The 1153433-nt window shown below is 44.9% G+C and overlaps 2 protein-coding genes and 1 pseudogene across 42 annotated transcripts; 2 read left to right on the forward strand and 1 right to left on the reverse strand.

Annotated features, from left to right (window-relative positions):
- Window positions 1-282074: 282074 nt before the first annotated feature.
- On the forward strand, window positions 282075-283750 carry LOC138680603 (uncharacterized; annotated as a pseudogene).
- Window positions 283751-327957: 44207 nt separating this feature from the next.
- On the forward strand, window positions 327958-818676 carry GPHN (gephyrin). Of its 40 annotated transcripts, none has more exons than XM_069726492.1 (30): window positions 327958-328131; window positions 458353-458431; window positions 500241-500298; window positions 508569-508661; window positions 541914-542008; window positions 579875-579941; window positions 584630-584902; window positions 613516-613611; window positions 617311-617400; window positions 629458-629553; window positions 636376-636510; window positions 691427-691483; window positions 700371-700442; window positions 716741-716782; window positions 732007-732039; window positions 754621-754683; window positions 756611-756653; window positions 757741-757878; window positions 760018-760110; window positions 760285-760340; window positions 784042-784161; window positions 785408-785466; window positions 785656-785809; window positions 787007-787128; window positions 792590-792677; window positions 792948-793021; window positions 793678-793751; window positions 814854-814957; window positions 815966-816062; window positions 817587-818676. In XM_069726492.1, exons 1-30 carry the CDS (start codon window positions 328068-328070, stop codon window positions 817718-817720), a joined length of 2769 nt encoding a protein of 922 aa, XP_069582593.1. In that variant the 5' UTR covers window positions 327958-328067; the 3' UTR covers window positions 817721-818676. The 40 variants fall into 40 exon arrangements, with proteins under 40 accessions (XP_069582593.1, XP_069582623.1, XP_069582650.1 ...); XM_069726438.1 differs by having other exon boundaries at window positions 328053-328131; window positions 793678-793742; XM_069726522.1 differs by lacking the exon at window positions 629458-629553.
- Window positions 818677-867897: 49221 nt separating this feature from the next.
- PALS1 (protein associated with LIN7 1, MAGUK p55 family member) lies at window positions 867898-933409 on the reverse strand. 2 transcript variants are annotated; one of them, XM_069726691.1, is made up of 14 exons: window positions 933297-933409; window positions 900691-901177; window positions 896887-897095; window positions 896501-896578; window positions 895435-895581; window positions 895159-895320; window positions 894184-894261; window positions 893024-893207; window positions 892852-892923; window positions 890243-890314; window positions 879645-879812; window positions 877694-877896; window positions 873518-873628; window positions 867898-872636 (listed from the first exon to the last, which is right to left on the reverse strand). In XM_069726691.1, exons 2-14 carry the CDS (start codon window positions 901052-901054, stop codon window positions 872460-872462), a joined length of 2025 nt encoding a protein of 674 aa, XP_069582792.1. In that variant the 5' UTR covers window positions 901055-901177; window positions 933297-933409; the 3' UTR covers window positions 867898-872459. The 2 variants fall into 2 exon arrangements, with proteins under 2 accessions (XP_069582792.1, XP_069582797.1); XM_069726696.1 differs by lacking the exon at window positions 933297-933409 and adding an exon at window positions 907013-907143.
- Window positions 933410-1153433: the final 220024 nt, after the last annotated feature.

Genomic DNA, 1153433 nt, shown 5'->3' on the forward strand with positions numbered 1-1153433 from the left:
CACATTTGGGTAAAACTGGGGGTTGGTTAGGAAGTGAGGGAGAAGCTGACAGGAGGGAGGAGATAGTCAGTCGGAGTTGGAGCCAGGAGGAGGAGAGGGAGAGAAGTAGACTGGGCTCAGCCCAGGGAATTCCTGTCAGGCAGACAGAGGAACAAGAAAGAACATCAGCGGCTCAGTAGGAAGGACACGGAGCTGCGCCTGCAACCCGTGCGGCAGTCTCCTAAGAACGGACAGGAAAGGAAGTGTGCCGTAGTGAGTGAGCACAGAAGTCATAGCAACAGGAGTTAAACAACAGTGGGAGACCAGCTAGAAGCAGGCTGCCTCCATCTGAGTGCAGATCCGGTGGCCAGAACACGGAAGGAGTAATAGACTCTACGCTTTACTTCAGAGACCGGCAGGGCAGTCGATTCCAAGTTGGCTGTCTGACCTAAACACCTAAGCAGACAAGGTGGCAACGCGGAGGAGGGGCGACACTAGGGTCCCTATAAAATAGCTTCAGGCCACCACCGTCATACGGGTGTGTCCTATCCATCTGGTGGACAGAAAGAGAGAAGACACAAGAGTGAGGACCTTATGGTAGCTAATGCAATTCGGGACCTACTACGTTACTGTGCGCAAGGGGAAGGCTACTGATTTCCACCTGGATAAGGGGACTCTGGAATTGCCATCAGACCGGCCGGACTCTGCCTACCCTGTCATCCGGCACCCTGGACTGTGGATGCTCAAGCTTCAGTAAAGGTAAAGAGACTGCACCCATTGTGTCCTCGTTATTCACCGCGCCTTGCACCATCCACCATCACCATCTACACTTCTGGGAAGCCCTGGGGACATACTTCACCTGTGGGAAGGTATACCATCTAGCTGCCATAACATCACCCCAGCGGACCCCTAAGCAGCGTCGGTCACCCTGACCGAAGACCACAGGTGACGTCACGAACACTACCGTTATCTACGAACTCTGCCTTTTATTGGGTGCCCCTCATAGGGCCACGGTCCGGGTCGGGCCACCGTTACATCCCCGCTGATGGAACTGAAGGACCCGGTACCGAGTACCCCATTGCCCTTACGTGGGGGCGATCCATATATATGTGTGTGATGCCCCAGGGTCCTGATTGTCACAGTGGCATTGCTTTCCTCCCGGGGAGAGTGTTGTCATGCTTGGAAGCAATGGAGGATTCCTTTTTGACAGGTAATTAGCACATACAACACCATTCTGACTTCAAGCCAGAAGGGGGAGCTCCACACTCAAAATCAGGGGAACTGCTCTCTCTTTGGTCGGTAGGAGGAGTTAGTTGCTAGGCAGTTGCTAGGTATTTGGGAAGATTTAGACAGTTGGTGCCAGACAACAGACTGGAGCAGTCTGAGGCAGAAGAACGAGGGAAGGGGCCATACAGCCTGAAGTGCTGTAGCTCCTAGATGGCGAGATACAGAAGGAAGAACAGCTTTTAGCTAATGTGCCGGAGAGCAAAGCACAGGAGAGTGACAACAGGGGAGAATAGCTGGGACTGGGCTACATCCTTGATTGACCGCAGACACCGGTAGCCAGAAGACTGAGGCCTTTGTGGGACTCTAAGACACATAGCAGAAAACGGCAGGACAGCTGGATTACACATCACCTGTTAGCCGTAACAACCTGGAGGCACAGTGACACATAGAGCCCGGGTCGTGATAGAGACCCTGTAAAAAGGCTTGAGTCACCTGTCATATGGGTTTGTGTCCCAGTTCAACAAATGAAAGAGATAACTGAGATGACCTTGCTACAAAGCCATAGGCAGCAAGGGACTATAATGCCACCACACCTGATAAAGCTAGACTCTGAACTCGCTTCCAAGTCAGCCGGACCCTGCCTGTACTTGTGATCTGGTGCCCTGGACTGTGGCTACCTGCTACCATCAGTAAACCAGGTAAAAAGACTGCACAACTGCCTCCTTCGTTCTTTACTGCACCACTCACCATCCTCCATCTATTCATCGGGAGCCCTGGGGACCTACTTCACCTGTGGGAAGTTATACCATCCGTCTGCAATAACATCACCCCCGAGGACCCATTTAAGCAGTGTCGGTCCCCACTGACCAAATACCTCAGTTGGCGTCACGAACTTTCCTAATTTCAAAAACCTCTTTAAAGACCGTCCCTTTAACATGGGTGCCCAGGGTCACAGACCGTCTCGCCACTGCCGTGACACATCCCTTTAAGTAGCGGACCTGGTACTGAGTAGCCCACGGCCCTGAAAGAGCCCCACAAGGAGCGCAGGAAAAGAGGGGTGTTGTGAGTTCTGTTTTTGGGCTCCCTCTGGTGGTTACTGATGGTACTGGGTGATTTGTGTTCTGCTGTCTCTGGTGTCCACCTGTTCTATTAGGATTTGGGAGTTTCCTATTTAACCAGGCTTTCTTGTCATTTCCCCGCCGGCTATCAAGGTTATCAGAGTGTTTTGTTACCTCAGCTTCTGGCTTCAGTAATCTTCAGGACAAGCTAAGTTTTGATTTTCTTGTTCCACGTTTTGCTTTATTTTTGTCTTGTCCAGCTTGCATATAATTGTCTCTTTGCTGCTGGTTGCTTTAGTGGGCTGTAATTGCTCCTCATGTTCCATGAGTTGGAACATGAGTTCAAGTAATTACAGGATGTTTTTTGAAGGGTTTTTTGCTGACCGCGCAGTTTACTTTTGTATCCTCTGCTATCTAGTTTTAGCGGGCCTCATTTTGCTGAATCTGTTTTCATACTGTGTACGTGCCTTCCTCTCATTTCACCATCATTATATGTGGGGGGCTGCTATTTCTGTGGGGTATTTCTCTGGAGGCAAGAGAGGTCTGTGTTTCTTCTAATAGGGGAAGTTAGATCTTCGGCTGGTGCGAGACGTCTAGGATCTACGTAGGCACGTTCCCCGGCTATTGTTATTTGTGTGTTCAGGTTTAGGGTCGCGGTCAGCTCAGGTTCCATCACCCTAGAGCTCGTTGGTGCTTGTCCTTTTGTGATTCCCTGCCATTGGAATCATGACAGAGGGGTGTGCCATTGTGGACGGAGCCTGAAGTGAGAGCCGCAAGTGAAGACGCCGTGCAGCAACACCGCAAGTGAAGACGCTGCAAAGCCCTGGTAGGTGGATTGGGAGAAGCACACGACAGCACACAGAGGAATCGCTGCAGACCGCGCACCGGAGGGACCGCTACAAACTCTGGAAGAGAAACGCTGGGCCTCTATAAGGTTACCAAGGGGACATGTCTGACCTGGGAGGAGAATTGGCGGCGGTCGCAGCCGCAGGCTCCATAGTACCCCAGGCCCTGCGGTGGATGCGGCTGCAGGCCCCATACCACCAGGTCCTGCAATGGCCGCAGCTCCAATAAGCCTGCCGGACCCCACCATAGCTACAACGCCCATAATGCCGCTGTCCATGCCATATATTCCTGGAGAGGCCTGGCTACCCAAATATTCCGGAGAGTCCCATACATTCAGTTACTTTAAAGATAGACTCTGCAGCTTATTTCAGGTGTACCCCCTGTTGGAACAACAAAAAGTTAGCGCCCTGACTGGCCAGTTGATAGGTGCAGCACAAAGAGAAGTAAAATCCTGGCCGGATATTGGAAAAGGAACTGTTGAGCAAATATTAGCCAAACTGAAAGACACTTTTGACACTCGCACTGCAGCAAAAGTAAAAGTGAGATTCTTTGGATGTAAACAGAGGGTGCAAGACAGGATGTGGGATTATGCCCTTAACCAAAATTGTGCAGTCCATGCAAGTGCCCCAAAAGGAGAAGATCCAGCTGACCTCCAGTCCAGGAGGATGCAGGCCTGAGGACCTGCCCTAGAACAAGAAACAAAAATGTTATCAATGTAATGTTGTGCACCTGAAAAATGTTTGCATTTGTGTTATGTAACGTTCAAGAAACAAACCTCCCATAAAGGGAAGCAAAGTTATATTCTGCACTTGTATATATATTCCTGCAACGTTTAAGAAAACAGCCTCGCATAAAGGGAAGAAAAGTTTACATATGTTTTATCAGCATTTATAAAAATATTTGCATGTCTTCTAATAACCTGTAAGGGTACCGTCACACTATACGATTTACCTACGATCACGACCAGCGATACGACCTGGCCGTGATCGTAGGTAAATCGTAGTATGGTCGCTGGGGAGCTGTCACAAAGACAGCTCTCCAGCGACCAACGATGCCGAGGTCCCCGGGTAACCAGGGTAAACATCGGGTTACTAAGCGCAGGACCGCGCTTAGTAACCCGATGTTTACCCTGGTTACAAGCGTAAAACTAAAAAAAAACAAACAGCACATACTTACATTCTGGTGTCCGTCAGGTCCCTTGCCGTCTGCTTCCCGCACTCACTGACTGCCGGCCGTAAAGTGAAAGTGAAAGCACAGCCGCTGTGCTCTGCTTTCACTTTACGGCCGGCAGTCACAGTGCGGGAAGCAGACGGCAAGGGACCTGACGGACACCGGAATGTAAGTATGTGCTGTTTGTTTTTTTTTTAGTTTTACGCTTGTAACCAGGGTAAACATCGGGTTACTAAGTGTGACGCCCAGGAGACCGGGATACCCAGCACCGGACCAATGGAGTCTGTCTCTTGAGGGGGATGTCACGGGTGGCTTGACCCGGTGCTGTGGCCTCAGGCAATGCACAGTGTAAGGGGTATCATGAGGGGACAGGCACTTACTTGATCAGCAGCAGGTTCTCCCAGCGGTGACGATCTCGATCCTGGATAGATGGCTATTGTCCAAATGAAAGACTGAGGCACTGAAACGTTTAACCAGTTTACTTTAACATAAAAGGATTTACAACCAGTCCTGTCACCGGAGTCTGTATGGGAACTCTGAGTTACTTTGACCCTGCCGGGGTCTTCGCCTCTTATTGTGCGCAATTTCTGTGTGGCCCTGCTGCTGTATGTGAACTGGCTGCCGGCCCAATCTGTCCCCTCCGGGTCCTGGTTCGACGGGCAACCCGAGTCCTTTTATCGGTTTACCCGCTCTGGGAGTACCGCTGAACTCTGTGTCTGTTGCTGCATCCGACCCTAGTGAAGCTGATATCACCTCACGTTTTTCCGGTTGCTGTATTATATATAATGAATACAGCCACGGATCCGGTATCCGTCTTTGCGCCTGTTCTGGGTAGTGATTAATGCTACCCGGTTCTCACAATGTCCTTTTTCTCTATCCCTCTTCTCCTCAGGCCGGTGATTTAGGCCTGGTAACAGTCACAGGGCTGTTAGATATTCAACTGTATGACCTCTCACTATCAGCTCCTTGGCCCAACTGCCATTTCTTCTCTCAGACCAGAATGGATCAAGGGGAGTCTCTAGAGCTCCCCCTTCTGGCCGGAGGTGGTAGTGCAGTCTTGCTATTTTAGTATTTGTACTTACTGTCAGTAACTATTTTTGTGGCAAATACCCCTAGGGGTGCCACATTCCCCCTTAGTTAAGAACAGTACTCCGGGACTGTGGGACAATAACATTTTGAAATAACAATTAATATGTACAGAGTCTTAAAAATGAAAAGTTACAAAAACCACTCAAGGAAACAAAAATAGAGTTCTGTAAAAAGTCACTTCAAATAGCGTCCATTAATACAGTTCTATCCTTGAAGGTATTAGGAACGGCACTGTACTTAGTGTCCAGGAATTTAGTTCCATTTTTCCAACGGAGTTATCAATATAAAGTCTAAAGAAAGTTCAAAAAGAGCAAAAAGCAAAGTTCAAAAAGCAGTCTTTCCGGAGCTTTGATTTAGTGCCTCCGGGCTGATAAAAAGTTCAAGAATATGCAATAAGTTCATACAGACAAGTCTCTGTAGGCACTGGGCTTAAACGTTGCAGACTGATAGCAATGACTATACTACATTTTCTGTTTAACTATATACGGCATAACATATATACAATTCACATTATGAGCTTTATAGTTGGTAATCTGCATACCTGGCCGGTAATTGACCCTGGGTACTACGCTGTGATCTACGTAATAGCGGTGTCTCTTCATGTGGTGTACTACTGTCTACTGCGGATGTAGTATCTGCCCGCTCTGCTAAAGATAATTCCACGACTATGGAGTTGGCAAGTCCACCGTGAATGGGATTACTCTGACCAGGAATCTGTTCTTCCTGGCCTGGAACCTCCTGTAGTACGGGGTCAGCCTCTTCCTGTCTTGGGACTTCTGGTATTGGGTTCGGTGTTGGGTAAAAGGCCACCATGGGAACCACTACTGCACCATGGTATGTTAGTAGGGTTTTGGGAAAGTCTCCTATACAGGTGTGATACACTTCCTCTTCTTTTTCCTTTACTGGTTGAACCTGTATGGGTTGAATAACTTCTGGTTCTGGCTGGACAACGTCTGGCTCTTTCAATGCTTCCGGACATAATTTAAGATTGTCTCTTGACACTAGTACAGATGTTAAGCCTCCGTTTTTGCTAATGAGACACATTTTAGGATTATCCACTCTTGTTGGTAAAACTGTGTAGGGTACGGCTTCCCACTGATTGTCCAGTTTATTGGTTCGACGATTTCTCTTGAGCACTTGGTCACCCGGTCTTAATGGGGTCGCTAGAGCATTCTGGTTGAAAGTTCGCTCTTGTCTTTCTCTAGTTTGCTGAAGGCTTCTTTCCACACTCTCTTGCACTTGGCGATACTGCTTTTGCCGTATGATATCCCAATTGGAGTCTTGAACTTCTGCGTCTGGTTTCAGAATTCCCATTTCTAGATCGATTGGTAATTGGCCGGGTCTTGCACGCATAAGGTAAGCTGGGGTGCAGTTGGTGGAGCTCACCGGGACATGATTATACAGATCCACCAAGTCAGGCAATTTCTCTGGCCATTGATTCCTTTCTGTCTCAGGTAAAGTCTTTAGTAGGTCTATTACAATATGATTCATCTTCTCGCATAAGCCGTTTGTTTGTGGATGATAGGCCGTCGTCCGGATCTTTTTGCAACCATACATATTACAGAATTCTCTGAAGATCTCTGATTCAAAGGCTGTACCTTGGTCGGTGAGAACCTGTTCCGGATATCCATGGGGTCTACAAAAGTACGTTTGGAACGCTTTGGCTGCTGTTTTTGCTGTCAGATCTTTTACGGGTACTACTACCAAGAAACGTGAATAATGGTCCACGATGGTCAAGGCATAGACATAGCCGGACCGGCTTGGTGTCAACTTCACGTGGTCCATGGCTACAAGTTCAAGTGGTTGTTTGGTGATTATGGGCTGCAGTGGTGCTCTTTGGTTCTTTTGATCGTTTCTTCTGAGGTTACACGGGCCACAATTTCTGCACCACTGTTCGATTGATTTTCTCATCCCGACCCAATAAAATCTTTCTCTTAGAAGTACTTCTAACTTTTTCCAACCGAAGTGACCAGCACCATTATGGTAAGCTTCGAGGACCATCTTCACATCTTGTTTAGGCACAATAATCTGCCAAACCAATTCATGTGTTTTCGGATTGGTGTATCTTCTACAGAGCTTCCCTTGATACAGGAACATTTTGCCTCTCTCTTTCCAGAGTTGATGCGTCTCTTCTGGGGCATCCTCATAGGGATATGCACTTTGCTCAGTCAACAGTTCCTTCACCAACTTCACAGCCGGATTGCTGTCTTGGGTGTCAGCCCATCTATGGTGTGCTAACGGATTAAAATTCACCTCTTGTTGTTTCTGATAGGTACTTGACTGATGATGTTTTGCCTTGGGACGATGGAAGGCTGGTAGTTCAATTTCTTCAAGCTCCCCCGTTTCCTCTTCTACATCTCTCAAGTGTGGCATCCGGGATAGGGCATCGGCATTTCCATTCTTGCGACCTGCTCGATACTTGATTATGAAGTTGTAATTAGATAACCGGGCTATCCATCGCTGTTCTAACGCACCTAATTTGGCTGTGTCCAGGTGGGTCAACGGATTGTTGTCAGTATAGACAATAAATTCTGCAGCGGCCAGATAGTGTTTGAAACGCTCCGTCACAGCCCAAACTACTGCCAGTAGTTCCAATTTGAAGGAGCTGTAATTTTCTGAATTTCTTTCAGTAGGCCGGAGCTTTCTACTTGCAAAGGCGATGACTTTCTCCCGACCTTCTTGCTTTTGTGACAGCACCGCTCCTAGTCCCACATTGCTGGCATCGGTGTAGAGGATGAAAGGTTTATGGTAATCTGGGTATGCCAGAACCTCTTCTCCGGTTAGTGCCTTCTTTAGTTGTTCAAAGGAGTCTTCCCTTTCGTCGTTCCACTGAAAAGGAGGGTTTCGGTTTGAAGGTTTCTTCGTCTGCCCTACCAAGGTGTCTTGCAAGGGTGCTGCCAACTTGGTAAATCCTTTTATAAATCTGCGATAGTAACCCACCAATCCCAGGAATTGTCTCACTTCTTTTGCGCTGGTAGGTCTTGGCCAATCCCTTATGGCGCTTATTTTCTCGGGATCTGGTGCTACTCCCTCCGAACTCACGATGTGTCCCAGGTGGTACTGTACCTTTGGCTTGAGAAGGTGACATTTGGATGGCTTGACTTTCATGCCATACCTGGATAAGGCTTCGAACACTTCTGCCAGGTCTATTAAGTGTTGTTCGTAAGTCTTTGAGTAGACGATCACATCATCTAGGTACAGGAGGACGGTCTCGAAGTTCTTGTGTCCGAGGCAGCATTCCATCAGCCGCTGGAAGGTACCGGATGCGTTGCAGAGTCCGAACGGCATGCGATTAAATTCACATAGACCCATTGGTGTGGTGAATGCCGTCTTTTCCTTATCTCTCTCAGCCACAGGGACTTGCCAATACCCGCTTGTTAAGTCTAAGGTGGAAAAATAATTAGCAGATTTCAAAGCAGTTAAGGACTCTTCTATCCTAGGCAAGGGGTAGGCGTCTTTATGGGTGATGTTATTAATCTTCTGGTAGTCTACGCACATTCTCATGGTTCCGTCCTTTTTTTTGACAATCACTAGAGGGGCCGCCCAGGGGCTACAGCTGTCTCTTATTACCCCGGCCTGTTTCATTTCCCTCAGCATATCTTTTGCACATTGATAGTGAGCGGGCGGTATGGGTCTATATCTTTCTTTTATTGGGGGATGGTCACCTGTGGGGATTGTGTGTTCTACCCCTTCTATCCGTCCGAAGTCCAATGGGTGTTTACTGAAGACTTGTTCATATTCCGTCACTAGCCTATACACCCCTTGTTTTTGATGGGTAGGTGTTGAATTTATGCCCACGTGTAGCTGTTGGCACCAATCCTCCATTTCTCCATCTGAGCCATTGCCTTCCACCTGACAGGTTGGTTCTAAGGGCTCAATGGTTGTGATGGCATTGTTGTCAACAGTATATAGCTTTGCCATTGTAGCATACCTTGGCAAAGTGACCTCTTCCGCTCCACAGTTCAAAAGTCGTACCGGCACTCGTCCCCGATGTACCTCGACTATCCCTCGTGCTGTGAGTATAGTGGGCCTGCTGTCGGTGTACACTGGTTCTATTAAGGCTTGATAATCTCGTCCCTTAGTACCAATGGCTGCTCTACACCATACCAGCATTTCTGTTTTTGGTGGGATTACAATAGACGTTGGATCACTTACCCTCACACTGCCGATTTCTCCACCTGCAACTTCTACCTGTTGCCTTAACATCAATACTTTTATTTCCCTCCGGAGAACTCTCTGCTGGCAGGATTGGGCAGTTTCAGCAATTTGCTGTAAGACAGAAATGACTTCGGAAAAGCAGTTCTCTAACACATTCATTCCTATCAATACAGTTGGTTCACAGTTCCGCCGGTCAACATCAACAACAATTATACCCTGTTTCTTCAGTTCTACTTTACCAATCTTTATGGTCATCTCCCTGAATCCTAGTTTCGGTACCAACTTACCATTACTGGCCCATATATCTAGTTCAACATCAGAGGGCCCTTTATCAATATCTGCATCAGCCCAGTACCTCTTATAAAGGATATACGGTATAGATGAAATCTGGGAACCTGTGTCCAGCAAAGCGTTGAGGGGAATTCCGTCCAGCACGATAGGGATAATGGGTCGTCCTCCGATGTACCTGTCGTGCCAGGGTGTTGGGCCTTGAAAGTTCATTCCTGCGAAGCGGCCCGCATTCCCAGGGGATTCCCGTTTAAATCACAATCTCGTGCAAAGTGGCCTGGCTGCTGGCAACGGCGGCAAATGGGCTGTCCATCCGGTTGGTAGCGGTCGCGGGGTCGTCCTCTCCATGTCGGGTATCTCCGGGGTCTCATCCATGGAACATCCTCTCTACAGTTTGCCAACTCCATCTTGTGTCCTCTCATCTCCTGCATGGTTTTAGCCATTGAAGCAACAACATCAGCTAAAGAGTCAAGCTTTTGTTGAAGAGCCTCATTAGTACTGGGCCCCAGGGGCTTAGCAATGGCCCCAGACATAGCTGATGTCACTGGCACTCCCTGTTGTTGAGGTGCCTCTGCCATGGGTTGCGCAGGATCCTGATCCTGAGGTGCCTCTGCCAGCTGGAGACGTATAGCGCTCTCCTTTAATTGGGCAAATGTCAATTCAGGGTTCTTAAAAACAAGCATGCTCACATGCCCCCGGTGAGAAGGGGTGTAGAGTCCCTCAATAAATTGATCTCTTAGCAGTTTATCCGCTCCGGTGTTAAAAATGGGTTCAGCCAGTGTAAGTGATTTAAGGGCTTCCTGCAGGTTTAAGGCAAAGTCTCTCACGCCCTCATTAGCTTTTTGTTTGCAACTAAAGAATCGTATTTTAGCTTTGCTGCTGGCCGTGGTTTCAAATGTAGCTTTTAATCCAGCAAATATGCGTTCAACAGTGCCTTTTAGATCAGCTGCCCATGCTGTGACTTCTCGCTTAGCATGGCCACTTAACTGCATCATCAGGAGACTAACACGCTGAACTTCACCCACAGGGAACATGTCAAAATGGGCCAGCATCTTTTCTCTGAAATCGTCAAGGGTATTAGGCTCACCTTCATACATTGGAAGCCATGGGCCACCCGGGGTATATGGCATCAGCACCGGCATGATGGGCGCCACTCCTTGCACCGCTGCGCTGCCGGACTCTCTATTGACACTCTGTCTTTCAGCTGCATTAGCGTTGCCGAGTGCTGCGGCGTCTCCGTGCTGCGACATACTGTGCCCCCTTAGTTAATCCGGACCCTTCCGGTCCTCCGCTTCCGTCGGGATAGTGTAGATTCGTTCCGCTGTGCAGCAGGATCGATTTTCCCCTTGCTCTGATGTCAGAGTGCTCAGCTTGGTGCCGCCCACAATGACACGCCCCCTGCTGCTCCCACCCACCGCGCTCTGTAATGGCGGATTCTGAAGTTTTTCAGTTAGACTGGGGCTCAGGTGATGGCGTAGCTCAATTAACAGTCTCGTGCCTAACGGTTATGAAGTGATTACCTCAGGGGATGGCGGCCATCTTTACTCCATTATAACCAATGGGGAAAAGTCACTTTCAATAGTTTTCAATGGGGAATGGATTTTTCTTTAATAAAGTCAATTTTCAAGATTTTTCATCCCAGTTTTCACAGTTTTGGGCTCCAATCACGGCACACAATACCCGGTATACGGGCTGGCTAGATCCTGTTCGTGACGCCAATTGTGACGCCCAGGAGACCGGGATACCCAGCACCGGACCAATGGAGTCTGTCTCTTGAGGGGGATGTCACGGGTGGCTTGACCCGGTGCTGTGGCCTCAGGCAATGCACAGTGTAAGGGGTATCATGAGGGGACAGGCACTTACTTGATCAGCAGCAGGTTCTCCCAGCGGTGACGATCTCGATCCTGGATAGATGGCTATTGCCCAAATGAAAGACTGAGGCACTGAAACGTTTAACCAGTTTACTTTAACATAAAAGGATTTACAACCAGTCCTGTCACCGGAGTCTGTATGGGAACTCTGAGTTACTTTGACCCTGCCGGGGTCTTCGCCTCTTATTGTGCGCAATTTCTGTGTGGCCCTGCTGCTGTATGTGAACTGGCTGCCGGCCCAATCTGTCCCCTCCGGGTCCTGGTTTGACGGGCAACCCGAGTCCTTTTATCGGTTTACCCGCTCTGGGAGTACCGCTGAACTCTGTGTCTGTTGCTGCATCCGACCCTAGTGAAGCTGATATCACCTCACGTTTTTCCGGTTGCTGTATTATATATAATGAATACAGCCACGGATCCGGTATCCGTCTTTGCGCCTGTTCTGGGTAGTGATTAATGCTACCCGGTTCTCACAATGTCCTTTTTCTCTATCCCTCTTCTCCTCAGGCCGGTGATTTAGGCCTGGTAACAGTCACAGGGCTGTTAGATATTCAACTGTATGACCTCTCACTATCAGCTCCTTGGCCCAACTGCCATTTCTTCTCTCAGACCAGAATGGATCAAGGGGAGTCTCTGGAGCTCCCCCTTCTGGCCGGAGGTGGTAGTGCAGTCTTGCTATTTTAGTATTTGTACTTACTGTCAGTAACTATTTTTGTGGCAAATACCCCTAGGGGTGCCACATAAGCGCGGCCCTGCGCTTAGTAACCCGATGTTTACCCTGGTTACAAGCGAACGCATCGCTAGATCGGTGTCACACACACCGATCTAGCGATGCCAGCGGGAGATCCAGCGATGAAACAAAGTTCCAAACGATCTGCTACGACGTACAATTCTCAGCAGGATCCCTGATCGCTGCTGCGTGTCAGACACAGCGATATCGTAACGATATCGCTGGAGCGTCACGAATCGTACCGTCGTAGCGATCGAAATGGCAGTGTGTGACGGTACCCTAACTGTTGTTTTCTTTTCCCAATCTGCGAGTACTGGATTTAACAGGTGGGAGTGTATTAGGTGTCGAGTTCCCACTGCTGCACAGGGGAAATCTAAAGCCACCTTCGCTGCAGTCTCCCATTCTTCTCCAACCGCAGTGGAGCCTGCTCAGCAGAGACATCAGTCGCAGCATCTGGCTCAGTCAGATACTGTGCGCTTGGTTACTGCTGATCTTCCAGGCTCAGCCATTGTAACCAGCACTGTTCTACAAAAAAAACCTTTAAAGACCTTTCCTTTAACATGGGCCTCTGCCGCTGTGACACATCCCTTTAAGTAACGGTCCTGGTACCGAGTATCCCACGGCCCTGACGGGCAATATATATATATATATATATTTATTTAACAAAAAATTGTTAGCCTGTGAAAGGGTTTAATGAAATAAAGATGACAATGTATTTAATTTGAAATTGTAGATTTTCCCTTTATCTAGAACAAAAATAACATAGAACACTAGGTGAATTGAGTGGGCACAACACTTATGTGACTGGCTGTTTTAACCCCTACTATGCCACTATGTAATTGCTATCATTAAGCAGCTATGTACGGGCATTGCAGGGTATACATGCTGGCCAATGCAGTCATTCTTTCCGTGTTGTGAAATCTTTGAAAACGCCCACAAGATGCTGACATCTTGTCACAAATGACTCAATTTTTGTCATTCTATAGACTCGGGATCTGCAGTGCAGACATAGAGGCAGGGTACAAAACACAGGGATAAAACTATATTGACATACTGATGCCAGAATAAATCTTTCTTTCCTCATGAGAGCAATTTATACTCCAGCTAATCAATCATGAAGCTTGCACGTTTCACTCTCTAGAGACCTCCAGGGCTTCCAATCCTAGTTATCAATATTTCGAGGGTAGAGCTGCTGACGTGAACACCTCGTCCATTGTGTGTTCTCCTTAAAGTGCCAGAAGTAATAACACATGTACAATATAAGGGAAGCTGACATTTTCATTAAAAAAGCAAGCACAGAATATATTAGAATCCAAGAAAAGTTTATAATGGAAAAGTCTCGGGAGTCGGAAAAGAAATCTGTTTTCCCTGTGGTATTCTGTATAAAATGTCATATATACTGTATAATCAATGACAGGTCTGAAACTAATGAGCTCATTGTGTGCTGTGACTCCGTGACCAAGGGCATAACAATCACTGTCGCAGGGAGTACGACTGGGTCCGTGCTTGGGGGAAAGTTGCCGATGCCAGGGCATATTTCAGCTGGATGGGCATCCGAGGACGCACATTTTGTTAAAATGCATTGCAGCACAGAGACCGAATGGGACTCTGCAACGCAATACACGTCTCTGAAAAATCAGAAACCAGCAGTTGACATCAGCTTGCAAGTCACTGATGACTAAGGCTAAGTTCACACTGCGTTAGCAGCAGCCCGGTCAGCACATACGCTAACGAGCTGCTGTAACGCAAGTGCCGGCGTTTGCATCGCGCTAGTACAGATAGAGCATCTGCTAGCTCTATCTGCGCTAGCAGTGACGGACCCGGAAACGCTGCAGCCTGCGTCTCCGGGTCCGTCACTCAATGACGGCACATCCTTAGCGCACGCCCATTGTGGGCGTGCGCTAGCGATGCGTTCAACATTGCAGTCAATGGCGGCCGTAACGGACTACGTTACACTGCGTTTATGCCACCATTGACGCAGTGTGAACCCAGCCTTAATGCAGTGACATGCACTGCCTGTTGCTCACATGCTGAAGTCAGCCGCCGGCTTCTGCACTGGTTATAGAAGAGGACGCTGCATGGTGTAAGAGGAAGGTGAGTGATTTTTTTATGCATTAAAGAACAGCAGCTGAATGGGAACAGATATATCAGGATGGGGAACATACAGTATGTACCAGGATGAGATGCATACAGCTCTGCCAAAAATTAAGAGACCACTGCAAAATTTTCAGTTTGTTTGATTTTTCTCTTTATAGGTATACTAGCTATTGAACCCATTCTACGCCCGGGTGGCGAGCATTTATATTGGTATATGGTCTCCATCCTGGTATGTGCTGCTCCATCCGGCGTCCCCATCCTGTCATGTGCTGCTCCCATCCTGCGTCCCCATCCTGTCATATGCTGCTCCATCCTGCGTCCCCATCCGGTCATGTGCTGCTCCATCCTGCGTCCCCATCCTGTCATGTGCTGCTCCATCCTGCGTCCCCATCCTGTCATGTGCTGCTCCATCCTGCGTCCACATCCTGTCATGTGCTGCTCCATCCTCCGTCCCCATCCTGTCATGTGCTGCTCCATCCTGCGTCCCCATCCTGTCATGTGCTGCTCCCATCCTGCGTCCCCATCCTGTCATGTGCTGCTCCATCCTCCGTCCCCATCCTGTCATGTGCTGCTCCATCCTGCGTCCCCATCCTGTCATGTGCTGCTCCATCCTGCGTCCCCATCCTGTCATGTGCTGCTCCATCCTGCGCCCCCATCCTGCCATGTGCTGCTCCATCCTGCGTCCCCATCCTGTCATGTGCTGCTCCATCCTGCGTCCCCATCCTGTCATGTGCTGCTCCATCCTGCGTCCTCATCCTGTCATGTGCTGCTCCATCCTGCGCCCCCATCCTGTCATGTGCTGCTCCATCCTGCGTCCCCATCCTGTCATGTGCTGCTCCATCCTGCGTCCCCATCCTGTCATGTGCTGCTTCCATCCTGCACCCCCGTTCTGTCATGTGCTGCTCCATCCTGCACCCCCGTTCTGTCATGTGCTGCTCCATCCTGCGTCCCCATCCTGTCATGTGCTGCTCCATCCTGCGTCCCCATCCTGTCATGTGCTGCTTCCATCCTGCACCCCCGTTCTGTCATGTGCGGATCCTGTGCACACGCTACCTGATTCCTTTCCGCCTCCATTTTCTTGGTCCTCCTGCTGCCGGGATCGGCGCCTGCGCAGTCCGTGCTTTCCGGAGCCATTTTCTTGAAGACACACTGCAGTGTGTCTTCAAGAAAATGGCACCGGAAAGCGCGGACTGCGAGGCGCCGATTCAGGCAGCAGGATCAAGAAAATGGAGGCGGATAGGAATCAGGTGGCGTCAGTAACAAATTGCTGTGGCATGAAGCCACAGTCTCTGTGTGCTGGAGGAAGGTGGCTGGAAGATCCCTCGGCGGCTCTGCAGGTTGCGCAATATGTCTCCGATCTGGTCCCAAGATGAGCGATGCACTTTCTCCTTGCAACGACGAATCCTCCGGGCTCTTCGGCACGCAATCTCCTGATCCGTGCACCCCGTGGCGTAGATGTGATGGTCGGCACAGTAGAAGCAGACAGTTCAGTGAGCAAGGCCGCAGTAGAAGCACACAGTCCAGTGGACACAGACACGGGCTGGTCCTTAGCAGACACCGCAAGGAAGGGACTAAGCGATGCCTCTGTATTGGTGAGTGGAGCCAAGGTATGTACTCTGCGGAAGTGTCTCTGAGCTGAAGGTAGGATGTGTCGGCAGTCTGGCTTGCTAGGGGTAAAGACACAGCTAGCGGGCGTGGGACCGTGAAGAGGGAGTTAATCATCTTACTACTCAAAAGCTGCTATTTATCTTGGACCCACCCCCGTCGGTCAGGTGCCCTGAACTGCTCCGGTCAGCAATCTCTTCCCCCTGCAACACTGGTGACAGCCCTGACGGTTCCAGCCCAGACACTCAGGAGAGACCGCTAGCTTGGCTCTCCTCCCTACACCTGCAGCCCCTCCTGCTCCTCCATCTCCAATGTGCTATCTCAGAGCACGCCGTCCACATCAGCCAAAAGCTGGAAGCTCTATAGCACTGCCTCAGCAAAGCAGAATCAAGCTCTGCTGAAGATAATTTGTCTTGGAAACAAAACTGCTCACTCTGGAAGAGTTACTTAAAGGAAAAAAAGATCAGACAGATCTTTGTTTTTTGTGCTGAACCTCCAACCATTCATTGTCGTGTGTGATAGTGGATGTGGAGCACCCCCAAGGGCTAGGGGTTACTCGGTACCAGGCCCTTCGGTTCACAAGGGGGATGTCATGGTGGCTCACCCGGTCCGTTGCCCTAGGGGCGTCCGTTGATAAAAGGGGGAAAGGTATTTAAAGGGGAAATGTTTGTGATGCTACCTGTGGTATTCGGTCAGGGTGACCAATGCTGCTTAGGGGTCTGCTGGGGTGATGTTATACCTTCCCACAAATTAAGTGTATCCCCAGGCCTTCCCAAAGTGTAGATGATGGATGGTGTGAGGCGCAGTGAAGAACGAGGACACAAGGGTGCAGTCTCTTTACCTTTTTACTGAAGGTTCAGCATCCACAGTCCAGAGCACCAGATCACAGGGCAGGCAGAGTCCGGCCGTTCTGAAGGCAAATCCAGAGTCCCCTTATCCAGGTGGAAATCAGTAGCCTTCCTCTAGCGCCTGAGTGTTGTAGTACCTCCCTGCTGTGCATCTCGGTAAGGTCCTCACAACTGTTGTAGATGTTCTAGATGTAATGTCTCTTTCTCTCTCTCCCCCTGATGGATAGGATAGGACAAACCTGTATGACTGATGGCCTGAGGCTTTTTACAGGGACACTATCACGCCCTGGCCCCCACATTTGCCACCGTGTCTCCTGGGTATAAGGTCGGGCAGCTAATATGGAACTAGCTGTCCTGCTGGTCTCTGGAGCCAGACTTGGAGACAATGACTGCCTCGGTGTTCCGGCTACCGACTTCTGCGCCTCAGAAAGGAGGCAGCCTTTTACAGGGCAGAACTCCTTCTGGTTTCCTCTCCTTTTGCTATGACTTCGTTTCTCACTCTCAGCAACGCAATTCCCTTCAATGTCTCTTTCTTTGGATGCTGCCGCATTGGTAAGCAGGTGCAGTTCCTTGTCCTTCTGTCTAGGCCTCTGACAGGATCCCACCCCTGTCAGGGACCCACTACCTGAGGGGAGCTCAGATAGCAGAGCAGCTCACTGGGTGAAGCCCAGCTCACTTCTGCCTAACTTCCTGTCCAGATCACCAGTTTTACCTAATTGTGGGGAGTGCCCTACTAAATAGGAGCATGGCTCCCCCTGGCGGCCTGGACTGTGAAGTGTGTTGTGTGGTTTGTGATACCTGGTAAAGAGATCTCCTTTATTGCTTTCAAACGTAAGATCACTCCCCCTGGTGGAAGAATGACATTACTGCAATGACCAGGACCCTGGGGCGCTGCACTCCCCCTGTTAAATCCAGTACTCCTGGACCGGGAAAGAAAACAACAATACATTAGCAAAAAACATGCAATTTTTAAAATGCTGTAAAACAGGTTAATGTAACTGAGCTTCCCTTTATGGGAGGTGAGAACACTTGAACGTTGCAAACAATAACATATTTACATGACTGCTTGGCTCATCTTATATTAACTATAAAATACTATTACCCGTACAGGTATACTATCTATGAAGTGCAAAAGCAAATGGTTTATCTTTATTTAAGTGCAAAACAGTTATTCTTCTCTAAGTGCAAAGTCTTTTAACTAATTAACTAAGTACTCACTAAATGACTCACTGACCCCCACGGGTTCCCTTTATTGAAACGCAGAACAGATATCACCCCCTTACGGGCTCACTGTATCTTTCTTCCAATTTTATTCCCAGTACATCATTTTAACTATCTAACTGTAACAATTATAGCGGTACACTCAGGAATCTCTTGGCTTGAGACAAATAAGGCAGCAGAACCAAGTAAAGTGTAAAGTCTGTATAATTCAATAAACACAGGTGCAAGGCGTGAGCAAGTACAATACACAGCAATCAAGGTGATATCAGGAGGAGATACTTTGCACAAACGTGGGGCAGCATGTGCACATAAGTTCAAGTGAATGACAAACAAGGTCCTTCTTAGGAGTAGTTAATTTGCAGTTCCACTGCAGGCAAAGTCTTATGGGCGTAGAACTCTCTGGAGTAAATCAGATCATAGAACACAGTTCATACCAGGGTTTGCAGTCACTAGAAAAGAGTCCTGAAGCAGAGCAGAGCTTCGAGTCCAGAAACAGTCAAATAAACTGGCAACCGATACCAAACTAGACAGCTGCAGCAGGCAGAGCTTACATGTCCACGCAGGCAGGAGGAGGATGCAGAGAAACACAGGCAAAACAGCTTGCAGCACAAACACCTCTGAGAGCTGGAAAGGTTTGCTGAGGAGGCGGAGCCAGAGTATCTGAAGCAGGGAAATCTCTTGCAGCACAAGCCTGGAGTACTAGCAGAATACACAAGCAAGGAGTGGGATGTGAACAAGGGTTACAAAGACAGGGAAGGCGGATCACATGGGCAGAAGCGAAGCAGCAGACACCATCTTGGAAAAAGGCAAACAGTACCACAAATAAAACAGGGAATCCAGAGTCCTGACATTACTCCCTCCTTAACAGCAGCCTCAGAACGATCCCGGACCTGGTTTCTCAGGGTATCTTTGATGAAACTCAGCAATCTCCTGAGGGGCACAGATGTTAGCCAGGGGTTCCCAAGAGTCCTCCTCAACAGTCGATGATCTCTGGACTTAGACTCCCAAGCGTAAGGCTGCACCTGTATATTTTTGCATAATATGCACCTGCATATTGCTGTTTACCATAGATTTGGCTGAGGAGCCAGCAGTAACCAAACGAATACCACAAGCCTGAGCAAGATGCTGGAACCGATGACTATGCTGAGCAGCACCGGCTGGGGCAGAATGGGAGACCACAGCACCAGGCAATGCTTGGGATAAATCCTGTGTAGCTGAAGAATCCCAATGCCTAATACAGTGTAACATTCATTGAAGATCTAAATGATGACATAATGACATCAATAGAAATGAAAAATGAGAGAAACGACAGTGAAAAAACTGCAGAAACGTCTGATGAGAAACAAGTTGAAATTGGTAAAAATCAAAAAACTGAAAGTCAAGAGATACAGCTCCATACAGACACAGAACCACACAAAAGGTTGATGCATAAAATGAGAATAATGGGGATGGGGGAAATATGGGTAAGTGAGTTAAGAGCTGGCTCAGGGATAGGAAACAAAGGGTGGTTATTAATGGAGCACACTCGGACTTGGTCGCGGTTAGCAGTGGGGTACCACAGGGGTCAGTATTGGGCCCTCTTCTTTTTAACATATTTATTAATGACCTTGTAGGGGGCATACAGAGCAGAATTTCAATATTTGCAGATGACACTAAACTCTGCAGGGTAATGAATACAGAGGAGGATAATTTTATATTACAGGAAGATTTATGTAAACTAGAAGCTTGGGCTGACAAATGGCAAATGAGCTTTAATGGGGATAAATGTAAGGTCATGCACTTGGGTAGAAGTAATAAGATGTATAACGATGTGCTTAATTCTAAAACTCTGGGCAAAACTGTGAATGAAAAAGACCTGGGTGTATGAGTGGATGACAAACTCACATTTAGTGGTCAGTGTCAGGCAGCTGCTACAAAGGCAAATAAAATAATGGGATGCATTAAAAGAGGCATAGATGCTCATGAGGAGAACATAATTATACCTCTATACAAGTCACTAGTTCGACCATACTTAGAATACTGTGTACAGTTCTGGTCTCCAGTGTATAAGAAAGACATAGCTGAACTAGAGCGGGTGCAGAGAAGAGCAACCAAGGTTATTAGGGGACTGGGGGGTCTGCAATACCAAGATAGGTTATTACACTTGGGGCTATTTAGTTTGGAAAAACGAAGGCTAAGGGGTGATCTTATTTTAATGTATAAATATATGAGGGGACAGTACAAAGACCTTTCTGGTGATCTTTTTAATCATAGACCTGAGACGAGGACAAGGGGGCATCCTCTACGTCTGGAGGAAAGAAGGTTTAAGCATAATAACATACGCAGATTCTTTACTGCAAGAGCAGTGAGACTATGGAACTCTCTGCCGTATGATGTTGTAATGAGTGATTCATTACTAAAATTTAAGAAGGGACTGGATGCCTTTCTGGAAAAGTATAATGTTGCAGGGTATATATACTAAATTCCTTGATAGGACGTTGATCCAGGCAACTAGTCTGATTGCCGTATGTGGCGTCGGCAAGGAATTCTTTTCCCCAATGTGGAGCTTACTCTTTGCCACATGGGTTTTTTGCCTTCCTCTGGATCAACATGTTAGGACATGTTAGGCTATGGGTTGAACTAGATGGACTTAAAGTCTTCCTTCAACCTTAATAACTATGTTACTATGTTACTATGTAAACAAGATGTTCAATAAGAGAAAACAAGGGAAGAGTACCTCAACGTCTTTGATACAAGGCAAGTACAAATAAAATTTATGAACCTACATCTTGGGAGGACATATCTCAACTTTCAGAAGAAGAGGCCAACAAATGGATAAAGGCTGCAGAAACAGAAATAAAATCCATGCATGATTCAAAGACATGGACACTGACAGAACTACCAAAGGAAAAAAAGGCTATAGGATGTAAATGGGTTTTTAAAGTAAAATAACACAGACAGCACAGCTGATCGATACTGAGCAAAACTCGTAGCTAAAGGCTATTGTCAGAAATATGGAGAAGACTATGATGAGACATTTGCTCCAGTTGTCAAACACACTACAATCAGAATTTTGTTTGCAGTTGCAACAACGAAACAAATGCAGTTGAAACATCTGGATGTAAAGGCAGCATTTCTGAATGGAGACTTAACAGAAGACATTTACATGTCTATACACAAAGAGACTAACAGACCAATGGATCTAAGTGCTGTTATATGTGGACAATATTTTAGCTTGTTTTGAAAAAGAAAGGGATTGAGCGGAGATAGTGAAAATTTTGGATCAACACTTCGAGATCAAAGATCTGGTAAATGTGAAACAGTACCTAGAAATACAGATAGAAAAAGAAGAAGACGGGAGTTTCCTTCTTAATCAAAATCACATGATTCAAGACATAATCGAAACATTTGGATTGAAAGATGCAAAACCAGTAAAGTCTCCAATGGAAACCAACTATCTGAAAGAATAGCGATCAGAATCTGTTACCGAATAATGAACAATACAGAAAGGCAAGGGGAAAATTATTTTATCTTGCGACTGACAGTGGAAGTTTGGAGCAGGAAGGTGTCAAAGCCAATCAAAATGGATTGGAATGCAGTGAAGAGAGTAACCTGTTATTTGAAAGGGGCTAGCAGTGTTAGCCCCTTAACGACGGCCGATACGCCTTTTAACGGGGGTCATTAAAGGTACTTAAACCACAGCGCCGTTAAAAAAAGTGGAAAAAGTGAATAGCGCCCCCCAGAGTCTGATTTTCTCCAGGGTCTCAGCTGCCAGAGGTAGCCGAGACCCAAGAGAACATGATTCGGGTCGGGTTTTACCGACCCCGCTTTTGCGATCGCCGGTAATTAACCATTTACCGGCGGTCGCAAAAAAAAATCCAGTTTTGCATTTATTTTCTCTCCCCTCTGATGTGATCGCACATTAGAGGGGAGAGAAATAGGGTCCCCCAAGCCCCCCCCCATGGTACCTTATGTACCGAAAAAGCTGTCCCCCGGTCCCCGACCCTCCTCCGTCTCCTCCGGCATTAAGAAAATGGCGGGCACATGTGCAGATGCACCTGCCAAAATCTATCTTTTGCAGGATTTGGGTGTTGATTGGGGTCGGTTTTTACCGACTGTTACAGAACCCCCCAGCACCAAGAATGTTATGCAGTATATGTATGTATAATAGTTTCCATGTGAAATGCATCAGTCCACAGGCTGCGCCCCTGGACAAGATATTCTCTTTCTGACCTCCCCCCACCTTTGTAATTCCCACAGTAAATAGCGGCAGGCTCCGGCCCCCTGTGGCTATTGTAATGTATGTCTGGCCAGCTGTTTTCCTATTGGCCAGCCCTGTGTATCTGTGTTATATATTCTGTGTGCTGAAAATAAAGTGTGTTCTTTTAGACTGGAAATACGTGGGGTAGCAGTCAGCTTTTATATGCTCTCACGTAAACAAGGAATTTCAGCCAGCGTCCTTCATTCAGAATCCAGCAAAAGCAGCGTGGACCTCCTGAAACACGGGGTGGTACTAAAAGAGGTACCCCAGCTCGTTAGACCCCGTTACACTGGTGGCAGACAGCGGGATCTGATACCACTTCTACAGGAGGAAAGGAATGAATGGAAGACAACTACCAGAAGTTAAAGAGAACTGCATTAAAAGATCTGGTGGAAGCCCGAGGGTTAATCGCCAGCAACAAAACAAAAGTGGATTTGATAGCAGCCATCATGGAACACGACAGTGCAGCGCCCCCCAATGTGAACGTGAAGGAGACTGAATTCCAGAGGGAGGTAAAGAACAGACTGGTGTTCTATGGCCCAAACCCTGCAGTAGAGATCATACGAGAGGTGATGGCTGATGTGCGTACTGATCTAAAGGAAAGATGGCCGAGCGGACCAGGATAGAGCTGGCCAAGATGGAGATGGCAGAACGGACCAAAGTGGAACTGGTCAAGATGGAGATGGCAGAGCGGAGAGAGGAGAGTCAGCGAGCAGGGGGAGCTCTTGCTTCCGCCCAGGTACCTTCAACAGTAAGCCACAAAAAGATCCAGTATAATGCCTTCCGATAGGGTTGAGCGTAACAGATCGGCACTTTTCAAAAGTCGCCAACTTTTAGCAAAGTCGGGTTTCGTGAAACCCGACCCGATCCCACTCTGGGATCGGGTCGGCGGTCGGCGATCTCTACTTAAAAGTCGGGTTTCGTTTTATATATATTTAGACACACATATATATATATATATGTATATATATATATATATATATATATATTAACTTCATTGCGATATAGCAGAAAAGCCGGTAATTCAATTACCAGCTTTTCATTTCTCCTGCCAAAACCCGACATGATTTGAGACATGGTTTACACACAGTAAACCATGTCATATCCCCCTTTTTTTTGCATATTCCACACTACTAATGTTAGTAGTGTGTATGTGCAAAATTTCAGCGCTCTAGCATTTAAATTTAAGGGTTAAATCACGGAAAAAATTGGCGTGGGCAATTTTCTCCGCCAGAGTAGTAAAGCCGTGACTAAGGGCAGATATTAATAGCCTGGAGAGGGTCCACGGTTATTGGCCTTCCCCCCCCCCCCGGCTAAAAACACCTGCCTCCAGCCACCCCAGAAAAGGCACTTCTGTAAGATGCGCCTATTCTGGCACTTGGCCACTCTCTTTCCATTCCCGTGTAGCGGTGGGATATGGGGTAATGAAGGGTTAATGCCACCTTGCTATTGTAAGGTGACATTAAGCCAGATTAATAATGGAGAGGCGTCAATTATGACACCTATCCATTATTAATCCAATTGTATGAAAGAGTTAAAAAAACACACACACAATATTAAAAAGTATTTTAATGAAATAAACACACCATTTGTTGTAATATTTTATTGTACGCTCAATCCACTCGCTGAAGACCCTCGCTCTGTAACAAATAAAAAATAATAAACCAACAATATACATACCTTCCGTAGATCTGTAACGTCCCACGTTGTAAATCCATCTGAAGGGGTTAAAATATTTTACAGCCAGGAGCTCTGCTAATGCAGCGCTGCTCGTGGCTGTAAACCCCAGCGAATGAAGGTAATGTAGGTCAATGACCTGTAGTTACCTTCATTCGCGGTGATGTGCCCCCTGCTGGATGTCCCTGGAGCGTGGGAAAAGTTCCCAGGCTCGAGGTCATATGAGGACATCCAGCAGGGGGCGCAGCACCGCGAATGAAGGTAACTATAGGTCATTCTTAGGAATGAGCGCGTTAAGGACCTTCGATGACGTCGCGGCTTGTGATTGGTCGCGTGAGCGGTCACATGACGCTCACGTGACCAATCACAAGCCACGACGTCATCGAACATCCTTAACGTGCTCATTCTTAGGAACGGAAGCATGGCGGTTGCAGCGGTGACAACCAGGGCGCGTCCGAGGGTGAGTATATCAATATTTTTTATTTTTATTCTTTATTTTACACATGAATCTTAATCCCGATATCACAAAAATATCGGAACTCGGTATCGGAATTCCGATACCGCAAATATCGGCCGATACCCGATACTTGTGGTATCGGAATGCTCAACACTAGCTGTAACCTCTCTCTTCTCTCCTTGTAGTTGTTCTGGGAGAGAAGAGAGAGAGACTACAGTTGAAGTTCTGCCCTGTCAGTGACAAAAAAAACTTTTTTTCTAATAATTTTTTTAAAATAATTTTTTAGGGTTAGGGTCACACATATTAGGGTTAGGGTTACGTATATTAGGGTTAGGGTTAGGGTTACGCATATTAGGGTTGCGAGTAATAATTTCTGGAAGGATTTTCTTGTTTGCTCAATGTCTCTACAAGCTTTGAAGGGATCCTGGTTTTTCAATTTCACCCTAAAGACCAAATGGTGTGCCATCTATTATAGACACTGCTTTGTCACCAGTACTCACATTGGTGCCATATTGGATATATTTCTGAACACTTCAAAACTAGTGAAATAAAATCTGAGGTTTGTTCCTCAGAACTTACAAAGAAGAATCATAAAAGAGACAGTGAAAAAAATGCAAATTGTAAATTTTCTAAATTTTCAAGCTTGTGTTGCATCAACTGCATAAAAAACGGTGGCATCAAACTACTCAGTACCTCCCTAGATAAATAGATTAGAGGGTACAATTTATAAGACTTTTATGGGGGATTTCTGTTGCTCTTGAACCATACAGGCTCTGCCAGTATAAGAATCTATTTCAAATAAAGCCAAATTTGTCACATTGTGCCCATTTCTGTCCAAGCCCTGCCATTTGTCCAAACAGAAATTTTTGACTATATATGGGATATCGCTGTGCTCATAATAAAGTGGGTAACGAATTTTGGGGTCCACTTTTTGGTGTTATTTCTGAAAAAAGTGAGAAATTCAGGTCTAAAACAAGATTTTGTGAAAAAAATGAATTTTTTCAATATGACGACCTAATGTTATCAAACTCTGTGTCGTACATGTGGGTTCAAATTGCTCAATATACCCCAGATTAAAATCTTTGAGGGGTGTAGTTTCCAAAATAGGGTCATTTGTGGGGGGTTTCTGCTGTTAGGCACATCTACAAACCCAAAATGGCGTCCGCTCTCACAATTAAGAGATTAAAAAGTCAAACGGCGCTCCTTCCCTACCGAGCTCCGCAGTGTACCCAAACAGAGGTTTACCCCCACATATGGGGTATCGACATACTCAAGACAAATTGCACAACAATTTTTGTGGTCCAATTTCTCTTGCTACCCTTGGAAAAAATAGAAAATTGGGGGCGGAAAGATCATTTTTGTGCAAAAAATATGATTTTTATTTTTTTCAGCTCTACGTTATAAACTTGTGTGAAGCACTTGGAGGTTCAAAGTGTTGACCACTCACCTAGATAAGTTCCTTAGGGGGTCTAGTTTCCAAAATGGTGTCACTTCTGGGGGGTTTCCACTGTTTAGGTACATCAGCGGCTCTCCAAACACAACATGGTGTGCGATCTCAATTCCAGGGAATTCTGTGTTGAAAAAGTCAAATGGCGCTCCTTCCCTTCTGAGCTCTACTGTGCACCCAAACAATGGTTCACCCCCACATAGGTGGTATCGACATACTCAGGACAAATTGCACAACAACTTTTGGGGTCCAATTTCTCTTGCTACCCTTGGGAAAATAAAAAATTGGGGGCGAAAATATTATTTTTTCGTTTCTACGTTATAAACTTGTGTGAAGCACTTGGGGGTTTAAAGTGTTGACCACACTCCTAGTTACGTTCCTTAAGGGGTCTAGTTTCCAAAATGGTGTCACTAGTGGGGGTTTCCACTGTTTAGGCACATCAGGGGCTCTGCAAACGCGACACGGTGTCTGATCTCAATTCCAAGGAATTCTGTGTTGAAAAAGTCAAATGGCACTCCTACCCTTCTGAGCTCTGCTGTGCACCCAAACAGTGGTTCACCCCCACATGTTGGATATCAGCATATTCCGGACAAATTGCACAACAAATTTTGTGTTTCATTTTCTCTTTTTACACTGGTGAAAATAAAAAAAAAATTGGTTCTGAAGTAAAATGTTTGTGAAAAAAGTTAAATGTTAATTTTTTCCTTTCCACATTGCTTCAGTTCCTGTGCAGCAACTGAAGGGTTAATAAAGTTCTTGAATGTGGTTTTGCGCACCTTGAGGGATTGTTTTCAGTTTTTCACTTTTGGGTATTTTCTGCCATATAGACCCCTAAAAATGACTTCAAATGTGAGGTGGTCCCTAAAAAATGGTTTTGTAAATTTTGTTGTAAAAATAAGAAATTGCTGGTCAAATTTTAACCCTTATAACTCCCAAATAAAAAATAATTTTGTTTCCAAAATTGTGCTGATGTAAGGCTAGTTTCACATTTGCGGTTTAATCCGCAGCGTTTAATCCGCATCCGCAAGTGGTTGAAAAATCGCAAATAAACATGTACAAACGCTTCGTTTTTTTAGACGCATGCGGGAACGCATGCGGTTAAAAAAAACACCACATTTGTACGTGTTTATATGGGTTTTTCTCTGCGTTTGAGTTTTTGGTGCGCATGATGACAAATTTTACAGGGGAAAAATCTAGATAACCAGACACCGCCAATGGGACTACAGAGGGCGTGTATTATGGGATATCTTTATATAGACCCCTGAACAGCTGGGGTGGATCTTCGCACGGAGAGCTTTTATTTCAACCTGGATTTAAGCATCAAGCTGTTTCTTGCCTGTGCGTTTGCTTGGGTGCAAGACAGAAATCGAGAAAGATTGAGAAGGAGACGGCGTAGGCGTTTTTGGAGACACCCCATTATTGAATTGCGTGAGAGACGTGGAGCGCATCACACGCTTTATGGCGAGCTTAATGCCAACCCGGAGAAATTCCATGAATATACAAGGATGTCACCAGACTCGTTCCAGGATTTGCTTGCTCGTGTCCAAGGAGTCATACGGAGACAGGATACCCAGCTCCGTAGAGCAATTCCAGCAGAGGAACGTCTGCCGGTTACATTAAGGTACATTCCAAATCTAAACCAATGATAGTCCAAATTTGGTGTTTTCTGACATGTATGTTTTGGGTATTTTCCTTTCTTTCTTTAGCGTAACCATACCATAAATAGAATAGATTGTAAATTTTTTTTGGTTTGTTTTTCTTACAAATTTCTGGCAACCGGAGAGAGTTTATCATCCCTCCACTTCCAATACCGGCTTGGAATATGCACCCTGTCCGGAATAGTTGCGGACACCTGCCGGGCTTTGTGGAATGTACTCCGGGATGAGTTTATACCCCTACCCACCTTGGACATGTGGCTTAAAATTGCAGAAAAATTCTGGAGTGTGTGTGATTTCCCAAACTGTTTGGGAGCTGTTGGTGGAAAGCACATTCGCATTATCAAACCAGCCAGAACAGGATCGGAGTACTTCAAATACAAAAAATATTTTTCTGTTGTGCTCATGGCAATAGCCGATGCGGACTGTCGCTTCATCGCCGTGGACATTGGAGCTTTTGGTCGTGGCAACGATTCTCAGACTTTTAAGAACTCTGATATGGGCCACCATGTGTATGGCAAAAATTTTAATTTTCCACGGCCACAACCGCTCCCCAACACTCAAGGTCCACTGATGCCATTTGTTATGGTTGGGGATGAGGCCTTTCAGATGTGTGAAAACCTACTGAAGCCATATTCCAGTCGGGACTTGAACCACACTAGAAGGATCTTTAACTACAGACTGACCAGGGCCCGAAGAACAGTAGAGTGTACCTTTGGGATTCTAGTCTCAAAATGGCGCATTCTTGCATCAGCCATTAATCTAAAATTGGAGACAGTCGACGAAGTGGTCAAAGCCTGTGTGGTTCTGCACAATTATATAATGGCAAAGGAGCAACCCCATATTGAACTGGATGAACCAGTTGCACACCCACTGCCCGATTTCCAGCATCACCCGCTGTGGTCAACTGCAGAAGTTGGTCACATGCGGGACCAATTTGCTGCCTTTTTTGATTCTGATATTGGACGTGTGTCATGGCAGGACAATGTTGTGTAAATGTCCTGTTGTGATTTTATCTGTACAAGTAATTTTCTTAAATGATATTTCTCATTAATAAAATTTAGTTTTGGTTGTGTTGACCGTGTCTCCTATGTATTTCCTCTACAAACCAAGGCTGTCCTCACACTAGCAGTATTTGTTCTGTATTTAATATCAGTATTTGTAATCCAAAACCTCGAGTGGGTGATAAAGGCAGAGGTGCTAGTTAGTCTGTTAATATCATAATTTACCTCTAATTTTTCCATTCCTTGTTTTGGCTTACAAATACTGATATAAAACACTGGCCACATACTGCTACTGTGACAGCAGCCATGTTGCTTTAGTGGTAAGCTTGTGACGTAATTGCGTCCTGATTCTGTTCTGCTGTATTTATTGGACACAGACTGAAGAGACAATGACTGTCACACTAAACAGATCTATACTCATCAAGTCAGATGTCAGAAATAATGAATTCATGATGCATATATAACAGCCTCATGAATTCACTATTTCTGACACCTGTGCAGGTGAGCATAGATATGCCGTGTGTGACCACCATCGTCCCTTCACTTTGTGTGGAAAATCTTACGTAAACAGAAGAGAAAATGGAGGTTATACAAGGCAGTTCTCTACTCACCAGGTCAGGTGTCCAAACTAATGAGTTTTTTGACAACGGACGGACCTGTTGAGTATAGTTCTGCATTGTATTTCCGCCATTTTCTCTTCAGATTGCAACACTAGTCACAGACTAAGCGGAAGGAAGAGATTATGGAGATAATACATCAATTAATTTTTGGGCCCACCTCATATCTTTATACTAAAGACACACATAGCTGCAGTCTTTTATTTGCTAACTACTGGAGATATGATGTGGCCCAAAAATAAAGTGTGTGGTGAAGTTTCTTGGCGCATGGTGTGTGTTGCCGGCAGCGAAAGACACAATAAACCAAACATAATTGAGGCAAAAAAAATTGTATTTATTTTTTAACAACAAAAATATTTATTGACTGCACCGGCTTGGGGTAGAGTGATGTAAACGGGGGGTGTGAAGCACTGAGGCCTGGCTAACCGTGGATGACGCAGAGGTGGCAGGAGAAGGGGCAATGAAACTAGTGGGGTCTTGTAGCTCGGGGATGGGGCTTGACACATGAGAGGCTTGAGACACACTGGAAGGGTTAGACAAACCTTACATTACAGACACACTGGGAGGTGAAGGGGGAGGAATACTAAGAGTCCGCTGTTTTTTGTTTTTTTGTTTTTTTGGGGATAGCCGGGTTCTGGGAAGCCTCGGAGGGCTCATATGTCTTGGCATGGTCATGGTGGGTGATCTGTCAGGGTCCGGCTGCACTGTGTCAGAGTCCATAGTGCTTGTATAGCGTGCAGCCATGCCAGAGTCTATAGTGCTCGTAGAGCGTACAGCCATGCCAGAGTCCATAGTGCTCGTAGAGCGTGCAGCCATGCCAGAGTCCATAGTGCTCGTAGAGCGTGCAGCCATGCCAGAGTCCATAGTGCTCATAGAGCGTGCAGCCATGCCAGAGTCCATAGTGCTCGTAGAAAGGAAGGCCATGCCAGGGCCCTGCTGCATCGTGGTGGTGGCGGTACGGAATGCCATGCCAGGGTCCTGCTGCATCGTTGTGTCAGTGGAGGAGGTCCAAGCAGGAGCAGCAGTTGTCATGGTGGTGGCGGTGGGCTGTCCAACTGCACTCGGCATGGTGGTAGTGCTGTAGTGGTGTCCGGCAGTGCTAGGAATAGAGGTGGCCATGCAGTGGTATGCAGCAGGGGTCGGCATTGAGGTTAATCGTGACATTGAAGGCACAGGTGGATATGCCGACACTGTCTGCTGAAAATACCGACTCTGCTGCGTAGCCTGCACGTAAGTAGCATTGCAGGCCTGCATGACACTAAGCTGGAGATCAGGAGTAAGGTGTTCCGACATGCCCTGCTCAATTTGGTTAAAAAAAATGATATGCTGGCCTCTGGAGGTCGGCTTTTACTTGGTCAAGGCTTTTGGTGACCTCATGGATAATTGTGTTTTCATGTGGCTAAGTGAAATATCCATTTGGTCACCCAAAGCCTTGAGTCCTTCGTGAAAAACCGAGCTCAAATGCAAAAACTCGGGCATGAGGCACCTGTCCGATGCCCTCTGCGGCTGCCGGGAGCAGCCCCCCCAAAAAAGGGGCAGTGGGAGAGGACTGGGAAAGGGGAAGACCTGATGGATCAGCTCCCTGGTCTCCAGTTAGTGTGGCAGGCCCACTTGCTGCAGCGCTGCTGGATGGCTGAGACGGGTCCGTGGTTGTCTGATGAAAAAAGTAAAAACAAAATTAATACCAAAAGATAACCAGACACAAAATCCTGTGGAATTGAAACATTCAGATTATGGCAATACAATACAACCTAATGCAAGGGAAAAATACTTACGTTCTCTGGGCAAGGACCGGTCTTAAAAATGCCAGAACATGATAGTACTTATATCTTCGGATCCTTGCTCCTGAACCACTGGGAACACGGCTCTCTTGACGCAGGTCCTTGTTGAAGCTGTCCTTCATCCAATGTGTTTTGACTTTGGCCACTGTTAAAAAAAAAAAACATTATGGTCAGAAAATGGACTTTTTGCCGTGCTCACACAACTGTGTGTGATGAAAGAAACTCCTGAGAGTTTCTTTCATCACACACAGTTGAGTGAGCACGACCAAGGTCTCTGCTGCTTCACACTGCAGTGCAATACTTACCAAATGCAGTTCGGACCCGAGTCGGGGCGTTGTCCCGGCCATCCCACATCTCTTTGGCCACCATAGGCGCAGCATCGTGACATTGTTTGAGTGCAGTGGATCCCGGGTGTCCCACAACGGGACTCGCTCCTGGACCAGGGAGATGAGGAGGTCATTTTCAATTAGATCATCCTCCCGTTGTGGAACCTAAAAATTTAATAAAGTCATTAAAGTTTGGTCAATTAACATAAGGAAAAGAAAGAAAAAAGATGCTGAGAAATGGCATGAATAGGAAAGTCAACATACAAAAGGATTCCAGAAGAAAAAAGTAAAGAAGTAGGAATGGAAAGAAAGAAAGATTCAAGAATATTACACTGAGGATACAGTAAACAGTCAGCCTTGTATACGTACCCGCTGCCGTCTTTCCACACGACCTTGACTCCGCTGCTCCTGCCCAGTCTCTGCCGCAGATGAAGAAGAGCTCTAAAAAAATGAAAAACAAAAATTGTCACATGTGTGGATGTGACAGTGAATACTTACCAATCTGAGGAGGCAAGTACTCACCTCACTGACATGTTCAACTTCCGATGGCCCAGGACGTTGCTCCTCATCAGAAGAAGAAGACATTCTAATGCATGTAGAAAGAAAGAAATGCAAGAAATTAGGACATGTAGAGACAGAAAATAGAAAATAAAGGCATTGGCTAGGATATACTCACATTGTTCAGTGTCTTGTTCTCCTCCAAGATGTAGCCTGTGTCTCGTTTGCTTCAGTGTCTGCTGAGTCCTGCAACCTGCAAATGTCCACTACCTCCCTTTATCACCTACTATGTGGGGGTGGCTTATCAGTGTCTAGACATCTTTTTCTCTTGTGAAACGCATGCGTTCACGAGCGCAACCAAATGCATGTGCTTGTGAATGCATGCGTTCATATAGAGAACAATGCGTTTTTTTGGCGCATTCCTTGCGCAATCGACCACATATGTTTCCAGGCGGCAAATTGACGCCTCTAAAAATTACTACATGTTGCATTTCCGCGTCAAACCGCAGATGATGAAACGACGCATGCGTCATCAAACGCGGCAAAACGCAAACAATCACAAACGCATGCGTCTCTAATGTTAAAGATAGGAATACACAACGCATGCAGATATTTGCGGAAGAAACACTGCAGACACAACTGCAAATGTGAAACTGGCCTAAAGTAAACATATGGGAAATGTTATTTATTGACCATTTTGTGTGACATAAGTTTGAAAATTGCTAAATTTTTGCCATATTTCCGTTTTTTTAATAAATAAACGCAAGTAATATCAAAGAAATGTTACCACTAACATGAAGTACAATATGTCATGAAAAAACATTCTCAGAATCAGAGGGATCCGTTGAAGCGTTCCCGAGTTATAACCTCATAAAGGGACAGTGGTCAGAATTGTAAAAATTGGCTCGGTCGTTAAGTACCAAACTGGCTCCGTCACTAAGGGATTACACTGAAGTGAGAAATGCATTTTAACAGGATACGTTGATGCAGACTGGGCTGGAGATCCAATTGACATGAAATCTACCAGTGGCTATCTTTTCTTGCTCTCAGGCAGAACAATTAGATGGACTAGTAAGAAACAATCTACAGTAACACTGTCGTCAACAGAAGCAGAATATGCCGCCGCAGCACATGACAGTCAAGAAGTTTTATGGTTAAGAGTAAGACAACTGCTAACAGAATTAGGACAACAACAATTGGGACCAACAAAGATGTATGAGGACAATCAAGGATGTCTAGTTCTTGCTCAGATGGAAAGAGTTAATCCAAGAACTAAACACATTGATGTGAAGTTTCACTTCTTGAGAGATCACCAAGAACAAGGCATTGAATGCTGAAAGACATCAGACACTGATGAAGAAATTAGGCTTGACTGAATAAGTCTTTACTGTTGAGAAAGGGTGTTGGCAGATATGCAACAGATACAGACTTATTTGCGCGCAGGAGGAGTTTACACTTTTCTGACAATAGATGGCAATGTTGTTACTGTTATATGCTTAGTTGAATGTAATGCATATATACAGTACTTGTACTTTGGTTTCACTTTCTCTCTGGTAAAAGGTCTTTCGGACTTCCTGTTTTGCTGTATTATGAAGCTGATGCAAACTTGAATTACCCCATATAATCTACTGTCACAAGTTTCTTCTGTGACCAAACTATGCAACATCCAGATGTAGCTGAGTTGGGATATTTGTGGGATAAATGGATTATCGGCGGACAGGTGAGGAATATGGTGTTTTATTATTTTTTATTTTACAGTAATGAGTAAAAGAGGGTGGGGAGTGTTTATTTCAAATAAATAAGTCTGTTTTTAATTAAAGTACTTTGTTTCTTTATTACATTTGACTATGGGGTTAGTCATGGGGGTGTCTTATGGATGCCTCTCCATTAATAACCTGTGAGCTTGATGTCAGTGGCCATAAAACAGCTGACATCAATCCCACAACAGTTACCCCACTTTTCACCACACCAGGGCAAGTGGGAAAAGTGGATTCTAAGAGCCAGATTTGGCACACCTAATCGGACAGCTGAGGGCTGATGTTCTTAGTTTGGGAGTGGGGCCAATATCCCTGACTCCTTCCCAGGCTTTTAATATCAGCCCACAGCTGTCTGGTTAGCCCTTGCTGGTTAGTAATTATTAGGTCCCTCCGACCCTACATCAATTTTTTTCTGGGGTCCCCGAGTAAACTAACCAGTGAAGGCTGAGTATACATCTGTGAGCTGATATTAATAGCCTGTGAACCTTTATGGCTATTGCCTCTTTTCCCAGATTATTAACATCAGCACCTAGCGGTCAGCTTTCCCCCTACTGGTTATGAAAATTATGTTTTATTTTTTATTTATTTATACAAAATGTACACAGTAGGTGCTGATTACAACTCCCATCAGTGTCACCTGGTCGCGCTGATCGCAGGGAGACTTCAACACCCGGCGCCTGGGAACAGTGTGAACTGTACTGCTTTTTCCCAGACTCTGATAGATGTCATAATGATGCGGCACATGAATGCCACTTGTATGTTGCACAAAGACACATGGACACGCAGAGCACTGATACTGGCTTTTCCAATATCGGTATTTTCAGGATATTGGAAGAAGGTAATTCAGTCTGCAAAACATGTTAGATGTGAAAGAGATGGATAAATTAGATGACTTGCATAGATATTAGGTGAAAATGAGATGCATAGATAAAGATAGGTATTGGATATTGATATTAGATGGATGTGAGATAGATTGGTAGTAGAAAATAGGCAGACAGATATGACATAGATAGATATGAGATAAATGGATAGATAGAGATAGATAATAGATACGGTATATAGATAATATATAAATAATAGATGATAGAAAATAGATAGATATTAGATAATTAGCTAGATAGATAGATATGAGATAAATGGGCATTATGAGATAGCGCTACCTGAGTGGGTTGGGGGACACTGGCTTGGCAACGAGATTAAAGCACTCAGGCACGGTTTCTCACAAAAAACAGTCTATTTGGTTTATTTAAACGTCATAAACCACACAGTAGGCCATGTTACACATCACAGGCCTACACATAGCCCATAGCACTTTAACTCAGCGAACAGTTCATTAATGTCCACGGAACATAACAAGCACCAACAGTCTGTTCCAATGGCAGATACTTCTCTGCCCGTAACCCCCTTTATCTGGAGTTACCTTACAGGAGCTCCTGCTCCACACACAGACTCCTGTCAGTCCTGATTCCCAGTGAATCTGCCGAACTGGGATCACTGTCCTTGTGACCAGGGCACTTCAGATAGTCCAGACCCGCAGACGGAACTGTAGCTTTCCCAACACTGTAGCCATCACAGGCTCTGCAGATACGGCCTCTCCATGCACTATTCAGGAAGTCCAGTCCAAGGCACTTCCAACACACAGGCCCTCAGTCCATAGCCTCACCAGGTGCTTCAAGGAATCTTGTCCACTCCAGCACATTAAAACACACAGGCCATTCACAGGACTTCACACTCTGACCATTCCGGTCCATACACTCTGACTATGTGATCCAAATTCTGGTCACATTATGTACCTGTAACCACCCCATAGGTGGGAGGTATGTGTCGTTGGTCAGACCCGCCCAGCTCTCAAACCAATCCTGCAAGCCTCCCTTTTTACTTTACAAATACTTGTGGGACTACAGGTCCCAGAACAACAATACTATAGGCTTACAGCGCAGACTCCTTCTTCGACACATACCTACCATTTACAATCATGCCGGACACAGTTTCATTATCACTAGTAATGAGCGAATGTGCTCGCCACTACTCTTTACTTACCCGAGTATCACTATGCTCGGCGTACTCGGCGAGCACCGAGTATCTCCAGGATTATTTGGCGGGAGCTCGGGTCTCCGCCCTGCAATTCTGGCGCTCTTTAGTGCACCAATGACAATGCAGGGATTGTCTGCCATGCACTGTAATGCCGCAGCCATCTTTGTTGTGATATTGCAGAGATTGGCTGGCCGCACAGTGTCATCAGGTCTATAAGAGACCTGGTGCCGCCCTGCTCGCCCCATTCTGCTCTGGACTTAGCGAGTGTAGGGAGAGCTGCTGCTGAGATATGGTCAGAATCATGCTTTTAAGAGTTAGTGTAGGTCTGCAACTGTTCAGTACACAACACCTGAGAAACCAACAGTCCTTTCTAGGGCTAATTCAGGGGTCCAGAGATTGCAGCGCTAAGTAGGCAGGGGAATCTATGTGCGCATATCCACATCAGTGCAAAGCCTGCAGGCACTGTGTGTGAGTACATAGCTCTCACTGCATACCTCCAAAAGCTTCTTTACTGTCTGCTACTGCTGCTTATTTAATATATAGCTAGCTGCAGTTTTCTGTGGCTTTTTTTTCTTCACCTGATACCTACTCCTTTTATTATAAAGCAATCCATAGCCCCCTTATTTTAACATTTACTTGCTTGTTCACGCTGCCTACTACAGCCAGGTTATTGAAGTCTAAGAACGTGCAAATCTACCTTTTTTTGTCCCACACACCAGATGTGAGTGCGCCAAAAAATATATATATTTTTTGGTGTCATAGCCAACTTGTTGACACAATTTAATTGTGCCCAAAAAAATCAAGGCCACATTTACGTTAGTCTGCTATCTGAGGCTACCGGCTGGTGTATCGGTGGTGGAAAAATCGTAGCTTTGCAGGCATAAGTTTCATAGTTCTGTCTGCTAGCCTTGTTCCATTCTTTTTTTTTAAATTCTCCAAACCCCCCCCCCAAAAAATGTATACTGTCTGTTTTGTCTGTGGCTGTGGCCTGGTGTATCGGTGGTGGAAAAAACTTAGCTTTGCAGGCATAAGTTTCATAGTTCTTTCTGCAAGCTCTTTTTTTTTTATTTAAAATTCTGAAACCCCCCCTCCCTAAAAATTTATACAGTGTGTTATGTCAGGTTGAGACCTGTTGTATCTGTGGTGGAAAAATCGTAGCTTCGCAGGCATAAGTTTCATAGTTCTGTCTGCTAGCCTTCTTCCACTTTTTCTTTTGCTGTGATTCTCAAAAAACAAACAAAAATGTATACAGTCTGTTATGCCAGGCTGAGGCCTGTTGTATCTGTGGTGGAAAAATCGTAGCTTCGCAGGCATAAGTTGCATAGTTCTGTCTGCTAGCCTTGTTGTACTCATTGTTAATTTTTTTACCAAATTTCACATACAAGAGAAATAAAAATTATACAGTCTGTTATCTATGGCTGCGACCTGTTGTATCAGTGGTGGAAAAATTGTAGTTTTGCAGGCATACGTATCATAGTTCTGTGTGCTAGCCTTGTTCCACTCTTTTTTTTATTCAAAAAATTCTCCAAACCCCCCAAAAGTTATACAGTCTGTTTTCTGTGGCTGCAGCCTCGTGTATCGGTGGTGGAAAAACCGTAGCTTCGCAGGCATAAGTTGCATAGTTTTGTCTGCTAGCCTTCTTCCACTTTTTTTTTTAATTATCCAAAAACCAAACAAAAATTTTATACAGCCTGTTATGTCAGGCTGAGGCCTGTTGTATCTGTTGTGGAAAAATCGTAGCTTCGCAGGCATAAGTTTCATAGTTCTGTCTGCTAGCCTTGTTCCACTCTTTTTTTGTTATTTTAAAAATTCTCCAACCCCCCCAAAAAAAATTATACAGTCTGTTATGTCAGGCTGAGGTCTGTTGTATCTGTGGTGAAAATATCGTAGCTTCGCAGGCATAAGTTTCATAGTTCTGTATGCTGACGTTGTTGTACTCATTTTTAATTTTTTGCCAAATTTAACATACAAGAGAAAAAAAAATTAGACAGTCTGTTATCTGTGGCTGCGGCCTGGTGTATAGGTGGTGGAAAACTCGTAGTTTTGCAGGCGTACGTATCATAGTTCTGTGTGCTAGCCTTGTTCCACTCTTTTTTTTTTATTTTAAAAATTCTCCAAAACCCCCCCAAAAAAATTAGACAATCTGTTATATCAGGCTGAGGCCTGTTGTAATCGGTAGTATCATAGTTCTGTGTGCTAGCTTTGTTCTTTTTTTTTTTTCAAAAACTCACCCCCCAAAAAACATTTATTCAGTTTGTTCTGTCAGGCTGAGGTCTGGTGTATCTGTGTTTGAAAAATCGTAGCTTCGCAGGCATAGGTTTCATAGTTCTGTCTGCTAGCCTTGTTCCACTGTTTTTTTTTTTAAATTCTCCAAAATCCCCCCCAAAATTATACAGTCTGTTATGTCAGGCTGAGGCCTGTTGTATCTGTGGTGAAAAAATCGTAGCTTCGCAGGCATAAGTTGCAAAGTTCTGTCTGCTAGCCTTGTTCCACTCTTTTTTTATAAAAAAATTCTCTAAAAAACAAAAAAATGTATACAGTCTGTTATGTCAGGCTGAGGCCTGTTGTATCTGTGGAGGAAAAATCATAGCTTTGAAGACATACTGATCAGATATAATTTTGCTCCAAATAAATACATTTGTATTGAGCTTTTGAAATAGTTCAGTAGTCCCCCCTTCAAGACATGAGCAGTACTATTACTGCGCATGTGGTGTCTCCCCCTTTGATGTGGGCTCCGGCGGTGAGCCCACATCAAAGTCGCGACATGTCAGCTGTTTTCTACAGCTGACATGTGCGCGCAATAGCGGCAGGTGAAATCGCGATTCACCCGCAGCTATTAACCTGTTAAATGCCGCTGTCAAACGCTGACAGCAGCATTTAACGGCCGTGCGGCCGGAAATGAGCGCATCGCCGACCCCCGTCACATGATCGGGGGTCGGCGATGCGTCAGGATGGTAACCATAGAGGTCCTTGAGACCTCTATGGTTACTGATGCCGGCCTGCTGTGAGCGCCCCCTGTGGTCGGCGCTCATAGCACACCTGCAATTCAGCTACATAGCAGCGATCTGATGTTCGCTGCTATGTAGCTGAACCGATCGAGTGGGGCCAGCTTCTAGCCTCCCATGGAGGCTATTGAAGCATGGCAAAAGTAAAAAAAAATGTTTTTAAAAATATGAAAAAAAATAAAAAAAATATGAAAGTTTAAATCCCCCCCCTTTCGCCCCATCCAAAATATAACAATAAAAAAAAATCAAACCTGCACATATTTGGTATCACCGCATTCAGAATCGCCCGATCTATCAGTAAAAAAAAGCATTCACCTGATCGCTAAACAGCGTAGCGAGAAAAAAATTTGAAACGCCAGAATTACGTTTTTTTTGGTCACCGCGACATTGCATTCAAATGCAATAATGGGCGATCAAAAGAACATATCTTCACAAGTGTGGTATCATTAGAAACGTCAGCTCAGCACGCAAAAAACAAGCCCTCACATGGCCATATTGACGGAAAAATAAAAAAGTTATGGCTCTGGGAAGGAGGGGAGCGAAAAACGAAAAGACAAAAATGAAAAAGGGCCACGGCATGAAGGGGTTAAATGCGCAAGGCAAGGGGCAAGGGACGGGGAAGTGGACATGAAGCTGATGGTGCATGCAGAGAATGAGGCTATGGCCAAGCTGAAAGTGGTCCATAGCAAAGACCCCCATGTTTGCGCTCGACCTTCCTGTCACAGTTTCTAGGGGACCGCAGCACACCACTATTGAAGCCAAAACAGTGTGAAACGGATGTTGGTTGGATAGCGGATAATGCTTCCAGTCACTTAGCCACTATCACCACCACCATGTCTTCCACATGGTCAAGTTTGAGTAGCCGTGATTGTGGACTGGATATTCCTCACCCTGATCCTCCTTCCTCCAACCATGCCAAGTGCCCTGTGACAACTGATCCCACACTTGGACGCTGAAGAGCTGTTCAGTTTTCCCTTTAAAGATTCTGGACTCTCCGCCGGTCAACTTGAAGTGGGGCCAGATGAGATCGCATGTAGCAATTGTTGGCATATGCAACAGATTAGGACTTATTATAAGTGAAAGGAGGACTTTATACTAACCAGACAGCAGATGGCGATAGTGTGTAAAGTTATATACTTGCTGTAATGTGGGGAGGGAAGCTCTCAGTGGTTGGTTGTTTTCTTACTTTCGGTTTTGCTTTTCTTCATGAATGTGTTGTGTTCAGGGCCGCCATCAGGGCATTACAGCCGTGACTGGCGTATGGGGCCCGGTGAGCAGAGGGGGCCCGCATCGGGCCCCCTCTTACCTGCTCACCGGGCCACTACCGGCAGCCGCAGGCTGAACCGGGCCCTTAGCGGCGGCCGGCGCTACAGCTGTACGCTATTGACGTGCGGGCCCGCGCCCGCACGTCAATAGTTAACAGCCGCCAGCCGCAGCGTGCAGGTCGCCGGCGTCTGACGTCATTGTCAGTCGCCGGCGAGTGCACGGTGCAGCTGCGTGGAGAGAGGAGCGCGGCAGGTAAGTAGAACTTTTTTTTTTTTGAGAGCGGCGATGCGGGGGGGGGGGGGGGGGCCCAGGGCAGTAAAGCTGGACACAGGGTGGGGGCCGGGGGGCAGTAAATCTGGACACAGGGTGGGGGTCGGGGGGCAGTAAAGCATGACACAGGGTGGGGGCCGGGGGGCAGTAAAGCTGGACACAGGGTGGGGGCCGGGGGGCAGTAAAGCTGGACACAGGATGGGGGCCGGGGGCCAGTAAAGCTGGACACAGGGTGGGGGCCGGGGGGCAGTAAAGCTGGACACAGGGTGGGGCCGGGGGGCAGTAAAGCTGGACACAGGGTGGGGGCCGGGGGGCAGTAAAGCTGGACACAGGGTGGGGGCCGGGAGGCAGTAAAGCTGGACACGGGGGGCAGAGTGCTGGGCAGAGTGCTGGACAGAGATGGGGCAGAGTGCTGGACAGAGATGGGGCAGAGTGCTGAACAGAGATGGGGCAGAGTGCTGGACAGAGATGGGGCAGAGTGCTGAACAGAGATGGGGCAGAGTGCTGGACAGAGATGGGGCAGAGTGCTGAACAGAGATGGGGCAGAGTGCTGAACAGAGATGGGGCAGAGTGCTGGACAGAGATGGGGCAGAGTGCTGGACAGAGATGGGGCAGAGTGCTGGACAGAGATGGGGCAGAGTGCTGGACAGAGATGGGGCAGAGTGCTGGACACTGATGGGGCAGAGTGCTGGACACTGATGGGGCAGAGTGCTGGACAGAGATGGGGCAGAGTGCTGGACAGAGATGGGGCAGAGTGCTGGACAGGGATGGGGCAGAGTGCTGGACAGGGATGGGGCAGAGTGCTGGACAGGGATGGGGCAGAGTGCTGGACAGGGATGGGGCAGAGTGCTGGACAGAGATGGGGCAGAGTGCTGGACAGAGATGAGGCAGGATTGGAAACAGATGGGGCAGAGTGCTGGACACAGATGGGGCAGGATTGCACACAGACTGGGCAGAGTGCTGGACACAGATAGGGCAGGATTGGACACAGATGGGGCAGAGTGCTGGACACAGATGGGGCAGGATTGGAAACAGATGGGGCAGAATGGAGACAGATGGGGCAAGATTGGAGACAGATGGGGCAGGATGGATACGATGGAGACAGATGGGGCAGGATGGGGAGATCATATGGGGCAGAATGGATACTCATGAGGGCAGGATGGGAGAACATATGGCTGGAGCCTGGAATGAGACACACGGGGGCTAGGATGGCGAATATTACCATAGGGGCTAATTAAAGGATATTATTATTGCAGTGATGTATTTATTTTATTTTTTGAGTATACTGTTTTAAATGGGGGGAGGTCCTGTTACTGTGTAGAGTGATACTATGTTGCCTTCTTCATGTGGTGTAATGTAGAAGTTGGGAAAATTAAGTAATGTGTTCTACAAGCGGAACTCGAAATGACTGTTTTATTTCCTGCAGAGACGAGTCCTGGCTGGATGAAGTGATGGCGGTCTGTGCTGGATGAAAGATGAAGGACTTCACCTAGAGACGTCACTGGTGAGTCAGTGTTACCTATACACTGACACTATACACTGTATACTATATACAGAGGTCCTGTGTACAATGTCACCAGTGATCACTGTATTACCTATACATTATATACAGAGCTCCTGTGTATAATGTCACCGGTGATCACTGTATTACCTGTACACAGACACTGCTTACTAATTACAGATCTCCTGTGTATAATGGCACTGATGGTGATAGTATTGTGTTTTTTTTTATTACTGATCAGTATTGTAGTATTCAGTCATTTGTGGTTATATGCGGTCTGGTCATGGTGTAGCGGTATTTGTTCCTTGTATTTTATATTATTCGATCACTGTGGTGGTAATATGTCATCTGGTCATAGTGCTGTGGTATTTGTTCCTTGTATGTGATATTGGTCATTTTAAAAATTGAAAAATAAATAAAAATATACCTAAATTGTATTGCATATTTTAACAAATATTTAGTAGGTTACAGTAGAGTAGGGCCCGGCCAAAAGTGTCTACCGTGTTATGGTGGCGGCTTAAAAAATCTTTTGGCCAAAACAAAAGCTGCCGGCTATATGTGTGATCTGGTGATGGGAACTGTCAATGTGTGATAGGTGAGAAGTGGAGATTTTCCAAGAGAGAGCGGTGGGACTGTGGACAGTTCGTGGGGTGGAGCCTGGAGGCGGGGCTGGGGTGGAGCCTGGGCGGAGTTTCAAGGGGGCCCCGAAAATTTTGCCAGTATGGGGCCCCAAAATTTCTAGTGGCAGCCCTGGTTGTGTTCAGTGCACGGACTGTGTGACACTGAATTGTATCTCATGTTTATCCAGTATGAAGTAAATACTGTTTACTCAAGATATCTTGCTGATTGAAGCTCTCCTAAGTACAGTGGTGACTGCAAGAAGACGCACTCTGCAACAGGTTATGGGCCCAGATAACCCCAGACACCCCAGGCACCCCAGATAACCCCAGATAACCCCAGATAATGGAGCACACAGATAAGCTCTGTAAACAGAAGGAACTAAATCCAGATACAAAGTGACAGAGGAATTCAGCATCCCAGGAGCTGGATATAATTGCAGAGAATTCACAGGACATACAGGAGAATATCTTCAGTACAACTCTCTAAACAAGTAAGACTATATAAAGATGATGAGTAACACAGAACTGAAATTTACAGTAGCTAAACTGAATAGTGAAAATTATCAGTTATGGAAATTCAAAGTAGAGATGTTGTTATCTAAGGATGATCTATGGGAAGTAATTGTTACAGCAAGACCAGATCAAGATAATCAGACATGGGATAAGAAGGATATACAAGCGAGAGCCACCATTAGCTTATTAGTGGATGATGCTCAATTAATACATATAAGAAATGAAGAAACAGCTAAGGGAATGTGGGAAGCATTAAGAAAACTGTATGAAAGACCTAGCTTGAATCACAAGTTATTTTTATTAAGAAAGCTGTACAGTATGAGATTGAGTGCAAATGACGATATGCAGAAGCACATATTCTCAATGATGGAAGTGATATCACAGCTAAGATCTATTGGTGAAGATATTAAAGAAAGTCATGTAGCAGCTATATTGTTGTGCAGTTTACCAGATTCGTATACAGCCTTGATAAATGCCCTTGAGACGAGACCAGAAACTGACATTACATTAGATTTTGTGAAAACAAGACTAATAGATGAATATCAGAGAAGAAAAGAACAAAGAAATGATTCTTCTACTGAAAAGGACAGTGAAAACGCTCTTAAAGCTACAGAATTCAAAAAACCCTATAATAAAGAGACAAGAGAATGCTTCAGATGTAAGAAAAAAGGTAATTTAAAGAAAGACTCTACCATATAGAAAGCAGAACAACAAAAATTACAACATAAAAAGCATACAGAGAAAGTAAAAAACACAATTTCCGATTCATGTGAGAATAATTGGAATGGCACATTTAAAGTAACAGACAAGAAATCATCACTTGGTTGGTTTATTGATTCAGGAGCATCGAGTCATATGACAAGTGACAAGAATTTCTTTACTGATCTTGATTTAGATAAGAAAGAAGCCATTTATCTCGCAGATGGAAGCAAAATAACCGCAGAAGGTATCGGACAAGGTATGCTAAATTGTTCAAACAAGTTCGGACAAGATTCAACGATACTTGTACAAGATGTGTTGTATGTTCCAAAATTGGAAGGCGGATTATTATCTGTGAAACGTTTAACAGCAAAAGGACTTACAGTGAAATTCAAAGACAATGAGTGTGCAATTATTTCAGGAAACAAGGTGATAACCAAAGTCAAGGCAGATGAACAATTATATCATTTTGACACACCAAAGGAACAGATGAAGGTATGTACACATGATCACAAAAACTGTATTCACATGTGGCATAGACGTCTAGGACATAGACACCCTGACAGTATAAGGGAACTACAGAGAAAAGAATTGACAAAAGATTTAAAGATATCAGATTGCTCAATTACCATAAGATGTGATTGTTGTATAAAATCCAAAGCCACAAGGATATCTATTCCAAAAGAAAGTGAGATGAAAAGCGAAAGACCACTTGATTTGGTGCATACTGACGTATGTGGACCCATGAAAGTGACTACATCAGGAGGCAATAGATACATGTTGACTTTTATAGACGATTACTCAAGATACACAGTCACATACTTAATTAAAAACAAAAGTGAAGTTTTTGATAAACTTGTAGACTATGTAACAAGACCAAGTAACAAATTTCAAAGGAAGCCAATTGTCATCAGAAGTGATAATGGAGGTGAATTTACAGGTCACAGAATAGAAGACTACTTAAGACAAAATGGAATAGAACACCAGAAAACGGTTCCATACACACCTGAACAAAATGGAGTAGCAGAAAGGAAAAACAGAACTCTAACAGAGATGATAAGATGTATGCTGACAGATTCCAAACTACCAGAGAAATATTGGGGTGAGGCAGCAATGACAGCTACTTATCTACAGAACCGACTTTTTTGCAGAAAACTGACAAACACTCCATATGAACTGTGGCAAGGTATGAAACCAAGTGTCAATCATTTGAAAGTTTTTGGATGTAAAGTTTTCATATTCATTCCAACAGAAAAACGTTCCAAACTTCAAAACAGATCTATGGAAGGAATATTTGTTGGATATAGTGAAAATTGCAAAGGATACAGAATCCTAGATCCCAAAACAGACAGAGTTACGGTGAGTAACAGTGTGACATTCATTGAAGATTTGAATGAAGATATTATGATTTCAGTTGAAACAAAAAATTAGAAAACCAATAATGACACAACTGAAGAAATATCTGATGAGAAAGAAGCAGAAGTTAATGAAGAACAAAATACTGAAAGTGAAGAATCACAACTACAAACAGACACAGAACCAAGACGTTCAATGAGAGAGAACAAAGGAAAACCACCAAAACGTCTCTCATACAAGACAAGCACAAGAAAAATCTATGAGCCTACTTCTTGGGAAGAAATATCTAAACTGCCTGTTGGAGAAGACTATGATGAAACATTCGCTCCAGTTGTCAAACACACTACAATAAGAACTTTACTTACAGTTGCAGCAATGAAACAGATGCAACTGAGACATCTGGATGTAAAGACAGCTTTTCTGAATGGAGATTTAACAGAAGACATTTATATGGAACAACCTCCAGGATTCAAAGATGAAAGAAATCCAAACAAAGTTTGTAAACTACAGAAAAGCATATATGGTTTAAAGCAAGCAGCTAAAGCGTGGAATGACAAAATCATGAAAGTACTTTCAAATGAAAAATTTCAAAGAAGCAAAGCTGATCCATGCTTATACACAAAAAGGCTGATTAATAGATGGATTTACATACTCATATATGTAGACGATATTTTGATTTGTTTTGAACAAGAAAGGGATAACGAAAACATTCTAAAAATCCTGAAGCAACATTTCGAAATCAAAGACTTGGGAAATGTAAAACAATATCTAGGAATACAAGTAGAAAGAGAAGAAGATGGAAGTTTCCTACTGAATCAAAATCACATGATTCAAGACATAACAGAAAAATTTGGATTAAAAGATGCAAAAACAGTAAAGTCTCCAATGGAAACTAATTATCTCAAAGAGATGAACAGTGAACAAAATATGCTACCAAATAATGAAGAATACAGAACAGCAATAGGAAAACTACTGTATCTAGCAACCGTTAAAAGACCAGACATCGCAGCAGCAGTAGGAATCCTGAGTAGAAAGGTATCAAAACCAAATAAAGCTGATTGGAATGCCGTGAAGAGAGTAATGCGTTATTTGAAAGGAACTAGCAATGTTAAGCTGAAATTACCCACAAGCGATGATTGCATTTTAACAGGATATGTTGATGCAGATTGGGCTGGAGATCCAACTGACAGAAGATCTACCAGTGGACATATTTTTTTCCTCTCAGGTGGACCAATAAGATGGACAAGTAAGAAACAGTCAATTGTGACACTATCTTCAACAGAAGCAGAATATGTTGCCGCAGCACATGCGAGTCAAGAAGTACTGTGGTTAAGACAATTGTTGACAGAATTAGGACAACCACAGTTGGCACCAACAAAACTAAAAGAGGACAATCAAGGATGTCTTGTTCTTGCTCAGATGGAAAGAGTCAATCCAATAACCAAGCATATTGATGTGAAATATCATTTCTTGGGAGATCATCAGGAACAAGGAGTCTTGAAGTTAGAGTACTGTCCTACTGAAGAAATGACAGCAGACATTTTCACAAAGGCGTTGAATGCTGATAAACATCAGAGACTAATAAAAAAGTTGGGTTTGATTGAATAAGTCCTTACTGTTGAGAAAGGGTGTTGGCATATGCAACAGATTAGGACTTATTATAAGTGAAAGGAGGACTTTATACTAACCAGACAGCAGATGGCGATAGTGTGTAAAGTTATATACTTGCTGTAATGTGGGGAGGGAAGCTCTCAGTGGTTGGTTGTTTTCTTACTTTAGGTTTTGCTTTTCTTCATGAATGTGTTGTGTTCAGTGCACGGACTGTGTGACACTGAATTGTATCTCATGTTTATCCAGTATGAAGTAAATACTGTTTACTCAAGATATCTTGCTGATTGAAGCTCTCCTAAGTACAGTGGTGACTGCAAGAAGACGCACTCTGCAACAGCAATGCCCAAATATTTGAACAGCCATGGTCACATGAAGGCGGTGGTGGGAAAGTGTCACAAGAGGTGGACGATGATAAGACACAATTGCCAGAAAGTCAGGAGGAGGAGCAGAGTGCGAATGTGGAGGACGAGGTGATGGATGACATAGTGACTGACCCAACCTGGCAGGAGGACATAATAATAATAATAATTTTTATTTATATAGCGCCAACATATGTACAGACAATAGACATTACAGCATAACAGAGATCACAGTTCAAAACAGATACCAGGAGGAATGAGGGCCCTGCTCGCAAGCTTACAAACTATGAGGAAAAGTGGAGACGCGAGAGGTGGATGGTAACAATTGCTTTAGTTATTTGGACCAGCCATAGTGTAAGGCTCGGGTGTTCATGTAAAGCTGCATGAACCAGTTAACTGCCTAAGTATGTAACAGTACAGAAACAGAGGGCTATTAACTGCATATAGTGTATGAGAACATGATGCGAGGAACCTGATTATGTTGTTTTTTTTTTTAATAGGCCACACAGGGATAGTTAGGTTAATGCATTGAGGCGGTAGGCCAGTCTGAACAAATGAGTTTTTAGGGCACGCTTAAAACTGTGGGGATTGGGATTAATCATATTAACCTAGGTAGTGCATGCCAAAGAATCGGCGCAGCACATGTAAAGTCTTGGAGACGGGAATGGGAGGTTCTGATTATTGAGGATGCTAACCTCAGGTCATTAGTGGAGCGGAGGGCACGGGTAGGGTGGTAGACTGAGACCAGAGAGGAGATGTAGGGTGTTGCTGAGCCATGGAGTGCTTTGTGGATGAGGGTAGTAGTTTTGTACTGGATTCTTGAGTGGATGGGTTGCCAGTGTAATGACTGGCACAAGGTAGAGGCATCGGTGTAACGGTTGGTGAGGAATATGATCCTGGCTGCAGCATTCAGGACAGATTGGAGTGGGGAGAGTTTGGTAAGAGGGAGGCCGATTAGTAGAGAGTTACAATAGTCCAGACGAGAATGAATAAGTGAGACAGTAAGAGTTTTTGCAGAGTCGAAAGTAAGAAAAGGGCGAATTCTAGAAATGTTTTTGAGGTGCAGATAAGAAGAGCGAGCCAGTGATCGGATGTGGGGGGTGAATGAAAGCTCGGAATCAAGGATGACCCCAAGGTAGCGGGCGTGTTGCTTTGGAGTAATGGTGGAACCGCACACGGAGATGGCAATGTTAGGCAAAGGTAGGTTAATAGAGGGAGAAAACACAAGGAGTTCAGTTTTTGACAGGTTCAGTTTCAGATAGAGGGAGGACATGATGTTAGAGACAGTGGTAAGACAATCACTGGTGTTTTCTAAAAAGGTCGGTGTGATATCAGGAGAAGTGTATAAAATGAGAATAATGGGGATAGGGGAAAATATGTGCAAGTGGGTTGAGAGCTGGCTCAGGGATAGGAAACAAAGGGAGGTTATTAATGGAGCACACTCGGACTGGGTAGCGGTTAGCAGTGGGGTACCACAGGGGTCAGTATTGGGCCCTCTTCTTTTTAACATATTTATTAATGACCTTGTAGGGGGCATTCAGAGTACAATTTCAATATTTGCAGATGACACTAAACTCTTTATTCCCATAGTCCTATATTTAACAATGGCTAGAGTCACTTCGACATACAGTATAAACACATTTCCAAATGGTAGGTACCAAGCAAAAAAAATGAAGTGAAGGAGAAAGTACGAATTAAAACAGTAAATTTATTCAGAACATGTTCTAAAAAAGTGTATGACACAAAGTATAAAATTAGACAAAAAGCGAGGGGGGGGAATGGAAACCTCCAGATACCAGGGGAGGCACACCACAGTCCTGAGGTACAGCAAATAATCCAAAACAGACCAGCTAAATAAATCAATCACATGTGTGTCTGGTATACTACCATCTGATATCCTGCTCTGTGCGCAGTGCACCAACTCTTGGTACTTTAAATCCTTTTAGCATTTTTTCTCCAGACACACATGTAATTGATTTATTTAGCTGGTCTGTTTTGGATTATTTGCTGTACCTCAGAACTGTGGTGTGCCTCCCCTGGTATCTGGAGGTTTCCGTTCCCCCCCCCCTCGCTTTTTGTCTAATTTTATACTTTGTGTCGTACACTTTTTTAGAACATGTTCTGAATATATTTACTGTTTTAATTCGTACTTTCTCCTTCACTTCATTTTTTTCGCTTGGTACCTACCATTTGGAAATGTGATGACACTAAACTCTGCAGGGTAATCAATACAGAGGAGGACAATTTTATATGATGATTTATGTAAACTAGAAGCTTGGGCTGATAAATGGCAAATGAGCTTTAATGGGGATAAATGTAAGGTCATGCACTTGGGTAGAAGTAATAAGATGTATAATTATGTGTTTAATTCTAAATCTCTGGGCAAAACCGTCAATGAAAAAGACCTGGATGTATGGGTGGATGACAAACTCATATTCAGTGGCCAGTGTCAGGCAGCTGCTACAAAGGCAAATAAAATAATGGGATGCATTAAAAGAGGCATAGATGCTCATGAGGATAATATAATTTTACCTCTATACAAGTCAGTAGTTCGACCACACTTAGAATACTGTGCACAGTTCTGGTCTCCGGTGTATAAGAAAGACATAGCTGAACTAGAGCGGGTGCAGAGAAGAGCGACCAAGGTTATTAGAGGACTGGGGGGTCTGCAATACCAAGATAGGTTATTACACTTGAGGCTATTTAGTTTGGAAAAACAAAGACTAAGGGATGATCTTATTTTAATGTATAAATATATGAGGGGACAGTACAAAGACCTTTCTGATGATCTTTTTAATCATAGACCTGAAACCGGGACAAGGGGGCATCCTCTGCGTTTGGAGGAAAAAAGGTTTAAGCATAATAACAGACGCGGATTCTTTACTGTAAGAGCAGTGAGACTATGGAACTCTCTGCCATATGATGTTGTAATGAGTGATTCATTACTTAAATTTAAGAGGGGACTGGATACCTTTCTGGAAAAGTATAATGTTACAGGGTATATACACTAGATTCCTTGATAGGGCGTTGATCCAGGGAACTAGTCTGATTGCCGTATGTGGAGTCGGGAAGGAATTTTTTTCCCCAATGTGGAGCTTACTCTTTGCCACATTGGTTTTTTTCGCCTTCTTCTGGATCAACATGTTAGGGCATGTTAGGTTAGGCTATGGGTTGAACTAGATGGACTTATAGTCTTCCTTCAACCTTAATAACTATGTAACTATGTAACTATAATTGGGTGTCGTCAGCATAGAGATGGTACTGGAAACCAAATCTATTGATTGTTTGTCCAATAGGGGCAGTATACAACGAGAAGAGGAGGGGGCCTAGGACTGATCCTTGAGGAACCCCAACAGTAAGGGGAAGGTGAGAGGAGGAGGAACCAGCAAAACATACAGTGAAGGATCGGTCAGAGAGATAGGAGGAGGACCAAGAGAGAACGGTGTCCTTGAGGCCAATGGAGCAGAGCATAGTGAGGAGGAGCTAATGATCCATAGTATCGAATACTGCAGAGAGATCCAAGAGAATTAGCATGGAGTAGTGACCATTAGATTTAGCTGTTATTAGGTCATTAGAGACTTTAGTGAGGGCAGTTTCAGTAGAGTGTAAAGAGCATGGACATGCAGAGTGAGAACAGCAGCACACATGGGAAAGGAGGCATATCACCCCAACAGGCAGGAAGAAGCAGTGTGGTTATTCTACCTATATACAGCACTATTTTGCATTGAAAAAAATAAAAAACACAGGCCACATATTTGGCAGTGTGGTATTTCCGTGGCAGGCCTCATATATCTGCGTGCTCCAAATTTGGGCATTTTAGGCCGGTACTCCCGTTTTTCTCCTGTCTGTTACTCTACTTACATACAGCACTATTTTGCATTTAAAAAAATACAGGCCATATATTTGGCAGTGTGGTATTTCCATGACAGGCCTCATATATCTGCGTGCTCCAAGTTTGGGCATTTTAGGCTGAGATTCCATTTTTTTACTGTCTGTTACTCTTGTTATATACAGCACTATTTTGCATTGAAAAAAATGAAAAATACAGGCCACATATTTCATATTTGGCAGTGTGGTATCGCTGTCAGATGTCTGATGTATTTGTGGCCTACAAATTGTGGAAATTCAAACCTACATTCTGCTGTATTTGCTGTCTGTTACCCTAGTTTGGTGCACTATTTTAGTTTAAAAAATTAAAAAATGCAGGCCATATATCGAACAGTGTGGTATCTCGGTAAAAATACTCCTCTTTCAAATTGTTATGGTTGCTTCATGACTGTCTTAAATGCTCCAACTACTACTACCACGATCATCATCTTCTTCTGCCTAGAGGAAGTCACTGCAAGCATAGAAAGCCTGAGGAGTAGAGTGTGAACGCTTGGGCAGTGTTGTACTCTCTCTCTGAATTACGAAGGCAAAATCTTCTAGATTAAATCATGACTGGAAGAGCCAGAGCAAGAGCACATGGAACAGCACGTGGCCAGGACTCGCAGCTACTGAAACCTGCTGTTTCTGGTCCGTATTCTGACAATCCATCACCTACTAATACTGAACTGGTTGGATGAGGACGTCAAAAAGGAGCCCCTGCATTTTCTAGAACAGAAGCTAGATATTTTGACATTTTGCCTGTATTTCAAGAGCTGTCAATTGGTGGTCATAGATGTGACTTCTACACCACCACCGGAGCTGCCGCCTCACCACCACCCGAGCTGCCGCACCCCTGACCTTCTATCTCTTCTCCATTATCCTGTAGAATGTAAGTCTGCAAGGATAGGGTCCTCTCCTCTCTGTACCAATCTGTCATTGTAATTTTTTTTACTGTAATCGATATCTATTACTTTGTATGTAATCCCTTCTCATGTACCGCACCATCGAATAAATGGCACTATATAAATAAATCATAATAATAATACTGTATGGGTGTTTCCACTAGACAATCCATCCAACATGTTATTGAATCAATATCTTGTTTTTCTGACAACTCTGTTTAGCTGTGCAAAAACTGTGTCAAATTGGTAGCTACACTCCCAGTGGGTCTTGTCACAGTGTCATGTTGACTACAGTTCACAGATGTTTTCTAGATCCCTAATCTCACCTTTACTTTACTAGCATGATGAATTAATAGTAAAAGCCTGAGGTATTGATGGAGCTGTTATTTTCTTGCCAAAGAAACTCAATAAGATAAATGAGGTGGTTAGCCACACACGGAATGGAGAAATAGTAAAGATGACAATTACTTTCACATTTGAGTTAACACACACTTCACCAACTTGTTTTCACTTTTACAACATTAACCCCTCTGTGACCTTAGACGTACTATCCCGTCGAGGTGCCCTGGGCTTATCTGACCCTGGACGGGATAGTACGTCATAGCCGATCGGCCGCGCTCACGGGGGGAGCGCGGCCGATCGCGGCCGGGTGTCAGCTGCTTATCGCAGCTGACATCCGGCACTATGTGCCAGGAGCGGTCACGGACCGCCCCCGGCACATTAACCCCTGGCACACCGCGATCAAAGATGATCGCGATGTGCCGGCGGTGCAGGGAAGCACCGCGCAGGGAGGGGGCTCCCTGCGGGCTTCCCTGAGCCCCCCGCAGCAACGCGATGTGATCGCGTTGCTGCGAGGGTCTCCTCACCTCCCTCCCTGCTCGAGCCCCGGATCCAAGATGGCCGCGGATCCGGGTCCTGCAGGGAGGGAGGTGGCTTCACAGAGCCTGCTCAGAGCAGGCACTGTGAAGGCTGCAGCGCTGCATGTCAGATCAGTGATCTGACAGAGTGCTGTGCAAACTGTCAGATCACTGATCTGTGATGTCCCCCCCTGGGACAAAGTAAAAAAGTTAAAAAAAATTTTTCCAAATGTGTAAAAAAAATAAAAAAAAATATTCCAAAATAATGAAAAAAAAAAAAAAATATTATTCCCATAAATACATTTCTTCATCTAAATAAAAAAAAAAAAACAATAAAAGTACACATATTTAGTATCGCCGCGTCCGTAACGACCCGACCTATAAAACTGTCCCACTAGTTAACCCCTTCAGTAAACACCGTAAGAAAAAAAAAAAAAAAACGAGGCAAAAAACAACGCTTTATTATCATACCGATGAACAAAAAGTGGAATAACACGCGATCAAAAGGACAGATATAAATAACCATGGTACCGCTGAAAGCGTCATATTGTCCCGCAAAAAAAGAGCCGCCATACAGCATCATCAGCAAAAAAATAAAAAAGTTATAGTCCTGAGAATAAAGCGATGCAAAAATAATTATTTTTTCTGTAAAATAGTTTTTATCGTATAAAAGCACTAAACCATAAAAAAATGATATAAATGAGGTATCGCTGTAATCGTACTGACCCGAAGAATAAAACTGATTTATCAATTTTACCAAACGCGGAACGGTATAAACGCCTCCCCCAATAGAAATTCATGAATAGCTGGCTTTTGGTCATTCTTCCTCACAAAAATCGGAATAAAAAGCGATAAAAAAATGTCACGTGCCCAAAAATGTTTTCAATAAAAACGTCAACTCGTCCCGCAAAAAACAAGACCTCACATGACTCTGTGGACCAAAATATGGAAAAATTATAGCTCTCAAAATGTGGTATTGCAAAAAATATTTTTTGCAATAAAAAGGGTCTTTCAGTGTGTGACGGCTGCCAATCATAAAAATCCGCTAAAAAACTCGCTATAAAAGTAAATCAAACCCCCCTTCATCACCCCCTTAGTTAGGGAAAAATAAAAAAAAATGTATTTATTTCCATTTTCCCATTAGGGCTAGGGTTAGGGCTAGGATTAGGGTTAGGGCTAGGGTTAGGGCTAGGGTTAGGGCTAGGGCTAGGGTTAGGGCTAGGGTTAGGGCTAGGGCTAGGGTTAGGGCTAGGGTTAAGGTTAGGGTTAGGGCTAGGGTTAGGGCTAGGGCTAGGGTTAGGGCTAGGGTTAGGGCTAGGGTTAGGGTTAGGGCTAGGGTTAGGGCTAGGGTTAGGGCTAGGGTTAGGGCTAGGGTTAGGGTTGGGGCTACAGTTAGGGTTGGGGCTAAAGTTAGGGTTAGGGTTTAGATTACATTTACAGTTGGGAATAGGGTTGGGATTAGGGTTAGGGGTGTGTCAGGGTTAGAGGTGTGGTTAGGGTTACCGTTGGAATTAGGGTTAGGGGTGTGTTTAGATTAGGGTTTCAGTTATAATTGGGGGGTTTCCACTGTTTAGGCACATCAGGGGCTCTCCAAACACGACATGGCGTCCGATCTCAATTCCAGCCAATTCTGCGTTGAAAAAGTAAAACAGTGCTCCTTCCCTTCCGAGCTCTCCTGTGTGCCCAAACAGGGGTTTACCCCAACATATGGGGTATCAGCGTACTCAGGACAAATTGGACAACAACTTTTGTGGACCAATTTCTCCTGTTACCCTTGGGAAAATACAAAACTGGGGGCTAAAAAATAATTTTTGTGGGAAAACAAAAAGATTTTTTATTTTCACGGCTCTGCGTTATAAACTGTAGTGAAACACTTGGGGGTTCAAAGTTCTCACAACACATCTAGATAAGTTCATTGAGGGGTCTAGTTTCCAATATGGGGTCACTTGTGGGGGGTTTCTACTGTTTAGGTACATTAGGGGCTCTGCAAACGCAATGTGACGCCTGCAGACCAATCCATCTAAGTCTGCATTCCAAATGATGCTCCTTCCCTTCCGAGCCCTCCCATGCGCCCAAACGGTGGTTCCCCCCCACATATCGGGTATCAGCGTACTCAGGACAAATTGGACAACAACATTTAGGGTCCAATTTCTCCTGCTAACCTTGGAAAAATACAAAACTGGGGGCTAAAATATAATTTTTGTGGAAAAAAAAATATTTTTTATTTGCATGGCTCTGCGTTATAAACTGTAGTGAAATACTTGGGGGTTCAAAGCTCTCACAACACATCAAGATGAGTTCCTTAGGGGGTCTACTTTCCAAAATGGTGTCACTTGTGGGGGGTTTCTACTGTTTAGGTACATTAGGGGCTCTGCAAACGCAATGTGACGCCTGCAGACCATTCCATCTAAGTCTGCATTCCAAATGGCGCTCCTTCCCTTCCGAACCCTCCCATGCGCCCAAACGGTGGTTCCCCCCCACATATGGGGTATCAGCGTACTCAGGACAAATTGGACAACAACTTTTGGGGTCCAATTTCTCCTGTTACCCTAGGGAAAATACAAAACTGGGGGCTAAAAAATAATTTTTGTGGGAAAAAAATTTTGTTTTATTTTTATGGCTCTGCATTATAAACTTCTGTGAAGCCCTTGGTGGGTCAAAGTGCTCACCACACATCCAGATAAGTTCCTTAGGGGGTCTACTTTCCAAAATGGTGTCACTTGTGGGGGGTTTCAATGTTTAGGCACATCAGTGGCTCTCCAAACGCAACATGGCGTCCCATCTCAATTCCTGTCAATTTTGCATTGAAAAGTCAAACGGCGCTCCTTCCCTTCCGAGCTCTCCCATGCGCACAAACAGTGGTTTACTGCCACATATGGGGTATCAGCGTACTCGGGACAAATTGGACAACAACTTTTGAGGTCCAATTTCTTCTCTTTCCCTTGGAAAAATAAAAAATTGGGGGCAAAAATATAATTTTTGTGAAAAAATATGATTTTTTATTTTTACGGTTCTGCATTATAAACTTCTGTGAAGCACTTGGTGGGTCAAAGTGCTCACCACACCTCTAGATAAGTTCCTTAGGGGGTCTACTTTCCAAAATGGTGTCACTTGTGGGGGGTTTCAATGTTTAGGCACATCAGTGGCTCTCCAAACGCAACATGGCGTCCCATCTCAATTTCTGTCAATTTTGCATTGAAAAGTCAAACTGCGCTCCTTCCCTTCCGAGCTCTCCCATGCGCCCAAACAGTGGTTTACTGCCACATATGGGGTATCAGCGTACTCAGGACAAATTGGACAAGAACTTTTGAGGTCCAATTTCTTCTCTTACCCTTGAAAAAATAAAAAATTGGGGGCAAAAATATAATTTTTGTGAAAAAATATGATTTTTTATTTTTACGGTTCTGCATTATAAACTTCTGTGAAGCACTTGGTGGGTCAAAGTGCTCACCACACATCCAGATAAGTTCCTTAGGGGGTCTACTTTCCAAAATGGTGTCACTTGTGGGGGGTTTCAATGTTTAGGCACATCAGTGGCTCTCCAAACGCAACATGGCGTCCCATCTCAATTCCTGTCAATTTTGCATTGAAAAGTCAAATAGCGCTCCTTCCCTTCCGAGCTCTCCCATGCGCCCAAACAGTGGTTTACTGCCACATATGGGGTATCAGCGTACTCAGGACAAATTGGACAACAACTTTTTGGGTCCAATTTCTCCTGTTACCCTTGGTAAAATAAAACAAATTGGAGCTGAAGTAAATTTTTTGTGTAAAAAAGATAAATGTTCATTTTTATTTAAACATTCCAAAAATTCCTATTAAACACCTGAAGGGTTAATAAACTTCTTGAATGTGGTTTTGAGCACCTTGAGGGGTGCAGTTTTTAGAATGGTGTCACACTTGGGCATTTTCTATCATATAGACCCCTCAAAATGACTTCAAATGAGACGTGGTCCCTAAAAAAAAATGGTGTTGTAAAAATGAGAAATTGCTGGTCAACTTTTAACCCTTATAACTCCCTAACAAAAAAAAAAATTGGTTCCAAAATTATGCTGATGTAAAGGAGACATGTGGGAAATGTTACTTATTAAGTATTTTGTGTGACATATCTCTGTGATTTAATTGCATAAAAATTCAAAGTTTGAAAATTGCGAAATTTTCAAAATTTTCGCCAAATTTCCGTTTTTTTCACAAATAAACGCAGGTACTATCAAAGAAATTTTACCACTATCATGAAGTACAATATGTCACGAGAAAACAATGTCAGAATCACCAGGATCCGTTGAAGCGTTTCGGAGTTATAACCTCATAAAGGGACAGTGGTCAGAATTGTAAAAATTGGCCTGGTCATTAACGTGCAAACCACCCTTGGGGGTAAAGGGGTTAAATTCTGAAGCCTTGAAAAAAAGATGAATATATTGTGAAGCAAATTGGTATGAATAATTATCACCCAAATGATGTAACATAAGTCAGAACATACACAACCTATCTGTGGGGAATTGATTTACCACCAAAATTTTGAAGTATGAGACTAGTGTAATCTTGTGGATTGATATGAGCCACAAAGTCATTCAAAGTGAAACTGTTCTGGAAGTACTGTACAATTGTATCTTGAAAATTAGAAGAACATGCCTTCTATGATGCTTGCATTAAAGAACTGATTGGTCAGATATGAACGTGCTGCGCCGAGTCCGAAACTGTCAGGGATGTGTCCCCTGTTGCATGGGGGAAGGAATAGGGGAACAGACAGGCCCAATTAATCAGGAAGAGGAGACGTGTTTAGACAGGGAATCTGGCCGTAAGCTGAGGGAAAAAAAATGCAAAGCAAGAGTGAGTCCCCAGCTGTTAGCGTGTGAGCAGCAAGGGGGGCAGTGCACTACACACCTGAAGCGCCGGTGCTGGGACCAACTGCAACAGACAGACACAGTGACCTAGAGGCAGGAGGGCCAGCTTAAGAGAAAGCAGGCATGACAGCATAGATTTTTGGTGTGGACAAGCAGCGCATAAGAGGCTGAACAGTGTGCTCCGTCCTTAGAGCACTAGCACCGCAAAGGACTGTCCCCGCTTACTCCCACCAATAAAAGCCAGAAAGCGAGGAGCCATGTGCCCAGTGATCGCCAGAGAATGAGGCTTCGTGCACTCCATGACCGTGAGTACAGCGCACGTGCGCAGTAAAGAAAGACAGTTCATGCTTTGAGTTCATCTTTGCTAAACAATAATTAAAGAGCACAGAGGAATGACAGAGGACGTTGGTACGGTCAGCAAGTTACTCCCTCAGCATTTTCTCAAACTTTACACTCCTTGTGAGAGTCCCCCAAGCCTTAGGGCCAGGGCGATGTGAGGGTCTGAGAAAACTCTCCACTAACTTTGCCAGGTTTCCACTGCCTCTGCTGGATTGGAGTTGTGTCGCTCTCACCTGTACTCCTTGCTTGGCCAACGAACTGTGACCTCTTCTGCCACTGTTTTCAGATGGGAATTTTTTTAATAATTCAGCAAGAAGGGCCCTATGGTCCTCCAACATTGTAGTACACCTGTTTGCCTCTGGAATAAGAGATATAAAGTTATCCTTGTAGCGTAGGTCTGGAAGTGTCAACAATCAGTATTGCCTGTCACCCAAAATTTTGAGAACGCGAGGGTGATGGGAAAGGCAGCATAACATAAACTCAGCCATGCATGCAAGACTGCTAACAGTCGATACTTCCGTGTCCTCACCAAGAGGACAACTGGCCATGGTCTCCTCCTTGTCCTCAGGTCTCCACAACTTTGGACAAAGATCAGTAATATCATTGTAAATACATCATGATAAATACATTCAATTGTAGTTTTTATCTCCCCCACCTCATTGTAGATTGTAGGTTGTCACCAGCAGAATAGTTTGGGGGGGGTTTAATTATTGTTATCGTTGTTACTTAGTGTAGGTTGTAAGCAGTCACGAGCAGGGTACTTTTATTTCTGTTTAATTATTGCATTATTGTTATCGTTGTTACTTAGAACTGTTGTTTTTGAAACTGTAAATATGTTGACGCTATATAAATAACTGTAAATATTAATATTAGAACACAGAGAAGCAGGATGGAGATGTTTATTATGGCGTCATTGCCGATCACCATGTTGGTGAATTCCTCAAAGTTTTGGAGGATGGTACATATGTCTGACATCCATGTCCACTCCTGAGATATTATGTGTGAAGCTAGAACTGAATACCGATGGTCTTGTTGATGCAGGCAGTCAACAACTGCCCTCTTCTGCTCACAAATCCTTTCCAAAATATGCAGTATAGAGTTCCAATGCATGGGGGGGACAGTCAGTGAGCCAGAAGCTGCAAGCGCTGCAGAAGCACGGCAAGGGCGGATGAAGCTCTAGCTGACTTTCTGAAATGGGTACTCAGAGCCTCGTACTTTTCCTAGCAGATCTGGCACCTCCGTGTCACTTTTCAGAAAATGTTGAACAATGAGGCTAAGCACATGGGCCAGGCATGGCACGTGTGTGGTTCCAGCCATTGTCACACATGACCATGCCTGGCTGTAGGTTCAGCGGTGTCAGTCACAGATCTGCCTGCTCTTTCAGAGCTGTCCTCAACGCTTCATCATTGTGCGGCTTGTCACCTAAACATATTAGCTTCAGCACAGCCTGTTGCCGCTTGGCTGAGGCAGTGCTGCAGTACTTCCAGCTTGTGACTGATGTGTTACTTTTGGAGATGGAGGCTGAAGAGAATGCGAAGGAGGAGGAGGTGCAGGAGCTGTAGACTGTGGGGGTAACCCAGATTGACGTAGGGCCCGCAATACTTGGGGTTGGGAGGACGTGCAACACCCCAAGGTTGGACTGGGTCCCGGCTTCCACTATGTTAACCCAGTGAGCCGTTAGTGAGATGTACCGTCCCTGACCAGAAGCACTTGTCCACGTGTCTGTGTTTAGGTGGACTTTTCCAATAACAGCATTGTGGAGGGCACAGGTAATGTTGTGGGTCACGTGTCTGTGTAATGCCGGGACGGCACTCCGGTACAAATAGTCCTGCATGTTCGGGGTCTCGGGGTGATCCTCGACTCTTCTCTCTCTTTCAAGATACATATCCAAGCCCTTGCCTCCTCCTGCCCACTACAACTCAAAAACATTTCCAGGATCCGTACATTCCAAGAAACTGCAAAATTGTTTGTGCATGCCCTCATGATCTCCCGCCTTTACTATTGCAACCTTCAACTCTCTGGCCTCCCCTCTAGCACTCTTGCACCTCTCCAATCTATCCTAAAGTCTGATGCCCGAGTAATCCAACTGTCCCTCTGTTATTCCCGGGCCTCTCCTCTGCCAGGCCCTTCACTGCCTTACAATTGCCCAGAGGCTACAGTTCAAAAACCCTAATTATGACATACAAAGCCTTCCACAACCTGTCTCCATACATCTGTAACATGGTCTCCCAATGTCCGACTGGGTCATGGCTTCCTCTACGGTAACCCAGCGTGCTGTCAGCAAGATGTACTGTCCCTGCCCACAAGCACTTGTCCATGTGTCTGTGGTTACGTGCACTTTCCCTGTAACAGCATTGTTGAGGGCCCGGGTAATGTTGTGGGACACGTGCTTGCTTGTGTAATGTTGTGACGGCAGACCGAGAAAAATTGTGACGGCTATGTAATGAGTACCTTGCGATGGTCACCGCCATCAGGATGCGGAATGCTTACATCTCCCATGGGCCTAAAATGCAACATTTCAAGCACAAGCAGACAAGAAATGTGTGAATTTAGTACTGTGTTTTGGCTGCGTATTTCCGCTTGCGATCCAAGGACAACTGAATGTATGTACAACTGAAAGCTGCGCTGGGACAAGGACGTGCTTGTTGATGGTGCTAGTTGAGTTTGTGTGCAACTGCAGATGCAGGGCATGAGGCATCTTTGCACGCACCATGGACAGGGGGTTGGCTTGCACTCACAACATCGGAAGAAGCAGTGGTATCACCCGCAGACACTGTTCATGGAGCCTTGTGTTCAACCAACAAAGTCGGTTGCTTTGCTGCCATGTGCCTGATCATGTTTGTGGTGGGAGGATGGGAGCTTTGCTACTCCTGTGATGCGGGCATGGCCGTTGGTGCAAATGGTTTTTGGGGGTTATCGGAACAGTCTTTAAAAAGAACCAGGCTGTTACGGGGGACATTCAGTGTCTCCATCTCCCACATCACCTCCTCACCTCGACCCTGATCTTTTGGTGTTCCCCAAGGCTCAGTTCTAGGACCCCTACTCTTCTCCATCTATCCCTTCGGCCTGGGACAGCTGATGTAATGGCACGGTTTGCAATATCATCAGTACGCCAATGCACGCAGATCTACCTATCTACCTATCTGTACCTGACATCACCTCCTTACTGACCAAAATCACACGTCTTCCCGCTATTTCATCCTTCATCCTTCTTTTCTGCTCGCTTTCAAAAAGTGGACATGGACAAAACAGAATACATCATCTTTCAACAATCTCACGCTAAATAGACATGAGAGCTGTGTATGCATCATTCAGTACCACTTTAGTAAGAGTGAAAGTTTGCCCAAGAGAAAATGATTTTCCAGACATTCACAGCATTTTTTTGCACAGTTTTGCAGCTGTGATCTTCAAATTCTAGGTGTGGATGTTGTAAATTTCAAAGTCGTCATCAATACCATCATCGTCCATATCTTGTAAAGAGGAAATCTGGTGTTTCTCTGGGTTGTGGTTATCTACGTTTTCCTTTAACAGTGTTCGTTATACTAGAACAAATAATTTTTGACTGTGACATTTGGATATTATTGGTAATATCTATGGGTGAAGATGAAGAAGCTTGTGCCTCGGGTGTGTTTATAGTTGTGAATGGTGCACTCCTCTTTAAACTTTGTTTTTCACAAGCATCCATCAGTTTGGTTTTCCTCCAACACTGATCTGCTTTCTCTAATTCAGCAACTGACGAACATGTTACACTTTACCCTTTAGACAGACACGTGTGTCTTTGGCAACATATTTTTGACAGGCATTTTTTTGGCCGAGTCTAACACACGCATCTGTAACACCGATCTTCTGATGGGCATGAAACACATTCTGGTAATTGGTGGTGGCTAAACGACTAATCATTGTAGGCTGTATCCTGGATCTCATACCTCCCATAGTCACCGCTGTTATTAATCATGTACGTTCCCATTCCTGTCATCACCATGACCCTTTTCCTGATCACTTCATCCAACGATTCGTACGCCATATTTTTACTAAAAACCTGCACCTTCCCAGCAGCAACTGTGTAGGAAACCACTTTACAGTTTTGCGAGGTATTTATGATGCCCGTAAACAAGTTTTTTAAAAAAATTAACCCCCCCATGGGGAAATGTGTGTCAGCCCATGCACTTAGTGTATGGGCATTACAAGTCTAGTCTAGGCTCCTTTACATTGGGCCTACTTTTTAATGAGGCCTTCATCAACGTTTCATCATTCTCCGCAACTAGATCACCAGGGTTAACGTGTTCTGTGCTGTTACAGCCAGTCCAATTTTTAGCATGAGTGTCTACGATGCCCATAAAATATTTTTTTTAAATGTACCCCCATGGGGAATTGTTTGTCAGCCCATGCACTTAGTGTATGGGCATTGCAAGTCTAGGTGACATGCTCCTTACCATTGGGCCTAGTTTTTAATAATGCCTTCCTCCACATATCATCATTCTCCGCCACTAGAACACCATGGTGAACGTGTTCTGTGCTGCTACAGCCATTCAATTTTTGGCCAAGGGCGTCTATGATCCCCATAAATATTTTTTTTTAAATGTAACCCCATGGGGAAATGTTTGTCAGCCCATAAACTTAGTGTATGGGCAATACAAGTCTAGGAGACCCGCTCTTTTAAATTGGGCCTAGTTTTTAATGAGGCCTTCCTCCACCTCTCCTCATTTTCCACCACTAGTTCACCAGGATTCATGTCTTCCCTGCTGAAGCAGACAGTCAATTTTTTGGCAAGGGTGTCTGTGATCCATATTTTTTTTAAATTTACCCCCAATGGGAAAATGTTTGTCCACCCATACAATTAGTGTATGGGCATTACAAGTCTAGGAGACCCATTCCTTTGTAATGGGACAGTTTTTTAATGAGGCCCCCATATACTCACCTTCCGGCGGCTCCCGGATCCAGCCCAGGCATTTTGCAATGCTCCTCACGACGCTCCGTTCCCAAGAATACATTGCGGCAATAACACGAAATGATGTAGCGGTCTCGTCAGACCGCTACGCCATCGTCTCGCGAGACCACAATGTCATGTCCAGTCATTGCCGCAATGCATTCTGGGGACCGGAGCGCCGCGAGGAGCGGGAAAGGCACTGGAAGGTGAGAATATAATGATTTGTTATTTTTTTTATTATTTTCAACACTAGATCTTTTTACTATTGATGCTGCATAGGCATAGTAAAAAGTTGGTCACACAGGGTTAATAGCAGCGTTAACAGACTGTGTTACACCGCGCTATGCCGCGGTGTAGCGTAGTCCATTTAACGGACTGCTAAACCGCTATGGGGGCACTGACTGGGGAGTAGGGGGGGCACTGACTGGAGGGGAGTATCAAAGGGCGACCAATCAGCGACGTGGGATTTCTGTTTCAGACAGACAAACAGACGAAAGTACCCCTTAGACAATTATATAGATAGATTAGATTATCTACGTAATTATCTAGCTATGTAATATCTATCTATCATCTGTCTCATATCTATCTATCTAATATAGATAGATAGATAGATAGATAGATAGATAGATAGATAGATAGATAGATAGATAGATAGATAGATAGATATGAGATAGATAATAGAAATATAATAGATTGATATTAGATAGATACTGTAGATAGATAATTACATAGATAATCTAATTATCTATATATCTCATATCTATCTATCATTAGATATCATTATCATCTTGTTTTTGCAGTCATACACCTTGTATTCATGTAGATAGAGAAACAATGATGCTTTGTGTTTCCAGCTTGTTTTCTATGAGGGGCCATTGTTTTCCTGTTGCAGAGAAAGAACTGTACAAAAAGGAAGATTTTCTGTCCTCTATTTTCTTGGCATTTGTATCTGTCTGCTGCAAGTTTCCAAGAACAAAAGTGCAACGCTTGAGAATTGGGAACAAATGGAGGAAGGGTTACAATAGGGAGAGGGTGAATACATTCTCATGCTGATCCATAAAACCATCTGCTCACTTCACTACAGCCGGGCACCAGATCTCAGACATGGGCACGCTGCCATCTGGTAGTTAATAAGATTTGAACACAAGTGAGTTTATCACAATGACAAGTACAGTGCCACTAGCAAATATGAGGAACCAATTTAGATTTCATGTCTCTGTTGGAAGGGAGAGAATAGGAAGAGGATATTAAATTCAGTTTTATTTTCACACTGCACAAAATAGATTATAATACCACGGAGTATGCGCGGTAATTGGTCTTATCCTGCTCCCTGTAATAAAAAAATCCCAATCATTGCTTGCGGTATCTTCTTCTTTTAAATGGATAGATGCATTTCATGATACGATTAGTAAGCTACATTATGAAAGTTCTCCCGCATCACATACTTAGGATTGAAGCTTAAAGGGATACTCTGCATTGCACCGCTAATCGGATCGGTTGATGCTCTCTAATCTGACCCTTTTTTTCTTGAGACATATGACCATTATAGAGGGGGTCCCCTTCTGTGAGCTGCTCAAAGAGAGTTTCTCTTATCAGAGCTGGCCCATCATGTAGTAATGAGGCCCCAATTAATCTAAAAAAAATACTACTGTCACGCCGTTCTATCTGTATCTGGTTTGCTTTAACCCTTTACTCTTTTCCCCCTAATTTGAGCTGGGATACTGTTGGCTGTTACCTGGATGGAGCCTTCTCAGTTCCCTGCTCTGCTGCGCAGCCGTACATGGGTGGTTAGGTCTTTTCTATTGCATGACCTTCCTCATGTGCGGTCCCTGGTTGCTGCTGTGAAGCTGTCCGTGGGTTGCGAGGTCACTTGCAGCTGGTGCATGGCTCTCTACGTGGCTCAGTGCATGCAGTCTCAGCCAGGTGCCCTGAGTCACAGATCCTGCATTGTGTGCTGTAATGGTTTCTGTGTGTAATTAGGGCGTGCGCGGCCAGACCTCCCCTGCTTTTATCAGGGTTAGGGTGTGTACTTGAAATACTGTCCCCAGCCAATTGCTGAGGGGCAGCTCCTATAAATATTTCCCCTACCCTATGGGCGGGGCCTGAGCTAATCACAAAGCTCGTGAACTTTGCTATGTGTGTTTGTGTTCCTGCACCTCTCCTGTCTATGTTTTGGTACCAAAGTCCTTGCCTTGATTCCTGTTTTGTCCTGTTCTGGCGCCTGTCCTGGAGGCGGTATATCCAGGCCCGAATCCTTGATCCTGTACCTGAACCTGTCTGAACTGTGTCTGCTGTGATTATGTTCCTGGAATCAAGTCAATAGCACAATCACAGTCCCTATGCGGTGGAAGGGAACTGGATTTGGGCTCATCGAATACATCCTGAAAGTCTGACAAAAACTCAGGAACTTCAGAAGAGGGGGAAGAGGAAATTGACATCAAAGGAACCTGATCATGAACCCCCTGACAACCCCAACTAGTCACAGACATGGATTTCCAGTCTAACACCGGATTATGTAGCTGTAACCATGGAAAACCCAGCACAATATCATCATGCAAATTATGCAACACCAGAAAACGACAATCTTCCTGATGGGCTGGCGCCATACGCATGGTCAGCTGTGTCCAAAACTGAGGTTTATTTTTACATCAAAGAAGATTCACCTCCGCACTGTTGCAGTTAGCTGACACCAATGTGCACGATACCTTAAACCACACTAATAGGTGCTATGGCTGACAATCTCCTGTATATTACCAACGGGGTGCTGCATCTAACAAGTGCATACACAGTCCATAGAAGAAAAAACAAGAAAAAATTGGAGCGCACTTACCCAGGTAAAATGGTCACGCTCCTATACCGCACCCTCCCATATACCTGATGTCCTGACGGATGTACTTTCTTTTTGTTCTCCAATAAAGTTCACGATCTTCACAGCTATATTGGGGTGAGTGCCGCATATTTTTCTAGAACAGAGTACTATGCGGTCAGTATAAAAACACTAGAAAATATCCACCACAGAAAATACAAATCACCACATCTAACTAAAGACATGAGGGGTATATCTGCATCTCCAGAGAAATAGCTAGGCTGCAAAAAATCCTTCACAGACCAAGCTGGACAAGACAAAATATGAAAATGCACAGAACTATGAGGTCCACTGCAGGTGAACAGCAAAACCAAAGCCAGGACTTATCTTTGTAGAAAAACACAGCAAACTGGAGAGACCAGCAGGGAAGTGAATCCTTCAAGAACAATGGACAACTGGCAGGGACTAAAGAGTCCTGCAAAGCTATATACCCCAGTCAGTCCTGCAATTAGTAGATACACATGTCCACTCCTGCAATCCAGGCACAACTGCATTACCCTCTACAACCACCGGAGGGAGCCCAAAAGCTGAATTCACAACACTAACCATCCTGTTCCTCTGTCTATTAAAACATTCGCTGCAGAATCTCAAAGAGGAAGCTTTGAATGCTAAGCAGGGACTATGGAGCAAGATTTTACAGTGGCTGATACCATACAGCCCCACCTCACACAATATTCTCAGGCCACATTGGGTGATGATGAGGAACAGGAAGGGGAGGAGGAGGATGAGGAGGAACAGGAGTTTTTGATATGCACTACAGAGGGGACCCCCAATCGCAGCTTCATGCCTGTCCAGAATGGATGGCGTGAAGAGGAGGAGGAGGCGATATATCATGAGGAGGAGAGTATGGTTAGTGTTCTACACGGTGAGGACACTGAACGTTTGGCTCTTTGTAATCTGCCACATATGGCACAGTTCATGTCCAGATGCCTTTTCCAAGACCCTCACGTGAAACACATTTTGTCCAACATGAAATATTGGCTGTGCACCTTTGTTGACCCACGATACAAGGAGAAAGTTCCTTCTCTCATGTCTGAGGCAGACGTGCCATTTTCAGGGCATGCATGCCAGAGGGCCGATGTGGAAGACTTGCTGAAAAGATTACCCTCAGATAACGCTGCTAGCAGAGGTACCTATTGTAATAACTGCAAAATGGATTGTGAGGTCCCCATCATGGTCTTTTTCAGCGTGTATGATACAAACCCCTTGGGGTAATTTTTGGAAACATTTGTACATTGCGCAAGGGTTAAATTTCTACTCTCAATCTCTATATATTATACTAGCTGTACTACCTGACTTCGCCCGGGTTAATAACTGCAGTTAGCAAAATAGAATGTGTTGACAAAAATTTATTCTGCACACAAAAACCACAAAACAAATAGATAGAAATGTAATTATTAAAAGACAAAAACTAAACTAATAGAAGCATTTCACAACATATATCTCAACACCAGATATATTCCACACAGATTTAACTAAATTGGCCAAGTAATGTGAAGTAATCTTCTACTACTTATTCGAGAGCCTTTTGATAAACGACATTCTTAGTTTTTCCTTCAGGTGCAAAGACGAACAGATTTTTGGCTGCGCCAACTCTTGAACAGGCCACATAAAGTTGACTATGAGAAAAGCATGGAGATTGTAAATCGATTCCAACAACTTTTAAGGACTGTCCTTGAGCCTTTTTGATGGACATAGCAAATGCCAGTCGAACAGGAAACTGGAGGCATTTGAAATCAAAAGGCAAATCTGATGGAATGAGAGGAATTGTTGGAATGAAAACATCTCCTGTGGCACACCCTGTCAAAATGGTTGCCTCAATTACATGTGGAAACAGGTTCTTAATCAAGAGACTTGTTCCATTAAACAGCTTTACAAAAATATGGAAAAAGGAAAAAAGGAGGAGAAAAGAAGTCAGCTCACCGATCCCTCAGCAGTGCAATAATGTCCACGCACGGAGCCGCCTTGGTCAAGGGCGTAGTCCAGAGCCAGCAATGAAAGAGGAAAAATAATCTGCCATGACTAAAACCTAATGTTCGAAATGCGTCGGTGTTGACCACCTGGGACCCCCATCTCTTTTTTTGCAAATGTTTGCATTTTAAAATGTTTCCAATAAATTGACTTTTTAGAAGATCCATGCTGGAGATTATTTTTCCTATTACACAGCTTTGGTGGATCCAAATTTCTCAATAGCAGAATAGGTGCTCCAGGTTTTAGAAAGATGTTGTGAGGAGGAAGTCCTTGTGGCTCCAAGGAATTGAGGAACTCAGTTGGATAAAATAATGCTTGAGCAGGGTCTATTACTGTATCTACTGACTTGTAGGTTGTGCACACACCTGAAAGGAGATTTTGAATTTGAAGATTGATCTTGTTGATGCTGTCATTTGTGGGAGCTAGAATAGCCCTTTCACACAGCCAGCCAGAATTTTTGAAGTGGAGTTGAATGTTTGGAAAAACCATTGCTTTCAACTCCTCAATGGAAGTCACAATGCAATAAAAGTTGCTTGGGAAGGTGATCTATCCAGTGGTTGAGTTTACTGGTGCCTTGCCATCTCCAATAGTCAACAGCTGGCTCGAAAATAGAAGCTGAGCTGTGATTGGCTGCTATAGGCAGCCTGATAAATCCCCAGCCAACAGGAAGCCCTCCCTCTGGCAGTATATATTAGCTCACACATACACATAATAGACAGGTCATGTGACTAACAACTGCCGTATTTCCCATATGGTACAGTTGTTGCTCTTGTAGTTTGTCTGCTTATTAATCAGATTTTAATTTTGAAGGATAATACCAGACTTGTGTGTGTTTTAGGGCGAGTTTCATGTTTTAAGTTGTGTGTGTTGAGTTGCGTGTGGTGACAGGCATGTAGCGACTTTTGTGAGAAGAGTTTTGTGTGGCGACATGCGTGTAGCAACTTTGTGTCGAGTTGCATGTGACAGGTTAGTGTAGCAAGTTGTGTGCAGCAACTTTGCCGCATGGCGTGTTTTGCGCGTGGCGAGTTTTATGTGTGGTGCGTTTTGAGTATGTGCAAGTTTTGTGTGAGGCAACTTTTGCATGTGTTGCAACTTTTGTGCATGTGGCAATTTTTCCGCATGTGCAAGTTTTGCGTGTGGCGAGTTTTCCAAGAGGTGAGTTTTGCACGTGTGGCGAGATTTGCGTGAGCCTAGTTTTGCATGTGGTGAGTTTTGCGTGTGGCGAATTTTGAGCGGCGACTTTTGTGTTTCGACTTTTATGTGGCGAGGTTGGTGTATGTGTGGTGAAATGTGTGCTGAGGGTGATATGTGGTCAAGCACGCAGTAGTGTGTGGCGCATTTTGTGTGTGTGTTCATATCCCCGTGTGTGGTGAGTATCCCATGTCGGGACCCCACCTTAGCAACTGTACGGTATATACTCTTTGGCGCCATCGCTCTCACACTTTAAGTCCTCCTTGTTCACATCTGGCAGCTGTCAATTTGCCTCCAACACTTTTCCTTTCACTTTTTCTCCATTATGTAGATAGCGGCAAAATTGTTTGGTGAATTGGAACGTGCGGGGTTAAAATTTCGCCTCACAACATAGCCTATGACGCTCTCGGGGTCCAGACGTGTGACTGTGCAAAATTTTGTGGCTGTAGCTGCGACGGTGCAGATGCCAATCCCAGACATACACACATACACGCATACACACATACACACACACACATTAAGCTTTATGTATTTGACTAGCTGAAGAGCCCGGCGTTGCCTGGGCATAGTAAATATCTGTGGTTAGTTATAGCACCTCACTTCTCTTATTTTCCCATCACGCCTCTCATTTTCCCCCTCACATCTCTCATTTTCTCGCTTACACCTCTCATTTTCCCCCTCACTCCTCTTATTTTCCCCCTCACTTCTCTCATTCCCCCCTAACACTTGTCATTTCGACCTCACATCTGTCATTTCCCGATCACTCCACTATTTTCCCTCACTCCTCTCATTTTGCACTCACACCTTTTCATTTTCACCTCACACCCTTCATTTTCACCTCACACCTCTCATTTTCCCCTCAGTATATACATGTTTGTCATCTCCCTTATATATATAGTATACACCTGTATGTCATCTCCTGTATATAGTATATACCTGTATGTCATGTTCCCTGTAAATAGTATATACCTGCTGTATGTCATCTCCTCCTGTACATTGTATATACATATGTGTCATCTCAGAGCAAAAAAGGGGAGAAGCCAGCGCAGCCTAAGGTTAAGACGCAGTACATAAAGTGCAAATGCACATATTAATTTCTAACTGTATTATCAAAATGAGACATTTAGCAAACAATTGATCAATTCTTTGAGCCACCCCGCCTCTTCACGGCAATCTCATATTGGGGCAGTCCTACACTACGTTTTTTATATTCGCTGTGCCATAAAGGCCTCCTAAATGAACTAAAAGCAAGACCACATTAAAAGCATGCTGTACCTGGAGCATTACTGAGTCACCCTGTGGCGCTGGCTTCTCCCCCTTTTTTTGCTCTATGTGTCATCTCCTCCTGTATATAGTAACATAGTAACATGGTTATTAAGATTGAAGGAAGACGTTAAGTCCATCTAGTTCAACCCATAGCCTAACCTAACATGCCCTAACATGTTGATCCAGAGGAAGGCAAAAAAAACCCTTGTGGCAAATAGTAAGCTCCACTTTGGGGGAAAAAATTCCTTCCCGACTCCACATACGGCAATCAGACTAGTTCCCTGGATCAACGCCCTATTAAGGAATCTAGTATATATACCCTGCAACATTATACTTTTCCAGAAATGTATCCAGTCCCCTCTTAAATTTAAGTAATGAATCACTCATTACAGCATCATACGGCAGAGAGTTCCATAGTCTCACTGCTCTTACAGTACAGAATCCGCGTCTGTTATTATGCTTAAACCTTTTTTCCTCCAAACGCAGAGGATGCCCCCTTGTCACTGTCTTAGGTCTATGATTAAAAAAATCATCAGAAAGGTGTTTGTACTGTCCCCTCATATATTTATACATTAAAATAAGATCACCCCTTAGTCTTCGTTTTTCCAAACTAAATAGCCCCAAGTGTAATAACCTATCTTGGTATTGCAGACCCCCCAGTCCTCTAATAACCTTGGTCGCTCTTCTCTGCACCCGCTCTAGTTCAGCTATGTCTTTCTTATACACCGGAGATCAGAACTGTGCACAGTATTCTAAGTGTGGTCGAACTACTGACTTGTATAGAGGTAAAATTATGTTCTCCTCATGAGCATCTATGCCTCTTTTAATGCATCCCATTATTTTATTTGCCTTTGTAGCAGCTGCCTGACACTGGCCACTGAACATGAGTTTGTCATCCACCCATACTCCCAGGTCTTTTTCATTGACGGTTTTGCCCAGAGATTTAGAATTAAGTGCATAGTTATACATCCAGTGGCGTAGGAAGGGGGGTGCGGGGGGGGCGGGCCGCCCCGGGCGGCACAATGTGGGGGCGGCTATCAGCACGGCTGCGCGCACTCATTCTCTGCTCCTTCCTCCCAGCATTATGAGGACTGGAGCAGAGCGCTGGCAGTGCGCGCGGCCGTGCAGAGTTGCTGGCTGCAGTGTAGCAGGGGCACACAGTCACACACGCTGTGACTCACCCCGGCACCTGCAGTCAGCAGCAGAAGCTCCGATCCCGCCCCTCCAGCAGCGTCACAGCTCTCACAATGTGAAGAGCCATGGAGGGGCGGGGCTAAATGTCGGGGGCGGAGCCACGGACAAGCAGGAAGAAGAGGCAGAAGGAAATATGAAAATCAGAGCGGGAGACAGAAAAGATGTGAGAACAGAGACAGAAAACAACAGAGAGGCAAGACACAGGTGAGAAGTATATATGTGTATATATATATATATATATATACATATATATATAAATATATATATATATATCATTGTCTAAGGGTCACACTTCCGTCTTTCTGTCTGTCCTTCTGTCTTTCTTTCTTTCACGGATATTCATTGGTCGCGGCCTCTGTCTGTCGTCGCTGATTGGTCTCGGCAGCTGCCTGTCATGGCTGCCGCGACCAATCAGCGACGGGCACAGTCCGATTAGTCCCTCCGCTGCAGTCAGTGCCCGGCGCCTGCTCTATACTCCCCACAATCAGCGCCCGCTCCATAATCCCCTCCAGTCACCACTCACACAGGGTTAATAGCAGCGGTAACAGGCCGCGGTGTAACGCACTCCGTTACCGCTGCTATTAACCCTGTGTGTCCCCAACTATTTACTATTGATGCTGCCTATGCAGCATCAATAGTAAAAATATGTCATGTTAAAAATAATAAAAAAATGAAAAAACCTGCTATACTCACCCTCCGTCGCCTTTCCCGCTCCTCGCAACGCTCCAGTGCCCGCTCCATGCAAGCGGCAGCTTCCGGTGCCAAGGATGGTATGTGAGAAGGACCTGCCATGACGTCACGGTCATGTGACCGCAACGTCATCACAGGTCCTGCGCTCATACCAACCCTGGGACTGGAAGCTGCCTCGTGCGATACAGGGCCAGAATTCATCGGAGGGTGAGTATATGTTTATTTTTTATTTTAAGTCTGTATACTACGTGGCTCTGTGCTGTATACTCCATCACTGGGCAATATACTACGTGGCTGGGCAATATACTACGTGACTGGGCAATATACTACGTGGCTGGGCAATATACTACGTGGCTGGGCAATATACTACGTGGCTGGGCAATATACTACGTGGCTGGGCAATATACTACGTGGGCTGTGCAATATACTACATGGCTGTGTTATATACTACGTGGCTGGGCAATATGCTACGTGGGCTGTGCAATATACTACATGGCTGTGTTATATACTACGTGGCTGTGTTATATACTACGTGGCTGTGCTATACGCTATGTGGGCTGTGCTATATACTGCGTGGGCTGTGTTATACACTACGTGGCTGTGCTATATGCTACGTGGGCTGTGTTATATGCTATGTGGCTATGCTATATTTCTCTGCTGTATCTGCATCATGAATCATGCTATGTGTTAAAGGGGGGGCCCACTGAGACTCTTTCGCCCGGGGCCCTCTAAAACCGCGGCCGGCGCTGCAGCTGTTTAACGCTATTGACGTGCGGGCCCGCGCCCGTACGTCAATAGTTAACAACAGCCACCAGCCATTTGGAGGCTGGCAGCTGAAGTCGGCCGCAGCGCACACGTCGACGGCTTCTGACGTCATTGTCAGTCGCCGGTGAGTGCACGCTTCAGCTGCGTGGAGAGAGCAGGAGCGCGGTCAGGTAAGCAGAACTTGTTTTTTTTTTTTGCAGACCCTATCATGTGTGTTGCCCTAATTTTGGTAACCTTTGTGTGTATTGAGCCGAGGGGGGGGGGGGGGCGCCAAACTCGGGAGCAGCCCCGGGCGGCAAAAGCTCTAGCTACGCCCCTGTATACATCTTATTACTTCTACCCAAGTGCATGACCTTACATTTATCCCCATTAAAGCTCATTTGCCATTTATCAGCCCAAGCTTCTAGTTTACATAAATCACCCTGTAATATAAAATTGTCCCCTTCTGTATTGATTATCCTGCAGATATTATTGAAATTCTGCCCTGAATGCCCCCTACAAGGTAATTAATAAATATATTAAAAAGAAGAGGGCCCAATACTGACCCCTGTTGTACCCCCCTGCTAACCGCTACCCAGTGCGAGTGTGCTCCAATAATAACCACCCTTTGTTTCCTATCCCTGAGCCAGCTCTTAACCCACTTACACATATTTTCCCCTATCCCCATTATTCTCATTTTATGTATCAACCTTTTGTGTGGCACCGTATCAATAGCTTTTGAAAAGTCCATATACACTACGTCCACTGGGTTCCCTTGGACCAGTCCGGAACTTACCTCTTCATAGAAGCTGATCAGATTAGTCTGACATGAACGGTCCCTAGTAAACCCATGCTGATACTGGGATACAAGGTTATTCCTCTTCAGATACTCTAGTATAGCATCCCTTAGAATGCCCTCCAGGTTTTTACCCACAGTAGAGGTTAAGCTTACTGGCCTATAATTACTGAGTTCAGTTTTTGCTGCCTTTTTGAATATTGGCACCACATTTGCTATATGCCAGTCTTGTGGTACAGACCCTGTTGTTATGGAATCTTTAAAGATTAAAAATAATGGTCTATCAATGACTGTACTTAATTCCTGCAGTACTCGGGGGTGTATCCCATCCGGGCCCGGAGATTTGTCAATTTTAGTGATTTTCAGATGCCGACGTACTTCCTGCTGGGTTAAGCAGGTGACATTTAATGGGGAATTTTTATCACTAGTCATTTTGTCCGCCATGGGATTTTCTTGTGTAAATACTGATGAAAAAAAGTCATTTAGCACATTGGCTTTTTCCTCATCCTCATCCACCATTTCACCCAGACTATTTTTAAGGGGGCCAACACTATCATTTTTTAGTTTCCTACTATTTACGTAGTTAAAGAATATTTTGGGATTATTTTTACTTTCTCTGGCAATGAGTCTCACAGTTTCAATCTTTGCTGCCTTGATTTGCTTTTTACAGAATTTATTTAATTTTCACTACCTACTTCCTTTAATTCTCTAAATGCTTTCTTTTTGTCACTTATTGCGCACCTTACAGCTCTATTTAGCCATATTGGTTTCCTCCTATACCTAGTATGTTTATTCCCATATGGTATATACTGTGCACAGGTCCTATCCAGGATGCTAATAAACATCTCCCATTTTCTTTGTGTATTTTTATGTCTCAGGATATCGTCCCAGTTAATTGCACCAAGATCCTCTCTCATCCGTTGGAAATTTGCCCCCCTGAAGTTTAGTGTCCTTGTAACCCCTCTACTACACATCTGTTGTGAATTCTGCTCTTGGGCTCCCTCCGGTGGTTATGAGTGGTAGTGCTGCTGTCTGTGGATCGCAGCATTTATCAGTTGTGTTCAATTTGGACTTAGCTATTTAGTCCTGCTTGATCCTTTAGTCAGTGCCAGTTGTCCATTGTTTTTGGAGGATTCACATCCATACCTGGTCTCTCCTGTTCTGCTGTTCATTTCAACAAAGATAAGTTCTGGATTTGTTTTTTCTGTCCACCTGCTGTGGACCTTATAGTTCTGTGCATTTTCATGTTTTGTCTTGTCCAGCTTTGTCTGTGAAGGATTTTTTGCAGCCAGGCTGTGTCTCTGGAGATGCAGATATACCTTCCATGTCTTTAGTCAGATGTGGTGATTTGTATTTTCTGTGGTGGATATTTTCTAGTGTTTTAATACTGACCGCATAGTACTCTGTCCTTTTCTTTCTTTTTAGCTAGTATGGCCTCCTATGCTAAATCCTGATTTCATGTCTGCGTATGTTATTTCCCTCTCCTCTCACAGTCAATATTTGTGGGGGGCTGTCTATCCTTTGGGGATTTTCTCTGAGGCAAGATAGTTTTTCTGGTTCTGTCTTTAGGGGAAGTTAGTTCTTAGGCTGTGTCGAGTGTCATGATCCCAATGGCAGGGGATCACAAAAGGACAAGCACAAAAACAAAACAAGCTCTAGGGTGATGGAACCTGAGCTGACCGCGATCCTGAACCTAAACACACAACTAGCAGTAGCCGGGGAACGTGCCTACGATGATTCCTAGACGTCTCGCGCCAGCCGAAGGATTAACTTCCCCTATAAGAAGAAACACAGACCTCACTTGCCTCCAGAGAAACACCCCACAGAAATAGCAGCCCCCCACATGTAATAACGGTGAAATGAGAGGAAAGCACATACGTAGTTATGAAAATAGAATCAGCAAAAATGAGGCCCGCTAAAGCTAGATAGCAGAGGATACAAAAGTGAACTGCGCGGTCAGCGAAAAACCCTTCAAAAAACCATCCTGAAATTACTTGAACTCATGTGCCAACTCATGGAACATGAGGAGTAATTTCAGCCCACTAGAGCAACCAGCAGCAAGGAATCACATATCTGCAAGCTGGACTAAGACAAAAATTAAGCAAAACGTGGAACAGGAAAATCAAAACTTAGCTTGTCCTGAAGATAACAGACGCAGGGAGCAGAGGTACTAAGACACGCTGATTACATTGATAGCCGGCGAGGAAATGACAAAAAAGCCAGGTTAAATAGGAAACACCCATAACCTGATGGAACAGGTGGACACCAGAGACCGCAGAGAACACAAGTCACCCAGTACCATCAGTAACCACCAGAGGGAGTCCAAAAACAGAACTCACAACAGTCGAGGGGTCTAGGGAGTGTTAGGTACCCCCCACGGCTACTTCTAGTTGCGCTGCTAAGTTCAGGGTTTGCGGTCAGTACAGGTACCACCTTCTCCAGAGTACGTCTCATGCTGCTCCTAGGCCACCAGATCATAACACTACAACTGGCCAACAATGAGTTAATTGCATCTCAGAAGAAGGGAGGAAAGGTTTTGAGCCATTTTTTTTTCCTTAGCCTGTTTTGTCTTTTCCTCCCTCTTAATCTCTGGGTGGCTGCGGAACCTAGTAATAACATGAGTGTTCAGGAGTTAGTTTCTCATGTGGATCAGCTTGCTGCTAGGGTACAGGGTATTTCAGATTATATTGTTCAGACTCCTGCCTTAGAACCTAGGATTCCCACTCCTGATTTATTCTTTGGTGACAGATCCAAATTTTTGAGTTTCAAAAATAACTGTGAACTGTTTTTTGCATTGAGACCCCGGTCTCCTGGTGATCCCATTCAGCAGGTTAAAATAATCATATTCCTGCTGCGTGGTGACCCACAGGATTGGGCATTTTCCCTGGAATCTGGCAATCCTGCTTTGCTTAATGTTGATTCTTTCTTTCAAGCATTGGGGTTATTGTATGATGAGCCTAATTCTGTGGATCAAGCTGAGAAGATCTTGTTGGCCCTGTGTCAAGGTCAAGAAGCGGCAGAATCGTATTGCCAGAAATTTAGAAAATGGTCTGTACTGACTAAATGGAATTAGGATGCCTTGGCGGCAATTTTCAGAAAGGGTCTTTCTGAATCCGTTAAAGATGTTATGGTGGGGTTCCCCACGCCTGCTGGTCTGAGTGATTCTATGTCTCTGGCCATTCAGATTGATCGGCGCTTGCGCGAGCGCAGAGTTGTGCACACTGTGGCGTTGTCCTCTGAGCGGAGCCCTCAGCCTATACAGTGTGATAGGATTTTGTCTAAAGCTGAACGTCAAAGATTCAGGCGTCAGAATCGGTTATGTTTTTACTGCGGCGATTCTGCTCATGTTATTTCTGATTGCCCTAAGCGTACAAAGAGAATCGCTAGTTCTGTTACCATCAGTACTGTACAATCTAAATTTCTGTTATCTGTGACCTTGATCTGCTCATTATCATCATTTTCTGTCATGGCATTTGTGGATTCAGGCGCCGCTATGAACTTAATGGACTTAGAATTTGCCAGACGTTGTGGTTTCCCCTTGCAGCCTTTGCAGAACCCTATTCCTTTAAGGGGCATTGATGCTACACCGTTGGCTAAAAATAAACCTCAGTTTTGGACACAGCTGACCATGCGCATGGCGCCAGCCCATCAGGAAGATTGTCGTTTTCTGGTGTTGCATAATTTGCATGATGATATTGTGCTGGGTTTTCCATGGTTACAGGTACATAATCCGGTGTTAGATTGGAGATCTATGTCTGTGACTAGTTGGGGTTGTCAGGGGGTTCATGGTCACGTTCCTTTGATGTCAATTTCCTCTTCCCCCTCTTCTGAAGTTCCTGAGTTTTTGTCAGACTTTCAGGATGTATTCGATGAGCACAAATCCAGTTCCCTTCCACCGCATAGGGACTGTGATTGTGCTATTGACTTGATTCCAGGTTGTAAGTTCCCTAAGGGCCGACTTTTCAACCTGTTTGTGCCAGAACATGCCGCCATGCGGAGCTATATTAAGGAGTCTTTGGAGAAGGGGCATATTCGGCCATCTTCTTCACCATTGGGAGCAGGTTTTTTTTTTGTTGCCAAGAAGGATGGCTCCTTGAGACCCTGTATTGATTATCGCCTCTTGAATAAGATCACGATCAAATTTCAATACCCTTTGCCTTTGCTTACTGATTTGTTTGCTAGGATTAAGGGGGCTAGCTGGTTTACTAAGATTGACCTTCGAGGGACATATAATCTTATTCGTATTAAGCAGGGTGACGAATGGAAAACTGCATTTAATACGCCCGAAGGCCATTTGAATACCTTGTGATGCCATTCGGACTCTCTAATGCCCCATCTGTGTTCCAATCCTTCATGCATGATATCTTTTGGAGTTATCTTGATAAATTCATGGTTGTATATTTGGATGATATTTTGATTTTTTCCGATGATTGGGAGTCTCATGTGAAACAGGTCAGGATGGTATTTCAGATCCTCCGTAATAATGCTTTATTTGTGAAGGGGTCTAAGTGCCTCTTTGGAGTGCAGAAGGTTTCTTTTTTGGGTTTCATTTTTTCTCCCTCATCTATAGAAATGGATCCGGTTAAGGTTCAGGCCATTCATGATTGGATTCAGCCCACATCTGTGAAGAGCCTTCAGAAATTCTTGGGCTTTGCTAATTTTTATCGTTGTTTCATTGCCAACTTCTCCAGTGTGGTTAACCCTCTGACCGATTTGACGAAGAAAGGCGCTGATGTGACGAATTGGTCCTCCGCGGCTGTTTCTGCCTTTCAGGAGCTTAAACGCCGATTTACTTCTGCCCCTGTGTTGCGTCAGCCGGATGTTTCTCTTCCATTTCAGGTTGAGGTTGACGCGTCTGAGATTTGGGCAGGGGCTGTTTTGTCTCAGAGGAATTCTGATGGTTCCTTGATGAAACCGTGTGCCTTGTTTTCTCGGAAGTTTTCGCCTACGGAACGCAATTATGATGTCGGCAATCGGGAGTTGTTGGCTATGAAGTGGGCATTTGAGGAGTGGCGACATTGGCTTGAGGGGGCCAAGCACCGTATTGTGGTCCTGACCGATCATAAGAATCTGATTTACCTCGAGTCTGCCAAACGGCTGAATCCTAGACAGGCTCGATGGTCCCTGTTTTTCTCCTGTTTTGATTTTGTGGTCTCGTACATTCCTGGTACTAAGAATGTTAAGGCGGATGCCACCTCTAGGAGTTTTTTTCCTGATTCCCCTGGGGTTCTTGAGCCGGTAGGCATTCTGAAGGAAGGGGTGATTCTTTCTGCCATCTCCCCTGATTTACGACGGGTTCTTCAGGAATTTCAGGCTAATAAACCTGACCGCTGTCCAGTGGGGAAACTGTTCCTGATAGATGGACTAGTAAAGTGATTTCTGAGGTTCATTGTTCTGTGTTGGCTGGCCATCCTGGGATTTTTGGTACCAGAGATTTGGTTGGTAGGTCCTTTTGGTGGCCTTCTTTGTCGCGGGATGTGCGTTCTTTTGTGCAGTCCTGTGGGATCTGTGCGCGGGCTGAGCCTTGCTGTTCCCGCGCTAGTGGGTTGCTTCTGCCTTTGCCGGTCCCTGAGAGACCTTGGACGCATATTTCTATGGATTTTATTTCAGAGCTTCCGGTTTCCCAGAGGATGTCTGTTATCTGGGTGGTTTGTGACCGGTTTTCTAAGATGGTTCATTTGGTACCTTTGCCTAAATTGCCTTCCTCTTCTGATTTGATTACGTTGTTTTTTCAGCATGTGGTTCGTTTGCATGGCATTCCGGAGAATATTGTGTCCGATAGAGGTTCCCAGTTTGTTTCTAGGTTTTGGTGGGCCTTTTGTGCTAGGCTGGGCATTGATTTGTCTTTTTCTTCCGCATTTCATCCTCAGACAAATGGCCAAACCGAGCGAACTAATCAGACTTTGGAAACTTATTTGAGATGCTTTGTGTCTGCTGATCAGGATGATTGGGTGGCTTTCTTGCCATTGGCCGAGTTTGCCCTTAATAATCGGGCTAATTCTGCTACCTTGGTTTCACCTTTTTTTTGTAATTTTGGTTTTCATCCATTGTTACCATCCACCTCTCGTGTCTCCCCTTTTCCTCATAGTTTGTAAGCTTGCGAGCAGGGCCCTCATTCCTCCTGGTATCTGTCTTGAACTGTATTTCTGTTATGCTGTAATGTCTATTGTCTGTACAAGTCCCCTCTATAATTTGTAAAGCGCTGCGGAATATGTTGGCGCTATATAAATAAAAATTATTATTATTATTATTATTCATCCTCGTTTTTCTTCAGGGCAGGTTGAGCCTTCTGATTGTCCTGGTGTGGATTCTGTGGTTGACAGGCTGCAGCAGATTTGGGCTCATGTGGTGGACAATTTGGTGTTGTCTCAGGAGGCGGCTCAGCGTTTTGCTAACCGTCGTCGGTGTGTTGGTTCCCGGCTTTGGGTTGGGGATTTGATCTGGTTGTCTTCCCGTCATGTTCCTATGAAGGTTTCTTCCCCTAAGTTCAAGCCTCGGTTTATTGGTCCTTATAGGATTTCAGAGATTATCAATCCAGTGTCTTTTCGTTTGGCCCTTCCGGCCTCTTTTTCCATCCATAATGTTTTCCATAGATCTTTGTTGCGGAAGTATGTGGTGCCCGTTGTTCCCTCTGTTGATCCTCCGGCTCCAGTGTTGATTGATGGGGAGTTGGAGTATGTGGTTGAGAAGATTTTGGATTCTCGTTTTTCGAGGCGGAAGCTTCAGTATCTGGTGAAATGGAAGGGTTATGGCCAGGAGGATAATTCTTGGGTTGTTGCCTCCGATGTTCATGCTGACGATTTGTTTTGTGCCTTTCACTTGGCTCGTCCTGATCGGCCTGGGGTCTCTGGTGAGGGTTCGGTGACCCCTCCTCTCCTCAAGGGGGGGTACTGTTGTGAATTCTGCTCTTGGGATCCCTCCGGTGGTTATGAGTGGTAGTGCTGCTGTCTGTGGATCACAGCATTTATCAGGTGTGTTCAATTTGGACTCAGCTATTTAGTCCTGCTTGATCCTTTAGTAAGTGCCAGTTGTCCATTGTTTTTGGAGGATTCACATCCATACCTGGTCTCTCCTGTTCTGCTGTTCATTTCAACAAAGATAAGTTCTGGCTTTGTTTTTTCTGTCCACCTGCTGTGGACCTTATAGTTCTGTGCATTTTCATGTTTTGTCTTGTCCAGCTTTGTCTGTGAAGGATTTTTTGCAGCCAGGCTGTGTCTCTGGAGATGCAGGTATACCCTCCATGTCTTTAGTCAGATGTGGTGATTTGTATTTTCTGTGGTGGATATTTTCTAGTGTTTTAATACTGACCGCATAGTACTCTGTCCTTTTCTTTCTTTTTAGCTAGTATGGCCTCCTATGCTAAATCCTGATTTCATGTCTGCGTATGTTATTTCCCTCTCCTCTCACAGTCAATATTTGTGGGGGGCTGTCTATCCTTTGGTGATTTTCTCTGAGGCAAGATAGTTTTCCCGGTTCTGTCTTTAGGGGAAGTTAGTTCTTAGGCTGTGTCGAGGGGTCTAGGGAGTGTTAGGTACCCCCCACGGCTACTTCTAGTTGCACTGCTAAGTTCAGGGTTTGCGGTCAGTACAGGTACCACCTTCTCCAGAGTACGTCTCATGCTGCTCCTAGGCCACCAGATCATAACACACATCTTATTAAAGGATACATGAAAACTTATTATTTTGTGATCACTATTCCCCAAGTGACCCCCAACCCTTATATTTGATATTCGGCCTGGCCTGTTGGTTAATATTAGGTCTAGCAGTGCCCCCCTTCTTGTTGGGTCCTGAACCAGTTGTGAAAGGTAATTGTCTCTCATAGTTGTCAAAAACCGATTACCTTTGCTGGAACTGCAGATTTCCATCCCCCAATCTATTTCAGGGTAGTTGAAGTTCCCCATAATAATGACTTCTCCTTGAGTCGCAGCTTCATCTATTTGCTTTACGAGGATATTCTCCATTGCTTCCATTATTTTTGGAGATTTATAACAAACCCGTATCAGTAATTTTTTATTTTTCCCCCTCCTCTTATCTCCACCCACAGGGACTCTACATTTTCATTAGATTCACCTATATTATCACGCCGGATGGGTTTTAAGGATGATTTTACATATAGACACACCCCTCCCCCTCGCCTATCCATTCGGTCATTTCTGAACAGACTATAACCCTGCAAGTTAACAGCCCAGTCATGGCTGTCATCCAGCAATGTTTCAGTTATCCCCACAATGTCATAATCATGCTCCAACAACATTAGTTCTAATTTGTCCATTTTGTTGGCGAGGCTTCTGGCATTAATATACATGCACTTGATGTTCCTCTCTGTACCTCTATTCTTTCTTAAATTATTAACTGCTCTAACCCCACCCCCATGCCACCGCCACCCCCATCTTCCTTATTTGTGCCCAGGTCTCTATCTGCACTATCTTCCTCTCCTATAAAATGAATACCCTCCCCCAATCCCTAGTTTAAACACTCCTCCAACCTTCTAGCCATTTTTCCCCCAACACAGCTGCACCCTCCCCATTGAGGTGCAGCCCGTCCCTAGCGTAGAGCCTGTAGCCAACTGAGAAGTCATCTCTTTTATATAGTATATACCTGTAAGTCATCTCCTCCTGTATATAGCATATACCTGTGTGTCATCTCCTCCTGTATATAGTATATACCTGTGTGTCATCTGCTCCTGTATATAGTATATGTCTGTGTGTCATCTCCTCCTGTATGTAGTATATACGTGTGTCATCTCCCCTGTATATAGTATATACCTGTGTGTCATCTCCTCCTGTATATGGTATATACCTGTGTGTCATCTCCTCCTGTATATAGTATATATCTGTGTCATCTCCTCCTGTATATAGTATGTGCCTGTATGTCATCTCCCCGGTATATAGTATATACCTGTGTGTCATCTCCCCTATATATAGTATGTACCTGTACGTCATCTCCCCTGTATTTAGTATATACTAGTGTGTCATCTCTTCCCCGGTATATAGTATATACCTGTGTGTCATCTCCCCTATATATAGTATGTACCTGTACGTCATCTCCCCTGTATATAGTATATACTAGTGTGTCATCTCCTCCTGTATATAATATATACCTGTGTGTCATCTCCCCTGTATATAGTATATATGTGTGTGTCATCGCCTCCTGTATATAGTATATACCTGTATGTCATCTCCTCCTGTATATAGTATATACCTGTGTTTCATCTCCCCTGCATATAGTATACATGTGTGTCATCTCCTCCTGTATATAGTATGTACCTGTATGTCATCTCCTTTTGTATATAGCATATACCTGTGTGTCATCTCCTCCTGTATATAGTATATACCTGTGTGTCATCTCTGTTATGAACAGGTAATTCAGAACCACAATGGACATTGAAGTTCAGAGCACACAAAGTGACCTGACAATTACCAAAAACAAAGGACGAGCTCTGAGACGTGGGAACTCTGCTGACCGCAATCCCTAATCCTAACACACCACACTAGAGGTAGCCGTGGATTGCGCCTAATGCTCCCTATGCAACTCGGCACAGCCTGAGAAACTAACTAGCCCTGAAGATAGAAAAATAAGCCTACCTTGCCTCAGAGAAATTCCCCAAAGGAAAAGGCAGCCCCCCACATATAATGACTGTGAGTAAGATGAAAATACAAACACAGAGATGAAATAGATTTAGCAAAGTGAGGCCCGACTTACTGAATAGACCGAGGATAGGAAAGATAGCTTTGCAGTCAACACAAAAACCTACAAACAGCCACGCAGAGGGGCAAAAAGACCCTCCGCTCCGACTAACGGTACGGAGGTGCTTCCTCTGCGTCTCAGAGCTTCCAGCAAGCAAGAAAAACCAATAAAGCAAGCTGGACAGAAAAAATAGCAAGCAAAAATAACACAAGCAAAACTTAGCTTATGCAGGATAGACAGGCCACAGGAACGATCCAGGAGGAAGCAAGACCAATACTAGAACATTGACTGGAGGCCAGGATCAAAGCACCAGGTGGAGTTAAATAGAGCAGCACCTAACGACTTAACCTCATCACCTGAGGAAGGAAACTCAGAAGCCGCAGTACCACTCTCATCCACCAAAGGAAGCTCATAGACAGAACCAGCCGAAGTACCACTCTCGACCACAGGAGGGAGCTTGGCCACAGAATTCACAACACATCTCCTCCTGTATATAGCATATACCTGTGTGTCATCTCCCCTATATATAGTATATACCTGTGTGTCATCTTCCCTGTATATAGTTTGTACCTGTATGTCATCTCCCCTGTATATAGTATATACCAGTGTGTCATCTCTTCCTGTGTATAGTATATACCTGTATGTCATCTCCTCCTGTATATAGTAACATAGTAACATAGTTAGTAAGGCCGAAAAAAGACATTTGTCCATCCAGTTCAGCCTATATTCCATCATAATAAATCCCCAGATCTACGTCCTTCTACAGAACCTAATAATTGTATGATACAATATTGTTCTGCTCCAGGAAGACATCCAGGCCTCTCTTGAACCCCTCGACTGAGTTCGCCATCACCACCTCCTCAGGCAAGCAATTCCAGATTCTCACTGCCCTAACAGTAAAGAATCCTCTTCTATGTTGGTGGAAAAACCTTCTCTCCTCCAGACGCAAAGAATGCCCCCTTGTGCCCGTCACCTTCCTTGGTATAAACAGATCCTCAGCGAGATATTTGTATTGTCCCCTTATATACTTATACATGGTTATTAGATCGCCCCTCAGTCGTCTTTTTTCTAGACTAAATAATCCTAATTTCGCTAATCTATCTGGGTATTGTAGTTCTCCCATCCCCTTTATTAATTTTGTTGCCCTCCTTTGTACTCTCTCTAGTTCCATTATATCCTTCCTGAGCACCGGTGCCCAAAACTGGACACAGTACTCCATGTGCGGTCTAACTAGGGATTTGTACAGAGGCAGTATAATGCTCTCATCATGTGTATCCACACCTCTTTTAATGCACCCCATGATCCTGTTTGCCTTGGCAGCTGCTACCTGGAACTGGCTGCTCCAGGTAAGTTTATCATTAACTAGGATCCCCAAGTCCTTCTCCCTGTCAGATTTACCCAGTGGTTTCCCATTCAGTGTGTAATGGTGATATTGATTCCTTCTTCCCATGTGTATAACCTTACATTTATCATTGTTAAACCTCATCTGCCACCTTTCAGCCCAAGTTTACAACTTATCCAGATCCATCTGTAGGAGAATACTATCTTCTCTTGTATTAACTGCTTTACATAGTTTTGTATCATCTGCAAATATCGATATTTTACTGTGTAACCCTTCTACCAGATCATTAATGAATATGTTGAAGAGAACAGGTCCCAATACTGACCCCTGCGGTACCCCACTGGTCACAGCGACCCAGTTAGAGACTATACCATTTATAACCACCCTCTGCTTTCTATCACTAAGCCAGTTACTAACCCATTTACACACATTTTCCCCCAGACCAAGCATTCTCATTTTGTGTACCAACCTCTTGTGCGGCACGGTATCAAACGCTTTGGAAAAATCGAGATATACCACGTCCAATGACTCACCGTGGTCCAGCCTATAGCTTACCTCTTCATAAAAACTGATTAGATTGGTTTGACAGGAGCGATTTCTCATAAACCCATGCTGATATCGAGTTAAACAGTTATTCTCATTGAGATAATCCAGAATAACATCCCTCAGAAACCCTTCAAATATTTTACCAACAATAGAGGTTAGCCTTACTGGCCTATAATTTCCAGGTTCACTTTTAGAGCCCTTTTTGAATATTGGCACCACATTTGCTATGCGCCAGTCCTGCGGAACAGACCCTGTCGCTATAGAGTCCCTAAAAATAAGAAATAATGGTTTATCTATTACATTACTTAGTTCTCTTAGTACTCGTGGGTGTATGCCATCCGGACCCGGAGATTTATCTATTTTGATCTTATTTAGCCGGTTTCGCACCTCTTCTTGGGTTAGATTGGTGACCCTTAATATAGGGTTTTCATTGTTTCTTGGGATTTCACCTAGCATTTCATTTTCCACCGTGAATACCGTGGAGAAGAAGGTGTTTAATATATTAGCTTTTTCCTCGTCATCTACAACCATTCTTTCCTCACTATTTTTTAAGGGGCCTACATTTTCAGTTTTTATTCTTTTACTATTGATATAGTTGAAGAACAGTTTGGGATTAGTTTTACTCTCCTTAGCAATGTGCTTCTCTGTTTCCTTTTTGGCAGTTTTAGTTAGTTTTTTAGATAAAGTATTTTTCTCCCTATAGTTTTTTAGAGCTTCAATGGTGCCATCCTGCTTTAGTAGTGCAAATGCTTTCTTTTTACTGTTAATTGCCTGTCTTACTTCTTTGTTTAGCCACATTGGGTTTTTCCTATTTCTAGTCCTTTTATTCCCACAAGGTATAAACCGCTTACAGTGCCTATTTAGGATGTTCTTAAACATTTTCCATTTATTATTTGTAAAGCGCTGCGGAATATGTTGGCGCTATATAAATAAAATTATTATTATTATTATTATTATTATTATCTGTATTCTTATTTCTGAGGATATTGTCCCAGTCTACCAGATTAAGGGCATCTCTAAGCTGGTCAAACTTTGCCTTCCTAAAGTTCAGTGTTTTTGTGACTCCCTGACAAGTCCCCCTAGTGAAAGACAGGTGAAACTGCACAATATTGTGGTCGCTATTTCCTAGATGCCCAACCACCTGCAGATTTGTTATTCTGTCAGGTCTATTAGATAGTATTAGGTCTAAAAGTGCTGCTCCTCTGGTTGGATTCTGCACCAATTGTGAAAGATAATTTTTCTTGGTTATTAGCAGAAACCTGTTGCCTTTATGGGTTTCACAGGTTTCTGTTTCCCAGTTAATATCCGGGTAGTTAAAGTCCCCCATAACCAGGACCTCATTATGGGTTGCAGCTTCATCTATCTGCTTTAGAAGTAGACTTTCCATGATTTCTGTTATATTTGGGGGTTTGTAACAGACCCCAATGAGAATTTTGTTACCATTTTCCCCTCCATGAATTTCGACCCATATGGACTCGACATCCTCATTTCCTTCGCTAATATCCTCCCTTAACCCCTTTCTGCCATTGGACGTAATATTCCGTCCATGTGGGGTGGGCCTTAATTCCCAAGGACGGAATATTACGTCCAGCGCGATCGGCCGCGCTCACGGGGGGAGCGCGGCCGATCGCGGCCGGGTGTCAGCTGCTTATCGCAGCTGACATCCGGCACTATGTGCCAGGAGCGGTCACGGACCGCCCCCGGCACATTAACCCCCGGCACACCGCGATCAAAGATGATCGCGATGTGCCGGCGGTGCAGGGAAGCATCGCGCAGGGAGGGGGCTCCCTGCGGGCTTCCCTGAGACCCCCGCAGCAACGCGATGTGATCGCGTTGCTCCGGGGGTCTCCTACCTCCCTCCCTGCAGTAAGTCCCGGATCCAAAATGGCCGCGGATCCGGGTCCTGCAGGGAGGGAGGTGGCTTACCAAGTGCCTGCTCAGAGCAGGCACTTGGTAACGCTGCACTGCTCTCAGACAGATCGGTGATCTGTCAGAGTGCTGTGCAAACTGGCAGATCACCGATCTGTATTGTCCCCCCCTGGGGCAAAGTAAAAAAGTAAAAAAAAAAATTTCCAAGTGTGTAAAAAAAAAAAAAAAAAAAAATCCTAAATAATGAAAAAAAAATATATATATTATTCCCATAAATACATTTCTTTATCTAAATAAAAAAAACAAAACAATAAAAGTACACATATTTAGTATCTCCGCGTCCGTAACGACCCGACCTATAAAACTGGCCCACTAGTTAACCCCTTCAGTAAACACCGTAAGAAAAAAAAAAAAAAAACGAGGCAAAAAACAACGCTTTATTATCATACCGCCAAACATAAAGTGGAATAACACGCGATCAAAAAGACGGATATAAATAACCATGGTACCGCTGAAAGCGTCATCTTGTCCCGCAAAAAACGAGCCACCATACAGCGACAACAGCAAAAAAATAAAAAAGTTATAGTCCTCAGAATAAAGCGATGCAAAAATAATTATTTTTTTCTATAAAATAGTTTTTATCGTATAAAAGCGCCAAACCATAAAAAAATGATATAAATGAGGTATCGCTGTAATCGTACTGACCCGAAGAATAAAACTGCTTTATCAATTTTACCAAACGCGGAACGGTATAAACGCCTCCCCCAAAAGAAATTCATGAATAGCTGGTTTTTGGTCATTCTGCCTCACAAAAATCGGAATAAAAAGCGATCAAAAAATGTCACGTGCCCGAAAATGTTACCAATAAAAACGTCAACTCGTCCCGTAAAAAACAAGACCTCACATGACTCTGTGGACTCAAATATGGAAAAATTATAGCTCTCAAAATGTGGTAACGCAAAAAATATTTTTTGCAATAAAAAGCGTCTTTCAGTGTGTGACGGCTGCCAATCATAAAAATCCGCTAAAAACCCGCTATAAAAGTAAATGAAAAAAATGTATTTATTTCCATTTTCCCATTAGGGTTAGGGCTAGGGTTAGGGTTAGGGCTAGGGCTAGGGTTAGGGTTAGGGCTAGGGTTAGGGCTAGGGTTAGGGCTAGGGTTAGGGCTAGGGTTAGGGTTAGGGCTAGGGCTAGGGCTAGGGTTAGGGCTAGGGCTAGGGTTAGGGCTAGGATTAGGGCTAGGGTTAGGGCTAGGGTTAGGGCTAGGGTTAGGGTTAGGGCTAGGGCTAGGGTTAGGGCTAGGGTTAGGGCTAGGGTTAGGGCTAGGGTTAGGGTTGGGATTAGGGTTAGGGTTAGGGCTAGGGCTAGGGTTAGGGTTAGGGTTGGGGCTAGGGTTAGGGCTAGGGTAAGGGCTAGGGTTAGGGTTAAGGCTACAGTTAGGGTTGGGGCTAAAGTTAGGGTTAGGGTTTGGATTACATTTGCGATTGGGATTAGGATTAGGGGTGTGTCTGGGTTAGAGGTGTGGTTAGGGTTACCGTTGGGATTAGGGTTAGGGGTGTGTTTGGATTAGGGTTTCAGTTATAATTGGGGGGTTTCCACTATTTAGGCACATCAGGGGGATCTCCAAACGCGACATGGCGACCGATCTCAATTCCATCCAATTCTGCATTGAAAAAGTAAAACAGTGCTCCTTCCCTTCCGAGCTCTCCCGTGTGCCCAAACAGGAGTTTACCCCAACATATGGGGTATCAGCGTACTCAGGACAAATTGGACAACAACTTTTGGGGTCCAATTTCTCCTGTTACCCTTGGGAAAATACAAAACTGGGGGCTAAAAAATAATTTTTGTGGGAAAAAAAGAGATTTTTTATTTTCACGGCTCTGCGTTATAAACTGTAGTGAAACACTTGGGGGCTCAAAGTTCTCACAACACATCTAGATAAGTTCGTGGGGGGGTCTAGTTTCCAACATGGGGTCACTTGTGGGGGTTTCTACTGTTTAGGTATATTAGGGGCTCTGCAAACGCAATGTGACGCCTGCAGACCATTCCATTTAAGTCTGCATTCCAAATGGCGCTCCTTCCCTTCCGAGCCCTCCCATGCGCCCAAACGCTGGTTCACCCCACATATGGGGTATCAACGCACTCAGGACAAATTGGACAACAACTTTTGGGGTCCAATTTCTCCTTTTACCCTCGAGAAAATACAAAACTGGGGGCTAAAAAATAATTTTGAGGGGAAATTTTTTATTTTATTTTCACGGCTCTGCGTTATAAACTGTAGTGAAATACTTGGGGACTCAAAGTTCTCACAACACATCTAAATAAGTTCCTTGGGGGGTCTAGTTTCCAATATGGGGTCACTTGTGGGGGGTTTCTACTGTTTAGGTACATTAGGGGCTCTGCAAACACAATGTGACGCCTGCAGACCATTCCATCTAAGTCTGTATTCCAAATGGCTCTCCTTCCCTTCCGAGCCCTCCCATGCGCCCAAACGCTGGTTCTCCCCCACATATAGGGTATCAGCGCACTCAGGACAAATTGCACAACAACTTTTGGGGTCCAATTTCTCCTGTTACCCTCAGGAAAATACAAAACTGGGGGCTAAAAAATTATTTTTGTGGGAAAAAAATTTTGTTTTATTTTTACGGCTCTGCATTATAAACTTCTGTGAAGCTCTTATTGGGTCAAAGTGCTCACCACACATCTAGATAAGTTCCTTAGGGGGTCTACTTTTCAAAATGGTGTCACTTGTGGGGGGTTTCAATGTTTAGGTACATCAGTGGCTCTCCAAACGCAACATGGCGTCCAATCTCAATTCCTGTCAATTTTGCATTGAAAGGTCAAACGGCGCTCCTTCCCTTCCGAGCTCTCCCATGCGCCCAAACAATGGTTTACCCCCACATATGGGGTATCAGAGTACTCAGGACAAATTGTGCCACAACTTTTGTGGTCCAATTTCTTCTCTTACCATTGGGAAAATAAAAAATTGGGGGCGAAAAGATAATTTTTGTGAAAAAAAAATGATTTTTTATTTTTACGGTTCTGCATTATAAACTTCTGTGAAGCACTTGGTGGGTCAAAGTGCTCACCACACCTCTAGATAAGTTCCTTAGGGGGTCTACTTTCCAAAATGGTGTCACTTGTGGGGGGTTTCAATGTTTAGGCACATCAGTGGCTCTCCAAACGCAACATGGCGTCTCATCTCAATTCCTGTCAATTTTGCATTGAAAGGTCAAACGGCGCTCCTTCCCTTCCGAGCTCTCCCATGCGCCCAAACAATGGTTTACCCCCACATATGGGGTATCAGAGTACTCAGGACAAATTGTGCCACAACTTTTGTGGTCCAATTTCTTCTCTTACCATTGGGAAAATAAAAAATTTGGGGCGAAAAGATAATGTTTGTGAAAAAAAATGATTTTTTATTTTTACGGTTCTGCATTATTAACTTCTGTGAAGCACTTGGTGGGTCAAAGTGCTCACCACACCTCTAGATAAGTTCCTTAGGGGGTCTACTTTCCAAAATGGTGTCACTTGTGGGGGGTTTCAATGTTTAGGCACATCAGTGGCTCTCCAAACGCAACATGGCGTCCCATCTCAATTCCAGTCAACTTTGCATTGAAAAGTCAAATGGCGCTCCTTCCCTTCCGAGCTCTGCCATGCGCACAAACTGTGGTTAACCCCCACATATGGGGTATCAGCGTACTCAGGACAAATTGTACAACAACTTTTGGGGTCCATTTTCTCCTGTTACCCTTGGCAAAATAAAACAAATTGGAGCTGAAGTAAATTTTTTGTGAAAAAAAGTTAAATGTTAATTTTTATTTAAACATTCCAAAAATTCCTGTGAAGCACCTGAAGGGTTAATAAACTTCTTGAATGTGGTTTTGAGAACCTTGAGGGGTGCAGTTTTTAGAATGGTGTCACACTTGGGTATTTTCTATCATATAGACCCCTCAAAATGACTTCAAATGAGATGTGGTCCCTAAAATAAAATGGTGTTGTAAAAATGAGAAATTGCTGGTCAACTTTTAACCCTTATAACTCCCTAACAAAAAAAAATTTTTGGTTCCAAAATTGTGCTGATGTAAAGTAGACATGTGGGAAATGTTACTTATTAAGTATTTTGTGTGACATATCTCTGTGATTTAATTGCATAAAAATTCAAAGTTGGAAAATTGCGAAATTTTCAAAATTTTCGCCAAATTTCCGTTTTTTTCACAAATAAACGCAGGTAATATCAAAGAAATTTTACCACTATCATGAAGTACAATATGTCACGAGAAAACAATGTCAGAATCACCGGGATCCGTTGAAGCGTTCCAGAGTTATAACCTCATAAAGGGACAGTGGTCAGAATTGTAAAAATTGACCCGGTCCATAACGTGCAAACCACCCTTGGGGGTAAAGGGGTTAAAGTGGACTTTAGACAAGACTTTACATAGAGACAAACCCCTCCTCCTCTCCGATTTTTACGATCCTTTCTAAACAGACTGTAACCCTGTAAGTTAACTGCCCAGTCATAGCTTTCATCTAACCATGTCTCGGTTATTCCCACTATGTCAAAGTTACCTGTAGATATTTCTGCTTCTAGTTCTTCCATCTTGTTTGTCAGGCTTCTGGCGTTTGCGAGCATGCAGTTTAGAGGATTTTGTTTTGTTCCAATCTCCTTGCTGTGGATTTTTTTAGAAATGTTCTTACCTCCCTTCTGAGTATGTTTTCCTGGGTCTTCTTTGGTCGAGTCTAATGTATATAGTATATATACCTGTATATACTAGTATATACCTGTGTGTCATCCCCCCTGTATATAGTATATATGTGTGTGTCATCTCCTCCTGTATATAGTATATACCTGTGTGTCATCTCCTCCTGTATATAATATATACCTGTATGTCATCTCCTCCTGTATATAGTATATACCTGTGTGTCATCTCCCCTGTATATAGTATATACCTGTGTGTCATCTCCTCCTGTATATGGTATATACCTGTGTGTCATCTCCTCCTGTATATAGTTTATATCTGTATGTCATCTCCTCCTGTATTAGACCGCGTTCACACGTTATTTGGTCAGTATTTTTACCTCAGTATTTGTAAGCTAAATTGGCAGCCTGATAAATCCCCAGCCAACAGGAAGCCCTCCCCCCTGGCAGTATATTTTAGCTCACACATACACATAATAGACAGGTCATGTGACTGACAGCTGCCGTATTTCCTATATGGTACATTTGTTGCTCTTGTAGTTTGCGACTTTTGTGTTTCGACTTTGGTGTATGTGTGGTGAAATGTGTGCTGATGGTGGTATATGTGTTCAAGCACGTGGTAGTGTGTGGCGCATTTTGTGTGTGTGTTCATATCCCCGTGTGTGGTGAGTATCCAATGTCGGGGCCCCATCTTAGCAACTGTACGGTATATACTCTTTGGCGCCATCGCTCTCACTCTTTAAGTCCCCCTTGTCACACACATTCAGCTTTATATATTAGATTATTATATTTTTTTTATTGTGTTGCCTTTCCCACAGTCACTTTAAGCTTGCATCTAGTAGCCTGATGTTGATTTTTGGGTCTGCACTTGGACATTTTGGAACATCAATACATTAATATGCTCCACAAACCTCTTCAGGCTTCAGCCTTACACAAAATTATAATATAAGTACCGTATATACTCGAGTATAAGCCGAGATTTTCAGCCCATTTTTTTGGGCTGAAAGTCCCCCTCTCGGCTTATACTCGAGTCATACCCGGGGGTCGGCAGGGGAGGGGGAGCGGGGGCTGTCTAGTTATACTTACCTGCTCCGGCGCGGTCCCTGCAGTCCCGGCTTCTTCCAGCGCTGCATCTTTTTCCTGTATTGAGCGGTCACAGTTACCGCTCATTACAGAAATGAATATGCGGCTCCACCTCCCATAGAGGTGGAGCCGCATATTCATGACTGAAAATGAGCGGTAACTGTGACCGCTCAATACAGGAAGAAGATGCAGCGCCGGGAGAAGCTGGGACTGCAGGGACCGCGCCGGAGCAGGTAAGTATACGGGGAGGGGACCTCCTGCTCCTCGCTCCGGTGCGGCTCCGTCTGCAGCGTCCTCTGGCAGTGACGCTCAGGTCAGAGGGCGCGGTGACGTAGTCAGTGTGCGCCCTCTGCTGAGCGTCAGTGCTGGAGACAGAGCCGCACGAGGAGCAGGTAAATATTGAAAGCGCCGGCGTCATGAGCGAAGAGAGGTGAGTATGTGATTTTTTTTTTTTATTGCAGCAGCATTCTATATGGCACAGCTTTATATGGAGCATCTATGGGGCCATAATGAACGGTGCAGAGCATTCTATATGGGGCACAGCTTTATAAGGAGCATCTATGGGGCCATAATCAACGGTGCAGGGCATTCTATATGGGGCACAGCTTTCTATGGAGCATCTATGGGGCCATAATGAACGGTGCAGGGCATTCTATATGGGGCACAGCTTTATAAGGAGCATCTATGGGGCCATAATCAACGGTGCAGAGCATTCTATATGGCACAGCTTTATAAGGAGCATCTATGGGGCCATAATCAACGGTGCAGAGCATTCTATATGGGGCACAGCTTTATATGGAGCATCTATGGGGCCATAATGAACGGTGCAGAGCATTCTATATGGGGCACAGCTTTATAAGGAGCATCTATGGGGCCATAATGAATGGTGCAGAGCATTCTATATGGGGCACAGCTTTATATGGAGCATCTATGGGGCCATAATGAATGGTGCAGAGCATTCTATATGGGGCACAGCTTTATATGGAGCATCTATGGGGCCATAATGAACGGTGCAGAGCATTCTATATGGGGCACAGCTTTATAAGGAGCATCTATGGGGCCATAATGAATGGTGCAGAGCATTCTATATGGGGCACAGCTTTATATGGGGCCATAATGAACGGTGCAGAGAATTATATGTGGGGCACAGCTTTATATGGAGCATCTATGGGGTCATAATGAATGGTGCAGAGCATTATATGTGGCACAGCTTTATATGGAGCATCTATGGGGCCATAATGAACGGCGCAGAGCATTCTATATGGCACAGCTTTATATGGAGCATCTATAGGGCCATGAACGGTGCAGAGCATTATATGTGGGGCACAGCTTTATATGGAGCATCTATGGGGCCATAATGAACGGTGCAGAGCATTATATGTCGCACAGCTTTATATGGAGCATCTATGGGGCAATAATGAACGGTATGGAGCATCTATTTTTATTTTTGAAATTCACTGGTAGCTGCTGCATTTCTTACCCTAGGCTTATACTCGAGTCAATAAGTTTTCCCAGTTTTTTGTGGCAAAATTAGGGGGGTCGGCTTATACTCGGGTCGGCTTATACTCGAGTATATACGGTAATGAAACATGCTCTATATATACAGTATGCTGCTAGTTCGAAAATCTTACCCACACATCCCTTTATAAAGGGAAATTCCCAGGGTACTGGTTGTCACAGTGGCATTGTTTTCCTCATGGGAGAGTAATGTCACACTTAGAAGCGAGCGAAGATCTCTTCTATCAGATAACACGTTCACACTCCAGGCCAGAAGGAGGAGCTCTGATCCAGTTTATAGGTGGCTCCCCTATATAAATATTCTGGTCTGGAGGGAAAGTCAGTCAGAGAGACAGTTAGTTCCTGTCAGAGAGACAGAGGAGAAGGAAGCAGAGGGGCGGTGCAGCCAGAGGTGCTGCAGCTTCTGGATAGTGATACACAGAAGGAAAGAACAGATTTGTAGTGAGCGTGCAGGAGAGCAAAGCACAGGTGAGTGACAACTGGGGAGGACAGCTGCGATTGGGCTATCTCCCTGTAGAGCGCAGATCCCGGTAGCCGGAAGACTGAGGTTGTAAAGGAGTCCAAGTCTTACAGGAGAAACCGGCAGGACAGCTGGACTACATGTAACCTGTCCGCCCTAATACCCAGGAGACACAGTGGCGCATAGAGCCTGGATCATGAGAGAGACCCTGTAAAAAGGCTTGAGCCACCTGTCATACGGGTTTGTGTCCCACCTATATGGAGGACAGAGAACTGTGAGGACCTTGATAGAAGCCACAGGCAGCAAGGGACTACACCAAAGCACTGGTAGGAAGGCTTTTATCTCCACATAGTAAAGGGGACTCTGAACTTGCTTCCGAGCCGGCCGCACCCTGCCTGTACCTGTGATCTGGTGCCCTGGACTATGGATACCTAAAGTCTCCAGTAAACCAGGTAAAGAGACTGCAAACCTGTGTCCTCCGTTCTTTACTGCACCACCCACCATCCTCATCTATACACTGGGAGCCCTGAGGACCTACTTCACCTGTGGGAAGTTATACCATCTTAGCTGCCCTAAAACAAAATGGTGTTGTAAAAATGAGAAATTGCTGGTCAAAGTTTAACCCTTATAACTCAATAACAAAAAAAAATTTTGGTTCCAAAATTGTGCTGATGTAAAGTAGACATGTGGGAAATGTTACTTATTAAGTATTTTGTGTGACATATCTCTGGGATTTAATTGCATAAAAATTCAAAGTTGGAAAATTGCAAAATTTTCTAAATTTTCGCCAAATTTCCATTTTTTTCACAAATAAACGCAGGGAATATCAAAGAAATTTTACCACTATCATGAAGTACAATATGTCACGAGAAAACAGTGTCTGAATCACCGGGATCCGTTGAAGCGTTCCAGAGTTATAACCTCATAAAGGGACAGTGGTCAGAATTGTAAAAATTGGCCTGGTCATTAACGTGCAAACCACCCTTGGGGGTAAAGGGGTTAAGCAGCATCAGTCCCCTTTGACCAAGAACCACAGGTGGCGTCATGAATAGACTTTATTGCAAAATACCCCTTAAAGACCTTTCCCCTTTAATTAAGTGCCCAGGGCCACGGACCGGGTCGTAGCCACCATGACATCCCCTTTAAGTGCGACCAGACCCGGTGCTGAGTACCCCAGGCCATGGCGGGCGACTCACAATAGTCTGACAACATTATTCCCAGATACCATATGTGAGTCAGAAAGGCCTGCAGGCATCTTCTCCATGCTGTTCTCATTTCATTATAGCTCTTTCCCATCCATTTCAGCTTTTTTCCTATGCCCCCAGACCTGTTTGTTGTGTCCAGCAGAAAAATATACGGCTTTCACATTGACTTGCTTGGATTCGTTCTTCGATACGAATACACGGATAATAGAAATTATTTGTGCCGATTTTCCAGAATCCAAATATTTCACTATTTGCTCATCATCACTAATAATAATATATATGTGTAGTGAGACAAGATGTCTGTGAAAAAAATAATGCTAAGTCCTTTGTTGGTGATTGAAGACAACTACAAAAATAAATAATTGAAAACCTTTTACTATGTGATTCCAAACTTACTGAGTAATTATTACCTAGACTAGATGGTGGCCCGATTCTAACGCATCGGGTATTCTAGAATATGTATGTAGTTTATTTATGAAGTTTTCAGAATAATGCAATTTATACACAGGATTCGGCCGGCCTGGCGCGACCAATCAGCAAAGCGTGGTTCAAATTCCGCGCCACTTCGCAGCCGGACTGCGCCTGTCGCTGATTGTTTGCGGCCGGCCGGGCATGACCAATCAGTGAAGCCAGGGCCTGCTCCAGATTTTTGAGGGCCCTGGGCGAAAGAGTCTCAGTGGGCCCCCTGTTTAACACATACCACGATTCATGATGCACAGATACAGCAGAGAAATACACCACAGCCAAGTAGCATATAACACAGCCCACGTAGCATATAGCACAGCCACTGTTGTGAATTCTGTTGTCAAGCTCCCTCCTGTGGTCATGAATGGTACTTCGGCTGGTTCTGTCCATGGGCTTCCTCTGGTGGTTGTGAGTGGAGCTGCGGCTTCTGAGTTTCCTTCCACAGGTGACGAGGTTAATTCGTTAGCTGGCTGCTCTATTTAACTCCACTTAGATCATTGCTCCATGCCACCTGTCAATGTTCCAGTATTGGTCTAGTTCTCTCCTGGATCGTTCTTGTGAACTGTCTTCCCAGCAGAAGCTAAGTTCCTGCTTGTTTTTCTCTGGTTTGCTATTTTTCTGTCCAGCTTGCTATTTTGATTTTTGTCTTGCTTGCTGGAAGCTCTGGGACGCAGAGGGAGCGCCTCCGCACCGTGAGTCGGTGCAGAGGGTCTTTTTGCGCCCTCTGCGTGGTCTTTTTGTAGTTTTTTTTGCTGACCGCAAAGTTACCTTTCCTATCCTCTGTCTGTTCAGTAAGTCGGGCCTCACTTTGCTAAATCTATTTCATCTCTGTGTTTGTAATTTTCATCTTTGCTCACAGTCATTATATGTGGGGGGCTGCCTTTTCCTTTGGGGAATTTCTCTGAGGCAAGGTAGGCTTTATTTTTCTATCTCTAGGGCTAGCTAGTTTCTTAGGCTGTGTCGAGTTGCATAGGGAGCGTTAGGAGCAATCCACGGCTATTTCTAGTGTGTGTGATAGGATTAGGGATTGCGGTCAGCAGAGTTCCCACGTCTCAGAGCTCGTCCTATATTATTAGTAACTATCAGGTCATTCCGTGTGCTCTTAACCACCAGGTCCATTATTTTCCTTACCACCAGGTCATAACAAGCCACGTAGCATATAGCACAGGCCACGTAGTATATAGCACAGCCACACAGTATATAGCACAGCCCATGTAGTATATAGCACAGGCCATGTAGTATATAGCACAGCTCACGTAGTATATAGCACAGCCCACATAGTATATCGCACATCCCACGCAGTATATTACACTACCCATGCAGTATATAGCACAGCCCACGCAGGATACAGCACAGGCTCTGCAGTGTATAATACAGCCCACGTAGCATATAGCACAGCCACATAGCATATAACACAGCCACGTAGCATATAACAGCCCACGTAGCATATAACCCAGGCTACGTAGTATATAGCACAGCCAAGTAGTATATAGCACAGCCACACAGTATATAGCACAGCCCATGTAGTATATAGCACAGGTGTTATGAACTGGTGATTTAGAACCACAATGGACCTGGTGGTTTAAGAGCGCTGAAAATGACCTGATAGTTACTAATAACATAGGACGAGCTCTGAGACGTGGGAACTCTGCTGACCGCAATCCCTAATCCTATCACACCACACTAGAGGTAGCCGTGGAGCGCTCCTGACCAGACCTAGGCGCCTCGGGCACAGCCTGAGAAACTAGCTAGCCTGAAGATAGAAAAATAAGCCTACCTTGCCTCAGAGAAATTCCCCAAAGGAAAAGGCAGCCCCCCACATATAATGACTGTGAGTAAAGATGAAAATATAAACACAGATGAAATAGATTTTAGCAAAGTGAGGCCCGACTTACTGAATAGACCGAGGATAGGAAAGATAGCTTTGCGGTCAGCACAAAAACCTACAAACAACCACGCAAAGGGCGCAAAAAGACCCTCCGCACCGACTAACGGTACGGAGGTGCTCCCTCTGCGTCACAGAGCTTCCAGCAAGCAAAACAAACCAATATAGCAAGCTGGACAGAAAAAATAGCAAACAAAAGTAACACAAGCAGAACTTAGCTTATGCAGGGCAGACAGGCCACAAGAACGATCCAGGAGAGAGCAAGACCAACACTGGAACATTGACTGGAGGCCAGGAACAAAGAACTAGGTGGAGTTAAATAGAACAGCACCTAACGACTTAACCCCGTCACCTGAGGAAGGAAACTCAGAAGCTGCAGCCCCACTCACATCCACCAAAGGAAGCTCATGGACAGAACCAGCTGAAGTACCACTCATGACCACAGGAGGGAGCCTGCCCACAGAATTCACAACAGTACCCCCCCCTTGAGAAGGGGTCATCGAACCCTCACCAGAGCCCCCAGGCTGACCAGGATGAGCCAAATGAAAGGCACGAACCAGATCGGCAGCATGAACATCAGAGGCAAAGACCCAGGAATTATCTTCCTGACCATAACCCTTCCACTTAACCAGGTACTGGAGTTTCCGTCTCGAAATACAAGAATCCAAAATTTTCTCCACTATATACTCCAACTCCCCCTCAACCAAAACCGGGGCAGGAGGATCACCGGATGGAACCACAGGTGCCACGTATCTCCGCAACAATGACCTATGGAATACATTATGGATGGAAAAAGAAGCTGGGAGGGTCAAACGAAAAGACACAGGATTAAGAACCTCAGAAATCCTATACAGACCAATGAAACGAGGCTTAAACTTAGGAGAGGAAACTTTCATAGGAATATAACGAGACGACAACCAAACCAAATCCCCAACACGAAGTCGGGGACCCACACAGCGCCTGCGGTTAGCGAAACGTTGAGCCTTCTCCTGGGACAATGTCAAATTGTCCACTACATGAGTCCAAACCTGCTGCAACCTATCCACCACAGTATCCACACCAGGACAGTCTGAAGACTCAACCTGCCCTGAAGAGAAGCGAGGATGGAAACCAGAATTGCAGAAAAATGGCGAAACCAAAGTAGCCGAGCTGGCCCGATTATTAAGGGCGAACTCAGCCAACGGCAAAAAGGACACCCAATCATCCTGATCAGCAGAAACAAAACAGCTCAAATATGTTTCCAAGGTCTGATTGGTTCGTTCAGTTTGGCCATTTGTCTGAGGATGGAAAGTTGAGGAAAAAAACAAATCAATGCCCATCCTAGCACAAAAGGCTTGCCAAAACCTCGAAACAAACTGGGAACCTCTGTCAGAAACGATGTTCTCCGGAATGCCATGTAAACGAACCACATGCTGGAAAAACAATGGCACCAAATCAGAGGAGGAAGGCAATTTAGACAAGGGTACCAAATGGACCATCTTAGAGAAGCGATCACAAACCACCCAGATGACCGACATCTTTTGAGAGACGGGGAGATCCGAAATAAAATCCATAGAGATATGTGTCCAGGGCCTCTTCGGGACCGGCAAGGGCAAAAGCAACCCACTGGCACGAGAACAGCAGGGCTTAGCCCGAGCACAAATCCCACAGGACTGCACAAACGAACGCACATCCCGCGACAGAGACGGCCACCAAATCTCTGGTACCAAAGATTCCAGGATGACCAGCCAACACCGAACAATGAACCTCAGAGATAACTCTACTCGTCCATTTATCAGGGACAAACAGTTTCTCCGCTGGGCAACGGTCAGGTCTATTAGCCTGAAATTTTTGCAGCACCCGCCGCAAATCAGGGGAGATGGCAAACAAAATTACCCCCTCTTTGAGAATACCCGCCGGCTCAGGCAAACCCGGAGAGTCGGGCACAAAACTCCTAGACAGGGCATCCGCCTTCACATTCTTAGAGCCCGGAAGGTACGAAACCACAAAGTCAAAACGGGAGAAAAACAGCGACCAACGAGCCTGTCTAGGATTCAACCGTTTGGCAGACTCGAGATAAGTCAAGTTCTTGTGATCAGTCAAGACCACCACGTGATGCTTAGCTCCTTCAAGCCAATGACGCCACTCCTCGAATGCCCACTTCATGGCCAGCAACTCTCGATTGCCAACATCATAATTACGCTCAGCAGGCGAAAACTTCCTGGAAAAGAAGGCACATGGTTTCATCACCGAGCCATCAGAACTTCTTTGCGACAAAACAGCCCCTGCTCCAATCTCAGAAGCATCAACCTCGACCTGGAACGGGAGCGAAACATCTGGCTGGCACAACACAGGGGCAGAAGAAAAACGACGCTTCAACTCCTGAAAAGCTTCCACAGCAGCAGAAGACCAATTGACCACATCAGCACCCTTCTTGGTTAAATCAGTCAACGGTTTAGCAATACTAGAAAAATTATTGATGAAGCGACGATAAAAATTAGCAAAGCCCAGGAACTTTTGCAGACTCTTCAGAGATGTCGGCTGAGTCCAATCATAAATGGCCTGAACTTTAACAGGGTCCATCTCGATAGTAGAAGGGGAAAAAATGAAACCCAAAAATGAAACCTTCTGAACACCAAAGAGACACTTTGACCCCTTCACAAACAAAGAATTCGCACGCAGGACCTGGAACACCACTCCAACCTGCTTCACGTGAGATTCCCAATCATCCGAGAAGACCAAAATATCATCCAAGTATACAATCAGGAATTTATCCAGGTACTCTCGGAAGATGTCATGCATAAAGGACTGAAATACTGATGGAGCATTGGAAAGCCCAAATGGCATAACCAGGTACTCAAAATGGCCCTCGGGTGTATTAAATGCTGTTTTCCATTCATCGCCCTGTTTAATACGCACAAGATTATACGCACCACGAAGATCTATCTTGGTGAACCAACTAGCCCCCTTAATCCGAGCAAACAAATCAGACAGCAGCGGCAAAGGGTACTGAAATTTGACTGTGATTTTATTTAGAAGGCGGTAATCAATACAAGGTCTCAACGAACCATCCTTCTTGGCCACAAAAAAGAACCCTGCTCCCAATGGCGACGACGACGGGCGAATATGACCCTTCTCCAAGGATTCCTTTACGTAACTCCGCATAGCGGCGTGCTGAGGCACAGACAAATTAAACAGTCGACCTTTAGGAAATTTACTACCAGGAATCAAATCGATAGCACAATCGCAATCCCTATGCGGAGGTAGGGCATTGGACTTGGGCTCATCAAATACATCCCGGTAATCTGACAAGAACTCTGGGACCTCAGAAGGGGTGGATGATGAAATAGACAGAAATGGAACATCACCATGTACCCCCTGACAACCCCAGCTGGACACAGACATAGATTTCCAATCCAATACTGGGTTATGGACTTGTAGCCATGGCAACCCCAACACGACCACATCGTGCAGATTATGCAACACCAAAAAGCGAATATCCTCCTGATGCGCAGGAGCCATGCACATGGTCAGTTGGGTCCAGTACTGAGGCTTATTCTTGGCCAAAGGCATAGCATCAATTCCTCTCAATGGAATAGGATACTGCAAGGGCTCCAAGAAAAACCCACAGCACCTAGTAGCATACTCCAAGTCCATCAAATTCAGGTCAGCGCCTGAATCCACAAATGCCATGACAGAATAGGATGACAAAGAGCAGATCAAAGTAACGGACAAAAGAAATTTCGACTGTACCGTACCAATGGTGGCAGACCTAGCGAACCGCTTAGTGCGCTTAGGACAATCGGAGATAGCATGAGTGGAATCACCACAGTAAAAACACAGCCCATTCCGACGTCTGTGTTCTTGCCGTTCAGCTCTGGTCAAAGTCCTATCACATTGCATAGGCTCAGGTTTATGCTCAGACAATACCGCCAAATGGTGCACAGTTTTACGCTCACGTAAGCGTCGATCGATCTGAATGGCCAAAGACATAGACTCATTCAGACCAGCAGGCATAGGAAATCCCACCATGACATCCTTAAGTGCTTCAGAGAGATCCTTTCTGAAAATTGCTGCCAGCGCACATTCATTCAATTGAGTGAGCACAGACCACTTCCTAAACTTCTGACAATATATCTCTACCTCATCCTGACCCTGACACAGATCCAGCAAATTTTTCTCTGCCTGATCCACTGAATTAGGTTCATCATACAGCAATCCGAGCGCCAGAAAAAACGCATCAATATCACATAATGCAGGATCTCCTGGCGCAAGAGAAAATGCCCAGTTTTGAGGGTCGCCACGTAATAAAGAAATAATGATCTTAACTTGTTGAACTGGGTCACCAGAGGAGCGGGGTTTCAAAGCCAGAAATAGTTTACAATTATTTTTAAAACTCAGAAACTTAGCTCTATCTCCAGAAAACAAATCAGGAATAGGAATTCTAGGTTCTAACATAGAATTCTGAACCACAAAGTCTTGAATATTTTGTACTCTTGCAGTGAGATGATCCACACAATAAGACAGGCCTTTAATGTCCATCACTACACCTGTGTCCTGAACCACCCAAATGTCTAGGGGAAAAGAAAGAGAAAACACAGTGCAAAGAAAAAAAAATGGTCTCAGAACTTCTCTTTTCCCTCTATTGAGAAGCATTAGTACTTTGGGCCTCCAAAACAGTACTGTTATGAACTGGTGATTTAGAACCACAATGGACCTGGTGGTTTAAGAGCACTGAAAATGACCTGATAGTTACTAATTATACAAAAAAGGTTGCACTCTATCGTGCAAAAGCATGTCTAATATGAAATATATGAAATATGAATAGCAAAATGGCTTTTGAACATTAGGAAAATATTTAAGAGACGCTTTTCACAGAATTTGATATAATCAAATAGTGTGAGCCCATCAACCAATCGTCAAGGTGGTCTCATAAAACTGATGGGTCCCTGATCTCCCTGTCCAAATGTGAACACTTACCGAAGGCCAATGTCTGTATGCCTGGGTGAATGTGGACACCTCTGTTCAGCAAAGCCTACATATGGGTTGACCGGGACCAAGTGTGATGAGATGCAATTAAAAACCACATGGTGATGGGAGGAGTGCGCAGTCAGTCAGCTAACACAGAAATGACAGAAAAAAGACTCGCACATCCAAACTAGTGTGAATAGGTGCATACCAGGAGCAGCTACCTCCATACATAAATATACAAAAAAGGTTGCACTCTATCGTGCAAAAGCATGTCTAATATGAAATATATGAAATATGAAAGCCTACATATGGGTTGACCGGGACCAAGTGTGATGAGATGCAATTAAAAACCACATGGTGATGGGAGGAGTGCGCAGTCAGTCAGCTAACACAGAAATGAGACCACCTTGACGATTGGTTGATGGGCTCACACTATTTGATTATATCAAATTCTGTGCAAAGCGTCTCTTAAATATTTTCCTAATGTTCAAAAGCCATTTTGCTATTCATATTTCATATATTTCATATTAGACATGCTTTTGCACGATAGAGTGCAACATTTTTTGTATATTTATGTATGGAGGTAGCTGCTCCTGGTATGCACCTATTCACACTAGTTTGGATGTGCGAGTCTTTTTTCTGTCATTTCTGTGTTAGCTGACTGACTGCGCACTCCTCCCATCACCATGTGGTTTTTAATTGCATCTCATCACACTTGGTCCCGGTCATCCCATATGTAGGCTTTGCTGAACAGAGGTGTCCACATTCACCCAGGCATACAGACATTGGCCTTCGGTAAGTGTTCACATTTGGACAGGGAGATCAGGGACCCATCAGTTTTATGAGACCACCTTGACGATTGGTTGATGGGCTCACACTATTTGATTATATCAAATTCTGTGCAAAGGGTCTCTTAAATATTTTCCTAATGTTCAAAAGCCATTTTGCTATTCATATTTCATATATTTCATATTAGACATGCTTTTGCACGATAGAGTGCAACCTTTTTTGTATATTTATGTATGGAGGTAGCTGCTCCTGGTATGCACCTATTCACACTAGTTTGGATGTGTGAGTCTTTTTTCTGTCATTTCTGTGTTAGCTGACTGACTGCGCACTCCTCCCATCACCATGTGGTTTTTAATTGCATCTCATCACACTTGGTCCCGGTCAACCCATATGTAGGCTTTGCTGAACAGAGGTGTCCACATTCACCCAGGCATACAGACATTGGCCTTCGGTAAGTGTTCACATTTGGACAGGGAGATCAGGGACCCATCAGTTTTATGAGACCACCTTGACGATTGGTTGATGGGCTCACACTATTTGATTATATCAAATTCTGTGCAAAGCGTCTCTTAAATATTTTCCTAATGTTCAAAAGCCATTTTGCTATTCATATTTCATATATTTCATATTAGACATGCTTTTGCACGATAGAGTGCAACCTTTTTTGTATATTTATGTATGGAGGTAGCTGCTCCTGGTATGCACCTATTCACACTAGTTTGGATGTGCGAGTCTTTTTTCTGTCATTTCTGTGTTAGCTGACTGACTGCGCACTCCTCCCATCACCATGTGGTTTTTAATTGCATCTCATCACACTTGGTCCCGGTCAACCCATATGTAGGCTTTGCTGAACAGAGGTGTCCACATTCACCCAGGCATACAGACATTGGCCTTCGGTAAGTGTTCACATTTGGACAGGGAGATCAGGGACCCATCAGTTTTATGAGACCACCTTGACGATTGGTTGATGGGCTCACACTATTTGATTATATCAAATTCTGTGCAAAGCGTCTCTTAAATATTTTCCTAATGTTCAAAAGCCATTTTGCTATTCATATTTCATATATTTCATATTAGACATGCTTTTGCATGATAGAGTGCAACCTTTTTTGTATATTTATGTATGGAGGTAGCTGCTCCTGGTATGCACCTATTCACACTAGTTTGGATGTGCGAGTCTTTTTTCTGTCATTTCTGTGTTAGCTGACTGACTGCGCACTCCTCCCATCACCATGTGGTTTTTAATTGCATCTCATCACACTTGGTCCCGGTCAACCCATATGTAGGCTTTGCTGAACAGAGGTGTCCACATTCACCCAAGCATACAGACATTGGCCTTCGGTAAGTGTTCACATTTGGACAGGGAGATCAGGGACCCATCAGTTTTATGAGACCACCTTGACGATTGGTTGATGGGCTCACACTATTTGATTATATCAAATTCTGTGCAAAGCGTCTCTTAAATATTTTCCTAATGTTCAAAAGCCATTTTGCTATTCATATTTCATATATTTCATATTAGACATGCTTTTGCACGATAGATTGCAACCTTTTTTGTATATTTATGTATGGAGGTAGCTGCTCCTGGTATGCACCTATTGACACTAGTTTGGATGTGCGAGTCTTTTTTCTGTCATTTCTGTGTTAGCTGACTGACTGCGCACTCCTCCCATCACCATGTGGTATTTATTTGCATCTCATCACACTTGGTCCCGGTCAACCCATATGTAGGCTTTGCTGAACAGAGGTGTCCACATTCACCCAGACATACAGACATTGGCCTTCGGTAAGTGTTCACATTTGGACAGGGAGATCAGGGACCCATCAGTTTTATGAGACCACCTTGACGATTGGTTGATGGGCTCACACTATTTGATTATATCAAATTCTGTGCAAAGCGTCTCTTAAATATTTTCCTAATGTTCAAAAGCCATTTTGCTATTCATATTTCATATATTTCATATTAGACATGCTTTTGCACGATAGAGTGCAACCTTTTTTGTATATTTATGTATGGAGGTAGCTGCTCCTGGTATGCACCTATTCATACTAGTTTGGATGTGCGAGTCTTTTTTCTGTCATTTCTGTGTTAGCTGACTGACTGCGCACTCCTCCCATCACCATGTGGTTTTTAATTGCATCTCATCACACTTGGTCCCGGTCAACCCATATGTAGGCTTTGCTGAACAGAGGTGTCCACATTCACCCAGGCATACAGACATTGGCCTTCGGTAAGTGTTCACATTTGGACAGGGAGATCAGGGACCCATCAGTTTTATGAGACCACCTTGACGATTGGTTGATGGGCTCACACTATTTGATTATATCAAATTCTGTGCAAAGCGTCTCTTAAATATTTTCCTAATGTTCAAAAGCCATTTTGCTATTCATATTTCATATATTTCATATTAGACATGCTTTTGCACGATAGAGTGCAACTTTTTTTGTATATTTATGTATGGAGGTAGCTGCTCCTGGTATGCACCTATTCACACTAGTTTGGATGTGCGAGTCTTTTTTCTGTCATTTCTGTGTTAGCTGACTGACTGCGCACTCCTCCCATCACCATGTGGTTTTTAATTGCATCTCATCACACTTGGTCCTGGTCAACCCATATGTAGGCTTTGCTGAACAGAGGTGTCCACATTCACCCAGGCATACAGACATTGGCCTTCGGTAAGTGTTCACATTTGGACAGGGAGATCAGGGACCCATCAGTTTTATGAGACCACCTTGACGATTGGTAGATGGGCTCACACTATTTGATTATATCAAATTCTGTGCAAAGCGTCTCTTAAATATTTTCCTAATGTTCAAAAGCCATTTTGCTATTCATATTTCATATATTTCATATTAGACATGCTTTTGCATGATAGAGTGCAACCTTTTTTGTATATTTATGTATGGAGGTAGCTGCTCCTGGTATGCACCTATTCACACTAGTTTGGATGTGCGAGTCTTTTTTCTGTCATTTCTGTGTTAGCTGACTGACTGCGCACTCCTCCCATCACCATGTGGTTTTTAATTGCATCTCATCACACTTGGTCCCGGTCAACCCATATGTAGGCTTTGCTGAACAGAGGTGTCCACATTCACCCAAGCATACAGACATTGGCCTTCGGTAAGTGTTCACATTTGGACAGGGAGATCAGGGACCCATCAGTTTTATGAGACCACCTTGACGATTGGTTGATGGGCTCACACTATTTGATTATATCAAATTCTGTGCAAAGCGTCTCTTAAATATTTTCCTAATGTTCAAAAGCCATTTTGCTATTCATATTTCATATATTTCATATTAGACATGCTTTTGCACGATAGATTGCAACCTTTTTTGTATATTTATGTATGGAGGTAGCTGCTCCTGGTATGCACCTATTGACACTAGTTTGGATGTGCGAGTCTTTTTTCTGTCATTTCTGTGTTAGCTGACTGACTGCGCACTCCTCCCATCACCATGTGGTATTTAATTGCATCTCATCACACTTGGTCCCGGTCAACCCATATGTAGGCTTTGCTGAACAGAGGTGTCCACATTCACCCAGGCATACAGACATTGGCCTTCGGTAAGTGTTCACATTTGGACAGGGAGATCAGGGACCCATCAGTTTTATGAGACCACCTTGACGATTGGTTCATGGGCTCACACTATTTGATTATATCAAATTCTGTGCAAAGCGTCTCTTAAATATTTTCCTAATGTTCAAAAGCCATTTTGCTATTCATATTTCATATATTTCATATTAGACATGCTTTTGCACGATAGATTGCAACCTTTTTTGTATATTTATGTATGGAGGTAGCTGCTACTGGTATGCACCTATTCACACTAGCTTGGATGTGCGAGTCTTTTTTCTGTCATTTCTCTGATAGTTACTAATAACATAGGACGAGCTCTGAGACGTGGGAACTCTGCTGACCGCAATCCCTAATCCTATCACACCACACTAGAGGTAGCCGTGGAGCGCTCCTGACCAGACCTAGGCGCCTCGGGCACAGCCTGAGAAACTAGCTAGCCTGAAGATAGAAAAATAAGCCTACCTTGCCTCAGAGAAATTCCCCAAAGGAAAAGGCAGCCCCCCACATATAATGACTGTGAGTAAAGATGAAAATATAAACACAGATGAAATAGATTTTAGCAAAGTGAGGCCCTACTTGCTGAATAGACCGAGGATAGGAAAGATAGCTTTGCGGTCAGCACAAAAACCTACAAACAACCACGCAGAGGGCGCAAAAAGACCCTCCGCACCGACTAACGGTACGGAGGTGCTCCCTCTGCGTCCCAGAGCTTCCAGCAAGCAAAACAAACCAATATAGCAAGCTGGACAGAAAAAATGGCAAACAAAAGTAACACAAGCAGAACTTAGCTTATGCAGGGCAGACAGGCCACAAGAACGATCCAGGAGAGAGCAAGACCAACACTGGAACATTGACTGGAGGCCAGGAACAAAGAACTAGGTGGAGTTAAATAGAACAGCACCTAACGACTTAACCCCGTCACCTGAGGAAGGAAACTCAGAAGCCGCAGCCCCACTCACATCCACCAAAGGAAGCTCATGGACAGAACCAGCCGAAGTACCACTCATGACCACAGGAGGGAGCCTGCCCACAGAATTCACAACACACAGGCCGTGTAGTATATAGCACAGGTCACATAGTATATAGCACAGCCCACGTAGTATATCGCACAGCCCATGCAGTGTATAACACAGCCCACATAGCATATGCATATAGCACAGCCATGTAGCATATAACACAGCCACGTAGCATATAACAGCCCATGTAGCATATAACACAGCCACGTAGCATATAACAGCCCATGTAGCATATAACACAGGCCACGTAGTATATAGCACAGCCACCTAGTATATAGCCCAGCCCACATAGTGTATATAGTACAGCTCACGTAGTATATAGCACAGCCCATGTATTATATAGCACAGCCTATGCAGTATATAGCACAGCCCACGCAGTGTATAACACAGCCCACATAGTATATAGCACAGCCCACGTAGTATATAGCAGAGCCCACATAGAGTATAAAATAGCCCACGCAGTGTATAACACAGCCCACGCAGTATATAGCACAGCCCACGCAGTGTATAACAGCCCATGTAGTATATAGCACAGCCCATGAAGTATATAACACAGCCCACGTAGTATATAACACAGCCACGTACACTGCGTGCAGAATTATTAGGCAAGTTTTTTTTGGATCACATGATACTTTTTATACATGTTGTCCTACTCCAAGCTGTTCAGGCTTGACAGCCAACCACCAATTAAGTAAATCAGGTGATGTGCATCTCTGTAATGAGGAAGGGTGTTGTCTAATGACATCAAAACCCTATATAAGGTGTGCTTAATTATTAGGCAACTTTCTTTCCTTTGGCAAAATGAGTCAGAAGAGAGATTTAACTGGCTCTGAAAAGTCAAAAATTATGAGATGTCTTGCAGAGGGATGCAGCAGTCTTGAAATTGCCAAACTTTTGAAGCGTGATCACCGAACAATCAAGCGATTCATAGCAAATAGCCAACAGGGTCACAAGAAGCGTGTTGGGCAAAAATGGCACAAAATAACTGCCCATGAATTGAGGAAAATCAAGCGTGAAGCTGCCAAGATGCCATTTGCCACCAGTTTTGCCATATTTCAGAGCTGCAACGTTACTGGAGTATCAAAAAGCACAAGGTGTGCGATACTCAGGGACATGGCCAAGGTAAGGAAGGCTGAAAAACGACCACCTTTGAACAAGAAACATAAGATAAAACGTCAAGACTGGGCCAAGAAAAATCTTAAGACTGACTTTTCAAAGGTTTTACGGACTGATGAAATGAGAGTTACTCTTGATGGGCCAGAGGCTGGATCAGTAAAGGGCAGAGAGCTCCACTCCGACTCAGACACCAGCAAGGTGGAGGTTGGGTACTGGTATGGGCTGGTATCATCAAAGATGAACTTGTGGGACCTTTTCGGGTTGAGGATGGAGTGAGGCAAGTTTTTTTGGGATCACATGATACTTTTTATACATGTTGTCCTACTCCAAGGGAGAGACCTACTGCCAGTTTCTGGAAGACAACTTCTTCAAGCAGTGGTACAGGAAGAAGTATCGTTCAAGAAAAACATGATTTTCATGCAGGACAATGCTCCATCACATGCCTCCAACTACTTCACAGCATGGCAGGCCAGTAAAGGTCTCAAAGAAGAAAAAATAATGACATGGCCCCCTTGTTCACCTGATCTGAACCCCATAGAGAACCTGTGGTCCCTTATGTGGTCCCTTATAAAATGTGAGATCTACAGGGAGGGTAAACAGTCCACCTCTCGGAACAGTGTTTGGGAGGCTGTGGTGGCTGCTGCATGCAATGTTGATCGTAAACAGATGAAGCAACTGACAGAATCTATGGATGGAAGTCTATTGAGTGTCATAATAAAGAAAGGTGGCTATATTGGCCACTAATTTTTTGGGGTTTTGTTTTTGCATGTCAGAAATGTTTATTTCTAAATTTTGTGCAGTGATGTTGGTTTACCTGGTGAAAATAAACAAGTGAGATGGGAATATATTTGTTTTTTATTAAGTTGCCTAATAATTCTGCACAGCAATAGTTGCCTGCACAAACAGATATCCTCCTAATAGCCAAATCTAAAAAAAAACCACTCCAACTTCCAAAAATATTAAGCTTTGATATTTATGAGTCTTTTGGGTTGATTGAGAACATAGTTGTTGATCAATAATAAAAATAATCCTTCAAAATACAACTTGCCTAATAATTCTGCACACAGTGTAGTATATAGCACAACCACGTAGTATATTGCACACCTACGTAGTATATAGCACAGACCACGTAGTATAAAGCACAGCCACGTAGTATATAGCACAGCACACATAGCATATAGCACAGCTCACGCAGTATATAACACAGCCACGTAGTATATTGCCCAGCCACGTAATATATAGCACAGCCACGTAGTATATAGCACAGCCCATGTAGTATATAACACAGCCCACGCAGTATATAACACAGCCCACGCAGTATATAACACAGCCCACGCAGTATATAACACAGCCCATGAAGTATATAGCAATGTGGGCACCATATCCCTGTTAAAAAAAGAATTAAAATAAAAAATAGTTATATACTCACCTTCCGGTGGCCCCCGGATCCAGGCGAGGCATTTAGCGATGCTCCTCACGATGCTCCGGTCCCAAGAATGCATTGCGGTCTCGCGAGATGATGAAGTAGCGGTCTCGCGAGACCGCTACGTCATCATCTCGCGAGATCGCAATTCATGGCCCGAAGCGTCAAGAGGAGCCGGAAAGGCGCCGGAAGGTGAGAATATAATGATTTTTTTTTTTATTATTATTTTTAACAATAGATCTTTTTACTATTGATGCTGCATAGGCAGCATCAATAATAAAAAGTTGGTCACACAGGGTTAATAACAGCGTTAACGGACTGTGTTACACCACGGCATAACGTGGTGCAACACAGCCATTAACCCTGTGTGAGCACTGACTGGAGGGGAGTACTGATGGAGAGTAGGAAGGGGCGAATTCGCGGCCGGACTGTGCCCGTCGCGGGATTTCTGTTACAGACAGACAGCCGTAAGTGACCCTTAGACGATTATATAGATAGTAATCATAGTAGTCACAGGATCCAGGAAAGAAAAAATATCTTCAGTTCCCTTAGCTAGATCATTTATAAAAAAAATGTTGAACAATTCTGGGGCCAGAACAGAGCCTTGGGCTCCCTGTTATGCCCAACGGTGGCCCATATGGATTTGTGGACCCACTGTGCCACAGGACGGGACCTGCCTAGGAAGGGACATAGCTAAGCGGCTACCAGGTGTTTACTGGAGCTCTTTATGGTGGAGACAGACTGGGCTGCAGGTAGCTGCCAGATTCCACTCATAGGCAGATCCTGATAATGCAGCTGCTGGCCTCAGGGTTCAGCTTCACTGACACTGATTAAGGACTAGGGCTCCGTTCAGACTAGTAAGTTCTAACTCCTCAACAGAGGTTACTGACACTGATTCGGGCTTCTTTCAGACTGGGCTGAATAGGAGACTGAATTTAGCAGACCAGATAAGGACAGGGGAACGAAGTTTCAGGAACTGTCTGCACACGGACCAGGGGAGCAGGTTAAGGCCTTGGCTGCTCACGGACCCGGGGAGCAGGTTCAGGAACTGGCCAGACACAGACCAGGGGCTGAAGTTCAGGCACTGGCTAAACTAACATGTTTCGACCCAGGTAGGTCTTAATCATGGAGTTGCAACCGCCATGCTTAAGACCTGCCTGGGCCGAAACATGCTGGTTTCTATGTGCTTTTTTTAAACTCATGAGTGTATCCAAACTGCCTGACCTTTTGTGTTACCTGTTTTTAATATGAAGAAATAAATAGATGTTTTAAGAAACCTTGGATTTCCTGGGATCATTTGTCCAAAGAGGCGCTGGATGTTAACTTTTCCTATCGCCACGACAGCACCCCTACGAGAGAGGGGATCCGCCCACATTCCGGACAGGAACCTACAGGATTTAAAGGGGCGGTCCCCCTCATCAGTCCAGTTTGGGTTCCTGTCCGGACGGCGGGAGCCTGCAGACAGCAGCTTACCCGGGCCTCCATGCCTCTGCGCGGTATCTTCTAAGAACGGCAGAATCGGGGGTCTCGGAAGCAGCATCGGGGGTGTCCTGCGTGCAGACCCCCCTCGTCTGGCCATGAGGAGCACGTCCCAGGAGTCGGGCAGTGCCGTCCTGGTCCGCGGTTGAGCGCGGTGTGAAGCGTCCACACCGGCGCTGGTGAACCCGGAAGTAGTTGGTACACTTCCGGAGTAAGCCGGGGGAGAAGCGCTGCAGCGCTGTAAAAGAGCGGCGCCTATGGAATGATGCGTGCAGCCATGTCCTCAGTAGGGGACGCCGAGCACCCTCATGGAGAGGGAACGGAGCAGCGCAGTAAGAGCGGTAGCGGCCGCTCAAGGAGAAGCAGCAGCAGCGTGGTACGGGGGCAGCAGCGTGCGAGCGCCCCAGCGTCACATTTGGATCCTACTCCTCCAGAACCGGTATTCACAGAATCAGCCTTATGGTGAGTGTTAAATCAGACACCTGGTGCTGATATGGTCTGTTATTTGTGCTTTGTTTTAGGGGAAAAAAACCGCTAAATCTAAACATAAGCAATGTGCTCTATGCATGACTCCAATGCCTGACAGTTATACCAAAAGGCTGTGTCAGGCTTGCATCTCTCAGACCTTAGAAGAGGAAGCTCCCCTTCAGTCATCAGACCTTAGAGCGGTCATCAGGGAGGAAATTAGCTATTCCCTTAGAAGCAGCCGCCAGGAAAGGTCGGGCAGGGATGTATCGCCAGGATCTAGTCTGTCCCTGCAAGAAGGGGAATGTTCCCGCTCTTCATCTCCATCCTCCTCAGATGAAGAGGGAAGGCCTTGTTTCTCGGTGGATAACATGGACATGTTAGTTAAAGGAGTCCGAGCTACCATGGGTGTTGCAGAGAGCAAGGAACCAAGGTCCGCACAGGACATAATGTTTGCGGGCTTGTGCCAGAGGAGTCGTAAGGCATTCCCGGTTGTGGATACGGTTAAGACTCTTATAAAGAGAGAATGGGATAAACAGGATAAAGGTTTCCTCCCGTCATCAGCCAAAAGAAGGTATCCCTTTGAAGACAATGATCTGGCAGAGTGGATGAAAGTCCCGAAAGTGGATGCAGCGGTGGCTTCTACGTCTAAAGCCGGTACTTTGCCGCTGGAGGACGTGGGCCTTCTGAAAGATCCGTCAGATAGGAAGGCGGACATGTTTTTGAGAAAAGTATGGGAGTCAACTGCAGGGGCGTTCAAACCTGCAATCTCTAGCACGTGTACGGCTAGATCCGTCATGGTGTGGATATCCCAGCTGGAGGAACAGCTGAAGTCCAAGGTGCCCAGAGACAAGATGCTGAACTCCCTTTCGCAAATACGTGAAGGAGTGGCGTATTTAGCGGATGCATCAGTGGATTCTTTAAAATTGGCGGAAAGATCAGCAGGTCTCTCAAACGCTGCTCGCCGTGCCTTATGGCTTAAGACCTGGAAAGGGGATGCCCAGGCGAAAGCTAAACTGTGTACAATACCGTGTAGGGGTGAGTACCTGTTTGGCCCGGTATTGGATGATATCCTAGCTAAGGCTGAGGATAGGAAGAAAGGTTTTCCTAAAGCTTTCAATCCTACCTTTAGGAATACCTTCAGGAGACGCTTCCAATATAGAAGACCTTACCACAACCGAGACTGGGAACCATCAGACCCGAAAAAGAAAGGTTCGGACTTTAATGCTTCATCATCTTCCTCAAGAAGAAGAAGGAATTATCGTTAATAAAGATCTTCCAGTAGGGGGCAGGTTAAAATACTTCTATGCTCAGTGGGCCAAAATAACTTCGAGCAATTGGGTTCTGGGTATAATGAATTCAGGGTTAAAATTAGAGTTCCTGGAAAGACCTTCTGAATTTTATATCTTGACTGCCCCTGATTCCTTAGACCAACAAAAGGCCCTTGACAAAGAGGTCCAAATGTTAAGACGGAAGAAAGTCATAGTGGAGGTTCCAAAACATCAGCAGGGGAAAGGGTTCTATTCCCCTTTATTTTTAATCTCCAAGCCAGATGGATCCTTTCGAACCATCATAAACTTACGGAGATTGAACAAACATCTAGAGTATCATGCCTTTAAGATGGAATCTATTAAAACGGCGACTAAACTTCTTTTTCCCAGATGTTATATGACAGTCCTGGATTTAAAAGATGCGTATTACCATCTGCCCATTCACCAGGATCATCAACAATTCCTCAGATTGGCGGTGCGCTTAAACGACCAGGTCAGACACTTTCAGTTTGCTGCAATGCCCTTTGGTCTATCTATGGCACCGAGGGTGTTTACTAAAGTCATGGCAGAAGTAATGGCCTATGTCAGAGAACAGGATACGTTAATTATACCCTACTTGGATGACTTCCTGGTAGTGGGGAATTCCTTTTACCAGTGTAGTACTCGCCTAAATCATGTAATATCTTCCTTACAGGACTTGGGTTGGATAGTCAATATGGAGAAGTCAAGACTCGAACCATCAACAACTCAGACTTTCCTAGGTATTCTGCTAGATTCGGAAGAGCAACAATGTTTCCTTCCGGAAGAGAAAAAGCAGAGGATTGTGCACAAAGTCAGTACGGTAACAAGGAAGCCAGATCTGACTTTAAGAGACGCTATGTCCCTTCTGTGATCCCTAACGTCTTGCATACCAGCCGTCCAGTGGGCTCAATTCCACACTCGAGTGTTGCAGGCCCAAGTCTTGGATACAGAGAGGAGTCTTCAAGGGCAATTAGGCGGAAGACTCAGGCTGTCCACCGCCACTCTACACAGTCTGAGATGGTGGTTAAAAAGGAGTACGCTGGAGTGTAGTGCCAGACAACACGGTCACAACCGATGCCAGTCCAATAGGTTAGGGAGCTCATATAGGAGATGTTTGGACTCAAGGGCAATGGTCTCTCTTAGAGGCTCAAGAGTCCTCAAATTGGAAAGAGCTCACGGCAGTAAAGAAGGCCTTACTCAGGTTGCTTCCATCTCTGCAGGATTCACATGTAAGAGTCCAGACAGACAACACAACAGTAGTGGCGTATCTCAACCATCAAGGGGGTACATGGTCAAGATCCCTAATGAACACCGCCACAGACATACTCAAAGTAGCCAAAGCCCATTTTCGCTCTCTATCAGCTGTTCACATTCGGGGAGAGCTCAACACAGAGGCAGATTACCTCAGCCGTCATTCTCTACGTCAGGGAGAATGGGTTCTAAATCGACGGGTGTTCAGACAGATAGTAGACCTGTGGGGGTTGCCCGTTATCGATCTATTTGCAAGGAGAGAGAACAGGCAGACCAGGAAGTTCGCTTCTCTTCGGGTGGCGGGCAAGCCCTGTATAATAGACTCCCTTCAAATACACTGGGATTTCCCTCTGGCTTATGCGTTTCCCCCAATGTGTCTGATCCCTATAGTACTCAGGAAGATCAGGGAAGAGAGGGCGAGAGTGATCCTGATTGCCCCCTTTTGGCCCAGGAGGGCATGGTTCTCGCTACTCAGGGCAATGTCTGTGTCCGACCCCTGGGTACTGCCGACCAGCCCGGAGCTTCTTTCTCAGGGTCCATTCAGTTACCCCAATGTGGAATCCCTTCATCTGACGGCGTGAAATTTGAGAGGGAGTTATTGAGGAGAAGAGGGTTTTCAGAGGCTCTCATATCTACCCTTTTAAATAGCCGGAAAGAAGTTACCACTAAAATCTATGCTAAAACTTGGAAAAAGTTCCTTGCCTTCTACCAAAATCCCTTTTCTGGCAAGGTCCCAATTCCAGCTATTTTGGAGTTTTTACAGAAAGGCCAAGAATTGGGCTTGGTGGTAAATACCCTTAGAGTCCAAGTATCAGCTTTGGGAGCGTTATATAACAGCGATGTGGCGGGAAATAGATGGGTTTCCCGATTTATTAGGGCCACTGAACGTAGTAACCCAGTGTATATTCCTAGATTACCACCATGGGATTTAAATTTGGTTTTAGACGCCTTAACAGAACCCCCCTTTGAGCCATTAGATTCTGTCTCCATAAAAAATTTAACCTTAAACAGCCTTCCTAGTAGCCCTGACCTCTGCTAGGAGAGTGAGTGACTTACAAGCTTTGTCGATAGATCCTCCTTATTTAATGGTCTTTCAGGACAGGGTAGTGTTAAAACCTGATCCAGCATACCTACCAAAAGTAGCTTCCAAATTTCATAGAAGTCAGGAAATAATTTTACCATCTTTCTGTGACAATCCGAATTCAGCTGACGAGCAGAAATATCACATGTTAGATGTCAGAAGAACTCTATTAGAGTACCTACACAAAACAGAACCATGGAGGCAGAGTAGGGCTCAGTTTGTTTCCTTTCAGAATCCAAGGAAAGGGGCGAGTGTAACAAAAGCGTCTATCGCCAGATGGATAAGAGATGCCATATATCTTGCTTATACTGCTAAAGGCCAGACACCACCAGATGGCATCAGGGCCCTCTCCACTCGAGCCATGGCCTCATCCTGGGCGGAAAGAGGGGACGTCTCCATAGACGTAATATGTAAGGCGGCAACGTGGTCATCTCCTTCCACCTTTTATAGACATTATCGTCTTGATTTATCTTCAAAGGCCAATTTAGTTTTTGGCCGTACAGTACTTAGTGCTGTAGTCCCTCCCAGGTGATTGATCTTTGAAAATCTCTCGTAGGGGTGCTGTCGTGGCGATAGGAAAACCGGTTTTTACGTACCGGTAATAGGATTTTACGGAGCCACGACAGCACCCGCACATTACCCCCCCGTAGTTATTCACTGGTTTCTGCACCCTTTGGGGAAAGTGTGCTTGTTAAAAAATTACTCTTTAGAAGGTGATGGTATTTAGTAATGTTTAAGTATATACGTAATGTACTAACTCAATGGCGGTGTCCCTTATACTCTGAAACACAAACTGGAGTGATGAGGGGGACTGCCCCTTTAAATCCTGTAGGTTCCTGTCCGGAATGTGGGCGGATCCCCTCTCTCGTAGGGGTGCTGTCGTGGCACCGTAAAATCCTATTACCGGTACGTAAAAACCGGTATTTGATACAATCCTACAACTCCCAGTATCTCCATAATCACAGCACTGATGATAATTAGTATTACAAATAAACATTTACATCCAGGTACCTGGAGTTGTCTCTTTCTTTTCATGTCCATCTTGTCTAGATGACTTTTCACATCCACACCTAGCCTTTGCAGACCTCCCCTTCTCCTGTCTTTTGCAGCTCATCCCAACACAGTGCCCTTAAAAACAAGACTGTGGCGACCTGGCGTAAACCCAAAGCACACCCTCCAACCCACTATTCAAACATATGAAATAACACAGAAACACTAAGTGATGGGTGAAGGTCGGTCACAGCTTTATTAAAGTATTTTCATTCAACCATTAGAAAGGCACCTATATTTATTAAACCGCGCTGGTCGCCAAATGCCCTCTTGCATATTCACAGGCAAGTCAGCCGACGAGTCACACCATGTGTCCTTTCTTTCTTTCCTTTACCGCTGTGACTTGAATTCTAGAAGATAAAACATATTTCAACTTTAAAGTACAACCATAAAAAAGGGGAGGGAAGGTGGGACAAGCACATCTGAGACCAAGACAGGGGGGAAGAGGAGGAGAAAAGGCTCAGTGCTTTGTTATATTCACCAGGAAGGGGCAGTACTCGGTTTCATTGGCCCTATTAGGTAATAACCACCCACACTATAACATACTAGTGGGTGGTGAGGCAGGAGTGTGCTATATTAACCCCACTGGAGTGGGGGGAGGGGCGCCGCAGTCAGAGGTACCCTCCTTAAACAGTAAAGTGCCTGCCAAAGTGGTACTACAATGCCATAGCCTGGACACACATATGTCCGAGATGTTTTAGTGAATCCTGCATTGAGCAGGGGGTTGGACATGATGACCCTGGAGGTCCCTTCCAACACTAACATTCTATGATTATATGAATATATGGTATGGTCAACACCACAGCCCCCTATATATAGTATGATGTCCAAAACATCCCCCAATGTATACTATGATGGTCTCCAAAGCACCCCATACAGTATTATGGTCTACAAACAGCACCCAAAAAGTATGATATTCACCACAGTCCCCTATCTAGTAGAGTCACCACAGCCCCCAGCATAATGTCCTCCACAGCCTCAAATAGCATATAGATATGGTTACCATAGCGCCTCATATACTTTGCCATCCCTCTGCACAGCCCCTCATTTGCTGTCCCCCCACATAGCACCTCTTTTGCTGTTCCCCACACAGCCCCTCAATTGGCTAACCCCACAGCTCCTCATTTTATTCCCCCCTGTACAGCTCCTCATTTTATACCCAATTGCACAGCCCCTCATTTTATGTACAGCTCCTCATTTTATTCCACCCAGCACAGCCCCTTATTTTATGCCCAATTGCACGGCCTCTCATTTTATGCCCACCTGCACAGTCCTTCATTTTAAGCCTTTGCACAGCCCCTCATTTTAGGCATCCCCTGCACAACCCCTCACCCTCCGTAGTCTGCTGAGCTGCTCCCGCCGGCCGCCATCTTCCGCTACACTTTCCGGTGGCAAAGATGGTATGGCAGAGGGACCTGCCATGACGTCACGGTCATGTGACCGCGACGTAATCACAGGCCCTGCGTGCCTGCGCTAGAAAGACCTGCCATGACGTCACGGTCATGTGACTGCGACGTCATCACAGGTCCTGCGCTCATACCAACGCTGAGACCGTAAGCTGCCGTGGACTACAAGGGGCCTTCGGAAAGGTGAGTATATGTTTATTTTTTATTTTTTCACCTGTGACAAACCTGGCTGGGCAATATACTACGTAGCTGGGCAATATACTATGTGACTGGCCAATAAACTACGTGGCTCTGTGCTGTATACTACTTCGCTGTGCAATATACTACGTGGCTCTGTGCTTATACTACGTCACTCGGCAATATACTACGTCACTGGGCAATATACTACGTTACTGGCCAATATACTACGTGGCTCTGTGCTGTATACTACGTGGCTGTGCAATATACTACGTGACTGGGCAATATACTACGTAACTGGCCAATATACTAAGTGGCTGCGCAATATACTACGTCACTAGGCAATATACTACGTGACTGGGCAATATACTATGTAACTGGCCAATACAATATACTACATGGCTGCGCAATATACTATATCACTGGGCAATATACTACGTGGCTGGGCAATATACTACGTGGCTGGGCAATATACTACGTGGCTGGGCAATATACTACGTCACTGGGCAATATACTACGTCACTGGGCAATATACTACGTGTCTGGGCAATATACTACGTGGCTGGGCAATATACTACGTGGCTGGACAATATACTACGTCACTGGGCAATATACTACGTCACTGGGCAATATACTACGTCGCTGGGCAATATACTACGTGTCTGGGCAATATACTACATGGCTGGGCAATATACTATGTGGCTGGGCAATATACTATATAACTGGGCAATATACTACGTGGATGTGCAATATACTACGTGGCTGGGCAATATACTACGTGGCTGGTCATTCTACTACGTGGCTGGGCAATATACTACGTGGCTGTGCAATATACTACGTGGCTGGGCAATATACTACATGGCTGGGCAGTATACTACGTGGACATGCATATTCCAGAATACCCGATGCGTTAGAATCGGGCCACCATCTAGTTTAATATAAACATTTTAAAAAAAGCTTATACTCACGTAATCCAGGCTCACCGTCCACTGTCTCCTCTTCTATGGAGTGCAGCAGTGGGCGCTGAATGACCCAAAAATGTCAATCCATCGCACCATCTGACGTCCCCTGTGTGCACCTTCTCTAATAAGGAGCAGGCCAGAATTGGCTGGTGTCTTGCTAGAGGTCCAGGTGAAGCAGGGGTCTGATTACAGCTTCACTGTTTCTGCCCCAGGTGGCGCAGACATCAATTGTAATCACTTCTGACAGACGCGGATACAATTGAGTGCCGGGAAAAAGCGACGGCCAGAGCGCAGAAGGATAGAGGAATGAGTCCTGTAAGTAAGGGGTCCCCAACTCCAGTCCTCAAGGCTCACCAACAGGTCATGTTTTCAGGATTTCCTTTGCATTGCACAGGTGATGCAATTATTACCTGGGCAAGACTAAGGAAATCCTGAAAACATGACATGTTGGTGGGCCTTGAGGACTGGAGTTGGGGACCCCTGCTGTAAGTGACCGACACTTCACCCGTGAGTGCCTCGGTTTCAGCTGTTACTGTGCTGAATGCCTATGGCCGGAGGAACATGCTGGGTGACCGCAGACATTAAGCAATTTTTCAAAGTACGCCTCCCTCGGATAGGAAAGAAGTAGTGCATTAGGCAGGAATCTACCCTTCCCATCCCTTGTCTTAGCCCTGGTCAGACATGTTGCCTAACTCTTAAAAACCAGACAAACTGCACTTTTCTTGAGGCTCCAGTCACTCACCTCCCTTACTTCTGCAACCAATATCAGGCTAGGGTGCCAATGGCCCAAAAGTGAAATACATTTTGGTGCCAACTCTCAACTCTATGCAAAATTACTTTACCCTTATTCACATATGTGCCTTTGCTTCTTTAAAATAGTAACCTGGAGAGTTTAACTGAATGATGAGATGCCGCACTTATCTGTACATGTATTAAATGTGTCAAACACTGCTCATGTAAGGGGCCCACGGGGTGATTCACAGATTGCCCAGTGGGCTAGTCCAAGCCTTACTGTAGCCCATCAGCTTGCTCATGCGTGACTGTCTATGCCTAGACCTGTGCTCAGGCTCACAGCAGATCTCACTTAGTCTCAGTCTACACACACTAGAGCTTATATGGAGAACACCCCAAGTCATTCCTACAACTACAAGGAGCAATTTATTCATCCGATGAAATTCAGTTCAAGCTAGGTATCCAGGGATCTAAACATCCTTATGGCCTGACTCAAAACCAACGTGTCGCTGAGGCAAGAGTCTTTTTTTATATATACTCAGTAAGATGTAAATTATACATCCGTTGACTTTCCTACCAGTTCTCCTTGTAATCGTGTCATTTAAAATGGTTTTCTAAATGACCATATTCCTGCCTGGACCATCCAATTTACTTCTAATCACTTAGAAAAAGTGTGACTGCTAATCCTTTGAAAAACAGTGAAATTATTTTAATTCCCATGTTCTCAGCCTCAAGAGTGATTATGTTTCTATAGTTAAACAGGTAAACATAGAGGCATGCCATGTTAATCTCTGGTGCTTTCATCTCTAATGGGGCTCTTAGCAGCGGGGAAATGACGGGGAGTGTGATTATTACACATTCTGAGTGATTAGAGAACATTTCAGGGATAAACTTTTCATTCTGGTACAAATGACCCCATTATTTGACCAAGTCCAGGGCCGCCATCAGGGCATTACAGCCATCACTACAGTATGGGGCCCGATGAGCTGAAGCAAAAAGGGGGGCCCGCACACGCTGGCAGCCCGGTCTGGGCGGACCCCCTCTCTTTGCTAATGCTCATCGGGCCCCTGGGATATTTTGTTTAAAGCTGCCGCAGACCAGATACATAACAACACTGTGGTGATTTAAAGTTACACCTACAGCGTTGTTAATGTATCCGGCAGAGAGAAATGGGCACTATACCTTTAATTTGCGGGCCCTGGTGCATCATGGTCCCGACGTCACGTTACACACTGAGCACTTCCTCATTCTGGAGGAGTGTGGCGTGTGTTGTTGTCGGGCGGGCTGAGGCAGAGAGCAGGAGAAGTGAGGAGACTGCAGCCAGTGAGAAGAGGCTTCGGGTGGCTGCATCTGCTGGCGCTAATTCAGGTCTCTCCTCCTCCCCCCTGTCTAATAATAATAATCTTTATTTTTATATAGCGCTAACATATTCCGCAGCGCTTTACAGTTTGCACACATCATCACTGTCCCCAGTGGCGCTCACAATCTAAATTCCCTATCAGTATGTCTTTGGAATGTGGGAGGAAACCGGAGTGCCCGGAGGAAACCCACGCAAACACGGAGAGAACATACAAACTCTTTGCAGATGTTGTCCTTGGTGGGGTTTGAACCCAGGACTCCAGCGCTGCAAGGCTGCTGTGCTAACCACTGCGCCACCGTGCCGCCCTGTCTGGCAGTTGTGCAGCTCTGTGCTCTTAGTCACGGAGAACTGTCACTCCAGTCCTGTTGGACACAGTGGGGCAGAAAGCTGGACACAGTGGGGGCAGAAAGCTGGACACAGTGGGGGCAGAAAGCTGGACATAGGGGGGGGCAGAAAGCTGGACACAGTGGGGGCAGAAAGCTGGACACAGTGGGGGCAGAAAGCTGGACACAGGGGGGCAGAAAGCTGGACACAGTGGGGGCAGAAAGCTGGACACGGGGGGCAGAAAGCTGGACACGGGGGCAGAAGGCTGGACACGGGGGGGGGCAGAAAGCTGGACACAGAGGGGCAGAAAGTTGGACACAGTGTGGGCAGAAAGCTGGACACAGTGGGGGCAGAAAGCTGGACACAGTGGGGGCAGAAAGCTGAACACAGTGGGGGCAGAAAGCTGGACACAGGGGGGGGGCAGAAAGCTGGACACAGGGAGGGGGCAGAAAGCTGGAAACAGGGAGGGGGCAGAAAGCTGGACACAGTGTGGGCAGAAAGCTGGACACAGTGTGGGCAGAAAGCTGGACACAGTGGGGGCAGACAGCTGGACACAGTGGGGGCAGGGAGCTGGACACAGTGGGGGGGCAGAAAGCTGGACACAGTGGGGGCAGAAAGCTGGACACAGGGGGGCAGAAAGCTGGACAAAGTGGGGGCAGAAAGCTGGACACGGGGGGGCAGAAAGCTGGACACGGAGGGGGCAGAAAGCTGGACACAGGGAGGGGGCAGAAAGCTGGACACAGTGTGGTGTTGTGGATTCTGTTTTTGGGCTCCCTCTGGTGGTTACAGATGGTACTGGGTGACTTGTGTTCTCTGCGGTCTCTGGTGTCCACCTGTTCTATCAGGATATGGGAGTTTCCTATTTAACCTGGCTTTCTTGTCATTTCCTCGCCGGCTATCAATGTAATCAGTGTGTCTTGTTACCTCTGCTTCCCGCTTCTGTAATCTTCAGGACAAGCTAAGTTTTTGATTTTCCTGTTCCACGTTTTGCTTAATTTTTGTCTTAGTCCAGCTTGCAGATATGTGATTCCTTTTTGCTGGTTGCTCTAGTGGGCTGATATTACTCCTCATGTTCCATGAGTTGGCACATGAGTTCAAGTAATTTCAGGATGGTTTTTTGTAGGGTTTTTCGCTGACCGCGCAGTTCACTTTTGTATCCTCTGCTATCTAGCTTTAGCGGGCCTCATTTTGCTGAATCTGTTTTCATAACTACGTATGTGCTTTCCTCTCATTTCACCGTCATTACATGTGGGGGGCTGCTATTTCTGTGGGGTGTTTCTCTGGAGGCAAGAGAGGTCTGTGTTTCTTCTAATAGGGGAAGTTAGTCCTTCGGCTGGCGCGAGACGTCTAGGAATCATCGTAGGCACGTTCCCCGGCTACAGCTAGTTGTGTGTTTAGGTTCAGGATCGCGGTCAGCTCAGTTTCCATCACCCTAGAGCTTGTTTTGTTTTTTTGTGCTTGTCCTTTTGTGATCCCCTGCCATTGGGATCATGACAGTATAGCCGGCCAAAAAGTGGTAATTGTATTGGCTGAAGTAGGAGGAAAAGTAGTCTGAGGAATTTTTTTTTTTTTTCTTTTTTTTTTTTTTTTTCCCCTCAGAGTTTGCTGCCTAGCCTTAATTGCAGCCTGGCTGCGTCTTACCTCCTCTTAATCCTTGAATGGCTCTGACCTCAGCTGTTTATCATGGACGTCCAGAGTTTGGCTTCCAGCCTGAATAATCTTGCTGCTAAGGTTCAAAATATACAAGATTTTGTTGTACATGCTCCTATGTCTGAACCTAGAATTCCTATCCCAGAGTTTTTTTCTGGAGATAGATCTAGTTTTCTGAATTTTAGGAACAATTGCAAGTTGTTTCTTTCTTTGAAATCTCGCTCCTCTGGAGACCCTGCTCAGCAAGTCAAGATTGTTATATCTTTCCTGCGGGGTGACCCTCATAATTGGGCATTTGCATTGGCACCAGGGGATCCTGCGTTGCTCAATCTGGATGCGTTTTTTCTGGCATTGGGTATGCTCTATGAGGAACCTAACCTAGAGATTCAGTCTGAAAAAGCATTATTGGCTCTCTCTCAGGGGCAAGATGAAGCAGAAATATATTGTCAGAAATTTCGGAAATGGTCGGTGCTTACTCAGTGGAATGAGTGCGCCCTGGCTGCAAGATTCAGAGATGGCCTTTCTGAGGCCATTAAAGATGTTATGGTGGGGTTCCCTGCGCCTACAGGTCTGAATGAGTCTATGACTATGGCTATTCAGATTGATCGGCGTTTACGGGAGCGCAAACCTGTGCACCATTTGGCGGTGTCTTCTGAACAGGCACCTGAGACAATGCAATGTGATAGAATTCAGTCCAGAAGTGAACGGCAAAACTATAGGCGGAAAAATGGGTTGTGTTTTTATTGTGGTGATTCAGCTCATGTTATATCAGCATGCTCTAAACGCACAAAAAAGGTTGATAAGTCTGTTGCCATTAGTACTTTACTTTACTTTACAGTCTAAGTTCATTCTGTCTGTGACTCTGATTTGTTCATTATCAGCCATTTCCGTCGATGCCTATGTGGATTCAGGCGCTGCCCTGAGTCTTATGGACTGGTCATTTGCCAACCGCTGTGGGTTTAGTCTGGAGCCTCTGGAAGTCCCTATTCCTTTGAAAAGAATTGACTCTACACCTTTGGCTATGAATAAACCTCAGTACTGGACACAAGTGACCATGCGTATGACTCCCGTTCATCAGGAGGTGATTCGCTTCCTGGTACTGTATAATTTACATGATGTCTTAGTGCTTGGTCTGCCATGGTTACAAACTCATAACCCAGTCTTGGACTGGAAAACGATGTCTGTGTTAAGCTGGGGATGTCAGGGGGTTCATGATGATGCACCTCCGATTTCTATCGCTTCATCTACTCCTTCTGAGGTTCCTGTATTTTTGTCTGATTATCGGGATGTTTTTGAGGAGCCTAAGCTCAATTCGCTTCCTCCTCACAGGGATTGCGATTGTGCTATAGATTTGATTCCTGGCAGTAAATTTCCTAAAGGTCGTTTGTTCAATCTGTCAGTGCCAGAGCATACTGCTATGCGGGATTATGTTAAGGAGTCCTTGGAAAAGGGACATATCCGTCCATCTTCGTCCCCTTTGGGAGCAGGTTTTTTTTTTCGTGGCCAAAAAAGATGGTTCCTTGAGGCCTTGTATAGATTACCGTCTTTTGAATAAGATTACAGTCAAATATCAGTATCCTTTGCCATTGTTGACTGATTTGTTCGCTCGCATTAAGGGGGCTAAATGGTTCACTAAGATTGATCTTCGGGGTGCGTATAATCTTGTGCGGATAAAGCAGGGTGATGAGTGGAAAACCGCATTTAATACGCCTGAGGGCCATTTTGAGTATTTGGTGATGCCTTTTGGACTTTCTAATGCTCCTTCTGTCTTCCAGTCCTTTATGCATGATATTTTCCGTGAATATCTGGATAAATTTATGATTGTGTATTTGGATGATGTTTTGTTTTTTTCTGATGACTGGGAGTCCCATGTTCAGCAGGTCAGGAAGGTGTTTCAGCTCCTGCGGGCCAATTCTTTGTTTGTAAAAGGTTCAAAGTGTCTCTTTGGAGTCCAGAAGATTTCTTTTTTGGGGTATATTTTTTCCCCTTCTACTATTGAGATGGATCCCGTCAAGGTTCAGGCTATTTGTGACTGGACGCAGCCTACATCTCTTAAGAGTCTACAGAAGTTCTTGGGCTTTGCTAATTTTTATCGTCGTTTCATAACTAATTTTTCTAGTGTTGTTAAGCCTTTGACGGATTTGACTAAGAAGGGTGCTGATGTTGCTGATTGGTCTCCTGCGGCTGTGGAGGCCTTTCAGGAACTTAAGCGCCGGTTTTCTTCTGCTCCTGTGTTGCGTCAGCCAGATGTTTCGCTTCCTTTTCAGGTTGAGGTTGATGCTTCCGAGATTGGAGCGGGGGCGGTTTTGTCACAGAGAAGCTCCGATTGCTCAGTGATGAAGCCATGTGCGTTCTTTTCTAGAAAGTTTTCGCCCACTGAGCGGAATTATGATGTTGGTAATCGGGAGCTTTTGGCCATGAAGTGGGCATTTGAGGAGTGGCGTCATTGGCTTGAGGGTGCTAGACATCGTGTGGTGGTCTTGACTGATCACAAAAATCTGATTTACCTTGAGTCTGCCAAGCGTCTGAATCCTAGACAGGCTCGTTGGTCACTGTTTTTCTCCCGTTTCGATTTTGTGGTTTCATACCTGCCAGGTTCAAAGAATGTGAAGGCGGATGCTCTTTCTAGGAGTTTTGTGCCTGACTCCCCTGGAAATTCTGAGCCCACTGGTATCCTTAGGGATGGGGTGATTTTGTCGGCTGTCTCCCCAGACTTGCGACGTGCTTTGCAGGAGTTTCAGGCAGATAAACCTGATCGTTGTCCGCCTGAAAGACTGTTTGTTCCGGATAATTGGACCAGTAGAGTCATCTCCGAGGTCCATTCTTCTGTGTTGGCAGGTCATCCTGGAATATTTGGTACTGGAGACTTGGTGGCCAGGTCTTTTTGGTGGCCTTCCTTGTCGAGGGATGTGCGTTCTTTTGTGCAGTCTTGTGAAGTTTGCGCTCGGGCTAAGCCTTGCTGTTCTCGGGCCAGTGGATTGTTGTCACCTTTGCCTATCCCGAAGAGGCCTTGGACGCATATTTCCATGGACTTTATTTCGGATCTCCCTGTCTCTCAAAAAATGTCCGTCATCTGGGTTGTGTGTGACCGCTTTTCTAAGATGGTTCATCTGGTACCCTTGCCTAAGTTACCTTCCTCCTCTGAGTTGGTCCCTCTGTTTTTTCAGAACGTGGTTCGTTTGCATGGGATTCCGGAGAACATCGTTTCTGACAGGGGATCCCAGTTTGTGTCTAGATTTTGGCGGACGTTCTGTGCTAAGATGGGCATTGATTTGTCCTTTTCGTCTGCATTCCATCCTCAGACGAATGGCCAGACGGAACGAACTAATCAGACCTTGGAAGCTTATTTGAGGTGTTTTGTTTCTGCTGATCAAGATGACTGGGTTACCTTTTTGCCGCTTGCCGAATTTGCCCTTAATAATCGGGCTAGTTCTGCTACCTTGGTTTCTCCTTTCTTTTGTAATTCGGGGTTTCATCCTCGTTTTTCCTCTGGTCAGGTGGAGCCTTCTGATTGTCCTGGAGTGGACATGGTGGTGGATAGGTTGCATCAGATTTGGAGTCATGTGGTGGACAATTTGAAGTTGTCCCAGGAGAGGGCTCAGCAGTTTGCTAATCGCCGTCGCCGCGTGGGTCCTCGACTTCGTGTTGGGGACTTGGTGTGGTTGTCTTCTCGTTTTGTTCCTATGAGGGTCTCTTCTCCTAAGTTCAAGCCTCGGTTCATCGGTCCCTATAGGATCTTGGAAATTCTTAACCCTGTGTCGTTTCGTTTGGATCTCCCGCCATCGTTTGCTATTCATAATGTGTTCCATCGGTCGTTGTTGCGGAAGTATGAGGTACCTGTTGTTCCTTCGCTTGAGACTCCTGCTCCGGTGCTGGTGGAGGGAGAATTGGAGTATGTTGTGGAGAAGATCTTGGATTCTCGTGTTTCCAGACGGAAACTCCAATATTTGGTCAAGTGGAAGGGTTATGGTCAGGAGGATAATTCTTGGGTGGTTGCCTCTGATGTTCATGCTGCTGATTTGGTCCGTGCATTTCATAGGGCTCATCCTGGTCGCCCTGGTGGTTCTCGTGAGGGTTCGGTGACCCCTCCTCAAGGGGGGGGTACTGTTGTGGATTCTGTTTTTGGGCTCCCTCTGGTGGTTACAGATGGTACTGGGTGACTTGTGTTCTCTGCGGTCTCTGGTGTCCACCTGTTCTATCAGGATATGGGAGTTTCCTATTTAACCTGGCTTTCTTGTCATTTCCTCGCCGGCTATCAATGTAATCAGTGTGTCTTGTTACCTCTGCTTCCCGCTTCTGTAATCTTCAGGACAAGCTAAGTTTTTGATTTTCCTGTTCCACGTTTTGCTTAATTTTTGTCTTAGTCCAGCTTGCAGATATGTGATTCCTTTTTGCTGGTTGCTCTAGTGGGCTGATATTACTCCTCATGTTCCATGAGTTGGCACATGAGTTCAAGTAATTTCAGGATGGTTTTTTGTAGGGTTTTTCGCTGACCGCGCAGTTCACTTTTGTATCCTCTGCTATCTAGCTTTAGCGGGCCTCATTTTGCTGAATCTGTTTTCATAACTACGTATGTGCTTTCCTCTCATTTCACCGTCATTACATGTGGGGGGCTGCTATTTCTGTGGGGTGTTTCTCTGGAGGCAAGAGAGGTCTGTGTTTCTTCTAATAGGGGAAGTTAGTCCTTCGGCTGGCGCGAGACGTCTAGGAATCATCGTAGGCACGTTCCCCGGCTACAGCTAGTTGTGTGTTTAGGTTCAGGATCGCAGTTAGCTCAGTTTCTATCACCCTAGAGCTTGTTTTGTTTTTTTGTGCTTGTTCTTTTGTGATCCCCTGCCATTGGGATCATGACAGTGTGGGCAGAAAGCTGGACACAGTGGGGGCAGAAAGCTGGACACAGGGAGGGGGCAGAAAGCTGGACACAGTGTGGGCAGAAAGCTGGACACAGTGGGGGCAGAAAGCTGGACACTGTGGGGGCAGAAAGCTGGACACAGTGGGGGCAGAAAGCTGGACACGGGGGGGCAGAAAGCTGGACACAGTGGGGGCAGAAAGCTGGACACAGGGGGGCAGAAAGCTGGACACAGTGGGGGCAGAAAGCTGGACACGGGGGGGCAGAAAGCTGGACACAGGGGGCAGAAAGCTGGACACAGGTGGGCAGAAAGCTGGACACAGGGAGGGGGCAGAAAGCTGGACACAGGGAGGGGGCAGAAAGCTGGACACAGTGTGGGCAGAAAGCTGGACACAGTGGGGGCAGAAAGCTGGACACAGTGGGGGCAGAATGCTGGCACAGTGGGGGCAGTAAAGCTGGACACAGTGGGGGCAGAATGTTGGACACAGTAGGGGCAGAAAGCTGGACACAGTGGGGGCAGAATGTTGGATACAGTGGGGGCAGAATGCTGGACACAGTGGGGGCAGAATGCTGGACACAGTGGGGCAGAATGCTGGACACAGGGGCAGACTGTGAGACCCGGGGGCAGAATGCTGGACATGGGAGCATGGTTGGAGACATAGGGGGCAGAATGGAGACATGGGGCATGATTGGAGACAAATGGCAGGATTTCAGACATGGGGGCATGGTTGGAGACATAGGGGGCAGAATGGAGACATGGGGCAGAATTGGAGACAGATCGTGCAGGATCATGGGGCATGATGGATACGATGGAGACAGATGGGGCAGGATGGAGAGATCACATGGGGCGATCATATGGGGCAGGATGGGGAGATCATATGGGACAGAATGGATAATCATGAGGGCAGGATGGGAGAACATATGGCTGACGCCAGGAATGAGACACACGGTGGCCAGGATGGGGAAAATTATTACCATAGGGGCTAATTTAGGGATATTATTACTGCAGTGATGTATTTATTTTATTTTTTAAAGACACGGTTTTAAATGGGGGGGTCCTGTTACTGTGTAGAGTGACACTATGTCGCCTCTTTTTCTTCATGTGGTGTAATGTAGAAGTTGGGAAAAATTAAGTAATGTATTCTACAAGCAGAGCTCGAGATAACTGTGTTATTTCCTGCAGAGACGAGTCCTGGCTGGATGAAATGATGGCGGTCTGTGCTGGATGAAAGATGAAGGACTTCACCTAGAGACGTCACTGGTGAGTCAGTGTGTTACCTATACACTGACACTATACACTGTATACTATATACAGAGCTTCTGTGTATAATTTCACTAGTGATCACTGTATTATCTGTACACAGACACTGCATACTAAGTACAGATCTCCTGTGTATAATGGCACTTATAGTGATAGTATGGTGCTTTTTTTTAATTACTGATCAGAATTGTAGTATTCAGTCACTATGTGGTGGTAATATGTGGTCTGGACATGGAGTTGCGGTATTTGTTCCTTGTATGTGATATTATTTGATCACTGTGGTGGTAATATGCGGTCTGGTCATGGTGTAGCGGTATTTGGTCTTTGTATGTGATATTATTCCATCACAGTGGTGGTAATATGTGGTCTGGTCATGGTGTAGCGGTATTTGTTCTTTGTATGTGATATTATTCGATCACAGTGGTGGTAATATGTGGTCTGGTCATGGTGTAGCGGTATTTGTTCTTTGTATGTGATATTATTCGATCACTGTAGTGGTAATATGTGGTCTGGTCATGGTGTAGCGGTATTTGGTCTTTGTATGTGATATTATTCGATCAGAGTGGTGGTAATATGTCATCTGGTCATGGTGTAGCGGTATTTGTTCCTTGTATGTGGTATTATTGGTTATTTTAAAAATTGAAAAATAAATAAAAATATACCTAAATTGTTTTGCATATTTTAACAAATATTTAATAGGTTACAGTAGAGTAGGGCCCGGCCAAAAGTGTCTACCGTGTTATCGTGGCGGCTTAAAAAATCTTTTGGCCAAAACAAAAGCTGCCGGCTATATGTGTGATCTGCTGATGGGAACTGTTAATGTGTGATAGGTGAGAAGTGGAGTTTTTCCAAGAGAGAGCGGTGGGACTGTGGACAGTTCGTGGGGTGGAGCCTAGAGGCGGGGCTGGGGTGGAGCCTGGGCGGAGTCTCAAGGGGGCCCCGAAAATTTTGCCAGTATGGGGCCCCGAAATTTCTAGTGGCAGCCCTGACCAAGTCTCTTTATGGAGCTGGATGAATTTCTTTGGTTTTCAGTAGGAAATAAAAATGAACCACGTGGATGTGTCTTCTTAATCCCTGGTCACATCACAATTTTTGTCTCGATTTTAATATACAAGCAGAGGCTCTGACAAATTCCAAACATTGGCATTGCCCATTGGTACATCATGGGCTGTTTATGAGCTTTTGATGATGTATCTGTAGGGAAGAGAGCCATGCTAAGGGTCTCTCCTGCGTGTCTGGGCCAGGACCATTGGGGCTGTCACCAGTGCTGCAGGGGGAAAAGATTGCTGACCGGAGCAGTTCAGAGCACCTGACTGATGGGGGCAGGTCCGAGATAAATAGCAGTTTGAGCAGGAAGACGGCACACTTGGTGGAGACCAAGCTTGTGAGTAGTAAGACGGTTAACTCACTCTTCACGGACCCACTCCTGCTAGCTGTGCCTTTACTCATACCTCCCAACCGTCCCTCATTGTGCGGGACTTTCCCGGATTTGACTCTCTGCCCCGCTGTCCAGCGCAGGACGCTCTTGTCCCGGGAGACAGAAGGAGAACTCCGTCACGCCCCCTTTTGTTAGGCCACGCCCCTTCCCCATGTTCCTGAGTCTCCCAGCGTCACTGGTCAGAGAGAGAGAGAGAGGGGACACTGCTAGTTTGAGGTAACAGCCGAACACAGCCTGGGTGCCGGCGGCAATGTAAGCAGCAGACCAGTGTGAGTGGACTGGATGCCTGGCTAGTGTAATGGTGCTTGGAATGAGTGGGGCTGAGCAGGGAGGGACGGACACACTCACAGCCTCTGTTTGCCTGGGCTGCTCACTGCTGTGTTATCTGCAGATCAGTGTGAGTGAGATCGATGACTCCCTGACACGTCTGTCTCCCTGGGAGAGGGTGACAACACGACACTATTGTGGCTGCTATTCCCCCCCCCACACATAAAAAGGGCTAAACCAAAGCCCCTGTGACAGTCTGACACTAATGTAGCAGAGCCGTGTGTACAAGGTGTATGAATCAGAGCAGGGTGTGAAAGGTGTATGGAGCAGAGTTGTGTGTGTAAGACGTGTACGGAGCCGTGTGTACGAGGTGTACGGAGCGGAGCAGCGTGTGTACGAGGTGTGCGGAGCAGAGCCATGTGTGTGCGAGGTGTATGGAGTGGAGCAGCGTGTGCAATGTGTATGGAGCGGAGCCGTGTGTGTGCGAGGTGTACGGAGTGGAGCCGTGTGTGTGCAATGTGTACGGAGTGGAGCCGTGTGTGTGCAATGTGTACGGAGTGGAGCAGTGTGTGTACGAGGTGTGCGGAGCAGAGCCATGTGTGTGCGAGGTGTATGGAGTGGAGCAGCGTGTGCAATGTGTATGGAGCGGAGCCGTGTGTGTGCAATGTGTACGGAGTGGAGCCGTGTGTGTATAAGGTGTATGGAGCGGAGCCATGTGTGTACAATGTGTACGGAGCGGAGCCGTGTGTGTGCAATGTGTACGGAGTGGAGCCGTGTGTGTGCGAGGTGTACGGAGTGGAGCCGTGTGTGTGCAATGTGTACGGAGTGGAGCCGTGTGTGTGCAATGTGTACGGAGTGGAGCAGTGTGTGTGCGAGGTGTGCGGAGCAGAGCCATGTGTGTACAAGGTATACGGAGTGGAGCAGCGTGTGCAATGTGTATGGAGCACAGCCGTGTGTGTGCAATGTGTATGGAGCGGAGCCGTGTGTGTGCGAGGTGTGCGGAGCAGAGCCATGTGTGTACAAGGTATACGGAGTGGAGCAGCGTGTGCAATGTGTATGGAGCAGAGCCGTGTGTGTGCAATGTGTATGGAGCAGAGCCGTGTGTGTGCAATGTGTATGGAGAGGATCCGTGTGTGTGCAATGTGTACGGAGTGGAGCCGTGTGTGTATAAGGTGTATGGAGCTGAGCCGTGTGTGTGCAATGTGTACGGAGTGGAGCCGTGTGTGTGCGAGGTGTACGGAGCGGAGCCGTGTGTGTATGAGGCGTACAGAGCGGAGCCGCATGTGCAAGGTGTATGGAATGGAGTCGTGTGTGTACGAGGTGTACGGAGTGGTGCCGTGTGTGTACGAGATGTATGGAGAGGAGCCGTGTGTATGAGGTGTACGGAGCGGAGCCGTGTGTGTGCAAGATACGATACGATACGATACACTTTATTGATCCCGTGGGAAATTATGGTATCACAGCAGCACAACTTAAATCATAAAAATCATAAAGGAATTACATAGTTGACATGACAGTTTGTTGACAGAAGAACATTATACATTAGAATAGGACATACACAACGAGTGAGAAATAAGTAGACATTCACCTTGGTGGTTTAACCCTAATGTTATTATTGTACATTCCCATGGCAGTTGGCACAAACGATTTCCTATATTTTTCCTTCTTACACCTCAGAAGTATTAGCCGGTTACTGAAGGTGCTCTTCTGTCTCATGAATAGCTCATATAGTGGATGTGCATTATTGTTCATAATTGCCATACACTTTTTCAGAGTTCTTCTCTCCACTACCTCCCCAAAAGAGTACAGATTACAGCCCACAGCAGAACTTGCCTTCTTGATAATCTTATTCAGCTTATTAGCATCAGAGGCCCGCACACTACTACCCCAGCACGTGATTGCAAAAAAGATGGCACTTGCCACCACAGATTGGTAGAACATTTCTAACATTTTGCTGCACACATTAAAAGACCTCAGTTTCCTTAGGAAATACAATCTGCTCATCCCCTTCTTGTAGACAAACTCTGAGTGGCATCTCCAGTCCAGTTTGCTATCCAAATGGACCCCCAAATATTTGTAACTCTCCACCTGCTCTACCTCCTGACCAGCAATAGTGATCGGTAAGCATTCCAACTTAATCCTGCTATAGTTGGCCACCAACTCCTTAGTTTTCTTAACATTTAGTTGCAGATAGTTACCATTGCACCAATCCACGAAATTCGACACCACACTTCTGTATTCCTCATCCCCCTGATCCCCCCTAATGCATCCCACAACCACGGAGTCATCCGAAAATTTTTGAAGGTGGCAAAGTTCAGATTTATACTGAAAGTCTGAAGTATACAGTGTGAATAGAAAGGGTGCAAGCACCGTTCCCTGGGGGGCACCTACACTGCTCAATAATCTGCTTGACACAACTGCTCCCATCTGTACAAACTGTGGCCGATCTGATAGGTAGTCAGTTATCCAATTTCTCATCCCCTCCTCAACCTTCATATCAGTCATCTTTTTGTGTAGTAAAAGTGGCTGCAGGGAGTTAAATGCACTCGAGAAATCGAAGAACATCGCTCGCACCGTGGTTCCGTCAATCTCCAGAAATGAATGTACCCTATGTAACAGAGAAAGAATAGCATCATCCACCCCCAATCTATGTCGGTAGGCAAACTGAAGGGGATCGATAAAAGCATTGACCCTTGGTCTTAAGTGAGCAAGCACTAATCTTTCCAAGGCCTTCATAGCGTGAGATGTTAAGGCTACAGGACGATAGTCATTTAGGGTTGCAGGAGAAGAAGTCTTGGGTACCGGCACCAGACAGGAAGTTTTCCATAGCACAGGTACCCTCTGTGTTTGTATACTTCCATTAAATAGGCGCGTAAAGACAGTACACAGCTGGTCTGCACAAACTTTAAGGACACGTGAGCTGAGTCCATCAGGTCCTGCAGCTTTACCAATGTTAAGTGACTTAAACTGCCTCCTCACATCATTTTCGGATACTCTAAAATTAGTCTGCTCATCCTCCAATATCGATGTTGCAGAATTTGCACCCAGGTCCCCTCCACTATCAGTTGGCACATGTACACATGTACTGCTGAACCTGTTGAAATACTCATTCATCTCATTAGCCTTGTCCATTGTTCCTGGATCATTTTCAGGCCTCAGCTTAAGCCCAGTCAGTAATTTCATTCCTGCCCAAACCTCTCTGGTATTATTGTGGGACAGTTTATTTTCAAGTTTAATTCTGAAGGCTTCCTGGGCCTCCTTTATTTTATGCTTCAATTCATGCTGTATCATTTTAATTTCCTCTTTGTCACCTACTTTAAATGCCTTTTTTTTCCTGTTGAGCAAATGCTTCAATTCCTTTGTTATCCATGGCTTGTTGTTTGCAAAACACCTAATCTTTTTAGTCGGCACCAGCATATCAGTGCAGAAGTTAATGTAGTCAGTCACTCTGCCAACCACTTCATTAACATTTGTATACTCGTCCATTGTCCCAAGCAGCACATCCCAGTCTGTAAGATGAAAGCAATCCTGCAAAGCCTGTTCATTTGTTGGACACCACATTCTAACTGATTTAAAGGTAGCCGGCTGTTTTTTAACAACAGGTTGGTAGACTGGTGACAATAGTACAAGATTGTGATCAGACTTCCCCAAGGGCGGCAGGGTAGACGATGAATATGCATTCTTGACATTCGCATAGAGTAAGTCTAAAGAAATATTGTCACGTGTTGTACATTTCACAAATTGATAGAATTTAGGTAAGGCAGTAGAAATTTTAGCCCGGTTAAAATCCCCAGAGATTACAGTAAGCGAGTTGGGGTGTTTCAGCTGGAGCCGAGCAATGACTCCTGACAGCACTTCACCTGCAGCCTCATGGTTTGCAGTTGGTGGTATGTACAACACTATTGCAGTAACAAGCGAGAATTCTCTAGGAATATAGTAAGGTCTGAGGCCAACAGCTAGCAATTCAATGTTCGGACAACAATGGCGCTCCCTTACTGTCACATGCCCCTGATTGCACCAACCATTGTTTATGTAGAGTATAACTCCACCGCCCTTTTTTTTGCCGCTTTTCATAGTGTCTCTATCCGCCCGGACCATGTGAAATCCTGGTACTGAGACACTTGAGTCTGGGATCTCGCCACGTAACCATGTTTCAGTAAAACACATCAAACTGCATTCCTTGTATTCCCTCTGGGTCCGTATTAATGCCAGCAGTTCATCCGACTTATTACCCAGTGATTGAACATTCCCCATGATGATGGACGGAACTACAGGTTTAAACCGTCTTCGCCTTGCCTTAAGTTTTTTGCCCGCTCTGCAGCCTCTGTAGGGTCGCCTTACCTCACACGGGACATGTGGTCTGCCCACTGCAGGAGAAGACATTAGCCTGCGCAGCTCCAGAAGTCGTCCCCTTGAGTAAGCAACACGTTTATGAACAGACTTAGGGACATCAATCAAAACCTTGCCCATGTTAGTCGCACTAAGCCTGTCCGTGTAGGGAGGCACACAGTGCACTGCTCCAGACATAACTGTACCAATTCCCAGACAGGTAGTGGCCGCCTGGCAGTAGGTGCGTATAATACCAGTCCTAGGTTGCAAGGTGATCACAAATGCACTGTAAATCCAGATAGCTGCGGGTAGCAGCAAACATCCAAGGAAAACCTTCCAGGGGAGCCAAGGATCAGAAGCATACATCCAGAAAGCTGTGGGTAGCAGTATGCATCCAGGGGAAACAAATCAGAGGATCCCAGAAGCAACCAGCCAAGGGGAAATCCAAGGGTTCAGCATAAATCCAAGGGTTCAGCATAAATCCAAGGGAAGCATTCCAGCAGATCCAAGTTCAGAAGGAGAAGGTACTGGGGAAAAGAAATTCCTTAGGAGTACCAAAAAAGCTGAGGTTCAGAAAGAAAAAGGTTCACACATAACAACCATAGAAACCTTCAAAAAGAACCTGAAGACTCATCTCTTCCGACAAGCCTACAGCCTGCAGTGATCCTCAACCTACTGAACAGCCGCACAGCCAGCTCTTCCCTCTCCTAGTGTATCCTCACCCACCCCCTGCAGACTGTGAGCCCTCACGGGCAGGGTCCTCCCTCCTTATGTACTCGTGTGCCTTGTTATCTGCTCATGTTTAATGTATTTGTCTATATTTGCCCCGTATTCACATGTAAAGCGCCATGGAATAAATGGCGCTATAAAAATGTATAATAATAATAATAATAATAATAACAAAAATAATTCCAAAATAAAATAAAGTAAAATAAAACAAAATAAAACAAAACAAAACTATTGCTGCTGCAATGGGCTGCCACTAGCACGGCGCCTTATTGTCCTCATCCAGCAGAGAGCAGACAGACACGTCTGCTCTCCTTGGTGTCCAAGGTGGTCAAGGTGGCTAGATATACTGAGCGGAGCAGCGTGTGAAATGTGGACGGAGCGGAGCCGTGTGTGTGCGAGGTGTACGGAGTGGATCCGTGTGTGTATGGAGCGGAGCCGTGTGTGTACGAGGTGTATGGAGCAGAGCCGCATGTGCAAGGTGAATGGAGCGCAGTCGTGTGTACGAGGTGTACGGAGCAGAGCCGCATGTGCAAGGTGTATTGGGCGGAGCCATGTGTGTACGAGATGTATGGAGAGGAGCCGTGTGTATGAGGTGTACGGAGCGGAGCCATGTGTGTGCAAGCTATACTGAGCGGAGCAGCGTGTGCAATGTGGACGGAGCGGAGCCGTGTGTGTATGAGGTGTATGGAGCAGAGCCGTGTGTGTACGAGGTGTATGGAGCGGAGCCGCATGTGCAAGGTGAATGGAGCGCAGTCATGTGTGTACGAGGTGTACGGAGCAGAGCCGCATGTGCAAGGTGTATTGAGCGGAGCCATGTGTGTACGAGATGTATGGAGAGGAGCCGTGTGTATGAGGTTTACGGAGCGGAGCTGTGTGTGTATAAGGTGTATGGAGCGGAGCCGTGTGTGTACGGAGCGGAGCCACATGTGCAAGGTGTATGGAGCGGAGTCGTGTGTGTACGAGGTGTATGGAGCGGACGCTGGCTGTGTCAGATCGGAGCAGATATTGCTCCTCGCTCTGACACGGACTGGCACAGGAGACACGGAGGTCTTTATCAGTGGCATATCACAGCTGCAGCGACGTGAGCAGTCAGCGGCGCAGCTGGATGACACCATTCAGCGCCGTGGGAGTGGAAGCTGCCGGCTGCTGCGAGGGTGCGCAGTGAAAGGTGTCTGTGTGTAGTGATGGAGAAGGCAATGATGGGGGTGGGGTAACCATGTGTGGCCAATATACTGTACCCAGCATTATGTGTGGCCATTATTCTATACCCAGCATTGTGTGGGGCCATTATACTGTACAAAGCATAATGTGGCGCCATAATACTGTATGGACCATCACGTGGGGCAAGTATGCTGTACGCAGCATCATGCATACAGTATGGAGCATAATGTGGCCAATGGCCATTGTACAGTATGGAGCGTCATGTGTGGCCATTATACAGTATGGAGCGTCATGTGTGGCTATTATACAGTATGGAGCGTCGTGTGTGGCCATTGTACACTATGGAGCATCGTGTTGGGCCATTGTCCAGTATGGAGCGTCGTGTGTGGCCATTGTACACTATGGAGCGTCGTGTGTGGCCATTGTCCAGTATGGAGCGTCGTGTGTGGCCATTGTACAGTATGGAGCGTCGTGTGTGGCCATTGTACAGTATGGAGCGTCGTGTGTGGCCATTGTACACTATGGAGCTTCGTGTGGGGCCATTGTACAGTATGGAGCGTCGTGTGGGGCCATTGTACAGTATGGAGCGTCGTGTGGGGCCATTGTACAGTATGGAGCGTCGTGTGGGGCCATTGTACAGTATGGAGCGTCGTGTGGGGCCATTGTACAGTATGGAGCGTCGTGTGTGGCCATTGTCCAGTATGGAGCGTCGTGTGTGGCCATTGTCCAGTATGGAGCGTCGTGTGGGGCCATTGTACAGTATGGAGCATTGTGTGTGGCTATTGTCTAGTATGGAGCGTCGTGTGGGGCCATTGTACAGTATGGAACGTCGTGTGTGGCTATTGTACAGTATGGAGCGTCGTGTGTGGCCATATTTTTTTGTTTATAATTATTGTTTACAAAACATTGTGATCAGAAGTGCTAAATGGGTGTGGTTGGGGCGTGGCTAGTTGTGAAATGGGTGTGGTCAGAGGTGTGGCCTAAAATTTGCCGCGGCGCGCCGCTGACTTTGTCCCTCTTTCCCTTACTCGAAAGTTGGGAGGTATGCCTTTACCCCCAGCTAGTCAGACTGCCGACACATCCTACCCTCAGCTCAGAGAGACTTCCACTCCGGGAAGTGACCAGTATAGAGTACGTACCTTGGCTGCGCTCACCTCAGCGGAGGCACTGCTTAGTCGCATCCTTGCAGTACCTGCTAAGGACCTATCCATGCCTGTGGCTGTGTCCACTGGACTGTGTGCTTCTACTGCGGCTTTGCCTACTGAACTTTCTGCTTCTTCTTCTGTGCTGCCGACCATCGCTTCTACCCCACCATGCGCATGGATTAAGAGATCGCGTGCTGAATAGTGTTGAGCGATACCTTCCGATACTCAAAGGTATCGGTATCGGATAGTATCGGCCGATATCCAAAAAATATCGGATATCGCTGATACCGATACCCGATACCGATGCAAGTCAATGGGACACAAATATCCGAAGGTATCCTGGATGGTTCCCAGGGTCTGAAGGAGAGGAAACTCTCCTTCAGGCCCAGGGATCCATATTCATGTAAAAAATAAAGAATAAAAATAAAAAATATGGATATACTCACCCCTCCGAAGGACCCTGGCCTCCGTCCCTAAGAATGCAGTGAGTGAAGGACCTTCGATGACGTCGCGGTCAGGTGACCGCTTACCTAACCGTGACGTCATCGAAGGTCCTTCTCTCACTGCATTCTTAGGAACGGAGGCAGGCGCTCGCAGCGGTGACAGCCAGGGTTCGCCGGAGGGGTGAGTATATCCAAATTTTTTATTATTTTTATTCTTTATTTTTTACATGAATATGGATCCCAGGGCCTGAAAGAGTCTCCTCTCCTCCAGACCCTTGGAACCATATGCACCGCACACGCCGATTCCGATATCACAAAAAATATCGGAACTCGGTATCGGAATTCAGATACAGCAAATATCGGCCGATACCCGATACTTGCAGTATCGGAATGCTCAACACTAGTGCTGAATAACCCAGAGGATTCGTCATTGTAAGGAGAAAGTGCATCACTCATCTGTTAGACCGGATAGGAGACATCTCATGCCGCCGCCAAGGGATTTTCCTGGCACCTTCCTCCAGCACAGAGAGACTGATAAGTTATCCTGTTATATTTTAGTGCATTTGACTTTCCCCCATCCTCCTATCATATTCTTCACCCCCCTGCTTGTACCATTACTGTTCCTATAAATAAAGAACCTGTTAACCCTTGCTCTGCCTCCTGTGTGTCACTGCATCCTACGCACCTGCTAACATCCTACAAGTGGCGTAGTTGGCAGGATACAGTCCAAGAGCATGCAGGCAGCAGACCAAGCAGTTGGGGGTGGCCCTGGGACTAGCCTTTCCTTGAGAGCCATGCTGAGCAATTTGCCCAAGTTCACGGGGAGCAACACTATGCTGTGTAGCTGCACTGAGTGCCTTAGAGGCAGGATAAGAATGCACCCCATGACCCCTGCGCTGGAAGCTGAGGTGGCAATTATGGCCCTGGATGGAGAAGCCATGGATTCAGTTATGTTATGGACCCCACGAGACCGGGATACCTTTAATAAGGTGCTGCAGATCTTGGAGGAGACTCACGGGGACCCCACAAATGTAGGGGAAATGAGAACACAACTTTTTAGTAGGATGCAGAAGGAGGGGGAGAGTGTGACCCAAATTAGAAAGACAGAAGGGGAGTAGGACCCACAGACATAATGCTACGAGACCTCCTGGTGACTGGCTTGAGAGACGTGCTGACAAAACAAGCCCTGCGAGAACATGTACGGGTGAACCCCCAAATGACTTTCATTGAAGTAGGGAGTGAGGCACGCATGTGTGAACAGGAGCAGGGGGTGACAGTCCTGGTGGGGAACGTCCTGAGTATGGGGGTGTGTGTAAATGCTATTGCTGAACCCCAATGGGTGGAAGACCTGAGGAGAGAACTTTTGAGTGTGAAAGTAGAACTGGCTGACATCAAGAGAAAAACAGAGGCTACCAGTAAGGCTGGGTTCACACTGCGTCGTGTGAACCCGTTTAACGGACTACGTTACACCGTGGCATAACGCGGTGTAACATAGTCCGTTAACGCCACCATTACTTGCAAAGGCAAACGCAAGACGCAGGCTGCAGCGTTTCCAGGTCCGTCACTAGTAGCGCACTGCTAGCGCAGATGGAGCTAGCAGATGCTCCATCTTCGCTAGCACAGTGCCAAAGTCGGCACTTGCGTTTCTGCAGTCCGTTTAACGGATTTGTTGAACGGACTGCACAACTCAAGTGTCCACACAAAACAAGAAAAAAAGCGAAAAAGCACGACCGCACAGCCGCTGCTGGATCAAAGACTCACAGCGGTCTGTCCAGTTATAAGCGTGAACCTGACATCACAGTAGAGGTGCTCGTATAGAAAAAAGTGAACCATCAGGGAATGTGAAGAATAATACGGCAACACTCACCGGGACCCGTTGAAGCGCTGACGTAGGCGCGAAATGGCCGTCGTCACATCCTGCTCACCTCCTTTCCTGTTTTACCGTCCCGGGCCGTGGACGAGATGGCTTTTTAGGGCTTCAATAAAGAATTTGTACCACACTTGGACCGGTGAGTGTTGCCGTATCGTTCTTCACAACGCAAGTGTGAACCTAGCCTAACCCTCCAGAGGGCAGGGAAGGCCCGGAGCCCCGCCCTGACTCCAGAATATTTTGCTGGTCAAGGCTCGCCACTTGTTACAACTGTGGAGAGCGCGGACACATTAGACAGGAGTGCACTCACTGTGGAAGAGTGACATCTCGCCGCCCATTAAGCTAGAGGGCTCCAAGTCAGGAGGACACTGCCCGAAGCCAGAACAGTTGGGGGAGAATAGTGGAAGTCCCACAAGTTTAGTGTCAACATGCCTCCTGATATGGGCTGAAATGGACGGACATGCAGTGCGATGCCTAGTGGACACAAGCTCGCAGGTGACAACGATGCCAGAAGCTTATTACAGGCAACATTTTCCCCGGACAAACCGTCACGAATGGGGCTCTGAGATAAAATTAATGGCAGCCAATCAACTTCCCATCCCGGTCACAGGGGTGGTATGGTTTCAAGTGTCTATCTGTGGGAAACACTTGGGATGGAAAAGCGTGGTGCTGACACAGGGAGAGGTGAATTATGGACCCGTTGTCACCTTGGGGATGAATGTGCTGAAGGGAGCCTTCTCCTCAGAGACCCCTCTAATGAGACTTTGAAACAGTGGGGCCCACATACACCACAGAGAAGAATTTTCCAACAACTAGCACGAGTGGCACGAGTACAGGAGTCTAACTGTGAGGGAGGAGTGTTAGGAAAAGTAATTGTTCCAGCATTCACCAAAATTATTCTTCCACCAGGACAAACAGTGCTGTCCCAGCCCATTCATGCTTGTGTCCCCCTGGAGGGGGTTGAGGTTCAAATCGAACCATCCTCCTCTGAACAGGTACCCATGGGACTCCTAGTGGCGCATACACTAGCCATCGTAAGGGAAGGGACCGTTCCAGTGTGGTGCATTAACTTAGGAGATCAGGACATTACTGTCGTCCACAGAAGTGTGGTGGCACAAATAATGAACCTGCCTGCTGAAGTAATGCCTCCTCAAACAGTGCAATTGGAGGTACAACCTGGAGACCCCTGGACTATGTCTGTGAACTCCATTTCGGTGTCAGAACCACGTTACATCAAGAAGGGCTGACCCATATTGGGACGAATGCAGGCTGAACTGGCCAAACTCGAACCCGCTCAGATGCAACAAGTAGAAGCTCTGCTTGGAAAGTATAAGGAAGTCTTCACCCTCGACGAAGATGATTTTGGCTGCACCACGGCCATCACGCATGAAATACCAACTGGGAGTACCACACCCATAAGGGAGCATTACCGGCAAATTCCCCCACAGTTGTACCAGGAAGTGAAGAGCATGTTGAATCAGATGTTGCAGGCTGGTGTGATCCGGGAGAGTCAGAGTCTGTGGGCTGCCCCAATTGTGCAGGTACGAAAGAAAGACGACAACTTATGTTTTTGTGTGGATTACTGAAAACTCAATACCTGTACGGTGAGAGATTTGTGCCCGCTGCCCCGGATTGAGAAGTCTCTGTCTGCTCTGGGGAAAGCCAGGTTCTTCTCTACTCTGGACCTCGCCAGTAGCTAATGGCAAGTCCCCATGTCTAAACAAGATTGAGCAAATAGCAAACATAATCCTCTAAGGAGTATACCAAAAAGAGGATAAGAAGTGAAATGAACAATATATTAAAGTTAAAATTGCTGTTTATTAATACAATTGTTAAAAACAGGGGGGGGGAGAAAAAAATACAGTATATTAAAAAGACACAAAATGGGACCTCCAAGTGGTAAGGGGAGAGAGAAGCCAGCAAAAAAAGTAATCAATTTTGTGATATTATATACCGGCTGCATGAGATAAATCCCCCTCCAATACAAGATGTGGAAGTCTATAAAGCACTATGAGGAGAGTGTGGCTACCAAAGTATGGCTTAGACCAACAGGCATATATTTTCACCAGAACATAGTGTATCATACATAAGGTGTTTAATAGCAGGCAAGAGAAAATGCACTAAAAAAGGATATTCCTGTATCCAGACCAGCTGGTGCTATATAGTTTAAAGCTACTCAAATGCTGATGAGGGAATTCCTGTTAATCGCTGCATAAGCTGCTGTAGAAAGTATAGGTAAGGATATAGAGTCAGTGTTATTACCTGTGCAATCTTGTAGAGGAGATAGATGCAAGTGCCCTGGGGTCATGCAGACATGTGAGGACAGCTGGCTGCGCTCTCCCGACGCCCGACGAGCGCCGTTTCGCAAAGATGCTTCTTCCGGGAGTGACTTTTTGAGCCACAAATTTAACTAGGACTGTGATAATAAGGATTGAGCAAAGACTGCTTTCATCCTCCTCATGGGATTGTGCGAATTCAACCAAATGCATTTGGCCCAGCCAACGCTCCCAGAACTTTTCAATGTTTCATGGAGAGATGTCTAGGGGACTTGAACTTGAGTCGATAATCATCTACCTGGACGACATTATAGTCTTTGCGGCTTCCTTTCAGGAACATCTGCTACGCCTGGAACAAGTATTGGCTCGCCTGCAGAAGCACGGACTAAAAGTAAAGCCCCAGAAGTGCCATCTGTTCTTCACACAAATTGAAAACTTGGGCCATGTCGTTTCTGCCAAAGGAGAAGAGCCCTCAAAAGAGAAGATCACCGTGATTCAAGACTGGCCCACTCAGGAGACTGTGAAGGATGTGCGGGCATTCCTCGAACTGACCTGTTATTACTGGCGGTTTGTAAAGAACTTCACTCGGCAGGCAAAACCCTTACAGGAACTGTTAGAAAAGGTACCCTCGGGGGCCAAGAACTGGAAGATCTGCTGGGAGGAGTCCCAAGAAGAGGCCTTTCAAGATCTGAAAAAAGCACTCACCGAAGCTCATATCTTGGCTTACACAGATTTCTCACAACTGTTCATTCTCCACACTGACGGGAGTTTGTTGGGGCTTGGGGCTGTGTTATCGCAGATGCAGGATGGAAAAGAGAGGGTGATCGCTTATGCAATTCGGTCCTTTCACGATTCCGAACGCAATCCGGACAATTACAGCTCTCGTTGGTGTGGGCTATGACAGAGAGATTAGCAGATTATCTGTCCGGCTCCAAAGTGTTGGTGCGTACTGATAACAACCTGCTTGCACACCTGGAAAATGCGAGACTGGGGGCCTTAGAACAGCGATTGGTAGCCAGAATGGCAAAATTTCGTTATAAAATCGCCTACATAAGGGGGGGCAGAAAATACCCACGCCGATGCCCTGTCCCAGAGGAAGAGTACCAGACCCAAGCGGGACAGAGACAAAGAGCTAGAGGATGAAGAGGTCCCTAGATTCTGGAGGTCCACAGGACGATGGTTGCAATGCAGGAACAGATACATACAATATATACGATAATGTGTGCAAACTGTAAAGCGCTGCGGAATGTGTTAGCGCTATATAAAAAATAAAGATTATTATTATATGCTTCAGTCCAAGACGCCATACTGGGAAGAACTCGAGATGAATGGGTTCAGCTTCAGCAGGAAGATGGCGAACTGGCTTGGCTAAGATGATGTGTGGCTTCTCAAAGACTTTCAAGCTCGACAGAAAGGGGTACCTTGTCCCCGGAGGTGTTGCAGATCCTACTACAGAGGGAACAACTACGGATGAAGAACGGCTAACTTTATCGGAAAGCACAGCTGCGGACTGAGCTGAATGTGTCCCGTTCCAACAACATCATTAACTGAAATTCCTGTCACCGCACACGAGCAAGGAGCCCACTGTGGTTCAGAGAAGACCTTCCAATGGCTACAACGGTTCATCTTTCGTCTCCAGTTGAAGGCAAAAGTAGACGAGGCCTGTAGGAAGTGCTAGACATGTCAGCTGGCTAAACCGCTAGAACAAAAGGCTCCCATCCAGTCCATTATAGCCTCCGCTCCTCTGGAACTCTTGACAATAGGCTATCTAACCATTGGCCTGGCCCATCAGGGCTATGAACATTGCCTGGTAATGGTGGAGCATTTCACAAAATTTGCTGTGGTGACTCCGATATGGGATCAGACTGCAGAGTCCGCTGCTTATGCAATATCCTCAACAGGAGGAAAAAAAGGAGGGAAAAAACCTCCACTGTTCTGGAAAAACACCACAGAAAAACAGGCAAAGGTGCTTACCTGTCTAGGCCTCAAATCAAATGCACTATCATTGTGCAGCGGGCCCAAGTAAAGATGGCGACTACACAGGCCGCTTGGCACACCAGTGCAAATAAGTAATCTGCAGCAGTGTTCATACAGAGTATGCACAGCATCTGGATCATAGCCTATTAGTAACGCCCTGTGGCAGGCTGCCCAGTGCTAACTGTAATGCGTCCCGTGTGAACAGTGTGAACAACTTACAAAGCCATCAGGGCCCAACTGCACCTCAATAAGTAAAAGTAAAAAAAAGTGCACAAGAACATATCAAAATATGTAAGGTATTAGTTAATGTTATGGCCACAATACGTAAACTGGCAACTCACGTCACGGGTCCTCACGCTTGTCAGTCCTACTCTAACAGCAAAAGCCACAACAGGAGGGAAAAACCTCCACTATTCTGGAAAAAACACCACAGTGTGCATACTCTGTGGGAACACTGCTGCAGATTATTTATTTGCATTGGTGTGCCAAGCGGCCAATCCCTGATTGAAGGCTGGCTGTCTTATTTGGTATTACCGCACCTGTGTAGTCGCCATCTTTACTTGGGCCAGCTGCACCATTTGATTTGAGGCCTAGACAGGTAAGCACCTTTTCCTGTTTTTCTGTGTTTTTTTTAAGCTCCTGATCTGAGATGCTCCGAACGAAGAACAGCTGGCAAGCCCCCCAATCGCTATGACCAAGAGAATTTCGCCTAGCAAAAATTTGCACAGAGAAAGAGAAGACGGCCATACACTTCTAGAAGAGTCTCGCCCGTGGAATGGGGAGAAAAATTAGTGGGGGAGTGTAGGGAGAAGCGCCAAGCTAGCGGTCTCTCCTGCGTGTCTGGGCCAGAACCGTCGGGGCTGTCACCATTGTTGCAGGGGGAAGAGATTGCTGGCCAGAGCAGTTCAGGACACCTGACTGATGGGGGAAGATCCAAGATACATAGCAGTTTGAGTGGGAACATGGCACACTTGGCGGGGACCGAGCTTGTGAGTAGTAAGATGGCCTTTACCCCCAGCTAGCCAGACTGCCGACACATCCTACCCTCAGTTCAGAGAGACTTCCGCACTGGGTAGTGACCAGGATAGAGTACATACCGCGGCTCCGCTCACCACCACGGAGGCACCGCTTAGTCTCATCCTTGTGGTGTCTGCTAAGGACCAGCCTGTGCCTGTGGCTGTGTCCGCTGGACTGTGTGCTTCTACTGCGGCCTTGCTCACTGAACTGTCTGCTTCTTCTTCTGTGCCGCCTACCATCACCTCTACCCCACCGTGCACACAGATCAGGAGATCACGTGCTGAAGAACCCGGAGAACTCGTCATCACAAGGAGAAAGTGCATCACTCATCTGTGGGACCGGATCGGAGACATATTGCGCAGCCTGTGGCGCCGCCGAGGGATCTTCCAGCCACCTTCCTCCAGCGCACAGAGACTGATAAGTTAACCTGTTATATTTTAGTGCATTTGACTTTCCGCCATCCTCCTATCACATCCTTCACCCCCCTGTTTGTACCATTATTGTTCCTATACATAAGGAACCTGTTAACCTTTGCTCTGCCTCCTGTGTGTCACTGCATCCTATGCACCTGCTAACATCCTACATATCCATTGAAAAATAACTCCTCTTTCTTTTTTAATTATTTTATTTTTTTATTTTAATATTGCAAAGTTGTGAATTTTTCTAATTATCTTCATTACCTTATTTTGTTTCCTTCTCTCTCAAGCAACAGGCTGCAATGCTGTTTCACTGCTAAGTTCATGCTCCTTTAGAAGCTGTTTTCAACTCCTGCTCAGCCAAAATCTGTATATTATTTAGTGTAGGTATGGAAATTTCCTTGTCTGAGTACAGGGATTGGGGGCAGAGAGCCTCAGACAAGGAGAGACCAATACACAGACTTTTTGAAAAATAGTGTACGGATCTTGCTGGGCAACAGAGTAAAGCTGATTCTAAAGGAGCATGAATTGGGCATTGAAACAATACTGCAACATAGTGTTTGGAAGAACAAGAAGGAAAAATAAGGCACTGAAGTATTTTACTAAACATTTTTATTTTATTTTAATTTTTGTATCTCTTTAAAGTGTTACACTAACAATGGGAATATTTTTTTTACCAAATACAGTATCTGCACGATTATTGTTAAAGAGGCTGTTCAGGCTATATTTTCCGTGCAAGTGGGTTGTCACTTAGTTTAAGGACTTGCAGTCTCATGCCAACTAGACTCCTGGCCTTCTTTCAATTTTCTTCCACCCAGCTGAATGGGGAATATAGGAGGATTGTGACAGTGGGTAGATCAAAGTCTTCTGTAACATAGAGTGACTGCAGACTTTTCATTTCAGCCCAGACAACCCCTTTTAATATTCAGTATAAGCTCAACATCAAGTTTCTTTCTTCTACCTATGTGTCATTTTTAATTTTCTTCTGACTCTCTGTGCATCCAGCTTCACGAACCTGAATTGGCAGTCCTATTCTTATGTACAAAGCTACAGTTCCCAGCAGCATCCTGCTTCTCCTCTGTGCTGCAAGACCCTTCCTCCGCTCTCCTGCTTGCCTTCGGATAGAGACAGATAGATCTTAACATGAACAATATTTATTTCTATGGATCAAGGAACATTTACTAGTCATGACATTTTTCATGAATTATTAAGAAAAAATGTGCATTCAGGCAGAGCGCTGGGCATACAGAAAGGGGCAAAAGGTTATTATAATTGTATAGACCTTTAATAAAAAATGCTTAACACACAACGCATTTTGGCGGCTGCTGAATTCCGCCTTCATCAGGTGAAGGAAAAACATTACAAGCAGGTGGCTTATATATAACAAATGAAAAGGAAGTAATCTGAAACCCGTTAACCCCTACTTAACCTAACCACCGGAAACATGATTAAAAGTGAAATAACAACAATCTCCTTATATAAAAGGGAAATAAAAATGAAATTGAATATGAAAATAAGAATAAAAAATAAAAAAATACAAGAAAACTTAATAAAAACTAAATGAAGGATAAATAAAAATGATAGGAAAACGTGTTTATTACATTACCTTCTCCAATGATAATTTGAGGCCCTCTGCGGGCAATGTACCAAGTTTGAAGATCCAGTAATTGTCCTTATCAATGAGTCTCCTGTGTGTATTTGCACAGGACTCCCAGGATATATGATCAATAATGGTCAGCCTCATTTCACTAGGGTTTTTTGAATTTTCCAATGAAAAAGGTTTAGAAACACTATGAAGAAGGTAACCTGTCCTAATGTTGTGTCTAGTTTTATTAAGTCTAGCCTGCAGGCCGCAAAATCATTCCATCAAGTAGACAACATAGTATGAATAACATGAAACATTACATTAATGGGAAAAGTCTCTCCCGTAGTGCGAGATAAAAATGTTCTAGCCCCATTAACAATAATAGGGCAGCATAGACATTTAGGCGCATTTCACCAAAAACATCCCAGCTTGCCATCAAGATTATCCCCTTTTTTCTCTAAGACTTGAAATATGCTACTAGGAGCTACTAAATTTCTAAGATTTCGGCTACACCTATAAATAATCATTGGCTTAGTGAGTAGGCTTTTTGACAAAACTAGGTCGTTCATCAGAATGAACCAATATTTATTCATCAACCTTTGGAGCGTGTGCCGAGACTGGCTGAAAGTTGTTACAAGACTCAAATTTTTTACATCATCCCGTTCTTTTGAATGGGATATAAAATGGATCTTTTTGATACAATCTGCTTGGGTCAATGACTTAGATCTGTTAAAAGCATCATTAAAGGGAACCTGTCACCTGAATTTGGCGGGACTGGTTTTGGGTCATATGGGCGGAGTTTTCGGGTGTTTGATTCACCCCTTCCTTACCCGCTGTCTGCATGCTGGCTGCAATATTGGATTGAAGTTCATTGTCTGTCCTTCGTAGTACATGCCTGCACAAGGCAAGATTGCTTTGCGCAGGCGTGTACTATGGAGGACAGAGAATGAACTTCAATCCAATATTGCAGCCAGCATGCAGCCAGTGGGTAAGGAAAGGGTGAATCAAACACCCGAAAACTCTGCCCATATGACCCAAAACCAGTCCCGCCAAATTCAGGTGACAGAGTCCCTTTAAGCAGCCTTCTAGGATATCCTTGAGCCATGTTTCCAATGGTTAGGTTAAGTAGGGGTTAATGGGTTTCCGATAACTTCCTGTTCATTTGTTATATATAAGCCACCTGTTTGTAATGTTTTTCCTTCACCTGATGAAGGCGGCATTCAGCCGGCCCAAACGAGTTGTGTGTTCAGCATTTTTAATTAAAGGTCTGTACATTTTAATAACCTTTTGCCCCTTTCGGTATGCCCAGCGCTCCACCTGACTGCACATTTTTTTCTTCATTAACCTACACTCCCTTGTGAGTTGCGGATGGAGCAGCACAGGTGTAGGATGCTAGCAGGTGCGTAGGATGCAGTGACACACAGGAGGCAGAGCAAGGGTTAACGGATTTTATGTAACGCAATAATAAATCAAGCAGGGGGGTATTATTGTTAGGCTAAGTTCACACTTTGCGGATTCCACTGCAGATTTTTCCGCAGCAGAATTCCAAAATCCGCAGTGAAAACCCGTCGCGGTTTTTACTGCGGATTTATCGCGGTTTTTACTGCGGTTTCTTCTGCGGATTTTCATCTGCAGTTTCCTATTGGAGCAGGTGAAAATCCGCAGAAAAGAAGTGACATGCTGCGGAATGTAATCCACTGCGTTTCCGCGCGTTTTTTTCCGCAGCATGTGCACAGCGTTTTTTTTTTTCCCATAGGTTTACATTGTACTGTAAACTCATGGGATGGGAAACTGCTGCAGATCCGCAGCGGTCAAATACGCTGCGGATCCGCAGCAAAATCTGCAAAGTGTGAACATAGCCTAAAGGTAACAACAGTTCAACTTATATAATATTGAAATAAGGCGCACAACCCTAATAAACACAATTGAAGGGAAGTGCAAAAAAGCCGGTAGTAAATAACAATGAATAAGAAAAAAGTACAGAAAAGCACTACCGTAATGCCTGCACACTACACCACACAAATATAGTATAAAAAATATAACAAACTTTATTTAGCACACAATAACAAAAAGAACATAAAACATAAGTAAAACCATATGGGAACCCCACTCGTGGACCCTCCACAATAGACCATATACAGTGGGGCAAAAAAGTATTTAGTCAGTCAGCAATAGTGCAAGTTCCACCACTTAAAAAGATGAGAGGCGTCTGTAATTTACATCATAGGTAGACCTCAACTATGGGAGACAAACTGAGAAAAAAAAATCCAGAAAATCACATTGTCTGTTTTTTTATCATTTTATTTGCATATTATGGTGGAAAATAAGTATTTGGTCAGAAACAAAATTTCATCTCAATACTTTGTAATATATCCTTTGTTGGCAATGACAGAGGTCAAACCTTTTTCTGTAAGTCTTCACAAGGTTGCCACACACTGTTGTTGGTATGTTGGCCCATTCCTCCATGCAGATCTCCTCTAGAGCAGTGATGTTTTTGGCTTTTTGCTTGGCAACACGGACTTTCAACTCCCTCCAAAGGTTTTCTATAGGGTTGAGATCTGGAGACTGGCTAGGCCACTCCAGGACCTTGAAATGCTTCTTACGAAGCCACTCCTTCGTTGCCCTGGCGGTGTGCTTTGGATTATTGTCATGTTGAAAGACCCAGCCACGTTTCATCTTCAAAGCCCTTGCTGATGGAAGGAGGTTTGCACTCAAAATCTCACGATACATGGCCCCATTCATTCTTTCATGTACCCGGATCAGTCGTCCTGGCCCCTTTGCAGAGAAACAGCCCCAAAGCATGATGTTTCCACCACCATGCTTTACAGTAGGTATGGTGTTTGATTGTTGCAACTCAGTATTCTTTTTCCTCCAAACACGACAAGTTTTGTTTCTACCAAACAGTTCCAGTTTGGTTTCATCAGACCATTGGACATTCTCCCAAAACTCCTCTGGATCATCCAAATGCTCTCTAGCAAACTTCAGACGGGCCCGGACATGTACTGGCTTAAGCAGTGGGACATGTCTGGCACTGCAGGATCTGAGTCCATGGTGGCGTAGTGTGTTACTTATGGTAGGCCTTGTTACATTGGTCCAAGCTCTCTGCAGTTCATTCACTAGGTCCCCCCGCGTGGTTCTGGGATTTTTGCTCACCGTTCTTGTGATCATTCTGACCCCACGGGGTGGGATTTTGCGTGGAGCCCCAGATCGAGGGAGATTATCAGTGGTCTTGTATGTCTTCCATTTTCTAATTATTGCTCCCACTGTTGATTTCTTCACTCCAAGCTGGTTGGCTATTGCAGATTCAGTCTTCCCAGCCTGGTGCAGGGCTACAATTTTGTTTCTGGTGTCCTTTGACAGCTCTTTGGTCTTCACCATAGTGGAATTTGGAGTCAGACTGTTTGAGGGTGTGCACAGGTGTCTTTTTATACTGATAACAAGTTTAAACAGGTGCCATTACTACAGGTAATGAGTGGAGGAAAGAGGAGACTCTTAAAGAAGAAGTTACAGGTCTGTGAGAGCCAGAAATCTTGATTGTTTGTTTCTGACCAAATACTTATTTTCCACCATAATATGCAAATAAAATGATAAAAAAACAGACAATGTGATTTTCTGGATTTTTTTTTCTCAGTTTGTCTCCCATAGTTGAGGTCTACCTATGATGTAAATTACAGACGCCTCTCATCTTTTTAAGTGGTGGAACTTGCACTATTGCTGACTGACTAAATACTTTTTTGCCCCACTGTAAACATATGTAGGATGCCGAAAAATCAATCAAATAAATACATAGCAGATAAGTATATGATAGTATAAAACACATATAGACATGTACATATATCCAATGCACCCAAGACAATATATAGATATGATAATACGGTGGACCCCAAGATGACCCTGGAAAGAACTCAGAGCAAGTATAGCATCTGCCGGTAGGAAATTCCTACATGAGTGTCACCTAATAAACATGGAATATATGTCCAGAGATGGCCCAGAATTACAGCAAGTGCATATAAGATAGCCAAAAAACAGTAGCACATATGCTGATAAGGCAATGGAGACTAGCCAGAAATGAATGAATATAAACCACAATAATTATGTGGTCAAAGAGTTATAAACGGTGGTGACCACCCATAGTATTAAGAATGAGACTTGCCAGAGATGAGTGGAGCGTCCAACCAAATGGGGGACCAAGCAAGATGGAACAAGGAGTGGGGCGCCCCTAAAGAGACCAAACGTGTATCGCCGTAACCTGACGAAGCCGTGCAGGTTACGGCAATACGCGTTGGGTCTCTTTAGGGGCACCCCACTCCTTGTGCTGGTTCCCCACCATAAGCCCCATCTTCCCGCACACAGCGCTTTTTAAGTCGGACCCGCCCCCATCAGTCAGGTGTCCTGAACTGCTCCGGTCAGAAATCTCTTCCCCGGAAATAATGGTGACAGCCCTGACAGTTGCGGCCCAGACACGCAAGAGGGACTGTTAGCCTGGCTCTCCTCCTTACACAGGCATCAGCACTAGGAGATCCGCTGGACCTGTTGTCATGTGGCCAAGTCACATGTCAGCTTGGATTTCACATCGGACAGCTTGATGTCCGGCCTCTCACTTACCGCAGGCTTCTTCCGAGGTTGTGCAAGGGTGCACAACCCGGATAGGTGAATGGATCTGTGTTTTATTGGACACTTCATTTGACCATCGGGTATAATCCTATGAGCGCCCCCTTGCTTTGTTTTTTGTTTTTCATGAATTAGACAGGGTCATAGCTGCATCTGTTTTTCATGAATTAGACAGGTCCATACAGTAGGTGCATCTATCTTTCATAAATTAGACAGGGTGATAGGTGCATCTGTTTTTCATATATTAGACAGGGTGATAGGTGCATCTGTTTTTTATGAATTAGTCAGGGCCATAGCTGCATCTGTTTTTCATGAATTAGACATGACATTGGTATTGTTCGATAGCTCCGTCGGATCCTCCCATCTTCAGGCCCCCTCCCAAGTACCCAAATAAACCCCAATAAAGACAGGATTCAAAACTTGGATAATAATTGGCCACAGTGACCCTTTATTATAAACATACAAACATTAACGGTAAAGTAACGTGGGGAGGTCCTTGAAGCTCCAAACTGGTCGTAAAACATAATATATAGAGTAGACAGAAAAACCAGACCATAATTTACTCCCAGCCGCAACCACCTGGCTCGGGAGCACCAAAATACCCCGAAGGGCTACCATTGTCCACCTAACACCTGGGAATCCGGCCCACCGTTGCCAAGATCCCCCCAGACCACCAGACCCGAAACCAACTTTACACCAACTGAAGAATCCGTATCCCGACGGATCCCCCAGGCCAATTTAGTACCAACTCCAAGGACCCCTCCCACCGCCACAACGAGAGGTACTTGAACACCTCAAGTACCCGAGGCCCCCCAAACTTGACCGCTATGGCCCTTTCAATACCGCTCTGCAAACCGAGAGCCCACAAATCGATGCCCACCGCATTCAGATGAACACCATCTCCCAGGAGAAATTCATCTCCCCCTTTTTCCAATTCAAAATGACGGATGAACAGACCACCGTTTCTAACGACAAAACTAGATATAGCCCGATTCACCTTAATTCTGGCTTTGTCGATGCTTTCCACAGATCTGACGTGTCGCCAGCACCTACTCGGGACGATATCTGACCACACAACTAACAAATCCCGGAAAGACACCCACAGCCTCAGCAGATCGTGTTTTATATCCCGGATCAATTCGCGGCAAGGGCGAATTCCCAAATCGTTGCCCCCCACGTGAAGAACTAAAATGTCAGGAGTTCTGTCCAACCCAATACCCTTATGCACTTCCTGCATAACGCCACTCCAACACAAACCCCTAAAACCCAGCCACCTGACCACGGCCATGTCCCTTGAAAAACCGAGTTGACGTCCGTCCCGCCGAACATCCGCTCGCCTTGCGCCCCAATAGACGAAAGAGTGGCCGACGATCCAAACCAACATGGGGGTTCGACCTAGAAAATACAAACAACTTAAAATCCAAAACAATGACACGACAAAATACAGGTGTACGATAAAAACAAACACAAGGCCTTCATGGTCTAACATAGCTCTTGTAACGCCCAGACTCCCATCTCCCTATCCTCTGAACCACTTCAGGGGCCAAACCCCCCAGAGCGGCTTCAGTCGCGGCCCCAATACGAAATGAGTGCGATGCAAAACGAGAAGCGTCCATACCCAACTCTGACAAAGCTTTTCGAAAAACGGCAACAAACTGAAATTTGGATAAAAAGGAACCATCCTCGTGACACAACAAAGGACCATCCAAAACCGGCCGCAGGCTAGCAAACGCCTGAAAACAACAAACAGGGCACATGAGCGAACCACTGACCGAGCCCAACTCAACCCGTTTACCTTTTCCCGCCTGGTCAGTCTTAGACCGACGTATCCAGAAATGTAAACGACTCCCAATAAGCACCACATCCTTGGCCCAGAGCCCCCCTCGCCTAAACGTGGTGGGAGACACCAACTCCCCAACCCTCAAGGCCCCAAAAAACGCCAGGGAAAAGGCTAAACAAAAGAGAGCTATCTCAAAATTAGATAAACAAATGTCCCTCAAACGCATGCCCACCTGCTCTAACACACCAAAGGAAACTGGGCGCCGGAGATCACCTCGCCCCGCCTTTCTACGAAAACTTTTTATCGCCTGCCGTACCAAAAACAACTTCGTCAAATCCTGCAATCCTCGAAGCTGAAAACCGAAAGCCAAAGCCGCCCGAACTCTATCCACCTTTGAAGCCGACCACCCTTCATCCGCGCCGCGTCTTAACCACAACAACAAAGCGCCCAGCTGATCCTCGCCCCCGTTAGTAGCCCCACAGGACGCCATCCAAGATTCCCAATCACACCATACCGACCGATATGCCGACCACGTGCTGGGCGCCAAAGACGTGCGAATCAAAGGTCCTGCAGCCCGGATACCACATTCCAAAGCTCCAGCGGGTAGTCCAGACCCGTCTCCTCCGCGTCGGGGGCCAGAGACCGAAACCGTTCCCACTGAAATCGAGACAAAGAGTCAGCCACAGAATTCTCCACTCCGGGTACATGAGACGCCGTAATGTACACATTGATAGACATGCAGAACAACACCAACTGACGGAGAACCCTGATAACCGGAGGAGAAGAGGCCGTCAAACTGTTTATGACACAGACAACCGCCATATTGTCACAATTAAAACGAACCCTCCGATTGCGCAAATCCTCCTTCCACAAGTAGACGGCAACCAGAATAGGAAAGATTTCCAACAAAGTGACGTTCTTCACCAACCTGGACGCGAACCACTCGTCCGGCCACCTAGTGGCACACCACCTGCCACCAAAAAAGGTGCCAAAACCAACACCGCCTGAAGCATCAGTAAACAAGTCCAAATCAGCGTTGCCGACTACGTCCTCCATCAACAATGAACGGCCATTGTACCGTGCCAAAAAACTGTCCCACACCTCCAAATCAGCCTTATGCTCGCTAGACAGGCGAACAAAATGATGCGGGGCCTTAACCCCCGCCGTGGCACCGACCAGCCTCCTTGAAAAAACCCTCCCCATCGGGATGATCCTGCAGGCAAAATTCAATTTGCCGAGGAGGGACTGAACCTCCCGCAACGGCAACTTCTTTAAGCGACGCGCCCGAGCCACTTCGTTTCTCAATCCAACCACCTTCTCTTCAGGCAACCGAAATTCCCAGTTAACGGAATCAATAATAATGCCCAGGAACGAAAGACTCGTGCAAGGCCCCTCAGTTTTTTCTGGCGCCAGCGGGACACCAAAACGTTCCGCTACCCATATTACCGTCCTCAAGACCATGTCACAACTTCCGGACTGACTCGGCCCGATGCACAAAAAGTCATCCAAATAGTGAATGACCGAATCCAAACCCGACACCTCCCGAACGACCCACTCGAGAAAAGAACTAAAAGCCTCAAAGTATGGACAAGACAACGAGCAACCCATCGGCAAACATCTGTCCACGTAAAGTCCACCGTTCCAATAACAACCCAACAGCCTCACACTGTCCGGATGGATGGGCAATAAACGAAAAGCCGACTCAATATCAGTCTTAGCTAACAGCGCGCCCCTCCCGCAACTACGCACCCAGCGTGCAGCCTCGTCAAAAGACGTATAAACCACGGAGCAAAGCTCCGGGTCAATCCCGTCGTTCACGGACCTCCCTTTGGGGTAAGACAAATGCTGAATCAACCTGAACTTGTTTGGTTCCTTCTTCGGCACCACACCCAACGGCGAAACTATCAAATCATCTAGCGGCGGAACAGGAAAAGGACCGGACATTCTTCCCAACGAAACCTCCTTATGCAACTTATCCGATACCACCGCCGCGTGCAACTCAGCTGATCTCAAGTTCTTCAAAACCTGAGGGATACCGAAAGTAGGAGCAGGTATACGAAAACCATCCCTGAAACCCAACAACAACAACTCCGCTTTTACCCTATCCGGGAACCTACTTAGATAGGGGACCATCGCGTCCAGCTTCACTGGCGTCTCCCCCTTTTGAATTGCCCTCTGGCTTTCCCTTCTTCTTGAAGCACTTGGTGGCTCCATGGGAAGAACCGCTGCAGTGCGAGCACGCGTGCTTAGATTTACAAGTAGCTCCGAATTTGCACTGGCCGTCATTAAACTGCCAGCACAAACCGTGCTTCTGACCTCCCGATTGTCCGGACTGACCCCCCGACCCCGAAAAACTTCCTTGCGATGCGGAGTGGCCGGCGGTCCCGGCCCCGCCTTGAAAGGAATGGCCGAATTTCGTCGGCACCATAACCCGCACCCACAAACCGATGTCCTTCTGATCCCAGCGAATCGAAGGATGGACCGTCTTCCTCTGTCTAAACTGCTCGTCATACCGGAGCCAAGCTTGGCCCCCGTATGCCCTGTGTGCCTCGCCTATTGAGTCCATGTAACAAAACAATGTGGAACAGTTTTCAGGAGCCTTCTCGCCAACCACGCTTGCCAAAATCGCAAATGCTTGCAACCAATTCACAAACGTCTGAGGAATAAGACGCCATCTGCGCTTCTCCTCGTCCTCCTTCTTACTGTCCTCCTTCTTGCTCTTGTCTAAATTAAATTTCTCCAAAGGAAGGAGCGAGAAGATCTCCACGTACTCATCCTTCCAAATCTTCTCCCTCACTTCCTTTTTCAAATGAGCCCCCAGTGGCCTCTCGAAACAAACATAAACCTCACCCCGCGCTTTACCATCTAAGCGAATACCGCCCTCCTTCTCCTTCTCCGTCTGTACTGACACGGAAACGGACTCTGATGACCTACTTGGCGCCGCTAAGCCCCCTAAAGACCCTCCGAGACCTATCTCCGATGCACCCACCCACGCCGCCAATGGTGACGGCACCGACCTAGCGCCCCCCAAACGTGAAAGCAACTCTCGAACGCTACACAATAACTCCCCTACCCCGTCACTCCGGCACTCCGGCCGAACCCGCGGATGCTCCCCCGCAGCCACGGCCCCACCCCCTTGACTAACCCCGACTAACGGGGAAAACGATAATACTGGCGACAAAACAGACACAGAATTATCCTCACCAAGCTGCAAGGGAGCTGGCGTCCCCCAGCCGCAGTCGTCCCGCTCATCCAGCCGACGTCCGCTACCGATCTTCTATGTGGCACGTCTGGAATCAGAGGCCCGGCCTGTGATGATGACCCGTCCGCTCCGGCCCCGTCCTGGCCTGTTGTCGATAGTCCAGATGGGGCCCTGCCTGGAGGCACCTGGGGCCCACCGCTGTAGCCGGCGGCAGCCAGCCCTCTGCCGGGACTCCTTCCATATCCAGCTGACCGCGTAGGGGAAGGTCCGGGATCCCTGGTTGAGCACGGCAGTACCGCAAGTCCGGCGGCGCTGCCTGCCGCTGCAGCCGCAGGAGCTCTCTCACGTTGTCCGGGACGAGCAGGTGAAGCAGGCCGCCGGGCAGCGCCATTACCGCGGCGCCCTGCTGTGACGTCAGCGGAAGTGAGGGAAGATCCGGCGCGTGGAGGCCCCGCCCCCCAAAGCGAGGGAGGAGAAGGCCCGTCCACCGCCGCAGGCCCCAGCGCGGCAGATGGATTCCTCCCGGACCGGGCCCTGCTTGGACGCTTGCTGACAGGTGCTCGGTCCGGAGGGTCCCTGGAGGGGCTCCGACGCCGTCGCTGAGGCTGGGGCACGTCGGGGGAAAAACGCTCCGGAGGCCTGACTCGCCGGGAGCACCGCTCGCCTGCCGACGCCGCCGGGACATCCCCGCTGCCTCCACCCAGAATGCCGGTCACCTGGGCTTCTAGCCAGCCAGGAGGCTGGTTCGCGGCCGCCGCCCGCAGCCTCTGCAGCACCTGGTCTATGGCTGACATGGTAGGTCCTCACTATTGGCCTCCAGAGCGGGAACTGGCCAACCCCACCCCCTACCTAGCCCTATAAACCCCCCCTAATGCATACTATCCCCCTCCCCTAAACATGTTCCCACCCCTTCTATCCTCCCTCTCCAAACCCCTGTCATGACGGCCTGCACGTACGCCGTCTGTGGGGGGGAGGGGACAGCTCGCTCCGGCCTGCTCTGAACCATAGGTGCAGCTGTTCTTCATGAATTAGACAGGGTTATAGGTGCATCTGTTCTTAATGAATTAGACAGGGTCATAGGGGCATCTGTTTTTCATGAATTAGACAGGGTCATAGCGTCATCTGTTTTTCATGAATTAGGGTCATAGGGGCATCTGTTTTTCATGAATTAGACAGGGTGATAGGTGCATCTGTTCTTCATGAATTAGACAGTGTGATAGGTGCAGCTGTTCTTCATGAATTAGACAGGGTCATAGGAGCATCTATTTTTCATGAATTAGACAGGGTCATAGGGGCATCTGTTTTTCATGAATTAGACAGGGTCATAGCGTCATCTGTTTTTCATGAATTAGGGTCATAGGGGCATCTGTTTTTCATGAATTAGACAGGGTGATAGGTGCATCTGTTCTTCATGAATTAGACAGGGTGATAGGTGCATTTGTTCTTCATTAATTAGACAGGGTGATAGGTGCATCTGTTCTTCATGAATTAGACAGGGTGATAGGTACATCTGTTCTTCATGAATTAGACAGGGTGATAGGTGCATCTGTTCTTCATGAATTAGACAGGGTGATAGGTGCATCTGTTCTTCGTGAATTAGACAGGGTGATAGGTGCATCTGTTCTTCATGAATTAGACAGGGTGATAGGTGCATCTGTTCTTCGTGAATTAGACAGGGTGATAGGTGCATCTGTTCTTCGTGAATTAGACAGGGTGATAGGTGCATCTGTTCTTCGTGAATTAGACAGGGTGATAGGTGCATCTGTTCTTCGTGAATTAGACAGGGTGATAGGTGCATCTGTTCTTCGTGAATTAGACAGGGTGATAGGTGCATCTGTTCTTCGTGAATTAGACAGGGTGATAGGTGCATCTGTTCTTCATGAATTAGACAGGGTGATAGGTGCATCTGTTCTTCGTGAATTAGACAGGGTGATAGGTGCATCTGTTCTTCATGAATTAGACAGGGTGATAGGTGCATCTGTTCTTCATGAATTAGACAGGGTGATAGGTGCATCTGTTCTTCATGAATTAGACAGGGTGATAGGTGCATCTGTTCTTCATGAATTAGACAGGGTGATAGGTGCATCTGTTCTTCATGAATTAGACAGGGTGATAGGTGCATCTGTTCTTCATGAATTAGACAGGGTGATAGGTGCATCTGTTCTTCATGAATTAGACAGGGTGATAGGTGCATCTGTTCTTCATAAATTAGACAGGGTTACAGGTGCATATTGCTGCATAGATATGATGTCACAAAATTGATGCATTGACTCATGTAACATTTTCTATTCATTTGGTTTGCATCGTAATGATGTTTTTATGCTAAGGCTAAAGGAATAAAAATATAATTCAAAAAATAAAATGTTATGGGTGTTCATGGGTCTTTTGGTATGGACCCTATAGCCTAATGGGAAAATCAAAAGGTAAGAATAATAAACTTTATTCATGTATCGTAAGGTATTTAGGGACCTTGTGTAAAAGTCATTCAAATCTGACATTACTCTAATGGGAAATTGTTTTTCTTTTATATAAGGTGCCATTAAATATTATTAGTATTATTTTCTGTATTTATTTGGTACACGCTTTTTCTTACAGGTCAGGTTTCTGGAATGGTTAGAAAAATAAATGCATTCATGGTTAAAACTTGTACTGTGGTTTCATTATTACTGAACACATGCTGCCACCTACAGGAACTTTAAATTTTTTTTTAATATAGTGAAATACAGAATATTCTTAAAAGTAGTCTGCAAGAGTAATACAGACGTAGAAAAATGTATATCATGTCCAAAACTGTAATTGTTTTGTTTCCCCAACATTTTTTAAAAACTTTTCATGATCATTTTTTTGTTTTTCTATCAACAGGATACATTGAATATTTGCAGTAGATTTTTCGTCACTGAAAACCAGTGTTGGCAGGAAAAACCACTGTGTAAAATATATGGGTTTTTAATGCATTTTTACATGTGTTTTTTCCCATTTATTTGACAAAGTGAGGCAAAAATGCTGAAAGAATTGACATGTTGCATATTTGGAAAAATACAACCCTTTGATAGTTAAAATACACAAGGAAAAATTAATCAGCATGAGATTTCAGAAATCTCATTAATTTGCTAATTTAAAGTGTACTTTTTTTACCCTTAAAAAACACCACAACAAAAGCAATGTGTGAACAAGCCTTAAGGGTTTATTTTGTTGTACTTCAACTGCATTGAAATTGTGAAAAACAAAATATAATTCTAATTTTTATATTTGGAGTCTTATTTTACAGCCTTCTCATCATCGCACTAAAGATTTTTCAACCTCATTCTTCAGGTCAGTAAGATTATGGTAAGAAAAATCTTGAATAGTTTTATTATTTTAGTGGTTAAATTTTTTTACCTTTACAAAAAAAATGTCCTTATTGTCGTTATTTTCTGAGACACCTGTTTTATTTTTGTGCTGATTGAGCAGTGTGAAGGCTTTTTTGTAAAGTGAGATGTCCTTTTCTTTGGTACCTTTTTCGGGTACATGGATGTTTTGATTTCTTTTTATTGTGTTTGGGAGGTGAGAGGATGTGGATACCTGTTATGAACAGGTAATTCAGAACCACAATGGACATTGAACTTCTGAGCACACTTAGTGACCTGACAATTACCAAATAACAAATGACAAGCTCTGAGACGTGTGAACTCTGCTGACCTTAATCCCTTATCCTAACCCACCACACTAGAGGTAGCCGTGGATTGCGCCTAACGCTCTCTATGCAACTCGGCACAGCCTGAGAAACTAACTAGCCCTGAAGAAAGAAAAATAAGCCTACCTTGCCTCAGAGAAATTCCCCAAAGGAAAAGGCAGCCCCCCACATATAATGACTGTGAGTAAGATGAAAATACAAACACAGAGATGAAATAGATTTAGCAAAGTGAGGCCCGACTTACTGAATAGACCGAGGATAGGAAAGATAGCTTTGCGGTCAACACAAAAACCTACAAACAACCACGCAGAGGGGCAAAAAGACCCTCCGCACCGACTAACGGTACGGAGGTGCTCCCTCTGCGTCTCAGAGCTTCCAGCAAGCAAGAAAAACCAATAAAGCAAGCTGGACAGAAAAAATAGCAAGCAAAAATAACACAAGCAAAACTTAGCTTATGCAGGATAGACAGGCCACAGGAACGATCCAGGAGGAAGCAAGACCAATACTAGAACATTGACTGGAGGCCAGGATCAAAGCACCAGGTGGAGTTAAATAGAGCAGCACCTAACGACTTAACCTCAACACCTGAGGAAGGAAACTCAGAAGCCGCAGTACCACTCTCATCCACCGGAGGGAGCTTGGCCACAGAATTCACAACAGATACCCAAAAACAGCAATCCTGGCATTTTGAAATTTTTTTTGCCTGAAGAATTAATTTGATAGTTTTGATCGGACTTTTGTAAATGTGGCAATGCCAAATATGATTGTTTGTTTTTATTTCTTTATTGTATTTGAGAAAGAAAACATTAAAACCTTTAATTTTATTTCCTTATTATATTTTATTTTATTTTTTTTAGATTTGAACCTGCAATTGTTTAATCACTTGTACTATGTATTGTAATATTACAGTGTTACAGTGCGTAATGTAATTAATGATCTCCTATGCATCCTAGCCAGTTAGACAACAGCTATTGATTGATGCTAGCTTCAGTCTCTTTTAGGCTATGTGCACACGTTGTGGATTTTGCTGCGGATTGCAGCTGTTTTCCATGCGTTGTAGAGTACCATGTAAATGTATGGAAAACAAAATCCAAAATCCGCAGTGCACATGCTGAGGAAAATATCGTGCGGAAACGTTGCATTGTATTTTCCGGTGACCAGAAAAATGCCCACAGGAAAATTGCCCACATGACAAATGCCCACAGGAAAAATGCCCACAGGAAAATTGCCCAAACAGAAAATTGCCCACACGGAATATTCCCCACACAGAAATTTCCCCACATGGAAAATTACCCACATGGAAAATTGCCAATTGCAGCATCACAAAGTTTCAGATTTATGATATTTCAGGTGCAAGGTGTTCACATGATATGTGAAAAGTGCCCACAGACATGAATACCCACAGGAAAACAGTAGAGAGTTATAGGTGAGATGCTCTGCAGAACAGAGAATAGCATAGAGCTATAGGCTAAATGCTCTGCAGGATAGGGGGATAGTATGCAGGTATATGTGAGATGCTCTGCAGGGCAGGAGAATAATATAGAATTATAGGTGAGATGCTCTGCAGGGCAGGAGAATAATATAGAATTATAGGTGAGATGCTCTGCAGGGCAGGAGAATAATATAGAATTATAGGTGAGATGTTCTGCAGAGCAGGAGATTAATATAGAATAATAGGTGAGATGTTCTGCAGGGCAGGAGAATAATATAGAATTATAGGTTAGATGCTCTGTAGGGCAGGAGAATAATATAGAATTATAGGTGAGATGCTCTGCAGGGCAGGAGAATAATATAGAATTATAGGTGAGATGCTCTGCAGCACAGAAGAATGTAGGCAAAAATTGCCCACACAGAAAATTACCGACAAGTTTATTAAGAACAGTTTATTAAGGAGGTCTAATAACAACAATAACTTCAATTTATTAAGCAATCATTGTACACCACGATACATGCTGCCGGCGCGTTGGCTGTGAGCTGACATCAGAGGTGCAGCCACAGGGAGCGGTGCATGAAATGGCGCACACTCCGATGTCAGCTGCCAGGCTGTGCGGTGGCTACAAAAGACACTGGGCGACGTGGGAGCAGAGGAAAGGTGAGTAGAATGTTATTGTTTTTAATTATGCATTAGGGTCAGAACAGGGACACATACACTAGGATTGGGGACCATGTAAACCAGGATAGGGACATATATACCAGAAAAGGGGGCATAAATACCAGGATGGAGATCATGTGGACCAGCTATACTAGGATGGGGACCATATATACCAGCATTAGGACATATATACCAGGATGCAGACATATTCACCAGGATGATGGGCATATATACCAGTATGGGGAATATTACTACATAATGAAGGGGGAGGGGAGCAATTCATACGTCTTTATAGAATTTAGAACACTACAGGGGCCCATACATCTGACCAACGTGTGTGTGGAGGGAGGGCCAAATTTCGCACTGGGGCCCATCGGACTCCACTGCAAAAGCATATCATACATTCTCAGCAAGAACACAAAGTGGTACAAGTGACAGAATCTCACCTTTCTGCTGTACCTTCTGGGCTTCCAGGACCAAATATCTCTGCCAGCAGCAGTGATACTTTTGTGAGCACTGATAGCAGTGATGGCTCCTCTGGATCCAAATCAACCATGTGCTGCAGACTGCCAGCTGGCCAAGAAACGCTGCCCCCTGCTTGAGGCGTGATCTCTGCCTGCTCTGCATCACCCCACCCTCGCTCTACTTACTGACTACTGGAGATTTGTGTAACTCCCTCCACTGGACTGATCTCTTCCTCCTCCATTGACTCCTCCTCATCCTCCTCACAGAGTGTCCCCTGCCTAGGCCTTTGTGAGGAACCACGTGGCGCAGACTGTCCAGAATCAGATGGCATTTCTACCTCCTCATCCTCCACCTCATCCACCACCTCATCCCTTAGCGCTTGCAGTGTTCTTTCAAGCAGGCAGATAAGGGGGACAGTCATGCTGACTAGGTGCATCATCCGCACTCGCCATCCGCGTGGAATCATCGAAGGCACACAAAACCTGACAGACGTCCTTCATAGTGGCCCACTCTGTGGTTGTGAAGTCTGATCGGCGCTGACTGTGACTTCTTTGCACCTGATGCAGCTGATAGTCCATTACTGCTGGCTGCTGCTCACACAACCGCTTCAACATATGTAACGTTGAATTCCACCTGGTGGGTAGGTCACATATGATGCGATGTTCCGGAAGGTCGAATCAGCGCTGCAGAGTTGCAAAGCACGATCTTGCCATGCTGGAACGCCACAAGTGAGCACACTCTAGGCGGACCTTGTGCAGCAGTGCATCAAGATCTGGATAGTCCCTCAAAAAACTCTGAACGACCAAGTTGAGCACATGTGCAGACATGGGATGTGAGTGAGGTTGCCAAGGCCCAGAACTGCCACCAGATTTCGGCCATTGTCACACACTACCATGCCTGGCTGGAGATTCGCTGGCACAAACCACACGTCGCTCTCCTGCTTGATGGCATTCCAGAGCTCCTGCGCTGTGTGGCTTCGATTCCCCAAAGAAATTAATTTCAATACGGCCTGTTGACGTTTGGCCACGGCTGTGCTCATATCGGTCAGAACAGGTAAGCGTTCACGGGTCCATGTGGAGGTGGACCGTGACGGCTCCTGCAGCGTTGATTCTGAGGAACTGGAGTATGAGGAGGAGTCAATGTGCACAGACTGGATTCCGGCAAACCTTGGAGTTGGCATAACACGTAGAGCGCCACTATCACGATCTGTACCTGGCTCCACAACATTAACCCAATGGGCAGTGAGGAAAAGGTATCGTCCCTGTCCATGGTGACTGGTCCACGCATCGGTGGTAAGGTGGACCTTGCTACTGACGGCATTTAGTAGCGCAAGTTTAATGTTTCCCTCCACATGCTTTTGCATGGCAGGGACGGCTTCCCTGCTGAAATAAAAGTGGCTGGGCACATTGTATTGTGGGACTGCCAATGCCATCAAGTTACGGAAGCTGTCAGTCTCCACCAGCCTGAATTACAGCATTTCAAGGGACAGTAGTCTTGCAATGCCAGCATTCAGAGCCTGTGCTCGTGGGTGGTTTGCCGAGAATGGCCGCCTTTTCTCCCATGCCTGTGCTACCGATGGCTGTAGACTGGGCTGGGAGTGTGATGATGACTGGGAAAGTGGTGCTGTGGGTGGAATTACAGTGGGTCTCTGGACAACGGTGCCAGAGGTTCTTCCATGGCGATTCTGTGAGGAAGCCGAACCAGCAGTGTGTGAGCTAGAGGAAGAGGCTCCAACACGAGCTGAAGAGGTGGTAGGTGCCGCTGTAGGTTGGCCTAGGTCTTCATTGTGTTTTTGGAACTCCACCGCGTGCCTGGTCCGCACATGTTTCCACATATTTGTGGTATTGAGGTTGCTGACATTTTTCCCTCGTTTGATTTTCTGATGACACAGCTTGCATTTGACAAAGTAAATGTCATCTGCAACTGTGTCAAAAAAGGACCAGGCACTGCAACTCTTGGGAGCGCCCGCTTTGGCTTTTGGAAGAGGCATGCTCCTAATGGGTGCCGAAGTGGAGGCTACAGGCTCCGCAGTCTTCCCCCTCCCTCTCCCGGCCGTTTGGGGAATCTCTTCCTCAGAGATGCTCCCACCACCTTCCTATACCTCACGCCATGATGGGTCAAGGACCTCATCATCTATGCTACCCTCTTCCACCAACTGCTTCTCCTGGGTTGTCTCAGCAGCACAGTACGCACTAGAAAGTGGCACCTGAGCCTCATCAGATGCGTACTGAGGTGTGCTGACCGGAAGCACTGTCCCACCTGCCTCTTCAGATTCAGAGAGAACAAGCTGTTGGGCATCACGGCATACTGCCTCTTCTTCTAATTCTAGAATGCTGCTTGGCTGGCCCCCTCTGTGACTGCCTGGGCAATTTGGCAGGTGGTGAACAGACAGACAGTTGCTCTTCAGTGCTCTGTGCCTGAGAGGATGTGGCACTAATTGAAGTCGATGTGTTAGCTGCCATCCATCCGACAATGGCTTCAATTTGTTCGTCCCGCAGCAGCGGGGTACGGCAAGCTCTTACAAAGCTGCGCATGAAGGTCTGTTCTCTGCTAAAACTGGGGGATGATGAGTCACCGGTGCCCGCAGCAGGCACAGAATCCCCACGTCCTCTCCCTGCTCCACGCCCACGACCACGTGCCTTACTCCCTGCCTTCTTCCTCTTGGTAGACCGATAAAGATAGGCAGAAAAGTACTAAGGGCTTAGTGTGCTTATTCCTGAACAGCTGCTAACAGGTATAAGAAACACTAATTTTATAAAGTGTGGACTACACTTTAATATGAGCTAATGTGGCCTACACTACTGTAAAGTGGTGTGTTTGGTGAACTTTATTCATTTTTATTTTTTTTGCAGAACAGACACTACAGAGTGAGCTGCACTCGCAGACAGACCGTGCAGACAGCCGTGAACGGCGTTGCAAGACCAAAACAAGCTCCTCTATGTAATCCTTTATAGTGTTTTTCCACAATCTAGCTGGATACGGAGGGAAAGCCACTAATAGAATAAATTTGAAAAAATGTGCAGCAGGCTGCACTAATTGACAAACGGACAATGGAACGGTATGAGGCAGTGACACACCCTGAGCTGACTACAACCGGCTGTGGCGGTTGAACAGACTACAGAGCGAGCTGCACTCACAGACAGACCGTGCAGACAGCCGTGAACTGCGCTGCAAGGCCAAAACAAGCTCCTCTGTTGTGAATTCTGTTGTCGGGCTCCCTCCTGTGGTCATGAATGGTACTTCGGCTGGTTCTGTCCATGGACTTCCTCTGGTGGGTGTTTCTGAGTTTCCTTCCACAGGTGACGAGGTTAATTCGTTAGCTGCTGCTCTATTTAACTCCACTTAGATCTTTGCTCCATGCCACCTGTCAATGTTCCAGTATTGGTCTAGTTCACTCCTGGATCGTTCTTGTGACCTGTCTTCCCAGCAGAAGCTAAGTTCCAGCTTGTATTTCTTTGGTTTGCTATTTTTCTGTCCAGCTTGCTATTTTTATTGTTGTCTTGCTTGCTGGAAGCTCTGGGACGCAGAGGGAGCGCCTCCGCACCGTGAGTCGGTGCGGAGGGTCTTTTTTGCGCCCTCTGCGTGGTCTTTTTGTAGGTTTTTGTGCTGACGGCAAAGAAACCTTTCCTATCCTCGGTCTGTTCAGTAAGTCGGGCCTCACTTTGCTAAATCTATTTCATCTCTGTGTTTGTATTTTCATCTTTGCTCACAGTCATTATATGTGGGGGGCTGCCTTTTCCTTTGGGGAATTTCTCTGAGGCAAGGTAGGCTTTATTTTTCTATCTTCAGGGCTAGCTAGTTCCTTAGGCTGTGCCGAGTTGCATAGGGAGCGTTAGGCGCAATCCACGGCTATTTCTAGTGTGTTTGATAGGATTAGGGATTGCGGTCAGCAGAGTTCCCACGTCCCAGAGCTCGTCCTTTATTATCAGTAACTATCAGGTCATTCCGTGGGCTCTTAACCACCAGGTCCATTATTGTCCTGACCTCCAGGTCATAACAGTACAGGTGGCCAAAAGTACTAATGCATCTCAATAGAGGGATAAGAGAAGTTCTGAGACCATTTTTTTTTTCTTTGCAATGTGTTTTGTCTCTCTTTTCCCCTTTACCTCTGGGTGGTTCAGGACACTGGTGTAAACATGGACATTCAAGGTCTGTCCTCTTGGATGGATAATCTCACTACAAGGGTACAAAACATTCAAAATTTTGTGGTTCAGAATCCGATGTCAGAGCCTAGGATTCCAATTCCTGATTTGTTTTTTGGTGATAGATCTAAGTTCTTGAATTTCAAAAATAATTGTAAATTGTTTCTTGCCTTGAAACCTCGCTCCTCAGGTGACCCTGTTCAACAAGTAAAGATCATTATTTCTTTGTTACGTGGTGACCTTCAAGACTGGGCATTTTCCCTTGCGCCAGGAGATCCGGCATTGCGTGATGTTGATGCGTTTTTCCTGGCGCTTGGATTGCTTTATGACGAACCTAATTCAGTGGATCAGGCAGAGAAAATCTTGCTGGCTCTGTGTCAGGGTCAGGATGAAGCGGAGGTGTACTGTCAGAAGTTTAGGAAGTGGTCTGTACTCACTCAGTGGAATGAATGTGCCCTGGCAGCAATCTTCAGAAAGGGTCTCTCTGAAGCCCTTAAGGATGTCATGGTGGGATTTCCCATGCCTGCTGGTCTGAATGAGTCTATGTCCTTGGCCATTCAGATCGATCGACGCTTGCGTGAGCGTAAAGCTGTGCACCATTTGGCGGTACTATCTGAGCATGGGCCTGAGCCTATGCAATGTGATAGGACTTCGACCAGAGCTGAACGGCAAGAACACAGACGTCGGAATGGGCTATGTTTTTACTGTGGTGATTCCACTCATGCTATCTCCGATTGTCCTAAGCGCACTAAGCGGTTCGCTAGGTCTGCCACCATTGGTACGGTACAGTCTAAATTTCTATTGTCTGTTACTCTGATTTGCTCTTTGTCATCCTATTCTGTTATGGCATTTGTGGATTCAGGCGCTGCCCTGAATTTGATGGACTTGGAGTATGCTAGGCGCTGTGGTTTTTTCTTGGAGCCCTTGCAGTATCCTATTCCATTGAGAGGAATTGATGCTACGCCTTTGGCTAAGAATAAGCCTCAGTACTGGACCCAATTGACCATGTGCATGGCTCCTGCACATCAGGAGGATATCTGCTTTCTGGTGTTGCATAATCTGCATGATGTGGTCGTTTTGGGGTTGCCATGGCTACAGGTTCATAATCCAGTATTGGACTGGAAATCTATGTCTGTGTCCAGCTGGGATTGCCAGGGGGTACATGGTGATGTTCCATTTTTGTCTATTTCGTCTTCCACTTCTTCTGAAGTTCCAGAGTTTTTGTCGGATTATCGGGATGTATTTGATGAGCCCAAAGCCAGTGCCCTACCTCCTCATAGGGATTGCGATTGTGCAATTAATTTGATTCCTGGTAGTAAGTTTCCTAAGGGCCGATTATTCAATTTATCTGTGCCAGAGCACGCCGCTATGCGGAGTTATATAAAGGAGTCCTTGGAGAAAGGCCATATTCGCCCGTCGTCATCACCGTTAGGAGCAGGGTTCTTTTTTGTGGCCAAGAAGGATGGTTCTTTGAGACCTTGTATTGATTACCACCTTCTTAATAAAATTACAGTCAAATTTCAGTATCATTTGCCGTTGCTGTCTGATTTGTTTGCTCGTATTAAAGGGGCTAGTTGGTTCACCAAGATAGATCTTCGAGGGGCGTATAATCTTGTGCGTATTAAACAAGGCGATGAATGGAAAACAGCATTTAATACGCCCGAGGGCCATTTTGAGTACCTGGTTATGCCATTCGGGCTTTCCAATGCTCCATCAGTATTTCAGTCCTTTATGCATGACATCTTCCGAGAGTACCTGGATAAATTCCTGATTGTGTATTTGGATGATATTTTGGTCTTTTCGGATGATTGGGAGTCTCATGTGAAGCAGGTCAGAATGGTGTTCCAGGTCCTTCGTGTGAATTCCTTGTTTGTGAAGGGGTCAAAGTGTCTCTTTGGAGTTCAGAAGGTTTCATTTTTGGGGTTCATTTTTTCCCCTTCTACTATCGAGATGGACCCTGTTAAAGTCCAGGCCATTTACGATTGGACTCAGCCGACATCTGTGAAGAGCCTGCAAAAGTTCCTGGGCTTTGCTAATTTTTATCGGCGCTTCATCGCTAATTTTTCTACCGTTGACTGATTTGACCAAGAAGGGTGCTGATGTGGTCAATTGGTCTTCTGCAGCTGTAGAGGCTTTTCAGGAGTTGAAGCGTCGTTTTTCTTCTGCCCCTGTGTTGTGCCAGCCAGATGTTTCGCTCCCGTTTCAGGTTGAGGTTGATGCTTCTGAGATTGGAGCAGGGGCTGTTTTGTCGCAAAGAAGTTCTGATGGTTCGGTGATGAAGCCATGTGCTTTCTTTTCTAGGAAGTTTTCGCCTGCTCAGCGTAACTATGATGTTGGTAATCGTGAGTTGTTGGCCATGAAGTGGGCATTCGAGGAGTGGCGTCATTGGCTGGAAGGAGCCAATCATCGCGTGGTGGTCTTGACAGATCACAAGAATTTGACTTATCTTGAGTCTGCCAAATGGTTGAATCCGAGACAGGCTCGATGGTCGTTATTTTTCTCCCGTTTTGATTTTGTGGTTTCGTACCTTCCGGGCTCTAAGAATGTGAAGGCTGATGCCCTGTCAAGGAGTTCTGTACCTGACTCTCCGGGTGTTCCTGAGCCGGCGGGTATTCTCAAAGAGGGGGTAATTTTGTCTGCCATCTCCCCTGATTTGCGGCGGGTGCTGCAAAAATTTCAGGCTGATAGACCTGACCGTTGCCCAGCGGAGAAACTGTTTGTCCCTGATAGATGGACTAGTAGAGTTATCTCTGAGATTCATTGTTCAGTGTTGGCTGGGCATCCTGGAATCTTTGGTACCAGAGATTTGGTGGCTAGATCCTTCTGGTGGCCGTCTTTGTCACGGGATGTGCATTCTTTTGTGCAGTCCTGCGGGACTTGTGCTCGGGCTAAGCCCTGCTGTTCTCGTGCCAGTGGGTTGCTTTTGCCCTTGCCGGTCCTGAAGAGGCCCTGGACGCATATTTCTATGGATTTTATTTCGGATCTCCCCGTCTCTCAAAAAATGTCGGTCATTTGGGTGGTTTGTGATCGCTTTTCTAAGATGGTCCATTTGGTACCTTTGTCTAAATTGCCTTCCTCCTCTGATTTGGTGCCATTATTTTTCCAGCATGTGGTTTGTTTACATGGTATCCCGGAGAACATCGTTTCTGACAGAGGTTCCCAGTTTGTTTCGAGGTTTTGGCGATCCTTTTGTGCTAGGATGGGCATTGATTTGTCTTTTTCCTCGGCTTTCCATCCTCAGACAAATGGCCAAACCGAACGAACTAATCAAACTTTGGAAACATATCTGAGATGCTTTGTTTCTGCTGATCAGGATGATTGGGTGTTCTTTTTGCCGTTGGCTGAGTTCGCCCTTAATAATCGGGCCAGCTCGGCTACTTTGGTTTTGCCGTTTTTCTGCAATTCTGGTTTCCATCCTCGTTTCTCTTCAGGGCAGGTTGAGTCTTCGGACTGTCCTGGTGTAGATACTGTGGTGGATAGGTTGCAACAGATTTGGACTCATGTGGTGGACAATTTGACATTGTCCCAGGAGAAGGCTCAACGTTTCGTTAACCACCGGCGCTGTGTGGGTCCCCGACTTCGTGTTGGGGATTTGGTTTGGTTGTCGTCTCGTTATGTTCCTATGAAGGTTTCCTCTCCTAAGTTTAAGCCTCGTTTCATTGGTCCGTATAATATTTCTGAAGTTCTCAATCCTGTGTCATTTCGTTTGGCCCTTCCTGCTTCTTTTGCCATCCATAATGTGTTCCATAGGTCGTTATTGCGGAGATACGTGGCGCCTGTGGTTCCATCCGTTGATCCTCCTGCCCCGGTGTTGGTTGAGAGGGAGTTGGAGTATGTGGTGGAGAAGATTTTGGATTCTCGTGTTTCGAGACGGAAACTCCAGTACCTGGTCAAGTGGAAGGGTTATGGTCAGGAAGATAATTCCTGGGGTTTTGCCTCTGATGTTCATGCTGCCGATCTGGTTCGTGCCTTTCATTTGGCTCATCCTGGTCGGCCTGGGGGCTCTGGTGAGGGTTCGGTGACCCCTCCTCAAGGGGGGGGTACTGTTGTCGGGCTCCCTCCTGTGGTCATGAATGGTACTTCAGCTGGTTCTGTCCATGGACTTCCTCTGGTGGGTGTTTCTGAGTTTCCTTCCACAGGTGACGAGGTTAATTCGTTAGCTGCTGCTCTATTTAACTCCACTTAGATCTTTGCTCCATGCCACCTGTCAATGTTCCAGTATTGGTCTAGTTCACTCCTGGATCGTTCTTGTGACCTGTCTTCCCAGCAGAAGCTAAGTTCCAGCTTGTATTTCTTTGGTTTGCTATTTTTCTGTCCAGCTTGCTATTTTTATTGTTGTCTTGCTTGCTGGAAGCTCTGGGACGCAGAGGGAGCGCCTCCGCACCGTGAGTCGGTGCGGAGGGTCTTTTTTGCGCCCTCTGCGTGGTCTTTTTGTAGGTTTTTGTGCTGACGGCAAAGTAACCTTTCCTATCCTCTGTCTGTTCAGTAAGTCGGGCCTCACTTTGCTAAATCTATTTCATCTCTGTGTTTGTATTTTCATCTTTACTCACAGTCATTATATGTGGGGGGCTGCCTTTTCCTTTGGGGAATTTCTCTGAGGCAAGGTAGGCTTTATTTTTCTATCTTCAGGGCTAGCTAGTTCCTTAGGCTGTGCCGAGTTGCATAGGGAGCGTTAGGCGCAATCCACGGCTATTTCTAGTGTGTTTGATAGGATTAGGGATTGCGGTCAGCAGAGTTCCCACGTCCCAGAGCTCGTCCTTTATTATCAGTAACTATCAGGTCATTCCATGTGCTCTTAACCACCAGGTCCATTATTGTCCTGACCACCAGGTCATAACACTCCTCTATGTAATCCTATATAGTGTTTTTCCACAATCTAGCTGGATACGGAGGGGAAGCCACTAATAGGCTAAATTTGAAAAAATGTGCAGCAGGCTGCACTGATTGACAAACGGACAATGGAACAGTATGAGGCAGTGACGCACCCTGAGCTGACTACAACCGGCTGTGGCGGTAGAACAGACTACAGAGTGAGCTGCACTCACAGACAGACCGTGAAGACAGCCGTGAACGGCGCTGCAAGGCCAAAACAAGCTCCTCTATGTAATCCTATATAGTGTTTTTCCACAATCTAGCAGGATACGGAGGGAAAGCCACTAATAGGATAAATTTGAAAAAATGTGCAGCAGGCTGTACTAATTGCAAAAAAGGACAATGGATTGAGCAGTATGAGGCAGTGACGCATCCTGAGCTGACCACGACTGGCTGTGGCGATAGAACAGACTACAGAGTGAACTGCACTCACACACACACAGAGACCTTGCAGACAGCTGTGAACAGCGCTGCAAGGCAAAAGCAAGGTTCTCACACAGCAGTTGCTAAATTAGCCTGGGTAAAGCACAATGAAGCAAATCGCTATCTCTAAACTGGCCCTCAGTCAGAACACAGCATTCTGTCCCTAACTGAATTCACAGCAGAGTGAACCCAAAATAGCGGCGGCGACTTTTATAGGGCATCGTGACATCATTTCAGCAGCCAATCACAGCCATGCCAGTAGTTACATGGCCACCATGCAGAACAGGATGTGCCCACACTTGTAATCATTCCTCATTGGCTGACTTAAATAAAACCGGGATTTTGCCTTATGGGAACTTCCGATTCCGGTATCCGATATACTGAAAGTATCGGAACTCATAGTAACATAGTAACATAGTAACATAGTTAGTAAGGCCGAAAAAAGACATTTGTCCATCCAGTTCATCCTATATTCTATCATAATAAATCCCCAGATCTACGTCCTTCTACAGAACCTAATAATTGTATGATACAATATTGTTCTGCTCCAGGAAGACATCCAGGCCTCTCTTGAACCCCTCGACTGAGTTCGCCATCACCACCTCCTCAGGCAAGCAATTCCAGATTCTTACCGCCCTAACAGTAAAGAATCCTCTTCTATGTTGGTGGAAAAACCTTCTCTCCTCCAGACGCAAAGAATGCCCTCTTGTGCCCGTCACCTTCCTTGGTATAAACAGTTCCTCAGCGAGATATTTGTATTGTCCCCTTATATACTTATACATGGTTATTAGATCGCCCCTCAGTCATCTTTTTTCTAGACTAAATAATCCTAATTTCGCTAATCTATCTGGGTATTGTAGTTCTCCCATCCCCTTTATTAATTTTGTTGCCCTCCTTTGTACTCTCTCTAGTTCCATTATATCCTTCCTGAACACCGGTGCCCAAAACTGGACACAATACTCCATGTGCGGTCTAACTAGGGATTTGTACAGAGGCAGTATAATGCTCTCATCATGTGTATCCAGACCTCTTTTAATGCACCCCATGATCCTGTTTCCCCTGGCAGCTGTGGCCTGGCACTGGCTGCTCCAGGTAAGTTTATCATTAACTAGGATCCCCAAGTCCTTCTCCCTGTCAGATTTACCCAGTGGTTTCCCGTTCAGTGTGTAATGGTGATATTGATTCCTTCTTCCCATGTGTATAACCTTACATTTATCATTGTTAAACCTCATCTGCCACCTTTCAGCCCAAGTTTACAACTTATCCAGATCCATCTGTAGCAGAATACTATCTTCTCTTGTATTAACTGCTTTACATAGTTTTGTATCATCTGCAAATATCGATATTTTACTGTGTAAACCTTCTTCCAGATCATTAATGAATATGTTGAAGAGAACAGGTCCCAATACTGACCCCTGTGTTACCCCACTGGTCACAGCGACCCAGTTAGAGACTATACCATTTATAACCACCCTCTGCTTTCTATCACTAAGCCAGTTACTAACCCATTTACACACATTTTCCCCCAGACCAAGCATTCTCATTTTGTGTACCAACCTCTTGTGCGGCACGGTATCAAACGCTTTGGAAAAATCGAGATATACCACGTCCAATGACTCACCGTGGTCCAGCCTATAGCTTACCTCTTCATAAAAACTGATTAGATTGGTTTGACAGGAGCGATTTCTCATAAACCCATGCTGATATGGAGTTAAACAGTTATTCTCATTGAGATAATCCAGAATAACATCCTTCAGAAACCCTTCAAATATTTTACCAACAATAGAGGTTAGACTTACTGGCCTATAATTTCCAGGTTCACTTTTAGAGCCCTTTTTGAATATTGGCACCACATTTGCTATGCGCCAGTCCTGCGGAACAGACCCCATTGCTATAGAGTCCCTAAAAATAAGAAATAATGGTTTATCTATTACATTACTTAGTTCTCTTAGTACTCGTGGGTGTATGCCATCCGGACCCGGAGATTTATCTATTTTAATCTTATTTAGCTGGTTTCGCACCTCTTCTTGGGTTAGATTTGTGACCCTTAATATAGGGTTTTCATTGTTTCTTGGGATTTCACCTAGCATTTCATTTTCCACCGTGAATACCGTGGAGAAGAAGGTGTTTAATATGTTAGCTTTTTCCTCGTCATCTACAACCATTCTTTCCTCACTATTTTTTAAGGGGCCTACATTTTCAGTTTTTATTCTTTTACTATTGATATAGTTGAGAACAGTTTGGGATTAGTTTTACTCTCCTTAGCAATGTGCTTCTCTGTTTCCTTTTTGGCAGCTTTAATTAGTTTTTTAGATAAAGTATTTTTCTCCCTATAGTTTTTTAGAGCTTCAATGGTGCCATCCTGCTTTAGTAGTGCAAATGCTTTCTTTTTACTGTTAATTGCCTGTCTTACTTCTTTGTTTAGCCACATTGGGTTTTTCCTATTTCTAGTCCTTTTATTCCCACAAGGTATAAACCACTTACAGTGCCTATTTAGGATGTTCTTAAACATTTTCCATTTATTATCTGTATTCTTATTTCTGAGGGTATTGTCCCAGTCTACCAGATTAAGGGCATCTCTAAGCTGGTCAAACTTTGCCTTCCTAAAGTTCAGTGTTTTTGTGACTCCCTGACAAGTCCCCCTAGTGAAAGACAGGTGAAACTGTACAATATTGTGGTCGCTATTTCCTAGATGCCCGACCACCTGCAGATTTGTTATTCTGTCAGGTCTATTAGATAGTATTAGGTCTAAAAGTGCTGCTCCTCTGGTTGGATTCTGCACCAATTGTGAAAGATAATTTTTCTTGGTTATTAGCAGAAACCTGTTGCCTTTATGGGTTTCACAGGTTTCTGTTTCCCAGTTAATATCCGGGTAGTTAAAGTCCCCCATAACCAGGACCTCATTATGGGTTGCAGCTTCATCTATCTGCTTTAGAAGTAGACTTTCCATGATTTCTGTTATATTTGGGGGTTTGTAACAGACCCCAATGAGAATTTTGTTACCATTTTTCCCTCCATGAATTTCGACCCATATGGACTCGACATCCTCATTCCCTTCGCTAATATCCTCCCTTAAAGTGGACTTTAGACAAGACTTTACATAGAGACAAACCCCTCCTCCTCTCCGATTTTTACGATCCTTTTTAAACAGACTGTAACCCTGTAAGTTAACTGCCCAGTCATAGCTTTCATCTAACCATGTCTCGGTTATTCCCACTATGTCAAAGTTACCTGTAGATATTTCTGCTTCTAGTTCTTCCATCTTGTTTGTCAGGCTTCTGGCGTTTGCGAGCATGCAGTTTAGAGGATTTTGTTTTGTTCCAATCTCCTTGCTGTGGATTGTTTTAGAAATGTTCTTACCTCCCTTCTGAGTATGTTTTCCTTGTTCTTCTTTGTTCGAGTCTAATGTTTTTCTTCCTGAAATTTCGATACCGCGAATATCGGCCGATACCCAATACTTGTGTATCGGAATGCTCAACACTAGTCATGGTGGATTAAATGAGTGCCAAAATAAATATGTTGTAACAACTCTGCTGGCATCACAGCATGGCCTCACATCTCTCACACAATCTTACCCACTGCTCCAGGCCATGATGTGGTTTCTGTTTCATGCCAGCTCCATGTTCTGTGTCTCTGCTCTCTGCATGCCTCATGGCTATGTGTATAGGGGGCCGGCGCCTGAACTCTCTGGTTCTTATAGGAATCAGGTGCATTTGTCTAATCAGTTCCTGACCAATTACCAAGAGGCCTCCTGTATATAGTGCAGTTCCACCCTGTGGTCTGGGCCTGTGCAATGTGTTAGCTCAGTTAGTGTTTAGCTGCTGAGTTTGCCTGGCCTTGCTCTGAGTTACTCCCTCTCTGGAGGCTTTTCTCTGTGCTATTGCCTTGATCTTGTAGTCCGCCCTCCAGGAGGCAGAATATCCTGGTCCCTGTGTCTTTGTCCCTGTGTCTGGTTCCATTGCCTTGTCTGTACTTTGTCTTTTCTCGGTCTCCTTGTCTGTGGCTTCCTTCCCTGCTTTGTCTTTCCTTGTGTTCTCAGTCTGCTTACACTCCGCACTCTTGCGGCTCTGCACTCAGACCTTGCTTCGCACTCTCTGGCTTTGCTCTGTGGCTCTGCTCTTTGCAGTTCTATCTGGCTCCACCTCCTGTGTTTCTGCACTTGGCTCCGTCTCTGCTCTTGGCTCCGCCTCCAGCGTCTCCGCTCTTGGCGTTACCTCCAGCGTCTCCGCTCTTGGCTCCGCCTCCAGCGTCTCTGCTCTTGGCTCCACCTCCAGCGTCTCCGCTCTTGGCTCCGCCTCCAGCGTCTCTGCTCTTGGCTCCGCCTCCAGCATCTCCGCTCTTGGCTCCGCCTCCAGCGTCTCCGCTCTTGGCTCCGCCTCCAGCATCTCCGCTCTTGGCTCCGTCTCCAGCGGCTCGGCCCTTGGCTCCGCCTGTTGCGGCTCCGCCCTTGGCTCTGCCTTCTCCTTCTCTTCTCTTAGTTCCACCTTCTACTCGTACTCAGCCTCCTGCGTTTCTGTTCTTGGTTCTAGCTCTTGTGCTTTCGCTCTGCATCCGCTCTTGCGGTCTTTCTCTACTTGTTTCTTAGTCCTCCTGTCTGAACAGGTTCCAACCTGTTTCACATACCTGCCTGCAGACCGGTCCCTACCGGTTCTTCCTATGTTCCAGCCGTAACCGCCTGCCTACCAGAGAGCCAGCCGTGTCCGCCTGCCCGCCAGTGTCTCTGTTGTACCCGTCTGCCTGCCTGTGTCCCAGCCGTGCCCGCCTGTCAACCAGAGTGCCAGCCGTGCCCGCTCCGTTCCTTAGTGGGATCAGCAGCCACAGCCAGACATCACCCTGGAGTGGCACCTGGTAGCTTCCTATTGCACAAGTCTGACCTCACCATCAGAGGCTCCAGCGAACACCTAGGAAGCTACTTAGTTACGCCCCTTCCAGGGAAGTTTGGTCTGTGGTCCAGTGGGGCCACACCCCCGTATGCCCGCGCCAACCAGTCTGGGCACGTGCGTGACAGTTTGCACAGGCCATGGTCCCCGCTGAGTCCCATGTGCCTTCGCTCTCGGAGCAAGATGAACTCTCTTCTTGCCAGTATTGGCCTCCGAGGAAAATGTTTACCCAGTCTGAAAGCCAGTCCTTCACTGCTCCATCCCCTATTGTCATCTCTAATGAGCTGTTTGATCGACTTCAAGCCTGCGCTCCTAATGACGAATCCAAGCCAGCAGATCCTCCATGCTACTATGAGGACCCAAAGCAATGTCGTGTGTTCCTGGAGCGGTGCTTGCGTTATTTCAAGTGGCATGCTACCCAATTCCCCACTGACTGGTTGAAAGTAGGTTTCTTAATGGCCTACCTTAGAGGAGATGCTTTAATGTGGTGCGACCCCCTTTGGGAAGCAGGGGACCCCATCATCTCGAATCTGCTGGCCTTCCTGGTGGCCTTCTGTAAAGCCTTCGATGAGCCAAGTACTGCATCTCCTGAAAAGTCTTCCCCTTCAAGCTCACAGAGATGGTCCAGACGAAAGAAACCTGTAGGTAAACCATCACTTCCGTCCATGACCGTCCAAGACTCATCTGTTCCACAACCCGCCAAAACGGCCACCCGAGCAAGATCCAAGAGGTCTAATAAGAGGGGTCTGGCAAATCTGCAGCCTGAATCTGGTGCTGAGATTGAAATACGGTATCCCTGTGGTTGTAAAGAACATTCAGATGGTCTTTGCCCTGTGAAGCCTGTACTCCAAAACCCTGGGCCAGTAGGAGAGGCTGCCCCTGGCGAGAGTACTTCCTCTCCGTCAAAGTTAATGACTGTTTCTCTGCCTTCTGGGAGCTTTGGTGTGTTTGAGCCGCCTATCATTCTGAGTCAGTGTATGGTCTCCGTTCTACAGCTCCAGAACCCGGTGTGGGCGTTGCCTGATAATGGCCGAGCCCTGCTAAAGAGCAGTCTAGTCCTGCAAGGACAACTGCAGCTCCAAGTTGGAGCCTTATACACGAAGAAGTTTGTTTTCCGTATGCTGACTGTTATGCCCATGGGTCATTCTGAGCCAAGGACTCTACCACCCGCTCTGGTCAAGAGTTCCAGTAAAGTGCTTCATTTGAACTTACCCAGTCTTGAGAAGTGTCTGGTTCCCATGCATCAAAGACTCTCAGCAGTGTCATCTTCTTCAGCTGGTCTTCTAGTCGTCGAGTCAAGATGTGCCGACGTCACCGAAGATGGGGAAACGGTGACGATGTCTCCACACATCTCCAGCGACTATACCAGTTAACAGTTAGTCGTCGAGTCAAGGTGTGCTGACGTCACTGAAGATGGGGAAACGGTGACGATGTCTCCACACATCTCCAATGACTATTCCAGTCAACAGCTAGTCGTCAAGTCAAGGTGTGCTGACGTCACTGAAGATGGGGAGGCGGTGACTATCTCTCCACACATCTCCCACGACTATTCCTGTTATCCGTTCCTAGGAACATCCCCGCCGTTTGGACGATTTCTTCTGGATAACAGGCAGAAGATGGTTCCTATGTGGATACCTTCAGCGTCCTTGTGGCCGGCTGGTGAAGATTTCAAAACAGAAGTTTGTTCACCTCAATTTTTCTCTGACCCGGTGGAGCTGCTGTTCTCCACTCTCATCTCTAATGACTTTTCTTGTGTTCCGTATCTAAGAACATCTCTGCTACCTGTCGGGCAAAAGGTGAATCCTATGAGAAGGCATCCAGTTTCCATGTGTCCGGCTGGTGAAGATGTTAAGACAGCAGCATTCAGTTCCCTGTTACCTGTCTACCTGAAGGAGGTGGTCCAGCTCATTGTGGAAGCTAACCCTGTTGAGCACCAAGAGACTTTGTTTTATGAGATTCCTGGTGACCCGCCTGCCTTATTCTACTCTGAAGATGTCATGTTGGCCTGGACTATGTGTGCTCCTATCCTTCTTCTACAAGTTATTCTGGCGGGCTTGAAGAAGAGGGGCCGTAAAGGGGGGGGGGTACTATAACAACTCTGCTGGCATCACAGCATGGCCTCACACATTCTTACCCACTGCTCCAGGCCATGATGTGGTTTCTGTTTCATGCCAGCTCCATGTTCTGTGTCTCTGCTCTCTGCATGCCTCATGGCTATGTGTATAGGGGGCCGGCGCCTGAACTCTCTGGTTCTTATAGGAATCAGGTGCATCTGTCTAATCAGTTCCTGACCAATTATCAAGAGGCCTCCTGTATATAGTGCAGCTCCACCCTGTGGTCTGGGCCTGTGCAATGTGTTAGCTCAGTTAGTGTTTAGCTGCTGAGTTTGCCTGGCCTTGCTCTGAGTTACTCCCTCTCTGGAGGCTTTTCTCTGTGCTATTGCCTTGATCTTGTAGTCCGCCCTCCAGGAGGCAGAATATCCTGGTCCCTGTGTCTTTGTCCCTGTGTCTTGTTCCATTGCCTTGTCTGTACTTTGTCTTTTCTCGGTCTCCTTGTCTGTGGCTTCCTTCCCTGCTTTGTCTTTCCTTGTGTTCTCAGTCTGCTTACACTCCGCACCCTTGCGGCTCTGCACTCAGACCTTGCTTCGCACTCTCTGGCTTTGCTCTGTGGCTCCGCTCTTTGCGGTTCTATCTGGCTCCGCTCTTTGCGGTTCTATCTGGCTCCACCTCCTGTGTTTCTGCACTTGGCTCCGTCTCTGCTCTTGGCTCCGCCTCCAGCGTCTCCGCTCTTGGCGTTACCTCCAGCGTCTCCGCTCTTGGCTCCGCCTCCAGCATCTCCGCTCTTGGCTCCGCCTCCAGCGTCTCCGCTCTTGGCTCCGCCTCCAGCATCTCTGCTCTTGGCTCCGCCTCCAGCGTCTCTGCTCTTGGCTCTGCCTCCAGCATCTCCGCTCTTGGCTCTGCCTCCAGCGTATCCGCTCTTGGCTCCGCCTCCAGCATCTCCGCTCTTGGCTCTGCCTCCAGCGTCTCTGCTCTTGGCTCCGCCTCCAGCGTCTCCGCTCTTGGCTCCGCCTCCAGCATATCCGCTCTTGGCTCTGCCTCCAGCGTCTCTGTCTCTGCTCTTGGCTCCGCCTCCAGCGTCTCCGCTCTTGGCGTTACCTCCAGCGTCTCCGCTCTTGGCTCCGCCTCCAGCGTCTCCGCTCTTGGCTCCGCCTCCAGCATCTCCGCTCTTGGCTCCGCCTCCAGCGTCTCCGCTCTTGGCTCCGCCTCCAGCATCTCTGCTCTTGGCTCCGCCTCCAGCGTCTCCGCTCTTGGCTCCGCCTCCAGCGTCTCCGTCTCTGCTCTTGGCTCCGCCTCCAGCGTCTCCGCTCTTGGCGTTACCTCCAGCGTCTCCGCTCTTGGCTCCGCCTCCAGCATCTCCGCTCTTGGCTCCGCCTCCAGCGTCTCCGCTCTTGGCTCCGCCTCCAGCATCTCTGCTCTTGGCTCCGCCTCCAGCGTATCCGCTCTTGGCTCCGCCTCCAGCGTATCCGCTCTTGGCTCCGCCTCCAGCGTCTCCGCTCTTGGCTCCGCCTCCAGCGGCTCCGCCTCCAGCGGCTCCGCCTCTTGCGGCTCCGCCCTTGGCTCTGCCATCTCCTTCTCTTCTCTTAGTTCCACCTTCTACTCGTACTCAGCCTCCTGCGTTTCTGTTCTTGGTTCTAGCTCTTGTGCTTTCGCTCTGCATCCGCTCTTGCGGTCTTTCTCTACTTGTTACTTAGTCCTCCTGTCTGAACAGGTTCCAACCTGTTTCACATACCTGCCTGCAGACCGGTCCCTACCGGTTCTTCCTATGTTCCAGCCGTACCCACCTGCCTACCAGAGAGCCAGCCGTGTCCGTCTGCCTGCCAGTGTCTCTGTTGTACCCGTCTGCCTGCCTGTGTCCCAGCCGTGCCCGCCTGTCAGCCAGAGTGCCAGCCGTGCCCGCTCCGTTCCTTAGTGGGATCAGCAGCCACAGCCAGACATCACCCTGGAGTGGCACCTGGTAGCTTCCTATTGCACAAGTCTGACCTCACCATCAGAGGCTCCAGCGAACACCTAGGAAGCTACTTAGTTACGCCCCTTCCAGGGAAGTTTGGTCTGTGGTCCAGTGGGGCCACACCCCCGTATGCCCGCGCCAACCAGTCTGGGCGCGTGCGTGACATATGTTATTAGGATCAGTGATTGACTGCGGCATTTAAGGAGAGTAACTAGAGATGAGCAGATCTTTTAAAATTAAAATTTGGCAAATTTTTTTTAAAAAATATGATTAACTGCTAATAAATTTGTCCTAATTTCAATACTGGAAAGCTTGAAATTGATGGTAAAATACACAGTCGGGAGAGAAGAGACAGAGAACTTTGCTGACCATAAGAGCTTACATTCTACAAAATAGAGAGAGAGGACCACGCTGACCGTACGAGCTTACACTCTACAGATGAGAGGACCCGATTGACCATAAGAGCTTACACTCTACAGGAGAGAGAGGACCTCACTGACCAGTAGAGCTTACACTCTACAGGAGAGAGAGGACCTCACTGACCATAAGAGCTTACATTCTACAAAATAGAGAGAGAGGACCACGCTGACCGTACGAGCTTACACTCTACAGATGAGAGAGGACCCGATTGACCATAAGAGCTTACACTCTACAGGAGAGAGAGGACCTCACTGACCAGTAGAGCTTACACTCTACAGGAGAGAGAGGACCTCACTGTCCATAAGAGCTTACATTCTACAAAATAGAGAGAGAGAGGACCACGCTGACCGTAAGAGCTTATACTCTACAGGAGAGAGAGGATCCCGCTGACCATAAGAGCTTACATTCTACAGGAGAGAGAGAGGACCTGCTGGCCATAAAAGCTTACCCTCTACAAAAGAGAGAGAAGACCCCTCTGACCATAAGTGCTTACACGCTACAGGAGAAAGTGTAGACCCTGCTGACCATAAGAGCTGACACTCTACAATAGAGAGAGAGAACCCCACTGACCATGAGAGCTTACACTCTACAGGAAGAGAGAGATGACCAAGCTGACCATAAGGGCTTGCACTCTACAGTAGAGAGAGAGGACCCCACTGACCATAAGAGCTTACACTCTACAGGTGAGACAGAGGACCCCACTGACCATAAAAGCTTACACTCTACAAGGGAGTCTCTAGGTGTAAAATCAGTGATCACTGTCAGCAGAGGGTGCTGGCTGAACAACATAGCTGGCACCTACTGTGCTAATGTAAAGTGGATGTCGGCAAGAGATTTGGGACTCCCTAATGAATAATTCCAAAGGGAAATTCTGAAAAAGAACATCTCATTTACAGATTGATGGCAATTTTTATACTTTGCTTTGGTTGCTGTCTTTGATGTTGTGTTGGTGTTTCTTCTTTTCTTCTTTTCACTACTTCATCACAGATCACAAGCGAACACTCAATAGAATTAACATACTCATTGTTTAATATTTGCTAGCAAACATAGCGGCGTGACAGGCAATTTTTTAATAAGAATCCAAAATACCTTTTGACTTAAATTGATAGGAATCAGTGTAACTTCCTGCCTGTTCCAATTTTGCATGCAAGGAGAATATAATAGCTCAGATGTGGAACTAATTCTTTATTTGCTATTCCTGTGGTTCTATAATCATGTCTGCATTTACATTTGCAGCAGCGTATGTATAGAAATGTGACCATGAACGCCAAAGGCATGTTTAAGAATGGATCTACGGTGCACAGCGAGATTAATAGGATGGAATCTCTGCATACTAATGCTGATTAATTCTAAATTAAAGGAAAATCATTTAAGGAGGAAATTAAATCCATGCCTGGGCGACATGAGAAATAACATATTCCTCCAACATTACTGCACTAAAATTTTCCCAAATAATATATTAAAGGGCTCATCTCCACTTGTGTGAGAAAAAAACGGTCCGATTTACGGACCAAAAAAACTGATGTAACGTCTGCGAGTGCCATGCGAGTGTCATGCGATTTTTTTATCGCAACATCCGTATGACATCCGTATTGCTGTCCGATTTTTACGCACGGGTCTCCTTTGAAAAGCCGGTAATTCAGCGCAGAGTACAGTAAAATCACAGTGACAGGTTAGATTAGAGTAGATATATACACATAGAATAGGTATATATACATATATATATATGTCAGGGAGACACCTATATATATATATTTATATTTAATGCAGCGCTAGATAGCTTTAAAGCTGGTAATTCAATTACCGGCTTTTGCTTTCTCCTTCACAAACCCGACATGATATGAGACCTGGTTTACATACAGTAAACCATCTCATATCACCATTTTTTTGCATATTCCACACTACTAATGTTAGTAGTGTGTATATGCAAAATTTGGGCGTTCTAGCTATTATATTTAAGGGTTAAATGGCGGAAAAAATTGGCGTGGACTCCCGCACAATTTTCTCCGCCAGAGTAGTAAAGCCAGTGACTGAGGGCAGATATTAATAGCCTGGAGAGGGTCCATGGTTATTGGCCCCCCCGTGGCTAAAAACACCTGCCCCCAGCCACCCCAGAAAAGGCACATCTGGAAGATGCGCCTATTCTGGCACTTGGCCACTCTCTTCCCATTCCCGTGTAGCCGTGGGATATGGGGTAATGAAGGGTTAATGCCACCTTGCTATTGTAAGGTGACATTAAGCCTAATTAATAATGGAGAGGCGTCAATTATGACACCTATCTATTATTAATCCAATACTAGTAAAGGGTTAAAAAAAACACACACACACATTATTAAAAATTAATTTAATGAAATAAAAACAAAGGTTGTTGTAATTTTTTATTTAACGCCCAATCCACTCAGTGAAGACCCTCGTTCTGTGACAAAAAAAAAATAATAAACCAACAATATACTTACCTTCCGCAGATCTGTAAAGTCCAACGATGTAAATCCTTCTGAAGGGGTTAAAACATTTTGCAGCCAGGAGCTTTGCTAATGCAATGCTACTCCTCGCTGCAAAACCCCGGGGAATGAGTCTAAATATAGATCAATGAGCTATATTTAGCTTCATTTGCGGTGAGGCGCCCTCTGCTGGCTGTTCATAGATCGTGGGAACTTTCCTTGAAAGCCGCGTGTGTACGAGGTGTACGGAGCACAGCCGCGTGTGTACGAGGTGTACGGAGCGCAGCCGCGTGCGTACGAGGTGTACGGAGCAGAGCAGCGTGTGTATGAGGTGTACGGAGCGGAGTCGTGTGTACGAGGTGTACGGAGCACAGCCGTGTGTGTACGAGGTGTACGGAGCACAGCCGCGTGTGTACAAGGTGTACGGAGCACAGCCGTGTGTGTACGAGGTGTACGGAGCACAGCCGCGTGTGTACGAGGTGTACGGAGCGCAGCCGCGTGCGTACGAGGTGTACAGAGCGGAGTCGTGTGTAAGAGGTGTACGGAGCCATGTGTACGAGGTGCGAGGTGTACGGAGCACAGCCGCGTGTGTACGAGGTGTACGGAGCACAGCCGCATGTGTACGAGGTGTACGGAGCACAGCCGTGTGTGTACGAGGTGTACGGAGCACAGCCGCATGTGTACGAGGTGTACGGAGCACAGCCGCGTGTGTACGAGGTGTACGGAGCACAGCCGCGTGTGTACGAGGTGTACGGAGCACAGCCGCGTGTGTACGAGGTGTACGGAGCACAGCCGCGTGTGTATGAGGTGTACGGAGCACAGCCGCGTGTGTACGAGGTGTACGGAGCACAGCCGCGTGTGTACGAGGTGTACGGAGCGGAGCCGCGTGTGTATGAGGTGTACGGAGCGGAGTCGTGTGTACGAGGTGTACGGAGCACAGCCGCGTGTGTACGAGGTGTACGGAGCACAGCCGCGTGTGTACGAGGTGTACGGAGCGGAGTCGTGTGCAAGAGGTGTACGGAGCCATGTGTACAAGGTGTACGGAGCACAGCCGCATGTGTACAAGGTGTACGGAGCGGAGTCGTGTGTAAGAGGTGTACGGAGCCATGTGTACGAGGTGTACGGAGCACAGCCGCGTGTGTACGAGGTGTACGGAGCACAGCCGCGTGTGTACTAGGTGTACGGAGCACAGCCGCGTGTGTACGAGGTGTACGGAGCACAGCCGCGTGTGTACGAGGTGTACGGAGCGGAGCCGTGTGTACGAGGTGTACGGAGCACTGCCGCGTGTGTACGAGGTGTACGGAGCACAGCCGCGTGTGTATGAGGTGTACGGAGCACAGCCACGTGTGTATGAGGTGTACGGAGTAGTGCCGTGTGTGTACGAGATGTATGGAGAGGAGCCGTATGTGTATGAGGTGTACGCAGCGGAGCTGTGTGTGTGCAAGGTATGCGGAGCAGTGTGTGCAATGTGTATGGAGCGGAGCGGTGTGTGTATGAGGTGTACGGAGTAGTGCCGTGTGTACGAGATGTATGGAGCGGAGCCGTGTGTGTAAGAGGTGTATGGAGCGGAGCCGTGTATGAGGTGTATGGAGCAGAGCCGTGTGTGTATGAGGTGTATGGAGCAGAGCCGTGTATGAGGTGTATGGAGCGGAGCTGAATGTGTACGGAGCGGAGCCGTGTGTGTATGAGATGTATGGAGTGGAGCCGTGTGTACTGAGCGGAGCCGTGTATGCAAAGTTTACGGAGCGCAGCCGCGTGTGTAGGAGTAGCTATGTGTGGCCATTATCATGTGCGGCCAATATACAGTAAGGAGCATCATGTGTGGCCATTATACAGTATGGAGCATCATGTGTGGCCATTATACAGTATGGAGCATCATGTGCGGTCATTATACAGTATGGAGCATCATGTGCAGTCATTATACAGTATGGAGCATCATGTGCTGTCATACAGTATGGAGCATCATGTGCAGTCATTATACAGTATGGAGCATCATATGCGGTCATTATACAGTATGGAGCATCATGTGTGGCCATTATGGAGCATCATGTGCGGTCATTATACAATATGGAGCATCACGTGTGGTCATTATACAGTATAGAGCATCATGTGCGGTCATTATACAGTATGGAGCATCATGTGTGGCCATTATACAGTATGGAGCATCATGTGTTGCCATTATACAGTATTGAGCATCATGTGCGGTCATTATACAGTATGGAGCATCATGGGCAGTCACTATACAGTATGGAGCATCATGTGTGGCCATTATACAGTATTGAGCATCATGTGGGGTCATTATACAGTATTGAGCATCATGTGGGGTCATTATACAGTATTGAGCATCATGTGGGGCCATTATACAGTATGGAGCATCATGTGGGGTCATTATACAGTATTGAGCATCATGTGGGGCACTTATACAGTATTGAGCATCACGTGGGGTCATTATACAGTATTGAGCATCATGTGGGGCCATTATTCAGTATGGAGCATCATGTGTGGCCATTATACAGTATGGAGCATCATGTGTGGCCATTATACAGTATTGAGCATCATGTGGGGTCATTATACAGTATTGAGCATCATGTGGGGCCATTATACAGTATTGAGCATCATGTGGGGTCATTATACAGTATTGAGCATCATGTGTGGCCATTATGGAGCATCATGTGCGGTCATTGTACAATATGGAGCATCATGTGTGGTCATTATACAGTATAGAGCATCATGTGCGGTCATTATACAGTATGGAGCATCATGTGTGGCCATTATACAGTATGGAGCATCATGTGCGGTCATTATACAGTATGGAGCATCATGTGCAGTCACTATACAGTATGGAGCATCATGTGTGGCCATTATACAGTATTGAGCATCATGTGGGGTCATTATACAGTATTGAGCATCATGTGGGGTCATTATACAGTATTGAGCATCATGTGGGGCCATTATACAGTATTGAGCATCATGTGGGGTCATTATACAGTATTGAGCATCATGTGGGGCACTTATACAGTATTGAGCATCACGTGGGGTCATTATACAGTATTGAGCATCATGTGGGGCCATTATACAGTATGGAGCATCATGTGTGGCCATTATACAGTATGGAGCATCATGTGTGGCCATTATACAGTATTGAGCATCATGTGGGGTCATTATACAGTATTGAGCATCATGTGGGGCCATTATACAGTATTGAGCATCATGTGGGGTCATTATACAGTATTGAGCGTCATGTGTGGCCATTATACAGTATTGAGCATCATGTGGGGTCATTATACAGTATTGAGCATCATGTGGGGTCATTATACAGTATTGAACATCATGTGCGGTCATTATACAGTATTGAGCATCATGTGGGGTCATTATACAGTATTGAACATCATGTGTGGCCATTATACAGTATCGAGCACTGTGTGGCCATATTTTTTTTTTATAATTATTCTTTGTGATCAGCAGTGCTAAATGGGTGTGGTTGAGACATGGATATGGGTGTGACTAGTGAATGGGTGTGGTCAGAGGTGTGTCCTAAAATTTGCTGCGGCGCGCAACTTTGTCCCTCTTTCCCAACTTCAAAAGTTGGGAGGTATGGTAATATGTGGTCTGGAAATGGTGCGGTGGTATTTGTCCCTTGTATGTGCTATTATTCGATCACTGTGGTTGTAATTTGTGGTCTGGTCATGGTGCGGTGGTATTTGTTCCTTGTATGTGATATTATTGGTCAAGATATACCTAAATTGTATTGCAGATTTTAACAAATATTTCCTAGGTTACAGTAGAGTTGGGCCCGGCCCTTTTTCCGGAATAATCTGGTTCGGGTATATCATGACCCCCGTCACGTGACCCCCGTCACGTGACCCCCGTCACATGACCGGGGGGGCCCACAGTGTGTGAACAGCCCGGGGCCCTGGCTACCCTTAATCCACCCCTGATTAGGCTTAATGTCACCTTACAATAGCAAGGTGGCATTAACCCTTCATTACCCCATATCCCACCGCTACACGGGAATGGGAAGAGAGTGGCTAAGTGCCAGAATAGGCGCATCTTCCAGATGTGCCTTTTCTGGGGTGGCTGGGGGCAGGTGTTTTTAGCCAGGGGGGGCCAATAACCATGGACCCTCTCCAGGCTATTAATATCTGCCCTCAGTCACTGGCTTTACCACTCTGGCGGAGAAAATTGTGCGGGAGTCCACGCCAATTTTTTCCGCCATTTAACCCTTAAATATAATAGCTAGAACGCCCAAATTTTGCATATACACACTACTAACAGTAGTGTGGAATATGCAAAAAAAATGGTGATATGAGATGGTTTACTGTATGTAAACCAGGTCTCATATCATGTCGGGTTTGTGAAGGAGAAAGCAAAAGACGGTAATTGAATTACCAGCTTTAAAGCTATCTCGCGCTGCATTAAATATAAATACCGTATATATATATAGGTGTCTCCCTGACATATATATATGTATATATACCTATTCTATGTGTATATATCTACTCTCATCTAACCTGTCAGTGTGATTTTACTGTACTCTGCGCTGAATTGCCGGCTTTTCTAAGGACACGGGTGCGTAAAAATCGGACAGCACTCGCATGGTGCGAGTGCTGTGCGTTTTTTTTCTCGCACCCATTGACTTGCATTGGCGAGTCTCGTCCGAGAATCTCAGCAATACGCAGCATGCTGCGATTTTTTTCTCAGCCGACACAGATTTTTCTCAGTCCGATTTCGGCTGGGAAAAAAATCGCAAATGGAGTGTCACATATTGATTAACATTGGTCCGAGTGCAATTCGATTTTTTATCGGATTGCACTCGTCCGTTTTCCTCACAAGTGGAGATGAGCCCTAATAACAAACTTTTATAGTTTTTTTTCTTATTTAACTGGTAAAAAAAATCTGAAAAAAAATTATTTTTACTTGTGTCGTCATTTTCCAAGACCCATAAAATTTTCACTTTTTGGTTGATGGAGCTGTGTGAGGACTTGGTTTTTGTGTGGCTAGCTGACATTTTTATTAATACCATTTTGAGGTATATAAAACGATTTTACAACTACATATTGCATTTTTCTGCATACTGTCTCACCTCATCGCAGTTCTGGCATTACATTACCAAATGTTTTTTATTTATTTTTATTTCTTTATTTTTAATGGGGGAAAGTGGGGAGATTTGTGGGGGGGGGTCATATTTTTAAAAAGTCTCTTTTTTACAGGCTGATGTCTGCTATTTAAAACAGCTGGCATCTGCCACACATGGTGAGGGTTCAGCTCTTCAACTTGCTACATACATGGGAACCCAATATAAGACTTCCTCTTACATCATGTTAGGAAATGGTTAAAAAGGAACTCTCGCCAGGTATAAAGATACAAATGTTATACATTATATTAAACAGATATTTTTGCCCTGATGAGGCTCATGTGCTTAATTTGAAAATCCATATCAGATTGGCTGTGTAATTCTGATACTAAAATTAACTTTTTGAGAGTCCTGCCAAAAAGAGAGAGTATGTGAGTCCAAGTATATTCAGACTTTGCTCATTGACCTTGACTGATAGCTGCGGCTTGTATTGAGCAGTGTGAGATCTCAACAGCAGTAGGGAAGAGGGACACTGAGGAGCTAATTGTACTGTAAAAGGATAAAAAGCACAAAAGGGTCTTATCTGGGTACTATGGGTAGAGATTTAATTGAAAGCTGATTACCTGAGAGGGTTGTCAGCAGCTGCAACGTCCACAGAGTTGTATATAATAGAGATCCAGAATAAGTGGACTTCAAGTGCGCTGCCGATTCATGAACAGATCACAAACAATTTGGTTGAAGGTGTTTTATTTGTCAACATGTTTCAGAGTCAAATCTGACTCCTTCCTCACATGTGAAACGCTTCAACCAAATTGCTTTTGATCTGTTCCTGAAATAGCGCACTCGAAGTCCACTTATTCCGGCTCTTCATCAAGCTAATCAGGCAGAATTGGCTTTGAACTTAAAAAAATGGTTATACAGCCAATCTGTCATTCATTTTCAAAGGAAGCACATAGTGCAGGAAGAGGAATCTTTCACCGGCATGTTCAAGAAAGTCTGATCAGTTTATATAGGAAGGTGCTATGACCAGATAAGAAGCAGCTGAAATGGAGTTGCATGTTTCTGACCAGCATAAAAAGGGTTGTTAACCTCTTCAGCACCAGAAGAAGCTAAATCCATTTAATATGGGACACAAATCACATAATCTCTAAAGAAGACCTGCCATTCATTACCCAATATGGCCGTCTAACTCCAGGTCTTCCAGGGGGTATTGACAGCCTTGTGACATAGCATTTCGAAGCTAAGCATAAAGACGCTGCAGTTATTTCAATGGCAGTTAGTCATGGCAGGAGTCAGGACTCCACTCTATGATCTGTATCTTTTGGGTATGTCTGCTGAGTTAGCACTTCTTAATACTTGGATCTAGCTTTTCTATTAACCCATCATACTCCTTCACCATGTTTGCCTATGCCCCTACAGTGTTTGCTCCACTAATCCTCTCTCTCCTTCGCTATCACAAACCCCAGCACTCTCTAACCTAATAATCATCTCCCCTTCCCTCTTACCTCCCCACCTGTCCTCCTCTGCTGACCTGCTCCTCAACCTCAAATCTGTCCTAAGAAAACATAAAACAAGTCGGCCACTCTCTTTCTTCCACCTGCTCTCCCTTTCTCTGCTTCTCCTCACTGCTGGAGACATATCTACCAACCCGGGACACCCACAGCTCATACCTCCCACTACTACCCTCTCCTATCGCTCCCTATCTAATATGAACTACTGCAATCTTTCCAACATAAAACCCGTACCCCTGATGCCCACCTCCCTGCTCCCTCTCTCTGGAGCACTCTGGAATGCCCGCTCAATCTGCAATAAGCTTCACGTGATTCACAACCTTTTTCTCTCTCGCAATTTTGCCTTTCTTGGCCTCACAGAAACATGGCTAACACCCTCTGACACCGCCTCCCCTGCTGCGCTGTGTTACGGAGACCTCCACTTCACCCACACCCCTCGACCCAGCAACAAACATGGTGGAGGAATGGGTCTTCTCCTTTCTCCTAACTGCACCTTTAACCCAATCCAACCTCTACCCTCCCTTATCCTCCCCTCTTTTGAAGTCCATTCTGTCTGCATCTACTCTCCCTCCAACCTCCAAGTGGCAATCATATAGCGACCTCCAGGCCCGACCACTGCCTTTATTGACCAATTCTCCACCTGGCTTTTTCACTTTCTCTCTGCTGACATTCCCACCATTATCATGGGTGACTTCAATATCCCCATCGATACTCTTCAGTCAACAGCCTCCAAACTTCTGTCCCTTACCTCATCCTATGGACTTACTCAGTGGTCCTCCGCAGCCACCCACATAGACGGACATACATTAGACCTGGTATTCACCCGTCTCTGCTCTCTATCTAATTTCACTACCTCTCCTCTCCCTCTATCCGACCACCATCTGCTCACCTTCTCATCCCTGTCCTCCCCACCGGACATCCATGTCCAGCAAAATGCGCACCCCCGCAGAAACCTTGCACACCTAGACACCCACACACTCTCTGACTCTATCCTACCACTAGCATCCATATCTTCACTCCACGACACAGACAGTGCCACTGCTTTCTACAATGCCACTCTCACATCAGCTATTGACACAGTTGCCCGTCTCGTCCATGGCAGAGTGTGACGTATCAATAGACAACCTTGGCACAATAACACCACTAAAAAGCTCCGGCAAGTGTCCAGGGTTGCGGAGCGGCGATTGAAGAAAACACACCTGCAAGACGACTTCACTGCATTCAAACAGGCAACACTCGCTTTAAAATCTGCTCTCACCTCTGCTAAACAGGTCTACTTCACAACCCTCGTATCTTCCCTATCCTACAACCTCAAACAGTTATTCAAAACCTTTAACTCCCTCCTCCGCCCCCCACTGCCTCCTCCAACCTCCCTCATCTCTGCTCAGGACTTTGCCACACACTTTAAAATAAGATTGACCAGACAAGGCAAGTCTTCATTGTTCAACCACCACAACCCCTTTGTATACCAGACCAATGCCCAAACCCCATAACCTCCCTATCCAACATCACTGAAGGGGTGCTTAATTGTCTCCTCTCCAAATCGCCACCTCACCACCTGTGCGCTCAACCCCATCCCATCCCACCTCCTCCCCAACCTCACCACCACACTTATCCCATCCCTAATCCACCTCTTCAACCTATCACTATCTTCTGGCACCTTCCCTTCTGCTCTCAAACATGCCACAATCACGCCTATCCTTAAAAAGCCAACCCTCAATCCAACTGCTATGTCTAGCTATCGCCCAATATCACTTCTCCCATTCACTTCCAAACTCCTGGAGCAGCACGTCCACTCTGAACTTTCCTCCCACCTCTCATCTAACTTGCTCTTTGACAATCTACAATCTGGTTTCCGCCCCCATCACTCAACTGAGACAGCCTTGACCAAAATCACTAACGACCTACTTATCGCGAAAGCTAATGGACAATACTCTGTACTCCTCCTTCTAGACCTGTCCTCTGCTTTCGACTTGGTTGACCACTGCCTCTTACTACAGATCCTCTCCTCCTTTGGCATCAAAGACCTCGCCCTATCCTGGATCTCATCGTACCTTTCCAACCGCACATTCAGCGTCTCCCACTCCCACACTACCTCCTCATCCCATCCTATTTCTGTTGGAGTCCCCCAAGGCTCTGTTCTAGGACCCCTACTCTTCTCAATCTATACACTTGGCTTGGGACAACTCATAAAGTCCCATGGATTCCAGTACCACCTCTATGCTGATGACACTCAGATCTACCTCTCTGGCCCAGACGTCACCACTCTGCTGTCCAGAATCCCAGAGTGCACATCAGCCATATCCTCCTTCTTCTCCTCTCGCTTCCTCAAACTCAATGTGGACAAATCTGAACTCATCATCTTTCCTCCATCCCATAGATCTTCCTTACCTGACCTATCTATCGCAATCAATGACATCATGCTTTCCCCCGTACCGGAAGTCCGCTGCCTCGGAGTAACCTTCGACTCTGCCCTGTCCTTCAAACCGCACATCCATGCTCTTTCCACCTCCTGTCGCCTCCAGCTCAAAAATATCTCCAGAATCCACCCTTTCCTCAACCGTCAATCTACTAAAATGATTGTGCACGCCCTCATCATCTCCCGCCTTGACTACTGCAACATCCTTTTTGCGGCCTCCCTGCTAACACCCTTGCACCTCTCCAGTCCATTCTTAACTCTGCTGCCTGACTAAGGCTACGTTCAGACTAGCGTTGTGCTAGTGTGCGTCGCGTTAGCATCGGGCGACGCAGCGGCGACGCACGCGTCATGCGCCCCTATATTTAACATGGGGGACGCATGCGTTTTTGTTTGTTGCGTTTTGCGACGCGTGCGTCTTTTTTGCCGCTAGCGTCGGACCAAGAAAACGCAACAAGTTGCATTTTTCTTGCGTCCGATTTTCGGCAAAAAACGACGCACGCGTCGCAAAACGCAGCGTTTTTGCGTGCGTTTTGCCGCGTTTTTTGGTGCGTTGTGCGTTGCGTCGCCGACGCAGAGGCGCACAACGCTAGTCTGAACGTAGCCTTATTCATGTCTCTCCTCGCTACTCCTCTGCTTCCCCCTCTGCAAATCTCTTCACTGGCTCCCATTCCCTCAGCGTATCCAGTTCAAATTACTAATACTGACCTAGAAAGCCATCCACAACCTGTGTCCTCCATATATCTCTGAACTAATCTCCCGATATCTTCCCTCACGTGATCTATCTCCGGTCCTCCCAAGACCTCCTTCTCTCCTCCACACTTATTCGCTCCTCATCCAACCGCCTCCAAGACTTCTCCCGAATATCCCCCATCCTCTGGAATTCTTTGCCCCAACACGTCCGACCATCAACCACATTTGGATCCTTCAGACGGAACCTGAAAACCCATCTCTTCAGGAAAGCCTACAGCCTGCACTGACCCCGCTGCCACCTCATCACTACCGAAGCTACCGCCTCACCAACACCGGAGCTCCTGCAACCCTCAACCTACTGTCTCCTTCCTCATAATCCTGTAGAATGTAAGCCCGCAAGGGCAGGGTCCTCGCCCTTCTGTATCAGTCTGTCATTGTTAGTTTGTTTACTGTAAGTGATATCTGTAACTTGTATGTAACCCCTTCTCATGTAAAGCACCATGGAATCAATGGTGCTATATAAATAAATAATAATAATAACTAGAACCCCTGATGGTGTGGTTAGACATGAACCCAGGTGGACACTAAGTGCTACTCCAGGACAGACACCAGAGCCGCAGCAGCTGACCCCCCAAAAGGGTCAGGGAAGCAGGACCGAACAGGAACTTGTAAACAGGAGGTGGTATGTCTAGTTAGGACCAAACGGATTCAGGATCAGGACTGCAGAGCTAGTAGACAAAATAGGTTCTGGAGCAGAAACGGACAGAATATGTTCAGAAACACAGGGCAGACTCAGGTGCAGGATCACAGGTGCAGGTTCAGACTGAATAGGTGAAAATAGCGGTATAGGTGTGGACAAGGCAGATTAGGTTCAGGACTGGGTAGCAGCAGGATGTACTCAGGAACAGGTTACAGCAGAACACACAGGAACAAGTTCAGACAGGGTCAGATGCAAAAGGGACAGACTGAATCAGGTTCAGGGATCACGGGCAGGGCCGGTTTTAGATAAAGTGAGGCCCTGGGCAAAAGTTAAAGAGGGGTCCCAAATGCTAACATATTACACCATCACACAGAAACATTTCTGTTGTATTTACATGTGTTGAGTTCAGGCCGCTAAACGAGCGTGATCGACAATATTGAAGTCATTCGACGCTTGTTTCCCAGCCTCTTTACACCTACTGAGGAAGAATGATGGGTACAGATAGTCCTCGATACAGTATAATACAGGTCCCATATAGTACATATAGTATAATGCATCCCCCCTCAGAGTATACTGCAACCCCCTCACAGAGTATAATGCAGCCCCCTCAGAGTATAATGTAGTCCCCTCAGAGCATAATGCAGCCCCCTTAGAGTATAATGTGGTCCCCTCATAGATTATAATGTAGTTTCCCCACACACACAGTATAATGCAGCCCCCACACACACAGTATAATGCAGCCCTCTCAGAGTGTAATGCCCACTCCCCCCACACACAGTATAATGCAGCTCCCACACCCAGTGCAATGCAGCCCCTCCGAGTATAATGCAAGCTCCTCACACACACAGTATAATGCTGTCCCCTCAAAGTATAATGCAGCCCCCCACACTCACAGTATAATTCAGCCTTCCACACACACAGTATAACGCAGCCCCCTCCACTCACAGTATAATGCAGCCTCCCACAGATAGTATAGTGCAGTCCCTCCATACACAGTAGAGTGCAGTCCTCCCACACACAGTATAGTGCAGCCCCCTCACACACAGTATAATTCAGTCTCCCCACACACAGTATAGTGCAGCAGACACACGCACACAGTATATTCAGTCACCCTCCACACTCACAGTATAGTGCTGTCCCCCCCACACACACACACTGGAATGCAGTCACACACACAGTATAGTGCAGCAGACACACACACAATGCTTACCTCTCCTCGTTCCCCCCTGCTCTGGCTTCTGCACTCTGCAGGGCGTCTCAGCACCCCTACTAGCACACGCTGAGTCAGAGGCTAGGGGGAATGATGGGAGAGGGAGCGTCATGTGACGCGCTCTCCTCAATCACTGCTTTCAACTGTATCGGCATCTATGATGCCACCATTTCACCCAGACTATTTTTAAGGGATCCAACGCTATCATTTTTTAGTTTTTTAATATCTATGTAGTTTAAAAATATTTTTGGATTATTTTAACTCTCTCTGGCAATGAGTCTCTCTGTCTCAATCTTTGCTGCCTTGATTTGCTTTTAACCCCTTCCCGACCTTTGACGCATACGCTGCGTCATGAAAGTCGGTGCCATTCCGACCCATGACGCAGCATATGCGTCATGGCGGAATCGCGTTCCTGCAGGCCGGGTGAAAGGGTTAACTGTAATTTCACCCGGCCTGCAGGGACAGGAGGAGTTGTACTTTAGCCCAGGGGGGGTGGCTTCACCCCCCCGTGGCTACGATCGCTCTGATTGGCTGTTGAAAGTGAAACTGCCAATCAGAGCGATTTGTAATATTTCACCTAAAAAACTGGTGAAATATTACAATCCAGCCATGGCCGATGCTGCAATATCATCGGCCATGGCTGGAAACACTAATGTGCCCCCACCCCACCCCACCGATCGCCCCCCCAGCCCTCCGATCTGTGGTCCGCTCCCCTCCGTCCTGTGCTCCGCTCCCCCGTCCTCCTGTCCGCTCCCCCCGTGCTCCAATCCCACCCCCCATGCTCCAATCCCACCCCCCTGCACTCCGATCCACCCCCTCCACACTGCGATCCACCCCCCCGCACTCCGATCCACCCCCCCGCACTCCGATCCACCCCCCCACTCTCCGATCCACCCCCGTGTTACGATCCCCCCCCCGTGCTCCGATCCACCACCCCGTGCTCCGACGCCCCCACCCCGTGCCCTGATCTCCCCCCCTTATACTTACCTAGCCTCCCGGGTCCGTCCGTCTTCTTTCCTGGGCGCCGCCATCTTCCAAAATGGCGGGCGCATGCGCAGTGCGCCCGCCGAATCTGCCGGCCGGCAGATTCATTCCAGAGTGGATTTTGATCACTGTGATAAAACCTCACAGTGATCAAAATTAAAAAAAAATAGTAAATGACCCCCCCCCCCTTTGTCACCCCCATAGGTAGGGACAATAATAAAATAAAGAATTTTTTCTTTTTTTCCCCACTAAGGTTGGAGGTAGAACTAGGGTTAGGGTTAGGGGTAGGGTTAGGGATAGGGTTAGGGATAGGGTTAGGGGTAGGGTTAGGGATAGGGTTAGGGGTAGGGTTAGGGTTAGGGGTAGGGTTAGGGTTAGGGTTTCGGTATGTGCACACGTATTCTGGTCCTCTGCGGATTTTTCCGCAGCGGATTTCATAAATCCGCAGTGCTAAACCGCTGTGGATTTATCGCGGATTTACCGCGGTTTTTCTGCGCATTTCACTGCGGTTTTACAACTGCGATTTTCTATTGGAGCAGTTGTAAAACCGCTGCGGAATCCGCAGAAAGAAGTGACATGCTGCGGAATGTAAACCCCTGCGTTTCCGTGCAGTTTTTCCGCAGCATGTGCACAGCGATTTTTGTTTCCCATAGGTTTACATTGAACTGTAAACTCATGGGAAACTGCTGCGGATCCGCAGCGTTTTCCACAGTGTGTGCACATACCTTAGGCTATGTGCAAACGGTGCGGATTTGGCTGCGGATCCGCAGCGGATTGGCAGCTGCGGATCCGCAGCAGAGTTCCATCAGGTTTACAGCACCATGTAAACATATGGAAAACCAAATCCGCTGTGCCCATGGTGCGGAAAATACCACGCGGAAACGCTGCGTTGTATTTTCCGCAGCATGTCAATTCTTTGTGCGGATTCCGCAGCGTTTTACACCTCTTCCTCAATAGGAATCCGCAGGTGAAATCCGCACAAAAATCACTGGCAATCCGCGGTAAAATGGTGCTGAAAAATCTCACACGAATCCGCAACGTGGGCACATAGCCTTAGGGTTAGGGTTGGAATTAGGGTTGTGGTTAGGGTTAGGGGTGTGTTGGGGTTAGGGTTGTGGTTAGGGGTGTATTGGGGTTAGGGTTGTGATTAGGGTTATGGCTACAGTTGGGATAAGGGTTAGGGGTGTGTTGGGGTTAGTGTTGGAGGTAGAATTGAGGGTTTTCCACTGTTTAGGCACATCAGGGGGTCTCCAAACGCAACATGGCGCCACCATTGATTCCAGCCAATCTTGTATTCAAAAAGTCAAATGGTGCTCCCTTTATTCTGAGCCCCAACGTGTGCCCAAACAGTGGTTTACCCCCACATATGGGGTACCAGCATACTCAGGACAAACTGCGCAACAATTACTGGGGTCCAATTTCTCCTGTTACCCTTGAGAAAATAAAAAATTGCTTGCTAAAACATCATTTTTGAGGAAAGAAAAATGATTTTTTATTTTCACGGCTCTGCGTTGTAAACGTCTGTGAAGCACTTGTGGGTTCAAAGTGCTCACCACATATCTAGATAAGTTCCTTGGGGGGTCTAGTTTACAAAATAGGGTCACTTGTGGGGGGTTTCTACTGTTTAGGCACACCAGGGGCTCTGCAAACGCAACGTGATGTCCGCAGACCATTCCATCAAAGTCTGCATTTCAAAAGTCACTACTTCCCTTCTGAGCCCCGACGTGTGCCCAAACAGTGGTTTACCCCCACACATGGGGTATCAGCGTACTCAGGAGAAACTGGACAAGAACTTTTGGGGTCCAATTTCTCCTGTAACCCTTGGGAAAATAAAAAATTCTGGGCTAAAAAATTATTTTTGAGGAAAGAAAACGTATTTATTATTTTCACGGCTCTGCGTTATAAACTTCTGTGAAGCACTTGGGGGTTGAAAGTGCTCACCACATATCTAGATAAGTTCCTTTCGGGGTCTAGTTTCCAAAATGGGGTCACTTGTGGGGGGTTTCTACTGTTTAGCCACATCAGGGGCTCTGCAAACGCAACGTGACGCCCGTAGATAATTCCATCAAAGTCTGCATTTCAAAAAGTCACTACTTCATTTCCGAGCCCCGGCATGTGCCCAAACAGTAGTTTACCCCCACATATGGGGTATCACCGTACTCAGGAGAAACTGGACAACAACTTTTGGGGTCAAATTTCTCCTGTTACCCTTGGGAAAATAAAAAATTGCGGGCTAAAAAATCATTTTTGAGAAAAGAAATTTTTTTTTATTTTCATGGCTCTGCGTTATAAACTTCTGTGAAGCACTTGAGGGTTCAAAGTGCTCACCACACATCTAGATTAGTTCCTTTGGGGGTCTAGTTTCCAAAATGGGGTCATTTGTGGGGGATTTCCAATGATTAGGCACACAGGGGCTCTCTAAACGCGACATGGTGTCCGCTAATGATTGGAACTAATTTTCCATTTAAAAAGCCAAATGGCGTGCCTTCCCTTCTGAGCCCGGCTGTGCGCCCAAACAGTGGTTTACCCCCACATATGGGGTATCAGCGTACTCAGGACAAACTGGACAACAAAATTTGTGGTCCAATTTCTCCTATTACCGTTGGCAAAATAGGAAATTCCAGGCTAAAAAATCATTTTTGAGGAAAGAAAAATTATTTTTTATTTTCATGGCTCTGCGTTATAAACTTCTGTGAAGCACCTGGGGGTTTAAAGTGCTCAGTATGCATCTAGATAAGTTCCTTGGGGGGTCTAGTTTCCAAAATGGGGTCACTTGTGGGGGAGCTCCAATGCATAGGCACACAGGGGCTCTCCAAACGCGACATGGTGTCCGCTAACAATTGGAGCTAATTTTCCATTCAAAAAGTCAAAAGGCGCGCCTTCCCTTCCGAGCCCTGCCGTGTGCCCAAACAGTGGTTTACCCCCACATATGTGGTATCGGCGTACTCGGGAGAAATTGCCCAACAAATTTTAGGATCTATTTAATCCTATTGCCCATGTGAAAATGAAAAAATTGAGGCGAAAAGAAATTTTTTGTAAAAAAAAGTACTTTTTCATTTTTACGGATCAATTTGTGAAGCACCTGAGGGTTTAAAGTGCTCAGTAGGCATCTAGATAAGTTCCTTGGGGGGTCCAGTTTCCAAAATGAGGTCACTTGTGGGGGAGCTCCAATGTTTAGGCACACAGGGTCTCCAAACGCGACATGGTGTCCGCTAACGATGGAGATAATTTTTCATTCAAAAAGTCAAATGGCGCTCCTTCCTTCCCGAGCCTTACCATGTGCCCAAACAGTGGTTTACCCCCACATATGAGGTATCGGTGTACTCAGGAGAAATTGCCCAACAAATTTTAGGATCCATTTTATCCTGTTGCCCATGTAAAAATGAAAAAATTGAGGCTAAAAGAATTTTTTTGTGAAAAAAAAACACTTTTTCATTTTTACGGATCAATTTGTGAATCACCTGGGGGTTTAAAGTGCTCACTATGCATCTAGATAAGTTCCTTGGGGCGTCTAGTTTCCAAAATGGGGTCACTTGTGGGGGAGCTCCAATTTTTAGGCACACGGGGGCTCTCCAAATGTGACATGGTTTCCGCTAAAGAGTGCAGCCAATTTTTCATTCAAAAAGTCAAATGGCGCTCCTTCCCTTCCAATTCCTGCCGTGCGCCCAAACAGTGGTTTACCCCTACATATGAGGTATCAGCGTACTCAGGACAAATTGGACAACAACTTTCGTGGTTCAGTTTCTCCTTTTACCATTGGGAAAATAAAAAAATTGTTGCTGAAAGATCATTTTTGTGACTAAAAAGTTAAATGTTCATTTTTTCCTTCCATGTTGCTTCTGCTGCTGTGAAGCACCTGAAGGGTTAATAAACTTCTGGAATGTGGTTTTGTGCACCTTGAGGGGTGCAGTTTTTAGAATGGTGTCACTTTTGGGTATTTTCAGCCATATAGACCCCTCAAACTGACTTCAAATGTGAGGTGGTCCCTAAAAAAAATGGTTTTGTAAATTTCGTTGTAAAAATGAGAAATCGCTGGTCAAATTTTAACCCTTATAACTTCCTAGCAAAAAAAAATGTTGTTTCCAAAATTGTGCTGATGTAAAGTAGACGTTTGGGAAATGTTATTTATTAACTATTTTGTGTCACATAATTCTCTGGTTTAACAGAATAAAAATTCAAAATGTGAAAATTGCAAAATTTTCAAAATTTTCGCCAAATTTCCGTTTTTATCACAAATAAACACAGAATTTATTGACCTACATTTACCAATAACATGAAGCCCAATATGTCACAAGAAAACAGTCTCAGAATCGCTAGGATCCGTTGAAGCGTTCCCGAGTTATTACCTCATAAAGGGACACTGGTCAGAATTGCAAAAAATGGCAAGGTCTTTAAGGTCAAAATAGGCTGGGTCATGAAGGGGTTAACAGACATTATTTAATTTTCTGTATTTATTTAATGCCTCATCATTACCTACGTGCTTTAATTTTCTAAATGTTTTCTTTTTGTCCCTTACAGCTTTATTTAGCCATAGTGGTTTCCTCCTATTTCTAGCATGTTTATTCTCAAAGGGTATATACTGTGCACAGGTCCTATTCAGGATGCTAATAAATGTCTCCCATTTTCTTTGTGTACGTTTGTCTCAGGATATCATCCCAGTTTATTTGAATAAGATCCTCTCTCATCCGTTGGAAATTTGCCTTCCTGAAGTTTAGTGTCCTTGTAACCTCTACTACACATCTTATTAAAGGATACATCAAAACTTATTATTTTGTGATCACTATTACCCAAGTGACCCCCAACCCTTATATTTGATATGCTGTTTGGCCTGTTGGTTAATATTAGGTCTAGCAGTGCCCCCATTCTTGTTGGGTCCTGAACCAGTTGTGAAAGGTAGTTATCTCTCACAGCTGTCAAAAACCTATTACCTTTGCTGGAACGGCAGGTTTCGGTTCCCCAAAGTATTTCAGGGTAGTTGAAGTCCCCCATAATAATGACTTCTCCTTGAGCCGCTGCTTCATATATTTGCTTAACGAGGATATTCTCTGCTGCTTCTGCGAAGCCCACCGGGGCCGTGGGGTACTCGGAACCAGGTCGGGCATTTCCTTGAGGAAGTCACGGGGCCGTGACCCGACTCTGTGACCCTGGGCGTGCAATAAAAAAGCAAGGGGAAAAGTTATATGGGATTGATTCGTGACGCCACTACTGGTGTTCGGCAACAGATGGCCCACGCTGCGGTTCAGGCCCACTGGGGCTGATGGTGACGCAGCAAAGATGGAACAGCTCCCCACAGGTGGAGCAGGATCTCAGGGCAGATATAACAGTCAGTTCAGGTAGTGGTGAACGTTGGGTGCAGAGAATAAGCAAGGGATGCAGAAAAGTGCAGTTTTCTTTACCTTCACTTCTTGGTAGATAAACATGCAGTCCAGGGAACCAATTACAGATGACAGCAGGAGTCTGGCTAGCCTGGAAGTATTCAGGGGGTCTACCTTGCCAGGTGGGGTTGGAGGCCTTCCTATTTCGCTTTATTGCGGGTCTCTGCTGCCTGTAGCTAGCTGCGGCCCCCTCCTGCGCATTGGCTTTGACCTGTATGGCAGACAGCGGGAGCCTTCCACGGGCACTGCCTGTTCACTAGCAGCCCCAGGCTCTTAGTCTGCTGCAGTGCCTCCGGGTGTTCGGTGTGGCCAGGGAGCTTGCAATCCCCTGCCCTCCAGATTCGGCTGTTGGGGCGTACAGCACCCCCACAGCTTCTGGCATTAGCATACATGTGAGTCGCCCGCCAAGGCCTTGGGGTACTCGTTTATGGTCCGGTCGTTGTTAAAGGGGAAGTCACGCTGGGATGTGAAAATAATAAAAGTTTGTGATGTCACCTGTGGTTCTCGGTCAAGAGTGACTGACGCTGCTTAACCCCTTTACCCCCAAGGGTGGTTTGCACGTTAATGACCTGGGCAATTTTTACAATTCACACCACTGTCCATTAATGAGGTTATAACTCTGGAACGCTTCAACGGATCTTGGTGATTCTGACAAAATTTTCTCGTGACATATTGTACTTCATGATAGTGGTAAAATTTATTCGATATTAATTGCGTTTATTTGTGAAAAAAATGGAAATTTGGCAAAAATTTTGAAAATTTTGAAATTTTCCAAATTTGAATTTTTATGCCCTTAAATCACAGAGATATGTCATGTAAAATAATTAATAAGTAACATTTCCCACATGTCTACATTACATCAGCACAATTTTGGAACCAAAACTTTTTTTTGTTAGGGAGTTATAAGGGTTAAAAGTTGACCAGCAATTTCTCATTTTTACAACACCAATATTTTTTAGGGACCACATCACATTTGAAGTCATTTTGAGGGGTTTATATGGTAGAAAATAACCAAGTGTGACACCATTCTAAAAACTGCACCCCTCAAGGTGCTCAAAACCACATTCAAGAAGTTTATTAACCCTTCATGTGTTTTATAGGAAATTTTGGAATGTTTTAAAAAAAAATTAACATTTAACTTTTTTTCACAAAAAATTTATTTCAGCTCCAGTTTGTTTTATTTTTCCAAGGGTAAGAGAAGAAATTGGACCCCAAAAGTTGTTGAGCCATTTGTTCTGAGTACGCTGATACCCCAAATGTGGGGGTAAACTACTGTTTGGGTGCATGGCAGAGCTCGGAAGGGAAGGAGCGCCGTTTGACTTTTCAATGCAAAATTGACTGGAATTGAGATGGGACGCGATGTTGCACTTGGAGAGCCCCTGATGTGCCTAAACATTGAAACTCCCCACAAGTGACACCATTTTGGAAAGTAGACCCCCTAAGGAACTTATCTAGATGTGTGGTGAGCACTTAAACCCACCAAGTGCTTCACAGAAGTTTATAATGCAGAGCCGTAAAAATAAAAAATCATATTTTTTCACAAATATGATCTTTTCAGCCCCAATTTTTTATTTTCCCAAGGGTAAGAGAAGAAATTGGACCCCAAAAGTTGGACCCCATTTGTTCTGAGTACGCCGATATCCCACATGTGGGGGTAAACCACTGTTTGGGCGCATGGCAGAGCTCGGAAGGGAAGGAGCGCCATTTGACTTTTCAATGCAAAATTGACTGGAATTGAGATGGGACACCATCTCACGTTTGGAGAGCCCCTGATGGGCCTAAACATTGAAACCCCCCACAAGTGACACCATTTTGGAAAGTAGACCCCTAAGGAACTTATCTAGCTGTGTTTTGACTGCTTTGAACCCCCAAGTGTTTCACTACAGTTTATAATGCAGATCCGTGAAAATAAATTATTATTTTTTTAAATTATTTTTTAGCCCCCAGTTTTGTATTTTCCCAAGGGTAACAGGAGAAATTCGACCCCAAAAGTTGTAATCCAATTTGTCCTGAGTACGCTGATACCCCATATGTGGGAGGAAACCACCGTTTGTGCGCATGGCTGAGCTCGGAAGTGATGGCGCGCCATTTGGAATGCAGACTTAGATGGATTGGTCTGCAGGCGTCACGTTGCATTTGAAAAGCCCCTGATGCACCTAAACAGTAGATACCCCCCAGAAGTGACTCCATTTTGGAAAGTAGACCCCTTAAGGAACTTATCTAGCTGTGTTTTGACAGTTTTTAACCCCCAAGTGTTTCACTACAGTTTATTCCATGAAAATAAAAATAAATTTTTTCCCACAAAAATGTTTTTTTAGACCCCCAAATTTTTATTTTCCCAAGGGTAACAAGAGAAATTGGACCCCAATAGTTGTTGTCCAATTTGTCCTGAGTATGCTTATACCCCATATATTGGGGTAAACCCCTGTTTGGGCGCACAGGAGAGCTTTCTCAACGCAGAATTGGCTGTAATTGAGATCGGACGCCATGTCGCTTTTGGAGAGCCCTGATGTGCCTAAACAGTGGAAACCCCCAATTCTAACTGAAACCCTAAACCCAACACACCCCTAACCCTAATCCCAACCATAACCCTAACCACACCCCTAACCCTGACACACCGCTAACCCTAATCCCAACCGTAAATGTAACCCTAACTTTAGCCCCAACCCGAACTTTAGCCCCAACCCTAACCCTAACTTTAGCCCCAACCCTAACTTTAGCCCCAACCTTAACTTTAGCCCCAACCCTAACTCTAACTTTAGCCCCAACCCTAACTTTAGCCCCAACCCTAACCCTAGCCCCAACCCTAACCCCAACCCTAACCCCAACCCTAGACCAACCCTAGCCCCAACCCTAACCTAAACCCTAACCCTAACCCTAATGGGAAAATGGAAATAAATACATTTTTTAAAAAATTTTTATGTTTCCCTAACTAAGGGGGTGATGAAGGGGGGTTTGATTTACTTTTATAGTGGGTTTTCTAGCGGATTTTTATGATTGGCAGCCGTCACACTAAAAGACGCTTTTATTGCAAAAATACTTTTTGCGATACCACATTTTGAGACCTATAATTTTTCCATATTTTGGTCCACAGAGTCATGTGAGGTCTTGTTTTTTGCGGGACGAGTTGAAGTTTTTATTGGTAACATTTTCGGGCACGTAACATTTTTTGATCGCCTTTTATTCCGATTTTTGTGAGGCAGAATGACCAAAAACCAGCTATTCATGAATTTCTTTTGGGGGGTTGTTTATACCGTTCCGCGTTTGGTAAAATGGATAAAGCAGTTTTATTCTTCGGGTTAGTACGATTACAGCGATACCTCATTTATATCTTTTTTTATGTTTTGGCGCTTTTTATACGATAAAAACTATTTTATAGAAAAAATAATTATTTTTGCATCGCTTTATTCTGAGGACTATAACTTTTTTATTTTTTTCGCTGATCATGCTGCTTGGCAGCTCCTTTTTTGTGGGACAAGATGACGTTGTCAGCGGTACCATGGTTATTTATATCCATCTTTTTGATCGCGTGTTATTCCACTTTTTGTTCGGCGGTAGGATAATTAAGCATTGTTTTTTGCCTTGTTTTTTTAATTTTTTTTACGGTGTTCACTGAAGGGGTTAACTAGTGGGACAGTTTTATAGGTCGGGTCGTTACGGACGCGGCGATACTAAATATGTGTACTTTGATAGTTTATTTTATTTAGATATAGAAATGTATTTATGGGAACAATATATATATTTTTTCTTTATTTAGGATTTTTTTTTTTTTTTTTTTACACATCTAAAAAAAATTTTTTTTAACTTTTTTACTTTGTCCCAGGGGGGACATTACTATATAGTGACAGATTGCTGATCTGACACTTTGCAGAGCACTGTGTCAGATCAGCGATCTGGCGTGCCCTGCTGCTTAGTTACCAGAGCCTGCTCTGGACCCGGAAGTACTTCCTGCAGGACCCGGAAGTAGCCCCGTGGCCATTTTGGATCTGGGGCCTGCAGGGAGGAGACACTCGGTACAAGGTGAGCACATCGCCTTGTACCGATCGTCTCAGTGAAGCCCGCAGGGAGCCCCTCCCTGCGCGTTGCTTCCCTATACCGCCGGCACACTGCGATCATGGACGGAATAGTACGTCCAATGTCAGAAAGGGGTTAAAGGGGCCCTCTGGGGGTGATGGTGCTGCAGCAAAGATGGTTTCACTTCCCACAGGTGAAGTAGGGTCCCCAGGGCTCCCGATGTGTTTGGCCAGAGTGGTGTGGTGCCAGAATAAACAAAGGACATGGAGTTGCAATTTCTTTGCCTAGTTTACTGTTAGCAGTCAGTTTCAGTCCAGGGTACCGGCAACAGGTGACAGTGGAGTCCAGGCAGCCTGGAAATGGATTGAACCCCCTTGGTCAGGTCAGATTGAGAGCCTTCCACTATGCACTGAATATTAGTCCCTTGCTGCCAGCGGTTTCTGGCAAGGTACTCTTTCACTCCTGTCCTGGGACAGTACCTGCACGGTAGGCAACTCGAGCCGTTTCATTGGGTCTCTATTCACGGTGACTCTGGTCTCTAGTTGTTGCTGTACATCAGGTCAGGAGTAATGTGGGCAAGTTCTTTTCAGTTTCCTGCCCTTCAGTTCTGCTGTGGGACTTGTAGTTCCACACAGCCTTGGGCTCCCGGTGCCCGGTTTTTGTGCTCTAGCTTAGAGGGAGCCCACTCGCAGCTCTCCTCTAGCTCCTGACTTCTCCTGTGCTCATTCTCTGTTCCTTGCCTGCACCAGACTAACTAACTCCTCCTCCAGACAAGAATGTATATTATCTAGGGAAGCTACCCTGAAAAGAAGTAAAATTACATACATATTCACATAAAAATAAAAGCCCATTATACTCACTTCACACCAAATCCCTGACACCCTCGTCTCCTAGAAATAATGTAAAATAATTAATCAACATATACTCCCTGTACGCCATAGTCCAGGTAATTCAGATTGTCCCACAGCAATCTCATGTGTAGAACAGTCACATCGGGAGATGTGACTGCCCTACCCGGCCGCCAGCGATACACAGACAGGAGATAATCGCTCCTGCAGCGTATCAGCTGGTCAGCTCCGATGCTGTCACTGGTGCCATAAGTGACAGCACAAACTCCAGTGAACTCTCAGTGATACACTGCGGGAGTGATTATCTCCTGTCATTTTATCACCGGAGGCCGGGTAGAGCAGTCACATCTCCCAATGTGACTGTTCTACACGTGAGATCGTCATGGGACACTTGTTATTAAATGGACTACGGCGGACAGGTAGTATTATATGTTGGTTTATTATTTTAATTTTGTTGCAGGAGATGATGGCGTCGGGGATTAGGCGTTCAGTAAGTATGGTAAATTAAGATTCAATAAAGGAGTCTGTGTGATTATTTCAAATAAAGGACTTTATTCTGGATGTGTCTTTATTTACCATTCTCCATCACTAAGCCGTGGGCTTGATGTCACCAGACAATTCAAAGGTGAAATCAACCCCACAAATATGAACCCCACTTGCCACTCCTACAGGGCAAGTGGGAAGAGCTGTCAGGACCAGCTACCTGATGGGCACTCACCGGCAACAGAACAGGAGGCTAGCCTGGACGTCTGGTGCCAGGGACAGCCTGTGACACTGGGGAACTGTGAACGAGAGTGGTGGCAGCGGTGCTGCAGAAGCTAGCCATTCTCCAGAGCAGGCAGACAGGACCTGCGGTCACGTGACTGTGTGTCAGAGGGGGTGGGCGGAGCTTAGCGCCGCTGTTTGAGCCTGCAGCATGGGGCTGCTGCGGCTCTGGGAGAAAGTGTAAGGAGGAGAGTAACCCCCAAGGATGTTAAAAGGGATGATAGGAAAAACGTAGTCACACAAGCCAAGGTCATACACAGAGAGGTCAGCGCAGTATACAGGGGCAGTCAGAAGAATAGTCAGGACGTAGCAAGAGATCAGAAAACCAGAACGGACAATAGACGGTACAGAAATGGCAGGCAGGAATCACAACAGGGACAGAACCAGATCAGAAACCAAACAAACAATAGTACATGCACAAAGCAGAGGCACACCAGGGTCAGACACACTCAGCCAAGGGTCAGAGTATAAATGACAAGGATTGATCTTACAGTGAGGCTATAAAAAGCCTCCCAGGACTCAGAAAGAGGCCATCCGAATTAACCCTGAAACTACCTGACCCGAGAGCCCAGTAAACCATGACAAGAGCAAGGTTAAGTGCCAGAATTGGCACATCTTAGAGATGCGCCTATTTTGGGGTGGCTGAGAGCTAATGGGCCCCTTTTCATGCTATTAATATCAGCCCGCAACTGTCTGCCTAGTCTTTGCTGGTTCGGTTTTATAGGGGGAACCCATGTCAATTTTTTTCTGGGGTTCCCCTGTAAACTTGCCAGTAAAGACTAAGCAAACAGCTGTGAGCTGATATTCATAGCCTGGGAACTTTTATGGCTATTTGCTCCTTACCAGAATACTAACATCAGTCCTCAGCCGTCGAATTTCCCTCTGCTGGTTATTACAATTACAGGTTTTTAAAAAATATATATTTTTAAAAAAGGTATTGCATTTCACGCAGATTTCTGGGGGTATGTTCCCACAGTCAGTAAATGCTGCGTCCAACCCACAGCGGCTAGATGTTGCAGCATAGGGGATGGGATTTCAAAAAATCCCATGTCCACTATGCGTGCATCGGCGCCCGCGGCTTCCCTGCGGAGACGGACATGCGGTGCATCTTTCCAGACCTCATCATGTCTATTTATCTTGGGGAGACGCTCAGTCTCTGCAAGATAAATATCACCAGTCCAATGTATAGGGCGCGGTGATTCAGCACGGTTCAAGGAACACCTGCGTTCAAAAGCCATCAGCGCTTTGGACAGAGCAGACATGTGCTGCGTCCAAAGCACTGCAGATTACTGACCGTGGGGACGTAGCCTAATAACAGTTGCTGTTTTGCTACAGCATATGTAGATGCATTATGTTAATGCTCCTACATAGGCTGGTAACTGTTTGTGTGTCTTTATTTAAGGCCGGGGTAGCACTTGCGAGTTCAATGCGAGAAACTCGCGCGAATCTCTCGCATCAAGTCCTGGCACTGCCACCGGCACTCAGGACCGGAGCATGCAGCTGCATAGAAATACATGTAGCCGCACACTATGGTCCAGAGTGCCGGCGACAGTCCTGGGACTTGATGCGAGAGACTCGCGCAAGCTTCTCACATTGAACTCGCAAGTGTGACCCCCGCCTGTGTGTGTCTCTTTATTTAAGTGTCTGTGTGTGTGTGTGTAGCGCCCGCTAGGACCCTTGGGTACTCGGGCTGGGTCCGGTGGTCATTAAATGAGATGTCACGGCGGTGGTGACCCGGTCCATGGCCCTGGGCGTCTAAGTTAAAGGGAAGGTCTTTAAAGGGGTTGTTTTGAATAAAGAATGTTCTGACACCACCAGCAGTATTCAGTCAGGGATGACCGACGCTGCATAAAGGGGTCCACTGGGGATGATGGTACTGCAGCAGGGATGGTATGGCTACCCACAGGTGAAGCCTAGTTCCCAGGGCTCCTGGTGTAGTGGGTAAAGATGACAGTCGGTATAGTGCCGGAAAGAATTGGAGGACACAAGGTTGTAGTCTCTTTACCTTTTACTGGTAGTATGCAGCCACAGTCCAGGTTACCGGTGACAGGTGATGGTGACATTCGGCCAGTCTGGAAGTGATTCAGAATCCCCCTAGCAAGGTAGGGTTGAAGCCTTCCTTACTGTGCTGTGGTATAAGTCTCTTGCTGTCTAAGGCTTCTCACAAGGTCCTCTCTTTCTCTTTCTGTCCTTTTAGTCGGACATTACCCACATTGTAGGCAACTCGACCCTTTTTACAGGTGTCTCTTCTAGTGGTGACTGTGGGCTCTATATGCTGTTGTGCCTTCGGGTGTAGTGGTGGACAGGCGACTTGAAATCTCCTGCCCGTCAGTTTCTACTGCGGGGCATACAGTTACCACCACAACCTCGGAATTCAGGCCTCCAGTTTCTAGCGCTGATTCTGGAGTGAGCCCTGTCGCAGCTCCACTCCTATTATCTTTCCTCTCCTTTCCTCACAGTCTCTCACAGACTGCCCTGTCAGGAGCTGCAGAACCTCGTGTCTGCACAGCTCCAGCTCTCCTCTCAGACTAACTACCTAATTCCTCCAGCCAGAATATATAGGGAAGTTACACTGACACCGGGTCTTGAGCTCCCCCTTCTGGCCTGGAGTCAGAATATGTTACCTGTTAAAGGGATCCTCCTCGCTTCCAGGCATGGCATCACTCTCCCCGAGAGGAAGGCAATACCACTGTGGTACCCAGACTCCTGGGGTGCCACAAGTGTGTCTTTATTTAATATTAATGAGGGTATCTGGCTGAAGAGGTTGAACAAGGAAATGACATCACATTTTTTTTTAATAATATATCTTTATTTAGCTTACAAATCTGCATGAAAATCCACATCAAAAACGCATCAAATCCACCCGGAATTTCAACTGCGTTTTCTGCCAAGAGAGACAGAATCCACGCAGAATTATACACAGGCAAATCTGCAACGTGCATACATAGCATTACTGGAGCAGACATTACTGGAGCAGACACTCTTCCGGCTTTCAGAGGACATGCCTTGCTGCATTAGTGCTACCTCTGTACTGACACCCCCCCTTCATCTTCCAACTTAGCAAACTTATTGGGATGAGCCAGATCAGGACTAGCCTCCCTGGCACTCTTCCCTCTACCCCGCCTTCTGTCACCCAGCTAACTGACCCCTATCCTGCAGTTCCTTACTACCATCCTCCCTCACATCTATCCCAGAGAGCTGCTGCTCAGTGAGCAGCAGACTCCTTTCCATATTGTCAATGGATCTCAGTGTTGCCAGCTGCTCATTTAGATACAGAAACTGGGTTTCCAAATGCACAACATGCTCACATCTGGAACAGCAGTATGCACCCTCGACTGGCTGTTCAAGGATTGCATACATGTGACAAGATGTACACCAGATGGCATTGTCAATAATGGAGCTCATTTCCTAATGGGGAGTGCACCAGACATAAATTTAAGTAAAAAGAAACACACTGCGTGCAGAATTATTAGGCAAGTTGTTTTTTGGATCACATGATACTTTTTATACATGTTGTCCTACTCCAAGCTGTTCAGGCTTGAGAGCCAACTACCAATTAAGTAAATCAGGTGATGTGCATCTCTGTAATGAGGAGGGGTGTTGTCTAATGACATCAACACCCTATATAAGGTGTGTGTAATTATTAGGCAACTTCCTTCCCTTTGGCTAAATGGGTCAGAAGAGAGATTTGACAGGCTCTGAAAAGTCCCAAATTGTGAGATGTCTTGCAGAGGGATGCAGCAGTGTTGAAATTGCCAAACATTTTAAGCGTGATCACCGAACAATCAAGCGTTTCATGGCAAAGAGCCAACAGGGTCGCAAGAACCGTCATGGGCAAAAAAGGCGCAAAATAACTGCCCATGAATTGAGGAAAATCAAGCGTGAAGCTGCCAAGATGCCATTTGCCATATTTCAGAGCTACAACGTTACTGGAGTAACAAAAAGCACAAGGTGTGCGATACTCAGTGACATGGCCAAGGTAAGGAAGGCTGAAAAATTATCACCTTTGAACATGAAACATAAGATAAAACTTCAAGACTGGGCCAAGAAATATCTTAAGAATGACTTTTCAAAGGTTTTATGGACTGATGAAATGAGAGTGACTCTTGATGGGCCAGATGGATGGGCCAGAGGCTGGATCAGTAAAGGGCAGAGAGTCCCACTCCAACTCAGATGCCAGCAAGGTGGAGGTGGGGTACTGGTATGGGCTGGTATCATCAAAGATGAACTTGTGGGTTGAGGATGGCGTGAGGCTCAACTCCCAGACCTGCTGCCAGTTTCTGGAAGATAACTTCTTCAAGCAGTGGTACAGGAAGAAGTCGGTATCGTTCAAGATAAACATGATTTTCATGTAGGACAATGCTCCATCACATTCCTCCAACTACTCCACAGCGTGGCTGGCCAGTAAAGGTCTCAAAGAAGAAAACATAATTACATGGCCCCCTTGTTCACCTGATCTGAACCCCATAGAGAACCTGTGGTCCCTCATAAAATGTGAGATCTACAGGGAGGGAAAACAGTACCCCTCTCGGAACAGTGTCTGGGAGGCTGTGGTGGCTGCTGCACGCAATGTTGATTGTAAACAGATCAAGCAACTGACAGAATCAATGGATGGAAGGCTGGTGAGTGTCATCATAAAGAAAGGTGGCTATATTGGTTACTAATTTTTTGGGGTTTTGTTTTTGCATGTCAGAAATGTTTATTTCTAAATTTTGTGCAGTTATGTTGGTTTACCCGGTGAAAATAAACAAGTGAAATGAAATTATATTTGGTTTTTATTAAGTTGCCTAATAGTTCTCACAGTAATAGTTACCTGCACAAACAGATATCCTCCTAAGATAGCCAAATAAAAAAAACACCACTCCAACTTCCAAAAATATTAAGCTTTGATATTTCTGAGTCTTTTTGGTTGATTGAGAATATAGTTGTTGATCAATAATAAAAATAATCCTCTAAAATTCAAATTGCCTAATAATTCTGCACGCAGTGTCTAAAGTATTAACCCCTTTCTGCCATTAGACGCACTATTCCGTCCATGTGGGGTGGGCCCTACTTCCCAAGGACGGAATAGTACGTCATAAGCGATCGGCCGCGCTCACGGGGGGAGCGCGGCCGATCGCGGCCGGGTGTCAGCTGCTTATCGCAGCTGACATCCGGCACTATGTGCCAGGAGCGGTCACGGACCGCCCTCGGCACATTAACCCCTGGCACACCGCGATCAAACATGATTGCGATGTGCCGGCGGTGCAGGGAAGCTTCGCTGAGACCCCCGCAGCAACGCGATGTGATCGCGTTGATGCGAGGGTCTCCTACCTTCCTCCCTGCAGCAAGACCGCGGCATCCGGGTCCTGCAGGGAGGGAGGTGGCTTACCAAGTGCCTGCTCAGAGCAGGCACTTGGTAACGCTGCAGCGGTGATCTGTCAGAGTGCTGTGCAAACTGTCAGATCACCGATCTGTAGTGTCCCACCCCCCCCCCCCCCCACCCCACCCCCCGGGACAAAGTAAAAAAGTTAAAAAAAATTTTTACAAGTGTGTAAAAAAAAAAAAAAATCCTAAATAATGAAAAAAAATATATACTGTATATTATTCCCATAAAAACATTTCTTTATCTAAATAAAAAAAAAATAATAAAAGTACACATATTTAGTATCGCCGTGTCCGTAACGACCCGACCTATAAAACTGTCCCACTAGTTAACCCCTTCAGTAAACACCGTAAGAAAAAAAAAAAAAAAGAGGCAAAAAACAACGCTTTATTATCATACCGCCGAACAAAACGTGGAATAACACGCGATCAAAAAGACAGATATAAATAACTATGCTACCGCTGAAAGCGTCATCTTGTCCCGCAAAAAAGGAGCCACCATACAGCAACATTAGCAAAAAAATAAAAAAGTTATAGTCCTCAGAATAAAGCGATGCAAAAATAATTATTTTTTCTATAAAATAGTTTTTATCGTATAAAAGCGCCAAAACATAAAAAAAGATATAAATGAAGTGTTGCTGTAATCGTACTAACCCGAAGAATAAAACTGCTTTATCAATTTTACCAAACGCGGAACGGTATAAACGCCTCCCCCAAAAGAAATTCATGAACAGCTGGTTTTTGGTCATTCTGCCTCACAAAAATCGGAATAAAAGGCGATCAAAAAATGTCACGTGCCCGAGATTGTTACCAATAAAAACGTCAACTCGTCCCGCAAAAAACAAGACCTCACATGACTCTGTGGACTCAAATATGGAAAAAATATAGCTCTCAAAATGTGGTAACGCAAAAAATATTTTTTGCAATAAAAAGCGTCTTTCAGTGTGTGACGGCTGCCAATCATAAAAATCCGCTAAAAAACCAGCTATAAAAGTTAATCAAACCCCCCTTCATCACCCCCTTAGTTAGGGAAAAATAAAAATATTTTAAAAATGTATTTATTTCCATTTTCCCATTAGGGTTAGGGCTAGGGTTAGGGCTAGGGCTAGGGTTAGGGCTAGGGTTAGGGCTGGGGCTAGGGTTACGGTTAGGGCTAGGGTTAGGGCTAGGGTTAAGGCTACAGTTAGGGTTAAGGCTACAGTTAGGGTTGGGCTAAAGTTAGGGTTTGGATTACATTTGCGGTTGGGAATAGGGTTGGGATTAGGGTTAGGGGTGTGTCTGGGTTAGAGGTGTGGTTAGGGTTACCGTTGGAATTAGGGTTAGGGGTGTGTTCAGTTATAATTGGGGGGTTTCCACTGTTTAGACACATCAGGGGCTCTCCAAACGCGACATGGCGTCCGATCTCAATTCCAGCCAATTCTGCGTTGAAAAAGTAAAACAGTGCTCCTTCCCTTCCGAGCTCTCCCGTGTGCCCAAACAGGAGTTTACCCCAACATATGGGGTATCAGCGTACTCAGGACAAATTGGACAACAACTTTTGGGGTCCAATTTCTCCTGTTACCCATGGGAAAATACAAAACTGGGGGCTAAAAAATAATTTTTGTGGGAAAAAAAAAGATTTTTTATTTTCACGGCTCTGCGTTAGAAACTGTAGTGAAACACTTGGGGGCTCAAAGTTCTCACAACACATCTAGATAAGTTCTTTGGGGAGTCTAGTTTCCAATATGGGGTCACTTGTGGGGGGTTTCTACTGTTTAGGTACATTAGGGGCTCTGCAAACGCAGTGTGACGCCTGCAGACCATTCCATCTAAGTCTGTATTCCAAATGGCGCTCCTTCCCTTCCGAGCCCTCCCATGTGCCCAAACGGTGGTTCCCCCCCACATATGGGGTATCAGCGCACTCAGGACAAATTGCACAACAACTTTTGGGGTCCAATTTCTCCTGTTACCCTCGGGAAAATACAAAACTGGGGGCTAAAAAATAATTTTTGTGGGAAAAAATTTTTGTTTTATTTTTACGGCTCTGCATTATAAACCTCTGTGAAGCTCTTGGTGGGTCAAAGTGCTCACCACACATCTAGAAAAGTTCCTTAGGGGGTCTACTTTCCAAAATGGTGTCACTTGTGGGGGGTTTCAATGTTTAGGCACATCAGTGGCTCTCCAAACGAAACATGGCGTCCCATTTCAATTCCTGTCAATTTTGCATTGAAAAGTCAAACGGCGCTCCATCACTTCCGAGCTCTCCCATGCGCCCAAACAGTGGTTAACCCCCACATATGGAGTATCAGCGTACTCAGGACAAATTGTACAACAACTTTTGGGGTCCAATTTCTTCTCTTACCATTGGGAAAATAAAAAATTGGGGGCGAAAAGATAATTAATGTGAAAAAAAAATAAATGATTTTTTATTTTTACGGTTCTGCATTATAAACTTCTGTGAAGCACTTGGTGGGTCAAAGTGCTCACCACACCTCTAGATAAGTTCTTTAGGGGGTCTACTTTCCAAAATAGTGTCACTTGTGGGGGGTTTCAATGTTTAGGCACATCAGTGGCTCTTCAAACGCAACATGGCATCCCATCTCAATTCCTGTCAATTTTGCATTGAAAGGTCAAACGGCGCTCCTTCCCTTCCGAGCTCTCCCATGCGCCCAAACAGTGGTTTACCTCCACTTATGGGGTATCGGCGTACTCAGGACAAATTATACAACAAGGTTTGGGGTCCATTTTCTCCTGTAACTCTTGGTAAAATAAAACAAATTGGAGCTGAATAAATTTTTTGTGAAAAAAAGTTAAATGTTAATTTTTATTTAAGCATTCCAAAAATTCCTGTGAAACACCTGAAGGGTTAATAAACTTCTTGAATGTGGTTTTGAGAACCTTGAGGGGTGCAGTTTTTAGAATGGTGTCACACTTGGGTATTTTCTATCATATAGACCCCTCAAAATGACTTCAAATGAGATGTGGTCCCTAAAATAAAATGGTGTTGTAAAAATGAGAAATTGCTGGTCAATTTTTAAACCTTATAACTCCCTAACAAAAAAAAATTTTGGTTCCAAAATTGTGCTGATGTAAAGTAGGCATGTGGGAAATGTTACTTATTAAGTTTATTGTGTGACATATCTCTGTGATTTAATTGCATAAAAATTCAAAGTTGGAAAATTGCGAAATCTTCAAAATTTTCGCCAAATTTCCGTTTTTTTCACAAATAAACGCAGGTATTATCAAAGAAATTTTACCACTATCATGAAGTACAATATGTCACGAGAAAACAATGTCAGAATCACCGGGATCCGTTTAAGCGTTCCAGAGTTATAACCTCATAAAGGGACAGTGGTCAGAATTGTAAAAATTGGCCCTGTCCATAACGTGCAAACCACCCTTGGGGGTAAAGGGGTTAAAATACAAACAGCAATTCAGTAATTCCTACCCTGCAAACTCCCTGAATCTAATGTCACACACTTACTACTGTTCGCACTTACACTCCGGTCACACTCCGCTCGTTCACACTCACTAAGGAAGAAGATATAAAGATTTTTTCCCTTTAGCAGAAATCAAATCTACAGCTCAATGCACTTCCAAGTAGCAGGATACATACTGATAACTAAAGTTGCTAAGGCACCTTCCAATAAAATATCAGGAATCTCCCAGCTATTGGCTGAGGACTTTTTCTCAAGCACATGTGTACCCTAAGCACACTCACAGGAGACCTGCTTGCCATGTGCAGGAAACTGACACCATGGTAGTATGGGCGTGCTAAGAGGACTTGTGCAGAGACATTGGCACTAACAAATGTCTGATCAGTGAGGGTGCACCCTGCACCCCTGCAGATCAGCTGTTCAAGGTGTCTTCAGTAGCCAGAACTACTCAGTTACAGAGCTACACAGCACAGCTCTGTCAAATGTATTGTGGCTGTGCCTGGGTACAGCACATCTGCCCTTTTTCAAACCGATAGGGAACAGATGTGCAGTAAACAGCAGCAGCCACTATTCCATTGGTGGATCTATACTGTACAGCCACCACCAACAGAAAGAAGAGCTGATCAGCAGGTGATGCCAGTGTTGCACCCTCACCAATCAGACATTGATTATTTATTCTAATGATAGACCATCAATGTTACAGTCCTGTTCCATTGCAGCTTTGAATGTTTTTCATCCATTTCTAAGTAGATTTGTAGATGCGCTTGGAATCACTGTCCAAGAAATAGATTCTCAACGGGATCCTTATGATTCTTGAAGCACCCAACTGGATAAAGGGTCTCATTTACTGAATAAAATTGAACAAGCGTTTTTGTTGGGTCTGGAATATTTCAGTGAATCTCAGGAAAACCTGTGAGACTGAAGTGGTGTCCTGCTTTTATCTCTTTATATATGAATGCATGGATGACGAGTGGCCAACTAACCTAGAATGTGCACATGCACCCTACATGCTACAGCAGGAGTTACACTGCCTGAATTTGTACTACATATCTTATTTTGTACAGTGTCATCCCTAGTGTTGAGCATTCCAATTTTGAAAATATCGTGTATCGGCCGATATTCACGGTATTGGAATTCTGATACTAAGTTCCGATACTTTTGCAATATCGGATACTGGAATCGGAAGTTCCCATAATGCAATGAGCCAGTTTCATTTAATTCAGCCAATGAGGAATCATTAGAAGTGTGGGCACATCCTGTTCTGCATATTAGGCATGTAACTACTGGCATGGCTGTGATTGGCTGCTGAAATGATGTCATGATGCACTATAAAAGCCGCTGCCGCCATTTTGGGTTCACTCTGCTGTGAATTCAGTTAGGGACAGGACGCTGTTGTTCTGACTGAGGGATAGTTTGAGATAGCGATTTGCTTCATTGTGCTTTACCCAGGCTAATTTAGCAACTGCTGTGTGAGAACCTTGTTTTTGCCTTGCAGCGCTGTTCACGGCTGTCTGCAAGGTCTCTGTGTGAGTGCAGTTTACTCTGTAGTCTGTTCTGCTCTATCCGCTGGTTGTAGTCAGCTCAGGGTGCATCACTGCCTCATACTGTTCCATTGTCCATTTTTCAATTAGTGCTGGCTGCTGCACATTTTTCCAGATTTATCCTATTAGTGGGTTTCCATCCGTATCCTGCTAGATTGTGGAAAAACACTATATAGGACTACATAGAGGAGCTTTTCTTAGCCTTGCAGCACTGTTCACGGCTGTCTGCAAGGACTCTGTGTGAGTTCAGCTCACGTTGTAGTCTGTTCTGCTGCCACAGCTGGTTGTAGTCAGCTCAGCGTGGGTCACTGCCTCATACTTTTCCATTGTCCTTTTTTCAATTAGTCCTGCCTGCTGCACATTTTTCCAGATTTATCCTGTTAGTGGGTTTCCAACCGTATCCTGCTAGATTGTGGAAAAACACTATAAAGGAGTACATAGAGGAGCTTTTTTTGGCCTTGCAGCGCTGTTTACGGCTGTCTGCAAGATCTCTGTGTGAGTTCAGCTCATGCTGTAGTCTGTTCTGCAGCCACAGCTGGTTGTAGTCAGCTCAGCGTGCGTCACTGCCTCATACTGTTCCATTGTCCTTTTTTCAATTAGTGCTGCCTGCTGCACATTTTTCCAGATTTATCCTATTAGTGGGTGTCCATCCGTATTCTGCTAGATTGCGGAAAAACACTATATAGGAGTACATAGAGGAGCCTTTCTGCAGCCTTGTGCCCTGCAGCCCGAGCCAGATTAGTATTAGCCTATTTTTTGGAGCCTCATCTATTGCATTGTAGGTTACCTTCCTGCATTGTAATCGCTTCAAAAAGTTTGTGATACTATCGGTTTTACATCTTTGGGCACATCCAGTGTCTTTTTGTGAAAAAAAACAAAAAGTTAATAAAGTTCACCAAACACTTCACTTTACAGTTGTGTAGGCCACATTAGCTATTATTAAAGTCTAGTCCACACTTTATAAAGTTAGTGTTTCTTATACCTGTTAGCAGATGTTCAGGAATAAGCACACTAAGCCCTTAGTACTTTTCTGCCTATCTTTATCAGTCTACCAAGATGAAGAAGGCAGGGAGTAAGGCATGTGGTCGTGGGCGTGGTGTTTCTGCAGGGAGAGGACGTGGGATTCTGTGCCTGCTTCGGGCACCGGTGACTCATCATCCCCCAGTTTTAGCAGGGAAAAGTCCTTCATGCGCAGCTTTGTAGGAGCTCGCCGTACCCAACTGCTGCGGGTCTAACAAATTGAAGCCGTTGTCGGATGGATGGCAGCTAAACGCATTGACTTCAATTAGTGCCACATCCTCTCAGGCACAGAGCACTGAAGAGCACCCATCTGTCTCTTCACCACCTGCTAAATTGCCCAGGCAGTCAGAGAGCCCAGGACAGGAGCTATCTCTACTTCTGTTCTCTGAATCTCTAGGCTTGGAAAGAGGGGGCCAGCCAAGCAGCATTCGAGAAACTGAAGAAGAGGCAGTATGCAGTGATGCGCAACTGCTTTGTCTCTCTGAATCTGAAGAAGCGGTTGGGCCAGTGCCTACGGTCAGCACACCTCAGTTCGCATCTGATGATGAGACTCAGGTGCCACTTTCTGGTGCGTACTGTGCTGCCGAGACTACCCAGGAGAAGCAGTTGTTGGAAGAGGGTAGTGTAGATGATGAGGTCCTTGACCCATCATGGCGTGAGGTACAGGAAGGTAGTGGGAGCAGCTCTGAGGATGAGGTTCCCGAACGGCCCAAAAAGGAGGGAGAGGGAGGGGGAAGACTGCGTTGCCTGTAGCCTCCACTTCGGCACCCATTAGGAGCATGCCTCTTCCAAAACCCAAAACAGGCACTCCCAAGACTTGCAGTACCTGGTCCTTTTTTGACACAGTTGCAGATGACATTTGTTGTGTCAAATGCAAGCTGTGTAATCAGAAAGTAAAATGAGGGAAAAGTGTCAGCAACCTCAATACCACAAATATGTGGAAGAATGTGCGGACCAAGCACGTGGTGGAGTTACAAAAACACACTGAAGACCTAGGCCAACCTACAGCGGCACCTACCACCTCTTCAGCTCGTGTTGTAGCTACTTCCTCCAGCTCACACACAGCTGGTTCGGCTTCCTCACAGGATCGCCATGGAAGAATCTCTGGCACTGTTGTACAGAGACCCAGTGTAATTCCACCCACAGCACCACGTTCCCTGTCATCCTCACACTCCCAGCCCAGTCTACAGCCATCGGTAACACAGGCATGGGAGAAAAGGTGGCCATTGTCGGCAAACCACCCCCGAGCACAGGCTCTGAATGCTGGCATTGCAAATCTACTGTCCCTTCAAATGCTGTAATTCAGGCTAGTGGAGACTGACACCTTCTGTAACTTGATGGCATTGGCAGTCCCACAATACAATGTGCCCAGCCGCTATTATTTCAGCAAGCAAGCGGTCCCTGCCCTGCAAAAAGCATGTGGAGGGAAACATTAAATATGCGCTACTAAACGTCGTCAGTAGCAAGGTCCACCTGACCACTGATGCGTGGACCAGTCACCATGGACAGGGACGATACCTTTCCCTCACTGCCCATTGGGTAAATATTGTGGAGCTGGGTACAGATCTTGAGAGTGGTGCTGTATGTGTTCTGCCAACTCCAAGGACTGCAGTCTGTACACATTGACTCCTCCTCATACTCCAGTTCCTCTGAATCAGCGCTGCAGGAGCCATCACAGTCTACCTCCACATGGACCCGTGAATGCTTACCTGTTGTGACCGATATGAGCACAGCCATGGCCAAAAGTTAACAGGCCGTAGTGAAATTAATTTCTTTGGGGAATCGAAGCCACACTGCACAGGAGCTCTGGAATGCCATCAAGCAGGAGAGCGACGTGTGGTTTGTGCCAGCAAATCTTCAGCCAGTCCTGGTAGTGTGTGACAATGGCGGAAATCTGGTGGCAGCTCTGGGCCTAGACAACTTCACACACATCCCATGTCTGGAACATGTGCTCAACTTGGTCGTGCAGAATTTTTTGAGGGACTATCTAGATCTTGATGCACTGCTGCACAAGGTCCGCCTAGAGTGCAGCTCTACAGCGCCGATTCCACCTTCTGGAACATCGCATCATATGTGACCTACCCACCAGGTGGAATTCAACATTACATATATTGGAGCGGTTGTGTGAGTAACAGGCAGCAGTAATGGAGTACCAGCTGCATCAGGCACAAAAAAGTCGCACTGCGCACCGTTCAGACTTCACAACCACTGAGTGGGCCACTATGAAGGACATCTGCCAGGTTTTGCATGCCTTCAATGATTCCACGCGGATGGCAAGTGCAGATGATGCACTAGTCAGCATGACTATCCCCCTTATCTGCCTGCTTGAAAAAACACTGCAAGCGCTAAGGGATGAGGTTGTGTAAAAAGTGGAGGATGAGGAGTCGCAAATGCCATCTGCTTCTCGACAGTTGGCGCAACGTGGTTCCTCACAAAGGCCTAGGCAGGGGACACTTTCTGAGGAGGAGGAGGAGTCAATGGAGGAGGAAGACATTTGTCCAGAGGAGGGAGGTACACAATGCTCTAGTAGTCAGTATGTAGAGCGAGGGTGGGGTGATGCAGAGCCGGCAGAGATCACGCCTCAAGCAGGGGACAGTGTTTCTTGGCCAGTTGGCAGTCTGCAGCACATGGTTGATTTCAAGCTGCAGTGCCTGAGAAACGACCGCCGCATCGCCCACATTCTCAACACGGCTGATTATTGGGTGTACACCCTCCTAGATCCTCGCTACTGGGACAACTTACAAAGCCTCATAACACCGTTGAACTGGGAGCGTAAAATGCGGGAGTACCAAGCCACTCTGGTGCATTCCATCATCTTCTCCAGTCCAAACGAGAGCAGTGCTGCTAGTGCTTTACAAAGCAGCTCAGTGCGTCAAGGCAGTGGAGGAAGCTCTGCACAAAAAGGGAGCAGAAGCAGTGCCTCAGCACAAGGAAAGATCAGTTTGGTCCAAATGTGGCAAACTTTTGTGTGCCCGCCACAAATGTCTACACCATCACAAACGGCTCCAGTCAGCAGGAGGCAACGTTTCTGTCAGATGGTGACAGACTACATGTTTTGCCCTCTCAGTGTACTCCCAGACGGCTCTTCCCCCTTCAAGTTTTTGGTCTCTAAGCTGGATACATGGCCAGAGCTTAGCCAGTATGCATTGGAGGTGCTGGCTTGCCCTGCTGTTAGTGTATTATCAGAACGCATCTTTAGTGCCGCAGGTGGTGTACTAACAGACCGTTGCATGCGACTATTCTCTGATAATGTTGACCAGCTTACTTTTTTGAAAATGAACAAGGCCTGGATCTCGCAGGAATTTGCCACTCTTCTTCCAGATTAAATAATTGGTTGGAAACAGTATCCAGGTCTCCTATTGCGTTCATGTTTCTACCACCTGAACTGTAATCCCTGGGCTCCAACACCGCTAGTTGCTGCTCAGAAGTGCCATATGCACAGTCAACACATGACCCAGTGTTATTGGGTTTCAGTAACATCAGCTGATCCCCAGCTGTGTATCCGGCAATTGCTCCTGCTACCTTCACACTCACACTACTACAGATTTGAAACTTGCTCCAATTAGGCCTCAGCCTACACTCTGCTTCTCCTGTAATTCCTGAGCTCCAACACCACCAGTTGCTGCTCGGAAGTGCTGTCTGCACAGTCAACAGTTGCTCCTCTGTTATTGGGGTTCAGTAACGCCCGCTGCTCCCCAGCTGTGTGTGCGGCAATTTCTCCTGCTCCCTCCACACTCACACTACAACAGATATTAAACTTGCTCCAATTAGGCCTCGGCCTACACTCTACTTCTAGCATTGACCCTGGACTCCAACACCGCCAGTTGTTGCTCGGAAGTGCCATCTGCACAGTCAACAGTTGCTCCTCTGTTATTGGGATTCAGTAATGCCAGCTGCTCCCCTGCTGTGTGTGCGGCAATTTCTCCTGCTCTGTCCACACTCACAATACAACAGATAATAAACTTGCTCCAATTAGGCCTCAGCCTACTCTCTGCTTCTCCTGGATTCCCTGGGCTCCAGCACCGCCAGTTGCTGCTCGGAAGTGCTGTCTGCACAGTCAACAGTTGCTCCTTGTTATTGGGGTTCAGTAACGCCAGCTGTGTGTGCGGCAATTTCTCCTGCTCCCTCCACACTCGCACTACAACAGATATTAAACTTGCTCCAATTAGGCCTCGGCCTACACTCTACTTCTAGCATTGACCCTGAGCTCCAACACCGCCAGTTGTTGCTCGGAAGTGCCGTCTGCACAGTCAACAGTTGCTCCTCTGTTATTGGGATTCAGTAACGCCAGCTGCTCCCCTGCTGTGTGTGCGGCAATTTCTCCACTCTGTTTCTAGCATTGAACCTGGGCTCCAACACTGCCAGTTGCTGCTCGGAAGTGCCATCTGCACAGTCAACAATTGCTGCCGGGTTATTGGGGTTCAACTGATGCCTAAGTGCATGCCACGGTGATTAGGGATCAGCTGACGCCGCACAGTCTGAAGAAGGCGGAGGGAGATGAATGAGAGGCGAAGATATGCACTGCACATGCCCAGGAATCCCAGCCCCGCAGTGTGAATAAATCAGAACACACTGCGGGGCGGGATCTCGGGCAGCGCGGCCACACAGGCGCAGTCAGCCTGACAACAATGATGTCAGAAGACGGGCAGCGCCAACAGCGCATGCCCAAGGGATAACATAACAGCACAGGCTTCCGGACAGATTCAAACAACACTGAGGAGGCGGCGCCCGGCGACAAGTGGGTATGAATGATGGCTGTGCTGCGTCTCCTTAAGAAGGAAAGTCCCGCCTCCGGGACGGTTTCACGGTATGAGGGGCACATTTTGTAAGTGTTTACTTCAGCATGTGCAAGGAGCATAACTAAAAAAGCCACCTTTTCCTTGAGCAGCATTAGTGCTGCACAAGGTGGCTCTATTAGTTACAAACGCCTGGGGGGGTTACAGGTTCCCTTTCAACTTGCTCCAATTAGGCTTCAGCCTACACTAATCCCTGGGCTCCAACACCGCCAGTTGCTGCTCAGAAGTGTCTTTGGCACGTGTACTCCCTCCTGCCCAGCCTGGTTCCAGCACGCCAGCTGTTTCCGGGTAATGTCTTGGTCACTTTGCCTCCAATACGTTGTCCTGTCAGGTTGCTGTCAGGTTAGCTGTTGTGAATTCAGCTTTTGGGCTCCCTCTGGTGGTTGTAGAGGGTAATGCAGTTGTGCCTGGATTGCAGGAGTGGACATGTGTTTCTACTAATTGCAGGACTGACTGGGGTATATAGCTTTGCAGGATCCTTTAATCAGTGCCAGTTGTCCATTGTTCTTGAAGGATTCACTTCCCTGCTGGTCTCTCCAGTTTGCTGTGTTTTTCTACAGTGATAAGTCCTGGCTTTGTTTTTGCTGTCCACCTGCAGTGGACCTTATAGTTCTGTGCATTTTCATATTTTTGTCTTGTCCAGCTTGATCTGTGAAGGATTTTTTGCAGCCTAGCTATTTCTCTGGAGATGCAGATATACCCCCCATGTCTTTAGTCAGATGTGGTGATCCGTATTTTCTGCGGTGGATATTTTCTAGTGTTTTTATACTGACCGCATAGTATTCTGTTCTATTCTTTCTTTTTAGCTAGTATAGCCTCCTATGCTAAAATCTGATTTCATATCTGCGTATGTTATTTCCCTCTCCTCTCACAGTTAATATTTGTGGAGGGCTATCTATCCTTTGGGGATTTTCTCTGAGGCAAGATAGGTTTCCTGTTTCTGTCTTTAGGGGTAGTTAGATCTTAGGCTGTGCCGAGGGGTCTAGGGAGAGTTAGGTACCCCCCACGGCTGCTTTTGGTTGCGCTGCTAGTTTCAGGGTTTGCGGTCAGTACAGGGACCACCTTCTCCAGAGTACGTCTCATGCTGCTCCAAGGCCACCAGATCATAACAGTTAGCCAACTCTATTGTGCCTGCAGTTTAGGTGCTTCCTATGTGGGCTGCGGGAACTGGCAATCAAGGCTGGTTCCGTAGTGCCAATAGGACAAGCTCCCCCTGTAGGACTGTGGGTTTTCGGTAACTCCGGCCGGCTTGCGGCCTAGCAATTTTATTTTCATGTGGACCTTCTGCTGCCTATCTGAGTTCCAGCACCATTAGCTGGTTCTTTGGAAAACAATCTTGAATAGGTCCCCCTGGTTCCAGTACCGTCAGCTGGTTCCAGACAGAGCCTTTGGCTTAGGTGCCTCCTTCCCGGTATCCGAGTTCCACCAACGTCTGGTGGTCCTTGGTAGTGCTTTCTGGCATGGGTACCTCCTGCTTAGTAACCAGGTTCCAGTACCGTCAGCTAGTCCTTGGTAGTTCCATTGGTCTTGTACCTTCGGCTACCCATCCGGGTTCCAGTACCGTCAGCTGGTTCTCAGCAGTGTCTTTGGCTCAGGTACTCCCACCTGTCCAGCCTGGTTCCAGCATGCCAGCTGTTTCCGGGTAGTGTCAAGGTCACTTTGCCTCCAAAACGTTGTCCTGTCGGGTTGCGGTCGGGTTAGCCAACTCTATGATGCCTGCAGTTTACGTGCATCCTATGTGGGGGGTGGGAATTGGCAATCAAGGCTGGTTCCGTAGTGCCAATAGGACAAGCTCCCCCTGTAGGACTGTGGGTTTTCGGTAACTCCGGCCGGCTCACGGCCTAGCAATTTTTTTTTCATGTGGACTTTCTGCTGCCTATCTGACTTCCAGCACCGTTAGCTGGTTCTTTGGAAGATAATCTTGAATAGGTCCCCCTGGTTCCAGTACCATCAGCTGGTTCCCGGGAGAGCCTTTGGCTTAGGTGCCTCCTTCTCGTTATCAGAGTTCCACCAACATCTGGTGGTCCTTAGTAGTGCTTTCTGGCACGGGTACCTCCTGCTTAGTAACCGGGTTCCAGTACCGTCAGCTGGTTCTCGGCAGTGTCTTTGACTCTTGTACCTTCTGCTCCCCATCCTGGTTCCAGTACCGTCAGCTGGTTCCAGGCAGAGCCTTTGGCTTAGGTGCCTCCTTCTCGGTATCTGAGTTCCACCAATGTCTGGTGGTCCTTGGTAGTGCTTTCTGGCACGGGTACCTTCTGCTTAGTAACCGTCAGCTGGTCCTCGGTAGTTCCATTGGCTCTTCTACCTTCGGGTAGCCATCCGGGTTCCAGTACAGTCAGCTGGTTCTCGGCAGTTCCTCAGCCTTCTTGTACCTTCTGCTACATTTCCAAGTTCAAGCTTTTGGAAATGGTTTTTGCTAATCACTCTGGATCTCCCTGACGACGACCCTAAAGATGACGACCCTGAAGACCACCCCGAAGAAGACGACGACCCGGAGACGACGGCCCTGGAGACGACGACCCTGGAGACGACAACCCTGGAGACGACGACCCTGGGGACGACGACCCTGAAGACCACCCCGAAGAAGACCAAGAAGCAGAAGAACAAGAAGCTGCAGAACAAAAAGCAAAAGAACATTAAGCATAAGACTAAAAATCAGAGCAAAATATATTATCTAAATTATAAGCAGAAGAAGACTAAGCAGTGTATGGGGGTGAGTCCATTCCTCCTCGTGGTGCCCCTGGAAAAAACCTGCTGCTGCAGGCCAAACTGAACGCGGACAAATCCTGTTGTAAATCTTTTGTGACAGGCAGAACGGAAGGTGTAATCTTCAAACTTTTATAGATAACAACTACAGGAATGCCTGTCACAAATAAGAATATGATGAAGAAGAAGAATATGAAGAAGATGAAGAAATAGAATATGAAGAAGAATAATAGTTGAATAAGAAGAATATGAAGAATGTAAAAAAAAAAGAATAATAGGAAGAAGGTGAAGAAGAAGAAGATGAATAAGGTGAAGAAGAAGTTGCTGCTGCTGAGGATGATGAAGAAGAAAGCGTGGGAGAAGTAAAAAAGAAGGTGAAGAGCATGGAAGTAGTGAAACATAAATATCTGACAAAATCTAAAAAATCTTAACATAGTCAATATCTTTGTAACTCCGAAAGTCTTAAAAAAAATTAATTCCTGCTATTCCATTTGATTGAGCTAAACCTCCATGCCTTTAATGTCTCCTCCACCTCCCCCAATACATCCTACATTATCCTTAGCTGTTTTCCTTCATGTGGAATTAACCTACAAGGAAAAAAAGGGTTTATTTTGATTACGATATTTTTGTCCCATTGACTTGCATTGGTATCGGGTATCGGTATCGGCGATATCCGATATTTTTGGGATATCGGCCGATCCAATCTGATACCGATATTTCCGAATATCGGAAGGTATCGCTCAACACTAGTCATCCCTTATTATACATAACACCATCCATTGCCAGTGCTCTCCCTTTCATGTGTAACAATCTCCGTTACTACAATGTCCTCCCTTATTATATATTTTTTCATGTGATGCTCAAGTGGCACGGTATGTAGCAGCTACCAAGCACATACACTGATGAATGCTTGCAAACTGTGAGGAATGACAACAAGCATGCACAGCGTAGTGTTTGCACCTTACCTGTGTCACTATGAATCTACGCAGGTGAGGGGCACATTGTGCCATAACACTTCTGTAGCATGGCTGCAGTATGTGAATCAATCCATTTGGTTGTCCTGATTCTCAGGAACAGCCAAAGGGTCGGACATGGTCTCTGTGCCACAATTTACCAGGTCTGATACAGGAGTCTGTTTAGACACAGATCATGCGGATTATAATTGCACATTTTTCAGAATAATAATTTTTCTCCCCTTAATTCTTTTGATGCTGTACAAGTTTTTCTCATGCTTTATTGTATTACTTGATGCCAAATGGAAATGTGGTCTGTGTGCTACTAAGGTATTGATACTGATTACTATTGATGTCCTTGCTTTATTTAGTAGGTTTGTATTCATGACAATTTCTCTTTAAATTAATTTTTCTATTTATTTTTTTTCAGTAGAAATTCTGATTGAATAGTAATGTCAGGATAGAGGTGTTCGAGTATGTCATACTTCAGACTGATTACATGAAGAGTCTCATCTTTTTTTTCTCTGGGGAACAAACACTGTGAAATCAGTTAAGGAATCGGATGTCTCCTGGGTGGATGAGTGAGTCATAACTACAGTCAAAATCTGCCTTTTATAGTATACCCTCAGTACAAAGGAAAAATAGAAAGGATTTCTGCTGTAAACTGTAGTAATAAACCAGCAAAAAAATAAAATAAGGGAAATAGTGATCAATATCACCAATAGTGATAATTGCCCAATATAAAAAAGGGTTGTCTACAATGGAAAGTATCCACCAATGTGGAGAGAGCAAAAGCTCCTGAGCCCTCCACGTGCGGTCAAACACATGTGGGACGTGCATATGCTTGACTGTCATTCCATTCACTCCTATGAGGCTGGCAAGAGCTGCACTCTGCTTTTTTGGAAAACTCAACAGAGAATGAATGGAGCTGCAATGAAGTGTATGTGTTGCCCCTCTGTTCGAACGGAGATAAATTATCCCCATTTTGGATCCCAGCAGTCATACTCCCACCAATCAATAAACTGGATGGATGGCGACAAATTCTCTTTAAAACCTAAATGGTACGAAGGCAAAAGAATTACCTCCTATGAATTAGATGAAGTCCAGTGGAAGGACTTACATCACTATTTGCCCAGAAATGCAATCAAATTAAGAATTAATGGATGATTTTAGAAGAAAAAGAATGCTTTGTATGTTAAAGAAGCGTAGCTAATTTCAATGGTCCTGTGAGGGGGACTCAAAAGAGCCATTCTATTACTATTACAGAAATATGAGTACACATGATAGTGGTTGCTCATCATGAGTTGAGGTTTTCAGTTTATTTGAGGACAATCATGAGCCAGTAAAAAATTTTTTTTAGATCACGTAGAGGAGCAAACAGCATCAACTTTATGATCTGCAAACATCAGTATGGATGGCTGTCCATATACAACTTCTTATAAGACATTTTTTTTTTTTTTTTTGTTATTTCTTCCATAGTAATATCTTTTGCATGTGGCTCTCCTCTGATCCTGGCTCGTGTGGAGTGAATGCTCTATACAATCCTCGCCATCCGTTGATTATTTATGTGAGACTGTGCAGTGCTTATCATTTGGCAACCTTGAAGACATCATGGACAACGTATATTGGCACACACCTGCATTTAATATGTCTATGTATATTATGTTTTGGTTAATGATGTTGTCATATATTATTCTTGTCTCTATACATATATTCATATTGGTACCTTTCATGTGGGTCTTTGTGCCTTATGTGCCGCTATGTGCCGCTTTGTGTATGTCTTCCATTGGTAGTCAGGGGTTATACTCATTTCTTACCACCTCACCTAGGCGGCTGTGCGCATCGCGCTGTTTGTGAGCGGCTCCGGTGTGTGGGCGGGGCGTCTTGGCGCCTTGTGCGCAGTCGCCGGGTCTTTTCCCGGCGCCTGCGCCCTCGGCCTGACGCCCTGCCCCCACTCCGGACCCGCTCTCCGCAGTGCGCATGCGCCGCTGTGGCCGCGCGGATTGGCTATTGCCGCACACTTGACTGGGGTCGGAGGGGGTTATCAGCAGGTCCTGCACTGGTGGACGGGCATCCCCTTGAGAAAGCGGCGCTTTGGAGCCGCGAAACGCGCGTCGGGGCGCTTTTCTTTTCCGGCGGGACCCTTCCCCTGCATCCCTGGTAGGTAAGCTTGGCCACAGTATCTGTCACTCCATTGTGTACTATGTACTATATATATTATTCATGGCAGAGTGTCACTGGCTGTTATGATGCCTGTAGATAGGCTTAGTTACAGCGCTTGTTACTTTATCACGCACTACGTACTACCTCTAGTTTAGTGCCACTATTTGCCATAATACCGCTCCAGATACATGTGTGTTGAGGCTTCCTAGTACTCCTTATGTGGGGTCTTTTCCTTGCCCCCTGATTACTATTCTTATATATAGCATGGGAATTGCAGGGGACGGCTCTCCCCCCCGTGCTTGACTGGATTGCACTTTATATGGAATTGTTCCTGTATTTTATCTTTTTGTACCTAAATAAAGATATGTGTTTATAAAATAATACCTAGATTGTATGCTCCTCTTTTTCTCCTATTTGATAAATATGTCTGTTATGGAGCTTGTGTGACTGATCCGGGGACACTTTATGGTTGTGTAGTGTGACCCGGACCAGCACTATGATATTGGGATCTCTGATAATCATTCTTATAAGACATATCTGGGTGGTGCACAGCTCAAAGTACAGCATATATTCAATAAATAGAAGTAGAAATGCAGCACTCACACATATCCTTTGAATTAAAACTCATTTATTCCCCACACATATTTCTTGGCGGCCAGCAGGTAATAAAAAGGGGTTAAAGCAAGGGTGAGTAGAAACAATGGACTACGGCCATTTTGTGTCTTAGCTGATACTTCTAACTTCTATGGGTGAGGTTAAGTCTAGTAGAAGTGTCAGTTAAGATGCGAAAAGACCATAATCCATTGTTTCTCCTCTCCCCTGCTTTAACTGCTCAACGCGAAGAATGATGTCCATGTGTGTGGAATAAAGGACTTTTAATTCAAAGGATAAGTCTGAGTGCAGCATTTCTACTTCTGTTTTTAAAAAAAAAAAAACTTTTTTAATAGGGGAATAGATATAGAGGGTATAGGGCAGGGGCATAACTCTTGTTGGTGTGCACTGGGGCCAAGAGGGGCCTAAAGGTCAATCTAATTTATTTGAAAACCCATGATATTGGGGGATCTATTAAAGATTTTGCACAAACTTAAAGATACACCACCGGTATATAGTAATCACAACTAGAGTTGGGCAGGACACCAGTACATCGGCCTGATATTTCTGGCCACTGGACGGGAGGCTCACGAATCTCTAACTTCTAAGATCTTAGACCGACTTTTGATTAGCTGGGATGGCGTTGCATCATCTGTGCATCATGCCGTAATTATAATTTCACGCCAGCCGCAATGATAAGGTAAGAGATTCACGAGCCTTCCATCCGGCAACCAGAAACTATTGACTGGTCCGATGGCCTGGAGTCCTGTCCAATTCTAGTTGTGATTGCTACATCTACAGAAGTAGGTTTAAGTTTGTGGGTCTCAATGCAAAATGTCTAACAGGGCCCCCAACTATCATGGGTCTTTTAAGACTAAAAAGTCACAGAGAAAAAAGCAGAGATGTTTTACCTGCTGAAGCCTCCAACCAAATGCACTAGCAGGGCGCAGCGGACCCGATAAATGATGGCAAACACACAGGTGCAAAAATTACCGATGAAACAACCACTTTCAATCCAGTGTTGGCTGTTTGGCATTAGAGCACAAAAAGATAAGAGATACTAGTCTGTATATGGCATTGTTCACACAGGCAATGCAGAGCATCTGGTTTACAGCCTATTAGTAACGCACATGCAGGTGGGCTGCCCAGTGCTACAAAATGCATGCTGTGCGAACAGGGGCCAATAGTTTACAGAGCCATCTTGGTCCGACTGCGCCCTGCAAGATAAAGTGCAAAAAGAAAACCACATATCAATGTATGTAAGGTATTAGTTTATATTGGGGCCTGTATTACTATTGGGGCCTCTATTACTATTGACCCCTGTTCGCACAGCATGCATTTTGTAGCACTGGGCAGCCCGCCTGTATGTGCATTATTAATAGGCTGTAAACCAGATGCTCTGCATTGCCTGTGTGAACAATGCCATATACAGACTAGTATCTCTTATCTTTTTGTGCACTAATGCCAAACAGCCAACACTGGATTGAAAGTGGTTGTTTCATTGGTATTTTTTGCACCTGTGTGTTTGCCATCATTTATCGGGTCCGCTGCGCCCTGCTGGTGCATTCAGTTTGAGGCTTCAGCAGGTAAACATCTCTGCTTTTTTCTCTGTGACTTTTTTGAATTTTTTGGAGGATTTTTAAGTCCTCTTTTTGTGTCGGTGGTCTTTTAAGACTACTGACCTGGCCAATGGACCTGAGGCCCACAACTTGATACACCATATTCTAGTTACAACTCACCCTGGTGCCTCAGTGCTCCCAAAAGCATCTCTCAGCAACAAGAAGCCAATAGGCTATAAATAGCATATGATAGGGTCTTGTTACAAATTCTTGTATTGGGACCCAAGAGCTTCAAATTATGCCTGTACCTTGTGCCATGGTGTATTTTGTAAATATCTATATTCAATAACAGTTTTGAACGTCCAGAATTTTTGGAAAAAGAGCAAAATCAGGACTAAAAAGGGGTTATGTAAACCATAACCAAAAGAGGGTCAGATTGGAGCATTTCTGAGCATGATTGAGTTCACTTTCTGATAGGACTCGGTCCAATATCAGAGTGGACTTCAGAAAAAAACAAGTAGACAGCTAGTAAATTGGTGGAAATTCTAATGGTCATAGTAAATTAATTTCTTGACAATTTGACCTTCAAATGCCCGTTTTGGCATGATGTGAACAGTGGAAGAATATCTAGCTTTCATCAGCTGATCCCTTTAAGAGTAAATACGTCCAATATTTAAATTTTTTCACAAAGCAACTTGTGATGTATCTATCAAAAATTGGAAATAAAAAAAAAAGTGAATAACAGAGAAGTCAAGAACATTGGATTCAGACTTAAGATGGCATGTGGAAGAATTGCACTTACTGTCCATGGTCATCAAACCCTCATTTGCATAGAGGTACTTGTCAATGGTGTAAGAAGAATTAAAATTTTGAAATTTCCTGAAATTTTAAAGTTTGGTAGAAATATTTGTATTTACTATAAAAGTGACAAAAGATTGAAATTTTGACATCGTTTTTTGGAGTTTGTTTTTATGGGGTTTTTATGTGGGAAAAATTACCTAGCAAAGTGATTCTCCAGGTCAGGACAATTGTCTTTTATATAGTATTTTTAGACTTTAGGTTACGCTCACTCAAACCACTGAATTTATCAAATGGAGGATGTGACTGGCTCTGCGTGCCCATTCCCAAAGTGGACGGGTGCAGAGTCTGACTGCTATCTACATGCCCTAGTCTGGCCAGTAAACCAGACAGGACTAGAGAATGTTGCAATTCTTTCTGACAGACCTGAGGTCCGTATGAACAATCCCATGCACTCTACCACATAGACTTCCACTGGAATATTGGAATAAAGTCCAGTTGAACCTGGTTAACCTGAACTTTCACGTATCCGCTCATGCCTAGCAATGAAGCATCTGTTTGCACCTTCAGTATAGCACTTAAGGCATTACAAACATGTATGAACAGGAGCAGGTTAATCTCATTATTTTAATTATTCTTTTCCTTTGTCACCTCTCCCAGACACTACCACTAACATAGCTGTCTATGAGATGTGACCTTCATGCAAGGGTCAATGTGAGACTGACAGAAATGGCTTTGGTTTAATCAGAAGAGTATGCATACATTATGTGAGCACAGAGTACAATCAATGACAAGTTAGCACTGCAGACTTTATGTATACATCACTAATATACCTTGTCTGGTACAAATATTCTATCATTATTTTTATGTTTATTTTTTTTAAATTTGATATTGTGGGTGGCCGACAGGGAGAATACTGGACGGAGTGTACATCTCTCTCAGAAAGGTAAGCTATGGGAGATATTAAAAGCCAGGTAGTACTGGTTGGTACAGCAGCTTAGGTGTTAAGCCATTTTATTCATGGTAGTTCCGGTATGGCTTTTATTGGAGTGATGAGGAGTAGTGATGAGCGAGGATACTCATTGCGTGGGTTTTCTAGAGCATGCTCAGGTGTCCTCCTAGTATTTTGGCGTGCTCGGAGATTTATTTTTTGTTGACGCAGCTACATGATTTGCAGCTGCTAGACAGCCTGAATACATATGGGGATTCGCTAACAAACAGGCAACCCCCACATGTATTCAGGCTGTCTAGCAGCCGCAAATCATGCAGTTGCGTTGAAAAAAACTAAATCTCTGAGCACGCCAAAATACTTGGACACCCGAGCATACTCGGGAAAACCCGAGCAATGAGTATACACACTCATCACTAATGAGGAGGATTTGGTATTGAGACTCATCACTCCCACTCCCTCTTCAGCACAGGTAGTACTGGAGGCTTAGCCAGCTCAGCTGAGAGAGGTTGTCTCATTACAGACCCAGAAAAGGCTGAAGAAAAGCTTCAGAGACACAGCCTCCGGACTGACATGGTGTATTTCTGAGAAGGATATGCAAAACAGTTACATGTGCTAAACGCTGAGTTGCTGGAGAGACAAGCACCGCACATTCCTGGTAGCGAGAGTCAGAGGAATGATGTATTAGCGCTTTGGCGGGCAAGTCTGTTGTTTTTTGGTTGCTTTATTGTTTGCTGCATTGTGGCAAAGAATAAAGGCCCCACGTTTCCTTTATATAGACTGTTTCCGTTTGTCACAGCTAGTGATTAGCAAATTCGTGGATGTTCGGATCCAGCAGGTTCAGGTAAACATCTAAAAAAAGTTTGGTTGGGTTACCAGAACAGTACATGAACCCAACCCGAACCCCATTTAGATGTATGGAGGGGCCAAACATTCATTGTTTGCCACGCTGTCATCTGCATGACAAGGCGGTAAACACGGACTCTGATCGGCAACAAGATCATTATCGCCAGTCTGCGAGCTGCAGTTCCCATGCTGTTAGATGACAATGAGCCAGCAGCTGTGACCAGCGGTAAAAATGTTACCTCAGGTCACAGGGGTTAGCTGATGAGAGAGTACTACTGCCATCTGTCTATGCCTGCTGTCGCTGAAAACAATTGTCACGGGGCTACCGCGACAGAGAGGTTCCAGACACACAGTGAACAGAAGCTCTTCTCCTGTATTTTAACCTGGCTGCTTTGTGCCAGCAGTGCAGGAGTTAACCTTATTTGCTAAGTTGCTGTGAGCTGGTCTCTCAGCTGAAGTGGATTTTTGTAATCTCCTCTATATAGACCCAGCCTTGACCTTGGGGGGGAGAGGGGGCCACTTATAGGGCCTGCACAGGAGACAGGGATACGCTGGCGGCTCGGGCCTCCTAACTATCATAGGTACCCCTGAGATAAGGGAAAGCCAGAGCCCCATTAACGTGGTAGGGACAGGTGCGGGTCCCAGTACGCCCTCCTGCCCCTTTAACGCCGCTTACAGCGTGACAGTATCACTGACCCTAAAAATTTTCTTGGTCCAATATGGACCCCATTGCTGCTTTAGCTGGACAATTACAGCAGCTCAGTCTAGAGGTGGCAGACCTCTGCTCAGCGGATGTACAGCGCACTCCAGTGGCCACTGCAGGGGTTGCTACACCTCCACAAGCTACGTTGGAGCCTAAAATTGCATTAACTGACAGGTTCTCTTGGGGGCGCGACAAATTTGTTACTTTCAGGGAGGCCAGTAAATTGTATTTTAGGTTGTGTCCTCACACTTCAGGTTCAGAGGAGCAGAGGGTTGGAATTGTAGTATCGCTCCTACAAGGTGACCCTCAGGCCTGGGCTTTTTCACTTCCTGCTGACGTTTTGCCGTTACGGACTGTGGAGGAGTTTTTTCAAGTCTTAGGTCAAGTGTATGATGATCCTGACCGCGTCTCCCTTGCTGAGTCCACAATACGCCATCTTACAGGGAGACCGGCCAGTAGAGGAGTACTGCTCTGAGGTTCGGAGATGGGCTACTGACACATTGTGGAATGACCCTGCACTCCGCAGGCAATTTTATCAGGGCCTATCTGATAAAATAAAAGATGCCTTCGCCCTACAGGAGACACCAACCACACTGGAGGCAGCTATGTCTCTTGCGATCCGTGTGGACCGCCGCCTGCGCCAGAGACTTAATGAATCGTCGCTTTTCAAGGGTAATTCAGATTTGGACTCACCAGATTCTGAGTCTCTAGGAGAACCTATGCAGTTAGGTGGCGCATTTCGTTCTAAGGGGGCTGCGGTGGTCCAGCGTAAGGGAGGTGCATTTTTTTTTGTGGCAGAAGGGGTCATTATGTGAATGTGTGTCCTTCTAAAAAACAACCGCCGGAAAACTATTGAGCCCGGGTTGCGGGTAGGTTGGCAACTCGGAAGTACTAGTTTCCTCCTTAGGTAAACCACAATTTTTCCTACCAACCAAGATTCGTCTTGGTGAAAGTATGCTCAATATCTCTGCCTTTCTGGACTTTGGGGCAGGGTTTAATTTAATTGATGCTGGGTTTGTTCAGGCACATGGGCTTAAGACTCAAGAGTTGTCTTAACCCATACCTATAATTGCTATTGACTCTGCACCTTTAAGCCAGGGGAATTTCACTCGGATTGTCAGTGGGGTGACCCTACAAATAGGGGTGTTGCACTCTGAGTCAATAGATTGTTATGTGTTGGGGGGTTTGCCGTCGTCTGTAGTTCTCGGTTTACCATGGATCACGTTACACAACCCGGTGTTAGACTGGCAGACTCGGGAGATTACTAGATGGAGTGAGTTTTGTCAGGAACATTGCCTGGGCACTCGGCTGGCCGGGTTGAGTTCTCAGGTTTTGCCAGAGTTCATCTCAGATTTTGAGGATGTATTCTCTGAGGAGGGGAGTCAAGAGCTGCCTCCACACCGTCCTTATGATTGCACCATACGTCTCATTCCTGGTGCTAAACTGCCGAAGAGTAGGCTATAGAACATCTCTGCCCCAGAGAGACAGGCCATGAAGGACTATATCACGGAGAGTCTGGCCAAGGGTCATATCAGACCCTCGTCATCACCCAATGCTGCTGGGTTCTTCTTTGTAAAGAAGAAGGATGGGGGTTTACGCCCATGCTTAGACTTCCATGAATTGAATCAAATTATGGTCCGGGATTCTTTCCCGCTCCCTCTTATTCCGGACCTCTTTAATCAAATCGTGGGGGCTAAGTGATTCTCCAAATTAGACCTCAGGGGGGCATATAATCTCATTCGGATGAATGGAAAATGGCGTTTAATACTCCAGAGGGACATTACGAGAACTTGGTCATGCCTTTTGGATTGTGTGGTGCTCCTGCGGTGTTCCAACGCTTTGTCAATGATATACTTAGTCATCTGATAGGTAGGTTTGTGGTGGTTTATCTCGATGACATCTTAATTTATTCCCCTGACCTCGAGTCCCATCAGGATCATGTACGGCAGGTCCTTCAGGTACTCAGGGACAATAAACTATTTGCCAGACTTGAGAAATGTATGTTCGCGGTCAAAGAGATTCCGTTCTTGGGTTATTTCTTATCCTCCACAGGATTTCGTATGGATCCGGCTAAGGTCAAGGCAGTCCTGGAGTGGGAGCGTCCTGAGGACCTTAAGGCCTTACAGAGGTTTTTAGGTTTTGCAAACTACTATCGCAAATTTATTAAAGACTTTTCAGTAGTAGCCAAACCGTTAACAGATATGACCAAGAGAGGCACAGACTTCTCTGCCTGGTCCAGTGCGGCCGGTCAGGCTTTTGAGACTTTGAAGAAGTGTTTTTCTACTGCACCCATACTAATACAGCCTGACATCACGCAGCCATTTGTGGTAGAGGTGGATGCCTCTGAGGTGGGGGTGGGAGCCACTTATAGGGCCTGCACAGGAGACAGGGATACGCTGGCGGCTCGGGCCTCCTAACCATCATAGGTACCCCTATGGGAAAGTCAGGGCCCCATTAAAGTGGTAGGGACAGGTGCGGGTCCCAGTACGCCCTCCTGCCCCTTTAACGCCGCTTACGGCATGACAACAATGAGAGCAGGCGCCACTGATGGGAGTATTCATCAACAGGCCCCTGTGCTATAAATAAATATCACTTTGCTGTTTGGATTTACTAATCTCTAGTCACTGCCATGCCACCCTACATTGTCTCTAGCATGTTACAGTATATATATTTTTATTACCCGGTATAAATGCAGTGCCCCAGAGTCCTGGTCGTTGCAGTAATGTCGTTCTTCCACCAGGGGGAGTGATGTTACGTCTGATGGCACCAAAAGAGTTCACCCTGCCAGGTATCACAGCCACACACGTACTTCACACGCCAGTCCACCAGGGAGAGCTAAGGGTTCTATCTACTAGGCCACTCCTCACATAGGGTAAAACTGGTGGGTTGGTTAGGAAGTCAGGCAGTTGAAGGGAGAGTGAGTCAGGGGTCGGAAGGAGAAGGAGAGGGAGAGAAGCAGGCTGGGCTCGGCCCAGGGAATTCCTGTCAGGCAGACAGAGGGAAAAGGAAGAACATCAGCGGCTCAGTAAGAAAGAAGGACACAGAGCTGTGCCTGCAACCCATGCGGCAGCATCCTAAGAAAGGACACGAAAGGAAGTGTGCTGTACTGAGTGAGCACAGAATTCCTTGCAACAGGAGTGAAACATCAGTGGGAGACCAGCTAGAAGCAGGCTGCCTCCATCTGAAGCACAGATCCGGTGGCCGGAACACCGAGGGAGTAATAGACTCTATGCTTTACTTCAGAGACCGGCAGGGCAGTCGATTCCAAGTTGGCTGTCTGACCTAAACACCTAAGCAGACACGGTGGCAATCGCGGAGGAGGGGCATCACTAGGGTCCCTATAAAATAGTCTCAGGCCACCACCGTCATACGGGTTTGTCCTATCCATCTGGGGGACAGAGAGAGAGAAGTAACAACAGTGAGGACCTTATGGTAGCTAATGCAAGTAGGGACCTACTACGTTACTGTGCGCAAGGGGAAGGCTACTGATTTCCACCTGGATAAGGGGACTCTGGAATTGCCATCAGACCGGCCGAACTCTGCCTACCCTGTCATCAGGCACTCTGGACTGTGGATGCTAAAGCCTTCAGTAAATGTAAAGAGACTGCTCCCATTGTGTCCTCGTTATTCACCGCGCCTTGCACCATCCACCATCATCATCTACACTTTTGGAAAGCCCTGGGGATATACTTCACCTGTTGGAAGATATACCATCTAGCTGCCATTCCATCACCCCAGTGGATTCCTAAGCAGCATCGGTCACTCTGACCGAATACCACAGGTGGCATCACGAACACTACCGTTATCTACGAACTCGGCCTTTTATTGGGCGCCCCTCATAGGGCCACGGTTCGGGTCGGGCCACCGTGACATCCTCGCTGAGGGAACTGAAGGACCCGGTACCGAGTACCCCATTGCCCTTACGTGGGGGCGATCCATAAATACCACTGTTCTCCTGAACTCGGTGTCATTTTTATTTTGTTCTTATGCCTCTCCATTCTTTAGATATGAGCCTTTCTTCTCCGTACATGTATGCCGTAAATCTATTTTTTAGACAACTTGGTGTGTATCTCCAGAAGATATGAAGACTACGCCCACTTGAACAAAAAGGCTATATAAATATATATATATATATATATATATATATATATATTAGAGAGGGCAATATCTAAAAACACGCACTGATATAAGATAGGCAATACATATAAGCATAATAGATTTGTACAATTAGCACTAAATAATCCTTCTTATATTTCCACGTCTCTTTGTGGCTGCAAAACTTTAAAGGGAACCTGTCAGCAGATTTTGCTGCTATAAGATGCGGACACTGACTTTCAGGGCTTATCTACAGCATTCTATAATGCTGCAGATAAGCCCCCGGGCCTCTCTGACCTTTCCCAGCGCCTGCGCACTGAAGTATGCCTGTGTGGCACCCCAGGAGTTCAGGTACCACAGTGATGTTGCCTTCCTCTCGGGGAGGATAGTGCCATGCCATGGAGACAAGTGGGATCCCTTTGGCAGGTAAATCTTACACACAACATATTCTAACTCCAGGCCAGAAGGGGGAGCTCAAAATCTTGCTTTAGGGGAACTTCCCTGATATCCATCCTGGTCTGGAGGAGGAGTTAGTTCAGTCTGAAGCAGACAGTGAAGGGAGAGGAGTGATTAGGAGCTCAGGGAGGCTGCAATTGGGCCTCCTGTGAGCCAGAGCACAGAAACCGGGCACCGGGAGCCCGAGATTGTGGATAACTGCAAGGTCCAAAGTAGAACCGGAGGGCATAGGGCTGTATGTTAATTGCCCAAACCATACCTGAGGTACAGCAGCAGATAGAGCCTGGAGTCACCCTGTCAGAGACCCCCAAGGGAACAGCTCAAGTTGCCTGCTGTGCAGTTACTGTCCCAGGACAGGAGAGAGAAAGGGGTACCCTGTCAGTGAACTACAGGTAGCAAGGGACCAGAAAATCAGCACATAGAGGAAGGCTCCCAACCTGACCTGCCAAGGGAGATTACTACTTGTTTTCAGGCTGCCTGGACTCCATCTGCACCTGTTGCCTGTACCCTGGACTGAGGCCTGTTACCATCAGTAAACCAGGTAAAAGACTGCAACTCTGTGTCATTCGTTATTTACCGGCAACCCACCATCCTTGCCACACACCTTGGGAGCCCTGGGGAACCCGCTTCACCTGTGGGAAGCGTCACCATCTTGCTACAACAACATCACCCCAGAGGACCCCTTTAAGCAGCATCGGTTCCTCTGACCGAGAGCCACAGGTGGCGTCACGAATAGATTTTATTACCAAATTCCCTTTAAAGACTTTTCCCCTTTTATTGAGTGCCCAGGGCCACAGACCGGGTCGCAGCCACCTTGACATCCCCTTTAAGAGCGACCGGACCCAGTACCGAGTATCCCCATTGCCCTGGTGGGCGACTCACCTGCGCAGGACCGCGATGCCGGGGAGCGATGAAGAAGCAGGAGAGCTGCGTCACAAGAAGAAGGAAGGCGCTGGACCCGGACCTGCGGCACCCATCGGACCAGACCGCCCCCTCGGGTGAGTATAATAAAAATTATTTTTCTTCACTTGCAGGTCGGACCGGAGATTTATCAACAGCATTATAGAGTGCTGTAGATAAGCCCTGAAAGGCAGTGGCTGCATCTTATAGCAGCAAAATCTGCTGACAGGTTCCCTTTAAGTTTATTTTCAGCTAAATCACAACCTTAAAATTTACTGCCATCAAGATGATCAAAAGGTCTGAAGATCTGAATCTGAAGGACACATTAGAAATCATTCACATGACTTGTGAGGGAATGGAAATATCAATGGATGCCAAATATTTGGAGGAAATGTATATTTTTACTAGAAGGAATAACAGATACACAATACAACGCAAAGTCCTGAAAAACAGATGATCCACAATTGTTAGGTGAATGTTGCTGTACACCTGTCCCAGGATCAGTGCCATGTCCTGCTCCCTTCTTCTATGACCACCACCCTTTATTTTAGTCCACCCCGGGTTTTTGAACAAAACCTATCAAAGTGCTTTGCCATGATCACCAAAGGGCTTTGAAGGTTAACTCAGAGAGCTATGTGCTGTCTTAGGCTAGTTTCAGATTTGCGGTTGAGTCTGCAGCGTCTTGTCCACAACCGCATGCAAAAATGCATGCAAACACATAATGCAGCATTTTTTATCCGCATCAGCTTAAGCATGACAGAAAAAAACACTGCGTTTGCATGCCTTTTCGCATGCGTTTGTGGTTTTTATGCACATGCGTTCTATAGGAAAAAGATTTTCCAGGAGAATTTCCTTGACGCAAGCCACACAAATGGGCGTGTCTCATGAAATTTCTGTATATAGACCCTTGTAAAGATGTACTGTACTGTATCCAGCGTCAAGATGGATCTTTTCATGGACAGTTTATATCGGAATCTGGATTTGGATGTCAACTTGTTTCTTGCCTTTGCAATTGCTTGTGAGCAAGAACGGAAAAGAGAAAGACAGAGAAGATGGCGTCGGCGCTTTTGGCAGCACCCCATTGTTGAACTCTGATAGAGCCGTGGAGCCTACCACTCCTCATACAGTGAGCCCCGTGAAAACCCGGAGAATATTTTGAGTACACAAGGATGTCTCAAGAGAGCTTCATGGATATGCTGCTTCGTGTACAAGGAGCCATCAGCAGGCAGGACATCCTGCTCCGTAGAGCAATTCCTGCTGAGGAACGTCTGCTGGTGACACTAAGGTATGTAATATTTAAAAATAAGCGCCAGACATAAATATTATTGTTCTGCAATGTCAAATGCAATACCAAAAAACTGTCCTAAATATTATTGTTCTAAAAGCCATGTCCCTGTCTTTTTTCTTTCTTTTTTTCTTTCTCTGTTTTGCAAAACCCCTGTCATAAATATTATTGTTCTGAATTTTTTTTTCCTTTCTCTGTTAGGCAGATTCCTGGCTACCGGAGAGAACCTATCATCGCTCCATTTCCAGTTCCGGATTGGAAATTCAACACTTTCTGGGATTGTCGCAGACACCTGCCGGGCTTTGTGGGATGTTCTCCGTGAGGAATTTATCTCCCTACCCACCACGGAAATCTGGCAGGAAACTGCTGCAAAATTTTGGGAAGTTTGTAATTTCCCCAACTGTTTGGGAGCAGTGGATGGAAAACATATCCGGACTACCAGTGCTCATGGCGATTGGAGCTGCGGATTGTAGGTTTGTCGCCATGGACATTGTGTCTTTTGGCCGTGGTAACGACTCCCAGACAATTAAAATCTTGGACATGGGCCAACACTTGCATGGGAATCATTTTACTTTCCCCCTGCCATGACCTCTTCCCAGCACTGAAGGCCCGCCAATGCCATTTGTTGTGGTTGAGAATGAGGCCTTTCAGATGTGTGGAAACGTCCTTAAACCATACTCCAGTTGGGACTTCAACCACACAAAAAGGAATTTTAATTACCGATTGGCCAGGGCACGAAGAACTGTTGAGTATGCCTTTGGTATCCTTGTCTTAAAATGGCGCATTTTAGGGACAGCCATTAATCTGAAAATTGAGACAGTCGATGAGGTGGTCAAGGCGTGTGTGGTTCTGCACAACTACATTATGGCTAAAGAGCGACCCAACATAGAACTTAATGAACCTGTTAGTAACCTATTGCCAGATTACCATCATCACCCTCTGAGGACAACAGTTGCAGTTGCCCAAATGAGAGATACATTTGCGACCTACTTTGTTTCTAAGAATGGACGTGTGGCATGGCAAGATGAAATGGTTTAGTAAAATGTTCTTGTAATGTTATGTAATGCTATGTACCTGGAATGTTAAAATGTACCTTTAATGTTTGCTGAAAATAAAACATCTCTAGTGAAACACCTGTTCCAAGTGCCCACTACATGACAATCCATTTTTTTACAGTTTAACCCCTTTCTGACATCAGACGTACTATCCCGTCGAGTTGGGGTGGGCCCCTATGACCACCGACGGGATAGTACCTCATACGCGATTGGCCGCGCTCACGGGGGGAGCGCGGCCCATCGTGGCCGGGTATCAGCTGCCTATCGCAGCTGACATCCGGCACTATGTGCAGGCACTGTGAAGCCTGCAGTGCTGTAAGTCAGATCGGTGATCTGACAGAGTGCTGTGCAAACTGTCAGATCACCGATCTGTGATGTCCCCACCTGGGACAAAGTAAAAAAGTTAAAAAAATGTTTTCCAAATGTGTAAAAAAAAATAAAAAAAAAATATTCCGAAATAATGAAAAAAAATATATATATATTATTCCCATAAATACATTTCTTTAACTACATAAAAAACAAAACAATAAAAGTACACATATTTAGTATCGCCGTGTCCGTAACGGCCCGACCTATAAAACTGGCCCACTAGTTAACCCCTTCAGTAAACACCGTAAAAAAAACAAAAAAAAACGAGGCAAAAAAGAACGCTTTATTCTCATACCGCCGAACAAAAAGTGGAATAACACGTGATCAAAAAGACAGATATAAATAACCATGGTACCGCTGAAAACGTCATCTTGTCCCGCAAAAAACGAGCCACCATACAGCATCATCAGCAAAAAAATAAAAAAGTTATAGTCCTGAGAATAAAGCGATGCAAAAATAATTATTTTTTCTATAAAATAGTTTTTATCGTATTAAAGCGCCAAAACATAAAAAAATGATATAAATGAGGTATTGCTGTAATCGTACTGACCCAAAGAATAAAACTGCTTTATCAATTTTACCAAACGCGGCACGGTATAAACGCCTCCTCCAAAAGAAATTCATGAATAGCTGGTTTTTGGTCATTCTGCCTCACAAAAATCGGAATAAAAAGCGATCAAAAATGTCACGTGCCCGAAAATGTTACCAATAAAAACGTCAACTCGTCCCGCAAAAAACAAGACCTCACATGACTCTGTGGACCAAAATATGGAAAAATTATAGCTCTCAAAATGTGGTAATGCAAAAAATATTTTTTGCAATAAAAAACGTCTTTCAGTGTGTGACGGCTGCCAATCATAAAAATCCGCTAAAAAACCCGCTATAAAAGTAAATCATCACTCCCTTAGTTAGGGAAAAATTAAAAAATTTAAAAAATGTATTTATTTCCATTCTCCCATTAGGGTTAGGGCTAGGGTTAGGGTTAGGGCTAGGGTTAGGGCTAGGTTTAGGGTTAGGGCTAGGGTTAGGGCTAGGGTTAGGGTTAGGGCTACAGTTAGGGTTGGGGCTAAAGTTAGGGTTAGGGTTGGGGCTAAAGTTACGGTTAGGGTTTAGATTACATTTACAGTTGGGAATAGGGTTGGGATTAGGGGTGTGGTTAGGGTTACTGTTGGGATTAGGGTTAGGGGTGTGTTTGGATTAGGGTTTCAGTTATAATTGGGGGGTTTTCACTGTTTAGGCACATCAGGGGCTCTCCAAACGCGACATGGCGTCCGATCTCAATTCCAGCCAATTCTGCGTTGAAAAAGTAAAACAGTGCTTCTTCCCTTCCGAGCTCTCCTGTGCGCCCAAACAGGGGTTTACCTCAACATATGCAGTATCAGCGTACTCAGGACAAATAGGACAACAACTTTTGGGGTCGAATTTCTCCTCTTACCCCCGGGAAAATACAAAACTGGGGGCTAAAAAATAATTTTTGAGGGAAAGTTTTTTTTTATTTTTTTTCACGGCTCTGCGTTACAAACTCTCACAACACATCTAGATAAGTTCCTTAGGGGGTCTAGTTTCCAAAATGGTGTCACTTGTGGGGGTTTCTACTGTTTAGGTATATTAGGGGCTCTTCAAACGCAATGTGACACGTGCCGACCATTCCATCTAAGTCTGCATTCCAAATGGAGCTCCTTCCCTTCCGAGCCCTCCCATGCGCCCAAACGGTAGTTCCCCCCCACATATGGGGCATCAGCGCACTCAGGACAAATTGGACAACAAATTTTGGGGTCCAATTTCTCCTGTTACCCTCGGGAAAATACAAAACTGGGGGCTAAAAAATAATTTTTGTGGGAAAAAATTTTTGTTTTATTTTTACGGCTCTGCATTATAAACTTCTGTGAAGCCCTTTGTGGGTCAAAGCGCCCACCACACATCTAGATAAGTTCGTTAGGGGGTCTACTTTCCAAAATGGTGTCACTTGTGGGGGGTTTCTACTGTTTAGGTACATTAGGGGCTCTGCAAACGCAATGTGACACCTGCAGACCATTCCATCTAAGTCTGCATGATGAGGGGCAAACACCCCGAAACAGCGGTCTGTGGTTGGATACCATGTTTTGGCATAGGTGGTTTTCCTTTTGGATGCTGCCTTTCCCGTGGTTGTTCCTTCCCGGTGAAAGACCTGGCTATTTATTGCTTGCGTTGAGAAACACGTGATGGTGTCTCCGTGGCTTTTTTACATGCATTTGCATATTTCCCATAAGGGATGGGGGCAGCGTTCTGGATCACTGCGTTGAGAAACACATGATGGTGTCTCCACGGTGTTGGATGTTTTGATCTCCCCGAGGTCATTCATCCTTATGCTTATAGACAGGACTGGAATGGCAGAAACACTAGGCAGGCACGACAGAGACTCTGGGTAGGCACGGCAGAGACACAGGGCAGGAATGGCAGAGACTCTGGGCAGGCAAGGCCAAAACACAGGGCAGGAATGGCAGAAACATAAAGGGACCTGAGGATAAAGAAGGCGCTGGCAAGAAATGCAACGCAATCCCTAAGAAGCACTGGCGTCTTACCTAGGAAGTCGCAGGGAAGAAATACCCGATGGACGCTTTTTTACGCACTCCTTCCGCAAGCGTCCGCATGTGTATGGCGCCGGAAATTTGATGCCTCAAAAATTGAAACATGGTGTGTTAGCCGCGCCCCACCACACACCATGAAACGACGCATACGCAAACAAACGTAGGTGAATGCATGCAAACACATGTACCTGCGTACACAATGTAAAAGATATAAAATGAAGACGCATGTGTGTGTATGTATGTCAGAAACGCTGCGGACACAACCACAAATGCATTCAGTTACCTCCTGTAGTTCTGAAGTTTTTCTCCACTATCCATTTCTCTAAACTGGCTAATCATCTCTTCACTTATGTCCTGCTTGTTTTTCTTTTCTCTACATTTACCTACTGTGATTAACCTTTCATCTGCAGTAAGCGTAAACTCTTCTCTGCTAACATAGGTTCTGCTCCCATTATGACTCTATTGCAAGCAAGTATTCAGTTTGTCTGTTCCTCACTTGCACCTGCGGTTAACTATTCTTTGGCTGATTGCATGCGTTTCTCTCATTGGCCAAGAGTCTACTGATTAGCTTACAACTCAGCCATTAACCATTTGACTACTGCAGATCCTGGACTGACTATTCATCTATAGTTCCTGAGTATAGCTACACTTCTGGCTGTCCTGCCGCCTGACAAGTCCTGCCCGCTGAGCCTTCACCTTTGGTCCATGTTGCTTACCCTGGCCTATGGCTTAAAGAATCCACCTCACCAGCTGAGCAGAGCAGATTTTTCTTCTGACTAAACACATGCTTGCTCTACCTCATTATATTTCTAGGGTGTTTAAGTCCTGCCCCCAACACGGCTCTTTCGTTTAGGGAACACCCATGCCCTTCTCGGGTATGCACCACATTTGAGCAGGGATTCCCTTGAAATCCAGGGCAGTTAGAAGTGTCATGTTCATAGACAATAGACATAAGTACTTAGGCAGTAATGAGTGACCGCCATTTTTTTCATAAATCAAAAGGACACGTGAACATAAGAAACGGATTCTTAAATAAATCTGCTTTTCTTTTCTTGAAAGAAAAATTAAAATTATGGTTACTATAAGGTAAGAAAATGTAGGTAATTTAGGAAAGATTTGTTTTCACTTTCCCATTGCAGAGTAATTTTTTTCTGTTGATCGCTGTGTTGTAATTTGCAGAAAGATGAACCGTAAGAGAGAACAAGGGGGTGAAAACTTTTTACAGGCGTTGTAAACTTGCAGTGTGAAGGCGATCTTTAGATTTTAAGAAAGTGATTCAGTACATTTAATTATGTGTACGCAAGCTTATGCATATGCCTGTAGGATATGACCACATGCTAAGGCCATGTGTGACCTTTTAAGCTACTTTCACACTAGCGTCGTATGACGCACGACGCAACGCGTCGTGGAGACGTACCGACGCATGCTGTGACAGTGCAGCATAACGGGGGCAGCGGTTGCAGTTGTACAACGCTTCCGCTGCCCCATTGTGAGTTGCGGGGAGGAGGGGGCGGAGTTCCGGCCGCGTGTGCGTGGTCGGAAATGGCGGACACAATGCACCAAAAAACGTTACATGCAACGTTTTTTGGTGCTGACGGTCCGCCACAACACGACGCAACCGTCGCACGACGGTTGCGACGTGTGGCAATATATTGCATCGCGTTGCTAATACAAGCCTATGGAGAAAAAATGCATCCTGCAGACAACTTTGCAGGATGCGTTTTTTTCTGCAAAACGACGCATTGCGACATGCATCGTACGACGCTAGTGTGAAAGTAGCCTTACCCGACTTTTACATGAGATGAAGCACAGCATGAATACAAGGGTGGTGGAAGACAGTCAAAACAATCAGCAATAATTTTTTCATAAAAAAACAGAGCCTTTAAGGCAGTTAGTGCCATGTCTTATGTTTCATCTCTAAGTGTGAGAAAGGGCTGAAGACCTAACAATTTTGAGCCACTTTCTAAATCATATTAGTGAACTGTATTAACCCCTTAACCCCCGGAGCTTTTTTCTGTTTTGCGTTTTCGTTTTTCGCTCCCCTTCTTCCCAGAGCCATAACTTTTTTATTTTTCTGCCAATATGGCCGTGTCAGGACATGTTTTGATGAGTAGTACTTTGAATGACACCATTGATTTTACTGTGTCGTGTACTAGAAAACGGGAAAAAAATTCTAAGTGCTGTGAAATTGCAAAAAAAAATGCAATCCCACACTTGTTTTTTGCTTGGCTTTTTTACTAGGTTCACTAAATGCCAAAATTGACTTGCGATTACAATTCTGCAGGTTATTACAAGTTCATAGACACCAAACATGTCTAGGTTCTTTTTTATCTAAGTGGTAAAAAAAATTAAAAACTTTGCAAAAAAAAAAATTGTGCCACTTTCTGATACCCATAGCGTCTCCATTTTTCGTGATCTCGGGTTGGGTGAGGGCTTACTTTTTTGTATGCCGAGCTGACATTTTTAATGATACCATTTAGATCCAGATATGACCTTTTGATCACCCGTTATTGCATTTTAGTGCAATGTCGCGGTAACCAAAAAAACGCACAAAAAACGTAATTCTGGTGTTTTTACTTTTTTTATCGCTATGCCATTTAGCGATCAGATTAATCCTTTTTTTATTGATAGATCGGGTGATTCTGAATGCGGTGATACCAAATATGTGTATGTTTGATTTTATTTTTATTGTTTTATTTTGAATGGGGTGAAAGGGGAGTGATTTGAACTTTTATATATATATTTTTTTTTTTTTACATTTTTAAAAACATTTTTTTTTACTTTTGGCATGCTTCAATAGTCTCCATGGGAGACTAGAAGCTGCCATAGCCCAATCGCCTCTGCTACATAGAGGCGATGATCAGATCAGCTCTATATAGCAGTATTACTCATTTGCTGAGTGCCGTCCACTGGATGGTGCCCACAGCAAGCTGGCATTGACAACCATAGAGGTCTCCAGGAGACCTCCGGCTGTCATGCCAACACACGGGTGACCCGCAATCACTTGACGAGGGTCACCCATGGGCAGATTTCTGGCACGATTACCAGAAGTGCTTGTTAAATGCCGCTGTCAGTATTTGACAGCAGCATTTAACTAGTTAACAGCTGTGGGTGGATAGCTATTCTACACGTAGGTATTTCAGGCACGTCAGCTGTCCAAGATTTCTCCCGAATATCCAGCATCCTCTGGAATTCCACACCTCAACACGTCCGATTATCCACCACCTTGGATCCTTCAAACGGAACCTGAAAACCTATCTCTTCAGGAAAACCTATAGCCTACAAGAACCATTCTGCCGCCTCACCACCACCCGAGCTGCAACCTCACCACCACCCGAGCTGCCGCCTCACTACCACCCGGGCTGCCACCTCACCACCACCAGAGCTGCTGCCTCACAACCACCAGAGCTGCTGCACCCTGACCTTCTTTCTCTTCCCCATTATCCCATAGTATGTAAGTCCGCAAGGACCTCTGTACCAGTCTGTCATTGAAAATTTGTTTACTGTAAACAATATCTATAACTCTGTACGTAACCCCTTTCTCATGTACAGCACCATGGAATTAATGGTGCTATATAAACAAATAATAATAAAAGTATCAGGTGGCTGCAGAGGTGAACCCTAGTGGATCGAGGTGTCCTCACCATACGTCATTTCTGGTGAGGTCCGGTGTTCAGGGTCCAGAGGCCCCTCATTGAAAGTGGGGTACTGTCACGATCCATTTTTTTATTCGTGACAGCTCCAGTTCTACTCTGTTTTAAATGTAGCTTTTTTCCTTCAGGGGGTTAATGTCAGTTTTTCCCTTGCTGGCAGTCTACTGCAGTTGCAGAGTTGCTGGTCCAGCTGATGTGGGTGGTGACCACTCCCACCATCCTTTAAATCGTCACCTGATGCATCAGCTGACTGTTGATGATAGAGTTTCTCAATGGAGACCAGCTGTGCAGTGGCGTCTCTCTGGTGTCTGCTGTTTCTGGAGTTTGGAGTCTGGCTTATGTGTCATCTGCGGTGTGGAGCTTGGCAGCGGAGTCTGGAAGGTAAGTGTGGTGTTTTCTCTTCATCCCTTTCGTGTTTGTCACTGTCCCCTGTATGATACTATCTGCAGTGGTGAGGCTAGCACTCCTTGCTGGCCAGTGCACTAGCCAGGGCAGTGGCAGGTGACAGCAATGCATGAGGTTTCTGAGGGCGGTGTGGGTAAGGACCCACTTAGGGCATTAGGGGAGTGCAGAGACAGGCTCAGGTTTGAGCTCAGGTGATGACCATCCCCCATTTACCTATCAGTAGGGCCTTCCTCTCTGTGTTGCACAATCCGCTGACCGACCCCCCCATTGAGTCGTGTCACATTGTGACACCTGTGTTCATCCAACTGGGGCCATGGTCCCCTAAGCTGAGATCATGAAGAGTCCCTTGGACCAGAAGAAAAAGTCTCTGTATAGTTTAGAATTGACCTTCAATTAGCATCCACAGTTCAGAGAAAGATGTGAATGAGGTCAACCTGCATTGTTCGACTATGTAATCTATTTGCACAGCCCCTCCTCCTCCGTCTATCATGGATAATGCATGTAATCAACATATCAGCACACATCATTGTTCCGTGGCCATGCCTTACTGTTTTGCAAAGATAACAGAAAATAAACAAAGACAGGGATCGTCGAACGGTGTGCTGCCTACCTGGCGCTCGAGTCCGACACATCGCTGATCGGGTGGACAGATTATTGGGAGGGGCTGGTGAGGACCCAGCGGTCATGGTGCACATTGGCACTAATGACAAAGTTAGAGGTAGGTGGAAGGTCCTTAAAGATGATTTCAGGGAATTAGGCTGCAAGCTGAAAGCAAGGACCTCCAACGTGGTATTTTCCGAAATACTGCCGGTACCACGTGCCACGCCAGAGAGGCAACGGGAGATTAGGGAGGTTAATAAGTGGCTCAAGAATTGGTGTAGGAAAGAGGGGTTTGGGTTCCTGCAGAACTGGGCCGACTTCTCAGTTGGCTACAGGCTCTACGCTAGGGACGGGCTGCACCTCAATGGGGAGGGTGCAGCTGTGCTGGGGGAGAGAATGGCTAGAAGGTTGGAGGAGTGTTTAAACTAGGAATTGGGGGGGAGGGTATTCATTTTATAGGAGGGGAAGATAGTGCAGACAGAGTCCTGGGCACAAATAAGGAAGTTGGGGGTGGCGGTGGCATGGGGGGTGGGGTCAGAACAGTTAATAATTTAAGAAATAGAAGTACAGAGAGGAACATAAAGTGCATGTATACTAATGCCAGAAGCCTCGCCAACAAAATGGACGAATTAGAACTAATGTTGTTGGAGCATAATTATGACATGGTGGGGATATCTGAAACGTGGCTGGATGAGAGCCATGACTGGGCAGTTAACTTGCAGGGCTATAGCCTGTTCAGAAATGACCGTACAGATAAGCGAGGGGGAGGGGTGTGTCTATATGTAAAATCATCCTTATAACCCATCCTGCGCGATAATATAGGTGAATTTAATGAAAATGTAGAATCCCTGTGGGTGGAGATAAGGGGAGGGGAAAAATAATAAATTACTGATAGGGGTTTGTTATAAATCTCCAAAAATAATGGAAGCAACGGAGAATATCCTCGTAAAGCAAATAGATGAAGCTGCGACTCAAGGAGAAGTCATTATTATGGGGGACTTCAACTACCCTGAAATAGATTGGGGAACAGAAACCTGCAGTTCCAGCAAAGGTAATCGGTTTTTGACAATTATGAGAGACAATTACCTTTCACAACTGGTTCAGGACCCAACAAGAAGGGGGGCACTGCTAGACCTAATATTAACCAACAGGCCAGACCGCATATCAAATATAAGGGTTGGGGGTTACTTGGGAAATAGCGATCACAAAATAATAAGTTTTCATGTATCCTTTAAAAAGATGTGTAGTAGAGGGGTTACAAGGACACTAAACTTCAGGAGGGCAAATTTCAAACGGATGAGAGAGGATCTTGGTGCAATTAACTGGGACGATATCCTGAGACACAAAAATACACAGAGAAAATGGGAGACGTTTATTAGCATCCTGGATAGGACCTGTGCACAGTATATACCGTATGGGAATAAACATATTAGAAATAGGAGGAAACCAATATGGCTAAATAGAGCTGTAAGGGGCGCAATAAGGGACAAAAAGAAAGCATTTAGAGAATTAAAGGAAGTAGGTAGCGAGGAGGCATTAAATAAATACAGAAAATTAAATAAATTCTGTAAAAAGCAAATCAAGGCAGCAAAGATTGAGACAGAGAGACTCATTGCCAGAGAGAGTAAAAATAATCCTAAAATATTCTTTAACTACATAAATAGTAAGAAACTAAAAAATGATAGTGTTGGCCCCCTTAAAAATAGTCTGGGTGAGATGGTGGATGAGGATGAGGAAAAAGCCAATATGCTAAATGACTTTTTTTCATCAGTATTTACACAAGAAAATCCCATGGCAGACAAAATGTCTAGTGATAAAAATTCCCAATTAAATGTCACCTGCTTAACCCAGCAGGAAGTGCGGCGGCGTCTAAAAATCACTAAAATTGACAAATCTCCGGGCCCGGATGGGATACACCCTCGAGTACTGCAGGAATTAAGTACAGTCATTGATAGACCATTATTTTTAATCTTTAAAGACTCCATAATAACAGGGTTTGTGCCACAGGACTGGCGTATAGCAAATGTGGTGCCAATATTCAAAAAGGGAACAAAAACTGAACTCGGAAACTATAGGCCAGTAAGCTTAACCTCTACTGTGGGTAAAATCCTGGAGGGCATTCTAAGGGACGCTATACTGGAGTATCTGAAGAGGAATAACCTCATGACCCAGTATCAGCACGGGTTTACTAGGGACCGTTCATGTCAGACTAATTTGATCAGTTTCTATGAAGAGGTAAGTTCCGGATTGGACCAAGGGAACCCAGTGGATGTAGTGTATATGGACTTTTCAAAAGCTTTTGATACGGTGCCACACAAAAGGTTGATACATAAAATGAGAATAATGGGGATAGGGGAAAATATGTGCAAGTGGGTTGAGAGCTGGCTCAGGGATAGGAAACAAAGGGTGGTTATTAATGGAGCACACTCGGACTGGGTAGCGGTTAGCAGTGGGGTACCACAGGGGTCAGTATTGGGCCCTCTTCTTTTTAACATATTTATTAATGACCTTGTAGGGGGCATTCAGAGTAGAATTTCAATATTTGCAGATGACACTAAACTCTGCAGGGTAATCAATACAGAGGAGGACAATTTTATACTACAGGATGATTTATGTAAACTAGAAGCTTGGGCTGATAAATGGCAAATGAGCTTTAATGGGGATAAATGTAAGGTCATGCACTTGGGTAGAAGTAATAAGATGTATAATTATGTGCTTAATTCTAAAACTCTGGGCAAAACCGTCAATGAAAAAGACCTGGGTGTATGGGTGGATGACAAACTTAAATTCAGTGGCCAGTGTCAGGCAGCTGCTACAAAGGCAAATAAAATAATGGGATGCATTAAAAGAGGCATAGATGCTCATGAGGAGAATATAATTTTACCTCTATACAAGTCACTAGTTCGACCACACTTAGAATACTGTGCACAGTTCTGGTCTCCGGTGTATAAGAAAGACATAGCTGAACTGGAGCGGGTGCAGAGAAGAGCGACCAAGGTTATTAGAGGACTGGGGGGTCTGCAATACCAAGATAGGTTATTACACTTGGGGCTATTTAGTTTGGAAAAACGAAGACTAAGGGGTGATCTCATTTTAATGTATAAATATATGAGGGGACAGTACAAAGACCTTTCTGATGATCTTTTTAATCATAGACCTGAAACAGGGACAAGGGGGCATCCTCTGCGGTTGGAGGAAAAAAGGTTTAAGCATAATAACAGACATGGATTCTTTACTGTAAGAGCAGTGAGACTATGGAACTCTCTGCCATGTGATGTTGTAATGAGTGATTCGTTACTTAAATTTAAGAGGGGACTGGATACTAGTGTTGAGCGATACCGTCCGATACTTGAAAGTATCGGTATCGGATAGTATCGGCCGATACCCGAAAAATATCGGATATCGCCGATACCGATATCCGATACCAATACAAGTCAATGGGACATCAAGTATCGGAATGTATCCTCATGGATCCCAGGGTCTGAAGGAGAGGAAACTCTCCTTCAGGCCCTGGGATCCATATTAAAGTGTAAAATAAAGAATTAAAATAAAAAATATTGTTATATTCACCTCTCCGGCGGCCCCTGGACATCAGCGGGAGGATCCGGCGTCCGGCACGGCTTCTTTCTTCAAAATGCGCGCCTTCAGGACCTGTGGAATGACGTCCCGGCTTCTGATTGGTCGCGTGCCGCCCATGTGACCGCCACGCGACCAATCAGAAGCCGCGACGTCATTCCTCAGGTCCTAGAAGGCGCTCATTCTAGGACTTTAGCTGAGGAATGACGTCGCGGCTTCTGATTGGTCGCGTGGCGGTCACATGGGCGGCACGCGACCAATCAGAAGCCGGGACGTCATTCCACAGGTCCTGAAGGCGCGCATTTTGAAGAAAGAAGCCGTGCCGGACGCCGGATCCTCCCGCTGATGTCCAGGGGCCGCCGGAGAGGTGAATATAACAATATTTTTTATTTTAATTCTTTATTTTACACTTCCGATACCGATACCCGATATCACAAAAATATCGGATCTCGGTATCGGAATTCCGATACCGCAAGTATCGGCCGATACCCGATACTTGCGGTATCGGAATGCTCAACACTACTGGATACCTTTCTGGAAAAGTATAATGTTACAGGGTATATACACTAGATTCCTTGATAGGGCGTTGATCCAGGGAACTAGTCTGCCGTATGTGGAGTCGGGAAGGAATTTTTTTCCCCAATGTGGAGCTTACTCTTTGCACATGGTTTTTTTTTGCCTTCCTCTGGATCAACATGTTAGGGCATGTTAGGTTAGGCTATGGGTTGAACTAGATGGACATATAGTCTTCCTTCAACCTTAATAACTATGTAACTATGTAACTATGTAAACTGTAGGAGATAATATTAGAGGTAAATATTCATCCTACAAGAAGAGTCAATACTACAGACAAAAGTTTATGATTCTGCGTCTACACAATTTACGTCTAGCATACTTAAGTATGCTGTGTTGTCACAATCCCCATTTTCTCTAGTGTCTCAGAATATTGGGTTTTTTATAGCTTTGGACCTTGTGGGGGGTCTATCAGAGTCAGCATGGAGCCGCCAGTGGTGCATGAGAAGGACTCTTGAACAAAGCATGTCATAGGGATGCTCCTTGAGAAAAATTGCATTGTACTCGCATGGCACATGTCCTAGTTTTCAGGAACAACATTGGAGCAATTTTATTTATGCCCTCCAGTCACATGCTCTCCCTTTGTTAGCCTCTGGGAGTTTTTTCTTTTTGTTCTAACTTTGAAAACAGCATAGAAATCTAGCAGCTAAAGACTCATAGATAGGAAAGGATTTGTTGCACCAAACATATTCCAACAGACCACCTGGCCTGTCATGGATTAAGCGGTAGTTCAGACTGTAGATAGGCTAGGTTCTTGTGGTCCAGGTAGATAACCACAGAATTCAAAGCCCTTTCCAGCAAGTATCGCCACTCCTCCAGTGTCAGTTTTATAGCTAGCAGCTCCTGATCGCCAATTGAGTAATTGTGTTTTGGGGTGGAGAAAATTTGGAAAAAGAATCCACAGGACACCATGCGACTGGATTTCTGGGTAAAAATGGCTCCTAACCCTGAGGAAGAAGCATCCACCTCCAAAAAGAAATGCTTATCATTTTCCGGACGATGCAGCACTTTTGGCCTCAGGAGTCCATATCTGTGAGAAGTCTGGGAGGAGAAAAGGGGAATGAACTGGGGGTAGTAATTTGTGAATCCGAAAAACCACAGGATGTCTTTCAAACCATCTGGCCTTGGCCACTTCAGGATGGTGGATAACTTCTCGAGATTACATATGAACGAACCTTTCAAGGTTTGGTTCAGTTTGATTCGCAGATCGATAGGACATTCGCCGAACATTTATGGCGAATGGTTCAAGGAACATATCTGAATGCCATTAGATTCAATGGGAGGCCAAACTAAACGTATACACAACACCTTAAGGCAGGGGTCTCAAACTGCATTCCTCGAGGGCCACAAACCATACGTGTATTCAAGATTTCCTTAGCATTGCACAAGGTGCTGTAATCATTATGTGTGTAGGTGATTACATTATTGTAACGAATGGAAACGGAGGAGCAGAAGTTGAAGTTTACATTCGTTTTTATTAAGATTTAACGTGGAACCTCGGGACCATGGTCCTGGGGGCTCCAAACATGGCGTGACTTCATGACCCCCAGACATCCGTGGTAAGTCCCCTCGAACAGGGTCAGAATGGAATGCCCGGGGGACACGGGTCCTACCTCCAGTTAGACCCCAAACTCGTAGCAGCTGTCCCAGCGGGACAAACGGACAAGCAGGGTTAGCGGGAGACGTGGAGCTAACCAGGTGATACCGGGTGGACGGGTAGTAGCTGGTTCCAGTGGTATTGGCGTTGTTCGGAGATGAGGATGGCAGATTAGTGGGATGAGATGGATCTGGTGTAGACAGAGCGAACTGTTATGACCTGGTGGTCAGGACAATAATGGACCTGGTGGTTAAGAGCACACGGAATGACCTGATAGTTACTGATAATAAGGACGAGCTCTGGGACGTGGGAACTCTGCTGACCGCAATCCCTAAACCTATCAAACACACTAGAAATAGCCGTGGATTGCGCCTAACGCTCCCTATGCAACTCGGCACAGCCTAAGAAACTAGCTAGCCCTGAAGACAGAAAAATAAAGCCTACCTTGCCTCAGAGAAATTCCCTAAAGGAAAAGGTAGCCCCCCACATATAATGACTGTGAGTAAAGATGAAAATACAAACACAGAGATGAAATAGATTTAGCAAAGTGAGGCCCGACTTACTGAACAGACCGAGGATAGGAAAGGTTACTTTGCGGTCAGCACAAAAACCTACAAAAGACCACGCAGAGGGCGCAAAAAGACCCTCCACACCGACTCACGGTGCGGAGGCGCTCCCTCTGCGTCCCAGAGCTTCCAGCAAGCAAGACAACAAATAAATAGCAAGCTAGACAGAAAAATAGCAAACCAAAGAAATACAAGCTGAAACTTAGCTTCTGATGGGAAGACAGGTCACAAGAACGATCCAGGAGTGAACAGACCAATACTGGAACATTGACAGGTGGCATGGAGCAAAGATCTAAGTGGAGTTAAATAGAGCAGCAGCTAACGAATTAACCTCGTCACCTGTGAAACTCAGAAACACCCACCAGAGGAAGTCCATGGACAGAACCAGCCGAAGTACCATTCATGACCACAGGAGGGAGCCCGACAACAGAATTCACAAAAGTACCCCCCCCTTGAGGAAGGGTCACCGAACCCTCACCAGAGCCCCCAGGCTGACCAGGATGAGCCAAATGAAAGGCACAAACCAGATCGGCAGCATGAACATCAGAGGCAAAAACCCAGGAATTATCTTCCTGACCATAACCCTTCCACTTGACCAGGTACTGGAGTTTCCGTCTCGAAACACGAGAATCCAAAATCTTCTCCACCACATACTCCAACTACCCCTCAACTAACACCGGGGCAGGAGGATCAACGGATGGAACCACAGGCGCCACGTATCTCCGCAATAACGACCTATGGAACACATTATGGATGGCAAAAGAAGCAGGAAGGGCCAAACGAAATGACACAGGATTGATAACCTCAGAAATCTTATACGGACCAATGAAACGAGGCTTAAACTTAGGAGAGGAAACCTTCATAGGAACATAACGAGACGACAACCAAACCAAATCCCCAACACGAAGTCGGTGACCCACACAGCGCCGGCGGTTAGCGAAACGTTGAGCCTTCTCCTGGGACAATGTCAAATTGTCCACCACATGAGTCCAAATCTGCTGCAACCTATCCACCACAGTATCTACACCAGGACAGTCTGAAGACTCAACCTGCCCTGAAGAAAAACGAGGATGGAAACCAGAATTGCAGAAAAACGGTGAAACCAAAGTAGCCGAGCTGGCCCGATTATTAAGGGCGAACTCAGCCAACGGCAAAAAGGACACCCAATCATCCTGATCAGCAGAAACAAAGCATCTCAGATATGCTTCCAAAGTTTGATTAGTTCGTTCGGTTTGCCCATTTGTCTGAGGATGGAAAGCCGAGGAAAAAGACAAATCAATGCCCATCCTAGCACAAAAGGATCGCCAAAACCTTGAAACAAACTGGGAACCTCTGTCAGAAACGATGTTCTCCGGGATACCATGTAAACGAACAACATGCTGGAAAAATAATGGCACCAAATCAGAGGAGGAAGGCAATTTAGACAAAGGTACCAAATGGACCATCTTAGAAAAGCGATCACAAACCACCCAAATGACCGACATCTTTTGAGAGACGGGGAAATCCGAAATAAAATCCATAGAAATATGCGTCCAGGGCCTCTTCGGGATCGGCAAGGGCAAAAGCAACCCACTGGCACGAGAACAGCAGGGCTTAGCCCGAGCACAAGTCCCACAGGACTGCACAAAAGAATGCACATCCCGCGACAAAGACGGCCACCAGAAGGATCTAGCCACCAAATCTCTGGTACCAAAGATTCCGGGATGCCCAGCCAACACTGAACAATGAATCTCAGAGATAACTCTACTAGTCCATCTATCAGGGACAAACAGTTTCTCCGCTGGGCAACGGTCAGGTCTATCAGCCTGAAATTTTTGCAGCACCCGCCGCAAATCAGGGGAGATGACAGACAAAATTACCCCCTCTTTGAGAATACCCGCCAGCTCAGGAACACCCGGAGAGTCAGGCACAAAACTCCTTGACAGGGCATCAGCCTTCACATTCTTAGAGCCCGGAAGGTACGAAACCACAAAATCAAAACGGGAGAAAAATAATGACCATCGAGCCTGTCTCGGATTCAACCGTTTGGCAGACTCAAGATAAGTCAAATTCTTGTGATCTGTCAAGACCACCACTCGATGCTTGGCTCCTTCCAGCCAATGACGCCACTCCTCGAATGCCCACTTCATGGCCAACAATTCACGATTACCAACATCATAGTTACGCTCAGCAGGCGAAAACTTTCTAGCAAAGAAAGCACATGGCTTCATCACCGAGCCCTCAGAACTTCTTTGCGACAAAACAGCCCCTGCTCCAATCTCAGAAGCATCAACCTCAACCTGAAACGGAAGCGAAACATCTGGCTGGCACAACACAGGGGCAGAAGAAAAACGACGCTTCAACTCCTGAAAAGCCTCTACAGCCGCAGAAGACCAATTGACCACATCAGCACCCTTCTTGGTCAAATCAGTCAACGGTTTAGCAACAGTAGAAAAATTAGCGATGAAGCGCCGATAAAAATTAGCAAAGCCCAGGAACTTTTGCAGGCTCTTCACAGATGTCGGCTGAGTCCAATCGTAAATGGCCTGGACTTTAACAGGGTCCATCTCGATTAGTAGAAGGGGAAAAAATGAACCCCAAAAATGAAACCTTCTGAACTCCAAAGAGACACTTTGACCCCTTCACAAACAAGGAATTCGCACGAAGGACCTGGAACACCATTCTGACCTGCTTCACATGAGACTCCCAATCATCCGAAAAGACCAAAATATCATCCAAATACACAATCAGGAATTTATCCAGGTACTCTCGGAAGATGTCATGCATAAAGGACTGAAATACTGATGGAGCATTGGAAAGCCCGAATGGCATAACCAGGTACTCAAAATGGCCCTCGGGCGTATTAAATGCTGTTTTCCATTCATCGCCTTGTTTAATACGCACAAGATTATACGCCCCTCGAAGATCTATCTTGGTGAACCAACTAGCCCCTTTAATACGAGCAAACAAATCAGACAGCAACGGCAAAGGATACTGAAATTTGACTCTAATTTTATTAAGAAGGCGGTAATCAATACAAGGTCTCAAAGAACCATCCTTCTTGGCCACAAAAAAGAACCCTGCTCCTAACGGTGATGACGACGGGCGAATATGGCCTTTCTCCAAGGATTCCTTTATATAACTCCGCATAGCGGCGTGTTCTGGCACAGATAAATTGAACAATCGGCCCTTAGGAAACTTACTACCAGGAATCAAATTAATTGCACAATCGTAATCCCTATGAGGAGGTAGGGCACTGGCTTTGGGCTCATCAAATACATCCCGATAATCCAACAAAAACTCTGGAACTTCAGAAGGAGTGGAAGACGAAATAGACAAAAATGGAACATCACTATGTACCCCCTGGCAACCCCAGCTGGACACAGACATAGATTTCCAGTCCAATACTGGATTATGAACCTGTAGCCATGGCAACCCCAAAACGACCACATCATGCAGATTATGCAACACCAGAAAGCGGATATCCTCCTGATGTGCAGGAGCCATGCACATGGTCAATTGGGTCCAATACTGAGGCTTATTCTTGGCCAAAGGCGTAGCATCAATTCCTCTCAATGGAATAGGATACTGCAAGGGCTCCAAGAAAAAACCACAGCGCCTAGCATACTCCAAGTCCATCAAATTCAGGGCAGCGCCTGAATCCACAAATGCCATAAGAGAATAGGATGACAAAGAGCAAATCAGAGTAACAGACAATAGAAATTTAGACTGTACCGTACCAATGGTGGCAGACCTAGCGAACCGCTTAGTGCGCTTAGGACAATCGGAGATAGCATGAGTGGAATCACCACAGTAAAAACATAGCCCATTCTGACGTCTGTGTTCTTGCCGTTCAGCTCTGGTCAAAGTCCTATCACATTGCATAGGCTCAGGCCCATGCTCAGATAGTACCGCCAAATGGTGCACAGCTTTACGCTCACGCAAGCGTCGATCGATCTGAATGGCCAAGGACATAGACTCATTCAGACCAGCAGGCATTGGAAACCCCACCATGACATCCTTAAGGGCTTCAGAGAGACCCTTTCTGAAGATTGCTGCCAGGGCACATTCATTACACTGAGTGAGCACAGACCACTTTCTAAACTTCTGACAATATATCTCCGCTTCATCCTGACCCTGACACAGAGCCAGCAAGATTTTCTCTGCCTGATCCACTGAATTAGGTTCGTCATAAAGCAATCCAAGCGCCAGGAAAAACGCATCAACATCACGCAATGCCGGATCTCCTGGCGCAAGGGAAAATGCCCAGTCTTGAGGGTCACCACGTAACAAAGAAATAATGATCTTTACTTGTTGAACAGGGTCACCTGAGGAGTGAGGTTTCAAGGCAAGAAACAATTTACAATTATTTTTGAAATTCAAGAACTTAGATCTATCACCAAAAAACAAATCAGGAATTGGAATCCTAGGCTCTGACATCGGATTCTGAACCACAAAATCTTGAATGTTTTGTATCCTTGTAGTGAGATTATCCATCCAAGAGGACAGACCTTGAATGTCCATGTTTACACCAGTGTCCTGAACCACCCAGAGGTAAAGGGGAAAATAGAGACAAAACACACTGCAAAGAAAAAAAAATGGTCTCAGAACTTCTCTTATCCCTCTATTGAGATTCATTAGTACTTTGGGCCACCTGTACTGTTATGACCTGGTGGTCAGGACAATAATGGACCTGGTGGTTAAGAGCACATGGAATGACCTGATAGTTACTGATAATAAGGACGAGCTCTGGGACGTGGGAACTCTGCTGACCGCAATCCCTAAACCTATCAAACACACTAGAAATAGCCGTGGATTGCGCCTAACGCTCCCTATGCAACTCGGCACAGCCTAAGAAACTAGCTAGCTGTGAAGACAGAAAAATAAAGCCTACCTTGTCTCAGAGAAATTCCCCAAAGGAAAAGGCAGCCCCCCACATATAATGACTGTGAGTAAAGATGAAAATACAAACACAGAGATGAAATAGATTTAGCAAAGTGAGGCCCGACTTACTGAACAGACCGAGGATAGGAAAGGTTACTTTGCGGTCAGCACAAAAACCTACAAAAGACCACGCAGAGGGCGCAAAAAGACCCTCCGCACCGACTCACGGTGCGGAGGCGCTCCCTTTGCGTCCCAGAGCTTCCAGCAAGCAAGACAACAAATAAATAGCAAGCTGGACAGAAAAATAGCAAACCAAAGAAATACAAGCTGGAACTTAGCTTCTGATGGGAAGACAGGTCACAAGAACGATCCAGGAGTGAACAGACCAATACTGGAACATTGACAGGTGGCATGGAGCAAAGATCTAAGTGGAGTTAAATAGAGCAGCAGCTAACGAATTAACCTCGTCACCTGTGAAACTGAGAAACACCCACCAGAGGAAGTCCATGGACAGAACCAGCCGAAGTACCATTCATGACCACAGGAGGGAGCCGACAACAGAATTCACAACAGCGAACGTCATCCAAGATAGCCGAGTAACCGGTAGCTGGTGATCTGTTGAGACAGAGAGTATAAGCAGAGCACTGGCAGAGAACTGGCAGAAATAGAAGTACATGCTGACAGGAACCAGAAGAAGCAACAGTGGATGCTTGTTGCTCCGCTGCCCTCCCTGAGGTTGAGGAGCTAGAGATAGAAACGAACAACACGCCATTGGCCAGAAGCAACTTTTTTTTAAATGCGCGCTGTCTCTTTAAGAGAAAGGGAGTGAGCGCGCGCGTGACCTAAGCACTCTGCCTGAGAACCTGCTGGTAGCGCGCCAGGAAACAGGAGGGGAAGGAGAGGCAGGGGCTGCATCCTGACAGCGTGGAGCCGGCACAGAGCGGGAGTCCCGACGGGGACCTCGCAAAGGTCTAGAAACCGAACCGGGTGTAACAATTATCACCTGCGCAGTACAAGGAAAACCTGAAAACATGACCTGTTTGCAGCCCTTGAGGAATGCAGTTTGAGACATCTGCCTTAAGGGGATACAAAAAGCTTAATTAGGGGTAGATACCATGAAATGTGGCATCAATTGACCTACAGTTGAAATTTGCAAATGGCACAGCAGCAGTCAGTCATGAGTCATGCATGAGGTATCAGGGTCTGGCCCAGCATTTACAGATTAGAATTGAAGTTTCAATGAGGACCTGATACCTCATGCAACACCTCCATTTTTTTTATTCCACCCACACTCGGATGGCACAAACATCTGTTTCATAAACTACTATTGGACTATTTGTAGAAAAAAGTAAAGAAAGTAACACAAGTTGTTGACTGATCAATTGACCCACAACAGAACCTTTTATAATGGCACAGAAGCATTCAGCCATAGGCCATGAATAAGGTATCAGGGTCTTGCCCAGCATTTTCATCTTGAAACTGAAGTTTCAATGAGGACCTGGTGGTTAACAGAGCAGTGTAGGCCTTTTTAGCTAGGAGACTTCATACCTCATGTAACGCCTCAATTTTTTTTTCTTATACCAGCCATACTCAGATGGCACAAACATCAGTTTTATACAGCATTATTGGTAGAATTATGTAAGGAAAGTAACACAGGTAGTTGACTCTAAAGTAAGTGCAGGCCTGCATGTCTGGTAGTCCTACTTACACAGGCAACTGACTAGATGGAGACCCATCTTTGAGTCTCTACATTTCAAAAAACTAATTGTCACATGCCACTAAAGTGTCAACAATTTCCGCAAAGTAGAGACAGTATAATAGGTCCCTGACACACCTTCAACCACAGGCAACCCACCCGAAGGAGACCCGACTTTCAGTCTCCACATTTCAAATAAATAATTACATACCAATAAAGTGTCATCAATTTGCACAGAGTAGAAACAGTATAATAGGCCATTGACACACTGTCCACCACAGGCAACCCACCAGATACTGAAACCTCTTAGAGTCTCCACATTTAAAAAAATTATTGTCACACAGTACTAAAGTAGAATCAATTTCCACAGAGTAGAAACAGTATAATAGGCCTCAGACACACCTTCCACCACAGGCAATCCATCAGATGGAGATCCAACTTGGAGTCTCCACATTTATAAAATAAACTGTAATATCAGCAGCCAGGGCTGCCACTAGGAATTTCGGGGCCCCATAATGACTACATTTCCGGGGGCCCTCTTGAGACTCCGCCCATGCTCCACCTCTCAAACTGTCCACAGCCCCACCGCTCTCTCTTGGAAAAGCTCCACTTCTCACCAATCACACATTAAAAGTTCCCATCACGAGATCACACATATAGCCAGCAGCTTTTGTTGTGGCCAAAAGATTTTTTAAGCCACCACCATGACAAGGTAGACTCTTTTGGCTGAGCCCTACTCCACTTTATCCTACTAATCATTTGTTAACCCCTTAATGACCGCCGATACGCTTTTAACGGCCACAATTAAGGGTACTTAAACTACAGCGCCTCTAATTAATGGCGATGTGGAAAAAGTGTATAGCGCCCCTCAGATTCGGAATTTCTCCAGGATCTTGGCTGCCAGAAGTAGCTGAGACCCCAGAGAACATGAATCGGGTTGGTTTTTACCAACCCCTGGGTTGCAATCGCCATTATTAACCATAGAACGGCGACCACAAAAAAAAGGCCGATTTGCTTTTTAATTTCTCTCTCCTCTGATGTGATCACACATCAGAGGAGAGAGAAATAGGGTTCCTGATCCCCCCGATACCTCCCGGTGTCCCTGGGTCCTCCAGCTTCCCCCCATGGCTGCCAGCGTCTTCTTCCGGTAAAAAAATCTGCCGGCCGGCACCCGGCAACAATAGGAGATTTTTCCTATTGGTTCATTTTGATCACTGTGAAAGACGCTATTACAGTGATCATAATAAAAAAGAATAGTAAATAAACCCCCCTTTATCACCCCCTTAGTTAGGGAACAACAGTGAAATAAGATATACATATATTTATTTCCATTTTTCCATTAGGGTTAGAGTTGGGCTAAAGCAAGTTGGGCTAAAGTTAGGGTTTGGGCTAAAGTTATGGTTAGGGTGGGGCTAAAGTTAGGGTTAGGATTGGGACTAAAGTTAGGGTTAGAGTTGGGGCTAAAGTTAGGGTTAGGGTTGGGGCTAGAGTTGGGGTTAGAGTTTGGATTACATTTACAGTTGGGATTAGGGTTAGGGTTGGGATTAAGCTTAGGGTTGGGATTAGGGTTAGGGGTGTGTCAGGGTTAGGTTTGTCGTTAAGGTTATGGTTAGGGTTGTGTTGGGCTTAGGGTTGTAGTTAGGATTGGGATTAAGGTTAGGAGTGTGTTGGCGTTAGGGGTGTGGTTAGGGTTATGGTTAGGGTTAGGATTAGGGGTATGTTGGGGTTAGGTTTTGAGTTAGAATTAGGGGGGTTCCACTGTTTAGGCACATCAGGGCTCTCCAAACGCGACATGGTGTCTGATCGTAATTCCAGCCAATTCTGCACTGAAAAAGTAAAACGGTGCTCCTTCCTTTCGACCTGCCGTCAACCTTAACAGTGGTTTACCCCCACATATGGGGTTTCAACATACTCAGGAAAAATTGGACAACAATTTTTCAGGTCCAATTTCTTCTGTTACCCTTGGAAAAATACAAAATTGGGGGCTAAAAAAATCATTTTTGTGGAAACAAAGTGATTTTTTATTTTCACGGCTCTGCGTCATAAACTTTAGTGAAATACTTTGGGGTTCAAAGTTCTCACAACACAGCTGGATAAGTACCTTGGGGGGTCTAGTTTCCAAAATGGGATCACTTGTGGAGGGTTTCTACTGTTTAGGCACATCAGTGGCTCTGCAAACACAACATGATGCCTGCAGACCATTACTTCAAAGTCTGCATTCCAAAATATTACTACTTCCCTTCCGAGCTCTCCCGTGTGCCCAAACAGTAGTTTTCTCCCATATATGGGGTATCAGCGTACTTAGGACGAATTGGACAAAAACTTTTGGGGTCCAATTTCTCCTGCTACCATTGTGAAAATACAAAATTGGTGGCTAAAAAATCATTTTTGTGAAAAACAAAATAAAATGATTTCTTTATTTTCATTGTTTAGGGCCTAGGAGTAGTGTCTGCACGTCAGCAGAGTAGCCCGCCTGTGAAACAAATTATACCGCCTGTGTATCTCAATTTTCACTGCATCTAATCCAGTTGATAGTTTAGGGCCTAGGAGCAGTGTCTGCACGTCAGCAGAGTAGGCCGCCTGTGAAACAAACTATCGCTTGTGTATCTCAATTTTCACTGCATCTAATCCAGTTGATAGTTTAGGGCCTAGGAGCAGTGTCTGCATGTCAGCAGAGTGGCCTGCCTGTGAAACAAACTATACCGCTTGTGTATCTCAATTTTCACTGCATCTAACCCAGTTGATAGTTTAGGGCCTAGGAGCAGTGTCTGCAAGTCAGCAGAGTAGCCTGACTGTGAAACAAACTATACCGCCTGTGTATCTCAATTTTCACTGCATCTAATCCAGTTGATAGCTTAGGGCCTAGGAGCAGTGTCTGCACGTCAGCAGAGTAGCCTGCCTGTGAAACAAACTATACCACCTGTGTATTTCAATTTTCACTGCATCTAATCCAGTTAATAGTTTAGGGCCTAGGAGCAGTGTCTGCACGTCAGCAGAGTAGGCCGCCTGTGAAACAAACTATCGCCTGTGTATCTCAATTTTCACTGCATCTAATCCAGTTGATAGTTTAGGGCCTAGGAGCAGTGTCTGCACGTCAGCAGAGTGGCCTGCCTGTGAAACAAACTATACTGCTTGTGTATCTCAATTTTCACTGCATCTAACCCAGTTGATAGTTTAGGGCCTAGGAGCAGTGTCTGCACGTCAGCAGAGTAGCCTGACTGTGAAACAAACTATCGCCTGTGTATCTCAATTTTCACTGCATCTAATCCAGTTGATAGTTTAGGGCCTAGGAGCAGTGTCTGCACGTCAGCAGAGTGGCCTGCCTGTGAAACAAACTATACCGCTTGTGTATCTCAATTTTCACTGCATCTAACCCAGTTGATAGTTTAGGGCCTAGGAGCAGTGTCTGCACGTCAGCAGAGTAGCCTGACTGTGAAACAAACTATACCGCCTGTGTATCTCAATTTTCACTGCATCTAATCCCATACCTCCCAACTTTTGAAGCTGGGAAAGAGGGACAAAGTTTGCGGCGCGCAACGCGCTCCGCCGCAAATTTTAGGCCACGCCTCTGACCACACCCATTCACTAGTCACACCCATATCCACGTCACAACCACACCCATTTAGCATTGCTGATCACACTGTTCATAAAGAATAATTATAAACAAAAAAATATGGCCACACAGTGCTCCATACTGTATAATGACCACACATGATGCTCCATACTGTATAATGACCACACATGATGCTCCATACTGTATAATGGCCACACATGATGCTCCATACTGTATAATGACCGCACATGATGCTTCATACTGTATAATGGCCACACATGATGCTCCATACTGTATAATGGCCACACATGATGCTCCATACTGTATAATGACCACACATGATGCTCCATACTGTATAATGGCCACACATGATGCTCCATACTGTATAATGGCCGCACATGATGCTCCACACTGTATATTGACCGCACATAATGCTCCATACTGTATAATGACCGCACATGATGCTCCATACTGTATAATGACCCCACATGATGCTCCATACTGTATAATTGCCGCACATGATGCTTCATACTGTATAATGGCCGCACATGATGCTCCATACTGTATGACTGCACATGATGCTCCATACTGTATATTGGCTGCACATGATGCTCCATACTGTATAATGACCGCACATGATGCTCCATACTGTATAATGGCCGCACACGATGCTCCATACTGTATAATGACTGCACATGATGCTCCATACTGTATAATGAATACCGAAAAAAGAACCTTCACAAGAAGACCAAATAGTAAAAAATGTGTATAAACTTTATTGAAACTCACATTAAAAACATAAATGCTGGGACAGTGACCACTAGTGCAGCAAAACACAGTGGGACCCACATAAGAACCAACCTCACAAAAGCAGTATGGCAATCGAGATAACAGGCTAGATATAACCATAAAGTGTTATATAAATGTCCATGGTATACACAAAGGCATGTGATAAAACTCAATACATAAATATACGTAGATATAAGTAACCGAACAGCACCTAAATCATAGCGCTCAAAAATACAGGACATGAGCACACAATAGCCTAAACTTGTATAAACTCAATACTGCAGATGATGTTAAATATGCGTATAGTTACCAGGAGGAGGAACTCGGGGACCCACCACACATGATGGTCCATACTGTATAATAGCCACACATGATGCTCCATACTGTATAATGACCCCACATGATGGTCCATACTGTATAATTGCCGCACATGATGCTTCATACTGTATAATGGCCGCACATGATGCTCCATACTGTATAATGACCGCACATGATGCTCCATACTGTATAATGGCCGCACATGATGCCCCATACTGTATAATGGCCGCACATGATGCTCCATACTGTATAATGGCCGCACATGATGCTCCATACTGTATAATGGCCACACATGATGCTCCATACTGTATAATGGCCACACAGTGCTCCATACTGTATAATGACCGCACATGATGCTCCATACTGTATAATGACCGCACATAGTAACATAGTAACATAGTAACATAGTTAGTAAGGCCGAAAAAAGACATTTGTCCATCCAGTTCAGCCTATATTCCATCATAATAAATACCCAGATCTACGTCCTTCTACAGAACCTAATAATTGTATGATACAATATTGTTCTGCTCCAGGAAGACATCCAGGCCTCTCTTGAACATGATGCTCCATACTGTATAATGACCGCACATGATGCTCCATACTGTATAATGACCACACATGATGCTCCATACTGTATAATGACCGCACATGATGCTCCATACTGTATAATGACCGCACATGATGCTCCATACTGTATAATGGCCGCACATGATGCTCCATACTGTATAATGGCCACTCATGATGCTCCATACTGTATAATGGCCACACATGATGCTCCATACTGTATAATGGCCGCACATGATGCTCCATACTGTATAATGGCCACACAGTGCTCCATACTGTATAATGACCGCACATGATGCTCCATACTGTATAATGACTGCACATGCTGCTCCATACTGTATAATGACTGCACATGATGCTCCATATTGTATATTGGCAGCACATGATGCTCCATACTGTATAATGGCCACACATAGCTACTCCTACACATGCGGCTGCGCTCCGTACACTTTGCACACACGGCTCTGTTCCGTACACACGGCTCCACTCCATACATCTCATACACACACGGCTCCGCTCCGTACACCTCGTACAAATTCAGCTCCGCTCCGTACACCTTGTACACATTCAGCTCAGCTCCATACACCTCATACACACACGGCTCCGCTCCATACATCTCGTACACACGGCACTACTCCGTACACCTCGTACACACACTGCTCCGCTCCATACACATTGCACACGCTGCTCCGCTCCGTATACCTTGCACACACACGGCTCCGCTGCGTACACCTCATACACATACGGCTCCTCTCCATACATCTCGTACACTCACGGCACTACTCCGTACACCTCGTATACACACTGCTCCGCTCTATACACATTGCACACGCTCCGTATACTTTGTGCACGCATGGCTCTGCTCCGCACTCCTCCTACACATGTGGCTCCGCTCCGTACACCTCGTACACAGGTGGCTCCGCTTCATACACCTTTCACACTCTGCTCTGATCCGCACACCTCTTACACACACGACTCCGCTCTGTACACCTTTCACACGCTGCTCCGCTCCGTACACCTTGTACACACGAGGCTGTGCTCCGTACAGCTCGTACACACGACTCCGCTCCGTACACCTTTCACATGCTGCTCCGCTCCGTACACCTCGTACACACTCGGCTCAGCTCCGTACACCTCGTACACATGCGGCTGTGCTCCGTACACCTCGTACACACGCGGCTGTGCTCCGTACACCTCGTACACACGGCTCCGTACACCTCTTACACACGAGTCCGCTCCGTACACCTTTCACATGCTGCTTCGCTCCGTACACCATGTACACACACGGCTGTGCTCCGTACACCTCGCACACACGCGGCTGTGCTCTGTACACCTCGTACACACGGCTCCGTACACCTCTTACACACGACTCCGCTCCGTACACCTTTCACATGTTGCTTCGCTCCGTACACCTCGTACACACGCGGCTGTGCTCTGTACACCTCTTACACACGACTCCGCTCCGTACACCTTTCACATGCTGCTCCGCTCCGTACACACGCGGCTGTGCTCCATACACCTCGTACACACGCGGCTGTGCTCCATACACCTCGTACACACGCGGCTGTGCTCCATACACCTCGTACACACGCGGCTGTGCTCTGTACACCTCGTACACATGGCTCCGTATACCTCTTACACACGACTCCGCTCCGTATACCTTTCACATGCTGCTCAGCTCCGTACACCTCGTACACACGCGGCTGTGCTCGGTACACCTCGTACACACGGCTCCGTACACCTCTTACACACGACTCCGCTCCGTACACCTTTCACATGCTGCTCCGCTCCGTACACCTCATACACATGCGGCTGTGCTCCATACACCTCGTACACACGCGGCTGTGCTCCATACACCTCGTACACACGCGGCTGTGCTCTGTACACCTCGTACACATGGCTCCGTATACCTCTTACACACGACTCTGCTCCGTATACCTTTCACATGCTGCTCCGCTCCGTACACCTCGTACACACGCGGCTGTGCTCGGTACACCTCGTACACACGGCTCCGTACACCTCTTACACACAACTCCGCTCCGTACACCTTTCACATGCTGCTCCGCTCCATACACCTCATACACATGCGGCTGTGCTCCGTACACCTCGTACACATGGCTCCGTATACCTCTTACACACGACTCCACTCCGTACACCTTTCACATGCTGCTCCGCTCCGTACACCTCGTACACACGCGGCTGTGCTCCGTACACCTCGTACACATGGCTCCGTACACCTCTTACACACGACTCCGCTCCGTACACCTTTCACAGTACGAGGTGCACCGAGCGGAGCCGCGTGCGTGTACGAGGTGCACCGAGCGGAGCCGCGTGTGTGTACGAGGTGCACCGAGCGGAGCCGCGTGTGTATACGAGGTGCACTGAGCAGAGCCACGTGTGTGTGTCTGTGTACGAAGTGTACCGAGCAGAGCCGCGTGTGTGTCTGTGTACGAAGTGTACCGAGCGGAGCCGCGTGTGTGTGTGTCTGTGTACGAAGTGTAGCGAGCGGAGCCGTGTGTGTGTGTCTGTATACGAGGTGCACCGAGCAGAGCCGCGTGTGTGTGTCTCTGTACGAAGTGTACCGAGCTGAGCCGCGTGTGTGTGTCTGTGTATGAAGTGTACCGAGCAAAGCCTCAGCCGCGTGTGTGTACCGAGCAGAGCTGCAGCTTGTAATTAGCACATGATGATACAGTGACTGACTGTCATAGGGGCTTAGCCCTTTTATGCCTGGGGAAATAAAGCAGCCACATTGATGTGTTGTCACTCTCTCCCAGGGAGCTGCAGCTGCTCCTCCTCCACAATGCACTGGATGGAGGAGTCATCTCTGTGACATCCACTACTCACTGATCTGCATCTGTCCCGTTAGCAGCTCCAGTCTTCTCATGGTCTGCTGCTTACATTGCCGCCGGCACCCAGGCTGTGTCCGGCTGTGTTATGTTCACCTCAGGTGTCCCCTCTCTCTGAACTGTGAGGCACACTGGAAGACTCAGGAACATACCGACGGGGAAGGGGCGTGGCCTAACAAAAGGGGGCGTGTGCCAGCAGCATCAACTGTTCTGTCTGCGGGAACCTCTGCGTCCCGGGCAGGACAGCCGGGGCAAGCATCAAATCCGGGGCAGTCCCGCACAATGAGGGACGGTTGGGAGGTATGTCTAATCCAGTTGATAGCTTAGGGCCTAGGAGCAGTGTCTGCACGTCAGTAGAGTAGCCCGCCTGTGAAACAAACTATACCACCTGTGTATTTCAATTTTCACTGCATCTAATCCAGTTAATAGTTTAGGGCCTAGGAGCAGTGTCTGCACGTCAGCAGAGTAGCCCGCCTGTGAAACTAACTACACCGTGTGTATCTCAATTTTCACTGCATATAATCCAGTTAATAGTTTTGGGCCTAGTACCACAGTTTGGCCACTCAGTTCTGCTCGGTTTTCATCCATTGGTTGTTGTGCCAACAACTACAGATACAGAGTTGCCAATTAGTTAAGCACTAAAATGAGTGGCAAAAGGCCTGCTGCTGGTGGAAAGGGGAATAGGCGTGTTGGAAAGGAAATAAAGGTTGTGTCCGTGGGGTAGGTGGTCAAGCAACAGTAACAACGGCAGAAGAAAGACCATCTTCCAGTCAAAGTAAGATGTCTACTTCTTTTCGTGGACAATCTGATATGATCCCTTTCTTACGACCATCGCTACAAGCATCGCCAAAAATTCCAGATGAGGCACAAAAACAGCAGGTGCTTGAACGGATATCAAGTGCTCATTAAAGTGGGCTCTCCTCCATATCAACTTCAACATCACCACTACTCCAGTCCTCAGAGTTGTCACCACAATCGCACTTGCTTCCTCACAGCTCCCAAGTCTCCAGCTGCCCGTCTGAGCATGGGGTAACACACATGATTGAGTCTGTAGAGCTGTTTACGAATACTATAGTGTGGGAATCAGAGGTCAGCTCCAGAGCTTCTGTGAATCCAGACTAGGAAATGATCTGCACTGATGCCCAGAATCTTTGTGAGTCGGATATAGGCCCAGATGAAGAAGGTTCTGAGCATAATGTAGACCCTCATTCCCAAACTGTAACTCCTGTTGGTGGAGACAATGAGGAAGTTGATGATGAGACTGAGATACCTGATTGGAACGAAAACTTGACTTTTCGGTTGGGGCAGGAAGAGGTTGGCTCTGAGGATGACGGGCATGAGAACACACAGGATGATGATGACGAGCTTGTAGACCTCACTTACTGTCAACCCCCAGTCCGCCAGTCCATGAGGTCAGCAGAGGAGGTGGAGGAGGATGCTAGTGACGAGTCAGACGACGAGGTAAAGGTGCGCCTTTATGGACAGAGACGGAGTACTGGAAGCACGTCAACAACTGCATCCTCAACCCCAACTGTGCCTCAGACCAGAAGTCGTGGTGGCTCTTCAGGTCATATGTGTTCTAAGCCTTATATAGCCTGGGCATTTTTTGACATCGCAAAGGATGACCCAGCTCATGTTGTCTGTGAGATTTGTCAACAAAATCTCAGTAGAGGCCAAAAAATCACTAGCTTGAGTACTTCATGCATGAACCGTCACATGGATATGAGGCATAAGTTGCAGTGGGAAGATCACTGTGCTACAATACGGCTTAGTGGGCCGGGTCAACCACCGTCTGCCCCATCAAGTGCTTCCGCATCCTCTTCATCCTCTGTGACTGTGGGGACAGCAGTCGCACATGGTTGAGCGCTCTTTGACATCGACACCACATTATGATCAAGGCAACATAACATCTCCACCTGCACCTTCCTCCCAGACCAGCAGTTTGCCGGGGACACCCTACTCAACTCCGTCTAAGCACGGCAGCCAGCCCTCAGTCCCTCAGATGTGGACAAGTAAAAGACCATTTCCTCCTAGCCATGACAAAGCTAAGGCTAGGTTCCCATTGCGTTAATGGGAACGCGCTAACGGACAGCGTTGCACGGCGAAATTAACGCTGTGCAACGCGTCCGTTAGCGCGCCCATTCACGGCAATGGGAACGCGCAGCACTAGCGCGTGCCATGTTCGGCACGCGCTAGCGATGCGCCGGTGTTTTGTGGCGCGCCGCGGACGCTGCTTGCAGCGTCCGAGGCACGCCCGCGGTCCGTTCCCCACTCTCGCAGCTCGGGGATCTGCGAGAGCGGGGACGTTACCGTGAACCCGGAACGCGGCCCCGGTAAAAACATTGCGTTAGCGCAATCTGTTAGCGCTAGCGCGAAACGGATTGCACTAACGCAATGTGACCCTAGCCTAAGAGGTTGAATTTCTCCATCTGCAAGCTGCTGCCTACAGAAATGCTGCCTTTTCGCCTGGTGAACACAGAGGATTTTCGAGACCTTATGTCCGTCGCAGTGCCCCAGTACCAGATGCCCAGTCGCCACTACTTCTCAAAGAAAGCTGTGCCTGCGCTACACCAGCATGTTGCACCCAACATCACCGCTTCCTTGAGAAACTCTGTGTGTGACAGGGTGCATTTCACCACAGACACTTGGACGAGTAGACATGGACAGGGGCGTTACATGTCGGTGACTGGGCACTGGGTAACTACGGCGACATCAGGAGAAAGGGCTGCTGTCCGAGTCTTGCCGTCCCCAGGAGTTGCTCGACGATCCTCTGTATCTAGAAGTTCCTCCACTGCTTCTGCCTCCTCAACCTCCTCTCGGTCCTCCACCTGCACCCAAAGCATGTCTGGTAATGCCACCCGCGTTGTAACTGCGCAGAAGGAATCCTGCACACCTCCTCACTATGCTGTCACCAGGGCTCAACGGCATCAGGCAGTGTTTACATTGAAATGTCTGGGAAATGTGAGTCACACAGCTGAGAAGTTGTGGTCAGCTCTGGAGACCGAGTTCCATCAATGGTTGTCTCCACTCAACCTGCAGCCAGGGAAGGCTGTGTGTGACAATGCTGCAAACCTGGGTGCGGCCCTTCGCCGGGGCAATGTCACACACATGCCTTGTATGGCTCACGTTTTGAATCTGGTTGTCCAGCAATTTTTATCCCACTATCCCGGACTAGATGGGCTTCTGCAGAGGGCACGGTCGCTGTGTGCTCACTTCCGCCGTTCGCATCCCGCAGCTCGATGACTTGCATCTCTACAGAAGTCGTTGGGCATGCCAGTTCACCGGCTGAAATGCGATGTGCCCACATGGTGGAATTCAACCCTGCACATGTTGCAGCGACTGTGGCAGCACCGACGAGCCCTGGTGCAATACGTTATGACGTACAGCCTGGGCCAACGAGATCAAGAGGTGGGGCAAATCACGCTGCAGGAGTGGTCTCAGATCAGGGACCTATGCACCCTTCTGCGCAGTTTTGAAATAGCAACGAAGATGTTTAGTGCTGACGATGCCATTATCAGCATGACCATTCTGGTGATTTACATGCTGGAGCACACCTTATACAGTGTTCGGAGTCAGGTGGTGGAACAAGAGGAGGAGGAGGAGGAGGAACAGGAGGAGTCGTATGCGGAAGGGATCATATCTCCAAGGTCAAGAAGTTTTGCAGCACCAAGGCGGCTGGCATTGGAGGCTGGGGAAAAGGTATTACTGAGGGCGCATTGTAGCAGCCAAACTGTTGACGAAGGTGCAGGAGGCGAGGAAGAAGTGGAGGACGAACTGGCGCTGGGCATAGAAGACTCATCAGATGAGGGAGACCTTGATCAAATTTCTGTTGTGCGAGGTTGGGGGGAGAGGGCAGACGAAGGAAGCATGATTCTCACCTCGCCACCACCAAGACAACAAGGACTTGGTCCTCCTGGATGTGCAAGACACATGAGTGCCTTCTTGCTGCACTACCTGCAACATGACCCTCGGATTGTCAGAATCCGAAGTAATGCCGACTACTGGGTTGCCACACTCTTAGATCCCCGGTACAAAAGCAAATTTGGCGAAATAATTCCTGCCATAGAAAGGGATTCACGCATGCAGGAGTATCAGCAGAGACTGTTACAGAATCTAACATCTGCTTTCCACAAAACACCAGTGGTGCACGAGTTCTAACTTGCCAACCGTGGGACTATCGAGTCATCACTCAAACTGTAACAGTAACATTGTATCTGGTGTTAACAGCAATTTTTTCCAATCGTTTCAAGATTTTTTTAGACCATCCTTTGCAAGGCCACAGGAGACAAGAAGTCTGACGCACAGCCAACGCCTAGAGAGGATGGTACAATAGTATCTCCAAGTTAACATTGATGCCATGACTGCGGAACTGGACCCTTGCTCATTTTGGGCTTCCAATCTTGAAAAATGGCCTGAGCTCACCACTCCATTCCAGGTGGGTGGGGTCGTCTGCAGAGTTGTTTCCTCATACTATGGCCTGGGATTCAGAGGTCTGCTCCAAAGCTTCAGTGTCTGCTAGTCAGCAGAGTAGCCCAGCCACCCACCGCCTGTTTACCTAAGTACTATTTTTAACGGCATCTGGCCCAGGAAATCATTTTGGGACTAGTAGAATTTAGTGCTACTCAGCAGCGTACCCCACCCATGAAGCAAGCTACACCGCCTGTTTACCTAACTACTATTTTGTAACGGTATCTAGCCCAGGAAATCCTTTTGGGCCTTGTAGAATTTGGTGCTACTCTGCAGCGTACCCCACACATGAAGCAAGATACACCGCCTGTTTACCTAAGTACTATTTTTTAACGGCATCTAGCCCATGAAATCCTTTTGGGCCTAGTAGAATTTGGTGCAACTCAGCAGCGAACCCCACCCATGAAGCAAGCTACACCGCCTGTTTACCTAAGTACTATTTTTTAACGGCATCTGGCCCAGGAAATCCTTCTCAGCAGCGTACCCCACCCATGAAGCAAGCTACACCGCATGTTTACCTAAGTACTATTTTTAACGGCATCTAGCCCAGGAAATCCTTTTGGGCCTAGTAGAATTTGGTGCAACTTAGCAGCGTACCCCACCCATGAAGCAAGTTACACCGCCTGTTTACCTAAGTACTATTTTTTAACGGCATCTGGTCCAGGAAATCCTTTTGGGCCTAGTAGCAATTTCTGCTACTCAGCAGAGTACCCCACCCATGAAGCAAGCTACACCGCCTTCTTTCTTTCTCAATCTAACCCCTCAGCTCTGGGGTGTCCACTATCCCTCCAGCTCTCTCCTTCTCACATGTGGACGTCGCGTGTTTTCATACTGTGGCGAATCTTTTGGGCCCAGGCATAAGAAGTCGTCGAGGTAATGGATAATATGTGCCGCCTTACAAACGTCCATAACGACACATTCGAGGAAGCAACCAAACGCCTCAAATAGTGAGCAGGATATGGAGCACCCCATGGGCAAACAGCGATCTATGTAGTATTCTCCTTCACAGAAGCAGCCCAATGGGAGGACACTATTCGGAGGCACAGGTAGTAACCGGAACACCCCCTCAATGTCTGTTTTGGCCATTAGGGTGCCCCTTACCAACTTCTTGACCCGCCTGATTGCCTCGTCAAAGGAGGTACAGTACATAGTACTGTACTTGGTTCCGCGTTGATGTTGTCGTTTACTGACCTGCCCCTTGGATATGACAAATGGTGGATTAGTCTGAATGTATTGGGTTCATTTTTTGGCACAACTCCCAACGGGGGTACCACTACGTCTTCTAGGGAAAGTGTTCTGAATGGACCCGCCGCCATTCTACCTAAAGATAATTCTTTTTTTCTTTTTTTTTTGTCAAGACGTCTGGGTGTTGGTAGAGTGAGTTTAGATTTTTACTCCAGCCTTTCTTGATTTTAGAAGGGCATGACATGCCTATATCTGTGTCTCCTCCTCCTTTTACTCCTCCACCTCTTTTCTTTTCGCATGACTATATGTAGTTGTGACTTTTCCATGTGTTTGTTGTGTCTTCTGAGCAGTTTGTCAGCTTTTGGACACCTTTTAAGGTGTTTTCTATGTGTTTTCCATGTGTTTGTATGTGTTTGTGTTTGCCTGCCATTGGTTTCAATGGGGTTCGACGGTGTTCGTCGAACATTCGACGAACAGTTCAGCGAACACCTCCCTGTTCGACGAACCAAACCAAACCCGAACACTAGGGAGGTGGCTCATTCACTATTGGTAATATTCAGTCATTCCTTGGTGGTGGTATTGTATGAAGACTGTGTGGTGATAATATTCAGTCATTCCTTGGGGGTTATTATATGATGACTGTGTGGTGGTATTATTCAGTCATTCCTTGGCGATGGTATTATATGATGATTGTGTAGTGGTAATTGAAGTGAAATATGTATATGTATGGATGTATGACCATCAGTAAATTAACATCTGTCTTAGATTGCAGCTCTCACAAAGGTCATGACCTACAGTATGTTATCCTGAGTAGGCAGTCTCCTTGTTTCCAGTCACCCCACAGGGGAGATGTCCTGAGAACACACACAGAATTGGAAACACTTCACACTTCCTAGTGCTTTGATGGGCAGAAGCCAAATTTCAGCCTGACACTGTATATTTACTATGAGAAAGGTCACACAAATAGGTTCAAAGAAAAATAATGTATTCACTGGTAAAATAGCCAGGATCCAGTCACAAACCACGGATTAGAATATTAACCTGAGAGGCTGGTCTAGAAATTTGATCTCCATGTTGACTCTATAAATTAGTCCTTTACACATTGAAAGCTGTTCACAGATTGAGGGGCAGCCAAGCTCATATGAGCCATTCAATATGCATCCCCCCTCAGGGAGCAGAATGCCAGACTGCAAAGTTTAGATATTTCTGAAAGTTTTCTCCCTTTATTTTTATAACTGTTTTGCATATTTGTATGTCACTTTTTATTTCCATATTTTTATATCCTGTTATTGTAAGCACTGTACGTTTTCTATTAATTTTAAACCTTGAATAAGTTTGAACCTTGTATGCTCTAAAGAATCCATAGCCTTAAGGTACCGTCACACATAGCGACGCTGCAGCGATACCGACAACGATCCGGATCGCTGCAGCGTCGCTGTTTGGTCGCTGGAGAGCTGTCACACAGACAGCTCTCCAGCGACCAACGATCCTGAGGTCCCCGGTAACCAGGGTAAACATCGGGTAACTAAGCGCAGGGCCGCGCTTAGTAACCCGATGTTTACCCTGGTTACCATCCTAAAAAGTAAAAAAACAAACGCTACATACTTACCTACAGCCGTCTGTCCTCGGCGCTCTGCTTCTCTGGTCTGGCTGTGAGCGCCGGGCAGCCAGAAAGCAGAGCGGTGACGTCACCGCTCTGCTTTCCGGCTGACCGACGCTCACAGCCAGAGCAGGAGGAGAGCAGAGCACAGCGCTGGAGGACAGACGGCTGTAGGTAAGTATGTACTGTTTGTTTTTTTACTTTTAGGATGGTAACCAGGGTAAACATCGGGTTACTAAGCGCGGCCCTGCGCTTAGTTACCCGATGTTTACCCTGGTTACCAGCAAAGACATCGCTGAATCGGTGTCACACACGCCGATTCAGCGATGTCTACGGGGAGTCCAGCGACGAAATAAAGTTCTGGACTTTCTTCCCCGACCAGCGATCTCCCAGCAGGGGCCTGATCGCTGCTGCCTGTCACACTGGACGATATCGCTAGCGAGGACGCTGCAACGTCACGGATCGCTAGCGATATCGTCTAGTGTGACAGTACCTTTAGAGTGTGTGACCATGGGGATTGGCAGACAGTAGTAGTAGTATTTCCATCCATCTCATCGCCCATGTGTTCGGTGAGTGGTGGCAGCGTGTATGAGCGAGCTGCATGGTCTGTGTCGGGGTGTGAGTTATGCTCCCATTGCAGCATAGAATAGGGGCTGAATGCTGGACTGAGAGAGAGGAGACAGATTAACCTTTGGTATAAACCACAGAAGGAAGGCGGGCACAACCGCTAGGGGATCACCTAAAACATGCTACAAAAAGACACAATGAATGACCAAAGAGAAAGGGTAGCATGTATAAAGAAGGGATCACCACCAAGATATATCCAAACTATAACAATTTTATTACAAACCACACATATAATGAACACAACACCAATTAAAAACAATTAAAAATGCACAGACAAAGCAGCATAATATGAACCAGACCGGTAATAAGGTCAAAACCAGAGTGTCACCCTAAAAGCTACCTAAGGGATAAGGAGATAGAAAAGTACACCGCCCTCCTATGGCTAATAATAGCCAGACATAGGCGTCCTATATTACCTGTCACAGTGTACAAGGTTCCCCAGGCAGAGTCCCCATGTAAGAGGTATAGGCAATAAAAGATGGTGAGGTAAGAGGGTGACGCCAGGCAAAAATGCCCAACGCGTGTCGCCAGTAAACTAGCTTCCTCAGGGGCAAAGGTGTTGTGTTCATTATATGTGTGGTTTGTAATAAAATTGTTATAGTTTGGATATATCTTGGTGGTGATCCCTTCTTTATACATGCTACCCTTTCTCTTTGGTCATTCAGATTAACCTTTGGTGGCGCAACCCCAAGTAGATAAGTGACAAATTGGTGGCAGAGAGGTGGGATATAATTGTTTCTATTAGAGCATTAGCGCATGGTTTAAGCAATTATTCCCTGTACTTAAGAATTGGTATCCTTGCGAAGAGTTCTACAAGGTTCAACTCAGTGCTTACTTAGACATACTGGCAAACAGTTTCCCTTCCCCATTGTTCATTTCTATCTTGTATTTGGCAAAGGCTGCTCATTGATATGGCAGCCCTGTACAAGAAGCAGAGCACGGAGGCTCTGATCGCACTCTGTGAACAGAAAGGAATAGACACAGCTGACAAATCCAAGGAACTGCTGATACGCGCCTTGGTCAAGCAGGACATAGAGCAAAATACTGAAGCATCTGGCCAAGGAGAGAGTCCACCTCGGAGAGACCCAGCAATGCCAGCCCTTGCACTGGAGATACCTTCTGGAGGTGCCAGCAATGCCAGTCCTGAGGAGCCTATGGACTCTACTTTACACATGGACTTACAACAGCTGGGAACAAGTGCTCCCGATCTGCGCCTGCAGCTTATTCTACAGTACCGACAGGCTGAGAGAGAGGTGGCAGAATGCCAGGCTGCTGCTGCAGAACGCCGGGACCGGGCTGAGAGAGTCTTCAGAATGCCAGGTTGCTGCTGCATAACTCCAGGCTGAAAGAGCAGCTGCAGAACTCCAGGAGGAGAGAGCTTTCAAGCTTTAGATGGCTCAAATAGAAAGGGGTAAAGTCCCGCAGCTGACCCCCTTCCAGGACATAAATCCAAGGAAACCACGTCTGGAAAACTTCCTTGTGATACAGACTTAGATACTTTTCTTCTGGGGTTTGAAAAAACCTGCAGGCAATACCATCTACCCAGTGAGTAGTGGGCGCAGTATCTAACCCCAAGGTTGAGAGGCAAAGCACTGGAAGTTTTTGCTGGCCTCCCACCAGACCTAGATCGGAACTATGAGGCCATAAAAGAGGCCCTGATCAGGAAATACAACCTTACCCCAGAAGTGTATCGGAGAAAGTTCCCGAACCTACAACGTGGATCAACTGACAGCTACAGTATGCTGATGTCGTGAGCACCTTGAGGACCACGTTCCACCAATGGATCAGGGGACATTCTGTTAACAGTTTTGAAGACTTAACAGATCTTATGGTCAAGGATCAATTTCTTCATATGTGCCCCATGGATTTACGACAATTTGTGTGTGATCGAGAGCCACAAATTGCGGATCAGGCCACAAAGATTGCTGATTGTTATGTGGCTAACAGGATGCCTGAGGTGCGGAAGCCATCAGGACTCAGCTAAAAAGGGAGACAAGCCAAACGGGGACCCTCTCTCTCTGCCGGACGATCACTGGTACTGTCCAAGCCCACCTCCTATGGGGTCCCAGGGACTAGACATTCTCTAGGCGATGCACGCCGATGCTTCTCCTGCAACAAGGTGGGACATGTCAGTGCAGTTTGTCCTGATAGGGAAAAATGCCCAACTACAACCACAAAGCTGTCAGGGTCCCCACCTGCTGTTATCTTTGTGGCCAGCTCTGATGTGAGGACCAATGAGAACTGTCAATCTGTCACTTTTGGCAGTAAAGTCACCATCGGTCTCAGAAACAATGGAGCAGAGGTGACTCTGGTCCACCCAGCAATGGTAAACCCTGCCAATATCATACCAGGAAAGACTATGTCTATAACCGGGATTGGAGGGGTCAGTCCTTCCTTGCCCATTTCCCGTGTGTACCTGGACTGGGGAGCAGGAAAAGGACTGAGAGAGGTGGGAGTATCAGCTATTCCCATCAATGTTTTACTAGGCACAGACTTGGGGAGGAAGGTGTCCCACTATATCCCTCCCTTGCAAGTAAATGCTATAGAGAAGATGGAAGCAAGTGGCCCATCTGAGATCTCGTGCTAGAAGGGAAAATGTACCATTGCACACAGGACTGTACGTATGTGGCAGCTGTGACAGGCTGCGGCTCAGACTCAACCCCAGAGATTAGAGGATGAGTCTCAAATAGAACTGCCAGATCAGAAGGCCCATGCTATGGCCCGGGAGCCTCCGCACATGGCAGACCCACCAAGGTCCCTGATAACCGACACTGAAGACTCAGCTTCAGACCAGAGACTGGCAGTTACAATAGGCCAAGGCCTGCAGACTGACAGTCAGCTTCCAGGAGGCCCTGCGGACAGATGTCAGTCTGGAGAAGCTCACATGTCTTGCAGACCAACCCCTGTTGCTTCTAACAAAAAGAGAATATACTGGGACCAGGGAAGACTGTATACAGAGACTATCCCTACAGATACTACAGAATCTTGGGACTATAAACGGCGGCTGATCGTCCCTTATCCATTTAGGGAACAGTTATTGAGACTTGCTCATGAAATCCTTCAGGCTGGATACCTTGGAATACAAAAGACAAAAGTTCGACCGGCAACACAACACTTATTAGCCCAAGATGGGGTCAGATATAGCCAATTACTGTTGATCCTGCGTAGTTTGTCAGAGATTTGGAAAGTCCGGGAATATACAGAAAGCCCCATTGATATCACTTCCAGTGATGGATGAGCCTTTTCAACGAGTGGCCGTGGATATCATAGGGCCACTTGCAATACCTAGCAGCTATGGCAAAAAGTTCATCCTCACAGTGGTGGACTATGCTACACGATACCTGGAAGCTGTGGCACTGTCCTCCATCAGAGCAAAGTGGAGGATGCTTTACTGACTGTTTTCTCTCTTGTGGGTTTCCCCAGGGAAATGTTAACCGATCAGGGAACCAAATTTATGTCCAGTCTGATGGAAAGCGTCTGCGAAAAAATACAAGTACAGCATTTTGTGGCCAGCACCTATTATCCCAAAACCAACAGGCTCTGCGAGCATTTTAACGGGACATTAAAACAAATGCTCAAAATGCTGGTGGAGACTGAAGGCAGAGACTGGAAGCTGTACCTCCCCCATCTATTTGCGTACAGAGAGGTACCCCAGGCACCAACTGAATTCTCCCTCTTTGAACTGGTTTATGGGAGGAGGGTCAGGGGCCCACTTGATTTGATTAAGGACTGTTGGGAGGGTGATCCCAAAACTACGGGAGTCTCAGTGGTCAAATATGTACTGAAACTCAGAGAAAGAATGCAAAGACTGAGCAACCTGGCCCATGAGACCGTGACTCAGGCCCAAATCAACCAGAAGGGCTGGTACGACCGTAATGCCATACTGAGGGTCTACGAGGAGGGGCAGAAGGTTTGGGTGTTGGTCCCTATGTTACAGAATAAATTACAGGCCACATAGAAGGGACCATACACTGTACACAAGCGGCTAAATGATGTTAATTATGTGGTGACCCAAGATGAACATGCAAAGCATCAGAAAGTGTTTCATGTAAATATGTTAAAGGCTCATCATGCCAGGGAGGCCTGTGTCTTACCTGTCTGTAGCCTGCCTGAAGAGGGGGAGGCTGATCTGTTACTGGATGTGGGGGCCGGGACTCAGTACATGGAGTCCCTGGAGTCAGCAGAGTTTAACCCTGAGCTATCCCACAGTCAGAGGTCTGAGCTGATGGGGCGCTCAGCGAGTTCACTGAAGTCTTCACAGGGGAGCCTGGGAGGACACACTTAGCGTTTCACCATGTGGACACTGGTACTAATCCCCCAGTACGGCAGTCTGCATGAAGGCATACATGAGGGAACAGGTAGAGGAGATGCAAACCAGCAAGGTGAGGAGCACCCAATTCTCTACCTAAGCAGGAAACTTCTACCCAGAGAAGTGGCTTATGCCACCATTGAAAACGAATGTCTAGCAATTGTATGGGCTCTGCAGAAACTGCAACCGTACCTCTATGGGCTCAACTTCACTGTGATAACAGATCATAACCCATTGAGTTAGCTCAACAAGGTAGTTGGGGACAACGGGAAATTGCTTAGATGGAGTCTGATATTACAGCAATATGATTTTACAATTCAGCATAAGAAAGGAATTGATCACGGTAATGCTGATGGCCTATCTCGCCAAGGCAGGTTAGAACCAGATACGTGCTCGAGAGCTCTGACCTGTAAGTCAACCCCCATGCTCGTTCATAAGGAGGGAGGTGTAGTGAAATATGTATATGTATGGATGTATGACCAGCAGTAAATTAACATCTGTCTTAGGCTAGTTTCACATTTGCGGAAGAATCCGCAGCGTTTAATCCGCAACCTGAAACGCACGATAAACCGCGTGCAAACGCAGCATTTTTTAGATGGTAAGATAAATCATGCGGTAAAAAAACGCTGCGTTTGCACGCTTTTTCATGCGTTTTGCATGTGTTTGCGTTTTCTGTGCGCATGGTGGAAAATTTAACAGGGGAAAAATCTAGATAAACAGACATCTCCAATGGGACTACAGTGGGCGTGTATTATGGGATATCTTTATATAGATCCTTGGACTGCTGAAATCTGCAGATTTTGCTACTGTATCCTGTGTCATGATGGATCATCGTATGGAGAGCTTTTATTTCAACCTGGATTTAAGTATCAAGCTGTTTCTTGCCTGTGTGTTTGCTTGGGAGCAACAAAGAAATAGAGAACGACAGAGAAGGACATGGCTTAGGCGTTTTTGGAGACACCCCATTAGTGAACTCCGGGAGAGCCGTCGAACCTACCACACGCTATATGGCGAGCTTAATGCCAAGCCGGACAAATTCCCGAAATATACCAGGATGTCTCAAGAGTCTTTTTGGAATTTGCTTGGTCGTGTCCAAGGAGCGATTCGGAGACAGGACACCCAGCTCCGTAAAGTGATTCCTGCAGAGGAACATCTCCTGGTCATATTAAGGTACGTAATAATTCTAAATAAATGCCAGTCATAATTATTGTTGGTCTGCCATGTATTATTTGTATTTTCCTTTATGTCTTTAGCTAAACACCACCATAAATAGAATTGTTTGTAATTTTTTTTTTTTTTTCAGATTCCTGGCTACCGGAGAGAGCTTATAATCGCTCCACTTTCAGTACCAGCTTGGAATTTCCATCTTGTCTGGAATAGTTGCGGACACCTACCGGGCTTTGTGGAACGTTCTCCGGGATGAATTTATCCCCCTACCCACCACGGACATTTGGATGGAAATTGCCGAAAAATTCTGCAGTGTGTGTGATTTCCCCAACTGTTTGGGAGCGGTGGATGGAAAGCACATCCGCATTATCAAACCCGCCAGAACTGGATCTGAGTAGTTCAACTCCAAAAAATATTTTGCTGTAGTGCAATAGTGGCAATAGCAGATGCGGACTGTCGCTTTATCGCCGTGGACATTGGAGCTTTTGGCTGTGGCAATGACTCCCAGACATTCAAGAACTCGGATATGGGCCGACGTGTGTATGGCAAAAATTTTAATTTTCCCCTGCCACGACCTCTCCCCAACACTCAAGGCCCACCGATGCCTTTTGTTATGGTTGGGGATGAGGCCTTTCAGATGTGTGAAAACCTACTGAAGCCATATTCCAGTTGGGACTTGAACCACACTAAAAGGCTTTATAACTATAGACTGACCAGGGCCCAAAGAACAGTGGAGTGTACCTTTGGGATTCTTGTCTCAAAATGGTGCATTCTTGGGACAGCCATTAATCTAAAAATGGAGACAGTTGATGAGGTGGTCAAAGCCTGTGCGGTTCTCCACAATTACATAATGGCTAAGGAGTGACCCAAAATTGAACTGGATGAACCTGTTGCAAACCCATTGCCAGATTACCAGCATCACCCGCTGTGGTCAATTGTTGAAGTTGTCCACATGCAGGACCAATTTGCTGCCTATTTTGTTTCTGACATTGGACGTGTGGCATGTCAAGATAATACTGTGCTAAACGTGCTGTTGGGTTTGGGTCTGTACCAGTTATGTTTTAAATGTTACTAATATTTTTTGTTAATAAACAATGTGTTTTGATATCTGCACCGAGTCTCCTGTGTATTTCCTCTAAAAACCACTTAGGTTGCTAGTGGTAAGGTAGTTGACGTAATTACATCCTGATTCTGTTCTGCAGTATCTATTGGACGCACACTGAAGAGACGATGGAGGTATAATACAAAGCAGATCTATACTCACCAAGTGACGTGTGAGAAATAATGACTTCATGAGCACAAAACCCAGCCTCATGAATTCACTATTTCTGACACCTGTCCTGTGAGTATAGATATGCCTTGTATGACCTCCATCATCTCTTCAGTTTGTGTGAAATAGATTACGTAGACTGAAGAGAAAATGGAGGCTATACAAGGCAGTTCTCTACTCACCAGGTCAGGTGTCATAATGAGTTTTTTGACACATGACCTGTGGAGTATAGTTCTGCTTTGCATTACTGCCATTGTCTCTTCAGTCTGCAACACAGATTAAAAAAAAACGAAGAAAAAAACTAAACAAAGTCCAAAAATGCAGTATAAATTATAATATTTATTAAAATATATATAATATAGTGTAACAGTGGGAAAAAAATACCATAAAAAGCACAACACCAGGGACATGTAAATGGCAGCACTAAAAATAAGTTAAATATATAACCAGTGTAAGAACAACATATATGTGCATACCTGTGTCAATAAGCCATAGAATATATAGCAAGCAGATTTACCAAATGAATATTATAAAGTGCATGTGCAAATTTAATTAATTGGTGGCAAAAAGGAGACCGAATAGAGATGCTGATAATAAATATTGGTGCAATCTATTGGCGCTAAATCCGGCCGGTATATAGTATAATAGTCATAGTGACCAGTGAGCTATAAAGCACCCAGCGGGCAAGCAAACAAAAAAAAAAAAAAAATTGCCCCCCCAAAAAAAAAAAAAAAAAATCGGAGTAGAGGTCAAAAAGAAGCCACCTGGTATCACCTGCTGAATGGGATGAACGTCCCTGGGATGTGCCGAACCCCGACGAGCGTTTCGGCATCTGCCTTCGTCAGGCAGACGCCTTCGACACCTTCCATTGGTGCACATTGGTGGTTATAGATATATATATATATTCTCTCCTCCCATGTACAATTGCTATGTGCACCGTGCCTTGAGATATATTTAACTGCAACACAGATTAAGCAGACTGAAAAGATTATGGAGAAAATACAAGTAATATTATTTTTTGACAACTCATAGCTCCATACCAAACACACAAAGCTGCAGTGTTTTATGCAGCGCCCCAGAGGCCTGGTCGTTGCAGTAATGTCGCTCTGCCACTAAGGGGAGTGATGGTACGTCTGATGGCACTAAAGGAGTTCATCTGACCAGGTATCACAAGCACACATTACACTTCACACTCTGGCCACTAGGGGGAGTAAAAGGTTTTATTTATTAGGCCACTCCTCACACTGGTAAAACTAGGGGTTGGATAGGAAGTTAGAACAGAAGCTGACTGGGTTTTGCCCAGGCAACATCCCGTGGCAGGGGGTATTGTGGGGGAGACTTCAGGGGAGTCCCTGTCAGGCGTGGGAACCTGGCAGAGACTTAGCGACAAGAACAGAACGAAATGGAACCGCGCCTGCACTACCTTGCGGCGGTATCCTTAGAAAGGATACGAAGCGAAGGATATTGTGGACAGTGAGAAACGAGATCAAGCACAAAGGAGAGCCCGTAGGAGTCGTGCCCGGAGAACGGCAACATCCTACTGAGGCGCGTAGCCGGTGCCCGGAACACCGAGGAAGTAACTGACTTTATGCCTTACTTCAAATACCACAGGACAGTTAATTATAGGTTGGCTGTCTACCTTACATCACCTAAGCAGACATAGGGGGCAAACGTGGAGAGGGGCGTCTCTAGGATCCCGGAAGAGCTCCGAGCCTACCCGTCAAACGGGTGCGTCCTAGTCATAACAAACCTGGGGGACGGAGAATAGAAAGAACGAGAAAGAACTAGAAAGAACGAGAACAGAAGTTGTGAGGACTATCCCGAATGCTCAGCAGGGAAGCACTACAACACACAGGCGCTAGTGGTAGGCAACGATTTCCACCTGCAAAGAGAACTCTGGATGTGCCTTCGGATTGGCCGGTCTCAGACAGCCCTGTTAACTGTGCTCTGGATTGAGGATCCTGAAGTCACCAGTAAAGAGGTAAAGAGACTGCAACCCTGTGTCCTCGTTATTGTCTGCACGTCACACCATCACCACCTACACTACTGTGAAGCCCTGGGGACTCTATACACCTGTGGGAAGGTAAACCATCTAGCTGCCCTCACATCACCCCAGTGGACCCCAAGCAGCGTCGGTCACCCTGACCGAATACCACAGGTGGCATCACAAAACCTTGACAGACTCGTATCACCATTTATTGGACGCCCCTTAGCAGGGTCACAGACTGGGTCCAGCCACTGTGACATCCCCAGAACTGAGCCAGCAGAGGACCGGTACAGAGTAACCTGCGGCCCCGCGTCTGGGGGCGCTCCATTGTACTTAATAACTACTGGGCTATGAGGTGACAAAAAAACAAAGTGTACGGCGCAGTGTGTTTATTCGGCGCACAGTGTGTGTTGCCGGCGGCAAAATACACAAGTAACAAAACAGTATTGGGGGCAAAAAATATTAACATTTATTTATAAACAAAAAAAAAAATTAACTGCGCCTGCTTGGAGTAGAGTGACGGAACTGGGGGGGTGTAGCTGTGAGGCCTGGCTAACTGTAGACGACGCAGGGGTTGCAGGAGAGGGGACAATTAAAGTAGTGGGGTCTGGGAGTTCGGGGATGGTGCTAGACACATGAGAAGGCAGAGACACACTGGACGAGTAAGACAAATTTGACATCACAGACTCATTGGGAGGTGAGGGGGGAGGGATAGAGATAGTCTGCTGCTTTTTATTTTTTCCCTTTTTGGGATTTGCGCTGTGGTCTAGGGAGCCTCGGTGGGCTCAATTCTTGCGGCCTAGTCATGGTGGCCGACCTGTCAGGGTCCGTGTGCCACTGCTGCTGCATGGTTGTGGTGGTGGGGAAGGCCATGCTAGGGTCCGGCTGCTGCTGCATGGTGGTGGAGGGGAAGGCCATGCCAGGGTCCGGCTGCTGCTGCTGCATGGTGGTGGTGGGGAAGACCATTTCAGGGTCCGGCTGCTGCTGCTGCATGGTGGTGGTGTGGAAGGCCATGCCAGGGTCATGCTGCTGCATGGTGGTGGTGGGGAAGGCCGTGCCAGGGTCCAGCTGCTGCTGCTGCATGGTGGTGGTACGGAAAGCCATTCCAGGATCCGGGTGCTGCTGTTGCTGCTGCTGCATGGTGGTGGCAGTGGAGGATGTCCAAGGAGGAGCAGCAGTTGGCATGGTGGTGGTGGTGGGCTGTCCAACAGCACTCGGCATGGTAGTGGCGCTATAGTGGTGTCCGGCAGTGCTTGGAATGGTGGTGGCTGTGCAGTGGTATGCAGCAGAGCTCGGTATTGAGGTCAAGCGTGACAGTGTTGGCACAGGTAGAAATGCCACCACTGGCTACTGAAAATACCGACGCACGTCGGGCCTGCTTGACACTAAGCTGGAGATCAGGAGTAAGGTGTTCCGACATGCCCTCCTCTATTTGATTAAAAAAATGATGTGCTGGCCTCTGGAGGTCAGCTTTTACTTGGTCAAGGCTTCTGGGGATATCCTGGATAAGTGTATTCATATGGTTTATGGCACTATCCAGTCTGTCTCCCATCGCCTTGAGTCCATCATGAAAGACCGAGCTCAAAACTCGCAAAAAGTGCAAAAACTTGGGCATGAGTGACCTGTCCGATGCCCTCTGACGCTGCCAGGAAGAGCCCAAAAAAGAGGCAGAGGACTGGGACAGGGGAACACCTGATGGACCAGCTTCCTGGTTTCCAGTCTGTGTTGCAGGCCCACTTGCTGCAGCGCTGCTGGATGGCTGGGACGGGTCCGTGGCTGTTTGATGAAGGACCACTCCAGAACCAGGGTCAAGAGTGCTGCTCCATGCGCTGTGAAAAAAAAAACATTAGTACCAAACATTTACAATAATAAAAGCGCCAACTCCTGTGGAATAGAAAAATACAAATTAGGCAATACAACACAACCCAATACACCACAAAAAATACTTACGTTCTCTTGGCAAGGACCGGTCTCAAAAATGCCAGGATGCGGTGATATTTATATTTTCGGATCCTTGCTCCAGAACCACTAGGAACCTGGCTCTCTTGACGAAGGTCCTTGTTGAAGTGATCCTTCATCGAATGCCAACGTGTTTTGACTTTGAGCACTGTTGAAAAATATAAATAATGATTAGACAATGCACTTTTGACCGTAATCACACAACTGTGTGTGATGACAGAAACTTTTAGGAGTTTCTCTCATCACACACAGTTGTGTGATCCCGGCCAAGGTCACTGATGCATCACACCGCATTGCAATACTTACGAAATGCATTTCGGAGCCGAGTCTGGGCATTGTCCCAGCCACCCCCCATGCTTTGGCCACCTCATTCCATAGCCGCCGGATCGTCAAGTTGTCCGAGTGCTGCGGAACCCGGGTGTCCCACAACGGGAGTCACTCATGGACCAGGGAGACGAGGATATCGTTGTCAATGAGGTCCTCATCCTGTTCTGGAACCTAAAAAATAAATAAATACATTAATGTTGGAAACATTAACATAAGGAAAAGAAAGAAAACAACAGAGACAGAAAACAGGCAAGAATATTCAAAGTAAAGAAAAAAAGGAGTCAAGAAAGAGTAAAGTAAAGAAATGAACAGTGAAGAATAGTAAAGTCAGGATACAATAAGCAGAGTACAGTCAGCCAGGTATACTTACACGCCGCCTTGCCACACGACCGTGTCCACACTGCTCCTGCTCGGCCTCTGCCGCAATTGAAGAACTGTTCTAAAAAGAAAAAAAAAATTGTCACATGTGTAGATGTGACAGAGAATACTTACCAATCTGAAGAGGTGAGTACTCACTTCACTTTCTTTTCCACCTTGTGCAGGCCCAAGACGTTGCTCCTCCTCCTCAGAAGAAGAAGACATTCTGATGCATGCAGGAAAAAAAATTCAGAAATTATTAGGACATACAGTATAGAGACAGAAAAAAGAAAATAAAGACATTGGCTTTGATACTCACATTGTCCAGAGTCTAGATTCCCCCCAGGTTCTTTCCAGAGTCTGTCTGGTCTTCATCCCAGTCTGCTGAGTAGTGACCTGCAAATGCCCACTCCCTCCTTTTATCAGTTTGTATGTGGGGGGTGGCTAATCAGTGTCTAGACAGGTTTTCCTGTGGTAAAACTCATGCGTTCACAAACGCAAACAAACGCATGTGCTTGCAAACGCATGCGTTCACATAGACTGTAATACGTTTTTTCGACGCATTCCTTCCACTACCAACCGCATACATTTCGAGGCGGCAAATTGACGCCTCTGAAATTACAACATGTAGCATTTACCACGCCAAGCCACAGACAACGAAACGACGCATGCGTCGTCAAACGTGGAAAAACGCAACCTATCGCAGGCACCTGCGTCCCTAATCTTAAAGATAGGAATACACGACGCATGCGGAAAATTGCGGCACAAACGCTGCAGACACAACCGCAAATGTGAAACCAGCCTTAGACTGCAGCTCTCACAAAGGTCATGACCTATGTTATCCTGAGCAGGCAGTCTCCTGGTCTCCAATCACCCCAGGGGGGATGTCCTGAGAACACGCACAGAATTGGAAACACTTCACACCTCCTGGTGCCTTTCATGGGAAGATGTCAATTTGCAGCTTGACACTGTATATTTACTATGAAACACAAATAGGTTTAAAGAAAAATAATGTATTGATTGGTAAAATAGCCAAGATCCAGTCACAAACCAAGGATTAAAATATTAACCTGAGAGGCTGGTCTAGAAATTTGACCTCCAGGTTGACTCTATAAATTAGGCCTTTACACAAAGAAAGCTGTTCACAGATTTAGGGGCAGCCAAGTTCATATGAGCCCTTCAATATTCATCCCCCCCCTCAGGTAGCAGAATGCCAGGCTGCAAAGCTTAGATATTACTGTAAGGTTTCTCCCTTTATTTTTACAACTGTTTTGCATATTTGAATGTCACTTTTTATTTCCATATTTTTATATCCTTTTATTGTAAGCACTGTACCTTTTCTATTAAAGCTTAAAACTTGAATAAGTTTGAAACTTGTATGCTCTAAAGAATCCATAGCCTTAGAGTGGGTGATGCTGTTGATTGGCAGACAGTACTAGTAGTATTTCCGGGACTCATCGCCCATGTGTTCGGTGACTGTAGGCAGCGTGTATGAGCTGGGTGCATGGTCTGTGTCGGGGTGATGCAGCATAGGACAGAGGCTGAATGCTGGACTGAGAGAGAAGAGACAGACTAACCCTTGCAGGCGCAAACCCAATTCACGTGCTGAGAACTAGGTGCATGATAGTAATATTCAGTCATTCCTTGGTGGTGAATTATATGAGGACAGTGTCATTCTATAATGCTGCTGCAGTGCAGTATAGCGCAACCTCCACCAGGGGATGCTAATGAGGGACGAGGTTGCAGACACAGCGCAGCACTACTGGGCAGCAGCACAGGGCACCACCAGGTGGCGAAAGAGTAGTCAGATGAGCTGAGTAAGCAACAGTCCGGAACAGAAGCACCAGAGGTCACAGGAATACACAAAATAAAAGCCAGAAGTCGGAGCCAGAAGGGAGCAGAGATAACTGAGACGTGAGACAGTCAAACAGGTCAGAAGACAAGCCAGGTCACATACCAAGAGGTCCAAGCACAGAGAGCGAACACTAAGACAAGCGGGGTGGCACGAAAGGGAAGTCACGGGAACAGAGCTAACGGGCAGAGGACAAAACATGGTATCAAGGGGTCAGCTGCTCTAGCTTCGGAGCATGAACTATCACTGCCATTGGTCTGAAGGCCACAGCAGACTGAAATAGCCACATCGAACCCAGAACAAGGCATAGGTTAACTCCCGCATGACCAGACCGGGGAGAGAATAATAAGAAACAAACCCCGGCCTGGATTGTAACACATTCCTTGGGGGTGGTATTATATGATGATTGTGTGGTAGTAATATCCAGTCATTCCTTGGCAGTGTTATTATATGATGACTGTGTTTTGGTATTATTCAGTCATTCCCTGGCAGTGTTATTTTATGAGGACTGTGTGATGGTAATATTCAGTCATTCTTTGGCGGTGATATTATATGAGGACTGTGTGGTGGTAATATTCAGTCATTCCTCGGTGGTGGTATTATATGATGACTGTGCAGTGGAATTATTCAGTCATTTCTTGGCAGTGGAATTATATGATGACTGTGTGGTGGTATTATTCAGTCATTCCTAGGCGGTGGTATTATATGAAGACTGTGTGGTGGCATTATTCAGTTATTTCTTGGTGGTGGTATTATAAGATGACTGTGTGGTGGTTTTATTAATTCATTCCTTGTCGGTGGTAACGTAAGATTACTACAGTGTGATATTATTCAGTCATTCCTTGGTGGTGGTTTTGTATGAGATCTGTGTAGTGGTATTTGTCACAATAATGTAAAAATGCCATATTATGTGTTTAGTTCTAGAAGGTTCCATGGCACACACACACGCTGCAGATTCGACCCCCCTTTTGTCGCCCACGACATTCGCTGATACAAAAACAAAGCCCTATGGCAGACACACGCTGTGGGCCCTCTGACCCCCCCTCTTCACTCTGCTGTCAGCACAGTGAAATTCTAAGCCACTCTTTCCCCCTCCCTCAGGAATGTTTTTGTTTGCAGCCATGCGTCTTCTAAGTTGTGTGAGAATTATCCATGATGAATAATTCGACCTCAAGTGGTGACAGAGATATGAAAGTTACATATTTAGGATGTGCGACAATGGGGCTACACGCCCAGGCTCGGACTGGCCCACAGGGTAACAGGGGAATCCCTGTTATGACCTGGTGGTTAGGACAATAATGGACCTGGTGGTTAAGAGCACACGGAATGACCTGATAGTTACTAATAATATAGGACGAGCTCTGAGACGTGGGAACTCTGCTGACCGCAATCCCTAATCCTATCACACACACTAGAAATAGCCGTGGATTGCTCCTAACGCTCCCTATGCAACTCGTCACAGCCTAAGGAACTAGCTAGCCCTAAAGATAGAAAAATAAAGCCTACCTTGCCTCAGAGAAATTCCCCAAAGGAAAAGGCAGCCCCCCACATATAATGACTGTGAGTAAAGATGAAAATTACAAACACAGAGATGAAATAGATTTAGCAAAGTGAGGCCTGACTTACTGAACAGACAGAGGATAGGAAAGGTAACTTTGCGGTCAGCACAAAAAACTACAAAAAGACCACGCAAAGGGCGCAAAAAGACCCTCCGCACCGACTCACGGAGCGGAGGCGCTCCCTCTGCGTCCCAGAGCTTCCAGCAAGCAAGACAAAAATCAAAATAGCAAGCTGGACAGAAAAATAGCAAACAAAAGAAAAACAAGCAGGAACTTAGCTTCTGCTGGGAAGACAGGTGTTGTGAATTCTGTTGTCGGGCTCCCTCCTGTGGTCATGAATGGTACTTCAGCTGGTTCTATCCATGGACTTCCTCTGGTGGGTGTTTCTGAGTTTCACAGGTGACGAGGTTAATTCGTTAGCTGCTGCTCTATTTAACTCCACTTAGATCTTTGCTCCATGCCACCTGTCAATGTTCCAGTATTGGTCTGTTCACTCCTGGATCGTTCTTGTGACCTGTCTTCCCATCAGAAGCTAAGTTCCAGCTTGTATTTCTTTGGTTTGCTATTTTTCTGTCCAGCTTGCTATTTAATTTGTTGTCTTGCTTGCTGGAAGCTCTGGGACGCAGAGGGAGCGCCTCCGCACCGTGAGTCGGTGCGGAGGGTCTTTTTGCGCCCTCTGCGTGGTCTTTTTGTAGGTTTTTGTGCTGACCGCAAAGTAACCTTTCCTATCCTCGGTCTGTTCAGTAAGTCGGGCCTCACTTTGCTAAATCTATTTCATCTCTGTGTTTGTATTTTCATCTTTAGTCACAGTCATTATATGTGGGGGGCTGCCTTTTCCTTTGGGGAATTTCTCTGAGGCAAGGTAGGCTTTATTTTTCTATCTTCAGGGCTAGCTAGTTTCTTAGGCTGTGCCGATTTGCATAGGGAGCGTTAGGCGCAATCCATGGCTATTTCTAGTGTGTTTGATAGGTTTAGGGATTGCGGTCAGCAGAGTTCCCACGTCCCAGAGCTCGTCCTTATTATCAGTAACTATCAGGTCATTCCGTGTGCTCTTAACCACCAGGTCCATTATTGTCCTGACCACCAGGTCATAACAGTACAGGTGGCCCAAAGTACTAATGCATCTCAATAGAGGGATAAGAGAAGTTCTGAGACCATTTTTTTTTCTTTGCAGTGTGTTTTGTCTCTATTTTCCCCTTTACCTCTGGGTGGTTCAGGACACTGGTGTAAACATGGACATTCAAGGTCTGTCCTCTTGGATGGATAATCTCACTACAAGGATACAAAACATTCAAGATTTTGTGGTTCAGAATCCGATGTCAGAGCCTAGGATTCCAATTCCTGATTTGTTTTTTGGTGATAGATCTAAGTTCTTGAATTTCAGAAATAATTGTAAATTGTTTCTTGCCTTGAAACCTCGCTCCTCAGGTGACCCTGTTCAACAAGTAAAGATCATTATTTCTTTGTTACGTGGTGACCCTCAAGACTGGGCATTTTCCTTTGCGCCAGGAGATCCGGCATTGCGTGATGTTGATGCGTTTTTCCTGGCGCTTGGATTGCTTTATGACGAACCTAATTCAGTGGATCAGGCAGAGAAAATCTTGCTGGCTCTGTGTCAGGGTCAGGATGAAGCGGAGATATATTGTCAGAAGTTTAGAAAGTGGTCTGTGCTCACTCAGTGGAATGAATGTGCCCTGGCAGCAATCTTCAGAAAGGGTCTCTCTGAAGCCCTTAAGGATGTTATGGTGGGGTTTCCCATGCCTGCTGGTCTGAATGAGTCTATGTCCTTGGCCATTCAGATCGATCGACGCTTGCGTGAGCGTAAAGCTGTGCACCATTTGGCGGTACTATCTGAGCATGGGCCTGAGCCTATGCAATGTGATAGGACTTTGACCAGAGCTGAACGGCAAGAACACAGACGTCGGAATGGGCTATGTTTTTACTGTGGTGATTCCACTCATGCTATCTCCGATTGTCCTAAGCGCACTAAGCGGTTCGCTAGGTCTGCCACCATTGGTACGGTACAGTCTAAATTTCTATTGTCTGTTACTCTGATTTGCTCTTTGTCATCCTATTCTGTTATGGCATTTGTGGATTCAGGCGCTGCCCTGAATTTGATGGACTTGGAGTATGCTAGGCGCTGTGGTCTTTTCTTGGAGCCCTTGCAGTATCCTATTCCATTGAGAGGAATTGATGCTACGCCTTTGGCCAAGAATAAGCCTCAGTATTGGACCCAATTGACCATGTGAATGGCTCCTACACATCAGGAGGATATCCGCTTTCTGGTGTTGCATAATCTGCATGATGTGGTCGTTTTGGGGTTGCCATGGCTACAGGTTCATAATCCAGTATTGGACTGGAAATCTATGTCTGTGTCCAGCTGGGGTTGCCAGGGGGTACATGGTGATGTTCCATTTTTGTCTATTTCGTCTTCCACTCCTTCTGAAGTTCCAGAGTTTTTGTCGGATTATCGGGATGTATTTGATGAGCCCAAAGCCAATGCCCTACCTCCTCATAGGGATTGCGATTGTGCAATTAATTTGATTCCTGGTAGTAAGTTTCCTAAGGGCCGATTGTTCAATTTATCTGTGCCAGAACACGCCGCTATGCGGAGTTATATAAAGGAATCCTTGGAGAAAGGCCATATTCGCCCGTCGTCATCACCGTTAGGAGAAGGGTTCTTTTTTGTGGCTAAGAAGGATGGTTTTTTGAGACCTTGTATTGATTACCGCCTTCTTAATAAAATTACAGTCAAATTTCAGTATCCTTTGCTGATGCTGTCTGATTTGTTTGCTCGTATTAAAGGGGCTAGTTGGTTCACCAAGATAGATCTTCGAGGGGCGTATAATCTTGTGCGTATTAAACAAGGCGATGAATGGAAAACAGCATTTAATACGCCCGAGGGCCATTTTGAGTACCTGGTTATGCCATTCGGGCTTTCCAATGCTCCATCAGTATTTCAGTCCTTTATGCATGACATCTTCCGAGAGTACCTGGATAAATTCCTGATTGTGTATTTGGATGATATTTTGGTCTTTTCGGATGATTGGGAGTCTCATGTGAAGCAGGTCAGAATGGTGTTCCAGGTCCTTCGTGCGAATTCCTTGTTTGTGAAGGGGTCAAAGTGTCTCTTTGGAGTTCAGAAGGTTTCATTTTTGGGGTTCATTTTTTCCCCTTCTACTATCGAGATGGACCCTGTTAAAGTCCAGGCCATTTACGATTGGACTCAGCCGACATCTGTGAAGAGCCTGCAAAAGTTCCTGGGCTTTGCTAATTTTTATCGGCGCTTCATCGCTAATTTTTCTAGTGTTGCTAAACCGTTGACTGATTTGACCAAGAAGGGTGCTGATGTGGTCAATTGGTCTTCTGCGGCTGTAGAGGCTTTTCAGGAGTTGAAGTGTCGTTTTTCTTCTGCCCCTGTGTTGTGCCAGCCAGATGTTTCGCTTCCGTTTCAGGTTGAGGTTGATGCTTCTGAGATTGGAGCAGGGGCTGTTTTGTCGCAAAGAAGTTCTGAGGGCTCGGTGATGAAGCCATGTGCTTTCTTTTCTAGAAAGTTTTCGCCTGCTGAGCGTAACTATGATGTTGGTAATCGTGAATTGTTGGCCATGAAGTTGGCATTCGAGGAGTGGCGTCATTGGCTGGAAGGAGCCAAGCATCGCGTGGTGGTCTTGACAGATCACAAGAATTTGACTTATCTTGAGTCTGCCAAACGGTTGAATCCGAGACAGGCTCGATGGTCATTATTTTTCTCCCGTTTTGATTTTGTGGTTTCGTACCTTCCGGGCTCTAAGAATGTGAAGGCTGATGCCCTGTCAAGGAGTTTTGCGCCTGACTCTCCGGGTGTTCCTGAGCTGGCGGGTATTCTCAAAGAGGGGGTAATTTTGTCTGCCATCTCCTGACCGTTGCCCAGCGGAGAAACTGTTTGTCCCTGATAGATGGACTAGTAGAGTTATCTCTGAGATTCATTGTTCAGTGTTGGCTGGGCATCCTAGAATCTTTGGTACCAGAGATTTGGTGGCTAGATCCTTTTGGTGGCCGTCTTTGTCACGGGATATGCGTTCTTTTGTGCAGTCCTGTGGGACTTGTGCTCGGGCTAAGCCCTGCTGTTCTCGTGCCAGTGGGTTGCTTTTGCCCTTGCCGGTCCCGAAGAGGCCCTGGACGCATATTTCTATGGATTTCATTTCGGATCTCCCCGTCTCTCAAAAGATGTCGGTCATTTGGGTGGTTTGTGATCGCTTTTCTAAGATGGTCCATTTGGTACCTTTGTCTAAATTGCCTTCCTCCTCTGATTTGGTGCCATTATTTTTCCAGCATGTGGTTCGTTTACATGGTATCCCGGAGAACATCGTTTCTGACAGAGGTTCCCAGTTTGTTTCAAGGTTTTGGCGATCCTTTTGTGCTAGGATGGGCATTGATTTGTCTTTTTCCTCGGCTTTCCATCCTCAGACAAATGGCCAAACCGAACGAACTAATCAAACTTTGGAAACATATCTGAGATGCTTTGTTTCTGCTGATCAGGATGATTGGGTGTCCTTTTTGCCGTTGGCTGAGTTCGCCCTTAATAATCGGGCCAGCTCAGCTACTTTGGTTTCGCAGTTTTTCTGCAATTCTGGTTTCCATCCTCGTTTCTCTTCAGGGCAGGTTGAGTCTTCGGACTGTCCTGGTGTAGATACTGTGGTGGATAGGTTGCAGCAGATTTGGACTCATGTGGTGGACAATTTGACATTGTCCCAGGAGAAGGCTCAACGTTTCGCTAACCGCCGGCGCTGTGTGGGTCCCCGACTTCGTGTTGGGGATTTGGTTTGGTTGTCGTCTCGTTATGTTCCTATGAAGATTTCCTCTCCTAAGTTTAAGCCTCGTTTCATTGGTCCGTATAAGATTTCTGAGGTTATCAATCCTGTGTCATTTCGTTTGGCCCTTCCTGCTTCTTTTGCCATCCATAATGTGTTCCATAGGTCGTTATTGCGGAGATACGTGGCGCCTGTGGTTCCATCCGTTGATCCTCCTGCCCCAGTGTTAGTTGAGGGGGAGTTGGAGTATGTGGTGGAGAAGATTTTGGATTCTCGTTTTTCGAGACGGAAACTCCAGTACCTGGTCAAGTGGAAGGGTTATGGTCAGGAAGACAATTCCTGGGTTTTTGCCTCTGATGTTCATGCTGCCGATCTGGTTCGTGCCTTTCATTTGGCTCATCCTGGTCGGCCTGGGGGCTCTGGTGAGGGTTCGGTGACCCCTCCTCAAGGGGGGGTACTGTTGTGAATTCTGTTGTCGGGCTCCCTCCTGTGGTCATGAATGGTACTTCGGCTGGTTCTGTCCATGGACTTCCTCTGGTGGGTGTTTCTGAGTTTCACAGGTGACGAGGTTAATTCGTTAGCTGCTGCTCTATTTAACTCCACTTAGATCTTTGCTCCATGCCACCTGTCAATGTTCCAGTATTGGTCTGTTCACTCCTGGATCGTTCTTGTGACCTGTCTTCCCATCAGAAGCTAAGTTCCAGCTTGTATTTCTTTGGTTTGCTATTTTTCTGTCCAGCTTGCTATTTAATTTGTTGTCTTGCTTGCTGGAAGCTCTGGGACGCAGAGGGAGCGCCTCCGCACCGTGAGTCGGTGCGGAGGGTCTTTTTGCGCCCTCTGCGTGGTCTTTTTGTAGGTTTTTGTGCTGACCGCAAAGTAACCTTTCCTATCCTCGGTCTGTTCAGTAAGTCGGGCCTCACTTTGCTAAATCTATTTCATCTCTGTGTTTGTATTTTCATCTTTACTCACAGTCATTATATGTGGGGGGCTGCCTTTTCCTTTGGGGAATTTCTCTGAGGCAAGGTAGGCTTTATTTTTCTATCTTCAGGGCTAGCTAGTTTCTTAGGCTGTGCCGATTTGCATAGGGAGCGTTAGGCGCAATCCACGGCTATTTCTAGTGTGTTTGATAGGTTTAGGGATTGCGGTCAGCAGAGTTCCCACATCCCAGAGCTCGTCCTTATTATCAGTAACTATCAGGTCATTCCGTGTGCTCTTAACCACCAGGTCCATTATTGTCCTGACCACCAGGTCATAACAGACAGGTCACAAGAACGATCCAGGAGCGAACTAGACCAATACTGGAACATTGACAGGTGGCATGGAGCAAAGATCTAAGTGGAGTTAAATAGAGCAGCCAGCTAACGAATTAACCTCGTCACCTGTGGAAGGAAACTCAGAAGCCGCAGCCCCACTCACAACTACCAGAGGAAGCCCATGGACAGAACCAGCCGAAGTATCATTCATGACCACAGAAGGGAGCTTGACAACAGAATTCACAACAGTACCCCCCCCCCTTGAGGAGGGGTCACCGAACCCTCACCAGAGCCCCCAGGCTGACCAGGATGAGCCAAATGAAAGGCACGAACCAGATCGGCAGCATGAACATCAGAGGCAAAGACCCAGGAATTATCTTCCTGACCATAACCCTTCCACTTGACCAGGTACTGGAGCTTCCGTCTCGAAATACGAGAATCCAAAATCTTCTCCACCACATACTCCAACTCTCCCTCAACCAACACCGGGGCAGGAGGATCAACGGATGGAACCACAGGCGCCACGTATCTCCGCAACAACGACCTATGGAACACATTATGGATGGCAAAAGAAGCTGGAAGGGTCAAACGAAACGACACAGGATTGAGAACCTCAGAAATCTTATACGGACCAATGAAACGAGGCTTAAACTTAGGAGAGGAAACCTTCATAGGAACATAACGAGACGACAACCAAACCAAATCCCCAACACGAAGTCGGGGACCCACACAGCGCCGGCGATTAGCGAAACCTTGAGCCTTCTCCTGGGACAATGTCAAATTGTCCACCACATGAGTCCAAATCTGCTGCAACCTATCCACCACAGTATCTACACCAGGACAGTCCGAAGACTCAACCTGTCCTGAAGAGAAACGAGGATGGAAACCAGAATTGCAGAAAAACGGCGAAACCAAAGTAGCCGAGCTGGCCCAATTATTAAGGGCGAACTCAGCCAAAGGCAAAAAGGACACCCAATCATCCTGATCAGCAGAAACAAAGCATCTCAGATATGTTTCCAAGGTCTGATTGGTTCATTCAGTCTGGCCATTAGTCTGAGGATGGAAAGCTGAGGAAAAAGACAAATCAATGCCCATCCTAGCACAAAAGGATTGCCAAAACCTCGAAACAAACTGGGAACCTCTGTCCGAAACGATGTTCTCCGGAATGCCATGTAAACGAACCACATGCTGGAAAAACAATGGCACCAAATCAGAGGAGGAAGGCAATTTAGACAAGGGTACCAAATGGACCATCTTAGAGAAGCGATCACAAACCACCCAAATGACCGACATCTTTTGAGAGACAGGGAGATCCGAAATAAAATCCATAGAGATATGCGTCCAGGGCCTCTTCGGGACCGGCAAGGGCAAAAGCTGTTATGAAAGGCAATTCAGTACTACAATGGACATAGCGGTCAGAGCACATACAGTGATCTGACAATAACCCAAAATCATAAAACGAGCTCTGAGACGTGGGAACTCTGCAGACCGCAAACCCTAATCCTCTCCAAACAACACTAGAGGCAGCCGTGGATTGCGCCTAACTCTGCCTATGCAACTCGGCACAGCCTGAGAAACTAACTAGCCTGAAGATAGAAAATAAGCCTACCTTGCCTCAGAGAAATACCCCAAAGGAAAAGGCAGCCCCTCACATATAATGACTGTGAGTTAAGATGAAAAGACAAACGTAGAGATGAAATAGATTCAGCAAAGTGAGGCCCGACTTTCTTAACAGATCGAGGATAGAAAAGGTAACTTTGCGGTCTACACAAAACCCTAAAGAAAACCACGCAAAGGGGGCAAAAAGACCCTCCGTACCGAACTAACGGCATGGAGGTACACCCTTTGCGTCCCAGAGCTTCCAGCAACAAATTAGACAAGCTGGACAGAAAAAATAGCAAACAAATAGCAAAGAAGAACTTAGCTATCCAGAGCAGCAGGCCACAGGAATGATCCAGGGAAAAGCAAGTCCAACACTGGAACATTGACAGGAAGCCAGGATCAAAGCATTAGGTGGAGTTAAGTAGAGAAGCACCTAACGACCTCACCAGATCACCTGAGGGAGGAAACTCAGAAGCCGCAGTACCACTTCCCTCCACCAACAGAAGCTCACAGAGAGAATCAGCCGAAGTACCACTTGTGACCACAGGAGGGAGCTCTGCCACAGAATTCACAACAGTACCCCCCCCCTTGAGGAGGGGTCACCGAACCCTCACCAGAGCCCCCAGGCCGACCAGGATGAGCCACATGAAAGGCACGAACTAGATCGGGAGCATGGACATCAGAGGCAAAAACCCAGGAATTATCTTCCTGAGCATAACCGTTCCATTTAACCAGATACTGGAGTTTCCGTCTAGAAACACGAGAATCCAAAATCTTCTCCACAGTATACTCCAATTCCCCCTCCACCAAAACCGGGGCAGGAGGATCAACAGATGGAACCATAGGTGCCACGTATCTCCGCAACAATGACCTATGGAATACGTTATGTATGGAAAAAGAATCTGGAAGGGTCAGACGAAAAGACACAGGATTAAGAACCTCAGAAATCCTATACGGACCAATGAAACGAGGTTTAAACTTAGGAGAGGAAACCTTCATAGGAACATAACGAGACGACAACCAAACCAAATCCCCAACACGAAGTCGGGGACCCACACAGCGCCGGCGATTAGCGAAACCTTGAGCCTTCTCCTGGGACAATGTCAAATTGTCCACCACATGAGTCCAAATCTGCTGCAACCTATCCACCACAGTATCTACACCAGGACAGTCCGAAGACTCAACCTGTCCTGAAGAGAAACGAGGATGGAAACCAGAATTGCAGAAAAACGGCGAAACCAAAGTAGCCGAGCTGGCCCAATTATTAAGGGCGAACTCAGCCAAAGGCAAAAAGGACACCCAATCATCCTGATCAGCAGAAACAAAGCATCTCAGATATGTTTCCAAGGTCTGATTGGTTCATTCAGTCTGGCCATTAGTCTGAGGATGGAAAGCTGAGGAAAAAGACAAATCAATGCCCATCCTAGCACAAAAGGATTGCCAAAACCTCGAAACAAACTGGGAACCTCTGTCCGAAACGATGTTCTCCGGAATGCCATGTAAACGAACCACATGCTGGAAAAACAATGGCACCAAATCAGAGGAGGAAGGCAATTTAGACAAGGGTACCAAATGGACCATCTTAGAGAAGCGATCACAAACCACCCAAATGACCGACATCTTTTGAGAGACAGGGAGATCCGAAATAAAATCCATAGAGATATGCGTCCAGGGCCTCTTCGGGACCGGCAAGGGCAAAAGCTGTTATGAAAGGCAATTCAGTACTACAATGGACATAGCGGTCAGAGCACATACAGTGATCTGACAATAACCCAAAATCATAAAACGAGCTCTGAGACGTGGGAACTCTGCAGACCGCAAACCCTAATCCTCTCCAAACAACACTAGAGGCAGCCGTGGATTGCGCCTAACTCTGCCTATGCAACTCGGCACAGCCTGAGAAACTAACTAGCCTGAAGATAGAAAATAAGCCTACCTTGCCTCAGAGAAATACCCCAAAGGAAAAGGCAGCCCCTCACATATAATGACTGTGAGTTAAGATGAAAAGACAAACGTAGAGATGAAATAGATTCAGCAAAGTGAGGCCCGACTTTCTTAACAGATCGAGGATAGAAAAGGTAACTTTGCGGTCTACACAAAACCCTAAAGAAAACCACGCAAAGGGGGCAAAAAGACCCTCCGTACCGAACTAACGGCATGGAGGTACACCCTTTGCGTCCCAGAGCTTCCAGCAACAAATTAGACAAGCTGGACAGAAAAAATAGCAAACAAATAGCAAAGAAGAACTTAGCTATCCAGAGCAGCAGGCCACAGGAATGATCCAGGGAAAAGCAAGTCCAACACTGGAACATTGACAGGAAGCCAGGATCAAAGCATTAGGTGGAGTTAAGTAGAGAAGCACCTAACGACCTCACCAGATCACCTGAGGGAGGAAACTCAGAAGCCGCAGTACCACTTCCCTCCACCAACAGAAGCTCACAGAGAGAATCAGCCGAAGTACCACTTGTGACCACAGGAGGGAGCTCTGCCACAGAATTCACAACAAAAAGCAACCCACTGGCACGAGAACAGCAGGGCTTAGCCCGAGCACAAGTCCCACAGGACTGCACAAAAGAACGCACATCCCGCGACAAAGACGGCCACCAAAAGGATCTAGACACCAAATCTCTGGTACCAAAGATTCCAGGATGACCAGCCAACACCGAACAATGAACCTCAGAGATAACTCTACTAGTCCATTTATCAGGGACAAACAGTTTCTCCGCTGGGCAACGGTCAGGTCTATCAGCCTGAAATTTTTGCAGCACCCGCCGCAAATCAGGGGAGATGGCAGACAAAATTACCCCCTCTTTGAGAATACCCGCCGGCTCAGGAACACCCGGAGAGTCGGGCACAAAACTCCTTGACAGGGCATCAGCCTTGACATTCTTAGAGCCCGGAAGGTACGAAACCACAAAATCAAAACTGGAGAAAAATAGCGACCAACGAGCCTGTCTAGGATTCAACCGTTTGGCAGACTCGAGATAAGTCAAATTCTTGTGATCTGTCAAGACCACCACGCAATGCTTGGCTCCTTCAAGCCAATGACGCCACTCCTCGAATGCCCACTTTATGGCCAACAACTCTCGATTGCCAACATCATAATTGCGCTCAGCAGGCGAAAACTTTCTAGAAAAGAAGGCACATGGTTTCATCACCGAGCCATCAGAACTTCTTTGCGACAAAACAGCCCCTGCTCCAATCTCAGAAGCATCAACCTCGACCTGAAACGGGAGCGAAACATCTGGCTGGCACAACACAGGGGCAGAAGAAAAACGACGCTTCAACTCCTGAAAAGCTTCCACAGCCGCAGAAGACCAATTGACCACATCAGCACCCTTCTTGGTCAAATCAGTCAACGGTTTAGCAACACTAGAAAAATTACTGATGAAGCGACGATAAAAATTAGCAAAGCCCAGGAACTTTTGCAGACTCTTCACAGATGTCGGCTGAGTCCAATCATAAATGGCCTGGACTTTAACAGGGTCCATCTCGATAGTAGAAGGGGAAAAAATGAAACCCAAAAATGAAACCTTCTGAACTCTAAAGAGACACTTTGACCCCTTCACAAACAAAGAATTCGCACGAAGGACCTGGAACACCATTCTGACCTGCTTCACGTGAGACTCCCAATCATCCGAAAAGACCAAAATATCATCCAAATATACAATCAGGAATTTATCCAGGTGCTCTCGGAAGATGTCATGCATAAAGGACTGAAATACTGATGGAGCATTGGAAAGCCCGAATGGCATAACCAGGTACTCAAAATGGCCCTCGGGCGTATTAAATGCTGTTTTCCATTCATCGCCCTGTTTAATACGCACAAGATTATACGCACCACGAAGATCTATCTTGGTGAACCAAGTAGCCCCCTTAATCCGAGCAAATAAATCAGACAGCAACGGCAAAGGGTACTGAAATTTGACTGTGATCTTATTAAGAAGGCGGTAATCAATACAAGGTCTCAAAGAACCATCCTTCTTGGCCACAAAAAAGAACCCTGCTCCCAATGGTGACGACGACGGGCGAATATGACCCTTCTCCAAGGGTTCCTTTACATAACTCCGCATAGCGGCGTGCTCTGGCACAGATAAATTGAACAGTCGGCCCTTAGGAAACTTACTACCAGGAATCAAATTGATAGCACAATCGCAATCCCTATGAGGAGGTAGGGCACTGGATTTGGGCTCATCAAATACATCCCGGTAATCCGACAAAAACTCCGGGACTTCAGAAGGGGTGGATGACGAAATAGACAAAAATGGAACATCACCATGTACCCCCTGACAACCCCAGCTGGACACAGACATAGATTTACAATCCAATACTGGATTATGGACCTGTAGCCATGGCAACCCCAAAACGACCACATCATGCAGATTATGCAACACCAAAAAGCGAATATCCTCCTGATGTGCAGGAGCCATGCACATGGTCATTTGGGTCCAGTACTGAGGCTTATTCTTGGCCAAAGGCGTAGCATCAATTCCTCTCAATGGAATAGGATACTGCAAGGGCGCCAAGAAAAAACCACAGCGCCTAGCAAACTCCAAGTCCATCAAATTCAGGGCAGCGCCTGAATCCACAAATGCCATAACAAAATAGGATGACACAGAGCAAATCAGAGTAACGGACAAAATACATTTCGACTGTACCGTACCAATGGTGGCAGACCTAGCGAAACGCTTAGTGCGCTTAGGACAATCGGAGATAGCATGAGTGGAATCACCACAGTAAAAACACAACCCATTCCGACGTCTGTGTTCTTGCCGTTCAGCTCTGGTCAAAGTCCTATCACATTGCATAGGCTCAGGTCTATGCTCAGATAATACCGCCAAATGGTGCACAGCTTTACGCTCACGCAAGCGTCGATCGATCTGAATGGCCAAAGACATAGACTCATTCAGACCAGTGTAAGGATTCGGACAGAAATCCGAGAGTGGACCCTCTGGGTCGTGACTCTAGAGCCCCCGGGGTCGAGCGGACCAGATGGAATCACCCCCTATACAGGGAGCGTTAGGAGCAGGACCTCGGGGGAATGGAGACACAACAGCTAGAGCCAAAGGGATGACCCAAGATAGATGGAGACTACAGAGCTATTAGAGTGGCGGGGCATAAAAGTAAAACAAGACTTAACTGAAGATGACAGGAACACAGACGATGTAGAACACGGCAGGACCACAGGACTTGGCAGGGCACAGCAGGTACACGGAACTTGGCAGGACACAGCAGGAACACGGAACTAGGCAGGACACAGCAGGAACACGGAACTTGGCAGGACACAGCAGGAACACGGAACTTGGCAGGACACAGCAGGAACACGGAACTTGGCAGGACACAGCAGGAACACGGAACTTGGCAGGACACAGCAGGAACACGGAACTAGGCAGGACACAGCAGGAACAAAGCGAACACTGAGCAGGGAAAAGATATCGGAATAGGGGAGCCTAGGACATAGGGACACTGACGGCAGACTGTGCACCTACAAAGCAAAGGCGTCTTACCTAGGAAGACGCCGGGAAGAAATACCCGATGGGCGCCGCCATGTTGGGGCGGAGCCAGCGGGTCGCGACCTCCCAGAAGGCTCTGCGATGGAGGAGACGCGACCGCGCATGCGCAGTGAGACCAGACGCCGTGAGCCGGCGAAGGAGGAAGCAGAGCGGCGCGGGACAGGATCGCTAGTGCGCCGAGGGATGAGAGAAGCCGGGTAAGTATGTGCGACGGTCGTAACAGTACCCCCCTCCTTAGTCCCCCTCTTTTTAAGGCTGGAAAGGAATCTTTTCATGATAAGAGGAGCATTGATGTTCTCTCGAGGCTCCCAGGACCTCTCCTCAGGACCAAATCCCTCCCAATCAATCAAAAAATAAGTCTTACCCCTAACTACCTTTTTAGCAAGAATATCTTTAACATTAAAGATTCCATCAGAAGTACAGAGCTGAGGAGAGGGAGAGGTAGCGGAGTGAAAATGATTAAAGACTGCGGGTTTGAGAAGAGACACATGGAAGGCATTGGGAATGTGCAAAGAGGCAGGTAGCTTCAACTTATAAGAGACATCATTAATGCGACTCAAGATAGGAAAAGGACCAATATAGCGAGGACCCAGTTTGCAAGAGGGAATTTTAAGCTTGATATAGCGAGAGGAGAGCCAAACTTTATCACCCGGAGAATATGGCGGAGCATCCAAACGCTTCTTGTCAGCAAACTTTTTCATATTAAGGCTAGCTCTCTCAAGAGCCACTTTGGTCTCATTCCAAATCGTAGAAAATTCCCGGGACAAGAAATCCGCTGCCGGTACCCCCGAGGAAAGAGAAACAGGAAGAGGAATGTTCGGATGTTGACCATAGACTACAAAAAAAGGAGTTTTGGAGGAAGACTCGCTGGGAAGATTGTTATATGAGAATTCGGCCCAGGGGAGAAGAGAGACCCAGTCATCTTGGTGTGCGTTGGAGAAATGTCGCAGATATGTAGTTAGAACTTGATTAACTCGCTCCACTTGTCCGTTGGACTGAGGGTGATAGGCGGAAGAGAAATCCAAGTTAACCTTTAATAGACTGCAGAGAGCTCTCCAAAAACGTGAGGTAAATTGTACTCCACGGTCTGAGACGATATGATGTGGAAAACCATGAAGACGGAAGACTTGTTGTAAAAAAATCTTTGCCAACTCTGGAGCGGAAGGCAGACCAGGCAATGCGATGAAGTGAGACATCTTAGAGAACCGATCTACAACAACCAAGATGACAGAGCAATTCGAGGAACACGGTAGATCAGTGATGAAGTCCATAGCTATATGACTCCAAGGGACGGAAGGCACAGGCAGAGGATGCAGGAGACCGGAAGGAAGCTGCCTAGGGACTTTATTCTTGGCACAAGAAGGACAAGAGGCGATGAATTTGGTGACGTCTTGTCGGAGAGATGGCCACCAGTAGTGCCGAGAGACAAGAGAAAGTGTCTTCTTGACTCCTACATGTCCTGCAATTTTGGAGGAGTGACCCCAACGTAAAACTCTCTCCTTGTCTTGATTAGCCACAAGAGTCTTGCCAGGAGGAGTTGAAATCACTCTAAGCAGAGCAAGAGTGACGATCTTCGCAGGATCAATGATGTGAGCCGGAGAATCCTCAATGTCCTGAGGCAGAAAGGATCTCGAAAGAGCATCTGCTTTGACATTCTTATTTCCGGGTCGGAAATGAAGTTCAAATTCAAATCGTCCGAAGAATAAAGACCATCTGGCTTGTCGTGGATTTAGTCTTTGGGCAGAGTGAATATAGGCCAGATTCTTGTGGTCTGTGTAAATGGTGAATGGATGAAGAGACCCCTCAAGAAGATAACGCCATTCTTCCAAGGCTAGCTTGATAGCCAATAGTTCTTTGTCCCCTATAGAGTAGTTACGTTCAGGGGCGGAAAAGGTTTTAGAAAAAAAACCACAGGTCACCAAACGTCCGGACGAAGATTTTTGCAGAAGTACAGCTCCAGCTCCAATAGAGGATGCGTCGACCTCAAGGACAAACGGTCTATTAGCATCAGGACGATGAAGCACAGGGGCTGTGGCGAAACTTTGTTTGAGGGACAGAAAGGACTCTTCAGCCTCAGGGGTCCAAAGACTGGAGTTGACTCCCTTGCGAACTAGGGCAGAGATAGGCTTGGTCAAGGAAGAAAAATGAGGAATAAATTGTCTATAGTAATTGGCAAAGCCAAGAAAACGTTGGATGGCTTTTGTTCCAAGAGGACGAGGCCAATTCAGGACAGCAGAAACCTTCTCTGGATCCATCTCTAAGCCAGATCTTGAGACAATATATCCAAGGAAGGGAAGGGAAGATTGTTCAAAGATGCACTTCTCAATCTTAGCGAACAGATGATTCTCTCTTAACCTTTGCAGAACACGACGGACATCTCGCCTGTGAGTGGAGAGATCCGGAGAAAAGATGAGAATGTCGTCAAGGTAAACTACGACTGAGGAGTAGAGAAGATCCCGAAATACATCGTTCACAAATTCCTGAAAAACCGCGGGGGCGTTGCAGAGACCAAACGGCATAACCAAGTATTCGTAGTGACCGTCACGAGTATTGAAGGCAGTCTTCCACTCATCGCCTGCACGAATACGAACCAAATTGTATGCGCCACGTAAATCTAATTTGGTAAAAATTTGCGCACCCCGAAGACGGTCGAAGAGTTCCGGAATGAGTGGCAGAGGATATTTGTTCTTCACCGTGATGTTGTTTAGGCCTCGATAATCAATGCAGGGACGGAGAGAACCGTCTTTCTTCTTCACGAAAAAAAACCCTGCTCCGGCCGGAGAAGAAGACTTGCGAATGAATCCTTTAGCAAGATTTTCTTGAATGTACTCAGACATAGCTTGAGTCTCAGCAGGAGAGAGAGGATAGATTCTGCCCCTGGGCGGGTTAGTTCCAGGCACGAGATCTATGGGACAATCATAGAGACGGTGAGGCGGAAGACCCTCAGCCTCCTTCTTGTTGAAGACATCAGAAAAAGAGCTGTAGACACAGGGTAAGGCGGGAAGAGAAGAGGAAGGAGAAGAATTAGAGGAAAACCCCACAGGACGCACCGGCAGCAGACAACGTTCCCGACAAGACTCACCCCAGCGCAAGATATTGCCATTGCGCCAATCTAAAATGGGCTCGTGGTTCCGTAACCAAGGAAGACCTAAGAGCATAGGATGAGACAGGCCAGCTAAAACGTAAAATGCAATTCTCTCCTTGTGCAGAGCCCCAACTTGAAGTTCCACCTCAAGTGTTACTTGAGTAATGGTCTCCTGTAAAGGTTTACCATCCACAGATGCAAGAATCACAGGAGCCTCTAAGGTTTTGACTGGAACGGAGAATTTCAAAACCTCTTCCAACCTGATAAAATTCCCTGCTGCGACCGAATCCACATACGCATCCAAAGAAATGCCCTTGCCCGCAACATGCAAAAGAACGGACAAGGTAAGGGGTTGAGAGGGATCACACACACCTAGGGAGGCCTCTCTTACCTGACCTAGGCAGAGGAGTTTTCCGGACGTTCAGGGCATGAGCGCAATAAATGAGCAGCACTCCCGCAGTAAAAACATAACCCCTGAGTGCGCCTCTCTTTACGACGTTGTTCGGACATCTTAAGACGGTCCACCTGCATAGGTTCCGGTGTGGACGCCTGAGAAGAAATTCTAGGCTGTGGGCTGAGTGGCTTTTGGGTGGCAGGAGAAGGACGAAGAGATCTCCGCTCGCGGGTGCGTTCTTGGAACCGAAGGTCAATACGGGTAGCTAAGGAAATTAATTCCTCCAAAACTGTAGGGGTGTCCCGACCAGCTAACTCATCTTTTATGCGCCCAGAGAGGCCCCGCCAGAAAGCACCCACCAACGCCTCATTGTTCCAGCCCAAATCAGAGGAGAGGGTGCGGAACTGAATAGCGTACTGGCCTACGGATAGCGATCCCTGATGGAGAGAAAATAGAGCTTCAGTAGTAGAGGCCAGACGTCCAGGTTCGTCAAAGACAAGACGGAAAGTCTTCAAAAATTCAGACAACCGGGAGACTAGGGGATCGTCTCGCTCCCAGAGTGGATTAACCCATGCCAAGGCGTCACCCTCCAGATGGGAAATCAAAAAAGCAACCTTGGACCGATCCGTTGGGTAATGCTGGGGCAGAAGCTCAAAGTGAAGACGGCACTGGTTTAAAAATCCACGGCAGGATTTAGGATCCTCATTGTACCGAGGCGGTTTAGCCAAGCGGGGTGGAGGGTGGGAAGCAGGAGCAGATGTAGAAGTGGCTGTCTGGATAGAAAGCAGCCGATCGTCTATTGAAGACAAATAACTAAGAATATGGGCCTGGGAGTCACGCTGCTGAGCTAACTCTTGCTGTACGCCAACGAGTAGAGCAGCGTTGCCAGGATCAGAGGGCAGGAGCGAAGACAAGCGAGAATCCATAGATTTCAAAAAGGACATTATACGGGACTGATTCTCTCGCAAAAAGAGTAGCTCTTTTTGCACAGCAGAGGCCCCAGCGGGGTCCATGGCCTTTGCTTACTGTAAGGATTCGGACAGAAATCCGAGAGTGGACCCTCTGGGTCGTGACTCTAGAGCCCCCGGGGTCGAGCGGACCAGATGGAATCACCCCCTATACAGGGAGCGTTAGGAGCAGGACCTCGGGGGAATGGAGACACAACAGCTAGAGCCAAAGGGACGACCCAAGATAGATGGAGACTACAGAGCTATTAGAGTGGCGGGGCATAAAAGGAAAACAAGACTTAACTGAAGATGACAGGAACACAGACGATGTAGAACACGGCAGGACCACAGGACTTGGCAGGGCACAGCAGGTACATGGAACTTGGCAGGACACAGCAGGAACACGGAACTAGGCAGGACACAGCAGGAACACGGAACTTGGCAGGACACAGCAGGAACACGGAACTTGGCAGGACACAGCAGGAACACGGAACTTGGCAGGACACAGCAGGAACACGGAACTAGGCAGGACACAGCAGGAACAAAGCGAACACTGAGCAGGGAAAAGATATCGGAATAGGGGAGCCTAGGACATAGGGACACTGACGGCAGACAGTGCACCTACAAAGCAAAGGCGTCTTACCTAGGAAGACGCCGGGAAGAAATACCCGATGGGCGCCGCCATGTTGGGGCGGAGCCAGCGGGTCGCGACCTCCCAGAAGGCTCTGCGATGGAGGAGACGCGACCGCGCATGCGCAGTGAGACCTGACGCCGTGAGCCGGCGAAGGAGGAAGCAGAGCGGCGCGGGACAGGATCGCTAGTGCGCCGAGGTAAGTATGTGCGGCGGTCGTAACAACCAGCAGGCATGGGAAATCCCACCATGACATCCTTAAGGGCTTCAGAGAGACCCTTTCTGAAAATTGCTGCCAGGGCACATTCATTCCACTGAGTGAGTACAGACCACTTCCTAAACTTCTGACAATATATCTCTACCTCATCCTGACCCTGACACAGAGCCAGCAAGATTTTCTCTGCTTGATCCACTGAATTTGGTTCATCATAAAGCAATCCGAGCGCCAGAAAAAACGCATCAACATCACGCAATGCCGGATCTCCTGGTGCAAGGGAAAATGCCCAGTCTTGAGGGTCGCCACGTAAGAAATAAATAATGATTTTCACTTGTTGAACAGGGTCACCTGAGGAGCGAGGTTTCAAAGCAAGAAACAATTTACAATTATTTTTGAAATTCAGAAACTTAGATCTATTCCCAAAAAACAAATCAGGAATTGGAATCCTAGGCTCTAACATAGGATTCTGAACCACAAAATCTTGAATGTTTTGTACCCTTGCAGTGAGATTTTCCATACAAGCGGACAGACCTTGAATGTCCATATCTACACCTGTATCCTGAACCACCCAGAGGTAAAGGGGAAAAGAGAGACAAAACACACTGCAAAGAAAAAAAAATGGTCTCAGAACTTCTCTTATCCCTCTATTGAGATGCATTAATACTTTGGGCCACCTGTACTGTTATGACCTGGTGGTTAGGACAATAATGGACCTGGTGGTTAAGAGCACACGGAATGACCTGATAGTTACTAATAATATAGGACGAGCTCTGAGACGTGGGAACTCTGCTGACCGCAATCCCTAATCCTATCACACACACTAGAAATAGCCGTGGATTGCTCCTAATGCTCCCTATGCAACTCGTCACAGCCTAAGGAACTAGCTAGCCCTAAAGATAGAAAAATAAAGCCTACCTTGCCTCAGAGAAATTCCCCAAAGGAAAAGGCAGCCCCCCACATATAATGACTGTGAGTGAAGATGAAAATTACAAACACAGAGATGAAATAGATTTAGCAAAGTGAGGCCCGACTTACTGAACAGACAGAGGATAGGAAAGGTAACTTTGCGGTCAGCACAAAAAACTACAAAAAGACCACGCAGAGGGCGCAAAAAGACCCTCCGCACCGACTCACGGTGCGGAGGCGCTCCCTCTGCGTCCCAGAGCTTCCAGCAAGCAAGACAAAAATCAAAATAGCAAGCTGGACAGAAAAATAGCAAACAAAAGAAAAACAAGCAGGAACTTAGCTTCTGCTGGGAAGACAGGTCACAAGAACGATCCAGGAGCTAACTAGACCAATACTGGAACATTGACAGGTGGCATGGAGCAAAGATCTAAGTGGAGTTAAATAGAGCAGCCAGCTAACGAATTAACCTCGTCACCTGTGGAAGGAAACTCAGAAGCCGCAGCCCCACTCACAACCACCAGAGGAAGCCCATGGACAGAACCAGCCGAAGTACCATTCATGACCACAGGAGGGAGCTTGACAACAGAATTCACAACAAATCCCCCGGTGGGCTCCTATGTAGATCTGGGCCCCCAAACCCACTGTATGGGCAGTATTTGGCATAATTCACTTGATTCACTCTGTACAGAAACAAGCAGCATCTCATCGTTCATTAACCGCGCTACCAAGTTTATTATTATATAGAGATATAGGTAAATTTGTGAATGAAGGTGGTATAATATTTGCATGCAGTTGAAAAATGGCCCCCCCAAAGTCAGTGTTACTGGTGGGCCCTTGCCACCCCAGTCCGACACTGAACATGCCGGTGCGTTTTCTAGGTGCAGTGCCTAGCCGAGATAGAGAGACAGATTGCTGCTTAAGCAGGTCATATACCTACCTCGTGTTTAAACTTAAATTAATCCCCATGTTGTGGTGAGCATAATGATAATTGTGTCGCTCTTCTACGAGGTTCATACGGCGAGATATGACTAGAAATGGTTTTCCATAACTTTGGAAGAGGGGAGTATTCAGCCTCCTAGTGAGGTCACCACAAGGGGAGTGCCTTGGTTTTGGGCACAAGTATAAGATAGTGAAACCTCATTTTACTGCAGTCTTTGTCCAGGGTCTTGCTGAGAGTCACATCTGTAATGCATCTTGATGTATCACCCCTCCCCCTCCAGCCGCATGTTCAGCCATGATATGAAAGAACTGTAAGGCTATCTGCACACGTCAGGAATCTTTGCAGAAATTTCTTGACCCAAACCGGACTTTTTCCTCAGGAAATCCGCATGCATTTTTTGCGCGCTTTTATCGTGTTTTTTTGTGTGTTTTTTTGCGGATTTTTCACATTTTTTTCCGGAGCTTCCCCAATGCAATATATAGCAGCAAAAACTGCATTTATTACCACAATGTGTTTTTTTTCATGTAAAAAAACGCAACATGTGCACAAAAATTGCGGATTAGGTTATGTGCACATGTCAGGAGGAATCTTTGCAGAAATTTCCTGACCCTAACCGGACTTTTTCTTCAGGAATTCCGCATGCGTTTTTGCGCGTTTTTATCGCTGTTTTTTTTTTTTTTTGCGGATTTTTGCGTTTTTTTCTTTCCCAATGCAATATATAGCAGCAAAAGCGCAAAAAATCCGCAAAATTAATGAAGATTCTGCGTTTTTTACCGCAATGCATATTTTTCACAGAAAAAACGCAACATGTGCACAAAATCTGCGGATTGCATTCTATTAATAGGATGCTTAATGGATGCATTTTTTTCTCGGTTTTATTGCGTTTTTATAGCAAAAAAAAAAAAAGAGAAAAATACCAAACGTGTGCACACAGCCTTAATAGGATGCTTAATGAATGCGTTTTTTTCATGCTTTTATAGCGAAAAACGTGAAAAAAACATGAAAAATCCAGAACGTGTGCACACAGCCTAAGTCTGTTTTCTTCCGTTAATCCCTTTTTATTTATATTCGCTCTGTACATGTATACTTGTCTTATTTTATAATATCGGTTTTATACTTTTGTAAAACACTGCCAACCTTTTGGAGTAAAATATATAAAATTACTATCCTCGTTTCTCCTTGCTCTATAACGTACTGTCACGTCCTCTGAAGTAATTACTCTACTAGTTGGGTTGGCTCCTGACCCCTTAATTCAGAGAAAGGAGCTGGTGGCAGCGGAAATTGACCTGCGCTTTTGGGGAAAATGGCAGCGACGGACGGTGTTGATAATTATTGATCCTGCCTAAGTGGGTGTAGCTATATCGCCCTCGCTGCAGTGTGCCCATTAGCCAGTACATAGTAAGGCAGCCCTTCTGCCGACTAATTATCCTGTGTGCAGTACCCTGACTGACTTGAGGGTAAGGGGGTGCCAGAGAGCTGCAAGTTCCAAACCGGAATTGGGAAGTGGGATATAGATAAATCCCCTTCAGAAAAGAATCGGGGCAACCAAACAACCCCGGTTCAGGACATATTGGTGGTAGCAGTGGGATGATAAAAATATCCTCCCTGTGATCCGTGCCATTATTATTCAGTCATTCCTTAGTGGGGTTATTTTGTGATGATTGTGTGGTGGTAATATTCAGTCATTACTGGTGGTGGTAATATATGAGGACTGTGTTGCGGTATTATTCAGTCATTCTTTGGTGGTGGTATTATATGATGACCATAATGTGGTAATATTCTGTCATTCCATGGCGGTGATATTATATGATGACTGTGTGGTAGTATTATTCAGTCATTCCTTGGCAGTGGTATTATATGAGGATTGTATGGTGGTATTATTCAGTCACTCCTTGGCGGTGGTATTATATGATGACTGTGTGGTGGTATTATTCAGTCATTCCTTGGCGGTGGTATTATATGAGGACTGTGTGGTGGTATTATTCAGTCACTCCATGGTGGTGGTATTATATGAGGACTGTGTTGTGATTTATTCAGTCATTCCTTGAGGGTGGCATTAAATGAGGACTGTGTGATGATAATATTCAGTCATTCTTTGGCGGTGGTATTATATGATGACTGTTTGGTGGTATTATTCAGTTATCCCTTGGTGGTGGTATTATACGAGGTCTGTGTGGTGGTATCATTCATTCCCTGGTTGTGGTATTATATGAGGACTGTGTGACAGTAATATTCAGTCATTACTTGGTGGTTGTTTTCTATCAGGACTGTATGGTGGTAATATTCAGTCATACCTTGGCAGTCGTATCATATGATTACTATTATTCAGTCATTTCTTAGCGGTGGTGTTATATGAGGAGTGTATGGTGGCATTGTTCAGTCATTGCTTGGTGGTGATATTATATGATGACTGTGTGGTGGAATCGTCGGACTACGGAAGGTGAGAATAGCAGGTTTTTTGTTTTTTTTAAATTATTTTAAACATTAGATCTTTTTACTATTGATGCAATAGTAAAACCTTGGTCACACAGGGTTAATATCGGCAGTAACGGAGTGAGTTACCCGCGGCATAACGCGGTCCGTTACCGCTGGCATTAACCCTGTGTGAGCGGTAACTGGAGGGGAGTATGGAGCGGGCACTGAATGCAGGGATTATGGAGCAGGCGCCGGGCACTGACTGCAGGGGAGAAGGGAGGGACTAATCGGACTGTGCCCATCGCTGACTGGTTGCGGCAGCCATGACAGGCAGCTGGCAAGACCTATCAGCGACTTGCATTTCCATGACAGACAGAGGCCGCGACCAATGAATGTCCATGACAGACAGACAGACAGACGGAAGTGACCCTTAGACAATTATATAGTAGATGACCATAATGTGGTATTATTCAGTCATTCCTTGGCGGTGGTATTAATTGAGGACTATGTGATGGTAATATTCAATCATTCCTTGACGGTGGTATTATATGATGACTATTTGGTGGTATTATTCAGTTATCCCTTGGCGGTGGTATTATACGAGGTCTGTGTGGTGGTATTATTCAGGCATTCCCTGGTGGTGGTATTATATGAGGACTGTGTGACAGTAATATTCAGTCATTACTTGTTGGTGGTATTCTATCAGGACTGTGTGGTGGTATTATTCAGTCATTTCTTAGCGATGGTGTTACATGAGGAGTGTGTGGTGTCATTATTCAGTCATTGCTTGGTGGTGGTATTATATGACTGTGTGGTGGTATTATTCAGTTATTCCTTGGCGGTGGTATTATACAATGACTGTGTTGGTGGTATTATTCATTCATTCCTTGGCGATAGTATTATATGATGACTTTGTGCTGGTTATATTCAGTCATTCCTTGGCGATGGTATTATATGATCAATGTGTGGTGGTATTATTCAGTCATTCCTTGGCGGTGGTATTATATGAGGACTGTGTTGTGCTATTATTCAGTCATTCCTTGGGGGTGGTAACATTAGATGAATATAGTGTGGTATTATTCAGTCATTCATTGGTGGTGGTATTATATGATGATGGTGTGGTGGTATTATTCAGTCATTTCTTGGCGGTGGTATTATATGAGGACTGTGTGGTGGTATTATTCAGTCACTCCATGGTGGTGGTATTATATGAGGACTGTGTTGTGATTTATTCAGTCATTCCTTGAGGGTGGCATTAAATGAGGACTGTGTGATGATAATATTCAGTCATTCTTTGGCGGTGGTATTATATGATGACTGTTTGGTGGTATTATTCAGTTATCCCTTGGTGGTGGTATTATACGAGGTCTGTGTGGTGGTATCATTCATTCCCTGGTTGTGGTATTATATGAGGACTGTGTGACAGTAATATTCAGTCATTACTTGGTGGTTGTTTTCTATCAGGACTGTATGGTGGTAATATTCAGTCATACCTTGGCAGTCGTATCATATGATTACTATTATTCAGTCATTTCTTAGCGGTGGTGTTATATGAGGAGTGTATGGTGGCATTGTTCAGTCATTGCTTGGTGGTGATATTATATGATGACTGTGTGGTGGAATCGTCGGACTACGGAAGGTGAGAATAGCAGGTTTTTTGTTTTTTTTAAATTATTTTAAACATTAGATCTTTTTACTATTGATGCAATAGTAAAACCTTGGTCACACAGGGTTAATATCGGCAGTAACGGAGTGAGTTACCCGCGGCATAACGCGGTCCGTTACCGCTGGCATTAACCCTGTGTGAGCGGTAACTGGAGGGGAGTATGGAGCGGGCACTGAATGCAGGGATTATGGAGCAGGCGCCGGGCACTGACTGCAGGGGAGAAGGGAGGGACTAATCGGACTGTGCCCATCGCTGACTGGTTGCGGCAGCCATGACAGGCAGCTGGCAAGACCTATCAGCGACTTGCATTTCCATGACAGACAGAGGCCGCGACCAATGAATGTCCATGACAGACAGACAGACAGACGGAAGTGACCCTTAGACAATTATATAGTAGATGACCATAATGTGGTATTATTCAGTCATTCCTTGGCGGTGGTATTAATTGAGGACTATGTGATGGTAATATTCAATCATTCCTTGACGGTGGTATTATATGATGACTATTTGGTGGTATTATTCAGTTATCCCTTGGCGGTGGTATTATACGAGGTCTGTGTGGTGGTATTATTCAGGCATTCCCTGGTGGTGGTATTATATGAGGACTGTGTGACAGTAATATTCAGTCATTACTTGTTGGTGGTATTCTATCAGGACTGTGTGGTGGTATTATTCAGTCATTTCTTAGCGATGGTGTTACATGAGGAGTGTGTGGTGTCATTATTCAGTCATTGCTTGGTGGTGGTATTATATGACTGTGTGGTGGTATTATTCAGTTATTCCTTGGCGGTGGTATTATACAATGACTGTGTTGGTGGTATTATTCATTCATTCCTTGGCGATAGTATTATATGATGACTTTGTGCTGGTTATATTCAGTCATTCCTTGGCGATGGTATTATATGATCAATGTGTGGTGGTATTATTCAGTCATTCCTTGGCGGTGGTATTATATGAGGACTGTGTTGTGCTATTATTCAGTCATTCCTTGGGGGTGGTAACATTAGATGAATATAGTGTGGTATTATTCAGTCATTCATTGGTGGTGGTATTATATGATGATGGTGTGGTGGTATTATTCAGTCATTTCTTGGCGGCGTTATTATATGATGTCTGTGTGGTGGTATTATTCAGCCATTCCTTGGCGGATGTATTATATGATGACTTTGTGCTGGTATTATATGAGGACTGTGTGGTGGTATTATTCAGTCATTCCTTGGTGGTGGTATTATATGATGATTGTGCGGTGGTAATATTCAGTCATTCCTTGGCAATGGTATTATATGATGACCATAGTGTGGTATTATTCAGTAATTCCTAGGCGGTGGTATTATATGATAACTATGTGGTGGTATTTTGCAGTCATTCCTTGGCGATGGTAATATATGATGACTATAGTGGGGGTGTTATTCAGTCATTCCTTGCTGGTGTATTATATGATGACTGTGTGGTGGTAATATTTAAATATACACTTGAATATTAATGTAAATTGTTTTATACTATTCCAACTTTTTTTGTTAAGCTTTATTTGTATGTACTAGGAAACGTTGTTCACACCTCTCTGGTTTTATATAGGTACTAGATGGTGGCCCGATTCTAATGCATCCGGTATTCTAGAATATGCATGTCCACGTAGTATATTGCCCAGCCACATAGTATATTGCACAGCCCTCGTAGCATATTGCCCAGCCACTTAATATATTGCCCAGCCACGTAGTATATTGCCCAGCCACGTAGTATATTGCCCAGTGACATAGTATATTGCCCAGTCACGTAGTATATTGCTCAGTCACGTATTATATTGCCCAGCAACGTAGTATATTGGCCAGCCACGTAGTATATTGCCCAGCCACGTAGTATATTGCACAGTCACGTAGTATATTGCCCAGCCACTTAGTATATTGCCCAGCCACGTAGTATATTGCCCAGCCACGTAGTATATTGCACAGTCACGTAGTATATTGCACAGTCACGTAGTATATTGCACAGTCACGTAGTATATTGCGCAGCCACGTAGTATATTGCCCAGTGACATAGTATACAGCACAGAGCCACGTAGTATATTGCCCAGTTACGTAGTATATTGCCCAGTAACATAGTACACATGACAGAGCCACTTAGTATATTACCCAGCGACGTAGTATACAGCACAGAGCCACATAGTATATTGGCCAGTAATGTAGTATATTGCCCAGTGACGTAGTATATTGCCCAGTGACGTAGTACACAGCACAGAGCCACATAGTATATTGCCCAGCGACGTAGTATACAGCACAGAGCCACGTAGTATATTGGCCAGTAACGTAGTATATTGCCCAGTGACGTAGTATATTGCCCAGTGACGTAGTACACAGCACAGAGCCCCATAGTACATTGCCCAGTGACGTAGTATATTGCCCAGTGACATAGTATACAGCACAGAGCCACATAGTATATTGCACAGCGACGTAGTATACAGCACAGAGCCATGTAGTATATTGCCCAGTCACGTAGTATATTGCCCAGTGACGTAGTATATTGCCCAGTCACGTAGTATATTGCACAGCAAAGTAGTATACAGCACAGAGCCACATAGTATATTGGCCAGTCACGTAGTATATTGCCCAGCCACATAGTATATTGCCCAGCCAGGTTTGTCACAGTTTAAAAAATAAAAGATAAACATATACTCACCTTTCTGAGGGCCCCTTGTAGTCCACAGCAGCTTCCGGTCCCAGGGTTGGTATGAGCGCAGGACCTGTGATGACATCGCGGTCACATGACCGTGACGTCATGGCAGGTCTTTCTAGCGCAGGCACGCAGGGCCTGTGATGACGTCGCGGTCACATGACCGTGAAGTCATGACAGGTCCTTCTCTCATACCATCTTTGCCACCGGAACCTGCAACGGAAGATGACGGCGGGCGCGAGCGACTACGGAGGGTGAGTATAGCAGGGTTTTTTGGTTTTTTTTTCTAATTATTTTTAACATTACATTTTTTACTATTGCATAGGCAGCGTCAATAGTAAAAAGTTGGGGGCACACAGGGTTAATAGCGGCGGTAACGGAGTGCGTTACCCGTGGCATAACGCGGTCCATTACCGCCAGCATTAACCCTGTGTGAGTGGTGACCGGAGGGGAGTATACGGGCGACAGGCACTGACTGCGGGGAGTAAGGAGCGGCCATTTTCTTCTGGACTGTGCCCGTCGCTGATTGGTTGCGGCAGCCATGACAGGCAGCTGGCAAGACCAATCAGCGAATGAATAACCGTGACAGAAGGACAGACAGACAGGACAGACGGAAGTGACCCTTAGACAATTATATTCTACTATATAAAGCTGAATGTGTGTATGTGTGTGTGTACGTGTGTGTGTGTGTATGTCCGGGATTGGCATCTGCACCGTCGCAGCTACAGCCACAAAATTTTGCACAGTCACACGTCTGGACCCCGAGAGCGTCATAGGCTACGTTGTGAGGTGAAATTTTAACCCCGCGCGTTCCAATTCACCAAACAATTTTGCCCCTATCTACATAATGGGGAAAAAGTGAAATGAAAAGTGTTGGAGGCGTCGCAGCTACAGCCACAAAATTTTGCACAGTCACACGTCTGGACCCTGAGAGCGTCATAGGCTACGTTGTGAGGTGAAATTTTAACCCCGCGCTTTCCAATTCACCAAACAATTTTGCCCCTATCTACATAATGGAGAAAAAAGTGAAAGGAAAAGTGTTGGAAGCGTCGCAGCTACAGCAACAAAATTTTGCACAGTCACACGTCTGGACCCTGAGAGCGTCATAGGCTACGTTAGGAGGTGAAATTTTAACCCCGCGCTTTCCAATTCACCAAACTATTTTTCCCCTATCTACATAATGGGGAAAAGTGAAAGGAAAAGTGTTGGAGGCAAATTGACAGCTGCCAGATGTGAACAAGGGGGACTTAAAGAATGAGAGCGATGGCGCCAAAGAGTATATACCGATCAGTTGCTAAGGTGGGGCCCCGACATGAGATACTCACCATACATGGGGATATGAACACACACACAAAATGCGCCACACACTACCACGTGCTTGAACACATATACCACAATCAGCACACATTTCACCACACATACACCAACCTCGCCACATAAAAGTCGAAACACAAAAGTCGCCGCTCAAAACTCACCACGCGCAAAACTCGCCACATGCAAAAACTAGGCTCACGCAAAACTCGCCACAAGTGCAAAACTCACCTCATGGAAAACTCGCCACACGCAAAACTTGCACACGCGGAAAAATTGCCACATGTACAAAATTTGCAACACATGCAAAAGTTGCCTCACACAAAACTTGCACATACTCAAAAGGCACCAGACATAAAACTCACCACGTGCAAAACTCGCCATGCGCAAAACTTGCTGCACACAACTTGCTACACTAACCTGTCACATGCAACTCGACACACAAAAAGTTGCTACACGCATGTTGCCACACAAAACTCATCTCACAAAAGTCGCTACATGCATGTCGCCACACACAACTCAACACACACAACTTGACAGACGAAACTCGCCCTAAAACACACACAAGTCTGGTATTAACCTTCAAAAATAAAAATCTGATTAATAAGCAAACTACAAGAGCAACAAATGTACCATATAGGAAATACAGCAGCTGTCAGTCACATGACCTGTCTATTATGTGTATGTGTGAGCTAATATATACTGCCAGGGGGAGGGCTTCCTGTTGGCTGGGGATTTATCAGGCTGCCAATTTAGCTTACAAATACTGAGGTAAAAATACTGAGCAAATAACATGTGAACAAGGTCTAATACAGGAGGAGATGGCACACAGGTATATACTATAAAGAGGAGGAGATGACATACAGGTACATATATATACAGGAGGAGATGACATACAGGTATATACTATATACAGGAGGAGATGACACACAGGTATATACTATATACAGGAGCGGATGACCTACAGGTATATACTATATACAGGAGGAGATGACATACAGGTATATGCTATATATAGAAGATGACATACAGGTATATACTATATACAGGAGGAGATGACACACAGATATATACTATATACAGGGGAGATGACACACAGGTATATACTATATATAGAAGCGGATGACATACAGGTATATACTATATACAGGGGAGATGACACACAGCAGGTATATACTATATACAGGGGAGATGACATACAGGTATATACTATATACAGGAGATGACATACAGGTGTATACTATATATAAGGGAGATGACAAACATGTATATACTGAGGTGAAAATGAGGTGTGAGGTGAAAATGAAAAGGTGTGAGTGCAAAATGAGAGGAGTGAGGGAAAATAGTGGAGTGATCAGAAAATGACAGATGTGAGGTCGAAATGACAAGTGTTAGGGGGGAATGAGAGGAGTGAGGGGGGAATGAGAGGAGTGAGGGGGAAAATGAGAGATGTGATGGGGAAAATGAGAGGCGTGATGGGAAAATAAGAGAAGTGAGGTGCTATAACTAACCACAGATATTTACTATGCCCAGGCAACGCCGGGCTCTTCAGCTAGTTATATATATAATTGTATTTCTGAACATGTTTTTGTAAACATCTAAAATAACAAAACTTGTGTCACTGTCCAAATATTTCTGGCCCTAACTGTATACTATATACAGGGGAGATGACACACAGGTATATACTACATACAGGAGGAGATGACATACAGGTATATACTATATATAGAAGGAGATGACATACAGGTATATACTATATATAGGAGGAGAGGACATACAGGTATATACTATATATAGGAGGAGATGACATACAGGTATTTACTATATATAGGAGGAGATGACATACAGGTATATACTATATATAGGGGAGATGACACACAGCAGGTATATACTATATACAGGGGAGATGACATACAGGTATATACTATATACAGGAGATGACATACAGGTGTATACTATATATAAGGGAGATGACAAACATGTATATACTGAGGTGAAAATGAGAGGTGCGAGGTGAAAATGAAAAGGTGTGAGTGCAAAATGAGAGGAGTGAGGGAAAATAGTGGAGTGATCAGAAAATGACAGATGTGAGGTCGAAATGACGTGTTAGGGGGGAATGAGGAGTGAGGGAGAAAATGAGAGATGTGAGGGAGAAAATGAGAGATGTGAGGGGGAAAATTAAAGATGTGATTGGGAAAATGAGAGGAGTGATGGGAAAATAAGAGAAGTGAGGTGCTATAACTAACCACAGATATTTAGGCTATGTGCACACCTTGCGTCGGGTCCCTGCGGGTTCTCCCGCAGCGGATTTGATAAATCTGCAGGGCAAAACAACTGCGGTTCTCCCTGCAGATTTATCGCGGTTTGTTCCGCGTTTTCCGCTGCGGGTTTCCGCCTATACTATTGATGCTGCATATGCAGCAATATGCAGCATCAATAGTAATGTTAAAAATAATAAAAATTGGTTATACTCACCCTCTGATGTCCGGATCTCCTGGGTGCTGCACCCGGCGGTCCGGTTCCAAAGATGCTGTGGGAGAAGGACCCTTCATGACGTCACGGTCATGTGACCGCGACGTCACCGCAGGTCCTGGTCGCACAGCAACTCTGACCGGACGGCCGCGTGCAGCGCCCAGGAGCTCCGGACATCAGAGGGTGAGTATAACCAGATTTTTTATTTTTTAACCCCAAATATGGTTCCCAGGGCCTGGAGGAGAGCCTCCTCTCCTCCACCCCGGGTACCACCCGCACATTATCCGCTTACTTCCCGCAACGTGGGCACAGCCCCATGCGGGAAGTAAGCGGTTCAATGTATTCCTATGGGTGCAGAATCGCAGCGATTCTGCACAAAGAAGTGACATGGTGCGGGTTGTAAACCGCTGCGTTCCCACGCGGTTTTTCCCGCAGCATGTGCACAGCGGTTTGTGGTTTCCATAGGGTTTACATGTTACTGTAAACGCTATGGAAACTGCTGCGGACCCGCAGCATCAAAATCGCGGCGGTTCCGCGGTAAAAACTGCTAAGTGTAAATATAGCCTTACTATGCCCAGGCAACGCCGGGCTCTTCAGCTAGTAGTAGATAAATATTAATAAACATGTAATGGAAAATAAAAAACATGAACATGACTGAAGTGATGTGTATTTAAAATATATTTATTGATTGAATTCTGCGCAGTAAACATGGATGCGGCCGACCTTAAAGGGCTAGTCCCCATTTTCATTGATGGATAGTGTGGAGAAATGCAAGCCATTTACTTCTTAGTGAAATCTGCATTCATCCTTGAGACAGTAACCATGTTCTTCTGTTTACAGTGTGTTGCTTAAGGGACTGTCCATCTTTCTAGCTCCTAAGCTGGAAAACGTTGCATTTTTTTGAGTTTTCCAAGGTGGCCGGTTTCCAAGAAAATGAGTTGTAAAGAAGTATTAATAATAGCTCAAGAAATGATGACAGTTTTAACAAGGAATACATTGCAAAATTGCTTCTCTTTACCAGTATTATCAGAGACATATTTATTTATGAAGATGAAAATAACCCTTTAAAGTCACGATAGCTTTATTAATGATGACACAGGCACTCGCCAACAATCCCGAATTCCTCTAGTGTCGCTCGATTGTGTCGGCTGTGCGCTGCTCACGCCTGGCTGCTCCCTCCTCCCCTCTCCCTGTCTCCGGGGTGGATGTATTCGGCGGTCGGCTCGCTCGCCTGCCTCCCCGCTCTCCCAGCCCAGGCTTCTCCTGCTCACTGGAACGGCCGGTGACAGCGGCTCCGGCGGAAGGAAGATGGCGGCCGAGGGCATGATCCTTACTAATCACGACCACCAAATACGGGTCGGGGTGCTGACAGGTAAATGACGCAGCGGTGCCGGTTGTGCAGTGTGTATGTGTCCTGCGCCTTCCACCCATTGACATGACAGCGGCAGCCATGGGGGCTCCTGCAGCCGGCAACCTAAAATGGCACCTGGCTGATTAGAGAGAGAGCGATCCGTGCAGTATGTGTGTGTGCATCCGCAGTGTCCGTGCACGGTGCACCCGCCGGGATGGTACCTCACACACCGGGATCCTCCGTGCCAGAGCCGTGACAGCCCGAGCAGTGGCAGCGGTGACAGCCCGAGCAGTGGCAGCCGTACAGCCCGAGCAGTGGCAGCCGTACAGCCCGGTGCAGCCTCAGCCACGCTCCGGCATAGCCGCAGATCGCATCTGCATCCAGCCCGTGTGTGTCACAGCTGTAACATGGCTGATCCAGCGGCGGGTATAGTTAGCACTGCTGCAGATCGCGGCTGTATACAGCCTGTGCACACGTCACTACACTGATAGACTGCTTATATCTGCAGATCACATCTATATAGGTCACCTTATCAGTTAATATGGCTGATTACAGCTCTCTATATAGTATTGCTCTGGTATACTGTGTTATAGCTGCAAATATGGTAATCCCTTCTCTAAACCCATGTACTGTATGTATAGTAAAACACTACTGTATCTGCAGTCATTATATAGATGTGATCTGCAGATATGACATGTGCACAGGCTGTATATAGATGTGATCTGCAGATATGACATGTGCTCAGGCTGTATATAGATGTAATCTGCAGATATGACATGTGCTCAGGCTGTATATAGATGTGATCTGCAGATATGACATGTGCTCAGGCTGTATATAGATGTAATCTGCAGATATGACATGTGCTCAGGCTGTATATAGATGTGATCTGCAGATATGACATGTGCTCAGGCTGTATATAGATGTAATCTGCAGATATGACATGTGCTCAGGCTGTATATAGATGTGATCTGCAGATATGACATGTGCACAGGCTGTATATAGATGTGATCTGCAGATATGACATGTGCTCAGGCTGTATATAGATGTGATCTGCAGATATGACATGTGCTCAGGCTGTATATAGATGTGATCTGCAGATATGACATGTGCTCAGGCTGTATATAGATGTGATCTGCAGATATGACATGTGCTCAGGCTGTATATAGATGTGATCTGCAGATATGACATGTGCTCAGGCTGTATATAGATGTGATCTGCAGATATGACATGTGCACAGGCTGTATATAGATGTGATCTGCAGATATGACATGTGCACAGGCTGTATATAGATGTGATCTGCAGATATGACATGTGCACAGGCTGTATATAGATGAGACCTGCAGATATGACATGTGCTCAGCCTGTATATAGATGAGACCTGCAGATATGACATGTGCTCAGCCTGTATATAGATGAGACCTGCAGATATGACATGTGCACAGCCTGTATATAGATGTGATCTGCAGATATGACATGTGCACAGGCTGTATATAGATGTGATCTGCAGATATGACATGTGCTCAGGCTGTATATAGATGTGCTCAGGCTGTATATAGATGTGATCTGCAGATATGACATGTGCACAGGCTGTATATAGATGAGACCTGCAGATATGACATGTGCTCAGCCTGTATATAGATGAGACCTGCAGATATGACATGTGCACAGCCTGTATATTATTCTTCTTATTATTATACATTTTTATAGCGCCATTTATTCCATGGCGCTTTACATGTGAATACGGGGCAAATATAGACAAATACATTAAACATGAGCAGATAACAAGGCACACGAGTACATAAGGAGGGAGGACCCTGCCCGCGAGGGCTCACAGTCTGTATATAGATGTGATCTGCAGATATGACATGTGCACAGGCTGTATATAGATGTAATCTGCAGATATGACATGTGCTCAGGCTGTATATAGATGTGATCTGCAGATATGACATGTGCTCAGCCTGTATATAGATGTAATCTGCAGATATGACATGTGCTCAGGCTGTATATAGATGTGATCTGCAGATATGACATGTGCACAGGCTGTATATAGATGAGACCTGCAGATATGACATGTGCACAGCCTGTATATAGATGTGACCTGCAGATATGACATGTGCTCAGCCTGTATATAGATGTGATCTGCAGATATGACAGGTGTACAGCCTGTATATAGATGTGATCTGCAGATATGACATGTGCACAGCCTGTATATAGATGTGATCTGCAGATATGACATGTGCACAGCCTGTATATAGATGAGACCTGCAGATATGACATGTGCACAGGCTGTATATAGATGTGATCTGAGGATATGACATGTGCTCAGGCTGTATATAGATGTGATCTGCAGATATGACATGTGCTCAGGCTGTATATAGATGTGATCTGCAGATATGACATGTGCACAGGCTGTATATAGATGTGATCTGCAGATATGACATGTGCTCAGCCTGTATATAGATGTGATCTGCAGATATGACATGTGCACAGGCTGTATATAGATGTGATCTGCAGATATGACGTGCACAGGCTGTATATAGATGTGATCTGAGGATATGACATGTGCTCAGGCTGTATATAGATGTGATCTGCAGATATGACATGTGCACAGGCTGTATATAGATGTGATCTGCAGATATGACATGTGCTCAGGCTGTATATAGATGTGATCTGCAGATATGACATGTGCTCAGGCTGTATATAGATGTGATCTGAGGATATGACGTGCTCAGGCTGTATATAGATGAGACCTGCAGATATGATGTGTACAGGCTGTATATACAATTGTGGCCAAAAGTATTGACACCCCTGCAATTCTGTCAGATAATACTCAGTTTCTTCCTGAAAATGATTGCAATCACAAATTCTTTGTTATTATTTTCATTTAATTTGTCTTAAATGAAAAAAAAAAACCAAAAAGAATTGTCCTAAAGCCAAATTGGATATAATTCCACACCAAACATAAAATAGGGGGTGGACAAAAGTATTGGTACTTTTCGAAAAATCATGTGGTGCTTCTCTAATTTGTGTAATTAACAGCACCTGTAACTTACCTGTGGCACCTAACAGGTGTTGGCAATAACTACATCACACTTGCAGCCAGTTGACATGGATTAAAGTTGACTCAACCTCTGTCCTGTGTCCTTGTGTGTACCACATTGAGCATGGAGAAAAGAAAGAAGACCAAAGAACTGTCTGAGGACTTGAGAACCCAAATTTTGAGGAAGCATGAGCAATCTCAAGGCTACAAGTCCATCTCCAAAGACCTGAATGTTCCTGTGTCTACCGTGCGCAGTGTCATCAAGAAGTTTAAAGCCCATGGCACTGTGGCTAACCTCCCTAGATGTGGACGGAAAAGAAAAATTGACAAGAGATTTCAACGCAAGATTGTGCGGATGTTGGATAAAGAAACTCGACTAACATCCAAACAAGTTCAAGCTGCCCTGCAGTCCGAGGGTACAACAGTGTCAACCCATACTATCAGTCAGCGTCTGAATGAAAAGGGACTGTATGCTAGGAGACCTAGGAAGACCCCACTTCTTACCCCGAGACATAAAAAAGCCAGGCTGGAGTTTGCCAAAACTTACCTGAAAAAGCCTAAAACGTTTTGGAAGAATGTTCTCTGGTCAGATGAGACAAAAGTAGAGCTTTTGGGGCAAAGGCATCAACATAGAGTTTACAGGAAAAAAAAAGAGACATTCAAAGAAAAGAACACGGTCCCTACAGTCAAACGTGGTGGAGGTTCCCTGATGTTTTGGGGTTGCTTTACTGCCTCTGGCACTGGACTGCTTGACCGTGTGCATGGCATTATGAAGTCTGAAGATTACCAACAAATTTTGTACCCTCGGACTGCAGGGCAGCTTGAACTTGTTTAGATGTTAGTCGAGGTTCTTTATCCAACATCCGCACAATCTTGCGTTGAAATCTCTTGTCAATTTTTCTTTTCCGTCCACATCTAGGGAGGTTAGCCACAGTGCCATGGGCTTTAAACTTCTTGATGACACTGTGCACGGTAGACACAGAAACATTCAGGTCTTTGGAGATGGACTTGTAGCCTTGAGATTGCTCATGCTTCCTCACAATTTGGTTTCTCAAGTCCCCAGACAGTTCTTTGGTCTTCTTTCTTTTCTCCATGCTCAATGTGGTACACACAAGGACACGGGACAGAGGTTGAGTCAAATTTAATCCATGTCAACTGGCTGCAAGTGGGATTTAGTTATTGCCAACACCTGTTAGGTGCCACAGGTAAGTTACAGGTGCTGTTAATTACACAAATTAGAGAAGCATCACATGATTTTTCCAACAGTGCCAATACTTTTGTCCACCCCTTTTTTATGTTTGGTGTGGAATTATATCCAATTTGGCTTTAGGACAATTTTGTGTTTTTTTTCATTTAAGACAAATTATATGAAGAAGATAATACCAAATAATTTGTGTTTGCAATCATTTTCAGGAAGAAACTGAGTATTATCAGACAGAATTGCAGGGGTGTCAATACTTTTGGCCACAACTGTATAGCCTGATCACATGTTATATACGCAGATCACATCTATATACAGGCTGAGCACGTCTTATATACAGATCACACCTATATCTCCATGTCATTGTACTTTTATATTATACTACATCTGCCTCCCCAGTTTTTATGCTATATGTCCGATCACATCTATATACCCAATGTAGGTTTTTGTATTTTTATATTACCCTACATTTGCCCCCAGTCTAGATCATATAGCCCGTTTATATAAACTTATACTGTATCTCTATATTGCACTATCCTGATGCTGTCATATATAAGGTTCCTATATAGCTGTATTCCCTGTATAATGATTTTTTCCCTTTGGACCTAGCACTAATAATACTGCATGTTGTCTTTAGGTTTCATAGCCATATGTGATTTGATCCACACATTGGGGGAGGGCAGAAATTGGGGAAATCCACCCATGGAGACAAGATAAGGATTGCAGTCAGTTGCAAAAAAAATTCCTGATCTGGAGCTCTCAATGCTGTAAGCACAACGTGGCCCTGCAGTGTGAAAGGCTGCAAATCTTACATTGTGTCAGCTATTTTTGACACCAGGGAGTATCGTCCATTTATGGAGGCATCATTCTCAATGACTGTCTCTTTAATAGAGACGAGAAGCCTCTGCCTCTCTTCTTTGCTCCGTCGCTGCCTCCCTTCTTTCCTCTGTCGCTGCCTCCCTTCTTTCCTCTGTCGCTGCCTCCCTTCTTTCCTCTGTCGCTGCCTCCCTTCTTTCCTCTGTTGCTGCCTCCCTTCTTTCCTCCGTCGCTGCCTCCCTTCTTTCCTCCGTCGCTGCCTTCCTTCCTGTCGCTGTCTCCCTTCCCCGTCGCGCTCTCCCTTCCCCCGTCGCGCTCTCCCTTCCCCCGTCGCGCTCTCCCTTCCCCCGTCGCGCTCTCCCTTCCCCCGTCGCGCTCTCCCTTCCCCCGTCGCGCTCTCCCTTCCCCCGTCGCGCTCTCCCTTCCCCCGTCGCGCTCTCCCTTCCCCCGTCGCGCTCTCCCTTCCCCCGTCTCTGCCTCCCTCCCTTCCTCCGTCGCTGCCTCCTTTCCCTCCTCCATCCCTGCCTCCTTTCCCTCCTCCATCCCTGCCTCCTTTCCTTCCTCCGTCTCTGCCTTCCTCCCTTCCTCCGTTTCTGCCTCCCTTCCTTCCTCCATCGATGCCTTGCTTACTCCGTCTCTGCCTCCCTTCCTTCCTCCAACGCTGCCTCCCTTCCTTCCTCCAACGCTGCCTCCCTTCCTTCCTCCAACGCTGCCTCCCTTCCTTCCTCCAACGCTGCCTTCTTTACTCCGTCTCTGCCTCCCTTCCTTCCTCCTTCTCTGCCTCCTTTCCTTCCTCCGTCTCTGCCTCCTTTCCTTCCTCCGTCTCTGCCTGCCTTCCTTCCTCCGTCTCTGCCTCCTTTCCTTCCTCCGTCTCTGCCTCCCTTCCTTCCTCCATTGCTGCCTCCCTTCCTCCGTCTCTGCCTCCCTTCCTTCCTCCGTCTCTGCCTCCCTTCCTCCGCCTCTGCCTTCCTCCGTCTCTGCCTCCCTTCCTTCCTCCAACGCTGCCTTCTTTACTCCGTCTCTGCCTCCCTTCCTTCCTCCGTCTCTGCCTCCTTTCCTTCCTCCGTCTCTGCCTCCCTGACTTCCTCCATCGCTGCCTTCCTTCCTCCGTCTCTGCCTCCTTTCCTTCCTCCGTCTCTGCCTCCCTTCATCCTCCATCGCTGCCTTCCTTCCTCCGTCTCTCCCTTCCTTCCTCCATCGCTGCCTTCCTTCCTACGTCTCTGCCTCCCTTCCTTCCTCCATCGCTGCCTTCCTTCCTCCGTCTCTGCCTCCCTTCCTTCCTCCATCGCTGCCTGCCTTCCTCCGTCTCTGCCTCCCTTCCTTCCTCCATCGCTGCCTCCCTTCCTCCGTCTCTGCCTCCTTTCCTTCCTCCGTCTCTGCCTCCCTTCCTCCGTCTCTGCCTTCCTCCCTTCATCCGTCTCTGCCTCCCTTCCTTCCTCCGTCTCTGCCTTCCTCCCTTCCTCCGTCTCTGCCTCCCTTCCTTCCTCCATCGCTGCCTTCCTTACTACGTCTCTGCTTCTTTTCCTTCCTCCATCGCTGCCTTCCTTCCTCCTTCTCTGCCTCCTTTCCTTCCTCCGTCTCTGCCTCCCTTCCTTCCTCCGTCTCTGCCTCCCTTCCTTCCTCCGTCTCTGCCTCCCTTCCTTCCTCCATCGCTGCCTTCCTTCCTCCGTCTCTACCTCCCTCCCTTCCTCTATCGCTGCCTTCCTTCCTCCGTCTCTGCCTCCCTTCCTTCCTCCGTCTCTGCCTCCCTTCCTTCCTCCGTCGCTGCCTCCCTTCCTTCCTCTATCGCTGCCTTCCTTCCTCCGTCTCTGCCTCCCTTCCTTCCTCCATCGCTGCCTTCCTTCCTCCGTCTCTGCTTCCCTTCCTTCCTCCATCGCTGCCTTCCTTCCTCCGTCGCTGCCTTCCTTCCTCCATCTCTGCCTCCCTTCCTCCATCGCTCCCTTCCTTCCTCCGTCTCTGCCTCCCTTCCTTCCCCCGTCTCTGCCTCCCTTCCTTCCTCCATCGCTGCCTCCCTTCCTCCGTCTCTGCCTTCCTTCCTTCCTCCATCGCTGCCTCCCTTCCTTCCTCCATCGCTGCCTTCCTTCCTCCATCGCTGCCTCCCTTCCTCCGTCTCTGCCTCCCTTCCTTCCTCCATCGCTGCCTCCCTTCCTCCGTCGCTGCCTCCCTTCCTCCGTCTCTGCCTCCCTTCCTTCCTCCGTCTCTGCCTCCCTTCCTTCCTCCGTCTCTGCCTCCCTTCCTTCCTCCGTCTCTGCCTCCCTTCCTTCCTCCATCGCTGCCTCCCTTCCTCCGTCTCTGCCTTCCTTCCTTCCTCCATCGCTGCCTTCCTTCCTCCGTCTCTGCCTCCCTTCCTTCCTCCGTCTCTGCCTCCCTTCCTTCCTCCATCGCTGCCTTCCTTCCTCCTTCTCTGCCTCCTTTCCTTCCTCCGTCTCTGCCTCCCTTCCTTCCTCCATCGCTGCCTTCCTCCGTCTCTGCCTCTCTGCCTTCCTCCGTCTCTGCCTCGCTTCCTTCCTCCATTGATGCCTTCCTTCCTCCTTCTCTGCCTCCTTTCCTTCCTCCGTCTCTGCCTCCCTTCCATCCTCCATCGCTGCCTTCCTCCGTCTCTGCCTCCCTTTCTTCCTCCGTCTCTGCCTCCCTTCCTTCCTCCATCGCTGCCTTCTTTCCTCCATCGCTGCCTCCCTTCCTCCGTCTCTGCCTCCCTTCCTTCCTCCATCGCTGCCTCCCTTCCTCCGTCTCTGCCTCCCTTCCTTCCTCCGTCTCTGCCTCCCTTCCTTCCTCCGTCTCTGCCTCCCTTCCTTCCTCCGTCTCTGCCTTCCTTCCTCCATCTCTGCCTCCCTTCCTCCATCTCTGCCTCCCTTCCTCCATCTCTGCCTCCCTTCCTCCGTCTCTGCCTCCCTTCCTCCGTCTCTGCCTCCCTTCCTCCGTCTCTGCCTCCCTTCCTCCGTCTCTGCCTCCCTTCCTCCGTCTCTGCCTCCCTTCCTCCGTCTCTGCCTCCCTTCCTCCGTCTCTGCCTTCCTTCCTCCGTCTCTGCCTCCCTTCCTTCCTCCATCGCTGCCTTCCTTCCTCCGTCTCTGCCTCCCTTCCTTCCTCCATCGCTGCCTCCCTCCCTTCCTCCGTCTCTGCCTCCCTTCCTTCCTCCATCGCTGCCTCCCTTCCTCCATCGCTGCCTCCCTTCCTCCGTCTCTGCCTCCCTTCCTTCCTCCATCGCTGCCTTCCTTCCTCCGTCTCTGCCTCCCTTCCTTCCTCCATCGCTGCCTCCCTTCCTCCGTCTCTGCCTCCCTTCCTTCCTCCATCGCTGCCTCCCTTCCTCCATCGCTGCCTCCCTTCCTCCGTCTCTGCCTGCCTTCCTTCCTCCGTCTCTGCCTCCTTTCCTTCCTCCGTCTCTGCCTGCCTTCCTTCCTCCGTCTCTGCCTCCTTTCCTTCCTCCGTCTCTGCCTCCCTTCCTTCCTCCATTGCTGCCTCCCTTCCTCCGTCTCTGCCTCCCTTCCTTCCTCCGTCTCTGCCTCCCTTCCTCCGCCTCTGCCTTCCTCCGTCTCTGCCTCCCTTCCTTCCTCCAACTCTGCCTTCTTTACTCCGTCTCTGCCTCCCTTCCTTCCTCCGTCTCTGCCTCCTTTCCTTCCTCCGTCTCTGCCTCCCTTCCTTCCTCCGTCTCTGCCTCCCTTCCTTCCTCCGTCTCTGCCTCCCTTCCTTCCTCCATCGCTGCCTCCCTTCCTCCGTCTCTGCCTTCCTTCCTTCCTCCATCGCTGCCTTCCTTCCTCCGTCTCTGCCTCCTTTCCTTCCTCCGTCTCTGCCTCCCTGACTTCCTCCATCGCTGCCTCCCTTCCTCCATCGCTGCCTCCCTTCCTTCCTCTATCGCTGCCTTCCTTCCTCCGTCTCTGCCTCCCTTCCTTCCTCCATCGCTGCCTTCCTTCCTCCGTCTCTGCCTCCCTTCCTTCCTCCGTCTCTGCCTCCCTTCCTCCGTCTCTGCCTCCCTTCCTTCCTCCATCGCTGCCTTCCTTCCTCCATCGCTGCCTTCCTTCCTCCGTCTCTGCCTCCCTTGCTCCATCGCTCCCTTCCTTCCTCCGTCTCTGCCTCCATTCCTTCCTCCATCGCTGCCTTCCTTCCTCCATCTCTGCCTCCCTTCCTTCCTCCGTCTCTGCCTCCCTTCCTTCCTCCATCGCTGCCTTTCTTCCTCCTTCTCTGCCTCCTTTCCTTCCTTCGTCTCTGCCTCCCTTCCTTCCTCCATCGCTGCCTTTCTTCCTCCGTCTCTGCCTCCCTTTCTTCCTCCGTCTCTGCCTCCCTTTCTTCCTCCGTCTCTGCCTCCCTTCCTTCCTCCATCGCTGCCTCCCTTCCTCCGTCTCTGCCTCCCTTCCTTCCTCCGTCTCTGCCTCCCTTCCTTCCTCCGTCTCTGCCTCCCTTCCTTCCTCCGTCTCTGCCTCCCTTCCTTCCTCCGTCTCTGCCTCCCTTCCTTCCTCCGTCTCTGCCTCCCTTCCTTCCTCCGTCTCTGCCTCCCTTCCTTCCTCCGTCTCTGCCTCCCTTCCTTCCTCCGTCTCTGCCTCCCTTCCTTCCTCCATCGCTGCCTCCCTTCCTCCGTCTCTGCCTTCCTTCCTTCCTCCATCGCTGCCTTCCTTCCTCCGTCTCTGCCTCCCTTCCTTCCTCCGTCTCTGCCTTCCTTCCTCCATCTCTGCCTCCCTTCCTCCGTCTCTGCCTCCCTTCCTTCGTCTCTGCCTCCCTTCCTCCGTCTCTGCCTCCCTTCCTTCCTCCATCGCTGCCTCCCTTCCTCCGTCTCTGCCTCCCTTCCTTCCTCCATCGCTGCCTCCCTTCCTCCGTCTCTGCCTCCCTTCCTTCCTCCATCGCTGCCTCCCTTCCTCCGTCTCTGCCTCCCTTCCTTCCTCCCTCCATCGCTGCCTCCCTTCCTCCGTCTCTGCCTCCCTTCCTTCCTCCCTCCATCGCTGCCTCCCTTCCTCCGTCTCTGCCTCCCTTCCTTCCTTCCTCCCTCCATCGCTGCCTCCCTTCCTCCGTCTCTGCCTCCCTTCCTTCCTCCATCGCTGCCTCCCTTCCTCCGTCTCTGCCTCCCTTCCTTCCTCCATCGCTGCCTCCCTTCCTCCGTCTCTGCCTCCCTCCCTTCCTCCATCGCTGCCTCCCTTCCTCCGTCTCTGCCTCCCTCCCTTCCTCCATCGCTGCCTCCCTTCCTCCGTCTCTGCCTCCCTTCCTTCCTCCATCGCTGCCTCCCTTCCTCCGTCTCTGCTTTCCTTCCTTCCTCCATCGCTGCCTTCGTTCCTCCGTCTCTGCCTCCCTTCCTTCCTCCATCGCTGCCTTCCTTCCTCCGTCTCTGCCTTCCTTCCTTCCTCCATCGCTGCCTCCCTTCCTCCGTCTCTGCCTCCCTTCCTTCCTCCATCGCTGCCTCCCTTCCTCCGTCTCTGCCTCCCTTCCTTCCTCCATCGCTGCCTCCTTTCCTCCGTCTCTGCCTTCCTTCCTTCCTCCATCGCTGCCTTCCTTCCTCCGTCTCTGCCTTCCTTCCTCCGTCTCTGCCTCCCTTCCTCCGTCTCTGCCTCCCTTCCTCCATCTCTGCCTCCCTTCCTCCGTCTCTGCCTTCCTTCCTCCATCGCTGCCTCCCTTCCTCCGTCTCTGCCTCCCTTCCTCCATCGCTGCCTTCCTTCCTCCGTCTCTGCCTCCCTTCCTTCCTCCATCGCTGCCTCCCTTCCTCCATCGCTGCCTCCCTTCCTCCGTCTCTGCCTCCCTTCCTCCATCGCTGCCTCCCTTCCTCCGTCTCTGCCTCCCTTCCTTCCTCCATCGCTGCCTTCCTTCCTCCGTCTCTGCCTCCCTTCCTTCCTTCGTCTCTGCCTCCCTTTCTTCCTCCATCGCTGCCTCCCTTCCTTCCTCCATCGCTGCCTCCCTTCCTTCCTCCATCGCTGCCTTCCTTCCTCCGTCTCTGCCTCCCTTCCTTCCTCCATCGCTGCCTTCCTTCCTCCGTCTCTGCCTTCCTCCCTTCCTCCATCGCTGCCTCCCTTCCTCCGTCTCTGCCTCCCTTCCTTCCTCCATCGCTGCCTTCCTTCCTCCGTCTCTGCCTCCCTTCCTTCCTCCATCGCTGCCTTCCTTCCTCCGTCTCTGCCTCCCTTCCTTCCTCCATCGCTGCCTTCCTTCCTCCGTCTCTGCCTTCCTTCCTTCCTCCATCGCTGCCTCCCTTCCTTCCTCCATCGCTGCCTTCCTTCCTCCGTCTCTGCCTCCCTTCCTTCCTCCATCGCTGCCTTCCTTCCTCCGTCTCTGCCTTCCTCCCTTCCTCCATCGCTGCCTCCCTCCCTTCCTCCATCGCTGCCTCCCTTCCTCCGTCTCTGCCTTCCTTCCTCCGTCTCTGCCTCCCTTGCTCCATCTCTGCCTCCCTCCCTTCCTCCATCGCTGCCTCCCTTCCTCCGTCTCTGCCTTCCTTCCTCCGTCTCTGCCTCCCTTCCTCCGTCTCTGCCTCCCTTCCTCCATCTCTGCCTCCCTCCCTTCCTCCATCGCTGCCTTCCTTCCTCCATCGCTGCCTTCCTTCCTCCGTCTCTGCCTCCCTTGCTCCATCGCTCCCTTCCTTCCTCCGTCTCTGCCTCCATTCCTTCCTCCATCGCTGCCTTCCTTCCTCCATCTCTGCCTCCCTTCCTTCCTCCGTCTCTGCCTCCCTTCCTTCCTCCATCGCTGCCTTTCTTCCTCCTTCTCTGCCTCCTTTCCTTCCTTCGTCTCTGCCTCCCTTCCTTCCTCCATCGCTGCCTTTCTTCCTCCGTCTCTGCCTCCCTTTCTTCCTCCGTCTCTGCCTCCCTTTCTTCCTCCGTCTCTGCCTCCCTTCCTTCCTCCATCGCTGCCTCCCTTCCTCCGTCTCTGCCTCCCTTCCTTCCTCCGTCTCTGCCTCCCTTCCTTCCTCCGTCTCTGCCTCCCTTCCTTCCTCCGTCTCTGCCTCCCTTCCTTCCTCCGTCTCTGCCTCCCTTCCTTCCTCCGTCTCTGCCTCCCTTCCTTCCTCCGTCTCTGCCTCCCTTCCTTCCTCCATCGCTGCCTCCCTTCCTCCGTCTCTGCCTTCCTTCCTTCCTCCATCGCTGCCTTCCTTCCTCCGTCTCTGCCTCCCTTCCTTCCTCCGTCTCTGCCTTCCTTCCTCCATCTCTGCCTCCCTTCCTCCGTCTCTGCCTCCCTTCCTTCGTCTCTGCCTCCCTTCCTTCCTCCCTCCATCGCTGCCTCCCTTCCTCCGTCTCTGCCTCCCTTCCTTCCTCCCTCCATCGCTGCCTCCCTTCCTCCGTCTCTGCCTCCCTTCCTTCCTTCCTCCCTCCATCGCTGCCTCCCTTCCTCCGTCTCTGCCTCCCTTCCTTCCTCCATCGCTGCCTCCCTTCCTCCGTCTCTGCCTCCCTTCCTTCCTCCATCGCTGCCTCCCTTCCTCCGTCTCTGCCTCCCTCCCTTCCTCCATCGCTGCCTCCCTTCCTCCGTCTCTGCCTCCCTTCCTTCCTCCATCGCTGCCTCCCTTCCTCCGTCTCTGCTTTCCTTCCTTCCTCCATCGCTGCCTTCGTTCCTCCGTCTCTGCCTCCCTTCCTTCCTCCATCGCTGCCTTCCTTCCTCCGTCTCTGCCTTCCTTCCTTCCTCCATCGCTGCCTCCCTTCCTCTGTCTCTGCCTCCCTTCCTTCCTCCATCGCTGCCTCCCTTCCTCCGTCTCTGCCTCCCTTCCTTCCTCCATCGCTGCCTCCTTTCCTCCGTCTCTGCCTTCCTTCCTTCCTCCATCGCTGCCTTCCTTCCTCCGTCTCTGCCTTCCTTCCTCCGTCTCTGCCTTCCTTCCTCCGTCTCTGCCTCCCTTCCTCCATCTCTGCCTCCCTTCCTCCGTCTCTGCCTTCCTTCCTCCATCGCTGCCTCCCTTCCTCCGTCTCTGCCTCCCTTCCTCCATCGCTGCCTTCCTTCCTCCGTCTCTGCCTCCCTTCCTTCCTCCATCGCTGCCTCCCTTCCTCCATCGCTGCCTCCCTTCCTCCGTCTCTGCCTCCCTTCCTCCATCGCTGCCTCCCTTCCTCCGTCTCTGCCTCCCTTCCTTCCTCCATCGCTGCCTTCCTTCCTCCGTCTCTGCCTCCCTTCCTTCCTTCGTCTCTGCCTCCCTTTCTTCCTCCATCGCTGCCTCCCTTCCTTCCTCCATCGCTGCCTCCCTTCCTTCCTCCGTCTCTGCCTCCCTTCCTTCCTCCATCGCTGCCTTCCTTCCTCCGTCTCTGCCTTCCTCCCTTCCTCCATCGCTGCCTCCCTTCCTCCGTCTCTGCCTCTCTTCCTTCCTCCATCGCTGCCTTCCTTCCTCCGTCTCTGCCTCCCTTCCTTCCTCCATCGCTGCCTTCCTTCCTCCGTCTCTGCCTCCCTTCCTTCCTCCATCGCTGCCTTCCTTCCTCCGTCTCTGCCTTCCTTCCTTCCTCCATCGCTGCCTCCCTTCCTTCCTCCATCGCTGCCTTCCTTCCTCCGTCTCTGCCTCCCTTCCTTCCTCCATCGCTGCCTTCCTTCCTCCGTCTCTGCCTTCCTCCCTTCCTCCATCGCTGCCTCCCTTCCTTCCTCCATCGCTGCCTTCCTTCCTCCGTCTCTGCCTTCCTTCCTTCCTCCATCGCTGCCTCCCTTCCTTCCTCCATCGCTGCCTTCCTTCCTCCGTCTCTGCCTCCCTTCCTTCCTCCATCGCTGCCTTCCTTCCCCCGTCTCTGCCTCCCTTCCTTCCTCCATCGCTGCCTCCCTTCCTTCCTCCATCGCTGCCTCCTTTCCTCCATCTCTGCCTTCCTTCCTCCATCGCTGCCTCCCTTCCTCCGTCTCTGCCTCCCTTCCTTCCTCCATCGCTGCCTTCCTTCCTCCGTCTCTGCCTTCCTTCCTTCCTCCATCGCTGCCTCCCTTCCTTCCTCCATCGCTGCCTTCCTTCCTCCGTCTCTGCCTCCCTTCCTTCCTCCATCGCTGCCTTCCTTCCTCCGTCTCTGCCTTCCTCCCTTCCTCCATCGCTGCCTCCCTTCCTTCCTCCATCGCTGCCTTCCTTCCTCCGTCTCTGCCTTCCTTCCTTCCTCCATCGCTGCCTCCCTTCCTTCCTCCATCGCTGCCTTCCTTCCTCCGTCTCTGCCTCCCTTCCTTCCTCCATCGCTGCCTTCCTTCCCCCGTCTCTGCCTCCCTTCCTTCCTCCATCGCTGCCTCCCTTCCTTCCTCCATCGCTGCCTCCTTTCCTCCATCTCTGCCTTCCTTCCTCCATCGCTGCCTCCCTTCCTCCGTCTCTGCCTCCCTTCCTTCCTCCGTCTCTGCCTCCCTTCCTTCCTCCATCGCTGCCTTTCTTCCTCCTTCTCTGCCTCCTTTCCTTCCTTCGTCTCTGCCTCCCTTCCTTCCTCCATCGCTGCCTTTCTTCCTCCGTCTCTGCCTCCCTTTCTTCCTCCGTCTCTGCCTCCCTTTCTTCCTCCGTCTCTGCCTCCCTTCCTTCCTCCATCGCTGCCTCCCTTCCTCCGTCTCTGCCTCCCTTCCTTCCTCCGTCTCTGCCTCCCTTCCTTCCTCCGTCTCTGCCTCCCTTCCTTCCTCCGTCTCTGCCTCCCTTCCTTCCTCCGTCTCTGCCTCCCTTCCTTCCTCCGTCTCTGCCTCCCTTCCTTCCTCCATCGCTGCCTCCCTTCCTCCGTCTCTGCCTTCCTTCCTTCCTCCATCGCTGCCTTCCTTCCTCCGTCTCTGCCTCCCTTCCTTCCTCCGTCTCTGCCTTCCTTCCTCCATCTCTGCCTCCCTTCCTCCGTCTCTGCCTCCCTTCCTTCGTCTCTGCCTCCCTTCCTTCCTCCCTCCATCGCTGCCTCCCTTCCTCCGTCTCTGCCTCCCTTCCTTCCTCCCTCCATCGCTGCCTCCCTTCCTCCGTCTCTGCCTCCCTTCCTTCCTTCCTCCCTCCATCGCTGCCTCCCTTCCTCCGTCTCTGCCTCCCTTCCTTCCTCCATCGCTGCCTCCCTTCCTCCGTCTCTGCCTCCCTTCCTTCCTCCATCGCTGCCTCCCTTCCTCCGTCTCTGCCTCCCTCCCTTCCTCCATCGCTGCCTCCCTTCCTCCGTCTCTGCCTCCCTTCCTTCCTCCATCGCTGCCTCCCTTCCTCCGTCTCTGCTTTCCTTCCTTCCTCCATCGCTGCCTTCGTTCCTCCGTCTCTGCCTCCCTTCCTTCCTCCATCGCTGCCTTCCTTCCTCCGTCTCTGCCTTCCTTCCTTCCTCCATCGCTGCCTCCCTTCCTCTGTCTCTGCCTCCCTTCCTTCCTCCATCGCTGCCTCCCTTCCTCCGTCTCTGCCTCCCTTCCTTCCTCCATCGCTGCCTCCTTTCCTCCGTCTCTGCCTTCCTTCCTTCCTCCATCGCTGCCTTCCTTCCTCCGTCTCTGCCTTCCTTCCTCCGTCTCTGCCTTCCTTCCTCCGTCTCTGCCTCCCTTCCTCCATCTCTGCCTCCCTTCCTCCGTCTCTGCCTTCCTTCCTCCATCGCTGCCTCCCTTCCTCCGTCTCTGCCTCCCTTCCTCCATCGCTGCCTTCCTTCCTCCGTCTCTGCCTCCCTTCCTTCCTCCATCGCTGCCTCCCTTCCTCCATCGCTGCCTCCCTTCCTCCGTCTCTGCCTCCCTTCCTCCATCGCTGCCTCCCTTCCTCCGTCTCTGCCTCCCTTCCTTCCTCCATCGCTGCCTTCCTTCCTCCGTCTCTGCCTCCCTTCCTTCCTTCGTCTCTGCCTCCCTTTCTTCCTCCATCGCTGCCTCCCTTCCTTCCTCCATCGCTGCCTCCCTTCCTTCCTCCGTCTCTGCCTCCCTTCCTTCCTCCATCGCTGCCTTCCTTCCTCCGTCTCTGCCTTCCTCCCTTCCTCCATCGCTGCCTCCCTTCCTCCGTCTCTGCCTCTCTTCCTTCCTCCATCGCTGCCTTCCTTCCTCCGTCTCTGCCTCCCTTCCTTCCTCCATCGCTGCCTTCCTTCCTCCGTCTCTGCCTCCCTTCCTTCCTCCATCGCTGCCTTCCTTCCTCCGTCTCTGCCTTCCTTCCTTCCTCCATCGCTGCCTCCCTTCCTTCCTCCATCGCTGCCTTCCTTCCTCCGTCTCTGCCTCCCTTCCTTCCTCCATCGCTGCCTTCCTTCCTCCGTCTCTGCCTTCCTCCCTTCCTCCATCGCTGCCTCCCTTCCTTCCTCCATCGCTGCCTTCCTTCCTCCGTCTCTGCCTTCCTTCCTTCCTCCATCGCTGCCTCCCTTCCTTCCTCCATCGCTGCCTTCCTTCCTCCGTCTCTGCCTCCCTTCCTTCCTCCATCGCTGCCTTCCTTCCCCCGTCTCTGCCTCCCTTCCTTCCTCCATCGCTGCCTCCCTTCCTTCCTCCATCGCTGCCTCCTTTCCTCCATCTCTGCCTTCCTTCCTCCATCGCTGCCTCCCTTCCTCCGTCTCTGCCTCCCTTCCTTCCTCCATCGCTGCCTCCCTTCCTCCGTCTCTGCCTCCCTCCCTTCCTCCATCGCTGCCTCCCTTCCTCCGTCTCTGCCTCCCTTCCTTCCTCCATCGCTGCCTCCTTTCCTCCGTCTCTGCCTTCCTTCCTTCCTCCATCGCTGCCTTCCTTCCTCCGTCTCTGCCTCCCTTCCTTCCTCCATCGCTGCCTTCCTCCATCGCTGCCTTCCTCCATCGCTGCCTCCCTTCCTCCGTCTCTGCTTTCCTTCCTTCCTCCATCGCTGCCTTCGTTCCTCCGTCTCTGCCTCCCTTCCTTCCTCCATCGCTGCCTTCCTTCCTCCGTCTCTGCCTTCCTTCCTTCCTCCATCGCTGCCTCCCTTCCTCTGTCTCTGCCTCCCTTCCTTCCTCCATCGCTGCCTCCCTTCCTCCGTCTCTGCCTCCCTTCCTTCCTCCATCGCTGCCTCCTTTCCTCCGTCTCTGCCTTCCTTCCTTCCTCCATCGCTGCCTTCCTTCCTCCGTCTCTGCCTTCCTTCCTCCGTCTCTGCCTTCCTTCCTCCGTCTCTGCCTCCCTTCCTCCATCTCTGCCTCCCTTCCTCCGTCTCTGCCTTCCTTCCTCCATCGCTGCCTCCCTTCCTCCGTCTCTGCCTCCCTTCCTCCATCGCTGCCTTCCTTCCTCCGTCTCTGCCTCCCTTCCTTCCTCCATCGCTGCCTCCCTTCCTCCATCTCTGCCTCCCTTCCTTCCTCCATCGCTGCCTCCCTTCCTCCATCTCTGCCTCCCTCCCTTCCTCCATCGCTGCCTCCCTTCCTCCGTCTCTGCCTCCCTTCCTCCATCGCTGCCTCCCTTCCTCCGTCTCTGCCTCCCTTCCTTCCTCCATCGCTGCCTTCCTTCCTCCGTCTCTGCCTCCCTTCCTTCCTTCGTCTCTGCCTCCCTTCCTTCCTCCATCGCTGCCTCCCTTCCTTCCTCCATCGCTGCCTCCCTTCCTTCCTCCATCGCTGCCTTCCTTCCTCCGTCTCTGCCTCCCTTCCTTCCTCCATCGCTGCCTTCCTTCCTCCGTCTCTGCCTTCCTCCCTTCCTCCATCGCTGCCTCCCTTCCTCCGTCTCTGCCTCTCTTCCTTCCTCCATCGCTGCCTTCCTTCCTCCGTCTCTGCCTCCCTTCCTTCCTCCATCGCTGCCTTCCTTCCTCCGTCTCTGCCTTCCTTCCTTCCTCCATCGCTGCCTCCCTTCCTTCCTCCATCGCTGCCTTCCTTCCTCCGTCTCTGCCTCCCTTCCTTCCTCCATCGCTGCCTTCCTTCCTCCGTCTCTGCCTTCCTCCCTTCCTCCATCGCTGCCTCCCTTCCTTCCTCCATCGCTGCCTTCCTTCCTCCGTCTCTGCCTTCCTTCCTTCCTCCATCGCTGCCTCCCTTCCTTCCTCCATCGCTGCATTCCTTCCTCCGTCTCTGCCTCCCTTCCTTCCTCCATCGCTGCCTTCCTTCCCCCGTCTCTGCCTCCCTTCCTTCCTCCATCGCTGCCTCCCTTCCTTCCTCCATCGCTGCCTCCCTTCCTCCGTCTCTGCCTTCCTTCCTTCCTTCCTCCATCGCTGCCTCCCTTCCTTCCTCCATCGCTGCCTCCCTTCCTTCCTCCATGGCTGCCTCCCTTCCTTCCTCCGTCTCTGCCTCCCTTCCTTCCTCCATCGCTCCCTCCCTTCCTTCCTCCATGGCTGCCTCCCTTCCTTCCTCTGTCTCTGCCTCCCTTCCTTCCTCCATCGCTGCCTTCCTTCCTCCGTCTCTGCCTTCCTTCCTTCCTCTATCGCTGCCTCCCTTCCTTCCTCCATCGCTGCCTTCCTTCCTCCGTCTCTGCCTTCCTTCCTTCCTCCATCGCTGCCTCCCTTCCTTCCTCCATCGCTGCCTCCCTTCCTCCGTCTCTGCCTTCCTTCCTCCATTGCTGCCTTCCTTCCTCCGTCTCTGCCTCCCTTCCTTCCTCCATCGCTCCCTCCCTTCCTTCCTCCATGGCTGCCTCCCTTCCTTCCTCCGTCTCTGCCTCCCTTCCTTCCTCCATCGCTGCCTCCCTTCCTTCCTCCATCGCTGCCTCCCTTCCTTCCTTCCTCCATCGCTGACTCCCTTCCTTCCTCCGTCTCTGCCTTCCTCCATCGCTGCCTCCCTTCCTTCCTCCATGGCTGCCTCCCTTCCTTCCTCCGTCTCTGCCTCCCTTCCTTCCTCCGTCTCTGCCTCCCTTCCTTCCTCCATCGCTGCCTCCCTTCCTTCCTCCATCGCTGCCTCCCTTCCTTCCTCCATCGCTGCCTCCCTTCCTTCCTCCATCGCTGCCTCCCTTCCTTCCTCCATCGCTGCCTCCCTTCCTTCCTCCGTCTCTGCCTTCCTCCATGGCTGCCTCCCTTCCTTCCTCCATGGCTGCCTCCCTTCCTTCCTCCATGGCTTCCTCCCTTCCTTCCTCCGTCTCTGCCTCCCTTCCTTCCTCCATCGCTGCCTCCCTTCCTTCCTCCATCGCTGCCTCCCTTCCTTCCTCCATCGCTGCCTCCCTTCCTTCCTCCGTCTCTGCCTTCCTCCATCGCTGCCTCCCTTCCTTCCTCCATGGCTGCCTCCCTTCCTTCCTCCATGGCTGCCTCCCTTCCTTCCTCCATGGCTGCCTCCCTTCCTTCCTCCGTCTCTGCCTCCCTTCCTTCCTCCGTCGCTGCCTCCCTTCCTTCCTCCATCGCTGCCTCCCTTCCTTCATCGCTGCCTCCCTTCCTTCCTCCATCGCTGCCTCCCTTCCTTCCTCTGTCTCTGCCTTCCTCCATCGCTGCCTCCCTTCCTTCCTCCATGGCTGCCTCCCTTCCTTCCTCCGTCTCTGCCTCCCTTCTTTCCTCCGTCTCTGCCTCCCTTCCTTCCTCCGTCTCTGCCTTCCTCCATCGCTGCCTCCCTTCCTCCGTCTCTGCCTCCCTTCCTTCCTCCATCGCTGCCTCCCTTCCTTCCTCCATCGCTGCCTCCCTTCCTTCCTCCATCGCTGCCTCCCTTCCTTCCTCCATCGCTGCCTCCCTTCCTTCCTCCATGGCTGCCTCCCTTCCTCCGTCTCTCCCTTCCTCCATCGCTGCCTCCCTTCCTCCGTCTCTGCCTCCCTTCCTTCCTCCATCGCTGCCTCCCTTCCTTCCTCCATCGCTGCCTCCCTTCCTTCCTCCATGGCTGCCTCCCTTCCTTCCTCCATGGCTTCCTCCCTTCCTCCGTCTCTCCCTTCCTCCATCGCTGCCTCCCTTCCTCCGTCTCTGCCTACTTTCCTTCCTCCATCGCTGCCTCCCTTCCTTCCTCCATCGCTGCCTCCCTTCCTTCCTCCATGGCTGCCTCCCTTCCTTCCTCCATGGCTGCCTCCCTTCCTTCCTCCATGGCTTCCTCCCTTCCTCCGTCTCTCCCTTCCTCCATCGCTGCCTCCCTTCCTCCGTCTCTGCCTCCCTTCCTTCCTCCGTCTCTGCCTCCCTTCCTTCCTCCATGGCTTCCTTCCTTCCTCCATGGCTTCCTCCCTTCCTCCGTCTCTCCCTTCCTCCATCGCTGCCTCCCTTCCTCCGTCTCTGCCTCCCTTCCTTCCTCCGTCTCTGCCTCCCTTCCTTCCTCCGTCGCTGCCTCCCTTCCTTCCTCCATCGCTGCCTCCCTTCCTTCCTCCATCGCTGCCTCCCTTCCTTCCTCCATCGCTGCCTCCCTTCCTTCCTCCATGGCTGCCTCCCTTCCTTCCTCCATGGCTGCCTCCCTTCCTTCCTCCATGGCTGCCTCCCTTCCTTCCTCCATGGCTGCCTCCCTTCCTTCCTCCATCGCTGCCTCCCTTCCTTCCTCCATGGCTGCCTCCCTTCCTTCTTCCATGGCTGCCTCCCTTCCTTCCTCCATGGCTGCCTCCCTTCCTTCCTCCATCGCTGCCTCCCTTCCTTCCTCCATCGCTGCCTCCCTTCCTTCCTCCATGGCTGCCTCCCTTCCTTCCTCCATGGCTGCCTCCCTTCCTTCCTCCATCGCTGCCTCCCTTCCTTCCTCCATGGCTGCCTCCCTTCCTTCCTCCATGGCTGCCTCCCTTCCTTCCTCCATCGCTGCCTCCCTTCCTTCCTCCATCGCTGCCTCCCTTCCTTCCTCCATGGCTGCCTCCCTTCCTTCCTCCATCGCTGCCTCCCTTCCTTCCTCCATCGCTGCCTCCCTTCCTTCCTCCATGGCTGCCTCCCTTCCTTCTTCCATGGCTGCCTCCCTTCCTTCTTCCATGGCTGCCTCCCTTCCTCCGTCTCTCCCTTCCTCCATCGCTGCCTCCCTTCCTTCCTCCATGGCTGCCTCCCTTCCTTCTTCCATGGCTGCCTCCCTTCCTTCTTCCATGGCTGCCTCCCTTCCTCCGTCTCTCCCTTCCTCCATCGCTGCCTCTACAGCTCTTTTTTTTTTCTTGCGATGTATTTCTCTGTGAACTGGGAGTCATCATCGGTGACGTAGGAAAGCAGAAAGGAGCGATCCGGATTACAGGGGAGAAAAAACCTGCAATGCAAGGGGGATCCCATCCTCACATAGCAGGGGCTGGGGCTACAGCAGGCGGGCAGCGAGGAGTTAATGATCGCCATCAATCCCTGCGCTTTGAAATGCAGATTTTTTCCCAAGGACCAATGCAGATATTGCGGCTGCCCTGGATCCGCCGGTGGTCGCGTCCCCGCACGTTGCAGCAGGCAGCGGTGTGCAGATATAAGGATATTCTGGGAATCCCCTGCCCCCTCCTCCCGCGGCGCTGACATGGAGCTGTTCACACTCTGTGGTGCTGATCCCTCCACCGCCCGCATCTCAGCACCATCCACCTGGAGAATGACACCCCAGGACATGCCATCATGGTCGGGGGCTGCAGTTCCGGGCGGTTACCTGAGTGGGGGCAGATAATTGTGGGGTGTTACTATAGATGTTACCTGAGTGGGGGCAGATCACTGTGGGGTGTTACTATAGAGGTTACCTGAGTGGGGGCAGATCACTGTGGGGTGTTACTATAGAGGTTACCTGAGTGGGGGCAGATAATTGTGGGGTGTTACTATAGATGTTACCTGAGTGGGGGCAGATCACTGTGGGGTGTTACTATAGATGTTACCTGAGTGGGGGCAGATCACTATGGAGTGTTAATATAGATGTTACCTGAGTGAGGGCAGATCACTTTGGGGTGTTACTATAGAGGTTACCTGAGTGGGGGCAGATCACGGTGGGGTGTTACTATAGAGGTTACCTGTGTGGGGGCAGATCACTGTGGGGTGTTACTATAGAGGTTACCTGAGTGGGGGCAGATAATTGTGGGGTGTTACTATAGATGTTACCTGAGTGGGGGCAGATCACTATGGAGTGTTAATATAGATGTTACCTGAGTGAGGGCAGATCACTTTGGGGTGTTACTATAGAGGTTACCTGAGTGGGGGCAGATCACTGTGGGGTGTTACTATAGAGGTTACCTGTGTGGGGGCAGATCACTGTGGGGTGTTACTATAGAGGTTACCTGAGTGGGGGCAGATAATTGTGGGGTGTTACTATAGATGTTACCTGAGTGGGGGCAGATCACTGTGGGGTGTTACTATAGATGTTACCTGAGTGGGGGCAGATCACTATGGAGTGTTAATATAGATGTTACCTGAGTGAGGGCAGATCACTTTGGGGTGTTACTATAGAGGTTACCTGAGTGGGGGCAGATCACGGTGGGGTGTTACTATAGAGGTTACCCGAGTGGGGCAGATCACTGTGGGGTGTTACTATAGAGGTTACCTGAGTGGGTGCAGATCACACTGTGGTGTTACTATAGAGGTTACCTGAGTGGGGGCAGATAACTGTGGGTTGTTACTATAGAGGTTACCTGAGTGGGGGCAGATCACTGTGGGGTGTTACAATAGAGGTTACCTGAGTGGGGGCAGATCACTGTGGGGTGTTACTATAGAGGTTACCTGAGTGGGGGCAGATCACTGTGGGGTGTTACTATAGAGGTTACCTGAGTGGGTGCAGATCACACTGTGGTGTTACTATAGAGGTTACCTGAGTGGGGGCAGATCACTGTGGGGTGTTACTATAGATGTTACCTGAGTGGGGGCAGATCACTATGGAGTGTTAATATAGATGTTACCTGAGTGAGGGCAGATCACTTTGGGGTGTTACTATAGAGGTTACCTGAGTGGGGGCAGATCACGGTGGGGTGTTACTATAGAGGTTACCCGAGTGGGGCAGATCACTGTGGGGTGTTACTATAGAGGTTACCTGAGTGGGTGCAGATCACACTGTGGTGTTACTATAGAGGTTACCTGAGTGGGGGCAGATCACGGTGGGGTGTTACTATAGAGGTTACCCGAGTGGGGCAGATCACGGTGGGGTGTTACTATAGAGGTTACCTGAGTGGGGGCAGATCACTGTGGGGTGTTACTATAGAGGTTACCTGAGTGGGGGCAGATCACTGTGGGGTGTTACTATAGAGGTTACCTTAGTGAGGGCAGATCACTGTGGGGTGTTACTATAGATGTTACCTGAGTGGGTGCAGATCACACTGTGGTGTTACTATAGAGGTTACCTGAGTGGGGCAGATCACGGTGGGGTGTTACTATAGAGGTTACCTGAGTGGGGGCAGATCACGGTGGGGTGTTACTATAGAGGTTACCTGAGTGGGGGCAGATCACTGTGGGGTGTTACTATAGAGGTTACCTTAGTGAGGGCAGATCACTGTGGGGTGTTACTATAGATGTTACCTGAGTGAGGGCAGATCACTGTGGGGTGTTACTATAAGGCTATGTGCCCACGTTGCGGAAGCGTATGTGGATTTTCCACTCAGTTTTTGAAAAATCCGTGAATTTTCAGCGTTTTGTATGCGGATTTCACCTGCGGTTTTACACCTGTGGATTCCTATTATGGAGCAGGTGTAAACTGCTGCTGAATCCACACAAAATTGTCCATGTGCACAGTGGATTTGGTTTTCCATAGGTTTACATGGTACTGTACAACGCATGGAAAACAGCTGTGAATCCGCAGAGGCCAATCCACAGGCAAATCCGCAACGTGTGCACATACCCTTAAGGTTACCCGAGTGGGGGCAGATCACTGTGGGGTGTTACTATAGAGGTTACCTGAGTGGGTGCAGATCACTGTGGGGTGTTACTATAGAGGTTACCTGAGTGGGTGCAGATCACGGTGGGGTGTTACTATAGAGGTTACCTGAGTGGGGGCAGATAATTGTGGGGTGTTACTATAGAGGTTACCTGAGTGGGGGCAGATCACGGTGGGGTGTTACTATAGAGGTTAACTGAGTGGGTGCAAATCACTGTGGGGTGTTACTATAGAGGTTACCTGAGTGGGGGCAGATCACGGTGGGGTGTTACTATAGAGGTTACCCGAGTGGGTGCAGATCACTGTGGGGTGTTACTATAGAGGTTAACCGAGTGGGTGCAGATCACTGTGGGGTGTTACTATAGAGGTTACCCGAGTGGGGGAAGATCACTGTGGGGTGTTACTATAGAGGTTACCCGAGTGGGGGCAGATCACTGTGGGGTGTTACTATAGAGATTTACCTGAGTGGGTGCAGATCACTGTGGCGTGTTACTATAGAGTTTACCCGAGTGGGTGCAGATCATGGTGGGGTGTTACTATAGAGGTTACCCGAGTGGGGGCAGATCACTGTGGGGTGTTACTATAGAGATTTACCTGAGTGGGTGCAGTTCACTGTGGGGTGTTACTATAGAGGTTACCTGAGTGGGTGCAGATCACTGTGGGGTGTTACTATAGAGGTTACCTGAGTGGGTGCAGATCACGGTGGGGTGTTACTATAGAGGTTACCCGAGTGGGTGCAGATCACTGTGGGGTGTTACTATAGATGTTACCCGAGTGGGGGAAGATCACTGTGGGGTGTTACTATAGAGGTTACCTGAGTGGGGGCAGATCACTGTGGGGTGTTACTATAAAGGTTACCTGAGTGGGTGCAGATCACGGTGGGCTGTTACTATAGAGGTTACCTTAGTGAGGGCAGATCACTGTGGGGTGTCACTATAGATTTTACCTGAGTGGGGGCAGATCACTGTGGGGTGTTACTATAAGGCTATGTGCCCACTTTGCAGAAGCGTATGTGGATTTTTCACTCAGTTTTTGAAAAATCCGTGAATTTTCAGCGTTTTGTATGCGGATTTCACCTGCGGTTTTACACCTGTGGATTCCTATTATGGAGCAGGTGTAAACTGCTGCGGAATCCACACAAAATTGTCCATGTGCACAGTGGATTTGGTTTTCCATAGGTTTACATGGTACTGTACAACGCATGGAAAACTGCTGCGAATCCGCAGCGGCCAATCCACAGGCAAATCCGCAACGTGTGCACATACTCTTAAGGTTACCCGAGTGGGGGCAGATCACTGTGGGGTGTTACTATAGAGGTTACCTGAGTGGAGGCAGATCATATAAATATAATTTTTATTTTCACATACGTATACCACACACACACTTTTTATATACGGATACACCTGTACACCACACACTATATATTTATATACACAGGTGCTTCTCACTAAATTAGGATATCATCAAAACGTTAATTTATTTCAGTTCTTCAATAGAAAAAGTTTAACATATATATATTACATAGTCCTTACAAACAGTGATCTATTTCAAGTGTTTATTTCTATTTATGTTGATGATTATGGCTTACAGCCAATGAAAACCAAAAAGTCATTATCTCAGTAAATTAGAATAATTAACAAAAACACCTGCAAAGGCTTCCTAACCATTTAAAAACATCTCTGAGGCTGAAGTCATGCACAACATATAAAAAATCGGTCCGTTTTACACGGACGAGAATTGCAGAAATGTTCCCTGAACAGTGATCCGTATGTTATCCGTGTGCAGTGCGAGGATGCGATTTCCTCGCATCTAAGCATCCGTATGGCATCCATATGGCGAGATTTTCTCACCAGTTTGCAAAATGGACATATAATGGAACCATCTGCTCAAATATTTGTGAAAACAAATACGGTATATATATTTATATCAGTTGTGGCCAAAAGTAGTGACACCCCTGCAATTCTGTCAGATAATACTCAGTTTCTTCCTGAAAATGGTTGCAATCACAAATTCTTCAGTATTATTATCTTCATTTAATTTGTCTTAAATGAAAAAAACAAAAGAGAATGAAGCAAAAAGCAAAACATTGATCATTTCACACAAAACTCCAAAAATGGGCCAGGCAAAAGTATTGGCACCCTCAGCCTAATACTTGGTTGCACAACCTTTAGCCAAAATAAGTGCGACCAATCGCTTCCGGTAACCATCAATGAGTTTCTTACAATGCTCTGCTGGAATTTTAGACCTTTCTTCTTTGGCAAACTGCTCCAGGTCCCTGATATTTGAAGGGTGCCTTCTCCAAACTGCCATTTTTAGATCTCTCCACAGGGGTTCTATGGGATTCAGGTCTGGACTCATTGCTGGCCATCTTAGAAGTCTCCAGTGCTTTCTCTCAAACCATTTTCTAGTGCTTTATGAAGTGTGTTTTGGGTCATTGTCCTGCTGGAAGACCCATGACCTCTGAGGGAGACCCAGCTTTCTCACACTGGGCCCTACACTATGCTGCAAAATTTGTTGGTAGTCTTCAGACTTCATAATGCCATGCACACAATCAAGCAGTCCAGTGCCAGAGTTAGCAAAGCAACCCCAAAACATCAGGGAACCTCCGCCATGTTTGACTGTAGGGACCGTGTTCTTTTCTTTGAATGCCTCTTTTTTTCTCCTGTAAACTATGTTGATGCCTTTGCCCCAAAAGCTCTACTTTTGTCTCATCTGACCTGAGAACATTCTTCCAAAACGTTTTAGGCTGTTTTAGGTAAGTTTTGGCAAACTCCAGCCTGGCTTTTTTATGTCTCGGGGTAAGAAGTGGGGTCTTCCTGAGTCTCCTACCATACAGTCCCTTTTCATTCAGACGCCGACGGATAGTACGGTGTTATGATCTGGTGATTAAGGAGCGACATGCGTCTAGCTCTGAGCAGGTGGCAACTATACTGACCGCAGTCCCTAAGCTCAACACAACACTAGAAGTAGCCGTGGAATGCTCCTAACTCTGCCTAGGCATCTCGTCACAGCCTAAGAGCTAACTACCCCTAAAGATAGAAGCAGGAAAACTATCCTGCCTCAGAGAAAATCCCCAAAGGATAGATTAGCCCCCCACAAATAATGACTGTGAAAGGAGAAGGAAATGACATACGTAGTATGAAACAAGATTTAGCACAGGAGGCCACTTCTAGCTAGATAGAAATAGTACAGGACAGAACGCTGTGCGGTCAGTAATAAAAACTAGAAAAAGTCCACCGCAGAGAAATGCAAAAATCTCCACACCTGACTAAAGGTGTGGAGGGCAAACTCTGCTGCCCAGAGCTTCCAGCCTAGCTGAATAGATCCATACTGATAAGCTGGACAAATGAACAAAAACAAAGAAAGTGCTGAACAACAAAGTCCACAACAAGTGAACCGCAAAAGGACAAGCAAAGAGTTAGCTTTGATGAACTGGTCAGAGTGTCAGGAAAGTCCTAAGAGCAATGACTCCAGGCAGGAACAATTGACAACTGGCATTGAATGGGGGATAAGGCCAGACTAATATAGCCGAGCCAGAAAGACGATCAGTGAAAACAGCTGCTGAAGCTAAATCCAAGAAGCAGCCATACCACTCAAGACCACAGGAGGGAGCCCCAGAGCAGAACTCACAAAAATGCTACTTACAACCACCGGAGGGAGCCCAAGAGCAGAATTCACAACAGTACGGGTTGACACTGTTGAACCCTCAGACTGCAGGGCAGCTTAAACTTTTTTGGATGTTAGTCGAGGTTCTTTATCCAACATCCGCACAACCTTGTATTGAAATCTCTTGTCAATTTTTGTTTTTCCATCCACATCTAGGGAGGTTAGCCACAGTGCCATCGGCTTTAAACTTCTTGATGACATTGCGCACGGTAGAAACAGGAACAGTCAGGTCTTTGGAGATGGACTTGTAGCCTTGAGATTGCTCATGCTTCCTCACAATTTGGTTTCTCAAGTCCTCAGACAGTTCTTTGGACGTCTTTCTTTTCTCCATGCTCAATGTGGTACACACAAGGACACAGGACACAGGTTGAGTCAACTTTAATCCATGTCAACTGGCTGCAAGTGTGATTTAGTTATTGCCAACACCTGTTAGGTGCCACAGGTAAGTTACAGGTGCTGCTAATTACTCAAATTATAGAAGCATCACATGATTTTTCGAACAGTGCCAATACTTTTGTCCACCCCCTTTTTTATGTTTGGTATGGAATTATATCCAATTTGGCTTTAGGACAATTCTTTTTGTGTTTTTTCATTTAAGACAAATTAAATGAAGATAATAATAACAAAGAATTTGTGTTTGCAGTCATTTTCAGGAAGAAACTGAGTATTATCTGACAGAATTGCAGGGGTGTCAATACTTTTGGCCACAACTGTATATATATTGCATATCCATTATATTTTTATATATCCCTCCCTAATACTGTTAGTAGTGTCTGTGGTTGTGTGTGTGTTTTGTAAAATTTGGGAGATGTAGGTGTTAAATTAAAAAAATAAATAAATAAAGGATTAATTCACGAAAAAAAACTGGCGTCGGCTCCAAGCAATTTTCTCCACCAGAGAAGGAAAGCCAGTGATTGAGGGCAGACATTAATAGGCTAGAGAGGGACCATGGTTATTGCCCCTACTCCCCGGCTAAAAGTATCTGCCCTCAGCCACCCCAGAAAAGGCGCATCTTCTATTCCGGCACTTAGCCTCTCTCTTCCCACTGCCCTGTAGCATTGGCATATGGGGTTAATGTCACCTTGCTATTGTAAGGTGACATTAAGCCTGGTTAATAATGGAGGGGTGTCAATAAGACACCTATCCATTATTAATCCAATAGTCTGAAAGGGTTAAAATACACACACATTAAGAATAAAGGCTTTTAATGAAATAATGAAATACACAGGTTTTTTAACATCTTTATTGTACTCTCAATCCAAACGAAGCCCTTGTTCTGTTAAAATTTACAAAATAAAAAAGCGCCCATCTCATACCTGTCCGCCCTACAGTCAAGTCCCACGCTGTAAATCAATCTGAAGGGGTTAAATTATTTTACAAGCAGAAGCCTACTAATGCAGCCACCCCTGCCTGTAAAAACCCAGGGAATGAATGGAAAGCAGGGGAGCGTAGCTAATGAAGGATCTTTTAAATATCTGTATGTCTTCTCCTCCTGTATTAGACCGCGTTCACACGTTATTTGGTCTGTATTTTTACCTCAGTATTTGTAAGCTAAATTGGCAGCCTGATAAATCCCCAGCCAACAGGAAGCCCTCCCCCTGGCAGTATATATTAGCTCACACATACACATAATAGACAGGTCATGTGACTGACAGCTGCCGTATTTCCTATATGGTACATTTGTTGCTCTTGTAGTTTGTCTGCTTATTAATCAGATTTTTATTTTTGAAGGATAATACCAGACTTGTGTGTGTTTTAGGGCGAGTTTCATGTGTCAAGTTGTGTATTGAGTTGCATGTGGCGACATGCATGTAGCGACTTTTGTGATACGAGTTTTGTGTGGCGACATGCATGTAGCAACTTTTTGTGTGTCTAGTTGCATGTGACAGGTTAGTGTGGCGAGTTTTGCGCGTGGCGAGTTTTATGTGTGGTGCGTTTTGAGTATGTGCAAGTTTTGTGAGAGGCAACTTTTGCATGTGTTGCAACTTTTGTGCATGTGGCAATTTTTCTGCGTGTGGCGAGTTTTCCATGAGGTGAGTTTTGCACGTGTGACGAGTTTTGCGTGATCCTAGTTTTGCATGTGGCGAGTTTTGCGCGTGGCGAGTTTTGAGCAGTGACTTTTGTGTTTCGACTTTTGTGGTGAAGTTGGTGTATGTGTGGTGAAATGTGTGCTGAGGGTGGTATATGTGTTCAAGCTCATGGTAGTGTGTGGCGCATTTTGTGTGTGTGTTCATATCCCCGTGTGTGGTGAGTATCCCATGTCGGAGCCCCACCTTAGCAACTGTACGGTATATACTCTTTGGCGCCATCGCTCTCACTCTTTAAGTCCCCCTTGTTCACATCTGGCAGCTGTCAATTTACCTCCAACTCCTTTCCTTTCACTTTTTCCCCATTATGTAGATAGGGGCAAAATTGTTTGGTGAATTGGAACACGCGGGGTTAAAATGTCGCCTCACAACATAGTCTATGATGCTCTTGGGGTCCAGACGTGTGACTGTGCAAAATTTTGTGGCTGTAGCTGCGACGGTACAGATGCCAATCCCGGACATACACACATACACACACATTCAGCTTGATATATTAGATGTGCCACTACACAGCCCCCTATATATCGTATGAGCCTCCACACAGCCACATAAACACAGTATAAGCCTTTACACAGCCCCCTGTATATCGTATGAGCCCCCACACAACTACATACAGTGGGGGAAATAAAGTATTTGATCCCTTGCTGATTTTGTAAGTTTGCCACTGAGAAAGACATTAACAGTCTATATTTTTAAGGGTAGGTTAGTTTTAACATTGAAAGATATAATATCAAAAATAAAATCCACGATCTTGCCCATGCTGTAGAGGTTAGAGTCTGAGTGATTAGTTGAGTCTGTGGACAGGAGTCTTTTATAAAGGTGACTATGTAAGGCTGGTTTCACACTTGCGTTTGTCTGGTCTGCGTATGGCTGCATACATCCTCCATTAGGCTCCGCCTACTTCCACATATGTCCTGAATCATCCTGTGTACCTATCTTTAACATTGGGTATGCAGGGACATGCGTTGTAAGCGGATGCGTCCGCATGCGGCATTTTGACGTGCCCGCCGACCGGATGATGCACGGACTGATTGTGGGTCTCCTGTCCCAAACTCCCCAGGCTATTGGGGCCAAGAGACCTGCAGCCGGTCCAGACTACTCATGTAAGGTCTGTTTACACTGCGCGGTTATGGGGAATGAGGCATCCCAGAAAAGCTGCCGGTCACCCATCAATGAGCACGAATCTATCACAGGTCAGTCCATGCACATCAGAAGCATGGTCATCAGCCGGAAATGCTCCTTGTATATCGTTACTGCAGAAATAGCAAATGGTGGATGAATACTGCCTAGGAATCAAGGCTACTGGGTGGGCAAGAATCATGAGGCAGTACTGCCCATAAGAGTTTAATGTAAAGGGAACCTTTCACGTGAATCATAAAGTACGGTATATATTTCTCTGAAACGCCTCACTGCTTCAAAGGTAATGTACTGTGAAGATCACCCTCGATCCAACTGCTATATCCAGGTATCGCCCAATATCACTGCTCCCATTCGCTTCCAAACTCCTGGAGCAGCATGTCCACGCTGAACTTTCCTCCCACCTCTCATCTAAAGGTACCGTCACACTCAGCAACTTTACAACGAGAACGACAACGATCCGTGACGTTGCAGAGTCCTGGATAGCGATCTCGTTGTGTTTGACACGCAGCAGCGATCTGGATCCCGCTGTGCCATCGCTGGTCGGAGCTAGAAGTCCAAAACTTTATTTGGTCATCAGGTCGGCGTGATTCGTCATGTTTGACATCAAAAGCAACGATGACAGCAATGTTTTACATGGAGCTAACAACCAGCAAGAACAATAAGTGAGTCGCCGTTACGTCACTGGATCGCTCCTGCATCGTTCTGGAGTTACTGTGTTTGATGTCTCTACAGCGACCTAAACAGCGACGCTCCAGCGACCGGCTCGTTGTCTATATTGCTGCAGCGTCGCTGAGTGTGACCGTACCTTAACTTGCTCTTTGACAATCTAGTTTCCGTCCCCATCACTCAACTGAGACAGCCTTGACCAAAATTACTAACGAACAATACTCTGTACTCGTCCTTGTAGACCTGTCCTCTTCTTTTTACACAGTTGACCACTGCCTCCTACTACAGATCCTCTCCTCCTTTGGCATCAAAGACCTCGCCCTATCTTGAATCTCCTCGTACCTTTCCAACCGCACATTCAGCGTTTCCCAATCCCACACTACCTCTCCATCCCACCCTCTCTCTGTTGGAGTCCCCCAAGGCTCTGTTCTAGGACCCATACTCTTCTCAATCTATACACTTGGCCTAGGATAACTCATAAAGTCCCATGGATTCCAGTACCAACTTTATACTGATGACACTCGGATCTACTTTTCTGGCCCAGACGTCACCTCTCTGCTGTCCAGAATCCCGGAGTGTCTTATCAGCCATATCCTCCTTCTCCTCTCACTTTCTCAAGCTCAATGTGGACAAATCTGAACTCATCATCTTTCCTCCATCTCATAGATCTTCCTTACCTGACCTATCTATCGCAATTAACGACATCACGCTTTCCCCCGTACCGGAAGTCCGCTGCCTTGGAAGTAACCCTTGACTCTAAAAAAAGAAAGAAAAAAGAACGGCACTGAGTAGCGTGCTTTACTCATTGGTGTGATAGAGTGGTCTCTGAATCACAGGCATCAATGCAGGAATACAGTTCACGGTATTGAAGGTGCATGACATGAAATGCGCATCAGGAAATCTAATAGAAGAGAAAAAAAAATGCATCAACACTTCAAAATCCAGTGACGAGCAAACCTTAGTCCTTTATTTCAAACTAATTGCATGGACAAGGTAAAGCAAGCAGGTACAGGGCAGATGATACAGGCAGAGAAACAGGATGACGGCTGTTTCGCATTATGCATGCTTCCACGGGTCCAGATACATATTTTTTTTTCTCTTCTATTGGGTAACCCTTGACTCTGCCCTGTCCTTCAAACCGCACATCCAAGCTCTTTCCACCTCTTTTCGCCTCCAGCTCAAACATACAGTTAGGTCCATATATATTTGGACAGAGAGAACATTTTTCTAATTTTGGTTATAGACATTACCACAATGAATTTTAAACAAAACAATTCAGATGCAGTTGAGTTTCAGACTTTCGGCTTTCATTTGAGGGCATCCATATTAAAATTGGATAAAGGGTTTAGGAGTTTCAGCTCCTTACCAAGTGCCACCCTGTTTTTAACCCCTTTCTGCCATTGGACGTACTATTCCGTCCATGTGGGGTGGGCCTAAATTCCCAAGGACGGAATAGTACGTCCAGGGCGATTGGCCGAGCTCACGGGGGGAGCGCGGCCGGGTGTCAGCTGCCTATCGCAGCTGACATCCGGCACTATGTGCCAGGAGTGGTCACGGACCGCCCCGGCACATTAACCCCCGACACACCTCGATCAAACATGATCGCGGTGTGCCGGCGGTATAGGGAAGCATCGCACAGGGAGGGGGCTCCCTGCGGGCTTCCCTGAGACCCCCGCAGCAACGCGATGTGATCACGTTGCTGCGAGGGTCTCCTTACCTCCCTCCCTGTAGCAGGCCCGGATCCAAGATGGCCACGGCATCCGGGTCCTGCAGGGAGGGAGGTGGCTTACCAAGTGCCTGCTCAGAGCAGGTGCTTGGTAAGCCTGCATAGCTCTCAGATCAACGATCTGTGATGTCCCCCCCCTGGGACAAAGTAAAAAAGGAAAAAAAAATATTTCCACATGTGTGTAAAAAAAAAAAAAAAAATTCCTAAATAAAGAAAAAAAAATATTCCCATAAATAAATTTCTTTATCTAACTAAAAAAAGACAATAAAAGTACACATATTTAGTATCGCCGCGTCCGTAACGACCCAACCTATAAAACTGTCCCACTAGTTAACCCCTTAAGTAGACACCGTAAGGAAAAAAAAAAAACGAGGCAAAAAACAATGCTTTATTATCATACCGCCGAACAAAAAGTGGAATAACACGATCAAAAAGACGGACATAAATAACCACGGTACCGCTGAAAGCGTCATCTTGTCCCGCAAAAAAACGAGCCGCCATACAGCATCATCAGCAAAAAAATAAAAGTTATGTTATAGTCCTCAGAATAAAGCGATGCAAAAATAATTATTTTTTTTCTATAAAATAGTTTTTATCGTATAAAAGCGCCAAAACATAAAAAAATGATATAAATGAGGTATCGCTGTAATCGTACTGACCCGAAGAATAAAACTGCTTTATCGATTTTACCAAACGCGGAATGGTATAAACGCCTCCCCCAAAATAAATTCATGAATAGCTGGTTTTTGGTCATTCTGCCTCATAAAAATCGGAATAAAAAGGGATCAAAAATGTCACGTGCCCGAAAATGTTACTAATAAAAACGTCAACTCGTCCCGCAAAAAACAATACCTCACATGACTCTGTGGACTCAAATATGGAAAACTTATAGCTCTCAAAATGTGGTAACGCAAAAAATATTTTTCAGTGTGTGACGGCTGCCAATTATAAAAATCCCCTACAAAACCCGCTATAAAAGTGAATCAAACCCCCCTTCATCACCCCCTTAGGAAAAAATTAAAAAAATGTATTTCCATTTTCCAGTTAGGGTTAGGGTTGGGGCTAGGGTTATGGTTAGGGCTAGGTTTAGGGCTAGGGTTAAGGCTACAGTTAGGGTTAAGGCTACAGTTAGGGTTAAGGCTACAGTTAGGGTTAAGGCTACAGTTAGGGTTAAGGCTACAGTTAGGGTTAAGGCTACAGTTAGGGTTAAGGCTACAGTTAGGGTTAAGGCTACAGTTAGGGTTAAGGCTACAGTTAGGGTTAAGGCTACAGTTAGGGTTAAGGCTACAGTTAGGGTTAAGGCTACAGTTAGGGTTAAGGCTACAGTTAGGGTTAAGGCTACAGTTAGGGTTAAGGCTACAGTTAGGGTTAAGGCTACAGTTAGGGTTAAGGCTACAGTTAGGGTTAAGGCTACAGTTAGGGTTAAGGCTACAGTTAGGGTTAAGGCTACAGTTAGGGTTAAGGCTACAGTTAGGGTTAAGGCTACAGTTAGGGTTAAGGCTACAGTTAGGGTTAAGGCTACAGTTAGGGTTAAGGCTACAGTTAGGATTAAGGCTACAGTTAGGGTTAAGGCTACAGTTAGGGTTGGGGCTAAAGTTAGGGTTAGGGTTTGGATTACATTTACGGTTGGGAATAGGGTTGGGATTAGGGTTAGGGGTGTGTCTGGGTTAGAGGTGTGGTTAGGGTTACCGTTGGGATTAGGGTTAGGGGTGTGTTTGGATTAGGGTTTCAGTTATAATTGGGGGGTGTAACGGGGTCTACCAAGCTGGGGTACCTCTTTCAGTACCACCCCGTGTTTCAGGAGGTCCACTCTGCTTTTGCTGGATTCTGAATGAAGGACGCTGGCTGGAATTCCTTGGTTACATGAGAGCATATAAAAGCTGACTTCTACCCCACGTATTTCCAGTCTAAAAGAACTCACTTTATTTACAGCACACAGAATATATAACACAAATAAACAGGGCAGGCCAATAGAAAAAGCAGGCCAGACATACATTACAATAGCCGCAGGGGGCCGGAGCCTGCTGATATTTACTAGGGGGAATTACAAAGGTGGGGGAGGACAGAAGGGGGATATCCTGTCCTCTCTGCCCATGGGCGCAGCCTGTGGACTGATGCATTTCACATGGAACCTATTATACATAATATATACTGCATAACATATTCTTGGTGCTGGGGTTCTGTAACAGGGGGTTTCCACTGTTTAGGCACATCAGGGGCTCTCCAAACGCGACATGGCGTCCGATCTCAATTCCAGCCAATTCTGTGTTGAAAAAGTAAAACAGTGCTCCTTCCCTTCCGAGCTCTCCCGTGTGCCCAAACAGGAGTTTACCCCAACATATGGGGTATCAGCGTACTCAGGACAAATTGGACAACAACTTTTGGTTCCAATTACTCCTGTTACCCTTGGGAAAATACAAAACTGGGGGCTAAAAAATAATTTTTGTGGGGGAAAAAAAAGATTTTTTATTTTCACGGCTCTGCGTTATAAACAGTAGTGAAACACTTGGGGGCTCAAAGTTCTCACAACACATCTAGATAAGCTCCTTGGGGGGTCTAGTTTCCAATATGGGGTCACTTGTCGGGGGTTTCTACTGTTTAGGTACATTGGGGGCTCTGCAAACGCAATGTGACGCCTGCAGACCATTCCATCTAAGTCTGCATTCCAAATGGCGCTCCTTCCCTTCCGAGCCCTCCCAAGCGCCCAAACGGTGGTTCCTCCCCACATATAGGGTATCAGCGCACTCAGGACAAATTGCACAACAACTTTTGGGGTCCAATTTCTCCTGTTACCCTTGGTAAAATAAAACAAATTGGAGCTGAAGTAAATTTTTTGTGAAAAAAAGTTAAATGTTAATTTTTATTTAAACATTCCAAAAATTCCTGTGAAACACTTGAAGGGTTAATAAACTTCTTAAATGTGGTTTTGAGCACCTTGAGTGGTGCAGTTTTTAGAATGGTGTCACAATTGGGTACTTTCTATCATATAGACCCCTCAAAATGAGATGTGGTCCCTAAAATAAAATGGTGTTGGAAAAATGAGAAATTGCTGGTCAAGTTTTAACCCTTATAACTCCATAAAAAATTTTGGTTCCAAAATTGTGCTGATGTAAAGTAGACATGTGGGAAATGTTACTTATTAAGTATTTTGTGTGACATATCTCTGTGATTTAATTGCATAAAAATTCAAAGTTGGAAAATTGCGAAATTTTCAAAATTTTCACCAAATTTCCGTTTTTTTCACAAATAAACACAGGTAATATCAAAGAAATTTTACCACTATCATGAAGTACAATATGTCTTGAGAAAACAATGTCAGAATCACCTGGATCTGTTGAAGCGTTCCAGAGTTATAACCTCATAAAGGGACAGTGGTCAGAATTGTAAAAATTGGCCCGGTCCATACTGTGCAAACCACCCTTGGGGGTAAAGGGACCAAAAGTAATTGGACAGATTCAATAATTTTAAATAAAATGTTCATTTTTAGTACTTGGTTGAAAACCCATTGTTGGCAATGACTGCCTGAAGTCTTGAACTCATGGACATCACCAGACGCTGTGTTTCCTCCTTTTTGATGCTCTGCTAGGCCTTTACTGCGGTGGTTTTCAGTTGTTGTTTGTCTGTGGGCCTTTTTGTTTGAAGTTTAGTCTTTAACAAGTGAAATGCATGCTCAATTGGGTTGAGATCAGGTGACTGACTTGGCCAATCAAGAATATTCCACTTAATTGCTTTAATAAACTCTTGGGTTGCTTTGGTTTTATGTTTTGGGTCATTATCTATCTTTGGTATGAACAGGGCTGCCACTAGAAATTTCGGGGCCCCATACTGGCAAAATGTCCGGGGCCCCCTTGAGACTCTGCCCAGGCTCCACCCCAGCCCCGCCTCCACGCTCCACCCCTCGAACTGTCCACAGTCCCACCGCTCTCTCTCTTGGAAAAACTCCACTTCTGACCTATCACACATTGACAGTTCCCATCACCAGATCACATACATAGCTGGCAGCTTTTGTTTTGGCCAAAAGATTTTTTAAGCCACCAAAATGACAAGGTAGACACTTTTGGCCAGGCCCTACTCTGCTGTAACCTATTAAATATTTGTTAAAATATGCAATACAATTTAGGTATATTTTTATTTATTTTTCAATTTTTAAAATGACCTATAATACTACATACAAGGAACAAATACCACAGCACCATGACCAGACACCATATCACCACAGTGACCTATAATACTATCTACAAGGCACAAATACCGCCACACCATGACCAGATGACATATTACCACCACAGTGATCGAATAATATCAAATACAAGGAACAAATATCACAACATCATGACCAGACCACATATTACCACCACATAGTGACTGAATTCTACAATACTGATCAATAATAATACAAAAAAAACCCCACAATACTATGACCATCAGTGCCATTATACACAGGAGATCTGTACTTAGTATGCAGTGTCTGTGTACAGGTAATACAGTGATCACCAGTGACATTCTACACAGGAGCTCTGTATATAGTGTATAGGTAATCCAATGATCACTCGTGACATTACACACAGGACCTCTGTATATAGTATACAGTGTATATTGTCAGTGTATAGGTAACACACTGACTCACCAGTGACGTCTCTAGGTGAAGTCCATCTTTCATCCAGCACAGACCGCTATCACTTCATCCAGCCAGGACTCGACTCTGCAGGAAATAACACCGTTATCTCGAGTTCCACTTGCAGAACACATTACTTAATTTTCCCAACTTCTACATTATACCACATGAAGAAGGTGACATAGTATCACTCTACACAGTTATAGGATCGCCCCCCATTTAAAACAGTATACTCAAAAAATAAAATAAATACATCACTGCAGTAATAATATCCCTTAATTAGCCCCTATGGTAATAATATTCGCTATCCTAGCCCCCGTGTGTCTCATTTCTGGCGTCAGCCATATGTTCTCCCATCCTGCCCTAATGAGTATCCATCCTGCCCCATATGATCTCCCCATCCTGCCCCATCTGTCTCCATCGTATCCATCCTGCCCCATGATCCTGTCCCATCTGTCTCCAATCCTGCCTCCAGTGTCTCCAATCATGCCCGTATCACCATTCTGCCCCGTGTCTGCAATCATGCCCCATGTGTCTCAATTCTGCCCCGTGTCTCCAATCATGCCACATTTCTCCATTCTGCCCCCCCTGTGTCCAGCGTTCTGCCCGTGTCCAGCGTTCTGCCCGTGTCCAGCGTTCTGCCCGTGCGCAGCTTTCTGCCCCTGTGCGCAGCTTTCTGCCCGTGTCCAGCATACTGCCCCTGTGTCCAGCGTTCCGCCCCTGTGTCCAGCGTTCCGCCCCTGTGTCCAGCGTTCCGCCCCTGTGTCCAGCGTTCCGCCCCTGTGTCCAGCGTTCCGCCCCTGTGTCCAGCGTTCCGCCCCTGTGTCCAGCGTTCCGCCCCTGTGTCCAGCGTTCCGCCTGTGTCCAGCCCGTGTCCAGCGTTCTGCCCGTGTCCAGCTTTCTGCCCCCCCTGTGTCCAGCGTTCTGCCCCTCCTCGGGCCCTGTCTGAATCCGTGCACAGTGCGGTGCAGGCAGCAAACCCCCCCACCCCAGGGCCCTGTTTGAATCCGTGCACGGTGCGGTGCAGGCAGCAACCCCCCCCCTGGGCCCTGTTTTAATCCGTGCACAGTGCGGTGCGGTGCAGGCAGCAAACCCCCCCACCCGGGCCCTGTTTTAATCCATGCACGGTGCGGTGCGGGCAGCAAACCCCCCCGGGCCCTGTTTTAATCCGTGCGCGGTGCGGGCAGCAAACCCCCCCCCCCCCCCCGGGCCCTGTTTTTATTCGTGCGTGGTGCGGTGCAGGCAGCAACCCCCCGGGCCCTGTTTTAATCCGTGCGCGGTGCGGGCAGCAAAACCCCCCCCCCCGGGCCCTGTTATTATTCGTGCGTGGTGCGGTGCAGGCAGCAACCCCCCCGGGCCCTGTTTTAATCCGTGCGCGGTGCGGTGCAGGCAGCAAACCCCACCCCCCCGGGCCCTGTTTTTATTCGTGCGTGGTGCGGTGCAGGCAGCAACCCCCCCGGGCCCTGTTTTAATCCGTGCGCGGTGCGGTGCAGGCAGCAAACCCCACCCCCCCGGGCCCTGTTTTTATTCGTGCGTGGTGCGGTGCAGGCAGCAACCCCCCCGGGCCCTGTTTTAATCCGTGCGCGGTGCGGGCAGCAAACGCCACCCCCCCGGGCCCTGTTTTTATTCGTGCGTGGTGCGGTGCAGGCAGCAACCCCCCCGGGCCCTGTTTTAATCCGTGCGCGGTGCGGGCAGCAAACCCCACCCCCCCCGGGCCCTGTTTTTATTCGTGCGTGGTGCGGTGCAGGCAGCAACCCCCCCGGGCCCTGTTTTAATCCGTGCGCGGTGCGGGCAGCAAACCCCACCCCCCCGGGCCCTGTTTTTATTCGTGCGTAGTGCGGTGCAGGCAGCAACCCCCTCGGGCCCTGTTTTAATCCGTGCGTGGTGCGGTGCAGGCAGCAAACCCCACCCCCCCGGGCCCTGTTTAATCCATGCGCGGTGCGGTGCAGGCAGCTAACCCCACCCCCCCGGGCCCTGTTTAATCCGTGCATGGTGCGGTGCAGGCAGCAACCCCCCCCGGGCCCTGTTTTAATCCGTGCGCGGTGCGGTGCGGGCAGCAAACCCCACCCCCCGGGCCCTGTTTTAATCCGTGCGCGGTGCGGGCAGCAAACCACCCCACCCCCGGGCCCCAGGTCCGGACGGACGGTACTCACCCCTGCTCGCCTGCTGCCTTCACTTGCTTGTCGGTCTGCAGAGCAGCTGCAGCATGCAGCCTGCACGTACGGACCTGGCTGCCAGTGTCTCCCCCCTGTCGCCTCGTCCGATCCCTCGTCGTCCGACTCCGGTGGTCTCCTCCCCCGCTGCCGCCTGCCTCTTCTCCACCGCAGTCTGGTCCTCCGCCGACCGCCGGTCCCCCTCTGTCGCCAGCGCCTGCCTCTTCTCCTCCGCCGGGTCCCTCGTCGTCCGGTGGTCCTCCCCGAGCCCCCCGCTGCCTCTTCTGCTCCCTCCGCCGTCCGCAGGCGCAGCCACGTGGTGGCACACCGCCGCACGCTGCTCTGCTCCGGTCCCGGAATGAGGAAGTGGAGCAGGGCAGCGTGTGACGTCACAAACTTGCGGCGGGCCCATGATGCACCGCGGGCCCGGCTGCCTTAAAGCTACAGGGGTCATTTACGCAGGCACAGCACAGTGGCAGCCGCAGCCTGAATAAAACTGTCAGGGGGGCCCGAGCAGAGCGCGGACCGGACCGGCTGCCAGCGTGCTCGCTCGGGCCCCCCTTTTTGCTCCTCATCACCGGGCCCCATATGGCAGTGATGCCTGTAATGCCCCTGATGGCGGCCCTGGGTATGAAACGACGACCAATCAGTTTGGCTGCATTTGGCTGGATCTGAGCACACAGTATGTCTCTGAATACCTCAGAATTCATTCCACTGCTTCTGTCCTGTGTCACATCATCAATAAACACTAGTGACCCAGTGCCACTGGCAGCCATGCATGCCCAAGCCATCACACTGCCTCCGCCGTGTTTTACAGATGATGTGGTATGCTTTTGATCATGAGCTGTACCATGCCTTCGCCATACTTTTCTCTTTCCATCATTCTGGTAGAGGTTGATCTTGGTTTCATCTGTCCAAAGAATGTTCTTCCAGAACTGTGCTGGCTTTTTTAGATGTTTTTTTAGCAAAGTCCAGTCTAGCCTTTTTATCCTTGATACTTATGAGTGGTTGCACCGTGCAGTGAACCCTCTGTATTTACTTTCATGCAGTCTTCTCTTTATGGTAGATTTGGATATTGATACGCCGACCTCCTGGAGAGTGTTGTTCACTTGGTTGGCTGTTGTGAAGGGGTTTCTCTTCACCATGGAGATTATTCTGTGATCATCCACCACTGTTGTCTTCCGTGGGCGCCCAGGTCTTTTTGCATTGATGAGTTCACCAGTGCTTTCTTTCTTTCTTTCTCAGGATATACCAAACTGTAGATTTTGCCACTCCTAATATTGAAGCAATTTCTCAGATGGGTTTTTTCTGTTTTCGCAGCTTAAGGATGGCTTGTTTCACCTGCATAGAGAGCTCCTTTGACTCCATGTTTGCTTCACTGCAAAACCTTCCAAATGCAAGCACCACACCTCAAATCAACTCCAGGCCTTTTATCTGCTTAATTGAGAATGACCTAACGATGGGATTGCCCACACCTGTCCATGAAATAGCTTTGGAGTCAATTGTTCAATTACTTTTGGTCCCTTTATAAACAGGATGGCACATGTTAAGGAGCTAAAACTCCTAAACCCTTCATCCAATTTTAATGTGGATACACTCAAATGAAAACTGAAAGTCTGAACTTCAACTGCATTTGAATTGTTTTGTTTAAAATTCATTGTGGTAATGTCTATAACCAAAATTAGAAAAATGTTGTCTCTGTGCAAATATATATGGACCTAACTGTATCTCCAGAATCTGTCCTTTCCTCAACCGTCAATCTACTAAAATGCTTGTGCATGCCCTCATCATCTCCCGCCTTGACTACTGCAACATCTTTTTTTGTGGCCTCTCTGCGAACACCCTTGCACCTCTCCAGTCCATCTTTAACTCTGCTGTCCGACTAATTCATCTTTCTCCTCACTACTCCTTCGTTTCTCTCCTCTGCAAATCTCTTCACTGGCTCCCATTCCCTCAGAGTATCCAGTTTAAATTAATAATACTAACCTTCAAAGCCATCCATAACCTGTCTCCTCCATATATCTCTGAACTTATCTCCCGATATCTTCCCTCACGTAATCTCCGGTCCTCCCAAGACCTCCTTCCCTCCTCCACACTTATTCGCTCCTCACCCAACCGCCTCCAAGACTTCCCCCGAATATCCCCCATCCTCTGGAATTCTTTGCCCCAACACATCCGACTATCAAGCACATTCGGATCCTTCAGACGGAACCTGTAAACCCACCTCTTCAGGAAAGCTTACAGCCTGCACTGACCCCGCTGCCTCCTCACCACTACCAAAGCTACCGCCTCAGCAACACCGGAGCTCCTACAACCCTCAACCTATTGTCTCCTTCACCACCATCCTGTAGAATTTAAGCCTGCAAGGGCAGGGTCTTCTCCCCTCTGTATCAGTCTGTAATTGTTAGTTTGCTTACTGTAAGTGCTGTCTGTATTTTGTATGTAGCCCCTTCTCATGTACAGCACCATGGAATCAGTGGTGCTATATAAATAATAATAATAATCCAGCCAGGCACCATAGGCCGGCTCTTCCCAACGCCGCTCCTGGTGATTTGCAAACTTGACTGGCTCAAATGATCTTACTGCCGCCTGAACCCCACATTAGAGTTCTTCTCATTCTGGTGAATTTGTCATATAACATTACATGTTTGAACATGCTCTGTGTAATGCTGCATACATAGTTATTGCTTTAATCACAAGCTGATAACGAGGGTGGCTGATCTTAGGGAATACCTCGAGTCAACCTTTTTAGTGTTATGGTCAATGTTGTAGCAGATTTTACCTGTTGAATTCATTAAAGGGAGTCTATCAGCACAAAATAACTTCTAACTAATCACAGATGCCTGGTTCACCCTGTACATGACCGAGCATGTCAGTGCACCTCCTAGTGTTCAGCCTAACTCTGCCCTTATTTAACGCCCATAAAGCCAGAGCTGTCAATCAAATAAGATTGGCCAGATGATATGTGAAGAACAAGTAGCCAAGAGAGCACCAAGAATATATTCTTGGTCTGAAGTCATTTTGTGCTGATAGACTCCCTTGAATGATGGCAATGGATCTTGTGATCAAGAAATACGACTCAGACTGGCACTTGAAATAGTAAAACCTTGAAAAATGTAGATCTTCAGATATTTTGAGACTGCAGCGCTCCTCGTGAAAAAAATGGAACCATAACTAAATGCAAAGAGTTAGCCATTACCTTTCATTATTTTAAAGATGGTCCTACTGTGGTTTTAAAATGTAAAGAAAAATGATATATTTGCTGCCAAACCACCGTTCCTCTATTTGTGTCACCAATCTCCTTGCCTCATCTGGTACTGTACGTCAGCCAGATTCAAGGGAATGGACCTGAGCTGATGTGCGGTATCAGACATATGGGACAGCACATATGAGTCTTTCATCCAGTGGCCCATCTTCTGATGATTGTTGGCAGTCCCAGTGGGTAGACCTCCGCTGATGATAAATTGAAGGCTTATCCTTAGAAACCGTTAAATAGTTCATTACTTTATGACCGGTAGGAGTCTGACCTCTGCGCCTACCATATTCTGAGAAGGGGTGGCAGCAGTGCACATTTTGTTTTCACCCCAGATTTGTAAAATTGTATTAATTTTAAGAGAAGCAGATAAATTCTAGCGGGAAAACGGGGATTTCATTAAAAATTCAACACTTATTTGTGTATATTAAAAATATCTTCCCATATGGTACACCACAAATTTTTTTGTGATCACTAGACTAATACAACGCTGTGCATGATCTAGGGTTAAACGCAGCGTTTACCAACGCTTTACGACGTAAGTCTTAATCATGGTATAAGGCTTATTCAACTAAACTGGTTCTTATAGCTCTTAAGGTTAAATCCTGCCTATTGTTCTATCCTTGCAGTACTCTAGGCTCAAGGGTGAAGATCCAGAAAGGCTCCCTGTTTAAAAGTTTCCTCCTGTGATCTCCACCCCTGTACGGTGTGTGCACTTTTTCTATACCGCAAAAGGCAAATCCTGAGGTATCGCTCTTATGTGCGTGCAAGAAATGTTTGGCTACGGCAGAGGGGGAGAAAGCCGCTGGATTAATCGCATCGGAAAGGTGTCTTCTTATTCTAGTTTTTAGTGGACACGTGTTGCAATCTTTATGCTGTAGTCCTTAATGTAGTATTCCCTCAAATTACTATACGATTGATATTTCCTGGTTTTAGACACAAATTTGCACGGAGTGCAGCGTTGTGCACCACACTTAAAAAATCCTTCCAAATTTAACCATGTTTTTTCGCCCATATAAAGTCCGTTTATTACTACTAAATCGGCTAGGTGATAGTATAGATCCTAACGCGGGGGCTTTCCTAGCTACAAATCTTATATCATTACTAACAATTTTATTAAGTTTGGCGCATCTTATTCCAGCAGGATCAAGACTCTGACACCAGTCATGATAAATTCCTACCACCATTAGGCTAGGTTCTCCCACATACGGTGCTCTCCACTGAGCACTATGTTGGGGTGTCAGTCGGAATTCCCAAAAAATAGGAATCTGACTGGAGCCTCGATGGAGCTGTTCACTTTTTTTAGGCCTATGGGGTTGCTGTTGCCACTTTTTTCCACTCTTTTTCAAACATGCATGGAAGACCTTGGCTGTCGAGCACCATGGCTACCTCAATCAACTAATTGATGGGATGCTGTGATATGGACTTTCACTGATTTGGTTTTGATACATTTCAAAAACCTGACCTGCACATCCAAACATAGACTCAGTGCGAACAGGTGCTCAACCTAGAGTCGCCAACTCGTATATAGTTAAGTAAATAAGGCAGCACACTGCAGCGCTAGAACATACAAACTTGAAATACGAAATTTGAACTGCATTACTGCACCAGAAATATGAAAAATGAGAGCGTTTAGCGCATAAAAATGGCCAATTTTATGTGTACCTGGTAGCCCCTTTACGGCATCTCTCTTATACCAGGTCCTACGCTTGCCTTACCTCGCACCTGTTCGCACTGAGTCTGTTTGGATGTGCAGGTCAGGTTTTTGAAATGTATTCTCTAGCCTTCTGATCGTGCACTCCGCCTCCTAGCCTACAGGTGTTTTAATTACAGCAGGTCCAATACCCCTCCATAGAGAGAGAGAATTTGTCTAGGAAGAGGTTTCACATGTACCCATTCAGATGGAGACGTTTATTCTCAGCGAGGTAAGGCAAGCGTAGGACCTGGTATAAGAGAGATGCCGTAAAGGGGCTACCAGGCACACATAAAATTGGCCATTTTTATGTGCTAAACGCTCTCATTTTTCATATTTCTGGTGCAGTAATGCAGTTCAAATTTCGTATTTCAAGTTTGTATGTTCTAGCGCTGCAGTGTGCTGCCTGATTTGGTTTTGATGACCTGTTGTCAGGATAGGTTAACAATGTCGAAGTCTCTAAAAACCCTTTCCAGAAAACCTGCTACTATGTTTTTTAAAAAGAAACCAAATACCATGGTGGGATAATAATTTTACAAACTTTCCACTGTTAAAGTCACTCATACGTTATATTAGCTAAAAGTAGTCAAAAATGTGGTGCTAACAGAGTCATCTGGGTGGTGCTGGTGTGGAGATGACTCACGTGTGTCCACTCTGACGTTCTTCTCTGCATTGTTCGCATTATTTTCATCAACCAAGGAAGATCGAACTTGCTACCTGCCAAGAAACTGACTTTTCCGCATTCCAGCACTTCCTAAGATGACTCTCAGGTTATGATCACATAGAGTTTTTTCCAAGGTAAAAAAAATCTAACCTGGTTTTCAAGAGAAATGCACTTCAGGAATCCATTGGCTTTTCAGATCTGATCTGGTTTTAGAGTAGATTTTTTTTTTTAAATTAAAAGCAGTTTGACAAGATTTTGAAGCCACTTTAAAGGGTGAAGAATTTTTCACGCCGCTCTTGATGAGAAAGCTGGGTGGAGTGTGAAGCACTTGATTCATTAAGAAGCATTGACATAAATCTAAGATTTGTGGCGTAAGGAATGATACCGCTTGTTATGAATTTGACGATTGGGGGCTCCTTGCCCCGTCGTGCCACTTTGTTGGAGCTGGGCAAAAATTGTCAAAACACAGTCACAACATTTTGGGGCGATCTTGCCAAAAAAAGTTTCTCTTTTTTTTTTTTTAAAACCATTTACACTAGATTTTTGCCATAAAAGCTTTAGTGAATCGGGACCTCAGTGTTTTTGCTGAGATTTTGGAGAGTTTCCTTTCAGTTTTCTAAAGCTCACTGCATGAACATCAGTGTAGGTAGATTCCCCATCGATATCAATGAAAACTGCTTCAAACCCACATCCAAAAAGCTCCAAAAAACATGGTAGCCCAAGAGTACATGGTTTTTTTAAGACCACTTCAAATGCTATACATAGTTAGTAAGGCCGAAAAAAGACATTTGTCCATCCAGTTCAGCCTATATTCCATCATAATAAATACCCAGATCTACGTCCTTCTACAGAACCTAATAATTGTATGATACAATATTGTTCTGCTCCAGGAAGACATCCAGGCCTCTCTTGAACCCCTCGACTGAGTTCGCCATCACCAACTCCTCAGGCAAGCAATTCCAGATTCTCACTGCCCTAACAGTAAAGAATCCTCTTCTATGTTGGTGGAAAAACCTTCTCTCCTCCAGACGCAAAGAATGCCCCCTTGTGCCCGTCACCTTCCTTGGTATAAACAGATCCTCAGCGAGATATTTGTATTGTCCCCTTATATACTTATACATGGTTATTAGATCGCCCCTCAGTCGTCTTTTTTCTAGACTATGTTTATTTTTAATTTTTTGCTGAGTTTGTGAAATTGATGGTTTATCTTTAGAAATCTTGTTATATAGGATATTCCATTATTTTATGGCAGGAGAAGTCGGTCCTCCGGATCCACCATATCCTAAGAATAGTGTGGTTGCATTGCTAATATTTATGAGTAGGGGACAGAATTTCTTAAGATCTTATTAAATGTAGTGCACCTTGCTCTTATGGCCTTTTGGTTCAAGACCATCTTAATTCCCACCAAACTTGTAATCTCGAATTGCATCAACTTAATTTTTGGGATCGCAGACCCGCTATAATGTGTATACGCCTTTAACACTTTTTTGTACCATAATTATTTAGCCCACACTTGTGTAATATGAAGCCAATGGAGTTGTCCCTTACCTAAAACCTCTGGTTTTGGTGAAATACAACCTCATCTCGCTCTATAGCACATTTGTGTATATCAGAAAATGCCTGCAATCATTGAGTTAAAAATTAACAACATAGAGTATATATTATTGCTTCTGAGCTACTGTTTCAGTAGTGATTGCTCTTTAGCACTCACCGTACACATATCCTGTATGCACTCTTTGGAGGTGCATCTCATATGACACCATGACCTCTTGTTGCTCTCCTGATGTTCAGCCGAATTTCACAGAGTGTAGTTGTACCTGCAGCCTGCCGTGCTAGATTTTGCCCAGCTAAGCTCTTTTTACACAGGTATAACACATATTCATTTCTGCATATGTCTGTGAATCTAAGAACTGGCCTAGGACTTATAGAGAACATTGTTTTATTTGGGCTTAGGAGATGAAATGTGGCCAAACGGAGATAACTTTCAATAAAGCAAAAGGCTGGGACTATATGGTGACTGCGGCCAAAGATCACTATATTGCCCATAAATTGCAGCTGAATATGGTTGCATTGCAACCCACAAAAATCCATCTAGTTCTGACTTTTTGTGATTTGGTTGTTGTGGTACCTTACGGGCCACATGCTGACCCCTTTATTCTGCCACATAGAGCAATATTTGTCAAAATGTTTCGAACATCATGTTCTTGTTTCCCTCATCACCCACAACAATGTAAAACTGCACTTAGTGCACAATTCAATCTCTTATGGTCCAACACGAATATGTGAATCATCATTCTGCCAGCACCATAACTGCAGGGACTTTCCTTTCTCTCACTTCCCAGCATACACTACTGCTGCAATTTCCCAATGGCATGTCTGCTTTCAACCGAAAGTCCACCTCTGTTATTCCTCTATCCAGTTTGACAAACAGAGAAGTTGGAGCAAAAGAACAATGGCCTCTCTGCTGGACACTGATTACAATTAACAGGCAGTAGACAGCAAGTAAGGCTACTTTCACACTAGCGTCGTGCACTGCACGTCGCAATGCGTCGTTTAGGAGAAAAAACGCATCCTGCAAAATTGCTTGCAGGATGCGTTTTTTTCTCCATTGACTAACATTAGCGACACATTGCGACGCTTTGCCATACGTCGTAACCGTCGTGTGACGGTTGCGTCGTGTTGTGGCGGACCGTCGGCAGCAAAAAACGTTTTTTGCTGCGTTGTGGCCGCCATTTTCGACTGCGCATGCGCGGCCGGAACTCCGCCCCCCACCTCCCCGCAACTCACAATGGGACAGCGGATGCGCTGGAAAAATGCATCCGCTGCCCCCGTTGTGCGGCGCTTGCACAGTATGCGTCGGTACGTCGGGCCGACGCAGCGCGACGGCCCTGTACCGACGCTAGTGTGAAAGTAGCCTAACACAGAAGGCAGCTTCCCTGCATGTATAACGTCTATATCCCCAATAGGCAATTTTACATATGGCTGTGAATCTAATAACTGGTTTAGGGCACAAAGAGAACCTTGAATTGGGTTTAGGAGGTGACATGTCACCAAGCTATATGACATCCATTAGTAATGCATAAGGCCTTAGGCTGGGACTACATGGCGATTGTGACCAAACACTTCTCTATGGCGCTGCAACATTGCAGATTAATTTCTTTTTGCGACCCACAAAAAATCCAACTTACCTTATTTTGACTTTTTGCTTCTTGCGGTACCTCACTTGGCCAGAAGCTGACCCCATTCACCTGCATTGTGCTGCTGCTTAGAGCGGTCTTTGTTGAAACTTCTTGAAAATCGCAGTCTTGCTTCACTCATCACTTACAGGAGGTGCACATATCAGTCTAATATGGTCCGACACTAATATTTGTCTGGTTCCTTTGCAGCACAGTAGCTGCAGGGTCTTCCTTTTTCTTCCTAGCATGTAATGCTGCTGCAATTTCCCAATGGCATTGCTGTCTTCAACTGAAAGCCCACCTCTTATTATTATTGGCAATGTGACACACAAAAGAGTTGGAACAAAGAGACTAATACCTCTCTGCTGGACACTGATTACTCTTAACAACAGGCAGTGGACAGCAAGTAACACCGAAGGCAGCTGCTCTCTGCTCTGGAAAAAATGGTCCTCAGTGAGTTGTCACCCCCCCACTCACGTGACATCTATTTCCCCAGTAGGCCACATGGACAAAGATTTTGATGTGTTATAACTCAGTAGACTGTACAGATCTCATTCTGATGCTATATAGATTTGCTTAATGACTTCCCATCATCGTCTGAATTTTCTCTGTCTCATCGTTAGGTTATTTGATCAAATTTAACTTGTTTTTCTGATTCTTGAAATACAGCGAAATAGTGATGTCATACGGTACTGCAGAATTTAACTTTAGAAATCTGTGGGTTGAGGTACAATGCTCTATTAGCACATGAGGTACATACAACCGTTTCATCAGTCTCATATTGTACAGTCCTATCAATCTTATCCATCAGTAAATAGCATTGACATTTAGCTGGAGCACGTTCTATTCAGGAGGTTTGAGTGACTTTTACTAGTGTTCTTACCTCTGATTATATTCTTAGTTATTGTTGGAATGTCTCTTTTTGGATTCCAATAACTTGTCTGGACTGGCTGACTTTGTCTGGACTGGCTGACTTTGTCTGGACTGGCTGACTTTGTCTGGACTGGCTGACTTTGTCTGGACTGGCTGACTTTGTCTGGACTGGCAGACTTTGTCTGGACTGGCTGACTGGTCTGGACTGGCTAACTAGTCTGGACTGGCTAACTGGTCTGGGCTGGCTGTTTAGTTTCTATAGCATTATTTCTGCTTATTGTTCTGCCACCCTCCATTCAAGAACTTAATTTCTTAGCCAAAGAAAAGCAACTACAGAAAAAAAGGCTGACACTCTGAAGGACCAGCCACATCAAGGTGTTATATATTTCAATTGAAATTGTCATTTCTCCTGTGTTTTGGCTGCTGGGGAATTGAATTATTTTTTAGGTACATCTTGCTCTTGGGATCTATCCAGCTATGCTGTAAAGTTTTGGCACATTTTTTAAAGTTTTTTTTTTTTGAGACTTTGATATTACATATTAGAAACAACTACCACCAATAAGCTGAAATAAGGGGCCAGAAGAATCGATCCCCTTTATTATTTGCCAGGCACAGCTTCATACATTTTGAAGGACCTGTGCCAGGTACTGCAGCTCTCTGCAATTCGTAAGTACTGACAGGACTGTCACTATACCCTCATGAAGCTGCAGTTTCTTACATTGTGCCTGTGAGGGTGCACGCTGCTAGGAGCAAAATTGGAAAATTTATTTGCACTCAGTACTAAGCAAAGATATAACAACTCACAAGCATTTGCCAACTAAATACTAACTTAGAGGACCTGTTACTTGACAAAAACATAGAATTCAGTCCCTTTTAAAATCCCTGAGTTCCCCTGATTCTGTCGCTCTTTTCCGTTTTACTCTGTCACTCTATTGCAGAGATATTCACATTTGTTTCTTCAAGAGATCTTTATGTGACATCTCTGCTTGCAGTCCAACTGGGTGTTTCTTCATAGTCATCTTTGAGTACATTTGCTTTCACTCCTCTCCCCGATGCTGCCAATCACAGCTGGTCTAGGAGTCTCAGACACTACTGAGCTGTCACTTGCTGCAGCTGGCAGAGGTGAAAATACATGATCCCAGAGAAGACTCTGAGGAAATGCCCAGTTGGATGGCAAAGCAGAGATTTCACATAGTGTGCTCCAGAAGAAACAAATGTGCGTATCTCTGTAATGGAGCGATGCAGCGCATAACAGAAAAAAGCAGCAGAATCAGGGAAACACATGGATTTCTACAAGGCATTTACCTTTTCTTTTTTTTTTTGAGCACATAACAGGTCCTTTAAAACTGTATTTTTTAATCTTTTTTTCTTTCTTCGGCCATTTGAAAATACATAAGTTTTTGCTACCTAAATGCATCTGTATCTGCCCCGTGAGAAATTAGTATAATTATGTAACCATCAGTTACTTTTTGAAATTAATATTTAGGCAAATAATCTGAAGGCTATAATATTGTTTATACTTTTGAAACATGGGAGTATTGCAATGAAAGACTTTTACTACAGTGTTAATACAAGTTCTAGCTTTTAAAAAAGTTGAATTGGCCTTTTAAGGTTTAGAAAAAAAAAGTCTGCTTTTTCCCCGAAAGAGCGCCACTCTCTTCCATAGGCTGTGTTTGGTATTGCAGCTTGGCACCATTTACTTCAGTAGAAATGTGTCCTTAAATTCTAGGCACAGTGTATGGAGAATAGCAGAACCAATTCTAGGCAAAAGGAGACTCTTTTATTTTGATCACCTCTAGTAATGGAATTTGTTGGTTTTTGCCCCAGAATTAAACTTGAATGAGATTTGTAAGAATTAGGTTACTATTCTCTTCTTGCCTACAAATAGTCATAAGTTGAGCTGGGCTTATTTATAATCCCAGGAGATGTCGACTGGGAACGCCAGAGTATTCATCAAAGTCCTTGAAAATATCCTTGGACTGACCTTCAATATTTCACAAAGAGATAAAATTTTCTTTTCAGTGACTTGTTTCTATGGAATTGTGAAAGTGTAATATGTCTTACCGGTAAGAGAAATTATTCCATCCCTTATTAGAACTGATAAGAAAAAAAAATGTTTTTATGAATCAATGCCAAGTACACAATTTTTTCAGTGCAATTCTGAGACAAGAGACAAAATGATTTTGTTTTCATTCATTAATTTTATTTGTTTTACCTTATTTCAATTTTTCCCAATTGCTTTTTTTCCATCTTGAGTCATTTCGCTACATGAACGAGTACTAGAAACTTCACTTTAAAGGAAATCTGTCACTAAGATCAACCCCCACTTCCTAATATGCACATATTAGCATGAAGGTCTTTGAAAGCTAAAACCAGCGACACCTTAATATCTTCTATCTGTTGCTGCATTCCCAAGAAATCAGTGTTTTACCTGCACACATTTCCTTAAGTTCTCTGGCTGTGCTAGAGCACTTGCCGAGCTTCTGCCTCCTGAGTTTTAGACTCTTTAGCTTGATTGATAGCTCACTTTCTGATTTACCTGCCTCGTGGCAGAGGTCACACACCCTGTGAGCTGTCAATCAAGCTAAAGAGGCTAGTGCTAGCTGGGGAAACAACGTTAAGAGGCAAAGGCTCAAAAAGTGCTGTGGCATGCCCAGAGCCCTTAATGCTTTATTTGCATAAGTATTAAAACTCATTTCTTGGGAATGCAGTAACAAATAAAATATGTAAAGGTGTTGCATTCTTGGAACACTGAATGCCTTATTTGCATATTTATTGAAACTGATTTCTCGAGACTGTAGCTATAGGTAAAAGTAATAAGTGTTACACATTCATGCCCTTAATCTAAACAGACATACATTGATAAATCGTGAACCCAGAGATGGCACCAAAGGCCCAATATGGATTATAGGATCATATGATAATCAAGCCCATAGGATTTATCAGATCACGAGAAAGCATTGGGCTATTCTGTGCGCTTGACCCAGACCTCAGGGATGGGATTCAGTCGAACCTTAGTTTGACTTACAGAAAGGGACAATCCCTAGAGGGGGACTTTCAGCCCCAAAAAATGGGCTGAAAATCTCGGCTTATACTCGAGTATATACGGTAGTTACCATATTGTGTCCCTGAAGACATAATAAATATTCAAGTGCTTCTCACAAAATTAGAATATCATCAAACAGTTAAATTTATTTCAGTTCTTCAATGCAAAAAGTGAATCTCATATAGTATATATAGTCATTACAAACAGAGAGATCTATTTCAAGTGTTTTATTTCTGTTAATGTTGATGATTATGGCTTACTGCCAATGAAAACCCAAAAGTCATTATCTCAGTAAATTAGAATAATTAACAAAAACACCTGCAAAGGCTTCCTAAGCCTTTTAAAAGGAAGGTCCGTTAGTCTGTTTCAGTAGCTCCACAATCATGGGGAAGTCTGCTGACTTGTCAGATGTCCAGAAGGCAGCCATTGACACACTCCACAAGGAGGGTAAGCCACAAAAGGTCATTGCTACAGAAGCTGGCTGTTCACAGAGTGCTGTATCCAATCATATTGCTGGAAAGCTGAGTGGAAGGAAAAAGTGTGGTAGAAAAAGGTGCACAAGCAACCGGGATAACTGCAGCCTTGAAAATATTAAGAAAAGGCCATTCAAAAATTTGGGGGAGATTCACAAGGAGTGGACTGCTGCTGGAGTCATTGCTTCAAGAGCCTTTACACACACACTAATCTCGGTACAGATTCCTGGGTAACCCCACTGCCGACTGTATCCCATTTAGAGAACGTACCATTTATGACAACTGTCATTTGGCCAATTCCTTACTCATCTGCATATAGTTTCCTTCAGTACAAGGCTAGTATGTAGAACAGTATCAAATGCCTTTTCAAAGTCCAGATAAATCACATCAGCCACATTACCTACTTCCAGTTACAAGAGAGTCTAAGAATATAAGATACAGTGGTCTGTCAATTATTGAGCTCAGCCATACTTCTTCTTGTGTTAAACTAATTATTATAGGTGGTGAACTTTGATATTTGCCTTGTTGAATGATCCTTGTAACAGAGAGTTCATTAGTGAACACGTATGAAAAGTGTCTGTTTAATATTTCAGCCTTTTCTTTGTCCTCTATAATTATCTTAATCTCTTCTTTTAAAGGGATTGTGCTGAGTAACCTACAGACAGTGTTAGGTCACTGTCGTTATACTGATTAAAATGATACCTGGGTGATGAAATCCATCTTGTGGTTGCTTTTTAATCTTTATTTGCAGTTTCCAGTTAATGAGATTCTCATGCTCAGGGGCGGCATGTGAGGGGGGCTTTATGTGGTGCTGTGCTTATATATGCATCTGTATGGCTTCTGAAAGGTCACTGATCCCTCCCTGACATGCCCCCTATTTTACATACTGAATATAATATGCATTGAAAAAAAATGACATTCAGCAGGCGCCTGCGCTGCAACATAATCGCATCTATATTATGCATTAAATTATTTTATTTGGTGATATATATTCTGAAAAGAAAAATTCTTCCTCATAATGGTGCCTGCGCAGTAGCAGCTATTGTCGATCCGAGAGATGTTACTGCATCGGCGCCGCCGGCGCAATTTTTCTAGAGGAAAATTTTTTGGGGGTCTCCACCAAGATGGCGGTGCCTGTGCTGTAGCATCTAACGTATTTTCTTTTTGGCGTTCATGTATTTAAACATTTTTGGGGATTTATTTTAATGTCGTTGGCGATTTGTTTCTCTGTAGATAACTTTGCTAGCTTGGTTTCTTTTTTACAGTTATTATTTAGATCCTTATACTCCTGAAATGCAACTTCTGTATTCTTGGCCTTCAAGATTTTGAATGACCTTTGTTTTAGTCTTATTAAACTTTGTAGTATCTTAATTATCCATATTGGTTTCTTTTTATTCCTGGACATTTTATTACCAGAGGGTATAAGTTTTCTACAGGATTCTAGTAGAATATCCTGAAACATGCCCAATTTATAGTCGGTATCCCCAGTTACCATGAGATGGTCCCAGTCTTCTCGATTAAGCTCTTTCCTTAATTTGTTGAAATCCGCTTTTCTAAAGTTCCAGGTTTTTGCATTTCCCCTTTTAAATGTTTTATTGAATATTACATTGAAACTTATCTTATCATGGTCACTGCTTCCCAAACGCTCCCTGACCTGTAGATCCAGCAGATTACCTCCCCTGTACCAGCTGAGAGAGGGAATTGTCCTGAATTGTGGATAAGAACTTGCAGCTTTTAGCACAACCAGAACCTTCTATGTCCTATTGAATGTCAGAATAGTTAAAATCCCCCATAATAAGAACCCTATTATTTGCTGCTTTTTTAATTTGTTTTAGCATTTCATCTTCTACCTGTATATTAGGAGACTTGTAGCAAACTCCAATTAGCAGCTTTCCATTATTGCCATCCCCATGTACATTTACCCATAGCGAGCCCCCAGTGTCGTCACTGAGCACAGGGTTTAAGTTAGATTTTCCGAATATACACACTCCTCCAGCTTTTCTGTCTTTCCTGTCCTTTCTAAATGTAGTATAACCCACTGTTTGTTATCCAGTCATGGCTCTCATCCAGCCAAACGTAAGAATCTGCAGTAGAGATCAGCGAAATTGTTTGGAAAACATTTGCCAGTCTCAAATTCGACACGATCAGTGCATGTTCAAATTTGTGTTCGGATTCTACATTCCTCAAAATCGATAAAATTCGTCCAAAGCTCGGTAAATCATTAAATTTCCATTAATGCTTTTGTTAGGACTTTGGCTGGGATAGTGGTGCTGTATGATGAGCAGGGGGACGTGTTTGATGAGGGGAGGGGGTGGGGGAGGTCTAAGGAGCTGCGGATTGTATTTTAAAAAAAAAATAACTTAATGTGTGGAAATTTCGGCTGATGGGAGTATTCATTAGCCGACTCCTGCGCTGTAAATAAATAAATAAGAAAAATCTTGGTGTGGTTTCCCTTCTATTTTTGATAACCAGCCAGGCAAAACTCAGTTGGGTGATGCAATCCTCAGCTGTCAGCTTCAACAAGGCTAGTTATCAAGAATAGAGGGGTCCCCACGCCTTATTTTTAATTATTTAAATAAATAATTAAAAAAACATGGCGTGGGGGTCCCCCTCATTTTTGACAACCAGCCTTTCTAAAGCAGACAGCTGGGGGCTGGTATTCTCAGACTGGTAAGGGGCCATGGATATTGCCCCCCAGCCTAAAAATATCAGCCCGCAGCTCTCCAGAAAAGGCTCATCTATTAGATGCACCAGTTCTGGTGCTAAGCCCAGCTCTTCCCAAGTGCCCTGTAGCGTTAGCAAGTGGGGTTCATATTTGTGGGGTTGATGTCACCTTTGTATTGTCAGGTGGTGTCAAGCCCACTGCTTAGTAATGGAGAGGCGTCTATAAAGACACCTTTCCATTACTAATCCTATAGTGGTATGATAAACACACAGCAAGTATAAAGTCTTTTATTAGAAATAAAACAAAAGTTTCCTTTTTTATTTAAAAATAAAAAACACAGGTGAGTATAACGCCCAATTCCACCGAATTCCTCGTTCTCCTGTAATAAACCAACAATAAAAAACAAAAATATCCCTCACCTCTCCATTGTTCTGTCACACGCCGTTATCCATGTCTGGGGATAAACTGTTTTCAACCTTGACGATGCCAAGATGCAACCGTCCAGGCTGAGACCCTCCGGTGAATGAGTTGCTGGGAGTGCAGACTCAGTGACCGACAGTGACGTCATCGAGGTTGCCTACGGTCACTGACGCTGAGTTCCCAGCCGGGCTGAACTGCCGTGACCTCGGTGAGATCCCCGCTAGCACCATGAGGAAAAACTCTCACGGTGCAAACAAGGATCTCACTGAGTTCACGGCAGTTCAACCCGGCTTATACAGCATATAATTGGCTTCCAAACCCCTGATTTTCTACAATACATTTCCGTGCTTTCAGATTCAAAAATAACAAGACACACACATTGGAGTTCAGATGATGGCAGTGATAGACACCTCCTGTCTCCAACTCTGAGTTCTGCTTATCGGAACATTCTCTATCATCAGCTTATCCACAGAGATCACACACAGGAGCTTCTTATCCACAGAGATGACACACAGGTACATCTTATCCCCAGAGATAGTGACACACAGGTACATCTTATCCCCAGAGATAGTGACACACAGGTGCTTCTTATCTCCAGATAGTGACACACAGGTGCTTCTTATCTCCAGAGATCGTGACACACAGGTGCTTCTTATCCCCACATAGTGACACACAGGATCTTCTTATCTCCAGAGATAGTGATACACAGGTGCTTCTTATCCCCATATAGTGACACACAGGATCTTCTTATCTCCAGAGATCGTGACACACAGGTGCTTCTTATCCCCATATAGTGACACACAGGATCTTCTTATCTCCAGAGATCGTGACACAGGTGCTTCTTATCCCCACATAGTGACACACAGGATCTTCTTATCTCCAGAGATAGTGATACACAGGTGCTTCTTATCCCCGGATCGTGACACACAGGTGCTTCTTATCCCCAGAGATAGTGACACACAGGTGCTTCTTATCCCCAGAGATCGTGACACACAGGTGCTTCTTATCCCCAGATAGTGACACACAGGTGCTTCTTATCCCCAGAGATCGTGACACACAGGTGCTTCTTATCCCCAGATAGTGACACACAGGTGCTTCTTATCTCCAGAGATCGTGACACACAGGTGCTTCTTATCCCCAGATAGTGACACACAGGAGCTTCTTATCCCCAGATAGTGACACACAGGTGCTTCTTATCTCCAGAGATCGTGACACACAGGTGCTTCTTATCCCCAGATCGTGACACACAGGTGCTTCTTATCCCCAGAGATAGTGACATACAGGTGCTTCTTATCCACAGAGATGACACACAGGAGCTTCTTATCCCCAGATAGTGACACACAGGAGCTTCTTATCCCCAGATAGTGACACACAGGTGCTTCTTATCCCCAGAGATAGTGACACACAGGTGCTTCTTATCCACAGAGATGACACACAGGAGCTTCTTATCCCCAGATAGTGACACACAGGAGCTTCTTATCTCCAGATAGTGACACACAGGTGCTTCTTATCCCCAGATAGTGACACACGGGAGCTTCTGATCCCCAGATAGTGACACACAGGTGCTTCTTATCCCCAGAGATAGTGACACACAGGTGCTTCTTATCCACAGAGATGACACACGGGAGCTTCTTATCCCCAGATAGTGACACACAGGTGTTTCTTATCTCCAGATAGTGACACACAGGTGCTTCTTATCCCCAGATAGTGACACACAGGTGCTTCTTATTCCCAGACAGTGACACACAGGAGCTTCTTATCCCCAGATAGTGACACACAGGAGCTTCTTATCTCCAGATAGTGACACACAGGAGGAGCTTATCCCCAGATAGTGACACACAGGAGCTTCTTATCTCCAGATAGTGACACACAGGTGTGTCTTATCCCCAGATAGTGACACACAGGTGCTTCTTATCCCCAGAGATAGAGACACACAGGTGCTTCTTATCTCCAGATAGTGACACACAGGAGCTTCTTATCCCCAGACAGTAACACACAGGTGCTTCTTATCCCCAGATAGTGACACACAGGTGCTTCTTATCTCCAGATAGTGACACACAGGAGCTTCTTGTCCCCAGATAGTGACACACAGGAGCTTCTTATCCCCAGATAGTGACACACAGGTGTTTCTTATCTCCAGATAGTGACACACAGGAGCTTCTTATCCTCAGTGACACACAGGAGCTTCTTATCCCCAGATAGTGACACACAGGTGTTTCTTATCTCCAGATAGTGACACACAGGAGCTTCTTATCCTCAGATAGTGACACACAGGAGCTTCTTATCCCCAGATAGTGACACAGGTGCTTCTTATCTCCAGATAGTGACACACAGGTGCTTCTTATCCCCAGATAGTGACACACAGGAGCTTCTTATCCTCAGATAGTGACACACAGGAGCTTCTTATCCCCAGATAGTGACACAGGTGCTTCTTATCCCCAGATAGTGACACACAGGAGCTTCTTATCCCCAGATAGTGACACACAGGAGCTTCTTATCCCCAGATAGTGACACACAGGTGCTTCTTATCCCCACATAGTGACACACAGGAGCTTATTATCCCCAGATAGTGACACACAGGAGCTTGTTATCCCCATATAGTGACACACAGGTGCTTCTTATCCCCATATAGTGACAGACAGGAGCTTATTATCCCCAGATACTGACACACAGGAGCTTCTTATCCCCAGATAGTGACACACAGGAGCTTCTTATCTCAAGAGATAGTTCCACCAGGTGCTTCTTATCTCCAGATAGTGACACACAGGAGCTTCTTATCCCCAGATAGTGACACATAGGTGCTTCTTATCCACAGATAGTGACACACAGGAGCTTCTTATCCCAAGATAGTGACACACAGGAGCTTCTCATCTGAAAAGATAGTGTCACCAGGTGCTTCTTATCTCCAGATAGTGACACACAGGAGCTTCTTATCTCAAGAGATAGTGACACAGGTGCTTCTTATCTCAAGAGATAGTGACACACAGGAGCTTCTTATCCCCAGATAGTGACACACATGAGCTTCTTATCCCCAGATAGTGACACACAGGAGCTTCTTATCCCCAGATAGTGACAAACAGATGCTTCTTATCCCCAGATAGTGGCAACACAGATGCTTCTTATCCCCAGATAGTGACACATAGGTGCTTCTTATCCCCAGATAGTGACACACAGGGGCTTCTTATCACCAGATAGTGACACACAGGTGCTTTTTATCCCCAGGTAGTGACACACAGGTGCTTCTTATACCCAGGTAGTGACACACAGGTGCTTCTTATCCCCAGGTAGTGACACACAGGTGCTTCTTATCCCCAGATAGTGACACACAGGTGCTTCTCTCCAGATAGTGACACTTAGGAGCTTCTTATCTCCAGATAGTGACACGCAAGTGCTTCTTATCCCCAGATAGTGACACGCAGGAGCTTCTTATCTCCAGATACTGACACTCAAGTGCTTCTTATCCTCAGATAGTGACAAATAGGAGCTTCTTATCCCCAGATAGTGACACACAGGTGCTTCTTATCTCCAGAGATCGTGACACACAGGTGCTTCTTATCCCCAGATAGTGACACACAGGAGCTTCTTATCCCCAGATAGTGACACACAGGTGCTTCTTATCTCCAGAGATCGTGACACACAGGTGCTTCTTATCCCCAGATAGTGACACACAGGTGCTTCTTATCCCCAGAGATGACACACAGGAGCTTCTTATCCCCAGATAGTGACACACAGGAGCTTCTTATCTCCAGATAGTGACACACAGGTGCTTCTTATCCCCAGATAGTGACACACGGGAGCTTCTGATCCCCAGATAGTGACACACAGGTGCTTCTTATCCCCAGAGATAGTGACACACAGGTGCTTCTTATCCACAGAGATGACACACGGGAGCTTCTTATCCCCAGATAGTGACACACAGGTGTTTCTTATCTCCAGATAGTGACACACAGGTGCTTCTTATCCCCAGATAGTGACACACAGGTGCTTCTTATTCCCAGACAGTGACACACAGGAGCTTCTTATCCCCAGATAGTGACACACAGGAGCTTCTTATCTCCAGATAGTGACACACAGGAGGAGCTTATCCCCAGATAGTGACACACAGGAGCTTCTTATCTCCAGATAGTGACACACAGGTGTGTCTTATCCCCAGATAGTGACACACAGGTGCTTCTTATCCCCAGAGATAGAGACACACAGGTGCTTCTTATCTCCAGATAGTGACACACAGGAGCTTCTTATCCCCAGACAGTAACACACAGGTGCTTCTTATCCCCAGATAGTGACACACAGGTGCTTCTTATCTCCAGATAGTGACACACAGGAGCTTCTTATCCCCAGATAGTGACACACAGGAGCTTCTTATCCCCAGATAGTGACACACAGGTGTTTCTTATCTCCAGATAGTGACACACAGGAGCTTCTTATCCTCAGATAGTGACACACAAGAGCTTCTTATCCCCAGATAGTGACACACAGGTGTTTCTTATCTCCAGATAGTGACACACAGGAGCTTCTTATCCTCAGATAGTGACACACAGGAGCTTCTTATCCCCAGATAGTGACACAGGAGCTTCTTATCCCCAGATAGTGACACACAGGTGCTTCTTATCCCCACATAGTGACACACAGGAGCTTATTATCCCCAGATAGTGACACACAGGAGCTTGTTATCCCCATATAGTGACACACAGGTGCTTCTTATCCCCATATAGTGACAGACAGGAGCTTATTATCCCCAGATACTGACACACAGGAGCTTCTTATCCCCAGATAGTGACACACAGGAGCTTCTTATCTCAAGAGATAGTTCCACCAGGTGCTTCTTATCTCCAGATAGTGACACACAGGAGCTTCTTATCCCCAGATAGTGACACATAGGTGCTTCTTATCCACAGATAGTGACACACAGGAGCTTCTTATCCCAAGATAGTGACACACAGGAGCTTCTCATCTGAAAAGATAGTGTCACCAGGTGCTTCTTATCTCCAGATAGTGACACACAGGAGCTTCTTATCTCAAGAGATAGTGACACAGGTGCTTCTTATCTCAAGAGATAGTGACACACAGGAGCTTCTTATCCCCAGATAGTGACACACATGAGCTTCTTATCCCCAGATAGTGACACACAGGAGCTTCTTATCCCCAGATAGTGACAAACAGATGCTTCTTATCCCCAGATAGTGGCAACACAGATGCTTCTTATCCCCAGATAGTGACACATAGGTGCTTCTTATCCCCAGATAGTGACACACAGGGGCTTCTTATCACCAGATAGTGACACACAGGTGCTTTTTATCCCCAGGTAGTGACACACAGGTGCTTCTTATACCCAGGTAGTGACACACAGGTGCTTCTTATCCCCAGGTAGTGACACACAGGTGCTTCTTATCCTCAGATAGTGACAAATAGGAGCTTATTAACTCCAGATAGTGACACACAGGTGATTCTTCTCTCCAGATAGTGACACATAGGAGCGTCTTAACTCCAGATACTGACACGCAGGTGCTTCTTATCCCCAGATATTGACACACAGGAGCTTCTTAACTCCAGATAGTGACACACAGGTGCTTCTTATTCCCAGATAGTGACAAATAGGAGCTTCTTAACTCCAGATACTGACACCCAGGTACTTCTTAGCTCCAAATAGTGACACATAGGTGCTTCTTATTTCCAGTTAGTGACACACAGGAGCGTCTTATCCCCAGATAGTGACACACAGGTGCTTCTTATCACCAGATAGTGACACACAGGTGCTTCTTATCACCAGATAGTGACACACAGGAGCTTCTTATCTCCAGATAGTGACACACAGGCGCTTCTTATCACCAGATAGTGACACACAGGAGCTTCTTATCACCAGATAGTGACACACAGGTGCTTCTTATCACCAGATAGTGACACACAGGAGCTTCTTATCTCCAGATAGTGACACACAGGCGCTTCTTATCCCCACATAGTGACACACAGGCGCTTCTTATCTCCAATTAGTGATGCACAGGTGCTTCTTATCCCCAGACAGTGACACACAGGAGCTTCTTATCTCCAGATAGTGGCTTACAGGTGCTTCTTATCCCCAGACAGTGACACACATGAGCTTCTTATCCCCAGATGGTGGCGCACAGGTGCATTGTATCCTCAGATAGTGACGCACTGGAGCTTCTTATCCCCAGATAGTGCATTTTATCCCCAGATAGTTACACAGGTGCTTCTTATCCCCAGATAGTGACACAGGTGCTTCTTATCCCCAGATAGTGACACAGGTGCTTCTTATCCCCAGATAGTGACACACAGGTGCCTCTTATGCCCAGATAGTGACACACAGGAGCTTCTAATACCCAGATAGTGACATGCAGGAGCTTCTTATCCCCAGATAGTGACACACACGTGGTTCTTATCCCCAGATAATGAAACACAGGTTCCTCCTATCCCCAGACATAGTGACACACACGTGGTTCTTATCCCCAGATAGTGTCACACAGGTTCTTCCTATCCCCAGAGATAGTGACACACAGGTGCTTCTTATCCCCAGAGAGTGACAAACAGGTCTTTCTTATCCCCAGAGATAGTGACACACAGGTGCTTCTTATACCCAGATAGTGACACACAGTTGCTTCTTATCCCCAGAGATAGTGACACACAGATGCTTTATATCTCCAGAGGTAGTGACACACAGGTGCTTCTTATACCCAGATAGTGACACACAGGAGCTTCTGATCCCAGATAGTGACACACAGTAGCTTCTTATCCCCAGATAGTGACACACACGTGGTTCTTATCCCCAGATAATGAAACACAGGTTCCTCCTATCCCCAGACATAGTGACACACAAGTGCTTCTTTTCCCAAGATAGTGACACACAGGTGCTTCTAATCCCCAGTCAGCGACACACAGGAGCTTCCTATCCCCAGATAGTGACACACAGGTGCTTCTTATCCCCAGTTAGTGACACACAGGAGCTTCTAATACCCAGATAGTGACATACAGGAGCTTCTTATCCCCAAAGATAGTGACACACAGGTGCTTCTTTTCTCCAGAGATAGTGACACACAGGTGCTTCTTATCCCCAGATAGTGACACCCAGGTGCTACTTATCCCCAGATAGCGACACACTGGTGCTTCTTATCCCCGGTTAGCGACACACAGGAGCTTCTTTTCCTTAGATAGTGACACACATGCGCTTTTTCTTCCCAGATAGTGACACACAGGTGCTTTTTATCCCCAGATAGTGACACACAGGAGCTTCTTATCCCCAGATACTGACACACAGTTGCTTCTTATCCCCTGAGATAGTGACACACAGGTGCTTCTTATCTCGAGAGATAGTGACACACAGGTGCTTCTTATCCCCAGATAGTGACACACAGGTGCTTCTTAAACCCAGATAGTGACACACAGGTGCTTCTCAAACCCAGATAGTGAAACACAGGTGCTTCTTAAACCCAGATAGTGACACACAGTCGCTTCTGATCCCAGGTAGTGACACACAGGAGCTTCTAATACCCAGATAGTGACATACAGGAGCTTCTTATCCCCACATAGTGACACACACATGGTTCTTATCTCCAGATAGTGTCACACAGGTTCTTACTATCCCCAGAGATATTGACACACAGGAGCTTCTTCTCCCCAGATAGTGACACACAGGTGCTTCACACACACACACACACACACACACACACACACACACACACACACACACACACACACACGTGCTTCTTATCACCGGTTAGCGACACACAGGAGCTTCTTTTCCCTAGATAGTGACACACATGCGCTTTTTCTTCCCAGATAGTGACACACAGGTGCTTTTTATCCCCAGATAGTGACACACAGGAGCTTCTTATCCCCAGATACTGACACACAGTTGCTTCTTATCCCCTGAGATAGTGACACACAGGTGCTTCTTATCTCGAGAGATAGTGACACACAGGTGCTTCTTATCCCCAGATAGTGACACACAGGTGCTTCTTAAACCCAGATAGTGACACACAGGTGCTTCTTAAACCCAGATAGTGACACACAGGTGCTTCTGAAACCCAGATAGTGACACACAGTCGCTTCTGATCCCAGGTAGTGACACACAGGAGCTTCTAATACCCAGATAGTGACATACAGGAGCTTCTTATCCCCAGATAGTGATACACACATGGTTCTTATCTCCAGATAGTGTCACACAGGTTCTTACTATCCCCAGAGATATTGACACACAGGAGCTTCTTCTCCCCAGATAGTGACACACAGGTGCTTCACACACACACACACACACACACACACACACGTGCTTCTTATCACCAGAGATAGTGACACATGGGTTCTTTTCCCCAGAGATAGTGACACACACTTGCTTCTTATCCCCAGATAGTGACACACAGGTGCTTCTTATCCCTAGATGTAGTAGCACGCAGGTGCTCAGTTGACTCCTAAGTTCCATTATTTGTACTTCACATGAGTACTTTCTGATATCGGTGTATGTGAAATTATAATATTAGACTGGAGAAAAGGTGATGTCTGGAAGCCACTGAGAAGCATTTATTAGATAAAGACAAATTGGTTAATAAAGTGATTTGAAAATTTTCATAACTTTCAGTGCTGGACAAAGTGATTAGAAAAACACACACATGTTTAGTTACTCTTTGATCTGTCACGTATGTTATATACAGTTCCATCAACATGCGATATTTAGGGTATGTGCACACGTTGCAGATTTTGCTGCGGATCCGCAGCAGTTTCCCATGAGTTTACAGTTCAATGTAAACCTATGGGAAACCGAAAACGCTGTGCACATGCTGCGGGAAAAAAACATGCGGGAACGCAGCGGTTTACAATCCGCAGCATGTCACTTTTTTGTGCAGAATCGCGGCGATTCTGCACACATAGGAATGCATTGATCCGCTTACTTCCCGCATGGGGCTATGCCCACCATGCGGGAAGTAAGCGGATCATGTGCGGATGCTACCCGGGGTGGAAGAGAGGAGACTCACCTCTCTGCGCTGCACGCAGCCGTCCAGAGTTGCTATGCGAGCAATGCCTGCGATGACGTCGCGGTCACATGACCATGACGTCACGAAGGTCCTTCTCGCATAGCATCTTTGGAACCGGACCACCGCGTGCAGCCCCGAGGAGATCGGGACATCGGAGAGTGAGTATAACCATTTTTTAAATTATTTTTAACATTACTATTGATGCTGCATATGCAGCATCAATAGTAAAACAAGTGCAGGAGTAACCCGCAGCGGAAACCGCAAGACAAACCGTGATAAATCTGTAGGGATAACCGCAGAGGTTTTGCCCTGCAGATTTATCAAATCTGCTGCAGGAGAACCCGCAGAGGACCCTTCCTACGTGTGCACATAGCCTAATGCGGTTTAAAAAAAGTTTTAATTCTCCCATTCTCATCCCATTTTATTGCTTTCGTCTTTCTCATCAAACCATCAATGTCTATCTTAAAATATACACATTTTGGCTACCACTTATGACTTCAATAAATAGAGCTTAAGTCCATTCATTACTTATATCTAGGCATTTGATAATGTGGTACTTTTTATGCTTTCGTGTTTTGCACATTATTAGGGGGTTGGAGTTTCATTGCATGCAAGAATAAAACAACTATTCTGACAACTTTCTTCTGAATTCTTCCTGACTTTTTTCTGTTAACTCTTACATTTAATGTTGTGAGTTTAAAGGGGAACTTAAGTCAAATATGAAAATGTTGTTGTGACGATTTGTATATCTATTGAGTATGAGTTCATTTGTATCTGCGCTTGGCTTATACCTCCGAGCAAATTTTACTCTGGGTCAGATTCCACCACTTGCACATTTTGCACAGTTGTGTTTGAGCTACTTTCAAGGTTGTAGGCATTTCTATATGTATATTCTATTTGCATGTCTTATTATTACTAGTATCTTTTCTAGGGATTGTCGTGGTATAGAAAAATGTATAAATTAGAGGTCATTATAAATAAACTCCATGTACTGTCAAACTGTCTCCAGGTCAAAGCAGCTTCTGAACCTTCCAAAAGACAGAGTGGACAGCAGTATGTGCTGTCTCTTCCTTCCTCATTTTTTCTATTATGTCCAGTATTAGATCAGATAGACAGGGTGGACAGCAGTGTGAGTAGCCTCTTGTTACCTCAGCATCCCTTGTATCTCCAGTATTACATCAGATAGACATGGTGGACAGCAGTGTGAGCAGCCTCTAATACCTCAGCACCCCTGGTGTCTCCAGTATTAGAGCAGATAGGGTGGACAGCAGTGTGGACACCCCATTTTTACCTCGGCACCCTTGGTATCTCCAGTATTAGATCAGATAGACAGGGTGGACAGCAGTGTGAGAGGCTTCTTCTCACCTCAGCACCTCTGGTTTCTCCAGTATTAGATCAGATAGACAGTGTGGACAGCAGTGTGAGCAGCTTCTTCTTACCTCAGCACCCATGGTATCTCCAGTACTAGATCAGATAGACAGGGTGGACAGCAGTGTGAGCAGCCTCTTCTTACCTCAGCACCCCTGGTGTATTTAGCATTAGATCAGATAGGGTATAGCCATGTGGGCAGCCTTTTCTTACCTCAACAACCTTGCTATCCTCCAGTATTAATTCAGAAGGATATGGTGGACAGCAGTGTGAGGAGTCTCGTCTTACCTTAGCACCCCTGGTTTCTCCAGTATTAGATTAGATAGACAAGGTGAACAGCAGTGTGAGCAGCCTCTTCTTACCTCAGCACCCCTCCTATCTCCAGTACTAGATCAGCTAGACAGGGTGGACAGCAGTGCAAGAAGCCTCTTCTTACTTTATCACTCCTGGTGTATTTAGTATTAGATCAGATAGACATTGTGACCATGTGAGGAGCCTTTTCTTACCTCCACACTCCTGGCATCTTCAGTGTTTTATCAGATAGACATAGTGGACAAGACTGTGAGCAGCCTCTTCTTACCCCAGCACTCCTGGTATCTCCAGTGTTGGATGAGAATATCCATTGGGAGCACATGTCCCTACAGATGAAGGGAGGTTGCGGAGCTTTTTGCTTCACAAGGTCAGAGGGATCTGTCCTATTATCATTGTAGTACCGGTTTCTTTTAGTATAACAAAATAGTGGCTATTTTTATGTTCTAAAATGTCATGGTGAGAATTTAATTTTTTTTCTTTTATCTCTATTCATGGAGAGACCTTTTAGCCCTTATCCACGATCAAGACAAATGGGGCAAGAAGGGAGTATGTAGTAAATTACTGACCTGTTTGAACACCCTTTCTCCAGTTGTGACAGTCCATTCTTTGTCAACTTTGCTGTAGAAATTCTATTCTGTCGACCCCTGTGATTGCAGCAACCAACCAAGGCTGTCTCATTTCAGTAGTACACTTTTCTGTAATGGCTGATTTATGGACAAAAAAGGGGTCCGGCTTGGCTATTAATATGAGCCAGTCAGCCAGCCCCCATGAAACTTCCACTGATCAGATATTTGTCACGTATACTAAAGACAATGGAAAAATGAGTCCTATCCACCAGTTTCTCTGTGTAAATTCCTTTCAATTAGTGACTTTATTATTTGTGACAAATTCATGAAGCTATTTGCGCCATTTTCACTTTTTGTTTTGTGGTTTAATTTTTTAAAATTTATTTTGACATAAGTGTTTTTTGATTTTTTCCTGATGTTTCAAACTCATTCACGAATGTGACACTTAAAAATAAAAAAAACTTGCAATATTTGGCGCAGCTCAATTCCACTTTCCCCTTTTTCCTGGTTTAATTTTGCATATACCAGTTCAAAAGTTGTATTTTTGCATAATTTTGAAAAAAACGTGCTATTTTTGCTCTAAAGGTCCATACATTCCAGAATGCTGTAGATAAGCCCCTGATGTCGGTGGGCTTAGCTCCCCTTCGATTTTGGGGGTGACAGGTTCCCTTTAACGAGCCTTGCCATATGATTTTGGGATGACAACCAAACCAGAATCTCAATTGACAGAAACTTGTTTTGGGATGTTGCCCCCTCCTCATGGCAAAGCAAGAGATCTGAGGTGGCTGTACGAGACTGAGATCTAAGGGGTAACGACATGTCAGGCATTTCACTGTCCACAAGGAGAGACGTTGGTCCGTAAAAAAACACAACTGAGTAATTGGGCCGAAAGTTTATTATTTTATTTACTCTTTATCTTTGAATCATAAAAAGATAATTGCATTTAAATTATTATGAAATATTTCAATTAATCAAACAATTACTGACATCTACAGGTTGAATAGACTTCTTCTTCAGGTCAGTTACAGAATAACACATTTATTTTATTGCCTGAGACAAGATAACCTTCTTTCACACTGTCCATAACAACAAGACAAAGACAGCTGATCTAAAATACCCTGGAGAGATTAGCCAGACCAAACTTAAAAGTGGTGCTAAACTCCAAACATGGGCTTCTCCTGGAAGGAGAGAGAGAGAGATCGGGTACAGTTCTGGTGGCCGAACTGAACTTTGGACTAAAGTTCGGATCAGGTACCAGAACCCGAACTTCCACGGATCTGCTCATACGTAGTACCCTGGTTTCTGGGATGGTTTTTGAGGCTAGATCAATCCAAAGTTTCAAACTTTATCCCAGTGTTACAAATTCTTTACCTATAAACTGTTCACAATTGTTATTCCTTTGTTGAAGCACAGAGATTAGTGTGAACAGACACCAAGTGACATGAACAAATGACAGGCGTTGTGGCTCGTACCTTCCTTCCATTGTAGTAGCAGTCATTTCTGCTTGGTGCCAAGTTTTTGCAGAGTGACCTGTTTTGCTCCACATGGTTTAGTACATGTGACGCACATCTTTGGTAGCAGATTTCACATCCTGGAGTACCCGATGCAGGGGCTTTCACAATTTTCAGCAGTATCTCCGCGCTAACTTTCCTGAACGTGGCATCTTCATTTGGCAGGCAAATGATGTTACATAATTAATAGCTTCTTTTAGGAGTGTGTGCTTAGTGCTTCTGTGGGTTTGTCGTCTTGTATTAAATGTGTTGGATGAAATTAAAAGAAAGAAAAATAAAAAACACTACATTTTTTTTGCGATGCCTTGCTGATGAAGTAGATCAACCAGTAGCTTCAATAAATGGTAACATTTTTGTGGATATTTTTCACACTTTAACCACATTTGAGTAAATTTCTTCTTGAATTTTGTTTTTTCTACATTTTTAACAAAATTAGGGATATAAACAATCCATCCTTTAAGATCGAGGGTTTGAAAATGGTATTTGTTTATTTTTGCCAAAATCTGACAGTATTATTAATGCACCTAATTATTCTATATGAGCATGTAGGTAATAGAAATTTGAATCAAATAATACCTTAATATCTGCGATATGATGTCTTATTCCAGAGAAATCCACAATTTTGTTAATATGTAAATTAGCTGTTAAGATCTATAGGCCGGATATAGATCTCCCTGAGAATCTGCCTCTTTTAAATGAAAGGAGGCGTTACCAGTATGAGACATGTAATGACTGATAGTCTGATCTACATATCTCACAGTGGTATTGCCTCCTTTTATTTAAAATAAGTTCTGGGGGCAGATTTTCAGTGAGAGCTATGTTCGGCCCATGGATCTTAGCAGTTAGTTTACATATTAGATAAAATGTGGATTTCTCTGGAACAAGACTTTGGATCACAGTCAGATATTAAGATATCATTTTATTCAGGTTCCCATGACCTACTGTATGTGCCCATACAAACGTTTTGAGAGGGCTAATTCTACTGTCAATTCCTATTAAAGTGGATGTTCTCTTGTCCTCCTGCTTCCTGGGGCCAGTGTGTGCCTGCTGATTGACATTTTAGACCGGCCACATTTTTGGCACATGTAAACCAAACCTGAATTTTTATTAATGTTGAGTGGTCACTCCATGTGTTCTCACTGGTATATTAGCTCTATACAAGGCAACAGCCAGATAATGCTGCTGGAAATTGATTCGTTCAAACCGGTGTGGTGCAGCAGAGTACTCCGTAATCTGTGGCTGTCAGTGGGGAACTCCACCTCTTACCTGATTGCATCCACGGCTCCTGTTTTGATTAGCTGGTCTGATCATCATTGTGGCATGATGCGCATGTGACGTCTCACCTGGCCGGCTAGTGAACCGATGAGACAAGGGGGCGCAGACGGTAGGAGTTGATTCTCATGACTACCATCCAACATGCACTGATTAATAGTTACGCACAAACTCTATTGTCTACTGTTGATGTCTAGAGAAGTTTTTGCCCGGCTACCAAAAATATCAAACTGGCTTCTAAGGCGTTGATTCATTTGTCCTGCCCAACACACTGTGGAATTGTATGGAATTGTATGGGTATGTCATTCAGATGTCTTCCTTTCCCATTGTAGCTCTTGTTTCTATAATCGCGATGACAACTATATTACCGTACATCCTTATTATTCAATGTTGCGATGTAGGCCATTGAAATCATTTCTTCTTGGCTGCCCGAGCAAACTAATGTGCAAGAAAATGAGCCTTGGCCTGGCAGAAAGGATCTGGAAGACTGCCGAGTCTGTCTGCCTCATTGATTTTCTGCTCGACTGTCAGGCGCTGAGAATTGAATCATGCTCGCTATCCAGAGGGCTGGCAGTCGTTCCACAACTAGTCACTGATGCACAAAACCACCTTGCTGGTTCATTATTTTTTTCTGTCTATTCAGAGTATAATTTTTAGTTTGTTACTGGGAACTTCGCATGTTCTATTATGTTTCATCACCAGAAATCAGCGTCCCTTGGAGAGGTTGTAAATCACCTACTTACGGCACCTTGTTGCTTTTCGCTCCTCATTGTGTCATTCCATTATTTTTGTTTCTTATGTTTTGGGGATTTTTTATTCTAGATTTGTCATATTTCTGTTGTGTTAATTCATAACCTAAGACTTCTTTATATTGATCTGCTCATTTAACTTCTTTCCAAAGTCATATTACAACTGCTCTCTTGCCTCTTTTTGTTACTTTCCAACCTAGAAGTTTTTATCCTTCCTCTATTTTTGTTTTAGCTGTACTTTGCTTCGACTGAAATCCACTCTGGCGTTGCAAAAATTGAGAAAAAATGAACTGCGCGTTACTCACCATCTTCAGGTCCAGTGCTGAGTCTACCGCGCTGCTCCCCTGTTTCTTTTATTGTTGACGGCGCTGCAGCCAATCACTGAGCTCAGTTGACAGTAAGAGCCACTGAGTGCCTCTGAGTTTACTGATTGGCTGCAGTGCTGTTACCGTGATGCTGCAGACTATAGCAGACACTGAGTGGCAGCATAGACTCAGCCCTGGTACTGGGGAGGGTCTTTTTTTTTTTTTAACTGCTGCCAACGAACAGAGATTTTCTGAAACTGGAAAGCCCCTTTTAATTGGACCAACTTGCTACAGTTTCCACCTTCTCAGTTCATGCTCCTGTTTGATTTTCACAGTCCCTGAAAAGCCATGAACTAAGGGGTCTTGGCATCGAGGATATAGTTGTCATGGGAGTAAAGCATTTATTCAGGCCTAGGGAGACTTTCAGATGATGTAGTGCCAGAGGGAAAAAGGGATGCAAATTAGCCTCTTTCTAAAGGAAAAAAAAACATCTCTCTTGTGTCACCTACTGTTTGTAATCATCTTGTAAGTCAATGTTGCCTGTAGCAGAGTAGGACCGCACTAGGTAGTAGCCTACTTACCATTTGGAAGAACCGAATTGGCTTTTCAGGATATGGCCTTACTCTATTACCTGTGACTTGGTTGCTTCACAGCACTTGCCTGACACTGCATCGATAACTATGGTTCTTAATCAAGCTTTTATTGTGGCTTTTTATTTCTTTCTTTAATTTTTTTAGGCATGTTAATTTCAATTTTTTTTCATTATTTAGTGCTAGAATGTAAGATGTAAGATTACAAATTTGCATACACATTACTTGGTCAGATTTGGATGGACTGCTTCTGAGCTTTTACTCATTCACCTCCAGTTAGTGATTTTATAATTTTGCTGACTTATTCCTTTCTAGTTTGTAAGTTATGCCTAACTTTTTATAAAATTCTTTTTTCTTTTTTTTTTTTATATTGGGTCTTGGCTATTGCTACCATTCCTTGGAAATTATATAAAGTTTAGATTTTTTTAGTTAATTATTATGTAATTACATTTCAAAGGATTCTCATGGTAGTCACATTCCAATTTCTTCCATTGCATGTAAGATTACAGTGGACCTCACATCAAAACTACTTTTACAGTTGATAGTATTGATACATGAAACACATTATTTACTGCTCAGGTAGTTTATGCCTCATATAGTTAACATGAACAGGGAGTATTCTGATGAGACAAGCCTTTTAATACTTATGGAAAGCCTTGCTGCTGAACAAGTAATACAAAATCTAACTTGTTCCTGCTGTGATTATCTTTCTCTCTAAAGTCTATGAAATAAGCCAAGAAATGATATGTAAGCTGCATTGTGATCTCTTACATTATTACTATGTGACAGTAGCTGTCTAGTCATCATTAGTACCTGTGATAGCACACGTGATGAACTTTCGTGGTACAATTTCATCATACGGGTAGTTCTAGTGACTGAGATGAAAGGAACAACTATATAAAGTAATACTGAACGAATTGGATATATTGTGAATCTTGTCACAGAATGAATTCTAACCAAAATAAAAGAAACTGCTGGACTTTTAAGACACCCAATTCATTAAGACTGGCATTTCATACCACAGTCTTATTGAGGGGCATGCAGGAATAATATGTGCTGAATTCATTAAGAGGAACACTACTTAATTTGGCGCATTTTATCAGTGGCGTTTCTGAAACAGTCACTATTCATGAATTTGATAGAATAGTGTAGACACACCCCGTTCCACCCATTTTGACAGAGCTCCCCAAAATTGTCAGGACAGCATCAAAAGTCGCAAAATGTTTGCGCAACTTAAAGTTGGATTTATCAAAGTGGTTTTACGGAGGTTTCAGCGAATGACATTTACTTTATGTGTCTGGCCCCCTTCACCTTAGAGGCCTACGCAAAGTTCTCAGTAATGGGTCCAAGTTAGGACAAGCGTTTTTTTTTGTAAAGTAACTGTATCTCTTTAATAAGATAACACATATCTGACATGATGCATTTCCGCATTTGCTGGGAATCAACAAGAGCTCCTTTCCTGGAGATAAAGCCTTTCTTTCCTTTGAAAAATTCACGAAATTCTGGGACATAAAGTGCTTTCCATATTTGTAATAAACACGTATGTACGAAATGTCTTTTGTGTTTTTGCCGTTGTCCCATGAAGCTTAAGTGCTTGCCTTGATTCCTGGTCAAGAAGAGAAGATGCAGATATCCGCTCTTTCTTTCCATCCTTCATGTTGCCCGTCTCGTGGCACAACATCTAAAGTTTAGAAATGTTCTGGACTTTCTTGTTACAGTTGACTTCTTGGACACATTTGATGCACAGGTTCAGTCTTTTCTTATATGTCCAGACTTTCCTTCTCACTTGTGGCTCATATGGATTTTTTGGCAAGTAGGGAATTGACCTGTGTTGTTCTTGGCCCCCTTCCACTATATTTTGTGCATTGAGGTTAATTGCTGAAGTGTTCCACCTCCGATTCTATACTTCTACTTTTTTAAATGTCCTGGCCCTACGTGTCATCTTTAATTCTTCACTCATCTTGGATGAGTACATATTTCAAGCCTTGATAATAGGGAAATGTCAGTAGCATTTACACCAAAGTGACACTTGCACATGTAATGGAAGTTCTCCCGAACCCTAGATGCCTTATTTCTATTTTTACATTCACATTCCTGCCCCCTTTCCCATTTCATTATCGTCACACTCATGAAATGCTCTTGCATGAAGGTAAAGATATTCTTTTCTTCTTTATTTGCAAGGCTCCATATTTCTGCCTCACATACACACTTCTATGTACTTGACGAAAGGGAACAGGTCTTAAATCCAGTATTTCTTCAGTAAAGTTGGAGAGAAGAGACTGGCTTTGTACTTCCTTCACAAGGTCAGAAATATCTGCATTTTTGTTATGCAGTGTGATTTTTGATTTGTGAAGACGTATGTTTAGAAATATCTGGGCTGATCATGGATTAGAGCAGCTTATTTCCGGCATGGGTACAGCTCATGGCTGGAAGAATTTTGATATTCTCCAAACCAGGCGAATTTCTAAGTACTGGAATGAATGATACTCTGACACTGCTAATATTTGGAAGCTTTTCATTATTGATCTATCTTCTTGGTGGTAGCTCTTGTCTTTGGGGTATTCAAAACTCAGAGTTAGTGACCAATTCACCCTTCATTTTTTCTTTTGCAAATTTTTTTTTTTTTTTGCTTAATTATAAAAGGCAAAACCTTCTGAATTCCCTGTGCCTTCTCCAATTCACATATCGGCTGGTGGTTGTTCTTTTATTTTATTTTTTTATTCCTTGGATACCTTATCTTGAAAACATGTCCCAAACACGTGTAGAGTGCCCCATATACACTTTATCATCTTTTTTTTTTTTTTTTCATAAAAACAAAAACACTCTAAAATTTGGGCTCCTTCTCCTATTGAGCTATTGTCTTGGTGGGATTACTTTTATTTTTTTATTCCCTTATTCCTTGGGTATCTTATCCTAAAAATATATCCAAAACTCAGATTTAGTGACCCTTTCACCCTTTATTTTTCTTTTACCATGTTTTTTTTTCAGCTATAAGATGTAAAAAGAAAAGTTCAAACCTTGGCACTTTCTCCAACCGAGCTATCTTTTTTTGGTGTAAAAAGAAAAAAGGCTGAGTCAATGCTAGTTTATCAGAAAAGTAAACACTATTTTATTTCAACCAATAAATCACACAAAAATTCTTTTATATATAAAAAAGTTCTAAAAAAGCAACATACAGAGCAATATTTATGGAAAAATGTAAATTCTTGGTCAGTGACAAAAAATCCAATTAATGAGTGCCGATCACAATGCACAGGTACCGCGGGTAAATAGTAGGTAAAATTACTGCTATAGACATAGTGTCAATATGAGGCAATGGGTTGGTTCTGCTCAGGGGAAACCAGGATCACAGTGAATATCTGAAAGGTACTAATAGTTACCAACAAGTGTCATAGAAGAACACCACTATAGCGCCACATCTGGCTACCACCCTTCTCCAAATGCCAGAAGTGTAAGTAGCAAGAGAATAATTAAGCACTATTACCCGTCATGGTGCAGAGCAGGTGATCCGGGACTCACTCCCCGACGTACGTTTCGGTACAGATCTCTTTTCTCAGGTGACGTGGCTTAAAAGGGTAAGAATCCCTGTATTTATATCCGTCCTCTCTGATCATCTGATCAGGAGGCACCAGTTAGGAAGCACCTACTGCGCAAGCGCGTCGTCGCAGAGCCGCCCGCCGCTGCACAATGACGCCACCAACCCAGGCCAGGTCACGTGGGGCGGCCGGCGCCTAGCCGTCACCACGCAACCAGGCACACAGGAGGCGGCGACGGCACGCCCAGGGAGGGCGGGGAGAGAGACCGCAGCGCACGCACATAAGGACAAACCCCGATTCCGGACATAAAGGTACATTACTAGTGCAGACTGGCTATCGCATAGACAAAACGTACATTCATGTGGATCACAAGAAAAATACATCACGCGTTTAATACTAAATAAATACTATAGCCTATAAATCCAGTTACATAATTACATGCACTAAAGCATAAATGTGCAAATGAAGGATAAAACAAAGGCCACGAGCACTTTAAAATATAATAAAGTCCATTTGTTTGGTCCAGACAAGGACCACAGCGCACCAATTCTTTGACGTAGCAACAAACTTTGTAATGTCCATAGAAAGACGGGGTAGGGAAAATTTTCATCCATCTGGAGGATACCGCTTGGAGTCACGTAGATATCATAAGTAAATAGAATTAGTCACTTTAAAATTAAAAGAAACACAACAAGTAAGTGCACAGGACAAAATACAAGCTTTCGGTGTACTGTGGTCAGTGTATGGACTTTGGGTGTACTGTAGTCAGTTTATGGTTTTTGGGTGTTCTGTGGTCAGTGTATAGGTTTTGGGTGTTCTGTAGTCAGTGTATGAATTTTGGGTATACTGTGGTCATTGTATGGGCTTTGAGTGTACTGTGGTCAGTGTATGAGTTTTGGGTGTACAGTTGACAGTGTATGAGTTTTGGGTATACTGTGGTCAGTGTATGGGCTTTGGGTGTACTGTGGTCAGTGTATAGACTTTGGGTGTACAGTTGACAGTGTATGAGTTTTGGGTATACTGTGGTCAGTATATGGGCTTTGGGTGTACAGTTGACAGTGTATGGGTTTTGGGTATACTGTGGTCAGTGTATGGGCTTTGGGTGTACAGTTGACAGTGTATGGGTTTTGGGTATACTATGGTCAGTGTATGGGCTTTGGGTGTACAGTTGACAGTGTATGAGTTTTGGGTATACTGTGGTCAGTGTATGGGCTTTGGGTGTACAGTTGACAGTGTATGGGTTTTGGGTATACTATGGTCAGTGTATGGGCTTTGGGTGTACAGTTGACAGTGTATGGGTTTTGGGTATACTGTGGTCAGTGTATGGGCTTTGGGTGTACAGTTGACAGTGTATGGGTTTTGGGTATACTGTGGTCAGTGTATAGACTTTGGGTGTACAGTTGACAGTGTATGAGTTTTGGGTATACTGTGGTCAGTATATGGGCTTTGGGTGTACAGTTGACAGTGTATGAGTTTTGGGTATACTGTGGTCAGTGTATGGGCTTTGGGTGTACTGTTGACAGTGTATGAGTTTTGGGTATACTATGGTCAGTGTATGGGCTTTGGGTGTACAGTTGACAGTGTATGGGTTTTGGGTATACTGTGGTCAGTGTATGGGCTTTGGGTGTACAGTTGACAGTGTATGAGTTTTGGGTATACTGTGGTCAGTGTATGGGCTTTGGGTGTACAGTTGACAGTGTATGAGTTTTGGGTATACTGTGGTCAGTGTATGGGCTTTGGGTGTACTGTTGACAGTGTATGAGTTTTGGGTATACTGTTTTCAGTATATGGGCTTTGAAACCCTAAGACTTTGTGTTGATACGGTTTATTTTATCATAATTTGTATAAGTGGTGCACCCCTGCACAACACATGGAGATGGGGTGCAAAACCTGATCAGTAAATAGAATGCTGTAAACACAAAAGAAAAAGACTAGGCCAATAACGGTATGCACACCCATGAAGTATACAAGAATATCAAAAAATGTTTAATTACACCTCAAAAAACAAACATGATAAAACCATTTAAAAAGGTCTGAGTACAGAGCCATAAGTCACCACCCCTAAGCACATATATCATGAAATAACAACGCTGCATAGACAAAGTGCTGTGAATATACAAAATGTCCCCTGTCTAAACATATGATAGCCCAATATAACATGCATGAATATATATAAAAGCCTGAACACGAGCATACGTAAACCTATATTCATACACTAACGAATAATCAAGTGGTAAGGTTACTACAGTTCAGTATATTATATATGGTGATATAAAGTGTTAAATAAGCATGCTGTTTAACCAGGGCGATGAAAATATCAATATTGGTATGTAAATCTGGGCTTCGGTCGTGTGCCAAAAAGGCTCAATAGGCATACACTGGCACCCCTCTGTAATCTAGAGTAAAGAATAGCCCAATGAATACAAAAATATGGGTAAAATAGGGGGAATAAGAAAGAAAGATGTTCAGCAAAGACGGCATCAATGCTGAACAATGGTATACCATGAGCCCAGATACCTAAGTAAGACAGGAGACAGGCTAAGGGATGAGGCAAGAGCCCCACGCGTATCGCTGCGGGCGCAGCTTCGTCAGGGGAAGTCTTCCCCTGACGAAGCTGCGCCCACAGCGATACGCGTGGGACTCTTGCCTCCCCCCTTAGCCTGTCTCCTGTCTTACTTATGTAACTGGGCTCATGGTATACCATTGTCTATGATGGCTCTCTTCTGGGCTTCTTCATCCGTTTCCTGACTATGGAAATAGTCCCTCAGGATTATTCTGGTCTTTTCACGGAACGTTAAAATGTTAGGCAACCCTTCACACTCTGCTATGAATAGCGAATCGCCATACCTCTCCTCCGGCCTATACCTCAGCCATTTATTACTATAGGCAGCACTGTCTCCTTCTACAAGATACTCCGTCATTTTCTTTGCAAGATCTGTGACAGTCAGGTGCTCTTCATCGTTGTCCTCGAGAAATGCACACATTCTCAAGAACGCTTGCTCTTGGTCCATGTTCATCAGCCTCCCTACCTTCCGTGGTTTCTTTGCACTAGATCCACCACCATGATGCATAGGAATTCCATAATTTGTCTGAAAGTTAATGTCACATGAACAATGATACAGACAGTCTGCAGCATGTAAGTCCTTCCCAAAGTACGCGATTCTCCCTTGAATGGTGATTGCCCAGTTATCATTACGTTGTTTGCAATGTGACATGATGGACCTTACAAATCCATAGTTTAACAAAGCTATAGTCATCAAAATCACTACTAGATCTTGTCTTCACCACTTCATGTCCACAGAACAAACACTGCGTCGTGCTATCATAGGATCCAGTAGACACCCATTTCCTCTCTTGGCAGGTGAACGATGAACGGAAGTAGCTTTCTTATGCAAGTCTATTTTCTTCTTGTTTATGTAGATCATACAACATCTCTTGTGCACCACTGCTCCAGCAGCTACCACAGTGCTAACGCCCCTCTCAATACTGGCTTTATTGATCCCTTCATCTTCTCCTTCATGGCAGCATAAGGGGCAAGTTTCTTGACTTTCCATGATTCTCAGCTCTGTAAAAGAAGATAAATTGTTAAATAATATAATAATAGTAGTAATTGTAAAAGAAATATGATAGACACTGAAAGGCGAGTCGCATTTAACATTTTACAGCTTAGGCGGCCATATTCTTTGACGTCACATTTGGACCCTTTGTGGTAACCCTATCTTGGCAAACTTTTAGTATGTGTTTCCCTACATGTAATACTACCAAAAAAAACAATAAAACGCTTTCTTGGAATTTGTTCAGGGTAAAGTATTTTTTTTTTTTCATATTTTGACTGGACTGTCTTGTGCCTAGCTATGGTACACGTCCAAATCTTTCTATGTGGCCAAGTTCACACTAGCAGTATTTGGTCAGTATTTTACATTGGTATTTGTAAGCCAAAACCAGGAGTGGGTGATAAATACAGAAGTGTTTCTATTGAAGTGTTTATGAAGTCTTTCTACTCTACTTTTCCTCTAATTGTTCCACTCCTGGTTTTGGCTTACAAATACTGACCAAATACTGAACGTGATTCCATTCAGATATATTATTCTCTATATCACTGCAGCAATATGTAGTAAGACGATCTACCCCAAATATAAGAAGATTCTTTTTACTCTGGGTTAAAGAGGGAGTCTTTATATACTACCACCCCCTTTTTAAAGAGAACCTATCACAGGACAGAAGGACAAGTTTATACTCTTATTTTATTCACACTTCTCTTTTATTTAGTACTGGTTTTTAACTTTTTCCAAGGGAGTGATACCTACAGGGAAGTAATGCAGAGGAGACACCTCGGTCCCCTGAGGATCTTGAGACACGCCCCAGAGGTAATTACCATTAGCACTAAATTAAAGCACGTTTCTCTGGAGTGGCTTGCCATTTTTTGACACGAGAGGTCCTCTTTAATGATATCTGTAAGACAGGATATAGCAATTGTCTCTGTTCCTGAGACAACCCTTTGAAGTTTTTTGTACAAATAGACAATGAAAGTTCCTCCAGATTCTTGATGATTTATAGTGTCGCAGTTTTTACTTTTTATCATTTTGTTTATACGTTTTGTTTTCATTTAATGATCACACTATTTCTCATCTTGTAACTATAAAAATAGACCTTATATTTGTCATGTTTTTAATTTTTCTACTCTATTTCGCAGTTTAATTAAGGTTTTTTTTGTTTTTTTAAAGGCAGCCAAGATTTGGGCAATTTCATTAACTTGTTAAACTAATCAAACTATATCTCAATGGAAAGATAACGCAGCTTTCCATTTAATCTTGATTAATGCCGGCAAGCCATAGACTCATCCCGAGAACAGACATTTTTCTCGAAATAGTCTATGCTTGAAATAATTTGAGTTGAAATTGCTGAAGTCAATGAGATAAGAGGAACACAAAATGATTCATTAAAATAACACTTTGGGGCAAAGTGTCACTATTGTACTAGTGTTCCACTTTATCAGCAGAAATATATGAACTTTAATTTTTTTTTAATCAAAATAACTTTAATCTCGTTGCCTTCAAATAAGATTAGTAATTACTGCTCGTTTTGTGTATATTACAGATTTGACTAAGTGATCATGTTTTTCTAAACTTATGCATGGAAGGCCACTGTTGGAAAACACTTGGGAGGAGATTTTTGAAAAGTGGCCCAAAAAAAGTTTAAACGCCTCCATTGAACTTTTAAGATGAATTAGTAATTCTACCCCATCTTCTTGCTATCTCACTTCCTGCCCATCTCACTTCCTGCCCATCTCGCTTCCTGCCCATCTCGCCTCCTGCCCATCTCGCCTCCTGCCCATCTCGCCTCCTGCCCATCTCGCTTCCTGCCCATCTCGCTTCCTGCCCATCTCGCTTCCTGCCCATCTCACTTCCTGCCCATCTCGCTTCCTGCCCATCTCGCTTCCTGCCCATCTCACTTCCTGCCCATCTCGCTTCCTGCCCATCTCGCTTCCTGCCCATCTCGCTTCCTGCCCATCTCGCTTCCTGCCCATCTCGCTTCCTGCCCATCTCGCTTCCTGCCCATCTCACTTCCTGCCCATATCACTTTCCTGCCTATCGCAGCTCGTGCCTGTCGCGCCTTGTGCCTATGGCGCCTTGTGCCTATTGCGCCTCGTGCCTATCCCGCCTCCTGCCTATCCCGCCTCCTGCCATTCCCACCTCCTGCCATTAGATATGCAATCTTTCACTATATCAGGAGGATAGCTGCATTTTGCAGGTGCAGGCAACGGTACAGCTGGTCTAAATGTAGCTGCCATGTAAAGCTTTCGATGAAGACGTGGTATCCAAACCACTAAACTATAATGCGACTAATGATGGTAATAGAAGATTATTTTTGCCAAAGAGATGCTTTCCAACTTTCCCCTTGAGTGACAGCCCATAATGACAGCTTCCCATAGAGGTTTAATGAGGCTTCCACAGACCTCAGTATGCAGCCATGGTCAAAGGTTTTCAGTCTGACACAAATTCTGGTTTTCACAAAGTTTCCTGTTTCAGTATTTCTTTTTTATCTTTTAGTTTAATGTTTCTTCGGTTACTGGAGTATATTTAAATTGTCGTTTTTATTAGTAAATCCATCAAGACTCAATATTTACAGTGCTGACCCTTTTTTCCCAGTCTTCTGCCCTGGAAATCAGTTTCAGGCCAGATCCTGACTGATGACCTTTTCTTATCTAATCAGTGCTTGCAGTTTATCACAAGTTCTGCTTTTTTTGTTTGTCCACCCCTTTTTGAAGATTGACCTCAATGACATCTGGGGAGTTTCCTGGCCCTGGACCTAAAATGTCAATATGTTGATCACCAGGCCGCTTAGTTATTACTTTTGCCTTGTGACTGGGCCTCCATCATGCTGGAGAAAGCATTGCTCATCGCCACATTGCTTTTGGACGGTTGGGAGATGTTGCTCTTGGGGGTAGTTTAGATCCCCTTCTTTATTCATGGCCTTGTTCCTGTGACTGAGCCTCATTGATGTTGAAAACGAGGACTAGCTGTGAGCTATTGTTAGCAAACTAAGCTGCAGTGTCTGTGGAAAAAAAAAGAGAATTATTCACCCTCTCTGGGTCTCTGCCGCTACCCCGGTTCCCTTTTTTTCTGCTTCGCTGATGTCATGTTAACAGTTCTGCAGCCAGTCATTGAGCTTCGTGGCTCTGCAGCCAATCACCGAGTTCAGTGGCTCTGCCTATGAAGACCGCATGAGCTGCTGAGATCACCAATTGGGTGCAGTGCGGTCTATGTGAAGTCAACCCTGCATACAAACAACAGAGATTGGGTGAGCATTGGAAATTCTTCATCGGACTCGGAGAGGGGTGCATGATACTGGGTTGTTTTTTCAGAGCTACTGCAGCCTATGTTTTTGTAAAGGAGTACAATTGCTTTAAGAATAGATGGGCATTTGCAGCTTTCTATTGATTTCTACGAGAGCCTGCATGGTAATGAAGACAGAGATCAGCGCACTTGCGGCCACCTCTCTGTTCAGACAGCACAACAAAGCTCAATTCTTGAAATTTCAGAAATATACTGTATATACTCGTGTATAAGCTGAGATTTTCAGCACCTTTTTTTTTGCTGAAAAAGACCCACCTCAGCTTATACACGAGTCACTGTCCCACTTACCTGTTCTCCGATGCAGTGCGGAGGTCCCCGATATCTCCAGAACATGTCCGCGCTCCCCTGCAGCCTCGGTAAGTATTCCGGTGGCTGCTGACAGGGCTGGCGGTCGGCATTGGCAATGGGAGAAGTGCTGAGGCCCTGAGCAGGCGGGCTCAGGTCTCTTGCACTTGCAATATTCACCTGTCCCCGTTCCACCACTGCAATGTCTTCCGCGTCCTCTGGCTGTGACGTTCAGGTCAGAGGACGTGATGACGTGATTAGTGTGCTCTCTCTGTCTGAACAGTCACTGCAGAGAGCCGGCGACACTGAGGAACACCGGCCAGCGATGTGAGGTGAGTATGTCTTTTTATTGCAGCAGCAATATAGGGTATATGATCAGCATAAACTGCATTATATGAGCATCTTATGGGGCCCATCGTCTACTTTATGGAGCATTATATGGGGCATATTTTTGTGTGGAGCATCTTATGGGGCCATCATTAACTTTATGGAGCATTGTATGGGGCATATTTTTGTATGGAGCATCTTATGGGGCCATCATCAACTTTATGGAGCATTACTTGGGGTCATCATTAACTTTATGGGGCATATTTTTGTATGGAGCATCTTATGGGGCCATCATCAACTTTGAGTCATTATATGGGGCACATTTTTGTACGGAGCATCTTCTGGGGCTCATCAACTTTATGGAGCATTATTTGGGGCATATTTTGTATAGAGCATCTTATGGGGCCCATGTCTCAATTGATGTAATTTTATTGGTATCTATTTTTATTTTTGAAATTTACCAGTAGCTGCTGCATTTCCGAACTTAGGCTTATACTTGAGTGATTAAGTTTTCCCAGTTTTTTTGTGGCAAAATTAGGGGTCTCGGCTTATACTCAGGTCGGCTTATTCTCGAGTATATATGGTACTGAAAATTCCATAAACATCCCAGATTGTGAAACCCATTAAAAGTTATGCCCATATAGACTATGGGTGATACATATGTTATAAAATAGGGAAAAATGCAATGTGCATGTAGCCTTAGACATTGGAACTCTTTTATAAGAAGCCTTTGGAAAATTAAGGCCCCGATTCATTAAATTCTTTACGTCAGAACTGTGGCATAAAGATCTTTGAAAATTATTTGCAACATTTGACTTTTTCGCTCTGGCAAGGAAAGGTGACCCCCACTCATCAAATCCATGACCAGTGGAGCTGTTTTGTTTCTTATGTGAGTCATCTGTGTCTTGTGACCACAAAAACCCAAACATATTTGGAAACATTCGTAACTCTGTGTCTCAGTTGTGGTAAGTCCTAAGTCAATGTCTCATCACAATGCAACACCAAAGTGTCATCATGGAGCCTTACCCTTATGACATAGTCTAGGAGCTCAAGACCAAGGTCTTGTTGCCATAGATCAGTCTGTGCTGCTGCTACATCACAACATAATGGAGGAGAACTGGTCTATACCAGCAAGTCGTAGAGTTGGAACCAGTTGAATTGTCCCAACCAATGTATCAGCCGCGCACCCTGCAGCCCAGCTTATTTCTAACCCTATCGATAGTGTTGAGCTTGCATTGTGTTCCTATCACATTTTTTTCATGTGTGCATGTGTTGCTAAAAGTGACCCGAAAATGCAATAAACCTGTAAATTATGATGATTTTTTTTTTAGCAGTGTAGAGCAGATGTGCATGACTGGTAACAGGCTTTAATAAGCAGCAGAAAAAGCTCACATTTCCATTAAATGGCAGGAATTCCGAGGTGCTCCCTATGGCTTTTATTTTTAGATAAATTGATTAGAGCAGCAGATGATACACAACCGTTACAGGAACTCGCAGCCAAGCAGGGGCCTCTGGAAATTAATAATTACTGCCATGCACAAAAGTGTGTGCGCATATGTTTTGCATAATGACTTGGATGGACCTCAAAAAGTCAAATTCTGTGGATTGCAACCTGTCAACGATGGAAACAGTCGGTGTACTTGTGTTATCTCTTGGTCGAGGTGGGGAAAGCTGAGCAGTACCGTGTTTCCAAACCAAATTGAAGCCTTTTTTTTCTGCTGATCTTCTGTTTCTAGTATCGCAGCATAGAAAAAGTAGTTGATCGTAGTCATTTACTATAAAACAAATGTGATGTCCAAAAGTATGAAGGACTGATGCGAGCTCGTCCCAAGCCTATGGGAGCAGCTGTGTCTTTGCGCACCCTCTTGGAGATGACACTCCTCTGGGAAGACTTTCCACAAGACTTTGGAATTTGATGACACTTCTGTTGGATGAGGAGGTCCGACTCTCAATTCGCAGATTAAGTTGTTAATGAGGACCTGCCACCAGGTACAAAGTGGGAAGTGTAATTATTCTGTTGCCAATTCTTTCCTGTATGTATCAAATTTCCTTTATCTGCCACACGGAACCGCAGACATGAACCTATTAGTATGTAAGCCATGCCCCTTTGATAAAGCCCATACAAAATAGTACTAATGGAAAAGGCCGGTATCTCTGGTACCATATGTCAGATGTGAAAGTGCAAAACCTGAATATGAGTACTCAAAGGAGTAGCATGAAAAAAATACGAGCTAAAAGTGGCTACATTTCCAATGATTAAAAGTGTTCATGAACATAGTAACATAGTTATTAAGGTTGAAGGAAGACTTTAAGTCCATCTAGTTCAACCCATAGCCTAACCTAACATGCCCTAACATGTTGATCCAGAGGAAGGCAAAGAAAAAAAAAGGTGGAGGTCAGGGCTCCGTGTAGGTCACCTGATTTGTTCCAAACCAAACTCATTGTAGATGTTGTTCCACTTCTGGACAACCTTTTCTTTATAGCTGATTTGCCCATCATAAAATAATAATATATAAAAAAAATCATATATTTACCTCCCGGACTGGTGCCGTTCCTCCCGGACTGGTGCCGTTCCTCCCGGACTGGTGCCGTTCCTCCCGGACTGGTGCCGTTCCTCCCGGACTGGTGCCGTTCCTCCCGGACTGGTGCCGTTCCTCCCGGACTGGTGCCGTTCCTCCCGGACTGGTGCCGTTCCTCCCGGACTGGTGCCGTTCCTCAGACGTGTTATTGCTGAATCTCCTGACTGGAGTTGCAGGGATTACCTGACATAATAATACCTGGAGACTCACCACTGGAATCAGAGCAACTATGCCTGTCATGGAGTTGAGTATATGTTGTTTTTTGTCATTCTATAATGGGCAAACCATAACTTTTTGGACCGAGTTCGTGTTGTTGTGTTGGATCAGAAAATGACCTTCCCCACATTGTTGCCACACAGTTGTCTGATATTTTGTATGTTGCACCATTATCATTATTCTGTACGGGAAAGAAAAATTCTAGCCCAAACCCTAAAAAGCCCTTAGCCTTTGTCCCTCCTCCACCAAGTGTTTTGCTTACGTCCATCAAACCCAGATAAACTCGGGTACATAAGTTTTCACTCCAGAGAACACTTTTTCTTTTCTCAGGAGCCTAGTGATTGCTCGTATGACACATTTCCAGCGTTCGCTTGGCATTGCTCATGGGGATCTTAGGCTTGTGTGAAGGTGCTTGACTATGGCAACACATATTATTATCAATGGCAGTAGATGTTCGGCTGGTAATTGCTGGCACTTCCAGTACTGAGACTGATTTGCAGTCTGAAGTCTAAGTTATTGCCATGCTATGGAGACATGACACTTTCAAAGGGTTCCCCCTGAAGTTCAGGATAGGCTATAAATGATTGGTGAGAGACTCTCCACTGGGCTTCTTTGTCTTCACTCTTGGCTGGGGATAGGTAAACCCTGCTGCTCAGTGTAGTGGCCATGAGAACATCTCTCTATGCAAGCATACTTATTTATTTTTTTTATCATAGATTTACAAGTGGAACTTCCCTTTAATATGTAATATTTACTAGGTGTAAAAGTCGCTGTTCTCCTGAATCAGGCATTTTTTTTCTTTTGTTTCTGCGCCTCTCCGTTCCCAAGATATGGCCTACTTTTCCTATTCTGCAAAAATTTGTCTTGTTAGCCAAGTGGACACAATCCTCAACTCTTTTTTTGTGGGCGTCTTCTTGACGATCACGCCCTTTTGGCTACGATGACTAGATGTGTACCCAAGAAAGAAAAGAGACATATCTGTTGAACAGAGAGGCACAGAAACAATAGAAAAACAACGTTGGATTCAAAATAGTCAAGGCTTTTACACCAGTTAAAAAAAATACCTATTTCTGTCAAGTGACAGATCCTCTTTTAAGGTCTCATGTACATATTCAAGCAGTAGTGCATGTGTGTATGTGTGTATATATATATATATATATATATATATATATATATATATATATATATATATATATATATATATATATATATATATATATATATATATATATATATATATATATATATATATTATGTGTGCATATATACCATATGTGTGTGTATATGTGTATTGTAATAGATACTATTGGAGAAACGGCGCACAATAGGGTCTTATTCGAGATTCAGATGGTTAGACACAATAGGATTGTACTCACCAGATGGAGCCAATTTATGGCATATAATAATATTCGCTGCAGCAGATCCATAGGTCCAATGATTACCAGCGAAAAGAAAAAAAAAATGGGTAGATGTGGATTCCTTCTGCGCTGCTGAATAAGTGAAAGTCCATATAGGATATGGATTATAGGAATAGGATTTATTCAACACGTTTCGAAGTTCTCAGACTCCTTCATCAGAAAAATACCACAGATTTACATCCACGTCCACATCTACCCATTTTTCTTTCTATATGTGTATTGTAATGCAGCAGGGTTGGTGCAGTGCGATAGGCAGTGACCACAAGAAAGTTCAAAACCAAGTGTATTTAATGTCCAGTGTAACTCACAAATGGAAAACAAATGGTATCCTCCGGATTGCAGCCGGGGCATCAAGACAGTCCATATCTGGGACCAGTTGCCATGGGCGACTGGGCCTCCATGTCATGCTGAAGGCATTTTGGCTTCTCTTGGCTCCATGTTAATTCACACAAGCCATATCTCGCAGAGCTACCTTCTCTGCAGTTTGCAAACCAAGACGGACACACCAAACCCTTGCTGCAGGGTTTTTAAATGGAATCTGTGGCCAAAGACCACTTGTAAGACCCGGTCAGGAGGGAGCAAAGCGCACCACTACGATCCTGTAGTTCGCTCCAAAAATAAAAGCCCATGCCGGGTTTTCTGAAAAATGCCTTGGGCAAATAGCTTGTCCAAGACCAAACTTATTTTATTCTGCACTGCAGCCCTACAGCTATATCTGTGACCGCAATGCACTCCAGCGGCCTTAATAGGCATCTATGTGCATCCTGGGTTATACATAGCATCCCTCGCATATAATACCCGTCACTGTATATATATATATATATATATATATATATATATATATATATATATATCCCCTTAACAACCACCGATCCGTCTTTTAACAGCAGTTAAGGGTCCTTATTCCTCAGCACCGCTTTGTAACGAGGGAATACTGCCCCCCAGTGTTGGAAAATCTCCAGTGTCTTGGCTACCGGGGGGTAACTGAGACCCCGGAGAACATGATTCAGGTCGGTTTTTACTGTTCTCAGTGTTGCGATGAATAATGACAAACTCAAAAAAAAGTCTGATTTGCAATTTATTTTTCTCTCCTCTGATATAATCTTGCATACCAGAAGAGAGAAATTGGGTCCCCTGAGCCCGCCCAGTACCTCCAGAATCGCCCTGTCCCTCCGACTCTGTCCTCTGGCCCTCGGCATCTTCCGGGAAGAAAATAACGGGCACATGCGCAGTGTGTCCGCTGAGATCTGCCAGCCGCCACCCGGCAACAATAGATTTTTTCTATTGGTTCATATTGATCACTGTGATAGACCCTATCACAGTGATCACAATAAAAAAATAGTAAATCAAACCCCCTTTATCGCCCCGTTAGTTTGATAAAAGTAATAAAATAAAAAAAAGTTTTTTTTCCTGTTAGGGTTGGGGCTAGGGTTATGGTTGGGTTAAGAGCTAGGGTTAGAGTTGGGGCTAGGGTTGGGGTTAAAGCTAGGGTTATAGGGTTGGGGATAGGCTTGGGGTTAGGGTTGTGTTGGGGTTAGGGTTGTGGTGTTGGGGTTAGGGTTATGGTTATATGGTTATGGTTGGGATTAGGGCTAGGGGTGTGTTGGGGTTGGGGCTAGGGCTGTGTTAGGGTGGGAGTTAGAATTGTGGTGTTTCCACTGTTTAGGTACATCAGGTGGTCTCCAAACGCCCGCCCGCCATTGATTCCAGCCAATTTTGCGTTCAAAAAGTCAAACGGTGCTCCCTCTCTTCTGAGCCCTGCCATGTGCCAAAACAGTGGCTTTCCCCCACATACGGGGTATCGGTGTACTCAGAGGATATTGCACAACAAATTTTGTGGTTCATTTTCTCTTGTTACCCTTGTGAAGATAAAAAAGTTTGGGTCTAAAGTAATTTTTTTGTGAAAAAAGATAAAATGTTTATTTTTTTCCTTTCACATTGCTTTGGTTCTTCTGAACCACCTGATGGGTTAATAAACTTCTTGAATATGGTTTTGAGCACCTTGAGGTGTGCAGTTTTTAGAATGGTGTCACTTTTGGGTATTTTCTGTAACATTGACCCCCAAAGTCACTTCAAATATCCCTAAAAAGATGGTTTTGTAAATTTTGTTGGTAAAATGAGGAGTCACTGGTCATCTTTTAACCCTTATAACGTACTAACAAAAAAAAAAAAATAGTTTCCAAAATTGTGCTGTAAATGTTAATAGTGATGAGTGAATATACTCGTTACTCAAGATTTCTTGAGCATGCTCGGGGGTCCTCCGAGTATTTTTTTAGTGCTCGGAGATTTCGTTTTTCTTGCCGCAGCTGAATGATTTACATCTGTTAGCCAGCAGAAGTACATGTGGGGGTTTCTTAGCCACCAGGCAACCCCCACATGTACTTATGTTGGCCATCAGATGTAAATCATTCAGCTGCGGCAAAAAAACCTAAATCTCCGAGCACTTACAAATACTTGGAGGACCCCGAGCGTGCTTGAGTAACGAGTATAGTCACTCATCACTAGTTATTAACTATTTTGTTTGATATGACTCTGATTTAAGGGCACAAAAATTAAAACTTTTGAAAATTGCTACATTTTAATTTTTTTTCTCTAAATTTCCATTTTTTTTCATAAATAAACGCAAGTCAAATTGAAGAAATTTTACCACTATCATGAAGTACAATATGTCATGAAAAAACAATCTCAGAATCAGCGGGATCCGTTAAAGCGTTCCAGAGTTATAACCTCATAAAGTGACAGTGGACAGAATTGTAAAAATTGGCCTGGTCATTAAGTACAAAATTGGCTCTGTCACTAAGGGGATATATGTATATATAATGTGTGTGTATTTTGTATTTTCTTTTTTGTAATGTATTTTTTGTGTTGAGGATATACTTATATGTATTATTTGCTTTAAATGTAATTAGACCACTCATTTGTGCTTTTCTGGTTCTCGACATCTACAGTTGTCCTTTTTACAGTCTGCGAGGTTTACTTTGCTCGTCACTATCATGCACCTGCCACCTAATTTTTAATTGAATAATTAACTTGTTTTTTTCCCATTTATAAAATGGAGTCATTCCCTCCTGATTTGACAAGTGAATGGAAAGAAAACCCATAAGTTGAGCGTCCAGCACAATGGTTTTTCGGTTCTGATGAGCGTTGACATTGCGTAGAGAGAGGAGGATAAATCATTCTGAGAAGTGTGTGTAATGCCGCCGCTTCATCATCAGCGCAGCCCCATATTTTAGCCGCAGCTCCGGCACATGATTGTTTGAGCCACTGCCCGGTGTAGTAAAATATATTGCGCACACAACAATAATACTGTTTTGTTGTAGATTAAACCTTTGAGAAAAGGCATTCAGCAAAACGGCTGAAATGAAGCCGAGCCGGTCCCTCCCTGGGAGCCAGAACTGCTGCTCCATGGCTTATTTCATCTCTTGTCTCTAATCACTAATTACATTTTACGTCTGCGCGTAGTCAGAACAGATGTGCAATATATATATTTATGGCTTTTATGCAAGTAGAAGACCTTTGTGTGCCATCTGACTACTACGTCAATTCCACATCTCTACTTATTAATTATTATACTATGCCTTAAAGCGACAACATAGTCCATAGCGCAGCTCATCCTTTTTTTTCTGTATCATGAAAAAGCACTTTGGTTGTAAGGCTAATTTCATGGGACAGCAGGGGTGATGAGGGTTGTTTGTTATTCTCTTGACTGATGTCCTATTTATTTGTCATCATCTTAGAAGATTCTTTACTGTAACAGCAGTGGCACTCTGGAACTCTATGCAGGAGGTTATTGTCTATGTTACATAAGAGAAATCATTTGTATTCCCTTTCGATCTAGAAAACTGTTAAAAAATCCCAGAATAGTTGCAAGTATGTATTAACTCTTTCTAGAGCAATGAAGCCATCATCATCTTAGAAGGCGATTCTTTACTGTAAAAGCAGTAACACCCTGGAACTCTCTGGAGGAGGATATTGTATATTTTGTATAGGGAAAGAATTAGTATTCCCTTAAGACCTGGAAAACTTAAAAAAAATCCACAGATAGTTGCAAGTTGCCATCGACTATGTGCAAAGAAGGCATCATCATCATATTAAGGTGATGTTTTACTGTAAGAGCAGTGACACTGTGGAACTCTATGCATGAAGGTGTTTATTTTACATCAGGGAGGAATATGTTTTTACCCAAGAAAATAAAAGAATCACACGATAGTTGCAAGTATACACACATTATGCTCTGAACATTGCAGGCATTATCATCATCTTACAGAGGGATTCTTTACTGTAAGAGCAGTTTCATTCTGAAATGCTCTGCAAGGGGATGTTGTATATTTTACTTCGGGAAGGAAGAAGTATGGGGTTGTTGGGTCTTCATCTGGATTAACACTACTTGGTAATACTTTGAATTATATGGGCTTCTACTTTATTTTAATTTTATCAAAAATATTTTTCTCTGTAGCTGTCTGTTTTAGCAAAACAAACAGTCCAATTGCTCCGTCCCCTCCATAAGTGCCAGGCAAAGTGGAGAAGGTGATAGGCGTAAGGTAATGCTTTATTCTGGGAACCACCCTGTAACGCTATTTTCCGGCGCCCCTACATGCTTCCCCTTCCCCCTCCATGCAGGGACGACAGCATACTCACTGTCCCAGCTGCGCAGCGTGGTACTTGTTGTGCTCCCTGTCGTCTTCTGTAGTGCATGATGCAGTTCTCACTGGTGCACCTAGTGCATGCGCGCACCCCTGTTCTTAAAGGAGCAGCGCATTCATAGTAAAATACCCCCCAGCCAACAGCTGGTAGGTATTTAGTAACAGAGTACACCTGCAAGATGTCTCACACCCAATAGCTATAGGAAGGTGTCCAGCAACACAGTGAATCATTAGTGAGTGAGGTGGTCTCCTAGTGAGTTGCCCCGATCCTGGTGTAACCAGTGTCCTGAACCCCTAGTACCTGTTCCTTGTGCGACCAGTCCTGAACCTAAAGTCCTTGGTTCTTGTGCAGCCAATCTTGCACCCATTGTCCCTGTTCCTTGTGCTGCAGCTGTAGTCCCCAGTGTCCTGAACCCATAGTCCCTGTTCCTTGTGCGACCAGTCCTGAACCCGAAATCTTTGGTTCTTGTGTGGCTAGTCTGTAAGGAGATAGACCGGGCTGTGGGTACCTTCACTGAGCCGGGTCCGTAACTGCATCCCATGTTTCCCGGGAGAAGGAATAGGGGACCACACAGGGCCCATGACCTGGACAGAGGGGGCAGGTTTAGACAGGAAAGCTGGCCGAAAACTGAGGCAAAAGTGCGCGAAAGGACAGAGGGGTTCCTGCTGTCAGCGTGAGAGCAGCAAGGTGGGCAGAGCGCTCCACACCCGAAGCACTGGTGCTGGGACGGAACGCAGGAGATAGCTCCCGATGCCGCCAGCAAGACAGCTAGAGTGAGAGGCACCGCATGCCCAGTGACAGTGAAGTCGGTGCACGTGCAGCGAGCCGAGGGCTGGTTACAGGACAGTACCCTGCGGACTGTACTGCCAGACAGCGTACCACAACCTTTGTTTAACCCCCGGATTGTTGCAGCTTATGGACTTGAGGCACAGCAGAAGGTACCAGAGACCGACCGCTGCTGCCAGAAGACAGATTGTTAACCTTGGACCCCCCTTGAGGACATTTCGTTGACAGCTACAAGGACTACTACCCTCATCGGAGCATTTGCGGCTGAGGAAACCATAGACACGATAAGTTTACTGAATGAACTGTTGCTATTTTTGCTATTCACCTTTATTCTTTCCCAGTTTAACTGTTTATCTCTCTGTAAGGAGTACCTTTACTGTTGATTAAATTTGTTAACCCTTGCTCTGCCTCCCATTTGTCACTGCATCCTGCATCCTGCAACCTGCTTACAAGTCCTGAACCCCAAGTCTGAGGTTCTTGTGCGACCAGTCCTGAACCCGATGTCCTTAGTTCTTGTGCGGCCAGTCCTGAACCTGTAGTCCCTCTTCCTTGTGCAGCCAGTCCTTCACCTATAGTCCCTGGTCCTCATGCGGCCAGTCCTGCACCCGTAGTCCCTGTTCCTTATGCAGCCAGTCCTGCACCCGTAGTCCCTGTTCCTTATGCAGCCAGTCCTGCACCCGTAGTCCCTGTTCCTTATGCAGCCAGTCCTGCACCCGTAGTCCTTGGTCATTGTGCTGCCAGTCCCTGAATCAGTATCCGAGACCTGTGTGTCTGAACGTGTACCTATCAGAGTATCCCGTGATAGGATTCCGATCATTCTTCTCCACTTATTGGGGACAGCCCACAGCATGTCTTTAAGCACCGACACAAATGTAACACGTTAATGAGAACAAAAGTTTGCATCATACAGTTTCCTCAGAGAATATTCCATGTCTTGCTTGCGGAAAAAAACTCTATACGTAATTGATGAGAACCGACTTCTATTCATTATGTACACACATGGCTTCCTCCGCATACCTTAGTTCCTGGATTTAATCCTATTCAATCCGTCAAAGCTAGCATAGCTCTTGTTGTTATTGTTTCTTGATGAGGTTAAACCACTCTGGTCTTCTTCCTAAGGCTGAGTTGGTGGGGTTGGAGTCCGAAACCTGCTGTGCATACCTCATCAGTGGTCTGCTGGGTCTGTCTGTATCCCTGCTTGTGAAGACCTGGACGGTGTCTGAGAACACCAGTTCTCTGCAGCTCCACCGAGCTGAGTAGTATCCCACCGCTGCCACCATAATGTGGAGACACGGGGGTCAGGGGACACCCTTGTTCGCTAGCCGAAACCACATGGACCATTGATCATCCCACCGAAAGCACGCTTTCCTTTCCCCGTTGGCGTAATACTACTCAAACAACACAGGGTGAGGGTAAAACAGTGTGGCAATACTTTATTGAACCACACAACAGGCAAATAACACACAGAACAGTCCCATCACAATACCCAGGATGGTACACATTGCAAAGTCTCATCTTTCTGCTGACTTGCTTGGATAAGCACAGCTGTGGCTTTAGAGCTTCCAGGGCCAACTACCCCACCTGTGGCATGCACAGAGAGGAGATTATGACAAGCTTAGAAAGATGATAGTCCATTGAGGTACAAGGCCAGTTGACCGGAGGGTCACAACCTTCTCCAAACAACTCCATGAAGCCAGGTGACCAGTGGGTCCCATTCCTGGCTTTCACAAATGTATCCATGGGGCTCAGGTGACCAGTGGTTCCAATTCCCGACTATCCCAAATGTATCCATGATGCAGCGATGGTCAGAGGAGCAGATCTGTTTTCTTTCAGCCAGGACCATGGTCCCCCTAAGCTAGCATCCTGTAGAATGACAAATCTGTGTCCCTTGTGATGGAGCCATGATGTCTTGGATACTGTCCTGCAGAGTCTCTGGTTCTTATGATGTTTGGAATGTCTGGATGTATGTATGGTTATGTCTGTGTTACAGACTTGTATCTTCTCTTTTTATAGTCCACAACTGGTCTTCAAGCCATCATTCACAGGTAAAGGGGTAGAATGGTGGCAAGATAAATCACAGTGTTTGATTATGCAATCTATTTGTATAGTTTTTCCTCCTCTGTTTTGCAAGTCTGCAAACTAGCTGGCCTGGACAATGTGTAATCACCTTATCAGCAAACATCATTGTTCAATTATCCTGAGTCACTGTTTTACAAAGATAGCAGACAATAAGTTGTAGGAACTGATATAAGATGCAAACATTGGCCATTCAAAAATATTTTAACCTACATGAAAAGTCAGCATTTCAGACTCTGGACCAACTGAAAAAGAAACACATAAATTCAAAAGTCGACATATAGATAAGTCAATGACTCCTAGCTTATTGAAAATAGACATCTCGTTAACTAAGTTAAAATGGTTTGTTGTCACACCTCCCATTATTCCATGAGCAATAACTTTTTAACTTTTCCGTTGACATCGCCATACAATGGCTTATTTTTTTGTGGCATGAGTTGTAGTTTTGAATTAAACCATTCATTTATTTTACTATACAACCTACTGCATGGGAGGGCTAGCAAAGGGAATGTTCTGTAGAGGCAACGTTCTACAGAGGCAGCATTCTACAAAGGCCAGCGTTCTTCACAGAGGCAGCGTTCTAAACAGAGGCAGCGTTCTTCACAGAGGCAGCGTTCTTCACAGAGGCAGCGTTCATCACAGAGGCAGCGTTCATCACAGAGGCAGGGTTCTTCACAGAGGCAGCGTTCATCACAGAGGCAGCGTTCATCACAGAGGCAGCGTTCATCACAGGGGCAGCGTTCTTCACAGGGGCAGCGTTCTTCACAGGGGCAGCGTTCTTCACAGGGGCAGCGTTCTTCACAGAGGCAGCGTTCTTCACAGAGGCAGGGTTCTTCACAGAGGCAGGGTTCTTCACAGAGGCAGGGTTCTTCACAGAGGCAGCGTTCATCACAGAGGCAGCGTTCATCACAGAGGCAGCGATCATCTCATATGGTCAGGGTTCTACACAGAGGCAGCTTTCATCACAGAGGCAGCGTTCATCACATAGGCAGCGTTCATCACAGAGGCAGCGTTCTTCACAGAGGCAGCGTTCATCACAGAGGCAGGGTTCTCCACAGAGGCAGGGTTCTCCACAGAGGCAGCGTTCTTCACAGAGGCAGCGTTCTTCACAGAGGCAGGGTTCTCCACAGAGGCAGCGTTCTTCACAGAGGCAGCGTTCTTCACAGAGTCAGCGTTCTACACAGAGGCAGCGTTCTTCACAGAGGCAGCGTTCTTCACAGAGGCAGCGTTCTTCACAGAGGCAGGGTTCTACACAGAGGCAGCAATCTTCACAGAGGCAGCGTTCTTCACAGAGGCAGCGTTCTTCACAGAGGCAGGGTTCTTCACAGAGGCAGGGTTCTTCACAGAGGCAGCGTTCATCACAGAGGCAGCGTTCATCACAGAGGCAGCGATCATCTCATATGGTCAGGGTTCTACACAGAGGCAGCTTTCATCACAGAGGCAGCGTTCATCACATAGGCAGCGTTCATCACATAGGCAGCGTTCATCACAGAGGCAGCGTTCTTCACAGAGGCAGCGTTCTCCACAGAGGCAGCGTTCTTCACAGAGGCAGCGTTCTTCACAGAGGCAGGGTTCTCCACAGAGGCAGGGTTCTCCACAGAGGCAGCGTTCTTCACAGAGGCAGCGTTCTTCACAGAGGCAGCGTTCTTCACAGAGGCAGCGTTCTACACAGAGGCAGCATTCTTCACAGAGGCAGCGTTCTTCACAGAGGCAGCGTTCTTCACAGAGGCAGCGTTCTTCACAGAGGCAGCGTTCTTCACAGAGGCAGCGTTCTTCACAGAGGCAGCGTTCTTCACAGAGGCAGCGTTCTTCACAGAGGCAGGGTTCTACACAGAGGCAGCAATCTTCACAGAGGCAGCGTTCTTCAGAGGCAGCGTTCTTCATAGAGGCAGCGTTCTTCACAGAGGCAGGGTTCTCCACAGAGGCAGCGTTCTTCACAGAGGCAGCGTTCTTCACAGAGGCAGCGTTCTTCACAGAGGCAGCGTTCTTCACAGAGGCAGCGTTCTTCACAGAGGCAGCGTTCTTCACAGAGGCAGGGTTCTCCACAGAGGCAGCGTTCTTCATAGAGGCAGGGTTCTTCACAGAGGCAGCGTTCTTCACAGAGGCAGCGTTCTTCACAGAGGCAGCGTTCTACACAGAGGCAGCAATCTTCACAGAGGCAGCGTTCTTCATAGAGGCAGGGTTCTTCACAGAGGCAGAGTTCTACACAGTCCACTCTCTATAGAGGCCACGTTGTACAGAGGGAACGTTCTGCCATTATACATTTTGTGTGTATGGTCAGCTTGCCTCCCCTGACTCCACAATATTGACAAATATTATCTGGAACTGAAAGCAGACTAAGGTCAAGCATGGTGTGTAATGAGATTTACTGACTCATCAAAGCACGCATTCATGAATTCATGCATTCTTAGAAATGAAACTTTTCAGCTCATGTTAGAAATCTGAACTTGAATTTTCCCAACTCATCATGGTTGTATATTCACCCATGGCACTAATATATTCAGTGTTTGTTTGATTTTTTTTTTCTTAAAATTTGGTTTGCTCTTTAATGAAATCTTTAAATTCTACAGCAAATCATCCATTCACCAATGGAACAAAAAGGAGATTTCTCTGGACTGGATATAAAACACATAAACCTTGATTATGGTGTGTTACTATCAAGTTATGTGTCCAATTATTAAATTTTCCCTCCCTACTGAAAAATTTTGCCAATTAGATATGGGTCTTCACAAAACTTGCATCTTCTCAAGAATTTGGCCATTGTGTGATAATCTTTTTTTTGTTTGATCTTGAGATTTCGCTCTCCACCTGTGCTTAAAAAAGCACACAAAGATGGGTCTATCACAACCAACTCCCAAAGAGAACGACTCCCAATAAACCTTTTGCCATCCCCATGGACAAGAAGACCCCAGCAAGAGTCAGGGATTTGTGGCCTCCCCTCACCAAAGTTTAGGGAGAGACGGTCATGCTCCCAGCATCAACCTGTTCTGCCACCTCTCGACACTAAGAACTCTATTTAGAGCAGCTCTTCTCCCAGAGGTGGAGAGCAAGGTGGCTGCAATGGGGAAGGGAACCTGATGGCCACTTCCCCACCTAACCGATCATGGTGGAGCCCATTAGGGTCCGGTTCCCTAACAAGTTCCTGTGACAAGGATGCACAGTGAAAAAAGGCAAAAGAAAATCCAACCTTCAACCGAGAAATTTCAAAATTCCCCATCTAAGCCAAAAGGCCCGGAATAAAAGATCGTTTAAAAAGAATAGAAACTCAAAAGAAGTCCAATGTGCTTGGCACCCCAGGGTCACCACTCATGGGGCACTTAGCACCTCTGGCTTTCAAATGTACATGGTCTAATGTCTTTGATCCTATATGTTGGGGATCATCTGATCACTCGGCGTATATCCTCTTAACGCTTCCATCCAGTGAGCATTGTGTCCATTTACTAAAGCAGCACAAGCCTCGCCACCGGTTCAAAAGGTGGTACTCTGACCTAAAAGGTCAAGAAGCGATGTGAAGGGCAAGTAGAGGTGACCACGCATTTCCAGCCCTCTGTTAATTTGTTTTAGATGGAAAGTTTGCTTGCTCTGGAAAGCAATGGAGAAACACGGAAATGTGCCCTATCTATTTGCCATAAATGTCCTCGATAGGTCAACCCCTTTTATGAAACACTAAGTCAAGAAATTTCTCCTCTAATATCTTTATTCTTATTCCACTTAGTCTTGTATTGTAAAAAAATAAGTAAGATATATGTCAAAAAATGTCCCCTCTTTTCCGCCTCCTCACTATTCTGTATCTTAGAAAACTGCAGCAGGAACCTCCCCTCTCTGCCCTGTCTGCATTAGGTCCCAAAACTAGTAACAGCTTGGTCTGTCTGTGTTCTCATCTGTTCACTAGCTAAATATGGAAGAGCTTATCTAGAAATTACCTGAGATGTCTGCACGATTTCCACAAAGGCTGGAACATGGAGACATTTCTGCCAGAGGTGGCCAGATTTTACTCATGGTTATGTAGGCTTTCTGTTACTTTTAAAGGAATCTGTCAGCAGATTTGCGCATGTGAGAGTAGCATGATGTAGGGGCAGAGGCCCTGATTCCAGTGATGTCACTTATTGCGCTGTGTGTTGCTGTTTCCATACAATCAGTGTTATTATCAGCAGGAGATAATTACTGGCGCAGTACACAGAAAGCAGTCAATCGCTGATGTTAACGGGGCTATGCACAGCTCAGAGATTGAGCACTGCTAGATCTGAAGCAGAGGAAACTGGGATTATATCAAAACGACAGCAGGCAAGTGACAGATCGCTGGAATCAGGGTCTCAGCCCCTACATTGTGCTTCTCTCAGATTACACGGGAAAAACCTGGTGACAGATTCCCTTTACGACACTGCTCTGCTGCTGCCATCTCCAGAAGGATGTTGCCCTTTTGTGGGTTCACGTTAGAGTCTCTTCGTCTGGTACAAATCCATTTTTTTCTGTGTGCTCTGTATAGCAGTAGTAAAAATAAACTGTAACAAAAACTGCGTCTTGGGGCTTTAAGTGTTTGGGAAAGACAATCAGTAACCAATGCAGGAGCTTAGTCCATTATTCAGACATGAAATAACGCAGAAATAGAACAAAGCCTCCCCGGTGCAGCGCGGTGGTCTTCTCGCACTGTGGCGGTGAGTGGACAGCTCTGCAGCGTAGCGGCACTGCCGTGAGTAGGCGGCACAATGAAATAACACATCATTAGAGTTGCTAAGATACAAAGATTTTCATTTTCCATAGTAATGCACTTTTATTTATTTTTTGGATATTTTTGGAATCCATTTGTTCCGCGATAGTAGTTTGTGCAATTTGTTTATCGATGGCAGGAAGAATTGGCCTTTACATGGCACCATGCTTGGCATGAACAAAGGGAAGCGCCTGTGGAACGCATTGTATTGTTTGTGTAACAATGGGTGTTAAATAAGGGAAAAGTGACAGAAACGTTACCCATGGGATGATAAAGAATGGAGGGGACCGTGGTGGAGGTGAAAAGTGGTCCGATTTATGTTTACAAAGGGTCAGGGTTGTCTCCTTGGCTGGTTTTCCATTACACATTATTACACTTTAAGGCTATGTTCACACTGAGTTTTTTTTTTTTTCAAGATTTAAAAAAAAAACAAAAAAAACATGAGTTTTAAGCAGAAACTCTGCTTTTTCGGTGAGTTTTTTTGAAGCTGTATGAGCACAACATTTTTTTCTGGCAGATTCTGCCCAAACCAGCTCTGCAGAAAATGAACAGCAATGTAGAAACATCAGTGCTGTGCACACGTTCAGTCTTTTGTCGCTTCTTTTAACTGTTTCATGGTTGGGATACCGTGACGTAGTTGAAATATGTTCATTGTTCTGTCTGCTTTTGCTAGTTCTAGTATAGAAAGTAAGACGCCGCCGAAAAGCCGCTTCAGAAAAAAGTCTGCCTGCTTCTGATGCAACTTCTTTTAGGAACAACTTTTAAACATGTTGACTGCACATAGGCTATGTGCATCAGGAGTTTTTGGGGCAGAAACTGAGCTGAAAGTCTCCAAATCCTCATCAAAAATCCAAAATTTTTCTAAGGCTAAAGCAAAAAGATTACGTCTATACATAGCCATATACAGTGGGGAAAATTAAGTATTTGATACGCTGCTGATTTTGTAAGTTTTCCCACCTACAAAGAATGGAGAGGTCTGTAATTGTTATCGTACGTACACTTCACCTGTGAGAGACAGAATCTAAACCTAGAAACCAGAAAATCACATTGTATGATTTTTACATAATTTGCATTTTATTACATGAAATTGTAAAATCAGCAGAGTATCAAATACTTACTTTCCCCCCTGTAGTATCCTAAGAAGAGGTTTTAGAAGAGTTTTCTTTTTTCTGCTGACATTTTCTATGTAGTTTTTTAAATGGACACGGCCTAATTTGGAGAGTTATTTTCAGGAGCTACATTCGATAAATGACCCGCACTTTCTTTGCTCCAACTTGGCATTAAAAACCTTTTTAGGACAAAGGAAAAAAATATCTAAAAAAAACTCGCAAAAAGAACAGAAAAGTGAATTTCCTATAGAAATGATTTGGAAGAGTTTTTGAGAAGGATTTTGAAGTTTCATGTTGAGTTTCACCTCAAAGACTCTCTGTGCACGCTGAGTTTTTGGAGGGGTAGACTCTACGCCTTTGAGGAGTTTTGAGAAAGATTTGGAGAAATTTCGCTCCAAAAGCTTCTAAAAACCCCACTGTGCACATACCCTAAGAGTTGTTTTAGTACATTGCGTAGGGTTGTTTCTGTTTCCATAATTTAGGGTCTTTACTACCAACCTCTGGGATCCCAACTGAGTCTTGAAACAGTGCTCTGTGCTGCCTCTGTGGAATGCAGTGTTTTTTGGCTGCTATGCTGCCATCTCCATCTCCACTAGTCCAAATGACAACAGTTAGAGCGCAGGCACACACAACATTTCACGATCTGTTCTCCGGATTGATGGTCTAACCCCAACGATCAGCAAGTTGGCACAAACATTGAGGATCGATAATACCTTGCCAGGTTGGGGCAATTTGTGCATCCAACTTTCCACTCCATTTTGTAAAATGTGTAAATATTCCCCGTTCTGCCGAATGGTTTTATCAGATGCTAATATGCTGTTATACACATGTTTATTTCCTTTGTGTATTGGAACAATACAAAAAAAAAACAGAAAAAAAGGCAAATAGGACATCATTTCACCCAAACCCCCCAAAATGGACCGTATAAAATTGTTGACACCCCCTCTTAATATTTGGTTACACACACTTTGGAATAAATAACTGCAATCAATTGCTTCCTATAACCATCCACAATTTTCTTGCACCTCTCAACTGGAATTTTTGACCACTCTTGTTACAAACTGCTTGCGGTCTCTCATATTTGAAGGTGCTTTCTCCCAATTTTAAGATTTCTCCACAGGTGATCAATGGGATTTAGATCCGGACTCATTGCTGCCACTTCAAAACTCTCCAGGGCTTTGATTCCTTCCATCTCTGGGTGCTTCTTGACATATGTCTGGGGTCATTGTCCTGCTGGAAAGACCCATGACCTAGGACGCAAACCCAGCTTTCTGACACTAACATATTGCAACCCAAAATCCTTTGGTAATCTTCAGAATTCATGATGTCTTGCGCATAGTCAAGGCACCAAATGCCAGAGGCAGCAAAACAACCCAAAAACATCTTTAAACCTCCACCATATTTGACTGTAGGTACTGTGTTCATTTATTTATAGGTCACACTCCATTTTCGGTGAACAGTAGAGTGAGGGTTTTTTTTTTACCAAAAAGCTTTATCTTGGTTTCATCTGTCCACATTATGCTTTCCCAGAAGGATTTTGGCTAACTCATGTACATTTTGGCAAACAGCAGTCTAGGTTTTTTTTTATGTCTGTGTCAGCAGAGCGGTCCTCCTGGATGTTGTAGATAGTTTGCTCTGTCACTGATGCACCCCGAACCTACAGGACAGCTTGAATTTCTTTGGAGCTTGATTGTGCTGCTTATCCACCATCCGGACTATCCTACATTGCAACCTTTCAGTAATTTTTCTCTGCCGTCCACATCCAGCAAGATTAGCTACAGTGCCATGGGTTGTAATCTTCTTGATTATGTTCGCACTTAGGACAAAAGAACATCAGGATCTCTGGAGATGGACTTGTAACCTTGAGATTGTTGACATTGTGCAACAATTTTGGTTCTCAAGTCCTCAGACAGTAATCTTCTCCTCTTTCTGTTCTCCATTCTTAGGCTTCTTTCACACTTCTGTTGTTTGGCGTCAGTCACTTCCGACATAGTGACGGATCCGTCACAATTGTTGAGAAAACGGTTCTAACGGATCCGTTTTTTTTGACGGATCCGTTACTTGGGGGTTGTCTGGGAAAAGTATCTACTTTTTTGAGCATGTGCAATTGAAAAAGCGGATTGGGGCGACGGATCCGTCGCCCATAGGCGGCCATTCTATGGAATGGCGGATGTGACGGATCCGTCGTGATCCGCCATTTCGGCGTTGACAAAAAGCGTTATAATGTCCGTCCATGTCTAGATGACGTCCGCCAAATTTTGACGGATCCGTCGCATGGCGGATGGAACGGACGACCATCCATCACAATCCGTCGCTAATGCAAGTCTATGGGAAAATAACGGATCCGGCAAAAAAAAAAATGACGGAACCGTTATTTGAGGAAAATGGCGGTTTTAGACTGACGCCAAACAACTGAAGTGTGAAAGAGGCCTAATGTGGCACATACAGATACACAATGCAAATATGGAGTCAACTTCTACCCTTTTTATCTGGTTTCAGTTCTCAGATTGCTCACGCCTGTTACATGCCACAGGTGAGTTTGAACGAGCATCACATGCTTGAAACAAAGTTGTTTATCCACAAGTTTGGAAAGGTGCCAACAAATCTGTCCGGCCCATTTTTGTGGTTTTGTGTGAAATTATGTCCAATTTCCTTTTTTTCTCATTTTTTTTGTGTTCTAAAACACGCAAAGGAAATAAATGTGTTTAAAGGGCCACTGTCACCCCCCTCCAGCCGTTATAAACTAAAAGAGCCACCTTGTGCAGCAGTAATGCTGCATTCTAACAAGGTGGCTCTTTTAGTTTTGTGTTCATGTATTACTAAAATAAAGCGTTTTGAAACTTTTCAAAAATACCTGTCTTTGTCCATGGAGGCGGGTCTGAAGCCTCCTCTGTAAAGCGCCCAACTACAGTCACTCATCTCTTCTGGGGCGATGGTCGCCGCCCCCTGCGCGCTGTTTTCTTCTGAAATCCGGCGCCTGCGCTGTGCGTGCCTGCCTGGGGCAGGCGCAGTGAGAATTGGCCGTCATAGCTCTCAGATGCCGGGTTCCTGACGGCGCCTGTGCGGGCAGTGCGGCCACCCTGTTACTGAATCCCCGCCCCGCACTGTGTTATGCATTATGCACAGTCCGGGGCTGGGATTCCTGGGCAGATTCCCGCACAGACCGACGCTGGAAGGCGGGGAACCTGGGGGAGCGTCTGACAAGCACTGTGCGCATGCCCAGGAATCCCAGCCCCGCACTGTGCATAATGCATAACACAGTGCGGGGCGCGGATTCAGTAACAGGGTGGCCGCACTGCCCGCACAGGCGCAGGCAGGAACCCGGCATCTGAGATCTATGACGGCCAATTCCCACTGCGCCTGCCCCAGGCAGGCACGCACAGCGCAGGCGCCGGATTTCAGAAGAAAACAGCGCGCAGGGGGCGGCGACCATCGCCCCAGAAGAGATGAGTGACTGTAGTTGGGCGCTTCACAGAGGAGGCTTCAGACCCGCCTCCATGGACAAAGACAGGTATTTTTGAAAAGTTTCAAAACGCTTTATTTTAGTAATACATGAACACAAAACTAAAAGAGCCACCTTGTTAGAATGCAGCATTACTGTTGCACAAGGTGGCTCTTTTAGTTTATAACGGCTGGAGGGGGTGACAGTGGCCCTTTAACAAAACATGTGTAATTGCAATTTTTTTTTTTAGGAAAAATACTTCAATTATCTAGAACAATTTCAAGGGGGCCAACAGTTTCGATCATGACTATTTATAACCTCTAGCATACCGGTGATTGATCCGACCCTTGATCACTGAATCCAGCAGCTGAGGCGGTCATGTCTGGAGATATTTGGGTCAGAAGAACTCCTAAGATTTGAGATGGTCAATGATCAATCTTAACCCTAAATAATGGAGTTTTCAGATTGTGCAAAATAAGGCCACTGCTCCCTTTATATCCACAGGTCCTCAATTTTGTGATCTTTTTATGTGGGTTGATAATTGGTGGTCAATGTATTTCATTGCTAGTTTTTTTTACATTATAGTTATTTTGTGAGAAAATAATGAAATGTATGAGTCACTGATGGCGACGTAGTATAGCGGTCTGCTGATATAACATTACTTTGGATGATTAAAATAGTTCTCAAACTTTAAATGCTGGATCATTAATTGCTTGAGCTAATTAGCTTTTTACACTTGCAGGATTATTTGTATAACGTGGGTGTTTGTTTGATTAATGTAGCTTATTTCAGTATCAGGTTATTAAGGATGGCCTACAATAAACCAATAGAGGTAGTAATGGTGTTGTGCCTCGCATGTGTCTCCAAGCCAAGAAAAAAAACAAGAAAAAAAAACAATATATATATATATATATATATGTAATATATACCGTATATATATATATATATATATATATATATATATATATATATATATATATATATATATATATATATATATATATATATTCCTTTTAGCAAGCTTTTTATGTTTATGGATTTCTCTATGGATTTTATGCTAAAAAGAAAACAAAAAATATTGCAATAAATACGTAAGGAAGTATGTTTGTATATGTGTATATATATATATGTGTGTGTGTGTGTGTGTATGTGTATATATATATATATATATATATATATATATATATATATATATATATATATATACACAAATATATATACATATATATATATATATATATATATATATACAAATATATATATATATATATATATATATATATATATATATATATATATATATACACATACACCATATATACGCGAGTATAAGCCGACCCGAGTATAAGACGAGGCACCTAATTTTGCCGCGGAAAACTGGGTAAGCTTATTGACTCGAGTATAAGCTGGGTATGCGTTGTCCCCTCATCCCTGTCCTGCTATGTGTGGCTCCCCATCGCTGTCCTGGTATGTGGCTTCCCCTGTCCTGCTATGCGTGGCTCCCCTCGTCCTGTCCTGGTATGTTGCTCCCCTGTCCTGTCCTGGTATGTGGCTCCCCTTTTCATGTCCTGCTATGCGTAGCTCCCCCTGTCTTGTTTTGCTACGCGTGGCTCCCCTGTCCTGGTATGTGGCTCTCCTGATTCCCTGTCCTGTATTTGGCTCCCCCGTCCTGTCCTGTTATTTGGCTTCCCCGTTTTGTCCTGGTATGTGTGGCCCCCATCCTGTCCTGGTATGTGTGGCCCCCATCCTGTCCTGGTATGTGTGGCCCCCGTCCTGTCATGGTATGTGTGGCCCCCGTCCTGTCATGGTATGTGTGGCCCCCGTCCTGTCATGGTATGTGTGGACCCGTCCTGTCCTGGTATGTGTGGCTACTGTCACATCCTGCTATATGTGGCTCCTCCCGTCCTGTCCTGGTATGCGTGGCTCCCCCCCTTCCCTGTCCTGCCTGGTATTTGGCTCCCTCAGTCGCTGTCCTGGTATGTGGCTCCCTCAGTCGCTGTTCTGGTATGTGGCTCCCCCTTTCTGTCCTGGAGTGTGGCTCCCCATCCTGTTGTGGTATGTGTACCTCCCCCATCCTGTCCTGGTATGTGGCTCCCGCCGTCCTGTCCTGGTATGTGTGGCTCCCCCGTCCTATCCTGGTATGTGTGGCTCTCCCCATCCGATCCTGGTATGTGTGGCTCCCCCGTCCTGTCCTGGTATGTGTTGCTTCCCTGTCCTGTCCTGGTATGTGTGACTCTCCCATCCTGTCCTGGTATGTGTGACTCCCTCTGTTCTATGCGTGGCTCCCCCGTTCCCGCATGGCTAACCCAGTCCCATCGTATGCATGGCTCACCCCCATCCTACTCACCCTCCTCGCGCTGTCGCTGCATCTCCGTTGTCCCGGCGAGGCAGCTCTCCGGTGCTGAGTGGTCACGTGGTACCTCTCATTAAGGTAATGAATATGCGCTTCACGCCTATGGGAGTGGAGACGTGTGCATATTCATTACATTAATGAGCGGTACCATGTGACCGCTCAGGACCGGAAAGCTGCCGCGCCAGGACAGAGATGCAAGGAGGGTGCGTATGATGTCTTCTGTTAGCCGGCTTCTGCCGCTGCTCCACCGCTCCCCTTCCCCACCGGCTTTCTGGACAATGACTCATGTATAAGCCGAGGGGGATGTTTTGAACACAAAAAGTGCTGAAAATCTTGGCTTATACACAAGTATATATGTGTATATATCAATATCTATCTATCTATATATATATATATATATATATATATATATATATATCGTATTTTCCGGCGTATAAGACGACTTTTTAACCCCTAAAAATAGTCCCAAAAGTTGGCGGTCGTCTTATACGCCGGGTGCATGGAGCGGTCACCTGACCGCTTACGTGACCGCGACGTCATCGAAGGTCCTTCACTCACTGCATTCTTAGGAACGGAGGCAGACGCTTGCAGCGCTGAGAGCCAGGTTTTGTCGGAGGGGTGAGTATATCCATATTTTTTATTTTTATTCTTTATTTTTTACATGAATATGGATCCCAGGGCCTGAAGGAGAGTCTCCTCTCCTCCAGAACCTGGGAACCACACGCCGTATAAGATGACTGGGCGTATAAGATGACCCCCGTCTTATACGGCGGGTATATCTCAAATTCCATATTTTATATGGAAAAGTTGGGGGTCGTCTTATAGACCAGAAAATACGGTGTATATATATATATACAGTCATGGCCAAAAGTATTCACACCCCTGCAATTCTGTCAGATAATACTCAGTTTCTTCCTGAAAATGATTGCAAACACAAATTATTTGGTATTATTATCTTCATTTAATTTGTCTGAAATGAAAAAAACACAAAAAGAATTGCCCTAAAGCCAAATTGGATATAATTCCACACCAAACATAAAAAAGGGGGTGGACAAAAGTATTAGCGCTGTTCGAAAAATCATGTGATGCTTCTCTAGTTTGTGTAATTAACAGCACCTGTAACTTACCTGTGGCACCTAACAGGTGTTGGCAATAACTAAATCACACTTGCAGCCAGTTGACATGGATTAAAGTTGACTCAACCTCTGTCCTGTGTCCTTGTGTGTACCACATTGAGCATGGAGAAAAGAAAGAAGACCATAGAACTGTCTGAGGACTTGAGAAACCAAATTGTGAGGAAGCATGAGCAATCTCAAGGCTACAAGTCCATCTCCAAAGACCTGAATGTTCCTGTGTCTACCGTCCTCAGTGTCATCAAGAAGTTTAAAGCCCACGGCACTGTGGCTAACCTCCCTAGATGTGGACAGAAAAGAAAAATTGACAAGAGATTTCAACACAAGATTGTGCGGATGTTGGATAAAGAACCCCGACTAACATCCAAACAAGTTCAAGCTGCCCTGCAGTCCGAGGGTACAACAGTGTCAACCCGTACTATCCATCGGCGTCTGAATGAAAAGGGACTGTATGGTAGGAGACCCAGGAAGACCCCACTTCTTACCCTGAGACATAAAAAAGCCAGGCTGGAGTTTGCCAAAACTTACCTGAAAAGGCCTAAAACGTTTTGGAAGAATGTTCTCTGGTCAGATGAGACAAATGTAAAGCTTTTTGGGCAAAGGCATCAACATAGAGTTTACAGGAGAAAGAAAGAGGCATTCAAAGAAAAGAACATGGTCCCTACAGTCAAACATGGCGGAGATTCCCTGATGTTTTGGGGTTGCTTTGCTGCCTCTGGCACTGGACTGCTTGACCGTGTGCATGGCATTATGAAGTCTGAAGACTACCAACAAATTTTGCAGCATAATGTAGGGCCCAGTGTGAGAAAGCTGGGTCCCCCTCAGAGGTCATGGGTCTTCCAGCAGGACAATGACCCAAAACACACTTCAAAAAGCACTAGAAAATGGTTTGAGAGAAAGCACTGGAGACTTCTAAGGTGGCCAGCAATGAGTCCAGACCTGAATCCCATAGAACACCTGTGGAAAGATCTAAAAATGGCAGTTTGGAGAAGGCACCCTTCAAATATCAGGGACCTGGAGCAGTTTGCTAACGAAGAATGGTCTAAAATTCCAGCAGAGCATTGTAAGAAACTTATTGATGGTTACCGGAAGCGGTTGGTCGCAGTTATTTTGGCTAAAGGTTGTGCAACCAAGTATTAGGCTGAGGGTGCCAATACTTTTGTCTGGCCCATTTTTAGAGTTTTGTGTGAAATGATCAATGTTTTGCTTTTTGCTTCATTCTCTTTGGTGTTTTTTCATTTAAAACACATTAAATGAAGATGACAATACCAAATAATTTGTGTTTGCAATCATTTTCAGGAAGAAACTGAGTATTATCTGACAGAATTGCAGGGGTGTCAATACTTTTGGCCATGACTATATATATATATATATATATATATATATATATATATATATATATATATATATATATATATATATAATATATATTACAGAACAAAAGTTTGGAAACACCTTCTCATTTAAAGATTTTTTTGTATTTTCATGACTATGAAAATTGTAAATTGACACTGAAGGCATCTAAACTATGAATTATCACATGTGGAATTGTATACTTAACAAAAAAGTGTGAAACAACTGAAAATATGTCTTATATTCTAGGTTCTTCAAAGTAGCCACCTTTTGCTTTGATGACTGCTTTGCACACTCTTGGCATTCTCTTGATGAGCTTCAAGAGGAAGTCTCCGGGAATGGTCTTCCAACAATCCTGAAGGAGTTCCCAGAGATGCTTAGCACTTGTTGGCCCTTTTGCCTTCACTCTGAGGTCCAGCTCACCCCAAAACATCTCGATTGGGTTCAGGTCTGGTAACTCTGGAGGCCAGGTCATCTGGTGTAGCTCCCCATCACTCTTCTTCTAGGTCAAATAGCCCTTACACAACCTGGAGGTGTGTTTGGGGTCATTGTCCTGTTAAAAAATGAATGATGGTCCAACTAAACGCAAACCGGATGGAATAGCATGCCGCTGCAAGATGCTGTGGTAGCCATGCTGGTTCAGTATGCCTTCAATTTTGAATAAATCCGCAACAGTGTCACCAGCAAAGCACCCCACCATCTCTTTGTGCGACGCAGAAAAGGTGAACGGATAGACGCTACATGCCTGGTTCCCACCGTGAAGCATGGAGGAGGTGGTGTGATGGTGTGGGGGTGCTTTGCTGGTGTTACTGTTGGGGATTTATTCAAAATTGAAGGCATACTGAACCAGCATGGCTACCACAGCATCTTGCAGTGGCATGCTATTCCTTCCGGTTTGCGTTTAGTTGGACCATCATTTATTTTTCAACAGGACAATGACCCCAAACACACCTCCAGGCTGTGTAAGGGCTATTTGACCAAGATGGAGAGTGATGGGGTGCTACGCCAGATGACCTGGCCTCCACAGTCACCAGACCTGAACCCAGGGGTGGATTAAGGGTAGCCAGGGCCCCGGGCTGTTCAGACACTGTGGGCCCCCGGGGGTCATGTGACCGGGGTCATGTGACGGAGGTCATGTGACGGGGGTCATGTGACGGGGGTCATGATATACCCGAACCAGATTATTCCAGAAAAATGGCCGGGCCCTACTCTACTGTAACCTATTAAATATTTGTTAAAATCAGCAATACAATTTAGGTATATTTTAACCAATAATATCACATACAAGGAACAAATACCACCGCACCATGTCAAGACCACATATTACCACCACTTGGTGACCAAATAGCACATACAAGGGACAAATACCACAACACCATTTCCAGACCACATATTACCACCACATAGTGACTGAATACTACAATACTGATCAGTAATAAAAAAAAAAAAAACACAATACTATCACCATAAATGCCAGTATTCACAGGAGATCTGTACTTAGTATGCAGTGTCTGTGTAGAGGTAATACAGAGATCACTGGTGGTATTATACACAGGACCTCTATATAGTATACAGTGTATAGTGTCAGTGTATAGGTAACACTGACTCACCAGTGACGTCTCTAGGTGAAGTCCTTCATCTTTCATCCAGCACAGACCGCCATCATTTATTCTAGCCAGGACTCGTTTCTGCAGGAAATAACAGTTATCTCAAGCTCTGCTTACAGAACACATTACTTAATTTTTCACAACTTCTACATTACACCACATGAAGAAAAAAAGGCGATATAGTGTCACACTGCACAGTAACAGGACCTCCCCCCCCCATTTAAAACAGTATATTACAAAAAATAAAATAAATACATCACTGCAGTAATAATATCCCTTAATTAGCCCCTATGGTAATAATATTCCCCATCCTGGCCCCGTGTGTCTCATTCCTGGCTCCTGCAATATGATCTCGCATCCTGCCCTCAGTCATGAGTATCCATTCTTTCTACCCCATATGATTTCCCCATCCTGCCCCATGATCCAATCCTGCCCCATGTCTTTCATTCTGCCCCGTGTCTCCAATCATGCCCCGTATCTACATTCTGCCCATGCCTCCAGTCCCTCCCCCAGTGTGTCCAGCATATTGTCCCAGTGTGTCCAGCATTGCCCCCAGACATTGTGTCCAGCAATCTGCCACAGTGTTAAGCATATTACCCCCAGACTCCAGTGTGTCCAGCATGTTACCACCAGTGTGTTCATCAATCTGCCCCAGTGTCTCCAGCATTGCCCCCAGTAGCTCCAACATTGCCCCAGTGTCTCCAGCATTGCCCCAGCCCCAGTAGCTCCAGCATGGCCCCCTCCAGTGTCTCCAGCATTGCCCCAGTGTCTCCAGCATTGCCCCCAGTGTGTCCAGCATTGCCCCCAGTGTGTCCAGCATTGCCCCGAATGTGTCCAGCATTGCCCCAGCCCCAGTGTCTCCAGCATTGCCCCAGCCCCAGTGTCTCCAGCATTGCCCCCAGTGTCTCCAGCATTGCCCCCAGTGTCTCCAGCATTGCCCCCAGTGTCTCCAGCATTGCCCCCAGTAGCTGCAGCATTGCCCCCAGTAGCTCCAGCATTGCCCCCAGTAGCTCCAGCATTGCCCCCAGTAGCTCCAGCATTGCCCCAGTGTCTCCAGCATTGCCCCCAGTGTGTCCAGCATTGCCCCCAGTGTGTCCAGCATTGCCCCAGTGTCTCCAGCATTGCCCCCAGTGTCTCCAGCTTTGCCCCCAGTGTCTCCAGCTTTGCCCCCAGTGTCTCCAGCTTTGCCCCCTGTGTGTCCAGCATTGCCCCAGCCCCAGTAGCTCCAGAATTGCCCCCCCCAGTGTGTCCAGCATTGCCCCCCAGTGTCTCCAGCATTGCCCCCAGTGTCCAGCATTGCCCCAGCCCCAGTAGCTCCAGCATTTGCCCCCAGTGTCTCCAGCTTTGCCCCCAGTGTGTCCAGCATTGCCCCAGCCCCAGTTGCTCCAGCATTTGCCCCCAGTGTGTCCAGCATTGCCCCCAGTGTGTCCAGCATTGCCCCCAGTGTGTCCAGCATTGCCCCAGCCCCAGTAGCTCCAGCATTTGCCCCCAGTGTCTCAAGCATTGCCCCCAGTGTGTCCAGCATTTGCCCCCAGTGTGTCAAGCATTGCCCCCAGTGTCTCCAGCATTGCCCCCAGTGTCTCCAGCATTGCCCCCAGTAGCTCCAGCATTGCCCCCAGTAGCTCCAGCATTGCCCCCAGTAGCTCCAGCATTGCCCCAGTGTCTCCAGCATTGCCCCCAGTGTGTCCAGCATTGCCTCCAGTGTGTCCAGCATTGCCCCAGCCCCAGTGTCTCCAGCATTGCCCCCAGTGTCTCCAGCTTTGCCCCCAGTGTCTCCAGCTTTGCCCCCAGTGTCTCCAGCTTTGCCCCCAGTGTTTCCAGCATTGCCCCCAGTGTCTCCAGCATTGCCCCCTGTGTCCAGCATTGCCCCAGCCCCAGTAGCTCCAGAATTGCCCCCCCCCAGTGTGTCCAGCATTGCCCCCCAGTGTCTCCAGCATTGCTCCCAGTGTGTCCAGCATTGCCCCAGCCCCAGTAGCTCCAGCATTTGCCCCCAGTGTCTCCAGCTTTGCCCCCAGTGTGTCCAGCATTGCCCCAGCCCCAGTTGCTCCAGCATTTGCCCCCAGTGTGTCCAGCATTGCCCCCAGTGTGTCCAGCATTGCCCCCAGTGTGTCCAGCATTGCCCCAGCCCCAGTAGCTCCAGCATTTGCCCCCAGTGTCTCAAGCATTGCCCCCAGTGTGTCCAGCATTTGCCCCCAGTGTGTCAAGCATTGCCCCCAGTGTCAAGTCCAGCATTGCCCCCAAGTGTCTCACTCTCCAGTCTCCCAGCAAATAGCAATCATCTGCCGACTGCCCCAGAGTCCCAGACCCAGAGTGTCACTGACTGACTGTCCAGCTCCAGCATTATTGCCGGCCCGTAATGCCGTTACTTAGGTTAGCAAAACAAAAACCAAAAAAGAAAAAAAAAACAACGAGTTCTCCTCACCTGACCAGGCGCTCCAGCGGCGTCGGCGAGCTCCCTTCAGCAGCGTACACTCGCCGGTGTCTGACAGACGCCGGCGACGTGTGCACTGCACCTGCGCCCGACTTCAGCTGCCAGCCTCCAATTGGCTTGGCTTGGCTTGGCGCCCGCAAGTCAATAGGAAACCGCCGCAGCGCCGGCCGGTAGGGGCCCGGTGAGCAAATGAGACGGGGCCCGATGCGGGCCCCCTCTCTCTGCCCACCGGCCGGGTCTGGGGCCTGGGCAGTGGGGCACAAAATGATATCACATATGCGGCCAGTACACAGTCAGTCAGGGGGCATGGCCGCATGAATGATTCTGAATGATGGCGGCGGCCGGTGGGCAATCTGTGCGGTAGTAGCCCAGGGCCCCCCCCCCCCCCACACCACTGGGCCCTGGGCTACCGCCCAGATTGACCCTCTGATAATCCACCCCTGCCTGAACCCAATCGAGATGGTTTGGGGTGAGCTGGACCGCAGAGTGAAGGCAAAAGGGCCAACAAGTGCTAAGCATCTCTGGGAACTCCTTCAGGATTGTTGGAGGACCATTCCCGGTGACTACCTCTTGAAGCTCATCAAGAGAATGCCAAGAGTGTGCAATGCAGTCATCAAAGCAAAAGGTGGCTACTTTGAAGAACATAGAATACAAGACATATTTTCAGTTGTTTCACACTTTTCTGTTAAGTATATAATTCCACATGTGTTAATTCATAGTTTTGTTGCCTACAGTGTGAATGTACAATTTTCATAGTCATGGAAATACAGAAAAATCTTTAAATGAGGTGTGTCCAAACTTTTGGTCTGTACTGTGTGTGTATGTACAGTGGGGCAAAAAAGTATTTAGTCAGTCAGCAATAGTGCAAGTTCCACCACTTAAAAAGATGAGAGGCGTCTGTAATTTACATCATAGGTAGACCTCAACTATGGGAGACAAACTGAGAAAAAAAAATCCAGAAAATCACATTGTCTGTTTTTTTATCATTTTTTTTGCATATTATGGTGGAAAATAAGTATTTGGTCAGAAACAAACAATCATGATTTCTGGCTCTCACAGACCTGTAACTTCTTCTTTAAGAGTCTCCTCTTTCCTCCACTCATTACCTGTAGTAATGGCACCTGTTTAAACTTGTTATCAGTATAAAAAGACACCTGTGCACACCCTCAAACAGTCTGACTCCAAACTCCACTATGGTGAAGACCAAAGAGCTGTCAAAGGACACCAGAAACAAAATTGTAGCCCTGCACCAGGCTGGGAAGACTGAATCTGCAATAGCCAACCAGCTTGGAGTGAAGAAATCAACAGTGGGAGCAATAATTAGAAAATGGAAGACATACAAGACCACTGATAATCTCCCTCGATCTGGGGCTCCACGCAAAATCCCACCCCGTGGGGTCAGAATGATCACAAGAACGGTGAGCAAAAATCCCAGAACCACGCGGGAGGACCTAGTGAATGAACTGCAGAGAGCTGGGAACAATGTAACAAGGCCTACCATAAGTAACACACTACGCCACCATGGACTCAGATCCTGCAGTGCCAGAATTGTCCCACTGCTTAAGCCAGTACATGTTCGGGCCCGTCTGAAGTTTGCTAGAGAGCATTTGGATGATCCAGAGGAGTTTTGGGAGAATGTCCTATGGTCTGATGAAACCAAACTGGAACTGTTTGGTAGAAACACAACTTGTCGTGTTTGGAGGAAAAAGAATACTGAGTTGCATCCATCAAACACCATACCTACTGTAAAGCATGGTGGTGGAAACATCATGCTTTGGGGCTGTTTCTCTGCAAAGGGGCCAGGACGACTGATCCGGGTACATGAAAGAATGAATGGGGCCATGTATCGTGAGATTTTGAGTGCAAACCTCCTTCCATCAGCAAGGGCATTGAAGATGAAACGTGGCTGGGTCTTTCAACATGACAATGATCCAAAGCACACCGCCAGGGCAACGAAGGAGTGGCTTCGTAAGAAGCATTTCAAGGTCCTGGAGTGGCCTAGCCAGTCTCCAGATCTCAACCCTATAGAAAACCTTTGGAGGGAGTTGAAAGTCCGTGTTGCCAAGCGAAAAGCCAAAAACATCACTGCTCTAGAGGAGATCTACATGGAGGAATGGGCCAACAACAGTGTGTGGCAACCTTGTGAAGACTTACAGAAAACGTTTGACCTCTGTCATTGCCAACAAAGGATATATTACAAAGTATTGAGATGAAATTTTGTTTCTGACCAAATACTTATTTTCCACCATAATATGCAAATAAAATGTTAAAAAAACAGACAATGTGATTTTCTGGATTTTTTTTTCTCAGTTTGTCTCTCATAGTTGAGGTCTACCTATGATGTAAATTACAGACGCCTCTCATCTTTTTAAGTGGTGGAACTTGCACTATTGCTGACTGACTAAATACTTTTTTGCCCCACTGTATATGTGTATGTATATGTGTATGTATATGTGTATATATATGTGTATATATATGTGTATATATATATATATATATATATATATATATATATATATATATATATATATATATATATATATATATATATATATATATACATATATATATATATATACATATATATATATATACATATATACATATAGTGGCATGTAAAAGTTTGTGCACCCCTGGTGAAAATCACTATTATTATGAACAGTTAAGCAAGTTGAAGATGAAATGATATCCAAAAGGCCTGAAGTTACAGATGACACATTTCCTCTGTATTTTAGGCAAAAAAAATGTTTTCATCTTGTACATTGTAAAAATTACAAAAAGGAAAATGGTCTGATGCAAAAGTTTAGGCACCCGAGACGGTTATTACCTAGTCGCACCCCCTTTTACAAATATGACAGCTTGTAAATGCTTTTTGTAACCAGTATAATCAGACCATGTCCCTGTACAGTCAGACATGGCCATTACACAGCACACAGCAGGGGCACATTTATAAGATTATCTCAGCACAGGAACATTTTATTTAAACACATCCAATTGTGAAAAATATTACTATTCCAAGATCTATTGATTAAAATGAACTTTTGTTCTTGGGAAAACCTCTTTAATGATTAGAGAGAGGTACTTTTCCAGAAATGTTGTGCCCTTTTTTCTCCACACATACCTTTGATCGTTGTGAGTTCTATTTCTACCTCATCGGTCCACCTGGTCCATTCCTGGTAACTGCCATTTCTTAATTACATTGCGAACTAATGAAAGGGCAACTTGTAAACACTTTGCTATCTTCTTATAGCCTTCTCCTGCTTTGTGAGCCTTTATCATTTTCAGAGTGTTAGGCTGCTGCTTAGGTCTCTTTCACACTTCAGTTATTTGGCGTCAGTCTAAAACCGCCATTTTCCTCAAATAACGGATCCGTCATTTTTTTTGACGGATCCGTTATTTTCCCATAGACTTGCATTAGTGACGGATTGTGACGGATGGTTGTCCGTTCCATCCGCCATGCGACGGATCCGTCGACATTTGGCGGACGTTTTCTGAAAATTGACGGACATTGGAACGTTTTTTGTCAACGCCGAAATGGCGGATCGCGACGGATCCGTCGCGTCCGCCATTCCATAGAATGGGCGCCTATGGGCGACGGATCCGCCGCAACCGTTTTTTCGGCGGATCCGTCGCCCCAATCCGTTTTTTCAATTGCGCATGCTCCAAAAAGTAGATACTTCTCCCAGACAACCCCCAAGTAACGGATCCGTCAAAAAAACGGATCCGTTAGAACCGTTTTCGCAACAATTGTGACGGATCCGTCAATCCGTCACTATGTCGGTAGTGACTGACGCCAAAAGACTGAAGTGTGAAAGAGGCCTAGAAGAACCCATGGCTGCAGTTTTTTGGCAGAATGTTAGAGGAGGCTGGGTTATTATAAAGCTGGGAAATTTGCATCACCTGGCCTTTCCTAACAATGATCGTAAACAGTCCATAACCCTAACAGGTTAATTAAAGTCTGAAACCTTGGTCAAAGTTATCTGAGCACACAGATCTCCAAGGGTGCCCAAACTTTAGCATGGCCCATTTTTATTTTTGTAATTTTTAAAATACCATGTTTCTCTGTTGGGATTGTATTGGGCAGGTGATGAGCCTTGCCTGGTTTTCTCCACACATACCACTTAGAATAATCACAAAAAGGTCTATCTTCATCTCATCAGACCAGAGAATCTTGTTTCTCATATTCTGGGAGTCCGTTGTGTGTTTTATTTTTTTTTAGCAAACTCTATGCAGGCTTTCATATGTCTTGCACTGATGAGACGCTTCCGTCGGGCCAGTCTGCCATAAAGGCCTGACTGGTGGAGGGCTGCAGTGATAGTTGACGTTGTGGAACTTTCTCCCATCTCCCTACTGCATCTCTGGAGCTCAACCACAGTGATTTTGAGATTCTTCTTTACCTCTCTCACCAATTGCTCAGAATGGCTGGATGGCCAGGTCTAGGAAGACTTCTGGTGGTTCCAAACTTCTTCCATTTAAGGATTATGGAGGCCAGTGTGCTCTTAGGAACCTTGAGTACTGCAGAAATTCTGTTGTAACCTTGGCCAGATCTGTGTCTTGCCACAATTCTGTCTCTGAGCTCCTTGGCCAGTTCCTTTGACCTCATGATTCTCATTTGGTCTGACATGCACTGTGAGCTGTGAGGTCTTATAGTGACTTATAGTGTGACTTTTTCCAAATCAAGTCCTATCAGTTTAAATAAGTAAATAAGGCAGCACACTGCAGCGCTAGAACATGCAAACTTGAAACACGAAATTTGAACTGCATTGCTGCACTAGAAATATGAAAAATGAGAGCGTTTAGCACAATTAGCACAATTTTATGTGTACCTGGTAGCCCCTTTACGGCATCTCTCTTATACCAGGTCCTAAACTTGCCTTTCCTCGCTGAGAATAAACGTCTCCATCTGAATGGGTACATGTGAAACCTCTTCCTAGACTAAAATTATCTCTCTCTGTGGAGGGGTATTGGACCTGCTGTAATTAAAACACCTGTGGCTAGGAGGCGGAGTGCACAATCAAAAGGCTAAAGAATACATTTAAAAAAACTGACCGTCACATCCAAACATAGACTTAGGGTACCGTCACACTATACGATTTACCTACGATCACGACCAGCGATACGACCTGGCCGTGATCGTAGGTAAGTCGTAGTGTGGTCGCTGGGGAGCTGTCACACAGACAGCTCTCCAGCGACCAACGATGCCGAGGTCCCCGGGTAACCAGGGTAAACATCGGGTTACTAAGCGCAGGACCGCGCTTAGTAACCCGATGTTTACCCTGGTTACCAGCGTAAAAAAAACCAAACAGCACATACTTACATTCCGGTGTCTGTCCCTTGCCGTCTGCTTCCCGCACTCAGTGACTGCCGGCCGTAAAGTGAAAGCACAGCGGTGACGTCACCGCTCTGCTCTGCTTTCACTTTACGGCCGGAAGTCACTGAGTGCGGGAAGCAGACGGCAAGGGACCTGACGGACACCGGAATGTAAGTATGTACTGTTTTTTTCATTTTTTTACATTTACGCTGGTAACCAGGGTAAACATCGGGTTACTAAGCGCGGCCCTGCGCTTAGCAACCCGATGTTTACCCTGGTTACAAGCGAACGCATCGCTAGATCGGTGTCACACACACCGATCTAGCGATGATAGCGGGAGATCCAGCGCCGAAAGAAAGTTCCAAACGATCTGCTACGACGTACGATTCGCAGCAGGATCCCTGATCGCTGCTTCGTGTCAGACACAGCGATATCGTATGGATATCGCTGGAACGTCACGAATCGTACCATCGTAGCGATCAAAATGGCACTGTGTGACGGTACCCTAAGTGTGAACAGGTGCTGAACCTAGAGTCGGCAACTCGTATATAGTTAAGTAAATAAGGCAACACACTGCAGCGCTAAAACATGCAACCATGAAACACGAAAATTGAACTGCATTTCTGCACTAGAAATTTGAAAAATGAGAGCGTTTAGTGCATAAAAATGGCCAATTTTATGTGTAGCTGGTAGCCCCTTTACGGCATCTCTCTTATACCAGGTCCTAAACTTGCCTTACCTCGCTGAGAATAAACGTCTCCATCTGAATGGGTACATGTGAAACCTCTTCCAGCAGGTCCAATACCCCTCCACAGAGAGAGAGAATTTTAGTCTAAGAAGAGGTTTCACATGCACCCATTCAGATGAGACGTTTATTCTCAGCGAGGTAAGGCAAGTTTAGGACCTGGTATAAGAGAGATGCCGTAAAGGGGCTACCAGGTACACATAAAATTGGCCATTTTTATGCGTTAAACGCTCTCATTTTTCATATTTCTAGTGCAGTAATGCAGTTCAATTTTCGTGTTTCATGTTTGCATATTTCAGCGCTGCAGTGTGCTGCCTTATTTACTTAACTATATACGAGTTGGCGACACTAGGTTCAGCACCTGTTCACACTTAGTCTATGTTTGGATGTGCCGGTCAGGTTTTTGAAATCTATCAGTTTAAATAAACACAGCTGGCCGCCAATGAAGGAGTAGAACCATCTCAAGGGGGATCACAAGGAAATGGACAGCATGTGACTTAAATATGAGAGCCTGAGCAAAGGTTCTGAATACTTATGACCATGTGATATTTCAGTTTTGCTTTTTTATTAAATTTGCAAAAATATCTACATTTCTGTATTTTTCAGACAAGATGGGGTGCAGAGTATTCATCAATGTTAAAAAAAGGAACTTTGTGAATTTATCAAACAGCTGCAATAAAACAGAGTGAAACATTTATAGGGGTCTGAATACTTTCCGTACCCACTGTATGTGTGTGTGTGTGTGTGTATATATATATCTAATATATAATTGCCTAGAATACTACTTCCTGCAATTTGTGCCAACTTCCTGTCCGGAGCTAATGTCCGGAGCTAATGTCCGGAGCTAATGTCCGGAGCTAATGTCCGGAGCTAATGTCCGGAGATAAGTGACGTCAACAGTGTCCAGTGTCTGATTGGTTGCCGCCTGCTGCGAGCGACCAATCAGAAACGTGCCGTACTGTGACACACTCCGCCCGCCATTTTGGTGTGATTTTTGAATTTTTACCTCACAGCAAGTTTCTACTGTGTGGAGGCGGGCCCAGTGACGTTGCTCTTCAAGCTCCTGCCGAATTTCAAGTATATATGGATTCTAGACTCCCGATTCTTTAGAATCGGGCTGCCATCTAGTATATACAGGTCCTTCTCAAAAAATTAGCATATAGTGTTAAATTTCATTATTTACCATAATGTAATGATTACAATTAAACTTTCATATATTATAGATTCATTATCCACCAACTGAAATTTGTCAGGTCTTTTATTGTTTTAATACTGATGATTTTGGCATACAACTCCTGATAACCCAAAAAACCTGTCTCAATAAATTAGCATATTTCACCCATCCAATCAAATAAAAGTGTTTTTTAATAACAAACAAAAAAAACATCAAATAATAATGTTCAGTTATGCACTCAATACTTGGTCGGGAATCCTTTGGCAGAAATGACTGCTTCAATGCGGCGTGGCATGGAGGCAATCAGCCTGTGACATTGCTGAGATGTTATGGAGGCCCAGGATGCTTCAATAGCGGCCTTAAGCTCATCCAGAGTGTTGGGTCTTGCGTCTCTCAACTTTCTCTTCACAATATCCCACAGATTCTCTATGGGGTTCAGGTCAGGAGAGTTGGCAGGCCAATTGAGCACAGTAATACCATGGTCAGTAAACCATTTACCAGTGGTTTTGGCACTGTGAGCAGGTGCCAGGTCGTGCTGAAAAATGAAATCTTCATCTCCATAAAGCATTTCAGCCGATGGAAGCATGAAGTGCTCTAAAATCTCCTGATAGCTAGCTGAATTGACCCTGCCCTTGATGAAACACAGTGGACCAACACCAGCAGCTGACATGGCACCCCACACCATCACTGACTGTGGGTACTTGACACTGGACTTCAGGCATTTTGGCATTTCCTTCTCCCCAGTCTTCCTCCAGACTCTGGCACCTTGATTTCCGAATGACATGCAAAATTTGCTTTCATCAGAAAAAAGTACTTGGGACCACTTAGCAACAGTCCAGTGCTGCTTCTCTGTAGCCCATTTCGGCACCTGTAGCCCATTTCCTGCACACGCCTGTGCACGGTGGCTCTGGATGTTTCCACACCAGACTCAGTCCACTGCTTCCTCAGGTTCCCCAAGGTCTGGAATCGGTCCTTCTCCACAATCTTCCTCAGGGTCCGGTCTCCTCTTCTCGTTGTACAGCGTTTTCTGCCACATTGTTTCCTTCCAACAGACTTACCATTGAGGTGCCTTGATACAGCACTCTGGGAACAGCCTATTTGTTGAGAAATTTCTTTCTGGGTCTTACCCTCTTGCTTGAGGGTGTCAATGATGGCCTTCTTGACATCTGTCAGGTCGCTAGTCTTACCCATGATGGGGGTTTTGAGTAATGAACCAGGCAGGGAGTTTATAAAAGCCTCAGGTATCTTTTGCATGTGTTTAGAGTTAATTAGTTGATTCAGAAGATTAGGGTAATAGGTCGTTTAGAGAACCTTTTCTTGATATGCTAATTTATTGAGACAGGTTTTTTGGGTTATCAGGAGTTGTATGCCAAAATCATCAGTATTAAAACAATAAAAGACGTGACAAATTTCAGTTGGTGGATAATGAATCTATAATATATGAAAGTTTAATTGTAATCATTACATTGTGGTAAATAATGAAATTTAACACTATATGCTAATTTTTTGAGAAGGACCTGTATATAAATTAAGAGACCACTGCAAAATGTTCAGTTTGTCTGATTTTTCTCTTTATAGGTGTATTTTTGAGTAAAATGTAAATTGTTCTTTTATGCGATAAACTACTGACATGTCTCCGAAGTTCCAAGCAATAAATGTTGTATTTATTTTTTTAAAATGAGAAATGGTCAAAATAACAAAAAATGCACTGCTTGCAGACCTGAAATGATGCAAACAAAAAAACAAGTTCATAATCATTTAGAAACAACAATACCAATGTTTTAACTCAGGAAGAGTTTGGAAATCAATATTTTGTGAAATAACCATGATTTTTAATCAGTAGTCTCTTAATTGTTGCCAGAGCTATGTATGTACACTGCTCAAACAAAAAAAGAAACACTGAAATCCCACATCCTAGATATCACTGAATTACATATTCCTGTTGCAAATCTTTATTCATTACATAGTGGAATGTGTTGAGAAGAATAAAACATAAAAATGATCAATGTAAATCAAAATGAATATCCCATGGAAGTCTGAATTTGCAATGATACTCAAAATCAAAGTGGAAAATCAAATTACAGGATGATCCAACTTCATTTGGAAATGCCTCAAGACAAGGAAATGATTCTCAGTAGTGTGTGGCCTCTACGTGCCTGTTTGACCTCCCTACAACGCCTCTGCATGATCCTCATGGGGCGGCAGATGGTCTCCTGAGGGATCTCCCAGACTTGGACTAAAGCATCTGCCAACTCCTGGACAGTCTGTGGTGCAAAGTGACGTTGGTGGATGGTGCCAAACCGGTCATGCTGAAGGATGTTCCAGGCAGCAGATCACTCTCCATGGCGTCTCTAGACTCTCATGTCTGCCACATGTGCTCAGTGTGAACCTGCTTTCATCTGTGAAGAGCACAGGGCCCCAGTGGTGAATTTGCCACTTCTGGTGTTCTGTGGCAAATGCCAAGCGTTCTGCACGGTGATGGGCTGTGAGCACAACCCGCATCTGTGGACGTCGGGCACTCAGACCATCCTCATGGAGTGGGTTTCTAACTATTTGTGCAGACACATGCACATTGGTGGCCTGCTGGAGGTCATTTTGCAGGGTTCTGGCAGTTCTCCTCCTGTTCTTCCTTGCACAAAGGCTGAGGTAGCGGTCCTGTTGCTGGGTTGTTGCCCTCCTATGGCCCCCTCCATGTCTCCTAGTGTACTGGCCTGTTTCCTGGTAGCTCCTCCACCCTCTGGACACTACTTTGACACAGCAAACTTTCTTGCCACAGCTCGCATTGATGTGCCATCCTGGATGAGCTGCACTACCTGAGCCACTTGTGTGGGTTGTAGAATCCGTCTCATGCTACCACAAGTGTGAAAGCACAACCAACATTCAAAAGTGACCAAAACATCAGCCTGAAAGCATTGGTACTGATATGTGGTCTGTGGTCCCCACCTGCTGAACCACTTCTTTATTGTGTGTCTTGATAATTGCCAATAATTTCCATCTGTTGTCTATTCCATTTGCACAACAGCATGTGAAATTGATTGTCAAACAGTGTTGCTTCCTAAGTGGACAGTTTGATTTCGCAGAAGTTTGATTTACTTCGAGCTATATTCTGTTGTTTAAGTGTTCCCTTTATTTTTTTGAGCAGTGTATATTAGGGTCCATATTCATTGCAATATTTTTTAGTTTGGTCTGTGACATAAAATTCCTGCTTGTTAGAAGGAAATCCATCTACAGTAGGTCTGCTGATTTATTTGTTTTTTCCTCCTCCCGTTCGCCTTTAAGTCGAGTTCTCATTTTCATTTAATTTGGCTTTGCTTCAATTATAAATCCTGCTGATTACATGCATTTTACCTCTTCTAATTATAGCACGGCAAAGCAATACTTGTTTAGGTGGCATTACAGGGTTTTTGTTTTTGCCCATATCTAGACGGCAGCGGAAATTTCCGTAAGTCAGCTTGATTAATTGCCAGGATAGTGTGGCACGGCTCAGGGTTTTATTTTTATATGTAGCTATAGTTAATCTAGGTTTAGGGATTTGGTTATGTGTCATAATTCAGCTATAACTGTATGCCGGGATCTTTTTCACATAATGTTAACTTTTAGTTCTTAAATAGAAGGGAACTGTAAATTATAATAATATTTTGCCTCCTGATTCTCCTGTTTTATGGCTTATTTAATGGTCTGTCCCAAAATTACAGATTTTACCCTACCTATACTTGATAATCTCAGTACGTTTTACTGTTTAGACCACCAACCATCCAAAGAATGGACCTCTGGGGAGTTCGGCCTCTGCTCCATCCATTGCCTATGGGACTGCTGGAATACGCTGAGTACAGCAGTCGGCCATTTTCAGCAGTTCAATAGACAATAGGTGGAGCAGAGGTGCACACAAGTGGTCTCTGCTTCATTCATTGTCTATGGGCCTGCTGGAGTAAGTGAAGTGAAGCAGTTAGCCATTTCTATCAATCCCATAGACAGTGGAGCGGAGGATCACATATGCAGCCTCTGCACCATCTGTTGTATGAGAAAACCGAGTGCAGCAGGCAGCCATTTCTAGCAGTCCCATAGACACTCAATGGAACAGCAAATGAGCATGTGCACCACTGCTTTTTTGAGATCACTGGGATAGGGCATAACTTGCTCTTTTGGAAATAGCCCTTTAAATTGGTGCTTTAGTCATTTTTGTCTAACCTTACACCATCTATGGCTTACATTGCGCTAATTTTTGGTTCATGTTGGCACAAATTAAACCACATTCCTTTCTAGTAAAGCCATACCAGTTTCACCAAACCACACCATCAGCCAGATGCATTGCAAAAAAACTTAAAAACTTAAATCTAAAACTAGATGGTACAATTTGTGCCAAAATTTGCCATATTTGCTGCCAAAGTCAAGATTCACTCGAAGAAAAAAATCTTCCTTGTTGTCTTTATTAGAACAATTTATGCAGTGCCTCGTTTTTGGCATTCCAGAGCCCTGTTCTTGGGATTTCTGGTGGTCCCAGGCATAGGGAATAACTTGCTAATTTAGTGTTTCATTCACACTTGTGATAAATTTGTACCGCCATTTAGGTAGCATGCTTTGTGCCAGAATTATGATGTTTGTTGGCTCATCTTAATACTACACACTTTCTCTTTAAAGCCATACCCTTTTGCCCAAGTCACATCTCTTGCCATTTACATCACAAATACACAAATGGGTCTAAAACATTTAAAAAATGTGGAACAGTACAGGTGACAATATGTTAAAAAATGTGCCAAAATTTGCCAAATTTACTGTCAAGGGCCCACTCACTATGGTGAATCTGCCTTAGTCCTGGTTTCACACATCCGTCTTCCGCAGTCCAAGCACCAACTTGCCACCGGCCTCCTGATCCAAAATCAACAGCCTCCTAGGTAGATAAGACTTCTGGATTCAGTAAAGGACCTCGGGCCAGTCTGTACATCACGGTCCATGCATGGACTTCATGCCTTTATTTGGTGAAGCCAAGGGGTAAGCCTTTTAAGGACGAGTTTACCTAGAATCACATGGGTGGCCTCCAGCATCATCTATTGGAATAGAGTACACATTAGATATCAATCCACAATAATGTGCACCAGGGACAAAATAGCTGGCACAGTAAATTCAAGTTTGTGTTGTTCATGAGCACCATGGATTACACATGGTCCAAAGTGAGACTGTCAGTTTCCACGATTTATGCGGGTGAAACATTGCTAGTTTTGGTTGTACCGAATGACACATCGTGAATGAGTTTCTGCAGCACTTGCCACCTAATTGATCTACAGACCAGGCTCAGTGATTGGCTCCTTGAGTGACCAGATCTACCAAGAAGACCACAGTGATGGGGAGAACATCACAGGAGCACGCCATGATTAGTATCATATACTTCTCCCCCTACAGAGCATATGAACAGGAGTTGGAGGTATGAATTCCTGGTCTTCTTTCCATCCTAAAGAAAAATAATTTCAAAGTAGTTGTGTCTCTACTGCGAAAGCTTTAGTAGTATATATAGTACAGATGCACAGTAATTATCTGAAGGGCAGGAAAAACCTGGTTATGTTGGGGAAGGAGATGGCTTGTACCTCGATTTTGATGAGGTGTTCTGTCTTCTTGAGTATACGAAACATCTTCCAGAATTGAAACGTACCGGTCCCAAGTGTTCCGGAATAGCAGAATCTCCTGCATTTAATGTCAGAGTAGAAAATACATTGCAGCATGAGAAAATTCTATATGCCAGCTTGGAAGCTTGTTACCCCTCAGAAATTAAGACCTTAACCTTTCTGGAAAGGAATAAAAAAATTAATACCATCAAGTAGACATTTGGATGCCAAGAACAAGAGAATACCCAGTTGCGAAAGGTTGTTTTGGATATGTGTCTGGAGCTCAAAACCACACGCATACCCTCCCCCTAGAGGTAGATTAGTTCTTAAGGACATTTCCACTGATGGGTTAAATGTAATAAAGTCCCCGCTGTTTGTGTCGGAGCAGAGAGTAATGAATCGTCCTCTCTGTTCTTTCACAATAATACCTTGAACCAGTGGGGAAATTTAGTTGTTTACGTGACTCTTGATGCTACAAGAAGCGTTTTATACTTTAATATCCAAGCTGTGATTTGCCACGAATGTATGTCCTAGTCTTATAGTATATCCACTCTACGGGGTTGCCGGAAAAGGACGTGTGCACCACTTGGCAGCCCATAGCCCATGAATGGAGCAGTGGTCCCCCAACCACTTTGACGGGCCAATCTATTGAGGATAAAAGTAACCCATCCTGCCGATCAGTACAGGTCCCAGTTGTCGGACCCTCGCCTATCAGTAAGTTATCATCCATATTCTGAATAACGAGATAACTTGTTTTCACTGGAGAACCCCTTTAATCTATGTTTCATCTCTCCTTGGATACATGGTGATCAACTGTAGTTTGCAGGGAATCCTACCAAAAAAGGTTCAAATCTTTTTTTCTTTTTTTTTTTTTGCTGCCACATTTTGGCAAAAATATATCTTTAAGGGTATGTTTCCACGTTCAGGAAATGCTGCGTTTTTGATGCAGCGTTGAGCCGCATCCACTATGCATTAAAAGACGCATGCGGCAGACCCGCGAAAACGCACATGTGGCGCATCTTTTAAGAACGCAGCATGTCCTTACATTGCAGAAACAACGCAAGGACAGCGCAGGTGACCTGCCAGTGACCTCAGGTGAAGATTTGGTCAGGATTTTACCTAGAAAAAACAGCAAAACGAGGCAGACATGCTTACCTGCCTAGGCCTCTAAACAAATGCACTATCAGGATACAGTGGACCCATGTGAACAGCGCCACATGCAAGTCTTTTATGTGCAGCAATGTGCCAAGCAGCCACCCCCTCCATTAGTTTGGTAGGTTGAGAGTGGCTGCCTCATCGGTTATGCTGCACCTGTGTAGTTTCCATCTTAACCACATGGGTCCACTGTATCCTGATAGTGCATTTGTTTAGAGGCCTAGGCAGGTAAGCATGTCTGCCTCGTTTTGCTGTTTTTTCTAATTTTTGGAGGATCTCTGAATCCTCTTCTTGTGCTCTTGCTGTTTAGAATTAGGACTCGTAAGCGTGGGGACCCTTGACGCGGGTTACGAGCTTGCGTATTTTGGCCAAAGTATAAACTAATACCTCACAAAAATTTTTTTATATATATATTTTTTGTGTGTTTTTTGCACTTTTTTTCGGGGTGCAGTTGGGCCCATTTTTGTCTTGTAAACTGTGGTGTCTGTTCACATGGGGTGCATTTGGATAGCGCTGGGCAGGCCCGCCTGATCTAATAGAAGAGTGTCACTACTAGGCCTGCCTGGATGCTGTGCATCTCCATTGTGTGAACAGCGCCACATGCAAGTCTTTTATGTGCAGCAATGTGCCAAGCAGCCACCCCCTCCATTAGTTTGGTAGGTTGAGAGTGGCTGCCTCATCGGTTATGCTGCACCTGTGTAGTTTCCATCTTAACCACATGGGTCCACTGTATCCTGATAGTGCATTTGTTTAGAGGCCTAGGCAGGTAAGCATGTCTGCCTCGTTTTGCTGTTTTTTCTAATTTTTAGAGGATCTCTGAATCTTCTTCTTGTGCTCTTGCTGTTCAGGATTTTACCTGCATAAAATCCTGATGCAATCCTGAACGTGGACACATACTCTGAATGGGTTTCTACGAGTTTTTCAAAAAAGCAGTCAGAGAGAAGGAATCGTAAAATAAATGATAGAGTTGTAAAATATGTCAATAAAGGTGTTTTAAGTATCCCTCCGAATCGCCACCGCTCTGGTGGTTTCGTCCAGGACTGGAAGTGATTACTTCCTGACCATATATGCACCTGAGGCGACTGATGAGCTGAAAGGTCAGATGTCATGACATCCCAAACTCCGTGTCCTCAGTGGTCTAGTGATAAGATTTAGAGATATGCTGCAGAATGGAGCTCTGTATAGAGGCCTGAAAGGTGTGATGTACGGCAGGATGGGGCGATATACAGGTCCTTCTCAAAAAATTAGCATATAGTGTTAAATTTCATTATTTACCATAATGTAATGATTACAATTAAACTTTCATATATTATAGATTCATTATCCACCAACTGAAATTTGTCAGGTCTTTTATTGTTTTAATACTGATGATTTTGGCATACAACTCCTGATAACCCAAAAAACCTGTCTCAATAAATTAGCATATTTCACCCATCCAATCAAATAAAAGTGTTTTTTAATAACAAACAAAAAAACCATCAAATAATAATGTTCAGTTATGCACTCAATACTTGGTCGGGAATCCTTTGGCAGAAATGACTGCTTCAATGCGGCGTGGCATGGAGGCAATCAGCCTGTGACACTGCTGAGATGTTATGGAGGCCCAGGATGCTTCCATAGCGGCCTTAAGCTCATCCAGAGTGTTGGGTCTTGCGTCTCTCAACTTTCTCTTCACAATATCCCACAGATTCTCTATGGGGTTCAGGTCAGGAGAGTTGGCAGGCCAATTGAGCACAGTAATACCATGGTCAGTAAACCATTTACCAGTGGTTTTGGCACTGTGAGCAGGTGCCAGGTCGTGCTGAAAAATGAAATCTTCATCTCCATAAAGCATTTCAGCCGATGGAAGCTTGAAGTGCTCCAAAATCTCCTGATAGCTAGCTGCATTGACCCTGCCCTTGATGAAACACAGTGGACCAACACCAGCAGCTGACATGGCACCCCACACCATCACTGACTGTGGGTACTTGACACTGGACTTCAGGCATTTTGGCATTTCCTTCTCCCCAGTCTTCCTCCAGACTCTGGCACCTTGATTTCCGAATGACATGCAAAATTTGCTTTCATCAGAAAAAAGTACTTGGGACCACTTAGCAACAGTCCAGTGCTGCTTCTCTGTAGCCCAGGTCAGTCGCCTCTGCCGCGGTTTATGGTTCAAAAGTGGCTTTACCTGGGGAATGCGGCACCTGTAGCCCATTTCCTGCACACGCCTGTGCATGGTGGCTCTGGATGTTTCCACTTCTCCACAATCTTCTTCAGGGTCCGGTCTCCTCTTCTCGTTGTACAGCGTTTTCTGCCACATTGTTTCCTTCCAACAGACTTACCATTGAGGTGCCTTGATACAGCACTCTGGGAACAGCCTATTTGTTGAGAAATTTCTTTCTGGGTCTTACCCTCTTGCTTGAGGGTGTCAATGATGGCCTTCTTGACATCTGTCAGGTCGCTAGTCTTACCCATGATGGGGGTTTTGAGTAATGAACCAGGCAGGGAGTTTATAAAAGCCTCAGGTATCTTTTGCATGTGTTTAGAGTTAATTAGTTGATTCAGAAGATTAGGGTAATAGGTCGTTTAGAGAACCTTTTCTTGATATGCTAATTTATTGAGACAGGTTTTTTGGGTTATCAGGAGTTGTATGCCAAAATCATCAGTATTAAAACAATAAAAGACCTGACAAATTTCAGTTGGTGGATAATGAATCTATAATATATGAAAGTTTAATTGTAATCATTACATTATGTTAAATAATGAAATTTAACACTATATGCTAATTTTTTGAGAAGGACCTGTATAGATGTCTGAGAGGAGTGATGTACTGCAGGATGGGGCTCTGTATAGAGGCCTGAGTAAGTGATGTATGGCAGGATGGAGCCCTATATAGAGGCCTGAGAGAGGTGATGTGCTGCATGATGGGGCTCTATAGAGGCCATGAGAGAAGTGATGTAATGCAGGATGGGGCTGTATATAGGGGCTTAGATTAGCTGAGCTATGTTTGTTGTTTGCTGTTGATAGATCTACATCTGATAGATGCTAATCTATGATGCCTATGACAGATGATTATCTTCTTCCATATTTATCAACAAAACAGCATTTTTAATTTCGCGAAATTGATCTGCCAATCACAAGCAACAAACTCAGCTCTTACTAATGATGCAAAACCACACAGAAAGCTATACTGATATAGACTGCAGAAGATACAAGCAGTGAGGCAGGGTCCTATACAGGAGCAGAGTGCACAGGGGCACTTGCTTGATAATAACACTGAGTGGTTGACATAGTCAGGATCTCATATGAGAGGGAGCGGTCTGCAGCATTGAAGAGAAGCAGGTTCTGCTGGGAAATTTAGTTTTAGCAAATAATAATACAACTAACTATTTTCCTGTGAGAAGAAACCTTATGTTGGGCTTAATCTTTATATTAAAAATATGCATTTACTGTGCCAAATGAAAGGTAAAGCAATTCTGGGAATAACCTCTAAAACTAGGACATCTCCTAAGACATTTGTTAGAAAAGTTTTCCGACGATGACCTTCACTCCTGGGATCAGCGATCAACTGTACTATGCCAACAGCAAGTGTTGAGGTCTTCTACAGTGCCCCCGCAGGAGAAAATAAGCATTACATACTTTACACTGAAACAACTTGCATGCCTTGTCCTCACAAGAACTTGCTTCATTTTTCGGAGAATGAGACGCTATTGTAGACATGCTCTGCCTGCTTTCATTGAATGGAAACATCAGTGAATGTGACCAACACTTCTATGAAATGTGAGGGTGGTAGACAAAAGAACACTGGATTTTGTGCCATGTAGTTTTTTTGTGTTCGAATCTAGCATTGCTGCATTTTACATTGGATGTTTTACAGAAGTCAGCAGCACCTTCGCTGACAGCGCTTTCACCAAACGTAATTACATTCTAATTTTGTTGTCAATTTTTTTTCTTCATTTTAACTAATGTCCTGAAATATAATCTACAAGTAAGTGTATTGATCACTTCTTCTACTTTTATTGGCAGTGAGTGACAGTTGCTTCAGGAACCTTGCAGAAGATCGCAGCGGCATAAACCTTAAGGATTTAGTCCAAGATCCTTCCTTGTAAGTACCACGTGTGGCAGCTCGTCTGTCACCTTTTCCACTATTGAATTTTATTTTATTGATATTGCTTAGCTGTCCCTTGAAAGACCCTGTGAGGATTTGTAAGAATTTATCATTTGACAGATATGTTATAGTCCATCATGATGTCACTGTGTCTCACACAGTGTAGGAAAGACAAAGTGCAACACGTAGGGATGAGGGGAAGGGGGGAGAGGAGACCCCTAGGCAGATCTAAAGTCACCCTGTCTGCCCTAAATGTCCCTATATAGGTTCTGCACCTATCGCCGAGCAGGAGCCTAATCCCTGCCTGAGCATGGCGTTAAGCCCTACTTAGGGAATGATGGGGTGTATGCTAGTCGATGCCCACTACCACTAAAGACTCCTGGGATAGACAAACAAGGGGAACACTTATCTTGAGTAGACTCAGAGATGTAACACCGACGTCCTCCAGCAACAGCAAATAGGAAGATAGCTGACTGCTATAGCTCCAAGCCTCAACAGGAGGAAATGTAAATATCATTAGCAGGCTGGGAGTCTATAAACACCCAGGTCCAGGTGTGTCAATTAGAGTTGGAGAGAGGTTGCCACTGGGCAAAGAGTGAGAAGGGTTAAAAAGGCATCTACATGGCCAAATGCAGAGAATTTCTGCAGCTAGGTGCAGTGCGACTGTCTGCAGCCTCTGACACACCCGTGACACACAGGTCACGATGGAAAAGGGGCCGTCTGAAAAATTTTCTGAAAAATTGGTAAACTTCAGGGATCACATGATTACGTCTCCAGTCAGTCGATTAGGACATCTTTTCTAATAGAAAAAAATTAGTAAGTGTATGATAAAGGCACTGGTCATGTACTTTGTGCCTCTACAACAACTTTAAACCTCTACTGTCCAGAGTAAAAGACAGTAGATATGCAGGGAAAGAAGAGCTTCATGAGTAGACTATTAGTAGATGGAGGGCATATGTAAAAACTAATCTCATTACCCTTTGTTAAGGTTGAAAACAGACACTGGCCCATAAAGTCCAACCTATAATTTTGATGTCTTGGTCAAACAATGGTCATAAACCCCAATAGTAAAGGGTAAAAAATGATTTAAGGTTTCAGAAGGAATCAGTGGATCTTCAAAACTCTAGTTTTTGTAACTTTTAATATTATTCTAAACTTATTGAATGAATCTACGACATGATATGGACGAGGGGTCTATAGTATCACTACGCGTTCAGTTAAGAATCCATAGTTTTGCTGCCCTTACAGTAAAAAATCCTTATCTGCAATGATGGTGTAGCCTTCTTTCCTCTAGATGTAGATGTTGCCCCTAGTAATGAACTTAGGTCTGTCATTAGAAAGGTCTCTACGCTGTATTGTAAGAAGATGAAGCCAGTTTTTCCAAACTGAATAACCCCAAGCTTTGCCTCTGTTCTAGTTCAGCTATATCCTTTTTTTCTACACTGAGACCCAATATTGTACTTTATATTCTACGTGTGGCACTGGTCACTAAAGTTGAGTTTGCCATTCAATCTTAGGTCTTTTTTTCTCAATTTTTCCCAGTATTTTACCATTTAGTACTTAGTTATACATTTTGTTTCCATGCCCCAAGCGCGTTACCTTACATTTATAAACATTTATTTTCTGCCCAAGCCTTCAGCTACCCCAAATCCCTCTGTAATCTTCTATTATCCTCTTCCGTGTTGATTACCTTACAGAGCTTAGTATCATCTGCAAATATTTGTGATCAAATTGCAGCTAGCATTTTAAGCAGATTAGAAAAAAAAAACAACTTGTCCTGATTGGCTGTTATGTAGCGCATTTTCTATTTGCACCAGTGTTAAGTCATTATCCCTTTCTGAAGCATCTAGTGGAAATTGTGCACATTTAACGGGGTAGAATGCCAAAGTTTCCCTCGTCAAGGGAGTGGAACATCAAGCCTAGGAATCTGATCAGAAAAAAACGGAGGTGAACCCCTTTTCTTGTCCATGAGATTTCAGCAGAATGTTGACCATTTTGCTAGCTTCGCACAAAATCGAAACTCAAAAATCAGTTTCGTGTAAATCTGACATATTGTTTTCAATTCAAAGCAATTTTGATTTACTTACAAACAATTTGGTGATATCCTGATGATCTCTGGGGACCCACTGAGATTGGACTTCTAATGTGCCATGTTTGAATGGAGCGGCTAGCCTCTACAGGGTAGCAGAGACAGCTAAATGCTATACTTTCTGTAGTCACCAAGTAGACCATAAATAGAGCAGTGGTGAGCTTGCATGCTCCATTCAGACAGGGCACGTCGTAGCCCTATTCTCTGGATTGGTAGCTGTGGGACCCCCAGGAATCGATAAATTATCATCTATCCTGAGGACTTAATTGCTAAAGTGGAAATAACCACTTAAGAGCTCTGGGCACATTGGAAAAACTGAAGTGCTTAAGGATTTAAAAAAAAAATCCATCTGGAAATGATACAGAAGGCAGAGATGATACCACATAGCATATACTGGATAATACAAGGGTTTGACTTATCTGGAAGAGTTTCGCCTCTGAGTAGACTGCTTCAGGTGTTTTAGGTCTATCAGCAATATGTATATATATATATATATATATATATATATATGTATATATATATATATATATAATGTACACTGCTCAAAAAAAATAAAAGGAACACTAAACACTAAAATCCCACATCCTAGATATCACTGTATGAAATATTTCAGTTGTAAATCTATTCATTACATAGTGCAGTGTGTTGAAAACAATAAAACCTAAAAATTATCAACGTAAATCACGACTAATATACCACAGAGGTCTGGAGTTGGAATGATGCTCAAATTCAAAGTGGAAAATGAAGTTACAGGCTGATCCAACTTCAGTGGAAATGCCTCAAGACAAGGAAATGATGCTCAGTAGTGCGTGTCGCCTCCACATGCCTGTAAAACCTCCCTACAACGCCTGTGCATGCTCCTGCTGAGAAGGTGGATGGTCTCCTGAGGGATCCCCTCCCAGACCTGGACTAAAGCATCTGCCAACTCCTGGACAGTCTGTGGTGCAACGCGACGTTGGTGGATGGTGCGAGACATGATGTCCCAGATGTGTTCAATCGGATTCAGGTCTGGGGAATGGACGGGCCAGTCCATAGCTTCAATGCCTTCATTTTTCAGGAACGGCTGACACACTCCAGCCACATGAGGTCTGGCATTGTCCTGCATTAGGAGGAACACAGGGCCAACACCAGCATATGGTCTCACACGGGGTCTGAGGATCTCATCTCGGTACCTAATGGCAGTCAGGCTACCTCTGGCGAGCACATGGAGGGCTGTGCGGCCCTCTAAAGAAATGCCACCCTACACCATTACTGACCCACTTCCAAACCGTTCATGCCGAAGGATGTTGCAGGCAGCAGATCGCACTCCCTAACGACTCCAGACTCTGTCACGTCTGTCACATGTGCTCAGTGTGAACCTGCTTTCATCTGTGAAGAGCACAGGGTGCCAGTGGTGAATTTACCAATCCTGGTGTTCTGTGGCAAATGCCAAGCATCCTGCATGGAGTGGGGCTGTGAGCATAACCCCCATCTGTGGATGTCGGGCACTTAAACCATCCTCATGGAGTGGGTTTCTAACAGTTTGTGCAGACACATGCACATTTGTGGCCTGCTGGAGGTCATTTTGCAGGGCTCTGGCACTGTTCCTTCTGTTCCTCCTTGCACAAAGGCTAAGGTAGCAGTCCTGCTGCTGGGTTTTTGCCCTCCTACGGCCCCCTCCATGTCTCCTGGTGTACTGACCTGTCTCCTGGTAGCGCTTCCAGCCTCTGGACACAACGCTAACAGACACAGCAAACCTTCTTGCCACAGCTCGCATTGATGTGCCATCCTGGATGAGCTGCACTACCTGAGCCACTTGTGTGGATTGTAGAGTCCATCTCATGCTACCACGAGTGTGAAAGCACAACCAACATTCAAAAGTGAACAAAACATCAGCCAGAAAGCATTGGTACTGAGATGTGGTCTCTGGTCCCCACCTGCAGAACCACTCCTTTATTGAGTGTGTCATGATAATTGCCAATAATTTCCATCTGTTGTCTATTCCATTTGCACAGCAGCATGTGAAATTGATTGTCAAAGTGTTGCTTCCTAAGTGGACAATTTGAATTCACAGAAGTTTGATTTACTTGGAGTTATATTCTGTTGTTTAAGTGTTCCCTTTATTTTTTTGTGCAGTGTGTGTGTGTATATATATACACACCGTATATACTCGAGTATAAGCCGAGATTTTCAGCCCAAATTTTTGGGCTGAAAGTGCCTCTCTCGGCTTATACTTGAGTCACGGTCGGCGGTGGGGTCGGCGGGTGAGGGGAGAGAGTGCTGAGGCATACTTACCTGCTTCCGGGGCTCCTGGCGCTCCCCCTGCCCATCCCACGATCTTCGAGTGCCGCAGCTATTCCCCTTTTCAGCGGTCACGTGGGACCGCTCATTAGAGAAATGAATATGGACTCCACTCCGCATATTCATTTCTCTAATGAGCGGTGCCAGTGACCGCTGATAGAGGAAGAGGCTGCGGCACCCGGAGACCAGCTGACGCCGGGAGCAGGTAAGTATTACATATTCACCTGTCCGTGTTCCACCCGCCGGGCGTCGCTCCATCTTCCCGTCCTCTGGCTCTGACTGTGCAGGTCAGAGGGCGCAATGACGCATATAGTGTGCGCGCCGCCCTCTGCCTGAACAGTCAGCGCGGAGAGACGACGGGACGCTGAGGAGCTGCAAGCAAGAGAGGTGAGTATGGCATTTTTTTTTTATTGCAGCAGCCGCAGCATTATATATACCAGTAGCACAGCTTTCTATTGCACATCTATGGGGCAATAATGAACGGTGCAGAGCACTATATGGCACAGTTTTATATGGCACAGCTTTCTATGGGGCAATAATGAACAGTGCAGAGCACTATATGGCAGAGCTTTCTATGGCACATCTATGGGACCATAATGAACGGTGCAGAGCACTATATGGCAGAGCTTTCTATGGCACATCTATGGGGCAATTATGAACGGTGCAGAGCACTATATGGCAGAGCTTTCTATGGCACATCTATGGGGCAATAATGAACGGTGCAGAGCACTATATGGCAGAGCTTTCTATGGCACATCTATGGGGCAATAATGAACGGTGCAGAGCACTATATGGCAGAGCTTTCTATGGCACATCTATGGGGCAATAATGAACGGTGCAGAGCACTATATGGCACAGCTTTATATGGCACATCTATGGGGCAATAATGAACGGTATGGAGCATTATATATGGCACAGCTTTATATGGAGCATCTATGGGGCAATAATGAACAATATTGAGCATTATATGTGGCACAGCTTTATATGGAGCATCTATGGGGCAATAATGAACAATATGGAGCATTATATGTGGCACAGCTTTATATGGAGCATCTATGGGGCAATAATGAACAATATGGAGCATTATGTGGCACAGCTTTATATGGAGCATCTTATGGGGCAATAATGAACGGTATGGAGCATCTATTTTCATTTTTGAAATTCACATGTAGCCTCTGCATTTCCTACTTTAGGCTTATACTCAAGTCAATAAGTTTTCCCAGTTTTTTGTGGCAAAATTAGGGGGGGTCGGCTTATGCTCAGGTCGGCTTATACTCGAGTATATAAATATATATATATATATATATATATACATATATACAGTTAGGGCCAGAAATATTTGGACAGTGACACAATTTTCGCGAGTTGGACTCTGCATGCCACCACATTGGATTTGAAATGAAACCTCTACAACAGAATTCAAGTGCAGATTGTAACGTTTAATTTGAAGGGTTGAACAAAAATATATGAAAATACATAGAAAATGTAGGAATTGTACACATTTCTTTACAAACACTCCACATTTTAGGAGGTCAAAAGTAATTGGACAAATAAACATAACCCAAACAAAATATTTTTATTTTCAATATTTTGTTGCAAATCCTTTGGAGGCAATCACTGCCTTAAGTCTGGAACCCATGGACATCACCAAACGCTGGGTTTCCTCCTTCTTAATGCTTTGCCAGGCCTTTACAGCCGCAGCCTTCAGGTCTTGCTTGTTTGTGGGTCTTTCCGTCTTAAGTCTGGATTTGAGCAAGTGAAATGCATGCTCAATTGGGTTTAGATCTGGAGATTGACTTGGCCATTGCAGAATGTTCCACGTTTTGGCACTCATGAACTCCTGGGTAGCTTTGGCTGTATGCTTGGGGTCATTGTCCATCTGTACTATGAAGCGCCGTCCAATCAACTTTGCAGCATTTGGCTGAATCTGGGCTGAAAGTATATCCCGGTACACTTCAGAATTCATCCGGCTACTCTTGTCTGCTCTTATGTCATCAATAAACACAAGTGACCCAGTGCCATTGAAAGCCATGCATGCCCATGCCATCACGTTGCCTCCACCATGTTTTACAGAGGATGTGGTGTGCCTTGGATCATGTGCCGTTCCCTTTCTTCTCCAAACTTTTTTCTTCCCATCATTCTGGTACAGGTTGATCTTTGTCTCATCTGTCCATAGAATACTTTTCCAGAACTGAGCTGGCTTCTTGAGGTGTTTTTCTGCAAATTTAACTCTGGCCTGTCTATTTTTGGTATTGATGAATGGTTTGCATCTAGATGTGAACCCTTTGTATTTACTGTCATGGAGTCTTCTCTTTACTGTTGACTTAGAGACAGATACACCTACTTCACTGAGAGTGTTCTGGACTTCAGTTGATGTTGTGAACGGGTTCTTCTTCACCAAATTAAGTATGCGGCGATCATCCACCACTGTTGTCATCCGTGGACGCCCAGGCCTTTTTGAGTTCCCAAGCTCACCAGTCAATTCCTTTTTTCTCAGAATGTACCCAACTGTTGATTTTGCTACTCCAAGCATGTCTGCTATCTCTCTGATGGATTTTTTCTTTTTTTTCAGCCTCAGGATGTTCTGCTTCACCTCAATTGAGAGTTCCTTTGACCGCATGTTGTCTGCTCACAGCAACAGCTTCCAAATGCAAAACCACACACCTGGAATCCACCCCTGACCTTTTAACTACTTCATTGATTACAGGTTAACGAGGGAGACGCCTTCAGAGTTAATTGCAGCCCTTAGAGTCCATTGTCCAATTAGTTTTGGTCCCTTGAAAAAGAGGACGCTATGCATTACAGAGCTATGATTCCTAAACCCTTTCTCCGATTTGGATGTGGAAACTATCATATTGCAGCTGGGAGTGTGCACTTTCAGCCCATATTATCTAATATATAATTGCCTAGAATACTACTTCCTGCAATTTGTGCCAACTTCCTGTCCGGAGCTAATGTCCGGAGCTAATGTCCGGAGATAAGTGACGTCAACAGTGTCCAGTGTCTGATTGGTTGCCGCCTGCTGCGAGCGACCAATCAGAAACGTGCCGTACTGTGACACACTCCGCCCGCCATTTTGGTGTGATTTTTGAATTTTTACCTCACAGCAAGTTTCTACTGCGTGGAGGCGGGCCCAGTGACGTTGCTCTTCAAGCTCCTGCCGAATTTCGTCAAAAAAATGATAATACCATTTACCAAAACTATATATATTTAGTTGTGAAGTGGTTCAGTGACATTTTCACACCAATTTTGAACTTTTGTTTGGTGTTTTCTCCATATACTGCCTATTATTCACTGACTGTTATACTGAGAGACTGCCGTTTATTAACCTCTTCTTTGCCACATTGGGTATATTGCTCTATTATTTGCCACATAAGGACATTGTCCATTATTGCCCAGCAATTTCTTAAATAACAAGAATTGTCAAGAGCTGGTAAGTGCAGCCATTTTTTGTTCTTTCTTACTATTATTTATTAATTGTATTATTCTTACATTTGAATAAATAAAGTATATATGGATTCTAGACTCCCGATTCTTTAGAATCGGGCTGCCATCTAGTTATATATATAATTGTATTTCTGAACATGTTTTTGTAAACAGCTAAAATAACAAAACTTGTGTCACTGTCCAAATATTTCTGGCCCTAACTGTGTATATATGTGTATATATATATATATATATATATATATATATATATATACACACACACACACAGTACAACCAAACGTCTGACTATGAAAATTGTACATTCACACCGAAGGCATCAAAACTATGAATTAACACAAGTGGAATTATATACTTAATAAAAAGTGTGAAACAATTGAAAATATGTCTTATATTCTGGGTTCTTCAAAGTAGCCACCTTTTGCTTTGATGACTGCTTTGCACACTCTTGGCATTCTCTTGATGAGCTTCAAGAGGTAGTCACCGGGAATGGTCTTCCAACAATCTTGGAGTTCCCAGAGATGCTTAGCACTTGTTGGCCCTTTTGCCTTCACTCTGCGGTCCAGCTCACCTCAAACCATCTCAATTAGGTTCAGATCTGGTGACACTGGAGGCCAGGTCATCTGGCGTAGCACCCCATCACTCTCCTTCTTGGTCAAATAGCTCTTACACAGCCTGTAGGTGTGTTTGAGGTTATTGTCCTGTTGAAAAATAAACGATGGTCCAACTAAACGCCAACCGGATGGAATAGCATGCCGCTGCAAGATGCTGTGGTAGCCATGCTGGTTCAGTATGCCTTCAATTCTGAATAAATCCCCAACAGTGTCACCCGCAAAGTACCCCCACACCATCACACCTCCTCCTCCATGCTTCACGGTGGGAACCAGACATGTAGAGTCCTGCCGTTCACCTTTTCTGCGTTGCACAAAGACACGGTGGTTGGAACCAAAGATCTCAAATTTGGACACATCAGACCAAAGCACAGATTTCCACTGGTCTAATGTCCATTCCTTGTGTTCTTTAGCCTAAACAAGTCTCTTCTGCTTGTTGCCTGTCCTTAGCAGTGGCTTCCTAGCAGCCATTTTACCATGAAGGCCTGCTCCTCTTAACAGTTGTTGTAGAGATGTGTCTGCTGCTAGAACTCTGTGTGGCATTGACCTGGTCTCTAATCTGAGCTGCTGTTCAAGGGACACTGTCACCTGAATTTGGAGGGAACAATCTTCAGCCATGGAGGCGGGGTTTTTGGGTGTTTGATTCACCGTTTCCTTACCCGCTGGCTGCATGCTGGCTGCAATATTGGATTGAAGTTCATTCTCTGTCCTCCATAGGACATGCCTGTGCAAGGCAAGATTGCCTTGTGCTGGCATGTACTACGGAGGACAGAGAATGAACTTCAATCCAATATTGCAGCCAGCATGCAGCCAGCGGGTAAGGAAAGGGTGAATCAAACACCCAAAAACCCCGCCTCCATGGCTGAAGATTGTTCCCTCCAAATTCAGGTGACAGTGTCCCTTTAACCTGCGATTTCTGAGGCTCGTGACTCGGATAAACTTATCCTCAGAAGCAGAGGTGACTCTTGGTCTTCCTTTCCTGGGGCGGTCCTCATGTGACCCAGTTTCTTTGTTGCGCTTGATGGTTTTTGCCACTGCACTTGGGGACACTTTCAAAGATTTCCCTATTTTTCGGACTGACTGACCTTCATTTCTTAAAGTATAGATGGCCACTCGTTTTTCTTTACTTAGCTGCTATTTTCTTGCCATAATATAAATTCTAACAGTCTAATCAGTAGGACTATCAGCTGTGTATCCACCAGACTTCTGCACAACACAACTGATGGTCCCAACCCCATTTATAAGGCAAGAAATCCCACTTATTAAACCTGACAGGGCACACTTGTGAAGTGAAAACCATTCCCAGTGACTAGATCTTGAAGCTCATCAAGAGAATGCCAAGAGTGTGCAAAGCAGTCATCAAAGCAAAAGGTGGCTACTTTGAAGAACCTAGAATATAAGACATATTTTCAGTTGTTTCACACTTTTTTGTTAAATAGCCTACGGCTATCGCTAACTTGCCCGACAGACACATACCAGTCGGTTCCAGACCCACCGAAGGACAGTAGCTTCCCCAACACAGTAGCCGTACCAGCTCTGCAAATCCATGGCCTCACCTCGTGCTCTTCAGGGATCCGGTGCACACACAGGACCTCCCAACACAGAGGCCACTCAGGATCACGGCCTCACCAGGTACTCTTCAGGGATCCGGTCCCCACTCTGGACCTCCCAACACCCAGGCCTTTCCTCTCACAGGACCTTACAGCTAAGAACTATTCAGGTCCTTACACTCAGAACCATGTGACCCACACCCTGGTCACAATACATTCTTGTAACCACTCCCATAGGTGGGAGCTGTGTGTGGTTAGCCAGACCCGCCCCAGCTAACCCTGCAAGTTTCCATTTAAAACCACACAAACACTTGTGGGACTACAGGTTCCAGAACAACATTACTTCAGGCTTACAGCGCAGAGTATCTTCCTCTGTGACACACATACCGGCCATTTACAATAATGCCGGACGTTGTCTCATCACCACAGTTATGCCTGCGACTGCCAAACATCCCCATGGCTTCAATACGCCTCATATATATATATATATATGAGATATAATTTGATGCCAATCATTTGATGCCAATCATTTGTATCCTATCTTGCATGGGATTATAAAGCCTCCTTCAGTGTGCAGCTGTATGAGGTTGGTCAAACCTCAAAAGGCCAGATCTCACAGATTGAGCCAGCAGCTCAGAGCAGGACAAAGGCTTACTTGCAATATGTAGTCATGCTGAAGCTGCCAAAGAACATTCTAGAAACATACGGTAATTTCATAAGAAGTTATGGAGAACTTATACATCATAGCCGTACATGGTGTACATTGTTGAGATCTCTGGAATGGACCGAAGGCCTCACAAGGTCTCAATCCGTTCTAATACCTCAGGGAGGGGAAATACGTAGAATGGCTACGTAGGTGGATGACAAGGGAGTTTGTGGGAGGGATTATTAGAATGATGGATGGATGTAGTTCATTGTCCCGCATGGAACAGCCCAGGGTGCGGCTTGAAGACAAAGCAAGAAAAATAAATCCAATGAGACCAAGTCGACTGAAGTGTGTAAAATCCATGTTTATTTGTTCATCTAAAAAGACCCATTCATACAACGAACGTAAGCCAGACAAGTATTTCATTAACCCTATGGCCAGCTCTGTTGAGCTTGGGTAGCCCCAGGTGTTTCCCATAATTTTCATTGAATTTGCATCATTGTGATTGGCTTCTTACCAACATGTGATTTTAAATATTTTGTATATATTTGTAACTCCAGCACAAGCACGCTAGCCATGAGTAAGGCTTTCATTAGCCGAAACACGTAGGTCTAATTTCTGCGCTGCTGGATGATATGCAAACTGTCTACAACTGTTTTTAGATGAACAAATAAATGTGGAATGTACTCACTTCAGTCAACTTGGTTCCGCTGGATTTATCTTTCCTAGACTGGCTCATAGGAACCAGATAGCAAAGCTGAGTTTAGTTTCAACGCGTAGCAGGGATCCGGCCGGATCCGATGACGCCAAAGCCGGCTCCCTAGGACTGTCCATTAGAGTTATGACTCATCTCAGGTTTTGGAGTTTTTTGCTGCTAGAGGCAAGGACTGGGGATTTGGGTTCATCAGTCTGGTAATTGACATAATCCATCTGCATTTATCTTTGTCCTACCACAATTGTATTTTCGCATATCTGACCATTATATATGTATAAACAGTGTGTGTATAGTGTATTGTCTAGTGTGCCCTTAAGGCTATTAAATATATAATTTAACCTTAGGTTGCTCTTTTATCTTGACCCACGAATCCACACGTCCGTTTCTCAGTTTAACTTTCCATGCTACCAGGGCCGTTAACCCCTTCCCGCATGCGTTCCCGCAAGCAGCAGTACTAGTATGGCGCTGCGATCGTGCGGCCTCACGCTGCGTGCCACAGTGATCACGTGCGGGTGTCAGCTGTATGTGACAGCTGACACCCCGCAGTAATGCCCACAAGGGGAGCTAGTAATGATCGTGGGCATTTAACCCCTCTGATGCCGCTATCAGTAGTAACAGCGGCATAGAGAACAATCGCGCAGAGAGGGGGCTCCCTGCACTCTCCCACCGCAACAACATGATACGATCGCGTTGTTTCTGTGGTCTCCATGCAGACCTATGGATCCAAGATGGCCACGGGGTCTTTCCGGGTCCTTCAGTGAGGTGGCGTTTCAGCCCCTGCTAAGAACAGGACCTGAGAAGCCTCCTTGACTGCCTGTCAGATCGCTGATCCGATACAGTGTAGTGCAAAGTGTCAGATCAGCAATCTCACACTATATTGTGATGTCCCACACTGGGACATTGTAAAGAAGTAAAAAAAAAATTAGCAAATGTTAAAATATATTTTTTTTAATTCCTAAATAAATAAAAAATATTTTCCCAATAAATATATTTATGTAAATAAAAAAAACAATAAAAGTACACACGTTTGGTATCATTGCGTACGTAATGACCCACTCTATAAAACTGTCCCACTAGTTAATCCCTCCAGTGAACACCATAAAAAATAAATAAAAACTAGGCAAAAACGATGCTTTATCATCATACCGCCAAATATAAAGTGCAATAAAACGCAATCTAAAAGAAGGATGCAAATAAAAATGGTACCTCTGAAAACGTCATCTTGTCCTGCAAAAAACAAGACGCCATACAGCATCATCAGGAGAAAAATAAAAGTTATAGCTCTCAGAATAAAGCAATGCAAAAATAAGTATTTTTTCTATAAAAGAGTTTTTATTGTGTAAAAGCGTCAATGTAAAAAAAAGATATAAATGAGGTATCGCTGTAATCGTACTGACCCGAAGAATAAAGCTGCCTTACTAATTTTACCACACGTGGAACGGTATTAAAAAACAAAACAAAAAGGAATTCCTGAATAGCTGGTTTTTGTTCATTCTGTCCCCCGAAAATCGTAATAGAAAGAGACCAAAAAATGTTATGTGCCTGAAAACGGTACCAATAAAACGTCAGCTCGTGCTGCAAAAAACAAGCCCTCACATGACTGTCAGACGAAATATAAAAGTATTATAGCTCTCAAAATATGGTGATCCAAAAAATAGTTTTTGCAATAAAAAGCGTCTTTTAGTGTCTGACATTAGCCAAACATAAAAACCCGATATAAATCTGGTATCGCTCTAATCGCACCAACCCGAAGAATAAAGTCACCTAAACACTTATACTGCTCGAGGAACGGTGTAAAAAATAAATGAAACCAATTTTTACATGCTGTATATTTTTTCATTCTGCCTCCCAAAGATCGCAGTAAGGCTCGGCACATTTATCGTGCGCTTTACGTTTAGCGCTTGTATCGGGGTTTCCATGTAAATCTCTGAAATAGGTGATTCAGGCAGAACCCCGGCGGAAGATTCCCTATAATGAGCCAGATGGAGTCACTGTGGACGCCATATCGGCGGTGTCCTTCTTTTTAGAATTTCACAGTTTTGTGCACCGCTGAACAGAGGCCAGTCGGAGTCCAGAGTAAATCTGCTGCCTCATTATAGTAAGTAAAAATAGAAGTGACCAAGGGCAAATAGATATAACTCATCATCTGGGCAAATATAAACAAATCAGAACTAGTAATAGCAATAGTTAGTACCCAGAACGAATAAATGCCGTGGACTCAAAAGTAAGACCGGTTATCAAGAACATGCAAGCAAAGGGGAGGAAAAAATCCAAATGATAACCTATGGTCTTTGATAAAAGGTTATCGTTTGGATTTTTTCTCCCCCTTTGCCTCATTATAGTGAGTGGATCCCTTAGGGGTTTCGTCTGTCATGTCACTCAGAGATTGAGATGGAAACCCAAAGTAAGTGGTCACCGTAGAGAGTCAAATAAATGTGATCCCAAACGTTATGTAAAATGTTCCCAATAAAAACTTCAACTCCATCCACAAAAAAAGCAAGTCCCCACTTAGGTCTGTCATCTGTTAATGGAAACATAGGGGGCTTTCACGTTACTGGTAGCACAAAGGCTCTGGAAAAGCTAAATGGTTGCTCACCCGCAAAAGAAATTCAGCAAATTCTCTGCTCCCAAATCCAAATGCCCCCTCAATTCTGAGCCCCAGTGTGCCTAAACAACATTTAGTGCCCACATGTTTAGCATTTCTGTAGTGAAGAGCCCGCCTAATTTACAGGTGTGTGTCCCAAGAAGCATGAGCTGGGCATAATGTACTGGTCACTACAACTTACTGGTCACTGCAATGTCAGTTTGCAATTTTCACTCAGCAACTGTTGCCTGTTTCTGGAAAACATGCATGGAGTCAAAATCGTCACTACATCTGTAGATAAATTCCCAAATGGCTATAGTTTCCAAAATTGGGTCACTTGAGGGGGGGGGGGGTTTCAACACTGTTTAGGCACATCAAGGGCTCTACCAACGGGCCATCCATCCGCTAATTACTACAGTAAATTTTACATTCAAAAAGTCAAATGACGTTCCTTCCCGTCCAAGCCCCGCCATGCGCCCAAACAGTTGTTTTCCTCCACATATTGGGTATCTGCACACTCAGGAGAAATTGCACAACAAATTTTATGGAGAAATTTCTCTTGTTAGATAAGTTCCATAAAAGGGTATGTTTCCACATTCAGGATTTGGTCAGGATTTTATGCAGGTAAAATCCTGACCAAATCTGCACCAGAGGTCACTGGCAGGTCACCTGCGTTGTCGTTGCGTTGTTTCTGCAATGTAAGGACATGCTGCGTTCTTAAAAGACGCGCCGCATGTGCGTTTTCGCGGGTCTGCCGCATGCGTCTTTTAATGCATAGTGGAGACGGGATTTCATGAAATCCCCTCCACTATGCTGAAACATCTGGACGCTGCATTTTTGACGTTGCGGCTAAACACAGCGTAAAAAAAGTAGCGTTTTCTGAACGTGGAAACATACCCTTAGGGGTCTAGTTTCCAAAGTGGTGTCACTTGTGCGGGGTTTCCACTGTTTTGGCACCTTAGCGGTTGTCCAAACGCAACATGGCAACCGCTAATTTTGCCAGCATATTTTACATTCAAAAAGTCAAATGGCACTCCTTCCCTTCCAAGAACTGCCGTGCGCCTAAACAGTAGATTTCCTCCACATGTTGGGTATCTGTGCACTCAGGAGAAATTGCACAACGAAATGTATGGTGCATTTTTTCCTGTAACCCTTGTGAAAGTAAAAAAAATTAGGTCTAAAGGAAAATTTTTGTGAATGAAAAGTCACTGTTTATTTTTTTCTTCTACATTCTAAAAATTCTTGTGAAAGCACCTGAAGGGTTAATAAACTTCTTGAATGTCGTTTTGAGTACCTTGAGGGGTGCAGTTTTTAGAATTGTCTTTTTTTGGTATTTTCTGTCATATAGGCCCCTCAAAGTCACTTCAAATGTAACGTGGTCCCTAAAAAAATGGTTTTGCAAATTTTGTTGTAAAAATTAGAAATTGCTGGTCAACTTTTAACTCTTATAACTTCCTAACAAAACAAAATTGTTTCCAAAATTTTGCTGTTGTAAAGTAGACATGTGGGAAATGTTTTTATTAACTATTTTTTGCAATATGACGCTCTGATTTAATGGCAAGTAAATTAAAACTTTGAAAATCGTAAAATTTTCATCAAATTTCCGTTTTGTTTTTTTTTACAAATAAATGCAAGTTATATCAGAGAAATTTTACCACTAACATGATGTACAATATGTCACTAGAAAACAGTCTCAGAATCACCACGACCCGTTGAAGCGTTCTAAAGTTATGACCTCATAAAGTGACAATGGTCAGAATTGTAAAAATTAGCCCGTCATTAAGGTGAAAACAGGCTTCGGGGTGAAGGAGTTAATGGTCCGAGCTTCTATCTAACAAGGAACTGATGACAGTCCTACCGGGCTGGCAGCGCTCTGTTTCTCTGGTGCAATTGAAAAGGACCTCTCATCTTGTCATGGTTGTGAGCGAGTGTGGTGCCACATCATTGAGTTCATGTGCCACATCATTGAGTTCATATGCCACATCCTCTCACTCCCGTGCCTCTCTGGGCCTGTGTGGGCAGGGGATGTCTGTGTAAAACTGTACCAAACTGAAATTGTGTTCCCAGGGGATGCGGAACGTCACGATGGTGAAAGTGGGGAGACTGCATGTGATTCGTCTGATGTAATAGTGATGTCAGGCGGGGTAGCGAGGTGCAGACTCTTCACTATATATATATATATATATATATATATATATATATATATATATATATATATATATACATACATACATGTTGTGACAGGGTCACTGGCAATGTATGTGAGGGGAGATATGATAAGATTGCTATCTTCAATGATGTGAAAACCTATAAGTTTCTCTCTGGCATATTATCTGCTGAGAGGGGTTAATTGACCATGACAGGGTTGTTGTTTTTTGGGAGTAGTTGTAAGAGATTGGTGGCACAGCTACTCACCAAATCTCCACCCTAAGAGGGGAGGTCAGCAAGTTAAATGTCCAGCCACTGAGTTTTTTACTCTTACTGTGGGTCTGGAGGCAGAAAGCTCCAGAGAAATGTTTATATGCAACTGTGCTGGACTCTGTGTTGTTTCCTGAGCAGGCGGATTCCCACAGGCCTATGGACTGTACTATACATTATCTTTTTAGTTTCCCAGTTTTGCCAGAAAGGCCATGTTTTTTAATTGAACCCTGCACTAGTTTATGCCGTGATTTAAATAAACCAGCAGAAGAATTGTTTCTCTGTCTACTTTTGAGAACAGCTGAGTGAGTCGGCCTTACACAGTTGGTGTTTCGACTGCGGGCAAGGTTACAGGAACACGTGGAGCTGCTATGGATAACCTGCATGTCTTGGATAAAGTTGTCAGTGAGCCAGGAAGCAAAGTCAGACAACACGGAGGACCTGATTAAACTTCTTGTGAAAGTCCAGCAGGAGACAAGTCAACTGCTTATGCAACAGATTCAGCAGCACCAGCAGCAGTTCCAACAAGAGCGCCAGTAGCAACAAGACCAGCACCAACAACAGCAGCAGAGGCAGTTCATGGGAGGCCAGCACCCTCTTTCCCAATTCCAGCTGATGACACATATGTCTGGAAAGCGGTAATACGAGCGATACCAAAGATGACCCCGAGGAATGATGTGGAAGCATTTTTTACTGACTTTCGAGAGCATCGCTGATTGGAAGACACTTTCACAAGAGCAGTAAGCGGAGGTGCTGGTGCCATATTTGACAGGTGAACCCTAAAATGCTTATTATGACTTAGCTTATTTTTTGGCATCCTGCAGTGCTAAGTTAAACACCAAAATCTTGGCACACCTTGGAGTAACTACAGTGGTTTGAGCCCAATGGGTCCACCACTGGGCATATGCCTGCAACAAACCCCCTCATTCACAGATGTTTAACATGCTACATTTATTCCACAAGTGGTTGCAGCCAGATCCACCAAGGACTACCCGGTGGCCAGAGCAATCATGGGAACAGGCTGTGGTACCAAGTACCATGAGGTCGGGGTAGTCAAGGACTTGATACATCGTCATGTTGGGGCAGGTTTTTTCTTATTTTGGGACTTAAGGTAAAAGGGGGCTGTACCAAGCGCCCCAGACAAAAGCCAGACCCCTCGGGAAGAGAGACCCTGTCGAAATCAAAGGTGAATGAGTTCCCCATGTGTGTCCTTGCCGGCAAGGAGGATGAGATGGTGATCGAAGAGACCAACCTCCGTGAGTTGAGAGTATCCAAAGAGAACTTTGGGAGTGCTCAAATCAGGAAACTTACCTCAAAAATGGCGTTTGATCATGTTACAGTCTGTAACCGGGGTTGCTCAAGAGCTAGAGGCAGACACCAGGTTCCCACACTTTACACTTAATGAGGAGTTGTTGTATGGGGTGACTAAACTGAGTGGAGGAGAAATCATTGAGCATCTGTTGGTTCCAGGTCCCTATCGGCGGAGAGTTCAAGACATGGCTCATTCGCATGTTTTTGGAGGACATCTGGATGTAGAAAAAACTCAGGAGAGGATAATGTGGATTTTCTATTGGCCTGGATGCTACTGGGAGATCCTAAATTATTGTAGGACCTGCCAAGTAACCGCTCCCTCTTCCCACTTCTGAAGCCCACTAGTCCCTTTACCTGTTAAAAAGTGTGGGAAATAAGTATTTGATACCTTGCTGCTTTTGTAAGTTTGTCCACTGACAAAGACATGAACAGTCTATAATTTTAAGGGTTGATTAATTTTAACATTGAGATAGAATATAAAAAATTAAATCCCGAAAATCACATTGTATAAATTATATAAATTTATTTGCTTTTTGCTGAGATGGGTTAATCGACCATGACATGGTTGTTATTTTTTATGAGTAGCTGTACGAGATTGGCAGAACGGCTACTCACCATATCTACGCCCCACGGGTGTGGTTCTGCAAGTTAAATGCCTAGCCATTGAGATTTTTTTCTCTGTCTGGGTTTGTAGGCAAGAAGCTCCAGAGAAGTGTTTATGAGCAACTGTGCTGGACTCAGTTGATTGTGCCCTGAGCAGACTCAAGGACTGTGCTATCTTTTTGTCTCCTGATTTTACCAGAAAGGTCATGTTTATTTTGTCGAACCCTGCACTGGTTTATGCCATGATTTATATAAACCAGCTGAAGAAACTTTCCTGTGCCTACTTCCATGAACAGCTGAGTGAGTCGTCCTACCCCAATATACATACTGTAAGAAAGCAGGAGATAAGGTCCTAAAAGGCAGATATGTGTTTCTGAGCTGATTTTTATTTTGACTGGATTTTTGGGTCCGGTATTTAGGAGCAACAAACAGCCTGGGTGGGAAGGTTTGCCCCATACTCTAGTCTGGGTCTTACAGGCCTAATAACAGGCAGCTGGGAATATCACAGCAGAATGTGTTGTGTTGAAGCTGGAGAAAGATCGTTCATGGTGGATAGTCTATGCTAGAGACTGAGAAGTGCCTGTAATGTCAGTTTGGTGAGACCATTCGATTTACTTTGCCTTTTTGAAAGAATGAACGTTTTTCTTATTCGCTTGTGCTGAAGAAAGACTATTTTCAATTGTGGAGCTGTAAAGTTTATGAAGCACAGTAAAGTTTTATTTTGTTATGATATAAAAACCCTGTGCCTGTGTGTATCCAAGTTGCAACCAGAGAGACACAATCTCCTCAGTATATACACCTGAAGCAGCCTATTCAGAGGTGAAACCCTTCCTAATAAATCTGTTCTATCTACTGGAATGAGATGTGAGATACCATTAGAGTCTGTCATGACACAGCTGTCGAGTGACTCGGGATCGGGTGCTCCTTTCCTGGCTCTAACAGGAGGGGGCAACCTAGCTCGCCCTGTTCCCCGGGATGCTTGAGATGGCGAAGATGCTGGGGCCTCCGCCCTTGCCCTATCTCCTAAGTATCCCTCCGTCTGTTCTTTTACCCCCACCCAGGGAAGAGGAGGCACTAATGTGCACCGCAGTACACCAACCCGACAAACAGGGCAAAAAAGACAAGGGGTAACTGAAAACTCCACACACACACAAAATATTCACTCACATATAACAGAGGAATCAACTGAGGTGTGCAGAAAGGGGAAGAATCCAAAATAGAGAAGGATAAGGAATTACAAAGAAAACAGTCGCTTACAACTCCTCCAGCGCTCCTTCTCATACCAACTTCTCTCCCTTCTTTAGCTGTGTAGCACAAAGCTAACTCTGGCGAGGATTAGTAATAGAACCCAGATTATATAGGGTAAAGGAGTGGCTAACCGAGCATAGCTGAGAACAGGGAGATGGAGAAGTGTTTCTTCTCAGCGCCAGAGTAGAAGCAACCAGACGCTGCGGTCTTCTGGCTCTGCTCTATTGCGGTAACCTCCTGACTGTTTTAAAACATCAACAAGGCACACCTCAAAACTTGGTCTTCAGACTGTACTTGCCTTTCTCCAGGAAAGTGCTCTCCCTTCCATTTTTTTAAACAACATGACATTACGAAGCATCGCTGGGAACGATAAATGGATCACATGCAATCAATATAACTGTTAACATTTAAAATAAGGGAATCTAATGATATGTTGTAAAGAAGCAGATGGTTCTTCGCCTGGTAATCCTTGGCAAATCTGTGAGTTATTTCATTCATTTCAAAGTAAACTTGGCTTTTCTGGCTCTTCAATTGAGTTTAGGAAAATTGCAGCTTACCATAAAGAGCTTAGCCGGCACAGCTAGATAACTGTTTTAGGAAATTCAGAGGATGCTCTTTTCATTCTCAGTTTCTTAACAGAGTTTGAGATTTCGTAAACTCTGGAAATGATTAGTATTATATGACATGCACTATTTCAATAGGCTTAAATGGGTTGCCCAGGATTAGGAAAATAAAGTATTTTTTTCGCAGAGGGAAAAAAAAAAGCCACTCTGATCTATGGGATGGAAGTGGACTTGCCGTTCAGTCCTATTCACTTGGGGGGCTATTTCTGGGGGGAAAAAAATATATATAATTTTTTTTACCCTTTTAAATGATGTCCATAAAGTGCTGCCGAATTAATGTCTCTTTGTAAGCAAATAATGGTGAAAGCTTAGAGATGGGGGTGTTTCATCGGTCGTTGGCCTTACTTATGGATTGTAGGATAGAGCTGTGAATGGTTTGTTATGCCCTCACAACTTGACCCCCTTGTCATGGAGAATATTTTAGGGGTCGGGAGCTTGATAGTAATCATTAGGGATTTTTGGAGTATCACTTTCAATATGTCTTTCCCATTGCTCAGCTGTAGCATCTGGATGGCGTGTAGCACGCAGGCCGGTGGGTAAGAGGCCCTTCTCTATGGTTTCCATATCAACCATCTTGCAGTTCGTCTTTGTCACCGATTAATGCTGTGGGTCTTGAACTTGATGCTTATCAAAGGTTGTTCATGTCTTAAGTAAACTATGCTAGAACAGGTGAAAGGTAGTGTGATGAAAGGATGCCTCTTTTCTAGTGTTGGGCATGAATATAGACTGGCCGCCATGCGACCTAGTGGGCATCCAGGAGCCTTAGTGGAATGTTACTCAAGTATATCCAAGTGGCAGTCTATATCTCACTTCTTTTTATGCTATGACTTCTGTAATTCTCTCTTAACCCCTTAGCGACCGCCGATACGCCTTTTAACGGCGGCCGCTAAGGGTACTTAAACCACAGCGCCGTTAATTAACGGCGCTGTGGAAAAAGTAAATAGCGCCCCCCAGAGTCGGATTTTCTCCGGGGTCTCGGCTGCCGAGGGTAGCCGAGACCCCAGAGAACATGATTCGGGGGTTTTTTAACCCACCCCGCATTTGCGATCACCGGTAATTAACCGTTTACCGGCGATCGCAAAAAAAAACAAAAAACGCGATCTCTTTTTAATTTCTCTATCCTCCGATGTGATCGCACATCGGAGGATAGAGAAAAGGGGTCCCAGGTAGCCCCCCAATACTTACCTATCTCCCCCGATGCTCCTCGTGGCTCCCGGTGGGCGCCGCCATCTTGAAAATGGCGGGCGCATGCGCAGTGCGCCCGCCGGCCGGCCCCGCGGGAATCTTTGGGGTCTCGGCTGCCGGGGGTAGCCGAGACCCCAAAGAGCATGATCGGGGGTCAGTTTTAGCGACCCCTGTTTTGCGATCGCCGGTAATTAACTGTTAACCGGCGACCGCAAAAAAAAAAAAAAAAGTGTAATTCTCTGTCCTCTGATGTGATCGCACATCAGAGGACAGAGAAATAGGGGGATTCGGGGACCCTACAATACTCACCTACGTCCCTGGATCCTCCTGCTGCTCCTCCTTGCCGCCGGCATCTTCTGGGCAAAAGAAAATGGCGGGCGCATGTGCAGTGCGCCCGCCATCTGTCTTCATCTGCCAGCCGGCAGGAGAAGAGCAGTTGGGGCTAAAATTAGGGGTAGGGTTAGGGCTAGGGGTAGGGTTAGGGCTAGGGTTAGGGGTAGGGGTAGGGTTAGGGGTAGGGCTAGGGTTAGGGCTAGGGGTAGGGTTAGGGCTAGGGCTAAATTTAGGGTTAGGGTTGGGGCAAAATTTAGAGTTAGGGTTGGCGCTAAATTTAGGGTTAGGCTTCTTTCACACTTACGTCGGTACGGGGCCGTCGCAATGCATCGGCCCGACGTACCAACGCACGTTGTGAAAATTGTGCACATCGTGGGCACCGGATGTAGTTTTTCAACGCATCCGCTGCCCAATCTATGTTCTGGGGAGGAGGGGGCAGAGTTACGGCCACGCATGCGCGGTCAGAAATGGCGGATGCGACGTACAAAAAAACGTTACATTGAACGTTTTTTTGTGCTGACGGTTTGCCAAAACACTGATCCAGTGCACTATGGACGCGACGTGTGGCCATCCGTCACGATCCGTCGGCAATACAAGTCTATGGGCAAAAAACGCATCCTGCGGGCACATTTGCAGGATCCGTTTCTTGTCCAAAATGACGGATTGCGACGGATGCCAAACGACGCAAGTGTGAAAGTAGCCTAAGGGTTAGGGTTGAGGCTAAAGTTAGGGTTAGAGTTGGGATTAGGGTTAGGGTTTGGATTAGGGTTGGTATTAGGGTTAGGGTTGGCATTAGGGTTACGCTTGGGATTAGGGTTAGGTTTGGGATTAGGGTTAAGGTTAGGGTTGTGATTAGGGGTGTATTGGGATTAGGGTTACGTTTGAGGTTAGTGTTGAGATTAGGATTAGGGGTGTGTTGGATTTAGGGTTTTGATTAGGGTTATGGTTAGGGTTGACATTAGGGTTGTTTTGGGGTAAGGGTTGGGATTATCATTAGGGTTAGTGATTAGGATTATGGATCGGGTTGGGATTAGGGTTAGGGGTGTGTTGGAGTTGGGTTGGAGCTAGAATTGAGGGGTTTCCACTGTTTAGGTACATCAGGGGGTCTCCAAACATGACAGCCAATTTTGCGCTCAAAAAGTCAAATGGTGCTCCCTCCCTTCTGAGCTCTGCCGTGCGCCCAAACAGTGGGTTACCCCCACATATTTGGCATCAGCATACTCGGGATAAATTGGACAACAACTTCTGGGGTCCAATTTCTCTTGTTACCCTTGTGAAAATAAAAACTTGGGGGCTACAAAATCCTTTTTGTGGAAAAATATATATATATATTTTTTTTATGACTCTGCATTATAAACTTCTGTGAAGCACTTGGGCATTCAAAGTTCTCACCACACATCTATATAAGTTCCTTGGGGGTCTAGTTTCCAAAACGGGGTCGCTTGTGGGGGGTTACTACTGTTTAGGTACATCAGGGGCTCTGCAAACGCAACATAACGCCCACAGACCATTCTATCTAAGTCTGCATTCCAAAACGGCGCTCCTTCCCTTCCGAGCTCTGCCGTGCGCCCAAACAGTGGTTTACCCCCACATATGGGGCATCAGCATACTCAGGATAAATTGGACAACAACTTTAGTGGTCCAATTTCTCCTGTTACCCTTGTGAAAATAAAAACTTGGGGGCTACAATATCTTTTTTGTGAAAATAATTTTTTTTTTTTTTTCACGACTCTGCATTCTAAACTTCTGTGAAGCACTTGGGCATTCAAAGTTCTCACCACACATCAAGATAAGTTCCTTGGGGGGTCTAGTTTCCAAAATGGGGTCACTTGTGGGGGATTTATACTGTTTAGGCACATCAGGGGCTCTCCAAACGCGACATGGCGTCCAATCTCAATTCCAGCCAATTCTACATTGAAAAAGTAAAACGGCGCTCCTTCACTTCCAAGCTCTGCGGTGCGCCCAAAAAGTGGTTTACCCCCACATATGGGGTATTGGCGTATTCAGGAGAAATTGCATAACAAAATTTATGGTTACATTTCTGCTTTTACACTTGTGAAAATAAAAAAAATGGTTCTGAATTAAGATGTTTGCAAAAAAAAGTTAAATGTTCATTTTTTCCTTCCACATTGTTTCAGTTCCTGTGAAGCACGTAAAGGGTTAATAAACTTCTTGAATGTGGTTTTGAGAACCTTGAGGGGTGTAGTTTTTAGAATGGTGTCACACTTCATTATTTTCTATCATATAGACCCCTCAAAATGACTTCAAATGTGATGTGGTCCCTAAAAAAAAATGGTGTTGTAAAAATGAGAAATTGCTGGTCAACTTTTAACCCTTATAACTCCCTAACAAAAAAAAATTTTGTTTCCAAAATTGTGCTGATGTAAAGTAGACATGTGGGAAATGTTATTTATTAACTATTTTTCGTGACATATCTCTCTGATTTAAGGGCATAAAAATACAAAGTTTGAAAATTGCAAAATTTGCAATATTTCCGTTTTTTTCATAAAAAATCGCAAGTAATATCGAAGAAATGTTACCACTAACATGAAGTACAATATGTCACGAAAAAACAATCTCAGAATGAGCGGGATCCATTGAAGCGTTCCAGAGTTATAACCTCATAAAGTGACAGTGGTCAGAATTGCAAAAATTGGCTCGGTCATTAAGTACCAAATTGGCTCTGTCACTAAGGGGTTAAAGCCCCCAATACAATTTAGCTGGCCGCTATCTCACCTGACCACTCCACTTATCTCTCCTAAGTCCTAACCACTCCATAAAAGAGTGTTTGAACATGTTTTTTTCTAAACCAAACAGACCCTTAAACTTCCTACCCTAGTCCTTAACCTGACTATGTAGTAGAGGCCCGGGCACATATCATTTAACGGTTATCCCCATTTTCTTTCGTTATGCTATTTTTTTATGCTGCTTTTTAAGTCTCAAAGTCAGAAATGTCTTTAGATCTTTTTTTTGTAAAGATGGTTTTTATGCAGAGCAGCAAAAGGTAGATCAGATAGAAAAGTCTATGTATAATGCCCGAAGTTGAGAATTAAGAAGATTTCAGGCAGGAAAATACAGTGAACTGTCTCAACTTCCAGCCATTGAGTGCTTCAAAAGCGATCCTGGCGACCCCCACGGTGCTTGCTGCCGTATAAAGAGCTGAAAGCTTTTTTATCTAACCTTTCAGAAGTACATCTTTCAAGTTTATCATTTCGGTATGTCTGCCTGAAATGGTTTTCTGCTTCATCTAATTTTAGGTGTTTAATTTCAGAAATGCTCTGCTCCTCATGCCGACCATAACGCCCACGACGCTTTGACTTCCTGACTTAAAATAAAGCTTGATTTTCTCCGTTTTTTTTTGTTGTTGTTGTTGTTTTAGAGTTTGTCCATATCTTTTTGTCAGGGCTAGTTTAATAAAATCAACTACCGGTTATGCACCGTGCACTGCGATCCCAAATGGGGCAAGCAGAAATTTCTGTTGGGAAGTGAGACGATAGGTCTTCAAGGAAGCGGACTTGTCTTCTGTAGAATTCTGCGTGATCATCTTCTAGGAGACAGAACTATGCAATCTAACATCTCAGAGTCGGACATTAGTAAAGACAAAGGTTCAGGAAGGGTACTTACTAGAGATCGGAAAATCAAATTCCAGGACCTTGGTCCAGCGGCCACATGAGTATTCCATTGCTGCCAGACAGGAGCCTGGCGAATCACCTGCTACCTCTCCCTGACACCTCTGAAGTGCAGGCCTGGTGTAAGATGACCAGTGGAAGCAGGTTGGTAGAAGGCAGTTCGCAGGGCTCCCATCCGGCAGCCAAGTAATACCGACCTGGTCTCTGCAATCTATTTTCTCATCTCTTATTAAAAAGCAAAAGCAATGAACTGGAATATAAGTTGACGTGCATGCAGCGTGTATACGTATGTTCACACTGACCACTGAACACAGAAAAGCCAAGATGAGCAAAATGAGCAGATACCCTGTAGTAAATAGCAATAGTGCATGAAATTAATATAGGGTACTTGGTTAACATAATTTTGATTACAAAAATGTAAAAGCCATCCCACGACGTCACAGTGACTGTTATCGGGAAGGTCCTAACCTCTAGTATTAAAACCTTACCATGTGTCTAATGACGTATATGTGAATACAGGGGCAGACACAGACAGCTTGGGGCCCCTGTGCAGGAAATGCATCTGGGCCCCCCTACTTTTAAGGTGACAAAGCTATAATATATGTGTATGTATATATATATATACACACACATATATATATATACACACACACACACACACACGTATATATTTCATAGTTTTCTTTATTATGTATATTGCTGTCCCTTATTATGCAGTGCCCTCTATATGTACGGCCCCGTCCCTTACATATTGGATTTTATAGAGCCCTGTTTTTTATTACATACTGTCCTGTCTTGTTAGCTGTATAATGCAATGATGGCTGATGAAGCATGGGAAAGCTTCTTTTCTAAAGGAGGAGCTAATGGACTGGTAGTCTGGTCACCGGCTCCTCCAGCAGTAGTTATATCTAACAGAAGAGGGGAATATGTAATAAAAGAGGGCGCTGTGAATAACAAAAATAACCAGAATACACTATGTAAGAGACAGCATTGTACGTAATAGCAGAGGAAGCTATAATAAGGGTGGGCATGATATATAACTAGAAAGGATGGAACGTAATCAGGAACGGTGTTCTACATAACAAAAGAGGAAACTATGTAACTAAGGATGATGTTATACATTATAAGTGAGTACACTATACACTAAGGGATTTTGCTATACATAAGTGAGTACACTATATACTAAGGGACTGTGCTATACATAATAAGTGAGTACACTTGATACTAAGGGACTGTGTTAGACATACAGTCATGGCCAAAAGTATTGACACCCCTGCAATTCTGTCAGATAATACTCATTTTCTTCCTGAAAATGATTGCAAACACAAATTATTTGGTATTATTATCTTTATTTAATTTGTCTTAAATGAAAAAACACAAAAAGAATTGTCCTAAAGCCAAATTGGATATAATTCCACACCAAACATAAAAAAGGGGTGGACAGAAGTATTGGCACTGTTCGAAAAATCATGTGATGCTTCTCTAATTTGTGTAATTAACCCATTTCTGCCATCGGACGTACTATTCCGTCCATGTGGTGTGGGCCCTACTTTCCAAGGATGAAATAGTACGTCCAGCGCGATCAGCCGCGCTCACGGAGGGAGCGCGGCCGATCGCGGCCGGGTGTCAGCTACCTATCGCAGCTGACATCCGGTGCTATGTGCCAGGAGCGGTCACGGACCGCCCCCGGCACATTAACCCCTGTCACACCACGATCAAACATGATCGCGGTGCGCCGGCGGTATAGGGAAGCATCGCGCAGGGAGGGGGCTCCCTGCGTGCTTCCCTGAGCCCCCCGCAGCAACGCGATGTGATCGTGTTGCTGCAAGGGTCTCCTTAGCTCCCTCCCTGTAGCAGGCCCGGATCAAGATGGCCGCGGCATCCGGGTCCTGCAGGGAGGGAGGTGGCTTACCAAGTGCCTGCTCAGAGCAGGCGCTTGGTAAGCCTGCACTGCTCTCAGACAGATCGGTGATCTGAAAGAGTGCTGTGCAAACTGTCAGATCAACGATCTGTGATGTCCCCCCCTGGGACATAGTAAAAATGTAAAAAAAAAAATTTACACATGTGTAAAAAAAAAAAAAAAAATTCCTAAATAAAGAAAAAAATATTATTCCCATAAATACATTTCTTTATCTAAATAAATAAAAAATAAAAGTACACATATTTAGTATCGCTGCATCCGTAATGACCCAACCTATAAAAATGTCCCACTAGTTAACCCCTTCAGTAAACACTGTGAAAAAAAGAGGCAAAAAACAACGCTTTATTATCATACTGACGAACAAAAAGTGGAATAACATGCGATCAAAAAGGCAGATATAAATAACCATGGTACCGCTGAAAGCGTCATCTTGTCCCGCAAAAAACGAGCATCATCAGCAAAAAAATAAAAAAGTTATAGTCCTCAGAATAAAGCGATGCAAAAATAATTATTTTTTCTATAAAATAGTTTTTATTGTATAAAAGGGCCAAAACATAAAAAAAAGATATAAATGAGGTATCCCTGTAATCGTACTGACCCGAAGAATAAAAATGATTCATCAACTTTACCAAACGCGGAACGGTATAAACGCCTCTCCCAAAAGAAATTCATGAATAACTGGTTTTTGGTCATTCTGCCTCACAAAAATCGTAATAAAAAGCGATCAAAAAATGTCACGTGACCGAAAATGTTACCAATAAAAACGTCAACTCGTCCCGCAAAAAACAAGACCTCACATGACTCTGTGGACTCAAATATGGAAAAATTATAGCTCTCAAAATGTGGTAACGCAAAAAATATTTTTTGCAATAAAAAGCGTCTTTCAGTGTGTGACAGCTGCCAATCATAAAAATCCGCTAAAAAACCCGCTATGAAAGTAAATCAAACCCCCCTTCATCACCCCCTTAGTTAGGGAAAAATTAAAAAAATTTATTTATTTCCATTTTCCCATTAGGGTTGGGGCTAGGGTTAAGGCTAGGGTTAAGGCTAGGGTTAGGGGTAGGCTTAGGGCTAGGGTTAGGGCTAGGGTTAGGGTTAAGGCTACAGTTAGGGTTGGGGCTAAAGTTAGGGTTAGGGTTTGGATTACATTTACAGTTGGGAATAGGATTGGGATTAGGGTTAGGGGTGTGTCTGGGTTAGAGGTGTGGTTAGGGTTACCGTTGGGATTAGGGTTAGGGGTGTATTTGGATTAGGGTTTCAGCTATAACTGGGGGGTTTCCACTGTTTAGGCACATCAGGGGCTCTCCAAACGCGACATGGCGTCCGATCTCAATTCCAGCCAATTCTGCGTTGAAAAAGTAAAACAGTGCTCCTTCCCTTCCGATCTCTCCCGTGTGCCCAAACAGGAGTTTACCCCAACATATGGGGTATCAGCGTACTCCGGACAAAATGGACAACAACTTTTGGGGTCCAATTTCTCCTGTTACCCTCGGGAAAATACAAAACTGGGGGCTAAAAAATAATTTTTGTGGGAAAAAAAAAGATTTTTTTATTTTCACGGCTCTGCGTTATAAACTGTAGTGAAACACTTTGGGGTTCAAAGTTCTCACAACACATCTAGATAAGTTCCTTGGGGGGTCTAGTTTCCAATATGGGGTCTTTTGTGGGGAGTTTCTACTGTTTAGGTACATTAGGGGCTCTGCAATGTGACGCCTGCAGACCATTCCATCTAAGTCTGCATTCCAAATGGCGCTCCTTCCCTTCCGAGCCCTCCCATGCGCCCAAACGGTGGTTCCCCCCCCCCCCACATATGGGGTATCACCACACTCAGGACAAATTGGACAACAATGTTTGGGGTCCAATTTCTCCTGTTACCCTCGGAAAAATACAAAACTGGAAGATAAAAAATAATGTTTGTGGGAAAAATTTTTTGTTTTATTTTTACGGCTCTGCATTATAAACTTCTGTAAAGCACTTGGTGGGTTAAAGTGCTCACCACACCTCTAGATAAGTTCCTTAGGGGGGTCTACTTTCCAAAATGGTGTCACTTGTGGGGGGTTTCAATGTTTAGGCACATCAGTGGCTCTCCAAACGCAACATGGCGTCCCATCTCAATTCCAGTCAATTTTGCATTGAAAAGTCAAATGGCGCTCTTTCGCTTCTGAGCTCTGTCATGCGCCCAAACAGTGGTTTACCTCCACATTTGGGGTATCGGCGTACTCAGGACATATTGTACAACAACGTTTGTGGTCCATTTTCTCCTGTTACCCTTGGTAAAATAAAACAAATTGGAGCTGAAGTAAATTTTTTGTGAAAAAAAGTTAAATGTTCATTTTTATTTAAACATTCCAAAAATTCCTGTGAAACACCTGAAGGGTTAATAAACTTCTTGAATGTGGTTTTGGGCACCTTGAGGGGTGCAGTTTTTAGAATGGTGTCACACTTGGGTATTTTCTATCATATAGACCCCTCAAAATGACTTCAAATGAGATGTGGTCCTTTAAAATAAAATGGTGTTGGAAAAATGAAAAATTGCTGGTCAACTTTTAACCCTTATAACTCCCTAACAAAAAAAATGTTGGTTCCAAAATTGTGCTGATGTAAAGTAGAAATGTGGGAAATGTTACTTATTAAGTATTTTGTGTGACATATCTCTGTGATTTAATTGCATAAAAATTCTAAGTTGGAAAATTGCGAAATTTTCTAAATTTTCGCCAAAATTTCTGTTTTTTCACAAATAAACGCAGGTAATAACAAAGAAATTTTACCACTATCATGAAGTACAATATGTCACGAGAAAACAGTGTCAGAATCACCGGGATCCGTTGAAGCGTTCCAGAGTTATAACCTCATAAAGGGACAGTGGTCAGAATTGTAAAAATTGGCCCGGTCCATAACGTGCAAACCACCCTTGGTGTTAAAGGGGTTAACAGCACCTGTAACTTACCTGTGGCACCTAACAGGTGTTGGCAATAACTAAATCACACTTGCAGCCAGTTGACATGGATTAAAGTTGACTCAACCTCTGTCCCGTGTCCTTGTGTGTACCACATTGAGCATGGAGAAAAGATAGAAGACCAAAGAACTGTCTGAGGACTTGAGAAACCAAATTGTGAGGAAGCATGAGCAATCTCAAGGCTACAAGTCTATCTCCAAAGACCTGAATGTTCCTGTGTCTACCGTGCGCAGTGTCATCAAGAAGTTTAAAGCCCATGGCACTGTGGCTAACCTCCCTAGATGTGGACGGAAAAGAAAAATTGACAAGATTTTAACGCAAGATTGTGCGGATGTTGGATAAAGAACCTCGACTAACATCCAAACAAGTTCAAGCTGCCCTGCAGTCTGAGGGTACTACAGTGTCAACCCGTACTATCCGTCGGCATCTGAATGAAAAGGGACTGTATGGTAGAAGACCCAGGAAGACCCCACTTCTTACCCCGAGACATAAAATAGCCAGGCTGAAGTTAGCCAAAACTTACCTGAAAAAGCCTAAAACGTTTTGGAAGAATGTTCTCTGGTCAAATGAGACAAAAGTAGAGCTGTTTGGGCAAAGGCATCAACATAGAGTTTACAGGAGAAAAAAAGAGGCATTCAAAGAAAAGAACACAGTCCCTACAGTCAAACATGGCGGAGGTTCCCTGATGTTTTGGGGTTGCTTTGCTGCCTCTGGCACTGGACTGCTTGACCGTGTGCATGGCATTATGAAGCCTGAAGACTACCAACAAATTTTGCAGCATAATGTAGGGCCCAGTGTGAGAAAGCTGGATCTCCCTCAGAGGTCATGGGTCTTCCAGCAGGACAATGACCCAAAACACACTCCAAAAAGCACTAGAAAATGGTTTGAGAGAAAGCACTGGAGACTTCTAAGGTGACCAGCAATGAGTCCAGACCTGAATCCCATAGATCACCTGTGGAGAGATCTAAAAATGACAGTTTGGAGAAGGCACCCTTCAAATATCAGGGACCTGGAGCAGTTTGCCAAAGAAGAATGGTCTAAAATTCCAGCAGAGCATTGTAAGAAACTCATTGATGGTTACCGGAAGCGGTTGGTCACAGTTATTTTGGCTAAAGGTTGTGCAACCAAGTATTAGGCTGAGGGTGCCAATACTTTTGTCTGGCCCATTTTTGGAGTTTTGTGTGAAATGATCAATGTTTTGCTTTTTGCTTCATTCTCTTTTGTGTTTTTTCATTGAAGACAAATTAAATGAAGATAATACCAAATAATTTGTGTTTGCAATCATTTTCAGAAAGAAACTGATTATTATCTGACAGAATTGCAGGGGTGTCAATACTTTTGGCCATGACTTGTAATAATAGATAATAACGTCTACCTCCACCTCCCCCTGTTCCTAAATCCATTATAAATCCCCCTTCCTCCCATCCCAATCCCCCACACCCCTCATTGTCCTCCCCACATCATTGCCCTCTCCCCCACCCCCATGATTGCCCTTTTCACCACCTCTGTCATTGCTTTCTCCCCACCACCCCATTATTGCCCATTCCACCACCTCCATCATTGCCTCCTCCTCCCCACCACCCCATCATTGTCCTTTCCCCTGCCACCATCATTGCCTTCTCCCCCACCACCCCATCATTACCCATTCCACCACCAGTAACTATTACTGTGCAGAATAAATATAGGTAAACTGACTGAACAGCAATCTAGTCTGAACTGGTGCATAACCAAAAAAGACTTGCATAGCAAATAGATCAATGGCTGCTTTCAACTGTACTAAAGCAAGGAAATGTGCGATACATGAAATATGAATAGCGTAATGGCTTGTGAAATATATGAAAAAACACATGAGATGCTTAGCACAAGATTTGGCCAAAAAATGTGAGCCCATCCACTAAATGTCAAGGTAATCACAGATCGGATGGGTCCTTGACCTGTCTACCTAGTGTGAATACTGCTAATAACATGGTAAAGCATGCATTTATAGGAAGGTCGGAACCAACTGTGTTTGGATGTACGGTAATTAAAATCACAGCATGGTGAAGGGCGGGGAGTTCAAGTGAGAAAAAATAGTACATAGTAAATATAGGTAAAAAGACTTACATAGCAGAATTATTAGGCAACTTAACCCCTTCATGAGCCAGCCTATTTTGACCTTAATGACCTGGCCTTTTTTTACAATTCTGACCAGTGCCCTTTATGAGGTAATAACTGAGGAACGCTTCAATGGATCCTAGTGGTTCTGAGACTGTTTTTTTCGTGACATATTGGGCTTCATGTTAGTGGTAAATTTAGGTTGATAATTTTTGCGTTTATTTGTGGAAAAAATGGAAATTTTCAAATTTTGAATTTTTATTCTGTTAAACCAGAGAGTTATGTGACACAAAATAGTTAATAAATAACATTTCCGACATGTCTACTTTACATCAACACAATATTGGAAACAAAATTTTTTTTTGCTAGGAAGTTATAAGGGTTAAAATTTGACCAGCGATTTCTCATTTTTACAACGAAATTTACAAAACCATTTTTTTTAGGGACCACCTCACATTTGAAGTCAGTTTGAGGGGTCTGTATGGCTGAAAATCCCCAAAGGTGACACCATTCTAAAAACTGCACCCCTCAAGGTACTCAAAACCACATTCAAGAAGTTTATTAACCCTACAGGTACTTCACAGCAGCAGAAGCAACAAGGAAGGAAAAAATAAACATTTAACTTTTTAGTCACAAAAATGATGTTTTAGCAACAATTTTTTTTATTTTCTCAAGGGTAAAAAGAGAAACTGGACCCCAAACGTTATTGTACAATTTGTCCTGAGTATGCCGATACCTCATATGTGGGGGGAACCACTGTCTGGGTGCACGACAGGGCTGTGAAGGGAAGGAGCGCCATTTGACTTTTTCAATGAAAAATTGGCTCCAATCTTTAGCGGACACCATGTCGAGTTTGGAGAGCCCCTGTGTGCCTAAACATTAAAGCTTCCCCACAAGTGACCCCATTTTGGAAACTAGACCCCCCCCCCAATGAGGTTATCTAGATGCATAGTGAGCACTTTGAACCCCAAGGTGCTTCACAAATTGATCCGTAAGAATGAAAAAGTACTATTTTTTTCACAAAAAAATTGTTTTAGCCTCAATTTTTTCATTTTCACATAGGCAATAGGATAAAATGGATCCTAAAATGTGTTGGGAAATTTCTCCTGAGTACACCGATACCTCATATGTGGTCACAAACCACTGTTTGTGCACACGGCAAGGCTCGGAAGGGAAGGAGCGCCATTTGACTTTTGAGTGAAAAATTAGCTCCAATCGTTCGTGGACACCATGTCGCGTTTGGAGAGCCCCTGTGTGCCTAAACATTGGAGCTCCCCCACATGTGACCCATTTTGGAAACTAGACCTCCCATGGATCTAATATAGATGTACGGTGACCACTTTAAACCCCCAAATGCTTCATAGAAGATTATAACGCAGAGTCGTGAAAATAAAAAAATCATTTTTTTTCCTCAAAAATTATTTTTTAACCTGCAATTTTTTATTTTCACAAGAGTAACAGGAGAAACTGGACCCCAAAAGTTGTTGTGCAGTTTGTCCTGAGTACGCTGATGCCCCATATGTAGGGGGGAACCACTGTTTGGGCACACGTCGGGGCTCAGAAGGGAAGTAGTGACTTTTGAAATGCAGACTTTGATGGAATGGTCTGCGGGCGTCAAGTTGCGTTTGCAGAGCCCCTGATGTGCCTAAACAGTAGAAACCCCCCACAAGTGACACTATTTTGGAAACTAGACCCCCCAAGGAACTTATCTAGATATGTGGTGAGCACTTTGAACCCCCAAGTGCTTCACAGACGTTTACAACGCAGAGCCATGAAAATAAAAAAATATTTTTCTTTCCTCAAAAATTGTTTTAGCAAGCAATTTTTTATTTTCACAAGGGTAACAAAAGAAATTTGACCCCAATAATTGTTGCCCAGTTTGTCCTGAGTACACTGATGCCCCATATGTGGGGTTAAACCATTGTTTGGGCACACGTCGGTGCTCGGAAGGGAAGTAGTGACTTTTGAAATGCAGACTTTGATGGAATGGTCTGCGGGCGTCACGTTGCATTTGCAGAGCCCCTGATGTACCTAAACAGTAGAAACCCCACACAAGTGACCCCATTTTGGAAACTAGACCCCCCCAAGGAACTTATCTAGATGTGTGGTGAGCACTTTCAACCCCCAAGTGCTTCACAGAAGTTTTTAACGCAGAGCCGTGAAAATAAAAAATAATTTTTCTTTCCTCAAAAATTGTTTTAGCAAGCAATTTTTTTTCGCAAGGGTAACAGGAGAAATTGGACCCCTAGAATTGTTGCCCAGTTTGTCGTGAGTACGCTGGTACCCCATATGTGGGGGTAAACCACTGTTTGGGTGCACGTCAGGGCTCGGGAGGGAGTACCATTTGACTTTTTGAACGCAAGATTGGCTGGAATCAACGGTGGCGCCATGTTGCGTTTGGAGATTCCTGATGTGCCTAAACAGTGGAAACCCCTCAATTCTAACTCCAACACTAACCCCAACACACACCTAACCCTAATCCCAACTCTAGCCATAACCCTAACCCCAACACACCCCTAACCACAACCCCTAACCCCACCTCACCCCTAACCCTAATCCTAACCCTAATCCCAACCCTAACTCTAATCCCAACCCTAACCACAACCCTAACCCCAACGCACCCCTAACGATAACCCTAACCGCAATCCTAATCTTAATCCTAATTCCAACCCTAACCCTAATTCCAACACTAACCCTAATACCAACCCTAACTCTAATTCCAACCCTAACCCTAAGGCTATGTGCCCACGTTTCGAATTTGTGTGAGATTTTTCTGCACCATTTTTGAAAAACCTGCAGGTAAAAGGCACTGCGTTTTACCTGCAGATTTACCGTGGATTTCCAGTGTTTTTTCTGCGGATTTCACCTCCCCATTCCTATTGAGGAACAGGTGTAAAACGCTGCGGAATCCGCACAAAGAATTGACATGCTGCTGAAAATACATCACAGCGTTCCCGCACGATATGTTCAGCACCATGGGCACAGCGGATTTGGTTTTCTATAGTTTTACTTGGTGTTGTAAACCTGATGGAAAACTGCTACGAATCTGCAGCGGCCAATCCGAAATTCAGCTGCATGAGAGCCTGAACAAACACTGATCACTGGAACGTACATATAGGGTACGTGTCCATGATGAGGAACTGCTGCGTGTTTGAAGCTGCGTATTTTTGCAGTATCAAACCCGAAGTGGCCAGCTGCGATAGCAGTCTCTGCAAAATAAATTTCACCAATACAATGTATTGGATGCCGTGAATCCGTATGGCTCAGTGATCACAGAGGAGTCACCTGTGTTCATTAGACAGCAGCAAATCTACACTGTGCTGTGCGCTGCTAATTCTGAATTGTGGGCATCGGCCTTAGACTATTTGGTGTATGGAGAATATGCATCTTAGTAAGCAAAAATGTACTGAATAGTTTAATGGTTTGCAGTTCCCCTTCTTGTGTTTAGTTTCTTGTTCTTTCATTAACCTTCTGACCATAGACATGGTTATCAAGAACATTCTGATCAAGTGTGTTCAGACATTTATGAAGGTTTTCTGTAACAAATTTTTTGTGAAAAAAAGTCCTTTTTTTGATACTCTTAACCCTTTTACCCCCAAGGGTGGATTGCACGTTAATGACCGAGCCAATTTTTACAATTCTGACCACTGTCCCTTTATGAGGTTATAACTCTGGAACGCTTTAACGGATCCCGGTGATTCTGACACTGTTTTCTCGTGACATATTGTACTTCATGTTAGTGGTAAAAATTTCTTTGATATTACCTGCGTTTATTTGTGAAAAAAATGGAAATTTGGCGCAAATTTTGAAAATTTCGCAATTTTCCAACTTAGAATTTTTATGAAATTAAATCACAGAGCTATGTCACACAAAGTACTTAATAAGTAACATATCCCACATGTCTACTTTACATCAGCACAATTTTGGAACCAAAATTGTTTTTTGGTTAGGGAGTTATAAGGGTTAAAAGTTGACCAGCAATTTTTCATTTTTACAACACCATTTTTTTTAGGGACCACATCTCATTTGAAGTCATTTTGAGGGGTCTATATGATAGAAAATAACCAAGTGTGACACCATTCTAAAAACTGCACCCCTCAAGGTGCTCTCAACCACATTCAAGAAGTTTATTAACCCTTCAGGTGTTTCACAGGAATTTTTGGAATGTTTAAATAAAAATGAACATTTAACTTTTTTTCACAAAAAATTTACTTCAGCTACAATTTTTTATTTTACCAAGAGTAACAGGAGAAAATGGACCACAAAAGTTGTTGTACAATTTGTCCTGAGTATGCCAATGCCCCATATGTGGGGGTAAACCACTGTTTGGGCGCATGGCAGAGCTCGGAAGGGAAGGAGCGCTATTTGACTTTTCATTCCAAAATTGACTGGAATTGAGATGGGACACCATGTTGCGTTTGGAGAGCCCCTGATGTGCCTAAACATTGAAACCCCCCACAAGTGACACCATTTTGGAAAGTAGACCCCCTAAGGAGCTTATCTAGATGTGTGGTGACCACTTTGACCCACCAAGGGCTTCACAGAAGTTTATAATGCAGAGCCGTAAAAATAAAAAATCTTTTTTTTTTCACACAAATGATTTTTCGCCCCAAATTTTTTATTTTCTCAAAGGTAAGAGATGATATTGGACCTCAAAAGTTGTTGAGCAATTTGTCCTGAGTACGCCGATACCCCATATGTGGGGGTAAACCACTGTTTGGGCGCATGGCAGAGTTCGGAAGGGAAGGAGCGCCGTTTGACACTTCAATGCAAAATTGACAGGAATTGAGATGGGATGCAATGTTGCGTTTGGAGAGCCACTGATGTGCCTAAACATTGAAACCCCCCACAAGTGACACCATTATGGAAAGTAGACCCCCTAAGGATCCTATCTAGATATGTTGTGAGAGCTTTGAACCCCCAAGTGTTTCACTACAGTTTATAACGCAGAGCCGTGAAAATTCTTTTTTTTCCCCACAAAAATTATTTTTTAGCCCCCAGTTTTGTATTTTCCCAAGGGTAACAGGAGAAATTGGACCCAAAAGTTGTTGTCCAATTTGTCCTGAGTACGCTGATACCCGATATGTGGGGGGGGAAACCACCGTTTGAGCGCATGGCAGAGCTTGGAAGGGAAGTAGCGTCATTTGGAATGCAGACTTGGATGGATTGGACTCTGCAGGCGTCACATTGCTTTTGCAGAGCCCCTAATGTACCTAAACAGTAGAAACCCCCCACAAGTGACCCCGTATTGGAAACTAGACCCCCCCAAGGAACTTATCTAGATGTGTTGTGAGAACTTTGAACCCCCAAGTGTTTCACTACAGTTTATAATGCAGAGCCGTGAAAATAAAAAAATCTTTTTTCCACAAAAATTATTTTTTATCCCCTAGTTTTGTATTTTCCCAGGGGTAACAGGAGAAATTGGACCCCAAAAGTTGTTGTCCAATGTGTCCTGAGTACGTTGATACCCCATATGTTGGCATAAACCCCTGTTTGGGCACACGAGAGAGCTCGGAAGGGAAGGAGTACTGTTTTACTTTTTCAACGCAGAATTGGCTGGAATTGAGATCGGACGCCATGTCGCGTTTGGAGAGCCCCTGATGTGCCTAAACAGTGGAAACCCCCCAATTCTTACTGAAACCCTAATCCAAACACACCCCTAACCCTAATCCCAACGGTAACCCTAACCACACTCCTAACCCTGACACACCCCTAACCCTAATCCCAACTCTATTCCCAACCGTAAATGTAATCCAAACCCTAACCCTAACTTTAGCCTTAAACCTAGCCCCAACCCTAACTCTAGCCCCAACCCTAACTCTAGCCCCAACCCTAACCCTAGCCCTAACCCTAATGGGAAAATGGAAATAAAAACATTTTTTTTATTTTTAAATTTTTCCCTAACTAAGGGGGTGAGGAAGGGGGGTTTGATTTACTTTTATAGCGGGTTTTTAGCGGATTTTTATGATTGGCAGCCATCACACACTGAAAGACGCATTTTATTGCAAAAAATATTTTTTGCGTTACCACATTTTGAGAGCTATAATTTTTCCATATTTTGGTCCACAGAGTCATGTGAGGTTTTGTTTTTTGTGGGACAAGTTGACGTTTTTATTGGTAACATTTTCGGGCATGTGACTTTTTTGATTGCTTTTTATTGCGATTTTTGTGAGGCAGAATGACCAAAAACCAGCTATTCATGAATTTCTTTTGGGGGAGGCGTTTATACCGTTTCGCGTTTGGTAAAATTGATGAAGCAGTTTTATTCTTCGGGTCAGTACGTTTACAGCGATACCTCACTTATATCTTTTTTTTTATGTTTTGGCGCTTTTATATGATAAAAACTATTTTATAGAAAAAATAATTATTTTTGCATCGCTTTATTCTGAGGACTATAACTTTTTTTATTTTTTCTTTGATGACGCTGTATGGCGGCTCGTTTTTTGCGGGACAAGATGGCGTTTTCAGTGGTTCAATGGTTTTTATATCCATCTTTTTGATCGCGTGTTATTCTACTTTTTGTTTGGCGGTATGATAATAAAGCGTTTTTTGCCTCGTTTTTTTTTTTTGAACGGTGTTCACTCAAGGGGTTAACTAGTAGGACAGTTTTATAGGTTGGGTCGTGATGGACGCGGCGATACTAAATATGTGTACTTTTATTGTTTTTTTTTTATTTAGATAAAGAAATGTATTTATAGGAACAATATTTTTTTATTTTTTACACGTTTATATATTTTTTTTACACTATAACATTGCCCCAGGGGGGGCATCATGTTATAGTGTAAAATCGCTGATCTGACACTTTGCTGACGTGCACTCCTGCAGGCTTACCAGCGCTTGCTCTAAGCAGGCGCTGTTAAGCCACCTCCCTGCAGGACCCAGATGTTTGATCGCAGTGTGTCGGGGGTTAAAGTGTCGGGGGCGGTCCGTGACCACTCCTGCCACATAGTGCGATAGTCAGCTGACACCCAGCTGCGATATGACGTACTATCCCGTCGGTGGTCGTACGGGCCCACCCCACCTCGACGGGATAGTACATCTAATGTCAGAAAGGGGTTAATAAACATAATGTGATTTATATTCCTGCATTCACAATGAGCACCTATGGACAGAAGTGTCTATTTTGACAATAGGGAAAAGAGGACCCATAACCAAGTCAAAACTAACAAGTATTTTTCTCTTATTTTATTCCCACATCTCCCCTGAGTATTCAGTTACTTGTGGTTTTATAATCTGGGATATGGTCCCAGAGATATGGGCCTTCTAGTTTAGTGCTTGTTTTTCTGTTCATAACTAAGGGGGCTGTGCTCACAGGCTGTTAATGCAGTCTAAAGACACCCCCCCGAGGAATCATGTGAGCCATGAAATCGGAAGAAATAAAGGAAACAAAAACTTGCCTATTTTGACCTGGAGACAGGTCCCTCTATTCCTTATTGTCCTCCTGCAATCATTAGTTATAAGTGGCCATTGGAGATCCAGAGGCCTCACATGGAGCACAAGTTTGGTTACAGCAATCTCTGATGAAGAGCCTGAAATTCCCACAGTTGACCCTTTTTAGCATAATATAGCAAGACCATGATTTGGCTATTATGCAAATTTGTGATAAATATTAATTTATTATTTTAATAATGTTTGTTATTTAATAAATGAAGTAAAAAAAATAAAACACTCATTTATCTTGTCTCTTTGCAAGAATGAAAGCAAGTTGATGTTTTAGGTTAATTCTTTGTTTTTTGTGTTCTTTGTTTTTACAATTTTCCAAACTTTATACATTTTTGATAGTTTATTATAGTGCTATGTTTGTAAATGTTTTTCTAGGCTGTTAATATCAGCCCACAGCTATCTGTTTAGCCTTTGCTGGTTAGTATATATAGGGGGGACCCCCTATAATAACCAGTAAAGGCTAAGCAAACAGCTGTGAACCGATATTAATAGCCTGGGAACCTGTATGGCTATTGGCCCCTTCCCAGAATATTAACATCCTCTCATTTGGTTATGAAAATTAAGGGGGACCTCATTTTTTGTATTTATTTGAAAAATAAATACAAGTATGGAAATATAAGCCCTCAAATCACTGATTATAAATCGCATTGACATATTTCTATTGATCTATCTTACTGCTATTTATCGCTTTGAACGTCTTTAGCCCTTTAATTTCTGTGCTGCATTTCAATCCATAAGTAGGACACGGACAGCACATGGGCCATGGATCTCACCAGAACAGTTTTTTTTCCAGTACAGGAATCACCTATGCATAGGCAGCATCAATAGTAAAAAGTTGGTCCGGGATGGGGGAGACACTGGCACTGACTGGAGGAGAGTAGGGAGGGGCCAATTCGCGGCCGGACTAAGCCTGTCGCTTGATTGGTCAGCCAATCAGCGATGCAGGATTTCTGTTACAGACAGACAGACGGAAGTACCCCTTAGACGATTATATAGATAGATTGATAGAGCAGACGATTCTTAAACTTTTATATATTTTTTTATTTGCTATGTAGCAGATATGCTCACTTGCAATGAGCGCCGACTGTTGGGCAGCGCTCATAGCTATCCGGCTATGACAACGATAAAGGTCTCCTGCTGACCCCGGGTTGTATTGCCAACCCATCGACGACCCGCGGTCATGTGTCACGGGCGCTGATGGGAGGAGGTAATGATGCGCTACCTGCGCGTGCATGTTAAATGCTGCTGTCCGAGTTTGACAGCGGGAATTAACATGTTAACAGCCACGGGTAGATCGCGATTCTACCCACGGGGTTAGGGGCACATGTCAGCTGATCAGATCAGATGTCATGTGCTAGAAAAGGTGCTGGTTTACCGCCGGAGCCCGTACCAAATCTGGGGAGACGTCCAATGACGGACTCTGCCCGTCATTGGACGTTAAGGGGTTAAAGGCAATTTGACACTGTGTTTTTCCTATATAATCTGAGAGCAGCATGATGTAGAGAGTGAAGCCCTGATTGCAGCGATGTGTCACTTACTAGGCTGCTTGTGATCGTTTTGATAAAATCACTATTTCCTCTACTGCAGATCTAGCAGACCTCAGAATGCTGAGTTGTGTATAACCCCGCCCACACCACTAATTGGCTACTTATCAATGGTGGGGGCATGGTTGGACTAGTAGGCACCAGACACTTAGTTCTGCAGTGATAATCTCCTGCTGATACAACACTTATTGTATTGAAGCCGCAGCAAGCATCCTAGTAAGTGACACATGTCTGGAATCAGGGTCTCTGCCCGTACATCATGCTGTTGTCTGATTGCCTAGCAAAAACCTGCTGACAAATTCATTATAAAGAAAGAACTTTACCCACAGTTTGTGAAATGTATTTTTTTTGTTAATAATATGTCTGATGAAAACACAGGTTATGGTTAGACTTGGGGAGATGTATCAACATGTTGGAGATTTAATGTTGGCAGAAATATTCCTTCTTCTCTGAACATACCCTAATATAGGCTTTTTTTTTTCTTTATGTATTTACATAAATTGTGCAATTATGTAAGAGATACTTTGCCCCTGTTATTATACCTGTGATTATAATAAAGATTTATGTTTCCATTTGTAGATTGGGTGGGACTATATCAGCGTATAAGATTGTGCCAGACGAGATAGAAGATATTAAGGTATTGTATTACGTTATTAATCCTCTTAATGAAACTGAACTGATGAATGTTTATTAGAAAGTCGTCATATTCTCCTACCTTGTTGCCACAGAAGTTTTAAATCATCTTTATTAGTTTTTTTATATTCTGCTTTAATTTGTGCACTGATATGATGTTCGGGGTATTACAAGCAAGCAATCATGCTCTGTAGGGTCAGATCCACTCCACCCCCGAGAAGCAATAGCAGATTTCACCAAAATATATTATACAAATAGAAAAAATGTCTATGGAAAACACAGCCAGCAAAAATGTACAAGCCCTGTTGTGCACGTTACCTGCTTTTTAGCCACCACTATTCCCGCATACTAGGAATAGTATTTTTGTGAATAACCACAAATCGGAACAGACCTCACAACTCCCCAGTAGTCAAAGCATTCCTTCCTACTCCCTTTGTTGGCACTGTACTCACTCATTTCCCCTGCAGAAAAAAAAATTCTAATTTATTTTCCCCATTTATTTATATACAGTGTATATACGCAGTGGGGAAAATAAGTATTTGACATACTGCCGAATTTGCAAGTTTTCCCACCTACAAAGAATGGAGAGGTCTGTAATTGTTATCGTAGGTACACTTCACCTGTGAGAGACAGAATCTAAACATAGAAACCAGAAAATCACATTGTATGATTTTTACATAATTGATTTTCGTTTTATTGCATGAAATAAGTACTTTATACAATAGAAAAACAGAACTTAATATTTGGTGCAGAAACCTTTGTTTGCAATCACAGAGGTCAGACGTTTCCTGTAGTTCTTGACCAAGTTTGCACACACTGCAGCAGGGATTTTGACCCACTCCTCCATACAGATCTTCTCCAGATCTTTCTAGTTTCGGGGCTGTCACTGGGCAACATTGAGTTTCTGCTCCCTCCAAAGATTTTCTATTGGGTTCAGGTCTGGAGACGGGCTAGGCCACTCCACGACCTTGGAATGCTTCTTACAGAGGCACTCCTACATTACCCTGGTTGTGTGTTTTGGATCATTGTGTAGCGCCAGCATCCCTGCATGCGGCCCCTCTCCCCAGGCTGGAACGTCGAATCACTCACTGCCGCAGACCCCATCTTGCACCTTCTGCTTGGGGTCTGCGCACTTCGTGCAGATCCTCGGGCACTGTGCTTAGGGCACGTGCACTCCCCTCCTTCTTAACCCCTTACCGGCATCGGACGTACTATACCGTCCGATGCCGGCTCCCCTGCTTTGATGCAGGGCTCCGCGGTGAGCCCGCACCAAAGCCGGGACATGTCAGCTGTTTTGAACAGCTGACATGTGCCCGTAATAGGCGCGGGCAGAATCGCGATCTGCCCGCACCTATTAACTAGTTAAATGCCGCTGTCAAACGCAGACAGCAGCATTTAACTACCGCTTCCGGCCGGGCGGCCGGAAATGACGTCATCGCCGACCCCCGTCACATGATCGGGGGTCAGCGATGCTTGTGAATGGTAACCATAGAGGTCCTTGAGACCTCTATGGTTACTGATTGCCCGTCGCTGTGAGCGCCACCCTGTGGTCGGCGCTCACAGCACACGTGCAATTCTGCTACATAGCAGCGACGATCGGGTTGTGCCTGCTTCTAGCCTCTCATGGAGGCTATTGAAGCATGGCAAAAGTTAAAAAAAAAAGTTTAAAAAAATGTGAAAAAAATAAAAAAAACATAAAAGTTTAAATCACCCCCCTTTCGCCCCAATCAAAATAAATCAATAAAAAAAAATATCAAATCTACGCATATTTGGTATCGCCGCGCTCAGAATCGCCCGATCTATCAATTAAAAAAAAGTATTAACCTGATCGCTAAACAGCGTAGCAGGAAAAAAACTCGAAACGCCAGAATTACGTTTTTTTGGTCGCCGCGACATTGCATTAAAATGCAATAACGGGCGATCAAAAGAACGTATCTGCACCGAAATGCTATCATTAAAAACGTCATCTCGGCACGCAAAAAATAAGCCCTCAACCGACCCAGATGATGAAAAATGGAGACGCTACGAGTATCGGAAAATGGCGCAATTTTTTTTTTTTTTTAGCAAAGTTTGGAATTTTTTTTCACCACTTAGATAAAAAATAACCTAGTCATGTTTGGTGTCTATGAGCTCGTAATGACCTGGAGAATCATAATGGCAGGTCAGTTTTAGCATTTAGTGAACCTAGCAAAAAAGCCAAACAAAAAACTAATGTGGGATTGCACTTTTTTTGCAATTTCACCGCACTTGGAATTTTTTTCCCGTTTTCTAGTACACGAAATGCTAAAACCAATGATGTCGTTCAAAAGTACAACTCGTCCCGCAAAAAATAAGCCCTCACATGGCCAAATTGACGGAAAAATAAAAAAGTTATGGCTCTGGGAAGGAGGGGAGCAAAAAACGAACACGGAAAAACGAAAAATCCCCCTGTCATGAAGGGGTTAAAGGGGCCGTGCGTGCTGTCCTAAAGTATATCCAGCCAATGGCTGGGAGACACCTATTATTTAAGGCACCTCCATCTGCATGAAGGTGCCTGTGCAACGTTGTTAGTTTGTTCCTTACATGCTTACTTGTTCTCAGGTCCCTGTCCTCCAGTACACTCTAGTTTCCATCCATCCCTAACCTCCTTGCTAGTACTTAGCTTGTTGAAGTGCTTGCCCAGACTATTTCAGGCAAATTCAAGGATTGCACACTTCACTGCAGGTGAGTCACATATGCAAACACATTTGTAAACATGCACTGCTTTTTCGGTGATAACTTCGCCACACACACAAATAATACACCATTTGAAAGGTAAACATGCCCCCTGCAGCAAGAAAAGACACAAATAAACCACACATTCACGATTTGATCAATAAATACAGTTTAAACATTCATTTTCAGAAACCTGCAGAAAAAAACAATAACCTGCAGGTGGCACCATGACCTCAAGTTGCTCCGTTTATACTCCACTGACACACACAAATGATACACCATTTCAAAGGTCAAATTACCTGCAGGTGGCATTTGCCTTGGGGTCTTCCCTGCTTGCCGAAGTGCTTGCCCAGCCTATTTCAGGCAATTTCAAGGATTTCACACTTCACTGCAGGTGAGTCACATATGCAAACACATTTGTAAACATGCACTGCTTTTTCATTGATTACTTGGCCCTACACACGCAAATGGTGAGTCACATATGCAAACACATTTGTAAACATGCACTGCTTTTTCGGTGATTACTTCGCCCCACACACACAAATAATACATTATTTGAAATGTAAACTTGCCCCTTCAGCAAGAAAAGACACAAACAAACCACACATCCCTGATTTGATCAATAAATACAGTTTAAACATTCATTTTCAGAAACCTGCAAAAAAAACAATAACCCGCAGGTGGCACCACAACCTCAAAACGTTTTTTTTAGCCTCTACTTATCAAATCAATTTATTGTATTACCAATCTGCATATATGCATACCTCTTTATGTTCATCATCTCATTAAATACATTAACATTTGACCTGCTTGATTTTCCTGAAATTGCCTGCGCCCCCGACAACCAATGTGCGAGAATTTCGCACTGGCCAACTACTATATATATTGACAAAGTCACTAGCAAAGTGCTGGAGGGGAGATGCACTTAATTGAGGCTGTTAGCGTCAGTGATTTGAAACCCAAAAGTTTCCTCCAGCACACTGTGTTGAGAAGGGTTAAACAGACATTTTAAGGGCTAGGTTTTTATGGACAACCTTAGAGCTGGTGGGAGGTTTTCCATCTTATCTCCACGCCATAGTTTGGTCTGGGGATTACATAGTTGCCTTCAGAGTAATTCAGTTTTCAGTAGGGCTGGAGAGAGAAACTCCAGCGTTTGTGTACTGAGAAGGAAAAGCTGAACCAGTGAGTGGTTACTATCCTGAGCTGGCGGATCCCCGCAGAGACTGTATACCATTTTGTTTTGTTTTTTTTCTATTTTTGCTCCATGGGCTGTGTTTATATTCACTTTTCATTGGTTTACGCCACATGTCGAATAAACCAATGGAAGATTTAAGGAAACAGTTTACCTGTGTCTACCTCCTTGTGCAGCTGAGTGAGCAGATCCACCACAGAATGCGTTTGTGTATATCTATCTGTCTATACAGTGTATATGTGTGTGTGTATATATATATATATATATATATATATATATATATATATATATACATACATATATATACACTGCTCAAAAAATAAAGGGAACAATTAAACAGAATATAACTCCAAGTAAATCAAACTGTGAAATCAAACGGTCCACTTAGGAAGCAACACTGTTTGTTTGATAATCAATTTCACATGCTGTTGTGCAAATGGAACACACAACAGATGGAAATTATTGGCAATTATCAAGACACACTCAATAAAGGAGTGGTTCTGCAGGTGGGGACCACAGACCACATCTCAGTACCATTGCTTTCTGGCTGATGTTTTGGTCACTTTTGAATGTTGGTTGTGCTTTCACACTCGTGGTAGCATGAGACGGACTCTACAACCCACACAAGTGTCTCAGGTAGTGCAGCTAATCCAGGATGGCACATCATTGCGAGCTGTGGCAAGAAGGTTTGCTGTGTCTGTCAGTGTAGTGTCCAAAGGCTGGAGGTGCTAACGGGAGACAGGTCAGTACACCAGGAGACGTGGAGGGGGCCGTAGGAGGACAACAACCCAGCAGCAGGACCGCTACCTCAGCCTTTGTGCAAGGAGGAACAGGAGGAACACTGCCAGAGCCCTGCAAAATGACCTCCAGCAGGCCACAAATGTGCATGTGTCTGCACAAATGTTTAGAAACTGACTACAGAGGATGGTCTGAGTGCCTGACGTCTACAAATGGGGGTTGTGCTCACAACCCAACACCGTGCAGGATGCTTGGCATTTGCCACAGAACACCAGGATTTCCACATTTGGTGGCGCCCTGTGCTCTTCACAGATGAAAGCAGGTTCACATTGAGCACATGTGACAGAGTCTGGAGATGCCATGGAGAGCGATCTGCTGCCTGCAACGTCCTTCAGCATGACCGGTATGGCAGTGGGTCAGTAATGGTGTGCTGTGGCATTTCTTTGGAAAGCTGTTCAGCCCTCCATGTGCTCGCCAGAGGTAGCCTGACTGCCATTAGGTACCGAGATGAGATCCTCAGACCCCTTATGAGACCATATGCTGGTGCGGTTGGCCCTGGGTTCCTCCTAATGCAGGACAACGCAAGACCTCATGTGGCTGGAGTGTATCAGCAGTTCCTGCAAGATGACGGCATTGAAGCTATGGACTGGCCCGCCCGTTCTCCAGACCTGAATCCGATTGAACACATCTGGGACATCATGTTTTGAACCATCCACCACCATCGGCATAAACAATCCAATCACTTCATGAATAGTTAGCATTTTACCTGTTTAGTATAATGCACCCCATAGTCCTCCCCATAGTATTAAATGAACACCCCATAGTCATCCATATAGTGTAATGTGCCCCCATAGTCTTCCATATAGTATAATGTGCCCCTTAGTCCTCTATATAGTATAATGCACTCCCCATAGTCACTCATACAGTACGATGCATCCAGTTTTCTTCCATATTGTATAATACACCCCCATAGTCCTACATATAATACAATGCACTTCCCATAGTATAATGCACCCCATAGTTTTTCATATGGTATAGTGCACTACCCATAGTCATCCATACAGTATAATACATGCCATAGTTCTCCATACAGTATAATGCAGCCCCCATCTAGTACACACAGTATAATGCATTTTCCATAGTACTTGATAGAGTATAATGTAGCCCCCATATAGTACATGCAGTTTTACACATAGCCTATAGTTCTTGATAGAGTATAATGCAGCCCCATAGACTATAATGCAGACTGCTGTATAGTTTAATGCAGACCCCCCAAAAGAGTAAAAGCCAGTCCCCCATAGAGTATAATGCAGCCCCCATAGAGTATAATGCTGCCCCTATAGTACTTCAGTATTATTGCCACCGCATACTCACTGATTAAAAAAAAAAAAAAATCAATGCTCACCTCTCCCCGTTTCCCCAATGCTCCAGTCTCAGCAGCTCCACTGCATGGCACAGCATGGTGCGCAATGAAGTAACGTCATCATGCCTGCTGTATAAGACATCAGACGCAAAAGGATAATGATGGGAGAGGGAACCTGATGCTCTCCCACAGCATTGCTTTCAACTGTATCAGCATCTATGTATCCGCACCCCCCACTCTTTGTATTTGCTTCACTACCTAATATTTATACCCTTGGGTCCCAACCCTCTCTGACACCTCACAACCCTTTTACACAACTGACTTTGAGAAAAATCCTCTATTTGTTACTTCTCCACTTCTCACGCATTTCATTTTCAATGTTCCATCCTTGAGTTATTATTGAGTTATTTCACACACACAACCTATTCTCGAAATAAAAATCCAATAATTATTTAATGTTTTTTTATTTCTCTTTTGAATCTTCTATATAATTTTCATTAATATCAATCTTCTGCACTACATTGTCAAAGTATCCACTGCAGTCATGGGCTATAACCCGAATATCTCCAGACCTCTCGCATGACTTTTTCCACCACTTTCCTTGTCTCTTGCACTCCACGCTATCTTCCTCTACAACAATTATCACCGGCTCCTCTTCACTTATCCCTGCCTCTACAGCTTGTCCTTTTACCTCTCATCACCACTTTCTGGTTGTCTCTTCTTCCTCTACCTCCCCATGTCTCAATCAGTTCATTTACCCACAGGTTCGATCCCCACCCAACACTTCCCCAATCTACTCCTCTCCTTTTTCCTATTTTTACCTCATCTCTCTGCTCATTTCTTTTGTTTCTTGACGAACGTCCTCTTGCCTTTTTTCTTTTCTTTAATATATTTTTTTATTTTTATTTTTTCCTATCCTCTTTGCTGTCCTATTATTAGTCCATTTCTCAATATTCTCTCCTTCCTCTCCCCTCCCATGAGGGGCACTGAGGAGCTGCCAATCAGGGTATATGGACCGAGATTGAGCAGCAGGAGGGAATAAGGAGCACTGAAGAGCTGTCACTCAGGCTAGGTGCCTGGAGATTCAGTAGCAGATGGGGAGGAGGAGCACTGAGGAGCTGTCACTCAGGCTAGGTGTCTGGAGATTCAGTAGCAGATGGGGTGTGGTGGTGGTGTAGTCCCTTACAGCTTAAAGCTCCACATAAGGTCCTTACAGATGTTGTCTCTCTCTCTGTCCCCTGGTTGGATAGGACATAACCCGTATGACTGGTGGCTTGAGGCTGTTTATAGGGACTCTAGCACGCCCCGGCCTCGGAAGGGTGTCACTGTGCCTCCTGGGTGTTAGGTCGGACAGGTAACGTAGAGTTCAGCTGTCCTGCTGGTCTCTGATGTAAGTCGTGGAGAGCCTTATGATCCTCGGTGTTCCTGCTACCGGTTTCTGCACCTCAGAAGGAGGCAGCCTACTCGGGGCTTGTCTCCCCCTGATGTCCTCTCCTGTGCTTTGCTCTCCTGCATGCTCTCTGCAATCACTTCGGCTTTCTCAATATCTCTTTCCAGGAACTGCTGCACTGAGGCTACACAGCTCCGTAAACCCTTCTTCCCTGCCTCACACTGATCCAGTCTGTTTCCTAGCAAAACTGTTCTCACGCTCCCTATAGACTACCAGTTATATACTATATATATATGGGGAGTCACCTAGCAAGTAGGATCAAAAGCTCACCCTGGTGGCCTGGAGTGTGAATGTGTTGCATGTTTGTGGTACCTGGTTACAGTTATCTCTTCTTGCCTTCAAGTGTAACATCACTCTCCCCATGAGGAAAGTAATGCTACCGTGACGACCAGGACCCTGGGGCGCCACACAAACTTTATAAAAGACTTATGCATGACATGGATTATCACAGTAAATACATCAGCCTCTGCAGGCTAAGACAGATGAACATTATCTGACAGATGTTATTTGCTATATATGATAAAATTATTTCTAGTCATAGTGGTCACGAAGTAGCATAGTGGTCATTGCATATAGTCCATAATTAACAGGACTCATTACTATGTTGTGTTATTACTGGGATTAATATTTTTGATTAGTAATTTTTCACCCATTTCTTTTTTTGCAGATGTTCTATTTTTTTTTCTCAAACTGACAAAATTCTTAATAAAAAATAAAACCAAAAAATCACATGAACAGAATCAAATAGAATAGTTCCATCACCATCCTTCACCCAAAACTTACATAACTTCTCCATAAAATGTCCTTTCTTCCTGACATTGATGTCTTTATTTCCAGGAATCATTAATAGACTGGTGCGATGAGAAAGAACTTAACTTGATTCTAACGACAGGAGGAACTGGCTTTGCTCCCCGAGATGTTACACCAGAGGTGAGATCTTTTTGGGGTTATGTGGGTTTTTTCATAATCAGCTGTTGATTGTATGAATCATGTTTGGATATCCCTTTTTATTGAAAAGCTTGGAGGGGGGGGAGGTGAATCTTTTTCTATCGGTCATCGAGGTAGTAACTCTACGGCTATAGTTGGGGTCCTCTAGGACAAGAGCTGCTCCGTTTTAACCAGATCAGATCTGTCAGAAGTTGTGGTGACATTTGTTATCATTCTGTTTGGTTAATCGAATACAACCTAGTTAGAGTTAGTAACCTAACTCTAATCATCCTGCTCTTCATATTTTGCAATTCTCACCCAAAATGATCTTGTCTTATTGCTATGCAATGGTTCAGAGTCAGACACATTATACCTGATATTGCTTTTACTCAGTGTCCTACAATAGGACAGCAATGGCATCGACCAGCATGAATGCTTGTTGGAGTTCTGGTGGGAGACTTCGGCCGCCTCGAGTTTTGTGAAAACTATAGAAGCATTGGTAAAGTGATATCAAAATAGAATTCTTTTTATCATATATCCACCAGATAGGTGAAAACTTTGAAACTGGTAGTGACAACTGGGGGCCTCCAAGATCACAAAAACAATACAATATAGACTCAAGGGGATTAAAGAAGAAGCCAAGCAGAGTGCTTGACCACCTCTACATAATAATTCCAGGCGGTAACTGACAACTGTGGCCCCCCATCAGTTCCTTCCCACCATAACCAATTCTTAAGGAAATCTGACACGTGTCACTCTGTTTCTACATGACTTACTGATTCTGAGATTGTTTTGTGACACATTGTACTTTGTTAATGGTAAATTTAGGTTGATATGTTTTGCATTTATTTGACTTTTTTTTTTTTTTAATTCCCCCCAAGTTTTCAAAAAATTGCGTTTTTCAAACCTTAAAACACATTGTCATATCACACCAAATAGTGAATTAATAACACTTGCCACTAAAGACTTACTGTATATGCCTACTTTTACTTCAGACTCATTTATGAAATGTTCATGTTTTTGGTAATGATGTTAGAAGGGTTAAACATTTAGCTTCAATTTTCGTATTTTTTCATCTCGTTTTGCCCCTTTGTGCTTGTAGCTTCTCGGAACTGAAGGAGCCGTTCTACTTTTAAAGGGAGCCTGTCACCCCAATATTGATGGTGAGGTAAGCTCACTGTCATCAGGGGCTTATCTACAGCATTCTGTAATGCTGTACATAAGCCGCCGATGTTACCTGAAAGAGAAGAAAAAGATGTTAGATTATACTCACCTACGGGCGGTCCCGCTGCGGTCTGGTCAAATGGGTGTCTCAGGTCCGCTCCGGCGCCTCCCATCTTCATTCCATGACATCCCCTTCTGGGCTTCACGCCGCGGCTCCGGCGCAGGTGTACTTTGTCTGCCCTGTTGAGGGCAGAGGAAAGTACTGCAGTGCGCAGGCGCTGGAAAGGTCAGAGGCCAGGCGCCTGCGCACTGCAGTACTTTGCTCTGCCCTCAACAGGGCAGACAAAGTACACCTGCGCCAGAGCCGCGGCGTGAAGCCCAGAAGGGGACGTCATGGAATGAAGATGGGAGGTGTCGGAACGGACCTGAGACACCCATCGGAGCGGACCTGAGACATCCATCGGAGCAGGACCGCCCCTGGGTTGAGTATAATCAAACGTCTTTTTCTCCTCTTTCAGGTAACTTCGGAGGATTATTTACAGCATTCCAGAATGCTGTAGATAAGCCCCTGATGACGGTGAGGTTACCTCACCATCGATTTTGGGGGTGACAGGTTCCCTTTAACTGCTAAAACTACATTTCTCAGCAGCACCCTGCTTCTCCTTTGTGCTGCAGCACCTTCCTTTTGCTCTCCTGCGTGCTTCTAGATAGAGATAGATCTCACAATGAACTATTTATATTTCTATGCATGAGGTGACCGATGATAGTTGTGAAAGTAGTGACTGTGACCAACTATTTGACCATTATTCTTGAAAACTATTGACAAACTCCACATTTTATTGGCAGTTCATCGGGATCTTCAGAGCATGATCAAGCTCTCCCCTGCCTGCACAGTAGAAATGGCTGCTAGGGCAATTAGGATGTCAGGTAGATTTTTTATTAGACAGGGTCATAGGTTCATCTGTTTTCAAGAATGAGTCTGGGTTGTTGGGTGCATCTGAGCATGCTCAACAGAGTATTAAAACTACAAGGATGGATCTGGTAGCAACACAGGGTAAAGAGAACCCTTGGGGGCATAAATCGGAAAGGTGAAAGCTGCAAATTAGCACAGTTTTAAGAATAAGTTGTATTGGCACACATTCTTAATTCTGTATCTACAGAAAACTGTATGATTTTGGAAATCACCCTCTTAACTTTTCAGGTGTTTCACAGCAACTAAGTGGGTTAGGCTACTTTCACACTAGCATTGTTCGACGCACGTCACAATGCGTCCTTTTGAAGAAAAAACGCATCCTGCAAAGTTGCATGCAGGATGCGGTTTTTTCTCCCTAGACTTTCATTAGCGACGCATTGCGACGGATTGCCACACGTTGCATCCGTCGTGCGACTGATGCGGCGTGTTTTTGCAGTTCGTCGGGACAAAAAAACGTTGCTTGCAACTTTTTTTGTCCGTCGGGTCCGCTGTTTCCGACCGCGCATGCGCGGCTGGAACTCCGCCCCCTCCTCCCCAGACCTTACAATGGGGCAGCGGATGCGTTATAATACTGCATCCGCTGCCCCCATTGTGCTTTTACTTCACAGCATGCGTCAGTACGTCTGCCCGACGCACTGCGACGGGCCCGTACCGACGCTTGTGTGAAAGTAGCCTTAGCGCAACATCAATAATGGTTGAAATTTCACTTTATTTGTAAAAAAAAATCTAATGAAAAGTGCAATTAGAAAAGATATATAAAGGCACTAATCTAGCCATGTATTGGCCATTTTGACCCCATAGATGGTTTCAATAAACTAATGCAATGTGGTCAGGGCAAAGTGAAAATACAGGTTTTCCATAGGAATCCCATCTCAGTGTCCCATATGTTGTGTCCAGATTGTGCCACTGGAGACACTGTCCTGGGCCCAGCAATGCTTTGTGTGGAGGTGCAATTTACAGATTGAGCACACTGCCAGGCTCAAAACCGAAGGAGTGCCATGTTACATCTCCAGAGCCTCTGAGGTACCAGTATGGCGAAACCTCTGAGAGGTGAGCAGGGTATTCATTTCGGGGTGTAACAAATAGCAGGGTGGATTTGATTTAAATCTAACTGATTTAAATCACTAGTCAGTAAGGCTTGATTTAAATCAGTGATTTAAATCAAAGTTTCTACCTAACTGAATTTGACTCCGCAGAGGTCCCAGCCTCTTCTTCACGGCAAAAATGTTACAACATGAACAGAGTTGAGAAAAAGACCTTAATCCTATTGTTCTACAAACCTATGAATACAGAATCAACCCCTTCAGTGCCAAGTCCAAGAAGTTAGACAATATGTTTCTGATTGTTTGGAGTGGAATAGATCTGCACAACACAAGACGAATGTGAATCTAAGTGTGAGGAGGAGGAAGGGCAAGCAGACAAGAAAATGAAAGTGAAACTTTGAGCACAATACTGCAGCATAGCCACAGACAGACAAGTCTGGATCTGTTTGTGTGTACGATCTGAGGTTTATTACATTCTTTCCTTATAATGGCAGCAGGCCGTAAAAGAGACCCAGTTTGGGAATATTTTAATGAAGCTCCTTCGCCTATCGGTAAGGCAGGCATGCGTGCAAAATGCAAACGATGCAACAAAGAGATGCAAGGCCTGGTGGCGCGAATGAGGCAACATCATGAGAAGCCATTATAAGGAAAGAATGTAATAAACCTCAGATCGTACACACAAACAGATCCAGACTTGTCTGTCTGTGGCTATGCTGCAGTATTGTGCTCAAAGTTTCACTTTCATTTTCTTGTCTGCTTGCCCTTCCTCCTCCTCACACTTAGATTCACATTCGTCTTGTGTTGTGCAGATCTATTCCACTCCAAACAATCAGAAACATATTGTCTAACTTCTTGGACTTGGCACTGAAGGGGTTGATTCTGTATTCATAGGTTTGTAGAACAATAGGATTAAGGTCTTTTTCTCAACTCTGTTCATGTTGTAACATTTTTGCCGTGAAGAAGAGGCTGGGACCTCTGCGGAGTCAAATTCAGTTTTGAGAACTGCGTAAGTAAAGCGAGCGTCTGTGATAATATAGGAGAGAAACTGCCCACTAATCCTACAGAAACTTCTGGAAGAGCATGGCATTGTGAATGTTACACATATACAGCCTTTATTCTACTGAGTTAAACAACTCAGCTTTATCTCATGATGGAAGAACCTTTGGATGGTAAAATATTTTCTTCAAAAAGCAGTTTATTGAAAAAAAATCCAATTTAAATAAAAAAAAATCCGATTTTTTTGATTTTTTTAAAAAAAACATTGATTTTTATCCACCCTGACAAATAGTAGTAGCTTTGTCGTTACTCCAATTTATAATGTCAGAGCATATTTAAGAAGTTGTTCTCATTAGGATCTGGCATCCTTTGAGTGAGTACATTTGAAAACCACAAAAATTTCATCAAAAACACAGATCGTTAGGGCTATAAACTGTGATAGTCAGACATTGGACCTCTACGCTTAGATTTTACCACCTTTGTGAAAGGTATATGTTTTATTTTTATTTATTTTAAAGTATTGAAAGGTGTGATGTGTCTGTGTGTGGGGGTGCGAAATTAATTTGCTTAGGTCCATCTTTAAAGCGTTATTTTCCATTTTCTCAGAGCATGTAAAAACAAGCACTTTTGCTATTTACTGCTTCTTAAGAATTTCAGCTGTTCTTGAGATATTAAAACTTTTGTTTATGACTTGTTGCCTAGGAGACCGACCACTGTTGCTGTCTTGCTTATAAATTCTGAGCCAAAGCTGGCCAGGATTAGGAGGTAACGGCGCTCTCTAGTGATCCTAAGCAGCCTCAACATGAGGCTTATGAGTTCAATAGAAAAGAGGCAGTCAGCTCTGTTGACGTTCTGATTAGTGATGAGTGAGTATACTCGCTGCTCGGGTGGTCTCCGAGTATTTGTAACTGCTCGGAGATTAAGTTTTCATCGCCTCAGCTGCATGACTTACAGCTGATAGCAACCAGGCAACCCGCATATGTAAATCATACAGCTGCGCCAACAAAAACTAAATCTCCGAGCATGCCCGGGAAAACCTGTGCAACGAGTACACTCGCTCATCACTAGTTCTGATCACTAGCCATGGTGGTCGGTCTCCTAGGCAACACTCTGTAAACAAAAAAACTGTAAATATCTCAGTAACGGTTGAAAATTGTAATATGCAGTAAATTGCAAAAAGTGGAAGTCTTTACAAGTTCTGTCCAACAACACCCATTTCTGAAAACGCTAATAATCCCTTTTATGTATTTCATCCACCATCAGATGTGCCTGTCACTGCGTATTTTCCGTCCTCACAACTTGCTCATCGTTATCACTGGAGTTGAAAGGAGCTTGTGCTATTTTGAGACTGTAAATAACAAGTCGGTGAATGTGAGACTTCAGTGTGGGCTGACAGATTGCACCGGAGCTTGGCTTTCTACAGAAGACACATATGGCCGTGCCGCATGACGCTGTGTAGTAAAGGCTATCATGCCATATGACTGTTTAATTAGTGTTGTCCCTGTTTAGCATCACAAGCTCAGTGTAGCATCTCGTATACCTCGCCGTGTGCGGCCGGCTGGTGTGCCGCAGACTTCAAGCCACGTCTCCGCTTCCTAAATGTCACTCGCTGATGGTTTCCCGCAGCATGAAATGCATCCAAATATATATGACGATCCGAACCCAGATCCCATCATCGTTCAAAAGGATGGAGAGAAATTACAGAGAACGGCGACACGTTGGATCTGCAGCTTCTAAGTGTTTCATAAGATGCCAGAAAAGCCAGATTATTAGCAATGAAAGACGGTTTAACCCTTTGACTACGAGTGCGTTTTTTTTTCTGCATTATTTTATATTTCGTTACAATTGTCCATTCACTTCTATGGGTCATTGAGAGCATTAGTGCCTGTGTCACCACAGCTCCATTCACTTCTATGGGTCCATGAGAGCATTAGTGCCTGTGTGACCACAGCTACCTTTTCTTCTATGGGTCAGTGGGAGCAATAGTGCCTTTGTGACCACAGCTACATTCTCTTCTATGGGTTAATGAGTGTGTTAGTGCCCTTTGTGACTACAGCGCCATTAACTTCTATGGGTCCATAGGAGCATTAGTGCCTGTGTGACCACAGCTAAGCCTACGTTCACTTCTGTGGGTCCATGGAAGCGTTAGTGCATGTGTGACCACAACTCCCTTCACTTCTGTGGGTCCATGGGAGCATTGATGCATGTTTGTGATCATCGTTATCACTTCCATGAATCTATGCATACACCGATGTGGATCTGCTGCTGCAGAGTTGAATCTGCAGTGGTCGTACAGTGTGGCAGAACAGCAGTTACCCAAGTACTCAGGCAGCACACTGCTGCCTCTGCCAGACTACATGGCCCATAGAAGGACGTATCAGAAGCGCTTCAGGTTGCAATGGTAACCTGATGCAAAAGAGGAGACTGTAATCGGCTGAGAAAGAGTGGTGGTGCAGGATTCCTCACTGGAGCCTGAACAAATTAGTGAAATAAGTGATTTTCAGCTCTGTAACCAGAACAAAACCCTGGCAGAGCTTCCTGAAGTCTGTATTGGGGGGTCCGTATGCACGGAATATTTTGGATGTACAGTGATCAGTTTACCTGACTACATGTGATATTTTCTATGGAACCTTAAAGGGGTGGTCTACTTTTGACTCTTTTTGCCAGAAGGGTCCTAGGAATATAAGATGGTCCTAGGTCACCCTGATGATATAAAGCCCAGCGATCAGCTGTATCGTGTGGGGTTCCCTGACATCAAGTTGCTCAATTTACTTACAGCGCCATCACTCAGAAATGAAGTATTGCATGGATCCAACTGAAATCCGAGATCTATCCAACTAATTTTCTTCATCCACCAGATATGTTCATTGTAGTTCCATCTACAGCTAATTAATGGAAATCGTAAATATCAGACACCAGTCTAATAACCTTTCCTTAAAGGGGTTTAACATTCTCAGGAACTTGATCCCCCAACGCTCTAAAATAATAAATAGAGCAGGTATTTACCCTCCCCGGGTCAGCGCCAGCTCCCTGCCGTTACAGTGGTGACGTCATGTTGACAGCGCACATCGCCACACTGAGTGGTTGACTACAGCGGACATGTATTGCAGTCAAAATGTTGAGACCTGAGCAGCAGCAGGAAGCGGTGCTGGACCTGGTGAGGGTGAGCACCCCCTTTGCTTGATGTTTCAGGTATTTTAGAGAATGTGGAAAACCCACTTTAGTTTTATCTCCGGTATCCGAACCCAGTGTATAAATTGACGTAAATATAAGCGAATACAAACTGCATGCATCTGTTCCATTATGTGAGTGTTACATGTTGTAATGATATTACGAATGTGCTCCTATTCAAAAGTACCCTCCTAGAATTTTCCAGAATATACATTCTTCCCATCCGGGAAGGTTAGGTCTGTGTAAAGAGCACAATGTAGCTCTTCTTTTCACTGCCAGCTCCTCCCTCCCCCCTGCATACAGCTGTAATGTGAAACTATTGTGCTGTGAGCAGGCCTACTCAGCATTATGTTCAAGCTGTTCAGGCTTGAGAGCCAACTACCAATTCAGTAAATCAGGTGATATGCATCTCTCTAATGAGGAAGGGTGTTGTCTAATGACATCAAAACCCTATATAAGGTGTACGTAATTATTAGGCAACTTCCTTTCCTTTGGAAAAATGGGTCAAAAGTGAGATTTGACGGGTCCGAATAGTCCAAAATTGTGAGATGTCTTGCAGAGAGATGCAGCAGTCTTGAAATTGCCAAACTTTTGAAGCGTGATCACCGAACAATCAAGCGTTTCATGGCAAATAGCCAACAGGGTCACAAGAAGCGTGTTGGGCAAAAAAGGCGCAAAATAACTGCCCATGATTTGAGGAAAATCAAGCGTGAAGCTGCCGAGATGCCATTTGCCATCAGTTTTGCCATATTTTAGAGCTGCAACGTTACTGGTGTAACAAAAAGCACAAGGTGTGCGATACTCAGGGACATGGCCAAGGTAAGGAAGGCTGAAAAACGACCACCTTTGAACAAGAAACATAAGATAAAATGTCAAGACTGGGCCAAGAAATATCAAAAGGTTTTATGGACTGATGAAATGAGTGACTCTTGATGGGCCAGATGGATGGGCCAGAGGCTGGATCAGTAAAGGGCAGAGAGCTCCACTCTGATTTAGATGCCAGCAAGGTGGAGGTGGGGTACTGGTATGGGCTGGTATCATCAAAGATGAACTTGTGGGACCTTTTCGGGTTGAGGCTGGAGTGAAGCTCAACTCCCAGACCTACTGCCAGTTTCTGGAAGACCGTTTCTTCAAGCAGTGGTACAGGAAGAAGTCGGTATCGTTCAAGAAAAACATGATTTTCATGCAGGACAATGCTCCATCACATGCCTCCAACTACTCCACAGCGTGGCTGGCCAGTAAAGGTCTCAAAGAAGAAAAAATAATGACATGGCCCCCTTGATCACCTGATCTGAACCCCATAGAGAACCTGTGGTCCCTCATAAAATGTGAGATCTACAGGGAGGGAAAACAGTACACCTCTCAAAACAGTGTCTGGGAGGCTGTGGTGGCTGCTGCATGCAATGTTGATCGTAAACTGATCAAGCAACTGACAGAATGTATGGATGGAAGGCTGTTCAGTGTCATCATAAAGAAAGGTGGCTATATTGGTCACTAATTTTGGGGGGGTTTGTTTTTGCATGTCAGAAATGTTTATTTCTAAATTTTGTGCAGTTATATTGGTTTACCTGGTGAAAATTAAACAAGTAAGATGGGAATGTATTTGGTTTTTATTAAGTTGCCTAATAATTCTGTACAGTAATAGTTACCTGCACAGACAGATATCCTCCTAAGTTCGCCAAATCTAAAAAAAAAAACCACTCCAACTTCCAAAAATATTAAGCTTTGATATTTGAGTATTTTGAGTTGATTGAGACCATAGTTGTTGATCAATATGAAAGACAATCCTCTAAAATACAACTTGCCTAATAATTCTGCACACAGTGTAATCACGCAGACTAGGTATGGAAGCAGGACAAATACATTGTTGGACTCTGCATCAGCCGGGCCAAAGTGCAGTGCTTTTTCTAAGCTCAGCGCCTGGCAGAATTTGCGGAACGCATTACTGCTTACCCAAGTCACATAGCCAAGCCATGTTTAGACTTATATGTAAGCTAATTTTGTGAGAAGCCATATAATATGTTTGTCGTCCATCCACAAGCTTCTCCCCAAGAGATATGAGTAATAGAAAATTTCATTACTGTTCAAAAAGGGGAGTTCCCCAACCACCCAGTGAGGTCAGTACTGTGGGAGTGCCTTAAGTTTTAGCACAGGTATAAGGACTAGAGCTCTCCCTCTGTCTCTCTTAGTCTGGGAAGTCACCTAGCAGACACGGTGCCTGATGCATTGGGACATATGCTCCTACTCCCTGCCGCATGGCTTACCATGGAATGACATAAGACAAATGTAATTTTGTTTTCATCTCTAATCCCTTTTATTTTGTAATCGTCTAATTATACAATTGTCTCATCTTGCAATATCGTTTTTTTATACGGTTTGGAAACACTGCCTAATCTTTTTGGAGTAAAAGCTATAATATTTACTAGTGTTGTTCTCCTTGCTCTAAAACGTAACTCCAACATTCTCTGAAGTAAATGACGCTGATTGGGTTGGCTCCTGACCCGCTACTAATCATAGGAATAGGAGCTGATGACAGCAGAGTGAACTGAGCTTGTTGGGTATAGCTGGCCGTGACGGAAAAGGGTTTATAAGAATATTGCCCGGCTGTGGCTAGGAATAGGGATATCACCCTTAGCGACTAATTATCCTAGGTGCAGTTCCATGAATGACCTGAAGGTAAGGGTGGCGCCACAGAGCTGCAAGTTCCAAACCGGAAATGGGATATAAATAAATCCCAGAAGAAAGAACTGGGGCTGCCAAACACACCCGGTTCATGACATATTGGTGGCAGCGGTGGGATAATAAAAATATTCCCCCTGTGATACATGACACAAGTGTGCACACAATGTAGCCAGAGATTACATAAACATGTCTAAGGATACATTGGATATACGAGCTATTGAGTGCTAAGATGATTAATGACCTGATGCTAGGCTCAGACAAGTAAACCTTCTAAGCTTTTTTTATTTGTTTTTAAATATAAATGAAATCCATATTGTCTTCTGCTTTTAGACATCAGCGTCTGTTTTGAAAAAAATGTAGTATATTTATGACGCATGACCTGACCGGGCGCCCGGCGCGCGCCCTCCGACCTTTCTCCCAGGCTTACATTGACGTGATAAACTTACTTGACATTTTGGCACACTTTTTGATGTCTGATCTCCCATAGACAATAACTGAAAGACAAGGCATGGGAAATCTTCTAGTGAGAAACCCTCTCAATATCTTTGCACACTTTTTGGGTTTCTAATATCCCATAGATTATAAGTGAGAATAAAGGCATGGAAAACTTTCTCAATAGCTTTGCACAATTTTTGGATTTCTCTCCTATAGACTATAATGGAGAGACAAATCAGAGGAAACCTTCTTGACATCTTTGGCTTTCTAGACTCCTATAGATGATTATCCAGAGAAATGGCACGGGAAACGTTCTCATCATCTTGGCAAACTTTTTGGGTTTCTGATCTCCCATAGATGATAATCGCGAGAGATAGCATGGGAAGATTTCTTCAAATCTTGGCTTTCTTTTTGGGTTTCTGATCTCCCATAGACTATATTCGAGAGACTGCTTGGGAAAGCTTCTTGACATCTCAAAACTTTTTTTTAGTTTTTAATCTCCCATGGACTATAATCGAAAGAGAACACTTGAAATCTTCTCGACATCTTGGCACACTTTTTGGATTTCATATCTGCTATAGACTAAAATTGAAAATGATGGCATGGGAAATCTTTATACTAAGTATAAAATGTATCCTTTGGATAAAGTCAATGAGCTTTTTCAGAAATTGCCAAAATGGCTACCACCAGTGTTCATCCTTACATTCTTGGGTATGGTTTTTTTTTTTTTTTTTATTGCCCCACACTAATAGTTCCACTCAAGGAAGAAAATTGCATTTTTTCCCTCGACTTTACCGGTAGTAAGTACTGTAAATAATGACCAAGTGGATGAGCTATTTCAACCTTGCAAATGTTCATGGTCCTCCACCAGAGACCTAATATATATCAAATTGATGTGATGGCTGGATGTTTATTTTTATTTCGGATGTGCTTGAGGACGCTCATCCTGACTCTGATTTATAGTTAATGAAGGTGTACTCTGGTTTGAAGAATTTCTGAAATTTTCCTTATTGACATTTTTAAAGTGTCATTTTGCTCAAGGGCAAAGTATTGATCAGAATGCATAATTATTTTCTCCACCAAGTCTGAAATCCCATTACTGCTCAGACTGTACTTCAGCTAAGCTTGTGTTTGTCCAAATTTTGTATTAAAATATGGCAGAATCAGCACTTTACTTACTACCTGTTCTCCATACTGTCATCTTATGTTTCTTTTCATTTATTTTCCCTGACGGTAATGAATATTCATGAAAATGTCGTCATATTTAATTATTTTTAGTATTTTTTATTTATTATTATTATAAGGCCATTTATTCCATGGTGCTTTTATGTGAGAAAGGGTGTACCTAATAAAAAATAAGTACAGTAATCTTAAACAATGCAAGTCATGACTGGTACAGAAGGAGAGAGGACCCTGCCCGTGAGGGCTCACAATCTACAATGGATGGGTGAGGATACAATAGGCGAGGGTAGAGCTGGTCGTGTAACGCTTTGGTGGATCGGTGGTTACTGCAGTTGTAGGCTTGTCGGAAGAGGTAGGTCTTCAGGCTCCTTTTGAAGGTTTCCACAACAGGCGAGAGTCTGATATGTTGGGGTAGAGAGTAGGGGGGCTGCTCTGGAGAATTCTTGTATGCAATTGTGGGAAGATGAGATAATAGGGGAGTAGAGAAGGAGATCTTGTGAGGATCAGAGGTTGCGTGCAGGTGAGTACTGGGAGACGAGGTCACAGATGTATGGAGGAGACAGGTTGTGGATGGCTCTATATGCCATGATTGGGGTTTTGAACTGAAGTCTATGGGTAATGGGGAGCCAGTACAGGGATTGACAGAAAGGAGAGGCTGGGGAATAGCGGCGGCATAGCTGGATTAGTCGGTCAGAATAGCTCAGGATAGATTAGAAGACTGTGAGAGTGTTATAGGGGAGGCCCCAGAGCAGGAGGTTGTAGTAGTCAAGGCAGGAGATGATGAGGGCATGCACTAGAATTTTTGTGGATTCTTGGTTGAGAAATGTGCGGATCCGGGAAATATTTTTGAATTGAAGTTGACAGGAAGTGAAAAAAAGGCTTGGATGTATGGGTTCAAGAAGAGATCAGAGTTGAGGGTTACCCCGAGACAGCGAGCTTGCTGAACTGGGGAGAGTGGGAAGTCATTGATTTTGATGGATAGGTCCATTGGAGGGTCAAGTGAGATGATGGAAAGATGATGAATCCTGTTTTGTCCATATTAGGTTTTAGAAATCTAGCAAAGAAGAAAGATGAAATAGCGGACAGACATTGTGGGATTCTGGTTAGTAGGGTGGTGATATCTGGTCCAGAGATGTAGATCTGTGTGTCATCAGCATAGAGGTGATACTGAAAGCTGTGAGATTCTATGAGCTGTCCCAGGGAGCTGGGACAGCTATCAGCAGCATTGAACTGTCCAGGGAGTGTTAACTTAAGGTAAAGAAAAAATATAATTTATGATAGGGTCTACTCAGGCGGAGACATGTGATTAAACCCCAAATATATTGTTTGGACATCTTCCTTAAGTACTTCAGATCCTGCTTCACATCAGGGTGACAGTCGTAGGGCCTGATTTAGTTGCGAGTTCCATATCTTAACCCCTGAATCCCATATGACGTAGTATTCCTTCGAGGTGACCTGGGACTTAATTCCCAGGGACGGGATAGTACGACATAGGCGATCGGCCGCACTCACTGGGGGAGTGTCAGCATATTATTACAGCTGACATCCGGCACTATGTGCTTGTAGTGTTCACGGGCCGCTCCTGGCACATTAACCCCCGGAACACATTATCGCAATATTCCGGCGGCATAGGGAAGCATCGTGCAGGGAGGGGGCTCCCTGCGTGCTTCCCTGAGACCCTCGGAACGATGTGATCGCGTTGTTCAGAGGGTCTCCTACGTCGTCCTCCCTGCAGGCCCCGTATCCAAAATGGTCGCGGGGCTCCTTCCAGGTCCTGCAAGGAGGTGGCATGTAAGCGCCTGCTGAGATCAGGCTCCGGCAAGCCTCCGGCACTGCCTGTCAGATCGCTGATCTGACAGGGATTTGCAAAGTGTCAGATCGGCGATCTGACACTATAGCATGATGTCCCACCCTGGGACAAAGTAAAAAGTTTTATAAAAATATATATTTACATGTGTAAAAAAATAAAATAAAATAAAAAATCCTAAATAAAGAAAAAAAAATGTTCCAATAAATACATTCCTTTATCTAAATAAAAAAATAAATAAAAGTACACATATTTAGTATCGCCGTGTCCGTAACGACCTGACCTATAAAACTGCCCCACTAGTTAATCCCTTCAGTGAAGTGAACACCGTAAAAAAAAGGCAAAAAACACTTTATTATCATACCGCCGAACAAAAAGTGGAATAACACGCGATCAAAAGACGGATATAAATAAACATGGTACCGCTGAAAACATCATCTTGTCCCGCAAAACGCAAAAAATGAGCCGCCATACAGCATCATCAGCGAAAGAATTACAAAGTTATAGTCCTCAGAATAAAGCGATGCAAAAATAATTTTTTATATAAATTAGTTTTTATCGTATAAAAGCACCAAAACATGAAGAAAAAAATGAGGTATCGCTGTGATCGTACTAACCCGAACAATAAAACAGTTTTATCAATATTACCAAACGTGGAGCGGTATAAATGCCCTCCCCCCGCCCCCCCAAAAAAAGGAATTCATGACACAAAAACTATTTTTTGCAATAAAAAGCATCTTTTAGTGTGTGACAGCTGCCAATCATAAAAATCCACTAAATAAAACGCTATAAATGGTAAATCAAACCCCCCTTCATCACCCCCTTAGTTAGGGAAAAATAATAAAATAAAAAAAAATTATTTATTTCCATTTTCCCGTTAGGATTGGGGCTAAAGTTAGGGTTAGGGCTCCAGCTAGGGTTGGGGCTACAGTTAGGGTTAGGGTTGGGGCTACAGTTAGGGTTGGGGCTAAAGTTAGGGTTAGAGTTGGGGCTAAAATATGAAAATATGTGCAAGTGGGTTGAGAGCTGGCTCAGGGATAGGAAACAAAGGGTGGTTATTAATGGAGCACACTCGGACTGGGTAGCGGTTAGCAGTGGGGTACCACAGGGGTCAGTATTGGGCCCTCTTCTTTTTAACATATTTATTAATGACCTTGTAGGGGGCATTCAGAGTAGAATTTCAATATTTGCAGATGACACTAAACTCTGCAGGGTAATCAATACAGAGGAGGACAATTTTATATTACAGGATGATTTATGTAAACTAGAAGCTTGGGCTGATAAATGGCAAATGAGCTTTAATGGGGATAAATGTAAGGTCATGCACTTGGGTAGATGTAATAAGATGTATAATTATGTGCTTAATTCTAAAACTCTGGGCAAAACCGTCAATGAAAAAGACCTGGGTGTATGGGTGGATGACAAACTCATATTCAGTGGCCAGTGTCAGGCAGCTGCTACAAAGGCAAATAAAATAATGGGATGCATTAAAAGAGGCATAGATGCTCATGAGGAGAACATAATTTTACCTCTATACAAGTCACTAGTTCGACCACACTTAGAATACTGTGCACAGTTCTGGTCTCCGGTGTATAAGAAAGACATAGCTGAACTAGAGCGGGTGCAGAGAAGAGCGACCAAGGTTATTAGAGGACTGGGGTGTGTGCAATACCAAGATAGGTTATTACACTTGGGGCTATTTAGTTTGGAAAAACGAAGACTAAGGGGTGATCTTATTTTAATGTATAAATATATGAGGGGACAGTACAAAGACCTTTCTGATGATCTTTTTAATCAACCTGAAACAGGGACAAGGGGGCATCCTCTGCGTTTGGAGGAAAAAAGGTTAGCATAATAACAGAAGCAGATTCTTTACTGTAAGAGCAGTGAGACTATGGAACTCTCTGCCGTATGATGTTGTAATGAGTGATTCATTACTTAAATTTAAGAGGGGACTGGATACCTTTCTGGAAAAGTATAATGTTACATATATATACTAGATTCCTCGATAGGGCGTTGATCCAGGGAACTAGTCTGATTGCCGTATGTCGAGTCGGGAAGGAATTTTTTTCCCCAATGTGGAGCTTACTCTTTGCCACATGGGTTTTTTTTTGCCTTCCTCTGGATCAACATGTTAGGGCATGTTAGGTTAGCCTATGGGTTGAACTAGATGGACTTATAGTCTTCCTTCAACCTTAATAACTATGTAACTATGTAAAGTTAGGGTTTGGATTACATTTACGGTTGGGATTAGGGTTAGGGGTGTCAGGGTTAGGGGTATGGTTAGGGTTATGGTTGGGATTAGGGTTAGGGGTGTGGTTAGGGGTCTGGTTAGGGTTGGGATTAAGGTTAGGGGTGTGGTTAGGGTTGGGAGTAGGGTTAGGGGTGTGTTCAGGTTAGGGTTGGAGTTAGAATTAGGAGGTTTCCACTGTTAAGGCACATCAGAGGTTCTCCAAACGTGACATGGCGTCTGATCTCAATTTCAGCCAATTCTGCATTGAAAAAGTAAAACAGCGCTCCTTTCCTTTCAAGCTCTGCTGTGTGGCCAAACGGGGGTTTACCCCAACATATAAGGTATCAGTGTACTCAGGACAAACAACTTTTGGGGTCCAATTTCTCTTGGTACCCTTGGGAAAATAAAAAAATTGGGGGCTAAAAAAATCATTTTTGTGGGGAAAAATGATTTTTTTATTTTCACGGCTCTGCGTTATAAACTGTAGTGAAACACTTGTGGGTTCAAAGTTCTCACAACACATCTAGATAAGTTCCTTGGGGGGTCTAATTTCCAATATGGGGTCACTTGTGGGGGGTTTCTACTGTTTAGATACATTAGGGGCTCTGCAAATGCAACGTGACGCCTGCAGCCCAATCCATCTAAGTCTGCATTCCAAACGGCGCTCCTTCCCTTCCGAGCTCTGCCATGCACCCAAAATGGTGGTTGCTCCTCACATATGGGGTATCAGTGTACTCAGGACAAATTGGACAACAACTTTTGGGGTCCAATTTCTCCTTTTACCCTGGGGAAAATACAAAACTGGGGGCTAAAAGAAATACATTTTTGTGGAAATTTTTTTTTATTTTTACGGCTCTGCGTTATAAACTGTAGTGAAACACTTGGGGGTTCAAAGTTCTCACAACACATCTAGATGAGTTCCTTAGGGGGTCTACTTTCCAAAATGGTGTCACTTGTGGGGGTTTTCACTGTTTAGGCACATCAGGGGCTCTCAAAACGCGACATGGCGTCCAATCTCAATTCCAGCCAATTTTGCATTGAAAAGTCAAACGACGCTCTTTCCCTTCCGAGCTCTGCCATGCGCTCAAACAGTGGTTTACCTCCACATATGGGATATCTGCATACTCAAGACAAACTGCACAACAGCTTTTGGGGTCCAATTTCTTCTGTTACCCTTGGGAAAATAAAATATTGGGGGCGAATGATCATTTTTGTGAAAAAATATGATTTTTTAGTTTTTTTACTGCTCTACGTTATAAACTTCTGTGAAGCACTTGGTGGGTCAAAGTGCTCACCACTCATCTAGATAAGTTTCTTAGGGGGTCTTCTTTCCAAAATGGTGGTATTTGTGGGGGGATTTCAATGTTTAGGCACATCAGGGGCTCTCCAAACTCGACATGGCGTCCTGTCTCAATTCCAGTCAATTTTGCATTGAAAAGTCAAACGGCGCTCCTTCCCTTCTGAGCTCTGCCATGCGCCCAAACAGTGGTTTACCCCCACATATGGGGTATCAACGTACTTAAGACAAATTTTACAACAACTTTTGGGGTCCCATTTCTCCTGTTACCCTTGGTAAAATAAAACAAGTTGGAGCTGAAGTAAATTTTTTGAAAAAAAGTTAAATGTTCATTTTATTTTAAATATTCCAAAATTCCTGTGAAACACCTGAGGGGTTAATAAACTTCTTGAATGTGGTTTTGAGCACCTTGAGGGGTGCACTTTTTAGAATGGTGTCACACTTGGGTATTTGCTATCATCACTCTCCACAGCCATATTGAAGCCCAAATCCTCCTCCCATTGTACCATATATTTTAGTTTTTTATTATCATGTGGAGGGTTGATGGCTGAGTAGACTAATGATATTGTTCCCCTTCCCAGGGGGTCATTTAAGCATTTTTAGTTATTGACTATTTTAACTCTTTTTACATTTTGCCTGACTCATTTTCTACTTTTTGTTATTAACCCTTTAATATTTTTACATTTTACATATTTTGCTTTGGCAATTTTTTTACTTTTCTTAAAACATGAGGAAACAGACTAGACTGTGATATCTGTAGTCTACAATAAAGCCACAGGACTTGATGGCCTTACTGACGAGACCTGGAATACAGATGGTACAGTAACCATATATCATCTCTATATGGAAGAGCAAAGCCAAATGGGATCCTCAAACACGGACATTTTAGTGTGCGTCTGGTTTCGCGTTCAGGTTTGCTAGTCTAATAAGGTTTAGGAAAATAGAAAAAATTGGAGTCCGGCTCAACCGGACTGGATTTTCTTTTTCAAAAGAAAATATGGTGCACACAAAAGAAAAATGTACAGCGTCAACATTACCCAGTTGACGCGTTTCGACTGCCCTAGGCAGTCTTAGTGCAGTCGAAACGCGTCGACTGGGTCATGTCGACCATGTAAATTTTTCTTCTGTGTGCACCATATTTTCATTTGAAAAAGAAAAAGAAAAAATTGGAGTCCGGTTCAACAGGAGTGGATTTTCCATTTTCCTTGATGTGATGTACTCTGCACACCACCCTTCCTGTGGGAGTGCTGTTCCTTTAAGTCGCTGTTTGTTTTCTAGTAGAGAAATAACTGACATCAGCAATGTAGTTGCCATTTATAGGCCGAATAAATACTTTTTCAGGACCACTATGTCTTTCCTAGTAGTATTGCAAATAAATAATTGGCATCAGCCATCTCATTGCTATTAGTAGGCCAAATAAATATTTTTTCCGGAGTGCTTTGTGTTTTTTAGTAGTCTGGGAAATAAATAATTGTCATCAGGTGTCTAGTTGCCATTTCTAGGCCAGAGAAATTATTTTACTTTATCGCCTTGTTTATACTAGCAGTGTTTCGAAACATTTTTGTACACTCTGCAGCCGTATTTTTGGGAGTAGTGAGTCTGAAATAAATAAAATTCTACTCTGCAGCCATCTTCTCATTTGTGAGCTGAAAAAAAGATTTTATTCTACCGCTGTGTCTGTATGAGATTAGTGTGACTAAAAAATTATTCTACTATGGAGCTGTGTTTTGGGGATTCTGTGTCTAAAAAACAATTCTACTATGCAGCTGTCTCTTTCCCATTTGTAGGACAAATTTTTTTTCTTTATTTTACACAGAGGTGTGTACTGTGGGGGTACTCTGCAAAATACCCTCTTTAAAAAAAAAATTTAGGTAGGCCACAAAACTTTGTGAATTGAAAATAGAATAAACAAATTGTTGTGCTGTCTAACTGGTGCGGCTGATATGCTTCTATACTCAGCCAAAGATATGGACAAGTCCTGTGGGATCAACGCCTGGCTCATTTTATTGAATGTGAGCTTGCCCATGCATCTGACTGTGAGCACACCTCCTGCCGTGCTAAACACACATTCCAACAGTACACTTTCCACAGGGCAGGCCAGCACCTACAAGGTATAAAGGGCAAGCTCAGGCCACGTGTCCAGTTTGGAGACCCAGAAGTTAAATGGACCAAGACCCATCAATCAGTATGTGGAGACGTGTGGACACAAACTTTTCCACCTTATTTTTCAAACTGTTTTGCTTATAGATTTGATCCCTTGAGCTTGTGTTTTGTGGTCGGCCTCTCGCTCTGCCGATTCACAGTATACACCTATTTTTTTTTGAGTGTTTGGGTTGTGCTTTCTGGCTGCAGTCTGTATAGCTTAACACAGGTGTTTCCCTTTGTACACTTATCACCTTTTGGGTGCAGCTTTATATTCTGCCCCCCAGCTGGCATTTGCTGGTGGTTGTAGATTCATTTAAATGTTCTGACATTGTATTGATGTTTGGAGCCAGTCTGTGACCTTTGAGCTAAGGATTTTCACCTTGTTGTTTCTTTGATATACTTTGTACTTCTCTTCTATTTAACTTTACTAACTCGTCTGTATATTTGTTAAGAATAATTGCTTTATTCTTTGCTATTTCGTTATTTATAGTGATGATCGAATAGTGAAATATTTGGATTCATGAAAATCGGCGCAAATAATTTCTAATATCCGTGTATTTGTACCGAATAACGAATGCAATGCAAGTGAATGGGAAAGCCGAATATTTTACTGCTGAACCCAACAAACAGGTCTGGGGACCTGAGAAAAAAAGCTAAAATGGATGAGAAAGGGCTAAAACTGAATGGGAGCAGCATGGAGAATATGCCTGCATGCCTTTCTGACTCACGTATGGTATCTGGTAAATAATGTTGTCAGACTATTGCATCGGTTTTACAGATTTATAAGAAGACCTACCAAACCAAAAATAGTTTTTAAAGGGAAAAATGCTAAGAAACATTGTTTACCTCATGATTACATATATATAACACTAAATAAAGCATAAAATAATATATATACCTCCCCTTTAGTATATGTTCACACTTAGCGTTTTGGCTTGTTTTTTACTTTAACATTTGCGAGGACTCTCACTCCTACATTCGACAGGTCCCTCCCTCATGCCAAGTAGTTAGCCAGATAGTGCAATACATATTCCCCATCCCTTTACAAAGCCATTTCAAACATGCCCATTTGTATTTTGGGCTTCACCCACCACCACCACCATGTCCACCGCCACCGCCATTTCATTATGCGGCCCTCGCTTGTAATTAGCAGAAGGCCAGCAGGTGTAGTGAAACCTGCGTTTTGTAAGGCCCACAATTCATTTTTGCCACTGGATCCCAATGAAACCACTGTCATAGTGGGTAAAGCCGCTGTAAGGAATATAATACAGGAGTTGGGGGAGCTGTATGATCAATGTCAGGAAATTGGATTCTACCAGACACCAAAAACATTAGAATTAAATTCTGAATACAGTGTATGGAGCAGAGGGCCTGTATTGTTCTCAGTCTGTCGGGCCTGAAACCCATGTCAGGAACATGTACAAGCCTCATTTTACTTGGAAGCAGCCTTCTCAAGGGAAAGAGACAGGAGTGTCATTGACCAATCTGCACAAGCCTACGCACTTCTGGAAACTACCCAACCAGGCAGAATATATCTTTGGTTTTGAGCAACGATGGAGTAATTATAGAATATGACCCAGAGAGTGACGAGGTCTGCGGAGTGTATTACTCACGTGACAGGGAGTGCTGCAGAGCTCAGGTAAAGTCCTTAGCATGGCAATGACCATGTTCCAATATGTGTAAGGCTGCAGCCTGAATAGGTCTGTGGAGCATATTAGCCCAGTCTCTTAGACATGCTTAAAATCTACAGAAACTGACCAATACCCCAAGGACCCAAATGTAGAAAATGTAAGGGAAGCTGCAGTTTAATAAAGAGACACAAGTCTCATTTAGGAGCCTGGAAGAGTCATCAATGGTCTTTGTCCAGCACGGGGCAATTTAAATTGCTAACAAATATGTATGCGCTATCTAACTAACAATTTGTGAACAGACATATATGCTGACAAGGGTCAACTGAACGCTGTGGTGGGACAACAAACTGAATGTGGTTGCTGACTCTTGTGTCTGTGCAACTGTGGACAGGAGGCCTCAGCGCTTCCTTCCTGGACAGCAGAGTGGGAAGGGCGTAACACAGCGGAAGGGCCAGTGGTTTCACCGTCAGACTCAGATTTTGTAGCCAGGCGTTCTGCCCACCTACTGGGGTCCTGCGGATATAAGCAGTATATGATGTATGCTAACAGAGGTATTATGTTGAAATTCCCTTTATAAAGGGATGTGTGTGTAAGAAATTCAAACTAGCAGCATATATGTAGAGCATGTTTCATTACTCATATTATTACTGCATGTAAGGCTGAAACCTGATGAATTGTGTGGATCATATTAATGCATTGATGTTCCACAATGTCTAAGTGCAGACCCAAAAATCAACATCAGGTTCCCAGATACACGCTTAAAGAGACCATGAAAAGGGCAACACAATAAAAAAAAAGGTATAATAATAGAAGATATACAGATTGAGAGTAAAAATGTGATCATTTCACAATGTAGAATCATTACCAAAAATTACCCCAAGGGGGGCTGTTTCATTCTCTCTGAAAGAGACTGTGATGGGGACATCACAATACACTTTGCAGTTATTACAAGAGATAGAGACTACATGTTTCACCATTGCACAATGTACAAAGGTTTCCAAAAATTAACCAAGGGGTCTCTCTCAGACCATCTGAAAGATGCCGTGATTGGGACATCACAATACACTTAGCAGTTATTACAAAAGGTAGAGAGTGCAAGTTTCATCATTGCAGAAAATGCAAAGGTTTCAATAAGTACAAAACAATACCCATGTGGGGTATACATAGATGAACACTAAGTACTTGTTGCAGAAGCAAGAGGAGGAGGAGGTGATTTCCTGAACAAAATGGGTTTGGATGGCAAAGGATGGACGTTAAGACAACTTTGCAAAAACCACATTTGGCCTGCATTTACATAACATTGCTGTCATCCGTAGGGCTTACAAACTCAGAGGAAAACCAGCCCTTGTTCAATTTTAGAAGAGTCAGCCAGCCTGCATTTTCCGTCGACAGGCGTGTGCGCCTATCCATTATGAATGCATCGGACAAACTAAAAACCCGCAAACCCGCTCAGACAACACACTTGCGGCAGGGCAATGCAACACCTCCAAGGCATGCAAGGAGAGGTCAGGCCAAGTGTGCAGCTTGGGCAACCAATCGCTAAAGGGCACTGAAGAATCCGGAAGGACGCTGGTATGGTCACTTAAATAGTCCTTCACCATCTTGGTCAACTTCTCCCTCCTCGTCATAGTTACACCCTCAGATATCCCTTGCTGATGGGACGGTCTCATGAAAATGACCTAATTGGTGGACGAACCCCCCCTCCCCCGAGTTGCACCTGGTGTGTGTGGCTCTCCCTTGTAATCCATGTCAGTGAAAAGAGCCGGTACCTCTGCCACCAACGGTGTCAGAGGGTAATTTTTTGAGCAAGTCTTCCACTACGGCCCTCTGGCATGCATGCACTGAAAATGGTGAAAATGGCTTTTCTGCCTCCGACATGAGATAAGCAACTTTCTTTTCTTGCTATGCATCAAGAAAGGTGCACAGCCAATATTTCATGGTGGACAAAATGTCATTAACGCAAGGGTCTTTGGAAAGGCATCTGGACATGAACACTGCCATATGTGGCAGACTACAGAGTCAAACATTCATTGTCCTCACCAGGAACAACACTAACAATCCTCTCCTCCTCACAATTCATAGCCTCCTCCTCCTCTTCAGGCCATCCATGCTGAACTGGCGTGAAGCTGGGATTGGGAGTCACCTCTAGCACAGAGCAACAAATCCTGTTCCTCCTCTTCCTCCTCCTGTTCCTACTCATTACCCAATGTGGCCTGAGAATACTGTGTGAGGTTAGGATGTGTGGTATCAGCTACTGTACAATCTTGCTCCATAGCCACCTGCTCGGCATTCAAAGCTTCCTCTTTCAGATTCTGCACCGAACATTTTAATTGACAGAGCAGTGGGATGGTTAGGGCTCATACTCACATGCGAGAAACTCGGATGAGTGTCGCACGTCAATACGCGGCAGTGCACGATTAACTCAGATCGGGGTGTGCTTCCGCATAGCAATACATGCAGCCACACGCTCCACTCCTGAGTTAAGGGTGCAGTGCCGGGTATTGGCGTGTGAGACTCATCTGATTTTCTCGCATGTGAGTATAAGCCCTTACACTCATAATAGCGTCATCAGCACTTTGAAGAACCTCACATAGGTCAGCGATCCACACCCACTTGGCATTGAAAATCTGGAATTCAGAGACTGCCCTCTGCTGCTTATTAAGCCTTGCCAACATACAGAAGGTCGAATTTGTGCAGGTCACAAATCAGTCGGTGACAAGGCAAATTAAAGCACCGCTGCAGCGAAGCTAGACCAGCAAAAGCCTGAGATGACGTTTGGAAATGTGGCAAGTAAGTCAAGCAAGTCAGGGTATGTTTTTCAAAACCACTGTACAACCAACCACGTGGGCCATGCATGGAACGTGTACCAGCTTGCCGAGCTTTAAAGCCACCCAATATTGTACACAATCAGGCCTGGTTGGAGGATCAGCAGGGAGAGCCACTGATAAGTCTGTTTTTTTATTTCTTTTAACAGCTCGGCTGCGTTGTGAGCTTTATCATCTAAACAGATGAGCTTCAGCAGAGCGTGCTGCCATTTTGCCAAAACAGTTCTGCAGATTTCCCATCTGGGAAGTGATGGGGAGGCTATTTTCACTGAGGATGAGGAGGAGGGGAGACAGGAAGTGGAATACGAGGAGACTGAAACCCTGAGGGATGTTGGGCCCACTATTCTTGGTGTGGGTAAGATGTGTGATGCCCCAGCCTCTGACTCTGTCCCAGACTAAACCAGGTTAACCCATTGTGCCGTCAGGGAAATGTATCGTCGCTGTCCACAAGAACTTGTCCACATGTCTGTGGTTAGGTAGACCTTCCCTGTGACTGCATTGGCCAGAGCACAGCTGATATTGTGTAACACGACTGCGGAGCTGCCACCGCCAAGAGGTCATGGAAAGACTCAGTTCTCACAAGTAGAAACGGCAGTCGTTCCAGGGCTAGCAATCTGGCAATGTGCGTGTTAAGCATTTGGGCCTGTTGGCTGGAGATTTCTGCTTTTTAGTAAATATCTGGGGCAGGGAAAATTGAATGCTGTGCTGGACAGCAAAGTGGATGTGGTTGCTGACTGTTATGTGTGTCCAACTGCTGGTTGTGGGTAGGAGGTTTCCGCGCGTCATGATCGAGTCAATAAAAACAGCAATAAAGATCTTGTTCCCAGGCTGTTACATGAGTGTCTTAGATCTGAAGTACGCAAATTGCCATGTCCCCATGGTCTTGAGGAAGACCAGCAATACCTGAGGGTAGTGGTATAAATAAACAAATAACTCAGACATTTCCAGTACAGAGCTCTGCCCTGTGGTCTGTCCATGGCCCGAGGATCTTCACCACGATTGTTCTGTAGGTGACGGTACATTTACGGGAAAAGAACATGTTAGTAGTGCCATATCTGGATTTTTTAGTGATCTACAGAACACAACACAAATGCAGTTCTCAACTAGGTCACTAGCCGAGCCACTATGTCCAAGCTCTGTTGGATGATAAATATTGAAAAGTCGAGGCCTCAGCCCCTGAAGGTTCAGTCCTTCTTAGGGCTTATTTTGGACTCAGAGAAGCAGCTCTGTCTCCTACTAGAGGAAAAGAGAGACAGGATTATAGTCCTAGCATCAGCGGTATTGACCAACCCAATCATGTCTCTGAGGAAAGCCATGTCCCTTTTAGGATCAATGACATCATGCATCCCAGAAGTACAATGGGCCCAGTGTCATTCCAGGGCCTTACAGTAAGATGTCCTAGAGGGAGATAGGAAGCTTGCTGGGTGTCTAGGGGAAAGATTATGCAGGAAGCAGTAGACTCCATGGCCTGGTGGCCAGATCCAGGGAATCTATTGCAGAATGTTTACTGGTTCCTCTAAATATCAGACGTGATCGTGACAGACATGAGCGCAGAAGGATGGGACGTGCATCTCAGAGACCATATAATCCAGAGAATCTGGTCAGAGGCAAAAACAGATGGTTCCTCAAACTACAAAGAGCTGCTAGCAATAAGGAATGCAGTAATAGGGTTCCTTCCCCATTTAGAAGGAAGCCATGTTCGAATAATGTTGGACAATTGAACATCAGTGGCCTTTATTAATCATCAGGGGGCACAAGATCCCGGCCCCTAATGCGGCTAGCTCGGGAAATTCTTCAGGTTATGGAGGAACATCAGCTACAAATATCGGCCCTACACGTAAAGGGGAAGGAAAACGAGGAAGCAGAATTCCTCATCCATAAGACGGGGAATGACAGCTGGATCCCTCAGTTTTCCAGCAGATTGTTGATCTTTGGGGGCAGCCAGAGGTAGACTTGTTTGCCAAAAGGAAGAACAGAAAGAAAAAGATCTTCTGCTCTCTAAACCAAAGAGAAAAACCATACGCAGTGGATGCACTACAGATTCCTTGGGGTTTCCTACTGGCTTATGCATTTCCCCCGTTAATGTTGATCCCTGCACTTTTGAGGAAGATTTGGGAGGAAGGGGCAGACGTCATCCTCATTGCTCTGTTTTGGCCCAAGAGACCATGGTTCTCATGGATGAGGAGGATGTCCTTTATGGATCCCTATATTCTCCCAGATGTTCCATTTCTCCTCAGGCAGGGTCCAGTGTCACATCCTCAGAACTCAGGTCTACATTTGATGGCCTGGATTTTGAGAGGACACTGCTAACACAAAAGGGATTCTCTCTGGCCTTGGTCGCTATCCTGATGCAGAGTAGGACGCCTATAACAACTAGGATATATGGCAGGATATGTTTTTAGCTTTTTTCAGGGCAGTCTGCCGGGGGTACAATCCCAATCAGAGCTATCTTAGAGTTCCTTCAGAGGGGTATGGAGATGGGCCTAGCCACCAGCACCCTTATGGTGCAGGTAATCCGCCTTAGTAGCCCTATACAACTATAACTTGGCAGCGGATAAATGTGTGGCTAAGTTCATTAAAGCATGCGAGAGGTGTAGGCCTATACCAGCTCCAAAAATGCCTCCATGGGACTTAAATCTAGTCTTGGAAGCCTTAACAAGATCGCCCTTTGAACCCCTTCATGATGTGTCAGTTAAGATACCAATGCTAGAAACAGTGATTCTAGTAGCCCTGATGTCGTCCCGCAGAGTTACTGATTTACAGACCCTATCTATTAATCATCCTTTTATGCAGGTATTAGATGATGGTGATTTTGTGGCCAGATCCAGCTTATCTCCCCAAAGTGGCCTCGAAGTTTCATAGGAGACAGGAGGTAGTTCTTCCCTCCTTCCGTAGAAAGCTAAAAACTGCAGAAGAATACAGACTTCACACAATAGATGTCAGGAGGGCCCTGATGCAGTACTTAGAACTAAACAATGGAGGAAGGATGAGACCTTATTTGTGTAATTCCAGGGATTCAGGAAGGGGAATGGTGTTACAAGGGGGACCATAGCTAGATGGATAAGGGACGCCATTAGCTTAGCTTACACCTCTAATGATAGGCCAGTCCTTGTAAGCCTGAAAGCCCATTCCACCAGGGCCATGGCGACCTCCTGGGCTGAAAGAGCAGAGGTGTCGATTGACAAGATATGTAAGGCAGCTACATGGTCTTCCTCTTCCACCTTCTATAGACACTGTCACCTCAGACTGTCCTCCTCTGTTGACCTGTCCTTTGGGAGGAAGGTATTGCAAGGGGTGATCCCTCCCTAGGGTGCTTTTGATCTATTTAAATCTCTCTGGTGGTGCTGTAATGGGAGAAAGGAAAAAATGTTAGTTGCTTACCGGTAACAGAATTTTACAGAGCAAATGACAGCACCCTTACAGTTAGGTCCATATATATTTGGACAGAGACAACATTTTTCTAATTTTGGTTATAGACATTACCACAATGAATTTTAAACAAAACAATTCAGATGCAGTTGAAGTTCAGACTTTCAGCTTTCATTTGAGGGTATCCACATTAAAATTGGATGAAGGGATTAGGAGTTTCAGCTCCTTAACATGTGCCACCCTGTTTTTAAAGGGACCAAAAGTAATTGGACAGATTCAAAAATTTTAAATAAAATGTTCATTTTTAGTACTTGGTTGAAAACCGTTTGTTGGCAATGACTGCCTGAAGTCTTGAACTCATGGACATCACCAGATGCTGTGTTTCCTCCTTTTTGATGCTCTGCCAGGCCTTCACTGCGGTGGTTTTTAGTTGCTGTTTGTTCGTGGGCCTTTCTGTCTGAAGTTTAGTCTTTAACAAGTGAAATGCATGCTCAATTGGGTTGAGATCAGGTGACTGACTTGGCCATTCAAGAATATTCCACTTCTTTGCTTTAATAAACTCCAGGGTTGCTTTGGCTTTATGTTTTGGGTCATTGTCCATCTGTAGTATGAAACGACGACCAATCAGTTTGGCTGCATGTGGCTGGATCTGAGCACAAAGAATGGCTCTGAAGACGTCAGAATTCATTCGGCTGCTTCTGTCCTGTGTCACATCATCAATAATCACTAGTGACCCAGTGCCACTGGCAGCCATGCATGCCCAAGCCATCACACTGCCTCCGCCGTGTTTTACAGATGATATGGTATGCTTTGGATCATGAGCTGTACCACGCCTTCACCATACTTTTCTCTTTCCATCATTCTGGTAGAGGTGGATCTTGGTTTCATCTGTCCAAAGAAAGTTCTTCCAGAACTTTGCTGGCTTTTTTAGATGTTTTTAGCAAAGTCCAGTCTAGCCTTTTTATTCTTGATACTTATGAGTGGCTTGCACCATGCAGTGAACCCTCTGTATTTACTTTCATGCAGTCTTCTCTTTATGGTAGATTTGGATATTGAAACGCCGACCTCCTGGAGAGTGTTGGTCACTTGGTCGGCTGTTGTAAAGGGGTTTCTCTTCACCATGGAGATTATTCTGCGATCATGCACCACTGTTGTCTTCCGTGGGCGCCCAGGTCTTTTTGCATTGATGAGTTCACCAGTGCTTTCTTTCTTTCTCAGGATGTACCAAACTATAGATTTTGCCACTCCTAATATTGTAGCAATTTCTCGGATGGGTTTTTTCTGTTTTCGCAGCCTAAGGATGGCTTGTTTCACCTGCATGGAGAGCTCATTTGACCGCACGTTTACTTCACAGCAAAACCTTCCAAATGCAAGCACCACACCTCAAATCAACTCCAGGCCTTTTATCTGCTTAATTGAGAATGACATAACGAAGGGATTGTCCACACCTTTCCATGAAATAACTTTGGAGTCAATTGTCCAATTACTTTTGGTCCCTTTAAAAACAGGGTGGCACATGTTAAGGATCTGAAACTCCTAAACCCTTCATCGAATTTTAATGTGAATACCCTCGAATGAAAGCTGAAAGTCTGAAATTCAACTGCATCTGAATTGTTTTGTTTAAAATTCATTGTGGTAATGTCTATAACCAAAATCAGAAAAATGTTGTCTCTGTCCAAATATATATGGACCTAACTGTATATTCCCTCCACCGCTTTGTCACTTTTGGTGTGCACTTTTAAGGGTGTTAAGAAAAATGTGTTTGGTGATGGTTGTGTTACTATCTGGAGGTCCTCCCGTGCACTGAAACCAAACTGATGCGGAGGAGAGGTACCGCCTTTGTAGTAGATTTCCTGTCCTGGTGGGCGAATACCCTCTCTCAGGTGGTGCTGTCATGGGCTCTGTAAAATCCTTTTACCGGTAACTAACTAAGATTTTAACCTATTATTAAGGTTAAAGTTTTAACCTATTAATCCCGAGTGAATATGGGAATAATGTAATCTCTTCCTCCTGCTAATACATCTCAGCGGTCATCGCCCAGGCAAAGCAGCATGCATTGCCTCATGTGTGCCAGGCTGCCCAGAGGCAACGGCAAGCTGTTCTTGGTGGGAGGTATCGTCTGTATCCCCCCAGCCACATTCCAGTGAGGCCTGTTCACTTCTTTGAGTGCGGCTCTGCTGTGACTATGGTTGTTTCTCATCCTCCAAAACTGTCTCATGGATAGACATTTGTGTACCTGGCCACTGTTGGTACTGGAACCCATACTCCAAGACAAGTGCATGCCTGGCCTGATAATGGAATGAATGGTCCCTGTTACTCCTACGCTTCCTCTTGTGCCACCACCTTATCCATCATCGCCTGCAACTTTGTTTTATTTAGCACGCATAGAAGTAGGATAGTAACGATGGTGGTGGAGTCACCAGCGCTACCCATGTTCATGGAGTACTCGAAGCAGCGCAACAAGGCACACATGTCTCTCATGGAAGCCCAGTGGTTGGTCATGAAGTGGTAGTGTTCCACAGAGCGACACACTTGTGCGTGCTGCTGAAACTCCAGTATTGCCTTCTGCTGCTCGTACGGTCTCTCCAGCATGTGCAAGGTGGAGTTCTACCTTGTGGGTACGTTACATATGAGGTGGCGAGCCGGAAGGCAGAAGTGGCGCTGCAGCGCAGACAGACGAACATGTGTGAGAAGGTGCAGACAGGTGACAGTGTGAGAATGTCGGAAGTGTGCACAGACGGCCTGCAGTTTTAACAGCAGCTCTGACATCTATGTAATTTTTTTCTTTTGTGAAGCTGTGCACAACAAAATTCAGCACATGCACCAGGAAAGGGATGTGCGTCAAACTAGCTAGGCCCAGAGCCGCTAAGAGATTTTGCTTGTTATCGCACACCACCAGGCTGTGCTTGAGGTTTAGCTGCACCAACCACACACCTGTCTATTCTTTCATCCCCATCCACAGCTCCTGCATGATGTGGGATTTTTCCCACAAAGGGATGAGTTTCAGAACAGCCTGCTGTAGTTTCCCCCTGGCTGTGCCGAAGTTGGTGGTGCAGGTGTAGCGCTGACCGGAGGAGGAGTAGTTGGAGGACGGAGAGTAGGAGGAGGCAACATGGACAGAGAAACGTCTCCAAAGCGTCCAGCAATCCTCTGCAGTGGTAGGACTTGCACCAAATGTTTTCTGCCTCTGGCCCAGCCAGCACATCATTTACTAGTGGGCAGAGATGTAATGTCCCTGCCTATGCTTACTAGTCTGTTTATCGGTGGTCCTGATTTTATGTGTACTTGATTTTATATGCAACATGTTCGCGCAGGATAGGGATGGCACACCAGCACATTTAGTGGTGGCTGGGAACCACGTACTGTGGCTCCTATGATTCCAACATATTGTTAGCCTTTTAGAAATCACTTGTGAGACCGCATGTATGATATGGGATCCAGTGTTTGGGGGACTTACAGCTGAAACCTTCAATGGGATGGTGTGGGTATGCTCGGTGACATTGCTGGTGGTGGTGCTGTCACATCCTCTATTTGCGGGTAGCCAAGTGGCCCTGATGCTCAGGAGGGGAAGGAAAAGGCCGAGAATGAAGCAGAGGGAGCAGGAGGAGGCAGCTTGTGATTTGCATTCAGATGCCTTGTCATGCAGGTGGTGCTCAGGTTAAGAGTATTTCTGCTTCACTTCAGTCTCTGACTGCAAAGTGTGCAAACCACCCACTTCTTGTCAGGGAGCTTCTTTAAGTTGGCTTTGGTGTGCCCAGTTCGTTGGTGCCGTGGCCAGTAGTAGCCAACGAACTGGCTAGGGGCCACCCTCAGTGCTTTTTCACCCTGCTCCCTTTTTGGCTGTGCAGCTGGGGCAGTGTGACTGTCACCTCTTCCTCCTAACTGCCTATGTCACTCAAATGACCTTAACTCCATGTGGGATCTTGGATATCATCATCCAACATCGCATCATCACACCACTGTCTGTAACTCTGCTGCCCTATTAATCCACTTCTGTCCTCGCTACTCCTCCTCTTCTCCCCTCTGCAAAACCCTTCATTGTCCCCAATTCCACAATATGAAGTAGCTTGGTTCTCCCTCGAAGGGATGTGTCTGTGTGCTAGGTTGCTTTTCTTTTTATACCATTGGATGCTTATTTCCAAATTGTGACCTCAATATGCTGTATTCAGTAATGATGGATGCACCAGAACATAAAGTAAATCATCACATTTTACGGTTCTTCCTTAAAAACTTTTTTTTTGGATGCCAAGCTACAAATTGTGACAGTTGTTTTCCTTTGATCTGTCTCAGATGTGGAGTGAAGACGCTTTTTATTGGCGGTATATTTAATTCATCTGGATTGGCCATATTTTTTCAACTGCTGATTCGAGGCTTCCTCATTTTTACTGTCATTAATGCATTTTTAAACATGCTGACGATCATAGATCTATGTATATTGTTATGTCAGAGAAAATGTGAAATGCACAAGAGCTGCAAAGTGGAAATAGTCTGTGATAGTCAGAAATCCTTTGTTTTTCTACAGTGTTTGGATTTTTTTATTACATTTATTGTGTGTTTATTCTTTTTTTTTTTTTCCTTTTTTCCCCTTGATTATAAAGTCCTGAACCTAAAATTTATTTTACTGGTCAGTGTCTCAACATTATCTGAAAAGAAATCCCCCCCAATGACTGACTAACTTTTATGAGAGAATGCAGTGGTCATGCTCTGTGATGGACAGTTGGAATGCTCTGTGATGGACAGTGGGCATGCTGCGTGATGGACAGTGGGCATGCTGCGTGATGGACAGTGAGCATGCTGCGTGATGGACAGTGGGCATGCTGCGTGATGGACAGTGGGCATGCTGCGTGATGGACAGTGGGCATGCTGCGTGATGGACAGTGGGCATGCTGCGTGATGGACAGTGGGCATGCTGCGTGATGGACAGTGGGCATGCTGCGTGATGGACAGTGGGCATGCTCTGTGATGGACATTGGGCATGCTCTGTGATGGACAGTGGGCATGCTCTGTGATGGGCAGTGGGCATGCTCTGTGATGGGCAGTGGGCATGCTCTGTGATGGGCAGTGGGCATGCTCTGTGATGGGCAGTGGGCATGCTCTGTGATGGGCAGTGGGCATGCTGTGTGATGGGCAGTGGGCATGCTCTTTGATGGGCAGTGGGCATGCTCTTTGATGTGCAGTGGGCATGCTCTTTGATGTGCAGTGGGCATGCTCTTTGATGTGCAGTGGGCATGCTCTTTGATGTGCAGTGGGCATGCTCTTTGATGTGCAGTGGGCATGCTCTGCCACATTGTAGCATATTTTAGGTGGACGCCCTGAAGCTAATTTTGCATTGAGTCCAGAAGCTTCCAGAAATGCCTCTGGATGTTCAGACACTGAACAAGCTTAACCTAGAATTTGCTTAAAGGGAATCAGTCAGCAGGTTTTTGCTATGTAATCTGAGAGCAGCACGATGAAGGGACAGAATCCCTGTTTTCAGTGATGTGTCACTTACTGCACTGCTTTGTGCAGGTTTGATAGAATCCCTCAAGGATAGGATAGACGTCACTCCGTTTTGTTCAAGGTGCCAAGATAAGGATACCACTCCTATATCTCAAAGTATATAAAAAATCTGGCACTTTATTTGACGCAAAACATTTGTTTATTCAGATCAGGCAATCCCAGATTCATGTGTATCATTTCGGCCTTAGGCTGCCGTCACACTAGCAGTATTTGGTCAGTATTTTCCATCAGTATTTGTAAGCCAAAATCAGGAGTGGGTGATAAACACAGAAGTGGTGCATATGTTTCTATTATACTATTCCTCTAATTGTTCCACTCCTGGTTTTGGCTTACAAATACTGAGGTAAAATACTGAACAAATACTGCTAGTGTGACAGCAGCCTTACAATCAGACCTTCATCAGACTTGAATTGAAAGAATCCCTGTTATATCTACTGTAATGGAATCAGGGTATCTGCTCCTAAATTATTCTGCATTCAAATGAGATTCCTTTTAACTTTTGTGCCTCTTAAATATTGAGAGAGAAACTTCAAAATTGTACTTCCTGGGAGAGTAATGCATCCTAAATGTATACAATGATTTCTCGTGTGCATGCAGATTCTTATGCTGAGTGCCTAGTACGTGGATATAGTATAGGACGGCTGACCTTGCCGTATAATAGAAGAGCGATGTGCGACACCATGCCACATAAGTAATTGTATATGTGATGTACAGTATGATGCATAGAAGCAGTAATTTACATAGTATTCAATTCTTCTAGTGAAACTGGCCATAATACTAATACAAATTGTTTCCATCTGTAGGCCACAAAAGAAGTAATAGAGCGGGAAGCTCCAGGGATGGCCTTGGCAATGCTAATGGGATCCCTCAATGTTACACCCCTCGGAATGCTCTCTAGGTAAGAATTTACTCTTATAAGAGATGGTATTTTTATTGCTGCAATCCCAAATATTCAGCGAGTAAAACTGGTACCGCATACCGTATTAAATAATCTCTTAGACCTGATAAAACTGGTGTACGTACTTTGAAAATCCATGTTAGAATGCTGGAATGTGATAGGAGGAGGTTTGCAAGGGCTCTGGTCACACATACACTTTAGGCTATGTGCACACAATGTGTTTTTCATTCGAATAAATGGTCCAAAAACGCAATGGAATACTAAAGCAAGGTAATTCAATGACAATCCTGAAGTGTTGTGCACATGATCCGTAAATTTCCGTCTGTATTTGCAGCATTTTATGTTCTGCAGCATGTCAGTTTTTTGTGTGTTTTTACAGGATTTTTGACTCATTGACTTCATTGAGTCAGTCATATCTGCAGCAAAAACGCAGGTGTAAAAAGGTTTGCTTATTTGCTGCCAAAAACGCTGCGATTTGTCAAAGGGAAATCATGTCAGAAGGAGGAAGAGTGTGTGGGCGAAGAATATGTGCTTGTCTCTGCGTATGGGTGGAGAATGTGTGTGGGCAGAGAATATGTACGTGTTTCTGTGTGTGTGTGTGACCCATGCGACGGGTGTACCTAGGCGTTGTCTGATGGGACTACTACTCCCATCCTGCTACATCATTTGTCACATATAACAGAGACAGCATAAGCCGATGATGGGAGAATAGTCCCATCATCCGGCGCCTGTGTTCACTCAAAAAAAAATAAAAACATTTACATATTCACATACAAAATACATATTCGCCTAGCACCTAATCCCTGAAGCCCATGTCTCCTGTAAACAATCAAAAATAATAAACCAACACATACTCGCCTTTCTGCCATAGTTCATTTAATACCGAGTGTCCCACGTCGATCTCACCCGGCCGCCAGCGATACACTGACAGGAGGTGATCGTTCCCGCAGTGTATCACGGAGCTGCTGTGAGAGTTCACTGGAGTTCATCAGCTGATCAGCTTTGGTGCTCTCACAACACCGCTGCATGGGAAAGTTCTCACACGGCGGTAGTGCCATAAATGAGAGCAATGGAGCTGATGAACTCCGGTGAACTCTCACGGTGGCTCAGTGATACACTGCGGGAGCGATTACCTCCTGTCAGTGTATCTCTGGTGGCCGGCTAAAGCGGTCACATCTCCCGATGTGACTCTTCTACACGTGAGATCGCCGTGGGATTCTCGGTATTAAATGGACTGCGTCAGACAGGATAGTATTATTTGTTGGTTTATTATTTTTTGATTGTTTGCAGGAGACAAGGGTGTAAGGGATTAATTGTTCAGTAAGTATGATAAATTTAGATTCAATAAAGGAGTCTGTGTGATTATTTCAAATAAAGCACTTTATTCTATGAGTCTGTGTTTTATACAATATCACTATGGGGTTAGTAATGGATAGGTGTCTTATAGACGCCTCTCCATTAGTAACCTGTGTGCTTGATGTCACCTCACAATACAAAGGTGACGTCAACCCCACAAATATGAACCCCAATAGCCTCCGCTACAGGGCAAGTGGGAAGAGCGAGTCTGTGCCAGAATTGGCGTATCTATAAGATGCGCCATTTCTGGGGTGGCTGATAGCTGATGTTCTTAGCCTAGGGGATGCCAATGTCCATGGTCCCTTTCCAGGCTATTAATATCAGCCCTCAGCTGTCTGCCTAGCCTTTGCTGGTTCAATTTTATAGGGGGACCATGTGTCAATTTTTTTCTGGGGTTCCCTGTAAAGTAGCCAGTAAAGGCTAAGCAAAAAAGCTGTGAGCTGATATTAATAGCCTGGGAACCTTTGGCTATTGGCACTTTCCCAAAATATTAACAGCAGCTCTCAGCATTTCGCTTTTCCTCTGCCAGTTCTGAAAATTTATGCGGGAGCCCAAGCAATTTTTTAATTTTTTTTTTAAATAAACAGATACTGCATTTCATGCAGATTTGTGACAGTTGCTTTTTTGTTACAGCATATGTAGGTTAATTATGTTAATGCTCCTACATAGGTGTGTGTGTGTGTTCATTTAATATTAAAGAGAGTATCTGGCCGAAGAGGTTGAACAAGGAAATGACATCACAATTCTTTTTTTTAATGATAATATATCTTTATTTAGCTCTATGGATTTGCAAAAACGCATGAAAAAAGTATAAAATACTCACATATTTTCAGCTGCATTTTTCTGCCAAGAGATGCAGAAACCTTGCAGAAATATCTGCAAACAAATACGCAATGTGCCCACATAGCCTTAGATGAATGACTGCCAGACAAGTTTTCGGGTTAGACCCACATGTAATCTGTATGGTGGTGTTCTAACTCTTTCTTATGACAGACTTCAGGGAAAATAAGGGCCACCATGTTGGAGGATGGCTTGGATGAGGATGCATGTGTCCTTTATGCTATGTGCGCAGGTTGAGTATTTGCTTCCAGAAATTCCTGCATCTCTTGGCAGGAAAAGCATGAGTTCTTTTAATGCGTTTTGCATACATTTTTGTACAGCATTGAATGCTTTTTTTTTTTTTTTTTTTAGATAAATTAACATATTTGGAAAACACGTCTTGTGATGTAATTTCCTGGTTCAACACCTTCTTTTTCATTCTGATGCAGTGGCATCAGGGTAATGGGATTAGGGCTTGGTGTCAGCAGTTGTCACTGACACCAAACCCTAGGTTTAGTAATGAAGAGGAGTCAGCAAGACACCCTCATTACTAAACCGGTAACTGGCAGAAATCATCGTGCACACCTGTTAATTTGTACAAAAAATGTAAAAAAAAAAATCGGTGGGCTCCCACTTAATTTTCATAACCAGCAAAGGGAAAGCCAACGGATTAGGGGTGATGTTAATATTGTGGGAAGGAGCCAATAGCCATAAATGTTTTCAGGCTATTAATATCCGCTCACGGATGTTTGCTTAACCTTAACTGGCTAGTTTACAGGGAACCCTAGAAAAATCTAACCAGCAAAGGCTAGGCAGACAGCTACTGGCTGATAGTAATAGCCTAGGAAGGGGCTATGGATATTGACCCCCTTCCAGACTAAAAACATCAGCTCTCAGCCGCCCCTGAAATGTCACATCCATAAGATGCACAAAATCTGGCTTTTAACCTCGCTCTTCCCACTTGCCCTGGTGTGTTGGCAAGTGAAGTGATATTATTGAGGTTGATGTCACTTTTCTATTGTCAGGTCACATCAAGCCCAGAGGTTAGTAATGGAGAGGTGTCTATAAGACGCCCCATTACTAACCCCATAGTCATATTATATAAAAACACACACCCAGAATATAGTCCTTTAATTGAAATAATGACACAGACTCCTTTATTGAAGCTAAATTAAACCATACATCATCCAATTCACAGAAGAAAATGTATCCTGTAACAAAATTAAAATAATAAAGAACAATGTTCCTCACCTGTCCGCAGAAAAGATAATAATCCATAATGATAAAGTGTTGAAAGAAAAGTAAATGCGGCACCAGTTCACTTTATAACAAATCCCTTGCAGGGAGAGTGGATTCCCCATAGAAGAGCTTCAGCAGCTGAACTAATGGTTCAAGGTGCTGTGAGGCAGTGACTGGTGTTACATGTGAGGGTCGCTGTGTGGGTCCCCCAGGATGCGCACAGAGGAGTATTGTGGCCATGGGAGTACATTGCAGTCACAGGCGTAGCTGTGATTGCAATGCAGAATAAAAGTGAGTATAAGTATTGGACAAGCTATTTGTACAGGGCAGATTTAAGAAAACTTGCTCTGGGCTTTTGTGTTTTAAAACGGACTACAGGACGGTAGTGTTGCAGTCCGTTTCATTCCTGGCCGTGTTTTCCATGTGGATGAAAGCCACAGATTCCAGTTAAAAACCTTGCAGTATAGGGTTTACATGTGTCAGGGTCAGTGTGAGTTTAGTGTTTGGAGGAGTACAGAGCAGAAGGCTCTGCAGAGCTCTACCTGTGTGAGGCAACACAGGCAAGGGAAGCCAAACAGCCAAGGCAGCTGGAAGGCCTGGCACCCACAGCGTACATAGCAGTGCAGTCATCCACGGCAACTGGTCTCTGAGGTGGACTGGCTGTAATCCAGAGGATATGGTTTCCGGCTGCAATACAGAGGATATCGTGTGCTGTATTTTTGTGAGTTGAACATTAAAGAGACTTTTTGCTTTAAACTTTCCTGTGTCACTGCCTCATCACTGCACAGGGTGCTACTGCTGCACTACAGTGCTCTGCATAAATGTAAACAGTCATTTGAAATATTTTTAAAAAGTTATGCAGCACTCACCATTACGTACATTGTACTAGTCCTTTATTCCATCTGGACCCGTTGAAGCATTGGTACGCGAAACGGCCGTCGTTCACTCCTTGTCTCTCCTCACATGCCTTTGTAACCTGCATGTCACTTTTTATGTCCAGTAACCATAAGATGGAATAAAGGACTATCACAATATACATAATTGTGAGTGTCGCATAACTTTTTAAAAATATTTATAATAATCCATAATGTCCTACGACGATCCTGATGACTTTGAGAGCAGTCATTGGTGTGACTGCTCTCAAGGACAGCTGGCGATACATCGACAGGAGGTAACCACAGTGCAGTGATAGCACTGAGCTTCCGTGAGAGAGATACATAGTAACATGCTAATATAGTTTTTAAGGTTGGTGGAAGACTTTAAGTCCATCTAGTTCAACCCATAGCCTAACCTAACATGCCCTAACATGTTGATCCAGAGGAAGGCAAAAAAAAACCATGTGACAAACAGTAAGCTCCACTTTGGGGGAAAAAAATTCCTTCCCGACTCCACATACGGCAATCAGACTCGTTCCCTGGATCAACACCCTATCAAGGAATCTAGTGTATATACCCTGTAACATTATACTTTTCCAGAAAGGTATCCAGTCCCCTCTTAGATTTAAGTACTGAATCACTCATTACAACATCATACGGCAGAGAGTTCCATAGTCTCACTGCTCTTACAGTAAAGAATCCGCGTCTGTTATTATGCTTAAACCTTCTTTCCTCCAAACGCAGAGGATGCCCCCTTGTCCCTGTCTCAGGTCTATGATTAAAAAGATCATCAGAAAGGTCTTTGTACTGTCCCTTCATATATTTATACATGAACATAAGATCACCCCTTAGTCTTTGTTTTTCCAAACTAAATAGCCCCAAGTGTAATAACCTATCTTGGTATTGCAGACCCCCCAGTCCTCTAATAACCTTGGTCGCTCTTCTCTGCACCCGCTCTAGTTCAGCTATGTCTTTCTTATACACCGGAGACCAGAACTGTGCACAGTATTCTAAGTGTGGTCGAACTAGTGATTTGTATAGAGGTAAAATTATGTTCTCCTCATGAGCATCTATGCCTCTTTTAATGCTGATGAGCCCCTTTGATCTCACTTACAGCACCAACACTGTGTGATAAAGTTCTCACGCAGCGGTGGTGGTTTGAGTGAGATCACCGGAGCATATCAGCAGATGACCTCATGTGACCTCTCTCACCGCAGCTCAGTGCTATCAATGCAGGGGCGATGACGCTTTTGTCAGTGTGTAGACAGCGCCATTTAGAGTCGTCACATGTCCCTATGTGACTGTTCTACAAGTGAGATCGCGTTGTCATACACCATAGAAAGTCCGTAAAAACTCAGCAAATCCTCAAAGATTTATATACCTGCGTTTTTGCTGCAGATTTGACTGACTCGATTGAAGTCAATGGTTGAAAAATGCTAAAAATCTGCACAAAGAACTGACATGCTGCAGGAAAAAAAACGCACTGCAATTACTCAAAGGAAAATTACTGATCATATGCACAACAATTCAGGATTCTCATTGAATTAGCTGGCATAAGGATTCCCTAGTGCTTTTGGCCCATTTCTGAGTGGAAAAAATGCTGCTAAAACGCACCGTGTACACACAGCCTTAAAGAGAGTCTGTCTGTACTCTGTAAATATAAATCATGTAAATTAGCCATTATCATCTCTAGGCCGGACATAGATCTCCCTGAGAATCTGTCTCCAGAGCTTACTTTAAATGAAGTGGGGTATCGTGAGAGATATAGATCAGGAGAGCAGACTATCAGTCATTACATGTCTCACACTGGTAATGCCACCTATCATATAAATTAGCTCTGGAGGCAGATTCTCAGGGAGATCTATGTCTGACCAATAGATCTTAACAGTTCATTTACATATTAAGAAAAACTTGCATTACTTTGGAATAAGACATCCGTTCACAGATATCAATATATAATTTTATTCCACTCTCTATGACCTACATGTCAACATAGACGAATTAGGAGGGTTAATCCTACTGAGAGATACCCTTTAATAAGGAGAGTGGCTGACAGTATAGGACTTCATATTCTTGATTTATTGGAGAGCCCTAATTATCTGATTTTTAGAAGGTCTGACCTCTTGTTTTCTACAGAATAGAAAGATTCCGACTATAATTAAATTCCTACATACATTTAGGAAGCATTGCACGGTGAATAAGCCTCCTTACCTTGGCATGCCCGAGCCGCTATGTCACTCTCCAATTGCAGAAACGTTAACCCTTAAACCTCAGTCCAGAACCTCTTACCTAGCCAAATCAGAGTTCATACTTTGCACTGACAAGGGGAAATACCCCAAAACACCGTGTCTGCAAATTGAGATTCTGGTTTGGATTTTATCCTAAGTCATATTGCACGACTCGTTAAAGGATGACTTGTAGGATTGCTGCTTCCAACAGGTGGCGATATAGTTTTCAAGTCCTCTTCCTCTCTGAAGAGGCAATTTGCATATTAAATATCTTTAATCAGCAAATTGCATTTATTTTGTCTAAGGAGGGAATCACTACAGTATGTTAAAATTAGCACTGTCTTGTTACATTAACAAAAACTTATCTGAGAATGTTGATTGAGCAGGTTCCTGTGAGCATGTGCAGTAAGAAGCTTGTCAGCTGTGACCTTGTGATAACTTATATCACATGCTATGTAACTATCTTAAAGATAACCTGTCAGCAGGATTGTGCACAGTAAAGGCCCCTTCACATTAAGCGACGCTGCAGCGATACCGACAACGATCCGGATCGCTGCAGCGTCGCTGTTTGGTCGCTGGAGAGCTGTCACACAGACCGCTCTCCAGCGACCAACGATGCCGGTAACCAGGGTAAACATCGGGTAACTAAGCGCAGGGCCGCGCTTAGTAACCTGATGTTTACCCTGGTTACCATCCTAAAAGTAAAAAAAACAAACACTACATACTTACCTAACGCTGTCTGTCCTCCAGCGCTGTGCTCTGCACTCCTCCTGTACTGGCTGTGAGCACAGCGGCCGGAAAGCAGAGTGGTGACGTCACCGCTCTGCTTTCCGGCTGACCGACGCTCACAGCCAGAGCAGAGAAGCAGAGCACAGCGCTGGAGGACAGACAGCGTTAGGTAAGTATGTAGTGTTTGTTTTTTTTACTTTTAGGATGGTAACCAGGGTAAACATCAGGTTACTAAGCGCGGCCCTGCGCTTAGTTACCCGATGTTTACCCTGGTTACCAGTGAAGACATCGCTGAATCGGTGTCACACACGCCGATCCAGCGATGTCCACGGGAGATCCAGCGACGAAATAAAGTTTTGGACTTTCTTCAGCGACCAACGATCTCCCAGCAGGGGCCTGATCGTTGGTCGCTGTCACACATAACGATTTTATTAACGATGTCGTTGCTACGTCACAAAAAGCAACGATATCGTTAACAATATCGTTATGTGTGAAGGTACCTTAACCCAAAGACCGTGTTGGGTCGCCACCGTTATACTGATTACAATAATATCTGGGTTGAAGAAATCCATCTTGTAGTTCTTCTTTAATCGGTGTTTGAAGTTTTGAGTTAATTAGATGCTCATGCTTTGTGGCGGCCTGTATAGAGGTCTTTTTTGGTGGTCTGCCATCATTTTACTTTAAATATGGCACCTGCACAGTTAATATGGTTGCCTTTAAAAAAAAAAAAAAAAAAAAAGGTCTTCAACAAATTGGCACCGGCACATGCGCAACAGCATCTATCTGCAAGCGATGCTCTCAATCTGCACATGCAACACCCAGAGTGTTCTGAGGACCAGTGCAGGAGCGCCCACAAGGAGAGGATATCATCGCTGTGTGCTGTGTCTGCTGTGTTCCTAGGTTCAGCAGCAATTAAATCGTCTTCTAGTGCATGCTCCCGCAGTGGTCCTCGGTACGCATGCACAGATTGAGAGCATCGCTTGCCAATAGATACTGCTGCGCATGCATTGGCACAATTTTTTTTTTTTGAAGACCACTATTTTTAACTGCTCAGGTGTCATAATTAACCCCTTAATCCCATATGACGTACTATCCCGTCAAGGTGACCTGGGACTTAATAGTACGTCATAGCGATCGGCCGCGCTCATGGGGGGAGCGCGGCCGGGTGTCAGCTGACTATCGCAGCTGACATCCGGCACTATGTGCCAGGAGCGGTCACGGACCGCCCCCGGCACATTAACCCCTGGCACACTGCGATCAAACATGATCGCAGCGTTCCAGGGCATAGGGAAGCATCGCACAGGGAGGGGGCTCCCTGTGTGCTTCCCTGAGACCCTCGGTACAAGGCGATGTGCTCACCTTGTACCGAGCATCTCCTCCCTGCAGGCCCCGGATCCAAAATGGACACGGGGCTGCATCTGGGTCCTACAGGGAGGTGGCTTACCAAGCGCCTGCTCAGAGCAGGCGCCTGTAAGCCTGGAGCAGTGCACATCAGATCGCTGATCTGACATAGTGCATTGCAAAGTGTCAGATCAGCGATCTGACCTTATAAGATGATGCCCTCCCCGGGGCAATGTTATAAAGTAAAAGAAAAAAAATATTTAGATGTGTAAATAATAAAAAAAATAACGTTACAACCCGACCTATAAAACTGTCCCACTAGTTAACCCCTTCAGTGAACACCGTAAAAAAAGGCAAAAAACATCGCTCTATTATCATACCACCGAACAAAAAGTGAAATAGCACGCGATCAAAAAGACAGTTTTAAATAAGCATGTTACCGCTGAAAACGTCATCTTGTCCTGCAAAAAACGAGCCGCCATACAGCATCATCAGCAAAAAAATAAAAAAAGTTATAGTTCTGAGAATAAAGCGATGCAAAAATAATTATTTTTTCTATAAAATAGTTTTTATCGTATAAAATCGCCAAAACATAAAAAAATGATATAAATGAGGTATCGCTGTAATCGTACTGACCCGAAGAATAAAACTGCTTTATCAATTTTACCAAACTTGGAACGGTATAAACGCCCACCACAAAAGAAATTCATGAATAGCTGGTTTTTGGTCATTCTGCCTCACAAAAATCGGAATAAAAAGCAATCAAAAAAGTCACGTGCCCGAAAATGTTACTAATAAAAACGTCAACTCGTCCCGCAAAAAACAAGACCTCACATGACTCTGTGGACCAAAATATGGAAAAATTATAGCTCTCAAAATATGGTAACGCAAAAAAATATTTTTTGCAATAAAAAGCGTCTTTTAGTGTGTGACGGCTGCCAATCATAAAAATCCGCTATAAAAGTAAATCAAACCCCCCTTCATCACCCCCTTACTTAGGGAAAAATAAAAAAAATGTATTTATATCCATTTTCCCATTAGGGTTAGGGTTTGGATTACATTTACGGTTGGGATTAGGGTTAGGGGTGTGTCAGGGTTAGAGGTGTGGTTAGGGTTATGGTTGAGATTAGGGTTAGAGGTGTGTTGGAGTTAGGGGTTTGGTTGGGGTTAGGGGTGTGTTTGGGATTAGTGGTGTGTTTGGGTTAGGGTTTCAGTTATAATTGGGGGGTTTCCACTGTTTAGACACAGCAGGGGCTCTCCAAACGCGACATGGCATCTGATCTCAATTCCAGCCAATTCTGCGTTGAAAAAGTAAAACCGTGTTCCTTCCCTCCCGAGCTCTTCCGTGCACCCAAACAGGGGTTTACCCCAACATATGGGATATCAGTGTACTCAGGACAAATTGGACAACAACTTCTGGGGTCCAATTTCCTTGGGGGGGTTTCTACTGTTTAGGTACATTAGGGGCTCTGAATGCAATGTGACGCCTGCAGAACAATCCATCTAAGTCTGCATTCCAAATGGCGCTCCTTCCCTTCCGAGCTCTGCCATGCGCCCAAATGGTGGTTACCCCACACATATGGGGTATCAGCGTACTCAGGACAAATTGCACAACATTTTTTGGGATCCAATTTTTCCTGTTACCCTTGGGAAAGTACAAAACTGGGGGCTAAAAAATAATTTTCACGGCTCTGTGTTATAAACTGTAGTGAAACACTTGGGGGTTCAAAGCTCTCACAAAACATCTAGGTAAGATCCTTATAGGGTCTATTTTCCAAAATGGTGTCACTTGTGGGGGGTTTCAATGTTTAGGCACCTCAGGGGCTCTCCAAACGCAACATGGCGTCCCATCTCAATTCCAGCCAATTTTGCATTGAAAAGTCAAACAGTGCTCCTTCCCTTCCGAGCTCTGCCATGCAACCAAACAGTGGTTTACCCCCACATATGGGGTATCAGCATACTCAGGACAAATTGCTCAACAACGTTTGGGGTACAATTTATTTTGGTAACCTTGGGAAAATAGAAAATTGGGGGCGAAAAGTTCATTTTTGTGAAAAAAAATATATATATTTTTACGGCTCTACATTATAAACTTCTATGAAGCACTTGGTGAGTCAAAGTGCTCACCACACATCTATATAAGTTCCTTAGGGGGTCTACTTTCCAAGATGGTGTCACTTGTGGGGGGGTTTCAATGTTCGGGCACATTAGTGGCTCTCCAAACTCAACATGGCGTCCCACCTCAATTCCAGCCAATTTTGCATTGAAAATTCAAATGGCGCACCTTCCCTTCCAAGCTCCGCCATGCGGGTACTCAGGTCAAATTGTACAACAACTTTTGGGGTCCATTTTCTCCTGTTACCCTTGGTAAAATAAAACAAATTGGAGCTGAAGTACATTGTTCATTTTTTTTTAAACATTTCAAAAATTCCTGTGAAACACCTGAAGGGTTAATAAACTTCTTGAAAGTGATTTTGAACACCTTGAGGGGTGCAGTTTTTAGAATGGTGTCACACTTTGTTATTTACTATCATATAGACCCCTCAAAATGACTTCAAATATGATGTGGTCCCTAAAAAAAATGCTGTTGTAAAAATGAGAAATTGCTGATCAACTTTTAACCGTTCTAACTCCCTAACAAAAAAAATGTTGTTTCCAAAATTGTTCTGATGTAAAGTAGACATGTGTGAAATGTTACTTAGTAAGTATTTTGTGTGACATATCTCTGTGATTTAAGGGTATGAAAATTCAAAGTTGGAAAATTTCGAAATTTTCAAAATTTCCGCCAAATTTCCATTTTTTCTCAAATAAACGCAAGTCTTATCGTAGAAATGTTACCACTATCATGAAGTACAATATGTCACAAGAAAACAATGTCTGAATCACCGGGATCCGTTGAAGCCTTCCAGAGTTATAACCTCATAAAGGGACAGTGGTCAGAATTGTAAAAACTGGCCAGGTCATTAATGTGCAAACCACCCTCAGGGCTTTAGGGGTTAAAGTAGGAGGGAGGTCAAGTGACCTGTCATTTAAGCCCAGAATGATGACGATGAGGCCAGAGCACCAAAAAAAATAGACTCAACCCAGGTATAATATTAATTAATAGTGTAACCGTGCCAATCTGACAATGCCTGTAGTTTACTTAGCAAAATCCTGATGACAGGTTCTCTTTAAGGTAACAGCAGCCACTCATCATTCAAAAAGAGTGGACAGCAATGTGAGCATCCTCTTCTTACCTCAGCAACCCTGATATCTCAAGTGTACGATCAGATTGACAGGGTGGACAGTAGTGTGAGCAGCCTCTTCCTACCTTAGTGCCCCTGGTATCTCTAGTATTAGAATAGAAAGACAGGGTGGATAGCTGTTTGAGCAGCCTCTTGTTAGCTAAGCACTCCTGGTATTTTGAATATTAGATCAGATGGGCATGGTGGACAACCATGTGAGCAGCCTATTCTTACCTCAGCACCCTTGTATGTCCATTATTAGATCAGATAGACAGGGTGAACAGCAGTGTGAGCAGCCTCTTCTTACCTCATCACTCCTAGTGTATCCAGTATTAGATCAGATAGACAGGGTGTACAGCAGCATCTTCTACCACAGCACCCCTGGTATCTCCAGTATTTGATCAGATTGACAGGTTGGACAGCAGTGTGATCAGCCTCTTCTACCTCAGCACCTTTAGTATCTCCAGCATTTGATCAGATAGACATGGTGGACAGCAGTATAAGCAGCCTCTTCTTACCTCAACACCTCTTGTATCTCCAGTATTAGATCAGATAACCAGAGTGGACAGCAGTGTGAGCAGCCTCTTCTTACCTCAGCACCTCTTGTATCTCTAGTATTAGATCAGATAGACAGGGTGGACAGCAGTGTGAGCAGCCTCTTCTTACCTCATCACCTCTTGTATCTCTAGTATTAGATCAGATAGACAGGGTGGACAGCAGTGTGAGCAGCCTCTTCTTGCCTCAGCACCTGTTGTATCTCTAGTATTAGATCAGATAGACAGGGTGGACAGCAGTGTGAGCAGCCTCTTCTTACCTCAGCACCCCTGGTATCTCCAGTATTAGATCACATAGACCAGTGGTCCCCAACTGCAGGCCTCGAGGGCCGCCAACAGTGCAAGTTTTCAGGATTTCCTTAGTATTGCACAGGGGTTGGAATCGAACCCCTGTGCAATACTAAGGAAATCCTGAAAACCTGCACTGTTGGGGACCACTGACATAGACAGAGTGGACAGCAGTGTGAGCAGCCTCTTCTTACCTCATCACCTCTGGTATCTCCAGTATTAGATCAGATAGACAGGGTGGACAGCAGTGTGAGCAGCCTCTTCTTACCTCAGCACCCCTGGTATCTCCAATATTAGATCAGATAGATATGGTGGACAGCAGTGTGAGCAGCCTCTTCTTACCTCAGCACCCCTGATATCTCCAATATTAGATCAGATAGACATGGTGGACAGCAGTGTGAGCAGCCTCTTCTTACCTCAGCACCTGTGGTATCTCCAATATTAGATCAGATAGACAGGATGGAGAGCAGTGTGAGCAGCCTCTTCTTACCTCAGCACCTGTGGTATCTCCAATATTAGATCAGATAGACATGGTGGAGAGCAGTGTGAGCAGCCTCTTCTTACCTCAAAACCCCTGCTGTCTCCAGTTCTAAAGCATCCAATGGGATCACTACTTTGTACACATTAAGGGCAGGGACAGAGCTTCTTATTGCACATGCTCACAGGCATTAGTCCTTTTAACATACTAGGACAGGCTTTTCATATTAATGTGTAATGTGCTCCAGCAATTACTTCCCCAGACACAACAAGTGCGATTTGCTAATTTAAAAGAAATTCCTATTGGATCTTTAAATTATCTTCACTCAAACCTGATGGTCTAAGTTAATGCCTTGTCAACACCACATACAAATAGGGAATTTAATGGATACTAGATTGATGTATTTATTTGTGTTTGTGTATCTTCCTTTCCTTCATTTAAGCATTTTTTTTTAATTATAATATTTTTTAAACTATGCAATTCATGATTTTTATAAATATAATTTTTATATTTGGGTGTATACATTTGCACTTGATAATATATCTGCTAGCTTGATTCCTTTCCCCTCTTCATTCCTTTCCCCTCTTCATTCCTTCCCCTCTTCATTCCTTCCCCTCTTCATTCCTTTCTTCTCTTTATTCCTTTCTTCTCTTCATTCCTTTCTCCTCTTCATTTTTTTCTCCTCTTCATTCCTTTCTCTTCTTCATTCCTTTCTCCTCTTCATTCCTTTCCCCTCTTCATTCATTTCCCCTCTTCATTCCTTCCCCTCTTCATTCCTTTCCTCTCTCCATTCCTTTCCCCTCTTCATTCCTTTCCCCTCTTCATTCCTTTCTTCTCTTCATTCCTTTCTTCTCTTCATTCCTTTCTTCTCTTCATTCCCTTTCCCCTCTTCATTCCTTTCCCCTCTTCATTCCTTTCCCCTCTTCATTCCTTCCCCTCTTCATTCCTTTCCTCTCTCCATTCCTTTCTCCTCTTCATTCCTTTCGCCTCTTCATTCCTTTCTTCTCTTCATTCCTTTCTTCTCTTCATTCCCTTTCCCCTCTTCATTCCTTTCCCCTCTTCATTCCTTTCCCCTCTTCATTCCTTCCCCTCTTCATTCCTTTCCTCTCTCCATTCCTTTCTCCTCTTCATTCCTTTCGCCTCTTCATTCCTTTCTTCTCTTCATTCCTTTCTTCTCTTCATTCCCTTTCCCCTCTTCATTCTTTTCTCTTGTTCATTTGCTAATTAAAGGTATTTAGGAATTGATTTATTATGCCTTTTTTTTACCTATTTTTGGAAAACCATTTAAGGAGACCATGGAGCTCTTTCTATCGCTGCACCTTTGTACTCTGAATCTGATATCGTTGGTCTTTCTGGCTTTCTTCCTTGGGTTTGCCTGTGCTTTCCAATCTGAAGATCCTTTTTTTAGGCTACCACTCTTTTGTTGTAATTGTGTTTTGGCGGTCATGACCACAAGCCCCTGCCAGGACCTTTACCAGACTGTTGATCTACCATGGATCTAGCATTTTTGTCCTTCATGAGCCATTCCATTTTGCATATGTTCTCATGTTTTTGGTTAACTATATAGATATGCCTTTAGAAGTTTCCAAATTACCTTAGAAGATTGTGTGTACCGTACCAGTAAAATGCTGGCTGATAGTATTGTTTCTTGCTTAATGTTAATTTCTGAAAAATGGTCGTCATTCTTGATCAATATCTGCCATCACCTCTCACAGGAATCACGCAAGTGGCTGACAGCCGGGACTGTTTATTGGGAATGCAGTAAATGGATTTCCAGGAACGCCGCATCACTTCTCAGTCTTGGGTCACCATTCACGCCAATTGTTTTGCTATATTTTGTTAATTTATACAAGGGTGTGGTTATACATCATTGATCGACAATTACAGATGTGTTACTAGAAGATACCTTTGCTTTGTGAACATGAGGGTCTCACCTTTGGGAGTGGGACCCCTAATATTGTGGAGAATGAGAAGGCCACAGTTCTGGGGGAGCGCCAGAAGGAATTGCATCACTTGAATGGAGTTGTGCTGCTGTTCCCCACACACATGGCAGGGCTGGTTTTAGACAAAGTGGGGCCCTAGGCAAAAATTTAAAGTGGGGGCCCCAAATGATAACATTGCACTGTGGTCCCCATATTTAGGGGCCTTATATCGGCCAATGGGTCTGCCACTATTAGCTGTATGCAGGGTCACTGCTGGCACTTTGAAAAGCAGCTTTTCGCCATGTTCATAGGCAGAATTTTTGCAGCTTTTTCTTCTGCAAATAATAAGTTTACAGCAGTTTACAACACAAGCAAAAACTGAGATTTTCAGAAATCTGCACACCCTTTTATTTTCCGTTGACTGAATTTCACAACTGCGTCTCTCCAGACCCCAGCATGTCAATTTTCACCCCTGCAATGTATAGGACGCAGGGATTCCACACGGTTGAATGAACACACGCGGAATCACCTGTGTTCAAAAGATGGCAGCACTTTGGACGCAGCACATGTCCGCTGCATCCAAAGGGCTGCCATTTCCGGATACTCTGCACATACCCTAAAAAATGGGTGTTTTGAAAGCAGTGTTTTTACTGCCAAGAGAGCAGGCTTTAGCTGCAAAAAAAAAATGCACCAAAAACGCTGATTCCTATGCACACCTGTATTATATATGTGTATGGTTTATCCTTATTATTTCACATGGGAATTCATTTATTTCTTTATAATAAATGCCTTGATTCAGCAGACAATATTCCTGTCTTGTGTCATCCAGACAGTAGTGACAGGACGTCGCCCTATCAGATTACAAGCAATGATTTAGTGACTGGTCAGAGCTAGGGTTGAGCGACTTTTACTTTTTTAGGGTCGAGTCAGGTTTCGCGAAACCCGACTATCTCTAAAGTCGAGTCGAGTGAAATCGGCTGATTATGGCGAAAAGTCGGAGATCGACCGAAACACGAAACCCAATGCAAAGTCAATGGGAATTTTTTTTTTTTCCTCTCTCTCTCTCTCACACTCTGCCCACGCTCCTTCATTGGCTGAAAATATGGCGCCAAGCGCGTCATACGAAACGCGACTTTGGCGCGAAAGTCGCGTACCGCATGGCCGACCCCACACAGGGATCAGGTCGGGTTTCATGAAACCCGACTTTGCCAAAAGTCGGCGACTTTTGAAAATAAACGATCCGTTTCGCTCAACCCTAGTCAGAGCCCATGCTGATCCCTGCTGTATGTGACTGTGAAACCTGATCCTACAGCACACAGCACAGAGCTCCTGGACCAAATGAGTAAATCACAGCACTGAGGGGGTCTCAAGGGGGGTTTGGGAGACACGTTCTGGGACTGCTGCTTCACTGCTGTACACCCTCTGGGCACTTCATACAGGGGCTGCAGAGGCAGGGGGCCCCCTTTCTAGGTGGGGGCCCCTGGCGACTGCCTGGTTTGCCTGTGCCAAAAGCCGGCCCTGACACATGGGTATTACTTTAAGGATTTTAGAGGTAGCACTTAGGGCCTGGTTCCCTACAGGACTCCTCTGCTATCAGGACTCTGATTTACAGCTATTAGACAGCTTGATTACATGTGGGGATTCCCTAGCAACCAGGCAACCCCCACATGTACTTAGTCTGGCTAGTAGCTGTAAATCATTCAGCTGCGGCGATGAAAGCTATATCTCCGAACACTAACAAATACTCGGAGGTCACCCGAGCGTGCTCGTGAAAACCTGAGCAACGAGTACACTCGCTCATCACTAGTGTCTATATGTCGTTATGATTACAGAATTCCAGATACCTTTGTGTGCAGTCGGATCCTGCACTTCCTTCCTCCAGACCAAGTGTGTATTAAAGGGTTATTCTCATGTTCTTTTTTGGGTAAAATTGCAAAAAAAACAAGAAACTCTGCAATGTGATCTGGTACCCTGGATTGTGGCTGCCTGAAGTCTTCAGTAAACCAGGTAAAGAGACTGCAAACCTGTGTCCTCGTTTTTTACTGCGCCATTCACCATCTCCCATCTACACACCGGGAGCCCTGGGGACATACTTCACCTGTGGGAAGTTATACCATCAAGCTGCCTTAACTTCACCCCAGAGGACCCCTTAAAGCACCCTGACCGAATGCCACAGGTGGCGTCACGAACATAAACTCTATTCACTAAATCCCTATAAAGACTTTCCCCTTTTACATGGGCGTCAGGGCCATGGACCGGGTCGCAGCCACCGTGACATCCCCTGTGAACACCGGACCCGGTACCGGGTACCCCATGGCCCTGACGGACGACTCATGGCATCATAATGAACCTGGGATGCTGGGAATGGTGCACTTGTAACTCCAAAGAAGAGACACCCCATATTCCGTCACTATTATAAAATTTGTGCTATTTAACCCCTTAAATGCCACTGTCAGTCTCTGATAGCAGAATTTAAAGGGTGCGATCTCAGAGGAGCACTGTTTGAAGTGCCACCAGCCTCTCTGTCCAGGTAGTCACAGGGAGATGATGGTTTGCCCTGGCAGCCCAGTGGCTGTTGAAGGCTCTCATGGTTGTCACATTGCTACTGCTGTAAATTACAAAAGTTCAAGTCCTCTATGGAGAAAAAAACAACAAAAAATGAAAGCTCAAAGAAACATTAACTCAAATGCCCTCCTTTAAATAAACATTGAAAAAACATTCAATATTGCTGCGTCCATAGAAAAATGGCAAAAAGCATAAGAAAAAATCGAAATGCCAAAATTGCCACAACTCCCCACCCCCTCAAAAAAAAGTGCATTGAAAAGCGATCAAAACATTGCATGAACCACAAAATATCAATAAAAAATGACAGCTTAACCCACCGAAAAAGCCTTCCTTCAACTTCATTAATGAGAAAAAATAAAGAAAACTTAAGGGTCTCAGAAAATGGTGACACAAACCAATTATTTTTTTTGTTTGCAATTTTTTTTAGTTTTTTACCACTTCATTAAAAAATGAATATACAAGGTTGGTATGCACGTAATTGAGGAATCCTAATTCTAGGTTGTTTTTACCAGATAATGAAAACGGTAAAAACAAATGACAATGACAGATTTTTTTCATTTTACTTATCTTTCTAAATCTTCAAGAGGACACGTCACTTGCTAAAAAAAAAATTATTAAATACCTTGTAGAAATCCCTAATTCTGCAGCTTCTTTCCGATTTGTGCAATGTCGCTCCATTGCAGAGAAATTTGCATTTGTTTCTGCTGGAGTGTGGTATGTGAAATCTCTGCTTTTCGTTCAGCTGGGTGTTTCTTTGGAGTCTCCTCTGGGGTGCGCACTTTCAGACCTATGTACCTCCCAGATACTGCCAATCTGAGGCTGCGAGATCGGCTGCTGATCTGTGATTGGCTGTGAGTGGGAGTGAGGTATGAAAGCACCCACTTCCAGAGAAGACTCTGATGAAACGCCTGGTTGAACTGTGAGCAGAGATGTCACATACTGCGCTCCAGAAGAAACAAACATGAATGTCTCTGCAATGGAGCGACACAGCAGAATACAGAAATGAGAGGAGCTCAGGGATTGAAAAGGTATTTAACTCTTTAAAGGTCCTCATTAATGTCATGTACAATTTAATATTCTTTAATATTATCTTCTTGGTACACATACAAGGCACTTTGTAAGCTGGATGGAGCCAATGTCTATTTCACAGTTCTGGTCTAAATCAGAACTGATCTTTACTGAAATAGCAAGCTAATTGAATTCTTAGATTCTTCGTCTCAGCCCTAGATGGAAGGAAGTACAGTAAAGGTACCGTCACACTGAACGATATCGCTAGCGATCCGTGACGTTGCAGCGTCCTGGCTAGCGATATCATTCAGTTTGACAGGCAGTAGCTATCAGGATCCTGCTGTGATGTCGTTCGTCGCTGCAGAAAGTCCAGAACTTTATTTCGTCGCTGGACTCCCTGCAGACATCGCTGAATCGGCGTGTGTGACGCCGATTCAGCGATGTCTTCACTGGTAACCAGGGTAAACATCGGGTTACTAAGCGCAGGGCTGCGCTTAGTAACCCAATGTTTACCCTGGTTACCAGTGTAAAAGTAAAAAAAAAACAAACACTACATACTTACCTTCTGCTGTCTGTCCCCGGCGCTCTGCTTCTCTGCACTGGCTGTGAGCGCCGGCCAGCCGGAAAGCACAGCGGTGACGTCACCGCTCTGCTTTCCGGCCGCTGTGCTCACAGTCAGTGCAGGAAATCAGAGCGCCGGGGACAGACGGCGGAAGGTAAGTATGTAGTGTTTGGTTTTTTTTTACTTTTACGCTGGTAACCAGGGTAAACATCGGGTTACTAAGCGCGGCCCTGCGCTTAGTAACCCGATGTTTACCCTGGTTACCGGCATCGTTGGTCGCTAGAGAGCTGTCTGTGTGACAGCTCTCCAGCGACCAAACAGCGACGCTGCAGCGATCGACATCGTTGTCGGTATCGCTGCAGCGTCGCTAAGTGTTGGAGGTACCTTAAGTCCAAACTACACAGGGTTTGTTTGTAGTCTGTAACCACGGAGACACATTAGTCTACCTTGGAGCTGTAGACAAGATTGTAGCAGATTTTTATTTTAGGCTAAATTTAAATTTAATTTTTTTCTAATCCTCTTTCTGAAATGTACAGTTTATTACTAGCTTCTGCTAACACACAGAAGAATGAATGAGAGCTGTAGGAGTGCGGCTTTAGTAAACTATTGTAATAGGAAGCTTTTTTTCTCTTATCCAGATCTCACTTCTTATTTATAAACCTTAAAAAAAAATCAAAGTCCGCGTTAATGCCGCTGGTGTGTAAAAATGTGACTTTGTTTTAAAAAAATTGTGTTTTCCCATAATGTACTTATTCTTTAAAATGCATCATTCCCGGTTCAGGGCTGTAGATGTTAATACACATACGGTTGTTGTTATGCCCGGTTTTATCATAATGTTACAGCGATGTGAAGTCTGGGTATTTATGGTTTTAGCAGATCTATAAACCATTGGTGCCGCACAATAATATTGTAATAAAGGCTTGTTATGTCGTCAGCTGTTTTGGCGATCCCTGCTTGCAAGGTGCTGTTTTATCATTCTCCATGTCAGCAGTTCCTTGTGGTCGTCCCTTAGAAAACACAGCAGGGAATGCAGGTAATCTGCAGAGCGCGAGATGAAAAGCCTGATTGTAAGCGGGAAGCGGAATATTCCTTTCTAGCGTCGCTACGAACGTGACTCTGCATTATTGTCACCTAAAATAGCATCCTAGCCAAGCGGAGCAAGATGAATGGCGTTCCCTGCATGTGAGGAGGCGGCGTATGTAACATAGGAACGCAAGAACTATGCATTAAATAAGACATCTTCAATTTGAATATTTGCATTCTTAATGTTTAGATTTAGAAGCCATGCATTAAACTTCTTCATAGGTGTCGGCATGATGGACCTGTAGGTATTCACTGTGCTGCCCTATGGGGCCTCGGTGACACTTCACACCATGCTGCTTGTTGTAATGTCGTTTCACCCAGATACATGCATATCAAATCACAGGCTCACCAAGTTTTTACATAGCTGTATAGCTACATTTAGTTAAATTTCTTACTAGTGCTATGGGCCCTCAAAGAGACAGGGCCAAACCATAGTTGCTTCCATCCTTTTATGTGGTGGTGGTTATCAGACACTTCTCTACTGGATGGTACCGTAGTACCATTATCTACGGTATCTATCTATCTATCTATTATCTATCTATTATCTATCTATAATCTATATTATAATATCTATCTATTTGGGTGCGACGAGAGGAAAACAGGAGGCTCGTTCCTATAAAAGTTCATGTGGATTTATTCCTTCATAAACCCCACAAAGCAAAAAGAAAAACAAACAGCCTTTAGATCAAGCAAACAAAAATAAAAAATGTCCATAGCAGGGCTCTGCTCTGCCAGATCTGAGGGCACACAGGCTGGAGTAGTGTCCAGTACTCAGGCTCGGTCTGGAGCCAAACACACAGGAGGCCTTCTCCCTCCCAACACACAGACCCTGTGCCAAAACAGCAGCCTACATTATATAGGCTGTTAACCACACCCAGAGGTGAGGAATGTGGGTAGCTAGACCCCCTCATCTCTCAAAGCTACCCGTAACCCGGTCCCAGGTGCACCAAACGAACCTCTTAGTGCTTATGTGCACTAGACAAAATACTCCGGGTTAATTCACAGAGACAAGCCATCTCTGGAACACATACTTCCTATCGACTACACGACCATTAGCCACATTACACTATTATCTATCTATTATCTATCAATCTATCTACAGTACAGTGGGGACGGAAAGTATTCAGACCCCTTTAAATTTTTCACTCTTTGTTTCATTGCAGCCATTTGGTAAATTAAAAAAAAAATCATTTTTTTCTCATACTCTGCACCCCATCTTGACTGTAAAAAACAGAAATGTAGAAATTTTTGCATATTTGTTAAAAAAGAAAAACTGAACTATCACATGGTCATAAGTATTCAGACCCTTTGCTCCAACACTCATATTTAAGTCACATGCTGTCCATTTCCTTGTGATCCTCCTTGAGATGGTTCTACTCCTTCATTGGAGTCCAGCTGTGTTTAATTAAACTGATAGGACTTGATTTGGAAAGGAACACACCTGTCTATATAAGACCTCACAGTGCATGTCAGACCAAATTAGAATCATGAGGTCAAAGGAACTGGCCAAGAAGCTCAGAGACAGAACTGTAGCAAGGCACAGATCTGGTCAAGGTTACAAAAGAATTTCTGCAGTACTCAAGGTTCCTAAGAACACCGTGGCCTCCATAATCCTTAAATGGAAAAAGTTTGGGACCACAAGAAGTCTTCCTATACCATACAGCCAAACTGAGCAATCGTGGGAGAAGAGCCTTGGTGAGACAGGTAAAGATCAAGATCACTATGGCTGAGCTCCACAGATGCAGTAGGTAGATGGGAGAAAATTGACTTTGTGGATCTATCACTGCAGCCCTCCACCAGTTGGGCCTTTGTGGCAGAGTGGCCCAACGGAAGCCTCTCCTCAGTGCAAGACATATGAAAGCCAACATAGAGTTTGCTAAAAAAACACATGAAGGACTCCCAGACTATGAGAAATAAGATTCTCTGGTCTGATGAGACAAAGATAGACCTTTTTGGTGATAATTCTAAGTGGTATGTGTGGAGAAAACCAGGCACTGCTCATCACCTGCCCAATACAATCCCAACAGTGAAACATGGTGGTGGCAGCATCATGCTATGGAGATGTTTTTGAGCTGCAGGGACAGGATGATTGGTTGCCATTGAAGGAAACATGAATACAGCCAAGTACAGAGATATCCTGGATGAAAACCTCTTCCAGAGTGCTCTGGACTTCAGACTTGGCCGAAGGTTCAACTTCCAACAAGACAATGACCCTAAGCACACAGCTAAAATAACAATGGAGTGGCTTTAGAACAACTGTGACCATTCTTGACTGGCCCAGCCAGAGCCCTGACCTATACCAAATTGAGCATCTCTGGAGAGACCTGAAAATGGCTGTCCACCAAAGTTCACCATCCAACCTGACCGAACTGCAGAAGATCTGCAAGGAAGAATGACAGAGGATTTTTGCCTCTAGGACACTATTGCAAGAAAGCTTCGCTGATTCAGTAGAAGACAAGAAGGAAAAAACACAGCAGATTACACAACAAGGTTACACACAGTAGATTACACAAGTAGGAAGACACACAGCAAGTCAGCAGGATGTAGGAGCAACATGTATATGTGGCAACCTACATGGTGAGCTGCAACATGTGCTACATATTCACCGATCGACCAGAAGAAGAATCCAACTTCATTTGCCAGAAGTGTAGACTACTGGCCCTTTTTACAAGAAAAGGTGCGGGGTCTGGAAGAAACAATTGCAACTTTTAACTCATCAAAGAACATTAAGACTTTCTAGACAGAACAGAAGCATCTCTTCTGGTCACAGAAGGTGCCAGGCAGCGGCTGCCAAGGCAAACAGGATCATGGGGTGCATTAAAATAGGTCTGGATACACATGATGAGAGCATTATACTGCCTCTGTACAAATCCCTGGTTTGACCGCACATGGAGTACTGTGTACAGTTTTGGGCACGGGTGCTCAGGAAGGATATAATGGAACTAGAGTGAGTACAAAGGAGGGCAACAAAATTAATAAAGGGGATGGGGGAACTACAATACCCAGAAAGATTATCAAAATTAGGATTATTTAGTCTAGAAAAAAAGACAACTGAAGGGCGATGTAATAACCATGCATAAGTATATAAGAGGACAATGCAAATATCTCTCTGAGGATCTGTTTATGTTTATCTGGTGGTCAGATTGAGGAAAAAAAGATGAACTTTTTTGAATTTACCAAATGGCTGCAGCGAAAGAGTGAAAAATCTAAAGGGGTCTGAATACTTTCAGTACCCACTGTATCTATGTATCTATTATGTATAATCTATCTGTTATCTAACTATGTTTGTCTGTCTGTCCAAGATATGTTTGATGGTAGACAAGAGCAAAGATAATGCTGCAGGCCATGCTAGCACGTTTAGGCCATGCAGGGTTCTCTTATTTATTAAATTTTTTGGAAGATTTTTATTCCTCTTTTTGTGGCTTTGCTTTTAAGTTTAGTCTGAGGACCCTTGACTCAAGCTTGCACTTAATTTTTGAGGGTGCAGCCAATCCCAGCATTTTGGCCTTGTTAACTAGGGTGTTGGGATGCACTTAGTGCTGGGCAGCCCGCCTAAACTAATAGTGTTTCTTTACTCTTTTTATAATTCTGGTTGTGTATTGAGTAGCACCTGGCTGTATGGTGTAATTGTATTTGGTGGTGCCCACCTTCTTTCCATTTCATAATCTAATAGTGTGGGCTTTACTAATGACCTGTAAGCCAGACACTTTACCTGTATGTGAACAACGCCCTATACAAGCCACTTTTGTGTAATCTAATACTTAACAGTCACCCCCTCCATGAATTGGTAGCTTGTGAGTGGTTGTCTCATCAGTATTTTGCACCTGCGTTGCCGCCATCTTTACTACCTGGGTTTACTGCATCCTAAGAGTGCATTAGTTCTTTACCTGAGCAGGTTCTTTGGCGGTATTCTTGAATTTTTGGAAGATTTCATTCCTCTTTTTGTGGCTTTGCTATCATGGAACATGCAAGATGCTCACAAAAGCTTGAGCAGCAAACAGCCTGATGTTGTCTTTATGGAAAATGGCTCCTCAGACACTCTCACTTTACCTCGTGAAAGCCTCTTCAAGTTGTTGCCTCCATTGATGTCTTGCTATGCGCCATTATTGCCTTTTAGAGTGTGAGATCAGTGGTGCACCTAGAGCTGGACGTCTGACTCATAGCCCAATATTGTGCAAACTCCTTCTGATAGTTTGTGGAGACACTTTTGATGCCTTAGGCTTATGTGAAGTCAGATTTCTCTTCCACAACAGAATGGATCACTACGCAACATTCTTCTAATCTAACGAGACCACATGGACAATGCCATGAAAAGGCCTTCACGGGGTGAACGTCACACTGGTCCTAGTCCTGAGATTATGGAGTAGGTTGGCATGATGTACGGTAGGTTTCATTCCAGGTGCACTAACATTTCAGCGTTACTTTGATTTGGTGGAATTACTAGTAATGCTATCTAAAGTGTCCCTGGAGCCATTATTTGCCATGGCAGTGCCAAGCCGCATGTTTCTCATGCTACTGTGAGCATTCTTCATGGCCGAAACGTGCTACTGCAGCATCTCTGGACTTGTCTCCCGTTGAGCACATCTGGGACATCATTAATTGATAATTGCCAGTGGAGCTGCCAGCAGCGGATCTTGATGATTTGCCAAGTGCATTCAGGATGGTGGGACATTTCTCAAACAATTTTAATAAGCACATTTATAGCACTTTCCACGCACATGATAAACTGGAACCAGTTACCCCAAGTAGATTGACCCTTAATTAAACAAGTCATCACCTGCCCCACTTAATTTGTAATAGTGATAAAAGTAGCCCGTTCTGCTGATCGAAGCAGGTCTGAGTGATGGAACCCCCACCAATCTGCAAGTTATCAGCTATCCATTGGATTGGTGATACACTGTTTTCACCTGACAACCCCTTTAACTATGGATATGTCATGTGCAGATTGATAACTTCATACATTTTTCTCAGTTTTTAGATTCAGTCTTTGAAACTTTGCCAGTAGACAATGTGCAGCTTACACGCCTCAGACGAGAGATGATGAAAGGAGTTCCAGGCTGACAAAAACTTGCGTTGTATGCCTCTGCTACAGAAACAGCGTTGATTTCTGACATCTCTCACTTTTGACAACAGCTTCCATACAATTGATTGATTGCTGATAATTAGTGTAAAGGATGGAGGTCTCGGCCAGAGAGGCATGAATCTTGGTGATAGAGACAATACACAAATGGGAAGTGTTCAGTGCTAATTTTTTAACACATGCAGAACCATAATGCTTAAATTTACCAGAACTTAGGATAAGAAGCCAAACCAGACACTTTGTTTGCAGACATGTGTTGGGAGTTTTTGCTCCACCTTAGTGCAGAGCTGGAGATCTGATTTGGCTTCTTATCCTAAGTCATCTGGCAGGGCTGAATAAAGGGTCGAAATTGACTTTTAGGATTGACATTTTCCATAAGTGTCACCTTCTGAATAGGCTATTTGGATTTTTAAGTTTCTAGAGGAACATTATATGGCATTTAAATCTCCCTATGCCATCTTGACGCTCTTCACTAAGAGAAACATGCCCCCTTTAGACTACCAGTCAGTCTTCTCACCTTGCCAAATCAGATCTCTTGTTTTACACTGAGGTGGGGCAAAAACCCTGAAGCACGCGTTGGCAAATGTTTTTTCCTTGTTTGGCTTCTTATTCTAAGTCACATGGCAAGGCTCATTACATAGTTGATATTGACTGTTAGAATTGCTACATCCAATAGATGACGCTAGAGTTCAAGTCCTTTTCCTCTCTAATTGTCTGTTTGCATATTTATTATTATTATTTATTTTATGTGCATTATTGATTCCACGGTTCTGTAAATTCTCAGAGGAGTATTGCATGGCCTGTAAGTCTCCATATGCAGGCTTGGCACTAAAACACTCCCCCTTAAAGCCCTATAACAGTATCATTGACCTGATAAGGCTGGTGTACCTACTTTCAAGATAGTAAAGTGAGCACTTTGTGAGTCCAAATGCAGAGTGAGAGAGATCACGTGTAATGGTCCAGTTTGGGGATTCAATCCAGTGACTTGCGTGCTGAGTTCCTCTGTCTGTTGAGCTATTGCCTTTTCTTCCCTGTTTAAATGCTGACGGTTTCTATTGTCTGTGTTTTCCCTTCTTGGTTTCTCCTCTCCAAGTGTTTCTTATTTTTCCATTTTGGTCTGCCCTATCATATTCTGGGTGGGATTTTATATGTTCACTAGTGTTGAGCGATACCTTCCGATATCCAGAAGTATCGGATTGGATCAGCCGATATTCAAAAAATATAGGATATCGCCGATACCCAATACCAATGCAAGTCAATGGGACAAAAATATCAGAATTAAAATAAACCCTTTCTTTCCTTGTAGGTTAATTCAACATGAAGGAAAACAACTAAGAATAATGTAGGATGTATTGGGGGAGGTGGAGGAGACATTAAAGGCATAGAGGTTTAGGCCAATCAAATGGAATAGCAGGAATTATTTTTTTTTTTAAAGACGTTTGGAGTTACAAAGATATTGACTATGTTAAGATTTTTTATATTTTGTCAGGTATTTGTTTCACTACTTCCATGCTCTTCACCTTCTTTTTTACTTCCCCCACACTTTCTTCTTCATCATCCTCAGAAGCAGCATCTTTTTCATCAACTTCTCCTTCACCTTATTCATCATCTTCACCTTCTTCCTATTATTCTTTTTTTGACATTCTTCATATTCTTTTTATTCAACTATTATTATTCTTCATATTCAACTTCTTCATCTTCTTCATATTCAACTTCTTCATCATATTCTTATCTGTGACAGGCATTCCTGTAGTTGTTATCTATAAAAGTTTGAAGATTACACTTCCGTTCTGCCTATAACAAAAGATTTACAACAGGATTTGTCCGCGTTCAGTTTTGCCTGCAGCAGAAGGTTTTTTCCAGGGACACCACGAGGAGGAACGGACTCACCCCCATACACTTCTTAGTCTTCTTCTGTTTATAATTTAGATAATATCTTTTTCTCTGATTTTTAGTCTTATATTTAATCTTCTGTTTTTTGTTCTGCAGCTTCTTGTTCTTCTGCTTCTCGATCTTCAGGGTCGTCGTCTCCAGGGTTGTCGTCGTCTCCAGGGTTGTCGTCGTCTCCAGGGTTGTCGTCGTCTCCAGGGTTGTCGTCGTCTCCAGGGTTGTCGTCGTCTCCAGGGTTGTCGTCGTCTCCAGGGTTGTCGTCGTCTCCAGGGTTGTCGTCGTCTCCAGGGTCGTCGTCGTCTTCGGGGTGGTCTTCAGGGTCAAAGTCTCTGGGGTCGTCGTCGTCTCTGGGGTCGTCGTCTCTGGGGTGGTCTTCAGGGTCGTCTTTAGGGTCTTGAACTTGGAAATGTAGCAGAAGGTACAAGAGCCAATGGAACTACCGAGGACCAGCTGACGGTACGGGAACCCGGTTACTAAGCAGGAGGTACCCGTGCCAGAAAGCACTACCAAGGACCACCAGACGTTGGTGGAACTCGGATACCCAGAAGGAGGCACCTAAGCCAAAGGCTCTGCCTGGAACCAGCTGACGGTACTGGAACCAGGATGGGGAGCAGAAGGTCCAAGAGCCAAAGACACTGCCGAGAACCAGCTGACGGTACAGGAACCCGGATGGGTAGCAGAAGGTACAAGAACCAATGGAACTACCGAGGACTAGCTGGCGGTACTGGAACCCGGTTACTAAGCAGGAGGTACCCGTGCCAGAAAGCACTACCAAGGACCACCAGACGTTGGTGGAACTCGGACACCCAGAAGGAGGCACCTAAGCCAAAGGCTCTGCCTGGAACCAGCTGACGGTACTGGAACCAGGATGGGGAGCAGAAGGTCCAAGAGCCAAAGACACTGCCGAGAACCAGCTGACGGTACAGGAACCCGGATGGGTAGCAGAAGGTACAAGAACCAATGGAACTACCGAGGACTAGCTGGCGGTACTGGAACCCGGTTACTAAGCAGGAGGTACCCGTGCCAGAAAGCACTACCAAGGACCACCAGACGTTGGTGGAACTCGGACACCCAGAAGGAGGCACCTAAGCCAAAGGCTCTGCCTGGAACCAGCTGACGGTAGGGGAACCAGGGGAGCCTATTCAAGATTGTCTTCCTAAGAACCAGCTAATGGTGCTGGAACTCAGATAGGCAGCAGAAGGTCCATAGAAAAAAAAAGTTGCTAGGCCGCAAGCCGGCTGTAGTTACCGAAAACTCAGTCCTACAGGGGGAGCTTGTCCTATTGGCACTACGGAACCAGCCTTGATTACCAGTTCCCGCAGCCCACATAGGAAGCCCCTAAACTGCAGGCACCATAGAGTTGGCTAACCCAACCGTAACCCGACAGGACAACGTATTGGAGGCAAAGTGAGCTTGACACTACCCGGAAACAGCTGGCGTGCTGGAACCGGGCTGGGCAGGAGGGAGTACCCGTGCCAAAGACACTTCTAAGCAGCAACTGGCGGTGTTGGAGCCCAGGGATTACATGAGAAACAGAATGTAAGCTGAGGCCTAATTGGAGCAAGTTGAAAGGGAACCTTTAACCCCCCCAGGCCTTTGTAACTAAAAGAGCCACCTTGTGCAGCACTAATGCTGCACAAGGAAAAGGTGGCTATTTTACTTATTCTCCTTGCACACGCTGAAGTTAACACTTATAAAATGTGCCCCCTCATACCGTGAAACCGTCCCGGAGGAGGGACTTTCCATCTTAATGAGATGCAGCAGAGCCGTCATTCATACCTCCTTGGCGCCGGGCGCTGCCTACTCGGCATTGTTTAAAACTGTCCCAGAGCCTGCACTGTTATGTTATCCCTTAACCATGCGCAGAAAGCGCTGCCCGTCTTCTGACATCATTTGTTGTCAGGCTGACTGCACCTGTGTGGCCGCTCTGCCCAAGATCCCGCCCCGCAGTGTCTTCTGCTTTATTCACACTGCGGGGCTGGGATTCATGGGCATGCGCAGAGCATATCTTCACCTTTCAATTATCTCCTTCCACCTTCTTTAGACTGTGCGACGTCAGCTGATCCCTAAGCGCATGCCACGGCGATTAGGGATCAGCTGACGGCGCAGTGTCTGAATTAGGAGGAGGGAGATAAGTGAGAGGCGAAAATATGCACAGCACATGCCCATGAATCCCAGCCCCACAGTGTGAATAAATCAGAAGACACTGCGGGGAGGGATATCGGGCAGGTAGACCGCACAGGCTAAGTCAGCCTGACATCAAATGATGTCAGAAGATGGGCAGCGCTAACTGCGCATGGCCAAGGGATAACATAACAGCGCAGGCTCCGGGACAGATTCAAACAATGCTCAGGAGGCGGCGCACGGCGCCAAGGGGGTATGAATAACAGCTGTGCCGCGTCTGATTATGAAGGAAAGCCCCGCCTCTTGGACTTTCACGGTATGAGGGGACACATTTTATAAGTGTTAAGTTCAGCGTGTGCAAGGAGAATAACTAAAAGAGTCACCTTGTCCAATTGCAGCATTAGTGCTGCACAAGGTGGCTCTTTCAGTTACAAACGCCTGGGGGGGCAGGTTCCCTTTAATTTCTGTAGTAGTGTAAGTGTGGAGGGAGCAGGAGAAATTGCCGGAAACACAGCTGGGGATCAGCTGACGTTACTGAACCCCAATAACACGGCAGCAAGTGTTGACTGTAGAGATGGCACTTCCGAGCAGCATCTGACGGTGTTGGAGCCCAGGGTCAATGCTAGAAGCAGTGTGTAGGCCGAGGCCTAATTGAAGCTAGTTTAATATCTGTTGTAGTCTTAGTGTGGAGGGAGCAGGAGAAATTGCCACACACACAGCTGGAAAGCAGCTGGCATTACTGAACCCCAGTAACAGAGGAGCAACTCTTGACTCTGCAGACAGTACTTCCGGGCAGCAACTGGCGGTGTTGAAGCCCAGGGTCAATGCTACAAACTGACTGCAGAACTTGCCACACACACAGCAGGGGAGCAGCTGACGTTACTGAACCCCAGTTACAGAGGAGCAACTGTTGACTGTGCAGACAGCACTTTCGGGCAGCAACTGTTGGTGTTGGAGCCCAGGGTCAATGCTAGAAACTGAGCGGAGAACTTGTCGCACACACAGCAGGGGAGCAGCTGGCGTTACTGAACCCCAATAACAGAGGAGCAACTGTTGACTGTGCAGACAGCACTTCCAGGCAGTAACTGTCGTTGTTGGAGCCCAGGGTCAATGCTAGAAGCATCTCTGTGCAGATGGCACTTCCGAGCAGCAACTGGCGGTGTTGGAGCCCAGGGTCAATCAGGGTGTAGGCCGAGGCCTAATTGGAGCAAGTTTAATATCTGAAGTAGTGTGATTGTAGAGGTAGTAGGGGAGCAGCTGAAGTTACTGACCCCCACTAACACAGGAGCAAGTGTTTTTCTCTGTGCAAACAGCACTTCCGAGCAGCAACTGGCGGTGTTGGAGCCCAGGGTCAATGCTAGAAGCAGAGTGTAGGCTGAGGCCTAATTGGAGTTAGTTTAATATCTGAAGTAGTGTAAGTGTGGAGGTAGCAGAAGCAATTGCCGGATTCACAGCAGGGGAGCAGTTGACGTTACTGAACCCCACTAACACAGGAGCGAGTGTTTTTCTCTGTGCAGATGGCACTTCCGAGCAGCAACTGGCGGTGTTGGAGCCCAGGGTCAATCAGGGTGTAGGCCGAGGCTTAATTGGAGCAAGTTTAATATCTGAAGTAGTGTGTGTGTGGAGGTAGCAGGAGCAATTGCCGGATACACAGCAGGGGAGCAGCTGACATTATTGAACCCCGCTAACACAGCAGCGAGTGTTTTTCTCCGTGCAGACGGCACTTCTGAGCAGCAACTGGCAGTGTTGGAGCCCAGGGAATCCAGGAGAAGCAGAGTTTAGGCCGAGGCCTGCACTCGAGGCAGTTTAATATCTGTTGTAGTGTGAGTGTGGATGGAGCAGGAGAAATTGCCGGATACACAGCTGGGGATCAGCTGACATTACTGAAACCCAATAACACTGTTTCATGTGTTGACTGTGCAGACGGCACTTCTGAGCAGCAACTGGCGGTGTTGGAGCCCAGGGATTACATTTCAGGTGCTAGAAACATGAACACAACAGGAGACCTGGATATTGTTGCCAACCAATTATTTAATCTGGAAGAGGAGTGGCAAATTCCTGCGAGATCCAGGCCTTGTTCATTTTCAGAAAAGTAAGCCGGTCAACGTTTTAGGATAGTTGCATGCGACGGTCTGTTAGTACACCACCTGCGGCACTAAAGACGCGTTCCGATAATACACTAGCAGCAGGGCAAGCCAGCACCTCCAATGCATACTGGCTATGCTCTGGCCATGTATCCAGCTTAAAGACCCCGAAACTTAAAGGGGGAACAGCTATCTGGGAGTACAGTGAGAGGGCAAGACATGTAGTCTGTCACCATCTGACGGAAATGTTGCCTCCTGCTGACTGGAGACATCTGTGATGGTGTAGACATTTGTGGCGGGCACACAAAACTTTGCCACAATTGGTCCATACTGGTCTTGCCTTGTGCTGAGCCACTGCTTCTGCTCCCTCTTTGTGCAGAGCTTCCTCCACTGCCTCGACGCACTGAGCTGCTTTGTAAAGCACTAGCAGCACTGATCTTGATTGGACTGGAGAAGATGATGGACTGCACCAGTGTGTCTTGGTACTTCCGCATTTTACGCTCCCGGTTCAACGATGTTATGAGGCTTTGAAAGTTGTCCTAGTAGCGAGGATCTAGGAAGGTGTACACCCAATAATCAGCCGTGTTGAGAATGTGGGCGGTGCGGCGGTGGTTTCTCAGGCCCTGCAGCATGAAATCAACCATGTGCTGCAGATTGCCAACTGGCCAAGAAACGCTGTCTTCTGCTTGAGGCGTGATCTCTGCCTGCTCTGCATCACCCCACCCTCGCTCTACATACTGACTACTGGAGAATTGTGTAACTCCCTCCTCTGGACAGATGTCTTCCTCCTCCATTGACTCCTCCTCATCCTCCTCACAAAGTGTCCCCTGCCTAGGCCTTTGTGAGGAACCACGTTGCGCAGACTGTCCAGAAGCAGATGGCATTTGTGACTCCTCATCCTCCACCTCTTCCACAACCTCATCCCTTAGTGCTTGCAGTGTTTTTTCAAGCAGGCAGATAAGGGGGATAGTCATGCTGACTAGTGCATCATCTGCACTCGCCATCCGCGTGGAATCATCGAAGGCATGCAAAACCTGGCAGATGTCCTTCATAGCGGCCCACTCAGTGGTTGTGAAGTGTGAACGGTGCGCAGTGCGACTTCTTTGCACCTGATGCAGCTGGCACTCCTTTACTGCTGGCTGCTGCTCACACAACCACTCCAACATATGCAACGTTGAATTCCCACCTGGTGGGTAGGTCACATATGATGCGATGTTCCGGAAGGCGGAATCGGCGCTGCAGAGCTGCAATGCGCGATCTTGCCGTGCTGGAACGCCGCAAGTGAGCACACTCTAGGCGGACCTTGTGCAGCAGTGCATCAAGATCCGGATAGTCCCTCAAAAAACTCTGCATGACCAAGTTGAGCACATGTGCCAGACATGGGATATGAGTGAGGTTGCCTAGGCCCAGAGCTGCCACCAGATTTCGGCCATTGTCACACACTACCATGCCTGGCTGGAGATTCGCTGGCACAAACCACACGTCGCTCTCCTGCTTGATGGCATTCCAGAGCTCCTGCGCTGTGTGGCTTCGATTTCCCAAAGAAATTACGGTAGTTTCAATACGGCCTGTTGACGTTTGGCCACGGCTGTGCTCATATCGGTCGTAACAGGTAAGCGTTCACGGGTCCATGTGGAGGTGGACTGTGACGGCTCCTGCAGTGCTGATTCTGAGGAACTGGAGTATGAGGAGGAGTCAATGTTTGCAGACTGGATTCCTGCAATCCTTGGAGTTGGCAGAACACATACAGCGCCACTCTCACGATCTGTACCCAGCTCCACAACATTTACCCAATGGTCAGTGAGGGAAAGGTATCGTCCCTGTCCATGGTGACTGGTCCACACATCAGTGGTGAGGTGGACCTTGCTACTGATGGCGTTTAGTAGCACATGTTTAATGTTTCCCTCCACATGCTTTTGCAGGGCAGGAATGGCTTGCCTGCTGAAATAAAAGCGGCTGGGCACGTTGTATTGTGGGACTGCCAATGCCATGAAGTTACGGAAGGTGTCAGTATCCACCAGCCTGAATGACAGCATTTCAAGGGACAGTAGTTTTGCATTGCCAGCATTCGGAGCCTGTGCTCGGGGGGTGGTTTGCCGAGAATGGCTGCCTTTTCTCCCATGCCGGTGCTACTGATGGCTGTAGACTGGACTGGGAGTGTGAGGATGACTGGGAACGTAGTGCTGTGGGTGCAATTACACTGGGTCTCTGGACAACAGTGCCAGAGGTTCTTCCATGGCGATCCTGTGAGGAAGCCGTACCAGCTGTGTGTGAGCTGGAGGAAGAGGCTAAAACACGAGCTGAAGAGGTGGTAGGTGCCGCTGTTGGTTGGCCTAGGTCTTCAGTGTGTTTTTGTAACTCCACCACATGCTTGGTCTGCACATGTTTCCACATATTTGTGGTATTGAGGTTGCTGACACTTTTCCCTCTTTTGACTTTCTGAATAGACACTGCTTGCATTTGACAAAGCAAATGTCATCTGCAACTGTGTCAAAAAAGGACCAGGCACTGCAAGTCTTGGGAGCGTCCGTTTTGGATTTTGTAAGAGGCATGCTCCTAATGGGTGCCGAAGTGGAGGCTACAGGCAACACAGTCTTCCCCCTCTCTCTCCCTCTTTGGGCCATTCGGGGAATCTCTTCCTCAGAGCTGCTCCCACCACCTTCCTGTACCTCATGCCATGATGGGTCAAGGACCTCATCATCTACACTACCCTCTTCCAACAACTGCTTCTCCTGGGTAGTCTCGGCAGCACAGTACGCACCAGAAAGTGGCACCTGAGTCTCAATATCAGATGCGTACTGAGGTGTGCTGACCGGAGGCACTGGCCCACTTGCCTCTTCAGATTCAGAGAGACAAAGCTGTTGGGCATCACTGCATACTGCCTCTTCTTCCATTTCTCAAATGCTGCTTGGCTGGCCCCCTCTTTCCAAGCCAAGAGATTCAGAGAACAGAAGTAGAGATGGCTCCTGTCCTGGGCTCTCTGACTGCGTAGACAATTTGGCAGGTGGTGAAGAGACAGATGGGTGCTTTTCAATGCTCTGTGCCTAAGAGGATGTGGCACTAATTGAAGTCGATGCGTTACCTGCCATCCATCCGACAACTGCTTCAATTTGTTCGTCCCACAGCAGCAAGGTACGGCGAGCTCCTACAAAGCTGCGCATGAAGGACTGTTCCCTGCTAAAACTGGGGGATGATGAGTCACTGGTGCCCACAGCAGGCACAGAATCCCCACGTCCTCTCACTGCTCCACCTCCACGCCTACGACCACGTGCCTTACTCCCTGCCTTCTTCATCTTGGTAGACTGATAAAGATAGGCAGAAAAGTACTAAGGGCTTAGTGTGCTTATTCCTGAACAGCTGCTAACGGGTATAAGAAACACTAATTTTATAATGTGTGGACTACACTTTAATATGAGCTAATGTGGCCTACACAACTGTAATGTGGAGTGTTTGGTGAACTTTAGTAACTTTTTGTTTATTTTGCAGAACAGACTACAGAGTCCGCTGCACTCACACAGAGACCTTGCAGACAGCCGTGAACTGAGCTGCAAGGCCTAAAAAAGCTCCTCTATGTAATCCTATATAGTGTTTTTCCACAATCTAGCAGTATACGGATGTAGACCCACTAATAGGATAAATCTGTACAAAATGTGCAGCAGGCAGCACTAATTGAATAAAAGTACAATGGAACAGTATGAGGCAGTGACGCACACTGAGCAAGGTTCTCACACAGCGGTTGCTAAATTAGCCTGGGTAAAGCACAATGAAGCAAATCGCTATCTCAAACTGGCCCTCAGTCAGAACACAGCGTCCTGTCCCTAACTGAATTCACAGCAGAGTGAACCCAAAATGGCGGTGGCGACTTTTATAGTGCATCATGACATCATTTCAGCAGCCAATCACAGCCATGCCAGTAGTTACATGACTAACATGTATAACAGGATGTGCCCACACTTCTTAGGAATCCTCATTGGCTGAATTAAATGAAACTGGCTCATAGCATTATGGGATCTTCCGATTCCGGTATCCGATATTGAGAAAGTATCGGAACTCGGTATTGGAAATTCCGATACTGCGAATATCGGCCTATACACGATATTTGCAGTATCGGGATGCTCAACACTAATGTTCACCCTTCACTGCTCTTCCTTGCTGGCTACACCTCTCGGTAGTTGTGTGTTCATGAATTTCAGCTTTTCAGCTAAGGGGTTTACCTTGTTTGGTAAACTCCAGTTGTATTCCCGCAGTGAGTTTGTTCGCTTTTCTTTCTAGTACCTTTTCCTTTTTACCACTGTTAGGCTATGTTCACCCGTTGCGTTTTTGTCGCTTTTTTTGCTGCAGACAATATTTGCTTTCTTGGCAGTACAGACGTTGCGTAGAAAAAGCAGGTTTTGCTGTGTTTGTCAGCATCTCAAAGTTCAGCTTTGTTTCCTCCACAGAAGCATGAACCCAAGTCACCAATGCAAAACATTTGTGAAACCATAAAACCATTTTTGGGGAAAAAAAAAGGGAAATTTGATTGAATTCTTCAGTGAAAGAAGATTTTTATATCTGATTTACCTGACTATTCTGAACAAAGAAATTCACATGAGTTCATGAAAAAATACACAATTACAAATGTAAAATTGGTCGGAGGTAAATTGATCAGGAATAGTTTACTTAAAACATTGGCTGAGCATTGAGTTTGTAGGGCACTGTTTACTTTCACACTTTGGTGGACCTTTGAGTTGATCAACTATTGATCAATTTCACAGCTTGGTGTCACGCTGTGAAGGTGTTCTGTAAGGCATGGGGGCCTCAGTCTCCCTGGAACTGGGACCCTAACTATCCCTTTCCCAGGGATACACTTGAAGGTAGAGAGACCTGAGTATTTGACCTTACTATGCGCCTGTTAAACCCCGATCTGTCCCCTCCCCGGCCCCTTCAGTCATGGGATAGAAATGTAATGTAGACAAGACACAAAACAGGGATAGCCGAAAACTTGTAGCATACAAAAACACTAACAAACAACCGGGAGGCGTTTAGAGACTGGGAGGAATAAACTAAGTGGACCATGAGATAAACACATACATGCTACAACAACCCACAGATCACTTCTACAACAACTCTACTCCAACCACTTAGCTTTAGCACACAGCACATGAAGACATCTTTCACTGGCAGGAACATGAAGGTTTGACCAGTTTATGTAGGAAAAGGTAATGACCAGATCAGAAGTATCTGAAATGGAGCTGCATGTTTCTGACCAGCATACAATGGGTCATTAACCTCTTCCTCACCAGAAGAAACTAAATCCACTTCCAGGAGAATGTGACACCCTCTTGACACTTGGTCAGCCAATGTTTACTTTTCACACATTAATAATTCAAACTGTACTAATCTTAAATGACATGCTAACTTAAGGAGACCAACTACATTATGGTTTAAACTTGGGAAAATCACTGAATCCAGCTGTACTTGCTTTGTTTTCACTAAAAACACAGTAAAACATGATGCCTGGTTTTTTTTTACTGTGATTTTGCACTTACTCAGTGCTTTCTATGGGTGAAAAATTGCTGATAGAATTGACATGCTGCAGTTTTCAAAAACATATCAGTTTTCTAATTCAGTGAGGAAAAAAACCCAATGTTTGCACATGAGGTTTCTGAAATCTCATAGCTTTTGCTGGTTCTGTAAAATGCAGCTTAAAATTTGCATAAAGAAAAAACGCTGGTTTCTGGGAGGCTACTTGTTTCTTTTATTTTGGTACTCCCTCACTACCCAATATGAACATATTTTAGTTTCTCACCCTGGGTTTTCGTGTTTTTTTCTTCACGCTTTCCTCTTCCCTTGTTTGCCTTGTGTTGCAGCCTCCTTTCTGGTTCCTCAGGAGGTACGAGAAACCTCTCAACGGACTTTTAGACAGTTAGGTCTGAGGTGGTGTTTTTAGTTGTGCGGCTAGGGCCTTTCTAGTCTGTACAGGGACCAGGTTGGTATAGGTGTGGCGTCTCCTTGTGCTTGAACTTAAGTTTTTCTTTTACCCGTGAGTGGATACACGTTTACCACGATTCCCAAGTCTGTTCAGCCTCCACCCAGCTTGTACTGCACAGTCTGAAATCTCAGCAGGGAGGAGGGACACTGAGGCGCCTCAGTAAGGATTGAGTTTAAACTTCTCAAAGGATTATACAGGTATTTTGTTGTGTATTTTAAAGTTTAGTACACCAGTCTCTTTAGGTTTTCAAGTGCTATATAATAATTTATGTATTTTGTATTGTTAAATCTGATGACAGATTCAGTTTAAAGAGGAATATGCAGTGTGTTCTATCCATGCTGGAAACATGTACACATTTATAATGGCTTTCTTTTTGAAACAGGATAATGTTGTTTTTTTATTATAATTTTACATTATGTAATCTTTGTATTTTCTTCTTTTATTAGACCGGTGTGTGGAATTAGAGGCAAGACTCTTATCATCAATTTACCAGGGAGCAAAAAAGGTTCACAGGTGAGCCAAACTCCATTCTCGTTCCCCCATGATATGGTGTGTAGAAGAACCCGTCATCTTAAAAGTCCTGCCCAATCTCAGGGTAGTATGATACGTAGCAGGAGGAGCTGAGAATATTGATGTATACTCCTGTGGGAACAAATTTAGTGTATCCTGTATGTCATTGCTAATTCTAGACTTGGGACTCCAGTGGTCGGTCTCTGATGTATGACTGTGAATCCAAGTAGGTCCGCCCACTTGAATCCTAATCCTTTCACATAATTATATGTCGGTCTTCTTGGCATCACAACCGCAGATGAGACATTATGATCAGTGTTATAGGGTTGCGGCCATGCTTACATTTCATGGGCACTTACAGGGGTATTCCGATGAGGGTAAGAGGTGACTTATTGCCAGGACTGTCACTTGCTCACCGATGGTCAATGTGAAGTGGAAGGAAGGCCGCTGGTCTGCCCACAGCATTGTGAGTGAAGCACGGGGCTGGGTCACTTCAGTGATTGTCCCTGCAGTTTAAAGGGAGTTTTCTAGTTTTGGAAAACCCCTGTTTACCAGCTACAGTTTGTTTTTTGTTAAAAAAAAAAAAAAAAAAACCCCAAACAACTGAGCTTTCTTCACCCTCTCCAATCCGCAGCTGCTTCCTGAGTCTTCTAGTTTGCATCGCTGGCATCATGTAGACAGTGCTGCGGCCAATCACTGAGCTCTGCAGCAGCTGCTCAGAACTGCTGAGCTCACTGATTGGCTGCAGAAGCACTGCTGACGCAACATCAATCCTGCAAGAAGTAACCCACTCCAGAAATTGTACCGGAGACTTGAGGCTGATCCTGGAGAGGGGGAGTGAAGCTCAGAATTTTTTTAAAAATGCCTTTTTATAATAGATGCCCCCATAGTGCGGTGTAGTAAGTGATCTCAGCCATGTGGACCAGGTAAATCTACGCAGGTGTCAGGGCTTGTCCTTAAAGGTAAAAAGGTAGATGTGAATGTTTGCCCAAAGGTCAGTGCCAAAAAGTAACAATCGAAGACACTAAAGGACGAATTCATCAAAATTGGCATTTCTTTTATCCCCAAGCACTCTTGAACTTAAAGGAAATATTATTTATTACTTAAATTTGGGGCTGCTGGAGCCGGCAGGTGGGCGAAGGCTCACAGGGCTCTCGGCCAGAGGCCACGGAATATCTACTTGGCTGCTGGACCAGGATCCTGGAGCCGGCCCTGGCACATGGGAGTAGGCTCACAGGGCTCTGGGCCTTTGGCCACAAACTACCGATGTGACTGCTGGACCAGGATCCTAGAACTGGCAAGTGGGAGAAGGCTCACAGGGCTCTGGGCCTTTGGCCACAAACTACCGATGTGACTGCTGGACCAGGATCCTAGAACTGGCAAGTGGGAGAAGACTCACAGGGCTCTGGGCCTTTGGCCACAAACTACCGATGTGACTGCTGGACCAGGATCCTAGAACTGGCAAGTGGGAGAAGGCTCACAGGGCTCTGGGCCTTTGGCCACAAACTACCGATGTGACTGCTGGACCAGGATCCTAGAACTGGCAAGTGGGAGAAGGCTCACAGGGCTCTGGGCCTTTGGCCACAAACTACCGATGTGACTGCTGGACCAGGATCCTAGAACTGGCAAGTGGGAGAAGGCTCACAGGGCTCTGGGACGGAGGGCTCTGGGACTGAGGCCACAGACTACCGGCGTGGCTGCTGGACCAGAATGCTGGAACTCTTTTTGCCGAATACGTTACTTTTTTTAAAAAAGGATGACGTTGCATGACATTCTGGTAAATTTAGTTTATCTTTAGTTTTATTTAATTCTTTCTATATATATACCGATACATGACATATCTAATATAGTAGGAATGATGAAGCAATGGAGAGTAGGAGAGCAATAGATGGCTCTATATTGAGATGGGCCTTTTATTAATGCGAACGGACACAAAGACTATATAAAAGGAGATGTACAATAGAAAAGAATCATGTTAAAACAAAACCAAGGACATAAAATATCATTCCATTTTTCCCTTCAGATTCCTTACCTATTTCCCCCACAGCTTACATATCTGAAATGAAAGCGGTGACGTTAATGGCTTCATTGTTTCCTGTGGGCTAAAATATAAATGAGGACTTGATAGCCAATAAATCATTTCTCCGTAACTCCAATGTCTAATTTTGCCTGTAGTGAAAGTCCCGCTAATTATGGTTTTTCAAAGCGTTTCTTGTGCCTTTAAAAAAAAAAAGGCGTTTTTAGTCGAAGGAGCCTCTTTTTTATGCAAACAAATCCTTCTTGTGGTGTGATATGGGAGCGCTTCGCTTTTCTTAATTAATTTCCATTGTACATTACAGTGCCCAGGGTTAAACATTACCTTTCAAAGTATAGAGCTAGAATAATTGCAAATTGGCTACTGAAGGCAGTGTGATGTGTAAAATATCACTTTGTTCATCTGGAGATGTGAGCAGAATTTATGTTCTTGCAGCAGAACCAGGAATCAATAGTGATCCTTCAATCTCACTTCTCACGGTATTGTAATGGCCATGGTTAGAGTAGAAGGGGGATTCCATATTTAAGCGAAGGGATTGTTTCGCAAAGGTAACCCTTTTGAAAATCTTTGGATCTATTGTAATGGCCATGGACAGATCAAAAGGAGGTTTCCATATTTAGGACAGTGGGGTCTTTGGTGAAGATAGTCCCTCTGAAAATCTACAAATAATTGTTGTGGACCCAGACTGGAATGACAATGGCAGATCAAAAGGAGATTTCCATATTTAGGACAAGGGATTATTTTGCGAAAATAATCCTTTTGAAAATCTATGGATTTAGATTGTAATGGCCATGAAGAGATCAAAAGGAGGTTTCCATATTTAGAACAATGGGTTATTTGGCGAAGATAGTCCCTCTGAAAATCTATCAATGTTTGCTGTGGACCCAGACTGGAATAATAATTGCAGACCTAAAGGAGGTTTCCATATTTAGGACAAGGGGTTGTTTCGCGGAGATAGTTTGAAAATCTATGGATGATAGTTGTGGATCCAGATCAACTGTGATCAGTGACTGCTGTCTGTGGATGTACCTAGTCTGCCAGCATAATCACCTTCTTTTATAGATCAACCCTCTATTCTTGCTTGTAGAGGGGCCTTGAGTAAAGAAACTCTCTTTAAGACATACACTAGAATGCAGACATTTTTGGCAAAAATGCTGCAAAGTAGGAATGCTATAAAAATAGAAGTGTTAATAGTTTATTTTTATCACTGAACAAAAGTATGATCTAGATCAGATCAATGTTTGGTGTGACTGCCCTTTTTCTTCAAAACAGTATCAATTCTTCACTGTTCACTTATACGCAGTCAAGGATTTTGTAGTATTATAGTTCTGTGCATTAGTAACCATTGATTCCAAGCAGGTTATAATGGTCATCATTTTCATATGTAGGTTGAATTACGGTCATTAACTGAAGTAGAAATAGCTCTGTAGGAGGCCTAAAACTAGTTGAAGAACAGACAAACTCTGCTCCAAAAGTAAGGTTGTGGAAGATAGTTTCATGTTTCTGGTCTATCACCATAGTAAGACTGATGCCAGTTACAAGACAAAAGTACCTAGTTATACTGCATCAGCAAAGTGTCTCACAGGCAAAAATTTCCAACCCTAATGAGGTATCAAGATGTGCTATTTAAGCTTCTTTGAAGAAACATCATGAAACGTCCAACAGTGGTTGCTTGAGACAAAGTGGTCGACCAAACTCTGGCCTGAAGTGGTCTTTAAGGAAAAATTGCTGCCAAAAAGCCACACCTTCAACAATGCCAAGCGACTCAACTATCCACAAAAACAAGGAACTGGGGCACAGAAAAATAACCATGGGTGTTCTCGATTTATTTGGCTATAATAGAAGGTATCTTGTTCCTGACGGGCTGGGAAACAGTACAAAAATGAGTGTTTGCAAGCAACAATAAAGCATGGTGGTGGGTCCTTGTAAGTTTGATATTGCACTTCAGCAAATGGATATTTGGTCCAGTATAATGGTGTCCTTCATGCTTAGAAATACTGACAATTACTTCATCATGCAATGTCATTAAGGACTATCTTCAGCGTAAAGAAGAAAAAGGTGTCTTAGAAGTGATGACATGGACCCCAAAGAGCTCTGATCTCATCATCATTCAGTCTCTCTGGGGTCACATGAAGAGACAGAAGGATCTACAGAAGCCTCATACACAGACTATCGGGGGTCAGACCTCCAAGATGTTTGGCACAACCTCCTGCTGAGATCCTTCAAAAACTGTGTGCAAACAAGTGTAGCTAGGAGAATTGATGGTCACACCAAATATTGATCTGATTTTAGATTTATCTTGTGTGTCTCTTATTTCTCTTTGTGTTTAGTTAATTGATAAAAATATACTATTAATACTAATATTTTTTGAAGAAAGGTCAAGATTGTGTACACAGTAGAGCTTTTATTTACTCATTTGTCTCAATTTGCAATAATAAATGTAAAAATTAAACAATGAAATGAAAATGGCAAAAAGCAACAATATAAAAAAAGGAATAAAAGAGAGGTGGTTTAATGTCCCAATAACGTCACCTATCCTGACAGTCAAAGCGATCAGAATTCGAACACCTATGTAAGTGATAGGCTTGAGTAAATGTGTGTTTGGTCTGGAGCCGCAGCGTGTAACCTTCTTTCTGGCTATGTGTTTTTCTTCCAGGAATGCTTTCAGTTTATACTGCCAGCCCTACCTCACGCTATAGACCTATTGAGGGACGCCATTGTCAAGGTAAAAGAAGTTCACGATGAGCTGGAAGATTTGCCCTCTCCGCCACCTCCACTCTCTCCTCCACCAACGACAAGTCCTCACAAACAGACAGAAGACAAAGGAGTGCAATGTGAGGAAGAGGAGGAAGAGAAGAAGGATAGCGGTGTTGCATCCACAGAAGATAGTTCATCTTCACACATAACACCAGCAACAATTGCAGCAAAGGTGAGTTGTCACGCAAAAGAATTTTCTCATTTACCACTTGTTTTTATCCCAAAATTACCTCCTCCAAAAGGTGCTGACCATTCCAGAGTTATGCTCCCCGGTAATGTGCAAATTTTCCCTTCAGCCAACTGGAGGTGTAACACAGAAGTACTCTGTGAGCTCAGCCATGATTTGATTGGTCAACCCCAGTGGACAAAAAAGCAAATACCCACAGAGAGGTTCTGTGGTACACACCCAGTTAGCTGAAGGGAAAATTTCCACCCTTATTACTGGTGGGGGAACGTAACTTTGGAACAGAGGGGCACAGAAGAAAATTAAAAACTGTTCCGGAATCAGTGGAGCAGCGGCAATTCGAGGAGACACTTGGTTTAAATAAAAAAAGATCCTCTCTAAAATGTGCCATGTCATATAAGCTGGTTTGTTGAGACTCTTGTTGCTATAACTTTATTCTCCATTCTGGGGTTTTTATTTCCGAATCTATTTATTTGGACTTCCCTGTCCAGAGGAGAAATTTTCTGTCTTAGGCTAAGTTCACACTAAAGTTTTTGCTTCTTTTTTTTTATATGCTAATTTTCAGCTGCTTTTTACAGTAACAGAAATCAGAAACCTCATACACACATTGGTTTAATTGACATCAGTATTTTGTGCTTTGCATGGTTTTTTTGCACAATGGAGCACGTTGCTTCTTTCAGTGTTTATTAAGCGTTTTTCACCCATTGACTTGAATGGTTGGTGAAAAAAATTCTGAAAATGCACCAAAAACGCAGGTATCAGGTTTTCCGGTGTTTTTCGTGCTAAAACCGGATTCTATGCAATAGGACTTTTTTTTTCTTCAACACTAAACTTTATCAGCATGCACAAGAACAAATCTAGCATGCCAAAACCTCCGCCAAAAATGCAAGAAAAAAACAAGGAAAACATGCTTTTTTTCTGCAACTTCTTTTTGCCAAGAGATCAGGTTTTGCTGCAGAAAATAATGCTGAAAAAATGCCTAGTGTGAACTTACCTTTAGACTGGTGTAAACAAAGAACTAAAAAAGACCCTCACCCTGTGAAAAAGAAGCTGCATTCCTTTTGTTCCTGTCTATCTGTTTTATATTTTGCTGAGGTATAACTTCTCATCAGTAGATGTCTCTTCAGGCCGTAGATATCATTTTGGCAACCAGTCGGAAACACAGAGACCTTGGTTTTGGCCAGTTATAGTTTGTTTATCCATGGTTTGCAGCATATGATTTTATTAAGATGCCCATCCGCAATTGGTTCATGATCCGATTTCTTGGCTGCAGGTGGCTATCCTTCTTACATGATCTGGTCAGTGTGGCCAGGACATCATGTGAACAAGTAGACTACAGCAGAGAGGAGAATGGAGGAATAGAGAAGGTCATTTATAGAATTCACTAATGGTGCTGTTGTCAAGCTAGTGCTCAAAGAAATATTTTTTCTAGAGCCTTCCTGGGATGGTGTCATTTTGGTCTACAAACTTTTTTCAACTCAACTTTTGCTTGAATGAGGATTCAATGACGTCTCTTGACCTTAGCTAGCCATAGACCTGCTCTTTTTTAAGTCTGATACCACCACTTCCATTTGCGCAGAGGTTCACGGTCCCATGCCCTTGAACCCATGAACCTATTAACAAGACCAAGTCTATTACATGAGACAAAGCTCCCCCTTTCCCATGAGCTATGCCTGATACTGTAGCCCTATTGAATTTAATAATTGTGGATCTTTTTTGACAAAGCGGGAAACTTACTGTTGACTGCACTTCCAGGTTGTCCATTTCCTATAGGGGATTTCTAAATTAGGGCGTCTTCCTTTCAGAATTCACAAGTCTTGGCCAGGATGGAAAAAGGTTACAAAAAGCGAAAGGTTTTTAAAGGTTACAGTCTCTTGCACTGTTAGATCTTAGAGCGAACCTGTCACCAGGTTTGGCCGCTATAAGATACAGCCACCTCCTTTCAGGGCTTATCTACAGCATTCTATAATGCTGTAGATAAGCCTACGATCCGACCTGCAAGATAAGAAAAATAAGTTTTATTATACTCACACGGGGGCGTTCCAGTGGGTATTGCAGGTCTGGGTCCGGCACCTCCCATCTTCTTATGATCGCCGCCCTCCTGCTTGCTTCATGGCTCCCAGCATCATGGTCCTGCACAGGCGTACTTATCTGCCCTGTTGAAGTACTGCAGTGCAGAGGTGACAGTAAAGGTCAGAGAGGCCCAGCTCCTGCGCACTGCAGTACTTTGCTCTGCCCTCAACAGGGCAGATAAGTACATCTTCGCAGGAGCGTGATGCTGGGGAGCGATGAAGCAAGCAGGAGGGCAGCGTCGCATGAAGATGGCAGGCTCTGGACCCGGACCTGCAACACCCATCAGACCGGACTGCCCCCCGGGTGAGTATAATGAAACTTATTTATTTTATCTTTCTGGTCGGATCGGGGGCTTATCTACAGCGTTATAGAATGCTGTAGATAAGCCCTGAAAGGTGGTGGCGGTATGTTATAGCGGCCAAACCTGGTGACAGATTAGTTTTAATTGTCCTGCATTATGAAGACAACTGCCTCACCTTGATTTGAATGGATATCGTGCAATTTTTCATTTTTCCTGGGGGGGGGGGGGGAAGTTTGGCACTGTAGGGAAATCAAGCACCTACTGTGAGATTTACCAAGAAATCTCAGCCGATTGCTAAAAAAAACGCAGCAAGAGGGCGCTTTATTAGGAGTATGTTGTAAAAAAAAAAAACATTCTGACAATTAGGAATTATCCAGTGAGGAGAGCCACTTTCTGTGTTTGGCATGAACACGAATATTGGTCTTCCAGTTTAGAACATTAAAGGTGTTGTCTACTACCATATAAATTAATTTACGACCCTAATTAAAATAAAAACAGCATATGCTCACCTCCTGCCGTGACATACAGTTATATGAAAAAGTTTGGGCACCCCTATTGATCTTAAGCTTAATGTTTTATAAAAATTGTTTTTTTTGCAACAGCTATTTCAGTTTCATATATCTAATAACTGTTGGACACAGTAATGTTTCTGCCTTGTTTCTGCCAGTCCTTACAATGGAGTGTTACTCATGGAATCCTTTGTGGGCGTGTCTTTAGGCAGCTCTGCATGATTATTCTTTAAGCCACACCCCCTTTTAAAGACTAGCACAAAATAAAAGGCCAATATCTCTGGAAACGCATATCACATTTAAAAAAACAAACAAAGGAAAACTGAATACTCAGAGGAGCAATGGGAATAAAATAGGAGCCAAAAAAACTGTCCACTTGTGGCGTGACGACTGGTCGTCTTTAACCCCTTCACCCCCGGAGCTTTTTCCGCTTTTTCATTTTTGTTTTTCGCTCCCCTCCTTCCCAGAGCCATAACTTTTTTATTTTTCCGTCAATATGGCCATGTGAGGGCTTATTTTTTGCGGGACAAGATGTACTTTTGACCGATACCATTAGTTTTACCATGCCATGTAACAGAAAACGGGAAAAAAATTCCAAGTGTGATGGAATTGCAAAAAAAGTGCAATCTCACACTTGTTTTTTGTTTGGCTTTTTTGCTAGGTTCACCAAATGCTAAAACTAACCTGCCATTATGATTCTCCAGGTCATTACGAGTTCATAGACACCTATCATGTCTAGGTTATTTTTTATCTAAGTGATGAAAAAAATTTCCAAAGTTTGCTTAAAAAAAAATAAAAAATTGCGCGATTTTCCGATACCCGTAGCGTCTCCAATTTTCGTGATCTGGGGTCGGTTGAGGGCTTATTTTTTGCGTGCCAAGCTGGCATTTTCAATGATACCTTTTAGGTGTAGATACGTTCTTTTGATCGCCTGTTATTGCATTTTAATGCAATGTCGCGGCGACCAAAAAAACGTAATTTTGGCGTTTTGATTTTTTTTCTCGCCACACCATTTAGCGGTCAGGTTAATCCTTTGTTTTTATTGATAGATCGGGTGATTCTGAATGCTGCGATACCAAATATGTGTATGTTTGATTTTTTTTTTATTGTTTTATTTTGATTTGGGCGAAAGGGGGGTGATTTGAACTTTTATATATTTTTTATTTTTTTTATATTTTTAATCACTTTTTTTTTTTAATTTTGGCATGCTTCAATAGCCTCCATAGGAGGCTAGAAGCATGCACAACTCGATCGCCTCTGCTACATAAAGGTGATGCACAGATCACCTCTATGCAGCAGAAATACAGGGTTGCTTTGAACGCCGACCACAGGGTGGCGCTCAAAGCAATCAGCCATCAACAACCATAGAGGTCTCAAGGAGACCTCTGGTTGTTATGGCAATGCACTGCTGACCCCCGATCATGTGACGGGCATCAGCAGAGCGAGCAGTACCGGCCGTGCGGCCGGGAGCGCTAGTTAAATGCCGCTGTCAGCGCTTGATGGCGGCATTTAACTAGTTAATGGGCGCGGGCGGATCGCGATTCCGCTCGCGCTTATTGCGCGCACATGTCAGCTGTACAAAACAGCTGACATGTCGCGGCTTTGAGGTGGGCTCACCGCCGGAGCCCACCTTAAAGCAGGGGATCTGCCAGCTGACGTACTATTCCGTCAGCTGGCAGAACGGGGTTAAGGCCCCTGAAGATATGTTATGTACATGTACTAAAAACTTAAAACCAATAAATCATATTGCTATCATTATCATTAAGTCTTCATACAACTGAGAAAATGAAATGTTTTGACTTTTACAAGTCGGGGTTAAAAAATATTTCACAATTTTTGAAAGCGGACAGTACATTATAAAGAAACAGAAAAAGTCTCTAAAGGGAACCTTTCACATTGTCAGTGGTCTGAGGTATGGACAGCATTTTAGCTGAGCAAGATGATATATAGGTTTGTGGGAAAGTATTCAGTATAACTTGTATTTTTCTGTCCCCCATAATGGCACCACGGAGAGAGGCGTATCTGCCCATCAAAGACAGGAAGCCTACAGATAAAAAGGTGGTACCTCTCTCCTGCATCAGTTGGTTTCCTGTCCTTGATAGGAAACCTGCAGTCGTCACAAGCTTACATTACTTTAGATCATTGTGGGATGCCAGGGCCGGTCAGACCGATCCTGGCAGCGGGGGTTTCCTGCCTTCGCTGGCATTGTAACCCGAGGCACCACTGCTGGGGTCAGTGAGCCTCTAGGGAGTGCGGGGAGAGGTGGCAGAGAAGAGGATCGTGCAGGCTGCTTCTCCTGGAAATCTCCATGGCCTGGCGGGCCGCACGGCAGAGCACGCCACCACTGGGGTCCCTCCTGAACATGGGGGGGAGGCAGTAACAAAACCGCAGGCTGCCTCCCCCGGAATGAGGTCTTACCGGCGCTGGGATTCCCGGGGGTTCCGGGAACTAGGGAGCACACACAGACAGGCGTGACCCTTTTGTTGGAGGTGGTGCCACAGCAAAGCATGACCGGGTAACCGGTCAGTGTGAATGCGCTTCTGCTAGAGCTTGGTCAGTGTTCCCCACAGACCATGAGTGATCTGGAACCACCGGAGTTGAAAGCTCCACAGACCAGATGACCACCACAGCACAGTGGCAGCAGAAACAACCGCCACAGGTGAAAGGAAAGCAGGCTTCCCACCACCAGCAGCATGACATCATCGGAAGCAGGTGCTCAGGATCCCACAGCAAAGGTTCCAGTGAGGCGTCCACGCTGTCAGTTCATCCCCAACCGGTACCCTTACTTCCGCCAGGTGGTGAGTGATCTTCATGAAAGTTCGCTTGTTAACAGGGCCCCTGTTTTCTTTTTATTTATTTTTTTTTGGGGGGGAAGAGTTCAGGGTAATCTAAGCACAGGATCTGTGCGCTCTGTAAGGGTTAGGAACACTATGGGGTTAGCTGATCCTTGCCCCCCAAAAAACAGTTCAAGATATTATGTTCGGGGGCCTGGAACAGAAAAAGAGAAGAGCCTTCCCGCTTAATGAAAAATCCCTGGCCTAGATTGAAAAGGAATAGAAAAAAACAGTAAGGAAAGCTCTACTTGCCTCAAGAAGGAAATACCCTTTTGAGGACCCAACATGGTCCTTTTGGGAAAAGGCACCAAACTAAATGTAGCAATCGCCTAAGCGTCCAAAAAGTTCGCCCTCCCACTCGAGCATATGAGAGTCTTAAAAGACCCCATGGACAAAGAAGGCAGATGCATTCCTAAACGGCTCATGGGAGGCAGCCGAGGGGGGTGCTAAAACCAGCAGTAGCCACCACTTGTACATCCCGCTCCTTAACCCCTTCATGACCAGGGGATTTTTCGTTTTTCCGTGTTCATTTTTCGCTCCCCTCCTTCCCAGAGCCATAACTTTTTTATTTTTCCGTCAATTTGGCCATGTGAGGGCTTATTTTTTGCGGGACGAGTTGTACTTTTGAACGACATCATTGGTTTTAGCATGTCATGTACTAGAAAACGGGAAAAAAATTCCAAGTGCGGTGAAATTGCAAAAAAAGTGCAATCCCACATTGGTTTTTTGTTTGGCTTTTTTGCTAGGTTCACTAAATGCTAAAAATGACCTGCCATTATGATTCTCCAGGTCAGTACGAGTTCATAGACACCTAACATAACTAGGTTATTCTTTATCTAAGTGGTGAAAAAAAATTCCAAACTTTGCTAAAAAAAAAAAAAAAAAAAAAAAAAATTGTGCCATTTTCCGATACTCGTAGCGTCTCCATTTTTCATGATCTGGGGTCGGTTGAGGGCTTATTTTTTGCGTGCCGAGATGACGTTTTTAATGATAGCATTTTGGTGCAGATAAGTTCTTTTGATCGCCCGTTATTGCATTTTAATGCAATGTCGCGGCGACCAAAAAAACGTAATTCTGGCGTTTCGAATTTTTTTCCCGCTACGCTGTTTAGTGATCAGGTTAATACTTTTTTTTAATTGATAGATCGGGCGATTCTGAGCGCGGCAATACCAAATATGCGTAGATTTGATATTTTTTTTATTGATTTATTTTGATTGGGGCGAAAGTAGGGTGATTTAAACTTTTATGTTTTTTTTATTTTTTTCACATTTTTTTAAACTTTTTTTCTTAACTTTTGCCATGCTTCAATAGCCTCCATGGGAGGCTAGAAGCTGGCACAGCACGATCGGCTCTGCTACATAGCAGCGATCTGCTGATCGCTGCTATGTAGCAGAAATGGAGGTGTGCTGTGAGCACCGACCACAGGGTGGCGCTCACAGCCACCGCTCATCAGTAACCATAGAGGTCTCTGGGACCTCTATGGCTACAATATACAAGCATCGCCGACCCCCGATCATGTGACGGGGGTCGGCGATGACGTCATTTCCGGCCGCCCGGCCGGAAGCGGTAGTTAAATGCCGCTGTCTGCGTTTGACAGCGGCATTTAACTAGTTAATAGGTGCGGGCAGATCGCGATTCTGCCCGCACCTATTGCGGGCACATGTCAGCTGTTCAAAACAGCTGACATGTCCCGGCTTTGATGCGGGCTCTCCGCGGAGCCCTGCATCAAAGCAGGGGAGCCGGCATCGGACGGTATAGTACGTCCGATGCCGGTAAGGGGTTAATGATCTGGTTGGATCAACTGGAATCTTAGCTTAAGGGGAAAGCATCTAGAGACAATATGCTAAATACTTTACCAGTAAGAAGGGGGCTGCTGCCTTTCTGGCAGATGCATCGGCTGTCTCAGTCAGGCTAGCCACTAGATCAGCAGCTTTTTCTAATGCCGCCAGACGAGCCCTTTGGTTTAAATGTTGGCCAAGAGATCTGCAGACTAAATCAAAGCTATGTACCATCCACTGTGTTTGGTTCCACTTTGGACGACATCCTAGAAAAAGCAGGGGATAAGAAAAAGCGCTTCCCTATCCTCTCTAACCCATCCAGGGATGGATTAAGGGTAGCCAGGGCCCCGGGCTGTTCAGACACTGTGGGCCCCCTGGTCATGTGACGTGGTTATGCGACGGGGTCATCATATACCTGAACCAGATTATTCCAGAAAAATAGTTGCTGTGTGAAACTATTACCTGTCAAGCATCCATTGAGCTAGTCAATTTACCCTTCAGTTAGGAAGAAGGGATGTCCTCATATGAACTTGAGCCTGGGAACATTTCTGAATATTTTCCCACGCTCGAGTTCATATGAGGACATCCAGCAGAGGGCGCATCACTGCAACTCGAGGTAACTACAGGTCATTCCCCTGCATTCCATTCATTCCCCGGCATTTTACAGCCACGAGCACAGCTGCATTAGCAGAGCTCCTGGGTGTAAAATGATTTAACCCCTTCTGATGGATTTACATCGTGGGATGTGACTGAACAACGGAAGGTATGGGATATTGTTGATTTTTTTATTTTTCCTTTTTTACAGAACGAGGGTCTTCAGGTGGATTACGAGTATAATAAAATATTAAAACACGCTGTGTATTTAATTAAAATACTTTGTAATAATGTGTGTGTTTTATTAACCATTTTGTACTATTGGATTAATAATGGATAGATGTCATAATTGACGTATCTCCATTATTAATCTGGCTCAATGTCCCCTTACAATAGCAAGGTGACCTTAACCCTTCATTACCCCATATCCCACCGCTACACGGGAGTGGCAAGAGAGTGGCCAAGTGCCAGAATAGGCGCATCTTCCAGATGTGCCTTTTCTGGGGCGGCTGGGGGCAGATGTTTTTAGCCAGGGGGGGCCAATAACCATGGACCCTCTACAGGCTATTAATATCTGCCCTCAGTCACTGGCTTTACCACTCTGGCGGAGAAAATTGCGCGGGAGCCCACAACATTTTTTTCCGGGATTTAACCCTTTAATTTAATAGCTAGAAACACCAAATTTGACTGAAAGACAATTCTTACATTACTAAAGAGGAATATGTAATAAAAGAATGGATATGAGATGGTTTACTGTATGTAAACCATGTCTCATATCCTGTCGGGTTTGTGAAGGAGATGGCAAAAGCCGGCAATTGAATTACTGGCTTTTCTGCTATCTAGCGCTGCATTAAATATAAATATATGTATATATAGGTGTCTCACTGACATATATATATGTACAGTATATATACCTATTCTATGTGTGTATATCTACTCTAATCTAACCTGTCAGTGTGATTTTACTGTACACTGCGCTGAATTGCCGGCTTTTCAAAGGACACCGGTGCGTTAAAATCAGACAGCAATACGGATGTCATACGGATGTTGCGATAAAAAAATGGCATGACACTCGCATGACAATCGCATGACTTTCCTCCGTTTTTTCGGTCCGAAAATCGGACCGTTTTATTTCTATCAAGTGGAAAAGAGGCCTAAGTGCCAGTATTCACAGGAGATCTGTATTTAGTATTGTGACAAAACACTCAGGGATCGCCTTTGCTGGGGTCAAAGGACACGTGGTTTGTGCATTGAATCTGAGGCGTACAGCAGGTTTCTGAGCAGGCTGACCTCAGGTCAGATTTATTAACGTGAAAGCAACACAAAAAACAAAACATAAAAATAAATCCTAGCCTGTCCGGCACTAACTAAACAAATACGTTGCTATCTCAACAACTGGGGGGGCTTCTCCCACCCAGCTAACATCACACAATTCTTGAGCAGAGCGCTTCACTCACGTTTGTCCCACACAGGCAGGCAATCTGTGTGCCCCAGGCAGACACTGGAAACACCCAGCTGGTCATCTTTTATTCCTGCAATCATTAACCCATTAGCACCCTGAAGATACTGAGTGGCCTAATTCACATAGGACAAACACCTGGGCGAGATATACCTGCCTCCATCTACCACACCAGCATGAGTCTTACAGTATGCAGTGTCTGTGTAGAGGTAATACAGTGATCACCGGTGACATTGTACACAGGACCTCTGTTTATAGTATACAGTGTATAGTGTCAGTGTATAGGTAAGACTGACTCACCAGTGACGTCTCTAGGTAAAGTCCTTCATCTTTCATCCAGCACAGACCACCATCACTTCATCCAGCCAGGACTCATCTTTGCAGGAAATAACAGTTATGTCGAGCTCCGCTTGCAGAACACATTACTTAATTTTTCCCAACTTCTACATTACACCACATGAAGAAAAAGAGGCAACATAGTGTCACTCTAGTCTACAGAGTAACAGGACCGCCCCCCATTTAAAACAGTGTCCTCAAAAAATAAAATAAATACATCACTGCAGTAATAATATCCCTTAATTGACCCCTATGGTGGTAATAATATCCCCCATCCTGGCCCCGTGTATCTCATTCCTGGCTCCAGCCATATGTTCTCCCATCCTGCCCTTATGAGTATCCATTCTGCCCCATATGATCTCTCCATCCTGCCCCATCAGTATCCATGGTATCCATCCTTCTCCATGATCCTGCACGATCTGTCTCCAATCCTGCCCCATGTCTTTCATTCTGCCCCGTGTCGCCAATCATGCCCCGTGTCTCCAAACATGCCCCGTATCTACATTATGCCCATGTCTCCAATCCTGACCCATCTGTCTCCAGTTGTGCCCCCAGTGTGTCCAGCATCTCTGCCCCCAATGTCCAGCATCTCTGCCCCCAATGTGTCCAGCATCTCTGCCCCCAGTGTGTCCAGCATCTCTGCCCCCAGTGTGTCCAGCATCTCTGCCCCCAGTGTGTCCAGCATCTCTGCCCCCAGTGTGTCCAGCATCTCTGCCCCCAGTGTGTCCAGCATCTCTGCCCCCAGTGTGTCCAGCATCTCTGCCCCCAGTGTGTCCAGCATCTCTGCCCCCAGTGTGTCCAGCATACTGGCCCGAGCTCCCCGGATTGCCGTTCGTAATTAAAAAAATGAAAAAAAAGTTCTCGTCACCTGTCCGGGCTCCTTCGGCGAAGCAGCTCCCTCCAGCAATCGCGCACTTGCCATCGACTGACAATGACGTCAGACGCCGGCAACGTGCGTGCTGCGGCTGATGTCAGCTGCCAGCCTCCGATTGGCTGGTGACTGTTAACTATTGTCGTGCGGGCGCGCTCGCACATCAATAGCGTTTAACTGCTTCAGCACCGGTAGGGGCCCGGTGAGCAGATGAGACGGGGCCCGATGCGGGCTCCCTCTGCCCACCGGGCCCATACGCCAGTCATGGCAGTAATGCTCTGATGGCGGCGGGCAATCTGAGCAGTAGCCCAGGGCCCCTCCCCCACACCACTGGGCCCTGGGCTACCGCCCAGATTGATCCTATTATAATGCGCCCTTGAACCCATCCTATAAGCGGCCCTTTCGGAGTTATAGGTTTATCCGAAGAAAGTCACCAAGAACCCAAGACAGATGGGAAGATAAAAGAAATAAGAACAAGGGGTTTATGTTCAGCAAAGGTCCCACTGATGATAAAAAAAACCCTCCCAATTAAGTTTTTCCCCAGGTGGAGGCAACCTGGGAGAAGATAACCAACAGTTCCTGGATACTGGACTTAATAAAATCAAGCCTAAAGCTCAATTTCCACACACCCCCTCAACCATCCTTTCTAATAACGCCTCGGAGATCCTCACGGGAGGAACAACTGGCTTTGGAACAAGAGATTGTGGTAATGTTGGGGAAGGGAGTTCTTCAGGAGGTTCCTCTCCAAGAAAGAGGAGAAAGATTTTACTCCCCCTTTTCCTCATGAGGAAACCGGATGGTTCCTTCAGGACAATTATAAATTTAAAGAGACTGAACAAATGCCTAAGAGTGCAGTCATTCAAAATGGAGACAATAAAGACGTCAGTAAAAATGTTGTTCCCACTCTGTTTTATGACTGTGCATATTATCACGTCCCCATTCACAGAGACTATCAAAAATTCCTCAGGGTAGCAGTCCCAATCAAGGGGGTAATAAAGCATTATCAATTTGCAACTCTTCCTTTTGGACTGGCCATAGCACCAAACTAGTGGCAGAGGTAATGGCTCATCTAAGAGAACAGGACACCCTAATCGTTCCATATCTAGATGACTTCCTCATAGTCAGCAACTCCCCCCAACATTGCAAAACCCATTTAGAAAAGGTCATGCATTCCTTAACCAACTTAGGCTGGCTCTTGAATCTAGCAAAGTCCAAAATAGTACCAAGCCAGGTACAGGGAATATCTAGGCACCATACTAGATTTGATCAATCAGGAGTGTCGTCTACCCTCGGAGAAGGTCCAGAGGATGGTGGGGTTGGTATCTCGAGTGAGGGATCTACCCTCCATATCTTTGCAGGAGGCAATGTCCCTCCTGGGGTCCATGACAGCGTGCATCCTGGCGGTTCAGTGAGCTCAGATACACACCAGGGAATTACAATGGGGGGATTTGTCAGCGGAAGTTTCTCTAAGAGGAAATTTAGAAGGTCAGTTCAGTATATCGTCAAAGACAGCACTCTCACTGGAATGGTGGATGATGACAGACAATTTGCCCCAGGGTGTCCCGTGGGTGGTTCCAGTCTCCAAAGTTGTAACTATGGACGCAAGCCCCAGGGGTTGGGGGGCTCACTTGAGCGACCTCATAGCACAGGGGGTCTGAACAGACTACCTAACAGCATCTTCCAATATGAAAGAACTACTGGGGATTAAATTTGCACTCCTAGAATTCCTGAACACCCTTCACTCACATCATGTCAGGGTATTTTCAGACAACCGGGTCGTGGTAGTATAATTAAATCAACAAGGGGGTACCCGATCCCAGTCTCTCATGGAAGTAACAGGATCCATCTTTCAGCTAGCCAAGGACAACCCGGGGTCATTGACGGCTCTTCACATAAAGTGGGTGGACAATTACAGGGCAGATTTCATGAGAAGGAGTGGGAGTTTAGCCAGGCAGTGTTCCATCAGATTACCGAAAGATAGGGAGTGTCGGACATTGATCTGTTTGCAAACAATCTGAACCAGAAAAACCTTCTGCTCTTTAACTCTCTCGGGGATCCCGGTCGCGTTGGATGCATTCCTGACTCCATGGAACTATCGACTAGCATTTCCCCCAATCGCACTAATCCCGGAAGTTCTGAGCAAAATACGGGTAGACAGAGCTTGTGTAGTCTTAATAGCCCCCTTCTGGCCAAAGAGGATATGGTTTTCTTGGGTGAGGAGGATGTCCATTTCAGAGCCTTGGCTACTCCATGATCTCCCAGACCTCCTCTCCCAGGGACCAGTAGTACACCCCCATGTAGCAAGTTTACATATGACAGCCTGGAATTTGAAAGGGGCATCTAAGGGATAAAGGGTTTTCACCAAGCCTAGTCTCAACCTCACTACAAAGCAGGAAACCGATAACCACCAAACATTGCAGTAAAATCTGGAAAAAATTCCTCTCAGCGTCAGGCTCTAAAGTAGATGAGGGGGTTCCACTTAGAGCCATATTGGGGTTCCTGCAGAAGGGGTTGGAACAAGGCCTGGCTACAAGTACCCTAAAGGTTCAGGTCGCTGCATTAGGGGCTCTGTTCAATTATGATTTAGTAGGGAATCGATGGATTTCTAGATTCATTAAAGCGGCAGAAAGGTCTAGACCCCTCCCAGAGTGTTCCACAGTGGGATTTAAATTTTGTCCTTACGGACCTAACTAAGCCTCCCTTCGAACCCCTGGTGGAAGCTCCCTTGAGAATCCTGTCCCTCAAAACCTCTCTGCTGGTCGCTGTCACTTCAGCGCGCAAGGTCAGTGACATTCAGGCGTTGTCGGCTAATCCCCCTTTCACACAGATCCTGGATGATAGGGTTGTTCGCAAAACGGACTCATCCTACCTTCCAAAAGTAGCTTCTCTGTTCTCCAGATCACAGGAAATTTCCCTTCCTTCCTTTTGTCCCTATCCTAAAAATAAGGAAGAAAAAAATCTTATACACATTAGATGTCAGAAGATGCCTGATCCATTACCTAGAGGCCACTAGGGAGTGTAGGAAGGATAGATCTCTCTTTGTGTGTTTTTAGGGTTCTCGGAAGAGGAAAAAGCTACTAAAAGCACATTGGCAAGATGGATCAGAGACACCATCAACTTGTCATATACCTCGCATGAGGTGTCCGCTCTGGAGAAAATAAGAGCTCATTCAACGAGAGCAGTAGCAGTCTCCTGGGCGGAAAGAGCCAGTGCTTCGATTGATCAGATATGTAGAGCTGCTACATGGTCCTCCCCCTCTACATTTTTTTAACCACTATTGGCTGGACCTAGCCTCTTCTTCAGACCTTACCTTTGGGAAAAGGGTTCTGGAAGTGGTATTCCCCCCTCCCCAGATGTACAGTCTCTGCAATTCTCTCTGGTGCCTTCATGGGGGACAGAGAAAAATGTAGTTAGTTACCGATAACGGTATTTCTCTGAGCCCATGACGGCACACTTAGTTTAAATTATGCTATTGCTTAACAAATAGTCACGCGGTATCTCTGTTAAACTTTTCAGTAATGTTGAGTATTTTTTTCTGTTATTAATCTTTCATACACTGTAAACAACTGATGCGGGAGAGAGGTGCCGCCTTTTTATCTGTAGGTTTCCTGTCCTTGATGGGCTGATCCCCCTCTCTCCATGGTGCCGTCAAGGGCTCAGAGAAATAACGTTATCGGTAAGTAACTACATTTTGTGTGCACTGAAACCCCCGATGTTTGTATACATGCGACTCCAGTGGGCGGTCCGATCCACGATTTCCGTCTGCAGTTACACAGGGAAGACTGGCAATCACTGGATAGGACCTTCCAGTGGACTCATGCATGAAACACCATGGATTGCAAAGAATAAATGCAGTCTTTTCCCTCCAGAATGTATCTCAATCTTATCAGCTCCTCCTTTTCGATCTGTTCTATGACATCAATTTTCAACGTGACCGATTTTTTTTTTTATTAGAATAATTGGACTTATTTTGCCTTTTCTATAGAGCCATATTATTAAGATTTCAATCTTTCCTCTATCTGGACTGCTATGATAAGAGGAGTATTAACAACTCTGATATCTTCTTCACATAGGGTGGGTATAATCTGAATGATTATAAATTATAATTCCACTATAATCGCACAGTTATGTAATGGACGGCCTGGCTGGTCCGGGATATAGTGTATTTCTCAATAGCTCAGGAGGAGCCATTGCCAATTCTGTTCTTTAGATCGTCACATTGTCTGGTGAGGACAGGATCAGTTTCCTCCAAATCCACAGAACACTATGTAGGTCATCAATATGCAAATGTTCATCCATTTAATTAATGTTTGCACTGATAAAAAGTTGTGGAGCTGAATTTACAATTATCTATTAGGTTAAACCTGGTTATCCATCTCAAAAACGGACTGAAATGCGCCGGATAAGCAACTACAATGTCCTTATTTTTAAGCTTGCATTAAAGGGTTAAAGGGGCATTGTAAGATTCAATGATGTCTGATTAGATGTAGGTTCTAACCCAGGGACTTTGATTTATCCCACAAATAGAAGTCCCCTGCTGGATAAGACTGTTTAGATACAATATCACCTCTCTGTTGATCTCCGCCTGTTCGTCTCAGAGACTAGACTCTAGATTGCATGGAGGTCAGGGATCCCCATTCTGGAGATAGGTGTTGGTCCTGCATTTGTCAGACATGTATGGGTTATTATGAGGATTAGGATGCTACGTTAAAAGAGATTTTTGAATATTTTTTAAAGAATTATTGGGCATTTTATGTGTAGAAAAATATACTTTGGAATGGTTGACATCCCCCAAACTCCCCTGCTTTGAAGGTTTTTGTGTATTTTCTATATTACACCTTCATTAGGTAATGGAACAAAATCAATGTTGGAATATCAATTGACGTTGCTTTCTGGTTTTGGAAAACTCTTGTTCCTCAGCTACATTTTTTAATAAATATAAATTGTTATATTATTGCTATTATTACTATTTTTGCCTGCAGTGGTGATGTCACGTTGACAGCACTGCAGCCAATCAGTGAGCTCAGCATTTCTGAGCGTCTTGAGTACTCAACTCGGGTTGAGCTGCTGAGCTCAGTGACATAGCATGATATAAGTGATATGGAAACTTGTCTCTATGTGATGTATAAAATGACAGCCTGTCATTAGGTGGTTCATAACATGGTCGCCTGTCTCTTGATGATTTATAACGTGGCTTCCTGTCTCTAGGTGATGTATAACATGGCCGCCTGTCTCTAGGTGATGTATAACATGGCCGCCTTTTTCTAAGTTATGCATAACATGTTTTTCTCTGTCTAGGTGATTTATAATATGACCACCTGTCTCTAGGTGAGGTGTAATATGGCTGCCTGTCTCTAGGTGATGTATAACTTGGTTGCCTGTGTCTAGGTGATTTATAATATGACCGCCTGTCTATAGGTGGTATATAGTGTGTCCACCTGTCTCTAGGTGTTGTATGACATGGCCACTTGCCTCTAGGTGTTGTATAGCGTCGCCTCCTGTTTCTAGGTGATGTATAACATGGCCGCCTGTCTCTAGATGATGTATAACATGGCCGTCTGTCTCAAGGTGATCTATAGCATAGCCGCCTGGCTCTAGTTGATGTATAACATGACCTCCTATCTCTCCGCTATATATCAACATAAACTTGTATAACATGGCTTCCTGTATCTAGATAATATATAGCATGGCCTCCTGTCTTTTGGTGGTGTATAATGATGCCTCTTGTTTCTAGGTGGTATATAACATGGTCGTCTATCTCTAGATGATGTATTAAGTGACATCCTGTCTCTAGGTGATGTATAACATGGCCATGTGTCTCTGTGTGATGTATAATGTGGCTGTGTGTTTTTAGGTAATGTATAACATTACGTGTCTTTACGTGATGTTTAACATGGCCCTCTTTCTCTAGGTATTGTATAACATGACGTGTGTCTCTAGGTGATGTATGATGTGGCCCCCTGTCTCTAGGTGATGTATGACATGGTGCCTGTTTCTGGCTGATGTATAACATGGCCGCCTGCCTCTAGATGATCTATAACATGACAGCCTTCCTCTAGATGATATATAACATGGCCGCCTGTCTCTAGGTGATGTATAACATGACCACTTGTCTCTAGGTGATGTATAACATGGTTGCCTGTGTCTAGGTGATTTATAGTATGGCCACCTGTCTCTAGGTGGTATATAATGTGGCTGCCTGTGTCTCTGGGTAGTATATAATATGGCCACCTGTATTTTGGTGTTGCTTGACATGGCCGCTTGTCTCTAGGTGTTGTATAGCGTGGTTTCCTGTCTCTAGGTATTGTATAACATGACCATGTATCTCTAGGTTATGTATGATGTGGCCTCCTGTCTCTAGGTGATGTATGACATGGCCGCCGTTTTCTGGCTGATGTATAACATGGCCGGTTGTCTCTAGATATATAACATGGCAACCTTCCTCTAGATGATATATAACATGCCTGCCTGTCTCTAGGTGATGTATAACATGGCCGGTTGTCTCTAGGTGATGTATAACATGGTTGCCTGTGTCTAGGTGATTTATAGTATGGCCACCTGTCTCTAGGTGGTGTATAATATGGCCACCTGTCTTTTGGTGTTGCTTGATATGGCCGCTTGTCTCGGGTGTTGTATAGCATGGCTTCCTGTTTCTAGGTGGTATATAACATGGCCGCCTGCCTCTAGATGATGTATGACATGGCCGCCTGTTTCTAGTTAATGTATAACATGGCTGCCTTCCTCTAGATGATGTATAACATGGCAGCCTTCCTCTAGATGATGTATAACATGGCGTCCTAGGTAATATATAGCATGGCCTCCTGTCTCTTGGTGTATCATGATGCCTCTTGTGCCTTTAGAGTGTATAATATGGTCGTCTATCTCTAGGTGATGTGTAATGTGGCATCCTGTCTCTGTGATGTGTAATGTGGCCGTGTGTCTCTAGGTGATATATAATGTTGCCATGTGTCTCTAGGTGATGTATAAAATGGCCAAATATCTCGGTGACGTAGAACATGGACACCTGTCTGTAGGTGATGTATAACATAGCTGGGTGTCTCTAGGTGATGTATAACGTGACCATCTGTCTCTAGGTGATGTATTGCATGGCCTTATGTCTCTAAGCAATGTATAACGTGGACATCTTTCATTAGGTGATAAATGACGTGACCTCCTGTCTCTAGTTGATATTTGACGTGACCTCCTGTCTCTAGTTGATATATGACGTGACTTCCTTTCTCTTAGGCTATGTTCACACTTTGCGGATTCCACTGCGGATTTTTCCGCAGCAGAATTCCAAAATCCGCAGTGAAAACTTCCTTTCTCTTAGGCTATGTTCACACTCCGCGGTTTTTACTGCGGATTTATCGCGGTTTTTACTGCGGTTTCTTCTGCAAATTTTCATCTGCAGTTTCCTATTGGAGCAGGTGAAAATCCGCAGAAAAGAAGTGACATGCTGCGGAATGTAATCCGCAGCGTTTCCGCGCGGATTTTTCTGCAGCATGTGCACAGCGTTTTTTGTTTCCCATAGGTTTACATTGTAATGTAAACTCATGGGAAACTGCCGCGGATCCGCAGCGGTCAAATCCGCTGCGGATCCGCAGCAAAATCCGCAAAGTGTGAACATAGCCTAAATGCTGTATGACGTGGCCTCCTTTCTCTTGGTGATGTATAATGTGGCTTTCTGTCATTTGATGATGTATAACGTGGCCGCCTGTCTCGTTGATGTATGATGTGACCGCCTGTCTCATTGATGTATGATGTGACCTCCTGTCTCTAGGTGATGTATAACGTGACCTCCTTCCTCTAGGTGATGTATGATGTGACCTCCTTTCTCTAGGGGTTGTACAACGTGGCCTTCTGTCTCTAGGTGATGTATAACGGGACCTCCTGTCTTAGTGATTTATGACGTGGCCTCTTGTCTCTAGATGATGTATAACGTTGCCGACTGTCTCTAGGTGATGTATGATGTGGCCTCCTGTCTCTAGGTGATGTATGACATGGCCTTCTGTCTCTAGGTGATGTATGACATGTCCTTCTGTCTCTACATGATGTATAACATGGCTGTCTTCCTCTAGATGATGTATAACATGGCGGCCTAGGTAATATATACTGTAGCATGGCCTCCTGTCTCTTGGTGTATCATGATGCCTCTTGTGCCTTTGGAGTGTATAATATGGTCGTCTATCTCTAGGTGATGTGTATTGTGGCATCCGGTCTCTATGTAATGTGTAATGTGGCCGTGTGTCTTTAGGTGACATATAACGTTGCCATGTGTCTGTGATGTATAAAGTGGCCGAATATCTCGGTGACGTAGAACATGGACACCTGTCTCTAGGTGATGTATAACGTGACTGTCTGTCTCTAGGTGATGTATAGCATGGCCTTACGTCTCTAGGCAATGTATAACATGGACATCTTTCTCTAGGTGATATATGACGTGACCTCATGTCTCTAGTTGATACAGTATATGACGTGACTTCCTTTCTCTAGATCATGTATGACGTGGCCTTCTGTCTCTTGGTGATTTATAACGTGGCTTCCTGTCATTAGATGATGTATAACGTGGCCACCTGTCTCATTGATGTATGATGTGACCGCCTGTCGCGATGTATGACATGACCTCCTGTCTTGTTGATGTATGATGTGACCTCCTGCCTCTAGGTGATGTATGACGTGACCTCCTTTCTCTAGGTGTTGTACGACGTGGCCTTCTGTCGCTAGGTGATGTAAAACGGGACTTCCTGGCTCGGTGATTTATGACGTGGCCTCCTGTCTCTAGGTGATGTATGATGTGGCCTCCTCTTGATGATGTATGACGTGGCCTCCTGTCTCTAGGTGATGTATGATGTGGCCTCCTCTTGATGACGTATGACGTGGCCTTCTATCTCTAGGTGATGTATGGCATGGCCTCCTGTCTCTAGGTGATGTATGACATGGCCTCTTGTCTCTAGGTGATGTATGATGTGGTCTCCTCTGGTTGATATATGACGTGGCCTCCTGTCTCTAGGTGATGTATAACATGGCCTTCTGTCTCTAGGTGATGTATGACATGGCCTCCTGTCTCTAGGTGATGTATGACATGGCCTTCTGTCTCTAGGTGATGTATGACATGGCCTTCTGTCTCTAGGTGATGTATGACATGGCCTCCTGTCTCTAGGTGATGTATGACATGGCCTTCTGTCTCTAGATGATGTATGACATGGCCTCCTGTCTCTAGGTGATGTATGACGTGACCTCCTGTCTCTAGGTGACGTATGATATAGCCTCCTCTGGTGATTTATGATATGGCCTCTTGTCTCTAGGTGATGTATGATGTGGCCTCCTGTGTCTAGGTGATGCATGACATGGCCCTTGTTTCGGTAATGTATAACATGGCTGCTGTCCATGAATGAAATCATGGAAAATGCTCACAGATAAGATGAGGAGGAAATCCTAAGAAAAAATGAAGGAAAACAGCATAGAACACTGCAGTCATATCAGTGATAGATGTGACAACCAGGTGGCACTGCTGAGCACGTTCAGATATGTTGCTGTGAGACCTCTGTAGCAGCATGGGGGGATTTTCAGCATTTTCCTGCTCGTATGTCCAATCCATTTTTTTTTTGCATTTTAAGGAGCAGAATTAGAATCATATAATATCCTCTCGTAACCGACAGCTATGATAGCAAGTGTTCTAGATAGTGCAGATGGACCCTTATTATAAAGGAGGTATAAATATAAACAAATGGAAACCAGGGGAGATCTAAACAAATCAATGGGGCGCTGTGTGGCTCTGCGCGGCTCTGCAGAGGATGCCAATTCCATTGATCTTTTCCGCTTTTTCAAAATGAAGCAACTGGAAAGAGTAACTGGAAAAAATAACATCCTCAGACCTGGGATAAAAATGTAATCCATGGGGGTCGAGTGGCCAGGCTTATTTATTTGACAAATTATTTAAAGAGGACTTTTTGCCAGGTCAGAAGTGGCCAACATTTGCTATTACTTTATTCCTTCTTCTCCCCGAGTATATATGATATGGAAAATTTACAATGTGGTCTTTTTTTACAGTGGGAGTGGCTAGCAGTATAATAATGCAGATCAAGCTAGAGACACGCCCCCGAGGAACTGCAACCAACATGTGCTTGCTAAATAGCAGGTTTAAAAAGCCCATGTCTCTGGAACGGAATGGTGAACTTTAAAAAAAAAAAAAAAAAGAAGCAAGCAGCGAGCACAAAATAAGAGCAAACACTGGTCACTTTTGACCAGGCGACTGGTCCTGTTTAACCCCTAACACCGGACGTACTGGTATGCCCAATTTTGGCTCCCTGATTTCGATGCGAGATTAGGAGCTAAGCCTGCATCATTCAGACAGACACTGGCTATGTTATTCTGCCGGCACCTGCCTCTTAACAGCAATGAGTGGAGCTGAGCTGTTAACTACTTAATTGCTGATGTTAACCACTTAGTTGTCACTATTAATCTATGACAGCATCAGTTACTATGTGCAGTCCAAGGGGGCTCGTCGTATTGATCGCCCACCTCGTGATGCATCGCGAGGTGCCGAATAGCTGTGAAGGCAGTGTGTCATTTCCTGAAGACCTCTGTGCCTGCAATCACTGTGCTCCGTTGGAGCCTGTGGTTGAAGTTGAGAACCCACGGTGATTTTTGTTGCTATTTAATACAATGCTATAAATATTGTAAGCCTAAGAGGAATAAAAAAAAAAGAAAAAAAGTTTAAAAAAATCTATAAATTAAACAAATGCCCAGAATTGTGACTTTTATAGAAGTTGTATAGAAGTTGTATATATTGTAGCATGGCTAAAGGGTTTGTAGTCGATGGGAGGTATGTGCCACATAAGTGCCTGGTTGCTGTAATGTAGCCCGGAGTATTCCTTTCTTGCACATAATCTTGTATATGTGTTTCAGGACCTGTGGTAATGTCAGACCACATGGCTAATCATGTGATGGGTTACTGGGTGGGGTTAGCTCTTTATAAGACTGGCTAATCCTTTACACAGCAGATATGTGTGGAGGTGAAACCCTCCTGAGTGTGTTACGGCTTCAGGACTGAGCCGGATGAACTGGACACTTGCTTTTCTTTGCCTGAACCAAAGGCCCATTTTGCTTTCTGTTATTTGCCACATGGTTTATGAAGCAATAAACCCAGTGAACTTTAAAGGAACACGTCTCCTGAGTGTCAGCCGTCGCAGCTGAGTGAGTGAAATCCTTACAATTGGTGGTAGACGTGCGAGCAGCGTTCCCAGCGGAGACGTGAGTTTATTTTTGAATGTCCTGGGTCAAGGCTGTTGCAAGCCAGCAAGCATTGCCGGAGAAAATGGAGGAACTGCTGAAACACTTGGTCCAGATGCAGTCACAGCAGGAGAAAAGGCAGAGCCAGCAGGAGCAAAGGCAGCAAGAGACCAACAGGCTGTTGATGCAGCAGATACAACAGAGCCAGCAGGAGCAACGGCAGAGTCAGCAGGAGCAACGGCAGAGTCAGCAGGAGCAACGGCAGCAGATGCAGCAGAGCCAGCAGGAGCATCAGCAGCAGATGCAGCTTCTGGCAACCGCCATCCAGGGCAAGGCGAGCGCCCCAACCCCAGGTTTGGCTGATGACACCCACGTCCGGAAGACGGTAAGACGCGCATTGCAGAAAATGACTCCCGGGGATGATGTTGAGGCCTTCCTGACGGTGTTTGAGAGGGTCGCTGAGAGGGAAAAACTTCCGCCAGAGCAGTGGGCAGAGGTACTTGCGCCATACCTGACGGGAGAACCCCAGAAGGCGTACTATGATTTGACCTTGCAGGATGCCAAAGAGTATCACAAATTGAAAGCCGAGATTCTCGCACGTTTGGGGGTGACACTGACTGTCAGGGCACAGCGAGTTCACTCCTGGGGCTATCACCGGGACAAACCACCTCGTTCCCAAATGTTTGATCTGTTGCACCTGGTCCAGAAATGGCTGCAGCCAGAATCCTCTGCGCCTGCACAGATGGTAGAACGGGTGATGATGGATCGGTTTGTCCATTCCCTCCCGAGGCCTATACAGTCTTGGGTTGCCCAGGGTGATCCCCAGAATGCCGACGAGCTGATCGGACTGGTTGAGAGATACCAAGGGTTGGAAGGCTCCTTCGGGAGGCAGCCCATGCCGTACTGGGGGTCCCAGAAGGCAGCTGAGTCCCAAAAAGGGGTGGTGCGTCCAAGGTCACAAAGGGCGGGGGAGGTGGTGCCCAAGGTCCCCACGGGTGATATTATTTGTTGGAGGTGCCACAAGCCAGGACATATAGCTGCCCGTTGTTCCCAAACCACTGAGCAGATGGACTGCAGCATGGGACGCCGTTGTTCATACTATGCGTATCCAGCCTGTAGTGTGAACTCTCCATCCAACGAGGGACCTCAAGCGTGTCCCGTAAAGGTGAACGGTCGAGCAGTAACGGCACTGTTAGACTCGGGGAGCCTAGTGACCCTGGTGAGGGCCACTTTTCCTCTCCACCTGCTCCCAGGAAAGAAGGTCGGAGTGCGGTGCATACATGGTGATGCAAAGGACTACCCTATGGCCAGGGTGGACATTGAAACGGCATGTGGCACTGAGTCCCACATAGTCGGCGTGGTTCAGGACTTGTTGCACCCTATAATTATTGGCCGGGATTTCTGTTTGTTTTGGGATTTGTGGGGAAATGGTTCTGAGCTCCCTGGCAGGGAACCAGTGAACCCTGGAAGGGTATCGCCACACCCAGAGGCAGACAGTTTTCCTTTTTGTGTTCTGGTTGGGGATGAGGAGGAAGTATCCCCTACATCTGACATTCTGGAGTTAGAAGTTACCGGTGAAAATTTTGGGACTGCCCAACATAGGGACCCCACTCTGAGGGAAGCCTTTAATAATGTCACAGTTATTGACGGGGTGGTACCGGAGCCGGGGGCAGACACAAGATTTCCCCATTTTCTGTTGAGGGGGGAGTTGTTGTACCGTGTCACGAAAATACGGGAGGAGTTGGTAGAGCAGTTGATAGTGCCGGGTCCGTATAGACGGAAAGTGTTGGACATGGCCCATTCACACATCTTGGGTGGACACCTGGGGGTGGAAAAAACGCAGGAACGGGTTGTGCAGAGGTTCTATTGGCCTGGGTGTCACCGGGAAATAGTGAACTATTGCAGGTCCTGCCCTACATGTCAGCTAACTGCTCCTACTCCTCATTTCCGGAACCCCCTTGTGCCACTGCCCATTATTGAGGTACCGTTCGAGAGAATTGCCATGGACTTGGTCGGTCCCTTAGTTAAATCAGCTCGGGGCCATCAGTATATATTAGTCATCCTGGACTATGCCACACGCTATCCTGAGGCAATTCCCTTGAGAAATTCTTCCTCAAAAAGCATAGCCCGCGAGTTGGTCCATGTCTTTTCCCGGACAGGTCTGCCAAAGGAGATCCTGACTGACCAGGGTACATCTTTCATGAGCAAGGTGATGAGGGAGTTATGCAAAGCCCTGAAGATCTCCCAGTTGAGGACCTCGGTGTACCATCCCCAGTCAGATGGCCTTGTTGAGAGGTTTAACAAGACACTAAAGAGCATGCTGAGAAAAGCTATAGAGAAAGACGGTAGAGACTGGGATTGTCTCTTACCCTATCTGATGTTTTCCATTCGTGAAGTTCCACAGGCCTCCACAGGGTTCTCACCGTTTGAGCTTCTATATGGCCGACATCCACGAGGACTCCTGGATATAGCCAAGGAAACCTGGGAGGCCGAAGTCACACCCCACAGAAGCGTCATTGAGCATGTGGCCCTGATGCAGCAGAGGATTGCAAAGGTGATGCCTATCGTGAAAGAACACCTTCTCCAAGCACAAGAAGCTCAAGCCAGGGTCTACAACCGGTCTGCAAGAGTGAGGCAGTTCAATCCGGGAGACCGAGTTCTTGTGTTAGTTCCAACGGTGGAAAGCAAGTTCTTGGCCAAATGGCAAGGGCCATATGAGGTTGTCGAGAAACTTGGTGAGGTAAATTATAAAATTCACCAACCAGGAAGACGGAAACCATTCCAAGTTTACCATGTCAACCTCATCAAGCCATGGCAAGATAGAGAGCTGACAGCAACTCCATCATTGTTAAGCAACCCAGAAGGTGAGGTTGGAGCGGTTACTATAGCAGAGACGCTATCAAAGACCCAGAAACAGCAGTGCAGGGAGTTACTCCAGAAAAACAGGGACCTGTTTTCAGAATTGCCAGGATACACGAAGGTCATAGAGCACGAGGTCCTAACAGAGCCACATGTGCGGGTGAATGTGAAACCTTATCGTATTCCTGAGGCTCGTCGAGAAGTTATCTCCAAGGAAGTGGAGCGTATGTTGAGGCTTGGGGTCATTGAGGAATCCAAGAGCGGTTGGTCGAGCCCAATTGTCCTGGTCCCAAAACCTGATGGAGAGTGGAGGTTTTGCAACGACTATCGGAAGTTGAATGAAGTCTCCAAGTTCGACGCTTATCCCATGCCCCGTATTGATGAGCTCATCGAAAGGCTTGGGCACGCCAGATATATATCCACCTTGGATTTGACAAAGGGGTATTGGCAGATCCCCATGGCACAGGAAGCCAAGGAGAAGACGGCCTTTTCGACACCTGATGGATGCTTCCAATATGCCCGGATGCCGTTTGGCCTACAGGGAGCTCCGGCGACCTTCCAGAGGGCTATGGATAGAGTCCTTGCACCCCATAAGGCCTACGCTGCTGCGTACCTAGATGATATCGTCATCTTTAGCCCGGACTGGGAGAGTCATCTGGAGAAAGTCCAAGCGGTGTTGGATGCTATAAGAGAGGCCGGATTTACTATAAACCCGAAGAAGTGCGCCTTGGGTAAAGAAGAAGCTAAGTACCTTGGATACATAGTGGGTCATGGAGAAATAAAACCCCAAATCAATAAAGTGGAGGCAATCCAAACATGGCCAAAACCAGTTTCCAAGAAACAAGTTAAAGCCTTCCTGGGAATCGTGGGATATTACAGGAGGTTCATCCCAAACTTCGCCACGATGGCTGCGCCTCTGACTGACCTGCTAAAAGGGACAAAATCAGTAATGGTTAAGTGGTCCGAAGAAACAGAGTCAGCCTTCCAAGAAATGAAAAACGCTTTGTGTAAGCAACCCGTTCTGATGGCCCCAAACTTCAAGAAAGAGTTTATTCTTCAGACAGATGCCTCAGATGTTGGGGTGGGAGCAGTCCTTTCCCAAGAACTACATGGGGAGGAGCATCCTGTTCTCTATCTGAGTAGGAAGCTGTCCTCATCTGAAAAGAACTAGTCAGTCGTTGAGAAGGAGTGCTTGGCCATAAAATTGGCAGTGGACACATTGCGGTACTATCTGCTGGGACGTAAATTTAGACTGGTATCTGACCATGCCCCGCTTAGGTGGATGAGAGAAACGAAAGGAAGAAATGCTAGAGTCACCCGTTGGTTCTTAGCCCTGCAGGACTTCAGTTTCCATGTGGAACATAGGGCCGGAAAGCTGCACGGTAATGCGGATGCCCTATCGAGAATCCCTTGTTTAGTGGGGGAAAGTGCCAATCCCCACGGCTTTAGGCAGAGGGGTGAGGTATGTAGCATGGCTAAAGGGTTTGTAGTCGATGGGAGGTATGTGCCACATAAGTGCCTGGTTGCTGTAATGTAGCCCGGAGTATTCCTTTCTTGCACATAATCTTGTATATGTGTTTCAGGACCTGTGGTAATGTCAGACCACATGGCTAATCATGTGATGGGTTACTGGGTGGGGTTAGCTCTTTATAAGACTGGCTAATCCTTTACACAGCAGATATGTGTGGAGGTGAAACCCTCCTGAGTGTGTTACGGCTTCAGGACTGAGCCGGATGAACTGGACACTTGCTTTTCTTTGCCTGAACCAAAGGCCCATTTTGCTTTCTGTTATTTGCCACATGGTTTATGAAGCAATAAACCCAGTGAACTTTAAAGGAACACGTCTCCTGAGTGTCAGCCGTCGCAGCTGAGTGAGTGAAATCCTTACAATATACATATATACCGTATATATGTATATATTTTTTTTTACTTGGTGTAATTGCCACTGTTCTCCTGAATCTGGTGTGGTCTTTTTAGCCAACTCGGCGTGGTCATCAAGAAGACTGCCACTAGATAGCAAGATTTACATGTAGGGAAGGAGAGGCCATATCTCAAGAACGGAGAGGAGCAAGAACAAAAGAAAAACTATCCCGAATTCAGGAGAGCGGCGGCATTTAAACCAGATTAAAAAATAACATATTTATGCTAAGTGACAGATCCCCTTTAAGCCTCTTCCAGCCCTTTAATGTTTGTAACTGTGAGAACATCTCTAAATGCCGTACTGTTAACAGAGAAATGAAGTTGGCTGCTCCTGTAATCACATGCAGAAAATAGAATTTAAATAATCTGCCATGAGGAAACAAAAGCAGATTATAGAAAAATACATATGTATCTGGTCTTAGTAGTAAAACAAAAGCTAGGTTACACATTCCCTTTAAAGGTACCGTCACACTAGACGATCCGTGACGTTGCAGCGTCCTCGCTAGCGATATCGTCCAGTGTGACAGGCAGCAGCGATCAGGCCCCTGCTGTGCTGTCGCTGGTCGGGGAAGAAAGTCCAGAACTTTATTTGGTCGCTGGACTCCCCGCAGACATCGCTGAATCGGCGTGTGTGACACCGATTCAGCGATGTCTTCACTGGTTACCAGGGTAAACATCGGGTAACTAAGCGCAGGGCCGCGCTTAGTAACCCGATGTTTACCCTGGTTACCATCCTAAAGCGTCGGTCAGCCGGAAAGCAGAGCGGTGACGTCACCGCTCTGCTTTCCGGCCGCTGTGCTCACAGACAGTACAGGAGGAGTGCAGAGCACAGCGCTGGAGGACAGACAGCGGTAGGTAAGTATGTATTTTTTTTTAACTAAGCGGCCCTGCGCTTAGTTACCCGATGTTTACCCTGGTTACCGGATCGTTGTCGGTATCGCTGCAGCGTCGCTAAGTGTGACGGTACCTTAAGGCTATGTTCACCCTGAGGCACTTTGAGACTTCTGAAGCATTCTTTGCAGCCTTTTGAGTGGACAGTGCCTCATTTAGAGAGGTTTCCTTCAGGACCTGTTTCAAAGAAGTGACTTTTTTTTTTCCTTTCAATTTCGTATTTTTCAAGACCTCTTCAGTAAATAAAATCTCAAAAAACTTCTCATAGGAAGAGCAAAGTGGAATTTCCATAGCAATTTAGGTTTTTTTTTAGGAGGACTTTGGAGAGGATCCAAACCAAATGACTCCTCTAAAAATTCTATGTCAACATATTTATAAGGCTATGTGCACACAGCATTTTTTCTTCTGAGTTTCTGGAGCAGCAACTGAGCAGAAACTTAGAAACTTCATGTTTTTGAGAAATTTTGAAATTTGGAGAGTTTCCACTACATTTCTGCTCCCAAAACTGAAGGTACACGTAGCCCAAGGGTTGACACTGAGTATTTTTGCTTAGGTTTTGGTGCAGAAACTCCATGTTTTTGAGTTTTGAGGAGGATTTTGAAGAGTTTTTGCTCCAATAGCTCAACAAAAAGACTCAGTTTGAACACACTCTTAGGCTGTGTGCAAATGGAGTTTTATAATGTTTTCAAAACAGACCTCAACGGCGCCGGGCGGACTCCATGACTTTAATGGGGCATGTCAGACTTTTATCATGGTGTCTGGCAATGTATCCGAGTAAATAGCACTGCCCTGCTTTTTCTAACTTTTTTGATGGCCCAGAAATGAGAAGCTAGCCTTTGAATATTGGGTTTTGGAAAGCTTTGTGTCTCTGATGTAGTTTTCTGCCTGTGTTGCTCTGTCCTTTCTGTGATCACGTACCATATTCATTGTGTGTTGTTCATCAGACTCATCCATCCATCAGACCCTCCCGCCACTCTAAAGTTCACAAGATCCCAGAACACAGTTGTTCCCACCATTCTTCCATCAATGCATCAGAAATGGTAAGACTCTATCTCTACATGTACCTATTGTGTTGTTAAAGGGGTATTCCGGGCCCCAGTGCAAAAGCGTCAACAAGGCCCCCAACCGTTACGGTCTTGCTAGCCTTGGTCTTCTTTTGGGGCCCCCTAGTCTCCCCTCACATACTAAACTTGGCTATTCACTTCATCTTCATGTGGATATGCCAAAAATATTCAATAGATATAGGTCCCATTAACCTTGAGTATGGGGCTGTGACACACCCCACAGTAAATAAAGAGGTGGTTGGAATTCCCCTACAAATAATAAAGAACTCCTACCACCACTGACAATGGCGCCTCAGGGCCACATTCTTGGCTCCTGCATCTGCTATGTATTTATGGTATGCTATAAATGTTAGACGTTGGAATACCCCTTTAAGCTGTATTATGTTATATAGCATTTTATGTAGAATGGTGCACATAAAATGATCGGCAGTCCAAAATTGGACATGTCAGAAAACCTTCTGTCCATAGACCTGCAGAACAGTCGGGAAGCCACATACACATCCCTCCAATATCAGTCGATGTTACAGTTAAAATAATAGTCCCACATGTCACCCCAGTGATCTGAACCTTAGATGTCACTGTAAAGCTGGATTTACATGACTATTATTTTAACTGTTGAGATTACAACCTTAGGGGTGCTGTTTGGGATCACTTGAAAGGAGCTGCAGCACCCAGCACAAGTTCTGGAAAATAGTGACGCTGTGACTTGGGGGGCATATCATGTTATAATAATATTCTTAAATTATATAGTGTCAACATATTCCTCAGCACATTACACTTCTGCAGACACATGAGCTAGTCACCAGTCACATGCCCCAACAGATGTGAAATGCCATTAAGTACATGGAATGTGAGGGGTACTGGGACCACGAGCAAGAGAATATTGCAGAAGTGAGGGGTTGTATGCAGATAAAAGACACGACTAAAGAATGCAATAGACTTTCCTTCATAATATCTGTATCTAGTGCATACTTCCAACTCTGATTGCCTTGGGTAGCGCATTCCAGAAAGCTTGCGTAGCACAAGAGAATTCTTAAAGGCAAGATGGTGAGTTTTGGATTGTGGCGTTTGTAGAGCCCCCTGTACACATTAGAGTAACATCGGCTGATATTGGAGGGATGTTTATGTGGCTTCCCGACTGTTGTGCAGGTCTCTGGACATAAGGTTTTCTGACATGTCCAATTTTGGACTGCCGATCCTTTTATTTTCTGAGAAGTAGGCTGAAGAGAGGTGTATGGAGGAGTCGGGAGACAAATCTGGACCACCACAGCTGGCTTAAAGTGTATGGGGGAGGAGGGGGTGATCTTTAATCTTAGATAATTGGTAGGATGGAGAGCATGGGTTATGTGGTTGATACAGATGAGTGAATAGATGTAGGGAGGAGCATCGCTGTGGATTCTGTAGTGCATGAGCAGCTCTGGTGGCGGAGGAGGCACCAGTGTAGCTGCTGGACAGTATTATCAGCCTGGCTGCTGCATTAACGATAGAGCGGAGAGTTTCGCCAGGTAGAAACGGATTAGTAATAGGTTAAAATCATCATCACAAGAATGAACAAACAACAACAGTGTTTGCTTTTCCCAAAATTACAGAAGGGATAATTGGGGAAATCTTTGAACATCCAGGTGACAGGAGTGTGCGAGTGTTGGATCTAGCAAGTGATTTTGTTTTTCTAATCCTGGACAGTTCTTTGTAAGTAGATACCACAGGCAGATAACTTAGTGCCAGAACAGCTGTCCTTACACTGACATGGACATTCAGCATTGCACTTTTCATGTCTCATGTATAACAACATTTAAAGGGGTATTTCCCATAGTCCTAAATTATTATTTATCAGATAGAGCTTGTAAATACACACAATTTACTATTTACTAAAATTTTCATTTTTTCTAGAGATATTCCCACTTTTCTTTTGTTTACAGCTTGTTGCTTTGGACACCGACCACTGTTGGTGGCTAAACATGCACATTGCGTAAATGCTCTTTTATATTGCGCTTGTAAATGCTGTTTTAAACCTGGCCAAGGTTTTCCTAGAGCATGATGTTACCTCCTAATCCTGGCTAGCTTTAATCAGTGCTTACAAGTTAGAGAGCAGCGGTGGTCGAGCTCCTAGGCAACAAACTATAAACAAAAGAACGACTGCAAATGTTAGTAAGTATCAAATTAATAGTGTTTGTTTTTACGAGCTCTAGCCAACGATATCAGACTATGGAGCTGGGAATAACCCTTTAATCAAACTAAATGTTTCAAATTATTGCACAAAATAACAATATATAAAGGTACCTTCACACTCAGCGACGCTGCAGCGATACCGACAACGAAGTCGATCGCTGCAGCGTCGCTGTTTGGTCGCTGGAGAGCTGTCACACAGACAGCTCTCCAGCGACCAACGATCCCGAAGTCCCCTGGTAACCAGGGTAAACATTGGGTTACTAAGCGCAGGGCCGCGCTTAGTAACCCGATGTTTACCCTGGTTACCAGCGTAAACGTAAAAAAAACCAAACACTACATACTTACCTTCTGCTGTCTGTCCTCGGCGCTGTGCTTTCCTGCACTGACTGTGAGCACAGCGGCCAGAAAGCAGAGCGGTGACATCACCGTTGTGCTTTACGGCCGGCGCTCACAGCCAGAGCAGAGAAGCAGAGCGCCGGGGACAGACAGCGGAAGGTAAGTATGTAGTGTTTTTTTTTTTTTACATTTACGCTGGTAACCAGGGTAAACATCGGGTTACTAAGCGCGGCCCTGCGCTTAGTAACCCGATGTTTACCCTGGTTACCAGTGAAGACATCGCTGAATCGGCGTCACACACGCCGATTCAGCGATGTCTGCAGGGAGTCCAGCGACTAATTAAAGTTTTGGACTTTCTGCAGCGACCAACGACATCACAGCAGGATTCTGATCGCTGCTGCCTGTCAAACTGAACGATATCGCTAGCCAGGACGCTGCAACGTCACGGATCGCTAGCGATATCGTTCAGTGTGAAGGTACCTTTAGTCATCACATCCTACTGTTCTGCCCCATACGCCTATAACGTACTGACTAAAGGGGTTGTCTACTGCTAGAATACTGATGACCGATCTTTAGGATAGGTCATCACTAACAAATCTGTGTACGTAGCCTGCTGGGTACTGTAGATCAGTTTCTACTCATTTGTACAGGAGCTGATCTGCAGTACCTGGAGCAGCCACTACTTAGTGGGTGACGCTGTAGAGTTCCCCCACATCCACTGTTTGCAGCTGGATAGGTGATCAGTAAGGTAGGATGGCACACCACTCTCCGACTTCCTGGCGGTGCCCTCCTGATTAACTGACACTTCAGACCAGCGACATGGTTGTACCTCTCAGAACCGTACGCTCACCTAGATTTCGGAGGGGCTCATGGTAGTCACTATTGCATTTGTTTTGCAGATTTTCCTACAAAATCTTGCTGTTTTTTACTGTTTCCATTCTCTTGCAGGCAATGTGGTTTCCTTATTTGATGCCCTATGGAAAAATGCAAAACAAACTTGTCTCTGCTCCTTTTTACATCTGCACACACTGACTTGCTGCATTATTCTTGTATTTATACGGCGATGCGTTCACACCCACATTTCATCCTTTTTTTTCTTGCGAGATTCACATATATTTCTGTGTTTTTTTATCATGTGCAACCCTCAGCTCATTGTGTCTTATTCATTAGACCCACCCAAGCATTACTCCTCAAGATAAGGGTCACCGGATGTTTGAACACAGTTGTTCCCATCATGCGTCCATCAGTGCCGCAGCAATGGTAAGAATCGCTCCTCGTTTAGCTGGTGTTGGCTTCCTTGGGGGCAGTGCTTCCTTGGAGAATTATGCAAATTGCCTCTCTACTAGAAGTAAGAAATATGTCTCTAGCACCACCTATAGGTAGCTGCCCAGTAAATCTATCAACAGATGCATGTCTCTGCTTTGTTTGATATTGGTAGCTTATGTTTTAAGATATTTTGATGGGCCAGACTTTGACTTACAGGGTAGCTGTAATAATTTTTTGTTAGGGCTAATTAGTTCAATTTTAGGTGTTAAAGGGACCTTTCTTTGTTTCTTTAAAGGGGACTTTTTACCAGGTCAAGAGTGGTCACTTTTTGCTCTTATTTTAGTCCAACTGTTTTGCTTAGTAATCAGTTTTTTATTTTTTTTTCTAAATCTGCCATGCGGTTCGAGCGCTGTGGGCCTTTTTATTTAGTGCTAATTATTATGGTCTTTAACGGGGCATGGCTTACAGAATAATTGTGTAAAGCATAAAGACACACTCTAGAGTATCCTGTGAGCTCCACCCCCTCTGAAAAGACCATAAAAATTGGCACCAAAAGAAAAATGTCCATAACTTTAAAACCATGTGGTGGATTAAAGAATATATTTACATTCAGGAGAGCAGTGGGAATAAAGTAAGAGCAAAAACTGCCCACTTTGGATCTGGTGACAGGACATTTAAATTAAATTCTTCCATTCAATTTAAAATAAAAATACTGGAGCATTTTTCCTTTGTCTTCTACATTGTGCTATTCCTTTAAAATTCCTTCTGGAAAAGCATAATGATATATTTCCATTCTCTCTGTCACAGAGGGAGAGACCCCATACAGTGTGATCTGTGAGCATTGATTAGACAGAGGAACAGCACAAAACAGAGGTCTAAGAAAAGGTGACCTAGAATTAGAAGTTAAAAGTGAAGTTAGCGTGTCATTTTGGATGCAATTTAAACACTGAACATTTTATAGTTTTATAGTCCTGACCATAGGCTCATGTTTCTAGGATGACCCGGATTGACCCATTTAAAAGTTACTGTTTGACTGGACAATGGGCTAATGTATGGTCTTCTATTTCAAATACCCTGTGTTTCCTCAACTCCTCTCTATACAGTCTCGATATTCTAGCGAGAGATGAAGGAGGTAACGTTCCCAGTCTGTCCCTTCAGTTTCCACCAGCATCTTGAGCATTTGTTTTAGAGTTCCATTATAACGTTCACATAGTTGTTGGTCTGAGGATGATGGGGACTGGCTTCAAGATGCTGCACTTGTATTTTTTTGTAGAGACTTTCCATCTGTCCTCCGATCAGTTAACATCTTCCTGGGGAACCCCACATGAGACAATACAATCCATAGTGCATCGGCCACTGGGCCACTAGTCAACAACTTGTACAATAGAGAATATGCCAGGGCCGCTAGGTATTGCAAATGGCCCAGTGATATCCACAGCCACACGTTGGAAAGGCTCATCAACCATTGTTAGTGTTATAGATGGGCTTTTACTCTTTTGCCCAGCAAGAGGAATCTCATGAGCAATTCTTAATAACTGTTCCTGGAACGGATAGGAGACAGCAAGATGCTTTTCGCAGTCCCAATCCTCTGTTTTGTCATGGGGGAGAGTCTCTTTATGCAGCTTCCCCTGGTTCCAGTGTTTTCTCTCCTTGTCAGACCCAGCAGGGGGTTTGTGGAAACAGGAGTGTTAGTGGTTGCTTTTGTCTGCTGGCCTCGCTGTCTTTAGATAGACCATATAGACCAGGCCTCATCCCATTGAATGCCTGGCCTCCTTTTCCCATTTGCAGAATACTACTCAGACATCGCAGGGTGAGGGTAAAAAGTGTGGCAATACTTTATTGAACCACCAACAGACAATAACATATAGAACAGTCCTAGTAAATACAAAGATGGTGCAAATTACAGAGACTCACCCTGGATTAGATCATCTTCGACTTAGGGGATTCCAGGGCCAACTACCCCCACCAGAGGTACCCTGCTTTTGGTGGGCACTCATGACATGCTTAGGAAGCTGACAGTCCATTGAGGTACAAGCCAGGTTACCTGATTATTCCCTCACGGTTTCTCTAATGTCTCCATTGGGACAGGTGAATAGAGGGCCCCAACCTGCCTTCTCTGAACATCTCTATGGGGTCAGGTGACCGGAAGGTTCCAACCGGGCTTCTCCGAGTGTCTACATGGGTTCAGTGATGGTCAATGGAGCAGATCTGTATTCCTCCAGCTAGGCCGTAGTCCTTTAAGCTGGCATCCTGTAGAATGGCAAATTTGTATTCCTCTTAATGGAGCCATGGTGACTTGGCTGTTGTTCTGTAGAGTCTCTTTTTGCAGTAGGATAAAGATCCTTTTTATACCCACATCTATAGTTCATGCCATCATCCACACGTCAGGGGGATAGTGGGATCTGGTCAACTGTCATTGTTTGAGTATTTAATCAATCTGCATAGTTTGTCCTTCACTGTTTGCAGGTCAACAAGATACATGGACTTTTAAAATGGGTAATCAACATATTAGCAAACATCGATTGTTCAATGACCATGCATCCCTGTCCTCCAAGGATAGCAGCACAATAACTGTAGGAGCAGATATAGGTAAACAGCATCTATTCAGCAATTTGCTGCAGTGATGTTCTCCCAGTGAACTGGTGAACGCACCTCTGTAACCGTGAGATTTTCATGGTGCTAGCTTGGAACTCACTGAGGTCACCGCAGTTCAGCCCGGCTGGGAACGAATCCTCAGTGACTGGCAGTAACCTCGATGACGTCACCACTAGTCACTGAGTCTGTGCTCGCAGCAGCTCATTCACCAGTGGTTCTCAGCCTGGATGGTCGCATCTTAGCACCACCCCGGTTGAAAACTGTTTATCCCCCAGACATTGATTACGGCATGGGGCAGAACGACGGAGTGGTGAGGGATATTGTTGTTTTTTAATTTTGTTTTCTTACAGGAGATGAAGGATTCAGTGGAATTAGGCATAACTGTGGTATTATTGGAATTAGGTATAACTGTGTTTGTTATTTTTAAATAAAAAAAAAGTAATAGTGTTTTGTTTTATTTCAAATAAAATTTTTTATTCTGGATGTGTCTTTATTTACCATATAACTATAGGATTAGAAATGGATTTGTTTCAAAAAACTGACCGTCACATCCAAACATAGACTAAGTGTGAACAGGTGCTGAACCTAGAGTCGCCAACTCGTATATAGTCAAGTAAATCAGGCAGCACACTGCAGCGCTAAAACATGCAAACATGAAACACGAAAATTGAACTGCATTACTGCACTAGAAATATGAAAAATGAGAGCGTTTAGCGCATAAAAATAGCCAATTTTATGTGTACCTAGTAGCCACTTTACGGCATCTCTCTTATACCAGGTCCTAAACTTGCCTTTCCTCGCTGAGAATAAACGTCTCCATCTGAATGGGTACCTGTGAAACCTCTTCTTAGACTAAAATTCTCTCTCTCTGTGGAGGGGTATTGGACCTGCTATAATTAAAACACCTGTGGCTAGGAGGTGGAGTGCTCGATCAGAAGGCTAAAGAATACATTTAAAAAAACTGACCGTCACATCCAAACATAGACTAAGTGTGAACAGGTGCTGAACCTAGAGTCGCCAACTCGTATATTGTCAAGTAAATCAGGCAGCACACTGCAGCGCTAAAACATGCAAACATGAAACACGAAAATTGAACTACATTACTGCACTAGAAATATGAAAAATGAGAGCGTTTAGCGCATAAAAATAGCCAATTTTATGTGTACCTGGTCGCCACTTTAAGGCATCTCTCTTATACCAGGTCCTAAACTTGCCTTTCCTCGCTGAGAATAAACGTCTCCATCTGAATGGGTACCTGTGAAACCTCTTCTTAGACTAAAATTCTCTCTCTCTGTGGAGGGGTATTGGACCTGCTGTAATTAAAACACCTGTGGCTAGCAGGCGGAGTGCTCGATCAGAAGGCTAAATAATACATTTCAAAAAACTCCATTCAGATGGAGACGTTTATTCTCTATTTTTATACTGTGGAGGGGCACCAAGGAGGCCTTTGGTAATTTTGTGGCATCCCTCAACAATAATGAAATTGGTCTCAGCTTCACTTTTGAAATACAGGAGGAAAAACTACCTTTTCTGGACATTCTCATCTCAAAATCTAGGGGAGGGGAATGTCTGGAAACTACTGTGTACAGAAAACCATCTGCAACCAACTCCTTGTTAAGGTGGGATAGCCACCACCCCTTCTCCCTGAAAAAGGGAATCCCCAAGGGCCAGTACCTTAGACTGCGCCGCAATTGCTCTAGCCAAAGGGATTTCAAAGCCAAAGCTGATGATCTTCGGCAGAGGTTCCTAGCTAGAGGCTATCCGGACTGGATTCTCAGAGAAGCATTTCGCCATGCGAATGCACGTGAGAGGGGGACTTTGCTGTTGCCCATAAATAGAGAGGAAGAGACTCCCAAAGAGACTAGGGTTATCTGTACCTACAACAATGGGGCAGGACCCGTTAGGGACATTCTGAGAAAACATTGGGGGATTCTGGGGATGGACGGGGATCTAAATGACATTATTGGCAGAGAACCAAACATTACCTATCGGAGGGGCAGAACTCTGGGAGACAGACTCATGCATAGCCACTTTACTACACCAAGAAAGGAGACATGGCTTCCCCAAAGACCAGCAGGTTGCTTTAAATGTGGAACCTGTGTGGCGCGTGATTTCATTCTTACTGGAAAATAATTCCTTGATGAGAATACACAGCAGACTTATACCATCAGGGATTTCATTAACTGTAGAACTGCAGGAATCATATATAGGGCTAGATGTGCCTGTGGCGTCACCTATATTGGTAAAACCATCAGGGAATTCAGACGACGAGTAGGGGAACATCTGGGGGATGTACGAAATAAGAGTGACACCCCGATCGCTAAACACGTCAATGATATGCATGGGGGTGATCCTAGGGTCCTGCGATTTATGGGGATTGATAAGGAGCACCCTCCAGTCAGGGGGGGTGACCTGGATAAAATGCTTCTACAGAGAGAAGCGAGATGGATCTTCCTCCTGGACACATGCCAACCCCGTGGCTTGAATGAACAGCTTAACTATAGTTGTTTCTTATAGATTCCCCCCCCCTCCGCATGTCTACCACATTTCCTTTCCTATTCCCTTCCTGTTCCTTTTATGATTATGTATACTTATTGTGTCGGTTTATGTAATTAATAGCAGTTCTGTTTGATGGGTTCTCAACTGGTTTACTGCGCCAAAGAAAGCAAGAATCGTTATGATCCATTTGGATCTGTTTGGGAATTGGCCATTGCTTTATCCCTCGTAGTCATCTAGGTAACTACGTAACAGATGTCGTTGTGACTTTAGCATGTGACACTGTTTGATCTAGATTGGGCTATCTTTGTTCTCTTTTTTTCTTATGTGCATCCATTTTTATATACACTTCACATAGTCGTCATATGGTATATTGTGTCAGCCCTTACTATAACAGGAGAGTTATTTTACCCGTTGGCGTTTTCTGCGAGAGTCTCTAGCCCTCCCCCTGTCTGGACTCACAGGTCATCTCCACCTACTTGCCTATTTATCATATATGTGCATCCCGTAGGCCTAGATTTAGGTCTTGTCTAGAGCTCACAAGCCTCTAGCCCTCCCCCCGTTCTGGACTCACAAGTCATCTCCGCCTACTTGTCTATTTATCATATATGTGCACCCCGTAGGCTTAGATTTAGGTCTTGTCTAGGGCTCACAAGTCTCTAGCCCTCCCCCTGTCTGGACTCACAAGTCATCTCCGCCTACTTGTCTATTTATCATATATATGCACCCCGTAGGCTTAGATTTAGGTCTTGTCTAGGGCTCCGTTACATTCCGGATGCCCCCACTAAACTTGCGCTAACCGGCGCCGCGCGGCTGTGGATGAGGTAGTCGGCTTGCGTTTCAATTTTGGAATGCATTCACCTAGGTAATATGCAAGCGCCGACCAGGACGTGACGTTTACAAGAGGGCGCTGCTACTTCCGGTGTTCGCGTCCCCCATGTGTCAGTGTTTACAGTCCGGTTACCATGCACATACACATGGTGAGTAGTATGATGGTACTCCATCTGATGGCCACTTTTAACATTCTTATGCCCCAATTGCATTTGGGGGGGTGCACCTGTGTTTAGCATACCCCGTTTTTATGTTTTGGCATGATATATGGTTTTTGAGCATACCACTGCATGACGCTTCTGACTGCGCCATATACGTTTGTACATGGGGGCGTGCACCGCATTTCACATATAATGATGCCGGCATGTCTCTTATATCTCCATGAGTGCTTGTCTTGCATTAATACCTGTAGCAGCACTATGTTTTTGTATATATGATTTTGCATACTTTTTATTAAGATATAGGCATTGTTAATATCTCTCGGGCATAATTGTCATGTGACACCTTTGACCACGATCTGAATTTTTGTACTTATAACATATTGTGCACTATGTGGCCATGGTCCGCTCCGAGTTTTCTCAAACTCCAGACATTGCTGATTAGGGGGAGGGGTCTTTGGATATATAGGGAGACTCTTTGGTAATGGACTGTAGTCTACCAGAGACTGTGGGCACAGATGGTCGCTTCCAGTTTGGGAGACCTAGCCACTGCAGGCCCCTTACTTTGCACGGACTTTTTCTGACAATTTATGTGCCTGTTGGCACCTCCTTCTATGTGACTCTCCTGATGATGCTCCATGACCGGAGTTGAAACGCGTAGGGAGGAAGAAATTGGACTTTAAAGGATTAAGGACTCTGCCTTTATATACATTGGGTGTGTTGGTCCCCTTTAGTGAGGTCCATTTGGGGCCTGTCCTTGTTAGGACAGGAGTTACACAGGGGCTACAGGGTAGATATTTGAACCTTAACCCTGTCTCTGCTTTACAAACCCTGGATCTCTTGTGTGTCGTTTGGAAGTATACGGTGTCCGGCAGCTTGGGTGAGATCAAACCATTTTGTTTTTATATTGAGCACTGGTTCACCTGAGCACTTTATTCGTTGTCTGTGTCCTGTTGGGTGCGCATTTTTTAGCATTTTTTCATTAAAGGTTATGTTTTATTTAGTGGATATCCTCCACAGCTGATTCTGACCTGTTCACACTTAGTCTATGTTTGGATGTGACGGTCAGTTTTTTGAAATGTATTCTTTAGCCTTCTGATCGTGCACTCCGCCTCCTAGCTTCAGGTGTTTTAATTACAGCAGGTCCAATACCCCTCCACAGAGAGAGAGAATTTTAGTCTAGTAAGAGGTTTTCACATGTACCCATTCAGATGGAGACGTTTATTCTCAGCGAGGAAAGGCAAGTTTAGGACCTGGCATAAGAGAGATGCCGTAAAGTGGCTACCAGGTACACATAAAATTGGCTATTTTTATGCGCTAAACACTCTCATTTTTCATATTTCTAGTGCAGTAATGCAGTTCAATTTTCGTGTTTCATGTTTGCATGTTTTAGCGCTGCAGTGTGCTGCCTGATTTACTAGAAATGGATTTGTGTCTTATAGACTCCTCTCCTTTTACTAAGCAATACAACTGACAATACAAAGGTGACATCAACCCCACTAATATGAATCCGACTTTCCACCGCTAATAGATACATCTCTTTGGGGCGGCTGCGAGCTGCTATTTTTAGGCTGGGGGGCCAATATTCATGGCCCCTTACCAACCTGAGAATACCATCCCCCAGCTGTCTCCTTTTGCTTGGCTGGTTGTCAAAATGGGGGGACTCCGCCGTTTTTTTTTTTTTAATTATTTATTTAAATAACTAAAAAATACAGCACGGGGACCCTTCTATTTTTGATAAACAGCCTTGCTGAAGCTGACAGCTGGGGGTTGCAGCCCTCAGCTGTGACTTTTGCCTGGCTGGTTATCAAAAACACAGGGGAACCCACACTGTTTTTATTTTTTAATTATTTATTTACAGCGCAGGTGCCGGCTGATGAATATTCCCAACAGCCGCTCCTGCCCTCACTGCTATTAGAGGCAGCAGGTGTCGGCTGATGGGAGCAGTAGTCCCATCAGCCGACACCAGTGATCGGAGGTAAACTTTATAGCTCCTGTCACAGCTGCACGCGCAAGCTGTCTTTAGACCGCATGAAAATTATGGCTGTCTGACCAATGGTGATGATTTCAACGCCAATCAGAAGCGATGGAAAAAATCATTGGATGTTCGGGCCCCCCATTCAAGTAAATGGGGTCTGGGTACTGTTCTGGTACCCGTACTTTTTATAACTGTTCGGTCAAACCCATTGTACTCGAACATCCAGGTGTCCGTCCATCTCTATTGAAGAGGTGTCAGTCAGACTCCCTCATTACTAAACCATAAGTAAAGAGTTAAATAAACACACACAAACACATTGTCACCTATGTAGGAGCGTTAACAGAATAAACCTACACAGTCTGTAAACAAACAGCAGCTGTTAATTTTTTTCAAAAAATGAAAATATAAAACTGCGTGGCTACTGCATGGTTTTCATAACCAGCAGAGTGAAAGTCGATGGCTGATGTTAATATTCTGGTAGGAAGCCAATAACCATGAAGGTTCCCAGGCTATTAAAATCAGCTCACAGCTGTTTGCTTATCCTTTATTGGCTAGTTTACAGGGAGACCTCAGAAGAAAATTGACGTAGGGTCCCCCTATACAAATCTAACCAGCAACAGCTAGGCAGACAGCTGCGGGTTGATACTAATATCCTAGGAAGGTGCCATGGATATTGGCCCCCTCCTAAACTAAAAACATCAGCTCTCAGCCTCCCCAGAAATAGGATGCACCAGATCTGGCACTTAGCCCTGCTCTTCCCACTTGCCCTGGTACTGTGGCAAGTGGGGTCATAGTTGGGGGGTTGATATCACCTTTGTTATTGTCAAGTGACATAAAGCCCAGAGGTTAGTAATGGAGAGGCATCTATAAAACACCTCCATTGCTAACCCCATTGTGATGATATAAAAAAACACCCAAAATAAAGTTCTTTATTTGAAATAATGACAGAGAATCCTTTATCGAATCTAAATTAAACCATATTTACCGAGCGCCTAATCCACTGAAGCCAATATCTCCTGTAAATGAATTAATATAATAAACAACAATATTCCTCACCTGTACGCAGAGAAGATAATCCATAATGTCCCACAATGATCCTGATGACTTTGAAAGCAGTCATGATGTGACTGACAAAGGATCATCATGACATCAGTCATGATGTCACTGACAAAGGAGCTTGTAATAACTACCGCAGTGTGTATCACTGAGCTGCCATGAGAGAGGTCACACGAGTTCTTCAGCTGATGAGCCCCAGTGATCTCACTTAGAGGCACCACCGCTGCATGTGAAAGTTCCGGTCAGTGTGTAGCTAGCAGCCACTTAAAGCAGTCAGATCTCCCAATGTGACTGTTCTACAAGTGAGATTGCCGTGGAACTCTGGATTATGTCGACTATGGCGGACAGGAGAGTATATGGTTGTTTATTATTTTTGATTGTTTACAGGGGACAAGGGCATCGGGGATTTGGGCTTTAAGGTGAGTATATGTTGTTTTTTTATTTTACATTTTTATAGGAGACAAGGGCATCAGAGATCTGGTTTTAGACAGTATAATGTGTTTTTTTTAATTTGATTATGTATTTAATTATTTTACATGTTATATACACATATATAAAAAAAAATTTTAAAGTTTGAGCACAGGCTCGGCTGAGAGACTACTTCTTCCATGAGCACCTGTTATAACTGTTATCAGTGACAACAGACGTGGAATGATGAGTAGCAGTCTCTCATCAGCTGATGCAGGTGACCTGTGGTAAGCTTTTACTGCAGGTCACAACTGCTGGATCACACTGACATCTTGACAGCGTGACTCCACAGCGCTCTTACCGACAGTATCGATCTTATCGGTGGTAACGTTACCGCCGATTAGAACTGCTGGGCCAGTGTTTCCCACTCTGTCAAACAGATGACAGCAAGGTAAACACCATAGGGAGTCCATAAAAACGCAAGCAAAAACTCAGCAAACATTTTTATACCTGCATTTTCGCTGTGGATTGACTCGCACACTGACTCAATTGAAGTCAAAGGGTGAAAAACACAAAATCTGCACAAAGAATTTACATGCTGTAGATTTCCACTGCAAATACTCAAAGTATAATTACTGATCATATGCACAGCACTTCAGAATTCTCATTGAATTAGCTGGCATAAGGATTCCCTAGTGTTTGTAGCCCATTACTGTGCTGAAAGAACGCAGCGAAAATGTACCAAAAACACATTGTGTGCACACAGCCTAAGCCTCCATCATACTCTATTGCAAGGAAGTTTTCCAAATGCAGTCTCCTGGGAATGGAGTAGCTGAAAACTGTTCTCTCGGCCTTGCGTTCTGCAGTCTTTTTGCACTTTAGAATAAGTAGCAGGTGCACACTGGCATCACATTCTCCCAGCTGTTGTAAGTCTATTTGCAAAATAAAGTCTCTGCTTGCTTTAGAAGTTATTTCCAGGACAAGGTCCATTCCTTGGCTCTTCTGAGTTGGCCTTTCACTTTGTCCTGGTGCCACTGTACTCTGCTCTGAGTCCTGCTCCGTTTAGCCACCAGTCAGCAGATCCTTGGATTTGTCTGCTGTCTCTATTCCTCTGAGCTCACAGAGGTTAATCAGAGCCTCCTTACTCTGCTTCTTGTATATGGCAGCCATATCGGTATACAACCTTTCTCCAAATAAAATATAGAAAAGAAAAACGGGAAGGGGAAACTGTTTGCAAGTATGTCTAAGTAAGAACTGAGTTGGACTTTGTACAACTGGAGACCTCCTCACACAGATACCAGTTCTTTAGTATAGGGAATAATTGCGTAAACCAGAAGCTAATGCTCTTTATAGAAGTAAAAAAAAAACAAAAAAAAAACAACTCTATCCTACCCCTTGCCACATTCACTCTTCAGCACATGACGTGGTTTGCACCTGCAAGGGTTAATTTATCTCCTCTCACTCAATCCAGCTCTCAACCTCAGTTTTAGGCTATAAAGTAAGCATGAATCACACCCCGACATTTTCATCACACCCCGATTTCTTACCGCGCTGCCATCATTAATCAAACACTCAGGGTGATGAGTCCCCAATATATGTTACTGTCAGACTCTCAAAATGTCACACACTCTCTGGAAAGCCATGTATTTTTTAGAGCATACAAGGATCAAACTTATTAAAGATTTTAAGCTTTAATATGAAAATATACAGTGCTTAAAATAAAGTATATAAAAAGGTAAAAAAATAAAATGACTCACAAATATACAAAACAGTTATAAAATAAAATAGCAGAAATACCTAAACTTTTCAGTCTACAGTTATCTTCTGTTTCCTTGAGGGAAGGAGAAATTAATTATGGATCACACCAGCATCCTGGGCAATCCCCACATATAAACAACTTCTTTTGCGCCACCATGGTTTTTATAGTCGTGACCTTACTCTCATATTTCCAGGATGGCCCGTATTGGCACCTTTAAAAGGTGCTGTTTGTGACTGAACAATAGGCTAATGTATAGTTTTGCATTTCAGATATCCTGTGCTTCCCTTATTCCTCTTTATACAGTCAGTAGGAAATATTCTGCCTATGCCATGGTCCATGAGCAAAGGTGTCATGTTGGACACCTCCAGCAAAAACCCCTTTGTGTTTGCAATACTTGTATATCTAGTTTCACCCTTTTGTCAATTAACTCTTCTGCTGTTATGCATTTCTGTTGTTGATTATGGTGTGTGTATTGCCTTTACAATGGCCAATTGCAAAAAAGATTTTTAGCTTTAAATTACATGCATTTAAGAGGAAAAAAAAGTTCTGAGGTGGACAAATGCTGTGGAGCTGCTGGTTAAAGGTAGTTGCTCTATAAACTGACTACGACCTATTACTTTTCTCTGGACCCTAAATCACCAACAGTCTCATCACATTCTTATTTTATTGGGTTTGAACCATGTGCATGATTTGTATTTTTTCTTCATTATGTTCTGTTTGATGCTCCCTGTCATGCTCACATGCAGAGTTCATTGTATGTTGTCTGTTAGATTCATCCACCCTGCACCAACCTTGCTGAAATCATGGCAAAAGGTCATTCTCCCATCCCGGGCACACATCAATCTACAGCCAATTCTGAGGACCTGGTAAGAGCAACAGGGGGTCCCTAAAGGGACACTAAATCTAATCACTACTAACTACCAGATAAAATATTAACCTCTATATATATATGTATGTGTGTGTGGGTTTATAAACTGATATCAGTGTATATTATATATATTAACAGTAAATACTATATTTTCTGGTGTATGAGACTACTTTTTAACCCCTGAAAATCTTCTCAAAAGTCGGGTGTCGTCTTATATGCCGGGTGTCGTCCTATAGGGCGGGTGCGGAGCAATCTGCGGTCGCCACATATGGTGGCGGGAGCAGTCCCGATGACGATGTGAGGAGGTGCCTCACCGGGAAGGTGTAAATGAAGCAAGCTGCAGGCGTCCGGGACACTTGGGGTATGGAAAAAAGAGAGAGAGCCATGCTGTGCCAGAAAAACATGTCTCTTTCACCCGTCTGGCCCGCCCATGTATCCTATTACCTCCTTCTCTGCCTCTCAGATCTCACACACGCATGCCTGCGCCGCTTCACTGCAGTCCTTGGGAGCAAGATCTGAGAGGCAGAGAAGGAGATAATAGGGTACAAGGGTGGGCCAGATAGGTGAAAGAGGAGTGGTTTTCTGGGCACAGCACTGCTCTCTCTCTCTTTTCCATACCCGGGCATATCAGATGCCTGCAGTTTGCTTCACTTACACCTTCCTGGTGAGGCGCCCCCTCACCTCGTCATCAGGACCGCTCCCCCCACCATATGCAGCGATCACAGATTGCTCAGCACCCGCCCTATAAGACGACACCCGGCATATAAGACAACCCCTGACTTTTGAGAAGATTTTACATTTTAACTGGAAAAGTTGGGGGTCGTTTTATGCACCCAGTCGTCTTATACGCCGGAAAATATGGTTAACAGATACAGTATATACATGGATCTGTTCTTGCTGCAGTTTCCCAATATACTGCTCTAGCAGATAGAATTATAAGTAAACTTTTTAACATCTGTGTTCATTAACTCGTACTCACCTTTTAAAGTGGACCTGTCACCAGACCAAAATATGCCAAAGCTTACTTTACTTCCACTGCTCCCCTGAATATTTAGTTTGTTTTTCTACATTACAGTATTCTATTTCAGGGATATGGAGCCTTTTTATTTAATGCTACTTTTTATGGTCTTTACCAAGGGAGTGTGGCTCACAGGGGTATTAATGCAGTGCAGCCGACACGCCCTAGAGGATCCTTTGATAAAAATCAGCACTAAATAAAAACGTATGCATTTCTAGAGCCGTATGGCAGATTTAAAAAACAAACAAACAAACGAAGCAGAATTCTCAGGGGAGCATATTGGGAATAAAAAAAGGCCAATTTGTATTTTGATCATATTTTTTCTGACACTGATACCAAATATATTTAACCCCTTTAACCCCGAGGGTAGTATGCACGTTACTGACTAGGCCAATTTTTACAATTCTGACCACTGTCCCTTTACGAGGTAATAACTCTGGAACACTTCAATTTGATCCCGGTGATTCTAAGATTGTTTTTTGGGACGTATTGTACTTCATGATAGTGGTAACATTTCTTTGCTATGACTTGCGTTTATTTGTGAAAAATACTGAAATTTGGCGATAATTTTGAAAATTTAGCAATTTTCCAACTTTGAATTTTCATGCCCTTAAATCACAGAAAAATGTCACACAAAATACTTAATAATTAACATTTCCCACATGTCTACTTTACATCAGCACAAATTTGGAACCAATTTTTTTTTTGTTAGAACGTTATAAGGGTTAAAAATTGACCAGCAATTTCTCATTTTTACAACACCATTTTTTTTAGGGACCACATCTCATTTGAAGTCACTTTGAGGGGTCTATATGATAGAAGATATCCAAAAGTGACACCATTCTAAAAACTGCACCCCTCAAGGTGCTCAAAACCACATTCAAGAAGTTTATTAACCCTTCTGGTGCTTCACAGGAATTTTTGGAATGTGGAAGAAAAAAATTAACATTTAACTTTTTGCCCCAAAATTTTTTACCTTAAATACAATTTTTTTTATTTTGACAAGGGTAACCGGAAAAATGGATCCCAAAAGTTGTATTTTCTCCTGATTATGCCGATACCCCATATGAGGGAGAAATCCACAGTTTGGGCACATAGCAGAACTCAGAAGGGAAGGAGCGCCATTTGACTTTTTAAAATCAAAATTTGCTTTAACAATTGGCGGACGCCATGTCGCATTTGGAGAGCCTCTGATCTGCCTAAGCAATGAAAATCCTCCACAAGTGAGACCATTTTGGAAATTAGACCCTTCGGGGAACTGATCAAGTTGTGTGGTGAGCACATTGAACCCTCAGGTGCTTCACGAAGTTTATAACGCTGAGCTATAAAAAAAAAAAAAAAAAAAAAGCTAATTTTCCCCACAAATATGTTTTCAGCACAAAACATTGCATTTTCATAAGGGCAACAGGAGAAATTGCTCCATACAATTTGTTTTGCAATTTGCAAGAGTACGCTGATGCACAGAAGGGAAGGAGTGTCACTTGACTATTTGAATATAAAATTTCCTGGATTCATTAGCACACGTCTTATCCCATTTGGAGAGATCCTGATTTGCCTAAACAGTGGAAACCCCCCACGAGTGACACAATTTTGGAAAATAGACCTTGAACCCTCAGGTGCTTCTCAGAGGTTTATAACGTTGAGTTGTGAAAATAATAAAATCATATTTTCCTCACAAAAATATTATTTTAGCCCCAAGTTTTTAATTTTTCTAAGGGCTAATAGGATTTTTTTTACAACAAACTGAGGTCCATTTTTCCTGAGTGCCCCAATACACTACATGTAATTGGGAAATATTTATCAGGCACAACAAACCTCAGAAGATAAGGAGCGCCAGATTTTGTTATGGTTTGCAGGTACCATGACCCACTGGGAGAGCATATGGGGTGCCAGAACAGCAGAACCCCCCATAAATGACTCCATTTTACAAACTACACCTCTCAATAAATTCATCTAGGGGTGCAATGATCATATTGACACCACGGGACTGTCACAGAATTTTCAACCATTGAGCAGTGAAGAAAATTAGTACAATTTTATCATCAAAATTTAGTTTTAGCCCCAGATTTTACATTTTCACTCAACAATTATGTAAAATGGCACCAAAATGACAGCTGTCACACACTTCTCATCATGCGTTTCAAAAACGCAAACGCAGGAAAAAACGCATGTAAATGCGTCAAAACGCCGCAATTGTGTTAAAACATGCAAAAACGCATGCGCCTAAAAAAACGCAGCGTTTAAACGCGTTTTTTCACCAAATGCGTTTGCATTTAAAACGCTGCGTTTTTAAACGCAAATGTGAAACCAGCCTAAGTGCGGGAATTGGCGCATCTTCGGCTACTTTCCCACTAGCGTCGGTACGGGGCCGTCGCCATGGGTCGGCCCGACGTACCGACGCAAACTGTGAAGAAAATGAACAACGGGGACAGCGGATGCAGTTTTACAACGCATCCGCTGCCCCATTGTAAGGTCCAGGGAGGAGGGGGCGGAAAAAGCGGAACGATGGACAAAAAAACGTTGCATGCAACTTTTTTGTCCCGACGGACTGCAAAAACACGACGCATCCCTCGCACGACGGATGCAACGTGTGGCAATTCGTCGCTAATGAAAGTCTGGAGAAAAAACGCATCCTGCGGGCAACTTTGCAGGATGCGTTTTTTCTCCAAAACAACGCATTGCGACGGAGGCCAGACGACGCTAGTGTGAAAGTAGCCTTAGAAAGCTGGTGTTTGTAGTCGGGGGGGCAATATCCATGGCCCCTTCCTAGGCTATGAATATCAGCCCGCAGCTGTCTGCATAGCCTTTTCTTGGTATTAATTTTTGGGGAACCCCATGTCGTTTTTTCTTGGGGGGGGGTCCCCCTATTTTAATAGCCAGTAAAGGCTAATTATACAGCTGCGGGCTGATATTCGTAGCCTGGGAAGATCCATGGGTATTATCCCATTCCAAGGCTATAAACATAGGCCCCCAGTCGCTGGCTTTCCCTCTCTGGTATAGAAAATTGTGCGGGAGCCCACGCCATTTTTTTTTTCTATTTTTTTTAAATTAAATTATTGCATTTAATCCCAGGGTCACATTTGCGAGAAACTCGCACAAGTCTCACACCTCAATACCTGGCACTGCCGCAGGCACTCGAGACCGGAGTGTGCATGTATTTCTATGTAGCTGAACACTCCGGATCCAAGTGCCGGCGGCAGTGCCGGGTATTGATGCGAGAGACTCGTGCGAGTTTCTCTCAAGTGTGACTCCGGCCTAACGCGGATTTTGTGTGTGTGTGTGTCTTTATTGAACTCTTTATGTACCATTTTATTATGTTTACTACTAAACATCCGGCTTGGTATTATCTATTTATCTATCCATCTATCTATAGATAGATCTATTTATAGATCTATCTATTTATCTATAGATCTATCTATACAGTAGATCTATCTATTTATCTATAAATCTATCTATATCTATCTATAGATCTATCTATCTTTCTGTGTGTGTAAACATTATTCTTCAATGCAGTGTGTAAAAAAAGAGGTTGGACAAGAAATGACATCACAATTCTTTTTTTTTTTTTGGAAAATAATAGATCTTTATTTAGCCTACAAAAACGCATACAAATCTGCTTCAAAAACGCATCAGACCCACGCGGATTTTTACCTGCGTTTTCTGCCAAGAGATTCAGAATCTGCTCAGAAAATTCCACAGGCAAATCTGTAACGTGTGCACATACCCTAATGGCCAAATTAACAAAACACGGTGGATACCAATATACATCAATGGGGTCTATCCAGCATTGGGGTCTGCTCCTTCCCATTGCTGCTCCTCTCCAATGCCTCTCTTCTCCTATACTTTTCTTCTCCTATGCTGCTCCCCTCCTATGCTGCTCCTCTTCTATGCTGCTCCTATGCTGCTTCTCTCCTATGCTGCTTCTCTCCTATGCTGCTTCTCTCCTATGCTGCTTCTCTCCTATGCTGCTTCTCTCCTATGCTGCTTCTCTCCTATGCTCCTCCTCTCCTATGCTGCTCCTCCTCTCCTATGCTGCTCCTCCTCTCCTATGCTGCTCTCTCCTATGCTTTTCTTCTCCTATGCTGCTCCTCTCCTATGCTGCTCCTCTCCTATTTTGCTCCTCTCCTATTCCTCTCTCCTATGTTGCTCCTCTTCTCCTATGTTGCTCCTCTTCTCCTATGCTGCTCCTCTTCTCCTATGCTGCTCCTCCTCTCCTATGCTGCTGCTCCTCTTCTATTCCTCTCTCCTATGCTGCTCCTCTTCTCCTATGCTGCTCCTCCTCTCCTATGCTGCTCCTCCTCTCCTATGCTGCTCTCTCCTATGCTGCTCTTCTCCTATGCTGCTCCTCTCCTATGCTGCTCCTCTCCTATTCCTCTCTCCTATGTTGCTCCTCTCCTATGCTGCTCCTCTTCTCCTATGCTGCTCCTCCTCTCCTATGCTGCTGCTCCTCTTCTATTCCTCTCTCCTATGCTGCTTCTCCTCTCCTATGCTGCTCCTCCTCTCCTATGCTGCTCCTCCTCTCCTATGCTGCTCCTCCTCTCCTATGCTGCTCCTCCTCTCCTATGCTGCTTCTTCTCTCCTATGCTTCTCCTCTCCTATGCTTCTCTCCTATGCTTCTCCTCTCCTATGCTGCACCTCTCCTATGCTGCTCCTCTCCTATGCTGCTCCTCTCCTATGCTGCTCCTCTCCTATGCTGCTCCTCCTCTCCTATGCTGCTCCTCCTCTCCTATGCTGCTCCTCCTCTCCTATGCTGCTTCTTCTCTCCTATGCTTCTCCTCTCCTATGCTTCTCTCCTATGCTTCTCCTCTCCTATGCTGCTCCTCTCCTATGCTGCACCTCTCCTATGCTGCACCTCTCCTATGCTGCTCCTCTCCTATGCTGCTCCTCTCCTATGCTGCTCCTCTCCTATTCCTCTTTTCTATGCTGCTCCTCTCCTATGCTGCTGAAAGCTAGCATTTCAGGCCAGTGGCTTGAGCCTGCCACCATCCTGAACTGTCAGATTTCAGGAGGAACTTGAAATAACACCTACTATTTGTACAGGAGAGGTGATAGAGGCCTCAATCTTTGTTATCTTGACAGTATTTGGCTGTTAATGTCAATGCCATAGATTTTGAATTAACGGCAGTACACATTTTTAACCTCGGATGCCCACAAATTACATATCCCTTTACAATTCACTTCTTTTGTAACTCTCCATGGGCTTTTATTTTTAGTTTTAGGTTCTTTTTTTTTTATTAGCATTCTGCCCGCACTGTAGATACCAGAACTTCCATTTCACTTGTCATTGTCAAATGGCTTACCTGCCGAAACTGAAGACTCGCCTCTCTGTTATGTTTTGTATGCCATTCACCAGACAGAACAGCAGGAGCAAAGAAACAACCCCCTGTCCTGACTTTCTGTAATCTACCTGTTTTGCTAGAGACAGAATACACTTAAAATCGAACAAAAAGGGAATCAGCCAGTAGGATCTATTTTGCTAGCTGTCTATATGGGCATACAGGTCATAGAATGCTGAATAAAATATCTTGATTTCTGCTATCCGAAGTCTTATTCAAGAGTAATCCACATTTTTCTTAACGTGTAAATGAAGCATTAAGATCTATGGGCCGGACATAGATCTCCCCGAGAATCTGCCTCTAGAGCTTATTTGAAATAAAAACAGGTGTTACCAGTGTGAGACATGTAAATCAGGAGAGCGGACTGTCAGTCGTTACATGTCTCACCTTGGTAATGGCATGTAATGTCACTGTATCTGTCCTTCCTTCACCATAGATGTTTAAATGTACGCCTTTCCTCATTCAGATTCCAGATTCCATCATCTCTCGTGGGGTGCAGGTACTACCGCGAGACACTGCATCACTCAGTACCACTCCCTCTGAATCGCCACGGGCGCAGGCTACATCAAGGCTTTCCACTGCTTCCTGTCCAACGCCAAAAGTAAGTAGATGTCAATGTATAATTGTACATAGCATCCGCAAGGCTAGGCTCAGAGAGGAGTCACTGACGAAGTGAGTATGATATGACTTAATTTCTTATTACTCGCCTGCATGATAATTTGTATAGTGATTATATAAATATATAGTAACTTTATAAATTGCCAAGCAAGCACTAAGGTCATCTGACGTCTTACGACATGCTCACAATTTAAAATTCTCTGAAACATTAAGTGCTTAGAGCAAAGGGATCACACACCCTTGTAATAAAATGTAGCACCATTATAGAACTAAACTTTCGGCTTCATAATATGCTTGATTTTATTAGTGTAACTATATGTAATGACCGCTACAGGGACCTGAAATCCACAAACTGTGACATGTACAGCAGTCCATAGACAGCGCTCCATGTTTTACTACATTTTTGCTGTAGAGTCTGTGCAACTACTTCTTATAGGTGGCTGTTGTGTTGCTCTAAAGGCCCCGTCACACATAGCGACGCTTGAGCGATTCCGACAACGATACGACCTGTCAGGGATCGCTCAAGCGTCGCTATGTGGTCGCTGGTGAGATGTCAAACAGTGAGATCTCACCAACGACGCAGCAGCGATGCGGCGACCTGTAGCGACCTGTACAACGATGCTATTTCATGATGATTCAATGGGACGTCCTGTCAGCGAGGTCGTTGGTAAGGTGTCAAACACAGCGATGTGTGCTACCCAGCGGGACCTCAACGATCAAAAAATGGCCCAGGCCATTCCGACACGACCAGCGATCTCACAGCAGGGGCCTGGTCGCTGCTACGTGTCACACATAGCGAGATCGCTACTGAGATCGCTGTTGCGTCACAAAACTTGTGACTCAGCAGCGATCTCGCTAGCAGTCTCGCTGTGTGTGACGGCGGCTTAACGTTGTTACTTCTGGTGGCATGGGTAAGATTGGTACCTGTGGTATTGTGCTCATAAAGATGAGCCTTTCAGAGAGTTAGTAATGGACATCATGTGTAATATGTGCTGCATTGTGGTGGAGGAGGAGAGAGAGACGCTCACACCCCAGCAGCATCTGTACAGGGAAGAGGAGAGTGAAATTTGGTGTATTCTTTGTAAACATTCACAAGTACATGTAAGATATCCTGTTCGTGTTGTACTGAAGGATGCCCACTGGAGCCAAGCTTACAGCCAGGTTGCTGGAGAATTTATGATCGTGTTTGCAGCTTGAAATTGACTTCAATTTTTTTAAATAAACATCTTACCTTTTTGAGGTTTGGTACATTTTAGAGAAGATCTTGTTCATTGGAGTCATCTTCTGTTAGTTTTTCTGAATAATATGTCATTTCAAAATAGATGTCAGACACATATCTCACGGTACTGTTCATATGCAAGTCAGCTGTCCTAAAGTAGAAAGCGAGATGGCTTTCTAGTGCCATCTATTGGAGACCGCTCCATATGAGACAATATCTTGTTTCCTTTTAGAGGAAAGCTAATTTGCATAGTTTCCTTCCATGAAGCATTGCCTGCCATCTAAATCATCTCCACAATCAGAAACACTCTCCTGTACGCTTTCTATAGAGGGTAACACACGGTCTTGGTTCATGAACATGGGTTCTCTTTTGCCTCTAAACTTATTATTTCCGGAAAACCTTTATACATGGAAAAGTTCATTGATGCTCAAGGCGTGATAAACATTTTTAAAGAACTTCATTTTTTGTGACATTGCATAATCTCTTCACCTATGGATGTAATCCTCATTAGTTTCCATTATTTAACCCCAGATAGGAAAAAAAAAGAGGGATTATTTGCTGTTGCCATTCGTGGAAAGTTTAAATGTCAACCACTAGGCCAAAATTCTTCACATCCATCTGTAAAGTCCACTCCAACTTGCATTTAGTGACCAGTGAAATGAACTTTAGTAGAAGTTTCATGATGCGGCTGAGGGAAGCCCAAAGGCATTGTTGCTTTTGGGGTCGACTCAAACTTTGAATGGGCCCAGGCCAGTAGAAGAATAAATCCTATACTCGCCACATAATTTTTTCCTTACCCTACCCAACAATGACAACAACTTTTAAGGTAGCGGAAAACCTGTTTAATATTCAAAACCAATGTGCAGTGTTTTGGAATTTATCGGGTCTCGCTTTTGGGCACCATGAATTCTGTACACAAAGGTTTGCTTGATTGTGCTTTTGGACATAATTCCTATCAGTATTTAGCCCATGTGTGTCTTAATGAATCTCTTAAAATCCAATGTAGTTGAGCAGGTGGTCCTTCCAAATCCTTGGGGGTAAACAACCCTTAGAACCCTATTATTAGCAAGGGTTCACCTCCTTATGTAAAAAGATAGCACGGTCAGCATTACCCCTTGGCTAGAGTAGAGCTACAGTCTATTCACAAATATATATGGTACTCGGGAAATATTAGCCGGTAGCAGTGGTGCAGAGTCCAAAATCTTTTCACATAATCCAAAATACCACAACTGAGAACCGAAAAAAGAAGACTTGCAAACAGCATTTATCTTTCTGATGAACGATAAGCCAAAACCATGGGTCAATAATTCAGTAGCAGGATGAGTCTAAAGTGGTGGCTGTTTCGCATCTTTTCAACACTTCATCTAGGGTGTTTTTGACACTTTCTTTTTATCATCGTTAATAAAGACGATAAACACGATTTGTGAGTGGCATCTTCTTTTTTTTGTTTTCTTACTATTAAGGTTCACCACCTATATCTTTTGAACCCTTTAAGCTGGTGATGTTTGTTGCAGTAACCTTGTTCCCCCGAAGTTAAGGAGCTTCTTCTCTTAGTGTGCTTGTCTATGATGTAGCAAATTCTTTGTGAGTAATACAGATCACATATGTATTCTCTGTATATTTGCTTTTTTATCCATCTGTATGTGATCTCTGTACGCTAGTTGTGCAAACTTCGGAAGGTTACTATATATTTTTCCTGTGAATCAGTGTTTAATGTGCAACTTTTTGTATAATGTTCTAATTAAGTGAAGAAATAAGTCATAAAAATAAACAAGATCCTCTTGGTCCCTTAATCTCATCCCTTTTAGAATGATTGACAGGATGTTCAGTCTCTCTCCTACTGTTCAATATCTGCCTGCTTCACCAAATTGAGAAGATCTTCGATATCCCTTCTCTCTGCCAATTCTCCACTCGCCTATCTGATTGACAGCTCCTCAGTGTTGCTACTCCCTGCTGAGATCTCACACTGCTCAGTACAAGGTGCAGATGGCAGCCAGAGAAAGTGGCAGAGATTGAACACAAATGGACTCATGAGTAGAGTTGAGTGAATATGTTCGGCATCAGTCTGAATTTGCCATTTTTGTACCCTTTTTGTGCCAAATTTATGTTTGACGATCGAATCCAAAGATATTAATGCATTTCTACTTCCATTGACTCCAATGACGTTTGGCCAATATTGCAAATACAATATTCGGCGCCAATCGCAATCAGAACTGAATTTTGATAAATGTTTGCTCAACTCTACTTATTAGTTTTCGTAAGCTGTGAATTCATCCGAGCAACCTTTTGCAGAAAGTAATCCAGTGAGAAATACTGGAAATTGCGGCTCTGAAGCTTTCAGAAATGTGAACGCAGCTTTGCAGTATAATACAGGCTGTAACTATAACCTTTCATATAGTTTAACGCTCTTTTTTAAGAACTTTTTATGCTCAGTGACCCAAATTAAAATTTTGACATTGCAAGGACCTAATAAAGTCTCAGTACTAAAACTAAATGCACAAGGCTACCTAAATTCTTTCTTCACCGACCAGAAATAAGAACCTGCTGAAATACGGTATATCATGATCTGGAAAAAAAAATGAAAGAAATGCAAAAAATAGAAATAAAATAGTGCAAAGGGCAGGAGAAATTAAAATCTGAATATGCTGCAAATATAGCTGGCTTATAATTCATAGAAAATGAAGGGCTCTTAATTATGACCCCACCTTACATGTGTATGCTGCCGACCAGAAATTATCATGTTTCTTGCCCTCTAGCCAACTGAAGCCTGGTTTTGGGTCAGACAGATCACCCCCGGGAAGTTTTCTTATTTTTTTTGTTTCTTTCACAATAAGCAAATTGTTCTTCACTGATGAGTGAGATTCTATGTGAATGCCGAAGCATTCACCCACACAAAAGTTGTCACAACTGATTAGAGGAGATACGTTCCACCCTTACCCTATGGAAGATGGAGAATACATTGCACAGTTATTTCTATAGAGTAGATTTTACCCCTATAGGAATTTCACTCCCCCCTTTCTACTACTTTGTGAACGGTAGGTAAATTCATTTTATTATATATATATATATATATATATATATATATATATATATATATATACAGTGGGGCAAAAAAGTATTTAGTCAGTCAGCAATAGTGCAAGTTCCACCACTTAAAAAGATGATAGGCGTCTGTAATTTACATCATAGGTAGACCTCAACTATGGGAGACAAACTGAGAAAAAAAAATCCAGAAAATCACATTGTCTGTTTTTTTATCATTTTTTTTGCATATTATGGTGGAAAATAAGTATTTGGTCAGAAACAAACAATCAAGATTTCTGGCTCTCACAGACCTGTAACTTCTTCTTTAAGAGTCTCCTCTTTCCTCCACTCATTACCTGTTGTAATGGCACCTGTTTAAACTTGTTATCAGTATAAAAAGACACCTGTGCACACCCTCAAACAGTCTGACTCCAAACTCCACTATGGTGAAGACCAAAGAGCTGTCAAAGGACACCAGAAACAAAATTGTAGCCCTGCACCAGGCTGGGAAGACTGAATCTGCAATAGCCAACCAGCTTGGAGTGAAGAAATCAATAGTGGGAGCAATAATTAGAAAATGGAAGACATACAAGACCACTGATAATCTCCCTCGATCTGGGGCTCCACGCAAAATCCCATCCCGTGGGGTCAGAATGATCACAAGAACGGTGAGCAAAAATCCCAGAACCACGCGGGGGGACCTAGTGAATGAACTGCAAAGAGCTGGGACCAATGTAACAAGGCCTACCATAAGTAACACACTACGCCACCATGGACTCAGATCCTGCAGTGCCAGACGTGTCCCACTGTTTAAGCCAGTACATGTCCGGGCCTGTCTGAAGTTTGCTAGAGAACATTTGGATGATCCAGAGGAGTTTTGGGAGAATGTCCTATGGTCTGATGAAACCAAACTGGAACTGTTTGGTAGAAACACAACTTGTCGTGTTTGGAGGAAAAAGAATACTGAGTTGCATTCATCAAACACCATACCTACTGTAAAGCATGGTGGTGGAAACATCATGCTTTGGGGCTGTTTCTCTGCAAAGGGGCCAGGACGACTGATCCGGGTACATGAAAGAATGAATGGGGCCATGTATCGTGAGATTTTGAGTGCAAACCTCCTTCCATCAGCAAGGGCATTGAAGATGAAACGTGGCTGGGTCTTTCAACATGACAATGATCCAAAGCACACCGCCAGGGCAACGAAGGAGTGGCTTCGTAAGAAGCATTTCAAGGTCCTGGAGTGGCCTAGCCAGTCTCCAGATCTCAACCCTATAGAAAACCTTTGGAGGGAGTTGAAAGTCCGTGTTGCCAAGCGAAAAGCCAAAAACATCACTGCTCTAGAGGAGATCTGCATGGAGGAATGGGCCAACATACCAACAACAGTGTGTGGCAACCTTGTGAAGACTTACAGAAAACGTTTGACCTCTGTCATTGCCAACAAAGGATATATTACAAAGTATTGAGATGAAATTTTGTTTCTGACCAAATACTTATTTTCCACCATAATATGCAAATAAAATGTTAAAAAAACAGACAATGTGATTTTCTGTTTTTTTTTTTCTCAGTTTGTCTCCCATAGTTGAGGTCTACCTATGATGTAAATTACAGACGCCTCTCATCTTTTTAAGTGGTGGAACTTGCACTATTGCTGACTGACTAAATACTTTTTTGCCCCACTGTATATATATATATATAGTGTTACTTTTTTTTAAGGTCTGTGGTTTGGCATAGTCAGGTGCATCTGATGTTTTCTGAGAGTGAACTAATCTTTGCCCTCAATCCAATTAAAGAAACATTTTTTTTTTTGCATCCTTTGTTTGTTTTCACATATTAGTGATTTGATTGCTGTTCTTGCTTAGGCTGGGACTAGTCTGTTTTATTGGCCTTTACTCCAACTTTGAAGGGTCTGGAATTCAGTGTACGTAGGGTGAAAACTGAAAAATATTCAGGCCTGCGATTTCCTACAATCTCCAGGGCCTTCCTGGAGTGTACTTATATATACTCTTTATGAATATAGGCGTACAAACATAACTTTCGGGGGTTCAGAGTAGCAAATAGCAGATTTTATTAGCTACGCAAGTCCTGCCTGTGTCCACCCAGCTTGGTCACACCCCTCATAAATGTTTTTGTTCTAGTAGTTGTCTCATGAGATCTGTCATATGCTGTGAGATTTCACAGGATGATCGGTGGAGGCATGGACTCTATCTCAAGGAGTCAAGTAGTATCTGGCACCAAGGTATTCGCGCAAACTTCCTGTAAGTCTGAGTTGGCCTTCATGGATCGGACGTGCTTTTCTAGGACATCCTAGAGATGATCGATCAGATTTATATCTGAGGAATTAAGAGTCAACATCTTGCCTTCTTTGTCATGTTCCCAATAATATTTTTTTTTTTAATGTTTTAAGACTAAATAAGGTTAGAAAGTCACTTGCACCTTGGTTAGATTGCATGAGGAAAAAAATGTTTCTCTGTACCAGTGAAATTTGTAATGATGTTTTGATCCATTGGTAGCACTAAAGACGTCATATTTGCATAAATATATGCTACAAACATCTTGCTGTGATCTACTGTAATTCCCGAAGCTGAAAAATGTGTCTTGCCAAAGATGGTTTTGCTGTTCTCTGGCAATCCTGTGACTTGGCACACACTGTTGAAGAAACCAGTCCTTGAAAAGGTTTTCAGTCTTTTCATTGTGTCCTGGAAACCTAACCGCTCCAACAATCTCAGCTCCTCCATTCCAAAACGTTTACTCCTTCCAGACTTTGACTCCATCACTCGAAGCTACAAAAGGGCACATGCTTCTTATTCCCATCGAAGGTTGGCCTGCTGACCATCAAAATCGGTTTGCCCCCATGTAATATGTAACTTTACAGTTATTCATAGTTGTAACCACTTTTAAGTATTTTTTCCTGTTTCCTGTTGTTCCCAGTTTCCTTGGACTTATCTGCCTCATGACTCATTACTGCGTTAATTCGCTTCTTCCTGGGGCTTTGCGCCTTTTTGCGAATTGGACTGTGTAATTTGTCCAGTCACCACAACAGATGATCCCATTTACTCATCTGTGTCACTTTTCTGGTGTATATCTTCAGACTCTTTCCGCCATCACTTCTCTCTTTCTACTACATAGATTTATATCTTCATTTTTTTATCGATTTGCTATATATTATATTATAGACATAGCTTGAATGCAGAAACAGACAACATAGGTGAATCTAGTCTGCCTTTTTTAATATTATTGTTTTATATATATTGCTTGTTCCAAGAATCTAACACTATTTCCAGGAAGTAATCCGATTCTCATGTTCTATAACTTGGCATGCTGGCTGGTTCCTTTTCTTTAGCATTCTACCAGCATTATAGGTCCAAGAACTCCATTTCCTGCACTTCTCTCTATGTAATGCTCTTGCTGCTACCATTGTTCACTGGCTTGCCTTTCAGAACTGAAAGCCCACCGCTATCATGCCTACATGAAATATACAGTAGATACATACACACACCCCGGTACGGTCACTGCCAGCTCCACAATAACAAAAGGACCACTAGCTGCCACCACCAATCAATTAAACAGGACGAATGGACACTCATTACATGTATCGTATGGCTTCAGGGGTGCCTTTACAGAGCAAGAGAATCAGAGCTTTTAAATTTTATATTTAATCCAGAAAGATAGGTTGTTTATAAAAAAAAATATATAAATGTTTTACAAAGGGGACAAAACAAAACCGCATTTACAATTACATAAAATAAAAAAGGATAACAAAAAAACATGCTAAATTTGGTCACGGGAATGGCACACATTTCTGGAGGAAAGAACTCTTTGTGAAAACATGGATCAGTCTTACACAGCTATGTATCTTCCTGGCATTGAAGAATGATCATAACTGGCGTTGGCTTTTTATCAGCTACTAAGTTACATTTGCACACCTCCCCTTGATGACCTAATTTGGGGTGGATTTGTGGGATGTTCTCAGCCCTTCAGGATTTTATGAAGTCACTAACTTACATGATATCTTCCCTTCTGAAGGTCCCGAGCGTTCGATAGTGGCATCATTTTTTTAACTGTGATTTTATCTTGCATAGGGACAAAATATCACCTTGTTCACACCGTCTATCAGACAGTTATTCAGTTGCAGGGATTCTAGTGATCTTACAGTGATGCGAGTTAATGTGTCACGTACATTCCTTCTCTACTATCCTGGAAATCTACATTCCCATAAATATTGGATAAATACAAAACCCCATATTCATATCTGGTCTATGGAGAAATTACGACATCTTATTTGGTCTCTTGCGTCTGTCTTTTTAGTAGATACGTCTAAGCATTTGCCTACGGATGGGAAAGTAATTGGTATGCCAATCTAAACTCAGATGAAATACCTGTGAGATTTCACATGCAATACATACACTACATGCAATACAAATGACGTAGGGGGGGCCAAACAGTAATTCATTTGCATAAATTATTTTATTACTGATTTTTCACTGCTATTTGTTTTGAAGACAAATAGGTAAGCTCATTTATATGATGTACATGTCATGTATTTTAGGTTACATTAAACATTATAACAGATTCCGTTTAATTGACCGGCCCTGCCCTGTTGTAAGAATTGCTCAAAAAGAGACCACCTGACTTATCTGTGACCCTGAGTCACTTCTCATGGACAAGCCATTTGTCGGGTTGTCAAGGAGTCCGAGGTCAATAGCCAGGAGGGAACATCATAAACAGAGAGAAGAGACAAAGTCATAGTCAGGTATCGGTCCGAGGTCTAAGTACCATAAGGATAGCGGATCAGAGAAAAGATGTTAAAAAGACGGATGGTCAGAACGTTGTCCAAGGTCAGGCAGCGATACATAAACAAGCAAGGAATAAGACTAAACCAAGAGTAAACCAACCACACTTAGCAGAAGCTACGGCTGACAGCTATCCGGGTGCTGCCAGGTCAGTTAAATAGTTGAACAATCAAGGGAACCAGGAGCACCTGATGAGCTAAGCACATCCCAGTCTCAGATTAGACGGCCAAGCTGTCAATATAAACAGACAGCTCAACATACCCCTGCACTAGACTGGACAACTGTGCTGTCAATCACACTACAGACTCCTCAGCACTGAGGGGTGGAATCGTTGCAGTACCCCATCTTCTTGGTGATGCCATCAGACCAACAGCTTTCCCAGGAAACTTCAGATGGAAGGCTCTGACTAACCACCCGGCCTTCATATCTCAAGCTGAGACCCAGGATCTCTCCTGAGCTTTGTATCCCCTCCAGTGGATGAGATACCGAAGGGAACTTCAGCAATTGGAGGAAGTGGGGACAGTGACGACATGACCGAGGGGACAAACTCCTTTAACAGGGATTTATGGAAGACGTTAGGGATGCGGAGAGATGGAGGAAGCTTCAACCTAAAGACCACTGGATTGACCACTTCCAGAATTTCATAGGCACCGATGAACTTTGAACCCAACTTCGCCGATGGTACCTTAACTTTGATATTTCTAGATGACATCCAAATCCTATCTCCAACCTTAAAAACAACCCACTAATCTTCTATCGGCCTTCCGTTTTTAGTGAATCTGAGTGGTCCCATTATTCTTTTAATCCTCCAGACATCCCCAAGTCTCTGCACAATTAATTCCACCCCAGGACATTCAGAGCTAATCCTGGAAATCTCACCAAAATTAGGATTAAAACCATCATTACATAAAAAACGGTGAGGTTCCCGTAGATTGATTTAGCCTACTGTTATAGGCGAACTCAGCAAGAGGTAAGAATGAAGACCAGTTGTCCTGCTGAGCTGCTACAAAAGACATAAAAATTCTTTCCAAAGATTGATTTGTCCTCTCAGTCTGACCATTGCTTTCAGGGTGGTAGGCAGAGGAAAATAACAAGTCAATCCCGAATTTACAACAAAAAGCTTTCCAAAACTTAGACAAATTGCACTATCCTATCGGTCACAATGTTAAGTGGAATCCCATGTAACGTTACAATATTAGAAACAAGCAACTTGGAGAGTGTCTCTGCAGTTGATTAACCTGACAAAGGAACAAAATCAGCTGCTTTGCTGAATCGATCAACCACCACCCAGTTTTCTCACTAGACAGAAGCAAATCTCAGATGAAATCTATGGAGAAATCTAGGTGAATCCATGGTCTTTCTGGAATTGGCAATAGAGCCAATTCTCCGGCCGGCCAGCTAGACAAAGCAGATACAAGATCTTTTAATATCATTATGCCTGGACGGCCACAAAACTCTTGTAACAGACGCAATCTGAGGTACACAGTTACAAATAAATTGGATCCTGGAGTAGGAGAAGGAGCCAATGACAGGACTCTACATATCTTCTCTTCCAACTCGGGGGTTACCATAGCAACCACAATACTCTGAGGAAGAATGGAGGACAGAGGTTCTGGAGGAGAAATTGAATTGAGAATACGTGATAAAGTGTCAGCTTTCATATTCTTACAACCCTGCCTGAATGTGATGGAGAAATTAAACCGAGAGAAAAACCAGGACCATCTGACCCGTCTGGAGGTTAATCATTTAGCTAATTCAATATAAGCTAAATTCTTGTGATCAGTGACCACAATAATTTGATGAACCATGTCCTCCAAAAAATGCCTCCATTCCTCAAAGGTCAATTTAACAGCAAGTAACTCATGATTCCCAACATCGTAATTTCTCAAACCTTGAGATTTGCCCCCTTTCATGTAAGAGGTTTAGCAACCTGAGAAAAAACCTTGATAAATTTCCTATAATAGTTGGTGAATCCAAGAAAATGTTGCAAAGTCTTAAGGTCAAAAGGTTGAATCCAATCAGTTATGACCTGCATCTTCCCAGAGTCCATCTCAAACCCTTCTGCTGACAAGATAAACCCCTAGAACGAAATTTCCTGAACAGAAAAAACACATTTCTCTAATTTTGCAATCTTTTTAATACTACACGGACATGTTCCTGGTGAGAGTTCAAATCTGGCAAGAAAATATAGAATATCATCAAAGTAAATGAAAACAAATCAATCAGAGAAAATATCATAAAATTTGAAAATAACAGGGGCATTGGATAACTCAAATGGCATGAAAAGATTAAAAAAAAATACCCTCAGACATTAAGAATGCCATTTTCCACTCATTACCCTTCCGGATGTGTATCAAATTGTAAGCCCCTCTTAGATCAAGTTTAGAAAACTACTTGGCCCCAGAAGCTGATTTATATAGGATGGGAATGAGTGGAAGTGGGTAAGTATTTTTAACCGTGATTTTAGTTTTTGGAAATCGAACCAAGGACAGAGGCCGCCATCTTTCTTTATACAAAGCAAAATCAGGCAGCTACAGGCGAGGACTGACGAATATGAACTTTCATTAACATATGTTTTCATGGCCGTCTGTTCAGGCCCAGGTAAATTGTAAAGGCGAGCTTTGGGTAATTTGGCATTAGGGACAAGATTAATAGCACAATTATAAGGATGATGGGGAGGTAGTATATCCGAAGTCCTTCAGGTACCACTGCAGAACCTTCAGACTTGCACAGCATATTTGTACAGACCTTAGACATTTCTTGTAACAATTGGGGCTCCATTTAGCAATTTCCTTCTAACACCAATCAGTAACAGGATTGTGAATCTGCAACCATGGAAGCCCCAGTACCAACCCAGCAAGTAAATTATCCAAAACAAGAGATGAATTAACTTGGAGCGTGAAATCCACCGTTATCCTTTTGACCAGAATCCAGTCTAACGGTGTCTTGTCAATGGTGAATATTTGAATGGGTCTTTCCAAACTAAGGGTACCGTCACACAGTGGCATTTTGATCGCTACGACGACACGATTCGTTACGTTCCAGCGATATAGTTACGATCTCGCAGTGTCTGACACGCTCCTGCGATCAGGGACCCCGCTGAGAATCGTACGTCGTAGCAGATCGTTTGAAACTTTCTTTCGTCGTCTAGTGTCCCGCTGTGGTGGCATGATCGCATGGTGTAACAAAGGTGTGCATGATATTGTATACGATGTGCGCATAGTAACCAACGGCTTCTACATCGCACATACGTCATGAAATTATCGCTCCAGCGTCGTACATTGCAACGTGTGACAGCAGTCTACGACGCTGGAGCGATAATGGTGTGATGCTGGAGCGTCACGGATCGTGCCGTCGTAGCGATCAAAATGCCACTGTGTGATGGTACCCTAACTGTCCTTAATCTTAACTGTAGTACCAGTCCCGAATCAAGTTAGCAGACCCACAGTCAATGAATGCCAAGGCTGATAACACCTGGTCCTTGAAGTATAACACTGTATTCATCAGTACTTTATGAGGGGAAGGAAAAGGTACCCTAGAGTCTGGGTGACCTTCTCAGCCATCACCCATACTCAGACATTCTCCCGATGGTTTGCTTGCCTGAGGACGAGTTGGGCAATTCTTGACAAAATGTCCAGTGAGACCACAGCACAGAAAGAGTTAAAGATTTTGTCTACGTTTCTCTCCACAACACCTGGCAACTCTGACTTCAAATGGCTCCACCTCTGGTAAATGGACCTGCTCCAGGGAACTATAATGGTCAGTCAACTGTTCATCACACCTAAGACGAATTCTGCAGTCCATTCAAACAGCCTGGGTCATGGCCTCTGCCAGAGAACAAGGGGCGACATGAAGAACTAGAGCATCGTGAAGAACCAGAGCGTCTTTAAGAGTCTCAGAAAGACCTTTGTGGAACTGGCACCTAAGAGCTGCATCATTCCACAGAACTTCAGGGACCACTGCCAAAACTCAGTGCAGTAGTCTTCAGCGGTGCTTCCTCTCTGTGCCAAGTTTATGATTTGATCTTTGCCTCAGCGATCTGGATCATGTTGGATTCGTCACAGATCAGACCTAAAGTGTCAAAAAAGGCATCTACAGAAGACTGTTCTGGGGCTTGTGGGGCAAGGAAAATTCCCAGGTCTGAAAACCACTTCGCCGTACGGACATGATTATTCCCACCCGCTGGAACTCATCCACTGACGACCAGGGGCTCAGGGTAATAAAATAACCTTCAGCTCTCTTTGAAAACCCTAAACTGGTTTTCTTCTCCCGAACATTTATCAGGAAGGGCCATTACAGGGTCAGTAGAAACCAACTGAAGATTAGAGGGTACTGACATCACAGCCACTGCCGGAAATGGAGGGATATCAGAAGTTTTCATCAAACTAATCATTGGATCCTGCAGCTGATACTGCGATGAATCCAGACTCTGGCATTCAAGTGGCGTCAAGTTCACCACCTGGTCACAGCATGTGAACAGGCTTCATACTAGCGAAAAAGAAAAATGTACCAGTCAGTCATAATGTGATGCTGAGTCACTTCTCATGGACAAGCCGTGAGTCTGGACAGCTGAAGAGTCCGAGGTCAAATGCCAGGAGGGAACATCATAAACAGAGGGAAGAGACAAAGTTGCAGTCAGGTAACGGTCCAAGATCAATATACTATGAAGATAGCGGATCAGAGCAAAGGGGTTAAATAGACAGTTGGTCAGAACGAGCTCCAAGGTCTGGCAACGATACATAAACAAGCAAAATACAAGTCACAGAGTAAAGCGGTCACATTAAGCTGTAGCTACAGTTAGGTTCATATATATTTGGACAGAAACAATATTTTTCTAATTTTGGTTATAGACATTACCACAATGAATTTTAAGCACAACAATTCAGATGCAGTGGAAGCTCAGACTTTCAGCTTTCATTTGAGGGTATCCACATTAAAATTGGGTGATGGGTTTAGGAGTTTCAGCTCCTTAACATGTGCCACCCTGTTTTTAAAGGGACCAAAAGTAATTGGACAATTGACTCCAAGGCTATTTCATGGACAGGTGTGGGCAATCCCTTCGTTAAGTCATTCTCAATTAAGCAGATAAAAGGCCTGGAGTTGATTTGAGGTGTGGTTCTTGCATTTGGAAGGTTTTGCTGTGAAGTAAACATGCGGTCAAAGGAGCTCTCCATGCCGGTGAAACAAGCCATCCTAACGCTGTGAAAACAGAAAAAACCCATCAGAGAAATTGCTACAATATTGAGTGGCAAAATCTACAGTTTGGTACATCCTGAGAAAGAAAGCACTGGTGAACTCATCAATGCAAAAAGACCTGGGCGCCCACGGAAGACAACAGTGGTGGATGATCGCAGACAACATTTTTCTAATTTTGGTTATAGAAATTACCACAAAGAATTTTAAGCAAAACAATTCAGATGCAGTTGAAGTTCAGACTTTCAGCTTTCATTTGAGGGTATCCACATTAAAATTGGATGAAGGGTTTAGGAATTTCAGCTCCTTAACATGTGCCACCCTGTTTTTAAAGGGACCAAAAGTAATTGGACCGATTCAATAATTTTAAATAAAATGTTCATTTTTAGTACTTGGTTGAAAACCCTTTGTTGGCAATGACTGCCTGAAGTCTTGAACTCATGAACATCACCAGATGCTGTGTTTCCTCCTTTTTGATGCTCTGCCAGGCCTTCACTGTGGTGGTTTTCAGTTGTTGTTTGTTTGTGGGCCTTTGTCTGAAGTTTAGTCTTTAACAAGTGAAATGCATGCTCAATTGGGTTGAGATCAGGTGACTGACTTGGCCATTCATGAATATTCCACTTCTTTGCTTTAATAAACTACTGGTTTGCTTTGGCTTTATGTTTTGGGTCATTGTCCATCTGTAGTATGAAACGACGACCAATCAGTTTGGCTGCATTTGGCTGGATCTGAGCACACAGTATGGCTCTGAATACCTCAGAATTCATTTGGCTGCTTCTGTCCTGTGTCACATCATCAATAAACACTAGTGATCCAGAGCCACTGGCAGCCATGCATGCCCAAGCCATCACACTGCCTTCGCCGTGTTTTACAGATGATGTGGTATTCTTTGGATCATGAGCTGTACCACGCCTTCGCCATACTTTTCTCTTGCATCATTCTGGTAGAGGTTGATCTTGGTTTCATCTGTCCATAGAATGTTCTTCCAGAACTGTGCTGGCTTTTTTAGATGTTTTTTTAGCAAAGTCCAGTCTAGCCTTTTTATTCTTGATACTTATGAGTGGCTTGCACCGTGCAGTGATCCCTCTGTATTTACTTTCATGCAGTCTTCTCTTTATGGTAGATTTGGATATTGATACGCCTACCTCCTGGGGAGTGTTGGTCACTTGGTTGGCTGTTGTGAAGGGGTTTCTCTTCACCATGGAGAATATTCTGCGATTATCCAACACTGTTGTCTTCCGTGGGCGCCCAGGTCTTTTTGCATTGATGAGTTCACCAGTGCTTTCTTTCTCAGGATGTACCAAACTGTAGATTTTGCCACTCCTAATATTGTAGCAATTTCTCGGATGGGTTTTTTTTGTTTTCGCAGCTTAAGGATGGCTTGTTTCACCTGCATGGTGAACTCCTTTGACCGCATGTTTACTTCACAGCAAAACCTTCCAAATGCAAGCACCACACCTCAAATCAACTCCAGGCCTTTTATCTGCTTAATTGAGAATGACATAACAAGGGATTGCCCACACCTGTCCATGAAATAGCCTTGGAGTCAATTGTCCAATTACTTTTGGTCCCTTTAAAAGCAGGGTGGCACATGTTAAGGAGCTAAAACTCCTAAACCCTTCATCCAATTTTAATGTGCATACCCTCAAATGAAAGCTGAAAGTCTGACCTTCAACTGCATCCGAATTGTTTTGTTTAAAATTCATTGTGGTAATGTCTATAACCAAAATTAGAAAAATGTTTTCTCTGTCCAAATATATATGGACCTAACTGTATGAGCGGTCATTCCCACCCATCTCTTATGACTGCTCATAAAACCTGGCCCTGGAATGGCCCAAATAACTCTCTGAGCACTATACGTGCTGGAGAATACTTCCTAGCTCATATCACCACAGCTAATAGCCGCGATGACATGACACACATCTCCCCTCAAGGACTTGTCTGGTGGCCATCTTACACTGGGTAAAACTGTTATTGGCTGTCGTATGTCGCACAAGACATAGATTCAAAGGAAGGAATCTGTATGTGTATACATTTTTTTACTCTGATGTAAATGCTGTCATTCTCCTGGCATTTGCACCAGGTCAAAAAATTATGCCTTTATGACAAATTACAGGTTCTCTTTAAAGGGAACCTGTCTATGAGAATTCTGTAAACTCCAAAGGCACCATGTTATAGAGCAGACAGATCTGAGTAAATTGATATATAATTTTGTGATAATATATTCAGAAAAACCTGTATTTTAATCTTTTAACCCTCTTCTTTCTCTGGGGGCGTTTTTGATCCAGTAGGTGGTACTACTGACAGGACCGCCCACTGGACCTAAAATCCGAGAAAGTGCAGTGGTTTAAATTATTTATACACGTGTTATACTGAATATTTCTCCTTGATTATATATCAATCTACTCATCTCCTCCTGCTCTATAACATGGTGTCTGTAGAGCAAACTGCATTTTCATGGTGCCAGGTTCCCTTTTTAGATGTTTTCTAAATAGTCACAAAGAGCCTCCACTCAGGCAAAGGAGACAGTCGTCTTTGCAGATGGTATAAACTCCAGATTCACATAAGTACGTGTGATGAGAGTGCCAGTTTATATGTGGAGTGGTTGTATGTCAATTAAAAATGTATTGCTGTGTTGCATGTGACCGTGCCATGATGGTCTTTACTATACTCTCAAATTTAGTAGAGCTCAGCATGTGTAAATTATAGCTCAATATATAGATTTTATATCCTACAAGTGTACACTTTACCTGAGCCTGGCAGATCTGCATTTCCATGCAAAACCCTGCATCATTTCTTAGCGGAAAATGCCATTGCTACTATTCTGATGTAGCTCTCTTGAAGGTTTTAATCTAAACAAATCTTTTACATATTGTCATAGAAAATATTACAATTTCTGAAGACCCTAGTGAGGGGGACATTCACCACCCCTCCCTCCTTCTCCTCTCACACGTGATTGCAGTAGCAAAAACTAGCTGACAGTTTAAGTCTCCTAGAATTAGACTGGTAGAATCGGCATAAAGAAGCAGTAAGTAAGGTATAGCTGGATAGTGACCACCTTAATTAACATGCAGGCAGCTCCTTTTCGAAGTAAAACACCATGGCAGTTCTAAGGAGGATGTCTATTGTGTGTAGACAAAGGTTTATAGATTGGACAAGTAATTAAGGCAGGAAAGGGCTTTTCAAAGGGTTGGATAACAAGGGTACTTGTGTTTATACGTAGACAGAGAAGTGGAAGAAACTATTGTTCCCCACAGACTGGCAGTCCCTGAAAGAAAATTATAAATATTGGGGCTTGCATAGGTCCGATAGTGATCGGACATACATTTTCAGCTTCAGGATGAATCAGGGAATAAGATGCATATTTTTTCATAACTGTACCCCCTGCCTATGAGTCACAAATCAATAGTGGGCAGATGGCTGACAACAGCCATATCATGTTCGATTTCTGGGTAACGGTAAAATCTTGATAAAAGATATGGCGGGGATATCGAACTTCTTTGATCATCAGGAGTGAAGATGTCGCATACGTTGGGAATTTCATAAAATCCTGAAGGGCTGACCAAATATCCCACAACCCGGCCCATGTGAGGTCACCACGGGGGTTGTGCGTGTAACTCAGGTGCTGATAAACAGTTAAGACAAATTATGATCTGTGTTCCTGTGGAGAGATACACATGTGTATGCATGAATCCCGTTCTCCAATCAAAGTGCTATCCTTCGGTAAACTGAATCATCTCTGTGATCGATGTAGTAAGTTATTTTGTTAATCCTGTTATTTTTTACGTAGTTGTATATGCTGCATTGTTTTGATTCCTTTGTAAAATGTTTAGTATTTTTTTTTATAAACAATGCCTATTGTTTAGTATTAAATATAAAATGTTTTAGTTCTGTAACCCGCACCTCGAAGCCATACGTTACCAGAACCAGGCCTCCAGTCAGCCTGTATAAACCACGACTGGTGGTGGCAGCAAGCGGTCTTGGGTTATAATGGAGTTCACAGTGACTGTATCAGGGGTATATGCATAAATTCCATGCATTGGAATCGGAGGTGTATATACCATACGCTCACTGTTAGTTTCCTGGTAACCAGCCTATTAGTGGAAGTAGCCTGCAGCTTCCTTCGTTGATTGTTGGCAGTTGTAATTGTCTGGACGATAGGGGAAAGCAGAGCACTATTTGCTCCAAAGATAGCAGTAGGTGGATCTGTGCGACCTCCCAGGTTGCAATCTTTTACACAAATTATTTCTTTTATAACATGAATGTAAAAAGTATACATCCCCCCTGTCTCATATAACAGAGCAAGTACTCGCCCTGCCTGAATCCAGCGCCCCTTCTCCACTGCTGCTCCAGTCTCAGCAATTTGTGACTCGTGCCGTCTACATCAGTAGAGCTTCTGAGCTCAGGGATTGACTGCAGTGGTGATGTGCACAGTTGAGCGATACGGGAGAAGTGATGGAAAGGCAGCATCGGACCCCAGGAGGGTGTTTGTTTGCTTTCTTGTTCTTGACCCCCAAAAGCTTTTATGCATCTAACATAACAGATCAAGTACTCTCCACCGTTGCAGGAAGCTGTAAACTATAAAGATACATAAAACTTTACCGCTAATGGTTCTATTAAATGAACAAACCTAGAATCGAGGGAGAAATGTCGACCAACATATAGAGGGCAAGTGCTCAAAATATACCAGTGCTCATAATAAAGGTTCGATCTCACCCATGTGTCTTGATGAGATGTATCCCTCCAAGGTAACTGATCGGCAGAAGCAACACCTGAATCAAGGTAAGGTACTATTTTAGCTCTGTCATGCCCTGTGTATAGCTGCTGCCCTTACAAGTGCCGAACCCAAGAGTGGTACTACCTAAAATATACCCCAAAAATAAGTGACCCTCCGTATGTATTTCCTCCTCAGTATTGAGGATTCTTCAGGGGAATATGTGCAATGCAGAGGGGAGAGAAACAAGGGAACTAACGAGTCTTGCAGCTACAGGGAACTCTAAGCCGGTGTACGGTGCATTGCTGGGACCTGCATCATTAATGAGGTCATCCACTGCACTATGGTGAGTGCCTGCATTATATGCAATTGCTCCCAGGCCCATGCTCTGTCTGACGTCATTTTCGGGCAATAGAACGCACATATGACACTTCCAGGCAAGTGCAACACAATCAGACCTACGGTTAGTGATGATGCATACTGGTGGCGAGTCCAATACAGACTCTAGGTGACGCCTGTCATTGTTCACATGGTTTGACCTCCTGATCGTGGCATGGCCACCTCAGGTATCGTCTGTGGCGGGTGGACAAGGCGGAGCAGTAACCTCACCTATAACTGGTCATCTAAGCTATTGTAAGCAGACCTCTCAAGGGGGCAGATGCCGTGTCACAGAGGGATAAATGCCACACATTGCAATCAGTCTAAGAATCTATGAGAAATTAGGGAACTATGTGAACAATTGTAATCAGGAAAATAGGGGAACAAGGGAAAGGCTAACAACCGAAGGGAGGGGATGGAAGAGATATGGGATAATGGTGGGAAGCTTAGAAGGGTTATAAACAGCAGCTGACATTGAGTGTCTCCTTGAGTTCCTCAGGATCACATGTATCTAAGCAGAAGATCCATTTTGTTTCTCTTTACAATAATAATTTATTGAAATTACCTTCTATTTTTAGTGGTTTGCTCTTGCCGATCCCCATATAATTGATATCTCTGATGTTACGTTGATGTTCTCCATTGATATGTCTAGCTATAGGTGTATCCCGCAGATATATAGTATATACAATGGGGAAAAAAAGTATTTAGTCAGCCACCAATTGTTCAAGTTCTCCCACTTAAAAAGATGAGAGAGGCCTGTAATTGACATCATAGGTAGACAACTATGAGAGTCAAAATGAGAAAACAAATCCAGAAAATCACCTTGTCTGATTTGGCAAGATTTATTTTGCAAGATATAGAGGAAAATAAGTATTTGGTCACCTTAAAACATGCAAGATTTCTGGCTCTCACAGACCTGCAACTTATTCTTTAAGAGACTCCTCTGTCCTCCACTCATTACCTGTAGTAATGGCACTTGTTTGAACTTATCAGTATAAAAGACACCTGTCCACAACTTCAAACAGTCACACTCCAATCTCCACTATGGTGAAGACCAAAGAGCTGTTGAAGGACTCCAGAAACAAAATTGTAGCCCTTCACCAGGCTGGGAAGACTGAATCTGCAATAGGCAAGCGGCTTTGTATGATCAAATCAACTGTGGGAGCAATAATAAGAAAATGGAAAACATACAAGACCATTGATAATCTCCCTCGATCTGGGGCTCCATGCAAGATCTCACCCCGTGGGGTCAAAATGATCACAAGAACAGTTAGCAAAAATCCCAGAACCATACGAGGAGGTACCTAGTGAATGACCTGCATAGAGCTGGGACCACCGTAACAAAGGCTATCATCAGTAAAACACTGCGCCGCCAGGGACTCAGATCCTGCAGTACTAGACGTATCCCCCTGCTTAAGGCAAGAACACGTCCGGGCCAGTCTGAAGTTTGATGGAGAGCATTTGCATTATCCAGAAGAGTATTGGGAGAATATCCTATGGTCTGATGAAGCCAAAGTAGAAAGATTTGGTAGAAACAAAACTCGTCGTGTTTGGAGGAGACAGAATGCTGAGTTGCATCCAAAGAACACCATACCTACTGTGAAGCATGGGGGTGGCAACATCATGCTCTGGGGCTGTTTCTCTGCAAAGAGACCAGGACGACTGATCCGTGTACATGAAAGAATGAATGGGGCCATGTATCGTGAGATTTCGAGTGCAAACCTCCTTCCATCAGCAAAGGGCATTGAAGATGAAACATGGGTGGGTCTTTCAGCATGATAATGATCGCAAGCACACATCAGGACAATGAAGGAGTGGCTTCGTAAGACACATATGAGGGTCCTGGAGTGGCCTAGCCAGTGTCCAGATCTCAACACCATAGAAAACCTTTGGAGGGAATTGAAAGTCTGTGTTGCCCAGCGACAGTCCCAAAACATCACTGCTCTAGAGGAGATCTACATGGAGGAATGAGTCAACATACCACCAACAGTGTGTGCCAACCTTGTGAAGACTTACAGAAAACATTTGACCTCTGTCACTGCCAACAAAGAATATATAACAAAATATTGAGATGAAATTTTGATAATGACCAAATACTTATTTTCCTCCATAATTTGCAAAATAAATCTTGCCAAATTAGACAAGGTGATTTTCTGGATTTGTTTTCTCATTTTGACTCTCATAGTTGTGGTCTACCTATGATGTCAATTGCAGGCCTCTCTCACCGTTTTAAGTGGGAGAACTTGCACAATTGGTGGCTGACTAAATCCTTTTTTCCCCACTGTATATTACATTTATGTAAAAGCTTTTAGGGTATACATGAAGGAGAAAAACCACTTTAAATAGATTTTATAGAATCCTAGAATGTTAGAGTTAGAAAGGACCTCCAGGGTCATCGTGTCCAACCCTCGACCCAATGCAGGAGTCACTTAACCATCTCATACAGATGTCTGCCCAGCCTCTGTTTGAAGACTTCCATCGTGTAGGGACATGATCTGATCATACCACATCTCCTGGGCAGGGGGGATGTAGAAGAGTAAACAGACATTACTGCCAGGATCACAGCTGATTCTTTCTTTGAGGTAAAACCTTACTTAAAAACAGGCAGAGAAATGTTTTGCCTTACAAAAATCAGCTGTGTCCTGTCTGTATCCTCTCTTCTGCGTCCTCCCCTGCCCAGGATCTGTGGTATGATCAGACCATGTCCCTGTACAGTCAGACATGGCCATTACACAGCACACAGCAGGGGCACATTTATAAGATTATCTCAGCACAGGAATATTATTTTTAAACACATCCAATTGTGGAAATTATTATTATTCCAAGATCCATTAAAGTGTACTTTGTTCTTGGAAAAACCTCTTCAATTTGATCTGTCGCTAAATTTTACAATACAAACTGCAGTATTACTTTTGCATTGTGGCATGATCTCCATCTTGCTTGAAAAAACAGTGTTCGTCACCAATTTGCCCCTGGATCGTTGGGAGAAGTTGATCTTGGAGGATGTTTAGATCACATTTTTTATTCATGGCAGTGTTCTTAGGCAAAATTGTGGCTGAGCCCATGCCCTTGAATGAAAAGCCCTTACGCAAGAATGGTCTCAGGATGCTATATTGTTGACATCACAGAGGACTCACGGTAGCACTCAGCTTTTCCTCTTCGGACAGTCTTCCAGATGTCCCAGTCTTAAGAGAGCTTTGTAGGATAAAATAACTTTACAGCGGTCCTTTGTAGTCCAATTCTTGTACTTTCTGCAGAATGCAAGCCAATCCTTGATGTTTTTTGGAGATAAGTTACCTCTCTACTGGCCTTTTTGACATCAGGTGCCTCCAAAAGTATCTGCCTTAGGCTATGTGCACACATTGCGGATAAGGCTTAGGAATTTCTGGTGCGGATTCTGCCTCTCCTGGCAGAAAACGCACCTGAGGATTTGTCGCGTTTGCCTGCGGTTTTCTATAATGGAATGGATACAAAAACGCTGTAGATTCACAAAAAAAAGAAGCAACATGCTACTTCTTTTAAACCGCAGCGTTTCCGCAGGGGATTTTCCGCAAAGTGTGCACAGCATTTTTTTTTCTCATTGATTTACATTGTACTGTAAATCAATTGCGGATCTGCAGCGTTTCTGCACTGCAAAAAACGCTGCGGATCCACAGAGAATCCGCAACGTGTGCACATACCCTAACTGTTCACGCAGATTCACTGATATTTGTCTTCTACCATTCCTGAGCAAGCTCTGCACTGGCGTTGCATCAATACCGTAGCTCAACCCTCTTTAGTAGATGTCCTAGTACTTACTGGACTTTCTTGGGTGCCCTAGAGCCTTCCTTACAGCAAATGAACCTAATTAATTATTTAGGGTCAATCTTACACGCAGCAATGTCTTTGCCTGTAAAACCATTCTGATCCAAAGCAATGATGACTGCATATGTTTCCTTAGTGGTAGTCATGGTTAACAGAAGACAATTATTTCTAGCACAAAACCTTTTTAAACCAACCAGTCTGCTCTTAAATTTTAATCCGCATGACAGCAACAACTCTTTCCTGTATAAAGACCCCTGTCCACATACTGAATCACACTCCAAGCTCTCCACCATGGCCAAGACCAAAGAGCTGTCTAAGGCCTCTAGGGACAAACTTGTAGACCTGCTCAAGGCTGAGAAGGGCTGCAGGACAATAGACAAACAGCTTAGTGAGAAGGCAACAACTGTTGTCACAATTATTAGAAAATGGAAGAAACACAAGATGACTGTCAATCTTCCTTGGTCTGGGGCTCCATGCAAGATCTCCTCTAATAGAGTAAGGATTATTCTGAGAAAGTTCAGGAATTGGCCCAGAACTACATGGGAAGACCAGGTCAAGGACTTGAAAAGAGATGGGACCACAGTCTCAAATATTACCGCTAGTAACACACTACACCGTCATGGATAAAAATCCTGCAGGACACGCAAGGTCCCCTGCTCACACCAGCACATGTCCAGGCCCTTTTGAAGTTTGCCAATGACCATCTGGATGATCCAGAGGAAGCATGGGAGAAGGTCATGTGGTCAGATAAGACCAAAATAGAACATTTTGGTATCAACTCCACACGCCGGATTTGGAGGAAAAAAGGATGAGTGCAGCTCCTAAAACACCATTCCAACCGTGAAGCATGGTGGGGGAAACATTATACCGTATTTTCCGGCGTACAAGACGACTGGGCGTATAAGACGATCCCCAACTTTCCCATTTAAAATATAGAGTTTGGGATATACTCGCCGTTTGTTGGTTGTCATATTATACACCGGGTGTCGTCTTATGCGGCGTGTGTGGAGCTCTGAGGTCACGCATATGGTGCAGGGAGCGGTCCCGGATGGTTCCCATGGACTGGAGGAGAGGAGACTCTCCTTCAGGCCCTGGGATCCATATCCATGTAAAAAAAAAAAGAATAAAAATAAAAAATAGGCATATACTTACCTTCTGATGGCCCCCGGAGTTCTCAGCGGTGCACGCGGCGGCTTCCATTCCCAGGGATGCATTGAGCAAAGGACCTTTGTGACATCACGGTCACGTGCTGCAACGTCATCTCAGGTCCTTCACGCAATGCATCCCAGGGAACGGAAGCCGCCGTGTGCACCGCTGAGAGCCGGCAGAACTGTGGGGACCATCAGAAGGTAAATAGAAAAAATAGGGATATACTTATTTTTTTTTTTTTACATAAATATGGATCCAAGGGCCTGAAGGAGAGTCTCATCTCCTCCAGACCCTGGGAACCATCCGGGACCGCTCCCTGCACCATATGCGGCGACCTCAGAGCTCCACACATGCCGTACCTAGCGTATAAGATGACCCCTGACTTTCGAGAAGATTTTCAGCGGTTAAAAAGTCATTTTATACGCCGAAAAATAAGGTACTTTTGAGGGGCTTTTCTGCAAAGGGGACCGGACGACTGCACCGTATTGAAGAAAGGAAGGCTGGGGTAATTTATCGTGAGATTCTGGACAACAACCTCCTTATCTCAGAAAGAGCATTGTAGATGAGTCATGGTTAGGTCTTCCAGCATGACAATAATCTGAAACACACAGTCAGGGCAAGAAAGGAGTGGCTCATAAAGAAGCATTTCAAGGTTCTGGAGTGGCCTAGCCAGTCTCCAGACCGGAACCCAATACAACATCTTTGGATGGAACTAAAACTCAATGTTGCTCACTAACAGCACTGAAACCAGAAAGATCTGGAGAAAATCAATTTGGAGCAGTGGGTCAAAATCCCTGCTGCAGTGTGTGCAAACTTGGTCAAGAACTACAGGAAACATCTGACCTCTGTAATTGCAAACAAAAGTTTCTGTACCAAATATTAAGTTCTGTTTTTCTATTGTAGCAAATACTTATTTCATGCAATAAAATGCTAATTAGTTATGTAAAAATCATACAATGTGATTTTCTGGATTTTTTGTAAGATTCTGTCTCTCACAGGTGACGTGTACCTATGATAAAAATTACAGACCTCTCCATTCTCTGTAATGAAACCTACAAAGCAGTCCTTAGAGCCACCAGAGGACATCCCCCCCCAAAAGGCCATTACATATAAACCGAAAAATACAACATGCGGTAATGGATTAATATTATAACTAAAGGTCATAGTATATCAGTGTGACAATACACAGAATCCATACCAGACAGGGGAAAGCATTAAATACACAATTTATTAGAAAAACATTTTTTTAAATAGATCATTCAAAGAAGACAACAGTGAAAAGTGAACAGTAGCAGCTAAAAAGATAAGCGCATCAGATGGTATGAGATGTGCTGCAAGATAGCACATATATCACTGCTGCAAAGTCCGCAACACCAAATGCACCGGTGCCATGAATATAACAAGCATACTATCAGTGAGATCTCCTACAGGGTCATAGATAATATATCAGAAAAAAGCAATCAGGAAGCTTAAATGCCAATAAAAATATCAATTTTTATTCATAACAAAACATGATAAAAACCTTAACAATTCTAATAGTAACCAGTGGTGAGACATGTGACAGAATAATACTGTCTGCATACGGGAATATACCACAGAAAATAATACACATCAAAAAATGCCTAAGATAGTAAATCCAAAAATGTACAAAAAATATAGCAAAAAAGTACCTACATAGTAGTAAGTGTAGAGTAAAGCCCACATATAAATAATACTATATTAGAGAATTTATCATTAAATAATGGACAAATGAGGAGCCTAAATAGCTACAGACAGCATATAATACATGTACAAAATCGCTGTTTCTAATATATAAGGAGACCAAGTAAGTGTATGGACAAAATATCACCAGAATTACTGTCTCTGATATAGAAAAATAGTAGGCAAGTATATGGATAAAATGTCACCAATATCTATAAAGGAAAAGTTCCATAGAGTCTAAAATAGACTATGTAGTAGTAGAGAAAAGGGTCAATCTAATATACTATAAAAGCGCATAATGCCGCTGTAAGAAAGGTGCATATAGTGCATATAACAGGCAAAAGGAGATAGTGCAAATAAGGGTATATTACCTGACCATGCAGACCAGTAAAAGGTCCCCGACGCGCGTTTCGCGGTATGCTTCGTCCAGGGGGATAGTCACACTGGACAAAGCATACCGCGAAACGCGCGTCGGGGACCTTTTACTGGTCTGCATGGTCAGGTAATATACCCTTATTTGCACTATCTCCTTTTGCCTGTTATATGCACTATATGCACCTTTCTTACAGCGGCATTATGCGCTTTTATAGTATATTAGATTGACCCTTTTCTCTACTACTACATAGTCTATTTTAGACTCTATGGAACTTTTCCTTTATAGATATTGGTGACATTTTATCCATATACTTGCCTACTATTTTTCTATATCAGAGACAGTAATTCTGGTGATATTTTGTCCATACACTTACTTGGTCTCCTTATATATTAGAAACAGCGATTTTGTACATGTATTATATGCTGTCTGTAGCCATTTAGGCTCCTCATTTGTCCATTATTTAATGATAAATTCTCTAATATAGTATTATTTATATGTGGGCTTTACTCTACACTTACTACTATGTAGGTACTTTTTTGCTATATTTTTTGTACATTTTTGGAGTTACTATCTTAGGCATTTTTTGATGTGTATTATTTTCTGTGGTATATTCCCGTATGCAGACAGTATTATTCTGTCACATGTCTCACCACTGGTTACTATTAGAATTGTTAAGGTTTTTATCATGTTTTGTTATGAATAAAAATTGATATTTTTATTGGCATTTAAGCTTCCTGATTGCTTTTTTCTGATATATTATGTATTTTGGAAGTGCCGTTCTTTATTTAGGCCTAGTATTGGGTTAAGGGTCATAGATAAGTAGACTAATAATCAATCACACTGAATATTCAAAATCCTGGATTGCTACAAAGTAAAATATAGTATAAGGTAAAGCTAATGAGAATTATGCCAGGCCTGGCTCACTACTAATACCTTGAGACATCGTGGCAAGAGAGTGCGGGCGTGCAAGCAGGATGCAGAGAGCCTCGACGCGCGTTTCACCGCCTTGGCTTCGTCAAGCTATTATCATTGCTGTATTCTGATCCTTGTCTACTATCATAATGTCTGGTTGGTTTAGCCGACACCTGCTTATCTGTCTGGATCTTGAAGTCCCACAGGATTTTAGCCCTTTCATTCTCCACCACTTTTTCTGGGGTCTTCCACCTGGACTTAGGGAGACTTAGCCCATATGCTGTGCAGATGTTCCTGTATACAATTCCAGCTACATGGTTGTGGCGTTCGGTATTTTCTGCTCTTGCATTGTGCATCCTGCCACTATGTGTTGTACGGTTTCTGCACCTTGGATCTTGTCTTGTGTGGTAGATTCCTGCTTCTATGGATCTTGTACTTAGTGCTTGCTCTTGTGCTGCTATAATTAGAGCCTCTGTGCTGTCTCAGAGTCGCGCTTTCACCAGCCATTGGTAGGATTTCTCCATTGGACTTCGTGTCCCTGTTCTTCCTTCCTGGTCTGTTGTTTTTGCTGCTGCCTTAGGCTTTATCTCAGCATCTCATCTTTTGGTGCCATTTTCCTGATGTATTCCTGGATACTCCTTGTTTCATCCATAATAGTGGCTTGGATGCTTATCAAGCCTCGATCACCCTCCTTTCTATTGGTATACAATCTTTGGGTGTTGTTCTTAGGGTGGAGACCTCCATGCATTGTGAGGAGCTTTCGTGTCTTCACATATGCAGCTTCCATCTCTTCTTTTGGCCAGCACACTATGCCAGCAGGGTATCTGATAACTGGCAGGGCATATATTTTGATGGCGCAGAATTTGTTCTTGCCATTGAGCTGGCTCTTCAGGACCTGTCTTACCCTTTGATAGTATTTGGATGTTGCTGCTTTCCTTGCCTCCTCATCATGGTTACCAGAGCCCTGTGGGATGCCGAGATACTTGTAGCATGTCTGTACATCTGCTATGTGTCCTGCTGGTAAATCCACTTCATCAATCTTGACTACCTTGCCTCTCTTTATTACCAACCAGCTGCACTTCTCCAGTCTGAAGGACATCCTAATGTCTTCGCTGCAGATCCTTGTCAGGTGGATCAGTGAATTAATGTCTCGTTCGTTTTTTGCATACAGCTTGATGTCATCCATGGAGAGGAGGTGGCTGATGGTGCTTCTACTCTTAAACTTGTATCCATAGCCAGACTCTGTAATTATCAGGCTGAGGAGGTTCAGGCCTATGCAGAACAGCAATGGGGACAGTGCATCACCATGGTATATGCTGCATTTGATGGTCAATTGTTTTAGTTGTCTTGAGTTGACTTCCAATGTTGTTCTCCATAGCCCATTGAGTTTCTGAAGAAGATTCTTAATTTCCTGTTGACATTGTATCAAGCCAAGCATTCACAGATCCATGTGTGTGGCATTGAGTCATAGGCTTTCCTGTAGTCAATCCAGGCTGTGCTGAGATTGGTCTGTCTGGATCTTGAGTCTTGTGCGACTGCTCTATCTACCAGGATCTGGTGCTTAGAGCATCTGGTCTTCGTCCCAATGCCTTTATGAGCTGGATTCATGTACTGGTTCATATGGTTCTGTAGCTTGGTGGCTATGATGCCTGACAGGAGTTTCCATGTTGTTGTAAGGCAGGTTATTGGGCGGTAGTTAGATGGAACTGTTACTTTGTGAGCATCCTTCATGATTAGCACTGTTCTACCTTGTGTTAGCCAAGCTGGGTGGTTGCCTGCTTCTAGCAGTTGCTTCATCTGCTTTGCCATGCGTTCATGTACCGCTGTTAATTTATTTGACCAGTAGGTGTGGATCATGTCTGAGCCAGGTGCTGTCCAGCCCTTCATGTTCTTGACCCGCTGTTGGATGTCTGATTCTGTAATGGTGACTGGTTTTTGCTCTAGGTGGTTGCTGTGTTTCATTCTCAAATTTTGCAGTCACATTGCACTAGTGTTGTGTGTTTTTTCCTTCTCCCATATGTTCCTCCGGTATTGTCCAGTCTCTGCTATTGGTGGAGTTGCTGTCTTTTTTGTGTGCTGCAACTCTATAGTTGGGAGTACATCTTGGATGGTTCTTTGGAGAACAGGGCATTTATCTTCTTGGCCTCAACTTCTCTAGTGTATCTCCCTAGTCTTGCAGCGAGTGCTGTGAGCCTTTGTTTAGCAGTCTCTAGAGCTTCAGTTGGGGTCAGGCCTTTGTACTTGTCCAGCTTGGTCTAATTCTTTATCTTTACACCCGTCTGTATTTCTGTTAGTTGGCTGACTTCCCTTTGTGTCACCTTGATCTTTGTCTCCAGTCTTCTGTTGGTCTTTCTGGTTGTATAGCCAAGCATTTCCATGATTGCTGAGGCAGTAGCATAGATCAGTTTATTAGTTTGAATTATGGTGATGCTAGGTATTGATGCAAGTGCTCTATTGGCACCTTCTAGCATACTGTCTGGTGGTGTTTCTTTGCTGAGCCTTGGCAGTCGATCTCTGGTATTGATGGTATTTAGTTTATCTAAGATCTTCTGTTTCAGATCAGCTGCAATGATGTCAAGTTGCAGGATTGGTTCAGGATTTTCAGGGGGTTGCACATGTCGTTCTTCCAGGTCTTCATGTGGGGATGATCTGCATCCATCTCAATCTTGATCCATCTAAAGTTGTGATTATAGCTTTCTCTTTATGACATTGAAATGTTGGGTGACTAGTTGTTTCTCAGTCAGTGGACATGCAGGTCTTGTATCCATCCATAGTTTCCTCATATGCTTCATATATTCTCTTTCATTTGGTCTGATGTTATAGTAACATTTCATGAGATCCAGGTTCTCTTGCCTTCTCCATGTATGGTTTGTTCCAGTAGCCCAACCATCATCAGATTGTCCTGGTTCCTCGACATCTGACGCTAACCTATTAATTGGGGCGACGTCCGAGCCGGCATGGCTCTCTTTGGTCGTGACGCTCTCATGTGTGTGTGTGTGTGTATGTATATATATATATATATATATATGTGTATATATACATACAGTGGGGCAAAAAAGTATTTAGTCAGTCAGCAATAGTGCAAGTTCCACCACTTAAAAAGATGAGAGGCATCTGTAATTTACATCATAGGTAGACCTCAACTATGGGAGACAAACTGAGAAAAAAAATCCAGAAAATCACATTGTCTGTTTTTTTATCATTTTTGTGCATATTATGGTGGAAAATAAGTATTTGGTCAGAAACAAACAATCAAGATTTCTGGCTCTCACAGACCTGTAACTTCTTCTTTAAGAGTCTCCTCTTTCCTCCACTCATTACCTGTAGTAATGGCACCTGTTTAAACTTGTTATCCGTATAAAAAGACACCTGTGTACACCCTCAAACAGTCTGACTCCAAACTCCACTATGGTGAAGACCAAAGAGCTGTCAAAGGACACCAGAAACAAAATTGTAGCCCTGCACCAGGCTGGGAAGACTGAATCTGCAATAGCCAACCAGCTTGGAGTGAAGAAATCAACAGTGGGAGCAATAATTAGAAAATGGAAGACATACAAGACCACTGATAATCTCCCTCGATCTGGGGCTCCACGCAAAATCCCACCCCGTGGGGTCAGAATGATCACAAGAACGGTGAGCAAAAATCCCAGAACCACGCGGGGGGACCTAGTGAATGAACTGCAGAGAGCTGGGACCAATGTAACAAGGCCTACCATAAGTAACACACTACGCCACCATGGACTCAGATCCTGCAGTGCCAGACGTGTCCCACTGCTTAAGCCAGTACATGTCCGGGCCCGTCTGAAGTTTGCTAGAGAGCATTTGGATGATCCAGAGGAGTTTTGGGAGAATGTCCTATGGTCTGATGAAACCAAACTCGAACTGTTTGGTAGAAACACAACTTGTCGTGTTTGGAGGAAAAAGAATACTGAGTTGCATCCATCAAACACCATACCTACTGTAAAGCATGGTGGTGGAAACATCATGCTTTGGGGCTGTTTCTCTGCAAAGGGGCCAGGACGACTGATCCGGGTACATGAAAGAATGAATGGAGCCATGTATCGTGAGATTTTGAGTGCAAACCTCCTTCCATCAGCAAGGGCATTGAAGATGAAACGTGGCTGGGTCTTTCAACATGACAATGATCCAAAGCACACCGCCAGGGCAACGAAGGAGTGGCTTCGTAAGAAGCATTTCAAGGTCCTGGAGTGGCCTAGCCAGTCTCCAGATCTCAACCCTATAGAAAACCTTTGGAGGGAGTTGAAAGTCCGTGTTGCCAAGCGAAAAGCCAAAAACATCACTGCTCTAGAGGAGATCTGCATGGAGGAATCGGCCAACATACCAACAACAGTGTGTGGCAACCTTGTGAAGACTTACAGAAAACGTTTGACCTCTGTCATTGCCAACAAAGGATATATTACAAAGTATTGAGATGAAATTTTGTTTCTGACCAAATACTTATTTTCCACCATAATATGCAAATAAAATGTTAAAAAAACAGACAATGTGATTTTCTGGATTTTTTTTTCTCAGTTTCTCTCCCATAGTTGAGGTCTACCTATGATGTAAATTACAGACGCCTCTCATCTTTTTAAGCGGTGGAACTTGCACTATTGCTGACTGACTAAATACTTTTTTGCCCCACTGTGTGTGTGTATATATATATATCTATATATATATATATATATTATACAATTAACTGATCATATATCCTTTTTTAAAAAGAGTCTATTATACAATTAACTGATCATATATCCTTTTTAAAAAAGAGTCTAAATACTAAACCATAAGGGAAACCTTACAAGTAGTCACACCCTAATGTCCCTGCAGTGTGATAACGGCTCCTTTAATCTTTCATTTGGTAGATGTCCTTTTCAGCCAGATAAATAGCAATTTGTGCTGCTTATGGGACTGCCAATTTGTATATTAGCGATAACTGTCATATTTCTAGTCGATATATCTTTTTTTTTCACATTAATTATTCATTGGCGTATATTAGATGAATTCTTAAGATTCCCTCCCTAAGTTTAAGAAGTTCTTTGATTAAGAAAGCCTCTCTCACTTTATAATTTTTTTGCATTAAGTAAGATGAGTTGTATGCGTACCATCCGTTCTGCCGTCGTGCCGTGACTTTATTGTATTCTACCAACCCAGACACTTATATGGTAACTGTTTCTCTGCCCCCGATATACATGGTACATTCGTTTTGCCATTTTTTAGTGTGGTGACCAAAAAACAGCAATTCTGGCTTTTTAGATTTGTATTTGTTTTTCAGACTGTTTAATTAATTTTATGCGTTGATATATCGGACTTTTGTGCACAGAGCGCTACCAAATATGTTTTTTTTTTATATATTATTTCTTTATTTTTTATCAGAGGGGTTATAGTTATACAGAGATTGATATGTAAAGCGCCATTAAGAAAAATTTGCTCCCAGTCCGGCTGCATGTCAATTGAATGTTCTACTTGAAATACTACATTTGCTGTTTAGTGGCCACTACAGGGAAAGTGTGTGATATGATGCGATCACTGATCACAAAGGTGACTTACTTTTCAGAGAGGGGTTACAGTGCTAATAGCCCAAATAGTTTGTTCCAAATTAGTTTTTATTTGAAATACCAGTCATTTTTAGGGTAATGAATATCCTTCACAGATTTATCGCTTTATCCAGACCGGCCAAGGATACTCTGACCTGGACACAGCAGCTGGCATTAGTCAGGTTTGTTGTGGTATAAACTCTTAAGCCCTTATGTAGGACTTACATTTACAGTGCCTTGCGAAAGTATTCGGCCCCCTGGAAATTTTCAACCTTTTCCCACATATCATGCTTCAAACATAAAGATACCAAATGTAAATTTTGCTGGAAGAATCAACAAGTGAAACACAATTGTGAAGTTGAACATTATTATTGATTATTTAAAATTTTTGTGGAAATTCAAAACTGAAAAGTGGGTTGTGCAATATTATTCTGCTCCTTTTCTTTCAGTGCAGCAAATTCACTCCAGAAGTTCATTGTGGATCTCTGAATGATCCAATGTTGTCCTAAATGCCTAATGATGATAAATATAATCCACCTGTGTGTAATCAAGTCTCCGTATAAATGCACCTGCTCTGTGATAGTCTCAGGGTTCTGCTTGAAGCACAGAGAGCATCATGAAGACCAAGGAACACAACAGGCAGGTCCGTGATACTGTTGTGGAGAAGTTTAAAGCCGGATTTGGATACAAAATGATTTCCAAAACTTTAAACATCCCAAGGAGCACTGTGCAAGCAATCATGTTGAAATGGAAGGAGTATCATACCACTGCAAGACCTGGCCGTCCCTCTAAACTTTCATCTCAAACAAGGAGAAGACTGATCAGAGATGCAGCCAAGAGGCCCATGATCACTCTGGATGAACTGCAGAGATCTACAGCTGAGGTGGGACAGTCTGTCCATAGGACAACAATATGTCGTATACTGCACAAATCTGGCCTTTATGGAAGAGTGGCAAAAAGAAAGCCATTTCTCAAAGATATCCATAAAAAGTGTTGTTTAAAGTTTGCAACAAGCCACCTGGGAGACACACCAAACATGTGGAAGAAGGTGCTCTGGTCACATGAAACCAAAATCGAACATTTTGGCAACAATGCCAAACGATATGTTTGGCGTAAAGGCAACACAGCTCATCACCCTGAACACACCATCCCCACTGTCAAACATGGTGGTGGCAGCATCATGGTTTGGGCCTGCTTTTCTTCAGTAGGGACAGGGAAGATGGTTTAAATTGATGGGAAGATGGATGGAGCCAAATACAGGACCATTCTTGAAGAAAACCTGTTGGAGTCTGCAAAAGACCTGAGACTGGGACGGAGATTTGTCTTCCAACAAGACAATGATCCCAAACATAAAGCAAAATCTTCAATGGAATGGTTCACAAATAAACGTGTCCAGGTGTTAGAATGGCCAAGTCAAAGTGCAGACCTCAATCCAATCGAGAATCTGTGGCAAGAGCTGAAAACTGCTGTTCACAAACGATCTCCATCAAACCTCACTGAGCTCGAGCTGTTTGCCAAGGGAGAATGGGCAAGAATTTCAGTCTCTCGATGTACAAAACCGATAGAAACATACCCCAAGCGACTTGAGGCTGTAATTGCAGCAAAAGGTGACGCAACAAAGTATTAAGATAAAGGAGCTGAATAATATTGCATCCCCCACTTTTCAGTTTTTGAATTTCAACAAAAATTTAAAATAACCAATGAATTTCATTCAACTTCACAATTGTGTTCCACTTTTTGTTGATTCTTCACCAAAAATTTACATTTGGAATCGTTATGTTTGAAGTATGATATCTGAGAAAAGGTTGAAAAGTTCCAGGGGGCAGAATACTTTTGCAAGGCACTGTACGTCCTATGTTGAGAAAGGCTTTAAAGACCTATGAACATCATTGATTACTTACGAGCCTGTTGAGTTTGGATCAAGAGTAATGTGTCCAGTACCAATACCGTATAAATGCCATACATTTGAATTCGGCCTTCGAACGTTGTCTGCCCACGTCTCAAAATACCAGATATGATCACCTTATCTGTACTTAAAGAGGAAAACTAGTTCTTGAGACATTTTTTTTTTTGCTCTTGGTTTATTACAAAATCTCTCTAATTTTTTACCCTTTGGACTTAAACATTACTTGATCTCAATGAAAGCCAAATCCGTTTGGGTCCAGGCACAACTTGTAGTTAAATGGCGTTGTTTTCGCTTTCACTTCAATAACGTAAATGTTGCTGGCAGAAGGATGAAATTCGCCGAACCTGGAGCCAAGATCTTCAACCTCAACCCAGCTTATTTCATTAACTGATTGATTTGACTGGAGCACCCACCGCAGCTCCTAGACCCGAGTGACGTGTGTTCATCACACGGGCGGCCAGGAGAGCAGCGTTGCTTCGAATGAAAACAATGACTGATGTTCTGAATGCAGGAAAGATTTTTTTTCCTTTTCAATCCTTGCAGGAAAACGGATATGAGCTGTTGTGCAGCACCCTTTTCTAGATCCCACTCCCCACTGGTCATTTTCTTGGAAAAATGCTTTAGCTACCCCCCGCAACACTGTCGATAGCTGAGCCGTGATTGGAAGGAGGGTTTTTTTTTTCATTCTTCCCCCATCTCTGGCTTTTCTATTTAAGCTGTGCATCAGGGTTTTTTTTAGCCCTGCGAGTTGCTGTAACCATGAAAATGCTGGTGCCCTGAAGCGGTTGGCTTTAAAATAAAGCAAAACGGACGTTTTGTAAAATAACATGAAGAAGAAAAAACGGGACAAACAGCCTTGTAGAGAATGCCAGGTAAGTCAGCTATTTTTCTCCTTCCCCATCCTCCCCATCTTCAGCAATCCATACGGTATATATCTAGGGTTGTGCCGGAGATTCAGCTCAGCTGTTTTTTCCTGAGCGATTCTGCTGTGTTGCATATTTCGCCCCCCACCTACCCACCCGCGCGCCGGTCTAGGCTCTTCATAAAAATGCATTTCTCTAGTGATTTGTTTAATGAGATCCCGTCTTGATAAGATTGCAGTGACCTGATTAACTGCGGTGCAACCTTTTTCTTCTGTGTGCTGTTATTTACATCACTCTCTCTCCCCTTGTTGTGCACAATGGATCACGCAGTCCTTTTTTACAATGTAACATCTGTCCTTCCCGAGGGAGATGGGTAAACGTTCGCAGCTCTCTGCTCGTCATCTGAGCGCTGCTTCGGATTCTGCACTGCCTTTCTCTTAATAAAAAAAAAAAGAAATCAACCTGAGCAGCCTGTGACATAGATTTGGAAAACCTTCTTTGTTCATAAATCCTTCCATTGATCATTTGTGATGTCAAGCACACGAGGCGATGGTGAATGCGTTGCATGATTCTCACGACGCACTTTGTTTTCTCTACTAAATTTCGGACAGGCATTGTCACGTGACCTTTGGCGTATTTCATGTACAGTCTGTATGGAGTTTGGCAGAAATTGAAAATCCGAGAACAAAAGTTAGACACTTAGGCATAAAATGTAACTCTTTTTATAGCTGTTTTATTTCTATCTATATTAGTCATTCTTGTCCAGTGAAAATAAGCTGTCACATTACCTATGAATAGGTGTTAACTTGCTGATCAGTAGGGGTCCGACCTCCATGACTCGCACCAATCGGGGAGTTTTACAACTTTTGTCCCAAATATGAAGCAGCAGGTTGAACGCCCAAACCACTGTTCCATTAAAAAAAAAAAAGTTGAACTCGGCACTCGTCACCTCCATAAAGGAATGACTGGAGTGGCAGTCCAGTCTGCGCACTTTATTCTAATGGGGGATGAAAGTGTCCTGTTCTACCGGTCCCAGCAATTGGACCCCAACCTATCAATGTGGATAGGTGATCACTTTTTTTCACCAGTCCCGTTAACCAATTTGCCTGGGAGACCAGCAACTATCTACTATGATGGCTTTACCATTTTTCCTGAGAATATATGTTATGTTGGCAGGTCGTTTACAGATGTCTTTCCTTACCTTCCTCCGTGGCACAAGATGACCAGCTTTTAAAAAACAAATAGCTTTGCTATATCAGGCTCTGTTGATGCTATATTTGTCTGATAGACTACGAAGAATTTAGTATTTAGCATCTATAACTAATTTTGTAGGATATTATGGGTCTTTCATACTACAAGCATATCCCTAGTTATTTGTCCTCTGTTGGACTTGATGTACTCTATCCTTCTCAGTAAGGTCCTAATAGCAATACCCATTGGATATATATGTTTATATTAATATATATTTTTCCATTAAAGCTCCTTTGCCAAGCCACAAGAAATGCTCCAGCTTTCCAAACTGTGCACCATTGTGTAGACATGTAAAGCATCAAAGAAATATTGTTTGCGCCTAATGTATCTTGATACAGCTGAGTGAACAAATCGTGATTTCTGTCCAGTCAGCCATCTATGTATATGTTGCTGTTAAATACATTTGCTTGTAGCATCCATTATCTGGTTGTTTGCTTAAGAGCATATGCGCTCAAAGTAAGGTGTATTATTTGCTCTTAATAAATGGATGGCCAAATGTACTTTCCTTTGTTGGACTTGGTACACTCAGGATATGAAATGTTGCTTGGCTTTAAAGTCCATATCCTATATTCTGTTTATACCTCAATAAGACATCTTCGTGACTTATATTTAACTGCTTTCATTAGGTGGCACTAGTGAGAGTTTTCCTTTTAGGAAAGCGCGAATTTGTATATTTTGTCGTACGGAGCTTTACCATAACCAAATTGTCTCCTTAATGAGAGCCAGATGAGTGGTTAAAGGGAACCTGTCACCCCGTTTTGTTGAGATTGAGCTATAAATACTGTTAAATAGGGCCTGTGCTGTGCGTTACTATAGTGTATGTAGTGTACCCTGATTCCCCATGTATGCTGAGAAATACATTACCAAAGTCGCCGTTTTCGCCTGTCAATCAGGCTGGTCTGGTCAGGTGGGCGTGTTCACAGCGCTCTTTTCTTCCCCAGCTTTCCATTGGTGGCGTAGTGGTGTGCGCATGTCCAAGGTCCGAATTCCCTGCGCCCACGTGAAGACACAGCGCGCGATCTGCGCTGTAATCCCTTGCATCGGTGGGGGCGGCCATCTTCCTGGGGCCGCGCGTGCGCAGATGGAGTGCTCTGCTGCACGGGGCTTCAGGAAAATGGCCGCGGGATGCCGCGCGTGCGCATTAGAGATCGCGGCGGCCATTTTCCCAAAGCCGAGATGCAAACTCGGCTTTGGGAAAATGGCCGCCGCGATCTCTAATGCGCACGCGCGGCATCCCGCGGCCATTTTCCTGAAGCCCCGTGCAGCAGAGCACTCCATCTGCGCACGCGCGGCCCCAGGAAGATGGCCGCCCCCATCGATGCAAGGGATTACAGCGCAGATCGCGCGCTGTGTCTTCACGTGGGCGCAGGGAATTCGGACCTTGGACATGCGCACACCACTACGCCACCAACGGAAAGCTGGGGAAGAAAAGAGCGCTGTGAACACGCCCACCTGACCAGACCAGCCTGATTGGCAGGCGAAAACGGCGACTTTGGTAATGTATTTCTCAGCATACATGGGGAATCAGAGTACACTACATACACTATAGTAACGCACAGCACAGGCCCTATTTTACAGTATTTATAGCTCAATCTCAAAAAACGGGGTGACAGGTTCCCTTTAATAACAAATAGATAGGGGTCTGACCACATGGCACTGCTCATTCTTGACCCTCGCTCCATTCATTACCTGTAGAGCTGTTGAGTGCTTAGCATTTTTTGGGCAGCCTCATAGAAAATTAATGGAGCGCTAGTTGAGCATGCGGATAAAAGTGCCCCTTTCTGGCAATTGGTGGAGTTTCCAGCAATCAGAACCACCCCCACTGATCTGTAAGTCATCACTTAGATGAGATCTTCTTTTAACCAGACCCACCCAACTGTCTTTACATGAAATAATAGTTGAATAATCTATATTTTTGGTCTCCTTTTTCTTATCTGTCGGACATCAAATAAAAATTATTTGCAATGGTCTCATATAGGGGTTGTCCCATCTCCATCGGCCACCTACAGTTGATCACAGTAGGTCCAGCTTCTCTAGAACTTGCCAGTCGGCTGCCATGGCAGTAAAAGAAGGTGGGCAGCTGCTCATTTAGCCATGCGGTGCTACACTGCGCCATGATTGCCTTGGTACTCTCCAGTCAAGACTTGTCTTTCGAGTAGCTCCTTGTTCTAGCTCATAGAAGTAGCCACCCCTCTTTTGATGTCAATACATGGAAAGCAGTATAGGCCAGACACAATGTCATGTGACCATGACAGCCCCTTGGTTAGGAGATCAAGCAACAGCACAATCCTCCTCCCGGAAGCTTTGCAGAATAGTTCAGCCACAGGTAGGTCTTAATGTATTGCTACTTTTAGAATCTGCTTCCTTGTTCCGAAAGCTGGGGAAATGTCAGATCAGAATAGATGTCCATCTCGTAGACTCGGAGATTTGTGACTTCTCCTAGTGACGGAGTTGACATTATGTGTTTTATGATTGGGGGTATTTCTACGTGCACACACCAACGACTGATGAGTGATGACACAATTTCTGAAGCTATGATGTCCATGTCGATAATGTGCTCCATGACCCTTTATATTTCTGAACATTGTGGGCATTTGACAAGGGCGTAAATGGACAGTTTCTTTGTTTGTTCCGGGGCAACAGAGAATGCATATAATATTAACTAGTTGTTAGCTAAGTTGCTTGATTTAGGAACGTCTCTCTACAATGTAGCTCATGCATGGAAAAATCTGATTTTTTCCAATGTGACATTGATGAAGAGGCAAATAGATTGGCAGAATATTTGGGCTTATTAAACAACGCCAACTTTTACCTCCCCTGCAACAGCTGACACTCTAACTCTGACTGTGGAAAATAACTTACATGATCATAAACAAAGAAAGATTAGACCGTTCTTTGTTTTTTTAGGTTCTTTCTATTATTTTGATGATTGCTTTGTATGGCTAAACTATGATTAAAGAGGATCTCACCTTTTATTAGTAATCTAGGGTTTTCAAACCCAAAATGTTGAGCCGTAAACCATTGTAACATAGACAAAGATGGTCGCTTTATTGTCGGAAACAAGAACCATGCTGCCACCTGTAGGCTGACACTTAGAATACATTTTGGGGGAAAAAACTGTCTCCTCCCCACCAGGCAACACATGGCCAGTGGACACTCAGCTAATTAGTTTTACTTGGTGTCATTCTGAGGAAGACATGGGTCTTGAGTAGGAGAAATGTATTAGCCTTGATTAGTCTTCCATCTACATCATTGTGAAGCTCTTATCTTTGCATGTAAGAATGCAAATCTTAGCAGAAAGGTGCTAAAAGCGGCAATTGCTTGGGTAGTAACCTAAGGGAGGGCTATTTTTTCTTCTGCAGTACTGGTATTCCTTTTCCCACTCCAAGGACATCTTTGTAAAGTCCCATGGCTCCCGTGTCCCCCAATGAAGTGACTGTGAAATAAAACCACCTGGTACTCACCGTAAAACATTTCTCATAGTCTCCATTGGAGTTTTTCTACTCCTACTGCTTCTGCTTTAACTGAATAGCTGGGTGTCTGCGGGCTAGGTATAGTCTGGTAAGGAGGAGTCAGTTTTCTTTTTCTTAAGATGCATTCTTAGAGTCAGCCTCCAGGTGTCAGCATATTAGCCCATGGTTCCTGTGTCCTGCAATGAAGGCTGCAAGATTTTATGGTAAGTACTGAAAATCTTTATTTTCCCCTTGTTAATTTGAACATGGTAGGCTATTCTAAAAAATCCTATTCTCACTTCCCCGACTAAAGTCCCTTCGCCATAATCAGCAAATTGCCTCTTCTGAGAAAAAGAGGACTTAAACTCTATAGCGCCACCTGTTGGAAGTAGCGATCCTACACGTCACAATCAACCCTTTAACGAGTCGTGCAATATGACTTAGGATCGCCATAATCACTAATTTGTCCCTTACTTGTTTTGGGGCATCAGTCTCCAGATGGTGTTTCAGATGACTACTTCAGCAGCTTAGTGGCCACTGATCAACTGTAGCATTTACAATGCACCCAAGCTGTCTTTTTCTACTAATCACCTCCAGGCGTTAATTCCCCGAGACCTTCAGGGAACAATGTAGTGAGGGCAGAGGAATGGCATCGATCCTGTAGGTGAGTATAGTGTTTTTTAATACTTTACACTGGGCCCAATGATAAATATTTTCAAAGAACAATTTTAAATTCCTAAAAACAATTGAATAACAAGTCACAATTATTTTTTTCTAGATCGGTAATCACTATAGAATTTAAATGTCCGTCATCTTTTTACACTGACAGAAAAATCTTGTAGAATTTCAGGACAGATGCCTGTGAGCATGTGCAGTAGGACAGGAGCCTGTGAGCATGTGCAATAGGAGAGGAGCCTGTGAGCATGTGCATTAGGAATCCCCACTGTTGTGACCTGAAGATACTTATGTTGTTATTCAGAAAGATGGGGAGCACAGAAGTTTGAGCGGCCTCTCCTTACCTCAGCACCTCCAGTATATCCCATAGTATTTAAGGAGGGCATCTTCCTACATATGGAGAAGGGTGGAGCTTCCCACTGCACATGCTCACAGGCTCCTGTCCTAACATTCTAGGGCAGGTTTCTTGCGGTGAAACTAGGTAGCAGCCATTTTAATTCTGTAGTGATTACCTCCCAAACCAAAGCAAATGTGATTTGCTATTTTAATGCGTTTAGGAATTTATTTATAATTACTTTTTTTTTAGTTAGTTCGTTTTTTTTTTCTATTCCCAGAGAACCGATTTAATTTGAATAACGTAACATCTCAAATGCCCAACTACCACCCCCTATGGTTTTGTGCTGCTGGGATCCCCTGTTCTAGCGATCTTTACTTATTGAATTTATCTTGTGGCCTGAATTAATCAAATTATTTTTCAGGTGTTTTTTATACACATTCACAATTCCAAAATAAGTTGGGATGCTGTGTGAAAAATGTAAATAAAACAAGAATACAATGATTTGGAAATCTCTCATAGCTATATTTTATTCTAAACACAGAACACAGAATAGAAATTGAAAATAAGAAATTTTTCCATTTCATTTGAAAAAAACGCCTAGAAAATAGAATTGATGGCCAGTACAATGTCTCAAACAATTGGGACAGGGTTAACCACATCTGGAAAATTAAGTGATACTAACAAAAAAACAGCTGGAAGGTCATTTTCAACTAAGTCACTTGATTGTGTAAAAAGTGCATGCCAGAAGGCAGAGTTTCTCAGAAGCAAAGATGGTCAGAGGTTCACCAAATCAGTGAACCACTGCTTCTGCCTTTTCACTATCTCTAAACAGAGAGATGGTCAAGGGACACTTGGCTAACATAACTGAATTCAGGTCTCCAGGGCCAAATTAATTACATCCTAGGGTACTGAAGGAGATAGCAGAGGAAATTATTGAATCACTCTCTATAATCTTTGAAAATTCTTGGAGAACAGGAGAAGTCCTAGAAGACGATGGACCCAAGGAACCTAGCGAACTATATATCTGACGTATCAACAGACAACCCTGGCAGAATAACACCACTAAAAAGTTCCGGCAAGTGTCCAGGGTTGCAGAGCGGCATTGGAAGAAAACACATTTGCAAGATGACTTCACTGCATTCAAACTGGCAACACTCACTTTGAAGTCTGCTTCCACCTCTGCTAAACAAGGCCTACTTCACAACCCTTGTATCTTCCCTATCCTACAACCCCATACAGTTATTCTAAACTTTTAACTCCCTCTTCTGCCCCCCACTGCCTCCTCCAACCTCCCTCACCTATGCTGAGGACTTTGCCACACACTCTAAAAATAAGATCGACCAAACAAGGCAAGTCTTCATTGTACCACCACCACAACCCCTTTGTCTACCAGACCAATGCCCAAACCCCATAACCTCCTTATCCAACATCACTGACGGGAAGCTTAATTGTCTCCTCTCCAAATTGCACCTCACCACCTGTGCCATCAACCCCATCCCATCCCACCTTGTCCCCAACCTCACCGCCACTCTTCTTCCATCCCTATCCCACCTATTCAACCTATCACTAACTTCTGGTACCTTCCTTTTTGCTTTCAAACATGCCATAATCATGCCTATCCTTAAAAAGCCAACCCTCGATCCAACTGCTATGTCCAGCTATTGCCCAATATCGTTGCTCCCATTTGCTTCCAAACTCCTGGAGCAACACGTCGATGCTGAACTTTCCTCCCACCACTCATCTAGCATGCTGTTTGACAATCTACAATCTGGTTTCCACCCCCATCACTTACCTGAAACAGCCCTGACCAAAATTACTAACAACCTACTTACTGCCAAAGCTAACGGCCAATACTCTATACTCCTCATCCTAGACCTGTCCTCTGCTTTGGACACAGTTGACCACTGCCTCCTACTACAGATCCTCTCCTCCTTTGGCATCAAAGACTTCGCCTTATCCTGGATCTCCTCATACCTTTCCAACCGCACATTCAGTGTCTCCCACTCCAACACTACCTCCTCATCCCACCCTCTCTCTGTTGGAGTCCCCCAAGGCTCTGTTCTAGGACCCTTACTCTCCTCAATCTATATGCTTGGCCTGGGACAACTTATAAAGTCCCATGGATTCCAGTACCACCTTTATGCTGATGACACTGCGATTTTTCTCTCTGGCCCAGATCTCGCCTCTCTGCTGTTCAGAATTCCGGAGTGTCTATCAGTCATATCCTCCTACTTCTCCTGTCGCTTCCTCAAACTCAATGTGGATAAATCTGAACTCCTCATCTTTCCTCCATCTCATAGATCTTCCTTACCTGACATATCTATCGCAATTAACGACATCACATCTTCCCCCGTACCGGAAGTCCGCTGCCTCGGAGTAACCCTTGACTTCGCCCTGTCATTCAAACCGCACATCCAAGCTCTTTCCACCTCCTGTCGCCTCCAGCTCAAAATTATCTCCAGAATCCGTCCTTTCCTCAACCCCCAATCTACTAAAATGCTCGTGCTTGCCCTCATCATTTTTCAAATTATATAAAGATATTAAATATATGTAATTCTCAAAGATAATCTGTTGAAAAAATATTTAATAGAAGAAAAAGAATGCAAGTCATGTACGAATGTTTTTCTGCTTGCCTTAAAAATTATAATTTTTACCACCTTTGTCTCTGTAGTATTGATGGAAATTTTCCGTCCTTTTCTGTTTTTCCTTTGCTGATAATTCTAGCCAAAGCGCTCAGTGGTAATACTCAGCACCACTGCGACTGGTGATCAATGAGATCATGTTGATATAGGCAAATGTAGAAACCCCTTGCTTTACATAGTTGGTGTCTTTGTATATTTGACTGCATAGGCATGCAGGCTGATATATGTGTGTATATATATATATATATATATATATATATATATATATATATATATATATACACACAGTGGGGCAAAAAAGTATTTAGTCAGTCAGCAATAGTGCAAGTTCCACCACTTAAAAAGATGAGAGGCGTCTGTAATTTACATCATAGGTAGACATCAACTATGGAAGACAAACTGAGAAAAAAAAATCCAGAAAATCACATTGTCTGTTTTTTTAACATTTTATTTGCATATTATGGTGGAAAATAAGTATTTGGTCAGAAACAAAATTTCATCTCAATACTTTGTAATATATCCTTTGTTGGCAATGACAGAGGTCAAACGTTTTCTGTAAGTCTTCACAAGGTTGGCACACACTGTTGTTGGTATGTTGGCCCATTCCTCCATGCAGATCTCCTCTAGATCAGTGATGTTTTTGGCTTTTCGCTTGGCAACACGGACTTTCAACTCCCTCCAAAGGTTTTCTATAGGGTTGAGATCTGGAGACTGGCTAGGCCACTCCAGGACCTTGAAAAGCTTCTTACGAAGCCACTCCTTCGTTGCCCTGGCGGTGTTCTTTGGATCATTATCATGTTGAAAGACCCAGCCACGTTTCATCTTCAATGCCCTTGCTGATGGAAGGAGGTTTGCACTCAAAATCTCACGATACATGGCCCCATTCATTCTTTCATGTACCCGGATCAGTCGTCCTGGCCCCTTTGCAGAGAAACAGCACCAAAGCATGATGTTTCCACCACCATGCTTTACAGTAGGTATGGTGTTTGATGGATGCAACTCAGTATTCTTTTTCCTCCAAACACGACAAGTTGTGTTTCTACCAAACAGTTCCAGTTTGGTTTCATCAGACCATAGGACATTCTCCCAAAACTCCTCTGGATCATCCAAATGCTCTCTAGCAAACTTCAGATGGGCCCGGACATGTACTGGCTTAAGCAGTGGGACACGTCTGGCACTGCAGGATCTGAGTCCCTGGTGGCGTAGTGTGTTACTTATGGTAGGCCTTGTTACATTGGTCCCAGCTCTCTGCAGTTCATTCACTAGGTCCCCCCGCGTGGTTCTGGGATTTTTGCTCACCGTTCTTGTGATCATTCTGACCCCACGGGGTGGGATTTTGCGTGGAGCCCCAGATCGAGTGAGATTATCAGTGGTCTTGTATGTCTTCCATTTTCTAATTATTGCTCCCACTGTTGATTTCTTCACTCTAAGCTGGTTGGCTATTGCAGATTCAGTCTTCCCAGTCTGGTGCAGGGCTACAATTTTGTTTCTGGTGTCCTTTGACAGCTCTTTGGTCTTCACCATAGTGGAGTTTGGAGTCAGACTGTTTGAGGGTGTGCACATGTGTCTTTTTATACGGATAACAAGTTTAAGCAGGTGCCATTACTACAGGTAATGAGTAGAGGAAAGAGGAGACTCTTAAAGAAGAAGTTACAGGTGTGTGAGAGCCAGAAATCTTGATTGTTTGTTTCTGACCAAATACTTATTTTCCACCATAATATGCAAAAAAAATGATAAAAAAACAGACAATGTGATTTTCTGGATTTTTTTTCTCAGTTTGTCTCCCATAGTTGAGGTCTACCTATGATGTAAATTACAGACGCCTCTCATCTTTTTAAGTGGTGGAACTTGCACTATTGCTGACTGACTAAATACTTTTTTGCCCCACTGTATATATATATATATATATATATATATATATACATGAGAGGGACATGTAGGCATATAGGCTGATATATACACGAGAGGGACGTGTAGTCATATAGGCTGATATATATGTACATGAGAGGGACATGTAGTCATATTGGCTGATATATTCACAAGAGAGGGACGTGTAGGCATATAGGCTGATATATATACATGAGAGGGATATGTAGGCATATAGGCTGATATATACACAAGAGAGGGACGTGTAGTCAAACAGGCTGAAAAGTAACTCCGGCACACAATAAAAGTCAATATAATTCAAACGTGAATTTATTAGAAACTTCAATGACGTTCTTCATCCAAAGAAAATAAATTTACACTGCATACATAGTGGAAAAAGAGACAATAATATTCTCTAAGTAATCACTTCACAGGTAATTATTTCAACGTTTCGGCTTGTGAGCCTTTTTCAAGAAAAACCTGTACATGTATCTGTAATGATATTGAAACGAATACATTAGGTACATATAGCTCCACAATAAGAGAAAAAGTGTAAAGAATATTGATATGAATAAGTATCAGCTCAGAATATATCCTGATATCGTTCAGGATCTAAAGCCATCCCTGTGAAATATACACCACCATACATCAAATAATGGGGTATATGACATAACATAGGCGAAACCAAAAAACACTGTATCCACCTGTCAAAGGAGAAAAACAGTCTATGAAGTAAAAAGAAAAAAAGACCAATAAGGTCCAAAAAGGACGGGAAGAGGAACCAAAAACATAAGGTTCAAAAAATGAGGAATACTCCACAATGACAGAAAAAATAAAATAAAAATAACAAAGTGAAAAATATAATAATAATGTGAACATGCAAGTCCAGTATGAAAGTATCGAGTCCCGTAGATAAAGACTATGCATGGCCATAATACAACGAAAAAAATCCAAAGTGAAACTGAAATCTCCTCCACAACACATACAGCTCACAGATGTGAGACAGCGGCAGGGAACATCATCCACTAGGTATAACGCACAACAAGAGGAACAAAGAGTTGCGTACAAATGTCAAACAATTACCAGTGGTGGGAGTCCAGGTGCATCAGGTCCGTAGTGTGGTGGAGATAGGGGCGCATAACTGCGCTTATATGTGCCCGAACGCCGCAGTGAGGGGAGGAAGGAGAAGAACTTCCGGGTGCCCAGGAGGTCAGAATCCGCAGGCGCAGGGAAAAAATGGAGCGCCGAATACAGATGGAGAAAGCCGAGCGGTCGAGCGTCCTTCGCGCATGCGCAGTTAGCGCAAATCGAAGCCGGCCTGTAATAAAAGAAGCGCAGAGTTAATACCAGGGAGAGGGCACCTGCTTGAAAAAAAGAAATAACAAAATAAGTATCGGGGTACTAATGGCCAAAGGGGAAAAGAACCTAAAAGAAAAAAAGGGGGGGGGGGGAAGGGAGAAAAAACCAATACATGCAAATAATAGTAGACAGAGATAACAGACTTTAGGCATCAATAATGGAATCCATCAAGGGCAGCGTACATCGGCAGCTTATGCGCCAAAGGTTATACATGGCAAAAAATAGCTATACACTAGTAAATGATATCATAATCCCTGTTGAGGCCAAGGGGAGAAAGTGTCTGCAGCTTGTGAATCCAATATGATTCACGTGCCTTAAGCTTTTTAATCCTATCACCGCCTCTTCTGGACATGGGAACACAGTCAATGACCTGATATCGCAATTGCGCAATGGAATGTCTATACTCTAAAAAGTGGGCAGGAATAGGTAACAGGCTGCGTGAACACCTGATTGTGGATTTATGCTGGGAGATACTGTCCCGGATATGTTGGGTAGTCTCACCAACATATCCGAGACCGCATGGACATTTAATGAAGTACACCACATACGTAGAGTCACATGTGAAGTGACCCTTAATCGGAAATCTACGTCCAGTCTGTGGATGTGAGAAGGAATCGCCCTTTATGACATTGGAGCATTGGCGGCAGCCTAAGCATGGGAATATCCCCTTACGTGGAATACTCAAAGTTCGTTGTCGTGGTGTGATTATAGCTGAACCGACATCTGCTCTCACTTGATGGTTCCTAAGATTCTCAGGTCTTTTATTGTAAATCAACGGCCTCGTATTAAATTCGGGGATGTCAGGATAAGAAGTCTGTAAAATGTTCCAATGTCTAAATATACTCTGGTGTATAAACCGCTTAAAGGGGTGAAACATATTAACAAAGGCTATCCTGGGAGTCTTGTTTCTGTCAGGTACAGATGTGTCTATACTCTCTGTTGCTCCTGAAATCGTTGAGGGGTAGCCCCTATCCTGAAATTTTTGATCCATCTCAAGATGTCTACGAGAACGAACAAGTGAATTTGAGACTATCCTCCTAATCCTCTCATGTTGGGATTTAGGTAGAGCCTTCTTAATGTGACGGGGGTGGCTACTTGTGTATAGAAGTAGACTGTTTTTATCAGTCGGTTTTACGTACAAGTCAGTCTCAACCAGACCACCCGCCGTTATCAATACCAATGTGTCCAAGAAATTAATGGAATTGTAATCATATTGGATGGAAAAGGAAATGTCCAGTGTACAGGAATTTAAGTCACTATGAAAACCAAGTAGTGTCTCTACATCACCTGCCCAAATAAGAAACACGTAATCTATATAACGCTGCCAAAAAAACACATAAGATATAAACAAAGGATGACAGTAGACAAACGTATTCTCGAAAAAATCCATAAATATATTGGCGTAAGGGGGCGCGACGATAGATCCCATCGCAATCCCCTTCTGCTGCATATAATATTGGTCCTCAAACAGAAAATAGTTCTTGGTTAGAACAAGTCTAAGCAGATCCTGGCAAAACGATAATTGTTCAATGGTGAAGGTCGTATGTTCTTGTAAATATCTCATAACAGTCTCAATACCTGGTTGGTGCCCAATGTTGGTGTATAGGCTTGTCACATCCATCGTGACCAGAACTGATTGGGGGGTAGGGGGCCCAGATCTCTTAATAATTTAAGAAAATGTGCAGTATCCTTTAAGAAGGACTTCATATTGGGTACAATTGGGGATAGAATTTTTTCCAACGTGATAGCCAAAGGGGACAATAAGGAGTTAGTGGATGCGACTATGGTCTACCCAGAGGTTTCCATAAATTTTTATGCACTTTTGGAAGCATATAAAAAACCGGTGTGACCGGATGAATATTAATTAAGAAGTCGCCCAACCTTGAGTCAATGGTCCCCAATCCTTGATAATGTGTAACAACTCGTTTAATCTGCTTCACTATCTCAAAGGTGGGATTACTTGGTATCGGAGTATAAGTTGCAGTATCTCTCAATTGTGTATGTATCTCCTCAATATAATATGTCCTGTCTAGCACCACTATTGCTCCCCCCTTATCAGCGGGCTTAATGACTAGGTTTTTGTTGTTTTTAATCTCAAGGAGAGATCTGTACTCTTCGTTAGATAAATTGTTTCTGACCTTCATGTGTCCCTTATCGATGGAATCCAAGATCGATGTAACGTCTTTTTGTACTGCTGAGATGAAAGTCTCAACAGGATGGTATGACCGTGGTGGTTAAAAAGTGCTACCCACTCTGAGGCCAAGGGACTTCAAAGAAAAACATGTTGGTGTAACTGATGACTCAACTGCTTGATCATGTGAACTGTCGGCAAAATGAGCTTTTAATCTTAGAGTCCTAAAGAACCGGTGTAACTCTTGGTCGACCTGAAAGGAGTCAAAGCGAGGAACTGGGCAGAATGTGAGGCCTTTTTGCAAAAGTGTCATGTCGGCTGGGGAAAGGATCTGTGACGAGATGTTGTACACGATGTTGTTGGATGCAGGAATCTCCCTACCTGAGATCTCAAGGTCATCCTTTGTCGATCTGCGTTGCCTCCTTCCTCTCCGCGTCTTCCTCTTTGGGATCGGGCCCGTCGCGGCTCTAAAAAAGGTGTTCTTGAGGTTCCAAAGTCGCAGTCCGAACTGGTAGAGAAAGAGTTGTTGTTTCTACGGTATGTTCTTGGTCCTCTGTAGAACCCAGTGGAGCGCCATCGATAGACTGAGTTATATTTGTAGTCATCCGTATCACGTAGGAACTTGGTCCTTTTCTTCTCCTGTAGACTATTACGAAATTCAGAAATAGTGTTATCAAGCTTAGTTTTGAGTACCTTGAAATCTTCTGGCTTGGTGGTGTCAACCAACTGTTGCTCTGCAGTAGAAATCTTTGCTTTCAAGTCTGTTACCTCTTTCTGTAAAAAATCAATCGTAAGAATTATAAGGTCCATAGAACATTTGTTTAGAATGGATTCAAATTTGACACAGTAGTCAGTGTTCTCCTGAAAAAGTGTTGGTCTAAGTGAGTCATACAGGCTGATATATACACAAGAGAGGGACATGTAGGCATATAGGCTGATATATACACAAGAGAGGGACGTGAAGTCATACAGGCTGATATATACACAAGAGAGGGACGTGTAGTCATACAGGCTGATATATACACAAGAGAGGGATGTGTAGTCATACAGGCTGATATATACACAAGAAAGGGGCATGTAGTCATACAGGCTGATATATACATATACACAAAAGAGGGACGTGTAGTCATACAGGCTGATATATACACGAGAGGGACGTGTAGTCATACAGGTTGATATATACTGTATACACGAGAAGGGACGTGTAGTCATACAGGCTGATATATACACCAGAGGGACGTGTAGTCATACAGGCTGATATACACACAAGAGAGGGACGTGTAGGCATACAGGCTGATATATACACAAGAGAGGGACGTGTAGTCATACAGGCTGATATATACACAAGAGAGGGACGTGTAGTTGCAGCGCCCCAGAGTCCTGGTCGTTGCAGTAATGTCGCTCTGCCACTAAGGGGAGTGATGTTATGTCTTATTGCACTAAAGGAGTTCACCTGACCAGGTATCACAAGCACACATTACACTTCACACTCCGGCCACTAGGGGGAGCAAAAGGCACTATGTATTAGGCCACTCCTCACACTGGTAAAACTAGGGGTTGGATAGGTAGTTAGATCAGAAAGCAGCCTGGGAGAGCTCCAGGGAGGACCTGTCAGGGGTGGGTTCCTGACAGGGGCCTAGCAGAAAGAATAGAAGGTGACGGAACCGCGCCTGCACTACCTTACAGCGGTATCCCAAGAAAGGACACGAAGAGAAGGATATTGTGGAAAGTGAGAAACGAGATCAAAGCACAAAGGAGAGCCAGTAGGAGTCGTGCTCTGAGAACTGCAACATCCTACTGAGGCGCGTAGCCGGTGACCGGAACACCGAGGAAGTAACTGACTCTATGCCTTACTTCAAATACCGCAGGACAGTTGATTATAGTTTGGCTGTTTACCATACATCACCTAAGCAGACATAGAGGGCAAGCGTGGAGAGGGGCATCTCTAGGGTCCCAGAATAGCTCCGAGCCTTCCCGTCAAACGGGTGCGTCCTATCCAGATAAACTTGGGGGACGGAGAGAGAGAAAGAGAAAGAACGAGAACAGAAGTTGTGAGGACTATCCCGAATGCTCAGCAGGGAAGAACTACAACACACAGGCGCTAGTGGTAGGCACTGATCTCCACCTGCAAAGGGAACTCTGGATGTGCCTTCGGACCGGCCGGTCTCAGACAGCCCAGTTAACAGTGCTCTGGATTGCGGATCCCGAAGTCTTCAGTAAAAGGTAAAGAGACTGCAACCCTGTGTCCTCGTTATTGACTGCGCCTCACACCATCGCCACCTACACTACTGGGAAGCCCTGGGGACATACTTCACCTGTGGGAAGGTAAACCATCTAGCTGCCATCACATCACCCCAGTGGACCCCGAGCAGCGTCGGTCGACCTGACCGAATACCACAGGTGGCGTCACGAAACTTTAGCTGACTTTCATCACCCCTTTTATTGGACGCCCCTTAGCAAGGTCACGGACCGGGTCCAGCCACCGTGACAACCTAAAAACTGAGACAGAGAGGACCGGTACTGAGTAACCCGCGGCCCTGCGTCTGGGGGCGCTCCATAGTCATATAGGCTGATATATACACAAGAGAGGGATGTGTAGTCATATAGGCTGATAGATACACAAGAGATGGACGTGTAGGCATACAGGCTGATATATATACACAAGAGAGGGATGTGTAGGCATACAAGCTGATATATACACAAGAGAGGGACATGTAGTCATATAGGCTGATATATACACAAGAGAGGGGCGTGTATTCTTGTGGCTCATAAGTAACCTTTACTATTTAAATAAAGAACAATACTGTACATTGTCATCATATGGTAACATAGGACCCTATAAAACAGGGCTTAGCTTAGATACTTTATATCTCTGTCCCAGTGTTATATTGTTGCTATTTTTGCAATGTTTTATTCTTCTGTTTTGTACTATATTTTCTGCTGTATCTCCCGATAACCCACAAAATATGTTTTTCATATGTAACTCATACTTAACACTTTGAGTTGGTAACAAAATGAATTAGTTCTTTCTAAAACAGGTGCTAGAAATTCTGATTGTACTAATTAGAGATGAGCAAATTTCTTTGAATGAAATTGAGTTATACTTGATACTTTCAAAAATGTGGATTCTCCAGAGTACATTTTTTTTGTAATTCACTCCCCTACAGTGCCGTCCAAACGAAAAAAAAGAACCTTCTCACCTGTCCTGTCTTCCACTGCTCTGCACTCTCTCTTTTCGCTTACCCTCATCATGCGCATCCACTTCAGCCTGCTTAACTCTATGCATCACGTAAGCCTCCGAGTTCAATGTGCATAATGCCATTAAGCACACATCATGACGTCACAACGTGCATCCCTCAAGGTGCTGACTAGGCCTCGGGCGAAACGGCATGATGCACAGTGACATCAGAGATCCTGGTAATGCCAGAAGCTCCTGCATAAGGTTAATGCAGATCTCAGTACATTAAATATTCTCTATAATAATTCCCAAAACAATAAAGCATTTTAAAGGGAACCTGTTGGCATATTTTTGTCCACGGGAGTAATGGTATAACCGTGTAAGCAATAATCAACTATTTTTTTCATGCAATCCAATGTGTCCATCATGAGAACTGTGCAGTAGAAGACATATGCATATTAAGCTAGAAGTGCACTGGGGACGTGTCAGTAACTTGGAATGCTTCTTCCAAGTGCATGGACCCATCCCCAGTGCACTTCCATTCTGACTCTCATGACTTATAAGAGCTGCTCTGGGACTGGGCTGAGTGTTGGACCCAGGCGGCTTCAGTGTTGCTGCGCTCCTCTAATGCTGCAGAGGCAAAGTTGAGATCACACAGTGTGGGCCAGGGGTTTAGACATGCCGAACTGTCAGTTATCAGGAGCACACCACCCACAAGCAAACAAGAAGCTGAGAAGCAGGGGAGTGGTGCGCTTCTGAATGTGGGATCCCGAGGCAACCTCTTTAAAATGAGCATTACTTACCTATTCATCTCCTGCCTGTCTGATCTGCCGGTCCCTGATGATGTCACATCCGTCATTCACTTGACTACTGCAGCCAATCAGTGGTCTCAACTCGCTGTAAGACCGGCAGGGAATACTGTTGCAGCGATGAGGATTGACTAGGTGAGTAATTTTGTTTTTTTATTTTCCTGCCCTTAGCAGATATCTAAAAACTTTTGAGCGATCAGTCCTACACCTATCCAAACCTGTTTGAGTACCACTGTGGTCACATGGGCCAGTGGGGGTCGTACAGCCAAAGACCTGATAAAGGTTCATCGGGCTGGCTTAAAGCTATATAATGGTAAGTAGATATTTAAAAAGTGTTAATAGTAAAGTACATGATTCACAAAATTTCGCTTTTTAATTTTAAATGCCATCATGGAAATAAAAGTATGCACTACAATTGCACATACAATGAAGGTGAAAAGTCAGCAAAAAAAAAGGGGGGAGGGGAAATGACTATATGTTTGGTTTGAATTTTTTGGGGAACATTAAGAAAGATCACTGCCAGCAAACCGACATGCAGGTCTTGATTTGATTTGTAAAATATTATTTTTCCAACCTATGGCTACGTTACCAAGTAATTAGCGTTTTATACAAATGAGGCATTAAGGGCTCTGGGCGTGACAAAGCATTTAATGATCCTCTGCCTCCCAATGTTGTTTCAGACTGTGGGCCCGATTCATCAATGCTTTCATGGCAGAATTCTGCCAGCTCAGATAAAATGGGCTGAGATGGGGTGAGACGGGCTCTGCAGGGACGGGACACTTCAGCCTGTATAATACATATTGGGCTGTGGCATTCTGTACACCAGAAATCTCACTCCGGTATCTGGTGTGCACCTCTTCATGAATCTGGAGCATCTGACACCAGCATGGCCCCTCATCAAGACCAGCTGTGCAATGCCAGTCTTGATGGATTGGCACTGCGAGCGATCAATCAAGCTAAGAGAGTAATATAAATAGAGCAAGATTGGAACGCAATCCTTAGACTGGCCGGCGGGTCTCCCTACTTGAACATAATAGCTGCATAGAAATACACAAAGCTGTCACTCTCAGGTTGGGAGAGCCCACGGCCAGTCCGTGCAGTCTCGCTACAGGTTATATGGCCGTCTGACTGTACCCTGAAGAGATTGGTGCTGGACGGGAAACAACCTCGTGAGGCAGAAGCACAGGACGTGCTCTGTCACGCCCAGAGCACTTAATGCCTCATTTGCATATTAGGACCATCACTACCATCATTTGGACTATCACTACTACTTGTACTGCAGTTGTTGCATAGTGTAGGTGGCCTAGATCATGTCGGTATTATTGGATGGCCAATTTGCATGCATTAGCTATGGTTTTGTGTAGGTTTAATGTTTGGATAGTGAATATATTCAGACCGCTGCCAAATATTGGATACTTTGGTACTTGCTTGCAATATTATAGTTGCTGTCTGCATGCTTTATCGAGCTGCTCTGTGGACTCTTTTCATCCACAGTGTGGTCTAATCATTCCTACAATCTGCCGAGCTCTGTATTTGCATGTTCTTTGATATAATTACCTACATTTTTTTTATGATCGCCTTCTTCTGTATTTTATTTTTATTTATTTTTTTTCATTCATTCACTCTATAGCAAATTAGACAGCCGGATGAAAGCAAAGTCGTTACTAATAGAGTTGGATCCTTCAAAGTAAATATGTTTTGCAACCTGTTTTTTGATCGTTATTTGCCATGGCTTTTTTTTCCTACACTAATTTTTCTTTTAAATTTATTCCATATTCTCATCGTGACGCATTACATTTTGGTTTGACTTTTTTTATTATTTATTTTTTATGTATGCCAATGGGTGAAATTGCCAACACCATTCTAATCATAAATGGAATCTGTCAGCATATTTCTGCTATTTAATCTTCAAGCAGCACGGTGTAGGGGCCGAGAACCTGATTTCAGGGATGTGTCACTCATTGGGCTCTGTGTTGTAGTTTCAATACATCAGCGTTTTATTAGCCGTAGATTATCACTACAGGACTAGGTGTCATGTGCAAGCCAGTCAGGCCAATTGGCGTAACCCCGCCCCCATCACTAATTGGCAGGTTGCTTCACATCATGGGAAGGGGCGGGATTATACACAGGTTGGCATTCTGACAACTGCTACATCTAGAGCAGAGAAGACAACGATTCTAGCAGAAGTGCACCTAGCAGCCCAATAAGTGACACATTACCGGATTCAGGGTCTCTACCACTACATCATGCTGCTCTCAGATAACATAAAAAAACTGCTAACAGATTCCCTTTATTGTATAGCATACAATGAAATAAATCATTTTCTTCAGGCATTACAACTGTGTTCTAAGAAATGTTAAAAGAAAATGTAGAAATACAAATGCCACACTAAATACGCAAAAATAGTTACAAAAAAATGTATGCTTTTAAATACATTTAATTTTTTTTTTAAACTGCCTATTATTATTTTTTGTATCATGATTTAATTAAAAATCATAATTATAACGATGCACCAAATCTTTATCTTACCCTATCATTTAAACTGGTCGTATGTCAATTTTATAATTTGAACTTTAAATATTTAACATAAAAACCCAAAAGGCAGAGCCACCTTCTGGTTTTTGGAAGCATCATTATAACTATTGGGTACCATTGCTTACATTATGAGAATTGACAAAATATTTGACTTTTCATTTATGGTTTTCTTATCTTTTAGTTTGGCTTTATCATAATAATTTAATTCGAACCTAACCTCTGTGTTAGTACAAGGGAGGTAGCACATTTAATATCTCTTGATTTCATGTAATATTCAAGGCAGTTCGTGTAACTGGAATCCTATGGGCCCCAGTGCAAAATTTGGACCTGTGTCCCCCGCATGTTGGTTAGATGTATGGGTCCTTATAGCGTTCTAAATTCTATAAGAACATACATGTTGCCTCCCCCATTATGTAATAATGCCCCCTATCTTGGGCTCGTCCTCATATGCATATCCCCCATCCTAGTGTTTATGTCCCTTATACTGGTCCCACTCTGGTATATGTGATTAGGAAAAACCCGGCACACAGCCATAGAGAAATATATATATATATATATATACAGGGGGTGCAAGTAGTAGAATAGAACTGAATGAAAAAGAAGAGAAAAGACACTACTACAGTATGCACACCACCCAATAATCATATCACAAAAATTCCACTTTATTAGCACATAGTTAAAACATAATTAAAATCACCATGCTATTACAATCAGCCTGGGTATATAATATTAATCCCAATAAATCTCAATATACAGCCTGTTGATTGAAAACAATAATATGCACAATATATAAAGTTATATCACCCTACCTAACGGCTCATGGGGTATCTAAGAGCACATGTAGGGCATAATAAGTTTGCAGGGCACTGGAAGACCAGTAGCCACAAAGTTAACCATAAAATATGGTAACAACAAAGTCCCTAGGTGCCAGCATGAAGACCATGCAAATAATGAGAGACACTGTGATACGATATGAACCGATGCTAGAGAAAACCAGGCTGGAGAACCCAGGGAGATGAGTAGATCATAGCCCCACGCGTATCGTCTCTCGAATGAGGCTTCGTCAGGGGAAGTGCAGGAACAGCCAATTCTCGGGTACATATGTATAAAAATCAGGTGCTTAATAGCCTACCGCTGTGAAGCTGTGCACCATCATAGATCCAGAACTGACGCGCCGGACCGCATGTTGCTGGGAGATGTGGAAACATGGCGCGCATGCGCCCATACCAGTCCAATGGGGAGATATGTGGATCTGATGCGCCGCCGCAGAACAACCAAGGGATGGATGGAAAAAAAATGCGCGTGCGCAGCCGATCATGCTCCAGCATAGTGGATAAAAAGCTGATGAGCATGGAGAGGTGGGGCAAAAGGCTCCCCCACAAAACCAAAGGCCAGTGCGCGTCCGCACATAAGCCGAAGAGTCTAACTGCGCATGCGCGGGAGAGTAACTCCGCGCAAGCACAGTAAGAATGGCAGACCTAATCAGGATCCCAATGGAGGGATGCAAGGAAAAAAGGGGGGGGGGAGAAGAGAGAGGGGAGGTTAAAGAAGCCAGCTTCTTTAGCAATGACCTCTTGTGGCTCACCCTCCTTGTGGAGTGTGTCAATGACTGCCTTCTGGACATCTGTCAAGTCAGTAGTCTTCCCCATGATTGTGAAGCCTACTGAAACACTAAGGGACCTTTTTAAATGCTGCGGAAGCATTGCAGGTTTTTTTTGTATGAGATAATGACTTTTGGGTTGTCACTGGCTGTAAGCCATAATCATCAACATTAACAGAAATAAACACTTGAAATAGATCACTCTGTTTGCAATGACTCTATATAATATACGAGTTTCACTTTTTGTATGAAGAACTGAAATAAATTAAATTTTTGATGATACTGTAATTTTGTGAGAAGTGTTGTGAATTCCGCTCTTGGGCTCCCTCCGGTGGTTGTAAGTGGCACTTTTGTGAGTTCTGCTCTTGGGCTCCCTCTTGTGGTTTCTAGTGGTGTGGCTGCTCCTTGGAGTTAGCTGTCATCAGCTGCCTCCACTTATCGTCTCTTCTGCTCGGCTATTTAGGTCTGGCTCTTTCTTCAGCCAGTGCCACTTGTAAATGGTTCCTGGTTGGATTCACATCTCTTTGGAGTTCCCTGTTATCCTGACCAGTTCAGCAAAGCTAAGTTTTTGCTTGCTCTTTTCTGTCCATAGATTGTGGAATTATCCATTCTGTGCTTTCTATGTTTGTCCCGCTTATCAGTGTGAATTAATTCTGTCTTGCTGGAAGCTCTGGGAGGCAGATTTGCCCTCCACACCGTTAGTCAGGTGTGGAGATTTTTTGTAAACTCTGCGTGGATTTTTGTAGTGTTTTATACTGACCGCACAGTATTCCATCCTGTCCTATCTATTTAGCTAGACTGGCCTCCTGTGCTCATCCTGGTTTAATTCTGTGTATGTCTTTTCCCTCTCCACTCACAGTCATTATTTGTGGGGGGCTAATCTATCCTTTGGGGATTTTCTCTGAGGCAAGATAGCTTTCCTGCTTCTTTCTTTAGGGGTAGTTAGCTCTTAGGCTGTGACGAGATGCCTAGGGAGAGTTAGGAGCATTCCACGGCTACTTCTAGTGTTGTGTTGTGTTGAGCTTAGGGACTGCGGTCAGTACAGTTACCACTTCCTTCAGAGCGCGTTCCATGTTGCTCCTAGACCACCGTATCATAACAGAGAAGCACCTGTATGTCCCCCTTCCTGGGCACATCCTGGTATATATCTCCCCCATCCTGGTATAAATATTGTCCATCCTGGTATATATGTGCCTCATTCTGGGCCTATTTTATATTTGTCCCCATCCTGGAACCATCCTGGTGTATATGTCCCCCATTTTGGGTCCATTCTGGTATATATGTCCCTTGTCCTGGGCTCCATCTTGGTGTATCTTCCCCCAATCCTGGGCCTATCCTGTTATATAGGTATATAAGTACCTATGCAGCATCAATAGTAAAAAGATATAATGTTAAAAGTAGGTAAAAAAATATCATGATATTCTCACCTTCCGGCGTCCCCGGCAGCCTTTCCCGCTTCTCACGATGCTTCTGTTCCCAATAATGCCTAGCGGCAATGACCTCAGATGACATAGCGGTCTAGCAAGACCCACGTCATCACAGGTCATTGCCGCAAAGCATCACTGGGAACGGGAGCATTGCGAGGAGCGGGAAGCCGGAAGGTGAGAATATCACAATGTTTTATTTCAATTCTTTTCTTTTAACAATTACTGTATATGGTTCCCAGGGCCAGGAGGAGAGTCTCATCTACTCCATCCTGGGTACCAACCGCACATGGTCCGCTTACTTCCCGCATGGTGGGCATAGCCCCATGCGGAAAGTAAGCGGATCAATGCATTCCTATGTGTGCGGAGTCTCCACGATTCCCCACAAAGAATGAACATCCTGCGTTTTTTTCCGGAATGCGATTCCGCCGCGGAAAAAAACCGCAACATGTGTACAAAAATTGCGGATTGCATTCTAATAATAGGATGCTTAATGTATGCTTTTTTTTGTGGTTTTATCGCGTTTTTATAGCGGCAAAAAATTGTGAAAAATCCTGAATGTGTGCACAGAGCCTAAGTGTGAGGACCCCTGACGTGGGTTGTGAGCTTGTTTATTGTGGCCAAAATATTGACCAATTCCTCATGTAATGTATTTATTTTATACATTATTTTTCATTTCATTTTTCTGTTTTTGCAGGATGCAGTCGGGCCCTTTAGTGTGTTGGGTGTACTGGGGCGTCTGTCCTTGTGGGGACACCCATATAGTGCTGGACAGCCCACCTGATCTAATAGTATGGGCGTCATTAATAAGCCAGACACTGTATGACTGGCGCCCTACACAGGCCTCATTTGTGTGCATTTTTTACTAGGCAGTCCCCCCTCCATGAATTGGTAGGTTTGTGAGTTGAGGCTTTCATCAGTAGTTTGCACCTGTGATGCTCCCAAGTTTATCATGGGGGTCTACTGCATCCTGCTAGTGCATTGGTAATCTGACTAGGTGTTAGTAAGGCTGTTTCTTTTTCTGGTATATTTTTGGTTTTGGGAAGAAACCATCCATTGAATAGACTCGGCAGAACGTTCCTCCAAAAGTGTCATTAGGAGACCTTTTTCTCATTAGTACAGTAAAATGCATACCGTAGATTTTATTTCCTTTTATAGACTTCTTATTGTTTGAGAAGGAAACTTCTCATTTAAATTATGAATTTCATAAAAACTCATGTCCAACACTTTTCCCTGAGCCTCTTTTAAAAACACAACCTAATATTGGTACAAAGCCTATCTATTAAGATGAAATCTAGAGCAGGTCTTATCAAAAATATGCCAGTATACAAAGAAATGAAGGATGAGTCTGTGGAGTGGGGATGGCCTTCTTAAAGCGATGGTCGTTTGGAGATGTTTTACTGTGTTTCTAGCATATAGTACACACTGGGCATATTTCTTCTAGTATACCCAATCAGCTTCTGTCTTCAAAAAGTTTTCCTCATAAGACAAGGTAATACAAAGGAAATGAATGAATGCAATATATGGTCTAATTAATGCATGGATCAACAAGGAAAGTTATGTTTATATATTTTGTCTTTAGGACATGTCTGTGCCTAAAACCTACGTAAAATAAAGGCATTCTCTGCAAATTAAAGAAGCACTTCTCCTCTGATCAAAGTTTGTATCCTCATAATATATTGCAGTCATCATATTATGCAGCACCGTATACGTACAATTGCTCATTTTGCCTTTCTACCCAGATAATTTTTCTCTTTGCTCTATGTAGAAACATGATGTCATGACTCTGTTGCCAGGTGTGCTGGGACTAGGGGCTCCTTCCATGTCCCTAATGCTAGGTGTGCCCTATCTCGCCCTGTTTCCCTGGTTACTTCTGATGGTGGTGAAAATGCCGGGGACCTTCCCATAGCTCCTGAATCTGCACTCAGTCTGTACCCTTCTCCCACCCAGGAAAGAGGGGATTAATAGTGTATTGTAATACACCAACCAGACAAACGAGATAGTATGAACAGGGGTAACGAAAAATACCAAACATACAAATATACACACACATATAACAGAGGCAAATTAACGGGGAGTCGAGGATGGGGTTAAACTAAAGTAGGAGAAGAAAGGGAATTATCACACACTCAAAACCTAGCAAGACTCACAGATAAATCCACCAGCCATGAAACTTAACAAACTCTGACAATGAGTGCTAGCCAGGACCCAGATTATATAGGAGATAGGAGTGGCTAACCGTGCACAGCTGAGCCTTAGCTCCAGGAGCTCTCAACAGAGCAGAATAACTCCTGCACTTTCCAAAGTAATTTACACCATTTAATATGAAGGTGAAGTGCTTCTAATCAGTGCAGGAGTAGGAAAAATCAGACGCCGCTGTCTTCTTACTCCTCTCTGTTGCGCTAAACTCATGAGAGAACAAGTTTCTTGTCCTTGTATTTATCATTCTTGTCTTCAACTTCTGACCCGGCTGCTCCCCCTGCCAGGGACTTTTGCAGTGACTTATGAGCCATGCAGGGAAAATTTACCTCTTGTTTTTGCATAGGGCTTAGAAGGATTCAGCTTCTCTGTTTTTAACCATGTGGTGTCGTAGACCTGATGGAAAACAGAAGAATTATCCGGGTAGAAAGGTAAAATATGCAATTGTAAGTGCACAGTGCTATATATTATGATGATTGCAATATATTAAAAAGGTAAACACTTTGATAGAAGGAGGAGGATTGCTCTTTTAATATGATTAAGTTGATCGCAGGAAATTACAAAAAATAAAAATAACTATCCCAGTAATACCTTCCCCGCTCTAGTACTCGCTTTCAGTTTTTTAAACTTGTCCTACACTGATGAGCAAATAAATTTGCTAGACCCTAGTCAATATTTCATGGCTGTGAAATTCCTCCGACTTGTTGGCATCCTCAGCTCTTCTTGTGATTTGCCAGGCTGGTTCACCATCATGTGTGCGTCACACTGCAACAATGACATCGAGGAAGGCTGACAAATCAAAAGAGAAGCAGGTAGGAGACAGTAGTCAGGCAGCCACGGAAAACGTATCCGGCAGCTAGACCAGGTTGCTGCTCCCATGACTCACATGACTGCTGCAACCAATCCTTGACCTCAACCATGTGCAGTGCATCCTGGTACTGCTGCTGAGATCATTGATTATTTGCAGTGATCACATACACTTATAGAGTCCATCATCAGTGTAGTATGAGCCAACCAGACTGGGGATCACTGTAGTTGTTTAGATTTTTTTTTCAAGTTTTGGTTTGTTTTTTTGTGTGTTGCATCGCCATTCAGTAGAGATGGGTGGATCGATTTGTGGAATTCCAGTTGAGGTCATTGTTAACTAGTGGCTAGATGGGAGGCTCGCGAATCTCTTACTTTTCTGGTGTCCCTAGAGTGGCTTTTGATTATCCAGCACTAGTGCGACACTCCACACAGATGACGATGCGTCAATCCTGACAAAATGCCACTCTGGAAGGTACTGTAAGAGATTCACAAGCATCCTGTTTAGTCTAACTAGACTCCAGGTTCCACTGACCTGGACCAGGTTCCACTGACCTGGACCAGAGTCCTGCGAATCGATCCACTAACCTATACCAATCAGTTTTTGAAAAAAGGCACCTAGTGTTGTCAAAATGATCTCACTTGTTGTACCTCATAGTATAGTATCTGGTCCAGAGGTTTGAACCCTTGGAAAGAAAAAAAGTTCTGATGGAGCCCTTCACTTTATTAAACCAACAATCATGTTGGACACTGGCCTCCATCCTATCAGTACTTGTCACAAAGGCAGACAATTGGGTCTGTGGTATATTCTGACAGAATCACCCAAAGTATTTCTGAAGTTCTCTACAGTTCAAGTCCCTTTCCCCTCTACAGAGACAAATAACATTCAATTTCTCAGTGGAGGAATGCATGGCCTCTCAGTTTCCTTACACTGGCATGTCAGGCTTGTTACTACCCAAAAGGAGAGACGTCACTCTCCACAAGGTGTTTTATGAAATAACTTTTTTTGGCTGTCACATTACCAAACCATACCTTTCTTTATCTAGTTCCAGAATAATCTTATTGAAATGGTATCCAAATGTTGAATGTGGTAAATACATAATATATTAAAAATAAAAAATTTGGTGCATCCATGATTTTTTGGAATTTGTGTTTCCCTAAGCTCAAGGGCGGTAAAAACAAAGCGATTGAGACTAGGACAAGGAAAGACCAAGACGAAAATGTATTTCATGTCACTTCATTATTCAGACTCAAAATAAGACATCACAGATAGAAAACAAATTGATATGTAATTTGATTACATCTTGGTCGTTTTTTGAGTGAAATGGAGTTGGCAATCTCTGGTCTATAAAATGTGAACAATTAGGGTCATGTTCACACGTTGCAGTTTTTTGCTTTTTTAATGCAAATTTTAAGCTGTGTTTTACAGAACCAGCAAAACCTATGAGATTTCAGAAATGTCATGCTCACACGTTTTTTTCCTGTTTAACTGTTTAAATTGGAAAACTGCTGCGTTTTTTAAAACTTCAGCTTTTTTTCACCCATAGAAAGCAATACGCGAGTGAAAAAATGCAGCAAAAAGCAGGTACCAGATTTTGATGGGTTTTTGGCACAGAAGCCTAAGTTGTATGATGATTTCTTGGGGGGCACTAAACTTTATCTGCATGCACAAGAGACAATAAAAACGCAGCAAAACCTCCCTTTTCTAACCAGCTTCTTTACTGCCAAGAAAGCAGATTTTGCCTGCAGAAGAACAAAACACAACGTGTGAATATAGCCTTAAAAGTACCAATTTCTTTTGATACCAACCATACGTTTTATCATAAGTGCCACAGTGCTTGCTACATGTTTTGGGGGGGTTTTTTGTTTGTTTTTTTTTTACTTTCAAAAGCGATATCATTGCTTGCTGAATGGTAGCAGTGTATGTCATAAGCTGAATCCAAAGTTTTTATTCATTCTTTTTTTAAGAAACAGGATGTTTTTTCAATTGATTTTCTGATGTCCACATATAGCTTCATCGAAAACTGGAGAATCTCAGAGATCACCTGCAAGGCAATGACAAAGGATACTCTCTCCGAGTAAATGTATGATTTAACTCGGCAAATTATATTTATTTCTATTTTTTTTTCTTCATTTTGTTGTTTGTTTTTCTTGCACCTGTATTTTTCTTTCTTGATAGCTTATAACACCAACAGTTTGTTCATCACCCTCGTCAAGCATTACCCGTTCCTCCGTTTAATTTATTCATGTGTATATTTTAATTACGCAGGGGTTTCATTTAAGTACGCAGAGACCGTATATTGAAAAATAAGGACTTAAAGATTATTTGGATGTTCTGTCATCTTTTTTTGCCTGGAGATGTGCTGTTGAGTGTACTGCGTCGTATGATTGTCTTTCAGTTCTAAAATACACCATAAGTGTGAAATTCGCCTAAGTCCCAGGACAACATGGAGCTGTTAATGACGATATAGGGGCATGCAATCGATAAACTATTTGAGAGTCACTGTAGCTGCCTTTGCACCCACACTCTGGCCATGTACTAGACGCATCAAACATTACTTATGACCTTACTGGTAGCAATAAAGCACAATATACCCCACAATCTCTGGTAAGCAGTCCTCCACTCTAGAGTAGCAAACATGAGTTTTGGGGTAAAACTTTAAGGCCCCTGTACACATTAGACTAACATTGGAAGATATTGATGGGTTGGGTCAACATTCAGTATATTGACAGAGGGAGCACTCCTATGTGGGAGTCTGGTGAGATAGCTGCCAGACAAACAATCAGCCAAATCATCATTCGATCAACAGCTAACTAAAGAACATGGGGAGCTTTAGGGTAAGTCCGCACCAACCCTGTACACATTAGACTAACATTGGAAGATATTGATGGGTTGGGTCAACAGTCAATATATCGGCGGAGCGGGCACTGCTATTTATGCAGGAGTCAGGCAAGCTGCTGGACAATTGGCCAAACCATCATTCGATCAACAGCTAACTAAAGAACATGGGGAGCTTTAGGGCAGAGACAGACTCCCTTATTTCTCGTGCGAGAATCGCATCGCACTGCACGCACTGGCCTGGCACCTCTCCTGACTTGAGCAAGACAGCATGATGTATTTCTATGCAGCAGTCAAATTCAGGTCAGGAGAGCCGACAGCCAATACGAGGTTTATGATGCAATTCTCATACGAGAAATACTGCAGTCTGTCTCTGCCCTTAAGGTAAGTCCGGACCAACCCTGTACACATTAGACTAACATCGATATCGATGGGTTGGGTCCACAGTTAGTATATTGGCAGAGCGAGCACTCCTATGTGTGGAGGAGTCAGGCAAGATAACTGCTGGACAAACAATCGGCCAAACCATCATTCAATCAACAGCTAACTAAAGGACATGGGGAGCTTTAGGGTATGTTCATAACAACCTTAGACTAACTTCAGCAGATATTAATGGGTTGGGTCAAAAGTCAGTATATTGGGAGAGCGAGCACTCCTATGTATGCAGGAGTCAGGCAAGATAGCTTCCGGCCAAACCATCATTCGATGAACAGCTGTAGATTTTAATTTCTGCAGCAAATGCTAATATGGGCACCTAAGATTTGGAAAACCTATCCAATTGCCTGCTACTGCAGTCCGCTATGAATTTTGTCCGCACCTATCCGCATGTAGAATTTGCAGTTCAGGAGGTGTGCAAATGTCTTGCCATCTGGTATTCTTGGTGTGGCATCTGATTTGTCAAGACTGGCGCAACGTCATGCCTTGGAAAATTAAAAGCCACACCGAGAGGTAAGAGATTTGCGGGCCTCCCGTGTAGCCACCAGTTAACACTGACCTGGTCACTGGAGCGTTGTCCCACTAATCGATCTTCTCATCTCTAATTCTTATCCTTGGAACCCCCATCGGGCTTGACCACGTTGACATCATGTCTATTGAGATAGATATGAGTGTCTGCTAAAATTAATGAACCCATTCATCATTTTCTTTTTATTTCTTTTCGAGTTACTTTTTGCTTCTTTTGTTTCTTCTTTATCTCGTTGATGTGTTTTGCACCAAATTTTTCCAAATGGTGCACGTGGATCATGGATTTTTTATACAAAATCAAAAATGTTCTTTGTTTGTCTTTCACCTTTGTCTGTATCTTTTTACTTTTTAGCGTCAAGTTCTGCTAAGTTGCAAAGATTTTATTAAAACAATTTCAGGCGTACATGAAGTCACTTCAGTGGATAAGGAGAATGGAGGACATTTGAGCAAAAATGTTCCAATTTTTTTTTTACAAGTTTCCATTGATAAGCTGAAAACATCTAACGACCCCAAAACCCTGCCCACAATCAATGGCAAACCTCAAAAACTAAAAAAAAAAAAAATACCCACACATATAAAATAGACTTTAAAAAGGGATGTCACATTGATGTTTGATAACTTTAAATCAATAGGCATAAAAAAAAAGTTTTGTTAAAGTTTAGGAGAAAACAACAATTTTTAGCTTAAGGCCAATCATATAGAGGTCCACTAATTTAAATGAGGCAGTTTTAGAGATCCCCATCTGTCATCAAGCAGCTTCACTTTGACATACAACAAATGCAACTACTGGTGACTAACCTTAAACCAGCGTACACTCTAGATAGTTGGTGGCCGAATTATGCTTTGTCCGATCATTTGGTCGACAGCTATCTCTGCCGACTTTTCCATACAAAGTAGAGCTGGTTTGGTCGAGCACTTCTGTACTTTCTTTGAGAAAGCTGCTGATTGACACATCGGCCGGTGGGTTATCTTGAGAAGAAAATTGGGATCATCAGTCCAAAATTTGAAATGCGCTATCAACATCTCTCCTGATTATCAGTTGGCTGGCACCCCCATACATGTCTGACCTTTGGCCAAACCCATCGATAGTGGCAGGTTCAGCCAACATTTGCCTAATGCATATAGGAGCCTTTATTGGGTCAGGTATAGACAGTCTTATCACTTTTAGAAAAAGGCGTTGAACTGAGGGGAAGGAGGCATCAAAACACTGATGATGAGGAGTTGTGAGACACATGGCAGACGGTTGTTGGCTGTGGCCCCCACACACAGCCTAATATCATCTTCACCTGCTGAAGAAATTGACATGTTTTGCCAACAATTTTTTGTTAGTGGGCACCTGATTGTCTGAGAGATCTTGATCAGGCATGTCCAATTTTGTACTGCTGATCGCTTTGTTCGCCTAGAGATGAGCCGCCGACAGAGATGTCTATTCTAGAGAACACGGGAGAGCGCGGCCGAACGAGGGCTTCTGTTAGTGGCTGAGATGGCTGTCAACTGAACAATCGGCCAACAACCATTTAATGAGTCAGGGGCCCCTAAAGCCAGTTGTTCTAAAGCAGGGGTCCCCAACTCCAGTCCTCAAGGCCCACCAACATGTCATGTTTTCAGGATTTCCTTAGTCTTGCCCAGGTAATAATTGCATCACCTGTGCAATGCAAAGAAAATCCTGAAAACATGACCTGTTGGTGGGCCTTGAGGACTGGAGTTGGGGACCTCTGTTCTAAAGTGTCCCTAAAAGCAATTTGCCTACAACAGGCCAAGAAAATAAAGTAGGCTTGATAAAGACATATCAGGTTCACAACTATGTGATAATTATTTAAATGAGATAAAATTGCAGACCATCATATAATAGGAACAAATGAAGGAAAGTTCTCCAGCGATGAAAAATGTTCCCAAAGGAGGGATAAAAGCAACTTTTTATTTAGGCCATTTAAAATTGAGAGCAACCAGTATAGGTAACCAGTATAGGTAATATCGCTGAAACGCGTAGGTATTTCATATGTGCATCATCTGTACAGTTACCTATACTTGTTGCTTTTGTCTCTCATTTGGGATCATTTTTTCATCGCTGGAGAACGTTCCTTCATTTTTTTTCTTCATCGACTGAGTCTGAGACTGGGACTGCTCTACACGGATGATATTCATGAACAAGGTGCAAGGCATTTCGGTGAGCTTACTTTCCTTATTTCCCTTTTCCGTTTTTTTAATGTGTATCATATAAAAGGCTCCACGAGTAGTAATAATTCCCTCCCAAATGCACAGTTGTTAAATTGTCTCCCCCAGTCTGTTTTGTCATATTTGATAGTTTCTGGTACAAGTCACATAGTGTTGTCGCCTGGTTGTCATTTTGAAATTTTTAGTCTAGTGCATTTGGACGGAAGCATACATTATGTACAAGTTTTCATGTATTTATATTCGGACAATAAAATTAGTTACTATTGATGAAGCCAATACTTCACAGTCATGGCTGAAAGTGATAGCACCCTTGAAATTAATCCAGAAAATTAGGTATTTCTCACAGAAAATTATTGCAATTGTACATGTTTTCTTATACGCCTGTTTATTTTCTTTGTGTTTATTGGAACAGTACAAAAAACTGAATAAAAGGCAAATTGGACATAATTTCACACAAAACCCTTTGGAATAAATAACTGCAATCAATCGCTTCCTATATATTTGTTTCCATCCATTTCTGTGAGACCTCTTGAAGTATGTTTGGGGTCATGGTTCTGATGGAAGACCCATGACCTAGGACGCAAACCCAGCTTTCTGACACTCGGCACTAAATTGCGACCCAAAATCCTTTGGTAATCTTCAGATTTCATGATGCCTTGCACACAGTCAAGGCACCCAGTGCCAGAGGCAGCAAAACAACCCCAAACATCTATGAACCTCCACCACATTTGACTGTAGGTACTGTGTTCTTTTCTTTGGAGGCTTTATTCCATTTTCAGTAAACATAAGAATGATATGCTTTACCAAAAAGCTCTATTTTTGTCTCATCTTTTCACAAGATGCTTTCTCAGAAGGATTTTGGCTAATCCATGTACATTTTGGCAAACTGCCGTCTAGCTTTTTATCTCTGTGTCAGCAGTGGGGTCCTCCAGGGTCTCATGCTATAACGTTTCATTTCATTCAAATGTCGATGGATAGTTCTTTCTGACAGTGATGCACCCCAAACCTGCAGGACAGCTTGAATTTCTTTGGAACTTGATTGGAGCTGCTTATCCACCCTCTGGACTATCCTGCATTGCAGCCTGTCATCAATTTTTCTCTGCTCTCTTGGGAGATTAGCTACAGTATCGTGAGTTGTAAACTTCTTGATTATGTTGCACACTGCAGACAAAGAAGTATCAAGGTCTCTGGAGATGGACTTATATAACCTTGAGATTGTTGATATTTTTCAACAATTTTGATTTTCAAGTCCTCAGACTGTTCTCTTCTGCCCTCCACAGAATGCAAAAATTTAGTTAATTTCTCCCCTATTTATCTCGCTTCAGGTGTGATTTTCATATTGCCAACACCTGTTACTTGCCACAGGTGAGTTTGTATGAGCATCACATGCTTGAAACAAAGTTATTTGCCCACAATTTTGGAAAGGTGACAATAGTTTTGTCCTGCCCATTTTGGGGGCTTTGTGTGATATTATGTCTAATTTGCCCTTTTTTCTCTTTTATTGTGTTATTACAATACACACAAATGAAATAATCGTGTATCACAAAACACATGTAATTGCAATAATTTTCTTGGAGAAATACTTAATTTTCTAGAACAATTTCATGGATGCCATCACTTTCAGCCATGACTGTATTTTGCGACAACATTTATAATTACAGGCTTGTTCAATTCCTTTTAAGCAGGCGAACAGTTTGCTCGTAACGAGGGCCAATTGATAATCTTCAAGGTCGATTGGCGCTTGTGTACTTTTATACCAATGATCCATTGGGAGTTTTTTCGCAATAATGATCCATGGGGTGGTCATTCATTTTCACCCATTTGTATTCTTTGAAGAGGTATTTCCATCGAGTTATTGATGTCAAATTCTTAAGATAAGCCATCATTTAATGATCAATGGGTATGACTTCATGGTCCTCCACTGTTTCAGCAAGGCATCTCAATCACCATTTTTCTTTGCTTAGCGAACACCCTTATGCAGAGTAAGACCATTGTTCCCCCCTTCTTTGTCATTAGTGAAGGTGGTCCCGGATGTCATACCTCTTAGTGATCATTGAGAAATGTAATATCCTAGTCATATGCCATCACATATTAAAGGGAATCTGTCACCCCCAAAATCGAAGGTGAGCTAAACCCACCGGCATCAGGGGCTTATCTACAGCATTTTGTAATGCTGTAGATAAGCCCCCGATGTGTCCTGAAAGATGAAAAAAGAGGTTAAATTATACTCATCCAGGGACGGTCCCGGTATGATGGGCGTCGCGGTCCGGTCTGGGGCCTCCCATCTTCTTACTATGACGTCCTCTTGTCTTCACGCTGCGGCTCCGGCACAGGCGTACTTTGTCTGCCCTGTTGAGGGCAGAGCAAAGTACTGCAGTGTGCAGGCAGCGGGAAAGGTCAGAGAGGCCCGGCGCCTTCTCACTGCAGTACTTTGCTCTGCCCTCAACATGGCAGACAAAGTACGCCTGTGCCGGAGCCACAGTGTGAAGACAAGAAGAGGATGTCATTGTAAGAAGATAGGAGGCCCCGGACCGGACCGCGATGCCCATCGGACCCGGACCGCAGTGGGACCGCCCCTGGGTGAGTATATTCTAACCTCTTTTTCTCATCTTTCAGGATACATCAGGGGCTTATCTACAGCATTCCAGAATGCTGTAGATAAGCCCCTGATGCTTTGATTTTGGGGGTGACAGGTCCCTTTAGGGGTATGTGCACGCACAGTTTTTTGATGAGTATTCAGGCGCTTTGTTTTTCAGAATCATTGAAAAATGCAAAAAGAAGATTTTATTCAAAACAATTTTGGTGGGCGAAAAGAAAGTGCAAGTGAAAAAGCCCACAACATAACTGTCCAAAAAAAGCTGCATTTCCCGTAGCAGTTTCTACTGGAAAACCTTTTTTTTTTTTTTTTTTTTACCAAACTTTGTGTGCATATACCCTCAGTTGGGAAGACCCTTTTAGAACAAGCATGGAATGGCCATCACCAATGGTGACTCCAGAAGTCTTTTCAGCTTAGAGTTACTTTTTTGGCCTCCATGATTTCCTACTACATTGTGGATTATTGTGTAGAGATGGGCTGATCGATTTGTGGGACCTCAGTCCAACGACCTGGCTGCTGGACTGTAGTTCTGCAAATCGCTTACCTTCTGGGATCCTCAACGTAGCCTTTGCAGGGGATTAGAAGGGCTGGCGCATTTCACGCCACAATGATTACTTTGCGCCAGACCAGCTAATCATGCACCATGCCGAGAATCGCCAAAGGTAAGAAATGCACAGACTTCCTGTCCAAAGGACAGAGACTACTGACCCGGCCAATGGACCAGAGTCCTGCAAATTGATCGTCTAATCTCTTGTATTGAACAATTCCTTTGATCAATGCTGACTAACGATATTGTGAGATATATAGACTTTTGTATTGTTTTTTTAATCTCACTTTGTTTCATTATGTTAAATGTTATGTGTAAAATGAAATTGGGGATTGGCATAGACTGATTTTACCAAGGAATCTATTGTCAAAAATTGTACCTAGCTGTGAATGACTTGTTTGGCTTCTATAGGTAACATGAAGACACAAAAGAGAATGGTAAAACCAAAAACACTCAGTTTGAAAAAATGTTTGCAGTAATCCGCAAGTGCTAGTAAAAGATGTAAATAACAGGGTATTTGGTTGATACGTTTTTTGCAAAAAATGTATACTAAGCTGCTCTACCAATCTTCACGGTATACCCATATCAGAGCAGTCCTAACTAATGTATGCAATCCCTATCTGATGTATTTAAAAACCTGATCATCTGTATATTACCTGTGTGAACAGGGTTCAGAGAGGAAAAATCCATGTGTGCATACAGGGTAGAACAGCTTTTATGCAGCTAGCCCAAGAGGAGTGGTGGAACTCCCCAGTCTTGTAGACACAAGAGAACAATTATGGAAACAGGAACACATGGGCTACTTGCACAGTGAACAAGTCTGTAAGAACATGTTCACACACCACCAAGAAACCTGAAGACACAAAAGAGAATGGTAAAACCAAAAACACTCAGTTTGAAAAAATGTTTGCAGTAATCCGCAAGTGCTAGTAAAAGGTGTAAATAACAGGGTATTTGGTTGATACGTTTTTTGCAAAAAATGTATACTAAGCTGCTCTACCAATCTTCACGGTATACCCATATCAGAGCAGTCCTAACTAATGTATGCAATCCCTATCTGATGTATTTAAAAACCTGATCATCTGTATATTACCTGTGTGAACAGGGTTCAGAGAGGAAAAATCCATGTGTGCATACAGGGTAGAACAGCTTTTATGCAGCTAGCCCAAGAGGAGTGGTGGAACTCCCCAGTCTTGTAGACACAAGAGAACAATTATGGAAACAGGAACACATGGGCTACTTGCACAGTGAACAAGTCTGTAAGAACATGTTCACACACCACCAAGAAACCTGAAGACACAAAAGAGAATGGTAAAACAAAAAACACTCAGTTTGAAAAAATGTTTGCAGTAATCCGCAAGTGCTAGTAAAAGATGTAAATAACAGGGTATTTGGTTGATACGTTTTTTGCAAAAAATGTATACTAAGCTGCTCTACCAATCTTCACGGTATACCCATATCAGAGCAGTCCTAACTAATGTATGCAATCCCTATCTGATGTATTTAAAAACCTGATCATCTGTATATTACCTGTGTGAACAGGGTTCAGAGAGGAAAAATCCATGTGTGCATACAGGGTAGAACAGCTTTTATGCAGCTAGCCCAAGAGGAGTGGTGGAACTCCCCAGTCTTGTAGACACAAGAGAACAATTATGGAAACAGGAACACATGGGCTACTTGCACAGTGAACAAGTCTGTAAGAACATGTTCACACACCACCAAGAAACCTGAAGACACAAAAGAGAATGGTAAAACCAAAAACACTCAGTTTGAAAAAATGTTTGCAGTAATCCGCAAGTGCTAGTAAAAGATGTAAATAACAGGGTATTTGGTTGATACGTTTTTTGCAAAAAATGTAAACTAAGCTGCTCTACCAATCTTCACGGTATACCCATATCAGAGCAGTCCTAACTAATGTATGCAATCCCTATCTGATGTATTTAAAAACCTGATCATCTGTATATTACCTGTGTGAACAGGGTTCAGAGAGGAAAAATCCATGTGTGCATACAGGGTAGAACAGCTACCCATGTGTTCCTGTTTCTATAGGTAACATGTTTAGGGAAACTTTCCATCGACCGTATATAAGCTATTTTAAAAAAAATAAACTATAACAGTAGCTAAAAAAACTAATTCTTCTTTTGCTCACATAAAACCCAAAGTGTCTGAAATGAAGTATACCCACTTTCGGAGTACCATCCAAATAGATTTATAGAAAGGTTGATAATTTGCCATAAATAATAAAGATTAAGGTTGACCCTAAACAGGTGCTCTTTACAGAGGCTTCACTACATATACAATGAATAGACTAAATTGACATCCTGGTTATTTTTTTTTATTTTTTATGTGTATACCTTTAACAGACAATTAAGCATTTCACTTTTTTCTTTTTTTTTTCTTTTTTTTTTATTAGCGATCACAACCAAAAACATTTTAACTTTTAAATGATCAATGTTGGTTTCGTAATTGTTTTATTACATTGAAGTCTGTAAGTAGTTTATTATATTTTTTTGTTTTTCCCCCCGACTTTCCTCTCACAGATTGTCGGGGAGAGAAGGATCCAGGCTTTTGAATTTCAACCCTGATCCTTTTGTTCTCTTTGCCACCAAAAAAGTCAGACAGAGGCTCTAATAGAAAACACATGGACCCTCAACTTTGCATGGGGAAGCCTGGAGAGATAACTGTTGGCCAAACAATTGACTGTGTATGGGGCCTTTAGAGTCTCCATGAAGTAGCAAAGAGCAGAGATCAGAGAGCAATAGATGAAATGTGTCTACCTTATCTGCTTGTCTTAATGTCTCACTTTAAGTATCCAACGCTACAAAAGATATGTCATTAAGTCACCGTTAAATGACAGTGAGATGCCTCTCTTCATCATGTCCAAGCTTACACCCCAAAGCTGAAGTAAGCTGCAATAAACTAAAAAAAATTGAATTGTCAGCCAATAGCATCTACTCCAGTGGCTGGAATATTGTTGTAATTTTTTTTATATGGAGTCACAAAAAAATTGGCTTCCTTAAAATATGTTGTTTTTTTAGATTGGGTCTATAATTTTCCTAGAAACATAGCCACTTCTGACCATGGGCTGTGTACTGAAGCTCAACTCCAACACTCATGGGGTTCAGCAACAACACCAAACACAGCCGATGGAGGTGAAGCGCGGCAAAAGTTCTTGAAGAAAAGTAGGACATTTTTTTGTGAACCTGTGTACTGCTATTATTAGATATTTTGTAATTAAAGGTCAGCAAAAGTTGAGAATGAAGAATTCAGTATTTATATTACTAGAAAACTTCTTTATAACATCTTTACTGTGGTTGTCCCATTAAAAAAAAAAATAGTAGATTGAGCTCCCACAAGTGATCCTGGTACGTCCATGATAATGAGATAGCTCTGTTCATTGTGCCTTAGTCTACACACCAAAGCTGTCAAGTAGGCTGCAAAAACAAAATATGTCAGCCTACTTTGGTAGGTTTTTTTACTTGCCACAAAAAGCATTGTCTTGTTTAATGGAAATTATCTTTTTGAGTTTGGTGGCTGCAGTAGGGTGAATGGATAGCCCAATGGGGCATCTTCCAGGGCGGGTTAGAAAGAAGATAAATTTTCACAAAATGAAAAATAAGAATATTTTACAGTTATTGATTATGTAATAAAAAGATTACCAAAAAAAATAAAAACAAACCACATTGTCATTTTAATGAAATGAATGTTAAGGAAAAAAGTAACTAAGTCTATAGTATAAGTCTACTATTGAGATAATTTCCTATTAGTATTTTATGGCAATGAATGATCTAAACTTTCTCCTTGTAGAAGCTCATTTTACTGGCGTGTACTTGAATTTATGGTTGTACATCATTAATAGCTTCTTTTTTTTTTCCCACTGATCTAAAATTTCATCTCAAGCGTACTCATTTTTTTAACCTTCTTAGAAATACTTGAAAATGGGTATAGTTCTATAAAACCATTAATATTTCTCTTTTTTTATGTTTTTATATTGTTTCACTTAGGTATGTGTGCGGTTTGTTGTATTACATGTAGTCTCTAGAATGTGCCATCATTGGGAGTCTGACCTCTGGGTCCCCAAGCAACCCTAAGGCTGTGTGCACACGATGTGGATTTAGTGCGCATCCGCAGCGGTTTTTTTCCGCACAGAAACGCTGCAAAGTGATTTACAGTACAATGTAAATCGATAGGAAAAAAAAATGCTGTGCGGAAAATTCCACATGAAAAATGCTGCGGAACAAAAGAAGTAGCATGCCACTTCTTTTGTGCAGATCTGCAGCGTTTCTGCACCCTAATTTGAACGTCTGGATATCATGGCCCAATTATGGATGTCCATCCACAGCCTTGCCAAGAGCCTCCTGACCCAAACTCTACAGCCTCATAATCATATATGGCTCTGACCGGACCATCTGAACATAGCTCGAGACAGAGCTAAAGGTTGAGCTGGAGGCTGATCTAGTGACAGAACTAGAGGCTGAGCTAGAGGCCAAGCTAGAGACAGAGCTAGAAGCAAAGCTAAAGACCGAGCTACAAAGACAGAGGTCGAGATAAAGACAGAGCTAGAGACCAAGCTAGAGACAGAGCTACAGGTTTAGCAAGAGACAAATCTACAGTTTGAGCTAGAGGCCGAGCTACAGGGCGAGTTAGAGACAAAGCTAAAGGCTGAGCTAGAGACAGCTAGTAACACAGCTAGAGGCCGAGCTACAGGCTGAGCTAGTGACACAGCTAGAGGCTGAGCTACAGGCCAAGTTAGAGACAGAGCCAGAGGTCGAGGAAAAGCTGGAGATAGAGCTAAAGTCCAAGTAGAGATCGAGCTTGCATGGGTGCAATGTCCTGATTTCTGCCCCCATAATGTGCTCAGATTTCTTCTGTCCCCCTAATGTCCTGATTTCTGCCCCATCCCCCCCCCCCCCATATTCTCAGATTTCTCCACCACATGCAACTGCACTCGGGAAGGGGGGGATCGGGGCAGAAGAAATCTGAGCACATTATGGGGGCAGAAATCAGGACATTATAGGGGCAGAAATCTGAGCACATTATGGGGGCAGAAATCAGGACATTATGGGGGCAGAAATATGAGGACATTATAGGGGGCAGAAATCTGAGGACATTTTAGGGGGCAGAAATCTGAGGACGTTGTGGGGGGGAGAAATCTGACGACGTTATGGGGGGGGAGAAATCTGAGAACAGTATGGGGGGAGAATTTTAATTTTTACATTGTGAACTAGGGAAAGTATGGATGGGGGGGCGCCAAACTGATCCTTTGCCCCGGGTGCAGGAAAAGCTAGATACACCTCTGGGACACAGTCTAATAAGTGACACATCCCTGGAATCATGGTGTCAACCCCTACATCATGCTGCTCTCATATTACATAGCAAAAAACTGCTGCAGATTCCCTTTGCAAATATATAAAAGAATTACAAGACATTAAACGTTCAAATCATTTCACTTTTCACCATCCAGAAATAAAAACCAAACAGATTTGGTATTGTTGGGCACATGAAAGGCTGATCCATGAAAATATAAAATGTACGATAATTAATCCATACGGTAAATGACGTGAAGAAAATAAAAAATCACAATGCAGTAAAAAGATCCAAAGCAACACCAACGGTAACGACAGCTCACAACACAAAATCACAGGTTCACAGACGGAAATATAAAAAAGCGACCCAAACTAAACTTTTTTTATTTTTTGTTTTAATTAACTTTTTTTTCCATAAAAAATATATATACAGTATATATAAAAAAAATATACATTTGATATCAATTTTTACTGCACAATGAACACCATAAAAAGGAAACAAAGAAAACAGTGGTGAAATTGCTATTTTTTTTTTCTTAATTTAACATGGAAAATTTTCAGTTTTTTGGGGGGTACATAGGTAAATACTTAGAAACAATAAGGTCCCATATGTCTGCATTGATGCAAAAGTCTTAACAGTGTTAATGCAGCCTTTTACTGTGTAAAAAAAATGTAGAAATGTTCTCCATGCACTGAATTCTGTTACGCATGGGTGGGGCTTCTTTTTATGGCCAATCAGAGGATAGCTAGCTAAAGGACGAGAAGAGATTAAACCAATGATAAGACAGAGGGTGTGTCTCAGACTCTAGTCACACTAGCTCTGCACTAATGGAGATGAGCTAAGAAAGTAGCCAGAGAGTGAACAGAGAGTAATCCCTGAGAACAAGAAGAAGCAGGTAGCACAGTGGGCTCCGGCCAGCCAGAATTACATCATATAACCCAATTTTCATGCAAGGGATTTGGAGCTCGCTCTCACTGAACATGGAGATGTGACCAATTGCTATTAGTCATATCAGTATTTTTACGTATTTTTTTATTTTTTTTGTTAAATGGATTGTACTCCTTTGTCTTATTACCCTTTCCTTTTTCTGTGAGAGGACACTCTTGAAGGATGTGTACATCGAGTTTTTTTGAGGCCTTAAGAAACCTCATCAGGACTTTTTGGTGGAGCTTTTCTTGAAGTGTTTCCTGCCCAGTTTGGAAAGGTTTCCTTCAGGTTCCACCTTAAATGAAGTGACGTGTGCTTAATTTTTTTTCACCAGGAGTTTTTCAAAATCTCTTCAGTGGATAAAAAAGCTGAAAAGCACTTCTTCTTAATAGAAAAGTAGATTTCCCATTAAATTGACAAATTTTCCAAGAGCTTTTGACGCATGTACACATGATGGTTTTTTGCTGAGCTTTTGGGGCGGAAACTGAGAAGAGGCGATTTACAGTGAGTACAGAAAGCATTCAGAACCCTTTAATTTTTTCACTATGTTTCTTTGCAGCCATTTGGTAAATTCAAAAAGTTCATTTTTTTTCTCATTAATGTACACTCTGCACCCCATCTTGATAAAAAAAAAAGCAGAAATGTAGACATTTTTGCAAATTTAATCAGAAAGAAAAACTGAAATATCACATGCTCATAAGTATTCAGACCCTTTGCTCAGTATTAAGTAGAAGCACCTTTTGAGCTAGTACAGCCATGAGTCTTCTTGGGAATGACACAAGTTTTTCACACCTGGATTTGGGGATCCTCTGCCATTCTTCCTTGCAGATCCTCTCCATTTCCGTCAGGTTGGATGGTGAACGTTGGTGGACAGCCATTTTCAGGTCTCTCCAGAGATGCTCAATTGGGTTTAGGTCAGGGCTGTTGCTGAGCCAGTCAAGAATGGTCACAGAGTTGATCTGAAGCCACTCCTTTGTTATTTTAGCTGTGTGCTTAGAGACATTGTCTTGTTGGAAGTTGAACCTTCGACCAAGTCTGAGGTCCAGAGCCCTCTGGAAGAGGTTTTCATCCAGGATATCTCTGTACTTGACCACATTCATGTTTCAATGACAACTAGTCTTCCTGTCCCTGCAGCTGAAAAACACCCCCGTAGCATGATGCTGCCACCACCATGTTTCACTGTTGGGATAGTATTGGGCAGGTGAGGAGCAGTGCCTGTTTTCTCCACACATACCGCTTAGAATTATCACCAAAAAGGTCTATCTTCATCTCATCAGACCAGAGAATCTTATTTCTCATTTCTGTTTTTTTCAGTCAAGATGGGGTGCAGAGTGTACATTAATGATATAAAAAAAGAACTTTTTTGAATTTACCAAATGGCTGCAATGAAACAAAGAGTGAAAAATTTAAAGGGGTCTGAATACTTTTCGTACCTACTGTAAGTTTTTCAGGAGGATTTATAATAATAATAATAATAATAATTTGGAAGGATTTGGAAGATTTCTGCTCAGTTTTTACTTTGAAAAGTCAACAAAAGCACTCTGTATGCTCATGCCCTAAGGGGAATGTGTACACCGTATTGCGAGAAAGTTTTGGTGCTGAAACTGAGCGGAATCTCTCCAAATCATCCTCACAAAGTTTCTCAGCTTCCGCTAAAAAAAAAAAAAGAAACTCAACATAAAGACTTTGTGTGCATGTAGCGACTGGACGGAAACTCCAGGTTTCTTTGAAGTTTTGAAGAGGATATGTAGAGTTTCTACTCTGAAAACTCACAAAAAGCCCTTCAGCTTGTGATGTCTTGTCCAGGCAGATTACACTGCAGAGGCCGCCTCGAGAAAACATCAGAGAATCTCAGAGGAATGATCACATGCATCTCCAGGTAGAAACAACTTGCTGAGCACATGTTCAGACTTTTGAACTTTATTTTACCACTTGAAGTTTCTATAAATGCCAAGTGGTTAACAGAAGTAACCAGTCCATTCCTTTGATGTTTTCTGCTTGGGAGATGCTCTCTACTTTACAGTACAAGTCCATGGAAGATTCAAAAGACACCCAGACATCTCTTGAAGCCTTGTGCTATCATTTTGCTTAAGAAACCTCTAGCAGTTTTTTTATTTAATGGATCGGAAAAAAAAACTACAGTTAAAAAGACGTCACAAAAACCATGGGAAAACGCTCCAAAAAACGCCAGCAGATCACATGGGAAATGACCGAAAAAAGTAGCACAAAAGACGTTATTGAGAAGAATTTTGGAGAGTTTCCACTCCCAAAAAGCTCCTCAAAAAAACTTCTTATGCAAATCACCTTCCACAGTCGTCTTTGTTCAGTTTTTAGATAAAAAACAGAGCAGTAACTCCCATGTTTTTGAGGAGTTTTTAGGAGGACTTGGAAAGGTTCTTCTTAGAAGATCATTCTTTGCTTTAAAAAGGCTTGCCAGAGGATTCCGCAAGCTGTGTGGAGGAGAATCCTGTTACAATGCATGGTTTATTACGTTTCACAAATATAGGTCCATGGTATGGAAAAAAAAAAACCTAAATATTAAGATTTGTACCTTCTTTTCTATCATTGTATAGTTTGTACGTTACTATATGTTTATAATCCTGTTTATTGTTCCTGATATGTACCTTGTATGTAAATTGTCATTTAATAATTGTTTTCCAAAGCTGTAACCAAAGTGAAAATCAGTATTTAATGTGTAAGCTTGGTCCATGTTGCGCATGCATATATTTAAAAAAAATATATATATATTTATACATTATCCTTCCTTTTTTGTTTTAAAGAAGTTTCCTATGACAAAAAAGAGCCTTCGGCAATCGTTGGCTCCCATAGGATTTTTTCTGTTCATCAATAACGAGAAACAATTTGTGTTAGTTGAAGATCTAAAGTCCTTTTGTCTGTGATTCTAAATGAACCCCCTGCTATTGTTTTTTTGTGCTGGATCCACATTTACAGAATGACTTCTGAAAATTTTCTGTTTGACGCCATTCCTTATTTAACCGTGTTTTCTTTTCCCTCACTGCACAACCAGGCTCGGCTTCCTTCCTGCTCATCCACCTATAGTGTTTCGGAGGTATACTTGCACGTATTTTTTCTTTTTCTTTCCACATAGTTCACACGCTCACCCTCACCTCCACCGTGTGTTTTCTTTTTTTTTTCTTTTTGCCTTGAAACTGTGCACAAGTTGGGGAAAAAAAACTTGATTGTATCGAAAAAAAAAAATCCTGATATTTGCATGCTCACCTCACTCTTCTGTTTGACATTGTTTGATTTTCACTGTGGCTGTTTGTAAGAATCACAATGTAGATCATATTTGAAATTGCTGAATTTCGATTCTACCAAAAAAGTGCAAAAATTCCCAAAATTAGCTTGTGTCCTCCCTTAGATCCATTAATTGGCAGTTTAAACTGGTATGTTTTTAGAAATGTTATGATTTCTAGTGTTTAAAAGGAACGTGTCATCAGAAAATAATCTTATTTTGTGGGTTTTTTATTTTCACAGTTTGTATTTTTAGCTTATCTCATTTTTTATCAAAATTAAAAAAAAATGGAAATTTTCAGATCTCACATTGGCCATTGGGGCTTTTTAAGACTAAGTTCATGTTGTTTCAGGAAATGCAGCGTGTGCAAAGGTCATTGTAAAAGGAGCTGGCGAAAAGTTGCAACATTTTGTAATTTTGTGTAGTATCAAAACATAACGACTTTTCAAAGATTTTTAAAACAGAATTATTGAATAAAAAGAATTGACTGCAGTGAGTAAAAGAAAAAAATCCCAGTGACCAATGCGAAAATTGCAAGATTACTTTTTTTAGTAAAGATATGGAATTAAAAAAAATTGCAAACATAAAAAAAAACAACAAAAAAAAACAATTATAATACCAAAACCTGATTTAAACAATAGGTAATTTCCTAACAACACATTCCCATGGGGGTCCCACTTCTGGGGTGGTGGAGATGCTTGACCATCTTTCTATCCACTTTAATTGGACTGATGAAATGGATATTACCTTCGGTCCTTTAGAAGTAGCAACTTTGGAACCATTTTCTATGGATTGTTGGGGTCCTAACAGTTTGACCTGTTGGCTATAAAATAATTGTGTTTAGTGGAAAAATCCCTTCAAGAGGGTGCTCTAGTAATATTAATTAATGGCTTATCATTTGATGTTCATTCTCTCCGGACATCCACTGCTTGGTAAAAATGAAGGGTCTCACTTGCCTGCTGGAGAGCTGCAACACCCTCAAAATGTTTTCCCAAATCTAGGCAATCCATGGTGCTAGATACCATCAGCTATGGACGGTTACCAATAATAAAACTTAACTTTTAATAAGAATGCCATAAAATATTAGAACCCAACAAACACATATACATACAAAAGTGCTCAAAAAAAAAACAGTGCTCAAAGAATATATAAAAGAATGGAACGGTCTCACCATTCAAGACGGACACATGGATATGATGAATTTTTCAGCCAGTAAGGCTGTGGAGTAACGGTCCAGGGGAGAGTCAATGGGTTGGGGCACATCAATGCTGTCTACCCTGTAACCCCTGTGTAACTCCTGTCCTTACAAGGACAGGCCCCAAGTCCTCTTCTCCCTTTGGGGTTACAGGGTAGACAGCATTGATGTGCCCCAACCCGTTGACTCTCCCCTGGACCGTTACTCCACAGCCTTACTGGCTGAAAAATTCATCATATCCATGTGTCCGTCTTGAATGGTGAGACCGTTCCATTCTTTTATATATTCTTTGAGCTCTGTTTTTTTTTAGCACTTTTGTATGTATATGTGTTTGTTGGGTTCCAATATTTTATGGCATTCTTATTAAAAGTTAAGTTTTATTATTGGTAACCCTCCATAGCTGATGGTATCCGTTTTCCCCTGAGGGTGTTGTACAGTGTGGACTAGTCTACACATTGCTCTTTGCACAATCCATGGTGCTACTAGAAAACCTGCATAAGGGAAACTTATATAATTCATCACACCCCAACCATGGGCAGCAGAGACTGGATGCCTTACTGCCAACAAAACCCATGTGGCATTTTAGAGAAAACCATGGTTGAAAAGCAGAATCATGGTTGAAAAGTACTGATATGTCCCCACCGACTTTTTCCCCATCCTTTCAATAGACCGATCTTGCTATGATACTTACTTTGTTGGTTTTGCACTGTTCTATTGCCACTAATCTTCTTTTTTCTGAACTGCTCCCAATGGCATGACACCTGCAGTCAGTCACAACCATAAGAAGTGGATGAAGCTTCACCTCCACAATACTAGTTTGGTGTCAAGGGCATGGAATGTCATGTCCCCCGAAGTCACAAATCTGAAGAACTAAGATCAGTGGTGTAGGAACGATGTAAAATCATTGAAGTCATACATGAAAATTTTTAAACTTTAGAAGATTATTTCCCAGTTAAATCGCTAAAATCCAACTGATCCCAATATAGTCAATAGGGACTGTTGATTGCCATTAGTGACTGTTTATGCCAAATTGCATCCCATTCATGAATTTTATATTTCTATCTCTTTACCGGAATAAATAAAAATGAAATTCCTCGTGAAGATGTGGACAAAGTTTGACCTGCAGATCAAATTAATTCCTAAGAATTGAGATACAACTGCTATTAGCCTTAATATACTACTTCCTCAATATCAAATTTAATTGGATCCGTGATGCTGAAATATGAAGACAGAGTAGAGATGGGCGAAACCAAACAGTAAAGTTCGGGGTCCATACCGAACACCTACTGTTCGGGTACAGACTTCACCAGGAAGTCTGAGTTACTGTTCAGGTTCGGCACCCGGAACAGCAGGTGTTTCTCGCACTATCATGTGCATGGATGCAACTCTCAGCTGTCAGCTTCAGCAAGTCTGGTTATCAAGAATAAAGGGCTCCACGCTGTTTTATTAATTATTTAAATAAATAATTTTAAAAAACAGCATGGGTTCTCCCCCATTTTTGACAACCAACCTTGCTAAAGCTGACAGCTGAGGCTGGCAAGAGACCATGGATATTGCTCCCCCCAGCCTAAAAATAGCAGCTTGTAGCTGCCCAGAGAAATCACATCTATTAGATGCGCCAATGCTGGTGCTATGCCCAGCTCTTCCCACTTGTCCTGTGGCAGTGGCAAGTGGGGTATATATTTGTGGGGTTGATGTCACCTTTGTATTGTCCAGTGACATCAAGTCCAAGGCTTAGTAATGGAGAGGAATCTATAAGACACTTATCATTAATAATTCTATAGTTACATGGTACATAAAGACACAACCAGAATAAAGTCCATTATTTGAAATAAAAATAAAATACACTTTTACTTTTTTAAATAAAAATAGCAAACACAGTTATACTCTCCTAACGCCCAATTCCACTGAAGCCAACGTCTCCTGTAAAAATAAATAAAAAACAACCATTTCCCTCACCTGTCCACCGTTCTGTCCCATGCTGTAACATTTTATCAGTATATCAACTTCCTGAATTCCATGAAATATAGAAGCTGGAGAAGAGGTATGATCTAAAGTCATAGGTGCTTATAAAGTAGCATTTTATATGGTCTTAAACTCTTGAATAGAAAAGCGATATGAAGCTACAGTGACTCTTCTTGCTTCTATAAATATAGGTTTATAGAAAGTCTCTCTTTTTTTTACCATATGTTATATACACTGCTCAAAAAAATAAAGGGAACACTAAAATCCCACATCCTGGATAACACTGAATGAAATGTTCCAGTTGTAAATCTTTATTCATTACATAGTGGAATGTGTTGAGAACATTAAAACCTAAAACTTGTCAACGTAAATCACAACTAATATCCCACGGAGGTCTGGAGTTGGAATGATGCTGAAAATCAAAGTGGAAAATGAAGTTACAGGCTGATCCAACTTCAGTGGAAATGCCTCAAGACAAGGAAATGATTCTCAGTAGTGTGTGTGGCCTCCACGTGCCTGTATGACCTCCTTACAACACCTCGGCATGATCCTGATGAGGCGGCGGCTGGTCTCCTGAGGGATCTCCTCCCAGACCTGGACTAAAGCATCTGCCAACTCCTGGACAGTCTGTGGTGCAATGTGACGCTGGTGGATGGTGCGAGACATGATGTCCCAGATATGTTTAATCGGATTCAGGTCTGGGGAATAGGCGGGCCAGTCCATATCTTCAATGCCTTCATCTTGCAGGAACTGCTGATACACCAGCCACATGAGGTCTGGCATAGTCCTGCATTAGGAGGAACCCAGTGTGAACCGCACCAGCATATGGTCTCACAAGGGGTCTGAGGATCTCATCTCGGTACCTAATGGCAGTCAGGCTACCTCTGGCGAGCACATGGAGGGCTGTGCGGCCCTCCAAAGAAATGCCACCCCACACCATTACTGACCCACTGCCAAACCAGCAAATGAAATATACAGATGACTGACAGCACTCACTCATTAGGGCGCTCGTTTCAAATCCAGGGAACCCTCCTGGGTAAAACGTTAATATCTGCACAGAAGAACAGCGCTCCACCGGGTGTAATGGTCCAAAGGAATCTTTATTTAGCCATCTTTATGCTTTATGCTTATGCTATATGGCTAAATAAAGATTCCTTTGGACCATTACACCCGGTGGAGCGCTGTTCTTCTGTGCAGATATCCACTGCCAAACCAGTCATGCTGAAGGATGTTGCAGGCAGCAGATCGCTCACCACAACATTTCCAGACTCTGTCACATCTGTCACATGACCAGTGTGAGCCTGCTTTCGTCTGTGAAGAGCACAGGGCGCCAGTGGCAAATTTGCCAGTCCTGGTGTTCTGTGGCAAATGCCAAGCATTCTGCACGGTGTTGGGCTGTGAGCTTAGCCCCCATATGTGGACGTCAGGCACTCAAACCATCCTCATGGAGTGGGTTTCTAACAGTTTGTGCAGACACATGCACATTTGTGGCCTGCTGGAGGTCATTTTGCAGGGCTCTGGCACTGTTCCTTCTGTTCCTCCTTGCACAAAGGCTAAGGTAGCAGTCCTGCTGCTGGGTTTTTGCCCTCCTACGGCCCCCTCCATGTCTCCTGGTGTACTGACCTGTCTCCTGGTAGCGCTTCCAGCCTCTGGACACAACGCTAACAGACACAGCAAACCTTCTTGCCACAGCTCGCATTGATGTGCCATCCTGGATGAGCTGCACTACCTGAGCCACTTGTGTGGATTGTAGAGTCCATCTCATGCTACCATGAGTGTGAAAGCACAACCAACATTCAAAAGTGACCAAAACATCAGCCACAAAGCATTGGTACTGGGATGTGGTCTGTGGTTCCCACCTGCAGAACCACTCCTTTATTGAGTGTGTCTTGATAATTGCCAATAATTTCCATCTGTTGTGTATTCCATTTGCACAACAGCATGTGAAATTGATTGTCAAACAGTGTTGCTTCCTAAGTGGCAGTTTCATTTCACAGATGTTTGATTTACTTGGAGTTTTATTCTGTTGTTTGTGTTCCCTTTATTTTTTTGAGCAGTGTAGTACTCCATCCCTTAGAGCAGATCTCTAAACTCTGTCTACATGTACAATGCCCAATATATGTTTATTTGTGCATGGAATATCTTAACCAGGGAAAAACGCTGGCAGAACACTGTCAAGTCGTTGTGAGAGCGGTTTTCAATCCATATAAATGCTGTTTTACCGATTTGAGCTCACTAGAATTTAAGAAATATTTGTTGTTTTTAATATTCTAAGAACTCATACTCGAGAGAGGGGTCATTTTGACCCAGAAACTGCACCATCAGTGATTTATGGCATTTCGGCTCATTCCTGGTCACTTGGGTTGAGCATTACTAAACAATATACAGCATTGCTCAGTAGGCACTATTTACAGAATACAGGCACCATTGCTGTGTAAACACGGTCAGCAGAATACAGGCACCAATGCCTTATTGGCACTATCAGCACAATACAGTCAGCATTGCTGTGTAAACACTGTCAGCAGAATACAGGCACCGCTCTGAAGGCACTATCAGCAGAATACATGACTCATTGCCTGTGCACATTATCAGCAGAATACAGGCACTATTGCCGTGAAGGCACTATCAGCAAAATACAGGCACCAATGCCATATTGGCACTATCAGCAGGGTAGAAGCACCATTGCCCTCTACTCACTGTCTGAAGAATACTGGCACCATTTGCCTGTAGGCATTGTCAGCAGAATACAAGGACAATTTCCCTGTACACACTGTCAGTGCATACAGGGCAATGTTGCTAATATACTGCTGACAGTGTGTACATGACAACAGTACCTCCATTCTGCTGACCGGACAGTGACTACAGGGCAATGGAGCTTGTATACTGCTGATAGTGAGTACAACGTAACAGTTGCTGTACTATCCTGATAGTGCCTATAGGGCAATGGTGCTTGCATACTGCTATCAGCAGAGTACAAATACCTTTACCCTGTAGGCACGATCAGCAGAATACAGCCACCATTACCTTGAAATCACTTGTCAGCAGTATACAAGCTCCATTACCCTGTACTCACAGTCAGTAGTATACAAGCACCATTACCCTGTACACACGGTCAGCAGTAATCAATCATCATTGCCGTGTATGCACTGTCACCAGTATTCAAAGTACCATTACGCTGTATGCACTTTCAGCAGAATATAGGCACCATTGCCCTGTTCATACTGTTAGAAGACAGGAGCCATTGCCCTATACGCACTCGGCAGAAGACACGGACTTTTGCCCTGTACAAACTGTCAGCTTTATACAAGCACCGTTGCCCCTTATGCACTGTCAACAGTGTACAAAAACCATTGCTCTGTACGCACGGTCAGCAGAATATAGGCACCATTGTCCTGTGTGCACTGTCAGCAGAAGACAGGCACCATTGTCCTATGTGCACGGTCAGCATAAGACAGGCACCATTGTTCTGTACGCACTGTCAGCAGAATATAGGCACCATTGTCCTGTGTGCACTGTCAGCAGAATATAGGCACCATTGTCCTGTACGCAGTCAGCAGAATATAGGCACCATTGTCCTGTGTGCACTGTCAGCAGAATATAGGCACCATTGTCCTGTACGCAGTCAGCAGAATATAGGCACCATTGTCCTGTACGCAGTCAGCAGAATATAGGTATCATTGTCCTGTGTGCACTGTCAGCAGAAGACAGGCACCATTGTTGTGTACGCACTGTCAGCAGAATATAGGCACCATTGTCCTGTACGCAGTCAGCAGAATATAGGCACCATTGTCCTGTACGCAGTCAGCAGAATATAGGCACCATTGTCCTGTACGCAGTCAGCAGAATATAGGCACTATTGCCCTATAAGCACTGTCAGCAGAAGACAGTCACTATTGTCCTGTATGCACTGTCAACAGAATATAGGCCCCATTGCCCTATATGCACTGTCAGCAGAAGACAGGCACTATTGCACTGTACGCACCGTCAACAGAATATAGGCACCATTGCCCTGTGTGCACAGTCAACAGAATATAGGCACCATTGCCCTGTACATACTGTCAGCAGAAGACAGGCACCATTGCCCTGTGCATACTGTCAGCAGAAGACAGGCACCATTGCCCTGTACATACTGTCAGCAGAAGACAGGTACCATTGCCCTGTACACAGTGTCAGCAGAATGTAGGCACCATTGCCCTGTGTATACTGTCAGCAGAAGACAGGCACCATTGTCCTGTACATACTGTCAGCAGAAAACAGGTACCATTGCCCTGTACACAGTGTCAGCAGAATGTAGGGACCATTGCCCTGTATGCACTGTCAGCAGATGACAAGCACCATTGCCCTGTGTGCACTGTCAACAGAATATAGGCACCATTGCCCTGTACATACTGTCAACAGAAGACAGGCACCATTGCCCTGTACATACTGTCAGCAGAATATAGGCACCTTTGCCCTGTGTGCACTGTCAGCAGAATGTAGGCACCATTGCCCTGTATGCACTGTCAGCAGAATATAGACGTCATTGTCCTGTGTGCACTGTCAGCAGAAGACAGGCACCATTGCCCTGTACGTACTGTCAGCAGAATATAGGCACCATTTTCCTATGTGCACTGTCAGCAGAAGATGGGCACCATTGCCCTGTATGTACTGTCAGCAGAATATAGGCACCATTTTCCTGTGTGCCCTGTCAGCAGAAGACGGGCACCATTGCCCTGTACATACTGTCAGCAGAATATAGGCACCATTTTCCTGTGTGCACTGTCAGCAGAAGATGGACACCATTACCCAGTGTGCACTGTCAGCAGAAGACGGACACCATTGCCCTGTATGCACTGTCAGCAGAATATAGGCACCATTGCCCTGTACATACTGTTAGCAAAAAACAGGCACCATTGTCCTGTGTGCACTGTCAGCAGAACATAGGCACCATTGCCCTGTATGCAGTTAGCAGAATATAGGCACCATTGCCCTGTATGCACTGTCAGCAGAAGACAGGCACCATTGCCCTGTACATACTGTCAGCAGAATATAGGCACCATTTTCCTGTGTGCACTGTCAGCAGAAGACGGGCATCATTGCCCTGTACATACTGTCAGCAGAAGAGAGGCACCATTGCCCTGTACATACTGTCAGCAGAATATAGGCACCATTGCCCTGTATGCACTGTCAGCAGAAGATGGGCACCATTGCCCTGTACATACTGTCAGCAGAAGAGAGGCACCATTGCCCTGTACATACTGTCAGCAGAATATAGGCACCATTGCCCTGTATGCACTGTCAGCAGAAGATGGGCACCATTGCCCTGTACATACTGTCAGCAGAAGAGAGGCACCATTGCCCTGTACACACTCTCAGCAGAAGAGAGGCACCATTGCCCTGTTTTCACTGTCAGCTTTATGCAAGCACCATTGCCCTGTACGTTCTGTCAGCAGGGTACAAGCACCATTGTCCTGTAGCGCCATCCGCAGATTGCTGGCACCATTGAGCTGAAGACCCTGTGAATTCTTTGTTCATACTGCCAAGCTTTTTTAGTCTGTCTACATGCAGAATGCAGACTGCCACCTGCTGACTTTTTTGTGTGTCTGTTGTGGAGCTCATTGATTTCTTATTTTTTTATCTTTATATAGCAGTGCGCCTTCCTGTATGCCTGAATTGAGTTTTATTATTTATATTTCAGAAATGCAGTTTATGCTATAATGGCACTGGAAGAAATGGGCAAACATCCCGTATAACCCACAATCTGAGGAAAGGCTTCCATAATGTAGTCCTGGGCTATTGCTAATATAATGGAGATTAGTCAAGTCAATTCTGGTCCAGGAGATGTTTTTCAATGAGATTCAAATTAGGGGAAAAATAATCCTACTTTCATGATTACTCAGTCCCTATATCTCTAGTTCTTGGAACCCCCATATGTCTATGGATAGTATTAGCAGGACATCTTAGGTGCTGAAGACTTCCTACCTGTGACCCTCTAAAGTGAATACTTCCTCTGAAGGCTCGCGTTAGGAATATGTGTATTTCTACATGAAGCTGTTGGGTAAATATCATAGTGAATACTTTTCTGCCCAATGATGACAGAAGAATTCTCGGAGTGACACCTTTATTGGCAAACCAGAAAATAATATGTTTGCAAACTTTCAGAGCACAGGGGCTCCTTCTTCAGGCAAGATTACAAATAGATTAATAAGAGAAAAGCACAACATTTAAGGAATTACTACAGTAGGTAGTGTAGCTTTGTCATCATTGGGCAGAAAAGTATTCACATCGATGTTTCTGGCTAACATGGTACCACAATACAATTTGTTATTGTACATTGGAAATATAATATTTAATGTTTGTTGTCTTAACTCATTTGGACTCACCGGATTCCAGCATCAGTCACAATTCTCTCTTCTGTGTGTATCATCTTGTGATTGTGGTGTCATTATATTGTCACAGCCAGCAAATTAAGTGAGTTTGAATTATCTGGCCCAAAAACCTGATTATCTGACACAGAACAATAAATGTCCCAGGTATAGTGTTTATTGGCCATTGGTTTTTCTATCTCTGCCAAGTCATAAATATTTGGTCCGTACCGTGGATTTCTGTGTACGTTTGGCCAGAGTTGGCCTGAAGTTTCTTGGATCCCAATCCAAACTGTTTCCAGGATTCTTCTAACTGTACATTGACATATTACAAGTGATGTGAAAATTATTTTGTCTAATATTAATATCTCGTCATGTAGAATTTGGTGGAAGAATTTTGGCTCACTACTAGAGATGAGCGGATAGATTTGCGGGACTCCAGTCCAGTGTCAATATCAGTGTTACCTTGCGGCTACATGGTAGGCCCGCAAATCTCTTAACTTCCAATGTCCTAGCACAGCTTTTGATTAGCCAGGGCTGGCAAAACATCATTTTTTTGTCACACAGATGACGTTGCACTGGTCCTGACAACTCAAATGCTGCAATGTTGGCGCCGTAGGTTTGTGGCCTCTCGGGTAGATGCCAGGTGCTACTGACCTGGATGCTGTATCGGAGTCCTGTGAATTGAGCTGCTCCTGTCTACTCACTACTCTTAGAATTCCTTTAGTTCAAATACATTGAAGGATTTTCTAGCTTGAAATGCCCATCTAAGGACTTGCTGCAGCATTTCAATAATGGACATTCAAATCAAGACTTTGCCTAGGTCACTCAAAAAATGAGCTGTCCATATAATGGTCTGACCACCATGGTCACCTAAAGGGTTAGCCAGTGTTTGATGCTGCTCTCTGCTCTGGGGTATGTCTCAAATGTGGAATTTTACCTCTATTACATCCATATGTTCTTGTAGACATTCGTTTAACATTTTCTTTCTTTTGGGACATTCAGAGGTTCTCATTGAGATATCTCCAGTTGTGGTAGTTTTCAATATAGATGGCATTTAAGTTCTTTGGCAGAGGGACCATCACTATATCACCCCTGCTTACATAACGATGGGTTACTAATGGTACTTGGGAACCAGTTGAAAGCCTAGAGGTCTGCTGTTCTTGTGTACCTATTAGGTCCAGCCAAAAAGTATTACAATGTGGTATATGGGTGATCCTCAGGAATTGTCCATCCCTGGTGAAATGTTTGGCAAATGATGATGTTTTCCAAATTCTAATCTTCTGTAATTGCCGATTCTAGTGTATTTTGTATACTCGTGGTTACATGTCAACTAGAGTCTGAATGTGACCAGAAGAATGCAAAGTGCACTAGGTTACTTGACAACTACTGGAACTGATAAGCAGATCTGAATTCTATTGGTGTGCATTATCCATCTTTAAGGTTCAGCATCATCTCACCAGAGTTGGTCAACCCCTCACATGGTCTAGTCACCTATCATAAAGTGTAAAACCCCTTTATTACAGGTTAAGTCCAGTCTGTTTCTAATGGCGGAATCATGTCCGATCATCAGTCCATGAAGTCAAACTGCCATTTGTCTCAAACACTAGAACAAGTGCACCTCTGACTCATATGAGGCAAAATGGCCAAATCCTAGAACTCTTGTAACTTTTAGTTTTTGGTAGTTACTATGTGTGTGTGTTGTGTTCATTGTCTGTATGTGATTTGTTCTCATGTTCTAGAAGAGAGGCACCCAACCTTTCTGACCTTCAGAGCCATATTTAGCTATTAAAGCGGGTCATGAGCCACATTCAGGTCTGAGAGAAGGTGGCAAGTCACATCCAGCTCCTGTCCCACTTACAATAGTTACACCCAAAACCCCCTATGACTGGTATAATGACAGCCAAAGCTTTTTCCACAGAAATCACAACAAGGCTGCATGCCAAGCTCAAGGTTTTCTAATCTTACCCCTATTCAGATCTGCTCTTCTCTGCAGGGATGCACACAAAAGTCACTATCCAGAGATCTACTCAATAGCTGTTGGCTGTACCCAGTACTAATGATAATGACATCTGTGAGCCACACATCACCTGTCTGCGAGCCACATGTGGCTCTCGATCTACAGGTTGAGGACGCCTGTTCTAGAAGATTCTTTCCATATTAGAGGAGAATTCTACCTATATTAATAATATTCTGACATATCCCCGAGGAGAAGGGAAGGGTAACTGAACACGTTCAGCAAATATAGCACCATCTAGATAAATTGTACTGTGCTGTGTGTTACTTGCAGAAGACGTTTGTTCATGGACATCTCGACAGAAGTGAAGGTATTCTAGTGCTTGAGGAGCCATTTGGTGTATAGACCTCAGTAGTGTTACCATTATTCACAACATGTTGTGTTACAGGCAAAGCCCCATCACCTTAGGTCAAGAAAAATTGATAGACTTCACATTAGCTAGAGGAAGTGGCCATTTTCATATGATAAAAGCATACTTCGGGGTGTATATACGGTTGTGTGAAAAAGTGTTTGCCCCCTTCCTGATTTCCTATTCTTTTGCATGTTTTTCACACTTAACTGTTTCAGATCTCCAGACAAATGTAAATATTAGACAAAGATAACACAAGTAATCACAAAATGCAGTTTTTAAATTAAGGTCTTTATTAAGGGAAAAATAAATCCAAACTTACCAGGCCCTGTGTGAAAAAAGTGATTTTTTTGGATATTGTTGTGGGGTCTTTTAAGACTTCTTGGATGAGTCATTGCTGCGCTCTCGGGGTAATTTTGTTCAGCCAGCCACTCCTGGGAAGGTTCACCACTGTTCCATGTTTTTGCCATTTGTGGATAATGGTTCTCACTGTGGTTCGTTGGAGTCCCAAAGCTTAAAAAATGGCTTTATGACCTTTTCCAGTATGATCAATCTCAACTACTTTGTTTCTCATTTGTTCCAGAATGTCTTCAAATCGTGGCATGATGTCTAGCTTTTGAGGATTTTTTGGTCCTCCTTCGCTTTGTCAGGCAGGTCCTGTTTAAGGGATTTCTTGATTGAGAACAGGTGTGGCAGTAATCAGGCCTGCATGTTGCTAAGGACTTTAAACTCAGCTTTACAAAGATATGATAAGTTAATTTATGTTTTAAGGGGGGCAATTAATTTTTCACACAGGGTCCTGTAGGTTTGGATTTTAAGAAAGGAAGCAGAAAGCACTGGTGCTCCTGATGGTTCCTGGTGGGGGAACAAATCCTTAATGTAGAGTGCTGCTGGTGATTAGGACAGGTTCTGTGTGGACCTGTAGAATATATCGTATAAGGAAAATGATATTCACCTGCGCTGTCTACAAAATAGAACAATGAAATTAAAAATCCGTATAATGGAGTAAAATGGATAGATAGATAAATAGATAGGTAAATGAATAAGAGCACTTAATGAATAATTATTGGCTATGCAGTGGATGTTGTGATGGGTCCTTAAAGTGCTACCAGAATCTTTAGGGAATGAAAGAAGAAAGCATAAATGTTTGTATTGGTGAATATAGTGAAACTATATAGATTTATAATATATACTCATGCAGGTATTGAATGGAAATGTGCAATGAAGATACGAGATTCCTATGTATCTGCGCAATTGATGCTGGAATCGTGATGACCACGGTTACTTATTCCTCAGAGGTTTTTAGTGGATGCCCCTGCCTAAATAAATATACAACCTTCATATAGGTATGATTTTGATTAAATGTGGTCTGGTTTTCTCAGTACCCAATCAACACACTGCTGGTGGGAGTAGCACAAGCTTCCGATTGGTTATAGGTACTAAGATGACCAGGTGTTTGGCTAACAAGGGTTACTGCAATTAGAATTAATTGCCCATATGTTTAGATGAGAAGAAATACTCCCCTAGTGTGTTGAAGCACTAATGTGTCACAAATGCTGCGTGCACATAAAATCAGACTGTACTCACTGTGATGCTGAGTGCGAAGGAAAGCGGTTCTGGAAAAATATGAGCCACCGCTAGGTTTACCGCTGTGGCAGAGCGGTGGGTTAAGGAGAGAGTTGCGGCTGGAGCCACGAGACCTCGCGTGTCTCAGCCGGATGCAGCGCTGAGGTCGAAGCTACTGGTGACGTCACCACGCTATGGGGCTAAAGAGAACAAGTGTGCTAATACAGCTAGTCACCCAAACCAACACGTTTCAAGGGCTCTGGCCCTCTTCTTCAGGGTTAAGGTTTGGATTTTGTTTTCCCTCAGTAATAAAGACCTTCATTTAAAAGCTGTATTTTGTGATTACTTGTGTTATCTTTGTCTTATATTTAAATTTGTTGGGTGATCAAAACATTTAAGTGTGACAAACATGGAAAGGAATAGGAAATCAGGAAGGGGGCAAACACTTTCACACAACTGTATGTAATACAGTCGAATTTGTCATACTTGATTCTCCAGTCCTCTTTTTCACACCTGCCATCATGGTAAAATTTGCAAGTCATGCTGTTCTTGTAGAAATCTGCCCTATCATTGCTCAGAAATCTGGCATTAAAGTTTTATGCAAATGAGACGCAAGTGCATTCATCTTGCAAAATTCTCTGTGATGGGAAGCAGATGAGAGATGGTGGATTGACCTGTCAACCAAATGCCGGAGCCAAGCCCTGGTTGGGAAACATGGAGTGAGGAATGAAGAGCTGCAAGTGTAAAGTCACTCCCCAATGCACTTGTGCCTCATTTGCATATAACAATTATGGTGGGTTTCTACACCAAAGGTATCTCTTTACTCATAGTTAGGCCTCTCATACAGCCTTTGTCCACCTCTGGGCAGGTAGTATCACTGGTACTTTCCCCATGAATTCTTGTCCTTATGAAGTCATGGACAAATCAGATGGCATCGGTTGTTCCATAATTCATTGCAGAAAGTAAGGCACAGAAAAACGCCCCAGAGAGGAGACAGAGTCCACCACAGATATGGGGCAGTGCCGATTAGTTGACATTAGCCTTAAGTCATGAACTTCAAAGAGGCTAGAAGAGGACTTCATAAGGAATATTCTTTCTTGCTTAATATTTTCTTTAAGGTTTTTTACAACGATTAAATAGAGCTCCAGATCCTTGTTATTACTTGTAATGATTATCGTCTACGTCTTTGATGGGTATCACTTTTCATCTGTTAATGAGGCTTTAGAATAAGTAAAACTATCTATAACTGTAAAAAGCAGGTAAGTATCCCAAAAAAAATCCCTATCGGAGCCTCAGCTCCAGTAGACCAAGAACCTTATTATTTTCTGTTCCGTTTCCTTGTCATATCATTCCTCCATCGGCCATTACCCAGCACTTGTGATTGTGCCTGTGTGTTTTTGATTAGAAGTCATTGAGTAATTGTTTCTAGCAGGCCATAAATGATGTGACGTTCGGTGGTGCTCATGGCATACCACGCAGGGGTAATGAGCGCGTGTGTGTGTGCGGACAACAGAATGTGTTCATTTGTCATTTGACAATTATCATCTTTTCGATTTGAAGAATCTACTTGATAAAAAAAACAATCGCACATTTTTTTTCCAGGACATTTGGATTGCTGCCCCCTCCTTTTCTCAGGTTGTATTTTTGACTTTACGTTTTCATAGACTCCATGGTTTGCTTTGCTTCAACGCTCTTCCATATTGATTGTTGTAGTGTGTATATCGTGTCATTGGTCTGGGGAACTACGTGCTCTTCTGTATTCTCTTGTGATGATTTTGTAAATATCTTTTTTTCCATTTATTACACCACTTCTTCATTGGCTTTATGTAGAGCAAATGTACCAATGTGATCCCATCACTTCATCAGCCATTAAAGGGAATCTGTCAGCAAGTTTTTGCTGCACCATCTGAGAACATCATATGATGTAGAGGCCGAGACCCTGATTTCAATGATGTATAACTTGTTAGGCCGTTTTATTAAAATCAGTGTTTTTTCAAGAGAGTATCATTACTGGACTAGGTGTCTCTTGCCTCCTAGTCCTCCTACTCTATGTAACCAACCACGCCCCCACCACTGATTAGCAGCTTTCTGCCAATCAGTGGTGGGGGAGTTATTATTCAGGGCTCAACATTTATAGCACTGTTACATCTACAACAGTGATTGTATCAAAATGACAGCAAGCAGCCCAGTAAGTGACACATCGCTGGAATCAGGGTCTCAGCCTCTTCATCATGCTGCTCTCATATTACATAGCAAAACCTGCTGACAGATTCCCTTTAATGTAGAAAAAATACCAGAGCTGTTGTGAGATTGGCTGCTTGCCCCTATAATTACACACTAGACTTTTTAGACTTTTATGTAGATGTTGTGACAAATAAATGCTTTGTGTTTATCTGTGATACAGTATGTATATTTTAGGTATGTGTCATCAGCATTGGTGTCATGGACAAGATTCTTGTGTCTTCTCTTTCGAGACAACCCTTTTGGAGCTCAAGTTTCGTCATTACATGTTTTCTCTCACTCCATGCACATTATCATGCCCTTTTTGTACACATCCACAATATCTTTCTACTGTCATGTCGTAGAATAGTGTATGTACGTGTGTACTTCCTGTATCTCCATCTTTTACTTGCATATGACTTTTGTGCTTTAAAACTTTATACACATGCATACTTGTTCCAGAAGCTGTTGGATCCTTTTTTGTTCCTTTTTTAGCATTTTTGACTTCTTACATAGAATTTGATTGCACGTAATAAAAGGGAGACCATATTGTATAATAATTACATCTTAGCTCAGTCATTCTCGACCTTTTAACCATGGCAGCCCCTTTCTCATAATTAGCGTCTACAACTATCTCAAACCAAACTTTAAAAAAGTGGCACCGCTTACCGTATGTTTTTTATTCCGAGGAACCTTTAAAAGGTGGTTCTACCAGTGGCTTAGCATTGGGGGAACAGGGCTGGTGTCTTGGGCACCAAATATTGATCCGCCCTCCTCCCCCCTGCACTCAATTGCCGCTTATGTTTGGAGGGCCGACTGTTTGCGAGCAGTCCTAAATTTAAAGAAAAAAAAGTATCCCTTGTAAAAAATAAAAAACAAGAAAACACCTTAAAGACACTTTTTCCCAATGAGGGTTGATTTAAGGTTAGGGTTAAAACTAGGTTTAGGGATAGCGCCAACCTGACTGTCTGTAAGGTTACTGTGCACAATCTAGTTGACAGGTTCCCTTTATGGCTAAGGAAATAAAAACACAAAACTGGACACAAAAAGTAAAGAAAAAAACATTTTAAAATGTTATGTCCACAGCTCAAAATACTGATGATCAGGTGGCTGCAACTCATCAATATTCTGGGAGTGTGGACGTCCGCCCTGACCAAATAGCCAAGGTTGCTGCAGTTCAGTGGCCGCTGATTGGCTGCAGTAGACCCATGATGCAACAATGTCAAGTAAACTGCTGGGAACCCGTTCTTTCTTAAAAAATAGGTTAGTTATATTTAATTTATTGATTTACAGTGGGTATGTAAAGTATTCAGGCCCCTTTAAATGTTTCACTCTTCATTTCATTGCAGCCATTTGGTAAATTCAAAAAAGTTAATTTTTTTCATTTTTTTTCTCTGCACTCCCATCTTGACTGAAAAAAGTAGAAATGTAGAAATTGTTTGAAAATTTAATAAAAAAGAAAAACTGAAATATCACATGGTCAATAAGTATCCAGACCCTTTGCTCAGACCCTCATATTTAAGTCACATGCTGTCCATTTCCTTGTGATTTTCCTTGAGATGGTTCTACTCCTTTATTGGAGTCCAGCGGTGTTTAATTAAACTGATAGGACTTGATTTGGAAAGGCACACACCTGTCTATATAAGACCTCACAGCTCACAGTGCATGTCAGACCAAATGAGAATCATGAGGTCATAGGAACTGTCCAAGGAGCTCAGAGACAGAATTGTGGCAAGGCACAGATCTGGCCAAGGTCACAACAGAATTTCTGCAGTACTCAAGGTTCCTAAGAGCACAGTGGCCTCCATAATCCTTAAACAGAAGAAGTGTGGGACCACTAGAAGTCTTCCTAGACCTGGCCATCCAGCCAATCTGAGCAATGGTGGGAGAAGAGCCTTGGTGAGAAAGGTAAAGAAGTACCCCAAAATCACTGTGGCTGAGCTCCAGAGATGCAGTAGGGAGATGGGAGAAAGTTCCACAAAGTCAACTATCACTGCAGCCCTCCACCAGTCGGGCCTTTATGCCAGAGTGGCCCAACAGAAGCCTCTCCTCAGTGCTAGACATATGAAAGCCTGCATAGAGTTAGCTAAAAAACACATGAAGGACTCCCAGACTGTGAGAAATAAGATTCTCTGGTCTGATGAGATGAAGATAGACCTTTTTGGTGATAATTCTAAGCGGTATGTGTGAAGAAAACCAGACACTGCTCATCACCTGCCCAATACAATCCCAACAGTGAAACATAGTGGTGGCAGCATCATGCTGTGGGGGTGCAGGAACAGGACGACTGGTTGTCATTGAAGGAAACATGAATGCGGCCAAGTACAGAAATATCCTGGATGAAAACCTCTTTCAGAGTGCTCTGGACCTCAGACTTGGCCGATGATTCACCTTCCAACAAGACAATGACCCTAAGCACACAAATAAAATAACAAAGAAGTGGCTTCAGATCAACTCTGTGACCATTCTTGATTGGCCCAGCCAGAAACCTGACCTAAACCCAATTGTGCATCTCTGGAGAGACCTGAAAATGGCTGTCCACCAACGTTCACCATCCAACCTGACGGAACTGGAGAGGATCTGCAAGGAAGAATGGCAGAGGATCCCCAAATCCAGGTGTGAAAAACTTGTTGTATCATTCCCAAGAAGACTCATGGCTGTACTAGGTCAGAAGGGTGCTTCTACTCAAAACTGAGCAAGGTCTGAATACTTATAACAATGTGATATTCCAATTTTTCTTTTTTAATAGATTTCGAAAACTTACTACATTTCTGTTTTTTTCAGTCAAGATGGGGTGCAGAGTGTACATTAATGAGAAAAATAATGATGTTTTTTGAATAGTGAAAAATTTAAAGGGGTCTGATACTTTCCGTTCCCACTGTAACCAGCTTTGCATAAATCAGTAATGCAAGTGAATATAACAAACTTAGTAATATAGCTTATAAGAGAAATCTGCTTCTTTTGCCACTTATGAGACATTTCTTCCGCTTCTCCTTGCTTTCTAAACTCACCATTCATTCCGGCAAGACGGACTGCCAGCTTATTGAGTAAGGGGGAGGAGAAGTGAGGAGCATACAGCACAGTGAGAGAACAAGCAGGCACAGGCAGATTTTGCTGCAGCATTCAGCAAATGCATTTCTCTTCATTGCTGAATTCACAGCCACACAGCATAGTACTGCTGTTTAATGTCTTGCATGCTATTGTTTCTTTCTGTGTGCTACAAAGAAAAACGTCTGAAATCCATCTTTCTCTGTGTGTGTTGAACATGGGAGATATCATAGTCGTTTGGGTCGACCCACTAGGTCAGATGCAACTGAAAATTGGTCATCTAATGGCCAGGAATAGTGTTATTGCTCATGTTGGACACACATGACCGATATATTTTGAAAAGTTATCTGGAACCACAGGTATGCTTTAACTGTTGAGACTCATACTCACTTATTTAATGCCCATATAAAAGAAGACTTGAATATAATTAGTCTAGTAATGTATTTCATATGGACCATAGCATAGACTGCTAATGACCTAGGCAGAGAGGCGTCCATGTTCACGTTGGCTCTTTTGCTCACAAAGGGTCAAGTTGACATGGATAGGGCTTCTTTTCATTACAAGCAACACCAAGATTTTTCTGCATTTGTAGTAAAGGGAATGAATACTTGAGTTGGAGGGTCTTATAAAGTATAACAATACAAGATGATCAAAGCCTTAGAAAACGGAAATTTGAAATATTGAAATATACAGTATATAAACTCATATACTGAAATGTGTTTTAATTTTTTTTATTATTAGTTATTATTAAAATGTTTTTATTGACTCTAAATTTTTTTGTTTTGTTTTTTTATCCTGTCACGGCCGCCAAAATTATGTAGACAGTCATTTTTTTTCTTATCAGAATAGAAGAGTACACCTGAACTTTCTGACTGTTGGACTTATTTATTTTTTCAGTGCATTTCAGTTTAGTCCAGCTGGTTGTTTTATGACTGATGTAGAGCTGTGTAACCACTGGACATCCGTACCCAGAAATGCACTAGAACCATTCTCCTGTTAATGACCAGAAACAATCATACAAATCTATGGGATCAGTTCCGGCATCCGTTTACTTCACTACTACAATAGAGGGGAAAAACTGATTTTTAGTAAATGAGTCCTTAGAGTGAAAAACCGTTTATATGATAAAATGCTTAAAAAAAACCACATATAGTAATTTCATCTTTTACTGTGGGAGATTTATAATGTATTGTCTTTTGTAATAGTTTAGTTTTTCACATCTTGATTGCCGATAAAAAAAAAAAAACAAACAAAAAACTAAAATCTTACAACTGGATTACTTTGTATTTTGCTCGGTCTCATGATTGATCGCTACAAATACTATATTGTATAACACAGGTTAGCCATGCCTAAGGACAAATAGGGCAAATAATAATTTAATGTAGTTCTTAATGTATACCTTGACCTTCTGAACAGCCCCCTCCCTATCTTTAGAACATGGACTCGTTGAAATTCTACTGACCCCATCGGTAGCGCAATCTCGCAGAGGCCATCAATCATAAATATATGTTAGCGTTTCTTGGGCTTGAAGGCTAAGCAGTAAAGTTTATTAATGATTGGAGGACAGAAACCTGGAAGATAGAAGGTACTTGAGAAAGCGTAATTGTACTGGAAAAGTCTATAAATTAAATATCCATTTATTGATGAAAAGATATACTGGTATGTATAAAATAGGACCCAGAGAGTTATACAATATGTCGGCGCTTGCTTCTTTTACAATGACTTGATAGCCTTTCTTTGACCACTTATGCTTCATTATTGGTCTGTTGGTCTGTGAATCTCATCAAAACCTTCTAGACTTATCTAACAAAAAAAAAACCCAATGACAAACAGTCAACCAGTGGGAAATTTCCGAAATTGGAAACCTATGTCAAAAAACCATCAAAAAAAAAAAAGGAGGTGAGGGTGAATGCAAATAAATGCATGCCTTTTTTTCTAGGAATGCTGCATTTCGTATGCACGCTCACCTGCATGTGTCTTGTTTCTATGAACATACTGGGGTTATAAAAAGTCTACAACCGTGAAATTGCAGATTTTTGTGTCAAAATTTTTGAGATCAAGATAAATGTCAGATGTTTCTCCTTATTAAGGTCCTTGCTTCTCCAAGACTTTCATTTTTTTTCTGTCTTTTGGTTTGATTTTAGCATTGGTAAGAACTTGGTCCCTATGGAGCCACATTATCTCTATTCATTTTTCTTGGCCACTTAAAAAATTTGGTAATACTTCTCTCACCCCATAGATGAGAATTATAAGTATGTTACTAGGGTGGTCTTACTCTTCCTTTGCTTTTCCATTGAACCGAATGTTCATGTGTGATTGTCGGGTGCTCTCTGCGCTGGACCTTAGAAGACATCTCCGCGACTCATCCTCCACTAGTTTTATTTTTTCTTTTCTTTCCTTACAATTTATTTTTTTCCTAAGATTTTTCTGCCTTTTTTCGTTAACATTTTGTTGCCTACTACGGCACACCAAAGTTCTAAAATGTCCAGCATAATCATACTAGCCATTGGTCCCACTTTCCGTAGCACAAAAAAAGCAGGGTTCATACAACCCCTTTTCCAAAGGGGATTTCTTTGGGTGGTCCCAGGGCAGGCTTAACGTGTCCTGATTTTCTCATAAAATTTTGGTAAGTGTATATAATTTATCTTCATTTAATTCCTTCCACCACAAAGGTCTGCATTTTCTTAGAGGGTTTGGAGGCTCTTTCTAACTGCTGTATGTTTCCCTATATATACAGCCACGTATATATATATTTATATGTACTGTGTATTGAGTGTGATTTATATTGTTTTTATCTTTGTTTTTTTTTTTGTTGCTATATTTGTGGCCTGAATCCAAATAATAGCCTTTTTCTTTTAACTCTTGTATACTAAAAGTAGTATCCTCATAGGGCACGTCTATTTGACTTTCTGACGGTACACCTCGATCCTATATACATCTTTCAACAGATACTTTCTGTTGAGTGAGTGGACCTGGTAACCCTATGGCTTCAGAAATGGATGGAAGTCAATGTACTTGGTTGAGATGTAGAATTGCTAAAATATCTCCAAATGTGAGAATTTTAGAAGAAGGTCCAGTATGGTTCATGGTTTCTCATAGATATCCCACATAGGGAGAGTTTGATGTTGCTTTGCGCCTGCCTCCCATAGTGTTGAGTCCTTCATGTACCCATTCCATGCCTGTACACTTCGTGTCTGTTGTACCCAAGTGATTTTTACAGAAACTGTATACATTTGACAAAAAGCTACTGTTGATATAGCTGTGAAACACAGAGTTTGCTATACATATCACAGTATGTATGTTTTGTTCCAGGTTTTGATATGTAAGCTTATAATTACACCCACAAAGTGCCAACATTGAACATTGGTTCATCTGAAGAAGTGATTAAGATTGGAAGATGACAGTTTGTGGGTCCAATTACCCCACGCGTAACTCATTTCTTCACATTAGTCATCACATTGATTTCAGATTTATATTTTATTCAGTGAGCTCTAGTCTTCTAGATTTATTCAGGGCAAAGTGTTTGCTGTCTACAGTTTTAGTCCCCCACCCAGGATTCTATCATATATGTAGGTCACCTATTCTTCTGAGCTATTGGGTAGTACATATAGATGTGGCAAACACCAAACTAACATTTATTGCACGCCATGGCACAGGGCCTGGTCTATCGGCCAAGTCGGTAGTCTGTGGTTGCTTGACAGGAGCCTTAAAAACTGCCTCCAACTTAAGGCATGCATATCCCTTCTCTTGAGTAGTTAGCCTGGGGTAACATCATCGTAGCTGTGAGAAGCAAAAGAAGAACCATGGAGGTAATAGGTGGTTCTCAGTTACTGACAAGGCTGACCGACCTAGTCCTGTGATTCGACTCTACAGGGCATATTACTCCATTCCAATAGCACTGCAGCCATAATATATAGTTGTATTTGCTCCAACATTTGTAGGGAATTTTATACCGAATCTGTTTGCCTAAACTAAGCTCTCTGCAAAATATTTCCAAAACCCCCATTATGCCTGTCCTCCAGGTTTATGTTTTAGGCCTCTAGTCAATGAATATTCCCAAGGCAACATATTGCCAAAAATATCCAAAACAGACAACATTGTTCAAAGTCCCCATAAAGAAGACATGTGTTATGGTACAGCACTTTCTAGTACAACAAACCAAGAACTCTTCTTTATTTTATGTGCAGTAATAGAGAATGGAGACACTAAAATAGTCCACAGCCTATAATCGGTTCACGACACGCTTCCTCTCCTCAGCTTGTGATCAACATAGTAAAGAGGAAGACTCATAGCTCAAGCTGTCCCCACATTATTTTTCCACTTTAGATAGAAAGACCTGTTGTATGTTTTTCCCTCTATGACTGTTAATGACTCCTTAATCAATGCTCCAGCCATGTCTCTTCTAACAGTGCGGTTCCTTTGTTAGGCCACGTTCACTATTTGGTCAGTTTTACCTTAGTATTTGTAAGCCAAAACCAGGAGTGGATCAATAAGGCTATGTGCCCACGTTTCAGAATCTAAGCAGAATTTTCCTCATCAAAACCGGATTCCCTTGCCAGGAAATCCCCACGCGTTTTTTTTTCTTTTTTTTATTGCATTTTTATCTTGCATTTGTTTCTTTCTTCTTTAATTTTTCTAGCGTTTTTTCCATGCGTTTCAATACAATTATACAAATATAGCGCAAAAATCGCAGCGATTCCACAAAATTAGTGAACATGCTGCAGAAAAAAACGCAGTATTGGCACAACAATGCGGAATTCCATTACAAATAATGTAATGCGTTTTTTAAGCGTTTCTGCAGCGGAAAAAAACGCTTAAAAAAACGCAACGTGGGCACATAGCCTTAGAGGAAAAGTATAATAGAAACATGTCACCACTTCTGCATTTATCACTCCTGGATTTTGCTTACAAATACGTGTGAACGTGGCCTTAAGGGCTGTTCTGTACATGTTCTCTCCACTCGATAGTGAATGGGACTAACAAAAAAAAGTTTTCCAATGGCTAGAATCAGGATGGGGTACAACATATTCAGATATCTTCTCTACACATTGAACCTCGTTTATCAAAACTCAAAAAGTGTGATAAAAAAAATTGCTTATATCCCTGGCAGGTATTTCGATATTTATAAAAGGTGAAGAACTTCTTGTTCTTTTGGTAGGAAATATTTGATTAAAAATTATCTTATCAAGGACATTTCAAGATATGTCTCAATCTATATCTAGAAGTCAAGAGCTGATAAAAATGTAATTTCAATATTCTCTTAGTTTTTGGATACTAACATCCTTGGAAGTTGGCCTTTTTGGTGTATAAGCACTGGGTTCACAAAGCTATATCACATTCACACATTTCATGCTTATGTAACTCTATCCTAAAGAGCAGAAGGTAGGTCATGAAGTAAACATGAAGTCTAAGATGTTTTATTCAGATATCTTATCGTCTCCCATCCACAAAAACCATTCCAATGTATGGTCCTGCAATGTGTAGCTCTGGAAACTATTTTTTCACTCACCTTTCTTCCTCATTATCATGCCATTGACATTGTCATGATACTGAGGAAAAACGCAAGAAGGTAGTTCAGAAAGTTTTAGTCCTATTGCACATGCCCATAGTCACAATCCAAGGACAGACCAAAATTTCCTGCCTACCTTCAGACCCAAACTCAAGAGTCTCATGAAATTGTTGAATTCGGACCAAAAAACTCATTTCTAGTTCAAATTTGGACGGTGAATCTTGGACATGTGAAACCAGTGTAAGGCAGGTTCCCAGATGCTGAGCCATACGTTGGGAAAAAAAACTAGGGATCCTTATTAATACTTTGGTCTGGTCCCAATATTTAGATGTTAAGGAGAATCTGTTAGTAAGCTCAACCCTCCTAAGCCTTTTAAATTGGTTTGCAGATCATAAGAAATCGAACAAAATTACACGTTCATATCTATGATCCGATGTCTTATTCCAGAGAAATGCACATTTATCTCAATTTGTAACTAAACTGTTATGATCTATGGGCAGGACATACTGTAGATCTCCCTGAGAATATGCCTCCATAATTTATTTTTAATGAAAGGTGGAGTTGGTGGAGTCACTGGTAACGCCCCCTTTTATTGAAAATAAGCTCTGGAGGTAGATTTTCGGCAGATTTGTGTCCTGCCCATAGATCTCAATGGTTCATTTACATATTAGGTAAAATGTGGATTTCTCAGGAATGACATCGGATGACAGATATCAAGGTATCATTTTATTCAGCTTTTTATAACCTACATGCCCATGTAGGTGGCTTAGGAGGGTTGATCCTACTGATAGATTCCCTTTATACCAAACAACTTACTAATCGCTCTTCATTTTTAGTTTTGGACTTTATTTTTGGATGTTGTGATCTTTGTTTTATGAACTTGGCTTAGGTACCTTGTATTAATAGATTTTCCCCTTAGATTTATGATCTGGTAGAATGACTTAGATCATTTTTGAAAGTTCTGATTTATTTATTTTTTATGCATTTACAACTATCTAAAGTCCAAGGCAATTTGAGTGATGCAATTCATGTAAAATATTTTCTTTTTTTACCTTTTTTTTTTGTTTGTTTGTTTCTCAGAGATTGTGATTTTGACATTTATAAAGAATGCATTATAAAAATGTTTCGCATTGGCTTTTTATGATGGGAGTAAAGAAGAATGAGCAGTTCTTAATTGCTCCCATCATGAAGTTGGCTTATATTATACTATGTACGTTACAACTGCTGAAGGTAAGTGGGTCAATTTCCCTGCTGGATTTCTAACCTTTATTTTCTTCCTCACTGTTGGCATGAGCTTTTAATCATTTCATGTTTTGTTTGTTTGTTTTTTCCCCTTCATTTTCGTGCTTTTCTTTCCATATTTTAATGATGTCTAGCAATTTTTGATGAGTAGGCTAACGTTTGGCTAATAAACTTAATCTTTGGCCAATAACAAAAAAAAAAATTGCAGAAGGCATGACCTCCCTAACTGACCTCTTTTCACTTTAAAACATCACTTTACAAAGATCTGCTTTTTAATTGTCTTAACAGATGTATTGGTCTAATCCATGAAAGTATTGATGCAGTCTGTTCACTAGCTTTACTAAGGAGAAGAGAATATACTGAAACCAACCTTTCAATTTATTGAAACCTGAGATTCTTTGATAATGGACTTCTGTCTCCAGACTGGACACTTGTATAGACCAAAATGGCTACAAATTAGTGATGAGCGAGTGTACTCGTTGCTCAGGTTTTCCCTAGCACTCTCGGGTGACCTCCGAGTATTTATGACTGCTCGGAGATTCAGTTTTTATCATGGCAGCTGAGTGATTTACAGCTACTAGCTAACATACTTAGCCTCAATAGAATTTGAAGGAGTATTACCTCCCGAGACATTTATGGCATATCAAAAGTAACTGCCTGATAGATAAGAGTCTTAAAAGTATAACCCGCCCCATAGAAGAAGAATGTGGGTCCCCTTCTTCCTCAGTTTGCACTCCAAGAAGGAGGCGGCCATGGTTGTGTGCGACTCTCCCTAGTGTTAACTCGTCATTAAGTACAACTAAGAAAGCTACGTACATGGGCCACCTTTATGTCTTCTACACTTGTCCTGTGTCCACCAGGTGTCAGTCGACCCAATTCTCGTAATATTTATGGGCGCACTGAAATGACGGTGTACCACTTCTCTTTTAGTTGATATGGAAATTACTTTATAAGCAGCCACACACAGGCATGTTTGTGACCAAATGGTTTCGGGCTACTTGGGCATAGCCGCAGGTTGAGCATCCCTGGCCTATATGAAGATGTAAAGTTTGGGATAAGAGACCCATGGCTTGGACCCCGAATGTCAAACCTACTAAATGACATTGCGCATCACCGTTGAATTATTTTAATTTTTAATGAGTTGTCCCATCAAGAGAAACCTGCCCATATGTTTTATTAGGGCATATTGTGTTAGAGTCCTCTCACTATTAGCTGCACTCAGTGTGACCATTTTATAGATAGCCAGATATACATCTGAATTTATGGTATCTAACTAATAATTCTCCTTTTCATTGACTGGCCACAGCTTCTACTGAGTCTTTTAAAGCTGTGTTGTCATGGCATTGGGTTCTTAACTCATGGACTAAATGTTTTTGCCCGTGTTAGGGTAACCCTAATCGAAAAACAGCATAGTGCCAGATCATTTATAGAGAAGCCTACCTGGGCACAAAAGTGAATGTTCAACATCACAAATGTTGGTTTCTTACTTTCTAGTGTGAAAAGTGAGGGGCCACATTTGGATGTTATACCCTATCCACAGGATAGGGAATAACTTTCCGATCGCTGGGTGTTTGACCACTGGTAAACCCCACTGATCCTGAAAACTGGGCCTGAGTGAATGAACCAATGAATGAACCATGGTTAATCTTGTGCATATTGGCTCCATCATTCAGCTGGTCTTCGGTCTTTGACACTCACATTAAGAATGAATGGATCGTCATTGTGCATGATTGAACACACTCAATTCTCATGGGCCCGGTTTTCGGGACCTGTGGTGGTCTCAGCAGTTGGACACCCAGTTACTGTAAATTTAGCCTTTACATGTTGGTTAGTGGATAACTTCCAAATTTGATACATCTCCTTTAACCTACACATACCTAGCAGGTAGCGGTTGCCAGAATGCTCATTCGGCTGTCTGCTACCTCTCTCCCTGATTCCACCATACATATGTACATCAATTAAGCTTGCAAATGTTCTCTATGGGGAGAGGGAAGAAAGCCACTGCCAGACAACTCAGCTGATCTAAGAGAATCGATTATGCATTGAAATTGTAAGGATGTTTCCCATATACAAAAGATAGAAGTTCGGTCTTGCTGAAGTCGGCAGGTTAGGAGTCTGACGTTAAATTGTTTTTGCTTTATGAGTAGTGAGATCTCCTTCAAATGTTTTACTTTACGTTATCTCCAAATGATTAAAGAAGTCCTCCCTCTCTTAACCCTGCTGTTGTCTTCGGTCAAAAACGACCGACCTTGAACTTCAATATTCTTTAAAATATTCAAGATGCAGCTCTGAAACCCGTGGCCGACCGACCCATCCTCATTTAAGTCAATCAACCACAAGTTTCAGAACCGCATATTGAACACCCCAAAAAATACCAAAGTTCAAAATCGGTCTCCCCAGACCGAAGACAACAGCAGGGTTTTAAGTCAGAACACTAAGGTCAAGGAGAAAATGCTTCCCTAATAAACAAATTATTTGATTTGTTCCGTAGCATGAATTTGCAAACCCTCTTCGAGAAGCTGTTTAATCCTCTTACCATGACTAAATGGACCTTCAAGCATCAAGATCCATCATACAAGATCTTTATCTCAAGTAACAGTGCAAAATGGCCACCCTTAATTCTCTCAAAGTCACTGAACGTCCAATTATATTACTTAGGACTTGAAACCATTGACTGTATTAACTAAAAAGTGCACAAAAAGAATTGTAAAAAAAAATTCACTACCATGTACTTTTGCTCCACTCTTAAGAGCCATGATTGGCTGATTAGTACCAGGAGGCTATAATTTACCAAGTAAATTAATTATTGTCTATGCCATCTTTTACAGACTGTGATCAGATAGTAACATAGTTAGCAAGGCCGAAAAAAAGACATTTGTCCATCCAGTTCAGCCTATATTCCGTCATATTAAATCCCCAGATCTATGTCCTTTTAACCCCTTCCCGACCTGTGACGCCACGTAGGCCTCATGAAAGTCGGTGCCAATCCGACCTGTGATGCCTATGTGGCGTCATGGAGGGATCACGTCCCTGCAGATCAGATGAAAGGGTTAACTCCAATTTCACCCAATCTGCAGGGACAGGGGGAGTGGTACTTCAGCCCAGGGGGGGTGGCTTCACCCCCCTGTGTCTACGATCACTCTGATTGGCTGTTGAAATTGAAACAGCCAATCAGAGCGATTTGTAATATTTCACCTATGAAAACTGTTGAAATATTACAATCCAGCCATGGCCGATGCTGCAATATCATCGGCCATGGCTGGAAACCCTGATCTGCCCCCCCCCCCTCCACCGCCACCAATCTCCTCCCCAGTCCTCTGTCCTGTGCTCTGCTCCCCTCCGTCCTCCTGTCTGCTCCCCGTCCTCCTGTCCGCTCCCCTGTGCTCCGCTCCCCCCCGTGCTCCGATCTCCCCCCCTCATTCTTACCGAGCCTCCTGGTGTCCGTCCGTCTTGTCCATGGGCGCTGCCATCTTCCAAAATGGCGGGCGCATTTTGATCACTGTGATAAAACCTATCACAGTGATCAAAATAAAAAAAAATCGTAAATTAACCCCCCTTTATCAGCCCCATAGGTAGGGACAATAATAAAATAAAGAAAATATATTTACTTTTATTTTTCCACTAGGGTTAGGGTTAGAATTAGGCTTAGAACTAGGGTTAGGGATAGAATTATGCTATGTGCACACGGTGCGGATTTGGCTGCGGATCCGCAGCGGATTGGCCGCTGCAGATTCATAGCAGTTTTCCATCAGGTTTACAGTACCATGAAAACCTATGGAAAACCAAATCCGCTGTGCCTATGGTGCGGAAAATACCGCGTGGAAAATCTGCATTGTATTTTCTGCAGCATGTCAAATCTTTGTGCGGATTCCACAGCGTTTTATACCTGTTCCTCAAACGGAATCCACAGGTGAAATCTGCACAAAAAACACTGGAAATACATGGTAAATCCACAGGTAAAACGCAGTGCCTTTTACCTGCGGATTTTTCAAAAATGGTGCGGAAAAATCTCACACGAATCCACAACGTGGGCACATAGCCTTAGGGTTAGGGTTGGAATTAGAGTTAGGGTTGGAATTAGGGTTAAGATTAGGCTTGTGGTTAGGGTTATGGTTAGGGTTAGGGGTGTGTTGGGGTGAAGGTTGTGGTTAGGGTTGGGGTTAGGGTTGGGATTAGGGTTAGGTGTAGGTTGGGGTTGTGGTTAGGGTTAGAGTTGGGATTAGGGTTAGGGGTGTGTTGGGGTTAGTGTTGGAGTTAGAATTGAAGGGTTTCCACTGTTTAGGCACATCAGGGGTCTCCAAACGCAACATGGCTCCACCATTGATTCCAGCCAATCTCGCGTTCAAAAAAGTCAAATGGTGCTCCCTGCCTTCCGAGTCCTGACGTGCGCCCAAACAGTGGTTTACCCCCCACATTTAGGGTAGCAGCATACTCAGGACAAACTGGGCAACAACTATCGGGGTCCAATTTCTCCTGCTACCCTTGCAAAAATAAAAAATTGCTTGCTAAAACATAATTTTTGAGGAAAGAAAAATGATTTTTTATTGTCACGGCTCTGCGTTATAAACTTCTGTGTAGCACTTGGGGGTTCAAAGTGCTCACCACACATCTAGATAAGTTCCTTGGGGGGGGTCTAGTTTCCAAAATGGGGTCACGTGGGGGAGCTCCAATGTTTAGGCGCACAGGGGCTTTCCAAACGCGACATGGTGTCCTCTAACGATTGGAGCTAATTTTTCATTCAAAAAGTCAAATGGCGCTCCTTCCCTTCCGAGCCCTGCTGTGTGCCCACATGTGAGGTATCAGTGTACTCAGGAGAAATTGCCCAATAAGTTGTAGGATCCATTTTATCCTGCTGCCCATGTGGAAATGAACAAATTGAGGCTAGAAAAAAATTTTATGTGAAAAAAAAGTACTTTTTCATTTTTATGGATCAATTTGTGAAGCACCTGGGGGTTCAAAGTGCTCACTATGCATATAGATACGTTCCTTGGGGGGTCTAGTTTCTAAAATGGGGTCACTTGTGGGGCGCTCCAATCTTTAGGTACACAAGGGCTCTCGAAACTCGACATGGTGTCCGCTAACATTTGGAGCAAATTTTTCATTCAAAAGTCAAATGGCGCTCCTTCCCTTCCGAGCCTTGCCGTGTGCACAAACAGTGGTTTGTGACCACATATGAGGTATCGGTGTACTCAGGAGAAATTGCCCAACACATTTTATGATCCATTTTATCCTGTTGCCCATGTGAAAATGAAAAAATTGAGGCTAAAAGAATTTTTTTGTGAAAAAAAAAAGTACTTTTTCATTTTTACGGATCAATTTGTGAAGCACCTGGGGGTTCAAAGTGCTCACTATGCATCTAGATAGGCTACTTGGGGGTCTAGTTTCCAAAATGGGGTCGCTTGTGGGGGAGCTCAAATGTTTAGGCACACGGTGGCTCTCCAAACGCAACATGGTGTCCGCTAAAGATTGGAGCCAATTTTTCATTCAAAAAGTCAAATGGCGCTGCTTCCCTTCTGAGCCCTGTCGTGCACCCAAACAGTGGTTCCCCCCACATATGGGGTATCGGCGTACTCAGGACAAATTGTACAATAATTTTGGGTCCAGTTTCTCTTTTTACCCTTGGGAAAATAAAAAAATAATTGCTAAAAGATCATTTTTGTGACTAAAAAGTTAAATGTTCATTTATTCCGTCCATGTTGCTTCTGCTGCTGTGAAACACCTGAAGGGTTAATAAACTTTTGTTTTTGTGTTTTGGTTTTGAGCACCCTGAGGGGTGCAGTTTTTAGAATGGTGTCACTTTTGGGTATTTTCAGCCATATAGACCCCTCAAACTGACTTCAAATGTGAGGTGGTGCCTAAAAATAATGGTTTTGTAAATTTCATTGTAAAAATGAGAAATCGCTGGTCAAATTTTAACCCTTATAACTTCCTAGGAAAAAAAAAAATTGTTTCCAAAATTGTGCTGATGTAAAGTAGACATGTGGGAAATGTTATTTATTAACTATTTTGTGTCAGATAACTCTCTCGTTTAACAGAATAAAAATTCAAAATTTAAAAATTGCGAAATTTTCAAAATTTTCACCAAATTTCCATTTTTTTCATAAATAAACGCAAAAATTATCGACCTAAATTTACCACGAACATGAAGCCCAATATGTCACGAAAAAATTGTCTCAGAACCGCTAGGATCCGTTGAAGTGTTGCTGAGTTATTACCTCATAAAGGGACACTGGTCAGGTCAGAATTGCAAAAAACGGCCAGGTCATTAAGGTCAAAATAGGCTGGGTCATGAAGGGGTTAAAAATCCTAATCACTGTAAGATACAGTATTGTTATGCTCCAGGAAGACATCCAGGCCTCTCTTGAACTCCTCGTCTGAGTTCGCCATCACCACCTCCTCAGGCAAGGAATTCCAGATTCTCACTGCCCTAACAGTAAAGAATCCTTTTCCATGTTGGTGGAAAAACCTTCTCTCCTCCAGACACAGAGAATACCCCCTTGTGCCCGTCACCTTCCTTAGTATAAACAGATCCTCGGAGAGATATTTGTATTGTCCCCTTATATACTTATACATGGTTATTAGATCACCCCTCAGTCGTCTTTTTTCTAGACTAAATAATCCTAATTTTACTAATCTCCCTGGGTATTGTAGTTCCCTCATCCCCTTTATTAATTTTGTTGCCCTCCTTTGTACTCGCTCTAGTTCCATTATATCCTTCCTGAGTACTCCATGTGCGGTCTAACCAGGGATTTATGCAGAGGCAGTATAATGCTCTCATCATGTGTATCCAGACCTCTTTTAATGCACCCCATGATCCTGTTTGCCTTGCCCTTCAGTGCTGAGATCCTTGTTGGTGTCCACAGTTGGCCTTGGCTAAAAGATGGTTTTCCTTTTTTTTGGGCAACCAACTCTTCGCATAACACAGAATCTGAAAAACTGGACTACCACTTTAAGGATAGATAGTGTTACATCTTGTAAAAACAGTGATCGTATTTGTGATAATATTTCTTAAACAGTGCTTCACATTAAGCCTGAAATGTTTTTTTGCATTTTGGTAAAATTAGTATTTTCATGGTGTAATTCAAAATTGTATTGACTGTGTGTGATATGAATTTGTTCATATATCTCGATGCCAAATGACTAGCGATGGGTGGAACGATTTGCAATAGTCCATTGTTCAGGTCAGTGGTACATGATGGCCTTGCGAAACGCCAAACATCCAGGTCAGTGGTACCTGACAGCTAGACAGGAGGCTTACAAATCTCTTACTTTCAGGTGTCCCTGCCACGACATTTGATTCGTCATGTCTGACATGGCGTCTTCTAAACGAAGTGATGCACAAATGATGTTGCTCCAGCCCTGGCTAGTCAAAAATTGTGCCAGGAACACCAGAAAGTAGGTGATTCATGGGTCTCGCTTCTTGCCACCAGATACCACTGACTTGGATGTTGTACCACAGTCCTGTGAATCGATCTGCCCATCTCTACAAATGGCCCATCTAGTAACTAGTCAGTAGTCCTTTAAAGTGGTTGTTTGAAACGGTAAGATACCTGCTTTTTTCCTCCTAGAAAAGCCCCACTTTTGCCGATGGGCAGCTCCGCTCTATCAAATGCTGCAGTACCACATACAGCCTGTAACGGGAAGTGGTTTTGTCTCAATTAGTCGTTATTCAGTATAGTCAGTATATTATATTGCAAAAGAATCTGAGTATGTAACAGGTGAGGTATATTGCTTATTGATAGTCAAGCTGACATTAATAATGTACGGCTTACCGCCCTGTAACATTTTTGGCGAGCTAGGTAGGAGACACACAGGAGCTATGTACGCTGGAGAGGGAGGACGTGGAGCAAAGGGAGCAGGGCAAAAAATTTGTAGAGGGTAGCCGCGGTGACACGTTGGGCTGGAGAGGGAGGTAGGTCAGGTGGGGGCAGGCAGGGCAGAATAAAGAGCACACATGGGGTTGAGACAGGGGGCAGGAAAAGAAGAGAGCGTGGGAGCGCTGTCGCCAGATATTTCAATCTGGTGTGGTGTGCTCCCATTTAGCCATGCCCCCAGTGGTCAAATGACGTCACCGCCCAGCACACGCATCCCTGTTTGCACACAGGCAGGGAGCTTTGAAGTGCCAGGTGCCCGCACTGATATGATTATATGATTATATTGGTGCTGCCGTCTGGACACCTGCATGCAGCGGCCCCTGCCAGGACCAAGGATCTCTTTGATCCTTTTGTCATAGCAGTGTAGCTATCTCCTGACCATGTCAGCAAATATCCACATCTCTCCAACTTCTTTTGATATTCCCAGATTTTCTTGTATTGGGCATATTTTATCAGGGGCCTAAGCATTTGAACATAAACATGGGGATTGAGATAATATGGTGGCATATATTTATGTGTGGAGAACACATAGGGAGAGGTGGGGGTATTATATATACATATATATGTATTTGCGTTTATTGCTAGCATGCAAATACATGTATGTGTACATATATACATACACATACACAACCTGGGGCACTTCCCTTTGCACAGCCAGAAATCATAAAAGAAAATGTGCAATAAAGAACAATTAAATAAATAAAGGACAGGTAATTATATTCAATAAAACAAAATTGTATTAATAATATTGAATAATAAAACAAAAATGAATAAAAGCTGAATCAGGTATTGGAGCACATAACACACATAATATAATGCCCAAAAAATAATATATAAATTACATGATAGCACCTTAACAATTCAACATATGTCAAAGAAACCGGAGAAAATACAGTGACAGCATATTAAAATAATATATATGATATACGTTTATAAATAAATGTGCAAGAATATGTGCTTAAATTGTGTGCAAAAACATGTGACTCCTAAAACACATACAGCAAAATACTGCACCAAAATACTGTATACTGCAGCAAAAAGCTGTGTAATCAGGTGAAGTAAAATACACTGCTCAAAAAAATAAAGGGAACACTTAAACAACAGAATATAACTCCAAGTAAATATAACTCCAAGTAAATCATACTTCTGTGAAATCAAACTGTCCAATTAGGAAGCAACACTGTTTGCAAATCAATTTCATATGCTGTTGTGCAAATGGAAAAGACAACAGATGGAAATTATTGGCAATTATCAAGACACACTCAATAAAGGAGTGGTTCTGCAGGTGGGAATCACAGACCACATCTCAGTACCAATGTTTTCTGGCTGATGTTTTGATCACTTTTGAATGTTGGTTGTGCTTTCACACTCATGGTAGCATCAGACAGACTCTACAACCCACACAAGTGGCTCAGGTAGTGGAGCTCATCCAGGATGGCACATCAATGCGAGCTGTGGTAAGAAGGTTTGCTGTGTCTATCAGCATAGTGTCCAGAGGCTGGAGGCACTACCTGGAGATAGGCCAGTACACCAGGGGGCCGTAGGAGAGCAACAACCCAGCAGCAGGACCCCTACATCAGCCTTTGTGCAAGGAGGAACAGGAGGAGCACTGCCAGAGCCCTGCAAAATGACCTCCAGCAGGCCACAAATGTGCATGTGTCTGCACAGATGGTTAGAAACCGACTCCATGAGGATGGTCTGAGTGCCTGACAGCCACAGATGGGGTTTGTGCTCACAACCCAACACCATGCAGGACTCTTGGCATTTGCCACAGAACACCAGGATTGGCAAATTCAACATTGGTGTCCTGTGCTCTTCACATATGAAAGCATGTTTACACTGAGCACATGTGACAGATGTGACAGAGTCTGGAGATGCCGTGGAGAGGGATTTGCTGCCTGCGACATCCTTCAGCATGACCGGTTTGGCAGTGGGCCAGTAATGGTGTGGGGTGTCATTTCTTTGGAGGGCTGCACAGCCCTCCATGTGCTCGCCACAGGTAGCCTGACTGCCATTAGGTACCGAGATGAGATCCTCAGACCCCTTGTGAGACCATATGCTGGTGCGGTTGGCCCTGGGTTCCTCCTAATGCAGGACAATGCCAGGCCTCATGTGGCTGGAGTGTGTCAGCAGTTCCTGCAAGATGAAGGCATTGAAGCTATGGACTGGCCCACCCGTTCCCCAGATCTGAATCCGATTGAACACGTCTGGGACATCATGTGTTGCACCATCCACCAACGTCAATTTGTACCACAGACTGTCCAGTAGTTAGCAGATGCTTTAGTCCAGGTGTGGGAGAAGATCCCTCAGGAGACCATCCGCCACCTCATCAGGAGCATGCCCAGGCGTTGAAGGGAAGTCATACAGGCACGTGGAGGCCACACACTACTGAGCATCATTTCCTTGTCTTGAGGCATTTCCACTGAAGTTGGATAAGCCTAAAACTTCATTTTCCACTTTGATTTTGAGCATCATTCCAACTCCAGACCTCCATGGGATATTAGTTGTGATTTACGTTGTTGATTTTTAGGTTTTATTGTTCTCAACTCATTCCACTATGTAATGAATAAAGATTTACAACTGGAATATTTCATTCAGAGATATCTAGGATGTGGGATTTCAGTGTTTCCTTTATTTTAATTTTTAGCATTGTATAAAGTGCAAGCAGTGCTGGACGGTTTAATATGACAATGTTAACAGCAAATGCATTAATAAAAGAGATAAGGTGCATCATAAGAATATATTAAAACATCTCAATAGGACATAATTTACCTAAGGGAAATGTGCTGCCAGGTCTCCTCCGTGCGTTTCGGTGTAGTGCCTTCTTCTGGGGTGGTGGAAGAACGCATAGCTCCCAAACGCGCATAGAGGACCTGGCAGCCCATTTCCCTTAGGTAAATTATGCTTTACTGAAATGTTTTAATACATTCCTATGACGCACCTTATCTATTTTATTAACGCATTTGCGGTTAACATTGTCATATTAAACCGTCCAGCACTGCTTGCTCTTTATCTTCAGCTGATAGCTTTTTGCTGCAGTATATGTATTTTAGGAGTCGCACGTTTTTTCACAGAATTTTAGCACATATTCTTGCACTTTTATTTTTAAAATTATATATATTATTTTATTTAGCGGTCACTGTATTTATTTTGACTGATTTCTTTGACATATGTTGTATTGTTAATGTGCTATCATGTAATTTGTATATTGATTAATTTTTGGTCATTATGCAATATTTTAAAAGCCTACCAGGGCTCTAGCGATATTTTTAATATATCCATTATTATATGTGTTACATGCTCCAAAACCTGATTCAGCTTGTATTAATTTTTGTTTTATTATTCAATATTATTAAGAAAATTTTGTTTTATTGAATATATTTAGCTTATTGGTCTTTATTGCACCTTTTCTTTTATGATCTCTATTTATATTTGTGCTTGACCTTTTAGATTTTGTACAATTTTTTCTCCTTTGATAATAACATTTACACAGCCCATAGGGAAGAGTGGTGCTCTTTCTTTAAGTGAAAAATCAGACTCTGTTTCTTATTTCTGGATTATCTTTTAAGTATTAGAGTCTCTATAACGGTCCATAACTACTTTGTTAATATCTTTTCCATGAATTCTAATGAAATGTTTACAAGACACAATTTTTAATAATTTCCCAAAATATATGAATCTTGTTTGTTTACATTTATTTTTGTATACTTCTGCCAAAAAAAAGCATATATATTTAAAAAAAATTATTTTAATTTTACTTATAAAATCCAGATTTATATTTTACTATGAGAAATTGCTTAAATATATATATATATATATATATATATATATATATATATATATTTACTATCCATTGACATCTGTTTTTTCATCTTTATACGCCATTTATTTTGTTTGCTTGAAAAAAAGAAGGAACATGATACGAAGTTAGGGATGTTTTTACTGTTACAAAGGGTGTTCAAGCTGTTCATGTCTGATTCTGAGGGCGAAACTGTGTCTTACACAAAGGTTCTATCGACCAACTGCATTATTTTTATTTTAGCTGTTTTTTTTTGTAATTCTTTGTGTTTCTTCTCTACTCTTGACAAACTTCATGTTTCATAAACCTTACCATTTGCAATGACCAAATACCAGGTCAAGAATTCTCATTCTATTCCAGCTCATGTCAAAATGGCGATCCATCAGGAATTTGTGTGGAGAGCAACAAAAAATAATTAAACAGGATTGTGATATAGCTAAACTGTGACCCAACGTGTCTACGACTTAACTCAATCTCAAGTGTCTCTGCTCATTTTCAATCTTTTGTTTTTGTCCATGCAATAGCTCCACTATAAATTGGAAGGGCTTAAAGATGAACTCAGGAGGAGTAGAGGCTGCGAAACAAGAGTAACTATTACTAATCAAAGGAGCTGCTTCCATTCGCAAAAAAGATGCTTTGCGCTATGAGTTTGAGCTCCTTATTATATTTCGTGAAGATTCCTGACTTTCATTTTACTTCCTTAGCGCTGTCTTTCCACTAACATTTTTCTCTTATTAGCTTTTCTCTTGTGTCCTTTTGGATATATGTTATTTTTCCACACTAGTTCTTTACTAGTCTACTCGTTTATTTTTAGGACTCTTTTGTGTTGTTCTAGTTTCATCTTCTAAACTTGTTGATTTGAAGCTCTTCTACTCATATATTCTGTGCTCCATGTGTACCTGTCCAACCATAATGTCCATAGTTTGTAGGAGATGTTATTTTTGTAGGTTCAGTCTTCTCATGACTCTGCTCCACCATTTATACATTTTCATCTCAGTCATCTGTCCTGATTTTCGGTTAAGGCTTTGTTTCTTAAATTCAAAACTTCAAAAAGTTAATTGATTGAAGAAGATCACCATAGAAAGAATTTTTTCATGGTAAAAAACAATTATTAGATAACGCTGCTTGAATAATAAATATTTCATTTTTAAGAGTGCCATCAAAGTATTTATTGTTTAGAAGACGTGAGCTACAACTTCTAGCTATGAGTTGGAATACTCACTTGTGTCCTTCTCAAAAACTAATGTTTCCATTAAAGTACAGTTGTCCTATTGTTTTATCATTTTGACCATTGGAGTTGTGACTTTTTTCCTGGTTCTTGGTGTAGAACACTTTAAAAAAATGTTTTTATTATCTTAAAGACTCTGTAATATAATTTTAATAACATTGGATCTAGATGTTGTAACCAACACTCAGACATTTTCTGGTTGAGAATTAGTTGCTGAAATTTTGAAAGTTCTGATTTCCTGGCACTTAAAATTTAAAGAACAAATCCGAGCCAAATCATGAGACATTCTGTCCAAGAAATGTATGTGTTTTGTTTTTATCCAACATTGTTTTTCCAGGAAGGGCAATCATGCATCACCATTAGCTGCAACATTTCCATCATATTTTGTCCCATTACAGCAAGTAGGCTGTGTTGCTTGGTAGAGTTCAACCTGTTGTGTGGATGTACATATTTTCAGTTTATGGGCTGGCTTCTGTATATAGTTAAATGTGAAAATATTTTATTATTTAGATCTACCCAAAATTCTAATGTGGATAACCTACGAAGTCATAAGGTCTACCTAAATTTCTAATGTGATTGACCCATGAAGTCATAGGGGCTACCCTAATTTTTAATATGGTTGACCAATTAAGTTATAAGGATTACCCAAATTTCTAACATGTTTGACCAATTAAGTCGTAAGGACTACCCAAAACCCTATCATGGTTCATCCACAAAGTTGTAAGTGCCACTTAATTGAAATTTCTAACTTGGTTGACACATGAAGTCTACCAGAATATTTTAAATTGTTCGACATATGAAGTCTTAAGGTCTATCTAAATTTGTATCTTGGTTGACCCATGAAGTCTTAACGTCTCCCCAAATTTCTAACATGGTTGACCCATTCTCTCATTGTACCTTCCAACAATATTTTGCAGATAATTCAGTTTTCCAGTATCAGTTTTTGAAAAAAAAAGCTCAAGACTCGTCTGTACCTAAAGTCCCACTTTTTTAATGTGACTTATTGTAAAACTTAAAGACTGAATTGAAATTCTATAGTTCCTTAGACTGATAACTGAAACAATATGTTACTTTATTAGACTGTTGTTCATTTTGGATCTTTCCTATAATTCTAATCAATGAAGAATAATTCTTAGGAGCCGGCTCATGAATTGCCTTCCATGCTAGAAGATTTGGAGCACATTGTTGAACAATGTGTTACAAGTCACTATGGCATTAAAGGTCAATTTCACGTGTGTTTTATTTGCTTACTCTTGTTACTGATGTGCTCTTTGCTCTCTTTACAGGTCCAATCCCGATGTAGTAGCAAGGAAAACATCCTCAGAGCCAGTAAGTAGTTGCTTAATTTGAAATTGATGAATATTATTTACAAATTATTTATGAAAGATGTGTTTCTTAGGTTAAAAACTAGTTAAACAGTAAACAGCATATATCTTGGGTTAAGTTATCATTGTTATCACTGGGCTTTTGATCAGTGGGACCCCCCACTAGTCATAAGAACTAATGTTCCAAAGTCCCATAGATGATTGAAGTGGTTGTGAACATGTGCAACCACTTGGCTGATCATTGTTTGAGACCGGTGGTAACCCGTGCTCTTTACTGTTCCATTCACATAGAAGACTTGAGCTCCAAGTCATTATGATTGCTTGTTTGATTGATGGATTGCTTGTATTATATACTGCCAAGCTTGCATTATTGCACTATGTGTTGAATTTAACAATCTTCTATGAAGCCAAACCAGTGGCTAGGTTCATATGGGTACAAAGATCGCAGGGACCGGGGTCTAACCCTTTTGCACTCCACATGCTCATTGTGGAAGGGGAAGATGGTTGACAAAATGGATGCTCCATCAGGTTTTCATCGCTTAAACGCTGCCGACATTGATTAAAACTTGCACTTACATTGTTAAATAGGTTGTCCATTTGTAAGTAGTATATTACCGCTTGTAAAATAAATACGACTTCTCACCTCCCATTCTAATGTCGGGTGTTCCGAGGCTTGCAAGACATTGTTATACCACAGAGCCCTGCAGTCAATCAGCAGTCACTGGTGGACTGCAGTTCGGCCCTGGTAGTCGCCATCTTGGTACTTCTATGAAGCCTAGTCCATGGCTTGGCTTCATAGGAGATTGTCCAAAGGTTCGTCCAAAGAAAGTAAGGGTACAGCATTCTACCTATTGCTCTGTATACAATGTGGACCCAAGCTAGGCTCCTGTAGTGCAGTAGGAGAGATTGTATTGGAGCTCTCCCAAAATACCTACCACCAGAGCAGGCTCTGAATGTAGTCCTGGATTATGATACAGGCTGTAAGTTAGGACCATCAAAAAAAGATGAAAAGTAATCTCCTGTTCTGTATGTAACACAATGATTATTACTAAGTCCTCTTTAAGGTCATCCTCTATGTGTTTGGCTTTTAGGTCACAGCGCCGTTGATATCACTAAGGTAGCAAGAAGACACCGCATGTCTCCATTTCCTCTAACATCTATGGATAAAGCCTTCATTACAGTTCTGGAGATGACTCCAGTTCTAGGGACTGAAATAATAAATTACAGAGGTACCATTTTTCTCTCTACCATTTTTCGCAACAGTGGGTATCATTGGGTGTCACGTAATACATAAGAATACAGTTACTTAAAGTCCTCTAAGGCAGAGATCTCAATAAGGTGTTGTAAATAATGAAATTAGATGGTTAATGACTATTTGTTATACTGCGTAGATGTCTCGTACGGTTTTGTTTCTCGCATTTGTCACCAATCCTGAAACACACTCCATCCCTCGGAACATTTATTCGACATGTAGCAAAATTTTATTGGCATTATGTCTTTCACTGGGTATTTCTCTGTGACGTGTCGTAGCTGTCTGATTGTTGAGGTGCGCAACTTGAGAACACTCTCTCCTTGAGTAAAGTGGCATGACAATGTAAGGAGTCTTATACGCCATGTAGTGCTCCTCTGGAAATTTAAATATTCAAAGTGCCTCTTCATAAACATAGAGTTCTTGAACTCAAGTGTCACATATTGGAAGTAGTAATCCTAAAATTCAATATTGAAAACTTTAACAAGCCTTGCTACATGACTTAGGATAAAAGCCAAACCAGAATCTCTATTTGCAGATGTGTTTCAGGGTCCTACCCCTCCTCCATGAAAAGCAAGCGATCTAATTTGGCTGAATGAGAGGCCTCTGACTGGGTCCTAAGGGTCAGCGTCTCTCCTTGTGGAGAGTGACATGCCTGAAATACCAGTATAAGTAGACTTATAGACCATGAAATACTCCTATGGGAAATTGAATATACAAATTACCTCTTCAGATAGCAATCCTAAAAGTCAATATTGACCCTTTAACGAGCCTTGCCACATGACTTGGATAAAAACCAAACCAGAATCTTCATTTGCAGACACTGTGTTTAGGGGTGTTGCTCCTCCTCAGTGCACTGAGGATGCCTTTTTCTTTAGGCGCAATTGAATCTTGTTTGAGGTTAGTGGCCTCCAATAGGGTTTTTAACACCTGATTGCATAATTATCTCCCTAAAAGGAGAATCCCTGTTGCAGATTTCAGCTTTCAGCAGTATCATTTAGCACTTCAGACATTGTGGGAGACTTATGAGTTTTATTTGGGGCACAAAGCATCCATTATCTGCAACATTACAACAAAATGGAGGATACATAAGAGACAGACAGGCAACCACACAAAACTGAGAAGTCATACAGTCGACTCTATAGAGGAACTACACACATATCAACAAATGGTAACAGTTAACCCAGCACCATCCACTGTCTTCTTTACATAGTCCTTTAGCATTAGCCTGCAGCTGTTGTTTGCTCCCACAATACACAGTATGCCCTGTTAGGGCTGGTGAATATCCTAGAGATATAATGAAGGACCTCCCTCTGTAAGGGCAATGCTAAAAAAGCTGGCAGCCATTCGACCAACATCTATTCCTCCTGATTCTCCATACAAATGCCTCTCAATGAGGAGAAGGGAATAGGCTACTGACAGACACCTCTGGCAGCGGCCTGTTTTCTGTGAATACAAAGCTCAGGTTAGTTGAAATCCAACATGCCCAATCATGCTTTACCGTGATATCTGCTGGTCGGCCAGTTGGGTTGGAAAAAATGTATCATAGCAATGTATCACACTTACAATGGCAGCTTATCTTTTGAAAGTACAAAAGATCAGATATGTTAAAATCCAACTTGTTCAATCATTCTTTACCTCGACATCCATTGGTCGACTTTTTGGTGTCTAATGTGTATGACCACACTCTTAGCCACCATGTATTCCACTTCTGGTGACAACTTATCATTTGTGAGTAAAATCCAACATATCCAATCATTCTTTACCATGACATCTGCTGGTTGACCAGTTGGGTTCTGCTGCAATTCATCTAATGTATATGGCTACACATAATCATATTTCATGGCAATACATTTTCATAATAACTGCAGATTAATAATATAAGTAAATGACTGGCTACAGCTACCCTGTTTATGGTAACGACTGAGTGTTATGATGTTTAGGAACCGATGATCAACGGTATGCGTGAGAGGAAGCACAGAACTGTTGGACATTATTTTAGGCTGAATTCACCGGTGGTGTGTCCCCATGATACAGCATGCATGTTTTTGGCAGAGTATTACTTTAATAGACTAATTGTCCATCCCTGTATGCAAATATCCTGTGTTCCTTCCTGTAGATGGAATGGGCCGTGTTCTTGCCCAGGAAGTTTACGCAAAAGACAATTTGCCACCGTTCCCTGCATCAGTGAAGGATGGATATGCAGTAAGAGGTAAGGCTCATGTTAGCAAAGTCAACATTGTCATTCTCAGCGATGAATCTTATTACATATTAATGAAGAGTTATATAAAGCAAAACATCAAACACCTTCCTGCTATGCTTTGATCTTTCTTGTCTAGTCCTTTCTTTTCCTAGGTTTTTTATTTATCTGAACATTTTTTTCCAGCTGCGGATGGCCCTGGAGACCGTTTCATCATTGGCGAGTCTCAAGCCGGAGAACAGGTGAGATCACTCGTTGCATATTCATGTTTCCTTTGTTATATGCCAGCCTGGTCTTCCAAAATGCCATGGAAGATAGAAATATAATAGAGAGCATTGCAGACCTTCTGAAACGCTTGATAAATATACCGGGGACATAGTTTGGACAGGGGGAGAAGAGTCTGCTGAGCGGCTCCCTCTGGCTTCTCCCTGCCCAGATTGGCTTGATTGACAGACCTCAACCTTGACATGACATATTATTGTCATTTATGATTTAAAAGTACAACTAGATGAATAAGGATTGTTTGCCTTCAGATGGATATTACCTCAAGCTTACCAGCTTTACTTTTTATTCTACTCTCTTAGGCTCCCTTCATGTCCGTAGACATGTCCGTTTTTTTTCCGGCAGCACGGATGTCAATATGTCCTGCACTTGTGCATATGGATGACATACAGGGTGACATCCCTGTGCCGTCCGTGTGGCACGCACCAAAATAGAATGCAAAATAAAAATAGCAGATGTTTAGTTGTTAGACATGGGCGAAGATAGAGATATATATATCAGCTACATGGTGGCCTGATTCTAACGCATCGGGTATTCTAGAATATGCATGTCCACATAGTATATTGCCCAGTCACGTAGTATTTTGCCCAGTCACGTAGTATAATGCTCCATGCAGCTATGGCCCCATAGATGCCCGATATAATGCTCCATGCAGTTATGGCCCCATAGATGCCCCATATAATGCTCCATGCAGTTCATTATGGCCCCATGGATGCCCCATATAATGCTCCATGCAGTTATGGCCCCATAGATGTCCCATATAATGCTCCATTCAGTTATGGCCCCATAGATGCCTCATATAATGCTCCATGCAGTTATGGCCCCATAGATGCCCCATATAATGCTCCATGCAGTTATGGCCCCATAGATGCCCCATATAATGCTCCATGCAGTTATGGCCCCATAGAAGCCCCATATAATGCTCCATGCAGTTATGGCACCATAGGTGCCCCATATAATGCTCCATGCAGTTCATTATGGCCCCATATAATGCTCCATGCAGTTATGTCCCCATAGGTGTCCCATATAATGCTCCATGCAGTTATGGCCCCATAGATACCCCATATAATGCTCCATGCAGTTATGGCCCCTTAGATGCCCCATATAATGCTCAAAGCAGTTATGGCCCCATAGATGCCCTATATAATGCTCCCATGCAGTTCATTATGGCCCCATAGATGCCCCATATAATGCTCCATGCAGTTATGGCCCCACATATGTCCCATATAATGTGCCATGCAGTTATGGCCCCATAGATGTCCCATATAATGCTCTATGCAGTTATGGCCCCATAGATGCCCCATATAATGCTCCATGCAGTTATGGTCCCATAGATGCCCCATATAATGCTCCATGCAGTTATGGCCCCATAGATGCCCCATATAATGCTCCATGCAGTTCATTATGTCCCCATAGATGCCCCATATAATGCTCCATGCAGTTATGGTCCCATAGATGCCCCATATAATGCTCCATGCAGTTATGGCACCGTAGGTGCCCCATATAATGCTCCATGCAGTTCATTATGGCCCCATATAATGCTCCATGCAGTTATGGCCCCATAGATACCCCATATAATGCTCCATGCAGTTATGGCCCCATATAATGCTCCATGCAGTTATGGCCCCATAGATACCCCATATAATGCTCCATGCAGTTATGGCCCCATAGATGCCCCATATAATGCTCCATGCAGTTATGGCCCCATAGATGCCCCATATAATGCTCCATGCAGTTATGGCCCCATAGATACCCCATATAATGCTCCATGCAGTTATGGCCCCATAGATGCCCCATATAATGCTCCATGCAGTTATGTGTTGTGAATTCTGTTATCGAACTCCCTCCTGTGGTCATGAATGGTACTTCGGCAAGTTCTGTCCATGGACTCCCTCTGGTGGCTGTGAGTGGAGCTGCTGGTTCTGAGGTTCCTTCCACAGGTGACCTAGTTTAGTCTTTGGCTGGCTGCTCTATTTAACTCCACTCTGATCGTTACTCCATGCCAGCTGTCAATGTTCTTGTACTGGTTCAGTTCGCTCTTGGATCTTTCTGGTGACCTGTCTACTCCAGCAGAAGCTAAGTCCCTGCTAGTTAATTATTTGTTCATTGTTTCCTTGTCCAGCTTGCTGTCATGATTTTGTCTTGCTAGCTGGAAGCTCTGGGATGCAGAGTGGCACCTCCGCACCGTGAGTCAGTGCGGAGGTCTTTTTGCACACTCTGTGTGGTCTTTTTGTAGTTTTTTGTGCTGACCGCAAAGATACCTTTCCTATCCTCAGTCTTTTTAGTAAGTCTGGCCTCCCTTTGCTGAAACCTGTTTCATTTCTGTGTTTGTGACTTTCATCTTTACTCACAGTCAATATATGTGGGGGGCTGCCTTTTCCTTTGGGGAATTTCTCTGAGGCAAGGTAGGCTTTATTTTCTATCTCTAGGGCTAGTTAGCTCTTAGGCTGTGAAGAGGCGTCTAGGTAGAGTTAGGTACGCTCCACGGCTATTTCTAGTTGTGTGATAGGATTAGGGGTTGCGGTCAGCAGAGCTCCCACTTCCCAGAGCTTGTCCGGTGTGAGTTTAACCATCAGGTCGTTTCGGGTGCTCCTAACCACCAGGTCCATAACAGTACAGCTGGCCCAAAGTATTAATGCATCTCAATAGAGGGATAAGAGAAGTTCTGAGACCATTTTTTTTTCTCTGCAGTGTGTTTTGTTTTTCTTTTCCCCTTAACCTCTGGGTGGTTCAGGACACAGGTGTAGATATGGACATTCAAGGTCTGTCCTCTTGTGTGGATCATCTCACTGCAAGGGTACAAAACATTCAAGATTTTGTGGTTCAGAATCCGATGTTAGAGCCTAGAATTCCAATTCCTGATTTGTTTTCTGGGGATAGATCTAAGTTCCTGAATTTCAAAAATAATTGTAAACTGTTTCTAGCTTTGAAACCCCACTCCTCTGGTGACCCCGTTCAACAAGTAAAAATCATTATTTCTTTGTTGCGTGGTGACCCTCAAGACTGGGCATTTTCCCTTGCGCCAGGAGATCCTGCATTGCGCGATGTAGATGCGTTTTTTCTGGCGCTTGGATTGCTTTATGATGAACCGAATTCAGTGGATCAGGCAGAGAAAATCTTGCTGGCTTTGTGTCAGGGTCAGGATGAAGCGGAGGTGTATTGTCAGAAGTTTAGAAAGTGGTCTGTGCTTACTCAGTGGAATGAGTGTGCCCTGGCGGCAATTTTCAGAAAGGGTCTTTCTGAAGCCCTTAAGGATGTCATGGTGGGATTTCCCACGCCTGCTGGTCTGAATGAGTCTTATGTCCTTGGCCATTCAGATCGATCGGCGCTTGCATGAGCGCAAAGCTGTGCACCATTTGGCGGTATTCTCTGAGCATAGGCCTGAGCCTATGCAATGTGATAGGACTTTGACCAGAGCTGAACGGCAAGAACACAGATGTCGGAATGGGCTGTGTTTTTACTGTGGTGATTCCACTCATGCTATCTCCGATTGTCCTAAGCGCACTAAGCGGTTCGCTAGGTCTGCCACCATTGGTACGGTATAGTCTAAATTTCTTTTGTCCATTACTCTGATTTGCTCTTTGTCATCCTATTCTGTTATGGCATTTGTGGATTCAGGCACTGCCCTGAATTTGATGGACTTGGAGTTTGCCAGGCGCTGTGGTTTTTTTCTTGGAGCCCTTGCAGTATCCTATTCCATTGAGAGGAATTGATGCTACGCCTTTGGCCAAGAATAAGCCTCAGTACTGGACTCAATTGACCATGTGCATGGCTCCTGCACATCAGGAGGATATTCGCTTTTTGGTGTTGCATAATCTGCATGATGTGGTCGTTTTGGGGTTGCCATGGCTACAGGTCCATAATCCAGTATTGGATTGGAAATCTATGTCTGTGTCCGGCTGGGGTTGTCAGGGGGTACATGGTGATGTTCCATTGCTGTCAATTTCGCCTTCCACTCCTTCTGAAGTCCCTGAGTTTTTGTCAGATTACCAGGATGTATTTGATGAGTCCAAATCCAGTGCCCTACCTCCTCATAGGGACTGCGATTGTGCTATTAATTTGATTCCTGGTAGTAAGTTTCCTAAGGGCCGACTGTTTAATTTATCTGTGCCAGAGCACGCCGCTATGCGGAGTTATATAAAGGAATCCTTGGAGAAAGGTGATATTCGCCCGTCGTCATCACCGTTGGGAGCAGGGTTCTTTTTTTGTGGCCAAGAAGGATGGTTCTTTGAGACCTTGTATTGATTACCACTTTCTTAATAAGATCACAGTCAAATTTCAGTACCCTTTGCCGCTGCTGTCTGATTTGTTTGCTCGGATTAAGGGGGCTAGTTGGTTCACCAAGATAGATCTTCGAGGGGCGTATAATCTTGTGCGAATTAAACAGGGCGATGAATGGAAAACAGCATTTAATACGCCCGAGGGCCATTTTGAGTACCTGGTTATGCCATTCGGGCTTTCTAATGCTCCATCTGTGTTTCAGTCCTTTATGCATGACATCTTCCGATAGTACCTGGATAGATTCATGATTGTATATTTGGATGATATTTTGGTCTTTTCGGATGATTGGGAGTCTCATGTGAAGCAGGTCAGAATGGTGTTCCAGGTCCTTCGTGCGAATTCCTTGTTTGTGAAGGGGTCAAAATGTCTCTTTGGAGTTCAGAAGGTTTCATTTTTGGGTTCATTTTTTCCCCTTCTACTATCGAGATGGACCCTGTTAAAGTCCAAGCCATTTACGATTGGACCCAGCCTACATCTGTGAAGAGCCTGCAAAAGTTCCTGGGCTTTGCTAATTTTTATCGGCGCTTCATCGCTAATTTTTCTAGTGTTGCTAAACCGTTGACTGATTTGACCAAGAAAGGTGCTGATGTGGTCAATTGGTCCTCTGCGGCTGTAGAGGCTTTTCAGGAGTTGAAGCGTCGTTTTTCTTCTGCCCCTGTGTTGTGCCAGCCAGATGTTTCACTCACGTTTCAGGTCGAGGTTGATGCTTCTGAGATTGGAGCAGGGGCTGTTTTGTCGCAAAGAAGTTCTGATGGCTCGGTGATGAATCCATGTGCCTTGTTTTCTAGAAAATTCTCGCCTGCTGAGCGCAATTATGATGTTGGCAATCGAGAGTTGTTGGCCATGAAGTGGGCATTCAAGGAGTGGCGACATTGGCTTGAAGGAGCCAAGCATCGCGTGGTGGTCTTGATGGATCACAAGAATCTGACTTATCTCGAGTCTGCCAAATGGTTGAATCCTAGACAGGCTCGATGGTCGCTGTTTTTCTCCCGTTTTGATTTTGTGGTTTCGTACCTTCCGGGCTCTAAGAATGTGAAGGCTGATGCCCTGTCAAGGAGTTTTGTGCCTGACTCTCCGGGTGTTCCTGAGCCAGCGGGTATTCTCAAAGAGGGGGTAATTTTGTCTGCCATCTCCCCTGATTTGCGGCGGGTGCTGCAGAAGTTTCAGGCTGATAGACCTGACCGTTGTCCAGCGGAGAAACTGTTTGTCCCTGATAGATGGACTAGTAGAGTTATCTCTGAGGTTCATTGTTCGGTGTTGGCTGGTCATCCTGGAATCTTTGGTACCAGAGATTTGGTGGCTAGATCCTTTTGGTGGCCTCCTTTGTCACGGGATGTGCGTTCTTTTGTGCAGTCCTGTGGGACTTGTGCTCGGGCTAAGCCCTGCTGTTCTCGTGCCAGTGGGTTGCTTTTGCCCTTGCCGGTCCCGAAGAGGCCCTGGACGCATATTTCCATGGATTTTATTTCAGATCTCCCTGTCTCTCAAAGGATGTCGGTCATTTGGTTGGTTTGTGATCGCTTCTCTAAGATGGTCCATTTGGTACCCTTGTCTAAGTTGCCTTCCTCCTCTGATTTGGTGCCATTATTTTTCCATCATGTGGTTCGTTTGCATGGCATTCCGGAGAACATCGTCTCGGACAGAGGTTCCCAGTTTGTTTCGAGGTTTTGGCGGTCCTTTTGTGCTAGGATGGGCATTGATTTGTCTTTTTCCTCAGCCTTCCATCCTCAGACAAATGGCCAAACCGAACGAACTAATCAGACTTTGGAAACATATCTGAGATGCTTTGTTTCTGCTGATCAGGATGATTGGGTGTCCTTCTTGCCTTTGGCTGAGTTCGCCCTTAATAATCGGGCCAGCTCGGCTACTTTGGTTTCGCCTTTCTTCTGTAATTCTGGTTTCCATCCTCGTTTCTCTTCAGGGCAGGTTGAGCCTTCGGACTGTCCTGGTGTGGATACTGTGGTGGACAGGTTGCAGCAGATTTGGACTCATGTGGTGGACAATTTGACATTGTCCCAGGAGAAGGCTCAACGTTTCGCTAACCGCCGGCGCTGTGTTGGTCCCCAACTTCGTGTTGGGGATTTGGTTTGGTTGTCGTCTCGTTATGTTCCTATGAAGGTTTCCTCTCCTAAGATTAAGCCTTGTTTCATTGGTCCGTATAAGATTTCTGAAGTTCTCAATCCTGTGTCATTTCGTTTGGCCCTTCCAGCTTCTTTTGCCATCCATAATGTGTTCCATAGGTCGTTATTGCGGAGATACGTGGCGTCTATGGTTCCCTCCGTTGAACCTCCTGCCCCGCTGTTGGTCGAGGGGGAGTTGGAGTATGTGGTGGAGAAGATTTTAGATTCTCGTATTTCGAGACGGAAACTCCAGTACCTGGTCAAGTGGAAGGGTTATGGTCAGGAAGATAATTCCTGGGTTGTTGCCTCTGATGTTCATGCTGCCGATCTGGTTCGTGCCTTTCATTTGGCTCGTCCTGATCGGCCTGGAGGTTCTGGTGAGGGTTCGGTGACCCCTCCTCAAGGGGAGGGGGTACTGTTGTGAATTCTGTTATCGAACTCCCTCCTGTGGTCATGAATGGTACTTCGGCGAGTTCTGTCCATGGACTCCCTCTGGTGGCTGTGAGTGGAGCTGCTGGTTCTGAGGTTCCTTCCACCGGTGACCTAGTTTAGTCTTTGGCTGGCTGCTCTATTTAACTCCACTCTGATCGTTACTCCATGCCAGCTGTCAGTGTTCTTGTACTGGTTCAGTTCGCTCTTGGATCTTTCTGGTGAACTGTCTACTCCAGCGGAAGCTAAGTCCCTGCTAGTTAATTATTTGTTCATTGTTTCCTTGTCCAGCTTGCTATCATGATTTTGTCTTGCTAGCTGGAAGCTCTGGGATGCAGAGTGGCACCTCCGCACCGTGAGTCGGTGCGGAGGTCTTTTTGTAGTTTTTTTGTGCTGACCGCAAAGATACCTTTCCTATCCTCAGTCTGTTTAGTAAGTCTGGCCTCCCTTTGCTGAAACCTGTTTCATTTCTGTGTTTGTGACTTTCATCTTTACTCACAGTCAATATATGTGGGGGGCTGCCTTTTCCTTTGGGGAATTTCTCTGAGGCAAGGTAGGCTTTATTTTCTATCTCTAGGGCTAGTTAGCTCTTAGGCTGTGAAGAGGCATCTAGGTAGAGTTAGGTACGCTCCACGGCTATTTCTTGTTGTGTGATAGGATTAGGGGTTGCGGTCAGCAGAGCTCCCACTTCCCAGAGCTTGTCCGGTGTGAGTTTAACCATCAGGTCGTTCCGGGTGCTCCTAACCACCAAGGTCCATCACAGTTATGGCCCCATAGGTGCCCCATATAATGCTCCATGCAGTTATGGCCCCATAGATGCCCCATATAATGCTTCATGCAGTTCATTATGGCCCCATAGATGCCCCATATAATGCTCCATGCAGTTATGGCCCCATAGATGTCCCATATAATGCTCCATGCAGTTATGGCCCCATAGATACCCCATATAATGCTCCATGCAGTTATGGCCCCATAGATGCCCCATATAATGCTCCATGCAGTTATGGCCCCATAGATGCCCCATATAATGCTCCATGCAGTTATGGCCCCATAGATGCCCCATATAATGCTCCATGCAGTTATGGCACCATAGGTGCCCCATATAATGCTCCATGCAGTTCATTATGGCCCCATAGATGCCCCATATAATGCTCCATGCAGTTATGGCCCCATAGATGTCCCATATAATGCTCCATGCAGTTATGGCCCCTTAGATGCCCCATATAATGCTCAATGCAGTTATGGCCCCATAGATAACCCATATAATGCTCCATGCAGTTCATTATGGCCCCATAGATGCCCCATATAATGCTCCATGCAGTTATGGCCCCATAGATGTCCCATATAATGCTCCATGCAGTTATGGCCCCATAGATGTCCCATATAATGCTCCATGCAGTTATGGCCCCATAGATGCCCCATATAATGCTCCATGCAGTTATGGCCCCATAGATGCCCCATTTAATGCTCCATGCAGTTATGGCCCCATATATGCCCCATATAATGCTCCATGCAGTTATGGCCCCGTAGATGCCCCATATAATGCTCCATGCAGTTATGGCTCCATAGATGCCCCATATAATGCTCCATGCAGTTATGGCCCCATAGATGCCCCATATAATGCTCCATGCAGTTATGGCCCCATAGATGCCCCATATAATGCTCCATGCAGTTATGTCCCCATAGATGCCCCATATAATGCTCCATGCAGTTATGGCCCCATAGATGCCCCATATAATGCTCCATGCAGTTATGGCCCCATAGATGCCCCATATAATGCTCCATGCAGTTCATTATGTCCCCATAGATGCCCCATATAATGCTCCATGCAGTTATGGCCCCATAGATGCCCCATATAATGCTCCATGCAGTTATGGCCCCATAGATGCCCCATATAATGCTCCATGCAGTTATGGCCCCATAGATGCCCCATATAATGCTCCATGCAGTTATGGCCCCATAGATGCCCCATATAATGCTCCATGCAGTTATGGCCCCATAGATGCCCCATATAATGCTTCATGTAGTTATGGCCCCATAGATGCCCCATATAATGCTCCATGCAGTTATGGCCTCATAGATGCCCCATATAATGCTCCATGCAGTTATGGCCCCATAGATGCCCCATATAATGCTCCATGCAGTTATGGCCCCATAGATGCCCCATATAATGCTCCATGCAGTTATGGCCCCATATATGCCCCATATAATGCTCCATGCAGTTATGGCCCCATAGATGCCCCATTTAATGCTCCATGCAGTTAGGGCCCCATAGATGCCCCATATAATGCTCCGTGCAGTTGTGGCCCCATAGATATCCCATATAATGCTTCATGCAGTTCTTTATGGCCCCATAGACGCTCCATACAGCATTGTGCCACATGTAATGCTGCTGCAATAAAAAATAAAAAACATCACATACTCCCCTCTCGTCGCTGCTCCTCAGCATCCCGTCTCTCCGCACTGACTGTTCAGGCAGAGGGCGGCACCCACACTAATACGTCATCGCGCCCTCTGACCTGCACAGTCACTGCAAGAGGACGGGAAGATGGAGCGGCGCCCGGCGGATGGAACGCGGACAGGTGAATATGAAATACTCACCTGCTCCTGGCGCTCCTGACGCTGTCCCTGCCTGTCCCATGGTACCGTAGCTTCTTCGCGCCTGCGCGAGAAAGACCTGCCATGACGGTCATATGACCGTGACGTCATGGCAGGTCCTTCTCGCGCAGGGCCTGTGAAAACGTCGCGGTCACATGACCGTGACGTCATGGCAGGTCCTTCTCGCGCAGGGCCTGTGATGACGTCGCGGTCACATGACCATGATGTCATGGCAGGTCCTTCTCCCATACCATCGTTGGCGCCGGAACATGCCGCTTTCATGGAGAGGTCACCGGAGCGTCGCGAGGAGCGGGAAAGGTGAGTATATAATAATTTTTTATTATTTTTAACATTAGATCCTTTTACTATTGACGCTGCATAGGCAGCGTCAATAGTAAAAACTTGGTCATACAGGGTTAATAGCGGCGGTAATGGAGTGAGTTACCCATGGCATAACGCGGTCCATTACCGCTGGCATTAACCCTGTGTGAGCGGTTACTGCGGGGAGTATGGAGCGGGCACTGACTGCAGGGGAGTAGGGAGGGACTTATCGGACTGTGGCAGTGGCTGATTGGTCGTGGCAGCCATGACAGGCAGCTGCCGAGACCAATTAGCGAATGAATATCCGTGACAGAAAGAAGGACAGACGGAAGTGACCCTTAGACAATTATATAGTAGATGTATGTGGGGTAGATAGATTGCTAGAAATATATCCATGAGACATATAGTAGTGCCTTGCATGTGCAGTTTACTGTACTTGTATTAAACTAATAAATGAAAACAATAACATGGGGTCCCCTCCATTTTTTCATAACTAGCATACGTAACGCTGTGGGCTTATATTATTAACCCCTTTGTATGAGAGACCAATGCCCAAACCCCATAACTTCACTCTCCAAAATCTCTGAAGGGGAGCTTGCTCATTTTTTCTCCAAATCACACCTCACCACTTGTGCACTTGACGCCATCCCATCCCATCCCACCTCCTCCCCAACCTCACCACCACACTAATCCCATCCCTAACCCATCTCTTCAACCTTTCACTAACTTCTGGTACCTTCCCCTCTGCTTTCAAACATGCCATAATCACACTTATCCTCAAAAAGCCATCCCTTGACCCAAGCGGTATGTCCAGCTATCGCCCCATATCTTTGCTCCCATTTGCTTCCAAACTCCTTGAGCAGCATGTCCATGCTGAACTTTCCTCCCACTTTGCATCTAACTCTCTCTTCGACATCCTACAATCTGGCTTCCGTCCCCACCATTCCACTGAGACTGCCCTGACCAAAATTACTAACGACTTACTTACAGCCAAAGCTAACAGACAATTATCTATACTCCTCCTCCTAGACCTGTCCTCTGCCTTCGACACAGTTGACCACTGCCTCCTACTACAGATCCTCTCTTCCTTTGGGGTCAAAGACCTTGTCCTATCTTGGATCTCCTCATACCTTGCCAACCGCACATTTAGCATTTCCTACACCCATACTACCTCTTCATCTCGCCCCCTCTCTGTTGAAGTCCCCAAGGCTCTGTCCTAGGACCCTTACTCTTCTCAATCTATACACTCGGCCTGGGACAACTCATAAGGTCCTATGGCTTCCAGTACCATCTATATGCCGATGACACTCGGATCTACCTCTCTGGCCCAGATGTCACCTCTCTGCTCTCCAGAATCCCAGAGTGTCTATCAGCCATATCCTCCTTCTTCTCGTCTTGCTTTCTCGAGCTCAATGTGGACAAATCTGAACTCATTATCTTTCCTCCATCACGCATATCTTCTCTACCTGACCTATCTATCAAAATAAATGAAATTACTCTTTCCCCTGTCCCCAAAATCCGCTGCCTCGGAGTAACCCTTGACTCTGCCCTGTCCTTCAAACTGCACATCCAAGCTCTCGCCACCTCCTGTCGCCTCCAGCTCAAAAATATTTCCAGAATCCGTCCTTTCCTCAACCCACACTCTACCAAAATGCTTGTGCATGCCCTAAGCATCTCCCGCCTCGACTACTGCAACATACTCCTTTGTGGCCTACCTTCTAACACTCTCGCACCCCTCCAGTCCATCCTTAACTCTGCTGCCCGACTAATTAATCTCTCTCCTCGCTACACTCCTGCTTCACCTCTTTGCAAATCCCTTCACTGGCTCCCAATTTCCCAGCATATCAAGTTTAAATTACTAACACTGACCTACAAAGCCATCCATAACCTTTCTCCTCCATATATTTCCACACTAATCTCTCAATATCTTCCCTCATATCTCCGGTCCTCCCAAGACCTCCTTCCCTCCTCCACGCTTATTCGCTCCTCACCCAATCGCCTCCAAGACTTCTCCCGAATATCACCCATCCTCTGGAATTCAGTGCCCCAACACGTCCGGTTATCCACTACTTTTGGATCCTTCAAAAAGAAACCTGAAAACCCACCTCTTCAAGGAAGCTTACAGCCTGTAAAGACCACACGGCCACCTCAACACCATTGGAGCTACTGCAACCCTCGACCTACTGTCTCCTTCCCCATAATCCTGTAGAATGTAAGCCTGCAAGGGCAGGGTCCTCTTCCCTCTGTACCAGTCTGTCATTGTTACAGTAGTTTTGTTTACTGTAAGTGATATTTGTATTTTGATGTAACCCCTTCTCATGTACAGCACCATGGAATTAATGGTGCTATATAAAGAAATAATAATAATAATATCAGGCTGGGAAGGTCTATAATTTTTGGGCCCTTCCCAGCCTAAAAATACCAGCTGGCAGCCACCCCAAAAGTGGCGCATCACATTAAATGATTCGCCTTCGTTATTCCCGAATGCCCTGCTGCGTTGGCAATCAGGGTAATGGGGCTTGGGTTTGATGTCAGCTGTGAATTGTCAAAAATCACAGCTGGGATCAAGCTCTGGTGTTAGTAATGGAGAGGTGTCTATCAGACACCTTCATTACTAGCTCAGTAATAACAAAAACATACACATAAAATACTTTGTTTGAATAAAGACTCACTGACACTTTCCCTGGTTCACCAATGTATATAAAAAAAAAAAAACACGCAGGTCAGACGGAGTCCTAGGAATCCGACGTAGCCCACAAATGGAAACCTAAAAAATATTATTAGAGAGAAATAAAAACAAGACAATGTCCCTTGTTCACCAATTTGTTAGAAAAAATGCTCCCACGCAGATCCGATGTAGTCCAGCATTCCCCTAATCCAGCTCCAGCGACTGTGAAGTGCAGTAACTTTACTGCTATTCACTGTTTCTGGGTACTGACATCATCAGAGTTGACGGCTCTCACTGCGCTCTGCGAGACTCAGCGGTGACATCAGTAACTATACCACTCATCGGAGTCCCTGAGTCACGTTGCCTTCTGTGAGAGTCGGCAACTCTGATGAGCATTATTGTTACTGATGTTACCGCTGTTCAGAGCCGCCGAGTCTTGCAGAGTGCAACATGAGTCGGTGACTCTGATGAGCTGTGACGTCAGTACCCCCCTTTTGTGAATAGCAGTAATGTTACTGCTCTTCCCAGTCGCCCAGGCTGCATTCAGGGAGCAATGGACTACATCGGACCTGCGTGGGGAATTGTTTTTTTCTAATAAATTAGTAAACGAGGCACAATGTCTTTTTTTTTTTTTTTTATTTCACTTCCTTCCAAAAAATCTGAAATCTTTATATGGTAATTAAAATGCTGGATCACTATGATTCACCCAGGTATAGGAGTAGTTGGGGGTAAGGGGTGTGAGGAAGTGAGAAAACGAGACACGTTTGAGCTGCTGCTGTCCCTTATACTCGGTCTTATCATCAGCTACGCCTATTCATCATAGTGATGCCACTTATATTTTAATTACCAAATAAAGATGTCTGATTTTATGGACTGAAGCTGGATACCTTTCCCTTTGTATGTCTGATAGACAACTATCCATTACTAACAACAGGGCTTTATGCCATCTGTGATTTTTGACAATTCACAGCTAACCTCAAACTCAACTATCATCCCGATAGCCACCGCACCAAGGCAATCAATAAGAGCCGAGGGCAAGCGCCAGAATTGGCGCATCTTCTGGGGTGATTGCGGGCTGGTATTTTTAGCCTGGGAAAGGCCCAATAACCAGGGACCTTACCAGCCTGATAATATAAGCCCGCAGCTGTCTGCTTTACCTTGGCTGGTTATCAAAAATAGGGGGACCGACCCCACATTGTTTTTTTTTTTTTTTTTATTTATTAGGTTAATCCATATACAGTAATCTACACATGCAAAGCACTAATTATCTATCTCACAGATATATATCTAGCTTTCTATTTATCCCATATCTATCTACCCTACACGTATGTATGTATCTATCTATATATCTGTCTATCTATCAATCTGTCTGTCTCTATTTTTGCATATCTTTAACACCTAAATATCTGTAATTTCTATTCTGCATTCTTATCCGGTGCTTGTCACGCAGATGACACGCATGTACACACGGATGGCACATGAATGATTGTTTTTTCCAGTACCGGAAACATGAGGATGTGTGAAGAGGGCCTTAGATAGTCCCAGTCATTTCCACAGTTCTTTACAGACATCATCACTGAGATTTTTACTTCTTGGTCACATAATATAAAATAGCTTGTATGCCCATGCAATATATTTTTCCATAACATAATAGTATACCTTAATCCATTTTCTAAATTGCCATTCCTATATACACTGCTCAAAAAAATAAAGGGAACACTAAAATCCCACATCCTAGATATCTCTGAATTAAATATTCCAGTTGCAAATTTTTATTCATTACATAGTGGAATGTGTTCAGAACAATAAAACATAACAATTATCAATGTAAATAAAAATGAATATCCCATGGAGGCCTGGATTTGGTATGATATTCAAAATTTAAAGTGGAAAATCAAATTACAGGCTCATGCCTCATGACAAGGAAACGATGCTCAGTATTGTGTGTGACCTCCACGTGCCTGTATGCCCTCCCTACTGTACAACGCCTGGGCATGCTCCTGATGAGGCGACGGATGGTCTACTGGGGGATCTCCTCCCAGACCTGAACTAAAGCATCCGCCAACTCCTGGGCAGTATGTGGTGCAACTTGATGTTGGTGGATGGTGCAAGACATGATGTCCCAGATGTATTCAATTGGATTCAGGTCTGGGGAACGGGCAGGCCAGTTCATAGCTTCAATGCCTTCATCTTGCAGGAACTGCTGACACACTCCAGCCACATGAGGTCTGGCATTGTCCTGCATTAGGAGGAACCCAGGGCCAACCGCACCAGCATATGGTCTCACAAAGGGTCTGGGGATCTCCTCTCGGTACCTAATGGCAGTCACGCTACCTATGGCGAGCATATGGAGGGCTTTGTGGCCCTCCAAAGAAATGCCATCCCACACCATTACTGACCCACTGCCAAACCGGTCATGCTGAAGGATGGGCAAGTCAAGAGACAAGACTAAATGAAGAAAAAGGCCTATGGGGGCTTTATTGGGGGCTGAAATTGTTTTCAAAATTATCTTCTAACTTCTAGAAAGCCTTTAATTATTACATAAACAAAATCGACACAGTGGGTATACATAAGAACCATGACCCCTATGGGAAAAGAGAAACTTCGTAGATTAAAAATCCTACAAAGAAATGGAGCAGTACGCCCCAAATAGGAGTAACACTGAAATGTCTGCCATGGTAGTAATAATAAAAATATACATTGTATTTCTTAATATATAAATGATGACAAGCAATAATACTACAATACAGACAAGTTTAGTAGATTATTGGTGAGGACACAGCTGAACGTCACCATGGGTAGTAATAATAATAGGGAGACAAATAATGTGGTTTGTCCTGGTGAAGAAGTCGTGAAACTCTGAAACGCCATGACGATTAAACTGCTCAAATTTGAATCTGTACCTCCTATTCCTTTCCACTGCAGTGCAGATTAACCCATTTTTCCCATTCTTAATTCTTCCATGGGTAATAATAGGTATAAATAGCAGGCTTATAGGGACAATTGAAACTCACATCAAATCTCAAAAGTAAGAGAACCTAGTATAGATAACATATATAACAGTGGGTTTTGATCTTGAGAAGAAATATATAGAAATGGGACCGTAATGTGATAAGGCCACAAAATAGCACACAAGTGCAGAAACAGTGTTCTCACACACTTTTTCAAGTATAGAATAAAAATATATAGAATGTAAACAATCTAGGAAAAATGATGTGACAAGGCCACCTGAGGAAGCCTAACGCGAAACGTTTGTTTGGGCGACAGATGTATGCTTCGGTCATTTCCCACATGAGTAAGCACTGCACTTTATCATGCTCGAGGACAGCTCATCATTTTTCATTGATTACATAGCCTGATTTTTTTTACTCTATGCTTGGACAAGTAAATTTATATTTTTATTACTACTACCATGACTGATATTTCAGAGCTACTCCTTTTTGGGGCACACTGCTCCATTTTTTTAAAGCCTTTTTCGGAATTTATGTTATAGAGGGTTTCCACCTGTATTGTACACACTAATACACACAAGGGGTGCGCCTGCAAGGGTTAATTTAACTTCTCTCACTCAATCCAGCTCTCAAGCCCGGTTTTAGGTTATAATGTAAGCATAAATAACACCCTGACACATTCAGCACACCCTGATTCCTTAGTGCACGTTACCACCATTCATCAAACAGATGGGGTGATGAGTCCCTGAAATGAATTGTCTGTTTGACAATCAGAAGGTCTCACTCTCTCTCAAAGGCTATGGCTTCTTTAGAGCATACAAGGATCAAACTCATTAAAGTTTTTAAGCTTTAATCTAAAAAATATACAGTGCTTACAATAAAAACATAACATATGACACATAAACATGCAAAACAGTTATAAAATATACAGGGAGAAATAACCAAAATACCTAAATGTTTCTGTCTATAGTTATCTTCCAGGATGACCCAGATTGGCCCATTTAAAAGTTTCTGTTTGTGAATGGATGATCGGCTAAATTGTGGCATTTGAAATATCTTCTTCTCTCTATACAGTCAATAGGAAATATTCTACCCAATTACAAATCATTTGCTATCTTCTTTTGAAGCTCCCATGTTTGACATCTATCATTATTCTTGCAGGAGATCCTCTGTGGTTCTGTGTTCCTGCAATAAGAGTAGGCAGATGTTATCTACTTTGTATAGAAGCAGAATGTGAATGCAGCCTTAACTAGTTATTTTATGTATATTATAGTTTCCCTTACAATTATATATTTCCTTCACATTTATGTATAACGAAAACTTGTAATTTTCTTACTCTGTTACTTTCCTCCATATTTCCAATTCCTCTGCTTGCAGTTAGTGCATGGCATTCCCCTTTTAGATTTAGAGCGTAAAAACAAATTAATTCCTATTATTTGTTATCATTTACGCCAGTGATATCATAGTTAGGCAGGAAATTGCCTAGAATGGATCCAATTGTAGCAAATACTCATCACTTGTAGAAATTTTGATAAAGCCTACGCGAAACGTGCGTCCAGGGGGTGGATCCGGTCCCTTGGCTTTTTGTTACGCTCATCTTGGGTAAGCTATTAGGCTACTAAATGCACTGTAACTCTTTTTTTTCTCCTTTGTGGGGGCATTGGTCACTGTGACAGCCTAAGGGGAATACACTATGTGAGGGATATCCAATATTAAAGGGGTTGTCCACTACTTTCATGTAACCCCCCAATGTATCCCCCCCAGGGCCCCTATTGAATTGTGTAAATACCTTGCGTTGTCGTTTTCGCCTGTGAGCGGCGCTATGGCTGCAGCTGGGTACGGGTCACATGACCCCCAGGCTGCAGCCGCCGCTCATTTCCGCCGACGTCACGTCAATTTCCAGGCTCTGAAAATTGACGTGACGTCAGCAGCAGGCGTGACCATCCCCCACAGTCTGCAGTCACTCAGCAAGAGTGACTGGACTGTGGGCGGTGCTGGGGGCTGCCTGCAGGGCTGTGCTGGGGGCGGGCGGGGCTGTGCTGGCTCTGCTGGGGTGAGTGTGTGGACGCCTGACGCCGGGGTCTGGGTGCCGGCATGTGCCGCTCGCCGCCGGGGGTCTCCTGTGCCGCTCGGAGCCGGGGGTCTCCTGTGCCGCTCGGCGCCGGGGGTCTCCTGTGCCGCTCGGCGCCGGGGGTCTCCTGTGCCGCTCGCCGCCTGCTGCGGGGGGTTGTCGTGTGTGTGTGTGCAGGCATCGTCCGATGGGACTACAAGTCCCATCGGGCTCTGCCTGCTACACTGACAGTGACTGGCACATTAGCCAATGATGGGACAGTAGTAGTCCCATCATCCGGCTAATGTGTTGAATGAAAAAAAATAAAAACACTCAGTACATACATACATACAACACACACCATGCGACATGTAACATGCGACGGCATGCGACATGCACCATGCGGCGACATGCGACATGCACCATGCGACGACATGCAGCGGCATGCGACATGCACCATGCGACGTCATGCACCATGCAACAACATGCACCATGCGACGACATGCTACATGCACCATGCGACGACATGCACCATGCGACATGCACCATGCGGCGACATGCACCATGCAGCGGCATGTGACATGCACCATGCGACGACATGCACCATGCAGCGGCATGCGACATGCACCATGCGACGACATGCACCATGCAACAACATGCACCATGCGACATGTACCATGCGACGACATGCTACATGCACCATGCGATGACGTGCACCATGCGACGACATGCACCATGTGACGACATGCACCATGCGACATGCTACATGCACCATGCGGCGACATGCACCATGCAGCGGCATGTGACCTGCACCATGCGACGACATGCACCATGCGACGACATGCACCATGCAGCGGCATGCGACATGCACCATGCGACGACATGCACCATGCAACAACATGCTGCATGCACCATGTGACGGCATGCGACATGTAACATGCGACGACATGCTGCATGCACCATGTGACGGCATGCGAGCGACATGTACCATGCGATGACATGCGACATGCACCATGCGATGACATGCACCATGCGACGACATGCACCATGCGACGACATGCACCATGCGACAACATGCACCATGCGACGACATGCACCATGCGACAACATGCACCATGCAACGACATGTGACATACAGTACATACATACATACTACAGACATACAGTACATATAACATAGAGTACATACTCACCATCACTTGTCACTTTGTTACCCGAAGCCATTGTCACCTGTAAAAAATATTAAAATAATAAACAAACAATATACTCCCTGTCCGCAGAAATCCAATTAAAACGAGTGTCCCACGACGATCTCCCGTGGAGAGCAGGAGCATCAGTTGATGCGACCACTCTCCAGGGGCTCCAGGAACACAATGATGGAAGGTATCCTTCCATCATGTATTCCTCACAAGGTATTCCTACGCCCCTGTGAGAAAATAGTCCCTAGTCTCACTATTGGCATTGCTGGGTGAGACATTTTCCCATGCAGCAATTGCCATAAAGTGAGACCAGTGAACTAGAGTAACCTCAGTGATGCACTGCAGGAGCCATTGTGGGTCCTATAGAGCAGTGACATCACCAGATGTCACTGTTCTATAGGGGAGATCGTCGTGGGACACTCGTTATTAATTGGACTACGGCGGAAAGGTAGTATACGGTTTATTATTTTACTTTTTTTTGCAGGCGCTGAAGTATGGTAAGTATGGTTAAATGAAGAATATTAAAATACTTTTTTCCAAATGTGTGTGTGTTTTATTAACCCTTTCTTACTATTGGATTAATAATGGATAGGCGTCTTATTGACGCCTCTCCGTTATTAACCCGGCTTAATGTCACCTTACAATAGCAAGGTGACATTAACCCCTTATTACCCCATATCCCACCGCTACTCGGGAGTGGGAAGAGAGGGGCTAAGTGCCGGAATTGGCGCATCTTACAGATGCGCCATTTCTGGGGCGGCTGCGGACTGGTATTTGTAGCCGGGGGGGGGGGAATATCCATGGCCCCTCTCTAGGCTATGAATATCAGCCTGCAGCTGTCTGCGTAGCCTTTCTGGCTATAAAATATAGGGGGACCCCACGCCATTTTTTTGGGGGGGGTCCCCCTCTTTTAATAGCCAGTAAAGGCTACGCAGACAGCTGCGGGCTGGTATTCATAGCAGGCTACAGATATTGGCCCCGGCCGTCGGCTTTCCCCCTCTGGCGCAGAAAATTGCGCGGGAGCCCACGCCGTTTTTTTTCCGCTTTATTTTATTTTTTTTTAAATTCAACGCTCATTAAGGCCTCTTTCACTCTTGCGTCGGTACGGGTCCATCGCTATGCGTCGTACCGACGCACGTTGTGAAATTTGTGCACGACGTGGGCAGCGGATGCAGTTTTTCAACGCATCCGCTGCCCATTCTGAATTGCGGGGAGGAGGGGGCGGAGTTTCTGCCGCACATGCGCGGTAGAAAATGGCGGGCGAGACAGCCAAAAAAATTTTCTATTGAACGTTTTTTCGTGCCTATGGTCCGCCAAAACACGACGGATCCGTAGCACGACGGAGGCGATGTCTGGCCATCTGTCACGATCCGTCGCTAATACAAGTCTATGGGTAAAACGCATCCTGCGAGCACATTTGCAGGATCCGTTTATTTGCACCGGATCGTTTTTTTTCCGCCAGATCCGTTTTTTTCAACCGAATCAGTTTTTTTCCGCCGGATCCATTTTATTCCACCGGATGTTTTTTTTTCCGCCAGATCTGTTTTTTCTCATAGAGTTGTATTAGTGCCGGATTGCGCCTGGTGGCCACACGTTTAATCCGTTTTTGCAGGATCCGTCAAAAAAGCTGTTTCCACCGGATGGAAAACACATACAGAGGAACGGTTTTTCAGCGACTGATCTAGCAAAAAACGGATGAAACGTGTGGCCATCAGACGCACTCCGGCGATAATACAACTCTATGAGAAAAAAACGGATCTGGCGGAAAAAAACGATCAGGTGGTAAAAAAAAACGGATACGGCGGAAAAAAAAAAGATCCGGCAGAAAAAAAAAGATCCGGCAAAAAAAAAAACGGATCCTGCAAATGTGCTCGCAGGATGCATTTTGTACCCATAGACTTGTATTAGCAACGGATCCGTCGTGTTTTGGCGGACGCAACGCACAAAAAAAGTTCAGTGTAACTTTTTTTGTGCGACGTCTGCCATTTCTGACCGCGCATGCGTGGCTGGAACTCCGCCCCCTCCTCCACGCTCATCACAATGGGCAGCGGATGCGTTGTAAAACTGCATCCGCTACCCATGTTGTGCTAAATTTAGCATAACGTCCGTCGGTACGTCTGGCCGAAGGTTTGCGATGGCCCCGTACCGACGCAAGTGTGAAAGTAGCCTTACATCTGAATTTGCAGAGTATAATGCAGCCACCCCAGAGTATAATGTAACCCCCCAAATAATATTATGCAGCCCCCCATAGAGTATGATGCAATCACCCCTCATAGAATATAAATATAATACAGCCCCCCATAGAATATAATGTAGCCCCGAATAGAATAGAATGCAGCCCACCTCCCCATAGAATATAATGCAGCCCCATCAAAGAGTATGATGCAATCATCCCTCATAAAATCTAATACAGCCCCCCATAGAATATAATGCAGCCCACCTCCCCATAATATATAATGTAGCCCCCATTGAATATAATGTAGCCCCCATAGAATATAATGCAGCCCCCCATAGTATATAAGACAGCCTCCCCCATAGAATATAATATACCCCACATAGTATATAAGACAGCCTCCCCCATAGAATAGAATATACCCCCGCAATAGTATATAACACAGCCACATAGTATATAACACAGCCACATAGTATATAACACGGCCTCCCCCATAGAATATAATATACCTCCCATAGTATATATCAAAGCCCGCATATAATATAGCACAACTTGCATAGTATATAGCACAGCCTACATAATATAGCACAGCCCGCGTAGTAGTATACAGCACAGCCCGTGTAGTAGTATACAGCACAGCCCGGGTCGTAGTATATACAGCACAACACGCGTAGTAGTATATACAGCACAGCCCGCGGAGTAGTATACACAGCACAGCCCACACAGTGATATATACACAGCACAGCCCACACAGTGGTATATACACAGCACAGCCCACACAGTGGTAAATACACAGCACAGCCCACATCTCATCCCCCCGATAATGGCTCCACACTCTCCTCACCTTTCCTCTTGCCCGCGCTGCTCCTGTCTCGGTGGCTGCAGTCTGCCCGCCCGGGACACAGCAGGTGTGCGATGATATGACGTCATCGCGCACCCGCAGTGTCAGAGGCAGAGCGGGGAATGATGGGAGAGGGAGCGTCAGCGGACGCTCTCTCCTCCATCATTGCATTGAACTATACCGGCGTCATAGACGCCGGTATAGTTGAATGCGGCGGCGGCACTGGCGGGAGTAGGGGGGAAAGAGTGCAGCGGCCCACTACTGGCATCGGCCCTTCTGGCATTTGCCTGAAGTGCCCGATGGCCAGTCCGGCCCTGGTCACCACCCACACACTTCCCTCCTCCTGAACTGCAGCGTTTCTCGGACCCACATCCACAGCAAAACTGCAGATATGTTTTACATCTCAATGAAAGTCTAAGGCCGGAGTCACACTACAGCGAGATACGGCCGAGTCTCGCAGGTTAAATACAAGTTCTGGCACGGCACTCCGGAGCGGAGCGTGCGGCTCCATGTATTGCTGTGCGGCCGCACGCTCCGCTCCGGAGTGCCGGTGCCAGAGCTTGGTTTTAACCTGCGAGACTTGGCCGTATCTCGCTGTAGTGTGATCCCGGCGTAAGCGTGCAGAAACGCTGCAGTTCGGCACAAAAGAAGTGACATGCTGCGGAGAAGAAAAAAAGCTGCGTTTCAGTGCGGCCTTTTCCGCAGCATGTGCACATCAAGTCTGCGGCTCCCATAGACTTACATTGGTTGTGCACTACACTGCGGATTTAATGCAATTCTGTGCGGCAAAAAATGCTGCGGATCTGCAACCAAATACGCAACGTGTGCACACAGCCTTAGCATTTAGTGAACCGAGCAAAAAGGCAAGCAAAAAACAAGTGTGGGATTGCACTTTTTTTGCAATTTCATCGCACTTTGAATTTTTTTCACATTTTCTGTTACACGACATGGTAAAACCTATGGTGTCGTTCAAAAGTAGAACTTGTCCCGCAAAAGATAAGCCCTCACATGGCCATATTGACGGAAACATTATGGCTCTGGAAAGAAGGGGAGCAATAAACGAAAAAAGCTCCAGGGGTGAAGGGGTTTAGAAACATGGAAATGGACATATCTATGGAAATAGATAGATATATACAGATATATCTATATATCTATCCCATATCTATCTAATTCTATCATCTATCTATTATCTATCTATCTATCTATCTATCTATCTATCTATCTATCTATCGATCTCTGTGTGTAATGGAGTGTGGGTTGGACAAATGTAAAAGAGGAGTTGGACAGAAATTACACCACAAATATTTTTGCAGAGAGAGGAGGGAGAGGAGGGAGGGGTTTGGGTGTGTTTTTGGAGTGGGTGTGCTAGGTTCGGGCTTAGTTGCAGTGCAAAGCATCATGGTACTTGTAGTATTAGGGCACAATAAGGAAGTTGTCGATTAACCCCATGAGAGCTGAATCCAGCACTGAAGATGTGCTGCTACAGCATGATAACAGGTAATATTGCTAAAATAAACACAGTAGATGTTTTCAGTGGCACATAATAGCAAGATTTATGAAAAAAAAAAAAAAAAACTTTATAGTAGTGGACAACTTCTTTAAGGTTAATATTGATGTTATATGAACGGCATTTATATTGGGTGTCAGCCGTTTACAGTGTTTTATATTAGTACCATGGTGATGGTTTATACTATTAATCTTTATGCCTGGCACCTACTTGTCTCTTACTAGGGTCTCCTTTCTGTTCTATGGTTGTGTTACATTTGTGATAAATTGTGTAGCATCATTTGTAATAAAATTTATACCTTTTTAATCTATTTTTCGTGTATGGAGCTCCAATTTTTCACTGTTTCTTATGTGTATTGGGAGTATACACCGATCATCCGGTTACTTTATGGGTAAATACATTAAATCACTTGGATTGTATTTTTTATTATATGGGACCCATATTCTTTCTGTGAGTTTGATTATATTAGAATAGGATTGTTCAGATAGGGTGTTCTTCATTTTGTATTTTTATTTATTTATTTTAGCCAACTCAGACGGTGATGCCCGGGCAAGTGATGAGGGTAACAACTGGAGCGCCAATTCCTTGTGGTGCAGATGCAGTGGTACAAGTGGAAGACACTGAGCTAATCAGAGAATCAGATGACGTAAGTACTTAAATTGCAAAAAGCCCTTTATAGGCCGAAGTTCAGACAAGCGCTGAACATATCTAACCAATCACAACAGCAAATAGCAGCGCCTTGCGCTTGTCCGCATAGTGGAATGGTGTCTGCTGTTTACCTGTACTTGTCTCGTCCTTAAACCAGACCAGAATAGCACATGCTGCAATGTTTTGGTCCTTGTGCTGTTTGCGCACATTTGTGTTTTTACATAGCTGCACGTTACCCAGCTGCCTACTAACTAGAAGAGGCACTGCGGATGCTGCAGGTAGTACAAGGGTCTCCTACCTTTAAGCCTGGACATACGCAGCGACATGTGTGCTGCGACAGTCATTTTTAGACAAATCCCATGTTTGAAAACTATGTTGGTGCAAATCGATTTGCAAGACCCGATCCATCATTGAAGTCTGTAATCTGTGGGCGCTAAACAGGAGCTCTGAGAACTGCCTCCTACTTTACTTGATGCGATTAGACCAGCCTGATGCGATATCACGCTGCAACGGCTAATCAAAAGAAGAGCCGAGGATGCCGTCGGGTAGTGAGGCTGGTTCTCAGCGCTGACATTCTGCGGCCACACATTATGGACTTGACCGATAAGCCAGGTTTTGCAAATTGATTTGCACCAACTCTACCAAAAATCATTGTCCTAGACTGTCTGTTCCACGACTCCCAAGTCAAAGATAGGTGACAAGCGACTTGCTTTGAAGTTTGTGGCAAGTGAGTCGTGTACCTCAGACGACTCACTGGCCACATATTTGGGACATATTTGGAAACACTCTCTGTAGTTTCCAATTTGACATCAAAAGGAAATGACCATGTTTAGCCCTAGCCTTAACCACAAAAGATAGCACTTGCAGTGGGTGTCTCTCTTCTGGGAATGCATTACTTTAGTAGCAAATACTGCTGGAAAAATTTGAACTCACTAAAAATTGTATTCAATTGGTACATGCAGGACAGAAGGACACAGTGTCCAAATCCAAAACTAAGCTGAGTAGTTCTGCAGCTGAGGTCCCATTAAAATGAATGTAAACTGAGCTGCAGTACCGGAAAAGACCACTACACCGCGTATGGTGCTGTGCTGTTCCAGCTGTGTTGGCGGCGACGCCAGGTATCAGCTTATCGGTGGAGATGCTGGACTCCACTCAACTGACATTGACGACCTTAGTCCTGTTTAGGTAACGTGCAGCTTTTCACTGGCTTCTTACATACCTTATAATCCCATAAATTTTTGCAGGGTACAGAAGAACTGGAAGTCCGCATATTAGTGCAGGCCCGCCCAGGCCAAGATATTAGGTGAGAAAAATGACCGATCCACTCTCCATGCATGTCCTTCTTAGTAAATGCTGCTTTTCTCCATGAAATAACATTTCTGATTCTTAGAACATTTTGTATTGTACCCCTGATATACCTTCTGACTCAATTGACGACTGGATGTTGTAGTTCTTGAATGTGCATAATGTGTGCAAGCCTTTCTGTTTCTAGGCCTATTGGGCATGACATCAAAAGAGGAGAGTGTGTCCTGGCCAAGGGCACACATATGGGACCCTCAGAAATTGGTCTACTGGCAACGGTTGGTGTTACTGAAGTTGAAGTCCACAAGTTCCCAGTAGTTGCCGTTATGTCAACAGGAAATGAGGTTGGTATGATAACACAAGTATTTATGCATCTATATATTTAATTATTATAAATCTCCTCAAGAAAAGAGAGATTTTTAAATCTATAGTTTGCTCGTTGCCCTAGTTACCAGCCACCTCTGCAGATTATTGGCCAGTCTCCTAGGCAAAGAGCGTCAACTTGGAAGCTGTTTGCTAGTGCTGCTCTCTGGAATCTACCTGATATACCCATGCTGTAGATGCAAAGCTGTTTCAAATAGCAGCGACAAAGAGCTCATAGTTCCATCAACTGGTACAACCATGACGCTAGCATGAACTTTTAGTCATCAGGAGCACGCCGCCTCCTGGCATGCAGGAAGTCTGTAGGCAAGGGATCGGTATCCTCCTGAAAATATGACCAGAAGACATTCCCTTTAAAGCAGCTACATGGGATTAAATCCTGTTTCTAGGATAGATCATGAATATGAGATTGGTGTGAGCCCAACTTTCACCAATAGTCTCAGATAATTCCTTTAAGTCATGAATCCTTGAATCTTGAGGCTCAAAATCTTCAGTTACCATATTGGTCTGTCATCATGACCACCTTTCCTGTGACAGTAATCTGATCTTTTTCAGGCTTGTCATATAGACACTGTGACTTACATCACCTTATATATCAATAAGTGTCTTGAGAGATTATTATTCTTCCTCTTCACAGATGGATAATGTCTGATAATGATTGTAAAAACAAGCACTTTTTCAATTTGCTGCTTTTTAAAGCTTTCAGCCATTCTTCAGATATTTACACGTTTATTTGCTTACAGCTCGTTTCCTTGGAGACCAACCACCTCTGCTAGACCGAAGAACATCAGCAGTGCTTACCAACTCTTTCCCACTGCACTTGTAAGCACTGCTCTGAAGCTGGCCTGAATTAGGAGGGGAAATTGCACTAGAGCGATCCTAGCCAGCCTTAAAACAGTGCTTACAAGCTAATAGGAAAGAACTTATAAGCAATGTTCAGTGATCAGTCTCCAAGTCAACGAGCTTGCCTTTCAGACCGAAAAGTGTTAACATCTCAAAAATGATTGAAAAATGTAATAGCAGTAAATTGCAAAATTGCTTGTATTTGTGAGCACTATCCAACAATACCCATTTATGAAGATAAGAAATAACCCTTCAATTGTTGCAAGATTGGTGTTGACGGTGACTTGAGATTTTCCATGCGTTTGTTTCTTCTGCAGCTCTTAAATCCTGAAGACGATCTTTTGCCTGGGAAAATTCGTGACAGCAATCGCTCTACTCTTCTAGCTACAATTCAGGAACACGGCTACCCTACGATCAACTTGGGTATAGTGGGAGACAAGTAAGTGCGTTACATAATTTCCAATATAAAGCCATAGATGGGCGAATCAATTATTGGCATTCGAGTCCATTGGCCAGATCAGTAGTCTCTGACCACAGGACTGAGTCTAGCAAATCACCTTCTGGTATCCCTAGAAAGGCTTTTAATTAGCTGGTCTGGTGCAACGTCAAAGGCCACTCTAGAGATCGCAGGAAGTAAAAGATTCACAAGTCTCCCATCCAGTGTCCAGAGACTTCTGATGGACTAGAGTATGGATGGGCGAACCCAAACGGTAAAGTTCAGAGTCCGTACCGAACGCCTAGTATCTGTGCACGAACTTCTCCCGGAAGTCCGTGTTACTGTTTGGGTTTGGCAGCCTGAACAAAGCTGGTTGAAAGGATGCAGCACAGTCAATAAACAAGCTTTTCCAGTGTGGGCACTTCCAGCTTCATCACAGCCATACCAGGTATTGGCATGGCTGTGATTTGCCAGCGCAATATGTAAAAAAAAAAAAAAAAAAAGTGGAGTCCTCTCCATTTTTTATAACAAGCACAAGCAAAACAGACAGCTGTGAGCTGTAGCCCTCAGCTGTCTGATTTATCTTGGCTGGTTATCAAAAATAGAGGTGTCCCCACACTGTTTTTGTATTTAGCTGAATAAAAAACGGATTGGGGTCTCCTTTATTTTGGATAACCAGCCAAGGTAAAGCAGACAGCTGGGGGCTGGTATTCTCAGTCTAGGAAGGTGCATGGATATTTAACCCACCCCAGCCTTAAAATTGCAGTCCACAGCCACCCCAGAAAATCTGCATCCACTAGATGTGCCAATTGTGGCGCTTTGCCTCAGCTCTTCCCCCTTGCTCTGATGCGTTGGCAAGCGGGGTAATATTTTGGCTTTGATGTCAGCTATGTAATGTAGACGTATATGAAGTCCAGGGGATAGTAATGTAAAAGCGTCTATTAAACACCCCCATTACTAACTCCCACAAAAGAAATAAACTCACACTCAGAGGAAAATCCTTTAATTGTAAAAAGCATGACTTTTGGATATGGGACGGACCCCCACTTCATCTTAAAACAACCATAACTACAGTAAACCTAGACACTGGAATAAATACACAAAACACATTATTTTGGTTGTCAAAATGGCCACAGCTTTTATTTAAATCACAGGATTAAAACAATCACAGTAGGAGTCAGGTGGAGTGCTAGTACATTGGGATTCACAAGTACTGCGATATCCCCAGCTGTCTGACATACAGCATCAGGACAGACAGCCATAAAGGGGCGGCACTCACTGGGGGTCTTTCAAGCAGAGCCAGTAAACTATCAGGGCACCAATGACCCCATTATCTTCACTCCTGTGCTTAACCACTGTGCCCGCCTCTGACTGACATCACCATTATAACGTCATTGAGGTTGGCCCCCAAAGCCGAGCCTGCTCACCATCATGAGGTTTTACATCCTCTATTCGTTGCAATGGGTTCACCTTAACTTGTCTGCAACTTCCACCTGACTCCTAAACTTCCACCAAAGAGGCCATTTGACACCTTAAATGAACTCGACCACCATCAACCATGCCTAATAAAGCAAATATCCGAGAAAGAGAAGGAAAATGCGGCACTCACCCAGGCAGATTGCGAATCAACGTCCTTTATTCATCGTAGCAAAACAATGGACATAGTAAGGAGAGGCGGCTGGGAGAGATAGGCGGTGCGGGGAGGAGGAACAGGACTATGGCCGTTTCGCGCTTGTGCGCTTCCACGGGTCCAGGTGCACAATTAAAAACGTCATATCCTTTATAGGGAACTAGACAGCTAGATGTGAACTGGTGTACAATTAAAAAACCATATCGGTTGTGTGCAGAAAACAAGATTAACAAGCATGAATATATATTGGCATTGTAAGTCAAATAATACAGAAATGCCTGCGCAAATACTATTACAGAAATATTACAAAAGTATTACAAAAATATTACAAAAATATTGTCATGTCCAGCTTATCATTGAGACCAATGGGCCCTTGCGCATTGGTCTCCATGATCCAACGTGCCTCGCGCTGCAATAGGATTTTCTTGCGGTCACCACCTTTTACTGGATTTTTTATCACCTCGAGACCTGCGAATTGTAATACATTCGGGTTTGCGTTGTGGTGATCCCGCATGTGTTTGATAAAACGCGGGCGACCTTTCCCAGACGTTATTGAATTGCAGTGCTCGCTGAATCTTGTGGCCATCGGACGTATAGTCTTACCAATATAATAAAACTGACATGGGCAGAGGATTACATAGACTACATATGAAGTTTTACACGTAATTAGGTCCCTAACCGTGTGACAAACTGAACCTATGCGGACAGGGTTTTTCAGGAGTCTTAAATGGCAGAATTTACAGTTACCGCATTTATGATTACCCGTAGGCTGATATTTCGTAAGCCAATTATTTTCTATTGTGGGGAGACGGTTTTTAATTAATAGATCCCCCAAATTTCTCGCGCTCCTATACCCAAATCTTGGGCGGTTCATTGTCAGCGGTGACAATTCTCTGTCAGATTGCAGTACATGCCAATTTTTATTAATGTTTTGTTTTTTAATTATTTTTAACATTACATTTTTTTTACTATTGATGCTGCATAGGCAGCATCAATAGTAAAAAGTTGGGGACACACGGAGTGCGTTACCCGCGGCATAACGCGGTCCGTTACCGCTGGCATTAACCCTGTGTTAGCGGTGACTGGAGGGGAGTATGCGGGCGCCGGGCACTGACTACAGGGGAGTAGAGAGGGACTAATCGGACTGTGCCCGTCGCTGATTGGTCGCGGCAGCCATGACAGGCAGCTGGCGAGACCAATCAGTGACGCGGGATTTCCGTTACACAAAGACAGAAGGACAGAAAGACGGAAGTACCCCTTAGACAATTATATATATATATATATATATATATATATATATATATATATATAGATATAGATATGTGAGCATCAGAACTTGGCCATGGAGTTATTTTAATTCCTATCTTGTGAATGTCCAGCAAGAGATGGTCCCAAAGGCAAGACTGCTGAGAAAAGATGGTCCCAAAGGCAAGACTGCTGAGACTGAGAAAAGTTCTGGGCCATGTTCTGTTGGGAAACCTCAGATGATGGAATTCATGCGGATGTAACTTTGACATGTACCACCTACTAAAATATTATTTAAGCCCTTCACGGCAGCCATGTTCCCGAACGGCAGTGGCCTCTTCAGTAGAGTAATGCCATGGTCTCACTCCAAAAACTTTTAGGGTATGTTCACACGTTCCTGATTTCCATCCTTATTTTTTCAGGACTGTTTTTTAAAAAACTGCAGCTCTTGGCAGAAAACGCAGGTCCTTTTTTTGGTCCTTTTTTTGTCCTTTTTTGATCCTTTTTTTGATCCTTTTGTTGATCCTTTTTTTGATCCTTTTTTTATGCAGTTAAAATGGCTGAAAATACCCTAACCCTACCCCTAACCCTACCCCTAACCCTACCCCTAACCCTACCCCTAACCCTACCCCTAACCCTACCCCTAACCCTAACCCTACCCCTAACCCTAACCCTACCCCTAACCCTACCCCTAACCCTACCCCTAACCCTACCCCTAACCCTACCCCTAACCCTACCCCTAACCCTAACCCTACCCCTAACCCCACCCCTAACCCTACCCCTAACCCTTTTCTAACCTTAGTGGAAAAAAAAAAAAATTCTTAATTTTTTTTATTGTCCCTACCTATGTGGGTGACAAAGGGGGGGGGTCATTTACTATTTTTTTTTTATTTTGATCACTGAGATAGGTTATATCTCAGTGATCAAAATGCACTTTGGAACGAATCTGCCAGACCGGCAGATTCGGCGGGCGCACTGCGCATGCGCCCGCCATTTTGCAAGATGGCGGCGCCCAGGGAGAAGACGGCCGGACGGACACCGGGACGCCGGGTAAGTATAAGGGGGGGAGATTAGGGCACGGGGGGGGCATCGGAGCACTGGGGGGGGCATCGGAGCACGGGGCGGTGGGATTGGAGCACGGGGGGGGCGGGATCGGAGCACGGGGGGGCAGCCACACTCCGCCCACGCACTTCCGCCCGCTTCCCCGCACTTCCTGCTGCAGCGGTTCGGCACCACAAACCGCAGTAAAACCCGCAGATATTTTTTTCATCTGCGGGTTTTACTGCGGGTTTGACCTCACAATGGAGGTCAATGGGTGCAGAACCGCTGCGGCTCCGAAAAAAGAAGTGACATGGTACTTCTTTTTTACCGCGGCTATTCAGCGCGGCTTTTTTTCCCGATTCCCGCATCATGTGCACAGTGGTTCCTGTTTTCCATAGGGTACAGTACACTGTACCCTGCATGGAAAACAGCTGCGGAACCGCAGCGGCAAAAACGCTGCGGTTCCGCAGAAAAAAACGCACTGTGTGAACATGGCCTTAGGAATGGATGAACATGACAAAAAGTTTATGGTTTTGAGTTGTCCTCCAAGTTATATCTCAGCTCAACCAAGTATCACTAGGAGGAACGGAAAAAGAAGTCAAATTCATGGACCTCACCACTGAAAGGACTGGAAGTATCAGCTGCTGACATCTCTGTGCCAGATACTATAGGACATGATCAAAGGTCTTTTGGAGTCCATGTCTCGATGGGTCAGAGCTGAATAATGATCTATAGATCTTTCATTTGGGTTCTGTAATTGGCTCCATTTTATTCTATCCAAAATTCCATGGGGAGAACCATCAGAACATTTAATTTTTAATACCAGATTTATGGTGATCATTTTTTATTTTTAACCGCTCCTTAAAGTGTTGTCTGATGAAAACAAGGTTGGTATAGGTCAGTGTTCCCCAAGTCCGGTCCTCAAGAGCCACCAACAGGTAATGTTTTCAGGATTTCCTTAGTATTGCACAGGTGATAATTGCATCACCTGGACAGGAAAGCATTCAATGACCTGTGCAATACTATGGAAATCCTCAAAACATGACCTGTTGGTGGCTCTTGAGGACCGGAGTTGGGGAACACTGGTATAGGTGATAACTTACTGTTCGTGGGGGACCAACTGCTGGGATCCGCACTGATCCCAGTTAGAATGTAACGGAGCTCCAGTTACTCCGTAAGGTGCTGCCAAGCGCTGTGCTTGGCTTTTTCCTTTAGCCCCATATGGAATGAATAGCGCAGTTATTGGCTGTCCAACCTGCCACTCCATTTTGTAACTGGGACAAAAATTGGTGATCAGTGCGGATCTCAGCAGTTACACCCCATTGATCAGTCAAAGGAGAGGTGATAATGTATTGTCACCGGACCACCCCTTTCAGAGCTATGTCCCCTCTAAGCTCTTACCTCCACCTTTAGCCCCGAAGTTGTATTCTAAGTTGTACTTTATGCTATCAGTAGCCTTCAGGTTATGGTCACAATTACTTTCCTGATAGTCATATAGGATTTATTAGACATTGGTCGTTGACATATCATGGTTTCTCTGCCTTACAGCCCAGATGACTTATTAAATGCCTTAAATGAAGGTATCAGCCGTGCTGATGTTATCATCACTTCAGGAGGTGTATCCATGGGAGAGAAGGTAAGAGTGCATATGCTGTGAAATGTCCATGAAGTCATAAATTGACTGTTCACGCTGAGCACCGGCCCATGGTGTGCCATTGTCATGACCAGTCAGTTGAGAGTTTCTTCCCATCTTATTGTTTTCCATGTATCTTCAACTCCCTCTTTGACAGCTCTGGCTTTAAGGGTAGTATGTGACCCCCATTTCCCATTGTCCATGGCAGTTCCAGTGTTGGGGGAGTTATTTGCTTTTGAAATATGGCAGTGATTTTGAGCTTTTATCCAACAGGATTACCTTAAGCAGGTGCTGGATATTGATCTCCATGCACAAATCCACTTTGGTCGAGTATTTATGAAGCCAGGGTAAGGATATGGAAAACTACATACATATAAAAGTATTCAAAATTTTGTATGTATTTATTTTCTTGAAATTATTTATGTTCATTATTACATTTTTTTATTTTATATATATTTTTCTTTCAATTTTTTTTTTCATTTTTCTATTTATTTTGCTGTTTTTTTTATTTTTCTTTCATAGCTTGTAGGTTTCCATTCCAATAATGCTAAAATATTAACTATAAAAACCGCTATTAAAGTTTTTTTTTCTAATTTTGGGAACATTTGTTTTAATTTAATATGTGTATTTTGGGTTAAAATAATTTCTGTACTTGGGTTGCATTAAAACTGTTGTAGCTGTTCATTTTCTGCACATTTAACTTTAGTCTGTGGTCATAAATCAGCTGAGAGAAGCTCAGAAAAAGACAGATAAGAGTTTTAAACTCTGGTCAGATTGTCATATCGAGCTCCCTTATAGATTCTCAGTTAGCGAATTCTGCAGCCATCATTAGACAGTGCAACACAGTAGCTACAGAAGGTAAACGGTGCTACATGATTCCCAATGGCAAAAATTATGTTTATCCCCAAATACATGTATTTAAGAAAAAAAAATTTCTCCATGGGTGGACAGACTAATGACCATGAAAATGTGAAGCAGTAACCGCACAAGCTTTGTCTTCCAGCCTGCCTACCACCTTTGCCACCTTGGATATTGATGGGGTTAGAAAAATCATATTTGCACTCCCAGGTAAGCAACGTAAGTGGCAATATTTTCTATTTTGAAGTCAGAAGATAGTTTGGTAGATCCATGTCCTTCTTGATTAGAGAAATTATTTATATCAGTACCTGATAGAATGTTATCACGGTGCTGACGACTTGTTTCTCTGTGTCAATAAAGGAGTCATTGCATTGCAAGTTTTAGGCCATGTTAGTGTTTCCGATGTGATGGTTGGATGTTTAATGAGCCCGGGGCCATGAAATGATCTCACTTATTATCAGATTTTTATTTATTTTTTAAACACCTGTTCAGACTGAGAAATCGGTTGTGTTTTCTGCTTTTAGAGAAAATAATTTGTGAAATTAAAGGGGTTGTCCCATAAAGAAAATGTGTTGGCTATCCACCAGATAGAAAAGTGTGTGATTTCTGGGAATCTGGCTGGTAATGTCGCAACTGATCTGAAAGAAGAGGGCGACCCTAAGCTTGTTGTGTGAATGGAGCTGTAATGAGCATGTGCAGCCTTTGTTTGTTGTGTGAATGGAGCTGTAATGAGCATGTGCAGCCTTTGTTTGTTGTGTGAATGGAGCTGTAATAAGCATGTGCAGCCTTTGTTTGTTGGTGTGAATGGAGCAGGAATGAGCATGTGCAGCCTTTGTTTGCTGTGTGAATGGAGTGGTAGTGAGCATGTGCAGCCTTTGTATGTTATGTAAATGGTTCGCTAGAGAGCATAAGCAACCTTTCTTTGTATATTCTATGAATGGAGCGGTAGTGCGCATGCGCAAACTTTGTGTTGTGAGGGTGACTTTGTGAGCATGTGCGACCTTTGTAGTGTAAATGGTACGGTAATGAGCATGTGCAGCCATTGTTTGTATGTTGTATGAATGGAGTTATAGTGAGCATGTGCAACCTTTGTTTGTATGTTATGTCAATAGAGAGGTAGTGAGCATGAGCTGTGTTTGTTTGCATGTTATGTCAGTAGAGCAGTACTGAGCATTTGCAGCCTTTCCTTGTGTGTTAAGTGAATGCAGGGCCAGGACAAAGTATTTTAGTGCCCAAGGCAGATGAAGCCAATGGCATACTCCACCCCAAATCAAAAGAATAGCTCAGAGACTAACGTAACAGGATCGCTAATGTACATCCCCCTTCCCCACCAATGGGTTTGGTAGCAAACTCTGATGACCACTTTTAATTGTTACCTTTTCCACAAAAAAATGTAAAAAAAATGGTGTACTTTAGGGATGTGATTTAACAGGGAGTGCAATTTCTAAGTTAGATACAGAATCAATCATTTTTTGCAGACCATTGACACAAAATAGCGATATTCATCCCTGACGTCCTAATTTTAAATATAGAACTCAAGCATACTTATGGAAACAAAGGAAACGTAACTATAATCGGGGCTGTGTGATTCCAATTAAGATATCCAGCATTTGGCAAACTCCCTAATGGAAAATAAACAGACCCCCTTTATAAATAAAGGGTTGCGTCTGATGGTTTTAGCTTCTGTCATGCGACAAATTCATCTTGCACAAAACTGATGGTGGTTCTGGTGATGTATTCATATAGTGATGGTTGTTCCGGTGCTGTATTTATGTAGTGATGATGATTCTGGGGATATCTTCATCACCAGAACCATCATCATCAGTACATAATGAATATGAAGTAAAAATCCTCATCAGTACATAATTAGAGCACGAGATCCATCAATAGTACATGAATATGGCACAAGAAGACATCCGTAAATAAACACATCACCAGAACCACCATCAGTACATGAATATCTGTCACCAGAACCAGTATGAATACATGAATGCATCACTAGATCCACTATGAGGACATGAATACTTCAAGAGACCCACCATTAGTACTTGACTAGATCTCCAGAACCACCATTAGTAAATTATTACAGTACCTGAACCATATGACTATTTCCAAGAGTATTTGAATATGGGAACCAAGTACAACAATCAATGGTAATATCAAGTCAGCCCCATAAACAATTGTATTGCATGAACTTACAACCCTGCAACTCCCAGTATGTCCTTAACAATGATACTGTGATTTGTTATTAACAGCCATCGTCTGACTACGGACCATGCAAGAACCACAGTATTCGTATCACAAATAAACATTTACATCCAGGTACCTTATAGATTACGTCTTCTCTGGAGTCGTCTCTTTCTTTTCATCTCCATCTTGTCAAGATGCCATGATGACTTATCACATCCAGAGCTGTTCTCTGCAGACCTCCCTCTTCTCCAGTCTTTTGCAACATATCCCAACACAGTCCCCTTAAAAATAAGAGTGTTACTAAAAAGCCCTGTGCATAAAAATATCTACTATTATAACCCTAAATAAGCCTCCTATGGTAAATGGCCTTCACACCGTCCACCATTATCAGCTATAACCACCACACCATCCGCCCTTATGAACCACAGCCTATACTATGGCCGTCCTTTCCCTAATATTCCATTACACTCTCTAGATTTCCACATTGTTCCCCCGCTATGCTAACTCCATATTGTGCCTCCATTTCACCCTTGCCTCCATTTCACCCTTTCCACTCTTCATATCTATTCTGTGCCCCTTTTCACACTCTGCCCTCACACTGCCCACCATGCTGCCCTCTTGAAACTGTAACCACTACTCACACTGTCCCTCTACACAGTATGATGGTCACCACAGCTGCCCATATGGTGTGATATTCACAAACCCCCAATATATAGTATGGTCACCACCACAGCCATTTTATTTGCCCGTCTGCACAGCCCCTCAGCTTATTACCTGAGCTGCACAGTCCGTAAGTTTATTCTCCCCATATGCACAGCCCGTCAGTTTATCCCCCTCTGTTCAGCCCCACAGCTTATTCCCCTCATCTGCACAGCATCTTATTTTATTCCCCCATCTGCACAGACCCTCCGCTTATTCCCTGATCTGCACAGCCTGTAAGTTTATTCTCCCCCATATGCACAGACCGTCAGTTTATCCCCCTCTGCTCAGCCCCTCAGCTTATTCCCCCTCATCTGCACAGCCCCTTATTTTATCACCTTTCTGCACAGGCCCTTATTTTATTCCCTCTCCTCTGCCCAGCCCCTCAGCCATATTACCCTTATATGCACAGCCCCTAATTTTATTCCCATCCGCACAGCCCCTCATTTTATTCCTTCATGTGCACAGCCCCTCATTTTATTCCCTCTCTTCTGCCCATCCCCTCAGCTTATTCCCCTTATTTGCACAGCCCCTAATTGTATCCCCCATTTGTAAAGCCCATCAATTTATTCCCCCATCTGCACAGCCCTTCAGTTTATTCTCCCATCTGCACAGCCCCTTTTATTCACCCCATATGCACAGCCCCTCTTTTTATCCCACCTCTGCACAGCCACTCAGCTTATTCCCCCATATGCCCAGCCCCTCATTTTATTCCCTCTCTTCTGCCCAGCCCCTCAGCTTATTCCCTGCATCTACTCAGCCCTTCATTTTATGAGTGGCCTGCATCTTGCTGGAGATCCCGGCAGAACAGGGAGATGACAGTTTCTCTGCTACTGTCCCAGAAGGCGCACACAACAATTGCGTTTGCCTCTGAAAGGCGTGAAAGCAATTGAGTGCATGGAAGGAGTGACGGCTGGGGCATAGGACAGAGATAGGAGTGGGCCGTGTCAGTGACATCGCTCACTTTCGTGTCTGCGCCATCACTGTGCTGAATGTCTGTGGCCACAGAAATATGTCAGGTGACCCCAGACATTCAGCATTTTGTTTTTCAAAGTGCGCCCCCCCCCTTGAGTAGGCAGGAGGTGGTGCCCTGTGTCGGTGCCTACGCCTCTTCCCAGCCCTGTGTGAATGGATCAGTAGTGAGCATGTGCAGCCTTTGTATATTGTGTGAATGAAGTGGAAGTGAACATGTACAACCTTTGTTTGTTATTTATGGAGAATGGAGTGGTAGTGAGCATTAGCAGCCTTTGTTTATATGTTATGTGAATGATGTGGTAGTGCGCATTAGCAGCCTTTGTTTGTATGTTATGCGAATGGAGTGGTAGTGAGCATGTGCAGCCTATGTATGTTTTGTGAATGGAGCAGTAGTGAGCATGTGCAGCCTTTGTTTGTATGTTATGTGAATGAAGTGGTAGTGAGCATGAGCACCTCTCCTATAGATATTGCACATGCACACTGCCGCTTTATTTACACTAGAGATTTTGGAACTACCATTGTGTTCACTGGCAGGGAATGGCCCCCCAAACAATCATGCATTTATAATCTATCCTATAGATATGTAAATATTGTGAGGAGTTGACAGGCTTAGCTGTTCCTCGAGGTAGACTCAGGCACACAGGTGGTTAAAGTCTCTCGGTGGTTTATTGCCTCATAATCCAAAAAACAAAATGGTAACAGAAAAACAGCCTGCCGGCTCAAACTAAAATAATCAGTTCATATACCGTCCTGCCCAGGTCCTCTGGGACAACACTTCCTTTTTGGAAGTGCATTTGAACAGCAAGGTGGAATTGCTGTCTGTTTTTTATTAATACTTTGTAGATATATATATATATATATATATATATATATATATATACATATAATTTTTTTTTTTTTATTATTTAACTTTTCTGACTGGTGCAATCCCCATTAGGAAATGTGCTCCACTCTTGTTAATGCCATCCAGTGCACATCTTGCCACATGTATGCAGTCCTTGAGCAGCCGATCGAGGGTGCATACTGCTGTGCGAGATGTGAGCACGTTGTGCATTTGGAAACCCAGATTCTGGATCTAAATGTGCAGCTGGCGACACTGAGATCCATAGACAATATGGAGAGGAGTCTTCTGCTCACGGAGCAGACGCTCAATGGGATAGATGAGGGGGGGAAATGGTAGGATGGAGCTGCAGGACAATGAAGTAGCAAGCTGGGTGACAGTTAGGAAGCGGGGTAGAGGGAAGAGTGCCAGGGAGGCTAGTCCTGATCTGGAACACCCCAATAAGTTTGCTAAGTTGGCAGATGAGGGGGGTGCCAGTACAGGGATAGCACTTCTGCAGCCAGGCATGTCCTCTGACGAAGGACACGGTCCGAAACGCGCGTCGGGGTGCTCTGTACCTGGAGGATTGGACGGGCATTTCTTAGGAGGAGGTAATAACATTGTGGCTGTGTATTTTGAACGCTGCATTGGTCAGCGGTATCCTTATATAGCACTCTGCACTTTTTTATCTGTGGTGTTCGGTCTCACATCAGAGCTTTTTTGCTCTAAGTCCCACATGCTACTTTAATTATTGCATATATGTCGACATATTAATATATTTTACATCTAATTCCAGTTTTTGCTGCTGTATTTACATACACGTATAATACACTTTTTTGTGCAAGTTTAAGACGTTATAATACGTTATAGGTTTTGTGCACCATTACTACTTCATATATATAATTTTTACACATAGGACACACTTTTTGTACAGCATTTGTGATATATATATTTTATGAGTTGGTTGGAGTCTCAGTATTATCACTTTTTTGTGTTTATTTTTTATATATAATATATTTTTCTCACTCATTTTTATATATAGTTTTCTTTATATATATTTTTTCTATTTTTGTTCTATTTGTCACCATATCTCTGCAGCAGCATTACGATCTATATTTATATATCGTTACATTACAGCATATTTGGGAACTACTATTTATAAGTACTATATATATGGAGTGCTGTTTTCTAGCCATTATACGACCACTGCTTTAAATATATATTTTATACTATACATACCTTACTTCCTTTTTTTGTCCATTTTTAATATATTTTTGTGATTTTGCTGTATATTTGTTTAATTATGCATCCTTTCCTCTAGTTACAGGCACAGTACGACTGTTGCCATTTATTGCCCAGTGTGTATTTTTTATAATAAAGGCATTTTACCTTATTATACTTGTGTTTTCTATTACTATCTTGGGTTTTTCATTTGGTTATCTTTTTAGGTCATTTACGGTTTTACTTCCATACATAGGGCTCTTGTTGTTGTCTAAGCCGGAGGAGTGACTGCTCCAGTAAGGAGGGAAATAGGAGAGCAGGGCAGGCCAGACAAATGCTGGTAGTGGGGGACTCAATTATTAGGGGAACAGATAGGGCAATCTGTCACAAAGACAGGGATCGTCGAACGGTGTGCTGCCTACCTGGCGCTCGAGTCCGACACATCGCTGATCGGGTGGACAGATTACTGGGAGGGTCTGGTGAGGACCCAGCGGTCATGGTGTACATTGGCACAAATGACAAAGTTAGAGGTAGGTGGAAGGTCCTTAAAGATGATTTCAGGGAATTAGGCCGCAAGCTGAAAGCAAGGACCTCCAACGTGGTACTTTCCGAAATACTGCCTGTACCACGTGCCACGCCAGAGAGGCAACGGGAGAGTAGGGAGGTTAATAAGTGGCTCAAGAATTGGTGTAGGAAGGAGGGGTTTGGGTTCCTGCAGAACTGGGCCGACTTCTCAGTTGGGACGGGCTGCACCTCAATGGGGAGGGTGCAGCTGTGTTGGGGGAGAAAATGGCTAGAAGGTTGGAGGAGTGTTTAAACTAAGGATTGGGGGGGAGGGTATTCATTTTATAGGAGGGGAAGATAGTGCAGATAGAGACCTGGGCACAAATAAGGAAGTTGGGGGTGGCGGTGGCATGGGGGGTGGGGTTATAACAGTTAATAATTTAAGAAAGAATAGAGGTACAGAGAGGAACATCAAGTGCATGTATACTAATGCCAGAAGCCTCGCCAACAAAATGGACGAATTAGAACTAATGTTGTTGGAGCATAATTATGACATGGTGGGGATATCTGAAACATGGCTGGATGAGAGCCATGACTGGGCTGTTAACTTGCAGGGCTATAGTCTGTTCAGAAATGACCGTACAGATAAGCGAGGGGGTGGGGTGTGTCTATATGTAAAATCATCCTTAAAACCCATCCTGCGTGATAATATAGGTGAATTTAATGAAAATGTAGAATCCCTGTGGGTGGAGATAAGGGGAGGGGAAAAATAATAAATTACTGATAGGGGTTTGTTATAAATCTCCAAAAATAATGGAAGCAATGGAGAATATCCTCGTAAAGCAAATAGATGAAGCTGCGACTCAAGGAGAAGTCATTATTATGGGGGACTTCAACTACCCTGAAATAGATTGGGGAACAGAAACCTGCAGTTCCAGCAAAGGTAATCGGTTTTTGACAACTATGAGAGACAATTACCCTTCTCCTTCGCCTCATTGGGGGACACAGACCGTGGGTGTATGCTGCTGCCAATAGGAGGCTGACACTAAGTAATACAAAGAAAGTGATCTCCTCCCCTGCAGTATACACCCCCCTGCTGGCTCTCAGCTAACCAGTTCTTGCTTAGTGTCTGTAGGAGGAACATGGGTCTGTTTCAGACCCCAACGTTTTTATTTTGTTTACTTTTCTGTAAATTTTTATTTTTTAATTAACGGAGTGAACGGGGCGATGGTTCCTTTCAAGGTTCCGATCTCCCCCGAACCATCAACAGGCGAGCACGGCGAGTATACCTCCCCGTACCCTTTCCTGCGACGTGGGAAGCCATGCCTGAGCTCTCTTCAGGGGCGACGGTTCCTTTCATGGTCCCGATCTCCTCACACCAGCAGCAGGCGACCACATGGAGCGTCGCCTCCATGTATCCTCTCCTGGAGCCAGGCCTAATGCCGGACAACTGGCCCTGTCCACCCGGACTGAGCTCCGTGGCTGTACAGAGGCCCCTCTCTATGGCGTCCGAGCAGCCCCCACTGTCCCACCACTGTGAAAGCGGATGGCACAAGGAGGCGGACGGTTCCTCTCCACCTCCCTAACAAAGGGATGATGGATTGAGGCTTATCCCTGCACCGTCCACGCTGCACAGAACAGCGCTGAAGCCCACATCCGCGGCGGCTCCATGCCGGGACGCGCATCAATGGTGAGTGGATCCATCTTCAGAGGGATATCCACATGCTGACAGGCAGCCTCAGCCACTTCCCTGTGGCCCACCTCTCTGAGGTAACGCTCTGGATGGCTGCAAAAATTTAGCCCCTGGCTTCGGCCGATTTGTAGGCCGCATCCTGGAAGTCTTGCCTGGAACGACTAGCTGGTGACGTCCGCCGGCTAAAGAAATTTAGGCCCCGGCTTGGGCCTATTCAACATCGTGTCTGTGGCTCCGCCCCAAAATGGCGCTTCTCGCTCTCTGCGAGATTTTATCAACTCTGCAACTCCCAGTGGCCATCTTGGTCCACCCGGCCAGCTCACACTGGGGTGACAGTATTTTTGCATTAAAGGGGCACATTGACTCTACATCAGTACCCGGGTAAGGAAGTACCTGGTCTTAAAGGCACACGATTAGTAGTCCCTGGTATTAAAGGCACATGACCAGTATTTCCTGGTCTTAAAAGCACATGACCAGTATTCCCTGGTCTTAAAGGCATATGGCCAGTATTCCCAGTCTTAAAGGCATATGACATGTATTCCTTTATCTTTTAAAGCACATGTCCAGTATTCTCTGGTCTTAAAGGCGCATGACCAGTATTCCCTGGTCCTAAAGGCGCATGACCAGTATTCCCTGGTCTTAAAGGCGCATGACCAGTATTCCCTGTTCTTAAAGGCGTGTGACCAGTATTCCCTGGACTTAAAGGCGCATGACCAGTATTCCCTGGTGTTAAAGGTGCATGACCAGTATTCTCTGGTCTTAAAGGCACATGACCAGTATTCTCTGGTCTTAAAGGCACATGACCAGTATTCTCTTGTCTTAAAGGTGCATGACCAGTATTCTCTGTTCTTAAAGGCGCATGACCAGTATCTCCTGGTCTTAAAGGCTCATGACCAGTATTCTCTGGTCTTAAAGGCGCATGACCAGTATTCCCTGGTCTTAAAGGCGCATGACCAGTATTCTCTGGTCTTAAAGGCGCATGACCAGTATTTCCTGGTCTTAAAGGTGCATGACCAGTATTCCCTGGTCTTAAAGGCGCATGACCAGTATTCTCTGGTCTTAAAGGCGCATGACCAGTATTTCCTGGTCTTAAAGGTGCATGACCAGTATTCCCTGGTCTTAAAGGCGCATGACCAGTATTCCCTGGTCTTAAAGGCACATGACCAGTATTCCCTGGTCTTGAAGGCGCATGACCAGTATTCTCTGGTCTTAAAGGCGCATGACCAGTATTCCCTGGTCTTAAAGGCGCATGACCAGTATTCCCTGGTCTTAAAGATGCATGACCAGTATTCTCTGGTCTTAAAGGCGCATGACCAGTATTTCCTGGTCTTAAAGGCGTATGACCAGTATTCCCTGGTCTTAAAGGTGCATGACCAGTATTCCCTGGTCTTAAAGACGCATGACCAGTATTCCCTGGTCTTAAAGGCACATGACCAGTATTCTCTGTTCTTAAAGGCGCATGACCAGTATTCTCTGTTCTTAAAGGCGCATGACGAGTATTCTCTGGTCTTAAAGGCGCATGACCAGTATTTCCTGGTCTTAAAGGCGCATGACCAGTATTCCCTGGTCTTAAAGGCGCATGACCAGTATTCCCTGGTCTTAAAGGCGCATGACCAGTATTCCCTGATCTTAAAGGCGCTTGATCAATCCGAGGAGCCCTCCGCCGCCGACCCCAGCTTTATCCTCTAGTTCCCCTCAGTGGACTTCTTCACTGACCACAATCCATGGTTCTCTGACCAAGAGATTGAATCCCTCTGTGTACCCTCTGTGTTTGGAGTGCTCGCAGGACCAATATACATGGTCCCTATCCTACATGGGAGCCATCGGCTAGCAGGGGCCGCAAGTATTCTAGAAATGTGCAGGCGTCTAGAAACATACAGGCATCTAGAAAACGGAAGTTTTTCGTTTCCTGCTCCCTCACCAATAATTTGATGACAACAAGGATTGGATATTGCCTAAACTTGCCAGAGCTTCAGAGACTAAACTCCCTCGAGAGCATTTGCCATTCAATTCGGATAAGCGATTCACTGGACAGAAGCCTCTACGTGGGATGCCATGCCTGTCCTGTTTTTTTAAGGGCGACGGGTCCTTTAAAGGGCACCGATCTCCCCACACCATCAACAGACGAGCACACGGAGTGTCGCCTCCATGTTTTCTCTTCTGCATCCAGGCCTAATGCCAGACAACCTATCCTGTCCACCCGGAGACCTGAACTCTGTGGACATACAGAGGCACCCTTTTTGGCGTACGAGCACCCCCCTCTGCATCACCACTATTTAGCGGAAGATGCTAGAAGGCGGACAATTCCTCTCCACTTCCCTGTTAAGAGGTTGATGGATTGAGGGTTCCTAATTTTTATCTCTGCGCCGTGAAAAGAGAGCGGCGATGGCAAGAGACTATGACCTGCTGGATGCAGCCGCACATTCTGCCATGGGGCAGATTAACCGGGTAGAATCTCCTGTGGTATACCTACCAGTATCCCTACCCGATGGGTCATCAATTAAAAATACCACGGACTGTCAGATAGCAAATCTGGTTCATTCCGTCTTCGGGTTCGGCGCTCTAACCTCCCTAGCGGCCGCATGGATTGCTAGAGCAATGGTCTCCTGGCTGGAGACCTTAACTACCTTGATTCACACCAGTAACAACTGGCCAATCAAATCCTTTGAGCGGGAGACTGACAAAGGATTGTATAAGGATTGTCCAGCACAGTCTAGATCTAAAGGATCTTGGTTCCAAACAGGGGAACGAAAAGTAAGATCGACCCTGGACCTCAAACTTCTAACAACCTTTGACATGGTCCTCCTTCTTTGGATGGAGTCCCTCTGCTCAGCCATTACTTCAACAGAAAAAGGTGCAGTTTCCGGCATCCATCGATATTCGGGGTGCTTACCCTCTGCAAAAATTCCTTCGCCTTTCCATTCGTCAACAACATTTTAAGTCACAACCTTGTCCTTCGGCCTTGCTTCCGCACCCAGAGTGTTCGCACGGGTCATGGCAGATGTCATGTTTCTCTTGCACTCTAGAGGCATACTCGTCCTACCCTGTGTGGTCGACTGTCTAGCCGCCCTTCCAGGACTACGCTGAGTCGTCTATATCACTTGCGATACCTTCTCACCTGGGCTGGCAGCTACACTTAGACAAGTTCTCCTCATTTCCAGCCCAGTAGATATCCTTTTTGAGGATGATCCTGCACACTTCTAGAAGGATGGTAATTCTTCCTCAAGACAAGGTCATGGCCCTTCAACAGGGAGCTCACGCAAGGAGAGTTCTGAGGACTTAATTACTCACCCCCTCATTTCATTCGATTTACTAGGAGAGTTCTTAGGAAAAATGGTGACGACAATGGAAGCGGTTTCCTTCGCTCCGCTCGTTTTCAGCAAGTCAAACAGACTTTCAGACAATAGTCTCTGAGCTCCTTCATCCAGGGCCTTTCTCCCGCTTCAATGGTTATTAGTAACTACCAATGCCAGTCTTTTTCTCCCTATCATTGTTCTGGAGATCCGAACGGTAGTCCTACAGCAGGTCCACTGCCTTCTGGCGGGTCACCCTATCCGAATTCAATTGGATAATGCCACGGCGGTGCCATAAGTCAGTCAGCTAGCAGGTACCCACGGTCAGGCGCCATGACCGAGGTACCTCACTTTCTCTGATGGGCCAAAGTCTATTATTCGATGATCTCGGTAGTATATATCCCAGGAGTAGAACTCTGAACGGCAAACAAATTCAGCCGTCAGGGTTCCGCCTCAAGTCAGTGGGAACTTCACCCCGAAGTCTTCCATCAGATCTGCCCTTACTGGAGCTCTCCAGTTGTAGGTGGGATGACATCCAGACTGAAGGCCAATGTACTTGAGTTTGTGGTTCGGCCTTGAGATCCAAGAGCCATCGCACTCCATGCTCTGGTTCTGCCGTGGTACCAGTTTCCATAACTCCCCTTCCACTACTTCCGAAAGCCTTTCGGAAGCAGAAAGGGACCCCAGTGATCCTCAGAGATCCGCACTGACCACGTCCGTTTTTTGTTTGCGGAGCTAGTATCTTCTCGCCTTATCGCAGCAAAACTGCAAGTAGGGACTTTCTCACAGGGAGTTTTCACACGTAGTCCTTCTCTATCGCATACCGTTAGCTTATTGGGACCTTATTATTCCTAGGAGCCTTACAGTAGGCTCCTTTTCATCCGAGCAGACTTTACTATCAGGGAAAGTCGCCCCCTTTTCCTCTGCAATATTCTCACTCTGACGAGTCTTCGGAGCTAGCTGCTCTGCTCTTTCAGACTTTTTTCCCTTATTACCTTCGAGGCAAGGTTGTCCTCAGGCCATCCCCATCCCTTGTTACCAAGGTGGTACTGTATTACCACTGTTATGAGGGCATAGTTCTTCCCTCATCTCTTTTGGCACCAGGCCACAAAATGGAATGAGTTCCCCCATATTCTGGACGAAGTGAGTGCTCTGAGTAGGTACGTCTTGAGGACGGCATCCTTCCGAAGGTTGAACGCTTTATTTGGGCTTCCTGACGGTAGAGGAAGGCTTCCTGACATTTTCAGGAAGTGTTTAGCCATTTCATCGACCATGATAACATGGTGAATTCGTTCCACCATCCAGGAGTCCTTCCGTGCTAGATGTCAGCCTATCTCCCTGTCTATCAAGGGTTCTAGGCACCAGGCGTCGGCAAGGCACGCCTGCAAGCTTGCGGATTCATCCAGTCCGCATGCATTCTTGAAGCACTATAATATAATTCCAACACTTCCACAGATGTGAATCTGGGCAGGCGGACTCTGCAGGCCGCGGTGGCACACTTGTAAGTAGCGGTTACACAGGGCCTGATCTATTGTTGTCCCCACCCAGGGACTGCTTTGGGACGTCCCATGGTCTGTGTCCCCCAATGAGGCGAAGGAGAAATAGGGATTTTTGTGTACTCACCGTAAAATCCTTTTCTCCGAGCCATTCATTGGGGGACACAGCTCCTACCCTGTTATTAGCTTATGTTTGTTTTTTATAATCTGACATGCTATACTCTCATATATAATATGACATGCTATACGCTCATATATTGTTATTGATCTCCTACTGATTTTGCACTGAACTGGTTAGCTGAGAGCCAGCAGGAGGGTGTATACTGCAGGGGAGGAGCTAACTTTCTTTGTATCACAGTGTCAGCCTCCTAGTGGCAGCAGCATACACCCACGGTCTGTGTCCCCCAATGAATGGCACGGAGAAAAGGATTTTACGGTGAGTACACAAAAATCCCTATTTCACAACTGGTTCAGGACCCAACAAGAAGGGGGGCACTGCTAGACCTAATATTAACCAACAGGCCAGACCGCATAGCAAATGTAAGGGTTGGGGGTCACTTGGGAAATAGCGATCACAAAATAATAAGTTTTCATGTATCCTTTAATAAGATGTGTAGTAGAGGGGTTACCAGGACACTAAACTTCAGGAGGGCAAATTTCCAACGGATGAGAGAGGATCTTGGTGCAATCAACTGGGACGATATACTGAGACATAAAAATACACAAAGAAAATGGGAGACGTTTATTAGCTTCCTGGATAGGACCTGTGCACAGTATATACCGTATGGAAATAAACATACTAGAAATAGGTGGAAACCAATATGGCTAAATAGAGCTGTAAGGGGTGCAATAAGTGACAAAAAGAAAGTATTTAGAGAATTAAAGGAAGTAGGTAGTGAGGAGTCAGGGTGACTTCCCCTGACGAAGCTACAGGAGTAGCGATATGCGTAGGGAGCCAGCGGGCTACACCCTCCCCAGTGAGTATAACAAGATCATGGTATTAGATTTTTGAACAATGCAGCACTGGTGATGATATTCTTGGTGATACTTTAACTCACTCATTGTGCTCTATGTGACACTGTTTCCATTTTTGCCCACTAGTGTTATTATACAGAAACATACTGAACATTGGGCGGACTAGCTTTAATAGTGCCACATGATGTATAAGCAGTGCATGTTTTGAGCCTTATTTTGCCTATATAAATTGTATCTCACTGGATGCTTTCTAAGGGTGATTGTCCCTTAAGTAGCCCGTTTCTCATTCTTATCCGGACATTTAATGGATATTGAATAGGTGTATGTCTGTAAGCATTTTATGCTTTTTAAATGTTTTTATGTTCACTAGCACTTTTACTTGGTCTCAATAAAGCTTTGTTATATTGGTATCATGGCTACGTGTGCACCTTTACTGCGTTTCTTTTCTTTTCTTCTTGTTTGCATGTTATTACTAGCGCAGTGGTAGCACCTGGCAGATATTTCTCATCATATAAGTGGTGCCCGCTCGACTTTTTCACTTTTCTCTCAGGTAGCGAGGAGGCATTAAATAAATACAAAAAATTAAATAAATTCTGTAAAAAGCAAATCAAGGCAGCAAAGATTGTGGGTAAAATCCTGGAGGGCATTCTAAGGGATGCTATACTGGAGTATCTGAAGAGGAATAACCTCATGACCCAGTATCAGCACAGGTTTACTAGGGACCGTTCATGTCAGACTAATTTGATCAGTTTCCATGAAGAGGTAAGTTCCGGACTGGACCAAGGGAACCCAGTGGATGTAGTGTATATGGACTTTTCAAAAGCTTTTGATACGGTGCCACACAAAAGGTTGATACATAAAATGAGAATAATGGGGATAGGGGAAAATTTGTGTAAGTGGGTTGAGAGCTGGAGCACACTCGGACTGGGTAGCGATTAGCAGTGGGGTACCACAGGGGTCAGTATTGGGCCCTCTTCTTTTTAGCATATTTATTAATGACCTTGTAGGGGGCATTCAGAGTAGAATTTCAATATTTGCAGATGACACTAAACTCTGCAGGGTAATCAATACAGAGGAGGACAATTTTATATTACAGGATGATTTATGTAAACTAGAAGCTTGGGCTGATAAATGGCAAATGAGCTTTAATGGGGATAAATGTAAGGTCCCTCAAAAAAAAAAAGCTTATATGACTTTGTCGACTGAAAAATAAAAAAGCAGTTTATTTTCAAAGAAGGAGAGTCACCAATGCAAACATAGATACGAAAAGTGGTTGCCAAGGCGAAGGCTTAAAATGAATGATGCCATTCAAAATTACAGCTCATTTGGCAAAAAAAACAAAACAGGCCCTCATGGCGATGGAAAAGTAAAAAAAAAAATATGGCCCTTGCAGTAAGGGAAATAAAAAATGAGAATGCAAAATGAAAGAAAAAATCACCCGGGATTAAATCGTGACAAAGGATAAAGCCAAGTTAGTAGAGTTTAATGATACACCGACTCGGTTGCATGCTTGGTAGGATGAATGCTGAGCAATGTGAAGGCTGGCATATTAACAGTTCCTGGAAATAGTCTTAGAAAGAATAATCCATCCTGACCATGTGTTTTCTCCCACTGTAGTCTTTTATTGAAGCTTTTAATTAATTTGCATCCATAAGAGAATCAATACGCCATTGCACTGCTATCACTAATTAACATGCTGACAACACATTAGGATCGTCCAAGGACGCATGCAGTTAGTGGCAAAGTCTGCCGCTACTATTATTATTACTATTATCCTGATGTACAAGTACCAGATTCATTAGCCGCGTTGCAATGTTGATGCTGACATTCCCACAGGACACCCCTGAAGCGGACTATAAGTTGTGTTCATCCGGCACACTTACTGTGTCCTACTGCATTTGTTAGGTCGCCATCCTTAGTTAATGGGAATAAATCTCCCTCTACTTTGTTTGGGATCTCTGTATCCATATTGGTTCGTATGCTCCTATGCGAGGGATGACTCAAAAATATCTAGTGCCAGGCAGAGCCGGTAATTGATGCCTACGTAATAAACCTGCCTCCCTGTTCGCCCTCACAAATATGAAAAAGGGTTACATGGCGGCATATCTGTTTTCTTTCCACTAGAGTTGGTGTCAGTTGACTTTCAAGACACAGTTCAGCAACCAAGTCATTTCCTCTTCTGATTAGCCGGCCTGGCATGTAACTTGAGATGCTCATAGGTAGTAGGTGCTTCTCAGGGCTCCCGTACCTCCAATGGCCACAGGTTACTGATGTTGCCGCTGGATCAGATTGAACCAACAGTACTTTATCAAACTTTCACAGACTGTTCCAATTTGAGTGATAGATACATTTACAATTCATGTTCTGTCTGTTTATCCACCCTATTATGTGATGTCAAATATGAACTATTATTGATCTTTATAATTATTATTTACTATTATAGCGCCATTTATTCCATGGCGCTTTACATGTGAGGAAGGGTATACATAAAAAAACAAGTACAGTAATCTTAAACAATACAAGTCACGACTGCTACAGAAGGAGAGAGGACCCTGCCCAAGAGGGCTCACAATCTACAAGGGATGGGTGAGGATACAATAGGTGCAGGGTAGAGCTGGTCGTGTAAGGGATTGGTGGTTACTGCAGGTTGTAGACTTGTCGGAAGAAGTCGGTCTTCAGGTTCGTTTTGAAAGTTTCTATGGTAGGCGAGAGTCTGATATGTTGTGGTAGAGAGTTCCAGAATAGGGAGGATGCGTGCGAGAAATCTTGTATGCAATTGTGGGAAGAGGGGAGTAGAGAAGGAGATCTTGTGAGCATCGGAGGTTGCGTGCAGGTAAGTACTGGGAGACTAGGCCACAGATGTATGGAAGACACAGGTTGTGTATGGCTTTGTATGTCATGGTTAGGGTTTTGAACTGGAGTCTCTGGGTAATGGGGAGCCAGAGCAGGGATTGACAGAGGGGAGAGGTCGGGGAATAGCGTGGGGATAGGTGGATTAGTCGGGCAGCAGAGTTTAGAATAGATTGTAGGGTTGTGAGAGTGTTATAGGGGAGGCCACGGAGCAGGAGGTTGCTGTAGTCAAGGCGGGAGATGATGAGAGCATGCACTAATGTTTTTGCAGATTGTTGGTTGAGAAATGTACGGATCCGGGAAATATTTTTGTCTTGAAGTCTGCAAGAAGTGGAAAGGGCTTGGATATGTGGTTTGAAGAAGAGATCAGGGTCAACGAGTACCCCGAGGCAGCGAGCTTGTGGGAATGGGGAGAGTGAGCAACCATTTATTTTAATAGATAGGTCCATTGGGGGGGTCGAGTGAGATGGTGGAAAGATGATGAATTCTGTTTTGTCCATATTAAGTTTTAGAAATCTAGCGGAGAAAAGGATGAAACAGCGGACAGACATTGAGGGATTCTGGTTAGTAGGGTGGTGATATCTGGTCCAGAGATGTAGATCTGTGTGTTGTCAGCATACAGATGATATTGAAAGCCATGAGATTCTATGAGCTGTCCCAGGCCAAAGGTGTAAATCAGGGCCGGCGTCAGCACCCGGCGCACCTGGGCAAATGCCGGGGCCCTGAGCAGGCGAGGGGCCCACTCGCCGCCAGGGACACCAGCGTGCGCAGTGGACGCTTCATGAGACTGTCTGAGATCGGGCTCTGAGCTCTCCATGAGACGGCACAGAGCGCACTGAAAGATGGCAGAGGGCCTGGCAGCGGCTGGAGGAGCAGTTGATGCCAGGCTGTGGCTGCTGCAGGCAGTGAGGACGGAGCCGCAGAGCTCAGGCTCATACACCCTGCGCCGCTGCTCTTCTCACCTGGCAGCTGGGGGCTTCTCAAGGAGTGCGCCTGCAGCAACACAGGGCTCCAGGGACGTCTGGTCTGCACTCCGGCGCGTGTAGCAGATGGAGGTACCGGGGTCGGCATGGGAGTGTTGAGCTGCCCCAGGACTCAGCGCCCTGCTGTTGCCCCTTTTGCACCTGGCTCTGGGTAAGTCCACACCCATCACAGGGCACTATTTGCACCCAGCACTTACTATCTTGCGCTGCTGCCACTCATAGCTGCTGTAAATAGTGACCCCAAACAGCGCCATATATGTGCTGCGACCCCCAATTGTCTGCACCCCTGTATTGTGTGTGATCTTGTAAGTGGGTGCAGACATGGTATAGTGAGAACCCCTATATATCTTTATGTACCCCTAAATGCCTGTCTGTGTGCACCCCATATAGCTATATGCACCCCTATACACCGGTCCTATGTGTCTGTGTTCACCCCCATATATCTATATGCACCCCTATATATCTATGCACCCCTAAATGCCTGTCATATGTCTGGGGGCACCCCATATAGCTATATGTACCCCTATATGCCTGTCCTTTGTGTCTGTGTGCACTCCTTACTCCGATACATCTATTTGCACTCCTTTATTCCTGTCATGTGTCTGTTTGCACCCCCATATATCTATATGCACCCCCATACGCCTGTCCTATGTGTCTGTGTGCACCCTATATATCTTTATACACCCCTATACTCCTGTCCTATGTGTTTGTGTGCACTCCCATATATCTAAATGCATATATCTAAATGCAACCCTGTACACCTGTCCTGTGTTTGTGTGCACCCCATATCTCTATATGCACCCCTATACGCCAATCCTGTACCCGTGCGCATCCCAATATCTTTATGCACCCCTATATTAATGTACCATGGGCCCCTCATTAAACTGTATGGAGCATTATATGGGCCTCATTATACTGTATGGAACAATACATGGGGCTCATCATATACTGGAGCATTATATGGGGCCCATTCTGTGTGAAGCAATTTATGGGGCTCATTATACTGTATGGAGCATTATATTGGGCTCAAACTGTATGGAGCTGATTACACTGTATGGGGCAATATATGGGGCACATTATTCTGCATTGAGCAATATATGGGCCTCATAATACTGTATGGAGAAATATACTGTCCGATTTCTGATAATAGATATCACTAATGTAATGTAAGAAGTGAAATCTTTGGCATTGTACTATATATATATTTATCTGCCGTATCTGTGCATCATGAAATGTGGTATATGTTAAAGGGGCCCACAGACTTTTTCGCCCGGGGCCCAGAAAAACCTGGAGCCGGCCCTGGTGTAAATGGAGAGGAGCAGGGGCCCTAGGACTGAATCTTGCGGGACTCCGACATATAGAGGGCGAGGTGAGGAGGTGGTGTGTGAGTGGGAGACGCTGAATGTCCGGTCTGTTAGGTGTGAGATAGGGCCAAGCCTATGATGCCAAGAGATGATATAGACATTATAATAGCAGCAAAGGGCCATATATACTTATTGGCAATCATTTAGTAATCATCGCTAAAGTCCAATCATCCTTTAGTTCTAGTATTGACTATATTATTCCATATTATGAAGTTTCTCTTTATTTTAAAAATAGGGTAGATGTAGTACAAGCTATCACATACAGTGATAGTACATCATATTTACTATTGTAGTTATAGTAGTTTTCAATCTCCTATTGCCAACATCCTAGAAAACTAGCTGCATGTAAGAAAGCAGGACTACTCTCCCTTACTGCATGTAAACATACGTTCAAGCCCTATGCGTTTCATCATTTCTTATAACTGCCATGATCCTTAGGGGCTAGCAGTTTCATTGATATCTAATTACAATTATTCAGTGTGATAGTTTATGATTACACGTATCGGCATGATTGCTCAAATCATTGACGGACTGAAACAGGTTTTGCTTGAGAATATCCCTGTATTTCGCACCTTCCATCTTCTCCTAGACTCAGACCATTTTCCCTGTCCCTGCTTTCGGAAAACATCCCCATAGTATGATGCTGCCACCAGCATGTTTCACTGTGGGCATGATGTTCTTGGGGTTTTGCACCAGACATAGTGTTTACCTTGGTGGGTAAAAAAATTCAATTTTAGCCTCATCTGACCTCAGCACTTTCTGTCATACATTTGGGGAGTCTCCCATGTCTTTTGGCATACTCAAAACGAGCCTTACAATATTTGTGTTTAAGTTAAGGCTTTTTTCTGTCCACTCTTCTATAAAGGCCACCTTTATGAAGTGTATGGCTTATTGTGGTCATATGGACAGATAATCCAGTCTCTGCTTTGAAACTCTGCAGCACCTTCAGGGTTATTTTTGGTGTCTGTGCTGACTGTCTCATGCCCTCCTTGCCCGGGCTGAGAGCTTTGGTGGGCGCCCTCTCTTGGCAGCTTTGTTGTGGTACCATGTTCTTTCCATTTGATGGTAATGGATTTGATGGTGCTCCAGGGGATCATCACAGATTGGGATATTTTTTTAAAGCCAACCCTGATTTGTACTTCTCAACAACTTTGTCCATGACTTGTTTGTAGATCTCCTTGGTCTTCATGGTGTTGTTTGGAGATCTCTTTGGTCTTCATGGTGGTATTTGGAGATCTCTTTGGTCTTCATGGTGGTATTTGGAGATCTCCTTGGTTTTCATGGTGTTGTTTGGAGATCTCCTTGGCCTTCATGGTATTGATTGGAGATCTTCTTGGTCTTCATGGTGGTGTTTGAAGATCTTCTTTGTTTTCATGGTGGTTTGGTTAGTGGTACCTCTAGTTAATGGTGTTGCAGCCTCTGTTGTCTTTCAAATAAGGTAAAGTGTACATATTGACAGACACGTGACACTTAGATCGCACACATCCTGTCACTAAGCATGGAACTTATTGCGGGAATTGCTTACACCAGAAACTTTTAGGGACTTCAAAGTAAAAGGAGTAGATACATATGCACATGACAATTTTTAGTTATTGGAGCTGATAAAGGTAATTTATGCCTATATTTTCTCACTTCACCAACTTAGACTATTTAGTGCTAATGGATCACACACACATCGGATTTCGTTCAAACCAGGCACGTCCACTCGGTTTATCCTTTGCATGGCCGAACAGTTCAGTGAACCTACCCATCTTGTTTTCCATCTATCTGCCCCCATTCTCTCTTAATTGGCAGAAGCCAGAAAAGGATGGGGAAAACAAGTAGGTGGGTAGGTGCACTGAACTACAAGTAGATCAGTCCACCTAATGCCTGCGCTTGGTTTATACAGTCATTTTGTGGTGACAGACTCGCTTTAACATTTACATCAGAACTATTCTTGCTGTATACATGAATCAGAGTGCATAAACGTGGGGTCTTGTATCACTTGGTAGGATGGTTATTAGTATTACATAGTCAACTGTTCCAGGTAAGGCATTGGTTTTCATGCCTCGCTATGGTCATATAGGGGTCAACATGAGAAAGACCTTATTGATTAAAAGGTCCCCTGCATCTACAAGGTGAAAGGAAAAATCAATTTATACGTCCTGCAAAATCAAAGATGGTTTATGGATTTAATGCTGGAAAGTGTTACATGTGATTTATCCTTTTTACTGCCTGTCAAGTACTGATTAATGATATTTACTTTCCATTCATTCTAGGCAACCCTGTGTCAGCAGTAGTTACCTGTAATCTTTTTGTTGTACCAGCACTGAGAAAGATGCAGGGAATCCTGGATCCAAGACCTACAATCATCAAAGCCAGGGTATTTACATTGCGTATAGAAAAAAAAAGAAAACAAAAATGTGTACGACCAGCAGAATTATGAATACAACTCTGGATTATAATATTGGCTGTAACTCGAAATCAGTACAAGTAATGCAATTTGTTTGCAAAAATACATAAAAGGGATGTCCTCTTCAGCAAAAAATCTGCTAACCTGCTAACCACACCTGGGACCCTGAGGAATCTGCTGTAATCTGTGGGAATATGGGTAGCAAGTGTCCCATATTCCTACAGTTCCGCCACAAGGAAAGCGAAACATTACACATGCCTATTGAAATCAATGGTATATGTCTGTTATATTCAGATTTGTGTGGTTTTTCACACTGCCCATACTCCTGAAATTGCTCCTATCCAAAAGTTTGTTTCACCAAAGCTAACTCTCCTGGTGCCCCATACACACGCACTCTCTTCTCAGCCGAGTGTGCATGGGTTTTCAATTTAGAGAGACTAAGCCACTTCCATACAACTGACAGCAGCTCATCCCCCACATCATCCACAAAAGTGGTCAAATCTCATAGGGTTGTTGTAGTTCTCAGATGAACACACTGAAACAAAGACTTGTTGAGGGGTGTGACTACGCTGGGTGTACACAGGGAGTATCTTTTACTTATTCCTCAGTTTTCTGTTCTGCTATTTCCAATCATGTAAGAAACGCCTAAACTTATACATCATATGCCCATACTAATGAAGGGTATAAATAAATGAACATACTGGAACTCATTGGAGACTGTTGGAAATCACAAATTGTGATTTATTTGTTTTTGTTCTAACTGGCTGTTACCTGAATCGCATAAGCTTCTAAGATGAAATAATAGTTTCTCTATACAATATTAATCCAATGTGTGTAGATTCTATAGTGATTTCCTAAATCGCAGCCATTTTTTTTTACTGTAATATGTTATGTTTAAAAGGTAGATTGACCCGTGAAATAGTGAACAAAATTAGTGACTATAGTTGAGATTAGAACACTTTCTTTACTATATTGCAGTTATCTTGTGATGTAAAGTTGGATCCTCGCCCAGAGTACCATCGCTGCATACTTACGTGGCATCACCAAGAGCCACTGCCTTGGGCACAAAGTACAGGTCAGTAAGAATTTAATGTTAAAGCCGAACTTAATTAGAATCAACCTAATAAAATACCTAACTGGCTTAAAAAATTGATTAAAAAAGTCACAAACATCATGTACATAACCCCTAACCACCTCCCCCTCCCCCCCCTCAAAAAAAAGTTGCATCCTTTAAACTAAAGTACTGTATTTTCTGGCGTATAAGACTACTTTTTAACCCTTGAAAATCTTCTCAAAAGTCGGGTATCGTCTTATACGCCAGGTGTCGTCTTATAGGGCAGATGCGGAGTAAACTGCGGTCGCCGCATATTGTGGGGGGAGCGGTCCCAATGACGAGGTGAGGGGGCCCCTCACCGGGAAGGTGTAAGTGAAGCAGAGGCAGAGAAGGAGATAATAGGATACAAGGGCGAGCCAGATTAGTGAAAGAGGAGTGTTTTTCTTGGCACAGCACCGCTCTCTCTCTCTTTTTTGCATACCCCTGGCATCACAGACGCTGACAGTTTGCTTCACTTACACCTTCCTGGTGAGGCGCTCCCTCAGCTCGTCATCGGAACCACTCCCCCTCACTATATACTTCGACCGCAGATTGCTCCGCACCCACCCTATAAGACGACACCCGGCATATAAGACAACCCCCGACTTTTGAGAAGATTTTATATTTTAACTGGAAAAGTTGGGGGTCGTCTTATACGCCCAGTCGTCTTATACGCCGGAAAATACGGTATACCAAAAATGCGTGATCCTGAAGAATCAAAATATCATTGACGGAAATCGCTTGCAAAAAATCCCATGGGGTGGAAATGAAAATTTAGCCAGATCAATGGAGACTCGGTCTTGGTTACAAAACATGACCATTGTCCAGTTGTACTTTATCTAACCCATCACCCACATGGAAAACCCCTACACTGGGGCAATTCATAGGACCCATGTTGATCTTTTTGAAGTTTAGCTCATGTTTTCTTTTTTTTAGCTGTTACATTATTTTCCTTTTGATCTATAAAACAGCTACCACGTGTTAGTAAACTCCTTCTTGCCGACCAAGATGAGCACGATCTCCATCAATGCCATAGACAGTGAAAGAAGAGGTGATGAGCATAGTTGACCAAAAGTCTGCTGAAATAGGGACTTCTTAAGAATCATTTGGGATTCCAGTGGTCGGACTACGAACGATCTATGGATAGGTTGTATTTTGCTATTGTGGGTAACTAGATGAGCCAATCAATTAGCAGGTCCCTGGTCTAGCGAGCGCATCAGTATCCTGTGGCCACCAAGCTGGACCCCTGCTGGAATCCAAGGCACCTCTACTGATTTACAAACATGGTAGGATGTCATCGTTGTGAGGTGATGCACTCTTGATGCTGTGGCAGGCCTATTAATTTGTAGATGCTTCAGGGATGTTGGCAGGTAGGAGGAGGTTCACAAGTCAGGGACTTCTAAGGTGGCTGCTGGATCAAGGTCCAACATTAACCCAAGCTGATCCAGACACGATGGCATCTTCTTTTTCAACGCTTGTACTCACATCTATGTCTTCTGCACACAGGTAATCAGATGAGCAGTCGCCTGATGAGTATGCGCAGTGCCAATGGACTGTTGATGCTACCTCCAAAGACAGAGCAGTATGTGGAACTTCACAAGGGAGAGGTGGTCGACGTCATGGTCATCGGAAGGCTATGATGACAAACGCAAGAGAAGAAGCATCGATGCATGTCCACATATCATTGACTGTATCCTGTAATATGCAATGGCACAGCTAATTTTTATGATTTGGGATAAAAGTTGATCAGTGTAGTCAACATCTTGAACTAAAATTCACAAAAAATACAACAACAAAAAAACAACAACTTGACTTTAAGGAGAAAAAACCTGAAAAAAATATATCTTTTTTTTTTCATAATAAAAAAAAAAAATATTCTCGGAAAAAAAAAACCTCTTATAAAAACCTTATTCTGATTATATCAAGGCAACTTTTCCTTCATTGCAATTGCTTTGTGTGTTAAAATGCTAGGTCTAATAGCAGTAGCTTTTAGTAGACAGCAGTAGATGCCTGCAAAAGTTGTGTTTCTCTCATCCTTAAAGTACAAATACTTAAGCTCTTAATCAAGGCTGTCTGCTTACTTTATACTAGCTTAGATGACACTGCTGTTTCCCTTATCAGTATGCTTCATAACCGCTTCACAAGAGAGCTCTGCTTGTTCTTTATCTTGTATAATGTGTTGATGTGCACAGTGCCAAAAGCCAAGTGGTTGCTTCTGGATCAAGACTCCCCATCTTCTTAACAAGGAGGAGAGATGTCCTGGCAATCACTCCGCTCAGTACTATTGGGCAGTAACTGAATTACCTTTTCTTTGAACGAAAAAAAAAAAAAAAAAAAAAGAAAAAAAATTGCTTCCTTAAGTGCTGACAGCCTTTTTAACCAATACATTTAAAAAAATGTACAGAAAAAAAATATCAAAAACTGATCTTGTACAGATTACAGTGTACCAGCATTCATGTGGAAAACAAAAAGAAGCAAAGAAAATATCGAAGAACTCTGTACCATAACATTTTCTGTAATGATATTGAAACAAGATTAATTAAATCCTTGACCATTATTTAAAAAAATAATTATAATAAAATCCGTTCTTCTTTTGTCTTATGTTTTGTGAATTAAAAAAAAAATAAAAAATTGCGAGGAAAAAGAAGAGGGGAAAAAAGTTGCTTTGTGGGTAGAACCAATGCTGGAATGGTGTTTTTTGTTATTTACCGTATATACTCGAGTATAAGCCGACCCCCCCTAATTTTGCCACAAAAAACTGGGAAAACTTATTGACTCGAGTATAAGCCTAGGGTAGGAAATGCAGCAGCTACCGGTGAATTTCAAAAATAAAAATAGATGCTCCATACCGTTCATTATTGCCCCATAGATGCTCCATATAAAGCTGTGCCACATATAATGCTCTGCACCGTTCATTATTGCCCCATAGATGCTCCATAGAAAGCTGTGCCATATATAATGCTCTGCACCATTCATTATTGTCCCATAGATGCTCCGTATAAAGCTGTGCCACATATAATGCTCTGCACCGTTTATTATGGCCCCATAGATGCTCCATAGAAAGCTGTGCCATATATAATGCTCTGCACCATTCATTATTGTCCCATAGATGCTCCGTATAATGCTGTGCCACATATAATGCTCTGCGCCGTTCATTATGGCCCCATAGATGCTCCATATAAATCTGTGCCACATATAATGCTCTGCACCGTTCATTATGGCCCCATAGATGCTCCATATAAAGCTGTGCCATATATAATGCTCTACACCGTTCATTATGGCCCCATAGATGCTCCATATAAAGCTGTGCCATATAGAATGCTCTGCACCGTTCATTATTGCCCCATAGGTGTGCCATATAAAGCTGTGCCATATATAATGCTCTGCACCGTTCATTATGGCCCCATAGATGCTCCATATAAAGCTGTGCCATATAGAATGCTCTGCACCGTTCATTATTGCCCCATAGGTGTGCCATATAAAGCTGTGCCATATATAATGCTCTGCACCATTCATTATTGCCCCATAGATGCTCCATATAACAATGTGCCATATATAATGCTCTGCACCGTTCATTATTGCCCCATAGATGTGCCATATAAAGCTGTGCCATATAGAATGCTCTGCACCATTCATTATTGCCCCATAGATGTGCCATATAAAGCTGTGCCATATAGTGCTCTGCACCATTCATTATTGCCCCATAGGTGTGCCATATAAAGCTGTGCCATATATAATGCTCTGCACCGTTCATTATTGCCCCATAGATGCTCCATATAACAATGTGCCATATATAATGCTCTGCACCGTTCATTATTGCCCCATAGATGTGCCATATAAAGCTCTGCCATATAGAATGCTCTGCACTGTTCATTATTGCCCCATAGATGTGCCATATAAAGCTGTGCCATATATAATGCTGCTGCTGCTGCAATAAAAAAAAATGACATACTCACCTCTCTTGCTTGCAGCTCCACAGCGTACCGTCCCGGCGTCTCTCCGCACTGACTGTTCAGGCAGAGGGCGGCGCGCACACCAGTACGTCATCGCGCCTTCTGACCTACACAGTCACTGCAAGAGGACGCGAAGACGGAGCAGCGCCCGGCGTGTGGAATGGGGACAGGTAACTATGACATACTTACCTGCTCCCGGCATCCCTGGCTCCTTTTCCGGGACAGCTGGTCTTCGGTGCCGCAGCTCTTCCTCTGTCAGCGGTCACTGGCACCGCTCATTAGAGAAATGAATATGCGGCTCCACCCCTATGGGAGTGGAGTCCATATTCATAACTTTAATGAGCGGTCCCATGTGACCGCTGAACAGGGAAAGAGCTGCGGCACCAAAGACTGTGGGACGGGCAGGGGGAGCGCCAGGAGCGCCGGGACTAGGTGAGTATGCGACACGCTCTCTCCCCCTCACCCGCCGACCCCACTTCCGACCGTGACTCGAGTATAAGCCGAGAGGGGCACTTTCAGCCCAAAAATTTGGGCTGAAAATCTCGGCTTATACTCGAGTATATACGGTACTTTACTTTTAATATTCTCTCTTTTTTTGTGGCAAACATCTTGGAGAACTAACCACAGATCTTGTGTGGATGTCACTTGTGCAAGTACTTTGTGGAGAACTCGTTGAGATTCCTCACCGTGCTGAAAAAATCTATTAATTTTCTTGATGTAGACTGAATAAAAAGATATCGTACTGTGCAAAAGGTATAGGTAGGGCTGAAAAAATGCTGCAAAGTAAGTGTTAATAGTTTGTTTTAATCATTTAACAAAATGCAAAGTGAATGAACAAAAGAGAAATCTAAGTCCCATTAATATATGACGTGACTATCACTTTTTATCGGGACTTGGCACAGTTTTTGAAGGGAATTAGCAGAGAGATTGTTCCAAACATCTTGGAGAACTGACCATAGATCTTTTGTGTATGAGGCTTGTGCAGATCCTTCTGGATCCCACAGACTGGATCATAGGAGATGAGGGTTTTGTGGGGGCTGTTTGTTCTTCTTTACATTGAAGATGGTTCCTAATGACATTGTCTGTATATTTGGGATCATTGCTGCAAAATAAATTTGGAGCCTCCCTTTATGGTATTGTGTGATGGATTAGTGTCTGCCTGCCTGTATTCCTCAGCATAGAGAGCACTAAGAAATGGGTAACGTTGAGGACCATGGATCCAGCAGATGAAAGTCTGATCATTCTTCCTTCCCCTTGAAAATGGAAAATGTCCAGCAGTGTTTTCAGCTCAGAACGGGCAGGAGCAACACCATCTACTGGTCAGAAGTGTATTTATGGAGGAATTGCGGCTAAACACCATTTCTTCTACATGGAAACAAGTCCAAGTGACTAAGCATGAAAACACAGGACATGGGCCACAGAAAAATGGCAGCAGGTGTTCTGTACTAATGAGTCAATATGTGAAAAACTCAGCTACACTAAAAGGTAATTTGTTTACCGTAGGGCTGAAGAGTGGCACAAAAATGAGGGTCTGGAGGAAGAGTGAAGCACTAAGGAGGGTCCTTGTAAGTTTGTGGCTGCATTTCAGCAAATGTAGTTAGGGATTTGGTCAGGGTTAGGGGTGTCCTCAATGATGGGAAACACAGGGAGATGTCTCATTGGCTCCAAATTTATTCAGCAGTAGGACAACGATCTCAAACATCCAGCCAATGTCATTAAGGGGTGTCATCCTGTAAAGAAGAACAAGGGGTCCTGGAAGTGATTACTTGTCCTCCACGGATCCCTGATCTTACATCATCCAGTCTATGTGGGATCACATGAAGAGAAAAAGGATGTTCACACGCTTCATTCACAGAAGATCTGCAGCCAGATCTCCAAGATGTTTAGAATAATCTCCTGCCGAGTTCTTTCAAAAACTGTGTACGGAGAATTGCTGCTTTGATGGCATGTTGAATATTGTTATGAGATTGCTCTTGAAAGTCCTCTTTGCATTTTGTTAATGTTCTAAAATAAAATTCTTAACTCTTCCATCTTTGTAAGCTTTTTCACTTTGCAGCATTTTTTTGCACACCTGCCTAAAATTTGTACTCAGTACTACATACTACAAAATAAAGGATGCATTCGTACACTCTGTTTTTACTGCTTTGACCAAACAATAGTCTGTTTGCATCGGTACTTCTTAAACAATATTTTTAAGCCTACTTCAGATATGCAATTTTTTGTGCACGTGAAAAAAAATCGGATCCGTCTTTATCAGTGTTTGATCAGAGTGTCAATTTCTTCAGTTTTCATCAGTTGTTCTCCTATGCAAAAAAAAATGCTGGAGGTTTCCCGAGCTTCTCCTGGCAAACAGTGAAAAATGGACAACACTAGGATGCCATTCATGCGCTGTCAGCATTTTCCCACAGATTTGCATTGGCAAGTTTGACTTATGATTGGAATAAAAAATTACATGCCTCCCTTATTTTTTTTTTTGTGGACATTGTGTCTACAAAAAAAACAGTCATGCCAACAGCTTCATAGCCTATATGAGTGAAAAACTGGTATATTGAATGAGACCTTAGGAGAATGCATGGTTGATATAGACAAACTGTATAGTGTGCCAACAAATACTTAAATCATTTGGCTTCTCTTTCCGTTGACTTCTATGAAAATTTACCTTATATCATATGTTTTTTGGACCTGGGGTCCTGATGTTTGAACCTTTTGTAATTACCCGATTTTTTGTGTTGGTTTCTAATAAAATGTTGGCTTATTGTTATCAAATTCACAATGATAGGCAAGCAGTATGTAAACTAATAACACGATTGTTGTACTGCCTCTGTCTTTTGATGAACAAACATTCAATATGGAAACTACCATGAATGGTGAACCACCGTGAATGGTGATGAGTTTAGAAATGTCTGTCTGGTGCTTTGGCCATTATATAAAGCCACACAAAGCCTGGTAAGGACCTCTTCCCAAAGCCTGGCTACTGACAGATTGGTTGTTCTCAAGAAATATTGGTTAGTGTGACCCACACAGCAAGGCATAGATTATTCAGAATTCCTCGGAACATGTGTTATTGAGATGTAGAAAACTGGAAAAGGCTACTAATACATTGTTAAAAATGGGTGTACATCAATGCTTGGTTTAAGATCCCAACAGGTAATCCTTAAAGAGGAAAAGAAAGAAAACTTCTGTTCATGTGTCAACTGCTAAGAAAACATTGAGCTAGAAGGACATGTTCATGGAAGGATGGCAAAAAAAACCCTTTGTGGTCTTTTATAGGTCTGCCTGAAACTGCTGGGAAATTATGTAAAAAGTTTAAATAAAAGTCAAACTTTTTAACATGCATAATCTTATGTTTTGAGGTAGAATACAACAGTACCCAAAACCTCATCCCAACTGTGAAGCATGGTGGAGGGCACATCATTGTTGGGCATTGTTTTGCTCTCTCAGGGCTATGATGTCTTGCAATCATAAAGAGAAGCATGAATTTGAGAGGGCATGAAAACATTTACAGGAATTTGTTCATGAACTCATGCTGAAGAGAATTTCGGAGAGCCAACAAGACAAGGAATTAAATCAACTAAAAACAGCTGAAGGTGAAATATTTTCTGCTGAAGGTAGATCCACTGCTTACATTTTCTCTGTGCACTTTGGATGTTTATGTCCAAGGGCTCAATAAAAGACTTAAACAGTATGACTATTTGAGTTATTGTTCTTGTCTTTTTTCCCCTCTATAACTGTGACACAGATAAGAATCAAACCACATTTTTATCAGTATTTTATGCAGAAATGTTGGTAATTCCAAAGGGTTCACATTTTTTTTTTTTACAATTTTTGTCTGAACATTTTATAGATACAATCATACTGTACTATTCTTATAGATAACCATGCTATGAATAGAACCCAAGATGTGGGGAAAAGGACATTTGGGATTTATGTGGATTTTTATGTGCATTTATTAATTTTACATAAATGTTTTGCATGTGCACGGTGATACATAATATATAAGGAACTTCTGCCACCGCAATGGGCTTGTAAACAGAAAAAAAGGTGTTTTTTTTTTCATTGAATTATCATCTTTCCACGCATGCTATGAATCTGCTTAGGGTTAGATTTCTCATTACAATTGTAGACAGAAGGAACAGAAGGGCGCACAAGGGAGCAGGACAGCCCACAAGGGAGCAGAACAGTCCATGAGGGAGCAGAACGGCCCACAAGTGTGCAGTACAGCCCATGAGGGAGCAGAATGTCCCAAGAGTGAGAAGAACGGCCCACAAGGTGAGCAGGACAGCCAATGAGGGAGCAGGACAGCCCATGAGGGAGCAGAACGGTCCACAAGGGTGCAGGACAGCCCATGAGGGAGTAGAATGGCCCACAAGTGAGCAGAACGGCCCATGAGGGAGCAGAACACAAACATACACTCATTGTTTTGCCTCCTCGGATATAAATGGAAAAATGGACCCCTATATTATTGGGTCTAGCAGGACTGCACATAATTGAGTTTTCTGGTTTTGTAAAAAACCCTCTGCCTCAGGCTGTAGTTTGTTTTTAAAAACAAAATGTGCTTTAGTCTCTAATTTTTCGCCTCAGTTCACGGTGTCTGTTATTGGCTGCAGCGCTGAAATCATGTTGACAGCATTGCTCTTTATAACAGCTTAGCAGCTCCCCACAAGCCTATGAACTCAATGATTGACTGCAGCACTGGCGTCAAGACAAACAGCGCTACAGACAATAACAGACATCAGGAACAGTGGCGAGGGATCAGTGTTGGTCCTGAGGAGGTTGAGTTTAAATAAACTGCAGATGGGGGACAGGTTTTCTCAAACTAGAAAACCCCTTTAACCTTATCCTAATCACACATATCCCTCCTCATAACCACTGATAGTCCATGGAAGGAAAGACACAAGTCACTGTGAAACCAACCTGTTCAGCATTGTACTCTACTATCTTAAGCTGTCTCATACACAAAAAACAGAGTGGTGGTACACTGCTCCATTGCGATTTGGTGTTTTTGAGCCCCGTTATCATGATAGGTGGAAGTCATCAGACCCCTTGCTGATCACAAACTTATCACCTGGGAGAGGTGACATAAACATACTGCCCATAGTGGCAGGCCACACTGCAGCTATGGAGCCTGCGAGCCAGGAGGACTGGTCCCAAGCGTCACCGCTCTCCCATCCCTACCCGTCATCACAGTCAGTGGATTCTCCATCCCGTGATGCAGATATTGTTGAATAGTGTCACCTCTTTTCTACCATTCACCCTGTGCATCTGAGTCTCTGTGCAGCAGGCACGATGATGTCATTAGATCACACCTGCTGTGTGAAGTCTCAGTCCAAACAGTGCATGGAAAAAAGCAGTGCATCGGGGGAATGGGGACACTCTAGTAGTTTTATTTTTTTAATGTCAGTACTTGTGGAGGGCTTTTAGGACCCTGGTGCTGAGTGTGTTGGGGGCCATTGTACTGGCTGTATGGACATTACAGTGTGTGCAGAATAATTAGGCGAGTTGTATTTTGATCACATGATACTTTTTATACATGTTGTCCTACTCCAAGCTGTTCAGGCTTGAGAGCCAACTACGAATTATGTAAATCAGGTGATGTGCATCTCTGTAATGAGAAGGGGTGTTGTCTAATGACTAGTGTTGAGCGATACCTTCCGATATTTGAAAATATCGGTATCGGATTGGATCGGCCGATATTCGAAAAATATCGATCCCGATCCCCCTTACCAATGCTAGTCAATGGGACCAAAATATCGGAATTAAAATAAACCCTTTCTTTCCTTGTAGGTTAATTCTACATGAAGGAAAACAACTAAGAATAATGTAGGATGTATTGGAGGAGGTGGAGGAGACATTAAAGGCATAGAGGTTAAGCCCAATCAAATGGAATAGCAGGAATTATTTTTTTTTTAAGACGTTCGGAGTTACAAAGATATTGACTATGTTAAGATTTTTTATATTTTGTCACTACTTCCATGCTCTTCACTTACTTTTTTACTTCTCCCACACTTTCTTCATCATTCTCAGCAAGCAGCATCTTTTACATCAACTTCTTCTTCACCTTATTCATCTTCTTCTTCACCTTCTACCTATTATTCTTTTTTGTTACATTCTTCATATTCTTTTTATTAAACTATTATTATTCTAAATATTCTAATTCATCATATTCTTATGTGTGACAGGTATTCCTGTAGTTGTTATCTATAAAAGTTTGAAGATTACACCTTCCGTTCTGCCTGTCACAAAAGAGTTACAACAGGATTTGTCCGCGTTCAGTTTGGCCTGCAGCATCAGGCTTTTTCCAGGGGCACCACGAGGAGGAACGGACTCACCCCCATACATGCTTAGTCTTCTTCTGCTTATAATTTAGATATCTTTTGCTCTGATTTTTAGTTTTATGCTTAATGTTCTTCTGCTCTTTGTTCTGCAGCTTCTTGTTCTTCTGCCTCTCGGTCTTCAGGGTCGTCGTCTCCAGGATTGTAATCTCCGGGGTCGTCGTCTCTGGGGTCATCGTCGTCTTAGGGGTATTCTTCAGGGTCGTCGTCTTTAGGGTCTTGAACTTGGAAATGTAGCAGAAGGTAAAAGAAGGCTGAGGAAATGCCGAGAACCAGCTGACGGTACTGGAACCCGGATGGCTACCCGAAGGTCCAAGAGCCAATGGAACTACCGAGGACCAGCTGACGGTACTGGAAACCGGTTACTAAGCAGGAGGTACCCGTGCCAGAAAGCACTACCAAGGACCACCTGACGTTGGTGGAACTCGGATACCCAGTAGGAGGCACCTAAGCCAAAGGCTCTGCCCGGAACCAGCTGACGGTACTGGAACCACAATGGGAAGCAGAAGGTATAAGAGCCAAAGACACTGCCGAGAACCAGCTTTCTGTACTGGAACCCGGATGGGTAGCTGAAGGTACAAGAGCCAATGGAACTACCGAGGTCCAGCTGATATTACTGGAACCTGGTTACTAAGCAGGAGGTACCCGTGCCAGAAAGCACTACCAAGGACCACCTGACGTTGGTGGAACTTGGATACCCAGGAGGCACCTAAGCCAAAGGCTCTGCCCGGAACCAGCTGATGGTACTGGAACCAGGGGGGCCTATTCAAGATTGTCTTCCTAAGAACCAGCCAATGGTGCTGGAACTCAGGCAGCAGAAGGTCCACAGGAAAAACAAAAGTTGCTAGGCCGCGAGCCGCGTTACCAAAAATCCACAGTCCTATGGGGGGGAGCTTGTCCTATTGGCACTACAGAACCAGCCTTGATTGCCAGATCCCGCAGCCCACATAGGAAGCACCTAAACTGCAGGCACCATAGAGTCGGCTAACCCGACCGCAACACGACAGGACAACGTATTGGAGGCAAAGTGACCTTGACACTACCCGGTAACAGCTGGCGTACTGGAACCATACTGGGCAGGAGGGAGTACCCGTGCCAAAGACCCTTCAGAGCAGCAACTGGCGGTGTTGGAGCCCAGGGATTACATGACAGAGTGAAGGCTGAGGCCTAATTGGAGCAAGTTGAAAGGGAACATTTAACACCCCCCCAGGCATTTGCAATAGAAGAGCCACCTTGTGCAGCAGTAATGCTGCACAAGGAATAGGTGGCTCTTTTAATTATGCTCCTTGGTATAGAAAAATAGGAGACAAAAAGAGCGCAAATAGGGTCTTATCCCCAGGATTGTTTCTAATCAATAGTGAGAGAACTGCTCACCTGGTGGTACACAGTACAAGCGTGTATTTTGTCAGCTGCTGCAGATCGACAGGTCGGCGCTGCGACCTCTCAGAACCTATATAATAGATGAAATGTGGATTACATCCGCGCTGCTGCGACAAATAATAGATACTTGTAAGATGTTCGGGTGGTTTATTCAACGCGTTTCGAAGCTCATGGCTTCTTCAGGAAGTTTCCACACAAAGATATATCTTACAAGTATATCTGGATATTTGTCGCAGCAGCGCGGATGTAATCCACATTTCATCTATTATAACAATTATGCTCCTTGCACACGCTGAACTAAACACTTGTAAAATTTGGCCCCTCATACCATGAAACCGTCCCGGAGGCAGGACTTTCCCTAATGAGATGCAGCACGGCTGTCATTCATGCCCCCTTGGTGCCGGGCGCAGCCTCCTGAGCGTCGTTTGTGTACCGGAGCCTGGGCTGTTATGTTATCCCTTGGCCATGCGCAGTTAGCGCTGCCCATCTTCTGACATCATTTGATGTCAGCGAGACTGCGCCTGTGCAGTCACGCTGCCCGAGATCACGCCCCGCAGTGTCTTCTGATTTATTCACACTGTGGGGCTGGGATTCATGGGCATGCGCAGTGCATATCTTCGCCTCTCGCTCATCTCCTTCTGCCTTCTTCAGACTATGAGGCGTCAGCTGATCCCTAATCACATGCCATGGCCATAACGCCGCACAGTCTGAAGAAGGAGATGAGTGAGAGACGAAGATATGCACTGTGCATGCCCATGAATCCCAGCCCCACAGTGTCTTCTGATTTCTTCACACTGCGGGGCTGGGATTCATGGCCTTGCGCAGTGCATATCTTCGCCTCTCACTCATCTCCTTGGAGCAAATTTAATATCTGTTGTAGTCTTAGTGTGGAGGGAGCAGGAGAACACACACAGCTGGAGATCAGCTGACGTTACTGAAACCCAATAACACGGCAGCAAGTGTTGACTGTGCAAATGGCACTTCCGGGCAGCAACTGGCAGTGTTGGAGCCCAGGGAATGCAGGAGAAGCAGAGTGTAGGATGAGGCCTAATTGGAGCAAGTTGAAAGGGAACCTTTAACCACCCCCCCCCCCCCAGGCATTTGTAACTGAAAGAGCGACCTTGTGCAGCACTAATGCTGCACAAGGAAACGGTGGCTCTTTTAATTATGCTCCTTGCAAACGCAGAACTAAACACTTAAAAAATGTGTCCCCTCATACCATGAAATAATAATAATCTTTATTTTTATATAGCACTAACATATTCCGCAGCGCTTTACAGTTTTGCACACATTATCATCGCTGTCTCTGATGGGGCTCACAATCTAGAATCCCTTTCAGTATGTCTTTGGAATGTGGGAGGAAACCAGAGTGCTCGGAGGAAACCCACGCAAACACAGAGAGAACATACAAACTCTTTGCAGATGTTGTCCTGGGTGGGATTGGAACCCAGGACCCCAGCGCTGCACGGCTGCAGTGCAAACCACTGCGCCACCGTGCTGCCCATTTAATCACACTGTGGGGCTGGGATTCATGGGCATGCGCAGTGCATATCTTCGCCTCTCACTCATCTCCTTCTGGCTTCTTCAGACTGTGCGGCGTCACGGCCGTGGCATTCAATTAGGGATCAGTTGACGCCGCACAGTCTCAAGAAGGCGTAGGGAGATGAGTGAGAGCCTGAGGCGAAGATATGCACAGCACATGCCTATGAATCCCAGCCCCGCAGTGTGAATAAATCAGAAGACACGGCGAGGCGGGATATCTGGCAGCGCGACCGCACAGGCGCAGTCAGCCTGACACCAAATGATGTCAGAAGACGGTCAGCGCTAACTGCGCATGCCCAAGGTTTAACATAACAGCGCAGGCTCCGGGACAGATTCAAACAACGTCGAGGAGGTGGCACCTGGCGCCAAGGGGGTAGGAATGATGGCTGTGCTGCGTCTCATTGCGAAGGAAATTCCCACCTCCGGGACGGTTTCACGGTATGAGGGGACACATTTTATAAGTGTTAAGGTCAGCGTGTGCAAGGAACATAACTAAAAGAGCCACCTTTTCCTTGTGAAGCATTACTGCTGCACAAGGTGGCTCTTTCAGATACAAACGCCTGTGGGGAGGAGACAGGTTCCCTTTAATTTCTATTGTAGTGTCAGCGTGGAGGTCGCAGGACACATTGCTGGATACACAGCAGGGGATCAGCTGACGTTACTGAAAACCAATAACATGGCAGCAAGTGTTGACTGTGCAAACGGCACTTCCGGGCAGCAACTGGCGGTGTTGGAGCCCAGGGAATGCAGGAGAAGCAGAGTGTAGGCCGAGGCCTACACTCGAGCCAGTTTAATATCTGTTGTAGTGTCAGCATGGCGGTCGCAGGACACATTGCCGTATACATAGCAGGGGAGCAGCTGACGTTACTAAACCCCACTAACACAGGAGCAAGTGTTTTTCTCTGTGCAGAGAGCACTTCCAAGCACCAACTGGCGGTGTTGGAGCCCAGGGTCAATCAGGGTGTAGGCCGAGGCCTAATTGGAGCGAGTTTAATATCTGTGTTAGGGCTTGTTTCCACATGCGAGAAACACGTCCGTGTCTCGCATGTGGAAACGAAGTTCTGGCGCCGGCACTGTGGAGCGGAGCGTGCGGCCGCATAGCAACACATGCAGCCGCTTGTTTCCACATGCGAGAAACACGTCCGTGTCTCGCATGTGGAAACGAAGTTCTGGCGCCGGCACTGTGGAGCAGAGCGTGCGGCCGCATAGCAACACATGGAGCCGCACGCTCCACTCCGGAGTGCCGGCGCCAGAACTTCGTTTCCACATGCGAGACACGGACATGTTTCTCGCATGTGGAAACAAGCGGCTGCATGTGTTGCTATGCGGCCGCACGCTCCGCTCCACAGTGCCGGCGCCAGAGCTTTGTTTCCACATGCGAGACACGGACGTGTTCCTCGCAAGTGAAAACAAGCCCTTGGTGTCAGCGTGGCGGTCGCAGGACACATTGCCAGATACACAGCAGGGGCGCAGCTGACGTTACTGAACCCCACTAACACAGGAGCGAGTGTTTTTCTCTGTGCAGACAGCACTTCCGAGCACCAACTGGCGGTGTTGGAGCCCAGTGCCAGTCAGGGTGTAGGCCGAAGCCTGCACTTGAGCCAGTTTAATATCTGTTGTAGTGTCAGCGTGGCGGTCGCAGGACACATTGCCGGATACACAGCAGGGGAGCAGCTGACGTTACTGAACCCCACTAACAAAGGAGCGAGTGTTTTTCTCTGTGCAGACAGTACTTCCAAGCACCAACTGGCGGTGTTGGAGCCTAGGGTCAATCAGGGTGTAGGCCGAGGCCTAATTGGAGTGAGTTTAATATCTGTTGTTGTGTCAGCGTGGCAGTCGCACGACACATTGCCGGATACACAGCAGGGGAGCAGCTGACGTTACTGAACCCCACTAACACGGCAGCAAGTGTTGACTGTGCAGACGGCACTTCTGAGCAGCAACTGGTGGTGTTGAAGCCCAGGGAATCCAGGAGAAGCAGAGTGTAGGCCGAGGCCTAATTGGAGCAATTTGAAAGGGAACCTTTAACCCCCCCCAGGCATTAGTAACTGAAAGAGCCACCTTGTGCAGCAGTAATGCTGCACAAGGAAAAGGTGGCTCTTTTAGTTCTGCTCCTTGCACACGCTGAACTAAACACTTATAAAATGTGTCCCCTTATACCGTGAAACCGTCCCGGAGGTGGGACTTTCCTTCATAATGAGACGCAGCACAGCCATCATTCCTCCCCCTTCACGCCGGGCGCCGCCTCCTCAGCATTGTTTGAATCTGTCCTGGAGCCAGCGCTATTATGTTAAACCTTGGGCATGTGCAGTTAGCGCTGCCCATCTTCTGACATAATTTGGTGTCAGGCTGACTGCACCTGTGCGGCCGCGCTGCCCGAGATCACGACCCACAGTGTCTTCTGATTTATTTACACTGCGGGGCTGGGATTCATGGGCATGCACAGTGCATATCTTCGCCTCTCACTCATCTCCTTCCGCCTTCTTCAGACTGTGCGGCGTCACAGCCGTGGCATTCGATTAGGGATCAGCTGGCGGAAAAAGATGAGGGACAGGCAAAGATAAGCACAGTGCATGGCCATGAATCCCAGCCCCGCATTATGACTAAATCAGAAGACACAGCGGGGCGGGATCTCGGGCAGCGCGACCGCACAGGAGCAGTCAGCCTGATATCAAATGATGTCAGAAGATGGGCAGCGCTAACTGCGCATGGCCAAGGTTTAACATAACAGCGCAGGCTCCGGGACAGATTCAAACAACGCGGACGGGGAGGCACCAAGCGCCAAGGGGGTATGAATGCTGGCTGTGCTGCATCTCATTATGAAGGAAAGTCCCAACTCGGGGACGGTTTCACTGTATGAGGGGACACATATTTTATAAGTGTTAAGTTCAGCGTGTGCAAGGAGCAAAACTAAAAGAGCCACCTTTTCCTGGTGCAGCATTTGTGCTGCACAAGGTGGCTCTTTCAGTTACAAACGCCTGGGGGGGACAGGTTCCCTTTAATTTCTGTAGTAGTGTGAGTGTGGAGGAAGCAGGAGCAATTTCCGGATACACAGCAGGGAATCAGCTGAAATTACTGAAACCCAATAACACTGGGTCATGTGTTGACTGTGCAGACGGCACTTCTGAGCAGCAACTGGCGGTGTTGGAGCCCAGGGATTACAGTTCAGGTGGTAGAAACATGAACACAACAGGAGACCTGGATACTGTTGCCAACCAAATATTTAATATGGAAGAGGACTGGCAAATTCCTGCGAGATCCAGGCCTTGTTCATTTTCAGAAAAGTAAGCCGGTCAATGTTATCAGAGGATAGTCGCATGCAACAGTCCGTTAGTACACCATCTGCGGCACTAAAGACGCGTTCCGATAATACACTAGCAGCAGGGCAAGCCAGCACCTACAATTCATACTGGCTAAGCTCTGGCCATGTATCCAGCTTACAGACTCAAAACTTGAAGGGGGAAGAGCCGTGTGGGAGTACACTGAGAGGGCAAGACATGTAGTCTGTCACCATCTGACGGAAACGTTGCCTCCTGCTGACTGGAGACATCTGTGATGGTGTAGACATTTGTGGCGGGCACAGAAAAGTTTGCCACATTTGGGCCATATTGGTCTTGCCTTGTGCTGAGGCACTGCTTCTGCTCCCTGTTTGTGCTGAGCTTCCTCCACTGCCTCGACGCACTGAGCTGCTTTGTAAAGCACTAGCAGGACTGCTCTCAGTTGGACTGGAGAAGATGATGGAATGCACCACTGTGTCTTGGTACTCCCACATTTTATGCTCCCGGTTCAATGGTGTTATGAGGGTTTGTAAGTTGTCCCGGTAGCGCGGATCTAGGAGGGTGTGCACCCAATAATCAGCCGTGTTGAGAATGTGGGCGATGCGGCAGTCGTTTCTCAGGCACTGCAGCATGAAATCAACCATGTGTTGCAGACTGCCAACTGGCCAAGAAACGCTGTCCCCTGCTTGAGGCGTGATCTCTGCCTGCTCTGCATCACTCCACCCTCGCTCTACATACTGACTACTGGAGCATTGTGTAACTCCCTCCTCTGTAAAGATGTCTTCCTCCTCCATTGACTCCTCCTCATCCTCCTCACAAAGTGTCTGCCTAGGCCTTTGTGAGGAACTACGTCGCGCAGACTGTCCAGAAGCAGATGGCATTTGTGACTCCTCATTCTCCACCTCTTCCATAACCTCATCCCTTAGCGCTTGCAGTGTTCTTTCAAGCAGGCAGATAAGGGGGACAATCATGCTGACTAGTGCATCATCTGCACTCGCCATCCACGTGGAATCATCGAAGGCATGCAAAACCTGGCAGATGCCCTTCATAGTGGCCCACTCAGTGGTTGTGAAGTCTGAATGGCACGCAGTGCGACTTCTTTGCGCCTGATGCAGCTGGTACTCCATTACTGCTGGCTGCTGCTCACACATTCACTCCAACATATGTAGCGTTGAATTCCACCTGCTGGGTAGGTCACATATGATGCGATGTTCCGGAAGGCAGAATCGGCGCTGCAAGGTGCGATCTTGCCCTGCTGGAACGCCGCAAGTGAGCACACTCTAGGTGGACCTTGTGCAGCAGTGCATCAAGATCCGGATAGTCCCTCAAAAAACTCTGCACGACCAAGTTGAGCACATGTGCCAGACATGGATGTGAGTGAGGTTGCCTAGGGCCAGAGCTGCCACCAGATTTCGGCCATTGTCACACACTACCATGCCTGACTGGAGATTCGCTGGCACAAACCACACGTCACTCTCCTGCTTGATGGCATTCCAGAGCTCCTGCGCTGTGTGGTTTCGATTCCCCCCAAAAATTAATTTCAGTACGGTCTGTTGACATTTGGCCACGGCTGTGCTCATATCAGGTAAGCGTTCACGGGTCCATGTGGAGGTAGACCGTGACGGCTCCTGCAGCGATGATTCAGAGAAACTGTAGTATGAGGAGGAGGCAATGTGTACAGACTGGATTCCTGCAATCCTTGGAGTTGGCAGAACACGTACAGCGCCACTCTGAAGATCTGTACCCAGCTCCACAACATTTACCCAATGGGCAGTGAGGGAAAGGTATCGTCCCTGTCCATGGTGACTGGTCCACGCATTGGTGGTGAGGTGGACCTTGCTACTGACGGCATTTAGTAGCGCATGTTTATTGTTTCCCTCCACATGCTTTTGCAGGGCAGGGACGGCTTGCCTGCTGAAATAAAAGCGGCTGGGCATGTTGTATTGTGGGACTGCCAATGCCATCAAGTTACGGAAGTTGTCAGTCTCCACCAGCCTGAATGACAGCATTTCAAGGGACAGTAGTTTTGCAATGCCAGCATTCAGAGCCTGTGCTCGGGGGTGGTGCCGAGAATGGCTGCCTTTTCTCCCATGCCTGTGCTACCGATGGCTGTAGACTGGGCTGGGAGTGTGAGGATGACAGGGAACGTGGTGCTGTGGGTGGAATTACACTGGGTCTCTGGATAACAGTGCCAGAGGTTCTTGCATGGCGATCCTGTGAGGAAGCCGAACCAGCTGTGTGTGAGCTGGAGGAAGAGGCTACAAGACGAGCTGAATAGGTGGTAGGTGCCGCTGTTGGTTGGCCCAGGTCTTCAGTGTGTTTTTGTAACTCCACCTTGTGCTTGGTCCGCACATGTTTCCACATGTTGTGGTATTGAGGTTGCTGACACTTTTCCCTCTTTTGACTTTCTGATTACACAGCTTGCATTTGACAAAGCAAATGTCATCTGCAACTGTGTCAAAAAAGGACCAGGCACTGCAAGTCTTGGGAGCGCCCGTTTTGGCTTTTGGAAGGGACATGCTCCTAATGGGTGCTGAAGTGGAGGCTACAGGCAATGCAGTCTTCCCCTCCCTCTCCCTCTTTGGGCCGTTCGGGGAATCTCTTCCTCAGAGCTGCTCCCACCACCTTCCTGTACCTCACTCTATGATGGGTCAAGGACCTCATCATCTACACTACCCTCTTCCACCAACTGCTTCTCCTGGGTAGTCTTGGCAGCACAGTACACACCAGAAAGGGACACCTGAGTCTCATCATCAGATGTGTACTGAGGTGTGCTGACCGTAGGCACTGGCCCACCCGCCTCTTCAGATTCAGAGAGACAAAGCTGTTGGGCATCACTGCATACTGCCTCTTCTTCCATTTCTGGAATGTTGCTTGGCTGGCCCCCTCTTTCCAAGCCAAGAGATTCAGAGAACAGAAGTAGAGATGGCTCCTGTCCTGGGCTCTCTGACTGCCTGGGCAATTTAGCAGGTGGTGAATAGACAGATGGGTGCTCTCCAGTGCTCTGTGCCTGAGAGGATGTGGCACTAATTGAAGTCAATGCGTTAGCTGACATCCATCTGACAACGGCTTCAATTTGTTCATCCCGCAGCAGCAGGGCACGGCGATCTCCTACAAAGCTGCACATGAAGGACTGTTCCCTGCTGAAACTGGGGGATGATGAGTCACCAATGCCCGCAGCAAGCACAGAATCCCCACGTCCTCTCCCTGCTCCATGCCCACGACCATGTGCCTAACTCTCTGCCTTCTTCATCGTGGTAGACTGATAAAGATAGGCAGAAAAGTACTAAGGGCTTAGTGTGCTTATTCCTGAACAGCTCCTAGCAGGTATAAGAAACACTAATTTTCTTAAGTGTGGACTAGACTTTAATATGAGCTAATGTGGCCTACACAACTGTAATGTGGAGTGTTTGGTGAACTTTATTAACTTTTTTTTTTTCGCAGAACAGACTACAGAGTGAGCTGCACTCACACACAGACCATGCAGAAAGCCGTGAACAGCGCTGCAAGGCCAAAAAAAACTCCTCTATGTAATCCTATATAGTGTTTTTCCGCAATCTAGCAGGATACGGATGGAAACCCACTAATAGGCTAAATTTGAAAAAAGGTGCAGCAGGCAGCACTAATTGAAAAAAGGACAATGGAACAGTATGAGGCAGTGACGCACCCTGAGCTGACTACAACCAGCTGTGGCGGCAGAACAGACTACAGACTGAGCTGCACTCACACACAGACCATGCAGACAGCCGTGAACAGCGCTGCAAAGCCAAAAAAATCTCTATGTAATCCTATGTAGTGTTTTCCCACAATCTAGCAGGATACAGATCGAAACCCACTAATAGGAGAAAAACAAGAAAAATGTGCTGAAGGCAGCACTAATGCAAAAAATGACAATTGTGCAGTATGAGGCAGTGATGCACGCTGAGCTGACTACAACCAGCGGTGGCCGTAGAACAGACAACAGCGTGAGCTGCACTCACACTGACCTTGCAGACAGCTGTGAACAGCGCTGCAAGGCAAAAACAAGGTTCTCACACAGCGGTTGCTAAATTAGCCTGGGTAAAGCACAATGAAGCAAATCGCTATCTCTAAACTGGCCCTCAGTCAGAACACAGCGTCCTGTCCCTAACTGAATTCACAGCAGAGTGAACCCAAAATGACAGCGGCGACTTTTATAGTGCATCATGACATCATTTCAGCAACCAATCACAGCCATGCCAGTAGTTACATGCCTACCATACAGAACAGGATGTGCCCACACTTCTAATCATTCCTCATTGGCTGAATTCGGGCTCTTTGAATTATGGGAACTTCCGATTCTGGTATCCGATATACTGAAAGTATCGGAACTCGGTATTGGAATTCCGATCGGCCGATACCTGATACTTGCGGTATCGGAATGCTCAACACTACTAATGACATCAAAACCCTATATAAGGTGTGCTTAATTATTAGGCAACTTCCTTTCCTTTGGCAAAATGGGTCAGAAGAGAGATTTGACGGGCTCTGAAAAGTCCAAAATTGTGAGATGTCTTGCAGAGGGATGTAGCAGTCTTGAAATTGCCAAAATTTTGAAGCGTGATCACTTAAAAATCAAGCGTTTCATGGCAAAGAGCCAACAGGGTCACAAGAAGCGTGTTGGGCAAAATAGGCGCAAAATAACTGCCCATGAATTGAGGAAAATCAAGCGTGAAGCTGCCAGGATGCCATTTGCCACCAGTTTTGCCATATTTCAGATCTGCAACGTTACTGGAGTAACAAAAAGCACAAGGTGTGCGATAATCAGGGACATGGCCAAGTTAAGGAAGGCTGAAAAACGACCACCTTTGAACAAGAAACATAAGATAAAACGTCAAGACTGGGCCAAGAAATATCTTAAGACTGACTTTTCAAAGGTTTTAAACTGATGAAATGAGATTGACTCTTGATGGACTATAGGCTGGATCAGTAAAGGGCAGAGAGCTCCACTCCGACTCAGATGCCAGCAAGGTGGAGGTGGGGTACTGGTATGGGCTGGTATCATCAAAGATGAACTAGTGGGACCTTTTCGGGTTGAGGATGGAGTGAAGCTCATCTCCCAGACCTACTGCCAGTTTCTGGAAGACAACTTCTTCAAGCAGTGGTACAGCAAGAAGTCGGTATCGTTCAAGATAAACATGATTTTCATGCAGGACAATGCTCCATCACATGCCTCCAACTACTCCACAGCGTGGCTGGCCAGTAAAGGTCTCAAAGAAGACAAAATAATGACATGGCCCCCTTGTTCACCTGATCTGAACCCCATAGAGAATCTGTGGTCCCTCATAAAATGTGAGATCTACAGGCAGGGAAAACAGTACCCCTCTCGGAACAGTGTCTGGGAGGCTGTGGTGGCTGCTGCATGCAATGTTGATCGTAAACAGATCAAGCAACTGACAGAATCTATGGATGGAAGGCTCTTCAGTGTCATCATAAAGAAAGGTGGCTATATTGGTCACTAAGTTATGGGGGTTTTGTTTTTGCATGTCAGAAATGTTTATTTCTAAATTTTGTGCAGTTATATTGGTTTACCTGGTGAAAATAAACAGGTGTGATTGGAATATATTTGGTTTTTATTAAGTTGCCTAATAATTCTGCACAGTAATAGTTACCTGCACAAACAGATATCCTCCTAAGATAGCCAAATCTAAAAAAAAAAAAAACACTCCCAACTTCCAAAAATATTAAGCTTTGATATTTATGAGTAGTGTTGAGCGATACCTTCCGATATCGGAAAGTATCGGTATCGGATTGGATCAGCCGATATTCAAAAAATATCGGATATCGCCGATACCGATACCCGATCCCGATACAAGTCAATGGGACCAAAATATCGGAATTAAAATAAACCCTTTCTTTCCTTGTAGGTTCATTCTACATGAAGGAAAACAACTAAGAATAATGCAGGATGTATTTGGGGAGGTGGCGGAGACATTACAGGCATAGAGGTTTAGCCCAATCAAATAGAATAGCAGGAATTTTAATTTTTTTTAAAGACGTTCGGAGTTACAAAGATATTGACTATGTAAAGTTTTTTTTTTTATTTTGTCAGATATTGATGTTTCACTATTCCACGCCCTTCCCCTTCTTTTTTTTAACTTTTCCCACACTTTCATCTCCATCATCATCAGCATCTTTGACATCAACTTCTTCACCTTATTCATCTTCTTCATCTTCTACATTTTTTTTTAATTACATTCTTCATATTCATTTTCTTTAACTATTATTATTCTTCCTATTCTACTTCTTCATCATATTCTCATTTGTGACAGGCATTCCCGTAGTTGTTATCTATAAAAGTTTGAAGATTACACCTTCTGTTCTGCCTGTCACAAAAGTTACATTTGTCCGCGTTCAGTTTGGCCTGCAGCATCAGGCTTTATCCAGGGGCACCACGAGGAGGAACGGACTCACCCCCATACACTGCTTAGTCTTCTTCTGCATATAATTTAGATAATATCTTTTGCTCTGATATTAAGTGTTATGCTTAATGCTCTTCTGCTCTTTGTTCTGCAGCCTCTTGTTCTTCTGCTTCTCGGTCTTCCGCCGTCGTCGTCATCGTCGTCGTCATCGTCGTCATCTCCAGGGTCGTCGTCATCTCAGTGGTTGTCGTCTCTGGTGTCGTCGTCATCTTAGGGGTGGTCTTCCGAGTCGTCGTCTTTAGGGTCTTGAACTTGGAAATGTAGCAGAAGGTACAAGAAGGCTGAGAAAATGCCGAAAACCAGCTGATGGAACTGGAACCAGGATGGGGAGCAGAAGGTACAAGAGCAAAAGACACTGCCGAGAACCAGCTGACGGTTCTGGAACCCGGATGCGTTGGCCAACTGTGCAAGAGCCAAAGGCACGACCGAGGACCAGCTGACGGTGCTGGAACCCGGTTACAAAGCTGTAGGTACCCGCGCTTAAAAGCACTACCAAGGACCGCCTGGCGTTGGCGGAGCTCGGATACCCAGAAGGAAGCACCTAAGCCAAAGGCTCGGCCCGGAACCAGCTGACGGTGCTGGAACCAGGATGTGGACCAGAAGGTCCACAGGAGAGGAGAGAACAGCTAGGCCGCGAGGCTGCCGCAGTTACCGAACACCAACAGTCCTACAAGGGGAGCTTGGCCTACTGGCCCTACAGAACCAGCCTTGATTGCCAATTCCCGCAGCCCACATAGGACGCTCCTAAACTGGAGGCACCATGGAGTTGGCTAACCCGACCGCAACACGACGGGGCAACGTATAGGCGTCTAAGTGACCTTGACACTACCCAGAACCAGCTGACGGTGCTGGACCCAGGCTGGGCACGAGGGAGTACCCGTGACAAAGACACTGCCAAGAACCAGCTGACGGTGCTGGAAGCCGGATGCGTTGCCCAAGTGTGCAAGAGCCAATGGCACGACCGAGGACCAGCTGACGGTGCTGGAACCCGGTTACAAAGCTGTAGGTACCCGCGCTTAAAAGCACTCCCAAGGACCGCCTGGCGTTGGCGGAACTCGGATACCCAGAAGGAGGCACCTAAGCCAAAGGCTCTGCCCAGAACCAGCTGACAATGCTGGAACCAGGATGTGGACCAGAAGGTCCACAGGAGAGGAGAGAACAGTTAGGCCGCGAGGCTGCCGCAGTTACCGAACACCAACAGTCCTACAGGGGGAGCTTGGCCTACTGGCACTACAAAACCAGCCTTGATTGCCAATTCCCGCAGCCCACATAGGACGCTCCTAAACTGGAGGCACCAGTTAACCCAACCACAGCACGACAGGGCAATGTATAGGCGTCTAAGTGACCTTGACACTACCCGGAACCAGCTGACGGTGCTGGAACCAGGCTGGGCACGAGGGAGTACCCGTGACAAATACACTGCCGAGAACCAGCTGACGGTGCTGGAACCCGGATGCGTTGCCTATTCAAGATTGTCTTCCTAGAGCCCCAACTAGCGGTGTTGGAGCAAAGGGTAAGCAGGGGGAGCAGAGTGTAGGCCGAAGCCTGCACTGGAGGCAGCTTTGTGTCTGCGTTGCGTTTGCAGGACATGTTGCTGGCTACACAGCGGGGGAACAGCTGGCGTTGCTGAACCCCGCTGAAACAATGGCGGGTGTTTTTCTCTGTGCAGCCTGCACTTCCAGGCACCAACTGGCGGTGTTAGAGCCCAGGGTCTGCAGGAGGAGCAGAGTGTAGGCTGAAGCCTAGTAGAACCAATTTCAAAGGTAACCTTTAACCCTCCCTCAGGTGTTAAAATGTAGAAGAGCCACACCTTGTGCAGCAGTAATGCTCCACAAGTGAAAGGTTGCTCTTTAAATTTTGCTCATTGCACACGCTGAATGAAAAACGTACACAATTTTGTCCATTATACAGTAAAACTGTAGTGGAGGCGTGACTTGTCTTTTTAAGGAGACGCAGCACAGGTGTCCAAAATAACGCCTTGGTGCTGGGCACAGCCTCCTGAGCGTTGTTATTTGCTGTACAGGAGTCTGCGCTCTTGTTATCCCTTGGCCATGCACTGTGAGCGCTGCCTGTCTTCTCACCTCATTTCATGTCGGCCGGTGCGGTTAGCGATGGCCAGGAATCCCAGACCCGCAGTGTCTTTTCATAAAGTCACACTGCAGGGCTGGGATTCATGGCCTTGCGCAGTAAATATGTTTGCCGCTCACTCATGTCCTTACACCTGCTTCAGACTGGGCGGCCTCAGCTGATCCCTTATCGCATGCCACGGCCATGAGGCCGCACAGTCTGAAGAAGGCGGAAGGAGGGGAGTGAAGACAGGCGAAGATATGCACTGCTCGTGCCCATCAATCACACCCTCGCAGTCAAAATAAGTAAGACAACGAGGGGCGTTGTGTCGGGCAGGGCGGACGCACAGGCACAGGCAGCCAACCAACGATGGCAGAAGACGGCCAGCGTTACCAATGGGGGTGCTGCGTGTCATTAAAAAGGAAAGTCACACCTCAGGGACAATGTAATGGTCTGTAATGAGACACATTTTGTAAGTGTTGCGTTCCACGTGGGCAAGGAGAAAAAGTTAGCCACCTTGTACAAATGCAGCATTACTGCAGTACAAGGTGGCTGTTATACATAGAAACACCTGGGGGGGCAGGGTCCCTTTAATTTCAGTTCAGGTGCCTGCGTGGCGTTTGCAGGACACGTTGCCAGCTACACAGCAGGGGAACAGCTGGCGGTGCTGAACCCCACTAACACATTGGCTGGTGTTTTTCTCTGTGCAGCTAGCACTTCCCGGCAAAAACTGGCGGTGTTAGAGCCCAGGGTCAGCAGGAGGAGGAGAGGAGCAGAGTGTAGGCCGAAGCCTGCACTGGTGGCAGCTTTTGTTCTGTTGTGCCAGCGTGGCTTGTGCTGGACACGTTGCCGACTACATAGCAGGGGAACAGCTGGCGTTGCTGAACCCCACTGACACATTGGCTGGTGTTTTTCTCTGTGCAGCTAGCACTTCCTGGCAAAAACTGGCGGTGTTAGAACCCAGGGTCAGCAGGAGGAGAGGAGCAGAGTGTAGGCCGAAGCCTAATTGAACCAATTTCAAAGGTAACCTTTAACCCACCCTCAGGTGTTACAATGTAGAAGAGCCACACCTTGTGCAGCAGTAATGCTCCACAAGTGAAAGGTTGCTCTTTAAATTTTGCTCATTGCACACGCTGAATGAAAGACGTACACAATTTTGTCCATTATACAGTAAAACTGTATTGGAGGCGTGACTTGTCTTTTTAAGGAGACGCAGCACAGGTGTCCAAAATAACGCCTTGGTGCTGGGCGCAGCCTCCTGAGTGTTGTTATTTGCTGTACAGGAGTCTGCGCTCTTGTTATCCCTTGGCCATGCGCTGTGAGCGCTGCCTGTCTTCTCACCTCACTTCATGTCGGCCGGTGCGGTTAGCGATGGCCATGAAACCCAGACCCGCATTGTCTTTTAAAAAACTCACACTGCGGGCCTTGGATTCATGGCCTTGTACAGTAAATATGTTCGCAGCTCGCACATGTCCTTACACCTGCTTCAGACTGGGCGGCCTCCGCTGATCCCTTATCGCATGCCACGGCCATGAGGCCGCACAGTCTGATGAAGGCGGAAGGAGGGGAGTGAAGACAGGCGAAGATATGCACTGCTCGTGCCCATCAATCACACCCTCGCAGTCAAAATAAGTAAGACAGCGAGGGGCGTTGTGTCGGGCAGGGCGGACGCACAGGCACAGGCAGCCAACCAACGATGTCAGAAGACGGCCAGCGTTACCAATGGGGGTGCTGCGTGTCATTAAAAAGGAAAGTCACACGTCAGGGACACTGAAATGGTCTCTAATGAGACACATTTTGTACGTGTTTGTTGAGTTCGACGTGGGCAAGGAGAAAAAGTCAGCCACCTTGTACAAATGCAGCATTACTGCTGTACAAGGTGGCTGTTATACATAGAAACACCTGGGGGGGGGGGAGCAGGGTCCCTTTAATTTCAGTTCAGGTGCCTGCGTGGCGTTTGCAGGACACGTTGGCGGCTACACAGCAGGGGAACAGCTGGCGTTGCGGAACCCCACTGACACATCAGCGAGTGTTTTTTCTGTGTAGACAACACTTCCAGGTGACAGCTGACAGTGTTGAAACCCAGGGAATCAAAGAGGAGCAGAGTGTAGGCCAAAGCCTGCACTAGTGGCAGCTTTTGGTGTGTTGTGCCAGCGTGGCTTGTGCTGGACACATTGCCGACTACACAGCAGGGGAAAAGCTGGCGTTGCGGAACCCCACTGACACATCAGCGAGTGTTTTTTCTGTGTAGACAACACTTCCAGGTGACAACTGACAGTGTTGAAACCCATTGAATCAAAGAGGAGCAGAGTGTAGGCCGAAGCCTGCACTGGTGGCAGCTTTTGGTCTGTTGTGCCAGCGTGGCTTGTGCTGGACACATTGCCGACTACACAGCGGGGGAACAGCTGGCGTTGCTGAACCCCACTGACACAATGGCGGGTGTTTTTCTCTGTGCAGCCAGCACTTCCGGGCCCCAACTGGCGTAGTTAGAGCCCAGGGTCTGCAGGCGGAGCAGAATGTAGGCCTAAGCCTAGTAGAACCAATTTCAAAGGTAACCTTTAACCCCCCCTCAGGTGTTGCAAAGTACAAGAGCCACACCTTGTGCAGCATTAATGCTGCACAAGTCAAAGGTTGCTCTATGAATTTTTCTACTTGCACACGCTGAATGAAACACGTACACAATTTTGCCCATTATACAGTCAAACTGTATTGGAGGCGTGACTGACTTGCCTTTTTAAGGAGACGCAGCAGAGGTGTCAAAGTTTACACCTCGGTGGTGGGCGCAGACTCATAAGCGTCGTTATTTGCTGTACAGGAGTCTGCGCTCTTGTGTTATCCCTTGGCAATGCCCTGTTAGCGCTGCCCATCTTCTGACCTCATTTCATGTTGACCGTTGCGGTTAGCGATGCCCATGAATCCCAGACCCGCAGTGTCTTTTAAAAAACTCACACTGCGGGCCTTGGATTCATGGCCTTGTGCAGTAAATATGTTCGCCGCTCGCACATGTCCTTACACCTGCTTCAGACTGGGCGGCCTCCGCTGATCCCTTATCGCATGCCGCGGCCATGAGGCCGCACAGTCTGAAGGTGGAAGGAGATGAGTCAAGTCAGGCGAACATATGCACTGCACATGCCCATCAATCACACCCTCGCAGTCAAAATATATCAGACAACGAGGGTCGTTGTGTCGGGCAGGGCGGACGCTCAGGCACAGCCAGCCAACCAATGATGTCAGAAGACGGGCAGCGCTACCAAGGGGGGTGCTGCATGTCATTAAAAAGGAAAGTCACACCTCAGGGACATTGTAATGGTCTCTAATGAGACACATTTTGTAAGTGTTGCGTTCCACGTGGGCAAGGAGAAAAAGTTAGCCACCTTGTACAAATGCAGCATTACTGCTGTACAAGGTGGCTGTTATACATAGAAACACCCGGGGGGGGGGCAGGTTCCCTTTAATTTCAGTTCAGGTGCCTGCATGGCGTTTGCAGGACACGTTGCCGGCTACACAGCAGGGGAACAGCTGGCGGTGCTGAACCCCACTGACACATTGGCGGGTGTTTTTCTCTGTGCAGCTAGCACTTCCGGGCAACAACTGGCGGTGTTAGAGCCCAGGGTCTGCAGTAGGAGCAGAGTGTAAGCCGAAGCCTGCAGTGGAGCAAGTTGAAAGGGAACCTTTAACCCCCCCCCCAGGCATTTGTTGCTGAAAGAGCCATCTTGTACAGCAGTAATACTGCAAATGGAAAATGGTGGCTCTTTAAATTATGCTCCTTGCAAACGCTGAAGTACACACTCATATAATGTGTCCCCTCACACCGTTAAACCGTCCCGGAGGTGGGACTTTCCTTTGTAATGTGACACAGCACAGCCGTCATTCCAACCCCCTTGGTGCCGTGCGCCACCTCCTCAACGTTGTTTGATTCTGTCACGGAGCCCGCGTTGTAATGTTATCCCTTGGCCATGCACACTTAGCGGTGCCCGTCTTCTGACATCATTTAGGTGTCAGGCTGGCAGTGCCTGTGCGTCCAAACTGCCTGAGATCCAACCTTGCAGTGTCATCTAATGTAATCCCACTGCGGGCCTGGGATCCATGGGCATGCGCAGTGCATATCATCGCCTCTCACTCCCCTCCTTCCTGCTTCTTCAGACTGTGCGGCGTCACGGCCGTGGCATGCTATTAGGGATCAGCTGATGCCGCCTAGTCTGAAGAAGCGTGAAGAAAGGGAGTGAGAGGCTAGTATATGCACTGCGCATGGCCATGGATACCAGGCCCACTGTGGGATCACATTAGACGACACTGCGAGGTGGGATTTCGGGCAGCGTGGACGCACAGGCGCAGCCAGGACGACAACAAATGATGTCAGAGGACGGGCAGCGCAAACTGTGCATGGCCAAGGGATAACATAACAGCGCAGGGTCCGTGACAGAATCAAACAACGCTAAGGAGGTGGCGCATGGAGCCAAGGGGGTAGGAATGACGGCTGTGCTGCGTCACATTACAAAGGAAAGTCCCACCTCCGGGACGGTTTGATGGTGTGAGGGGACACATTACATGAGTGTGTAGTTCAGCGTTTCCAAGGAGCATAATTTAAAGAGCGACCTTTTCCTTGTGCAGTATTAGTGCTGCACAAGGTGGCTCTTTCAGTAACAAACGCCTAGGGGGGGGGACAGGTGACCTTACATTTTAGTTGTGCCAGCGTGGCGGTCGCATGACACGTTGCCGGATACACAGCTGGGGATCAGCTGACGTTACTGAACCCCAATAACAGAGGAGCGACTGTTGACTGTGCAGACAGCACTTCCAGGCACCAACTGGCGGTGTTAGAGCCCAGGGACAGCAGGAGGAGCAGATTGGAGGTATTGCCGCACACACAGCAGGGGATCAGCTGATGTTACTGAACCCCAATAACAGAGGAGTGACTGTTGACTGTGAAGACAGCACTTCCAGGCACCAACTGGCGGTGTTAGAGCCCAGGGACAGCAGGAGGAGTAGATTGGAGGTATTGCCGCACACACAGCTGGGGATCAGCTGACGTTACTGAACCCCAATAACAGAGGAGCGACTGTTGACTGTGCGGACAGCACTTCCAGGCACCAACTGGAGGTGTTAGAGCCCAGGGACAGCACGAGTAGCAGAGGAACAGAGTGTAGGCCGAAGCCTGATTGGAGCAAGTTGAAAGGGAACCTTTAACCCCCCCCCCCCCAAGACGTTTGTAGCTGAAAGAGCCATCTTGTGCAGCACTAAGGATGCAAAAGGAAAAGGTTGCTCTTTTAATTATGCTCCTTGCAAACACAGAAGTAAACACTTAAAATGTGTCCCCTGATACCGTAAAACCGTCCCGGAGGTGGGAATTTCCTTCGTAATGGGACGCAGCACAGCTGTCATTCCTATCCCCTTGGTGCCGTGCGCTGCCTCATCAGCGTTGTTTTAAGCTGTCACGGAGCCTGCGCTGTTATGTTATCCCTTGGCCATGCACACTTAGCGGTGCCCGTCTTCTGACATCATTTAGGTGTCAGGCTGTCAGTGCCTGTGCGTCCACGCTGCCCGAGATCCCACCTCGCAGTGTCGTCTAATGTAATCCCACTGCGGGCCTTGGATCCATGGGCATGCACAGTGCATATCCTCGACTCTCACTCCCCTCCTTCCCTCTTCTTCAGACTGTGCGGCGTCACGGCCGTGGCATGCTATTAGGGATCAGCTGACGGCGCACATTCTGAAGAAGGCGGAGGGAGATGAGCGAGAGCCTGAGGGGAAGATATGCACTGCGCATGCCCATGGATCCCAGGCCCGCAATGTGATTCAATCAGAAGACACTGCAAGGCGGGATCTCGGGCAGCGCGGCCGCACAGGCGCAGCCAGCCTGACACCAAATTATGTCAGAAGACAGGCAGCGCAAATTGGGCATGGCCAAGGGATAACAGAACAGCGCAGGGTCCGTGACAGCTTAAAACAACGCTGAGGAGGCAGCGCACGGCACCAAGGGGGTAGGAATGACGGCTGTGCTGCGTCAGATTACGAATGAAAGTCCCAGCTCCAGGACGGTAAAACGGTATCAGTGAACACATTTTATAAGTGTTAAGTTCTGCGTGTGCAAGGAGCTAAACTTAAAGAGCTACCTTTTCCTTGTGCAGCATTACTGCTGCACAAGGTGGCTCTTTCAGTAACAAATGCCGGGGGGGGGGGACAGGCTCCCTTACATTTAGGTTGTTGTGCCAGCGTGGCGGTCGCAGGGCACATTGCCGGCTACACAGCTGGGGATCAGCTGACGTTACTGAAACCCAATAACACTGGGTCGTATGTTTTGACTGTGCAGCCTGCACTTCTGAGCCGCAACTGGCGGTGTTGGAGCCCAGGAATAGCAGTTCAGGTGGTAGAAAGATGAACACATCAGGAGACCTGGATGACACCCAATTACTTAATCAGGCAGAGGAGTGGCAAATTCCTGCGAGATCCAGGCCTGGTTCAAAAGTAAGCCGGTCAACGTTATCGGAGGATAGTTGCATGCGACGGTCTGTTAGTACACCACCTGCGGCACTAAAGACACGTTCCGATAAGACACTAGCCGCAGGGCAAGCCAGCACCTCCAATGCATACTGGCTTAGCTCTGGCCATGTATCCAGCTTAGAGACCCAAAACTTGAAAGGGGAAGAGCCGTCTGGGAGTACAGTAAGAGGGCAAGACATGTAGTCTGTCACCATCTGACGGAACCGTTGCCTCCTGCTGACTGGAGCCGCCGGTGATGGTGTAGACATTTGGGGCGGGCACACAAAAGTTTGCCACAGTTGTGCCATGCTGGTCTTGCCTTGGGCAGAGGCACTGCTTCTGCTCCCTTTTTGTGCAGAGCCTCCTCCACTGCCTCGATGCACTGAGCTGCTTTGTAAAGCACTAGCAGCACTCCTCTCAGTTGGACTGGAGAAGATGATGGAATTCACCAGTGTGTCGTGGTACTTCCGCATTTTACGCTCCCGGGTCAACGCTGGGATGAGGTTTTGGACGTTGTCCCGGTAGCGAGGATCGAGGAGGGTGAACACCCAATAATCAGGCATGTTGAGAATGTGGTCGATGCGGCGGTCGTTTCTCAGGCACTGCAGCATGAAATCAACCATGTGCTGCAGACTGCCAACTGGCCCAGAAACGCTGTCCCCTGCTTGAGACATGATCTCTGCCCGCTCGTCATCACCCCACCCTCGCTGTACACACTGACCACTGGACAATTGTGTAACTCCCTCCTCTGGACGGAGCTCTTCCTCCTCCATTGACTCCTCCTCATCCTCCTCACAAAGTGGCCCCTGCCTACCCCTTTGTGAGGAACCACGTGGCGCTGATTCTCCAGAAGCTGATGGAAAAGGTGACTCCTCATCCTCCACCTTTTCCACAACATCATCCCTTAACGCTTGCAGTGTTTGTTGAAGCAGGCAGATAAGGGGGACAGTCATGCTGACTAGTGCATCATCTGCACTTGCCATCCGCGTGGAATAATCGAAAGGACGCAAAACCTGGCAGACGTCCTTCATAGTGGCCCACTCTGTGGTTGTGAAGTCTGATCGGCGCTGACTGCGACTTCTTTGCACCTGATGCACTGCTTGCTGCTGCTCACACAACTGCTCCAACATATGTAACGTGGAATTCCACCTGGTAGGTAGGTCACATATGATGCGGTGTTCCGGAAGGCGGAATCGGCGCTGCAGAGCAGCAATGTGGGATCTTGCCAAGCTGGAACGCCGCAAGTGAGCACACTCTAGGCGGACCTTGTGCAGCAGTGCATCAAGATCCGGATAGTCCCTCAGAAAACTCTGCACAACCAAATTGAGCACATGTGCCAGGCATGGGATGCCAATGGCCAAAGCTGCCACCAGATTTTGGCCATTGTCACACACTACCATGCCTGGCTGGAGATTCGCTGGCACAAACCACACATCGCTCTCCTGCTTGATGGCATTCCAGAACTTCTGCGCTGTGTGGCTTCGATTCCCCAAAGAAACTAGTTTCAAGACGGCCTGTTGATGTTTGGCCACGGCTGTGCTCATGTCGGTCGTAACAGGTAAACGTTCAAGGGTCCATGTGGAGGTGGACTGTGACGGCTCCTGCAGCGATGATTCTGATGAACTTGTGTATGAGGAGTAGTCAATGTGTACAGACTGGATTCCTGCAATCCTTGGAGTGGGCAGGACACGTCCTGCGCCACTCGCACGATCTGTACCTGGCTCAACATTAACCCAATGGGCAGTGAGGGAAAGGTATCGCCCCTGTCCATGTTGACTGGTCCACGCATCGGTGGTGAGGTGGACCTTGCTACTGACGGCGTTCAGTAGCGCGTGTTTTATGTGTCCCTCCACATGCTTGTGCAGGGCAGGGACAGCTTGCCTGCTGAAGTAAAAGCGGCTGGGCACCTTGTACTGTTGGACTGCCAATGCCATCAAGTCATGGAAGCTGTCAGTCTCCACCAGCCTGAATGAGAGCATTTCCAGTGACAGAAGTTTGGCAATGCCTGCATTCAGAGCCTGTGCTCGGGGGTGGTTGGCCGAGAATGCCCGCCTTTTCTCCCATGCCTGTACTACCGATGGCTGTAGAGTAGACTGGGAGTGTGAGGATGACTGGGAACGTGGTGCTGTGGGTGGAATTACACTAGGTCTCTGGACAACAGTGCCAGAGGTTCTTCCATGGCGATCCTGGGAGGAAGCCGAACCAGCTGTGCGTGAGCTGGAGGAAGAAGCAACATGAGCTGAAGAGGCGGTAGCTGCCGCTGTTGGTTGGCCTAGGTCTTCAGTGTGTTTTTGTAACTCCACCGCGTGCCTGGTCCGCACATGTTTCCACATATTTGTGGTATTGAGGTTGCTGACACTTTTACCTCTTTTGACTTTCTGATGACAGAGCTTGCATTTGACAAAACAAATGTCATCTGCAACTGTGTCAAAAAAGGACCAGGCACTGCAAGTCTTGGGAGCGCCCTTTTTGGCTTTGGGAAGAGACAGGCTCCTAACGGGTGCCAAAGTGGAGGCTACAAGCTCCGCAGTCTTCCCCCTCCCTCTCCCTCTTTGGCCCGTTAGGGGAATCTCTTCCTCAGCGCTGCTCCCACCACCTTCCTGTTCCTCACGCCACGATGAGTCAAGGACCTCATCATCTCCACTACCCTCTGCCACCAACTGCTCCTCCTGGGTAGTCTCGGCAGCACAGTACGCACCAGAAAGCGGCACCTGAGTTTCGTCATCAGATGCGTACTGTGCGGTGGTCACCGGAGGCACTGGCCCACCTGCCTCTTCAGAGTCAGAGAGACAAAGCTGTTGGGCATCACTGCACACTGCCTCTTCTTCCATTTCTCCAATGCTGCTTGGCTGGCCCCCTGTTTCCAAGCCAAGAGATTCAGAGAACAGAAGTAGAGACGGCTCCTGTCCTGGGCTCTCTGACTGCCTGGCCAATTTGGCAGATGGTGAAGAGACAGATGGCTGCTCTCCAGTGGTCTGTGCCTGAGAGGATGTGGCACTAATTGAAGTCGATGCGGATGCGTTAGCTGCCATCCATCTGACAACGGCTTCAATTTGATCTTCACGCAGCAGCGGTGCACGGCGTTCTCCGACAAAGCTGCGCATGAAGGACTGTTCCCTGCTGAAACTGAGTGATGATGAGTCACCAGTGCCCGCAGCAGGCACAGAATCACCACGTCCTCTCCCTGCTCCGCGCCCACGCCCACGTGCCTTACTCCCTGCCCTCTTCATCTTGGTTGACAGATAAAGATAAGCAGAAAAGTACTAAGGCCTTAGTGTGCTTATTCCTGAAATGCTCCTCCTAACAGGTGTAAGAAACACTAATTTTGTAAAGTGTGGACTAGACTTTATTATTGATAAAATGTGGCCTCCACAAGTGTTAAGTGGTGTTTGGTGAACTTTATTTTTTTTTTTTCTGCAGATCGGGCTACAGAGCGGGTTTAACTCACACAGGGACAGTGCAGACAGCTGTAAACGGCGCTGCAAGGCCCAAAAACCCTCCTCTAGGTTATCCTATGTAGTGTTTTTCCACAATTTAGCTAGAGACGGGTGGAAAGACACTAATAGGAAATTTTAGAAAAAATGTGCAGAAGGCTGCACTATGAGCAAAAAAGGACAATGGATAGAACAGTATGAGGCAGTGTGAACCCCCCCTGAGCTGAATACAACCAGGTATATGGCTGCACACAGACTACAGAGTGAGCTGCACACACACACACACACACACACACACACACACAGAGACCTTGCAGAACGCTGTTAAAACAGCGCTGCAAGGCAAGAGCAAGGTGAACACACAGCGTTTGCTAAATTAGCCTGGGAAAAGCGCAATGAAGCAATTCGCTATCTCAACTGGCCCTCAGTTAGAACACAGGGTCCTGTCCCTAACTGAAATCACAGCAGAGTGAGCGCAAAATGGTGGCAGCGTTTTTTATAGTGCATCGTGACATCATTTCAGCAGCCAATCACAGCCTTGCGAGTAGTTACATGCCCACCATGCTAAACAGGATGTGCCCACACTTCCATTCATTCCTCATTGGCTGCTGCGTGCAGTTTTGAATTCTGGGAACTTCCGATTCCGGTATCTGATATGCGGGAAATATCGGAATTCGGTATCGGAATTCCGATACCGCAAATATCGGCCGATACCCAATTCTTGCGGTATCGGAATGCTCAACACTAGCTGTAAGCCATAATCATAAACATTAACAGAAATAAACACTTGAAATAGATCAGTCTGTTTGTAATGACTCTATATAATATGAGTTTCACTTTTTGTATTGAAGAACTGAAATAAATTAACTTTTTGATGATATTCTAATTTTGTGAGAAGATCTTGTATCTCCAGTCCTGTATGATGTGGCAACTTTTGGTTGGACAATGGTTGGGAGACCACTATTCTGGAGGTCTAGGTCCCATCAAGAGGGATAAATCAAAGAGTCCTAGGTTCTCATGTTTTGCTGCTTACAATTTTGGTCAGCTGATAATGAGAAGGACATGGCTGAACTGGAGTAGTTGAAGAGGACATTCGTACTTTAGGGAATGTTGCATTACCAATAAATTTCAAACTTGGGCTATTCAGCTTAGTGATCTAATTACTGGGTGCAAATACAGTATTTGAAGGGACAGCACGGGGATTTGTCTACTGATATTTAGAGGAATGAAGGCTTCACCTTCATCCTAGACAATGATTCTTTACTGTATTAGCAGTGAGACTATAGAAATCTCTTAGGCTAGTTATGGTTGTAATATTTTCTTTACCACAGAAGTGGAGTGATCATCTCAGCATGGAAGGAGCCACCTGAAGACTTCTCGGTAGGGCCACAAGTGAATATACCATTACTGACGCTGATTGTCTGCCACCCCACTGTCCAGCAGTTAGTTTTCTCACTTTTTTATGTGTTAGATTCTTAAATAGTATAAGTCAGTGGTGAACAATTATTTTTCCTGAGAGGCCACACGAGAGACTCTGACTGTTGTGGAGAGTTGAACTAATAGGCTAAAATGCATTCTTTTATCAACCCCTTCTTCTATGGGTGATTTTCCATTTTTTTCAATTTTTGTTTTTTCCTCCCCTTTTTCCAAGAGTCATACATTTTTAATTTTTCTGTTCATATAGCTGTGCGATGGCTTGTTTTTTGTAGGACGAGTTTTACTTTTCAATTATATCATACATTTTATTTTGTGATATACCACAGCTATTCCACAATTGCTTTGGGTTTATTTTCCATGTTCACAATATGGTAAAACTGACCTGCCATTATTATTCTCCAGGTAATTACCAGTACGCAGACACCAAATGTGTATAGTTTTTGTTTGTTTTATTTAAGTGGTGAAAAAAAATTCAGAAATTTGTAAGTTTTTTTTTTTTTTTTTTACTTTTGCTGCCATTTTCCCAGACCCATAGCGTCTCCATTTTTTGGGATCTGGAGCTGGGTTATGCATAATTTTTGTACGCTGAGCTGAAGTTATTATTGGTACCATTTTTGTGTGGTAGGTACGATATTTTGATCGCCTCTTATTGCATTTTATTGCAATGTTGCAGCTGCCAAAAATACTTATTTCTGGTCTTTTGATTTTTTTTTTTCATTACGCCATTTACCAATCTGATTTATGTACTTCATATTTTGGCAAATTTGACTCTTACAAATACAGTGATACCAATATGTATTTTTAAATTGGGAGTAAGTTGAAATTTTGTGTTTCTTATTTTCTATAACTTTTTTTTTTTTTACTTTTTATTAAGACAGGATCCTATGGGATATCAATCTGTCCAGGTATGAAGTACAAGGAATTGTGAATCCTCATCACTTGCTTTGGTGCAAATGAAACTGTCAATAGAAGCACTGGAGAGGAACAGGACAAACCCCAGAAAGGGATTAGTTTTGCTGCTCATGGCTGCTGACATTTCCCCTGCTTATCATTCTTGCTTTATTCTTCTCCAACTTTGCATTTTGCTACCGTCCTCATTGTCCATTGATCTGTAGTGGATCATGTGCTCAGAACCCAGCACTGTGGAGCATTAGTGGCACTTGCCAAAAAACACCACTTTCGGCAGGGCCACCATTGGTGCCCTGTTCTCTTCACAGATCAGTGCCAGATGTGAAAGACCCTGGAGACCCCATAGTGATTGCTATACTGCCTATATCATCCAGCATTACCAGTTTGGCAGTGGGTTTTGTGATGGTTTGGGAGCCCCTAATCTTGGAGGCTCACACAAACCTACCATGTGATGCCAAAGGTACCATGACTGTACTGGAATTAAGTACTCAGAGCCAGATCATACACTGGTATAATTAGCATTACGTTCTTCCTGTATCAGGACAATGTCCGTCCTCACTGAGCTGGAGCTGTTTGCCAAGGAAGAATGGGCAAGAATTTCAGCCTCTCGATGTACAAAACAGATAGACATACCCCAAGCGACTTGCAGTGGTAATCACAGCAAAAGGTGGCGCAACAAACTATTAAGTTAAAGGTGCTGAATAATATTGCATGCCCCACTTTTCAGTTTTTGAATTTCCACAAAAATTTAGAATAACCAATAAATTTCGTTCAACTTCACAATTGTGTACCCCCTTTTGTTGTTGATTCTTCACCAAAAATTTACATTTGGTATCTTTATGTTTGAAGCATGATATGTGGGAAAAGGTTGAAAAGTTCCAGGGGGGCCAAATACTTTTGCAAGGCACTGTGTATGGTCATGTTCAGAAAATATATTTTGGTCTTTGAAAAGTTGAGTGTGAGCTTGATGGTTGTGTGGTACTTGTTGAAGTTATTGTGGAAGGTGAGTAGATCATCTATTGAGTCTGTCCATACTGTAATATTAGCAGATCATCAATGTAGAAGAAGTATGCAAGAGGTTTAACAGAGCAAGATGACAATAATTCTTCCTCCAGTTTCACCATAAATAAGTTAGCATATTGTGGGAACATTTTGCTTCCCATGTCGATGCCCATACACTGTTAGTATAAATTGTTCCCTAAATAAAAATAGTTGTGATGGAGCACAAACCTGATAAATTGCAGTAAATTCTATCCTCATGAGGAATGTTGGAGTGTAATCTCTTATGATCATTGAGCTCCACTCTCTCCTGTAGAGTGTAAGCTCTTATGAGAATAATAATAATTTTTATTTATATAGCACCAACATATTCCGCAGCACTTTACAATAAGCGGGGACATGTACAGACAATAAATTCAATACAAGTTAAGACAATTTAAACAATGACATTAGGGGTGAGGTCCTTGCTCTCAAGCTTACAATCTACAAGGAAGTGGGGGGGACACAATAGGTGAAAAGTGCTTGTTATTTCAGGTCTGGCAATTATAATAAATAGGGATTTTCATATAAAAAAAATCTATATTATATAATGCTGGGAGCGTCACTCTGTCCCACCACTTTATAGACTGCGCAAGCACCTGCGCAGATGCTTGCGTTATAGCCACAGTGTCCATCTTAAAGAAAAACTGGCGCCGGAAAGCACCGACTGTGCTGGTACCGATGTCGGCGTCACAATCTCACCTACTGATAAAGTCCACAGCCACAGTGTCCCCACGCCCCCTAATTCCGCTGAATGTCCCACGACTCCCGGAATCGGCGCTTTCCGGTGGCATTTTGTTGATGAGACACTACGGCAATCGGGGCCTGCGCAGTCCATGCTTTCCAGCGCCATTTTGTTGTAGACACACTGCAGTGTGTCTTCAAGAAAATGGCGTTAGAAAGCACAGACTGCGCAGGTGCCGAGTGCCGCGTCACAATCCCGCCCTCTCATGACGTCGCGGCAATCGGCACCTGCGCAGTCCACACTTTTCAGCGCCATTTTCTTGAAGCGACACTGTGGCATTCGGCCCCCAGTGATGATAGGTAAGTATGTATTTTTTTGTTTTGTTTATCGCAGCAGCATACGGTGCATATAACACTATGTAGCATCTTATGGGGGCCATCAAGCTTTATAGAGGAGCGTACAGGGCATATGGATGGAAGCAGCTCATTACAGAATAAGGGTGCAGGATGGGAGCACATGACAGAAAGGGGGCGCAGGATGGGAGGAGCACATGACAGAACAGGGGAGGAGCACATGACAGAACAGGGCGCAGGATGGGAGCACATGACAGAACGGGGGCACAGGATGGGAGGAGCACATGACAGAACGTGGGCGCAGGATGGGAGTAGCACAGGGGTGTCAAACTGCATTCCTCGAGGGCCGCAAACCATGCGTGTTTTCAAGATTTCCTTAGCATTGCACAAGGTGCTGCAATCATTATGTGTGTAGGTAATTAAATTATCACCTGTGCAGTACAAGGAAATCCTGAAAACATGACCTGGTTGCAGCCCTCGAGGAATGCAGTTTGACACCCCTGGAGTAGCACATGACAGAACGGTGTGCAGGATGGGAGCACATGACAGAATGGGCGCGCAAGATGGGAGGAGCACATGACAGAACGGGGCGCAGGATGGGAGGAGCACATGACAATGGGGCGCAGGATGGGAGAAGCACAAGACAGAATGAGGGCGCAGGATGGGAGGATCACATGACAGAACGGGGTACAGGATGGGAGCAGCACATAACAGAATGGGGCGCAGGATAAGAGCAGCACGACAGGATGGGGGCGCAGTATTGGAGCAGCACATGACAGGATGGGGGCGCAGGATGGGAGCAGCACATGACAGAATAGGGGCTCAAGATGGAAGCAGCACATGACAGGATGGGGGTGCAAGATGGGAGCAGCACATGACAGAATGACAACATGCAGACACAAAACATGATAAGAGCACAGCATAGGGGCTGCACATGACAGGAAATGGGCGCAGGATAATAGCAGGATGGAGGTGAAAAATGGTAGCAGCACATAAAAGTTAGGACACAGGATGGAAGCAGCACATACCAGGATGTAGAACCTGGTATGTAGAGTGTAAGCTCGTGTGGTCAGCGGGGACCTCTCTCTCCTGTAGAGTGTAATCTCTTTTCATCAGTGGAGTCCAATCTCTCTCCTGTAGAGTGTAAGCTCTTATGGTCAGTGGAGTCCGCTCTCTTCTGGAGAGTGTAATCTCTTATGGCCAGTTGGGTCCTCTCTCTCCTTTAGAGTGTAAGCTCATATTGTCAGTGGAGTCCTCTCTTTCTCCTGTAGATTGTAAGTTCTTATGGTCAGTAGGGTTAGCAGAGTCCTGTCTCTCTCCTGTAGAGTATAAGCTTTTCTAGTCAGCGGGGTCTTCTCTCTCTCCTGTAGAGTGTAAGCTCTTATGACCATCTGGGTCCCCTCCTGTAGAGTGTAAGCTCTTATGGTCAGCGGGGTCCTCTCTTTTTATCCTGTAGAGTATAAGCTCTAATGATCAACGTGGTCTTCTCTCTCGCCGAGTGCAAGCTCTTATGATTGTGTCCTCTCTCTCCTGTAGAGTGTAAGCTCTTATGGCCAGTGGGGTCCTCTTTCTGCTGTAGAGTGTAAGCTATTATGGTCAGCGAGATCAACAGGATTGTCTCTCTCTCACATATGTGATCCTCAAGCAGTTACAAGCTTTCCAGAATTGATATTGCGTAAATCTAATTTTGGGGGAAGATTTGTCGACTTTGAATTTCAAAAGATCTACACATCTCAAGGCAGATGCTGGGAGCAGGATTACAGATTCTTAGCCTTTATTTTTCCAGGAGATAAGCTGCCACCAGCGGTAACATCATCTGCTTACTTTGCTCCTTCTACTAAAAATACATGGCCAATCTGCCAAAGCGGATGTCCATGTTTATGGGCAAGCTAGCTGAAGACATCTTACGTATATTGGCACCTTTATTGTCTGGTTACTTTTCTTCGCACTGCTGCGTCAATGTTTTAGCAAACACGGGGTCAAAGACCAGAAGATTATGCGCTGCACTGATATTGGTAGGTGCATAGTTTTACGCCTGAAATGTCATTGCCCCGGACCATAGAACTTCCAATCATATCCATGTTCAGAATGGACATTGCATTAATACAATAGATGCCTTGTTTAGAAATCTGCTGGCGAGCTGCCACCTCTCTGCTGAGTAATTGCCAGTCTGTGCTAATTATTGGGGACAAGATTAGATTTTCTCAGAGATATCGGAAAACCTTTGTCTCATATATTTGCTTACCTTGGCATGTTTCCTTATTAATCATAACATCTTGCTGACACTCAATGGATAGCTCAAGTCCATAAAAGCTGCACATTTGACACAGCATTTAAGCGGTGCTGGTGGAGGCGTTTTACGGTAATGATGTACTATAATTTGTAAAGCGCTGCGGAATATGTTGGCGCTATATAAATAAAATTATTATTACTTACTTAAGCCAAACCCATTCTGAGGGTATTGCGATCACTGTTCTTGTGATCGGACTCTCGAGCTATCATATCTTTGATCGGACATTTGTGAAAGAATGGCTCTGTCTTAAGAACTCAATCAACATTAAGGGGCTTCAGTATGGACATTAAATCTGTGTGACCACACAAGAAAAGACAAGACAAAGTCATGTTGTGGCTTAGCATAAAAATGTATTCTACCGTAGTGAAATATTGTAGGTCAAGAGACTGGATCACCCCTGTAACTGAGGCTAACTCAGCCCCAGTTACAGGTGAAATCAGTTATAGGAAAAGAAAATAGTGTAATGTTATAATGCTTCCCCCCAGCCAAGTCACTCTATTCATTGTACTAATTGGGTAAAATGTAGCCATAAGATGAAAAAAAAAAAAAAAAGTTACAAAAATAAAGAAAAAAAAAAAAAAACACCAATCGCCCAAACAGCCATTTCAAATGTTGCCCCATAAAGACACAAAGCTAATTAAACTAAATGAAAAATAAAATAAGGCTCCTAAAGGACTTAAAAATACTTTAAAAATGACATTTAAAAAAGTTTTTTTTTTTTAAATGAAATCAGCCTTCTTTCCTCAATTAAAAATGAATAAATTAAATAGAAATAGCTGTGTCTATAAACAGAAAAATGAAAATCCATTAATTAGGTAAGTGTGAGAAAATTTTAAAAAATACATTTAAATGCCACAATGACCAATTTTTGATAGCTGCACATCGACCAAGAACTCAATAAAATGATCCACTCACTATCTGTACTAAAATGGTACCAAAACTTTAGCTCACACAAGAAACAAGCCCCCCTCCTCTGATTGACAGAAAAATAAGTTATGAATTTTAAAAAATGGTGACAAAAAACATAAAAACATTTTTTTAACTTCCAAAGTTAAGATTTTTTTTAAGCCACTATAAAAAAAACAAAAGAAAAATGATAGAATTTGATGTTGCCATAATGGTATTGATCTGGGAACTAGTATTAGCAGGTAACTTTACTGCACAATGAGGCTATGTGCACAAGTTGTGGATTTGGCGGCGGATCCGCAGCAGATTTCCATGCGTTGTACAGTACCATGTTAAACTATGGAAAACCAAATCCACTGTGCACATGCTGCGGTAAATTCGGCGCAGAAACGCTGTGGTTTATTTTCTGCAGCATGTCAATTCTTTGTGCGGATTCCACAGCGGTTTACACCTGTTCCATAATAGGAATTCACAGGCGTAAAAACGCAGGGGAAATCCTCACAAAAAACGCAGGAAATCCGCAGGAAATTTGCTGTGAATCCGCCCAGAAAAATCCACAATGGAACCCGCAACGTGTGCACATACCCTCACTCACAAAAAATTGAAAGCAAAAAACAACGTTCATCATTTCACTGTTTGGAATTTTTTTTTAATGGCGTCATTCAAAACGACAATTTGTCCTGCACAATGTCTCCGGAAAGATAGAAGTAAAACAAATGAAAAAATATTGGGTAGATAATGATATAAATAAACTTGAAGCCGCATGTGTTCTGAAAAAAAGATGTAAAAATTATTTGATTTATGGAATAAGAAAAAACTGTCACGTTCGAGATAAAATAAAATGTCTCATCATAAATTACGAAGCAAAAAGTATAAAAAAAATTAATGTATTTGATCTGTGCAGTGCATAGTGATAGACAGCGGGGGCACAGGTGCAGTGCACAGTGATGGACAACGGGGGCACAGGTGCAGTGCATAGTGATGGAAAACGGGTGCACAGGTGCAATGCATAGTAATGGAAAATGGGGGCACAGGTGCAGTGCATAGTAATGGAAAACGGGGGCACAGGTGCAGTGCATAGTGATGGAAAAGGGGGGCACAGGTGCAGTGCATAGTGCTGGACAGCAGGTGCACAGGTGCAGTGCACAGTCATGGACAGAGGGGGCATCAGTGCAGTGCATAGTGTTGGACAGCGAGGGCATAGGTGCAGTGCATAGTGATAGACAGCAGGGGCACAGGTGCAGTGATAATAATGGCCAGCGGGAGCATCAGTGCAGTGCACAGTGCTGGACAGCGGGGGCAGATGTGCAGTGCATAGTGATGGACAGCGGAGGCACAGGTGCAGTGCATAGTGATGGACAGTGGGGGCACAGGTGCAGTGCATAGTGCTGGACAGCGGGTGCACAGGTGCAGTGCATAGTCATGGACAGAGGGGGCATCAGTGCAGTGCATAGTGTTGGACAGCGAGGGCATAGGTGCAGTGCATAGTGATGGACAGCAGGGGCAAAGGTGCAGTGATAATAATGGCCAGCGGGAGCATCAGTGCAGTGCACAGTGACAGCGGGGGCACATGTGCAGTGCATAGTGATGGACAGCGGAGGCACAGGTGCAGTGCATAGTGATAGACAGCTGGGGAACAGGTGCAGCGCAGTGATGGATAGTGGGGGCACAGGTGCAGTGCATAGTGATGGACAGTGGGGGCACAGGTGCAGTGCATAGTGCTGGACAGCAGAAGCACAGGTGCAGTGCATAGTCATGGACAGCGGGGGCATCAGTGCAGTGCATCGTGATAGACAGTGACGGCACAGGTGCAGTGCAACGTGATGGACAGTAATGGCACAGGTGTAGTGCATCGTGATAGGGGGCACAGGTGCAGTGCATAGTGATGGACAGAAGGCGCACAGGTGCAGTGCATAGTGCTGGACAGCGATGGCACAGGTGCAGTGCATAGGGATGGACAGTGTGCACAGGTGCATTTGTATAGTGATGGGCAGCAGGTGCAGTTCATAGTAATGGACAGTGGGAGCACAGGTGCAGTGCATAGTGCTGGACAGCGGGCACACAGGTGCAGTGCATAATAATGGCTAGCGGGGGCATCAGTGCAGTGCTGGACAGCGGGGGCATCAGTGCAGTGCACAGTGCTGGACAGCGGGGGCATCAGTGCAGTGCACAGTGCTGGACAACGGGGGCAAAGGTGCAGTGCATAATGATGAACAGCGGGTGCACAGGTGCAGTGCATAGTGCTGGACAGCGGGGGCACAGGTGCATTGCATAGTGATTGACAGCGGGAGCACAGGTGCAGTGTATAGTGATGGACAGCGGAGGCACAGGTGCAGTGCATAGTGATGGACAGTGGGGGCACAGGTGCAGTGCATAGTGCTGGACAGCGGGTGCACAGGTGCAGTGCATAGTCATGGACAGAGGGGGCATCAGTGCAGTGCATAGTGTTGGACAGCGAGGGCATAGGTGCAGTGCATAGTGATGGACAGCAGGGGCAAAGGTGCAGTGATAATAATGGCCAGCGGGAGCATCAGTGCAGTGCACAGTGACAGCGGGGGCACATGTGCAGTGCATAGTGATGGACAGCGGGTGCACAGGTGCAGTGCATAGTGATGGACAGTGGGTGCACATGTGCAGAGCATAGTGCTGGACAGCGGGGGCACAGGTGCATTGCATAGTGATTGACAGCGGGAGCACAGGTGCAGTGTATAGTGATGGACAGCGGGGGCACAGGTGCAGTGCATAATAATGGGCATCAGTGCAGTGCACAGTGCTGGACAGTGGGTGCACAGGTGCAGTGCATCGTGATGGACAGCGACGGCACAGATGTAGTGTGTCACAATAATGTAAAATACCATAGCTGAGGGAGTTTTGCACATGCGACCATGGTCCTGAAACCACACGGCAGCTTTGACCACTCCCTCTCTCTCCTCTCTGAATACAACAAACAAGCCTTATGGCTGAGACACAGGGTAACTTGAAGCTAGTGTGTGAGCTTGGTGTGGCTTTAAACTGCAGGTGACCAATCCTGCAAAGCCACCTGTTGTCCCTCCCTTCTCACTCAGGAATTTCTTCTGTCTCAGACCTTGGAGAACATAAAGAACTGTCCCATCAGTGCATATCATTATCCAGCCCTTTAGTGATGTCACAAGCTGAGAAGTATAAGACACTAGTATACTCTTAGCCCAGTCTTCAGTCTTGGCCCAGAAAGCGATCTAGCAAGTTTTTCAAGCTGTTGCCAATGCGCCTGGATGTATCTCCTGAGGACACGGCCGCCATGATGATTTGAAATGAGCTGAACGACCCGTAGGTGTGTTTCCTTCTGTTAATCCTATTTTATTTTGTAATCTGCAATGTATATATAATTAGTCTTCTTTCTAATATCTTTTTATACTTTATAAACACTGCCTAATTTTTAATGGAGTAAAATATTTAATTGCTAGCTTGTCTCTTCTGCTCTATTACGAACTGTGCGTCCTCTGAAGTGAATTGCGCTACTGATTTGAGTTGGCTTCGGACCCGTTTAATCAGAGCTGGTGGCAGCATACTTTGTTCTGTGCGTTTGGGAAACTGCATAGCGATGGCGGCGTTGTTAATTATTGTTCCCGCCTGAGTGGGAGTAGTTAATCGCCCTCGCTGCAGTGAGCCCAATAGCCAGTACATAGCGGGCAGCCTTTTTGGCGACTAATTACCCTAGGTGCAGTACCTAGTCTGACCTCATGGTAAGGGGGGCGCCAGAGAGCTGCAAGTTTTCAAGCAGAACTGTAAAGCGGGATATACATAAATCCCTGCAGTTCGTGGTATATTGAAGAGCAGTGGGATAACTAAAATAAGCCCCTGCTGTAAACTGATAGGCCAATAGCCTTGTGTGTGTTTTCACCACAGTGTAGCAGTGGAGGGATAACTAAGATAAGCCCCCTGCACATGTGATAGCCATCTGTTGGCCTAAAGTCACCCCGATCCGTGATGTAGGGGTGACAGTCAGTGTGAATCGTGACACATACACACATTATATATATATATATATATATATATATATATATATATATATATATACACACATACATATATATATATATATATATATTCACACATACACACACACACATATACATACAAATATAAATAGATTTACACAGTACAGACCAAAAGTTTGGACACACCTCATTTAAAGATTTTCCTTTATTTTCATGACTATGAAAATTGTACATTCACACCGAAGGCATCAAAACTATGAATTAACACATGTGAAATTATATACTTAAAAAAAGGGGGAAATAACTGAAATTATGTCTTATATTCTAGGTTCTTCAAAGTAGCCACCTTTTGCTTTGATGACTGCTTTGCCCACTCTTGGCATTCTCTTGATGAGTTTCAAGAGGTAGTCACAGGGAATTGTTGTCACTTCACAGGTGTGCCCTGTCAGGTTTAGTAAGTGGGATTTCTTGCCTTATAAATGGGGTTGGGACCATCAGTTGTGTTGTTCAGAAGTCTGGTGGATACACAGCTGATTGTCCTGCTGAATAGACTGTTAGAATTTGCATTATGGCAAGAAAAAAGCAGCGAAGTAAAGAAAAACGAGTGGCCATCATTAATTTAAGAAATGAAGGTCAGTCAGTCTGAAAAATTGGGAAAACTTTGAAAGTGTCCCCAAGTGAAGTGGCAAAAACCATCAAGCACTGCAAAGAAACTGGCTCACATGAGGACCGCCCCAGGAAAGGAAGACCAAGAGTCACCTCTGCTTCTGAGGATAAGTTTATCCGAGTCACCAGCCTCAGAAATCGCAGGTTAACAGCAGCTCAGATTAGAGACCAGGTCAATGCCACACAGAGTTCTAGCAGCAGACACATCTCTACAACAACTGTTAAGAGGAGACTTTGTGCAGCAGGCCTTCATGGTAAAATAGCTGCTAGGAAATCACTAAGGACAGGCAACAAGCAGAAGAGGCTTGTTTGGGCTAAAGAACACAAGGAATGGACATTAGACTGGTGGAAATCTGTGCTTTGGTCTGAAGAGTTCAAATTTGAGATCTTTGGTTCTAACCACCATGTGTTTGTGTGACGCAGAAAAGGTGAACGGATGGACTCTACATGCCTGGTTCCCACCGTGAAGCATGGAGGAGGTGTGATGGTGTGGGGGGCCTTTGCTGGCGACACTGTTGGGGATTTATTCAAAATTGAAGGCATACTGAACCAGCATGGCTACCACAGCATCTTGCAGCGGCATGCTATTCCATCCGTTGCGTATAGTTGGACCATCATTTATTAACAGGACAGTGACCCCAAACACACCTCCAGGCTCTGTAAGGGCTATTTGACCAAGAAGGAGAGTGATGGGGTGCTACGCCCGATGAACTGGCCTCCACAGTCACCAGACCTGAACCAAATCGAGATGGTTTGGGGTGAGCTGGACCGCAGAGTGAAGGCAAAAGGGCCAACAAGTGCTAAGCATCTCTGGAAACTCCTTCAAGATTGTTGGAAGAACATTCCCGGTGACTACCTCTTGAAGCTCATCAAGAGAATGCCAAGAGTGTGCAAAGCAGTCATCAAAGCAAAAGGTGGCTACTTTGAATAATTGAAGGACATAATTTCAGTTGTTTCACACTTTTTTGTTAAGTATATAATTCCACATGTTAATTCATAGTTTTGATGCCTTCAGTGTGAATGTACAATTTTCAGTCATGAAAATACAGAAAAATCTTTAAGGCTGGTTTCACATTTGCGTTTAAAAACGCAGCGTTTTTAACGCAAACGCATTTGGTGAAAAAATGCGTTTAAACGCTGCGTTTTTTGCATGTTTTAAAAGAAACGTGGCGTTTTGACACGTTTATATGCGTTTTTTCCTGCGTTTGCATTTTTGTAACGCATTATGAGAAGTGTGTGACAGCTGCCAATTATCAAAATCAACTAGAAAACCCACTATAAACAGAAATCGCTAGGGTTAGGATCCCTAGTAACCCTAGGGATCCTAACCCTAACCCTAGGGCTCCTAACCCTAGAGATCCTAACCCTTAGGGTTAGGATCCCTTAGGGTTAGGGTTGGGGGGTGGCTTATCAGTGTGTATTCTTGTGTTTTTCTATTAAAACGCATGTGCTTAAAAACACAGGCGTTTACATAGACATCAATACGCCGCTAGAAATCACATGTTGCAAACGCATGCGTCGTCAAAACGCACGCAAAAAAACGCATGCGTTTTTAATGTTAAGTATAGGAAAAAAAACGCATGCTTTTCTTGCGCTAAAACGCAAAAAAAAAAAACGCAAATGTGAAACCAGCCTAAATGAGGTATGTACACACATACATACACACTGCGTGCAGAATTATTAGGCATTATTTCTGACATGCAAAAACAAAAAAAAAAATTAGTGACCAATATAGCCACCTTTCTTTATGATGACACTCAACAGCCTTCCATTCATAGATTCTGTCAGTTGCTTGATCTCTTTACGATCCACATTGCGTGCAGCAGCCACCACAGCCTCCCAGACACTGTTCCGAGTGGTGGACTGTTTTCCCTCCCTGTAGATCTCACATTTTATGAGGGACCACAGGTTCTCTATGGGGTTCAGATCAGATGAACAAGTGGGCCATGTCATTTTTTCTTCTTTGAGACCTTTACTGGCCAGCCACGCTGTGGAGTGGTTGGAGGCATGTGATGGAGCATTGTCCTGCATGAAAATCATGTTTTCATTGAACGATACCGACTTCTTCCTGTACCACTGCTTGAAGAAGTTGTCTTCCAGAAACTGGCAGTAGGTCTGGGAGTTGAGCTTCACTCCATCCTCACCCCGAAAAGGTCCCACAAGTTCATCTTTGATGATACCAGCCCAAACCAGTACCCCACCTCCACCTTGCTGGCGTCTGAGTCGGAGTGGAGCTCTCTGCCCTTTACTGATCCAGCCTCTGGCCCATCAAGAGTCACTTTCATTTCATCAGTCCATAAAACCTTTGAAAAGTCAGTCTTAAGATATTTCTTGGCCCAGTCTTGACATTTTATCTTACGTTTCTTGTTCAAAGGTGGTCATTTTTCAGCCTTCCTTGACTTGGCCATGTCCCTGAGTATCGCACACCTTGTGCTTTTTGTTACTCCAGTAACATTGCAGCTCTGAAATATGGTAAAACTGGTGGCAAATGGCATCTTGGCAGCTTTACGCTTGATTTTCCTCAATTCATGGGCAGTTATTTTGCGCCTTTTTTGCCCAACACGCTTCTTGCGACCCTGGTGGCCATGAAACGCTTGATTGTTCGGTGATCACGCTTCAAAAGTTTGGCAATTTCAAGACTGATGCATCCCTCTGCAAGGCATCTCACAATTTTGGACTTTTCAGAGCCCGTCAAATCTCTCTTCTGACCCATTTTGCCAAAGGAAAGGAAGTTGCCTAATAATTACGCACACCTTATGTAGGGTGTTGATGTCATTAGACAACACCCCTCCTCATTACAGAGATGCACATCACCTGATTTACTGAATTGGTAGTTGGCTCTCAAGCCTGAACAGCTTGGAGTAGGACAACATGTATAAAAAGTATCATGTGATCAATATACAACTTGCCTAATAATTCTACACGCAATACATACACATATATACACACACACACACACACACACACACTAGATGGGGGCCCGATGCTATCGCATTGGGAGGACGGTAATGTCAGGATGGGGGCAGGCTTTGCAGCTGCTTTTTAAAGGTGTTTTCCCACAAACTTAAGTTCATTTTAAAAATTGTCTGTGAAATATTTTACCTCAAAATGAAAATGAATCCTCTGTAAAACCCCTGCTGTAATGTCTGTATTGTCTCTTGCTTCCTCCCTTGCCTTACCCTTCAGGTGATTTTCAGGAATTAATGCAAAGTGTGTTTTTACCACTTAAATGTCGGAAACTTCTGAACAGGTCAGTGTAGCCAGCAGACTAAGGCTAGGTTCACATTGCGTTAACAGCAGCCTGTTCAACACATGCGTAACGGGCAGCTGTTAACGCAAGTGCCGACATTCCATCGCACTAGCGCCGATAGAGCTAGCAGATGCTCCATCTGCGCTAGCGGTGACAGACCCGGAAACGCTGAAGCCCGCGTCCCAGGGTCCGTCGCTCAATGACGGCACATCGCTAGTGCACGGCCATTGTGGGCGTGTGCTAGCGTCGCATCCAACATTGGACTAAATGGCCGCGTTAATGGACTGTTACATCGAGTTATGCCGCGGTGTAACGTAGTCCGTCTAACGGACGCCAAAAACGTAATGTGAACCTGGCCTAAGGCCGCTATTTGGCCATGAACTGGCATGGCAAACATCAGGACCACACAATAAGGCTATGTGTCCATGGTCCGGAATCCCAGCGCTTTGGATGCAGCGGATACCCTGCTCCGCCCAAAGCGCAGCCCCCTGTTGTACGCACGGTTCATTGAACACAAGTGAAATGACCGCATCCTATACATAGAACGCTGCTATTTATCTTGTGGAGACTGAGCATCTCCACAAGATAAATAGACATGCTGCAGTCTATAAAGGCGCGCCACATGTGCGTATACACAGGTTTGCCACCAGTGTGTTTGTATGTATAGTGGAGATGAGATTTCTCTATGCAGCGTCCAATCCGCAGCAAATACTGAAGGAATACGCCCTGTGGAAACATAGCCTAAATGTCTCAAGGCACCGATGGGGAAAAAGAGGAAGCCCCCACACTCAATATATGAAGTAGTCACTATTGACAACACCATGTAAAAGGTTACCCAGATATGGATGGTACCAACACTGATCGTGGATGATGCAGTAAGTTGTCAGCTATAGTTACAGCCGACAGCTGATGGATTGTCACCTGTATGGGGAGGCTAGTCTCTTATATCTAGGGTCAGTAAAAAGACATGGCGATCATATAAGGGATTAATATGCACTGCAGCTGTGAGACATGTAATCAATAAGCCAGCACTTTCCTCACCCTTCTGGGGGCCAAGGCAGAGTCTCAGTGGCTGCTCTGTATCTACAACACTGATATCACAGCATCAGCACTGCAGCCAATCAGTGGCTGATGGCACGAGTCACAGAGCCACTGACCTCACAGGGTGCAATACTGTCAACAGACACCAGGGACTCCGCACTGGACCCGGGGAGGGTGAGTAAAGGACAGTGTTTTTTTTTTTAATCCACTGCTTTACTATGAGGTGACAATGTGACGTCATGCTCCTGTGTTTATAGCTATATTCCCATATATATAGTGTGGGTAACGCCGGCTCTGTTCCAGTACTCCGGTGGTCTAGGTGTGAATAATGGCCAGCGGCCATGTAATACAACAACTCCATGTATAACAGAGATTTTATTGAACAGCTTGAACAGAATCTTACATTTGTACAGAGTGGTGCAGCTTGTGACGCCGTCCATACACCGTGCAGATAAAGGAGTGATATAACATGGAGGACACAGTTATTAAGGCTTCACGCTCTCCATTATGGGAATATAGCTTTCACCTGTTCTTTTCAATGACAGAAAAGGCTTCACTCACCAGAAAAATATATATATTTTTTTTACTTGGTGTAAAAGCCACTGTCCTCCTGAATCCAGAGTTTTTATTTCATTTTGGCGCCTCTCCATTCCTGAGATATGGCCTCCTGCTCCCTGAATATAAAGTCTTATTAGCCATGGGGGCATGGTACATATGAAGACACCCACTTGGTTAACAAGACTAGATTTATAAATAGGAAAGAAGGAGCTGTATCTTGGGAACAGAGAGGTGCAGACACAAAAGAAAGACCACGCCGGATTCAGGAGAACAGTGGCATTTATGCCAGGTGACACAAATATTTATGGTGACTGGTTGTCTTTAAATTCAACATTTCTATAGAGGTTTTTGTCATTTTTGTTAAAAAGTACTCCAGGGTGTAGATCCTGCAGTTAGACACTTGACATGGCGCCAGCTGTGGTTCTTAATAAGCCCCGCACAGGGTCCAGTGCTGGTGAGAAAATGCAGACAAGCGCAATGAGCACGTGTGGGTGCCGACCCGAGCACGTGTGGCCGCCGGTGCATATCGGCACCGATCACAGCTCTGTACACAATACGTGGGCACTCAGAGAATGAGTGGACGCTATGAGGAGTGTCTAGGCACAGGAGCATCAATACAAAAATGGTTAGATCAGGTAGAACCTCATTTCTGAATTACCAAGACAAGTAATAGTCATGCGACCCCTCTCTCCCTTTTAGTGGAGTCAATCAAGTAAAAATATTCACATATAATACTTTCGAATTTCCATGTTATTAATCATCATCATATCAGGAGGAGAGTGAAACAGCGTCACCAAAGTTACTGAAAGGATCCGATAATACTGTGCCCAGGAGTAGAAAACTAGTGGCCTATATACAGTATACATAGTATAGATAGCTCTTATCAAAGGATCTCGGAGAGAGAAGACACAAAACTAAAACTGGAAGCTGAATAGCCGTGGGGGGAATCACAGCTCGCCCCTTCCACCGGCTGTCTTCAGAGTGAATCCCTTGATAAACAGTGTGACCCGGCTACTAGGATCCAGTGTAAGTACAAATTCTCATTATCCAGTGTTTCCTGGCCCCAGAAATAAATAGAGGAAAACTACCATATCTATCTAGACAGCGCTCTACTGCCACCTAGTGGTGGCAGCTAGCTTGGAAGTCAATATTCCAGGAGGGTTATTAGCCAGGCCAGACACCCTTTTGTTCTGGGGTAATTACCCCCAAAGTACGGTACTATAACTTATACAGTAGCTAGATCTATTAGACAGCTCCATATGTTGAAAGAAAAGTAAAATGCAGCAATTCCTCAAGCAAAAAAATTCAGTTGCTATCCATATCCGTCATTTAGTTTTCAGACACTTCCCATACATATCTGTCCTGAAAACGTTTCTCTACAGTAAGATCCTTCAGGATCTTCCCCTATTGATTTGTAAGGAATGAGGAAGATAATTGAGCAAAATTTGCAATAATAACTTCAACAAAAACCACATCTAAAAACTGATTTTATACAGAACAGTAACGACTTTGTACTGTAGAATCCGCACCCTCTTAGACACCATCCGAAGGACCGCCCACCAGACACCATCCGAAGGACCGCCCACCAGACACCATCCGAAGCACCGCCCACCAGACACCATCCGAAGCACCGCCCACCAGACACCATCCGAAGCACCGCCCACCAGACACCATCTGAAGGACCACCCACCGGACACCATCCGAAGGACCACCCACCGGACACCATCTGAAGGACCGCCCATTGGACCCATAAGCATGCAAAGTATGTGTATAAATTCCTAAAACAGTTTTATATGGAATCTTCTCCCACAAACCTGTATATCAGTCAGCTGAGCTCCTCATGGCAGGAGACACATTCTCTCCCATTATTAACCAGTAAGCCATCTTAGCACATTTTCTCTCTTCCTGGACATATAACACCTAACTCTGACCACTATGTCCATCTCACACACACAGGGCACTAATGGGAATAAATCCTACAATTAAAGGGAACCCATCAGTAGGATGCTCCGCAGCAGATTGTGCTGATCTGTTCTTAGAGGAGACGCCACCCTGTGACAACTTTCTATATGACGCAGGCTTATTGCCAGAGGCTTTGCTATGTAATCAGACCATGACAGGAGGCTGACGCAGCAGCGTGGGTGTATTACAGGGGTAATTCTGCTGACTGGTTCCTTTTATGTAACGACTAATCAGTTAGTCTAATACTGATGAGTTTATCATACATGCCGTCCGAATGCTCCAATCTATACATCGTATGCAGTATTTGTGGGAGCAGCACGAGCCCATCCCCTGTGCTGAGCACTGCAGCACCGCTCCTTTCAAATGAATGGGGGTCGGCTGCAATGAATGGCACGGCTGTGCACAGCTATAGGAGACGGCACTATATTAGTACTGCGGCTCCTTCAGTCACCTAATGGTTGGGGATTCTTATCGCTGCACCCCCAGAAATCATAAAGTGATAGTGTGACCTCATCTCTAGGGCTTCCCTCATTCGGGGCTGGTCTCACTGTTCGTGAATGGGCAGCAGCTTCATATATTCCCAGGGGGCTGTTGAGGACCTCCGCTGCCAGTCCGTATCTGGAGTGAGAAACTGGCCTTTTCTTACACTCATGAAGGAGGTTTAATGGCTTCTATTCTCCAAATCACACTGCCCTTCACTGTGGTATGTGCACGCGTTCAGGTTTTTTCGCTTTTTTTTTTTTGCTATAAAAACTCATTAAAACGCATACATTATGCATCTTATCATTTAGAATGAATTCTGCAATTTTTGTGCACATGATGCGTTTTTTCCCGCGAAAAAAAACGCATCGCGGTAAAAAAAAAGCAGCATGTTCATTAATTTTGTGTTTTTCCCGCTATTCTATGCATTTGGAAAAAAATGCAAAAAAAAAAAAAAACGCATCAAAAAGGCGAAACAAACGTGAAAAAAAACCCGCATACGGATTTCTGGCAGAAATGTCCGGTTTTTGTCAGGAAAATTTCTGCCAGAAATCCTGACGTGTGCACATACTTTAACAGAACAGAACTGGTTTTTTTCTGCTGATGAGCAGAGGAAGCAGTGCTGGAGGGTAAAGCATGGAGCATAGGTTGAGTAGTGCGAGCTGGATATCTGAAACAAGCTCAGTTGGAGCCCATCATAGCTTTGACTGAAGAAATAAAAAAAGGGAAAGAATTTACACTCAGGGAGGACAGGACTGTTACATGTGCGTGCACTCTAGGACTACAGGGCGGTCACATGGGGGTGCACTCTAGAACTAAGGGGTGGTCACATGGGGGTGCACTCTAGAACTACGGGGCGGTCACGTGGGGATGCACTCTAGAACTACAGGGCGGTCACGTGGGGATGCACTCTAGAACTACAGGGCGGTCACGTGGGGATGCACTCTAGAACTACAGGGCGGTCACGTGGGGATGCACTCTAGAACTACAGGGCGGTCACGTGGGGATGCACTCTAGAACTACAGGGCGGTCACATGGGGGTGCACTCGAACTATGGGGCGATCACATGGGCGTGCATTCTAGAACTGTGGGGCGGTCACATGGGCGTGCACTCTAGAACTGTGGGGCGGTCACATGGGGGTGCAATCTAGAAAAACGGGGCGGTCACATGGGGGTGCACTTGGTTAGGAAGGGACGGCTACATGGGGGGTGCATTGGGGCGGTTACGGGAAAGCATAGCCGGCTTTTCCGTATTTTTTACCCAGCTGATCTGAGAAGATGGATACGGTACTGTCAGGGACACCAGGAACCGTCCCATGTGGAAGGACAACCGTGTTCTTCACATCGTCACCTGTGAAAACTACAAAGCTCAAGTTTATTTCGAGAAAATAAAAAGTTTACATTCATTGCAACTTGTAACACAGGAATTGCTGCTGCATCGACTAGAAAATGGAATATGGCGCAGTCCTCGGCCGCTAAACGGCAGCGCGGACATCGGCCCCTCCGGTGTGTGGCGGAGACGGAGTATAACAGTGTATTGCTAAAACACAATCTCTGGGCTGTACATCCAGAACCCTAGGAGGAGGCTGCAGCCATTCCTCTCCTATCTACTGCCACCTCCGCAGACACAAGAGATCAGCTGCCCGATGGGGAGAAAAAGGAAACATTACATCCAGACTCTGCCATCACTTCTACCAGGAAGCATGTCTGCCATCCAGGAAAGTCTGCAAGCTGCACGCTCCCCGGCACAGGGCGCTCACTACGAGGACGCTGGAAATGCAGCCTTTAGACTAAACCTGAGCTGCTGCTCCTACGTGAGGCCCAGTCCTCCGGCCTCCTAACCCAAAAAGTCAAAAGCAAACTGGTTCTCCAGCACTGGGATACTCAGCCGTGTCCAGTGCCCCACGACTGTCCTGGCTCACCGCAACCAGGAGGAGGGCACCCACTGCGGCTCCGTGTCCAGCTTGTTGATTAGTCGCAGCAGTTCCTGATACGCCTTGTCTAGGTCAGTGTTCACAATGGCCATGTCGAAGAAGTGCCCGTTGTTTTGCTCCATTTCTCTTGCTTTCTCAATGATGTCTCTGAGCTCCTCCGGCTGCGTAGTACATAGGAAAAGAAGCATAAGTTTGAGTCGCCGCAGCAAAAAGGCAAAAAAAATAAATAAAAAGTCAGGCCCCTTAAGCCCGCAACACAAGGCCAAATTCCTCCTCACCCCGCAACAAAAGACTGCATCCCAGCAACAGCGTTGTAGAATTGCATCCGCTGCCCACGTTGTGCTAAATTTAGCACAACGTCTTTCGGTACGTCAGGCCGACGGTTTGCGACGGCCCCGTACCGGCGGAAGTGTGAAAGTAGCCTTAGGCTATGTGCACACGTATTCTTGGGCTCTCTCTTGAGAAATCCGCAGCTAAGAGGCACTGCGTTTTACCTGCGGATTTACTGCGGTTTTTGTGCTGAATCCGCCTGTGGTTTTACACCTGCGTTTCCGCGCGTTTTTTTCCGCAGCATGGGCACAGCGGTTTCTGTTTTCCATAGGTTTACATGGTACTGTAAACTCCTGGACAACTGCTGCAGATCTGCAGAAAAATCCGCAACGTGTGCACACAGCCCAACTTCTGCAACTTCACATGTAAAATCACACAAGGCTTCTAAACCGCTATGTGTCATCATTATAGATGGAGTCAATCAGCACAACATGACTGTACAAACCAAGCACAGAGGAAAGGCTGAATGGTTCAGAGCACCTTCCTACCTGCTGCTTCTCCAATTCAGCCCTTCTTGGGCTCTTATACAAAAAAAAAATAATAATTAAGGAAGAGAAGGGTGTAAGCAAGTGGGAAGAGTTATGGAACTGCTCAGTGCTTTTGCTTTGTTTGCACAGTCACATTGTACTGACAGTCCGGTAGATATCCAGAACTTGTCTGTACTTCCTGGCACTCACTTCTTACTACACAGTAGTGACTTACTGCCACTCACCTTTGGGTTTCTCCCCTCTTTTGCGAGAAGTGCGCGCAACCGCTCCTGAGACGGCGGCGCAATGAAGATAATGTACGGCTTTAAATCTGAATTTCGCAGTGTTTTAAGAGCCTGATCAGAAGACAAAAAAACAAGACCGTGAATAGCATGCAAGCTGCGGCGGTGTTCTAATGTAGTGTCAGAGGGATCGCAGCTGCCGCTCAATTCCTCATATGTTTAGCAGTGCCGAGGACATCTGCTCAACCATGTACTCGTAGCAGCCAGTTGCCAATTCAGTCATCAGTGCTGCTCGCCTCTTGGAAGGGAGAATCTCCACAGATCCATTATTCCAAAGGTGTGGTTTTTTGGGGTGTGCCCCAGTTCTGATAAATTGCAGCTGTGCCCCTCATGCTTTTAATAGTGTTAGCACAGTTTTAGCTTTAGTTCAAAAGGTGAGAAGAGCATTACATCAACTTGTGATCTCCAACATTCTGCAAATAGTTCTGGAATGTCCATATATTTATACCCTTCATGAATATTGGGGTCCCATACATGCATGTAGGCGTTTGTCACATAATAGTGACTAGCAGAATCCATAGCTGCATAACGAGTATGGGCACCCCCAGTATCCACCTACTTACCTCAGCAAGTCTTTGTGTCAGTGTGTCCCAAGGTAATTTACTAACATTCGGAGATGTGGCAGGCATGAAAACCTGAACCCATCCTTTAATACTGGCAGAAAAGCATCAACAGCCAGAGACCCCCCCCAGACAGACATATATCCCTGGAGACACAGTGACTATATAATCCAGTTAGTAATTCTCCTAACTGTTGCAACACTTGGCAGTGACAAATAGAATTGACTCTTTCCTGCCAAACTCTTACCCACTACTGACAGCAAGTTGTGTGGTTTATTTTACTATTATAAAAAAGGAAAAAAGTAAAAAAAAAAAAATGTAATTCCTAAAAACATACAAGAAAAAAAAATGCATCAGGCAGAGCTGCAATACCAGCCGCAGCCCATGAGCAAGAGAGGCGCTGTTTGAAATCTTTGGGTTGATGGAGTTTCTTCCCCTTCAAAGTGGGGTCTGAACTGAATGTATTAGTAGGCAGCGACAATGACCTAACCCTAGAAATAAAGCAGAGGAGGCTGTTAAACAGGCACACTAAACTGCAAGGGTAAGAGTGCAGCCATATCCCCCACACCCACCCAGGACATCAGCAGTCTCTGGCAGCAGCTCCTCCGCCTGGTGTTTATGCTAGCAGGGATCAGATGGGTGATATCTCGCCCACCAGCTGTTCTACATGCAGCAAAAGGAGTCTCCAAGAATTTCAGAAGAAGCACACAATGTTTATAGTATCTCACTCCCTTTGTCGGTGTGGGCTGACAGTGCACAATGCCAAGGAACACACCGCACATTACTGAGAATAATGTAACCACTAGTATTCATCAGCGAATGTAACAATCTAATGAGAAAACCACAGGAGGAGCGTGAGAAATCCACAGGAGGAGCGCGAGTCCCATTACAGAGGCAATAGGAAGGCAGCGAGGCACCTTTCTGTCCTTCCAATCACATCAGCATGCTTCACCCGCTTACCACACCGATGCCCTCCCCTAGAACGCCTCACCTGCTTACCACGCCCTCCCCTAGAACACTTTACAAACTTAGCATGCTGGCGTCCTCCCTTAGAATGTTTCACCTGCTTACCACACTGATGTCGTCCCCTAGAAAGCCTCACCAGCTTACCACGCTCTCCCCTAGAACGCTTCAGTAGTTTACCAGCCCACCCCTAGAACGTTTCACCCGCTTACCACACCGGCGTCCTCCCCTAGAACACGTTACAAACTTGGCACACTGGTGTCCTCCCTTGGAATGCCTCAGCTTATTACCACACCATCCCCTAGAATGCCTCACCTGCTTACCACGCCCTCCCCTAGAACACCTCACCACAGCGACGCCCTCCCCTAGAACGTCTCACTGGCTTACCACGCCGGCGGCGTTCCCTAGAACGTTTTACAAACTTAGCATGCTGGCATCCTCCCTTAGAATGCCTCACCCCCTTACCACACCGGTGTCCTCCCATAGAATGCCTCACTGGCTTACCACGCCGGCATCCTCCCCTAGAACGTCTCACTGGCTTACCACGCCTGCGTATTCCCCTAGAACGTCTCACTGGCTTACCACACCTGCATCCTCCCCTAGAACACCTTATCAGCTGAACCAGCCGGTGTGCTCCCCTATAACGCCTCACTGGCTTACCATGCCTGTGTCCACCCCTAGAAAGTCTCACTGGCTTACCACGCCGGCGTCCTCCCCTAGAACGTTTTACAAACTTAGCACGCTGGCATTTTCCCTTAGAATGCCTCACCCCCCTTACCACACCGGCATCCTCCCATAGAACGCCTTGCTGACTTACCACGCTGGCATCCTCCCCTAGAACGTCTCACTGGCTTACCACGCCTGCGTATTCCCCTAGAACGTCTCACTGGTTTACCACGCCTATGTCCTCCCCTAGAACGTCTCACTGGTTTACCACGCCTGTGTCCTCCCCCTAGAACGTCTCACTGGCTTACCACACCTGCATCCTCCCCTAGAACACCTTATCAGCTGAACCAGCCGGTGTGCTCCCCTATAACGCCTCACTGGCTTACCATGCCTGTGTCCACCCCTAGAACGTCTCACTGGCTTACCACGCCGGCGTCCTCCCCTAGAACGTTTTACAAACTTAGCACGCTGGCATTTTCCCTTAGAATACCTCACCCCCCTTACCACACCGGCATCCTCCCATAGAACGCCTTGCTGACTTACCACGCTGGCATCCTCCCCTAGAACGTCTCACTGGCTTACCACGCCGGCGACCTCCTCTAGAACGTCTCACTGGCTTACCACGCCCAAGTCCTCCCCTAGAACGTCTCACTGGCTTACCACACCTGTGTCCTCCCCTAGAATGTCTCACTGGCTTACCACACCTGTGTCCTCCCCTAGAAAGCCTTACCATCTTAACCAGCCGGTGTCTTCCCCTAGAAAGCCTCACCCACTTACCATGGCAGCATCCTCCCCTAGAATGCTTCAACGGCTTACCAAACTGGTGTCCTCCCATAGAATGCCTTCCCAGCTTACCTGGCAGATGCTTTACAAACTTAGCACGCTGGCGTCCTACCTTAGCATGCTTCACCCACTTGCCACACCGGCATCTTCACCTAGAATACCAGTACTTAAACACAATCAGGCGTCTTCACCCCCAGGGCCCCGCAAATCAGTCGCCCTTCCCGCTTGCTTGCCCTCACCACCCGGACCTCCATGCAGACGTCCCCCTCAGGCCCTGTTCCCCCATAGGCTCCGCCATGCAGGCAATCTTTCCCCTTAGACCCTGCCATGCAGGTGTCCTTTGCTCCTCGGGACTGCAGGCATCTTTAACCCTCCAGTCGCCGCCACAAGGGCAAACTTTCCCCTCCTACTATATCAGCATCCTAGCCCAGTATCATTCACTCATCCACCATATCAATAACCTTCCCTAACCACAGTTAAGTAGTGGAACGTTTCAGGTCAGAGGTCTTGCTTTTGATGTGGACGAGTACGGTCAGATCTCTATCTTTGCACATTCTCCAGCTGTTGCCAAAATATCTAAAAGCAAAAGGAACCTGCAGGCAGAAAACTAATGACTGCAGAAGAGTGCACTTTCTGAAAGATCCTCAAACAAGAAAATTGCCTCCTCTGGATCAGCTGGTCCAGATACGAGGCCCCCACCGCCCTGTACCCATCCTAACACCAGATCACTGTTTGGCATCTTGCATACTGCCAAAAGCAACAATTGCCCCTGGTCCTAATTTTACATGCTTCCCCTCTCTCTCATCCTTTTAGAGCACTTCTACAACAACTTATTTCCGGATCAATGCTGCTGTAATCACAGGACCTAAATAACTGGCGGCGTCTCGACAGATGCACAGAGTGTAATGCCCTTTTTCAGGATACTGTAGATATTTAGTCTCTCACCCTGTATTCAGCCTCATGCCTCCATTTGTTCCTGCCACTAACCTCAGCAGGGAGGAAGTAAAGGTTCACAGTAACTTATTAGCTGTCAACTCCACATATCAAACTGAAATAAAATAAAGTCTTTGACTTCCAGAAAAATGTACGAAACCCACTAAGTCCCTGCAGTGTGAGAAAACCCTATGTGCCTGCGTGGTCAGCTCACCTGGGTGTGAAGACTTAAAAGGCAAATTTTGCCAGAATTAATGACTTGTCGCACGGAGTCCACGCTGGTGCCGTAGAGGTTTTTCTCATACTCCCCGTACTCTATGAACTTTCCAGAAGCAATGTCGGACTCAAATGTTTGCCTGGAGACAAAGTGATAGTCTCTGCCCGCCACTTCATTATCTCGCCTACTCCGAGTAGTATCTAGATACAAAGAGAAAAAACAAAGGTCAGTGACTATACCCCAAATTATACAGGTACCATCAATGGCTCAGTATAACAGCGCCATTCCCAATATCACAGATTATACCTCATCGATGGGATACTTTGTTAATCGTGGGGGTCCCAGCAGTCGGACCCAAAGCCTCTGCAGCACCCAGTCTTCGATGGGGCGGAGGGGCACAGGCTAAGACATGGCTCATTCACAGTGTGGGCTGACGGGAATAGAGGAGCGCTGGACTCCATCTGCTCCACTGGTCCTATACAAGGAATGCAGTGGAGGCCGAGCATGCAGAAATCTGCTCCATTCAGAATAAGGTTCTGCAGGCATGGGTCTCAGGATTAGAGCCTCATTCTCTGGATTGCTGGTGGTCCCAGGGGTCAGACTACAGTAATCAGGAGTTTTCCCTCATCTTAAAGATAATGGACAGTTTTTGAGTTTTGAAATAACCCTTTAAAGGGAATCTGTCAGCAGTTTTTTTTTTTCAATGTAATTGGAAAGCAGCATGATGTAGGGGTAGAGACCCTGATTCCAGCAATGTGTTACTTGTTGGTCTGCATGCTGTCACTTCATACAATCACTTTTCTCCTACCGTAACTCTGAATGCTGAGTAGTGGATAACCCCACCTACACCACTGGTTGGCTGCTTTGTGTGCACAGCCCCACCCACATTACTGATTAGCTAATTAGCTCTGTGTCCAGTGTACACTGACAGCAGCTTATCAGTACTGGTTGGACCAGGAGGCACAAGACACCTAGTCCTGTAGTGATAACCTCCTGATGACAAAACACGGATTTTATTGAAACGGCAATACACAACCTAGCAGGTGAATATCGCTGGAATCAGGGTCTCTGTCCCTACACCATGCCGCTCTCAGATTACATATCAATAACCTGCTGACATATTTCCTTTAAGCCTTCCATGACCTATCAGATTGATGAAAACAATGGGATACATCAAGGTTTCCCTTTTTCTTTAATGATAAGAATATCTGAGTCTAATGAAGCGAAGAGCGTTGATCTGCCACACCAGCCCCAGCCCATGGACTAGAGTGGAAGCAGAAACAAAAAGGGGGGCGTCCAACTGCTGGGACCCCCAGTAACGAGGAGAATGTGGGTCTTGTGTCCCCTGTATGAATGAGGAGGTACTGTGCATGCATGACCGCAGCTTCATTCACTGTGTATGGGAGGGGTGGTCATGAATGATCAAATAGACCTATAGATGTGAATGGTGCAGTGGTCAAGCATGCGCAATACGGCTCTATCCCAAGAGCAGCGGGAGGCCTAGCGGTCGAACCACCAATCAATCATTTATCAGTTATCCAGGTGCTAAAATGGTGGTCATGGGATGCAATCACACCTCAGATTGTGCACAACCTCACATAGTCCAAGTGTGGTGTAAGCAGAAAGTTATAAAGACTTATGAATCCGCTGTATATAGACACCAGGATGCAGCTCCGAGGGATGACCGCACCGCTGCAGGGAGGACTGACGGCGGGGAATGTGTGAGGGGGAAGTATCAGCGTGGAACCAGTCATCTGTCATAACAGAAACTGGAGAACCGGTCTATCAGCGAGCCATCCGTCAGTGCATTTACTGACACCTACAGCAGTGAGCCCATGGCCGGCCAGCGGCACGTCCTCGGTCAGATGTGAGGTCACCTTGCCTCCGACTCTCGAGAATCTGACGAAGGCAAATTCAAAACATTCACTGGCGGGAGCCCAATACTCACGAGGTACAGCCACAGCAAACCTATCGGCCTCGCCGTTCATCAGGCGCTGCCGCAGCTCGTTCTGCCCGCAGTTCTGTGGCCCAATTAGAACTATAGGCCGCTTCCGGTTTGCTGGTTGGTGGTAGAGAGACATTTCCTCATAGGTCAGGATTTCTTCATTGTCGTAATCTAGAGGAAGCAGAAAAAATTTCATATAAAAAAGGCGCTCCATCAAAGAGGTTTATAAAACCAGCAAAGGCGCTCCTTAAAGGGGTTAATAAAAGCAGCAAAGGAGCTCCCTAAAGGGGTTAATAAATGCAGCAGATAGTGACACAGGTGCTTCTTATCCCCACATAGTGACACACAGGTGCTTCTTATCCCCAGAGATAGTGACACACATGTGCTTCTTATCCCCAGAGATAGTGACACACAGGAGCTTCTTATCCCCAGAGATAGTGACACACAGGTGCTTCTTATCCCCAGAGATAGTGACACACAGGTGCTTCTTATCCCCAGATAGTGACACACAGGTGCTTCTTATCACCAGATAGAGACACACAGGTGCTTCTTATCTCCAGATAGTGACACACAGGCGCTTCTTATCTCCAGATAGTGACACACAGGTGCTTCTTATCCCCAGAGATAGTGACACACAGGAGCTTCTTATCCCCAGAGATAGTGACACACAGGTGCTTCTTATCCCCAGATAGTGACACACAGGAGCTTCTTATCCCCAGATAGAGACACACAGGTGCTTCTTATCTCCAGATAGTGACACACAGGTGCTTCTTATCTCCAGATAGTGACACACAGGTGCTTCTTATCCCCAGAGATAGTGACACACAGGAGCTTCTTATCCCCAGAGATAGTGACACACAGGAGCTTCTTATCCCCAGAGATAGTGACACACAGGTGCTTCTTATCCCCAGATAGTGACACACAGGTGCTTCTTATCCCCAGAGATAGTGACACACAGGAGCTTCTTATCCCCAGAGATAGTGACACACAGGTGCTTCTTATCCCCAGATAGTGACACACAGGAGCTTCTTATCCCCAGAGATAGTGACACACAGGAGCTTCTTATCCCCAGAGATAGTGACACACAGGTGCTTCTTATCCCCAGATAGTGACACACAGGAGCTTCTTATCCCCAGAGATAGTGACACACAGGTGCTTCTTATCCCCAGATAGTGACACACAGGTGCTTCTTATCTCCAGATAGTGACACACAGGTGTTTCTTATCTCCAGATAGTGACACACAGGTGCTTCTTATCTCCAGATAGTGACACAGGTGCTTCTTATCCCCAGATAGTGACACAGGTGCTTTTTATCTCCAGATAACACACAGGTGTTCCTTATCCCCAGTGATAGTGACACACAGGAGCTTCTTATCCCCAGAGATAGTGACACACAAGAGCTTCTTATCCCCAGATAGTGACACACAGGTGCTTCTTATCCCCAGAGATAGTGACACACAGGTGCTTCTTATCCCCAGAGATAGTGACACACAGGTGCTTCTTATCCCCAGAGATAGTGACACACAAGAGCTTCTTATCCCCAGATAGTGACACACAGGTGCTTCTTATCCCCAGAGATAGTGACACACAGGTGCTTCTTATCCCCAGAGATAGTGACACACAGGTGCTTCTTATCCCCAGAGATAGTGACACACAGGTGCTTCTTATCCCCAGAGATAGTGACACACAGGTGCTTCTTATCCCCAGAGATAGTGACACACAAGAGCTTCTTATCCCCAGATAGTGACACACAAGAGCTTCTTATCCCCAGATAGTGACACACAGGTGCTTCTTATCCCCAGAGATAGTGACACACAGGTGCTTCTTATCCCCAGAGATAGTGACACACAGGATCTTCTTATCCCCAGATAGTGACACACAGGAGCTTCTTATCCCCAGATAGTGACACACAGGAGCTTCTTATCCCCAGATAGTGACACACAGGAGCTTCTTATCCCCAGATAGATACTACATCCAGACATTCTCCAGTGACTTCCAGACAGAACCACATCCAACCAGACACTTTCCCTTTAATAAAAAGAGATTCTCCAGTGCGGCTCATGTTTGCAGAGCAGATTGTGTCCTAGTCTAATGACTGCATGCTTGGGATAACGTAATGAATACAGCTATTATAATCCATCATTTGCCTATATATATTTAGGACATACTATACTTTTGTTAGTTGCCCGCATTCTCCACCACTTATAAAAGAAAACTTTCAAAAGATCTGTCTTCACAGGTGATTCACCGTGTATGATTACATCATCTATTTTTTTTTTTTAATGGAACTGTATTCTAAAAAAATAAAATTTCAAAAATATTTTTTCTGGTCAGCAATGAAGACAGATGTTTGAAAGTTTTCCTTTACCGCATGGAACCTGCAAGTAGACGGATCAGCAGCACCGCTCATCTCCCTTTAAGGGATTACACTGATGATCAACCATAAGAATGAGCAATCAATACAAAATCTTAGAAAGGTGTGTGCAGAATTTGTAAGAAACACACACTAATGAAGGCTAGCCAAAAAAAAGTATGTATATAAAAAAAAAACGGTGCATAATGTGCAGCTAATCCAGGGATGACTAAGAAAAGGGATGCACAATTCTGATAATCATATTGCAATATAGTAAAAGTAACAAAAGCACCAAAGAGCAGCAAACTTCAGTAATAGGAGGAACCGGTGCATCGCTGGCAGACGCCCACAGAGTGTAAAACCCTTTAACACCTTCCCAACATGCGCCATATATATGGCGCAGTGCAAGATGCGTTCTAGCAGAGCGCCACTAATTCCTGTCACCGAGTTGCATCGCGTGGTGGCAGCATTAAGATGGCTGCTGTCTCAGACATTTGTGCTCTTCCCGTGGCCGTAGTACCCTGTTCAGTATTGCAGCTGATCAGAGTCCTTTTTTTTTTTAAAGCTAGTTAACAGTAGCAGGCGCCGCAGTTTAAGTTACGGAAGATTTTTTTTTTTTCAGAAGAAAAAAAAAAAAAAAAAAAAAAATCAGATAGTTACTTACCGGTAACAGGATGTCTCACAGGAAACGTACAGATAATACATACAGATATCTCTCCCTTGCATCAGTTGGTTTACAGAGCAAAAGAGGACCTCCAGGTTATTGCAAAAAATTAACATTTTAACCGTATTACTTTAAGCCTCACTCCGTGCCTATACATAAATCACACCAACAATGAAAGCGAGCTCACCACACATGACGGGAAGGAATATAAGCTGGGTTGCTTGAAAAAGGCCGGATGTGCGGCCGAAACGTTGCTATCGTACCATGGCTGGAATAAAGTTCTTTTCTACTGGATAACACCCGTTTGGGGCGCTGTTCTTCCAATCTATGGGAAGGAATATAAGGACGCAGTCATGGGCTCTGAAAAATCATGTTACCGGTAAGTAACTGTCTTTCTCCTGCCCCCATGACAGCACCAGAGAGAGAATTACAGAGAATTGTATCTTCGAGAGGAACCACCACCTGTAGAACCCTTCTCCCAAAGGTGAGATCAGAAGAAGAGTCAAAAGATCTGCTCTATTGATACCTCCGACCTTTCCGCCCAGGAGGTTGCTCTCATGGAATGAGCTCTCAAACCCTCTGGGGCGACATTCCCACTAGATGAGTAGGCCAATGAGATCGCATCTCTTATCCATCCATGCATCTTATCCATCCATCTTGCCAAGGATCCTTCCTACACCCGTGGGTGGACGCTAGGTACTGAACTAAACACCTTTTAATGTCCAATGAATGGAAATTCTTATATTTTTTGGGTTGGAGCTAAAGGAAGGAAGGACTACCTCTTGGGACCTATGGAACAGAGATGCTACCTTGGGCAAGTAAGCAGGGTCAGGTTTCAAAATAACTCATCTAAAATTTGAGTGAAGGAAGGACCGTGTGGGCTAATGTCAATGCCACTAAAAGGACCGTTTCGAGGGATAGAATCTTTAGCAAAGTGGAATTTAAGGGTTCAAGAGGGGGGGGGGGGACCCGTTAGAGCTGGTAAGACCAAATTTAAATCCTATCGTAGTATCTTCTGGCTGGTAATGGGCCTAGATCTTGCAGAGGCTCTAATGAATCTTGCTACCCAATGTTTGCCCACTACATCATGATTATACTGGGCTCCCAATGTGGCCTCCTGAACCTAGTAGCAAGGCCCTGCTCTAATCCCTTTTGTAAAAATTCCAGGATGGCTGTAACTGGAAACCCATCTTTCGAATTCCATGCTGCTAAGTGTAAATTCGCTGACTGCAGATGACATACCGATCCCTGGGAGAAAAGATCTAGAACTACCGGTCGTACCCAAGGGTTCGTGATGGTTCTCCTGGCTGAGGATGATGTCCAAGTTCCTTTTGGCCAGAAAGGGGCTATGAGAATTATTCTTGCCCTGCCTTCCCTGATTTTTCTTAGGACCGCTGGAATGGGGATGACTGGGGAAAAGGCATAGGCCAGGTTCTGATTCCACAGAATCATGAAGGCATCAAGAGTCCAAGGGTTCCCCCTGGGATCTATAGGGCAAAAGGAGTCTACCTTTCTGTTGTCAATGTTGGCAAAGAGATCTACGACCAAGAGACCCCACATCTCTACAATTTGGTTGAAAATGTACTTTTTTATCACCCATTCACCCTGTTTCAACTGAGTGCGGCTCAAAAAGTCTGCCTTGTAGTTTTCTACCCCCCTCCATATGTGGAGTACAGTCAGAGAAAGGAAACAGCTTTCCACCATCCGCAAAATCTAGGCTGTTATGTCCATCAAGGGCCGTGACCTTGTTCCACCTTGATGGTTCAGATTGTCTACCACTACCTGGTTGTCTGAAAATACCCATACATGCCCTCTGAAGGGCATCTAACAATTCTATCAGGGTGTGACTGACTGCTAATAGTTCTTTCTGGTTCGAGGAGACAGGTTTCTGCTGACCCGTCTAGACTCCCTGAGTAACTCTTATCCCGATGAGCCTCCACTCCGTGGGGTTTGCATCTTTGGTGACTATTCAAGACACTGTGGTTACCCAAGGAACCCCTTTGATCAGATTGCCCATTTTTTCCCATGAACCCAGTGAACAAATAGTTTTTGAAGACAGAGTCATGTGTCCTTCTTAGTGACCTTTTAGGGGGGACTAAATTTTATGTATTTATTTTTAAGATGCCCCACTGAAGCTCCCTGGTGTGTATTTTGGACCACTGAACTGCTGGCAAACAGAAGAAGGTAACGGATCCCAACAGGGACATAGCCTTTTTCAAAGTTATGGACAGGTATTGTGATGCCCTCGATGCCTGACCCACAATCTTTTCCCTTTTTCCTCCGGAAGGCGACACTCTTGCTTCTAGGAGTCTAGTGTAAGCCCCAAGAACTCCTCTACCCTTTTTGGTTCTATTTTAGATTTTTTTTAATTTAAGACCCAACCTTGGTTTACTAAAGAGGTCATTACTCTCTCGAGATGCGCTCTGCAATGTTGGACAGAGTTCCCTATCACTAGGAAGTCGTCCAGATAAGGGACGATCTAGATGTCCTGTTCCCTCAGGTGCGCCATTGCTTCCGCCATCAGCTTGGTAAATACTCGGAGGGGCCACCACCAAGCCAAAGGGTAGGGACCTTGTATCAAAAAAGTTATTTCTCCCCTCCATGGAGACCACTACCCTGAGGAACTTCTGAGAGTCTTGCCCCAGGTCCAGGACTGTCATAAAGCAATCAGAAAAAAATATTTTGATGGCCGATTTTATTGACTTCATCTTGAAAGTCTGAGTCCTTATATACTTTTTTCAAGTTTATAATTGTCCGGAAGGATCCAACTGGTTTGTTCACCAGAAACAATGGAGAGTAGAATACTCTGTCCTTTCCCAAGGGGGGACCTCTTCATGGACAGCTTTGTCCGCTAGATCCAACACCGTGTTCCAAGGCCCATTGTTCCTCTGGAGAGGACCGTAGAGGAGTAACCACGAAGTTTGGGACTGAAATTGAGAGAAAGTCTATCCTTAGGCCTCACTTGATTAGCCTTAGTATCCAGGGACTGCTGGACATATTTTCCCAGGTCGGAATGGAAAAGAGGAAGAGGGTTAATCTGCCCCCCACCTAAGAAAGACAATCACTGGGAGGGCTTCCTATCTTCAGTGGAACCTTTAATGAGAAAACCTCTACATTTCTTTTTTCACCCTTTCCCCATCTATTTTGCTCTCTCGATGGCCTCCTCCTGGGAAAAACTGTTTACACAAGGAGAAACCTTACCCCTTAGATATCAGTCAACTCACCAAGCCATATCAGTTCTCATGCTTCGCACTGACGAGGGCCAACAGCCCGAAAAACACCGTGTCTACGAATTGAGATACCGATTTGGCTCTTATCCGAAGTCATATTGCAAGACTCAATAAAGGGTTGACTGAGTTTAGGATCGTTTCTTCCAGCAGGTGGCGCTATAGAGTTCAAGTCCTCTTTTTCTCTGAAGAGGCAATTTGCATATTAAATTTCCCAGAGGAGCATTGCACCGCGAATAAGCCTCCTTACCTTGACAAGCAAGAGCTGGTATGTCACTCCCTGCAAGGAGAAACCTTACCCCTTAGACCTCAGTCCAGAACCTCTCACCTAGCCAAATCAGTTCTCATGCTTCGCACTGACGAGGGCCAACAGCCCGGAACACCGTGTCTGCGAATTGAGATACTGATTTGGCTCTTATTCTAAGTCATATTGCAAAACTCGTTAAAGGGTTGATTTGTCACTTGTGGGATCGCTACTTCTAACAGGTGGCACTATAGCATTCAAGTACTCTTTTTCTAAGAAGAGCTAATTTTCATATTACTCAAAAAGGACTTTTGTTATCCCCCAGCTTTTTCAAGGATGTCATTTAGCGTTGCCCCAAAGAGAATATTACCTTCATAGGGGATAGAACATAATTTTGATTTCATTTATAGGTTTCCAGGCCGGCATTTAAGCCAGAGAGCTCTACCAGTCGAACTGAGTTGGCTGATGAATCAGTCAAGAAGGCTGTAGCCCCCCACTTTAAGGGAATGGACTCTAGTACCCATCTCTAGATACCCTACCTGGGAGCTGTTTTTCTAATTGGTCTAGCCATATCATTAAGGGACCTAGATGTGCAGGTTGCTGCTATAGCAGGTCTTATGCTGCCCCCTGATGCTTCTCATGCACCCTTAAGGAAGGAATCTCCCGTTTTGTCTAGCAGGTCTTTCAAAACTTCCATGTTCTCGAAGGGAAGTGCAAATTTTTTGGGAGCCTTCACGACCACAACATCTAATTTCGGGGCTTTACCCAGGATGTTGATGCCAAATTCTCAAACGGATATTTCCTTTTGAGGGACGTACAGAGGAGTTTTTTCGATCAGGTCTATTCCACTCCTTTTTAATTAGGGACTGTACATTTTCATTTAGGGGAAATGACCTATATTTCTTTTGTCCCAGTCCCACAAACATCACGTCCTGTACAGTCTTTTCTGGGCAAGGGTCCATCACTCCCATAGTGGTTCTCACTGCCTTGACCAGGCCCTCTATTTTTTCTAATGGGAAACAATGGCGCCCCACCATCTCTTCCTCTGAGGATGAAGAAGCGTCCAATGAACCCGAGTCTTTCTCCTCGGAACTATTGGTCTCAGATTCGGGACACCTGCTAGTCTTTTGCTTTTTTATACTACCACTTTGAAAGGGATTTAACAGTGCTTTTAACCTCCGTCCTGATTACTAATTTTAATTCGGAGGCGAAACTTGAGGTCTCCTCACATAGCACCTGCTCTATGCATGAAGGGCAGAATTTTTTTTCCCAGGTAACAGGTAAATCCTCATTACACATTTGGGCAGCTCCTGTGCTTGGTTTTAGCCAAGCTTTTTACTCCCTGAATAAATGAAAGATAAAGGGGGACCCCAATTACAAAGTGAACTTTAACTAAGATCACTCGCCAATCAGACGCAGCCACCAGCTTAGAAGGAGGAATAGGATCCGCTGATAGGCCTTTGGAGGCTGGAGACTTATCCACTGCACTGGAACTCCTGCACTGTTGGGTAGAATGGCTGCTGGAACGCCCACTCCGCATGGCTTGAAGAATCATGCTGTCGCAACTCCTTCCTCTGTCTTCTTGGCTGCTTGTGCTGTTCACTGTCCTGCGCCTCCATTCCTACAGGGGACCACCTATGCTGCAGGGAGGGTCTCACCACGCTCCCTTTTGAATGAAAGCAGCCCGGCATGTCCCCTGTGCCTCTTCCGGTTTCCATACCGGAAGTTCCTCCGGGTATGTGACCCGCAGGCCATGTCATGAGGGGGTGACTCCGGCGCATCCCACACATGCGCGGACTGGAACCTGAGATGGCAGCTTCAATACACCGCACCAGCCGTGGCAGGGGAATCCCCGCTGCCTTTAGCAGTCTGGCCAGCAGTCTGTAGAATGGACACCATCTCTTCAGTCTTTTCTTCAGGTACGCCATACTGAAGGTTCCCAGTCAAGGACAGGAAACCAACTGATGCAAGGGAGAGGTACCGCCTTTTTGATCTGTAGGTTTCCTGTCCTTGAAGGGCGGATCCCCTCTCTCCGTGGTGCTGTCATGGGGAAAGGAGAAATAGTACTTAGTACAGAGTAGCCTTTTAGGTAGCGAGACAGCATATTAGAGTAGCGGATGTCACAGTGTTAGTGCAGGTAATATTTTTCTTTTGCAAAAAAAAATAGAATTGTTTGCGTTGGGTAAATTTTTAGCTACTGCATTAGGGGAGCTTACGTTGCAGTTTTAGCAACGTTCATTTTTGTTTAGCAAAAAAAGAATAATTAGTGCAAAGTAACTTTATAGGTAGGGCATTATTGTAGTGAACATCACTTTTTTTTTTACATATGATTTTTTTTTTCTTCTATGTATTTCTTTTAAACTTTTCCTCTTTACTTTTTATAATAAATTGTACCTCTTAGGCTAGTTTCACACTAGTGTTTAGCCTGGCTGCGGAGGGATGCGGACTCTTCATTCAGCTCCGCCTACGGCTGCATGCGCACCCTATCTTTAACATTGGGTACGCAGGCCATGCCACTGTATACGGATGCCTCCGCATGCGCCGTTTTGATGGTGCGACGACCTGCGCCGATCGCAACGAGTTGCCATTTCGTGCAGAGTCCGCACCGTCGGGGGTGCAGGAATGAAGAGGCACGGCAGTGGGCAGAGCTTCACGGAGGAAGTCTGCATCCCTCCACAGTCAGGCTAAACGCCAGTGTGAAACTAGCTTTACACAAGCCCACACAACACATGTGTAAAAGCAGTGTTTTGAAGAATAAAAAAAATGGCCTATTCGTCACAACGCTATTCACCAGAGGAGGCAGACGTTTTCCTTGCCTCCGACATGGGATTCAGCCAGTGAGGAAGATCCCACATTACTTTATTCCTCCTCCTCCTCATTGAAATTGACTTTTTCTAATTCTTTTTCAGCAAAGAAATAATAAATCTTATAGTAGCCCAGACAAACATGTCTGCCCATCAATTTTTCACCTAAAATCTCACATTATCAGATTCCAGACAGACCCCTGTAAATGCAGCAGAAATGATGACATTTTGGGGCATTGTGTTGCATATGGGCATAGTCAGAGCTTTGGCAATAATGGAGAACTGATACACTCCAAAGCGTGCATTAGGGGCTCTCCAAACGCAACATGACGCCTGCAGACCATTCCATTAAAGTCTGCACTTGAAACTGTCACTCCTTCCCTTTCAAACCCTGCTGTGTGTTCAAATAGTAGTTTTCTACCACATGTGGGGTACCGGCATACTCCAGGGAAACGGCACAACAATTTTTGGGGCCATCTTCTCCTGTTACCCTTGTGAAAATTAAAAAAATTGGGGCTAAAGCACATTTTTTATAGAAAAAAAAATGTGATTTTTTTTTTCACAGTTCAACGTTATACATTTCTGTGCAGCACCTGAGGGTTCAAGGTGCTCAACACACATCTAGATAAACTCCTTGTGGGAAGGGGGGTGTGCGCAAACCATTTCATCAAGTGTGCACTTTAAACAGTTACTCCTTTCCTTCCGAGACTCCCTGTGTGCACAAACAGCGTTTTTTTCCCCATATGTGGGGTATCGGCATACTAAGGAGAAATATGACAACAAATTTTGGAGTCCATTTTCTCATGCTACCCTTGTGAAAATAAAAAATTAGGGCCTAAAAGATCATTTTTGTGAAAAAAGTGATTTTTTATTTTCACGGCTCCACATTATAAACTTCTGTGAAGCACCTGGGGCTTCAAGATGCTCAACACACACCTAGACAAGTTACCGGAGTCATGTCTTATCTAAAATTGGATTGTTTCAACTTTTTAGGAACATCAAGGGCTCAACAAACGTGACATGGTGTCAGCTCTCAATTCCGGACAATTTTGTGTTCAAAAAGTCAAACTGTTTCTTCCTTTCCAATCCCTGCCATGCACCCAAACAGTAGTTTTCCCCCACATATGAAGTATTGGCGCACTGAGGAGAAATTGCACAACAAATTGTTACCAGCAGTAATCAGAGCTGCCTCCAGTCCCGAGAAGCAGATAACCTGTCAAGAACACTGGCCAACAAAAATACATTGTAGGATTCACAGCTGCATGTTAGATTGATGCGAATGCTTCTCGTGTAATCGCCCAGTACGTACCATCATTCTTATTTGCATTATATAGGATTTTTTTCCTCTTTTTCTTGTTTTTCTTCGCACACCATAATTTCCCTGTAAAGGAAGAGACGAACATTAGAAATATGTTGAAAAACCATGAAGGTGCTGAGTTGCTGAATCTCGGCTGCTTTTTTCTCAGGATTTTACATGGACTTTGCCCCATGACAACTTCTACTTCTCGGGACATAAGAAATTTTACAGCATAGCTATATAATTATTAGCGTAATCCACACAATCCCCTGCAGGAGAGAAATGGCGGACTCTGAAAACAAGTCTCAATGATTTACGAGAAGGGAATAAGTAACAAAAGCCGACATAAAATAATAAGTCAGAGGCAAACATGTGAGTTCCTCCACACATCAATGGTTCAGGAACCAGCTTAGATTCAAGTCCGATTTCCCAAAAAATGCTGTTTCCCCTCCGATTACACCTTCCAGGACCTGACAATGTTTTCTTTTTTTTTCCCTTCCATAACTTTTTTTTCTATTTCTGCGATCACAGTTGGGGGCTCGTTGTTAGTGGCACCAGTTGTAGTTTTCAATGACACCATTCTATATACAGTGCTGGCAACATATGGACGTCTAGGGAACGCGTGTTGCTTTATATAAAAATAAACAATTCTGGAGTTTCAAACTTGTTTTCTTATTACTGGGCTAATATATTTTAATCAGAATTCTACGAACATGCTTAGAGCAACACGCTTATACCACATATGGTTTTTATTCTGTTTGGATATTGAAAAAAGGTTATATAACCTCTTCGCGACCTTGGTATTTTCAGTTTTTGTTTTTTGCTCCCCTTCTTCCCAGAGCCATGAGTTTTTATTTTTCCATACATATGGCCTTGTGAGGGCTTGTTTTTTGTGGGACAAGTTGTATTTTTTAAGGACACCGCTGAATTTACCATACAGGGTACTGGAAAACGGGAGAAAAATTCCAAGTGCTGTGAAATTGCAAATAAAAATAAAAATGCCACAATTTTGTTTTTTACAGTGCTCACTAAATACTAAAACTTGACCTGCCATTACGATTCCCCAAGGTCAGTACAAGTTTGCAGATACGAAACATGTCTAGGTTCTTTTTTTTAAAGTAGTTGGAAAAAAATCCAAAGTTAGTTAAAAAAAAAAAAAAAGGGCGCCATATTCCGAGACCTATAGAGTATCTATTATTCAGGATCTGGGGCTCGGTGAAGGCTTATTTTTTTGGACGCCGAGCTGACCCTTTTATTGACTTCACTTTGGGGTAGATACGATGTTTTGATCACCTGTTATTGCAATGTTGCGGTAGCCAAAAAAAAGTATTTCTGGAATTTTAATTTTCTCGTTACGTCGTTTACCGATCGGATTAATTTACTTTATACTTTGACAGATCAAGTGTTTCTGAACGCAGCGATACCAAAACATGCATTCATTTATTCTTTATATTGAACGTGGCAAAAGGGGGGTGATTTGAACTTTTACATTCTTTAAATATTTTTTAAAACTTTTTTCCACTTTTTACTTGCTTCAATAATCTCCTGTGCTACACATAGGGAATCATCCCTGCTCTGTGTAGTAGAAATCATCATCTGCGATGGATGTCTGCCAAGGGCCTGTGTTCACAGGATATTACCATGACAACCACAGGGGGTTTCCTGCAGATCCCAGCTTGTCATGCCAACCCCTCGGCACTCGCGATCAAGTGACAGTGGTGCAGATGGGCATGGTTAGTGACGCGTTTCCGCCACGATCATGATAAATGCCGCTGTTAAGAGACTGACAACAGCATTTAAAATGGGTGGATCTCGATTATACCCATGGCTGTTAGGGGCACATGTCAGCTGATCAGATCAGTCATGTGCAGGAAAAAATGTGGGTACAGCGCCAGAGCCCACACCAAAGAGGGGTACATGACATATGATGTACCTATATATCATCAAGGTTAAACCTTCATAAGGTTTTTTTTTTTTTAATCTGTTTAACTTTTACATATTTTTTTTAGTCTTGAACCAGTGATCATTTTATTGTGTGCATTGTATACTTTAATATTACAGTACACAGTGACTAAGTGTCACAGATGGACAACTGCATCTTTATGGTTACGCAGCAGCGACCAGAGCTGGCTCCAATCTCTGCCGTTATGGAGCAGATAACATGTCATAAAGATATCGAACTTGACAAATAAGGCCAAACAAAAACACTTTTGGGGTAGAGATGAGAGAAGGGAGAAACATCACCGGACTATGCTGCTGCAGGTGGTCCTGAACACCCCTTTTGATCTCAGGGTCCCAGAGATCATTAAGCCATTGTATAAGCTAGCACAGTAAGTATCATGGAATAAGTCTTGCAAGGGGTATTCCACAGGAAGAAGTAATCATCGATATACAGGGTAGGCGATAACGTCTACAGGCGGTGGGTGTTTATCCACTGGGATCCCCACCAACGATTCTCACAATTGGAGTGTACTCTGACTTCTCCAGCCGTTCTATAGGGAACAAATGGCGTTGCGTTTGCAAGTGTTCATAGGGTGGGATGAAAGTACCATAGCATAGTGGTGGTCCCACCGATCTAGAAGTTACCCCTGGAAGTCCATCTCAGATGTCTGAACACCTACCTGACTTTTCAGGCTCTTTATCTTCTTCTATAGTCTGCTTCATTGCCTCGCGTTGCTGCTGAAAACTTTTTCCTGTAGAGGATGCCGGAAAAAAAATAAGAAAATTCTGAATAAAAAGTAAAATAACAAATGTGTTTTCCGCTAACCAAGACACTAAAGATGGAGACAATACCTGGTACAAGTCCCGCAAGAGGCTGGTTATCTTCATCCCCATCTCGATACGCCTGCCACCAATTCGGGTCATCTTGGCTGATGATGTGGAGAATGTCCCCCTTCTGGAAGGAAAGGCCCAGCTCTCGACATGGGACATAGGGGTCGTCTGTAGGGTCATAGTCGAAGTGTGCCTTTACGTGGACCTGGGGATGAAAGTGAAAAAATAATTCCTGCAGATAACACAATTGCGACTGGAGACAGGTTATGAAATATCAATGTCTCCTCAAGGGGCTGAAATGTGAACGGGAAGGAAGAGAAGAAGTCCGTCTCACTAGGAGCTAAGAATATCAATGAGCTACGTCAGGGGGAAGAGTAATGGAGACGGTCACAGGAACAACCTGCGAAGAGTCCGTCACACAGCACGCCAGATGCTGCTGACTAACGGCTCAGGGTCACCAGTCTGTGGTGTAACCGCAGGTCTGCTGGGTCCACCTGATCCTCAGAATCAGGGGTCAGATCAGTGAGGGACATCTTAGCACATCAGCACAAGACATTGTGGACAACGGTAGCTTTCAGCTTTGGGGGGGAAAGCCCTGATCTATTCCCAAGGACGGTGCCCTGAGCACAAGGTCCATAAGGGCACCGTTGGGGAATTTGATGGAAAAACATGACCGGCCACCTAGAGCCCGGACCTCAGTCCCATCGAAGAATGGAGACTGTGTTCCCGCCCCCCATATCAGTGTTTGACCTCACAAATTCCCACAGACACCAAAATCTTGTAGAAAGTCTTCCCTGAACTGGGGGGGCAGTGATAATAGCAGAGGGGCCGACTCCATATCAGCGTCTATGGATGTAGAATGGGAGGTCAGAAAAGCCACAGCTATAAAAACACCAACACACTGCAGCTCATCCCTAGTGACCTGAATGGATGCACAGTGGGTGGCCTAGAGCACAAGAAAAAAGACCTCCATCAAAGATCTCAGAAATCAGACCCCCACGCGGATCACATTATAGCATAGATTAGTGATCTGGTGTTACATTTTTTTTTAAAAATACTGCCTATTCCTAGGTGCAATATGTCCGAGAGCACAGTCACCTGACAGTATCCGCATGCATATGAACACACATAATGAGAAGACACAGATGGAGCAATATTGCGATTACTTGTCCATGACATACCACGGTCTCCCGAGCTGTAGGCGGTCTGACCTGCTGGCTGGGTATAAGCACAAAAGAGAGTGTCCCATGCATTTCAGCCTAGGAAAGAGAATATTACAATTAATCAGGAAGGTAAAAATGCAGGAGGGTGTATTCCTCATAATCCCGATGGTGGGGAGCTGGTGGATTAACAGAGCAGCATCAGTGTGTGCAGGTGCACCCTCAGCCCTCTCCTGTGTGTGTAGCACCTACTGACTGCTCACAGGAACACAAAGCAACGGGTAGACACTACACATAGTGTACGTTCTCATCTGACTCTCCGGTCAGCGCCGGACACCCGCTGCTTCGTGACCCTGTGTGCCGCAAGCATCCGCTACATGCGCACAGGGAGCTCGCGGCGCCTGCCACACACTCGCGCACAGGGAGCTCGTGGCGCCTGCCACACACTCGCGCACAGGGAGCTCGCGGCGCCTGCCACACACTCGCGCACAGGGAGCTCGCGGCGCCTGCCACACACTCGCGCACAGGGAGCTCGCGGCGCCTGCCACACACTCGCGCACAGGGAGCTCACGGCGCCTGCCACACACTCGCGCACCGGGAGCTCGCGGTTCATGACATATACCAACACTGTGATAACTTGGCTCCTACCCCAGACTGACACTCTGAGCTCTTGGCTCTTTGGGCAAACTGACACTGCGAACTATCGCCTTCTGCAACAGTAATCTCTTGGCTTTTGCCACACACTGACACCGTGACTTCTGAACTCTTACAGTGTCAGTATGTGTAGGGATTTAGACCAGATAGCGTTCCAAAGTGCAATAAATTCTACATTTTCTCTGTATCAACCACAGATTCTGATTTCCCCCTTAGCAAGATCAGCCTCAAGATCGGGGTTCTTGTAGTTGGTTTTGTGCTTATCGTAGCATACAAAAACTTTCATCTAAAAATGAAAGGTTATACAGCCCTACTGGAACCCAACATCATGTTCTCGCTCACCAGCAGCTCAAAGACATCATTGACGTCTTTCCCCCGAATCTCAATGCCATTAATTTCCAGGATCTCGTCTCCTTCGTGCAGCAGGCCGCTCTTCTCTGCTGCGCCGCCCTTCACGATGCGACTGATTATAACAGAGTCCAGTTCATTTCTCACCGTGGCGCCCTGATACACGTAAAGGATAAAAAGAAAGGCAGCTATAAAACCAGCTGTCACATTAAATACCTGAACATCAAAGGCTACGTTACTAGCCAGTCCGCTGACTCGCACTGTACTCACCAGTGGGATATCTCTCGCCTTCTCGATTCTAACAATCTTAACCATTTCATCACCATACTGGGCGATGTTCTCATAAAAGCGATCTTCAGAAACAGATTCTGGCATCATTTCCTGCTCCGCCACCTTGTCATGGGCCAAAAGGAGAGCCTGTGCCCAAGGAAAAGCATCAGTGAAACAGCAGCTTGCCTACTTACAAGTCAGCCTTGTACCATAATTGGACGTTATTCACTATTCAGAGCTGAGACTCCCGCTGGTTTGAGATCAGGGCGCTGGGGCGGAAGCCTAGGATGCGCATCTACACACCATTCCCACTTAATGGGAGTCCAACTACCAGCCAAGCGCAGCACTCAAATATCCACCACGGTCCCATTGGGAATGATCAGAGCGGAGGCCTCGTTCCATTCGGAAGGGCCTCTTCAGTGCCTCGATCTCAGGATTGGCGGGGGTCTCAATGATTGGGAAGTTATCCCCTATCCTATGGATAAGAGGATAACTTCCAAATCTAGTACAACCTCTCTAACCGGATACACTCAGCAATGATTGAAAGGAAGTGCCACAATACACCCAAAGTGCAGGCTTTTATCACAGTCGGGAGGTAAGGTGGTCCCTATCAGAGGAGTCCTAGAGCCTGGATACAATGAGAGGAGCACGGACCACGTGGCAATGACACACAAGTGTCCCTCTCACCGGTGGCGCAGACCCTTCCATGAAACGCGGTTGTGCAAACTTGATAACTTTTGTTAAAAAGGTATATTCCAATCTCAGCCACTCGGAGGACAGAGATGACAAAATCTGCATATAATCCCAGCTACTTATCCTCTCCACATATAAAAATGTACCTCAATAATGGCCATTAGTGAACGAGATGGGAATAGCCTTTAAGACTCATTTGTATTATATCAAATAATAAAAATTAAAGTAAATTATAATACAAATTAACAAAAAATAATACAGTTGATAAAAGCCAATAATAATAAAATAATAAAAGCAAAAAAGCAAGTATTATTAAGAAGTAAATAATAACATTCCATCTCTCAATGTCTCAGCAGGAGCCCGATGCTTTTACCTGAAGGTGCGGTGTGTTTAGTAGATCAGCAAGCTCTTGGCTTTCTTTGTGATAACTCGCTTTTAAGACGTGCTGCACCTAACCACGGAGATAGGCAAAGAAAGAAATGAGCAATACATTGTGTAACCGGACAGCGAGAGGCTTAAGCACTAAAATGCCCCCATGAGTGGCCAATGAGCCAGGGATGGGCCAATACACCATATGCGTGGGCATTGCATGTGGGATCGGGAGTGTACAGCTCCTTATAGACCGTACATGTATGTATACATGACCGCCGGTAACGTGTGTGCAGATATATGTGCAAGGAAACCATGGTTTGGGGAGGAGTCCCCCGGCCCTGTAGACAGAGTTTGGGGCTACAAGCAGACGGCACGCAGGACACCTACCTCTTGGCTCAGCTCCTGCACATTGGGGGACAGTGGATATGGGGGGCTGGCTTTGTTCATGTGCACGGCGACAGCATTGTGGATTTTGATCGCGTTTTGGAAGTCGACATTCTGCGCTAAATGAAGGAGTAAGCTGAGGTCCTCCTGGCTCTGACAGTCCACCAGAGTGTGCTGGATCTCCTTCAGCGAGCTCAACAAATCTTCCAATTCTGAAAAAAACAGAGACTACACCTTTTAGTAACTCAACAAAACAAATATGACAAGGGCAGGTTCCGCTCACTGAGCAGCCAGAATCTCGTGCCCCGAACAGTGAGCTGAGACAGCACTGCGGACCCTCCCTACAGCTGTGAGCAGCACTCACATAGATGAGCTGGTCAGCGGCGCGGTCTGAAGGAGGTGATGTCAAGGAGGGGGCCGCGCGACTCCAGAAAGCCGACAAACAGTACACGCACAATGCGTCTTTGAGTGGCAGGAATAAAAGGCAGCTGTGTACAATAAACGGGAGCCCTGTTGTGTGGGCAATAATTAGATGCTATTCCACATCGCTGCCAATGGTGATGCGACTGTCTACACGTGTGGCCACACACAGGCAGAGCGGCCTACACACTGCGGAGTTATGGAAATGTAACATTTACAGGCTCCTGCGTCCGGCCTGTAGATCCCCGACTACACTGAGAGCAATGTAAGGACATACTGGCACCGCCGATGCGTCTGGAGGACCTGGTGATCACCTGATCGGCGGATCTCTGCCACCATAGCACAGCTACTGGGTCATAGAGGTCTTATATCAGCTCTGCCAGGGATGTGTTAGACGCTTTCCTGGTAACAACTACCTTTGCGCACTTGCAATAAAATACTGCAGTCAGAGCAGCTTGTGCCTGATCACACTTGCTTCATGCTGTCAGTTTTGTTCCTTGTAGTACTCCCAGAATTTCCCTCCACTTTACCATCTATAGGCCTTGGCCCTAGAGGCTAATTTAATAGAGTAGGTTCCCATCTACAATTAGACAACCTTGTCGCTTTCCGGTGGGAACACAAACATTGTCCCATGTGGTAAGTCTATACGGCAGTAATGCAGCTCACGACACGAACCCTCAGAGCTGAACTCACTTTTTTGTATAAGAAAATGTGAGGTCCTCGGTGGTGAAGAAAGGACCTATATGGTATTGTCAGCTGGGTGTGATCCACCAGGAATGGCTGTGTACAGTGCCACACACAAGGGCTGGAAACAAATACACCACAAGCACAGAGTGCTTCATCTCGAACTTCAGAAGAGTCTTAACGTTCTGCAGCCTTAATTTTCCGGAGCTTGGCACAGCACAGATTTGGGCTGTTGACTTCTGATGCACAGCCTGAAAAATGCTACGGCTCCCACCTTAAAGGGTTAATTCCACAAAAGCAATGAATATGGAATAACATGCTAACTAATGATGGTCCAATCACTGGGACCATTAGAGATACCTATATCAGGGCTCTGGTACCGCAAGAACCAGGCTATTCAGACTATTCGGACTGACAAGCACAGCACTTGGATATTTGCAGCAGAAACCGCACATGTTCTGCTCCGTAGCCAATCAGGATAAGGCTGCAGACCCCCGTTCTCAGGGTCTTATAGTCCCCATCTCAGGGCCCCGGAGAGCTAAGCAATCAGCAAGTTATCCCCTAAAGGTGAGAGAATGACTTGGCTTTATTGGCTAACCTTATAGCGAGAGAAGGAAGGTGACTGCATGACACAGTCGTGCACACAGGAGACCACCGCTCCCTTCACGAATTATACGGGCGGTGGTCACACACATGAAGATGGCCACTATGCCCAATGTATAACCACAAGTCCATTATGGCCTCCACAATAATGACATGAGGTCAGATTTTTTCCCGAGCCCCAATGTAACCCTTGTACATAAGAGTGGCGAGGTTTACTAGGGCCATGTGAATGCTCAGATGTATGAGAAAATCCAAGAATGTAACAGTGAAGGTCACACTAATCTCGTCCTGGAGAAATACAGACATGGATGCAACACATCAGGAAATCTGAGGGGTTTGTCCTGGGAATCCAAAATTAGCTGATCACAGGGAAGGGGGAGGGAGTCACAGCTCACACTTCTAATGGGGGGTCTCCGAGAACACCACGCTCCATTGTAAACCTGTTGTACTCGGTCAGCTGACTACGCCTAGTAGGTGCTGCCTCCTCCCAATTCAGGACAGCTCATCAAAAACAAACTGGTTCCTCTACACGCCACCACCGGAGCGATCAACTGATCACCGCAAACCCTGACCCTAGCACCAGAATAGTTTAGTGGTCGTTCAGATGAAGGAGACTGCTCCCAGGGTTGTCCTGTCCGTACGTATCTTTAACAGATGTAAAATGACACACGTTACCTTACTTTGGAGCAACATGGTGGCCCGATAACACCTTAGATAGATGCAAGGCTATGCAGTAATACCCAGCTATTAAATAACTAATCATAAGGTAAGGCCACACCTAGGAGGGCAAGCGTGCCGTGGAGTCAGTGCACTCAGTTACCTGCCAGGGTTACGTAGGACCAGCTCAGACCAGCCGCTCATGTAATCACCGCATAGGGAATCCTTACCCTTAATCTCTACACTTTTTGATCAACGCAGCTGGGTCTTTTTTATGGCTACGTCCCTGCCTTCTGCAGACTGACGCAGCAGTAAAGGAGGCTCTCTACCCCTTTTCAATTTATACTGAAAGCCCAAGTATACTTAAAAAAAAAAAAAACTGGGATCCCTGACAGCAGTGACCGGAGCGAGACGTGCATGCGCAGCGCCTCTCCTGTCACTGCAGCTGGGGCCATCAGCTACAATGGATAATAGGGTAGAGAGTGGTGCACCTTGTTTTGGAGATTTCTGCATCTTATACTCTGTGAAGTGCCAACAGTTGTCTCAGACATAACAGTTAACACCTTCCCTACTGGGCAATTTTTCATTTCTGAGGTTTCATTTGTTACTCCTCTTCTACGAGGAGACATAACTTCCCCAATACTGAACCATTGACAACATGGGCCTTCAGTAGCCCCGCAATAACAGGGCAACCCATCAGGTGAGGCGCTGGAACCGTTCAAATGCCAATGTCCAATATTGACCACGGTAAATATCTAAATGGTCAAACAGAGGTCAAAGCTCTAAACACTGGTGTTAGGTGCCAACTGTGCACTACAGCCAGCACCCTCCAAGTATACAATGGGATCAGTCCCGAGCCCATATACCTGCACCAGATGTATGTCCATCCTACGTTGTTGGGCAGGGGTCAGCTTCATAGCTTGAATATTTTCATAAAGTAGTGTGAACTTTCCCTCCAAATTGTACAATAAAAATCATGAATTCCTTTAATCTCCTGAGTTGTCAGTTCCTCTACTTTGTCTACACCCATTAAAGTAAATGAGGACCATGGTGAGGGTCGTTTTATTTTGTAAGGAGCCCCCGCAATAATAATTTATCAATGCACAGGACAGGTGATGTGTCTGAGTGCTGGGATAACAGAACGGGGGTTACAGAGTCTTGTGTCCACGATTTGTATGCAGCAGTCCCCGATTGTCCTTGGTACTGAGCTGTAATTGTCCTCAATCCTATAGACAGTGACTACAGGGGCTGTCAACTTATGTAAACACAGGACCCCCATTATGGTCATCTGAAACAATATGGGCCCAGAGAACGAGTGTGGCACTTTATGGAGTAATTACACACTGGTATGCTGCCCACGGGTCCATGACGCACAATGGGTGTGTTCTTATGTGGGGTCTGCACACCTCCAGGAATATAAATATGACAGAATGACATCCTTACCTAATACTTTTACCGCTCGGCTCGGACTTTCTAGAACAAGTCCTTCGTCCGTATCAAAAATAGGGTTATCTATTCCAGTTTTAGGAAAAGTCTGTGCCAACTTTTTGAGCCTCATGGAAGAATTAACATCCAGATCTTGCTTCTTCCCCTCCTCTTCGCGTCTCCGTCTCATGTCTTCTTGCTGCTGTCGGATCCGCTCCAGCTGAGCGCTCCTTCGTACGGGCATTGCCCTTGTGCCCAAGTCACCCGGGCAGTCCACAGCCATTTCTCTGTGTTTCTGCGGCTCGTCCGGAGAGAGATCTGCATTTTGCTTCTCGCTGTCAGAGTCTTCCGTTACATGACCGTTCACGTGGGAGGTGGTCATGGCTGCTGAGAGCGACGTACGCTGGGTTTATAGGCGGAGGGGAGTCCGACCATCTAGTCCATCCTGGTCCATCGTTGCTTCCTGGGAACTAAGGGAGTAGAACTGCTCCGGATGGCCACGAACCTAACAAAGGACAAAAATAGGAATTAGGAGGTGTAGAAAAAGTAACAGCATTATTAGCACCCTAAAATTCTGAATAAATTGACACCTGGGTGTGACCAATCACACTGTCAAGACAAAACTCTGACATTGTTGGGACACGCCCCTTTGGCTTGGTAACACCAAGTTTTTAATGTATTCATACATTGCCAAGATTAGTCACAAAGTAAGGGCACAATTCAGATTCCACGTCTACAGTGGAGGTGCCAGAAATTAAGTGTTGAGCGCTGAGCAGTAAACTCAAGTCACGTTGACGACCTGCATCTCAAAAGTCTAACCGGACCCCCACCCCGAGAGGCTTAATACCAGGACAGCCGGAGCAGCGGAAAACAATAAAGCCACTGTATGGCGGATAATTAAAAATCACATTGCCACCCGCTGAACGCAAGTCCAACTGTGCAGCCATGCTACTATAAAGAAGAGCCATGCAGCATAACGAGCTTAACTAAAAAGCAGAGGAGATAATCACCTCCAGCAGCATGGCACTGCAGAGATGCCGCCGGCAGCAGGGGGGCCGCAGGGATGCCGCCGGCAGCGGGGGGGCTGCAGACAGAATCTGTAACCATTCATGGCAGACCTGGGCAAACTGCCGCCCGAGGGCCACATCCGGCCCTCTGGCTGCTCCAGTCCAGCCAGCGGTCCAAGACAGCCGAAGGGCTGAAACCGTGGCCCACAGCCTTAACCGTACCCTCCCCTGCCCCGCCATCCATCCAACACCGCCTGCTGTCAACGCTATCTGCATACTCTGGATGCAATCAGCATGTGACACAGCAGAAGCAATGATATAATTTCATTGAGCTGCTGCTGGCAATCAGTGCACTGGAGACAAAAGCAGAGCACCAGGGGAACGGGATCAAGGAGAGTATGGTTTGGGTTTTTTTTTTTCCCCTTCATGTTTATGGGATATTTGTATGCAGGAGGCTATGTGGGGAGCTGATACTACACACAGGAGGCTTGGTGGAGGCTCATACTGCATATAGGAAGCTTGGTGGAGGCTCATACTGCATATAGGAAGCTTGGTGGGGGCTCATACTGCATACGGGAGGCTTGGTGGGGGCTCATACTGCATACAGGAGGCTTGGTGGGGAGCTGATACTGCACACAGGAGGCTTGGTGGGGGCTCATACTGCATACAGGAGGCTTGGTGGGGGCTCATACTGCATATAGGAAGCTTGGTGGGGGCTCATACTGCATACAGGAGGCTTGGTGGGGGCTCATACTGCATACAGGAGGCTTGGTGGGGGCTCACACTGCATACAGGAGGCTTGGTGGGGAGCTGATACTGCACACAGGAGGCTTGGTGGAGGCTCATACAGCATACAGGAGGCTTGGTGGGGGCTCATACTGCATACAGGAGGCTTGGTGGGGAGCGGATACTGCAGACAGGAGGCTTGGTGGGGGCTCATACTGCATACAGGAGGCTTGGTGGGGAGCTGATACTGCACACAGGAGGCTTGGTGGGGGCTCATACTGCATACAGGAGGCTTGGTGGGGGCTCATACTGCATACAGGAGGCTTGGTGGGGGCTCATACTGCATACAGGAGGCTTGGTGGGGAGCTGATACTGCACACAGGAGCCTTGGTGGAGGCTCATACAGCATATTGGAGGCTTGGTGGGGGCTCATACTGCATATATGAGGCTTGGTGGAGGCTCATCCTGCATATAGGAGGCTTGGTGTGGGCTCATACTGCATATAGAAGGCTTGGTGGAGGCTCATCCTGCATATAGGAGGCTTGGTGTGGGCTCATACTGCATATAGGAGGCTTGGTGGAGGCTCATCCTGCATATAGGAAGCTTGGTGGAGGCTCATCCTGCATATAGGAGGCTTGGTGGAGGCTCATACAGCATATTGGAGGCTTGGTGGGGGCTCATACAGCATATAGAAGGCTTGGTGGAGGTTCATCCTGCATATAGGAGGCTTGGTGTGGGCTCATACAGAATATAGGAGGCTTGGTGGAGGCTCACACAGCATACAGGAGGCTTGGTGGGGGCTCATACTGCATACAGGAGGCTTGGTGGGGAGCTGATACTGCACACAGGAGGCTTGGTGGAGGCTCATACAGCATATTGGAGGCTTGGTGGGGGCTCATACTGCATATAGAAGGCTTGGTGGAGGTTCATCCTGCATATAGGAGGCTTGGTGTGGGCTCATACTGCATATAGAAGGCTTGGTGGAGGCTCATCCTGCATATAGGAAGCTTGGTGGAGGCTCATACAGCATATAGGAGGCTTGGTGGAGGCTCACACAGCATACAGGAGGCTTGGTGGGGGCTCATACTGCATACAGGAGGCTTGGTGGGGAGCTGATACTGCACACAGGAGGCTTGGTGGAGGCTCATACAGCATACAGGAGGCTTGGTGGGGGCTCATACTGCATATAGAAGGCTTGGTGGAGGCTCATATTGCATATAGGAGGCTTGGTGTGGGCTCATACTGCATATAGGAGGCTTGTGGGGGCTCATACTACAGATAGGAGGCTTGGTGGAGGCTCAAACTGCATATAGGAGGCTTGGTGGGGGCTCATACTGCATATAGGAGGCTTGGTGGGGGCTCATACTGCATACAGAGGGCTATGTGGGATGCTCATGTATACAGGGGCTATGTGGGGGCTAATGCAGTATAAACGGTATACAGTAAGTTACTGTATAATACTTAATTCTGCTCAATATTAATTATATGTTAATATTAAAATTGAGCAGAATTAATTTCATTCTATTGTTCGGCCCTCCACAAGAGTCTAAGTCTCATGTGGCCACTCAGGAAGATTAAATTGCCCACCCATGATCCATAGCGCAGATAGACAGGACATTACATATCAGAGCGCGTAGTGAGTACAGGACCAGCTACTACATATACACAACATTTTTCTTGCCGCTGGGCTAATTGTTGTGTGTGGATATTCCCCATAGAACCGCATTAGATGCAGGAAAATACAAGTTAAAAAAAATGCATGTAAAATCTGCATCAATAAAGATTTGACAAAAGTAAAATATCAGAACGCATCAAAAACAAAGCAACTTATTTAAAACATGACATTAAAATGACAAAAACTACAGAATCATAAGAAGGCATGTAAAAACCACAAGCAGCCTAATAGGTACAGAAAATCTGTAATATCAGAACACTTGCAAATACTCATTGTGGGAACGTAGTCTAAAGAAATAGCTGTGTCAATACTTTACCTTAATACAAAGAATACAGTTACCCCCAAACTCCGTAACAAAAGTTGGACTCACTCCCCTAGTTGTTAAAACAGGTACCCAATCTTGCCTAGTAGTCATGGCAGTGCCACCATTACCTTTTAGGCTACGTTCACACTGGCGTTATGCTAGTTTGCGTCGGGTTTGCGTCGGGCGACGCAGCGGCGACGCATGCGTCATGCGCCCCTATATTTAACATGGGGGACGCATGCGTTTTTGTTTGTTGCGTTGTGCGACGCATGCGTCTTTTTTGCCGCAAGCGTCGGACCAAGAAAACGCAACAAGTTGCATTTTTCTTGCGTCCAAATTTCGGCAAAAAACAACGCATGCGTCGCAAAACGCAGCGTTTTTGCGTGCGTTGCGTCGCCGACGCAGCGGCGCACAACGCTAATGTGAACGTAGCCTTACTCAGCAGCCAGTCAGCACCCGCCTCTTGGTCCCAGCAAGCCAGCTCGCCTCGTCTTCCCATGGTCTTAGAAAAGCCCACCCAATCGCCTTGTAGTCCCAATGAGCCAGGCCCAACCCATTCTAACTCCCCATGGTCCAGGCAAGCTGGGCCCACTCCAGCTCACCTTGGTTCCAGCACACCAGGCCCAGAGTGCATGTGATCCACATGCTCCCCATGGTCCCAACAAGCCCAGCCAGCCTTGGCTCCCAATGGCCTTGGTAAGCTTTCCTATATTGCAAGCCTGGCATGGCTCCCCGTGGTCATGGTAAACCTTCCAACTTTGTAGGTCAGGCCTAACTCTCCATGATCCTGGTAAACCTTCCTACTTTGCAAGCCTGGCCCAGCTTCCCGTAGTCCTGGTAAGCCTTTCTACTTTGTAAGCCTGGCCCAGCTTTCTGTGCTCCTGGTCAGCCTTCCTACTTTGTAAGCCCAAGTCACCTTCCAGTGATCCTGGTAAGCCTGGCCCAGCTTCTGTGGTCCTGGTAAGCCTTCCTACTTTGTAAGCCTAAGTCACCTTCCAGTGATACTGGTAAGCCTGGACCAGCTTCCTGGGGTCCTGGTAAGCTTTCCTAACTCAGCTTCTCGTGATCCTGGTAAGCCAGGCAAAGCTTTGTGTGGTCCTCAAAAGACTGCATAGTTTGAAAGCCTGGCCCACATCTCCGTGGTCCTGGTAAGCCTGCCTAAACTTTGTAAGCCTGCCCCAGCTTCCCGTGGTCCTGGTAAGTTTTCTATTTTGATGTGATGCATTTACTTTTGATGACCAGAATGATTGGTCTGTGACTGCTTTTTACAGGAAGAAATGGCACTTGATGATCCCGGTAAAAGCACAGCTCGGCAAAACTGGCTCAACGTGGAAAACTGAGTGTACTTTTGCAATATTAACAAAAAAAAAACACTGGTGGTACACCAAAGGAACTAAATAGAGGGGGTTTATTCATTTCACCAATAGTTTTTCAAAAGGAAAAAAAAAAGTGTCAAGTAGTTACAGAATGAGAATGAATGGTCGGCGTTGTAGATTACAGATAATCAGTAATGGGATAATCTGATGAACACATGCACTGGGCAGTGCTGCCCCTGAAAAGCTGTAATCTTCTAGTCACAGGAGGGGAAGCCTCAGTGTACAGGTATGATGGAAGGCCTCCTTCAGAAATCGTCACAGCTCCTCACCTGAGGTGAACAGGCTCTGGGGAATAATGTGGCAATGGAGAGATATGTGAAGAATGTGGCTGCTGATCTGCAGCCTGACACTGTGCAGACACAGTGCACTCAAAAGGGCAGACAGGAATGGAAGGAGGTTTCATGCAACACCAGATATTACCCTCACTAAATAAGAGCATATCTATAGAATAAGCCCAGCTCTCGGAGGCTCAAGCCGCTTCTCTGCCCCCTCCTCCATACTTTACACTTTAGTTGCCTTTGCTACAAGCAACTAAAACAAATTATTATAGAACAGCCAGGAAAATGGCTGCAAGGTGCAGATCATTTATCATTTTCTACTCTGTCTCATATACAAGATGTGTAACGTATTCACAGCGCAGATCATATGTAGATGTGACCTGGAAGTGGCGGCACGCAGCGGAGGAGGCAGGACCGGCTATTCTGGTGCCAAAAAACAAGTCCAGAGAAGCGCAGCAACAAGAGCCCAGCTAAACGCCCCGTCACTCACTGACCGCCAGATATACGGACTGGCTGCCCGAGCACACGATCATGGGAAGCCATGGGCCTGTTGAAGTTGCCATCTCTAAAAATGCAATAAAAAAAAACATCCCCCCCCAAATTTAAAAAAAAACACCTTGTCAGTTCAACTTCAGACCACAGAACTGGGAGGGAGCTGGCTCATTACAATGGCCCAGCCAGCCCCTTTTCTATCACAGGAAGAGAGCAGCTGTTCTATAAATCTTCCCCAAGATGCAGGAGTCCTCCATGTACAGCCCTCCATCTGATGATGCAGGCTCTGGGGCTGACACTTCTTACAGGAGATTAGCATTCCACAAGCATTCCTAAGGTCAAGACCATTAGTTCCTATAGCAACTGGTGGGCAAGCCTGGGAATGCTAAGCCCCCATGGAAATAAAGGGCTTGTGTCATCAGACGCCTTATACAGGCTGCACATTGTGGGGTAACATGGTGTGTGCGTATATATACATATACCTTAACCACAGGAAATCTCGCCGTGAATGATCTCTGAAGACCTGTGTGGCAAGATGTCCTGTGATGCAATCCAGAATCTAGAAGTCATGGATCCGGATAGTTAGTACAAGTCGAGGCGCACTCATTCGTCCCGCACAGGTGTCTCTGCTGCCCCGTCCATCATAGAGACCACACTGCCGAATATGGACCTTGGTCACTGGCACCGAGGCCCAGATTAGGGTACAGATTGGAAATGGCAAAGGCGGAGGAAGGAATCCGAAATCTGCCGGGTAAACAATGACTTGGCACGGAGCTGTTATTAGTGTAGGGTGTCACCTCCGCACTTAGTCACTACACAATAGGAAGACGCAGGATCAGCCCCTTGTAGTAGAGCTAATCAGACTGGCTGTACAAGATGGCAACAGCCCGCAACCTCCACCATCTGTGCCCTGAAAAGAGACTGTGCTCAGCGACAGCCATGGCTCTGCGAGAATCACATGCACAGCTCAGCCACCATGTGTCCCAATCTAACTGAACTGGACATACTGACAATATTAATTGCTGCAAGTCCATAAAAGTGCCATCACATCAGAACCACTCCCTTCAAAATGCAGGAATACTTTAACCCTTTCACGCCAGAGCCGGTTTTCACCTTCATGACCCGGACAATTTTTTCAATTCTAACCACTGTCACTTTATGTGGTAAAAACTCTAGAACGTTTCAACGGATCCCGGTGATACTGAGAACGTTTATTCCGAATATATTGCACTTCATAATAGTGGTAAAATATGTATGATATGACTTGCGTTTACTTCTGAAAATAATCGGGAATTTGGAGAAAATTCAGAAAATGACGCAATTTTCAAACTTAATTTTTATGCCCTTAAACCAAAGAGTCTTGTCATACAAATTTGTAAACAACATTTAACACATGTCTACTTTACATCAGCGCAATATTTTTGTTATGAAGTTAGAAGGGTTAAAAGTTGACCAGCGATTCCTCATTTTTCCATAAAATTAACAAAGCCATTTTTTTAATTATTTTTTAGGGACCAGTTAACCTTTGAAGCCACTTTGAGAGGCCTATATGACAGATAATACCCAAAAGTGACACCAGTCTAAAAACTGCACCCCTCAAGGTGCTCAAAACCACATTCAAGAAGCTTATTAACCCTTCAGGTGCTTCAAACGAATTAATGGAATGTGGATGGAAAAAAAAAGGAACATTGACCTTTTCCCACAATTTTTTTATTTATTTTTACAAGGGTAGCAAAAAAAAAAAAAAAAATAGACCCCCAAATTTGTTGTGCAATTTCTGTTACCGTAAGTAAACTGATATCCCATATGTGGAAGAAAACGACTGTTTTGGCGCATTGTAGGGCTCAAAAGGAGCACAATTTGACTTTTGGAATAGAAAATTGTCTGCAATCAATCTTTCGTTGGGGGTTACGTCTGAATCATGTACTTCAGTGATTTACACAGAAACCCCAATGTAAGGGCTCAGTGCAGAACGTAGGATAAATGTGCGCCGAGCCTTACCGCGATCTTTGGGAGGCAGAATGAACAAATCAACAGCAGGTCAAGAATTGGTTTTATTTATTTTTCACGCCGTTCTTTGTGCGGTATAAGTGATTAGGCGACTTTATTCTTCGGGTTGGTGTGCAATTACAGCAATACCAGATTTATATCAGATTTTTAAGTTTGGCTGCTGACACTAAAAAATACTTTTTCTTTTACAAAAACAAGTTTTTGTATCGCCATATCGTGAGAGTTATTTTTCCATAGTTTAACCCACAGAGTCATGTAAGGGTATGATTTTTGCTGCGTGATGAGTTTTTATCGGTACCATTTTTGGGCACATGACTTTCTCTGTGTATTCCGATTTTTTTAGAGGCAAAAATCAGCAATTGGGGGGGCTAATGCCATTCTGCCTGTAGTAAAATTGATAATGCAGATTTCAGGTCAGTACGATTAGAGTGATACCACATTTATATAGTTTTTTTTATGTTTTGTTGCTTTTACACAAAAACTATTTTATAGAAAAAAATTATTATTTGTGCATCTCTTCATTCTAAGAGCTATAACTTATTTTTCCACTGATGGAGGTTTATGGTGGCTTGCTTTTTGTGGGACAAGATGTTTTCAGCAATACCATTTTTATTTTCATTTGCCTTTTTGATCACGTTTTATTCCACTTCTTGTTCGGCGGTATGATGAAAAAGCATTGCTTTTTGGTTTGTTTGTTTCTTTTCTTCACAGTATGCACAAAAGGAGTTAACTAGTGTGACAGTTATAGCTCAGGTCGTTCCGGATTTTTTAAATAGTTTTAACCCCTCTGTGACCTTAGACGTACTATCCCGTCGAGGTACCCTGAGCTTATCTGACCCTGGACGGGATAGTACGTCATAGCGATCGGCAGCGCTCACGGGGGGAGCGCCGCCAATCGCGGCCGGGTGTCAGCTGCGATAGACATCCAGCACTATGTGCCAGGAGCGGTCACGGACCGCCCCCGGCACATTAACCCCTGGCACACCGCGATCAAACATGATCGCGATGTGCCGGCGGTGCAGGGAAGCACCGCGCAGGGAGGGGGCTCCCTGCGGACTTCCCTGAGCCCCCCGCAGCAACGCGATGTGATCGCGTTGCTGCGGGGGTCTTACCTCCCTCCCTGCCTGCTCCAGCCCCGGATCCAAGAAGGCCGCGGATCCGGGTCCTGCAGGGAGGGAGGTGGCTTCACAGAGCCTGCTCAGAGCAGGCACTGTGAAGGCTGCAGCGCTGCTAGTCAGATCAGTGATCTGACAGAGTGCTGTGCAGGAGCGGATTATAAGAGGGTCAATCTGGGCGGTAGCCCAGGGCCCAGTGGTGTGGGGGGCCCTGGGCTGCCGCAGATTGACCGCCGCCATCATTCAGGGCATTACTCGCATGATCGATTCGCATCATATGACAGCACAGCGAGTCACTGTCAGTGACACACAGTGGCACCCCCGGCCGTGAGTCACCAGCCGCCCGCCCCTGTCAGACTGCTGTTGTTGCCGGCGCCGCAGTGGCGACGCGCACGCGCCGACGCGTTAACCTCCTCCTCCTTATGTGCCGGGCCCGTGCGGCCGGCCGCCGTGCCGTCACTCTCACTGCCAAGCCGTGCCGGGAGCCCCCCGGACCCGGTGGGCAGAGAGAGGGGGCCCGCATCGGCCCCGTCTCATCTGCTCACCGGGCCCCTGGCGGCGCTGCCTGCGGCGGTTTCCTATTGCCGTGCGGGGGCAATAGTTAACAACAGCCGTTGGCCGCAGGCGCGCAGCGCACACGTCGCCGGCGTCTGACGTCATTGTCAGTTGCTGGCGAGTGCGCGCTGCTGGAGGGAGCTCACCGCCTGGATCGCTGGTAAGGTGAGGACTGGAGAATTTTTTTTTTTTTTATAACCTAACGGTGGAGGCGGAGAGGAGGAGTCGGACACTGGGGATGGGGGGGGCCAGGGGCAGAATGCTGGGAGCAGGAGGACACAGTCTGGGACTGGGGCAGTCTGATTTCTGGACACACTGGGTCTGGGGGGGCAGCAATGATGCTGGAGGAGGACACAGTCGGGACTGGGGGCTTCAAATGATTGCATTTGCTATTGCTGGACACACTGGGGGGGGGGCAATGCAGGAGACACTGGGGGGGGCAATGCAGGAGATACTGGGGGGCAATACAGGAGACACTGGGGGGGGGCAATGCGGAAGGACACAGTCTGGGGACTGGCTGGGCAGATGATTGCTGGACAATGGACATACTGGGGCAATGATGCTGGAGGAGGACACAGTCGGGACTGGGGGCCTCAAATGATTGCATTTGCTATTGCTGGACACACTGGGGGGGGGGGCAATGCAGGAGACACTGGGGGGGGCAATGCAGGAGACACTGGGGGGGGAAATGCTGGAGGACACAGTCTGGGGACTGGCTGGGCAGATGATTGCTGGACACACTGGGGCAATGATGCTGGAGGAGGACACAGTCGGGACTGGGGGCCTCAAATGATTGCATTTGCTATTGCTGGACACACTGGGGGGGGGGGGGCAATGCAGGAGACACTGGGGGGGCAATGCAGGAGACACTGGGGGGGGGGGAATGCTGGAGGACACAGTCTGGGGACTGGCTGGGCAGATGATTGCTGGACACACTGGGGCAATGATGCTGGAGGAGGACACAGTCGGGACTGGGGGCCTCAAATGATTGCATTTGCTATTGCTGGACACACTGGGGGGGGGGGGCAATGCTGGAGACACTGGGGCAATGCTGGAGACACTGGGCCAGATTGCTGGACACACTGGTGGTAATATGCTGGACACACTGTCTGGGGGAAATATGCTGGACATACTGGGGCAGATTGCTGGACACACTGGGGGTAATATGCTGGACACACTGGGGGTAATATGCTGGACACACTGTCTGGGGTAATATGCTGGACACACTGTCTGGGGGTAATATGCTGGACACACTGTCTGGGGGTAATATGCTGGACACACTGTCTGGGGGTAATATGCTGGACACACTGGGGGTAATATGCTGGACACACTGGGGGTAATATGCTGGACACACTGGGGGTAGTATGCTGGACACACTGGGGGTAATATGCTGGACACACTGGGGGTAATATGCTGGACACACTGGGGGTAATATGCTGGACACACTGGGGGTAATATGCTGGACACACTGGGGGTAATATGCTGGACACACTGGGGGTAATATGCTGGACACACTGGGGGTAATATGCTGGACACACTGGGGGTAATATGCTGGACACACTGGGGGTAATATGCTGGACACACTGGGGGTAATATGCTGGACACACTGGGGGTAATATGCTGGACACACTGGGGGTAATATGCTGGACACACTGGGGGTAATATGCTGGACACACTGGGGGCAGGACTGGAGGCATGGGCAGAATAGACACGGGGCATGATTGGAGACACGGGGTAGAATGAAAGACATGGGGCAGGATTGGATCATGGGGCAGGATGGGGAGATCATATGGTGTAGAATGGATACTCATGAGTGCAGGATGGGAGAACATATGGCTGGAGCCAGGAATGAGACACACGGGGCCAGGATGGGGGATATTATTACCATAGAGGCTACTAAAGGGATATTATTACTGCAGTGCTGTGTTTTTCTTTTATTTTTTGAGTATACTGTTTTAAATGGGGGGGCGGTCCTGTTACTGTGCAGAGTGACACTATATCGCCTTTTTTTCTTCATGTGGTGTAATGTAGAAGTTGTGAAAAATTAAGTAATGTGTTCTGCAAGCGGAGTTCGAGATAACTGTGTTATTTCCTGCAGAAACGAGAAATGATGGCGGTCTGTGCTGGATGAAAGATGAAGGACTTCACCTAGAGACGTCACTGGTGAGTCAGTGTTACCTATACACTGACACTATACACTGTATACTATATACAGAGGTCCTGTGTACAATGTCACCAGTGATCACTGTATTACCTCTACACAGACACTGCATACTAAGTACAGATCTCCTGTGAATACTGGCACTTATGGTGATAGTATTGTGTTTTTTTTGTTTGTTTTTTTATTACTGATCAGTATTGTAGTATTCAGTCACTATGTGGTGGTAATATGTGGTCTGGAAATGGTGTTGTGGTATTTGTCCCTTGTATGTGCTATTTGGTCACCAAGTGGTAATATGTGGTCTTGACATGGTGCGGTGGTATTTGTTCCTTGTATGTGATATTATTCGATCACTGTGGTTGTAATTTGCAGTCTGGTCATGCTGCGGTGGTATTTGTGCCTTGTATGTGGTGATATTGGTCAAGATATACCTAAATTGTATTGCAGATTTTAACAAATATTTAATAGGTTACAGTAGAGTAGGGCCCGGCCATTTTTCTGGAATAATCTGGTTCGGGTATATCATGACCCCCGTCACATGTCCGGGGGGGCCCACAGTGTGTGAACAGCCCGGGGCCCTGGCTACCCTTAATCCACCCCTGGTGCTGTGCAAACTGTCAGATCACTGATCTGTGATGTCCCCCCCTGAGACAAAGTAAAAAAGTTAAAAAAATTTTTTCCAAATGTGTAAAAAAAAAAAAATAAAATATTATTCCCATAAATACATTTCTTCATCTAAATAAAAAAAAAAACAATAAAAGTGCACATATTTAGTATCGCTGCGTCCGTAACGACCCGACCTATAAAACTGTCCCACTAGTTAACCCCTTCAGTAAACACCGTAAGAAAAAAAAAAAAAAGGCAAAAAACAACGCTTTATTATCATACCGCCGAACAAAAAGTGGAATAACACGCGATCAAAAAGACAGATATAAATAACCATGGTACCGCTGAAAACGTCATCTTGTCCTGCAAAAAACGAGCCGCCATACAGCATCATCAGCAAAAAAATAAAAAAGTTATAGTCCTGAGAATAAAGCGATGCAAAAATAATTATTTTTTCTGTAAAATAGTTTTTATCGTATAAAAGCGCCAAAACATAAAAAAAATGATATAAATGAAGTATCGCTGTAATCGTACTGACCCGAAGAATAAAACTGCTTTATCAATTTTACTAAACGCGGAACGGTATAAACGCCTCCCCCAATAGAAATTCATGAATAGCTGGTTTTTGGTCATTCTTCCTCACAAAAATCGGAATAAAAAGCGATCAAAAAATGTCACGTGCCCGAAAATGTTTTCAATAAAAACGTCAACTCGCCCCGCAAAAAACAAGACCTCACATGACTCTGTGGACCAAAATATGGAAAAATTATAGCTCTCAAAATGTGGTATTGCAAAAAATATTTTTTGCAATAAAAAGCGTCTTTCAGTGTGTGACGGCTGCCAATCATAAAAATCCGCTAAAAAAACTCGCTATAAAAGTAAATCAAACCCCCCTTCATCACCCCCTTAGTTAGGGAAAAATAAAAAAAATGTATTTATTTCCATTTTCCCATTAGGGTTAGGGCTAGGGTTAGGGTTAGGGCTAGGGTTAGGGTTAGGGTTAGGGCTAGGGTTAGGGTTAAGGCTAGGGTTAGGGCTAGGGTTGGGGCTACAGTTAGGGTTGGGGTTTAGATTACATTTACAGTTGGGAATAGGGTTGGGATTAGGGTTAGGGGTGTGTCAGGGTTAGAGGTGTGGTTAGGGTTACCGTTGGAATTAGGGTTAGGGGTGTGTTTAGATTAGGGTTTCAGTTATAATTGGGGGGGTTTCCACTGTTTCGGCACATCAGGGGCTCTCCAAACACGACATGGCGTCCGATCTCAATTCCAGCCAATTCTGCGTTGAAAAAGTAAAACAGTGCTCCTTCCCTTCCGAGCTCTCCCGTGTGCCCAAACAGGGGTTTACCCCAACATATGGGGTATCAGCGTACTCAGGACAAATAGGACAACAACTTTTGTGGTCCAATTTCTCCTGTTACCCTTGGGAAAATACAAAACTGGGGGCTAAAAAATAATTTTTGTGGGAAAACAAAAAGATTTTTTATTTTCACGGCTCTGCGTTATAAACTGTAGTGAAACACTTGGGGGTTCAAAGTTCTCACAACAAATCTAGATAAGTTCATTGAGGGGTCTAGTTTCCAATATGGGGTCACTTGTGGGGGGTTTTACTGTTTAGGTACATTAGGGGCTCTGCAAACGCAATGTGACGCCTGCAGACCAATCCATCTAAGTCTGCATTCCAAATGATGCTCCTTCCCTTCCGAGCCCTCCCATGCGCCCAAACGGTGGTTCCCCCCCACATATCGGGTATCGGCGTACTCAGGACAAATTGGACAACAACATTTAGGGTCCAATTTCTCCTGCTAACCTTGGAAAAATACAAAACTGGGGGCTAAAATATAATTTTTGTGGGAAAAAAAATATTTTTTATTAGCACGGCTCTGCGTTATAAACTGTAGTGAAATACTTGGGGGTTCAAAGCTCTCACAACACATCAAGATGAGTTCCTTAGGGGGTCTACTTTCCAAAATGGTGTCACTTGTGGGGGGTTTCTACTGTTTAGGTACATTAGGGGCTCTGCAAACGCAATATGACGCCTGTAGATCATTCCATCTAAGTCTGCATTCCAAATGGCGCTCCTTCCCTTCCGAGCCCTCCCATGCGCCCAAACGGTGGTTCCCCCCCCCACATATGGGGTATCAGCGTACTCAGGACAAATTGGACAACAACTTTTGGGGTCCAATTTCTCCTGTTACCCTAGGGAAAATACAAAACTGGGGGCTAAAAAATAATTTTTGTGGGAAAAAAAATTTTGTTTTATTTTTATGGCTCTGCATTATAAACTTCTGTGAAGCCCTTGGTGGGTCAAAGTGCTCACCACACATCCAGATAAGTTCCTTCGGGGGTCTACTTTCCAAAATGGTGTCACTTGTGGGGGGTTTCAATGTTTAGGCACATCAGTGGCTCTCCAAACGCAACATGGCGTCCCATCTCAATTTCTGTCAATTTTGCATTGAAAAGTCAAACGGCGCTCCTTCCCTTCCGAGCTCTCCCATGCGCCCAAACAGTGGTTTACTGCCACATATGGGGTATCAGCGTACTCAGGACAAATTGGACAACAACTTTTGAGGTCCAATTTCTTCTCTTACCCTTGGAAAAATAGAAAATTGGGGGCAAAAATATAATTTTTGTGAAAAAATATGATTTTTTATTTTTACGGTTCTGCATTATAAACTTCTGTGAAGCACTTGGTGGGTCAAAGTGCTCACCACACATCCAGATAAGTTCCTTAGGGGGTCTACTTTCCAAAATGGTGTCACTTGTGGGCGGTTTCAATGTTTAGGCACATCAGTGACTCTCCAAACGCAACATGGCGTCCCATCTCAATTTCTGTCAATTTTGCATTGAAAAGTCAAACAGCGCTCCTTCCCTTCCGAGCTCTCCCATGCGCCCAAACAGTGGTTTACTGCCACATATGGGGTATCAGCGTACTCAGGACAAATTGGACAACAACTTTTGGGGTCCATTTTCTCCTGTTACCCTTGGTAAAATAAAACAAATTGGAGCTGAAGTAAATTTTTTGTGTAAAAAAGTTAAATGTTCATTTTTATTTAAACATTCCAAAAACTCCTATTAAACACCTGAAGGGTTAATAAACTTCTTGAATGTGGTTTTGAGCACCTTGAGGGGTGCAGTTTTTAGAATGGTGTCACACTTCGGTATTTTCTATCATATAGACCCCTCAAAATGACTTCAAATGAGATGTGGTCCCTAAAAAAAAATGGTGTTGTAAAAATGAGAAATTGCTGGTCAACTTTTAACCCTTATAACTCCCTAAGAAAAAAAAAATTTGGTTCCAAAATTATGCTGATGTAAAGGAGACATGTGGGAAATGTTACTTATTAAGTATTTTGTGTGACATATCTCTGTGATTTAATTGCATAAAAATTCAAAGTTTGAAAATTGCGAAATTTTCAAAATTTTTGCCAAATTTCCGTTTTTTTTCACAAATAAACGCAGGTACTATCAAAGAAATTTTACCACTATCATGAAGTACAATATGTCAAGAGAAAACAATGTCAGAATCACCAGGATCCGTTGAAGCGTTCCAGAGTTATAACCTCATAAAGGGACAGTGGTCAGAATTGTAAAAATTGGCCTGGTCATTGACGTGCAAACCACCCTTGGGGGTAAAGGGGTTAAAATATTTAACTTTTTTTTTTTTCTTTTTTTTTTTTTTACATTTTTACTTGGTCGCTGTATCTGACTTCAATTTTTATTCTTCTGATCCCTGGTCTCATGCATTGCAATCACTATACATGTATTGTGTGCTGCGCCTCTACTTATCTGAAATATATTAATTTTATCTATATTATTTTCGCCCACAGTTCCCACAGGTAGACTTGATCATTCTATCGCTTATACTATATCCAGCAATACTGTAGTATTGCACTCTACTAATAAATTACGGTTCTCTTGTGAAGCCAAGACACATAGCTGGGCTTCACAGGACGACCAACATAGCAGAGCGCCCCCACTGGCATCCTGTGATCTCCCTGGGAATGGGTGTACATATGCATCAACCCAGCTTTATAAATGCTGCAATGATTGATCATATTTAAAATGGTTAAACTGTGGCTATCTGAGCTGGCTAGGCTCACTGCTGTACAGGCAGATACGGCTGGGTGGCACAGGTATGGTTGAGAGCTCCATTCACTGCCTAATGGCTGTGTCCAGTATTACAGCGCAGTCCATGGGGTGTGATAACAGTAAAACTCCAGAAATATTTGGACAGTGACAAGTTTTGGCATTTTTGCTGTTTACCAAAACATATTCACGATCCAGTTGTATAATCAATATGGGCTTATAGTGCAGACTCAGCTTTAATGTAAGGGTATTCACATCCTAATTTGAGTAAAGGTAACTTCACACTAAACGATATCGCTAGCGATCTGTGACGTTGCAGCGTCCTGGCTAGCGATATCGTTCAGTGTGACACGCAGCAGCGATCAGGATCCTGCTGTGATGTCGTTGGTCGGGGCTAGAGGGCCAGCACTTTCTTTGGTCGCTGGCTCTCCCGCTGACATCGCTGAATCGGCGTGTGTGACACCGATTCAGCGATGTCTTCGCTGGTAACCAGGGTAAACATCGGGTTACTAAGCGCAGGGCCGCGCTTAGTAACCCGATGTTTACCCTGGATACCATCCTAAAAGTAAAAAAAACAAACGCTTCATACTTACCTTCCGCTGTCTGTCCCCAGCGCTGTGCTTTCCTGCACTCACTGTGAGCACAGCGGCCGGAAAGCAGAGCGGTGACGTCACCGCTCTGCTTTCCGGCCGCTGTGCTCACAGCCAGTACAGAGAAGCACAGCGCCGGGGACAGACAGCGGAAGGTAAGTATGAAGCGTTTGTTTTTTTTACTTTTAGGATGGTATCCAGGGTAAACATCGGGTTACTAAGCGTGGCCCTGCGCTTAGTAACCCGATGTTTACCCTGGTTACCGGCATCGTTGGTCGCTGGAGAGCGGTCTGTGTGACAGCTCTCCAGCGACCAAACAGCGACACTGCAGGGATCCGGATCGTTGTCTGGATCGCTGCAGCGTCGTTTAGTGTGAAGGTACCTTAAGGGTTTAGGAATTACAGCTCTTTAATATGTAGCTGACTCTTCAAAAGGGACCAGAAGTAATTAGACAATTATCTCAAAAGCTCTTTAATGGGCTACATCAGCTTTACCCTCATTATTCTATCTCCTATTAAGCAGCTAAAAGGTCAGGAGCCAATTCCAGGTGTGGCATTTGGAAGCTGTTGCCGTGAATCCACAACATGAGGCAAAGGAGAGATCAATGGAAGAGAAACAGATCATCATAATACTGGAAAAAAAATTCATCCAAGAGGTAGCAGAAATGTTAAGCATGGCTAAATCAACAAATTGGTATATTCGGCAAAAAAAAAGCACTGTTGCGCTTGGGAACTCAAGAAGGCCTAGAAGTCCACAGTAGATATCAGTGGCGGATGATGGCAGAATCTTTTCTATGCTGAAGAAAATCTTTTACCAATATCCATCCAAGTGAAGAACACACTCCAGGAAGTCTGTGTTTCAGTATCCAAGTTTACAATAAAGAGAAGACTTCATGAGAGCAAATACCAAAAGCTCACCACAAGGTGCAAACCATTAATCAGCCTGAAAACACGAAGGCCAGATTAGACTTTGCTAAAATCATCTAAAAAAGCAGCCCAGATCTGAAAATGCAAAACTAAAATCAACCTATAGTAGGATGATGGGAAGAAGGCTTGGAATGGCTCCCAATCCTCGGCATATCGCATCCATTCCTCTGTAACACATGGTGGAGGAGGTGTGATGGCGAGGGCATGCGTGGCTGCCAATGACACTGGGTCACCAGTGATTATTGATGATGTGACTTGAAGACAGAAGCAGCCGGATGAATCCTGTGTGTGCTGCTTCACAGGACAGATGGATAATGACCCAAAATATCAAAAGCTGAAGACAAAACTTAAAGTGATATTCCCACAAACCAAGATCATTTTAATCAACATTTTAATTAATAGATCTTGGGATAATAATTTCCGCAATTGGAGGTCTCCAAAAGAATGTTTCTGTGCTGAGAATCTTATAAGGCTACTTTCACACTAGCGTCGTTCGACGCACGTCACAATGCGTCGTTTTGGAGAAAAAACGCATCCTGCAAAGTTGCCTGCAGGATGCGTTTTTTCTCCATAGACTTTCATTAGCGACGGATTGCCACACGTTGCAAGTTACTAAATCGGTAATGGGATTATACAGAGCCCATGACAGCACACCTGAGGGGATCCACCCATCAAGGACAAGAAACCTACTGACATAAAAGGGTGTAGCCTGTCCTCTGCATCAGTAGGGTTTCCTGACCTTGAGAGAACCGAAAAGTGCAAGAACAGTACGGAAGCTGTAACTCATCAGGACTGGCTGTTGTCCGCAGGATCCGGAATAATGGCAGATATGAGATGCCACCAGTGGCCAGAGGCTGGTTATATAAGGTTTCGTGCAGGCAGAAACCACTTTGCCAAAAAGTCTTCTGCTGATACGCTGTCACGGGTCTGTGCTTGCCGAGGCATGCCCCATGTCGAGTGCGCCGGAGACATGGCCACCCGGGTCTGCACATGCATGGGGCGCACACTGATGACGAAGTGGAAAGCAATGCGGCTGTGAAATGCTGGGTCTGTTGATGCGCAGGGCTCGCCTGAGGGCTCCCTGAACACAGCGCACTAGAATGTAATTAAATTTGACTCAAATGAATGGGGGGGTCATTCCATGGTACCTTATGTTACATTCACAAGCCAAAAATTGGCTACAGACTGTTCTTTGAAGGCAGGCACAAAATGGAGAGAATGTATATTGTACATTAAACTATTCTCAATAGATTTCAACAGTTTGATTTTTCAATAATAAAATTAAATACAAAATACAGTGTTGTTATTGGTAACTTGTACTGAACTGATAGGGAATTTAGATTGTGAGCCCCGTCAGGAACAGCGATGATAATGTGTGCAAACTGTAAAGCGCTGCGGAATATGTTAGAGCTATATAATTATTATTATTATTGTATTAAAACACCATAGTCCCAGCAACTTTAAAAAATGTATTTTAACCTCTCAAGTTAGAAGCAACAGTTTTTATTCCAAGAAATCTAAACTTCCCTTACAACACAATATAGTAACTGGATTAACCATATTGTAAGGTAGGTTACCATCATCATTGTAACATAAGTTACTATATTGTGTTGTAACATAAGTTACCACGGAATGACCTTGGGGAGGTCTGAAGCAGAACACTGGAGGTGTGGTTGTGGTGTCCCTCCGATATACAGTGGAGCTATGACCACCAGGAGAGGTACCGCCCTTTTATTCAGAAGGTTTCCTGTCCTTGATGGACAGATCCCTCTCTCAAGTGGTGCTGCCATGGGAGAAGGGGGGAAAAAAAAGGATGCAGACAGGACAGCACAGGATCACAGGATTCTCCTTCTTTGAGTTAACAAAAATTGTTCAAAACAGGCAGGGAAATGTTTTACCTGTCCTGTCTGTATCCTCTCTTCTGCGTCCTCCCCTGCCCAGGAGCTGAGGTATGATCAGACCATGTCCCTGTACGGTCAGACACGGCCATTACACAGCAGGGGCACATTTATAAGATTATCTCAGCACAGGAACACTTTATATAAACATCCAATTGTGGAAATTATTATTATTCCAAGATCTATTGATTAACGTACTCTGTTCATGGGAAAAACACCTTTAAGGAAGAAAGACTGAAACAGGAAATTGAAGTCACCGCAGTAAAGATAGCAAAGCCTTACACTGAAGGACAGCAGCGATGGTGTCAGCCATGGCCTCCAGACGTCACTCCCTCATTGCTGCAAAGCCACACACCAGAGAAGACCAGCAATGGCGATTGCCATGGCCTCCTGACTTGAGGTCATCATTGCTGCAGAGCCTCACACCGGAGGGCACCAGCGATGGTGACGTCCATGTCCTCCAGACTTCAGGCCATCACTGATACAGAACCTCACACCGGAGGACACCAGCCATGAAGATGGCCATGGCCTCCATAATTCAGGTCATGATTGCTGCAGAGCTTCACACCGGAGGACACCAGCTATGAAGATGGCCATAGCCTCCAGACTTCAGGTCATCATTGCTGCAGAGCCTCACACCAGAGGACACCAGCTATGAAGATGGCCATAGCCTCCAGACTTCAGGACATCACTGCAGCAAAAGATCCTCTACAAAGGACTAAAAATGAACATTTTATTCATGGTAAAGTTAATTTGTCCATTTACTCTTGAGCTTCTGAAACGAGGCGGCTTTGTAGAAAAACGGTCACAATTACTAAACATTTCACAGGAAATTTTTGTTCAACCCCTTTAATAAAACCTGAAAGTATCCACTTCAATCGCATCTCAGTTGTTTCATTACAAATCAAAAATAGTAAAGTAGTGGCCTGCAGAGCTGAAATCACGAAGATTCTATCACTGTCCAAATATGTCTGGATCTGTGTACGTCAATGTTCGCTGCCCCCTTCTGTCTGCCCAGGCGTAGGAGTGGGGATGAGAACATCTTTCTGTATATTCTGTGGTTACTGTAGAGTTTGGGATTTGTAGCTCATCATCATGGGCTAGGTGAAGTCAGAGGTGGCATATAGTCTATGTCCAAGGATTCTCATGTGATCATCTATTAGCTTCCATAAGGAGCTACAGAGCCTGTGCTGTAAGGAGGCAGACAGGTTCCCCCCTCGCCTGTGGGACCATCTATCACCAATTCTCCTATCTCCCCTGTACCAGCTGCTCCGCAGCACCTTCCCTGCCCCCACACCACCAGGATGAAATCACTATTTATCTGCACTTAGCCGTGCAACAAATTCAGCATATTCACTGGGGTCTGATCTTCACCCCATTGGTCAGAGGTCACGCTCCCCCTGAGCCGATGCGGCAAGACCTATTAATACAGGCATATCCCTCACCACACTCCAAGCCCGAGGTGTTGCCCTGCCATGCATTGTGCCAAATATTATTCTACAGGCCAAGGAAAATATCCTTGGAAATCAAGTAGGTGAAATGGGGCATGAAATGAACATGCCCCAAGTGAAAGGCCCCTTCCCAACATAGGATATACTACCACATCGGGCTCAGGAAGGGAGCCTGCAACCTGCCCGCTGTATTGGCGGCATCAACCATCACCATGTGCTGCTGTCAATCACTGACAACAGCATTTACCGTATATACTCGAGTATAAGCCGAGATTTTCAGCCCAAATTTTTGGGCTGAAAGTGCCCCTCTCGGCTTACACTCGAGTCACGGTGGGCGGCAGGGTCGGCGGGTGAGGGGGAGAGGGTGCTGAGGCATACTCACCTAGTCCCGGCGATCCTGACGCTCCCCCTGCCCGTCCCACGGTCTCCGGGTGCTGCAGCTCTTCCCCTCTTCAGCGGTCATGTGGGACCGCTCATTAGAAAAATGAATATGGACTCCACTCCCATAGGGGTGGAGCCGCCTATTCATTTCTCTAATCAGCGGTAACGGTGACCGCTGACAGGAAGAGGCTGCGGCACCGAAGACCAGCTGTCCGGGAGAAGGAGCGGGACGCCGGGAGCAGGTAAGTATTACATATTCACCTGTCCGCGTTCCACATGCCGGGCGCCACTCCATCTTCCCGGCACCGCCCCGCTCTGACTGTGCAGGTCAGAGGGCGCGATGACGTACTAGTGTGCGCGGCGCCCTCTGCCTAATCAGTCAGTGCGGAGAGACGCCGGAAGCTGCAAGCAAGAAAGGTGAGTATGGCTTTTTTTTTTTTTTTTTATTTTATTGCAGCAGCAGCGTTATATATGGCAGAGCTTTCTATGGTACATCAATGGGGCAATAATGAACGGTGCAGAGCATATATGGCACAGCTATGGGACAATAATGAACGGTGCAGAGCACTATATGGCACAGCTATGGGGCAATAATGAACGGTGCAGAGCACTATATGGCACAGCTATGGGGCAATAATGAACGGTGCAGAGCTCTATATGGCACAGCTATGGGGCAATAATGAACGGTGCAGAGCACTATATGGCACAGCTATGGGGCAATAATGAACGGTGCAGAGCACTATATGGCACAGCTATGGGGCAATAATGAACGGTGCAGAGCACTATATGGCACAGCTATGGGGCAATAATGAACGGTGCAGAGCACTATATGGCACAGCTATGGGGCAATAATGAACGGTGCAGAGCACTATATGGCACAGCTATGGGGCAATAATGAACGGTGCAAAGCACTATATGGCACAGCTATGGGGCAATAATGAACGGTGCAGAGCACTATATGGCACAGCTATAGGACAATAATGAACGGTGCAGAGCACTATATGGCAAAGCTATGGGGCAATAATGAACAGTGCAGAGCACTATATGGCAGAGCTATGGGGCAATAATGAACGATGCAGAGCACTATATGGCACAGCTATGTGGCAATAATGAACAGTGCAGAGCACTATATGGCACAGCTATGGGGAAATAATGAACGGTGCAGAGCATTATATGGCACAGCTATGGGACAATAATGAACGGTGCAGAGCACAATATGGCAGAGCTATGGGACAATAATGAACAGTGCAGAGCACTATATGGCACAGCTATGGGACAATAATGAACGGTGAAGAGCACTATATGGCACAGCTATGGGACAATAATGAACAGTGCAGAGCACTATATGGCACAGCTATGGGACAATAATGAACGGTGAAGAGCAATATATAGCACAGCTATGGGACAATAATAAACGGTGCAGAGCACTATATGGCACAGCTATGGGGCAATAATGAACGGTGCAGAGCACTATATGGCACAGCTATGGGACAATAATGAACGGTGAAGAGCACTATATGGCACAGCTATGGGACAATAATAAACGGTGCAGAGCACTATATGGCACAGCTATGGGACAATAATAAACGGTGCAGAGCACTATATGGCACAGCTATGGGGCAATAATGAACGGTGCAGAGCACTATATGGCACAGCTATGGGGCAATAATGAACGGTGAAGAGCACTATATGGCACAGCTATGGGACAATAATAAACGGTTCAGAGCACTATATGGCACAGCTATGGGGCAATAATGAACGGTGCAGAGCACTATATGGCACAGCAATAGGGCAATAATGAACGGTGCAGAGCACTATATGGCACAGCTATGGGGCAATAATGAACGGTGCAGAGCACTATATGAAACAGCTATGGGACAAAAATGAACGGTGCAGACCACTATATGGCACAGCTATGGGGAAATAATGAACGGTGCAGAGCACTATATGGCACAGCTATGGGACAAAAATGAATGGTGCAGAGCATTGTATATGGGGCACAGCTCTATATGGAGCATCTATGGGGCAATAATGAACTGTACGGAGCATTATATGGGGCTCTTGATTCAATATGGATATTCAAAAACACTTAAAGGGCCACTGTCACCCCCCTGCAGCTGTTATAAACTAACAGAGCCACCTTGTGCAGCAGTAATGCTGCATTCTAACAAGGTGGCTCTTTTAGTTTTGTGTTCAGGTATTACTAAAATAAAGCAGTTTGAAACTTTGCAAAAATACCTGTCTTTGTCCACGGAGGCGGGTCTGAAGCCTCCTCTGTGAAGCGCCCAACTGCCGTCACTCATCTCTTCTGGGGAGATGGTCGCCAGCCACTCACCCAGGTCCCCCCGCTGACACACGCAGTGCGCATGCCCAGGAATCCCAGCCCCGCACTGTGCATAATGAATAACACAGTGCGGGGCAGGGATTACCGAGGTGGGTGGCCGCACTGCCAGCACAGGCGCAGTCTGCAAGCCTGGCTGGGACCTCAGACCGCCAGAGCTTACTGCGCCTGCCCCACAAATATTTACACAGCGCCGGATTTGAAAAGAAAACAGCGCGCAGGGGGCGGCGACCATCTCCCCAGAAGAGATGAGTGACGGCAGTTGGGCGCTTCACAGAGGAGGCTTCAGACCCGCCTCCGTGGACAAAGACAGGTATTTTTGCAAAGTTTCAAACTGCTTTATTTTAGTAATACCTGAACACAAAACTAAAAGAGCCACCTTGTTAGAATGCAGCATTACTGCTGCACAAGGTGGCTCTTTTAGTTTATAACGGCTGGAGGGGGGTGACAGAGGCCCTTTAACCTACTGATGTCTCAATTAATTTTACTTTTATTGGTATCTATTTTTATTTTTGACATTAACCGGTAGCTGCTCCATTTTCCACCCTAGGCTTATACTCGAGTCAATAAGTTTTCCCAGTTTTTTGTGGCAAAATTAGGGGGGGTCGGCTTATACTCGGGTCGGCTTATACTCAAGTATATACGGTAATTGCATGATAAAATAAATAATTAACATGTAAACTTAACCCCTTTCTGCCATTAGACGTGCTATTCCGTCCATGTGGGGTGGGCCCTACTTCCCAAGGACGGAATAATACGTCATAGGCGATCGGCTGCGCTCACGGGGGGAGCGCGGCCGGGTGTCAGCTGCTTATCGCAGCTGACATCCGGCACTATGTACCAGGAGCGGTCACGGACCGCCCCCGGCACATTAACCCCCGGCACACCGCGATCAAATATGATCGCGATGTGCCGGCGGTGCAGGGAAGCATCGCGCAGGGAGGGGGCTCCCTGTGGCTTCCCTGAGACCCCCGCAGCAACGCGATGAGATCGCGTTGCTGTGAGGGTCTCCTACCTTCCTCCCTGCAGCAAGGCCCGGATCCAATATGGACGCGGCATCCGGGTCCTGCAGGGAGAGAGGTGGCTTACCAAGTGCCTGCTCAGAGCAGGCACTTGGTAATGCTGCAGCGCTCTTTGACAGATCGGTGATCTGACAGAGTGCTGTGCAAACTGTCAGATCACCGATCTGTATTGTCCCCCCCTGGGACAAAGTAAAAAAAGTTAAAAAAAATTTTTACAAGTGTGTAAAAAAAAAAAAAAAAAATCCTAAATAAAGAAAAAAAATATATATATATATTATTCCCATAAATATATTTCTTTATCTAAATAATAAAAAAAAAAAACAATAAAAGTGCACATATTTAGTATTGCCGCGTCCGTAACGGCCCGACCTATAAAACTGGCCCACTACTTAACCCCTTCAGTAAACATCGTAAGAAAAAAAAAAAAAAAACGAGGCAAAAAACAACGCTTTATTATGATACCGCCGAACAAAACGTGGAATAACACGCGATCAAAAAGTCGGATATAAATAACCATGGTACCGCTGAAAGCGTCATCTTGTCCCGCAAAAAACGAGCCGCCATACAGCAACATCAGCAAAAAAAAATAAAAAAGTTATAGTCCTCAGAATAAAGCGATGCAAAAATAATTATTTTTTCTATAAAATAGTTTTTATCGTATAAAAGCGCCAAAACATAAAAAAAAATGATATAAATGAGGTATCGCTGTAATCGTACTGACCCGAAGAATAAAACTGCTTTATCAATTTTACCAAACGCGGAACAGTGTAAACGCCTCCCCCAAAAGAAATTCATGAATAGCTGGTTTTTGGTCATTCTGCCTCACAAAAATCGGAATAAAAAGCGATCAAAAAATGTCACGTGCCCGAAAATGTTACTAATAAAAACGTCAACTCGTCCCGCAAAAAAACAAGACCTCACATGACTCTGTGGACTCATATATGGAAAAATTATAGCTCTCAAAATGTGGCAACGCAAAAAATATTTTTTGCAATAAAAAGCGTCTTTCAGTGTGTGACTGCTGCCAATCATAAAAATCCGCTAACAAACCCGCTATAAAAGTAAATCAAACCCCCCTTCATCACCCCCTTAGTTAGGGAAAAATAAAAAAATTTAAAAAATGTATTTATTTCCATTTTCCCATTAAGGCTAGGGTTAAGGCTAGGGTTAAGGCTAGGGTTAAGGCTAGGGTTAAGGCTAGGGTTAAGGCTACGGTTAAGGCTACGGTTAAGGCTACGGTTAAGGCTACGGTTAAGGCTACGGTTAAGGCTACGGTTAGGGTTGGGGCTACAGTTAGGGTTTGGATTACATTTGCGGTTGGGAATAGGGTTGGGATTAGGGTTAGGGGTGTGTCTGGGTTAGAGGTGGCCCAAACGGTGGTTCCCCCCCACATATGGGGTATCAGCGCACTCAGGACAAATTGCACAACAACTTTTGGGGTCAAATTTCTCCTGTTACCCTCGGGAAAATACAAAACTGGGGGCTAAAAAATATTTTTTGTGGGAAAAAATTTTTGTTTTATTTTTACGGTTCTGCATTATAAACTTCTGTGAAGCACTTGGTGGGTCAAAGTGCTCACCACACCTCTAGATAAGTTCCTTAGGGGGTCTACTTTCCAAAATGGTGTCACTTGTGGGGGGTTTCAATGTTTAGGCACATCAGGGGCTCTCCAAACGCAACATGGCGTCCCATCTCAATTCCTGTCAATTTTGCATTGAAAAGTCAAATGGCACTCCTTCCCTTCCGAGCTCTGTCATGCGCCCAAACAGTGGTTTACCTCCACTTATGGGGTATCGGTGTACTCAGGACAAATTGTACAACAAAGTTTGGGATCCATTTTCTCCTGTAACCCTTGGTAAAATAAACAAATTGGAGCTGAAGTAAATTTTTTGTGAAAAAAAGTTAAATGTTCATTTTTATTTAAACATTCCAAAAATTCCTGCGAAACACCTGAAGGGTTAATAAACTTCTTGAATGTGGTTTTGAGCACCTTGAGGGGTGCAGTTTTTAGAATGGTGTCACACTTGGGTATTTTCTATCAGAGACCCCTCAAAATGACTTCAAATGAGATGTCGTCCCTAAAATAAAATGGTGATGTAAAAATGAGAAATTGCTGGTCAACTTTTAACCCTTATAACTCCCTAACAAAAAAAAATTTGGTTCCAAAATTGTGCTGATGTAAAGGAGACATGTGGGAAATGTTACTTATTAAGTATTTTGTGTGACATATCCCTGTGATTTAATTGCATAAAAATTCAAAGTTGGAAAATTGCGAAATTTTCAAAATTTGTACCAAATTTCCGTGTTTTTCACAAATAAACGCAGGTAATATCAAAGAAATTTTACCACTATCATGAAGTACAATATGTCATGAGAAAACGATGTCAGAATCACCGGGATCCGTTGAAGCGTTCCAGAGTTATAACCTTATAAAGGGACAGTGGTCAGAATTGTAAAAATTGGCCTGGTCCATAACGTGCAAACCACCCTTGGGGGTAAAGGGGTTAAATATTAAAGGCGAAACAAAAAATTCCTTTACAATAAAAGAATAAATCATTTTTGGTATTACCACATCTGAAAAAACGTCAATCTGTGCAAAAATAAAATGACAGAGCCTATACAATGTGTGTCATTAATAGAAAAAAATAAATGATAAGCCAGAGTGGAGGGGTTTAAAAAAAAAAAAAAAAGAATGTAAAAGCGGTAAAAATGTCATATGAACCCCAAACTGGTATTAATAAAAAAAAACCTCACTACTCCTCTGACCATATAAAACCTCGCAGGCTGCAGAAGATGGCGGCAACATTTTTTTTTTTCTTTTATAGGGAAAAAAAAATTAAAAATCTGAGCTTCGTACTGTCTTTATTGTACTGACTGCAACCAAGACAGGTGGTAATAAAACGAGCTTTGCAGGAGCCTTATTTTATACTAGATGGCAGCCCGATTCTAAAGAATCGGGAGTCTAGAATCCATATATACTTGAAATTCGGCAGGAGCTTGAAGAGCAACGTCACTGGGCCCGCCTCCACGCAGTAGAAACTTGCTGTGAGGTAAAAATTCAAAAATCACACCAAAATGGCGGGCGGAGTGTGTCACAGTACGGCACGTTTCGGATTGGTCGCTCGCAGCAGGCGGCAACCAATCAGACACTGGACACTGTTGACGTCACTTATCTCCGGACATTAGCTCCGGACATTAGCTCCGGACAGGAAGTTGGCACAAATTGCAGGAAGTAGTATTCTAGGCAATTATATATTAGATTACCCGCCATGTCGTGGGAAATTTCTACAGTTTGTCAGTACCTTGCACTAATAACGTGTATGGTGTCATTCAAAGCAAGTCCTCGCATGGGGAGGCTGGCAGAGACAGGAAAAAGCTGGGAGAAGGGGAGGAAAAAACGGAAAAAGAAAAACTGGGCGCAGTGAGACAGGTTAGTGTCAATCCTTACGGGCGACATTCGCACATCTTCGTCAGCGACCCCGACCAAGACAAACGGGACAGTTATCGTTCTCTAGGTCATCTTAGCTGCGTGTCACAGTCTGAGCTAGGACCGCCATGTACGGACTGTCAGCGTGGTCTCCTCACAGACATATGAGGCTGAGGAGGACCAGCAAAAAAATACATACAAAATTGGGCCGTTTCCCTTGGTTGGAATGGATGTGTGAATGGTGACTTCCTGTCTATAAAATCCCTGTCATCTCCGCTCTGAATGCTCAGCCCTCTATAACCCCGCCTACATCACTGATTGGCTGCTTCCTGTGTACACTGTGCATAGGCAGAAAGCTACCAATCAGTGGTGGGGTTATACAGAGCAGCGGGACTAGATGAAACAAGACAACTAGTCCTCTAGTCAGAACTACGGAAATTAAAACTACAGCAAGCAACGCAGTGTGTGACATATTGCTGGAATCAGGGTCTCAGACCCTACATAATACAAAAGCCTGGTGACAGGTTTGCTTTACTCATCATCATAGAGATTATGGTGGACACCCCTAGTTATAAGACTATGTATGAGCCCGATCAGAAACCCACTTTAGAGTCCTGCAATATGTTCACCGCTGAGAGAGAGAGAGAATTTTCCCCTGACTTGAAAATTTGTTTCGGGCGTGCTCAGAACGAAAAAACGGGATACGTCACTGGATTCCTGTGTTTGATGGTCAGCGATGGATCCTGCATCCATAGGCTTCCATTGTAGCCAATGACGGGCAGCGCAGAACTTGTCGCTGAGCTATTTTCCCACGGGCAGGAAAAACATTCCCCTGAACATTTTCTCCCCCGACAGACCGCTATTTTCCGACAGATCCAGTGCACAACGGATAAAACAGATGGCCATCCGTCACAATCCGCCACTAATACAAGTCTATGGGAAAAAACAGGATCCTGCAGAAAAATTTGCAGGATCCTGTTTTTCAAAACTCGACAGATTTCGACAGGAGGAAAAAGACGGAAGTGTGAAAGAGGCCTACGACCCCAGGTCAGCATCAGCTGATTCACTATCAAGAAAATCTGCAAAAAAAATCAGCTGCATAACCGCAACATGTGAACATATCCCAATACCGGGATACAGGCAGGACACGTCCACAGACCACGAACTGCCCACACACGCAACCGCCCCGCCCCCCACACACAACCGCCCCCCCCCCACACACAACCGCCCCACACACACACACACCTGCCACACTCACAGAACCGCACAACCGCCCCACACACACACACAACCGCCCCACACACACACACACACACACACACACCCGCCACACTCACAGAACCGCACAACCGCCACACACACACACCTGCCACACTCACAGAACCGCACAACCGCCACACACACACAACCGCCCCACACACACACCCGCCACACTCACAGAACCGCACAACCGCCACACACACACACAACCGCCCCACACACACACAACTGAGCCAAAGCCTCAGCAGCTGTTGAAAGTTTGCTAGGACATAAGACGTTTCTTAAATAGAAGCGTTATTTATTATAATATTCACTTTTATCAATAAACAAAATGCAAAAAGAATGAAAAGTCACATCAGTAATTGGTGACCGCCCTGTGGCCTCTTCTACATACAATCGTGCGCAGTTTAAAGGAACTCGGCAGGAGGTTGTGGCAAACATCTCGAGAACTGACCCCAGATCCTCCATATGAGGCTTGTGCAGATCCTTCATGTGATCCCACAGACGGGATAATGTGACATCAGACGCCTCTATGATGGTGCTACATGATGGATAAGGATCTGCCTGGATTTCTCAGCATTCTGCACACCATTACTCCTGACCATATCCCCAAATGTACCAGCTGAAATGCATCCACAGACCTGCAGACCCTCCACCACACTTAAGGTACCGTCACACATAGCGACGCTGCAGCGATACCGACAACGATCCGGATCGCTGCAGCGTCGCTGTTTGGTCGCTGGAGAGCTGTCACACAGACAGCTCTCCAGCGACCAACGATCCGAGGTCCCCGGTAACCAGGGTAAACATCGGGTAACTAAGCGCAGGGCCGCGCTTAGTAACCCGTTGTTTACCCTGGTTACCATCCTAAAAAGTAAAAAAACAAACGCTACATACTTACCTACCGCTGTCTGTCCCCGGCGCTCTGCTTCTCTGGTCTGGCTGTGAGCGCCGGGCAGCCAGAAAGCAGAGCAGTGACGTCACCGCTCTGCTTTCCGGCTGACCGACGCTCACAGCCAGAGCAGGAGGAGAGCAGAGCACAGCGCTGGAGGACAGACAGCGGTAGGTAAGTATGTACTGTTTGTTTTTTTACTTTTAGGATGGTAACCAGGGTAAACATCGGGTTACTAAGCGCGGCCCTGCGCTTAGTTACCCGATGTTTACCCTGGTTACCAGCAAAGACATCGCTGAATCGGTGTCACACACGCCGATTCAGCGATGTCTACGGGGAGTCCAGCGACGAAATAAAGTTCTGGACTTTCTTCCCCGACCAGCGACATCACAGCAGGGGCCTGATCGCTGCTGCCTGTCACACTGGACGATATCGCTAGCGAGGACGCTGCAACGTCACGGATCGCTAGCGATATCGTCTAGTGTGACGGTACCTTAATACTGTGCCGCTCCCCAGCATGCTGCCTTCTGCTACACCCAAACATTTCACATTTTGACCCATCAGTCCAGAGCATCTGCTACCACTTCTTTCTGCACGATTCTTTCATGAAGAGCAGTGATGAGCGAGTATACTTGCTACTCGAGATTTCCAAGCACGCTCAGTTGGGCTCCAAGTATTTGTGACTGCTCAGAGCTTATGCTTGTGCCCCCCTGCATGATTTGCGGCTGCTAGACAGCCTGAATTCTCAGAGACCACCCGAGCAAGGAGTATACTCGCTCATCACTACTTGTGACCAAACATCTCCGCTTAGATGGCTGCTGCTGCAGTCACACTAGCCACTGTCACTTCTGAGTTGATGGCACTGCTGGACGCCTCCTGATTTCAAATGGAAGAAAACAGTGACTTTCACACTCCCTCCCAGATCAATGTGTCTACGGTCTTCAATGGTGGCCTCAATGCTAAGAAACACTTACCCATCAGGGACGCACCCAACTGGCTCCAAAATTATTCTGCAGCCAGACAACTACACGTCAGGGTGCTCGTAGCCTGGCCCCCGCGGGGACATCGGTGTGCTCAGAGGGCAGCCCCCGCGGGGACATCGGTGTGCTCAGAGGGCAGCCCCCGCGGGGACATCGGTGTGCTCAGAGGGCAGCCCCCGCGGGGACATCGGTGTGCTCAGAGGGCAGCCCCCGCGGGGACATCGGGATGCTCAGAGGGCAGCCCCCGCGGGGACATCGGGATGCTCAGAGGGCAGCCCCCGCGGGGACATCGGGATGCTCAGAGGGCAGCCCCCGCGGGGACATCGGGATGCTCAGAGGGCAGCCCCCGCGGGGACATTGGGATGCTCAGAGGGCAGCCCCCGCGGGGACATTGGGATGCTCAGAGGGCAGCCCCCGCGGGGACATTGGGATGCTCAGAGGGCAGCCCCCGCGGGGACATTGGGATGCTCAGAGGGCAGCCCCCGCGGGGACATTGGGATGCTCAGAGGGCAGCCCCCGCGGGGACATTGGGATGCTCAGAGGGCAGCCCCCGCGGGGACATTGGGATGCTCAGAGGGCAGCCCCCGCGGGGACATTGGGATGCTCAGAGGGCAGCCCCCGCGGGGACATTGGGATGCTCAGAGGGCAGCCCCTGTGGGGACATCGGTGTGCTCGGAGCACAGTCACATAACTAGAGAACACAATTAGGGGACATAGCCCGTGAGCTGCCACTTTCTCATACAGGGGGCAGCACGGAGGGTATTATTCCACCACCCAGGGGGGCAGGAAGACCCTCAAACTACTCATGTCGGGGTCAGCAGAGGTCGTGGCAGTTCAGACCGGTTAACGAAAAACAAAAATCAAGCAGAACGCCCCACACATCACATTACACAACCCCCTCATAGGAATAAGGACAAAAGTACAGGAACAGCTCACACCAAATTGTATCAAGCCCTCCCAGGGACTACAACTCCCAGCAAAGCTCCCACTTCTACAACAGGACCTGCTGCCACTTGTAGATGTCCCTGGCTAGAAATGCAGCGTACGCGGCGCTGCAGTCACTCACCCTCCGGTTTCTTCCCCGCACACTCACGGGATCCGTGACGTTGCCTCTCCGCGCTCCGGGGTGTCAGGGCACTGACGCGGGAGTCTCCCAGACTTCATACGACACTAATGCGCATGCGCGGAGAGTTAAGGGAAAGCCGGGGCAAGGGGACATGGCGCATGCGCCGTACGGCTTCCTAGCATTCCGTACATGCGTAGCAACAGGTGTTTGACGCGTGCGCACAAGGCGAAATGCGTCAGACCGGAAATAACGCATATAAATCAGCTGGAACTATACTATGATACAAACTAGCTATATAACACTGATAATGGCGCCAACGAGTTTGTATGACACTGCACCAGCACCCCCTGCTGTCCGTTTTTATACACTGCACCTGCGCCCTGTTGTCCTTTAGGCTATGAGCACACGTTGCGGAATTTCCCGCGGATCCGCAGCGTTAATGATGCTGCAGCCCTGCAGCAGTTTTCCATGCGTTATATCAGGGGTCCCCAACATGTAGCTCTGGAGCCACATGTGGCTCGCGGTCCCATGAATTGTGGCTCGTGGCTGTCTGTCAGCTTGGTGCATTATCTCCAGGTCTAGCAAACAGGTATGAAGAGCACATCTGAATTTAGTGAGCAGCCCTGCACAGAAGAGCAGATCTGGATGCACATGAACTGGTCTTAGGGTTTTGAGATGATTTAAAGGGACTCTGTCACCTGAATTTGGAGGGAACAATCTTCAGCCATGGAGGCGGGGTTTTGGGGGGTTTTGATTCACCCTTTCCTTACCCGCTGGCTGCATGCTGGCTGCAATATTGGATTGAAGTTCATTTTCTGTCCTCCATAGTATACGCCTGCGCTGTGCAAGATTGCCTTGTGCAGGCATGTACTACGGAGGACAGAGAATGAACTTCAATCCAATATTGCAGCCAGCATGCAGCCAGCGGGTAAGGAAAGGGTGAATCAAATACCCGAAAACCCCGCCCCTATGGCTGAAGATTGTTCCCTCCAAATTCAGGTGACAGTGTCCCTTTAAGTATGGCACGCTGGAGACACGACCCCACCTGTCAGCGGAGGTGTTTGAAGCTGGATGTGACAGTCTTGGGAGTGCTTTATAGGAGGATGCTGAATGGGGGGTACTGGGGGAACCCCTGGATCTTTTGTATACTGCTTTGGGTGATTGATTTTTGTGGAAAAGCTTTGGTTACCATTATGCCTGTAATGGGGGCTTTGGTTGCCACTATTGTGAAGGGGCGGGAGTTGAATGTGGCTCACGACCCTTTCTCAGAGCCGACTGTGGCTCTCAAGGTCAGAAACGTTGGGGACCTCTGCGTTATAGGGTATGTTTCCACGTTCAGGAAACGCTGCGTGTTTGACGCAGCGTAGAGCCGCAGCGTCCTGATGTTACAGCATAGTGGAGGGGATTTCATGAAATCCCGTCTCCAGTATGCGGTAAAACACACAGGCGGCAGACCCGCGTAAATGGTCTCTACACAACGCAGCATGTCTGTTTACAAAGCGGTGACGCTCCGTCGCCACGCCATACATTTACCATAGACTAACATTAGATGTGATGACCGCTAGGTCTTATGGGTAATTTCGCAAAGCATCCTGAGAATGCAAGATAGCGGCGGGCGCCAGCGGCTCAGCGGACAACGGAGGGTGATTATAGCAGTTTTTTTGTTTTTGAACTATTTTTAACATTACTTTCTTTTACTATTGATGCCGCAAGGTTGGGGACACACAGGGTTAATAGCGGCAGTAACGGAATGCGTTAGCGGTGACCGGAGGGGAGTATGGAGCGTGCGGGAAGCGGAGCACGGGGGACACAGTGCGGGGAGCAGAGCGCCGGGGACACTGACTACGGGGAGCAGAGTGCCGGGGACACAGTGCGGGGAGCGAGCGCCGGCCACTGACTGCGGAGCGCTGGGGACAGTGACTGCGGGGAGCGGGCGCGGGCCACTGACTGCGGGGAGTATGGAGCGGCCATTTTCTTCCAGACTGTGCCCGTCGCTGATTGGTCGTGGCTGTTTTGCGGCGACCAATCAGACTTGGATTTCCATGATAGACAGAGGCCAGGACCAATGAATATCCGTGACAGACAGACGGAAGTACCCCTTAGACAATTATGTATATAGACTAGATGGTGGCCCGATTCTAACGCATCGGGTATTCTAGAATATGCATGTCCACGTAGTATATTGCCCAGCCACGTAGTATATTGCCCAGTCACGTAGTATATTGCCTAGCCACGTAGTATATTGCCCAGTCACGTAGTATATTGCCCAGTCACGTAGTATATTGCCCAGTCACGTAGTATACAGCACAGAGCCACGTAGTATACAGCACAGAGCCACGTAGTATATTGCCCAGTCGCATAGTATATTGCCCAGCCACGTAGTATATTGCCCAGTCACGTAGTATATTGCCCAGTCACGTAGTATATTGCCCAGTCACGTAGTATATTGCCCAGTCACGTAGTATATTGCGCAGCCACGTAGTATATTGCCCAGTGACGTAGTATATTGCCCAGTCGCGTAGTATATTGCCAAGTGACGTAGTATATTGCCCAGTCACGTAGTATATTGCCCAGTCACGTAGTATATTGCCCAGTCACGTAGTATATTGCCCAGTCACGTAGTATATTGCGCAGCCACGTAGTATATTGCCCAGTGACATAGTATATTGCCCAGCCACGTAGTATATTGCACAGCCCACGTAGTATAATGCCCAGTGACGTAGTATATTGCCCAGTGACGTAGTATATTGCACAGTCACGTAGTATATTGCCCAGTCACGTAGTATATTGCGCAGCCACGTAGTATATTGCCCAGTGATGTAGTATATTGCCCAGTCATGTAGTATATTGCCCAGTGACGTAGTATATTGCCCAGTCGCGCAGTATATTGCCCAGTCACGTAGTATATTGCCCAGTCACGTAGTATATTGCGCAGCCACGTAGTATATTGCCCAGTCACGTAGTATATTGCCCAGTCACGTAGTATATTGCCCAGCCACGTAGTATATTGCCCAGCTACGTAGTATATTGCCCAGCTACGTAGTATATTGCCCAGCCACGTAGTATATTGCCCAGCCACGTAGTATATTGCCCAGCTATGTAGTATATTGCCCAGCCACGTAGTATATTGCGCAGCCACGTAGTATATTGCCCAGTCACGTAGTATATTGCCCAGCTATGTAGTATATTGCCCAGCCACGTAGTATATTGCCCAGCTATGTAGTATATTGCCCAGCCACGTAGTATATTGCGCAGCCACGTAGTATATTGCCCAGTCACGTAGTATATTGCCCAGCTATGTAGTATATTGCCCAGCCACGTAGTTTATTGCCCAGTCACGTAGTATATTGCCCAGTCACGTAGTATATTGTCCAGCTACGTAGTATATTGCCCAGCCACGTAGTATATTGCCCAGCCACGTAGTATATTGCCCAGCTATGTAGTATATTGTCTAGCCACATAGTATATAGCAGAGCCACGTAGTATATTGCCCAGCCACATAGTATATAGCAGAGCCACGTAGTACGGTATATTGCCCAGTCACGTAGTATATTGCCCAGTCACGTAGTATTTTGCCCAGTCACGTAGTATATTGCCCAGCCACATAGTATATTGCCCAGGCACGTAGTATATTGCCACGTAGTAAAGAGACTTAAAAAAAATAAACATATACTCACCTTCCGAAGGCCCGTTGAAGTCCTGCTATACTCACCATCCGCCGCCATTCCCGCTCCTTGCGTCGCTCCCGGGACCGCTCCTTTGCAAGCAGCAGCTTCCGGTCCCAGGGCTGGTATGAGCAGGAACTGTGATGACGTCGCGGTCACATGACCGTGACGTCACGGCAGGTCCTTGTCGCACACAAGCCCTGGGACCGGAAGCTACCGCTTGCAAAGGAGCGGTCCCGGGAGCGACGCGAGGAGCAGGAAAGGCGGCGGATGCTGAGTATAGCAGGTTTTTTGTTTGTTTAAATTATTTTTAACATGACATATTTTTACTATTGATGCTGCACAGACAAACAGACCCTTAGACAATTATAGATATATTAGATGGTGGCTCGATTCTAACGCATTGGGTATTCTAGAATATGTATGTATGTATGTACGTTGCGCTGTTAGTGGGGGTTAAATTCCGCGCCAATATCGCTGATTGGTCGCGGCCAGCTGCGTAGTAAACAGCACAGCCAGGTAGTATATCGCACAGCCAAGTAGCATATAGCACAGCGATGTATATAGCACAGCGATGTAATATATAACACAGCCACGTAGTATATAGCACAGCCCATGTAGTATATAGCACAGCCACGTAGTATATAGCACAGCGATGTAGTATATAGCACAGCCACGTAGTATATACTGTAGCACAGCCCACGTAGTATATAACACAGCCACATAGTATATAACACAGCCACGTAGTATATAGCACAGCCCACGTAGTATATAGCACAGCCACATAGTATATAGCACAGCCATGTAGTATATAGCACAGCCACGTATTATATAGCACAGCGATGTAGTATATAACACAGCCACGTAGTATATAGCACAGCCCATGTAGTATATAGCACAGCCACGTAGTATATAGCACAGCCACGTAGTATATAGCACAGCGATGTAGTATATAGCACAGCCCACGTAGTATATAACAGCCACGTAGTATATAGCACAGCCAACACAGTAGATAGCACAGCCACGTAGTATATAGCACAGCCACGTAGTATATACTGTAGCACAGCCCACGTAGTATATAACACAGCCACATAGTATATAACACAGCCACGTAGTATATAGCACAGCCCACGTAGTATATAGCACAGCCACATAGTATATAGCACAGCCACGTAGTATATAGCACAGCCACGTATTATATAGCACAGCCCACGTAGTATATAACACAGCCACGTAGTATATAGCACAGCCACGTAGTATATAGCACAGCGATGTAATATATAGCACAGTCCACGTAGTATATAACGCAGCCACGTAGTATATTGCACAGCCAACACAGTAGATAGCGCAGCCATGTAGTATATAGCACAGCAGAGGCGTAGCTAGAGCTTTTGCCGCCCGGGGCTGATCCCGAGTTTGGCGCCCCCCCCCCCCCAGCTCAATACACACAAAGGTTACCAAAAATGGTTTTCCTGTTTTGTAGAACTTAAACTGGGCCTAATGGTGTCACCCCCACATGCCACACCTGTGACTTAATACCACCACACCATGACCAGGCCACATAGTGACCGAATAATACTACATACAAGGGACAAATACCACCGCACCATTTCCAGACCACATATTACCACCACATAGTGACTGAATACTACAATACTGATCAGTAATAAAAAAAAAACCACAATACTATCACCATAAGTGCCAGTATTCACAGGAGATCTGTACTTAGTATGCAGTGTCTGTGTAGAGGTAATACAGAGATCACTGGTGACATTATACACAGGACCTCTATATAGTATACAGTGTATAGTGTCAGTGTATAGGTAACACTGACTCACCAGTGACGTCTCTAGGTGAAGTCCTTCATCTTTCATCCAGCACAGACCGCCATCATTCCTTCCAGCCAGGACTCGTTTCTGCAGGAAATAACACAGTTATCTTCGAGCTCCGCTTGCAGAACACATTACTTAATTTTTCACAACTTCTACATTACACCACATGAAGAAAAAAAGGTGATATAGTGTCACTCTGCACAGTAACAGGACCGCCCCCCCATTTAAAACAGTATACTCAAAAAATAAAATAAATACATCACTGCAGTAATAATATCCCTTAATTATCCCCTATGGTAATAATATTCCCCACCCTGGCCCCGTTTATCTCATTCCTGGCTCCAGCCATATGTTGTCGTATCCTGCCCTCATGAGTATCCATTCTACCCCATATGATCTCCCCATCCTGCCCCACCAGCCTCCATCGTATCCGTCCTGCCCCATGATCCAATCCTGCCCCGTGTCTCCAATCATGCCCCGTATCTACATTCTGCCCATGCCTCAAGTCCTGCCCCCAGTGTGTCCAGCATATTACCCCCATGTTGTCCAGCAATCTGCCCCAGTGTGTCCAGCATATTACCCCCATGTTGTCCAGCAATCTGCCCCAGTGTGTCCAGCATATTACCCCCAGTGTGTCCAGCAATCTGCCCCAGTATGTCCAGCATATTACCCCCAGTGTGTCCAGCAATCTGCCCTCAGTGTGTCCAGCAATCTGCCCCAGTGTCCAGCCTTTCCCCAGTGTGTCCAGCAGTCTGCCCCAGTGTGTCCAGCATATTACACCCAGTGTCCAGCATTGCCCCAGTGTGTCCAGTATATTACCCCCAGTGTGTCCAGCAATCTGCCCCAGTGTCCAGCATTGCCCCAGTGTGTCCAGAAGTCTGCCCCAGGGTCTCCAGCATTGCCTCAATGTGTCCAGAAATCTGCCCCAGGGTCTCCAGTATTGCCCCAGTGTGTCCAGCAATCTGCCCCAGGGTCTCCAGTATTGCCCCAGTGTGTCCAGCAATCTGCCCCATGGTCTCCTGTATTGCCCCAGTATGTCCAGCATTCTGCCCCATGGTCTCCAGTATTGCCCCGGTGTGTCCAGCAATCTGCCCCATGGTCTCCAGTATTGCCCCAGTATGTCCAGAAGTCTGCCCCAGGGTCTCCAGCATTGCCTCAATGTGTCCTGAAATCTGCCCCATGGTCTCCAGTATTCAGTGTGTCCAGCATTCTGCCCCATAGTCTCCTGTACTGCCCCAGTGTGTCCAGCATTCTGCCCCATGGTCTCCAGTATTGCCCCAGTGTGTCCAGCAATCTGCCCCATGGTCTCCTGTATTGCCCCAGTGTGTCCAGCATTCTGCCCCATGGTCTCCAGTATTGCCCCGGTGTGTCCAGCAATCTGCCCCATGGTCTCCAGTATTGCCCCAGTATGTCCAGCATTCTGCCCCATGGTCTCCAGTATTGCCCCAGTGTGTCCAGCATTCTGCCCCATGGTCTCCAGTATTGCCCCAGTGTGTCCAGCATTCTGCCCCATGGTCTCCAGTATTGCCCCAGTGTGACCAGCAATCTGCCCCATAGTCTCCTGTATTGCCCCAGTGTGTCCAGCAATCTGCCCCATGGTCTCCTGTATTGCCCCAGTGTGTCCAGCAATCTGCCCCATAGTCTCCTGTACTGCCCCAGTGTGTCCAGCAATCTGCCCCATGGTCTCCTGTATTGCCCCAGTGTGTCCAGCAATCTGCCCCATAGTCTCCTGTATTGCCCCAGTGTGTCCAGCAATCTGCCCCATGGTCTCCTGTATTGCCCCAGTGTGTCCAGCATTCTGCCCCATGGTCTCCAGTACTGCCCCAGTGTGTCCAGCAATCTGCCCCATGGTCTCCAGTATTGCCCCAGTGTCTCCAGCATTGCCCCAGCCCCAGACAGTCAGACATAAAGAAAAAAAAAAAAAAAGTAAAATCCTCACCTCTCCCGTTCCCAGCGCAGGTCCGGTGCAGTCAGCGCCTCTCCGGCTCTGCGACGCTCAGGACAGAGAGGCAGAGCGGCGCGCACAGTAGTGACGTCATCGCGCCCTCTGCTCTGAGACGTCGCAGAGTCAGAGGACGCTGCAGCTGCCGGCGCCGCAGGAACCAGGAGAGGTGAGTATAGAGCGGGGGGCGGGGGCGGGGGCGGGACCCGGGGGTGGGGGGAGCTGGCCCTGGTCGTGGCGGCGGACGGCGCCGCCCGAAGATTTAAAGGGGCGTCTTTTTTTTTTTATTTTTTTTTTTTATCTTCTTCTCCTGCAGCGCCGGCCGCCCCCAGCATTGTGCCGCCCGGGGCGGACCGCCCCCCCCGCACCCCCTTTCCTACGCCACTGTAGCACAGCCACGTAGTATATAGCACAGCCACGTAGTATATAGCACAGCCACGTAGTATATAACACAGCCCAAACAGTAGATAGCACAGACACGTAGTATATAGCAGCCACGTAGTATATAGCACAGCCAATACAGTAGATAGAGCAGCCATGTAGTATATAGCAGCCACGTAGTATATAGCAGCCACGTAGTAAATAACAGCCCACAAAAAGAATTAAAATAAAAAATAGTTATATACTCACCTTCCGTCGTCCACCGAAGCTGTCCCGCTCCTCCCGATGCTCTCGGCAGCTTCCGTTCCCAGAGATGCATTGTGAAATTACCAGATGACTTAGCGGTCTTTGCCATAAACCGTTAAGTCATCTGTGTAATTTCGCAATGTATCTCTGGAACGGAAGCTGCCAAGAGCATCGGGAGGAGAGGGAAAGCTGCGGAGGCGACAGAAGGTCAGAATAGCATGATTTTTTATTTCTTTGATTACTTTTACCATTATATCTTTTTTACTATTGATGCTGCATAGCCAGCATCAATAGTAAAAAAGTTGGTCCGGGATGGGGAGTAGGGAGGGGCCAATTCGCGACCAATCAGCGACTCGGGATTTCCGTTACAGACAGACAGACAGACAGACAAACAGATGGAAGTACCCCTTAGATGATTATATAGATAGACTAGATGGTGGCCCGATTCTAACACATCGGGTATTCTAGAGAATATGCATGTCCACGTAGTATATAGCACAGCCCACGTGGTATATTGCCCAGCCACGTAGTATATTGCCCAGCCACGTACTATATCGCCCAGCCACGTAGTATATTGCCCAGTGACGTAGTATATTGCCCAGCCATGTAGTATATTGCCCAGCCACGTAGTATATTGCCCAGCCACGTAGTATATTGCCCAGCCACATTGTATATTGCCCAGCCACGTAGTATATTGCCCAGTGACATAGTATATTGCCCAGCCACGTAGTATATTGCCCAGCAACATAGTATATTGCCCAGTGACATAGTATATTGCCCAGTGACGTAGTATGTTGCCCAGCCACATAGTATATTTCCCAGTGACGTAGTATATTGCCCAGCCACGTAGTATATTGCCCAGTTACGTAGTATATTGCCTAGTGACGTAGTATATTGCGCAGCCACGTAGTATACTGCCGAGCTACGTAGTATATTGCACAGCCATGTAGTATATTGCCCAGTGTTGTAGTATATTGCCCAGTGATGTAGTATACAGCACAGAGCCACGTAGTATATTGGCCAGTAACGTAGTATATTGCCCAGTGACGTAGTATACAGCAAAGAGCCACGTACTATATTGCACATCGAAGTAGTATACAGCACAGAGCCACGTAGTATATTGGCCAGTCACGTAGTATATTGCCCAGCTACGTAGTATATTGCCCAGCTAGGTTTGTCAAAGGTGAAAAAATAAAAAATAAATATGTACTCACCTTTCCGAAGGCCCCTTGTAGTCCACATCAGCTTCCGGTCCCAGGGTTGGTATTAGCGCAGGACCTGTGATGATGTCGCGGTCATATGATCGTGATGTCATGGCAGGTCTTTGTAGCGCAGGCGCGCAGGGCCTGTGATGACGTCGCGGTCACATGACCGTGACGGCAGGTCCTTCTGCCACCGGAACCTGCAACGGAAGATGGCGGCCAGCGTGAGCCTCCATCGTATCCGTCCTGCCCCATGATCCAATCCTGCCCCGTGTCTCCAATCATGCCCCGTATCTACATTCTGCCCATGCCTCAAGTCCTGCCCCCAGTGTGTCCAGCATATTACCCCCATGTTGTCCAGCAATCTGCCCCAGTGTGTCCAGCATATTACCCCCAGTGTGTCCAGCAATCTGCCCCAGTATGTCCAGCATATTACCCCCAGTGTGTCCAGCAATCTGCCCTCAGTGTGTCCAGCAATCTGCCCCAGTGTCCAGCCTTTCCCCAGTGTGTCCAGCAGTCTGCCCCAGTGTGTCCAGCATATTACACCCAGTGTCCAGCATTGCCCCAGTGTGTCCAGTATATTACCCCCAGTGTGTCCAGCAATCTGCCCCAGTGTCCAGCATTGCCCCAGTGTGTCCAGAAGTCTGCCCCAGGGTCTCCAGCATTGCCTCAATGTGTCCAGAAATCTGCCCCAGGGTCTCCAGTATTGCCCCAGTGTGTCCAGCAATCTGCCCCAGGGTCTCCAGTATTGCCCCAGTGTGTCCAGCAATCTGCCCCATGGTCTCCTGTATTGCCCCAGTATGTCCAGCATTCTGCCCCATGGTCTCCAGTATTGCCCCGGTGTGTCCAGCAATCTGCCCCATGGTCTCCAGTATTGCCCCAGTATGTCCAGAAGTCTGCCCCAGGGTCTCCAGCATTGCCTCAATGTGTCCTGAAATCTGCCCCATGGTCTCCAGTATTCAGTGTGTCCAGCATTCTGCCCCATAGTCTCCTGTACTGCCCCAGTGTGTCCAGCATTCTGCCCCATGGTCTCCAGTATTGCCCCAGTGTGTCCAGCAATCTGCCCCATGGTCTCCTGTATTGCCCCAGTGTGTCCAGCATTCTGCCCCATGGTCTCCAGTATTGCCCCGGTGTGTCCAGCAATCTGCCCCATGGTCTCCAGTATTGCCCCAGTATGTCCAGCATTCTGCCCCATGGTCTCCAGTATTGCCCCAGTGTGTCCAGCATTCTGCCCCATGGTCTCCAGTATTGCCCCAGTGTGTCCAGCATTCTGCCCCATGGTCTCCAGTATTGCCCCAGTGTGACCAGCAATCTGCCCCATAGTCTCCTGTATTGCCCCAGTGTGTCCAGCAATCTGCCCCATGGTCTCCTGTATTGCCCCAGTGTGTCCAGCAATCTGCCCCATAGTCTCCTGTACTGCCCCAGTGTGTCCAGCAATCTGCCCCATGGTCTCCTGTATTGCCCCAGTGTGTCCAGCAATCTGCCCCATAGTCTCCTGTATTGCCCCAGTGTGTCCAGCAATCTGCCCCATGGTCTCCTGTATTGCCCCAGTGTGTCCAGCATTCTGCCCCATGGTCTCCAGTACTGCCCCAGTGTGTCCAGCAATCTGCCCCATGGTCTCCAGTATTGCCCCAGTGTCTCCAGCATTGCCCCAGCCCCAGACAGTCAGACATAAAGAAAAAAAAAAAAAAAGTAAAATCCTCACCTCTCCCGTTCCCAGCGCAGGTCCGGTGCAGTCAGCGTCTCTCCGGCTCTGCGACGCTCAGGACAGAGAGGCAGAGCGGCGCGCACAGTAGTGACGTCATCGCGCCCTCTGCTCTGAGACGTCGCAGAGTCAGAGGACGCTGCAGCTGCCGGCGCCGCAGGAACCAGGAGAGGTGAGTATAGAGCGGGGGGCGGGGGCGGGGGCGGGACCCGGGGGTGGGGGGAGCTGGCCCTGGTCGTGGCGGCGGACGGCGCCGCCCGAAGATTTAAAGGGGCGTCTTTTTTTTTTTTTTTTTTTTTTTTATCTTCTTCTCCTGCAGCGCCGGCCGCCCCCAGCATTGTGCCGCCCGGGGCGGACCGCCCCCCCCGCACCCCCTTTCCTACGCCACTGTAGCACAGCCACGTAGTATATAGCACAGCCACGTAGTATATAGCACAGCCACGTAGTATATAACACAGCCCAAACAGTAGATAGCACAGACACGTAGTATATAGCAGCCACGTAGTATATAGCACAGCCAATACAGTAGATAGAGCAGCCATGTAGTATATAGCAGCCACGTAGTATATAGCAGCCACGTAGTAAATAACAGCCCACAAAAAGAATTAAAATAAAAAATAGTTATATACTCACCTTCCGTCGTCCACCGAAGCTGTCCCGCTCCTCCCGATGCTCTCGGCAGCTTCCGTTCCCAGAGATGCATTGTGAAATTACCAGATGACTTAGCGGTCTTTGCCATAAACCGTTAAGTCATCTGTGTAATTTCGCAATGTATCTCTGGAACGGAAGCTGCCAAGAGCATCGGGAGGAGAGGGAAAGCTGCGGAGGCGACAGAAGGTCAGAATAGCATGATTTTTTATTTCTTTGATTACTTTTACCATTATATCTTTTTTACTATTGATGCTGCATAGCCAGCATCAATAGTAAAAAAGTTGGTCCGGGATGGGGAGTAGGGAGGGGCCAATTCGCGACCAATCAGCGACTCGGGATTTCCGTTACAGACAGACAGACAGACAGACAAACAGATGGAAGTACCCCTTAGATGATTATATAGATAGACTAGATGGTGGCCCGATTCTAACACATCGGGTATTCTAGAGAATATGCATGTCCACGTAGTATATAGCACAGCCCACGTGGTATATTGCCCAGCCACGCAGTATATTGCCCAGCCACGTACTATATCGCCCAGCCACGTAGTATATTGCCCAGTGACGTAGTATATTGCCCAGCCATGTAGTATATTGCCCAGCCACGTAGTATATTGCCCAGCCACGTAGTATATTGCCCAGCCACATAGTATATTGCCCAGGCACGTAGTATATTGCCACGTAGTAAAGAGACTTAAAAAAAATAAACATATACTCACCTTCCGAAGGCCCGTTGAAGTCCTGCTATACTCACCATCCGCCGCCATTCCCGCTCCTTGCGTCGCTCCCGGGACCGCTCCTTTGCAAGCAGCAGCTTCCGGTCCCAGGGCTGGTATGAGCAGGAACTGTGATGACGTCGCGGTCACATGACCGTGACGTCACGGCAGGTCCTTGTCGCACACAAGCCCTGGGACCGGAAGCTACCGCTTGCAAAGGAGCGGTCCCGGGAGCGACGCGAGGAGCAGGAAAGGCGGCGGATGCTGAGTATAGCAGGTTTTTTGTTTGTTTAAATTATTTTTAACATGACATATTTTTACTATTGATGCTGCACAGACAAACAGACCCTTAGACAATTATAGATATATTAGATGGTGGCTCGATTCTAACGCATTGGGTATTCTAGAATATGTATGTATGTATGTACGTTGCGCTGTTAGTGGGGGTTAAATTCCGCGCCAATATCGCTGATTGGTCGCGGCCAGCTGCGTAGTAAACAGCACAGCCAGGTAGTATATCGCACAGCCAAGTAGCATATAGCACAGCGATGTATATAGCACAGCGATGTAATATATAACACAGCCACGTAGTATATAGCACAGCCCATGTAGTATATAGCACAGCCACGTAGTATATAGCACAGCGATGTAGTATATAGCACAGCCACGTAGTATATACTGTAGCACAGCCCACGTAGTATATAACACAGCCACATAGTATATAACACAGCCACGTAGTATATAGCACAGCCCACGTAGTATATAGCACAGCCACATAGTATATAGCACAGCCATGTAGTATATAGCACAGCCACGTATTATATAGCACAGCGATGTAGTATATAACACAGCCACGTAGTATATAGCACAGCCCATGTAGTATATAGCACAGCCACGTAGTATATAGCACAGCCACGTAGTATATAGCACAGCGATGTAGTATATAGCACAGCCCACGTAGTATATAACAGCCACGTAGTATATAGCACAGCCAACACAGTAGATAGCACAGCCACGTAGTATATAGCACAGCCACGTAGTATATACTGTAGCACAGCCCACGTAGTATATAACACAGCCACATAGTATATAACACAGCCACGTAGTATATAGCACAGCCCACGTAGTATATAGCACAGCCACATAGTATATAGCACAGCCACGTAGTATATAGCACAGCCACGTATTATATAGCACAGCCCACGTAGTATATAACACAGCCACGTAGTATATAGCACAGCCACGTAGTATATAGCACAGCGATGTAATATATAGCACAGTCCACGTAGTATATAACGCAGCCACGTAGTATATTGCACAGCCAACACAGTAGATAGCGCAGCCATGTAGTATATAGCACAGCAGAGGCGTAGCTAGAGCTTTTGCCGCCCGGGGCTGATCCCGAGTTTGGCGCGCCCCCCCCCCCCCCAGCTCAATACACACAAAGGTTACCAAAAATGGTTTTCCTGTTTTGTAGAACTTAAACTGGGCCTAATGGTGTCACCCCCACATGCCACACCTGTGACTTAATACCACCACACCATGACCAGGCCACATAGTGACCGAATAATACTACATACAAGGGACAAATACCACCGCACCATTTCCAGACCACATATTACCACCACATAGTGACTGAATACTACAATACTGATCAGTAATAAAAAAAAAACCACAATACTATCACCATAAGTGCCAGTATTCACAGGAGATCTGTACTTAGTATGCAGTGTCTGTGTAGAGGTAATACAGAGATCACTGGTGACATTATACACAGGACCTCTATATAGTATACAGTGTATAGTGTCAGTGTATAGGTAACACTGACTCACCAGTGACGTCTCTAGGTGAAGTCCTTCATCTTTCATCCAGCACAGACCGCCATCATTCCTTCCAGCCAGGACTCGTTTCTGCAGGAAATAACACAGTTATCTTCGAGCTCCGCTTGCAGAACACATTACTTAATTTTTCACAACTTCTACATTACACCACATGAAGAAAAAAAGGTGATATAGTGTCACTCTGCACAGTAACAGGACCGCCCCCCCATTTAAAACAGTATACTCAAAAAATAAAATAAATACATCACTGCAGTAATAATATCCCTTAATTATCCCCTATGGTAATAATATTCCCCACCCTGGCCCCGTTTATCTCATTCCTGGCTCCAGCCATATGTTGTCGTATCCTGCCCTCATGAGTATCCATTCTACCCCATATGATCTCCCCATCCTGCCCCACCAGCCTCCATCGTATCCGTCCTGCCCCATGATCCAATCCTGCCCCGTGTCTCCAATCATGCCCCGTATCTACATTCTGCCCATGCCTCAAGTCCTGCCCCCAGTGTGTCCAGCATATTACCCCCATGTTGTCCAGCAATCTGCCCCAGTGTGTCCAGCATATTACCCCCATGTTGTCCAGCAATCTGCCCCAGTGTGTCCAGCATATTACCCCCAGTGTGTCCAGCAATCTGCCCCAGTATGTCCAGCATATTACCCCCAGTGTGTCCAGCAATCTGCCCTCAGTGTGTCCAGCAATCTGCCCCAGTGTCCAGCCTTTCCCCAGTGTGTCCAGCAGTCTGCCCCAGTGTGTCCAGCATATTACACCCAGTGTCCAGCATTGCCCCAGTGTGTCCAGTATATTACCCCCAGTGTGTCCAGCAATCTGCCCCAGTGTCCAGCATTGCCCCAGTGTGTCCAGAAGTCTGCCCCAGGGTCTCCAGCATTGCCTCAATGTGTCCAGAAATCTGCCCCAGGGTCTCCAGTATTGCCCCAGTGTGTCCAGCAATCTGCCCCAGGGTCTCCAGTATTGCCCCAGTGTGTCCAGCAATCTGCCCCATGGTCTCCTGTATTGCCCCAGTATGTCCAGCATTCTGCCCCATGGTCTCCAGTATTGCCCCGGTGTGTCCAGCAATCTGCCCCATGGTCTCCAGTATTGCCCCAGTATGTCCAGAAGTCTGCCCCAGGGTCTCCAGCATTGCCTCAATGTGTCCTGAAATCTGCCCCATGGTCTCCAGTATTCAGTGTGTCCAGCATTCTGCCCCATAGTCTCCTGTACTGCCCCAGTGTGTCCAGCATTCTGCCCCATGGTCTCCAGTATTGCCCCAGTGTGTCCAGCAATCTGCCCCATGGTCTCCTGTATTGCCCCAGTGTGTCCAGCATTCTGCCCCATGGTCTCCAGTATTGCCCCGGTGTGTCCAGCAATCTGCCCCATGGTCTCCAGTATTGCCCCAGTATGTCCAGCATTCTGCCCCATGGTCTCCAGTATTGCCCCAGTGTGTCCAGCATTCTGCCCCATGGTCTCCAGTATTGCCCCAGTGTGTCCAGCATTCTGCCCCATGGTCTCCAGTATTGCCCCAGTGTGACCAGCAATCTGCCCCATAGTCTCCTGTATTGCCCCAGTGTGTCCAGCAATCTGCCCCATGGTCTCCTGTATTGCCCCAGTGTGTCCAGCAATCTGCCCCATAGTCTCCTGTACTGCCCCAGTGTGTCCAGCAATCTGCCCCATGGTCTCCTGTATTGCCCCAGTGTGTCCAGCAATCTGCCCCATAGTCTCCTGTATTGCCCCAGTGTGTCCAGCAATCTGCCCCATGGTCTCCTGTATTGCCCCAGTGTGTCCAGCATTCTGCCCCATGGTCTCCAGTACTGCCCCAGTGTGTCCAGCAATCTGCCCCATGGTCTCCAGTATTGCCCCAGTGTCTCCAGCATTGCCCCAGCCCCAGACAGTCAGACATAAAGAAAAAAAAAAAAAAAGTAAAATCCTCACCTCTCCCGTTCCCAGCGCAGGTCCGGTGCAGTCAGCGTCTCTCCGGCTCTGCGACGCTCAGGACAGAGAGGCAGAGCGGCGCGCACAGTAGTGACGTCATCGCGCCCTCTGCTCTGAGACGTCGCAGAGTCAGAGGACGCTGCAGCTGCCGGCGCCGCAGGAACCAGGAGAGGTGAGTATAGAGCGGGGGGCGGGGGCGGGGGCGGGACCCGGGGGTGGGGGGAGCTGGCCCTGGTCGTGGCGGCGGACGGCGCCGCCCGAAGATTTAAAGGGGCGTCTTTTTTTTTTTTTTTTTTTTTTTTATCTTCTTCTCCTGCAGCGCCGGCCGCCCCCAGCATTGTGCCGCCCGGGGCGGACCGCCCCCCCCGCACCCCCTTTCCTACGCCACTGTAGCACAGCCACGTAGTATATAGCACAGCCACGTAGTATATAGCACAGCCACGTAGTATATAACACAGCCCAAACAGTAGATAGCACAGACACGTAGTATATAGCAGCCACGTAGTATATAGCACAGCCAATACAGTAGATAGAGCAGCCATGTAGTATATAGCAGCCACGTAGTATATAGCAGCCACGTAGTAAATAACAGCCCACAAAAAGAATTAAAATAAAAAATAGTTATATACTCACCTTCCGTCGTCCACCGAAGCTGTCCCGCTCCTCCCGATGCTCTCGGCAGCTTCCGTTCCCAGAGATGCATTGTGAAATTACCAGATGACTTAGCGGTCTTTGCCATAAACCGTTAAGTCATCTGTGTAATTTCGCAATGTATCTCTGGAACGGAAGCTGCCAAGAGCATCGGGAGGAGAGGGAAAGCTGCGGAGGCGACAGAAGGTCAGAATAGCATGATTTTTTATTTCTTTGATTACTTTTACCATTATATCTTTTTTACTATTGATGCTGCATAGCCAGCATCAATAGTAAAAAAGTTGGTCCGGGATGGGGAGTAGGGAGGGGCCAATTCGCGACCAATCAGCGACTCGGGATTTCCGTTACAGACAGACAGACAGACAGACAAACAGATGGAAGTACCCCTTAGATGATTATATAGATAGACTAGATGGTGGCCCGATTCTAACACATCGGGTATTCTAGAGAATATGCATGTCCACGTAGTATATAGCACAGCCCACGTGGTATATTGCCCAGCCACGTAGTATATTGCCCAGCCACGTACTATATCGCCCAGCCACGTAGTATATTGCCCAGTGACGTAGTATATTGCCCAGCCATGTAGTATATTGCCCAGCCACGTAGTATATTGCCCAGCCACGTAGTATATTGCCCAGCCACATTGTATATTGCCCAGCCACGTAGTATATTGCCCAGTGACATAGTATATTGCCCAGCCACGTAGTATATTGCCCAGCAACATAGTATATTGCCCAGTGACATAGTATATTGCCCAGTGACGTAGTATGTTGCCCAGCCACATAGTATATTTCCCAGTGACGTAGTATATTGCCCAGCCACGTAGTATATTGCCCAGTTACGTAGTATATTGCCTAGTGACGTAGTATATTGCGCAGCCACGTAGTATACTGCCGAGCTACGTAGTATATTGCACAGCCATGTAGTATATTGCCCAGTGTTGTAGTATATTGCCCAGTGATGTAGTATACAGCACAGAGCCACGTAGTATATTGGCCAGTAACGTAGTATATTGCCCAGTGACGTAGTATACAGCAAAGAGCCACGTACTATATTGCACATCGAAGTAGTATACAGCACAGAGCCACGTAGTATATTGGCCAGTCACGTAGTATATTGCCCAGCTACGTAGTATATTGCCCAGCTAGGTTTGTCAAAGGTGAAAAAATAAAAAATAAATATGTACTCACCTTTCCGAAGGCCCCTTGTAGTCCACATCAGCTTCCGGTCCCAGGGTTGGTATTAGCGCAGGACCTGTGATGATGTCGCGGTCATATGATCGTGATGTCATGGCAGGTCTTTGTAGCGCAGGCGCGCAGGGCCTGTGATGACGTCGCGGTCACATGACCGTGACGGCAGGTCCTTCTGCCACCGGAACCTGCAACGGAAGATGGCGGCCAGCGTGAGCCTCCATCGTATCCGTCCTGCCCCATGATCCAATCCTGCCCCGTGTCTCCAATCATGCCCCGTATCTACATTCTGCCCATGCCTCAAGTCCTGCCCCCAGTGTGTCCAGCATATTACCCCCATGTTGTCCAGCAATCTGCCCCAGTGTGTCCAGCATATTACCCCCAGTGTGTCCAGCAATCTGCCCCAGTATGTCCAGCATATTACCCCCAGTGTGTCCAGCAATCTGCCCTCAGTGTGTCCAGCAATCTGCCCCAGTGTCCAGCCTTTCCCCAGTGTGTCCAGCAGTCTGCCCCAGTGTGTCCAGCATATTACACCCAGTGTCCAGCATTGCCCCAGTGTGTCCAGTATATTACCCCCAGTGTGTCCAGCAATCTGCCCCAGTGTCCAGCATTGCCCCAGTGTGTCCAGAAGTCTGCCCCAGGGTCTCCAGCATTGCCTCAATGTGTCCAGAAATCTGCCCCAGGGTCTCCAGTATTGCCCCAGTGTGTCCAGCAATCTGCCCCAGGGTCTCCAGTATTGCCCCAGTGTGTCCAGCAATCTGCCCCATGGTCTCCTGTATTGCCCCAGTATGTCCAGCATTCTGCCCCATGGTCTCCAGTATTGCCCCGGTGTGTCCAGCAATCTGCCCCATGGTCTCCAGTATTGCCCCAGTATGTCCAGAAGTCTGCCCCAGGGTCTCCAGCATTGCCTCAATGTGTCCTGAAATCTGCCCCATGGTCTCCAGTATTCAGTGTGTCCAGCATTCTGCCCCATAGTCTCCTGTACTGCCCCAGTGTGTCCAGCATTCTGCCCCATGGTCTCCAGTATTGCCCCAGTGTGTCCAGCAATCTGCCCCATGGTCTCCTGTATTGCCCCAGTGTGTCCAGCATTCTGCCCCATGGTCTCCAGTATTGCCCCGGTGTGTCCAGCAATCTGCCCCATGGTCTCCAGTATTGCCCCAGTATGTCCAGCATTCTGCCCCATGGTCTCCAGTATTGCCCCAGTGTGTCCAGCATTCTGCCCCATGGTCTCCAGTATTGCCCCAGTGTGTCCAGCATTCTGCCCCATGGTCTCCAGTATTGCCCCAGTGTGACCAGCAATCTGCCCCATAGTCTCCTGTATTGCCCCAGTGTGTCCAGCAATCTGCCCCATGGTCTCCTGTATTGCCCCAGTGTGTCCAGCAATCTGCCCCATAGTCTCCTGTACTGCCCCAGTGTGTCCAGCAATCTGCCCCATGGTCTCCTGTATTGCCCCAGTGTGTCCAGCAATCTGCCCCATAGTCTCCTGTATTGCCCCAGTGTGTCCAGCAATCTGCCCCATGGTCTCCTGTATTGCCCCAGTGTGTCCAGCATTCTGCCCCATGGTCTCCAGTACTGCCCCAGTGTGTCCAGCAATCTGCCCCATGGTCTCCAGTATTGCCCCAGTGTCTCCAGCATTGCCCCAGCCCCAGACAGTCAGACATAAAGAAAAAAAAAAAAAAAGTAAAATCCTCACCTCTCCCGTTCCCAGCGCAGGTCCGGTGCAGTCAGCGTCTCTCCGGCTCTGCGACGCTCAGGACAGAGAGGCAGAGCGGCGCGCACAGTAGTGACGTCATCGCGCCCTCTGCTCTGAGACGTCGCAGAGTCAGAGGACGCTGCAGCTGCCGGCGCCGCAGGAACCAGGAGAGGTGAGTATAGAGCGGGGGGCGGGGGCGGGGGCGGGACCCGGGGGTGGGGGGAGCTGGCCCTGGTCGTGGCGGCGGACGGCGCCGCCCGAAGATTTAAAGGGGCGTCTTTTTTTTTTTTTTTTTTTTTTTTATCTTCTTCTCCTGCAGCGCCGGCCGCCCCCAGCATTGTGCCGCCCGGGGCGGACCGCCCCCCCCGCACCCCCTTTCCTACGCCACTGTAGCACAGCCACGTAGTATATAGCACAGCCACGTAGTATATAGCACAGCCACGTAGTATATAACACAGCCCAAACAGTAGATAGCACAGACACGTAGTATATAGCAGCCACGTAGTATATAGCACAGCCAATACAGTAGATAGAGCAGCCATGTAGTATATAGCAGCCACGTAGTATATAGCAGCCACGTAGTAAATAACAGCCCACAAAAAGAATTAAAATAAAAAATAGTTATATACTCACCTTCCGTCGTCCACCGAAGCTGTCCCGCTCCTCCCGATGCTCTCGGCAGCTTCCGTTCCCAGAGATGCATTGTGAAATTACCAGATGACTTAGCGGTCTTTGCCATAAACCGTTAAGTCATCTGTGTAATTTCGCAATGTATCTCTGGAACGGAAGCTGCCAAGAGCATCGGGAGGAGAGGGAAAGCTGCGGAGGCGACAGAAGGTCAGAATAGCATGATTTTTTATTTCTTTGATTACTTTTACCATTATATCTTTTTTACTATTGATGCTGCATAGCCAGCATCAATAGTAAAAAAGTTGGTCCGGGATGGGGAGTAGGGAGGGGCCAATTCGCGACCAATCAGCGACTCGGGATTTCCGTTACAGACAGACAGACAGACAGACAAACAGATGGAAGTACCCCTTAGATGATTATATAGATAGACTAGATGGTGGCCCGATTCTAACACATCGGGTATTCTAGAGAATATGCATGTCCACGTAGTATATAGCACAGCCCACGTGGTATATTGCCCAGCCACGTAGTATATTGCCCAGCCACGTACTATATCGCCCAGCCACGTAGTATATTGCCCAGTGACGTAGTATATTGCCCAGCCATGTAGTATATTGCCCAGCCACGTAGTATATTGCCCAGCCACGTAGTATATTGCCCAGCCACATTGTATATTGCCCAGCCACGTAGTATATTGCCCAGTGACATAGTATATTGCCCAGCCACGTAGTATATTGCCCAGCAACATAGTATATTGCCCAGTGACATAGTATATTGCCCAGTGACGTAGTATGTTGCCCAGCCACATAGTATATTTCCCAGTGACGTAGTATATTGCCCAGCCACGTAGTATATTGCCCAGTTACGTAGTATATTGCCTAGTGACGTAGTATATTGCGCAGCCACGTAGTATACTGCCGAGCTACGTAGTATATTGCACAGCCATGTAGTATATTGCCCAGTGTTGTAGTATATTGCCCAGTGATGTAGTATACAGCACAGAGCCACGTAGTATATTGGCCAGTAACGTAGTATATTGCCCAGTGACGTAGTATACAGCAAAGAGCCACGTACTATATTGCACATCGAAGTAGTATACAGCACAGAGCCACGTAGTATATTGGCCAGTCACGTAGTATATTGCCCAGCTACGTAGTATATTGCCCAGCTAGGTTTGTCAAAGGTGAAAAAATAAAAAATAAATATGTACTCACCTTTCCGAAGGCCCCTTGTAGTCCACATCAGCTTCCGGTCCCAGGGTTGGTATTAGCGCAGGACCTGTGATGATGTCGCGGTCATATGATCGTGATGTCATGGCAGGTCTTTGTAGCGCAGGCGCGCAGGGCCTGTGGTGACGTCGCGGTCACATGACCGTGACGGCAGGTCCTTCTGCCACCGGAACCTGCAACGGAAGATGGCGGCCAGCGTGAGGTGCTACGGAGGGTGAGTATAGCAGGTTTTTTTTATTATTTTTAACATTACATTTTTTACTATTGATGCCGCATAGGCAGCGTCAATAGTAAAATGTTGGGGACACACAGGGTTAATAGCGGCGGTGCCGGCATTAACCCTGTGTTAGCGGTGATCGGAGGGGAGTATGCGGGCGACAGGCACTGACTGCGGGGAGTAAGGAGCGGCCATTTTCTTCCGGACTGTGCCCGTCACTGATTGGTCGCGGCAGCCATGACAGGCAGCTGGCGAGACCAATCAGCGAATGAATAACCGTGACAGAAAGACAGACAGACAGGACAGACGGAAGTGACCCCTAGACAATTATATAGTAGATGGATAATCTATCTATAGATATATTTATAGATAGATATATCTATAGATTCATAGATATACTAAACATCGGGCTTGGTATTATCTATCTATCTATCTATCTATCTATCTATCTATCTATCTATCTATCTCTGTTGAGGAGAGCCATAAGATCAAATACTTAATTAGCCTCAAGACATAAGAGGTTGAGAGAAGTGACCCATAACATGTATTGTTTAACCTTACTTAAGCTTCCTCAGATCATAGTGAGACCCTAAAGATGGCTGCCATTTCCTGTATCAGAGCCATGTGCTTGTATCCAAGATGACGCCCACCCTGATGACCTCATGGATCCACCCACAGTGACGCCCACCTTGATGACCTCATGGACCAACCCACCCTGATGACCTTATAGATCCTCCCATGGACTTTCTCATTGCCCAACCCACTAACCAATGGAATGCATCCGATCACTCCCATTTTAAAGCTAACCGAGCCCCCCTTACAGGGGATATATAAACTTGTGTCCTGACTGAATAAAGCCCTTGGAGCTGAGCCATAGATTGATCTAGGAGAATTTACATCTGACTGTGTGTGTCATATGTTATTTCTTTAGTGTACACCTGATCAATATCCAAAAACACATGGGCTACTTGCACAGTGAACAAGTCTGTAGAAACCTGTTCACACCACCAAAGAACTTGAAGACACAAAAGCACACAGAGAGGTCAAAAAATACTCTGTTGTAAAAAAGTCACAGTAAATAAGCAAGTGCTAGTCAAAAAATGAAAAAATACAGGGTATTTAGTTATTACGTTTTTTGCAAAAAAAAAAAGTATGTTAAGCTGCTCCACCAATCGCCAAGGTATACCCATAATAGAGCAGTCCTGTCTAATGTATATAATCCCTATCTGATATATTTAAAAACCTGATCATCTGTATAGTACCTGTATGAGCAGGGTTCAGAGAGAAAATATCCATGTGGAACTTGCAGGATGGAACAGCTACAATGCAAATGACCCACAGAGGAGTGGTGGGCTCCCCAGTCTTGTAGAAACAAGAGAACAATTATAAAACTAAAAACACATGGGCTACTTGCACAGTGAACAAGTCTGTAGAAAACTGTTCACACCACCAAAGAACTTGAAGACACAAAAGCACACAGAAAGGTCAAAAAATACTCTGTTGTAAAAAAGTCACAGTAAATAAGCAAGTGCTAGTCAAAAAATGAAAAAATACAGGGTATTTAGTTAATACGTTTTTTTGCAAAAAAAAAGTATGTTAAGCTGCTCCACCAATCGCCAAGGTATACCCATAATAGAGCAGTCCTGTCTAATGTATATAATCCCTATCTGATGTATTTAAAAACCTGATCATCTATATAGTACCTGTATGAACAGGGTTCAGAGAGAAAATATCCATGTAGAACATGCGAGATGGAACAGCTACAATGCAAATGACCCACAGAGGAGTGGTGGGCTCCCCAGTCTTGTAGAAACAAGAGAACAATTATAAAACCAAAAACACATGGGCTACTTGCACAGTGAACAAGTCTGTAGAAACCTGTTCACACCACCAAAGAACATGAAGACACAAAAGCACACAGAGAGGTAAAAAAATACTCTGTTGTAAAAAAAGTCACAGTAAATAAGCCAGTGCTAGTCAAAAAATGAAAAAATACAGGGTATTTAGTTAATAGGTTTTTTTGCAAAAAAAAGTATGTTAAGCTGCTCCACCAATCGCCAAGGTATACCCATAATAGAGCAGTCCTGTCTAATGTACAGTGGGGCAAAAAAGTATTTAGTCAGTCAGCAATAGTGCAAGTTCCACCACTTAAAAAGATGAGAGGTGTCTGTAATTTACATCATAGGTAGACCTCAACTATGGGAGACAAACTGAGAAAAAAAAATCCAGAAAATCACATTGTCTGTTTTTTTAACATTTTATTTGCATATTATGGTGGAAAATAAGTATTTGGTCAGAAACAAAATTTCATCTCAATACTTTATAATATATCCTTTGTTGGCAATGACAGAGGTCAAACGTTTTCTGTAAGTCTTCACAAGGTTGCCACACACTGTTGTTGGTATGTTGGCCCATTCCTCCATGCAGATCTCCTCTAGAGCAGTGATGTTTTTGGCTTTTCGCTTGGCAACACGGACTTTCAACTCCCTCCAAAGGTTTTCTATAGGGTTGAGATCTGGAGACTGGCTAGGCCACTCCAGGACCTTGAAATGCTTCTTACGAAGCCACTCCTTCGTTGCCCTGGCGGTGTGCTTTGGATCATTGTCATGTTGAAAGACCCAGCCACGTTTCATCTTCAATGCCCTTGCTGATGGAAGGAGGTTTGCACTCAAAATCTCACGATACATGGCCCCATTCATTCTTTCATGTACCCGGATCAGTCGTCCTGGCCCCTTTACAGAGAAACAGCCCCAAAGCATGATGTTTCCACCACCATGCTTTACAGTAGGTATGGTGTTTGATGGATGCAACTCAGTATTCTTTTTCCTCCAAACACGACAAGTTGTGTTTCTACCAAACAGTTCCAGTTTGGTTTCATCAGACCATAGGACATTCTCCCAAAACTCCTCTGGATCATCCAAATGCTCTCTAGAAAACTTCAGACGGGCCCGGACATGTACTGGCTTAAGCAGTGGGACACGTCTGGCACTGCAGGATCTGAGTCCATGGTGGCGTAGTGTGTTACTTATGGTAGGCCTTGTTACATTGGTCCCAGCTCTCTGCAGTTCATTCACTAGGTCCCCCCGCGTGGTTCTGGGATTTTTGCTCACCGTTCTTGTGATCATTCTGACCCCACGGGGTGGGATTTTGCGTGGAGCCCCAGATCAAGGGAGATTATCAGTGGTCTTGTATGTCTTCCATTTTCTAATTATTGCTCCCACTGTTGATTTCTTCACTCCAAGCTGGTTGGCTATTGCAGATTCAGTCTTCCCAGCCTGGTGCAGGGCTACAATTTTGTTTCTGGTGTCCTTTGACAGCTCTTTGGTCTTCACCATAGTGGAGTTTGGAGTCAGACTGTTTGAGGGTGTGCACAGGTGTCTTTTTATACTGATAACAAGTTTAAACAGGTGCCATTACTACAGGTAATGAGTGGAGGAAAGAGGAGACTCTTAAAGAAGAAGTTACAGGTCTGTGAGAGCCAGAAATCTTGATTGTTTGTTTCTGACCAAATACTTATTTTCCACCATAATATGCAAAAAAAATGATAAAAAAACAGACAATGTGATTTTCTGGATTTTTTTTTTCTCAGTTTGTCTCCCATAGTTGAGGTCTACCTATGATGTAAATTACAGACGCCTCTCATCTTTTTAAGTGGTGGAACTTGCACTATTGCTGACTGACTAAATACTTTTTTGCCCCACTGTATATAATCCCTATCTGATGTATTTAAAAACCTGATCATCTGTATAGTACCTGTACGAGCAGGATTCAGAGAGAAAATATCCATGTGGAACTTGCAGAATGGAACAGCTACAATGCAAATGACCCACAGAGGAGTGGTGGACTCCCCAGTCTTGTAGAAACAAGGGAACAATTATAAAACCAAAAACACATGGGCTACTTGCACAGTGAACAATTCTTTAGTGTACACCTGATCAATATCCATTAGGCCAGGAGTAGGCAACTGAAGTGAACATATTATTAATTGTTCAACCTAACATATTTATCTATCGATATATCTATCTAGCTATCTATAGATAAATCTTTCGATAGATATATTTATAGATAGATAACAGATACGATAGATACGATAGATCTATCTATTATCTATCCCATATCTATCTATCTATTGATCTATCTGTTATCTATCATTTATCTGTCTGTGTGTAAACATTATTCTTCAATGGAGTATGTAAATGAAGAGGTTGGACAAGAAATGACATCATCCTTTTTTTTGGTATATCTTTATTGAGCTTACAAAAAGACACACAAATCCACATGAAAAACGCATCAAAAATGCTTTAAAAACACATGAAAAACGCAGGTGACCTGCCAGTGACCTCAGGTGCAGATTTGGTGCAGATTTTACCTGCGTCAAATCCTGATCAAATCCTGATACAATCCTGAACCTGGACACATACCCTAACAGTACCATGTAAACCTATGGAAAACCAACTCCGCTGTGCACGTGCTGCGGAAAAAAACTTGTGGCAACGCAGCGATGTTTTTTCCACAGCATGACAATTCTTTTGGCGGATCTGCAGTGTTTCTGCACCCTCAGACTTGCATTGAGTCAGGCCAATCCACAGCAAAACCGCAGATGTAAAAAAGATCTGCGGTTTTGCTGCGGGGGGAACACTGCAGTTTGGGAGGAGGGAAGAGTGTAGGCGGTAACTGTGTGCGTGTATGTGTGTGCTGGTGAGGTCTGCGGGCTGTCCAAGGGTCTGCTGGGGTGTCTGGGGGCTGTTTGGGGTGTCTGTGGGCTGTCCGGGTGTGTATGTGTGAGAGCAGGCATCATCTGATGGGACAGTACATACAACATACAGTACATACAGTACATACAACGTATACCATACAGTACATACAACGTATGCCATACAGTACATACAAAATATGACATACAGAACATACTACATACAGTACATACAACATACAAGTACATAAAACATATAACATACAGTACATACAACATATAACATACAACATACATACAGAACATACCATACATACAGCATAACATACAACATACAGTAGCCACAACATATTACATACCGAACATACTACATACAACAGAACATACAACATATGACATACAGAACATACTACATTCAACATACAGTACATACAACATATGACTTACAGAACATACAACAGTACATACAACATACTGTACATACAACGGAACATACAACATATAACATACAGCACAAACAACATATAACATACAGCACATACAACATACAGTACATACAACATATGACATTCAGAACATACAACATGTGACATACAGAACATACAACAGTACATACAACATACTGTACATGCAACAGAACATACAACATATAACATACAGTACATACAACAGTACATACAGCATATGACCAGGGCCGCCATCAGGGCATTACTGCCCTAACTGGTGTATGAGGCCCGATGGGCAGCGGGGGCCCGCATCTCCCGTCTCATCTGCTCACCGGGCCCCCCCTACAGACGCTGTGGCACGCTACTGATGTGCGGGCCCACGCCCGCACGTCAATAGTTAAAAGCTGCCAGCCAATCAAGAGGCTGCAGCTGACTTGAGCAACAGCGCGCACTTCGCCGGCGTCTTACGTCATTGTCAGCCACCGGTGAGTGCGCGCTTCACCTGCGTGGAGGGAGTGAGCTTCGCCCGCCGCAGGATCGCGGTCAGGTAAGAACTTGTGTTTTTTTTTTCAGAGCGGCGATCCAGGGGGCCTCGGGGCAGAGATGTTGGACACGCTGGGGCAGAGATGCTGGACACACTGGGGGCAGAGATGCTGGACACACTGGGGCAGAGATGCTGGACACACTGGGGCAGAGATGCTGGACACATTGGGGCAGAAATGCAGGACACACTGGGGCAGAAATGCTGGACACGCTGGGGCAGAGATGCTGGACACGCTGGGGCAGAGATGCTGGACACGCTGGGGCAGAGATGCTGGACATGCTGGGGCAGAGATGCTGGACACGCTGGGGCAGAAATGCTGGACACGCTGGGGCAGAAATGCTGGACACGCTGGGGCAGAGATGCTGGACACGCTGGGGCAGAGATGCTGGACACGCTGGGGCAGAGATGCTGGACACCCTGGGGCAGAGATGCTGGACACACTGGGGCAGAGATGCTGGACACACTGGGGCATAGATGCTGGACACACACGGGCAGAGATGCTGGAAACACTGGGGCAGAGATGCTGGACACTGGGGGCAGAATGCTGGAGACACGGGGGGCAGAAATGCTAGAGACACTGGGGGCAGAATGGAGATACGGGCATGATTGGAGACACGGAGCAGAATAAAAGACATATGGCTGCATTGGAGACAGATCGTGCAGGATCATGGGGCAGAATGGATACGATGGAGACAGATGGGGCAGGATGGGGAGATCATATGGGGCAGGATGGGAAGATCATATGGGGTGATCATATGGGGCAGGATGGGGAGATCATATGGGGTGATCATATGGGGCAGGATGGGGAGATCATATGAGGCAGAATGGATACTCATGATGGCAGGATGCGAGAACATATGGGTGGAGCCAGGAATGAGACACAGGGGGGCCAGGATGGAGGATATTATTACCATAGGGGTTCATTAAGGGATATTATTACTGCAGTGACGTATTTATTTTATTTTTGATTATACTGTTTTAAATGGGGGGGGCGGTACTGTTACTGTGTAGAGTAACACTATGTCGCCTTTTTTTCTTCATGTGGTGTAATGTAGAAGTTGGGAAAAATTAAGTAATGTGTTCTGCAAGTGGAGCTCAAGATAACTGTGTTATTTCCTGCAGAGACAAGTCCTGGCTGGAAGAAGTCCGTGCTGGATGAAAGTTGAAAGATGAAGGACTTCACCTAGAGAGACATCACTGGTGAGTCAGTGTGTTATCTATACACTGACACTATACACTGTATACTATATACAGAGGTCCTGTGTATAATGTCACCAGTGATGACTATATTACCTGTACACAGACACTACATACTAAGTACAGATCTCCTGTGTATAATGGCACTGATGGTGATGGTATTGCGTTTTTTTTAATTTCTGATCAGTATTGTAGTATTCGGTCACTTTTTGGTGGTAATATGTGGTCTGGTAATGGTGCGGTGGTGTTTGTCCCTTGCATGTGCTATTTGGTCACTATGTGGTAATAATATGGTGTCTGGACATGGTGTTGTGGTATTTATTCCTTGTATGTGATGTTATTCGATCACTGTGGAGGTAATATGTGGTCTTGACATGGTGTAGCGGTATTTTTTCCTTGTATGTGATATTATTGGTCATTTTAAAAATTGAAAAATAAATAAAAATATTCCTAAATTGTATTGCATATTTTAACAAATATTTAATAGGTTACAGCAGAGTAGGGCCTGGCCAAAAGTGTCTACCATGTTATGGTGGCGGCTTAAAAAATATTTTGGCCAAAACAAAAGCTGCCGGCTATCTGTGTGATCTGGTGATGGGAACTGTTAATGTGTGATAGGTGAGAAGTGGAGTTTTTCCAAGAGAGAGCTGTGGGACTCTGTGGACAGTTCGAGGGGTGGAGTGTGGAGGCGGGGCTGGGGTGGAGCCTGGGCAGAGTCTCAAGGGGGCCCAAAAAAAATTGCCAGTATGGGCCCCCTGAAATTTCTAGTGGCAGCCCTGCATATGACATACAGAACATACAACAGTACATACAACATATAACATACAGCACATTCAACATACAACAGTACATATGGCATACAGTACATACAACATACAACAGTACATATAACATACAACAGTACATACAACATATGCCATATAGTACATACAACATACAACAGTACATCCAACATACCGTACATACAACAGAACGTATAACATACAGTACATACAACACACAACATATGACATACAGAACATACAACATATAACATACAGCACATACAACATACAGTACATACAACATATGACATACAGAACATACTACATACAACATACTAGCATACTGAAGATACAACATATGACATACAGAACATAAACAGTACATACAACATACTGTACATACAACATACACCATACAACAGAACATGCAACATATAACATACAGTACATACAACATATAACATACATTACATACAACATACAACGGTACATACAACATATAACATACAGCACATACAACATACAACAGTACATATGAAATACAGTACATACAACATACAAATAGTACATCTAACATACAGTACATACAACATACAACAGTACATACAACATATGCCATATAGTACATACAACATACAGCAGTACCTACAACATACAACAGTACATACAACATATAACATATATTACATACAACATACAACAGTACATACAACATATAACATACAGCACATACAACATACAACAGTACATATGACATACAGTACATACAACATACAATAGCACAACTAACATACAGTACATACAACATACAAGAGTACATACAACATATGCCATATAGTACATGCAACATACAACAGTACCTACAACAGTACATACAACATATAACATATATTACATACAACATACAACAATACATACAATATATAACATACAGCACATACAACATACAACAGTACATATGACATACAGTACATACAACATACAACAGTACATATAACATACAGTACATACAACAGAACATATAACATACAGAACATACAACACACAACATATGACATACAGAACATACAACAGTACATACAACATATAACATACAGCACATGCAACATATGACATACTGAACATACTACATACAACATACTGAACATACAACATATGACATGCAGAACATAAACAGTACATACAACATACTGTACATACAACATACACCATACAACAGAACATGCAACATATAACATACAGCACATACAACATATAACATACAGCACATACAACAGTACATGCAACATATGACATACAGAACATACAACAGTACATACAACATACAACAGTACATATAACATACATTACATACAACAGTGCATACAACATATAACATACAACACATACAACATGACACAGCACATACAACAGTACATACAACATACAACAGTACATACAACATACAACATACAGTACATGCAACTGTACATACAACATATGATATGGTACACACAACATACAACAGTACATACAACATATAACATACAGTACATACAACATACAACAGTACATACAACATATAATATACAGCACATACAACAGTACATACAACATATGACAGTACACACAACATACAACAGTACATACAACATATAACATACAGCACATACAACATGCAACAGTACATGCAACATACAACATAGAGTACATACATACAACATACAGTACATACATACAGTGCATGCAACACATACATAAAGACATACAGTACAAACAACATAGAGTACATACTCACCAATCACCTAGATCCCGAAGCCATCAATCTCCTGTAAAAAAATATTAAAATAATAAACAAACAATATACTCCCTGATCCGCAGATATCCAATTAATACGAGTGTCCCACGACAATCTCCCATGGAGATATTTTTTTTGCCGGCGATCGAGTATGGTAAGTATGGTGAAATTAAGAATATTAAAATACTTTTTTCTGGCTGTGTCTTTTTTTTTTTTCAACTCTTTAACTACTATAGGATTAGTAATGGATAGGCGTCTTATTGATGCCTCTCCATTATTAGGCTGGTTTCACACTTCGTTTCAAAACGCATGCGTTTTTTTAAAAAAACGCATGGTGAAAAAACGCATGTAAACGCGTGCAAACACTGCGTTTTTTTGACGCATGCGTTTTTGCATGTGGTGAAAAAACCGCGGCGTTTTGACGCGTTTACATGCGTTTTTTCATGCGTTTGCGTTTTTAAACGCATGCAGATAAATGTGTGACAGCTGCCAATCATCAAAATAAAGTAAAAAACCCACTATAAACAGAAAGAGCTAGGGTTAGGGGTAGGGTTAGGGTTAGGGATCCTAACCCTACCCCTAACCCTACCCCTAACCCTAACCCTTAAGGGATCCTAACCCTAACCCTAACCCTAGCCCTAACCCTACCCATAACCCTAACCCTACCCCTAACCCTAACCCTACCTTTAAAGGGATTAGGGTTAGGGGTAGGGTTAGTGTTGTGAATTACGCTCTTGGGCTCCCTCCAGGGGTTGTAAGTGGCAATTTTGTGAGTTCTGCTCTTGGGCTCCCTCTTGTGGTTTCTAGTGGTATGGCTGCTCCTTGGAGTTAGCTGTCATCAGCTGCCTCCACTTATCGTCTCTTCTGCTCGGCTATTTAGGCCTGGCTCTTTCTTCAGCCAGTGCCACTTGTAAATGGTTCCTGGTTGGATTCACATCTTTTTGGAGTTCCCTGTTATCCTGACCAGTTCTACAAAGCTAAGTTTTTGCTTGCTCTTTTCTGTCCATAGATTGTGGGCTTATCCATTCTGTGCTTTCTATGTTCGTCCAGCTTATCAGTGTGAATTAATTCTGTCTTGCTGGAAGCTCTGGGAGGCAGATTTGCCCTCCACACCTTTAGTCAGGTGTGGAGATTTTTTGTAAACTCTGCGTGGATTTTTGTAGTGTTTTATACTGACCGCACAGTATTCCATCCTGTCCTATCTATTTAGCTAGACTGGCCTCCTGTGCTCATCCTGGTTTCATTCTGTGTATGTCTTTTCCCTCTCCACTCACAGTCATTATTTGTGGGGGGCTAATCTATCCTTTGGGGATTTTCTCTGAGGCAAGATAGTTTTCCTGCTTCTGTCTTTAGGGGTAGTTAGCTCTTAGGCTGTGACGAGATGCCTAGGGAGAGTTAGGAGCATTTCACGGCTACTTCTAGTGTTGTGTTGAGCTTAGGGACTGCGGTCAGTACAGTTACCACTTCCTTCAGAGCTCGTTCCATGTTGCTCCTAGACCACCGTATCATAACAGTACAAGTGGCAAGAAATGAATTAAATGCATCTCAAAAGAAGGAAAAGAAAGTTCTGAACCATTTTTTTTTTCTCTGGCTTGTCTTTTTTTTCCTCTTGATATCTGGGTGGTTCAGGATATATGCTTTGGCATGGATGTTCAGGGTTTGTTTTCTCGTGTGGATCAACTTGCTGCAAGAGTACAGAGTATCCAGGACTATGTTGTCTAGACTCCGGCTTTAGAGCCTAGAATTCCTACTCCTGATTTGTTTTTTGGGGACAGATCCAAGTTTTTGAACTTTAAAAATAACTGCAAATTGTTTTTTGCTTTGAAACCCCGTTCTTTTGGTGATCCCATTCAGCAAGTAAAAATCATCATATCCTTGCTGCGTGGTGACCCTCAAGACAGGGCTTTTTCTCTTGAAACAGGGGATCCGGCATTATTGAATGTAGATGCATTTTTTCAAGCGCTCTGATTATTGTATGACGAACCTAATTCTGTGGATCATGCAGAAAAAACCCTGTTGGCCTTGTGTCAAGGTCAGAAAGCGGAAGAATTATACTGCCAGAAATTTAGAAAATGGTCTGTGCTCACTAAATGGAATGAAGAGGCTCTGGCTGCTATTTTCAGAAAAGGTCTTTCTGAAACCCTTAAAGATGTTATGGTGGGCTTTCCTACGCCTGCCGGTTTGAGCGAATCTATGTCTCTAGCCATTCAAATTGATCGGCGTCTGCGCGAGCGCAAAGCTGTGCACCATATGGCAGTATCCTCTGAGTAAAGTCCTGAACCTATGCAATGTGATAGGATTTTGACTAGAACAGAACGGCAGGAATTCAGACGTCAGAATAGGCTGTGTTTTTACTGTGGTGATTCGGCTCATGTTATCTCTGATTGCCCTAAGCGTACTAAGAGAGTCGCTAGGTCTGTTACCATTAGTACTATACAGCCTAAATTTCTCTTATCTGTGACCCTGATTTGCTCATTGTCGTCCTTTTCTGTCATGGCATTTGTGGATTCAGGCGCTGCCCTGAACTTAATGGACTTAGAATTCGCCAGGCGCTGTGGTTTTTCCTTGCAGCCTTTGCAGAGCCCTATTCCTTTGAGGGGTATTGATGCTACACCCTTGGCCAAGGATAAACCTCAGTACTGGACACAGATGACTATGTACATGGCTCCTGCACATCAGGAAGATTGCCGTTTTCTGGTGTTGCATAACCTGCATTATGTTGTTGTACTGGGATTTCCATGGTTACAGGAACATAATCCGGTGCTGGATTGGAAAACTATGTCGGTGACTAGTTGGGGTTGTCGAGGAGTACATAGTGATGTTCCTTTGATGTCAATTTCCTCTTCCCCCTCTTCTGAGGTCCCTGAGTTTTTGTCGGATTTCCAGGATGTATTTGATGAGCCCAAGTCCAGTTCCCTTCCTCCACATAGGGACTGTGATTGTGCTATTAACTTGATTCCTGGTTGCAAGTTCCCTAAGGGCCGACTTTTCAATCTGTCTGTGCCAGAGCATGCCGCCATGCGGAGTTATGTTAAGGAGTCTTTGGAGAAGAGGCATATTCGGCCCTCTTCATCACCATTGGGAGCGGGTTTCTTTTTTGTTGCTAAGAAGGATGGCTCCTTGAGACCCTGTATTTATTATTGTCTTCTTAATAAGATCACGGTCAAATTCCAATACTCCTTGCCTTTCCTTACTGATTTGTTTGCTCAGATTAAGGGGGCTGGTTGGTTTACTAAGATTGACCTCCGAGGGGCATATAATCTTGTTCGTATTAAACAGGGTGACGAATGGAAAACTGCATTTAATACGCCCGAAGGCCATTTTGAATACCTTGTGATGCCATTTGGGCTCTCTAATGCTCCATCTGTGTTCCAGTCTTTCATGCATGATATTTTCCGCAATTATCTTGATAAATTAATGGTCGTATATTTGGATGATATTTTGATTTTTTCCGATGATTGGGAGTCTCATGTGAAGCAGGTCAGGATGGTGTTCCAGATCCTTCGTGATAATGCTTTATTTGTGAAGGGGTCTAAGTGCCTATTCGGAGTTCAGAAGGTCTCTTTTTTGGGTTTTATTTTTTCTCCCTCGTCTATAGAAATGGATCCTGTTAAGGTCCAAGCTATTCATGACTGGATCCAACCCACATCTGTGAAGGGTCTTCAAAAATTTTTGGGCTTTGCTAATTTCTATCGCCGTTTCATTGCCAACTTTTCCAGTGTGGTTAAGCCCCTTACTGATTTGACGAAGACAGGCGCTGATGTGACAAATTGGTCCTCTGAGGCTGTTGAGGCCTTTCAGGAGCTTAAACACCGATTTACTTCTGCCCCTGTGTTGCGTCAGCCGGATGTTTCTCTTCCTTTTCAGGTTAAGGTCGACGCTTCTGAGATTGGGGCAGGGGCCGTTTTGTCTCATAGGGAGTCTGATGGTTCTTTGATGAAACCGTGTGCTTTTTTTTCCAGAAAGTTTTCGCCTGCGGAACGCAATTATGATGTCGGCAATCGGGAGTTGTTGGCTATGAAGTGGGCGTTTGAGGAGTGGCGACATTGGCTTGAGGGAGCTAAGCACCGCGTTGTGGTCTTGACTGATCATAAGAATCTGATTTACCTCGAGTCAGCCAAGCGACTGAATCCTAGACAGGCTCGATGGTCCCTGTTTTTCTCCCGTTTTGATTTTGTGGTCTCGTATCTTCCGGGATCTAAGAATGTTAAGGCTGATGCCCTCTCTAGGAGTTTTTCGCCTGATTCTCCTGGAGTCCTTGAGCCAGTTGGCATTCTTAAGGAGGGGGTGATTCTTTCTGCTATCTCCCCTGATTTGCGGCGGGTGCTTCAGGAATTTCAGGCTGATAGGCCTGACCGCTGTCCAGTGGGGAAGCTGTTTGTTCCTGATAGATGGACAAGTAAGGTAATTTCTGAGGTTCATTGTTCAGTGTTGGCTGGTCATCCTGGGATTTTTGGTACCAGAGATTTGGTTGCTAGGTCCTTTTGGTGGCCTTCCTTGTCGCGCGATGTGCGTGCTTTTGTGCAGTCCTGTGGGACTTGCGCCCGGGCCAAGCCTTGCTGTTCCTGCGCTAGTGGGTTGCTTTTGCCTTTGCCGGTCCCTGAGAGGCCCTGGACGCATATTTCCATGGATTTTATTTCGGATCTTCCTGTTTCCCAGAAGATGTCTGTTATCTGGGTTGTTTGTGACCGGTTCTCTAAAATGGTCCATCTGGTACCTTTGCCTAAGTTGCCTTCCTCCTCAGATCTGGTTCCATTATTTTTTCAGCATGTGGTTCGTTTGCATGGCATTCCGGAGAATATTGTGTCTGACAGAGGTTCTCAGTTTGTCTCTAGATTTTGTCGGGCCTTTTGTGCTAGGATGGGCATTGATTTGCCTTTTTATTCGGCGTTTCATCCTCAGACTAATGGCCAAACTGAGCGAACTAATCAGACCTTGGAGACCTATTTGAGATGCTTTGTGTCTGCTGATCAGGATGATTGGGTGTCTTTCTTGCCGTTGGCCGAGTTTGCCCTTAATAATCGGGCTAGTTCGGCTACTTTGGTTTCACCTTTCTTTTGTAATTTTGGTTTTCATCCTCGTTTTTCTTCTGGGCAGGTTGAGCCTTCTGATTGTCCTGGTGTTGATTCTGTGGTGGACAGGCTGCAGCAGATTTGGACTCATTTGGTGGACAATTTGACGTTGTCTCAGGAAAGGGCTCAACGTTTTGCTAACCGCCGTCGGTGTGTTGGTCCCCGGCTTCGTGTGGGGGATTTGGTTTGGTTGTCTTCTCGTCATGTTCCTATGAAGGTTTCTTCTCCTAAGTTTAAGCCTCGGTTTATTGGTCCTTATAAAATTTCTGAAATTATTAATCCGGTGTCTTTTCGTTTGGCTCTTCCTGCCTCTTTTGCCATTCATAATGTTTTCCATAGATCTTTGTTGCGGAGATATGTGGTGCCCGTTGTTCCCTCGATTGACCCTCCTGCCCCGGTGTTGGTTGAGGGAGAGTTGGAATATGAGGTTGAGAAGATTTTGGATTCTCGTTTTTCGAGGCGGAGGCTTCAGTATCTTGTCAAGTGGAAGGGTTATGGCCAGGAGGATAATTCTTGGGTTGTTGCCTCCGATGTCCATGCCGCCGATTTGGTTTGTGCTTTTCACTTCGCTCGTCCTGATCGGCCTGGGGGTGAGGGTTCGGTGACCCCCTCCTCAAGGGGGGGTACTGTTGTGAATTCCGCTCTTGGGCTCCCTCTGGTGGTTGTAAGTGGCAATTTTGTGAGTTCTGCTCTTGGGCTCCCTCTCGTGGTTTCTAGTGGTATGGCTGCTCCTTGGAGTTAGCTGTCATCAGCTGCCTCCACTTATCGTCTCTTCTGCTCGGCTATTTAGGCCTGGCTCTTTCTTCAGCCAGTGCCACTTGTAAACTCTTTGGAGTTCCCTGTTATCCTGACCAGTTCTGCAAAGCTAAGTTTTTGCTTGCTCTTTTCTGTCCATAGACTGTGGACTTATCCATTCTGTGCTTTCTATGTTCGTCCAGCTTATCAGTGTGAATTAATTCTGTCTTGCTGGAAGCTCTGGGAGGCAGATTTGCCCTCCACACCTTTAGTCAGGTGTGGAGATTTTTTGTAAACTCTGCGTGGATTTTTGTAGTGTTTTACACTGACCGCACAGTATTCCATCCTGTCCTATCTATTTAGCTAGACTGGCCTCCTGTGCTCATCCTGGTTTCATTCTGTGTATGTCTTTTCCCTCTCCACTCACAGTCATTATTTGTGGGGGGCTAATCTATCCTTTGGTGATTTTCTCTGAGGCAAGATAGTTTTCCTGCTTCTGTCTTTAGGGGTAGTTAGCTCTTAGGCTGTGACGAGATGCCTAGGGAGAGTTAGGAGCATTCCACGGCTACTTCTAGTGTTGTGTTGAGCTTAGGGACTGCGGTCAGTACAGTTACCACTTCCTTCAGAGCTCGATCCATGTTGCTCCTAGACCACCGTATCATAACAGGTTAGGGGTAGGGTTAGGCTGGGTTCACATTGCGTTAATGGGAAAGCGCTAACGGACAGCGTTGCACGGTGAAATTAACGCCGTGCAACGCGTCCGTTAGCGCGCCCATTTACAGCAATGCAAAAATAGGGAAAAAGGAAAAAATGGGAAGAAAATAAGTCAGCTCACCAATCCCTCAACAGTGCAATGATGTCCATGCACGGAGCCGCCTTGGTCAAGGGCGTAGTCCAGAGCCAGCAATGAAAAAGAAAAAATAATCTCCAGCATGGATCTTCTAAAAAGTCAATTTATTGAAAACACTTTAAAATGCAAACATTTGCAAAAAAGAGATGGGGGTCCCAGGTGGTCAACGCCGACGCGTTTCGACCATCAGGTCTTAGTCATGGCTTGCCATGACTAAGACCTGATGGTCGAAACGCGTCGGCGTTGACCACCTGGGACCCCCATCTCTTTTTTGCAAATGTTTGCATTTTAAAGTGTTTTCAATAAATTGACTTTTTAGAAGATCCATGCTGGAGATTATTTTTTCTTTTTCATTTACAGCAATGGGAACGCGCAGCACTATGCGACGCGCAGGGACGTTACCGCGACCCCGGGACGCGGCCCCATTAAAAACATTGCGTTAGCGCAACCCGCTAGCGCTAGCGCTAAACGGGTTGCTCTAACGCAATATGAACCTAGCCTTAGGGTTAGGGTTAGGGGTAGGATCCCTTTATCAATTTTATGGTGAGGGGTGGTTTATCAGTGTGTTTTTTTTTTTTTTTTAAAGCATGCGTTTTTAACGCATGCAAACGCATGTGGTTAAAAACGCATGCGTTTACATAGACAGCAATGCATTTTTTTGCCGCAAAAAAATGCATGCGTTTTTTTGCGGAAAAAAAAAACGCTGCTAAAAATACTACATGTTGCATTTTTGCAACACAACGCATGCAGAAAAAAACGCATGCATTGCAAAAACGCGTCAAAACGCATACAAAAAAACGCATGCGTTTTTAATGTTAAATATAGGGGGGAAAAACGCATGCTTTTTTTTGTGTTTTTTACTGCAAAAATGCAAAAAAAAAAAACGCAAATGTGAAACCACCCTTAACCAGGCTTAATGTCACCTTACACTAGCAAAGTGATATTAACCCCTTATTACCTCAGATCCCAAGGCTACAGGGGAGTGGGAAGAGAGGGGCTATGTGTCAGAATTGGAGCATCTTACAGATGCGCCATTCTGGGGTAGCAGGGGGATAGTATTTGTAGCCGGGGGGCAAATACCCATCCCATGGCCCCTATGTAGCCTTTCTTGCTATAAAATAAAGGGGGACCCCACATCACTTTTTTGAGGGGGTTCAACTATTTTAATAGCTAGCAAAGGCTACGTCTTTATTAGGCTACGTTCACACTAGCGTTATGCTAGTGTGCGTCGGGTTAGCGTCGGGCGACGCAGCGGCGACGCACGCGTCATGCGCCCCTATATTTAACATGGGGGATGCATGCGTTTTTGTTTGTTGCGTTGTGCGACGCATGCGTCTTTTTTGCCGCAAGCGTCGGACCAAGAAAACGCAACGATTTTAAACATGTTCATTAATAAACAATGGCCTTGCTAGTATATATCTATGGATGTATCTATAGATATAACTATGGATATACTGTATCTATCTATACATATATTTATAGATAGATATAGCTATAGATACATAGATTAGATATACAGTTATATGAAAAAGTTTGAGCACCCCTATTAATCTTAAGCTTAATGTTTTATAAAAAAAAATTTTTTTGCAACAGCTATTTCAGTTTCATATATCTAATAACTGTTGGACACAATAATGTTTCTGCCTTGAAATGAGGTTTATTGTACTAACAGAAAATGTGCAATCTGCAATCAAACAAAATTTGACAGGTGCATAAGTATGGGCACCCTTATCATTTTCTTGTTATACTCCTACCTACTTTTTACTGACTTACTAAAGCACTTTTTTTTGGTTTTCTAAGGGTGGTTTCACACTTGCGTTTTTGTCTGCAGCGTTTTTTTTCAAAAAAACGCATGCGTTTTTTTTCCCTATATTTAACATTGAAAACGCATGCGTTTTTTTGTGTACGCGTTTGGTCGCGTTTTTTGACGCATGCGTTTTTTTACTGCATGCGTTCATTTTCTGAAATGCTACTTGTAGTATTTTTAGAAGCGTTTTTTGGACCAAAAAAAAACGCATGCGTTTTCATGCGTTTATTTTGGGTCAAAAAATACATTGGAGTCAATGGGGACGCATGCGTTTTTTGGTGCATGCGTTTTTTGCGGTAAAAAACGCATGCGTTTTTTTATTAAAAAACCAGAAAACACACTGATATGCCACCCCCCAGCATAAAGGTGATAAAGGGAACCTAACCCTACCCCTAACCCTACCCCTAACCCTAACCCTACCCCTAACCCTAACCCTACCCCTAACCCTAAGGGATCCTAACCCTAACCCTAACCCTAATCCCTTTATGGTTAGGGTTAAGGGTAGGGGTAGGGTTAGGGTTAGGGGTAGGGTTAGGGTTAGGGTTAGGGTTAGGGGTAGGGTTAGGGGTAGGGTTAGGGTTAGGATCCCTTAGGGTTAGGGTTAGGGGTAGGGTTAGGGGTAGGGTTAGGATCCCTTAGGGTTAGGGTTAGGGGTAGGGTTAGGGGTAGGATCCCTTTAGGGTTAGGGTTATGATCCCTACCCCTAACCCTAACCCTAACCCTAACTATTTCTGTTTATAGTGGGTTTTTTACTTTATTTTGATGATTGGCAGTTGTCACACATTTTTCTGCATGCGTTTAAAAAACGCAAACGCATGAAAAAACGCATGTAAACGCGGTTAAACGCCGCGTTTTTTTCACCACATGCAAAAACGCATGCGTCAAAAAAACGCAGCGTTTACACGCGTTTACATGCGTTTTTTCACCATGCGTTTTTTTGCGTTTTTTACCGCAAAAACGCACCCGAAAAAACGCCAATGTGAAACCAGCCTAACCTCATTGAGCTTTGAACTTCATAGTCAGGTGTATGCAATCATGAGAAAAGCTACCGTATATACTCGAGTATAAGCCGACCCGAGTATAAGCCGACTCCCCTGAATGAATAATAAAGAGTGAAAAAGTCTTTGCATCTGATGTGCGATCCCTCTAGCATGGACTCTTGGAGGGACTCGGTAATGCTGGGGCGAGAAGTGTGTAGCATTATAGATTTCTCTATGTTATATGCACCAATGCCCTAGAACTTATCATATGTAGTCTGATGGGCTGCAGAACGCTAGAGCGCAAGCGCTAGCTATATAGGCAGTTTTATTCTATTGTGCCACAACTAATATGGCAGATTTCCGCACCATTGCGCAAGTGCTAGTTATACAGGCTGTAGTATTCTGGTGTGCCGCACTTAATATGGCGGAATTTAGCGCTACTGTGCATGCGCCGAGCAAAGAATACCATAGAGAGCGCTTTATTGGTTAGAATAGCGTCACGAGGCTATGATGCTGCTGAGACATGCGCAGTGGGTAGAGGGGAACGCCGACTGGTAATCAAAGTGTCCTCCATCGACTCACAAGTGTAACAGGATGTGATGTTATTGAATATAGAATTCCTACAAGGTGATATTAAAAAATTACAACAGAATATAACAGAAGGTGAAGAAAAAATCAAGGAAATCTTAAAAATAGAGGAATGGACTATTTTTAAAGAAAAAATGGACAGGGACTTGTGTAAATTTCGGGGTGACTTGGAGGAAACAAAAAGAAAGAAATGGAGTAGAGACAATGGGGACTATGAAACTGGACAAGTCTATGCCTGGCAATTTGACAACTCTAAAACTCCTTGGAGGAAAAGAGGTCAATTTGAAAGAAAGAATGATGGGGATACTAATGACTCTATGCTTAATAATCTGTTTATTCCTCATAGACAACACAGGTGGAATGGAAGACGCAAAAGGAGAGGAGGAAAGCGTCACTACAGGAGCCAGAAAGAAAATAGAAAAAAACAAGCCACAACAGCAAACACAGAGACAACCGAATCTCAGGAAACGAGAACAGAACTCGTAGTCAACATTTCATGTAAAGAACTGACCGACAAGCAGGTATCTGTACTGAGTAAAGGACTGTCGTTTAGTCCGTGTTCTCACATGGATTGGTTTAGTCTACAATTGGATTTAGCGCGGTTTTTTAGAACAATAAGACTCAAGGAATGGTTTTCTAATAAGGATATGATCAGTAGAAATAAAATAAGTGAATTTGATATGAGGACTATGGAACTGAGGAATAAAAGTAGTTTCACTCCGCCTGTAAGCTCGGCAGCTATAGATGCATTTGAGAAAGTGGTTACAATGGAGGTCGAAAAATTAAGGGAAAAGAATGGGATTGCATATAGACACCCAAATATTCTGAAGGATGAATTTTCGGCATTGCAGGAGCTTGTCCATGACGGCGACATCATCATTAAACCCGCTGATAAAGGGGGTGCTGTCGTCGTCATGGACAGGTCCATGTATTTGTCAGAGGTTAACAGACAATTAGCAGATACAGAAGTATATCTAAAAATGAATGGAGATCCAAAATTCAGTATCAGTAAAGAAATTGAGACTTGTCTCAAAGAAGCGTTGGGGTTATACATCATAGATCAGGAACTGTATGAATTTTTATGGGTCACATGTCCAACGACACCAATGCTATATGTAATCCCTAAAATACACAAGAGATTAGATAACCCACCGGGGCGCCCCATAATTTCAGGGGTGGGCTCAATATTTAATAAAATGGGGATCTTCTTGGACAAAATTTTCAACCCTATTGTAAAATTAGGAAAATCTTATATTAAGGACACTAGGGATTTTCTAAGAAAATTAGAGGCGATAAAATTGGATGGAGAGATTATTATGGCGTCATTTGACGTGGTCTCTCTATATACGTCTATCGATCATAGTCGAGGTCTTTCTGCAATAAAGAGAAAATTGGAGTCAGCCGGATATACAGAGGAGGGAAATGTTTTCATGCTTAGATTATTGGAGATAATTCTGAAAAGAAATTACTTCCTATTCGGGGATACATTCTATACACAAAGAAGAGGTACAGCTATGGGGGCCAATATGGCCCCCTCGTACGCGAATCTGGTTATGGAAACCCTGGAGGAGGACTTCGTCTATGTGTCCCACCACTTCCAGTATGTCAAGGTGTGGTGGAGATACATAGACGATGTCTTCCTCCTGTGGACAGGTACAGCAGATAAACTATATGAATTTTACCAGTATCTCAACACCATAGATGAAACTATTAAGTTCACACTAGTATCTTCAACTGAGGAAATGCAGTTTTTAGATGTATTGGTCATACAGAAAAACAATGAGCTTGTCACAAAACTCTATGTTAAAAATACGGACAGGAACAATTTGTTAGTATATGACAGTCAGCATCCGCGCAAAATGATTGAGTCGATACCACTGAGTCAGTTACTGAGAGTACGACGTATAGTCCAGAAAGAGGAAGATGTAGATGAAGCATTAGAGACATTAATAAGAAAGTTTGTAGATAGAGGGTATCCCAGAAAACTTTTGCGGACAGTGAAGGAGGTTGTAAAGAAGAAAGAAAGAAAGATGCTAATTATGAAGGACACCAATAACAGAAAACGAATCAATCGATTCCCCTTTGTCAGCACATATGTAGAGGAGAGTGGAGAAATAAGTAAAATTATATCTAAACACTGGGGGATGCTTGGCAGATGCCATCCAGAAATTAATGAATTTTCAATGCCACCGTTATACTCATACAAAAGGAGTAAAAATATAGGGGATTATCTGATAAAATCGGACATTGGGTCATTGATTAAAAATCAACAATTGACACTAACGGGCAAAAAGAAGACGGGGTGTTATCCGTGTCTGGCCTGCGTGAACTGTGTTCACATGTTGAAGGGTTCTAATTTTGAACATCCGGTAACAGGCAAAGTTTACCAAATAAAAGAATTCCTGACATGTGACACGGATCATGTAATATATCTTTTGAGCTGCCCATGTAATCTATGGTATGTAGGGGAGACAATATGTGCATTTAAGGTTCGGATGAATCAGCACAGATATACCATTAGAAAGAAGAGAATGGATCTCCCAGTCCCCAAACATTTTGCAGAATTTAATCACCAGGAAAAGGATTTGAAATGTAGGATAATAGATGTAGTCCCAATACAAAGGAGAGGAGGTAATAGGGAACAGATCCTTAAGAAAAAGGAACTTAAATGGATCTATGAGTTGAAAACCCTGAAACCTAAAGGACTAAATGTAGACTTCAACATTCATACGGTATTATAGGGGGTGTGTAATTTCTCTTCGTATCTATGTATAATTGGAACTCTGATGTATGCATTTCATAGATAATCTATGTTTGTAATTTTATCTCATTTTATTTTATTGTTCACCCCTTAGATCCTGATTGTTGAAAAGGAACTACCCCATATGCAACTGTGGTACTATGGAGGACAAAGATTCTATGATAATATTGGATATTTATCAGTTTATGCCATATTTATTATTTACAAAATTTAGTAATTGTTGCTATATGCGTTTTGCTCAGCATTGCCGGGTTCGAATTATGGAGTGATTTCATGTGTGGGAGATCGTACATCGGATCTAAATAAACAATAGCATAATATTGGGCTGTCTAATGTCTGATTAATGAATGGATGGAGGTATGGAAGCTAGTATCATATAGTGGTCATGACTGCAATACTCTGGTCTGGAGGGACTATTGAGGAGCAGAGTGGCACCACAGACCAACGAGAGCTGCTTAGAGGAAGTGGCTTCTCGTGGAGCCAGGATACGGTTATGCATCCTATATGCCCCTTCGTTATGTGTTCATGAGACAACTTTGGGCCATGGATCTGGTTTTATGTAATAAATATAAGGGACAGGACTATGGTGCCGGTATCATATGGAGGTCATGGATGCAACACGTCTGTCCGGAGGGATAATTGAGGGGCAGTATGGCTCCATTGACTCATGGGGACTGTTTCTATAAAGGCAGTCATCCATGTAGTCAAGATACCTTGTTGCACTCATAGTTGTCCTTTGTGGGTATATATAATGAATATGAAGCAGTAGTCTTTCTAAGGTCCATAGTAAAATGAATAATAAAGAGTGAAAAAGTCTTTGCATCTGATGTGCGATCCCTCTAGCATGGACTCTTGGAGGGACTCGGTAATGCTGGGGCGAGATGTGTGTAGCATTATAGATTTCTCTATGTTATATGCACCAATGCCCTAGAACTTATCATATGTAGTCTGATGGGCTGCAGAACGCTAGAGCGCAAGCGCTAGCTATATAGGCAGTTTTAGGCCATGTTCACACAGTGTGTTTTTTACTGCGGAACCGCAGCGGTTTTGCCGCTGCGGTTCCGCAGCTGTTTTCCATGCAGGGTACATAACAATGTAACCCTATGGAAAACAGTCACTGCTGTGCACATGATCCGTAATTTCGTTTAAAAAGCCGCGCAGAATAGCTGCGGCAAAAAAGAAGGAGCATGTCACTTCTTTTTCCTGAACTGCAGCGGTTCTGCACCCATAGACCTCCATTGTGAGGTCAAAATCGCAGTAAAACCCGCAGATCAAAAATATATCTGCGGGTTTTACTGCGATTTGATGTGCAGAACCGCTGCAGCAGGAAGTGCGGGGGAGCGGGCGGAAGTGCGTGGGCGGAGTGTGGCTGCCCCCCCGTGCTCCGATCCCGCCCCCCCGTGCTCCGATGCCCACCCCCATGCTCCGATGCCCCCCCCAGTGCTCCGATGCCCCCCCCGTGCCCTAATCTCCCCCCCTTATACTTACCCGGCGTCCCGGTGTCCGTCCGGCCGTCTTCTCCCTGGGCGCCGCCATCTTGCAAAATGGCGGGCGCATGCGCAGTGCGCCCGCCGAATCTGCCGGCCGGCAGATTCGCTCCAAAGTGCATTTTGATCACTGAGATATAACCTATCTCAGTGATCAAAATAAAAAAATAGTAAATGACACCCCCCCCACTTTGTCACCCCCATTGGTAGGGACAATAAAAAAATTAAGAATTTTTTTTTTTTTTTTCACTAAGGTTAGAATAGGGTTAGGGGTAGGGTTAGGGTTAGGGGTAGGGTTAGGGGTAGGGTTAGGGTTAGGGTTAGGGGTAGGGTTAGGGGTAGGGTTAGGGGTAGGGGTAGGGTTAGGGTTAGGGGTAGGGTTAGGGTATTTTCAGCCATTTTAGCCCTAAAAAGCTTCCTAGGAAACACACAGTCTCTGCATAGACAACTGCATAAAAAAAGGATAAAAAAACGCATCAAAAAACGCATCAAAAAAGGACAAAAAAAGGACCAAAAAAAGGACCTGCGTTTTCTGCCAAGAGCTGCAGTTTTTTAAAAAAACTGTCCTGAAAAAAAAAGGATGGAAATCCTGAACGTGTGAACATACCCTTATTCTATTGTGCCACAACTAATATGGCAGATTTCCGCACCATTGCGCAAGTGCTAGTTATACAGGCTGTAGTATTCTGGTGTGCCGCACTTAATATGGCGGAATTTAGCGCTACTGCGCATGCGCCGAGCAAAGAATACCATAGAGAGCGCTTTATTGGTTAGAATAGCGTCCACGAGGCTATGATGCTGCTGAGACATGCGCAGTGGGTAGAGGGGAACGCCGACTGGTAATCAAAGTGTCCTCCATCGACTCACAAGTGTAACAGGGGTAGGTGATTTACAGTGTATAAGTAATATAATGAATATTGAGATACTAATTGGAATAATGACTATAAGTAATGGAGCAGAGGAATCAGGGGTGAATTAAGGAATTGGCTTTTAATGCACAGAAGCACAGGTCACTTTATTATGTTTAGGCACTAAATGTAAATGAAATATTGTATTAGTTATGTGGATATTGATTAACTGTATATGTAATTAGATTTAATCTAATTCTGGTTGAGACACGTATAAAAGGACACCAGGTATGGTCACTCACTGCTTGAAAAAGGCTCAGATGGAGCTGAAACGTTGCCCGGCTATGTGGGCTGATTAAAACCTTCCACACTTTTTTTCACTTTACTATGGAGTGCTGCCTCTTTTTTGAATCTCTGTGTATCTATCTATCTATCTATTGATAGAAAGAATGAGATGGATGGATAGATAGATCTATAGATACATAGACCTATCTATTCATATATCTATTGTGAGGCAGTGACCCCTGTTACAGCTAGGGGGCGCTGTATGTGCTCTCCAGAATGTGCAAGGAAGCATAGTAAAGCCATGAGGGCGTACTACAGACACAGCTGTGGCTGTAATTAGAGTAGTGAAGCAGTGACTGATTAAAAAAAGCAGTACTGGGGGAGGTGTGTTAGTGTGTTCTTGGAAGCAGACAGGGCAGTTGTCTGCAGAGCTCTCTCTGTGTGGAGCAGCACAGAGGCTAAAGGAACCAGAGACACTGACACCCTGCGTCTTGGGCTGTCTTATGTGTACCCGGCTGCACTCCAGAGGATAAAAAGTGCAGTGCGCTGAGTGAGTACAGAGACTTGTTACCGGCGTGCGGTCACCCAGTGAAACTGGACAGAGGGAAGTTCGGCCTGTGTATTGACTGCGTCATATAGCCATGCATTATTAATGGCCTGTATGAACAAGCTGAATACTATATTGACTGTGTGAAGTAACACAATAAAAGAACATTTTGTTTGAACTTGCTTGGGTCACTGCTGTTTCACTGTGTATGGTCCAACCGCTGCATCACACTATCTATAGATATATCTATGGATAGATATATCTATGGATAGATATAGATAGATATATAGATAGTTAGATACATATATGGATAGATATATCTATGTATCTATAGATATATCTATCTATAAATATATCTATAGATAGATTATCTATAGATATATACTAGCAAGGCCGATGTTTGTTAATGAACGTTTAATTTAAAAAAGGGGAAAAAATGGCGTGTGCTCCCATGCAATTTTCTGCGCCAGAGGGGGGAAGCCGACGGCCGGGGGCCAATATTTGTTGCCTGGGAAGGGGGTAACACCCATGGCCCCTTCCCAGGCTATGAATATCAGCCCACAGCTGTCTACGTAGCCTTTACTAGCTATTAAAATGGCGGGACCCCCCAAAAAATGACATGGGGTCCCCCTTTATTTTATAGCCAGAAAGGCTATGCAGAAAGATGCAGGCTGAAATTCATAGCCTTAGGGGGGGGCCATGGATATTGCCCCCCCTGCTACAAATACCAGCTCCCAGCCAGCGCCCCAGAAATGGTGCATCTGTAAGATGCGCCAATTCCGGCACTTCGCCTCTCTCTTCTCACTCCCCTGTAGTAGTGGGATATGGGGTAATAAGGGGTTAATGTCACCTTGTAAGGTGACATTAAGCACAGTTAATAATGGAGAGGTGTCAATAAGACACCTCTCCATTATTAATCCTATAGTAGTGAAAGAGTTAAAAAAATAAAGGCACAGCCAGAAAAAAGTATTTTAATATTGTTAATTTCACCATACTTACCATACTTGATCGCCTGCAAAAAATTTAAAATAATAAACCAACCATATACTCCCTTTCAACCATAGTCCAATTAATAACGAGTGTCCCACGACGATTTACCCTATAGAACAGTGACATCAGGTGATGTCACTGCTCTATGGGACCTCCAGTGACACACTGACAGGAGACAATAGCTCCTGCAGTGCATCACTGAAGAGGTTACCTGAGTTAAGGGTCTCACTTTATGGCAAAGCTGCGTGGGAATTTTCCCACACAGCAGTGCCACAAGTGAGAGTAGGAACTATTTCTCACAGCGGCGGAGGGATACAGTGCGGAAGGATACCTCCCATCATTGTATTGCCAGAGCCCTGGAGAGCGGTCGCATGAGCTGATGTGGCAGCTCTCCACAGGAGATCGTCATGGGACACTAATATTAATTGGATATCTGCGGATCAGGGAGCTGTTATGATCTGGTGGCCTAGGAGCAGCATGTGACGTACCCTGGCGAAGGTGGTACCTGTACTGACCGCAGACCCTGAACTTAGCACCGCAACTAGAAGTAGCCGTGGGATGTACCTAACACTCCCTAGACACCTCGACACAGCCTAAGGACTAACTTCCCCTAAAGATAGAAACGGGAAAACTATCTTGCCTCAGAGAAAATCCCCAAAGGATAGACAGCCCCCCACAAATATTGACTGTGAGAGGAGAGGGAAATGACATACACAGACTGAAATCAGGATTTAGCAAAGGAGGTTTTTCTAGCTAAAAAGAAAGAATAGGACCGAGTACTATGCGGTCAGTAATAAAACACTAGAAAATATCCACCACAGAAAATACAAATCTCCACATCTGACTAAAGACATGGAGGGTATATCTGCATCTCCAGAGATACAACTTGGCTGCAAAAAATCCTTACACAGACCAAGCTGGACAAGACAAAACATGAAAATGCACAGAACTATAAAGCCCATAGCATGTGGACAGCAAAAACAAAGCCAGAACTTATCTTTGTTGAAAAGAACAGCAAAACAGGAGAGACCAGTCAGGGATGTGAATCCTCCAAAAACAATGGACAACTGGCACTGACTAAAGGATCAAGCAAGACTTAAATAGCCCAGTCCAAATTGCAATAAGTGGACACACCTGATAAATGCTGCGATCCAAAGACAGCAGCACTACCACTCATAACCACTGGAGGGAGCCCAAGAGCAGAATTCACAACAGTACCCCCCCTTGAGGAGGGGTCACCGAACCCTCACCAGAGCCCCAGGCCGATCAGGACGAGCCAAATGAAAGGCACGAACCAAATCGTCAGCATGAACATCGGAGGCAACAACCCAAGAATTATCCTCCTGGCCATAACCCTTCCATTTGACAAGATACTGAAGCTTCCGCCTCGAAAAACGAGAATCCAAAATCTTCTCAACCACATACTCCAACTCCCCATCAATCAACACCGGAGCCGGAGGATCAACAGAGGGAACAACGGGCACCACATACTTCCGCAACAAAGATCTATGGAAAACATTATGGAAGGAAAAAGAGGCTGGAAGGGCCAAACGAAAAGACACTGGATTGATAACCTCAGAAATCCTATAAGGACCAATAAACCGAGGCTTGAACTTAGGGGAAGAAACCTTCATAGGAACATGACGGGAAGACAACCAGACCAAATCCCCAACCCGAAGCCGGGAACCAACACTCCGACGACGGTTAGCAAAAAGCTGAGCCTCCTCCTGAGACAACACCAAATTGGCCACCACATGAGCCCAAATTTGCTGCAGCCTGTGAACCACAGAATCCACACCAGGACAATCAGAAGGCTCAACCTGCCCTGAAGAAAAACGAGGATGAAAACCAAAATTACAAAAAAAAGGCGAAACCAAGGTAGCAGAACTAGCTCGATTATTAAGGGCAAACTCGGCCAATGGCAAGAAAGCCACCCAATCATCCTGATCAGCACACACAAAGCATCTCAAATAAGTTTCCAAAGTCTGATTAGTTCGCTCGGTTTGGCCATTTGTCTGAGGATGAAATGCGGAAGAAAAAGACAAATCAATGCCCAGCCTAGCACAAAAGGCCCGCCAAAACCTAGAAACAAACTGGGAACCTCTATCGGACACAATATTCTCCGGAATGCCATGCAAACGAACCACATGCTGAAAAAACAACGGAACCAAATCAGAAGAGGAAGGCAATTTAGGCAAAGGTACCAAATGAACCATCTTAGAAAACCGATCACAAACCACCCAGATAACCGACATCCTGTGGGAAACCGGAAGATCTGAAATAGAATCCATAGAAATATGCGTCCAAGGCCTCTCAGGGACCGGCAAAGGCAGAAGCAACCCACTAGCACGGGAACAACAAGGCTTGGCCTGCGCACAAGTCCCACAGGACTGCACAAAAGAACGCACATCCCGCGACAAAGAAGGCCACTAAAAGGACCTACCAACCAAATCTCTGGTACCAAAAATCCCAGGATGGCCAGCCAACACAGAACAATGACCCTCAGAAATCACTTTACTAGTCCATCTATCAGGAACAAACAGTTTCCCCACTGGACAGCGGTCAGGTTTATCAGCCTGAAATTCCTGAAGAACCCGTCGTAAATCAGGTGAGATGGCAGAAAGAATCACCCCTTCCTTCAGAATGCCGACCGGCTCAAGGACCCCAGGAGAATCAGGCAAAAAACTCCTAGAGAGGGCATCAGCCTTAACATTCTTAGAACCCGGAAGATACGAGACCAAAAAATCAAAACGGGAGAAAAACAGGGACCATCGAGCCTGTCTAGGGTTCAGTCGTTTGGCAGACTCGAGGTAAATCAGATTTTTATGATCGGTCAGGACCACAATACGGTGCTTGGCCCCCTCAAGCCAATGTCGTCACTCCTCAAATGCCCACTTCATAGCCAACAACTCCCGATTGCCGACATCATAATTGCGTTCCGCAGGTGAAAACTTCCGAGAAAAGAAGGCACAAGGTTTCATCAAGGAACCATCAGAATTCCTCTGAGAGAAAACGGCCCCTGCCCCAATCTCAGACGCGTCAACCTCAACCTGAAATGGAAGAGAAACATCCGGCTGACGCAACACAGGGGCAGAAGTAAATCGGCGTTTAAGCTCCTGAAAGGCAGAAACAGCCGCGGAGGACCAATTCGTCACATCAGCGCCTTTCTTCGTTAAATCGTTCAGAGGTTTAACCACACTGGAGAAGTTGGCAATGAAACGACGATAAAAATTAGCAAAGCCCAAGAATTTCTGAAGGCTCTTCACAGATGCGGGCTGAATCCAATCATGAATGGCCTGAACCTTAACCGGATCCAATTCTATAGATGAGGGAGAAAAAATGAAGCCCAAAAAAGAAACCTTCTGCACTCCAAAGAGGCACTTAGACCCCTTCACAAATAAAGCATTATCACGGAGGATCTGAAATACCATCCTGACCTGTTTCACATGAGACTCCCAATCATCGGAAAAAATCAAAATATCATCCAAATATACAATCATGAATTAATCAAGATAACTTCGAAAGATATCATGCACGAAGGACTGGAACACAGATGGGGCATTAGAGAGTCCGAATGGCATCACAAGGTATTCAAAATGTCCTTCGGGCGTATTAAATGCAGTTTTCCATTCGTCACCCTGCTTAATACGAACAAGATTATATGCCCCTCGAAGGTCAATCTTAGTAAACCAACTAGCCCTCTTAATCCTAGCAAACAAATCAGTAAGCAAAGGCAAAGGGTATTGAAATTTGACCGTGATCTTATTCAAGAGGCGATAATCAATACAGGGTCTCAAGGAGCCATCCTTCTTGGCAACAAAAAAAAAACCTGCTCCCAATGGTGAAGAAGATGGCCGAATATGGCCCTTCTCCAAAGACTCCTTAATATAGCTCCGCATGGCGGCATGTTCTGGCACAGACAGGTTGAAAAGTCGGCCCTTAGGGAATTTACAACCTGGAATCAAGTCAATAGCACAATCACAGTCCCTATGCGGTGGAAGGAAACTGGATTTGGGCTCATCAAATGCATCCTGGAAATCTGACAAAAACTCAGGAATTTCAGAAGAGGGGGAAGAGGAAATTGACATCAAAGGAACGTGACCATGAACTCCCTGACAACCCCAACTAGTCACAGACATAGATTTCCAATCTAACACCGGATTATGTACCTGTAACCATGGAAAACCCAGTACAATAGCATCATGCAAATTATGCAACACCAGAAAACGACAATCTTCCTGATGTGCTGGCGCCATGCACATGGTCAGCTGTGTCCAAAACTGAGGTTTATTTTTAGCCAACGGTGTAGCATCAAGGCCCCTTAAAGGAATAGGGTTCTGCAAAGGCTGCAAGGGAAAACCACAACGTCTGGCAAATTCTAAGTCCATTAAGTTCAGAGCGGCGCCTGAATCCTCAAATGCCATGACAGAAAATGACAATAATGAGCAGATCAAGGTCACAGATAACAGAAATTTAGGTTGTACAGTACTGATGGTAACAGAACTAGCGAATCTCTTTGTACGCTTAGGGCAGTCAGAAATAACATGAGCAGAATCGCCGCAGTAAAAACACAACCTATTCTGACGCCTGAATCTTTGTCGTTCAGCTCTAGACAAAATCCTATCACATTGCATAGGCTCAGGGCTCCGCTCGGAGGACAACGCCACAGTGTGCACAACTCTGCGCCCGCGCAAGCGCCGATCAATCTGAATGGCCAGAGACATAGAATCACTCAGACCAGCAGGCGTGGGGAACCCCACCATAACATCTTTAACGGATTCAGAAAGACCCTTTCTGAAAATTGCCGCCAAGGCATCCTCATTCCATTTAGTCAATACAGACCATTTTCTAAATTTCTGGCAATATGATTCTGCCGCTTCTTGACCCTGACACAGGGCCAACAAGGTCTTCTCTGCATGATCCACTGAATTAGGTTCATCATACAATAACCCTAGCACCTGAAAAAAGGTGTCTACATTAAGCAAAGCAGGATTCCCAGATTCCAGGGAAAATGCCCAATCCTGAGGATCACCACGCAGCAGGGAAATAACAATTTTAACCTGCTGAATGGGATCACCAGAAGAACGGGGTTTCAGAGCAAAAAACAGTTTACAGTTATTTTTAAAGCTCAAAAATTTGGACCTGTCCCAAAAAAACAAATCAGGAGTTGGAATTCTAGGCTCTAAAACCGGAGTCTGAATGATATAATTGGAAATACCCTGTACTCTAGCAGCAAGTTGGTCCAGACGAGAAACCAATTCCTGAACCTCTATGCCAGCGCCTAACTCCTGAGCCTCCCAGAGGAAAAGAGGGAAGGAAAGACACAACAGACTACAGAAAAAAAATGGCTCAGCACTTTCCTTCCCTTCTTCTGAGATGCGTTTAACTCATTGTTGGCCAGTTGTACTGTTATGATCTGGTGGCCTAGGAGCAGCATGTGACGTACCCTAGAGAAGGTGGTACCTGTACTGACCGCAGACCCTGAACTTAGCACCGCAATTAGTAGTAGCCGTGGGATGTACCTAACACTCCCTAGACACCTCGACACAGCCTAAGGACTAACTTCCCCTAAAGATAGAAACGGGAAAACTATCTTGCCTCATTGAAAATCCCCAAAGCATAGACAGCCCCCCACAAATATTGACTGTGAGAGGAGAGGGAAATGACATACGCAGACTGAAATCAGGATTTAGCAAAGGAGGCCTTTCTAGCTAAAAAGAAAGAATAGGACCGAGTACTATGCGGTCAGTAATAAAACACTAGAAAATATCCACCACAGAAAATACAAATCTCCACATCTGATTTAAGACATGGAGGGTATATCTGCATCTCCAGAGATACAACTTGGCTGCAAAAAATCCTTACACAGACCAAGCTGGACAAGACAAAACATGAAAATGCACAGAACTATAAAGCTCACAGCATGTGGACAGCAAAAACAAAGCCAGAACTTATCTTTGTTGAAAAGAACAGCAAAACAGGAGAGACCAGTCAGGGATGTGAATCCTCCAAAAACAATGGACAACTGGCACTGACTAAAGGATCAAGCAAGACTTAAATAGCCCAGTCCAAATTGCAATAAGTGGACACACCTGATAAATGCTGCGATCCAAAGACAGCAGCACTACCACTCATAGCCACCGGAGGGAGCCCAAGAGCAGAATTCACAACAGGGAGCATATTGTTTGTTTATTATTTTAATATTTTTTACAGGTGAGCAAGGGCTTCGGGATCAAGGTGATTGGTGAGTATGTACTCTATGTTGTATGTACTGTTTGTACTCTGTGTTGTGTATACGTACTGTATGTACTCTATGTTGTATGTACTGTATGTGTTGTGTATATGTACTGTATGTCTATATATATATATATATGTGTTGTATGTACTGTATGTATGTACTATATGTTGTATGTTGCATGTTTTATGTACTGTATGTTTCATGTTGTATGTACTGTATGTTGTAGGTTGCATGTTGTATGTACTGTATGCTGCATGTTGCATGTTGGATGTACTGTATGTTGTATGTACTATATGTTGTATGTTGCACGTTGTATGTTGCATGTTGTATGTACTGTATGTTGCATGTTGTATGTTACATGTTGTATGCACTGTATGTTGTATGTTACATGTAGTATGTTGCAAGTACTGTATGTTGTATGTTGCATGTACTGTATGTTGTATGTACCGCATGTACTGTATGTTGTATGTTGCATGTTGTATGTACTGTATGTTGTATGTTGCATCTTGTGTGTATTGTATGTTGCATGTACTGTATGTTGTATGTTGCATGTTGTATGTATTGTATGTTGTATGTTGCATGTTCTGTATGTTGTATGTTGCATGTTGTATGTACTGAATTTTGTATGTTGCATGTTGTATGTGCTGTATGTTGCATGTTGTATGTACTGTACAGTCATGGCCAAAAGTATTGACACCCCTGCAATTCTGTCAGATAATACTCATTTTCTTCCTGAAAATGATTGCAAACACAAATTATTTTGTATTATCTTCATTTAATTTGTCTAAAATGAAAAAAAACGAAAATAATTGTTCTAAAGCCAAATTGGATATAATTCCACACCAAACATAAAAAAGGGGTGGACAAAAGTATTGGCACTGTTCGAAAAATCATGTGATGCTTCTCTAATTTGTGTAATTAACAGCACCTGTAACTTACCTGTGGCACCTAACAGGTGTTGGCAATAACTAAATCACACTTGCAGCCAGTTGACATGGATTAAAGTTGACTAACTGTGTCCTGTGTCCTTGTGTGTACCACATTGAGCATGAAGAAAAGAAAGAAGACCAAAGAACTGTCTGAGGACTTGAGAAACCAAATTGTGAGGAAGCATGAGCAATTTCAAGGCTACAAGTCCATCTCCAAAGACCTGAATGTTTCTGTGTCTACCGTGCGCAGTGTCATCAAGCAGTTTAAAGCCCATGGCACTGTGGCTAACCTCCCTAGATGTGGACGGAAAAGAAAAATTGACAAGAGATTTCAACGCAAGATTGTGCGGATGTTGGATAAAGAACCTCGACTAACATCCAAACAAGTTCAAGCTGCCCTGCAGTCCAAGGGTACAACAGTGTCAACCCATACTATCCGTCGGCGTCTGAATGAAAAGGGACTGTATGGTAGGAGACCCAGGAAGACCCCACTTCTTACCCCGAGACATTAAAAAGCCAGGCAAAACTTACCTGAAAAAGCCTAAAATGTTTTGGAAGAATGTTCTCTGGTCAGATGAGACAAAAGTAGAGCTTTTGGGGCAAAGGCATCAACATAGAGTTTACAGGAGAAAAAAAGAAGCATTCAAAGAAAAGAACACTGTCCCTACAGTCAAACATGGCGGAGGTTCCCTGATGTTTTGAGGTTGCTTTGCTGCCTCTGGCACTGGACAGCTTGACGGTGTGCATGGCATTATGAAGTCTGAAGACTACCAACAAATTTTGCAGCATAATGTAGGGCCCAGTGTGAGAAAGTTGGTTCTCCCTCAGAGTTCATGGGTCTTCCAGCAGGACAATGACCCAAAACACACTTCAAAAAGCAGTAGAAAATGGTTTGAGAGAAAGCACTGGAGACTTCTAAGGTGGCCAGCAATGAGTTCAGACCTGAATCCCATAGAACACCTGTGGAGAGATCTAAAAATGGCAGTTTGGAGAAGGCACCCTTCAAATATCAGGGACCTGGAGCAGTTTGCCAAAGAAGAATGGTCTAAAATTCCAGCAGAGCATTGTAAGAAACTCATTTATGGTTACTGGAAGCAGTTGGTCGCAGTTATATTGGCTAAAGGTTGTGCAACCAAGTATTAGGCTGAGGGTGCCAATACTTTTGTCTGGCACATTTTTGGTGTTTTGTGTGACATGATCAATGTTTTGATTTTTGCTTCATTCTCTTTTGTGTTTTTTCATTTAAAACAAATTAAATGAAGATAATAATACCAAATAATTAGTGTTTGCAATCATTTTCAGGAAGAAAATGAGTATTATCTGACAGAATTGCAGGGGTGTCAATACTTTTGGCCATGACTGTATGTTGCATGTTGAATGTTGTATGTTGCATGTTGTATGTACTGTATGTTGTATGTTGCATGTTGCATATTGTATGTACTGTATGTTGTATGTTGCATGTTGTATGTACTGTGTGTGTTGTATGTTGTATGTAATGTATGTTATATGTTGTATGTTGCATGTTGCATGCACTGTATGTTGTATGTTCTGTATGTTGTAAGTACTGTATGCTATTGTCACAGGGCTACAGCCTCAGAGAGGTTCCAGAGAACCGCAGCAATCTGGGCCTTGTTCACACACGATGAACAGAAGCTCTTCTCCTGAATTCTGACCTGGCTGTCTTGTGCCAGCAGGGCAGGAGTTAAACCTGGTTACTGAAGTTACTGAGAGCTTGGTCTCTCAGCTGATTTGGTTTTTGTAATCTCTGCTCCTATATAGACTCAGCTTTGACTACAACTGTTGTCAGTGATCAGTTCTGCTGCCTGGCTTGAAGTGGGAAGGAGCAGTGGTGTTTGGAGCTTGGAGGTTTATCTACAGAGATTGTTGTCTGCTGTTTTGGTTGCATGTTAAACCTGTTTTCCTTCCTTGTTTTTTCCTTCTCTTCTCTTCTCTGTGTTTCCTCTGTGGTTGTGTGAGCATTTGGTGAGTTTAAAATTTTTGTTACCTTGTCTGCATACCCTGTTCAATTGTCGTATTTATACACTGGTGTAGTCCACCTCCCTTGGGGGGAAGAGGGGGCCACTGATAGGGCCTGCACAGGAGACAGGGATACACTGGCGACTCAGGCCTCCTAACCATTATAGGTACCCCTGAGATAAGGGAAAGTCAGGGCCCCATTATAGTGGCAGGGACAGGTGCGGGTCCCAGTACGCCGTCCTGCCCCTTTATCGCCGTTAACGGCGTGACAGTATCACTGACCTAAAAATTTTCTTGGTCCAATATGGACCCCATTGCTGCTTTAGCTGGACAATTGCAGCAACTCAGTCTAGAGGTGGCTGACCTCCGCTCGGCGGTAGTACAGTGCACTCCAATGGCCACTGCAGGGGTTGCTACACCTCCACACGCTTCGCTGGAGCCTAAGATTGCATTACTTGACAGGTTCTCTGGGGGCGCGACAAATTTGTTACATTCAGGGAGACCTGTAAATTATACTTTAGGTTGCGTCCTCACACTTCAGGTTCAGAGGAGCAGAGGGTTGGAATTGTAGTATCGCTCCTACAGGGTGGTCCCCAGGCCTGGGCTTTTTCACTTCCCACTGACGCTTTGCCGTTACGGACTGTGGAGGAGTTTTTTCGAGCCTTAGGTCAAGTGTATGATGATCCTGACTGTGTCTCCCTCGCTGAGTCCACAATACACCACCTTATATACAGGGAGACCGGCCAGTAGAGGAGTACTGCTCTGAATTTAGGAGATGGGCTACTGACACAATGTGGAATGACCCTGCACTCCTCAGTCAATTTTATCAGGGACTTTCTGATAAGATAAACGATGCCTTCGCCCTACAGGAGACACCAACCACACTGGAGGCAGCTATGTCTCTTGCAATCCGTGTGGACCGCTGCCTGCGCCAGAGACTTAATGAATCGCCGCTATTCAAGGGTAACTCAGATTTGGACTCACCAGAACCTGAGTCTCTAGGAGAACCTATGTAATTGGGTGGCGCTTCTCGTTCTAAGGGGGCTGCAGTAGTACGGCATAAGGGAGGTGCATGTTTTTTTGTGGCAGAAGGGGTCATTTTGTGAATGTGTGTCCTTCTAGAAGACAACCGCTGGCAAACTATTGAGCCCGGGTTGTGGGGAGGTTGGCAACTCGGGTGTACTAATTTCCTCCATAGGTAAACCACAATTTTTCTTACCAGCCGAGATTCGTCTTGGTGAAAGTAGGCTCAATATCTCTGCCTTCCTGGACTCTGGGGCAGGGTTTAATTTAATTGATGCTGGGTTTGTTCAGGTACAGGGGTTTCAAACTCAAGAGTTGTCTAGACCCATACCTATAATTGCTATTGATTCTGTACCTTTGAGCCAGAGGACTTTCACTCAGATTGCCTGTGGATTGAGCCTACAAATAGGGGCGTTGCACTCCGAGTCAATAGATTGTTATGTGTTGGGGGGGTTGCTGTCGCCTGTAGTTCTCGGTTTACCATGGCTCACGTTACACAACCCGGTGTTAGAGTGGCAGACTAGGGAGGTTACTAGATGGAGTGAGTTTTGTCAGGAACATTGCCTGGGCACTCGGCTGGCCGGGTTGAGTTCTCAGGTTCTGCCAGAGTTCATCTCAGATTTTGAGGATGTATTCTCTGAGGAGGGGAGTCAAGAGCTACCTCTACACCGTCCTTATGATTGCGCCATACGTCTCATTCCTGGTGCTAAACTGCCTAAGAGTCGGCTATACAACATCTCTGCCCCAGAGAGACAGGCCATGAAGGACTATATCACGGAGAGTCTGGCCAAGGGTCATATCAGACCCTTGTCATCACCTATTGCTACTGGGTTCTTCTTTGTAAAGAAGAAGGACGGGGGTTTACGCCCATACTTAGACTTCCGTGAATTAAACCAAATTACGGTCCGGGATTCTTTCCCGCTCCCTCTTATTCCGAACCTCTTTAATCAAATTGTGGGGGCTAAGTGGTTCTCCAAATTAGATCTCAGGGGGGCATATAATCTCATTCGGATGAAGGAGGGGGATGAATGGAAGACGGCGTTTAGTACTCCAGAGGGACATTATGAGAACATGGTTATGCCTTTTGGGTTATGTAATGCTCCTGCTGTGTTTCAACACTTTGTCAATGATATACTTACTTACCTGATAGGTAGGTTTGTGGTGGTATATCTCGATGACATCTTAATTTATTCCCCTGACTTCGAGTCCCATCAGGTTCATGTACGCCAGGTCCTTCAGGTACTCAGGGACAATAAACTATTTGCCAAACGTGAGAAATGCATGTTCGCGGTCAAAGAGATTCCGTTTTTGGGTTATTTCTTATCCTCCACAGGATTTCGTATGGATCCGGCTAAGGTCAAGGCGGTCTTGGAGTGGGAGCGTCCTGAGGACCTTAAGGCCTTACAGAGGTTTTTAGGTTTTGCAAACTACTATCGCAAATTTATTAAAGACTTTTCAGTAGTAGCCAAACCTTTAACAGACAAGACCAACAGAGGCACGGACTTCTCTGTCTGGCCCAGTATGGCCTGCCAGGCTTTCGAGACTTTGAAGAAGTGTTTTTCCAGTGCACCCATACTATTACAGCCTGACATCACACAGCCATTTGTGGTAGAGGTGGATGCCTCTGAGGTGGGGGTGGGAGATGTATTGGCACAGGGGATTTCTCCGAGTAAGTGGCGTCCATGTGCATTTTTCTCGAAAAAATTATCTTCTACTATTATGATATTGGTAACAGGGAGCTGTTGGCAATTAAATGGGCATTTGAAGAATGGGGCCATTTTTTGGAGGGTGCACTTCACCCAGTCATGGTGATCACAGATCACAAAAATCTGTTGTATTTAGCATCTGCGAAGCGTCTCACACCTAGGCAAGCAAGGTGGTCTCTGTTTTTCGCCACGTTCAATTTCTACATTACGTATAGGCCAGGAAGCAAGAATGTCAAGGCTGATGCATTATCCTGTTGCTTTCCAGGGGGTGGGGATAATTGTGAGCCAGGTCACATACTTCAGAAGGGTGTAATTGTCGCTGCAATTAATTCGGATCTTGAGAGAGAGGTGCTAGAGGCGCAGGGGGACACCCCAGCAGCCTGTCCTTTAGGTAAACTTTATGTTCCTGCTAATCTTCGTCTTAGGGTCATTAATGAACATCATGATTCGGTTCTGGCTGGACACCCTGGAAGTAAAGTTACCACAGATCTTCTCACTCGGCGTTTTTGGTCGTCTGGGGTAAATCATGATGTACAGGAATATGTCGCTGCCTGCTGTGTGTGCGCGCGTTCCAAGACCCCTCGTACTCGCCCGTCTGGGTCTCTCCAACCTCTGGAGATTACCAATAGACCTTGGACCCATTTGTCAGTAGACTTCATCACCAACTTACCGGTTTCTGAGGGTAATACAGCTATTTTAGTCGTAGTTGACAGATTTAGCAAGATGTCACATTTTATTGCCCTTCCCGCGTTACCTAATGCCACGGCTCTGGCACAGATCTTTATCAAGGAGGTTGTGAGATTACATGGTGTTCCTTCAGATATTGTGTCAGACCGTGGGGTGCAGTTTATTTCTAAGTTTTCGAGGGCTTTTTGCAGCCGACTGGGGATTCATTTGTCGTCTTTTTCAGCTTTTCATCCTCAATCCAATGGTCAAACAGAATGTGTAAATCAAAATCTTGAAACTTATCTCGGGTGTTTCATTTCAGAAAATCAGGAGGACTGGGTTAAGTACTTACCGTTGGCAGAGTTTGCAATAAACAACCGTACTCATGAGTCCACTGGTAAGTCCCCGTTTTTCGGGGCATATGGTTTTCATCCTCAATTCAGTTCATTTAATAGAAAGGATTCCTCGGGGGTGCCTGAAGAGGAGAGGTTTTCTTCGTCCATCACATCCGTATGGCAAAGGGTTCTGGATAAGTTAAAGAGGATGAGTTCTAGATATAAGAATGCGGCTGATCGGAGACGTATGAAAGGTCCGGACCTATGTGTGGGTGATTGGGTTTGGTTGTCCTCAAAGAATATTAAAATGAGAGTTCCCTCGTGGAAATTGGGCCCTAGGTTTATTGGCCCTTATAGGATTGTGGCCGTAGTCAATCCTGCTGCATTTCGGCTGGCTTTACCTCAGTCGTTTAGTATCCATAATGTTTTTCATCGCTCCTTACTCAAGAAGTTTGTGGCGTCACCTAATCCATCACCTTTACCTCCCTCTCCGGTCCTTGTTGATGGAAATCTCGAGTTCCAGATAGCCAGGGTCATGGATTCTCGATTTGTTCGCCGGTCTCTACAGTATCTAATACATTGGAAAGGGTACGGTCCTGAGGAGAGGATGTGGGTACCTGCAGCCGATGTCCATGCGGTTAGGTTTGTCCGGGCATTTCATACAGCTCATCCTGAGAAACCTGGTCCTGAGGTTCCAGAGGTCCCTCATAGAAGGGGGGGTACTGTCATGGGGCTACCGCGACAGAGAGGTTCCAGAGAACCGCAGTGCTCTGGGCCTCGTTCACACACGATGAACAGAAGCTCTTCTGAATTCTGACCTGGCTGTCTTGTCCCAGCAGGGCAGGAGTTAAACCTGGTTACTGAAGTTACTGAGAGCTTGGTGTCTCAGCTGATTTGGTTTTTGCAATCTCTGCTCCTATATAGACTCTGCTTTGACTACAACTGTTGTCAGTGATCAGTTCTGCTGCCTGGCTTGAAGTGGGAAGGAGCAGTGGTGTTTGGAGCTTGGAGGTTTATCTACAGAGATTGTTGTCTGCAGTTTTGGTTGCATGTTAAACCTGTTTTCCTTCCTTGTTTTTTCCTTCTCTTCCCTTCTCTGTGTGTTTCCTCTGTGGTTGTGTGAGCATTTGGTGAGTTTGAGATTTTAGTTACCTTGTCTGCATACCCTGTTTAACCCCTTTCTGCCATTAGACGTACTATTTCGTCCATGTGGGGTGGGCCCTACTTCCCAAGGACGGAATAGTACATCATAGGCGATCGGCCGCGCTCACGGGGGGATCGCGGCCGGGTGTCAGCTGCTTATCGCAGCTGACATCCGGTACTATGTGCCAGGAGTGGTCACGGACCGCCCACGGCACATTAACCCCCGGCACACCGCGATCAAACATGATCGCGATGTGCCGGCGGTGCAGGGAAGCATCGCGCAGGGAGGGGGCTCCCTGCGGGCTTCGCTGAGACCCCCGCAGCAATGCGATGTGATCGCGTTGCTGCGGGGGTCTCCTACCTTCCTCCCTGCAGCGAGTCCCGGATCCAAGATGGCCGCGGATCCGGGTCCTGCAGGGAGGTTGGTACCTTACCAAGTGCCTGCTCATAGCAGGCACTTGGTAACGCTGCAGCACTCTGAGACAGATCGGTGATCTGTCAGAGTGCTGTGCAAACTGGCAGATCACCGATCTGTATTGTCCCCCCCTGGGACAAAGTAAAAAAGTTAAAAAATTTTTTTACAAGTGTGTAAAAAAAAAAAAAACCTAAATAATGAAAAAAAATATATATATTATTCCCATAAATACATTTCTTTATCTAAATAAAAAAAACAAACAATAAAAGTACACATATTTAGTATTGCCGCGTCCGTAACGACCCGACCTATAAAACTGTTATAAAACACTAGTTAACCCCTTCAGTAAACACCGTAAAAAAAAAAAAAAACGAGACAAAAAACAACGCTTTATTATCATACCGCCGAACAAAAAGTGGAATAACACATGATCAAAAAGACGGATATAAATAACCATGGTACCGCTGAAAGCGTCATCTTGTCCCGCAAAAAACGAGCCACCATACAGCAACATCAGCAAAAAAATAAAAAAGTTATAGTCCTCAGAATAAAGTGATGCAAAAATAATTATTTTTTCTATAAAATAGTTTTTATCGTATAAAAGCGCCAAAACATAAAAAAAAATATAAATGAGGTGTCGCTGTAATCGTACTGACCCGAAGAATAAAACTGCTTTATCAATTTTACCAAATGCGGAACGGTATAAACGCCTCCCCCAAAAGAAATTTGTGAATAGCTGGTTTTTGGCAATTCTGCCTCACAAAAATCGGAATAAAAAGCGATCAAAAAATGTCACGTGCCCGAAAATGTTACCAATAAAACGTCAACTCGTCCCGCAAAAAACAAGACATGACTCTGTGGACTCAAATATGGAAAAATTATAGCTCTCAAAATGTGGTAACGCAAAAAATTTTTTTTCCAATAACAAGCGTCTTTCAGTGTGTGACGGCTGCCAATCATAAAAAAACGCTAAAAAACCCGCTATAAAAGTAAATCAAACCCCCCTTCATCACCCCCTTAGTTAGGGAAAAATAAAAAAATTAAAAAAAATGTATTTATTTCCATTTTCCCATTAGGGTTAGGGCTAGGGTTAGGGCTAGGGTTAGGGTTAGGGCAAGGGTTAGGGTTAGCGTTAGCGTTAGGGCTAGGGTTAGGGTTAGGGCTAGGGTTAGGGTTAGGGCTAGGGTTAGGGCTAGGGTTATGGTTAGGGCTAGGGTTAGGGCTAGGGTTAAGGCTACAGTTAGGGTTAAGGCTACAGTTAGAGTTGGGGCTAAAGTTAGGGTTAGGGTTTGGATTACATTTGCGGTTGGGAATAGGGTTGGGATTAGGGTTAGGGGTGTGTCTGGGTTAGAGGTGTGGTTAGGGTTACCATTGGAATTAGGGTTAGGGGTGTGTTTGGATTTGGGTATCAGATATAATTGGGGGGTTTCAACTGTTTAGACACATCAGGGGCTCTCCAAACGCGACATCTCAATTCCAGCCAATTCTGCGTTGAAAAAGTAAAACAGTGCTCCTTCCCTTCCAAGCTCTCCCGTGTGCCCAAACAGGAGTTTACCCCAACATATGGGGTATCAGCGTACTCTGGACAAATTGGACAACAATTTTTGGGGTCCAATTTCTCCTGTTACCCTTGGGAAAATACAAAACTGGGGGCTAAAAAATAATTTTTGTGGGAAAAAAAAGGATTTTTTATTTTCACGGCTCTGCGTTATAAACTGTAGTGAAACACTTGGGGGCTCAAAGTTCTCACAACACATCTAGATAAGTTCGTGGGGGGGGGTCTAGTTTCCAATATGGGGTCGCTTGTGGGGGGTTTCTACTGTTTAGGTACATTAGGGGCTTTGCAAACGCAATGTGACGCCTGCAGACCATTCCATCTAAGTCTGCATTCCAAATGGCGCTCCTTCCCTTCCGAGCCCTCCCATGCACCCAAGCGGTGGTTCCCCCCACATATGGGGTATCAGCGCACTCAGGACAAATTGCACAACAACTTTTGGGGTCCAATTTCTCCTGTTACCCTCGGGAAAATACAAAACTGGGGGCTAAAAAATATTTTTTGTGGGAAAAAATTTTTGTTTTATTTTTACGGCTCTGCATTATAAAATTCTGTGAAGCTCTTGGTGGGTCAAAGTGCTCACCACACATCTAGATAAGTTCCTTAGGGGGTCTACTTTCCAAAATGGTGTCACTTGTGGGGGGTTTCAATGTTTAGGCACATCAGTGGCTCTCCAAACGCAACTTGGCGTCTCATCTCAATTCCTGCGAATTTTGCATTGAAAAGTCAAACGGCGCTCCTTCCCTTCCGAGCTCTCCCATGCGCCCAAACAGTGGTTTACCCCCACATATGGGGTATCGGCGTACTCAGGACAAATTGTACAACAACTTTTTGGTTCCAATTTCTTCTCTTACCATTGGGAAAATAAAAAATTGGGGGCGAAAAACTAATTTTTGTGAAAAAAGAATGATTTTTTATTTTTACGGTTCTGCATTATAAACTTCTGTAAAGCACTTGGTGGGTCAAAGTGCTCACCACACCTCTAGATAAGTTCCTTAGGGGGTCTACTTTCCAAAATGGTGTCACTTGTGGGGAGTTTCAATGTTTAGGCACATCAGTGGCTCTCCAAACGCAACATGGCGTCCCATCTCAATTCCAGTCAATTTTGCATTAAAAAGTCAAATGGCGCTCCTTCGCTTCCAAGCTTCGTCATGCGCCCAAACAGTGGTTTACCTCCACTTATGGGGTATCGGCGTACTCAGGACAAATTGTACAACAAGGTTTGGGGTTCATTTTCTCCTGTAACCCTTGGTAAAATAAAACAAATTGGAGCTGAAGTAAATTTTTTGTGAAAAAAAGTTAAATGTTAATTTTTATTTAAAGGGACTCTGTCACCTGAATTTGGCGGGACTGGTTTTGGGTCATATGGGCGGAGTTTTCGGGTGTTTGATTCACCCTTTCCTTACCCGCTGGCTGCATGCTGGCTGTAATATTGGATTGAAGTTCATTCTCTGTCCTCCATAGTACATGCCTGCGCAAAGCAATCTTGCCTTGCGCAGGTGTGTACTATGGAGGACAGAGAATGAACTTCAATCCAATATTGCAGCCAGCATGCAGCCAGCGGGTAAGGAAAGGGTGAATCAAACACCCAAAAACTCCGTCCATATGACCCAAAACCAGTCCCGCTAAATTCAGGTGACAGGTTCCCTTTAAACATTCCAAAAATTCCTGTGAAACACCTGAAGGGTTAATAAACTTCTTGAATGTGGTTTTGAGAACCTTGAGGGGTGCAGTTTTTAGAATGGTGTCACACTTGGGTATTTTCTATCATATAGACCCCTCAAAATGACTTCAAATGAGATGTGGTCCCTAAAATAAAATGGTGTTGTAAAAATGAGAAATTGCTGGTCAACTTTTAACCCTTATAACTCCCTAACAAAAAAAAATTTTGGTTCCAAGATTGTGCTGATGTAAAGTAGACATGTGGGAAATGTTACTTATTAAGTATTTTGTGTGACATATCTCTGTGATTTAATTGCATAAAAATTCAAAGTTGGAAAATTGTGAAATTTTCAAAAATTTCGCCATATTTCCGTTTTTTTCACAAATAAACGCAGGTAATATCAAAGAAATTTTACCACTATCATGAAGTACAATATGTCATGAGAAAACAATGTCAGAATCACCTGGATCCGTTAAAGCGTTCCAGAGTTATAACCTCATAAAGGGACAGTGGTCAGAATTGTAAAAATTGGCCCGGTCCATAACGTGCAAACCACCCTTGGGGGTAAAGGGGTTAATTGTCGTATTCATACACTGGTGTAGACCACCTTTCCTGGGGGGGAGAGGGGGCCACTGATAGGGCCTGCACAGGAGACAGGGATACGCTGGCGGCTCAGGCCTCCTAACCATTATAGGTACCCCTGAGATAAGGGAAAGTCAGGGCCCCATTATAGTGGCAGGGACAGGTGCGGGTCCCAGTACGCCGTCCTGCCCCTTTATCGCCGTTAACAGCATGACAGCTATATTTTGTATGTTGTATGTATTGTATGTTGTATGTTGCATGTTGTATGTTGTATGTACTGTATATGTGGTTTGTTTGTTTTTTACATTCAACACATTAGCCGGATGATGGGAAAACTACAGTCCCACCACTGGCTAATGTGTCAATCACTGTAGTAGGCATAGCTGGATGGGACTTTTAGTCCCATCGGACGATGCCTGCACAAACATACACACAACCCCCCAAAGAACCCCTGCACAGCCATGCACACACCCGGACAGCGCCGCACACAACCTGACAGCGCCCCACACACCCGGACAGCCCCGCTTGTGTGTTGCATGTTGTATGTACTGTATGTTGCATGTACTGTATGTTGTATGTTGCATGTGGTATGAACTGTATGTTGTATGTTGCATGTTGTATGTACTGTATGTTGCATGTTGCATGTTTTATGTTGTCATGATAATGCAAAAACCATAGCTGAGGGATTTTTGCACATCTGACCATGGTCCTGAAAGCACATGGCAGCTGTGACCCCCCCCTCTCTCTCTCCTCCCTGAATACAACAAACCAGCCCTATGGCAGACACTGGGTAACTTGAAGCTAGTGTGTGTGACCAGGGTGTGGCTTTAAACTGCAAGTGACCAATCCTGCAAAGCCACCTGTTGTCCCTCCCTTCTCAGTCAGGAATTTCTTTTGTCTCCAGAGTCTAAGAATGTAAATATCTCTGACCTCAGTATATATCATTAGCCAGCCCTTTAGTGATGTCACGAGGCTGCAGTTTATAAGTCTCTACACTTAACCCAGCCTTCAGTTTTGCCTGAGGAGCTGTACTATGCACTGGGACATATGGGCTCTGCCTGCCAGCATGGTTTTGCCTAAAATGATCTGAGAACATGTGAGTTTTACCTTTTCTCATTTAATCCCGTTATTTTATAATTGCTTGTACATATTTTCAATTATCTCTTTTTGTAACATCTTTGTAATATTTTGATAAACACTGCCTTAATCTTTCGAAGTAAAATATTTAAATTACTAGTTTTCGTTCTTCCTGCTCTAAAACATACCCTAAGTCTTCTGAAGGGAATTACGCAACTAATTTGGGTTGGCTTCGGACCCGTTTAATCGAAGCTGGTGGCAGCATACCTTGTTGTGTGCCTTTGGGAGTCATTGTAGTGACGCGGGCATTGATAATTATTGTTCCTGCCTGAGTGGGAGTAGTTATATCGCCTCGCTGCAGCGTGCCCAATAGCCAGTACATAGCAGGCAGCCTTTCTGGCAACTAATTACCCTAGGTGCAGTACCTAATCTGACCTGAGGGTAAGGGAGCGCCAGAGAGCTGCAAGTTTTCAAGCGGAACTGTAAAGCGGGATATACATAAATCCTTGCAGTTCGTGTTATATTGTAGGAGCAGTGGGATAACTAAAATAAGCCCCTGCGGCAAACTAAAAGGTCAATAGCCTTGTGTGTGTTTTCATCACAGTGTAGCAGTGGAGGGATAACTAAGATAAGCCCCCTGCACATGTGATAGCCGTCTGTTGGCCTAAAGTCACCTCGATCCGTGACGTAGGGGTGACAGCCACGGTGTGAATCGTAACATATTGGTGGCAAGCGGTGGGATCTTAGAGCATTAGTGATTTGGTTTGAGCAATCATTCCTCTCACTAAAAACTTGCAAAGTTTTTGTGAGGATTCTGCGCAAATAAGTTTGGAGAACGAACTCAGTGTTTAATAGTCCTGGGACAATTGTGTGTACTGGTAATTATCCCCTTCCCTTCTCTTTGTTTTTCTGTCCTATCTTTTATTTGGCAACCATGGTTGTGCTGAGAGAAACCTTTTATAAGAAGCAGTCCAAGGACACTCTTATTGCCTTGTGCATGTCACAGCAGATTGACTTTGCAGGCAAAACCAAAGATTAACTGGTCGCGGTTCTCGTGCAATGGGAAGCCGCTCCAGACCGCTCTCAGAGCCCAGTGGCGGCAGAAGCCAGCACAAGAGAACATGGTGCTGCAGCAGAGGTCCAACCACTGAATGCCGGCCCTTTTAGCAATCAGGGCGAATTGGAGCCCCACCTGCTGGTGGCCTTGGAAGAACTCCCCACTGACGACCATGATGGATGTCTGCAGCTGATTCAGCAATACTGGCAGGAGGCCCGAGCCGAGCGAGAGGCCCAGGCCCAGCAAGCCGAGCACCAAGCCCAGCGAAAACATGAACTGGAGATGCTCCGGCAGGGGGGATACCCTCCACCGCCCGGAGCCATGAGCCCAACAGCGCTCAGATACCAAAGCCCCGGCCCGAGCACTTTCCTGTTATGGAAAAGGACGGGGATTTGGACACTTTTCTACGGGCCTTTGAGAAAACCTGCAGACAGTACCAGCTGCCTTCAGAAGAATGGGCACGATACTTGACCCCAGGGCTGAGAGGCAAAGCTCTGGAGGCATTTGCTGCTCTTCCTCAGGAACAAGATGGTGACTATGAGGCCATCAAGCAGGCCCTGATAACAAAGTACCAGCTTACACCTGAGGCTTACTGTAGAAAGTTCCGGAACCTCCAACGTGGCCCACATGACAGTTACAGCAATGTGGCACATAGACTGGGGATTCACTTTGACCAGTGGACCCAAGGACTGTCAGTGACCACCTTTGCACAGCTGCGAGACCTGATGATCAAAGACCAGTTCTTACATATTTGCCCAGCTGAGGTGCGACAGTTTGTGATGGACAGAGAACCCAAAGACGTGACGAAAGCAGTGCACATTGCCGATGCCTATGAGGCCAACCGTAAATCGGAAGTGCGGAAGCCAGTCACCACCAGCTGGAGAGGGGGTAAGCCTGCAACCAACGCCAGTACCCCTGCTAGCCAACACACCAGAGGTCCTGTCCCCGTGGCCAACAGCACCAGACCTACCACCGACCCTCGCCAATGTTTCTTCTGCAAGCGGACTGCCTATATCAGTCCCTACTGTCCAGACAAGCAGAAGAACCCCCCCATCCATGGTCCCAGGGCCTAACGCAGCAGTTCTTTTGGTGGGTGGGGTGGCTGGGAGGGTGTGTGACAACGTACAGCACGTCACTGTGGGAGGCCATATGGCTACAGGCCTCAAGGACACCGAGGCTGAACAGACCCTCATCCAACCCGAACTGGCAGCCCCTGAAGAGATTATTCTCTCTGGGATTGGGGGCATCAGCTGTCCCTTGCCATTGGCCCGGATTTATATTGATTGGGGTGCCGGGAGCGGGGTGAAGGAAGTGGGGCTGTCTGATAATTTGCCCACTGATGTTTTGTTGGGGACTGATTTGGGGAGGATGGTTGCATACTACATTCCTGACATCCCTCCCCAATCTGCTAATATGGGTAACGTTAACCCTGATGAGGATGATGATGATGGGAAATCGCATGTGTTACCTGACAATGCTTTATCCAGTAATGATGCATCTGATAACCATTTTTTTCCCTAGGATTCGTGATGAAAATAATGTAAATGTGCCAACTGAACCTGATGATTTTTCTGTGAAAGTTGATTTGTCCATAGGTACATTCCTGTACCTATGGACACATCAACTTTCACAGAAAAATTATCAGGTTCAGTTGGCACATTTACATCATTTTCATCACCAATCCTAGGGAAAAAAATGGTTATCAGATGCATCATTACTGGATAAAGTAATTCCTGGTAAAGTAATTACTGGTAAAGTAATTCCTGCTCAGCCCCGTCGGTCTGCGGAGTGAGACGGCTGAGGAACCCCTAGCAGGGGCAAGTGTCGGTGCTACAGGAAATGGGGAGATGCATGGGAACCGTGAGAAAGGTGATGCCATGAAATTGACCAGTGCCACAGAGGAAGGTAACTGGCCCATAAGTAGCACTGCCCCTGAAGTGTTGGGGGTGGATGGGGAGGTAGAGCCCATAGCAGCGCCGGCTGATGGGTCAGATGGGGACAGATGCGTCAAACTAATGCCGCTCCTGTGTCACCTGTCAAGGAGTGGGGAGGTTGGGGCCTGCACTTAAGGCTCCCCTGATCCCTTTGCCAGTGATAGAGGAGCCTTTCCAGAGGATCGCAGTGGACATTTGTGGGCCCGCTGGCCGTCCCCATGCAGCTCTGGAAAGCAATACATCCTTACTGTGGTTGTCATGGTTAGGACAAGGTTATGTCTTGTACTCTCTAGGGTTAATGTTCTTAGCCTCTCTTTCAAGATGGGAGAGCTATTTATACTCGCTCCTAACCTGGTATCCTTGTCAGCTATAGGTTTTCTGCAGTCTGTATGCTTGACCTCTGTAGTGTGTGCTGGCTTGCTTTGTGTCTTGCTGTCACGTGCTTTATTCGCTCCCCTGGATTACTGATCCCTGGCTTGGCTTCTGACTATTCTCTGACTCCCCCTGTTGATATCTTGTAATCTCCTGGCTACGACCTCTGCTTGTTTCGTTATTCTTTTATGCTTGTTCCTTCTCTATTTCCCCGGCGCCTGGCTCTGCCCCCTGACTGCCTCCCACTCTGTCACATGATCATAGGTCCTTCTGCTTTTCCTGGTCACTCTATCTCATGTGAAAAGGTCCCGTTGGTGTTCATGTTAGTTACCCGGTTTCTGGTTCAGCTCTGTTGTTGCTGGGTGCAGTTTCCCCTGCAGCATTTATACCCGGGTATCGTGACATTATAGCTGACCTGATAGTTTTCTCCCTGGTTTGAGGGGTGGTGTTTGTGGGCCTCTGGAAATGAAATACAGAGGGTGGGGTTAGTTATGTCTTTATTAAGGGGATCCCCGCAGGCATGGGCCTTCTCACTCTCTTCCTCTGCTCCTGAACGCATGTCTGTGAACCTGTTTTTTGAGTCTCTGGGGCACATTTATGATAAGCCTGATAGAGTGCGTCTGGCAGCAGATATGGTAATGAGTGTGACACAAGGGAAGCACTCCGCTGAATGGTTCTGCTCAGAGTTTAGGCACTGGGCAGCTGAAGTTTCTTGGAACGATGCAGCCTTGAGGGGGTTGTTATGCATGGGTCTGTCTGACCGTCTGAACTTCATCTTCCTCCTGATACCCTGGAGGACTCTATGGGCTATGACGCAGGCAGTTCGAATGGACCGGATACTCCGTGCTAGAGGAATGATGCAACAGGAGACTTCCTTGTTCTCTAAGTTATGTGACTCTGCACCTGTATCTGAACCCATGGAGATTGGTGCAGTCTCGGTCTCTGAAAGTGAGAGAAGATGCCGCAGAGACAATCAACTGTGTTTTTACTGTGGAGCCTCTAGACATTGGAAAAGGAACTGTCCATCCTGCCCTTCTGTGAAACCATCTGAGAAACGACTGAGTCTGAGCAACAATCTAGGAGGTTGTCCAGACTCCCAGGTACATTTTTTCTCGCTTACAAAACTTGTGCTCCAGGTGAAATTGGAGCTTGCTGGTGGTCCTGTGGTGACCACCGCCTTTGTTGACTGCGGTTCTTCCGTTAATTTGATTGATGCCCAAGTTGTGACTCGTAATAAGATAGGGACAGTTAGGTTGAAAAACCCTGTTAAAATTGTGGCTGTTGATTTGTCCCCTCTTACCCAGGATGGAATTTGTTTCAAAACTGATGTTTTTTCAGTGAAAGTGGGTTCCACTCATGTGGAGCAATTAAGTTGTTTTGTATTGAATAATCTGCCTGCAGGACTGGTTCTGGGAATGCCCTGGCTGCAACGCCACAATCCTGCCATTGATTGGGTGGCGGGGGAGATTACTCAATGGAGATGTAAGGGTAATGATCCGTGTTGTAACCTGGGACCTTTTGTTAACCCGATAAAGCCTGTATCTGTGTCGTCTGTTGGTCTGGAGGGTATTCCGGAGTACCTGAAAGACTTCGAAGACTTGTTTTTCCAAAAGTGAGGCTGAGGCGCTTCCACCACATCGACCCGGTGATTATGCTATTAATTTAATCCCAGGAGCCAAATTACCCAAGGCTCGTTTATACAATTTGTCTGGACCCGAGCGCCAAGCCATGAAAGAGTACATCACTGAGAGTCTCCGTACGGGGCATATTCGGCCTTCTGTTTCACCCGTTGCAGCGGGGTTTTTCTTTGTGAAGAAAAAAGATGGTGGTTTGCGACCGTGCCTCGACTTTCGGGAACTGAATAAGATCACTGTGAAAAACACGTATTCTCTTCCTCTGATTCCTGATTTATGTAATCAACTCACTGGGGCCAAATGGTTTTCTAAGCTTGACTTACAAGGGGCTTATAACCTGATAAGGATTTGAGAGGGAGATGAATGGAAAACAGCTTTTCTGACTACCGAGCGCTTACATGAAAATTTGGTTATGCCTTTTGGTCTCACTATCGCCACCCCTGCTGTGTTCCAGAATTTTATTAATGTTGTTTTTTCTGACCTGATTGGGTGCTATGTTGTCATTTACCTGGATGACATCTTGATATAATCAGAGGACAGTCAGTCTCACTTACATCATCTCCAGACAGTTCTTGTGAGACTCAGGGAGAACCATTTATACGCAAAACTGGAGAAGTGCTCATTCTTTATGCAAGAACTGTCTTTTCTGGGATTAATTGTATCTGGGGTTGAGTTCCGCATGGACCCGTGGAAGGTTCAGGCCATTTCTGATTGGGTGCAACCTCATGACCTGAAGGGGTTGCAGCGATTTCTGGGCTTTGCTAACTATTATGGGAAGTTCATTAAATGGTTTTCGCAGGTTGTGAAACCCTTAACGGACCACACACTAAAAGGGGTGGAGGTAAAAAATTGGTCCAAGGCCGCAAAAAATTCCTTCCAGATACTGAAGAAATGTTTTGTTTCAGCCCCCGTGTTGATACAACCCGATCCATCGAGACATTTTATTGTAGAGGTTAACGCTTCGGAGGTGGGGGTGGGGGCAGTGTTGTCTCAGGGCCCGTCCACCCTTACTAACCTTAAATCCTGTGCCTTTTTCTCTAAAAAATTCTCTTCGGCTGAGAGAAATTATGATGTCGGCAACAGGGAATTGTTGGCAATTAAATTGGCCTTCGAAGAATGGAGGCATTTTTTGGAGGGGGCTGTTCCTCCCATTACGGTCATCACTGATCATAAAAATTTGGCCTATATCGAGTCTGCTAAGAGATTGACCCCCAGACAGGCTCGGTGGGCACTTTTTTTTTCTCGGTTTCATTTTACCATTACGTTCCGACCAGGGTCTAAAATGCAAAGGCGGATGCCTTATCCCGAAGTTTTGATTCTGTGTCCCCTCCAGAACCTCCTTCCTCCATTCAACCTGGAGTGGCTGTGGCAGAAATCTCATCTGAGTTACAGAGAGTGATTTTAGAAGCACAGTCACAAGCTCCCAAGAATAAACCCTCTGGCAAATTGTTTGTACCTGATCATTTCTGTCTCACACTTCTGCAAGAATTTCATGAATCTGTGTTGAGTGCACACCCTGGGATTGCAGCTACCCGGGGGGCAGTAGCTAGGAATTTTTAGTGGCCTTCTATGGGTACTGATATTAAAAAATTTGTTAATACATGTGGGGTGTGTGCTCGCTCTAAGAGCTCTCTGGGCCGGCCGGGGAATTGGTTCCTTTGCCAGTTCCGGATAAACCTTGGACACACCTGTCCATGGATTTTATCACTAATCTTCCTCCTTCAAAGGGCAACTCTGTAGTATGGGTAGTGGTTGATAGATTTTCTAAACAAGCCCACTTTGTGCCATTATCTGCATTGCCTTCTGCTGAAACCTTAGCTCGTTTGTTCATTCAGCATATAGTTCGGATGCATGGGGTCCCTGTGAATGTGGTGTCTGACAGGGGTGTGCAATTTGTTGCTAGATTTGGAGGCCTTTTTGTAAGAAGTTGGGGGTTACGTTGGCTTTCTCCTCTGCTTATCACCTGGAATCTAATGGTCAGACTGAACGCACCAACCAGTCGTTGGAGCAAATTTTAAGATGCCTTGCCTTTTCCAGACAGGAGGACTGGTGTGAGGTATTACCCATGGCAGAATTTGCATTCAACTGTCGTATTAATCAGTCTACTGGCAAATCTCTTTTTCAGGTCAACTATGGATTTGTCCCGCAATTTGGAGAATTTTCTCGCATGGATTCTGGTTGCCCTGGTGCTGAGGGTCTGGTGCAACAGTTAAGATCCCTTTGAAGGGAGGTTCAGGGTAATATCTCCAAAGCTCAAAGGAGGTACAAATATTTTGCAGACAGGAGGAGGGGGTCAGCTGCTACACTGACAGTGGGAGAGAAGGTGTGGTTGTCTACCCGTAACATCAAACTTAAAGTACCCTCTATGAAGTTGGGCCCCAAGTTTATAGGTCCATACAAGATATTAGAGGTGATCAACCCGGTGACCTATAGATTACAGTTGCCCACCTCCTTTAAAATATCAAATGTCTTTCACAGGTCCCTATTAAAACCCGTGGGGACGGTTAGAGAAGATTCTTCATCCAATGTTCTGCTAGTGTTGGTAGAGGGTCAGCCGAAGTATGAGGTGGGGCGCATCATTGATTCACGGTGGATGCGTCGAAGGCTTCAGTACTTAATACATTGGAAGGGTTATTCCATTGATGATAGGTCATGGGTTCCGGCCAGTTCTGTGCATGCTGATCGACTGGTGTGGTCTTTTCATGCCAGGTACCCTGAGAAGCCTGGGGGTCCAGTGGCCCCCCGTTAAGGGTGGGTACTGTCATGGTTAGGACAAGGTTATGTCTTGTACTCTCTAGGGTTAATGTTCTTAGCCTCTCTTTCAAGATGGGAGGGCTATTTATACTCGCTCCTAACCTAGTATCCTTGTCAGCTATAGGTTTTCTGCAGTCTGTATGCTTGACCTCTGTAGTGTGTGCTGGCTTGCTTTGTGTCTTGCTGTCACGTGCTTTATTTGCTTTCCTGGATTACTGACCCCTGGCTTGGCTTCTGACTATTCTCTGACCCTCCCTGTTGGTATCTTGTAATCTCCTGGCTACGACCTCGGCTTGTTTCACTATTCTTTTATGCTTGTTTCTTCTCTATTTCCCCAGCGTCTGGCTCCGCCCCCTGACCGCCTCCCACTCTGTCACATGATCGTAGGTCCTTCAGCTTTTCCTCGTCACTCTCTCATGTGAAAGGTCCCGTTGGTGTTCATGTTAGTTACCCGGTTTCTGGTTCAGCTCTGTTGCTGCTGGGTGCAGTTCCCCCTGCAGCATTTATACCCGGGTATTGTGACAGTGGTAGACTACATTACCCGGTACCCAGAGGCAGTAGCTCAGTCTTCAACTAGGGCAGATAAGGTGGCGGATGCCCTGTTGGCTATCTTTTCACGTGTAGGATTTCCCAGGGAGATGCTTACCGATCAAAGGACCCAATTCATGCCTCGCCTAATGGATGCTCTCTGTAAGAGAATGCAGGTGAAGCACCTGGTATGGAGTGCATATCACCCACAGACCAATGGCTTGTGTGAACGCTTCAATGGTACCCTCAAACAGATGCTACACATGCCGGTTGAGACCCAAGGGCGCGACTGGGAGCGGTACCTCCCCCACCTGCTATTTGCTTATCAAGAGGTTCCACAGGCCTCGGCAGGGTTCTCCCCTTTCGAGCTCCTGTATGGCAGGCGAGTCCAGGGACCCCTTGGGTTGGTAAGGGAATCCTGGGAAGAGGAGCTGAACCCTTCTGAAGTGTCTATAGTGGAGTATGTCATGCGCTTCCGTGACAAGATGCAGACCTTGGTGCAGTTGGTGCATGACAACATGATGCAGGCTCATGCTGACCAGAAGCACTGGTATGACCAGAACGCCCGGGAGCGAACCTACCACGTGGGTCAAAAGGTGCGGCTGCTGGTCCCAGTGCCAAAGGATAAGCTTCAGGCAGCCTGGGAGGGCCCGTACGTCATCCACCAACAGCTCAACCCGGTCACCTACGTGGTCACGCTTGACCACGCTCGGGGTAGGCGAAAGGCCTTTCACGTCAACATGATGAAGGCTCATCACGAACGTGAACCTTTCGTCCTACCGGTCTGGAGCCTGCCCGAAGACGGGGAGGAAGACACCCTCCTGGACATGCAGGCCCAAGCCAAGGCCGGTGGGTCCATCGAGGACGTGGAGGTAAGCGCCTCACTAACAGAACCCCAGCAGTCGCAGTTGCAGACCAAGCTGGATCCCTTCCGGGCCGTGTTCTCTAACCGACCTGGAAGGACCACCCGGTTTTGCATGGACTACAGGGGGCTCAACGCCATCACAGCCTCTGACGCGCACCCAATGCCGTGCATCGAGGAGCTGCTTGAGAGGTTAGCTGGCGCAAACTACCTGACCATAATGGATCTGAGTTGAGGATACTGGCAGATTCCCCTGAGCCCCGAGGCGCAGGAGAAGTCCGCCTTTATCACACCCTTTGGACTATACGAGTCCACGGTCATGCCTTTCAGCATGAAGAATGCCCCTGCCACTTTCCAGCGGATGGTCAACGTCCTGCTTCAGGGACTGGAGAAGTACGCCGTGGCATACTTGGATGACATTGTCATCTTCAGTTCCTCCTGGGAGGAACACCTGCAGCATCTCGAGGAGGTGCTCAGGCGAATTCACCGAGCCAGACTGACCATCAAGCCGGGAAAGTGCCAGATGGGCATGAGTGAGGTCCACTACCTAGGGCACCGGGTAGGTGGGGGTACCATAAAGCCAGAGCCTGAGAAAGTGGGAGCGATCATGAACTGGCCCACCCCAGGACCAAGAAACAGGTGATGTCCTTCTTGGGCACTGCAGGGTACTATAGGCGCTTCATACAGCACTATAGTAGCCTGGCAAAACCTTTGACGGACCTCACCAGGAAGAAGCTACCCCACATCATCAACTGGACCGATGGCAGTGAGTGGGCCTTCCAGGCATTGAAAACAGCACTGTGCAATGCCCCTGTGTTGAAAGCAGTCGACCGTTCTTGGTGCAGACCGACGCCAGCGAGTTTGGCCTCGGTGCTCTGCTCAGCCAGGTTGACTCGGAGGACCAAGAGCACCCCGTGATATACCTGAGCCGGAAACTTCTGCCGTGGGAAGTCGCCTACTCCACTCTCGAGAAGGAGTGCCTGGCCCTGCAGCGCTTGCAGCCCTACTTGTACAGCCGTGCCTTCACTGTGTTGACCGACCACCACCCTCTGCGCTGGCTAAGCGCCATGTATGGAACCAATGGAAGGTTGCTACGCTGGAGCCTTACCCTTCAGCAGTTTGACTTCGCCATTGAACACAAATTGGGCAGGGAGCATGGCAATGCAGATGGACTGTCCCGCCAGGGCGAACCTACTGAGGTGTGCATGGAGGCATACCTAAGGTTTCTGCCTTCGTAGCGCAGTCCAAAAGGGGAGGTGTCACGATAATGCAAAAACCATAGCTGAGGGATTTTTGCACATCTGACCGTGGTCCTGAAAGCACATGGCAGCTGTGACCCCCCCCTCTCTCTCGCCTCCCTGAATACAACAAACCAGCCCTATGGCAGACACTGGGTAACTTGAAGCTAGTGTGTGTGACCATGGTGTGGCTTTAAATTGCAGGTGACCAATCCTGCAAAGCCACCTGTTGTCCCTCCCTTCTCAGTCAGGAATTTCTTTTGTGTCTAAGAACGTAAATATCTCTGACCTCAGTACATATCATTAACCAGCCCTTTAGTGATGTTACGAGGCTGCAGTTTATAAGTCTCTACACTTAACCCAGCCTTCAGTTTTGCCTGAGGAGCTGTACTATGCACTGGGACATCTGGGATTTGCCTGCCAGCATGGTTTTGCCTGAAATGATGTGAGAACATGTGAGTTTTACCTTTTCTCATTTAATCCCGTTATTTTATAATTGCTTGTACATATTTTCAATTGTCTCTTATTGTAACATCCTTGTAATATTTTGATAAACACTGCCTTAATCTTTCGGAGTAAAATATTTAAATTACTAGTTTTCGTTCTTCCTTCTCTAAAACGTACCCTAAGTCTTCTGAAGGGAATTACGCAACTAATTTGAGTTGGCTTCGGACCCGTTTAATCGAAGCTGGTGGCAGCATACCTTGTTCTGTGCCTTTGGGAGTCGTTGTAGTGACGCGGGCATTGATAATTATTGTTCCTGCCTGAGTGGGAGTAGTAATATCGCCTCGCTGCAGCGTGCCCAATAGCCAGTACATAGCAGGCAGCCTTTCTGGTGACTAATTACCCTAGGTGCAGTACCTAATCTGACCTAAGGGTAAGGGGGCACCAGAGAGCTGCAAGTTTTCAAGCGTAACTGTAAAGCGGGATATACATAAATCCCTGCAGTTCGTGTTATATTGTAGGAGCAGTGGGATAACTAAAATAAGCCCCTGCGGTAAACTAAAATGTCAATAGCCTTGTGCGTGTTTTCATCACAGTGTAGCAGTGGAGGGATAACTAAGATAAGCCCCCCTGCACATGTGATAGCCATCTGTTGGCCTAAAGTCACCCCGATCCGTGACATAGGGGTGACAGTCACGGTGTGAATCGTGACATATGTACTGTATGTTATCGTGGCGCCCCAGTGTACTGGTCGTCGCAGTGATGTCATTATCCTTTCAGGGGGAGAAGTGATGTCATGTCTGAAGGCAATGAAAGACAACCACATTCAGGTATCACACACATGCAACATGTTCACACTCCAGACCAGAAGGGGGAGCTCTAAGCCTGTTTAGGGTGAACTCCCCTATTTAACATCCTGATCCGGAGGGAAAAGAGGTTCAGAGTTCAGTTCCTTTCAGGAGGACAGAGGGAGAGGAAGGCGTCCTGGAGCCTGAAGGCTGCAGCTCCTGGAAGAAGACACTAAAGTGAATATTTTGCAGAGTGTGTGCAGGAAAGCAGAGCACAGGAGAAGAATATCAGAGGGAGTTCAGCCAGGAGCAAGCTGCTTCCCTCTGAGGCGCAGAATCCAGTAGCCAGCGCACCGTGGAAGTAAGTGCTCTACACCTTGCTTCAGAGACTGGCAGGGCAGGTGATTCCAAGTTGCCTGTCCGCCCTTGTATACCCAGGAGGCACGGTGACACCGCTCAGAGGCCGGGCATGCTAGAGTCCCTAACCAAAGTCTAAAGTCACCAGCCATATGGGTTTGTCCTTGTAGTCCCATCGGACGATGCCTGCACACACACACAACCCCCCAAAGACCCCTGCACACCCCCGGACAGCGCCACACACCTGGACTGCCCCACACACACACAGACAGCCCCACACACACCCGGAAAGCCCCAAACAGCGCCGCACACCTCCGGACAGTGCCGCATACACCCGGACAGCCCCGCACAGCCCCGCACACACCCGGACAGCGCCACACACCTGGACAGCCCCTCACACACCTGGACAGCACCGCACACACCCGGACAGCCCCGCAGCAGACGCCCCGGCAGACCCTCGGACAGCCCGCAGACCCCACCCGCACACACATACACGCACACAGTCACTGCCAACACTCCGCCCACACACTTCCCTCCTCCCGAACTGCAGCATTTCTCGAACCCACATCCGCAGCAAAACTGCAGATCTTTTTTACATCTGCGGTTTTGCTGCGGATGTGCCCGACTCAGTGCAAGTCTATGGGTGCAGAAACGCTGCAGCTCCGCACAAAATAAGCGACATTCTGTGTTTCAGTGTGGATTTTTCCGCAGCATGTGCACAAGTCTGCGGCTCCCATAGACTTACATTGGTTGTGCACTACACTGCGGATTTGATGCAATTCTGAGCGGCAAAAAATGCTGTGGATCTGCAATTAAATCTGCAAGGTGTGCACATAGCCTTATTATACTCTGCGCCTGCGCCCCCTGCTGTCTATTATTAAACACTGCACCTCTGCCCCTGCTGTACGTTATCATACACTGCACCTGCACCCCCTGCTGTCTGTTATTATACACTACATCGGCGCCCCCTGCTGTCTATTATTATACACTGCACCTGCGCACCCTGCTGTCCATTACACTGAACAACAAATTTCAGGGAAGTTTTTATCCCCTGAGAAAATGTTATTGTATCTTATAGATTTTGATATGCTGAACATGAATATGTGCTCCAAAAGTCTGTATGACGTAAGGTTTTTAACCCCTTCATGACCGGAGCTTTTTTTTTTTCGTTTTCGTTTTTCGCTCCCCTTCTTTTCAGAGCCATAACTTTTTATTTTTCCGTCAATACGGCTGTCGGCTGTGTGAGAATGATACCACTTTTGTGCAGATACGTTGTTTTGATTACCCGTTATTGCATTTTAATGCAATGTCGCTGCGACCCAAAAAAACGCTTAATTCTGGCGTTTTGAATTATTTATCGCTACCCCGCATAGCGATCAGGTTAATTCTTTATTTTTATTGATAGATTGGGGTGATTCTGAACGCAGCGATACCCAATATGTGTAGGTTTGATTTTTATTTTATTGTTTTTTTTTGATTGGGGCAAAAGGGGGGGGGGGCGATTTAAACTTTTATGTTTTTTTTTATTTTTTTATATTTTTAAACATTTTTTTTACTTTTGCTATGTTTGAATAGCCTCCACGGGAGGCTAGAAGCTGCGATCGCCTCTGCTACATAGAAGTGATGCTCAGATCACCTCTATTCAGCAGAATTACAGGATTGCTATAAGCGCCGACCACAGGGTGGCACTCATAGCAATCTGCCACCAACAACCATAAAGGTCTCGAGAAGACCTCTATGGTTGTGATGGCAACGCAGCGATAAGCCCCGATCACTTGACGGGTCATCGCTGCGTGTATTTCACTGCCGAAGCCCACCTCAAAGCAGGGGATACTGCCAGCTGACGTACTATTCCGTCAGCTGTTAGTAAGGGGTTAAGAAACAACAGTTTATAGTTTACATTACGACGTCCGAGACACTACATACATGTGCATCGATGTCAGTAGCAAAAGCAATTGTTCGAAAGTGTTTTGCAGATGACTTTTGTTTATGATCCTGTGTCAGGTGCTTCTGGAATAAGAGACTGTGGAGACCTGGATGTTGTAACCAGTGCCTTCCCCCTTCCCATCATTCCCCTAATGAAACACACACAGTCCTAGGTGGGTTGAACAGGTCGGTCACAGTTTATTAATTAAATAAGCAGAGAAAGGCAATTACATATCTTAAAGGGCGGCTCGCGCCGAGCTCCTGTCCGTGATCGACCGTGATCGACAGGGGAATTGGCCCAATGAGCGGTTACAACCTTTGCCCTCCTCCGCTTCTTCCACTGTGACTTAATAAAGATTACTATAGTTAGTTATATCAACATATGTATATCCCTTTATATATATATATATATATATATATATTGCAATAGAATTTACAAATTTACATTATCCCGCAGGTTAGTATCGCCATTAACCTTTAAAAGGGAGGGAGGGGGGGACAAAAGCTTCCAAGTGTCCGCCGGGAGGAAAAGGGGAAGTTCCCGGCTGGACACCTGGATTTAACCCCTGTAGGAGTGGCCATAGGACCCCTCCCCTCTAGTGACCACTGGCAGGCTGAAGGTCTCCTAATTAGTGCATCACTAAGGTGGAGTGATGCTAGGGGGAAACTGGCACTGACATAATTTTACTGATGCTTTCTCTGTGTGCTCCCCAGTCAGAGGCGCGCACCTTATTCAGAACCGCGCCTGCCAGACTGTGGAGACCTGGGTGTCGTAACCAGTGCCTTCCCTGTTATGATACAGTGGTCTAGGAGCAACATGGAACGAGCTCTGAAGGAAGTGGTAACTGTACTGACCGCAGTCCCTAAGCTCAACACAACACTAGAAGTAGCCGTGGAATGCTCCTAACTCTCCCTAGGCATCTCGTCACAGCCTAAGAGCTAACTACTCCTAAAGATAGAAGCAGGAAAGCTATCTTGCCTCAGAGAAAATCCCCAAAGGATAGATTAGCCCCCCACAAATAATGACTGAGTGGAGAGGGAAAAGACATACACAGAATGAAACCAGGATGAGCACAGGAGGCCAGTCTAACTAAATAGATAGGACAGGATGGAATACTGTGCGGTCAGTATAAAACACTACAAAAATCCACGCAGAGTTTACAAAAAATCTCCACACCTGACTAAAGGTGTGGAGGGCAAATCTGCCTCCCAGAGCTTCCAGCAAGACAGAATTAATTCACACTGATAAGCTGGACAAACATAGAAAGCACAGAAGGGATAAGTCCACAATCTATGGACAGAAAAGGGCAAGCAAAAACTTAGCTTAGCTGAACTGGTCAGGATAACAGGGAAATCCAAAGAGATGTGAATCCAACCAGGAACCATTTACAAGTGGCACTGGCTGAAGATAGAGCCAGACTTAAATAGCCGAGCAGAAGAGACGATAAGTGGAGGCAGCTGATGACAGCTAACTCCAAGGAGCACCCATACCACTAGAAACCACAAGAGGGAGCCCAAGAGCAGAACTCACAAAAGTGCCACTTACAACCACCGGAGGGAGCCCAAGAGCGGAATTCACAACAGTACCCCCCCTTGAGGAGAGGTCACCGAACCCTCACCAGAGCCCCAGGCCGATCAGGACGAGCCAAGTGAAAAGCACGAACCAAATCGGTGGCATGGACATCGGAGGCAACAACCCAAGAATTATCCTCCTGGCCATAACCCTTCCACTTGACAAGATACTGAAGCCTCCGCCTCGAAAAACGAGAATCCAAAATCTTCTCAACCTCATATTCCAACTCTCCCTCAACCAACACCGGGGCAGGAGGGTCAACCGAGGGAACAACGGGCACCACATATCTCCGCAACAAAGATCTATGGAAAACATTATGAATGGCAAAAGAGGCAGGAAGAGCCAAACGAAAAGACACCGGATTAATAATTTCAGAAATTTTATAAGGACCAATAAACCGAGGCTTAAACTTAGGAGAAGAAACCTTCATAAGAACATGACGAGAAGACAACCAAACCAAATCCCCCACACGAAGCCGGGGACCAACACACCGACGGCGGTTGGCAAAACGTTGAGCCCTTTCCTGAGACAACGTCAAATTGTCCACCACATGAGTCCAAATCTGCTGCAGCCTGTCCACCACAGAATCAACACCAGGACAATCAGAAGGCTCAACCTGCCCAGAAGAAAAACGAGGATGAAAACCAAAATTACAAAAGAAAGGTGAAACCAAAGTAGCCGAACTAGCCCGATTATTAAGGGCAAACTCGGCCAACGGCAAGAAAGACACCCAATCATCCTGATCAGCAGACACAAAGCATCTCAAATAGGTCTCCAAGGTCTGATTAGTTCGCTCAGTTTGGCCATTAGTCTGAGGATGAAACGCCGAAGAAAAAGACAAATCAATGCCCATCCTAGCACAAAAGGCCCGCCAAAATCTAGAGACAAAGTGAGAACCTCTGTCAGACACAATATTCTCCGGAATGCCATGCAAACGAACCACATGCTGAAAAAATAATGGAACCAGATCTGAGGAGGAAGGCAAGTTAGGCAAAGGTACCAGATGGACCATTTTAGAGAACCGGTCACAAACAACCCAGATAACAGACATCTTCTGGGAAACAGGAAGATCCGAAACAAAATCAATGGAAATATGCGTCCAGGGCCTCTCAGGGATTGGCAAAGGCAAAAGCAACCCACTAGCATGGGAACAGCAAGGCTTGGCCCGGGCGCAAGTCCCACAGGACTGCACAAAAGCACGCACATCGCGCGACAAGGAAGGCCACCAAAAGGACCTAGCAACCAAATCTCTGGTACCAAAAATCCCAGGATGCCCAGCCAACACTGAACAATGAACCTCAGAAATTACCTTACTTGTCCATCTATCAGGAACAAACAGCTTCCCCACTGGACAGCGGTCAGGCCTATCAGCCTGAAATTCCTGAAGCACCTGCCGCAAATCAGGGGAGATAGCAGAAAGAATCACCCCCTCCTTAAGAATGCCAACCGGCTCAAGGACTCCAGGAGAATCAGGCGAAAAACTCCTAGAGAGGTCATCAGCCTTAACATTCTTAGATCCCGGAAGATACGAGACCACAAAATCAAAACGGGAGAAAAACAGGGACCATCGAGCCTGTCTAGGATTCAGCCGCTTGGCCGACTCGAGGTAAATCAGATTCTTATGATCGGTCAGGACCACAACACGGTGTTTAGCTCCCTCAAGCCAATGTCGCCACTCCTCAAACGCCCACTTCATAGCCAACAACTCCTGATTGCCGACATCATAATTGCGTTCCGCAGGCGAAAACTTTCTGGAAAAAAAAGCACACGGTTTCATCAAAGAACCATCAGACTCCCTCTGAGACAAAACGGCCCCTGCCCCAATCTCAGAAGCGTCGACCTCAACCTGAAAAGGAAGAGAAACATCCGGTTCACGCAACACAGGGGCAGAAGTAAATAGGCGTTTAAGCTCCTGAAAGGCCTCAACAGCCTCAGAGGACCAATTCGTCACATCAGCGCCTTTGTTCGTCAAATCAGTAAGGGGCTTAACCACACTGGAAAAGTTGGCAATGAAACGGCGATAGAAATTAGCAAAACCCAAAAATTTTTGAAGACCCTTCACAGATGTGGGTTGGATCTAGTCATGAATAGCTTGGACCTTAACAGGATCCATTTCTATAGACGAAGGAGAAAAAATAAAACCCAAAAAAGAGACCTTCTGAACTCCGAATAGGCACTTAGACCCCTTCACAAATAAAGCATTATCACGAAGGATCTGGAACACCATCCTGACCTGCTTCATGTGAGACTCCCAATCATCGGAAAAAATCAAAATATCATCCAAATATACGACCATGAATTTATCAAGATAATTGCGGAAAATATCATGCATGAAAGACTGAAACACAGATGGAGCATTAGAGAGCCCAAATGGCATCACAGAGTATTCAAAATGGCCTTCGGGCGTATTAAATGCAGTTTTCCATTTGTCACCCTGTTTAATACGAACAAGATTATATACCCCTCAGAGGTCAATCTTAGTAAACCAACTAGCCCCCTTAATCTGAGCAAACAAATCAGTAAGCAAAGGCAAGGGGTATTGGAATTTGACCGTGATGTTATTAAGAAGACGATAATCAATACAGGGACTCAAGGAACCATCCTTCTTAGCCAAAAAAGAAACCCGCTCCCAATGGTGATGAAGAGGGCCGAATATGCCCTTTCTCCAAAGATTCCTTAACATAGCTTCGCATGGCGGCATGCTCTGGCACAGACAGATTGAAAAGTCGGCCCTTAGGAAACTTACAACCAGGAATCAAGTTAATAGCACAATCACAGTCCCTGTGCGGAGGAAGGGAACTGGACTTGGGCTCATCAAATACATCCTGGAAATCCGACAAAAACTCAGGGACCTCAGAAGAGGGGGAAAAGGAAATTGACATCAAAGGAACGTCACTATGTACTCCTCGACAACCCCAACTAGTCACCGACATAGTTTTCCAATCCAATACCGGATTATGTTCCTGTAACCATGGAACTCCCAGTACAACAACATCATGCAGGTTATGCAACACCAGAAAACGGCAATCCTCCTGATGTGCAGGAGCCATGTACATAGTCATCTGTGTCCAGTACTGAGGTTTATCCTTGGCCAAGGGTGTAGCATCAATGCCCCTCAAAGGAATAGGGCTCTGCAAAGGCTGCAAGGAAAAACCACAGCGCCTGGCGAATTCTAAGTCCATTAAGGTCAGGACAGTGCCTGAATCCACAAATGCCATGACAGAAAAGGATGACAATGAGCAAATCAGGGTCACAGATAAGAGAAATTTAGGCTGTATAGTACTAATGGTAACAAACCTAGCGACTCTCTTAGTACCCTTATGGCAATCAGAAATAACATGAGCCGAATCACCACAGTAAAAACACAGCCTATTCTGACGTCTGAATTCCTGCCGTTCTATTCTAATCAAAATCCTATCACATTGCATAGGTTCAGGACTTTGCTCAGAGGATACTGCCATATGGTGCACAGCTTTGCGCTCGCGCAGACCCCGATCAATCTGAATGGCTAGAGACATAGATTCGCTCAAACCGGCAGGCGTAGGAAAGCCCACCATAACATCTTTAAGGGTTTCAGAAATACCTTTTCTGAAAATAGCAGCCAGAGCCTCTTCATTCCATTTAGTGAGCACAGACCATTTTCTAAATTTCTGGCAGTATAACTCTGCCGCTTCCTAACCTTGACACAAGGCCAACAGGGTTTTTTCTGCATGATCCACAGAATTAGGTTCGTCATACAATGCGCTTGAAAAAATGCATCTACATTCAATAATGCCGGATCCCCTGTTTCAAGAGAAAAAGCCCAGTCTTGAGGGTCACCACGCAGCAAGGATATGATGATTTTTACTTGCTGAATGGGATCACCAGAAGAACGGGGTTTCAAAGCAAAAAACAATTTGCAGTTATTTTTAAAGTTCCAAAACTTGGATCTGTCCCCAAAAAACAAATCAGGAGTAGGAATTCTGGGCTCTAAAGCCGGAGTCTGGACAACATAGTCCTGGATACTCTGTACTCTTGAAGCAAGTTGATCCACACGAGAAAACAAACCCTGAACATCCATGCCAAAGCATATATCCTGAACCACCCAGATATCAAGAGGAAAAGAAAAAAAAAAGGACAAACTAGAGCACAGAAAAAAAAATGGTTCAGAACTTTCTTTTCCTTCTTTTGAGATGCATTTAATTCATTTTTGGCCACTTGTACTGTTTTGATACGGTGGCCTAGGAGCAACATGGAACGAGCTCTGAAGGAAGTGGTAACTGTACTGACCGCAGTCCCTAAGCTCAACACAACACTAGAAGTAGCCGTGGAATGCTCCTAACTCTCCCTAGGCATCTCGTCACAGCCTAAGAGCTAACTACCCCTAAAGGTAGAAGCAGGAAAGCTATCTTGCCTCAGAGAAAATCCCCAAAGGATAGATTAGCCCCCCATAAATAATGACTGTGAGTGGAGAGGGAAAAGACATACACAGAATGAAACCAGGATGAGCACAGGAGGCCAGTCTAACTAAATAGATAGGACAGGATGGAATACTGTTCGGTCAGTATAAAACACTACAAAAATCCACGCAGAGTTTACAAAAAATCTCCACACCTGACTAAAGGTGTGGAGGGCAAATCTGCCTCCCAGAGCTTCCAGCAAGACAGAATTAATTCACACTGATAAGCTGGACAAACATAGAAAGCACAGAATGGATAAGTCCACAATCTATGGACAGAAAAGGGCAAGCAAAAACTTAGCTTAGCTGAACTGGTCAGGATAACAGGGAAATCCAAAGAGATGTGAATCCAACCAGGAACCATTTACAAGTGGCATTGGCTGAAGATAGAGCCAGACTTAAATAGCCGAGCAGAAGAGACGATAAGTGGAGGCAGCTGATGACAGCTAACTCCAAGGAGCACCCATACCACTAGAAACCACAAGAGGGAGCCCAAGAGCAGAACTCACAAAAGTGCCACTTACAACCACCAGAGGGAGCCCAAGAGCGGAATTCACAACACTTCCCCCCTCCCATCACTCCCGTAATGAAACACATACAGTCCTAGGTGGGTTGAACAGGTTGGTCACAGTTTATTAATTAAATAAGCAGAGAAAGGCAATTACATATCATAATGGGCGGATCGCGCCGAGCTCCTGTCCGTGATCGATGGGAATTGGCCCAACGAGCAGTTACGACCTAGGCCCTCCTCCGCTTCTTCCGCCCCGGAGGATTCCGTGTATTAGCTACTCGGGACTCCGACCCCAGGGCCGCCATCAGGGCATTACTGCCCTAACTGCTGTATGGGGCCCGGTCAGCAGCAGTACACAGAGGGACCCGCAGATCCGGGGCCCCACTGTTGTGCTTCTACTGATCGGGCCTGTTAAATATTAATTATTAATTTAATTATTCTTATTCTGTACTGAGCACATTGCTTCTTGCTGACATTACAAAAAGCTATTTATATATATATATATATATATATATATATATATATATATATATATATAGCTCAGAGTATAAGTCAACACCATATATAGGGAACACTTGGTCTGTGGGACATATAAATAACAACTCTTAGGAGGGTGTGGGGCTTTTGTCACATGGGAGCTGCCACCTCCTGCCTTCACATCATTCTCCAAGGACATCAGACAAGTCACACAAGGAAGGAACAGCTGGTAGCCATGATGACTTCAGACTTCACACAGACAGATGGCTTTTACCATTCAGAACTTTGGGAAAGATGAGTAACATGTGCTGATATTTACACATGGACAATCTGTTCGTAACTATTTCATCTATTTTTATGTTTTGCTGCAATTTGGTTTTCCTGTGAACAATTCAATAAACCACTATATTTTTTTATGAGAATATCATGACATTTTTCTTTAAGAGTAAGCACCTGGTGAATAGTCCTGATTAAATAAATGTACAAAATAAGCATATTTTAACATTGGCCAAGCCAGCCAGTTTTGATTTTTGTGCTATTTTTGCATGAATTTCCTTCACCTTGCACACGGGGGAAGAGAGAAGAGCTTCGCTAGATGTTGTGCAAGTTTTCAGGAATTCCACTACACAAAGATTTCACAACAACCTATGAGTACAGGTGTCAGACGGATTGACAAGCACTAGCATTGGAAGTGCTGAAAATAGACATGCTGATGATCAGAGCTCAGCGTTGTACAGCAATGGAACTACAAGCTGACATATTTCAAGGTAAGAAAATGGATTCAATTTATACGTATTCTAAATCAAGTCAGATGGAATTTGTAAGTTTGTACTAATCTAGCTTAGAAATATTTTGGCTTTCTTTATTTGCAGAATGCAAAATAGAAAATCTAAAGTTAGATTCTAAGCTAATATCTAGGAAAAAAAGAAAAAGAGCAAATTAAAAATATATTACATATGGTTAACGTATTTCACAAGTTTGTACAGTCATGGCCAAAAGTATTGACACCCCTGCAATTCTGTCAGATAATACTCATTTTCTTCCTGAAAATGATTGCAAACACAAATTATTTGATATTATTATCTTCATTTAATTTGTCTTAAATGAAAAAACACAAAAGAGAATGAAGCAAAAAGCAAAACATTGATCATTTCACACAAAACTCCAAAAATAGGCCAGACAAAAGTATTGGCACCCTCAGCCTAATACTTGGTTGCACAACCTTTAGCCAAAATAACTGCGACCAACCACTTCCAGTAACCATCAATGAGTTTCTTACAATGCTCTGCTGGAATTTTAGACCATTCTTCTTTGGCAAACTGCTCCAGGTCCCTGATATTTGAAGGGTGCCTTCTCCAAACTGCCATTTTTAGATCTCTCCACAGGTGTTCTATGGGATTCAGGTCTGGACTCATTGCTGGCCACCTTAGAAGCCTCCAGTGCTTTCTCTCAAACCATTTTCTACTGCTTTTTGATGTGTGTTTTGGGTCATTGTCCTGCTGGAAGACCCATGACCTCTGAGGGAGACCCAGCTTTCTCACACTGGGCCCTACATTATGCTGCAAAATTTGTTGGTAGTCTTCAGACTTCATAATGCCATGCACACGGTCAAGCAGTCCAGTGCCAGAGGCAGCAAAGCAACCCCAAAACATCAGGGAACCTCTGCCATGTTTGACTGTAAGGACCGTGTTCTTTTCTTTGAATGCCTCCTTTTTTCTCCTGTAAACTCTATGTTGATGCCTTTGCCCAAAAAGCTCTACTTTTGTCTCATCTGACCAGAGAACATTCTTCCAAAACGTTTTAGGCTTTTTCAGGTAAGTTTTGGCAAATTCCAGCCTGGCTTTTTATGTCTCGGGGTAAGAAGTGGGGTCTTCCTGGGTCTCCAACCATACAGTCCCTTTTCATTCAGACGCCGATGGATAGTATGGGTTGACACTGTTGTACCCTTGGACTGCAGGGCAGCTTGAACTTGTTTGGATGTTAGTCGAGGTTCTTTATCCAACATCCGCACAATCTTGCGTTGAAATCTCTTGTTATTTTTTCTTTTCCGTCCACATCCAGGGAGGTTAGCCACAGTTCCATGGGCTTTAAACTGCTTGATGACACTGCGCACGGTAGAAACAAGAACATTCTGTTGTGAATTCTGTGGCAGAGCTCCCTCCTGTGGTCACAAGTGGTACTTCGGCTGATTCTCTCTGTGAGTTTCCGTTGGTGGAGGAAAGTGGTACTGCGGCGTCTGAGTTTCCTTCCTCAGGTGATGTGGTGAAGTCGTTAGGTGCTGCTCCATTTAACTCCACCTAGTGCTTTGATCCTGGCCTCCAGTCAATGTTCTAGTATTGGACCTGTTTCCTCCTGGATCGTTCCTGTGGCCTGCTGCTCTGCATAGCTAAGTTCCGCTTTGCTATTTTGTTTGCTGTTTTTTTCTGTCCAGCTTGTCTATTTGTTTTTTCCTGCTTGCTGGAAGCTCTGGGACGCAGAGGGTGTACCTCCGTGCCGTTAGTTCGGTACGGAGGGTCTTTTTGCCCCCTTTGCGTGGTTTTTGTAGGGTTTTGTGTTGACCGCAAAGTTACCTTTCCTATCCTCGCTCTGTTCAGAAAGTCGGGCCTCACTTTGCTAAATCTATTTCATCTCTACGTTTGTCTTTTCATCTTAACTCACAGTCATTATATGTGGGGGCTGCCTCTGAGGCAAGGTAGGCTTATTTTCTATCTTCAGGCTAGCTAGTTTCTCAGGCTGTGCCGAGTTGCATAGGGAGCGTTAGGCGCAATCCACGGCTGCCTCTAGTGTGGTTGGAGAGGGTTAGGGATTGCGGTCAGCAAAGTTCCCACGTCTCAGAGCTTGTTCTATGTTTTTGGGTTATTGTCAGGTCACTGAATGTGCTCTGACCTCTATGTCCATTGTGGTACTGAATTACCTTATCATAACAGTACTGGAGGCCCAAAGTACTAATGATTCTCAATAGAGGGAAAAAAGAAGTTCTGAGACTATTTTTTTTTCTCTGCACTGTGTTTTGCCTTTTTTTTCCCCTAGACATTTGGGTGGTTCAGGACACAGGTGTGGCGATGGACATTAAAGGTCTGTCTTCATGTGTGGATCAGCTCACGGCAAGAGTACAAAATATTCAAGACTTTGTGGTTCAGAATTCTATGTTAGAACCGAGAATTCCTATTCCTGATTTGTTTTTTGGAGATAGAACTAAATTTCTGAGTTTCAAAAATAATTGTAAACTATTTCTGGCTTTGAAACCTCGGTCCTCTGGTGACCCAGTTCAACAAGTTAGGATCATTATTTCTTTTTTACGTGGCGACCCTCAGGACTGGGCATTTTCTCTTGCGTCAGGAGATCCTGCATTAAGTAATATCGATGCGTTTTTCCTGGCGCTCAGATTGCTGTATGATGAACCTAATTCAGTGGATCAGGCAGAGAAAAATTTGCTGGCTCTGTGTCAGGGTCAGGATGAGATAGAGGTATATTGTCCGAAATTTAGAAAGCGGTCCGTACTCACTCAATGGAATGAAGGTGCGCTCGCAGCTATTTTCAGAAAAGGTCTCTCTGAAGCCCTTAAGGATGTCATGGTGGGATTTCCTATGCCTGCTGGTCTGAATGAGTCTATGTCTTTGGCCATTCAGATCGGTCGACGCTTGCGCGAGCGTAAATCTGTGCACCATTTGGCGGTATTACCTGAGCTTAAACCTGAGCCTATGCAGTGCGACAGGACTTTGACCAGAGTTGAACGGCAAGAACACAGACGTCTGAATGGGCTGTGTTTCTACTGTGGTGATTCCACTCATGCTATCTCTGTTTGTCCTAAGCGCACTAAGCGGTTCGCTAGGTCTGCCACCATTGGTACGGTACAGTCTAAATTTCTTCTGTCCGTTACCTTGATCTGCTCTTTGTCATCGTATTCTGTCATGGCATTTGTGGATTCAGGCGCTGCCCTGAATTTGATGGACTTGGAGTATGCTAGGCGTTGTGGGTTTTTCTTGGAGCCCTTGCAGTGTCCTATTCCATTGAGAGGAATTGATGCTACGCCTTTGGCCAAGAATAAGCCTCAGTACTGGACCCAGCTGACCATGTGCATGGCTCCTGCACATCAGGAGGTTATTCGCTTTCTGGTGTTGCATAATCTGCATGATGTGGTCGTGTTGTGGTTGCCATGGCTACAAGTCCATAATCCAGTATTAGATTGGAAATCCATGTCTGTGTCCAGCTGGGGTTGTCAGGGGGTACATGGTGATGTCCCATTTCTGACTATTTCGTCATCCACCCCTTCCGAGGTTCCAGAGTTCTTGTCTGATTACCGGGATGTATTTGATGAGCCCAAGTCCGATACCCTACCTCCGCATAGGGATTGTGATTGTGCTATCGATTTGATTCCTGGTAGTAAATTCCCAAAAGGTCGACTGTTTAATTTATCTGTGCCTGAGCACGCCGCTATGCGGAGTTATGTGAAGGAGTCCTTGGAGAAGGGGCATATTCGCCCGTCATCGTCGCCATTGGGAGCAGGGTTCTTTTTTGTAGCCAAGAAGGATGGTTCACTGAGACCGTGTATAGATTACCGCCTTCTAAATAAGATCACGGTTAAATTTCAGTACCCCTTGCCGTTGTTATCTGATTTGTTTGCTCGGATTAAGGGGGCTAGTTGGTTCACCAAGATAGATCTTCGTGGTGCGTATAATCTTGTGCATATTAAGCGAGGCGATGAATGGAAAACTGCATTTAATACGCCCGAGGGCCATTTTGAATATCTAGTAATGCCATTCGGACTTGCCAATGCTCCATCAGTGTTTCAGTCCTTTATGCATGACATCTTCCGAGAGTACCTGGATAAATTCCTGATTGTGTATTTGGATGACATTTTGATCTTCTCGGATGATTGGGAGTCTCATGTGAAGCAGGTCAGAACGGTGTTTCAGGTCCTGCGTGCTAATTCTTTGTTTGTGAAGGGATCAAAGTGTCTCTTTGGTGTTCAGAAGGTTTCATTTTTGGGGTTCATCTTTTCCCCTTCTACTATCGAGATGGACCCTGTTAAGGTCCAAGCCATCCATGATTGGACTCAGCCGACATCTCTGAAAAGTCTGCAAAAGTTCCTGGGCTTTGCTAATTTTTATCGTCGCTTCATCTGCAATTTTTCTAGTATTGCTAAACCATTGACTGATTTGACCAAGAAGGGTGCTGATGTGGTCAATTGGTCTTCTGCTGCTGTGGAAGCTTTTCAAGAGTTGAAGCGTCGTTTTTCTTCTGCCCCTGTGTTGTGTCAACCAGATGTTTCGCTTCCGTTCCAGGTCGAGGTTGATGCTTCTGAGATTGGAGCAGGGGCTGTTTTGCCACAGAGAAGTTCTGATTGCACGGTGATGAAACCATGCGCCTTCTTTTCCAGGAAGTTTTCGCCTGCTGAGCGAAATTATGATGTGGGCTGTTGTGAATTCTGTGGCTGAGTTCACTTCTGTGGTCACAAGTGGTATTGCAGTCTCTGGGCTTCCTCCCTCAGGTGTTTTGGTGAGCTCGTTGGCTGCCTTGCTATTTAGCTCCACCTGAGTCTGTCTTCCTTGCTCCTTGTCAATGTTCCAGTGTTGGATCTGAGCTACTGCATCTTTCCTTGGGCCTGCTGCTCTGCTAGATAAGTGCTTCTAGTTTGTTTTCTGTTTTTTCTGTCCAGCTTGCTATTAACTTTTGCTGGAAGCTCTGAGAAGCAAAGGGGTGCACCGCCGTGCTCTTAGTTCGGCACGGTGGGTCTTTTTGCCCCTTTGCGTGGTTTTCGTTTTGGGGTTTTTTGTAGACTGCATAGTTCTCTTTGCTATCCTCGCTTTGCCTAGAATATCGGGCCTCACTTTGCTGAATCTATTTCATTCCTACGTTTGTCTTTTCATCTTGCTAACAGTCATTATATGTGGGGGGCTGCCTATTCCTTTGGGGTATTTCTCTGAGGTAAGTCAGGCTTGTATTTCTATCTTCAGGCTAGTCAGCTCCTCAGGCAGTGCCGAGTTGCATAGGTAGTGATAGGCGCAATCCACTGCTGCTTATAGTTGTGTGAGGATAGATCAGGTACTGCAGTCTACAGAGATTCCACGTCTCAGAGCTCGTCCTATTGTTTTTGGTTATTGCCAGATCTCTGTATGTGCGCTGATTACTGCACGCTGTGTTGCCTGATTGCCGGCCATAACAGTGGGCAATCGAGAGTGTCTGGCCATGAAGTGGGCATTCGAGGAGTGGCGTCATTGGCTTTAAGGAGCTAAGCATCGCGTGGTGGTCTTGACTGATCATAAGAACTTGACTTATCTTGAGTCTGCCAAGCGGTTGAATCCCAGACAGGCTCGTTGGTCACTGATTTTTGCCCGTTTTGACTTTGTGATTTCGTACCTTCCGGGCTCTAAAAATGTGAAGGCGGATGCTCTGTCTAGGAGTTTTGTGCCCGACTCTCCGGGTTTATCTGAGCCGGCGGGTATCCTCAAAGAGGGAGTAATTGTGTCTGCCATCTCCCCTGATTTGCGGCGGGTGCTGCAAAAATTTCAGGCTAATAAACCTGATCGTTGCCCAGCGGAGAAACTGTTTGTCCCTGATAGGTGGACGAATAAAGTTATCTCTGAGGTTCATTGTTTGGTGTTGGCTGGTCATCCTGGAATCTTTGGTACCAGAGAGTTAGTGGCTAGATCCTTTTGGTGGCCATCTCTGTCGCGGGATGTGTGTACTTTTGTGCAGTCCTGTGGGATTTGTGCTCGGGCTAAGCCCTGCTGTTCTCGTGCCAGTGGGTTGCTTTTGCCCTTGCCGGTCCCGAAGAGGCCTTGGACACATATCTCTATGGATTTTATTTCAGATCTTCCCGTCTCTCAAAAGATGTCAGTCATTTGGGTGGTCTGTGATCGCTTCTCTAAGATGGTCCATTTGGTACCCTTGTCTAAATTACCTTCCTCCTCTGATTTGGTGTCATTGTTCTTCCAGCATGTGGTTCGTTTACATGGCATTCCAGAGAATATCGTTTCTGACAGAGGTTCCCAGTTTGTTTCGAGGTTTTGGCGAGCCTTTTGTGGTAGGATGGGCATTGACTTGTCTTTTTCCTCGGCTTTCCATCCTCAGACTAATGGCCAGACCGAACAAACCAATCAGACCTTGGAAACATATCTGAGATGCTTTGTTTCTGCTGATCAGGATGACTGGGTGTCCTTTTTGCCTTTGGCTGAGTTCGCCCTTAATAATCGGGCCAGCTCAGCTACCTTGGTTTTGCCGTTTTTCTGCAACTCTGGGTTCCATCCTCGTTTCTCTTCAGGGCAGGTTGAGTCTTCGGACTGTCCTTTGACCTTGTCCCAGGAGAAGGCTCAACATTTCGCTAATCGCAGACACTGTGTGGGTCCCCGACTTCGTGTTGGGGATCTGGTTTGGTTGTCTTCTCGTCATATTCCTATGAAGGTTTCCTCTCCCAAGTTTAAACCTCGTTTCATTGGTCCATATAGGATTTCTGAGGTTCTTAATCCTGTGTCTTTTCATCTGACCCTTCCAGATTCTTTTTCCATACATAACGTATTCCATAGGTCATTGTTGCGGAGATACGTGGCACCTATGGTTCCATCTGTTGATCCTCCTGCCCCGGTTTTGGTGGAGGGGGAGTTGGAGTATATTGTGGAGAAGATTTTGGATTCTCGTGTTTCAAGACGGAAACTCCAGTATCTGGTTAAGTGGAAGGGTTATGCTTAGGAATATAATTCCTGGGTCTTTGCCTCTGATGTCCATGCTCCCGATCTTGTTCGTGCCTTTCATATGGCTCATCCTGGTCGTCCTGGGGGCTCTGGTGAGGGTTCGGTGACCCCTCCTCAAGGGGGGGATACTGTTGTGAATTCTGTGGCAGAGCTCCCTCCTGTGGTCACAAGTGGTACTTCGGCTGATTCTCTCTGTGAGTTTCCGTTGGTGGAGGAAAGTGGTACTACGGCTTCTGAGTTTCCTTCCTCAGGTGATGTGGTGAAGTCGTTAGGTGCTGCTCCATTTAACTCCACCTAGTGCTTTGATCCTGGCCTCCAGTCAATGTTCTAGTATTGGACCTGTTTCCTCCTGGATCGTTCCTGTGGCCTGCTGCTCTGCATAGCTAAGTTCCGCTTTGCTATTTTGTTTGCTGTTTTTTTCTGTCCAGCTTGTCTATTTGTTTTTTCCTGCTTGCTGGAAGCTCTGGGACGCAGAGGGTGTACCTCCGTGCCGTTAGTTCGGTACGGAGGGTCTTTTTGCCCCCTTTGCGTGGTTTTTGTAGGGTTTTGTGTTGACCGCAAAGTTACCTTTCCTATCCTCGCTCTGTTCAGAAAGTCGGGCCTCACTTTGCTAAATCTATTTCATCTCTATGTTTGTCTTTTCATCTTAACTCACAGTCATTATATGTGGGGGCTGCATTTTCCTTTGGGGTATTTCTCTGAGGCAAGGTAGGCTTATTTTCTATCTTCAGGCTAGCTAGTTTCTCAGGCTGTGCCGAGTTGCATAGGGAGCGTTAGGCGCAATCCACGGCTGCCTCTAGTGTGGTTGGAGAGAATTAGGGATTGCGGTCAGCAAAGTTCCCACGTCTCAGAGCTCGTTCTATGTTTTTGGGTTATTGTCAGGTCACTGAATGTGCTCTGACCTCTATGTCCATTGTGGTACTGAATTACCTTATCATAACACATTCAGGTCTTTGGAGATGGACTTGTAGCCTTGAGATTGCTCATGCTTCCTCACAATTTGGTTTCTCAAGTCCTCAGACAGTTCTTTGGTCTTCTTTCTTTTCTCCATGCTCAATGTGGTACACACAAGGACACAGGACAGAGGTTGAGTCAACTTTAATCCATGTCAACTGGCTGTAAGTGTGATTTAGTTATTGCCAACACCTGTTAGGTGCCACAGGTAAGTTACAGGTGCTGATAATTACACAAATTAGAGAAGCATCACATGATTTTTTGAACAGTGCCAATACTTTTGTCCACTCCCTTTTTTATGTTTGGTGTGGAATTATATCCAATTTGGCTTTAGGACAATTCTTTTTGTGTTTTTTCATTTAAGACATATTAAATGAAGATAATAATACCAAAGAATTTGTGTTTGCAATCATTTTCAGGAAGAAAATGAGTATTATCTGACAGAATTGCAGGGGTGTCAATACTTTTGGCCATGACTGTATCAGAAAAATCCCAAAAATACCGTGCAAAAATAGTACCAGTTGATACTAATGATGTTCCCAAGATTGACTGTAATGTAAAGAGTCAACAAGAAGTGACACACGTGTCTGTAATGGCCACTCAAGGTGACCTTGTGTCTCATGATGAAAAACAAGATGGAGGAAACGTAGGAGACATGACAACTGACAAAGATGATGTACAAGAAACAGATGTTGAAGGGCCACTAAAAATAGAAGACGACTCAGAAACCCAACTTCAAACTAAATCTAGAAAAATCTTGCTAAAGTTATGCAAAATCATTCCTGCATATGATGATAAAATCCATGTGTGCAGAAATTCAGAGATATTTGAGAGTTTTGCTGATAAGTTTGATTTGACTAATGAGGAGAAAAATCAGTTGTTTAAAATGTGGCTTCCAGTAACTTTTTCCAGAAGGTTCTCATTAAAAATGCAGAATGATGAGTTCCATGAAGAAATGACTGATGTAGAAAGATTAAAAATTTTGAGATTCTGTGGATTAAAAGAAAATTATCCAGATATTGATATTCTTCTAAAATTGAAGATTGGCTGGAAAAAATGTACTATTACATTCATGTCCATATTTGAAAGGTTGTACAAAACTGTCATTACAAATTTCAATAAACAATCAATGATAAATTGTTTTGTAAACAAATTTGGATTCCTAAATCCTGCATCTCGTGTTATTGCATCACAAAAAGATTCTTTATTTGAATGTGCGCAATCCCTTGATTTTTCTAGAAAACATGAGAATCCTGAAAGGAAATCGAATTATATGAAAACTAATAACATAATTCAATCTTATCAAAAGCCAAAATCAAAATCTCCAAAACTGATCCAAAATCACATCTATGAAGTACGAAGAAAATTACATATTTGTTATAAGCCTTATCAATTGATTCAAGAGTCCTCCACAGAAGCTGAAAGGGTTAAAAGCTGAAGGTTCAGATCTGTCTGTAAAGATGGCGGAAATTGACAGACAGAAACAGTTGAGCATAAGAAGTGAGCTGAATACTTCATTATCACAACTCTTCAAGGAGTCCATAGGGCTAAAAATCACCTTATTAAATAAAATTTTTCAACAAATTATCGACAGAGAGGTAAATTTTGGTTTAGGAATTGGCTAAAAAGTAATTATATTATATGATGTGTAAATGAGTTATACAATGTATTATTAATGTAATTATTTTATACAATATAATTCTGCAGTTACATATATTAATATAGTATACAGTAAATACTGTAGCATATTTGTATAAGTAGAGATTATATTAACTGTATTTTTATATGTATAATGAAATAATTAAAATTTGTTCCAGTAATAATATTTAGAATTACATTAAATACATATATTAAATATATACATATGTATAATATATTTAAATTATTTTGTTTTTAAATAAATATGAAATTAACCTTTATCTTTTTTTTTTTCCTTAGAATTTTCATTTCAAAGCAGGAATTGAACAAAACCTCTTACATGGATTTATATCTTTATTTACACAGGAAGTTATAATAACTGCATGATTATATATATATATATATATATATATATATATATATATATATAGCATTTAATAGGAATAATACATACTGTAATTAACAATCTAATCTAAATTTTTGTGTACTGTAAGTTTTTTCTGTAACATAATCTAAAACTTGTTTTCCTTTGCATGGTAATAATAATATTTTTTTTTCTCCACAGCATGGTGCATGACATGTGACAACTGTGAGTTAAAAATAAGGATATCATATACCCTTGTTTTAGTTTAAGAAGAATTTAGAAACCTCCTCAACCTTTGCAAGTCAAATGGATTCAGTTGCAGGCCCTGTACCAAATATAGCTGTAGAACAAATGCTCAAGTTTCTTATGGATGAGTCCTATCTATAGGTTAGAACATAGCGTTACTGTAGATAATGTGTATTTAGGGAATATTCAAAGATATATAAAAATATTAAATTTAATAGTTTACAATGCGCATTGATAATTAGGATACAATATTTTGGGTTAATATACATGTATTCTTATTCTTTGTATGTGATGTATCTAATTTCAACTCCTACGTGTGTCACAGTCTGAGTGACAGATGACAAATGAGCGTATGAGCAGCTGCTGAGAGTGAACTTAACGTAAGATTGACTATAACGTGGAATGTGAAATGTATGCACAGTATGAAAGAGGCCTCATGATTCATGGTATATTGGAAAAAAGAAAAAAAACTTGTGTTTATGAGAAAATAAGATTCAGTTAAATTATTAGAATATTAAGATATATTTAAATATTATTTACTCAACATATATTTCTATATTTCTTTAGTAGTTATTATTACTTGATTTAGTTAATAGTGAATAAGTGCAATCACACATCAATATGGTTTATCAAGAAAGTCTACATTTAGAACATTTTTCCAAATTACCGTATATACTCGAGTATAAGCCGAGATTTTCAGCCCAAATATTTGGGCTGAAAGTGCCCCTCTCGGCTTATACTCGAGTCACGGTGGGCGGCAGGGTCGGCGGGTGAGGGGGAGAGGGCGCTGAGGCATACTCACCAAGTCCCGGCGCTCCTGACGCTGCCCCTGCCTGTCACACGGTCTCCGGGTGCCTCAGCTCTTCCTCTCTTCAGCGGTCACGTGGCACCGCTCATTAGAGAAATGAATATGGACTCCATTCTCATAGGGGTGGAGCCACATATTCATTTCTCTGAGCGGTGCCAGTGACCGCTGACAGGAAGAGCTGCGGCACCCAAAGACAGTGTGACAGGCAGGGGCAGCGTCAGGAGCGCCGGGACTAGGTGAGTATTTTATATTCACCTGTCCGCGTTCCACACGCCGGGCGCCGCTCTGTCTTCCCGGCATCTCTGCGCTCTGACTGTGCAGGTCAGAGGGCGCGATGACGCACATAGTGTGCGCGCCGCCCTCTGCCTGATCAGTGAGTGCGGAGAGATGCCGCGACGAGACGCCGGGAGCTGCAAGCAAGAGAGGTGAGTATGGCTTTTTTTTTTATTATTGCAGCAGCAGCAATGGCACAGCTTTATATGGAGCATCTATGGGGCAAAAATGAACGGTGCAGAGCACTATATGGCAGAGCTATGGGGCAATAATGAATGGTGCAGAGCACTATATGGCACAGCTATGGGGCAATAATGAATGGTGCAGAGCACTATATGGCACAGCTATGGGGCAAAAATGAACGGTGCAGAGCACTATACGGCACAGCTATGGGGCAATAATGAACGGTGCAGAGCACTATATGGCACAGTTATGGGGCAAGAATGAACGGTGCAGAGCACTATATGGCACAGCTATGGGGCAAGAATGAACGGTGCAGAGCACTATATGGCACAGCTATGGGGCAAGAATGAACGGTGCAGAGCACTATATGGCACAGCTATGGGGCAAGAATGAATGGTGCAGAGCACTATATGGCACAGCTATGGGGCAATAATGAACGGTGCAGAGCACTATATGGCACAGCTATGGGGCAATAATGAATGGTGCAGAGCACTATATGGCACAGCTATGGGGCAAGAATGAACGGTGCAGAGCACTATATGGCACAGCTAAGGGGCAAGAATGAACGGTGCAGAGCACTATATGGCACAGCTATGGGGCAAGAATGAACGGTGCAGAGCACTATATGGCACAGCTATGGGGCAATAATGAACGGTGCAGCGCACTATATGGCACAGCTATGGGGCAATAATGAACGGTGCAGAGCACTATATGGCACAGCTATGGGGCAAGAATGAACGGTGCAGAGCACTATATGGCACAGCTATGGGGCAATAATGAACGGTGCAGAGCACTATATGGCACAGCTATGGGGCAATAATGAACGGTGCAGAGCACTATATGGCACAGTTATGGGGCAAGAATGAATGGTGAAGAGCACTATATGGCACAGATATGGGGCAATAATGAATGGTGCAGAGCACTATATGGCACAGCTATGGGGCAATAATGAACGGTGCAGAGCACTATATGGCACAGCTATGGGGCAATAATGAACTGTGCAGAGCACTATATAGCACAGCTAAGGGGCAAGAATGAACGGTGCAGAGCACTGTATGGCGCAGCTATGGGGCAAGAATGAACGGTGCAGAGCACTATATGGCACAGCTATGGGGCAATAATGAATGGTGCAGAGCACTATATGGCACAGCTATACGGCAATAATGAACGGTGCCGAGCACTATATGGCACAGCTATGGGGCAAGAATGAACAGTGCAGAGCACTATATGGCACAGCTATGAGGCAAGAATGAACGGTGCAGAGCACTATATGGCAGAGCTATGGGGCAATAGTGAACGGTGCAGAGCACTTTATGGCACAGCTATGGGGCAATAATGAACTGTGCAGAGCACTATATGGCACAGCTATGGGGCAATAATGAACGGTGCAGAGCACTATATGGCACAGCTATGGGGCAATAATGAACGGTGCAGAGCACTATATGGCACAGTTATGGGGCAAGAATGAACGGTGCAGAGCACTATATGGCACAGCTATGGGGCAATAATGAACGGTGCAGAGCACTATATGGCACAACTATCGGGCAATAATGAACGGTGCAGAGCACTATATGGCACAGCTATGGGGCAATAATGAACGGTGCAGAGCATTATATGGCACTGATATGGGGCAAGAATGAACGGTGGAGAGCACTATATGGCACAGCTATGGGACAATAATGAACGGCGCAGAGCATTATATGGCACTGATATGGGGCAAGAATGAACGGTGGAGAGCACTATATGGCACAGCTATGGGGCATTAATGAACGGTGCAGAGCACTATATGGCACAGCTATGAGGCAATAATGAATTGTGCAGAGCACTATATGGCACAGCTATGGGGCAATAATGAACGGTGCAGAGCACTATATGGCACAGCTATGGGACAATAATGAACGGCGCAGAGCATTATATGGCACTGATATGGGGCAAGAATGAACGGTGGAGAGCACTATATGGCACAGCTATGGGGCAATAATGAACGGTGCAGAGCACTATATGGCACAGCTATGAGGCAATAATGAATTGTGCAGAGCACTATATGGCACAGCTATGGGGCAATAATGAACGGTGCAGAGTACTATATGGCACAACTATGGGGCAATAATGAACGATGCAGAGCACTACAGGTCCTTCTCAAAAAATTAGCATATAGTGTTAAATTTCATTATTTACCATAATGTAATGATTACAATTAAACTTTCATATATTATAGATTCATTATCCACCAACTGAAATTTGTCAGGTCTTTTATTGTTTTAATACTGATGATTTTGGCATACAACTCCTGATAACCCAAAAAACCTGTCTCAATAAATTAGCATATCAAGAAAAGGTTCTCTAAACGACCTATTACCCTAATCTTCTGAATCAACTAATTAACTCTAAACACATGCAAAAGATACCTGAGGCTTTTATAAACTCCCTGCCTGGTTCATTACTCAAAACCCCCATCATGGGTAAGACTAGCGACCTGACAGATGTCAAGAAGGCCATCATTGACACCCTCAAGCAAGAGGGTAAGACCCAGAAAGAAATTTCTCAACAAATAGGCTGTTCCCAGAGTGCTGTATCAAGGCACCTCAATGGTAAGTCTGTTGGAAGGAAACAATGTGGCAGAAAACGCTGTACAACGAGAAGAGGAGACCGGACCCTGAGGAAGAATGTGGAGAAGGACCGATTCCAGACCTTGGGGAACCTGAGGAAGCAGTGGACTGAGTCTGGTGTGGAAACATCCAGAGCCACCGTGCACAGGCGTGTGCAGGAAATGGGCTACAGGTGCCGCATTTCCCAGGTAAAGCCACTTTTGAACTAAAACAGCGGCAGAGGTGCCTGACCTGGGCTACAGAGAAGCAGCACTGGACTGTTGCTAAGTGGTCCCAAGTACTTTTTTCTGATGAAAGCAAATTTTGCATGTCATTCGGAAATCAAGGTGCCAGAGTCTGGAGGAAGACTGGGGAGAAGGAAATGCCAAAATGCCTGAAGTCCAGTGGCAAGTACCCACAGTCAGTGATGGTGTGGGGTGCCATGTCAGCTGCTGGTGTTGGTCCACTGTGTTTCATCAAGGGCAGGGTCAATGCAGCTAGCTATCAGGAGATTTTGGAGCACTTCATGCTTCCATCGGCTGAAATGCTTTATGGAGATGAAGATTTCATTTTTCAGCACGACCTGGCACCTGCTCACAGTGCCAAAACCACTGGTTAATGGTTTACTGACCATGGTATTACTGTGCTCAATTGGCCTGCCAACTCTCCTGACCTGAACCCCATAGAGAATCTGTGGGATATTGTGAAGAGAAAGTTGAGAGACGCAAGACCCAACACTCTGGATGAGCTTAAGGCCGCTATTGAAGCATCCTGGGCCTCCATAACATCTCAGCAGTGTCACAGGCTGATTGCCTCCATGCCACGCCGCATTGAAGCAGTCATTTCTGCCAAAGGATTCCCGACCAAGTATTGAGTGCATAACTGAACATTATTATTTGTTGGTTTTTTTGTTTGTTATTAAAAAACACTTTTATTTGATTGGATGAGTGAAATATGCTAATTTATTGAGACAGGTTTTTTGGGTTATCAGGAGTTGTATGCCAAAATCATCAGTATTAAAACAATAAAAGACCTGACAAATTTCAGTTGGTGGATAATGAATCTATAATATATGAAAGTTTAATTGTAATCATTACATTATGGTAAATAATGAAATTTAACACTATATGCTAATTTTTTGAGAAGGACCTGTATATGGTACAGCTATGGGGAAATATGAACGGTGCAGAGCACTATATGGCACAGCTATGGGGCAATAATGAACGGTGCAGAGTATTATATGGCACAGCTATGGGGCAATAATGAACTGTGCAGAGCACTAAATGGCACAGCTATGGGGCAATAATGAACGGTGCAGAGCACTATATGGCACAGCTATGGGGCAATAATGAACGGTGCAGAGCACTATATGGCACAGCTATGGGGCAATAATGAACGGTGCAGAGCACTATATGGCCCAGCTATGGGGCAATAATGAACGGTGCAGAGCACTATGTGGCACAACTTTCTATGGTACATCTATGGGGCAATAATGAACGGTGCAGAGCACTATATGGCACAGCTATGGGGCCATAATGAACGGTATGGAGCATCTATTTTTATTTTTGAAATTCACCGGTAGCTGCTGTATTTTCCACCCTAGGCTTATACTCGAGTCAAAAAGTTTTCCCAGTTTTTTGTGGCAAAATTAGGGGGGTCGGCTTATACTCGGGTCGGCTTATACTCGAGTATATACGGGTATAATTTTATGGCATTCAGTGTTTTTTTAATGGTTACATAGATGGGTACACATCTTCAAACAAATATATGGCACAAGCTGATGTGACAGTTATAAAATTAATTATTTTTTAATTTTGGTTTTACAAATTAATTTTTTCATAAAATAATATTTTTTGATATTAAGGGGGAAATGTGTTTTTGATCAAGATTACATCATCACATTTCATCAATACCTCTTTTTCACACATTTTAATAAAGAAGAAATATGTATAAGGTATTATTGGGTATAATAACATTAAGTATTATAAAAGTAATTTTTTCCTCTAATGAAGGATATTATATGAAAAAATTGCATAATTTCAATATTTTGGTAATCCAAGGTTATGACAACATCTACAGTATATAATGGAAATATTAAAGGGAATGTGTTACTGAGACATAACCTCAACATTTGTCATCAACATATAAAGGCCTTATTTTTATTTTTATTCTCATTTTTATTTTTCATTTTTAATTTTTTCTTACTTAATTTTTATTCTTAATTTTTCATTTTTATTTTTTATCTCAAGAAGGAAAAAAATCAACATTTAATAAAGTAATGTCTACAAGAATATTGCTTTATTAAATATAATGATCATATGGTTTCATTATATAAGAAATGTTTCAATTTCTGAGTTAAATACAATAATTCTTTCACTCATTCATTCAGTCATTTATTCATATATATTCTTATTTTGGTTCATGGCTACACATTCTTACATATTATTGGTCTAATAAATATAGTTTATTAATAAAGTTTTAGTAATAAAGATGGAAACACTTGTTACATAAAAGACACACATCTATGGGTTCAAAAAGAAATTACACCAGTGACATAAAAATGTCCTATCACATGAAGAATATGGTTAATAATGTATTATCATTTATTATTATTATTATCATTATTTTATTTTTCAAAATATGAATTCCATATTAATATTCTGATAATAATTATATTAATATTATTGATTGCTATGGTACGCTGTGATATTATAAGTGAGGTAAATTACCAGATTTGTGGGGATATCTGAGACATGGCTGGATGAGAGCCATGACTGGGCTGTTAACTTGCAGGGCTATAGCCTGTTCAGAAATGACCGTACAGATAAGCGAGGGGGTGGGGTGTGTCTATATGTAAAATCGTCCTTAAAACCCATCCTGCGTGATAATATAGGTGAATTTAATGAAAATGTAGAATCCCTGTGGGTTGAGATAAGGGGAGGGGGAAAAAATAATAAATTACTGGTAGGGGTTTGCTATAAATCTCCAAAAATAATGGAAGCAATGGAGAATATCCTCATAAAGCAAATAGATGAAGCTGCGACTCAAGGAGAAGTCATTATTATGGGGTACTTCAACTACCCTGAAATAGATTGGGGAACAGAAACCTGCAGTTCCAGCAAAGGTAATCGGTTTTTGACAACTATGAGAGACAATTACCTTTCACAACTGGTTCAGGACCCAACAAGAAGAGGGGCACTGCTAGACCTAATATTAACCAACAGGCCAGACCACATAGCAAATATAAGGGTTGGGGGTTCTTGTGGAATAGTGATCACAAAATAATAAGTTTTCATGTATCCTTTAATAAGATGTGTAGTAGAGGGGTTACAAGGACACTTAACTTCAGGAGGGCAAATTTCCAACGGATGAGAGAGGATCTTGGTGCAATTAACTGGGACGATATCCTGAGACATAAAAATACACAAAGAAAATGGGAGACATTTATTAGCATCCTGGATAGGACCTGTGCACAGTATATACCGTATGGGAATAAACATACTAGAGATAGGAGGAAACCAATATGGCTAAATAGAGCTGTAAGGGGCGCAATAAGTGACAAAAAGAAAGCATTTAGAGAATTAAAGGAAGTAGGTAGTTATGAGGCATTAAATAAATACAGAAAATTAAATAAATTCTGTAAAAAGCAAATCAAGGCAGCAAAGATTGAGACAGAGAGACTCATTGCCAGAGAGAGTAAAAATAATCCTAAAATATTCTTTAACTACATAAATAGTAAGAAACTAAAAAATGATAGTGTTGGCCCCCTTAAAAATAGTCTGGGTGAAATGGTGGATGAGGATGAGGAAAAAGCCAATATGCTAAATTACTTTTTTTCATCAGTATTTTCACAAGAAAATCCCATGGCAGACAAAATGACTAGTGATAAAAATTCCCCATTAAATGTCACCTGCTTAACCCAGCAGGAAGTGCAGCGGCGTCTAAAAATCACTAAAATTGACAAATCTCCGGGCCCGGATGGGATACACCCTCGAGTACTGCAGGAATTAAGTACAGTCATTGATAGACCATTATTTTTAATCTTTAAAGACTCCATAATAACAGGGTCTGTACCACAGGACTGGCGTATAGCAAATGTGGTGCCAATATTCTGGGCAAAACTGTCAATGAAAAAGACCTGGGTGTATGGGTGGATAACAAACTCATATTCAGTGGCCAGTGTCAGGCAGCTGCTACAAAGGCAAATAAAATAATGGGATGCATTAAAAGAGGCATAGATGCTCATGAGGAGAACATAATTTTACCTCTATACAAGTCACTAGTTCGACCACACTTAGAATACTGTGCACAGTTCTGGTCTCCGGTGTATAAGAAAGACATAGCTGAACTAGAGCGGGTGCAGAGAAGAGCGACCAAGGTTATTAGAGGACTGGGGGGTCTGCAATACCAAGATAGGTTATTACACTTGGGGCTACTTAGTTTGGAAAAATGAAGACTAAGGGGTGATCTTATGTTAATGTATAAATATATGAGGGGACAGTACAAAGACCTTTCTGATTATCTTTTTAATCATAGACCTGAAACCGGGACAAGGGGGCATCCTCTGCGTTTGGAGGAAAAAAGGTTTAAGCATAATAACAGACGCAGATTCTTTACTGTAAGAGCAGTGAGACTATGGAACTCTCTGCCGTATGATGTTGTAATGAGTGATTCATTACCTAAATTTAAGAGGGGACTGGATACCTTTCTGGAAAAGTATAATGTTACAGGGTATATACACTAGATTCCTTGATAGGGCGTTGATCCAGGGAACTAGTCTGATTGCCGTATGTGGAGTCGGGAAGGAATTTTTTTCCCCAATGTGGAGCTTACTCTTGCCACATGGGTTTTTTTTTTGCCTTCCTCTGGATCAACATGTTAGGGCATGTTAGGTTAGGCTATGGGTTGAACTAGATGGACTTATAGTCTTCCTTCAACCTTAATAACTATGTAACTATGTAACTATGGTATAGAATAGGGAATGAAGACTTCAATCAAGATACTGAAGTTACGTTAATAAAGACTTTTTGTATTTCTAAATTCAATTCATTCTTAAAAGTTGCAAAAAGAAAAAGCCATTATCCAGAAGTTCCACAAGGTAACAATGCTATGATTTCTGAATAATAATAGACTGTGTCAAATACAATTCATGTCACCACTCACAACTACAGCATCCATCACTGACAACTATGAATACAGTATCTAACCTGACAGCCACAATTAAAAAGGATGATGATCCTATGACGCTAAGATGAACTGTGTTATTACGTTTTCATCACGTTCCAGTGGTTTTCTATCACCTATAAGACTTCCATGAAAGCTGGTGAACAATCAGGTAATTGTCAGGTCGCTACAACCCTGACATGTGTCCTGTGCACTAAGGACTGGTTATGGTGCTATGTTTAGCAAGGAAGAGTCAATGTAACCCTTGCTGTGCTGACCAAAGACGTCACACCTGTTCCAATACCAGTGTGGACGATATGGAAGGATTCCAGATGATTTCCAAGGCGAGTCAATGTAGGTCCAGGTCTTTAAAGGTGACACTGCACAGATATTAAAGCTACATTTCATCTATGAACTTTGTTTTCTTATCAACAATTGAATTTATGGACTTTGATTGACACATGACACACAGTCTCTACAATATCTACATGCTATCATCTATTTCAAAAGAATTGTAATAAAGATTGTCTTAAAAGCATCAAGAAGAAGACATCACGATGAAGACCAGATGACATCAGATGATGATCAGACCTGAGATGCTTCAAGTAGATATAGGGAAGTATTATTATACTTTTTATAGGAATATTAGTCACGGCTTACCATAACATGAATTTACATATCATTATATTATTGAGTACGTATAACAATATTATTATTATTTATATTATTATTATGAACATTAAATTATTATGCCAAAGAAGAAGAAAGAAGATCTTATTAATATGTTTACTTTGAGGGTTCCAATCAATTTCTGTCACCCTCAAAAGGGGGAATTGTTAAATATTAATTATTAGTTGAATTATTCTTATTCTGTACTGAGCACATTGCTTCTTGCTGACATTACAAAAAGCTATTTCCATATATATATAGCTCAGAGTATAAGTCAACACCATATACAGGGAACACAATATATCCAAGAAAAAGAAAAAAGCACCTCCGCACAGCTGCAACAACTTAGACCGCCATGTCAGATAGCCAGGTAATACTAGAGGTCCCTTCCGACAACCTCGGTGGTGCAGTATCCAAGAAAACAAGACGATAAATATCCAAATGCAGAAGAAGAGAGAGGAACGCACTCACCGATCAGGTAAAATCCAATTCTTTATTCAAGCATGGACAAACTTAGCAGGGAGGGGAATAGAGGATGACGGCCGACGGCCGTTTCGCGCTGATGAGCGCTTCTACGGGTCCTGATGACAGGAAGCGGGAGATCCCTTTTCACCTGTGCTGGTTCAAGGTGAACGCCCACACGTCCTGCATCATAGCCATAAGCTCCGCCTAACAGAGCGATTTACATGTGACTTAAAAGACAATAAAAACAACAGTACAAAAAGACATATTGCAGGAGTACAAAAAGACCATCATAATAATCACCATTTTACAAAAAAACTGCCATATCGATTTTATCATTGAGCCCGGCGGGTCCAGCGGCATTAGTCCGTATTATCCACCTGGCTTCTCTTCTCAAGAGAAGCCGATGCCAGTCTCCTCCGTGGCGTGGTGTATTTACTCGTTCTAGTCCCGCGAAACGTAACGCATTTATGTCCCTTGCATGTACCTGCCTGACATGAGTGATCAGACAGGGAACCCCCTTCCCGGTACATATATAATACAAGTGCTGCCTAATTCTTTTAAATAAGGGTTGAATTGTTTTGCCAATGTAAAAAAGCCCACGTGGGCAAAAGATGATATATATGACGTATGTTATACGACATGAGATGAAATCCCGAACCTGATGATAAACGGGACCCACTTGTATTCTGTCACCTGTGATATGTAATTGACAAAAATTGCACTGGCCACATCTAAAGTTGCCCTTAGGGATACCGGATTCCAACCAACTATCATTTTTTGTTTCAAAACGATTTCGTACAAGCAAATCCTTGATGTTCTTACTACGCCTACAGGCGAAAAGTGGACCTTTTTCTACCATTTCCTTTGCCAATTTAAAGGAAATGGTAGAAAAAGGTCCGCTTTTCGCCTGTAGGCGTTAGCAAAACGTTGAGCCTCCTCCTGAGACAACACCAAATTGTCCACCACCTGAGCCCAAATCAGCTGCAACCTATCAACCACAGAATCCACACCTGGAAAGTCAGAAGACTCAACCTGCCCAGAAGAAAAACGAGGATGAAAACCAAAATTACAAAAAAAAAGGCGAAATCAAAGTAGCCGAACTAGCCCGATTATTAAGGGCAAACTCGGCCAATAGCAAAAAAGCCACCCAATCATCCTGATCAGCAGACACAAAGCATCTCAAATAAGTCTCCAAAGTCTGATTAGTACGCTCGGTCTGGCCATTTGTCTGAGGATGAAATGCAGAAGAAAAAGACAAATCAATGCCCAGCCTAGCACAAAAGGCCCGCCAAAACCTAGAAACAAACTGGGAACCTCTGTCGGACACAATATTCTCAGGAATACCATGCAAACGGACCACATGCTGAAAAAACAATGGAACCAAATCAGAAGAAGAAGGCAATTTAGGCAAAGGCACCAAATGAACCATCTTAGAGAATCGGTCACAAACAACTCAGATAACCGACATCCTCTGGGAAACAGGAAGATCAGAAATAAAATCCATAGAAATATGCGTCCAGGGCCTCTCAGGGACCGGCAATGGCAAAAGCAACCCACTAGCACGGGAGCAACAAGGCTTAGCCCACGCACAGGTCCCACAGGACTGCACAAAAGACCGCACATCACGCGATAAAGAAGGCCACCAAAATGACCTACCAACCAAGTCTCTGGTACCAAAAATGCCAGGATGACCAGCCAACACAGTGAACCTCAGAAATCACTCTACTAGTCCATCTGTCAGGAACAAACAGCTTCCCCACAGGACAACGATCAGGTTTGTCAGCCTGAAATTTCTGAAGAACCCGTCGTAAATCAGGAGAAATGGCAGAAAGGACCACCCCTTCCTTCAAAATACCGACTGGTTCCAAGACCTCAGGAGAATCAGGCAAAAAACTCCCAGAGAGGGCATCAGCCTTAATATTCTTAGAACCCAGAAGGTACGAGACCACAAAATCAAAACGAGAAAAAAACAAGGACCATCGAGCCTGTCTAGGATTCAACCGTTTGGCAGACTCGAGGTAAATCAGATTCTTATGATCGGTCAAGACCACAATACGGTGCTTAGCTCCCTCAAGCCAATGTCGCCACTCCTCAAACGCCCACTTCATAGCCAACAACTCCCGATTGCTGACATCATAATTGCGTTTAGCAGGCGAAAACTTACGGGAAAAGAAGGCACATGGTTTCATTAAGGAACCAACAGGATCCCTCTGAGACAAAACAGCCTGAAGAAAAAAAAATGGCTCAAGATCTTTCCTCCCTTCTTCTGAGATGCAATTAACTCATTGTTGGCCAGTAGTACTGTTCTGATCAGGTGGCCTTTGTGGAAGAAATGGTTAATTTGAAATAAATATAATATATTTCTATGCAAAGGGTCAAGTATTATCATCTAAGTCTCCTTGAGTCCAGTTTCCCGTACATTCCATCTAGTGAAAGGTCAGTTATTCTGGGAGGAACATTAATAGGTTGGGAGTTGATATCCTCTCAAGGATGTACATCTGATTTGCCCTTTTTCCAAGGTAACCTACATAGTTTGGCCAAATCCCTTGTTGACAAGAAATATGTAAAAAACATTCCCGCATTCTATCTTGGGAATAGGTGACAAGCCATCAAGTAATAAGTGTGTTGTTGCCAAATGTTGTGTAACCTATACTCCTTGTAACCTTGTGACTTTTGGGTTATAAAAGAAGGCTGGGGTGGAATTAAAGCAGACTATATTGGAAAGACAAACTGCTGTCTGTCTCTCTGATTTATTTCTCCATACTATAGGTACCTATCGACAACGATACCTGAGGTTGGTTTTCATTAGAGAGAAAATCTCGTCTTCAACAACTTGGAGGCCCCAGCGAGATTTCCACTCCATTCCCCTTCGACTACCATTCCAGACTGAACAAGGCTGCCTACCGCCTGGTCCGAGAGAGGGGGGAAAATTAGAATCCGGGTAAGTGAGCTATTGCTCGCACTTCTTTTCCTGTCTCTCCGGACGGGGAGGCCGGTAGAGGGTCAGTCTGCAGGGTTTTTCTAACGGGAATCCCTTCAATCCCTTTTTGTATTTTTGTGTTGTCATATTCTTTTATAATGATAGTCTTCATAATCCGTTATCCGTCACTGTTGATTTTGCTTGTGTGTTTAAATTGTGGTACAGTAATCAAATTCACCTGCAAGCCCATCTGTCCCGTTAATCGTTGCCGCTAACTGTTGTAAATTGTCAAAACAGTGTGTCCTGTCTGCATTGTGTACTGTGGTCCAGATTGTGCATTCACAAAATACCTTACATCCGAACTGGTACCGGATTTTGCTGTTACATCTTGTTGCTTAATCTTATTGTGTGCTACTGCTAAAATTAATTTCAGAGATTGGTAGTATAAATCATATTATGCCTTGTTATATGTGCTCCCTTTATCTCACTGTCTGTGCTATTTTTGCTTTGTATTTGTTGATTGATCACATTATTATGGTTTACTACTGTAATGTTGTTTGTTTGGATAACCAAGTGTATTAAGTTTGTTTAAACATTTTGTAACATCCAGAGTAGTTCAGGAAAAGTACTTAGTGACTATCTGGTTGTGACGTCTACAAGTTGCAGGAAACTAGGAAGTTTTTTTTTTTTTTTCTTCTCTTCTCATGCTGTATGCCTTGTACACACTGTCTGTGTTCTGTCACCATAGTTAAAAAGCGAGTAGGTGGTGAGGAAGATTGGTTTTTGAAAAGAGTGCATTTGTCACCTGTATTTCCGCATCAGTATAGCCGAAGAAATAAGTTATATAGAGTGTTTTCTTGTCACGTAGTCCCACACCCTCAGGCGTTGAGTAAAAGTTGGACATACATCATAAATACTAGATGGTATATGCCTCAGTGGCAGGACATGGTCACTCATGAGTATTATTTTAATACTTCATAAGATAAGACTCTTAAATTGATTTGACATACTCATATTTTAGTGGGATCTCAGATGTTGAATGAAGAATATATAGCACTGGTTTTTGGAATTGCGATATTCATGTGGGTATGCATTTATTTGTTTGAAAGAATTTACTCCAGCATCAGGAAAGAACAGAGAGCTGCAGTACAGCTAATTGCCGTGGGAACAGGAATCACTGACTATTCTAATAGGGCAGTGGATTCTGGTGAGAACATAGCAGGACTGAAGACAGGGGTCGCTCCCTTTGACGGCTGTTATGGGTTCTAGATTTACTAGGTCAGGACAAAATATGGATCCAAGATATAAAATGAAGGACCTGGTGTGTCTAGAGCATGGTAAAAAGGCTGTTAGGAATGCAGCAAGGATTTTAGAAAAGGCAGGGATGCCGAGAAATGGATGTTTGGATGCCGAGAGATGGAAGCGGTTCAGCAGAGAGCATGCTGCGTGGATTGACAAGCATGGGTATGTGGAGCAAGTGGCGGCATGGATCAGAACTTCTGAACGTCATGATCCGTATTATAATACTGAAAAGAATGATGAGGATGAGAGTGATGAAGCCCACATGAGAGGTAGAATGTATGTAAATAGATCCTCAATTCCCCCGCAGGCACTAGGGCCCCCTCCCTTACAGGGCTCATCGGAGCTGGGAAAGGCAGCCCCTCCTTCACATGGCCAGCTGGAGCAAATAACTCCTTCCGCCCCTCTAGCCAGAAGGGATCGGATTTCTCCCGATTCCAGTACTCAAGTAAAAAGAGTAACTGTGTGTCAGAAAGAGATGCTTTCTGGCTCTTCTGGATCCCCAGATAACACTTCAGGGGCTAGTACAATACCTTACTTGCCCGAAAATTTTATTTCTTCCCCATCATTTCCATCTCCTTTGGGAGTGGCAAGGCCAGGACCTTGCAACATGCAGACACCAGAGATCTGCCAGCGGCCCACGGCCCCATGGAAGTCACTTCTGGAAGGAGGGTGGATGCAGACTCCAGGGCAGGTGCAGTTGAGCTATCCTGCCCATGACCTGTCCCCTCCTCAATACTCATCCACAGATCACTATCCAGGACTGCCAAAAGGATCCCCTGACAGTTTTTCCACTCCACAGAATAGCCCAAGTCAACAGGGGGTCTCTCCTGAACAGGGCAACAGCCATTTTCGTCTATTAACTACCTCTACGCCCTCTCCAGGAGAGATTGCATCTCCAGATGACAATAAGGTCGTAGAAAAGATAGTCCTAACCAAGGGCGACAAAGGATGGACATGTTTGAACAATGGGCAGTCCTGTGGGAAGGAAGCATCGCCCAAAGAAATTGCACCCTCACACCCAGCAAGCAGTCTACAGGGTAGTCTAGAAGAAAGGAGGGCAATGAGATCCAGTACTTGGATCTGTGACAAGTGTCATAGACAAAATGACAAGGGGAAATCCCAATGTGACTTCTGTACTAGGACAGAGAGAAGTGACATGGCCACAGCCCTCCCAGTCATCACACAAACAACCAGCAGACCACCAGAAGTGGGAGAGGATGCAAAGGTAGATACCACTACTTGGTATAAGCCATGGAGTAGATCTGAGCAGCTTACTATGGCCAATAGTTTCCCAGACCCGTACAAAAATCCTCTTGGGTTTTACAAAGCTATGGAAAGTGCAGCTGATAATTACGATGCTGCATGGAATGACTTAGAACCATTATGTCGTATTTCTGCCGGAGTGCCACTTGTTGAAAAGGTGAAGGCAGTCCAAGTAGATGCTGCAATACAAGTTGTACCAGAGGACAAGAAAACTAGGGACTCAGGACTGCAGTTCCTGGCTAGATTACTTGTAGTTGCCAAAAAACAGGCAGAGGAACTAGCATCAGGGTTACCAGAGGTATTTCAGGGGGCAGATGAACCAATTGACAGATTCTATGCTAGATGTACAGCCGTGTTCACAGACCATGACTATGATCTAAAGAATCCAAGAGAAGCCAGATTTCTCAAAAATATGTTCATGACAGGACTAAGGGAAGAAATACGGACAGAAGTAATGCGTGTTCGACCAGAATGCATTTATGCCACCCTTGACCAGTCCCTTCCCATGTTTAGAGGGGTGGAGGATCAGATTAACAGTGGAAAGGCAAAGAAACAGCAGAAACCAACTCCAGTTATGGTCAACATACCCCCTGATGCTTTCAACAATGCTGTCAAAACCGCAGTGCAGGCAGCAGGGTTGCAAAATAGAGGAACATGGCAGGGCACTCAGGGGAGAAGATATGGGGTACCTGACTCGGAGGAATGCAGAAAGAAGGGGCTCTGTTTTGGTTGTGGCCAAAGGGGGCATATTAAGAGAAATTGTCCCCGACGAACAGCAACCAAACCAGACCCAACCCATGTTGCAATGGTAATGACAGAGGAGGACGGAAATACTTCAGACTAGGAATTTGGCAGCCCCCGGCATACTTCTGTAATAGTGGTTCCCCCACGCGATGGTCCAATGGCCATCACACAATTACAACTTCCTAATGGGAAGCAATTAGACTGCCTGATTGATACGGGTGCGAGCCGTACTATTATACGAAAAAATGATATGCCACAGCGATTCATGACAGGAAAAACGATTCCAGGGCTGGGAGCTGGAGGAACAACTCATCCTTTGTATGAAACTGAGCCTATGAAGGTGCGAATAGCACATACCACTGATTTGTGTGCCCAATTGCTAGTTTCAGACAAATGCCCACTAAATTTAATAGGTGCAGACATTCTAAACGCAGTAAATGCAATTATTAAATTTGGAAAGAAAGGTATTACTGTTGCAGGCCCGTTGTCAGAAGAAATACTTTCTACTATGATGTCAATGACTGTGCTGGATGATGCCGAGAACCTGCCAATTGAGCAAGATATGGAAGTCCAGCAGATGCTTGAACAAGTACCACCAGCACTATGGGTAAAAGACAAAACTGATGTGGGATTGTTGAGAATATCACCTGTATCAATTAAATTAAGACCAGGAACAGTACCGGTACGTATTGGACATAATCCTCTAAGTAGAGAACAGACAGAGGCCATCTCAACTCAGGTATCAACGTATCTGAAAGCAGGAATATTGACCGAGAGAAAATCCGTATATAATACACCTCTTTTTCCGGTAAAAAAGAAGCAGATTTAGGGACAACCAGCGGTTTACCGCATGGTACATGATCTAAGAGAAATTAACAAACTAATGATTGTTGACCTACCCATAGTGCCAAACCCACACACTTTACTAAATCAAATTCCAAGCAATGCAAAATGTTTCACTGTAATAGAGCTAAGCAATGCCTTTTTCTCGATGCCTATTGATGAGGAAAGCCAACTGCTGTTTGCATTCACCCATGCAGGTAAACAATATTGTTGGACACGCTTGCCTCAAGGAGGAGCAACATCTCCCTCTTTCTTTTCTGAGGCAATGGCGGGAATTCTGCTCTCCTGGCACCCTGAAAATGGTGAGGTACAGCTGCTTCAATATGTTGATGATCTACTACTATGTACCCCTAACAGAAAAGTCTGCCTAAATGAAACAGTTTCTCTACTAACATTTTTGTATCATGAGGGATGCAAAGTGTCCAAAGAAAAATTGCAGATAGCAAAGGAAAAGGTCACGTTTTTGGGACACTGCATCTCATCACAGTTGAAACACATAACACCAGAAAGGAAAAAGGCTATTAGCCAAGCAGTAGAGCCCGCATCAATCCCTGCACTCAGAACATTCCTGGGGTTGATGGGGTATTGTCGAGAATGGATTCCTGCTGCATCTCAATTGATGCAGCCCCTCTTTGATGTATTGTCCACATGCAACAAGGGGCAGCCATACCAACTGACCCCAGAAGCCAAAGAGGGGTACAGGGACCTGAAGGGAGCCATTCTCTCAGCCCCAGCACTAGGAATTCCAAACTATGACCTCCCTTTTCGTTTGTACTGTCATGAATCGGGAGGATATGCTAAAGGTGTATTAACACAGGAACATGGAGGAAAACATCGCCCTTTGGGATACTATTCCGCCCAACTGGATATAGTGGCCAAAGGAGCACCTACATGTATCAGAGCAGTTGCTGCATGTGCAGTACTAAAAGAAAAAGTTGCAGATTTGGTGCTGGACAATCCTTTGGAAATTTTAGTACCACACTCTGTACAGGAGCTATTGCTCCAAGCTAGAACAAAACATTTGTCAATGAACAGACTGACAAAATACGAAGTGGCTTTGCTGACACCTCCAAATGTGACAATAAAAAGGTGTACGGTTCTGAACCCAGCCACTTTGTTGCCTGACACAGATGATGACCAAGAAATTGAAGCTCAGCATAATTGCTTTGAGCTTATGGAAGCAGAAACACAACCGCTTGCCAATGTGCAAGAGACACCGATTCCTAATGCAGATCTAGAGCTCTATGTAGATGGGTCACGATTTTATCAGGATGGAGTACCCCACACGGGGTATGCTGTAGTTGACCAACATGGTGTAGTTAAAAGTGAAGCACTACCACCTGGGATGTCTGCTCAGGAAGCTGAATTGAGGGCACTCACTGAGGCGTGTATAATGGCTGAACATCTAATAGCAAATATTTTTACAGACAGTCGCTATGCTTTTGGCATTTGCCATGATTACGGTCCCATATGGAAGAGCAGACAGTTTGTTGGTTCCTCTGGTAAACCCATTAAAAATGCAGAGTTGGTCACTCAACTCCTGAGAGCACTGGAACTGCCAAAGAGAGTTGCAATAATTAAAGTGCAGGCTCATACTAAAGAGCGCACTAGAGAAGCCGAAGGCAATAATAGAGCTGACATTGCAGCCAAAGCTGCTGCACTTTTTCCTCTCCCCGCAGAGATATACACTGTACAGGTGTCCGGGGGGATGGACCTACAACTACTTCAGAGCCTGCAAGAACAGGCCTCTACACCGGAAAAAGAAGACTGGCAAAGGCACCTATGTGTGAAGGAAGAAGATGGTCTGTGGGGAGTCGACAGTAAGTACTGCCTTCCAAGGGCATTGTTCCCCATGATGTGCTCTCTCTCTCATGGCAAAACGCATCAGTCTAAAGACGCAATGGTAAGTCAGGTTAAAGCAAGTTGGGTCGCTCCAGGTTTCCACTATGCTGCTGCCAAATTCATACAGGGATGCGTAATCTGTGCCTGCCATAACATAGGAAAAACGGTGAAGGTGCCGCCAAAGTGCACCGCCAGACCATTGTATCCTTTTCAGCGAGTGCAAATTGATTTTATACAGCTTCCAAGGGTAGGCACCTATGAGTATGTACTAGTGTGCATTGATTTGTTCTCCAACTGGCCAGAAGCTTGGCCCTGTGCTTGTGCTAATGCACGCACTGTCGCAAAGAAACTGTTATCAGAGGTAGTCTGCAGATTGGAGTACCCGAGGTCATTGAAAGTGACAGAGGTAGTCACTTCACTTCACAGGTGTGTCAAGAAATCACTCGAGCTCTAGGAATTGAGCAATCATTCCACACTCCGTACCATCCGCAAAGCAGCGGTAAGGTGGAAAGGTTGAATGGTACTTTATAAATGAAAATCCAGAAAGCAATGGCAGAAACAGGTAAACCATGGACTGAGTGTCTTCCCATTGCATTGTATACAGTAAGGGTTACACCAACTAAAAAGACCAGTCTGAGTCCATATGAGATCCTTTTTGGGGGACCTCCAAAAACAGGGTTGTATTTCCCTCAGCAGATGCAAGTCTCTCATTCAAATATGACAGCTTATGTTGGCGCATTGCAACAAATATTGCAGCAAATTCACACCCGTGTTTTTAGTTCCATTCCAGATCCCTCCTCCTTGCCAGGTTCACACGATCTCAAGCCTGGAGACTGGGTGGTGACGCGGAAGCATCTGAGAAAAAGCCTTGACCCCCGATTTGAGGGACCATATCAAGTCCAGCTGACCACACCAACTTCAGTCAAGTTGGAAGGAAAACCTGCCTGGATCCACGCAGCTCACTGTAAAAGATTCCACAAGAACTAAAAGGAAATGATACTAGGAAAGTACTATTCCTTCACATTTCTCATGCTTGTTTCCTTGGTGCATGGTAAACTAAGCAATGAAATACCTGAGGTTTGGGATAGTGATCTGTCAAAACAGTGGACTAATAAATTTGTCCAGTATCATAATTATATTGTACAGGCCCGAAACTTGTCAAATTGTTGGATCTGTTCCCATGCCCCTATAGCCGCTAAGACTATGCCTTATTTTGTAACCCCGTTATCAGAACAGGACCTGTTCGTAAGGGGATGTTGGGACATGCGGCCTTTAGATCTGTCTGAGCAGCAGAGTAAAACTGCCGCTGCTTTACCCATCACAGGATGGACTAGACAACCATGGTTCCAATTTAATCTTACTGGAAACCAAGATCCTTTAAGTAAGCGTCCAAATAATCTATTTGAATTCAAGGATAATGATGGCACTTGGGGAAATAGAGAAGTAGACCGGAATTATATAGGAAAGGTTCCAGATCAGGAGCTAAGAGTTAGCTTTGCTGCTAAAGTCCCTTTCCCCAAGGAAGATAAACTCCAATGTTATAGGGGTGTCTGTCTAGAACGGATGCTGCATAACACCAACTGGTCAAGGAATTATTTCTTTATGGGAGGAGACACTAACTTATGTAAGGAAAGATAAGCTGTCCATATAGATGAAGAAACCAGGGAGGGCCAGCTTGGGGATGGGGCAGCTGAAATGTCTATAAGCATTAATACTACTCCCCAATGCCAGCCACTACGATACTATAGGTCAGTCACCACCGATTTAGATGACTCCTGGTGCCTATATTCTGACACCACACTCCTGGTTTCAATAGCAGTGGCTCTCACGAGTGAATATCAGTTTGAGTTGCCCAAAGGAATATACATAGTATGTGGAAGTAATGCATACAGGTGGATCCCCCGGGGGGCAGAAGGTGCCTGTACTCTGGCCAGGCTAGAGCCAGCCACGTGGGTGTGGGAAGAAAAAGATTTTCCATACAATAATATTCCAGACCACATGATAATAAAACGGAGTGTGCCATCCACACAAAACCAAAAAGGCCATCTAATGCAAACCCCCTGGTACCTTAAAACAGGGATGATAATGACTGGTCCCCTTGGACTTATGTTTGGAACTGTAAGAAATGCTCAGATGATAGAGGAACTGGGAGATATCTTTGATAATGTAACTGAATATTTGTTTGACGCTCTTAATGTCGAATCCGCATATACTAAACAGCTCATAGTAATTACCAACCAGCATTCTATGGTCCTTGACTATCTCACTGCCTCACAGGGAGGATTCTGTCAGGTGGTGGGACCTGCATGCTGTCACTATATAGATCCTACTGGACTAATGAGAATTAGCCATGACATAGAGCAAGCAAGGTTAATCAAGGAAGGAGTGCGAAAAGCTAATTCACTAGAAAATTTGCCCTTCCCTGAGTGGCTCTCCTGGCTAAATCCTTTGAATTGGTTCAAGGGAATCGGCGGATGGTTGTCTGGAATAATGCATTTCCTTATTCAAGTTGTGTTCGTTATTTTGATCCTCGTAGTAGCTGTTAAGTTGTTCGTACTGTTGATTAAGAAAATTCTCAGTTCTAAATGCAACTGTTTTCCAGGTAAACGTGAATTAAAGATCGATACTGATTCAGAGATAAAGTCCACTCAAGTAATGATGACTACCTTTATAACTTCACTCCAGCGTGAATGCATCTTCTGCAACAAACAAACTTCCGTGGACCTGTCGGATTGTATGCAATGTGGAAGGCCGTTGGTCTAACGGGAAGAAGGATGCTCACAAGACCTCAACAAGAATTCTTTATCAAAATGAACTTTCCTCAAATATGAACTTTGCATTTATACGTTGAAATATATATATATATATATCTATTTGTCCAACTCCTATATATTCATATATACATTACTATATTAATCTAATATCTATGCACATAGCGAATCCCCATATTTAGTACCTTCTGTATTAATCAGGGCTAACAAGGGAAAGTGGGTCTGATTTCCAGGTATAGTCTGAATGGATGCGCAGCAGGACTGGCATCCCACGATATACATTAGATAAGCTGTGTATTTCGTGAAGTAAGGCTATCCTGCAGACCTAGTGGTAGGAAGAGATCAGATAGGGCAAGGTAAATTAGATGATAAAAAGAGGGGAATTGTGGAAGAAATGGTTAATTTGAAATAAATAAAATATATTTCTATGCAAAGGGTCAAGTATTATCATCTAAGTCTCCTTGAGTCCAGTTTCCCGTACATTCCATCTAGTGAAAGGTCAGTTATTCTGGGAGGAACATTAATAGGTTGGGAGTTGATATCCTCTCAAGGATGTACATCTGATTTGCCCTTTTTCCAAGGTAACCTACATAGTTTGGCCAAATCCCTTGTTGACAAGAAATATGTAAAATGCATTCCCGCATTCTATCTTGGGAATAGGTGACAAGCCATCAAGTAATAAGTGTGTTGTTGCCAAATGTTGTGTAACCTATACTCCTTGTAACCTTGTGACTTTTGGGTTATAAAAGAAGGCTGGGGTGGAATTAAAGCAGACTATATTGGAAAGACAAACTGCTGTCTGTCTCTCTGATTTATTTCTCCATACTATAGGTACCTATCGACAACGATACTTGAGGTTGGTTTCCATTAGAGAGAAAATTTCGTCTTCAACACCTTGGAGCAGCATGAAATGACCTTCGCTGGAGCAGTGGTAACTTTACTGACCGCAACCCCTGATCCTATCACCGCAGCTAGAAGTAGCTGTGGGGTGTGCCTAACCAGACCTAGACACCTCGACACAGCCTAAGGACTAAATATCCCTAAAGATGGAAATAGGAAAACTCTCTTGCCTCAGAGTAGACCCCCAAAGGATAGGTAGCCCCCCACAAATAATGACTGTGAGTAGGAGAGGAAAAGACACACGCAGACAGAAAACAGGGATAAGCAAAGGAGGCCACTTCTACCTAGATAGGAAAGGATAGTACAGGATACTATGCGGTCAGCATAAAACACTACAAAATATCCACAGCAGAAAAATACAAAAACTCCACCACCTAACTAAACATGAGGAGAGTATATCTGCGACTCCAGCGAGTCCAACTAGACTGAGAAAAACAACAGGCACAGTCTAGCAGGAACAAAATAGAAACAAGATAAGCACAGAAAATACACACAGCAGTGTGTCTAAAAAAATGAAGAAAACACTTATCTTTGCTGAATTGGCAGCAAGCAGGAGGGGCCAGGCAGAGGACCAACACTTCCAAAGGAACATTGACTACTGGCAAGGACTAATGAGTCCTGCACAGCTAAATACCCCAGTCCGAATTGCAATTAGCAGAAACACCTGTCCAAGACTGCTGCTCAGGAATAACTGCATTACCATCAACAACCACCGGAGGGAGCCCAAGAGCAGAATTCACAACACTGCAGATGATGAAATGATAGGGGGCTGCAAATGATGAAGTGTGTTTGAGGGGGTACTGCACATGATGAAATGATAGTGGGCTGCAGATGATGAAATGATAGGGTGCTGCAGATGATGACGTGTGTTTGAGGGGGCACTGCGCATGATGAAATGATAGGGGGCTGCAGATGATGACGTGTGTTTGAGGGGGCACTGCGCATAATGAAATGATAGGCGGCTGCGCATGATGAAGTGTGTTTGGGGGGGTACTGCACATGATGAAATGATAGGGGGCTGCAAATGATGAAGTAAGGGGGACTGCAGATGAAGTGAAGGGGGATAGGGGACTGCAAATGATGAAGTGGGGGTGATGGGGACTGCAAATAATGATGTGGGGGTGATGGGGACTGCAACTGATGATGTGGGGGTGATGGGGACTGCAAATGATGTGGGGATGATGGGGACTGCAAATGATGAAGTGGGGGTGATGTCAACTGCAAATGATGATGAGGGGATGATGGGGATTGCAAATGATGATGGGTACTGCAAATGATGAAGTGGGCGTAATGGGGACTGCAAATGATGATGTGGGGGTGATGGGGACTGCAAATGATGCAGGGGTGATGGGGACTGGAAATGAGGTGGGGGTGATGGGGATTGCTAATGATGGGGACTGCAAATGATGATGTGGGAGTGATGGAGACTGCAGATGATGAATTGTGTTTGAGGGGGTACTGCACATGATGAAATGATAGGGGGCTGCAAATGATGAAGTAAGGGGGACTGCAGATGAAGTGAAGGGGATAGGGGACTAAATGATGAAGGTGAACTGCAAATGATGAAGTTTGGGTGATGAGGACTGCACATCAAGTGACTGTGAGGGATGGGGGACGGCAATTGAATTGAAGGTGGGGGTGAGGAGAGCAAATGGTGTATTGAAGGTAGGGAGAGCAAATATTGAAATTTGGAGGTGGGGAAGAGCAGTTGATAATGAATAGAGAGTGGGAGAGAGAAGACATGACAATGAATTGAGGCAGAAGGGGCATGTAACTATAATGAATTGGGGTAAGGGTTAGAGCGGGAGGTACATAGTGGGGTCGTTGAGGATAAAGTGACTGGTAATAAATTGGGGGAAAGAGTACAGGTGCTAATTAATTTATATATTAAATAGGGAAAGTGGTTATGTACAGATAGTTGGGGCACAGTGGCGGATTATAATTTATATTTGGAATGGTGGGTTGCATAATAACCAATTATATATTAATGGTGGGTGGACGACTGTATTCAGATGTGTAGGAGAAAGGGAAAAAGTGGGGAATGTGCTCTGGAAGCGGTGCTCTAGATAACTGTGTTATTTTATGCAGAGACGAGTGCTTGCTGAAAGAAGTGATGGTGGTCTGCGCTGGATTAAAAGAAAGACAAAGATGAAGGATTTCAGCTAGAAACATCACTGGTGAGTCAGTGTGTTACCTGTAGACTGACACCATACACTGTATACTGTATACAGAGCTCCTGTGTATAATGTCACTAGTGATCACTGTATTACATGTACACTGTACCCTATGTACAGAGCTCCTGTGTATAATGTCACTGGCGATTCCTGTATTACCTGTACACTGACACTATATATAGAGCTCCTGTGTATAATGGCACCTGTGACCACTGTATTACCTGTACACAGACACTGCATACTAAGTACAGATCTCCTGTGTATAATGGCACTTATGGTGATAGTATTTTTTTTAAATTAATTATCAGTATTGTACTATTCAGTCACAATGTGGTGGTAATATGTTGTCTGGTCATGGTGTGGCGGTATTTGTTCCTTGTATGTGCTATTATTTGGTCACTATGTGGTGGTAATATGTGGTCTGGTGACAGTGTGGTGTTATTTGGTCCTTGTATATGCTATTATTCGATCACTGTGTGGTGGTAATATGTGGTCTGTACATGCTGCGGTGGTATTTGTCCCTTGTATGTGATATTGTTCGTTCGCTGTGGTGGTTATATGTGGTCTGTACATGGTGTGGCTGTATTTGTTCCTTGTAGATAGTATTATAGGTCACTATGTGGTGATAATATGGTGTCTGGTCATGGTGATGTGGTATTTGTCCCTTGTATGTGGTATTATTGTTCATTTGAAAAATTGAAAAATAAATAAAAATATACCTAAATTGTATTGCATATTTTAACAAATGTTTAATAAGTTAGAGTAGAGTAGAGCCCAGCCAAAAGAGTCTACCTTGTCATCGTGGCAGATTAAAAAAACCTTTTGGCAAAAACAAAATCTGCTGTCCATGTGTGTGATCTGGTGATGAGAACTGTTAATGTGTGATTGGTGATAAGTGGAGTTTTTCCAAGAGACAGTGGTGGGGCTGTGGACAGTTCAAGGGGTGGAGGCAGGGCTGGGGTGGAGCCTGGGCGGAGTCTTAAGGGGGCCCCGAAAATTTGGCAAGTATGGGGCCCCGAAATTCCTAGTGGCAGCCCTGTCCGACCCCACCCATCAATGTTAGGGCTTGTTCAACCCCATCCTGTAAACCATACAGAAAAATATCGAGGCTAATGTCCGTTAGGTGAACTCCGTCCGGTCTTAATTGTGGCGTGCTATCACCTTGTAGCTGACGAATCACGATATCACCTCTTCCTCTCACATATTTTCCAATCCGAGCATTGAATTTACTCCTTGTCCACTCTATGGCTTTTTTATCTCTTGCTCCTCTCCAAACGGCCCGTGGTGTTATATCCGACCACACCATTATTATGTTCCTGAATGGACAGCTGAACCGTTCCATATCCGTTGTCATCCATTTGTACAATTTGGCCACCTTTTGTTTGCCTAGGTCATTGCCACCCGCGTGTAACACCATTAACACCGAGTGTTCCGCCGTCCTTGCTATGCCAGCCATCTCCTTGAACACCTGTTTCCACTGGAGGCCTCTGATACCCCTCCAGTTAACTTTTATGCCCGAGAGGTGAAGATTTGTTCCTCCTGGCCGCAGTTTGGCCCTCTTTTCGGCCCAGTATACGTAGGAATCTCCTACAACCCAAACTTCAACCTCTGTAAGAGACAACATATGTGTTGTGAATTCTGCTCTTGGGCTCCCTCCGGTGGTTGTTGATGGTAATGCAGTTATTCCTGAGCAGCAGTCTTGGACAGGTGTTTCTGCTAATTGCAATTCGGACTGGGGTATTTAGCTGTGCAGGACTCATTAGTCCTTGCCACTAGTCAATGTTTCTTTGGAAGTGTTGGTCCTCTGCCTGGCCCCTCCTGCTTGCTGCCAATTCTGCAAAGATAAGTGATTTCTTCATTTTTTTAGACACACTGCTGTGTGTTTATTTTCTGTGCTTATCTTGTTTCTATTTTGTTCCTGCTAGACTGTGCCTGTTGTTTTTCTCAGTCTAGTTGGACTCGCTGGAGTCGCAGATATACTCTCCACATCTTTAGTTAGGTGGTGGAGTTTTTGTATTTTTCTGCTGTGGATATTTTGTAGTATTTTATGCTGACTGCATAGTATCCTGTACTATCCTTTCCTATCTAGGTAGAAGTGGCCTCCTTTGCTTATCCCTGTTTTCTGTCTGCGTGTGTCTTTTCCTCTCCTACTCACAGTCATTATTTGTGGGGGGCTACCTATCCTTTGGGGGTCTACTCTGAGGCAAGAGAGTTTTCCTATTTCCATCTTTAGGGATATTTAGTCCTTAGGCTGTGTCGAGGTGTCTAGGTCTGGTTAGGCACACCCCACGGCTACTTCTAGTTGCGGTGATAGGATCAGGGGTTGCGGTCAGTAAAGTTACCACTGCTCCAGCGAATGTCATTTCATGCTGCTCCAAGGCCACCTGATCATAACAGTACAACTGGCCAACAATGAGTTAATTGCATCTCAGAAGAAGGGAGGAAAGATCTTGAGCTATTTTTTTTTCTTCAGGCTGTTTTGTCTTATCCTCCCTCTTTATCTCTGGGTGGCTGAAGAGCCTTGTGCTAGCATGAGTGTTCAGGAATTAGCTTCTTGTGTAGACCAGCTTGCTGCTAGAGTACAGGGTATTTCTGATTACATTGTTCAGACTCCTGCTTTAGAACCGGAGATACCTACTCCTGATTTGTTTTTTGGTGACAGGTCCAAATTTTTGAGTTTTAAAAACAACTGTAAACTGTTTTTTGCATTGAAACCTCGATCCTCCGGTGATTCCATTCAACAGGTTAAAATCATCATTTCCCTGCTGTGTGGTGATCCACAGGATTGGGCATTTTCCCTGGAATCTGGGGATCCTGCTTTGCTTCATGTAGACTCCTTCTTTCAGGCGTTAGGATTACTGTATGATGAACCTAATTCGGTGGATCAAGCTGAGAAGACCTTGATGGCCCTGTCTCAGGGTCAAGAGGCGGCAGAAATGTATTGTCAGAAATTCAGAAAATGGTCTGTATTGACTAAATGGAATAATGATGCTTTGGCGGCAAATTTCAGAAAGGGTCTTTCTGAATCCATTAAAGATGTTATGGTGGGGTTTGCCACACCCTCCAATCTGAGTGATTCTATGTCTCTGGCCATTCAGATTGATCGGCGCTTGCGGGAGCGCAGAACTGTGTGCGCTATGGCGTTATCCTCAGAGCAAATTCCTGAGCCAATGCAGTGTGATAGGATTCTGTCTAGAACGGAACGACAAGGTTTCAGACGTCAGAATGGGTTGTGTTATTATTGTGGCGACGCTTCTCATGTCATTTCTGTCTGCCCCAAGCGGACCAAGAGGATCACCAGTTCATTTACCATCAGTACTGTACAACCTAAATTTCTGTTATCTGTGTCCTTGATCTGTTCATTGTCATCATTTTCTGTCATGGCGTTTGTGGATTCAGGCGCCGCCTTGAACTTAATGGACTTTGAGTTTGCCAGGCGTTGTGGTTTTCCCTTGCAGCCTTTGCAGAACCCTATTCCTTTAAGGGGCATTGATGCTACACCCTTGGCTAAAAATAAGTCCCAGTTTTGGACACAGGTGATCATGCGCATGGCGCCAGCCCATCAGGAAGATTGTCGATTTCTGGTGTTGCATAATTTGCATGATGCTATCGTGCTGGGTTTTCCATGGTTGCAAGTACATAATCCTGTTTTGGATTGGAAGTCCATGTCTGTGACTAGTTGGGGTTGTCAGGGGGTTCATAATGATGTTCCTCTGATGTCTATCGCCCCTTCTCCCTCTTCTGAAATTCCGGAGTTTTTGTCTGATTTTCAGGATGTATTCGATGAGCCCAAGTCCAGTTTCCTTCCACCACACAGGGACTGCGATTGTGCTATTGACTTGATTCCAGGCTGTAAGTTTCCTAAGGGCCGACTTTTCAACCTGTCTGTACCTGAACATACCGCCATGGGGAGCTATATTAAGGAGTCTTTGGAGAAAGGGTATATTCGGCCATCTTCTTCACCGTTGGGAGCGGGGTTCTTTTTTGTTGCTAAAAAAGATGGTTCCTTAAGACCCTGTATTGATTATCGCCTCTTGAATAAGATCATGGTCAAGTTTCAATATCATTTACCTTTGCTTTCCGATTTGTTTGCTAGGATTAAGGGAGCTAGTTGGTTTACTAAGATTGACCTTCGGGGGGCTTATAATCTTGTTCGTATTAAGCAGGGTGATGAATGGAAAACTGCGTTTAACACGCCCAAGGGCCATTTTGAATACCTTGTGATGCCATTCGGACCCTCTAATGTTCCATCTGTTTTTCAGTCCTTCATGCATGATATCTTCCGGGATTATCTTGATAAATTCCTGAATGTATATTTGGACGATATTTTGATTTTTTCCGATGATTGGGAGTCTCATGTGCAGCAGGTCAGGATGGTATTTCAGATCCTTCGTGACAATGCCTTGTTTGTGAAAGGGTCTAAGTGTCTTTTTGGGGTGCAGAAGGTTTCCGTTTTGGGCTTTATTTTTTCTCCCTCGTCTATAGAGATAGATCCGGTTAAGGTTCAGGCCATTCATGATTGGATTCAGCCCACATCCGTGAAGAGCCTTCAGAAATATTTGGGTTTTGCTAATTTTTATCGCCGTTTCATTGCTAATTTTTCCAGCGTGGTTAAACCCTTGACTGATTTGACGAAGAAGGGCGCAGATGTGGCGAATTGGTCCCCTGCAGCTGTCTCTGCCTTTCAGGAACGTAAGCATCGTTTTACTTCTGCTCCTGTGTTGCGTCAACCGGATGTTTCTCTTCCATTTCAGGTTGAGGTTGACGCTTGTGAGATTGGGGCAGGGGCTGTTTTGTCTCAGAGGGATCCTGTTGGTTCCTTAATGAAACCGTGTGCCTTCTCTTCCCGTAAGTTTTCGCCTGCTGAACGTAATTATGATGTCAACAATCGGGAGTTGTTGGCTATGAAGTGGGCGTTTGAGGAGTGGCGACATTGGCTTGAGGGAGCTAAGCACCGTATTGTGGTCTTGACCGATCATAAGAATCTGATTTACCTCGAGTCTGCCAAACGGAATCCTAGACAGGCTCGATGGTCCTTGTTTTTTTCTCGTTTTGATTTTGTGGTCTCGTACCTTCCGGGTTCTAAGAATATTAAGGCTGATGCCCTCTCTAGGAGTTTTTGCCTGATTCTCCTGAGGTCTTGGAACCAGTCGGTATTTTGAAGGAAGGGGTGGTCCTTTCTGCCATTTCTCCTGATTTACGACGGGTTCTTCAGAAATTTCAGGCTGACAAACCTGATCGTTGTCCTGTGGGGAAGCTGTTTGTTCCTGACAGATGGACTAGTAGAGTGATTTCTGAGGTTCACTGTTCTGTGTTGGCTGGTCATCCTGGCATTTTTGGTACCAGAGACTTGGTTGGTAGGTCATTTTGGTGGCCTTCTTTATCGCGTGATGTGCGGTCTTTTGTGCAGTCCTGTGGGACTTGTGCGTGGGCCAAGCCTTGTTGCTCCCGTGCTAGTGGGTTGCTTTTGCCATTGCCGGTCCCTGAGAGGCCCTGGGCGCATATTTCTATGGATTTTATTTCCGATCTTCCTGTTTCCCAGAGGATGTCGGTTATCTGGGTTGTTTGTGACCGATTCTCTAAGAAGGTTCATTTGGTGCCTTTGCCTAAATTGCCTTCTTCTGATTTGGTTCCGTTGTTTTTTCAGCATGTGGTCCGTTTGCATGGTATTCCTGAGAATATTGTGTCCGACAGAGGTTCCCAGTTTGTTTCTAGGTTTTGGCGGGCCTTTTGTGCTAGGCTGGGCATTGATTTGTCTTTTTCTTCTGCATTTCATCCTCAGACAAATGGCCAGACCGAGCGTACTAATCAGACTTTGGAGACTTATTTGAGATGCTTTGTGTCTGCTGATCAGGATGATTGGGTGGCTTTTTTGCCATTGGCCGAGTTTGCCCTTAATAATCGGGCTAGTTCGGCTACTTTGGTTTCGTCTTTTTTGTAATTTTGGTTTTCATCCTAGTTTTTTCTTCTGGGCAGGTTGAGTCTTCTGACTTTCCTGGTGTGGATTCTGTGGTTGACAGGTTGCAGCAGATTTGGGCTCAGGTGGTGGACAATTTGGTGTTGTCTCAGGAGGAGGCTCAACGTTTTGCTAACCGACATCGCTGTGTTGGTTCCTGGCTTCGGGTTGGGGATCTGGTTTGGTTATCTTCCCGTCATGTTCCTATGAAGGTTTCTTCTCCTAAGTTTAAGCCTCGGTTTATTGGTCCTTATAGGATTTCTGAGATTATTAATCCGGTGTCTTTTCGTCTGGCGCTTCTGGCCTTTTTTGCTATCCATAATGTCTTCCATAGATCTTTGTTGCGGAAATATGTGGAGCCCGTTGTTCCCTCTGTTGATCCTCCGGCCCCTGTGTTGGTCGATGGGGAGTTGGAATATGTGGTTGAGAAGATTTTGGATTCTGGTTTTTCGAGGCGGAAGCTTCAGTACCTTGTCAAATGAAAGGGTTATGGCCAGGAGGATAATTCTTGGGTTTCGGCCTCTGATGTCCATGCCGCTGATTTGGTTCGTGCCTTTCATCTTGCTCGTCCTGACCGGCCTGGGGGCTCTGGTGAGGGTTCGGTGACCCCTCCTCAAGGGGGGGGGTACTGTTGTGAATTCTGCCCTTGGGCTCCCTCCGGTGGTTGTTGATGGTAATGTAGTTATTCCTGAGCAGCAGTCTTGGACAGGTGTTTCTGCTAATTGCAATTCGGACTGGGGTATTTAGCTGTGCAGGACTCATTAGTCCTTGCCAGTAGTCAATGTTCCTTTGGAAGTGTTGGTCCTCTGCCTGGCCCCTCCTGCTTGCTGCCAATTCTGCAAAGATAAGTGTTTTCTTCATTTTTTTAGACACACTGCTGCGTGTTTTTTTTCTGTGCTTATCTTGTTTCTATTTTGTTCTTGCTAGACTGTGCCTGATGTTTTTCTCAGTCTAGTTGGACTCGCTGGAGTCGCAGATATACTCTCCACATCTTTAGTTAGGTGGTGGAGTTTTTGTATTTTTCTGCTGTGGATATTTTGTAGTATTTTATGCTGACCGCATAGTATCCTGTACTATCCTTTCCTATCTAGGTAGAAGTGGCCTCCTTTGCTTATCCCTGTTTTCTGTCTGCGTGTGTCTTTTCCTCTCCTACTCACAGTCATTATTTGTGGGGGGCTACCTATCCTTTGGGGGTCTACTCTGAGGCAAGAGAGTTTTCCTATTTCCATCTTTAGGGATATTTAGTCCTTAGGCTGTGTCGAGGTGTCTAGGTCTGGTTAGGCACACCCCACGGCTACTTCTAGCTGCGGTGATAGGATCAGGGGTTGCGGTCAGTAAAGTTACCACTGCTCCAGCGAAGGTCATTTCATGCTGCTCCAAGGCCACCTGATCATAACAATATGTTAATTAAGCAAGTCGGGTCTTATGTATCTGGCGAAGCAAGCGGACTTCCAACGACCCATTCTCTGCACTTCGGCCTCTGACACTCCTGCCCTAGCTGCTTCTGTGGCTGCCCCTATCCGGAATGAATGTGTTCCGTACTCCTTTGGATTTGTGCCGGTTTTTTACAAGCATAGCTTGAACATTGCCTGGAATTGGTACTTGGTCAGAGGGGACCCGTCTGTATGAGCGAAGAAAAATTTCCCTGCGTGTCTTATTACGGCGTATCTTTTAACCATTTTTAACGGGCAACCTGGGCCATCTGTAGAGTTAACCAGGACCCATGTGCCCCTACTGGTGAGAATTGCATTTGGATTTTCTAACCCTGATGCGCAGGGCGTCGCTGCATATTACTATGTCCTCATTAATTAGGCCTCCTTCCGATGCGTTTTTTGACCACGGTAGCAATTCACTAATGCGCAGTGCTCCGAAAAAGGCGGTCGCAAAAACTGCCGATATGAGGGCCGCCTCAAATTGCGATGAGCAGACTGACTGGGATATCGAAATCAGGTCATGCAATAGTCTCAGTGAAATGGGGCGGCGACATTCTTGGCTTGGCTGAAGCCTTTTCCAACCTTTAATGGCTTGTTTTATGCAGAAGGACTTAATTACGTCTACCCATCCCAGTAATTGAAAGAAAAATGCTAGCCCCGATAATTTCCGTTGTGCCGAGGTGACCGACACCCCGCCTTCCCTCATCCGTAATAGAAAATCAGTCATCACCGCGCTTCGTGCTTGGTCGCATTTATCAACTGGCCTACCCTGAATTATTGAGCACCACTCCTCCCAAGCCTTACCATACACCTGCCAGGTAGCTGGAATTAAGGGCATCAATGATTGGCCACTGTGTTCCACAGGGACGGTGGACACTGAATACCCTGGGTTTGCGCGTTGGGCTGCTGGATTCTGAAAGCCTGCCAATTGGAAAATAACAGTGTGTTAATGATATTATCATCTACTTCTGCCACCACGGTGGCTCTATACCAAATATTGTTTTCTAGGCATATCAGCGCTAGCTGGCGCAAGAGAGCGAGTATGGGCAAGGATGAAGAAGACATGTGATTTAGACTCCTCGCTGTTTTTGCCTTTTTTGTTTGGAAACGAATGTTCATGTTTCTCAACTGATCGGCCCATATCTCCATCGCTGCTACTACCACAAACAATTCCCATAGGGCTGGGTCTTGCCCCCACTTCGCTGTCGTGCATTGCTCCGGCCAATCAGACTTGCACCATTGGTTTTTATAAATTGCTGCAAAACCCTCTTTTTCATTCCTCCCTATTGTCAGCCCTAATTCATTGCTTGCGATCTCTCTAGCCATGACGCACGTGTGACCATTGTACGATTATAGGAACGTCTGCCATACTAGCAGATCTGCTTTTAGCACCAGCTGACGTACTATTCCGTCAGCTGTTAGTAAGGGGTTAAGAAACAACAGTTTATAGTCTACATTATGACGTCTGAGACACTACATACATGTGCATCGATGTCAGTAGCAAAAGCAATAGTTTAAAAGTGTTTTGCAGATGACTTTTGTACTTTTATGATCCTGTGTCAGGTGCTTCTGGAATAAGATTCCAGCAATAGTCAGCCAGCATTGACGTACTCCACTTTCCCTGGTACCTTTTCTCCATCAGCGCAATGTCTTGGTGAAATCTTTAGAGAATATGGAAAGCTAGCACTCAATCAATGTGGTTCACGGTGCCAGTGAACGGGACACTGAGTCCAACAAGTCGTAGAGTTAAATTAATCACTGCACTCGTATAGTTAAAGTTGCATACATGAAAAAGTTTTATTTGACTTGAATCAGTGGTAAAAAGTGCTTGGCGATTCAAGTCAAATAAAACTTTTTGATGTATGCAACTTTAACTATACGAGTGCAGTGATTACTTTAACTCTACGACTTGGTGAAATCTTTCACCGTGTTCATCGCTAATGGCACCAAGACTGGCTGGAAAAAAGTCCAAGTGAGAATGTAGGAAATGCATTTTTAGTGACACATTCACTCTCGGACTGGCCCACCGGGGAATCGGTGGATCCCCTGGTGGGCCCCTGACTCAAACAGTCTCTCTCTTCGGAGCATCGCTGCATGCTCGATTTAAGCTCCGCCTCTCCCTGCCCTTCAGAAGAAGAGAGAAAAGCTGAGCCCCTGCATTTCCTGGTATAATGGTGGGGATCATTGGCTCAGACTGCAGCATAAGGAGCAGGGTGCGGGCTGGATCTCTTCCCTCCCCGGAGTGTCTGGCTACTGGAGGGAGGCTCAGCACAGACATTTCACTGACCTGCACTCATTATACTGCTCCTGGAGCCTGACAGCAGTAAGCCCCGCCCACCAGCACGATGGGCGACACTGCTGCAGCATGTGGCCAGGAGAGCTGTGCAGTCACTGCTGAAGCTACTGCTAGCAGTGAAGAAAGTGCTACTGGAAGTGGTGTCCTCTGGCTCCTGCACTGCTCCAAGCCAAGGCTCAGCTCTGTTGTCGGCACGGTCAGGAGGGGAGGCCCCAGAGGAACACAGAGGCCTGAAGTGAGTACTGGAGCTTCCTGTTTATGTCTCTGTCCTGACTCTCTCCTATCCTCCATCCCAACAAAAGCTGCACTCTCCCTGCCCCCTCTACCCTTTCTGCCTTCTAGTTGTTCATATCGCTTTACCTTCCCCCACTGCTCCCCTGTGATGGTGACAGGGGGCCCCCATCTTCTTCGTGGCACTTGCTGCCCGAAATCCTATCTTATTTCTGTGTGTGTATAGGGTGTATACACAAATCACATATACACACGAGAGAGAGAGAAGTACAGTGTGTATGTCTGCATACCTCCCAACTTTTGAAGATGGGAAAGAGGGACAAAGTCTGCGGCGCGCAACACGCGCCGCGGCAAATTTTAGGCCACGCCTCTGACCACACCTATTCATAACTAGTCACACCCATATCCACGTCCCAACCACACCCATTTAGCACTGCTGATCACACTGTTTCATAAAGAATAATTATAAACAAAAACATATGGCCACACAGTGCTCCATACTGTATAATGGCCACAAATGATGCTCAATACTGTATAATGGCCCCACAATGCTCCATACTGTATAATAGCCCCACATGATGCTCCATACTGTATAATGACCACACATGTTGCTCCATACTGTATAATGGCCCCACATGATGCTCCATACTGTATAATGACTGCACATGATGCTCCATACTGTATATTGGCCGCACATGATGCTCCATACTGTATAATATCCGCACATGATGCTTCATACTGTATAATGGCCCCACATGATGCTCCATACTGTATAATGACTGCACATGATGCTCCATACTGTATATTGGCCGCACATGATGCTCCATACTGTATAATATTTGCACATGATGATCCATACTGTATAATGGCCACACATGATGCTCCATACCGTATAGTGGCCACACATGATGATCCATACTGTATAATGGCCACACATGATGCTCCATACTGTATAATGGCCACACATGATGCTGCATACTGTATAATGGCCACACATGATGCTCCATACTGCACAATGGCCACACATGATGCTCCATACTGTATAATGGCCACACATGATGCTCCATACTGTATAATGGCCACACATTATGCTCCATACTGTATAATGACCACACATGATGCTTCATACTGTATATTGACCGCACATGATGTTCCATACTGTATAATGACCGCACATGATGCTCCATACTGTATAATCACCGCACATGATGCTCCATACTGTATAATGACCGCACATGATGCTCCATACTGTATATTGGCCGCACATGATACTTCGTACCGTATAATGGCCACACATAGCTACTCCTACACACGGGGCTGTGCTCCGTACACTTTGCGCAACGGCTCCGTTCCGCACACACGGCTCCACTCCATACAGCTCATACACACACGGCTCCGCTCCATACACCTCATACACACAAGGCTCCACTCCATACACCTCATACACACGGCTCCGCTCCATACACCTCGTACACACACGGCTCCGCTCCATACACCTCATACACACACGGCTCCACTCCGTACACCTCATACACACAAGGCTCCACTCCATACACCTCATACACACGGCTCCACTCCATACACCTCGTACACACACGGTTCTGCTCCATACACCTCATACACACACGGCTCCGCTCTGTACACCTCATACACACACGGCTCCGCCCTGTACACCTCATACACACACAGCTCTGCTCCATACACCTCATACACACCCGGCTCTGCTCCATACACCTCATACACACATGGCTTCGCTCCATACACCTCATACACACACGGCTCCATTCCATACACCTTATACACACACAGCTAACTACACAGACTTCTCCATACCTGATACGTCGATCTGCAATCACAGCAGCAGAGGCCAGTAACAGAGGAGGCTGTGAGTGTTTCCATCCCACCCTGCTCAGCCCCACTCATTCCACGCACGATTAGTTTACTAGCCAGGCATGATTAGCTTATTGCGGCACCCAGGGCTGTGTTCGGCAGATAAGCCCTGGAGGTGGTGACTGACTGTGTGGTAACTTATGTACCTCAAAGAACAGAAGTGTCCCCTCTCAGTGTCTCCCTCTCTGAAGTTCTGTACCGCACGCACACTGGAGACTCAGTCAGGACTCAGGAACATACCGGGAAAGGGCGTGGCCTAACACAAGGGGGAGTGACACATACCTAAAAAATGTCCCCTCTCTCCCTCTGAGCTGTACCGTGCACACTGGAAGAAAAACAGACTGCAGGGGAAGGGGCGTGGCTTAACACAAGGGGGCGTGTCGGCTGCTTCTCCTGCTCTCTGCGGGAAACAGAGCATCCCGTGCTGGACAGAACCGGGACAGTCCCGCACAATGAGGGACGGTTGGGAGCTATGTGTGTGCATTGCATTTACTGTATGTGAATGTGTGTGTACATGTGACATTTTTAGTTATAGTCAGACATTAAAAAGTGCCACAACAAAATGCCAAAACACATGCACCTTTTAAAAAGATACCTGGCATTTTTATATGCACAATGAACAATTAATATATTTATAATGTTATTTATAGGAAAAAGATAATAGTAAAAAAAAATGCCACCTCTCCTCCAGTTTGCATCGGATGCTCTCTAATCGTGATCAAAAGGAAACAATTGGAAAAAGGTTCCTATTGTTGCCGGGTACTGGCTGGCAGATCTTGGCGTGCGATAACGGCAATCACATGATCAGAGAGTGGAAAATCCAGCCCTGATCATGTTCACCGGGGCCTCGACCACCCCTGGTAGCAGAGACCCCCAAGATTTTCCAACTCTGGGGGGCACTACAGCCTTGTTCCTGACTGCCGTTTTAAAACGGTGATGAGGAAATAAGTACACTTAGCTTAATGAGTATCGGCGGTTGCTAAAGGTTTAAACTAAGGCTACAATTACGCAATCAGTATTTGGTCAGTAATTTTCCTCAGTATTTGTAAGCCAAAATCAGGAGAGGAACAGTCAGAGGGAAAGTATAAGGCTAAGTTCACATTGCGTTAGCAGCAGCCCGTTCAGCACATACGCTAACGGGCTGCTGTAACGCAAGTGCCGGTATATACAGAGCGCTAGCGCAGATAGAGCTAGCAGATGTTTTATCTGCACTAGCAGTGACGGACCCGGAAACGCTGCAGCCCGCGTCTCAGGGTCCGTCACTCAATAATGGCACATCCCTAGCACATGCCCATTGTGGGCTACAATGACGGGAGAAAGGTATCCTTCCGCACTGTATTCCTCCGCCACTGTAAAAAATAGTCCCTAGTCTCACTTTTGGCATTGCTGTGTGAGAAAGTTCCCATGCAGCTTTTGCCACAAAGTGAGACAAGTGAACTAGAGTAACCTCTCAGTGATGCACTGCAGGAGCCATTGTCTCCTGTCAGTGTGTCACTGAGGGTCCTATAGAGCAGTGACATCACCCGATGTCACTGTTCTATAGGGGAGATCGTCGTGGGACACTCGTTATTAATTGGACTACGGCAGACAGGGAGCATACGGTTTATTATTTTACATTTTTGCAGGCTATAAAATATGGTAAGTATGGTTAAATTAAGAATAATAAAATACTTTTTTTCTGGCTGTGTCTTTATTTTGTTTTTAACCCTTTCATTACTCTAGGATTAATAATGGATAGGCGTCTTATTGACGCCTCTCCATTATTAACCCGGCTTAATGTCACCTTACAATAGCAAGGTGACATTAGCCCCTTATTACCCTATATCCCACCGCTACTCGGGAGTGGAAAGAGAGGAGCTAAGTGTCAGAATTGGCGCATCTTACAGATGCGCCATTTCTGGGGCAGCTGTGGGCTGGTATTTGTAGCCGGGGGGGCCAATATCCATGGCCCCTTTCTAGGCTATGAATTTTAGCCCGCAGCTGTCTGTGTAGCCTTTCTGGCTATAAAATATAGGGGGACCCCACGTCATTTTTTGGTCTGGTCCCCCTATTCTAATAGCCAGTAAAGGCTATGCAGACAGCTGCAGGCTGATATTCATAGCCTGGGATGGGCCATGGGTATTACCCCCTTCCCAGGCTACAAATATTGGCCCCCAGCCATTGGATTTCCCCCTCTGGTGCAGAAAATGGCACGGGAGCTCACGCCGTTTTTTTTCCTGTTTTTTTATGGTCATTAATCAATATTGGCCTATCTATGGATATATCTATCTATAGATACAGTTATATGAAAAAGTTTGGGCAACCCTATTAATCTTAAGCTTAATGTTTTATAAAAATTGTTTTTTTTTGCAACAGCTATTTCAGTTTCATATATCTAATAACTGTTGGACAGTAATGTTTCTGCCTTGAAATGAGATTTATTGTACTAACAGAAAATGTGCAATCTACATTCAAACAAAATTTGACAGGTGCATAAGTATGGGCACCCCACCAGAAAAGTGACATTAATATTTAGTAGATCCTCCTTTTGCAAAAATAACAGCCTCTAGTCGCTTCCTGTAGCTTTTAATGAGTTCCTGGATCCTGGATGAAGGTATTTTTGACCATTCTTCTTTACAAAACAATTCCAGTTCAGTTAAGTTTGATGGTCGCCGAGCATGCACAGCCCTCTTCAAATGATCCCACAGATGTTCAATGATATTCAGGTCTGGGGACTGGGATGGCCATTCCAGAACAGTGTAATTGTTCCTCTGCATGAATGCCTGAGTAGATTTGGAGCGATGTTTTGGATCATTATCTTGCTGAAAGATCCATCCCCTGCGTAACTTCAACTTTGTCACTGATTCATGAACATTGTTGTCAAGAATCTGCTGATACTGAGAGGAATCCATGCATCCCTCAACTTTAACAAGATTCCCGGGGCCGGGATTGGCCACACAGCCCAAAAGCATGATGGAACCTCCACCAAATTTTACTGTGGGTAGCAAGTGTTTTTCTTGGAATGCTGTGTTTTTTGGCCGCCATGCATAACGCCTTATTGTATGACCAAACAACTCAATCTTGGTTTCATCAGTCCACAGGACCTTCTTCCAAAAAGAAATTGGCTTCTCCAAATGTGCTTTTGCATACCTCAGACGACTCTGTTTGTGGCATGCTTGCAGAAACGGCTTCTTTCGCATCACTCTCCCATACAGCTTCTCCTTGTGCAAAGTGCGTTGTATAGTTGACCGATGCAGTGACACCATCTGCAGCAAGTTGATGCTGCAGCTCTCTGGAGGTGGTCTGAGGATTGTCCTTGACTGATCTCACCATTCTTCTCTGTCTTTCTGATGTTTTTCTTGGCCTGCCTTTTCTGGCATTAATAAGAACTGTACCTGTGTTTTTCCATTTCCTTACTATGTTCCTCACAGTGGAAATTGACAGGTTAAATCTCTGAGACAGCTTTTTGTATCCTTCCCCTGAACAACTATGTTGAATAATCTTTGTTTTCAGATCATTAGACAGTTGTTTTGAGGAGCCCATGATGCCACTCTTCAGAGGAGATTCAAACAGGAGAACAACTTGCAAGTGACCACTTTAAGTAGCTTTTCTCATGATTGCATACACCTGGCTATGAAGTTCAAAGCTCAATGAGGTTAGAAAACAAAAAAAAAGTGCTTTAGTAAGTCAGTAAAAAGTAGGTAGGAGTATTTAAAACAAGAAAATGATAAGGGTGCCCATACTTATGCACCTGTCAAATTTTGTTTGAATGCAGATTGCACATTTTCTGTTAGTACAATAAACCATATTGTGCCTGATGGCCACACGTTTCATCCGTTTTTTTTTTCCGGATCCATCAAAAAAGCTGTTTCCGCCAGACGGAAAACACATACAGAGGAACGTTTTTTCTGTCTGGCGAAAAAACGCACAGCGACGGCGTGGTGCCCGAAAGGTAAAGTTCATTAATTTTATCCCTGGACTTTTTAAATTTAACACTTAACACTTTGTTTTTGTTGGCACTGTGTAGGGTCTGAGAAAAAAACCCTGGTATATATAAAAACCGAGTTCCTTAATACTTAATTTGCACCTTAGCACTTTTTGCATATATTGCACAATATTTTGGGAGTTGTGTTTTATAATAATTTTTCCACATTCTTGCACAAATTCTCAGGGAAATTATTATACCCCGATGTCGGGGAATACTTACCTTGCACAGATATATAAGTGACTATCATAATTGTGCATTTGGGTCTCCGTTTATTTATTTTTATACGCCGTCCTGTGCTGCACACTTTTTTGTATAATCTTTTGTATAATTTTTACAGTAATTATTGATTTTATATATTGTATCGCTGCTAAATAATGAATTAATAAAGTTATATTTTATGATCCAGTCTGGTCTTCCTGGTACATCCTTGTGTTTGGTGATTGGTTTTGGTTCTTGGTTTAAGTGGTTGCCACTTTCTTTCTATTCAAAAGACACCCTGGGGAGCTAATTTCACTATATTAATGATTATGATAATTATTTACATATAGCTTTTATCTTGGATTTGGGTTGTTCTTGTGTAATTTTTCTAATATGTATGTAGTATGTATGTTGTATGTATGTATGTATGTATGTATGTAGTATATTGTATGTATGTGGTATGTTGTATGTATGTAGTATGTTGTATGTATGTAGTATGTTGTATGTATGTTGTATGCATGTATGTAGTATGTATGTAGTATGTTATATGCATGTAATATGTATGTAGTATATAGTATATTGTATGTATGTATGTAATATGTATGTAGTATGTTGTATGTAGTATGTTGCATGTGGTATGTATGTTGTATGTATGTATGTTGTATGTATGTTGTATGTTGTATGTATGTGGTATGTTGTATGTATTATGCATGTATGTAGTATGTATGTAGTACATAGTATGTTGTATGTATGTAGTATATATGTAGTATGTTGTATGTATGTATGTAGTATGTATGTTGTATGTAGTATGTATGTTTGTGGTTTTTTTTACATTCAACACATTAGCCGGAAGATGGGACTACTACTGTCCCATCATTGGCTAATGTGTCAATCACTGTCATTGTAGCAGGCATAGCCCGATGGGACTTGTAGTCCCATCGGACGATGCCTGCACATGGACACAAACACCCCCGAGAGGCCCGAACAGACCCCTGGCAGGCCCACACAGACCCCCGAGAGGCCTGTACAGACCCCCGGCAGGCCCGCACAGATCCCCGAGAGGCCCGTACAGGCCCTGGCAGGCCCACACAGACCCCCGAGAGGCCTGTACAGACACCTGGCAGGCCCGCACAGACCCCCGAGAGGCCCGCACAGACCCCTGGCAGGCCCGCACAGACCCCCGAGAGGCCCGTACAGACTCCCGGCAGGCCCGCACAGACCCCAGAGAGGCCCGTACAGACCCCGCCCGCACACACAGACAAGCACAGTCTCTGCCCACGCACGGCCCACACTCTTCCCCCTCCCAAGCTGGATGTGCAAGGAAAGAAAGGGTTTATTTTCATTCCGATATTTGTGTCCCATTGACTTGCATTGGTTTCCGGTATCGGAATTGGTGATACCCGATATTTTTTGGGTATCGGTCCGATCCAATCCGATCTGATATTTCCCAATATCGGAAGGTATCGCTCAACACTAGTGATGAGACCAAAATTGAACTTTTTGGCCACAACCTTAAACGATACATTTGGAGGGAGGTCAAAAAGGCCTATGATGAAAGGAACACCATTCCTACTATAAAGCACGGAGGAGTATTGCTGATGTTTTGGGGATGTGTGAACAACAAAGGCACAGGAAACTTGGTCAAAGTTAAAGGAAAGATGAATGAAGCACGTTATTAGCAAATACTGGAGGCAAATTTGCACTCACCAACCCAGAAGTTGCGCATGGGACGTACTTGGATGTTCCAACAGGACAACAATCCAAAACACAAGGCCAAGTCAACTTGTCATTGGCTACAGCAGAACAAAGTGAAGGTTCTGGAGTGGCCATCTCAGTCTCCTCACCTCAATATCATTGAGCCACTCTGGGAAGATCTCAAGCACGCAGTTCATGGTAGACAGCCCAGGAATTTACAGGAACTGGAGGCTTTTAGCCAAGAAGAGTGAGCAGCTTTACCATCTGAGAAAATAAAGAACCTCATCCACAACTACCACAAAAGGCTTCAAGCTGTCATTGATGTTAGAGGGGGCAATACATGGTATTAAGAAATGGAGTATGTAAACTTTTGATCAGAGTACTTTGGATATTTTGGGTTGTCATTATGATTTAAGAAGAGAAAACACAGTAGTTTGATAATGAATGGCTTCACTCAATCACTAACCATAGTGGAGAAAAAGTTAAAAAGTTTTGGTGTTATCATTCAGATTCTATGAAAAAAGACCTAGAAAGCAAAAATTCTGCCGGGGTGTGCAAACTTTTCAGCACAACTGTATATGGGGCTCATTATCCATCATTTTAGAGATTTTTTAATTGTTTTTTTGTTCAAGATCCATTTTTTAGCTGATGTAATTTGAACTAAATTCATCAAACTTGCGCACACGGCATCATAAATTTGACACAAATTAAACATATATGACCTTTTTGGGGCCCAAAACCAGTGTTCTATGTCCAGGATTTTGCTGTGGCTGAGGAGCTTGATTGAATAGGTCAATTCACAAGGGCTTTACTGGACAAATCCTGACCTGAAAACTCAGGTGAGGCTGAGAAGATTAATTGAAAAGCAAACCCAAACCTTCCAGAGAGCAATCTGCATCGGTCGGGGAGAGGTAGGCCAGCTTCAGGGGAATACTTCTGAATCAACCATGTCCACAGGGAGATCCTCAAACTGAATGCGCTGAGTTTGGAGAGTAACACAGATTTTGTATTTTAGTCATCATAGAATCCTAAAATGTTAAAGTTGGAAGGAACCTCGAGGGTCATCATGTCCAACCTCCTGCTCAATGCAGGAGTCACTAAACCATCTCAGACAGATGTCTGTCCAGCCTCTGAAGACTTCCATTGAAGGAGAACTCACTACCTGTCGTGTCAGCCTTTTCCACTCATTGATCCCCCTCACTGTCAAAACATTTTTTCTAATCTCTAATCTGTATCTTCTCCCTCTCAGTTTCATTCCATCGCTTCTCGTTTTTCCATGTGCAAATGAGAATAATGATGATCCTTCTACTCTGTGTCTTCAAGTCTGACATTTAAAGGGAATCTGTCACCTCATTTTGGCCTTATAAACTGCGGCCACCGCCATCAGGGGCTTATCTACAGCATTCTGTAATGCTGTAAATAAGTCCCCCAATGTAACCTGAAAGATAAGAAAAGCAAGTTAGATTATACTAACCCAGGGGCGGTCCGGTCCGGTGGGCGTCGCATGTCCGGGTCCGGCGCCTCCCATCTTCATACTATGTCATCCTTTTGTTTGCTTCCTGTCGCGGCTATTGCGCAGGCGTACTTTGTACACCCTATTGAGGGCAGAGCAAAGTACTGCAGTGTGCAGGCGCTGGGAAAGGTCAGAGAGGACCGGCGCCTGCGCACCGCAGTATTTTGCCCTGCCCTCAACAGGGCAAATCAGTACACCTCGCAGTAGCCGCAACAGAAGCAAGGAGGATGACGATATCGTATGAAAATGGGAGGCGCCAGAACCGGATCTGCGACGCCCATCGGACCGGACCGCCACCTGGGTGAGTATAAACTAACTTGTTTTTATCTTTCTGGTTACGGGGGGCTTACCTACAGAATTACAGAATGCTGTAGATAAGCCCCTGATGGCGGTGGCCGCAGTTTATAGGGCCAAAATGAGGTGACAGATTCCCTTTAAGGAGATTTCATTTCTAATTTGCAATGGAAATACATTGTTTTAAGTTGCTATATTCTTAGGAATGTGTATAATGGACCCTGAATATTTTAACTTCTATAATGTATTCACCCTGACTTATGTGGAGCTGAAACTCTACAAATTTTGATAAGGATTTTGAGATCTTCTTCTCCAAAAGCTCACGGATTATACCCTTAATTCAAGTCAACATAAACATAAGGATGAATGACCTCAGGGAGATCAAAACATCCAACACTGCGGAGACACCATCACGTGTTTCTCAACGCAGTGATCCAGAACACTGCCCCCATCCCTCATGGGAATTATGCAAATGCATGTAGAAAAGCCGCGGAGACACCATCACGTGTTTCTCAATGCAAGCAATAAATAGCCAGGTCTTTCACCCTGAAACAGCTGTCTGTGGATGGATACCATGTTTTGGATGCTGCCCTTCCCGTGGTTGTTCCTTCCCGGTGAAAGACCTTGCTTTGGGATGGGGCAGTGTTCTGAATCACTGCATTGAGAAACACGTGATGGTGTCTCCGCGGTGTTGGATGTTTTGATCTCCCCGAGGTCATTCATCCTTATGTTTATAGTCCTTTTACTAGGCACTGCTCCTAATAGCCAGTTTCCTACTCCACACTGATGAGGGGCAAATACCCCGAAACAGCTGTCTGTGGATGGATACCATGTTTTGGCATAGGTGGTTTTCCTTTTGGATGCTGCCCTTCCCGTGGTTGTTCCTTCCCGGTGAAAGACCTGGCTATTTATTGCTTGCGTTGAGAAACACGTGATGGTGTCTCCGCAGCTTTTCTACATGCATTCGCATATTTCCCATAAGGGATGGGGGCAGTGTTCTGGATCACTGCATTGAGAAACACGTGATGGTGTCTCCGCGGTGTTGGATGTTTTGATCTCCCCAAGGTCATTCATCCTTATGTTTACAAGCAAACAGTTCACAGGTGAGGATGTTACCTTTAGTAGCCATTAGTGTTGAGCGATACCTTCCGATATCCAGAAGTATCGGTATCGGATTGGATCGGCCGATATCCAAAAAATATCAGATATCGCCGATACCGATACCCAATACCAATGCAAGTCAATGGGACACAAATGTAAATAAGCCCTTTCTGTCCTTCTACATCCTGTTCCGGAGGGGGGAAGAGTGTGGGCGCTGCGTGGGCGGACACTGTGCGTGTCTGTGTGTGCGGGCAGGGTCTGTGCGGGCCTGACGGGGATCTGTACGGGCCTCTCGGGGGTCTGTGCGTGCCTGCCGGGGGTCTGTGCGTGCCTGCTGGGGGTCTGTGCGTGTGTGCTGGGGCTCTGTGCGGCGTGCCGGTGCTCTGTGCGGCGTGCAGGGCTCTGCGCAGCGTGCGGGGCTCTGTGCGTGTGTGCCGGGGATCTGTGTGGCGTGCCGGGGCTCTGTGCGGTGTGCGGGGCTCTGTGTGTCTGTGCCGGGGCTCTGTGCGGCGTGCAGGGCTCTGTGCAGCGTGCGGGTCTCTGTGCGTGTGTGCCGGGGCTCTGTGCAGCGTGCCGAGGCTCTGTGCGGCGTGCCGGGGCTCTGTGCGGTGTGCGAAGCTCTGTGCAGCATGCCGGGGCTCTGCGCGGCATGCGGGGCTCTGTGTGGGTGTGCTGGGGCTCTGTGCGGCGTGCCGGGGCTCTGTGCGGCATGCGGGGCTCTGTACGGCGTGCTGGGGCTCTGTGCGGCGTGCGGGGCTCTGTGCGGTGTGCCGGGGCTCTGTGCGGCGTGCGGGGCTCTGTGCGGCGTCCCGGGGCTCTGTGCGGCATGCGGGGCTCTGTGCGGCGTGCCGGGGCTCTGTGCAGCGTGCAGGGCTCTGTGCGGCGTGCCGGGGCTCTGTGCAGCGTGCCAGGGCTCTGTGCGGCGTGCTGGGGCTCTGTACCTGTGTGCAGGCATCGTCCGATAGGACCACAAGTCCCATCGTATGATGCCTACTACAGTGAGAGTGATTGACACATTAGCCAATGATGGGACAGTAGTAGTCCCATCATCCTGCTAATGTGTTGAATGAAAAAAACCCAAAACATACATACTACATACATACTACATACATGCTACATACATACATACTACATACTGTGATGCAGTGGCCCCTGTGACAGCTAGGGGGCGCTGTGAGTGCTTTTTGGGATGTGCATGGGGGCATATCTATTGTGATAATCGTGGCGAAACAGTGACTGGCTGTGTTGTGAATGGCCGATATGTGTCACAGAGGGAGTCTGCGTAGTAAGTCTGATGCAATGTTGTTCTGGGACCTGTAGTCCCTCAAGTGTGTATATGTATGGTGTAGTGGTAAGGGAGATTTACTAGGATAGTTATGTGAGATGGGCAGGACAAACTAGCCACACATCCACACTCCCATCCAGGGGAGTGGTTAAGGGTATAATATGTGACCAGGGTGTGGGTCACAGTGTTCCCTGTGTGGTTCCAGTGGAAGGTCCTGGAGAGCCTGTGTGTTGGGAGGTCCTGGGAGTAGGACCGGATCCCTGAATAGCACACTGAACCACCTGTGTTGAATTTCCTGGGAGTAGGAGTTCTGAATAGCACATGGTGGGGCTTTGGACCTGGTGAGCCTGGTGTGTTGGATTTTCCTGGGATTCGGAGTCCTGAATAGCACACTGAACAACCTGTGTGGAATTTCCTGGGAGTAGGAGTTCTGAATATATAAAAAAACGCTATAAAAGTAAATCAAACCCCCCTTCATCACCCCCTTAGTTAGGGAAAAATAATAAAATTAAAAAAATGTATTTATTTCCATTTTCCCGTTAGGGCTAGGGTTAGGGCTAGGGTTAGGGCTAGGGTTAGGGTTGGGGCTAAGGTTGGAGCTAAAGTCAGGGTTAACGTTGGGGCTAGAGTTAGGGTTAGGGTTGGAGCTAAAGTTAGGGTTAGGGTTGGGGCTAAAGTTAGGGTTGGGGCTAAAGTTAGGGTTGGGGCTATAGTTAGGGTTAGGGTTTGGATTACATTTACGGTTGGGATTAGGGTTTGGATTAGAGTTAGGGGTGTGTCAGGGTTAGGGATATGTTTGGATTAGGGTTTCAGTAAGAATTGGGGGTTTCCACTGTTTAGGCACATCAGGGGCTCTCCATACGCGGCATGGCGTCTGATCTCAATTCCAGCCAATTCTGCGTTGAAAAAGTAAAACAGTGCTCCTTCCCTTCTGAGCTCTCCTGTGCGCCCAAACAGGGGTTTACCCCCACATATGGAGTATCAGCGTACTTGGGACAAATTGGACAACAACTTTTGGGGTCCAAGTTCTCTTGTTACCCTTGGAAAAATAAAAATTTGGGGGGCTAAAAATAATTTTTGTGGGAAAAAAAGGATTTTTTATTTTCACGGCTCTGCGTTGTAAACTGTAGTGAAATACTTGGGGGTTCAAAGTTCTCACAACACATCTAGATAAGTTCCTTGGGAGGTCTAGTTTCCAATATGGGGTCACTTGTGGGGGATTTCTACTGTTTGGGTATATCAGGGGCTCCGCAAATGCAACGTGATGCCTGCAGACCAATCCATCTAAGTCTGCATTCCAAATGGCGCTCCTTCCCTTCCAAGCTCTGCCATGCGCCCAAACAGTGGTTCATCCCCACATGTAGGGTATCAGTGTACTCAGGACAAATTGTACAACAACTTTTTGGGTCCAATTTTTCCAGTTACCTATGTAAAAATTCAAAACTGGGGGCTAAAAATTTATTTTTGTGAAAAAAAAAAGAATTTTTATTTTCACGGCTCTGCATTATAAACTGTAGTGAAACATTTGGGGGTTCAAAGCTCTCAAAACACATATAGATAAGTTCCTTAGGGGGTCTACTTTCCAAAATGGTGTCACTTGTGGGGGGTTTTAATGTTCAGGTACATCAGGGGCTCTCCAAACGCGACATGGTGTCCCATCTCAATTCCAGTAAATTTTGCACTGAAAAGTAAAACGGCGCTCCTTCCCTTCCGAGCTCTGCCATGCGCCCAGTCGTTTACCCCCACATATCGGGTATCAGCATACTCAGGACAAATTGCACAACAACTTATTTTCTCTTACCCTTGGGAAAATAAAAAATTGGGGGCGAAAAGATCATTTTTGTGAAAAAATATGATTTTTTATTTTTACGGCTCTGCATTATAAACTTCTGTGAAGCACTTGGTGGGTCAAAGTGCTCACCACACATCTAGATAAGTTCCTTAGGGGGTCTACTTTCCAAAATGCTGTCACTTGTGGGGGGTTTCAATATTTAGGCACATCAGGGGCTCTCCAAACACAACATGGCGTCCCATCTCAATTCCAGTCAATGTTGCATTGAAATGTCAAATGGCGCTCCTTCCCTTCCGAGCTCTGCCATGCACCCTGTTATGATCTGGTGGCCTTGGAGCAGCATGAGACGTACTCTGGAGAAGGTGGTCCCTGTACTGACCACAAACCCTGAACCTAGCAGCGCAACTAGAAGTACCTGTGGGGGGTACCTAACACTCCCTAGACCCCTCGGCACAGCCTAAGATCTAACTACCCCTAAAGACAGAAACAGGAAACCTATCTTGCCTCAGAGAAAATCCCCAAAGGATAGATAGCCCCCCACAAATATTGACTGTGAGAGGAGAGGGAAATAACATACGCAGATATGAAATCAGATTTTAGCATAGGAGGCCATACTAGCTAAAAAGAAAGAATAGAACAGAGTACTATGCGGTCAGTATAAAAACACTAGAAAATATCCACCGCAGAAAATACGGATCACCACATCTGACTAAAGACATGGGGGTATATCTGCATCTCCAGAGAAATAGCTAGGCTGCAAAAAATCCTTCACAGACCAAGCTGGACAAGACAAAAACATGAACATGCACAGAACTATAAGGTCCACTGCAGGTGGACAGCAAAAACAAAGCCAGGACTTATCTTTGTAGAAAAACACAGCAAACTGGAGAGACCAGCAGGGAAGTGAATCCTTCAAGAACAATGGACAACTGGCACTGACTAAAGGATCCAGCAAAGCTATATACCCCAGTCAGTTTTGCAATTAGTAGATACACCTGTCCACTCCTGCAGTCCAGGCACAACTGCATTACCCTCTACAACCACCGGAGGGAGCCCAAAAGCTGAATTCACAACAGCACCCAAACAGTGGTTTACCCCCACATATGGGGTATCAGCGTACTCAGGACAAATTGTACAACAACTTTTGGGGTCCATTTTCTCCTGTTACCCTTGGTAAAATAAAACAAATTGGAGCTAAAGTAAATTGTTTATGAAAAAAAGTTACATGTTCATTTTTATTTAAACATTCCAAAAATTCCTGTAAAACACCTGAACGGTTAATAAACTTCTTGAATGTGGTTTTGAGCACCTTGAGGTGTGCAGTTTTTAGAATGGTGTCACACTAGGTTATTTTCTATCATATAGACCACTCAAAATGACTTCAAATATCATGTAGTCCCTAAAAAATATTGGTGTTGTAAAAATGAGAAATTGCTGGTCAACTTTTAACCCTTATAACTCCCTAACAAAAAACAATGTTGGTTCCAAAATTGTGCTGATGTAAAGGAGACATGTGGGAAATGTTACTTATTCATTATTTTGTGTGACATATCTCTGTGATTTAAGGGCATAAAAATTCAAAGTTGGAAAATTGCAAAATTTTAAAAATTTTAACCAAATTTCCGTTTTTTCACAAATAAACGCACGTTATATTGAAGAAATTTTACAACTATCATGAAGTACTATATATCACGAGAAAACAATGTCAGAATCGCCAAGGGGTTAATTGGACTACGGCGGACAGGTAGTATACGGTTTATTATCTTACGTTTTTTGCAGGCGCTGAAGTGTGGTAAATATGGTTAAATGAAGAATATTAAGATACTTTTTTTCCTCATGTGTGTGTGTGTTTTATTAACCCTTTATTACTATTGGATTAATAATGGATAGGCGTCTTATTGACGCCGCTCCGTTATTAACCCGGCATAATGTCACCTTACAATAGCAAGGTGACATTAACCCCTTATTACCTCATATTCCACCGCTACATGGGAGTGGGAAGAGAGGGTCTAAGTGCAAGAATTGGCGCATCTTACAGTGCCATTTCTGGGGCGGCTGCGGACTGGTATTTGTAGCTGGGGTGGCGGGGGCAATATATATGGCCCCTCTCTAGGCTATGAATATCAGCCCACAGCTGTCAGCGTAGCCTTTCTGGCTATAAAATATAGGGGGACCCCACATCATTTTTTGGGGTCCCCCTATTTTAAAAGCCAGTAAAGGTTACGCAGACAGCTGCCGGCTGATATTCATAGCAGGCTACAGATATTGGCCGTTTTTTTTTTTAAATTCAACACTCATTAAGGCCTCTTTCACACTTGTGTCGGTACGGGTTCGTCGCTATGCATCGAGCCAACGTACCGACGCACGTTGTGAAATTTGTGCACGACGTCGGCGCGGATGCAGTTTTTCAACGCATCCGTTGCCCATTCTGAAGTCCGGGGAGGAGGGGGCGGAGTTTCAGCAGCGCATGCGCAGTAGAAAATGGCGGACGCGATGGACAAAAAATCCTTCACTTGAACGTTTTTTCATGCCGAATATCCGCCAAAACACGACGGATCCATTGCACGACGGACACGACGTGTGGCCATTTGTCACGATAAGTCGCTAATACAAGTCTATGGGTAAAAAATGCATCCTGCAAGCACATTTGCAAGATCTGTTTTCTTCCCAAAACGACCGATTGCGACGGATTGCTAAAAACGCAAGTGTGAAAGTAGCCTTAGAAACATTGGCCTTTCTATTATATATCTATGGATATATCTATCCATAGATTTTATAGATAGATATATCTATAGATACATAGATGTATCTATCCATATATCTGGCTGCTTTCACACATCAGGTTTTTGCCGTCAGGCACAATCCGGTGAGTTTTGAAAAAAACGTATCCATTTGTTCCCGACGGATCTGTTTTTTCCGCCTGATCTGTCGAAACGGATCGGACAAATTCAAAAGTCGCCGACTTTCGGCAAAGTCGGGTTTCGTGAAACCCGAACTGATCCTAGTGTGGGATCGGCCATGAGGTGGACGATCAGAGTGCCAAAGTCGCGTTTCGTATGACGCTTTCAGAGCCATTTTTCATCCAATGAAGGAGGACGCAGAGTGTGGGCAGCGTGATGACATAGGTCTCGGTCCCCACCATCTTAGAGAAGGGCATTACAGTGATTGGCTTGCTTTCTGCGGCGTCACAGGGGCTAAAAAGGGGCGTGCACACCTACTGCCATCTTACTTCTGCCGATCTTAGCATAGGGAGAGGTTGCTGCAGCTGCATCAGAAGAAGGGATATAGTTAGGCCGGCTTCACACTCAGCGTATGAAAATACGGTCCGCATATTACGGCCGTAATACGCTGAAAAGTCCCGAAAATAGTGGTCCGTAGCTCCTCCGTAGGCAGGGTGTTTCAGCGTTTTTTGCGCATGGCATCCTCCGTATGTAATCCGTATGTCATCTGTACTGCGTGTTTTTATCGCAGGCTTGCAAAACCGACATACGGATATACAAGGGATCCATGTGTTAAAAAAAAAATATATATATATATATACTGTCTATATATATATATATATAAAAATATATATATATATATTGTGGGAATATGGCTCATCAGGGATCTCTGCTTTGGCCCAAGCAGGTGGCTATGGAGTCACAACGAACAATAGCAGGCTAGCGAGTTCCACACAGGTATGTGTCAGGTGTATTTATTGTACACATTTGCCGTACAATGTTACACGTGCCAAACATGAAATAAAATGTCTAAGGCCGTCTGGCCACTAACTAACAACAAAATACTAACTGCAAAATAAACCTATACAACAAGAAAGAAGTTTGTGCAACCTTACTGTGTCAGCTCCCAGACCAGCAGATGAGAGACTGAGATCCCAGCAGTTCCTTGATTATATCAGCTGAAGCAAAAGCTGGATCGTATGTGTGGAAGGGAAGCACCAGAGCTTTCAGGCTGATCACTAGAGAAACCAGGACCGGATTACAGAGAAATAAACAGCTTCACAATCAATACCGTGATACATATGAAATGAAACGGGGAGAAACATATCTGTTTTCTAGTACCTCTCCCCTTGGCACCTCACATATCCCCTTCCTTTGTTTGAGCCTGTAGGGTCGGACACGATGAGTCACTAAGCAGTGTGTTCTGGATAACGCATCTGCATTCCCGTGCGCTGCGCCTGCCCTGTGCTCAACGGAAAAGTTAAAAGGTTGTAATGCCAAGAACCAGCGTGTCACCCTCGCATTGCCCTCTTTTGCGCGGGACATCCATGTTAGGGGTGAATGGTCCGTTACTAGCCTAAATTGGCGACCTAGTAAATAATAGCGTAAGGTGAATAGGGCCCATTTGACAGCCAGGGCTTCGCGCTCAACCACGCTATAATTCTTTTCTGCCCTGGTAAGCTTCCTACTCAGATAGCTTACTGGGTGTTCCTCGCCATTCACTTCCTGTGACAACACTGCACCGAGGCCGACACCAGAGGCGTCCGTTTGGACAATAAACTCCCGTTTAAAGTCAGGGGCAACCAACACTGGTTGGTCACAGAGGACCGTTTTCAAATACTGAAAGGCCTTCTCTGCTTCTGCGTTCCACTTTATTGTGATAGATTTTGAGCCCTTGGTAAGCTCTGTGAGAGGGGCCGCGATGGTGGCAAAATTTTTAATGAAGCGCCTATAATAGCCAACGATCCCTAAAAAGGCTCCGACCTGTTTTTTGTTGACCGGTCGTGGCCAATTCTGAATAGCGTCCACTTTATTGGTCTGTGGCTTTACGACTCCTCGCCCTATGCTATATCCCAGATAGCGAGCCTCTTCTAATCCCAAGGTACATTTCTTAGGATTGGCAGTTAACCCAGCAGTTTTTATCGAGTCTAAGACGGCTTGTACTTTTGACAAATGTGTGTCCCAGTCATCACTAAAGACAATGATATCGTCCAAGTATGCGGACGCATACCGGACGTGGGTTTTAAGGACAATATCTATTAGACGTTGGAAGGTGGCTGCAGCACCATGCAACCCAAATGGCATATCACGGTACTGGAACAGTCCCTGGGGCGTTACAAAGGCCGTTTTCTCTTTGGCTGAATCCGTGAGGGGAATCTGCCAATAACCTTTTGTTAAGTCGATAGTAGATATGTACCTGGCCGAACCCAGTCTCTCTATAAGTTCATCAACTCTCGGCATCGGGTAGGCATCGAATTTTGATACCTCATTTAATTTCCGAAAATCATTACAAAACCTAATAGTCCCATCGGGTTTGGGCACTAGCACGATTGGGCTAGCCCAATCACTCCGGGACTCTTCAATGACTCCAAGTTCTAACATTTTCTCGACTTCCTGGGCAATGGCTTGTCTCCGAGCCTCCGGAATTCGATATGGTTTTAGTCGTACACGGACCTGTGGATCAGTAACAATGTCGTGTTTAATTAAGTGAGTACGACCAGGAAGCTCTGAAAAAACCTCTGCGTTTTTCTGTATAAATTCCTTAGTCTCTCGTTTCTGACTTTCTTATAGTGTCTCTGCAATACCCACTTCTGGCAATGCTACCTGGGGGTCATTTACCACAGATGGGGGTGCCCTACGAGGTCCATCATTAAGGGTGGCTTTTGTCATTAGACTCTCCCTATCCCGCCAAGCCTTAAGCAAGTTTATGTGGTAGATTTGTTCGGTTTTCCTCTTGTCTGGTTGATATATCTTATAATTCACTTCACCTATTCTCTCCAACACCTCGTATGGGCCCTGCCACTTCACAAGAAATTTATTTTCTACAGTGGGTACTAATACTAACACCCTGTCTACGGGTTGAAAGACTCGTGTTTTAGCCGCTCGGTTATATACCGTGCTTTGGGCCTGTTGCGCACGTTCTAAACATTCTTTAACTATTGGCATGACCGCCTCAATTCTATCTTGCATAAGCATTACGTGTTCAATTACACTGCGATAAGGAGTCACCTCTTGTTCCCAAGTCTCTTTAGCAATATCTAACAGGCCTCTAGGACATCGCCCATAAACTAACTCAAAAGGCGAAAAGCCTGTGGAGGATTGGGGTACTTCCCGTATAGCGAACAGGAGATATGGTAGGAGAGCATCCCAATCCCTCCCGTCCTTATCTACCACCCTTTTCAACATTCCCTTCAGGGTTTTATTAAATCACTCCACCAACCCGTCAGTCTGAGGGTGATATACTGAAGTACGCAAGTGGGAGATTTTTAGTAGCTTACACAAGTCCTTAAGTATTCGAGACATAAAGGGGGTTCCCTGATCTGTTAGTATTTCTTTCGGAATGCCGGTGCGAGAAAACATATTAACAAGCTCCTTTGAAATTGCTTTCGCATTGGCATTCCGCAGAGGAACTGCTTCAGGGTAACGAGTGGCATAATCTAGTACTACCAAAATGTACTGATGTCCCCTGGCAGATTTAACTAATGGACCCACTATATCCATTGCTATCCTCTCGAAGGGCACCTCTATTATTGGTAAGGGCACAAGGGGGCTTCTAAAATGTGACATAGGTGTGGTCAATTGACACTTAGGACAGGACTGACAATACCGGGTCACGTCCCCCCCTAGACCCGGCCAAAAGAAACGCTGCAGAATACGGTGTTTTGTTTTTTCTCCGGCCAGGTGTCCCCCCAAGGGATGTTTATGTGCCAGTTCCAAAACTACCTGGCGAAAGGACTTGGGCACCACTAGTTGCTCTACCGCCACCCCCCGCACTTTGTCTATATGATACAGCATACCCTGTTGCACAGCTAGGTGTGGGAACTCATTTTGAGCCCCTGGGTACAATGGTCTTCCCTCAGAGACCTTTACATTTTCCCATGCCCTTGCCAGAGTAGGGTCCTGGTGTTGAGCGGTCCCGAACTTACTACGGGCCACCTCAAGACCTGGCATTTCTATAGCCTCCTCTAGTTCACTTGCATCGCCTGCATATACAGCCAGAGGTGAGTCTACAGATTCTGGAGTTACCTCTGAGATGGACTCCCCCCCCTCTTGCTGCAATAGCTCAGGGGTTAGCCCCACGGCACCCTCCTCAACTAGAGTGCTCATGCCATTTTTAAGGTTCCACAAGTCCCAAAATAAGGGAAAGTCTCTCCCCAATATTACATCATGTCCCATAGACTTTAGGACTGCCGCTTGATGTCTTTTGGTTCCTACTGGCGTGGCAAGGGTGACCCAGGCAGTGGGGTAGTTTTTTATATCGCCATGGATGCAACTAATGCCCAGGGTTGAGTTCGTTAGGGCTCTAGGGTCCACCAAACTGGCATGTACCAGAGTTACTTGACTGCCGGAATCCAAGACGGCATTCACACTATGGCCGTCGACCTCGAGGCAACACACATGTCGTTCATTTCCTGTGAGGACCTCTGCAATACAGACTGACTGTACATATAACGAAAGACGTCTCATAGCATTACAGTCCATTGGCTCTGTAGTCATTGGGCAGTTAGCTGCTACATGGCCAAGCCCGCGACATCGCCAACATTGTATAGGTCCTTGCTTCCTCGCCGGAGACGCCTGATAGGGTCTGCTGAATTGCTGTGAGACTGTACCGCCTCCATAGTTCTTTGTGGGTCTGCTACCCTTTATTGCAACGTTCTCTTCTTTTGAAGATGAAGTAGGTCTCGCAGTATTTTCTGGCGATTTCTTGGGAGCCCAGCGAGGTGATAACGTCCCTTGGAGTAGGCTTTCGGAAGCATTGTAGCGTTCGACCATATTCATCAACTGGTCGGCTGTATATGGGTCACCTTGTCCAACCCACCTCTGTAACTTAGGGGGCAAGGACCGCAGGTACTTGTCTAGAACAACACGTTCCACCATCTCTGCAGATGTCAAAATCTCTGGTTGCAGCCATTTTTTTACTAGATGGATAAGATCATGCATTTGTGAGCGGGCTGGCTGATCTTCCACAAAAGTCCATAAATGTACCCTCTGTGCTCGTACATATGTGTTTACTCCCAGCCTTGCCAGGATTTCGCTTTTTAATTTGGTATAGTCCATAGCATCCACTCCACTTAAATCGTAATAGGCCTTTTGTGGATCTCCACTCAGAAATGGCGCAACCACTTCAGCCCACATGTCCACCGGTAAATGCTCACGTTCTGCAATACGTTCAAATACAGTGAGATACGCTTCTACATCATCGTCAGCAGTCATTTTAAGCAGGGTTTTTTGTACGGCTTTCCGTGCACCAGCAACACTTTGTGCATGATCCCTCTCATCTCGGGGCTGCCGAATCAAAGCCTGCTTTATTGCATTCAACTGCTCTTGCTGAATCTGGTTGTGCTGGTCCAGGGCTTGCTGGAAGTAAGTATTGGTCTGCTGTTGTTGCACATTTGCCTGCAATAACTGTTTCACTAGTTCCTCCATATTACTGGACTCTTGGCTCTTCAAAAGCACATGAGCTTTCAGCCAGGACATACACAGAGCACTTTATCTGCAGTCACAGTCCAACAGCCACTATGCCCGCATTCTCAAAACCATTTGTGGGAATATAGCTCATCAGGGATCTCTGCTTTGGCCCAAGCAGGTGGCTATGGAGTCACAACGAACAATAGCAGGCTAGCGAGTTCCACACAGGTATGTGTCAGGTGTATTTATTGTACACATTTGCCGTACAATGTTACACGTGCCAAACATGAAATAAAATGTCTAAGGCCGTCTGGCCACTAACTAACAACAAAATACTAACTGCAAAATAAACCTATACAACAAGAAAGAAGTTTGTGCAACCTTACTGTGTCAGCTCCCAGACCAGCAGATGAGAGACTGAGATCCCAGCAGTTCCTTGATTATATCAGCTGAAGCAAAAGCTGGATCGTATGTGTGGAAGGGAAGCACCAGAGCTTTCAGGCTGATCACTAAAGAAACCAGGACCGGATTACAGAGAAATAAACAGCTTCACAATCAATACCGTGATACATATGAAATGAAACGGGTAGAAACATATCTGTTTTCTAGTACTTCTCCCCTTGGCACCTCACAATATATATATATGTCAGTAGACACATATATGTATATATATATTAATATTTCATCCAGCGCGATATAGCAGAAAGCCTGTAATTCAATTGCCGGCTTTTGCTTTCTCCTTCCTAAAACCCGACATGATATGAGACCTGGTTTACATACAGTAAACCATGTCATATCACCATTTTTTTTTTGCATATTCCACACTACTAATGTCAGTAGTGTGTCTATGCAAAATTTGGCCGTTCTAGCTAGTAAATTAAGGGGTTAAATGGCGGAAAAAATTGGCGTGGGCTCCCGCACAATTTTCTCCGCCAGAGTAGTAAAGCCAGTGACTGAGGGCAGATATTAATAGCCTGGAGAGGGTCCACGGTTATTGCCCCCCCCCCCTGGCTAAAAACACCTGCCCCCAGCCACCCCAGAAAAGGCACATCTGGAAGATGCGCCTATTCTGGCACTTGGCCACTCTCTTCCCATTCCCATGTAGCGGTGGGATATGGGGTAATGAAGGGTTAATGCCACCTTGCTATTGTAAGGAAAGTTCCCACGATCTAGGAACAGCCAGCAGAGGGCGCCTCACCGCAAATGCAGGTAAATATAGGTCATTGCCCTATTTTACCTACATTCTCCGGGGTTTTGCAGAAATGAGCAATGTTGCATTAGCAAAGCTCCTGGCTGCAAAATATTTTAACCCCTTCAGATGGATTTACATCGTTGGACTTTACAGATCTGCGGAAGGTAAGGATATTGTTGGTTTATTATGTTTTTTTGTTTCAGAACGAGGGTCTTCAGTGATTGGATTGGGCGTTCAATAAAATATTAAAACAACCTTTGTTTTTATTTCATTAAAATAATGTTTAATAATGTGTTTGTGTATTTTTTTAACCCTTTACTAGTATGGGATTAATAATGGATAGGTGTCATAATTGACGCCTCTCCATTATTAATTTGGCTTAATGTCACCTTACAATAGCAAGGTGGCATTAACCCTTCATTACCCCATATCCCACCGCTACACGGGAATGGGAAGAGAGTGGCCAAGTGCCAGAATAGGCGCATCTTCCAGATGTGCCTTTTCTAGGGTGGCTGGGGGCAGATGTTTTTAGCCAGGGGGGGGGGCCAATAACCATGGACCCTCTCCAGGCTATTAATATCTGCCCTCAGTCACTGGCTTTACTACTCTGGCGGAGAAAATTGTGCGGGAGCCCACGCAATTTTGCATAGACACACTACTGACATTAGTAGTGTGGAATATGCAAAAAAATGGTGATATGAGATGGTTTACTGTATGTAAACCAGGTCTCATATCATGTCGGGTTTAGGAACGAGAAAGCAAAAGCCGGTAATTGAATTACCGGCTTTAAAGCTGTCTAGCGCTGGAAGAAATATTAATATATATATATATGTGTCTCACTGACATATATATTTATATATATACCTATTCTATGTGTAGACATTTATTCTACCTATTCTACTGTAAGCTGTCAGTGTGATTTTACTGTACACCGCACTGAATTGCCGGCTTTTCTCTCTAACAGCGCTGCGTATTTCTCGCAAGTCACACTGCTGGTCCGTGTGTAATCCGTATTTTTGGGGCTTCCATAGACTTTCATTGACGTTTAATTTGCGCAATACGGTGACAAACGCAGCATGCTGCGATTTTCTACGGCCGTAGAAAGCCGTATAATACTGATCAGTTTAATACGGCAGATAGGAGCAGGGGCATAGAGAATAATTGTGCCGTATGTTTTGCGAGTTTTACGGACGTAGTTTCTGCGCTCTTACGTCCGTAAAACTCGCAAGTGTGAAGCCGGAGTAGTGTATCAGAGCTAGGTTTCGTCAAACTCAATCTGACAGGTGCCCCGCCCCTATCAAAGTGTATCAAAGTGTGTAACCCCTCCCCTCCTCCTGTCAGCCAGATGTCCTTGAGGCTGGCTGATTCCCCCTTTTGATATCGTTTAATATAGTTTAATTTGTTGTAGTTTTGATATTATTCCCGTTCACAGTGTAGCAGATTTTCTCCTTGTGGCTGCCTTATATACACAATATATATATATATATATATATATATATATATATATATATATAATATGCCACAATGTTACAACACAAGCAAGTAAGAAGCAGTGTGTTTTATACGAATATAAATTTTATTTCTCACAATAAAACAGCATCTCAAATTTTAAGTTAGCTAACAGCATGATGCTGACAAATGCATCTTTGCGGTATCTGATAACGACACGATGAACATTAATTCTGCATTATTTTATCACATGATGAAAATAGCCATTTTATATTGAATTACTGCAGATCGCCGGCATGACTGAGTGTAATATTGCACTCAATACTGTGCAAAGGGTCTGAATACTTATGTCCGTGTGATATTTCAGTTTTTCTTTTTAATAAATTCGCAAAAAAATCTACATTTCTGTTTTGTTCAGGCATGATGGCGTGCAGAGTGTACATTAATATATATATCTCAGAATGCAACTGAATAGTAATGCTAATTAGTCCATATAAATAGAAAATTATGTAGAAACCCAAAGTTTTGATAAGTGTATGAAAATACACCAATATTAACAATTTGTGCTATTTTAGGCGTAAATTTGGCTCCCCAATGTTACAACACAAGCAAGTAAGAAGCCGTGTGTTTTATACGAATATAAATTTTATTTCTCACAATAAAACAGCATCTCAAATTTTAAGTTAGCTAACAGCATGATGCTGACAATTGCATCTTTGCGGTATCTGATAACGACACGATGAACATTAATTCTGCATTATTTTATCACATGATGAAAATAGCCATTTTATATTGAATTACTGCAGATCGCCGGCATGACTGAGTGTAATATTGCACTCAATACTGTGCAAAGGGTCTGAATACTTATGTCCGTGTGATATTTCAGTTTTTCTTTTTAATAAATTCGCAAAAATATCTACATTTCTGTTTTGTTCAGGCATGATGGCGTGCAGAGTGTACATTAATATATATATCTCAGAATGCAACTGAATAGTAATGCTAATTAGTCCATATAAATAGAAAATTATGTAGAAACCCAAAGTTTTGATAAGTGTATGAAAATACACCAATATTAACTATTTGTGCTATTTTAGGCGTAAATTTGGCTCCCCAATGTTACAACACAAGCAAGTAAGAAGCCGTGTGTTTTATACGAATATAACCGTGTGATATTTCAGTTTTTCTTTTTAATAAATTCGCAAAAAAATCTACATTTCTGTTTTGTTCAGGCATGATGGCGTGCAGAGTGTACATTAATATATATATCTCAGAATGCAACTGAATAGTAATGCTAATTAGTCCATATAAATAGAAAATTATGTAGAAACCCAAAGTTTTGATAAGTGTATGAAAATACACCAATATTAACTATTTTCGCCCACATTTTATATAAAATCTGCATAAAAAAATCTTCTTGGCTGCACCAAAACACGTAAGAAACAAATGTACAACTTTTAGTGCTGCCGCATCCGCAGATATTATTCCAGCGTTCTTTAATTCTACATTATTTTATCACACATTAATTTCACAACTTTTATATGATATTTATAACACATTCTCATTTATAAGGGATTTATAACACAATATTGTAAAATCATTTATTGGTTCGCGGCCTTACTAATATCCTTTGAAAATAAATTCAGCATTATTATTCCATGCTGTGACATTTTTATTCTGCAGCAACCTGTTTAGTAAAAATTCAGCATTCTTTTTATATCTTTGGTTTATATTATATTAGCTTTTTGTCATAGGTCAGGGATTTTTGCACTTTATTAATATGCGGTTATTAGTCATTTAGGACTTATGTTATCATGTTTTTGCACTTTATTAATATGCTGACCACATAGGTCAGGCACGAACACACACACACAACACAGAACTCACACACAACAAACACACATAACATACAAAACACACACAACACATACAACACACACGACAAACATACACACACACACAACATACAGAACACATACAACACATGCGACACACACACACAAACAACACACACACAACAAATACACATGATTTTTTGCACTTTATTAATATGCGGGCCACATAGGTCAGTGATTTTTGCACTTCATAGGTCAGGGATTTTTTTGCACTTTATTAATATGCGGTTATTAGTCATTTAGGACTTATGTTATCATGTTTTTGCACTTTATTAATATGCTGACCACATAGGTCAGGGATTTTTTGCACTTTATTAATATGCGGTTATTAGTCATTTAGGACTTATGTTATCATGTTTTTGCACTTTATTAATATGCTGACCACATAGGTCAGGGATTTTTGCACTTTATTAATATGCGGTCCACATAGGTCAGTGATTTTTCCACTTTATTAATATGCTGTACACATATAGTATTTTTGATATCTCAAAAGGGTGTGACACATTCCCATATATTATTCCAGCTTTCTTTAATTCTACATTATTTTAGCACATATTAATTTTACAGGGGCCTGTGCTGTCTATAATTTGACTCCTTTTTATTCAAAGACATCTAACATATACAGACTTTTAATGTTTTTGTGTAAAATCGCGGGCAGACAGGCACGAACACACACACACACACACACACACACAACACAGAACCCACACACAACAAACACACAGAACCCACACACACAACACATACAACACACACAAGAAATAGACATTTAGGACTTATTTATGATTAATATGCGATTATTAGTCATTTAGGACTTATGTTATCATGTTTTTGCACTTTATTAATATGCGGTTATTAGTCATTTAGGACTTATGTTATCATGCTTTTGCACTTTATTAATATGCTGACCACATAGGTCAGGGATTTTTTGTACTTTATTAATATGCGGGCCACAAACACTTCTGCACCCACGGGCGCTTCTCAGACAACCATGCATCCGGTACTCATCAGGCACTGTGAAATAATGCAAAAATACATCTGTGTGCGGCTGTCGGCATCAACATTTTGCTATTATAAGTTTATGGTTCTGTAAAGAACACGCAACACATACAGAACTCACACACACACACACACACAAATACACACAACACACAACACGCACATATTATGAAAAATGACAATCATTGTATGTGATTTAAAAGACTTTAGTTAGATTTATCAGGGGTGATTTAGTTTGAAAGCACGCAGCTCCTCGGTAATGTCTGGTGTTGGACATGCATTTAACAGTCTTTCATATGTATCGCAGAAAGATTTTAGTTCCATCTGTGCGAGTTTGCTTTGAGCGTACTGCGCAGACATGTCAGTAAACATTTTGACATGGTCAGCATCCCACGAAGGACGACCTGTGTAAGGTGTATGTACAGCAACTTTTTGCTTTCTACCTACACGGCGCCGGGATACGGCGTGTTTCTTTAGAGGTAATAAAGGGGCAAAAACGCTAGAAGAGCCTGCAAGAGCAGTATCTGCAGATTGCACAGTCTGGCACACAGGTATATTGAGGGGCTCTATGGGTGACCACATACCCTCGGAGAGCTGTTCAATTTCTCTGTTTTCAGGAGTAACTTGTGGTATGGCGTCTGTGCTATTGGCGGGCCGAGTTATGCGGGGCCTAGCGTTCTGCGCTGCACGTTTCTCTCTTGAAACGTTCGTATATTTCTGATGTGAAATCTTGGGGCTTGGATTCCCGGGTTGTTTTGGTGCCGCGTAGCATTCATCACGATCCACAACACAGATGGGCGAAAGAGATGTTGTTCGCACCGCCGTATTAGCTCTTTGTGGTTGATTCTCTTCAGCGCCGTAATTACGCCGGTGCAAAACTCGTTGCTGAAGAGGCGACGTATCTAAAAGAAAAGATACAAGTGGCGGTTAGCCGCAAAACGGCGCAAAATTGGAAAAGCTAAACGGCGACGCATAGCTATGATCATGCGTAATATTTGAAAAGTTAATGGGGACAGGTACCCATGAAATCATTGTAACAATATTTACATAAACCTGTATAGAGCAGTCCAGATATATACTTACAAGTATGAAGCGGGAATTGTCCCACAACAGCTCCTGGTTTAACGGGCGGCGCGATGCTCAAACTCGCAGAGGCGGGAATATTCTCTTTTTCAAGCTGTATTTTCCGGGCAACTAGATTAGCTGGTGTAAGTAAAAATATAACAATTAGCGAACACAGAATTGATTTTCTACACAAAACTGCAGCGTTGAGACGGATATATATATATATATATATATATATATATTCAAAAATGAATTTTCTGACAGTTAGCTAGCAGCTGTAAGTAAATATGAGTATTACACAAAAGTGAGAATCGACTGTATTTCAAGTGAACAGATACCTTTTCTATTCTTGAAACACCGGCGTAACGAGCTGCCGCATCTTTTAGGCGCATCGGGTTTCGCTGAAGTTGCAGGGTTCTTGACATCTATGATCTCCACGTCTGAACCCAGCGTATCGCGTGGTTCGGGAACACACCAGTTTTCAGGCATATCGTCAGATGTCTCCGTGTCAGTATCTGTATGAGAAATTGCGCGTAGTTCGTGTTTACATACAAAGGATTAAAGCAACTGATATAGTATAATATAGTTTTACGGTATAAACATATTTGCGGTGTAAATTAATATAGCAAGACTTATGCCGCTATATATTAATAATTCAGTATTATATTGGTGGCTACCGCTATTATTTGTTTTATTAATTTAATCATATATTTATTATGACATAATTTGTGTAATACAATAGTTAATAGATGCTATAGTTTTATGCCATAAACAGTATATATTAACATAGATAATATATATATATATATATATATATATATTTAGCTTTCATACATGTGATACATGAAAGATAAATATCTTTGTACCGTGTTACAATGACATTTTTCCCTATCTAAAAGCAAAAAGGTGCTCCTAATTACCCATGATGAGGTGAAGAGCAGGCCCATTATCGGCTAGCGGCTCCACGGCTTCAATGCGCTCATAATTCTGCGTTATGAAATTATTGCGCCAATCGGGCGACATACACGGCTCTTAAATAAGAAAGAATGCATGAATATATAATTAATATAATTTACTTATAATATAATGACACAATCAGAATGAGTCAATACTCTGTACATTATACGCGTATAATACCTAATTGTGTGCTTGCAAGAAGGGGGCTGCATTGCTCGCGAGGGTATTGGGCTTCCATCTTAAATAAATAGGGGATAAGTTTTATCTATAACTGCTCCGCCAATAAATACAGTTTAAAACTACGTTACAAAAATATGCGTTACAGGCATTGATAATATTAGACCGCAAATAAAACAGTAAACACTTACTTTTCAGAGAGTAGCGCAACTGTTCAGAGAGAAATTACCACCCACCGTGAACACACCTACAGGAAAACCGCATTATACGGCACCCGTGACTAATTGCTAGCACATGTCAGATAACAATGGTGGTTATGGCCCAGCCATAAGCCTTTCTATATTAATTATGTCCCACAAATATGGCTTATACAGTAAAAACTATATTATACATCGCTACTAAATATGCAGTTAGCTTCCAGTATAACACTAACTTATTAAACAAATAACATCCTTAATTATGATTTAGAGATGCATAGTTAAATATAATTAAGCATTTGCGAATAATAAGACAAGTGTCTTATATACTTACATTTAGAATAGTCCTTCTTTTAGCCTAGTCTGGCTTCTGGTGGATGTCTGTTGTACTGTAGTGGGACAGTCAGCTGTATTTATCCTGAGTGTCAGAAAGCAACTCAGCTGTTAACACCCAGAAACACACCCAGTTACGCCACATCACACGCCTTCTGTTAACACCCAGAACACAGTCATACATGCAATTAATGCATGTATTAACTCAGTATTATACGCGTATAATGTACAGAGTATTGACTCATTCTGATTGTGTCATTATATTATAAGTAAATTATATTAATTATATATTCATGCATTCTTTCTTATTTAAGAGCCGTGTATGTCGCCCGATTGGCGCAATAATTTCATAACGCAGAATTATGAGCGCATTGAAGCCGTGGAGCCGCTAGCCGATAATGGGCCTGCTCTTCACCTCATCATGGGTAATTAGGAGCACCTTTTTGCTTTTAGATAGGGAAAAATGTCATTGTAACACTGTACAAAGATATTTATCTTTCATGTATCACATGTAAGAAAGCTAAATATATATATATATATATATATATATATATATATTATCTAAGTTAATATATACTGTTTATGGCATAAAACTATAGCATCTATTAACTATTGTATTACACAAATTATGTCATAATAAATATATGATTAAATTAATAAAACAAATAATAGCGGTAGCCACCAATATAATACTGAATTATTAATATATAGCGGCATAAGTCTTGCTATATTAATTTACACCGCAAATATGTTTATACCGTAAAACTATATTATACTATATCAGTTGCTTTAATCCTTTGTATGTAAACACGAACTACGCGCAATTTCTCATACAGATACTGACACGGAGACATCTGACGATATGCCTGAAAACTGGTGTGTTCCCGAACCACGCGATACGCTGGGTTCAGACGTGGAGATCATAGATGTCAAGAACCCTGCAACTTCAGCGAAACCCGATGCGCCTAAAAGATGCGGCAGCTCGTTACGCCGGTGTTTCAAGAATAGAAAAGGTATCTGTTCACTTGAAATACAGTCGATTCTCACTTTTGTGTAATACTCATATTTACTTACAGCTGTTAGCTAGCTGTCAGAAAATTCATTTTTGAATATATATATATATATATATATATATCCGTCTCAACGCTGCAGTTTTGTGTAGAAAATCAATTCTGTGTTCGCTAATCGTTATATTTTTACTTACACCAGCTAATCTAGTTGCCCGGAAAATACAGCTTGAAAAAGAGAATATTCCCGCCTCTGCGAGTTTGAGCATCGCGCCGCCCGTTAAACCAGGAGCTGTTGTGGGACAATTCCCGCTTCATACTTGTAAGTATATATCTGGACTGCTCTATACAGGTTTATGTAAATATTGTTACAATGATTTCATGGGTACCTGTCCCCATTAACTTTTCAAATATTACGCATGATCATAGCTATGCGTCGCCGTTTAGCTTTTCCAATTTTGCGCCGTTTTGCGGCTAACCGCCACTTGTATCTTTTCTTTTAGATACGTCGCCTCTTCAGCAACGAGTTTTGCACCGGCGTAATTACGGCGCTGAAGAGAATCAACCACAAAGAGCTAATACGGCGGTGCGAACAACATCTCTTTCGCCCATCTGTGTTGTGGATCGTGATGAATGCTACGCGGCACCAAAACAACCCGGGAATCCAAGCCCCAAGATTTCACATCAGAAATATACGAACGTTTCAAGAGAGAAACGTGCAGCGCAGAACGCTAGGCCCCGCATAACTCGGCCCGCCAATAGCACAGACGCCATACCACAAGTTACTCCTGAAAACAGAGAAATTGAACAGCTCTCCGAGGGTATGTGGTCACCCATAGAGCCCCTCAATATACCTGTGTGCCAGACTGTGCAATCTGCAGATACTGCTCTTGCAGGCTCTTCTAGCGTTTTTGCCCCTTTATTACCTCTAAAGAAACGCGCCGTATCCCGGCGCCGTGTAGGTAGAAAGCAAAAAGTTGCTGTACATACACCTTACACAGGTCGTCCTTCGTGGGATGCTGACCATGTCAAAATGTTTACTGACATGTCTGCGCAGTACGCTCAAAGCAAACTCGCACAGATGGAACTAAAATCTTTCTGCGATACATATGAAAGACTGTTAAATGCATGTCCAACACCAGACATTACCGAGGAGCTGCGTGCTTTCAAACTAAATCACCCCTGATAAATCTAACTAAAGTCTTTTAAATCACATACAATGATTGTCATTTTTCATAATATGTGCGTGTTGTGTGTTGTGTGTATTTGTGTGTGTGTGTGTGTGTGTGTGAGTTCTGTATGTGTTGCGTGTTCTTTACAGAACCATAAACTTATAATAGCAAAATGTTGATGCCGACAGCCGCACACAGATGTATTTTTGCATTATTTCACAGTGCCTGATGAGTACCGGATGCATGGTTGTCTGAGAAGCGCCCGTGGGTGCAGAAGTGTTTGTGGCCCGCATATTAATAAAGTACAAAAAATCCCTGACCTATGTGGTCAGCATATTAATAAAGTGCAAAAGCATGATAACATAAGTCCTAAATGACTAATAACCGCATATTAATAAAGTGCAAAAACATGATAACATAAGTCCTAAATGACTAATAATCGCATATTAATCATAAATAAGTCCTAAATGTCTATTTCTTGTGTGTGTTGTATGTGTTGTGTGTGTGGGTTCTGTGTGTTTGTTGTGTGTGGGTTCTGTGTTGTGTGTGTGTGTGTGTGTGTGTGTGTGTTCGTGCCTGTCTGCCCGCGATTTTACACAAAAACATTAAAAGTCTGTATATGTTAGATGTCTTTGAATAAAAAGGAGTCAAATTATAGACAGCACAGGCCCCTGTAAAATTAATATGTGCTAAAATAATGTAGAATTAAAGAAAGCTGGAATAATATATGGGAATGTGTCACACCCTTTTGAGATATCAAAAATACTATATGTGTACAGCATATTAATAAAGTGGAAAAATCACTGACCTATGTGGACCGCATATTAATAAAGTGCAAAAATCCCTGACCTATGTGGTCAGCATATTAATAAAGTGCAAAAACATGATAACATAAGTCCTAAATGACTAATAACCGCATATTAATAAAGTGCAAAAAATCCCTGACCTATGTGGTCAGCATATTAATAAAGTGCAAAAACATGATAACATAAGTCCTAAATGACTAATAACCGCATATTAATAAAGTGCAAAAAAATCCCTGACCTATGAAGTGCAAAAATCACTGACCTATGTGGCCCGCATATTAATAAAGTGCAAAAAATCATGTGTATTTGTTGTGTGTGTGTTGTTTGTGTGTGTGTGTCGCATGTGTTGTATGTGTTCTGTATGTTGTGTGTGTGTGTATGTTTGTCGTGTGTGTTGTATGTGTTGTGTGTGTTTTGTATGTTATGTGTGTTTGTTGTGTGTGAGTTCTGTGTTGTGTGTGTGTGTTCGTGCCTGACCTATGTGGTCAGCATATTAATAAAGTGCAAAAACATGATAACATAAGTCCTAAATGACTAATAACCGCATATTAATAAAGTGCAAAAATCCCTGACCTATGACAAAAAGCTAATATAATATAAACCAAAGATATAAAAAGAATGCTGAATTTTTACTAAACAGGTTGCTGCAGAATAAAAATGTCACAGCATGGAATAATAATGCTGAATTTATTTTCAAAGGATATTAGTAAGGCCGCGAACCAATAAATGATTTTACAATATTGTGTTATAAATCCCTTATAAATGAGAATGTGTTATAAATATCATATAAAAGTTGTGAAATTAATGTGTGATAAAATAATGTAGAATTAAAGAACGCTGGAATAATATCTGCGGATGCGGCAGCACTAAAAGTTGTACATTTGTTTCTTACGTGTTTTGGTGCAGCCAAGAAGATTTTTTTATGCAGATTTTATATAAAATGCGGGCGAAAATAGTTAATATTGGTGTATTTTCATACACTTATCAAAACTTTGGGTTTCTACATAATTTTCTATTTATATGGACTAATTAGCATTACTATTCAGTTGCATTCTGAGATATATATATTAATGTACACTCTGCACGCCATCATGCCTGAACAAAACAGAAATGTAGATTTTTTTGCGAATTTATTAAAAAGAAAAACTGAAATATCACACGGTTATATTCGTATAAAACACACGGCTTCTTACTTGCTTGTGTTGTAACATTGGGGAGCCAAATTTACGCCTAAAATAGCACAAATAGTTAATATTGGTGTATTTTCATACACTTATCAAAACTTTGGGTTTCTACATAATTTTCTATTTATATGGACTAATTAGCATTACTATTCAGTTGCATTCTGAGATATATATATTAATGTACACTCTGCACGCCATCATGCCTGAACAAAACAGAAATGTAGATATTTTTGCGAATTTATTAAAAAGAAAAACTGAAATATCACACGGACATAAGTATTCAGACCCTTTGCACAGTATTGAGTGCAATATTACACTCAGTCATGCCGGCGATCTGCAGTAATTCAATATAAAATGGCTATTTTCATCATGTGATAAAATAATGCAGAATTAATGTTCATCGTGTCGTTATCAGATACCGCAAAGATGCAATTGTCAGCATCATGCTGTTAGCTAACTTAAAATTTGAGATGCTGTTTTATTGTGAGAAATAAAATTTATATTCGTATAAAACACACGGCTTCTTACTTGCTTGTGTTGTAACATTGGGGAGCCAAATTTACGCCTAAAATAGCACAAATAGTTAATATTGGTGTATTTTCATACACTTATCAAAACTTTGGGTTTCTACATAATTTTCTATTTATATGGACTAATTAGCATTACTATTCAGTTGCATTCTGAGATATATATATTAATGTACACTCTGCACGCCATCATGCCTGAACAAAACAGAAATGTAGATTTTTTTGCGAATTTATTAAAAAGAAAAACTGAAATATCACACGGACATAAGTATTCAGACCCTTTGCACAGTATTGAGTGCAATATTACACTCAGTCATGCCGGCGATCTGCAGTAATTCAATATAAAATGGCTATTTTCATCATGTGATAAAATAATGCAGAATTAATGTTCATCGTGTCGTTATCAGATACCGCAAAGATGCATTTGTCAGCATCATGCTGTTAGCTAACTTAAAATTTGAGATGCTGTTTTATTGTGAGAAATAAAATTTATATTCGTATAAAACACACTGCTTCTTACTTGCTTGTGTTGTAACATTGTGCCATATTATATATATATATATATATATATATATATATATATATTTTGTATATAAGGCAGCCACAAGGAGAAAATCTGCTACACTGTGAACGGGAATAATATCAAAACTACAACAAATTAAACTATATTAAACGATATCAAAAGGGGGAATCAGCCAGCCTCAAGGACATCTGGCTGACAGGACGAGGGGAGGGGTTACACACTTTGATACACTTTGATAGAGGCGGGGCACCTGTCAGATTGAGTTTGACGAAACCTAGCTCTGATACACTACTAGCCGGCCTTAGGGAGGGAAGATTAACCCCGAAACTGATTGTGCTGTAGCGATTTCCACTGTCCAACACCACCTTTTCTTTGCAGGGACAGTGGAGTTTATTTTTTTGTGCATCAGCTCTGTAGCTTATTAGGCTGCCTTATAAGGCTCCCTGATAGCTGCATTGCTGTTTGTACGCCGCTGTGCAAACCAACTGCTTTTTTAAAAGCGAAAATCCTGTGGCTCCTTTCTGTACAGTTCTCTTGTTTGTCCACACTTTTGTGTGCAGCAGTCCTTTTTATTGCTGCCATACTTGTCCTTTGATCATTGTAGGGAGATTGAAATTGTACTACAGCCCTTGTATTTTTTGATATATCTTCCAGCCACTTTCTGCCACTTACATTGTGTAGTGTAATACACTGGGCCTGAGTTTTGTTGCAGTCTCCCCCCCAAAAAAGGGAGATTTAAATTGGCACTAAGTGGATCTACGTCAGTTCTGTTAGTTTGTTGTATATCAGCCAGCCACGTTCTGCCACTTACATTGTGTAGTGTAATACACTGGGCCTGAGTTTTGTCGCAGTCTCCCCCTCAAAAAAGGGAGATTTAAATTGGCACTAAGTGGATCTATGTCACAGTTCTGTTAGTTTGTCGTACATCTTCCAGCCACGTTCTGCCACTTACATTGTGTAGTGTAATACACTATGCCTGAGTTTTGTTACAGTCTCCCCCCCCAAAAAAAAGGGAGATTAAAATTCTACACAAGTTTATATACACCTTCTACCTTGTTTCACAGTACCATATAACGGTTGTTATTTTGGTTAGATTTTTCCAAAAATGATGAAGTCTGGTGGAAGAGGCCGTGGGCGGGCGTTGCCAGCTGGTACTGATGGTGGTGTTGGTGGTGTTGGAGCATCATGTGGTGTAGGGTGAAAAGCAAAATAGCACCAAAGGCTCGAGGTGTTGAGCCAGCGTCATCGTCTGGCTACACAAGGCCTCGAAGGCTCCCTTATCTGGGAGTAGGAAAACAGGTTTTAAAGCCAGAGCAGCAGGAAAAAGTTTTGGCTTTCCTTGCTGACTCAGCCTCTAGCTCTTTCGCCTCCTCTTCAGAAGGTTCGAAATCTAAAAGCAGCGAGTCGTCAGTGGATGCTCCCAGTCAGGAACAAGTCACTTCCTTGTGTCCTTCACCCAAACCAAAAGTGAAGGATGCGGCAGGTGACACTACAGGTTACTCCATGGATGGAGCTCTTTACACATACCGTGCCTGGGTTAGAGAGGGAAATTGTTAAAAGCCCATTACAAGATGAATCGGACATGGAGTGCAAAGATGCACAGCCACAGCTAGATTATTATGCTGTTCCATTGACTCAGATCACTACATTGCCCTCGCAGTGTACTGAGCCAGAATCTGACCCTAATGAGACTATGGTGCCCCGTCACGAACGCTATAGCACCTTACACTTAGTGTAATACACTGGGCATGAATTTTGTTGTAGTCTCCCCCCAAAAAAGGGAGATTTAAATTGGCACTAAGTGGATCTACGCCACAGTTCTTTTAGTTTGTCGTACATCTTCCAGCCACGTTCTGCCACTTACATTGTGTAGTGTAATACACTGGGCCTGAGTTTTGTTGCAGTCTCCCCCAAATAAAAGGGAGATTTAAATTGGCACTAAGTGGATCTACGTCACAGTTGTGTTAGTTTGTCATACATCTTCGAGCCACGTTCTGCCACTTACATTGTGTAGTGTAATACACTGGGCCTGAGTTTTGTTGCAGTCTCCCCCCAAAAAAAGGGAGATTTAAATTGGCCCTAAGTGGATCTACGCCACAGTTGTGTTAGTTTGTCGTACATCTTCCAGCCACGTTCTGCCACTTACATTGTGTAGTGTAATACACTGGGCCTGAGTTTTGTTGCAGTCTCCCCCAAATAAAAGGGAGAGTTAAATTGGCACTAAGTGGATCTACCTTACAGTTCTGTTAGTTTGTCGTACATCTTCCAGCCACGTTCTGCCACTTACATTGTGTAGTGTAATACACTATGCCTGAGTTTTGTTGCAGTCTCCCCCCCCAAAAAAAGGGAGATTAAAATTCTACACAAGTTTATATACACCTTCTACCTTGTTTCACAGTACCATATAGCGGTTGTTATATTTGGTTAGAATTTTCCAAAAATGAGGAAGTCTGGTGGAAGAGGCCATGGGTGTGCGTTGCCAGATGGTATTGATGGTGGTGTTGGAGCATCTGGTGGTAGTGGGAAAAGCAAAATAGCACCAAAGGCTCGTGGTGTTGAGCCAGCGTCATCGTCTAGCTATACAAGGCCTCGAAGGCTTCCTTATCTGAGAGTAGGAAAAAAGGTTTTAAAGCCGGAGCAGCAGGAAAAAGTTTTGGCTTTCCTTGCTGACTCAGGCTCTAGCTCTATCGCCTCCTCTTCAGAAGGTTCGAAATCTAAAAGAAGCCAGTCGTCAGTGGATGCTCCCGGTCAGGAACAAGTCGCTTCCTTGTGTCCTTCACCCAAACCAAAAGTGAAGGATGCGGCAGGCGAAACTACAGTTTACTCCATGGAGCTCTTTACACATACCGTGCCTGGGTTAGAGAGGGAAATTGTTAAAAGCCCATTACAAGATGAATCGGACATGGAGTGCACAGATGCACAGCCACAGCTAGATTATTATACTGTTCCATTGACTCAGATCACTACATTGCCCTCGCAGTGTACTGAGCCAGAATCTGACCCTGATGAGACTATGGTGCCCCGTCACGAACGCTATAGCACCTTACACGGTGACACAGAGGAAGGTGCACATGAAATTGAAGAGGAGGTGATAGATGACCCAGTTGTTGAGCCAGATTGGCAGCCATTGGGGGAAGAGGGTGCCGCTGCCAGTAGCTCTGAAGTGGAGGAGGATGATCCGCAGCAGCCATCGACATCGCAACAGCTTTCATCTGGCAGGCCCGTATCCGGCCAAAAATGTTTGTCAAATCCAAAAACAGTTTTAGGACACCGTGGCTATCTGGTGAAAGTAGCACAGTGTGCAATGCCTGAAAAGGTAATTCATTGTAGGAAGAGTGCAGTGTGGGCATTTTTTAACCAAGATCCGAATAATCAGTGCAAAGTTATCTGTAAGAAGTGCTCAAAGACCTTTAGCAGAGGGTAGAATCTCCTAAGTTTAAATACAATGTGCATGCATAGACATTTAACCAGCATGCACTTGCAAGCCTGGACTAACTTCCAAACGTCCCGTACCGTTGGTGCACCTGCTCAGAATGAAGGTAGTCAGCAACGCTACATTGCTTCCCTCACTGTAAGCCCACCGGTTAGGACACCACCAGCAGCAAATGTGGAGGTATCATCGCAAGGCCAAAGCAGTCAGGGAATCACAAGGTTCTTGGTAGGAAACACTGTAGGTAGGCCAACATCGAAAATACCATCACCAACCCTCTCTCAACCTGCCATGTCCACCACCACCCCCGCTAGTTCCACCATATGCAGCTCTCCAGTCCAGCTCACCCTACAAGAGACTCTCGTTAGGAAAAGAAAGTACTCATCCTGTCATCCGCGTACACCGGGTTTGAACGCCCACATTGCTAGACTAATCTCATTAGAGATGATGCCCTACCGGTTGGTTGAAAGCAAAGCTTTCAAAGCCCTGATGGCCTACGCAGTACCACGCTATGACCTACCCAGTCGACACTCCTTTGCGAGAAAAGCCATCCCAACCCTCCACCAGCATGTCATTGTCCATGCACTGAGGCAATCAGTCAGAGGAAAGGTGCACCTCACAACAGATGCATGGACCAGTAGGCATGGCCAGGGACGTTATGTGTCCATCACTGCGTACTGGGTTAATGTGGTGGATGCAGGGTCCACAGGGGACAGCCATAGCGGGACAGATCTGCCTAGCCCATGTCTACGAAACAGTTGGCTGTAGGCGTTCGCCACACCTCCACCTCCTTCAGAAGTGAAGGCTCGTCCACAGAGCGCAGTCGCACGACCAGTCCATCCGCAGCTGCCAGTGTTGCACACGAGGTGTCCCATTATGGAACAGCTAGTGGTAAGCGTCAGAAGGCTGTGCTACAAATGAAGTGTTTGGGCGACAACAGACACACCGCGGAAGTACTGGCCGAGTACTTGCAGAAAGAAACTCAATCATGGCTGCGCAGTGTACATCTTGAAGCAGGCAAGGTAGTCCGTGATAACGGAAGGAATTTTATGGCTGCCATTGCACTTTCAGAACACATTCCTTGCCTGGCTCACACCTTGAACCTGGTGGTGCAGTACTTCCTGAAAAATTATCCGGAGTTACCAGCCCTGCTCCTGAAGATGCGAAGACTTTGCTCGCACATCCTCCGGTCGCCCGTATACTCCAGCCGTATGCAGAACCATCAGCGATCGCTGAATCTTCCCCAGCACCACCTAATAATCGACGTTGAAACAAGGTGGAACTCCACACTGCACATGCTTCAGAGGCTGTGCGAACAGAGGCGTGCTGTCATTTATTTGTGGGAGGATACACATACATGGGCAGGCAGTTGGATGGCAGACATGGAGTTGTCTGGTGTGCAGTGGTCGAAGCTCCAAGACCTCTGTCAAGTCCTTCAGTGTTTTGAGGAATGCACATGGCTGGTAAGTGCAGACGACACCATCATAAGCAAGAGCATCCCACTAATGCGTCTGCTGATGCAAAGTTTGACGCACATCAAGGAGCAGGCGTCTGCAGCCGAGGAGGAGGGAAGCCTTGATGACAGTCAGCCATTGTCTGGTTAGGGAACTCTCCTGGACGAGGTGGCGGACAAAGAGCAGGATGATGGGGATGAATATTTATGGGAGTAGGATGCTTCTCAGAGGAGCAATAGAAACTGGTGGCGTTGCAAGGTCAGGTACAGGGTTTTTGCGGGCCACAAGTGATGTTGATTTGCAAGAAAGTGCTCCTCAACCCAGCACAAGCAGTGAATTGACACCTGGAACATTGGCCCACATGGCAGAGTATGCCTTGCATATCCTAAAAAGGGACCCCTGCATTATCAAAATGATGACCGATGACGATTACTGGTTGGCCTGCCTCCTGGATCCATGATACAAAGGAAAATTACAAAATATCATGCCACATGAGAACCTGGAGTAAATATTGGCTACCAAACAAGCAACTCTTGTAGACCGTTTGGTTCAGGCATTCCCAGCACACAGAGGCGGTGATGGTTCTCACACGAGCTGTAGGGGGCAACATGGCAGAGGTGTTAGAGGTGCACAAATCCGAAGTGGCATTGGACAGAGGGGTTTTCTGACCAGGTTGTGGAGTGATTTCGCAATGACCGCAGACACGACAGGTACTGCTGCATCAATTCAAAGTGACAGGAGACAGCATTTGTCCAGTATGGTTACCAACTATTTTTCCTCCCTTATCGATATTCTCCCTCACAGGTCATTCTCCTTTGATTACTGGGCATCTAAAATAGACACCTGGCCTGAATTGGCAGAATAAGCATTACAGGAGCTCGCTTGCCCAGCTGCTAGTGTGCTATCAGAAAGAGTCTTCAGTGCTGCTGGTTCAATACTGACCAAAAAAAGGACACGTCTGGCTACCTGAAATGTTCATGATCTAACCTTCATTAAAATGAACCAATCATGGATTTCAAATTATTTTGCCCCACCTTCCCCTGGTGACACATAGCTTGCCTTAAAAATGTCTTGCTTTTGGCCTCCTCTTACTGACTGCTCCAATTCCTCCATTTGCAGCTGCTGAATGTCCACCATAGGCCATTTTTATACCTCCCTAAATGGGCTGACTCCCCCCACAGGGCCGTGGTCACCACTTGGTGCAAGCACCCATGCGAGTGCCGTTTGCCTAGACAGGTGGGTGTGCCTACTCTTGGCTGACGGCACTGGCACAGGGTCCCTCATAGTACAATCAAGTGTCTCTCATGGTGGTGGTGCGCAACCAACGTCAGACACACCGTCGTAATATGAGGGGCCCTGTGCCAGTACCGCCGCCCACGAGAGAGTGTTCCCCCCAGCTCGAACAGTGCTCTACCACTTGCAAAACTTACCTCTCCCTGCTCCACCACTGTGTAGCCTGTGCTGTTAAATCCTTCAATGGCGCTGCCAATACAACTTTGTTGAAATGATAGATGATAGTAAAAACATACAGGGGCCCTGGCCTCCATTTAGACCAGTTAATACTTTGCGCCAACTACCACTGTCTGCTACTCAGCAGAGGAGCCCACCCCTGTACCTAGCTATGCCACCAGTTTATTTATGAACATTTTTTTGGCTGACATTTAGCCCACTTTATTATTTTGGCCTACTAACTGTGTCAGCCACTTATTACAGTTGTCCTCCACTGAACAAAGCAATGCTGCCTGTGTACTCCTGTTACCAATTTTGAACTGCATTTAGCCTACTTTTTTATTTTAGGCCCACTCAGTCTGTCTGAGCCACTTATTACAGTTGTTCTCCACTGAACAAAGCAATGCCGCCTGTGTACTCCTGTTACCAATTTTGAACTGCATTTAGCCTACTTTTTTATTTTGGCCTAGTAAGTCTGTGTGAGCCTCTCATAGCAGTTTTCCTCCTCCGCTGAAAAAAGCTTTGCCGCCTGTGTACTCCTTTTACCAATTTTGAACTGCATTTAGCCTACTTACTTACTTGGGCCTAGTGAGGCTACGTTCACATTAGCGTCATGCGACGCAGCGTCGCCGACGCAACGCACAACGGATCGGAAACGCACGCAAAAACGCACCATTTTTGACTCATGCGTCGAACGGATGTGTCGTAAAACGCAGCGTTTTTTGTGCGTTTTTGTTGCGTTTTTCAAAAAAACGCAGCGTTTTACGACGCATGCGTTGTCAAACAATGATGTAATCTTTCAACACAATTTAGTGTCTAGACACTAGATAATGCCACTAATGGGTAGATGAGGGTGGGTATAATGTAATTGTGGTATATATACCCCGGCATAGATTATTTCCAACCATACAGCATCAAGATGGAGCGTCACATGGAGAGTATCTACCTCAATATGGAGCTGGAATTAGCCCTTGCTATTGCTTATGCTATTGCCTGTCATGAACAGAGGAAAAGAGACAAATTACGGAGAAGGAGTCGTCGGCGTTTTTGGCTACACCCTATAGTGGAAGTCCGAGAGAGTCGTGGAGCCTACCATTGTCTGTTTGGCGAATTAAATGAGAACCAGGAGAAATACTTTGAATACACCAGGATGTCACAAAACAGCTTCCGATATCTGCTGCGTCTGGTGGAAGGAACCATTTCCAGGCAGGACACGCAGCTCCGTAAATCGATTTCCCCCGAGGAACGTCTGCTGGTGACTCTACGGTACGTAATGCAATGTCAAGGATTTATATGTTCTTGCCATTTTTTAAAGTAACGTGTTTTGGTTTTGTGGGGTGGGGGATTGTAATTAAGAATGAAAAATTATTTCATAACAATTTAATTAATTACATTTATTTATTTTTCTTCTTGTCAGTTTCCTTGCTACCGGAGAGACCTTGAGATCACTGCATTTCCAGTTTAGGATTGGAGTCTCCACACTGTCTGGTATTATTGCCGACACATGCCGCGCATTGTGGGACAACCTCCGGGAGGAATTTTTACCCATCCCTACAACTGAAATATGGCAGGCCAATGCCCAAAAATTCAAACAAGTGTGTTCTTTCCCTAACTGTATTGGAGCCGTGGATGGGAAGCACATTAGGATTACCAAGCCTTCAAGAAGTGGATCTCTGTTTTTTAATTATAAAAAATACTTTTCCACCGTGCTCATGGCAATTGCAGGTGCGGACTGCAGATTTCTCGCTGTGGACATTGGAGCGTTTGGCCGTGCAAATGATTCACGGACATTTAAGGAGTCTGATATGGGCCGAAGATTGTACGATAACAATTTTAATTTCCCCCAGCCACGACCTCTTCCCAACACCGAAGGCCCGGCCCTGCCATTTGTTGTGGTTGGGGATGAGGCTTTTCAAATGAGTGGCAACCTACTTAAACCGTACTCCAGTCGGGGGTTGGACCGCACCAAAAGTATTTTTAATTATAGACTGTCCAGGGCCAGAAGAACTGTGGAGTGCGCCTTTGGAATCCTTGTCTCCAAATGGCGTATCTTAGGATCCGCTATAAATTTGAAAATTGAGACAGTGGATGAGGTGGTGAAGGCGTGTGTGGTTCTCCACAATTTTATTATTGATAAAGAGAGAGTCAATGTGGAACTCGATGAACCCATACCAAATCCATTGCCTGATTATCAAGATCATCCTCTGCGGACAACTGTGGAGATTGCTCATATGAGGGACCAATTTGCTGCATACTTTGTTTCAGATGTTGGCCGTGTTTCATGGCAAGATCAAATGGTTTAATTCATCTTGGTATTATGATACAATAAAAACACTGTAATGTAAACACTGTTGAGTCCATGTCATTTTACCAGCCTATGTAAGGTTATTTAAATGTTGTTATAATGTCCCCTGATTGTCTAGTGCGTTGTGTTTTGAAATAAAGTTCTTGTGCCTTTCCGTTTTCGCAAAACAAATCTCCGATATGTTTTTCCATAGTAATCAAATTTTAAAATCCAATGTTATATAAACTAATGTGTGTCCCACAAAATTTATGTGAGCACCAGTACCCAAATGGACTGTGACAAAACAAAAAAATATTTCAGCCGTGTGTTCCATAGTTTTGACGTATAACATGATCGGCTCCCACCTTGTCAACCATTTTTAATCCTGCAGACTATTTGCATATGGAACCTGGCTTGACAAGGAGGGAGACGATCATGTTTGCAAAACTCTACAGAGTTAACACTATTGCACTCAGGATGCTAGAATACGTCCAGAGTCAAATAGTGGCGACACTGTGAACATTGCTACCACCTCACCTGACCAATATTCTTAAGGTACCGTAATAAAACGATTATCCAACGATACCGACCAGTGATACGACCGGACCGTGATCGTTGTTTAGTCGTCGCGTGGTTGCTGGAAAGCTGTCACACAGACAGCTCTCCAGCGACAAATAAAGAGCAAGTCCCCGTGTAATCTGGGTAATGTTATGAAGCGCATGACCGCACTCACGATGTTTTCCCTGTTTACCATTGTAAATGTAATTTAAAAAAATAAAAAAACCCTTACATTCCGGTGTGTGACACGTCCATCGCCGTCAGCTTTCCGTACTGTGCCAGCCCTAAAGCACAGCACAGCGTTTATTATTAAGTCAACGGTGTGCTCTGCTTTACGGGCGGGAATCACAGTGTCAGTCACTGCGGAAAGATGACGGCGAGGGACGTGGTTGACACCTTTTTTTTTTTTTTTGGGGTATTGTTCACTTTTTTGAGTGTTTAAAACACTGCGCTAGTAACCCAATATTCCCTTGTTTACAGGAAAGACATCGCTGGATCGGTGTCAAACACGCCGATCCAACAATGACAGCGTGTGATCAGTTACCCAAAAAAATTCCTAACCATTCGCTGACACCAAAAATCTCCCAGCAGGGGCCTAATCGTTGTACGATTTCAGAAAAGATAACGTTGGTTACTGACAAAAACCAACTATATCGTTACTGAAATCGTTGTGTGATGGTACATTTTAAAATTGATATATTGAGCAATGCTGTTTGTGTTTGTAACATCTCATAGTACAATGAGCGACAGCCCTATAAAAAAATGAAAAAAAATTATAAAATATTGTCAGACATTGCACATCAGGTGTTACAAACACAAGATTTGTTTATACGGCGCACGGTGTGATTTGGTGCAAACTTTATTATAGACAATAAAAACTCAGTATTTTTGAACAAAATAACAATTTTATTTGTGACACAAAAAAAGAAATGGGAAATGTTATGGGGTATCTATATCTGCAATTAAGGGGGATTGATATACCCCACTTTTGGGGGGTGTTGAAGAGACCGAGGAGGAGGACGAGGGGGAGGAAGCAGCATACTCTATGACACTAGACGGGATGCCGACATCAATCCAGCCAGTTGACGGTGGCGAGACTGCCAAAGCAGGAGGTGAGGGAGGAGGAGGGACGACCAGTGTCCTTGGCTGGCTACTCCTGCTCCGGGTAGACCCAGGCTGAGTGCTTGGTGTGCTCCTTGTAGACCCAGGCTGGGTACTGGGTGTACTCCGTGTAGACCCAGGCTGGGTACTTGGTGTGCTCCGGGTCGACCCAGGCTGTGTACTTAGGGTGGTTGTTTTGGGAGCAGCCATAGCCAAGGTTGTAGTGCTTGTCGTCTTCTTCTTTTTTTTCCTCCTCTCTCCCTCTGGGTGTGGGTCGGCTTCCCGTCTGTGTGCCCTTGAAGGCCTGGCAGGAGCAGAACTTCGGGGCTCTGTTCTGTGGTGGCGGTGGCGGTGGCCCTCGGCACGCGGAGCTCTGTGGTGGTGCTCTGCAGCAGGAGTCGGAGTCATGGCAGCCAGCGATGGTACTGCGGGCACTGTAGTCGCTGACTGCATGACCCGAGCCTGCTGCAGAGCAGTGACATATGCGTTGTTGCAGCCCTGCATGACCGAAATCTGGAGTTCCGGCGTAAGATGTTCAACCATGCCCTTGTGAATGGCACTAAAAAAATGTTTGGCCGGCCTCGAGAGCTCCGATTCTATGTTTTCAAGACGCCGGTCGATATTGGACATTTTATCGCACAGCGCCTTGAAACCATTCTGGAATACGGTGCTCAAATGTAAAAATTCGGGCAGGACCGCCCTGTCCGAGGCCGGCTGACGCTGTCGGGAAGACCCGAAGGAAGGAGCGACAGAGGCCTCGGCCAGGGGAACATCTGATGGACCGGCTGCCGGTTCACCAGATTGTGGTGGTGCAGACCTGCTCTCGCTGTGAGATGGCTGCGACAGTTCAGATGGCGCTTCACGAAGGACCGCTTCAGAGGGTCGGACAGTCTCGCGGGTGCTGCTGTGTGTTCTGTGAAAACATAAGGAAACCATTAGTATACTAAATATAACATTTCACATGCGTCATTAATTAACTTTACCGGCGGTATCCATTGCCGCCGTTAATATTAACCTATTTTTAATACTGACACTGCATATGCCGCATCAATATTAAAAAAAGAATGCATTTATTTATTTCAAAATAGTCACCCATGGTTGCGGTTTGTAACGCCCGACAATTACGCTTATCGTTGGAACTGCCATGACGTCACGGTCATGTGACCGAGACGTCATCACAGGTCCTGCGAGCTGAGCAACCATGGGAACATAACCTGCCTTGCAGTAGAAGGTATGCCGTGTCTATTATATTTTAAGTTTTTTTGTGTAAAAAAACTGGGATACACCTGGATGGGCAATATACTACTCCACTATGAAATATTGCCCGGGCATGGCCAATCTACTATCTTTCTGTGTTCTGTATACTTTGGATTTCAGGGAAAAAAATAGGAAGTCAAGCTCAACATTGTAGTAATCCCAGAAGGCTCGGAGCACGGAGCCGCTGTGTCAAGCGTGAGAAGACCAGAAATGAATAAAAAATTTGAGGTGACCGAGGCGTGACAAGTAAAAACTAAATACTTTATTCACTTCAATCAGAAGCAGAGGATGAAACATCAGCACAATACAATAAAAACACTATCTACGCGTTTCAGGTCTGATGTTCCCTGTCACCTGAAACGCGTAGATAGTGTCTATTGTATTGTGCTGATGTTTCATCCTCTGCTTATGATTGAAGTGAATAAAAGTATGTATTTTTTACTTTTCACGCCTCGGTGAGCTTGAATTTTTTTCTTCATTTCTATACTTCGTACTTGCCCAAAAAAATGGCTGGGCAATAAGCTACGTGGCTGGAATATAGTACGTGAATATGCATGCTGTAAAAACTAGGTGTGTGCATAGGTACTATACTTACTCTCTGCTGTCAAGGACCGGTCGCAAGAACTGCAAAATACAGTTGTATTTGTAGACAGAGGTCCTTGACGCTGCAGCACCACTACGGATCTGTCCCTCCTTTTTCAGGCCCCTCTTGAAACGGTCCTTCATGGAGCGCCATCTGGTCTTCAATTGTTTAACTGTGTATAAATTTATAAAAAAAATATAAGTTTTAGAGAAAATATTGAAAACGATTACGCAACAGTGTGCAATCCCAACAGAAGACATCACAGACGGTTGTGTAATCCTGGCATGTTGGCTCACAGCAGCATTTTGGAAATACTTACGAAAATTAGCTTTGCCCGTGGGGGAAGCGCTGTCGAAGCCATCCCACAGCGATTGTGCCACCTCTATCCACAAACGGCGCAACACGCCCTGGTCCGCGTGCCGGGGGTCACGGCTGTCCCACAACGGGCCCTGTTCCTCTATGGATGCCACCATCATGTCAATATCCAGTGGGTCATCATGGGCCCGTTGTGAAACCTAGAATAAATGGAAAATATTAATGTTTGCAAGATAAAAATTGTTGTCCCTACCTCCTCCACCACCACCTACCACCTCCACCACCCCCCCTCCCACCACCCACCATACCCGCAAAAACAAAAAACTAAAAGAAAAAAAAGGGATAGGTTTGACATAAAAACTTACTCGCCGTCCTGCAACCACAGCTTGGTCCCTTGGTCTCTGCTCCTGCTCCCTCTGTTCCTCCTGGCTCTCCTCCTCACTTGAAGAAGCCTGCAAAATAGTTTACAAAAAGTTGAGTGACCAATCTACAAATGACAGCGAATAGTAAGCAATAGTAGATCATGTACTCACCGGACTCCTCAGCGGTGGGGTGTGGCTTGAGTCACTGGCCATGACTAATGCAATTCTGAAATAAAGAACAAAATAACATTTATCCTATGCACAATACAGCGGAACATAGTAAAATATATATATATAAAAAAAACATTTACATTTCAACCACAAAGAACATTGCACTCCAACTGAACTAACGCTGAGCAAACAACACTGCCACATTGATTAAAAGAAACAATGGCAGAGACAACTCAATGCCAGAGTAAACAAAAGCCTAAAGATAACAAAACAAATACACAACAGACCCTATGTCTAATCCAAAAAGAGAGTTTTGTTAAAAAAAATGTACAGTATGCACGGAGCAACCCAAAAAACACAATAGATTTTTGAAAGGAAAAAATTAACAACCCCCAAAAATTAAGGACAGAAACGGCAATCCTGGATACACCGCCATACTTTACAATAAAACCGTCAGGGTCGGATACAATAAAAGGCCATACAACGCCATACATCACAACCAGAAACATACAACAATGTCTTTACACAACCACAGTGCAGAACATAATACACAACTTGCAATAAAAATTATTACATTTAATAACAGGGCGCAGAATCATTCTATACTACCATACTTTACAATAAAACCAACATGGCCGGAGACAATAAAATTCATATAACGCAAGAATAAAACATCACAACTGAATACAAAAAAACACCCCCAAACCAATAAATGGAAAAGAAAAATCTATCCTGGAAAGAACAATAATCAAGGCCGCAGACAATGAAACGCCATCCTATACAACGCCATACATCACAAGCAGACTAAAAATACAACAATATCTTTAAACAACCACAGTGCAGAATATAATACACAACTTGCAAAAACAATTTAAAAATAAAACATGTAGAAAATGCACAGAATCATTCTATACTTACATCTCTGGACAGCAGATGAATAAAAGTAGAAGAAGTCTGGTGTGATGTCTTGCCTCTAGATGCTGCAGCAGAAGTGACAAACAATCCAACATTTTCTTTATATATGGGGGATGTTTTTATCACTGTTTTCACTGTCTAGACACTGTCTAGACACTTTTTTGTTTAATTTTATTTAACGACGCATGCGTCGCACAACGCACGCACGACGCACACACGCGACGCAAGTGCGTTGTCAATTGGTTTCAATGGGAAATTGTAACGCAATGACGATGCACTAGCGACGCAAGTGCGACGCATGCGTTTTTTAGACGCTACAAAAATGCAACATGTAGCGTCTCCGACGCCACCCAGGTGCGGTGAAACGACGCATGCGTCGTGCGTTTTTCCAAAAACGCACGACAACGCAACGCATGCGTCCCCAATGATAAAGATAGGGGCGCATGACGCATGCGTTGTCGTGCGTCGGCGATGCTGCATCGCATGACGCTAATGTGAACGTAGCCTAACTGTGTGAGCTGTTATGACCTGGTGGTTAGGACAATAATGGACCACGTGGTAAAGAGCACACGGAAAGACCTGATAGTTAATAATAATACAGGACAAGCTCTGGGGCGTGGGAACTCTGCTGACCGCAATCCCTAATCCTATCACACACACTAGAAATAGCCGTGGATTGCTCCTAACGCTCCCTATGCAACTCGTCACAGCCTAAGGAACTAGCTAGCCCTAAAGATAGAAAAATAAGCCTACCTTGCCTCAGAGAAATTCCCCAAAGGAAAAGGCAGCCCCCCACATATAATGACTGTGAGTTAAGATGAAAATCACAAACACAGAGATGAAATAGATTTAGCAAAGAGAGGCCCGACTTACTGAACAGACAGAGGATAGGAAAGGTGACTTTGCGGTCAGCACAAAAACTACAAAAAAAAACACGCAGAGGGCGCAAAGACCCTCCGCACCGACTCACGGTGCGGAGGCGCTCCCTCTGCATCCCAGAGCTTCCAGCAAGCAAGACAAAAATCAAAATAGCAAGCTGGACAGAAAAATAGCAAACAAGAGAAAAACAAGCAGGAACTTAGCTTCTGTTGGAGAAGACAGGTCACAAGAACGATCCAGGAGCGAACAGACCAATACTGGAACATTGACAGGTGGCATGGAGCAATGATCTAAGTGGAGTTAAATAGAGCAGCCAGCTAACGAATTAACCTCGTCACCTGTGGAAGGAAACTCAGAAGCCGCAGCCCCACTCACAACCACCAGAGGAAGCCCATGGACAGAACCAGCCAAAGTACCATTCATGACCACAGGAGGGAGCTTGATAACAGAATTCACAACAGTACCCCTCCCTTGAGGAGGGGTCACCGAACCCTCACCAGAGCCCCCAGGCCGACCAGGACGAGCCAAATGAAAGGCACGAACCAGATCGGCAGCATGAACATCAGAGGCAAAGACCCAGGAATTATCTTCCTGACCATAACCCTTCCACTTGACCAGGTACTGGAGTTTCCGTCTCGAAATACGAGAATCCAAAATCTTCTCCACCACATACTCCAAGTCCCCCTCAACCAACACCGGGGCAGGAGGATCAACGGATGGAACCACAGGCGCCACGTATCTCCGCAACAACGACCTATGGAATACATTATGGATGGCAAAAGAAGCTGGAAGGGTCAAACGAAATGACACAGGATTGAGAACCTCAGAAATCTTATACGGACCAATGAAACGAGGCTTAAACTTAGGAGAGGAAACCTTCATAGGAACATAACGAGACGACAACCAAACCAAATCCCCAACACGAAGTCGGGGACCCACACAGCGCCGGCGGTTAGCGAAACGTTGAGCCTTCTCCTGGGACAATGTCAAATTGTCCACCACATGAGTCCAAATCTGCTGCAACCTATCCACCACAGTATCTACACCAGGACAGTCCAAAGACTCAACCTGCCCTGAAGAGAAACGAGGATGGAAACCAGAATTGCAAAAAAACGGCGAAACCAAAGTAGCCGAGCTGGCCCGATTATTAAGGGCGAACTCAGCCAAAGGCAAAAAGGACACCCAATCATCCTGATCAGCAGAAACAAAGTCTGATTAGTTCGTTCGGTTTGGCCATTTGTCTGAGGATGGAAAGCCAAGGAAAAAGACAAATCAATGCCCATCCTAGCACAAAAGGATCGCCAAAACCTCGAAACAATCTGGGAACCTCTGTCCGAAACGATGTTCTCCGGAATGCCATGTAAACGAACCACATGCTGGAAAAACAACGGCACCAAATCAGAGGAGGAAGGCAATTTAGACAAGGGTACCAAATGGACCATCTTAGAGAAGCGATCACAAACCACCCAAATGACCGACATCTTTTGAGAGACAGGGAGATCCGAAATAAAATCCATAGAAATATGTGTCCAGGGCCTCTTCGGGACCGGCAATGGCAAAAGCAACCCACTGGCACGAGAACAGCAGGGCTTAGCCCGAGCACAAGTCCCACAGGACTGCACAAAAGAACGCACATCCCGTGACAAAGACGGCCACCAAAAGGATCTAGCCACCAAATCTCTGGTACCAAAGATTCCAGGATGACCAGCCAACACCGAACAATGAACCTCAGAGATAACTCTACTAGTCCATTTATCAGGGACAAACAGTTTCTCCGCTGGGCAACGGTCAGTTCTATCAGCCTGAAATTTTTGCAGCACCCGCCGCAAATCAGGGGAGATGGCAGACAAAATTACCCCTTCTCTGAGAATACCCGCCGGCTCAGGAACACCCGGAGAGTCGGGCACAAAACTCCTTGACAGGGTATCAGCCTTCACATTCTTAGAGCCCGGAAGGTACGAAACCACAAAATCAAAACAGGAGAAAAATAGCGACCAACGAGCCTGTCTAGGATTCAAGCGTTTGGCAGACTCGAGATAAGTCAAATTCTTGTGATCCGTCAAGACCACCACGCGATGCTTGGCTCCTTCAAGCCAATGACGCCACTCCTCGAATGCCCACTTCATGGCCAACAACTCTCGATTGCCAACATCATAATTGCGCTCAGCAGGCGAAAACTTTCTAGAAAAGAAGGCACATGGTTTCATCACCGTGCCATCAGAACTTCTTTGCGACAAAACAGCCCTTGCTCCAATCTCAGAAGCATCAACCTCGACCTGAAACGGGAGCGAAACATCTGGCTGGCACAACACAGGGGCAGAAGAAAAACGACGCTTCAACTCCTGAAAAGCTTTCACAGCCGCAGAAGACCAATTGACCACATCAGCACCCTTCTTGGTCAAATCAGTCAACGGTTTAGCAACACTAGAAAAATTACTGATGAAGCGACGATAAAAATTAGCAAAGCCCAGGAACTTTGCAGACTCTTCACAGATGTCGGCTGAGTCCAATCATAAATGGCCTGGACTTTAACAGGGTCCATCTCGATAGTAGAAGGGGAAAAAATGAAACCCAAAAATGAAACCTTCTGAACTCCAAAGAGACACTTTGACCCCTTCACAAACAAAGAATTAGCACGAAGGACCTGGAACACCATTCTGACCTGCTTCTCGTGAGACTCCCAATCATCCGAGAAGACCAAAATATCATCCAAATATACAATCAGGAATTTATCCAGGTACTCTCGGAAGATGTCATGCATAAAGGACTGAAATACTGATGGAGCATTGGAAAGCCCGAATGGCATAACCAGGTACTCAAAATGGCCCTCGGGCGTATTAAATGCTGTTTTCCATTCATCGCCCTGTTTAATACGCACAAGATTATACGCCCCTCGAAGATCTATCTTGGTGAACCAACTAGCCCCTTTAATACGAGCAAACAAATCCGACAGCAGCGGCAAAGGATACTGAAACCTGACTGTAATTTTATTAAGAAGGCGGTAATAATCAATACAAGGTCTCAAAGAACCATCCTTCTTGGCCACAAAAAAGAACCCTGCTCCTAACGGTGATGACGACGGGCGAATATGACCTTTCTCCAAGGATTCCTTTATATAACTCCGCATAGCGGCGTGCTCTGGCACAGATAAATTGAACAGCCTTAGGAAACTTACTACCAGGAATCAAATTAATAGCACAATCGCAATCCCTATGAGGAGGTAGGGCACTGGATTTGGGCTCATCAAATACATCCCGGTAATCCGACAAAAACTCCGGGACTTCAGAAGGGGTGGATGACGAAATAGACAAAAATGGAACATCACCATGTACCCCCTGACAACCCCAGCTGAACACAGACATAGATTTCCAATCCAATACTGGATTATGGACCTGTAGCCATGGCAACCCTAAAACGACCACATCATGCAGATTATGCAACACCAAAAAGCGAATATCCTCCTGATGTGCAGGAGCCATGCACATGGTCAATTGGGTCCAGTACTGAGGCTTATTCTTGGCCAAAGGCGTAGCATCAATTCCTCTCAATGGAATAGGATACTGCAAGGGCTCCAAGGAAAAACCACAGCGCCTAGCAAACTCCAAGTCCATCAAATTCAGGGCAGCGCCTGAATCCACAAATGCCATAACAGAATAGGATGACAAAGAGCAAATTAGAGTAACGGACAAAAGAAATTTCGACTGTACCGTACCAATGGTGGCAGACCTAGCGAACCGCTTAGTGCACTTAGGACAATCGGAGATAGCATGAGTGGAATCACCACAGTAAAAACACAGCCCATTCCGACGTCTGTGTTCTTGCCGTTCAGCTTTGTTCAAAGTCCTATCACATTGCATAGGCTCAGGTCTATGCTCAGATAATACCGCCAAATGGTGCACAGCTTTACGCTCACGCAAGCGTCGATCGATCTGAATGGCCAAAGACATAGACTCATTCAGACCAGCAGGCATGGGAAATCCCACCATGACATCCTTAAGGGCTTCAGAGAGACCCTTTCTGAAAATTGCTGCCAGGGCACATTCATTCCACTGAGTGAGTACAGACCACTTCCTAAACTTCTGACAATATATATCTACCTCATCCTGACCCTGACACAGAGCCAGCAAGATTTTCTCTGCCTGATCCACTGAATTTGGTTCATCATAAAGCAATCCAAGCGCCAGAAAAAACGCATCAACATCACGCAATGCCGGATCTCCTGGCGCAAGGGAAAATGCCCAGTCTTGAGGGTCGCCACGTAACAAAGAAATAATGATTTTCACTTGTTGAACAGGGTCACCTGAGGAGCGAGGTTTCAAAGCAAGAAACAATTTACAATTATTTTTGAAATTCAGAAATTTAGATCTATCCCCAAAAAACAAATCAGGAATTGGAATTTTAGGCTCTGACATCGGATTTTGAACCACAAAATCTTGAATGTTTTGTACCCTTGCAGTGAGATTATCCATCCAAGAGGACAGACCTTGAATGTCCATATCCACACCTGTATCCTGAACCACCCAGAGGTCTAGGGGAAAAGAAAGGCAAAACACAGTGCAAATAAAAAAAAATGGTCTCAGAACTTCTCTTATCCCTCTATTGAGATGCATTAATACTTTGGGCCACCTGTACTGTTATGACCTGGTGGTTAGGACAATAATGGACCAGGTGGTAAAGAGCACATGGAAAGACCTGATAGTTAATAATAATACAGGACAAGCTCTGGGACGTGGGAACTCTGCTGACCGCAATCCCTAATCCTATCACACACACTAGAAATAGCCGTGGATTGCTCCTAACGCTCCCTATGCAACTCGTCACAGCCTAAGGAACTAGCTAGCCCTAAAGATAGAAAAATAAGCCTACCTTGCTTCAGAGAAATTCCCCAAAGGAAAAGGCAGCCCCCCACATATAATGACTGTGAGTTAAGATGAAAATCACAAACACAGAGATGAAATAGATTTAGCAAAGAGAGGCCCGACTTACTGAACAGACAGAGGATAGGAAAGGTGACTTTGCGGTCAGCACAAAAACTACAAAAAAAAACACGCAGAGGGCGCAAAGACCCTCCGCACCGACTCACGGTGCGGAGACGCTCCCTCTGCGTCCCAGAGCTTCCAGCAAGCAAGACAAAAATCAAAATAGCAAGCTGGACAGAAAAATAGCAAACAAGAGAAAAACAAGCAGGAACTTAGCTTCTGTTGGAGAAGACAGGTAACATAGTAACATAGTAACATAGTTAGTAAGGCCGAAAAAAGACATTTGTCCATCCAGTTCAGCCTATATTCCATCATAATAAATCCCCAGATCTACGTCCTTCGACAGAACCTAATTGTATGATACAATATTGTTCTGCTCCAGGAAGACATCCAGGCCTCTCTTGAACCCCTCGACTGAGTTTGCCATCACCACCTCCTCAGGCAAGCAATTCCAGATTCTCACTGCCCTAACAGTAAAGAATCCTCTTCTATGTTGGTGGAAAAACCTTCTCTCCTCCAGACGCAAAGAATGCCCCCTTGTGCCCGTCACCTTCCTTGGTATAAACAGATCCTCAGCGAGATATTTGTATTGTCCCCTTATATACTTATACATGGTTATTAGATCGCCCCTCAGTCGTCTTTTTCTAGACTAAATAATCCTAATTTCGCTAATCTATCTGGGTATTGTAGTTCTCCCATCCCCTTTATTAATTTTGTTGCCCTCCTTTGTACTCTCTTTAGTTCCATTATATCCTTCCTGAGCACCGGTGCCCAAAACTGGACACAGTACTCCATGTGCGGTCTAACTAGGGATTTGTACAGAGGCAGTATAATGCTCTCATCATCTCATCAGACCTCTTTTAATGCACCCCATGATCCTGTTTGCCTTGGCAGCTGCTGCCTGGCACTGGCTGCTCCAGGTAAGTTTATCATTAACTAGGATCCCCAAGTCCTTCTCCCTGTCAGATTTACCCAGTGGTTTCCCATTCAGTGTGTAATGGTGACATTGATTCCTTCTTCCCATGTGTATAACCTTACATTTATCATTGTTAAACCTCATCTGCCACCTTTCAGCCCAAGTTTCCAACTTATCCAGATCCATCTGTAGCAGAATACTATCTTCTCTTGTATTAACTGCTTTACATAGTTTTGTATCATCTGCAAATATCGATATTTTACTGTGTAAACCTTCTACCAGATCATTAATGAATATGTTGAAGAGAACAGGTCCCAATACTGACCCCTGCGGTACCCCACTGGTCACAGCGACCCAGTTAGAGACTATACCATTTATAACCACCCTCTGCTTTCTATCACTAAGCCAGTTACTAACCCATTTACACACAATTTCCCCCAGACCAAGCATTCTCATTTTGTGTACCAACCTCTTGTGCGGCACGGTATCAAACGCTTTGGAAAAATCGAGATATACCACGTCCAATGACTCACCGTGGTCCAGCTTATAGCTTACCTCTTCATAAAAACTGATTAGATTGGTTTGACAGGAGCGATTTCTCATAAACCCATGCTGATATGGAGTTAAACAGTTATTCTCATTGAGATAATCCAGAATAACATCCCTCAGAAACCCTTCAAATATTTTACCAACAATAGAGGTTAGACTTACTAGCCTATAATTTCCAGGTTCACTTTTAGAGCCCTTTTTGAATATTGGCACCACATTTGCTATGCGCCAATCCTGCGGAACAGACCCTGTCGCTATAGAGTCCCTAAAAATAAGAAATAATGGTTTATCTATTACATTACTTAGTTCTCTTAGTACTCGTGGGTGTATGCCATCCGGACCCGGAGATTTATCTATTTTAATCTTATTTAGCCGGTTTCGCACCTCTTCTTGGGTTAGATTGGTGACCCTTAAAGGGACTCTGTCACCTGAATTTGGCGGGACTGGTTTTGGGTCATAGGGGCGGAGTTTTCGGGTGTTTGATTCACCCTTTCCTTACCCGCTGGCTGCATGCTGGCTGCAATATGGGATTGAAGTTCACTCTCTGTCCTCCATAGTACACGCCTGCACAAGGCAATCTTGCACAGCGCAGGCGTGTACTATGGAGGACAGAGAATGAACTTCAATCCAATATTGCAGCCAGCATGCAGCCAGCGGGTAAGGAAAGGGTGAATCAAACACCCGAAAACTCCGCCCATATGACCCAAAACCAGTCCCGCCAAATTCAGGTGACAGGTTCCCTTTAATATAGGGTTTTCATTGTTTCTTGGGATTTCACCTAGCATTTCATTTTCCACCGTGAATACCGTGGAGAAGAAGGTGTTTAATATGTTAGCTTTTTCCTCGTCATCTACAACCATTCTTTCCTCACTATTTTTTAAGGGGCCTACATTTTCAGTTTTTATTCTTTTACTATTGATATAGTTGAAGAACAGTTTGGGATTAGTTTTACTCTCCTTAGCAATGTGCTTCTCTGTTTCCTTTTTGGCAGCTTTAATTAGTTTTTTAGATAAAGTATTTTTCTCCCTATAGTTTTTTAGAGCTTCAATGGTGCCATCCTGCTTTAGTAGTGCAAATGCTTTCTTTTTACTGTTAATTGCCTGTCTTACTTCTTTGTTTAGCCACATTGGGTTTTTCCTATTTCTAGTCCTTTTATTCCCACAAGGTATAAACCGCTTACACTGCCTATTTAGGATGTTCTTAAACATTTCCCATTTATTATCTGTATTCTTATTTCTGAGGATATTGTCCCAGTCTACCAGATTAAGGGCATCTCTAAGCTGGTCAAACTTTGCCTTCCTAAAGTTCAGTGTTTTTGTGACTCCCTGACAAGTCCCCCTAGTGAAAGACAGGTGAAACTGTACAATATTGTGGTCGCTATTTCCTAGATGCCCGACCACCTGCAGATTTGTTATTCTGTCAGGTCTATTAGATAGTATTAGGTCTAAAAGTGCTGCTCCTCTGGTTGGATTCTGCACCAATTGTGAAAGATAATTTTTCTTGGTTATTAGCAGAAACCTGTTGCCTTTATGGGTTTCACAGGTTTCTGTTTCCCAGTTAATATCCGGGTAGTTAAAGTCCCCCATAACCAGGACCTCATTATGGGTTGCAGCTTCATCTATCTGCTTTAGAAGTAGACTTTCCATGGTTTCTGTTATATTTGGGGGTTTGTAACAGACCCCAATGAGAATTTTGTTACCATTTTTCCCTCCATGAATTTCGACCCATATGGACTCGACATCCTCATTTCCTTCGCTAATATCCTCCCTTAAAGTGGACTTTAGACAAGACTTTACATAGAGACAAACCCCTCCTCCTCTCCGATTTTTACGATCCTTTCTAAACAGACTGTAACCCTGTAGGTTAACTGCCCAGTCATAGCTTTCATCTAACCATGTCTCGGTTATTCCCACTATGTCAAAGTTACCTGTAGATATTTCTGCTTCTAGTTCTTCCATCTTGTTTGTCAGGCTTCTGGCGTTTGCGAGCATGCAGTTTAGAGGATTTTGTTTTGTTCCAATATCCTCGCTGTGGATTGTTTTAGAAATGTTCTTACCTCCCTTCTGAGTATGTTTTCCTGGATCTTCTTTGTTCAAGTCTAATGTTTTTCTTCCCGTCCCCTCTTCTTCTAGTTTAACGCCAGAATGATCCAGGAGCGAACAGACCAATACTGGAACATTGACAGGTGGCATGGAGCAATGATCTAAGTGGAGTTAAATAGAGAAGCCAGCTAACAAATTAACCTCGTCACCTGTGGAAGGAAACTCAGAAGCCGCAGCCCCAGTCACAACCACCAGAGGAAGCCCATGGACAGAACCAGCCGAAGTACCATTCATGACCACAGGAGGGAGCTTGACAACAGAATTCACAACAGTGAGCCTCTCATAACAGTTGTCCTCCTCCGCTGAAAAAAGCAATGCCACCTGTGTACTCCTCTTACCAATTTTGAACTGCATTTAGCCTACTTACTTACTTGGGCCTAGTAACTGTGTGAGCCTCTCATAACAGTTGGCCCCTCCGCTGAACAAAGCTATGCCGCCTGTGTACTCCTGTTAGCAATTTTGAACTGCATTTAGCCTAATTACTTACTTGGGCCTAGTAACTGTGTGAGCCTCTCATAACAGTTGTCCTCCTCCGCTGAAAAAAGCTGTGCTGCCTGTGTACTCTTACCAATTTTGAACTGCATTTAGCCTACTTACTTACTTGGGCCTAGTAACTGTGTGAGCCTCTCATAACAGTTGTCCTCCTCCGCTGAACAAAGCTATGCCGCCTGTGTACTCCTGTTAGCAATTTTGAACTGCATTTAGCCTACTTTCTTATTTGGGCCTACTAACTGTGTCTGCCCCTAATTACAGTTTTCCTCCCCTGAACAAGGCCGCCAGTTTAGTCCTGTTAGCAATTTTGAACTGCATTTAGCCTACTTACTTATTTGGGCCTAGTAACTATGTCAGCTACTCCTTACAGTTGTCCTCCGCTGAACAAAGTAATGCCGCCAGTTTAGTCCTGTTAGCAATTTTGAACTGCATTTAGCCTACTTACTTATTTGGGCCTAGTAACTGTGTCAGCCACTCCTTACAGTTGTCCTCCGCTGAACAAAGCAATGCCGCCAGTTTAGTCCTGTTACCAATTTTGAACTGCATTTAGCCTACTTACTTTTTGGGGCCTACTAACTGTGTCAGCCTCTCATTACAGTTGTCCTACACTGAACAAAGCAATGCCGCCTGCTTAGTCCTGTTACCAATTTTGAACTGGATTTAGCCTACTTTCTTATTTGGGCCTATATCTGAGTCTGCTGGTACATTGACCCAGACCACTAAATTCCCCTTTGTAACGCTCGCGCCGAGACTGGTTGGCGCAGGCACCTGGGGGTGTGGCCCCACTGGACCACAGACCGAACTTCCCTGGAAGGGGCGTAACTAAGTAGCTTCCTAGGTGTTCGCTGGAGCCTCTGATGGTGAGGTCAGACTTGTGCAATAGGAAGCTACCAGGTACCACTCCAGGGTGGAGTCGGACTGTGGATGCTGATCCCACCGGGGACAAGACACGGGCAGGCAGGCACGGCTGTGACACTGGCTGACAGACGGGTATGGCAGAGGCCCTGACGGGCGGACTGGCTTGACGGAGATACAGACAGGCAGACGGGCGCAGCTGGCACTCAGGCAGACAGGCGGGCACGGCTGGCACTGGCAGACAGGACTGATACTCTGGTAGGAACTGGTATTCAGATGGATGTGTGGAAACAGGTAAGAACCTGTTCAGACTGGAGAATATAAAGGAACAGGTAGAGACCTGTAGGGAAAGTTGCAGAATTAAGATAGAGCAAGAGTGGAAGAAAAGCTGAATCGCAGGAGGAGGAGTACGAGTAGAAGGTGGAGCTATGAGCAGAGAAGGAGAAGGCAGAGCAGAGAGTAGAGAAGGAGAAGGCAGAGCCAAAGACGGAGCTGCTGGAGGCGGAACCAAGAGCGGGGACGCTGGAGGCGGAGCCAAGAGCGGGGACGCTGGAGGCGGAGCCAAGAGCGGGGATGCTGGAGGCGGAGCCAAGAGCGGGGACGCTGGAGGTGGAGCCAAGAGCGGGGATGCTGGAGGCGGAGCCAAGAGCGGGGACGCTGGAGGCAGAGCCAAGAGCGGGGATGCTGGAGGCGGAGCCAAGAGCTAAAGACGTAGAACCACAAGGAGCGGTACCAGGTGGAACCGCAAGGAGCGGAGCCGTAGAGCAAAGCTACAGAGAGCGGAGCAAGGTCAGAGAGCAGAGCTGAGAGAAAAGCTGAGAGACACAGAGCCACAGGTTGTGGTAGAACTGAGCAGAGAGAAGCAGAGCCACAGACAGTGGCGAACAGAGCAGAAAGATAAGGCAGAGGTACACACAGCTGAGTGGGAAATGACTAATGACTAAGCAGGAGCAGGGATGGACATAGACCAGAGTACAGACAGGAACGGACACGGATACACAAACAGAACACAGATGAAGGCCTGCAATAGTGCAGCCCTCAGAGACAGGAAACACACGACCTGGCAGCTCAGTAGCAAATGCTAACTGAGGGGAATAGTTTGCTCAGGCATCCTCCAATGGGTGAGGATGCCTTAAGTATCAGAGGCCTCAAGGCTATTGGCCAGAAGCACCTTAGGGAGGTGCACACAGTCTCAATAAGAATCCGGAGTGGCTGGCGCCGCCCCCCTATGCACACAGCCAGGAAGTGTACACAGAGCAGGCCACCATGAAGCACATGGCATGAAACCAGCAGCAAACAGATCTCACAGCATGGCACTGGGTGAGTGAGTAGATGTAACAGGCAGGTGGGGAATGGAAGGCCATGCAGTGATGCCGGCAGGGTTGTTACAGTACCCCCTCCTTTACACCCCCTCTTCTTCAAACCTGCTAAAATGATCCATAGAAGAAGAAAGAAACCACTCACAGTCCAAGTCATAACATCTTTAGAGTAGGAAAGGCAAACGGGTCACCAGGAATCTCAGAAGACAAAGTCTCTTTGTGCCCAACAGGGTTAGCTTCATCAGAAATCTCGGATAGCAAAGTCTCTTTGTACCCAATAGGGTTAGCCTCCTCAATGGACTGGACCTTTTCCTCTGGGTAGACAAGAAGCAGGGACTAGGATGCTACTGGTTTGATATCTTCACCAGCCGGCCACTTAGAAGCCGAAGGAACACTCACAGGATACATCTTCTGCCCGATATCCAGAGAAAAAAAACGTCCAAGAGGCGGAGGTATTTCCACGAACAGGTTACAGGTATAGTCATTAGAGTAGTGAGGAGAGATTGTCACCGCTTTCCCATCTTTGGTAACATCAGCACTCCTTGACTCGATGACTAACGGGTTCCTGGTATAGTCACTGGAGACGTGTGGAGAGATAATCACCGCTTCCCCATCTTGGGTGACATCAACACACCTTGACTCGACGACTAACAGGTTACTGGTATAGTCACAAGAGACGTGTGGAGAAATAGTCACCGCTTCCTCATCTTGGGTGACATCAACACACCTTCACTCGACGACTAGCAGACCAGCTGAAGAAGAAGACAACACAGTTGACTGTCCTTGATGCATGGGAACCAGACACCTCTCATGACTGGGTAAATTCAAACGAAGTCTTTTGCAGAAACTCTTGACCAGAGCGGGTGGTAGAGTTCCAGGCTCAGAATGACCCATGGGCATAACAGACAGCATACGGTAGATAAACTTCTTCGTGTATAAGGCTCCAACTTGGAGCTGCAGTTGTCCTTGCAGGACTAGACTGCTCTTGAGTAGGGCTTGACCAACTTCAGACAACGCCCTTACCAGGTTCTGGAGCTGTATGACAGAGACCACACACCGACTCCGAATGGTTGGCGACTTTACCACACCAAAGCTCCCGGAAAACAGAGACACAGTCTTTGATTTTAATGGAGAGGAGGTACTCTCACCTAGGGCAGCCTCTCCTGCTGGCCCAGGGATTTGGAGTTTTAGATCTACAGGGCAGAGACCGTCTGGATGTTCCTTGCAACCGCAGCGATACCGCGTTCCCTTCTTGCGGCTGTATTTGGGCTGCTGCTTTGCCAGCCCACTTTTATCTGCCTTCTGGGGTTTTGCTTGGGTAGCTGCTGGGACAGGTAGAGGAACAGGTGGGTCTTGGACGGACTTGGTCTGACGTGACGATTTCTTTGGGGGATTAACTCGTCTAGACCGCCTCTGGGATCTGGTGAGGGAAGACTTTGCAGGAGGAGCAGGTTTAGGCGCTTTGAAGGCTTTAACAAAGGCTTCCAGGAAAGCCCCAAGGTCTGAGAGGATTGGATCCCTTGCTTCCCAGAGAGGGTTCATCCAATTCAATGCATCTCCTGCTAGATAGGACAAGATAAATCCTACCTTGAACTCATCAGAAGAAAATTCGGAAGGATTAGCTTCGATATACATCAGACTACGCTCCAGGAACTCCATGCACTCCTCTGGATCCCCATAGTATCTAGGCGGAAGGAGTTTTTCTCTACTGGCAATGTAATCATACAACTCTCTAGAGATTATGAGTGGACCACCAGGAGTAGGTGTAGGCAGATCTTTCAACTGAGTATAAAAACCTTCTGGGGGCCAATATAGGCTAGAAGAGAGTTTATTTTGCTCCGGGAGCAACGGCTCATGGGACTCAGCGGGGACCATGGCCTGAGCAATCTGTAACGCTCGCGCCGAGACTGGTTGGCGCGGGCACCTGGGGGTGTGGCCCCACTGGACCACAGACCGAACTTCCCTGGAAGGGGCGTAACTAAGTAGCTTCCTAGGTGTTCGCTGGAGCCTCTGATGGTGAGGTCAGACTTGTGCAATAGGAAGCTACCAGGTACCACTCCAGGGTGGAGTCGGACTGTGGATGCTGATCCCACCGGGGACAAGACACGGGCAGGCAGACACGGCTGTGACACTGGCTGACAGACGGGTATGGCAGAGGCCCTGACGGGCGGACTGGCTTGACGGAGATACAGGCAGGCAGACGGGCGCGGCTGGCACTCAGGCAGACAGGCGGGCACGGCTGGCACTGGCAGACAGGACTGATACTCTGGTAGGAACTGGTATTCAGATGGATGTGTGAAAACAGGTAAGAACCTGTTCAGACTGGAGAATATAAAGGAACAGGTAGAGACCTGTAGGGAAAGTTGCAGAATTAAGATAGAGCAAGAGTGGAAGAAAAGCTGAATCGCAGGAGGCGGAGTACGAGTAGAAAGTGGAGCTATGAGCAGAGAAGGAGAAGGCAGAGCAGAGAGTAGAGAAGGAGAAGGCAGAGCCAAGGACGGAGCCGCTGGAGGCGGAACCAAGAGCGGGGACGCTGGAGGCGGAGCCAAGAGCGGGGATGCTGGAGGCGGAGCCAAGAGCGGGGACGCTGGAGGCGGAGCCAAGAGCGGGGACGCTGGAGGCGGAGCCAAGAACGGGGACGCTGGAGGCAGAGCCAAGAGCGGGGACGCTGGAGGCGGAGCCAAGAACGGGGACGCTGGAGGCGGAGCCAAGAGCGGGGACGCTGGAGGCGGAGCCAAGAGCGGGACGCTGGAGGCGGAGCCAAGAGTGGGGATGCTGGAGGCGGAGCCAAGAGCGGGGACGCTGGAGGCGGAGCCAAGAGCGGGGACGCTGGAGGCGGAGCCAAGAGCGGGGACGCTGGAGGCGGAGCCAAGAGCTAAAGTTGTAGAACCGCAAGGAGCGGTGCCAGGTGGAACCGCAAGGAGCGGAGCCGTAGAGCAAAGCTACAGAGAGCGGAGCAAGGTCAGAGAGCAGAGCTGAGAGAAAAGCTGAGAGACACAGAGCCACAGATTGTGGTAGAACTGAGCAGAGAGAAGCAGAGCCACAGACAGTGGCGAACAGAGCAGAAAGATAAGGCAGAGGTACACACAGCTGAGTGGGAAATGACTAATGACAAAGCAGGAGCAGGGACGGACATAGACCAGAGTACAGACAGGAACGGACACGGATACACAAACAGAACACAGATGAAGGCCTGCAATAGTGCAGCCCTCAGAGACAGGAAACACACGACCTGGCAGCTCAGTAGCAAATGCTAACTGAGGGGAATAGTTTGCTCAGGCATCCTCCAATGGGTGAGGATGCCTTAAGTATCAGAGGCCTCAAGGCTATTGGCCAGAAGCACCTTAGGGAGGTGCACACAGTCTCAATAAGAATCCGGAGTGGCTGGCGCCGCCCCCCTATGCACACAGCCAGGAAGTGTACACAGAGCAGGCCGCCATGAAGCACATGGCATGAAACCAGCAGCAGACAGATCTCACAGCATGGCACTGGGTGAGTGAGTAGATGTAACAGGCAGGTGGGGAATGGAAGGCCATGCAGTGATGCCGGCAGGGTTGTTACACCCTTGCACTCTACACAGCCATAATCTGACACTGCTGAAAGTCAGGTTCCCCTTCCCGCATACTATACCACCTTACACGGGGACAAAGAGGAAGGTGCAGATGAAAGTGCAGGTTCCTTCATCAGGTGGGGGGGCATACTCATTGGCACTGGCACAGGGCCCCTCATAGTATGCAAAAGTGTCTCTGGCAGTGGAAGGCGTCGCCCGCCGTCAAACACACTATGAGGGGCCCTGTGCCAGTAAAAGAAAGGAATCTCCAGCTTCACCGAGTCCGTAAAAAAGAGTCTTCTTATTCACAAACTTTAAACATGGAGGATACAGACTTCAGCACAACCATATGGGTAAGAATCTCAACGCGCTTCTGGAGACTAAGCTCCCTTAATCATGACATTCTAAAAGACCCATGTATCCCACCCTACACCGGAAAGCACACCGGTGGGATAAGTGATTGACGTAACTGATTTAAAAAGTGGGCGTGAGATGAACATGTATTAAATGTTGCTTAACACAGTAATCTATTTGAACAACATACATATATAAAACAGAAATTGACAACAAACCAAAAATATACAAATGATTATACAAATTTAAAAAGATTTACACAATGAAATCTATAAAAAATAAAATATACATGAATAAAAATTATCATTGTAAATTGGACAATTATGCCTACAGTTGTAGATAAACTAATAACTTTATTACAGCAGCAAATGTAAACTAGCAAAATTACAAAAGAAAAAAAAAATTAGTACAAGAGGCAAGAGCAAAATGTTCATGAATAAATATAATCGCAGGCAGAGAACCACGGACTATTCTGAAGTGGGAAGATATGCTTGAATAGCAAAAAGCAGAAAAGAACACTGAAGATTATGTAAAACTGCATGTTGTTGTCCGATCATTGCAAGCAGGGATTAGTGCAGAAACTTTATCCAAACAAGATTAATTAGTGCACATGACAAAGTACAAATAGTTGCCGAACATCAAAGGAAAAAGAGATAAGAATCAAACATCCCCTGCTCGAAAGCGCAGCCACAAGTTAAGGTACCGTCACACATAACGATATCGTTAACGATATCGTTGCTTTTTGTGACGTAGCAACGATATCGTTAAGGAAATCGTTATGTGTGACAGCGACCAACGATCAGGCCCCTGCTGGGAGATCGTTGGTCGCTGCAGAAAGTCCAGCACTTTATTTCGTCACTGGACTCCCTGCAGACATCGCTGAGTCGGCGTGTGTGACGCCGATTCAGCGATGTCTTCACTGGTAACCAGGGTAAACATCGGGTTACTAAGCGCAGGGCCGCGCTTAGTAACCCGATGTTTACCCTGGTTACCAGCGTAAACGTAAAAATAGAAAACAATACATACTTACCTTCCGCTGTCTGTCCCCGGCGCTGTGCTTCTCTGCACTGGCTGTGAGCGCCGGCCAGCCGGAAAGCACAGCGGTGACGTCACCGCTCTGCTTTCCGGCTGACCGGCGCTGACAGTGCAGAGGAAAGCAGAGCGCCGGAGGACAGACAGCGGAAGGTAAGTATGTAGTGTTTTCTTTTTTTTACGTTTACGCTGGTAACCAGGGTAAACATCGGGTTACTAAGCGCGGCCCTGCGCTTAGTAACCCGATGTTTACCCTGGTTACCAGGGGACTTTGGGATCGTTGGTCGCTGGAGAGCTGTCTGTGTGACAGCTCTCCAGCGACCAAACAGCGATGCTGCAGCGATCGACATCTGTTGTGAATTCTGTGATCAAGCTCCCTCCTGTGGTCATGAGTGGTACTTCGCCTGGTTTTGTCTATGAGCTTCCTCTGGTGGATGTGAGTGGGGCTGCGGCTTCTGAGTTTCCTTCCTCAGGTGACGAGGTTAAGTCGTTAGGTGCTGCTCTATTTAACTCCACCTAGTTCTTTGTTCCTGGCCTCCAGTCAATGTTCCAGTATTGGTCTTGCTTTCTCCTGGATCGTTCTTGTGGCCTGTCTGCCCTGCATAAGCTAAGTTTTGCTTGTGTTACTTTTGCTTGCTATATTTTCTGTCCAGCTTGCTATATTGGTTTTTCTTGCTTGCTGGAAGCTCTGAGACGCAGAGGGAGCACCTCCGTACCGTTAGTCGGTGCGGAGGGTCTTTTTGCCCCCTCTGCGTGGTTGTTTGTAGGTTTTTGTGCTGACCGCAAAGCTATCTTTCCTATCCTCGGTCTATTCAGTAAGTCGGGCCTCACTTTGCTAAAATCTATTTCATCTCTGTGTTTGTATTTTCATCTTTACTCACAGTCATTATATGTGGGGGGCTGCCTTTTCCTTTGGGGAATTTCTCTGAGGCAAGGTAGGCTTATTTTTCTATCTTCAGGGCTAGCTAGTTTCTCAGGCTGTGCCGAGGCGCATAGGTCTGGTCAGGAGCGCTCCACGGCTACCTTTAGTGTGGTATGATAGGATTAGGGATTGCGGTCAGCAGAGTTCCCACGTCTCAGAGCTCGTCCTATGTTTGTAACTATCAGGTCACTTTGTGTGCTCTTAACCACTAGGTCCATTGTGGTTCTGACAACAAACAAGATGGCTACCGCACTTCACAAGCAGGAGCGCACGTCTAGGTCCCGGGAACCACCTAGGGCCATACGAAGTCCAAAATATAGAAGTGACAGCGCTCCATCCGGGTGTATTCCAAAACTCAAAACTTTATTGAAGCCATAAAAACAGCAGACAGCAACGTTTCGACCTTATAGGTCTTTATCAAGCATGTCTAACAGTGCACTGTTAGACATGCTTGATAAAGACCTATAAGGTCGAAACGTTGCTGTCTGCTGTTTTTATGGCTTCAATAAAGTTTTGCATTGTGGTTCTGAATCACCTGTTCATAACAGTACTGGAGGCCCAAAGTACTAATGCTTCTCAATAGAGGGAAAAGAGAAGTTCTGAGACCATTTTTTTTTCTCTGTGCTGTGTTTTGTCTTTCTTTTCCCCTTGATATTTGGGTGGTTCAGGACACAGGTGTAGGGATGGACATTAAAGGTCTGTCTTCTTGTATGGATCATCTCACTGCAAGAGTACAAAATATTCAAGACTTTGTGGTTCAGAATTCTATGTTAGAACCAAGAATTCCTATTCCTGATTTGTTTAATGGTGATAGAGCTAAGTCTCTGAGTTTTAAGAATAATTGTAAACTGTTTCTGGCTTTGAAACCCCGCTCCTCTGGTGATCCAGTTCAACAAGTCAAGAATAGATCATTATTTCTTTATTACGTGGCGACCCTCAAGACTGGGCATTTTCCCTTGCGCCAGGAGATCCTGCATTATGTAATATTGATGCGTTTTTTCTGGCACTCGGATTGCTGTATGATGAACCTAATTCAGTGGATCAGGCAGAGAAAAATTTGCTGGCTCTGTGTCAGGGTCAGGATGAGGTAGAGATATATTGTCAGAAGTTTAGGAAGTGGTCTGTGCTCACTCAATGGAATGAATGTGCGCTGGCAGCAATTTTCAGAAAAGGTCTCTCTGAAGCCCTTAAGGATGTCATGGTGGGATTTCCTATGCCTGCTGGTCTGAATGAGTCTATGTCTTTGGCCATTCAGATCGGTCGACGCTTGCGTGAGCGTAAAACTGCACCATTTGGCGGTATTATCTGAGCATGGACCTGAGCCTATGCAGTGCGATAGGACTTTGACCAGAGCTGAACGGCAAGAACACAGACGTCAGAATGGGCTGTGTTTTTATTGTGGTGATTCCACTCATGCTATCTCCGATTGTCCTAAGCGCACTAAGCGGTTCGCTAGGTCTGCCACCATTGGTATGGTACAGTTGAAATTTCTTTTGTCCATTACTTTGATCTGATCTTTGTCATCCTATTCTGTCATGGCGTTTGTGGATTCAGGCGCTGCCCTGAATTTGATGGACTTGGAGTATGCTAGGCACTGTGGGTTTTTCTTGGAGCCCTTGCAGTATCCTATTCCATTGAGAGGAATTGATGCTACGCCTTTGGCCAAGAATAAGCCTCAGTACTGGACCCAGCTGACCATGTGCATGGCTCCTGCGCATCAGGAGGATATTCGCTTTTTGGTGTTGCATAATCTGCATGATGTGGTCGTGTTGGGGTTGCCATGGCTACAAGTCCATAACTGTTGTGAATTCTGTGGCAGAGCTCCCTCCTGTGGTCACAAGTGGTACTTCGGCTGATTCTCTCTGTGAGCTTCTGTTGGTGGAGGGAAGTGGTACTGCGGCTTCTGAGTTTCCTCCCTCAGGTGATCTGGTGAGGTCGTTAGGTGCTTCTCTACTTAACTCCACCTAATGCTTTGATCCTGGCTTCCTGTCAATGTTCCAGTGTTGGACTTGCTTTTCCCTGGATCATTCCTGTGGCCTGCTGCTCTGCATAGCTAAGTTCTTCTTTGCTATTTGTTTGCTATTTTTTCTGTCCAGCTTGTCTAATTTGTTGCTGGAAGCTCTGGGACACAGAGGGTGTACCTCCGTGCCGTAAGTTCGGTACGGAGGGTCTTTTTGCCCCCTTTGCGTGGTTTTCTTTAGGGTTTTGTGTAGACCGCAAAGTTACCTTTTCTATCCTCGCTCTGTTAAGAAAGTCGGGCCTCACTTTGCTGAATCTATTTCATCTCTACGTTTGTCTTTTCATCTTAACTCACAGTCATTATATGTGGGGGGCTGCCTTTTCCTTTGGGGTATTTCTCTGAGGCAAGGTAGGCTTATTTTCTATCTTCAGGCTAGTTAGTTTCTCAGGCTGTGCCGAGTTGCATAGGCAGAGTTAGGCGCAATCCACGGCTGCCTCTAGTGTTGTTTGGAGAGGATTAGGGATTGCGGTCTGCAGAGTTCCCACGTCTCAGAGCTCGTTCTATGATTTTGGGTTATTGTCAGATCACTGTATGTGCTCTGACCGCTATGTCCATTGTGGTACTGAATTGCCTTTCATAACAGTACAGGAAGCCCAAAGTACTAATGATTCTCAATAGAGGGAAAAAAGAAGTTCTGAGACCATTTTTTTTTCTTTGCACTGTGTTTTGCCTTTTTTTTCCCCTAGACATTTGGGTGGTTCAGTACACAGGTGTAGCGATGGACATTAGAAGTCTGTCTTCATTTGTGGATCAGCTCTCGGCAAGAGTACAAAAGATTCAAGACACTATTGATCAGAAATCTATGTTAGAACCAAGAATTCCTATTCCTGATTTGTTTTTTGGAGATAGAACTAAGTTTCTGAGTTTCAAAAATAATTGTAAATTATTTCTGGCCTTGAAACCTCGCTCCTCTGGTGATCCAGTTCAACAGGTTTTGATTGTTATTTCTTTTTTGCGCGGCGACCCTCAGGACTGGGCATTTTCTCTTGCGCCAGGAGATCCTGCATTGAGTAATATCGATGCGTTTGTCCTGGTGCTCGGATTGCTGTACGATGAACCTAATTCAGTGGATCAGGCAGAGAAAAATTTGCTGGCTCTTTGTCAGGGTCAGGATGAGATAGAGGTATATTGTCAGAAATTTAGAAAGTGGTCCGTGCTCACTCAATGGAATGAATCTGCACTGGCAGCTATCTTCAGAAAGGGTCTCTCTGAAGCCCTTAAGGATGTCATGGTGGGATTTCCTATGCCTGCTGGTTTGAATGAGTATAGACTCATTCATTGGCCATTCAGATCGGTCGACGCTTGCGTGAGCGTAAATCTGTGCACCATTTGGCGGTATTACCTGAGCTTAGACCTGAGCCTATGCAGTGCGATAGGACTTTGACCAGAGTTGAACGGCAAGAACACAGACGTCTGAATGGGCTGTGTTTCTACTGTGGTGATTCCACTCATGCTATCTCTGATTGTCCTAAGCGCACTAAGCGGTTCGCTAGGTCTGCCACCATTGGTACGGTACAGTCAAAATTTCTTCTGTCCGTTGCCTTGATCTGTTCTTTGTCATCGTATTCTGTCATGGCATTTGTGGATTCAGGCGCTGCCCTGAATTTGATGGACTTGGAGTTTGCTAAGCGTTGTGGGTTTCTCTTGGAGCCCTTGCAGTGTCCTATTCCATTGAGAGGAATTGATGCCACGCCTTTGGCCAAGAATAAGCCTCAATACTGGACCCAGCTGACCATGTGCATGGCTCCTGCACATCAGGAGGTTATTCGCTTTCTGGTGTTGCATAATCTGCATGATGTGGTCGTGTTGGGGTTGCCATGGCTACAAGCCCATAATCCAGTATTAGATTGGAAATCCATGTCGGTGTCCAGCTGGGGTTGTCAGGGGGTACATGGTGATGTTCCATTTCTGTCAATTTCGTCATCCACCCCTTCTGAGGTTCCAGAGTTCTTGTCTGATTACCGGGATGTATTTGATGAGCCCAAGTCCGATGCCCTACCTCCGCATAGGGATTGTGATTGTGCTATCAATTTGATTCCTGGTAGTAAATTCCCAAAAGGTCGACTGTTTAATTTATCCGTGCCTGAGCACGCCGCTATGCGCAGTTATGTGAAGGAATCCCTGGAGAAGGGGCATATTCGCCCGTCATCGTCACCATTAGGAGCAGGGTTCTTTTTTGTAGCCAAGAAGGATGGTTCGCTGAGACCTTGTATAGATTACCGCCTTCTAAATAAGATCACGGTTAAATTTCAGTACCCCTTGCCATTGTTATCTGATTTGTTTGCTCGGATTAAGGGGGCTAGTTGGTTCACCAAGATAGATCTTCGTGGTGCGTATAATCTGGTGCGAATCAGGCGAGGAGATGAATGGAAAACTGCATTTAATACGCCCGAGGGTCATTTTGAGTATCTAGTGATGCCATTCGGACTTGCCAATGCTCCATCAGTGTTTCAGTCCTTTATGCATGACATCTTCCGAGAGTACCTGGATAAATTCCTGATTGTGTACTTGGATGACATTTTGATCTTCTCGGATGATTGGGAGTCTCATGTGAAGCAGGTCAGAACAGTTTTTCAGGTCCTGCGTGCTAATTCTTTGTTTGTGAAGGGATCAAAGTGTCTCTTTGGTGTGCAGAAGGTTTCATTTTTGGGGTTCATCTTTTCCCCTTCTACTATTGAGATGGATCCTGTTAAAGTCCAAGCCATCCATGATTGGACTCGGCCAACATCTCTGAAGAGTCTGCAAAAGTTCCTGGGCTTTGCTAATTTTTATCGTCGCTTCATCTGCAATTTTTCTAGTATTGCCAAACCATTGACCGATTTGACCAAGAAGGGTGCTGATTTGGTCAATTGGTCTTCTGCTGCTGTGGAAGCTTTTCAAGAGTTGAAGCGTCGTTTTTCTTCTGCCCCTGTGTTGTGTCAACCAGATGTTTCTCTTCCGTTCCAGGTCGAGGTTGATGCTTCTGAGATTGGAGCAGGGGCTGTTTTGTCGCAGAGAGGTTCTGATTGCTCAGTGATGAAACCATGCGCTTTTTTTTTCCAGGAAGTTTTCGCCTGCTGAGCGAAATTATGATGTGGGCAACCGAGAGTTGCTGGCCATGAAGTGGGCATTCGAGGAGTGGCGTCATTGGCTTGAAGGAGCTAAGCATCACGTGGTGGTATTGACTGATCATAAGAACTTGACTTATCTTGAGTCTGCTAAGCGGTTGAATCCTAGACAGGCTCGTTGGTCGCTGTTTTTTGCCCGTTTTGACTTTGTGATTTCGTACCTTCCGGGCTCTAAAAATGTGAAGGTGGATGCTCTGTCTAGGAGTTTTGTGCCCGACTCTCCGGGTTTGTCTGAGCCGGCGGGTATCATCAAGGAAGGAGTAATTGTGTCTGCCATCTCCCCTGATTTGCGGCGGGTGCTGCAAAAATTTCAGGCTAATAAACCTGATCGTTGTCCAGCGGAGAGACTGTTTGTCCCTGATAGGTGGACCAATAAAGTTATCTCTGAGGTTCATTGTTCGGTGTTGGCTGGTCATCCTGGAATCTTTGGTACCAGAGAGTTAGTGGCTAGATCCTTTTGGTGGCCGTCTCTGTCGCGGGATGTGCGTGCTTTTGTGCAGTCCTGTGGGATTTGTGCTCGGGCTAAGCCCTGCTGTTCTCGTGCCAGTGGGTTGCTTTTGCCCTTGCCGGTCCCGAAGAGGCCTTGGACACATATCTCTATGGATTTTATTTCTGTTCTTCCCATTTCTCAAAAGATGTCAGTCATTTGGTGGGTCTGTGATCGCTTTTCTAAGATGGTCCATCTGGTACCCTTAAATAAATAAGGCAGCACACTGCAGCGCTAGAACATACAAACTTGAAATACGAAATTTGAACTGCATTACTGCACTAGAAATATGAAAAATGAGAGCGTTTAGCGCATAAAAATGGCCAATTTTATGTGTACCTGGTAGCCACTTTACGGCATCTCTCTTATACCAGGTCCTACGCTTGCCTTACCTCACTGAGAATAAACGTCTCCATCTGAATGGGTACATGTGAAACCTCTTCCTAGACTAAAATTCTCTCTCTCTATGGAGGGGTATTGGACCTGCTGTAATTAAAACACCTGTGGCTAGAAGGCGGAGTGCACGATCAGAAGGCTAGAGAATACATTTCAAAAACCTGACCTGCACATCCAAACATAGACTAAGTGTGAACAGGTGCTGAACCTAGAGTCGCCAACTCGTATATAGTTAAATAAATAAGGCAGCACACTGCAGCGCTAGAACATACAAACTTGAAATACGAAATTTGAACTGCATTACTGCACTAGAAATATGAAAAATGAGAGCGTTTAGCGCATAAAAATGGCCAATTTTATGTGTACCTGGTAGCCACTTTACGGCATCTCTCTTATACCAGGTCCTACGCTTGCCTTAACTCACTGAGAATAAACGTCTCCATCTGAATGGGTACATGTGAAACCTCTTCCTAGACTAAAATTCTCTCTCTCTATGGAGGGGTATTGGACCTGCTGTAATTAAAACACCTGTGGCTAGAAGGCGGAGTGCACGATCAGAAGGCTAGAGAATACATTTCAAAAACCTGACCTGCACATCCAAACATAGACTAAGTGTGAACAGGTGCTGAACCTAGAATCGCCAACTCGTATATAGTTAAATAAATAAGGCAGCACACTGCAGCGCTAGAACATACAAACTTGAAATACGAAATTTGAACTGCATTACTGCACTAGAAATATGAAAAATGAGAGCGTTTAGCGCATAAAAATGGCCAATTTTATGTGTACCTGGTAGCCACTTTACGGCATCTCTCTTATACCAGGTCCTACGCTTGCCTTACCTCACTGAGAATAAACGTCTCCATCTGAATGGGTACATGTGAAACCTCTTCCTAGACTAAAATTCTCTCTCTCTATGGAGGGGTATTGGACCTGCTGTAATTAAAACACCTGTGGTTAGAAGGCGGAGTGCACGATCAGAAGGCTAGAGAATACATTTCAAAAACCTGACCTGCACATCCAAACATAGACTAAGTGTGAACAGGTGCTGAACCTAGAGTCGCCAACTCGTATATAGTTAAATAAATAAGGCAGCACACTGCAGCGCTAGAACATACAAACTTGAAATACGAAATTTGAACTGCATTACTGCACTAGAAATATGAAAAATGAGAGCGTTTAGCGCATAAAAATGGCCAATTTTATGTGTACCTGGTAGCCACTTTACGGCATCTCTCTTATACCAGGTCCTACGCTTGCCTTACCTCACTGAGAATAAACGTCTCCATCTGAATGGGTACATGTGAAACCTCTTCCTAGACTAAAATTCTCTCTCTCTATGGAGGGGTATTGGACCTGCTGTAATTAAAACACCTGTGGCTAGAAGGCGGAGTGCACAATCAGAAGGCTAGAGAATACATTTCAAAAACCTGACCTGCACATCCAAACATAGACTAAGTGTGAACAGGTGCTGAACCTAGAGTCGCCAACTCGTATATAGTTAAATAAATAAGGCAGCACACTGCAGCGCTAGAACATACAAACTTGAAATACGAAATTTGAACTGCATTACTGCACTAGAAATATGAAAAATGAGAGCGTTTAGCGCATAAAAATGGCCAATTTTATGTGCACCTGGTAGCCACTTTACGGCATCTCTCTTATACCAGGTCCTACGCTTGCCTTACCTCACTGAGAATAAACGTCTCCATCTGAATGGGTACATGTGAAACCTCTTCCTAGACTAAAATTCTCTCTCTCTATGGAGGGGTATTGGAACTGCTGTAATTAAAACACCTGTGGCTAGAAGGCGGAGTGCACGATCAGAAGGCTAGAGAATACATTTCAAAAACCTGACCTGCACATCCAAACATAGACTAAGTGTGAACAGGTGCTGAACCTAGAGTCGCCAACTCATATATAGTTAAATAAGGCAGCACACTGCAGCGCTAGAACATACAAACTTGAAATACAAAATTTGAACTGCATTACTGCACTAGAAATATGAAAAATGAGAGCGTTTAGCGCATAAAAATGGCCAATTTTATGTGTACCTGGTAGCCACTTTACGGCATCTCTCTTATACCAGGTCCTACGCTTGCCTTACCTCACTGAGAATAAACGTCTCCATCTGAATGGGTACATGTGAAACCTCTTCCTAGACTAAAATTCTCTCTCTCTATGGAGGGGTATTGGACCTGCTGTAATTAAAACACCTGTGGCTAGAAGGCGGAGTGCACAATCAGAAGGCTAGAGAATACATTTCAAAAACCTGACCTGCACATCCAAACATAGACTAAGTGTGAACAGGTGCTGAACCTAGAGTCGCCAACTCGTATATACGGTAGTTAAATAAATAAGGCAGCACACTGCAGCGCTAGAACATACAAACTTGAAATACGAAATTTGAACTGCATTACTGCACTAGAAATATAAAAAATGAGAGCGTTTAGCGCATAAAAATGGCCAATTTTATGTGTACCTGGTAGCCACTTTACGGCATCTCTCTTATACCAGGTCCTACGCTTGCCTTACCTCACTGAGAATAACCGTCTCCATCTGAATGGGTACATGTGAAACCTCTTCCTAGACTAAAATTCTCTCTCTCTATGGAGGGGTATTGGACCTGCTGTAATTAAAACACCTGTGGCTAGAAGGCGGAGTGCACGATCAGAAGGCTAGAGAATACATTTCAAAAACCTGACCTGCACATCCAAACATAGACTAAGTGTGAACAGGTGCTGAACCTAGAGTCGCCAACTCGTATATAGTTAAATAAATAAGGCAGCACACTGCAGCGCTAGAACATACAAACTTGAAATACGAAATTTGAACTGCATTACTGCACTAGAAATATAAAAAATGAGAGCGTTTAGCGCATAAAAATGGCCAATTTTATGTGTACCTGGTAGCCACTTTATGGCATTTCTCTTATACCAGGTCCTACGCTTGCCTTACCTCACTGAGAATAAACGTCTCCATCTGAATGGGTACATGTGAAACCTCTTCCTAGACTAAAATTCTCTCTCTCTATGGAGGGGTATTGGACCTGCTGTAATTAAAACACCTGTGGCTAGAAGGCGGAGTGCACGATCAGAAGGCTAGAGAATACATTTCAAAAACCTGACCTGCACATCCAAACATAGACTAAGTGTGAACAGGTGCTGAACCTAGAGTCGCCAACTCATATATAGTTAAATAAGGCAGCACACTGCAGCGCTAGAACATACAAACTTGAAATACAAAATTTGAACTGCATTACTGCACTAGAAATATGAAAAATGAGAGCGTTTAGCGCATAAAAATGGCCAATTTTATGTGTACCTGGTAGCCACTTTACGGCATCTCTCTTATACCAGGTCCTACGCTTGCCTTACCTCACTGAGAATAAACGTCTCCATCTGAATGGGTACATGTGAAACCTCTTCCTAGACTAAAATTCTCTCTCTCTATGGAGGGGTATTGGACCTGCTGTAATTAAAACACCTGTGGCTAGAAGGCGGAGTGTACAATCAGAAGGCTAGAGAATACATTTCAAAAACCTGACCTGCACATCCAAACATAGACTAAGTGTGAACAGGTGCTGAACCTAGAGTCGCCAACTCGTATATACGGTAGTTAAATAAATAAGGCAGCACACTGCAGCGCTAGAACATACAAACTTGAAATACGAAATTTGAACTGCATTACTGCACTAGAAATATAAAAAATGAGAGCGTTTAGCGCATAAAAATGGCCAATTTTATGTGTACCTGGTAGCCACTTTATGGCATTTCTCTTATACCAGGTCCTACGCTTGCCTTTTCATATTTCTAGTGCAGTAATGCAGTTCAAATTTCGTATTTCAAGTTTGTATGTTCTAGCGCTGCAGTGTGCTGCCTTATTTATTTAACTATATACGAGTTGGCGACTCTAGGTTCAGCACCTGTTCACACTTAGTCTATGTTTCGATGTGCAGGTCAGGTTTTTGAAATGTATTCTCTAGCCTTCTGATCGTGCACTCCGCCTTCTAGCCACAGGTGTTTTAATTACAGCAGGTCCAATACCCCTCCATAGAGAGAGAGAATTTTAGTCTAGGAAGAGGTTTCACATGTACCCATTCAGATGGAGACGTTTATTCTCAGTGAGGTAAGGCAAGCGTAGGACCTGGTATAAGAGAGATGCCGTAAAGTGGCTACCAGGTACACATAAAATTGGCCATTTTTATGCGCTAAACGCTCTCATTTTTCATATTTCTAGTGCAGTAATGCAGTTCAAATTTCGTATTTCAAGTTTGTATGTTCTAGCGCTGCAGTGTGCTGCCTTATTTATTTAACTATATACGAGTTGGCGACTCTAGGTTCAGCACCTGTTCACACTTAGTCTATGTTTGGATGTGCAGGTCAGGTTTTTGAAATGTATTCTCTAGCCTTCTGATCGTGCACTCCGCCTTCTAGCCACAGGTGTTTTAATTACAGCAGGTCCAATACCCCTCCATAGAGAGAGAGAATTTTAGTCTAGGAAGAGGTTTCACATGTACCCATTCAGATGGAGACGTTTATTCTCAGTGAGGTAAGGCAAGCGTAGGACCTGGTATAAGAGAGATGCCGTAAAGTGGCTACCAGGTACACATAAAATTGGCCATTTTTATGCGCTAAACGCTCTCATTTTTCATATTTCTAGTGCAGTAATGCAGTTCAAATTTCGTATTTCAAGTTTGTATGTTCTAGCGCTGCAGTGTGCTGCCTTATTTATTTAACTATATACGAGTTGGCGACTCTAGGTTCAGCACCTGTTCACACTTAGTCTATGTTTGGATGTGCAGGTCATCTGGTACCCTTGTCTAAATTGCCTTCCTCCTCTGATTTGGTGCCATTGTTCTTCCAGCATGTGGTTCATTTGCATGGCATTCCAGAGAATATCGTTTCTGACAGAGGTTCCCAGTTTGTTTCAAGATTTTGGCGAGCCTTTTGTGGTAGGATGGGCATTGACTTGTCTTTTTCCTCGGCTTTCCATCCTCAGACTAATGGCCAGACCGAACGAACCAATCAGACCTTGGAAACATATATGAGATGCTTTGTTTCTGCCGATCAGGATGACTGGGTGTCCTTTTTGCCTTTGGCTGAGTTCGCCCTTAATAATCGGGTCAGCTCGGCTACCTTGGTTTCGCCATTTTTCTGCAATTCTGGGTTCCATCCTCGTTTCTCTTCAGGACAGGTTGAGTCTTCGGACTGTCCTGGTGTGGATACTGTGGTGGACAGGTTGCAGCAGATTTGGACTCATGTAGTGGACAATTTGACCTTGTCCCAGGAGAAGGCTCAACGTTTCGCTAATCGCAGATGCCGTGTGGGTCCCCGACTTCGTGTTGGGGATCTGGTTTGGTTGTCTTCTCGTCATATTCCTATGAAGGTTTCCTCTCCTAAGTTTAAACCTCGTTTCATTGGTCCGTATAGGATTTCTGAGGTTCTTAATCCTGTGTCTTTTCGTCTGACCCTTCCAGATTCTTTTTCCATACATAACGTATTCCATAGGTCATTGTTGCGGAGATACGTGGCACCTATGGTTCCATCTGTTGATCCTCCTGCCCCGGTTTTGGTGGAGGGGGAATTGGAGTATATTGTGGAGAAGATTTTGGATTCTCGTGTTTCTAGACGGAAACTCCAGTATCTGGTTAAATGGAAGGGTTATGCTCAGGAAGATAATTCCTGGGTTTTTGCCTCTGATGTCCATGCTCCCGATCTTGTTCGTGCCTTTCATGTGGCTCATCCTGGTCGGCCTGGGGGCTCTGGTGAGGGTTCGGTGACCCCTCCTCAAGGGGGGGGGGTACTGTTGTGAATTCTGTGGCAGAGCTCCCTCCTGTGGTCACAAGTGGTACTTCGGCTGATTCTCTCTGTGATCTTCTGTTGGTGGAGGGAAGTGGTACTGCGGCTTCTGAGTTTCCTCCCTCAGGTGATCTGGTGAGGTCGTTAGGTGCTTCTCTACTTAACTCCACCTAATGCTTTGATCCTGGCTTCCTGTCAATGTTCCAGTGTTGGACTTGCTTTTCCCTGGATCATTCCTGTGGCCTGCTGCTCTGCATAGCTAAGTTCTTCTTTGCTATTTGTTTGCTATTTTTTCTGTCCAGCTTGTCTAATTTGTTGCTGGAAGCTCTGGGACGCAGAGGGTGTACCTCCGTGCCGTTAGTTCGGTACGGAGGGTCTTTTTGCCCCCTTTGCGTGGTTTCCTTTAGGGTTTTGTGTAGACCGCAAAGTTACCTTTTCTATCCTCGCTCTGTTAAGAAAGTCGGGCCTCACTTTGCTGAATCTATTTCATCTCTACGTTTGTCTTTTCATCTTAACTCACAGTCATTATATGTGGGGGGCTGCCTTTTCCTTTGGGGTATTTCTCTGAGGCAAGGTAGGCTTATTTTCTAACTTCAGGCTAGTTAGTTTCTCAGGCTGTGCCGAGTTGCATAGGCAGAGTTAGACGCAATCCACGGCTGCCTCTAGTGTTGTTTGGAGAGGATTAGGGATTGCGGTCTGCAGAGTTCCCACGTCTCAGAGCTCATTCTATGATTTTGGGTTATTGTCAGATCACTGTATGTGCTCTGACCGCTATGTCCATTGTGGTACTGAATTGCCTTTCATAGCACATAACCCAGTATTGGATTGGAAATCAATGTCTGTGTCCAGCTGGGGTTGTCAGGGGGTACATGGTGATGTTCCATTTCTGTCTATTTCATCATCCACCCCTTCTGAGGTCCCAGAGTCCTTGTCGGATTACCGGGATGTATTTGATGAGCCCAAGTCCAGTGCCCTACCTCCGCATAGGGATTGTGATTGTGCTATCGATTTGACACCTGGTAGTAAGTTTCCTAAAGGTCGACTGTTTAATTTGTCTGTACCTGAGCACGCCGCTATGCGGAGATACATAAAGGAATCCTTGGAGAAGGGTCATATTCGCCCGTCATCGTCACCGTTAGGAGCAGGGTTCTTTTTTGTGGCCAAGAAGGATGGTTCGCTGAGACCTTGTATTGATTACCGCCTTCTAAATAAAATCACGGTCAAATTTCAGTACCCCTTGCCGCTGCTGTCTGATTTGTTTGCTCGGATTAAGGGGGCTAGTTGGTTCACCAAGATAGATCTTCGTGGTGCGTATAATCTTGTGCGTATTAAACAGGGCGATGAATGGAAAACAGCATTTAATATGCCCGAGGGCCATTTTGAGTACCTGGTTATGCCATTCGGGCTTTCTAATGCTCCATCAGTATTTCAGTCCTTTATGCATGACATCTTCCGAGAGTACCTGGATAAATTTCTGATTGTATACTTGGATGATATTTTGGTCTTCTCGGATGATTGGGAGTCTCCCGTGAAGCAGGTCAGAATGGTGTTCCAGGTCCTGCGTGCGAATTCTTTGTTTGTGAAGGGGTCAAAGTGTCTCTTTGGTGTGCAGAAGGTTTCATTTTTGGGTTTCATTTTTTCCCCTCCTACTATCGAGATGGACCCTGTTAAAGTTCAGGCCATTTATGATTGGACTCAGTCGACATCTCTGAAGAGTCTGCAAAAGTTCCTGGGCTTTGCTAATTTTTATCGTCGCTTCATCAATAATTTTTCTAGTATTGCTAAACCGTTGACTGATTTAACCAAGAAGGGTGCTGATGTGGTCAATTGGTCTTCTGCTGCTGTGGAAGCTTTTCAAGAGTTGAAGCGTCGTTTTTCTTCTGCCCCTGTGTTGTGCCAACCAGATGTTTCGCTCCCGTTCCAGGTCGAGGTTGATGCTTCTGAGATTGGAGCAGGGGCTGTTTTGTCGCAAAGAAGTTCTGATGGCTCGGTGATGAAACCATGCGCCTTCTTTTCCAGGAAGTTTTCGCCTGCCGAGCGTAATTATGATGTTGGCAATCGAGAGTTGCTGGCCTTGAAGTGGGCATTCGAGGAGTGGCGTCATTGGCTTGAAGGAGCTAAGCATCACGTGGTGGTCTTGACTGATCACAAGAACTTGACTTATCTCGAGTCTGCCAAACGGTTGAATCCTAGACAGGCTCGTTGGTCGCTGTTTTTCTCCCGTTTTGAATTTGTGGTTTCGTACCTTCCGGGCTCTAAAAATGTGAAGGCGGATGCCCTGTCTAGGAGTTTTGTGCCCGACTCTCCGGGTTTGTCTGAGCCGGTGGGTATTCTCAAAGAGGGGGTAATTTTGTCTGCCATCTCCCCTGATTTGCGGCGGGTGCTGCAAAAATTTCAGGCTAATAGACCTGACCATTGCCCAGGGGAGAAACTGTTTGTCCCTGATAAATGGACGAGTAGAGTTATCTCTGAGGTTCATTGTTCGGTGTTGGCTAGTCATCCTGGAATCTTTGGTACCAGAGATTTGGTGGCTAGATCCTTTTGGTGGCTGTCTCTGTTGCGGGATGTGCGTTCGTTTGTGCAGTCCTGTGGGATTTGTGCTCGGGCTAAGCCCTGCTGTTCTCGTGCCAGTGGGTTGCTTTTGCCCTTGCCAGTCCCGAAGAGGCCCTGGACACATATCTCTATGGATTTTATTTCGGATCTCCCCGTCTCTCAAAAAATGTCGGTCATTTGGGTTGTTTGTGATCGCTTCTCTAAGATGGTCCATTTGGTACCCTTGTCTAAATTGCCTTCCTCCTCTGATTTGGTGCCATTGTTCTTCCAGCATGTGGTTCGTTTACATGGCATTCCAGAGAACATCGTTTCTGACAGAGGTTCCCAGTTTGTTTCGAGGTTTTGGCGAGCCTTTTGTGCTAGGATGGGCATTGATTTGTCTTTTTCCTCGGCTTTCCATCCTCAGACAAATGGCCAGACTGAACGAACCAATCAGACCTTGGAAAATATCTGAGATGTTTTGTTTCTGCCGATCAGGATGATTGGGTGTCCTTTTTGCCTTTGGCTGAGTTCGCCCTTAATAATCGGGCCAGCTTGGCTACTTTGGTTTCGCCGTTTTTCTGCAATTCTGGTTTCCATCCTCGTTTCTCTTCAGGGCAGGTTGAGTCTTCTGACTGTCCTGGTGTGGATACTGTGGTGGATAGATTGCAGCAGATTTGGACTCATGTGATGGACAATTTGACATTGTCTCAGGAGAAGGCTCAAGGTTTCGCTAACCGCAGGCGCTGTGTGGGTCCCCGACTTCGTGTTGGGGATTTGGTTTAGTTGTCATCTCGTTATATTCCTATGAAAGTTTCTTCTCCTAAGTTTAAGCCTCGTTTCATTGGTCCATATAGAATTTCTGAGGTTCTTAATCCTGTGTCTTTTCGTTTGACCCTTCCAGCTTCTTTTTCCATCCATAACGTATTCCATAGGTCATTGTTGCGGAGATACGTGGCACCTGTGGTTCCATCCGTTGATCCTCCTGCCCCGGTTTTGGTTAAGGGGGAGCTGGAGTATATAGTGGAGAAGATTTTGGATTCTCGTATTTCGAGACGGAAACTCCAGTACCTGGTTAAGTGGAAGGGTTATGGTCAGGAAGATAATTCCTGAGTCTTTGCCTCTGATGTTCATGCTGCCGATCTGGTTCGTGCCTTTCATTTGGCTCATCCTGGTCGGCCTGGGGGCTCTGGTGAGGGTTCGGTGACCCCTCCTCAAGGGGGGGTACTGTTGTGAATTCTGTGATCAAGCTCCCTCCTGTGGTCATGAGTGGTACTTCGCCTGGTTCTGTCTATGAGCTTCCTCTGGTGGATGTGAGTGGGGCTGCGGCTTCTGAGTTTCCTTCCTCAGGTGACGAGGTTAAGTTGTTAGGTGCTGCTCTATTTAAATCCACCTAGTTCTTTGTTCCTGGCCTCCAGTCAATGTTCCAGTATTGGTCTTGCTTTCTCCTGGATCGTTCTTGTGGCCTGTCTGCCCTGCATAAGCTAAGTTTTGCTTGTGTTACTTTTGCTTGCTATATTTTCTGTCCAGCTTGCTATATTGGTTTTTCCTGCTTGCTGGAAGCTCTGAGACGCAGAGGGAGCACCTCCGTACCGTTAGTCGGTGCGGATGGTGTTTTTGCCCCCTCTGCGTGGTTGTTTGTAGGTTTTTGTGCTGACCGCAAAGCTATCTTTCCTATCCTCGGTCTATTCAGTAAGTCGGGCCTCACTTTGCTAAAATCTATTTCATCTCTGTGTTTGTATTTTCATCTTTACTCACAGTCATTATATGTGGGGGGCTGCCTTTTCCTTTGGGGAATTTCTCTGAGGCAAGGTAGGCTTATTTTTCTATCTTCAGGGCTAGCTAGTTTCTCAGGCTGTGCCGAGGCGCATAGGTCTGGTCAGGAGCGCTCCACGGCTACCTTTAGTGTGGTATGATAGGATTAGGGATTGCGGTCAGCAGAGTTCCCACGTCTCAGAGCTCGTCCTATGTTTGTAACTATCAGGTCACTTTGTGTGCTCTTAACCACTAGGTCCATTGTGGTTCTGAATCACCTGTTCATAACAGACATCGTTGTCGGTATCGCTGCAGCGTCGCTTAGTGTGACGGTACCTTATGCCGCTTGAGGGAAGAGTAAAAGAAACTGATAATGAAAGTAAAAAAAACCTTTAACCCATCATTAAATGTGTGAGTACAATTAGTTGGATAAGACTGATAAAATAAAACCAGTAATGTGCAGCTGAGTGTGAGTGCTCATCAAGAACAGAGAGTCCAAGAATAATTGAAGCCGCAAGAGAGAAAACGCGGCATATGTTGTTAGTGCTGCAGTATGGAAAACCCATAGAAAAAAAGCACAAAGGTAGTCAATATATTGTGCAATATAAACTTGTGATTTTAATAATCACAAAAGTGAAATAGTCTCATTCTAAAAATACATTCCTGCAACTAAATGGATGTAAGTGGTATGTGCCAAACATGTAAAATAGCAGAGTCAAACCTAAAAAAAGCCGTATAAAAGGAAAACTCTGTGCACAAGGTTTATATATTGAGTGAATATAAAACTAACAGTGTTACATAAATTAAATTAGACATGAAGACGGAAATATATATGTATATGTGATATAAATATATGAATGACCTTTTGTGAAGTATATATATACAATATGTCTATTACCGTATATACTCGAGTATAAGCCGAGATTTTCAGCCCAAATTTTTGGGCTGAAAGTGCCCCTCTCGGCTTATACTCGAGTCAAGGTGGGTGGCAGGGTCGGCGGGTGAGGGGGAGAGGGCGCTGAGGTATGCTTACCTAGTCCCAGCGATCCTGACGCTCCCCCTGCCGTCCCACGGTCTTCTGTGCTGCAGCTTCTTCCCCTCTTCAGCGGTCACGTGGGACCGCTCATTAGAAAAATGAATAGGCGGCTCCACCTCCCATAGGGGTGGAGCCGCCTATTCATTTCTCTAATCAGCGGTAACGGTGACCGCTGATAGAGAAAGAAGCTGCAGCACAGAAGACCGTGGGACAGGCAGAGGGAGCCGGACGTCGGGACCAGGTAAGTATGTCATATTTACCTGTCCCCGTTCCAGCCGCCGGGCGCCGCTCCGTCTTCCCGGCGTCGCTCCGCTCCGCTCTGACTGTTCAGGTCATAGGGCGCGATGACGCATATAGTGTGCGCGGCGCCCTCTGCCTGATCAGTCAGTGCAGAGACGCCGGGACCGGACGCCGGAACGAGACGCCGGGAGCTGCAATCAAGAGAGGTGAGTATGGCTTTTTTTTTTTATTGCAGCAGCGGCACAGATTTATGTGGAGCATCTATGGGGGCAGTATGAACGGTGCAGAGCATCTATGGGGGCAGTATGAACGGTGCAGAGCATCTATGGGGGCAGTATGAACGGTGCAGAGCATCTATGGGGGCAGTATGAACGGTGCAGAGCATCTATGGGGGCAGTATGAACGGTGCAGAGCATCTATGGGGGCAGTATGAACGGTGCAGAGCATCTATGGGGGCAGTATGAACGGTGCAGAGCATCTATGGGGGCAGTATGAACGGTGCAGAGCATATATGGGGCAGTATGAACGGTGCAGAGCATATATGGGGCACAGATATGGGGGCAGTATGAACGGTGCAGAGCACTATATGGGGCACAGATATGGGGGCAGTATGAACGGTGCAGAGCACTATATGGGGCACAGATATGGGGGCAGTATGAACGGTGCAGAGCACTATATGGGGCACAGATATGGGGGCAGTATGAACGGTGCAGAGCACTATATGGGGCAGTATGAACGGTGCAGAGCATACAGGGCACAGATATGGGGCAATATGAACGGTGCAGAGCACTATATGGCAGAGCTATGGGGAAATAATGAACGGTGCAGAGCACTATATGGCACAGCTATGGGGAAATAATGATCTATTTTTATTTTTGAAATTCACCGGTAAATGCTGCATTTCCACCCTAGGCTTATACTCGAGTCAATAGGTTTTCCCAGTTTTTTGTGGCAAAATTAGGGGGGTCGGCTTATACTCGGGTCGGCTTATACTCGAGTATATACGGTATTTATTAAAATAAAATTTAAACTATTTATAAAGATAAAATGTAAATGATAAAGAAAAAAGTGATAATTAATAAAATAACATCATGTCTTTTCTTTTATTTAAACCTGCTGGAACCCTGGTATTTAATTTTAACATCCACCAAGCTTCCCTGCTCCTCAATATGGTTTCAACATCCCCCCCTCTTTGTGGTTTATATATTTTTTCTATGGCATACATTTTTAATGATTCCAGATTGCCACTGTGGAAGTCTAAAAAGTGCTTGGAAACTTGTGAAATATTCCTATCAGCGCTAGTATTTTCTACGTCGTAGATGTGTTCCCGGATTCTGGCTTTGAGCTGACGCTTAGTATTGCCAA

The sequence above is a fragment of the Ranitomeya imitator genome, chromosome 1, assembly GCF_032444005.1.
Source record: "Ranitomeya imitator isolate aRanImi1 chromosome 1, aRanImi1.pri, whole genome shotgun sequence".
NCBI classification, from domain to species: domain Eukaryota; kingdom Metazoa; phylum Chordata; class Amphibia; order Anura; family Dendrobatidae; genus Ranitomeya; species Ranitomeya imitator.

Excerpts from the sequence above, each read along its gene's own strand:
- GPHN (XM_069726492.1), top strand. The coding sequence starts at position 328,068 with ATGGCGGCCGAGGGCATGATCCTTACTAATCACGACCACCAAATACGG. Across the intron at positions 613,612-617,310 it reads CCATCAATGCATCAGAAATG|ACCCACCCAAGCATTACTCC; the intron begins GTAAGACTCTAT and ends CTTATTCATTAG. Across the intron at positions 787,129-792,589 it reads TTGGGTATAGTGGGAGACAA|CCCAGATGACTTATTAAATG; the intron begins GTAAGTGCGTTA and ends TCTGCCTTACAG.
- PALS1 (XM_069726691.1), bottom strand. The coding sequence starts at position 901,054 with ATGACCACCTCCCACGTGAACGGTCATGTAACGGAAGACTCTGACAGC. Across the intron at positions 892,924-893,023 it reads TCTTGCGGGACTTGTACCAG|GAAAAAGTTTTCAGCAGCAA; the intron begins GTATTGTCTCCA and ends CATCCTCTACAG. Across the intron at positions 890,315-892,851 it reads TAAAGAGCCTGAAAAGTCAG|GGAAATTATGGTGTGCGAAG; the intron begins GTAGGTGTTCAG and ends CTTCCTTTACAG.